The sequence below is a fragment of the Canis lupus genome, chromosome 5 (assembly GCF_011100685.1).
Source record: "Canis lupus familiaris isolate Mischka breed German Shepherd chromosome 5, alternate assembly UU_Cfam_GSD_1.0, whole genome shotgun sequence".
Classification (NCBI taxonomy): Eukaryota; Metazoa; Chordata; class Mammalia; order Carnivora; family Canidae; genus Canis; species Canis lupus.
Window position 1 is genome coordinate 2,745,149 of NC_049226.1, and position 1,153,433 is coordinate 3,898,581.

Here is a 1,153,433-nt window from a genome sequence, read left to right on the forward strand (position 1 = left end):
CTCAGCTTTTGTTTATCTTGGAAAGCCTATCTCTCCTTCAATTCTGAAGAACAACCTTGCCAGATAAGTATTCTTGGCTGGTAGGTTTTTGTTTTTTTTTTTTTCCTTTTAGCCCCTTATATGTATATCATCATGCTCTCTCCTTGCCTGTAAAGTTTCTCATGAGAAATTTGCCTAGAGCTTTATGAGGGCTCCCTTGTAAGTGACAACTTCTTTTGTTGTTGTTGTTGTTGCTTTTAAGATTCTCTCTTTATCTTTGATTTTTGACTTTTTTTTTTTTTTACTTTAATGTGTCTTGGAGACTATATTGTTGAATTCATTTGATGACCCGTGGACTTCATAATTTGGATATCTAAATCTCTCTCCAGATTTGGGAAGTTGTCCATCATTATTTCTTTAAATAATCCTTCTATTCTCTTCTCTATCTCTTCTCTTTCTTGCACTCCAATAATTTTCAGATTTCTTCTTTTAATGGTACTGCATAGATCACATAGGCTTTCTTCATTATCTTTCATTCTTTTTCCTTTGTTCTCCTCTGACTGGATAATTTCAAAGGTCCTATCTGGTAATTCACAGATTCTTCCTTCTGTTTGATTCATTTTGATGTTGATGTTTTCTATTTCATTTTATTCATTATATTTTGCAACTCCAGAGTTTCTCTTTCTCTTTTTGAATGATTTCTTGTTCTTTGTTAAACTTTTCATTTTGTTTGTATATTGTTTTCCTGATATTGTTGACTTGTGTTCCAGTGGTTTTTTTTTTTTTTTGTACCTCATTAAACTTCCTTAAAATAGCTATTTTGAATTCTTTACTGGGAAAGTTGCAGGTTTTCTTGTCTTTGGGGTAGGTTACTTGAATATTACTATGATTCTTTGATAGTATCGTGCTTCCTTAATTTTCATGTTCCTTAAACTTTTACTGTCTTTACATTATCAGTAACAATCACTTCTTCCAGTCTTTACTAACTGACTTTTGGAGAGAAATACTTTCTGTCCATTCTGCTAGATTCTGAGGCTTTGTCAGACCTCCTATGGGTATGCCCTTCTCACACTTTTTGCTCTCTCCTGTGGCAGATTTCTTAAGATTGTATGCCTTCTCTTTATACTGCAATGCACTAGGCCAAGTGCTGACACTTCCCTTTTCCTTTCCCAAGGGCAGGATTAAAGCTCAAGTTTATGAGCTCTTCCTGGCCTGTAGATTTGAGCTATTTTTCTGCACATGCTCACCAGTCATCTACCAAAGCTGACTCTTGCCAATGTTAAGGGTATGCACAGACAACTTGCCATGGGGTGTGAGGGTGTGTGGGTGAGGCATGTGAAATGCTGGGAGTGGGTGTGGGCCAACTGGGGGAATCTATGGATGAAGTATCACAAGAAGCTCATGGCAAGACTTCCTGATGGGAGACTGTGATCAGTTAGTACACTCTGTGCCTTTTTTTTTTTTTTTTTGTAATGCCTTCCTAGAGTCCTATCTGCCACTCTTCCAGGTCCCCAATCATGCAGCTCATGGCAGTACTCTGGATGGAATGAGAGAGAAATGGGCCCCATATGGGGAAGATGAGGACTTAGATACTTTTACTTTCCCCTATGGAAGAAATAATGGACTGAGATGGTCTCATTTGGCACTGAGCTGTACTGCTTGGGAAAAATGGTTACATAAGTAAAGTCAAACTTTTCCTCCTATCCTCTCCAAGGCATCTAAACTTGTATTTATAATTCTCATGCTGTGCTAGAACTTCTTTGCCAGAAACCTGAAATTCCATAAGGGCTCTCAATATCATGGTTGATCTAAGATCATGTTCTCTAGAGGCTTCTGGACTTGACTGAGAGGGTCTAGAGCTGGTTCATGGGTCACTGCAAGGTCCAGAGCCAGAACCAAGCTCTGTATGTCTGTTACTTGATGTACAGATGGGTAAGATTCCTTCTGGTTCCTAGGCATATGGTTCTGGATCCCACAGCTTCCACAAAGGTACTTCTGCCTCTGAATGGATACTACACTGCTGTAGAAAGGGGTGGGGGGTGGGGTATGACAAGAACATCTCAGCTATATTGTTGATATCATTCCTCAAGGACTTTTGAAGTAATAGAACCTGGGATTTCTTTGGTAATTTTTCTGTTCATGTGGCTCATCTAAGTTGGTTACCAGATACCTAAAGCTGACAAGTATTCCTGACAAGTATTCCTGAGTTAAACCAGCTTTTATTCCCCAAGTTAACCAAGTGGCCAGGATCTATTGATGCAGCTTGTAGTGAAGAATTGCTCCAGGGGTCTACCAAGCTGCTGCCAGTGATCTGGACTGATGTGTAGTTCAGAACACTATATATCTAACTCAAGGTAATGTGTATTCCTAGGTATAGCCCAATGAGATCATGTTTTTTTTTTTTTTTTTCCCTCAAAGTCACAATTATTCTCAGAATGCCTAGCATAAACAGAGGGGTACTGAAACATCCCTTCAAACTTATTTCTTTTCTCCAGATTCTTAGATCTCCAGTTTCTTAGGTTCTTAGCACGAAGACAGGCTATATTGGAGGAATAGAATGAAAGAAGAGAAAATGAGATAAAAGGAAATGTAGAGAAAAAATGCTACTAAAGAAGACATAGGTGAGCTAGGCTAGTGGGTTATTTAATCAGAGAGACTTTCTCATTGATAGTTCAGGGCTATGTCTTAACACTGCCATGTTTGTTAATGAAAGTAGCTTATGCTTCTACTCACAAACTCTGATTTGATGCCTAGAGTTCCGGAGCTCAGATAATCCTATGCCATGGACTCCTCCTGACTGATTATTCTTTTATATTTTTGAAGACAAGGAATGATGAGACATTAATATAGATGCTCCTAGTGTGCCAGTGTTTAGAAGGATGATTCCACATGTGGCTGGGGAAGGAGACAGGTATTAATGCAAAAATGATCAGGAGGCCAGGGTGTCTGACGTATTTGTAAAGCAGCAGTGTTGAGGTACGTGAGAGAATAGCAACAAACACGTTGTAATGAATTTGCTGCCCTTGGGCTGCTGTGATAGAGGGCGATTGCTTCTGACTGGAGAATTACGCCGTGGAATATTGATTTCCTTGTTCAGAACCAGAGCTGGGCAAATGGTTTGCCTGACCCTTTTACACACGTGCTGCACTACTGTTGGCTCAATCAAGTGCTCTGTAGATGAAGAAAGCCTTTCACTCTTGGTGGGGGGCATCGTCTACCCAGAACATGATGAAGAGAATGCTAGTAAGAAGGATGAGTTATCCATTATTCTAGATCGTGGAGGGCCTGGTGAATTCATTTTTATTAAGGAAAATGTCCTGATCACTTTAGGCCTAACAGACACGGGAGAAAACAGTGGCAATTTAATTTCTTGGGCTTTCTGTGGACTGTGAACCATTTGGCTGATGGGAAGAGTCAGAATTACTAGCTAGTACAAATAAAAGCACCAACAAGATTGTTGTTACCTAAACTGGAGTCATTGTCGGAGTAAGGAACAAATTCCGAGAAGTCAGTCAGCAAAAAAGTTTGTAGAAAAAGAGCTTGAGCAATTACATCATTATGGGTTTGATTCCTAAATGATGAGCTTCAATCCATATGGCACTCCCTGGGTGATTCTAGAAGCGGCTGCTTTCTGTTTATTTGATTAAAAATCAAAGCATGCAGGATACAATCCTTATCAAATATATGTGAGAAATGTAAACAGCCTATAAGCGAAATTCAGAGTGAAATGCCACAGTAGGGTTCTTTAACATGGGTTTAGAATAGTCCACAAACCATCTATAACCCTCTAGAGCATTTTATAAGTATTTTTGGAGCATGTGTACTTGCTTGGATGTCTTGTCTCAAGAATATGACTGAGGTTGTTTTCGTCAGAGTCTCCAAGGATAGCTTAACATCCAAAGCTTTGAGAACGGTGGCCTTTTGAATCTGTATTTCCATGCCTGAAAAAGGGGCCCTGCCTACTTGACTGTGAATAGTGATACCTCTTAATATCTCCATAATACCAATTCAAATGTGGACTTCCCGCGTTTCGGGAAATAGATGTGAACTATGGAAGAATGGAGAAGGAAGGTCCAGAGTGTTTCAGACTTGGGAGGCCTTTTAAGACCAGTTTGTACAACATCCATCTCAGCCATTAGGAAATTGAGGCCCTGTAAGGTACGACGACCTGTTGCAGATCTCACTGCACACTCTAGCTCATGTTGGGCTAGAACTCCTCCTTTGGCTTCCTGTTTCGTATCCTCTCGACTCTACCTATACTTATTCCTCAAAAAATGAGGGGAAGTTGACATGCAATAGCATGTGCTACCTTTAATGTGTAAAAGCTGATCGTAGTTTGCCAAGAGCCTGTCTAGCAATGGTGCTCACAGTGATTGGTGAGGAAGGAGGCAGGGCCTCACCTCTACCCTCCAAGAACTTACTGTTGACGCCACAAAGCACGTTTGCTGTGCGTATGTGTAGACCGCCTCCCACATACAGCCTCGGGAATAAGTTGTATCTTTTGAATTTCTTCTCTATTTTATCACTTTATTTTCACTTTTCTTGATTATTAAACTCTAGGATGGACACCTAAAGAATAGAATTTTGTGCTTACCAGACAGCATCTATTACTGTACATCTTAGTTCCTGTCTATCTTCCTTTCCAAGTGGCCATGTACAAATGAGAATAATTGTGGACAGGAATGAAAAGAATGACATGGCACTGTCTTGAATTAGTGACGTGATTGATAAAGCATTTATTTTGTTTCATTTTCTTTCTAACCCCTCCTTCCAAAGGAATACCAAGACTCCCTCACCCATGTGTGTGCTCTATGGCTTGCGCTCTTCTTCCTTTTGCAGTTCACACAGTGCAGGGCATATGGCCTGATGACTTCACCTGATCCTTCCATCAACTTTGCAAATAAACCTTAAGAAGCTGAAGCTTAAGAGAATGGCCAGGAACAAACATTTGGAAAAAGGGACCAGGGAGCATGCAGTTTCCAACACCAAGCTCAGTCTAATCTTTGTCCACTCCCTCTTCTATCTCATGCTCTTCACAGAAGAGTATAAAGGAAGCACAGAGTCTAAGGGGCAGGATGAATGGTGAGGGGCACTCAGTGAACCTAGAATTGAACCAACAATACACAAATATGTCAAATGAGACCTGCACAAATATTTCTGGACCCTTGAGCAGAGCACATATCAGGATGATGTGATATAATTATTAAGAAATCTTATTTGGAGCTCTCTTTTCATCACTCTCTCCTGTTATTTTAAAGATGAATCTTGGGTTTAACATGTGCCATCTATGCTAAAGGATGATGTAATTTATTTATTTTTTTAAAGATTTTTAAAATTTATTTATTCATCAGAGAGGATAGAAAGAGAGAGAGAGAGAGAGAGAGAGAGGCAGAGATACAGGCAGAGGAACATGCAGGCTCCATGCAGGGGGCCCGACATGGGACTTGATCCTGGGTCTCCAGGATCACGCCCTGGGCTGAAGGCGGTGCTAAACCACTGAGCCACCCGGGCTGCCAGGATTATGTAATTTAATAATTACAGTAAATTCTTCCCCACACACATGTGCATGCACATACAAGCATACGCGTGTGTGTGCGCACGCCCCCCTACACACACTCCTAGTGAGAACTCTGAGTATTTTGCTTAGCCCCAATATCTTCTATTTTCCTAGACTTTAAGACATATGGCAGTTCATTCTCTTGTTTTACTTGTGTCATACAGAAAGCAAAACTGCACAGCAGCTTGGGGCTAACATCATTTCTTGTTCCAGAAAAAGCCACTGTCTTTTATTAGACAACACAGACAACACTCCTTTTCAGGAGCTGCAGTGTCCATCCCTCAAATTCTCCTTCAGGAGGCACTTTAAAAATCTATAGAAATGGCAGCTTTGATCATGCATGTTCCCTTCTTATAAGCCATCCTGGGAACACAGATAATACATTGGCTCTAGAACTCACCCCAATTACACCTTCCATTGTCATTTATCATAAACACAACTTTCCAAAGTTTTTTCTGCAGAAACCTTGTAAAACCTAAAATTACATGATTGAATTTTAAAGATTGAAAATGTTGAGTGATCCTCCATCAAAACATCTTATTATTTTTTTTTTAAATTTTCTCCCACTCTTTTTTTTTTTTTTTTTATGATAGTCATACAGAGAGAGAGAGAGGCAGAGACATAGGCAGAGGGAGAAGCAGGCTCCATGCACCGGGAGCCCGACGTGGGATTCGATCCCGGGTCTCCAGGATTGCGCCCTGGGCCAAAGGCAGGCGCCAAACCGCTGCGCCACCCAGGGATCCCCATCAAAACATCTTATGTAAAAGATAAGGAGAATCCAACTAGCTAGCAATAGAATCTGGACTAGTTCTTAATTCTACTGACAAGCAGTTTGGCTCTGTATCCAAAATACTGCACTGATACTTAGAAATTCCAAAAGGAGAGTCACTGGAAGCCAGGTAAATGCCATGGCCACAGCCAACTTGTACTCTAGGAAGTTTTAATCAAATAGGTGTTCTGGCAGAGGCATAATTCATTTTCAAATAATGTTAACAATCCCTGAAGTATATAAATAAATTCATGTACCTTAACAATATATCAGAAGCGATATCTACATTACATGGAAGCTTGCATGGGGGTAACATCTGCATTCAGAAAATGAAAACCAAACTAAGACTCCTTCATAAAAAATAATGCACCAACACGCTTCAGGCATCAATTATAAGAAGTGATCATATCTTGAGCTCAGGAATCGGACAGTCTGCTACAGAAAGCCGTGTTGTTCTAATCATATAATGTGGATAAGATGGGAGAGATATGAAGTCGTGAGGGACAGGGAAATTAGGATGAAGATGCAGAGACTCAGAGATCTCAGTTACTCACAAATCACGGGGATATTAATTTGCATTTATTGCCTTAGAGAAAGATAGAGTTGGACACTCACGGAAATAGCATCTGAATTAAAAGCGGAGAGAGGCAGGGATGGATGCTTTAGAAAGACCTGATTGAGCAGTTTGGAATGATAAAGGAGATACTAACTATACAATCAAACCCCAGTGAGCAAGTTGTGAACCAAATTAGGTCTGGGATTTAGTTTACTTTTTTTTTTTTTTTAAATGCTGGAAAGAGGTATTATTTAGTGCCTCTCTCAGATACCACTAATCTCAGTTCTTTTTCGTTGCTTATCTGATGAAGAGTAAATGGCTGGCATCCGCATATACATCCAGCCATAGAAGCATAAGGGTGTGTGGGCTTATCATGAGCAGGACCAGCTCCTGTGCCACATCGCTCCTTTTGCATAGATTTTCTCCTGTCCTGAGAAGTACCTCAAATCTGTACTATTGTAAGTGTAAAAAAAAAAAAAAATTGTGGATATTTTGCTGATCCCAGATTTTACATTTTTTTTAAAAATCAAAAGCACACATTAAAAGGACATTTCTGTGACTGACTGGTGTGACTGTCCTCCCTCCTAAACAGAGATAAACAGTAAAGGTAGGTCGGTCTAGTGAAATGTATCAGATTTTAGTGTTAATTCACTTGCTAACTTATCCCCGGCTTGAGGAACAATAGCTGTCATTCATCATCCCCATCATTATCACCATCCACAGCAACACAAACTTTTGTGGATCATCAACTGTGATTATAGTTCCAGATTTACAAGTTCCACTCATCAGAAGGCCGTCCTTGGACAAGTACTCATAATGCTTCAGGTGAGACATCTGAACCCACTATGGAGAAGAATTATGGGGAAAGATTTAACAACAATTTGTGAGCCATTGCACATCTATGTGGCCAGAAAGCAGCAGACATTTTTGAAAGAAGATGAATGGGCTTCCTCAGGAGTTCTCTTAGAGTGCTTAGGGCTAGAACATTCTTCACCAACCCCTAAAACAGGAGAGACTTTTAATGGGATAAAACCTGCCAGATCTAAATCATGGTTCCCCCAAAGGACATCCCAAAGTTAGGGGGGTAGATGAATCCTAATGTACGACAGTGACTCCAGTACACCTAAAATCCAGGCCAGCCCGTAGGAATGGTCTTCAATCAGTAAATGTATCAAGAAAGAGAACGTCAGACACTATTCAGGATGCTTTTCTATAATGAACAAGAACTCTCTAGCCAAGTTCCTTTTCCTGAAAAGAGACAAGCCTGAGAATTGTCCCTATGAACTCCTAATCAAAGCCATGTCTTCCTGGATTGAACTGTACATCTGGTTAAAGGCCCTTTCTTGTGAGCACATAGACACTCCCTTTAAAGACTGAAATTTAGCAGATGGGGACTCATGTGGCTCACGAAGCAGAAGAGGAGAGGAACTCCCTTCTTAGGCAGGATGGGGGGGGAAGAGGTTCTCCTATCTGCTGAACCCATCATTCATGCCAAAGCGGCTTCCGTGAGGCCCGTGCTCTTGAATAACCAGAGTTCTAAAGGACTACGAGACAAGAAGGGCTATTGAATTCGCAAATAGGTAAATTCAAGTCTTCCTCATTAATGTCACTTTATTGAGTTGGTTGTGACTGACCGGTTCCTCATGGGAGGATGGCGAAGGGGTGATCTCAAGCATGCTCAGTGAGTATGAAAGAGAAAGTTCTGTTTCAAATGGAGGTCATGTGTCCGCGTGTTCTCTCATCCCAGCAAGCTCAGGGAAGTGTCTCTTTGCAGATGCCCTTGGAACATTTTATTCAGAGGTATCTGGGCTCAAATCTGGCAATATGGGAGTTTCCAGGGTTCACTTAAATCCCATGGACCATGACCTGCACATGAATCCACACGCCAGTGTCTACAGCAGTTTCAGGCAACGGAGAACTGGTAAATCCCACCCATCCACTCAGTCTAAGGACACCCAAAGCTCATGCCGTTGCAGTCCTGGGATATAAGGGAGGGGTGACTCCAAAGCAGCCAAATTTATGTGAGGTTGGGCCAGACCGCTCCAGATCACGCTCCTGGGAAGAAGGGGGACTATCCGGCACCTGGTAGTGAGCGTGGAATGTCCAAAGGGCACAGAGAGACCTGAAGTCAACCATCTTTTCTCAATTTTGTTAGTAACACCCAGAAATGAAACTACTCCTTCCTAAACATTGTCTGTCTACCCCCCTCGGGTTGAACTGACACCCGAGGACACAAGTCTAGTAATCCCTGCGTGTTTCGGCTTCGCCCTTATTTCCACCTCTCAGAGAATCTTCAGCTGCTTATTTAATTCCCAGAATCAATCAGAACAGAGCCACATTATTGGAATACTATTTGGTATTAAAAATCTACTTCTTCCTCTTAATTTGTGACCTGAAGCAAGGTTTCTGGGGTAGGCATGGAGGGAGGAGAGTCCCCAAAACCCCAGTTGATAGAGTTTGGGAATATTTAATACTAACCCACAATGTTTTGTGCTTTTTTTCCCCCTTGTCTTTTCTTTTTGTGATAGCTGCACTTTGCTGCCTTCCAGAAATAATCACCCATTAAAGCCTTTCCGTAACTGGCCTTGACATTTTGCCCAGGACACGAAGCGAGGGGTTTGGACACAAGCAGGATGCTGCAAACCTCGGCCAGCACCTTCTTGAAGGCATTGGAGACACGGTCCTCATGAGGCCCACCCCTCGGCTGCTTCTGTGAGGAGGATGAAGGTGGTTTCCTGAAGCCATCCGTCACCAGAGCACATCCACAGAAGGAACCCACTGGACCCCAAGGAGGGAGCTAAAGAGCAGCAGCGTGAGTCAGACACCCGTTCTCCTCCACATCTCCCCCCTACAAGCCAGGCAGGCTCTCCTGCCCCTCAGCCCCACCTCCCCCCTGCCCCCCACCGCAGCTTGAGAATGAGGTACCACACCAGGTGAAGAGGGACATGGAACACTTTTTAATGTCAAGTCAGAGACAACCCCTCCCTCCCCTAGCCCCCAATCCCACTTTCCCTCATCACATCCAGGACCCCTCCCCGAGGCCTCTCCCGTTCCCAGACTTCGGGGGAGGAAAAAAAAAAAAAAGGTTATCTAAAAACTGCATTTTTTTTCTCTTTCATACACACGCACACAAAGGTGGGAAATTAAATAAAATGAACCGAGAGGACTCAATTCTCCAGTAGTCACAAAGGCATCAGAGATTCCCATAATGGGCTAAAGCAAGTGGTTACTGACTGTTTAGTTGGTTCAGTTGCTTGCTGTTTGCTCACGCCCCGAGGCATGATGGAGAAGCCAGGCCTCCTGTCAAGGGCCTTCGCCTACGAGAGCCACACCTGGAAAAGATGCTGCGCCTGGTATTAGTGTTTTGTTTTGTTCTGTTTTGTTTCTTTTTTCACTTTTTATAAATGTCTCTGACGTGTAAATAACCCAAGAAAATAAAAAGGCAGGAGCTGATTACACAATTACCAGTAAACTCTATCATCTTTTAGAAGATCAACACACAGCTAACGCCATATACAGCATGCAGTAATGTCTGAGAAAGGACCCTGCTGAGAAATAAAATGGCTAGAACTCTAACAAAAAAAATATATGTATATATATACTGTATAATATATGCCATCAAAAGAAGCATAGCCAACAAACTCAGGATACAGTGCGGATCACCCTTCCATTTCTAAACAGCAGGTAGAAGCATAGTATTGTCTGCATTAAATGCCAGAATAAGGAGAAATCTGTAGCGCTGGTGGAGATGTTGGTTAAATCGTATGTGTTTTTTTGGTGGATTTGACATATCCTCACCGGGTGGTTAATGCCCGGTGTGTGGTCCACCAGTTGTAAACCTAGTTAAGAAGTACACTATCTTTAATGTTTAACAATCATACTTCTCTTCACCCCTTTCATTTGTGTATTTTTTTTTAGTCTCGTCTTGTTTTTGCACTAAATTCTAGACTCATATCAGAAAATATAATTAATAAAATTAATAATGAACCAGAATCCCTTATTTAATCCATGGTGTCCATGTAGTAAAACGAAAACCCCAAAAAAAAAAAAAAAAAAAAAGAAGGTTTAACGATATCTTTTTGTGATTGTTGATTGTGGGATTGTTGTAGCTGTCAGGCTGTCTTGTTTAGTTTCCTTTTTCTTTATTTTTTTTTTCCTTGAATTTTGCACTTTGTCACACACACAACAGTGGCACAGTCTCTGAAAGGAGCCACAGTGGCACATCTGGGCCTGCACGACTCACTCTGTTCGTCTCTATTGAATTTGGGATGGCCTGCTCCAGAATTTTCCTTGCTGGGGGCATGGTAAGGGGCAGAGTGGCTGAGCCCGGCCCACCCTGGTCACAAACAGGTCACGATGCAGCTGTGGGTTGGTCCAAAGGCCGGTGTGCCTTCCTTCCGTTGGGGCAGAGAAAGAAAACTCAGCTGTGCCTACGGATCTGCAAGGCCTGCGAGCCGGATTTTCAATTTCCCTTTGAAAACGTGTTTTCCCAAAGTGTTCTTTGTTCCCCTCCCTCGAATTTGTGTCCCATTAGGCTGTTTCTTGGAATTTCGTTGGATTCTAGCTCATAAGGAACGGGGGTGCTCTGGTCGCTGTCGGAGTTGCCGTTGCTGTGGGGTGGGTGGTTGCTGTGGCAGCAGCTTCTCCCGGGGGGGACGTGGCGCTCGCATCAAAACTTGAGGAGTAGGTGCAAGACCAGGAGAGGTAGCAGCCAGATGCAGCCTGCCCTCCGCGACGTCCCGTTATTCACTTCGCTGACTGCGCCTGGGCCTGTGGAGAGAGCACACTGGTCACGGCCAGCAGCGGCTCTGCCTCTGGGGAGGCGACCCTCTCCCTGCCACATGTCGTGGGCCGGCCCTGCACACGAGGCCGGGGAGGGGTGCTGCCCTGGGTGCACCCTTCTGCAGCTTGGGACCCCCAGATGCATGCTCCCCGCCGGCCAGGAGAGGCGGGGAGGCTCGGGTGACAGTGGCCTCACCCCCCTGCCCGTGCTGAGGCCCTGCCTTGGGTCAAGCTCAAGAAGACAGCACACTGATGGATGGTGGACAGAGAGCTGCCAGGCAGCGAGACCCGGTACCGTGTGCATCTCCATCTGCCCACTACTGAGCAGCTGTCTGCCCAGAAACACCCGGAGGCCCCCAGCTGCCACCCGGTGCACCAGGGAGGCCACATGGCCTATCCCGTGCCACCGTGGCCCCGAGCATCTGGCCTCTTTGTCATGTGGACGAGGTCTTGGCGGACCTAGCTAGTGTCCTGCGCCCTAAAGGGGTCGAGGTGGTGTCAGGTAAGGGGATAGGTGGCCTCTGCTGTGCTCCTGCAGGTGAGGGGAGGCTTGCGTGGACGCGGGCCGCCGGCAGGTGCACAGGAGGGGACAGGACGGGACGGGCCACGTGCGGGGTGCAAGAAAGCAGGGAGGTGCCTGACGGGTCCCAGCACTTTCCCGATGGCTTGAAACATAAGCTTTCTGGCCAATGGCTCCTGCGACACACGGGGCCAGGAGTGGTGACCAGCAGGCCGCGTTAGGAGCCCCACATGGGCTGGGGACCCAGTGCGGGCACCTCCTCAGCCTGGGCTGGCTCTGGAGCGCTCCGTGGCGCAGATCGGACAGAGGGACTTAGTGCAGCTGCCCCCAAGGACACGTCCTCACAGATGCCAAAACACCAGGTCAGACCCCTCTGCCCGCCTGAGTCGGATGCCGCAGAGCTTCCAGACACGCCGCTGGCCCATGTGGAGCAGCCTGAAGCCAGCCTTCAGGCCGCCGTGGGGGTCTTCAGCACATGCTGGGGCCCCTGGCCTGGAGGCACTGCCATCTAATTTTACTTCCTAGACCCTTGGGGCAAATCTCTGGTTCTGGGCCAGGGGCTCAAGGGACGGTCCCGAGCTTGAGAGGTACCGTGTGCCCTAACCTCGTGTCCGCGGCCAGGTGGTGCCTGCGCTCAGGAAGTGCTGGGCGCGGCCTTCTGGGCGGCACAAAGTACAGGCCCGCCCCGGGCCGCCCTCCTCCCCTCGGCCCACGCAGGCTACAGGTGACAGGAGCACTCCTGAGCTCCAGGGACTTGCGTCTCAGTCTGGGAGATGCTCGTCTCTAACCGCTGCTCACTGACTGGCTCTGTCCTGGAAAATCTGGCCAGCGCGCTCCGGTGCACGGGCCGTCAGGACCCCCGGGTCACGGGCAGCTGTGTTTTCCGCAGGGCACCCTTCCGGAGTCCGGCAGGGAAGCGCGGCCTTCTCGGCTGAGGCTGTGTGTCCCATGCCCCGAGGAAGCCCTGCCGCCTGGCCCAGCTCCCTCGCATCTGGACTCTTGCCCCCACCGAGGCTCACGGCGAGCCACACAGCTGGATTCAGGGCCAGCGGCCCAGCGGGCCTGGTGGAGTGGGTTCCCGTGATGCTGGTGTCCGCGTGCCTGGCCCTGTGCTTCTGGCCGTGGGCCTCTGAGCCGCGGGCCGCTCCCTCGGCCTGTCCTGCCCTCCCAAGCACAGCCCTGCGGCCCGCTCCCCCTCTCGCCCCGCTGCCCGGCCCGCCGCCCAGAAGATGCTCCGTGGGGAAGGGATGGGGTGCATGCCACTGCTCTGCATTTAGCGGCTCTGGGGTCCTGCCTGCACCCCAACCCCCCGGGCTCCCTCCTGCACCCCCCCACCCAACCTCCCATTCGGAGCCGCCTCTCTGGCAGGAGTCTCACGGAGGCCAGGCGGACAGCTCAGCGGGGACCCGGCTTTGCTGCCACATGGGGAAGTTGGGAGCCCACGTTCGCAGCCAGGGCCTCTGCAGTGCTGCGGGGGGAGCAGGGAAGCACCCCAAGGTGCCTCACAATGGCTGGGCAGATGCCTCTGCAGGTGCGCCCTCCGCGGCTACGCCCCCAGGGTTGCTTTCTGCCTGCAGGGGAAGCTCCACGAGGGCCTGCGAGCGGGGTCCTGACCTGTTGCATCACAGAACCCTTCCCACGGAGGACAGGGAGGCCGCCAGGTGTGCCGGGCCTCCTGCCGCAGCATCACTCCCCAAGCTCTCCGCTGTTCCCCGTCCTGGGCCCGCAGAACACTGTTGCTCCTGTGGGGGATCCTGTGGGGGATCACGTCCCTCCAGCCTCCTCCCCCTCCACTCACTCCCCCCACCCCGCCCCGCCTCACCCTCCCCCGGGCATGTCTCGGGAACCTGGCCTGGACAAAGCTCATCCCAAGACCAGGCAGCCCCAGGCGCCCTCCCAGAGAGGCGGGCTGCATCAGCTCTCCTTTCCGCTTCCACAACTGTTCAGGGACCGGGCCCTGCCACCTGCGGCCTTGCCCCCTTGAACTTCCCCAGACGCTCATTCTGGGGCACGGTCACTAGGATTCTGTGTTCGTCATGACTCTCACCTGTGTGGGTCCTGCAGCCCTTTCAAAACGTCATAGTCCAGGCCCAAAGCATCATAGTCCAAAGCGTCCACTTTGTAGGACACGCACGACATTCGGTCACCCGCTTGCCACCTGCCTCCTGAGACGCTTTGCCTGCCACACCGCGCCGCACGAGCGCCGGGCACACGGGCATCCCGCCCACTATCTTCCCTTCCCACCCTCATACCCCTGCCCCTCCGCCTGAAATGTCCTTCACCCAAATCACTCCCACTCCTTCCAGATTCTGTTCTGGGCCCCAGTTACCTCCTCCAGGCAGACTTCCTTGATTTGGCTCCTGTTTTTTCTTTTTTCCACAGCACCATATGCATCCAGCTTTTAAAATACACACCATCTGTGTCCTATTTCCCTTTATTTGTCTAACGTGGGTTTTCTCTTCTGTGCTAGAAGCTCCTTAAGGGCCGGGTCTGTGTCTAACTGGGCCCGTGGCAGGTATTTAACAAATGTTTGTTGAAAAAAAAGGAAGGAACCAGAACATTTTGATGCATACTGATGTGTTCCTGTTTACTTTGTCTCCCTGTTTTCCTTTGTCTTAAGATTCTACTTAGAGAAAAGAGCAAAAAGACCAGCCGAACCAAAGCAAAACACTCTTCCCCTACCTCTATCTCGGTTTTCCCTTCCAAACACCCTTCCCCTCTTTTTCTGTCCCTGAATGTTCTTATGGTTGAGGGAAAGTAGACAAGGAAGTAAAACCATGTTGATTAGGATTTCGGGAAGAGTTCTTGCAGTGGGGAAAGGTGTCCCAGCCCCTCGAAGACACTCAGGTACGAGATGAGGATTATTCTCTTCAGCTCCCAGGGGTGGAAACAGCCTCAGAGGGCTTAAGGGACTTCCCCAGGCTCCCTTGACTTCTGTCTCCAAATACAATATTCTTTCCACTAACTCATGCACTAACCCGTCACATTGTGCAAGTCACACATCTTCCAAAAATGAGGCGGGGAAGTAAGGCCACGGGGCCCGTCCCACCTGGGCTCATGTGGCTACCCCACGCTCGCCAGCACCTGAAAGAAATCTAGGAGACGAGGCCCCTTTGTCCAGGCAGGTGTGGCTCACAGATCCTGGGGCAGGGCTGTCTCAGAGCACCAGCTCAGCACATCCGCCTGGTGACATGAGCCACACAGATGAGGCCTCCATTTATCACGCAGCCATGCCTCCACGCTGCTGCGGATGCTTTTATTCCCTTTACCTCCTTCAAGAGCTCTGGAGGCCTACAATGACGAGTTACCAGGACAGCTAGGGTCCCAGGGAACTGTGATGAGTGTCAGTGTGTCCATCAGAAACATCTAGTGGGAATGAAAGCCTCAAATAAGACGTGTTTTATTCGTAGCCAAGTGACTCACCCTAGAGCTTCCCCCTCCCTCCCACCACTTCCCTTCCAGCTCCAAGTTAGAAAGAGAGAAAGAGAGAACAGGGTAAGCAAAGGACAGCATGCAAGGCCAGGGTCTAAGAAGATCATTGCATTAGAGCATCTGCATGTAAGGAGAGGCCGGCTTGGTATGGAGCAGCCAAGATGTGGAGCAACTCTGGGCCCTGGCAGGTGCTCATTAGTGCTGCCAGCAAACAGCAGTTAGATGTCTACAAGTGGAAGCTACCCAGGGGGATTGCAGGTCCTTGGAGACAGGTTAATCGAGATTGGCACAGAGATGGCCCAAGGTCAGGGAAGGATCCCACTGGGCTGCTTCCTGGGGTTAGCTCAGAAGAGAAGGCATCTGGGAAGAAAGTGAAGAGGTTTGGATACCCATCCCCACCCAGGCAGAGCGGCCTGGAAATCAATATACCAACCTTTCCAAGGGGTCAGAGCTGTAGTTTTCACTTCTAAAAGAAATTAAAAACAAGCCGCTGTTAAGGTAGAAAGCAGTCAGAGGCATGTGCTTTGCCCTTAGATGGCTCTGGGAAAGAGGTGGCCCTCCTGGCCCCAGGCCTTCCTCAGCCCTCCTGCACTTGGCTCTTGCTGTCCTGACCACAGCCCAGCTCTCCTATGTACATCCCTTCAGTTTGCTGGGAAGTCAGTTGCCATAAGGTTGAGTGGGCGTGGGGGGCTGGGGCAGGATTTGAATGATGGTCAGACTGGATCATCGATCCAATGGAGCCAACACATCCATCTGATGGTAGCAAGGGGACTTGGTGCCCCGGGGAGCCTGAGGCCCCGAGCCAATCAATACTTCTTTGTACAACAACTTTCTTTCTTTGGCCACCAGACTATCCCCTAATTGGTCTGTAGCCCTTAAGTATAAAATTGGCTGATACAAATGGATTATACTGCAGCAATCTGAACACAGGTGTCCATGCCACATTTGAGATGTACAGCGTTGGCATTTATCTACGCATTTTAGAAACCCTGTGCCAGAGGGCTCAGGCTTGTGATGCCTGACTTCCCTTGATGAGCCAGACTACAGCAAGCAGGCCCAGAGGGGGCAACCTCGTGTGGTGAGACCTGCACCTATGCTGCTACACTTGCACTTGCTAAGTAAGACCTGCTTGTGGAGATGTACTGGGATGCCCGCTTCTCTCTGATGATTAGACCATGAGAGACCCCACATTTCACCAACTCCATGCCTTCTGTACAATCCACAGAGCCTTCCCTGCTAATAGCAGATGTCCTGAGTGGCCAGAAGTGGTCCAGTCTCGAATATTTCACTTCCCTCTTTAACTAGGGGTCTCTGTAGTTGTTCAGCCTGGATACAGAGAGGATGCAAAATCCTTTCACAATGCATTTGTATATGAAATCACCATGATTACACTTTATAATATCTTATATCTTATAAGATATCTTAATGTCTTATAATTTCATAAATTGTACCTCAATAAAGTTGAAAACAACAAAAAAAAAGTGCATGGAGTTCTTTGCATAAAAGTGATACCACTCTCTGTGCAAAGGTCCTTGCATATAGGGGATCCCTGGGTGGCTCAGTAGTTTGGCGCTGCCTTTGGTCCAGGGTGTGATCCTGGAGACCCAGGATCAAGTCCTGCATCAGGCTCCCCACATGGAGCCTGCTTCTTCCTCTGCCTGTGTCTCTGCCTCTCTCTCTCTGGGTCTCTCATGAATAAATATATAAAGTCTTAAAAAAAAAAGTCCTTGCGTATAGAAGGAAGACAACCTGGTTATAATTCAACCTAAACTAACCTAAAACATTGGACCAAAGTCAGATGAATATATATGTATGTATTCAAGCTTTCTATCTATTCTTTAAGCGCACTTGAGATATAATATCCCTCTTGACCGAAGTGGACATTAGCCAACGCTGGGAAGCCACTCTGAAAAAGATGTAAGAGGTGATGTATGATCAAAGATCAAAAGTACGATTCACAGATCTGATGTCAAGTCAAGGTAGTAGAGAAAAGCCAGGAGTGCTGGTTCCACGTCATCTGTGCATTTAGCAAGGACAGTTCCTTGGGATGATTGATGGGGCCTCAAGACCCACCCAGAAGCAAAGGTGGGGCTGTTTTCATGAAGTGTCTCATTCAGGCACCACTGACTTGAGTCTCTCTGTACCAGGGAGAAGGATGACTGGCAGGAGGAAAGAGGAAGAGGGACTCATGGACGAAAAAGTAGTCATAGGCCTTCGACCCCAAACCACAAGCAGGCAGATGTAGGAACATTTGGTGGGGGCAGCCATAGACTGATGGGGTGCTAGTTTAGACTCTGCTGGAGGAAGGACACAGAGGAGGGTTCTACTTGGTAGTTTGTTGGCTCTAACAGAAAGGAATTAATGGAAAGCGTAAGTTCCCACCAGTGATCTAGACCAGTTGTGATTTTCTGAAAGGCAAAGATCTATAAACAGCTTCATCTGAATTTTTCCAGTCCAGCTACTCTTCTTCCTGAATGTCTAACACACACTACTTGAATAAGGTCAGTACTCTTCAGCGTCCACCTCGTAAAGGACTATCTGACATTCATCCTTAGCTAGAGTGTATCCTTGAGCTTTTCCAGGTCTCACTGTTTCGAAACTTCTTGTTAAATGAAGTTGACCAGAAGTCCCCCTTACCTATCATCACAACGGGGGCGGGGGGGGGGGGGAAGTGCAGCCAAGATATTCTTTTTTTTTTTTTTCAGCCAAGATATTCTTTATATTTACTCTGATGCTGCACTCCATCCCACCCGCTTTGATTTGGAGCCAAGGAGAGACGCAGAAATGCTAACATGCTTCCCATATCATGCGCGATGTGGTATCGCTGTTGCACCAGTGTGCAGGAGTGTGAGCCTTGCTTGAATCTTCAAGGTGCGTCCGAGCCACCCATAGGCTCATGTTTTTGAGTTCATTCTTGGCTATCAAGAAAACAAAAGATCCCTTAAAATCCAACCATTTTCAAGTATTTTCCTTGCCAAGGTTTGACTGAAGTTTGTGATTTTTTTTTGTTGATATATTAATGAGAAGCCATGTATAATTGGATAAAGTATTGAAAATAAAGATAGAATGAAAGGAAAGAAAAGAAAAAAAGAAAGAAAAGAAAAGAAAAGAAAAGAAAAGAAAAGAAAAGAAAAGAAAAGAAAAGAAAAGAAAAGAAAAGAAAAGAAAAGAAAAGAAAAGAAAAGAAAAGAAAAGAAAAGAAAAGAAAAGAAAAGAAAAGAAAAGAAAAAAAGAACCACTACCCTCAAGTCTCTTCGTCGGTGTCTGCGGCCAATCCAGAATGTGATCTCTCTGCCACCGAAGCCAATGCTCGCAGCTAAACCTAAGTGCCTAGGCTTCTGTTTGATTCTGGGGCAGAGGAGAGCTGGTTGTATGCCAGCGCGGTACAGTCGCCATCCAGAAAGAGGATGGGAGACCGCCTTTCTCTACCTTCAGTATTTAGACACACGTGCCAGAGAAGCGCTCACTGCTGGGTGGCTGCGCCTAATTAACTACCTTTAATCCTCTGCAGGGAAGGACTGATCATCTTTCCTGCTGCAATTTTTTCCTTCTGATACACAGAGTTTACTTACTCCCCCATTCTTTAATAAGTTGGTTTGACAGTCACTGCGAGGTTCACAGGCATTAATCAGCCAACCTTTCCCAGCCCACTGATACCATCAAATCTGACTTCATGCCTAGGAGATAAAAGACAAAGGACAGCGGATGGGAAATGAACAGCTACCAAGACGCTGAGTTTGCAGAGTGGGCCCCGGCACGCTCGCCTGCGAGGGAGCTCGGTGAGGGATGGTGGTGCATCCCCGAGTCCTTATTTATCATGGCAGGAGTCCTGTACCACCAAATATTAATACGAGAGGGTGACATGCAATCTGTTGTGTTTGCAAAAGGGGAGCAGAGAAATACTTCATGGGTGGCAGAAAATGCTGAGGAGGAATGAAATTCTCTTATCAGAATCTCTCTAGTCCGTCCAGATATTGGGTAACAAAACAGCTGAGAACTTCTCTTAAAGCCAAGTGTACCTTGTCCGTGGAAATCCATGCATTTGTATGAATCTTGCTTGGTATTTTTGAGATAAGATGAGCATAACTTAGGGGTATTCCCTGAGAAAATAGATAGCAGACTAGCAAAGGAGGAGGTAAAAAAAAAAGAAAGAAAAAGAAAAAAGAAAAAAAGAAAGAACTCAGATGAATGGAGAAATGCCCCAGGTGCAAGGTCTGTTTTCTCCAAGATATTCTTCAGTTGTACAAGAGTCCAATAGCTGTCCTGAAGACCGCGCTAATCCAAATCTTGGAACATTCCAGATTGTCTGTAATCTACAACTTTTGGCAATGACCCATTGCCTTGTACTCAACAAGAAGGAGGTGGGGTTGAGAGCACTCTGAGAATCTGAGAGCTGGCGCCCAGATCCTGTCACCCAAATGCACTGTTGCAGCAGAGAGGAGGGAGGCAGAGGGGTGGAGCCTGGCCATTAGGTGTCCTGCTCCCACTCCCGTGCTCAGCGGCCAGACACGACTTGTGTGTTTCTAGTCCGTATTGTCATCATTGGTTCTGGTGTGGGACGGTGGCCCCTCCATCAGCTGAGCACACCTTCAGGTAAATTCTAACCCAGAAGCAGCCACTGCCTCTTTTAAAATCTCCTACTCTCTCTGCAAATAAAGAGCTAAGTGATCCGAATGAGCTTGGTCACTTCTGAAAGCACAGCCTCTCACACCGTCTCTCTTCGTTCCCGTCCTGCACGCCTCCCTTTTACCATTTATGGTTAGCTACTCTCCTAACGCTCTTGGTTCTAGGTCCGTGGATATCCTTGCACTGGGGCTCAACAAACACAAGTCGAATCATAAATGGGACCTGATATCTCCATTGACTTCACTTTTACTTTCTATTCCTTTGTTGCATTTTCCTGTTTGCGGTGCCCTCACTACGGCACCCAGCATCACAAGGTGAGGGACGCAGTCCTGAATCTTTTCCTGATAAAAGTATTTTTTGCTCGTGTGTCAAGGAGCTTCCCATATAACGTATCTGTATCTCCTTCCCTCTCCTTTCCCACCTTGCAAGCCTATGGCCAGCCTCCAAAGATTGTTTGCACGGCAGATGGGAAGGGATGCAGGGGATGGGTGTGGGGGCAGATGGGATGAGACAGGGCAGGGGTTGGGGCGGGAGGTGGGCAAAGCCTCACAGCTGCCTTCCTGCCGAGCCACCCTGTGGTCAGCACTGTCCTTGGGAGGAGAAGAGCGGCAGGTGCAGCATGAGCCTCCTCCAGCCCTCGGCCAGGCTCCCTGCTGCCCCAATGCTCAGGCACAGTCAGCGACACCCCCTCCGCTAGGCTAGCAGACCTTCGTGAGTCACTTACGCTGGGCTGGCGGGCCTTGGGAAAGTCAGAGAGGCTGTGTGCACCCGGGCAGGAGACACAGGAGCTGTGTCTGGGGAAGGGCTTAACGGGAGATGAGATGAAGAGGGCCCGGGCACAAGAGTTTTGACTCTGTGACGTGACACCAAGGGAATTCTTGCCTTTCAGCCTGCATCTGGAGATGGGACGGGGACGATTCAAAATGCACCTGGCAGTGTTCAAAGCCTTTCTACTATGCAGTTTCAGCTGAACGTTGGGACAACTCTAAGGTATATAAGGCAGATCGATTCTATTTTATAGAAGAGGAAATTGAGTCTCAATAACATTTAGCACAGCTCCACTAAGCGTCAGGCTCTGAACTAGATCTCGGTGGCATCTCCCTCCAGGTCACTGCTTACAGACTCTCATGCCTGCTGCATCCTGCCCACCTGCTTTTTCTTGGAGAATCTTGCTGCGAACCAGCTGATGCATTTCAGGGAATGCCTACCTCTTCACACACACGGTGTTTGCTTCTGTGGCTCAGGGGCGGCTGAGAAGATTTTTCCTATGAAAACTGCTCAGTGGGTTGGACTGTCTCCCTACTGGTTCAAACTCATGCTCTCTACCTTCAGCCTTTACACTGATCTCCACCCTCCTGGCCCTTCTGGGGCAGTGTGTGCATGGAGAGAGGAAAGCTACCCTTGGAGCTCCATCAGCTCCAGTGACCTTAGCTTTCTCGAGCATCCTCTAAGCAACTTCACAGACAGGTAATGAGGGGTGGGAGGGGGGGAGGGGGGACTTCGGGAGAAAGGGGAGGGGAGAAAAACCATAAAGCAAGGGGGATACTGACCTTGCAACAAAGTTGAGCTTGTAGGCTCATTTAGTTCTAAATCGGGTGAGGGACATACAGGAGAGAAAAATGAAAACAAACACATATATTATATACAGCCGCTATATATTCATCATATATAGTTTGTATACTGCCTTTCACATACATTTCTGGGGGGGGGGGTGGATAAATAAAGGAAGACACAAAAACCAAAGGTGGTAGGACAAGATGCAGCATGAGAAACACTAACGTGCCTTATGCTTCCATCCTTGGACGCGATGGTTGAAGAGTGAAGGAGATGGCCACTCATACATTTCCCAGAGCTGTGCTGAGCTGAGGGGCTGATGTGGCAACAAAGGACCAAAGTCCCTTCCCAGATGAGGTTTCTTACCCTCCCCCAACATTGTCTCAGTTTGGGAGACCAAGCTCAGGAACTTCTGGTCCCGTGGCACCGCAGCAGGAGCAAGATGGCCCCAAGAACCACCACGATGGGGGCCCTGCAATCCCTGCAGCCTTAGGGAGCAGGTGCGCAGGACACTGGTTCACCATAGGAAGGATTACCCTGCTCCATCTGGCTTAAGGGGCCCCGACATACTGGCCAGGATGGAGCCTCCCTGCACAGCACTCTTCACTTTCCAACGTTCAGGTCACATGATGAGGGAATGCGATTTGTGTGAAAGTTGGTGGCACAATGGAGATAGTTAGCTGGCTTTCTGTGGTGCTAGAAGATAATGGGCTGCATCACAAAGTTCACACATTTGCATAACACAAATGCTGCTTTCCTGTGGCCCTAGTCTGCTTGAAGGGTCCGGGCTGGGGGTCTGCTGACAATGGGAGATGACACAGAAAACTCCCGTAGAAGTTTGTATTTATTGCTGATGGTGGGCTCCATCACGAGTTTTGGGGCTGCCCTGTCTGGACTAAACTTCAGTGAGAGCCAGTGGGGTGGAAACACCCACCTCGCACACTAAGGACGTTTACTAGTTCCGCGGAACTATGTCAGCCGCTGTGATGGGCACAAATGGTCTCTCATTTGAGGCTTGAAAATTGCTTTCTGTTGGATTAAATTTGGAAAATGCTCCAGCCTTTTCTCCCTCTTAGAGATTTAGCATGTAAGGAAAAGCTCTGAAACCTCCGCATTAAAGAACATTCCCGGGTATAACCCATTCATCTTGGTTGATCCAGTCTTTCTAAACTTATCTGAACACATACTATCACGTTTTCATTTTTTTTTCTGTATTTTTGTTTGTTTGTTTGTTGTTTGTTGTTTTGAGAAGCCTGGGCTCTAGAGGGCTGGCAATTGGAGGAACGTCCCAGTGACACACAGGGTGGATGCAGACAGACCAATGGTGGGGAGGCAGAGGTTCTAATCGCCACCCAGGGGTCTGCTGAGAAGAGCAGATTTATGGCGCATGCTTCACTGCATTCCTTGTCACAAACGTCAGCTATTTCACTCTTCAGGTTTGTGCCTTCTCCATGTTCTCATCTTCAGATGGCTTAAGGGGAAGAGGCCAGGGAATTAGACAGTAGTGATAAAGCCAATTGCAAAACCATGTCATGCATCCCAATCAGAAGAGCAAGGAGGTCAAAGGAGGAGGAAGACTGTTTACAGGAATGAGGGCTGCTGTGGGTGGAGGGCAGGGCTGGGGAGGGGTGGATGGCACCGCTAGGAGAGCCTCAGATTTGCAAGGCCAGGGAAGGAGGGGTCCGTTCCTTTATAATCCCGGCCCTTCTGTTTCTGCAGACAGACACCTGCCAGAAAGCTGAAAAGGCCTGACAAATGTGAGGGGCAATTATGACTATCCCTGTGTGAGAGATGTCAGACAGATCAATCACTCTAATCACAGCTCTGCCCATTCTGAGCTCCCAGCTCTGGGATCAAGGCAGCCATCCCCTTCCCAGCCCCCTTTGGATAAAGCTGGGCTTTGTTTTATGTGCTGGATAGAAGGGGGGCCGAATAGGATTTGGAAGCAGAGATGGGACAATGGAGCAGCACAGGCGTATTCGGGGTTTGCTGGATACACTGCGCCCTGGAGGGAGGTGGTAGGCACTGGGGGTGAGGGTGAGAGACCTGAAGCTATTGGGGTTTTCCAGGAGTTCTCAGAGAAAAAAGGCATTCCTGTTCTTGCTAATTGCTAATTTCCTCACTTTCCCTCGCATCATATTCAAGAGTGCTTGGCACCAGGGCAGACTAGGGGAATGGATTTGAACAATGCCAACGTCCTGAACTTGCGAGGGCGTGGAGGGATTTCCCCTCAAAGGCAACCTTTGGGCCTCAAAGGCCTGCAGGGTGAACCTGCATCTCCCAAGGGCTGCGAAGTCATTGCCAGAGCCTGCAGTCCCGGCTGCTGACACGGACCTCCACACCCAGGCTCACCTCCGTGTCCTTGCTGGAGACATCCAGGGTCTGTGAGGGAGCTGGTTTGTTTGCTTCCTTTACTTGCTTCTGGCACCAATATAGTTGCCAGGTGTGTAAGGAAGGAAGAGCGATTTGCTGTGCACACTTTAGCCCTCCCATAAACAGTTGTGTAATGAATTAATGCATGAATGACTATGTGACTTCTGGCGGGATGGTGGCTTGGCTGGACAAATATATCTTAATCCAGTCAGACAACACCCTTTGACACAAATGAAGAGCAAGGAAATCCCTGTTTCCTTTGTGAATTCTCCCTCTGAAGCTAATATTCAGGATCCCGAGGCCCATGACTCTACTCTTATAAATAGAATCCAGTTTCTCCTATGTCCCAACAGCCGGGAAAAAGTTCAGAAATGGTAACATTTTACACTGGTCTGGTGAACAAAGTATTGAAATAGTGAATGTCCCTCTATGAATGCTTCGCTATTATACCCAATTCGAACCCCCAAACCTAGTCAATTGAGTAGATCTTGAAGAGAAAAAAATGTTCTCCATCCCAACATCCTTTTCTCCTGCCTCAGGGTTTTGCCCATTACAAATGAAACGTGAGCATTCTTTCTCATTTTCTCCCGGCTACCGGTGCCCATCCATGCACTAGCTTTCTCTGTCACTCTCCTCCCCTCTCTTCTCACTCACCTCTGCCCAGCTTCTCCTGATTCTCTTGCATGTGCCACCCCGTCCCGGCTGTTCCTTCCAACTCCTTCTGTCCCACGTGACCCTTTCCTGCTTTCACTGCCCGGCTCAGGGCTCAGTCTTACCAAATAGTGTGATGCTGGCATTGGTGTGGCCCAACTTATTGGAGGCCACACAGGTGTAGTTCCCATAGTCGTGCTCAGAGACATTGAAGAAGATGAGTTTTGAGAGAAAAGGTCTGTTTTCCACTTTGACTCCCTTCTTTCCTTCAACCAGTCTGAGAGAAACAAGAGAGAGACAAAAATGGAGAAAAAAAGGAGACGGTTATATTTTTCTCATAGGAGGAGGACAGACTCTGGAATGAATGATCGTCTTATTGACTCCTTTCTGACATTATGATGATGACTTTTTCTCCCCTGCTCAAGTACACAAGTTTACACACAATGACATATAGTTGTATTTCTCTATTTTTGTGCATGTGCTTGGAGACACTCTTGGCACTACACAGATAGCCACCACCTTCCCTGAAGGCAGGTGATGAGCCTGCTGTGTGACATTCAGACAGTCATATCCACTCAGTAGGTGCTCCAAGTGTGGACATAATTGATGCTGATGATAAGATTAATGAAGATGATGATGATAGCAACCATAAAAAAAAAACAAAAAAAAAAAAAACCAAAAAAACAAAAAAACAAAAAACCACAACCCTCAATGTTGGGAGAGAAGAACCTGAGGGGTTTGAAAGAACAAAGCGTTTTCAAGGACTTGGGTAATAAATAAAGAATTATGAACTTGAAGCATTCTACAGATAATAGCTTATTTTTGGTGGTGAATAGGATACAAGAACCTAGGATCACTTTTAGATCACTTCAGAGCGGGGTACTCTGAAGGGCTTGGGGAAGTGGTCTGCCCAGAGTATTATCATTACTCAGTCCAGAAAGGATTATAGATCCTAAGCACATGACCATCTAGAGCCTGGACAGTCTCCCTGAGCGACCCGTTAATGGCCGCCCAATACACCACAAGGGCTGTCCTTGGTGGTAGGGAAGGGCCACAGAGGGTGAGTGGGGAAAACACATATACCTGCTAGAACCATGGATACCTCTACTGGGCAGGTGGAGAGCATAAGGAGAACACTGCTTAGGGGCTGGTGGGCTCATATCCTCTATCTCAGGATGCTGTGAGCAAAAATTCCTACTACCATTGCATGTCTACACGGAAATTATGAGACCAACCCTCTTCCTTTTAAAAGCTCTGCAATGTCCTATTTCAGAGAATGGGCCTGAAGCCAACCTTTTACTTTCCCTGAAATAATTTGTCTTTCTTGCCCAGAAGCTGAGCCTATGCTATGGGAAAGATACATTTTAGGGAGAGAAATCCTTCTGAATGGAGGATCTCAGGGAGCATGGTTTAGGGCTTGGCTGGGACAGGATGTGTAGGAAGTAAACAATGTCAAGGTAGATGTGCATCGGAACAGGCTCAGGGGACAGGAATTGGGGCCAATGGTTGGTTTCGGAGTCATCAGACTGAAAAATATAATATTCAAGGCAGAATAGAAAGTGAAGCCCAGCAAGACAATGATGAGAAAATGCTCCATAAACTATAAAATGTTATTCAATATACTATATTTCTGTGGGGTCAGACATCAAGACCTCCCGCCTGTCCCTGGGTTCCAGCATGTTTCTGGCACAGAGGACAGTTGCTTCGTCATCATCTGAAGATGTTGTCTCTGTAGGACTACAGAACGGCTTTCGCCGTCACCCCAACCCCTGATCAGAAGAGAAAGTCAGGCTCTGGCTTCGGTTCTCGCTCAACATCTGTCTCCTGGGAAGTCAAAAAAGGTTGGCTGGAGGAATTTGCTTGCTTTTCATTATGTAGATTTTCCTCCGGGAGCTTTTTCTCTCTCCTAAGCTAGGGGCAGTGAACTGGCCTGAGTCCACGGACTTCATTAAAGTGTGAGCGCTGTAGGAAGGGAATGAGGCGCCCGGCTGTGCTGCCAGACGCCACCCTTCTCTTTCCAGCTTGTTATGTAGATATTGATCCTCTAGGGGGTGCTGTCCAGAGAAAGCCCTACAAGCCCACCCACCAGGAGGTTTTCCAGAGCTCTTCAAGTGTATTGATCCCATTTGCCATTTTGACGCCCTTCCTGGCCTGGGGAGGAAGCCTTCACATCAGAACCAAGCTGTGAATTAGATTTCAGCGCTGCAGTGGGGAGAGACACTTACCCGGAGCAGGCTCCTGCTTGACAGCTCTGAAATGTCTTTAGCTAAAAGCAGAGTGGAGTGGCACACAGTGCTTTGCAGCACTTTGCAGCTTCTGGAACGGCACACTTGCCTCTTCTCTGTGTGGTCACACATTTCCCTGTCCCATATTGCTCCCAGCCTTTGGGTTTTTAGTGAATCTGAGGCTTTTCATTGGCTCATGCCCCCATGGATGGGTGGATCTTATCAAGTACAGCATCCTATTTTTTTCTCCCTTTGATTGATGACATACATAGTGCAGCTGGGCAGTACTAGTACGTAGACAAAAGAGACTTCTACCCTAAATTTTGAGAAAACTGCCTGTCCCCAACATATAAACACCGTTGATTTGCCCCAGATGTCTGCTTATGTCCCTGGAAATGGAGCTAGAGTAGAGCTGCTCCCCCTCCACGGGGTCCGCCTGGAGGAAAGGTTGCCTGCCAGCCTCAGTGGCACAGGATGGATCGGCAGTGACAAGGACTTCGCAGCCAGAGTGGCTCTTGCTGAGCTGGGTGTCAAGAGGACAGACAACTCCACTCAGTGAGAGAGTACTGGAAATAAATAAATGAGAAGCACATGGAAAACTGACCAGCATCGGTTAAAGGGGAGAGAGGAGCCACCATAAGAAGAGCTTGGACAGTGGGGGATCAAGGCTGCTTGAGCCAGGGGTGTCTGAAGTCTCCTAGGGACCCGACTGGGCTTTCTTCCTCCTGGGAAAATAATGCATACCCAGCGCCTCTCCTGTGACACAGGGGGCGCAAAGCAGGGCCGTCTTTTCCTTTTTTCTCACCACTGGCCATTTATGCCCATGTCTATGTCTATGGCCACATCGCTTTTCCTCCACATATTTTAAGATCTCACTTTCTCCTACATTTTTGCTTGTATTTTTTTTTCCATAAAGAATTAATACAAAAATAGGATGCATCTTATCCGTTTGGGGAAAGACCTGGGTAATCGAAGGTTCAGGAAATGGCTGTGTAGCTCCGTGGTGTTTTGTTACTGTGTTTCTGTTTCTTCTAGGCTTTCACATAGGAGGCCCCTTAGTGGGAAGAGGGAGGGACAAGGAAAGCAGGACTTGCAAGAAAAATGCTTCTTTAATGGGAAGATGTTACTCCTTTCCGCTTGATTCTGAATTCTTAGAAGGGGGAAGCCAGCTATTTCTTATCTCTTCATGTGTTTGCTTTTCTTCTTTCTGCCTCACACGCTTTGTCTCTAAAATGGGCCGAATGAATAGGATACACCTTGTTAAGGAGCTTCCGGACTTTGCACTTCAAGATGGAAAAGCACTGCTTCTCATTTGGAAGGATTATGAGAGGACGCAACGACTCTCATGACGGAGTGACGTATTTCCGAGACAGGGAAGGCTTTCGGATGCTGAGCAACCTCATCCAGAAAGAAACCCAAGACGCGCTGTGGATGTTCTAGGTAGCAGGGGCACAGCTGGGTCACTGCTGGCCTGCACCTGCTCAGTGCTCCCCTTCTCGCCATCTCCCTTGGGCTGTTTGTCTTCTGCAGCTTCTCGGCCCTGTAACGCCTTCCTCCTCCACCCCATACACACCCCAGACAGTTTTGCATCACCCCCTCCTCGGTTCTATTAAAGTGTTTGAACATGGGCAGCTCTCGCACATTTATTCGTTGTTCACCCACCTTAAAATAGCTCTTTGATCACAGTAATTGTCGTGTTGCCTGGCTGTTCTGAGCTGCTGAACCCTGTGCTAACTCGCCATTTGAGAACTCCTCGCAATGACAATCTTCCCTGAATCACAACAGATACCCCGATGATGGCTGCAACAATGAGAGGGAAGGGAACAGTCCCCTTTCTTTTCCTTTACCTTGAAAGAACAACCCGGGCAGAAAGGGAGGGCTAAAGCGGGTCATGGACTCTTTTATCTATTCCTACCGATGGTGTCCGGGACTGACCTGGAGACCTGCTAACTTCTTGGCCACTCCCAGCGCCCCGAGAACATTCCCAGCTTCTTAATGCAAGCCACACAGTGTGTTAAAAATAGCTTTGGGCAGAACACTTTATTTTCTTGGCTTACCAAAAAATTCACAGGCCTTTCAACGTTTCTGGTGGCCTTTCTTAGAGACTTTGCTTTTCCAAAAAAAAAAAAAAAAGAAAATGTTTTCTTTCAGGCCCGTTGATTGGCGAGCGCTAACTCTGCATAGAAATGTTAAAAGCAGAGCTGAAAATCATGAATAATCAGAAAATATATCCTCTGCCCCCAACCCCTTGATAGCTAGTGGGAACTAGAAGAAAATTTTTCAGAGATTCATTTGTAACCATCCGGAATCAGGAACCTGGAAAAACATCCTTCTCCTTGGGGGCAGGTGGGGTAGGGAGGGAGTCTTTACCTTTTGTCATCCTTGTACCACTGGAATTCTGCGGAGGGAACAGCTGAGGCCTCACACTGCAGTGTTCCCTTCTGTCCCACAGGGACCCCTGTCCCCTTAGCTTCTGAAATGTATGGTGGATCTGCAGAGAGAAGATGTGCGGTAGCATTTTAAAACACATCCTAAAATGAGGCAGGCTGCCTCATTCACTGGGTTTGGTTTTTCCTCCCTGCTCTACCTCTGCTTGCTTGAGCTGACAAGTTGATACACGAATTGCGCCAGAGAGTGAAACCATTCAACACGGTGCTAAGGAAAAGCTTGCCTTCCTAGCAGGTATTGCTGCTGTTTCCCTCTGTGCAGAGGTGGGATGACCAGGTATTCAGGCATTTTTCCTGTTTAAACTTTTTAACTTTCGTGGGAGAATGCCAGCCCATCAACCCTACATTCCTTTAATCTGCCTTATAGAATTCCTGCACACCAGGTTCTTGCCAGAGTCTATAACCTCGAACCATTCAATTCCCATCAAAAGCTCAGTTGCAAGAAATAATATTCATAGAGAATTGCCTGAAGGATAGACAGATCAGTCATTCTTCCAGGTATCCCAAAATGGATCCTTGAATCAAGCCAGACCGAACTAGACCTGTAAACTTGGCCTGCTTTCATTTGAAGTCTTTACCTAACTACCCTTGGCAATTCCAACCGTTTGCATTGAAGTGCATTATGAAAAACAGCCGTAATAAACTTGGCATTCTATTTATTGCAGAAATATCGTGCGTGATGTTGTTGACTATATCTCAAAGCGATCTATTTGTGGAGACACTAAAGAGAAATTTCTCTTGGGTCTCGGTACCAGGAAAAGCAGTGTTTCTCCCGAGCAACGAGTTTACTTTCATCTTATGGACATAAACCTTAAAGCAGATGATGTCTCCTCGCTTTGATTTCACAACTCAGAGCCAAATTCTGCACCTGCATCTACTCTCCTTGTGGTATGTGTTTCCTGTGTTCATTTATCCCTAGCTTTCACTTATCATCCTAAATAGGTTTTCCCTTTGCTCACATCATCTTATTCTCCAGGTTAATTTTTATTAACTGAAAGTCATTTCGAGTCTCTTAAAAAAAATCGGTGGCACAAATTTTGATATATATACAGAGACTCGAAATGACTTTCAGTTAATATATATATATATAAAACAGTAGCATTGTTATACCTATTTCTTTGCTTCTTAAAGTGCTGTGTATTAAGTAGATTCAAATTGTAACAGAAAGCAAAATAGTCAAGAATGAGTAATCACTAAGGCACAATATCCTTCCCACACCTCCATCCCACCCAAGGTTTGAAAAGGAAAGGCTTCTTGGTTTAGTTCTTGGGTTCCATCCTGTCGTGAGACTTCCTGAAATGAGCATAACAGAGAAAACTTTCAAAATGTCATACGGAACTGAGTCAGGGTGTACTATGAGAAGTCAAGAGGAGAGAGGATGAGGAAGAAGGGGAGAAGTCGTGGAGGGTCAATGTCAGAGGGAACCCTGGTGGTATGTTTATTTATACTTAAATCTGGAATGTGTATTTCACCCATCAACATATGTAATCACAAAAGTACGAGGTCGCATAAATACCCCGTAAATATGTACCACAAATTTCCATAAATATATCACATATTTCCCTTGTACCCCTAGCATTGCGCTCCCCACAATGGAGATGGCTGGACTAGAGAGTGAGGAGCTTGGAAACATTTTGAGGAAAGTATGGGAAAAATTGGGATTCAAGGACACATTTCTATAAATTATTCATTGAAGGCCATTTAATGATCTTCCAGGAATATAAGTCAAGTTTGGGGATTATATTAAATTACTTTCAGCTGCAATTTGTTTTAAACTCGAATTTGGAATTGTTTCTCTTGAAGCAGAGAATGGACAATGATATGGCACTGCTTCCCATCCCAGCCTGAGTCAGCAGCTGGCTCTGTGATCCGGCCCTTTGCTGTGGCCACGACCGTAGCCAGCCCGGCACATGTGCAGGGCGAGGGGCTCCTGAGACCACTTACAGTTCACGGTGACCTTTACTCTCCGGACCACTGGTGCAGCCACGTCATTGGAGGCGCTGCACTCGTAGTCTCCCGACTGCTCCCGCGTGATGCCCTGGATTTCCAGGTATTCGTCTTCACTCACAAAGCCCACAGCTGCAGGAGAAGGTGCAGTGAGAAAACAAACAGAACAAAACAAAACACCAAAAGTATGAACTTAGAAAATAAAGTATAAAATGGCTATGTCTGCTGAGAATTGTGCCATTTCCAAGTTCCGACTCTTGGGAACGATGCCCGTTCTCCATCCCCCAACTCCCTGCCCTTTTACTGCTTCCATCATCAACTTTCCTTTAGTTCCCCAGTGGACCAGCTGAAATGTTTGTGCTCCTGCCTAGACTAAACACAGAGTCTGGAGAATTACTGGTCCTCGATAAGTGATTAATAATTTTGACATTTACGCTGCCCAAATCTTACCAAGCAGTGGGGCTCTGGGATCTAAGTTAGGTGCCATAGGTGACTAGTAACTCAGATTTCAAGGTACATTGAGGCTGAACCTTGAAGCATAGAGCTGATCACTGCATCCCAGACCATGAGTCAATTAAATTAAAAATATCACACTAGCAGTTACATACACACACACGCACGCACAAGCCATAAAAGGCAGTGGAGGCACTGATAAAATAAATTTAGACTCCTATTTTTAGATTTAGACACTCAGTGAGATAAGCAAATTTTAATCACAAATATGGAAGAAAATCAAGATCAAGAAGACATGGCTGCAAAGCTTGCCCTTTCTTTTTTTCTTTTTTTCTTAAAGCTTACCCTTTCATGTCGCCATTGAGAGACATGTCCCAGGCCTGATGTACAGACAGTCCCATTGCCTCACAGCGTTGTTTGGGGTAACAAATTGCTTTCAAATATAAAAGCAATGTATATATATATATATAACTGTCACAGGCTGCATACCTGTTGCTTTAGAAAGTAAGCCCATGATCTGCTGGGAAGCACAGACTCAGGTGGAGACTCAGGTGGAGTGAAACTATCTTAACATTAGTAGCCCACATGAATTGAGGAAAGAAAGGAGCACTTGTCCCCAGGTAGTAAAACCTCTCCATAATTCACATGGATCTGCTGATCTAAAGCATGAAAATGACAACAGTAAGAAACTGGCACATACGTATGGTATGTAAAGTGACCATCCTATGTGTTCTATGACATTGCTAAGGTCACCACCTTTGTCAAGGTAACTATAGAAATAACAATGACAGCAATCAGAAAATGACTATGTTGTAAAGAAGGGCCGCCACCTGCCCAACACCGCCGCCACTCCTTGGTCGTGAGAAGTCTGTGCCACTGTCCAGTAACAAGCCCAACCTGAGCATTTCCTCATACTTGTTCATGCCGTATGGAACCCACACTATATATGTGTAGGCACTCTCTTGCCTCTATACCTACAGGAGAGCAAAAGAACAGCCTAGATCTATTACAGCAAGTTTCCAAAATTCACAAGAGCTAGGAATACTTTAATAAGTTTTTTTTCATTAATTTATTTTTATTTTTTCTTTTTTTAATAAATTTATTTTTTATTTGTGTTCAATTTGCCAACATATAGAATAACACCCAGTATAAGTTGAAAACAGGGCCAGAAGGTCCAGGCCAGGGAGAGGACAATCAACATTAACCCATAGAGACTCACAGTGCTAACCAGTAAGAAACTTCCAATTATCCACAGTTAGCTTTTTTTTTGTTACTGTTTTGTAAGTGTCTTTAGGGGGAGAGATACTAACACTGATTTGAGGAAAAGTAGAGGAAGTAAGAAGAAAAGGTTTACATGAAGAAGCTGTGATTCCTGGTATGTTGTCATTGTTTATTTTCTACCAACCTCAAGCCTGCATCTGTCAGTTCTTTCCCGGCTGGAATGCTGTAATTACTGTGCAGAGCATCTCGGAGACCAGTGTCACACTTCATATTCCCATTAATTTTAAATGGTAGTCCTTGGTACATATGTGTGGCAATTGGTGTCATATTTTAATTAGGCTTGCCCTACACCATCTGAAATTAATAATAGCTCGAATTACCAATGTAATTTATAAATTAACAGTGCCGTAGCATTAGGAAATAAATTAGCTCTGGACAGCTGTTTCTGGACTGAGCTCCAGTGTCGGAGCAGTGATTGGTAGGACCTCACATCTCCCAGGAGGCTATGTATTATGCCACCAAAGCAAGGGAACTAAAGGACACAGGGGTCTCTGCATCTCTTATCCTTGCCTCCAACCAGAGGCCATGCATCCACTTTAATTTCCCTATCCAAATATGTTCTTGTGTGACGACAGCAAGATCTATAGAGTCCAAGCTTGGATGAGCTTGTAATATGGACTTCCAAATGTTGGGGGGGTGTACAGGACCATATGCAAGCACATAAATGCAAGGGTATTCACAATCAAGAACTCATCAAGTGGGGACAGGTGCATTAGTGTCTGTGTATATTTGTACATGAATATCAGGCAATCTTATGTAGGAAAGGAAGTTGGACGGCTTAAGATTTGGGCAAGCTGTATGCTCTCCATCGATCTGGACTCCTGTTACCAGAGGGAAGGGATTTACACTTAAGTCATCTTGCAGAAAAGCAATGAGGCTTAATTTCACCATCATATGTTCTCCAGACCAAATGTAGAATCAGAGAAAAGCCACAAGCCACTCTACTGCTCACCAATGTTACATGTATATTTTCTGATTAAATTGGGTAAAGCATGTGAAGATTGAGTTGTATAGTAAAATACTTCATACATTTTAAGTTTCACTGTTATTATTTCCCCCCTTTTCCTCACATACTTTTTTCCCTGGAAGCACGTAGAGCAAAGCCAGAGAGGAAAAAGGTCGGCATGCACGTAACAAATTAAACTTTGAACCACCAGAAATTCCTATAGTTGCTGCTTAAAACAAATGAATAATTCAACCACCACCTCCGCCACCACCGCCACCACCACCGCCACCACCGCCACCACCACCGCCACCACTGCCACCACCGCAAGCTGAAATTCACAAAGTTGGTGACTGAATTTATAGAGTTAGTGATTCAAGGAGAGCTTTCTTTTAAGCAACAATTGTGCTCTGGCTGTAAATGATCAACGCTTTATCACTCATATGAGGAACTTACAAAGAATATTGGGAGGGGGAACAGATAAGCACAGCATATTTTAAGGGCGTTTAAAGTGTGAAAGGAAATTCTTGGTTAAGAGCTACCAGCAGGGAAAGGAGCAAATCACTTGATAAAATCCTATGAAAAGAAACCCTTCATGGTCAATAGCTTCTCACTAGGAAGTCCTTCTTTTCCAAAGAAAACACACCCCTCAGTGGAAATGACATGCCCACCCTCCTAAAATACTGCCTCCATCATGTCGCACCTCTTCAGACTTAGTGTCTCCCTATTTTCTGTAAGATCAAACACCAGCTCCACTGTCTTACGGAAACCTTGCATCAGCTAGTCCCGATCTACTCATACCGAATCATCTCGTACCGGTGCCATGAGGAAGGCAACAGGTCATCCTGGGGAAAAGCAAAAGTCTGGCATCAGGCACACCCAGTCCTGTACTTGAAGCCTCTGGAGGAGTTAACTTGCTGTTACTCCTCTGTGCCATCATTGCTTCCTCTCTACAACTCAGAATAATGTTACCGACCTCTAGTGGTGCTTTGAGGATGGAATGCACGCTCAATGCACTTGGCACAGTGGAAGGCACGTGATAAATTTTGCAGGTGTTAGCACTGTCACCACCATTGTCCCTACCACTGCTGCCACAGCTTTCCGCCAGGCCCTGCCATCCATTTCTCATCTTGGACAGACATCATCGTTCCTTTTGCACAGATTGCATCTATCACTCAGAGCTGTGTTCTTTCTGTCACCGAGGCAGACACCACCTCATTTTCAAATCCTAATTCTTCCCTGAAAACTTGTTGATATGGGTTGAATTGTGTCCTCCCCCCAAAGACCTGTTGAGGCCCTTATCATCAGCATGCACAAATGTGACCTTATTTGGAAATAGTGTCTTTATAGAAGTAATGGACTTAAAAGGAGGTATTAGGGTGGGCCTTCATCCACCGTGACTGGTATCTTCATGAAAAGGAGAAATCTGGACACAGCAGGCACAGAGGGAAGACTATGTGAAGACACACAGGGAGAAGGTGGCCATGTGACCATAGCGATGCCTCTACAGGCCAGGGAAAGCCAAGGATTGCTGGCACACCACACAAGCTAGGAGAGGCGAAGTAGCGATTCTCCCCTACAGCTGTCAGAGAGAATGTGCACCAGCTGACACTCTGATCCTGGACCTTTAGCTTTCAGAACTGCGAGGCGATACACTTACGCTATTTACGCCATCTAGTTTGGGCTACTTGCTTATGGCGGCCTTAGGAAACTCAGACTCCCGTCTGTCTCCTGTCAGTGCCCGTGGCAGTCCCAGCAATCTTGTTCCATGCAGAGCTCTTCTAGCCTTCAAAACCATAAGGGAATTAAACCCGAGAGCTTCAAGAGACATTAATGGTTATATATAACTCCATAGTTGCTATATTAGGACACAGTCTCACTTCAGTAGAATTTCCTAGAATAGTCGTTTAAATATAGATTTCTAGATGCCACCCATACCTATTAAGTCAGAATCTTCAGGAAGGAGGAGTTTTAATTTTACTAGGAAATTGCCACATACAGCCAAGTTTGGGAGTTAGTGATATTATTAAATCCTTGTATCTTAATGTGGGAAACTGCAGTTCAGGGGAGCTCATGTCTGCTCAGTGACAGGACGACCCAGGTCTGCTGATGTCCAATCCACAGCAACTACAATAGCATTTCCCGGTGGCCGGTCGTTTTGTGCTGTTATGCATTGGTCTAATATTCTCCAATGGAAATAAAACTCTGGCTGCAAGGACCAATCTTGGATATCTCTAGCTCTAAAGGCACCTAGGAAAGTGATTTCCATAACCTGAAATTTGTCAACTTCTTATTAATAAGATGATCAACTGGTGGAACTACAGGCTGAGTTCAGTTAAAAAGAGAGAGAAAAATAGTCAGGAGCTCCATGTTGCTCACCTAATCTTCATGTGGCTCTATTCCCAAGGCAGTGCCACTTCTGGTAATTGTTCTTAGCACAATATTTGTATTTCCTGACTTTAAAAAATATCATCACTATTAGTGTTCTAACAAAACAGACTTTCTTTAAGTATGTGATTTTAAAAGGTTTATTGAGTGTTTAGTATAATTTATATTTAGTCTTGGGGCCAATTACTTCCTCAGAGGAATGCATTCTTAATTTAAAAATGTAGATCAATGAGGAAGTATGATTTATCTAACAGAGTTTGTTTTACAGCCAACTTCTTAGGAGCACAGCTATTTCTTGAGGTGGAATCTGACAACCCAAGCAGGGAAACGAAGTAAGTTGGAAATGGGATTACTACATCTGCCCCTCGATCCGCAAAGGAGTTTCACCTTGTCCAAAGGGTTGAGCTCAGCAGGTTATAACCAATCACAGGACAGAAACTGCCCTGTGCAACTGATATTCTTTGGAAAAGAAAACTTCAAATTTCTGAGTTCATAGATGGGGTGTTAAAAACCTTTATAACTGAAAATAATAATAGCCACCATTATCATTTTTATTGCACCCAAGAATAAGCTTGTCAGGAGAACAGCTGTAGCTATTGGAGAGAAGAGGACACAGCTGTCTCCTTACTTAATATTTTTATGGCATATATACCAGCTGAGATAAAAATCATAGGTCCTCAGAAGCTGAAAAAAAATACAGAACCCAGAATCCCAGAATTTGAGAGTTGGAATTATTTTTTTAAATTTAGATTCAAATACCGTGACTAGCTTCATGCTAGACTGGTAGTCGTGCCACTGCTCTCACTTTCTCTCTCCGTTTCCATCAGGATATTCCTGTTACACTCAGACCGGGCTTCAGGGACAGCTGTTTACAGGACTCACCAGCCAGTGTCCCTCCCAGGGCCTTTATTACGAGTGGACCAGCATGGGAGGTTTTTTGTGTTTTGTTGGAGAAAGACATGGTTTTGTTCAGAGACTGGGAGGTTGGTGGACAAGAACAGTGTGGCAGAGGTATGGTTGCTGTTCCACAACACCGATCCCTGCAAGCCAGAGGGAATGGTTCAAGGTGCAGGTGTTAGGGCCAGAACTACGGGAGGTGTGTTCCTAAGAGAGTTCGAGGTGGGCGGACCTGCCAAGAGATCCAGGGTCAGCATCTGCCAGTGAAGTCCTTCCTCATCCCCAGCCCCCGAGACCTCAGGGCATCCTCGACTTGGGGCACGCAGCCAACCACCACTGACAACAGGGGCTCGTTCTGTCAGTGGAGGCAAAGGTGAGGGGCTTCGCCCGGGTGGGGGGGGGCAGGGGCAAGACATGAGGGGACGTGGACTTGAGCACATGGAAGGGATTTGAAGAACTAAGCAGAGGAAACACTGAGGCATGGCTGGGGGCCCTAAGAACCATACTGATGTGGCACTGACACAGTTCTTGTGCTGCTGGACCAGGCTGGGGACACGCGGGATCGCACACAGTCCAGGCAGCAACATTGACGGCCACAGGGCGAGACTCTCCATGTTAAGAAGCATTTCCAGACACGGTAGCAGTATAGATTTATCCACACAGCATAGCTCCTGAGGGTCTGACGTTATACTCAAGAGCTCGTCATGGTTATAAGCACCGTTGGCCTGATTGCAGCGCGGGCAGGGTGAGTTCCCATGTCCTCACGTCGGCCCTGGCTCATAGTTCCCTTCTTATGCTTCAGATACCTCCTCCATAAAATGGGGCAAATCATACTACGTTATCGTTACTGTGAGGATTAAATAAGTAAATATGTGTAAAGAACTTAGAGCATAATAAGTTCTCAATAGACGGTACTATCACTGATACCACAATTCAGTTTGAGCACATTTTAATATACAAGATCCTCGATACAAGAAAATCTTGATGTAGAAATGAAAGAATAATCAGATCTCTGCTTTTCTAGTAGGAATTTAATAATAATAAACTTTACAAAGGATTCACCACAGATCCTTTAACGAGGAAGCTCTACTCTCTTCACTTAAAATAGGATTTGATTTACAAGGGATACAGATTCTTGGGATCATTTCTTCTAGGAAAGCGGGTATAGCTGCACATGTGAGCTGCTGCGAGGGTTTGAGAAATGGCTCTAATTTCTAAAGTAAGAATAAAGGGAGATATATAGATAAAGATACATAATCTATCCATATTATATCTATAGATGCCAACTGTAAATTGCATCTCTATATCTAATCTATTATCTATATATCTAGATAATATGTCTATATTTTTATCTTTCTCCTTGACCTTTCCCTTGGATATACATAGTACGGTTGATAGAAAAGAGAGTCTGAGGATATTTCCAAGAATAAAGCAAATTTATAAGATCTCTTGCAGGAAAAAAAAAAAAAAAGTTCTAGAAGGCCCCAAATACTTAGGATAGCCCTGCGGTACAGCCTCAAACATTCAATGAGAAAGTTATTCTTGGTAGCAACACAGGAACCGCTTTTGGGAAATGGGACAGACTGACTTGTTCTCACAGCCGGCTTCCACTATACGGGAGGGCTCTTCCTTAAACACGTTAGTGGTTATTGCTAGAGAGCCGGGAGCCGAAGCTGTGGAGTGTACAGCATGAGGAAATGTCCTCATGCCATTACCTCCCTGCCAGTCCCAGATTTGTATCTATGCCACATGGACTCTTCTTATACCTGGGAAACTTATCTCATCATTTCCCTGAGCTTTCTGTTAGACACCTAAGAATTGGTTGTTCTGAGCCATTCCCGCTGGTCACAGCATCTCTTGTACCATGTCCTACACACAGAAGATACCACTCCCCAGGCAGCTTCAATGCTCATTATCTCCTCGGCTTAAGATGGAAATGCAAATTGGGAGTTGAAAAATTAATCTGTTAACCTGATTCCATCCATCATCAAGCAACAGAGATCCAATAAAAATACTACATAAACTGATGCCAACTACAAGTTGCATGCCTGCCTGTCTATGCACCAATTTGTCTTTCTATCTGTAAAGGCAACAGGGAGACACTTAGCATAGATGCTCGTATGCAGTAAGAGCTCATTTGAGGAGCACCTGGATGGCTCAATTGGTTAAACATTTGACTCTTGAGTTCGGTCAGGTCACGACCTCAAGGCCGTGAGATCCAGCCCCACATGGGGCTCCATGCTTGGTGTGGAGCCTGCTTAAGATTCTCTCTCTGCTCCTCCCTGCCCTGCAGGTTCATTTTCTCTCTTTCTTTAAAAAACAAACAAAAAGCCTCATTTGATAGTGGAAACTGAGCATATAGATATAGATAGATATAGATATAGATATTTTGCATGTGTGTGAATATGCATGTATAAAATGTTAATGTATTATTGTACAGATATATAGAAGGGAAAATAAAAGAATTTCCTTAATTTTTGATTGGGCAACTTTCTGGGAATGATCATTAGCTATGTATTAAGGAGGAGCTGAAGCCCAAAATGTAATTATATGAAAATGAGCTCTGGGACTCCACAGGGACAAGCCCTGTGCATCCCTAAGGCCTGTCCCTTCCTGAATGATGTGACACTAGTTCTCTGTGCAGATGCGGCTTCAGCAGCCGGCTGGGCCCCGAGAGTTGTGTGCTCTTCTGTGTGCCTTTTCACGAAGCCTGTCAGCTCAGTTTTGCATGCAGACCCTCTATTACGGGTGATGATATCAGAGTCAGAAAGCACACAGCTGGATATTTGGAGTTTGCAGCTTGATGTCTGGAACCTGGGTATTTGAAGCAGTGCAGCTGATGGCTGCTAAGAAAAATAAATAAAGAAATAAAAAAAATCAGCTTTTGATTTGTAAACTCAGCCAATTTGATCTGAAAGACATTGATAGGGGATAAATATAGAACTCCGCAGTGTCATATTACCTCAGGATCTTGGCTGTTTGCTTTCTCTTTTTCTAAATCTCTAGAGATGTAAGTCAGTACCGAGTGCTGAGAAATGTGAAGGATTTAATTGCTTTGAAATTTCCTGCTCAGATTAATTTAAGGAAATTATTTTCACTTGAGAGGCTCCTGATGGGTTAAATGTCTCCTAACACCAGCACGCACACCCTCAGGTCAGAAGTCCACTTAGAGTCCCCTTCATCACCTGGGGAAGTTGCCTTGGGAAAGCAGGGTAGTCTGTACACTCAGTCTGCCATTCACTCATGAAGACACTTTCTAGATTGAGAAGAGGGGTTCTCAAACTGAAAACTGTGGAACTCTAACCCCAGGAGCCTCTGAACCCTAAGGGATGATGTGATGCATATGCACATACGTGTGTGTATTTTCCCTAATGAAGGATTCTATGCCTTTCTGGAAAAGTTTAATATCTACCTCCCTGTGTTCCTTTGTTCATCCCACCAATGAGGATACAGAATCAAATCTCTACCAACCCCCAGCCCCACAAAGATAAAACAGTCAGAACGTGACCAATGATAGGAAGGACGTAACTCTAGAAGAAAAGAACAGCCTCGTGCATGTTTCATTAAATATTTTGTGGAGGATGGGGAGAGAGGTAACTTATAAATAATCCTTTTGAGGAATAGTTATGCAGACCTGAAGAGTTCTTTTCTTCACTAAAAGAGGGGAGTGCTTTTCCTGCCAGGACTTGGGGCGAAAGGAATGAAAGTATGCAGCGTACTGCCCCTCCCCACAGAGCCCCTGGCCAGCAGTGGTTAACCAGGTGGCCGCGGTACACAGATGGAGGAAGGAGGAAGGACAAGGCCTTCCCTTCACAGGCAGCACCCTCAGATGTGGAGCAGAATGAAGGCTTTCCTGAAGAATTCCATTTATTGGTGACTCTATCACACAAACAATGACCATTTGCGGGGAGGGGGGTGCAGAAAAGGTGGGGTGGGGACCAACCTCTAGTTGAGGTCGTATAATGAAGACTTTCAGATAAAATCATGAGGGGAGGCGGCAAAGTCCCATCCGTACTAGAGATGTGAATACTGTGCGTGCATTTCCAACTGGCACGGGGTAGGAGAGTATGTGTGCCTTGAGACAATCCCATGGAAATACCCACGGAGCAGCAGGAAGCCCACTGGTGTAGGATGATCTGGGCCCAGAGAGAGGGGAGAGACATGCCTGAAAACCTTGGTATTTACCATAATGGATTACAGCCTATGAATATGTATAAAATAGAATCTTTGCAAATAGTTCTCAAAATCTACCCACCACCAGATCTACTTGCTGCCAAGTCATACTGCCCGCCGTGCAAGCATGGGCCTTGCCCGCCGCTCTGCTCTTCCTCGCTCTGCTATCCATGGTGGAATTTTCAAGCACATAAAATCGATGGAAAGGGAGAGAAAGGGAAAGAAAGGGAGAGCTGACTTCCTCTTTCACTGGCGACACTACTACGATTTCCTTCTCTCGCTCTTCATTTCACAGAACATCCAAAAATAGGCCTGCACACGTGGGTCCTAGAGGAAACGCAACGTATGGGAGTAAGACAACCATGATCTCCTGGAATAAACATGGTGTTTCTGAATCCTGATTATGGTTATTTCTCTTAGCAATTAGGTAATTTTGAGCAAATTACTGAGCCCCAGTTCCCTCATTACTAAAATGTGAAGACTTATTTTATTACTCATTGGTTGGGTCAGAGAATTATATGAGGGAATTTGTGCAGAGTCACAGAGGGTGACTGGCACATGGAAGATGGTCGATAAACGCCAGGAGGCACACATCATAGGAAAGAAGACACTCAATCCGTAAATCAGGGCCACTCGGGGACATCTATCCCCTCTCCCGGGCCCCTCTAGACTTCGAAACCTCCTCCCTACATTTTAAATTACCAGCTAGGCTCGTAATTCCCACACGTTCATCTCCACCCCAGGATTCTCTGCTGAGCTCCCAGCCCCCCGAACACCTCATCAATAAGTCTCACAGACACTAAAGGCGGAATTCATGGTCTTGCCCTTCACACCCGCTCTCACCCCATATCTGCTCATGTCTGTTGCTTGCACTGCTAACTCTCCCACTCTCCTAAGATAAAAAAAAAAAAAAAAAAAAAGAGTCACATGTGATTCTTCTTTTTCTCTCATTCCTTGCCTCAGTCAACAAATCCTGTTGTTTTTACCTTCTTTAGAGGTTTCAAATCTATTTCCTTCTTTCCCTTGTCATTGTTAACGATCTTAATCCAAGTGCCCATTATCTACTGAGGATTATTTTAATACGTTCTTTACTGATCTCCCTGCTTCCAGCTCATTATTTTTATTTTTGTCTATAATTGCCAAATATAAAAATTCCACCCCTGCTTAAATCCCCTCACGTTCCTCCTGGACGTGGCATGTACAGGCTCCTCAGGGGCCGGGTGTTGTCTGCAGCTCCAGATTTCTCTCTTACCAGCTCCTTTCTCCTCACATCCACTAGACACACTGGCAAAGTTCCTAAAACATTAGGCTATTGATCTCTGTCTTTGTAACCTCCTCTTCTCCGCCTGGGATCTAATACTCCTTTGTCCACTTTCAAATGTCTATACATCCTTCAAAAACCATCTTACATATCATTCCTCTGGGAACCCTTTCTTGACATTCAAAGTTCCTTGTTTCCTTTCTACCCAGCTTATTTTTGGGGTTTGTTTCTAGAGTGTCGTACTAATAACACTGCATTGTTATGTATTTACATATGTTTACCCATCTGGACTCAAATTCTCAGGAAGAAAGGAACTCTTATTTGTTTCTGTATCTCTAATATCTGTAGCTGTGTTTAACACAGAGGAGGCACCAAGTGATCCTACGGTCAGAGACTGAGTGAATGAACTGAATTACTATAATTTTGGTGGCTGTTCTGGCTATCGTGATGAACCATTTACAACTTTCTTTGGTGACTTTTGAAAAAACAGAAGAGGTCTACTTTTTAAGGTTTATTTATTTATATTTCCTCCTGATAAAAGGCTGGACCTCTCAAATTTCCTTAAGTTAAAGAATCCTCTCCCAACTTCCTAGGAGGAATTAAAAAAAGCCTTCATCAAGCTAGGGTTGGAGTGAACACGAGCTGGGTTTGGCCATCTCCACAAATATCCTTAGTTAAAAGCTCTTGTAACTAATGTTCCTGCTTCCTCTGAATGAGTTAGGATACAGCGTGCCCTAATCAGAAGTGTCTCAGAGAGCTTTCTTATGTCATCGTCAATTTGGATGCATTTTTTCCAACTGGAATCAGCTTGGTGATTCAGCTCTGCCTATATGTAATTAGTGGTGGAATGATTGCAGGCAATGTGATTAGGCTCTTTACCTTCCTGGGACAGGCAGGAAAAAAAGTGCTGTCATCAACACAAAGTGGGCCTCAATAGGAGAGGGGGGAGACTCTGCAGGAGAGACACCAGGGCCAGCAGCACTACGTACAATAAGCAGCACCGCGCCAGGGATGGAAGCTGGCAACTGGGGATGCGGCTTCAAGCAACGGCTGCTTCTATTGAGGAAATACTGAACTCCGCCTCCTAGAGCAATGCTGTACTGGAGTGCAGGGACCAGCCTGAGTCTCCCCATCACCTGCTTCATGAAGTCTGAAGCCCAAATGCACAAAAGACCGAAGGAACGTGCCTGTTCTCACACACACGCCTGTGCAACTTCCCTGCCCTCCTTCCTTCTCAGGATCCAGGGCCTTGGCCTGCCACTGACAGTGCCATGTTCTTTTTTCTGTTTGTTTTTTAAGATTTTATTTATTTATTCATAAGAGACACAGAGAGAGAGGCAGAGACACAGGCAGAGGGAGAAGCAGGCTCCCTGTGGGGAGCCCAGCATAAGACTCGATCCCAGGACCCTGGGATCACACCCTGGGCTGAAGGCAGATGATCAGCCACTAAGCCACCCAGGCACCCCAATGTCATGTTGGGGCACCCCCACTGCCCTCAACTGCTTTCCTTAAACTGTATTAGCTCCTACTCCTCTGGACTTCTTCAAACCTAGCCACTCTCTTCCTTTCCCATAGTTTCAAGAGATGGGATGAAGGAATAGTTTACTTTATCACAGACCAAAATGTCACTGATTCTTGAATTGAGAAAACTAACCACCTGAGCTGAGGGGGGCTGTAAGTTATTCTTTCTTTCTGTTCTAATTCTCTACTTCAGGCGCCTGTCACCCTGCATGGTGCAGTGGGCAAGTGGACAGGAGCTCATGAAGCAACCCACGGAGTCAGGGGCTGGTGAAGGTAGCGTTCAGAGAAAGAGAGAGACAGATAGAGAGGGAAAAGGAGGAGGGGAGAGTGTGAGAGAGGCAGAGCATATGCAGATGATAAAACTGCACATCAAACGACAAAGACAGCAAGCAGAATGCAAGAGTTTTGCTAAAGGCTATTTTCTGGTTGCTTAGGTAAATCAGAATCTCGCTCCCATGACTACCGTGTTCTCATCAAAGCTCAAAGGCACCGTCACCACTCTGGAAGTAGTTAGACACAACCACTCCTGTCTGAGGCCTGTGGAAGCAGCTGGCCTGAACACCACTGGAACATCCTACTACACTTTAAAGACCCTAGGATTGGCTAGAATAACCATTCTTTCCAAGAGACTCTCCTACCCGATCCTCTAGAAGAGGGGCAGCACACTTTTTCTACAAGGATCAAACAGCAAATGTTTTTAGACCTTGTAGACCATGCAGCCTCTGTGGCAGCTACTGAGCTCTGCGGTTGTAGCGCAAAAGCAGCCACAAAGTAGACGTGAATGAGTGTGAGTGGCTGCTGTCCAATGAAGCTTTATTTACCATGAACTATGGTTCCTCTTATGGCTAATATTCAACTGTTTAAAAACGTAAAAGGCATTCTCAACTTGTGGGACATGCAAAACACCAGGTGGCTGTTGCATCTGGCCTGTGGTCTGCAGTGTGCTGACCGCCAATGTAGAAGTATGAATCCGTCCAGCGGCTTTCTACTTCCTATGGGTCTTGTCTCACTCTTGTCTGGCTCACCTCCACACTCTTCGTCTCCTCTCAAGACTCTTCCATTGTGGTCTGTGCACTTCTACTGACGGCCAGTTACTCCCTTCTCCCCGCACAGTCTTCTTGGACAGATACCTCCCCTTCGCTTTCACAGAGTCTAAGAGTATGGATTCCACTAGAGACCCATCCTGTCAAGTGGAGGCTACTGCTTTATTCTATTGTTGGTTGGATGTTTGTTCTCTAGTGAAATGTCTAGACTCCACCTTCCGGCCTCACCACTCTTCTGTTCTCCTGACCTCCTGGTCATTCCTTCCCATTCAATGAACACCTTTGCTCCTGCTTAGAGCCTTCATCTCCATGCCAACTCTTACCCATCATTCTCAGTGACTTCATTGTCCAGAAATATAATCTATCAAAAACTTGATCACATTCTTGATCCCTAATTTCCAATGAGTTTCTCCTCTGCTCACTTCACACACACCTCTGAAGTCATTAATCTGAGCATCTCACTCTGTCCATGACTTCCTGTCCTTGCCAACGCATTTGCTCAGTGACTTTCTGGAAACAATGATTTTACTTCACTAAGGCCTCAAATCCACTGACACAATACTTTTTACTCTTTTTCCCTTTGACATTCCTCTTGATAAAACTTAGGTTTTCATGGCGCATCATTGTAATCCCTCACTGGAAAATACCTACAACTATTTCACCTCCGCCTGTGTGTTACAGTCACTGGAGGAAGCTCCACTCAACATGGATCCAGATGTCTGTTCTCCCGGTGTCTGCTCTGGGAGTATCATACAAACAGCAGCCTGGCTTGACTGGACATTCACCACAGATAAGCTCTCACCACTGCCCTCAAATTTTGCATTGTTTCTCTGATAACCAGACTCTCCCACTCTCAAGGTTTGTTTTCATTACTCATGCTTTCCAAACACCTCACTCCCTGGTCATCATCTCCTTCCTTCTATATTATTTTCTGATGATGATCTGCTAATGAGATGGACCCAGAAACCATCAGACAGTATCACTCCTCTTCTCACAATCAAATCTACAGACCTCTACATCTGTCATCTGTCATCTCATTGTGTCCTGAGTTACAATCTCTCAATGGAAAGTACCCTCAACTTCTTCCCCTCTACTCCTGCTCTCTAACAGAACAGCTGTTTGTCACTTCTCAAAAAAATAATTCCTTCTTTTGATCTATAATTTCTTCCCTTCTCACTTTTTTGAGGACTTCACTCCATCTGCTTTATTTACTTATGCTTCAAAGATTTTTTTTTCATTTTTATTATTTTTAAAGGCTTGATTCCAGGCCATCACACCAATTGGTTTTGCTCAACTAATAAAAATCGGTCTGCTCTCCCTTAATTCCTAGTTGTAATCCACCCAGATTATTTTTTCACCTTTTATTTTTTATTTTTTAACAACACATCTTCCTTGGAAGACCACATTTTATTTATTTATTTATTTATTTATTTATTTATTTATTTATTTATTTATTTATTTAATTTACTTATGATAGGCACACAATGAGAGAGAGAGAGAGGCAGAGTCACAGGCAGAGGGAGAAGCAGGCTCCATGCACCGGGAGCCCGACGTGGAATTCGATCCCGGATCTCCAGGATCGCGACCTGGGCCAAAGGCAGGTGCCAAACCGCTGTGCCACCCAGGGATCCCTTTTTTCACCTTTTAAATATCTGTCTTAACACCACTCCTCACTGCTGACCCTGTGTTTCACAGCCCTGCTCAATAGTCAAGCGTCTCAAAACTATTGTCCAAATGTGCCATCTAGAATTCTTTACCTTAGATTCATACTTCAGTTAGTCCAGTGGAGCTTCTGTCCACATCTCTTCACTGAATCTAATCATACAAAGGTCACTAAATGACTGCCAAGTTTCCAAACTAATTGCACATATTTTAGTGTTTTCTTATGACACTTCTTGGCAACAGGCTACACGGTCAACAGCTAGCTCCTTTATTTTATTTATTTGTTTATTTATTTATTTATTTATTTATTTATTTATTTATTTATTTTTAACAGCTAGCTCCTTTAAATGGTCTTCTCTTGGCTTCTCTAATGATATATTCTCCCAATTCCCATCCATCCTCTCTGGTTACCCTTTCTGAATCTCCTTCACTGGCTTTCCCTGTGTTATCCAACTTCTGTGTATTGGGGTTGTCAAGAGCCAGGTCCTAGGCATTCCTTTCTTTGCTCACGGTACATTTTCCAGGCAATATCACATATTCTGTGGCTTTGAACTTCCAGTTATATGGCAACAACTCACAAATTTATACTTCTCCCCTAATTTATCTTTCATGAGTCCTGGACTCATGTATGCACTAGCATACCTAAAACAATCACTTGGAAGTCCCATAAACATCCAAATTTGTCCAACATGGAATTCTTGGCTTTTCTCCTTCAAACGTTCCTCCTTTCAGTTTTTCTCTTATTAATGAATGATACCTCTATTGACCTAATTGCTCAAATGAAAATTCTGGGAGTTAAGCTCAGTCCTAACCTCTCCCTGATGACAATACTGAATCCATTACCAAGTCTTGCTGATTCTACTTCCAAAATACGCCTTGAGTTTATTCTCCTCTTTCTTTTTTTAATTTTTTTTAATTGTTATTTATTTATGATAGTCAGAGAGAGAGAGAGAGAGAGAGAGAGAGAGGCAGAGACACAGGCAGAGGGAGAAGCAGGCTCCATGCACCGGGAACCCGACGTGGGATTTGATCCCAGGTCTCCAGGATTGCGCCCTGGGCCAAAGGCAGGGGCCAAACCGCTGCGCTACCCAGGGATCCCCTATTCTCCTCTTTCTATTTTTACCTGTATCACCTTACCCTTCAGAGACTACTGGAACAGCCTATGGACTTTCTAATTTACAAAACTTGTTTACAGATATTATCTACTTAATCTTTTCCAATGAGACTATCAGGTAGGTAACATATGATGCAGTCAACACCAAGTCAGCATAAAGTATCACATGTCCTGTCATGACTTAACCCCTCTTTATTTCTTTGCCACTTTTCCCGTAATATATTTCTGTACTTAGCTCAGGCCTCATTGAAAAAAAAAAAAAAGTTATAATTCCAGAAGAAAATCATCTTATATTTTGTCCCTGGTTTTACACCTAGAAATACACTCTCTCTCTCAGGCTGTCTCTTCCTTTCCTTCAGGTCACAACTTAGATTTCATCTCTTATGAGAATCCTTCCTTAACCTTTCTGGTGCCCCTGGGATAACACCTTGTTCCTTTATTCACTGTATGTCATAAGTCCTCTGTGCTTTTTTTCTGTGATAACTTTTTTTATATAATATTAAGGTGGTCTGGTTATTTTTTTTTTAATTTTTTTTTTATTTTATTTATGATAGTCGCACAGAGAGAGAGAGAGAAGCAGAGACATAGGCAGAGGGAGAAGCAGGCTCCACGCACCGGGAGCCTGACGTGGGATTCGATCCCGGGTCTCCAGGATCGCGCCCTGGGCCAAAGGCAGGCGCCAAACCGCTGCGCCACCCAGGGATCCCGGTGGTCTGGTTATTTATCTGTTTCTACCTTCAGACTAAAAGTCCACTAAGGGCAGATAGCAATTCTGTATCTGTAGCATATAGTGTTCACAACATGTAGTTACTAAATGAACAAAGGAATTAATTAATGCATTAGCTGATATGTTTGCTGTGGCCAACACATTTTTAATTTTTTTTAATTTAAATTCAATTTGCTAACATATAGTATAACACCCAGTGCTCATCCCATCAAGTGCCCCCCTCAGTGCCCGTCACCCAGTCATCCCATCCCCCAGCCTGCCTCCCCTTCCACTACCCTTTGTAGGTTTCCCAGAGTTAGGAGTCTCTCATGGTTTGTCACCCCCTCTAATTTTCCCCCACTCAGTTCCCTTCCTTTCTCTTATAATCCCTTTCACTATTTCTTATATTCCATGTATGAGTGAAACCATATGAAGATTGTCTTTTTCCAATTGACTCATTTCACTCAACATAATACAAGGCCGACACTGAGTCTCTATCTATGTTGTTTGGACAGAGTCTGTTAAAGTAACCCACTTTATAACCAAATGCATATCTAGGGCCCCCATGACACACATATCTGACTTTGTAGTCCCATTTCCTATTACTTCCAGATTCCATTTTTCCACGTCAATGGTTTACCAGGAGCAGGGCAGTGGGGGATGGGTATTCACTGCCATTGTCCAAAAATTTTATATGCATGGTGATGATTTTAAAAACTGGGCTGATTTTAGTCAATTATTATTAATTCTCTGAAGCTCCAGTTAAGATGAAGTAAGCACACCTTACCCTAAACACACCTTGGATCTTCCACTCATCACAGCTACAGAACACATTTTAAAATGACCTGAAAAGTAAGCAGGCAGATTGGGGAGGGAAATGAAAACTTGAGGAAAGATCACTGCAATGGTTAAGTTTATGGCTATTCTTTGTTTTCCTTTCTCAGCATAAACTCAGAGCAGCCAAAGTCCTGAAATGGTGTGGTACATGCAAACTGAAATATGGTTCAAAATAATCCTTCTCTTTGTGTCTTAGGATGGAGAAGGGGGAAATCTACAAGATAGGGAGAGTGAGGGACATTCCCTGTTGTTTTGGTTTTTTGATGTTTCCCTTCTTGGTTCTGCCCTGAGGTAAATCTCAATCCTGCAGCAGCAACGCTAGTAGCTGCAGTGGCCACATAAACACCTAAAACTTGAAGAAAAAAAAAAAGTCTTTATGATTTGAAGAACTGAGAAAAAGGGCTCCTGTGTCCTGAAAAATATGAAGGAATTTCCATTACATATTTTTTCTTCTCTTCCTTCTCTTTCATTGTTTTGCCCCAGAGTTTGACTCAGTCACAGGAAATGAGAAACATTAAGAGAAGTCTAATACTTTTGTTTTCTAGGTAGAGGGCAAGGAAAGGGGACCCATGGGGACTAAGAAGAGGAAGAAATCACAGAGAAGGGAGCTCAAAAGGGGTCACGTAGAGCAGTGTGAAAAACCTTTGGTTCACCTCTGCACATGTGTGAACTCACCCCAAACAGCATAACAAAATCTTCAAGAACTGAAGTCTTGTTTAACTCAGAGTCCTAGTTAGCCAATCTCAATAACACTGTGGAGACTTTGGAGTAGAACTGGCATTGGAATCACAGAAAAAGGAGGATCAGTATTTGTGACAAAAACCTAACTGAACTAATTGGCTATTAAAACAGGCAGTTCTATCTCTGGGTATGTTCTCAAGCAATTTTTATAAACCTAGAGCCTCCTAACCTAATATTCAAAGTGTGAAGGTTATGATCCAAAACTACTAATCATACAAAGAACGAAGAAAAGCTCAACGACTATAAGGGAAAAGACAACAGAGACCAGAAGAGCTATATGTTGCATGTATCAAACATTTTCAAGGAGCTAGTAACTAGGACCCATGAAATAAAAAAGATTTTTTAAAAAGATTTATTTATATATTTTAGAGAGAGAGGGAGAGAAAGAGAGCACAGATGGAGAGGGGGGCAGAGGGAGAGAGAGAATCTTTAGAGAAACTCCCCACTGAGCACAGAGTCCAACGTGGGGCTCAGTCCCAAGACCCTGAGATCATGACTTGAGCTGAAATCAAGTGTCAGTTGCTTAACCAACTAAGCCACCCAGGCAACCCCAAAGTGGACACTTTTGAAATGAATGAAAATATAAATTTTCAACAGAAAACTGGAAACCATAAATAAGAAACAAGTAAGACAAAAATGGTACTGAACTTTAGATATTCACAAGATGGGTCAATGAACTTGAAGAAGATGAATAGAAGTCATCCGATCTGAACAGTATAGATTAAGAGAGGGCTCAGAGCTTGATTACAAAAGGGCAGCATAATAAATGTCTTGGGGTGATGGGGCTGCTGTGTATTCTGCTCAGTTCCAGTGGTGAGGGAACACATGAATCTATGCATATAATCTACTCATAGAAATGCATACTCTTAAAAAAAAAAGATAGCTAACTTTAGTAGCTAGTACAGTGCATGGTACAACGTAGATGCCAACCAAATTGCATTTCATATGTCAGAATCTTGGATGTTCCCAAGTTTTACAGTTTCTTAAAATTTATTTGTCCTTTAAGTTTAAGTAATTCTGGATTTTCTTTGCACTGAGAAAACTCAATGTTCCTTCAAATAGTTTAGGGATATTTGGGAAGCTCTTAACACTCTTGGCTTCTGTGGCTCTTGGTTCTGGATTCCACTGAGAATCGCATCCTCCACTCTGCTTTGTGTCCTGTCCAGGCTGTCTCTCCTCTGTGCTGTTTGGTAGAACTGTCTGCTTCAGTTCCCAGGGAAACACTAACTCTAGGCCCTGCATATAGCACACAATGCTAAAGGTTTTTGACAAGAAAGGAGACTATATTTCACAAAGCATATAAAGAACTAAAATTTCACTTTTAAATAGTCTTGCCTCCAGCGATAAAATACATCGTCCCTGTCAACCACATAAATGTACGCTGAATGACTAGCCTTAATTATTCCTCAATGTTCTTCAAAATAGACACATATCCACTCAGCACATCCCCAGAACACTGTGTTTTTCCTTTTATTCCCATTAACCATGTGCTGTCTTGGACATGCACAGAGACCCCAAAGTGTAAGCTAATAAAAGTGTAAGCCTATCTGTTACACACTCACATACATACTCACACATACACATATGTTAGCACATTTTCTTATTTCTCTATTTAGCAGAATGCTTACATTTGCCATTTATTTCCCTTTAAGTCTATTTTTCACATGTTCTATATTGGGAAACATTCATGGAATCATAAATCCTTAATTCATTTGCACTTGACTTCCTATAATCATATTCTCCAGCAGTTGTTCAGTCTCCCAAATCCCTTTCTCAATTCTTTTTAGTGCATTATTTTTTCTTATAAAACAGATTTTTTTTTATTCCTCGGAAATCAAATAACTTCAACCTTATACACACTCACAGCTTGACACATACACAGCTCAAGGGCCCTCTGTTCAGTCACATGCACACAGGGCCTGACACAGGCCTAGTCCTGGATAAAAGAAGCCTCCCCAAAGGAATAGACAAGGGGAGAGTGGGGAGACCAGAGGGAGAAAGGTACCAGAAAAAGAGTGGGAGGAGGAGTTGGAAATGGAGTTTGTGGGGTTACAACAGGGGCTTGCCATGGGAACTGAGCAAGAGCAGGATGTTTCATTTGTAACCACCATTATTGGCAGGAAAATTTCCACTTTCCGTCATAAGCCCCTCATCTAGCAGGAGAAGCCTATTTTAGTCTTGCCCATCTTGGCCTCCCTTCCAGTCCTCTTAGCTAAAAGCACTGTCAGTCCCCAAGACAAGTTAGAACAGGGTTCTGTGAACAATAGCCTAAAGAAGAGACTTAAGGCATATTGGATTTTTTTCAATCCTCCAGGAATATATACATGATGCAAATATTTTTTAAAATGCCAAATTTTCCATCCAAATTCAAGCTCCAACATTAATGGGCATCATATCTTATCTTCCCAAGCTGTTTGATCTCTGATCAGGATGCTGTCATAGCTGCCTTCCTTTACAAAGACATCCAGCATCAGACCCTGCACCAGGGCCGTCAGTCTGTGCTTCTCCGAAAGGTGGGGCTCATTGCCTTGAAAGACTCAGGTAGGTTATGACTTTACCTACTTGGAAAGAGCTAAGAACTAAGAATTAGCCAGAAGTTTAATTTATATGCTATACGGTAGGATTGTCCATGCCATGTTTTTTCCAAGTATATACATTGATAAGAAGGCAAATTGACAAAGGTATATAACCCTGTATCTGTCCAAACAATTAATTAAAAAATCACATACACTATGTAAACACACACACACACACACACACACACACACACACACACACTCTCTCTCTCTCACATTTCTTGTATTCAAGAAGCTACAGGTAAACAAAGTATTCATAGGTATAAGTTCTAAGGTTATGTGTAGATTTCTTTCTTAAATTGAAAAAGTATTCAATTTATCATTTTACCTGCCTTAACTTGCTTTAAACCATCTTTTTTTTTCCCACTGTAAACACAAAGGAGAAATTCATCCAAGCTGAGTGTAAATATCTCAAGTTATGAATTAGTCTAGCTGGAATTAATGATGTTCCCCCATATTGGGGATCAGATATTCTTTAGAAAACATGAGATTTTCAAGTCATAAGCTGATCATGGAGAATATTTCTGCTCAGGGAGCTGTTTAAGACAAAATCCTCGATTTGGGGGTGGAGTTCTTGGTTTGTCATCTGAAAGCTTCTAATAATCACCATTATCCATCACCATAAAAAATGTGTCTTTGTGTAAACTTGGAAACCAGAACAATTTATAGCTATTTCAAGTTACCCACTCGCTTCCAGACATAAGCTATTCCCCAAACAGCTCTAGCTCAGCCACTTTGATGACAAGAGAATTTCTGAAGAATATTTCATGGAGATTTTTTAAATGTTTACAACAATGCAAATATTGATGTCTCAGCCAGTCAATATCAAAATTTATAGTCCTTCAATTTAAACAGTGAGCCAGGCTCCCTATTGGTCAATATCTGCACTCAGGTAAATAAATCTTTATACTGACTTCAGCAGATGTCAATAGCTACTTATTCCAGATAAGTAAAAGTAAAAACAGGAAGCATTATTTATTTTTTTGAGGTAAAATAGCAACTAGTTACATAAAGGCCCTGTGGCATTTCTGAAATATCAATATGTAGTTACTTTTGGCTATAAAACCTAACAGTATCATAATATGTGGGCTTAAAACACATTGGTTGAAATTTTAGAAGTAGGAGTTAATAAAAATAAATTTCTTCTATGTTATTAATATCACAGGGCTATTTTTTAAGACTTGAAATAATTCTCAGCTTTCTTGTTCTTTTCATCATGAGTGAGGTTAATTTTTGATATTATTCATAACTAGGAAAATTCACAAAGAGATATTATTCCTGAACCCTTCCTAGATTATGTGATTAACCCTTATTCTAAACCTAAAGGAAAAATATGCACACACTTGACCTATATGTGAATGACTACATTTGTCTAATCATCTCTGGGCTTCCATGTTTCATGCTTTGGAATCAGGCTTCACAGACGATTTCTGGGCATCAGGCTTCTATATCTCTAGATGTCAAACAAGAATAAACTGGTTTCCATTTATGAAAGAAGGTTCTCCTACAACCTCTGCCCATTGGGTGGTCAAGGACCTTATAGGGCACCTTACAGAACACAATAAACAGCACCCAACTGAAAGTGAACAAATGTTTCTGTGTTACTTGCATGAGTGGAATTGCAAAAAATATAGATTTCTCAATTCCTTTCCTTTGGGGGAGGGCCCACTTTGCTTTTTGCGTGCATATTTTAATTTACCTACACACTGTCAGATGTTTCGTTAAGAGTAATAATATATTGAGAAACGTAGCAATGTTACTTCCCTGTAAGAAGAGTTCCTGCATCCTTCAGGCTTGTGATTATGTTTTAGTAATTGGTGTGTAGACTAACAGAAAATTTAACCAATCAAAATGTGGCCATGCTCTAAATTACCCCTGGTCACACCCAGAATTGTTCCTTTATAGCTGTTAGCAGAATTCAGTGACTAAACGAGTGATACTCTGTGGCGATGTGGCACCATTAAAGCAGCATATGTCAAATGAAATTAAATGAAGATTTATGCCCATTATAAAAATGTCTACAGTGCAATAGAGGCCAAAATAAAAAAAAAAAAAGAGGGAAAAGCTGCTAAAAGTGAAATGTCATTTGTCTCAAGCCTGATTTTCCTGCAGAGTCTTTGTATTTGTAGCCTGTGGGCAATGATAGCCAACTCTGTAGAATGGTGAAGAACTCATATTTGTTGCTTTGAAATCTGAGTGTGGTCTATAAACCTGGAGTAAATGGAGGCAAATTCCAAGAGAATGCAGTGAAGGAAAACTGTTAGAACAGCATGAGGCCTGGGAGACTCTCCAGATGTCCTCCAGGAGAACGCAGACTTGTGTAGCCTGAAACAAAAAAGAGTTGAGCTGGGCCTAGGTAATGTGGATGGCACATGTCTACTGGAGAGGCCTGGAATTTCATGATGCTACCTTACTACTTTTTTTTCCTTTGGAAAATGGATGTCAATACCCTTTGAAGGTAAATCAAGAGAGGTATTTTTTTTATTTTTTTTTTAAGGAGGAATGAATGTAATTTTGTTATTTTTAATCCTACTTCCAGTCTCTTTTTCTGTATATTTTTTTAATCAAGAGAGTTTTAACAGCAAACTTCAAATTTACTTACTTGCATTATGTAAATCACAATTTCGGCCCTAGGTGCATAGAAGACTTTCTCTAATGGCCCCAGTCAAGATCCATGCAATGCAGGCATTTTTTCTCAACAGCGTCTTAACACACTAGTGAGCATCCACAATAGCGCCAATTCATTGTTCATTTTGTTTATTTACTTGAAAACTCAACACAGATTTTCCAAATACCGACCAGGAGCCAGTGATAGACTATGAATGAAGTCCTGTTTACCTGACAACAGTGATTGGCATGTAGCAGGGTATATGAGGCACTAGTTGTTAATAGAATGAATAATTAAGAAATCACTGAGGCAGAACTCTTACATTAAAAGACTTACAGCTTCTGGAGAATTCCATAATACAACCATTATAACACACTGGGATATTTTATACTGGAGGTATGTAGAGGTTACAATGCAATCAAGTATTACATCTCCAAGTCTCAGAGTTCTTGCAGCGGCTAATTTTGGTGGGTTTGTGTATGTGTGTGGGTAAAGGGAATTGTTTATCAGGGAAATATTCATGGAAGAGGTAACACTTAAATTGAGTATGTATGTATGTATGTATGCATGTATGTATGTATGTACTTGTGTTTGAGATATTAAAAGGCCAAACATAAACAAAGAGCATGGAAGACAGAGGAGGGGGGAAGGATTCCAGGAAACTGGAATAGCATGTGCAAAGGCTCAGAGACATAAAATAACATAGTAGTTTAAAAAATATTTTATTTATTCATTCGAGAGAGAGCGTGCATGTGTGCAGGTGAGTGCATGAGTGGAAGGAGCGGCAGAGGGAGAGAAAGAATCTCAAATAGACTCCATGCTGAGCATGGCGTCCAACACAGGGCTCGATCTTAGGACCCTGAGATCACAACCTGAGAAGAAGTCAGAGGCTTAACTGGCACCCCAAGAGAACACAGTATTTTAAGATATGTATATAAATAAATCGTTGATCCTAGGGCTTAAAGTGAAATAGTGGAAAGAATGGTCACTATTTAGTGTAGGCATTTGGGCAGATATCTACATATGATAGACAAAAAGGTTTTAGGATATTCCTGAGGAGCATGAGAAACCATTTGCAAAATTTGGGAAAGAGAAGAAACAAGTCAGATATATACAATGACAGATAGTGTCCTCTACCAGCAGAATGGAAGATGAAGTAGAGAAGCACATATCTAAAAGTGAAAAAGATTAGTAAGGGAAATAGTGAATCATCCTGGTAAGAGGTAACATGTGCCCCAACCAGATAATGGCAGTGGTAGTGGAGAGAAAGTAATGTATTGAAAGGATATTTAGAAGAACTGGAAACACTTCTAAGGGACTTGGACTTGGACACTCAAAGGATATGTTGGATATGTCGAATAGAAAGAAGGAATGCAAGTTAACTTACAATTTTCTGTCTAACTTACAATTTTCTGTCTGAGGCAACAGGACAGTGGTGCCATTCCCTGTAGTAAAGAATACAGGAAACAAGTGATGGATCCTACTTGGGAAGTATAAGTTTAAAGTGGTTGTAGGGCATTAAAATGAGAATGTCTTTTTCATAGTTGGATATTTGGCTTTGGAGCTCAGTAGTGAAGCCTGAGCTATACCGATCTGCTTGTCTGGTTATGTACTGCAGGTGTACATTGGTGGTAGTTACAGCTGGGGTCTGGAATGAGATAAAGGAGAAAGTGTAAAATGAAAAGAAGAAAAAATCCATGTCAGACCCACCCTGAAGATCCACTGTCATTTCACTAATAAGTGGAGAAAGAGCCCACACTAAGGTAAGAAAGAAATTCCAATGAGGAAAGAGAATCCTGAGAGTGTTATGTGGCTAAGGCGGAGGTGTTTTCCACAGATCTCTGGACATGTCATTGTGTCAGATGGACTTTGACTACCCACTCAATGAAGGGCGGAGTCAATGATGCCTTCTCGTATCTGTGTGGGATTGCAGTACAGCCTCACTTGTTCTGTATGAATCCAGCTGCCCTGGTGTGAGGGAGCCCAAACAAGGCCATGCAGAGAGACCATGTAGCTGTCTGGCCAACATCCTGGCAGGGGTCTTAGCCAGCAGTCAGTATAAACAATTATACAGGTGAGTGAGGATACCCTGAGGTGATTCCACTCCCCAAGCTATCTAGTCAGCCCTGCTTTCAGGTCTTCCCAGTCATGGAACTGAGGCAAGCTGTCCTCGTGGCACTCTGACCAATTCCCTGACTCAAGGTATCTGTGAGTAGAATAAAATGGTTGGTTTCCACCACTAAGCTTGGAGATGGTTTCTTAGCTAAGTAGAGTAGAGGCAAAGCAAAGGAACAGAAATCCAAAAGAAATAGTGAGAAAAAAAAAAAGAAAAAGAAAAGAAAAGAAAAAAAGAAATAGTGAGCAGTCTATAAACACTACAAAGGGAGGCAGACAGTCGAAGTAAGGTGAGGAGGTGTCTATTAGATTTGGCAACCAGATGACCCATGGTGGTTTGAGTTTCTTCCAGGGTAGTGATGAGTTCAGAAGTCAGACTCCTGTGTGTTAAGCAGTGAATGTGGCCTGAGGAAGGTGAGGCAATGAAAGCAGAGTGTTCTTATTATAAGCATCTCTAATCTTTCCATGACTGATTGTTCATCATACTAATATCTTTTACAGTTCTCAATAATCTGTCATAAAAAATTAATTGTCAAATATGTTTTTCATTTCTTGGAGCTCAGAAAACAAAAATCCCCCAGCCAGAATTTACCTATTTGTTTCAAAATTTAGGGCAAGTGATTGATATTTCTAAAAGACTTTAAAAAATTAAAAAAAAAATGAATTAATTAGAAAAATAATAGACTTGGGACACCTGGGTAGCTCTGTTGGTTAAATGTCTACCTTCAGCTCAGGTCATGATCCTGGGGTCATGATCCTAGGGTCCTGGGATCGTGTGCCATGTTGGGGCTCCCTGCTCAGTGGGGAGGCTGTTTCTGCCCCTCCCTCTGCCTTCCCTTCCTTCCCTCTCATGCTTGCTAGCACACTTTCTCTCAAATAAATAAAATCCTTTTTTTAAAAAAAATAAGAAAGACTTTAAGTATGGTATGCCTAGCACCAGGCTTTTACAATGATCCATATGCTGATAATCTCACTTTTGTTACTGTTGATTGCTGAAATATTTTAAAGTCATCCTCAGGCATTACATTTTCCCTGAAAATATTTCAGAATATATCCCTAAAATGTAGTGCCTCTGATACTCCATTATCAAATACAATTATGCATTTGACAAAATTAATAATAATGCCTTACAGTGATTTGAATTTTGATTCAAGTATTCTAAAAACCTAATTTTTTAAGGACCTACTATGATAGATAGGTGTTGGTCAGGAACTAAGAAACATGGAAATATGAATGAAGAAGAAGAAGAAAGGCAGTTTACAGGAAAAATTGCAAAGGATGTCAAGTAGTTCTTTAGGTACCCCAATATCATTTTTCAATTCTTTTTGTCATCATAAATAAAGGCCTTCTACCTCAATCCCTGGTCATCTCATCCCTCCATAGCATGAGCGATGGTCTCATCTCCTGTTTGAGAGAAATATGCTCTTAGAAAATTATTAAGCAATGGTAAAGTCATTAAGTGATAAGTCAGTTTAAAAAGTAAATAATAAATTAAGAATGAGAGAATGGATGTCTTCCACCTTCAATAAGAAACAAGGCAAGAATAATGTGTCCGGGGTCCCTAAGACCAGTCTCACACTCAGGGGTTCACTAGAAGAACTCACAGGACTCAGCGTGTAGCTGTGCTCATCGCTGAGATTTATTACAGAGATGTAGTAAGGATATGCAGCTGAGTCATAAGGGACAAAGACACAGGCAGAGTCTGGAGGAATCCATATGAGGCTTCCCTATGCTCTTTCCCTCCCATGAGGGGTCACACAGAACACAGTCTTTCCCCCAGCAATTAATATACAGCAACATGTGTGTGACATTCCTGCCCAAGGAAGCCCATTAGAGCTTCGGTGCCCAAGGTTTTAATTACGGGCTGGTATGTAGGTACCCTCTGCCTACAGTATATATCAAAACTCCAGGCTCCCAAAAGAAAAGAAGGTATGCAGCATAAAACTCAAAGTACAAACAATCTAGGCACAGTGAACCTCTCATATCAGTTAGGGAAAGTTTTATTAAGTATAGGAAGTATTTACTCACTAAGAAGAAGGGTAAACTAAATCTAAAGCAAGCACAAGAGGGGAAAATAATAAAGAATATAGCAGATATTAATGAAATAGGGGTTAAAAATCAATAGAGAGAGTCCACCAAACTGAACATTAGTGCTTTGACAAGCCTTTAGAAAAGAGAGAGAAAGGAATCGAATACTAAAATCAAGAATGAAAGAGGAGCCAACTTCACAGGAAAAAAGACTATAAAGGAATACTATGAATAATTATGTGCAAATAAAATAAGGAACATGTGAAGTGAACAAATCCACAGAGAGACACAAACTATTAAAACTGACTCATAAAGAATTAAAAAATCTGAATAGATACACAACAAATAAAAATATTAAATTAGTAACTACAATTTTATTCACAAAGAAAGGCCAGGCCCATATGGCTTTGCTAGTGAATCTACCAAACATTTAAAGAATTCATATAAATTCCTCACAAATTCTGCAAAAAAGAAAAAAACAAAAACAAAAACAAAACCAACAGAATACTTCCCAACTCATTATATGAGGCCAGTATTACCCTGGTTCCCAAACCAGAGAAACATCACAACAAAAGAAAACTGTAGACCAACGTCTCTCACAAGTATAGATGTGGAAATCCTCAACAAGAAATGCAAGCAAACGAAATCCAGAAGCATGCAAAAATGATTATACACTACGACCAAATGAGATTTATCCTGGGAATGCAAGATTGGTTCAATATCTGAAAAATCAATTAATATAATATACCAAATCAACGGAATAAAGTACAAAAAATGCATGATCATCTCAATAGATCAGAAACTGCATTTGACAAAATCCAATGCTCCTTCCTGGTAAAAACACTCAACAGACTAGGAATAGAAGGGAACTTCCTCAACTCAATACAGCGCATCTATGAGAGACCTACGGCTTGCATTAAACTTAATGGTGAAAGATTGAATGTTTTCCCCTTCTTTTTCACACCATTAGCCATGAAGAAAATGCAAATCATAACCACAGTGAGATAATACTTCACATCCACTAATATGGCCATCAACCAAAAGATGGATAATAGCAAGTGTTGGTGTGGATATTGAAAAATAGAACCCTCATGCACTGTGGTAGGAATGTGAAATGATGCAGTGACCTTGGGAAATAGTCTGGTTGTGTCTCAAAAGGTAAAACATAGGAGTGCCATACAAACCAGCAGGTCCACTCCCAGGTCCAGGTATATATACCAGGAGGAATGAATATATTCACACAAAAGCTCACACACAAAAGGGCATGGCTGCACTATTTACAATAGGCAAAGAGGGCGAATGACCCACATGCCCATAAACTGGTGAAAGGATAAACAACAGGTGGTATAGCCATACAATGGCATGTTCCATCATGTAGAGGAATGAAGTACTGCTAACTGTCAAAACATGGATGAACTTTGAGACCATTTTGCTAAGTCAGTGAGGGCAACAACAATAAAAATCCCATGTTAAGTAAATAACGCCATTTTATATGAAATATACCAAACAAGCCAGTCTATTAGGGCAGAAAGTAGATTAGTGGTTGCTAGGGCTGAGGGCAGGTAAGCGAGAAGGCTGATATGAATACTGATTTCTTTCTTTCTTTTTTCTTTTTAAGATTTTACTTATTTATTCATGAGAGACACAGGGAGGGAGGCGGAGACACGGGCAGAGGGAGAAGCAGGCTCCATGCAGGGAGCCCCACGTGGGACTCGATCCCGGGTCTCCAGGATCAGGACCTGGGCTGAAAGCGGCGCTAAACCGCTGAGCCACCCAGGTGTCCCTGAAGACTGATTTCTAAAAGATAGGTTTCTTTTGGAGAGTAATATACATTTTCTAAACTTATGTTGCATCAAAAGAAATGGATACTTGTACAACTCTGTGAATATATATAAAAAACCCTGGGGATCCCTGGGTGGCTCAGCAGTTTAGCGCCTGCCTTTGGTCCAGGGTGGGATCCTGGAGACCCGGGATTGAGTCCCATGTCGGTCTCCCCGCATGGAGCCTGCTTCTCCCTCCTCCTGTGTCTCTGCCTCTCTCTCTCTCTCTCTCTCTCTCTCTACGTCTATCATAAATAAATAAATAAATAAATAAATAAATAAATAAATAAATCTTAAAAAATATATATATATATAAAACCCCACTAGATAGTGCACATTTAAGTGGGTAAATGCTAAGCCCTATCAATTATAATTCAATGATGCTGACAGTCGTATTTCTTTTAATTCATTATATTTTATATTATATTTTGATCAAATCATTAATTAATTGTAATACGAAAAGTATATGACACGCTTCCAAATAGCTAAGATGTGGATCACACGGAAGGCTCATATATTTTTGGTAGTAAAGTGGCTCAGCTACTTTGAAAAACTGTCTTTGATACGTCTTGTAAAGTTTAGCATACACATGAACATGTGACACAGACAGTTCTTGGTATTTATCTAAGGGAAATAAAAATAGTCATTACAAGACATGTATACAAATGTTCACAGCATTTTTTATTTATAATAGGCCAAGACAAGAAACAACCTAAATGCCTCTCAGCAAACGAATGGGGAGGATATTACGGTGTAAAAATGCAACAGGAATGCCACGTGCAACAACATGGATATATCTCCCGAACATCGAGCTAAGAGAAAGAAGCCTCCTTCAACAGAACACATGCTGCATGACTTCACATACATGCAGTTCCTTCTGCGCTTACAGAAATCACATCAGGGGTTGCCTGGGGCTGAGTGCTCGGGAGAAAGGGGCTGTACAGGGGCACCGAGAACCTTCCTGGGGGGTGGAAAGGCTTTACATCTTGATTAAGGTGCTGGTTCCATGGCTATGTACAATTCGTCAAAAGCCAACAACTTTAAAATGTTTGGGTCTCACCGTATGTAGATTATAGCTCACTAAAGGTAATTTCGGGAAAACAAATCACTCGATGAAGTAAATCACACATCTCTCAGATGTGTTCGCGGGCCTTGCTCCTGAGTGATGGGATTTCAGTACTATTTTTTTTTTTAATTTTATTTATTTATGATAGTCACATAGAGAGAGAGAGAGAGAGAGAGGCAGAGACACAGGCAGAGGGAGAAGCAGGCTCCATGCACCGGGAGCCCGATGTGGGATTTGATCCCGGGTCTCCAGGATCGCGCCCTGGGCCAAAGGCAGGCGCCACACCGCTGCGCCACCCAGGGATCCCTCAGTACTATTTTTAAATTTGGCTTGCCTGGACCCCCAGATCACAGAATGGCTGCGCTTTCTCACGTTCCTTGCTCGGCAGCCCTACGCTGGTAATCTCGGTACGGCGCTGTGTGATGCAGAGAGGAATCTTGATTAAATTCTGCCTATATCATTTATGAGCTGTGCAATTTTTGGTATAAATCCTGGCCTATAAAATACCTATTCTACAGGGTCGTTGCACAGATTGAACTATATAAGGCCTATATAACTATCTGCCATATCGGATGGGATTGCTACAGCTGAGGATTTTTATTAACGCCAGTCTACACAGAGAAGTACTACACTCTACTGAAATATTTGCAATTTGTAGTGGGGGTAGATGGTACAACGGTGTCCTGGCCCAGGAAGCACACCAGCCTGCAGGTTAGAGCTTGTCTCATCCTGTTTCCGTTCAAACTCAAAGAAGAAACTTAATTACCCTTGGTGACTAATTTAAAAACAAAAACCAAAAAAAAAAAAAAAAAAAAACACAAATCACTGGTATTGCTCTCTCTCCTTCACTCCAGGTCTTCAGATCCGCAGTGGAGCATAAGTCTAAATGGAAGACAAATTCTCAAGCACATAAAACAGTTGGTAGCTTTCCCTTATTTTATTTCTTGTGCTATTGTGTGTCCTCGGCTTCTGTGTTTCGGAGCAATATCTTATCCTTCCTCCTGAGTTTTCCCCCTTTGCTTCACACAGTGGCCACCCTTACATTTAATTCAACTGGACACATGGAGTCAGCCTGCAGATTCAATTTTATTCCCCTCCCCTTCCCCCTGCACCCTCTGTGTAGCTTTTGCTCTGGAAGACGGAATAAAAGCATCAAGAGGAATGGAGATTCTGATAATCCTTCAATTATGTCTGAGACTGAACCATCACGACTGACCACACCTGGACGATCACTTCAGGTCACTCAGAAATATAGCCAGCTCTCTCTGACCTTCACCAGACTCCTGACCCGGATTCAACATTATTTCTTTTCTGCTAGAGAGGTTATGCACAATAGCACTGTCCTCTTAGCAATCTGGACTCCCCTTCCTCCCTCCCTCCCTCCCTCCCTCCCTCCCTCCCTCCCTCCCTCCCTCCCTCCCTCCTCCTTCCTTCCTTCCTTCCTTCCTTCCTTCCTTCCTTCCTTCCTTCCTTCCTTCTTTAACTACAAAATTAACATTAGCCTAGACTGGCTTTAAAAACAATGCAGGTTTGGGTCACCTGGGTGGCTCAGTTGGTTAAGCATCTGCCTTCACTCAGGTCATTACCCTGGGGTCCTGGGATGGAGCCCCAAGTCAGGCTCTCTGCTCAGTGGGGATCCGCTTCTCCCTCTCCCTCTGCCCCTGCCCCCTGCTCATGCTCTCTTTCTCTCAAATAAGTACATAAAATCTTACAAAAAAATCTTTAAAAGAAAAAGGGCAGGTTTATCCTAAATTCATCTCTCCATCTCAAAGACACGTGTATGGGCACGCGCGCGCGCACACACACACACACACACACACACTTCAATTAGTAATCACCACCATTAGCCAAGCCTAAACATATGGGCAGCTTCTTCTCTCACCAAACAAGATCCTATGCCAATCTTCTAAAACAAAAATAAAACATGATGCAGAAGGTGTTTGATTATTATATGTGTGCTGCTAAATTTTTATTGAACTGTTCATAGAGTCTGAATTCCTCATTTGAAAACTGAGGATAATATCTACTTTCATGGTTGTGATATAGATTAAAAATCACACTAATGTACATTGAACCTACAGGGTAGCTGGCACAAAGGGATGGTCGATATAGTTTCCTTTTCTTCTTAGTTACACAGACCTACTTTAGGTTCGTGATCATTAAGAAAACATAGGTTCCAGAAGTTTACCTTATTAGACAGAACTTGTTGGAAGCAGGTCGTTTGCACTTATATAACCCCCATGTCACACTGGCACAGAACTTTGCACACTGTAAGCACCTGATAAATATTTATTAAGTTCATGATTTGGTAAAAGCATAGGTATGAACCCTTGGGTCAAGAGTCTAAGATCCAGTGTCTGACGTTTAAGAGCTTTGTGTCTAAAAGAGCCAAGGGGGAGAGAGTATTCTTGGCGATGTGCTTGACTATCTTTTGCATATATTAGTTTTTTTTTTCCTGAATGTTGAAGAAAACACCCACGTGGACTCCATGGGGGAGGCTTTATAGACAAGGTATGATTTCCCTTGAGTTTTTAAGTGAAGAGGAAAAAAAAAAAAAAAAAGAAAACAGGCATCTGGGCAGAGTTAGGATGAAAATTTGTTCCAAGAAAATGCCTGAGATGAGGGTTTGGGCATGTGTTTGAAACCTACTGAATGTTGGGTAGAGACAGTGTGAATGAGCGAGATTATGTAAATTCCAGTAGATTTAAGGAGACTGGTATAACCAAAGGGTGAGAAATGTGTATATCTAAATGATAACTTGTCTTCCAATGATCTTTACAATATTTTAGCAGCAGCATCTAAGTAACCAGCTATAATATATTACACTGTGTTTTTCAAATTAATTGATTTTGCGCTCCCAGACTGTACATCTAGCCTTTCATCTACTGAATCTTTGCTATGAGACTAAATGGGATTTCGTAAGGAGACTGCTTTGATCTAACTACTCCGGGGAAAGGACATACCGTATATACGTATATACTGTCTGTCGTTATTACAAGGTGTTAGCCCGGGAGAAGTGTGATACATGGTGAGTGCCCCCCATCTTGCCTCTTATGGTACCTGCATATGATACGGGATGTTTTTATCATGATTTCATAGGCCAACCTTTGCCGATGAGGACTAACAACCCCTAACGTTTGTACTCTCTAAAAAGATCATTTGGTTTCAAATGAAACATTTACAGTCACACTCTATTTTTTTTTAAATATTTTATTTATTTATGACAGATACAGAGAGAGAGAGAGAGAGAGAGAGAGAGAGAGGCAGAGACACAGGCAGAGGGAGAAGCAGGCTCCATGCACCGGGAGCCCGATGTGGGATTCGATCCTGGGTCTCCAGGATCACGCCCTGGGCCAAAGGCAGGCGCCAAACCGCTGCGCCACCCAGGGATCCCAGTCACACTCTATTGATGGACTTCTCTGGTTCAGATTTTAACGAAGTCATTCAACCGTCACATATGCTTATTCCAAAACAGGTGACCATGGCCCATCTACACACACACCCATAGCTTTCCTCTCTGTAACCCTTCCCGCCCGACACCAAACTGTCATGGGCATATTAGCTCTATATTACTGACAAAAATCAGGAATTCAGAAGTCTTCACTCAGAAAGGTCTAGGGCACCTGGATGCTCCTTCCACTGCCATGTCTAAATAGCTATAAAACCTCGTTCAAATCACATAATCCTTCTAGCCTTCGAGTTCTCTATCTTTAAAACTTAGATCATGCTGCCATCTCAGAGGAAGAGATTAAAGGCCTCTCTCCTCATTACATGTGGCTTCCGTTTGGCCCTGATAGAGTGATCTTCATGTGAAATAATATTTGGAGGGTTCTCCAAAAGGAGGATGGAGGATGGGATGCCTTTTCTACTCATCTCTGGCTGTTCTGGCTAAATGTTGTGCTTTTAGCAGCAGTGACCTTAGCCTGGGTGACACTATTCTGGAGCCATGGTGGCCACCGCTACGACAGACCCAGGAGCCCAATCCATCCTTGGGATTGCTCCCCTGAACAAGGAGTTGGCACATAAGACTTTGGCCCGAGGCTCTATTTCCCATGAACCCTGCACCAAGATGGATGGAGAATCCTAACAGCATTCTTGGGTGGGAAAGAGCTGGAGCTGGAGCCCACCACCTTGATTTGAGATCCAGATCCACCACTTTCTCAAGCATTTCTTAAAATACTTAACCCCACCTCAGCTTCCTTTATTTGAAAAATGGGGATAATAAGAATGCACACTTCATGCCAGTTGTTTTTGTAACTGAAGGAGTTACTACATGTACCGTGATCTACAGTGAGGCTCTATGTCAGCGGCTGTTCTCATTACCATCATCATCAGAATCCTCACTATTATTTATGTGCTTCGTTCTTTCTATCCTCTTTTGTCATGTTCTTTGCTTCTTGCCAGGCTCTCAATCAATTCTGTGGGTCTCCAAATTCTTGACATTCTAGTCTCATTGGCTTATTTCATTCAGAATCAGTGCAGGGTTTTGTTTTGTTTTGTTTTGTTTTTGTTGTTATTGTTGTTGTTGTTTTTTGCAAGCAAAGGATCCTAGCTGGTACAACCCAACTACCCGTCAGGGTTCAGGAAGCCATGGAGAGTTTAGGTGGTTCCTGGGCAAAGTCAAAACAGATCTGATGCCCCCTTTGAGCCAGGAAAGAATTTTAGCCTGTCAGAGAAGTTAGGTAATTTGCCCAAGATCACGCAGCTGAAAAATGGCAGCGGCAGGAGTAAAACCTAGGTTTGCCTACAGATGTCACCCCTTTCAATCACACCAGACGTTTTTGAAGTTTCTAACTTCTTAATAAAAATATCTGGCTTTCCTTAAGGGATAGTTATGCTTAACATGCTTCAGATGTGTAGTTTTATTTAATTGTCAGAATGATCCTAGGAGCTAAGAGCAGATTCTAGTGTCATAGGAATGGAAAGACAAATATGACTGGGGAAGTTATCTTGTCCCATCCCCATAGCTAGTCTGCAGGGGAGCTGATATGCTAACCTTGGCCTCTGGACTTTGATGCCCAGGCTTTCCTCCTTCCTTCTGTGTGGCCTCATTTTAATATTTTAAGATTTTTTTTTGAGGGGGCTGTCAGTATGTAATCAGTAAAACCTAGGGCTTCCTGGACTGAAGTGTGGGAGAGAAGTTTCTCCCTTTGCCTGCTGCCCACACTTCCCACTCTGCTTCTTAGCAGCCCGTGCAGAGTGACATCTCTAACCTCCTGCCGTCTCACAATGATTGCCCTCTTAGGGAAGAGATAGCTGGGGATTATAAACATCAGGGCAAATGGTGCCACAAAGGGTCCATGACCACTCAGCAACCAGGAGGGCGTCCTGAAATACTAGCACATGGCACTGTCCCCCATGCCTGTATCCCTTTACTAATGACTTACTAGGGGGCTCTGGGGGGCAGTCTGGGACTGTAGGCAAGGCTGTGGCCCCAGTTACAAACCTAAAGGGGCCTGTACATCCCTCCAGGGGTGGAGCAGAAGGAATGGTGGTAAATCCAATGAGCAGCTGCTTGAGGGAGCCTTCGGCAGTTCTGTCTATTGGATAAATTGCAGACCTGAGTAATGAGATAATAAAGTTGAAAGCACTTGGGAAGTAAAAGTGCTATGTAAATATAAGGTACCTCTGTCTTCCATGTGACGTGCCTGGGAGGAACTCTTCTGATTTTAATTTATTCATTTCTTTATGTCTTGACTTTTTTTTTTTTAAGGGATTTAAGGTGGTTTACCAAGTACATAATACAGTATCTGTGTGTGTGAAAGCCTGCCTAAGCTAAACACAACATGTGATGAGGTCATAAAGGAAAAGATTGACAGATTTTATTGCATACAAATCTAAAATTTTGTATGACAAATGACACCATAAAATAAAGTAAAAGGCAAGATGCAGGGCGGGGGGGATATTGGCAACCTTTAGAACAAAGGGTTAACACTATGATATATATTGTACTTCCACAAATCAATTTTAAAAATGATAAACAATCCAATGGAAAAATGGATGTAGAACATGGACAAGCAATTCACAGGAGAAATACAAATACCCAATAAATATATGAAATATGAAAAAGAACATGCACAGTAACTTTCCTAGTAACAGGGATATGCAAATCCAAGTGAGGTGCAATTTCCTGTGATCACATTGGCAGCAATGTAAGCCACTGAGGGTATCTCTTCTGAGCTGAGGGGTGGGAAAATGGGCACTTCCACGCGTTGGCAAGATTGCTCATTGACATGACCTTATTGGGGGGGCGGTAATGTAGCTGGAAATATATGAAGTTTTTAAATAAACATGTCCTGTGATCAAGCAAGCCCACTGTGGCAATCCAGTCTATGGAAATAAACATATTCATATATATGTGTATATAGGAGCACATATATTTGAATATATTATCTGTATGAAGTGATTCAGGGAAGTATTCTTGGAAAGAGTGAGACCCTAGAAATGGCTGTTACAAAGTCTAATAAATTACAAATGACAATCTGGTCATATTACGAGCTGTGCAGTGCTACCCTGAATGCCATCCGGTTATGTAGTGCGAGTAAAAAAGTACACGATTTGTTGTTAAGTTGACAACAGGCAGTTGTAGAGGTCTGCGGACAGTAGAAGCCGACTTAGGTAGGACTTGTGTGTTCTATATACTCATCTGCATAAATGTGTGGGACATTTTCTAGGATAGTCATTAAACTGTAAACTGGGATGAATGAGGGTTTTAGTTAATTAAACAAATATTAATTGAGCACTTGTCACATGCTAAACACTGTACAGGGTGTTAGGGATGGATTAGTGAACAAAATAGACAAAAGTCCTGACCTCAGGGAGCTTACACCTTAAAGTGGGGAGATAGATAAATAAAATAAATACATACATATATAGTACAGAAGTAGTGATAGGTGCTGAGAAGCCGGGGAGGGCAGTAGGATGGCAGTTCCGTGATGGGAGGATAAATCGATACGGAAGCTCAGAAAAGATCTACAGAGGTGACATTTGAGACAAAAAAAGTAAAGAAAATCAGGAAGTGAGCTACGTAGATATCTGGGAAGGACTATTCCTTGAAGTAATGGAGTAACTGAATCCCATGAAACAGCAAGTGCAAAGGCCCTGGGGACCTGCAGGGTACATATGAAGAACAGACAGGAAGGCGATGTGGATGGAACAGAATGTTCCAAGAGGAGGGATGGAGGCAATGAAGCCAGAGAGGCCATGAAGGCTTGTTCTCTAAATGAGACAGGAGGCCGCTGCAGGATTTGGTGCAGTGCAGGACAGGACGCAGCTTTAGTCCACTCACCCTGGGGGCTGTGCCACTAAGGGGACAGAGCAGGGCGGAGGGGTGGCAGGCTCTTATTAGGCGACTGCAAAATCCCAGGCCAGGGAAGAGACCGCCTTGGACCAGGTAGGCATTACCTAAGTCCCAGTTCCCTGGCCCCTCGCAGAAGACCGCCTTCTCCAGTTTGGATTCTATGGGATTCCTAATGGTCCACGATGCTAAGCTTCCACCACAAAACAAAATATAAGCCTCTCCGGGTAACCTATATCCTTTTAACATTGGCACCCACAAGGGCAGAGAGAGCCTGAATCAGCCCAAGCCTTGATTGTGACAAGCTGGGGTGGGAGGGGAGGGAGCTGGGGAGATGGAGCTGTGGAAAGTGACAGAGGAGTCTGGGGCAGAAGGGGAAGGAGTCTGCACTCACAGGTGAGGTCCCAGAGGGGAGGAGGACAGGCAACCGAGGAGCATCCAGAAAGACACAGGGAGAGATGGTGCCAGCGGCTGGGCTCTTGGGAGGAAAGAAGAGCAGTCACGCTCAAGGTGAGGTGCAGTCTGGGCATCAGGTCACCCGGGCATCAGGGTCAGGGCAGGAGGCAGAGGCAAGGCCTCAGCAGAGCGGGCAGGCCCTGCTTCCCCTGGGGCTTCAGATGAAAGAGTGCAGGAACCGGGTGCACAGAGGGGAAGGGCAGGGCCAGGGTAGCTGGCGGGTTCCTGTGTGGCACAGGTTGGGAAGCTGCTAAGGGAGAAACCCGCTGGGCCATGGGGGTGGGGGCTGCTGCGCTGCAGACACACCTGAACCAAGCTATTTCTGCAGTGCCTGCCCCGACCCCTGTCCCGACCCCTGCCCCTGTCCCTGCCCCCAACCCCGCCTGTGAGGCTCCGTTGTAGACAGTCTGCAGGCAGGGTTCCCTTCCCTGGGCGGGAAGGCAGTGCCTGGAGGCCACAGGGGCCAAGTGCTCAGTGCTCAGTGCTCAGTGCTCAGTGCACAGTCTGGGGGAAGGCCCAGCAGTCCAGAGGCTGCCCATGCAGTCACAGCCTCGTTAACGGGAATCTGAAGAGATGCCTGGACTCACAGCTGTTGGTACAGTCGACCCAGTCACCTGCTCCCGCGTTCCTGAAGTTGCCCCAGGGTCACCGGGCAACAGGATCTCCCTGCTTTCTCCCCTCCTCCACTGTCCACCTCAGAGACGCTGCCTTCTGAACAAGGCCACTGCATGTGGGCACGTTGAACCTCCAGTTCTGCATTTAACCAGTTCTGACCACATGCAGAAGACCCCAGGTTTTCCTCCTTCCTGGTGCTCCGTCTTGCCCGCTGCTCTAACAGACCCTCCCGAATATCATAAGCCCCAGGGCAGGGAGGGGTGGGTGGCACCTCCAGCTGTGGTGCTGGGACTGAGCATCGAGGGCCCCCAGGCAGCTAACACCTGGGTGCATCATTGCCATCCTGACTCTGGGGTTGAGGAAACTGAGGCTCAGAGACATGAATATCTGAAAGCTCTTGAGAGCTTGTTTAAGGAACTTCCTCGCTTAAGGAATAGTTGTCTCAATGGAAAGTGCACCTGTCTCTACAGGTAAAGCAGGTGACAATGGCTTAGTGCCCTAGACCAACTAATCACATAGAGAAATTGTTTCCCCTCCTTATCTAGTTAACAGATACACCCATGACCATGCAGCTAAAGTGAAGAGAGCCAGCGAGTGACCCCAAATGCTCCTAATTCTACCCATGACACCATTCCCATATAAGCTGCAATGGCTCTTGCCTTCCTCTCCTAGAGCAGGTGAGCCTACGAGTGGTGTTCAGGGGGAGATGAGGACAAGACGTCTATAAACTTCTTTGCAAACCAGGCTGAGGATTATGACTTGTTGACTCTGGGGCACATCTGAACAGAAGGCTCCCTGGTGTTCTATTGCCAACCCCTAAAATCTCAGCTGTGTGTAAGGCAGGCCATGCTCTGGAGACCAAGGGCTTTCCCATCTGGTGACCCTATCTGGCTATAGGTCTTTCACCAAAACAAGTTAGTTTGGCTAGATGGTGAATAAAAGCATTTTTTGAAATATTTTATAATCTAGTTGAGCCAACTACAGACAAGTCTAATCTGAGGACATAGATTTGTGCCAGATTTTCTGCTCAGCACTAGTGGGTACCGTATCGAAGATTTGTATGGCCACCTTTTTATTCCTCTTCTGCTTTCTGTAGCTTTTAATTATATCATTCACATTTTGAAGCAACTTCATCTAAAATAAAACTGTAAAGTCTCCTTAAAGATGAACAAACAAAATTAACTATCTGCACAGTGATTCAAAAGGACAGCGGGATGTTTTAAGAAGGATGGTACCATAAAAGTCAAACTCCTAAGATTTTAGTTTTGCTTCTGCTACTAATTAGCTGCGTGACTTTGAGAAATTCACTTAACCTCTCTGAACTTGTGTTCTTTCATCTTAAAAAAAAGAGAAGGGAAGGAGGGGATTAGACTGTGCCATGTTTTAAGTTCTTTCCAGACTAAACATAAAATCTATCTCTGGCCCTTAATGACCACAGAGCAAAGGACTGCCAGTTTTCAGTTTGAGTTTAGGGTCAGGATGAGTTCTAGGTAAAGTAGAGAGTTGCTTACTCTCCCAAATGGAGGGCCTCTCCCTCCTGTCTAGTCATAAAATACCCGCCCGCTCCCCATATTTTCTCAGGGCACATCTTCCATGCTGCCCCCTGGCAAATCCATTCATCAACTGAATCTACACAAAACTTGCAAAACCATTGACTAAGTATTTATTGTTGACTTATTAGTGACCAACCAAAGGACTGTTTTATGGCTGTTCCTCGGTGACAAATTTCCAACCCTTGGTTTCCCCGTTTCCTTTATTTTCATCTGAGCCTCCCACTGAGCCCTCCTTCCACCCCATGGTCTTCTCCCCTTTAAGTTTATGGTATGGAATTTAACTCTTTACAACAGCAATCCCATCAATGCTTACATTCATATTTACGATGGTTATAGTCCTAAAGGCATGACCGTTCTAGGAAATCACACATTTGGGGGGAGAAAGATTATAGACGTAATATTCCTATATATCATCTGCCCCTCCCTGTACCGGCTGCCCTATAGAATAGTGATTTCTCCACGGGATGGGAGGCATAGAGGGTGGTCAATGCTCACATCATATTCACAAAGAGATGGTCAATATTTCTACCAGTTAACTCACAGGGGAGCCTATAAACAGGAGCCTTATGGAATTAAGCATAGAAGATGCTTCCAAACAGAACTGTTTTGAATTTTTACTGAATTGGACTATTTTGACTGCCTTCAGCCAAACATCCGTTTGACTGTCACATGAGGGTATGAAGAGTGTCTGTCACTGTCTTACGGATGAACACTTGTTCACTATACTAATGTCCTTATGGATTTTTGATAAAGCTATAGCATCATTCTGCCCACATGTGGTACTCTGGTGCTTGTGCTGAGTGGAAAGGGCGGGTCGGATAAAAGGCTCATTTTAGAGCAGTGGTCTGTGTACGCCGTGGCCCTTGGTCTTGTGCTGTGTGCTTTTCTTCCTATGGCCAACGATTGTTGAAAGACAAAGTCATCTAAGTGCACACGCTTTAGGATACGCAGAGAGAGCTCAAGGGAGCAGAGTGTACAGCAGAACACAAGCCCGGGCCTGGGGATGACCCAGTTATGAAGGGGCAGAAAACAGACCCTGTCGAGGGCAGCACGTTCTGTTTGAAATGTACAGACAGTCCAGCAAGTGGCCACATGTTTGGCGACATTCAGGAATCCTCGAGAGGAAAATTGGAAAGCTTACCAGGCACCTAACCCAGTGCCTGATATATTTTATCCAAGCTCAACTCTGGATTTGAGGAAAGCGCACAATCGCAGAGTGTAATAACCCACGGATGGATCCCGGGGATAGAAGGGAAGAGGTCAGAACAGAGAAAAATCCATCCCTCGGTCCCAGGTCCTTTCTCAGACCCATCAACACCCTGGCGTGCATTTCCTGCTCCTGAAGCTAAAGGCTGGGTTGTCCAGCCTGGGACCTAATGACAGGGGGCCCAGGGGCTTCTCCTCTCCTGGAAGACGGAGTCGTGCTATCTGCAGTCAGGAGCTCTGCTTGGGAAGGGCTGCGTTGGAAACGCCCGAGCAGCCGCCCGCGTGCTCCGTGCTGTCACAAAGTACAAATGTGTCTGGTGGGTAAGGCTCTGCGGCTAGACCCACAGTGAATGCCTGCTCCATTAGTATGGCAGGTGAGCAATCTATTAGGAAATCGAAGGCCCCTCCCTCATTACAGGAAAATAAATGAGCTGTGTCTCACGGGGAGCCCGGGGGACGCAGGAGAAATTCTTGTATAAAGGGAAGCAACGGGCTTTGAAATCAGACAGATGTAGATTTGAATCCTGGCCCTGCCGCACACAAATTGGATGGCTGTGAGGAATTGCTTTAAATGTTTGGAGGTTCCTCATCTGTGAAATGGGCAAAAAATAATTCTTATCTCAGAGGGACATGAGGCTTAAGAGGCATCGAGTGTGGAGAAGGATCAGCCCCGTAAGTGACCCGTGGCAAGGGATGGCCGGTTCTCGGGAGGGGGGGGCCTGTGGTTTGCACTGATGAGGAGGCCGAAGACGAGTCCCTGCTGCCCAAGCATGCCTCCCCCTTGCAGGGTGCTGCTCATTCTCAGCTGCACCTGCTCACGTTCTCACCCTCCGGAAGCACCATGCAGCTCAGGCTCTCCCTAGGCCTCACACAAGTCCTTTTCTCCCCAACTCTGTCTACACCCAGGAGTGCTTGAGGATAGAGCCAAGGCTTGGATAGACTTAGACCCACCACAAGTTCTTCTTTTATTATTTCCTTCTTGCAAGGTGAGAGAGGACAACGTCTCGGAATGAAAGATTCTCCTCCATGCCCTCTCTCAGCAGAGGCCCTAATTCATTTTTCATGGCCCCTTGCAGTGACAAAAGCCGCTGCTTTCTCTCTTGTAAGCGTGCTCCTTGCAATAAGTCAAAGCTGATGTGCATTTTCCCCCTGGGTGCCAGAGCGCGCTTTGATTTAATTTGCCCTGTTGTTTGGCACAGAGCCTTTGCCAGCGAGTTTCTTCACAGACCTGGGGAGGCAGGGCCCTGACAGCGATGGGGCGCAGTGACAGATGGGGTTCAGTGGGTAGTGTTTAAATACTTTGCTGCAATGATAAAGGAAACGCTGGAGAGTGACAGATGCTCCTGCAGAAAGTCAGCCAGACAAACACACACATCCCGTTTGTGGGAGCTGGGGGCCGTGACGATGACAACAGGGGCCGTGGGTGGCCTGCCCACTTTCATTCAGCTGGAGTCAGCCGGTGTCACAGGTGAGCTGTGGGCTTCAGAGACTTTGGTTGATGAACCCATCTTGGCCTCTCCTGTCATCACGGAAGGCCATCTGGAGGGGCTTTGTATAGACACAGACATGCTGCATTTATACCGCTTTCACACTCCCCACCTGAGAACATGCCATGCCTTGTAATACAGGCCCGGGAGAAAAAACAGCACGGTAGGAGTCAGGCTGGCTTCAGAAAGCATCCCTATTTAAGGATAGGACTTTAAGACCTGGGGTAAAGATGATGTGGTGAGCCATGAATGCACAGAAAGGCAGAAGGACTCGGAAAAGCAGGCAGAGTTATGTAAGGTAAAGGCGGAAAGGCGGGAAGCAAAGAGTTGGCCCTGCCAGATAAGCAAGCACACGCGTCCCAGAAGCCCAGTGCTGCAGTGGCCGGGCTCACCGAGGACTTGGAGACCTGGCTAATTCGCTTTGTCCACTGACTCTGTGATCACCAGCGGCCAGAGGGAAACTCTGGGCAACTGGCCCTGTGAATTCCTAACGCTGTGGGAGTAATAATTACAGGGAGTCTTTAGTGCCACCTCCCCCAGTGAACGGCTGGACATGCGTCATGGAAAAGAATACGAGGCAACCGTGACATTCCAACGTTAGTGTGCGTGCAGGAAACATCACAGGAGATGATCACTGGGAACCCACCATCCCCATAGCCTTGACCGAATAACCCACATTTGCCCTCTAGGATGGAGCAAGCGCAAACGCGGGCCGGGGGAGAGAAAGGAAGGTGGTGGGGGGGTGTTTTATTTTATGTAGGGGAGGGTTCATGGAGTCTTTCTTTCATTCCTTGATTTTAATTTTTTCTTTTTTTTTTTTTTCTATTTTTTTGCAGATGTGAGGGTGAGATGGATTTTCTAGAGAAGCATGGCAGGGACACACGTCGGACACCAGTTTGTCGCTTACGGAGGGGAGCTTAGAAGAAAAGTAACAAGATGGCATGAGGCCAGGGGAGGGGAAGGCAGCCCGTGGCGGAGGGGGCACCCAGCTGGGAACGGACAGCTGAACAGAGAGGGCAGGAAACCGCAGAGCTGTCTTCAGTCAGGGCTCAGCAGCTGAAGTCAAGGGACTCAGGTGGTGCCGCAGCCTGGAGGAGTCACGTCGGAATGGGGTCTGTTTGCCTGCTTACCTGTTGCAAATTTAACAGCTGCAACCCCCCCCCCCCCCACCTCCTCTCCCCTGACTGGGCAGAGAGCGCCGCTCAGAAAGGTGAATTGAGATCTGCCTCTTGGCATTTTCCGGATTTTGTTTTGCAGCTAATCAAACAAGGCATTAACCACCTGGGAGCCAAGAAGCTGCGCTCCCTCGAGCCGCCGAATTGCACCTTGACCTTCGAGGCTACAGATGGGAACAGCACAGCCTCCTGTGGAACAATCACTGAGAGGGTTTAATCAGGGCCGTTTCCAGCAGCCTGGGACTCAAGCCTGTCGTGTCGTCATGTGGAGAAGAAGTTGGGGTGACAGTGAAGGCAGGCTAAGGAGAACACGGATAAACACATGAAAGAAGACTTAGTAAAGAAAGTCGGAGCAGAGCCAAAGGGGGTGAAGACAATAAAGAGGCAGGCTCCAGTCCATCCTGACCGACGCCTGTTTCCTTTGCATCCTCATCTCAGCACCAGGTTCCAGAAGTGAGGCTGCAGGCCGTGGGCCGTGGCCGTGGTTCTCAATTGCATTGTCACAACTGGGAGGTGGCCGCTAATGGCGTGTACTGAGCAGAACCCAGGGATGCCGCAAATGCAATACACCGGGACAGTCCCTCCACCCCAACAAAGATCACCGAGCCAGATGTCAGTAGTGCTGGGGCCGATTATCCTCAGGCTATGGACCCAAGTGACAGGCAGAGGAGGCTGACCCAACGGGACACCCCTGGAAATGCACCGGAGGAGGAAGTCCTGGTTCCCCTCAACCCACCAGCCATTGGCGTTTCTGCGGAATGGAGCTGCTCTGTCCTCCACTAACAAGGAGAATGGTTACGGAGGTCAGGAGAGGCTCCCACACAAACAGAGGGATGGGGAAGCATCTTGGGGCAAGAAATGGGTGTCTTTTAAAAAATTTTTAGGGTGTCATTGTTTTTTAAATTTTTTAAAGGTTTTGTTTATTTATTTGATTTTTTAAAAAGATTGTATTTATTTATTCATGAGACACACAGACAGAGAGGCAGAGACACAGGCAGAGGGAGAAGCAGGCTCCATGCAGGGATCCTGACGCGGTACTCGATCCCGGGTCTCCAGGATCACGCCCTGGGCCGAAGGCAGACACTCAACCACTGAGCCACCCAGGTCTCCCTCATTTATTTATTTGAGAGAGAGAGAGACAGCGAGACAGAGATGGAGACAGAGAGACAGAAAGCAGGAGGGAGGGGAGATGAAGGAGCAGAGGGAGAGGGAAAAGTCGACTCCCCAAGGAGCAGACCTGAGATCAGGACTGAAGCCGAAGGCAGACGCGAACCCACTGAACCACCCAGGGGCCCCAGGTTCTTTAAAGGAAAAGTCAAAGCAGAAGAGGAATAGTATAAACAAAGGAAAAAGAAAATGAAGAGGCGACGAAGAAAGAATAGCAAGAAAGAAAGAAAGAAAGAAAGAAAGAAAGAAAGAAAGAAAGAAAGAGAAAGAAGAAAGAAAGAAAGAAAGAAAGAAAGAAAGAAAGAAAGAAAGAAAGAAAGAAAGAAAGATAATAGCTAAGGGGGGTGGCAGTGACTCGGAGAGGATGCTGAAGGCAGAAGTGTGACACCCAAGTAGGAAGATGTCTGATGAGCTCACGACAGAGGCAAAGTGTATTTGCAGGGAGCATGTCAGAGAGATGGTGAGGAGAAGAAGGCGGGTGTTCTGAGAAATATGGGGGAAATGAGGGAAAGTACAAAACCGTAACTCTAGCCAATGACAGGAGGAGAAAAGAGGTCATATAAATAACAGGTAAAGCAAGCAAGAGACAAAAAGCCGAGGAGAATTAAGCAAGGACAGGTAAAGGCAGAGGGAAAGAAGCTTCCACAGGCAGAGACGGGGCAGAGAGGAGCTTGAGCTCACAGCCAGGCGCTGCGCTGAACACCGTCTGCCAGCAGCCCACTGTCAGCTCTACTTAGCAGCTCAGATCCAATGTAGTTGGTGGGCTGGAAGCAGGGGGGCTGGAAGGCACAGGGTGCACGGTGACAATGAGGCTTTGGGCAGGCATTCCAGGCCCTCCTTGTGTTCATGGCTCTGAACCATCTCTTCAGTCTATATTTGAGGAGAATTCAGGAGAATCCTGGATGATAAGCAGCCCAGCTCCTAGTCTTTCTGCACCAGGCACTGTGCTAGGCCCTCAGCAGGCACTGATGACTAGGAGAGACCTTGTTCTTGATGCCCACTCACACAGGGCGTGAGCTATGTTGAGGGTGGTGATGCGGGAGGGGGAGCGCTCGTCTTTATTCTGCAAGTTGAACGCATTGGTAAATCTTAGCCTGATAAGAAGTATCTGCTTATTTCACTGAGACGTGGGGGAGAAAGTGTTGCCATGGGTAAAAAGAACTCTAGACCAGGACCTAGGGTATTGGTGATGATCATATTGACGCAGACACCAGCTGGCCATGCGATCTTGGGCAAGACATTGCACTTTCTCCAGACTCAGTTTCCTTGCTTGCAAAATAGAAATGAAAAATAGGTCTGGATAATTTTCACATTTCTTTTTTTCTTTTTCCTGGAGCTAACATTAAATGGTGCTCGTATATAATTTTAGAAAAGTCGTTCAATGTGTTTGCATTTTTGAAAATTATTTTGCTTAGTCAGTATGTCCCATTGTCATCCTACCCAATTGATGTAGTGGGATAGGAAAACGTTGCATTAGAGTCAGTCAGACTTTAGAGCAAATCCTGGCTCAGCCACTGGCCTTGGTTGGGCACATTTATTAACAAACCTGATTCTCAGTTTTCTCATCCATGAAATGGGGATAATGCTATCTATACTGCAGGATCATTGCGAAGATTAGAGGTTATGCATGGATAAAGCATGTAGGACAGGAGTAGATGTCCATAAATGGGAATATTTATCACTGTCAGGACAGTAAGCTCTTAGGACATGGGGACGTGTTTCAGGATGAGAATTTTACTCACAGGTTCCATTCTGGAAACATGTGGCTTAACTAATATCCCCCAATAGCGGAGGCAAAACAGAGATGGCTATTGCTTCAGCATTAGTGGTTTCTTCCCAAATTCTAAGTGCCCTGCAAGATGTGACCGTAATCAGTATTCTGGAAAGAATGACTTCTTTATTGAATAAGTTTGGGGAAACTCTGGGCTAAATAGATTAAAGGCAGGGCTTTTCAGGATCTTTGATAGGTTATTATACACCATGGATCTCCAAATGGGGAAGAGAGTACACACAGTTTGTTAGACTTATTTGACCAAGGTACGTTTTTTCCTTCCTACAGAAATAACTATTAACCTCTAAGAGACCATCAACGTTACTCTGAACACAATTTCAGAAATCGGGGTGTACACAGATGCATCCCTTGCTTGCCCAGCTTACTGTCAGTCACGAACAGACCCAAGCATTCATGTACCCAAGCCCATGTTTCTTATCCATCATTATCAAAGAGTATCCCAAAGCTATAACAGTCCATCTGTTTCTCAACCAGCAATGAACTTGCTGTTCACAACCACCTACTCATCCACACTCACGGGGTGGGTGCTTCCATGCAGCAACTTTTCTCCAGGATTCCTCACAGAAAATGGTTGGTCTTTATTGGGGCCTCCTTTTCCTGCTTCCCTACACCCTCCCCCATTTTACTCCTTGCCCATCCCAGGAATTCTGCTCTCAGGAGCTGATGGGTAGATGGTCCAGGACATCTAGGATTACTAACTGGACCCGGAGGTCAGCCCTGACTTCAGCTCCCTGTTTTGTCTCTGGGCTGCCTTTAGCTCATCAAATTAAGAATTTGTAACATGATGTCTGTCAGAAATAAATGAGAAGTGTTGAGTGGGGGGAGCTGATAGGGAGGCGAGTGGAAAGACTGATTGCAGATAAATTTCCAATTTTTCATAAGACAGGGAGCAATGTTAAAATAAAGATGAGGGAGGGAAGGTTTGCCGAGGAGAACTGCCACTGAGAGACTAGCCCTGGCTGAGAGAGGGGGCAGGGCCAGTGAGAGGAGGGAGTCTGGGGGCTTTGTGGGACAGGTGTGGGCTCTATGTGAGACCCCCTTTCTAGACATGCCACTGGGAAGGTCACACCTCATCAGTGCCCAGTCTCTATCTGCACTGGCAGAAGGATGAGATGAGGTATCTCCTTCAGGCTCCCGTTCCCTTCATGCTTTCATGATGCTGGGTTTGTCACTTTTAGCCTGAAGTCTTCTGTTGGGTAGGGCCAGAGGCAGCCGGAGATCCTGCCTCCCCTCCTTAGTCTACTTTTGTCATGTGACCCTACCCTTTTTGAGAAGCAAGCAAATTCCAAGCTAGTAAATATGCAGTAGGCTTGGCATCTCACAAAGCACTTTCATAGGCATCATCAAATCAGTAAAAAAAACAAAACAAAAAACAAAAAACAAAATTTATGATCTTTTTAAAGCTTTGCAATAACCTGGTGAGGTGGGCACTTCAAGATATTGTCTCCCCATTTCACACACGAGAAAAGTGAAGCTCAGAAAGCTAAAAACAGCCAGTGGATATTGGAGTGGACTCCACATGCCTTCCTCTCTCCCTCTCTCCTCATGAGTGAGTACACTCATCCTCACATAAATAAATTTTAGCAAATGGATGGAAAGTGATATGGGTTGTAGGGTAAGAAAATACTAATCATCTTATTTCTGGGAAGGACAGATTAAGTTGTCATTCAGCCCTCCTATTGAAAACAACAACAACAACAACAACAAAATCTAAAATAGCTTGACAAGACATATTTACAGCTTTCTTGAAAGCACCGGAGAGTTTCCTTCCTGGTGTGGATTTACCAAAACTTAAATTAAAGGGAAAACAGAACTCAAGGGACAGCTGGCCCCTACCTAAGGGCCTTTTCTGAGTCAGGCAGATTTGAGCCTTTGTTTGATAAAAGTCCAAGGGATCAGAAACCAAAGCCCAAGACCCATTTGAAGTGGGAGGGTCTATAAGGACAACCTCTCTACAATAAATTGAGATTTCAGAAGGCTATATCCCCAAGATGAGAATGAGATAAAAGCCGAGCATCCCTCATAAGAGATGATGGTATGGTTTGAATGACCTGGGCTATCTGGGGGACCAGAAGAAGAACCTTAATTCAGTGTAAAGTGGTTCTGAACAGAGTTCCCCAGCCATCTTGCAGACATTAACCCAAAACATGTCTCATTAGGTACCGTAATCCTAGGTTTCAAATTATTTCAAGTTCTCCTTAACACAATGGACATCACACAGCAAACCATAACCAGACACACAAGGAAACAAGATCCTAAGAGTAAAAGCAACACAAGAGAGACAACAACAACAACAAAAAACTAAAAAATCATGTTGGTTAATGGAATTATGAGACACAGACTATAAAACAGACATATTAATTTTGTATAAAGAAATGAAAAAAACAAACAAACAAAAAGAAATAAATCACAAACTTGAAATATCTTCATGGAAAATAGAACCAGAAAGGGCAAATAGCCTATTTGAGGGGAACAATAAAAATAGGACTTCTTCAAATAAAACATGTAATAACTGGGACTAAAAATACCGATGGAAAGGCTTAAAAGACACAGCTGAAGAGACAATATGTTAACCGTAAAGAAAAGATTAGCCAGAATAGTGAAAGGGAATATAAGGGAAGGGAGAAGAAATGTGTGGGAAATATCAGAAAGGGAGACAGAACATAAAGACTCCTAACTCTGGGAAACGAACTAGGGGTGGTCGAAGGGGAGGAGGGCGGGGAGTGGGGGTGAGTGGGTGACGGGCACTGAGGGGGACACTTGACGGGATGAGCACTGGGGGTTATTCTGTATGTTGGTAAATTGAACACCAATAAAAAAATTAATTTATAAAAAAAAAGAAAGAAAAGATTAGCCAGTAAGTAAAAAGACAGAGAATGTAAAACAATGAAGAAGAGATGAACATATAAGGAGGAGGTCTAGCTCACATTTGTAAAGAATCCCAGAAGGAGACAGAAAGGCCGAATGGGACAGGAGGCAGTGTTATAAGACTGATGGCTGAGAATTTTCCAGAACTAATGAAAACACTGATCCACAAATTCAAGAATACCAAAAAAAAAAAAAAAAAAAAAAAAAAAAAAAAATCCCAAGCAAATTAAAAAAAAAAAAAAAAAGACATACATACCTAGACATAGCATAGTGAAACTGCAAACAAAAACAAAGAAAACACCTTAAAAGCAACAAGGATGGTTGGAGGTGGGGGAGAAAAAAATACATTTCATGGAAGCAGAAATGAGATTGGCAACCGACCCCCTAATAATAATGCTGAAAGTCAAAACACCCTTAGTAGCCAGGGGGAGAAACATCAACAACTACCACCTCTGAACTCAAAATTCTCTACTCAAAACATGTGCCTTCCAGAAAATCAGGGCAAAATAAGTCCTTCTCAGGACTCAAAAGCTGAGAAAAATATACTAACAGCAGATCAAAGTTTCTAAGAAGAAACTTTAAATAAGCAGGAAGAGAAATATCCCAGATGGAGGTGCAGGGAGCAATAAAAAGCAAAAGATATGATAAATATGTGATAAAGTAAAGCCGTATAAAACAATCCTTTAAAATATATTCTTGATGAAACCGCATCCCAGTGATGGCAATGGAGTTGGATTGGGGACAGAGGAATTTAAAATATTCAGACATCCTTGGACTGTCAAAAAGGAAGGTAAAGGCACCAATTACAATTACTCTTTAAAAGTTAAAGTACAGGGCAGCCCGGGGGGCTCAGCAGTTTAGCGTCACCTCCAGCCCGGGGTGTGATCCTGGAGACCTGGGATCGAGTCCCGATTTGGGCTCCCTGCATGGAGCCTGCTTCTCCCTCTGCCTGGGTCTCTGCCCCCCTCTCTCTCTCTCTGTGTGTCTCTCATTAATAAAGAGGTAAAATCTTTAAAAAATAAATAAATAAAGGGTATCCCTGGGTGGCTCAGCGGTTTAGTGCCTGCCTTCAGCCCAGGGCGTGATCCTGGAGTCCCCGGATCGAGTCCCACGTCGGGCTCCTTGCATGGAGCCTGCTTCTCCCTCTGCCTGTATCTCTGCCTCTCTCTCTCTCTCTCTCTCTCTGTATCTCTCATGAATAAATAAATAAAATCTTAAATAAATAAATAAATAAATAAATAAATAAATAAATAAATAAATAAATATCAAAGCACAGACAGAGGGAGGGCACATGGCTGTGGCCTGAAGCTCTGCCACCACTTCAGGTGTGTGGGTATCACGTTCAGGAGTAAGTCGGGCTCCTGACTTAGCCTCTCTCTTCGGAGTTCTATGTGGTTTTAAAGGTCGTTTCCAATGTTGGAGGGAAGGGAGATTTCCAAAAGGAAGACCCAACCCAATAACTTGAAGCACGAGACGGGATCTCCGATGACTTTCCCCTGCCACCGGCCCTTTCAGGCAGCACAGCCAAGGATGGCAGCCCGGTAGCTGGTGGGACGGTGTCCGTCTCCAGCAGGTGTGTGGCCTCCCCAGCAGAGCAGCTGGGGACAGCAGGCCCTGTCTGCCCCAGAGAGCGCCTTCCTCCAGCTGGCAGACTGGTTGCCTATTCCGAAGGGTGGAAGAACCACCTCCGCTCACCCTCCGGGAGCGCACCTTCCGGCTCACCGCGTGCACATGCGCGCACACACATTTTTCTAGCCTTCAGCCTTGTTCTGTCCCCTGTGTTTTATTGCAATGGCATCTTCTTTCGTGAGGATCATTTACAATATGATTGCTTTGCCATCGCCAGTTTAGGGGCGGCGGGAGGGGGGGCTCTGGAGAGAGCTTGGGCGGAAAAGACAAGGCCAAAATCGCTTTCGGAGGTACAGGTGCACACATGGAAATGAACCGACACGGCGACAGGCCATGCGCAGTGGGTTTTCCAGCAGAGTGATAACCAGCCAGGGAGGCACACCAGGAGCAGGGGGTGGGGCAGCCTGGCACGGGGAACACCAGGGTCAGGCACCCTCCTTCCCGATGCCTAAAATAGCTGACATTTCCCTGGGGAAAGCAGCCCCTGGCCACCGCCTTCCATGGGCTTTGCCCATCCAGCTGAGGCGGAGATGCACAAGGAGGGGTGTGATTGGCAGAGCAGCTGAGGAAAAGCTTGCATAGCAACAGCTGAATGCCTCTGCGCTTGGCGGCTGACAAATGTCCCCCTCCTGGCATCTCTGGGCACAGTGAACTTACTGCATTCGGCTGATACCGCTTTGTTTGGATCTGATGCCTGGTAGCCACTGAGGGTCACCAGCTTAATATAATGGCCATTTCAGAAGTCGGGGCATTTCTAGGGCCTCCCCTTCTGAAGTCTTATTAAAAAAAATGCCTTGGGGGAAATCTACACTGATGCACCCACACCTGACTTGCAGGGCGGTGCTACAGGGAAGTGCGTCCTGGGCGAGACCAGGGTCCACACGGGTCTTACCCTCCCTCCGTAAAAGCAAAAGGCACTTCCCTCCCCCCCATGCAGGCAGCTTCCTGGGGCTCAGATGAAAGGCCATTTTAAATAACAGTCATGTATTAAAGCAAGGGGAGAAGAAAGAAAAAAAAAACACTCCAGGGCTAGAGCACTGCCACAGTTTTAAATTATAGTGTAGGAGGATAAAAATAAAAGAGAGAGAGAGGAAGACAGAGCAAGGGAAAAAAATTGCCATTGTTTTATGAAGCAGATGGGAAAGTTCACGGGATCAGAAAAAGACTATTATTATCTCAACTCTACAGTGACAAGCCAGGAGAAGGATGTACAGTCTCCTCCCGTCCCTCCCTGAGAACGGCCACTGGTGGAATCCGTTCCGAACGCAGTCTACGGGCAGGCGTTCCGAGCAACAAGGGGCAGGATGAGAGATTCGGCAGCCGTGCGGATTTTGAGAGCACATTCTCTTAATGTTCCCCCTTTTTTTTTCTCCCATGTGTCGATGCTTTGCCCTGTGACCATTTCATGCCATTTTGATGCCACTTGAACGCCTTTCTTGAAGGCCCACGGAGAGGAGAGGAGGCAAAGTTCTTAGGAGATCCCAGGAAGTAAGGGCTGCAAGAGTCCTTTCCTAGCGGTCAGTGATCTCAAATTTAGCATTAAAGAAAGAAATGGGGGAGAGCTGAATAGGGTAGGGAGTGCCAGCTACCCTGTCAGCTCCAATAAATAAAAGGAACCAGAGAGCGGGGTGGAGAGGAGACAGAGACAGGGACCTACAAATGTGCAGAGGTGAACCTCGTAGATTTGGAAGAAAAACGCGCTTCTCTTCCTCAAGGATCACGTCAAGGACACCTGCTCCTGGATCATCGTGACCACAATTGCTCTTGATCCTTTCCTTCTGCATCACCAGTATGACCTCAATCTGAGCCATATTTTTTGGGCACCTGGGTGGCTCAGGGTTGAGCATCTGCCTTTGGCTCAGGGCGTGACCCCGGGGTCCTGGGATTGAGTCCTGCATCGGGCTCCCCGCATGGAGCCTGCTTCTCCCTCTGCCTGGGTCTCTGCTTCTCTCTCCGCGTCTCTTGCGAATAAATACATCTTTTAAAAATTGTATATTTTTCTTACTTATTCGCTCAACAAACACTTACCAAAAAGAAGGAATATTTAATAAAGGGAACAGACATCTACTGAGTGTTTATTTTAGTTTCAGTACCTAAGCTTTCTATTACATAGATATTTTCTCACTGATTTTTTTTTTTATAATGTGCCCTCCATGGAAGCTAATGAGCCCCATTTTAAAAATAAGAAACACCAAGGCCCACGCAGGTGATATGATGAAGCCAGAGGCCATCGATAGCACTGCTGGGTTGAAACCCAGATCTGTCTGATTCCAGTGCCCGTGTCCCAGGCTCGGAGCTTGATATCTGACGAAGGACAGACATCTTGAAGTCCCTGCCCTGAGGAAGCCACTGTGCCTGCGGGAGCTGGGCATGCAAATGGTGAGCAAATCATGAGATTAATGCTGGAACTGAAGTGTGTGCACCTCCAGCTCAAGCTCACAGGGAGCCCAGCAAGGGGGGCTGTGTTCTGGGGGGTGAAATGGATGCCAAGGAAAGGATCCCCAAGGAGGGGCATCATTTAAGCTGACTTTGGAAGAACTGCAAGGGTAGCTCCAGGTGTGGGGCGGGAGGGGGGATGGAGCGGCGCTGCGGGCACAGGGAGCTGCAGCTGCAGTGACACACACATGGTGTGTGCCCCGGGCTCCCCACACAGCGGTGCTGATGCCCAGCCACAGCAGCGGGTGGGGGCTATTGACTCCTTGGGAACAATCCCAGGCACCCTCTACCTTTGGGCCCGCTTTGCCTCTCGGTCCCCTCCAGCCTGGGGCGGCTATCACATCAAAACCTTGCAGGGGAGGCACCTGCTCCTCTGGGAGGAAAGAGCCTCACCTGGCAGCAGCTGGGAGCTGGGATCTGGGAGCTTCCCTGCTCCACCCCCAACCTGGCCTATGTGGCTCCTCCCCAGGCCCAGTGCTCCCTGCACACTGAGAGGGGCTGAGGGATCCCAGCCCTGTGGCACCAAGGGGAGGGAAGGGGTATGGAGGACAGAACCAGTTAGGACGGCCCAGGGAGTGGCCCTGAGAGGGAAGGGTGATACACTAGTGCCCGGAGGTCAAGGACTTCCACTCCAGGTCTAGGGCCAACTGGTAACACTCAGGCTCCAGCCAAGACCCTTGCACCCGCCCACCTGCTCCAAGCTGCAGGCCAGCCCTGCCGACAGGTGCTCCCCCAAGTCCCGAAGTGCCACCTGGCCCTGCCCCTGACCCACTGCTTTCCCCAAGCCCTGCAGATGCGCTGGAAGGCTGCTTGCTTCTCCCAAGCTCGCCTGTGTGCAGCTGCCGTCTGCACTCCTCCCCCCGCCCCACCTGTTCTCACCTCGGCGGCCCCCCTCCCCCTGCCTCCTCGCCCCTGCCCCAGCATGACCGGCCCCTCCATTTCTAGTCTCTGCACCTGAACCCCCAACCCCCAGGCCCTTTTCACCTCCTGTCATATGGCTTTCCATTGGCCCCTCGGGGCACATTCTCCTTGCTCCTGACCCCTTAGCTGCCTGCAGGCAACTTTCTTCTCCTCCGCCACAGCTCCAGGAGGCAGCCTGGAAACCCAAGGCTTCCCGTCACACGGGGCTTCCCAGTCGAAGCCACACCCACAGCCCAGCCGACCTCTGTCCCCCGCCAGGCCTGGGGAACCTCTTTACCTAATCCAGCAGCCACTGCTCCAGTGCACTTAATATTCACGACAGATAGGACATTTCACGGCGAATTGGACGCACATTCAACTGGAAATGAAAATTTTATGACTGTTCTCACTCGGAGCTGCAGATTACACCAGCTGAGAAAACACGGCCGCAAACGTACAACCTGTGAACTGTAAAGTATATTAATAATGAAACCACAGCCTGGGAAATGAAGGCTTTATTCTGTTTATATTCTGCTCCATTAATAGAAGCCACTTGAGCTAGCTCCGCCCCATTAGCTAGCAATCTGTGCAGTGAATGGGCTGGGCTGGGCGACACAGGGCTGGGGGCGCGGGGGACTCCGGGGCACCCCCTGCCCACAGCCATGGCTGCGGGAACCCACAGGCACAGGCTTCCTCAGAGCAACAGCCATCGGCCTGTGCCCCTGGGCTGTGCATGTAGCTCCTGTGTCCGGAGAGAACCTGTGTCCGTATTAGAACAGCAAGGTGGACAGGAGGACGTCACCACCCCACCCACAAACAGGTCACTTAGAGTCTCCAGCCAGAGCAAGGCAGAGTGAGACCCAGGGCTCAGCGGCCCTTCCCGTGGGATGCTGGTCTGCCACCCAGAAGCACCCAGGGTGCACCTTGAAAATGCAAACCTTTACACCCCATGCCAGAACCCATGAATCTACCCGCTGCATTGTTAATGCATTTGCAAAGAGCTGTCCTGACCTCCCCAAAACTCCAGATGAGCTGATGGCATCACCGTTCACCTCGGCTGCCTTCAATATCAAGACCGTCACGAAAACCTCTGGCCAGAGGCGCCCCAATTCCTCCAGTGTGGTTGTACAGCCTGAAGCAGGCCCCAGGGGGAGAACGATCTGCGGGGCGGCCCAGGGTCGGAGGCGTGGCCGTGGGTGATTGGGCGCCCTGATCGGCGGGGTGCCCCGGGGTACCTGGCGCAGGTGTGGCCGGGAGGCTCCGTGCAGCAGGCAGCCCGCTTCCCTCCCTGTCAGCCCGGCCTGGGATGATTTACTGATGTGCGGTATAATTAGTGACAACTGGAAAGAAATCAAGAATCGATGAAACCACCGTGGGAGCCTTTGAGATGGGATGGCAGATGGCAGAGACCGAAATGAACGTGGGACCCTGTGGTGAGGGGGGGCCTGACTCTGGCAGCAGCCCGGCCGCCCCCCTGCCTCTGCTCTGGGCCACCTGCGGGCTGATGGGCCGGCCCCACTCTGTCCCCGGACCAGTCCAGGCTCCTGGCCGCGCCTGAGGCCCACAGCTGCTGGCGGTCACCCCGGCAGGGGTCGGAACCCACTGAACCAGGGCACCCAGAGCCCCGGAAGGTCATCCCGCGCCGACTTCTGCTTTCGGCTGGATGGAAGGAAGGAAGGAAGGAAGGAAGGAAGGAAGGAAGGAAGGAAAGGAAGAAGGAAGGAAGCAAAGGAAAGAAACAGCATCTCTCGGCCCCTGGCGCTGCGCCCCAACAGCAGGCTAGGGGGCAGGGAAAACCCCAGGCTTCTCCCGTCCTGTTGGGTTTTGCTGGTTTCGGGGGGCTCTGTGCCCGTGGGGGGTACATCTGCTGCAGGAGGTTCCACTCTCTGGGGCCAGCCAGGTGGAGGACTGTCAGGAGCACCGGCCCAGAGAAGGGAGCTGGGGCCTTCCCAGGGCAAGGCTGCCGTCACTCCTCGCATGATGCCCCGGTGCCTGGGCAGCTTAGATACGCGCTCCTTGACCGACCAATGGCTTTTATTTGGACTCTCTAGGGCGCGAGCCCTTATTCACCCATAAACCAAATTCTGGGACAAAGGAGCGTTCGCTGACTTCCTTATCAAGCTGTTGGAGAAATCCCCCTCCTCAAGATTTTGCTCTAAAACCTGCCCAAGGACTTGAGCAGTGACATTAAGATGTGCTGTTCCCACATATGGAGAAGGGAAGCTTTGAGAAGGGAGGTGAAATCCCCCCCCCCCCAAGTTAGAAGCTGTTTCCACCGAGATGTTGAGTGAGCCTCTACATCTGGGGTTGGAAGCCTGCAGTGTCTCCTTACAATCTGGGGCAAGAATGGATTCTCCTGGCAACTCCGCTCCTGCGTCGGGTCCGACGGCCAGGAATACACCCCCGTGCATATTCTTAAGTACAGCTGTGCTCCCTCTGCGACCCTCCCGGCCATACCAGGGCGCAAATGCCAGTTTATGCAAAGCACATCATGGAAGCTAAAATGAGCTGGAGCCCGAATCCTGCAGCTGAAACATCCTGATGTTGACAGAATGGGGACGCATTTCCAAGCTCAAAATTTTATAATAATACCTCGAGGGAGTCATTGGCAAAGTTTGGCCAAAATATAATTAGTTTGCACAGCTATTAGAGGCTGATAAAAGGTTTTAATTTGTGGAGCGATCTCACGAATCTCAGATACTCCTAGCTGTTCTTGTTTTCCTTTCAAACTGGGTGGCTACTTGGCCCACATGAAACCCACCTCCATCCCTGCACAGGCTGGGCTGGCTGCCGGCGTCTGAGAGGGGATTTCTTTGCTCTTTGAAAAGGAGTGTAGGAGAAAGATAACTGAGATGCCCACATGACTTCCTCTTCTTCCTTGGATATTCTTTCTTCCTCTTGTCCCCTCCCCACCTTTATTATTATTATTATTATTATTATTATTATTATTATTGTTATTATTATTATTTTGAACCAAGCAGCCCCTTTAAAAATGCACCATTTGTCTTTACAAGTTGAAAATCTCCAAGAATTTACTCAGGATGACCCCCACCACCACCCACACCCCCTTCCAGGCTTCAGTCATCTTGTATAAAGTTATTGTTAAGATGCTGCCTTCCTTGAAGGTGGATAAATGACGATAACGCAAAGAAAGAAGGCTTGCCATCCAGAGGGTCCCCCAGGATGGTGAGGGCTTGAGTGGTTGATTTGAGGCTAAGGATGGACAGCACCTGCTGAGGGCTTCTGGATTCTTAACCAAGACAAACAAATGTGATGAGAGAATCCAAGGAGATGATATCAAACTACCACAATCTATCGTGCCTCTGCAAAGTGCACTTGAACAAAGGCTGGGATGGCATACGATAGCATAATACACGTTTTACCCACAGAAATTTGCCTCTAAGGGAGAGAGAATACAGAACACATACCCCGAAACCATCACAACAAAGGCTAGTTTACATTTTTCCTCCCAAACGCAGCTACTTAACAGAGCATTTCTATGTTTATGGGCAATTGGGCTTGATAGATGTACCAGAAATCAGGGAGCAGGACAGGAGGGTGTAAGCATGTTGGCATTTTCATCTAGCTTTTAAGTAAGCCCCCCCCCCCCATTTTTAGCTACATCTTAGGGTTAAGTGTTAGGAGTTGGGAGCAACTCACTACTAAACTTCAGTTGATGGAGAAGAATGTGATAGGTTAGAGGAGGAGGTGAAGGTTCCTGGAGAGAGCCAGCTACAGAAAGGACATTGTTTGCATTTATAACTTTGAGTTATTCTGATTGTCCCTGCTCAATAGTTGAAACATCCCCTTAGTTAATTTGGCTCATTTAACTAGACATCACTGAATTGTATTGCTACGAGGGGATGAAGACTAAATAATATTAAATTTAATTACATAGTACTGTGTCCAACACATGGCTACCATTTCAATAAATGTTAAATTCACATCAGAAAAACAGCCACATGAATCTCAACCAAACAAGATGTGTTCGTGTGCCAAATGGGAAAACCTAACTCTATGCATGTATGTGTTTATACCACTCATATATTGTCATATATATTTATTACATATACTATATATTGCATTTATATATTTTAATATATTTATATTTATATGTTAATATAAATTTACTTATAAACATATATGGTCTACATATATACACACAGTGTATATATAGATAAAATTTTATATGTACATAAATATATATATTTATAAATATAAATATATATAAATATGTATATATACATACACATATAAATATATATATGCATACACATACATACACATTATTTAAGTCATGATTAATTTTTCTAATAGGAAGTATAATACATGCAAAAGAAACATTTGGAACTCTCCTATCCCCAGTATTACTGGTTAACTGCTTAAATCCCTCAGTTTGATACATCAAAATGCCTTTTATTAAGGACACATCTGTCACAGAGTTTGGAATTTTTCCCTCTAATATGATCCCACTATCAAGTTCTTTTGAACAGATTTTCTTCAGTAGAGTTTCCCACGTCTGGTTGCTTCAATAAAGACTAGTGACAAAGCTTTTTCAGCAGGATGGTATTTTTCTGTCAAATATGTAGGGTCGACAGTGGACAGTAGCTGAGGGATCCACCATGTTTGAAACAATGCAATCTATCATCGGAGTATATAAAATCGCTCTTGAGATGGAATAACCAAGTTAGGATAGCTTAATTTTAAAATCGAGGAACTTGAGACAAAGAGCCAGTATTTTGTTGTATTGGAACCTCCCCCCACCAGAAGACTTATAATCATTATTTCAATATTCTATCCAAGTTTACACTCTTAGCTTTCGGCTTGATTCTACTCAGCTTTTGTCTCTGGTTCAGTAAAAAGAATTATAGGTAATTCCAATAAAGCAAACTGTTTGCAGGATTAGGGGAGGTAGAGAACAAGTGGAACGTACCAAATGGTATCACAATAAATTATTTATGTGTTTGCCTCTGCTGTTAAATTGTGAAATCCCTGAGGGCAGTAACCATGCCTCATTCATCATTATTTTTCCAATCTATTTATTTCTCCAGTTTTACAGGAATCTAGTTAGATGTTAAATAAATGCTTCTAAATGGATGTATGAACAGATGGATGGATGGATGGATGGATGGATGGATGGATGGATGGATGGACAAATGAACCAGGGAAAGCATAATACTCTCAAACCATATAAATATTATTCAACTGCTAGTGGAATAGTTTGGTAGATAATAGGAAATTAACTTGGTAGTGTTCTTTTGCTGAACTATAATTAAATTTAAAAAGGAAAATTAGTATTGTTGTTCTAGTATTATAAAGAATGAAAGATATGCACATCCTCACACCTCGTCATTATTCTTCAGATGCATGCCCTGAGATAAAAATAATAATACTAAGTTTCCAAAATGGATACTACAAAAAGCTTTGTTAGGGAAGATATACGGTAAAAGATGTTCCCAATTTATACTGTCTGCCAGCTCCTGTCACTCCTGAGATTATCTATTAAATCACAAAGGCCTTCTTCTCCCTTTCTTTCTCTCCCTTCCTCCATGGTCTCTTTCAGAAAAACTCAGTGCTACTTGAGAAGACTGGTGGGGGTAAACTGAGAAAAGTTTTTGAGAAGGATGTCAGCTCCACTGTTTAAAGAGAACAAAAACCCTCTAGAATGTTCTAGGAAACAATTTTGGTAAATTCAACCCTGACTACCTGGGCTGGATATGTAGCCCAACTGCTTAAGCTTCAAGTGTATTTAGGTCGTGTGGAGAAAAGGTTTCCAAAATTAAGAACATAGGTAATTTTGGGAAACTCACAAGTGGCATGACAGAGAATATATTTCTCTTTAAAGAAGATGATTAGATTGAGGTTTCAAGAGTCCAATGTTGTATTCAAACCCTTTTGATTCTTTCTCAGTTTGTAATATAAAAGTAATGTCTTAGGACACTCTGGGAATACAGTGCTCTCCACTCTAAAAACCAAAGGCACCAATTTCTGGCAGTCTTTCTGTTCTCTTGTTCCTGGAACATTATTTCTCACTTCTGATGCCTCACTCACCCCCAGGACCTATGTGGAAGTCACCAGCCTCGGATGGAGCAGAGCAACACATTTCCACTTGCCCCCCTCTGAAGTAGGGGCAACCCTGCTGTTTCTTCAGGTGGTTCTGAGCATGCTCTGTACAAGGCAGGGCTGGCATTTCTTTTTTTTTTTTTTTAATTTTTATTTATTTATGATAGTCACACAGAGAGAGAGAGAGAGGCAGAGACATAGGCAGAAGGAGAAGCAGGCTCCATGCACTGGGAGCCCGACGTGGGATTCGATCCCGGGTCTCCAGGATCGCGCCCTGGGCCAAAGGCAGGCGCCAAACTGCTGCGCCACCCAGGGATCCCAGGGCTGGCATTTCTGAAGGCAAAGCTGCTTCTGCTGGAAGAGGCTCCTCCCTTTTCGGTAGGCCCTCACTTCTCAGTGTGGTCTGTCCATGAACCTACAGCATCAGCATCCCTGGCTTCTGGTTAGAAATGCCGAATTTCCAGCCCCACCCCAGACCTACTGAACATGCATTTTAACAAGATCCCCAGGTAATTATATGCACCTTAAAGTCTGAGAAGCAGGACTGTAAGTGACAAGGGAGTCCTGATGAAGAAACTCCTTTCATCTGCCGCTGTGTTCCCCTGGTGTGCTTCCAGCTGTGTTCCATCCAAGGCAATGAGCTCTGTGCACCCACACGCAGGCTCCTGTGAGCTCTGCAAATGAGAACTGCATGTTTCCAGGCGTCTCTACCACCCCTTGTGCCAAAAGACAATCTTATTGTCTAGCTCTGTTTTCTGCTTCCCCTCATCTGCCTGTTGTGGGTTGCCGTGGTCATACTGAGGATGTCAAATAGAAGAAGACAAGAGCTAAAAGTGATCAGAAAATGGTTTCTGTGAATCCACGCTCCTGAGCTGCAGGAGGGGAGGCATATTGATTATGTCTAACCCATCACATCACCTTTCTTTTCCATCTTCTTAGGAGTTTTGCCCGAAAGGATCAGAGGATGAGTGGACTCCCTCTGCTCCTTCCTCCTGCTTGCTGTGACTCATCCACACCTCCACAGTCTTGTCTTGCTCATGCACCCAGGAACATGGACTTTCTCACCTTCACCCTTTCCTCGCCACTCCCAGCCTCATCCCCTTATCAAGTGATGTGTCCCCTCCTCACTGATGAAGTGCACATCAAAAACAGTGGCAGATTTACAGGTTAAGAGTGATTTAGTGGCGTGCACTGCGGCCAAATTAATGCTGGCTATAATGTAGTTTACCTCATTAAACAATGCACACCAAGATCCTGTCTGTTGTAAAACAATTGGTCTCTGAAGCCCAGTATTCATCTTCCAGGGTTGCTGGGACATAATAAATGGGTAATATTCCAGTGATAATGGTAATGGAGTCACAGGCTCAGAGCTAATATTATGGCAAAGTAGTAATTATTTCAACAGTAAACAAGGGGATGGTTGAGCTGCCGACAGAATTCAAGCCTATTGAAATGGTTCAGTTAATTTACTTGGAGTCCAGGCCTGGGACTGGCTGAGGGTAGGATGAAGTTTTTATCCTCTGCTCAAGTGTTCCAAATCTTTCTCTGCTCTTTGATTTCCTCTGGCTGTGGAGAGAGTGAGAAATTCCCTTGTTTCTACTTGCCCTGCTTCTGATTTATAGGGAATGACAGGGACAGTGGCTTTAGGCCTCTGCCCGAGGATTCCAGAAAGAGGGGATGGCAATGGATCCAGAGAGGATACCATAGCCTCCAATGGTGAGACTTTGTCAGGGAGAGCAAACGTTAACTTATGGGTTAGAAAACCAGGGACCTTTATATGACAGACTTCGGCAAATTCCTCGTTTTTGTGGGTGCTCTGGCCCAAAGGCAGAGAGAGCAGTGAGCTAATTCTCAGGACACAGTGCTTAACTTAGCCGTCTGCAGTTCTGGAAGCTCCGTGAAATCTGAAGGAAACACCAGGCTCACCACAGTTTCCTGAAATCCAAAAGGAAAACTCTGAGATCAGATCATACATCACGGGCCTGGGACGTCCCCATGTGACCAAAATCATCAGGGATGACGTTGTCTTTGGCCAGAGGTACAAAGTGGAGGGAGAAGGGGAAACCAAGGTGAGAAGCAGGAAGGGCAATATATCCAAGTGAGCAATTTTGTGGCTTCCTCATATGATGTGCCCAGGTTCTAGTAATTTACTGCTGAGTAACAAACCACCCCCAACGGATCCTCATAACAACAGTCATGCCACTTTGCCTGTGGAGCTGGAGTGGTCTGGGCTCAGCCAGGTGACCTCGCCATGGCTTTGTATGCAGCTGTGAGCCAGATGTTGACTGAGGTTGGGCCCTCTCCAGGTCTGCCCACCCCCACTCCTCCAGCTGGGCCTGGGGATCTGAGCTTCCCTTGCTTCTTGCTCTCTTGAGGTCTCCTCACACGGTCTCTCCATATGTCAACTTCAGGATAATTGTATTTCTCAGGTGGTGGCCGAAGGCTCCCCAGCTAGCATCCCATGAGAAACCGGGGAGAGCTTCATTGTCTTTTGTGACCTGAACACCAAAGTCCCGTAGCCCTGCTTCTGCTCTACCCCGCTGCACAGGAGGGAGTCATGAAAGCAGCTCATTGTCCAGCGAAGGGGTTTCTACTGCAGCTGATGGACGGGCTCAATACCACTTATTAACACCAATATTGCCTTTCCTTAGTGGTAGTCTAGCTTCTCTGATTTTGATTCAAACCTTTTCCATTGCTCTGTCCATCCCATGGTTAACTCATGTATAGATAGGTCTGGCCATCATCTCTTCATTGTAACATGAGTAATCATTACGGCCTTTGATTAAATGTCTTTTATGCCTAGAGTTGACATAGAATAGTCATGCATTCCTACTTTCAGCAATATATATTATTACCAACTTATGAACGAGGAAACTGACCGAAGCAGATGAAACAGAGGCCCTAAGATCCGAACACAGGTCTGTTTGATTCCAAAGTCTAAGCTTTCCACCGTGCTGTTTCCCTTCGTGCAAAACTAGTTTCTATAGATACTCTAAGAGCTAATGAATAATAGCCACAGGAGTCACTATTGTGTGCCTTTGGAAAACTTCCCTAACCTTTCTGAGGTTTTAACATTCTTTTCCGTAAAATGGAGACTCTAGGGTACCTATCGCATCGGGCTGTTATGAAGATTAAATGTGATTGGAGGTGTTGAGGATTCTGCACAGAGCTTGGCAAGAAATACATTCCCAAGTATGGTTACTAAATGATGCTTTTTAATAACCTCAAAGAGAGCAAATCATTCTTCAAGCATAGCCTGTATTTTGTAAACAGTCATTTGGAATTGAATGATAAGATGTTTTATATATATATATATAGATAGATATATATATATTGTTTTATATATATATAATGAATTTGATGGATCTATATAATACATACAACCATTTATATATGTATGTATAAATATCTACATATACAAATATTTTTTAAAGATTTTATTTATTTATTCATGAGTATACACAGAGAGGAGAAAGAGAGAGGCAGAGACACAGGCAGAGGGAGAAGCAGGCTTCACCCAGGGAGCCTGACGTGGGACTCGATCCAGGGTCTCCAGGATCACACCCTGGGCTGCAGGCGGCGCTAAACTGCTGAGCCACCGGGGCTGCCCCATATACAAATATTTGATGAAAGGGTATATGTATTCCTATTTTTAAAAGATTTATAATTTATTTGTGTGTGTGTGTGTGTGTGTGAGAGAGAGAGAGAGAGAGAGAGAGAGTAGGAGCAGGAGGGAGGGTCAGAGGGGGAGGGAGAAGCAGATTCCCCGCTGAGCAAGGAGTCTGATGCAGGGCTTGATCCCAGGACCCCAAGATCATGACCTGAGCTGAAGGCAGATGCCCACCAGACTTAGCTACCCAGGAGCCCCTGAGTGTACTCCTAGTTTTTAAAGCAACTCTTCCATGAAAGGAATTTCAAAGATTCCCAGCATTGCTGATGACTGAGGTTATGAGGAAGTACTAAGTTTGGTGCTTGTCAACAATACCCTATTGTTCAAAGAGACCATATATGCAAAGGTGAACATTAATTAGTTGCAAGCTTTTCCAGGGGGTTCACTTCTAAAAGCCCTAATGATCATCAGCATCATATGGCCCTGATCATCAGCAGGCCCATATATCATTTTGTGGAACTATCTTGGAAAACACATAGGACACTTGATTCAGTCTACTGTTTAACCACTGATTTTCCAGGTGGGGACAGCCTCTGAGTCCCATGTGTCTCAACATAAATTACCTCAGCTAACATGGAGGTAAACCACCAGGGACTCACAAAGGGAGAGGGAAAAAGAAAAAAAAATAAGACCAAAAATTAATTTTAATAGTTTTTCCTTCTATTCCAGTGTTACCCAAAGTACTAAATTATAATACTGCTAATTCTAAAACCTCATCACTTTTTTTTAAAAGATTTTATTTATTTATCCATGAGAGACACAGGGAGGGAGAGAGAGGTAGAGACACAGGCAGAGGGAGAAGCAGGCTCCATGCCGGGAGCCCGACTTGGGACTTGATCCCAGGTCTCCAGCATCAGGCCCTGGGCTGAAGGCGGCACTAAACTGCTGAGCCACTGGGGCTGCCCATTCTCATCGCTTTTCAATCCAATGTCATTAGAATGCAGTTGGAAGAACAGTCTGGAGGCTAGAGATAAATGGGACCTAAGGACGCAGATGTGGACCAAACACACATGCGCACATGTGTATCCATACATATGCACATATGCACAGTGAACAATTATAGCTTGATATGTGTTTGATAACAGGCTCCACCTCCCACTGATGCAGATTGGAGGACTCTAGCATTTTTCATCTCCCCAGAGTCTGAAGGTGATTCTAATGGTATTTACCGAAGATGGAAGCAGAGATGACCATCTACCTTTGTATCAGAAAACCCATTTGGGCTGCCTTTAGAATCTGAGCTTTGTTCCAGAATGTATCCCTTGGTAACACTTAGGGAATATCATGACTCTTGACATCATCTGGAACAGTCTTAAGATCTCATGGAGCTCTAGGAGTCACAGCAAAAGGGGAAATAAGCCAATAGACCTTGGCTTTGTCCTATGGAGAGAATTATTAGTCTCAGATACAGCAATTTGCTGGTAGCAAATTATGGCTTCGCCTTCTTAATTCAATGTATTGTCTCTTCGAAGCATATTGTACTAGAATTGAAAATTGAAAATCTACTTCTAAAGGTTAAATTTATGATGATAAAAATTGTTGCAAACACATATTAAACATTTTGAAAAGTAGAAAAGTTAAGAAGAAGAATATAAATAACACCTGCACTTCCAACAGTTGGCAATAACCACTAATTAATTTTTTGAATAAAAACTGAGATTCACTTTGAAAGTGAGTGACAGGATTTCAAAGTACATCTCAATAGAAAATAAATCTCTTTGACAGAATGATCCTTTTTCTCATTGGTCAAATTATTATTATTATAATAATGTGTAAAATATTTTTGAAACTATGAAATCATAATGATGGGATTCTGAAAGACTATTCATCTCGGAGATGCCTGAGGAATTCAAAAGGAATGTAATAAATTGAGTAGAGCTCATATGACCGTGATCATCCAGGAAACATAAGACCTGTCTTGCCAAATAAACTCAGCGCTACAGGGGTTAGACAGAAATGGGAGAGGGGGGATAATGCTGGTGACCATCAAATGTGGATGTGAAACCAGAAGAGCTCGGGAGTCTGCAATTACTTGGGATGGTTGGAAGGTGCTGATTTAAATGCAAATGTGTTCCTCCTGGAAGATGGTGCCCATCATTAAAACTACTAGTGAAGGCAGGTTCTGATGTTAGCACAAAACACTATGTGAAAAAGAAAAGCGGGAACAGCATCTGAACAAACTTCCCTGAGGGTAAAACTGGAATCAACAGCAGGCCAGTGAGCATGTTTTAAGCTAACGAGATCAAAGATCCAGGGCTAGGGTTTATTTTCATGATCCATCCACCCCCTACCTTACCCCCAAACAAAAGCAACCCCAAAAAAAGACAAAGTGGGAAGAGCATAGAATGGTGTGAAAAACAGAAGTACTCCTCTGGGGCCCGACAAATGAGTACCTCATGATAGAGGAAGTCAAAACAGAGCTCTCGCAAGTAGAGCACTGCAGCTGTGAGCCGGAGAGGCGTCCTTGAGGAATGGCTTGGGGCCATGCTCTGACGGGCCACCCTTAGGAGCACTGTTTTGAACATGGATGAGAAGGATCCTAATTGCAAGGTCACGGAATTACAAGAAAGAGAACCAGGGAAGGGGATAGGTATAAAAATAAGAATTTTGATAGCAGTGATCAGAACTGTCAAGAGCAGGTCTTCGTGTAGCACAGATATTGGGAAACTTCTTCTCTATAAAGACTAGATGATAAATATTCCAGGCTCTGTAGGACATATGGTGTAGTTTCAAGTACTCGAGTCTGACACTGCAAGACAAAAGCCGCTGTAAACGAATGGGTATGGCTGTGTTCTCTTAAAACTTTGTCTCATGTTCCCATAAAGCATTTTAATTTCAAATAATTTGCACATGTCATGAAGTATTATTTTTCTCTAGCTATTCTCCAACCATTTAAAAGTGGAAAATTGTTTCTGAACTCACAGGCTCTTCAAAAGCAGGTAGCAGGTTGGAGGTCAGATGTGGCCTGTTGGTCACAGGCTGCAGATCTCTGGTGTCATGAAATAGGGCAAGAAGAACCAGCGCTGGCTCGGAGGTCCTGACTCCTTCGGAAGTCAGAGACCCTGGACTGATTCTAAAACTAGCACAGATCCAACTCTGCCTTTTGGCCTGTGATCTCCCTTTTGGTTTCTGGCCTGCACACTCGTGTCCTGTTATCCTGCTCTTTTTAAGCAGATTCAACTCCCCTCACTCACTTGGGCTACATTCCATGTAGCACTGGTAAAATGCTTAGGTGGACATTCAAATTAATTATGCTGCATAAATAAATATAAGATTTACCAAATGATAATTGCTGCTGTTATACCAACAGTCATAATCAAGGGTTACGACACTTGCTTTTTGAGTTTATGTTGCAAAAAAGTGAAAACATCCTTGTCTTAGAAAACTGCTCTGTACTGGGATTCCGGCTCTCCTCCCTGCCTTCTTGACTTGCTTGGCATTGCTTGGAGGCTCTGCATGATTAACACAGAACCTTAAAGAAGGACCATGCACGTGATGTTTTCGTGTTTAGGGAGCACCTGTGATGGAGGACTGCTAATCTCGTGTTGTGATCCCATCTCACAGATGAGGCACCAGTTCACTGAGGTTAACTGGCTTGTTGAAGGCTACTCCCTTCCTAATTGGCAGAACAAGAGAGTCAAATCAAGTGTCCTGACAACAGTGGCCTTCCCTTTACAGTATTCCCTGCTACCTCCTCTCATCTGTGACCCCAGGATGCCAGGTGGCATCTGTGTGTTGCAGGTTCTCCTTTCCCGGATATAGACTGGAGGCAACCAAGCTCCATTAGTGAAGATACATGCTGGGTGGAAGGGCCCGGATGTCTGTTGCTTTTCACTCGACCTGTAGCCTTTATCCGAGTTTCACCAAGGGATGTTGGATGATCAGTTGCCAGCCTCCCAACACACTCTACTCTCTTTTCTCCTTTACTTTCCCCCTCCTGTTTCCCAATGTGGTGTATATCATCAGATGGTGAAATAACTTGCATTGCCCTCCCCACCCCCCAGCACTTGGCAAGCACCTCCTTCCCTTATTCGCGCTGTGGGAAGTTTATAGTCAATATGAATTGTAATAGCTCCAAAGGGCTGTGTTCTCAGTGCTCTCCAGCTGGAGAACCCTCCCAGGCAAGACACGGGGAGAGTGACAACAACTCAATGTGAAGTTTTTAATTCCCTTTTGTATCTGACTTGGATCTTGAAAGGAACACTGCTGTGACCCTCCTGGCTCTCTCACTTTGCCTTCAACTCACTCAGCAGCCATGGCACTCAGGGAGGGCAGCAGACGGGTCCTCTCCCACTAGGCTGCCCTATCGATTAGCTAGGCAGAGAAAAGGGTTTTCATTTTTTTTTTTTTAAGGGTTTTCATTTTTAAAGGCACATGGAAACATCCTCAAAGCCAATGTTTAATTTAAGTATCACATGAGGAGAGCAGCAAAGCATCTCGATGTTATCAAGCCCCATGGACAGCATCACATCTAATTCCAAGTTACTATTCCTGGAAGTGGGAGTTGAGAAGACTTTATGTCTCACCTCATGTCCCTGATGAGAGACAGGTATCCCAGCTGATGGCTGCATGCACTTCACTTACGTGGCTAGAACACTGCTTACCAGAGATGAGGAGGGCACATCCCGCCTCAAGACTGGACCGTTATATACCAGATAAATTGTTTTTTTTTTTTTTTTTTTTAGGCTAGAAATAGCCTTTTCTATTTGTGCTTTTGTTTATTAAACCTAGGACACAGTATTATTATTTTTGGTTAAACTTCAGTTACTTTCTGCTATTTTAATGGAACTTCCATTTCTCCCCAAATCCGATGCTGCTAATTATGAACGTTTTCTTTTACAGGTGAAAGAAAGGATGGTGCAAAGCCAATGGGCAGTCAGGTATTCACCATCTCTGCTCAACAGGCATTTGTTAGGAACCGGGAGTTTCCACTGGGAATCTTAGAAGCAGCTGGAGGTTTGACTCAAGGGGAAACTGAGGCTCTGGAGAAGATTGTCAAAAGGAAATGATAACCTGTGTACCAAGAGTTCATCTAAAAATAGTATGGGCCAAACTCTAGTGGATGAACCGAGGTATTGTGGAAAGGCACAAAAATTGGACAGCCACATTTGACTTGTAACATATGACCTTTGACACATTATTCAAGTATTAGGAAAACCCTGTCAATTTTTAAAAATAAGATAAGATGCTACCTGTCAATGGCAGACATAATAAGACACTAATGCTCACTGACAGCACCACCTTTGATGAGACATACATTTATTGAGACTTCATTTTATCCCAGGCACAGGGCATGTACTCACATCCATTGTCACACGTATCCTTACAACAAGCCCAGGTACACATCCCATCATGATCCTCACTCTACAGATAAGATGCTTAAGGCTCAGAGAGGGTGGGCAATGTGGCCAAGGGGGCTATGCTTCGCGAGTCATATAATAAAAACTCAAGTCTTGAAAGTTCACCATGTCATGCCTCTGATGATGCTCAGGTGGTTTCTGGAACCCAGCCCATGCCCATGAAAGAGACAACATGCCAGTATCTGCAGATGGATCCAGAAGGCAAAGTTCACTTTCAAGCTCTACCCCATACTAGCTACCTGACCTTCAGCAAACTATTTAACAGTCTTGTCACTCGTCAAATATATATATAATAATAGCAGCTAAACTCATAGGGTAGTTCCAAAGATTAGAGGAGTTGATATAGGTAAAATGTTAGCACATTAAAAAGAACGTTATAAGCCTCTGCTACTATTGTTTTTTTGTTTTTTTGTTTTGTTTTTTTTTCGCCTTTATTAACCTTAGTGTCATCCTCCACTCAGTATATCTCCCTCCAATCTCCTCGTACTCAAATGAGAAGATTCATCAAATCTTAGGCCTGAGCTCCTTCGGCCTTAGAAGCTGTACTTTCTCAGAGGCCAGCTTCTAAGTAACTTATTTATGTTTAATTGTCATTTTCTGAAGATCAGCATAGACATAGAGCTGTAATTAACCTTTTATTGGGATTCTTCCACAGGTTAAATGACTTGCTCAAAGTAGCAGAGAGTCAATGGCAGCAGTTGGAATGGAATGAAGGCTGCTGCTCTTCCGCCTAGATTGTGATAGATGAAAGTAGCTACCATTAATAGTGGAGTTATTAGGCATAAAATAAGGAGGGCAAAAGAGGACAAATGGCTACCTGAATGACATTGCAAGGCCTACCTTTTATTCCTTCTATCACTATTATGTTGACTGTGAGCAATTATGTGCTGTAGGTGGTTTGGTGATAGCCCAGAGTTAGGGCTATATCACACCGTCCACAGGGTCTGTTATGCACCAGGGCAGGACAAAGCCCTCGATTCTGAATCAGTGGTGGCCATGTATTCAGGCCTTGTCTGTCACACAGTCTAAGAGCCATTTCCTGGAAGATCATAGGGCTTTTTTCCAACCTGGATTTTCTCATCTGTCAAATAAAGCTAATAGCAATACTAACCTCTTACGGTTGTTAGAGAATCAAATGAAAAGATTTTAAAATTTAAAAATGGCATAAAAATAGAAACTATTTGAATTCTAGCAAAAAAAAAAAAAAGATGATCTAAGTTAGCATGTCCTTTGGTGAATGGGTTGATTCATCTTGGTTTTTGCTATAGATTAAAAAATAGGACACCCAGTAAGCAGGAGAGCTATGGGTTCGGGGTGGAGCCTCTGTAACCCACCTGCCTGGTTACATCTTGTCCAACCCTATAGTAGTGTACGTCTTTGAGCAGGTTACCTATGTGAGCTCTCTGGGTCTCAGTCTCTTGAACTATAAAAGAACAGTAATAACACCTACGTCACAAGTTTGTCAAGAAAATTTAAGAGTTTATGCATGTGAAATGGTTATAATAGTGCCTGGAACATAGACAACTACTTTAAAAATTTTGGTTATCATGATGATGATGATGATGATGATGATGATGATGATCCCTCTTTCAGTCTTCTTTCCATATGGTTAGAATCTAACCATTTTAGACTGCTGCTATTTCTCTAATTACTGCCACTTGCATTTTTAGGCACAGAAACACTAGCTCCTAGCCTAAGAATCCAGGCTTGCTGAGATCCTAGGGTCCTTTACTGCTGTCTGCATTATAACAATGAAGTAGGGCTCTCATCAAGAGGTTCTTATAACCATGACAACATGAGCAGCACCACTCTACTGAGGATGTCATTGCCATGACAACACCTGAGTGACCAAAATCAAGAGGCCTAGAAAAGTGCTGTGATAAAGAGAGAAAACATCAACACAGAGGAATGTGGCCGTTTAAGAGAAGAACAAGGACTGGCCAGTGTGGACGCTTGGCAGTGAAGCCAAAGAAAGCAAAATTATGTTGATGTAAACATTGTGGTCACATTCATTAAGTTGCCCTTGATTTTCAAGGGCCAAGGGTTCTGGTTGGAAACAGAGATGCAAAGACAGATGGAACCACTTCTTTCCAACTCTTCCATGGATTTCACAATGTGCCATAACAATCAAGGGCCTTTTTCCCCTCTCAAAGGGAAGAAATGCCTCTAGGGTAATGTGGGCAATGAGAAGGAGTTTGTTAGGACTGTGAGGGAGAAATACTTTGAAGAGTTCTCAGGCACTTACTTGTAGGATTAGGTGGAGAAGATGTCACTACCTGTCACTGCTGGTACTTTTTTCCAGGTTGGTGAACTCTCTCCCATCTCCAACATTAGTCCAGATTAAGCACAGATTATCTGCTCCCTCTACTCTGTCTGACCTAAACTCAGCAACACTGAGGCAGCAGAGATGTTTACATAATTTCCAGGGCATACATCTGCAGAGAACTAAAATATTTTCCCCAGACGGCTGTCTCCCCCAGAATAGAACTTGGGTTGTGTTTGTCAGCTCTTCCAGGGTACTTAGTTGGCCATCCTAACCCATCCCCTTTGGAGCTTCCTGGAAGGGTTTCACCTGGATAATCCTCTGTGGCCAAAGGGGTGTCTGCCCAAGGCTAACTGGGTTCCTGTTCTGGTGGTGAGGAATAGATGAATTCAAATACTCTGTTCTAGTTGAGTATCTGGTCATGGAAGGGCAAATATTGAGGACTTTGAGAACTTCTTCCCTGGTCTCTAAGGGGGGGGGGGGTTGATAAATAAGCAGATATCATCCTTGATGCTCCTTGTCGTGGGCTCTTTCACACTCCAAGCAATGTTTCCCATAAGTGCTTTAGCTGCCAATGTTCAGTGGGATCTCCACTGGACTTGGCAGCAGAGTCTCATCTCCAGACAATGTTCCTTAGTGTCAGAGACAGTCAGTTGCTTTAGCAATGTGGAGACTTTGGTTTTGAATTCCCAGATCACTCAAAAGCCACATAGAGAAATTTTGGGATCACTCAAAGTGTATAGGTTGCTCCATAAGCACAGACCAGTCTTAGCTAATTCTTTCTTTTATTTCACCCAAAGAGGAGGGACAGTTGAGATCCCTAACACAAGTATAGCTGACCCTTGGACAACATGGGGATCAGGGGTGCTGAGACTTTGTGCAGTTGAAAGTCTACATATCAACCTTGAGCCCCCAAAACCTACCTACTAATAGCCTGTCAACCGGAAGCCTTACCAATGACATAAACAGTCAGTTAACATGTATTTTGTACGTTACATGTATTTGATGCCGTATTCTTTTAATAAAGGAAGCTACAGAAAGGAAAATATTATTAAGAAGACAGTAAGGAAGAGAAAATACATTTACAGTGCTATACTGTATTTATAAAGAAAAGAAAAGTTCTCATCTAAGTGGACCCAGGCAGTCCAAATTCATGCTGTTCAAGGACCACTATGATTACACAGCAATAATAGCCAAGAGATGGCCAAGGAAAGCCAGGCTGCAGACTGGACTTTGGGAAAATATCCTTCTTTACCCTCACACTCCCCTCCAAAAACTAACCCTACATCATGCCATATTTTATAGCAAAACTTCTCAAGGACTTTATTACCCTTTCCATCCATCCAACTCACTCTCTCCCCTTCCAATCAATCTTGCCCCATATCTTCTGGCACCAGAACCATTGTCACCAGCCAGGGTCTCATGCAAGTACATTTCACCAATTCTGAGCTCCCCATCTCCCTTGTCTTCCAAGGGACACGCAAGGATCACTCTCCCCTTTTAGGAAGCATCCTCTTCCTTATCTTTCAGATTACCTTTGTCACTCTCTGGCTGCTGCCTCACCACTATCTGTGCTGGCTCATTCTCTTGTCTTGGCACCCCAGTATGGGAATGCCCCAAGGCCCAGGCCACAAAACTATCCTATAACCATATAACCATCCTCACCTTGTAGGAGGTGATAGCTTGCCTTACAGGGCTGAATGCCATGAGGATGCTACTGATCCCCACATTTATTCCTCTAGCCCATGCACCCTCACATAGCCAGCTCTCTGCTAGCATCGTCACTTGTGAACCTTAGGTTCCAAGCTCCTGTTTCCACCTACAAATCTGCTCCTCTTGGAGTTCTTGGCAGCAGAAAATGGTATCGCTAGTCGCCAATGGCACCGGCTACAAATCTCAGTCACCCTTGATTCTTACCTCGGCCTCACAACTCCCATGTTTACTCAGTGAATCTTGGCAGCTTTAATTCAGAATATATTCCACATTGAACATGGTCTTACCACCTTCAACCCTACCACGACAGTTCACATCATTATCATTCCTTGAGGGACCAAAGCAGTATCTGAATTGGCATCCCAGTTGCTACCCTTACCTCACCTCTTGACCCCTGTCTTTTGCTTCAAGCAGTTAAAATGACCCTTGAACAACATGTATTCAATCATTTCACTCTGTTGCTTAAAACTGGTCAGTATTTGTGATGCAAATACATTCCAAAATTTTAACATGGTTTTCCAGGAGCTACATGATCTGACCCTTGTCTCTCTTTAATCACATACTAGGTCACTTCTTTGTGTCCACATTCTTATGGTTTTTCATACACACTAAGCATGTTCTGGACACGTGGTCTTGGTATTTGCAGATATCTTTGCTTGGAATACTCTCTCTTGATACATCCCATCCATGGGTTCACTTCCCTTGGGCCTCTAGGTATCTGTCAAGGCTGCTCCTGATACTCTAAAGTAGTACCACTCACCCTTCTCTATCGCATCTCTGGGTAAATGTGTCCTTTTCTTCCACAAAACAATCTTTCCCTGACACTAGGTGGCATATTTATTTATCAAATATTACCTTTACTTCCTTGTCGCAGCTCCACAAGGCAGAGTTGGTTTTTTTTTTTTTTTTTTTTTTTTTTAGGCAGAGACTTTGGATGCTGTGTTCACCACACAGTCAGAAGGACCTAGACATGCACTCTTGTGCTTTAGGTACTCAATAAATATCTGTTGAATAAAAGATGATCCTTTCTATTTATTATAACTCTGCTGTACTCTATCATTTCTGTTCAATCTAATAAATCTTGATTCTTTAAAAAAATAAATAAATAAGTCTGGAGTTGTCATGATCATTTTTGGAGAAAAGGGAGCTAGCCTACATGGATCAATGGACAAAAATAAATCAGACACCAGCTAGTTCCTAACACCTTACCTATTGCCACATAGGAGAAAAGCCAGATAGATAATTAGCCTTAATCCCTCAAAACAGGCAGTAAGGAGACCATTCTAGGTACCTAGGAGTTCTTGTCAACATAGTCTCTGCCTGCACTCTCACCTCACACTGACCCTATTACCAGCTTCTGGCAATTGGCCCGGCTACATATCTCTTAATTCTATACACTCCCCTCCTCTCCTACTATCTCATGATCTCTGACCTTGACCTTTTAATGGCCTTGAAAAAGTGAGTCCCCTTGCTCTGGGTCATAAAGAAAGGCTTGACCTTGCCAAAAGCTACCATTGTCACTACCTCACCTTAAGGTTTAGGAAGAAAAGAGATTCCTAACCCTTACCACAGGCACAGGCTGCAGCTGAAATCTGCAAAATGCAGTTTTACTGTCTTCCATTGGGAACAATTTAAATCCAACATGCCTCACTCCTGTCACTGCCCAGGTGACTCTGCAACCAGACCCTTCCCCCCATCACCAATGTCCTGCGGCTCTTTCATCCCCCCTTCTCCCCGCCTTACATTCTGGGGAACACCACTCGGTACCTAAGCGAGACCCTCTGTCTGGCCCTCAGCCCCCAGGCTGACCACTACCTGAACTGCCTTAAGTAATGAAAGTCCAGCTACTTCCTGAGGGCAACACATCCTCTGTGGCTCTCTCAAGAAATTGCTGGATTGTTTGTTTTGGCATCTGGAGGTTGGGGTGATGGTCCTTTCACTCCTCAAGATCACCTGGAGACCATTCCTCTTTCACATTTTTATTGAAAACCCTTTCAAAGCTTTTTCCCTCTGGCAATGTTGCAGCTACCTGTCCTTGCTGCCAATGACTGATGTCCTGAACTCCTCATGACTCTTTGAGGGCTTTCACATGGCTCACAGTCCTACTTGTCACTAACCTCAGCCATCATTGGCTATGACTTCAACATCCCTTTGATGATTTGTCAGACACCTGCACTGTCAGCTTCCTGGACCCCTCTTCTCCATGGACCTTCCCTTCTGTCTCACCATATTCTAGCACTGTGATTGGCCTGATCATGCTATTCTCCAGAACCTGTAATCACTAATTAAGGAACCAGCTTGTAACTTTCCAGCATGCTCCACTCTTCATAGTGTAAGTCCATGCTGACTTGATTCACCCATTCCTTGAACAAGTAATTCCTGAATGTCTGTAATTTGACAGGCACATGCTAACCATTGGTGTACACAACATTAAACAAGAAAGAGCATGTTCCTTCCCCTCATAAAGCTTATAATCCATTAAGAAGAAGGTAGGCAGTGCATAAATCTGATAGCCCCATGGGCTCCTTGATGACCCTGACCCTGGCAGCTGTGTCCTGATTCAGGGCCTTTGTATTCACCACTAGCCCTGCCAAGAACGTTCCTTCTGGGGTTAGTCCAGTGTCTTCCCACAACCCTCATGGGCTGTGTTCTTAATGACTCCATCCCTGTCTGTTTTTTTTTTTTTTATAACAATTTTGTTTTTTTTTTTTTTAATTTTTATTTATTTATGATAGTCACACAGAGAGAGAGAGAGAGAGGCAGAGACATAGGCAGAGGGAGAAGCAGGCTCCATGCACCGGGATCCCGACGTGGGATTCGATCCTGGGTCTCCAGGATCACGCCCTAGGCCAAAGGCAGGCGCTAAACCGCTGCGCTACCAGGGATCCCATCCATCCCTGTCTGTTTAAGATTACAACACCCACATAAGCTTAAACCATGCAAAATAATCTTAAGTTGTTAATGACAAAAATATGATTTTCTTTGAATATTTAAAAACTTTTCGGATCCCTGGGTGGCGCAGCGGTTTGGCGCCTGCCTTTGGCCCAGGGCGCGATCCTGGAGACCTGGGATCGAATCCCACGTCGGGCTCCCGGTGCATGGAGCCTGCTTCTCCCTCTGCCTGTGTCTCAGCCTCTCTCCTCTCTCTGTGTGACTATCATAAATAAATAAAAAAAAATTAAAAAAAAAACTTTTGCCATAACATTAAAAATCTTAACATTGGCTAAAAGTGAATAGGAAAAAAAATAAATAAATAAAAGTGAATAGGGACATAGAAATAGTAAAACTAATATTTACTTAGTATCCTAAATTTGGAACATTAGAAATGTTGACAATTAACAGAAGTTTTTGTTTAAACAAAAAGACAGCAACCCCCAACACATGCTGATAATCACTTTGCCTTTTATCTTGACTAATGTTTCCACAGTAATTACCATATAACACATTATAAGGTTTACATATCCATCAGCTTATTTTTTCTCTCACTAGAAGCTCTCTGAAGCCAGGGTTTTGTCTGCTTTGCTCATTCATGTGTCTCCAATGCCTTAGGACAGTCATTCAGCAGACAGAAGTTGCTTCATAAGCAATTATTGAGGAACACATGAATTCATACAGGGACAATCAAACCTGTTTTGCCAAGGAATTTTTCTGGGGAATGTGGGGAATCTGGAATTTTGGGTGATAGAATAAATTAATTGGTGAAGGGAGAAAGCCATTTGTCTCTTTCTCTCATGCAGATGATTAGCCAAATATCTTCAACCACAGTGACCCCAGTGAACCATTCAGTAGAGGGCAAACCAGTGATGCAAGAAATTAGAGAAGGAACACAAGGCTTCCTGAGTGCAGAACAGTTAAACAGGAGTCCTGAACCCATTATGGAGGAACTGATGAAAGAACAAAGTCATTCCTCTGAACTCTCTGTTAGAAAAGGGAAGAGGGATTTGCTTTTTGGGGCGAGGGGTGGGTGTGAGCAAAGAGGAATCAGTCACTGTTGGGGAGAATTGGCAAAGATGATTCTCCTAGGGATGGAAGAGCTACGGCTTCCTGACCTCAAATTCAAAGGTGATGACCAAGCTGACCGTGCAGTAATTCTCGGAGAACCTGTGCAGTCTAGCCAGGAAGGAGGCTGGAGCTTCCTTGATCTGAGAGGAACCACATTGGTATTCCGTTCATTCCCTCCCCACTGTCCTGGCTCCAGTAGTAAAAGCATTTTACACCACTACGAAGATAAAGTATGCCAAATACCACAAGGACACGTAGGAAAACTGAATGGAGTCAGATAATGAAAAACATACCCTGGAATCCAGCAATTTCTTTTCATATCTAAAGCTGTTAAAGTGTAAAACAACCTAATAATAACAATCAAAGCAGAAGACATACCATTGTGTGAGAGAATGATAGTATTTAACATGAAGAAAAAATAAATCAAGTCAGAGAGCAGCTGCATCACTGCCACGGGTCCTGGTCCCGTGGTGGAAGGGGAAGGGTGAGAGAGCATAAAACTCACAAAGGCCTACTCAGTAGGAGGAAGAGAACTCAGCTGAGAACTGAGGCAAAGTCGACCCTCCATGCTGGGCTCTGTCCTTTGCTCAGAGGTTTCATGCAAAGATCCACTGAAAGGAGCCTCAGATCACTGGGGAGGATGGAATGCCAAGGCCAAGCCCAGTGCCCCAACCAGAGTCCAGTGTCTGAACAAGGGTGTGGGTGACTTTGAAAGAATGGTGTGAAAAAGTGGACAAACCAGAGACCATAAGCCCCGGGCTGGCAGGAAATGTGAAACCAGACTATAGACATGTCTCAGAAGATCCAGAAGAAGCAATGGGTCAGCAATCAGGCAGGAAATCAATACACATTAAGAATATGGATCTTGGAGCAGAAAATACTTAGATTTGACTTTCACCTTGGCCATTTCATATTTGTGGGGAAATTATCCTCTCAAATCTCCATTTCTTTACCACTAATATGAAAATAGTATCTACTTATTAGACCATTCATGAGAATTAAGTGGTATCAAGTATGTAAAGTAAAGGGCCCAGCACAAGGCAACTAATATACAGTAGGTTCTTGAATGTGAGTGTGATCAGAAGCACTTGAGGGATTGGCTAACGTGCAGACTTCTGGGTCTCCCACCTTAGCTCTGGGGCGTAAGCCAGGTGATGCTAACGCTGCTAGTGCAGGGACCAGCCTTTGAGAATGGCACTGTATAGCAGTGGCGAAGCACATTCTGGAGACAGTGCTGGGGCTGGATCTCAGCAGTGCATCTCGGAGCTGTGTGACCTTGATCCATTAGCCTGACCTCTCCAAGCCTCCCTCCCTCACTGGTAAAGTAGCCTAATCATGGGACGTGTTTCACACTGCTGTTGTGAATAATCCACACTACCATGCGTAAATGTTCAGAAGAGTACCTAGTACACTTTTAAGCATCCACAGACTGTTTTTGTTACTCTTGGATAAAAGAGACTCTGGTTATAATCTAGACTCTAGGGGGAAAGCAGTCATCTCAGATCAAGCCACGATTCAGGATTCAAAAGTGTGGTACAAAGTCAGATCTACACATTGAAGTCCTGGTGATAAGGACATTTGGAATGGAAACTCTCTCCAAGTTGGCATGGCTGTTCTTGGTGGCTCCCCAACACAGGACCCCAAAGCCTTTAGTGTCTACGCGGGTCTGATGGAGAAGAGGTCACTGTGGTTGTGGTGGGTGGTGAAGCCCTGCTGAGACCCTTCTTACACCCCAAGTAGAGCTGCCTAACTACAGGTGCTCATCAGAAATGAGGTCTCCTGGATGGGCTGTCATTTTCAGAAGTCCTTTGCATCTTACTCAGCCAGGGCTGGTTAGCATCTGCGGGGCAGATGATACAATCCTCTTGCTTTTATGTTTCCTTTTTTTGTTCTATCAAAACAATTCTGCATAGTAACGGTCACCAAGTACCAGCATAAATAGCCTGACTAAGGAAAGTGTGGGGAAAGATGCTGTTAGCAATGTCTGAATTCAGCAGACGTCTGATTCTACAACATTTTTCAAGGGTTTTAAAATAATTGGGTAAAACCACAAACAGTGTCTGTGGTATGCACTCCTGCCCTTGGTTTCTAGACGGAGGCTTGATTTCATATGTTCTCAATCCAGCCACATTGAACTCATTAATTTCCCCACTAGTCTTTTTATGATTCTCCTCTTCTTTGAGGTAGGAAGTTGCACAGCTATAATATTGCTTTAAACCAGATCATAAATTTTAAACTTACGAAAACGCTTATTGACATTGGCAAATTTTACCCTAACTGTATCTAACTCGCTGTAATTTTACAGTTAAAGAGAATTACGGAGTTAAACAGTCATCAGTAAATGCCTTCCTCGGCTTTCTTCTTTCCCACCTTGGTCGGTGTGTCTGTGTCTAAACCATTCGCTTAACGAGTTTCTCGATCACTTTGCCTCAGACTTGAAGTTGCGCCACTGGTTTATCTTTATCATAATAAATCGCTTTCTCTGTATAGGTTGGGCCTAATACCGTATGCTCTGCTGCTACTGTGGACAGGAGATCTGCCACTTTCAATTATGATGCAATTATTTTTTTTTTCTTCCACCATCAATGACCACTGTAATATCTTTTGCAATAGCAATTACTTGGTTCTCCTGGGATAGCTACTTGGGGGTACTCTGGGAATTTTAATCAAGTACCTACGTTAATTAGAAAATGGTGGGGGGGTGATGAGGGAGGTGCTGATTAAGCATCTTTGAATATCTATCCATTCTGGCAATTGACTGAGCTTCAGCTTTTGTAAGGATTCAACCTTTTCAGAGAAAAGAATTTTAATTTCTTCCCCTTTTGTTCTTGTCTCATGGGTGGGAGGGAGAGGAAGGTGCTGGCTGGGGCTGCGGAAGCTAATGTTGTTGGGTACCTACTACATGTCATCATGGGGCCAGGAGCTTGGCATTGAAGAGTCCACGTAAACCTCACCACATCCATGTTAGAAAGGTCTTATTATTTCTGTTTTGCAGATGAAGAGTCTTAGGCTTGGTCCTGGGAGCAGACCAGCGGGGGGGGGGGGGGGGATCTTTTCTTATAAAATCTTTGGACTCGTTTGAGAAACATATTATAGACAGTAAAGGATGATATGAAGAGATGAAGCTCCTGTATATTGCCCTTTACTCACTATAACTGCTTTTATTTTCAATTATGCACCAGAAAGACTTAATTTTAAAAAGGGATGGGACATACGGTATCCATAGATTGGACACCTTTTTGTTCAACAATCACAGGGCCTGCAAACATCTGGTGCTGTGCTAGGCACTGAGTTTGTGATAAAATAAAACAGCATAAGAACTGTTCCTGCTCTCCTTGATCCCTTGGACAGGAAGAGGGCCTCATGAGCCTATGAGTCGCAGTAAGAATTGCCATTGTTAGAAGTCTGTGCAAAGAGCTATGGTATCTCAAAAAAAAAAAGAGGTGACTCACTTTGCCTGAAGAAAGTCACCAGAGACCTCTGAACTGGTCACATTTGAGCATGGTCTTAGGACAAAGGTAAAACTCTATCCGAAAGGTGCAAGGAGATGATATAGGAAGACTAGATGGTAAGTGCAAAGGTAAAGGCACCAACTATGCAGCAAATGTCACGTTGTTGGTGTGATTGCAGCATGTGGGGCAAATGGGGTCCAGAACCAAATAACAAATCTCTCAATGCTATGCCAGGGAGCAAGAACAAAGCTTATAAAGAGATGCCTCTTCCAGAAGGTTCATCGCTACCTTGGTGTGACCTAGCCATTGAGCAGTGGAGGGGACTTCAAATCCAGCTGGACCTGTTTTCAAGGCCCATCTCCCTCAGACAGATGGCCGCCTTAGGAGGCAGCTTCCACCTGTGAAGATGGGGCCATTACAGGTAGCCAGAACCTCAAAGAAAGGCCAGACATTCCAGAATGCCTGAAGCAGAAGAATGGAGCTGGAAAATTCATACCTGCCCTCAGGAAGCAGAAAAATAGAGCAGACTCACTGGCCATTTCCCAAACACACCTCCGGAGTGAAGTAACAAAGGGGAAAATAAAAAGCTTCTCTCCTATGTCTCTTCGATTCTCATACTCCAGTGGAAGACAGGCAAGCAGCTGGCAGCTCAGCAGGTTTCCTGGGCAGGGAGCCTGCCCTGAAAAGTTGTAAAAAGACACAGATCCCAAGGCTTCCTTTTTTTTTTTTTTTTTTTTTTTTGCCTCAGGTCCTTCTTTCTTTGGAACTCAGGCCACTTGCCTGGTTTCATAGCACAGGCAACCATGACTGGAGAGTGAATTTATTCACCGAGCCCCCTTGGCCTACTCTAGTAAGGATTTATGGCCTGTATTGATTAATTACAGGGCAACCCAATCAAAATGAGAGTCTAAGAGTTGTCCAGAGTTGGCACAGAGATATTTTAAAAACATCTTTTTCTTTCTTACCTTTTTTGGGGGGTAGAGGGGAGCTTTTTTGGTTTTCTCCTGCTGGGTGGTAACCATCTGTGGGCAAGGAGATGCCTTTAGTTCCATTTTGTCCTCCTTGCCTTCCATCCCCAGCTCTTCTTTGCTGGAGAAGTTTTTCTCGTCTGCCATCCTAATGATCTCTGTGCCACATGGGGCCCCTGATGCTGGTGCTGACAGACTGCTCATTAGTGCCAGGGTGCTGCAGTCAGCCGATGGCATGCCACAGCTCTGCTCCTGACACTTTTTCACAGAGCTGTCACTGGAGTCATGGCGCCTGCCAGCTCTGGTTGAACTCAAGCTGTGATACCTCCAGTGCCAATTAGTGCTTCAGTGTCCTGCTTGGCTGGGGAGGAAGACCTGTCAGTGCTGACAAATGGGGAAATAGGTGGGCGTGGAGGGGGGGTACAGAGGGAAGGACTCTGGGCATTGGCAAGGAGAAGGGCTTCCATCCAAGGGTCACTTTGTCCTCACCAACTTGGTGAGGTTTTCGGTGCCTTTTAAAACCATGAGAAACAAGGTCCAGAGAAACCAACTGTCCCTGGGCCTCTTCAAGTACAGCAGGGGAGCTCAGGTGGACAGGAAGAGATTTGGCAGCTGGGGAAGGTTGCTCAGTCTTGCAGGTATAGTCCACTGCACACTGTGGAAAGGGAAGGGTTCCGTAACAGGGCCCGGGTTGCAAATATAGACATGTGGTCCTGCTCTCATTCTGCACCCAGAGTCTTTCTATGGCCCTGGGAAAAACCAATCAATCTCTTTCCCACTTTAATTCATATACTGTAGGAGGGCGGGGGAAGGCAGGGAGAATTTTTCAACTAATATTTCTCTCTTTTTTTTTTTTGGTACTGATTTCTCTCTTTGGATTTTTATTTTTTTAACCCATGAGGTGCAGCAGATTTTCATATACCATTGAACTAACTTTCCCTGGCAATATATGGGATTATTTTATGAAACTGTTGGGAGCCACTGAGGGTTTAGGTATAATTAGGGTTGGGAAGAGTAATACACCAAAAGGATCAAGAGCCCAGAAAGGCCAGATGAAGACAAGGTGAGAGAAACACACACATCAGGGGGAGTGATTGAGGCAGTGAGGGAAGCGGAAGGGATTTCACAGAAGACCCACTTTCAAAGTCACTTGTGAGCCTTCTCAACTTTTTCAAAAGAGTACTTGAAAAGGAATCTCTCCTCAAGGAAGAGTCAAGCCCTGCCATAGCAGGTTCCCCAGTAGAGGGACTTCAGGAAAGGCTTGACAATCCTGTGAAGACCAGAGAAAATGTCCTGGAGACCTCCCAGTTGAGCTCCAGCAGGAAACGCACCAGGTCCCAACAGCGATATCAAAGTGGAAGAGAATTTCTCAGGGTTCAGGATGAAGTCTTTGAACCAGGAGTACAGGCTTGCCTCTCGGGGGCACTGGCAAAGGTAAGTGCTTGCTTACTGAATCAACAAATACTCCTTGAATGCTTTCCAGATGCTGGGCATTGAGCTAGAAGGTGAAGAAGCAAAGTGAGATGTAGGGCCTCAAAGAGACTTAGGTCTCAAGGAACTCATGGACCAGAAATCAGGACACACTCTGTAAATAGCTCATTGGACCTTACTGATCCCCCAACCAATGTCTAGGTACGAAGTATTCCTTTAGCAGCCTTGGTGAGGTTTTTATTTTCAGTGTTTTGTATGATGGGAGAGAGGAAGAGGTCAGGACACTCAAGAGGGCAGCTCCATTAGGACGCTCAGTGATTCCTGGTTCCATATGCATCAAAGAACTCAGACAAGAACAATCGGACTCATACCTTCATCCGAGTTTCATGTTGGGATCTCGGGGTTGTGGTAATATAGGAATCGCAGCCTCCTCTCTAAAGCTCTTAAAACCCAATAGCAACTGGAAACCTAAACATTTGACTTTGAGAATACTTTTCCATGAAGAGAGAGGTGCTAATAAGCACCTTTTAGGATATCCTGAAAGAGATGGTATTTCTATTTCCTTAGGGAAGACTCAGAGGAATAGAGAACATTGAAAGTATTCTTTTGGACACAAGAAGACTAGAGCTTAGAGCTGTGTAAAAATAAATTCCTGCATGCCTAGACGGGGACGAAAGACAAGATACAGAGCCATGAATGGGGAATGTGTCTATAGGAGACAGAGGTCCCTGAGGCCACCTGGGCCACTGCAGTAGGATGCTAGTACTTTTTACAGAGTTAGGCAAGGGGCCAATAAAACATTCGTATGGATCCAAGTGGATTTCCATGTGAGACAGGGAGACGAGGGCGCGTCTTTCTGAAAAGATCAAGGCCAATGCAGGTGTAAGCAACACTCGCACACTCCAGAGCAGCTGTGTAGAGGGAGGGCGGGCATCTTTCCAAACTCGTGTACTTTCTTCTTGACCTCTTGGGAGTGGTAGGCTCATGAGGGGAACTAGAAGACATGTTGCCAGGAGTAAGAGGAAACCGCTTCCCATGATCAATGGTAGCACAGCGATGTGGCTTGGGAGGCCTCCGCTCCCTCTCCATCTTGGATATGGATAAATGACGTTTTCTCCATCCGATGTAAAGTGCCAGGCAGGTGATTTCAAGGACAAGGCTCCTCTACCCTCTTCCAACCAGATGTTACTCCTAAGTGGCTGTGTATCAAAATAGTAGGAGCCAGTTACTAAGTGGTGGTTAACACTCCTGTTCTCCTTTTTCACATAAAAGGTGGTCAAGGCTCCTATATATTCTAAGGAGGTTTATGTAAATTTATTACATGTAGCACCATATGAGTTATGATGGAAAAAACTCGGATTTTTCAGAAATGTACAAAACAAACAGATCCGTCTGGAGGGATAAAATGTAATGAAGCCATCAGGGTTGCCGACGTGCTTAGCTTCCATCAGCTATCGATTCAGGGATTATAATGGGTACCTGTGTGAGAATGCTCCAGAATGAAACATGATCTACCCCCACAGGATGGGACAAAAGATGACAACAGCTCTCTGCCTCTGGAGCCTTTGCTGAGATGCGTCCTATATTTTTTTCCTCCAAGGAACCCCAAGCCTGTCCCAACTTATTTAAAATAAGTACCGTTTTGGAAATATTTAGTGGGGGAAGATGAAGGTCTGACGGCTAAGGGTCTCCAGCTTCAGTTCAGACCTGGCAGCAGCCCAATGACACCTCTGATCTCCAAATAATCAATCACAGGGAAAACGGCACCCTGGTGAGTTCAAGGTGATTAGTTACTGCTTGGCATGTCTCATCAGTTTGAATCTGGGATAGCTAATCTGGACCAGGGATCTGGAAACGGCTGTTCATCTAAATTACTCTGATCCACAGGTAAATTCTGATTATTTTGCTCCTCTCCCCTTGATCCATCTTCTGTTTCCATAGCAGCCAAAACCCCAGTAAAATGGAAGCATCTGGCACAGGCTCAGGTAAAGTCCTCTGGGGAAATGAGTCTGCTGGATGGCCACCAAGGGGGGGGGGGAAGGACTCTAAGGTGCGCCAGTGTGAACTCCAGCAAGATAAAAGGAAGAGGGCTCCAATGCCAGAGGAAAGACAAAGTAATTGTGAGAAGGGGTGGTGGTGGTGGGGTATGTGGAAAGAATGGAAATTAATGCACAAGTGTTTAAGACACTGAGAGAGAAAGGGAAAGGAAAGAATAAAAACACAAAGCATGAAAGGGCAAGACAAAGGAGAAGATCAACAGAGGAGAAGGAGAAAAGGGGACCCAGCAAAGGACAAAGAGTGGAAGAGCCAGAAGAGAAAGAGAAGACACCCAAGGGGGGCCAGAGGGAGGCCTGCAGGAGGGCGGGGCCCGGTGCCTCTGGACAGAAGGCAAAGCCAGTCCACCCAGGATGATGAATGATCCGCAGACCCTGAAGGCACAGACCACCCTGGCAGCCGGGAGCACTGGGGACTCCGCATTCAGCAGTGATGAAGGGCGGGCACCGTGGACTCGGGACGTCTGCCCCTTTCGACCACCCATCCTTCGGAGGTGTCCTAGGGCTACGTTCTCTCAAGGATGCTCTCCTGCGCAGCAGGAGTCTCCTCCCAGATTCTGGGCCAGTCCATCAGGAAGGCCCTACCCAGCCGAGAGAATCGCAGCCTGCAAGGGCCCTCTCCCATCCCGTTGCTCAGGTGGTAGCGTCAGAAATGGTGGCATGGGGTAGTTTCTCCCCGCTGCAGGCCAAATGTACTGCAAATTCCAGCCCCCCCCCCCCGCCCCGAGAAGCTGTAGGAGGGCAAGTCTGTCACTATCCGGGAGAGGGAGTGAGGTGTCAGGGCCCCTCCAGTGTCCTGAACGGATTTTACTTAAAGGCCCTGGTGTGGTGGACACTGCGATGCTCTCCCCTCCAAGAGGGGAGGGTGTCAGCCCCAGTGGGTAGATGTGCTGCTGGGGGGCGGAAGTCTGGTGCCACCGCTCATGAGGATTGTCTCACCTAAAGTCACCTGGCCCAGGGTAATGATCCTTCAGGGGACAGCCCAAATTCTGGGACTGAATGCTCTGCTGGTGTAAGAGGCCATCTCTCACCCCCACAGAGAGCGCTGCTAAAGGGTAAGGGTAGCTCTCCATAGGGTCAGCTGAGACACTCCACGGGTCTTCAAGCAGCTCAGCTTCTCCCTCAGCCAAACCCTGCTTCTGTCCCTTCCCTGTCACAGGAGCTGATCCCAAGAGCTCCTCAAATAAACTTCTTGCACCCCAATGGCGTTACTCAGGGTCTTCTTTGGGCACCCAACCTGCAACACCAAGCAGACATCCACTACTATGGTTCCTTTAGACTCCTTAAATGTGCAGTACTCAGCTGCACAGTTGTGCACGCGTGCACACGCACACTCACACGCACACACTTATTTAAATACAGTTCACATTAACCAGCAATAAGCACTGAAATGAGGCATCTTTATTCACATCTCTGTTCAAATGTCACCTTTTCAAAGGCCTTCCCTGACCAAACCTCTGGTCCTTCGTCAATGTATCCTGCTCTATCTTCTCATTCTTGTCCCCCCTTCTTATACTGTATACTCATGGTTTTTTGTCACTTGTCTCCTGAGACTGTAAGCTCATAAGAAGACAAGAAACTTGTATGTTTTGCTTTATTGCCACATCCTCAGTGCTCGGAAGAGTGCCTGGGCTATTACAAGCACTCAGTACATATTTATTTATTTATTTTTATTTTTTGTTTTTTTTTTTCTCAGTACATATTTAAAAACAAATGAAATAATTCAATGCACCTTGGATAAAAGCTAGCTTAATGATAAATGGCATCTCCCCTTAAATTCTAAAGGTTGAACGTTCAATCCATGAAAGCACAAAACAACACTTAGTCTGGTCTACAAAACATCTAGACATTTACCCAAAGCAAATATTGCAATTTAGTCACATTGCCCTATATTTGTTTTCTAGGATTACTCAGAGTAAAACAACAACAAAACCACAAAACAACTAATGGGCTAGGGGCCAGGTATCTGTCAGTGCTGAAGAAGCAGACTTAGACTTTTTCATTTTAGGACTCTGGCCATTCAAAGCTTTCACGCCTCGTGGTGTGTTTGTGTTTTCAGTATCTTACGACAACCACCTGAACAATGCCACCTATGCTGATTGTTCCATCAGTAAAGAGGATCAGTCGAATTCACCCAGAACATCTTACCACCATTTCACCCAGAAACAACTGGGATTCATTTCCCTGGGATTTGAGAGATCCCCAAATTTGATTTCTGCAGTCTTACAGGATATATTCCTGTCTTGCAGAGGACACCGAAATTCTCTGCACAGCCACAGGTACATTGTTATCAGGATACCCCAAATGTAGGACTGTTTGGGCAAAGCCACCGGTGCCACGACCTCCTAGCCCTGGCCAATAATTCTTCCATTTCCTCTCTTACCTTTTGGGGAGATGTGTCTCCAGGTAACCGTAGGCTCTGGTCTACCCGTTGCTATGCAGGTGAGGCTGATATTGTTCCCTTCATTGATGGAGATATCTGAAGAAATCTCCACAATTTTAGGAGATACTGTGGAAACAAAACAGAAGGGAAATAAAAATCTCATTGAAATATGTCTTTGTTGTCTTACAATGATAGTTTGCAGAACAACCCAGGGGCTGAAATATCGGGACTGTAGGAATAAATGATGAGAAATTAGAGAAATTACCTTAAGCATGAAAGAAATATCTTACCTCGAATTTAGCTTCTATTTCCTCCCATTCAAACACAGAGTCAGGGAGTCTGAGTGGGAATGGATTCCACTGCAATACTGCAAGAACTGTTCCCCTAGCTTCCACCCGCTTCCTTCTCCATTCTCACCCCCACCCACCTCCGACACACATCCACGAGTCATTCTCCACACCACAGTCAGTCCTCTTTTTATAATGCGATTCTGGTTGCATCATATCTGCCTAAACACCCCCAGGTGCTCCCTATTGCCCACCTGAAAATACTCAAGCTTCTCAGCCCTGGGTACCAGGCCGATCAGAGTCCAGCAGTAATCTGTGTTTCTACTACCCTTCCCCGTCATTCCCCCTCTCCTTACTGTCCCTATTATCCCAACCCGCCATGTCCTTCCTGGCCGTCATGCATTTGAGATCTACACTGTTCCTTATGTCCTTCCTAGGATGTCCAAAACTTCTGGTCATCCTTAAAGGTACAAATCAGATTCCACGTTGTTGCAGCTTTCTCTACCCCTATTCCTCTTTGCCTTCCTTCACAAATCTAAGTTACTGCTGCTTCTCATTTGTGCCCCCAGGGTACATTACAGTTACCTGATGAGGAATCAGAGGATTTCCAATTAGACATAACCCACTTGTTCTTTTTTTCTTTCTGTACTCTAAATTAATCCCCCATTCTAATTGGTAAAATTGGGAGCAGGATGCCAACTTCCTTCAGTCTTTTGTTTTGGAACCAGGCTTCCCTTAGGAAGCTATATTTTGTTGTGGTCCTCCTCATACATGCTTCATGGAGACAGCATCCGGAGGGGATCTGTAGACCCCACAGGATAGCCGGCACTTGCCTGTGTGCACCTGTCTCATTCTAGGGTTCCAAATTAGAAGCTCATTGTTGCTGCACATCTAAGCCTAATTCTCTAGAACCATCTTTACCACCAGTGAAAGTGATATTTAGCTCAAGTATGACTGTTTGTTTGTCTTATCTGCCAATTGGTTTGCAAAGTAAGGGTGTTGGGGCACCTGGGTGGCTCAGTGGTTGAGCATCTGCCTTCGGCTCAGGGCGTGATCCTAGGGTCCTGGGATTGAGTCCCCCATCGGGCTCTCTGCAGGGAGCCGGCTTCTCCTTCTGCCTGTGTCTCTGCCTCTCTCTCTGTGTCTCTTATGAATAAATAAAATCTTTAGAAAAAATAAAGGGTACCATTTATTGTGCCCCCAGACTCCAATTCTTGGCACTTATCCTACTATATTTTGGTTATTTACTTAGCATCTCTCATCCACTAACCAAGAACGTTTTGACAGACTGAACCATGACATACTCATATTTACAACCACAGCAAAAGCCCAACAAATGATATGCAAGGAAATCACCTTTCCAACCTGCTACATGTTCATACAACATCAGGACTGGATCACTAACACATATCAGTTCAGTCTCACAGACACTAGTTTTGACACCTTAGTTCTTTACAAGTGTCCCCTCTATCCAGGTCCCTTGAGGTTCTCATATTAGGTCCTTCCCTTGAATAAGCCCCTTTCTAGGCCATCAGGGTATGCAATTCCAGGCACATCATCCACCTAATACATAATGCTGTCTGGTCAGCTGGAGATCCTAGGAAACCTAAATGTTTACCTTATTCCTTGTCCCAAGGCCAGATGATGGCCATCACGTGGAAATCAGATTGATTGGAAATTTCCATGCTGGCCTTTCTTCTACTTGAACCATTAATCATTCACTTTTAATTGTGCTGGATTTTCTTCTCCATGTAAAGGGGGTATCATGCCAGTATCTTTTTCTAGCCCGTGTTCCTTCCTCCTTTCTTGCATATTGTCTTCCACCCCTTTCCCCACATCAGACAACTGGGAACACTCATTAATAAGCATGTGTTGCACTTTTGGATCCTAATCCCCATGCCTTTGCTGATGATTTTGGTCATGTAGATTCTTCTCCCCAACCTCCTCCCAATGTATACCTATTGGAATTGTTCAAGGTCCAGTTGAGTCACCATCCCTTCCATAAGATCTTCCAGATATCTCCCAAAAGATGTGACTTCTCTTTCTTGGGGATTCCATAGCCTCCTCCAAGGCATTTAAAATAAACTTGCCTATGTTAGCCCGATCTCACCTTTCTTCTCTGTTATAAATTATCTGAATACAAGCTACAGAGCAAGAGCTTTACTCTTCTTTTTATTTTCTGCTGTCTTGAATAAGATGTCTTGCATAAAGTAAACACCAGTTAATCATTTTTGGATTTAAATCCACCTCAAGCTTCAGAAAATAAGGCAGTGTGTGTGTGTGTGTGTGTGTGTGTGTGTTTGCACAAATAGTCTCACAACTATTTGGCAGGAGAGTCAATGTGGTGAGGGCTGGGGAGTGACCACTGGTTCTATGATCCAGGACTTCAAAGAAATAATATTGCATTTTATGCTTGTACTGATTTAAAAGCTAGATTGAATCTTCTGGGACAGAAATATAATTGATGAGTAAATGACTGAACACTTGATTTGCTGACTATCTGAAGGATCCAAATTTCTGAATGCTCTTAGTCTTAAAATCATTTAAATTTGATGTATTTTATTCACAGTTTTAACTGGAACAGTAATTTCTTGCACCACCACTCCCCCAATGCATACATTTGCCTGGCCCTTGCTCCCGCCCATTGTTGGCACCCACAGAGCTCTGCTTGCTTCCTGGAGGACAGGCTGCTTGCATAATGACCGTGCTGGCCTTGCAGACGTTGCTTCAACTGTGCAGGTAAGTAATTTATTGATCTGTAAAGCACTCTGAGATGCTCTGCAAGGGATTATGTCATGCCAACGCCATGCAATAAAATAAAAAATGATGGACTTTGTGAACACAGGGTGATTTAAGGTTTGTAGTTGGAAGTGTGCTTAAAGTACATTTTAAGTGGAAATCAGGCTGGGTAATGAATTACTTTTGCTTTGGAAGGGCTTACTGGGAGTTCATTTTCCTGGCTTCTTACATGATAGCTAATCTGCTAATCATACACTAGAGAACAATGGACAGTCCCCAAGTAGAATAGAAGGTGTTTTGGGCCAGAGCTGTCAGCACAGTAAGTATATTAAATGAGACAATCACACCTCATGCTTGGAAGAATCATCTAGAATTGTCTCCCTCCGCTAACAATTGGAAAGTGTCCCACTTATGAAGTAGAAGTTGAAGAAATGCTTGCTGTTCTTTCAATGCTGCACAGGAGTGCAACTCAAAGGTGGCAAATGGCCCCAGATGAGTTTGAAAGGCAGACTATTCATGGCATCGAGCTGAGATGGTTTGACCAGAGGTGCAATGCCAATGATCAGAACTACATTAGCACAATACCTAAGATGCTAAAAGAGTAAAAGTATAATTTTCTAGGTGGCAACTGCTAGCATACTGTATTTAAAATTAAATTGAGCTGATAAGAATACACTGTGGCCCTAGCTAATTCATGTTCATAAAAATGTTCTGGCCAATTAAGGCAGGGCTATTTATATATTTCTGTTATTTCCATAGATACATTCTGCATCTTACCTCTTCTCATTATGCAGGCTCTTATAAACATACTAGTATTGTTTTCCTTCCTTCCTTCATCAATATTCATTGATCACTTCCATCTACTAGCATTGTGCTTAACACTAAGAACTTAATGCTAAAGGCATGCCTGGGTAGCCCAGCAGTTGGGCTTCTTCCTTTAGCTCAGGGTGTGGTCTGGGTCTGGGGATTGGGTTCCATGTCAGGCTCCCTATGGGGAGCCTGTTTCTCCATCTGTCTCTCTACCTCTCTCTCCATGTCTTTCATGAATGAATGAATGAATGAATGAATGAATAAATAAATAAAATCTTAAAGACCTTGATGCTAAAAAAGACACAGCCATTGTCCTCAAGGAGTTTGCAGTCAATAAATGTAAAAACAGAAGTATACCCCCTTAATGTCTGGTGATATAGAGGAATAGATATGATGCTGAGGGAAGACAGAGGATAGATACTTAAGCCAGCCTAGATATGGAAGTCATGGGAGACTTTTTGGATGTGTGACACCTGACTAAGCTCAAGAAAATAAGTAAAAGTCAATCTGGAGAGAAGTAGGAAGATATTGTAGGCAAAGGAGACAATACAGAAATAGTACTATTATTAGGAGTTTTTTGTAGCCAGGCATAATTGGTAATGGGCAAATAGCTGCTAAAGGAGGCTGGGCCAAACATCATTCAACAAACATTCAATGAACACTTCCTGTATACACAACTGTGTTGTAGATACATGAATGACATGCAGAAATAAATTTTGTTGGCCCTCCTTTGCTGTTTGGGGAAGCAGTGCATACAAACATCCCAGAAAGTTGAAAAATAAAGTAAAATCTGTCCCCAAATTGTGTGTGGTTGAATGTCAAATGAGTGGTATAAACATTAAGCTCTGTAAGTTAGAAAGAGGGAGGATCATAGTAAGTAGGAGTGTCAGAGTGGCTTTGCCTTGGCTCTCAAGTCTATTTTGAATACCAACCAATGAAAAAAAAAAAACAGTCACAAAGCCTGAGAAAATGAAGCTGCTTTGTGTGGGACAGGAATACAGAAATCCATGAACTGTATGAAGATGCAAAGTTGACTTACTACAAAAGACAGTAGAGAGTTGTGGTTGAGATCCTGGCTCAACCGTGTTCAAACCAGACAGCCTTAGCCAGATCACTTCACCTCTCTGTGCCTGACTTCCCCATCTATGCAATGAAGTGATAATTCCATGTACCTCACAGGATTCTTCTGAGGACTTAAGGAATAAGTTTATAAAATGGACTTAAAGGAGCTCCTAGCAATGTAAAGTGCTCAATAAGTGAGTTGTAATATTGTGTGCGCTTGGCAAACACACATATGTAGTGTCAATACAGAATGGATGGTTGATAAATTTTAACTGACTCAAGGAAGAATGGGATACAAGATCAATGAGATAAGATAAAGCCAAAGCATGGAATAACCTCAATGACTAGGTCTTAATTTTCAGTCTATCCTATAGCCAATGGCAAGCATTTGGAATTTTTTAAAGAAAAAAGATGCCATAATTTTAAATGTACTTTAAGCAAAATAATCTGGTAACAATGTGCCAGAGGGAAGGGAATAGACAGAAATTAAAGTCAAATAAATTCATCTATATTAGAGTGATACTCAAGCATAGATTGCTGGCTCTATAAGGATGGAAAGAAAAGAATGGATTTGAGAGAAATGCCCACCAAAATGTGCAGGTGATTGATGATTGCCAGGATAGAGAAACTAGAAACAAAGAGTCAAATGTGAAGGTCATTTTGTTCAGCGGCAGCTGGATGGCTGAGCTAGTAGACCCCAGGATGCTATATGAAGACCTTCCTTTGGGGAGGACATTATTTTGATGAGTTTGTTTCTGTCTTAGACATTCTGATGGTGAGATTATCAAGGACATACAGGCAGATCTATCCTTTCAGGAGTCACAGTGATACCATCAAAGCTCTGGGGCAAGGTCCCAGAACATAGTTTGAAAGTAAACAGTAGAGGAGTGAGAACCGAAGCCACAAAGGTAAATGAGTTGTGTTAAGAGTCCATAGGTCCTTTCAAAAGGCCATTCGCTTGTTTCCGCATACATGTATGTGACATCTCTGCTGACTTTGAGTTCTGGATCTAGAAGACACACCCATATGGACACAGGAAGACCAAGAAGTGAGTAGGTTCTGTTTGGGAAGGAAGGCAGGAGCCCAATGAGCCACACTCTGAATACAGTTCCACATTTAACACATTATGTTAAGGTTTAATCTGGCTCTTATTGAATTCTAATTCAAAAGTGTAAATAATTAAATAAGATAATTATTGAAACAGTATTCCAGGGAACTTCTTCACTCTTGGTTTAGCTTCCACTGCCCAGGTGTTAAGTTTTAATAATTATGTCATTAATAAATAGCAATTTGCTGTTTTTAGCACACAGTAGATATCCTATTAAATCCAAATTAAGATGCTTTATTAAGCATTGCACAGTCCTGTGGGGCTGGGAATGCACATAAGCTGCTTGGACCAGGTTACTCTGCATGACACATGCAGATCTATGTATCCCAGATGGCTTCCTTTACTGCCACTGGCACTTCTCCTCCTGCCTCCTCTCTGTAATGAAGATCTGAGATGCCCATGGCAACTCAGGGTGGTTTTCACAACAAGGGCTCCTTCACTGCTAAGGCCCTGGGACTTCTGTCCTTATAGAACCAAAAGGACCAATCTGGAATACCTTGACCTTTCCTGGTTTCTGACCTCACACAGAGACTCTCAGGTATATTTTAATAGCCTGGTGCATAAATGTTCAATCTAGATGAAGAAGCTCTTAAAGATGGAAAGCTTGGGTGCCTCAGTGGTTGAGCATCTGCCTTTGGCTCAGGTCATGATCCTGGGGTCCTGGGATTGAGTCTCTCATTGGATTCCCTGCAGGGACCCTGCTTCTCCCTCTGCCTATGTCTTTGCCTCTGTGTGTGCCTCATGAATAAATAACATCCTAAAAAAAAAAAAAAGCTCTTAAAGATACAATCAAACAGATGTTCATTTCTGGACTAATCCATCTTTGCACACTGGCCACTGTGGACCAGGGCAAAGTCTAGGGGAAAATTTAGTTGTTAGGCAATGGAGTCAGGCTATGGCAAAATATGCTTGATCTAGGATCTTCTTTCTTTCATCTAGACTGAACAGAGAGGAGTTGGTCATGGAGCATGAAAACTCTTTCCTTGAGGTCTTTCCTCCTGAAACACCACAAGCCATACATTCCTTGACTCAGATCCATTCTGCTGGTCTTTCTCCGAGCTCTTCACCTGGCTGGTTCTGGCTTATTCTTTAAACCTTAGCTCCTCTATGAAGCCTCTATTGATCACCTTTTCTCAAGTGGAACCTCCCATACCAGACGGTTGCATAATTGCCTGCCTCTTCCAAAAAAAAACATGTAAGCTTTGTTGCCAGTCTTATTCATTGAGGTGCTTTGCACATACCATCACGTCTGGCACAGCTGTTCAATAAATATTTTTTGAATGAATGACTTAGGTGGTTTTTATAAGACTGTTTGGAAATGCAACTAAATTGAAAGGAATGACCTTCCTCAAGATCTTGAAATGACCCCTAAAGACTCTTAACATCTGTAGTAATGCTGATAGTTACTGTTTATTAAATATGCTGCAGAATAGATGTTTTACATATATTGCTTTATTTTATCCCTGCATCAGCCCCACAAGTAGATATTACTTCTAAAGTCACCATTGTCCTGGTTTACCTGGAACTGAGGTGTTTCCTGCAACATAGGATTTACAGTACTAAAAGCAGAAAAGTTCCAGGCAAATGACATGTGTTGATCACCCTAATTATTTCCTTTCCCATATTTTACAGATGAGAATAATTATATGCGGAGATGTCAAGACAGTTTTCAAGGACACACGACTGGAAATTGCAGAGTTGTAGAGTGTTTTTTTAAATGAGGGATCTTATGAGTCAGAAAATTTTTATAAAGCATGTGTAATCATAAATACATACCTTAAAAATAATTAATAGACACCAAGTACATACACACACAACTACACACATGGGCAGTGACACGTTATGAATCTCTGTTGTGCATTAGATATTTTACAGGGAGATTGACTCCATTATTTGATCTAATCTTGATGGGATTCTCTGAGTCAGTACTACTATTCTTATTTATAGATGAAGAAACTAAAGCTTAGTGAGATCTTTAAAAAATTTTCTCAAAGTTATCCAAGTGTTATCAGTGGGACCTGAATGTAGATTTTGTATGAATGAAGGTATGGAGAGGTCAGTCCAGTGGAATGCAGATTCCCAACACCGTGACCCTCGGGGCTTGCTGAACTCCTCTGTCCCTCCTCCATCATCCCCTTCTACCTCTCTGCATGCTCATGGTCCATTCGGGAACATGAGCCCTCTCTGTTCATCTGTATATGGTGCTATTCTCCATCAGAAGAGGACAGGGGAGGTTTCAGTTGTATATTTCTTGAACTTTTCCACATTTGCATAAATATCTCATCCTCTGCCCTGCTCCATCTACCAGCACTTCCTAATCAGCACCCTCACATTCAGCCTCCACTAATGTGAGCTGAGGCAGGGAGCCGTGGCCTTCCTGGGCAGCTTTCCTCCGAGGCAGCAACACAGCTGCTGCTTCCTGCAACCAGGCGTCCTACGTGTCTCTCTACCAAGACAGAGAAATAATCAATCAAATTCATGGCTGAGTCCACTGAGACCTTATGTAGCTTACTTTGCCTGAAAAGACTAGTCAGTCCTTCTGTCTTTTGTTCTTCCTTCCTTTCTCCCTCCCTCCCTCCCTTTCTTTCCTTCCTTCCATCTTTCCTTCTTCCTTCTTTTCCATAAAAATGTTTGTATAATAGAATGCATATTCCAATATTGTGGGTTTTGTGGGACTTTTCATCCCTCGATAAAAAGAAACCTAACCTTTGCATCGAAAGATCAGGTGAGACCAGACCCAACAATTACTAGCTGCATAAACTCATGTAAATGATCTAACTCACTGATTAGCTTAATTATGTTACTATCTTGCCTCTTCAGAATAGATGTTCCATGCATCAGACCAAACTGTGAGAAATCACATTTTTAACATAAAGTACTATTCAAATGTGATTTATCAGTGTTACTAAAAATGTGTACCTCTAGAGGCCAATACGAAGACAAATACAGACATTAGGCGCTGTAGGGGAGGGGCTTGGGTTGCCAGGGTGACATGGGACCCCACCCCTCACCACAGCACCACAGCGGATGCTAGCCACGATGTAGACCTTCTGGAGGTTCAGAGGCAAACAGTATCCTTAAGTGAGGACCCAGGCTGCTACCTGGGTGGGGATGTGTGGCAGGACCCCACCCACTTCTTGCCAGCAGTGTGCTTGCTGCCTCCACTTTCCAGAAGGGAAAGGTCAGATCACACACATTCGGAATCCCAAATCAGAGTCTGAAAACGCTCTTAATGACAAAGCTCAAACAGACTGTTATTTCTTTTACCAGGATCCTTTTGTCATTTTTTAACATCTCATTCGTTCTCTCTCTCCATATTAAAACCCTTCATGTTGGCTGGAAAATCATGAAGCCCTGGGAGAAAAGCTAGTGATTTATTCAGGATTAGTCATAAACCACTGGTTCTGAAGTTTGGAATTTGTTCCTTTCAGGATCAGCTGAAGTGTGGAAGGAAGTTTTTATGAGCTCTGCTCCCTGACCCAGTTTAGTCATTCTTGATAGAGACGTAGGAGAATAAAATAAACACCATGCATTCCTCACTCTACGCCTTCCTGTTTCTGGGCATATTAGTGTAAATTGAATTTCACAGCGACTTACCTGTAACTGTAAGTGCTCCATTATATTTGAAAACATCCAAGAAGTTGCTAAGAAGCATCTCTTCATCAATTGTTTAATGTGGGGACATAAGGGTATTACTGCTAATCATGACGTGGACCTGCCATCCAGACAGGATGGTTGTTTACCGGTTTCTAGTAGAATAGTGCTTGCTTTGGGTTAAATGTGGGTGGCTGACTGTCATGCTCTATTCACAATATGGGACCACATTTTTAGGGACCAGGTCATGAAGGGAGGAGGGAGAGAATGGGAAGGGAAGGGCCACTGAACACTTTCTATGCTGAGCATGTGGCTCCAGTGTAACAGTCACTGCTTCCTTTTAAATCCTCAGGGTAATTCATACACGTCACCCCCACTGCACAATAAAGACAACGAAATTCAGAGAATCTGAACAACTAACTCCAGGTCATCATACAGGAAGTGAGACAACTGCCATTCACTAATAAGGCGTCCCTAAAGCAATCAGCTCAACTTTACACAAACGAGAGGTCCTTCAAAAACTAAAATAATGCTACCCCAAAGGGAATCAATTAATAATCTGAATCGCTTACATAATGTCATGAGTTTTTTTTAAAAGAAAGAAATCCAAGATAATATTCCTATTCATTATTATTCCTCATAGAAGAGAACTACTATTTGTTGAGCACCTAATAAATACCAGGTACCAGCCACGTATTTTCCCATTGGAGGCAAAACACTGCAGCTTTAAGAGCTGACTGTGTGCTCGAAGCCACTAGGCTAGAAAGAGGCAGACCCCAGACCCAAGCTCTTTCTACGGGGTTTCGGAGATCAAATGAAATATGGTATAATTGAGCTCACAGGACGCCTGGGTGGCTCAGTGGTTGAGTGTCTGCCTTTGACTCAGGGCGTGATCCTGGAGTCCCGGGATCGAGTCCCACATTGAGCTCCTTGCATGGAGCCAGCTTCTCCCTTTGCCTGATTCTCCCTCTGCCTGTGTCTCTGCCTCTCTGTGTATGTCTCTCATGAATAAATAAATAAAATCTTAAAAAAAAATAATTGAGCTCACTTGGTGAACTGCCCATCACTCCAGAAATGAACGCTATTGCGATGGAGATAATGCAGAGTTTGGTCAGTTAGGGGTAAACGGCACCATCGTCTGCTGTAACAATCCAACCCGGAATTGCTGATCGGGATTTCTCGACTGCACACCTATGACGTCTCCTGCCACGCCTGTGTCCTTCAGGTGCAGCAGCTCCCAGGTAGCGGCCGGCACGAAGATTCCGATGCCCCTGCGTCTAATTCCTGCTCACCAGGACGCGTCGACTCTTGTTTTCACCAGCAGCCAGAGGCTCCCACAAAGCCTCTCCAAGCAGTTTGCTTTGTTCCCTTGGCCCCTGTCATGTGCCCGTGTCTCTCTCTTCCTAAAGTGAGAATGCAGTGGGTGCCTGCGAAGCTCAAGTGGCCAGTTAAGCAAAGCTATAGAACCTTCTGTCACCTGGCCCCTTACACAGGATCAGCTGCCCCTCCTCCCGAAAGACTTTTTTTTTTTTTTTTTTTTTTTTCAGAAATGCCAATTGATCTTCAGAGAAACGAGACACAGACCCTACCTGGCTCAGGATGAGGCTGGCTACCACTACCCCCGGGCCTGCACTGGAGAAATTCTACAAAAATGTCAGTGTTAAGAGCTTGCACTTACGGCGGTGGCGCTTCATTTTCAATAGGGGTCCTTTTCCTCCAAACTAAGGAAGAGGTTAGCTGACTGTGCCCTTGGTTGTTCTTGCGTCTGCTCAGAAATCCACCTTGTGGAGAGAGGAACGGTCTTGGGTCTTGGTACGATCTTCAGTGCTGTGCCGGCCCCAGGACGGGGTTCGCACCGTCCATCTTGCAGCAGGACAAGGAACACACGTATGAGTGGGTCCGTGGATGTCATCATAATCTTGGACTCCTGCCAACCATTCTCTCTCTCTCTTTTAAAGATTATATTTATTTATTTATTCATGAGAGACTCAGAGAGGTAGAGACACAGGCAGAGGGAGAACCAGGCTCCATGCAGGGAGCCTGGTGCAGGACTCGATCCCAGGACCCCAGGGTCACGACCTGGGCCAAAGGCGGATGCTCAACCGCTGAGCCACCCAGGAATCCCGCGACCATTCTCTTCACTCATAGTCTCCCCTTGCCTGTGAGAGCTCCCCAGGGGGGCAGGTACAGCCACCCCCTCCTGGCTGCCCGGTCCAGGTCAGATGGGGACGACGGGCAGAGGCGGAGCCCCCGGCCGGTGGAGGTCCCACGCTCCGCTCATAGGGCTGCCCACTGGCTGGCTGCCGACCATGCCAAGCTCGCTCACATCCTCAGCCACCTCGGTGGCATCACCAGCTCTCCCTGTCCTGCTGCCCCCAGCAGGGGTAGCTAGGCTCTGGTACGCACAGTGCACATCACGGCCTCCCGGCTGGCGAGTCCTGCCCACCCGGCCATGGCTGCGGTGTGGTGCGGCTTCTCCACAGGCTGCTCTCTTCCCCCTCAAGTGCCTGCAAGGTTGAATTCAGGGGAAGGGAGGCGGCCTGGCGGGAGAGTGCCTGTCTCCCTCCATCTGAGCGCTGCTGTCTCTTAGGCCAGAATGAAAATCTGAGTTATACCCACCTTCTCTGGGACCGGCGTCTTTGGGAATGACTTAGGCAACTGCAAGAAACATCTCATTATCCGGCCTTGAATGTTGAAGCCCCAAAAGTGGCCCCACTGCTGTCCAAAGTAACTTGTCAGCTGGTTTTAAACTGATTTCTTGTTCGGAGGCCTTATTGCCACTAAATCCCTCATAAAGGTTAAGGTCTGTGAACAGATCAAGGTGAAGCCTCTTCCCCTCCAGCACGAGGGGCGGAGACACAGGCTGGTCTGTTTTAAGCTGCAAAGTCTCAGTGATGGCGATGGCTCCGTTAATCCCCCAGTGAAATGTCACGGCGCTGGAGCAAGTGGGGGAAGCAGTTGGGGGAAGAAGAAAGTTCCAACATGACTTCTTGTTAATACAAAGCTTGTCAAACACATCATCTAGAAATACCAAATGTCTTTATTAGATTCTTTTATCTCCCCCTGAGACTGGAGGGACGCCACCAGTTGCTTCTCGGTGGAGATGTCATCATCCAGAAACTAATTAAAGGCTACGCAGGAAGCTGGGTCTCTCGCACTCTGGAGAACAAAATGCATTAGCAACCGAAGTAAAAATATATATATATTACAAGTGAACTTTATATCGAAAAGGGCAAGTTGGGAATTTGACAATAACTCTCTTTCTCCCTCATCAGCTCACAGCAGGCAGAAGTGGGCCCATCAGGATGTGAATGAATCTTGACACGGAGCCATCTGCTCCCTGCATCACTCAGGCAGGGGTTTCTGTCTCCTGGTTCCCAGGGGTGGGGAACACCTGACCGCTGATGGTGGGAAATACAACAGCAAGGTGTTCACGCCAGCACCTGCCCGTCCCCACTAGAGTGCACGCAGCCTGGACACCATTAATTTATCTGTGCGCATCAAGGAGCCTCGCTTCTCCTCCCCCCCCCCGCCCGCCAAAAATAGATGATGCAATAATTATACTCCTCATAGGGCCATCCCGGGGATTCAATGAGTTCATGTGCATAAAGAGGAAAGAACAATACGGTGCGTAGAGTGCGCGTCAATACGGGAGAGCAATGTGGCCTACTTGTCGTCTTTCTTTCACCGTTCAATGGGAAAATCCACTCGTTGTGTCTCAGACAGAGTTCTGGAGTCCTCACCTCCCCATCCTACTTACCCTTTCCTAGTGAATGATTTCATCATCTATTTAATTGTTCTGGACAGAGTCACAGGAACATGTGATTTCTGTCTTCACCTCAATCTCTACACCCATTATGAAGTCTTGTTGCATTTATCTCAAAAATAACCCTCACGCTGCCTTGCCCCCAGTTTTTCTCCCTCTTGCTACCCAGGTCCATCATCATGCTGGTCCTCTGGCTTCTACCATGGGCAGGACATCCCATCCCCTGCATCACGGCTGGAGTCATGAAAAAGAGTAACACGACCGAGATCACATCCCCGGCTTAAACACCTCGAAAGGCATGTGACTGCAGTGAAATGTGAAGTTCATACCCGTGTCTCTAACACACAGCAGGCCCTGGAGGAGCTCTGACTTTCCACCGACCGCTTGGCCCAGAATTAACTCAGCTCCAGTCCCCTGACCTGCCTTCCGCTCCTGAAGGTGTCCAGCTGGCTTCATTCCCTCACACTTTTGTGGTTTCTGCTCCTTCTCTGGACATGCTCTTTCCCAGATCTTCACACGCTTAGTGGTTTCTCCTTTGGTTCTTATTTTGATCGTCACCTACTCTGTATCCTTCCTTACCGTGCCATCCGGGAGAGCTGCCTACCTTCCTACTCCCCCCGAGTCCTCTGCTTTTGTTTCCTGAAGTCTTCATTTGTTTGGTATTTGCCCTGTATGTTTCCTCATTAGAATGTGAAGCTGGAGAGAACAGAATCTTACCCGTGTTTCCCCGCCCCATCTCTGTCACCTGGAATAGTGCCCAGCACACAGTAGGGACTCAGTAAATGTCTGGTGAGTACGTGAACTCCCCTGGTCAGAAATAACTGCTCTTTCTTTTTTTTTTTTTTTAAACCATAGTTCTTTTTTAAATTTTTATTTATTTATGATAGTTAGAGAGAGAGAGAGAGAGAGAGAGAGAGAGGCGGAGACACAGGCAGAGGGAGAAGCAGGCTCCATGCACCTGGAGCCCGACGTGGGATGCGATCCCGGGTCTTCAGGATCACGCCCTAGGCCAAAGGCAGGCGCCAAACCGCTGCGCCACCCAGGGATCCCTAACTGCTCCTTTCTTGTCTTCCTGTGCCCTCTGTTCAATAGGTTCAATAGGTGCCCTCTGTTCAATAGGTGCCCTCCCCTACAGCACCCCACACACTGTCTTAGTGAACGCTGGTATGAGCACCTAGCACCGTCACTGGAATATGAGACTCATAAGGAAAGAGTTATACTATTTTTATGCCTTTTCTAGGCTTCGCCTTGTATACCCCCCAGCATGGAGCAGTCAGTGTCCCTTGCAAATAACGGAGGAAAAACAACCGACTGTTCATTTGCATGTTTGAACTACATCATACATATTCTCTTCCCTGTGGCTCCATGGTATTAAAATAGATATTTTTGGTAACGGGTTCTGTGGAACTATTGACTAACTATTGACACTGGAATGATTAAACTGTTACTGCCACACCATACACCCCAAAAGCCATTCCGGTGGCCTACGTGCATGTGCACAAACGCCCAGGCACACGCACACACACACACACACATGCACACCTGTCTTGAATCGGGGACAGGATGGCCGTATTTCGTACTACAAAATTCGCTGCTTGTCATGAAGCCAGAGAAAATGTCAACATGCTTTTGAGAAGTCCGAGTTCAGTGTCTTCTTCTAGGGCACTAGGACATCAAAGAAAACAATGGCCTCCAGGCTGCTCTTCTTTTACAGAGAAGGTTGTGTTGAGGAACACAGAAAAGCTAAACAAAAAATCTGTCACCAGGCAATAAATTAAAAATAGGTCTGTACTACTGAAGATAAATCAGTAACTTTAATACTCCTCCCCTGAGCTGGGCATCTTCAAGGAACATAGGACAGGTGTCTCCAAGCTGAAGTATTGGTTAAAAAGCTGTCCTTTAAATTACATTTGGGCTATTTCTTTTCTGGCTGGCTGTATTTTTTGTGATCTATCTGGAGGCTTAAAAAGACACACAGAAAAATAAATCTCAGTTCCATTAAGCACACACTATGGGCTTGCATATTTGTTCTTATCTTTGGCCTCCCTTCCTTTCTATCATCCCCCGGACCCCCCTTCCCAACCTCCCCAGTGCCATCAAACATCGGCACCAGAAAATGTTTACGATTACTCCAGACACTGATACTAATCTAATTCCCTGTAATTGCTATTCATCATCATGTAGGCTTCTTTTCTCTTTTATTAAGCTCTCGTGCTCACATCCCACACATCCTACAACTCCAGATATAAACTCATATATGCTTATTTCTAGAGTCAGAATGGTGGGCAAAGGAATCGGATCCCATCTACACTGTCAATCAGAGAACGTGGGTCAGCGGGGACAGCCAAGGGTGCAATGCAATGGGTCTAGATGAGATTAGCACAAGTTAATGTACTTGCCTTCATTTGAAATCAGGCACAGGCCCCTGCTGAGATGAATCAATATTTAATAATTGTGAGATACGGTTATGTGTATGGGAAGGGGTCTCCTTTCCACCCTCATGGGGAACTGTTTGCAACAACACTGCACATACAGCATCTCATAATGTCTGGTGCTAGCTCCTCTGGTGATTCCTATTTTTATCAGCAGCACCATCCACTTCTAAAATGCATAACAAAGATAATAAGCTAACCCCCCAAAGAGATCTGCCTAGACCGAAGTGGTTAGGGACTGGCATGAGTTCATAAAAGTAGGCGATGGAATTTTCTTTACTGGAGATACGGGCTGGGAAGGGTGCTCTGGAGTCTGGGAGGAGAAAGAACAACTTTATTTCTGAAAGTACTTATCGGTGCGGAATTTGAAAGCCGGCCTCCCAGAGCTAAGGGCATGTCATTGAGAGAGAAGAGACACAGGATCCTGTGCCTCTCAGCTCTTCAGTCCTCCAACCGTGTAATTCTGAGCCAATCACCGTTTGCCATGTGTCAGCCTTCTCAATCCTAAGAGGAGGGTTTGGGGCTGGCTGGACTTCTGCAGCTGTGGCACTGTTGACCTTTGGGGATGGATGTTTCATTGTTGTTGGGAGCTCTCCTATGCCTTGTAAGATGTTCAGCAGCATCTCCGGTCCACCTCCTGGATGCTGGGAGCCTCTCAGTCCCCTAACTCCTGAAGTTCAAGCAACCAAGAATGTCTCCAGATGCTGCCCAATATCCCCTGGAGGGTAAAGTCACTGTCACCCCCACCCCCAGAAGCACTGGGCTAGCCAACCCTTGTAACATCTCCTAACTTTCTGGCTCTGTGACAGCTACAATTGTTTGAAAGCTTCTCCCACATATCACACTCCTTCTAGGTGCCCAATCGGGGATCACTTTCACAGCAGAGGCATACGTTGTTTGCCACGAACCTCACTTCTCAGCCAGTAAAGGCACAAGCGATGCTAACGCACTGTCACATTCCTTAGTAGCTTCTCAATTCCAGCTCTGGAGGCCGATGCCCTGTCCACAAGCACCTTCTTGCTCTTTCTTGCCCTGCCCAACTGGAGGTGCCAGAAGCTTCCCCACTTTTGTACTTTATCTATGTCTTTTTCATCTCACTGCCCTCTTCTGCAGGTTACTAGCAGTGCAGGGTAGCAGCTGCTGAATGGCTCATTACCCAGGGCAAATTCGTCAGAGAGCAGCCTCAGCCTAAGCACTGTAATGAATCCTTCAATTGGCTAGGAATGAATGCATTAATCTGGGGCTATTAGAGTCTTTTATCAGGCTGCCTAAAATATACTGCCTTTCCAAAGCACACTGAGCAGGCATTTCACCCTAAAGGGGTATGTGGGAGGGGAGCACTATATTGGCGCTAACTAAAACAGAACAGCTAAGAAAAATATAAAGGAGGGGGGTGGGTGCAGAGAAGCCTGATATGGTGTTGCTGAATGTACTTCTAGACTTTTCATCTTATTTTTTCAAGGCACCCAAGCCTAAAAAAAAAAAAAAAAAAAAAAATCACACCATTTGAGCAACTTCCTTCCCAGTGAGGATGAAGGAAAGACAAGCAAGACTCTGTAAAGGTCTTCCCAGTAGCAAATTTCCCTGTGGAATTGCATGGAGAAGTTAGCAAGGCCACACACCCACCAGCTCTGACTCCATCAGGCACATGGTGGAGACTGTGAGATGGTGCCTATATGGACACTGCATTCAGAGGCAGACGATGTTCTCCTAGACATGCCATCAAGACAGCGGCCATGTGCACACACCTGCCACCACCACCCACCCCGCTGCTCTGAAAGCATGACCCCAAGGGCATTCCATCTGCCATCATCCAAGCACTCAGACCCTCCTGCATGATCTGCAGCCAGCCAGCGGCACCTGACGTGGCAGCGTGATGGGCACTGGAGTCAGGGAGAAACCACAGGACTCCTAGACCCAGCACACATTGGGGCCAAAGGGTCGCTGTCTCAGGGCTTACTGGCTCCATGCATAAAATAGAAATTATGATGACTACCTTTGCCCGATAGAGTTCTTGCGAGAGCTAAATTAGGCAATTTCTGTGAACATGTTTTCACATCAGTAAGGAAAAGAGAATATGAAGTAGAGATGGGATGCCATGGCCTGAAGGCCAGAACATTCCAGAGCTGGGGAGAAAGACGAGCTGTCCAACCCAGTAGCCATGCAGACAAGGAGATGGTGTCTCTATCTGCTGCCACCGCCGTCATGAATTTCAGGTGACCTGCGGGTTCCTCCAGAAGCTGGGATGCATGACCCAAACTAAAGACAGGAGACTGCCTGCGTAATCTGAGACAGGATGGGATTTCCTCGAAGGAGATCTCGGCTGTCAGAAACAAACTAATTTATTCAAGGGTTTGCTGGCCACTGACCGATTCCTTTAACTTTGGCTGCTCAGTTTTTCAATTTGGTTGATCACACCCTAACTGTGATTGTTGCTCCTCATAGGCAGAACATCATAATGAGATGGGATCAAGTAAAACTTAGGCTCCTCCTGGAGGTCCCAGTGATGGGAGAGCAGCTGCAGAGCTTGAGGGTTGAGTCCTGGTCCCCAAGGGCTCCTGCTGGCATTTCTTTCCGTAGTAAATTTGGAATCATCTCGGCTTTCCCAAAAGCCTAGGATTTATTGATTTCAATCATCCTCTTAACCATCTAAAGCAGAACATTTTAGATTTGACTTCAACTTCCCCTAATCTCTCAATTTCTAGGGTGGCAAAGAGATTAATAGGCAAGCGCGGCCATTATTTTTGATTAGGATGAATCAAGTCCAGTGCAGCGGTCTGCTTTAAGTAAATTGACCCATTATTTGCCTGTGCCCAAAGCGGGGACAACATTAGAAAATCCAAGCTCCCCCAAAAAATACAGTAAAAGTAATTGATGCTATCCAACCCTGAAGCCCCTTGTTATTCTATTCTAGGCTCTCTCCCAGACTTCAGAAAAGCTGCGCTCTTCTGGCAAATGAACTTCCAACTGTCCTCCATGCCGGAGAGCCCAAATCTACTTTGGGGATTGTGACCAGTAGACATTAACGAGACAGTCTTCTTCTTCTTTTTTAAAAAATAATAATAGAGGGTTTTTTTTCCCCACTATGTACAGCAAAAATAGCAATGCCTGGCCATTTGTTTTGGAGTGGATTACCATGGCCCATTTATGTAGCTATTGGGGAAGGAAGAAAATAACTATTTGTGGTATAACAAAATCATATGCAATGGGATAATTGGAAGGCAGCAAGCTCTAATTTTGGGTATCGTTTCTCATTAGACAAGCACTGGAAAAACTCTACGTGCATTATAAATACAGGGCTTATTTCAGTTCGATGCTCTGATGAAAGACAACTTCCTCTCTAGAGAAAAAAAAAGTGAGAGGAGAGCATTAAAGGGAACAACAAAAGGTCTGATATCTCTCTCAAAAACCGTGTGCATCCATGTTTCTTTGTATACATGCCTACCTATCTGCATGCAAACTTACGCACACACGTCCACATATGTGCACACATACTGGGGAGGGAGTGAGGGTAAAGGCTACAGAGAGGGAATTTAATGTTTAAGCATGTAAAACCTTCCAACATGGATGACTTAGAGTTTTTTTTTTTTGTTTACCATTTTTGCTAAAAAGTTCTATTTCTATACCAGTGAGTACAGATATGAGACTTTTTTTTTACAGGAACTTGGAGAATAACAGATCAAATACCATTGTAAGGCTGTCACAATGTATGAACAGTCTCAGCAAAAGAATCTGGAGTGCTGAGAGAGAGTACAATAATAACCCAAATTAACAGAAATTAAGACAACAGAAAAGATGAGCCGCAAACACAAGGCACCATACAGTTTCATAAAAATGTTGTCTCCTAAATTGCAAAATCTGAGCTGATCATGTGTAGCATAGGTTCACAGTGACACAGTACATTAATAATGCGTTAACCCGACTGAAGGTCAAGTGCTTATAACTGGATATTTTGCCAGAAAACTATGCGTAGCTAACCCTTCATCAAATCCATGTGTTGGGATTACAGATAACATACATTCAGAAAAGGCAGCATTGAAATTTTAGGGTGATAATCCTTCATGGTCCTTCTTTCCAGGTACTAACAACTGAGGGACAGTGTAAACCTTCAAGTGGTATCAAAGGTCTATACCAGTTCTACCAACAGGATGGAGGGCTGGGTTGTGACGGGGCCTGCAGGAAGAGGAACTTCCTATTCCCCCTCTTTTTACTGAAGTGTCGTTGGTATGCAATATGAGTTTCAAGTGTAAATCACAGTGGTTCAACAATTCTATGCATTACTCAGTGCTCACCACGATAAGTGTATCCACCACACAGTGTTACTGCAGTATTATTGACTGTATCCCCCATGCTGTACTTCTTAGCTTCCCAATTTATTTATTTTATAACTGGAAGCCTATGCCTCTTAATCCCCTCTATCTCTTTCATTCTTCCATCCTTTGCCCCCTCTCTTGCAACCAACAGTTTCTTCTCTGTATTTGAGAATCTGTTTTTGTTTATTTGTTCATTTGTTCGCTTTTTATTTTTTATTTTTAAAGATTTTATTTATTTATTCATGAAAGACACACAGAGAGAAAGGCAGAGGCATAGGCAGAGAGAGAAGCAGGCTCCCTGTGGGGAGCCCGATGTGGGACTTGATCCCGGGACTCGGGGATCATGACCTGGGCCAAAGGCAGACACTCGACCACTGAGCCGCCCACGTGTCCCTGTTCTGCTTTTTAGATTCCCCATGTCAATGAAATCAAATGGCATTTGTCTTTCTCTGTCTGACTTCTTTCACTTAGCTTAACCCTCTAGGTCCATCCATGTTATCACAAATGGCAAAATTTCATTATTTTTATGGCTGAATAATATTCCATTATATACCACCCCCATCTTCTTTATATATTTGCCTACTGATGGATGCCTGGGTTGCTTCTGTATCTTGGCTTTTGTAAATAATGCTGCCATAAGCATACAGGAGTGTCTATCTTGAATTAGTGTTTTCATTTTCTTTGGGTAGGGCAATTCTTTGCTTAAAATCAATCTGATCTATTTATCTAGTAGTAGGTAGAAAAGCTGAATAGAGAGAGGAGAGATCTACCTGTCTGTGTCCTGCAGGATCCCAGGAAGTACAAGTGTCCTGTACAGTTGTGCAAAGAAGAGTGCAAATTGAGCTTGGAAGAGAACTCTGATTGGGAAATGGTAAACAATCATATATGGGTCAACTGGATCAGCCCATCCCTGAGCCCTTTTTTTCTCCAAGAGAGCAAAGTAGGAGATAAGGAAGGACATCTTTTCTTTGGCCCTCACAAGGAGGCAAAAGTTTTGGTAGAACTTCCTCTCTTCTGTTAGTGGACACAGGGTATGGGGCAAGAAGAACCCCACAGATGCTCCTAAACCCAGTCCTTTTAAAGATCAAAATAAAATATTTGAAATGCAGAATTCCTACCTTTCTTATTTTAGTTAAACTGTATGTACAACAGACACTGAGATCAAATCATTTTTCACATAAGTAACCTTCATCAAGTAACTCATAAGTTAAGGGTGCCAGTGGTGCAGGAGGATAAAGGGGTGTAAGCATCATATTCCAAAGCAAAAGCGGTTGCCATTTGGCAACAGAGAGCTTGCTGCCATTTGCCCTAACTACAAAGCTATACCTTTGCTCTTGCACATTCATTTGTCTGTTATATACTGATTTATAACTTCCAAGTACCCACTAAAATCCTTTATTTGTGAATTAGACTGGGAATGGAAGCATTTTGTACCAGGATCTTCTCAGTCCTGGTCTCCAGAGCTTAATATTCCATGGGAATGCTTTCTGGGTACTGTGGCACATTTTACAAATGGAAAGAGCATTCATGCATTTTTATAGAATTACTGTTTTTCAATAATTAAATTTTGTGAAAATTATTTCTGGTTTCATCCAGTAGTACTCTTTGTTTTCAAATACAATAAATAAAGTGGCACTTAGTCTAATTAGGAGTTTGCAACTTTATTTTGAGAGGAGGGGATCCAAAATGACTACAGTTTCTTAGGCCTATAGGAAATATACTTGTCCTGGTCCTCTCAGGGAATGTGGGGCTTTTCAAATGGCACCTGTCTTTGTAAAGGTAGTAGCTTCTGATTTTGGATATTGTACTAGGAAGTGCACAGTCCATAACAGTGATTGAAGAGTCCCGTAAGTGTGATGTCCACTAATCTAGAGTTTCTATTGGAATGAAAATTCCTTCAGGAAAAAAAAAAAAAGGATCACGTGTTCCTGGTATTCTGTTAATGTTTTAGCAAGGTGCCAGGTGCCAAGCACAAACAGGAAATGGTTAAAGCAGAGCTATAGGAGTCAAGGCCCTCAAATACTCTGCCCATTTACCCCCCTGCCAGATATAGCCAGTGAGACATGAGTGCTCATCTGGATCAAGTTGGTGCATCTCTCCCTGGTCTCCTCTAGGTCTTCAAGGAGTCATTGCAAATGTGAATCACCATTCCCTGAGCACCTACTATGTGCCAACCCCACATAACAGAGATGGAACTGAAAAGAGTAGGAGCAAGGTCACCCCAGTGAGAGCAGAAGTTGATGATACATGCAACAAATCCTGTACAGTGCCACCAGATGAGATGTATATGTCAAGTATGATGGGACACAAGGAAGGGGCAGGGGGAAATGCAAGGTAAAATGCTGTGTATTTGGGTTGTACAGGAAATGCGGGAGTATTAAAGGCACAAAGGAAAGTGTTAGAGGAAGCATCAACAGCATATGTCAAAGCTCGGAAAAATAATATCTGAGAAATGCTGGGGAGTGAGTTGGTCCATGTTCCACTACTACAACGTGGGTAGTGATGAGTGGTAGACAAGAGTAGCAGAAAGATAGCCAGGGGTCCCATTCTGCAGGAGCTCATGTGCCTCACTAAAGAGCTTGGATTTATCTCAGGAAATGGGAGCCATCAAAGAATTCCAAGCAGGAGAGTAATAGAAGCAAATTTATGTTTTGGAAAGATAATGCTGGCGGCGTGTTCTAGAGAGTACTGATGAGAAGTCTCTACTCCTACTACCACCGTATTAGCATCTTTACCACCTCAACTATCACCACTACTTTTCACTTTGAGCATTAATTACCTTACCTTGATGGAACATGTGTTGTGAGCATTCAAAATGCTTTACACATACTGCCTCAATAAATTCTTGCAGCAACTCCATGCTATTTGCTCCATGTAGGTATTATTCTTAACTTTATTTTATGTAGGACACAGAGCAAGGTTAGGTATAATGCTTAAGGTTACTCAGCTAGTGAGAGGCAGAAGTATGATTTGGACACAGGTGGTGTGACACTGGAATCCATACCCATAACACCCTTAACATCATTACTGCTTGAAAATATTAAAAGTACTATTTTTAAAAGGCATAAGGTTAATCTAAGGGGGGAAGGTTAGTGTGCAAAATATTTAAGGAATATTTGGTAGATGGATTTGTAAAACTCAGGGACTTATGTAAACAGCACTAACAGATTTGTACCATAAAGAAAAGATAAAAATTTGCAGAGGATACTGAGGTTTTTAGCTCGGTTGATTGGGTGTATGTTGGTGTCATTTGTTGTGAAGAGAAGTACCATTTGAAGAGAAGACTTACCTCATGACATATACAGTGATAATTTACCATTCATTAAAAATACTACCCAGAATCTGAACCCTTTTTCTATATTTAAGAAATCTTTGCAATTGTGTGTCCAGTATTAAACTTGATAAGGTCAAAGGCTTGTGCTTTGATACTCCTATAGCTGGAGAATGGGAATATCAACTGGTCTCTGTCTACTGGGTGCTCTCATTAGGGACTCTGGCTCTATACCAAGTGATGAAGAGGCAGGGACAGTTTGAAATTTATTATTTTCAGGATGTCTAATGCTTAGACACATTAGAAGGGCCTGATGGTACCAATAATAGTCATATGCTAGTTGTGGTGGCTACTGTGTCCTGGTAAGACTCTTCCTTCATTGTGATTTTTGTGTGTGTGTGCATATTGACCTCTTTCCCTTTTTTGAATCAACCCTCTGTCACATCCATGGGTTCTACATTGTACTTGTAATCAATTCCATTTTTGTTAAGTCAGCCAGAATCGATCTCTGTTGATTGAAACCATGAACCCAGTTAGGTACAGGAGATAAGAACAGTCTGAAATATGTTGAGTTCAAGTTGTTTGCAGGACATACAAGTTTAAGATGCTCGCTAGATAACCTGCAATCATTTGAAAATTTAGAAAAGAGGTGAGACAGAGAACACCCTGATGACTTCCCAAATCAATACCCCCATGCTAAGGCCATGATGGACTAGCAGCACCTGGGAAAGACCAGAAGGAAAGAAACTCAATGTTACAATCTAGAGGAATGCCAGATTTGTGATTCGTGAGAAGGGTCTAGGTTATCAAGGGAGCTGAGATAGACTGGGTCAGAGCTGGGTGAAAGTGCGGAGAGAGTGGTTTCATGAAAACCTGGGAAAGAAAGAATATCAAGGACAGTGGTAGCAATGGAATCGATTTCAGCAGAAAGAATACTGAAAAGATGTCAGGGGATTTGACAGTGAGAGACGACAGGTGGGTCCTTAGAGGAACAGCTTAACTTACCTTACACTTTTTGGTAACTTTTTCTGTAATCCTCGAGTAAAATAAGTAGCCTTTATTGATAGTGTTGAGTGACTGATGATATCCAGATAGTGCTGAACCAAATTTATCATTTATTTCCTCTCCTTTCTGCTCATTTTTTTCTTTAATTTTGTTCTTCTGATACTTTACCCAGGAAAGGACTCATGTGTCCCTGGGTCTGGCAGCAGCATAAAACAATGGAAAGGCAACCTGATGGCACAGCCTCATCAGATTTTAGTTTTTCATCCTTTAAGGATAAATGGAGTGGAGGTGGGGAGCTGCGTTACCAACTTTGATGACTATAAAGGTATCAGACATAGAGATCAGTAACTCAGGTCCTTGAATTTGTGTTCTACTGCCTAGGACATAAATTATAGAAAAGTCTAAGAGGATTGCTCTTTTGTTGTTGTTGTTGTTGTGTTTTTGTTTCTCTTGTGACCTTGGGAACCTATGAGCGTACAGTTCTGGAATCAAGAACAGACCAGAATTAATTACTCTTTTAGGCAAAGCTGTTCAGTTGCATAAAATTTATATCATTTATCCTTTTCCTTTAAGGCCATAAGCACTCCCCTACCCCATTTTTCTTGTCCATTTGAGGTTGTCTCCTTTACTTCTTGGCTAATAGCTACCTTTAATAATTAGTTATTTATCACTGTTTAGTACCTTCTTTGAAAGTTGTGTCTAACTTAACATGACTATCAACTTCTCTCTACCTTCTGAACACCTTTGCTAATCACTTCCAACATCTTTCTAGTGGATTATTTCATCCTCTTTAAAGATCTTCTTATTCTCTTTCAACTTCACAGATTGTGCATAATTTATTAGTCTGTGAATACACAATCCAAAGTGAATGTAAAGTCCCATACCAAAGGACTCACTTTTCCCACCAAACCCAAGAAGTCCCTCTTTTATATTCCGACAGCTCATAAAATGGTGTTCATGGGCCTTTAAAGTGTCTGGGAAGTGTGTCAAATTTTCTAATAATTTTCTGAAAGTATATGTAAAATCACATTACTGTTATTATTAATATTTGCCATTTTTAGGTGAAGAAACTGAAACCACATGTCAGGGTCAAACAGCCAGATTTTAAAACAGCTAGTCTACTTCCAGAGGCCACATGCTTAAACCACTATGCTCTATTATCCCTCAGTCAGGGCATCTCCCATTCTTCTTCAGTTTCCTTACACCCCCACACCAATCAGTCATGGAGTCCCATGGATTCTCATTGATGAAAAATCATTCAACTCTCCATCTTTTTTGTCATCATGGTGAATTACCTTAATTTAGGCCACTCTCACTGCTCCCCTGAAATGACTATAGTGGAGTATGCCAGTTTTGTCCACTTTCCAACCATCTCCCAAAATGACTTTGAATTACCTTTTCAAAAATGCAAATCTCTTCTGCTTATAATATTTTAAAGTATTCACGTTTCATTCAGGTTGGCAGCTAAATCCTTGGCTGAGTATATAAACAAAAAACCCTCAGGACTGGTGCATTTATAACTCTTCAATCTGCTCTTCATGCAATATTAGTGTCCATCCCTCTCTCTCTCTCTCTCTCTCTCTCTCTCTCCTCCTCCTCCTCCTCCTCCTCCTCCTCCTCCTCTCCCACCCCTTCTCTATATATGTAAAATCTCCCTCTCTCTGTCACACACACACACATACACACATGCACACATGCTCACGGCCTTTGCCCACCCAAGCTTATCTTTCAATCATTATTACCTGTAAACTGGATTAGGATGTTTGTCCCATGCCTTTCTTCCCAGAATTCTCTCTTGTGCATCTATTCTGGTTCCTTCCATTGGCAGACTCTCAATCTTCAGACAGCTAACTCCTCTTAGCCCTTTAAATCTAGACTCAGATGTGGAAGCCTGCCCAGATTCCACACCACCTTGAGCCAGTTCAGTATTGACCCTCTTTTTTGTTTCTCTAACATCCTGTGACAGCTCATTGTATCAGATGTTAACAGAGGGTGGAGTTCCCTGAAAACTCTGAGAATAGTGATTCTTTTTATCTTTGAATGCCCAGACAGGACTGAGTGCTTGAAACATAACAGGTACTCAACAAATGAATGGCAAAATGAATAAAATCAGGAACAAAAAGCAAATTCAGCCTTACTTAATTAATATAATTGTTTGAACTGAATGAATGAGATGCCCAAGGTTTTCTTTGCTTTGAATCCATTAATCTAACTGACAAGTTAAATGTTAAATTCTCAGAATTTACATTTTCCCATAATATTTTTAAAACATTTTTTGTTCTGAATAAAAATATTCGCTCTCTTTAATGGCCTAAAGCTACACTAATGAAATTCTTATTCTTTTAATTTAACTTTTAATTCCCTTCTCCCACATCATGCTTCCTTGATGGACAAATGATGGACATTCCTCCCCCACCCTCAATTTTTCAAAAAAATATTTTATCTATTTGTTCATGAGAGACACAGAGAGGCAGAGACACAGGCAGAGGGAGAAGCAGGCTCCATGCAGAGAGCCTGATGTGGAACTTGATCCTGGGACCCTGGGATCAGATCACGACCTGAGCCAAAGGCAGGAGCTCAACCGCTGAGCAACCCAGGTGTCCCTCACCATCCTCAATTTTTAAAATGGACAAATTCATATCCACAGGAGCACCTGGGTCACTCAGTGGTTCAGCATCTGCCTTTGGCTCAGGGTGTGATCCTGGTCCTGGAATCAAGTCCTGCATCGGGCTCTCCACAGAGAGCCTGCTTCTCTCTCTACAAAAATTCACATCCACCAAAAGCATAAGCACTCAACTGTCCAGAATATATTTAAAACAATATAATATTAAGTTAAATTACATACACTAACTATATATTATTGTTATATATACTATATATATATATACATCAAGTTATTCATAATTATTTCTATTGTACCATTTCCACAATAAACCTGAGGCATTTTACAATAGAAAAACAAAATAAAAGAGTAAAGTAGGGCAAAAAGTAGAATACCTCAAATGGCAATGATAAATGTCAACATAGATTATAATGTTAAGCTTTACATTTCTTTTTACACTTCCTGATAGAAAGGGCAAAATGGGAATGCTATTTAGTTATATGGATGCCTTGTTAAGTGAAAGGGAAACATTACAGCTTCTTTGGATAACAGGGGGGAAAAACATACATGATGTTCACTTTCATTTCCCACTTTCTTTTTGTCAAACAAGTGACAAGCATAAGCCACATGTCTGTTTATCCCCAAGACCATAGTCAAGTGATATGATCCTAATTATTCAGAGTTTCCCTATATTATCTAAGTTATCTAAGGCCTATATCACTTTATGTTATATAAGTATTTTTTTAAAAATATTTTATTTATTTGAGAGAGAGAATGCACACACAAGAGAGAGCACAAGCAGTGGGAGGGGCAGAGGGAGAAAGAAGTAGACTCCCCACTGAGTGGGGAACCCTACTCAAGGCTCCATCTCAGGACCCTGGGATCATGACCTGAGCTGAAGGCAGATGCTTAACCAACTGAGCCACCCAGGCATCCTTATATAAGTATTTTTAATTTAGGCATCAACATAGGTATACATAGTATAAACCAGTTTAATGTTAATTCTTCAGCAATGCTCCTGAAGTACTCCATCATTGGTTTTCATTTCTTTTTGCCATGTGTGTAAGGGGTAATAAAGTTTCTTTGGAGCATTTATAATCAATAAACAGTAAATAAGAAAGCAAACAGTATCCTGGATTAAGATTGTGTCTATTTTAAAAGTTTCTGTACAGTTGCCTGAAGCAATTGGGAATTAACAAGAGGTTTACCTAGTCAGGATAAATACATTAGTTCAGCCATTAAGGCAGAGATCCTATCTCCCCAGTATTTTACCCCATGCCCCATTGGGGCTTCTTTGCTTTCAACAACAAGACTTTCGTTAGCTTTAGGCATTTTGTTAGTCTGTTCGGTTCATTGCTCAGGTGTGGAACCACTGAACTCAATTATGGCTCCTTGCATAGAATTCTGAAGTACAGAATTACTAAGAATTTGCTTGTTAGGAAAAAAAAATCAAATGTCTTCTGAAAGGTTCTGTATTTGATCTGATTTGTTGTAAAATATTATCCTTTGTTTCAGCAACAATAATGATAGCAATGATAATAATGTATTATAAAGTCATCCGATCCTGTCCCTTGTTCCACTTTGTGGCGACGTAAGTGCAAAACAATGTATTAATGTTCTGGTACTCACCAGTTGAAATTGTTAAAGCTATTAAATTGAATCATACTGTGGCCACTAGATTGGAGTGCTACTGTTGAGCTCTAATATTTACTTGTATAAGGCCAACTGAATCTGAATGAACCGGAGTTTCTGTCCGTGGTGCTGAAAGCAAATAGTCTCCCACAGGATTTGATACTGAACAAGTTCAAAGAAACCTCTTATGTTGAATCATGCATGTATTGTAATGTCTCTAATAAATCAATTACTTTTTGGCAGCAAAATGTCACAGCATTTCAAATTCTGATAATCACCTCCACTTTGCTGAGCTTTAGGCTGTAATAATCCACACAATCTCGTATGGAATGCATCAAGGAGAAGGTTGAGTACCAAAGAAACAATAAAACTTAGGCTCATATACTTGACTACGATTCAGAGGCTAAAAGCCTTCCCCACTCCCAGAATGCTAAGGAATATACAGATGTAATACCCCTTGTCAAGCATAAATCTGAGAGGAAATCTACCCCTCGGTATCTTATTTAGAAAGTCCGTTGGAATGTATACAGAGGAACCCCTCAAATATTTATTATTTGTTAAACACCAGCACATACAGGATATCTTTTGTCACTTATGTAGCCCAGTTTTACGCCCTTCAAATGACAAGATGTGACAATATCTTCTACTTGTTATATTGCAAAAGGGAAAGAAACTGCCTTCAACTTAAAAGTGTTTCATCTCCTATAAAGATGAAAACTCTTTCTGAAACTGATTTTTTTCCCTATGTGTTTTCTTTTTCTTTGAAGACTGATTCCATCTCCCGAACTGACCGAAATGCCAAAACCCCATTTTTGCAAATTCCTACTTTTTATCACCTAACCTTGTGCAAATAGCCTCACCTGAGGGAGTGTACCTGACTACCTCTCCCTCTGGAATGAGATGTTATGTGAGTTTCCCAAGGACAGACGAATGAGCAAGCCTTTGCACACTACACAGATTCTCTTCTGCACACAGCAACACTTAACTTGAGGGAAAATATGAATACACTTTGATCAAGCAAAATTCTTTCATGGATTTATTCAATGAATTTTTCTTTAGTGTCAGCCATATGTCAAGACCTCACTAGAGGGGGATGGTGTGGAAATAAACTTTAAAAGTCTGCCTCCTATCCTCAAGGGATGCAATGGGGGCAAAGGGAACACCCATGAGGTGGATATTCACAGAACAGTGACAGCAATGCTGCAGTCATGATACAAATAAAAATTTTTGGAAGTTCAAGAAGAGAATCCAGCAGCTTTCTCAAGATAGGGTGGGATGGAGTGTGGGAATATCTAAGAGTGGCTTCTCAAAGAAGGCAATTCATTTCAGTCTTAAAGAATTGAGTAGAATTTCTTTTTTCAGACTGAGAAGGAAGAGGAATAGAATGCCAGAATTCCAATTAAAAGCTCTCAGTAACATCTCCCACAACCATTCCAGGGAGCTCAGTCTCTGCATCCCCGTCCCTGGTGGGGGAGGGGGGGGAGGAATTATACTAGAGGAATTATTCTTCATCTGCCATAAAGACCATATTCTGGTATATTCTAAATTTACACAATTCTGGTTGATTTTTACCAAATCTGAGGTTCTATTGCTTATGGACCTGGTATGACACAAGGTGTGGGCATGCATGAGTGACAACGGTATGGGCAGACCTGTGTGCCAAAAGACAAAGACAGGTGTTGAGAATGATGTGGTGCTCATTGCAGAGTTGAGAGAAGATCACAGGCTCAAGTGGAGAGGACAGGTGCCCTCCACCCCCACTGTCACTGAGAACCACATATACCCCACACCTTTAATTAAAAATCTTACATGTATATATTCTGCATTAAATCATTCCCTAGTACCAGAGCTGGGCACTTTTATTACCCACTTTATTTGCAAAGCAGCAGCCTCCCACATCCCACGACTGAGTGTTGTTGAGCTCCCTCCAGCATGCTGCAGGGGAAAAGTGAAGGTCCCTGGTCCCCTGGTTCAGAACAGCCATATCAGATAAATGTGAAGTCCTGTTACCCAAAAATATTCATCTAAGGAGAAGAGAGAATTTGATTATCATGAATTCTGCTCCACACTCCTCTTCCTGCCTGACAATAACCTCCCTCTCCAGAGCAACAATAATCTGAACACAAACAGACGTGCAGCTTTTCAAAAAGTAATGAACTCTGAGGCGTTGGAGCCAAGGCAAGCATGGTTTAAATGCACAGCTCCAGCAACCCAGAGAGGCTATCAATTATACAGCCCTGCCATCGAGGAAGCAAAAATAATATTTCAAAGAGTCATTGCCAGAAAGAGAAAGAAAAAGAAGAAAATGCCACAGAAATCACACCACTCAGAGCAAGCAGTTCCAAGAGCAAAAATGAGTGGCTAAATCCTGCCAAAGACAGCCTTCTTCACCCAGTGAGGAAAAGACAGGACACAGTGACTTCCCTCTTGCCCTGCCCTTCATCCAACACACCTGAGTCTGTAATGTCACTTTTCCAGCATTGTTTTCGGTTGCTACTGGGGCGTGTAGAAAAGTACATTCTTCATGTGCTAATACAGTCACACATACTTTTGAAAGCTTAAAACAACACATTGCATATATACAGGAATTCTTTAGTTCATCGACCCAGTTCATATCCATGATTTAATTTTATTCTTACAATAACTATTTGAGGTATGGAAAAGAACATTATTAAGTCTATTCTGCAGATGATAGAATTAAGCTCTGGAAAAACTTAAGTGACTTGTCCAAGGTCAGCCAGCTATTAAGTTCCCAGGTGAGAGCGTAGAATGCAGGAGGCCATCAATAAGCATTTTTTTGGCAATAAAGATTGATGAGAGTGAATCATTAGGTCTCTAAGTCATGAATTTGGTCTTCTAAGTAGTCAGTTAAGGCCTCTTTCTAATGCATCTCTCTGTTGAAAGCATTCTATTATAGGCTAGGTCGCACCAAATGGGTTTATAAGACATTCTGTGCATAATGATACAAATGTAAGACACATTCTGTGTCTAAAGCATTCTGAACAGTTTTTTGGTTGTTGTTGGTGTTTGTTGTTCTATGATTTTAAGAGGGTGGGGGTGGAGATAGTCCAATATTAAAGAAAAAGGTTCATATCATTTAGACACTGATACCTTTAAAAGTAAATGCTTTAACAATATGGATGGAATTGGAGTGTTTTATGCTAAATGAAATAAGTCAGTCACAGAAAGACAGATACCATATGACTTCACTCAAATGTGGAATTTAAGAAACAAAACAGATGAACATAGAGGGAGGGAAGGAAAAATAAATTAAGATAAAAATAAAGAGGAAGACAAACCATAAGAGATCCTGAATTCTAGGAAATAAACTGAAGGTTGATGGAGGGGAGGTGGGGAGGGATTGGGGTGCCTGGGTGATGGGCATGAGGGAGGGCATTTGAAGTTATGAGCATTGGGTGTTTTATGCAATTGATGAATCACTGAATTCTACCCCTGAAACTGATAATATAGTATATTTCAACTAAATTTGATTTAAATAAAGAATTAAAAAATAAAGTAAATGCTTTATCTTATAGAAGGGCAAGAAAGCAAATGGACCAGCATCCCTGTAGCCAGGGGGCTCCAATCTCCACTAACTTGGGTGCTTGTCACATTCTGTGAGCCCCACATTCTTTACTTAGTAAATAGAATTGATAACACTTGCCCTACTTAGCCCACACCTTTCTCAGCCAGTTGTGATAATGGGCAGGGAAAGCACTTCATACAGTCAGATGCATGTAACTGTTACAGATGCAATAGGAGTTGCAGTACCTGTCCTCCAAGGATCCCAGTAGCCCTTCATGGAAGGGAAGGAATGTGTAGCCTACTACACATCAGGTAGAATGAGTAAAATAATGAGAATAGGGCAGTGGTCATGGTGGTGATTCCTATGAGTATAACCCCTTTGTGGTTTAAAAATGCAAAGAAAACAAATGGAGGTAGTTCAAAGCAGGGAATGTGGAGCCATGAGAAGGCCTACTGCCCACTTTCTGCATCCTCATGGACTATCATAAACAGATTAGTTGATCTTTTCAGGTCTGATTTCTTAGTCATAAAATGCTAGTGATAAAGACATTGAACTTATATGCTTCTTCTGAAGATTAAATCAGACATGTGCATACAGCCACTTAACATAATACCTGGGAAACATGTGGAGAAATTATAATAATTATTTGGATTATGACTTGTTGTTTCACGTTTTACACATTTTGTAACTACAGTTGGATTGACAGGTTTATTTCTTTCTCTTCTGGATGTCTAATCTTGGACACTAACTGGCCTCATGGGGTATTATAAGGTTTAACTAGTTGACCAGTGGTGAGGAAACTGGCAGAAGTGTAGACATGGAGAGTTACAGGTTGGCATGTGAGTTTCATGACTTTTTATACTAGTCCTTTGGTATTACAATTGATCTTGCCTGGTTTCCTCTTGCATTGATCTGTTCAGAATGCTCTTGACACAAATGCAATTTTCTATGGCCAGCAATCAAATTCACCAATCAAACATGGCAAAAGCAATCGAAACAAAGGGCAGAAGCTGTGCTATTTCTAGCACAAATGATCAGTTTGGGAGTTTTCTGACAGCATCAAATGGAAAAATAAAAGTAACTTGAGACAGAAATCACCCAAAGACCCTGGGTCCCCAACCCGTTTGCAATATTCCTACGTGACCTGGAACCCTCTGCTATGTGCCAATGGGAAATTACACATCTCGTGAGGCTGCATGCTGGGGAGAACACGGTGTTGGCAAGAAGCATGGCTGGCCTTTCCAACACTATTCCTGATTTTAATTATTGACACTTTGGTAGTTTTTAATGGCTTTATCCCTCTTTTAGGCCAAGACATTTTAAATTGGGGTGATTTCAAGCCACTGAACACATTTCCCCAAGACACATCTTCTGTGTCTCAGGTTGAGACACAACCTTTTCTATGTTCAGAAGGGAAGTACAGTAGATGAGAGGGACCCGAGAAAAGCAGAGAAGGTTGAAGCTGACCATCCTTGGTTTATAACCTTACAGACATTACAAAACATCTCTGTATTAGAGTTGCCAATTTGTGACTTTTTACTCATATCAACTTTCAAAAATAACAGAGCCCTGAATAGATAAAAATAGCTTCATAAATCATGGTATCTCTAGTCTCACTCCAGTCACAGCTGATTGGGACAAAGGTGAACACCTGACTCAGGTAAAGGCAGTTTGACTCGATTTCCTGCTAACTTAACTTTGAGGCACCAAAACCAAGTCATCCAGCTGTGATCTATCAAGCACCAAGGCAGGACAAGGTCACAAATGAGATGAAGTTGGTGGTATCAGAGAAACCCTAAGGAAGAGATTCAAGGCCACAGGAGATGGGTAGAAAGTGGCATCAATTAGGAGACCACACAGCCTCCACGAGAGAAGCACAGAGAACAACTCTGGAAGACAGTCCCTCTGCACAGGCTTTGCCTGTTCTTCCTGCACCTGTTTGCATAAAGTCAGCCCATCTTTCCAATAAACCTTATTCAACTAGTTGAGTGAATTCCTATGATTCACACAGAATTCTTAATGATGACCCTGACTGGGTTGGTAGAAATTGTCAGTGAAAAACCAAGGGAAAAATAAAGGTAGTCAAAGTGCATGACAGAGTAAGAAAGGTATCAGCAACAGGACATGCAGGGACCACATCAAAGTCCAAGTGCTTGTTTGGCCTCCCTGAGCTTGTGCTGCCCTGGAGAAAGTTAGCTAACATCTGAGGAGAGAATGGAAGACACCAGAATCTATCACAGAAGGAAAAATGAAGAAGTAGAAATTCTTCAACAGTCCACATTTACTGAAAAAAATATTTGACATTTAGTGAATGACTCTTGAACACAAAAGAGTGGGCGAAGATTCTTTTGGATGAAGAAATAATTACAATAAAATGACAATTTATTATAATGACAGCCAGATACAATGCCTGAACTACTTTGTTATGGGGGAAAGAGGAGACTTGAGAAAAATAATAGGTATCTTCAAAATTGTAATTCCTATGGTGAGGTCAGGGACCACTTAGGACTCATTTTCCTATGCCTAACACCTACCATTGTGCCTGACTCACAGTAGGAGTTTAACAAATATTTGTTGGATTTTATTTTTTCTTAAGATTTTATTTATTTATTTGAGAGAGAGAGAGAGAGAGAGAGAGAGCCAGAGAGAGAGAGCACAGGCAGGGGGAGTAACAGAGGGAGAGAGAAGCAGGCTCACAGCTGAGCAAAGAGCCTGATGTGGGGTTCCATCACAGGACCCTGGGATCGTGACGTGAGCTGAAGGCAGATGCTTTAACCAACTGAGCCACCCAGGAACCCTCAAATTGAAATTTAAACATGTTAAATGGTTCCTAATATTAGGCATTTCACTTAATTTCAATCCCCTCCCTCCACAGTAAACTGATGAGCAGTTATACTTGAGCTGTATAAATGAGAAAGTTGGAACTCAAAGAGATTAAATACCAGATTGAAACATATACAGCTACTAATATTGAGCCATTCTTGACCTATAAATTGTGGAGATTTGTAAGAGTCTAAATTCCTGTCTCTTAATTGACAGCCAAGAATTTTTTATTATTATTACAAAAGATTCAACTTATTCTATGTAGTTTTAATGGAAATCACCGAAAGATGCACAAAAGAGAGAAGCAAATTTTGGCTTAATATATTTTTTTAAAAAGCTAGAGCTTTTGAAAAAGAAGTACATACATGACCAGTTAGTTAGCTGTCCATCACTGGCTGTGTTCAAATGAGCCATACATGCTATCTAACCTATCTATTTTACTATGGAGAGATTCGGGTTTAAAAAAAAAAAAAAAACTGTGAGAAAATCCATAGCATGAAATTTCCCTTATTCTTTGGAGGCTTAAGGATGCTGGTGATATGAGGTAGGTTGGAGGAAATGAAGGAGACAGACTCTTCCACCTTGACCTTCCCATGTTTTCCATGAAATATTTCCCAACTCTTTTCTAGACACATCTGATATGGCCACATGGACTTACTAAGCCATTGGCCGACAGCATCTGAAGGTTCACTCCTGGCAGGTGTCAGCAGCCAGTCAGAATTAGTTGTGCTCTCTCTCTATCCCAGAATGAGTCATTCCTCATTCCTCTTCTAACCCATGGCCTTTTACCAGAAGTTCTGCCAGTTTCTGGAATAATTTTCTAACACCATATTTCTGGGGATGTAGGACCTGACAGGGCACAGAGGGAAAGAGGAAATAAACTGAAGTTTAGACAGGGAGGTGAGCATCGCTCTCTGCAAACATCCACATAGACAGCAATATGCTCCAGTCCTACCAGAGAAACTCCAAAAATATTTACTTCCATTTTTCTCCTGTTGGTCTGTCAGTGTTGAAGACAAAGGCATGATGATTCCTTCTGCGTCTTATCCTCAGGCTCATGCCCCCAGGCTTAGGCCAAGGACAGCACCAGCCTATAAAACTATCCGAAGGGCAGGGAATTAAACTTGGAGGTCACCATAGCAAACACAGCAGGTTGGAGATGTCAACATCCCTCAGAAAGTGTTTGTGATGGCTCTATTCTATGATGGGTTGACACATTCGACCACTCAACCATTGGTCCTCAGAGAGAACAGAGGGGAAGAGGAAATAAGAATAAACTAGAGACCTAAAATAAGTAAAAAGACAAAGGCCTATTTAATTAGATCTGATGACTCAAATCCTAGGAATAATAGAGACCAAAAGAAAAGGAGGTGAATGGATAGTGGATTAGATAATGTCTGAAGAGTTCAGTGATGTCGGATTCTAAAATCGATTCAGCATATCATTTGCCTACTCAATAGTTTTGATGTTGTGAATCCAAGACTTTTCTGGTACAACCACTTGAATCCCAATGGGGATAGGCTTCTGTGTCTGGAACAAGTGTAAAGTGAAGATCTGCTTTGCAGGAGCTCAGTTGTTTTTGTAGTGCCCTGGCAAGGCCAGCTACTTCTCAAGTCTGGGCTCCTCCCCTTCCTGCAGGCAGGTTTCTCTCAGGCCTTGAGTTGACTTAAAGATTCCCCAGGAGAGCTGGCCTGAAAATCAGTTCTAAAAGCCAAAAAAATGAGGAGAGCCAGATTAAAGTATCAGCCCAGAATTTATGCTCTGGACTTAAGGTTTAATAATGCAACAGAAAATCAATATTTAATAAAGCAAATGATGGAGAAAAACACTGCCCGGGAGATGAGGCTGCTGCACTGTTTTCAAACATCTCAGTCCCAGAGGAGATTGGGCTGGCAGGATGGATTGGAGACTAGGTTGACAAGAGAATCTGGCATGCAGACAATCGCAGGTCCCACTTGATTCCTATTCTGTTATCTCTGGGCTTGCTGGCCATTTCTATTGAAGGACTAACATAGAATTACAATGAGACTGAGATGAGATACCCAACAGAGTCGGGACAAATGGTCCAAGGCAGCCTTCAGTTAGCAACCCCAGATTGTCCCGACCTGTGCAAGAGGGGTTTCAAAGTTCACCATCTGTTTGGAGAATGGTAGGTGGAAATGGGCCTAGAATTGGGCCCCTCTGGATGCATTCCAGAGAGGTGACCAAAGATTAGCTGTTATGGCCTAAGTCATTGTACAGTGAGAAACTACAGGGGACTGTCCACAAGCAGCTTTGTGAACAATGGCTTGTGCTTAGTGGGGATGCAAATGGTCACTGAGTGATCATGTATTTTGAGAATATCAGGTTGAGGAGTGCACAGTTCCTTGGGTTCTCGATGATTACTCTGTGGATTGCAAAGCATTTCTGAGCTGCAGGAAAACAACTGAATTGGACAGTTGTTTATGGCTACATCCTTTGATAGCAATTTGAATATTTATGCTTAGTCATTTTTTATTGGAAATTATTTTTCCCTTTGAGGGAAGACAGGTTTCATCCTATTTATTGCTGACCTAGACATCTGGGTCACAGTTCATTTCATATTCTTATTTTGCTAGAAGGAAATATAGTTGTTAGATGTCCAACAACCTCTATCTAGCCAGGAGAGGGGTTATGCCCAACCAACTTGAACTAGCTCACTGTGTTATGGAAACTATGCATGACCACCATGTATAATACAATAAAATATTTTGGGTAATTCTGTCTTTCACTCATCTAGGGATCCCAGTGTAGCTGGGAAGAAGTACAGACAACTAAAGCCAATATGTTGCTCATAACATAAGAAGCCTCAGGCAAGGTACGTGGCAGCCACTGCTTGAATAGGAATGAACTCATTTGTAATGGACAGATTGGCTACTTCCCTTTATTTTCTAAAACAAAAACAAAAAAATAAAAACAAACAAACAAAACACACACACACACACACACACACACACGGAATGAGGACAGCACAGCGTATTGTTCCTGGTTAATTAGGAAACTTCTTCGGAAATCCTTAATACAACTGTAAATTATGACAAGAATATATTCTTGAAAGGGAGGCATGTCAATACGAAAAGAGAGGAAGTAAAGAACCCACACTACAAAAGAAACTATGTACATCTTGTTCATCACTGTGCATGCCAGCCATCTGTTGGTACGTAGAAAGTGTGTAGTTCATTTTTATTGAATGGATGACTGAATATAGTGTGTTAAAAAGAAGAGGAAAGAGCATTCTATGGGGAAGCTGAGGTAGTGAAGGTCAAGTCCACTAGCATGCTTTGGGAGATGTCCAGGGAAAAATCCCAGCTTAGCCACTAGTCACATCTGAATTCTTCAACAAGTCATTGACATTCTTTAAATAGAAGACAATGGTCCTCTCACATCTCTTGCTATGAGATTGTGAGGGTAGCAGGTAGGTTCCAGAAAGTAGCCTTAGTGCTAGAAATGAAGATGAGTAACCCAGTGACTTATCCTATTCCCCTTGTTTGGGGTTTGCTTCCTTTCCAGACTGACAAAAAACTTTGTGCAAATATCGAAGTTCAGACTCCTGAAATCCCATGTGCCAAATAACTGCTGTGATCAACTCATATCCAGCTCTAGAGTACCCTGGAAGGGATTTCTAACACAGGCTGACAGATAACAGGTCTTACTTAGCATGGGTTGGGGAAGGAGGGTTAACTCATTCATTGCAAAACTGACATGTTAGGTCTAGCAAATGGGATTCAGAACCTGAGTGTTTCAAAAAGGCTAAAGAAACTAGGTCATGCTCTCCATAATACATTACATGGAACTTTGGCTGAGGTGTTTTCTGCTCAATTCTGATGGAGAGGGGAAGGAGAAATGCTACATGACTGTGTCAAGATTACACAAGCAGGAGAGAGTAACAAAAGACAAGGAAAACTTGGGCCATAAAGGGCTTTAGGTGAAAATTTTCAGCAGTGAGAGTAATTGATATATCTGCTAAATAGCTCAGGGGCTGGTATTGGAGCAGCTGTAATAATAATTTTATTTATAAAGTTCTTGCTTCTCCCAATATGCTCAGGGCCCTGTACAATAGCACTAAATAAATTAAATTAAAGCATGAAATATTATGAAAATGCAATGAAATCAACATTGCTGAGGAAACAAGGAAAAAAAAAACAAAATAGAAGAAAAAAGATTCTTCTCTAGAAGAAGTAACACTTAGTAAGAGGATGATTTTGAATAAGCCAAGCAAGGGCTTAGATTCCTGGGAAAGGTGGTGGAGCTACCATGGGCATTCTCTCAGTAGCAGATAAGGGTTCAAACCCCGTCTTCCATTTGGAAGCTTTATGATCTCTAGTAAGATGCTGAGTCCTCTTAGCTTTGGTTTCCTCATCCACAAGGTGTAAATATAATATTCTTATCTACCGTCTATGGTGGTAGGATTTAAATGAGTTTTGCCCAATAAATGTTTGCTATTGTTTTTGCTGCAACCACTGGACAGAGGACACGGCATGGATGACTAAGACTATATATAAGGAAATCAAGTAAAGTGGGATAAAAGCCGGAACCTAGGCAGTGACAGTAATGATGGAGAGATGCAAATAAGGGACATCTACAGGATCTGATGACTGACTTAGTGAGGAGTGCCGATAGATAGATAGATAGATAGATAGATAGATAGATAGATAAAGGATAACCTCTAGCTCTCTCTCCTGGGCATTGGAAAGATATTCTTCCATTCTTCAAGACTGCTAATACAGAAGCAACAAGTATTTGGGGTGGCAAGAATGGTGGGATAAGATGATTTGTTTAATTGTGAACATATTGAGGAACTTTCAAGAGGAGAAGCCAACAGGCTCTTACAAATACAGCTTTGCTCATATTGGATATAAAGGTGTGGCTCTCATTAGTGAAACCACAGTAGTTGAAGTCACAGGCTTGGGCAGATCATTGGAGATAATGTAGCCTAAGGAGAAGAACAGAAAGTTAAGGAGTGGAAACCAACAGGTCATGGAAGCTGATAATAGAACAGCCATAGGGGAAAGGTCTAGTCAGGTCAGGGACGACTTTGGAAGAATACTATTATATCAGCTATGAGGCACAATCCTTGGAGTAACCTCCATTCTATCATGGCTTCCTTGTTGGATAGAATTGAAAAAAAATATGGATAAAAACATCTCCTGAAGTACTAAGTCCATAGAGAAAAGATCTAGTTAGTCTACAGGGTACATGATGATTCTTTTCCCCTTCATCAACCTTATAAATATCTTTGCTTCTATTCTGGTGGTAATCCTGAGAAGAAGCTGGGGAGGCAGACCACCACCCCCATTTGTGATAATATGCTATAGGGGCAGCGGCCACATCTGAGTGTCTGGCCCACTGCGGCCAACCCAGTGGCCAGACATGTCATCAGTAAACCCTCATGAGAGTCTGCAGGTGATATCAACTTGCCCAGACACATGTGAAGGAGACACATCATCTTCAGTGGGTTTAGAACCTAATACACATTCTTTACTTACATACTACTTTATTTTTAAAATTTAAAGTTGCTATTACTGCTGACTACAGGATGGCTGGTGAGACTGATGTTTAATGAATGGTCCTTTCCATATAGTAAAATAGTACCATATGCTAGGTGGGATTATGAAGACTTTATGTGCTATCATCTCCCTATATCACCTCACAACAACTCCTAGAAACAGGCTTTATTATTTTGCTCATTTTGCAGATGAGACAAATCCGAAACATAGATAACTGAAGCCCAAGGCTGCACAGTGACTATTCTATCCCAGTTGTGTCTCTGTCCAAAATCTTACCCACCATGTTTTACTGTGTTCTCTCTTTCACACACAAGGAAAGATATATCCTTCATCAGGGGCAGGGGAAAGAGCCCTGGATGAGAGCCAGGAGAGCTGGGATTGGCCCTCACAACTGCCCTTAACCAGTGGTTGTGACCTTGGACAAGTCAGTTAATGTCTTAAGTTTCATGTTTTCCCATCTGTGATATTAGAACCATGGTTCTCATCTGTGATATTAGAACCATGGTTCTCAACAAGGGGGTAAAATACAAGCACCTAAGGAGTTTAAAAAAAATAATCCTTCTCCAGCCTTAATCCCAATAAATTGAATCAGAATCTCTGAGGGGAGGATCCCTGGGTGGCACAGCGGTTTGGTGCCTGCCTTTGGCCCAGGGCGCGATCCTGGAGACCCAGGATCGAATCCCACATCGGCCTCCTGGTGCATGGAGCCTGCTTCTCCCTCTGCCTATGTCTCTGCCTCTCTCTCTCTCTCTCTCTCTGTGACTATCATAAATAAATTAAATTAAAAAATAAATAAATAAAAAAGAATCTCTGAGGGGAACATTCTTCTCATTCAACAAAACCCCTAAGTAATCGTAATGTTCAAGAGTTGAGAATCACTGGTTAGGTAACCTTCAAAGTGGCTTCTGAAATGATTTGAACCCAAGCCCAAGCTTATGAAGAGTACACCTACTTGGGATCCAACCTCTGAGTCAGATTAATTTGACTCTGCTCATAAAGAGAAGCACAGTGTTTGAGGGTAAGCTAAGCAGGGTCAGACTCCCTGATTTCAGATTCTGGCTCTGCCACTTAGTAACGTCTGGTCTTACCCAGGTTAGCAGGTTTCCATTTCATCTCTAAAGTAAGGGCAATAATAGCATCTGGTACGTGGGGTTGTCTTGAACGTTAAATAATATTCATAAAGTGCTGCATCCTATTCCTGGCTGCTACATAATAAGGTTTCAATAAGGAGTAGCTATAAATATTATTATCATTGCATATAAAAACCTGCCAGCTACTGTTTTCCTATAGCTGCCTCTAATGGTCCTATGAGATGAGAAGCTGTGTTTATAATCTTCTACGACCAGAATAGAGTCACTCTGCTCCAATAAAGTACTCCAGCCTGGAGCAGAAGAGGCCTCTGGGCATAGCAGGGGCCAGAAAAGACCCCTGCAACTCAGTAGATTTTTGTACTGTGGCCACCATTCCACTGCAGGAAATATCCTTTTCCTGATGCTGTGGCCTGTGCCCTATGGCTGGTAACAGGCAGTGCCTCTCTGCAGAGAAGGGTTCCAGGTGGCTGGTGGAGTGGCCAGGACATTTCTGATGATTGGTACCTTCACAACTTGTCATTCTCTTAGAGGGGATCAGTATAGTTACATGGCATAAAGCATCAGGCCTTCTGGGACTGTCCCTCTTCTAGAGCTACTCTCCAAGCAGTCCCTAGTCTTGGGTGGAACCTTTTTGCTCTATGGTCCTCACATAGACCTGGATAAATACTGTAAGTCCATCCCATGATCAACTGTGAGTTCCTTCAGGCTCAGAAACAGATGAAATCCTCTCCCCACAAACACACATATAATCACATACGTTGGTACACATGGCATTGAGGACAGAGCACACAGACCCAGCATACTTGAGTCTCAACAAAGTAACCTTAGATAGTCTTTCCTCTCAGCACTGCACAGGGAGCGCATTTCATCTAAGGTTAGATATGGATTCCTCAGGGGAAATTATGTAACCTGAGTAAAACAGCAGCTCAATTTCAGGATGTGCTTATTAAGGGAAATTAAAAATAAATAAATAAAAAAGCTCATCTGATTATCTTAGCCTCTCCATAATGACAATGTGAGCCCTTAGTGCTGGTGACAAAAACACAAATGCCACATCAAGGGGTAATGGCCCTCATGGTCAGGTGGGACACTGAGATGGCAGGGCTGGGAGGGGCCAGCAGGCAGGAGAGCACAAAGCTGTGACCCGGGAGGGAAGAGAATAATGGGTGCCGAAGCACAAGGGAGCCAAGAAAGAGGAGAAAGAAGAAAAGGAGACAGGGAAAATGTAGGTGAGGGAAAGAAGATTCCAGTAAAAATTAGAAGAAAGAAGCACATGAGCAAAAGGGCACAGTCCTGAGAACAAAAGGTCAAAACAAAATAATGATGCTGGAGAAAAGTGAGAGAAGAGTGGGTCAGAAAAGAGAATGATGAGAAGAGTAAAATAGAACAAAAGTGAAAAGAAACGAAAAGACAGCAAAAAGTACATGTGGTAATGAAAAAGAAGTTGCTGGCAAGATCGAGTGAAAGACTGACTTCGAGAGACAGATGGAAAATGGCAAAGAGGATAGAATGACCTATCGCCGAAGGGGAAGTTTGCATCTGTGTCCACACTAACTCTACTGGTCTGGAGAGCTGCTCACTGAAGCCAAGTTGGAGGATCCATCCACAGCTTAATCCCCGTTCAAGGTTCAAATATAGGCTATGAGACTGGTGCTGACATTGCCTTCTGCCAACTCATGGCACCTCTGGGTAGACGTGGATATGGGATGGCCTAGGGAACAATGATGCACCATGGAGGACCTTTGTGCCTTTGCTTTGCTCCCAGATACACTCTTTCCAAAACTGACACCCAATGAGCAATCCCCCTGAATAGGATCTGCTCTCTCCTAATTTGGGACCATTTTGCCATTAAGAAAAGTTCCCAGTCTTGTGATCTGGCTCCCGCCCACCTCTTGGGTCTCATCTCAGACCCCTCCGTCCCCTCCTCTGATGATCTGCCTACAGGATGCTTTCAGCTTCTATGAATGGTTCATTCATCCCCTAGTCTTCGTATATGCTGTTACCTGTGTAGAACAGTCCTCCTTCCCTACTTTACCTAACTAATCCTATTCAACTCTCAACTAAGGTGAAGCTTCCTTGTGAAGTCCCCTGAGGTTCTCAGATGTAGGGGCTGCCGTGATACTTGCCCTGACTCTGCCTATATTACAGCAAACTATTTACCTCTTGAATAGCAATAGAAGAAATATTACTTCTCTTGTCACTCACTAGAATATTATTTCTTTGGAGACAAGTATCTGGTTTCTGTGTTCTACCATCAGCACAATATGTGGCTCCTAGCAGGAACCCAGTGAATATTTGAATAGTGAATGGATGAAGGAGTAATGAGTTTATGTGATCAATGATTCCTTCTTTATCCAGGCTCTGAACTGAAAGGTGAGGCAAGAGTTTCTGTGCATTCAGTGGGAGATACCGCACTGACTCTATTTCAGCTTACCTTTGCTTGCCAGGCCAACAGGCTTCCGGCTCTTCTGAATGCCATGGGATACACTTGCCTAAATTTCCCAGTATCACCCTAGCGCCTATAGGGCTATACTTAATCTAAATCTGAGGAAGATTTTTAGCATGAAAAACTCACTTGTCATCTGTATTAGTCAGGGTTCTCCAGAGGAACAGAACTAATAGGACATATATATAAATTATAGGAACTGTCTCATGCAATTATCGAGGGTGAGGAGTCCTGTGATCTGCCGTCTGCAAGCTGGAGAATGAGAAAAGCTGGTAGTGTAATCCAGCCCTTGACTGAAGGCCTGGGCACCAGGAGCACCAGTGTCTGAGGGCAGGAGAAGATGGATGTGCTGGCTCAAGCAAAGAGCGAATTTGCCCCTTTCCTGGCTTTTTGTTACAGCCAGTCCTTCAACGGACTGGAAGCTGCACATCTGCATGGGTGAGTGAGATTTGCTTTACTTAGTCTACTGTTTTGAATGCTGATGTCTTCTGGAAACACTCTCGTGGACACACCCAGAAATAATATCTTCCTGACTATCTGGGCATCCCTTCGCCCATCCAAGATGACACATAAAATTAACAATCACAAGCCTACCCCTGGCTAACATGGCATCCCGTTCCATTTCCTTAAATTACACCTAATCTCCAAATGAAGACAATGACAAGGTTGCCATCCACTTAGCATGACACAACTCTCCTGCATACAACTGAGAACGTACTAATCCTTTCCCTCGAAGAGGAGGTAAAGGCCTTGAGTGGTGTTTGCTCTTATCCTGCAACTTAAACACTATGATGTAAAATTCACAAAAAAGTCAATACATCTTATGCTACATGATAAGGGAATAAGAGGAAAGAAGACAAAGATGTTTGCCTAATATACATACACATACACACAAAAGTGTCCCTGACAAAATAGAGAGGATATTTAAAACCTCAAGGCAGAGTCCTCATGTCTGTAACTGGCCATGTGCTTACAGCTGCTATTTGTAACCTTCTTGTACCAAGTACCCCGCATTTCCCTTGTCTTCAGCCAGCATCTCAGCTCATCATGGTTCTTCACCTGGCAGGGTAATCACACCTTTATTCCTGAAACGTCTGGGCTCTGTCCTCTCTTAGTCATGCCTAGATCGGGTTGTTGGTTTTACCTTAGCTTAGTCACAGAACATGATACTAAGAGATGCCCTAAGGGAATCTCCTGGATTCCTAACATACTCTTCCTACCTCCACTTTGAATTTCCCTTGTGAGTCTGGATCAATCATCCCAGGTAGTACCATAGCTCTCCTCCTTGCCTATTGATTCAGAGGCATGAGGAGGCCAGAGTGGCCGGGTGATGTGGTCTCAACTTCCAGTTGAATTGAATCATTATTGTGTCTCCTGTTGGATGCACTCTTCCCTTTGGAACTAAGATATCTCAATCAGCAGATCCTAAAGTTGAAGGAACAGGTGGCAGACATTTCGCTAGTGGCCACTAAGGGTGATAGTGAGTAGTGCCACTGCTATTCCCACCACCCGATTCTAGGTCCCGTGGTTCCTGGCTATGGGGAAAATAGCCATCTGAGTTCCAGAAGAAGGTTGGATACACCTCTACTGAGTACTGAATAGGCTGAATGTTGCCTGAAAAGAGAAAAGGGAGAGCTTCAGATGTCTTAGGATATAGTGATGAAGGATGACAGCCTAATAATTCTTTAGACACTATTTTATTTTTAATTTTTTAAAGTAGGCTCTTTTTTAAAGAGCTTAATGTGGGGCTCAAACTCACAACCCTGAGATCAAGACCTGAGCTGACATCAACAGTCAGGCACTTAGTAGGCTGAGCCACCCAGGTGCCCCTAGAAATGATTTTTAAGACAAAGTAGAGGAATATGGGGGAAGACAGTACTGACCCACCTAAGTGAGCAGCTCTTTTTCTGTCTCTGTTTCTTATCTTTCATTTGAACAGCAATAAATCAACAGGGTCAGGGCGATGAAAGACACACTGTAATTAGAAGCATGGAACAGGCCCACTCACCTGGTTTGACACAATTCCTACTAATGAGCATGCCCATACATCAGGATTTTATATAAAAAAAAATGTTCTCAGTCTGACTTCTCGTTGCCTCTGACTCTTAGACCTGCTGTGCCCTGACCCGTAACTGCAAACCCAGCTACACAAGGTTCTCCACCCACACCTCCACCTGCACGATTCAGGTCCAGTTGGTCTGGGGAGAGTCTACATTCTTCTTAATACTTTTTTTTTTTCCTAGAAAGTTCCTCATGAGCTTCTGAGAGAGACATCAGAGTGCACTGACAGGCAGTTTTCGGTATCTCAAGTTTTGGTGTTCTCTGAACCTTATACTCTATTTCCAAATATCTTCTGTTTAAAAGGCCCTCCTGGTGCTTGATTCTCTCCCATCTCATCTTATTTTAAGCTTTGCCCTTTGGTCATGGGCTAGTGTAAACCTTATCTCCTCTTTGGTGATCTGGCTTCATTTCAAGAAGCTGAAAGCCATATTCTCAGAATTCCAAATTGAAACAAAACATGGCACAATTTCCCCCCATATTTGTAAATATGGAAACCCAAACTTTTAGTTCCCTTTACTTGCAAACTTAACAAACGACACTCTGAGAAGAAGACACATCTCTGGGATAGAACCTTCCAGTAAAACTGAGCCCAGACCACCCTTACTGCATGTACACACCCATCCATCATCCAGCAGTGGCTCTAGAGAGCTATTTGTCTAGCTGCTCAAGAAGAGAGGGGATCTCTTGAGGTCAGGGACACAGGATAACATGGTATAAACCATGTTCTCATACTCTTCCAGTGCCCCCACCTCAAAACTCCCCCTCTGATCCGTTCTTCATTCTGATGCCCAAAGTCTTTCTAAAATAGAACTCATGTAATTTCCTTGCTTTAAATTTTCCGATGATTTCCCATCCCCACCACCTGAACTTAGGTTGGCAGAGAATTGGTCCTCTCGCCAGAGGGGCTCTTGGGGCTACTTCCCCACAACTCTTGCTTTCTCTCCAGCTTGCCATGTGACACAACCCACACTCAGGTCTCTCGATTCCTTGCCTGTGTGTTATTCCTTCAGCCTGGGGCATAAGCCTCCTCTTTATCTTCCTAAGAAAATCCACTAAATTAGATTTAGCTTAATGTAACCCAGTCTGAGAATCATTTTGATAGAAGTAACAGAAAAGTTCACACTTTCACACTCAAACAAAGAAACACAATAAATGCTGGGAAAAATAATAATAATAATCAAGCTCACTTAACAGAAGGCCCTAGTTTTCAAGTTTTAATTCATATAAGTATTCAACAAATACTCACTGAGTGTCTGCTGTAGGCCAAACCCTGCCCTAGGACTTGGATACCACAGTGCCAAGGCAGGCCAAGTCCCTAACCTTGTGGAGCTTGTGCTCTTTTGGGGTGAAACAGACCACGACTCTGAAACATGTGAATATATGCAATGCAATAGATGATCTTTGTCTTCAAGGAAAACATATCAGAAGGGTCCTAGGGAGTAACTGAGGGAGGTGGGGAGCTCTATGTCATACAGGTGACCAAAGAGGCCTCTCCTGTACAGTGACCTTTGGGAAGAGAGCACCAAGGGACACCAAGAGAGCATGGGTGCCAGCATAGGGAGCTATAAGGCCCAGAGAGGGATGCCTCTTGGGGATATTCTAAGAACATCAAAGAGACAGGTCAACAAAAAGGGTTGTAGGAGGGGAGGTCAGAGAGATGCCAGGGGCTACACACTGAAGGATCTTTTAGGCCACAATAAGGACTTGGATTCTAGCATGGGTGAGTTGCCAAGCAACTGGGAGGACTGATCAAAGGAGTGACAGGATCTGTAAAGGTGCCAGCAGGGCCATGCTTCCTCTGGGTGCTTTAGAGGAGAAGCTGGTCTTCACTCTTCAAGCTTCTAGTGGCTGCTGGCTCCATTCCTTGGCTCATAGCCACATCCCTCCAGTCTTCAAGGCCAGAGATTTTGCCTCCCTCTAGTCCATCTTCACATTGCTTTCTCCTCTGTGTATCAAATCTCCCTTTGCTCCCCTTTGCTCCCCTCTTACAAGTATGCATATGGCTATATTTAGGACCTACCCAGCTAATCCAGGATAATCTCCCCATCTCAAACACTTAACTTGCTCAAATCTGCAAAGATGTCATCATGTAAGTTAACATTTACAATTCCAAGGATTAAAATCTGATACATTTGAGTGGTTGTTACTCAGCCTATCATAGCCAGTCTCAACACACAATAAACCACTTTGCTTAGTGATCTTTTTTTTAAAGAAGCTTTTCACATCCACTCATTATACTGCCCATGAGCCCCTATTAAGTTCCAGACATTGGAGACAGAGTGCAAAAGGGGCTAGGCCCCTTTCCCTCAGGAAGCTCATAGTTACTGGAAAAACAGGTATAACCAAGTGATCATACAAACCAATGTCAAATTATAACTATGCCGAGAAACACAAAGAATAGCATGACTCTGAATCTGGGGGAGGGAAGGAACTAATGCAAGACAGGCAGGTCTGAGAAAGCATCCTAAGGAAGTGACGTTCAAGTTCATGCTTGAAGGATAAACAGTATTTGCTGAATGAAAAGAAGAAGAGGATCCAAGGCACTGGAGAGGGAATGTAGCAAGGGCCCATGACCAGAAAGAACAGGACAAATGAAATAATGAGCATCAGGAGGCAGGAGCACCGTGAAGACTAGGAGTGGAGAGGATGCTCATCCCAAGGCCCTGTAGGCCTTGCTAAGGAACTGGCTCTTTTAGGTGAAGTCCTTGAGGTCCTATCAGATTCCGGTTTGAAAAGATCACTCTGGCTGCTAGTGGAGAAGGGGTGGGTGATGGAGAGTGTGGGAGTGTGCAGACTAGCTATTTCATTTTCATTTTAGTAGCCAGGACCTGAAGTGCTAGACCATCCATTTCCAAAGTCTTCTCTTTGTGTGTCCTTCTCACACACCCACCCCTGCTCCCAAGCTTGGGGAGGAGCCTGGCTCTCAGTCCTGGGATTCCTATGAATGCTCTGTCCCGGCAGCCTCCCCTTCAAATTTTAATTGCTGCCCCCACCCCCACTATATATTCTGATGAGAAGGACTGGTCACCTTTGTCTCTGTATCTATCCCAACCTGTATTTTGGTACTTCGTACGTGGTGGTCTACATGTGTGTGAAAGGGAAAAAGGAAAGCCTCTCTCAAGGGAGGAAGAAAGGACTTGGCCAGTTTGGATCCTTAGTGTGGGGCAGCGTTAGCATGAGAGCCCCTATCTGAAATCTGGTTTCAGAGTACGGTAAACAAGTCCAATTGGAATTATGAGAGCAAAGGAGATGATGCTTAGAGAGCAGAAGAACATCACCAGGCCAGAAGGTCAGAAAACCAGAAACACTAGAGTCCAAAGGATGGAACCAGGATGGGGAAAGGGGATACAATCCAGGTTCTTGGGAATGAGGACCCACACCAACAACAGAACAGGGGTGCATCCCTGGAACAGAGGAGTGGGTCTGTTTAAAGGAGTCAAAATGAGACAAATGGAAAGAAGAGCCTGGCAATGTTTACTATGGATAAATAGTTGCAAAAATGAAGGATTTTAATATGCAGTGGCGCTTGGCATCCTTTTATTTAGTACCTTTCTCCAAATTGATTATGTGATACATCAAAATATTCCTATAAAGGACATCTAAATATGAAATAGGTTAAAGAAGTAGGTCATTCTTTCAGGTACTTATTGTCAACATTCAGACTGGAATCCAGGATTCCTAAATCCTGAAATTTCCTTCTTCCTGCTAAGCTATTCAATCCCCAACGGAGCCAACACCGGGTTCATTGTGCAGACTCCCAATTAATCACAGTAGAAAGCACTATTTGCCAAGTGAAAATCCTCTATTTTGAATTCTTAATCCCCCCACCAGCTGAGTTTACCACAAAGACATGAATATATAATTGAGACATAAAGAAAACATGCCACCAAATTAAACTGTCCTAATTTTAAATCAATAAATTCTTTCTCAAATAACATGAAATGAAGATCTTTCGAAAGAAAAACATTGAGCTCTGGCAACTCCAGGAGCAATTCACCACTGAGCCTACATCCAGCAGTAGCCAATTCAATTTTCACCAACGTTAGACACCAATCTACCATAGATGATGTTCAACAGGAATAGGAGTTTTATGCTATATGCCAAGTGGTGACAGCTTAAAGCCTAAATTAGCCTGGAGACATCTGAAACTCTGAGACTCCTTCATCGGCATGTGGTGGGCTCTCAGTTACCAGTGAGTGGGAGCTGCTGGCAAGGGGCCGGTCTCCCAATTCCTAAGGGGTTCCCCCCTTCCTATTCACCTTGATCCTTCCTGGCATCCTTGCCACGATGGATCCGTACAATTGCCACGATGGCAGAATGAGGAGCCCCATTGTCATATCCTCTATTTGCTGTTGTTCAGAGAAATGTAGCTTAACTTTACTACAGATTAATAATCATTAGTGGGACTGCAATGGTCATAAAACATAGGTTTTAGTGTTTTAAAAAACTGGCCTGGTGGAGAAGAGTCTTTGGCACTCTTCCCCCTTTGTATCTTTGCCATGCAAGGGACACAGAACCATGTGGGTTTGGATGTATTCTTTCCTTCTAATACTTCCCTCTTCCTACCAAGTTTCTGACTCTGGTGCTTGTCATTTTCTATTCTACTGATAGACTTCTTAGATATTTGTCCTTTGCCAGGACAGTCTAATGGAACTTTCCTTGGGGAAGAGAAGTGATGTTCTTATCAACATCAAGGAAAACCAAGCCTGTTTTGAAAACCAGCAGGACTCCAAGGCCTACACTTCTCACTGTGCTCCTTCCTTGGCACGCAGGCCATCTCCTGCCTACATGCAGACGATCTTCCTGGCCATATACTTAGCAACTTCACCAGAGGAGCCCTGTCCTGTGACCACCTTAGTGTAGTCATCGTTCCTCCAACGTATCGTACCTCCTCAGAATGCCAAGCTTTGCACCTGTTACTGCTGCCAGGATGCCTTCTCTTCAGTTCTAAAAATTTCTATTCACCATTGAGCGGGTTGGTGAAATGTAACCATGCAGTTTTGCCTGGTCTTACAGATAAATTCAATTGCTCCCTTTCACTGTATTAATAGCATTTATATATAAGAGCATCCTAACCCCTGTTACCCTATAAGAGAGCTATTTCTAAGGATATGAATGCCTTCTGCTAGACAGGGTGGGAATTCCATCTGAATTTCTGTGTCCCCAATGCTTGACTTCAAAGTACTGTTCAATGGAACTGAAAGGTTTCAGTTGAGATTTCTCAATCTGACAACAGATGGGCTGAGAGACATAGTTACTAACTTCTCTCCATGCCTGAAAAAGCTAAGTATTTCAATTTTAGCAAAAAAAAAAAAAAAAAAAAAAAAAAAAAACAAAAAAAACCCCACAAAAACAAAAAAAAACACATAAGAATTATCAGAGGCTTTTAAGTCTTTTGAGTACCTATGGGTCCCCTAGCAATAGTCATGACATTTAAATCCACAATGCTGGCCTTGATAACACTTTACACGCAACCTACAGGTGAGGCCTACTGAAACTGTTATGAATATTGTAAGAGGGTTTTTTTTTACACATATCCTGAGATTAGCCAGATCCATACCAGTGGGTCATGAGACCACAAAGAGACACTGCCATCCCCAATTAAGACTATTTCAAGTTCAGCTCAGATAAACCACAGGAGCTTCTGATACGGGAATAGCAATCTGTAGGAACGTATCTTGGAAGGGCAACTTATTCAGGATCTCATGTTTGCCCTTTCCCTAAAATAAAATGACAGCGGGTCTTATTTGGAGACCACAGAAGTATGTAAGATCAAAGGGAAATCAGAGCCACTGTGGTATTAGAATTGGAGGCAGCTGGGACTCCCTGGGGAAAACCACAGCGATACGAATTCTGCGGTTGCTTGAAGACCCTCCTTTGGGAGCCCTAACTGCTTACCTGGAGGGACGTTGCCCGACTCCCGTAAGTGTTTGCTGTGAAGCAACAGGGTCAGGTCGCCTGAACTTGCTGCTTCCTGAGAGCCATAAGTGGTATGAAGGCCTTGGCCGGGGCGACCCCATCGTTATTTGCTGTTGTGACCAGGAATCACGGGAGGCAGAAGTCAAGTTTTCCAAATTGCTTCCCATACATGAGGGCCCCTCCTGGCCACACCACAGAAGGCAGAGAAAATGCCATTATTAAACCACTATGACTTTCATTACAGCAATTTTCTCAGATTCCTTTAGTCTAAGAGACTCTTCAGCCCCTCCATTGTGAGTAACTGCATGGAGAAATTTAAAAACTCACCAGTTAGAACTGAAATGCTTCATTTGCATGCTGTCTAAATTCTATAAATCAATTTCAGGTAAAATGCCCTACTTCCTTGTCATTCTCCAGGGTGCTTTGAGGATCACTCTAATTTTGTAGTGGGATTTAATTTCCTGACTTTTTGGAAGTTCTGTCGAATTCAGATGCACAGTCTTACAATCAGACTGAATGTTCACGTTCATCTATTTCTTAAGCAGGGGCAGGAAGAGGAAAGATAATTTGGAAAGCAGTTTGGGATGGCAAATGTGACCTGCTGGCACGCAGGGCTACTGAAACCCGAAGAACACAGATGTACTCAGAAGGTGACTTCTGTTGATTTAGAACCGGATGGTGACGTTTCCCTTTACTACGGGCTCAGCAAGCTGTAGCTTGAATGGAAATGAGTCGGTACAAAGGTCTTCTCGACACTACAGGAGCCTTGCAGTGCCAGGAGGGCATGCTGCTTTCCAGGGGAGCTGGCTGGAGAGACAGAAATCTTTGCTTTCCATGTTAAGGATTAGAGCACATTATTCCCTTTGATACGTTGTGCTTCATATTCTCTTTTGTACAGGTTCAGAGTGGGGAGGGGTGTCTACAGGGCGTGGGTGTCCAGGAATTAAAAGTTATTGTTCACGTTCCCTTAATCATAATAATGAGTTTAGTTTGACAAGGTCAATTAATTATTCAGGATTGGAAAGCAACACGATTATACAGATCAGGCGGGTAAGAGGAGAGGGCTCAGTACGGGAAGACAATAAAAGGTGAATGCAGGGCTGGTACCGCCAAAGCTCCATTGTGTGCAAGTCACCTGCCTGTGCTGACTACCTCCCTGGCCTAGGCCCTTTCTCTCTGGAATTCCACTAACACAGGGAATGACAGTGACGTCCTGGCTTCCTTTGCTCATTCCTACCCCATTCCAGAGGCATTGGCGTCTCCTCCCTTTGGTGAGCTTCAGAGCTGTTTGACTCCAAAAGACAGGTAATTAACTATCAAACAATAGCAGGGATTTTCAGATTAATTCTGCTTAGGTGGAAACTGGAAAACTCATTTACACTAAACAAAAGGGAGGGGGTGATTAGACACTCCAGTGACAAAAGAGAGACCTAGGTAGAGCCTGGAAAACTGATAGAGACCAAAAGCTTTGTCGATTATTATTATTTTTATTATTATTGCCATTACACTAATTAATGCCCTGTCTTATGGGCACCGGATGCTAACATTTGCTACCATGTGAACATGTCTCTGAGTGAGATTAGAGTCCCACGTATACCACCCAGGCCTCTGTGCCTGGATGAGAAGGACCTTCACTAATGTTGTGCCGACCACCAGGCCAGGTATGCTCTACCGTCACACAAGGGCGCTTGCAAGACCATCAGGGCTTTGAGACATCTTTCATGTTGCCCTTAACTTAGCAAACGATTCAGTCCCACAGGGTGTTTTATTTACTCTGAGCTCCTCATGCTACATTCTCTTCCAAAAAGCCACAGAGCCAGAGGTATAGCCATTCTAGATACCCCAAGAAGTTGCAGAATCAAGAGCAGATAGGGTTAAAATATGCAGCTGGGACTCCAGAAGCAGTCACTTATTAATTACACGCACAAAGCAGAACACCCTAAGGTCAAAGGGATGGAAATCATTAGACCCCATTTTCAATAAATCTAAAATGGATCTCCCTCACGCTGGCCTAAAAGATTGTGTTCAGGCTGCCTAAGTGGGCGTGAAAACGTGTGGGTGGTATTTCTTACTTCTCACAAACTCCTTATGGATGGAGTATTTAAGGCTTCTACAAATTAAGAAGTCCAAGGATCTGAGGGGCTCCATGGCACTGCCACACGATGCTCTACTGCATGAGGCTTAGGTGAGTTGGGATCACCTGCCCCAGAACCTGCAGGTAAAACATCCTGGTGTGCCCCCTCGCCCCTCCACGCCCACATGTAGCCAGCCCTACTTCTCTCTATATTCCCTTGGATACCTCCTCAGACTCTGGCCTATCCTCTCTTCCAGTCCCCTATCTTGGTAATAACCCTCTCTTGTCTTTAAAAGACCTCTGTCTTTTCTTATTTCCATCTTCTCTCCAAATTTCCATTCTCTTTTCCATACCACACCCGACCCCTTAAGTTAATGAAACCCACTCCTACTTTTACACGTACTGGCCCATAATGGCAATCACGTATGGCACTGCCTGAAAGAACTTTCTGAGAGGAGAGAATAACCTACTTCTACACTGCCTACTAGCGTAGCCACTGGTCACACATGGCTACAGAAGCACCTGAAATGAAGCTAATGCGACCAAAGTAATAAATTTTAAATTTTAATTGGTGTTAGCTTGTTTAATTTTACATAGCCATGGTGTTGAGCAGGTACTTCACTCAGTTTTCCCATCCCCTGCCTCTTCCTGCCACCAGCCCCTGATGTCTTTTCCTCTTCCTCCTTCCACACAGCCTCCAGGGCCACTCTCTTCGTCAAAGCTGTCCCTTATTCCTGGCTTGTCTAGAAGACTTGCTCCCATGATCACCTGGGCTCAGGGCCTGCAGCCACAAGCCCACTCGTACCTCTATGTTGACCTTGGACGATGCAAATTGGAAGAACTGTCACCTTCTGGCAGGCTGCTCTAACACTCTGGCCCATGGAGACAGAGATCTCCATGGTTGGGCATGCATCCTTACTCCACCTGGTGCTCCCCATGGCTCCACTTAAGAGTTGCTCCTCCAACCACTACGCTGCCCCCTGCAGGGACCTTCCTCTGCAGCCCAGGCCAGACCAACCCAGTCCATGTTCCAGCCACTTGACCTGCCCTGAGGGGACCTTCACAAACCACCCCCGTCTCCATCAGCTTGGGGTAGATTTAGGAGAATTTAGGTACCCCCAGAGCTACTTTTTAAAGAAAAAAAAAAACACATCTAGAACTTTCCACCAATGAAAGGCTGTCCTAACAATTGGAAGGACTGGAGATGATGTATTCAACTGAAGCTCTTGAAAACACCAACCAAAGAAAGGCCTTAGCCCTTCACCCCATGCCTGAGCTAAGGGATAGACTCATGCTTAGGAGCACCAGGAAATTCAGCTGCCATATAATAAAACCAGTCTGATTTCTGTACAAGTCATTTCTGAATTCTATTAAAATGTATAATCAGATAGGATGCAGGTAAGAGGACCCACTCCTCAGGTGTTTCCAGGAGCAACTGGAGTAGGTGGGTGCCCTACAAGGATTCAGCCAATAGTAGCTATACTTCCAGAAATCAAATTTTTTTTAAGAATATATTTTTTTAATTTTTATTTATTTATGATAGTCACAGAGAGAGAGAGAATGGCAGAGACACAGGCAGAGGGAGAAGCAGGCTCCATGCACCGGGAGCCCAATGTGGGATTCGATCCCGGGTCTCCAGGATCGCGCCCTGGGCCAAAGGCAGGCGCTAAACCGCTGCGCCATCCAGGGATCCCCAACAAATTTGTGGGCATGACTTGAGCAAATATCGTAGAAGTCCATCCCCACATGCATGGGAACTAACTCTGCAAAGGCAGCTTTTTATTCAATCTCTGTGTGCTAAGCAGTTGGCCAAAGTACCAGTAACCAGAGCTGTTTCTCAGTGATTATTTCCCCTATGAAGGAATGAAGGCACTAATGAGAGTGTGCACAGAGGGCCAAAGGTCTGCTTCTCAGGCAGCTGCGAAGATGGCATCACAGCTGCCAGTGAGAACTGAACATACTGAATCACAACCATGGAGAAGATCTAGAACAAAGACCTAGTGGGTCCCAAAGGGTAATTTGATAACAAGAGGAAATGCATGATGTCTCCCTTAAGCAGCTCACATGATGCCACGAACGTGTGACTACCTCCCTTCTGCGGGGGTTTATTTGTAAGTGAAGCTGACTGCTTATGTGTAAATACATATACCGTCGGTTTGGTTCTTTCTTCTGCTGCTATTATGTGTGTGTGTTTGTGTGTGTGAGTATATATGTGTGAGTGTTTAATGATTGTAAGACCATTCTGAAAACTTAATATGTCTGACTTTCATTCCAGCCGCGTTCTGTTTAGGGTTGAATAGCAACTTCAACAAAATCCAGACAGTCAGCTCCTGCTAGGGGAATTAGGGTTTATGTTCAGTACAATAAATGATCCCAAGATAAATATATTTCTTTTATTTTTTTCAATCCTGGATGGTGATGTATCCTCTTTCCAATACAGAAGTGAGGGAGTCTGGCTCTATTTAGTTTGTCTGATTGCTTTTAAGAGGGGGGGGACAGGTTGGCTCTGAAAAACTATGGTCCACTATTCATTAAAGTGTCAATAATGCTCAGCCCAGGCATATCGACAGCGGATTAGCTTGGGCTGAGTCTGTGTACAAGACCAGTGCCTTTTTTAACCTAGCTTGTTTCCAGATCAATACACCCATCAGCATTCGAAAATTAGCCCAAGATGAGATTCCAATACTTGAGGTGGTGTGTCATGCTAAGAGGCCACCTAGCCAAGTCACAGATGTAAACATCTAGCTGGGGATTAGACATTTTCCATTAGCTTGGACATGAGCGAAGATTGATGTAGACCCCCTCACCTCGCCCCTCCCACGTCTCTACCCCCACATGCATTCCACTTTCCCTCTCCGAGCCTATGTAAGACCTCCGGACTACAATTCCAGCTATTTGCTTCAATAAGCGTTTATTATATGTGTGCCTTGGGTCAGGCGCTCCCCCAGGTACTTAGGGCAGGGACGTGTGGGTGTGTGGGTGTGTGTGTTGGGAGGGGATGTCTTAAGAAAAACAAAACAAAACAAAAATATGGTGCTTATTTTCAGGGAGGTTTGAGCATTTTCCACTATTCCTTCAATAGTCCAGTTCCAGAAAGGCGCTGCTTCCTAAAGCAAGTATCTATATTAGTGTGCATTTGCTAACTTCTCTTTGTCACTGTGGGGACATCCTGCTCTCTACAGTGTGTGCAGGGCGGGCCTGAGGGCAGCATGGGGGATGGCTTCAGAAGCATCCCCTGGTAGAGATCAATTACAGATGGTGCCACTGGCACGGTTGCCGGACCTCCTCATCAAATGTGATCCTTAAACTACGTTTCGAGCAACTATCCACCATAAAAAAAAAAAGAAAACAAATGTTTTTTTTTTGTTTTTATTGACTGATTGATATTTTTATTTTTTTTAAGTAGGCCCCACCCGGAGCGTGGAGCCTAACACAGGGCTTGAACTCACAGACCTGAGCTGAGATTGAGAGTCGGACGTTTAACTGACTGAGCCACCTGGGCGCCCCCCAAAATGTATTTTATATCAAAAATGTACACACCCTAAGACATAAGTCTTACGTGATGATACTTAGTCTGCTGTTTGTGATACACTGATACCTTCTATGCAATTCCATTTCCTTTAAAAAATGCTGTTTGCATCCAGCAGTTTGAAAACCAGGAACCAATTAATAGAAAAAAGCCATAATAATTTCTTTTTAGAGGAGTGAGAAAAAGAAAGAAGCACCACACGGTATGGCCAAGCTCTGCCCCAGCACGAGGGGCAAAGACGTCCCTGCGGTCCCGCCCAGAGCCAAGCCACCGTTGCCTTGCTGTAGCCGTGTCTCCTCCCTACTCGCCTCAGCTCGCCCTTCACCATCGATCGCGCCCACAGCCCAGGACGAGCACCCTCCTCCTTTCTCGAGCACCCTCCTCCTTTCTCGCAGGTTACGTTCCCATAATTCCTTCCGTTCCTTTGCATTCTTCCTTCTCCAGCCACTCTCCTGCCCTTGTTTCTCCAGCTACTCATCTGCCAGGCCCTCCTTTCCTCAGGCACCCTGACAAGGAGCGGTGGCCAAAGGAGCCTCCCTTGGAGGAGCTTCTCACCCTGGATGCCTTTCAGCTGGCTGAAGGAGCTGAGAACCAGGCTGCAAAGGAGACCTCGGTAGAGGAGCCGGGCTCCACTACTCAGAGCTTAAGCTTCTGGGATGAGATGATGGGGTGCTGGGTCCACTGTAGAAGAGTTGCAAAAATCTAAAAAGTACTATCAATATTTTGAAAATCTTGATGGCTAACACACAGCATGAGGTGCCAGGCCTACTTCTAAGGGTCACGTAAAATTTAGCAAGCTCGTCACAACAGTGACTCCTTTTTACAGAAGGAAACCCCGAAGCCTGGTCAGCAACTTGATTGGGGTGTCCCAGCCAGAAAGCAGCAAGCGTCTGGCTCCTGGCTCTTCCTCCCTCATCAGGGCTGTCCCCCACGGGAAAGTGCGTGAACGCCCCGGGCCGGTTCTGCTTCCTGGGGGAACAGGCGAGGACCACCGCCAGGGCCTGAGAAGCACGGGCAGGGCACAAGCAGGGGAGATGCAAACGCAAAGCCAGTACACAGGCCTCAAAGGCCAGGGGTAAGGGGTGCAGTAAGAGGGGGCAGGGACTTGGGGTGACACCAAACACAGAGAATCAGGTGAAGGTTATTAAAAGGGAGAAGTGGCGTCGGAAAGCCAGGGCTGGGAGATGAGAGACTCGAGCAAGCCGGAGACAGTGGGGGTGGCTGTGAAGGGTGTGTCCCAAGTGGGCGTTTAGAGCATCTGTGACGGGCTCTGCTTTCTTTGAAGGCTGTGGGAGGGTATGGCGTGTATGTAGTGCCAGAAGAACTAAAACACTGGTCTTAAAATAAAGCAAGCTTAGAACTATATGGAACCACAAAAAAAAAAAAAAAAAAAAAAAAAAAAAAAAAAAAAGATCTTAAGAGGAGAAAAAAGCCAAGGAAAGCAATAATTAGAAGATAATTTTCTGAGAAAATATATTGGAATGAAAGCAAAAAAAAAAAAAAAAAAAAAGATCCTAGTCTTATTCAACAGGAAAACTTATTTCAAAATTCAGCTTCTAATGATAAATGACAATTAGTCGTCCTGTTGTCCTGGCTGGATGGAACACACAAAACGCACCTCTGCTGAGGATCACAGAAACAGTGCTGGACACGGGCTCTCCCAGCCGTGCACCAAGACCGAACAGCCAAGCCCCGCCTACCTTGCACAATGAGGTGGACCCTCGAGGTCTTCGGGTGGTTGTCCGTCTGCACAGAGCAGGTGTACGGGCCCTCGTCGTACACATCCACATTCTGGATCTCGATGCTGTACTGGGTTTGGGTGTTGCTCAGGAGGACCACGCGTGGGTCCAGGCACCACTTGTCATTCCCGGCGTAGAGGATGGTGCTGCGGTTTAGCCAGGCCACCCGGGTAACCCGGTTATCAATTGTGCACCTGGAAGGAAAACCAGACATGTGAGTCCAGGGACCAGAGGAGAAGGGGGAGCCATCAGAGTCAGGTCTTCTTAGCAATGCTAGGATGGCTTGTCACCATGCCTTATCTTCACCATCCCCTGCGCCCCAGTATAGACACACACATTTCCTGTTTGGTTTGTCATGAGTCTCACTTTCTGGAAGTGGGCAGCAGAGATCTTGTGGGATTATAGCCTCAGAACACTGGCCATCTGAGACTTCTGGGTCCTGACCAGGTCAGTGCTTCTGAATGCACCTGAGCAAAGGACTACTTCCAAAGTCGTAACTATTCATGATCATAACTGGAGGCATCTTCCATACCCAGAACGGCTAGATCCTCAGAGCACCATCGGCTCTCCCTTTGCTCAAGGATTCCCATGCTGTAGGCATTTGGGGAGTACTAAGTCATCCAGCACTGGTGACAGCCCTACAAGCAAGGTTCTGTTGGTAAAAGTGATGGAAGAACAAAGAAACTAAATATTTCTCCCAAGCCACACAGATAATATGTGCTAGATCAGAGACCCAGATTTTAACTACTAAACGTTATCTCAGAATAGCGAATTCTAACAGAAGGCTTCTGAAGTCAAAACTAAATATGGACCACCACCATTGCTATTTATCTTCATTACACCCAGGGGCAGAAATGTTCAATTACTGCGAGACTAAAGGCATTTTCCAAAATCTCAAAACTGTTTGCACATGTAAAAATAGATTTTGTCTTTTTTATTTTTGCATCTGGAGTCCCCAAATTGTGGAAGCTCCCTTCTCTTTCCTTACACTTTCAAATCTCCCAGCTTCTCTCGCCAAGTCCTAATCACATCTCCCTGTCTGTATTCATTTCCCTCTCTCAATACACCAAGAATGTTCTATGGCCTTAGGCTACATTCACAAACACAGTGTCCTGATCCTAACTATAATGCTGGAAATAGCAATGTAGCTCAGTATGTATAATGATGCCTCAAATTTATACATTCTTTTGCAGTGTACAAAATGCTTTTACATCCACACTGTCTCTTTTGATTCTTGCAGCAAATCTGTGAAGTAGATGATCTTACCCATTCTCTACTTTAAAGATCAGAACTCCACCATTTGGCATAGTCTGGCGACTTGGCCAGATTAGGGAGCTAGGAAGTGACAGACATCTCAGCCAGGGCATCCGTCTCATTCCTAGTCCCGTGTGCTCCTCGGAAAGGGCGAAGGGGGATTTTTCAGTAAGTAGGGACAATTGCCCCCATTGAGTTCTCAAAATGGTCTATGATGAAAAAAAAAAAACAAAACTAAGAACTGCTGCTGAACACACCAGCCTTCCCCAGGCGGTCGATCTCAAGAGGAGATATCCTGTATCATGCATTTTTTTTCCGCTTGTACTTGTGTAAATGTCACAGGATCATTGCAGGGCCACTCAGGCATAGGTGGGGAGCCTTGCTGAGAATGCCTGTAGGGAAAGCTGCTCAACCAGAAACACCTTTGCTCTGGTGTCCAGCAAGTTCTGTGCTGTTCACTGTGTTTCCCGGACAACGCAGGACGGAAATAATGGAGGATGTTACTAGGGAAAGGTCAAGGGAATGGGCCAATTGCATCAGAATCACATGTGGGGTTTGTCACAAGTTTTTAGTCTCTGCTCCTGCCCTACTGATTCAGTCTGTGAGTATCCAGAAACAAGGATTTCTAACAATGTCCCAGTTGGGTCATATACCTACCAAAATTTGAAAAACACTGGTGCAGAGCCATGTGTCTGGGCTCAGCTCCATACTTTGGGGAGCTCAGTATAAAATGAAAATCTGGAGCTCTTTGTTCAAGAATTATTAAGAGTTTCAGGATATTGAGAGTAGAGCATTGAACCATGGGCAGGGCTCTGTTTGAATAAATGCATACCCTGTGTGGATCTCACTCAGACTTTGTTGTGCTTACCAACGCTTCTTAGGAATCTTATGAAAATGCAGATTCTGATTTGGTAGGTCTGGGGTGTGTCCTGAGAGTCTGCACTTTTTGTAGGCTCTCAAGTGATGCCTACGCTGTTGGCTCTCGACCATTCCTTGACCTGCACAAATCTAGAGACGTGATGTATGAACATTAGGGTTGGGGTAGCACTAGTCTAACACCTCCCTATGTGCAAGTGTGGTCAGAAAACCGACAGATCACCATCCCATTGGAGCCTGGTAGAAATGCAGAGACTCTGGCCCCGCCTCAGCTGCAATGATTTAGAATGTGCATTTTAAAATTTTCTTTTTTTTTTTTAATTTATTTTATTTATTTATGATAGGCACACAGTGAGAGAGAGAGGCAGAGGCAGAGGCAGAGGGAGAAGCAGGCTCCATGCACCGGGAGCCTGACGTGGGATTCGATCCCGGGTCTCCAGGATCACGCCCTGGGCCAAAGGCAGGCGCTAAACCGCTGCGCCACCCAGGGATCCCTAGAATGTGCATTTTAATAAAATCTCTAGGTAACAGAATCCACATGAAGTTTGGGCTTGTCTAGAATGTACTTTAAGTCTTCCTCTGGCTTTGATGGCAATGCCTAGAATACTCCGAGAGTTGAATGAGAGGTAGTAAAGTACAGCCAACAGAGAGGAAGCACCTGATGCTATTTATCCCTTCCCTTAGGTTCCTCACAGGCATTCCTGACGTTCATCCTCTTGGGCTGCCTCACCTGAAATGTGGGCTTTGAAGCACAGTGGTGTGAAACCCTGGAAGAACAACAGACTCCACAGCATACTTTACTAGTAATACACTTGGGATGTTATCTGTCTTAATTACCTTAAGAGTGGGCCCTGTTCTAAATTTTGCTTGGGGTGGGGGTGGGGTGCCTAGGTGGCTCAGTCGTTTGAGTACCCAATTCTTGATTTTGGCTCAGGTCATGATCTCAGAGTCATGACGTGGAGCCCTGCTGAGTTCAGAGCCTGCTTAAGAGTCCCTCTCTCTCCCTCTCTCTCTCCCTCCCCACTGTCTCTCTCTCTCTAAAAAAAAAAAAAAAGAAAGAAAGAAGAAAGAAAGAAAGAAAGAAAGAAAGAAAGAAAGAAAGAAAGAAAGAAAGAAAGAAAGAAAAGAAAAAAAATCCTCAAAAACATAGATTTTGCTTGGATCTAAGTGAGATGTGAAATTCATAAAATTCATATAATGGCTAATGTTTATTGAATACATATTTATTGTATGATTGGTACTATGCAAGCCTATTATATAGACTATCTTCTCAAGAACTTGGTGGGTTCGCTTATTAATGCCAGATTACAGATGGGGTTAAGTCAAGTTAAAAAATATGCAAATTGAAAAAATTATCGAATTCATTAGAATCACTGTGATGTTAAGCTGCAGACTCAGGATTCACACCCAGTTTTATTTTGTTTTGTTTCACAATCAGTATTTTTGAATGTCCTTATAAGCCCACCCCAGGACCCTTCAATATTTAAATTCAATGCTCATCATAATCACCCAAAAGCCCTAATAAAATACGGATTCCTGGGCCCCTCCCTGGTCTAGAGACCACATTTTGAAATCCATTATTTTAGACATCTGGTTTCTGGTGAAATGAGAGCTACAGAGTGAGTGGGCACTAGGAAATGATTCTGGTTTGAAATAGTTTCCCATACTTTCCAGGAGAGGACTTCCTTGTAACCGATATGTTCTGGGAAGCCAGAGCGGAGGCCCAGCTATTTTCTCCTCCAGCAGCTAAAATGTGACCAGACACCAGGTGAATGGCCGGCTGTGGTGCAGGAAATTCTGATCAACAACCTCTACACGGCTTGAATAATTGTTTTTGATGCCCACAGTGGGGGCATCTCAGCCTCTCGATGAATCCGAGAGGACGGTCCTGGGCTTCCTGTGAGTGTCTAATTATTGGAAACTGACTGAAACGAAGTAGTCTCACTGCTCTGCGCCGTGCTTCCAGGGCCAAAGATGTTCATTTGCAGATACGCTAACGCTCCGAACGCAGCCAATTTCCAGCACGGTTATGCGGCCCTTGTGATATACTACACTGAAAAGCTGGCATAGCTTCAGCTGTGGTTTTGGGCACATCCAAGGTCATGTTTAGATGTCCAAACTGTCACTGCTGGGCATCAGTCTTGCAGAGTCTCCATGGCATTACCACCGGCTTCTGCAGAGATGGATCACAAAGGTAACTTGGCAGCCAACTACTGTCACCTCCTCATACCTGTCCCCATCTATCTGTCTCATTTATCGAGTCTCCACAATAATGTCGAGGAGACTATTCTCCCAGGTTAAAAAAAAAAAAAAAAGTAAAAGCAAGCATAATTGCTCCCTCAGCCAGAATACCTTGGCTTGTGGGGAGTCTGTAGAAGGTTAGAATGGGAAATGCTATCAACAGGTGCCCCCCCCCCTTTTTTTTTTGCAGAGTTGGCCCTTAACCTAGTCCTACAAAATGACTCCTCAAACACACCATGGTATTTCATGTCCTTCAGGAAGGTAATTAACTGCACGGTTACCTGGGAGTAGGGAAGGCTTCAAACTCAACACTCCCTAATCCATACAAGTGCAGGTGCTGATGGCCACTTGTCGTTGGGAAATAGTCACAGGTCAGGGTGACACAGGCCAGGAAGGGGGAACGGAGAGACAGAGGAGTTGAAAGTGCCCTGCCCAAATCTTGAAAGCCTCTCACTTAAAAAAAAAAAAAAAATATATATATATATATATATATATATATATATATATACTTATTTCAGAGAAAGAGAGAGAGGGAGAGAGAGAGGCAAATATGGAGCAAGTAGGAGGAAGGGCAAAAGAACAGAGAGAGACAGACTTTCAAGCTGACTCCCCACTGAGTGCAGAGCCCAATGTGGGGCTTGATCTACTGGCCCTGAGATCATGACCTGAGCTGAAATCCAGAGTGGGACGCCCAACCGACTGAGCCACCCAGGTGCCCCACCTCTCACCTTTACCCTGAATCCTTGAGCTACACTAAGCTCCCAACCCAAGCATCTTCTCCACCCATCCTGCCAGACATACAAAGAGAAACCACCTTTACAGACCTACGCCTTCTGGCCTGAGCCCTGGAACTCCCACTTCTCTGACTCCAAACATCTCTCAACTCTGAAAGTCCCCTGTCCTCCAGCCTCGATGCTGCCCTCACTTCCATCCTCCAACCCTCTGGCCTGTGGCCATCGGCCTTCAGGGCTTGTGTCAATGGTCTTCCCCTCCCACCAGGCCTGTGGCACTCCTCCTGTGTGTAATCCCCATGGGCAGCACATGGCCTGACCTATGCAATATCCTGGTAAAACCCAGACAGACAGACAGACAGACAGACAGACAGAGCCTAGTAGAGATGCTTCCTTAGCATTTCACTGACGAGCCACAGTGCCCTTCTCAGTCTGCATGTCTGCACCCTGCTCCTTTTCTTGGAGAAATTTCTTCTTAAAGAGAGCAAGCCTGTTCTATCTGAACTAAGATCAGCCAGGGTGTGTAGCTTGCATTGGATCAGCAACGCATTTTCTTTAATGATGAGAAGGTTCATGTGTAGTCGACAGAAGACCAGCCACACACGCCCACGCTGGACCTCGCACCTGAGCACAGTGTATGGCAGAGAAAGCTGTCACACCTGTCATTTTCTGCAGCTGTACCAATTGTGCAAAAGCTCTAAAAATGCAGCCCTCTCTGTCCTTAATCTCTTGCTGATGAATAGTGGCTTTATTACACTTGCTGCATTTATACGTAGAGAAACAGAAAAAAAAATGATTAAGTATGCCCGGGACGAGGGGCTGCAGAGATAAAACCATAAAAGTATGGACTTGAGGCCTCAAGCTACTTTGGGATCTGGGAGGAAATGAGAAAGGGAGGGAGGCAGGGAGTGTGTGTCTAGAAACTGGACGAAAAATAGAGCCAAAGAATCTGCTTGGAATCTTCTAAGGACAGACAAAGAGAGTGTTGAAATAAAGAGAAGGATTATTGAAGAAAGAGAGAAAAATCCAGGCTTGGCCTTTCTTAAACACACCTGCCTGAAGATCTGAGGACTATAATGGATCCAGACAGTGGGTAATCCAACCATTCCTTCTATCAAATGGCCCCTTAACTGCTTTTGAAAAGCAACACGTCTCAAGCAACGCTTGAGACTATAGTAAAATAAGAGCTTCCGCCCTTCACAGCACCTGGTCACAATCTCCTCTTACTGCACAGAAATGCTCCAGCTGCCCCTAAGTTTGGTTCCTCTGAGCATTTGGCTTGTGCCCCGCCTCTCCCTGCAGGCTTCATGGAGCATCATTACCATGTGGATGGCTGAGAAATGCTGCTACCCAGTCCCATGGAGTTGGCATGGGCGTCCTCCAGACCTGTTTCTGGGGGGAACCAACAAACACACAAAGCAAGATGCTTCATCACCAACCTGCTGAAAATTCAGACATCACTGGTGCCTCAGCTCTTTATTGTAGAAGACGGCATCCCTAATGCGGTTGCCAAACTTATGCATCAACACTCAGGTTGATATTCATAAAATTGTTCTGGATCATAGAGACAAAAATACTGAACTTAACACTCAGTTCACACTGGCCTTGAATCCCTCAACTACTATGGGTTTGGCTTAACATTGAAAAGAAAAACAGATGCATGCTATGAAATCTTTCTTAGTTATGAAAATGACAAAGCTGCCCATGCCTGGGTAGAAGCAGAAGTCTTAAAATAGAGGGGAAAGGCCGGGGTGGGGGGTAAAGCCCAGCTGTGCACACACTGCCCTGGGAGCTCACACTGCTGGCGGGTAGCTGGGGTCTAAGGTGGGGGGAGAGCCAAGAGATCAGGCTCTGAACTCAGATGGCTGGAATCAAAGTCCCAGGTCTGTGCTTATTGCCTCAACGGGCCCTCTGAACCTCTCCGAGTTTCGTTTTACTCATCTGCAATGGAAATAACATTTTCTCCTGCATGGGGCTAATGAGAGATTAAATGGAACCATGCATGTAAATGCCTTGCTTTGCATGTAGTAGAAACTCAACAAACAATGCGGTTCTACAATCTATTATCCATGCTGCTTTCTCATCTCCTGTGTGTGTATGTTGCATCACTGGCTAGATGGTAAGTTCTCGAGAACAAGGGTGATGCTTTAGTTTTCTCACGTGCCCCTACACAACCTCCAGTTGAGTACAAAGTAAGCATTCAGTAAATATCTGTTGATGCTTTTTTGTTTAAACATCTCTCCCCTTTCACAGATTCTTGAGAAGTAAAAGATCATATAGCCCGTGTCCAGAAAAGCCCCAGGTTGTGAGGGTAAATAAATCCTCCGCCTGCATTTACAATACAAAATGCACACACACACACCTCCCTCGATGCGTGCTCACCCTTTGAGGGCATCAAAACCCTGGAGTCTATCTCCCTCTACGTCTCTAATGTCTTGAAGATATAAATCCAGAAGGTTTGGCTTTGTGGACCTCCAGGAAGTGCTCTCGATAAGCACACCTATCCATCTGTCCTTCCTGTCCAAGGCAAATAAAGTAGCATCATCTCAGAACAAACTGCTGAGCTAGGTGGGCCATGACTTGTCTGAAATGAATGGCGCAACATTTTGATTTGTGCCAGCTACAAAAACCCAAAGCTAACTCAAATTCTAAAGGGGGCTTGGGACTGCCCAGTAGGTGATAATCACATTTCTAAGCCAGAGCTCCCACAAGCCACTTCCTTACTCAATGGGGGCGATAGGTCACCTTAATTGTGTCATCCAGCTATAGACAAAAGCAACAGAGACTTTTTTTTTCCCTAGGTGACCAAAGCCAAGCAGCCAGGAGGTTTTTTTTTTTTTGTTTTTTTTTGTTTTTTTTGTTTTTTTTTTTTTCCTTATCCCTTTTCCTGACAAACACAACATTGTCCAAACATAGAGGAGGGTCTCTGGAACCCCTTGGTAAAAACCAACATTTCCTAGGCAAAAGAACCCAAAAGTGCTGAGGGAAAGTTTGGTGGCAATTTGCCTTGGACTTCATCCACCATCTGACCTTGCGCTTCAGTGCAGGATCTCCTGCAAAGCCGCATCTCACCTCCCATCCCCCACTGCTTTAGGCAAGACGCGCATCGGGTATATAGGACTACTTCTAACTGTTACCCGAGGACTCTGTTCACTTGCAAGATTCAATAACTCACTGTATTTGAAATGCCCTTCCTTGCTGTGGTTTACACAAATTCCTATCCCCCATCAAGGCCAATTTTAAATATTATTATATTGTTTTGTATCCTCACTACCTTTCCTTTGCAAAAAAATTGTTTAATCCCCCATGAATGATCTCCAGACATATTTTCATCCTGGTCTGTATTTCTGTTTAGTGTCCCTCTTCCTGTGATAGGTGGAGTCTGGGAAGGCAAGAATTATGTATTTGTTTCTTTATTCCAAGGGCTCCTGGTTACTTTCAGGACAATTTGGATCTTGTGAGGGTCAGGGCGGATGTTGAGGTTAGAAGGCGCTTGTTAAATACAAGAGGGCAGACATGGCCTTTCAGGCAGAGGGAAGAACATGAGCAAAGCACAATGGAGCTTTAAAAATTCCTGGCATGTTTGCAGAAGGCTGGAAATTGGACTTTATGGGGGCTGTGGCTTTGAAGGAAGAGAAAAGTTAGGGAAGATGAGGCCAGGGAGTGAGTGCACTGTTAGGCTCCTGTGTCCCCTGGATCCACCACAGACTGACCAATGCGGGTCACATCTACAGGATCCCCTGTCCTCTGGCTTCCCGTTGAGTTTGTCTGATGGGATGGAGGAGGTCATAGGTGGGCCAGAACTTGTCTGAAATGATTGGTGCAACATTTTGATGTGTGCCGGTTACAAAAACCCAAAGCTAACTCAAATTCTAAAGGGGGTTTGGGACTGCCCAGTAGTCTCCACACAGCCCTCCCTCTCTGGTGGGAGCTGTGACCTCCTCCTTTTTATCCCCTCTGCCCTGCGGGGGTTAATGATGCCCTCCTATGCCAGCCCTGTGGTCCTGATTATCCCATTTTCCTACACTTTGGCTCTACCTTTGCAAATATCCACTTTATTAACTCTCTTCAGATTACTCAATTCGAGCATGCCATCTTTTTTCCCTGCAGGAACCCTGACTCTTGTAGGTGGCTTGTACAGTACGCTGTGTGAAAGATTTCTGAATTTATTCCGAAGACAAGAAGAACCAGAGAACCAAAGTGAAGAACTTTCCAGTGGCAACCTCAAAAAAAAAAAAACAATAATAATACCAATGGCTATAAAAGGCACCCAAATTGATCTTGCTTCTTTGTCTTCCAGTGGGTGGCCCTTCCTGGCGTGGAAAGAAATGTGATTCCAGCAAATAAATCTATCTGCAATCCTTTTTGCTTCTGTTTTGCGTCTCCTATCCTGGTCCTCACCAGCTGCTCTATGTAAAGCCTTCACCCAGGATGGAGCTTCGACCTGAAGAAGCTGGACCCAGACCAGCAGGGTGCTGGTAGGGAGCACATCACTCACTATCATCCGGTCCAATGATACTGGGAAAGTCAGGGCTTGCTCAGGTAAAGTAGGATGGACAATCCATATTATTATTATTATTATTATTATTATTATTATTATTTAAGATTTTATTTATTTATTCATGAGAGACACACAGAGAGAGGCAGAGACACAGGCAGAGGGAGAAGCAGGCTCCATGCAGGGAGCCCGATGTGGGACTTGATCCCAGGTCTCCAGGATCAAGCCCTGGGCCAAAGGCAGACTCTAAACCGCTGAGCCACCCAGGGATCCCCGACAGTCCATATTAGACATGCAGTGCTGCATGCTGGAAAAGGCGTGTGGAAGTGCCCGCCTCCTCGAAAGCCCAGGCCAGGAGCGGCTAAGAAAGATGGACCAGCCTGGCAGGCCTTGCGCCTCACATCAGCCTCAGATGAGGCCGGCGTGGGGGTCACTCTGACTCCAAGTCTGGCACAGGCTCGAACACTTGCACCTTGTTGGCACAACTGCAAATCCCTCCCCCGAGGCCTGGATCCGGCCTCCAGCGCCCCTCCCAGATGAAGACCGCCTTGAACATCCCCAAGACGGGAAGAGTCCCAAGGCCGAGCAGGCCAAAGCCACACCCTGGACCACTGGCTGCTAGCACCCTCCTTCCCGCCAGCGAGGGCGAAGGCCGCCCAGGCAATTCTGACAGTCGGTCCACAGGTTGCCCTTCTACATGGTGCTCCACCCGGAGACTGGGTGCACGCATGACCCCGTGTCAGGGAAACACAGGTCGGGGGGGAAAGCGATGCCAGAGCTCTTTTTGGAGGCCAGAGCTCTTTTTCCTCCTGTGGGAAGGAAGAGCCAGCCCGCTGCCAGGACTCCCACAGCACAGCAGCAGAACGGCCCGGCCCACTAAAGCCCAGATCCCAAAACGACCAAGAGAGCCTCTGGGCCGAGGGGCCTCCCGCGTGTTCTCACTCGGGGACCCTGGCTACACGCTATCTCCTCTCCGCGGTGCCGCCGGGTCTCAGACGGCGGCCTGGGGCCTGCGTGAGAGCCAGGGCGGCGGGGAGCAGGCTGGCTGCCCCTGGGCCCCCAGGTGCCATCTCCAGCCCCCCTCCCGCCCCCCCCTCCGCAAGGCTGAGCCAGCTTCGGGGAGAAGAACGGAACCACGTGGAGTTGGCACTGCTTCCCGCCTCATGTATCCCCCGTTGGCCTGAGAAGACGAAGCGTCCCCAGGGGCCAGAAAGCAGCATTTGCTACAAGGAGACGTAACAGTAATTAAGTGGAAAGGAGCTAATTGGGCCTCTCCAGATAGCTCATCTGTGTGATGTGCTACCTTGGGAGGCAGGACGCACCTCCCAGAAAGACAAGAGCTCGCAGCAGAAGGAGCAGCCTTGGCCCGGGCCTGCTGTCCTTCGCAGTCCTCAGTCCCCAAGCAGAGGACGACAGCGGGGCGCGGTTGCCGTCGGATTTCTTCATCTGTCCCGGGACGGTCGCTTGTTGGAGGAACTGCCCCTCAGCCGAAGCCAACCCCTCACACTGGTTCCTGTTAATGGGCCTGCGGGCCACAGGACCAGTGGGGACAGGGGGCCAAGGGCATGTCTGGCCGCCTGCGTCCTCTCGCTCACCAAGGATGGTGGGAGGCCTGGAAAGGCCCAGAGAAAGGTCTCCCAGGTGTGTTCACCCTGGGGAAGGACACGCCTCGGTGCTGCCCTCTTCTCTGGGCTCCAGTGAGACCGGGTCCCCCGAGCAGGGCTGCGCCAGCCTGCCACAGGATCTGAAGCACGGGGTGGGGGAACGGCGAGGAGGGGGTGCACAACGGGCCTGGGGCCCTTGGGTCCTCCCTCCCCAGTGGGCAGGACGCGGCAGGTGCAGGTGTGCAGCCCCCTCCCTCGGTCCCCTTAACCATCTCTGGGCCTCTCGGGCTCCTGCTCGGAGCAGCCCATCTGCGCCCCCTCTGCAGGTGGGCCTTGAGGCTGCAGGGCCGCTCTGCTGTCACCCAGGGGGCTGGAAGGAGGGGAGCCTGCACCCCCGGAGGCTGTGGGGCTGGGACAGCTGGGCCCTGCACCTGCCAGCCTGGCCGCAGATCCAGGGGAAGCCGCACTCGTCCGTACTGGCCTGGAACTGGGCCTCCCCTAGGCTTCCTGCCCTCTCCGCCCGCCTCCCCATCTCCCTGGGTTCTCCGGGGAGTGCTGCCTCAGGAAGCCCCTTCATCACCAGCTCCCGTCTCCAGGGCCTGCTGCGGGGGCTCCAGAGCGACACAACCCTCTGTGTCAGGCTCACGAAGTTTCTGTGATAGAGAGAAACCCTCGAGGAAAGGACAGTGCTCTGGAGGCCGCGAGAAGGTGCCAGAGGGACGCAGCCTGCTCTGGAGTCAGGCCCTGGGTGGGCGGCAAGGGCTGTCCTGGCTCCAGAGAGAGGTGGTGGGGCCGGGTAGAGCCTGAGGCCCAGGAGAGCCAACAGGGAGCCGGGCCCTTGGAGGGACACGCGGTCCGGGCCGGCGGACGAACTGAAGGCGAGAGAGCATGGTGAGGGGTCGGGGTGTGCGGTCGGGGGCAGCGTGTGTGGGGCTGTGTCACGGGGCAGGGAACCCTGAGCTCCCGTGGATGCACGATACATCTCCACGGGGACGCCAGGAGGCTCGGGGGTGCATCTGCCCGTGGCCCAGGGCATGACCCCAGGGCCTACGCCTGTGTCTCTGCCTCTCTCTCTCTCTGTGTCTTTCATGGATAAATAAATAAAATATTTTTTTTAAAAAGGAAAATAAAACCAACAAATATATCTGCATAAATGGAGAAAAAGCAAGAAGGTTTCTCCATAAGAGAAGATGGAGCCTAAAGAGAGGAAGGTGCACATGGGGTCAGATGTGTAGGTTCTGGTCTGACAGGTCGGGGATGCAGAGGGGCAGCAGGAAGGCTGCAGCAGTCGGCTTGGGGACGGCCTGGAGTGCTCCTGTGTGCAGCACGGAGCTGCTGTCTAAGTGGCTGGCAGGGGGTGGGTGGAGGGGCCTTGATGAAAATCAGGTCAGGGGGCAGCGCAGGAGAGGACGTGGACGTGGGGAGCCAGCACCTCCGAGACGAGACGGTGTGAGTGCTGGGGTGTCCTCTCCTCAGGGAAGCACGCCCTCCCCCCATGCTGGGTCTCATGCATGCAGCCGACATCCCAACACAGGTGCCCTCGCGGACAGGGTCAAGGTAGACACGCTGACTGGAGGGGGCGTGTTAAGGGCTTCGTGAGTCACAGGATCTTCCCCGTTCCGCAACCCTTTTAATACCCTCCCGCAGTCCCATGGATTCGACCCCCAGGCTTCCCCTGCTCTTGCTCATTCTTTGCCCTTCACGTCTAGTTGGGCCTCCAAAGGTGTGGATAAACTTAGGTGTGTAAGGATAGGTTTGCCGAATTATGCATCTATTTGACAGAGGTTCACTGCGCACCTACTAGGTGTTGTGCACGGTGTTAGGCTCTTAATTGTGACACGGAGACAAGCAAGACAGACTGAGATGGACACTCTGCTCCTGCAGAGGCAAAGAAAAGCAGACCATCCTGAAGCGTGGGTCTCTGGGAGACGATTCCATGGGCTGTTGTACAGAAGAAAGGTGAGGAGTCCAAGAACCGACCCCCGTCTAAAGGCTCAGTCCAAGAACCGACCCCTCGACTCACGTCTTGCACAAGCGGTGCTTTTGCTGAGAACTTTACAAACCAATATAAATTTGGTGCTTGGAGGGACCTGAGAGGTGGGTCAGCAGCCCATAAGGTAAGGGTGTGAAGTTCCATCTCTACAGTGACTTCACTCATGAGCCCAGGGCTACGCAGCCACGCAAGATGCAGATTCACAAACTGCATCTCCTGATTCCTTAAACCAACATAAAATTAAAAAAAAAAATTCAGTGATTCCCGGGGTCAGTGGATTCCAAGAACAACTCCGTAATGAACATGCTGAAAGCTTGACAATGCACTGGGTGTTACTCAGATTTTAACAAGATCTTTACCATCTGTAAGCTGCCATGAATTAGTATATTTTATCTGATAGAATCTCAGCTTGCACGTTCATATTTAAGAGAAGCAGCCACCATGCCCAGAGCTTCTGGCCTAATTTCCGTGGTGTCGAACTAGCCGGGCCCTTGTTTTTCTTTTTCTTTCTTTTTTTTTAATATAAATTTATTTTTTATTGGTGTTCAATTTGCCAACATATAGAATAACACCCAGTGCTCATCCCGTCAAGTGCCCCCCTCAGTGCCCGTCACCCAGTCACCCCCAATCCCCCGCCCTCCTCCCCTTCCACCACCCCTAGTTCGTTTCCCAGAGTTAGGAGTCTCTCATGTTCTGTCTCCCTTTCTGATATTTCTACTCATTTTTTCTCCTTTCCCTCTTATTCCCTTTCACTATTTTTTATATTCCCCAAATGAACGAGACCATATCATGTTTGTCCTTCTCCAATTGACTTATTTCACTCAGCATCATACCCTCTAGGTCCATCCACTTTGAAGCAAATGGTGGGTATTTGTCATTTCTGATGGCTGAGTAATATTCCATTGTATACATAAACCACATCTTCTTTATCCATCATCTTTCGATGGACACCGAGGCTCCTTCCAGTTTGGCTATTGCGGACATTGCTGCTGTGAACATCGGGGCGCAGGTGTCCTGGCGTTTCACTGCATCTGTATCTTTGGGGTAAATCCCCAGCAGTGCAATTAATGGGTCGTACGGGCCCTTGTTTTATGACCTAATCTGCTGTGACAAGCCTGGGTCCTTAGACATCATGTGACTCAGTTTTCATACGTGTCAAAGGGGGAACAACCATCTGCCCACTCAATTCTTATGGTTGTCATGAGGGTCAAAGCGGGTAATTTAAGGGCAAATATACAGGACTCTAAAGAACTGGGAGGTGTTAATATTTACCAAGCGTCTGTGTGAAAATACAGTCGCCCCCCCCCCCCGTTGAGGTTTCCCGAGGGACCACATGCATCTACAACACCCTGCTCAACACTAGACATTTGCCCCCCGTGCTTGCACGCCCGCGGAGATGAGGTGCCCAGTCTTCAGGACAAAACGTACTCCTTGCCCTCTAGATTGTCGGAGCTTAGGATACAAAGACGGTAACAGCTACGGAACTGGAAGAAAGCAGGGGACCTGCTGGGGCAGCGAGTGACAATCAGTGGGCACACTCTGAAGAGTGGGTCCGATTTTGACCCTGACAGTACAGCACTCACCCCGGGACCTGAGGCAGGGAAGCCCAGGGAGGGTCCTCTGCTCTGGCCCGTGTCCCCACGCCGGCAGGAAGCCGGGCACAGCCCTGAGGGTGAGGCTGAAGGCGGAGGGGAGGCGGGGGGCTGCAGACGCAAACCGTCCCCCAGCTAATCCGTCCCCGAGCGCTGGGGCTGCCTCGGCCGCCGCTTCCTCAGTAGTTTCTTCTACGGGCACTGGGCAAATAATTGCCCAAGTCCTTTACAGAAACTCTCCGCGCCTTTGGTGGTGCTCTCTAGTAAGTGATCTCTGTAGGGAGGGATTCTAGTCGCGCCGTAGGAGAGCTAGTTCTTCCTCTGCATAAAGTACTCCGAGATCTTGGCCCTTCAACAGCAAACTCAGAGCATTCCCTGATCCCACTCCGATCGACCACTCTCGGAGGCCCAGGAAGTGGAGGCCGGCAGGGGAATCCAATCTGGCCTCCCCTGCATGGCGGGTGGCACCAGCTTCACCCAACTGGCTTCTTCTTGCCTCCAGTTGTGACCCCTCTAAGCTAATCGTCTTTCTACCTCTAACAAGATTGTTGGACTCCAATTGTTCAAACCCTTCCATGGTTCCCACGGCCCTTACCATGGAGCCACAGAGCGGCTGCCCCTGCCTCGTTTACACCCGTCACCTTGCACAGGACCCACATCACAGCACGTGACTGCCGTGCTCTTGCAGATTCCCCGATGTGGCAACCCGGCCATGACTCCAAACCGCTCCGCGTGCCGTCCTCTCTGTCTGTGACACCCCTTTCCACCTCATCACCCCACACACTTGCCTTTACAAGGCCCCCTCTGCTGTATCATGTCCGCACCGACAGCCGCGCACCCCAGTGCCTTACACGCGGCTGTCACATCACCTACCAAGCCACTTGGCACTTGCGAAGGCAGGATCCAAGGGTTTCCTTCATCTTTATTATTTTGACCCCCATCCGCCTCCCCCGAGACCAGTCGTGTTACCATGGTACCTAGCCCATTATCACCGTCATTTTGTAGATCTCTGGCGCTCCAGGTGAAGGCACACTGCAGCAGGCATCTATCCTAAACCAGGTGTCTTTGAACAATAGCTGGCCTCAGGCACAACCCAAATACTGGAATCCCTCCAACTGTTCTCCATGGTTACTCATGCCAGGCTGCCAGGAGCCTGGCATGCCTGCACGTGCAGCATGGGTGAGCCCTGCTACCAGAAGTCACCAAGCCACGGGTCAGCCCCGCAAAAGCTTGCAAAATCAGAAAGGAGGATGCAGCCGACATTCCATAAAAACATTTTGTTAATTAATCAGGCGAAGGAGAGCTCCCACTTTCCTTGTGCATGACAGCTTGAGGAGTCCTTGCACATGTCATCGCGTCTCACGGAATCATCAGAACAAAGCCGGATGAAGGGACGGAGCTCTCTCCCCAGAGCCAGGCTACAAAATTGTGATTGCAGGCAAGTCGTTTCACCTCCCTGGACCTCAGCTCCCTGGTCTGTGAGGGCCCGGCGGCCCTGAGCCACGTCCCAGGTCTGCTGCCTGCACCCCCAGAATGTGTTCCGTCCCTATTCCATGATGGGCAGAGCTGCCTGAAACCCTTAAGTGCTGCTCTCTTTGCCAAGGTGAACAGAGAGAGGACAGGTTAGGAGGTTAGAATGGAAAGTGGAGTGGAATTGTGAGAGCAAAGATGCCAATTACTCAGAATGCAATAAATGCAAACACGACTTCACTTCTTATGCAAATTCTCGAGAGAAAGAAGGAGGAAAGTGTAAAGGAGCATATTTTCTTTCACCTCAGCAGGACACAGGAGAATCAAATAATATTAATTAGAATTTAAATGCATGGAATAAAATTAGCAACATGATTGCTCCTTTCATTGAAATTATCAAGAAAAGCACAAAAAAAGTCAGAGCGATGGAAATGTAGTTCCTTCCCCTTGGGAAACACATTGCACTCTTAAATCTTGTAACTTTATATGGCACCCCTAGCATCTCCCAAACAATTGAGCTCTGTTTCTTTCCTCCTACCCCACTTATCAAATGATTGCTAGATGCAAGTGGTCCCGTCTGCCAAGATGATTTCCCATTATTGGTCACCTCTGGGCTCCTTTCTCTTGAGAATATCTAGTGTGGAAACAAATCTCCCACTCCCCAAGTCCTAACTGTCTCTGGAATTAGGTTCTTCTCCTTGAGAATAGGATGCATGTTGGTACCTTTAGCTTTAGGAATAGGGTAAAGGAAGGGGGGTGGGACAAGACATACCAGCACCTCAGCATGAGTGCCACTGTCTTCCAGGGTTGTGGCCATAGGCTTTCGGTTCCTCTCGTACTCTTTACATTCCTCTTCCTTGCTTTTCTAATACAGTCCCATGGAAAACAATTTGAAATGACTTGAGGGAGGCAACACGCACGCGTGTGTGTGTGTGTTGGAGAAAATCTGGACAATCACAACAAAAACCCACCTCTTACTTCCTAGCAAGTCTTTCCTTCAGTGACTTAGACAAAGAGCTGGAGACTGATCCAAAGCTGACCTTACTTCTTGGCAGGCGTGGAAAACCCACCCGAGGTCTGTATTTAGGAATTCCATCTCGAGGGATATTTCTGCTGTCAGGGACATAGAGGGTACGTGCTATTGGGTCTGGTTTCCCAAAGTCCTCATGTAAGGGCTCACTTAGAAACGGCAGGACCTGAGCAGGCTCCTGGGTCCTGTTCACCACCCCTCTGTTTATCTTACTGGGGGATAAAGCCAAACACTTGGGATCAATCCATGTGAGAGAAGCTGGCAAAGGACCCTCTGAGCTGGCTCTGAGCCATCATCGGAGCCTCAATAGTAATGGCACTGCTCACGCAGACACGTGCACGCTACCGTTTTGCTCATCCAGGATGCAAACAGTTTGGGGTACCAGTCCCTATATGGAGGCCTCCACACCTCTCCTCTGGAATGCCCACCCAGCCAGGCTCCCCCCCTCCACCGCCGCCATCCCACCCCCACATGCATGCTGCTTCTTTGCAAATTGTGTTTTCCCAGGAGCCCTTTACAAAGAAACGTCCTCTGTGGCCAATCCCATCAGTCTGAGCCAGGGGAAACCTGCCAGCACGGTCCACAGGGATGCTGACCTGCACCAGCCATCCGTGCCTGCAGGACCTCCTGGCAAGTCAGGCCGGCTGGGGGACCTCTCCCCACTAAAACCCACAGCTCGAACCTGCCGGAAGACACTCTGTGGCTCTGGTTCCTGTAAGGAGGAGAGAGAAATCCTGACAGCCTGGGGCCGGTCCACCACGCGCTGAGGCCTGTCCCCGGAGAGGCAGCCTCTGTCATTTTGCTCCCCGGGTCCCCTGCGTCACTTCTAGGTGTTCCCGCGGAGGCAAGTGCCAGTGGATGTGTAACATTTTGTATGCATATTCAAAAGACATTTATTATGTGTAGGACATTGTTTAGAAATTGCTCTACTATTTGATTTGTGATAAATGATTAGTAAACACGTTTATCAAAGTAAACAAAACCCGTGGAGTGATTTCACTTGGATTAACATGCATTAGTGCCTGGGAAACCTGTAAAGGAAGCCTCCCCTAAACGGAGCTGGTGTGTCAGTTATCTCCTCCTGCCTGTAGCCCATCCCTCTGCACCCGGACGTCATCCACCACCTGCCCTGCCTTCTTCCGGAGGCAAACTGATGGTCACAATCAAGGGAACGTGGGGGACACAGATGAGCTCGCCTCCAAAAAAGAATATCACATGCCCCCCCCCCAAAATCTTTACAAAGAGTGTAAAACTTTCAGAGGGTCAATTCTGTGGTGAGAATCCTGCTTAGTTCAGCCACTTAGAGGAAGAAAGGTGGATCTAGGCCACAGCTAGGCTCTGGAACCTGCAGACCATAAACTTAGACATCACTAAGCCTGCCGGCATGACATCCTTTCTCCTATTAATAGCAACTTCTTCCATTCTGCTCGCCCCAGAAAACGAAATGAATGAGGCTTGGCTGCAAGTGTAGGAGAGAATAAAACCCAGGATGGCAATAAATCGGAGCGCAGAGTGGCAGACACTGTAATCCGCTGGAATGACGCTCTGGCTCAAGGAAAAGAGCCTCTTTGGGGAACCAGTGAAGGGAATCAATGCCCATAAAAGCATCCAAGGCAGCAAGCAACAGCAGAAAAGACAGATACTGTTGACCAGGACATGCAGCAGATTGCAGGTTGTAAAACAAAATAGAAAGTCGTTAAAACGGCGGGCAAAGGGCAGCATCGTGTGATGTGAATGTCACAGGGGACCCGGGCTATAAGGAGCCCAGGACTTCCCGTCAGTCTGAAGGTCAGAATTGCCAGGACTCTGCGTGGCCCTGGGATCCCACCCTATAGATCCCTCTCTGTGCCCGAACCACACAGAGGGAAGATGGTTGGAACTTATCGCCACTTATGTAATAGGTCTATTTGGAAACACATTCTGACCAGCTTATCAGGATATTAATACATCACAGGCATATTGAGCTGTATTCATTTAGGGTTCAGGTTGCTTTAACCAAAGACTTTCCTGGGAAGTGAGCCAGGGTGCCTTTTCTGGACCGAGTCCCCTTCTCTACCTCATTCTCCACCTTTTCACCTTTTGATCCAGCAGAGGGCAGAGTCAACCCGGGAAGACCCAGGCGCAGGGACCCCCCCCCCCCCCCCCCCCCCCCCCCCCGTGGGGTAGTTTGCAGTAGGAGGTGCCTTGGGAGAAGAGGGGTCTGGAAAGCGAAGGAACAAACACACTTTTCGTCCTTTAAGGTGGAGGTAGGGATGCTTTCTGGCATTTTCAGGACAAAGGGATGAGAGCAGGGACCAAAAGGAGCAGGTTAATGTGCCCCCCGAGTGTGCTGTGCCTCAGTTTCCCAAATTGTCACAGGCGCAGGTGCAGGAATTGTGAGTTAAAGCACAATTTATAGGTCATAGAGAGCACCTCTGACATCACAGAAGGGGTGGCTGGAAAATAGACAGGACGCAAAGTCCACCACCCGAGAAAAGCAGGAAAATAAATGTTCCGCAGGCTTCCTCCCTCTGCCGGTTGCCTCCCTCTCCCCTCGTCCCTCCCTATGCTCTTTCTCCTTGTGCATCCCAGTTCTTGCCCTCTTTCTCCTTTCCTTCCTTTGCTGCCTTGGCTACCCTCCCCAGCTCCTCTCCTCTTGGGAGAAATAGAAGTAAGCCCCCAAACAACTCCTAGGGGGAACATGACAGCAGCTGCTTCCTCCTCCTTCCTGCCCCCGCCGTGGGAGGTGGCTGTGGCGTCAGGCACTCTGCCAGCCCTGGTGGGAGCTCTGGTTTCTGATCGCCTCATTTTGTCAGCCTCTGCACCCTGCACACAGCTCAGCCCCCACCTATCACAGAGGAGGGAGAGAAAAGAAGGGCCGCCTTCGTCTCCCAGGGTGAGGGACCAGAGCTGGGGACTCGGGTCGATGGGTCGCCCTCCGTGGGGCCCTGTAGGTCACCCCTGGCCACTGGGGAGTCACTCCCACAGCTGGGTGCATACACTCTGCCTCCCTGCTACTGTTCCCTGCGCTCCTGCACGACAATTTTGATCCATTCGGAGGAACTGATGGATTCAGGGTCCTCTTGATCTTGGCTGTGTGCGTTTCTGTGCTCATCCACAGAGGGCGGACCCCCCCTTGCCCCTCGCCCCCCACCTCACACAGCTCTGCTCCTGGGGGCTTGGGATACTTATAACATGGGTGCCGCCCCTTTTCTGGGCTGTGAGTCTTCTCTGCCCACAGCCCACAAGTCTCCCCCCAGACCCCAATGGACCCCAATCTGTGCCTGCACCCACTTACCTACCAGCACACTGTACCCCTTCTTCTTCCCCAAGTCCTGTGGGTGCGGGTGACTCAGTCTAACTTCCTCAGGTCTCAAGGGGAACGTCCTTTACGTCTTTATGCAGGCAGTGACCAGAACAAGTGGTTTCTATCCGTCCTGTGTGATGGCCGAGGTGCTAGGGGCCGGGCACACAGGGGGAACCGGACAGTGAGCCTGCCTATCGTGCGGCGAAGGCAGGGCTGTTAGGGGCAGGGGTAGTGCTTCCCAGCTTGAAAGGCATGTGAGACACTTTTGTGGAGTCTTTATTTTTTATTCATTTATTGGGAGAAAGAGAGAAAGATGCAGACCCCTCACTGAGCAGGGAGCCTGACACGGGGCTCGATCCCAGGACTCTGGGATCTCGAACTGAGCCATCCAAGGGCCCCAGGCTTGTGGATTTTTTAAACTGCATCTTTTTTTTTTTAGATTTTATTTATTTGTTCATTAGAGACAGAGAGAGAGAGAGACTGAGAGAGAGCGGCAAAGACAGGCAGAGGGAGAAGCAGGCTCCATGCAGGGAGCCTGACGCGGGACTCGATCCCCGGACTCCAGGATCGCACCCTGAGCCAAGGCAGGCTCTAAACCGCTGAGCCACTCAGGGATCCCCCATAAACTGCATCTTATAAATAAACCCCTCTCCCCATTGCAAAGAAGCTCTGCAGATCTTCATGATGGGTAAAGACGACCGTACGGAGAATGGATGGGAAACAGATGCATAAAACACTGGGGCGGGTGAGCAAAGGTATTTTCACAAAGGGCCTTCCGCGTTGTTGTCCTGAGGAATTTGTGCCACACCTGCAGGGATGAAAGAGTCTCAAACAGGACAGGAGGGCAAGCAAGCGGGTGCTCTGAGCCCCTGGCTCCCCGAGGGACAGCGGGCTGAGCAGAAGCCAATGGCGTTTGCAAGGCTGCCCTGTGTGAGGCCTGAGAGGCTGGGGTCGGGGGACAGACGGGAGTGCCCACCCTCAGTGAACATGCGAGGTGGGCGGGGAGGCGTGTGGTTAACAGGTACGGATCGCCCGCAGGTACCAGGCAGGGCACTAGGCAGGCGCTGGCCACGCTGGGTCTCGCTGCATCCGCACGACCGCTCTGCGAGGGAGGGGTCACGTAATCTCCAAAGTGAAGCCCAATACATCCCTTCAGGTCACACAGTAAGGTCAGGGGTGGGACTGGGGACCAGACCTCCGGTGGCCTCCCCGGGGAGACCCGTACTCTACAACGGCGAGGTCCCGTCCTACCTCCGAGTTCCCGGCTTGAGAAATGCCCTAGAAGGAACAGGAGTCGAGGCCAGGAGTCGAGGCCAGGGCCTGGGCAGGCGGGAACTTCAGTGTGGGTAAGGGACGGTCCGCGGGGCCTTCCTAAGTGATCCGTCAGGGCGGGCCTGCCTGCGTGGCCACCCAGGTCGTTGATGCCTGTGGGACAGGGGCCTCAGCCTCGGGGGTGTTAGCACCACTGTCCCGCGGCAGGTGCACAGACACCTGTTGAGGGGCATCCTGGGCACGCCCCCAAGGCTGTGCATGGAACGACCGGTAGGAAGAGCGCCTGTGAGTCACCTGCGCACCGCTGCCCCCCCCATCCCCTTGCCCTTTGACGGCTCCACCGGCTGCCTCGTCGGTTCCGTACAAGGGACCACACAGACCTGTCACGGGGCCCTGATCAACTGGCGGGTCCCCTAGCGAGCCTTCCGGGGGCATGTCTGGGTTGAGAAGTGAGAGCAGATTGGTCTCCACGAATGCATCTTTTGTGGAAAGCACACAGATCTAGCTCCCCCCTCACCTGTTCCCGATCCTCTTCTCTCCCCGCTTCTCCCCAAACCACCCCGGTGCCCTTCCAGCCCCTTCTCCGTCCTTGCCATGGACAGTGCATTTTATATGAAGCTGTAAAATTTGATGACAGCTTTCCTTGTCAATGTGGTCCTCAGGCTGATCCCTCGGTGATATACGGCACTGACCCTCGGGCAGTTGAGCAGCCTCATTACAAATGAGAGAAAAGAGAAAGAAAGAAGCAAAGGAGGCAGGGGGAGGGGAGGGAGGGCAGTGGAGATGGAGAAAGAGGGAGGCTGAGAGGACAGGGTACAGGGGAGGAAGGGGGAATCGTGAGAGGCCAGAGAGGAAAAACAGAAGGAAAAGATCTTTCAACGGAGAGAAAGAAGGAGACACAGGGACAGGTGTTCCCGTTCTCTTGGGTTCTCTGCTGTTTTCTGTTGGATGGACGTGTGCGTAGGAGTGGAAGTGTGCATCACAGGCACTGACAGTCCAGGGCTGGGCAGCATAGGTGACACGCTCCAGACTTGGAGAAACTCCGAGCGGAGTCAGTGTCGTTAAAGAAACCCCTGGACCCAGGCGCTGGCGAGAGAGGCTGAGCGGGAAGGGGCCCTGGGTGAGGCCAGGCTCCTGACACCACTGGGTCTCCAGGTCACCTACATCCCTGTTGAGGCCACACTGCTGATATCGCTGACGTGTGTCACCTGCAGCTCCAGGCCGGAGGAGCACGGGCTCCAGGGCCATGTAGGGCGGGGACCCAGGTTTCCTCACCCCCTCCCCGCACCCCTCCTCCAAGCAGAGGGAGGCACATCTTCAGGCTCCCTTAACAAATTCCTGAAGTGTGACAGTAGGTGGCATTGGTGGCGCCCAGGTTCTTTGTTATAAATATTTGTTCCCAAGAAAACCCTGTTGATTTGACTTTAACAGCCCCAGGGGAGGCTGATTCGCTGACTACAGAGTTGCCTAAATAAAAGCAGTTGGAAGGGAATCTTACAGAACACTGCAGTGGGGGAAAACCCACGCAGCCTCTCCAGGCGTCCTATACACCGGGACGAGCCCTCTGGGCTCTCCCCCAGGGTTTACGGGGCTCAGGCTCCTCCTCTCCAGCAGGGAGGACTTCCACAGCAATCTCAGCCTTGGCAGGATCCAAAGGTCCCCGGGCCCGGATCTCCCCCAAGAGACTGGCACTGAGCCGTCCCCCCCGAGTGAGGGCTCCGGCCCAGGGCGCCGCTCGGAGCGCCCCGGCGCCCCGCCACAGCTTCCCGAAACTTGCTCTCGGCGCCCACCCGCACTTTACCTACATTTCAAATTAATAGGCAGTTTGGGTGCTCCCCTTTCAGCCTCGTGCATGGAGGCGGAGGCTGCAGTGAATGCCAGCCCATGGTGTCTAGGTTATTAGATATGTCTGCAGAATGCAGGTAATTTGTGTTTCTGCTTTGTGCAATTGGCACTAATGGCACATGCATAAAACGGAGCCATCTTCCAAAACACACGTCAAAGGAATATATTTACCCGGCACAAAGGCTAGGAGCAGAAGAATTGAACTCTAATGATAACATGTTTGTAGAAAAGTGATGCACTTAAGTTATTATATATGAAAACTATTGGCAAAATTGTCAGTCTAGGCTTGTTGGAGAGAGCGGATGAACAGAAGGGGCGGGTCTGCCGGCGGGAAGAGAGGGGCGCGAAGCTGTGGAAGGACACAGATTACAAGCAGGGAAGGAAAATAAAATGAGAATTAAAGCTGCTGAAGGAGAATTTGAGAGAGGAACAGGAGGGGATTTCATAGGTCAAACGAGGGGATGGCAAGAATAGAGCTCGGAATGGGATCCTGTAATGGACCGGCTTTTCACTTATATTTTCCGTACTTCATAGTCTTTTTACTTAAATAAATGGAGCCAGGCATTTTCCACTTAGTCCCTCATTGCCCGCATTTCATCACGCCCCCGCTGACCCGGGAGTCTTGCACATGACTTGGGATATTTTCAGCTTCCCATATTAGACGGTAGCCTCCACCCTGGCTACCGCTTTATGCATTTTGGTTTATATCTCCCTTTTGATACTTAGACCCTGACGCCGGTCTGTGTTTTAAGAGCAAGGAATTAACACCATGACCCCGATTTTATATTCAAAGCAAATGAGGTCCCTGGAAGAAGGGCTTCTGGATGTCATCACGGAAGATAAGTTCAGTGATTAAGATGAATTACGCTTCCTCAGGCTCATGTAGTGAAAGGCGCCTCTGTCTCTAAAATGGGAGTAAAACCAAAATAAAAGGGAAAACAAATAAAAAAAAATAAATAGATAAATAAATAAATAAATAAATAAATAAATAAATAAATGGAATAAAACCACTGGCCTTTTCTACTTTTCTCCTGTGAACATTGCAAACTTGGAAGGGAGTTAAACCAGGAGAGTCTACCGAGGTGGGTGGTCACGTGGTAGATTTTGATAGAGGAAAAGGGCGTCAAAATGTTTGTTAGCATGAGATATCAGATTATCAAGAAATAATGATCAATGTGGAAGCTCTCACACAGCCACGCACGCACCATGACATCCATGTCCTCACAGCCTCTTCTAACCTGGCGCAGCTTGTAATGGGCCAGTCAGATCCCACGGAGGGGTTGCAGTGGGGGTTAGGCTGCAAACCCACTGCAGAGTAGATACCCAATCTATGGACAAATCTAGAAAAGTATGCTAAGCTCTCTTTTGTTGCTACTAGCATGCCTCTCTCTCTGGGGTCTGGAGGACAAGCTCGCCATTAATCCTTGCAGAAGGCGAGGCAGATAGGCGAATGCCATTCTCTCCCCATTCCCAGATGAAAGGAGGAAAGAACCAATCAACACTGAAGGTTTGCCCAAGATGGTATAGAAAAGTAGCCTGAGGTCCGATTCCTTATATGGAACCATCACAAATGTCAGCACGGTAGGCAGTTCTCTGGCAAAGTGGGACTAGCCGACCCAGGGGACTTGGGAGCCTTGGCCACAGTGACGATTCTCTTGGAGGCGTTTCTCTGGAACCTCATGGCCGGATCTGTAGCAGGAATAAGAGCCACTGGCCGGGGTCTTCAGGGTCTCGGCCCATTGTTTCCAGGGAGACCTAAAGTCAGCCAGGGAAGCTGAGTATCGTCACACCTCCTCACTCCCCTTCTCTCGTCACTTTGATCGTCTCTGCATTCATCAGCCCACGGATCCCTGGGGAGAAGGGAACCATTCTGGCACCCTTTCAAAACTCTGCGTGCTCCCATGGACCGAGAGAGCTCCAGAAATACAACATGCACATTTGAAGAAGCCATTATCTCCGATCAGTCTTAAAGCCAGAGCTGCTCCACATGTGCAGAAAGAAAATAGCAACATAAACAGAGAGAGAAGCAAAGACAGGAATTAACAGGAATCATCAGCCGCGCTGTAAACCCAAGCTGTGACGGGGGGCAGGGCAAGCGAGGCTCAGACTGGGGCCCGATTCAGTGCCGCAACAGTGATTTCACAGAATCTCATTCTTCTCGATTTCCTATTAATTTCCCCACTCTATAGCTCTGATGGGGACTCTTTTATTGAAACATATATTCTTTATACAGCATATTATAAATCCTTATCTCCTCAGGAGCCGAGGCACGGTTAGGCATGGCGTTGGGATTCCAGCCCCTTGATGGAGAACTTGGTCTAGACCGTGTGAACCTCCACCCCACTTCTGCCAGGTGATTCGTTTCATTTACCAGCTCTGCCCATCTGTGGCCTTGCAGAAGGTCCCCGGAGCCCATCAGAGATGGCTCTGCAGTGGAGAGAAGCGATGCCACGGGACCAGAGGACTGCCAGCTCATTTCAATTGTGACCGAAAATCCCATTTCAGCTTAGGATGGCAAAGGCAAACAATTTAATGCGTTAACCTGCACTGACTCCTCACCCAGCTGCTTCCCATCTTGATTGAAGGGTAAGAAGGTTAATTATTCCCAGGCTCATCTTCAGACTTCACAGACCATATCATGGCTGCTGGGGGTGGCAGGGGGCTGCTCTGGCTAGACCCAGGCTTTAGGAGGACGGTAGTGGTAATGAATTTGGCAGCTGCCACTGCTGCTGGCTTTGACTTCAGAAGAGTCAGTCATGAGATCAAGCACGCGTTTCCCCACATTCAGAGACCAGGAGGACAAGGAGCGATGCTTCCTACCATTGCACGACGTGTTTTGGACAAGATGACCACCACCGGCAGTGCAAGCGTCAGTAACGGACGGTCTCAGTATGGGACCATATGTGGAATGAGTGACTTCTCCCCACAGATCCAGCTTTGAGGGAGGACCCCAGAGCTGCAGTGGCTGGGAGTGTTCCCCGCCTTAGGGAATCAGCTCCAGATTCATGAAGAAGGTGAAGAGGACCAGCGGATGTCAAGGGGGAAGACAGCTTCCCGTTCGGCATCAGAAAATGGGAGCCACCCATGGTAGGAGACTATCCTTTCATCCGTTGGCCATTGTTGGAGAAAGAGCCTGAGAAAAGATGAGACGGGCTGGGGGGAGAGGCTTCTACTATATACTCTCTCTACTCCTCCTCCCCAGCCCCTTCACCCCCTTGAGGACATCATCCTTAAAATATATTTCATTTCACAGCTGCATTATGGTACCACAAAATCCTGGGAATCCAATTTAAGAACAGATTACCTCCTCACTTACTTCATTTGAAGCAATTACATGTTAATTTTCATTGAAACCAGCCTAATGCATACCAATCTGATGCTGCAATCTCATTTGAATACTTAAGGGAACATCTACCGGGTTTGGGGCTCCAGAGATTTATATTTAAAGGGCCACTTCATCATTCTTTTCATTGGTGGGCTCTCATCTGGCCCAGGCCCCTCCCACTGATCCTCGGGAGGGCAGGTTTCCCATGGCGAAAGGAGAGGGGATCTGCTTCTCCAAACTTGCAAGGAGCTGTGCTTGGAGAGGAAGCCCATGTTCTCGGGTTTCTATATTTTCTCTGCCATTGTCGCGGAGTTTGTGATCCTGAGGGAAAAAACCTCCACCTTGCTTTGTCTTCCCCGCAAAGTCAAGATTCATTCTCTGGCACCTGCATGGGAGATGGGGAGGGGCGATGCCCAGCCTCAGCCTTTCCTTGGCTTCCGTCTACACTCTCAATCCACAGCAATCTCAGGTCGTTGATTACTACATATTGTATTCCCAACCATTCACGTAAGGAGGAAATAGCTTTCTAGACAAACCCCGTGCATTGATTTGAGCCAGTGGTAATTAATAATACTCAGGGACTTTGAAATCAGCTGGTCTGTCCATTTTAGAATAGGAGGATTTTTTTTTTTTCAAAAAGTCTTGTCTGTTTAGTTTATGCATTTAAACTAAAGAAATTCATGTTTGAAGCTACAATTCAATTAGATTGTAAGACTTAAAGGACCCTGACACTATTGTGAAGATGCTTATCAATGTGTTTTATATTATGCTGTAATTAATCTACCCTGACATGGAGGCAGACAGATGGGAGTGACAAGATTGATTTAATTCAAGATAGTCCAGGGTTGGTGGTTCCAAGGCAGCCCAAGTTCTTCTCCTTTTTCAAGTTAGGTTCTTGGTGGGGAGGGGCGGTGTGGAGACGGGGAAGGAACTAGACGGAAACCTCTAACTCCTGGCTAAACTTGGCCCTGAAGTAGGACAGGTGTCTAAAATATATCTGCTTCTGTAAAATTCATATGTATTGAGTCCCCATCATGTGCCTGTTCTGAGAGCCAGGAATGGAGCAGTGAATTAAGAAGGAAATGACAGAGGCCCTGTTCTCACGGAGCTTACACAAACAAAAACCAAAAATAAGCAAATACATCAGATGATAAATGCGATGGAGAAAAATAAGTGAGGGTAAGGAGGAGAGGAAATGTGGACGGTGGTAGTATTGTACTATTTTAGTGTGATTGCATCACATCAGCCCAGCAGATTAGAGCCTGGTGCCTTTGGGATTTTCTTCCTGGGAGGAATCAGAGGACCCAGCACGACGATGTCTTCAGTGTTAGTCACACCAACGATGGTAATGCTTTATGTATCAGGGCATTTCAAAGCCCTTTGCCAAATCACAGCCCTCCACTTTGCAAGTAATGACCTGTCACTCTTTGCACGAGCAGAAGCCTGCAAAAGCCAAAGGATCACCTGTGATAAGGCCGGGAAGGCAGACCAGGAGGCACACACAGCCCCCAGAGAGGGGACTGCACACCCAGGCCCTAGTTTGAAGCCTGACATACCTTTCTAACCTTTGCAATCTCAACAACAGAAAGAATACAATCCAGGCCCCCTTCCCTGATAGAGAGCTTGGCAAATACACTTTTTTTGTCTTCATGCAGCAAGACTGAACACCATTTGCATTGCTAGAGGGTTTTACTAGAACAGTGGAATATAGTTGTGATACAAAGAAAGGATTTTAAAAGAACCCTCTTGATTTCTAATAGAAACCTTCTAATGCAGAATTTGGGATGAATGTGAGTCACTCGGGCACTCTGGACTTCGGTGGCTGGTGGGGGCTGGGGAGCTTTGCCTTGATCCAGCCATGGCAGGAGAGTCTCACCTCTTGAGGAGACACAAGCTCTGGATTGCCCTCTGTGGACACACCTGCCCCTTTCACTCTCCGTTAACCTGGGTTCCCCTTGGCTCTCTGCTTTCTTCCCTTAAACCCGCCATCCATTCATTCACAGTATTTTAATTAACTGCATTACATTTCAGCTTTACATCTACAAAGGAGGTTGGCACGAGGGAAAGGGTCTAGCCTTATATAATAATATATGTGGTAAAGAAAGGTCCATAATTCTGTCGTCCTCAGCAGAGTTCTTGCTTTTGGCTTGATCTTAATAACAAGTACTCACATACGGTAATTACCCCGACCACAGCATTCACTCATTCAGTACCCTTCTGTGCTAGGTGCTGGTGGTGTAAGACTCAGTCCTTGCCTTAAAGTTGCTCTAATGACAACCGGGACACAGGGGAGTGACTGCTATGAGGGTGGATGTGCAGGATGCTCTGAGTCCAGGGAAGGGGCTCAGCCATCCACACATCTGTTCTTCTGTTCATTCCTGTTCTCCTCTAGTCTGCTCTGTATCCAGAAAACCGTATCTCCACACCTTCTAGGCCTTCTAGGTCCTCAGGCTTCAGCATGGGCTCACCACAGGCTCCAGCCCTTCCCTGCAAGGTATAGCTTTTGCTGGCTGGGTTTCTGAGCTCAAGCTAGTGCCATAGCCTACGTCCCTCCAGCCCTGGAGACACATGTAGATAGATGGGAGATTGTTAAATCTCCTGCTCGCCTGGCCATCTTCTAGTTGGTTCTTGGCTCTCCCATCACCTTCCTCTCCAGTGTAACCAAATGTGTCTACTGACACACAGAGAGTGGTTTCTGGCTGGTGGAGGCACCTAATTCAGGCTGAGGAGGAAAAGAGAATGCCCCAGAGAAAGCAGAGAGACCCAGCTGGGTCTGAGCTGGGTTTGAAGACGCTGTCGCAGCAAGCCAGAGGATGAAGGGAGGGTGGGGAGCAGATAGCAGGAGGAGGATGGGCATGTTTGCAGGCATTGTGAGGTCCTTTTGCTTATTTGTAGATAACTGCAACAGTCAGAGGACCTTCAGAGATCCAGAGGTGGTGAAAGAGCTGAGCTCAACCACCTCTGCTGTGCAGTATTTGTAACGGTCTGCATTTCCAGACTCCCAGAAGGTGTGAGTGCTAATCAATGAAGGGACAGGAATGCAAAATCATCATTTTGTAAATTAAGTAAACATTAGAACAACAAGGGCAAGTGGTCAGGGAAACACTAACTCATGGCATTTGCGACAGATCTGGGGCCTGGAGCTGGCTTCCTGGGCTACGAGCATGGCACAGTTACCAAGTGTGGTGGGGAGTCACTCCTTACCAGACGAGTCGACCTACTCCGTCAGAAGCCCCTTCTTGAGATTTGCAGAGGAAAAATCACCTGTGCCCACTCTTTCACCTACAGGGTGCTCGGCTCAAGGTTATCAGTGGTGGATTTGATCAACGTCAGGTAAAGAGATCGCTGCACACTGGGCAGGGGAAGCTTTGGACTGCAAAGGCCTTCAGAATGTCCCACCGACTGGATTTCAATTAGGGGCTGCTGATCATTGATCATTACTCTATGACCTTGAGCAACTCAGACCACATTCCTCGACTTAGCTTTCCTTATCTTAACGAGGCTGAACAAGAACACCCCCAGCCCCCACCCCAGATCCTTCCCCTGTAATTCACCTCCTGTCGTAGTTTGTTTGGAGAGCCAACTTGAATTCCCCACATTCGCCCCTGCCCTACAGAATTATGATATGTCACAGTCACATGCAGGGCAAATGGAAATGCAGAGTGTGTGGGGGGAGCAGGAAAGGAAGAGGGCATATATGGTCTCGTTCATTTGGGGAATATAAAAAATAGTGAAAGGGAATAAAGGGGAAAGGAGAAAAAATGAGTGGGAAATATCAGAAAGGGAGACAGACCATGAAAGACTCCTAACTCTGGGAAATGAACTAGGGGTGGTGGAAGGGGAGGTGGGTAGGGGGTGGGGGTGACTGGGTGACGGACACTAAGGAGGACACTTGACAGGATGAGCACTGGGTGTTATTCTATATGTTGGCAAATTGAACACCAATAAAAAATAAATTCATAAAAAAAAAAGGAAAGGAAGAGAGCAGCAGCGAGTTGACAAGAGTATGTTTTTTATATGAATGACACCATTATTTCTAAAAAAATATATAATTTTACCTCCTCAAAAGTGGTTTAATTATGGTCATTGGAGCAAGGCAGCCAACCAAGCAGGTTGGCCCAGGAAGGGGCATGTGCTAGGGAGGAAGTAGGGCTGCGGGGACCTAATGCACTGAAAGTTTCTGCAGGGCCAGAAATGCGTTTAAGGTGGTCCCCAGCTCTCCCTGTAGGAAGCCAACTGCCTCGACACGCGCCTTGTGAGACACTTGCTCTTTATTTTAAACACATTTTTAGATGTCATGTCTAAAGCAAGATAAGACGTTTTCAATAACATTCCATATTTACACTTCCTTTATTTTTTTAAACAAAAGCTTGTGTCTGAATGGAAATGCATCTTCGAAGGATGCCTTTTAAAGAATCCACGGGACAGAGAAAAATGTGTTGATGATGAAATAAGTCCAACCGTACAGTATGAAAAAATATATTCCTGCCCAGAGATGAGAAAGAATGACACGAGATGGGACAAAAGACTCGGGGCCGGCGAGGAAGGCCGCAAGGATAAATTGGGTAATCAGGCTGGAGCTGTCATAAATGGGGCTGAAGTCTTGTGCCTGATGTTTCCTTTGGATTCCTTTCCTGTCTCTGAGCATCACCAGCTCTTTGTCTCATCACTCCCAGGAATGACAAGTCAATGAACCCAGAGGAGTGCACCCTTCAAAAAGGACAGTACTCTGGAGGGAGGCCACTGAAGTGACTTGGGGTGGGGGAATCTATATTTACTGTCTCTTCATCACTCTCAGATCAGGTTGGCTTCACTGCCAGCCCAGGAGACCACGCTCCTCAGTGGTGCTGGGTGCACCATCCAGGGGCAGAGGGGACAGAGACCTGTGTCCTGTGTCTCCCGGATGGAGGTATGTGGTCATAGCTCGCTGGGATCCCTGCTGAGGGTGAGTGTGTAAGAGAGGGAACCCAGGCCCCCGGGGCCTTTTGGGCACTTCCATCCTCACTCAAGCAAACACCCGTTTTGATCTGTAGGGTACGTGGATCTGAATGAGACACCGAGCGAAAATCTGTATTTGGTGCACACGGGCTGGCTCTGAGATGCGGAGAATTCGGGTCATGATGTGGAGTTAAGATAGCTTTCCTCTTTGTGATCTGTGGATGAAAATACTATTTAAATGCAAATATGGAGGCATTTATTACAACTGTGGTTATGATTCTGAAGTTATTTAAAAAGCAAGTCACTGGTTGAAGATCTTACCAACCACCCAGGTGAAGTGCCTCAGTGAGGTGGGCAGGGGCTCAGTGCGGAGCCGGGAGCCCAGAGCTCAGAGCTCAGAGCTCGAGGCACAGAGGGAGCCCCCTCTTATCCTTAACTTGATCAAGGGAATCAGGCAATTTGCATAATGTATACAAATAAGAACACACTCAGAGGGAGGGACACATAAACAGTAACCAGGAGGGTGACAGGGAGGGGTAGCTTTCCAGATCTCTACTAGGGGAGCCTTTCTTTTTGTCTAAAAACATATAAAGATGTTCTGGTAGGCCCAGGAGGAATTCGGGTGCCTTCCGGGGCTTTTCTGGGGGTGGCAAGACCCCCTCTCACTGCTTCCCCACCTGTGATCAAGGACGGTTATCTTTGCAGTCTCTAAATTAAGAAAACGGAGTTGCTATTGTTTTCATTCAAAGAAGCCTGAACAGAAGCGGTAGGGGGTGGGGAGGACGTGGCTGGAGGGGCAGCCCCTTCCCATTCCTGGGAGATTGCGGTCCCTCACGCATGTGCATGTGCAGGGAACAGGTGTCCCAGTAAATGTTTATTAAGGACAACGCAGGTGTTCAGGTCCAAGTCTCGCCCCGGGAGAGCCCGGGGAGTTAGAGAGTTAGAGCCCCGGGTGCAGGGATGCGCTGCGGGCCTGTTATAGTTTTGCCCTCATAGTACTTGGCAGCAGCACATGCATTCCCGGTGGAAGTCTGGTTTTCGTGATGTTGACTCGGCCGGCCATGTCCCATTCCAAGACTAAAACATCATTTTCTATCAATTCAGAGAAACTCAAGGGATTTTCTAAGAAGCCCCATTATTTACTAAGTGAATGGGTTTTCCAAAAAAAAAAAAAAAGGATTTTTTTTTAACTTTCTTCTTTTGTACTTGAACCCACAATAGGTTAGCCCGCACCCTTCTATGCAACTTGCCTTTCAAGACGTAAAGCTAGGCTAAATGTTAAAGGACACTGGTTTCTTTCATTTATCATTCAATGCCTTACAGTGGAGAGAAGAAATGATGCAAGACTTCTTCAATTGTGGTCTGTTTGAGCTGCATGCATGTGCACAGCACTGTCTCTGCCTGGGTCATCCCCTCTAGAATGCTCCACAGAAAGACAGCCATGCATTGGGAGATGAGGAAGAAAGGAGGGCAGGAATAGCCTGGCCCTCATTCCAGACGACTGGGGAAGCAAAATGCGAGGGAAGGAGTGACCTTCTGCTGTGTGGTGGAGCAGCTACTTGCAATCTGAGTCATGTTTCTAGCTGTTGAGAAGAGTAAAGTTTCCCCCTTCCATCGCCAAAATGCTTGCGTTAGAATCCAACTGGTTTCCTTCTGCCTCGAGCACGAATCACTGACAATCTCACCAGCAAATGCCAACTCGTGCTAAAGAGTCTGTATTAATAATTGTGATTATGGAGACAGGCTTCAATCCCAGTTGGCGTGGGCCTGGCTGGAAGACGCGTGTTCTGTTTCACCTGTTGAAAAACTTAGATAAATAGAGATTTACCCAGCGGCATGAGCTGGAACGGGAGCCTGGTGCTTCCCTTAGCTGGCTGGGATGGTTGAGGCATCCACGCAACTGTCTTCAGAAGGTCGGTTCCTTAGAGGGTCACGTATATTCCTGAGGGTTCTCGCCTTACAGACTGGGGCACTGCGAGGCTACGGAACGGGCTTTGCTAGGGCTGCCCAGGGCTGTGGCATCCGAGCCAGGCAGCACTTCCCGATGTCCACTCTGAGTTTCTACCTTGGCGGCATTTAAACCATATTCATATTTAAGCTCATCAAAAAATAGACCAGGATGGGTGTTGCTTCTGTTCACTTACACTGCTCTAAAGAATTTGATGTTTGAAGTTCTTTACCCCAAATTTTTCACCGAAAGAAAAAAAGAAAGAAAGAAAGAAAGAAAGAAAGAAAGAAAGAAAGAAAGAAAGAAAGAAAGGAAGAAAGAAAATCAAGAGATCAAAAGCTTTGGATGGATGGATACGTGAATATGTACACACACACACACACACACACACACACACACACGGAACGCTTTGGAAACTTTCTGCCACACATGATGCTACAGAGGAGACCAGCTCATTCTGGTTCGAACTGAGCGTAAACTTAGAAGCAGAATTTCACTTCTCTTGGAACACAAACGAGAATTCCACATGCTACTTCTCCTCTTCAGGAAGAGGACATGAGACTGTGTTCTCTATGAACACAGAAGTTCGAGAAACAATTCCAGGTTTACTCATCTAAATCGTGAAAATATATCTAGAAATATCGTATGTTTTAATGTCATTTTCAAATTACAAAAAAAAAAAAAACACCCCAAAAAACAAAAAACACAACCCTCTATTTCCTTAAATTACTTCTTGTCACAAAATTTCAACTACCCGGGAATTTGATTATAAACATTGGCCGCGAAGCCATTTAGCCAAAAGGGAAAAAGGCGTTAAAGGCTCAGGACACCAGCAGCGACATGTAAGGAATGTGCTTCGTGCAGGCCTACCGTCCGCCTGGTCACACTTGAGCCACAGGCTGACAATTGAGCTCTCCAGAGAGGTAATTGTCCTTGATAGAGATAAGGCATATAGAAACACTGAAGAGGATATTATTTCTCGAGTTTGTCGGTACCAGGAAAACCAAAATTACGGGGAGAGAGGAGTTTGTTATTCCTTTATTTGATCATTCCATTTGCGTTGTCAACGAATACGGGTCGCCCCGAGCTGGAGGTTGAGCCCCGAGCTGGGGACGGAGCACAGTTCTAGGCACTGGGATGCGGCACAAAACAACAACAACAACAACAAAAAAAAAAAAAAAAAAAAAAAACAAGGCTTCTCCTCTCCTACTGGTTGCAAGAGAGAGCCCCTGGAACAACCCGTTTATTTCGGAGAGCAACGTGTGCTCCAAAAACCCCACACGAGGCAAGGGACCAGAGAATGATGAACAAATTTAGGCAGCGGATGGGGAGTGTCTTCCCTTTGGAACGTATTTTGAGGTGATACAGGTCCTGAAACCAATGGTGGGTACAGGGCAGCCGAGTGCAGGCCCGGGAGAGGGCAAGGGGAGGACAGTGCAGAGGTGCTGAGAGAGGACAGCACGTGGTGTGGTCCAGGGACAGATGGACGGCTAGTGTGTCCAGGCCACATGGGCCCGGCTGAGCAGAGAGGTTCCAGGTAAGGATGACCAGAGGCCCGGCCCCTGCAGGTCTTGACACCTTGATAAGGACACGGGATTTTGAGTGTAAAGGGTTGGGTTTGAAGGGTTCTAGGCCAAAAAAGGCTAAATGACTTAGGCTTTTAAAAAAGATGTTTTGACTTCCTTCTGGAGGACAGTGTCAAGAAGAGACCAAGATAGCAGGAAGGGGGTTAGGAAGCTCATGCAATTATCATCATTATCATTATTGTCATTATTATTATTGTTATTATTATTTTACAGGAATGGCTTTAAGCAGAGGCTGTGAAGATACAGATCAGAGTGTGGACTAGGGATGTTTTCAGAAGTACACCCAACAAAACCTGTGTGGGGACTGGCAACGAGCAGGGGAAACCATGACGGAGGAATAAAACCCGACGTTCTGAGCAACACCAGTGGAAGACGCCATTCGTTATGAGGTGGAGTAGGGCTGATTGATAAGCTCTGAGCGAGAACCCAGTAATTCCGTTTGTGACATGTGCATGCGTTGGGCTGTTCGAATCACCCCTCGACATCCCGTGAGCATCGTCATCACACGTCTGCATGGCACTGTCCATCAAATCGTCTCTAGGAGTCTGGAGATGTGGAAGCGACGACAGAAATTTATGAAAGAGTGTAAATGTGAAGATAGGGTACGGTGGGAGGGGCAAGGGACCAAGCAACGTCCAGTGGGGTCAGAGAGAGAAAGCCAGAGCGGTGTTGCAGCACGGGAACTAAGAAGATGAGGAACGAGACCGCACCCTGGATCCTTAACTCTTGAATATATACAGAGCTTTTATTGGGACTACGGTGGTACGTCCGCACATTGCAGGGGACAGGAAAGCCTCAGATGTCATAAATCCCTGGGACACGTTAGTTTTGTGTCACGGACTCCAGCTGGAAATTAGAGACGGGAGTGTGCGGAGGGGCTAGTGTACAGTCACAATGCCTGTTCACCTTCCCTTTGGCCAAGAGGGAATATGTGCGGCAACGGGTCGCGATTCTGGCCGCAGAGACGGACACTGTGCCCGCCGAATGAAGAGTCGTTGAGTGCATAAATGCATACATTTGAGAGCTTTGCTTGCCTTCGTGGATTTTTTACAAAAGATTTCCAGAACTCGGAAAGTCCCTCGGTTGATGCTCAAGGCTTCACAAAGCCCCGTGCTAAACTAATCCGGACGCGTCTCCCGAAACCCACTCGTAAATGCTTATGGACGAGCTATCACAGGCAACGTCCCGGGATGCAGGGTCCCACCGAACCACGGCTCCCTTGGACTTATCACAGGGAAGCCGCAGAAAGCCACCGCGCCCACCAGGGACGCCGCGGACACGTTGGAGGCGGGATGCTGGGGCGTCTGATTTACGATCACCACCCACTCGGCTCTGGACTTTTAACAGTTTAAACAAATGCAGACAGAGCCGAGTTTGTTTAAAGCCTCTGCAGACAGCCTCTAGGTGGGCCGTGGGCACGGACAGATGGGCACCAGAGAGGGGAAGCTGCGCAAGTGCCAAGTGGCCAGAGCACGGTCCAACCTGGCCACCTTCTGCTGGGTACTTCTGTTTACTAATCTCCTGTTCTTGGCAGCTCCTTTGGCGCGGTCACGTGGCTTCTCCACACGGAGCTGCTTAATTGCTGCCAGCGGAGAGTCTGACCCTTCTCATCCAGATGGCTCAAATCTCCCCAGCACCGATGATCCTGACACTCGCCCACAGAAGGCCCGGACGCCTCATTACTTCTGAACAGGGGCCCCTATAGAAATCTCCCCAACGGTCATCACCTTGGAAGAGCGAAGTTGAACCATCAGGCAAAGGCAAAGGCAAGAGAGGGCGGGAGGACAGCGCGCAGCGGCCGGCACCACTCCCCTCCGCCCTTTAGTTTCTGGAATATGAATGTGTTTATTTATAACTCAACATTCAAACTAATTATTAGCTGAAGGTGTTCAAGTAAAAATGTAGGTCAAGCAATCGTATATGGGGTAATGGCAATTGTTTCGGCTTCAGGGAACATGTAAGTAATTGAAACTCACTATTTCAGGGACTTATTACAGGCCAACATCCGCCCTATTAACCACTGAGCACCCGCTCCCAGGCCGCCCTCACGCCCCCTGGCTTCTGGGCTGGGTGCACAGCAAGGACCTTGTAAGGTGGGTCCAGCAGGTGCTCGACCCCTACCCCCACCCTCGACCCCACCACGCACAGGGGCCACCAGTGCGCGCCCTCTTCCTGCGTCTCTGAAATAGCTTTAGGTTGAGAAGAAAGAGCTGGGTCAGGGGAGGTGGGCCCCGAGCACTGGCCGCTGGCCAGAAGCCATGAGCTTGAAGGCCCGGCCAAGCCAGTGACAACGCATGGCGGCAGCGCCCAGCAACAGGGAGCCGTGAACCCCTCACCACCGACCGCACCCCTGCACAGGTGCTAGAGGACCACCCCCTGGGCCTCCGGGGATGGACCATGGCTCGGGGCCACAGACTCTGGAGCCCCAGACTGGCCTGCAGCCCAGGAGCAGCTTACCCGCATCCCCTGGCTGCTCTCGCCACTGCCACGCTGGTTCCTGCACTCCTCTTTCTTCCTAAGGCCTTGCACCTGCTCCCCTTTGCCTGCTCCCCCCTCCCCCTGCTACCCCCTCCGTCCACTCCCCCTTCACCCTGCTTCCCCCTCACCCTGCTTCCCCCCACCTGCTCCCCCTCCCCTCACTCCCCCTTGCCATCTCCACCTCACCTGCTCCTCCTCCCCCTGCTCCCCCTTGCCCACTCCCCCTCCCCCTGCTAACCCCCCAGTCCCCCTTACCCCACTCCTCCCTCTCTCTGCTCCCTCCTCCCCCTGCTCCCCCTCCACCTGCTACCCCTCCATCTGCACCTTCCTCCACCTGCACCTCCCTCCATCTGCACCTCCCTCCACCTGCTCCCCCCTCCTGCTCCTCCCTCCACCTGCTCCTCTTTCCTTCTGCTTCCCCCTCCACCTGCTCCTCCTTCCATCTGCTTCCCCCTCCACCTTCTCTCTCAGCCTCTTCCCTCCCTCCCATACTTACTCATGTCCAGGTTGTTCCTCTGCTTTTTCCCTTTTCTTTTCCTTCCCCATGCTTTTTTCAGTCAGAGATGATTTTCAATAGCTCTTTTCTGCACTAATACAAACGGGTTCCTGACCTAACCATACACATTAATTTAATAAGCAGATACATTTATTTATTCTGAACTTCTAGCATCTCCGTCCCTTGGGAGTTTGTATGTTCCCCATTGCCATTCACCCTCACTAACTGGGGCGCAGCTCCCAGACATCGCATCACCTCCTACACTCTGCCCAGGCCTCTGGGCCCAAATCGTGCTCCTTCTGCTGCGTGGGGTTAGAGCCCTGGCTGAGTCCTGCCTGGTGACATGGGTGGGAAGGTGACAGGAATCTGGGTCAGTCTGGGGGGGTAGCTCACATGAAGAAAAGGGAGGCTTTTCCTGGTGAGAGGAGGACAGAAGTAAATAAACCACCACAGTGAGGCTTCCTTATGTGACAACAGGGTTGCTCTCTTCATCTGGCATTGTGTGAAATCAATTTTTAAAGAGCGAGAGAGGGATCCCTGGGTGGCTCAGCGGTTTGGCACCTGCCTTTGGCCCAGGGCGCGATCCTGGAGTCCCGGGATTGAGCCCCATGTCGGGCTCCCGGCATGGAGCCTGCTTCTCCCTCCTCCTGTGTCTCTGCCAATCTCTCTCTCTCTCTCTCTCTCTCTCTCACTATCATAAATAAATAAATAAATAAATAAATAAATAAATCTTTAAAAAAATAAAGAGCGAGAGAAGTTTCATATCTTGTACTCTTTCATCAACTGTTCATTATAGGGGGAAAAAAGCCAGATGAATGGAAGATAGGAAAGGAAAGGAAAGGAAAGGAAAGGAAAGGAAAGGAAAGGAAAGGAAAGGAAAGGAAAGGAAAGGAAAGGAAACACTTCCCCCGCCGCGAAAGATCAGAAAAGAAAGGAAGGAAGGGACAGGAAGGAAGGAGGAAGGAAGGAAGGAAGAAGGCAGGAAGGACTTACGTCCTCCTTCCTCCTTCCGTCTGAAGCCCTCCCCCGTTCCTTTTTGAAACCCCCCTCCTTCCTTCCCCTTCCTTCCTTCCTCCTCCCTCGTCCTTACTTCTTCCCCCCATTCCGCTTCCTCTCTTCCTTCCTCTTCCTTCCCTTCCTGCCTTTCTTCCTTACCCCCCTTCCCCCGTTTCCGGTGGAGGGATGGGAGGAGGGCATTCCGTCCTTCTCCCTCCGGTCCTCCCCTTCAAAACGAAGTGGAGAGAGAAGGAAAGAAAAAAGTAAGGGGGAGAGGAGGAAGGCAGGGAGGAGGAAGGAAGGGGGGAAGGAATAATAGGAAGGGTGGAAGAGAAAGAAGGAAGGAAGGAAACGAGGAAGAGAAAGAAGGAGGAAGGAAGGAAGGAAGGAAGGAAGGAAGGAAGGAAGGAAGGAAGGAAATGAGGAAGAGAGGAAGAGAAGGAAGGAAGGAAGGGAGGCAGGAAGGAAGGAAGGAAAGGAAGGAAGGGAGGGAGGGAGGGAGGGAGGGAGGGAGGGAAAGAAAAAAGGGAGGAAGGGAGGAAGGGAAAGAAAAAAGGAAGGGAGGAAGAGAAGGAAAGAAAAAAGGAAGGGAAGGAAGGAAAGAAGGAAGGAAGGAAGGAAGGGAGGGAGGGAGAGAAGGAAAGAAAAAAGGAAGGGTGGAAGAGAAGGAAAGAAAAAAGGAAGGGAAGGAAGGAAGGAAAGAAGGAAGGAAGGAAGGAAGGAAGGGAGGAAGAGAAGGAAAGAAAAAAGGAAGGGAAGGAAGGAAAGAAGGAAGGAAGGAAGGAAGGGAGGAAGAGAAGGAAAGAAAAAAGGAAGGGAGGGAGAAAAAGAAGGAAGGAAGAAGGAAAAGGAAGGAAGGAAGGAAGGAAGGAAGGAAGGAAGGAAGGAAACGAGGAAGAGAGGAAGAGAAGGAAGGAAGGAAGGAAGGAAGGAAGGGAAGGCAGGAAGGAAGGGAGGAAGGGAAAGAAGGAAGGGAGGGAGGGAGGAAGGAAGGAAGGAAGGAAGGAAGGAAGGAAGGAAGGAAGAAGGAAGAGAAGAAGGAAGGAAGGGAAGGAAAGCAAAAACGAAGGGAGGAAGAGAAGGAAAGAAAAAAGGAAGGGAAGGAAGGAAAGAAGGAAGGAAGGAAGGGACGGAGGGAGAGAAGGAAAGAAAAAAGGAAGGGTGGAAGAGAAAGAAGGAAGGAAGGAAACGAGGAAGAGAAGGAAGGAAGGAAGGAAGGAAGGAAATGAGGAAGAGAGGAAAGGAAGGAAGGAAAGAAGGAAGGAGGGAGGGAGGAGGAAGGAAGGGGAGAAGAAGGAAGGAAAGAAGGAAGGAAGGAAGGAAGGAAGGAAGGAAGGAAGGAAGGAAGGAAGGAAGGAAGAAGGAAGGGGAGAAGAAGGAAGGAAGGGGAGAAGAAGGAAGGAAGGAAAGAAGGGGAGAAGGAAGGAAGGAAGGGGAGAAGGAAGGAAGGAAGGAAGGAAGGAAGGAAGGAAGGAAGGAAGGGAGGGAGGGAGGAAGGAAGGAAGGAAGGAAGGAAGAGGAGCATTGGCATCTCTTCCCAGGCTGCAGTGCATACACATAGAAGCCTCAGAAAACTCAAGACAGAGAGTAGGTCCGTTCCTTACATTTTGCCACCCGTCGCCAGCCGTAGGTAACCGGGAAGAATCTAACCATATAGTCTGAAGCCTGTTTAATAGTTTCGCTCTATGATAAATTAAGCAGACCAACTGTAGGAACATAAAAAGGCATTTCCACAGGCCTGCAAATATCAAAGCTCCTAAACTGGAGAATTGCATGTGTAGTTAGGCGCTCGGCAGCAACAAAATGCCCGAGATTAGAAATGCCAGCACACTAGCAAAGGGAAAATTGGCTGTGTAGCTAAGAATCACATTCCTTCTGTACGTTTTCCTTGAAGCCACAATGGACCCCAAAGACGGTAGAAGGGCCTGATTCCAATCTGGCAGGGACGATGTGCCAAGTGGTATCAGTCTGTCAAATCTGTCTTATAGAAGAGCCTGGAAAGAGGAGGTGCCGTGCGTGCCCGCGTGCATCTGGGGGTCACCTCTAGAAACATCTGCTCCTGATGCTCCACAATAGGCATGATGGGGATGAAATGAGGGCCAGCCTTGGCACTGCTTTGCTTTTCTATGGGGCCTATTTGCATTATAGATGCCACAGGCCCTCTGGGGCCCTCAGGAACGTGTGGCCTTTACAGTCCAATTTGGCTCCGTTGTGCTCAGTGAGGAATGAGAGTTGCCCTTAGTTGAATGCCTCAACATGAGGCGGATGATGTGCGCAGGCACCTGTAAGGGGCTGAGCTGTTGCGCCAGGGATGTCGGGAAGACAGGCTCCACACGGCCAGGCGGACACTTGGGGGTGAGGGGCTGTCTCTCAGCGTGGAAGCCATGCCGGTCCATGAGGACTCAGTCGGGCACCTTCAGAGATGCCTAACACGTGCTGTCCTTGGGAAATGGCCTTCAGAAAAGTGACCCTGAGAGTGTGATCCCCAAGGCAAAGTGGGACAGAGAGAAATTGCATGAGGAAAGCCCATGAGAGAACACAGCATTTCGTGTGTAGGTGGCCCAGTCTGAAGGAGCGAGCTGGGCAACCACCCGACGTGCAATGCCTGCATTCTTTGTGGTCAGGGAGAGGTACCTCGCCATTTCCTTCCCCACAGAAGAGGCAATCTCCCACCTCTTCTCCCCATCCTGAAAATAAGCACGGCTCTACCCAGCTCTCTTCCATGGTGCAGCTGAGCCATACGGCCCTGCATGTTTACATGCACTAGGGACATACTTTGCGTGATACAAAAGATGCACCAGCTCTCGGTGGGTCCACTGATTCTCTTCCCTGGGATACTTATTTCTCATATTAGGAAAACCACATTCTGGGTGCCTGGTGTTCCTCGCATGGGATAGAACAAAGAAAAATACACAGGTCCTGTCCCCCAGGGGTTTCCCTTCTACTATGAGATGGAGACACATAAAAAGAATATGTATGCATACTCCACAAGAATCTCGGAGGACAGAGGGAAGACATAGTTGGAGCGCTGTGGGGCTAGAAGAACGCTTCCCGAGAGAGAGGCCGTCTGAGCTCATGTCTGAGGGATGAGAAAGAATAGTCAAGGGGAAAAGGGATAGGAAGGGTGTGACAGGCAAAATGAAGTGCTGAGCAAAGGCTCTGAGGGATGAGAAAGGTGGTGAGAAAAACTATAGGCAGTTCTTTCCAGAGTGTGAAGTACCAGCAGGGGGTGGGGAGAAATGGGACCTTGAGGTACGGGAGAGGTCAGGTTATAGATGAAGTGATAGTGACGAAGGCGCCTCAGTGGTTAAGGGGGGCTCAGTCGCTTAAGCATCCGACTCTTGGTTTCAGCTCTCTTGACTCCGTTGCCCCACATTGGGCTCCATGCTCAGCGTGGAGTCTGTTTACGCCTTCCTTACTGCTCCTCACACTCATGCGCGCGCGCTCTCTCTCAAATAAATAAAACCTTACAAAAAGAGAAGAATGCCTTCTATGATGAGAGTCACTCAAAAGGAATAATAAGGGTGTATTTTTCATCCGCCTACCTGCCGTCTGCATGGAGGGTTTTCGGATGGAAGGCTGGGGTTAGCCAAGACAGGATAGGAGGCAGGAGCCCACACAGTACATGGTCACAACAGTGGAGGGAAGAGCTAGTGGGGAATAGGACTCTCTCACTGGTGATAGAGAGAGCTAGAAAGACACACCAGAGAGGAAATGTAATGAGGATATCGAATTGGGAGAATTTGGTGAGAAATAAGAAGGTCTTGGGACACTGGCTCACATTAGATAGAACAAATTGTGTGCATGGACACACACACATACGCATGCACGGCTGAGTTCCTCAGTTTACCCAAAAAGTATCTACTGACCCCCGGCTCTGTGGCCCATCTTCAACGTGTGTGGTTGCATCAGAGGAGCTGGGTCACTGGACCCAGGACTCAGGCCACAGCGTCACAGTGGATGAGACCCAGTGGGACGTCAAAGGCAGGACACCACGCGGGAATGGCGGCTGCGCGGCCCGTGATCCAGGCCTTTTGTCTAAGTGAGCAGCCTCCTGTGGTGGAATGCAACTGGCAGGATCAATATTAAAATAAAAGGTGGGGAGGGCAAGAGAGGAAGAAAACAGCAGCTCGAGCCCACAGAGGTAGGGAAGATTGATCAATGGCCTCAGAAACAATCCATACTAATTATGGTGATAAAAAGCTGTCAGTCAATACCCTGGATATTAAATTTAGTGGATTGGAGACAACAGGTCTGCTTTCCTTCCCCCCACCATTTTATTTATTGAAACGCTCAGATACAAATGAGCATTCAGTGCTAAGATTACATTATTGTTTCACCTGCTTTGAACTGCAAATGCTTTGATAACTGGATTGAGAAAGCTGTCAAATTTCCCTCTGTAGTTTCTATGCAGACGTCTTCCTTCGGCATCGGATGAAATTCCATTTTGTAAAATCTGACAGTGATACTCTTCATTAAATCACAGCTGATAGCTCACCTCCCTCCCGTATCTCCGCTGGAGGCTCGGCGGCTGCACAGGTCTGTGAGGAGGCGGGGGTGGGCGTGAACCCTCGAAGGGAAGATAGGAGGGGATTCCCTGAGCAGGAAGGGAAGGAAGCTAACCCAAGGCAGCCACAGCACCACCCCCCCAGCCCCTCCCCGGCCCCCGTGTGCAGAAGAAAGTCATCTTCTGTGAATGCAGCCATTCAAGTCAGCTGCTGCCCACATGCGGGGCGACAGGAAATGAGGCAACGGAGTTAAGAGAAGTTAGTAGAGATCACTTGCCCCTCACGCCCCCGTCCTGCACATTGTAGCTGAATGGTCACAGAGGCATGGGCTCGTGGGTGCAGCTCGAGGGAGGCTGGCGTCCTTGTCTCCTCCATCTCCTCTGCTATATGGGCCACCTCTACCCTCACCCCTGACTTGCTCCCGGCCCGCCCCTGACGGCAGCATGGTGGGTGTCAGCCCCCCTCCATCCAAATCAATCCCCGCTCTGGGACAACGAGACCAAATGCATACTGTATCAATGACGCCCATCGATATTACAGAAAGGTACTAAATAAACTCTGTTTGGGTCCACCGATGGCTTCCAAGAGCGATGGAGATGAAGCCGTGGATGCAGTGTTATCAACCAGGAGCCTTTCATTTGGAAAATGTCTTTTATTATGTAAAATGTGTGCCAACACGAGCAGAGAGATGAAGAGACGTCTGTCATAAATATCCCAAGTGCTTTCTTTCCTTCAAAAATTTGGAGTCGGAGTCTTCCCGAGATGGCCTCTCTTATTTACCAGTTCGGTCCGGTGGCTCAGAAGCAGCAGCTCGAGTGGAGGGGAGTACACCCCGGATTAGTTGGTGCCACGTGAATGAAGTGGGGGAAAGAGGGAGGAGGGGGTGATGAAGTAGGCAGGGCGAGACCTGCTGGTGGTGGTCTACACTCCGACTGCTTCTACAGGGAACCCAGAGCCCTGCAGCAGGCACCAGGGGCTTCTACTCATCCTGCTTTACATGAGAAAGCAGCTCAGCTGTCTCCACAGAGGGCAGTGCTTGCTGTTCCGCCCATCCCAGGCTCCACGGAGGGGAGAGGGGAGCGAAGGTCCTGCTCCTCATGGTGCTGTCCTGCATTGACAGTGCTCAGTGCCCTGGACAAGTCACTTCGCTCTTTGGCCTTTAATCCTTAAAATTTAGGAACTGGCCTGGATCACTGTTTTGCAGTCTTCATGTCAATCTGTAGTAGGTCATGAGGGCAACTGAGTGATTTTTAAGAGGCAGTTCTTTTTTTTTTTTTTTAATTAAATGAGTAGGAGAGAATAGAAAATGGCACAATATTCTACACTGTATGTCATGAAATTTAAAAAAATATATATTTGAAAGTCACTGGATTACAAGAGCTCTAAGATTCCTTCCAAATGGAGCAAAATAGGACTTGATTGTTGTGAGTCTCAGCGGGCCGCCAACAACCAGCTTGTAGCCGACGACCAGCTCAGGAGAGGGTTCCATGCTCTGTTCCTGGTCAGCAGAGCTCTTTCCCCTTTATCTTTCATTTACAATTTGATTTTACAATGTTGCTACAATTTCAGTTTCGATAACACGGAGTTAATTAAGACATGATCTCTAAAAAGGCAGGTTGTTACAAGGAGATAAGCAGCGGCTTCTGCAGGCAGTAAACAGCTGGTGCTCCTGACCAGCTTCTGGGGATTTGCTGCTTTTATAAAGAAGACAAAACTATCGCTCCGACTAAATATAAACATAAAGTTTAGTGTGAATATTCAGCAGACCCCTCGGACATTGCTCTCGTTGCGAATCAAAACAGTCCAGACTGTGGGAGAGCAGGGCTCCATGGACAAGTTGCACAGGCCGTTCACTGCACAAAGGAGTCCCGCCAAGGGGTACACGGAGGGCTGAAATTCAGGTATGGCTCCAGGGTGGGAGTTACACGTCCGGATCTAATCTGCACAAAGATGCTCTAGGTTTCACAAGGCTCGCACTCGTGCACTATGTTAGCCCACTAGAGCGTGGTTTCTCCTTCGTAAGAGACCCTCCAGGCTAGCTGTCACCAGCTAGAGCTGGGATCGAAGATTGAAAAACCACAGCCAAAGTAATAGCATTGGTCAGAGAAGGGCCGTCTTTGGGGAACAACTGAGGCGCGTGGTCTGGAGTGCTGGTCTCAGTGAGTCTAGCCTCTGGGTACCAAGTACAACCCAAGATGAAAAGCTCTCACACCCTAGGTTATCATATTTGAAGAGGCGGCCCTCTTTAAAAGAAAGAACAGACACTGAAGGTCTCAGAATGGATGATGCCGTGGAGACGGCTGTAGTGGTGAGGAATCTGTGTGCCCAACGAGTCTCCACAGGAGCCCCTAAAATAATGGGCCACCTCTTTGCGTTTAAGGCATCACTTGATTTTTCTTAGAAGTGAGTCACCATTTGGGGGAGAAGAGGTGAACTGCATAAACGAGTGCTGGTTCTCTCACACGCAATGTTACACTGTTTTGTCTTTGGTTTGCAGGAAGCAGGCGTTATCATCATTTTTAATTTTTGGTCGACGCTGATAGAACTCCTGGTGTCTCCACAGTTACTAAATTCAAATCAGCCAACACCTCGTAATTAAAGAGGATCCTAGTTGTCTTCCCTTTCCAAATCACATCACACGTCTTTCCAGTGGGCTCAATGGACATCGGAGATAACAAATATAACGTGGTATTTGCCGCATGTCTTTCCTTGCATTAGTCCGACAAAGTGGGGAAAGGGGTAGAGGGAGAATGTAGGCTGTAGGCAAGTCTGTGCAGCAGCGTAAGGCTTGACTCAACTGCACAATGAGCACAGCAAACAGGGCCCCTTCTGTATAGTGACCATCCACCTATTAGGAGGAACCCAACCAAGGTCAGCCCCCTTCCCCTACTGACTTCTTAAGCTTAGGGGATGGGCCTCTTCACAACTACCCCAGTAAAAATACAAAATTAATTCTAAAGAGAAAAACCTAGGGACACCTGGTTGACTCAGCGGTTGAGCATCCGCCTTTGGCCCAGGGTGTGACCCCAGGGGTCCTGGGATCAAGTCCCGCATCGGGCTCCCTGCATGGAGCCTGCTTCTCCCTCTGCCTGTGTCTCTGCCTCTCTCTCTCTGTGTGTCTCTCATGAATAAATAAATAAAATATTAAAAAATAAATTAATAAAAATAAAGAGAAAAACCTGTATTGCCTCTGAAGTCCATGTTGTCACAGGTGTATGAGGAGCTCCTCCTCCCTTCCAGGCCCAAGAACCACAGACCTCCTCAGAAAGCCTTCCCAGACAGGCCTGATCTGAGAGCGCATCTCAGTTGACTCACTCACTTGCGATGTCAAGCCAATACAAATTACCGCGGAAGCATAAAAGAAAGTCATAGACTTCTTTTCAGTACTAAAGGGGATGGAGTCACTTCCCAAATGACTTCACTCACAATGGAACAAGTGGCATGACTGACCCCTTAGAATCCAAAGCCCTCGCTGTGCAGGGATGTCCTGGTCACCCAAGCTCTCAGCAGCCTGGCTGACATGGAGTGGGCTGCCAACAGAGGCTGACTCAGGACCTTCTGACTCCAGGCTCCTTCAGACAGGTCCGTCTACAAGAGATCCTTTTCCGAACTTTGTGTCCTCAGCGGGGGGGGGGGGGGGTGGGGGGGGGTGGCTTTTCTCAGTGACTCGGGCAACACACACACAGCACGCATGCTCTCTCTGGAGGGCCTGGCGCCTTGTTGAACCTGGGGATTAGGTACGTCGATGCTTTAAGCTGCCCCTCCACAACCTAAACTGTAAGAAATTCCACTGATGGGGAATTCCATTTGTCATCCGGAGGCCTTGTGGATCTACCAGGAGATAAAATCCCAAATACGAGCCAGAGCTTTACACCTTGTGAAACGCATTGAGTGAGCCGACGGTGGTGAGTGTTGGGCACAATCCCATGAAAGGCAGCTACCACCTGCTAAGTGCCTACTATGTGTTGCACACTTACTAACACGTCCTGAGGTCACTTGACTCAAGAGAAGTAGGGCCTGATGTATAAGGGCTCCCAAGTATGTTCTTTTTTCCCTTATACCCCTGAATCTCTAACACTAATCATTGGTAGTATGTTTCCCAGCAACACAGAGATCCAGTCATGGGAGAGCCCAACTGGTGATGGAGACTGGATAAACCGGCACATCCCAGCCCCGGGTGGAAACACGGGAGAGTATCCTGAGTGCTGCAGACTGTGCATTCCCAAGAGCCTTCCATCTTCCTTCCAAACCCTCCTCCTCTGGACCTTCCTCTTCGATACCCTATTGCTCCCCTGGCAAGCTGGCTTTCCACCAACTGCATGATGATTTATGGCTTGGTAAATGTCGACTCCCCTCCTGGCAGCCCTAGAACAAGGCGGTCAGGGAGATGAAGACGGAGGAGACAGTGAGGAAGGAATTCAGAGCTTCTGCTGGCCGAGCAGAGCCTGATTGCTCCTTGATGGGTCAGTAATTAATTGCTCCACAGTGTTGAATCCGAGACTGCAGAATTGTGCCTTGTGAATAGACCCTGGAGGGCGGGGGGAGTTACATTGCTTGTAAGGTCATTAAGAGAATATTATAAGTAATACTGCATGACTCCCTCATTAAATACTAAGTGAGTCATTCAATCTTGGGGTTCTATTTCTATTCCCCTTTCTAAATGCAACTTTAATGATTTAAAATCCCTTCAACCCAATTACAGCCCTGTATTCTGATTAGGAACTCTCGCCCATTGTGAGCGGGAACCATTATCCAGCAGCCTATAGCAAAATTAGCACCTAGAGAGGTTGCACTAGGAAATAAATCTTTCCTTGACATTTCAAGACCGATTCCCGGCCAATTACAACACACTCTGTTACTCCGGCAATGTGTAACTGAGTTGCTCCTTGCAATCAAAGGCCGTTGGTCAGAAAGAAAAAAAAAATGTTTTTCAGGAAAAAAAAAAAAAAAAAAAGCCAAAAAGTTAAGAGGGACCAGTGTCTGGCAGTCATAATGAAGGAGGAGGAACAGGCAATCAGATGGAATGTGTCCCTCAGACTGGGCTGGACTTCGTCACAGAGGCGCTATGGCAAATGTCGGGGACTGACACGGCAATGGGGACGGGTTAGGAAGTGATGCCCCGCTTCCTGCCACTGTCCAGGGAGCTGCTGCATCAGGTAAGATGGTGGCAAACTCAACAATTTCAACAGTTGATGCAAAAGAAGAGTCTTGGGGCATGTGGGGGGCTTGGTGGTGAGCGCCTGCCTTCGCTCAGGGCGTGACCCTGGGGTCCCGGGATCGAGTCCCACACGGGGCTCCCTGCAGGAAGCCTGCTTCTCCTTGGCCTGTGTCTCTGCCTCTCTCTCTGTGTCTCTCATGAATAAACAAAATATTTTTTTTAAAAAAAAGAGAGAGTTTCTGGTTCAGTTATAGTCCAGTGTTGGCGTTCCTGCTCATGAGACAGGATGGGGGCCACCGTGGGCTCTGCTCAGAGCAGTCGTTAAGTGGCCCGAGCTGATGACGGCTCCTGCGTTTCCAATGTGAATCTTGTGAGGTGACCTTGCTTCGTGGTAAACAGCTGCAGAAGGTCTGAAAGTGGCACGTGGAGCCACAGTCATGTGAGCTAGAGCCCTGCCGTACTCAGGTACGAGGATGACTGGAGAGCGGGGTCCTTCTCTTTCAGACACAAGAGCACACAACCGAAGGGGGGACGCGGGTGGGAGTGGACCAGGGACCTCTGTCACATGCATGTCCTCTCTGGCTCTTGTCTTTTGTGTTCTCTACTCAGATGCCAATGAGACAGCATGACCCTCAGTTCAGGGATCTCCAGTCTGTTTCTTCCTTCTACCGCCTATATCACGATGGCTGTTCTGATCGCCATGGCCACGGTGCTCCCACGCGTCACCTGTCCCTCCAGAAGATGGGGGGAGCATGTTCTTTTGCAAAGGGACATTTTTTTTTTGAATTTTTAAAATGTAGTTTGATTTTTTTATTGGAGTTCAATTTGCCAACATATAGCATAACACCCAGTGCTCATCCCATCAAGTGCCCCCCTCAGTGCCCGTCACCCAGTCACCCCCACCCCCCGCCCTCCTCCCCTTCCACCACCCCTAGTTCGTTTCCCAGTGTTAGGAGTCTCTCATGCTCTGTCTCCCTTTCTGATATTTCCCACTATTTTTTTCTCCTTTCCCCTTTATTCCCTTCCACTATTTTTTATCTTCCCCAAATGAATGAGACCATATAATGTTTGTCCTTCTCCGATTGACTTATTTCACTCAGCATAATACCCTTCAGGTCCCTCCACGTCAAAGCAAATGGTGGGTATTTGTCGTTTCTAATGGCTGAGGAATATTCCAATGTATACAGAGACCACATCTTCTTTATCCATCATCTTTCTATGGACACCAAGGCTCCTTCCACAGTTTGGCTATTGTGGACATTGCTGCTAGAAACATCGGGGTACAGGTGTCCTGGCATTTCATTGCATCTGTATCTTTAGGGTAAACCCCCAGCAGTGCAATTGCTGGGTCATAGGGCAGGTCTATTTTTAATTCTGAGGAAACTCCACACAGTTTTTTGTGACCCTCTTCTGGTGGCCCAAGATGTTGGTGGTCTGCTTGACCATTTGGGAAAAGGGACCCGGGCTGGCTCCTCTCCTACCCCAAAACCAGGTAGAGGATGGCAAAGGCGGGGAAGAGCAACCGTGAGAGCAGCAGATGCAGAGCCCAGGGACGCTCAGGCCTGCCAGGCAGCTGTCTTTCCCATGCCCCATTAAAGCCAAACGGGAGGCACCCCGAGCATCCTGCTCCGAGGAACATGAGAGGGAAATGCCGCCCAGCCGGTGATTCCATTTTTGAGTTATGCCTCCTTCCCTGACACTCCTCTGGCTCACGTTCTGAATGTCTCCATCTCTGCCTTCCCTCCCCCTGCTATTAATCTGATGGAGCTGTCATTACAAAGGCTCCCTAATTGCTCAAAGCTGATAGTTGTCTCCTTGTTGAGCCCGATTGTAACAAATGCGGTGAATAAACATCACAATTTCCCCTGACCCAGCAGTGTGCTGGAGAACAAAGTGAACGCCGTGCAAGCACGCACACACAGACGCACGCACACACAGACACGCTCAGTCTTCTTAAGCATATGGGGGCCGCCTCATCACGTTAACCTCCCTGACTTTTTTGTTCTCTCACTCTGGTAGTTTCCATGGGAACCACAAAAATAATAATAATCATCACAATAAAAAAAAAAAAAAGAGGAAAAGCCTGCTGTTCTTAAACTGAAAGGGACCTCTATTTACCAACACATGGAGTCCAGAGTCCTGAACGGATTGCTAAATTCTGGTGAAATAATTCAGCCCTTCCTAACCCAGTCCCATCCCTCAGGTATGTGGTGCCCTAAACGGCTCAGGGGGCCTTCCTAAAGATATGGACTATGATCTTAAAGGGTTGAGGCTCTCACAGGGAGAAATGACAGACACCAGAGCAGCCGGGAATAAGTCTTGCCCCGTTGAGAATAGCTGGTGCCCCCCACTGGCTATCAGAAGACCTGTCCTAGTAACACAGGCTCCCTCAGCCCACAGAGAACAGGGTACACCAGGAAGGGCACAGCCATCGTTCCAGCCAGCCAGCCGACCAATACTTCTCTGATGATCTACCATAACCCATAATCGTGCTAGTGACTGGTGCAACGTCATTGTGAAATGCTCATCAACACAGCCCTTATGGGACATGTCATTGTACTGAAGATGCAGACAAGTATAGGAGCAATTTGTAGTGTCACCAGTGCCTAGCACGACGCCTGGTACAGGAGAGACATTCAACACATACTTGTTAAGTGAAAGAAGCTGCTATGATGGGTGAAGCTCAGGGCACAATGCAACTTCTTTTTTTAAATATTTTATTTATTCATGAGAGACACAGAGAGAGGCAGAGACACAGGCAGAGGGAGAAACAGGCTCCATGCAGGGAGGCCAACGTGCGACTCGATCCCGGGTCTCCAGAATCAGGCCCTGGGCCGAAGGCGGTGCTAAACCACTGAGCCACCTAGGCTGCCCCACGATGCAACTTCTAAAAAGAGAGATGTGAATAAATAAATAAATAAATAAATAAATAAATAAATAAATAAAAAGAGAGATGTGTGTGTGTGTGTGTGCGTGCATGTGTGTAAGTGAAAGAAGAGGTCTCTGGAGTAGCTGATGACTAAGACGCAGCAGGAAGACTAGTAGGAGACAGAAGCTGGATAAAGTGTATTTGGATGGAAGGAAGGAGAAGAATGCTTGATCCAGTATCTGTGGAATGGCTGGATGGCTGGAGATGTAGATGGAAGAACACATTGGAAAGCCGGTCTCTGATTTCAAATCTTGAGTTCTTTCTAGAGCACCATGCCTGTAACACATGGGCTCAGTGAGCGTGTGCTACGACAGCAGACTCTGATGGGTGTCCCAGGCCTCAGAAGGACCAGAGGCAGGAGAGAGCTAGAAAGGAAGCTGGTCTGAGTTCCATGTTGCTAGAGAATAGAATGTGCGTTGTAGGGAATATGCTAGAAGGAATAGCATGGGTTAGGACGTGCGAGTAGAAGGGAGACGCAAGAAGACAGCATATGGTGAAATAATTAGGGCCCCCAAAGCTGAGCTAAGGAGGTGGGACTTCATTCTGAACGTAGGAAGAAAACCAGTGATGAGTTCTAAACAGATGAAGGACAGATCAGCCCTCCCTTCCCACGGTTCTCTCCGGCTGTCAAATGGGGAATAAATAGGATCTGGACCAGCCTGAGGTCGGAGGAGCTTCAGCTAGGGGCTGCTACAGTAATCCCAGTGAGAGATCAAGGCAGCTTGGGTTAGCCAAATTGTGATGGGGACGGGGAGAAATAGCCAGCTTTGAGAAACAGAGACTCAAGAGTTGGGATGATCCCAAGGTCTCTGACTTTGTCTTGTAGAGGAGAGATACATGTATGAAAAGTGAGGTTGGGAGACAGGTAATGCAATCAGTTTGGATCTGCTGAATCTGAGGTGTCTGTGGGTCGCTCCATGGAGATGTCAGAGGACACCGATTCCGAGGGCCAGGGGAGGAAACAGACTGGAACTATTGATTAGGGAGTCATCAGCATATAGATGGCACTGAAGCCCCGGAGAAAGGATGGGCTCAGCAATTAACTTCCCGGAGACGCCAGCATTTCCATGGCCGTGGCAGCCAGTACAGCCACAGAGAACACAGTGTCAGTGGGACGGCGGGGGCAGAGGTTAGGTACAGTGAGGGCTGAGGGAGAGCTGGAGAGTCATAGGCTCCACATGTAAACAGTACCTAGCAAGAGACAAAACAGAAGCTGGACGTGGGATCAAGAGAAAGGTTTTATTTTAAGTGTAAAATAGATTTGATCAAGTTTAAATGTTGAAGAGAAACAATGAGAAGAGATGAAAGGTCCAGGAAAGACAGGGAGGATTATAAAACAAGGGAGCCAAGAAGGTGGGTTAAAGAGCACAACATCACTGGAAGAGGGAGCTTCGGGTGGGAGGGAACAGCTTTATTTGTAAGAGGACAGAAGAGGGAAAGGAAGGAGGACTCACGGCTTCAGTGGCAAGAGGTTATGGAAGCTCTTATGTGACGGCATACATGTATTTTTTTCTCATTCATCCATTTTTCTTTTTTAAAAGATTTTATTTATTCATGAAAGACAGAGAGAGAGAGGGGCAGAGACACAGGCAGAGGGAGAAGCAGGCTCCATGCCAGGAGCCCGAAGTGGGATTAGATCCCGGGACTCCAGGATCGTGCCCTGGGCTGCAGGCGGCGCTAAACCTCTGAGTCACCCAGGGATACCCTCATTCATCCTTTTTTCAACAAATATTTATTAGCACCTACTAAAATATATAGTCACTGAGGATGTAACACACTGAACTCTTTCAATGACGTCTTGAAACTTAAACATGATGCTAAAGTTAAACCACTAAGGTGGCATGTGTTATAATTGGCAAAACTAGGAAATTACAAAAGGATGTTGTTATCAGGAGGAGCCTCTCTTAAAAAAAAAAAAAAATAATGCTTGGGATGTCTGGTGGTTGAGCCTTCAGCCCAGGGCGTGATCCTGGGGTCCCAGGATTGAATCCCACATCGAGCCCCCTGCATGGAGCCTGCTTCTCCTTCTGCCTGTGTCTCTACCTCTTTCTCTGAGTCTCCCAGCAATAAATAAATACATCTTAAAAAAAAATAAAAAAGATGCTCAGCTAAGTCTTAGAAGAAATTTGCCAAAGGAAGAATGACCAAGTTAGGGGCAATGCAATCCTCTGGAGATAGGAGGGAAAAGCAGGATTAGAAGGGCTGAGCACTAAAGAGAGACTGAAGAGGGCCACCGGGGAGGATGAGAGACAGAACTGCCAGGTTTTTAAGCAGCGGAGGTGAGGTCAGAGATCACGCATTTATGGAGACACAACCACTATGAGGCGTTTTATGATTATTCTCCAGCAGCGCCCAGTGTGAGCTCTAATGACCTAAGTTTTCCTAGTAAAGACATTTTGCCAGGAGAGTGTGACACAAAGGTGGTGGGATAAGGACATGGGGGGTATTGGGAATAGATGGAGCCATGGGTCACCACATTGAGGCTAGATGGGGGAGGAGGTGAAGAAAGCAGGAACTCTACAGACTGAGAGAAAAACTACCTATTCTGAGAACCTTGGGGTTCAGAGAAGCCAAAGAAGATAAATAATGGAAGCAGCAAGCTGAGACAGGATAGGAGGCTGTGGAGGAAGCACAGGCTATGTGGTCCAGTGACGGAGGAGCCGGAGGGGCTGGGGAAGTGGGGCGCGGTCGTGGACTTCAGAGGAGACCCTCGGCTGGAAAGCCGAAGTGGGAGGAGCGTGGATGAAGCTCACCACAGCGGGGAAGGCAAGGACACCCACAGGGCAGAGTGCTTGCTGAGTCATCAGCAAACACGGCGTGGCCCAGGTCTGAGCAGAGGCTGACTGCGACCCTCAGGGAAACTCTCTGCCTCGGTTTCCTCAAGGATGCACTACCCTCCACCACAGATGGGCAGGCTGTGAAGGAGGCAGAAACCACCCGTGGGAAGGGTCGGCTGCTCTGCAGGTCCAGGCGACAGAGGACACGCAGCACATTGCTTGGACGTTTGCCTTCGTCCGGGGTCCACAGCCTCCCTACGTTCCTCATTAATGTGCCGCCCTCCACCCCGCAGGGCCTCATTTCCCTTGTCTGTGAATGGGGAGAATAATGCCACCTCCCCTCAGAGGTGGTCGTGAGGATCGCGTGGAACCATACACATGTACATGTGCAGACACGGACACAGGGAGGGCCGGAGAGGGAGCTCAGCACACAGTGAGGAGGCGTCGGGAACCCGCCGTGTGCCCGTCGCTGAGATACTCTGCATTATTCGGAAGGCTCTTCTGAATGTTACTTTAGACAAGTGTCAGGCTTAAAGATCTACTCTGTCTCTGAAAACGGACAGGGTTCATCCTGTTGGGAAGTGCAAGGTCTTAGGAGAACAAAGCCAACGTGCATCGCTATTGGCAACAGCAGTTATGTAGCTTTTAGTTATTAGCAAACTAAGTGAGGATGGAATGTCATTGGCTTGGAGTTTCTGGGGTGCGCATACGTGCGTGCGCTTTGGTTTCCATGTACACGATGATTTCCCAATGATCCATTCTCACCCCCTAATCTCACCATCTTCTGTACCAACTAAATCCTACCTGGCTCAGAAGCCCAGATCCTGTCTTGCCTTCTGGACTCTTCTGCCTATAGTTCGCTCTTCCTCTTTTGAGTGGCCATGGTATTTACGCCCTGTAGCACATTCTAAGGACCCACCTGCATATTCTCTTACACCTTTCTATTCCTTCCTAGACATAAACTAGGTCCCTCCACCACATTACACAGCCGTCAGGGCTGGCTGGAGGATGGGCGACCATCCTTAAGTTCTGCATTTTTTCCTGTCTAGCACTGGGCCAGGTGCCTATTAAGAATGCAGGTCCTGTTGCTTAATCAATTCTCTGCATTCCCACTTGTCATAAGCTACCTATTAGATCTCCATGCAACCTCTCAGAAAAACATCATATGAAACAAGTACATCTCACAGTTTTCGGAGATTAAAATCCAAACCAAGGACTGTTATCAAGAGAAGACATTTCCATGGAGTTGCATCCGAAAAGCTCTCAGGTTAAGTCAGGACCTGTAGGGACTGCCCAGCTCACAGGCAGAAATAGGTCAGTAAGTGTGCAGGGTGCAGGCACGAAGACACGAAGACAGAGGTGAAGGACGCATAAAAGGTTAAGTAGAAAGACGGCCAGAATCACCAGCAGGACCAGTCGTCCCCTGGACCTGGCCATGTTGGCCGAGTGGCCAGCAGTGGGCAAAGCACTCTCCCGACAGCGGAAACGGAAGCGCCTTTGCCGAGCAGAGCTGCCTACCCTTGGCTGCTGGGGATTCCATGCAAATGTCTGAGCCCAATGATGATCTTTTCTGGCATAGGATGTCAGTACCGAGATAAGGTAGATGAGTCCTGTCTGTTCTTTGAAAAGCAGTCCAGCTGAGCGGGCCATGTGAGCACAGCTGGTGGACGCCTGCTGCAGTGAATGCACATTTAGTCACTTGGCAAATTAAAAGATGTCCTACGCAGGCTGTACACTCGTTCTCAGTAGCTTACCCAATGGGAGGGCCAAGGGCAATCGATTTCTTCGGCTTTCTTCAGTATAAAACTTACCTAAGCTTCACACTGACTCTTTACAATGAGGCTCTGAAGGCTTGGGATCCGGGGGTTCTGAGCTGAGTTACTATACGAATTTATGAAACTCTTCCTGTTGGACCACATCCCCGCTTAACATCTAAATACTCAGTACAATATGCATTTTCCTATTGAGTCTCTAATCACTTTGACTAATTCAGCAGAGTCCATAAGAAAGCGCTATATTTCATAACAAGAAATCAAGCGCGGAAGTACAGGAGAGGAACCGCGGGAAAAATGGTTCATGTACGAAAAACTATATTATTGGCATTACTTCTAAATGGAAGATAAAAGGGGTAATGTGACTTCCCCTGAACTAAAGGACTAGAAGACCATATTCGTCAGGGTGAAAAATACAAAAGCGGGTAAAGCTCCATTGTGTGTCACACCGGTCAGACCCCACCTAACTGGCTGCGCTCATGCTAGTGTGTCAGGACAGTGCAACCAGGGAAAAAGCAGAGGGCAGGAAGCAGGTCCCTACAAGGAAGTGCACAGCAGATACACCTTATGAACCCAGGAAAGAGAAGTTTGGGTGCCTATCATAATTGTCTTCAGGTGCGTGAAGACCTGCCATGTGGATCAGGAGCTGGTCCAACTCTATTTTATTTATTTATTTTATTTATTTTTTCTCTATTTTAGAACTAAGTGATTCGTCAGGAGATCTGGGCACAGAAACACAAACACACACACACACAAGGAGGCACGACTTTGTGACAGTAGTAGCTAACAACAGAAACGGTTTCCCCAAAAGGCTAGTGGCCCGATGAGAGCATCGGCAGCCTTACCATCCACAACAACACTGACGGGAACAAGAGCAAAGGGAAGCACCGTTTTGGGAGCATTCGAGAATTCTCCTAATGCGTGAGAGCTTATGAATGCTGACGACGGGATTCAAACACAGGTCGACTAGTTCTCCGTCCTAAGCTCATATGCACTACGTCTAGTACTCCCTCACCTTGCAGAGAGCTGCGACGAGGGTTAGGGAGGAGGCACACGCAGCACCTGGCAATAGGTGGCATCCCATAATGTCATCATTATGTGTCACTGATGCCACTGAGTGGAAGGACAGGCCAGCGGCTCCTGAGGACACCCTCCCCTTTCCTGGCTCTCCAGCAGGAGCAAGTGGCCTCTGAACTGCATGGCCTCTCTGCTCTGGGCTCTCCCCGAGCACAGCTCCTGGTGCTGGGTGGCCCCAGAATGCTGGTGGCCCCACAACCATGAAAAGGTCAAGTGTGTGTCCCCGCAGAGTCAGCCCAGACACCCTTCAGGTTCTGCATTTAATCCTAAAGTTGGACTTCTCGTTATTTAAATCCCATTCACAACTGGCACAATTCCACTTGCTGATTCAAAAGGGGGAAAGAGGTTTTGAAAAGGCTTATAACAAAGGCTCATAAGCCTTACAGATCAAACAGCTCTTAAAGAACAACATTTTGATGAGTTAAGTGTAAAAGAACCAGAAACATACGGATTAAATTCCCCTTGAAATTTGAATGCATTTAAAAATTAAAGGGAAAAGCACTTGGCGGAATGCATTGGGGCCCTTCGCTGAATCTAAAACATTTAGAAAAACAGCGCGAGACATCTTGCCCAAACGAGGCAGCTCCCAGTTTCTATCTGGCTTCCGTTAAGTGATGTTTTTTTTTTTTTTTTTTTTTTTTTTTTCCCATGTCTCTTAGGAGACCATTTCAGATCCCCAGTTCCCCTCTGTCTCCTTTCCCTTGACGGCTAATTGCTAATTAGCAAGATATTTGTGTGCTGGAAGAAGCAGTTCATTCTTGAAATGGCCGGAGCCTACTGCTTGGTCATTGGGCAGCATCACCCAGGTCCCCACTCGGGTGGGCGAGGGCATCGTGGCAGCTGCAGCCCCAGCAGCTCAGAGGGACACTCTGCTCTGCTTTGGGTGGCATGCTAACTCGCGTGCCATTGATTTGCTGAGGGATAAGGCCCTGCACCAATGAGTGCCAGCCCCCAGTAGCCTGAGCCAGCCGCACCACACCGTGCAGCCCTCATTTGGAATTCTTGGGAGATAAAGCCTATGTAGGCAGGGCTGCACGCAGAGATTAAACTGGATTTACCGGGGAAACAAAATAGTGTTAGACTTAATGTGTCTATCCGGCCTGCCCCGGTGGTCCAGGGTAGTGGTTTGCAAAGTTTACACATCATTCCAAGCAGGTGGCGATGCCCTCACCTGGGGGAGGAAGGCAGGAGTTCTTCCATTTATATTTATTTTTAGTGCATCCTTTTTACATTTCTTTTTTGGTGAGTGTTTGATAATTTGCTCAATATATATTAGCATAAGAGAGATCTGACTTTTTAAGAGATATACATATATAACGGGTAATGCACCAATCATATGCATATTACAGGCGAGTTTTAAACATTGTTTTGTTTCGTATGGTATATTTTTCTATTGGTGGGCGTAAGCAATCAAAAAACTTTTAGAAACCACATCCTAAACAGAGCGTTGGCAGCTCTTTGCTTCACTTATGCCCCTGCCACTTACCAGCCAGGTGACATTGAGGAAGCTTCTCCATTTCCTCCTTAGGAAAATGAGAATTTGACCACGTCTGAAGGTTGTGGTGGTTTACAGCGTGGTTTGGGAAAGAGTTGAATCCAATGCACCTGGCACAGTTCCTGGCTGTAAGGGCTCAGCAAAGGTCAGCTGCTACGGTGCTTTCTTTTCACTGTTTCAATTTCATACACATGCATTTTCTAAAAACCCTGAATTTTTATGGAAATCATCCAGTAAATGGAAATTATATATATTTTACTAGGTCATTCTGAATCAGAGAGGATTGAACACGATAAAGGTTAAGTATATTAGTTTGTCAGTCATCAGCTTCATCAATAGATGTGTATAAAGCTTCTGATAAACAAGAGCAATTTCTCAGCTTTTTCACGCTTTCTCTGAGGGTCTAGACATGCTCAAGCTGAGTTTTTTCATGTGTTATCAACAAGTCCATGGGACTGGCAACTGTGACAGATCCTCAGGTAGGGGTACAGGGTAGATCATAAACACTGGTTTCTCGTGTCAGTTGAAATGAAGAGAGCAGCTTCAGCTTGCCAATGACAGAGAAATCCTCTCTCAAGGAGATGTGAAAGGCAAAGAACTGTAACCCACCAGAATTTTAAAGAATCTCTAGTATGTTTTGGAACACAATTACCAAGCAAATGTGAGGGATAATGAGAATATGGGTGATAAAAACAACATCAAAAACAACCCTAGGGAGCCTAGGTGGTCCGGTCAGTTAAGCCTCTGACTCTTGATTTTGGCTTAAGCCATGAGTTTGGTCCTTGATGAGCAAGGAGTCTGTTTGGGATTCTCTCTCTCCCTCTCCCCTCCCCCCCCCCACTCATGTGCCTGTACGTGCATTCTCTCTCTCTCTCTCTCTCTCAAATAAATAAATAAATCTTAAAAAAAGTCCTGACAATAAGATGTGATGAACATGTAGTGGGTTTTACTGGTTCACAAGATCTTACATACTTGCCCAGGTAATTCTATTGGGTTGGTATTGCTATGAATGAACTTATAAATGAAGACACAGAGGCTGAGGGGATGATGCCAGATTCCTCAGAAAATGTGCCTCAAAACTGTTGAATCACTATATTGTACACCTGAAGATAATGTGATGCTGTTAACTATATAGGAATTAAAATGAAAATTTTTTTAAATTTATTTTTTTTAAGATTTTATTTATTTATTCATGAGAGACACAGAGAAAGGCAGAGACACAGGCAGAGGGAGAAGCAGGCTCCCTGCGGGGAGCCCAATGTGGGACTTGATCCTGGGACCACAGGATCATGACCTGAGCTGAAAGCAGATACTCAACCACTGAGCCACCCAGGCATCTCCCAAATTTTTTTTTTAATTTAAAACATTTTTTTTTAAAGTCATGAAAGATGGAAAGTGCTGAATCATGGTCTTGGACACAATTGACAAAAAATAACTGAAAATATTTTAATAAAATATCTAAAACTCTGCCAAGATTGGGAAACCTGCGTGGCTCAGTGGTTGGCCGTCTGCCTTTACCTCAGGTTGTGATCCTGTAGTATCAGGATCGAGCCTGCTTCTCCCTCTGCCTGTGTCTCTGCCTCTCTCTGTGTCTTTCTAATGAATACATAAATAAAATCTTAAAAAAAAAATTCTGCCAAGATTTATATTTAAAATATGGAGGTATATGTGAACATCATTACAAACATGAAAGGGCCTAACAATGCTTTGATAGGAATATCAAAATAATAAAGAATATGAAAAAAAAGAAGAAAAATGGGTCTTAAAAACATCAGTTCATATCCCACACCCTATAATCCCTCCCAACAAATTATACCTGGCTAACTGTAACTTACTCTTTCACAAATTATCTTGTTTCCACATAGAGCTTATTGCCAACTGAAGTCATATTGTTAACTCACTTACTAGCAAATTTTTCTGTTTCCCTACTCCCTGCCGACCAGCTTTGCCACCATGGAATGGGACCATGCTTTCTACATGGTTGGCCTCCAGGAGTTGTGGTGCTGATTTATGGTTTCTTCCTCCAATCTTGGACCTCCATAGGGAGCAAATACAGCCTGTGGCCTCAAGGTAAGCCAATGAAGTTTTATCGGAACACAGTCATGCCTGTCGACTGCACATTACTCGAAGCTGCTTCTCTGCTTCAATGGCAGAGCTGAGTAGCTACAGCAGAGACAGTATGGCCCTCAAAGCCCAATTTCCTACTTACTTGGCCCTTTATAGAAAACATCTCTTGACCCTTGGTTCAACAATAATCAAGTAGAAGTTACAGATGAAGAAAAGAAATATTCAGCAAGCAGAACTGTTGCTTACAACACACTCAAGTTGTAGTACAGCAGTTTCTACAACGCATACTCATTAAGTCAGATTAATGCAGCTACTTAGCATGTAATGTATGGGGTAATCAATACTATTGTGTCTGTTGTTTAAAAAAAGAAGTGATGAGAGCATGTCATTGATTACACACTTACCAATGCTATCAACATTTACCTTAGTTCAGGTAAATGCCACAAAGATAAAGGTTACCTATTGCATAAGAAGAATTAGATTTTCAGCCAATTCCCAATCATTTTAAAGACAGATAGAGACCTTTGCTGTGTTTTCTTTTCTCTCTTGATTCCCACCTTTGGGTGTTTCACTTTTTCTTCAGACTTCTAGTGTGAGGGAAGGGGTTGAAAAGAGTCATCCTTTAAGCACTCATAAACATTTCTGGAAAAAGACTGTGCACTTAAAAAAAAATCTTTAGAAATAATGAATAAAACTTTATTTTTAGATTTTGGTGTGGATTGCAATTATCTATACTCTCCTGGCTAAGAATAACTTGGAAAATCCAGAGCTGTTTGGGGATGACAGGGCTTTGTTTGAAAGCCAGATCATGGGAGAAGGACAAACATTATATGGTCTCATTCATTTGGGGAATATAAAAATAGTGAAAGGGAATAAAGAGGAAAGGAGAGAAAATGAGTGGGAAATACCAGTGAGGGTTACAGAGACTCCTAACTCTGGGAAACAAACAAGGGGTGGTGGAAGGGGAAGTGGGTGGGGGGTTGGGGTGATTGGGTGATGGGCACTGAGGGGGGCACTTGACGGATGAGCACTGGGTGTCATGCTATATGTTGGCAAACTGAACTCCAATAAAAAATATATATATTTTTACATATACCTGCATATTTTAAATATAAATCTTTTTTTAAAAAGAAACCCAGACCATCAGAAATTCTCTTCTTGCTTGGATGTACACATGTAAAAAGCAACTAATAAAAGAGAAAAATCCTTCACTAGCCTAAGAAATGCCATAGGAAGTTGGGAATTCCATTGGAGGGCAATTCTACACCAATGAGTTTTGAAGTTCTGCTGTACCTTCACTAAAAGTAATATTTGACCTCAATTTTACAAAATATATGTTCACATTTTAATGCTTATGGATCTAGAAATGTATCTTATAATCTGTATGTGCATGCAACATGGTACCCATCTTCCTACTTTCCTGACCTTCACAAACTGTTCTTTTCTTTTTTTTTTTTTTTCAAAAACTGTTCTTAATTCGACAGCACCTCATAGTTGATGGACCCTTCTAAGTCAACAAAATATATTTTCCTGGGAAATCAAAAGTGAGTGGTGGAAATCTACATTTCATAAAATAGCTTCTCTGAAATTAATCCTTGCTACTAACAGAACAGGTCCAAGATGACAAGCCCCATATTTCTTTACAAGCCCTAACTTCTGAGACAGGTTTCTCCACTCCACCTGTCTGATGAGTCCCCTCATGGGCAGTGCTGGCACCCTGAAAAAAAAAAAAAAAAACACACAGCCAATTGTCTCACAAACAAGGTCTGTGGCCACCAGTGCCATGTGGTCTCTAAGCCAGTCGTGGTTTCATTCCCTCATGTCCATTGGCTGCAGAAGGCCTACCAAGTTCATTCTAAAACAAAAGCCACTGAGACTATGCATTGTTTTCCAAACAACCCATTATCCCGTGGCCTATTGCAAAATTAGTTGAGAGAGAATCTGTGCTGAGAGATAAATCTTTCTGTGACATTTCAAGACTCATCTACAGCCAATTAGAATGGCCACTGGGACAGTAGCCTGATAGCACACATTGAGATCATGTCAGCCTCCTCCCCCCCAGAAGTCCTTAAAGAAACCTCTTGGCAGACCTGCAGTGTTCTCTGCAGTCCTGACTTGATGGGAGACCAGGTATGTATATCAAATGATGGGCTATCAAACTCAGAACAGGCTTGTGGTCAGAGATGAGCTGTCTGAACAAACAAAGAATGGATGGAATCCTGAGACTATGGACAGTAAAAAAAAAAAAAAAAAAAAAAAAAAAAAAGGCTTTTACAGGAGGAATGACTCCTTAGCCCCAGCACTTTAGCCTCCAAATGCAGTCTTGGGCCACACAGGAGCCTGGACCACTGGACAGATGAATTAATGGTGCTTTATTTCCAAACCGAATCGGCCTTAATGGTTAGCTGGGTGAGTTTCATCGTAGGGTTTTGACCCACAGTTTTTAAGGGCTGCTCCAGGTCAGGGCATATCAAATCTCTTCCCTTCCTATTTAAGTGGCCCTATATTCCTGATGTACCTTTTCTGGAAAGCGGGTGAAGCCATTTCTCCCTTTTACAATATTCATGGGCTGCAATTTCCAGAGCTCTTTGTTATCGGAGGGGCCAGGTAGCCAGATGCTTTGCAAACTTGCTATGGCTTATTCAATGTACTATTGATGCCATTAATATCAGAAAATTGTTACAGAACACTGCTTCCTTCAGTCACATAGCAGTCCTATGGAGAAGTAAGTAACGCTGTTCCCTTTTTTCTGGTTGGGTAAACTGAGATCCAGGGAAGACAAAGTACATGCCCAAGGTCTCCAAAGTAAATAAAAGTATTTTACTTTCTTTAGATTCTCTTCATCAATACAAAAAAGTTCCATTTTAGCTCTCTATTATTAACTCAGAAGGGCACTGAATTCAGAAAACCTTGGCCTAGAGAACTGCTAAACTCTCTTTCCTCACGCCAATGACAGAACAAGTGTAGCCAGCACATCGCTCAGCTGAGAGGTTTGGTGGCTGGAGGCAGTGTGCCCTTGGGCCAGACTCTTAAACCAGCCTCATTTTTCAGAAATGACACCATCTTCTGATCTGTTCAGATCTGGCCATAGAGTAACTTTTAGAAAGTGTTTGTGAGAAATTTATTCTTCTCTCAGAAGAGTTCCCAGGAGAAAGCTTCTATTCCTCTCAGCAGAAAAATCAAAGCATCCCCTCCCCACAATCCACACACACTCACTGCAGAGACGAGCAAATGATAATGTAAAAGAAGGAACCAGAGATCCATAGAGACCACCCTGGGTCTCTCCTGGGGAGGTGGCAAGGAGATCTGGGTACACAGCATTCTCTCATGGAAATAGGCTTCCTGTCTTCTGCAAAACTGAAAATAAGGATGATAACAAGAAAGATTTATTTGAGTTTGAAAGGAAGTTCTGACATTACCATAATGGCATCTCTGCATTCACATCTCCATTTCGTGTTTCTCTAAAAACATAGCTAAAGGGAACTATTCTTTCCCCCATGGTTTGCAACAATCGGATTGCCCAAGCTAGCACATACTTTCAAAAATCTTGGTTAATTACTCACCAATAGAAATACCAAAAGCAACAAATCAACTTCATGCATATATGTTTGAGAACCCTTATTGTTCTAAGAGACTCCTAATTATATGTTTCCTCTGGTATCTACCCCCTACCCCTCCCTACTTCCCTACGGGAGACTGAGTAACACAATCAAAGAAGATTCTAAAGAGGCTTGTCATATCCTGGGGTTTACATAGATGGTAGTCAAAAGGCAGTGATGTTAATATTGTTTTACAGTATGCTGACTGCTTGGGGGGTTTGCAGCCATCTGTGTGCATTAACCCTTTTCTGAGTCAGGGGAGAGGCTGGGATCGGCTCATTCACGGAGTTACTCTGTACCGCTCTCTTGCTGTACGTAATCATTGATGTGGGGCCAGCAGGCAACCGTTATTAGAAGGAACCACATGGAGAGGCCAAGGGCAATCTACCCTAAAATGGACCACTGTGGCATGCAGATTATTTCTAGATGAAAACAATGAAGTCCCAAAGACTCATGAAAAAAAACCTCTTACCCCACCCCTAAAATACCTACAAGAATTTAGGTAGAGGACCTGCTCCAGAAAGGGAGCTATCACCATAGACAACTACATTATGCTATGAACGAGGCATGGTAGACAGGAAGGTACTAGCGCAGCCTGTGATCAGAGTCCTCTAGGTGCCACAGTTTCTTGGGGGGCCAGAAACATGTGTTTGCCAAATATTTACTTTTTCATCTTCCTATAAGTTGTATTCCTTCCCTTTGAAGTCTCAGACCCTTACCCCTTTCTTTAGTTCAGGATGACATATATACCTCATTTTGCCTATCTTTGGAATTTCATGTCTGTGTGGATTCCCAGTAGGTTCAAAATTAAATTTGATTTTCTCCTGTCAATCTGTCTCATGTCAACTTAATTCTTAATCCAGTTATGAGAACACTGAAGGGCAGTATATTTTTTCCCCTACAAACACATGTCCTGCTAGGCTTTGGGATAATAGGCATCTGATTCTGCCCTGATCCATTCCCATAAGAGCCATTATCAGCACTACCTCTGAGTTCTCCAAGAGTTGATTCTTGATTATCCAGGTGAGTGTGAGTTTACGAACACAGAAGATTTTATTAGATCCATATTCCAGACTCCTAATGCAAGCCTATTTCTACTGATAGATGAGCTGGCTACCATATAAATAAGGTAGCATTTGTGAATCTCTGTGAACATTCTTGTGAATCTGATGAACACATTAGACTTTAATTTCAGAAAAAAATGCATGTGCTCCCTCTTAATCGCTCTTCTCTCTCTCTCTCTCTCTCTCTCTCTCTCTCTCTCAAACACACATAAATACACACACAGAGACACATACTCAAAGCATATAAATCCGGGAATCTCATGGACCCCCCGAAGCTCATCTGTTCTAACAGGCCCAGTGAATAAGCCTCACTTTATTAGAAGTTTCACTTCTAGTCTGCTCTTTCCCCCAAAGTCCTATTACAAACATTTAGCATACTCTTTCCCCACAGTCCCATTATAACCATGTCTAATGGATTTTAATGTCTCTTTAATTGTCTTGTACTTCAATCAAATGATTTCCTCACTGGTTTGAGGACAGCAGTGTACTACAATAGTATTTAATTTTAGTCTATAGACATGCATCAAGCACCTATTATAAGTAAGCACTCTGGCATCCCTGTGATGGTCAGTTTTATGGGTCAATTTAGCTAGGATTATTGTCCAGTTATTCATGCAAATACATGTTGTTGTTATCAATGTGATTAATGTTCAGAAATCATTTGACTTTAAGTAGATCATCCTAGATATCTAAACAGGCCTCACCCAATCAGTTGGAAGAGCTGAAGAGCAGAGCTGAGACTTTGGGGGAAGAAAGAGAATCCCACTATGCACAGCAGCTTCAGCTTATGCCAAGAACTTCCAACCTGCTCTTCCCGATGTTCTGTTTATGGATCCTTCAGGCAGCACATATAATCATATAAGTCAATCTCTGAAATACACCCCTTAGTATATGTCCATTAGTGGTTCCATTTCTGTTTAAACCTGGACTAACACAGATTTTGGTATCAGAAGGCTGGGTGCTATTGGAACAGCTACCTAAAAATGTGGAGCTGTCTTGGGGATTGGGTAATGCGTAGAGTCTGGAAGAATTCTTAGGTTCATGATTGAAAAAACTTTATTTACTTAAACAGATTATTAGTAGAAATACAGGCAGTACAGGAGCTTTTGGTGAAATCTCAGAAGGAAATGAGTAACATGTATTGGAAACTGAAGAAAAGACGATCCTCACTAGATAGCAACAGAAAACATGGTTAAATTTTGTTCTGCATTTAGTGGAAAGCAGAATTTGAAAGTTACAAACTTGGATACTTAGTTGAAGAGATTCCCAAACAAGATGTATGAGATGTGACTTAGTTTTTAATTTCTGTCCATAGTAATACAATAGGAGAAAGATAGACTTAAGGGAAGAAGTGTTAAACAAAAATTACATGATGATTTTAAAAATTCTTAGCATGGGCAGCCTGAGTGGCTCAGTGGTTTAGTGCCACCTTCAGCCCAGGGTGCTATCCTGGAGACCCGGGATCAAGTCCCACATCGGGTTCCCTGCATGGAGCCTGCTTCTCCCTCTGCCTGTATCTCTGCCCCCCCCCCCCGCCTCTGTCTCTCATGAATAAATAAATAAAATCTTTTTAAAAAGCTTAGCATATTTAAATTGCAAAAGATGCTAAATTTAGGAGATTCAACTGTCCAGAAAATGTGCTCTGAGAAGACCAAGCTGGACAATGTTTGGCAAGCACCAAAATATCAAGTATATGACTCAGCAATATCTGCAGAAGCCAGGATTAGAGATGGGATTCTCCAAGAAAGTTCTGTGGAAGATGTTTTTGCCTAATAGAAAGAGTATCCATGATATACATAGGAGACCCACAAAGTTTTGGGAACATTATAAAGTGGAAATATTGCCAGCTTAGAAATGATCTGACAGTGGAACAATCTGACAAAATGAAAGAAAGTTTCTGGGATCCCAAAATTCTACAGTTAGGATATAGGCTAACAAACATGTACAATCCTTCAAGAAAAAGGAAGGTTGATTCTGAGGGCTGAGACTGTAGCAACATTTTTTTAGATCTGTTTCCTAAGGCAAGAAAAACAAAAGCAAAAATAAATTATTGGGATCACACCAAATAAAAGGTTTTTGCACAGTGAAGGAAATCACCAAGAAAACCAAAAGGCAACCTATTGAATGGGACAAGATATTTGCACATGATGTTTCCAACAAGGAGTTAATAACCAAAACATATAAAGAAGTTATACAACTCAGTATAAAAAAAATCTGATTTAAAAATTAGCAGAGGACCTGAATAGGCATTTCTCCAAAGAAGACTTCCAGATGGCCAGCAGACATATGAAATGATGCTCAGTATCACTAACCATTAGGAAAATGCCAATCAAAATCACAATGAGATATCACCTCACACCTGTCAAAATGACTAGAATCAAAGACAAGAAATAACAAACACTAATGAGTAAAAGAAACTCTCAAGCACTGTTGGGGGGAAAAGTATATCGGTACAACCACTATGAAAAACAGTACGGAACTGCCTCAAAAAATTAAAAATAGAACTACCATATGATCCAATAATTCTACTACTGGACATTTGCCCAAAGATGATGAAAACATTAACTCAAAAAGAGATACACACCCCTATGTTTATTGCAGCATTATTTACTATAGTGGAGATATAGAAGCAACCTAAGTGTCCATTAATAGATAAATGGATGAGGAAGATGTAGTATAGGTAAATACAATGGAGTATTACTCAGCCATAAAAAAGGATGAGATCTTGCATTTGTGACAACACAGGTGGAACCAGAGGATATTATACTTATTATGGGAAATAAGGCAGGCTGAGAAAGACAAGTACAATGTGATTTCACTCATGTGTGGAATCTAAAAGATAAAAAAAAAAAGAATCAACAAAAAGCAGAATCAGACTTATAAATACAAACTTATGGTGGCCAGAGAGATCGTGGGTGGTGGATGGGTACAATGGGTGAAGGGGAGTGGGAGGTCCAGGCATCCAGTTACGGGGTTGAAATCATGAGGATCATGAGGATGAAAGGCATAGCATAGGGAATATAGTCAATGTTACTCTAATAGTATTGTATGGTGACAGGCGGTAGCAATGCTTGTGAGAGCGCAGCATAACTTACAGACATGGTGAGTCACCATGGTGTATGCCTGAAACTAATGTAACACTGTGTATCAGTTATGCTCGAGTAAAACCATTTAAATAAATAATTTTTTAAATAATAAATTTATTTTTATTGGTGTTCTATTTGCCAACATACAGAATAGCACCCGGTGCTCATCCCATCAAGTGTCCCCCTCAGTGCCCATCACCCATTCACCCCCACCCCCTGCCCTCCTCCCCTTCCACCACCCCTAGTTCGCTTCCCAGAGTTAGGAATCTTCATGTTCTGTCTCCCTTTCTGAGATTTTTAAAAAATGAAATTTAAAAACTTAGGGTGTCACAGCTGGTATCCTCTTAGAGATGTTCCACTGATTTTCAAATGGTGCTTCCTGGGAGACAAGGAGAATTATAAAAATCTTGAGAACAACTGGTGTAGCCTACCTCCCACCCCTACTTTACCTTGGCCAAGAGAGACAGAGCCTTCCCATGAATACACAGGAAGAAAAAAAATTAAAAAAAATAAAAAGAATACACAGGCAGAGGTGAGGAAAGGCAGTACAGTAGGATGGTGAATTTAGGGGTGTTGGCATCAGATACCCATGGGTACAATCACGGAACCTTTGTGAGTTCCGTGTAACCTGGGCTCCTGAGCATTTACTCTTCCCTTGCGAGGCTGGAAAAGTTAGGGTCACCTCAGATTTGTGAAGTTCCTGAATGACTTAGCAAAGGTGCTGGTTTCATGACGTGAGGTGGAATCCACAGAAATATTTTAAAATAGAAAATACTACAACCTACTCTGTGTTCTAGATAAGCTGTCTTTCTGTGGTGGCAGAAAGATATGAAGAATCAAACATCGGTGAGAAAGAAGCCGCTCTGGAACCTGCTGCAAGAGATTCTGGGAAGGAGATAATGAGGCCCAGAGGAACCGTGGAGATCGTACAGGAAGCACATTTTCAAATACTGTGTTTTTCCTACTCCAGAGGCAGAGAAAGTGGCCAGGCACATGGGATCACTCAGCGGCAGGAAGGTGTCGCGTGTCTGCGCTGGTGAAGCATTGGGGGCAGCCTAATTATGCAAGGTTACCCCAGAAAAGACATCGGAGTGCGGCATCTCTTCTGAGGGAGCTGGTTATGAACTGTGTCAATGTTCAACGGCTGGGAATACATGCAATGTTTACAGAGCCTGCCTTTCACGGTTCCTAAGACCCTGATGGCCAGCTGCATGGGTTTTTCCAAGAGCCCTACACCGTATGCCCTCGTGCAGCTAGGCCAGTCGGTGCGTGCAACTCCCTAACCTCTTCCTTTGACAGCAGAGGATCTTGGAATTTTAGCACGTGCACACATCCCTGCAGGTATGACAACGAATCCATAATATTGTACTGCATTTCACAACTAAGCAGAAACTCAGAAACACACGTGCCATGAATCATGTTCCAGAAAGCAAATGAAATGAAATGAAATGAATGAAATGAAATGAAATGAAATGAAATGAAATGCAAATGAAATGCTTGAAACGTTCATCCATGTGAAATAGTAAGGTATGGGGTGCTGACCCATGACCCAGGTGGTGGTCACTGACGCTGCCTTCCCTGCGGAAAGTGAAGTTAGTCTGAAGAAGGACGCAATGGGCGGGAACCATGTGGATCAAAAGAGTAAAGATCTGTTCTCCTTCTCTGCTGACTCCTTTGGCTATTTTCAGGTTTATTTCCCACACTGTGTTATCCAGGGCTTTAGTGAAGCTCATTTTAAATCATCCAAAACCTGTGTCTTCAAATCCTTTCCCTTAAAGAAGTCGCTACATTGTGGGAGGGCTCTCCATTAACTCTTCATTCCGGGCAGTCACCTTGAATTTGTCTTTGCTCAGTTCCCTCTCCTTATTCACACTTGTACCTCGTAGAAAATGAGAGACTGTATTTGATGTCTATGTCCTTTTTCTATTTGGGTAACTCATGGCTAACCTGAACTGCAATTTAGTGTGTGTGTGTACAAACACACACCTACACCTACACACACATACACGCACACCTACACACAGGGACACACATATGTGCATATAGGTACAAAATAGGCACAAGTTTGGATATAAATGACAGAAATATAGATAGATACGGATCAATAGGGTATGAATATAGATCCTATAGATGGGATTTGCTTCCCGGAGAAAAATATCTTTCTAGCAGCAGCCTTTACAGATTCTTAAAAAGAGTGTGTAACTCACAGAAGGGTCATAAGCTCTGAGAAATAAGCCTGTCTTCTTCTCTTCCCCCTTTCTTTCTCTCATATCGCCCTTCCTTGTGCTTCTCACCTTCCCCGTCATATCCCTGCCCCCACTTTACCTCCCCCCCATCTCCTTCACATTGCACTTGACCTAGTTGAGCTGCTCTGTGGGGCCCTGGGACAGAACATGCTGCTCCCTCAACTCGCTTCTTCAGCCACCTTCGGTGAGTTCCACCTGTGTCTGACTCTGGAGAGAAGACCAGACGTTCAGAGCGGGGAAGATGGTGAGAGGGGCTGCTGTATCTATCACAAGGACTATGTTTCACCTGTTTCTTCAAAAGATGTGAAATGGGAGACCTACTCACCTAAGAGGGTTTCCAATCATGCTTCCTCTCCAGACGATGCCCAGGGTTGGGAGCAGAACAGGACACTTTAATCCCTCGCCTGCTCTGGCCTCTGTGGCTCTGAGCCAATGATCCAAGGGAATCTGGACAATGAGCAATTCCCCAACCATCCTCCATTGTTGCAATATGAAAATCATGTCAAAGGACGGAAGTCCAGCTCTGAACTGAATAATTAGTAATTAGGGCATGGGCGGGGGGGACTCGATTCTACAAGTTTATCAGTCTCTGCTGGATCAGGAGCTCCCTGAAGAGGGTTCACCTCCACTGCAACCACCCCATATCAGCCTTGCCCTCAGCCACTATCTGGCTCTTTATCCCCTTATTAATAAAACCTGGCCTCTCACTAAATGATTTTTTAGGGCCTTCCACTCCCAACCATCTGGGATTATGACACTTCTAGAAGAATCGCTGTCTTTCCATCATTTATGGTGGAGTCCTATCCCCGCTTCTCCCAGGCTTCCCAAGACAGACCATACATTTCATTCTGGCCAACTTCCAACCCAAGCTTTTCCACGGCATCCCTGTAAGGTGGTTTTGCAACTCCTACCTGCCCGCTGTAGGTCAGGCCCCTCCCTGTGCTTTCCTTTCCAGAGCTCAGCCCATCCTGCCTGACATCTGCTCCCACAGATAGAGATGCACAAGACACTGGGAGGCTCTGCTTTCTATTTCTCTGTCTAATTCACTCCATGGAGTTTTTCCTATTCAATAAAGGACTTCATTTCTATTGACTCGCAAAGACCACACATTTCAAGTGCAGCCAAAACAAATCAATGTCACATGAGCCAAATAAATCCTTCTAACTACTCCGAAGAGCTAATGATTTTGAAGTCTTCTCACTACCTATATTTGAGGCTGGTTACATCCTATGTGATCACAGGAATACCTAAAATACTGTTACTAGGTAAAATGGACGTGTTCAAAATATGTTCTTGGAGGGCAAAGAACGATTTTGATTAGATTAGAAAGACTTAAGATTAGAAAGATTTCCCTCACTTCAAAGTACATTCCATTTCACTCCTTACCCCTCCAAAACACACCACTCTACTCTTTTCAGCCCCACTTTTGAGAAACTTTGTTCTTAGGGAAAGTGTCTCTAATAAGATCAAAATGTGTCAGACATTCAGAACTGGACCATTAAAATAGTTGCTCTAGAGTGAGTTTGAGGGATTTTCACTTTGCTGCTTGGAACTAGCTGGGTGAGCACCTGCCAAGTCTATTCTTGGCTCTGGTGTGCATGATTAGCCCCTCACTTCCCGAAGCTCGAAAATATAAAAACAAACAGATAAAAATTACTATGTGACACTGTTCCTCTTTCACGCGCTGCTGGAACATCTTGAGGCAGCTTTACTGTTACTGACCTCAGGGTAATTTTTTTGCACCTGGGGTGGCAAATTACTTCCAGGTGAGGCAAAACCAGATGGCCTCAACTTTCCTGGAGTTGATTAAAATGATTGTACCTGCTTCAAAAGTCTACTAATCAAACACCGTGGTTTGATTTACCATGGTAACGTCTCAGCCAGTGGCTTCTGCACCGTTAGTGGAAGATGTTGAATCTACCAATTAAAACTAGCAAATGATACCCCCTATCTGATACACACACACACACATGCACACACACACACACACACACACACATCACTTTATTCTAAGTGCTTGCACAAGAGCTAGCTGCTGCTGAACAAAAGGAAAAATTGTTTTAAATTATTTAAAAAATGGAGCTCCTGCTTCGTGACATATAGAATAATAAAGCAAGTTTGTAACCCTCTTGGCATGGTCTCTACTAGTGCACAAATACAGAAGATGCTTGAACTGTGTAATTGCCTCGGGTCTTGTGTGACATTCATCTCCACTTGGCAAGAATACCCAATAACATAGGGGGAGGGTAATTTTCTCACTTATGAGTTATCAAATGTCTCCTAAGTTGGGCATATGAATTCCATATTCTGTTATCATCAGATGCTATTAGATTGCCATGTATTTGCACTCTCTGGTTTATAATTCAATACAATTCAATTTATTTCTGTTCAATTCAATTCGATTCAATCTAATTCAATTTAATTCAACACATTCATTAGCCATATACTCTATTGGGTGCAGGCTAGTATGAATATTAGTGAAACACAACCCCTCCCAGCAAAGAATCAAAAATAATTTATTAGTCGGTGTTTGAGGGACCTTATAATCACCACATGAAGCATGCTAAACATCAGTGAGTGTAACACCTAAGATGTTGATAAGGACATTCAGATGACTGTGATATAGTGGCCATTCTATTAAAATGTATGCAGAAAATATGCCAAGGCTAAGCAAGATATTACTTATGTATGACACAGAATAGCTGATACTGCTAGGAGATGCTTTCCTTTTACATTTATTTGTTTCTTAGATTATGAACTTATCTTAATGCATGACAATCTTTAATTTCTGAGTGAAAACTGCAACTAGAATGGATATGTTTCTAAAGACAAAGGAAAAGAAGAAACAGGCAAAAAATCATGCTGCAACCCAACTCTATCTTCAATGCAGCATTAACAGTAAAACAAATAAAAATCTAGCAGCATTTTAGTGTTCATTCAGAAAATGCCATCTTAAAATCACTTAGATCTTCATTATTTTTTCAACATAGCAAACGTGTTTGCTTTTGCAGATGCTCTAACACAAACATTCACATTCCAGACCAATAAAAATAGCAATAGTTTGCAGTTATGACCACTAACACCATTTGTAGGCATGTGAAATCAAAAAAGATTAATCACACCATGTGAAGCAGGCAATACACTGATTTCTAAATTATTCTGCAACTTTAGGTCTAGACCCTCCTGGTAGGAAAATACTAACATCCTGCAGTTGCACAAGAAATTGTACATTCTCAAGGAGATCCAATATGGTATATTACTTCTGTGTCTGGAAGTCAACGTCCGCCTTCGGTTTCTATGAACAGTTTCCACCAATAACATGTGACAGGGTGAAATGTTTTCTGCATCACTCCTCATTCTGCATCTGCTATACCAGCTCATCAGTAGCAAAAAGCTATCTCCATCCACCTTACATCAGCGGACGGTAGCAGTTCAAATATTTTCCTTTCTTCTATTGCCTATGCCCTATTAAATGTGGACACCCCCCACACACACATCTTACTTCCTTAGAAGTAGGAAGTCCTCATTCTAGGCTAGACTCACTTAAGAAAATGAAAATTCTGACGACAAGGTCTCCCTTCTTTGTACTTTCTTAGGTTATCATCCCTGAATGCACCAGGTACACTATGTCCTCCTCTGCCCATCCCCTAATAAGGAGGGGACTTGTAATAAGACACCAGAACAGACAGCCCAAGTTGCTGGATGTGCTGTGTCTTCAGGAAGAAGTCTGAAACCAAGTCTATGTGGTCTTTATGAGAAGCAGCATGATGGAGTGCTGGCCTGTGGAGGCAACTCTACCACCAAACTGGCAGCCTCTGCCTAATGAGGAGGGAGGCCTCCCTGCAGGATCCATGTTGCTAGAGCTCTGGGTCTCTTACAGAACTCCTGCAGAGGCTGTGAGGTGCTGGTCTGGGGATCTTGGTTGGCTACTGGTGTCTAGGAGAGACTCAGGCCTGGAAAAAAATATGCATCCAGCTCTTGGCACTGCAAAACATGCCCTGGAGAACTCACTACAGGAAGAGAGCTTGTGAAACAGTGTGCAATCATGGATTTGGCTGTGGAATGGAGCTTGGGATCAGCAGAGAGAGAGAAAGAAATACAAGAGATGGGAATCCTTGACATGAACATCCTAAAGGAAAAAAAAAAAAAAAAACACTCTAAGGCAAAGGCAAAGATCATGAAAAGATTCAGAGGTCTCAGCAATGGGTTCCCATGGGAACCAATCAGCCAGCATCGGCTATGGGGCACCTCTGGGTACTTGGTTTTTGTGCACAATGGCTTGGCTGAGGAAGTGAGGCCTGGCTGACCAATGCACGGGACTGACATTTACGAGATCAGAATTCTGTTCTGGCAAGTGCCCTCGACTTGCTGGGCAAGTCATCTGGTATGTCTAGCTTTGGTTTCTTCATTTTCAAAGAAATGTGTGAAGTGATCATCACATGTTCCCTACGGCCTTTCCCTGTATCTCTCTTCTATGACTTGAGGGATGCACCTTGTCCTAGACAGCTCAAGCTGCATAACAAAGTAATGTAGACTGGGCAGCCAAAATAATAGAAATCCATTTTCTCACACTTCTGGAGGCTAGAAATCAATCAGGGCACTAGCATGGTCAGGTTCTGGTGAGAGCTTGCTACTGGCCTGCAGAGAGCTGCCTTCCCACTATGTCTATGGATGGCCCTTCCTCAGTGCATGTGAAGATAGTGAGAGCTCTCTCTGCTTCTCTCCTTATGAGGTCGCTAGTCCTAATTGATTAGGACCATATCCTTATAACCTCATTTAATTTTGATTACCTCCTAAAAGTCCTATCTCCAAATACGGTCACATCAGAGGTCCACATATTAATTGGCGGGAGGGCACACGATTCTGTAGCTAGGCCACCTGAGGCTATGCTGCTTAGAGGCAGCAAACGTTTCTCCAGTGGTTCATTCTTCCTCTCTCAGGGCCAGACACTCAAGAGGGGTCAAATGCTGAGTCTCAGGGCATCCATGAAGCCGGGCTGGCCATGAGGAAGAGAGTCAGGAGGCTCTGTGCTGTCAGATGATGAACCACATAACCCATGCTCTCAGCAGGTCAGACCAGCACATTTCTCCAAAGAAGCAAGAACTGGAAATGGGTCAAGTAGGCAACTGAAGGGGAAGCTGGAAGTCAAGAGCCTGGTTCTGAAGCATATAGGCTAGGAGAAAGAGGACATATGGTCAAGGCAAGAAAGTAAAGAGGCAGAAATACCAGACTGGGGATATTCCATATATGTACATATATACATACATACATGCATTAGCCTAGGAATGATAACTTTAAAATTTTTTGTGAAAGGAGTCCCCCAAAAGAGTCTGTATTCTTCATATAATTTCCCCCTCACTCTTCTATCTCAAATTTTCACCATATTTGCCACATGGACTATGGGTTTTACTGGCTTGATTTCCTCCATCTACCTCCATCTGAGATTCACAGATCACATATCTATAATAGGTGACAGGGTTCAAACAATGTCATTCAGGTCCTATGCCATGAAGCCCTGGTTTGGGAATGTTCTGAGAGTCAACGCATCTCAGACACAGAGAAGACGTGTTCTAGTTTAACGTGGCTTCCTAGAGTCTCCCCCTCCTGCCCAAATCCCTCTGTCCCAGACAAACCCAAGGAAAATGAGAGAAAAGAAACATACTAAAAATAAGAACTTGAACAATCCTTGAATGATAAAAGGCAGAGAAAGCAACTATCACAGAGAGAAGTTCACAAACCGGGGAATGGAAAGTGTCATGAAAAGTGCCCGTGCCAAGAGGTGGATGAAGGTAGAAGCCACATGGCATTGGTTACTCCACTGTAGTGGGAACAGCCACACATATTAAGTCTCTATGCTAAGCAGTGAGACATGAAGTGTCTGACTTAAGGCTGGAGCAGTGAGTATGGAGGATTGGGTCCAATATGCAGGGTAGAACTCACAACGCTGGTGATTTGGGGAGGATAAGAGATCACCCACAGCCAAGACCAAGTGTGCAGCCCCACAGCACCTTCCACTCCTTCCCCATTATTACTGAACGCAACACACATCCCACAAGCAGCACCTCCTGCCCACCTCCTCCATCCAAACGCACAAACACATGCACCAGGTAGTTTGATGGGAAATCACTTACAGACATGTGTTCAATCAGGAATCACCACATGATTCACAAAGACCAATATCATGGAATTCAAATGAAGAAATAAGAGGCTCAAAAGACAGAAAAAATGTAAGAGGAATCAAGGCTAAAAGAGGAATGAGAACAGGACTAAGTTAGTTTCATATCTACAAAAAGATACAGAAAATCACCACACTTACAAACAAGAACAGGAATTATGAGCTAAGCACAGAGGGTCATGAAAAAAATATCTACTTACAAATCTTGGAAATGAGAAACACACCCAGGGCTGCGGTATTAGGTGATTTACCAAAGTGATCATGAGATGAAGCAGAGGAAGAGGAGAGAAAAAAATATAAAAAAATCCCCATCCATACAGTGACAGAGTAGTCTGTGGCTCCTGGATATTCTTAGTAAAAAGGAAAAGTAAAATAAAACCACTGAGAAAGGACATAGGGATTCTAGGCTTAGTGTAAAAAATTTCAATTACACTATTTTTAAAAAATAATAAAAAAACCAAACTTTATTTAGAATTTACCACACGGGCATGATTACCCACACAAAATAAGTGTCAGGAGTTCCCTGATGGAGTTGGTCCAGAAGAAGACCAAAAGGAAGGGGAAACCTGCAGTTCTGGCAGGATCTAGGAGTAGGAAGGAGAGGAAGAGGGAGAGTGATGCACAATTTGGAGAAAGGACAACATACAACGGACACTCCATGTTTGGGGAGGCAGGGGAAATGACAAGTATTTTCTTAAGAGATGTTTTGCTAAAAATTGGGCAATTTTGAAGATGTAACTCCAACTATGAAAAACGTAATAGATTCATCTATCTGACGAAGTAGGGAACCTCGTGGAACTTTATGGGAAAGGAGTGAGAGGATAAAAGATGAATCATGATATTGGTAAAAACAAGCCATGAGCTGGATCAGGGAGCGGGTGGGCAGGGAAACCAGCTAAGCAATTCTTGCACTACCACAGGACCAAGCTCAAAAACATGTGCAAGAATAAAAAGCAGCCAGGCTTACATGCGCATTCCTAGAATCCTAAAAAAGACAATTCAATTCCAAAATGCACCATGTATTTTTCACCTAATCTTTGACAATATTTACTGCCTTGTGCCTCGTTTTATTTTTCTGTTCCCTTTTTCATTTCCTTCACAGATGAACACACAGTCAGACAGCTCAAGTGTGATAAGCACCCAACTGAGACTAAACATTTGCTCTTTTGTGCACGCCTAATGATTTCCATCTTGGCCTCCACTGTGTTAAGTTTATGAAACCTATGCTTCTTATCACTGGTATCAGCATTTTCATTTTTCTGCCAGGGGAGAATGCCATAAAATTGTACAACATAGAGTTGTACAAACTCTACTATACTGACCAAGCAGGCAGGCTCCAGAAACCAAGCTGCTGCCTGGCCAGCAGCACTGCCAGGCAATGGCTCACTCAACCGGGGGGCCACGCAGGAGCATGTCGGGTTTGCATGGTTTCCGTATAGTCACTGCGGACCATGGATTGTGCAAGAGTGGAAGATGCCAAGATTGAGGATCATCCTCAGAGGAATCAGACCTTGGCTAACGATGAGATAAGGGACACACCAAATAAAGATAACAGAGCACTGTGGTTTATAGAGTATATGCTGCGAGTTTGAGAAAAGCAAGACTAGACTGAAAAATGATGTCAACATTTGAGGACAGAGTATTTCCCATGCTCAAGAAAGTCTGATTTCCCCCTCCTCTCCCCTTCCCTCCCCTTTTCTCCTCACCTCTTCTCATCTTTCCATTCATTTACTCCTGGGTGCATTACGTCACCCTGCAGACTAGATCACCTACTACGTGAACCAGTGATCTCTGCCCTCACGAGCTCACCTTTAGTGCAGAAAAAAAGCTATCACATGATGTACACTAGTGGCTGTGAAACTGCTTTTCCAGATAGTAGAACCCTCTCTGCCAATGAAATCCTATATGGAAAATTTGTCAAGCTATAAAAGCTGTGTTGCTCCCTTAGGGATGGGAGGGTGTGGAGGGACTTGGAACCCAGGCCTATAATCCAGGATCATTCTCAGCCATTTACATTCTCTCTTTCTCTCTCCCTCTCTCTCCCTCTCTCTCTCTCTCTCTCTCCATCCCTTTCTTTCCCTCCTTTTCTCTCTCCTCTCTCCCTGTCTCCCTCTCTCTTTCTCTCTCCTCCCCCTCCCTCCTTATTTCCCTCTCTCTCTTCTCACTCCCATCTAAATAATCAAAGCTTGGAATAAGGGTTTTTAGGTTAGCCACATTTACTGAATAAAAATGAACATTTCTAATCCTTAATTTTAGAAGAGGAGGAGTTTATCCTTCCACATGTCTTCACCCACTGCATAAATGAAATCATAAATCAAATGTGGTCTTCAATTTTCTCTCTGCCTTGCACCTCATCCTCCCTTCTCAAAAGCACAGCTGAATTGTGCCCGAGATTCTATGGAAGGCCACCTCCCATGGCCTTCTGGAATGTTCTACCCCAGAACTGCAATGAGGGCTAGCATCTATTGAGCAGCGTCTGTGTGCCAGTTTCTGTGTTAGATGCTTAAAATACATCATCTCCAGTGACCCTTTGACTTAAGACTCACCAAGGACAGTTTAGGATTGGGATTGTCCAGATAAAGAGAAGCAGTTTCCGAGAGGTCTACTAAAGGGACCAAGGCCATCCAACTCCCGGGATTCAGCCCCAGCTCCACCTGGGCCTCATGTCTACCTGCTAGTGCCTGGTTACCTGTGTGCTGCTCCACGGCGGCTCGGCCTGCCCCTCTGCATCTCTTCATACCTCTCTCTCTCTCTCCCTCTCTCATACACACACACACACACACACACGCATGAGCGCATGCATGAACCTCCTCTGCTTGGAAATGCCCACTCCTGACATTAAGCGCTTTGCAAGCCCCTGTTTACTTTCTTCCCCTCCCTGCCTGCTGTCCCAGGCTACAGCTGCTCCTGATGCCATGGTGCTACTGCTGCCAAAAAGCTGTTTTTCTTCCACTCTAATAAACATGTTTCTATTCATTTGTGAGTTGGTATGTTTCTTTATCTAATGGGCTCACACTATTCGAATATGTCCAGATAATGCGTTAACCCCTCCAAGGCTATGGCTTTCCAGAAACATGCTCTCCAAGTGCCAGCCTTCGCCTCAGACACATGGGCACCACTGTGCTCAGACTTAGTCCTGAGGGAGAGAAAGTGTCTTTGCAATGAGACACGCAGGTGAGTGGGGTGAGGGCATAAATGGAACATCTGCTTTCATTATCCTAAAGCAAATTTAGTGCCAATAAAAAGTGTTCAAGTGAGAAGATCTGAGGATGAAAACTGACAGTCAAAATTACAACCATACTGGATCCCACCTCCATGCCAGTGTCATCCTTTTTAATTTGGCTGTCTCCATTCTCAGGCTGAGCAGGGGACTCACACCCTCTCTGATCCCACTCACTGGCCCTGCTGGCTTTTCTTGAACCCTTGTGATATCAAGCACCACTGTCTTAAGTGATTTACAAATACCCACTCCTTTATTCTTCAAACCAGTCTTGTGAAGCACAGAGAGGTTAAATGATGCAATCAAGGTCACACAGCTGGTGAATGACAGATCCAGGGTCTGAACCCAGGGAGTCAGCCACAATGCCCTTCTGGTTACTGATCAAAAATACTTCACTGCAGGGATGCCTGGGTGGCTCAGTGGCTGAGCATCTGACTTTGGCCCAGAGTGTGACCCCGGGGTCCTGGGATCAAGTCCCACATTGGGCCCCCCTCAGGGAGCCTGCTTCTCCCTCTGCCTATGTCTCTGCCTCTCTCTCTGTTTGTCTCTCATGAATAAATAAATAAAATCTTTAAAAAAAATACTTCACTGCAGACATGTCCTGAGACCTAGAACCAATGGGGATTTCAAATTCCTTTCTAAATAAATCAATGATAAAAGGCCTGGTGTAGTGGCCAAGTATCCAAGTATCCAAGCTCTGCAGTCTCTTCTTGCTATGTGACATTGGATTAGTTCCTGAACCTCTCAGAGCCTTGACTTCCTCACATTCCAAATAGGGATGAGAATAATACACCGGGAAGGCAGAATGAGGTAATTCAGTTAAGGTCAGGGACATAGTGACTAGCGGCCTGTACTGTGTAATAGGTGCACTCCCACTTGTCATTGATGATGTCCAGCACTGAATATGCAATACACAGGCAAGACTTTTTAGAAGGCTGCAGAGAAACGGAATCAGTCAAGACAGAAGGTAACACATTGAACAAATTCTTTTGGGGTGAATTTCAGCTCTTGACAACCACTGTTACATCTGCACTGCCAGTAGAAAGCTGAATATCTAAATGTTCACAGCAGTAAGGTGCTCTGAAGTAGGATCTCCCCTGTGGGCAGAGCATCTTAAAAGAAGACCCTTGTGCCTCCATGCCTCAGCCTCTGAGGTCTCTTCACATTGGTTCTTACCCATGTCCCCACCCTCTAGTGCATCCCTGCAACAAGCCCTGGGAACACCTACCTCATCAGGACCTCCTGCCTTTGTTCACCAAACTCTTCCCGACCCAGGATATAAGCCTGAGCTCCAGGCCCTACACGAAGGGCATCTGATCAATCTCCATTTCCTGTGTCTCAATTCCGTCATCTAACAGGACCATCTGGCTAAGTTTCAAACAACACAAATACCTGGGTTAGCTCTTAGGAGGTTACCAATAGAGATGTATTTTTTTTTTTCCCATTCAAGGCAGATTGGATAATGCTCCTAAATCTCAAGTATGTGATTTGGTTTCCCCACTCCTGCCCCTTCCTCCTTCTTCTCTGAGTCACTCTTAAATCTAGATCAGATATTTTGTACTTAGTCCATTTGCTGGCCACCAGCACAGTCAAAGGGATGCTGACATTCCTCTAACTTACTGCAAACCAATCGTGCCTCCACCCATCCCCTCTCCTCAATGTGAAAGTTGTCAATATTACCCTCCCATACTAAAAGAATATTTTGAGTAGAAACAACATAATAAACACAAAGTTGCTTTGAGCTCTTCAGAGAAAGGATTTTGCATTGAAGTAAATTTGAAATCATTTGGCTATTTTCAGCAAATATGGCTCCAAACTGGAATCACCTGTGTTTATCCCTAGATGGTGTAGACAAATGGCTTTGTAGCTAAATCTACAACTTTGCTTAAAAAAAAAAAAAGTCAAGACAGCAAATCGCTAATCTATAGAGAGCACATGGCTATGTACCAAATCCCAAATCCTGTGTCCAACGGGACGCTGAGGCACAAGATTTTATTTTTGGTTTATTTTTATTGGGCAACCACCTCATTTGCTATTGTAAATAGACCCCAAGATTCCATGAAACTACTCTGGTAGGGGAATTGGCAGCTTCTATTGGAAAGGAATCCACCAATTAGGATAATAAGTCCAAGGAAAAGAAAGAACACAGTATTAACTGCCTTCTGTTACAGGAAACACCTGGACAACTTTGGTGCCGATGAATCCTCTACATGAAGTTTTGAAGCAAGTGTTTGCTTAATTTTGCAGGAATTGTTTTGGAAGGTTGAGTGGTAAGGGAAGAGAGAGTATGTCTTCATTGTTTCACATCATTTTATCCTTAGAAGGCCAGCCCCCTTCACAAACCCCCTCTCCCCACCATGCTCCAAGTAAGCACCTACAGGCTTGGTCCAGAATTCCACAATGGTTTTCTGTTGTATGGACACAGGTCCCTATGCTACACTAATTTGTTTGGTGATTAGATTTGCTTCATCCTTGGCCTTGGAAGGGCAAGGAGCATAGCAACAGGAGTTGACAAGACCTGAATCCAGTGCATGGATCTGTCCTTCATTTATTTGAGTCCTTTGAGTCATTTCCATGACCTAGAGAGTGAATCTTTGGCTCTGGAGTCAAACTATGTCTTGGATCAAATCTCATCTCCACCACTTATTGGGTGAATGACCTTGGACATGTTACTTAATTTCCAGCCTGAGCTTTTCTGTTGGTAAGTGAGGACCGTGACAGCTACACACTCATAGGCGAATGCAAAAACATTAACTTAAATTATGCATGCCCAGGATTTAGTTGATCATTATTTTTGTTGTGATTGATACATCATTGCAATTAGTGGTTTCCATCCAGTGCAATGCAAAACTATCAAATACTGCACAAATAAGCTGCGTAGAACTACAAAGGCAGTACTGTTATTATTTTTATTATGTGAGCCCTGAATTTAAGTCTATCTTAGAGGTGACAAGAGACATCATAAGAAAGGAATTACAGAGATCCCTCCTTTCACTTAGGAAGAGCTTTAAAATACCCAATATGGTTGAGAAATATACATTTGCAAAACATTACTACATGTTTAAATGAGAATTTACACACACGTGGACTCATTGAGCCCAGAAAATATGATTATGAAGACAGAGAATTAATTCTGCTATTTTCACCTGCCTCATAGAAGGAAGAGGGAGGGGAAGGAGGAAGCATCCAAATCAAATAACATTTCCTTCAACTATGATGCATGGAGTGAATAAGCGATTGACTTTTCCATTTGGTGCCTTAATTCCTGTCCGTCAGATTCCCTGCCATTTCTTGCCTGGAAATGTTATTATCTATCACTCCTCTGGAATGAACAGGACCAGGTACATCTCTCTGAATCTCGCTCCCCCCTCTCTTTCCCTGATAAGCTGGCAGGACTGGGGCTGTTGACAAGATTCACATTCTCACCTGATAAAGTGCCATTTACACTGTGAATGCCAAAGAGAGTGGTGGGGTGTAGACTCAAACACTATCTTTAAGGGGGAAGACACTTCCAGACTCCCAAACTTAGAATACTGGTGCCCAACAAGGTCGGGGTGGGTGGGAGAGAGGGTGGGTTCCAATTAGTATTCATACCTGTTCTTACTTGGTAAAATTGTGGGATCACAGCTTTGTGGATTAAGGATTAAGAGCAAATTTGGCTTAGTGAATATTCCTCCTCTGGATAAATGTCTGTTGAGGATTTAGAAAACACTGTTCTAAACCAGTGGGATATTTTCTTTACACGCCAATATTTTTTATTTCCTTTTAATAATGACATTAACTTCTATATAAAAGGCCCATTTTGTTGTTGTTGTTTTCCTCATCTGAAAGGTGAAGCTCTGCCACCAAATTTAATCAATCCTCTTGCCTCCCACCTCCGGGGAGACGGGGAGACGAGCACAGGGCCAACTGGTGCAATCTGTCGGCGACCCCACAAGCAAGGTCAGGCACATTACTCGGCCGACGTCTGCGGCACTGAATCCAATCTTCAGGGATCACAGTGCAATAAGCAAGCGGCATCCATGAGTTCCTGACAATCATTTCTGAAATGGACTCAGCACTTGAGAAGGCGCAAGCACGGCTTTGCTCCTCGCGCTCCGATCACAGCTGTGGATGCAGGGTGAGCGGTGAGCAGCGGCCAGGCCTTAGCAGGAACTCTTCCCAGGAGCAAGACAGGAGCACCTGGCTCCCTGGCCAGTCCCGCTGGCAGCACGACAGCTCATCCTCCAGCACTGACTGCTTGTCCTGTCCGGGCTGCCAGAGAACCCCTGGGTTCCGCCATCCTCACCCCGGGGACACAAGACTCCATACCACAGGCAAATACTGACCCTAGACAAAAGGATGATACACAGAGAAGGGAAGATCAGCTCATTGTGGCCACCCCACTTCCTTCCCAGGTGGTCACCAGCAGCTCAGTGTTACCCGCAACTCCGGACTCTACGCAGACTGAAACTATAAGAAGCCACGGTAGTAGTGAGGGTGCAGATTCAGGATCCAGAGCCCACATATTCCAAACCCGGGCTCGAACCTGTATTAACTGTGTAATAACCTCTCAGGTGCCTTGGCTGTAAAATGGGAATAATCATAGCACCTGTCTTACAGAGCCGTTCTAAGGACTGAATGGGTTAACGCCTGTGAAACACTCAGAACTGTGCCTGGTGTGGAAGTGTCACTATCACTATTATTATTCTCATTATTATTGTTTACAGCTGAATAAAGAAGTATTATCTGTATTTTCCTACCAATATGACAGAAACTCAGATTATGTCACTTGGCCAAAGTCACAGGGCAAGGATTCGAACTGACACATATCTGACTCCAGAGGGCAAACGCTCAACCAGGAAACAAGACACCACTCCTGCTCAGCGTGAGCCAACCACACGTCACCAAGACATCCTTCTCATCCTTGGGCACGTGGCATGACTCTCAATTCATCAGGTCTTGTGTATGGAGTTCCTGCTACCAGTAGGAGAAGTTAAGCATAAGAGGCACAGGACAAGGTAAATTGCTTAGAGTGTCTGTGGGGAAGCAAAACACATAAACAGGAAAAGAAAAACAATAAAAGCAGACAAATGGAGCCAAAAAAGAACAGTCGCTCAACAGCCATGGGGGCTCCCCTCTGTCACAGTCACCTCGCCCCATGGGCCTTCCAGGTGCCTGTGTGCTCCGTGGCTTCTGGCTGCAGGACCTTTGCTCAGGGGTAGTTCCGTATCCTCCCCTTTACTTAACCACCTGCTCTTCATGCCTAAAGTCAGCTGGGATGGTGCCTCTCGTGGAGCTTCTAGACTCCCCAGTCTAGGCTCTTCCCCACGTATGTCCTTCTAGGGCACATGCTTCTCCTTGAAGTCCAGATCTCATAGGTAAGCAATGACTTGTGGAATTGTGTTTATATCTGTCTCCTCACTTGATGATGACACCATGAAGGCAGGGGCAGCTTCTCCCTTGTTCCAACAGTGAGCACAGCACCTGGCGTAGAAGATGAATGAGTACAAATGCATCTCCTCAAGGGATAGAAGTGCCCAGCACGCCTCCCTCCTTCTCTGTGTCCTAGGAATCTACCTCTGGAATTTCCAGAGCACGAAAAATCTTGAAAAGGTGGGTTTGATTCACAATGGCTGTAGGATCAACTGTGGAAGGTTCTGCTGCTCCGGGAAAGCAGGGGCTGTGAAAACAGGCAGCTCTTACAGTTTCGCCAGCTTCAGACCCAGGTTCTGCAGTTCTCTCCAATAGCCCTGACTTGGGCAGTGGGTCTCCAGCTCTTTGCCCCTGGCAGGGTATTATTAGCCAACCAATTTGCCTGCAAGCTCGCCGAACATCACAGAAAAGAGGAGCCTGTGTCTCCCCCTCCCGCCTTCCTGCCCTCCTCATTCACCTACCAACATTTTCTCTCTAAACCCTAAAGTCACCCAACTATGTCACACCATCAGTGCCTCGGTTAGGTAAATGCCACTGAGCAAATTTCCCATTGCCTTTGGGATAGCCCAACTTAGAAATCCAGAAAAGGTCAGTAGGGAAGCTGGGAGGGAGACACTGCATCTTTAAAAGCAACCTGGCGATCTCATGAACACTACGGGAAGAGCCCCACAGAAGGAGGCTCAGAAGTGGGATGGCAGTTCTCCGCCAAGGGCCGACCTCCAAAACTGGCAGCTCCCCCATCAAGCAGGTGTGTCAAAGAGACAAGAGCGTTAATGGCTCTCCTCCCGACTGAGCTGAACAGAACTGCAGGTCGCTCCTCGGTTTGTCTTTTCCTCCTGCCAGCTTCCTCATACCGCACCTCTGTCTGAAAACAGCGCCACACTGGCTTCCCCAGACAAGTCACAGCCCCACCTGTCATGCCACCACGACGTAAGTAAAACCTGGTCCCAGGCAAGTGTGATGGGAGCAATAAACATCTCTAGCGGCGCTGATCACCAGCGAGGTCACAGTCAAGGGCACACACCTCCCACTGGCTGCAGCTGCGAAAGAGACTTTATTGACTTCAAAAACAATGTTTTTTTGCAGGGACTTGATGCTTTGCTCACTGAAAGTGCTGCATCCTGTCTCCTCGTCTCTCAGTCTCTCAACTCTCCAGCCCTGCCTCCACCCAGCCCTGATTTGAGATTAGCCTGTTGTGGATAAAAGGCTCTAGGGAGCCTCCTCATGGATAACCAGCCCCAATGACACTGAGGGAATGAAGGGGAAGATGTCTACTCCCCTTTCTCTGCAGAAGTGCCCCATGCCCACGGGATCGCAGATGGTCTCCATTCCTGAGCCATCTGGTGACATCTTCTTCCAGGGGTCACTTGGGATTTTTTTTTTTTTCTGACATAGTTAATGTTCTGATTTTTCTCCCTTTTGGTCAGATGGGTCTAAGTTGTTCTTTTGCTTTCCCGTCAGTAGGCATTTGAGGTGCATAGCCTTAAAGTCAAGAGGCTATAATATCACCTTTCCATGACGTTTTTCTTCAATCACATTTCCTATTATGTAGTCACATCTGAAAAACTGGATTCCCTTTTTTGGGGGCCTCCAAATTAACAACAAAATATGAACAAAAATCCTGAGCCACAAGACAGAAGTCCTCTCTTGAGCGGATTCGACTGAGTGTCGTACAGGGTCTGGGCTGACTCTTCAGTAGCCTCCCCACCCAGCACTGTGTACAAATGGGGGCTGAAGGGAAGAACCTCTGGCTGTTCTGTTTTAGCAGCTGCTCAAATAGAAACATCTCTTCAGTTGTGGAGACCAGAGTTTTTGTCAGTTTTATTTGTTGTTGTTGCTTGTTGCTGCTCTTGTGTGGTTTGGTCTGTTCATCTGATTTGAGGATGCTGGATGCTAATACTGAGACCAAAATGACTTCTTCTGGAGTTTCTCAGCTCCTGGGTCCCTGAGCCACTGTCACTGCCATCTGGACACAACCATCCACAAATGCTAAGCACGTTCACACTGCTTTCTCACACATGGCTTCTGAGGAACTCTGAAGTCATGACAAGAAGATGCACCATCCTCCACTCTGATGGTGGAAAGACTTTGTCCTTTTTCTCTTCCTGCTTCAGGAGGTAAACATGGACAAAGATACAAGGGCTTCAATGGCCCTGCTACTTGCCCTCAGGAGGCACTACTGGCCCCACTATCCTCAGCACCGAAGAATGGCACACTCATTCCCCACATGGAAGCTAAAGTTGGGTGTGAATCCAGAGATCTTTACAGAGCACAAAAGATAATCTGGTCTTTGAGGGAGGATCTTGAGCTCTGCTTGGGAGTTGGAGGGAGGGGGACAGGGACAGAAGCATGCCCATGAGTGGGGGGGAGGTGTTGCTATTCCACAAATGTGCCTTCAGATTCAGCAGAAGAGAACAAGCCTCAGTATTGGTCAAGCAGTAGTGTGTTTTGAGACCCTTGTGTACACTTCTAGAACTCTGAGCTCATCCAAAAGACAGATAGAGAAGGAATGGCCTCCTCCTCCTCCTGAAAGCTGAAATGTAGCTAAGGAGTAGGTGTGTACACATAAACCTAGGTGCACACACACCGAGGTTCACACAGCCACAAAAATACCTAATACAAACTAATTAAGAATCAAATGCTAGGTCAGTATAGGAAGTGAGAACATTAGGATAATACACCTGAGACATCATACAATCAGTGCACCCCACTCTGACCTCAAGGGGAGCTTGCATTCTGGTCAAGGATGAATGGGAGTCCTCAAGACCATCCTGAGTACCTGAGTAGTCCCCTGGGAAAGATTGTTCTCTTCTCTTGGTGACAGAGTAGTCTGCGAGGAAACAGGGTGATCCAAGAGAAGGAAGTCTGCCAAAGACATGAGCCTGCAGCCAGACCTGCATATTGTCCAGCCCAGATCACTAGGGTCAAGAATAGAGGTGTGGCTCTGTAACTGGTATTTTCCCAAGAATTTTAGTGATGACCGAGTTCTGTCAGACTCCCTAGTTTCAAGGTCTGAAGATTCTGTTTCGGGAAATTTGGAATTCTGGCTTCCAAATAAGTAATGGGGGTTGAGACCAACCTTTTAAAGGAATTGGTGGATGGCATCCAAGGTGGAAACACTGCTACCCAAGTATTTGCAAATAAAGTATTCAAAGGGAGTATTCAGGATTCAGCACCAGGCTGCCCTGGATACTTAACTTGAAATTCAGCTTCAACACCGAAAGATTATTTAGTTAATTGGATAAAGTTCCCTTCTTGAACATTTGGTATCAGAATCTTGCTCATCTTGCCTAGAATGGCTGATGTCTACTTCAGACCCTAGTCCACAAGAGCATAGAAGTCTGGACTCAGGCAAGAAAGTTAAGCAGAAACTTGGGAAATAGGCAGACGTATGTTCCAATTCCTGATCTGTTACTTCTTCATCAATGACCACAGACACAAAACAGTCTCTGAGCCAGGATTCCATATGTAAAATTGGGATAATCATGTGAACCTCCTAGGCTACTCTAAGGATTAAATGAAATTGATCTTAATGTTATTTCTTTTTTTTCTTTTTTAAAAGATTTTATTTATTTATTTATTTATTTATTTATTTATTTATTTATTTATTTATTTATTCATGAGAGACACAGAGAGAGAGAGGTAGAGACACAGGCAGAGGGAGAAGCAGGCTCCCTGCAGGAAGCCTGTCATGGGACTTGATCCCCAGACCTGGGATCACACCCTGAGCCGAAGGCAGATGCTCAACCACTGAACCTACCTCCCAGGCATCCCCTTAATGTTATTTCTGACACAGAGCCTTGATCTGAGGTAAGTGAATGGATAATGATGGATGAATGGATGGATGTATGGATGAGTAGAGAGAGAGAGTGAGCAAGCACTCAATGATCCTTTCTGCTTCATATCACAAGGACCCTTCTCCCCTCTCTAAAGAGTACCTTGTATCCATCCCACGTGCTGGTCAGAAAGACATGGAGAACACAGAGAAATGCCATCTGGGAATGATCTATTTTCTGTACTCAGCATGTTCCTGGAAACCTGTTGTCCCCAAGAGAACAGGTGAAAGCCTGACACTGTCAAAAAAAAGTTGGAAAGCTTGCTGCTTAATTTTTTATTAATGATATTAAAATTTCTTTGCATAAGTCATTAATCATTAGGTCATATGAAAGGCTTATGTTTATTCAGAGAATATAATAACTCACAGCAGTAAGCATGCACGTTTCCTCCATTGGCCAGTAGAAGTGCTGTGTTGTTATATAACAGAATAGATTTGTTTTTCTTTCTTCCTATTTATTTATTTAGTCTCACTTAGAACAGTTAGTTCAATTTAACCAACATTTATTGAGTGTCTCTGACAAAGATAAATATAATATGGTCTCTGCTGTAGAAAAGCTCAGAGTGATAACAATAATGACAAAACAGTGAGAATTGTCACTATTTCTTGGGCAATCACAAGGCGCCTATCTCTTTGCAAAGCACTTCACGCACATTATCTTATTTATCTCATTTAATACTCAAACCATCCTATGAGGTAGGCACTATTATTATCCTCATTTTGTGGAAATGGAGGGTTGGATACTTTGAGTAGCTCATCCAAGTTCATGGTTATAGTTGGGTCGGGGGAGACAGACATATAAAATTTCATTTCAGTTTCTTAACTTTATACAAGCAACTATATTTCTATACATAACGTGTACAGGACCAGAACAGCAGTATTCTCTGGCCATTTTATTTTTTTTCTTCCACAACACTTCTATGGACTCTCTGATGGAGTCTCAGAGACAGTGGCTTTTCAGAAAGAGATCAGAAAAAGACATGGCCATATAGATTCCAGAGAATCTATCAAGAAAGTGAAGGGAGATCCAGGGCCACTAAGATGTGGGGCTACCACACTGCATCATAGGAAAAGAGAAGAGAGCAGGAGAGTAAATCTCAACCCCATTACTGTTGGTCCATGTTAAGAAATGTGTTTAAGGAAGCTCCTGAGTTCGATGTATACAATGGAATATTACTCAGCGATTAGAAACGACAAATACCCACTATTTGCTTTGACATAGAGAACCTGGAGGGTATTATGCTGAGTGAAATAAGTCAATCGGAAAAGGACAAACAGTATATGGTCTCATTCATTTGGGGTATATAAAAATTAGTGAAAGGGAATAAAGGGAAAGGAGAGAAAATGAGTGAAAATATCAGTGAGGGTGACAAAACATGAGAGACACCTAACTCTGGGAAATGAACAAGGGATAGTGGAAGGGGAAGTGGGTGGGGGGTTGGGGTGACTGGGTGATGGGCATTAAGGGGGACACTTCGGGATGAGCACTGGGTGTTATGCTATATGTTGGCAAATTGAACTCCAATAAAAAAAAAATTTAAAAAAAGGAAGCTCCTATCTCTGAACTGGCTGCACTCCAACTTGGAAGTTAAGTACATTCCAAACATTTCTTGTTGAATTGTATTTAAGGAACAGAGTGGGTGAGCTATAGAAGAGGATATTAAATAGCTCTTGAAATCATGAGTCTGGGGCACCTGGGTGGCACAGTTGGTTAAGTGTCTGCTTTCAGTTAAGGTCATGATCCCAGGATCCCGGGATCAAGCCCAATGTTGGGCTCCCTGCTCAGCAGAGGAATCTGCTTCTTCTTCTCCCTCTGCCTCTGCTCATGTGCTATCTTTACCTTGCCCACTCTCTCAAATAAATAAATTAAAATATTTTTTAAAAAAAAGAAATCATGTGTCTGAAAAATAATTACTCACATAGGAAATCAAAATATTCTATGTGTAAAAGAAGCTAAATATAAGGAAAAAAATAATAATTTCAGATATCTCTAGGTATAGAATATAAACTGAAAATGTTATCATTTTCAGTTCTTAAAGGTTGACTGTTATCAACTTTTAAAGAACATCGTCCAATCACAGATACATTTGTGAGGGCAAATTCCATTATGCTCATCCCTGTCCCCTCCTTTCTCTCTTTGACTGTCCCCTTCACATTTCTTTCCCTTCCCAGCAACACCATTAGTACCACCTTTTATCTCACTTTCTTGACAAAGCAACTGCTTTACAGAGTTGCTGCTGCTTAACTCTTTAATGAATACAAAGAGATGCATAATTGTTCACCGGAATGGTATATTCACCAAAAAACAGAATGCAACTGACAACCTTCTAAGAAACTCTAAAGTTGTTAGTATAAAATGAAAATGACCTTTTCCCTTCATCTCACTGCAGACCTGTATTTCTAGTCAGTGCTTCATGACGACATACTTGGGAATGCAAGGAAACACCCACAATAACATGGGACAGCTTGGTTCTGTCTTGTTTCCCAGCCCTTCTCTGCTGTATTATTCATCTTCTCTCATAGCTGTGGGCCACCTCAAGGACATGGAAGTAAGAAAATATCTTGGTCCATGAGAAGATTCATAAAAGAGATACTATGGGATGACAATATTTAGGAGATGCATCCTCTCACTTAAGCTGACACACTTACTGATATCTACAATTCCTATTTCTTTTGGCCTCAGATTTCCTGCATAAGAAAGACAAAGTGTCTCATCTGCCCCGGTTTCCACATACTGCAGCAGGAACATAAATCTTACCAGGAAAAGGCTTTACATGTTCTTTAAAGATAGAGTCACACAAACAAAATCATCACTGGAGCCCTGTTATGGGCTGAGATTATGAGAGACTGGGTGGTCATAAGCCATAGCACAGCCTCATAGTAGGTACTGCCTTAGGCCAGTTTCAAATATTAACACACATGCACACACATACACACACCACAGAGTCAGCATCTGTCTTTGTAAATGCTGGGATGGCAGCACTGCCACTTAATAAGACTAGAGCTTCTTTAACCAGGAGAATGGTTCTAGGACAGAGTGACATCGGCCAAGGGATATGTATTTCCCTAAACCAGAACTTTTTATTCTCTGTGTGACTCTTCAGTCTTAATACTCTCCTTCCCCCCACCAGACACCAGCCAATTCTGCTAGGATAACGCTAAGTCCAGACCTTCCCTGAATATCTGATACCATGACTGGTTTTCTCTGCCAGCCAGCTATGGGGAGAATAATTGAATCATGTGCTTGAACTGACCCAGAAGTAAGAGCCAAAGGCCACAATGGGTGACCACTTTCCAATCTTGTAGAAACTTATGTGAACCCAAATCAACAAACTGTGAAAATTGCCTGAGTCAGGGTTTATGGTTTCATGTAGGGGGACATATGCTTACTTCCCTGCACACTGGACTTTTATGATATTACAGCTCTGGATGATACAGGAAGGGAGTACGGTGAAGTCTAGACAACCAGCCAAAAGCATCCTCCCCCCATCTTTCTCAATATGCATGTAGTTCTTATTTTTAAAAGTGCCCTTGGTTAAGTGACATGTGATTATAACCATTCCTTTTGCTTTTGGCAAATCCATTAAATAGAATCCACATGGTTTCAAGTGGAAGAATTAGATCAAATCTTAAAACCGAATCCAGATCCTTGGTGGTCATGCAGGAATTTGGCAAGATACAAACCAACCAAAAACAAGCAGTAGCAAGAACATGACAGTAAAGACAGCAGTCCTCAGTGCACTGCCAAAAACAAATACCTTTCAACTATCTCTTGGCCCATGGAGTAATATAAAAGAATTTCTAAATTCTATTCTTATGTTCTAGCATCCTGGAATAGTCTCTACTTCTAGAACTCCTCCACTTTAATCTTGGCCTCTTCACACTTTTACTTACATAACAGAGGCACAAATCAAGTACCTAAGCCACTGTAGGAATAAGCTCAGTGAAAGGAAAAATGTTTAAAATATTTTGAGCATCACTTTTATGCCAGGCAAAGTCCTCTATGTTAGACAAAGTCTTAGGTGCTGGGAATATAAGGTAAACATGTGGACACTGTCCCTCTGGAGGTCTGATGCAGTTTTTGTTTGTGTAAAGAGTTCTTCAGCAGGAAGAAACATTTCTGGAGCCCCTGTAAAGAAGTAATTGACAAGTAGAAAGTAGAAATCTCTCTCAGGCATTTCCAGCTACAGTGATCATATTTGTGTTAGACATGTTGCTGTTCCCATTCGCGAATGCAGAGGTCATGGCTCCTTCCAAAAGAACAAGGAAAGGGGGCATGCTATTTGATGTCTAGGATCCAAGTAACACATAACGTCTAAGTCCTATTCTTTCCATTGATCTATTTTCCCATTCATTTGCCAATACCACACTGTCTTAATGACTGTAGCTTTATAATTAAGTCTTGAAGTTCAGTAGTGTCAGTCCTCCAACTTTGGTCTTTTCTTTTGGTATTGCCTCAGCTATTCTTTTACTTCTTCATATAAACTCTAGAATCCATTTGTTGGTATCTACAAAATAACTTGCTGGGAATTTGACTGGGAATGCACTAAATCTATAGATTGAGGTGGGAAAAACTAATATATTGTCAATATTGCCTTCCTATCTATGAACATGGAATGCATCCTGGTTTGTTTAAGTTCTTTGATCTTGGTCATCACATTTTGTAGCTTGTCTCATAGAGATCTTGCACATATTTTGTCAGATTTATGCCAAGGATTTCATTTGGGGGAATACTAATATAAATAGTATCCACTTGTTCTTTGCTTCTACATAGGAAAACAACCTAAGTTCTGACACCAAATGATTTCTTCACTGAAGTTCTAGAGTCAAACATGTAGATGCTTACTTCACTTGCCATTTGAAGCGTAAGAGAGAGATGGTATTGTGGGTGCCCTGCCACTCACCACCATTTAAAACACTGTATAACAATAAATACGGTAGATACAGGCAGGCCCTTATAATAATTAGGTTATAATCCTGGTATTCAGCTCCTAAATTGAAAAACTGAGTTCTAATTCATAGCAATTAATAAAAAATATTATAATGGAAGTTAGTATTTTAAAATTTATCAAGCTGCTACTATGTGCAACTTACCTAATCATGATGACAAGACAAATATTTTCTTCATTTTACACATGAGGAAACTAAGCCTCAAAGTGGTTCACTGATTTGCCTAAAGTCACACTGCTGATAAGCAACAGTGTCAGAATTTGTCCCTGGTGTCTTCTGGTTCTAAATTCCAGAGTCTTTCCACTATGACTCAGAATTTTCCAGTGATTCGGGAATAGTGGTGGGTGTTGGTCCAGCTTCCAACATCAGATGTATTCCTTTTTCTGCTCCCCTTTAACATGGAGAAACAAGAATCCTAAATCTTGGCTTTGCTAATGATTGCACATTCATACCCACTGAGTGACAGAAATGTATCTTGGAGAATTAGAATTTAATAATCCCACAAGTCAGCACATTAATGCCCAGAGACAAAAATAAAATGTATGACTGTCTAAATATGCTTAAGGTTATTCTGAATACATTTGAGAGGATTTGAAGAACTAAAGTCCTTTGCTATCAGCACTTTTGACTGAGTCTAGTGAATATCCTTCATTTCCACATTCTCATCTTCAGCTACATCCGGCTTCTCCTGTGTCTAGTTCTCTCCCATTGCCTGGCTTGCAAATTCAACAACAACAACAACAACAACAACAGCAACAACAACAAAACAAAAAACGATTCCATTAAAAAAATACCCTAATGCACATATTCCATTAAGAAAAATGAGCAAAAATAACCATGAAATATAGGCTGACATATACATTTTATTTATTTTTTAAATTTTATTTATTTATTTGAGAGAGAGAGAGAGAGCATGGGGAAGGGGGAGAAGGAAGAGAGAGAAGTAGAGATGAGGAAGGGCTCCATCCTGCGACCTAAGCTAAAGGCAAATGCTTAACCAACTGAGCCATCTAGGTATCCTTGAAATGTACATTTTAAACAAAGAAAGGCCTCCAATCTAGATACGTGTAACTAAAAAAATGAATCCCCTCCAATCTAAAGAAATGAAACCTTTTTCTTCTTAAATACTGGACATGGAAGACTCAAGCTTATTTATCTGATGAACCGAAGGGCAATACTAACTAACATTTGCTGGATGCCTTGACCATATGTCAAGAATTGTGCTAGATACTTCCACAAATATGAACTAAGTAAGTCCTGGTCACTACAGTGGGACTAGTTATTACCTGTTTCCTATACCAGTAAGGAAAACTGGGTGCTCCAGTGACATGCTCAGGGTAATATAGCTGGCAAATGGTGAATTGACATCTGACTCAAAGTCTAAAGTCAAGTCTGTTTCCTTCTCTCAAGACATCAGCAGGTTAATTAGATCACCTATTGGCAGAAGAAAAGATTCCAGAGGCTGGCGAAGATGAGAACACAGGACACTTTGTTCTCAAATATTAACAGCTAAATAGTTTTATTACAGGCTGCCAACCAATCCTTACTTCCTGTCCTATAAGTTGGAGAGAGAGGGGATAGAGAAGCCACCTCAATATAAAAAGGTTTCAGAGAGAAAGGAGCGATGCCTAGGATCCCAGGACCAATTATTCATCTTTGATCAATATCCCCAATTTTTTTGTGCCACAGGGCCTTGTAGTCTTAAGTTAATATGAAATAAGAAATGCCCTCAGGTGTGCTAAAGAAGGTAAAAGCTCTTTTACTGCAAAATGTCTCCCAAAAGGGTCCACTTCTTGGTACATGTAACTCTCATTAGTCCTTCCTGTGAGTTGAATCTTTGGAGGTGCCCAGTCGGCCTCTGGTCTGTTAGACTATTTCATCTCACCCCTGAGCTCCGTATTGGCTGACTCATGGAAGTAATCCAGAAGTAGCAGTAGTGATGTACAGTCCTTCAGAAATATCCTTCTTCCCACTCCACCTCCATTCTAATCATCCATTTTTTCAGACTGGTAAATTGAGGCACAGAAATAATAAGGAATCCCTAACATTTGAATTATTATATATATATATAATATATATATATATATATACATATATATATAATTACATTCATGTGATTGCTTTAAGTGATCCTCATGAAAAAAAAACTGTTAGGTAAATATGGCAGATATTTTTGTCATTTACAGATGAGAAAACTAATCACGTGATTCACTTGGTCACACATGCAGCATGAGGGCATGACCGACTTGCACTGCTCATGCTTCTCCCCCAACTTCAGCCACTGATATGTGCTGTGCTCCCCCAAACCCCAGGCTGATGTGTGCCTCTGCTCTCCCCATGCCCACCTTGACACATGCCTCTGCTCCCCACACTCCTGTGGCTGATGTGTGCTGTGCTCCCTTTGGTTCAGGCCCCCTTTGGGACTCCCTGCCCCCAAGGTCGCCAGCTCTATCTGGCCCCTCAGTTCTATTTCCTCTGACAGCCTCGAGTAAGGCTTCTTTGCTCTACATCCCCTCGTCTCAGGTCCTTCTCACTTCAGTCCACCTGGATTCAGAGATGACAAATAGAGGAATATAGACAGGAATCTGTGATTAAAACTTATGAGGGACCTTCCCAGAGTCATGCACAGACTGAGAATTTGACAAACATTAATGAACAAAACAAAGACCCTGCTTTCAAGGAGTTTTTATGCAAGCAGGGAGAAACAGACAGCAAACAAAATAAATCAGTAAAATTGCATAAAATAGTAGAAGGCGATGATAGCTATAAAAAAAGGAAAAACTAGGGCAGGGTAAGAAAAAGGGAGATGGGGTGGGGGTGGGAAGCAGGGTAGGGGGTGGGGGCAGACTACTCTGTCATCGGTGGGGGTGGGCCTGCGGGAGAAGGGGAGGTGTGAGTGAAGTCCTGAAGGAGCAGGAGGCAGGAACCAGGAACGGGGGGGGGGGGGGGCGGGGGGAGTGTCAGTGGGAAGTGTCCCAGGTTGAGGCACTAGCTAGAGGAGGGAGCAAGGAGACCAGGATTGCTACTGTACCCTCTGAATGCCCTTGGTCAAAATAACCACCAGGTACAGGGCAAGTCTTGAAAAATGGGGCTCAAGAGAGTAACGTTTAAGAGAACAAAAAACAAGTCAGAAAAGTGAAGAACAGAAAATTGAGGTTCTGCGTAGGTCGAGTGCTGCTAAGGAGGAGCCCCCTCATTCTGTACCAGAAGGGGAGATGCCAAATGGGGACGGCGATGAGCAGAGAACACAGAAAAGATACACACACTTGGCTTCCTTTCAGGGTCCACCTTGCCTAGTCAGATGGGTGTGAACTGGACTAGGCTAAAGGGTATTCAGATAGCTGGCAAAATATCATTGCTGCGTGTGTCAGTGAGGATGGTTCTGGAAGAGAACAGCACTTGAACGGTAGGCTACGTAAAGAACCTCCATCCTCACCACCTCAGCCAGGCATCATCCAATCCAATGAGCACCAGAACCGAATAAAAAAGGCAGAAGAAGGGCCGAATTCTCTCTCTTCTTGAATAGGATGTCCCTCTTCTCCTGCTCTCAGACATTAGAGCTCTTGGTTCTAAGGCCTTCAGATTTGGTCTCAAATATATACCACCGGCTTTCCTGGGTCTCCGGCTAGTGGATAGCAGATCATGGCATACTTCAGCCTCTGTAATATCATGACCCAATTCGTAGACTATCGCATCTCACACATCCCTGCATGTCCTATCGGTTCTGTTTCCTTGGAGAACGCTCACTAATACTGTGAGCTTCCTTTGGAGTCAATATCCTATGCTGGGAAACTGCCTGAAATTAGTCTCAACACAGGAAATTGTGCCAGGGTTGCCAGGGATGACTAAAACCATGGTGGCATCAAGCATGGCCAGAGTAGAAGCAAGTGCTGATTGAACCCTGACCACAAGGCAGCCCTATGCTGAACACTACACACATGCACTCACTCATTCCTTTAAGAAGACCTATGGGGCAAGTCCTAATATCATCCCCTCCTTTCACAGTTAAGAAAAGCAAGCCTCAGAGAAGTGAGGGGACCCAAGGAGGAGCTGGATTTCAAATCTTTTGATTCATTTGTTGACAGGATGAGCACTGGGTGTTATTCTACATGTTGGCAGATTGAACACTTTTTGTATATATTTTATTGGAATTCAATTTGCCAACATATACTATAACACCCAGGGCTCATCCCATCAAGTGCCCCCCTCAGTGCCCGTCACCCGGTCACCCCGAGTGCCACGTGGTCCTCAGGACAATAACAATTGCCAAATCACGTAACTAACTCTCTTCTCCTCACAGGGAGAAATCTTCACTCCATATTAAACACTGAGCCAGCGAAGGCATCTTGGAAGCATAGTTGGCCAAGGAATGCATGAGACAGTAAACGAGGTCAAGAGAGGTAGATGGATCGAAATCACCCTTTACACTCAGGGAAAACAAATTCACATTGCCTCCAGTCATGCACATTTGAACAGGATGCCTCAGAATCCCTAATGCAGGACGAGAATTCAGAGGGACCTGGAATCCAAGAAGAGCAACACATGCCAGAGGCGAGCTCCACTTCTTCACTGACACCATCATTCACGCAGGTAGAAAATCACTTCCCCTAGCCCCATGCATGTGCACACATGCACATTATGATATTCTGTTTGCAGATCTGCCTATTTACATAGTTAATTCGGGATCTGTTTGCAAGCACAAATTAGTTTGGTACAATTACTTTGTGCACGGACATAGAGTTATCCGCTTGAGCAGTTTAACAGCATGCAAATGGCTGCATCGTAGCATATGGCTGCCTATATATAATCACAATATTACCTGAACATATTAGTTACATAACAGTTACATTATAATTAGGGCTGCTTTTAAGCTATTCAAAAGAAAAAAATATTTTAATTAAATCAGCAAGGTGTTTTAAGTGGAGAGAAGTGAGAGACAGCGCTTATGATTCCCAGCATTCCGTCAACTGAAATGTGACGTGTGCGCCAGCACCTCTCTGGCTTCCATGTGGGGAGGAGCTTTTCTGGTAAAGCACTGAATATCATCTTCCTGTGACCTCACACCCAAAGAAGCCAAACTGGTCACAGGCTCGCCTGCGGGTCAACTTCAATCACAGAGTCACAGGCCACTGTCAGAGCTGGGAAAGACTCCACTGTTTCTGGTCCACATGACCATCATCCAGAAGAGCCAACTGAGGCCTGTGCAGGCAGGGGAGCAGACTCAGAATCACACAGTTTAGTGGAAGAAAAGGAAACCAGAACCCAGATTTCCTGCATTATGATGCTCCCTCTAGAATACCGTCCACATCACGACATGGCTATCATGCTTTGGAAGGGTGACAGAAATACCCCATTCACCCCATTTCTCCCAAATTAGGAATCCACACATATTAGACACTCAGACAATGAAGCGGCCTCACACATGTTGATTGATAAGTGATCAAAATAAGGGGTTAAAGAACTTATGACAAGTCATTCAAGCAAATATGTGGTAATATTCAAATTTTGTTGCATCATATCTAGTACTTGTGCTTTTAAAAGAATGTTGCCCTCAAATGAGAGAAATTAATTTAAGTGTATTAGAATGGAAGGAGCCAAGCTTTGTCATTTGAGTTCCAAACATATCATTCACCTAGTGACATTTGGCAGGTTACTGAAACTTCCCATGATTTCTCTATGATACTGAATTACACACTTAAATGCCTCCTCTTCTTTTCATTATGAAAAGGAACGTTTCATCCAATAGGCACTGCATTACCATGAGCTTCAAATTACAAAAGGCAGTGACATAGTCTTAAGGTTGATATTCCCATCTCATCGCTGGGTGATATGGGTCAGAATATTCCTTACACCCAATTTCCCCCATGCTGCCAAGTACAATATTGTCACCATCCTCTCTTAGGGAGAAAATGTGAACTTGGAGCCTAGGGGAGGAAAGCCACAGGATGCTGTTATTATCAGCAGGCCAATTGAGAAGAACAAATAGCATCTCAGCATAATCAACATCTTATCCCGAATCGTTTCTGTCCTTCCTCCCTAGTACACCATTTAACACCCCATGCAGAGGAGACTAAACATCGGTGGTTGCGTAAGACAAGAAGCAGACCACAGTGAACAGGATAAGAGATCACTGGTGTCCATCAGGAACAAATGACCATGTAATAACTCTGTAATTACATGGTAACTAGAACTGATTGAGCCTGTAAATTATATCCTTGTCACCTCCGGGTAATGATGCAGCTCTATCTCCCATCTACAGAAAGCAGCAGCACATGGCCCACAGTCACTGAGAGATAAGGAAATTCTTGGCTGATAAAGCAGATCTGCTGCTGCTGATAGGTGATCGAGAGACACGCTAAAATCTGGGAGTTAATGATTTTCCAGTTGAGGCATCACTGCCTCACCATCCATAGCAAGACATCTATTACCCAGCCAGTGTTCTCCACCCTTAATCGGAGGGATCAATTAAAGTCCCCAGAATCAGAGATGAAAGGAACAGGCTCCCCAACACACACACATACACACATACATGCAACTGCTCCACATGTGCATGGGTACACGTACACACCAACGGCTAATCTACACTCCCACAGCCACTTGATCTGCAGACCTATGAAACATCACTGTTGTAGCATTTCACCAAATATTTTAATACTAGGAAGAATATTGTCTCTTTTTTATGCAACATTCTCTCTGGGACCATTATGCAGAGGCATTAAGAAATTTCGTGTGGTAGATTATTCAGCAAATATTGTTTGACAGCCAACTGTGCACATAGCATTCTGCTAGGTGTAAAAGAGGAAACAAAGAAGCATAATACTCAATTCTCTCCCTCAAGGATCTGAGTCCACTTACACAAATAATATAAATACATAAGAAGTTAAATTATAATGCCATGAGGCAGTATGTAATTAACTGCCAAATGACTGCCACAGACCACAAGAGCTACAGAAGTACAGAAAAGAGGGAACTCACTTTGGGATGGTGTAAGCATAAATATGGCTTCTTACAGATTCAAACACAGACCTAAAAAAGCTGAAATATCAAGTTCATTGAGGTCTGTTAGAAAGAGACATTTCAAATTTCTCTCTGTCCATAGTGCTCTCTTTTCTCCAAAAGCAAATTAACACAAAAGTAACAACAAAAATAGATATTTTTCATTAATGAAAAACAGAAACGTTGGGAGGAAAAACATCGGAAATATGAGCATAAACAAGTTTCACTGTATATAGCCAAGGTGCTAGGAGATTAATTTATGCTAATAAGTTCAATATCCCTTTAGCATGTGGGTGTTTATACCTTAGGTATGCATGTTGATACTCTGTCCACAGAACCAGGAATGTATTCTGATCAATGCAGGGACTTAGCAACTAGACTAGGACCTGCAGAATTATAATCATCCAGTTAAGAATGTACAAAAGCCTTAATCAAGGCCCCTATCCATGTGCAATAAACAAGGGACACATCCATGGGGATCAATGTACTTCTCTGAGATCCTGAAGAGAGATAAAGAGCCTATGAATCTCTCCTGGTTCTTCTGCCCCTAAACTCTCAACTTTCTGTTATTTATAATTAGGTGTTAAGAGAACACCAACATGATGAGAGTTATTATACAGCTATTGCTGAGGGCTAATCGAAATGGCCTCTTGAGTTTTATCTAGATTTAACGTAAACCCATTTGCCATAGTCCCATCACCCACTTGAGCAAGCTTTTCACTGGCTGACCTTCCAGCCACAGATCTCCAGCGATATGTACCCTGCAAATGTTCTTCGCTGAGGTGTGAGGTACACAAACCCACTTGGTACAGTTCTTAAAGTTTGTGACCTTAAAGTTCAGGACCCTCCACAGATCTTGGAGATGCAAAACTGAGACCCATAGTGCCTACTGGTAGCAATCTCGGGATGAGAATAAGGGCATCAGATAGACGGTCAGCATTTATCCATGGAAGAAATATAAAAATATACCATGTAGCCTCCAAAACCAGAGGGAGTTAGCACTTCTCCAGACCCTTAAGAATTTGAAACATCTCCATTATACTTTTCTCATTCTGGAATAAATTAGCGCTATCCCAAAGAAAACATCCTCTACAATCACCAGAATTCTAGCAAGGTTAAAATGAGTCATACATTTCGATAATGCTTCACTGGGGGTGGGGGAGAAGGCCAAGTAAACTATGCCCTTTGTAATGTTACTTATCTCTGGGTCATCATCTCCTTGCTGAAAAATAAAAGGATTAAATGAGATGATCCTTAAGGTCCTTCCTAGATTGAATAGTCTATGACCTAGAAAGGCTGTAATGATCAGTTCTTCAAAAGCTAATGAAGAATAATCACATCTTCAATCTCAGGATGTAGATAAAGAAAAAGAGACTCATGTTTTAACCAACCATTAAGTCTATAAAACAATTCTATAATCTTGGCTCCTAACCTATCTCTGACTCATAAAACAATTTCTCTCCAAGAACAAAGTAAAACCCTATACTGGGACAAATCATGGTTGATCCACAGAGGCCTTTGTTTTATTGCACATTTAGGAACTGTACTCACAACATGATGACGGGACCTATCTTCACATGCTGGATCCCCATGACACATTTCTACAAGAAAGTAACAGCTCAGGGGAACATCAAACTGATTGTCAGTCAGTGGGTCTTCATTTGGCTTCAGAAGACAGTTCTTCTGTTAGTCAGAACTCAATGGCAATGACAAAATGGGACTTCTCTGTACACCTGCAATTCCCATTTTATTTACAGTGGCCACAGGATCAATATCTTCTCCCCTGGAAATAAAGCTTTCTACTTTGCATTGGAATTTATCTTCAATAGCTGCTGGAAATCATTATCACACAATAATGTTCTATTCACTACTCATGTAATCTCTTCAGCTAGGCAGATTGCCAGGCATTTGACTGCCTGACACCAAGTCCATTTGGTGCACGACAAAAATAAAACCTTGCATTGCCTGGAAATAACATGAGACACACTCATCATCTAGCTAGGGATGACTGGGCTACTTTCTTTTTCTGAGGAGATGTCAGAATTCATGTAAATCATCCAGTGCTTTTGCGTACAGTCACGAGCACACTCTCATTATATGCGTATAGTGGGCATGAAGAAAAAGCTTGTGAATGGACCAAAGTTATTATGAATCCCAGAGGTGAAGTTATGAAGTCTAGAAAACTGGGCCTTGCTTATCTTTAGTTGGATTCATTTATCCAAACGTCATTTCTGTTAAATTCAAAAACATTTACTGAGATCCTACCAAGTGCAAAGTACTGTTCTTGGTACCTGAAGCACACTGAGGAATACAGCATTATTCCCTGGAGATGTCTGACTTAGAAAGTTGGGCAGAAAGATGTGCCCATAATTAGGCAACATCTGATGAGACATGTGAATAGGATGTTGGTGGGCTATCAAGAAGGGAGACTGTATCCCAGTTATAAACTCAGAAGAGCCTTTTTAGAGGACTTGCTATTTTAATCAAATGTCTTAAGGCAGAGTAACTAAAAACAAAGGAAAAGATGGTTTAGAGGACATTCTCCTGTGGGAGCACCACAAGTCAGTTCAGAGGTGAATGGGTGTTGGCATGGGGACTGATGAGTATGATATCTATGGAAAGACCTGAGTCACTAGAGCTTATAGGCAGAGATGGCCTCTACGTCTTCAATCACCAGGGCATGTTTCCTTTTGGATATGCTGAGACTGAGGTCCCTCCTGGACACTGACTTGGATGTATGCAACATGTAGAAGGAAATAATTTGATTACATTCAAATAAGGGATCAAAATCAAATGGCAATAAGGTAGCCCCTACATCAACGACAGTGAAAATCCAGGAAATAGAGGAGGTTTTCCATGGAGAAGACTAATAGCTTTGGGTGGTTGACAAAACCGGTGTTACAGGGGCAAGCATGGGAGGGGGGGGGAGAACACAGGACACAAAGCCGGAGCAGCCAAAGCAGCACAAGGAAAACCAGTTGAGGCAGCACTGCAGAAGCCAGAAGCCAGAAGCCAGAAGCCAGAGGGGCAGGGCTTCAGGAAGGGGAGAGCCAGGCGGCAGCAATTTGAATGCAGCAATAAAAGAAACATACTTGAATGCACTTTGGATTTGTGCAGAGTTTGGAGTCTTTGGTCAGGGCAGTTTTTTTAATAGATACAGCAGTACAGAATACAGATTCCAGTTGATTAAGGAATGAATAGAAATGAGGGAGTAAATTACTATTCAAAAATGTCAATTAAGAATGAAAAAAGGGACAGAGAAGGAGCGAGAGAGGGAGCAGAGGGCTTGGGCATGTTATGTTTTGTAGGAAAAGCTAGTAGAGAAGGGAGGATTTAGACTCCCACCCACAAGAGATTATGTAACAGAGTCTGACTCTGAGTGAAATATTATTTTCATCATCCAAGAAAAATACAAGTATGAATCTTTTACAAACTTTTATTTAACCCCATCTCCATCCTGGACCTCTCTCCTGAGCCCTAGGCTCATATAGGCAATTGCCTACTTTGTATCTCCACTTGAAAGCCTAATGGACATCTCAAATCTTAATGATCAAAACAGAACTCCAGATTCTCTGCCTATAACCCTCAAACTTGCTTTCTGGCCAGTCTTCTGGCTCATGGCTCCAGGTCCTCCAACCAAAAGCCTTGGAGTCCCTGACCACTAGCTTTCACACCCAGCATCCAATCCCCTAGCCAATCCTGATGCCTCTACCAAACAAACTCAAACTCTTTCATAAACTCAGAAAATGACTATTTCACTTCATCTTCACTTTTATATGATGGTCAAAGCTACCATCACCTCTCATCTGCCACATGGTAACATTCTCTCTGCTGTTCTTCTTACATCTACTGGACCCTTACATCTATTCTCCTCATGTTCCCAGAGTTACTCATTGAAAATGATCAGAGTATGGGAGATCCCTGAGTGGCTCAGGGGTTTAGCACCTGCTTTTGGCCCAGGGCGTGATCCTGGAGTCCTAGGATCAAGTCCCAGAATCAAGTCCGGCATAGGGCTCCCTGTATGGAGCCTGCTTCTCCCTCTGCCTGTGTCTCTGCCTCTCTGTCTCTGTGTATCTCATGAATAAATAAGCAAAATCTTTTAAAAAAAGAAAATGATCAGAGTTACCCATTGAAAATAAAAGTCAAAACAAGTCGGTCCTTGGCTCAATGTTCATTAATGACTTACCTTCACATAAAGAGCAAAAGTTAAAGACTTTTAATGGTTTACAGACCCTTCCCTTATTGTGTTAGATTGAGTTGCTATGCACAGTTCTTTACTCTTTTCCTCTCCCACCATGGGCAGGGTGGATCCTCCCACCTCTCAACTTTGGGCTTGGCCATATTACTTGCTTTGGTGTCTGGGATGCTAGTAGACAGGATGTGAGCAGGCTTGAGGCTTGCAAAGTGCATGGGTGATTAGGCTTTCCTCTTGCCCTCTGCTGTTCTGCCTGGAGAACAGATATGGAGATAGGGGACCAGTTCTGATTTTTCAGCCTGGGTCTTAGATGAACATGTGTAGAAGAGGCCTGAGCCTAATTTACAATCTACAGCCAACACAGCCAAACCACAAATTCAAAAGTGCAAAAAAAATATGCTATTGTTGTACACCCCTGAGTCATATCTGTAGCACTTCCATGGCAATAGCTGACTAATTCAATTATCTAGCCTCCTACAACCTCAGTTTTCATCTCTTTCTCTTTCCCTACCCCCCTCCTTCTGCCCAAGTCATTTTTGCCTTGTATTTTTCTGATCCCAAACATAAACTCCTACCTCAGGGCCTTTGTACATGTTGCTCTTGTTCCCTACTCCACAATATCCCAATGGTTTCATTTTGTACTTCCTTCAGGCTCTCCTCAAATACCTTAATGAAAAGATTTTCCATGACTACTACCTTCAGCCTTCCTATCCCTTGCCATGGTTTATATTTCTCCACAGCACTTCATGACATATTATTATTTATTTATTTATTTATTTATTTATTTATTTATTTATTTATTTATTTATTTATTTATTTATTAGCCTATAGGCCAAAGCTTCTAATTTACTTTCGTACATATAATCTGCTTAGCAATTAAACACACATAAATTAGGTTCCCCTGCTGATTTTCAATTCTCCCTGTCCTTCAGAGCAATTTTTTTTCCGACTGTTGTGTGTGCACCAGGAAACAATAAGTGAGATGATTTTGGTAGATAAATGGACAGATTTTATAAAAATAAAATATATTTAATTTTATTCGAGAATGAGCAGATAGGCTGGAGGCTTTAAAAGTAATTCGTGAAAGGAGGAGGTAAAGATAAGCATTGGGAATCAAGGCAAGTAGTGTGCTTAGGTGCAAACGATCCCAGTCACCTCCAGAGCCCTTGAGAGCTGCTCTGAATTTCAACAGAGTTGCTCTGTGACTGATGTTTACAATAATGACCCGAGTAACAAAATAAGATAAATGATATTCTCTGTGCTTTGCTCAATAAGACAGAACAATAATATATTTTAGAAAAAGAACTCTATCAAAAAGGATTGTAATGTTTTAAGTTCAATTTAAAGGATGATAGCTCAGTTATATGACAAATTCATTCATGTGGAACACTGCTGGTACCTCATAAATAAGACTTTCCTATATAAACATAAGGATTTATAATGAATTTGCTGATTATTCTTTCCCCATGAATAATAGGCAGAATTGATTTTATACCCACTCCTCTTCTCTGACCCACCTCCCCCCACCCTTATATGATTTTCTTCTTCTTCTCTTAAAAAGGCCGCTTGTAACAAATAGTGGTAGCTCTAAGTTAACATATACTCCATTTCACATCATCTCAGCACTAAGGGCCCATATGATTATTTTTATGCCTGATGGACTACACAGACTGAATCTGTTAAGTGATAATTATTGGATTAAACAGAACTTCTAGTTTCCAGATTGGCATGAGAGTGAAGTCATTACTCCCATCACGCAAGAAAAATGCTGAGCAAACTGAAAATCAAAAACTCTTCTTGGATCCAGCAGAGAACTGAGGCCACAAAGCAAACCACTGCCCTCCAAAACCGAAGAGATAGACAGGTGAATCTGATACATACAGACAGTCATACCTTATGGGAGGGGAAGCCCACAGCAAGCAGCTCTGTGGGAACCGTACTGGGATAGGAACAGCTGAGCAAACTGAAAATCAAAAACTCTTCTTGGATCCAGCAGAGAACTGAGGCCACAAAGCAAACCACTGCCCTCCAAAACCGAAGAGATAGACAGGTGAATCTGATACATACAGACAGTCATACCTTATGGGAGGGGAAGCCCACAGCAAGCAGCTCTGTGGGAACCGTACTGGGATAGGAACAGGAGCCATCAGAGGTACAGGGTGGACACTTCTGAGAGGTACACACTCCAGGGATTCCAGTCTTCCACATGCCCACACACACACTTGTAAATATCCCCTCCAGGAGTCCTACCAGATTCCCTTAGTGATGATCAGAGGAAAATCCCCTTTTACTTCCAGGAGGGAAGAAGGAAAGCAGGCTTTTTGAAATACACTCAGAGCATTCTGTTCTTCTGATCTCAAGAGAAATTATTTTCACAGAGTCTAAACAACCTGGGGAATAAGAAATACTCAACTGCAGTCCTGCAACAGCCTTTCGACCTCACTTAAGGGGGAAAAGCAAAGTAAAACTGAGGTGCAATGGTATAGCTCCCAGTCCAGGAACACAGGCTTGCTGAAACATGGAGATTTAATCATAGGACTACAGAATGCTTCTCCTCCTCCCATGAGTTACCTTCATATTGAAAGGGTTTTTTATAGTAGTAACAGGGGAATACAACTGAAAGAATTATCCATCTCAGATGTTATTTAAGAAGTCTCTAGGGAAACCCAAAGACAACCAGGTGGGAAAAAAAAAAGAAGAGCAGAAGTTGTAGCCTCTGACACCTACAGCTACAGCAAACAATAAACACTGTTTAACCCCTAGCTAGATAAATATAAAACCTTACACAAAAATACCAATTTACCTCAGTACCTTTTACGCTGTACATCCTGCATGGATTTCAACAAAAAAATTACAGCACATACAAAAAGACATAAAACACAGGTTGAAGAAATGGCAAACATCAGAACCAGACTCAGACACGGCAGAGACATTGGAATTATCAGACTGGGAATTTCAGACAGCCAATATTCTGAGGGCTCTGAAGATAAAAGTGGACAATACACAAGAGCAGAGGGGCAATGTAAGCAGAGAGATAGACTCTCTAAGAAAGAATAAAAAAGCAATTCTAGAGACCAAACCCACCACAACAGAAAGGAAGAATGTCATTGATGGGCTCATCAGTAGGCTGGATATGGTTAAGGAAAAATAAGTGAGTTGGAAGAAATGTCAACAGAAATTTCCAAAACTGAAATGGAAAAAGAGAACAAACAACCCCACAGGAACACAACATCTAAGAACTGTGAATGCCTATAAAAGGTGCAGCATATGCATAATGTGCATACCAGAGGGAGGAGAAAGAGAAAAAAATATGATAAATATTTGAACATAGAAATATTTGAATATATGACAGAGATTTTCCCAAATTAATGAAAGACACCAAACTACAGATCCAGAAGTTCAGAGGATATCAAGATGCGAGCCCAGAAAAGATTAAAAAAAAAAAAAAAAAAAAAACTATACCTCAGCACATCATATTGAAACCACACAAAATCAAAGACAAAATCTGAAAAGAAGCTGGTAGGGGTAGGTGTGTGGCAGCACCATATACATAGAAGAGGGAGAGTAAGAATCACATCTGACTTCTGGAAAATTGAGAGCTTCTTTGTGCCCTAGGAGCTGCACTCTGTGGCTCCATGGACATCACCATGCCACAAAATGAATATATTGAGTTACACTGAAAGTGCTATGGATTAACATGAAGAAAAGAGAAAGAAGAGAGGTCAAGAGGCTCATGACCATTCAAAGAAGGCCAAAGAGATAATTGGTCTGAAAGCTAAGCTCTACCATAAACACCACCATACTGAGAAAATACAAATGAAAAAGACTCTCAGACGTGTGAAGAGAGAAACACCAAGCAAAAGAATGACAGAAAGACTCCACAGGGGGCAGTACCTGCATATCTACTGGACAGAAAGGCACAGTCCCGAGCTAATGTACTTTCCAATGAGATTAAATCAAAACAAAAAGAGAAAGCAGGAAAATGGGAAGTCCCTTTACCTGAAGTTCATGCCCAGGGAGAAACAGAAGTATTAAAGGTTATTCAAACATGAAAGAGAAAGAAGAGCACATGGGAGAGGGTGGTTTCCTAAATTGAAAGCCACCTTTTGCCTACCAATACTTGGTGTAGAAAAGGATCCCTCATCCCCATTATATACAATGTCAGGTGTTATTACCAAATATACTGTCCTTGTGGTGGATATGAGTGAGGTGGGCCTTGTGACACAAGGAGGCAAAGTTATTTGGGGAAAATATGGCCAGGTTACCAACAATCCTGAAAATGATGGAGGCCTCGATGCAGTCCTGCTGGTTTGACAGCAGTTTCAGATAAAGAACTTATAGTTACTGAACACTACACACCAGTCAGGAAAACCAGCATTAACTGGGGTGGTTCAGAATTCTACTAAATAGCCTGACGTATCAGCAGTCATCAAGAGAACTATTTATTCTATTGCAAAAAAAACAAAAACAAAAAGCAAAAAAACGAGACATTAAAATAGCCCCTTAAGAAAAAAAAAAAAAATCACAGCTGACTTCAGGAAACATGCCATCAAGAAGAGAGCAGGTTAAAAAATGTCAAGGGTTAAAGAATCACTAACCTAGAATACTGTATACAGCAAAATTATCCTTCTGAGTGAAAAAGAAATAAAAACTTCCTCAAAAACTGAGGGAATTGGTTTTCAGTAGACCTGTCTTGAAAAAATTTCAAAAAGTTCTTCAGAGAGAAGGGCAATGATGTAGGTCAGAGACTTGGAGCCACGTAAAGTGTTAATTGTTTTGTTTTTCCCCATTCTTACTTATTTAAGACATCTCTGTCAATCAGAGCCTCTGATCAGCATAAGGCAAGCAGCACTAACCCACTGAGTCGATGTAGTTATATCCTGAAGCAAAGAAACTTCACATTTCAGCCTCACCAAGGGAAAATGGGAGAGCCATCAGGATTTTGAAATGGTGGTGATAACTGGCAGGCCTAAAGGGGGTCAACAGTATGGACAATCTGGGATCTCCGTATTTTTTCCAAGGCTTTGGACTAAATTGAGAGAATTCTCAGGATGAGTTTATTTTCCAAGCTTTATTTGCATTTTCTACAAATAAATCAGGAATCTGGAGTGTGGACAGTCTAAGGAATCTGGACATCCAAGTCTTTATGACCAGGAACGGAGAGTCAGAATGAACATGAGTATGGGAAATGGTTTTGTCATTGCTAACTGAACATCATCAATTGATTTGTTTTTTTGTTTTTTATTTTTTTTCCCCTGATCTGCTTGGCCCAAACCAATCACATAATCCTCAGGACCATTTATTTCTTGAGAAATGAAGAGACACAATTCTCTTTTCTTATATCCCCTCCTCCAAACCGAAATCCAAGCTAAAACTGAACAAAATGAAACCACAGCAAAAATATTTGCCCTGTTCTCAACACCAATTGCTGCTGGTAATATCTGTGAATTGCCAGCACTGGAAGCTAGTTGTACTCACCAACACACCCTAGGATTTTCTGCAGCACATTTACAACCGTATGAAAGCAGATGGCAAAAGCACTGTAGATAAAAGACTGGCCGTAGAAGAGGGGGAAAAAAAGCCTGTAATGAAAATACTAAAAAGAATGGCTGAACACTATATTCTAGGCACTTCCTTAACCTAAAGAAGAGCTTCTGCAACATGATCCGGCGATGACCCAACAGTCAGGGACATTAAGTGGACCTCAGGATGGTTTACATACTTGACTATTTGCACTTCTGATGAATGACACTTTGTGGGGAGGTACAGAGCAATGGTCATTAAACAGCTGCTTAGCAAGACTTCCTGACAATGCAGGGCAAAATGTTAACCCAAAGGACACACTGAGCTCCCACTGCCGGGGAAATATATTACTAGTAGCAATATTATTGGTATTAGCAATAATTATAATAATTATAAGCATATACACAGCACTTTTGTATCTGCGAGATGCACTGCATTCATCATAATGATTAGCATTTGTACAGTACTTTGTATTTCCCAAACATCTTCTGCTCATTAATTAGATAATGCTGGCAACATCTGTGGGCAAGTGTTACTACTCCCGTTTTATAGACACAAGACAAAGAGAAATTAATCGACTTGCCCAAGGCCGCATGATGAGTCTGTGACAGAATCAGGATTCCATTTGTGAGTTCTCAAATTTCTATTTCGTCTTTGCTCCCTGCAAAGCTGGCTTGTTGCTTCCAGTTGAAGGGGAAAGGGCAGTGCTTAGGTTGTGAAATTTCCTCACTCCCATAGCCCAGGAGTTGCTAGGAAGTGCCACTGAATCCACGTGAAATCTATTTTCATGGAAAATTTCAGAGAGGAAAAGTATTCCTAAAAAATCATTCTGGGGCACTGGTTTCCATAACTGCCTCAGGTCAAACCCCAAAGCACTTCAATCAGAGTCTCCTGGGTGTGGCCCCAGCAATTAGTGCTTTTTCCAGTTCCCCAGGGGATCCCAGTGGGTGACCATGGTTGAGTTGAGAACTGCAGGTCTGGAGCAGAAGCTTGCAAAATTCAGGGAACATTAAAATTCCCTGGAGAGCTCATAAAGCATAGATTGCATGGCCCTGCTCCCCAAACTCCTGATACAGTGGGGTCCAAGATTTGCTTTTCTAACATCCTCCCACGTGATGCTGACTGCCACCCTTGTCCCAGGTCAACACTTCTAGAAGCACTGATCTATCTTCGATGCAGATAGAAGAATTATTAAATTGTTTCCAAGATCCATTCAAGCCCAGGCACTGAGACATTGATAACTGGACAGACTGATGTTAACGGTTATGGTTAACAGGGACTGACCAAATCCTGGCCACACAGGAAGGCTCCATCCTTCAGTTCCCCTTACAGAGAAGCTGAAAGCACATCACTGACCACTAGACAACAGAGCATGGAGAGAAATGTCCCTCCGTCCTGGCCATTCATCGTCCTGCTCCATCTCCTATGCCCTCCTGTGCTCGTTCCTCCAGCCTCCCATCCCTCACCTGTGGTGTGCAGGCTGTGGGACTTCCAAGACTGAGGTGGCTCATCAGGGAAAGAAGTCAGATCCAGGAGTTCTCAGTTAGCTGCAACCCATTCCAGGCAGTAAAGGGAGGAATAACTAACTGGATTGTATTTGGCCTTGAAGATCTCAGGGCTTATTTATTTCTGCAGTGCAGTGTAGCCTACCCTGATACCCAGCCCCATGGTGATCAGTGTACACAGTTGGGGGTTGCTCCTAACCTTCTGAAAGCATCAATTAAATTTGACGGACAAGGTGAGAAAGAGGCCTAAGGAAAATATTCAAAAGCAAGTGAGAGCCATGTGCCTCCATGTTTACACATGTGAGAGTCAGAAGTTGACCACTTCAGGGAATGTGCCGAATATACCCATCCCAGTATGAGTGTAGCCAGACTCTAGCTGCAGAGTCAGCTACTGGGAAAGTCTAAATGTATAAAGGAGAGGCACAGCTCTGGGCCTGCCCTACACAGGGCTCTTAAGACTTAATGGTCAGAAACAGAATGGCAGAACTGACCTATGCACCATGCTAGCAGGGAAGGGCCCAGCTTGGAGGTCTTCAGTAATATGAATAGATATAAAAATTTTTAGATCACAAAACAAATTCTATTATCCTCCCCACCGTGAGTCTTTTCCCTTTAATTCCAGCAACCGCATTGATGCAGTTCTCATCAGGAAAGATCCTAAGCAAACATGTGGCAGAGGGTTATATGTGTGAGTGGACCCTGAGAGTCCAGGAACCCATGAGTTGGATATCTGGGTAGAGTATACTGTTTCAAAACTACCAGGAGAGCCAGCCACGCTGGCTGTCTGTTCCTAGCTCAGTCAGTCCTCCAGGCGGGGACAACACCTTTGCCAGGGCTTCTGTCCCTCCTGCATGCCCAGCTGTAACCAGAGGGCCCAATTTCACAGCTGTTCAGTTTCAAATCGTACTTATATCTCCCAGCTGTAGTGCCATATTACTCGAGTTTGTTTGCCATCAGCTTTAATTAAGAGAGGTTTAATTTTCCAACATTATTTTGGTTCCTCCCTGGCCCAACACCCATGTCAAGAGATGCAATATTTTCTCCCCAGCCTTCACTATGGCATGTGCCCAGTAACATTGGGGATCCTTTCCCATAGCCTCCCATTGGGCATGACACACAGAGGTTGTAGCACATGGCTAGAGTCTATGGTTAATGAGTCTTCCCTGCACCACGTAGCCTTGCAAGGAGAGTAAAATTTTCCCTCTGTAAACCCAGGCCTCTTTTTTATTCTCTATAGTATTTTTTTTCAAGTCTTCCCACGAGCTTCACATGGAGCCAGCCTGAGGAACTCAAACTTGATTCCAATCTGATTATCCAACATGGCCCTATCAGCTGAGACAGCAACATTTATCACATTAATAGGAAGGATAGAAGAAAACTGGGATCCTATCCAACAGGAGCGTTTTTATCACATGTTGCACTGTCTTACAAATCCAATTATCACCAGCTGAAGGTCTTAACAGCCTTTGAATTGCAGCTTTCAAATCTTAAAGGACCACAATGCACATTTTCTTAGATTCTTTGAGCTACACATTAGTCAGTACAGTTCCAGGTATCCAGTCCACATGACAATTTCAGATATAAAGCTGCCTATGGGATGTTTGCCCTGAGTTTAAATAGTGAATTTAAGAGAAGCTTGGATTGGGGACTTCATTGACTTCATTCTACTCAAAAAATATAAGCCTCTAATTTTACTTCAGTGTCATAGCTAACATCTTGGAAGTGAAGTGTTGTGAGGCTCTGGGGTGAGATCATGGCAACTGTCAGAAACTGGGGGCAGTTGTCTTTTGCGGGGCCACATGAGATTAAAAGTTCACTTACAAATTTAGAGAGCTGTGATAACAAATATCATGTGGACGCTGAAGAAACATCACCCAAAGCTACAAATATAAAGGTCTGAGAACACTACTAAATAAAACCCGGCAAATTCCACTAGGGCAAAGAAATGAACTTGGAAATGCTCTATCCACCAAAAGATGGACTATGACATTGGACAAAATTGATAAAAAAAAAAAACCACAACCATCTAAGTTATGTAAGAACTGACCAAAGGCATACAATAATTGGAGCAGCATATATTCTTATAAAAGTGCTGAACTTTATTTATTTATTTATTTATTTATTTATTTATTTATTTGTTTGTTTTTTAAGTGTTGAACTTTAGAAGAACTCAGGATCTCTGATGTTCTGACTCACCACCAGCCCAATCAATGTGGAAGTTCTCTCAGGATAGGGCAAGTTGTGAGGACCACTGCTATGATTTAAGGGGCTCATCTAAGCTAGAGCAGTGGGTGATGCTTGTATTGTTGATAGAAATGCCAATAGAGGAAAGGCTAGAGAGGAAAGCCAATGGCTCTACTAACATGGGGTTGGTCAGGATTGGGAAGCATATATCTACATGCTTATAGAGCAAAGAAAGCACTCATGTCACTCATAAAATCTTCCTTGACTCAGAGGCTGTGAACATGAGCCTAAAGGACACAAAGGACCCTGGTAGAAGGTAAAAATCAAAATATATCCAAAAATAGCCTGAACTTTGAATATGCTTCCCTATCCACACACTAATCTATCAGCAGAACACTTACTGGCTTGAAATGTTCAAGCATAGGATCCCTGGGTGGTGCAGCAGTTTAGTGCCTGTCTTTGGCCCAGGGCGCGATCCTGGAGACCCGGGATCGAATCCCACATTGGGCTCCTGGTGCATGGAGCCTGCTTTTCCCTCTGCCTGTGTCTCTGCCTCTCTCTCTCTCTCTCTCTCTCTGTGATTATCATAAATAAATAAAAATTAAAAAAATTAAGAAATGTTCAAGCATAGCCTTTCTTCAATCACTGGCTGACAACTCAGTTGCAAAAACCAAGGGGCAACCTGTAGGAGGCTAGGCTTCAAAATTAAAATAGAGATTTTTTTCTGAGGACAGATATTAATGACTGCACACTGTACAGCAGAGAAGATGGATTTCACTGATTATTATAGCCAATTTACTAAACCAAGAAAAAATAAACAAACAAGAATATAACAAAAACAACAACCTTTAAGGGAGGAGGACTAGGATCCAGGATCCAGATTGCTTCCATATACCATCTGAAGTGTCAATTAAATATATATATAATGCACAGAGAAACAGAAAGTTGTGACCTATACTCACAAAAAAAATTAGGCAATGGTAACTCTCTTGAGTGTCTCCAGGTATTGGGTTTAGTAGCTAAAACTTCAAAGCAGCTCCTATAAATATATTTTAAAAACTAAAGAAATCATGCTTTTAGTAATTAAAGTAGGTCAACAATAAATCAGTAAGTGGAGTTCTTCAACACAGAAACAAAACTTGTAAAGGACCAAGCACCAATTATGGAGTAGAAAAGTATACAATGAGAAAAGGAAAATTTAATTGGAGAACTCAATAGCAGATTTGAGATGACAGAAGAAAGAATCAGTGAACTTGGAAACAGATCAATAGAATTTATCCAAACTGAAAAACACAGGGGATAAAACAGCAGAAAAATGAAAAGTCTCAGAGTATCAACATATACATAATGGAAATCTCAGTATATTAGAAATAAAGTGGCAGAAAATACATTAAAAGAAATTGTTGGGAAAATTTCCTAATGGAAGGTGAAAAGCATGAACCTACATAACTAAGGAGTTCTATAAATCCAAAGTAGGATTACTTCAAAAAGATCCACATCCAGAAACCTAATAATCAAACAACTGCAACCAAAACAAAAGAGGAAATCTTCACAGAGTGAAATAAAACTGACAGGAGAGCAGTGATATGGTTAAGGCTTACTTCTCATCTGAAACAATGCAAAACAGTGGAATGGCATATTCAAAGTACTGAAGGAAAAAAACACTGCAATCAAGAATTCTATATCCAGCAGAATTCTCCATCAAATATGAAATTGAAAGACAGACATTCTCAGATAAACAAGCAATTTGTTGCTAGTGATCTTTCAAGTAACACCAAAGAAACACTTTCAGGATGAAAAGAAATTACCAAGGTGGTAACTTGAATTCACAGCAAGAAATAAAGAACAGAACAAATGGTAAAAATATAGTATTGTATGTAAGTCTTTATAAATATTTTACCAATTATAAGAAGTCTTTATGTTTTTCTTATTTCTTCTGTAATGTCTTTAAAGTATAATATTGAATAAATCAAAATTTATAGTATGTAATGCTATGTTGATAACATATATGGATATAGCATATGTAACAGGTAATAGCACAAAGAAAGTAGGAGGAAATAGAACTATAATTGAGTACACTTTAAGGTCTCCTGGGTGGCTCAGTCAGTCAGGCATCCGACTCTTGATTTCCATTCAAGTCATGATCTTAGTGCCATGAGATTGAGCCCTTGCACTGGGTTCTATACTGAGCATGGACTATGCTGGAGAGTCTCTCTCTCTCCTTCTGCCCCTAACCTCAGCTCACATGCTCTCTCGCTCTCATAAAAAAGAAAAAAAAAAGTAAACTTTCTATATTTTGTCATAATTTAGTCAGCATTTATCTAAAGTAGACTGTGATAAACTAAACTGAGTAGTAAAATCATTAAAGCAACTGATAAAAACACAATTCAAATATATAGATAAAATGTCAACATAAGACTGACAATGTATACACTAAAAATATTTTAACACAAAAGTAGTCAATTTTAAAGAAACAAAGGAACTTAGAAGATAGGAATCATAAACAAAACAAATAATAAAATGTCAAATAGAAATCCAACCATAAAAATAATGATCACTAAATATAAATTGTAAAAATATCCCAATTGAAAGGCAGAGATTGTCAGATTTGATTTTTAAAAAGTAAGATCCAATTATAAGCTGTCTAAAAGAGATATATCTTGCATCCAAAGTTACAAACAGGTTGAAAATAAAAAGATATTATTCAAACAATTAGCATAAGACAGAAGGCCTCCAGATTAAAATGGAAGAATCTTAATCAGATAAAATAGATGTTGTTAATACTAGAAATATTATTAATGATAAAGAGCCACATTGCATAATGAAATCCAAATAGGATGTGTTTCATGGAAAGTCCATATATCAGGAGGATAAAACACTTATATGTGAACCCCAAAACTCCACCTCAAAATACAGCAAAGAAAAATAGACAAAACTGAAAGAAAAAAAAAGACTAATCAGCAGTTAAAGTTGAAGATTTCAATACTTCACTCTGAATAATTGATGGAAAAGCCATAAGTTTTAAAGAATACTATGAACAAATCTGACCTGTTTTTTTATCCCTATAAGAATCAATGTCTATAGAATGCATGTGTACTTCTAATGCACATGGAACATTCTCTAGGAACGAACATATAGTAGACCAAATAATATTTAAAATGACTGAATCATGGGAAGTATCTTCCCAATATTGGCATGATTCTATTACAAATCAATAACAGAAAGAAATCTGAGAAATCCCTAAATATTTGTAAATTAAACAATATACTTATAAATAATGCACTGATCAAAAGAGAAATCACAAGAAAAATAAAAAATATTTTGATCTAATGAAAATAAAACATAACATATCAAGATTTATGGGATGTAACAAAAGCAGCATTTAGAATGGAATTTATAGCTGTAGATACATAATGTAAGAAAAGAAGAAAAGTCTCAAATCAATAACCTAAGCTTCCACCGTAGAAACTAGAAAAGAAGAGAAAACTAAACTGAAATCAAACAGAGGAAAAATAATAATGATTTAGGGAGGAAAATCAACGAAATAGAATGAGAAAATAATAGAACCAATGAAACAGAAATTGGTTCTTTGAAAAATTAACAAAATTGGCAAATCTTTAGTTAGAGTAACCAAGAAAAAAAAAAGAAAAAGAATGCCAAAATCTAATGAAAGGACATGATCCTACAGACCCTATTATGATACAACTATAAACAGAAGGAAATATTAACAACTTTGTGTCAATAAATTAAACAATTTAGATGCAATTTTTAGGACAAAATATGAAACTGATTCAAGAGAAGCAAAAATAGCTGAATAGAACTAAATCAAGTGATTAAATTAGTAATTAAAAACCTCCCGACAAAGAAAAGCCCTGTCCATGTGGCTTCACAGTGAATTCTATCAAATATATTAAAAATCCTAACCCATTATGAACTCTTCCAAAATATAAGAAGGATGGAGCTTTCCCAACTCTTTTTATTGCCAATATTAGTGGCTATCAAATCCAGGCAATGAAATCACAAGTAAAAACCCCAAAACTACATATAAATATCTCTCGTGAACATAAGTGTAAATCACTTTAACAAAATATTAGTAAGGTGAATCTAGCAACTTATAAAAAGAATTATATACCAAAACTGACTGGGACTTATTACAGGAATAGTAACTTGACTCAGTATCTGAAAATCAATTAATGAAAAATAACATGTAATAGGTATAAAATAAAAAGTCACATGGTCATCTCAATACATTAATAAAAATACCGGATAAAATTCAACACCCATTCACAATAAAAACTCTCAGCTAAGAGGATTAGAAAGAAATTTCCTCAATCTGATAAAGATATCTATGAAAATCCTCAGCTAATATCATACAATAATGATGAAAGACTGGATGTTTCCTCCTAAGATCACTGAAGAAGCAAAGGATATCCAATTTTGGCACTTCTATTCAACATTGTACCAGCAATTTTAGTCCATGAGAAAGAAAGAAAGAAAGAAAGAAAGAAAGAAAGAAAGAAAGAAAGAAAGAAAGAAAGAAAGAAAGAAAAAAAAAGAAAGGAAGGAATCTGATTAAACAGGAAGATAGAAAACTTCTTTATTCTCAGGTGATAAAATCCTGAATATAGAAGATTCTAAAGAGTTCACAAAGAAAGTACTAGAACTAATCCACAATTTTGCAAGGTTACAGAACATAGTGATAAATAAAAAAGAATCATATTTCCGTAAAGAATTAAATACCTAAGAATAAATGTCTATGCTGATAATCATAAAGCAGTGTGGACAGAAATTTAAACAGATCTAAACAGGTGGGGGACATTCCATATCCATGGATTTGAAGATTCAATATTGTCAAGATGGCAGTTTTCCCCGAAATTAATTTGTAAGTCCAAAGCAATTCCTATCAAAACCTCAGCAGGCTGATATACACTAACAACCTGTTTCTAAACTATACAGGGATGCCTGGGTGTCTCAGAGGTTTAGTGCCTGCCTTTGGCCCAGGGCGTGACCCTGGAGACCCAGGATCGAGTCCCGCATCAGGCTCCCTGCATGGAGCCTGCTTCTCCCTCTGCCTGTGTCTCTGCCTCTCTCTCTCTCTCATGAATGGATAAATAAAATATATTAAAAAAAAACCTATACATGGAAATCCAAAAGCTATAGAAGAGCAAAAAAAAAAAAAAAATTGAAAAAGATGATCGAGTTGGAGGACTTATCCTATCTGATTTCAAACTTATTATAAAATCACAGTAATTAATAGTGTGTGGGACTGATTCAAGGATAGACATTTAGATCAATGGAAAAGAATCAATATTCCAGAAATAAATCTAATTAAAAAATTCATAAATCCCATTTATAGTCAATTAAAATTTGACAAAACTGCTAAAACAAATTCAAAGGGAGAAAGATTGTATCTTCAACACATGGACCTAGACCAGGTAAATATCTGTGTGAATAAGAATGAATTTAAGGGGCACCTGGGTAACTTAGTCAATTAAGCATCTGCCTTTGGCTCAGGTCATGATCCCAGGGTCCTGGGATGGAGCCCCACATAGGGCTCCCTGCTCAGTGGGGAGCCTGCTTCTCCCTCTCCCTCTGCAGATCCCCCTGCTGTGCTTTCTCTCTCTCTCTCTCTCTCTCTTTCTCTTTTTCTCTTTGTCAGATAAATAAATAAATCCATTTTTGAAGAATTTAAATCCTTGTTTTATATCATACAGAAAATAAACTGAAATAATAGATTTAATATAAGACCTAAAACACTATGATACTTATAGAAGAAAATATAGGAGAAACATTTTGAGCAGGGGGCAGGGCAGAGGGAGAAGGACAAGCAGATCCCAGGACCCCGAGATCATGACCTGAGCTGAAATTAGACACATAACCGACTGAGCCACCTGGTACCCCAAAACTATTGTTTCTTTAAAACACAATTCAGAAATGAAAAGATGAGCCAAAGACTGGGAGAAAATACTTACAAATCATATATCTAACAAAGGACTTGTATCCCGAATATATAAAATATTCTTACAACTTAATAAGACTATAAACAACATGATTAAGAAATCACCCGAAAGATCTGAACAGCCACTTCACCGAAGAAGATATATGAAGGGTAATAAGCCATGAAGAGATGTTCAGCTTCATTAGTCATTAAGGAAATTCGAATTAAATCCACAAGGAGAAAAAAAAAAATCCACAAGGAGATACCTCCTGTGGTTTATACACCCCCTAGAATGGCTATAATCAAAAAGAGAGACAAAAACAAGTGTTGGTAAGGATGTGGAGAAGATGCAGAATTCATCAATTGCTGGTGGAAATGTAAAATGTTATATTATAACCACTTTGGAAAAGCAGTTGGCAGATTTTTTTAAGTTAAAAATAAACGTATTATATGACCTAGTGATTCCACTTCTAGGAATCTCTGCAAGAGAAATGAAAACATATGTTCACATAAAGACATGTAGGTGAATGTTCATAGCAGTGTTATTAATAATAGTCCCAAATCTGGGAACTATCCAAATGTCTAATGACTAGAAAATGAATAACCAAAATAGGTTGTGTCTTCACAACAGAATACTAGTAGGCAACAGAAAGGACTACACTGCTGATACACACCACAACGTGGATCAACCTCAAAAACACTATGAAAGAAGCCAAATGCAAAAACTACTCATTATATAATTCCATGAATATGAAATATCCAGAAAAGGAAAATATAGAGATACAGAAAGCAGATCAACGGTTGATGACAGCTGGAGGGTAGAAGCGAAGATTAACTAACTGCAAATAGGCACCAAAGAACTTTCTGGAGTGATGGAAATGTTCTAACAGTAGATTGTGGAGATGAATACGCAACTATAGATTTACTTTAAAATAACTGAATTCAAAAAAATAAAATAAAATAACTGAATTCCACACTAAAGCGGGTGGGTTTTACGGCATGCCAACTGTACCTTAACAAAGCGATCACAAACAACACAGCAGCGAGCTACCCTCTTCCCTGGGCTTCTCCCTGAAGGCAGACATTCACAACTATTCCAGCTTCTCTCAGTGAATGAGAGATGATGTTGATGATCAAGACTACTCCCAACGCCCTTCTGCTGGATCTGCTTTATTCTCAACTCCTTTGTTTCTCCCAAGTTCCCCACTGGCCACATATTTTTACCACAATCTGTGACAGCCATGGCCCTGCCTTCCCTCCCCTCCTCACAGCTGGCCGCCCAGGGGCTCCCCTTGACCAGGACAGTAAGCCTGCACTCATCTCTGATGCTCTAAATACAACAGCTGATGGGTGCTCTGCAGTTCTCCTCAAGATCCCTTCTCAAAAATATTTCTGTTTAGGTTCCTTGACATCATTCCTTCTAGGTTTCCCTCTGGCTTCTCTGCATACTCCTCAAAATCATTTGTTAGATGACTCCTCTGAGTCGTACCTTCAGTCTCTGTGGCATCCTTCCTTGTTCTATTCTCTGTGGACCTAGCACATCCCACCTTTGTCAAAAGCTTCACCAACCACATCTGCCAATGACTCCACCAGTGGTTGTCTTGCGGGGACCCTCCCTTCTGAGTATCAGGCATATATGTCAACTGCTGTCTGAATAGCTCCAGTTTGATACCAGAAAGACACTCCAGGGACAGGAGGTCCAGCATTCAATTCCATATTCCTCCTCACAAATGTCTTTCTTCTTCTCCTTCTGTGCTCCTTCTTTTCAAATGGTCACCTAAGGACAAAATCTGGAAGCTACCCGGCCGTCCTTCCTCCCTCTCACTGCTGCACGGGACTGTCACACATCCCACCCGAGCATTTCCAGTTCTTATTTTCTCTCCTCCTTCCTGCCCCCTCTGCTACTGGCTTCATCATTTTTATTACTCTCTCATTTTAGCATTTCTGAAATAGCCTCAACATAGTCATTTTAGATCTTTTTTTAAATGAGTGAATGAAACATTTACTTACTCAAACAAAGAGGAGAAAAGAAGTAATTCAAAATGCTAAGCAAATGTGCTATCATGTTAGCAAATAAGGTCCTTATATGTGCCTTACCAATTACGAAGACCCTGGTTAGCACTGGTGAAAGAGAAAAACACTTAGAAGTGTCCTATGCATTCTTTAACTATATGCTTTCATCTCTAGACTTCAATCTAAGCCTCGAAAAAACTCATTATTGCAGATTGTGCTGATTTCAAATTCTCAATAATCTGGAGACAGGCTGGGCTTAAGTCCACTTTTGCATTTATGCAAAAAGCATTGATTAATTACAGTGGGAATGACAAGACAGTTACTTGACAACATTTTGTTAGCCATTAATTAACTTTATGTTCTTGAAAGTAATAAAACTACATTTCTTTAAAAGGCTTTATAATTAGTCTGAACCACACAATTTAGCACTTAATTATATGCCGTCTTCTATTGTTCTCTAATTCCTTCCTTTCTTGCCCTCCTTTCCCTCCAACCCCATCTTCCACGCATGTGTCCAGAGGGACCATTAACTGCCCCAGTCACTCCTGAAGAGGACAGGGTGAGTCAAAGGGCATCAAGTCTGCCCTCAAGGAGCTTCCTGCACCAGGAGGAAGATGGGATCAGTTTATAAATGATTGTATTATCCAATGAAGGTCATGAATTATGTTAAGGAGACTTAGACAAAAATCCAAAGCGCTGTGAGAATTCCCATTAAAAGTGTCATTACTTCCAAAGTGATGGCGAAGAGGGCCTGGGGATGGGGGGCGGGACACTTGTAGCAGCTGTGAATTGGGAAAGGCAGTCTAGACTTGGGGCTGAACATACACAGAAGCAGGAAAACGTAGGGCATAAATGGACACCATCTGACGCACAAGAAGGAACATGAGCTCTGGCTCTGAGAGGAGTCTAGGTTGGAATCGTAGCTCCACCACTTACTAGCTGTGTGACCTTGGCCAAATTATTCGCACTCCCTGAATCTTAGTTTTCTCAGCTTTAAAATATGAATTATAATATCTTGGTCACAGAATTATTATGCGAATTAATTGGGATCATGCTTATGAAGCTCAGGTACATTACAAGCAATAAAAATGTAAACCATAAATGCAAATATCTTTTTCTTACAAGAAAAAAAAAAAGAGCATGTTGGATATGAATACCCCTGCTGAAGTAATGACAGGACAGACATTCAGCAATTGCTCATCCGTTCCATAGGGTGGTGCTGGTCTGACCCTCTGCTATCATCTATCTAACAGTTTCTCCACAGAAATGCCGGGTGGCTTTCACTCCTGCACACTGCTAGCATTCAGATCAGTTCGAAGGAACGGTGACTTGACTAAACCTCATCATTTGTACTTCAAAAAAAAAAAATGTTAGAAGCAAACTGTTACCTCAAGGAGTTCCTCTCTTGATGTAGTTATTTCTTCTCAAACCACAGAATCATTTTAAGGTATGAGTTTTTACTGATGGTGGTTTCTTTCAGTTCTTCACATACTTATGGAACAAGTTTTATAAAGTATAGACTTAACTGTAATGAGGGATGACAATCAGATAAGAAATGATGCCACGTGTGCTGAGCCTTCTAATCAAAGGTGTAGAAACCACACACTGCCAGGTAGTATCCATAGTGGTAATGCCCCCATGAGATGGAGAAGTATTAGGCCACTTCCTACTACAGAATGAAGATCACAAGAACATAAAAAGCATATGGAGACAAGTAATTAACCGATATCTAAGGGTCTTATCCAAGAGCTAAGATTACAACTGGAGCCACCTGGCATCAAGCAAATGAAACTTCCATTAGGGAATCCTAAAGAGAGATGGCATGTGACTGTGGCTTAAGAAAAATGCACAATTTGGGTAGGCAGAAATAAAGGATCCGGAGTTTAATGGAGAGTCAGAGAGACACTGGCAAAGTCCCAGACTTGGGCGAAGTGTAAGAGACCCTTCAATGATTGCCAGTAGTCCCATGCAGGTGCCATGAAGAGCTCCTGGGGGAGTCTAGTGAAAGATAAGACGAAAAGAAGTAGAAGCAGATAACTTAATAGAAAGCCTCAAATGCCTGGATAAGACAGGAATGGCCATTGAAGGGAAAATTCATTGAACTTCATTCAAGCAGAGGATCGACATGATAAAGGCATTCTTTTAGCATAAAGAACTACACCTGAACACAGAAATGTGGAAAGCTTGAGAGTGGAAAGAAAGACACTAGTTAGGAGGCCATCCTCCTTGTCCAAGTCTGAGTCAAGTCAAGCAGTGGGAGATTCTGAAGACAAATGACCTTGGTGCTGTATCAGTCATCCCTATAACTTGATATCTACATCCCGAAGTGGGTAGTCTAACCACAGAGAAACAGAATCCCTACTCTCATCCTCCTCTGGTATCAGAGTCACCAAGATGAACAGGAAGTTGGGGCCAAACTGCTTCACACATCACACATCACAGTTGAATTTCAAATGCTCAGTTTTGTGTTCAATATTTTTTTCTTACAGAAAAAAGTCATTTCTGAAACATTCAGATCCAAATTGATAGTAAGCACAAAGCTAACAAGAAGCAAAAAGCTGATTAGGTATTATGTAAAAGTCATGGTGTGACTAAACATTTTGGTTTTCTAAAAATTCTAGAATTATTTGTATGGACATCTACAATCTAGTCCCTGGCATAAAAAAAAAAACAAAAAACAAAACAAAAAAAAAAACAGCCTGTCCATTTTCTTCACTCCTGCTGTGCAGAATTGGTACAGTGAGCATGTGGCCGGCTCAGTGACCTTTCACAGCCATTTGAGCCACATGGTCAGCAGTGAACGGAAAAAGAAGGGTCAGCCCTCTCTGCAGGGTGAGTTCCTTAAATATCAAAATATGCCCTCGCTTCTCCATCCTTCTGTTCCTCTGAGAATCAGCCTCATGATCGCCCTCCAACAAAATTGAAAAGGCAAAACACACTGATGACGGATCTTTTTAATCACAAATGTAATAACCCATCATGTCTCATGAAAAAGAAAGAGGGCAACAGGGAGGCAATTTGGTCCAGGAGTTTAATAAAAGCATGCTTCCCTCATTAGGAATCTCATAATGCCATCCTCCAAGTGTGGTATGCAAAACATAGCCCCGGGAAGCAGTGAGTCAGGTTCAGGGTTCCAAGGACGTCACCGAGGGCATGCACCCCTTCCTTGCAGGACCAGCCCGTGCTCCTCAGCTCCAGGGAGAGCCCACGACAGCCCTGGACTGGGCACCACATTGGTGCCAGGGAGGCCTTCTCTTTCTGCATGGCTCTCTGTGATAGGATTTGATTTTCCTCCTCCTTGCTTGCCCATGTTCTCTCAGCCCCCAATCTTTGCTTGACAACAGCACATGCATATACATCCAACAGACATGAGATCTGCAGTTCCAATCCCAAATTGCACCTGCGTTGAAAGACAGCCAGAGACACAGTGAGGAGGAGGTCAGGGGAAGTCCGGGAAAATTAGGACACTTCCCTGGGCAGCAGGAATTGACATGCAGGAGCCTCGCGGGCACAGGCGTATTTCAGGAGAGTGCACTGTGTGTTTAAAAATGCTTTTAAAAAATAAACTTCCAACAGTAGCTTTTCCTAACAAAAGACAAGGAGGACTTCCTCCAGAGGTAAAGCTTCCAGGCCAATGGGCAGGGGGCGGGCAGCAATAAGACAGCAGGGCGCAGAACAAGTGCAGACCACCTTCCCCATGGTGCCCATACCGTGTCTGTCTGCCCGCCTTTCCCCCTGTGGATCCCCACCTTGGTGTCCCACTGGTGAATTCTCTCCAGTTATAAAACACTTTGTTACCTTCATTCGCTCTTAATTAAAAAGGGAAAAGAAACTCCTAGGGCTCTGACAACAGGGAAAAAACAAGGAAAGAAAGAAAAGGAAAGGAAAAGGGAAGAAAAGAGGGAGCTCTTTGAGTTGCTGAAATCAAATGGTCAGGGAACCCGATGTGCAAAACAGAAAGGATAAAAAAGCACACAGAATCTCTGAAAATGGTTTTAATCTTTCTGAGCAATATGGATTCTGTGGAAAAGACATGGTTTTCGGGGGAATTGGGGGCATTTGTAATGCTGGGGAGGAAAGGCACACAATACGCACACAGAGGCTCATTACCCCTCAGTACTCGCATCTGCTTTCCATTCCACACTCCTTGCACGACCAAGATAGTTCATTCTTCCAACAAATATTTATAAAAGCCCTATCACAGACTCGACACTTAGGATCTTGGGGAAAAATAAATATTCAGTCAACAATACTGATAGTTTTAATTTCCTGAGTCCTGTCTGGGGTCAACCATTCGTGGGCTCTTGATCCATGCAACCGTCCTGCAAGAAGGGCTTCTGACATTAGCATACGGATAGAAAATTGAGGCCCAGAAAGATTAAAATATTAATAAAATTTCAAAAATACAAACATTGCCCAAAGAGATGCATCCAGCAAGGGGAAAGAGGTAGATTTGGAATTTAACTTCACATCTACCTTAAGCCATAGGCTGTGTTCTTTCTTACTCTTTCTTTTCTGACTACTTCTGTGCAGTGGAGACAAGGGCAAATTGGGCAAATCTAATCTCACAGCCCCATTTATTCACACTTGGGACATTGAGGCTTGTTTTCTTGCCTCTCCTCACTGAGAGCCTTGACAGGGCTGGGTAAATTTCCCCAAATTTTCTCGTACCAGTACGAACACCTATTTTGAAATCTAAGTTTGGTCCACTCAATGCCCCCTTGTCAACTCCTCATATTCCTTAGCTTCTGTGACCTCCTTACAGCCACATTAACCCCACCCGGGGTCATCCCCACCATCTACCTTGTACCACCTTCTCAAGCAGCAGAGCATCTTTAGGAAGAGCTCACACCTAGTTGGACCTTTGTTCTACCCCCATTATACTGTCAAACTGCATGCTTTTGCTGACCTAAGATTAAAATTCAGCTCTGTTGGACTCTGTTTGACATATGCATTATGATGTGCCCTACATTCATAAAACCCGATACACACACACACACACACACAAAACCCCCACAATTTACAAAGCAAATGCAAATCAGGATGGATGATTATTCCTTCACAAAAGGATTCACCACAGACTTCCTTAAATAGTAAGCTCCTCTGATGCATTTATGATATGACTTGATTTTTCCCCCAGGGATATATTCTTTGCATAAATAAAGCAAAGCAGACTGTAATGAAAAGGAGCATCCGAAATATTTGCCTGGAGAACTCACATTTTTGGGCCTATTCATTTAGCCTTTAGCTGTTGGCAGGCCTCAAATCACTTAGTGCCTCCAAAAGTGTAGCAGGAGTCATGCCCTCCAGACTCTTCTAGTGGCCCTCCTGGTTTGCAGCCTGGTGCAGGATGCCGGCTTATCTGTGCTCACAAGCCTTCCTGGTATGAATTGCCACTATTCCCTCATTTCCATTTCACCAAACTACCCTGTGTAAAAAGCTGAGCCACTGTAGACAGCCAAGCTTCAGTTCCTGATTATTTTTTGCATTAGAATCAGACTCTTGATAGGTTAATTTTTGCTGAACTAATAAACAACTGGAAAGTCTCAGTGGCTTAAAACAACAAAAGCTGATTTGTCTCTCACATTAGAGGGCCATCCCAGGTCACTGGGCAGGAGGCGGCCCCACAGGTTCTTTTTCATCCATTAACTCAGGCACCAGGCTGAGGGACCAGTGACAATCTTTGAAGCCATCAGTTGCCACGACAGAGGGAACAGAGAGCTCTGGAGGACCTCACACTGGAAATAAAATGCTTAACCCACCTCCCAAGAGATACATGTCACTTCTACTTGCCTCTCGCTGGCCAGAACTATCACATGCTCCCCCCACCTTTGCCCCACAGGAGAAGAAGAAGAATCCTACTCGGGATGCAGAGAGCCCAGAGTATTCATTGCATAGCACCAATGACTAGCACAAGCCCACATGGTGCCAAGGCTATTCCATGAGCACAGAGGATGAGGAGATTCAGATCTTGGGATCTGGGGGTACAAATGCATGAAGGGAGTTCTGGGTGACCTGGTCCCTGCTAGTCCAGTAGAAGAAACCCCTGATTAATTCAGCCTCTTATAAGAAAGGACTACAGAGCTCTACTGAATTCAGAACAGGTGCCTGGTTCACACCTGCCCCGTGGGATGCCTCCTCCAGGGCTGTCCTTAGGTGTGAAAACCAGGTCTTTTGAGACATGCTGAGGTTTTCAATACTGCAGAGACACCTTTGTGCTATGAGATTCTCGCAACAGAGACTTTAATTTACACCCGAAGAGACTGTCTTCTCACATTCTCCAGATTCTTCTCCTTGCTGGATTTCTTTCCTCTTTCTTGGGTAGATTTAAACATTTCCTATTTCCCAAATTTCCCCTCCTGCCTCTAGTCTTTTCACGAGGAATAGAAGAGAAGATACACAAACAAATCAAACTGCCTCTGTTGAATCAATGGCTGCTCTTCTTCCCTTAAGCCTTCTCACCATTTGGGGTTGAGAGATGCAGGTGCTAGGTCTCCCCAGGTGAAGTCGTTTATTTTCAAGCCATGGGAAGATTGCAAGGTGGATTTTTGTCAACTCCTACACATCCTTGAATGCTAACAGCAAGCACTCTTATTAAAGGAGCTGTCGAGATGAATTAGCCAAATGGGACTAGGCTTCCGAAAGAAGGGAATAGCTAATCAGAAGGGAGGGAGGGTAGGGGGCTGTGCTTCTGACAGGATAATAATGCAGAGTCTCACTTATCTGCACTAATGGGGGCACAGGTGAGCAGTAATAACTGAAATGTTCAGATGTGGTGAAAGTCCTTTAGTTTTTATTTCTTCCATTTTTTTTTAAATTTCTTGTTTAACGTTGTTTTAAAATTTCTAAGGAGAAGAAGTGTTCTCTTTAGGGAAACAAAAGGATTTGAGTCAGAAAGACAGTTTGTTAATCCAGGTGAGCTAATAATGTATGCGGAAGAGCCACTGTGGGCCCATGCAGGTGAAAGAGAACGGGGAAGAGCGCAGTCGGAGGGCCACTCTTCCCTTTTATCAGGGAAGGGAAAGGTGAAGGAAGCCAAGAACAACAACCCCACATTGAGCATAAGGAGTATAGAAAAGGAGAAAGGGGAGGGAAGTTCTTTGAATCCCAACTACATGTCAGGAGCATTACACATGATTACCTTCATTTAATACACACAACACGGTCGTAGGACCCTTTCCTCCAATATTCACTCATTCATTCACCCGTTCTAAAACAACTAGTTCCTGCTCTCTGCCTGGCACAAGGAAGGAGCTGGTGACAAAGAGACAGCAGACAGAGATCCTGCCCACAAGCTATTTTCCGTCTAATGAGGAGATGGAGTAGCACCCCCTAAACATGAGATGAGAAGGATGAGACTCAGAGAGAATGTATCTCACCCAAAGTTTTCCGGATATTAATTGGCCATGAGAAGATTCAAGCTCATGTCTCTCTGACACCATCTAAGACCAAATGACCCAAACCTGGCAGGACTTTAGAGGCAGCCAATCGAACTCCGACCCCAGATGTGCAGAATCTCTATGCTTGGGGCTGAGGAACCTGTATTTTTGAAAACTCCCCCAAGGAGCCTAATCTTAGAACCTGCCACACGGATGCTACCTTTTCCCGATGCCATTCCTACCTCCCCACACCCTCCCTCACCATTCCAGCCCTCAGCCATAGCTTCTTCACATCAGGAGCAAAAGACTTCTCAGGCCTGCTACTCCCAAGCATCTCGCTGCCATTCTGGGTGGGAAGATGCAAAAGTAACAATTTTCGTGAATGGGTTAAGACACATGTCACCCATTCTATACGTAACTGTATGAACTGTCTCCGTTCCAGTAAATTTCTCTCCATGCTGCTCAGAGGACACCAATAATGGCATCACGAACAGTCCCCATGGAGAGCGCTCCTTTTATCTTGTCGTCCACAGCTGCTCAGAAGCTGGACCAATCTCCAAAGTAGCTGGAATTTCACAAGCTCTGAATGATTGTGATGGGCCCATGTAGGAGCTGAAGGGATGCCTGTGGGGCACATGCGTGTGAATCTTCTTTAGAGCCAAAATATATTGAGATTTCCTTTGGCTTGCTACGGAGGAGGCCAATCAAGGGAAATCAAGATTCCAGACTGACAATCGAATAGTCCAGAGACAAGTGTTGCCAACCATGTGGTGGTGAGGAAGTTACCTGGACACAGAAAGAGAGGTCTTCCAAAGATGAACCAGAGGAGGGTGTATTTACACAGAGAGCTCACCATTTCTAACAAACAGACACTCAAAACCACCCTCTGTTTCTTACTTAATAAACGAAACATATTTTTTTGCACATCTAATGAGATTAAGAGGACAGAGAGGTTTAGAAGCAATGAAAACTGGTGTATGTGTTTGGAATATATATACACATGTGCCATCTTCTTGAGGCAAACCCGGAGAAGACACGCAAGACCAAATGGCAACTCAATCTGCCTTTTGCCAGCATCACTAATCTGCATCCACCAGACCCCCTACGCACACATATTCTCTCCTCCCCTCCTCCGTAATCCACCTCGGTGCAAACATTCTAAATTATTTATATCTGGATTGAAAGCTTCTCTTAGTATGACTGTGACCAGAGCAATCAAAATATAATTGTGCTACGGATAGGCTAATACACTATGCTGATGTTTGATTAAGGAAACTATGTGACCTGGAAAAATGAGGGTAGGGGTGCTGGGCCTTCCAGCGGCTAAAGGATGCTCAATAAAGAGGTTCCAAGAGAACCTTGAGCTTCTAGAGAATCTGTCTGGCTGAATGAGAAATAACTTCTCAACACAAAACATCCAGGGGAAGCTAGCTCTGCAAGCAGCAGATCCAGGAAAGGTAACACCCGTGAAGAGCCTGCTACATGCAGAGCTGGTCTAAGTACTTTATGTGTGAGGCTCTTGATCTTCAACTTCACAAGATCAACACTAGTATCTTCCCCATTTCCCATGTGAGTTAACGGAGGCACAGAGAGTTTCAATAACTCATCCAAGATCACCGCATGAGGAAATGGAGGAAGTTGAGTGTAGACCCAGACAACATGGTACCGTAAAATTTTAATTGATGAGGTTCTTGAGGGAGAGGAATGATTCAGGAGAATCATGGGTATTAAGAGAAAAAAAAAGTATGTCTGTAACAGAAAGTTATGCAAGCAATGGCCAAAAGCCTCTTAGTTTCGGGGAATACGCATAAAGGAACTGTTTCATTTTTCTGCATCCTGTTTCGAGAGAGAATTGTATTCCCTTAGAAGAAATTGATACAGTAAGGTTTATCTGGGACCACTGCAACTCAGAACGTACCTTCTTATCCTCCTCACCCAAATTTTCCCTTCCGATATCCTCCTAATTCAGCTGCTTATCAGTAAACTCCCATTCCTGAATTCCCATTAAAAGATAGGCTATCTTGCTACAGTAATGTTCCAGATAACCGAAGAATTATTAAATTTGATGGCTTTTGTACAATTAAAGGTGCCACAAACAGCCCATCAGAGAAGCCTGACCAATACCACGTCACTTCCTCACTCGGACCTTCAGGGACGCCTCGTTGCCACTGGGGGAAAGTCCAGTACCCTTCGTATAACATTTGAAGACCCTTTGTGATCTGCAGGCAACATCCCTCCAGCCCCAGCTGCCCGGTGCTCCCATTAACCCCCTTTCAGCAGGGGTTCAATTCATTCGCTGCACTGTAATTCCAATCTGGATTTTCCCACCAACACCCTTTCCATGAAATCTTTCCATGTGCATTCAGACTCCAGGTTTCCAAATCCTCCCCATCCCACTGGGTTCAGCTTCAATGACCTTCCTTGCACAAGCTTCTTCAACCATCCATGTCTAACTACTCTGCTGTCTGCTTCCACAATTTTCTGTCCTTAAGATTACTTGATGATGACTCAGGGACGATCTGATCTCACTTTCCATCGCTGTTGGGTGTGTGTGAGTGTGTGAGTACCCGTGTCTATGCTCCAATGGGATTTTTTCCCCCTGTTTTCCACCCTGTCTCTGCAACACAACGTCTAATCCTTGGAAGGCTAGTACTGACAGATATCTTTATATTGTCTTCGCATCTCTGGCACATCCAGTGTGCTACTTTGTACACAGCAAGCGCTCAATAAGTATTTGCTAAATTGAAGGGCCATGCAATTCCCCACAGTGTACAGAAACACTGGATGCTGCTTTTTTTCTTTAGTAATCTAAACCCCACAGTTTATATCTTCCAATACAAATGCCTCTCCAAATCTGATCCTTGAATTTCTCTTCAGCCTCTTTACTGCTCAAGGCTTCTCTCACCTATTTGTCTTCAGCAGAGAACTATGAATGCCACGAACATGCTGTTTTATGTTTCTGGGCATTTCTTTTGTTGCTATCTCTACCTGGAATGCCCTGTCCTGATTCTTTCCTCTTGAGGAAAACCCAGATAAGATGAAGCACTCCCAGAAAGTCACCACTTATCCCTGCTTCCTCCGTATACATCATTACATTTTCCACAATGCTTACTAAGTAATTGATTACACTTCCCCTGCCCTATTTGTGTATGAATTGCAAGAAGACAGAGATTGTTTCTTATTTATCCTCATGTCCCCAGGCACCAGCATAGCACCCAGCACACAGTCTGTGTTTTGTGTGTTGAATGAGTGAAGGATAAATGAACGATGAAATATAGATTGAAAACCAAAGCACTTTTATAAATTTGTGAAGGAATCTGTCATTAGCCCAGTGGAAAATGAGATGGAATCACGCCACACAATAGGATAGAGACGCACGTTAAGATGAAAAATGTACTTCCACACATGCACCCCGAATGCTCTTCAAGTTCAAGTCATATCCTCTTGTAATTTATTGGTTTTCTGAAATCCCTGGGAGAAAACCCTTTATGGTAAATAAACGGGAGCCACCGCCAGTGGAAGACCAGCGTTGGGATCACGAGAGGAGGAGCAGCCAAAGCCATGTGGAAAGACGAGACGAAAGCTTGTGAAGATGGAGCTGCCCAAACGGAAATCCTCCGCTGGCGCAGAATCACCCCTAGGTTTGACAAAGGGATGTGAGACACGCGCCTGTCTCTGGAAGGAGACTATAAGGGCAGAGCAGGATGTTCAGCACAGAAATCAGCATCCGAGAGAAAGATACGAGGAAAGGAGGGTCTGGAGGGCATGCCTCGTGGAGGCCCTCTGCAAGGCCACGAGGCCGACCGCTCCTCTACAGCCAGACACCTGCTGCAGGGCTCACCTTCCAGACATACAGACAGAGCTCCCAGAGCTGCTTCGGCTCATGGTTCTCTTGATGCCTTAAGAGAGATTTGATTAAGCCAGGTGGAGGAGGGGAAAAAAATGTCGTGTTAGAAATCACCAGTATGGAGAGAGGGGAGGAGGAGAGGAAGAGGAGAGAAATCAACCGTGAAAAAGAAGAAGGGAAATATAGCCAGAGACATAGAAAGCCTGTCAAATCTCTCCAAACTGCAACAAAAGCATAGGAGAGATAGTTTCTCTTTAATGAATGCTTTGATCAGCCACAGTTGATATAATAATTATATAAAACTAGAGCAAGACAGAAATAAGATGTGTTTTTCTCTCATGTAGCCTGTAACCTTCGCGATTGGTTCATAGATTTAAGAAAAGAATAAGGCCCTTCAAAACAGAGGCATATGTCAGGAGAGAACCTGTTTTCTCTTCTGACTTAGGCAGGAGATTTGCAGCGACGCCTGCATCCCTTTGCCTCCTTGCCTCGGCAGGGCTGCTATGCCAGCCCATGATCCTAGGGGGGATGTAATGGTGGAACAGCCTTCCTCCCAGGGATCTTGGTCTAATTTCTCAGCAGTCCCTGCCTGGTGGTACTGCTTACATTCCTTCCCTACCCCAAGCGTCTCTTCCTACTCCACTTGGCTCTCCCACCATCTACACTTAGCCGGGCATTTCCCATGTAATAAGATACCTTGTGCCGCTTGGAAGTATCGACTTGGCTAATTTTCAGGAGAGGAGGAGTACGTATCTTTTTTTTTTTTTTTCCCCCAGAGTGATACTCCCACAAGCACGTGCTTTTCAGAAATAGCAGGGGAGAGAGGTGGTTGCCATGGGAACAGAGGCGGCCACACAAACAGGAGTAGCACATTTCTCCCAAGGGGGCATGAGCAGAGCCTCCTCCTTCTTCTACCACCATCGGAGCATCTCCAGGAAGCTTTGTTTGCCTGAAAAGGAAGAGTGTCTGAAGTGGTCGAGCATTGGTCCCTTTCTTCTTAACTTCTAAATTTCCATTGGAGAGTCTGATTGAACCTCAGGTTGTTTTGCATGGTAATTCAACTGGGCCTGAAGGAGGCTGGGTCTGGAAAGAAGGGAAGAAACAATGCTTCTCCATTCAAGGTCTTGAGAATTCTCTAGACCTGTGATAGACTTGAGGCACAAGCTAATAAAAAGCTGACAATGGCACAAAACAGAGCAGCATCCCGTAACACTCACCCTGGTTTGGTTTTCCGCTCGGCACAACCAGTAGAAAATTAAGGTGGGTCCAGAGAATGACATTGCCACTCACCATGCTGGCACCACAGTGACCCTACACTGGCCCATCGGAGGGCTATGACAGATCTGCAAAGACGACAGTAGGGCAAATGGGGAGCTGGGATCCCAGCACACCCGCGGAGAGAAAGCATGTTACAGCCAGCAGGCCTACCGTGGCCACGCGATGCACGGAATCTAAGATCGTGTCTCTTTAACTCCAATTGATGTAAAAATAAATCAATCTGGCACAAAATAATGAGATTTATGGAAATAAAGAAGTCAACTGGCTATTCGACAAAATGCATAAGAAAACAGCAAGTTGATTAACAAGAGTTCTCTTGCAACGAATGGTTTTGGGGAACGATGGCGTCTCCGAGAGGGTGGCCCCAATCACAGCCTTGCCTAGAGATGGGACAAGAGAGGCCAGAAGGAATGCAGCAGAGCTGTAAGCCTTCCCCCTGCCACATGCTGGATGCTGATTTATTGGGACTGGAACAATTTGTCTAAAGCTGTAATTTTAACTACCTCCGTGGTGAGCAGCCAATCAGAGGGTTTGCTCCACGCAGCTTTTACGAGTCCCCATAAAAGCAGCAAAATGAAAACTCAGGGGCCCTTAAAATATACTCCAAGGGTTTCTGCAGTGCAATTGGAGGCTTTTATGACTCCTGTCAGGACTTTTATGACCCTGTAAAACCAGGCAGCAGCCTGGCCCGAGATGAAAAGTGGCCCCACTGTCTTAAAGTCTAAATGGTCTGTACATTTACAAGGCCTCAAGGAAGGATGGGGGGAACACCACCAGGGGGGTTTGCCTTGAGTGAAGGCAGGTTGTGGGTGGGGTAGGAGGCCTGGAGAGTGAGGGGGAGGCAATGGCAGGTAGAAGGTGGGCGTGAGAAATGCTCATGAATACGGCCTCAGGGTTCTTGAGCACCTCGGAGCACCCCAATGCCGAACCCTAGTACTAGTCACCAAGCAGTGAGAGCTGGAGGTTCAGCAATAGATTCATACCCAACGGGGGCCGGGTGCCCTCAATGGAAGGATAAAAACAGAAGCCTCTGGGGAATCACAGGCTCCATAGCATCTTTCAAGGACATCTTCCCATTACTATGGCACCTGCATCACAGAGGGAAACATACGCACACACAGAAGAGGGGCCAGAAACCCAGCTCAGGGCACTTTAAGGGTTCCATGCACTTCAGAGAAAATTCATCAAACAGGGTGAGAATGCCTTCCCAACCCAGCGAGAGTGTGCAAACCCCACGTGCTCCCTCCCGCTCCTCTCCGGGCTCTTAGCTCAAGCCCACACGACCCCTTCTGAGTCACTGTGACTGAGACAACCTGATCCTGTGCTTTGATACAGAATCTTAAATCATCCAAACTTATTAGCCAGGCTCTGTGCTTTCCATGCCCCCTGCAAAAGGCAGCGTCATCCTGCAGAAGCCATGGATAGAGGCTGGGGAAACGCAGCATGGGTGCTCCTGGTGGAAGCACACAAAGGGAAGGGGGGCTGGGGGTAGAATTTCTGAGCATGCCCACCGTGGCCCTCGGGCACTTGCATGGACCCTGAGGAAGGTAGCTGAAGTGATGCATATGGACTTTAGACCTCAGAGAACACCTGAGGAACAGAGGTGACCGTGTCCTGAAATGCCACAGGTGGAGGGAGCCCCCACTGCTGCTTTGCCGCCAGAGTGTCTGAAGGCCATGGATGGAGAAGCTGACTGTGCTCATGACATGACTGACTGTGGAGGCCTTGGGTTTTCCAGGTTGGAGAAGATTGAAGTGTAGGAAAGGCAGTGATAGGTCTGGATGTGTTATGACCGTATGGAGCGAGCGGGTCCCCTGCCATCCGGAGGGGCATGCGCCACAGCAAGGGAGGCGATGAGTCAGAGGACCAAGGGTCTTGGCGGAGGGCAAACACACATCCAGGGAGCCAGGTAAACCGTGGGACTGTGATAATGCCCCAGAGTCAGCCATCTATTCCTCTGAAATTACTCATGTTTTCAGGAGCCTTGAAGAGTGGGATAAACTGGTGTGAAGACAAGGAGACTTGGCTATAAATCCCCAAGCCCCCCATGTGACTCTGAGCAGTCCAAAATCTTCCTGAGTCTCTCTTTCCTCATCTGTAAAGTGGAGATAAAACAGTTGCCTCATATGGCTGCTTTAGGGATTAAAGGAGATAAGGTGCGTAGGGTGGGATTTGAGCACCATCTTAATGAGGGGATGGGAGCCTGCAGTGCCTCACCGAGAGGTGCGTTTCCAGCCAAGGAACCCTCAGTGGTGGCCGCACATAGGAAAGAACCACCCAGATTCTAGGGACAGTGAGCCATCTGCTTGGCCTAGAGCATCAGCTCCTTAGAGGGAAGGTGTACCTAGACAGTCAACGGCTCGCCTAGCATGCCAGGTGCTGTGTAGGGTATGGAAGGCGCCGGGCACCAGGCCTGGGGACAGGAGTGAATGAGACCAGTAAAGTGGCTGCATCTCCTGCCCCAGCTCCTAACCTCATCCAACCCGTTCCCCTCAGAAAAGTCAGAGCAGTCTTCTTGGAGCAAAAACTTGCCTCATCACTTACTCCCCTCATCACTCACCACATTCTTAGGTGTTGGCGACAGCCCCTGCAAGGAAATCCGAATTCCCTAAGGCAGTCGGCAGAGGGCTGGCCTGGTCTGGCTCCTGCTGCATTCCAACAAGTGCATCTCATAGCCTCGGCCCGGCCCTTCGGCTGGCTCCCGTCTACCCACACCTCCACCTCTCACAGCACTCGCTCACTCGCTCCCTTCCCAGTCAGGGTCCTGGAGCCTGCCATTCTCTCCCTGCAGTTTGTACCCACCCGCCTCCTCCTCATCCACGTGGACCTCAGCCTAGACACAGCCCCCTCTGAGGAGCTTCCCCGGCAGGCACCCCAGGCCACGGTGCCTCCCACACTAACCGAGACACAGCTACACGGTCCCATCCCTCCAGGCTCTCTTCCAAACACTCACCAGATTCTCAATTCCATGCCCCACTTGGGTCATCCACACTGAAATGAATGGAAGCCCCATTAGAGCAGAACACTGCGATCAGGGGATCTGGCCCAGTGCCTGGCAGATAATATGAGAAAATGTAATTCTGTGAGGTGGCTATGTAGACCTGTGTTGGAAGCAAATTAAGGTGTTGCATGACCTGATAAGTTGTTTACATAGTAACGTATGGTCAGCATGGAGCTATCGATGGTGCGAGCAGGGCATTGGCCCAAGGACATGGAAAGATCACTGTGGCCATGCAGTGGAGGAGGATGCCTTCGGTGGTGGGAATTTGAGAAGGCAGCCTGGCTTACTCAAGTCACTCAGGGAAGAAATGACAAGTTTGATCTACCACAGTGGTGGCATGAATGCAGATATGAGACAAAAGTCATTCAATAATAGGGCACCTGGGTAGCTCACTCAGTTGAGCGTCTGACTCTTGGTTTTGGCTCCAGTCAGGATCTTGAGGTCCTTGGATGGAGCCCCACGTTGGGCTCTATGCTCGGCAAGGAGTGTGCTTGAGAGTCTCTCCCTCTGCCCCTCAACCTGCTCTCTCACTCTCTCTCATTCTCGTGCTCTCTCTCTCTCTCTAATAAATAAATAAAATATGTATAAAAAAAAGTCATTCAATGATAGACTCAGTCCACAGTAGGAAATATGGAGAGGGAGGAGTCTAGGATGACCGTTGGGTATTGGGTCTGGATGAACAGGTGGATAATGGGTTTAGGAATAAGAATTCATGAAATGAAGTTGGAAATGGAGTCCTGTTTGGGCCTTGTTAAATACGAGGTTCGTGGGAGACATATCGGAAATGTCCAGCAGGCAGCTTGAGAATTAGATCTGGTATCTGGAAAGTCCAGAAACGTAAATCGGGGAGTTAGTGGCCCAAAGGCTAAAATCACTGAAGTGGGATGAAATAATCCTTGATGTCTGTGTGGAGCCAGAGACTAGTGGGCTTATGAGAAAACCCCGGAAAATATAAGCATTTAAAACACCACAGAGGGCTCGTTGCCTTTCTTAACAAACGTCTGCCAACACACCAACCCACATTAGCTGGTCTGTGCACTTAGTGACAGTATTACTCATTTTTGCAACAGCAAATTTAATAAATATGCTAATTTAATAAAATTTTATTGAATGCCTACTTAGTTAAGTGGTTAGATATGCCCCCGTGGACTCCCATAATACTCTGTATACCTCCACTGGAACTTATCACTTTCTACTATAATCTTATTTGTCTTTTCATTAAATTATGAGCTTCTTGAGTCAGAAATTATGTCTTGCAGAACTCTCACTCTTCCCACCCAGTGTTTACTCAATAAATGAATGGATGAAGTTCACCATGAGATGGGGAGGACAGGTGCATGAAAATAATATTATAGAATAAAACTGCTGAACTCAAAGTTGACATGCTGCTAGCCAAACCCAGTGGCCATTTTTTTTTTTTTTTTTTGCTTTTTGTTTCTTTTTGGCTAGTTTGATCACCTTTAAAATTTCCCTCTACCTTTTAAGGATACCGATCTCTCTTGATTTATATTCTACTTCTCTCATGTATCTCCTTTCTAGGCTTCTCTTTCCCGTTGTTTCTCACCCCTCTCCTAAAATTTTAATGTCTCCAAAACTCACAGACTTCTTTGTCCTTAATAACACCCAACCTCGGAAATCTGCACCCAACGACTTCATCGATCATTTGCAAGCAATGATCACCAATGAATGCATCCTCTGTTGCTCAGAACTTCCATACAGCCAACTGCTGTATGGCCCTATAACCTGATTACCCCATTACCCAGGCAAAAACTATGGGAATTGTTCCAGATGCATCCCTTGGCCCCTAGATATAATGATGATAACAAACCGCAGTTCTACCTTTTTTTTTTTTTGCATTTTTAAAAAGATTTTATTTACTCATGAGAGTCACAGAGAGAGAGACGCAGAGACACAGGCAGAGGGAGAAGCAGGCTCCCTGCAGGAAGCCCTACATGGGACTCGATCCCAGGTCTCCAGGATCATGCTCTGAGCCGAAGGCAGACACTCAACCAGTGAGCCACCTGGACATCCCTGTAGTTCTACCACCTGACTTTCCCTCCTGGCATTGCACTGCTCCTGCCTTGCCTGAGATTGTTCATCCCTTCCCCATGAATCCAACAGACTCCTAAGAATCCATGCCACCCTAATTCTCTTCTTGCTAAATGGTTTGCTAGAGTGGGTGTACAACGATGCAAATCCATGCCGCGGCATTTCCTTGTTCTTCCTCAGGCTTCTTCTCTTCTGTGAGATAAAATATAATTTCTCAAAATCATTCTCACTCTAGGTGGGCATTAGAATCCTTATTGAACTTTTAAAAATGCAGATCCCAGAGCTCATCTTAGATCTAATGAATCAGAATGTTTAGCAGGTAAACCCCAGATATATACAGGGGTATGTCTCCAGAAGTTATAGTGAAACACCTCCACCAGCCAACTGTTGTCTGTGACCCAGTTATATTTTAGGTATACTTTGTAGAATCCTCAGTCTCTTTCTTTGGGGATTTCCGATGCAACCACTCCCCTGCAGTCTTGTGGTCACAGAAGGAATGTTCATATAACAGTATCAGCTGCTAGCCACAAGGCAAAGTGGTACAAGCACAGGCACCAGACTCAAGTGACCAAACCAATTTCCTTTTAAAGAGAATTTGTAAATGAACACAGACAGACATTCAACCTTTCCAGGTGGCTGTATATATAAGACGTCTCACCTTCTGTGTTCCATCTTGTGGATTGGAAGAGTAGATAAGCAATCATGCATTACTGAGGAGAATTAAGGACCCATAAAGAGAACAGCAGAACAAGGGGACCAATGGCATGCCTGTTCTCAGCAGCAGTCTATTCTTGAAGCCAAGGTATCGGCCTGCATTTGTACTCCAAGAGAGCATCCAATATTTTTAAGCAAGGTTCCTTTCTTGCCTAAGCTAGATTGAGTGTGTTTCCATATGTAAGTCCCAACTCACACAGATTAATAAACATGACTATAAGTACTTCATGATTTTGATTTCTATCTTAGCTGTCTACTGTCATCCTTACCCTTTCTCCTCCTCACAAGTCTCCCCACCTCCAGCCCCATTATACTTAAGTACTTGTCATGACTACTTGTACCTGTTGCTTCTGGACACCTTTCCTACATGCATACTATGACATGTACAGCATCCCCACAATGCCCTTCACCCACTTTTTAAAATCTTGGTAATTAGCCCTCTCACCCATGAAAATTCTTGGAAAATCATACTAGGGTATTTAGATCTAGAAAATATATTCTTTTTGTGTTTGTATTTATATCTGACATCACTTTTGTCACATGGAATTGGAATCATTGTTTGACTTGTCTCCAGTGGACTTAAATATGAAGGATATGACCTTTACTTCCCACCTAGGCTCTCGATCAATTAGCACAGCCTGGGCACAAAGAATGACCTTGAATATTTACTGGAGGGTTGAGGGAATCACTTAAAGAATCACTGTAATTATTAATTAATCAAGGAGAGGATGTCAGAAAAGTGACTGCATATGGCCTGTAATGACCTCCAATCTCCGACCTCCAGACCAGACTCTCTTGTTATAGAACTACTGCTCTCAACTATGAAACATAACAGATGGATTGTTTCCCTCCATCTTAGGGAAAATAAAGTATGTCAGATGGAGAAAGGTTCTTTTCAATCCTGCTTCAGAAGCGTCTCCCCAAGATGGTATAACTCATCACTTCAACAAGAACTCCCTGACAGCCAGAAGGGTACTGCATCTCCTCTATAGTGTACACTACAGTACTAAATGTACAGCAAACATGAATCCAAGTGAATGAATCATCTAGTCCATTTACTGTGCAGTATTGGTTTTCCTTGTACCTAAAGTCAGATGTTCTTGCATAGGTTAGAGACTATGTATAGTTTCACATATAGAATGAAATTTATCAGGCAATTGGTTTTAGAGCCCACCCACTCTAACAGCAAACAAAGATTCAAAATGAAACACATTTTTTGGGGGGGGCAAGAGTAGAGCATGCATGTGGAAAATAGTTTATAGAGCCCGGTTCTTGCCTCATAGGAGATGAAAATGTGATCCTTTGCTAGCTCAGACAAAATCTTCCATGCTACATTAGGCTTGATAGCAAATTTTGTACTTGCAAGCTTTTATCAAAACTGTATATCTGAAATCTTAATAATGCAGGAAGGTGGATTATGTTTCTCCTCTCTGTTCAGGTTTACATCAACAGAATCAGAACTAATTCCTGATTTGAAACTCAGCAGTTTTAGCAGGATCTGTAAGAACATTCAGCTTAGGGTCCTGCAGAGGACAGAAGAAGGCCTGACTTTGTACACACACACACACACACACACACACACACGTATATGCCCAAAGTGAGAATCTTATTAAAATAACATAAAATGATGATTATATCCGCAGACATAAAAGAACTATTTTGGTTCAATATTGATCACCTTAAGAAATATGAAATATATAAATGAAAATTTTAAAACGAATTCTCCAACAACCCGAAGCTGGGATATTTTCGTTTTTCATTTTAGTTTCTGACGTCATACAGATACTCACATATGTATCATGGCCATGAGGAGTATCAGATTTAGATTTAGGTTAGAAGCAGAGTCAGATTTAGATCAGTTTAAATTTAGAATTTGTCATTTACCAACTATGAGACTTGAAAATGTTAAAAAAAAAAAATTAGCCTTAGTTTTTTTTTTCCCTATAAAACACATTGAGTAACATCTATTCTGCCAAACGTATGGTTACTTTTGAGCATCAAAATCAACATGAGATTAATTATTCTAACGTTCAGATCTCAACATTCCAACTACATATAGTAATAGTATGGTGTATATTGTTTTATTGTTCCAACTATTTGTAGCTTCTCCCAATGAAAAGATTATACATTTTACCCCACTGTCATCAGTCTTGGTCATTTGACTTGCTTTGGTCAATGCAACAGGAATAGAAATTTCATGTGGCACTGTAACATGGAGACTCTAAGACCCTTCTGTGGTTTTGCCATTCTTTTTCATCTGAGGCAAGACTGCACATCCCAAATAAAACCAACTCCTTCAGACTTTGGTCAAAGAATTAAACAAATAAATATGAGTGTGCGTGTCTTCATGTTTATGTGCATACATGTTTATAAAAAAATAAATACATATTATTTGACCATACATAACCATACTCACACATTATATAAACATATGCATATGTACATGCATATATGTGCATGTGAACATGGTCTATTCCCCCCAAAAATAGTATTTCATTGTGAATCTTTGGTTTTATACAGGGTGGCCTGCTCAGTTACCTGATAAAGCACATTCTACATATGTGATATACATGCTCTCATAACATGCACACAAGAAAACAGGCCAGAGTATATGTGCATGGTTGTGTACATGCACACTATAAATCAATAAATTTATAAAAAAAATAACACACACACATACCCATACACACACACAAAGGTTGCAAGCCACTTTTGTGCTTGTAAGCCACTGACATATTGGGGACATTTGTTATTGCAACGTAACTTAGCTGAAGCTGACTAATACACCTCAGAACCTTTCTTAACTAATTTTCACTGAAATACCCACCAGATTAACACATGCTCTATTTCCTCTGAAAAGTATAGTGAAAGCCCAGAATCACTAACTAATACTTGGTACAGCTGCACTTTTCTGATCCCACAAATTAGGTGAATAATTACCAAGATCAGTTTCTTGTATATCATGTATGATTACCATGATTTCCTACTGTAATTTTATTCTTTGAAAAGTAAGTTGAATACTTTGGAGGAAATTTCCAGACACAAATCACTAAATAAATTGCCACTGATTTTTTTTAATCAAATGACAGAATGCATATGAAAGCGCCACATAAATTAAAACTTTCTGTGTTGATGTATTAGTTGATAGTAATTTGTCAATTCATATATTTTTCGAGCAGTAATTTTTTTTAATAAAACACCATGCTGGGGATGACATGATATATATAACACAGAACTATCTTCAAAGGACATTGAGCCCAAAGTACTATAAAACGGAATCAGCAGGAGCAGATTCAGCACCATATCTCAGGGATTGACCAGACTGTCAATAAATTCTATTGATAGTATCAATTAAATCAAAACAAAAGAAAAATGGTACAGAATGTTCCAGGCCACTATTGCTGGATTTACAGGGCCAGAAAGGTGATGTCTTTATTTTATTTTGTGTTTATATACTTTAGTTTGTTATTTTTCTGCTACAAAATAATAACAAGTTCATCAAGTATAGGCTTAAAGCAAGGAAATAGATATTAATGGTTTGGGTATTATGTTTCAGTCATCGAAAGTCTATGTAAAATCAAGAACCTCAAACTGACGCTTTTTGCCTAAGCTCAACTGTCCACCAGGCTCTTCTAGCAATCAATTTATGAGACCCAGGAAATTGTTAAAATGAAGGTCCTGCTCAGGGAGCCACACAGAGCAATCTCTCTAGAGAAATCCTGATTTAAATGGATAAGGCAACTTTCATTTCTCTGAGTTGGGGGGGGGGGGACCTGATCTCAAGCAAAAGTGATAAAACCCATAAACCTACCTTACCACCTCTAGAACCATCATTCACATGGAATGCTTTTAACAAAGGAAACCCACCACCACAATCAATATGTCACTCACAGTGAGTGGCTCTGTTTTAAGTTATAAATACCCTTCCAAGATGGCAGAAAGGAGAGAGCAAGGCTGTTCCTGCATACCCAGCACACAGCCAGATCAGGGAACGTCGATTGCCCAGGGACAGGGGAATCCAGGTCAACACTCCCATTTCTAATCAGTTCATGGAAAGACACATATAAACATATGTTCCCTAAGGTTATGCAGCATGCTGAAGACATCTAGATTTTCAGTGCTGAGCCCACTGCCTGATATGTAACTATAGCTCAATAATTACTTCCCAAGTGAATAACAATGACCAACCAATTGACTTATAGATGGATTATTATTATGAATAAAGCCACACATTAGAGCATTTTTACTTTCCTTCAGACTCATCATAAAATTCCAAGCATCAGGATTATTTGATAGAAACCTAAATTATATGAGTACTATCTCCCGAATAGGTGAAATGTTTATTACTTTAAATATTTTTCTTATATACAACCCATCATTCAAGGCCTAACTCGAATGTTCTCTCCTCCATAAAGTCTTCCCTAACCCTTAGCATGTCATCTGGGGCCCCAGTACCTATCAACACCAGGAAACAGGACAAAGAGCAAATAATTTCAAATTCTACCTTACAACTCATTTGTTTTGCTGCAAAAACAATTTAATGGGTCAAAATCAAATTAAGAAATAGAAATGGAGAGATGCCCGGGTGGCTCGGTGGTTGAACCTCTGCCTTCAGCTCAGGGCGTGGTCCTGGAGTCCTGGGATCAAGTCCCACATCGGGCTCCCTGCAGGGAGCTTGCTTCTCCCTCTGCCTTTCTCTCTCTCTGTGTCTCTCATGAATAAATAAATAAAATCTTAGATCTATAAAGAACTTATTAAACTCAACAGCAAGGAAACAATCCAATCATGAAATGGGCAAAAGACATGAACAGAAAACTCACAGAGGAAGACATAGACATGGCCAACACGCAGATGAGAAAATGCTCTGCAGCACTTGTCATCAGGGAAATAAAAATAAAAACCACAACGAGATACCACCTCACACCAGTGAGAATGGGTAAAATTAACAAGGCAGGAAACCACAAATGTTGGAGAGGATGCAGAGAAAAGGGAACCCTCTGGCACTGTTGGTGGGAGTGAAACTGGTGCAGCCACTCTGGAAAACTGTGTGGAGGTTCCTCAAAGAGTTAAAAATAGATCTGCCCTATGATCCAGCAATTGCACTGCTGGGGATTTACCCCAAAGATACAGATGCAGGGAAACTCCGGGACACCTGCACCCCGATGTTTCTAGCAGCAATGTCCACAATAGCCAAACTGTGGAAGGAGCCTCGGTGTCCATCGAAAGATGAATGGATAAAAAGATGTGGTTTATGTATACAATGGAATATTACTCAGCCATTAGAAACGACAAATACCCACCATTTGCTTTGACGTGGATGGAACTGGAGGGTATTATGCTGAGTGAAATAAGTCAATCGGGGAAGGACAAACATTATATGGTCTCATTCATTTGAGGAATATAAAAAAGTAGTGAAAGGGAATAAAGGGGAAAGGAGAAAAAATAAGTGGGAAATATCAGAAAGGGAGACAGAACATGAGAGACTCCTAACTCTGGGAAACGAACTAGGGGTGGTGGAAGGGGAGGAGGGTGGGGGTTGGGGGTGACTGGGTGACGGGCAGTGAGGTGGGTACTTGATGGGATGAGCATTGGGTGTTATTCTGTATGTTGGCAAATTGAACACCAATAAAAAATAAATTTATTAAAAAAAAGAAATAGAAATGGGGTGGGATGGAATTCTACAGAACAAAGGAGGAAATATTAGAAATATTAGAAAGCTTTATACACAAGAAAGTAAACATTTCTGTGTGTCTCTGTGTGTACACATATACCAATGTGCAAGCACCTGTCTGTACAACATCACAATACAATATGGCTATTTCTATAGGTAGATATGAAAAAGTTTATAGACCACTGGTGTAGACCTGATTAATATTTTGTTTCTGCCACTTACTAGTTATTTGACTTTAGACAAAGAAGTCTGCTGTTTAGAGCATCACTTTCTTAATCTGTAAAAGGGAGATTTGCTATCTGTTTTTCTAGGGGATGCTGTACCTTTTCTGGCTTGGTTCTTTCCTCTTCCAACAACCCACACCATAATTCCCATCCTGGACCCCAGTCTCTTTCTCTCTCTCATGTACATACACATACACATAATGTAATATTATCCAGTTTCAAAAAAGAAGGGAATTCTATCATTTGTGACAACACAGATAAAACTGGAGGCCATTATGCTAAGTGAAATAAACCAGAGGAAAACAAATACTACATGGTATCACTTATATGTGGAATCTTTAAATATAAATTTATATATATATATATATATATATATATATATATATATATATATATTAAACTTATAGGAACAGAGAGTAGAAAAGTGGTTGCCAAGGGCTGAGAGGTGGAAGAAACAGGGAGAGGTTGGTACCAGGCTATAAGATGAATAAGGCATGAGGTTCTACTGTATAACATGGTAATTATAGTGGACAGACTGTGTTGCATAACTGAAGTTTATTAAGAGAGTGGCAAACTGTCCTCATCAAAAAAATAAAAAAGTAAATATGAGAGGTGATGGAAGTGTTAATTAACTCCAGAGGAGGGAGGAATTCTTTCACAAGGTATACATATGTCAAACAATCGTGTTGTATGCTTTCAATACCCTAGAATTTAATTTGTCAATTATACCTCAGTAAAGCTGGCAAAAATTAACCCTACTGAAAAAATAAAATGAATAGACGGTAAAAAAAAAAAAAAAGAACGAAAGAAAGAAAGAAAACATTATAAACACGTGTAGAAATGAAATGGAACAAAACCCATTTCTGTCGTCGGCAAAGTGATTTAAAATCTGGGGAAAAGAAAATCAAGCTTTTGTGTAAGGTACATTTTAAGGTATGTATGTTTAAAGAGGATATAAAATTCAGCACGGCAGATGACTTTCATCCAATTTCTGCTATGCTATGTTATGTTAATAGCCGGCATAGACATATCCCTCAGGGCTTCATTCCTAGTGGCCAAAGGACCTGTCAGGGTTGAGGTTTCAACTTTAAAACACTTTCCAACAGACCAGATGGGGTTCTCTGGAAAATAGTCTGATGATTCTAATTCAAAGAAAATTCAGACTCAAAGACATTTAGCAAACCTCAGTCCAAAATAAGGTCAGATTTCCAAACCCTCTAATTCAGAGGAGAAATAACTACAAATAGTAATTCATTGATTTTCTGTTTATGGAGTGCTTACTGGGTATGTTGGTGGCTATTTAGAGTGAGCAGGGAGTGAAGGGAACTAACACTTAACCAAGTACCTATGTGTGTTATCATCATGATGGGCCCATTGCACCCATGCAATCCTTACTACAAAATATGGTGGAAATTTGTGAGATTGGTGGCTCTTCAACAAAAGTTTTCTCTTCTTGGGCACTTCACTAGATGCCACTTCCCACCCTCTCTTGCAATTAGGGGTGATACAGTAACCAAGTTCCATGCCTTGGGATGAAGGTAGAAGTGACATGAACAACTTCTCCAGCCTAGCCCTCTACAGCCGCCTTCAGGTGCCACTCCATGCCCTCCTCTTGCCCTAATCAGAAGCTGACGCCCATGGCCAACTTGGAAGTCACACGTTGAAGGTAGAAAAGTCTCCAAAATGGAGCATTTCTGAAAAAGCACAAAAGGCAGAGACTCTTACTTTTTTTTTTTTATTTTTTTTTATTTTTTATTTTTTTTTAATTTTTTTTAGACTCTTACACTTTATAACCTATAGCATGCCATACAGCTATTGAATGATGAGAGACACATGCCTATTGCAAAGCCATAAAGATGTGGGGATTTGTTTATTATGATGACTAGTGTACCCCTAATTAATATCGAAATTGGTACCAGGAGTGGAGCTTTGGCGTAAACCAAAAATACCTGTTAATGGCTTTTGTAGTGGGGCAATGGATGTCAATGAAACAGACAGTGTGAGCTAGAAGCCTGGAGATTTCTGTTTTGAAATAGCAAACATTTGGTAAAGCTGTCACTTCTGATAATTTCTAAAGCTAACTAAGTGCCAACCAAGCCCACAGCTCTAAAAAAAAAAAAAAAAAAAAAAAAAAAAAAGGATAGAAAGAGCCAAAGTGTTTATGTGTCTTAATTACTCCTCTCTGTTGATACCAATGATTACAAAAAGGAGATGAGCTCAGAAAGAATATACCAGTTTTCAGTCAGATATTAAAATGAGAGAGAAAGACAGATGCAGAGAAAGAGAGAAAAATTGACTCTAGAATTTTAAGGCCTCCCTGGTTTGGAGAAGCCAACTGACTTGGATCCCAAATATCAGGAAGGAAGAAAAACAGTTCTAAGTAACAAAGGCCCATTAAGCTTCTCAGTTGGACAAAAGGGCTCACCTCAGTGGCAAAGACCAAATTGTGGCCATCACCTTTACCACCCCTTTCTTTCAGACCACCTCCATGCAGCCACAGTAAGTGGAGAAAGAGGAACACAAGGGCACAAAAGGAAGGAAATACTGTAGGCTTGAAAGTTATAGCCAGTTATGCCTTTGATATTTTTCATGTAGCAAACAGATTTGCTTGAAAAAAAAAATAGAGCAGAAGTTTATGTTTTTGAAGGAATCCTGTAGCCAAAGAAACCATGAGAGCCCGTGGCTGTAGACAACTGCAAGCTCTCCAGTGTGCACTAATAGAAAATGAGCCACGCATAATGCCATGCAGCCCCAAGGAGGATGTGCTCTACAACGACCACGTTAGATGAGGCCATGGAAGATACCGAATAAAGAGCTGCCCAGTGGGTGAACTTTCCAGGGAACAGCAGACGAGAAATTGCAGAGGCTAAGTAAGCACACATCTCCAACTGCCAGGACCAAGGCATCACCACTATCACAAAGCAGTAAGTGTTTTGTATCTCTAGGTCTTCTCTTCTAATTCCAAAATTTCCAAATGTTTTGTTTTATAATCCTGTCCTATAACCCCATTAAAAAGGATGTTGGAATAAGGCATGGCAATCCTTCTAGTTTTCCCTGAAAAAGCCATGTTTGGTCATGAAGAAAAAGCAGTAAATATCACCAAGTGATCTTGGACTTTGAGCTGGATGTAACAGTTGGATTAAAATATGAGTTGTCTAACGTAGGCCTGTGTATGTTCTAAACATGAAGAGGGAGTATCTGGTGAAGAGGGGTGTAAATGGGTGTCTGGTGAAAATATTGTAGCAAAACCTGTTTTTTGTTTTGTTTGGGTATGAGGCCAGATTCCTTTTCTTAAGTTGTGTCGCCAGGTAGACAAAGTGACTGCATTTTAGCCAAAGGAAGGTGAGAAAAAAATGACCTGTATCGTCATGACCCTTAAGACCTCCCAAGCATGCTCACTCTTCTGTGCTGCTTCCTCCTCCTACACCCATAGCTACTAGTGCTTGGGATCCACTTGGATGTCACGTGTTCCAGAGAACACAACCTTCCTTAGCCTGGGTACCTGCCTGGCTGTATAGAGAAGAAGCTCTCTCCTCACCAACAATCAGAAACAGATGGTTCAGTGAATAAGACATAAACTTACATTGAATTAACTCAATGATGTGAAAGTGTTTTTATTAGTAAATGCGTACTACGTCCTCTGTTTTATAGGTGTGAAAAATGAGGCGTGGACAACTTATTTTACACAACTTAAAAAGACAGCAAATGCAGACGTTGGACTCAAGCGTATGTCTCCCCAACATCAGCATCCCCTTCACTGTACCACACTACCACTTGGCAATTGAAGATATAATATCAGTCATGAAGAAAAGGATCCGTTATGGTCAAGATGAACCAACCAATCTTGTCCTACATTCAGATATTAGGTAGTTTGGTTTTGTCCATAGGTTAGGCCATGAGTTTATTTTTTTTTTCCTCCATACCACATGACTTTTAAAAAATTATTTCTCTTTATAGAGCTAAGAAAGCAGTCAGGACTCAGTGTGAAGAAACAGAATCTGGGTGTGCCCTCCAAGCAAATGAAAGAACCCCCTCCCTCCAACTGCTAATTCCATGGGGATTCTTTAGGTAAATGAAAATCATAAGCCATTTGATCCTGAAAGTTTTTCTGCAGAAAGGCAGGATCAGGTCCTTTCTTTGTGTTAAATCTTGCCTTGATTAAATTGGCTTTTTTTCTTAGTGAGTTTTCCAAAGTGCAGAGTTACTAACAAGAAAGGCTTTAATAGGGTCTCAGACTTTAAAACCATGGGCAAGTGAGCCTGGGTTCTTTATGACGTGTAAGGAATAAAAGAAACCCAAATCACCACTCTTTAAGATCATCTGTCTAAGAACTATAATAACTTCCACCTTTATCCCACCCTCCTTTCCTTTCACTTTATGTGCCCGCAATGTTGCTGGCTTTAAAGGGCACACATTGGAGAAGCGATCTCCCTGGCTGGAAGGACCCTCTCCTCTGGCCAGATTCAAGAAGCCATTGCACCTGCTCCATTTCCCCATCTGCTCCACCCATCCCACCCCACCCTTCCCTCCATCTGAGCAATGGCTCTTCCTTTCCTTCCTCCAGCCCAGTGCATCTCTGGCCCCTCATTCTCTTTACTCTCTTACTCCCCAAGCATTCTCTAAGGCATTTTATCAAAGAAACCCCACGCTGAGCAGAATTGCAAACTCTTCTCCCATCAGGGCAAGTTCCTATGTACAAAACAAACACAGAAGCCTTCCCTTTGCATAGGGACACGGTGCTGCTTCTGAAAGTGTCCACCCCCCTCCATAGTTCCTAAGAAACTTCTTGTCCCTGTAGGCAGATGGGCAGTCTCTGACATAATTGCAAGCTGCAATTTCTTGTTTATTTCCCTCTCTTTTCCAGGCCCCTCGAGCACATGCAGGGTGATCAGAAATGAACTAGAATGATTTTCAAATCCTAGCCTAGCATAGAAATAGTGGATATTCTAATAGAAGAGGGAAAAAAAAAACCACATGGATGATGTGTGTCCCCTCTGGTCTTCTCTTGCCACAGAGACACCGCAGAGGTGCCAGGGAACACAGGGTAAGCAGAACATTTCCATAAAAGTGTTTTATTTTACTCGCTTAACAGCTTCATGCCAATGAATCATCCCTCAGTTGAGAAGGAAGTGCCTGCAGAGATTCATCAAGACCTCTCCAGCCCAAGCCTGAGGAGAGAGTGAGGGAAAAGGCCACAGGGGGCATCCAGCTGGCACCACACCATTCACCAGAAAGCTATGTGCTCTCACACAGCTGCACGAGAGCTTCTTAGGTGGAAAATTGTTGCCTACTTAAAATCCAGGCAACCTGGAGCACAACATCAGGAAACTTTAATTCTCTCTTCTCCAGGCCTCAACAGGTAGCCTGATACAATGCAGAGTAAAAAGATGCACAGCATGACTAATGGACCCAATTGTCCAAGACTCACCTTCGACTTACGGCTGAAGTCATATCCACTGAATGTCTACATCTCTCCCTTATGTCAAAACAAATGGATCCCTATAGGGGTTAATGAGGTTGTAAAAGATCAAGCTATTTAAACTCATTATTAGCACACACATGCACACACACACACACACACACACACTCCTTTCAAAGGTGCAAACTACAGAACTATGAAGTCATCTTGAAATAATGACAGGGGGTAGGTCTGCAGCACAAAGCATTGCCCATAATGATACAGATTCTGATTCTGATATACATACATTGGGCTTGAAAATTTACTCTTGATTCCACTTGAAGAAATTAACTCTTGCTCTTCTTTTTTCCCCATAACCCCTGCAACTTGCTCATACACCTGCTGTGGAATTTATCACTCTGGATAGTAATTACTTATCTTCCTTTCACCACCAGAGCGAGGATCTTAAAGGCCACAATCAAAGGTTTTTCTGTTAATAAATCCAAGGCTCAGCACACTGTTTGTATATCATATGTTCCCATTAAATACTTGGGAATGAAGTACTGTACAAAACAATGGTGTTGTCTCTCATTTGCTTTTCCAAGTGCAATGAAAAGTCATTCAATTTCTATATATAACACTAAAATGTGAGTAGTTATTCATTTTTTTTAATTCCTTTTTTTTGGGGGGGGCGGGGAGGAACACCTGGGTGGTTCAGTTGGTTAAGCATCTGCCTTTGGCCCAGGTCATGATCCCAGGGTCCTGGAATGGAGCCCTATATCTAGCTCCCTGCTCTGTGGGGAGTCTGTTTCTCCCTCTCCTCTGCTCTTCCCCCCGCTCATGCATGCTCTCTCTCACTCTCTCTCTCTGAAATAAATAAAATCTTTTAAAACATTCCTTTTTTTTTAAATTCTCTAAGTAAATCATAAAACAATTTGAGGTGTTTGGATGGGATCAATAGAGATAACACAATTCAGTTTCCTGGTTTTAATTAAAATTTCCATTATCCAGCAGGCATTTGGCAAACACACTGGCTGTAGCTACCAGGCCCAATGGAACATCACTACCCAGGCTGAATTTGACCTGATAACAGAAACCAACATCTTTGGGGCTCTATGGAGAGATTATAAATTAACTTTAATCTGGTTATGCCAGACCACACTTTGTCATAGCTCATCTACTGTTTAAAGTCTAGCTACTAATCCAGTAAATATTACCAATTCCTATTTTAAAAATATATGAGTGGAAGTAACTGAGGTATTTAAATACTTTAAAAATGCCTTGAATTTCATCTTGACATCCATTCCCTCCCCTTCTCTATAGTTCTTGTTCCTCCTCAATTAAATTTTAAACTATAGTATACGTAGTTTCAAATCACCAAACAATTTTTGTATACTGGTAAGAGGCAACCTGAATGTGACTCAGTTTACTCACCAACAATAAAGTTGTAAAGCTACCTTTCTGTCACCACCTGCTCATCTACATTAATCAATATGCTCAAAGCGCAATGAATCCACTGTAGAGAAGAGCCCTATGCAATCACAAAGGGCTATTACCATTAATTGCCATTTAGTAATTAGATGCCACCAGTTCCATTATCACATCCAAGGACTTGTGAATGCCTGAACCATAATGACTGAGTGTAAAGTACTGTCAGAAGGGGATGGGAAATATCTTTCAATGTCATATCCTCGTTGGGGCAGAAAGAATGACATCTAAGGGCTGCCTTCTGGGCACCTTTGAGTTAATAATGAGGTGAGTGTCTCTCAAAGAGCTTCAAACAATAACCCCTTATTGGATTACCAGACCATGAATTAATGGCCACACACAGTCTGCCTGATCAGATCTTAATTAAGCGCGGGCAGTTGAGAGGGTCCGAAGGCTCCCTTTCACTGCATCTCCATAGCTCACGTGGGCTATGCTTCATCTTGGCCAGGGGTCAGCCCAGGTTTCTCATGCCAACCTAGCAAAACACCTTCAATTACTACAAAGGGTTGTGAATGCACAGAGGTTATTATGCCAATTGTCAATGATGCCATCACACGTTTCCTTTAGTTGAAATCTGTCTTACCATGCCCTGATATGTAAAAATGGATGGCCCCATCTCTTCCTTTCAACAGGGAAGATAATTGACTTAGCACTCAGGAAGCAAACCAGCGCATGGGAGGGGGAATTATACTAGTGTTTGGGTGACCATGACTTTCTGTGTCACACTGTGCAGGATGCAAGGACAGACTATGATCACTACCTGACCATAGACATGTACAGATACTAAAGAGAATATATCTGAAAAGCTCCTCAGCCTCATGGATTCAAGAGCCCTACATCTGGCTCCCGATGACGTCACCCAGAACAGGTCATGTAATTTGCCAGTTCTCCCAGCCTCAGTAACCCCTTTCAAAAAATGAGGAATTAGACCAGAACCCCAACAAAATTTATGTTTCCTAACCTGCATTCCATTCTAGGGGACTTGTTTGCCACCGAAGTTAGCAGGTGTTTCTGAAGGAAGGATTCCCTAAGCAGGTACATTCAAGCATTCAGGCAAGAAAGTGGGTCAAATATACATCAATGCATCTCAAAACCAGAGGATTCCTCACTGCCTTCAATGTGCTCGTGTGCATTGTAATTCTCCAAGCTCCAGGTTACATAAGCAGCATTACAAACTTATTAAACTAAGAAAACATGATTTCGTGGAGCATTCACAAGCTGAGCTTGGAAGAGCAGAGTTCCAAACCTGTTGTATGGAGCTGTGAGCTTCCAGACACAGGTGGACAAGGAAGAGCCTCAAACCCCATCAGCTCCTTAGCCAGAGAAGGTCAACTTATTTTTTTTTCTTCCCATCCTGTTTGTTTGCTTTAATTTCTCAATATCAGATCTGATTTGTCTAGAACAGTTTCTCTGATCAAAGTCATCTGGAAACCACCAGACTAGATGTTTCTAAAGGCACCTTCAAAAAAATAATAATAAATAAAAAAAATAAAGTCACCTTCATCATAAAGAGTCTGAGTCTATTGCTATTTTGAAGGAAAATATGTGATTAGATAAAACATCCAAATCATTCCTGTCCTTGTGCTTTTTAGATTCAGTTTATTATGATTTTGTTACAGGTTTTCCAGCCTATGATCTTGTTCCTTCCATCCACAATTCACACTTCATATTAAGGAGGATGGGACACATCTTTATTTCAAAGCAGTCTCTTCATTGCAACAGAATAAATGATGTGTGCTTTCATTCTTGATATTCCAGAAGTTGCATCTAAGCCTGACCTCACATGGCTCTCTCCTTTCCTTCTGACCACAGGCCACCCTGGAAGAAGGACCCTCCTCCTTGGACATCACTCCAGCTGCTCCCACTGACAGTACCTCCTTACTTTGTATTTAACTTAGCAACATTCTTTTCTCCTTAATCCATGATTGATTTTCTCCATAAATTATTCTGGGCTGTTCTTACATATCAGAAGTCACATTACCCTGTGTCATGAATGGTTTCCTGAGAATGGAGGTACCTGCCTCCCATCTGTTTTTTTTCTGAAAGCAATTCACACTGCATTAAATTACAAACAGTCCTGCTTCAGATCTTCAATGGACATCAGATTCTTATGATATCCAGTCAAAAGAAACAAAGTGTCCTTTTTTCTGACCTTATTTTACAATCGCATCCCTTACAGGATGTATTCACATCAGGCTCTAATCATGTCATACAAGCACCATGTTCGCCATACAGTGGCTTTATATAGTCAGGGTTAAGAGTAAATTAGTCAAGAAATTGGAAAGGCCTTGACACCAAAACCCTTTTATCCTTCACATGAGGGAAGCAATTGCTCATGAATGTTATGACTTTGGTTGCCCGGGGCCGATGAAGCGGCGTGCACCTGAGTGACTGTCAGAGCCCAATCTGAGGACAATTAAAATGTACACAACTCTTTGGCAGAGGTAGGATCACCCTCGCATGACATGCCCCAGCTCCCTGTTTTCACAATAGGAAGAGCAGATGCTCTTGGGAAATTTGGCAGCACAACACGTGGGAAGACAAAGCACAGCACCGAAGGCATATGATGTGAAAACTGTTAAGCTCAGTTGGTTTTTCCTCCCATGAAAAAAGCAGCACGCTAATCTACCACTTTCCAGCTCTATCAAGTGGTGGTGGTGAGTGGCATGGCAGAGAGCAATCAATGTACTTCTGAAGGATGGGCACTGCAGCCTCAGTGTGTGATATGCCAAATATGTTTGATTTCCAATATGCATGTATGCATAGAAAGCTTCCAATGGCTAGAGCTGACATTTATCTTCAGCATCTAGGACTGGTGGGGTTGGTCACCCCTGTGCTCATGAGTGAAAGTAAATGTCAGGAAAGATTAGTGGCCATGTACTACCCACATACGTGGATATTTTTCATTCTCTGTGTATTCCTCATGCTGCTCTTCATTTAAGTAACAGTTGTGAGAAATTAAATGTACCTGTGCTCCAGAGGGAGCAGAGTTATGGAAATGAGAATGGCGTTATCACGTGGGACTTTTTTTTTTTTTTTTTTTTTTTTGCTGGGATTCCTTTCAATGCAAAATACTACTCACCACACCAGCTTCTTTTCCTCTGCAAACTAGAAATGGAGGAATGAAGGAGATTATTAATTGCATCTATTCATTTGCGAATGTGGTTACTCCTGTACCAGGTAGGGGTGAGGGGTGGGGGAGACAGATACTGAAGCATCCTTCTAAATTACCTGTGTGGCCATCTCCTGTAGTTTAAAAAAAGAAAACAGAAAGGAACAAAGAAATAATCTAAGAAAACAGGGGCATATGAGTGATTCCTTAGGATAGAAAATGTGAAGAGAACATTGCAAACTGTCAAATATGAAAGGCAGCTCATAAATAAGGGCCCACTGACAGCTGTCCAGTAGAGCAGATCGCCTCCCACCAGGTCGATTGGTAGCTGAGACCAAAAATAGGAACAGTAATAATCATAAAAACTCGCCTCCTTCCCCTCACCCATCTCAGGTCCCAGACCACTCATGGTCTTCCTCTCATTGTTCTAATTTTATCCTCATTAAATATAATGAAAGCAGAGTCAAAGTGCATTCAAGGGGCACCTGGGAGGCTCAGTCAGTACAGCGGCCAACTCTTGATTTAGGTGCAGGTCAGGATCTCAGATCTCAGGATCTTAGGTCGAGCCCTGAGGTGGGCTCCATGCTCAGCGGGGAGTCTGCCTGAGATGGTCTCTCTCCCTCTGCCCCTCCCCCTACTCACGTAGGCTCTCTCTAAAATAAATAATCTTAAAAAAAAAAAAGTGCATTCAAGGAGCCCCTGGGTGGCTCAGTGGTTGAGCCTCTGCCTTTGGCCCAGGGCATGATCCTAGAATCCCGGGATCCTGCTTCTCCCTCTGCCTGTTGTCTCTGCCTCTCTCTCTGTGTGTGTCTCTCATGAATAAATAAAAATCTTTGAAAAAAAAAAAAGGTGCATTCAAGATTCTCCAAATTAAAAACAAATAAACAAGCCAGCAATCAAACACCAACCGCATGTTTAGGTGCGCTCAAAGACCATTTTGTTCTTTCTGAAAAGGATAACAAGGCCCGACCTCACAAAGGACACTTGGCTGCAGATACTGGAAACACTTGATTCTCTGATGAGGCCCGTGGGGTCCTGAACCTGGCTCATCACATCCCTGATTCTGTTCGGAGCTCACCATGAGCTCTCCATGAAAAACGACAGGAAATTCTGTGCAGACCTCCCAACTCTTCCTGCCGACCGTGGAGACTTGGAACTCCGCTCCCCTAGTGACCCTCTTCCTGTCAAGTGTAACTGCAGAAACCCGAGCACTCTTGAACCCTGCCCAAATACTCCTTCACAAGAAGGAAACTGCACAGAAAACACATCCATCTGAGCTTGGGCCGAAATAGCATGAAACAAGCACAGTATTAAATTGGGTGGTAAGCAGCAGACCCGGCCACTCATGTACTCACCCTCCCCTAATCTTGGAGCATGGTCCTAGGAAAGGAAGCCTCCAATGATGACAAACTTATCCATGGAGGGGCCTAAGCATTTAAGCTTCTGTTATTGGTTTGATTTTTCTTTTCCTGACTTTTTGTGGTTTATAAACATAGGAGACCAGACCCTCCCTGAGAATGAAAAATCCCGATTTCAGTCTCACCCATTACCTGATGATACAGAAGATAGGATGAAAATGGGCAGGGAGAGCAGGAAGCTATACAATCTGAATCTTTTCTAAGATGTAAGATGGATCAGATCTCCTGGTTGAAGAGCATCTGCTGAGAGCAGAATACTCATCTGTCAGTGTAAGAAGACCCCTGTGAGGAGCCTGCAAATTCTTCTTAAAAGACACAACGTGGGCATAATCAACTTAAAACATCTGTGATCTGCTCAAGCCTTTTCAAAAGTTTCAACTGCCTCAACTATGCTTTATTTCCCCATCTAAATTTGAGAGTTTTGCTGGTTAAACTGTGATGACACTAGTACCTAGTAATTCCATATTAAGAATGTGCCAGGCTTTGCACACACATGTTATCTCATTAAGTTTTCATAATAATTCTATGAGAAAAAATAGCATCTTTCAGATGAGAAGACTAAGGCAAAGAGCATTTTAGTGACTTCTCCAAATTCATGTTCTAAGTAACAGGGTCAAAATCTGAACCTAGGCTATCTGACCCAAGAGCTCATGCTCACACCTCTTAATCTATTTTCACAGTACACATCCTCCATGCACCCTGCAGACATTACACTGTGCTCATGGTAGATGTTAAATCAATACTTGTTGAATTAATTAACATGAAAGCAAAGAGGTGTGAATTCACATGCAAATGGTAAACATGTCAATGCTGAATATCACTCAAGTTACCTATAGGACAAATATCCTGGGATGCTAAGCAAGGTGCAAAAGGATTCCTGTCTTAAAGGGGCCAGGCTAAACACATTTGGTGTAAGTAAAAAGTTATCACAATTCATTCACACGTCTATTTTTTCCATTCATTCAAATATGTCTTAAATGCCATTCTTGTGGGTCACTCTTCCAAACAAGGCAAGATGCAGAAGAACTAAGGGATATCACTCCTGCCCTAAAGAGTTCACCACAGTGGAGTGGCAGGGCGGGTAATGGATAATTCACAAGAGAAGCACTAATAAAGCCACAAGGGTCTCCCCTTGGTCAGTGAGGAGCTCAACTGCCTCTGCATGCTGAGTTGAAAAGGCTAGGGAGGGGAACGTCCCACGTTTAGAATTCCAAAGCCTCAAGTTACTACAGCAGAGCCCTCTGCTCAACTCTCTCTTCTGTGTTCCCCCAAAAAGGCAGAATGGACCAAAAGGAGTAAAAGGGAGATCTGGCCTTGTTTTCTCCATTTCACTTTCATGGAATCATCCTGCTGACATAATTGTGGGTGCGAACGTAGGGAAGATGATGGCCCTGGCCAGGGGAATTCTCTCCAGGGAGGTTAGGGTCCGTTTTAATGAATCTAGAGTTTTTCATGAGTCCTCAAGACCCATGAAGTTAAGGAGACTCTTCAGTACGTAGTGTTCTCGTTGCTAGTCTGCTTATTTGTTTATCTGTCTGATTATTTGTTGGTTTGAACTGATTCATATTCGTTAGAGGGTACATTGTGATTTAACCCTCTCTGAATGAGACATGTTCAAAATGAGAAAGCGGACTCACAATTCATTCTACAGTCACAAAAATCATTAGACTCCCTTTCATTTAGAATGATATGGGGAGATGGTAAGTGGTGTTGCTTTTTTATCCTTAAAAACATCTTAATTAACTGCCTCTGACACTATGTCTGGCAATTTACAGAGAAACAAAAGATACACCAGTGTTGCACTTAGAGGTTTATAATCTAACAACAGAGGAAGAAAATATATTAAGAGTCCTTTGGTCCAGGATAGCTTCTAAGAATCTTATGAAACCATGAGAGCTATATCATGGGCTCTGCCAAAACTGGTAGACAGAAAAATGATGTAGGGATCTAGGCAGAAACACAGTCACAAGTAAATAAAACACAAAAAAGGGAAAACTATCCTGATAGGTATGAAGGCTAGAATAATACAACGGTATGGTACAAGCCCAGGAACAACAGACCAAAGGGATAGACAAGTGTTCAGAAAAAGAACTGAGTAGGTGTAGGAACTCAACAGGAAACCAGTAGCTCCACAAAGCAACAGAGATGACTGTTTAGTAGATAGTCCTGAAAAACTGGCTCACACCAGAGGGAAAAACAAAGCTAGATCCCCATCTTTTGTTATATTAAGGTTATAGTATCTTAAGTTGCACTTCCTATTAATTACTTAAATGGGAAAGGTGAAATTATAAAGCTTAAAAAAAGAAGTCACTATTCGTTTTCATTTTTAAAAATACATATAGAACTTACATGTTGCCAGGTACTGTTGTAAATTATTTACAAACTTTAACTCATTGAATCCCAGAAAAGGTAATCTTTTTATTATATTATACCTATTATATTATACCTATTATACTTATTTTACAGACAGAACAACGAGGACCGTCACTAAGGCCACATAGCTAGGATCTGAAGCCAGGCTGTTTGGTTTGGCATATATGTTCTTAATCATTATACAATGCACCATTGACAAAAGTAACAGAAAAAAAAGGGGGGGAAAAAAGATTGTTTCAACATCTAAGACTGATAAGCAATTAATATCTAAAATGTATAAGGAATTATGTTGAGTGAAATAAGTCAGTTGGAGAAGGACAAACATTATATGGTCTCATTCATTTGGGGAATATAAAAAATAGTGAAAGGGAATGAAGGGGAAAGGAGAAAAAATTAGTGGGAAATATCAGAAAGGGAGACAGAACATGAGAGACTCCTAACTCTGGGAAATGAACAAGGGGTGGTAGAAAGGGAGGTGGGCGGGGGGTGGGGGTGACTGGGTGATGGGCACTGAGGGGGGCACTTGATGGGATGAGCACTGGGTGTTATGCTATATGTTGGCAAATTGAACACCAATAAAAAATAAATATTTTTTTTAAAAAAGGAATGCTTGCACATCTACTAGAAAAACATAAGCAGCCTAGTAAAAAGGAAGGTAAAAGATAAGAATGTGCCATACCCAGGAGGGAAACAAAGTCCCCAAAGCAAACAAATCCATGAAGAAATGCTCACAATCACCAATAAACAGAAAGAAAAAATGAAAATAATAATGGGGGATCGCTTTATATCCATGAACATGGTTTAAACAAAACAAGAACCCACAAGTAGATAAACTAAGTGTTGGTGAAGATTCATGTAGATGGGATCTCACAGTCTACTCTGGAGAGTAGAGACGTAATGTCATATTGAGATGTAATACGGCACCACTTAATACAGTTCCACGTGCGGAGTCCCATTACCCAGCAATGCCACCACTGGCTCTGTTTCCTAAGGAAATTTCACACTGGGTGTAAGAGGAAGTCAGTTGTGGGATCGTATGCGACAGAGTGGGACCAGAAAGAGCCCTGAAGAATCACAGGAATGGATAAATCAGTGACAGACACACGGAACACACCATTGTGTTTCATGAAGATACTTACACATTTAATGAGTTTTATGAAACGTTTGTGGGGAGAACTGCAGAAGAATAGCAACAGGAGTAGGACTGGAGATGAAGGAGAAAGTAAGATAGTACTTTGGGTGGATCTATAACCCCCGTTCCCAGGAATGACAGGGTGCTATGAACTGTGGAGAGTACAACTGACTTAACCCTCAGCCACCCTGCATCCGTGTCATAAATCACAAAGAACAATGAAAGGAATGAGGGACAGAGGATGAGGTAAGAGTCCGGGCGTGAGAACTGGAATGCCTATCACAGTCAAGGCTGCAAGGCTGAAATGCTGCTGACCCCTGAATCTAGGACTATCAGCATGTTAAATAACACCTGCTTTAGTCTCAGGGTCCCAGGAACTGGGAACAGACAGAAATCTCTGGGGAGGAATCAAGAAGCCCACTGGGGAGGGCTGAAGTCTACCAAAGAGGATTGGCGACATCAGACTTGACAAACAAATGACAACAGGGGTCGGCAAACTGGAAGGTCCAACGTGGACGTACAGTTTACCCGACCCAGGCATGGAGAGGGGCCCAAAGGACGTGTCCTCCATCCCGAGCTCACTGGCTGGTGGGATGTGAAAGAAACGAGAAGTGCACAGTTGAATCCCACAGTTTCCTGATGGAAACTGAGCTGGGGTAAAACACGAGGAGACCAGGGCCATGGTGAGGGTCTTCGAACACCATCATTCTTGACCTGGATGCGTGAGGACAATTATTTGGCTGTAAAAAGGTGAGGGTGAAGTTTCTACAGCACCTTTATATATATGCATTGTCCTCTGTCTCTCCTTACACTAATATGACAACACAGAAAGAGGAGAAAAGGAAGAGGGTTCCCTGAGTTTAGAGAAAAATTTCAGTCTGCAGAGCACGATGTCGTTTTCAAAATGTAGAGTATCCCTTCCGTGAAGTACTCAAAATTAGAGATAATGAGACGACTTCAAAGGAGCAGATCTGTCCAATGTCTAAAGTACTTCTACTCACATTTCATGTCACCGAACCCCAAACACAGAGGCCCTTGACATCCAGTGTGGCTCTAATCCAGAGTAAGAGGCTCGGAGGAGTCCCTGTGCAATTCCCCTCCACACTCAGCCTCGAAGCCAGCAGATTAAACGGCCCCTGCCCTCCAGAGTTGATGGGCAAATGGTACAGGTTAAAAAGACATAGTTTTGAGTGATCACAGGGAAACAAGAACAAGCGCATATAACCCATACAGAGTCTGGATAAAAGAATGGAGTGGATTTGAGGTTCAGAAGACAAAAACCATGAAAGGTCTCCTGGAGAATGTGGCCTGCCTTCAACCACCTCCTCCCTCACGGAACGTCCCATCCCTCATAATTAACCGAGACACCTGGGTAAACTTTCTCTGCTTCTGGTTAAATATTCCTGCAAAGACTTGGCCTTTGTACAACTGACTACTCCTTCAGCAGCCTACCACCCAAAAGGAAAGCAGAATTAGTCATCTTCCGTTGGTAATCTTGAATTGCACGCTAATTGATTCGTAAAAGCCCTGCTGGTGTATTGTATTCGCCCTATAATTACATGTGCTTCATTACAGATGTTTCAGGGACAGAGGTAGAGTCCCCTCGCCCGCTGACAAACAAATCCATCAGGTAGGTCCTAACCACCAATGGTCTTCAACAGACACAAAGTGCAGTAAGAGAAACACTCGGTGGGGAGGTAACTGGAAGTCATCATCAGGAGAATTAAGGGGATGGAAGGGTGTTTGTGTTCAGCCAACTTAACGTGCTACTGAAAACGCCTGGTTGGGAGGTTAGGTGTGATTTGTAGAAATGAAAGGGGAATGAACATACCTCTGCCGTGTTAGAGACCCAGCAATCACCTCGGCTCAAAAGCCGATGGTGCTCTTGCTGCGACACACGGGGGCAGCCAGCAAGCCCCTGAAGCAAAGGGCACAGACTGAGGAAGACGCAGCCCTGCTCAGGCAAGATGGGGCACTTCATGGATAAGAGACAAAGGAAACAGTCATTTCTACCCCCTCCACCAGCCCTGGAGTCTACCTCCTTACCAGTGTGGGGGGCATCTGCGGAGGACGGCAGTAGCCTGCCACTTGTGAACCCTTATATTTTCAAGGAATAGTAGTTGAGGATGATGGTGAGTGTAGAGGACCATGAGCTGGTAATGGCTGGTAACACACCAGGTGTTCAGCAGCACGGTACCCCTGTGGCCAGAGAGCACCTGCTGTGTGAAAGCAGACCACAGCCTGTAGATGGTTTGATCCTTGCTCTGTTTCCCTGTGATGCGAGCAACTCACTTCACCTGCTGAGGGCTTGGTTACTTTAGTAAAGTGAGGGGAATGGGAAATCTCTGATTTCTTCACTGGCTCATCATGAGAATAAAAGTAATTTTTAAAAGAGCTTATTTATTTATTAGAGAGAGAGAGAAATAGAGATAGAAAGAGTGCACGAGCTGGGGGGTGGGGGGGGCAAGTAGATGGAGGGAAGAAGCAGGCTCCCTGCCGAGCGGGGAGCCAGATGATGTGGGGCTGGATCCCAGGACCCTGAGATCGTGACCTGAGATCAAGGCAGATGCTTAACCCACTGCACCACCCAAGCGCCCCATAAAACTGATTGTTGACCAAAGAGTAGTCACTGTGTGTTACACACACGGCTAGCTGCTTTAGCTATTTTATTTTTACTCTCTTCCTACATAAGGTAGTATGACTGCAATTATTTACCAGGCCAAGGGAGTTGAGGGGATAGCAACTCTTCCATCTTTCTATCAGAATGACTCAGATCTATTTGTTTCACAAATTCTCAGATTCTGAGAAGGCTAAACCATTAACGAAAAGAGCAAGCTCCTCACCTTCCACATTTTCTGTATTTCAGAAAACTTGGTGTGGGCTTTCCCTGCCTACTGCTGTTAGCTATGCCCACAGGAAGCAAAGCATTATAAACCATAGCCATGCCTCAAGCACTTAAAACAAAACAAAACAAAGCAAAACAAAGCAAAACAAAAAAACAGAGAGAGAAAAAAAACACAAAAAGTTTATTTTCAGGTTTGTTATTTTTTTCTTTTCTACTGATCTGGTGATTTCTGTTTTGAACTGAGTGCCTTTGCCTTTATCTTTCACCCCCTTCCTTACTCCCCCTATCACCACTGCCATGATTCCCTTTTGGGTCCTCATTATCCCTCCACAGAGCTCGGTGCTCCAGCCTCCGACCGGTCCTTCTAGGCCATCTGCCGTAGGGCCACCAGAATGGCAACTGGATAAAGCAGGCAAACAAAAAGCACCAACAAAACAAGGCCAGTTAAGATTTTGTTACCTTATTCTAAAAAAAAAAAAAAAAAAAAAAAAAGAAGAAGAAGAAAGATAGGTCTGTATCTATATCTATATATATATCAATAGCTCTCTATTGATCAAAAAATATAGTTTCACACCATGGGCATAGCATTTGAGAGCATCTGTGATTTCTGGACTTCTCTCTCTGCTTGTAAAACTATGGGGTTTTCTATTTTTCTTGTTTTTTTTTTAACATTTTTTTTTTAACATTTACCAAATATTTATTAAGCATGCTCTGTGTGAGCCACTGCTTTTAGCATTTGGGATACATCTGTGAAAAAAGGTACTATTTTTTTTCAATTGGTTATTGAAATATAATGATATACCATGTTATATTAGTTTCAGGTGTACGGCATAGTGATTCAACAATTCTACACCTTGCTCGGTGCTCACCACGGTAAGTGTAGTCCTGTCTGTCACCATACAGCAAGATCACAATATACTCACTGTCTTCCCTATACTGTACTTTCATCTCTGTGACTTATTTTACAATTGGAAGTCTGTGACTCTTAATCCCCTTCACCTATTCACTCTTTCCCCCACCCCCTCCTCTGGAAACCACTGTTTTGTTTTGTTTTTTTGCTCTGTATTTGTCTTATTTGCGTTTTTTTGTTTTTTCTTTTGTTTTGGTTTTGGATTCCACATATAAGTGAAATCATATGGTATTTGTCTTTCTCTACCTGAATTTTACTTAGCACAACGTCTTCCATATTATCACAAATGTCAAAATCTCATTCATGTATATTATATACATATAATATATATTTAAAGATTTTATTTATATGAATACATATATTTATATAAATATAACATATATATTTAAATATAATATATATGTCTTTAAATATAATATATATATTTAAGGATTTTATTTATTTGTTTGAGAGTACAAGCCGGGGGAGGGACAGATGGAGAGGGGCAGAGGGAGAGGGACAATCAGACTCCCCACTGAGGAGGAAACACAACGTGGGGCTCGATCCCAGGACCCCGAGATCATGACCTGAGCCAAAGGCAGATGCTGAACTGATTGAGTCCCCCAGGAGCCCCCATACGTCTTCTTTATCCATTTGTCTATGGGTAGACACTTGGGCTGCTTCCATATGTTGGCTATTGTAAATAATGCTGCAATGAACACAAGAGTGCAAGTGTCTTTCCAAATTAGTATTTTCTAACCTCATGATGTTAAATATCATCCATGTGCTTATGACTTCCCAGTATAAACCTCTCACGTGGATGCCTCCCTTAAATTCCACCCTCTTTCATATTCATGTGCCCTCCTCACATCTCCACGAGGATGCTAATCCTCACCCTACCTTACTGTGCACAAGATAACTCTAGATCTCTTCTGACAAAATGATATCATCTACAGTATTTCCCAGGCCAGATGTTTGCAACTTTAGCCAAAAATAAATAAATAAATAAATAAATAAATAAATAAATAAATAAATAAAAACTACAGTTACCCTTGACTCTTCTGTTTCTCTCACACTCTGTGTCTAGTCCACCAGCAAATGTTATTGTCTCTCTCTTGTAAATGTACCCAGAATCTGGCCTGGGGAACGCAGTCTGAAGTCACCTTCCTCACCATTGGCTTGTTCCTAACCTGCCCCCTGCTGCCACATCTGCCCCACACCGTGGCCAGAGTGCTCTTTTCCAAACTGTGTCACTCCTCTGCTCACAACCATCCAGTGGATCCCTGCTTCTCTCATGGTGAGAGTCCCTGAGGCCGACGTGATCTAGACTGCTCACCTCTCCACCGCCAACTTGGCCCCGTGCACCATACCCCAGCCATACTTGCCCCTGGCTGTCCCATGACTACTTCACATTCACTTCTGTCCTGGGCTGTTAGGCAGCCTTTTCCCTCTGCTCAGAGTTCCTTCCCTACACAGATGTGTCCATCACTTCCTTCAAGGTATTACTCAAGTGGCACCCTCCTAAGGATTTGCCCTAAATATTCCTGCATCTCAACCCACTATTCAGCTCTATTTTTCACTCACAGGTACTTACTACATTTTGCATTCTATATAATTTATTTATGTATTATGTTTACTTCCTGTCTCTCTTCACTGGAATGTAAGATCCGTAAGAGCAGGTGTATTTGACTTTTCATTCACTAGCATATCCTGAGCCCTTGAGGCAATGCCTAGGCACAGTAGTCACTCAAAAAGTATTTGTTGAATGAACGAACGGATGAATGAATGAATGCATGAATGAATCAGCACTCATTCAGTTTCAGCAATCTTATCTCCCACCATTATCTTCAGTCTAGAATCTAGCTGGAATTCTTTTATCACACAAACACATGCTCCATGTGCTTTTGATTATGCTGCTCAAGCTCCAATGCTCTTCCTCCCACAACCAACCCCCCAAAATACAATCTACTCTTCTAGATTCAGCCCAAATACAATTCCTTCCCTCCCTCCCACTCTTCCTTCCTTCATTACTTCCTCCCTCCTCCACTTCCTCCCTGCCTCCCTCTGTCTCTTCCTCGTTTCCAGAAATATTTTAGCATATTTTAGGCAGTATTTACTGTGTTAGCCAGGATAGATTTAGAAAAAAATAAGACACAGCCTCCGCCTTCAATTAGCTTATGGTTCACTAAAGATTTTTCCACTGCTTCCCTATGAATAAATCACTATAATGTCTCGCTCTGTGGGTGGCAGCCTCGGATGGTGAAAAGAGCACATAGGCTCAGCCTTAAGAAACCAGTGCATAGTTCAGTTCCATCATTTACCAGTGAACTTACTCAAAACACTCAACATCGTTGACACGAGGACAACGCCTATCTTAAAGCTATTTGATAATTAACTAAAACATGATTAATAATTATACATATTTAAGTACTACCTAAGTACTACCTAAGTGATAGATCAATGAATAATAAATAAGTTAGCTAAGTGTTGTGCAGAAGCCCTTTGAGTATACAGTTCTCATTCAGACATGAAGTCCCTCCCCTTCCCTGCAATACCCGGCAGGGACCTACTTCCTTTCTTGCGACCCTTACTTTATTCTGCCTCACTCTGTAAGGCATCTAGTAGTCTGGCTCCCGTGAGATGCTCAGTTCCTTGAGATTGCCCGTAGTATCGCTTTGCATACCATAGGCTTCGATCCATGAGGGCTAACGAATAAATCGTTCCTCTCTTTCCCTCCCTCAGTTGTCCTTGTGCTTCCGCTTATTATTCCTCTGATACTCTTCCCTCCTTGTCAAGTCCCTTTTCTCCTCATCACTTTATTTTTCATTTCATCCTTCTGCAAAAGTATTTTTCTCTTCCACTCCACAGGCTCCCCATCCCCACCCCGGTCCCCCCTTCCCTACTGCCTCACACACCCTCCCTTTCCTGTTCCTCAGGTTATAGCACAATCTTTCCTTCCCTCTTCTCTTGATCATCACTCTCTGTCAGGCTCCTGTCCTCTCAGACCAGCCCGGGGAAGTTTTATTGATCTCTTGGTAATGCCCGAGTGCCTCTGAAGGTTAAGGTCAACAAGAGTAAAGCATCCTGCTGAACCACAAAACCTAAACTCGACTTCAGTATGAGCAGGTATCAATTATTCAGGGCTGTCAGATCACAGGGCACTCTCCATCTGGAGACACTGAGAAGGAAAACGTGGGCTGATCACACAGAAGGTTAGTGTGGAGAAGACCAATGTAACTGGGCCAGTGCTCACATCCCAGGGAACCACCCCCCAGTGCTGCAGGAGGTAGACGATAAAGGTTAGATGCAGTCATTGGTCAAGGAGAAAAGGATGCCTAATGCAATCCCATAATGAAGAGAGACCATCAAAGAAGTTATCAATGTCCACACAGATTTCTGGTTTTGAATCTTTTTCTTCTCTTCCCCATAATCCCATGCATAGCTAGCCTTAATGTCTCTACTTACTAACTAATTAGGCACCTGGGGTCTACGAGTCCTGCATAAATCAAACCCAGATAATGATGGGTTTTGTCATTTCTACTACACCTTGGTTTACTTTGCTGACAGTGTAGAGGCTCATGTACCCTACCAACAACAAAACATACAGAATATTTTAGTTAAAAATACACATCAAACAAAGAGCTGTGAATTAGAAGACTGGTGGTAATCTCACCAAGCTTCTTCATTCCAGCATAATATGTGCCATCATGATGAGTAAAAGACCCATCAAAATAGTATCATGACCCATCCTAACCCACCTCCAATGCCTTTGCATGTGCAGTTTCCCTACTGGCAAATATCTCCCCCCACCTTCAATAAGGCAGACCCACACACCATTCAGGACTATTCTTAGGGACCACATGCCTCTGGGATACCCCTCAGTCTGGTTTAGAAACTCCTCCTAGAAAATTCCAGTTCTTCTTGTCTTGTCAAATAACTGGATTCAGGATACTGTGCAGTAACCCCACTAGGAGCAGGAAAGGACAGTGGTTAGAAGCACAAATTCAAGAACCTGCCTGGATCTAAATCCTGACTCCACCACTTCCTCTCTCAGACTCTCAGTTCTCTACTATGTAAATATGGGAATAATAATGCTATCTCCATCTGAGTATCATTAGGATGAGTACAATGTAAATTACTTACAGGAGACCTAGGACATAAGTGCCGTGTACCTCTGGTTGTTATTTTGCTGAAAGCAGCTCCTGTCATTAGAAAGAGATCATTACTACCTTATTCGCTATCTATTCTATGTCTAGTTCAGAGCCTAGAACATTCTAGCAAGTAGTCGTTGCATCAAAGGATGCTCTGAAGGAGGACTGGAGCTCTAACAGTCTACTTTCTCAGTGCCTCTGGCCTGAATATTTTTGTCAAGGTCTCAGGAAAAAGCCAACATGGGTCACTTGCATTTCTGTACCTCTTGCAAACAAAGGACCTGACAATCTTACCACAGATATTTATAGAATGAAAAATCTTGGAAGATGGAAATAGTATCTCCCTCCAGAGCAGAGGATACATTTTATTTACTGCCCAATATAATGAAGATAATGTCTCCTTCTTAGGCATGTCAGGCAGGTTTGCTTGCAGCCCATTCCGAAAGATTCAGATTCCCTAAACTTGGGGGTTAGCAGTCATGAAGCAAATCCACTCGGTGCACAGCGCCCACGTGGCTACTCTCCATATTGCCTGTGGACTTCGGGAACACAGAGAGCTGATGTGAACTTGAAGTTCACTCTGCTTGCTATGCCAGAGTAATGAAGCCCCTTGTCTCTGACCCTGGAATCTTGTTCCTCCTGCCAGCATTTACAAAATAGTAGGTTGGTTTGATGGTTAGGTAAAATCTTGTTGGTTTGATGGCTAAGTAAAATCTTAGACCCTCCATGGTTCCTGACAGGTTTTGATAATAAGAATTTGATACTAATGGAGATAAAGCCTTCTGGAAGAGAAAGGATGTGCACCACACAAACTTCATTAGAGGTCACAAAACAATTGGGATTTGACAGCAAATGCTATTGCCTGATAGACAGTGGGTAGGGGGTTGTGAATGAGGGCCCCCATGGTCCTGTCTATTACTGAATGTTTGGAGACTAAGGCGAGGTAGGATTGGAACATACATGTGATCCCATACATGTGATCCCATACATGTGATCTCATACATGTCCCATACATGGTGATTGGCTGTTGCTTACATCCCTCCAGGTCGGAGGAGGCAGGGAGGTAGGTTATCAGGACTGTCAAGTAGCAAACCTCACAACCCCAGTGGAAAGACAATATGGCTACAGCTGCTGAGCCCAGGAATACCCAGAGCTAAAATAAATGGCTTTAGCAATGATGATACAGAACTCAGAGTGAATCGAAAACATCAACAATTTGTTTGGCTGGTGGTGCCTGGCCTATTGGCATGGAGCTGCTCTCTCCTTTGAAACCCCTTCATCCTTCGGACTCCTTCTACCCTGTTTGGCTGATTTAAGGAGAAAGATGCTTGAGGACGGGGCTGAATTTTCTGTGTCCGCACATATGCTAAGGAACCGTGAGGAGGCGAGGGAATCAAAATATTGCCTAAGCTATCCCGCTTCGGGTGGCTTTCAGTCAGGATTCTATCAGTTTCCATCGTGGAGAGGCACTTGGGTCAGCTAATGGGGTTTGAGCGGGGTTAGCACTCAGATGGGGAAGTTAATGGGAACCAGCAGGCTGGGCCCGTTAAGCTGATTTGATGCACTGTTGCTGGTGCCGTTGCTTCTCCATCAACAGTAGGAACTGATGTGCTATAGGCTTGGACTTTCACATCCCAGAAATGTCAGAGGGATCCTCCTGATTAGAGAGAACTAGAGGTAGAGAAGTGCCAGTGAGACATACTCCCCTGACATGTGTCACCAGGGCCTGGGTCAAGATTTAGCACTAATGCCTCTATTCTCCGATGTCCAAAGCTTTCACTCTTGAGTGCTATCTGGCTGATTGGCAAGTTAGAGGCCTCGGTCTCAATGACCCTGGATGCAGTGTTATCACACCTCTACCAGCAGGGAACCCTGGCTGATAAAGCCCTATAAAATTCAAGGGCCTGCTTGCCAAGTAGTTTCTTTGGACTATGCGGATAGCTCTCCAATACCCAGTCTCCCTGGAAGTCAAGGAAAAACTGCTGTCTCTTCAGTCCCTCGCCCCCAAGGAGAAGGTCTGGCATCTTGCTGGACTCTCTGGGTAATAGATAAAAGGATACGCCTCCCTTCAGCATTCTACTTGCTCTTCTTTATTCACTAGCTCTCCAACCAGCTTCCTTTGAGTGGGGCCCAAGTACGCTGTGTTGGAAGCTGTCCACAACCTGCTGCATCCTCCCTACTTCCGGTGTCCCATGACCCTACCAACCCCTCTAAGCTACATCTTTCTGTGAATGATGACTTTGCTGACTGGAGCCTCTGGCAAAGAAATCCTGGCTCACCCAGAGGTGTACCTTGTGATTTTGGACCATTTCCTTCCCTGACATGGCTACCAGATACATCTCTTTTTTGAAAAGCAGCTATTAATTTGTTACTGGGCTCTTGTCAAAACTGAACATGTAACCCTGAGAGGCCTTGGGAGTCTAGTCAGATATTCCCATTTTGAAGTGTCTCAATTAGGGCCAAATGACTGTCAAGGTGGAAGAGCTCAACGAGCTTGCTTGTCAAGTGGAGATGGTCTCTGACGGGCTCAGTGGCATCTCAGCTTTACTGGAAAAGTGTCAGCTAGCTCTCTGAGGTAACTTCATCCCCAATTCTATTGTCTGAATCAAATCCACTGACCCAGCGAAGCCCTCAGGTCACAGAGGTTCCCCTAAATCCCTGCACTTGGCTGATTGATGGTTCTGCTAAACTGAAACCCAACAGTATCCTCTAGATGGCAAGAGCTATTCAACCTTAGTTCCAACAGAACAGAACCAGAAATGGGCATGGCCACTGCACTCAGTGGGCAGAGCTCAAAGCCATTCACATAGTCCTGGCTAATATTTTCCTTGATGAACCTTGTTACATTTGTGGTGACTCTGGGACTATTGTCAACAGTCTCGCCATTTAGTCTAACACTAAGAAAACCACAGACTTAAGAGATGAGAGCCCCTCTTTGGAGTCACCAGATGTGGAAACAAATCACAGAACTTCTAATCAAACCATCTGGGTGACTCACTTAGGTCCCTACAGCAAGGACTGGTTTTCTCAGGACACCAACTGGGATGAAGTCACACCACTTTGATGGGCACTATTGATGCCTGGATGCATGGCTGAACTCTTCATGACAACACCTCTACCATCTTAGCCTGGGCACTTGGGAAATGGCTCTATGTTTTCAATGCAAAGGCCACCACTTGTGACTCCTGCCCAAGTTGACCTATTTACCTTGTGGTCGTGGGGGAGGCCCCTTGCATGGACCATTGCTCCTGCCCGTTACTAGAGAACTGACAACATCCGACCATCCACTCCCCTCCTTCAGGGCTATCGATGCTGCCTCACTATAGTGGACACTTTTCAGGGCACGGTGATGCTGTTCCAATATAACCTGCTAACTTATCCACAAACTCTGTGGCCCTTCAAACCAATCTGGGTCATATGCTGAGCTCTCTAGAGCCTTTGCAGTCTAGCAGTGCTACAGCTTTTTATCATTAAAGCAACTCAGCAAAGGGCTGATAGTCAAGGTATTTGATGGACCTTTATTCTCCCTATCAGCCGGAGGCATCTGATATCAGTGAGTGTTGGAACGGCCTCTGAAAAATTGAATCAAAAAGATTTCTGACTTTTTCTCTTGCCTCCTCCTAATCCACACACCTTAATATATCACTTTGGTTCCTGAATGTGGCTGTTCCAAGAAAGAAATCATTTCTTTTTAGTCACTTCCTGGATAATAAACGGGACAAAATAAATGGCAGGGGGTGGTGGTTATAAAAGCCTTTCCTGAAAATTCAAGATTTCGCCCTGACCGTTCCTGGGCATGTGGCTCTTTCCTTCCTGTAAAAGTAACACCAGGACAGCCTGGTGGGTCCTCCTTCTCGGTGGTGACATGGCCAAAAGGGGATCTAGAGAATTCAAACTCAATTCTGATTCAGCCTCCTGGGTTCTCTTGTTAGATCAATATGGTCTTAGATGGAAAGGATAATGGTCACATGGTTGAGTACCTTCTGGTCCAAATTCCTCTACATAATGCAGCTCTGTAGGTTTCTGGAAAGTGCCCTTGAGATTCTTGTACTTGATTCTTCTAGATCAAAGATCTAGGTACATGCAGGAGATGACTGGAAACGGTAAAATAATAGCTACTAGATAGGGTGCATCAATTTTGTTGAGGTAGAGGCAAAACCCCAGGTCCCTGGGGAGGGATACGACTGATTACAGAAAGTACAGGGAAGAAGGGACACAAATCTCCCTTTGTCTTCCAGAACTACCCATGGAGCCTACTTTCTGAGGAAAAGAACCTGGCACAGCACTCTCAAACTGTCGCAAACACTTTGATTTGACTGGCTGGTGTCCGCCATGTGTCTCTCCTGATGGCTCTCATCACAATTTGGTCGCTGTCCCCTTACCCTTACAGAGACGTGGATCCAAACAGTAGGGGATGACCCTTGGTTCTGCACCTCTCTCACAAGGCCCCTGTCCAAATCCTTTGTTGCCCTCCCCACCCCCTCCCCATAGTCATGCAATCTGCACACAGGCCGTCTACCTGGGCCACACACATCACAAAAGGACAAAAGGAACCAGTAGGAACGTGAAACTCATGACTCTTGCGATGCTAGGGGTAGTGAGGTCCTACGTCCCTGACCTAGGAGTCCTGTGTCCTCTGCCAGCATCCGTGAAATAGTAGCAAGCTACCTTGTTAGCTTCAAAGTCAGGTAAAATCTCAGACTCTTCACAGGTGTTGCTCAGGGCTCCAAGATGTCTTAGTGAATGAGGGTTCCTGTCTCTCTTCCCAAGACACTGTTCCCCCTGTTACCCAGTCATAAGTATAACGGAGGGCCCACGATAAACGACAAGAACTCTCCACTGTGGGACAAAAGAAGCATAGCAGGGGGACTCCTCTAAAAGCCTACTTTTCACTGCTCTGCTAAGACCCATTGAGCTGCCTGGTTTGTGGGCTGCCAAACTTCACGTGACAAAGCACACATTCGCCCAACAGCATATACCAAAATTAATTCATCATCTTCAAAGCCCTTTTGTTTCATATGTAGGAAACAAATTGGGGTGGAGGGAAAGGTGTGTGTGTGTGTGTGTGTGTGTGTGTGTGTGTGTGTGTGTGTTTCTCTGAGATCAAAGCCATTGATTTCAGGTTAACATCACAGGAACTGTTGATACAAATAAATTTTTGTTTTTCCTGATGTGATTTTCTCATTGATGAATAGAGTGATACAGGGGAAGTTCTTGAAGTCTGTGCTACATTATAAATAAAGATGTAATCCCTATAGTTTTGGCTTACCTGTGTGGTGTTCTTTGTGGCCAGGACATCTCTCTAGTGCATCCTGCTCGGTTATTGCCTTTACCACCTTGTGGAGGCTGCACTTCATGTCAAAGTACCGTGGGTGAGCCGAGTCCCTCTCCTTGCCCAATGCCATTTCTCCTATGGCACTGAGGTACCCAAGATACTTTCCAAGAGCTTTTTATGTTCTATGTCTCTAAAGACTGCTAAATTGGGTCGGATGTGTGGGATTAAGCTCACCTCATAAAATTTGCTTGAGAAAATCTCAGATCCATTAATGCTTCATAAAAATTTTACAAGGTTTCTGCTAAAGGAAGGAAAACAAACAGAGGTGGTGTCGGCATCTAGGCGCTCTTTAAATCAAACATTCTCTCTCTAATGCATTTTTTTATGGCACCAATCAGAAAAGCAATCAACCATGAAGCCTGCGGCTTCTTCTACTTCCATTCCTAGAGCAAAATTTCCAGGATCTTTAAACATTCTACATGAAGCCATGGGAGAAGTAAATATGTATATCCACCTATCTATATCCCTTGGAAGAGTTCTCTGGCTCTAAAGAGTCTCTATTAATATGAACACTCCACACCCACCAATTCGAGATTAGGGAGAGAGGATAGGATGATGAATGTGTATGCGTCTTCTCTATTCCAAAATGCTCCAGGGGGAGGGAGGGAGGGAGGGAGACAGGGAGAGAGAGAAACAGTGGATGTTTAAAACTAGCAAGACAAAAATTAAAATATTCTTATAGGTCTTATCTTTATTTTTATTTGTATTGTTCATGAAATAAATAAAAAGAAAATAAATCATGAGTAAGAATTGGGCTCCAGGAGCCCTGTGATGATAAACAGGGATATTTCAAAATGATTTTAGCACAGGTGGACATAAATGAAAGGCAAGCAGAGACTGGTCAGTGGGGCCAACAGTTCAGAGAGGTGGGACTTAGAGCAGAGCTGTGGCCATGTTTCCAGTTTGGCAAAGAGACCTCCTAGAACGAGGCTACAGTTCTTATTTCTTTCTTATTTCTTTCTCCCTTATTTCTTTCTCCAGTTGTCTTATTTCCCTTCAAAGCCAAGGCCTCTGGAAACTTGCCTTGTCTTTTCATAACAGATTGGTGACTACACTATAGAAGCAATATAACACTACCAAACGACGGTACGACTGTTTTCTTTTATCTTTCATATGTGTTATAATCACCTGATCCTCAAAACAGTCCTGTGAAGTTAAGGCAACTGTAATCTCTTGGAAAGAGAACAAGAGTCGTACTAAAATACAGACTGGGGTTTAAATCCTGGCACAGCCACCCAGTGGCTTCTAGGACCTTAGACTGCTCCAAACTGCAGTCACCGAACACGAAATTCAGGAGCGAGAGACCCTGCTTCACACAGAATTAACAGGACCGAATGAGACAACTGACAAGACACAAAGCAGACGGCACGGACTAGGTGCCTGAGGAGCAGAAGTGGATTCATTCACCCATCCTTCTGGGCAGCTCAGGAACCTGATAAATGACACAGAGCGAGTTAGCGGCAGAGCTTTGGATTCACCATCTCTTCCATTTCTAAGCCCTGAACCGCTCACTTTCCATTCCCCGACTCAGGGCTGGAGCGCTGCTGCAGGCCGAGCTGCCCCTGACGCACAGAGGCTGACCCTGGAGAGAAGGGGTGCCCGGTGCCCGCTGCTCGCTGCCCGGCAATTAGGGGCGAGGTGCCTACAGCTACAACAGAAACGCGAGTCTCCAGGGAATGAGAAGGAAGCCAGTGAGCCTGAGCGTGAGGACACTGCCCCTGAGCTGGGAGAAAGGCCCCAGGTGGCCCGCACCTCGGCACCGAGGCCCAGCCCACCTGGAGACCCACTTCAAGACAAATTTACGCTCAGCAGTAGCTCAAAGGCTGGGAGTCTTCTCAAGGTTTCCTCCTTTCTAGGAGCCTCTCTGCTTAACTTAACTGAAAAGTCTGGGCAGAGACTCAAAGTCCTAACGAAGTATCCTAAACTGTCTGGGAATGCCTGCTGAAATCACCTTTGTGGGGAAGAAATCAATCCAAACACCACGCTCGTCCTTTCTCCCTACCCAACTCCCACATGAGTGTTTAGTGTGGATGGCTCTAATCATGGCTTTAATAACTAAGCTTCTCAAATGCTCTAGGTCACTCTTCCAGCTTAGATGTGGGGTAACCTGTCTTCGTTGTTAAGGGAATCAGAGGAAGCAACCGCCCAGAGGGATGAAATCAGCAGGTGAAGTTCCCTATTCCCTGCGCCCGCCTCTGATCAGGCCTCTACAGCGACGGCTAATGCAGGGTCTGCGGCATCTGCAGAGAGGTTTGTTCTAAAGAGGATCAATGGCAGACACCCTGACTCCAGGTATCAGACATCCTAGAGACACCGGCTTCCCCCGCCAGGCCCTGGGAGTTCTCGAGCATGTGCAGAAAGGAATCGCCTGCACTCAGACTCTGCCCCTATAGGTTTTGTAAATAATTCAGCAAGACAAGGACGGAGCTATCTTAAGAACAGGCTGCCTTGCCCCAGGATTCTTAAACGTCACTGAGTGACCCTCTGGTCATTTTCTGCTGTTATTTTTAAAAGCTAAAGCATGGGCTTTATATTTAGGGGAAGAACATTTTGGTGAGTGAGCCAGTGTAGGACGTGCCCCTGGTGGGGACACCGGTACAAAGTTACACTGTCCCTAAGTCACAGGAGAGCCCTGGGCCTGCGGAGAGGAGATGGAGGGGGCTCCTCTAGGGTTTCTTGATGGAACACACTCATAGGGGATTCTAACCTGATGAGTGGATTTCCTGAGATGTTTTGTTCTTTGATCATTTACCTATCTTTTGACTGTTTGCCTTTCTTGAAAATTATTACAAATGCCCTCAGTTTATAATCAGTCTGTACATGTTCCCCCTTATATTTTAAAATATTTTTGAACACTTTTTTAAAAGATTTTATTTATTTATTCATGAGAGACAGAGAGAGAGAGAGAGAGGCAGAGACACAGGCAGAGGAAGAAGCAGGCTCCATGCAGGGACCCCGATTCGGAACTCGATCCTTGGACCCCAGGATCACGCACCAGGCTGAAGGCGGCATTAAACTGCCGAGCCACCGGGGTGCCCTGAACACATTTGATGAGGTACATTTTCTACCCAATGCCTCTCCAAAAAAAGAGAAAGCCTAACAGTTGCCATATTGTCACTTTGGGCAGCCCAGCCGGGATCCATGTCTGTAGGTACCGGGGAAAAAAATATCAAAGAGTCAATCAACACTGAGGAAAAGCTCAAACTCACTGCTCCTCAAAAAAATAACCCACCTACCAAACTAGCAAGCCTACACAGTCAGCCTTGACGGGAAGCAGAGGGGGTGACCCAAGAAATGACCCCACGGAGGTACCCCTGCTAAGGAGCACACAGGGTTCCCTATCTGGAGGGCAGTCTGACAGCAGGTATCAACAAGCACCGGCCATTTGCATGTTTTCTGCTACCATTCCACTTGGGATCATTTATCCTACAGAAATCATCATGGTTTTGAATAAAGACTTAACAAAAAAGATGCTCGTCTGAATGGGATTTACAACAGCAAAACAACTAGACATAGCCTGTCAAACCAGAGAGGGTTATTAGTTAAATAAAGATAATCCATCTATAAAATAGAATTTCTTGTAACTGTGAAATATAATCTATAAAATATTTAAGGACACGGGATGAGCACTGGGTGTTACTCTGTATGTTGGCAAATTGAACACCAATAAAAAATAAATTTATTATTAAAAAAAAGGACATGGAAAAAAATACTTTATGTGTGTGTATGAGTATATATATGTATATATGTATATATATATGTAACAAAATATCATGTAATACAAATGTTCATTTTTGTAAATGAAAAATGTAATTAGATCTATAACATATAAAATAAAAACAGCATATATAGGACTATGTGAACAGTGATGAACTATGTATATGTGCTGCCAAAGCGAGCACCAGTGATGAACTATGGATGGTGAATTATAGGTGGTTTTCATTGTGTGTGTGTGAATTTTTTTATTAGTGTTTCCTAAAGCTTTCCACTATAAACATACAATGATTTTGGTTCAGGGGGAAAATAAAAGTGTTCTGTCAAAGTTAATTGAGCACATGGTTTGTGCCAAGCACGATGGGGACAAATTACTATCCTGCCATAGCACGGGGAGCCCTAAGTCAACGTGTTGGCTGAATGTGGACCCGATGAAGTCCCGAAGTGGGTCATCTCTCTGCAGAGAGTCAGAGCCTCCACAAATATCCAGGTGCAGCCGTGGCTGGTACCCTGGGTGCTACTGAGCCCCAGTGACAGTCCTCACGCTTCTCCAGGCAAGGACCACAGGGCAGCAGGCTGGTCCTGCCCCTCCCGCCCCTCCCGCCCCTCCCACAGGTCTACGAGACTCCCTGCCTGGTGTGCTGAGAGAAGCCCCCTGTGCTACTCTCAACGCCTACGCCTCCTTCCCTAAACTAACCTGACACACAGACTCTCTTCTGTGCCGGGAGGCATCCTTGAGGCGGCTGGTTACTTTAGGGAAAAAGAGGCCTGCCCTAAATCATAGCTCTGTCAGCATCTCCCCCTGGGAAGTGTCAGATGATGCTATTGCATCCCTCTGGTCTGACTCATCCAATTTCAGACTATTAAGCAAAAGGAACTCACCTCTCGAACCTTACAGATGGCCTGATAGTCCCAAAGATAGTAGCTGCTTAGGTGAGCAAGAAACAGGACGGCCCTCTACATCTCTGAAGGGTCGGCCTGCTTAATCAGATTCACTTTTAAGGTCTGTGTTCTCCTTATGGCACATCATTCATTTCTCCCCCTCTTCCTTCTGACTTCTGATCTCCTCATCATTTCTTCTTTTGGTTTATTAAACTTTTTTTTAGCCTACTAACAATTTTCTTTTTCTCCTATTCTTTCCTCCTCCTCCCTTGTCATTAGAAAGTGAATTGCAGCTCTACAGAAGTCTGGGTGCCTAAGGCTGTTCTGTATTTTGTCTAGCACTGAGCCTCAACCAGGCTCAATGGTGCAGGGCCAGAAATACCACAGAGAAGCAACCACGGAAAGTGACCAATTCAGCGAAATTTCTTACCTAAAGAAAGCTTCCCTTTGGCTTAGGTGGCAGGAATTGTCTACCTGCCCAAAGAATTGAGCATAATTTCAATACAAAATCCCTTTATTTCATGCCCCACAGGTAGTGTAGTGTCTGCAAAGGCCTGATCTCTGTACTGTGTACAAATGCACACACACGCACACACACACGCGCCACACTAACGTGGCTTCTGTCATTCTAAGTGCCTTGGAGAGATTACACACCTTACTCCTACAACCAGGAAAATGGATCTCAATTGTTAGTCTCAAGTTACGTTTTGAAAATACTTTATAAAAATATCAGGGGGGGGGTGCATATATTATGCCTCTATTTTTGGATAACTTAGCACTTCATTTTCCATGCTTATTGCAACATCAAAGAAATGTTGCCAGGACAACAGACCATCAGTCTCTTCCTGGTGCCTGAAAACTAGCCAGTATCTGACTTCTCTACCCTACGTTCTTTTTTTCCAGGAGCTGGAGGGAGCTCAACTTTATGGTTTCTGTCCAGAAGCCGTGATGAGCGGCTATCTTCTAATTTTGCTAAATCTATAAAGCCAACCCAAAAAATCAAGTTGGTGTATGTTACTTAAAGGGCCAGGGATCTCAAATCTACCTGACATTTCACTAGCAGAATTACAGAAAACAACAGCAACAACAACAACAACTCTAATTTAATTGGTCTCTCCTCTCTGTACTCTAGGGGAGAGCTCCGCAGCGAAGATAGAAGGAGAGCATACAAGTGAAGGTCTGGTCATCGGCCAGAGCTATCACACCTGAGAACCATGTGTGCTTATTTATGAAGTATAACTTGCAATAATACAAGGATCTTGTATTAGAGTAATGAGTTTATTTTTTTTAAATTTTTTTTTCATTTATTTATGATAGTCACAGAGAGAGAGAGAGAGGCAGAGACATAGGCAGAGGGAGAAGCAGGCTCCATGCAGGGAGTCCGACATGGGATTCGATCCCGGTCTCCAGGATCGCGCCCTGGGCCAAAGGCAGGAGCTAAACCGCTGCGCCACCCAGGGATCCCAGTTTATTCTTTTTTTAATGAAAACTGAGTTTTATGCTTTTATTTTCTGCCAAAATTTAAGTTAAGAAATGCAGTCACATTTTATAGAAGATACCTATATCTAACCCCTTGACCACCAGGCAATAAGCATTGACAATCGATAGAAATATTTTATAAATACAAAAACCTGTTTGCCCACATGCAGAAAGAATGTGGGCTCACTACAGATTTGCTGAGAGAAAGAGAGGATAAAATTAAAATGTCAGGAGTTTACATGCAAGGATTCAAAAATTATTGACTATATATGCATGAGCATGTATGTATATATACAAACATATTGCAAGTAGAGTTAAACTTCTAGGAAGTACATAGATGAACAAAACAGATGTCCTACCCTTCAGGAACCAAATATACACAGACCCATTAATGCAAGCACAAAAGTAATAAATACCATTAAGTATTAGGTTCAGATTCAGTGTGACGGGTGCTCAGAGGAGGACACGGTCCATTCGCAGTAGGGGTGAAGTTGAGAAGCACCTATTGTTGAGACAGTTGCCTGGAGATAGAGATATTTAGACCCTTCCTTTTTTTTAATTTATTTATTCATGAGAGACAGAGACAGAGAGAGAGAGGCAGAGACACAGGCAGAGGGAGAAGCAGGCTCCATGCAGGGAGCCCGATGTGGGACTCGATCCCAGGTCTCCAGGATCATGCTCTGGGCTAAAGGCGGCGCTAAACCACTGAGCCACCCGGGCTGCCTATTTAGACCCTTCCTTGAAGGATGTGTAGGATTTAGGGGTTGGCAGGGAGGTTCCTAGAAGAAGGATCTACAAGCAGTGATACGGATACAAGAAAACAGAGGTGATAAAGGAGGCTTTATTGGCTTATTGGCAGTAGGACAGAGGTGTTCCTTTCTTCTTGTGAACTTTTGCAGGCCATATACTATCTGCTACCATAACTTTTGACCAATCAAAGCAGAAGTCACATCATTGTGAGTTGTCTTCTTGGTAGGTGGCCTAGAGGGTGGGAGTAGCGGATGCAAGCTAGATTTTATATTCAGGATGTTCTCATAAAGTGCAGACAACTCTCCTGCAGGCCTCCATCTCTGCATCTGTGTGGAAGGCTCCTTAGTCCCAGGACCAGGCTGACAGCATGGAGAGGGAGCATGTGCTTCCAAGAAGGCCATCAAGCGAGACGCAGTAACAGTCTCTCCAAACCAGCTTTTCATAGGCTCTTACTTATTATTTAATTTGGCTGCAGTGTATGGAATTAGGCTAATGGCTGTTAAGTGGCTAAGGCACAAACATGGTCCATCTGCCGAGAAGGCTCCAGGCCATTGTCTATTTCAAAGACTAAGGAAAAAAGATGAGTGAGACATTCTGTTATACTAAGAGCCTCATCAAATGCCTTTTTATTCACCCTCTGATCTAGTTTCTTTCAACGCCAGTGATTTTCCTGGTACCATATTAAAAGCTCAGAATCAGGGCCTTGCTGCTGGGCCATTACCAAAGTGAAAAATAGGCTCTCCTTACCTAATCTACAGGATATTGTGATAGAAAGTAGTAGTCTGAGCAGCAGCAAAATGATTCAGTCCATTAAAAGAGAAAAACAATTCTGGAACGACTGTGATGTTCAGAGTACTGCGGAGAACACGAGACACGACTCCTAACTTCAAGGCGTTTCTCATCTTCGATGACCAGAAGGGAAGACAGAAAGTGTATACGAAGCATCCTGATACACGACCAACTCTGCCATAACCTCCAAGAGGATAGTAAGGAAGAAGAGAGACCATGTCTGGGAAGATTAGAAGGGAATTGGCAGAGGGGGATGTTTCTGAGTTGAGCTTTGAAGAGAAATAACTATCTATATTTATGGCAAAAGTGCTTACTCTATGCCAAACCACCTGTATATAGTATCCAACTGAACCCTCACGATAGCCTGATAAGGTTGGTGCCATGATAGTTCTACCACTTGACAGATTATTAAACACAAGTTCAGGAAAGTGTTACCCACTGGCCAAGAAGATTCAGGATTTGACCAGATTCTTTGTTCTTTATAAGCTTAGGAAATAAAGATGTAAAGAACAGGCTGAGGTAGAAGGGCAGTGAGGGGTTTCTTTGGACACAGGGTACTTCATGAACAAAGTGTATAAGAAAAATGAGGGACGTATCCAGGGAAGGTGAGTTGTCTGGCTGGTGGGAGCAAGACATCCGGGACAGGAGAGATGAGATGGAAAGGAAAAGTGAAGCCAGTGCATCTGATGTCCAGAAAACCAGGCAAGGAAGTTTGCATGCTATGCAGTAGGCAATGATTTGTATGCTCTGGAGAAAGAGGGAAAGGGCTTTAGGCCACACTTTCAAGAGCATCCTTCTGACATCCCTGCTGCATGAGGTACACTGCAGGGTGAAGAATCTAGAGGGGAAAAGACCAAACAAACAGGAGGCCACAGGGGGAACCTAGAATGTGTGCTGAAGGCAGGTATGGAAAGGTTCATGCCAACTTTGAGATGCAGTGTGGATGGGAAGGTGAAACAAAAGTCAATCCATCCATCAGGGCTCAATAAATATTCTCTGACTCTAGCAAAGCACTACGCCTGGTAGGCAGGACATGGCAGTTCACAGAACAAACAGGACATCATCCTTCATGGAATTTACTTTCTAGTGCAGAAAACTGATTACACATAGCAAGTAATAGCGAGTTTGCAAAGTTCTGGAAGAAAGAACTACTAGTAGCTACAAGAGTCTCAACAGGATGGACGAATAGAGGGTGGGGTGAGGGCAGGAGATGGAACATGGGGTGTCCATCTTACATTAAAACAAAGCTCTCTCTCTCTTCCAGGGATTCTGCAAATGATCTGCAAGGCTGAGTGTGCTAATCCTGAGTGTGTCTGGATCTTCAGTTGAAAATGGACTTTCAAAGGACTTGGGCCTAGCACACAACATTTTTCATGGCTCAAGAGGATGGACGGACCTCAGAGATCATGGGTAGGTGGGTCAGTTTTCTGGGTCTGGGACCAATACTGGGACCAGGCACATGACCCTGAATTTCCAAAGGTACCAAAGCTATCCCTTATCCAGCCACAATGGCAGTTTTTTTTTTTTTTTTCATATGTGGCCTGAAACTTGGACTGAAGGCTTTCCATCTTAGGACGTAATGATGGACAAAAGAAAGAGGTGCTGGGATCTGAGTCTAGGACAGTGCTTTATTCTAGACTCTGAGGATACAGCAACGAACAAAGCAAAGCAAAGCCCTCAGGCCACTTAAGCTCTAGTGGAGAAAAATGGGCAATACACAGGCAAACAAAAAATATACGAAACATATTAGGACTCACATGTTAGTTATAGCACTCTTCACAACAGCCAAGATGTGGAGAAAAACCTACATGCCCATTGACGGATGAATGAATAAGGACAACGTGGTATATCCATGCAATGAAATAGTATTCAGCCTTAAAGAAGAAGGAAATCCTGCCATATGTGGCACATGGCTGAACGTAGAGGACCCTATGCTAGGGGAAAATAAGCCAGTCACAGGAGGACAAATACTGTGTGAACACACTTATGGACTTATCTAAAGCAGTCAGACCCCTAGACTTCAGAGAGCAGGATGGTGATTGCCAGCGGCTCAGGGTAGAGGAAATGCGGAGCCCCAAGGGCACAAGATGAATGAGTTCTAGAGACCCCCTCTGTAGTTTGGCACCATGTCCCTGCAGTTGACAATACTGTATTGTACACTTAACCACATGTTAAGAGGGTAGATCTCACATTGAATGTTCTTACTACAATAAAATAAAGTTAAAAAGATAAAAATCTATGCACATGTCTGGCAGTAGTACCGCCTAAGGGACTGCTTACTGTCGGGGCGGTGGAGCTGTGTTACACTGGTGGTCAGCAAAGGCCTCCCAGACCCACTGCTCTTCTGAAAAAAGTAAGAGAAGAAGTCATTGAGATGCTGAGGGGGAAGACCTTTCCAGGTGGAGCAAAGAGCAAGTGCAAAGGCCTCGAGACTGAAGAGTTGAGCAAGAGGCACAAATTTCCTTCAATCAGTCTTTCTAGATGCAAAACAAGTCAACTTTCTGCTTTACACAAACTCCTTGTTAACAACGATCCATCATCAGAGGGACAGCGATGTTTTTGGTAAAAGAAAGTGGCTAAGTTGTGTTAGTTCCCCAGAAAGACATCTTTGGATACAATCGTCGTTGGGCTTCATTTTGTTGTTGTTGTTGTATTGTCTTGCTCGGTGTAGCGCCTATGGATTTATGGCCAAATAAATAATTGGATTTATCATCTTACCACTGGGTAATAGTGAGAAAGCAGTAATAATAATAACAACAACAACATCAGAAATCCTATTTGTAGGAGCTAACATTTATTGGGTGCTTACACCCCATATCAGGCTCCGTGTCAAGTGCTTTCAGTGCATTATCTCATTTCAACCTCACTGCTAATCTAAGGAGGGAAAACTGAGGCTTACAAAAGTAAATTAAACCAATCAAAAACCGGTAGGTGGTATGGCCATTACTTACATTCACATCCGACTGATGCCAAAGTCAATGTTATTAACTGGTGTATTAAGTACTCCCCATATGGGTAACTGAGAGGTATCAATGTGTGAGGAAACAAGACCCCAGAGTGCTAAAACACTAAAATGAGATCACGAAATCAGAATTAAGGACAGACCTCAGGGCCCTTGTGTCTGACAGATGTTCTATTCATTCCAAATGCTTGGTGCCTACGTGCATCATCTTGCTCCTCTCTCCCTCCCTCCCTTTGGTCCTTTCTTCCTTATCAACCACTTTTGGAGTGCCCGTATTTGCCAGGAAGGATCTCTGCTTGGTGCTGGGATGTGGAGAAGACAGACAGACACGCTCCCCAGGAAATGGCATACTGATGGCAAGCAGGCCCTGAAGCTCCCCTCTCCTTCATGCACAAGGTGAGGATGGACAATAAAATCAGGTATGGAGATAAAGCCGGGCCGTCAGTGCCAGGTAGAGGAGGGAAGCATGCAGAACACTGTATTAAAAAAAAAAAAAAAAAGCAAAACCACCATAACCAAAAGGAGGAAGCCATTGTCTGACCAGCCACACGTGGAGTCCACAAGCGGAAGAGAAGCCGCAAAACACAGCACTTTGAGCACAGCACTTTGAGCAAAACACAGGCCTTTGAGCCCTGACAGCTTTCCCATCAAGAGGGGGCCCTATTACTGAGAAAGATGCGGAAAGCCCTTCGGGCTCACCAGGTGAATGTCCACTGCCTCCAATGGTCCTTAGGATCCTGTGGGGCACCCACACATCGAAGTCTCACCTCTTCTCCTCCTCTCTTGCCTCCCAGCTGACAATGAGGGAAAAGAGGAGAAGGATACTTAATGATGTGGGGAACGTTCCCTGACACGTATTCAAAGAGTTTCCAGAATGATAATACTCAAAAACAGCACAGAATTGACTCAGCATTAGCCTAACAAATCAATGGAATAAAAGAGAGCCCAGAGTTGATTCCAAGTGAAGATGGCATTGCCAATCAGTGGGAGCAGATTCACCACTTAGCAGACGATGTTGGGACTATAAACCTGTTTATACAGAAGAAACATACTGGATCCCCCTACTAACATGAAATACATTTCAAATGGATCGATGACTTCAATGTGAAATTTAAATTATGCAAACCATTAGGAAAATAATTCATACTCTACAAAATCCTGGGATGGGGAAGGAGATGATCTTTTTCACCGTGAATTCACACGACGTAAAGGCAACTCTGACTACCTAAAAATGAAATGCTTTCTACAAAAATGTATACTTGATAAACAAAATAAGATTGCAAACAACCAACTGGAAAGTAATTTATAGGAAACACGACAACGGTCAAATTACCTGAGCGTGTTACATACTTCTTGCAAATCAAAAAGAAAAAGATGGGGGAAAAATGGAAAAGAAGCAGGCAAATGATATAAGCAAGCAACATGGAGAAAAATAAATAAAAATGCCCCAATAAATATACAAAAAAAGACATTCAACTCTATAATTAAAGAAATATATATTTTTTAAAGATTTTATTTATTTATTCATGAGAGACACAGAGAGAGAGGCAGAGATACAGGCAGAGGGAGAAGCAGGCTCCATGCAGGGAGCCCGATGTGGGACTCGATCCTGGGACCCCAAAGTCATGCCCTGGGCCGAAGGCAGGCACTAAACCGCTGAGCTACCCAGGCGTCCCAAGAAATATAAATTAAACACTCCTCACCTACCAGTCTGCCAATGTCGAAAGTGTGGAAACACTCGCTACTGGCCAGCTTTTCTGGAACCTTCTACACATAGTGGGTGGGATGGCACACTGACATCACATTTCTGTTAGGCAGTTTCGCAGTACTCCTCAGACTCTTACTTTGTGTACCACGGGTCCTAACTATTCTGTATCGAGGAGCCTGCACCACAGAGAAATCCATATGCATGCACCAAGATGTTCCTAACGGCCTTGATTGGCAGAGAAGAAGGACTAGAAATAACTCGCAGGTGAATCTGTAATGTGAAAATTAATAAAGGCAAGCCTCACTAAAACGGAGTCAGAGGCTAAAAGGGGGAGCGCAGAAGGGGAAGACTTATCACTCAAATATTAATTACAGAAATAATTGTCAATTACAGACTACAACAGAAGTGTCAATTACGGAGCCCAAAAGAATCTCAACAGGAAAGAAGCATCAATTACGGCCCCAACAGGGAAGGATGTTTACTGCATCTCCTATAAAACATCCACCATCCCTGCAACTCCGGCTATGAGACCGCTGTCATCACCCTGAACTCTTGCTTTTCTCCGAGGGACTTCTGTTCAAAACAACCCCTCCCAACTCCCTCCTTCTCCTCCGTAAAATAACGGGCCTCTCCTTTGTTTGCGGGCCTTGCCTATGGTTTTGCCATACTTGGCATGCCCCGAGTCGCGATCCTCGGCCACTCCCGAATGGATCCATTTTTGCTGGCGAAACGACCAGTACTTTTAAGAGGGGACGATAAGAAACTCCTGAAATACATCACGGCGTCTATGAAGAAGCAAGCTTAATTTATTCATAGCAACGAGGACGCGTGCCGCCAATACGTTGTTTGTAAATAAAAAGGACCGATACATGTAACATATTTCATTTGTGCGTAATTCCTATTGTACGCGTTGCACTTGGGCAGGAACGAATAGAAAAACACATTCACACTCACGGACTCCTCGAGAGGAGCACAGACCCCTCCAAAGAAACTTTCCTTCCGCACTTCTAAAAACACTGAACTGTCCGAGGGTTCCCAACGAGCCAGGGTCTTTCTCTTCCTTTTTCTTCTTTCAAACAACAACAATAAACTTTAACCTTTCTTTTGAAGGACAATAAAGATCAGGAAATCAGACCGTTACACTTACCACGCAGTTTATTTTACCTGGGCGCTTTCTCCTACCCAGAAAGAAGGGCATTGGTACAATTTCTACCGTATTTTCAGACGAATGTGTCCAGGAGTTTGAAAGAAGATTCTTTTTTAAAAAGCGCATATGGCCGCTCCCCCCAAGCGTGCTAAGGATGGGAAGCAGTGAAGCATCCACCAGCACTCCATTTCCTCATTTCTCCCCATTTCCCGAGAGCCTCCCAGGCCGCCTGCAAGCCCCAGCGTCCCAGGCCTGTTTATAATGTCTATCTACCCGATTTATCTCCCCCTCTCCTCGGATTCCCTGAACCGCTCTCTCACCCTCCTTCTGGCCAGAATCGGGCTCCAGACTCGGTTCTATCAGTCTTCCTTTTAAGCAAGCATCCCCAGTTCATTAGCTGTATACAAAGTAGAGATACATCCGATCAATCATCGCAGGCCATGCCTGTGACCGTGCGTGGCATGTAAGCAGCCGCCTTCGCTGGGAGACGCTTAATAGGCAAGATTGCTTATCACTGGCAGGAAGCGATCAGCCAGGTGCTGTCCATGCATTTCCATATTTCTGTCTCCCAGAGACTACAGGAGGGACGCGTCTTAGCGAGCAATTATATTTACCCTTCCACGTGGGACTTTTAGAGGGCATCGGTAGAGGTGAAGGAGGTCACCGTCCAGCTCGGCAATCTCCCGAGGAGCGTGTGCAGTTGGCCCTCTCTTCTTAACAAACACCGGCTGGCTGATGACTGACTTTTTGGAGTTAATTCCTCAAATGGTTTTGGAAATGTTGAGCATTTAGGTACAAACCTGAACATCTGGTTAAGCTTTTCCTCTTCAATTTCACCTCTTACCTATTTTCCGAGAGGAGTACCTGCTTTGCATACATGCTAGGGGCTCCTTCTAGACGCACTCCAGAGGGGAGGCCAGAGGGCAAGAGGTGAGAATGCCCGGGGTCGGTGGGGAGGTCAAGAAGTCGTCCCCAGCAGCTGTTTCCACAGCTGGTGGAGGAAAGGGCTCGAAGCAAACTTGAGGCTGGATTTTCCCACATAGGAGAGGACTTTCAGGCTCTCACTTTCTGCACGGCCCCAAATTAAACACCTGAATGCATCGCTAAGTGTTACCGCGGACCTCCGGCTGCGTGAGCCCGCGTGTGCACGTGTGTGACAGGAGATGCTAAGGAAACGGGGGGTGGGGGGGGAGCGGAAATATGCAAATGTTTAAAAATTTGACTTGATTTATACTATTTCGCCAATCTCCCTGTAAGGAAAACACTATAAACCCTTCAAGCACCTACTGCTGTTTCTCTGAATTTGTGCTTGGTGAAGGGGGGAAACAAAATAAAAACAAAAACAATGAAATCCTACAACGCACCAATGGGACTGTGTTTAGTTCAAAACTCCAGGCATGAAGCCCAAATAGATCCAGGCTGGGCTTTATCCTTACACAACAGGGGAGATGATAAAACGCATTTACTTAGTCTTGCATCATGAGAGCCAAATGACTCCAAACTGAACTAATCCCGTTCTATCCCAGGAGCGGCGTTTTGACTCCACACACTACATATGTCACAGTGGTGATGCTGCGGCATGATACATTTCCACGACACCCCTTCGAGTGTGCTCAGGCATATACTCCAGCACATAAATGCTCTGTATACATTTGCCTAAATAAATAATTCATGAAACTACAAATACCTATCCCTGAAGCAGCTTCCAACTCTTAAACACTAGGAGTGTGCTCATCCTCATTTTAAACAGGAGGAGATGAAGTGCATGCTGCAATTCAGATGGAGGGGATGCCAATCCACCGGGACCTATTTCAAATTAGTGAGGAGCGAGCTACTGGGTATCGGAGCGGCGGGCAGAATTTTATGTCAAGGGCAAAATACTGAGATTACATGCTGGTACCATTGTTCCTCGCGTGGAAGGAAAGCTGGGGTGAGGGCTGCACGTTCAAGCGACCTAGTGTGTTCCCCACGCCTCGTGGGTGCATCAGAGGACGGACCGCATCCCCTCCTGCGACACCAGGGCCTCTCGCACACACTTCAAGACCATCTCATCTCATCTCTGGCCAGCAGCCCCTGCTCTCGTGTCCCATGCGGAATGGACAGAAGGATTAATAAAGCCCAGCACAGAACTCAGACACAGCAAGTCTGGTGAATTCATTCATTCATTCATTCATTCATTTTTATTTATTTACTTTTTTTTTTTTTTTTTAACAAATGGAGAGTTTTACTCTGCGCCTAGTAATTCTGGATATATGGCACTTCGTGTTTTCCAGGCAAATTGTCTTCCCACCAGCCACTGGCATTTATCTGCTACCAAAAGCATATCAGTGTCAGAGATGACGTTTGAAAATTACCAGCCCTTTTTCTAAGCTCCCACGAAGAAAAAACGGGGGCGGAGGGTAAGGAAACTGTTTCAAGAAAAGTTTATGAGCAAGAAGAGCACAATTTTCACATACGAATAATGCCCAAATGTGTCTTTTATAAAGTTCCCCCTAAGAAAGAATCGTCTTTAAGGAGCATCTATCCGGTAATTTTTTCCCCCCTCTTAGAAAAATGTGATCAGAATTAGAATGTCTGCCAGGCTGTAAAGAAAGCAGCCCTGGGCTGTCACCATGGACGTGTGAGGGAGTGGTCAGGTTCTGACACTAAGCTTTGATTATCTGTATTTTTGAAGAAAATCCTTGGCTTATTTGTGATCTAATATGGCAAGATATTTCTAAGGACAGGACTAGCACCTGTACGGGGAAAAAAGGAAAAGAAAGTTGCATTTCTAAAATGTTTTACCCAAGTGAGGTGGGCCAGTGTGACGGGGCAGGCTCTGGCCAGAAATGAGAGCACGGTGCTCCGGGGGGCAAGGAGGGAAGAGGGCTGGAGAGTTGCACCCGAAGCCTGTTTCACTCCGGCTGGATGATCTATCCATTTGTGTCCTTTTTTTTTTAATAATAAATTTATTTTTTATTGGTGTTCAATTTGCCAACATACAGAATAACACCCAGTGCTCATCCCGTCAAGTGCCCCCCTCAGTGCCTTGCTCCCTCTCTGTTCTATTCATTATATTTTCCAGGCGATGTGGCCGCAGCCTGGCTCTGTGTGGGGTAATACAGCGGCACTCTACATTCTTGACGTACCGTGGTGCAGAGGCTCTCCCAGTGTGGCCCCTCCACCAGCGACATTAGCCTGACCAGCCTGTCAGAAATGCACGTCCTCAAGCTGCAGCCTAGCCCTTCAGAACCAGAAATCCCCCACTGAGGGTGGACTCCGCAAGGAGAAACAGGTTAAAGCAGTGCTCAGCCTGCAGCATGCACCAGGAGCACCCGAAGGGTTTGGTAAAACACAGACTACTTGGCCCAGCCCTGGAGCCCTGCTGGCTTCCAGCTACCCCTTCTTCTCGGGCTCACTAGCTGACATTTTGGGTGTGGCCCCTGTTAGGTTGAGCCTAGATCATGTGTCCACGTCCTACGTGCCAAGGGGGAAGAGAGCAAGGGAGAAGAGAACTTCCACAGGGGAGATGGGCCCATGGCTCCTCCACAGGTGCACACAATGGAGAATCTGCCCTAATAAGAAGAGTCCAGATGCTACGGAACCCAAATGGTTAAGCTGCCACCCGGAAGGCAAGGATGAGAAGAAGACGAGAGGATGCATGACGGCAGCGTGACAACTCCAAACCCCTGACTGTGGTACAAAGATTGGCAGGTGGGCACCGGGTCCTTATGAGTCTCTCTGCCTGGAAGGCCCTGAGATGTTCCCACATGGCCAAGCCCTAGGCATCCTTCAAGAGGCAAGGGAAACGGGGGCCCCCTCTGTAGAGTCCTCCTGGATCCCCCGACTTCTATTCTTGCTCTCAACAGAAGTAACTATTTCCTGTTCAGAGATGAGGTCCGAGCCCACCAAACTGTTACCACTTGTCTCCTAGGGCCACAGCAAGGATGCCCCTTCCCAGCCACCTTGCATCTCTGTGGAGACATGCTACAATTCTCAGTCCATTTCCAGGTCTGTCCCCAAAAGGTAGTGCCTGATTCTCTACTCTCTTCTTTGTCCACCTGCATGGGAGCAAGGACCCCACTCTAAACACGACGGAAAGAGCACAGGTCCCTGGATCACCACCTGGAAGTGGTCACCTAGGAGAGCCATGTCACCTGCAGTGGACACTGTAGAAGTGAGAAATTTGTATTCTCTTAGCACGCCAGGATTTGGAAGTTGTTTGTTATAGCAGCTAGGAATCATCGCCCGACTAATCCACGCTCCCTTCTGTTTTTGCAGAGCACTCTGTACCCACCTCTGCTATACCATTTTCCATTTATATAGAGTTAGTCGTTCAAGTGTCCATCTTCACATGAGATTACAGCTTTCTTTACTTTACTCTTTTTAAATCTCTAGCAAATTACAAAACTTTGGCATAAAACAGACAATCAACAAACGTCTGCAGAAGGAAGGGGAAGAAGGGGGGAAAAGGAAGCAAGTAGAGAAAGGAAAATCAGTTATAATATGGGATGATGTTCAATAACTATAAGTGTGCTCTTTAATGTGGATTATTATGCAGCTAACACCTGCCCATTTGAATAGATCTACACTTCATCTAGATTGAAGGGCAATGAAGTCAAGTGGAAGCACAAGAATTGGGTTGAGAGCCCAAATCCATTATTTAGTGGTTGCTTTTCTTTTTTTTTTTTTTTCTTTCTGGTTGTGTTTTGATCACTCCAAGTAAGTAATACCTGTTCTCCAACAATGTCAATGAGAACCTGCATTCTTTGAGCTGTGTTAGGTGCTCCGTAAGCTTGATCCCAGTCCTCCCGACGGGGCACAGGCTAGTGGTGAGCAGTGAAATATAAGTCTACCACTCACTGAGCCTATGTTTGTTCCACCATGTGATGGGCTGGGAACCAGGCTGGTCCTGGAAATGCAGAGAAAAAATGAGTGGGAAATATCAGAGATACACTCCTAGGTGTATCAGCTCTCTAGGTGCTGATGTATGGTCTCTGCAGAAGACAAAGAGAATACGAGGAAATGCTCTAAGCCCAGGGGGCACTATACAGACAGAAGGAGACATTGGCCCCTGTTCAGTTTGGGAACACTCTGCTGTGTACATGACCCCCTCTAATCGTCATTTATAAAACTGGTCACAGGTAAGAAAACAGAAGCCTAGTAATTAATTAATTTGCCCAAGGTCACACACAGCCAAGCACAGGGAGAGTCAGGATTTGAATTCTTGTCCCAAGAGCTCTTTCCCTTGTGTTATCCTGACTCCCGGAAGGGGGTGGGGACCGGGCTGGCAGGGAAGTGGTCAGGGATGCAACTCTAGCCCTGGGTTAATGAGTTTCTACTCTGCCCCACGGACCCAGAATGGAAAAATGCCAGCTACTAAGTGGAATCAGAGCAACAGATGCATGAGCTATTGCCCTTTAAAAAATATGTAAATACAAATAAATATGTGTGAGAGATTATAAAATGTGCCTCTCATCTTTTTATGCTCTAATGTATCCTTCTTCGCCCCTTGAACCCTTTCACATGCTATATTCACACTGTCATGTGAACTTATCCTTCTGGTCAATAGAATCAATTAAGAAGAAAATTTAATGTACTTGGCACAATAGGTTCACTTTGATAGAATATTTTGATAATTTGTACTCCTGTTCATAAATGACATCTTTAAAAAGAATCACTGATTACATCAGCTCATAGATGGATTGTGTCATCAAAATAAGGTACCTGTCCACTTAAATAATTTATTTAAATAGTTCCCATGTTTCAAGGATGCTGCAGCATTAGGATAGCATGCAAGCAACAGGTCTTTCCTTTACACTTAACATTTGTTGGAGACAAAGTGATATACCCGTCTGGTGTTAGACTCAAACACTCCGTTAAACTTACTCAGAAACAGAAAGAGGACAACCTGACCCCGAAAAACACAAGAATTATTTAAAAGGATAAAATAAGGAAACATTCTGGAAAGCTCTGGGATAGTCATTTGTAACAAGTGTCTCTCCCTTCCGTAACACAAGTGGACCATGTCTTGGCCAAGTTCCCCGATAGTGGGGGGGGTGGCGGGCAATCATATGTACACGGCTCATGGAAATCACTTGTGGATATGCATGGCAGGTTTTGTAAAACACTTGGGACAACCCAGTAAACACAGGCCCCTGCAGTAAACTTTATAATATTTATCTAGTAAATTATACCAATTAATGTCTTTACTTGTTTGGTGCCTTAAAAGTACTCCCCACCCCTTCCTCTTCCTGCCCGATCAACTGCACCTGAAGAACAGATGACAATATTTTGTGTGTAGTGAAACTGCATAGGAGTTGCATGTGGCTCTTTTTGTATCAGGTTAATGACAAAAGTAAGAAATCGTAATGGAGCAGCGCCTAGTAAGGTTCTCAGGTGGGAGACTGGGTGTAGTGACAAACCAGGTCTCTGCAGATCATCCACGCCATCCTGGGGTCATCTACAATGAAGCTAAAAATAGTGAGGAATGTTCTCTGAAGTGAGACTTTCTATGCCCAGTCTAAAACAGATTTCCTCTGGGTTGGCTCAGATCTGCAGAAGAAAACTCCTCAGACAAGAGAGATGACACAGGTGAAAGTCTTCAGGGTAATGGAAGAACCTGTGTTGGGTCTTCTCAGATCAAACCAGACATTGTCCTGTTGAAAGGAATACCACAGGCCCAAGATGGACTCATCTAGTCCAAGCCACGTCACCAAAACTGGGCTTCACACCCAACACCTAATTACAGTTTCAATTTCCCTCGGAAATATAGTCTTAACTGGTCAGTTAGGAATTTTTGATTAGGACCAAAGAAGTAAGTACTCTGTCACAGGATCCTCTCCATAACCTACCCCCCACCCCACCAACAGCAACAACTAAGGAAAATGAGGTAATCTACAAGATAAGATGCCCTGCCCTTCCCCCTAAGGGAAAATGACCTTGCCAGAACTGATCCCTTCTCTCCTTTTGCTAATAAATTCTTGCCTTACACTCCTTCCTATAAAAACCTTCCATTTTGTTCAACTTTTTGGAGTTCCCCTCTACTTGCTAGACGACATGCTGCCCAATACACAAATCATCTAATAAAGCCAACTAGACAAATAGCCACCATTTGCTTCGATGTGGATGGAACTGGAGGGTATTATGCTGAGTGAAATAAGTCAATCGGAGAAGGACAAACATGATATGGTCTCATTCATTTGGGGAATATAAAAAATAGTGAAAGGGAATAAAGGGGAAAAGAGAAAAAATGAGTGGGAAATATCAGAGAAGGAGACAGAACATGAAAGACTCCTAACTCTGGGAAATGAACTAGGGGTGGTGGAAGGGGAGGTGGGTGTGGGGTGGGAGTGACTGGGTGACGGGCACTGAGGGGGGCACTTGACGGGATGAGCACTGGGCATTATTCTATATGTTGGTAAATTGAACACCAATAAAAAATAAATTTATTAAAAAAAAAGCCAACTAGATCTCCCGGTGAGGTTCGTTTTTTTAAACAGTCCTCACACATCTGGCACTGTATCACATTTCTTCTCCTCCAATCTGGCATCCATCCCTACTACCCTCTTAATTTCCCCCATGTCCACGAGATACCCATCCATTCAAGGGAGGAAAAGAGAAGTCTTGAAAATGCACTTCTTCATATGCTAAATCCCTCATACTCTCCACTGTCCCATTGGGAAATTCATGAAAATCTATAATCAGTTGTCCCAGTTAAGTAGTTAACAGGAATGGTTGGTGGGGATGAGGTCCTCAAGGAAGAAAACTAGGAAGCAAGCAACAGAAATATCATCACACCAAAGGCCTGCCCCTGCTTCTTGCAAAAACCAGCCTCTCCCCATGCTTTGCTTCTCATCTCTGCTCTCTTGCATCACACTTGACTCCATGGAACCTTCTCATTCGTGTGCAGCCAGGCTCTGGCTCGCACACGTGTGAATACATGCACAAACACAACTACTTTGACTTGATTTTCCTCCGCAGTTACCACCATTTTTTTTTTTTTTTTTTTTGCTCCCCTTCTCTACTGCTCTTCTGAAATCCATATTGCCAGGGTCCCCATGCCATCATCTTATCCAACTGCATGCATGGTCCTCGCTTCTCAGTCTCCAGAACCTAGGGTGTGGCTGCATTCTGCAGCAAAGCTGGTCGCTCCCTCTTTAGAACATTTTCTCCCCACCTATGTTTTGAACCACACCTTCTTAGTTTTCTCCCTATCTGACCAGCTCTTGATTCTCTGTGGCTTTTGTTCGTTCCTCCTCCCTCCACCCCCAATTTTGTTGCAAAGCCTCAGGGTTCCAGTCCTTTAACCTGTGCTACAGCTCCACCGTCTCCTTATTCTGGTGATTTTTTTTTTCCAGTTTCAAGATTTTAACAACAAATGTAAGCTGATCTCTCCCAAGTTTATATCCTCAACTCTCACGCTTTTTTTCTGAGCTCAACAACCATAAATCCACTTAAAATCTCCTCCTGAGGGACCCCTGGGTGGCTCAGCAGTTGAGCATCTGCCTTTGGCTCAGGGCGTGGTCCCACATCGGGGTCCCTGCATGGAGCCTGCTTCTCCCTCTGCCTGTGTCTCTGCCTCTGTGTGTCTCTCATGAATAAATAAATAAAATCCTAAAAAAAAAAAAAAAAGACTCCTCCCTTCCGATTCTAAATCTTAAATTCCATCTACCCTCTTTCTTCCTCACCTCTCCCCTACTTCTTCTCCAGTCTCTCCACGCTGGTAGAAAGCATCATGGTCCATCAAGTGCTCACATCAAGTCCATGGAAATCATTCTGGTTTCTTCTATTCTCTCACTGCAAACTCCCTGCTTCACATCCTATAGTTCTCCAAAATATCTACTTCCCCCTCTACATCCCTGGGTATTCAGCACCACATCCAAGCAGCCCCCGCCTTCTCACTGGCATGACCAGAGGAACCTCCCAAGTGGCGCTCTATTTGTGTCACCCTCCCACTTGGCATTGTACGTGGAGCGGTCCGGGCCTTTTAGAAACATACACACGACCGGGCCATTCTCTTGCCTGAAACCTCTAATCCTCCCCATTGCACCCGGGGAAAGTGCGAAGGCTGCACCCTGGCCGGCAAGGCAGGGCACAAGCTGCTGCCTGCCTACCTACCTGACCTCTCCACTGCCCTCTCTCTGATCGTCATGCTGGACCACAGTGACTCCCTTTGTCTTTCCCAAACGTGCCAAGACGGCTGCAGCCACACAAGCTTCCTACTTGTTCCCTCGCTCATTAGAATTCTCCACTTCCTTCCAGGCTCTCTGCCTGGCTGGCCCCTTCCCAGGCTTCAAGGCTCAGCTCAACTGTGCCCATCTAGAGAGTCCATTCCTGACCATTCTGCTCCAGTTATTTTCCACCCTATCACCTACTCCTTTTCCTCAAAACATGTCCTTGTTTAATTACGTTTATCATCGTCTTGCTTTCCCATGAAAACGTGAGCTTCCGTGAAGGCAAAGATGGAGCTGGTCACCTGGGTATCCCGACCACCTAAAATAATACTCGGCACCTAGTGAGCAATCTGTGAGTGTTAGATAAATGAATAAACGAATTAACAAATAACGTGAGCCAGCTAAATTGATGGCAAGCATGTCTATTATTAAAACAGACATTATTTTGAGGTCTGGCTCAGTAATCTTATACAAAAAGCAGCCGAGTACAGAGGACAGGGTGTGCAGAATCTGAAAGAATTTCATCTTGTGTCTGCCCTTTGAGACATTTTGCTGAACATCCCCTAGAAAATGACTTTAATCCATGCCATGCCCTTTATTGTAACTCTTTAACACAGGGCTATGTCTCCAAATAGAATACTAGATATAAAGAAATTATGATTATTTCTATAGTTAGACGCAGGCCCAGATTATCAGGGTATGAAGCGACAAGTATCCCCTTGCCTAGATCAGTCTATAATCAGAGAAACAAGAATAGACCCCATTCTTTCATAGGAATAATTCTGAATCATATATGAATGGCTTTGCTATGTCATTCACCTCTGCCCGAGAAATTATCCGAAAGACCTCCATCACTGTGGTAGCGGTGACGAAGCAGCACGGCGACTCACGTCTTGTCCCTGCAAACATGCGCCCACTTAAAACCGATCACTGTCAGAACCCATGCATTATCCAGAGAGCTCTCTGCACACGGCCACGTGTATCCTCACATTTTATCTCCCTGCCATATCTGTCTAATAGAACAAAAAATAATACACAGAATATTAAAAAAACATTAATAGCCAGAATACATTATTAATTCAATTAAAGCACGAGTCCAATAACGATTCTTTTTCATTGTGCTTATTAAAAGGAATAATTAATTGCTAAGAGGGTATTAAAAAAACACACATAAACTGCTGACTCTACTCCTCCGTGAAAATGCAGAGCTTCTGTTTCTCCAGGAATAATAGAAGAGACGTGCTGGGTACAGTTCTAGGCAGGGACTAATATTCCTTCTTGCTCCTTTTCTTTATAGCTTCATACTTCAAAACCAAAGAGTTAAAAGAATAGGTAGGTTGGACATTTTTAGGATAAGAATCTCCTCTGGGGCTGAATTAGAAACTTGGTTCCATTACTTACTGGTCATATTTTCCTGGGCATGTTATTTAACTTCTCTGGGCCTCATTTTCCTCACCTATGAAGTGGGAATAATAGGAGAATCTATTTCAGGGTTGTTAGGAAACAGACACAAACACGTGGAACACCATCTGGCATATGTAACAAGCGACCGATGAATCCTGGCATTAGCTCCGTATCAGATCTACTCGCTTCTTGCTCTCTCTATTGATAAATCGCAGGTCGGGTCCTCTTTACAGGGCCGTGGCTGGTCTCGAGAGCCAGTTCCCTTTGGCCGCTACTCGGATCACCCACCATTTAGCTATAGTCAACATTTGATAAAAAAGACACCCAGGAAAACAGTACATTCTTAAAAGACACTCAGAACCTTAGATGAGAAACACGCATTTTGCAGTGATATCACAGTTTTCTGGCATTATATAGAGGAATGCAATGCATCATATAAATGAATGTCAAGACAAACTGACATTTAATTCTATGTGAGCCAAAATTATCATCTTAATTTTAACCAACTTTGATGACAAATTACTTCAAATATATGCCTCACTTCTATGCCTTAGGAGACTGAATATGCTGAATGTAATTTAATATATTTTAAAATGTTGATGCCTCAGATTCATCATCCTGAACACCAATTTTTATATTGACACTCTTAGGAGTTAATGAGATATTTAAAAATCTGCTCTCTCTATATACACATATAGCTATGATTTCCTTGATTCCTCTCTTTTTTATCACTCCTAGTTATTGCAATACTTGAGCGAAATTACAATACCGGTACTTTAATGCTGATATTGCATAAGAACAAAATATCAGTATTAATGACAGTGAATGCCAGTATTTTATTAAAAAGTGAGATATGTCGCGGTCTCCATCTGCATAGTCTTTGTCCCTTATTCTGCATGAGACGGGCTGGAATCCAGGACTGAGAATCCTCTATTACTTGGCACTAAAACTCTACAAACAAGAAGACTAGAGAAAGAGGCCCCAATTAAAATACAATCTCCTGGGATCCCTGGGTGGCGCAGCGGTTTGGCGCCTTTCCTTTGGCCCAGGGAGCGATCCTGGAGACCCGGGATCGAATCCCACATCGGGCTCCCGGGGCATGGAGCCTGCTTCTCCCTCTGCCTGTGTCTCTGCCTCTCTCTCTCTCTCTCTGTGACTATCATAAATAAATAAAAAGATTAAAAAAATATATAATCTCCTGTGGAAGAGGACACCAGGTCCACAGGAAATGCATCCGGCCCTAGGAGTGAACGGGAGGGCTGCAGAGGGAATTTGGTGAGTTAAGCCAGGGAATCCTTCAGTGTCCACTTTCCTGTCCTCACCTAATCCCGTCGTACCTTCTTGCTTCTATTTTCTTTAATTCTTTGACGTTGACCTGGGTCTCCTCAGTAAAGCAGGGGAAGGCAGTATCAACCACAAAAAAGAGGCTCCCCTGCGTGGATCTTAAGTATGAGGGGTCGGGAGTGATACTTTCCAATCAGGGCATCCGTGCTCGATTCAAAGCAGCAACGTGGCTAATAATTCTCCGGGTACATCTCAAGATGGAAATAAGGTATTCCCTATGTAAGTACCTCAATAGTGATAACCCAAGGAGACCATCCGTATTCTAATAGCACAGACCACAAGTATTGTAATCACTAAACACCCTTATATTAACTGTGCCCATCTGGCCATCAGACAGAACTGTTGGCAACTCTCAATCTTTACCGCCTCCACCAATTGTCAAATTTGGTGCCGTTCCTCACCTGGGTTCTGTATACTGTGTACAGGCATTGCAGCCCCCACCTCTCAGCCTTGTAAACTATCCCCCGCCCCCGACCGCCCAGCATCACCTGTTGTAACCAGGAACCCAGGCCCTGCCACCGCTCTCTCCGAGATGCTCTGATGGCTCCCTCTCCCGTAACGAAAGGAGACCCAGATCCATTACCTGGCCTTCAGAATGGCCCGCGACCCCTGCCACCTCTTCCTGCATCTCTCTCCCCAGTGTCTGCTCTGCTTTGGACACAATGGTCCCTTTTCTCTTTCTCCAACACCTGCAGCCTGTTGCCCTTGCCTGGAAAGCTCTTCTCCCACAGCCTTCTCTCCAATTAGATCTCACCTCACATGTCACTTCCTCTTAGAGAAACTGTCACTAAGCCACCGATCTACAAAAGCCACCCAAGTGGCCTGGATCACTGCACTTGGTCCTACGGTTTAAGATTTATTTATGTGAGAGAAAAAGAGAGACAGAGAGAGAGAGAGAGAGAGGACACACATGTGTGCATGAGCAGGGGAGGGGTAGAGGGAGAGAATTTCAAGGAGACCCCCTCCTCCTCTGCTGAGTGCAGAGCCAACGTGGGGCTCGATCTCACGACCCTGAGGTCATGGCCTGAAATCAAACCAAGAGTCAGACGCTCAACCAACTGAGCCACCCTGGTACCCCCTTAGTCCTATTTGACATATTTGTATAACTGTTTGTTCACCATCTGTTCTCAAGAGAATACAAGCTCCACCAACTCGTGACATTGCTCTTACCGCAGAATCTGTGGCGCATCACATGCACAAATAAGCATTTCCGTGAGAGAATAAATATTCACCATCTCTGCCAGGTATCGCGGAAGGCTGTATATGGACGGTGTTATCTGCTCTACGAAATATCCTTACAAAGTAGTTTCTATTAATTACTCTTCTCAGTTTACCAGCGAGGTTAAGTGAATTTCTGAGCTGACACCAGAGCCCACTCTCTACCTGGTCCCTGCACTCTTATCGCCCTATGATATCCTAGGGAACCTGTTCTTGACAGGTCGCCGCATGACTATCAGAAGCCTTCTCGTTCACTGGAAAACGATCAAGGCTGCATCCTCAGATCCAGTGGGAGGTTTATGTTACTGGGGCCAAACGTCTTTAGAACGGGCGATCCCATAGCCAGCCTGCGGGATAACTACAGGTCGAGAAGTGTGCTGCTGTTGCCAGGAGCACGGCCCTGGGCTTGGCTGTCTGGGATCAAACCCCCAACCCTACACTTGAGGCCGGAGGCCTAGATCAGGTTTCTCGGAGCCTCTGTACTCCTGGCCCTCATCTGCAAAACGGGGATGATCACAGGTCTCCAAAAGTTAAGTGAGATGCTGCGTGACGCATGTAGAAGAGGAACGGGGCCAACAAAAAGACTTCAGTAAATGTTTGCTAGAATTTTTATTCTTACTAAATATATCCTGACTATTTAATTACCCAGTACACCCTTCTCTTCGCTGAGCTAGATTATATATATTACAATAACCCAAATTTATTGCCCCCGGGACTCTTATATTAAGAAAGATTTTTCCTCTCCCTCTGCTTTGCTTGGGTACAGGTTAAGAATCCTTGAAAAAGAGCCTCACAGGGAAACAGGGTACACGGAAGCACTAACTTAATAAAACCCAGTGATTAAGCCTGGGAGAGTCAACGCTCTGTCCAGAGCCATTTGTCCAACGCGCCTGAGGAGGCGAGAGCCAGAGCACGATCCAGGCTGCCCAACCTCACGCAATCGCCTAGCGGCAGAGCGGAAAGCAGCAGCTTCGGCGTCTCTGACCCCGAGACATAAACTTCTCCCTTAGGCAGAGCCAAGGCCCTGGGCCCAGCTAAGGGGTCAGGATAGGGGCCGGGATTCCTAACTAAAACACCAAGGTGTTGGGAAAGCAACAGTCCGGTGGTTTAGCGCCTGCCTTTGGCCCAGGGTGCGATCCTGGAGACCCGGGATCGAATCCCACGTCGGGCTCCTGGTGCATGGAGCCTGCTTCTCCCTCTGCCTGTGTCTCTGCCTCTCTCTCTCTCTCTCTCTCTGTGTGCCTATCATAAATAAATAAAAATTAAAAAGAAAGAAAGAAAGAAAGAAAGAAAGAAAGAAAGAAAGAAAGAAAGAAAGAAAGAAAGAAAGAAAGAGTCCTGTGGGAACTTGGGCAACGGGACAGGCATGAAAATGCAGGGACTCACAAATTGGCCAAGTGCGACAGAAGGGCCGAGCCGGCTGCAAAGCCAGTGAGTCTAGAGGCAGGGGGCTTGCAGCAGACGTGGGGGACCCCGACCTCCTGCCTTTGGTCCCCAACATTCCCCCTGACCCCGAGCATCTCTCCTGACCCCGAGCATCTCCCTTGACCCCATGCATCTCCCCTGACCCCGAGCATTTCCCCTGACCCCGAGCATCTTCCCTGACCCTGTGCATCGCCCCTGACCCCGACCATCTCCCCTAAACCCGAGCATCTCTCCTGACCCCGAGCATCTCCCCTGACCCCACGCATCTCCCCTGACCCCGAGCATCTCCCCTGACCCTGAGCATATTACCTGACCCTGTGCATCGCCCCGACCCCAAGCATCTTCCCTGACCCTGACCATCTCCCCTGACCCCAAGCATATCCCCTAAACCCGAACATCTCCCCTAACCCCGAGCATCTCCATTGACCCCGAACATCTCCCCTAACCCCGAGCATCTCCATTGACCCCGAGCATCTCCCCTGACCCCATGCATCGCACTTGACCCTGAGCATCTCCCCTGACCCCGAGCACATCCCCTGACCCCTAGCATCTCCCCTGACCCCATGCATCGCCCCTGACCCCGAGCATCTCCCCTGACCCCGACCATCTCCCCTGACCCTGAGCATCTCCCCTGACCCCGACTGTCTCCCCTGACCCCAAGCATCTTCCCTAAATCCAAACATCTCCACTAACCCCGAGCATCTCCATTGACCCCGAGCATCTCCCCTGACCCCATGCATCTCCCCTGACCCCGACCATCTCCCCTGACCCTGAGCATCTCCCCTGACCCCAACCATCTCCCCTGACCCTGAGCATCTCCCCTGACCCCGACCATCTCCCCTGACCCCGAGCATCTCCCCTTTGGTCCCTGTGCATCTCCCCGTGCATCTCCTGGGCCCAGGAGCCAACTGGCAGTGCCGGCCACACTTGCAGGAGTAACAGCGCGGCACTGCCAGCTTTCAGTGACAAAAGGAGTGTTTATGGCAGGCGTGCTGACAGCTGTCCGAGTGCCACATTTATTTACAAAATGTTAGTTAAATTACTGACAGTTGGCGCTGTGGAGGAAAAGCTGAGAGAAAAGCTGACATTTCTTGATCTAGCGGGTGCTCGCAGCACGGGTTCTGCTCCCCTATTTATTAATTCCATTATTTGCCTGTTACTTGATCTATTTATGACTTCTGGCTTATTCACCGGCCATTGCCTTTAAGAGGCTCTGAGTGTCCGGGCAGTTAAACCGCTCCACGCGATTTGGTTCCAGAGGCCCTAGGGCTCAACGTCGCCGGGGGGCTGGCTGTGGCATCCAGCCTCTTGTGTCTCTTCCCCGCGGCCTGGCACACGGCATCCTTCCAGAAACCTCCTGAGGGCAGGGGGTAAATCCTGCCCTGTTCTCTGTGGCGCCCGCCGCTGATCAGCGTCTGCTCATTAAGTTATGAATGATCACCGTCATCGGCACCGGCTCGTTTTTCCTCTTCTGTTGATCAGAGGCAGGTTTTCTGTGATGAAGCCGGACAAAGTATGTCCATTTTTTATTCTTTCTGACAGGGGCAATTAAGATAGAGGAAGAAGAATTTGGGTGATAAACGAAGATCAACATCCTGGCTGTAAAGAGTCGTAGACACCAAAACCTATTTCTGATGGAGCTTGTTTGTACAGTCTCTTCCCCCAGCGCAGGAAAAAAGCATACATTGCCTTAAACCATCCTCTGTTTTTTCTTTTTCCAATGTGTTTCTTCTCATGTCAAAATAGTGTATATTTTTGTTCATAATTTAAAATCCACAGATAACAGGGCACCTGGGTGGCTCAGTCGTTTGAGCGGCTGACTCCTGGCGTGGGCTCGGGTTCTACCTCACCTGTGGGACCAAGCGCTGGCCTGGGCTCGGGGCTCGGGGAGCCTCCTTCAGAGTCTCTCTCTCCCCCTGCCCCCCTCCCTGCTCCCTTGCTCTCTAAAATAACTCTTTCAAAAAATTTTTTTAAAGATTTTATTTATTTATTCATGAGAGATAGAGAGACAGAAAGAGGCAGAGACACAGGCAGAGGGAGAAGCAGGCTCCCTGCAGGAAGCCCGATGTGGGACTCAATCCTGGGTCCCCAGGATCACGGCCTGGGCTGAAGGTGGTGCTAAACCACTGAGCCATCCAGGGATCCCGTTTCAAAAAAATTTTTAAATAAAATACACAGATAAGCAAAGCGTATCTAATTAGGCCTCGTCTAGACATCATCTGAGGTCGCGGCCTCTGTGCTTCCGTCCCCCACACTCTTCATTCACTCTTCTCCACAGCCCCTCCCACCAGTTATGAACTCTGAATTTTGTGTGTGATCCCATCCATGAAAGGTCTCATGCTCCTGGCAGGGAAGTTCTGCAAGCACAGGAACTGCAGTAAGTTTTGTTAACTCCCGTCTTCCGCGGAGCCCAAGACGGTGTTGGCCATGCGGTCGGCACATAATGAATATTCCTGAACGAAGCCCATGCCAGGGCTGCCCACGCGGGTCAGTCGGTTGGGAGCCCAACTCTTGATTCCATCTCAGGTCATGACCTGGGGGTCCTGGGATCCCACATGGGGCTCTTTGCTCAGCGACAAGTCTGCTTGAAGATTCCCTCCCCCCTCCCCTGACTCGTGTGTATGCACGTGTGTGTGCGCTCTCTCTTTCTCTTTCTCAGATAAATTAATCAATTTTTAAAAAAATCAAACCCAACATAGCCACATAGAGCATGCTTTTCTCAGTCTGTGTTCTGACAGCCCCCAACCGCTCTAAGCTCAGATATGAGGAGGATGTAGGCATGACCCCTGGGGAGGCCCAGCCAGGGGCCTAGACTCTGCTACCCTATCTTCAGGTTAGTGACCTGTTGCTGCTCCAGGGCAGGGTCATACTCGGGCCCTGCCAGCCCAGCCACCCAGTGCTCACAGACTTAGCCCCTTCTCGCCTTCTCCCCCACACCCCACTGCATCCCTTCTATGCTCCTCCAACCCCCCCACTCCGCCCATAACCCAGAATACAGGTGGCCTCCCAGACAGGCAGTGGCCTCTGTTCCAATCTCTTTCTGAGGCTCTGGCTCTGAAGCTTGCTCTACTTGGCCAGATCGGAGGCTGGCCGAGGACAGGAGCTGTGCTTTATATATCTCGGTAGCCCACACAGGGCACAGCACGAGCCCTACACACGGCAGCATGTGTGCAAAAAGCCCCAAGACCTATCACAGCAGTATGGGTTCCGGTGGTAACCTACTTTCATTTTTCCTAGATTTTTATAACATTGCCCTCTTTCTGATTTTAGAAAAGTAAAACTTAATCTTTGAAACATTAATAATTATAGAAAACACAAGAAAATCAAAGTGACTGATAATTCCACTACTCAGAAACTTGACGAGCATTCCTGTGTTAATAAAAGAGCCTTTCGGTGTATATCTCCGGCAGGTGTCTGGGTGCACATCTATGCTCACATTACAGGGCACTGAACCATTTTTGACAGATGAGTTATAGGCCAGTTAATTATCTGAAATGACTTAGAGTTCTTCCTTTATTCCATATTCAGTAAGATATTAATCTCAAATTATTAGAAAATACATAATGTCAAATGAAAAACGTTTTCAGGACAATAAATAACATTTCTTTTTATATAAAGAAAAAAGCAGGGGCACCTGAGTGATGGGTTGGTTAAGTGTCTGACTCTTGATTTCGGTTCAGGTCACGATCTCAGGTCGTGCAGTTGAGCCCTGCATCAGGCTCCATGCTGAGCCCAGGGTCAGCTTATCCTTCTCCATCCCCTTCTGCCCTTCCCCCGGCCTACGCTAGCCGGCTCACACTCTCACTCAAATAATTAAGTCTTTTAAAAAATTGAGAAAAAAAGCAAACAGACATAGACAATGCATTATTTAAGAATACTTATATATTTGGTAAAGCTATAAAGAAAAGAAGGAAGTAATAAAAAGGTTCAGGGCAAAGGTCGGCTCCTCAGAGGAGACAAGGTATAAAATAAGGAGGGAACATACGAGACTTCGCAGATAATGGAAGGTTCTCTTTCTCGGAGAAGGTGAGGGGCATGTAGGTCATCCGCCTGTTACGTTTCTATACATAGATACGTTATACACACCTTGAGGTATAAAATATCTCATAACAAAAGGGAAATAATACATATGTGGTTCTTACTATACCCAAAATATTGTGTTACTGAAATCAACTTTTCATCAGCACTACAGAGGGCCCTACCGTGAGCCAGGCCCACGCGAGGGGCTGGAAGGTCCAACACGGACACAGAGGAAGGAGGACCAATCCCAGGGCAACCGGTAACACATGTCCTTCACCATCACGATGCGTCCCAACCATCCCCAATTTCTAGCAGGAAAGAACGTGGTGATGAAAATACTTAATAGGAAAGTTCAAAATGTATTTTGGTTGGGAGCTATATGTAAATACTTCCTTAAAAACGGGAGTATGTTTAATTAATATTTTATCTGTGATTCAGCAGTAACTATTGAGGAATACGGACTAGACATACCATAGGTATACACTGTAGGATTAGGCCATCAGCGCCAACTAAGGTAGTAATAACAAAGAAGAATGAACAGTACCTATTTACCTCTTTTAAGTAATGAAATTTTTTTTAAATTAAATAATAAAATAAGAGTAATCGTCTATGGCCTCTCTGCTGAAGCTTTTATTACAGATCATTCTTTCAGGACATTTCATCAATCTCAACCCTCGTAAGACCAGGAGCAACAGTGGCCTGGCAATGTGCCAGAGCCTTTGATCGTCATTGGAAATGGAAGTGCAAGGATGGCGGACTGGTTTTTTCACCCAAGGAAGCCAAGGGACCTGTACTCCAGGGGAATTTCATGATCCACCAAGGAATTTCCAAATCCGCACAATGTCACAGTTGGAAGCGGCTTCATACTTGGTGGATCAATGTAAGCCTAACCGACAGCCAGAGAGACAGAAAAAGAGCTTTTCCCTAATTATGGTAAGTGCTGATTAGATGAGGTGGCTCAGGTCACTGAGGGAGCTCAGCGCAGGTTCCCTTGGCTAGCGTCAGGGCTCTGAGCTGTCCGTGACACACAGACACAAATCAAACATGGTCTTTGCTTTTAAAGAACTTAAAATTGAACAAGGGCAGGGCATGAAAATAATAACAAATTACAGAAACGTGAAAAAAATAATATATAGCCCCCAAAATGATCAAAATGTTGTAGCAGCTTCCACAGTACTAAGAATGAAATCCAAAGGGGTCACTACAGTCACTGCAGCCATGTGGCCTGGCCTTGGCTCTGCCCGCCTCTCCATGGTCTGTGCAAGTCACGATGTTTCTCCCTCTGCACCTTGTACCTGCGTCTTTCTTCCTGCTCGGTCCTTCCCCAAATGAACACACACTCAACTCCTTCACTTCATCACACTTGACTCAAAGGCCTTGCCTTAGAAAGACTTCCCCCAACCAGGGTGTCTAAAATTAGCACCGTCTTTGCATGTTTCCATCCCTCCCACCTGCTTGCTTTCTTCTTGAGAGTGTGCAACACTCCCTGACATGTAGGTAACCACTTCTCTGTCCGTTGTCCTCACGTGCCCCAGGGTCTAGAACAAGGTTTGACACTTAGCAGGTGTTGAAGAATTACTTGTTGAACAAATGATGCATGGTCATGAACAATAAACTATGGGAACCTGGGTGAGTAAGAGGTTTGGGTGAGATTATGCTGTTTGCAGGGTTTTCAAGGTCTTGGACCTGGGAGAGAAGAAAGAGAGAACAGGGGAAAAGGGTATGGAAAAGCAATCAGGCTAAGTGAGCCATGGAGGGTGTGTGCTGGAGCACCTGAAGGCACAAAATATGGGACAAACTACGAAAGCCTCAGAAGAGGTTTGTGCCCAGAAATCCAGGCAAGAGACACAACATAGATGGAGCCGCCTACTTTCCATCAATCTCCCAGCTGCGATAAACAGTTTTAACTTCTTCCTTTTCCCCCTAATTGAATGTATTATGAACAGAAGATGACATGTTCAATGCTTATTATATGTCAGGCACAACAGTTGAGATGTTATAAGTTATCCTGTGCAATTATTATAAATAACTATGATTATTAAAGGATGTGAGGGCTCATAGTAAACGCTGCTAATGATGCTGTGTTTTGTTGTGGTTGTTATTATTTCAATCTTACAACTACTCTGTCAGGTAGGTATTGAGGTGTTACTCAGCCACATTTCACAGATAAGAAAATAAAGGCTCAGAGAGGTTAATAATTTCACAAATGAGGTTTCAACTCCAGAGTCCCTTTATCTGCACTCCAGAGTCATTCTCAATTAGTGTGTTTTCTGTAGACTAACATGAGTGGAGTATATATGTTTAGGATCTGTATTTATATCTATATCTGCACAAGCCACAGAGAAAATTCACAGGTAGGTATCCGCCGATCGAAGGCTGACAATGTGTTAAGCCACCCTGGGGCTTCCTTCAAAGTCCCCTAATTTCATCTCTGTTCCAGCTTCAAAAAGTCCACCTTTCCATACTATCTGATATCCCACCCTCCATTCCTCCTTTTAGTTAGTTAGGAACACCATACTGTGACTGGATTTTTTTAAAAAAGATTTTATTTATTTATTCATGAGAGACACACAGAGAGAGAAAGGCAGAGACCCAGGCAGAGGGAGAAGTAGGCTCCCTGCAGGGAGGCCTATATGGGACTAGATCCCAGGTCTCCAGGATCACGCCCTGAGCCAAAGGCAGACGCTCAACCGCCGAGACACCCAGGTGACCCTACGAATTAGATTTTGAAGGTCTGTTGGAAACTGAGGCTCAAAGAGCTCGTACGAAGCAGAATGGGCAACAGCCACCACGTGCACACGTCATCCAGCAGGTAGGTCACCAGCTCCAGCATAGCTTAGGTGAAAACAGCAGGTGGCAGGGAAGTCATCTGCTTTGGATAAAAATTCGGATACAGAGAGCCCCTCCTCTAGGCTGACTCTCCACGTCTTCCTCTCAGTGCACTCTGAAGGTCAGGCCTGTGTCTCCCAGAGACTGGATGGGCCTGGGAGTTCCCACTTTCAGACTCAGTCTCCGACCACTACCACCACCTGCTCTGAGCCGCCCAGCATCCCAGTGGGATCCCTGGAGCCCGGCACCAATTACTAATTATACATTAATGGTAACAAGCAAAGCAACTATTTTTTCTCAATACCAAAGATAACCCTAAGGGCAGGGAAATGTCAAACTGAATGCTTAATAAAGTTGGTGCAAAATGCTCTAGGGGCACAATGCTAAATTTTCAGGCAGACATGGAGATGATCCAAGGACTAGAAAAAAGGTAAAAACCTCACCTTCTTAGCATACGCAGTGTGTAGGTTTGATTACTGAATAGAGATATGAAATATGCACTAAATAATTCTTCTGAACAGCTCATTAGGCCTAATCCATCTCTGATTTCTATGAGTCCATTAATTCCAAATATGTGTCTGCTTATACACATACACACATCCACACAGGATCATAAAACGCTGGCTTCATTTCACAATGTAATATCCTGGAAATGGCAACAGGTAAAACATCAAATTGGATATTATGCAGATTTTAAAAGTTTATAATTTTCAGATGTGATAAATGGCAATGACAAAGCATAATGGATCAAAGAAGGATGGCATTTCGGCTAGAAAACACCAGACCCATATGGCCGGATGTGTGTGAGGCACCAGAGACTGGCTGCCACAAACCACAGAGCTGTGATGGCCCAACCGCTCCCCACGTGGGAACGTCGCACGACAGATAAAATCGACACCGGTGTTGTCTTTGTCTATGTGGGATTTTTATTTATTTCTCATCTCCTCAAATCCGTGCTACTAGCAATGTCCACAATAGCCAAAGTGTGGAAGGAGCCTCGGTGTCCATCGAAAGATGATGGATAAAGAAGCTGTGGTCTATGTATACAATGGAATATTCCTCAGCCATTAGAAACGACAAATACCCACCATTTGCTTTGACGTATATGGACCTGGAGGGTATTATGCTGAGTGAAGTAAGTCAATTGGAGAAGGACAAACATTGTATGGTCTCATTCATTTGGGGAATATAAAAAATAGTGAAAGGGAATAAAGGAAAAGGAAAGAAAATGCTTGAAAATATCAGTGAGGGTGAGAGAACCTGAGAGACACCTAATTCTGGGAAACGAACAAGGGGTGGTGGAAGGGGAGGTGAAAGGGGTGACGGGGTGACTGGGTGATGGGCACTGAGGGGGGCACTTGATTGGATGAGCACTGGGTGTTATGCTATGTGTTGGCAAATTGAACTCCAATAAAAAATTTAAAAAAAAAAGATTGAATAATTTAAAAAAATCCGTGCTGCTATAGTTTGCTCCTGAACGTGGATGTTACACTAGGTCTCAGGCATGCAAGGGCCCACGCGCCTCTTCGTACTCTTTACCTGTCTTTGCCTTGCTCGTCTTGCAACAGGTCATGAGACTTGCTGCTTCTTCTGCCTACGAGGTTTCTCCTGCTGATTCCTGTCAGGACCACACTACCCTCCTGCCCACCCTGCCAACACCCCTGCCAACATTATTCTTTCCTCTACTCATTTTACTTTCTGGCATAGTGCTTTCCGACACACAAAGTACTGTTTGTACGCTTAGTTACTTAGTGATGACTGGGGCCTGTCGAGCACGGTTGCACAGGTTGTGTGCTGCGCAAGGACAGTGGGTAGAAGGATTTAAAGGAGCACAGCTCTGTCTATCCCACCGGGAGCCCTAGGGATGGACTTGTCAAACAAGAGGAGGGGCACCTATTCCTAACTGGTCTGTGCAAGTTGCGTGCGGGAACAGGACACCTGTTTTCCAATTCATACAAGCTGCAGCCCTGGTATCCCCTCATTAAGAATCACTCTGTGCAAAAGGAACCCAGTACTTGGCACCGTGCCTGTACATGTACAAGATGCATAGGATGTGGTGCTGAAGTGGCACAAATGAGCTCATCCATTTATTTCCCAAGAACGCATTAAGGAACTATTATGTGCCAGGCCCTGTGCATCACTCAGAGACAACAGGGAGCATAAGACACAGTCCCTGACTCTATGCGTCTGTGTCGCCCCCGTTCCTTGTAGATCCCCTGCCACAACTGGCCACCTTCTTCCCTTTCCACACTTTCCATCACCTCCCCCTGACCCTTTCCTACCACACCACCTGGTTGTGCTTCTAAAATCTGACCTCTGACAATGGTTTTCTCTCCTTTCTCTTCAACATTTTCAAGAAAAAGCCTACAAATCATCCCATCTGTCTCTTTACTGTGTGTCAATTAAAACACTGAGTGTTGGAATATCTCTAGCACAAAAGGTTACACTAAGTAAGAAACCTCCAGCCATTAATGAGCAATTTGTCATCTGAGAGGTATTTCCACTAATTACGCCATGTCTCGAGTTGTAGCCATTATGGACATGTGCTAATTTACTTCAAGGTAAAACTTTTCTTTGTCACTGGTTTTCACATATTCTGTAGACCAGACATTTTACTTGGTTCAGAGATGTAAAGAGTCAAGCAAATGAAAATCAAACATTTAAGGCTTCAGTTTGAAAAGGCCATCGTTCCCACTTTCAGACACATGCAAAAATCACCAAAAGGCTTGCTGAGAAATTTTAATAAGTGCTTAAGTTTGGACTTAAAAAAAAAAATTCTGGGTATTTCTATGCAACTGCAATCAGGAAATATGAATTACAATAGTTGAATTAGGCAGCGTCATGCTAGCTACTGTAACAAACGAACTCCAAAATCCCAGAAGCCCATCACAATGGAAGTGTATTTTTTTCCTTCTGTGCAATAATCTCACAAACGAGGTTCTGGGTCAGCTGGCGGGGCAGGGGTGGGAGCCCTGCTCTGTGGAGGCGTTCAGTGACTTGGCCGATGATGGAGCATCTGCCAAATAGGATATGGGCTTCCAAGGTAATTTCGGACATCAACGTCCAGATGGCGTAAGAAGGAACAGCGTGAAGTATTTCATACAGGGGATTTTTATGGGCCAATTGCACATCACTTTTGCTCACATTGCTCTGGGTAGACCCTGGTCACGTGGCCACACCTACGTTCAAAAGAGGTTGGGAGATGGGAGTCAAGGTTTGAACCTGGGGAGGAGGATAAACAACCCCCATATTTTTGAACAGCGAACAATTTCTTCCTCAAATGTAAGAACTGAACCGAGCGGTAGGGGTCATGCCCTGCCTTCTCATTTCCGACACAGGGAAACTAGGAAACACACTAATTTTCTTCGCAGTATCCCACCGTGAGTGGTGACAGAGCCGGGACTGAAACTCAGGTCACCCCAACCCTCAGCCACTCAACACCTTCCAAAAACAATGACACTTGCTGAGACTCTTCAAAACCATTCCAACACAAAGATGCAGGACTTGTAGCAACATGGGCCTCCAGGGCACCCGGGGTCACCCGACTCAAAGCAGTTCTATTTGCCCACAGCAGATCCATTTCATGCTCCATCCTCCCCCTGCCGTAGGAGGCTAGCCCTGACTGAGTGCCAGGCGCTGCTCGAAATGCTTCCTCCTTCCCTCCTGGCTCACCACTCCTATTATCAAACAATGACAAAACTGAGGCCCAGGGAGGTTAATCAATGTGCCAAAGGTCACACAGCTGGGAGGTGGCAAAGCCAAGATCTGAACCCAGAGAGGGGCTTGGCTCCAGACCCTGTTCTCAATCATCATGCTTTGTAGCCATAAGGTAGACTTCCCTTAATAAAGTTTTAAAAATACATAATGGACATGGAATAATGTGTTAGAAGTGAGGCTCACAGCCTGATTTCTAAGTGCCACTTCCTTCCCTTCCCCCATGGCTATGGGCCCTAATCCTTATTTTCAAGTGTTTATTAGATTTTCTATAAAACCTCTTGTGAAAATGGAAATTTAAAGGTCCTTTAGGCTCTGCACATGCAGATTTTATGAAGTGCGTCACACTGCCTGGACGAGACTGCCCCCCCCCCAACTTCCTATTCCTCTCAGTGTCCGGGAAGACAAAATTCAGGTTAGGTCACACCCCATCGATTTGACCTCTGTTTAGGAACACCCAAACTTTGGCCAATACAGATACAAACCAGAGTCCCCTCTTCCTAATGAAAGATAAATAATTTTCACTATTAACAGCTTAGTATTATTCCTATAAAGTTTTCACTCACTCGACAACCATTTCTTAATACACGCCACGTTCCAGGCCATAATTTAGCTGCTATAAATGAGAGCAATAACGTCAGTAGCCTTAGGGATCTTACATTTTAGTGGAAGAGGCCATAAATAAATAATAGATGAATAAATAACAGAATTCTCTGAGTGTTAAGGGCAATGAAGAAAATTAAACCCACGTAGGGGAACAGAGGAAAGTGGAGGATGGCGGGACGGTTATCTCAAACAACATGGTCTGGAAAGTCTTCCTTGAGGATGGGGTATCTGAGCAGAGGCACAAATGTCATGAAGATCCAGCCATAAAACACTGCAGTGGGTCCTGGCATATGGAAGAGCATTTCCTCCAGCAAGAAGTGATCTGGTGACTCCATGGAACAACACAAAAGTTCAGTGAATGGTATCCTTGCAAGTGCAGCAGGTGTGACACAAGGGATGTCTAAGGGGTAGGCAGGCACCAGGCAACACAAAGTTTTTATACCATCCAAGTATTTGCATTTCTTCCTACATATACTGGAAGCCACCATGAGGCTGTGAACAGAGTGGTATGATTTGATGTATGTTCTTAGAGGACAACATGAGCCAGGAGGTGGAGCATGCCTCTGCTAGGGCAGCAGGGGAGCAGAAGGACTAGATGAGAAGCTACTGGAATAATCCAGGAAGGAGCTGATGGCGGCTCTGACTAAAGACGTAGAGTTTGAGATGGTGAAACATCGTCTGGATGGAACTGGAGGGTATTATGCTGAGTGAAATAAGTCAGTTGGAGAAGGACAAACTATATGGTCTCATTCATTTGGGGAATATAAAAAATAGTGAAAGGGAATAAAGGGGAAAGGAGAAAAAATGAGTGGGAAATACCAGAAAGGGAGACAGAACATGAAAGACTCCTAACTCTGGGAAACGAACTAGGAGTGGTGGAAAGGGAGGTGGGCGGGGGGTGGGGGTAACTGGGTGATGGACACTGAGGTGGGTACTTGACGGGATGAGCACTGGGTGTTATTCTATATGTTGGCAAATTGAACATCAGTAATAAATAAGCAAACAAACAAACAAAACTTTAGAAAAGAGGTATCTTAAAAGTAAAGGCAAACAAGATGTATTGATGCATCAGGTGGAGCATAAAAGAGAAAGAAAAAATAGAGATCCTTTGAGTGTGAGGCTTGAGCAGTTGGCTGAATGATGGTGCCCATTCCTAGGATCAGGTCAGACAAGGAGGAAAAGATCAAGTTGTTGGATGGAGGTGGGTTAGATGAGGCTGGTATCAAGAGCTCTGGCTGGTGGCTTTGAGTTTGAAATGTCTGAGCCAAGGAAAGAAAGAGAGAGAGAGAGAGAGAGAGAGAGAGAAGAGAGAGAGAGAGAGAAGACGAAAGAAAGAAAGAAAGAAAGAAAGAAGAAAATAAAGCAATAAAGAAAAAGAAAATAGAAAAGAAGAGAACTTCAGGAAGTTGAAGGTCTTAGGACCTCCTTCCTTACCTTCTTCCTTCCTTCCTCTTCCTCTTCCCGCCATCGAAAGAAAAAGCCTAAAGACAGACAGATCACTATCAGCCATAAAAGCAAAGCTGAGGATTAGCACTAGGATCTATGGTCTGGTGCTCTCCCGGGAGCACCTGCTGAGGGCAGAGCAGAGGGCCACAGCAAGAACGGCTGTGGGTGACACAGCCTCATGGCAAACTCACAACACAAGTGGGGATTTGGAGAAAGACAAAGAATGTCCAGAAGCCACAATGAGTAGCAAGGAGAAGTCCAGGGCTCACAGTAAACAGTACATAGGAGAAAAACACCCAGTGTCGACATGACTCTAGGAAGAGAAATAACTCAGGAAACAGCCACAGTTCAAGCTTAAGCCAAAAAGATAGATAGATGATAGATAGATAGATAGATAGATAGATAGATAGATAGATAGATAGATAGATATAGAGATAGAGATAGATAGAGATAGAGAGAGAGAGAGAGAGAGAGAACGTTCAGGAAAAAGACTGGCAACCTAGGGATTTTGCTGATGACAGATAACGAAGCTCAGACAGTAGAAAGGTTTAGAGGATTAGAGGGAAGTCTTCAGTCGGTTCAGGTCACTGGAAGTACAGGACTGTTAGGTAGGAATCTAGACAATGACACACGACCCGGCGCAGCAGGAGGGCTTTGACTTCTGGGGTGGCAGAGGTCACTGAGACACGGAAACACTAGGGCTTGTCCTGATGGTCTCTTAGGAAAAAGAGGGTCATGATCCCTCAGTACAGCTCTGCTCCACCTCAGCCTCCCAGATACTTGTAGGGGAGGGCTTGGGTGGTCATCACGACGAGGAGGGGAACAGCCATGCCAAGGACAATCAGAGCTCTGACATCTCCTCTGTGGACTGCGGTGGCTTGAGTCACAGTGGGTGACGGGGTGGTCTCACCTGGCTTTTCACCGGTCCTTTATATATGATGATTATTCAAGAGAATTATTCCTTTATCATTTCTTTCTCCTAGTCCATGTGCTTCCTGGGGCTGTTATAACAAACTGGATGGCTTAAAACGACAGATATTTATTGCCTCGCAGTTCAAGGGGCCAGAAGTCTGAAATCAAGGTGTTGGCAGGGCCACGCTCCCTGTGAAACCTGTAGGAGAGAATCCTTTCCTGCCTTTTCCTTCCAGTGGCTCACTGACAATCTTTGGCATTCCTTGACTGACAACTGCATAACCCCAACCTTGGCCTTCATCACCATATGGCATTTTCCCTGTGTGTCTACTGTGTGTCTCCATGGCCCTCCTCTGACAAGGATGCCAGCTATGCTGGGTCAGGGGCTCCCTTCACTCCAGCGCCATCTCATCTTAACCTCATTAGTTACCTTTGTGATGACCCTATTTCCAAACAAGATCACATTACGAGGTACTGGATGTTGGGGCTTCTACATATCTTTTGTTTTCCTTTTTCTTTCCCTCCCCCGTCTTCCTTCCTTTCCTTCTTTTTATTCTCGTTTTGGTGGGAAGCACAATTCAACCCACAACAAAATACAATTCTTTCCAGCTTTCACATATAACAACTGCACCAAGTGAAAAGGAATTTGCATGTATTCTCTATCCAACTTACTTCCTCATAGCTTTTGACGGGTTAGGATTATTTTGGATTGAGCTTGCTTGATGAGTAAATTTGTCCAAAGATGATTATTCTGAGTGTGAGTACACTTTTCCACTCATCAGCTCCATTATAGCCTCTTTGAAAGCCAGAGAAGACCAAGAAATTATCTTCATACAAACGTATCTCTGTTTGCCTTCTTGTGGCCAACAAAGCTTTATCTGATGGTTGATTTCAGTTTTGTCATTTTCCCTCAGTCTTGTGGTTGATGCTTTTTTCATTAAAAATTATATTACTTAAAAAAATCCATCAGCAAGACTGTAAGATTATTTCATACGTTCATCTTATAAGATAAATCTAAACCCCCAAAGCTTTCTGAGCCAAAGCATCTCACACTGAGAAGAGAGCAAGTTGGTCAAACATGCCCAAATAACCCCAAATAACTCAACCATGTCAATCAAAGAGATTTGGGAAAACCAGATAGGGAAAGGATGAGACTTCTATCTATAACTTAAATTAGTTTTCGCTCCATGGCATACAGTTGAAGTGAAAAGGACTGTTTTTGCACTTTCATTGGGGATTTCTGTGATCACTTTCTAATGCCAGGGACACTGGTCTTACCCCAGACTTGAACAGAAGAAAATTTACCAATTGCAGAGAGACTTCCTTCTCAATTTTCACCATCACTGTGCATCCCCTGAGCTGGCCTCGTAATGCATAAGAGATGTGAATGAATGGAAAGTTTCCAATCAGAGAATATTAGAAACAGAAGGCTTCACCACCACCACCGCCACCAAACCCAGGCTAAGGCATGGCATCCCTACTTCTATTTGCTAGTTGACTCCAATGTAATTATCATGGAAAAATCAGTCTTCCAAGGGGAAAACAAAACAAAACAACAACAAAACAAAACAACAACAACAACAACAAAAAACTCTACTAATCCTAAATCTACACATGAACTCCTGACCAACAATTTGTTTCAGAGAACCTGCCTCTACGGAGCCTTCTGTAAGGCTTTTTTTTTTTTTTTAATTTTTTTTTTTTGGTAGGAAATTCATCTTTAGAGCCATGAACTGTCAGAACTTGCTATGCAACAATCTTGTTATGAAAAATAAAGAAATAGCTTTCTTCTCACTCCCTGTCAGAAATAAAACAGTGCAAGAAATTATTTGAACTGGAGAAGAGTCCTAGGATCTAAACGGATGTGTAGAGAAACACACAAAAGTACAATTACCAGTGGGTGGAGAGGCATTCCTCTCTTTGTAGACCTTTCAGAAGCAAGACCGGGTATATCAATCAGAGTGAAGGTACATGGGTGTTTATGCTGCAACAGTTTATAATGAAAAGTGCCAAAGGTGTGAATTTTATATATAAATATGCATACATATATATGGGTGCATATGTATATACCTACGGCGAGAAAGAGAGAAATAGTCTTACACCAAACTTTATGTGTATTATTTCATTTTAACCCAAAATAACCCCTTGAGGTAGGGCATAACCATCCTCTTTACACAGAGATATTAAAAACTTTTGCCTGACAGCTCACAGACACGGTGCTTGAGCCAGGCTTAGCGGAATCCTGTCTCCCAGTTTTCTTTCCAACATACCACTCCTACTAGAATCTGAGTTAGTGAGGTCTTTATTGGAAATCTTCACCTCCGACATCGCACTCCCATGAAACATTCCTATTGCCTCCTCCTCCTCCTTGGTGCACATGTGCAATTTGGAAATTGCATCCTAAACCCACCCAGTTCCTACTTTCCTAAATACACTACTATTTGACCATCTCTGTGATGTTAATTGTGTCGTTAATTTTTTATCAGTAATCGATCATGCAGAACGGAGACTCCTCAAGCTTTTCCCAAGGAAGCAAAGTAACCTCAAATATTGGAAGGATAGGGGATCCCTGGGTGGCTCAGTGGTGTAGCACCTGCCTTCGGCCCAGGGCCTGATCCTGGAGTCCCAGGATCGAGTCCCACATCGGGCTCACTGCGTGGAGCCTGCTTCTCCCTCTGCCTGTGTCTCTGCCTCTCACTCTCTGTGTATCTCTCATGAATAAATAAATAAAATCTTTAAAAAAATATATTGGAAGGATAATGCTTTATTTTACCCATCTGTGGAGACTTGAACCTAAGAGAGTAAATATGCCATTAACATCAATCATACATTTTTTCAAGATTCTCCCATAGTGAGAGATGCCAGTGGTCTTACCTCTAGTAAAACGAAGAAGGAAGTTTATGGGTCAAGGTCTCACCCACTCTGCCTCCCACTACCAGGGCACCTAGGTACACTGGCTTGTGGGATCCTCACAGAACTGTGTTTCTACCTCAATTTGTTCAATATCCCAGGCCAGAGAAATACATGATGATGTTTGAAGATTTGCTAACTCCCCATGAGAGAGTCCAAGTCTACTCATTTCAGAAGCAAAATATTGGTGGGAGAACCTGGAATAGACTGACTCTGAACCAACTAGGGAGATTCTAGGGTTGTGTAACGAGAAGGAACTTGTAGAGGCCAGCCAGGTCACTCTCCATGTCTCCGCATCTCCATGCCACAAAAGCTTAAACACTCCCAATACCTTATTCCTAAAATACTTCAAGAAAGGAGATTCTTAACGCTCCAGGACAAGGAGAAGAAACCAAATTCACCTGGTTTCTAGAAGGAGCCCCCCCTGGCCCTGAAGCAAAGAAGGAATGAGAGAAGCCCTGTGGTACAAAAAAAGATCCAGCTTCGAGTCAGACAAAACTGGTTCCAAGCTCCAGACTCAGCCACCATCTGACTGTGTGATCTGGGAAAATGCCTCACTCTTCTCCATGCTTTGGTTTCCTGATCTGTAAAATCAGAATAATAATCGCACCCACCTCGTGGAGCAGCTCTCAGGATTAAAGAAGACCCTGCTCGTAGAGGGCTGAGCATGGAGCCTGATACAGTGAGCAGAGCTGTCCCAGATGGAATCAGGGGTGGGGCCGAAGGCTAAAAACACAGGCGTCAGTGCCAGACACGACCGGCAGTGAGGAGTGAGCACAGTGACAAATGCTAGCTGACTGTCGCGACGCTGTCAGCAGATGCTCTGGCACTTAGTAGGGAACGGCGGCTCTCTTTCAGGCACAGGTAGCCCCACACGAGGGCTCATGGCCACGTGGGGAACCACCTCACCCTTCTGGAAGGCATCTCTGTGCAAGACTGATGGTCACTACCCTCATTGTCTGCAAGAACCAGTGCCTCAACTCCCCAGTCTCTGCAATCCCTTCAAACTCAAAAGAAACATTTCTACAAGGTGCTTGTAGGTGAGGCATGCAGGAGGGCCAGGCCGTCCCTCCGTGCCCTTCGCCAGGTGCCCATGAGAATTGGCATGCTCCTTCTCCTTCTGCCCCGTGCCTGGTTGGGTTTTTAGTTTTCCCATTATAGTTTTTGGCTCCTCAAAAGGCTGAGTAGGCTTCCAGGAGCTTCCCTGCACAACCCCATATGTCCATGATCTTCTGAGCCACAAGGCCACAGGCTGGATGCCTGGCAAGCCCCGGAGGTGAGCACACAGTGGTCCATCCAGGGAGGAGGCAGGGCAAGCAGAACAGCCCAGGCTTCCTGAGCGGCATTGCTATTCTGAACGAGTTAACTCATAAAGAACAGATCGATCGCTACACCACGAGACCACCACTGGCAGCCAACTCCAAAGAGAGAGAAAGAAGGATGGGCCGGGAGGTGCCTTTCTGTCCCCCTCTTTATCTTGAAAATGCTAATTTCCCTGAGGTCCACCTGGGGTTGAATCCTTCGTCAGAGAGGAGCATTTCTTCAAAGGCTTGGGGCCCGGGTAGGGCAGTGGCCTGGCAGGAAGAGGCACGCGTTCTGGGTGCAGCTATGAAGCAGCCGACAAATGACACAGTCCATCTGTGTCCCTGGCAGAAAGACACCAGCCCGATCGCTGGTGTGCGTTGTATCTCCTCAAGAGCAACCTCACACAGCTGGGCGGCCTGGGCAGAAATGACAGCGAGCCAGTCACACGTCCAGGGCAAGGACGACATAGGACAACCCGGGGCAAGGAGGAGGAGACGGTGATTTCAGACTGCCTTCAATCACTCCTGCAACAACTATTTCCTGGGCACCTTCTCTCGGCCCAGCACTGGTTACACACAGTGCTGAATGAGACAGGGCAGGTACCTGTTCTCCAGAACGTCACAGTGTGGTTGGGGAGGACAGATCACAAACACACAACCAAACATACGACTAGGAACACTTCAGATACGGATGCCTGCCCTGAAGAAAGAAAAACACAACCCAGATGATACGCTGGTGTGCGACGGACGGGTGGGGTGGTAGGGGTTATTCTGATTTGGGTAAAGGCTCTAGTGACGGGCTTCCACCTGAGTGGAGGCCAAAATGATAACCAACTGTCCATGGAGACAAGTAGAAGGGCCCTGCAGCAAGAATTTGTTTCCCAAGCTGATGAGGTAGAGAAAAGGCCAGGATGTCCAGAGCAGACAGACAGGCCGGATGGCCACTCTGACTTTATGAGCAAAAACCACGGGCCGAGCCCTGGGCTGGGTGTTGGGATACAGACATGAAGAAGGCATAGCTCTGCCCTCAAGAGGCCATGGGCTGGCTGGAGAGACAAAGGGAGAACCCATCTGCTATACAGTGAAATGCTAAGTGCTTGACATGATACGAATAAGGTGCCACAGCTTCCGACGTGTAGAAGGGCACTCCCTGGGTTTTCTCAAGTTTCAAAAACACATTATTCTGTGCTATTCCATGGAGTTGCTATATCAAAATCCGACTTCAATCTTGGACATTTATCAGATCTTTTCTTCTTAACTCATCCAATTTTTTTTTTTTTCTGTGGCAAAGCCTGCAGTCTAGATAAGTGACAGAAGGTAAAGCTCAGGCTCTGATACTCTCTTACCAGATGATCTCAATGAAATAAATCTTTTTACTAGCTGTTACCTCATTGGGGGAATATATGACGGCAGGAAACACATTTGTCGGGATTGCCAGGCAACAGGTGGACACTTAGTGGAGGTCTCCAGTTAATGACATCCACACAGCTGGGCACCTCAGGCTCTCCTGCCCCTCACTCCTTCTTCAGTATTCCCATAGAGGACCCAGGCCCACCCCACTCGGAGACAGGAAACTCTTTTCTGATCACACATACACATACATACACCCATTGGCTCGTGGGCACATGCTGCCTCACCTGCCCGTTACCTCTTTGTCCACCGTTACCACCTTTTGAGTTGGACTCAAGGCCCCGGAGTATGAAGTCCAAACCTCATGTCTTTTCACATCCCAAAACCCAGCTCAGGGCCCTTCACGTAAGAGCCTCTTAATAAATCCTTGCTGGTTGACCACAGCTGTATTTTAAGGCATGATGCTAGAGAAATGCGGTAAAGAGACCAATTGAACTCAGGCCGGGGGATATTTACGTTTTGTCCTCATTCATCTTATCTGTTGAGTAAACACGAGGGAGCCCACAGTGCTCATGGCATTATAAGGCACCATCTCTGCTTTCCAAGCACTAGCTGCCCCCCAATGCACGAGAAGAAAGAACACAGAAAGTTCCACATTGCAGGAGAGGGTCTAAGCCAATGTGAGCAGAGGAGACACTCAGTATCAGCACGGAGTTAGAACTCAGAACGCAGTAGGGACTCGACTCCCTGGTGCGCAAAATCAGCCCTGAGTCAGTGTCCCAGCCCTGCCACTTGCTATTTGTCTGATTTTACCTAAATTCCTCTCTTCAGACCTTCACTTCCTCAGCCACCAAGTTGAGATAATGACCTGCATTTCAGAGAGTTGTTGTAAACATTAAATGTCACTATGCATACAAAATAGTTAACACACACAGGAACCCGTGGATCGCCCACAGCACTACTCATTTTATTGACATTATTGTTACTCGCACCTCGTTGCTGGCTTCAAAACTTCCTATCTGTGCAACCTGAATCGAACGATGGAAACTCTCCATGCCTCGATTTCCTCATGTGTAAAATGGGGATGCGAACAGCACCTACACCACAGAGTCTTTATTAGGGCTGAATGTGAATACCATGGAGCAGGACAACTGGTGAGATACTATGCAAACCAGAATTCTCCCGGACACAGAGCAAGTGCTCCCTAAACCTTGGTTCATGTTCTTATTACTGCACATTCTGTTCTACATAACCTCACCCTCTTAAAAAAATATATGCATACAGACTAGCAGCAGGAGGGCAGAGAGGGTGGGAGATTGCAAATTGTTTGCGATTCCTTTCAGGCTGTCAATGCCACGGTTGGGTGAAAGGTTTCCCAATACCTCCACAAGGATCGTTAGCACTAATTGGATGAAATAAAACATTTTTAAAAGTTTCCTCACATTAGAATCTGCTGCTGAAGCATTTGTTCTTTGGGGACTAGAAGAGATCTTCAAAAAATGAAACTGGTGAGAACAAAGCAGAATAACATGAAACCAAAGCAAAAAAGTCCTCTGCTGGCTGAGAAGTAAACTACATGGCCCTCATGGTCAGCCACCACAATATGGATAGGGCGGCTCTCCAGGGCAGAGCACAGGTGCCTGGGGCCTCTGGACTTGTATTCTGTGTAGCTTGGTCAAATGCTGAAAAAAAGAAAGAAGAAGAAGAAAGAAGAAAGAAAAAAAGAAGAAAGAAAGAAAGAGAAAGAAAGAAAGAAAGAAAGAAAGATAAGAGAAGAAGAAAGAAGAAAGAAAGAAAGAAGAAAGAAGAAAGAATAGAAGAAAGAGGCAAGGAAGTAAGGAAAGAAAGAAAGAAAGAAAGAGAAAGAAAGAAAGAGAGAAAGAAAGAAAGAAGAAAGAAAGAAGAAAAGCAAGAGAGAAAAAGAAGAAAGAAGAAAGAAAGAAAGAAAGAAAGAAAGAAAGAAAGAAAGAAAAAGAAAATAAAGGAAGGAAGGAAGAAGGAATGGAGGGTAAGAGGAAGGGAAAGAGGGAAGAACAAGAAAAGATCCACATAAACACACAAAGAGCAACAAAAAACAAAACCAAAACCCAAAAACCCCAGAGCTTGGAGCCAATGGACTCCTACAACCCAGAGTCATGTTATGTGCAAATGTAGCCATTTTTATGAATACAAATTCCTATTTGCTTCTTTGGGCACAGAATTACACAGTACGGAGGCTATGCTTGAGAATTCAAGGGCTGGAAGTCCACAAAAGTTCACCCCAACATGGTGGACCGCACTTGCTCTAGTGCATGAGAGCCTGAGAAGAATGAAGGTCATCCTGCAGAGGTATGAGCATCCGCGTGCAAGTCATCTGCTACACCTGCTGCCAGATTCACATCCCCAATCATTCCCATGGCCAGAGGCCACATCCTAGCTCCTCTAATCCCTGCCCTGTGGGGCTCCATCCACTGGAACAGTCTTCCTCCTGCATCTCGGTTAGACACTGAGTCCCAGGGGCTGGCACAGAATGGCACAGAATGGCAGGAGGTGTTCTAGGAGGGCCTTTTCATGCCACGGTAGGGTTGGGTCTAGAGAGGAAGCCCCACCATATTCCACTTTCTCCCAAAGAAGACCAGAGCAGATGTGAAAATGCAAACAGACATGAGTGTGTGAAAAGGACAGGAACAGGAGGCCCAGAGCGAGCAAGAAAGGCATGGAAGGAAAGATAAAGAGAAGCAGCCAGTACGTGATAATGCAATTTTAAGGAGAAACTGCTCCTAACTGAGGCCCATGCCCTGGCTCAGCATCTCCTGCATTTAGTCACTCTCCAGGGACTCTGGGTTCTCATGAGCCTCGAGGGGCTGAGACCAGATCCTGACTCACCCGACCCCCCTCACTGTCCCTATGATGTGGGGCCACTGTCTGCCAGGGCTCCTTTGCTACTTCTGTACCTGCAAACCTCTACCTGGCTGATTACCTTCCACCTTCTCATTGAAAATACCACCCCGTCTGTTCCTAAAATGTTCTCCATGTGAGGATGTCTCTGTCTCATCTCCCGGGGACAACGGTTTGGAGCTAAGGGTCAGGGACAAAGGGAACAACCAGAGAACACTTAAGTCATCATTGCACTGTTAGGGCTTCATGTCTCTATCTCTCATTAAGCAGCCGGAAATCACAGCATTTCTAGAGCTCGGTGAAATCCCCTTGTAAAGCAGATACAGTCATTCTGGGGGTGGGGGGGGGGAGGCAGTTAGATACTTAACCTTTGTCCAAAACAGTCCCTACAGGCCTTCATGGAAGAGGTGGCTTTGCTGAACCAATGAGAAACTAGGAATTCACTCGGGCCATGGAGGTTGGCTCCCCAAAGGCACTGGATGCCTGTAGGCCTTTCGTGGGTCCTTAAATCACAGCTTCCCGTGGCAATGTCCTAACAAGTCTGCCCTGTACTGCCCGTAGCCCCTCCTCAACATTTTCTGTCCTGCGGGTATCTCCTTAAGGGTGCCATCCACAAACAATGCAATTTTAGAAGAACAGTCACCAGGGGCAAAACAATGGGCACCAGCACCAACAGCATCCTTCCAAGGGTCTTCACATGCGAGGGAGAGGATTACTGCCTTGCTGCCTGGCAGCCGGCTCCACAGCCCAGCTTGGAAAACTTTATGTAAGAGGGCACGTTACATCAAAGACAGGCAGAGAATTACTCTTCGCGTGAACCTTCTTAACTTCTACCTCACGCGGACTCTTCCTAAAATTCCAGAGAGTGAGATTTTCCATCATAGTCACTACTCCTCTGCGCCCCTCTCCTGAGTGGTGCACCTCCGTAGACACTGGAGACGGAGTTGACGCGCCAGCGGACAGGGTAATCAGGGACGCAGCCTCGTCCCACCTCATGCAAGACAGAGCCACGACTCTCCTTCTCCTCTTCGGTCTCTGCGAGCCTTAGCCACCCCCCCCCCCAACCCCCCAAGCCAATCAGGACCCAACTCAGCGCTGAAATCTGCAATCTGCTCGGGAGAGGAGTTGTGCACGGCATCCGCGGTCGGAGCACCGAGAGAGAACAGCTCACCAGAGTACATGACATGTTTCCGTGGACAAATCAGACTCATCTCCATGACTTCAGTCTCAGAGAGCCATGTTTAGACAAGCATGTCCTGCAGCCCACCGGCTCCTGGCATGAAGGCAGCCCAGGAGAGCCCAGACCCGTCATCGGCCCAGGACACAAGGGCAGCTGTGCAGGTGCACAGGAGCCCCCTGGCCACGGCCACCACCACCACGACCACCACCAGGACCACCACCACCCCGCGCCCGGGGGCGCCCAGAGTGCAGGCATTCACCACTCCTCCTTCGGGACTCATTAACTTCAGAGCGACTGCTCGCTGCAGGTCCCCAGTCACCACGGCCACCAGGCCACAGTCCTCGACCTCAGCGACCCCCTGCCTCTGCCGCCCCTCGTGCTTACCAAGTCCGGGGGCAAAGAGGCCACTTTTTTGGGGGGAAAGGCTCACCTCCCGACCTGGGAGCGCCCCCCTAACAGCGCCAGGCTCCTGGGGCAGCGCGCTGGGCCGGTGCACCTGCGGCCCCCGCGCCGGCTGCTCCCGCGGCGCGCGCACCTGCACCCCTGCCCCTGTCCTCCCGCAGCCCGGGCACAGCGCCCTGATCCACGCAAGGAAGGCAGCTCCCTACCTGAGGGTGGCGCTCTCCCCCTGCCGGACCGTCACGTTGTCCATGGCTTTGGGGAAGGTGGCATCTCCGCTGCGCACGGGCACTCCTGTGGGCACAAGGAACAGCAGCCTGAGAGACACGACCACGAGGCACTTCCAGGGCAGGAGCAGGTGCCCACAGACCCCCATCCTCGACGGCCGCGGCTTCCCGGGGCTCCGGCGGCGGCGGCGGCGCGCACACCCCCCACCCCGGGCGGGCGCGGGCGGCGGGCGGGGCGAGGGCGCGGGCTCGGGACCCGGCAGGGACCCCGCGGCGGCCGAGGGGCGCGCGAGGCGGAGAGCGCGCAGCCGCCTGCGAGGCTCAGGACTCCTCCCCCGGACCGGGCCTCGGACCGCCGGCGTCCGCGGGGCGCATGGAAGGGGGCGTCCTCCGCGTCCTCCTCCTCCTCCTCCTCCTCCTCCTCCTCCTCCTCCTCCTCCTCCTCCTCCTCGGGGCGGCCCGGGCCGGGGGCCAGCAGGCGCCGGGCAGGTGCGGAGGCGCGGGCGCGTCTCAGGAGCCGCTTCTTCGCGCTCGCAGCTCCGACATGGCACTTGGGAGTGGAGGGAGCACTTTGCAGCCGCGGCGGCGGGGGGGGGGGGGGGGTGGTGCAGCAGGTGCAGGAGGGAGACGGGCGTCGGTCCGAGCCCGCTCCCCGGGGCTGGTTCGCAGGTGTCTCAGTCCACGCCGGGGGGGGGGGCAGCAAGGGGGGGGCGGGCAGCAGGTGCACGGGGGGAGGGGGGGACGGGGCGTGGGTCCGAGCCGGCTCCCCGGAGCTAGTCCGCAGGTGTCTCAGTCCACGCCGGGGGTGGTGGTGACGGGGTGGGGGGAGGTCAGCAGGTGCAGGGGGGCGACGGGGCGTGGGTCCCAGCCGGCTCCCTGGGGCTGGTCCGCAGGTGCCTCGGTCGGTCCACGCCGGGGGGGGGGGGGGGGGGGCAGCAGGTGCAGGGGGACGGGGCGTGGGTCCGAGCCCGCTCCCCGGAGCCGGTCCGCAGGCGCCTCGGTCCGCCGGGGGCTGCTGGCGGCGGCGGCGGGGTGGGATCCGACACTTTCTCCGTTAAGTTTCGGAGGCGGGAGCGCCGGCAGGAAAACAATCCGGAACAATGGCCAAGGTGCAGAGCGGCGCGGGCGGAGGCGGCCGGCGGGGCTGCGCGGGGTGCGCCCGGGCTCCTGCGGCAGCCGCGCCGCCAACTCGGGGACGTCCCAGGCCCAGCGCCGCGGCGTCCCTCGCGGCTCCCTCGCGGCTCCCGCTCGCTCGCTGCGGACGGCGGGGCGCAGCGGGGCCCGCACCGCGCGGATGGCTCAGCCGCCGCCCCCGGCCCGCGCTCCCCCCTCCCGGGAGCGGCCCCGACGCGCGGGCCCGGCCCCGGGTTGTCATGGCAGCGGCGGGGCGGTCAGCGCCGCTCTCCCCTCTCCCCTCTCCCCTCTCCCCTCTCCCCGGGCCGCGGCGGGCGGGCGGGGCTCCCGGGGCGCTCCTGGGGCGCGGGGCGCGCCTTAACCCCTGCGGCGCCGCGCGGTGCCCCGGCCCCGGCCCCCGCCAGGACTCCAACCCTTTCCCGCCGCCCTCCCCCTCCCCTCCCCTCCCCTCCCCTCCCCTCCCCTCCCCTCCCCTCCCTCCAAGACCTGCCACTTGCGGAGGAAGCAGCAAGGCAAAGTTACCAGGCCGCCCTAACAAGCCCAAGACACCTCCTGGAAGGGTCACAAACTCATTAACTAGGGAAGGAACCCCCCGCAGCACGCTCGCCTGCACCTTTACAGTCATCAGATTCATTCCATTAGCATTTAGAGGGGATTTGGAGCGCGTGGGGAGGATGCTGCTTCGGGAGGGAATCGCATTCTTCTTCCAGAGTCAACGCCCACCCAGGCCCCCCACCCCTCCCACCAAGGAAGCTCGACTCCGCACCACCATTCTCCACGGAGAATATCCTCCACTTATAAAGTTAATGCAAAATCACAGAAGCCCCTTCGTGTGTGCAACTGGCAAGACCGCATCAAAATGTTGGTCAAGGGGCAGCCTGGGTGGCTCAGCGGTTTAGCATCTACCTTGGGCCCAGGGCTTGACCCTGGAGACCCGGGATACAGTCCCGCATCAGGCTCCCTGCATGGACCCTGCTTCTCCCTCTGCCTGTGTCTCTGCCTCTCTCTCTCTCTCTCTCTCTCTCTCTCTATCTTTCATGAATAAATAAATAAAATCTTTAAAAAAAATTTTGGTCAAGGTCCCACACTAACTTAGCACACTTAATTCTTATTTGGTCCACATTAAAAGATGCTAGCCCTGCAAAAGTGCTCATTCAGAGGAATGAGTGTGAGCCACTTGCTTTATTTATACTGCAGACTCCCAAGTTCCCTGGGTTGCACAGTCTTTGCAGGGCTGATTTCATCTAACGAGGTGTGTTTTTTTGAATTCCTGAAACTCAGGGAGAAACAGGATTTGCCTCAGCTCCTATCACTTCTCCTCTCTGGCTGCTGGTGGGTCCCCACATACCTACATTTTAATTTCACCCCTTAAGTCCAACTTTGACAGAATGTACATTCTCCTTCCGGGGGCCTGGCCCCTGCTGGAGGGAGGAGCCCAGAGCGGCCCAGCCCACACCGCAGTGCCAGTGCCCACACTAGCATAATCTCTCCCCAGGGACTTCCAGATCTGAGCCTCTTCCACTGACCCAGATTCTCCCTGGGGAGACTTTACCATAATCACCAACAGTGACTTTAGGTCTCCCCTGTTGACTTTCTATCAGATCCAACCAGGAAGCTGGTTTTATTCAACAGTTGTTAAGTAACAGAAAGACTTCTTCCCAAAAGCCATCTGGTCAACACCAAAAAAAGACTGAATTGTTTTTAACTATTAGAGCCCTGGTGCCAGAAAATCCTCACACCTTGCAGGTCGTAACCACCACTTACAAGTAGGTAACGCACATGTTAGAGATGAAACAAGCATCTTGCCCCTCATACTCCCTACTCTAGATTGGTAGGGACAGGGGCAGGGTTTGCAGATGCGGGAGCCATACTCCAGGCTAACAAAGACAGACTGAGCAGACGTGCTTTTCTCTTTTAATAGTTGGTCAGAAAGTGATCAGCCAGAAAAGTTGAGCAACTTTACACTGAAGATCTCAATTAATCCATCATTAAGGCCACTTTTTTTCCCTCATCTCTGGTGATTTCTCCTGAGATTAACTTCTCAGGGAAACCCATCTGCTACTTTTAGCCAGTGGGGACCATTTGATGTATAGCACCAAAAAAATCAATTGTCGTCTTACGGCTGCAGCACGTGACTTTTCTATCAGGAAACAACAACAACAACAAAAGCAAAAACAACAACAACACAGGGGCCTCTGTGGAAAGCAAGAGAGTATTGTTTATATTTTTGAAAGAAAAAAATAAAGAAAAGAAAAACCTATTTTTGCATCAGTCCCTTCTTGCAAGACCCTATCCTATGTCCATTTTACAATGGGAAACTCTGGAACTAGTAAGTAAAGAGTGAGATTGTGTTTGTTGACTCATAATCTACTGAATTTGGGGTTCTGCTTCCCCTAAAGCCAAGGAGTTACCTCTAATCATCTATCCACTGTACCTGCCCCTCGTGCCCCCCATCCCTCTGTGTACACACCTCCTCACCACCTCAGCTGGAAGTAATTACAGTGGTGGAACAGGAAGAGGGATTCATTCTGGGTTTTGGAGTCATTTCCCTACAGGCCTGGGAATGGCAGGGATGATTCCTTTCATAATAAATTCTAGTCCCGGCTCTTGCATCTAATTCCCAGGTAGGTACAAATGAGCATTAGTTTTTGCATCTGGGAATGTGGATAATGACAACAACCGGCCTTCCCGAGAGACCTACATACATGATTAACTCTACAGGAAAATACTTAGAAATCCATTTAAGGTGGAAGATGCTTTATTAATACATTTTGCCTGCCGCCACTTCATTATTATGACTGGGCAGGAAAATAATTCTTCATAGGGGTTCTTTAAGATGTTCGGTTTATACCAGTCTGCATGCCATTGATCTGAGACAGTCAAACCATCTTAGTCTCCGGCCCTGAAGGGAGGGTGCTGAGCTGCAGCATCTGGCAGGAGACCCAGCAGAGCTCAGTTTAAGCTCAGGGTGCAGGGAGCAAAACCACCTGCAACCTCCTACCTGCTCTCTGGGCCCAGGGACCCAAACTTTACCCAAAACTAGAAGTTTAGGAAGCCGTGAAGGACCAGAGACGCCTGCGCAATTAACAAGGCAAAATCCATTTCATTCAAACTTGTTAATGAAGTTGTTTGAATAGATGAAGCTCCAAGTCATATGTCAACTCCCTGCCCATCCCCTAATCCCTAAATATAACCAACACTTAGTGGCTTATCTTATATCCCATCTCGTGCTTCATAAAAACTGCTGGATTTATTTTATTTTTCCCAGCATATCCGAGTTAATGAAAAGGGGATGACAGTCAGAGCAATTTCATTATTTGTGTTCTTTATAGAAACAACTTCCTTTCTGCCTCCTGGAAAGCAGCATCCTAACAAGCGCCCACCTCCACCTTCTTCCCCCCATCTCCCTCTCCTTCCTCCCCTTCCTCCCGCATACACGTATACTGTACACATAAATCAACTTGTCACATCTTGTCTCTGTGCTGACAGCTGTAATTGCTTCAGGTTATAAAAATATCTATAGGACAATGCCTTTCAAGCTCACAGACACACACACACACACAGACACACACACACACACACACACACACTGAGCAAAAGAAAGCAATCATACTCCCTTTACTGATCCAGTGACTGCAAAGGAGGGGCGGGGTGGGGTGGGGGGAGCTTTGCCTGCAGACCCTGGGGAGCTGGCAGGCAGGTGAGGAGACAGGAGTACAGAGTGACTCCTGGCAGCAGTAGCATCCAACACCAGAGCAGGGTTGAAACAGGAGAGAAATTCCCAGTGAAAGGGAAAATCAGCTGTTGTTTTTGTTTTACTCTGTGTTACCTACAGCCAGCCACAGCCGGGGTTAGCTGAAGAGCCATGAATATTCCACGCACACAAAAGACCAAAAGAAGAGCACTAGCTTAAGAAATGCCAGTTCTGCTTCTCCTTCTCTAAAAAGGCTAAAGGCCCCCCTCTCCTGGTGGAGATTCCAAACAGGAGCACAGGCAGCGAGATGAGAAATGCAGGGCAGTGGGAGTGGTGAGGCCCGTAGTAGACCCCGAAAGGTCCCATCAGGAAGGGCAGAGCGGGTCTGGATAAAGAGCCGCCTCCAGGGCAGCAGGGATGGGCTGGAAGCTGCAAAAATACTCGCTATTCTTTCCCACCAATACGAATTCAAGATCAAAATACAGTCATTGTTCATCTGGGCTAGAGTCCGGCATGTTAGGACTTCAACAGATGGAGCAAAAGAGCAACTTGAAGAAGGGGGTGAAGGCCCCGAGGAGAAAAAAAGGGTCACGAATAGAGAGAATGGAAAAGGAGTGCGGTAAGAAGTGGCAAAGGTCAGGCTATCTACAGACTTGGAAAGCCGTGCAACTTTCTAAGAGGTACATGAAGGGGAGGGATGGTTGGAAGAATAATTGGGAGGTAGACAGAAAAGTGAGGAAGAGCACAATGAGCGATTAAAATCAAAGAGCCATGAACGCAAAAGCCAGATGCTCACCAAGCCAAGAGCAGAATTCTTTGGGGGCAGATAGGATTTGGATCCTGATGAGACCCTGGATTCACAGAACCACACGGTGATATGGTCAGAGGGGCCCTTGGAAGATATTTTGTATGAACCACTTATTTCAGAAGTGGAGGATCCAACCCAGGAGGGAGAAGTCATTACCGTGGGGACAGAACGGGGATAACTGGTAACCCAGAACCAGGACTCGGGATGCCCGGCTCCTCTCTGCCATATGCGTCAGGTAAGGACACTGCATCAGCGCCGACTAGTAAAATAACTCCTTCGGCTGCTACTTCTGTGGGCAAGAGAGAGAACTAGTGAAGAAGGGATGCCATCCCCCCTCCGAGGACCTCTGGGAATCCCATTATTCCACGGGTTTCAGTGTATTCAGTAAACAGCGATGGGTAGACTTGCTCGCATGGAGCAGGAATCTCGTTGTAGTTACGGATACGCACACGGAAGGCATAGCCCCTGCCTTTGATTTGCTTACAGTCTAGGTGACCAGGTCTGGCAGTGCTCTTACCCGGATTTATATTCACGAGTCTGAAGTTATAACGAACTCCACCCCACGCTCCCCGCAAGCCCTTGAGAACATTCTCCATGCTAAGGAAAGCAAGCTGGAAGATACCTCCCCCTGGGAATCCCTTTGACTGACCCCTTAGCCTGTCCAGATCTCTAGGCACTGACCATGATTTCCCAAGCTTCATTCACTTACTGATTTTTTTTTTTTCAGTACAAAGTTATCAATGAAGAAGGACCATGGGCTCTGGAATCAGTCAGACACTCATCCTCTTCATCACCAGCTGTGAGACCTTGACTTTGGGGAAATGACCTCACCTGTAAAATAACGGCAACAGTGGTGCCCACCACAAGCAGTGGTTGATGAAGAAACAAGACAATAGATGTAAAGAGTCAGGCAAAGGCCTATGGCACACACTGCAGGGGGTCCCGTGGCGGGCACTCCTGTGCTTCTACGCGGGACCGACTGGGACAGAAGGACGCTGGGCCTGGTCTTCATGCAGACAACCCAGGGGAAGCCTACCGAGCACAGACCTGTGAACACCACCAGCGTCCAGATCCTGAGGTCCATCTCCATCATGGAGACAGCAGACACGTCGTGCTGAGATGTGCTTATAATGGGGAAGTAGCTTGGCCTTCAAATGGGGCCAGGAAGAGGGTGGCCCCCCAGTTCCCCCCGGAGCATGTTGGCCTCAGTGTTCTGCAAAAGCACACAGAATACAGGCCTGTGGGAAACAGTCTGTGCTTGAGAAACAGGGTAGGGCTTTCTCTTCATGGGGCAGCCTGTGAACTTTTATTCGTCGTGCTCCCACATGTAACTGAAACATAACGAAAGAACCTGAACAAAAGACGAGAGCCCTCTGTCCCATCATTAAGTGAGCGATCGCCTCTGACTTCCTTCAACTCCTTCCACTCCTTCCAGGAAACTTCATGGCCTTCATTGAATTCCTACGAGCCTGATGGCTGAATCCAAAGCCTTCTCAGGTCTAGATCTTAGACTCATCATGTGATGATAATATCCTGTGCTGGCCTCATCTTTCCTGATTTCTACTGTTGAACACCCCACCACAGTGCTTCAGGGCTGGCCTCCTTCCCTCTGTAGAAGGGAGCGAGGGGTCCACGTGCACAGACGGACGCCGGTTCTGACATCCACAGGATGCAACCCCGCCAGAGTCAGGTTGTGGTTTCTCATAGAGAAGAGCCCTCTGAATGACAAGCTCACCAGCCCCCAGCTTGGGACCTTCTACCCAAACTTACTGTCAGAGGAACGTGGCTTGCCTCGACCCCTGCATTGCTTTCTCCCCAAACAATTGCCTTTTACTTATTTCTCTCTTTAATTTCTCCTCTGCATTTTCTTTCGTGGTCTTACTCCTTGCTCGCCAGCCAAGGGCAGCAACAGAAGAGACAAACAATTGGTCGAAAACACACAGGCTCAGTTGTACTTTTTGCTGAAGGTGACACTGTAAATATGATCTTCTAAACCAAAAGATCTGGGTTCTAGTCTCAACTCAAGCCATCCTTCGGTCACCTCAGGTAAGGTGCTTTTTTTGAGTTTTTTAAGTTTCTTTTCTGAATTTTTAATTGTCAAAAGCACCAGCAGCTTCTTCATGTATGGGCCTTTGAGAAGATCTAATGCCTTCTAATGCCTCTAAAGGGGCAATGCCCTTTAGAAAGTCAACCCCTAGAGTAAGACGGAGGCTCCGGGTGGGGCGGGGGTCCACGGTATCACCTGCCACCTGCTGGCTGCATGAGGGTGCTCAAGTCACTTCCGCTTTGCTTCCAAAGGAAGAGTTTGGTTTAGGTGACTTCCAAGGGCCCTTCCAACTCTCATAGCCTATAGTTTTAATGCTTCTTGACACTCTCTTCAAAAAGCTCTTTATCCTTCATATTCACTTCTCAATCCTTCCTGTAGAGAAAAAACCCTCTTCCTCATGTCCTTCCACTCTCTGCGGCACCACGGTATGCACTTCACAATTCAGAACGCTGTTGAACAAAGTAATAAAAGAGCTGCCCTGCATCTAAGTCACACTGATGGCAGAGCCAAGATGATTAAAAGTCTTCCGATAAAGGGTTTCTTTAAGGAAAAGAAAATCCCACAATGCAACCAGCAATGTTAATCTTCAATAAATACGCTGTTAATATTTAACTGGCATTTATTTAAACTTACAGTAACTGTCCTATTAAATCTAAATTAATTGCCCATTTGGGAATCTTCCCCTAAAGCCTAGCTGGGACATGGCTGTCTAGATCATAGTCTATGCCAGGCATCCAGCCATAAAAGAGAATATTTAAGTCATCCTTTTAAGACTAGACTATTAGAATATCATGGTTGGAAGGGTCTTGGAGGTCAACACAACTAGGAAGCTTTATACCACGTATCTTTTGACTTTGGGGGGGGGGCTATTTTTCCCCATCTCTGCCCTAAGTGCTTATTATGTCTCCCCTTTATCGCTTTCCCTCTTCTTCTTTTTATTTTTAATTCCCCTCTCTCGCTTTCTCTCCTTACCATCAGTATTTTTTTTTCTCTTGGACTTCATGTCTGAGACTCATTCCGCTGTGTTTTTGTCTCACTCTCTCCTGAGTTTCTTAGAATAACCATTTAGGATACTTAGCAGATTCTATACACACCCATATACAGATATCCATATATAAATGTTATACATATTTTATGTGTCACAAAGACCATTGTGTAACAACAGTTATATATAAAAGACAAAGAGCTGTGAAATAATCCTCGAGTCACACTGCTTTAGAAGGGGCAGTGAGAGTGTAATTGGGTAGAACTGATCTTTGCTATCCCTGAGATCAATCAATAATTTTTATTATAAATGTGGTCCTGGCTGAACTTCTGGGATATTATTTTGCTTTGATTGTAACACATTTACAACATTTCTCCGTCACACACACACTCACTCCCTCACTGTCTTCAGCAAGTCCGTTTACCAGCACAACATGTGGATTGAAAATAAACACCTAATCAAATGGGTTAGTGTTCAAGCTGAGTTAACTTTCCTCAAGAAGTGGGACGTGATGACGATTGAAATAATCCACCCTAAGGTTTCTAAAAGGATAGACCCTTGAGCTCAATTTGTGAAGGGTTCACTGTTTTCCTTGTGGGGCTGGAGAGGGGGTGCGGTGGGGAGGAATGAAGCCGGAGAGGCCACGGGAAGGCAAATATGGGGACACGGATGAGGAAAAGGTGGGCAGATTGGAAGTCATCCCACACATTCTTAAGAGGACTAAATGCATTCTGAACTATTTGCATGAGGAAGGCTTGCATTTGTACTGCCTACAGAAGTCTAGCTTCTTTGTGTGTCTAACTACACTCATACACAAACCATCCCACTTCCTTTTCCTTCTTTACCTCAGTCGCTGTTGGGTTTGTCTAACAACACCACACCATCCGCATAGTGTCTTCAGTTTAAAAAATCCTCCACGTTCAAAGCACCTTCATTCCTCATTTTACTCTGTCTTAGAAATTCAAGACATAGTTGAACACATTTCTGAGGGTTTCTGCATCATCTTGACTTTTACCTTTATGCTGCCCATCTTTATGCATGACCATTAGGAGTTTGAGGACTTTCACAGTGAAGCGATGAATGCTGCAGTTAGAACATCTTAGAACATCTCATTTCGGGATGCCTGGGTGACTCAGGGGTTGAGCATCTGCCTTTGGCTTGGGGAGTGATCCTGGGGTCCTGGGATCAAGTCCTGCATCAGGCTTCCCATGGGGAACCTGCTTCTCCCTCTGCCTGTGACTCTGCATCTCTCATGAATAAATAAATAAATTCTTAAAAAAAAAAAAAAAAGCATCTCATTCCTTCTAACCTGAGAGTTGACGTGGGCTTTCCCTCCTGGGAAGAAATGGTTCCCTAAACCTTCTGAATACCTTCTTCCTCTGGTTTGCCCAAAATGCTCCAAGTGGTGCTGCAGGTAGTGAAAAAGAGCAACTTGTGAGGGGCTTGGAGGAGTGGACTTAATTGGTGCCCAGGTAGCTTTGAACCTGGGGTGGGGGGAAGAACGGGCAAATGTTTTGAGTGTACGTGTGAATAAGAGATAACACGTGAAAATAATTTACCTAAGTTTTCACAACAGTTTGACAAGGTGTCAATATCAAAGATGCCTTAAAAACAAAGTGGGTAATGAGGAGACTATCCTCTTTTTCAAAGGTAGAGAATTAGCTTAAAGCTAAGGCACAAATCAAGGGTAGATTGACATGTTTCTGTATGGAGAGGTATTAATGCTAGATTCCCCAAGGAGTAGTTGCTGGTACCAACCAAATGTAATATTTTTGTCAATGATCTGTCAAAGGGAATTCATAGAGAACTCGACTGACTTTGCAGAAGATATTGAGTTTCCTTGAATGATTAAATCTGCAGTCGACATGGATGAACTGCATACAGCCCACAAAGTTGTGTGAGTGTGCAGAGAAGTGGGCAAATGCGATGCAACATGTTTTAGAAGAAAACATCTAAAGTGTGCTTCTAATGGCCACCTAGAAGTGGTGACTGGGTGGCTCAGTCAGGCAAGAGACCAACTCCTGATTTCAGCTCAGGTCATGAACAGGGTTGTGAGATGGAGCCTCACGTCGGGCTCCGACCTGGGCTTGGAGCCTGCTTAGGATTCTCTCTCTCTCCTTCTCCCTTTGCCCCTCCGCCCTACCCTCTAAAAATAAATAAGTAAGTAAACAACATAGGTAAATAAATAAATAAAATGGGCTTCTAAGACCCTGGACTCTGGGGAGTGGACTTAGGAACAGCCATCAGGATGAACTAAATGTAGACTTCGAGGTAAATGGCTTTGGCTTGAGGGCTGAGCTCTTCAAATCACTGGGTTTACCTTGAAGGCTTTCCTTACCTCAGAGCCTCAATTTTCTCCTCTATTCAGTATGAATATCACCTACCTCATATACTTGCTGTGAAGGTTAAATGAAATAGTATTTGTGAAGTACCCAGTGAAAAACCTGGCGTGCAGTACAGACACCACAAATGGTGGCTAGTGGTTGATTATCCTTCTAAAACCCAGGAAAGACACATTGGAAATAGTCGTGGCCAGTGGCTCCCAAGCGATGATCCTTACAACACATTTTGGAGTATGATACTATGGATTATTGTCTGCAGACATCAGGATATTTTTCCAAAAAGAGAAATGTTGAGCCACACATTTTATGAAAGCTATTAGAAGCATAGAAGCATATTGGGGGAAATAGAAACAAATAAAGAGATGTTACCTTGACTCAAAATTACTGTGTATAAATTCTTCAAATATTACTTTAACAGTTATTACTGTAGCTACAAATAACACAGGGACCTCACACGCCCAGATTCTGAAGTCAGAAATCGCAGTCATTTTCAATCTCTTCTCGCTCACCGCTGCCGACTCCCACATAATCCAATCAGTCCTTCTCCCTCTTGTGGCTTCTTCATGGAAATGTCTTTCATATCTGGCCGCCTTGCTCAACCTCAGCTGCCCAGCCCTGGCCTAAGCCATCGTCCCTCCTTATTGTCTTCTCTGGAAGAGTGAGAGTCTCTCTCGCATAGGTTTCTTTCAGCTGCTCTTGTCAGATCTATTTCGAGCTAAAAATCTGAAATAAAGTTTTCCTGAAAATCTGACCATGTCACTCTGCCAATTCAGTGTTTGGCGACTCCATGCAGCAATTTGAATAGAGTTTCACATCTTTTTTTTTTTTAAGATTTATTTATTTACTTATTATTTGAGAGAGAAGAGAGAGAGAGAGCATGAGCAGGGGTGAGGACCAGAGGGAGAGGGACAAGCAGACTGTGCACTCAACTCGGAGCCCAACACGGGGGTCAATCCTGCGACCCTGAGATCATGACCTCAGCCAAAGTCAAGAGCCAGAAGCTTAACCGACTGAGCCACGTGGGCGCCCTAAAGCTTTACATCTCCGACGTCGTTTCTGAAAACCTCATGATGTGGCTTCTATTTTTACCTTTTTTTCCTGTAACATCTTCCTTTAGAGAGATACATTTGTCTTTATATTAATTTATTCTTATTTTAATCCCTCACAGGTTCTTCTTTCTCAACTCTGGGACTTTGTACAAGACGCGTTCCTGCCTGGGACGCTGCCCCTGCAATTTTCTGGCTGTTTCTAGTCATCCTTGTAAGTTCTAGCTTCCTCCTGAAGACTTGATTTTAACTGTTCCATTCGATGAGGGTAAATGCTCATTGCATCAGTACCTGTAGCATTTGCAATACCTGTAATCATTTAAACTCTGTCTTTTCCTCTGTTATATTCCTGAAACCTTACACAACCCCTGGCACCTAATAGGTTTCTGATAAAGATTTGGTGAATTTAAGTGACTAGGACAGCTGGGAAAATTTCAAAAATTAAAAAGATTTCCTGGCAGGGACTTCCACTAAAGAAACAGTAGGAAGATGAAGGCATTTGGTATTCATGAAGTATAAGGATAGGGTGGACATGACTTAATGACCACACTAGAGCTGGAAATTTAAAAGAAAAAAAAAGCACTTCAAGGAATTGAAAGATGGTAGTTTAAGGATAAAGACAAGCATGTCTGTATAAAAGGTTATACGGACAGAAATAGGATCTAAATAGGATAAGGGAAGGCTAGAATAAATTAATGGGTGACAGACCTATACTGGTTTATTAGGTTAGGGGTGTCTGATGTATATCTCTAACCTTTGAAGTAGGATTCCCACGTAAAACTGCCACTGTCCAAAACAGGTAACTAGGCCATTGGAATTGATGTGACCTGGTGTGACCTTTCTAATGTCATGTTCCCATCTACTCAATAATTCTACCGTGCGCATTGCTAGAGCTAACGGAATTGTGCTTGTCCTTTCCCCATGCACATCTTACAGCACACCCATTCTGGTATATTCGTGTACGTTTGGTAAAAGCATTTTTGAAATTCTGCAAGAAAATGTGTGTGTCGTTTGTGCACTAAATGAACCCTGAGCAGGGGAAAAGCCACCTTTGGGCAGGGTTAGTGGGACTGCCTTCTATTCTTATCCTCCTCTCCGGTGGCTATTTCCTCCACGTCTGACTCCTGACTTCTATTCTTAGCAATGTCTTGGGACACCTGCCCTACCCTGCGCTCACTGTTTCCTTGAGTGCTATTTCCTGATGCACCTTGGCCAGTTTCCTCAGCACCCTTGACTCAATCCTTCTAAAGGCTCAACTTCTCACAACTAGCACTGGGTGACAGTACGTGTCCTTAAACTCTTGGTCCATGGTCTTTTTTTTTCCCCACCTCATTGCTTCCCTACAGCACCCTACCTTCCCGGATATGACGAGGAGCAATCAATTTTCCATATAACTCTTCATTTCTCGCTGCAGTAGAAGATCACTGTGACAGTCATGGTCCAAAACAGTAGATAACACACGGGGCTGCATGCTCAGCTTATGCTCCCCATGGTTTGCTTCACTATTTATGGACAGAACTTCATTTGGGAAGTTCTGTTAGTCATTTTCATTTCCTGAATACGCAGCTGAAAAACATGCACGGGGCCCTGGTGCTCCAGCAATATGGGAAGCTCAAGAGAAGGGCTCTAGAAAATCTCCCCCCAAATCAAGGTTCTGATAAGTTAGAAAGATTGTTTCTGATTGCCCAGCTAGGGCGAAAGCAGCTTTCTCACATGTATGCCATGAGTCCGGCTGGGGTAGGTGGGATGGTACAACAGAGACCGGCATGCTCTTGGTCCGGCCCCCAAGGCTACCGTCTGCTGCAGACAAACATTATAAATAATTGTACAGATAATCAATAAATCACAAGTGGAATACATATTACAAAGGAAAAGTGCAAGATTACAAGAGAACAGAAAATTTCCTATTCATAATCACTCTGTCTCAGCACAGAACGAGGTAAAATATGTGCAATAATAATTCAATGCAAGATGGATGATTGAAGGAATAAACATGTAAAATCATCTAGACTCTAAAGTCTTAATATTTTTCCTTGAGGCCATCCCATTCCCTACATAGACATCTCTACCAGACCCCTTTCTTTCTTCCAAGGGGCAGTAGAGTTCCATGGAACTGAGGTGCCCTTTCCATGTTCTTGTTATTTATCAGACCAAAATAAGAGAAGCTTGTAAGTCAGTTTTTATAAATATTTTCAGTCTACTTATTATGCTCTTGGGAAAGCTAGCTCACCACACTCCTAAAGAAATCCATTCTAATCCCTACATCCAACTTACGACCTCCTAGCACACTCCATGCAAGAATAACATTAATAATAATCAGACTATTAGCCAGAGAGCTTGGTTTGAACCTGAAAAATTTGAGAAACGATCTTCTAAATTATTTTCCAAAGATACCATCTTTAAGCATTAACAGGCACAAGTGACTACTCTGAATTCTGGGAATTGAGCATAATTGCATGGAAACTGACAGGACACAAATGCCAAGAATCCTGTTAACCTTTAATATCTTGAAAAAATTCTCCTTGTAATTATCTCTTTCCTTTGTCCTAACTGTTACTGATGAATATTTAGAGGCATAAGCAAACATGGAAGTGGTTGGATGGTAGGAGTCTTGTTTGGAATCCTAGTTTTCCAGGTATTCCATAAAATAACGAGGTGCTAAATAGAGCACTTGGAAGTTGACTATTTCCACAAGTTGTTTCCATCTCTGTATTTGCTCTGCTCCAGTTCTCTGCTTATAATTCTCCAGGCTGAGCAGGAGCTCCTTTGCATTAGTAATTATACTGAAAATGTAGGTCTGAGGCATTCGGTGTCTAATGCAATTCCTGACCTGTTCTATGTCTTTGGAAAAGTCACTGCACCATTTTCGTGCCTTGGATTTCCTTTCTGTGAAGTGAATATAATGACATTTAGCTCTAACAGCAACAATATTTGCATAGCGCTTTAAACTTTACCGTGGACATTTACATCTCTTATCGCACCTGTGCGCATGTCGCCCGCATTTTTTCCTCCTTTCTGGATTCAACTACCATGGAGGCTGCCCTTGTTTCTCTTCTCTACTATTTTAATTAAATCTTAACTCATCTTTCTGCCCTTAACCCTGCTTCTACTTAAATGGATGCTTTCTTACAGGGACAGAGTAGACTCCTGGGGGTGGTAAGGCTTGGGGTGGAGGGGAGATGGGTTGAACCATAACTGCGGAGACAGTGGTGCCCCTTAGTGCATGGGGGACAAGGAGGCTGGACACTCAGCGATGTGCGGGAGATTCAGTCACAGACGTCGAGTGCACGCCAGGCACTGAGGGGAGTGAAACCTTTTTTTCTTTCTTTCTTTCTTTCTTTTTTTTAAATCTAAGCCCAGGATGTACTCTATTTGCTATATAAACAGAACATTTTTGCAAAGTTTTAATGCTCCCTAATCCTCCAGGAATGAAACTACCTGTAAGCTCAGGGAAGAGTGTGCTTTGATTCGTTCATCAGGTTGAACAATCATCAGTTTGAAAAATCTCATGACCAGCAGCATCGCTTTTGGTGGTATTTGAGTCACCAGTTGTACACCCCTTTTTCTGTGTTGTAGCCATCACATTTGTGGAGAGTCTATATAGGGAAATGGGAGTCTACGCTTCATCACGTCGTATGGTATTGCTAAAGACATATTTTACACTTCTTTGATTATCAATCGCTTGCTATTTATTTCTCTCGTGGATCCGTTTAGGACATTTTTTAAGTAGGTGTATGGGTAGCTTGTTTTATCTAAGAGCTTGATCTTGCATCATATTAAGGAGGTGACAAAATATTTTAAAAATAAGATTTGGGTCTGGAAAAGTAGACAGCTGCTGATATAAACAATTTTGTGCACAGAAGCCAGCTCTCTCCTTCTAAGGCATAGCTCAGTAATGTTTGTTACCTGTTCAGAAAATTGTGGTGTTTCCCTGCCTGTGATATATAGTTCAGGTTCCCAAGTTTGGCAGTCAAGGCCCTTAGAAGTATCCCAAGCCAACTTTCTAGGCTTAGTCTCTGTTCTGGGCTCATCTGTACCCTCATCCATCATCTGGTGACTCCCCAGCTTCTCTACTCAGTTTCCTATTTGGCTCTGCAAGAATCCTCTTCCTTTCTGTCCAGAGTTTTCTAAATCCCACTCAGACATCAGGGACCAGTTGAAATTCCATTTCCTTCATGAAATATTGCTTTTACTGATGCACCCCTTGCCCTTCTCCCTCTTTGGTTAAAAATCAAACCCTTTTTTAAGATATATATCCTAAAGATGGGACATATAACAAATAACATACATTTTTGTGTATTATAGTTGGTCATATACTTGCCTGAACTCACCTAACCTCCCTGAAGGCAGGTGCCATTTCTTGTCCATTTTGTACCACCCCAAGGCTCAGCAAGGTATGTGGCCCCAGAGTATGAGTTCATTGGATTGAACTGGCCTCTCGGTAATTGAGAGAGATAGACCAGATACTATTATCTTTATTTCACACATGAGGAAATTGAGCTTTCAATGAGTTCCAAAAGGTTATATTATGCAGAGTATCAGACGAGCATGCGGTGGAGGGGGAAGAATTTATTATTACCTCCAACTCATGCAAGGCTCAGATATGAACCCTAGAAAAGCATCCAGAGAGGCTGGCCTACATTTCCATGGAAAGAAAACAAAAAATCTCCATTTCTAGGTCAGCTCTCCAATGTAAGTGTTTGGATCTATATCACTCTATATGCCAGTGGTGATGGCAAATCTTCTCTCCCTTAAAGCCTTGTCACCAACTAGAGCTGCAGGTTTCCCCTTCTTAAGACTACGCTCCCAACAGAATCCAGCCAGAAATAAGACGTGGGTTTCCCAGAAACCTCCTCCAGCTCGCCTGGTGGTGGAAGGGTCAGGCTCCAGCTGCGCTCCCTGGCAAGGCTCCAGCCTTGACTACACCCATCCATCACAGCCCAGGCCTGCCCTTCTCGCACGCTGCCTGAGTTGGAAATGGAAGTGGCCTTTTAACAGAACATTGTCTTAGGATTGTGTGAAGCAAGGCTGACAGAGAAAGGAAGATTCATTCCTGACACCAATCATACTAATATCTGTCACCAAAATGACATTTTCCCTTTAATGATGAAAAATTCATCAGGAAAGAGGGAGGAGAAAGAACAACTTTCACAGGCCGCTCTGGTCTGATAGGGAAGAAGCCTTTGCCGCTGCTGTGGCTGGTTTGCAGTCTGAGGAGACAAGAGGGACAGTGGCCAGTCGGTTTACTGAATAGACACGACTGGTACTTGGTTTTGGAAGAGAAGGGTGCAAGCAGATGGAAGCCTGTGGGTGAGGCAGGGTGGCCGGACATCTGACTAATTTCCCGCTAGGCCCGCTGCCTGGCTTTCCCGCGGAACTGATCCCATTTGCTCAGCAACGCTCTGCAGGGCTGCCATGTGCACACCGCACCAGGTCTGGTTCAGCCGAGCAGGTCGCCCGCACGGGTGCACGCCAGGCTACGGGGAAGGGTCCTGTGCACACCTGGGCGGGGAGCACCACAGCCTGCACACGCACACCTGGGCAGGGACCATGGAGACACCAACCAGGCAAGCATGCGGCTGGCAGGTGGAGAGAAGCTGCACACTCGTCTCAGGTGTTCGCAGAGTGAGGAGTCCCCACCAAATCCCAGATTTTTATCCACGAGCCACTGTTTACAGAGATGCTAGGTGCCCACGTCTGTGGAAAACCCTCTTATGCTCCTGGCAGAGTCTGCCTCCCACGACTGAGGCTAAAAAGGCTAGATATTCATGTTCCTGTCCCTTCACCTGCAGCCCACGCGGGAGCTGGGCTGGGACCCCTCCCGAGCTGAGAAGAAGGGGGGCATCCTTTCAGAGCCCCACCGAACCTGTCTCTGACCGCAGCCAGGGGGTCAAAGATCCAGCATCTCAGGCGTGACGAAGGTTCTGGGTCCCAGGGGCTGCTGCGGAGCTTCTGGACGCTGTGCCTCCAGGCCCCTTGAACGTCCTACTTTTCTAAGCCTCCATTAGTAAGGGTTCGGTTACTTGCCACCAAAAGCATCCAAAATACTACGCTCCCGTTACATCGCGGGAGACGTGCCAACCTGACAAGCGCGGCGCATTCCTCGGACTCCTGTACTCAGCCCCGAGCCGCTCTGTGCACACGTGCCTTCGGCTTTGTGCTGCTGCTTTTCTTCGACTGTTATAAACACTGGCAAACGCAGGCTGCTGAGTGCACCCAGAATCATCCCACCCCAGGATGCCTCCAAAGTCTTCATGCTTTTGCAACTCTTTATGCTGTTAATTAACACAACACCCACCCATTAGCTGATCTGCCAGCAAAGCAGCTCGGCATCATTATCTTCTTCATGGAGAAGGAAACTGAGTCATTGACGTCCCTATATTTGCACAAGTGGGCTCCTGGCTCCCCCTTTCCTCCTCCAACATTCACACTTACACATGTATTTTAGGCCAGCAGTGGTATGCTTTCAAAGGGCCTTCACCTGAACAATCCAGCCCCTGACAGGTTTTTTTTTTTTAAAGGTCTTTAAAACCTTAACCCCACTACAAATTCCTACAAATAACCAAGACTGCACTGTCCACATCCTCAATTTTGAACAAACATGTTGTCCTTCTCTCACGTTCTTGGAGTTTTCTGCCTTCCTGTATCCTTTCAGACACAGAAGAAGCTTCTGTCCTAGGACTCAAAGGTTCAAAGTGACTTCTAAGCTCCAAAAATGACACTGGAGCTCTGCCTTAGGGGAGAGAAAGGATGTGAGAGACTGTTCTCAGGGAAGGAACAGCAGGTGGGCAGGAGGAAAGCTTCCTGTCTAGGAGGCAGAAGCGCTGACCTGGTGGACTCGGGCAGGCTGGTGCCCCTACTGTGGGCCACGTGCAGCGATGCCGCCTTCCGGAGGAAGATGCTCCTGCTCCTCGGAGGAGCGGGCTGGCCAGGGGCCCGCCTGACAGTCTAGGGCAGGGGCACAGCGCTCCCTTTAGGTCCTGCCACAGTCCGACCCACTCCTGGGAGGAAGGCAAACTGGCCCTTAAACCGCCAGACAGGACACTTAAATTCCCTCCATCACCTAAGTGCGATCACCTGGAGGACGGGATGTGGCCACCCTTTGAGACAGCAACGTGGCCAAATGCTCAGTAGAAGTCCCGGGGGAATTCCACATCCAGCAGAAAACGAATGGGGGAAATAAAGGATGAAGCACCGTATGTGGACTTCAGGTAGAAAGTGGCCAGGCTTCCCCGACTGTGAAGGAGAGGACACTGCTTGAGAGAGGCGGTGCAGTGTGGGCGCGTAATGTCTTTAAAATTTGTATTTATTTATTTATGTATTTCTTTCGGTATTTATTCTTTATTTAGAACACGTGGGGTGGAGCAGTGGGAGAGAGAGAGAGAGAGAGAGAGAGAGAGAGAGAGAGAGAATCTCAAGCAGACCGAGATTATGACCTGAACTGAAATCAAGAATCAGATGCTTAACCAACTGAGTTACCGAGGTGCCCGGATAAGTACCCATGATTTTATTTTTTACTTTTTATTTTTATTTATTATTATTATTTTTAATAATAAATTTATTTTTTATTGGTGTTCAATTTGCCAACATACAGAATAACTGAGGTGGGCACTTGACGGGTTGAGCACTGGGTGTTATTCTGTATTTTTTATTTTTTAAATTTTTTTTGTACTCGTGATTTTAAACGGAATGGCTTTTTAAAACTGTTTTTGAACTGATAAAGACCCTTTCTCCCTGCACAGTTAAATTACTGGCAAAATAAATTGTATTTGTCGTGTAATTTGATTCTCTCCCAAATACCCTGTCTGGAAGAACCATCGAGCCCATTTGACAGACGGGTAAACAAAGGATGGTACTTGTAGCGGGAAGTCGCAGAGTGCCCGTGGCGGAATGGGGAAGATCTAGGTCTCACATTCCACATTCTAACTCAAAACTCAGACTCGCTCTTCCTGCCTCAAGGAACTCTCCCTGTGTCATGGCTCATGGGGTGGACGAGGGGCCCCAGGCAGGGTAACGGGGATCACGTATGAAGAACAAACGGAGGCTACAACTCAGGAGCAGATGGTACAGGAGCCCGACGGTCCTGAAGAAGCGGGCCCAGTGAAGAGTGTGCCGCAGAGGAAGAAAAGGAAGACAGCCCAGGAGGTCTGAGAAACGTGAGAGGCCCGCCGTGCATCCCCTGGGTGTCACTCCTGAGTTTCTGGGAAAGCGGCATTTATGGTCCACAGAACAAGAAGCGAGGTTGGGGAACGCAAATTGGGTCCCGCCCCAAGGAGCGTCGTGGGGAGGTGGCCGCGGGCACACCCGGCGGGACCCTGAGGAGGACCGGAGGCCTGTGTCCACAGCGGGGCTCCCTCAGGAGGTCTTGGTTATAGGCTCCTTGGCCTCTTGGTGGCACGTAGCCTCGGAAATACCCTCCTCCCCGAGAGGCCTTCTCCTTGTAGTTGCAGACACCATGTCCTTCTCAGGAGGGCACCGTCGCCACTGCCAGGTGTGTCTCAGCCTCCACTCAATCTGCCAAGGAAACACTCACGCCCCCAGGACACAACTCAGATGCCTCCCTCTTCCAAGGAGTCCCCTCTGCAGATCCCCTCGAGGGGTGATCTTCCTCTTCTGAATTCTTAGCATGTCTAGTCTCTTCTCTAGCAGGGAAAACATATCGCCTTGTGTTATGGTTGGGGATGAACACATGGCACCTTCCCCACAAAAGATAAATCCGCCATTAGGACGGTGTTTGTCTTTCATTAGATCAATTTGCTTTAGACCTGGAAAGGCCCACACGAGTCCTCTCGATCAATGTCCTCATTTTATAGATGAGGAACCAGAGGCGTGGAGAGCTTGCACGTTGGAGACAAGTTCGCGCAGCCAGGAGGATTAGAAATGGGATTCATTTGCACCCTCCGCTTTGCAAAGTATTTGCCTGGAATGAGGCCAGAATGAGAGGCTGAGTGAGTGAACCATTCTGAAAACTCCCTGAGACCTGCCACCCTGTGGCCAACTGGGGGGCCACCCAGAGACGTCTACGATTCATACCGAATCCTCAAGCCAACTCCATTTTGGAGATGAACACTTCATTTCGCACATGTCTGTTCCCATCCAAAGGGGTTTTCGGAGGGGCTCATTCAAGCTTCTTCGTGAGCAGTTGAGTGGTGATGTTTCTAATCAGCTGATACGGGATGAAAGTTATTCAGATTATTATGCTTTAATACGTCAAAAAAAAAACATGAACGGAACATCAATCTAGCACTAATAAAAGAGGACTGAAAATTCCTGTATGAATCAAATCATGCATTCTGGCTTTACCAAAAAACGAAGATGCTGTGGCTCTCCTGTATCCTCCGCTGTGAACCCCGCCCGTGGCTCAGCTCCCACCACCTCTCCCTCTGCACTTTTATTACAGGCAGGCTGCCTTACAATTAGTGTAGCAATGCCAATTAATCGCGGTAATGAGTAAGTTTTGCGTTTAAGGAAACTCACGGGCTGATGCCTGACAGCATTTATAGGTCCAGAATGTCTATAGGAAGCTCTGCTTCCGGGGGGGTAGGGTGTGTGCCCACAAAGAGGTGAAGGTGCTGAGGGCCAGAGGCTCAATGCGTGTGTGTGTGTGTGTGTGTGTGTGTGTGATGTCTGCATGCGTGTGCATGTGCATGCATGTGTGTGCTTGCAGGGGTGTAGCCAGCAGCCATCCTCTAGGAAGGGGCACGGGGTCAGGGACGAGGGTGCTGCTCATGAGGGGTGAAGGCTGCTTGCTGTAGGAGAGGTGAGTCCTGCATGTCCGGGAAGGAAGAGTCTGTGCGAGCAAAAGAAATGATACTTTGAGTTCAGGGATCTGGGAAAGGCACTGACTGCGTGCTCAAGGTGTATGAGAGGATCCTTGCAGAGACCCCCAGCCTTGGTTTCGGAAACCATCCGTCATGCACAAGGGGCACTTTACAGTGCACTTTGCCCACATCTCCTTTCCTCTGCTCCCCTTCTTCTTCATTAAGGCCTTATGGATGTGCCTGTCCGTGCCCCTCCTCACTTTGTTTCCTATTGTGTCCTTCCTATATTGGTAGGTGACAGGCAGTGGGGAAGAGCAGCGGCTCCTTACTGGGAGGACTGGTTCTGGCGATTCTGTGACTTCAAACTACGTACAAGTCCTGAAACTAATCCCCAGGGGAACACTGTTTCCCCTTGAGGACCTCCTAATGTATTTTTTAAAAAAGCCCACACACTGGGCCGTCAAAGTCACATGCAATGTGACAAAGTGGGTAATTATGTTTCACTTAGCACACATCAAAGGAACAAATGGCTAGAGAGCGTGTGTGTGTGTGTGCGCCTGAGCGTACAGGGAGGAGGCCGCGTGTGAGGCCAGCCGTGGGTGCAGGCTGGGTGCAGCCTCCGGACAGCTAGTCCTCTGGTCTCCTGCCCTTAAAAGGAACGAGGCCATCAGACTCATTTACATCTGTGAGCCGAAGTGGAATGTGTCTGGCCTTTCTCTTATGTTCCTTTGTTTGGTTTTCATGGAAACCTGTGTTTATGGGGAAACTCTGAGCATGCTTGCTGCAGACAGATGTTTCTGTTCTCTGTTATCACGTTAAGAATGTTTCTTTTGGGAGATGAGCTACCTTTTTTTTTTTTTTTCCTCTTGCACAAATGCAAAAAGATAGAAAGACGTTATCAACACTTCGAAAATCCAGAGGTCCTTCTGGAAGCAGGTGATGCCAAACAGCCTCTGGCACAGACCCATCACCACTTGGAGCTTGCTGCGACAACTCGATGGAGGGAGGGGCAGAACCAAAGGCACAAATTATGTCCACCATCCTTGTCACCAATTAAGAGAGAGAGAGAGAGAATTAAAGCTGGATGCTGCATGACTGAGGCACAGCCCAGGCTTCTCCTTCACCCCTGGACCATCCCGTCCCACACTCCCTTCCCGCTACTTCCCCCCATAGGCTGAAAACTTTATCACTTTAACATTTAATTATATAAAATCCTGTTCTCTTTACCCCCTGTGGATGAGCAATTGTTCTGCTATTTCTATAAAACGCCACAGGAAATATGAAAATAGGAGGCAGGATTTGGAGCAAGACTGTTCCCGAATGCCTGTGGTTAGCAGCGTCAGAGATGGCTGCGTGGATTCTACGTCTGTGACAGGAAAGTGGAAGGGGTGGGGGGTGGGGTAGAGTGGGGTGGGGGGCGACTATGCAAGTGGGGAGGGAGGGAGAGACCAGACATGACAAGGGAGTCATGCCAGGATGCTGCGATGTGGCCTTCGACCTGAGCCCACTGCACCTGTGGCTGCCCCTAAAGGAGAGCCGCCCCCACCTGGGCCAGGCTCCCCGCTCAGGGTGGGAGACCTGGGCTGGCAGATGGGTCAAGTGAACTGCACGTTTCCCCGTGGCATAAAGTACCCTTGCAAAACAGGCTGGACAGTGCCTATGGTCTCGCTCAGGCTTTAATCAGAGGTGCTGAGCAATGACGGCAAGTGTAGGCGCTAGAGCCGGAAGCCAAGGCTCCGGCCGAGGGTCTTCCTCTTGTGAAGGTCTATATGTGGCTTACTCTCTTCCCACACTGGTTTTCTGACATGCAAAGTGGGGCTGAGAATCACAGTACCACCTTCACAGAAAGCTCCAGAACGGGGCTGGTATACTGATCTGATGAGCAAATAGGGTACTAGATGCAACAACTGCGCTGGAGCCTGGGTTCACATCCCAGGGGAGACAGACATGTGCACAAGTCATCAACACTGTGAGAGGAGCTAAGACGTAAGATCTAGGAAGCTCGAGCTTTTGGAGAAGAGAGTCAAGGGAGTTGGAGGAAAATTTAGCAGACGTCATGGGGTTTGTAGGTTTTGTAGGAGAGGTAGGAAGTTGCCAGTTGGGGAAAAGGGATCAGATTCTTTCTAGCAAGGTAGAGAAAGAATAATAAAAAAGAAAAATGGAGGCTTGTTTTTGTTTTGTTTATTTAAGCAGGCTCCAGGCCCCAAGCCTGGAGTTCAAGGACTTGAACTCAGGACCATGAGAACAAGAGCCACATGCTCTACCAACAGAGCCAGCCGGGTGCCCCATCACCGCCGCTTGTTTTTTTTGTTTGTTTGTTTGTTTGTTTTGTTTTGTTTTTTTGTTTTTGTTTTTGTTTTTTTAAAGAGCAAGAGATGCCTGAGGAACAGTAGGGAGAGGAGGCGGGAATGAAGACCCCCCCCACAGCGAAGGGGGTGCTTACTGCATAGTTTGGGTTTCACTCTGTTGGAAAGGGGCAGGGGGGAATTCGCCGGAGCTTTTACAAAGAGGTAGAAGCATGGTCCATTTTGAACTCTTGTATCTGCTGTCGTACTATTCGTAATCTCACTGCCACCATTATGAGTTCTTTATGCACCAGACGGAATTAATAATCCTGCCCTATGAGAACTAGGGTGGAACAACACAGGTGTCCAGGGCGGTGGTGGATGACTGAGGATGAGATGAGCGGTGGGGAGGGGCCACCGTAAGAGACCCTTGGGATCAAGGGACCCTTGAGAGCCCAGGGAGGGCACCTCCCTTAAGAACAGCCTGGAGTTGGAGTTTCCTTCAACAGCTTCTCTCTATCCTGGAGTACACCTAGGCAGCAGACGCGGTCTCTGGCAGGCCGTCTACCTGACGGGGTTCTCCCCGTCTTCCTTCCTCGACTATCCCTGAGTTGGGTTAGGGTCCCAAGGGCCGAGCTAAGCCTAACTGGGAATGACGCTCACCAGCTCCCTTTGCACTGAGGGGCAGCCACGTGAGGAGGGTCTGGTCTGTGGTCCAGAAGGAGAAGCCTCCCAGGGACATCGTGGAGCTGCTCCTCCTGGTGCCCGCTGCTCTCGGACTTCATGCTCTGGAGTTAAGTCCATGAACTTGGCTCCTGTTATCTGCAGTGGCAGGTGCTCCCCCAGAGCAGAGGCCCCATGAGCGTACGCTGCTACTGAGGCCCGGCGCTTTGACATATCAGAAGCAAAAATTGGTTTCTCTTTGGCACTTGGAAGAAAGGGTCCCGGTCTCAACAGCATCCTCGGCCTGTGAGTAACCGAGTAACCCACACTCGAATTCTCTGTTGTCAGATGTTAATCCCAGCTCTCCTCCCAGCCAGCAAAGACACATTTCCCACAACCTCAAAGGCTCGGCCGTCACATTGCTAACCCCAGAGAGGAGGGTAGAGAGCACATGTTGACTATCAGAGGTTTGCCAAGTCAGGAGGGGGGAGAGGACACGTCTTTCACATGAAGAAGATAGGTGACTTCCGGTGAAAGGTTAGTAGCTTGGTTTCAGGCTGGTCAAGCAGGAAACAGCCCCCTTGGGGTGGGATGGAAGGATACTGGGGAGATAAAGGAAAGGCCCGGAAGAAGGTAGCTACGGTGTCAGCCTAAAGTCTTAATGTGATGTGGAGAAATGCAGTGAACCGGGGACAAACAGGGCTGGCTTCCTCACACACAGGAGTAGATCTAAGGACCCAGCTGCACAATGGGGCTTTGGAGTTCTACTGGGTGGATTTCACCATCCAGTCAACTTAACCACTCAAAGCCGTGGGTTCCCAAGTTGTAAAATGGAGGTACTTGTGCCCATATGCAGATTTATCCCGAGGGTTACATGAGATGCTGTACGCAGAAGAGCCCAGCACACCGAGGGCACTCTGTAAATGAATGTTGTTGGTGTGTTCGAGGAGGACAGATGGAAACTATGGGATCAGAAGCCATGTCCAGGGAGCCCCTCTCCAAGGGAGCATAGAAACCCAGGCCCCATGGGCCCACGTGAGCCCCTCCCTCTTTGCTAGAAAAGCGGAATCGCTGGTAGCAGAGTCTGGCTCTCCCATGGTCCTGGGCAGATCTTTGCAGGAAGGATCCCTCAACATCTCTGAGATCTTTTTTCCCTTCTCACTTTGGAGTGCATGGATCTCATCCAAATCCCCACTGCATCCCTGCACCTGGGAAAGAGAAGTGGGCACTCAAACACCAACCCTGTAGGAAATTCTTCCTGACTTAGTGAGAAAGGGGGGACCAGAGGAACGTCGTTCACTCTATAAACCCAAGAGGCGTGCCTAGAACAGATTCTGTCAGGTACAGAGCTCAAATGTGAGCCAACCTAACTCAACCCAGGGCTGGAGAGGGGGCTGCTCCACCAGCTAAATCAAGATAACCCAGCTAAGAGGCTCCCTTTGTATGGCCCAGCGGAGGGCAGAGGGTCTCCTTGCACCTGGGCAGAGGAGGCGTCAAGGAAAGGGATGTCTGGGGAATTAGCCATGGCCCCAGGAGACCAAGCAGCCCTCCAGCCCGGGTGGAAATTTCTCCCCATGGCCAGCTGGGAATGTGCAAGGTTGGTTTTATTCAAGGGAGCTTGTCGTTTTCATAGTGGGGACAATTAGCACCCGCAGGTGGATGGCACGGATGAAACGAGAGGAGCATTTAGCACAGGCAGAGCGAACCAACAGGGGTAATGGTGCTTGTTCCCTGGCTCTGCTGGGCTCTGCCTGTGCCTGGCTTGCCCTCATGCAACAGTCAAGTTGGACTTGTGCCGGTAGGCACAGCCAGCAAGGCAAGGAGGCATCTCGTGGGAAAACTGTGGACAGAGGTGCTCCATCCCTCAGAGGAATAACCCACTCCTGTTCCCTCCCTGCGTTGGAAGGACCGCATCCAGGGGTCTTCAGCATCTCAGGCTTCAGCTTTTGAGCAATCTCATCTCTCCAATCTACTGTGGCCTCGATGCGCAGACTTTCCCAAATATAAAGTTTGCTCACTGTGGCATTAGAAATAACAGGTTCTGGGGGCGCAGAGGGCATTACCCCACCAGGGGACTTCTTGTATAAAATTTATCTGGTTGTTCCATAATTTCACAGCAGACTCAGTGCAAAAAGCTCTTTTGTTGTGGTGGTGGCTGATAATGCAATGAGACACCATCCCCTCTGTGAGCTAATGACGTTTGTGGGGAGATGACAGGTGGGTATGAAAATGGAATCGGATGGGGTGGGGGCAGGCTCTGGCTCCATTCCTTGCTCTTTGCTGTTTCTGTTGCTCCGGCTCCTGAGGAAGAGCGTGGGATGTTATCTATTAGTCTGTGCATCAGAATTTTCATCTAATTTCATAATGAAGATGTTGCTCCATCAGATACAGATGACGTGTCAGCAGAAATGTAGAAGGCCATTTTTATGTGTCAGGCGGCACTCTGCGGGGTCCCCCACCTGCCTGGAATAGTGTACAAAGTAGTTTGAGGGAACAGCTCTGCTATAGGGGATGGATCCTCAGAGATACTGCAGATCTCTCTTCTCTTCCTTCCAAGTGATCCCATCAAGCTGTAAGCTCAATGAGAGCAAGGGTCTTCCCTTCCTGGTCATCACTGAACACCCAGCACCTGGAACATGGTGAGTGGTCAACATGGGTGAGTGAATGGATATCATCCGCCATGTTTCCCAGGCTATGTATGGCGCCAGATTTTTCTTTTTAATTGAAATATAATTCATATATAACATTATATTAGTTTTGAGTGTACAATATAATGGTTTGATATTTGTAAACACGGTGAAATGATCACCACAATTACTCCGGTGACCATTCATCACCTGTATGGCACCCAATTTTTGCAGACTTGCTTTTTCCTCAAAACTGAGACCCATCAACCCTGGTCCACTTCCAAGGACTAGTCCTCACATTAGGGTGAGGAATTCCAGAGCCTTCACCCAGCTCTGTGAGTCTCCACATTGACTCAATTCAGCTCTTACCTGGCTGGCAAATCTGAGCTCATCTTCTGGGACTTTCTGGGCCTCAGATAATAGAGATACTGACAGTACCTGCCTCTTGGTTTTCTATGAAGATTGAATGATATAATGTATATCAAGGGCTAAGATCAGGATCTGGATCTTGGAAAAACTCAATATAGCAGCCATTCTAAAGTCCTAAAAAGGGTCTTAATCTTCTTTCTCCATATTTGAGTGTTTTGTCCCAGGAACCTACTGGGAATATAGCTCATCCTGGATTAGTTAATCCATCTCTCAAGGGCACAATTCTATCACCAATCAAGATAAGATTGTTCACCTTCTTTCCTCATGTCCCCTCTTGCCAAGATTTCTCACAATATGCTCTCTTCTTGGAGCCCACTGACTGGTATTTTATTGGACTCCAATGTTTCCCTGTACTAGACCCATATACCTTTATATATATATATATATTTTTTTTAAGATTTTATTTATTTATTTGAGAGAGAGGGAGAGAAAGAGAGAGAGCATGGGCAGGCGGAGGGGCAGAGGGAGAAGCAGTCTCCCCACTGAGCAGGAAGTCCAAAGTGGGGCTCGATCCCAGGACCCTGAGATCATGATCTGAGCAAAAGGCAGATGCTTAACCGACTGAGCCATCCAGGCACCGCCAAAGACCTTTAATTTGTGGTTGATCAAATTTTTCACAGGTGGTATTTTCTGTAGATAGCTAAAGCCACATGGGTGTCATGGTGTAGGAGTTTAGAGCCCCGTCTCCAGAGTCACAAATTTCAGCTCTGCCATTTTCTAGCTATGAGAGCCTGGGTGTATCAATAACTTGTAACACCTCAGTTTCTTTATCTGTAAAATAGGGACACCGATAGTATCTAACTCATAGCATTATTGCAAAGAATAACAGAGTCGATTCCTTCGAAGGGCTTAGGATAGCTCCTGCTGCATATTAACTATTCAATGAATTTTAAATATTATTTGTAGGTACCAAGTGTCACCTATGCCAACACGCATAAACACACAGCTGTTTAATTATAGGTAAGAGTTCTCGAATTTTATAGCATCTGCCTATGAAAATCAGGTCATCCCCAGGTACAAAGATGCATGCCTTTTCTCTCCTTTTGTCATGAAAATAAAGTTTACCTTGAAAATCTATCACAGCCCTGTACCTTTGAAGGAAGCACCTTTGAACAGAGATGCCTTTCTGGCATTCGTGTGTCATCTTCTCTCTGCTATGATGTGTCAGGCACTGGGTGTCTAACATAAACCAAGGAGAATGTATACCAACTGGGAATCAAAAAACTAAGTTCTAGTCTTCCAGAAATTAGTGTGTAACAGAGAAAACCACTCTTGCCTAGACTTTGGTTCTCTCATCTGCACAACGATGGGAACGCACCAGGTGCTGTTTTTGTTCTTTCTCAATCCTGGGACTATGAATATGACCATAACTCAAAGGTCTGTGAGGATCCAGCCATGGTCTGAATAGGCTCTGGTTCCTGGTGCCTGGAGATGGAATGTGATTTCTGTGTGGATTTTACGGCATTATAGTGGGGAAGCTTCCAAGGTCTCTGTCACCACCTTTGGAAAGGAGACTGGGGATATCATGACCTTTGAATATGAAATATTAATGTTTTAACTTTCCCTTTTTAATTATTTGAGATGCACTGTTATTAGCATGGAAAGGTTAGGTGCTGATATGTAGGTCTTGACAAGCAGCAAACAACCAAAGACAAATCCCTATTTCTCATTGATGGAAACTGCTTGGGCCACTTCCTGGGTGCAAGGCTGAGGAGCACGAGGGTTCATCCCTCTTCCTGGTGCTGCCAGCTTTCCTATCCTCAGTAAGAATCTGTACCCAGGATATGCCCATATTTTCTATCCCTGGGACTACAGCCTCTGTGCCTTCGATACATGGCCCAGGCCCACGTGATGTTCTGAATTTTTCCATCTCAGTCTCTGTTTTATTAGGGGGAAAAAGGAAGGAGCAAAATAAAGTAGAAACTCTTAACTCTTGTCAACTGCTAATTGCATCAAGCCTAAATTTTTCAACATGGCATCCAAGGATCTTTATAATTAGGCTAAGAATCGCCTGCCTCAGCACCCATCAAAAATTAGCAAAGAATATTTACTCCCTCTTTCTATCCTGCAAATACATACTTCTCCATCTCAGTTGTGAATTGCCTTTCCCCTCACTTCCTCCACTACGTGTGAACCTCAGTGCACAGCCCACTGGCTGTGAGACACTCTAGGAATGAAGGGAGCAGAATTAAGCATGTGTGTTGTGAAGTAACTTCTCCATCATGCTCTGATGGCTGATATTATGAGTCACCTTTGTTAGGCCACAGTACCCAGATATTTGGGAAAACATTTTTCCAGATGTTCCATAAAGGTAGTTTTCAGATGGGGTTAAATCTGCAGATTTTGAGTAAAGCACATTGCCCTCCACAGTGCGGGTGGGTCCTATCCAATTAATTGAAAACGTTAATAGAAAAACACAAACTTCTCCTGGGGAGGAGGAGATTCTGTGAGCAGTCTTCGGACTGAGACAGTAGCACCACCTCTTCTCTGGGTTTGTAGTCTGCTGGCCTGCTCTATTTTAAACTTGTCAGCTTCCATAATCATATGAGTCAATTCTTTAAAATAAATATCTCTTTTTTAATATTATATATACAAATGCACACACACATATATAAAATATATAAATGTACACACACACAAACACACAACTTATTCTGCATACACATACATTCTATTCATTCTGTTTTTCCAGAGAACCCACATGCACACGTGACATGTATAGTGTAATGTAGTGTGATGTTACCCTTTCCCCACAGGCAAGACATTTTCTCCTGGTACTTTGTTAGGATGTATCCTGCTTCTGTGAAGCTTCCCTGGATTTCACCCAATTTTCTAAATCCCAACTAATTTACATTAGACAAAGAGAAGAAAGCTGTGTGAAGTTGTTCTTTGCCTGTGATGGAGATGGGTCCTACCCTGCAGCGGCATGTCCTGCATGGTGTGGTGCATGTCCTTGGAATAGCTAGTCACACCTCAGCCCTGTCTCCTTGATTGGTTCCTCATGGTCACCCATCATATCGCCCCATCCCCAGCATTGAATGATACAAAGACAAGGTACTCAGTGATTGGGAAGAAATAAATCATAATTTGAAAATATGACAATCCTAAAGTCTTCTAAAAGAATGTGGGGAATGATCTTTCTCCAACCTTCCTTAGTGTCTCTTCAAGCTTTTCTTAAGGGAGGAGGCAAATGTTGCAGCACATTCTTGCCATTGACACACTACGTTCAGTGCATCTTTGATACTGGTGTCCACTACTCATTGGCTGCTCTGTGGTGGAGGCTGTGTGGTTGTGCATGTGTAACGAGATCTCACCATTATTCTTTAGGTGGGTTTTATTATACCCAAACTGAAATCCTGCCGGATCCAGTAAATTACCCTGGATTATACAGTTAATAAGTGACCAATCTAGGATTCACATCCAATGTTTCTTACTCTAAACCCATGTACTTTCTATGACTGCAGTGCCTCCTCAAACTCCTGAGAATAAGGATTATAAAAAAATAAATGTTTTCCTATGTCCATGTTGTTTTAATTTGTCATAGTAAGTGCTCAGTGTGTGTTAATGAGGGCAATCATATGAAGGACAAATACCAAACAACTGAGACCCAAATTCAGTTGGACAGCCGAACAAGGGCCTTTGTAGGAGATTAGAAAGTAGTGATATCAGGGCTGAAAATACAGAAAATCTGTGTAGGAAAGCAGGTAGCTTGGGAATATATGGATTCCTTTCAATAAGAAGGTCCCTGACAAATCCCATGGAGGCTCATGATATGAAGTTCATGACGAAGAGATGCCTTTTATGGTTGTACATGTCATAGGTGTAGACAAGACAAGAAGCAGCTTAAATGAGGAGATTCTGAGTGTGGATTCCCATGGAGCAGTGAACTAGGTAGGATGACAGATGGCTGCAGATTACCAATTTCCACCAGTGATTAAAGAGACCTTTGGCTGTCAGAGAGAAAGACCCAGCTGAATCAGGACATAAGAGCAGAGAGCTAGCTTTCAGATGAAAATGGTTAGAAATTAAAAGACATGTGTAGGTATTATTAAAACCTCAGTAAATGGTGTCTGGGTCTAGGCTCTGTATCCATCATGTGCCCTTAAATTCATCAGAAGGTTGAGATCTGGGGAGGTCAATAAAGTCTAGATCCATGCTTATATCTAACAGTGGTGATAACCGTTGCCACTGACCCATTTCCTAGATTGAAAACAGCAGAAATGGCCAGAAATAAAACAAGAACCTCCAGTTTTAAGGATGTCGGGGGAGATGTGAACAAAGCCACACAATGAAATATAATTCATTAAGTACCTTTTAAGTACTTACCATGTACTTCCCTTTGTACTAAGTACTGATAGAATGGGTGGAGAGCTCACAATGTATTTATGTCTATATCCATGTCTAGGTATCTACCTTCATACATACACACACATACACACATACACACACGCACACAGATGCATGTACGTATGTATAAACTAGTTCCCAAATCTGGTAATCTACATACTTCTTTAAAGGTTGAAGATTTGGGTGGTAGTGGGGGAGAGAGAAAGAGAGAAGTTAGCTGTTTGCTACAGCCCAGGCCTGTGCTATCTCCTTTACCTGAATCTTGCTACAGCCCAGGCCTGTGCTATCTCCTTTACCTGAATCTCACACCAGCTGTTGGAGGACGGCATTATCATCCTACTTTCTCAGGCTCTGAAAGTCCAAGTTAACACTTGTTCAGTGCCATTCATTTATCTGTGGAAGAGCTGGAATTACACCAGGTTAGTCCTTATATATTTTTTTCTCTTCCACTAATACTTATTATTGAGTATTCATAAAGCACACATTCAAAAGTTAAATAATAATGTAACCAGTAATAATTATTAGTGGAATTTTTCCCCTGATCCTCTGACTATCCTTTTAGCATCCAACAGTATCAGTTCTGTATCCACTAAATCTGGCTCAGAGGCCCTACATCTTTACACTTGGGATTAGCATAGCTGGACACTAGTCACCATGGCTTGACTATAGCTATTCCCAGTTTGGAGGGAAAAAAAAAAAAAAAAGAAAAAAGAATAAGACTTGAAGTCAGTCTTTCAGCTGTCACAAAGCATCAAACACAAGGAATTTGTTTCCTGAACAGCCAGGTTGGAAATTAAATGCTGCAGGCAAAGGAATGGATGTGGATGTCATCCTAAGAATACAGATAATAACCAGAAAGCTTTGGGTTTGCTCCTGTGACCCTTGAATCTGGCAGGAATTCTTCCTAATGTCTACTATCATTCTTCTGTCCCTGGCACCTGGCACTGGACTCCAAAGTCCAGAACCCTGGGCAGGAAATTCTGTGTGAGGAGCTTTTCTGCTAATCCCCAGCCCAAATGTTCTGTTCCTCAGCTCCAGGCTATTGCTCCTTGTCCTAGCACCTGCGGAGCAAATGAATAATTCCCTTCCCTCATTTGCATTGTTTCCTTGAAGGTATTTATAGCTTGTGATCATCTGCCCCCTGGGTCCTCTCCTTCTCTAGGCTATAATTTAGCAATAGACCCAGATCTGTTGGCCATGGAATTGAATGTGCACAGGAGCTCCAGGGCCGGGCTAGTGCCAGAAAGGAGTAGAGGCTCGTCAAGGCTTCAGCAATGGTTTGAAAAAGGGTGGGGGGAAATGTGACCTCAGAGTTACCAATCATTCTTGGTCGTCTTTATGGAAAGTTTTATGATTTGTTGGGTTGGAAAAGATTTAGAGATTTGCCCAGATGGCTGTGCGTGTGTGTGTGTGTGTGTGTACATGTGTGTTGTGCATGGTGGGTGAGGGTGGGGAAACCAAGTAAAAGAGGAAAGTTGATTTTTCTGTCTCCTGTCTCTACCTCTTGAGCTATGGCTCTATTCTGCTAAATTCTTAAAGGTGGCAAAACCAGAAAGCAAAGAAAAACAAAAAAGTAAATGATAAATACTATGCACATAAACTCAAAAATCCTAAAGCAGGCCCTTGTAATACAGATCACTCCTTCGGCTTTCCAAGATTCTAAGGCCACAGACCACGGAAACATAAAGAAGACTATATATGGAATCCAGAGAGAAGAAAGGAATTTGGGACAACTATTTAAGACTGCAAGAGAAGAGCTACAGCTTGAGCAAAGGATCTTTTTGGAAGTTTATCCATAAGACTCAGAGTAGCTGGATTCATCTCTCTCCGTGATTCAGAAAGTGAAAAATAAAACAAGCATTTTTCAAATGAATATTTTTTCAAAAAATAACATCAAGAATATTTTGAAGTTGAAGCCTGTTGTGTCCTTCCAAAGCAGTTGCAACTGTACTAAGCTGACAGGTCAGAGTATTTCCCATTCCCACTTTGCCGAAACCCTCTATTTTGCCCGATGTTGCTGAATTAATTCCATCAACCTTAATTCGGTTTAAATGCAGGAGTGTTAAAGATCGTGGTTTGGGAGTGGGGCATGACATCAAGGCGACTTTGAATTGAGATGTTTTCATGTTTCCAGGGAGGGTTTCCCACACAGTAGAAACCCCGGGCAGGTACTACCTTGCCAAGGAATCCAGTTTAAGCTGTGCAGGAGTGGGGCATTGGATATTATGCCTCCTGATGCCAAGGCCATTTCTGTGACATTCCTGCCAAGAATACCTGGTCATAAACAAAGTGATAGAGACCCAGGTTGAGAGCCATCCTACAGAAAGAAAGGTCTGTATACACTGGAAATGTAATTAAGGCCATGGAAGACTGAAGGCCAAAGAACTCTTCTAGGGTGAAGTAGACTGTGAGTCAAGACACCTGAATTAAATGTGTATTACTGGAAGAGATCCTCAGCCAGAAAGGAAAAAGAGACTTCGTTAGGACAGTTGGCAATGTATGAATGAGTTCCGTGCATGGGAAGTTTGGGTTGATATCATACTGATTACCTGATTGGGAGGGTTAGATATTGGTAAGGAAGATAGAATTCTTGTTTTGGGGGGAGGTAAACACTACAGTGTTAGGGTGATGGGCCTCCATTCAGGCAAAGAGCTCTCTCTCCTTCCTTCTTTGTTTGAAGAGATTCCAAATCTCTTAGAAAGGCTAAGTCTATGGACCAGTAAAATGGTCAAGTATGCCCACTTCTGAGGCAGGTCCCCGCTTCTGTCTACTTCCTCTTGAGCCCCTTCTTTATCTCTGGCCTCTGCCCTATATGTCCTTCTCATAAGATGTTTCAACTGGCTATTCCATAATCCCCAATCTCTCAGATAAGTTTTCCTTCCTAGGATATCTTCATAGGGAACACTTGAAAAGGAAATGTCTTCCTGGCTCAAAGAACTCAATCCCCGAACAGAAAATTTTAGGTGCTTCGAATAGATGAGGAAGCCCTGGTGTGCCTCACGTGACAGGTGTAGTGAGAACCTCGCTGTTTGGGAAGAGGCCATCCCCGCCCCGAGGACCCGACATTTCCCAAACCACCTGCTGGGTGCTGAGCGTTCTCTGGATACCTCCAATCCCCTCACTCAAAAGGATAATATTCCCTTTGGTGCCAAAGAAAGATAGTTTGACATAGAGGATGGAATCTCTTTAAGTAAAATTCCACAACAGAGCATTAGAAAGATGTGATAAAATATACACGAGTTATTAAATATTGTCATCAAGATGAGCAATAAATCAGGCATTTTATGGTCTCTGATTATAAATTCCATTTATTCCATAAGCATTTAAAGAAAGAGAAATGGAGACCCAACAGAGATTTCAGCATGCCTGGGTCGGCTGCAGCACCCTCGGGAGGGGGGCCCCTCTCAGGGCCGGTGGGCCAAGCCCCTGTGTCCCCAGGACTCCGTGGGTGCAGTCTGTAGCAAGTCAGAACATTCCTGTGAGGTTTGTGAGTCAGAAATTCTGGCAGATTCCTTCTGGAAGTGAATTTGAAGACAGCCAAGCCCTCCAAAGCCCCAGGCGGAACGAAGAGAGAAGAAGAGGAGAGAGTCTGTGTGGGTCCCGGTAGGTGGCACTGAAAACGCAGAGCCTTAGCAGGGGAGGTTCCTAACATGAACTCTTGGAAAGAGTGGCCGTTGTAGGTCAGGACTTAGGTATGATTCCAATATAGCAAGTATCAGCTCAATAAGAAATACACTCTGTTCATAGAGCGCTTTACAGTTTACACGGGCCATTTCGTTAAATCTTACACTACCCCTCTGGCACAGCCGCAGTTATTTTCATTCTAAGGACAGAGCAAATAAGACTGTCTCCCTCATCCAACCGGGTCTTCCTCAGCATCATCCTGCTGATGCTGCCCTCCTGAGCAATTCCCCTTTAAAGGTGGGCTGGTGCACGGAGAGAAGACGAAAACGCAGTTTCCCGACACCCTTCAGCCAAAAGCAGAATTTGACCTGCTTTTGGCTTTGGAATGCCTCATATGTTATTCTTCTAGCAGATTTCTCTAATTATGTTTTGCCTGGGCTAAGATTAAAATTAATTGGTCTTTTCATGATCACACATTGGGTGAGTAACGGGGCCAGGCACCTGAGGACAAGCTGGAAACGAGAGATTGGGCGCGGTAATCCACATCCAGAGTCTAAAGGCGGCGAGAAGGCAGCCGAGCAAACCTGAGCGGGCCTCGGACGGGCACCCTGCAGCTTGTCGAGTTCCTGGGACCCTTGTCACCATCTTACGTCCCAGTATTTAGCTTAATGGGGCCACGGCTTACTGACTCAACATGTGTGCACTGACATGTGTGTACACAGGCGCCCATGCACACGGAGGAGCATAAATGTGCATCCTTGTACAACACTCACGTTGTTTATTAGACTCCAAGAAGTGTTGTCTTTTGGAGCAAGACCAGATAAATCACTTTGGAAAGGGAGAAAAGGAAAACAATATGATAAAGAAAAAAAAAAAAAAACTACTTTTCCCCCTTCAAATGCCACAAGAAAATGTCAAGGAAATCGCTTTACTGGAAATAACAGAGATTTCAAAACTAAATTGTCAAGTGTCACTTCCGTGGCCCGACTGTCCCTTGCACACAGGGCTCCTCTTCCTCTGCCTCTTAGCTGCCTTACTGCCTCTGCCATCAGTTATCGCTCCGGATGCCACTTCTCTAAAAGGCATCTTTTAGATGCTCTAAAAAAGGATGAACCAAAAAATAGCCTTTAGAAAGCCTTTCACTAAGTGGAGTAATAGAGAAAAAACAAAAGGGCAAAAAAAAAAAAAAAAAGTAAGTAAGAGATCTTTCTCCGCCAGCTGGCCATCTCCATCTCTGGAACAATGTCCATTGAAGACCACAAAAGAGAGGTTTATCATCATTTCTGATGACATCATCATCAGAGGGTTTTATTAAATGATTGTGCAAGGCTCTGTGCAGGAAATAGGGGGGTTTAAGGGATACTTCTGGCTTCTTATAACTTAAATTCCATTATACATTTCACATCCTACAAAAAAGGTTTCCTGATTTACTTTCTATTCTACTTCTGTTATTATTCTACTTCTTCTTCTCCTTCTACTACCACAAGGGACATGGGACAAGAAACTGTTTTCTGATCTAGATTAATTTGTTTATTCACTCATTCAAAATTCCAAAATCAATTCAGAGGTTACTGGACCACATATCAGGTCCTTGACTGGGTTCTAAAATCGGCAATGGGAAAACCACAGATCCCACCTTCAGGGAACTCACAGACCACTATAAGCTAAGATATTCAATTGTTTTACTCTTTGAAGTACAGGAAAACATCATTTTCACATAAAATATTTCCAGGAAGCCTAATATAAGAGACCAATAAAGCAGGGTTTTGGATGGTGAGGAGAAGATTTTCAAAGAAGATAATTCTACTCCAGTTTTAAGTGTGGTGAAATCAGGCTGGGGGTGGGTGGTTGGCAATTTCTCCAAGTCACGGTTGACAGGTAGAGAAAGGATCCAAGATGTAGCACTGATTCTGTTGGAGCTCGTCTCTACTCTGGCCACTTTTCCAGCTGCTGCCCCATTGGGCCCTAAAATACCAAGAAGCACCAGGAGAAAGAACCTCGCTCTTACCTCACTGAGTTTATCCTTCTCAGAGTTGGCTAATATCAGTTTCTTTCTTTCTTTCTTTCTTTTTTTTTTTCTGATCATAATGTACAACTAGTTTTCTCATTTCTGCAGCTCTATCCCTGGAACAGAACATTCAAACTGGAACTGGCAATAGTTTTTAGGCAGTTTTAGAAGGGACAGGGAAAGATGTAACCACCAGAGAGAGAGAAAGAGAGAGACACAAACATACACTGTATTAAACCAACTGATAGACCTGGGTTGAGAATGCCCAAGAAGTAGCGAAGTCGTCAAGGGTTAAGGACACTCCCCAGAATCAGGGCCTGTAAGATTTGCATATTTCAGTTAAGAAACTTAATCAGTTAAATGCATAGAACTCTAGATTTACAATGGTGTCATATGATGCTTAGCCATATTTCTTTAATGAAGAACATCATCCTGTTATTTTGTTACTGCTGTTGTTGTTTTGTTTTTAATAAAGGCAATTGGGAAACTAAGCATCATGATGAAAACAATTCATCTTGAAAAAAATCACTTAAAATCAGAATGAAAAACATGATTATATGCAGCATGCCACATGCCATAGTTTCACAGCCCTTATTCTCTCTCTTCTGGACTGGCAAAGGGACTGGTACCATTTGTGTGCAGAAGGAAGGGTGATGAGCCACATTTCTTGCAACCGACATAAACTGTGGGACCCCTGGGTAAGACTGAGAAGGCCTTATCTCTGTTTTCTTTTCACATTGAAGCGACCACCAAGGAATGATGCAGTGTTTACTCTGTTGCTGGTTTTAAGTGCCAACACTGCCTATTTTAAATTTGACTCAATACCCAACAATTCGATAACATAATTTATCAACAAAATTTTAATGGTACCAACTTTCAATATAGTCAGCTATCCACTGATGGGAGAATGTAAATCACTAGATTGCATGTGTCCTTAAATACTACAACTGCATTTTGTACTCATTATATGCATCAACCCCATTCTTCCAACTATACTTGCATGCACACGGGCACGTTGATATGCCAATTCCACTGGAATGTTTTTCACATTTTTATGAAATTGACATAGAAAACGAGAAAATGCTAAGTAAGTGTTTGGCAGCATGAACAGGAAGGCTGTCATGGGAAGAACTGATGCACATAGATCGTGGCTGAACAAGCCAATATGTGAGGCAGCCACTGGCCCTTTTGGGGAATCAAGACAAATGAAACGAGGTAGAAGCACACGGAGAAATTGACAACTCTGGGCATTCCTAAGTGTGTCGATATCTAAGACTCCTTGTGCATAATCCTTCTGAAAGTCTTCACCCAAAAGCCAGATACTGCTGAGCCCTAGGAAAATTGAATGAAGGACTTCCTCAAGGTTAATGAAAGGCTGGCCTGAGCACCTGGGTTCTGCTTCCTCACCTGTTTGCAAAGAATTGGGGCCAAGTCTGCCTGAATCTACTCAACTTGCACGGCGGGGAGGGGGGGGGGGCTCTGCAACTTGGCGGCCCTGCACCCAGTAGAGAATGACTGGGTAATAAGACGACGTCTTAGGTGCACTAAAGCACCATCCGGTGGCACGGGAGAATGAATGAAGCTTGAGAACATGCCAAGGGAACTCTGCATGTGTACATAGCACATCTTCATGAAAAGCGTTGAAATCCCTTAAAGGCACTGACAGTTTTTTCCCAGTTTTAGGACTGAAATTGGCTGAACCTCTTCATTCTTAATTGGGAGAAACTGCAGGAGTTGCAGGGAGACAAGAGGGAGAAGACAAGGTACATGATGAGAGAGGAAGGACCTGGGGGACCAGAAGTTGCAAATTCAGAGAGAAAAAGGAGGAAGTCTCCCCCAGAGGACGGGGAGAGGGGAGCAGGTGGGTCTACAGGAGCAGGGAAGGGTGGATGTGCTCTGGAGGGGAGGGTGCGGGGGGCGAACAGCTGACGGGAGCAATACCACCACCGCGTCTCTCCTTGGATTTAATCGGAAGAAAACAAGCCCATAATGCAAAGTATTCATATCGATAAACTATTTATGGGAGTTCATACAAATCAATTAATAAACATATCAGAGGCAACAACGTATAAACAATATTTCATAGCTAATAGCTATAGTTCCATCATCGAAATGCAAAAACCCATTATAACAATATCCAGTCCCGCTGTGTCTGCCCGCCTAGGGTACCTCCACTTTCTCGGAAGTCACTCATTGCCTCAGTGGCTTTATTTATTTACTCATAATTTATATTCCACCTACTTAGAAAAAAAGGGTCTGAGACAGCTTGAGATGTTAAAATATATATAAAGCAGAATAGCTAAAAATGAAAACAGGAACACAAGCCGGTAAAAATGAACAAGGAAAGAAATGTACCAGGCACCACCTGGGCTGGGCAACTGAGCCCTAAATTTAGCTCCGAGCTGTGAACACTAAGAGGGACAACGTATGTTGGTTTCAATGTTCTCACTGATTAAAACAGAAGCAAACCAGCTCACATGATCACACAAACCCTTTCCCGGTACTGTTTAGCATGTGCAGCCACAGAGACTAAACGGATCGTATTTTTGGCTACGGTTTTATAAAATATATAACAATGCTTCCAGACGGGCTTTCTTGCATCTGCTCCGCATGGATGACAGCTTGCAGATTCTGTATTTAGGCCAGGTCAGGTCCCTAAGTAGACCCAATCATAGCACCTCCGTTCATGCCTGGCACAGTGGTTCTGAATCAGGGATGCTTTTGAAGCATGGATCTTAGTCTCCATCTCAAATATTGTAAGTCAGTGGGATTCAGGGGGATGGGGCACTCGAGTGATCTTTAATAAAATTAAATATTGAGCAGGACACACAGGTCATTTCTGATGTTCATTCCTGATTGGGAAGCACTCTACCCTGGGCGGGGAGAGTTGCATTTCAGTCATTTTCTTTCTGCGAATTGGCTTCTAAATGTTGCAAGTTGGCATCTTTTCATCAGAACTTTCTTACCTTGAAAGTTCAAGGGAGATAGAAAGCCTTGAGCCTTGGAAATGGTAATATCGCTCATGCCTCCTCGGTGAGGTGGGGGCTGAGGGGGGAGGCCCTGCTCAAAGCTACAAAGAAGCATTGCTTAAAGAAGAGCACTAACTGGCTCACAACCTGGTGTCAGATCTGGTGCTGGGCTCCACCGGGGCTGGTGCATCTACCAAGCAAAGCAAGGACTTCCAAACCTTCTACTCAAAGGAGGGAAACTGGCATTGAGAGGGCACCTACTATTCACCAGACATCAACTCATTGGCGGTGTTGCCAGGCATTCCCCACCTAGAACTTCACTTAATGTGCCATGTACACACACACACACACACACACACACACACACATTTGGAAATAGCATGATTATCCCATTTTGCTAATGAAGAAACAAAAGTTCAGAAAATTAATCTGCTCAATATCATACAGGAAGTAACTGGCAAAACCAGGATTCGACTCAGCTTGATGTGAACCCAAAGCCCATCTACTCTTTTTTCTACTGTGACCTCAGCTTTCAACTGTTTTTCTTTCCCCTAGGGCTTTCCCTTTGCAAGAGTGCAGTAAAATGGGGCTAGTTCAAAGCAAAGGTTCTAGAGTCAGAATGGCCAGGCCTGTGTCTTCACTTCATCTCTTGAGGGCTGAGGGCACTAGTCAACTTACTAAAACTTTGTATGCCTTCATTTTTTCATTGTGTAAGGTTAGGATCTGCCTTGTAGGATTTTGATGTGAATTAAGTGGCTCTCATGTAACACATGATCAGTAATTAATAGATGTCTTCTGATTTATTTATTTGGGGGGGGGGAGAGAGAGAGCGCACATGTGAGCAGGGGGAGGGGAAGAGAGAGTGAGAGAGAACCTGAAGCACATCTATATTCAGCTCAGGGTGGAGCCTAAAGTGGGGCTCAACCCCACAACCTCGAGATCATGACCTGAGCCGGAAACCAAGAGTTGGTCACTTAGTGGACTGAGCCACCCAGGTGCCCCCAAATGCCTGCTGATTTAAAGCTCTAGCAACAACGGAGTTGACTGGGATCTAGGAGAGGTGAGTGAGGACCACCTGTGCTCCCATTGTAGTAATGGTCCAGAGCTGGATGGGCCCAGGTGTAGCCATAAGGACCACCCTTAGCCCACCAGGAATTCTGGGAGCTACTTTGGATGAGGAAGGACAGGGCCAGAGGGAAGGGATGAGCCAGCAGCAGCAGACTTGAGATCCACAATTAAGTCTTCTAAATTATCACGAAAGTTTCCTTCTGTTTCTAGAAGTCTATAATCTAACAAAGAATAAAATAAAATGAGAACATAAATTTTTAGAAATAGCATTCGGGAGGCTGAAAGCTGGCATCAACTAAGCCATGTGAAATAATTTTAAGTTTTATTTGATTCAAAAGACGAGCAAGGAAAGGACAGGCCAACTTCTTGGGGAAGCCAGAGAATGTGTTAACAGATGTCAGAGACAGAAGAACATCTCATCTTCTGGTTTGCTTCCATATCGACCTCAAAGAAGAGAAAAATCTTCAAGCCATGAAGAGTAGAAGGAGTAACGCTGGAATTACACAGTGAGTGATAGACCTGGGAAGGCCTTTCTCTGAAACTATGGTTCTTCAGCTTAGTTGTGGGAGCGGTGGGGTGGCTGGTAGTAGGTGTGTGCCTGGCCCCAAAGCCCGTCTTAGCCTCTTTCAGCCAGCGTGGATGGGAAAGGGCCCAGGCGTAGACCTGCCTGCCCGGCGCGGGCAGTGCCAAACAGAAACAAACCTACGGATCCTGACCACTGCGCACAGTTATGGGCTGAGGAAACTCAAGGCAGACTCTCGAGTGATTGCGCAGGGTCCTAGGGTCACAGGACTAGTCACCGGAAGAGGTGGCGATGTCCTGTCTTGCATTTCCCAGCTTGGGGAAAGGCCACCATGAATCACCTCCAATTGAACCTTAGCTAAGAAAAAAGAACATGTAAGGGGCACATTTTTCGTGTCCATTTTCCCACAACCCTCACTGAGCTCCTAGTTCACTAGGGGAGGGGAAGGCGGAGGTGAGTCACCTTCGGTGGGGGTTAGGTTCCCAAGGGCCACACTGTGTGTAAAGGGCAGATGAGAGGAGAGGCGTCTGCTGACAGGCCTGGAGAGTTCAGAGCAGGAGATGGGTATTTCAGGACAGCTTCATGGAGCAGCAGTGGAAGGCAGACAGATCTGAGGAGATGGGGGTTTTGGGGGGTGAAATAAAAGGACAAATTAGGGGCACCTTGGTGGCTCTCGGTGAAGCCACCAACTCTCGGTTTTGGCTCAGGTTGAGATCTCAGGGTCCTGGGATCCAGTCCATTGCAGGCTCTGTGCTCAGCACGGTGTCTGCTTGAGCTTCTCTCCCTCCGCCTCTCCCCATGCTTGCTCACTCTCTTTCAAATAAATAAAATACTTTTTTTTTAAAGGCAAAATTTTAAAAAGGGAAGAAAATAAACAAAACAGTCACAAAGGTGGAGAGACCAAACAAGGTCAAGGCGTCCATGAGGAGAGCTGAGTGGAATCCCAGAGCTAAACTGGCAGCGCAGAGGGGGCTGGGAAGGGGTGTTCCTTCCAGAAGGGAGGCAGGGCTTGGATCCGGCTGGGTGCTGCAGCTGGCGGGGAGACACCCAGGGGTCTGGGCCCCAGATATGCCCAGAGCTGTGTGCCCCTGTGCTGTTGGGGGGGGGCTGTGGGGCTGGGTTGGGGCAACGCCCAGGCTCACTGCTCAGGAGAGCCTTCAGTGGATGGGGGCCTGCCAGGTGATAGGGGCCTAGCTGGGGGGCCTGCTGGGTGATAGGGGCCTAGCTGGGGGGCCACCTAGTGATAAGAGCCTAGCTGGGGGGCCCGCTGGGTGATAGGGGCCTAGCTGGGGGCTGCTGGGTGATAGGGGCCTAGCTGGGGGCTGCTGGGTGATAGGGGCCTAGCTGGGGGGATGCTGGGTGATAGGGGCCTAGCTGGGGGGCCCGCTGGTTGATAGGGGCCTAGCTAGGGGTGCCACCAGGTAATAGGGACCTAGCAGCTGAAGGGAAGGTGACAGACAGGTGTTTGGCTACACGGAGGCCCAGGAGGAGCAGTGGGGAGAGTGAGGGAAGCCTGGGAGCTAAGCTCCATTTCCTTGCTCTGTCAGGTGCAGAACAAAGCAAATGCTTCCTGCCCTAAGGTGCCACTGATGGGGTGTCCCGATGGCAGGCGGTGGGGTGGTGTCATGGACGGAACCAAACGAGCTGTTGCACAGATGCAGTCTGATGTTGAGTCAACTAGACAAAGCAGGGGCTCTTTGGTGAGCAAAGGGAAGTCCAAGATGTGGTCAGGATTTGCCAGCTCTCGGTGTGGACGGGCTGTGATCTACCCTCAGCTCCCGAGTTCTACAGGGTAATTACTCCGAGGGCGCCTGCAAACCCACGGCCTCCTTCAAACTTGTACCTACAGCACCATCTGCTGGCGTGGGACCCTGTGGCCTGTGGTCATGGACAAAATCCTCATTTTGTGCCCTCAAAACTACCTCACCACAGTCGTTTCCCTGCGATGCACACACACACACACACACACACACACACACAGGAGCACTCACATACCCAGATGCACATGCAGGTGCACACACAGACATGCACGTGGAGACACATGTACACACGAGCCGCAATCACACCACATCCCCTCTAGCCTGGGTGGCCTCCCTGCTGCTTGCAGTCTGCCTTCTGGGGTCCCTGAGGTCTGCTCCCCAGAGGGCCCTGGAGTTTGCACGGAGCCCCCCTCGGTCCCCAGCGCTACTGTGAAGTACAAGTGACAGACTGGGAGGACGGCGATGTTTGAGAGGACAAACAGTTGGACATCTGAAAAGTTAATTTGCTGCTTAATTTCCTTGCAGACTGCTAATTGATCCTGCAGCTCCCTCCTACCCTCCGCTCCCTAGTCCAAGAGACCCAGAAGGAGGCGGACTGGCCCTCCCTCCCCCCATCTGCGTCCTGCTCTCCATCTTGGCAGCAGCACCCAGTGTCCTGCTCTCATTCCAGAAGAATCAGGAACACAACCTGGTGCCTCCAAAAAACATTTCTTATTAACCTACTTTCCCTAAAGATATCGGTATGTCGGAAGACTCCCAAGTTCAAATGGATTTTATTTTTAAACCAGAAAAATCACGACAGTGTAATGAAAATAAGCACTTTTCTAACCTTTTAAGGAAAATGCCATTCCCTGCCACATCTCTTAATAGCTGACTCCTGGCAGTAGCCTAAATGATGAATCCACCAACCTGCTTAAAATGTAAGGGAGGTTATTTCAAAAGTAATCCGAGGGTGTTTCTGACTGCAAATGCAAATTCCTTTGTCAGCGGTCTCTGGCGCCATGGAGTGCTCAGGTATTTTTAGCGCACACGATTTGCACGGGTGGGGGTGGGGGGAACATACATATACACACGGAATTAATGCAAGGTGGGTACTTCACTCTGAATATTCATTCCTCTGGGATTTTGGAGATCTGAAAGGAAAAAAGTAGACCTGTCCCTGCAGACAAGTGCATCCAGGTCCCGGTGCCCTGCTCCTCAGGTTTGTGCCGGGATCCTGGGGTCCTGGTACCCCCACCAGGAAATGGGCCCTGCTCATCACCCTAGATTGGCTGGGCAGCTCTGGAGCACCAGCCAGTAACCTACCACCACGGTGAGGGGGGCTGCCCCTCACCTCCAGTAGCCATTCTGCTTCTGCTCTGTGTTTGCCCATGTAAATTTGGGATGAGAGTGAATAGAGAAAGGGTGAAAAGGGTGTGTGTGTGGGGGGGGGTGTAAGGAGCAGAGAGACCATGGCGGAGGAGCTGGCCCCACCAGGCCAGGCCAAGCATAGGATCGTAAACATGACTCTACTGAGGCCCTGTCAGTGTTTGTTCCTTCCAGCTGTCACGTGCAGAGCGGGAGGGACGTGTTGGGCCGGCTCAGCAGACCACAGGGATTAGCTGTGCAATAGCTTTAGTACCAACAACCCCCTTCGTCCACGCAAGTACAACATACTCGGGATTTTTTCTAGATACTCCCACTGTCAAACAGCTATCTGTGATACACTCACAAGTACATTCTAACTACGTAGCAAACCACGTATTCCCAATTTTTGTTCAGGGTGACATGGGAAAAGATGCTTTGGAGTCAACAGACCTGGCTTGCACTTTGGCTTCTATCGGCCCCTTCCCAGGGTAGTTGCTCGTTGTCTCCTGGTAGCGTATATAATCAAGCACAGTGAATGCAATACATGGTTGTCCATCTCCCTGCTCAGCTAGGAAAAGCCAGGTGATAGAAGGGGGAGTCTCAGGACCCAGGACCCCCACGCAGAAGGCGCTCTGGGCAGCAGATCCTGTCGGAGCAGCTCCGTGAAGAATTGGACCAGCTGCCCTGTTGCTCAAGCTCAGGCACAGCCAGGATCAGACACTCTTGGACTGTCAAAGCCCAGCAACCTTGAGGATGAGGCAAAGTGAGACTAGAGCATGGAAATTAGCAAGAGGCAGATGTCAGCTCAACACTGGGAGAGACATTGTGGCTCCGAGAGCTGCCCAACAAAGGACCCAGAGGTAACAAGCTCGCCGTCACCAGTTGTGTTCAAACAAAGCCAGGTAATCCTGGTCAGAGATGGCATGTAGGGAGACGCTTTGATGCAGTAGAAGGCCCAACTATATCAAAATCAAAATTGAATGTTCTCCCGATGCTAAGTCTTTGTTTCTGTGAAAGAGAAAGGAAGTATTGCTACTCCTATTCTCTCTTGAAACCTACACTCTGGAAGTCCCTGGTCCCTGCTGGAGGCAAAGAAATAATAGGAAGCCTCCAGTGTTTCAGAGCCTTGCACTGGGACCATTAAGCAATCCTTTTAGAGCAGGAGGAAGAGTGCGTCTGAGAGTCAGGTTTAAAATGATAATTAGCTTCCGTTATAGTCTTAATTGAAACTGGGTAGTCCAAGGAGAGGCTCTCCTGGGTCAGTGCTGCCCATCCGCTCTCCAACAGCCTTAGACTGATGGTGTCACGTGACAACGCTCCAGCGACCAGAGCCCTGCCTTGGGCAGAGGCATGATTTGACTCTTTCCTGATGGATTCTGTACTCGATTTATTTTTGCCAGTCATTGGATGGGTCTCCTCTTTTCCTCCTTTTCTTCCCTAACTGCTTACACTTTGAGAAGGATACACACCATTCTAAGCTATGAGGTCCTCCCATCTCGTGTATTCGGTGTGATTCTGTGATCTAATTCCCCAGCTGTCACCCTTCCTTCCTTCCTTCCTTCCTTCCTTCCTTCCTTCCTTCCTTCCTTCCTTCCTTCCTTCTTCCTTCCTTCCCTTCCCTTCCCTTCCCTTCCCTTCCCTTCCCTTCCCTTCCCTTCCCTTCCCTCCTCTCTGTCTTTTCTGCTCCTCTGACTTCCTAAGCTAGGTGCAGCATCACAGATTGAGGAGCCCCAAGCATTTGATTCCACACTTTACCCACCCCATTCCTCAAGCGACCCCAGACTCATCAGGCTTGCTCTCAGGGCCTGCCCTCGTTTATCTGAAATTTGATTGTGTCAGGTCATACTGCTATTACTCGCTCTGATTTTTAAATAAGAATGTATCAGAATGGTTCCCACAAGCCCTGGCTAGCCCTCCCCAGCAATGGGGCAGCCTGGGCTCATGTTCAAGAACAACAGGAGATCCTCAGCCCATGGGTGGTTTTCTTGAGAGGAGAGTAGACAGGAATAGGAGGGAGCAGGCAGGAGAAGGGGGGCCTCTGCTCATAGTATCCTATGACCCGGTTTTGTGGACCTCAGATAGAAAGGCTCTGTGCCTTCAAAGTTGCGGTTAGCAGGCTGAGGTTAGAAAGGAAGAAAAGAAAACCCCTCCCTCATGCCATCATTAATCTGCAGTACTTGGTTTTTACGTTGGTTTTTATTTCTGCTGCTCCAAGGCTCGATTGCTGAGTCAGTGAAGCTAATGAGTGGCTGAGTGACTTCAATCATCGCTTCCTGGATATAACTCAGTGCTTCCTTGGGATGCTCTGAAAAGGTCTTGCTTGCTGCACAATAGACCCAATAGGACTCCAAGAGCATCTACTAACACCAGGTTTGAGATAAAAGACAGGAACCTCCAGGCACCAGGAAATGAAAATGGAAACATTAAGAGCATGTGAGTGAAATGCTTCTCAGAGGCAGGCTTTGCGGGGCCCACGTACAGAAAGGGAAATCATCGCCTGGGATTCAGAGAAAAACCTACCTACCCATTCCTTCCTTTCCTCAGGGCTTGACTGGCCACCGTCAACACACATCATGACAGCGTCTGCCTGCCAAGCACCATTTCCATGAAAAACATGGCTTTATACATGGAGGAAGCTGATATGGTAGAGAAAAAAATAACACTGATTTGGAGTCTAGAGACCCTGGGTATGGATTGTTCTCTTACTAACTCCCTGGAGAAAGGCCCCTCAGTTCTCTCATTGAAGAAGGGACAAGTTCCATGTGATGACCTCAATGTAACTCCCAGCTCTGAAATTCTAAAATCCTATACAGGCACTTGTGAGACATATAGGATGAGCATCACGGGTTTTCCTCTTCCTCCCTGAAGGACTTGAGAGATTGTCTCTCTATATTTTAATTAATTCAGCTAGGCTATGCTTAAACCTTAAGACAAACATCTAATAACTTCTATTGCTAGATTTAGAGCCATCTTGCCCTAAAATAGAAAACCAGTTTCAAACGAGGAGAGCAGTCATGACCCTGGCTGTCTGGAGAACATGAAAGTCCTCCAAAACTCCAGCATGAGCAAACACCTGAATGTCAGGACTAGGTTTGAAAGTGGAGGTGTAGATGTGGAAACATCTTTTAAAAATAAATTCATTTCCGTAAAATAGTCTTAATATATAATAAAGTGGCTGTACAGTTCATAGTGTGGGCTTGTGTCCATTCCCAACATTAGTTCTGTCTATGGCACATCAACAAATGTATTGAACAAATAAATGAATGAATAAATGAATATTACACGTGAAACATAAGCTTCTTGGACAAGAGGCTGCCACAAAGTTGCTCTGGTGTGTTGAAGACTCTTACTGGATAGCTTTCCCTTTTATCAGTGAGGATGTGGGTCAGTTAGAAATGATTGCCTTATCGGAGAAGGACAAACATTATATGGTCTCATTCATTTGGGGAATATAAAAAATAGTGAAAGGGAATAAAGGGGAAAGGAGAAAAAATGAGTGGGAAATATCAGGGAGGGAGACAGAACATGAGAGACTCCTAAATCTGGGAAACGAACTAGGGGTAGTAGAAGGGGAGGAGGGCGGGAGGTGGGGGTGACTGGTTGGCAGGCACTGAGCAGGGCACTTGACGGGATGAGCACTGGGTGTTATGCTATATGTTGGCAAATTGAACACCAATAAAAAATAAATTTATATATAAAAAAAGAAATGATTGTCTTTAAGGCACACCTGGGTGGCTCAGTGGTTGAGCGTCTGTCTGCCTTAGGCTCAGGTTGTGATCCCGGGGTCCTGGAATCGAGTCCTGTGTCAGGCTCCCTGCAGGGGAGCCTCTGCCTGTGTCTCTGCCTCTCTCTCTGTGTCTCTCATGAATGAATGAATGAATGAATAAATAAATAAATAAATAAATAAATAAATAAATACTTTAAAAAAATAAACTCTTGCCTTAAGTCAGACTCAGATTTTTTTTAATTTTTATTTATTTATGATAGTCACAGAGAGAGAGAGAGAGAGAGAGAGAGAGAGAGGCAGAGACATAGGCAGAGGGAGAAGCAGGCTCCATGCACTGAGAGCCCGACGTGGGATTCGATCCCGGGTCTCCAGGATCGCGCCCTGGGCCAAAGGCAGGCGCCAAACCGCTGCGCCACCCAGGGATCCCAGACTCAGATTTGACTTTGTGTTCACTGTATCCTCAGCCCCAGTTAAGGCAGAAATGCATATTCCTTCCTGCACACATTGTTCTCTCCTTAGCAGCTACCATGTCTCTCCATGTTTTCAGATCGATGGATACCCAGCTCTGCAATACACGTGCTCCAGGTACACCCCTTTCCCTGCAAACTTCTTTACAGATGTACCTTCAGAATATTATTGTATTTAGGCTTATTTTAATCTTAGCCCTTGATTCCTTGAGCCCACACTAACAACAGCCCATGAAGAGAAAGGTAGATATCTCATCTGGGGTTTGAGAATAGGCATAGGCTCCAGGTATGCAGAGGGGGACACTGCAAAGCTGACCATACCTGTGAGCATTTACAAAGTGTGCACACCTCCTAAGGTGAAGACAGGACTAACTAGCTCTCACTTGTCTGAAGCTGCTGTGTGTGGCAATGATCTGTGTCAGGCCAGTAGCACTGCATGCGTGCAGTTGTGTGGCATACACATTTTTTTCCCTTTCTTTCTCTCTCTCTCTCTTTTTTTTTTTTTTTGCATTCTAAGACATATTCATTAGTGAAATATCAGAAACCTCAAGGCAGCATGTGCTTCTAATTCATTTTCCAATTGTATAATGAGCCAGAAGTGAAATTTTTAGGGTGAATTTAATTGACCTTTACAGCAACATCAGGCAGATTGGCTTAAATGCTATTAAAGCAAAATGTAACCCGGTGAGACTTTCTGGAAGGTTATTGGAAAATCTATCAAGTTGTTTTTTTCTTAATTTTCATCAAGAAAGGAAAAGAGAGATGGAGGACATAGAAGGATGAGCAGAGAGAGAGAAGAAAAGAGACTGAAAATAAGAGTGAGATGGGCAGAGAGGAGTGAGAGGGTAAAGTGGGAGAGGAGAGAAGGCCCATCCATGCCTCTCACTGCTGTGGGGTTAGTTTTAATGTAGAAAGGAAGGCTTGGAAATGTGCAGTTATGCTGCCAGTCACACTGGTATAAAGTATTTCCAATACTTGGGGATAGGACAGCATATGTTTCCCTTTGCTAACATTTGGGTGTTGTGTTCAGGCACTCTCTAGCACTACTGAGGTCCTCTTTCTGACTCTGTTGTCCCCCTCATGACATGCTCATTCTTAGTGATAAGGTGCCCCTGAGGAAGCCAGAAAGCCAGGCATAGGGCTGAAGAACCCCACAGGTACTAAGATCGTACCCTTAGAAAAAAGGGTTGACACTCAACGGACAGGGTGCAAAAGCCATGGCAAACTGGAATCAACTCTAGGTCATGCCTAATCAGAGGGAAGTGGCCAGTGTCCTAGGTGAGACCCAGCGTGATCTCAGAATCAGCATCAGCTTACTCACCATTGACATTCTCATGGTCTTTAGCACCCCAGCCTTCCTCATGAGTATGACACCAGTAAGATGTGGGGAGAGAAATGTGTGTCCACAAAGAGTGTGAAAATCAGGGAATGGACACAGCCCCATCAAAGTGTCCTCCAAGGGAGAGATGGTAAGAACTCAAGAGGTGGACATGGTGGACAGTTTAAGACCTGGGGTAGAGATCCAAGGCTAACGCGGTGTATGAGAGGGAGACTGAGGCTGAGCAAGAGACGGGGGGAAGGCACAGCCTCCCCGAAGTTCACACAGGATCATCGGTAGCAAGATGAATTACATAGACCACAGGGCTCTTAATTAACTTCCCACCTTGGACAGGCCTGGCTCAGAAATCACACAGGGTTGAGTCAACAAGTGGAAAACAGTGCTCTTAGCTAGGGAAGAGAACAGCCTTTTTCACAGAAAGGAGTTGTCACAGCAGGTCTGAGGCTGCTGCCTTTAGAAAGGCCAGCTTGCAAGCAGGCTTCTGACTGGTATCAGGGAACTTGGATTTTGGAAGGTAGCTACTATTTTGTCACTAAATCTAAGTAGGATAAACATTATTCTATGTGTCTACACTGTTGGTACAGACAGTGTGGTTTCCTCTGGACACCTGTTTTCCTTCTGGATCCTAGGATTTTTGAATGCTTAGCAGAGAGTGCTGACATGGCCAGCCCCTGATTAAGACTGTGGGCACTGCATCTCTAATGAGCTTCCCTGGGCAGAATCATCACACACCTATTTTTGGGTGAAGAGTGAGCTCTGTGTAACTCTTCATGGGACTACAAGGAGAGCACAGGGAAGCCTTATGTGGATTGCCCTATGCCTTTGTCCCATGTGATTTGGCTGTGTATCCTTACCACATCTCTGGAATAAATCTTACCTCTGAGTCCAACTGTATGCTAATTCCTCTGAGTCTTCCTACGGAATCTCCAAATATGAGATGGTCTGGGGGACCCCCAACACATTCTCTCCCAGTGACAACTTTCTAGCTGGTTCTTGTCCTACTCTCAATCCTCATTCTCACATCTGCTTCTGGGATTTCTTTTTGATCCTGATGGAAGCTACAGTTATGAGCCATGGCCCAATATAGATGCATCTCCCCCAGTAGTGACTAAGCACTGCCCGTGTTCAGAGGACTCTAATAGACATTGCAGTTACTCACATATAAGAAATGCATTTTTTTTCTTGTCCAGGAACCTACAGAAGAAGGGGAAATGGGGAGGAAGAGAACAGAGCGAGGAAATACCCTTATTAATGAGAACAATCTTTAATAGTCTCAGGAAAAAAAAAGAAAGAGAAAAGAAATAAAAGAAGGGAGAGATTTCTAGAATGGAAATGCAAAGGTCTCAGAGTCTATCTTCATTATCATGATGAACAACATCGTCCTCTTTGATACTGTTAATTGAGCACTTACAGTGTATCAGGCATATAAGCAAAGCTCTTTGCATATATGGATTTCCGGTAAACTTTATAATGGGATGCAATAGGTAACAGGCAATAGTATTCCTATTTGTTAGATGATGAAACAGAGAGAAAGAGAGTTTAAATAATGTGCCCAGCTCAGAACTGATAAGTGATGGAATCGAGACCCCCATCTCGATGTGTTCTTCAGGAAGACAAGGTAAATCCCAGACATGGTGACATCCTGGCACTCAGTGTATTTAGACTACTTAAATAGGGCTCATAAAGAGGAAAGATAACATAGAACATGACTCCTAAGGGGACTTTCTGAAAGGAACAAGGCAGTCTTACCTCCAATTGTCCCTTAACACACCTGAATTCCTAGGAGCACATGTGGAGTAAGCCACCTAAGATACCAAGAATGTTGTCTATCAGTTCCATATTTTCGGTCCTTTATACAATTTTAAAGAAGTAAGAGCTTTCTTGAAACCTTAATTTTTCAAATGTTTTATCTTTTCTACTTGTCAGGATTATAGATATACAGAGCATTTTCAAAGTCAGCACAAAATATTTACTAAATGATGAACTATATGAATATACCTTTGTATTCCCTGAAAAGGATACCTGGCACCAGGAAGGCACCAAACATGTCTGTCGGATGGATGGATGGATGGATGGATGGATGGATGGATGGATGGATGTGTGGACCAACAGATGGATGGACGGGTAGGCTGGGTAGATGGATGGATGGGTGGCTGGATAGATGGGACAGGTGCTGAAGATGAAAACAGACTTTGAGAAATTGAAACCATTTCCTAGGAGTGGAAGTGTGACAAACCCCTGACCGGGTGAAGTTGTGATTATTACATTTCTGGTTTTCTGGACTAAGAATTAATTAGGTTAGAGGAAATATAGTTGCTCTTGACTGTCCCATCCTCTTGTACACTTAGCATATCTGAGGTATTCCACTTAGAAGTAGGGGTAGAGAAGCAATGGGCAGAGGAATGGAGTTGTCTGTATTGCTGCAAATTTCTCCTGATTTGGGGATTTGCAAGCAAGAATTAAGCCCTACAGAATGTTTGCTGGTCTTTCACCCTCCCAGCCCATGTTTCAGATGGGAGGATTCAAACATGTGGGTTCCCAGCTGCAAGGGCTCAGCTTCCCACAGAGTCTGCTTAAGCAAAATCAGTGAGTCAAGATGCCAGTTTAGGTGAGAACAATGGACATGCAATTGCTCTTGTCAGCCTTGCAGGACTCTGCCCACCTAACTCAGTATCTTATTTTTATATGGCTGTAGCCCACCAGTGCATAGGAGCCTCCTTGGTCCCATGAACTGTGAACTATTTATGCATTTATGGATTTATCAAACAAATACCGAACTCCTTACATAGGCCAGCTTCTTTTGTGAGTAATAGAGATACAATGATGACACAGACAGGATCCCTACCTGCTTGTAACCCAGTAGGAGAAACAGATAAATAATTCAATAAATGCAAAACTGTGTGTTTAACAGTGTGTGTGTGTGTGTGTATATGTGTGTGTGTGTGTGTGTGTGTGTGTGTGTAGGGAAAGGTGGAGAGGGAAAGAGGAATGGATGAGACACAAAGTGAGATCTACTTATTTTGCAAAGTTCACAAACATGTCAGCATCCTACCTGGTGAACACATGGCCAAGAAGGAAAAATGAGAAACTTCACCAGATAGAGAAGAGTGTGTGTGGGCAGGTGGGAGTTAACATACCAGGAAGATGCAATCACATGTATGAAAATTACAAAACAGTTTGTGTAGCTGGGATCCCTAAGGACTCAGTATGGTAAAACCTAGCCTGGGAAGGAAGATGAGGAATAGGGGATGGGGAAGATGGAGAGTAAGGACAGAAAAATATAGATGGAAGAGTTGTTAGGACCCAGACAACAAAGGGCCTTTTACAGTACATGAAGGAGTCGGGGCTCTTTCCTGTGGATGATGGGAACGCAATGGAATAACTTGATCAGATTTCTATTTTAGAAAGGTCATCTAGCAGGAGGATGGAGGATGATTGGAGCTGGGTGAGCCAGGAGATAAGAGACTGGTTAGGAGGCTATAACATGGGCCAGACTAGAGACAACAGGCCAGGATTCAGGCTTTAGCAAGGGGAATGGAAAAGATGTACACATTTGTGGTGTCATTTAGTGAGGGCACGGAGAGAGAAACATCCTGACCAGTTTCCAAATTTCTCAGTTGTTCCTGCCTGCTTGGCCTATGGGAGTTATGACAAACAAGCCTCCTTTCTACCCTCAGGACAGGACATATAAATATGCAAAGACAACAAACAGCAGATTCATATGAAGGCAGAGACTGCTAAGTACCAAGGGGTAGGGGGCGATGAGCTGAGATCATCACACACAGGATGTGTTCCGAGAGCAGAGATGTGGGCAGCACTGAGATGCACCCATAGGGAGGGGGATGGCCCAAGAGACAGGTGCCAAAGGTGCCAGAGCAGGGAGTAAGGCGTGTTCTGAGCTGAGTATAAAATAACTTGAGAAGACAATGTATACATGGGAATTATAGAAGATGACAGGAAGTAATAGAGGGTGAAGGGATTTAAATGACAAGTTGAAGACTTAGAACTTTCTTATCTGGGTCAGTGTTTCCTAAGTCTCTTCTGTGGGAGGCTGGTGTCCCGGGGGGCGTTTATAACCGCTTTGTGAAATGAGAGGACTGTGGTTAAATGAAGTTTGGAAAATGCTGGATTAAGCCAAGTTTAACAGGTTCTATTACTAATGGACCTCTTAGGTACTTGAATATTATGTACAAAGGAGAAGAAAGAGGATCAGAAGTGACCGAGGAATGAGACAAAGGGAAAAAAGTCCAGGACTGGAAACCGGTTTGTTGGTTGTAGCCCAGCTTCATGGTTGTATAGATGTGCAACCCTGAGCAATGCACTAAAACCTGTCTGGGCTTTAACGCTCTTATCTAGAAGGTGGGGTATCAGATGAGGTGGAGGCTTAACAGGTGGAGAGAGTCCTCCAGTGTAGTAGAGCCTTTGAAGATGCTCATGCCTATTGTCAGTGTTTCAAATATATTAAAATATATATTAATGTATTATATATGTATAATATGTATAATTACATATTATATATGTAATAGTATATGTTATATATAATGTGATATAAAAATGGATACTTTTATCTACAAAGGCCAGTGGAACCTAAATAAAATGTGTCTTTTATTTTGGCTGGAATCACAGAAACTCAGCATGGTAATCCTGGATAGTTTTTATAGTAGATCATAAGGTTTGTGTGTGAAAGGAATTTGGTTTTTGTTCATCATTTAATTTCTGGCATCTAGCACAGCACTGGGGACACAGTGATTCAATAACTAGTTGTTCAGTTTATGAATGAATGCTGATCAGTCACTTCACATGGCCAAAAAAAAATGTGTATATGTACTTTTATTTAAAGGAGAAAATGAGCTACTGCTGAATATAAATTTAGGGAGACATTTTTTGAAAATGGCGCCATGGGGATTTTAAAAATAAGTATCATTGAAAAATTTGGAGACTGTTGGTAGAGGACATCTCTAAATGTCTCTTAATTATAAAATTATACAATACAGGATTTTGTTTTGAGGCCTAAGGAAACATCATTGCATTTGGTGTTTCTAAGAACATCGCTACACTTTCAGAGATGGAGAGTCTGCAGTAAAGTGAGACGTACAGCTGCTAAGGCATGAATGCATGACCAGGAAACTGGGACTGTCAGTTGACACGGGCTCCTTATTGGGTCCACTGATATGAGTACCAGGGCATCTGACACAGTGTGGCACCCTATAGGGCTGTGATAAACATGCTCCAACTGTCCCATGAGCCTAAAGGCTCCTTCCTTCCATATGCATTCATTGGGCAGGTACCAACAGTCAGGAATGGGATGTACAGCTCGCAGCGAACACTCTAGACCATTTTGTAACAATTCAATTAAACAGTGTTTCATGAGCATCTATTAAGTGGCATAAAATAAGCTAGCTACTAAGGCACAGTGCCCATCCCCAAGAAGGTCGAAATTCACTGAAGAAGGTGAGGGTCTCAAATGTGTAGGCCCCATAGAGCTCTCCCAATGCTGTAATCAAGAGGAGAGGGAGGAAAACATTTAAGAAATATTCTTAGGATGAAGATTAAGAGGCATGTATTCAAGGAGCAATGGAAGGCAAGAAAATGAAGACCAGCAGGGATGCGTAGCTATCTAAAGAGACTTGGCAGTAGCAAGAGAAAGAAAATAAGTAGTTCGAATGTAGTTTGAAAAACGGCAGGGTCAAAAGAAAGGTTTGGTTTTGTCTCATCTACTTTGTTTCATTTTATTTATTTTTTGTTAGGATGAGGAGCGTCTGAGCTTGTTGATAGGGAGTAGGGAATTTAAAATGTGGAAATTGTCAACCGGACTTAACATAACGGAGATTTTCAGTCCTCCATTGCTTCTGAAGTTGATATGGAGGGGCCAGAGTTACTTTCCTTCACATTAATATTTCAGCATGATGGATGTATCCAAAATAACCTAGTTTCCCTTAGCAACTCATTCCATTCACTTTCTTTTAACCTCTTGAGATTGTCAGCCTGTACCATGTCTCGGAGTAACAAGTTTCATGTACTTACTGCCTGCTGGGTAAAGAAGTACTTCATTTTAATTGCTCTAAATTTACCATTTCTAAGCTGCACATGGTGCCTCTTGGTTCTGATGATCTAGAATTGCCAACTCATCTGTGCTCCATGCCCAACGCTGTGGCTGGCTGGCTCTCAGTCTCCTTCCCGAGCCTCTGTCCATGACCACGGGCAGTACATTGGCTCCTGTTGCTCGAATTTCCATTCTCGCTCTCCCCTGACATATTCTCTACATGGCCTTTAACAAACAGAAAATCATGTCGCCATACTGCCTAGAATCAAGGAAAACACAAGTCCCAATTTACCTGTGACACTCACTGTTCAGGTGTAATTATTAAGAGTGCTCCATTCGTTTTCAAAAGCAATCGCGTTGGACAGTAAATTAAATGCCCACCCTATTTTAAAACCTCCAATATATCTTCACTGCTATTAAAATATAACCCAAACTCCAAAGATCCTGGTTGAATCTTTTCCTTTTATCTCCCTGAGCTCGGGATCCCTGGGTGGCGCAGCGGTTTGGCGCCTGCCTTTGGCCCAGGGCGCGATCCTGGAGACCCGGGATCGAATCCCACATCAGGCTCCCGGTGCATGGAGCCTGCTTCTCCCTCGGCCTGTGTCTCTGCCTCTCTCTCTCTCTCTGTGACTATCATAAATAAATAAAAAAATTTAAAAATAAATAAATAAATATCTCCCTGAGCTCATCTGTACCCTCTCCCCTACTCCCTGTGCCCCAGGCGCATGGACCCTCTGTTTCCCCCAATATGCTGAGTCCACATGATGTCAATCAAGAGTCTAGCGCTCGATGTTTCCTCTGTGAAGGATACAGTTCCTTCTGTGTCTGTGGTACATGGCTTGTTCTCTTCCTTCCTTCTCTTCCTCTCAAATGCCACATCCTCAGAAAGGCCTTCCCTGACCATACCGGTCGGTAATCCCCTCCCCAAGCAATCATAGCACTATCTTTAGTCCCTGTACCGTGCTCATGAGTGACAGGCATAATCTGTTTTTATGAATTTGCTATGTACTGCATCAACTTTTCTCTCAAATGGTAGCTCCCTAAGGGAAGGACCTGGTGAGCGTTGTTCATCTCTGTGTGCTCAGCACTGCTCATACCTAAGGCACCATTACCACAGACGGGTCAGAGATACTCTTGCATACCTATAGCTGGGATCCTCGCAGGCTTTAAAGATGGCAGCCCTCTAGAAAACATATATCTGACTCTGGGATGACTTCAGGTGTGAGATTCTTTTATTATTATTCATGCTTTCTTTGTGAGCCTCAGAGAGTTATCACAATGTGTCACAATGTGCCTGGGCGGCTTCCCTAACTTACTACATGCATCTGCCCCAGACCCTTTCATTGTCTAATTTCCATTACTGGCACTTCTACATAATTCCAGTAGAAAAGAATATATTACTTACTCAATATGGGACTGTGTAAATCACTCATATCTTGTGTCATTATACATAGTACTGGAGTGTATAAATAAATCATCAAAGAAACAACAGTTTATGATGACATAGTTTTCAAAAGAACCTGCTTCAGAACATCTTTAAAGAAGGGCAAAGAATTATTACATCTATTAATGGATGAAAGAAGTAAAGTTCAGGATGGCTAAATTATTTATTCAAGATCACTTAGTGCTCAAGCTGAGATGATAGGCCAGGTTCTCTGACTCCTACCATGGTTCTTGAAATTGGCTCCATGTACGGGTAGTGTAGACAGTTGTCCAAATATTTGTTCCAAATATAGCCGAGCAAATACTGTAGAGACTTTACACAAAAGCATCACACAATTCTGTAAAAATGTGATTTAGGAAAGGGAACAATTTTCCAGCCAGGACACACAGGGCTTGGCACTACTTTGTTCCATCACACACATTGTCCTTTCAAGGGGAAACATCCCTCAGCTACCAGGTGCAGCTTCTCAGCTTTAAGTATACCTCAACCATCGTATCTAATTTATTTGCCTGCTTGCTTATTAGTTTCTGTATCAATTATTATTAGTTTAGGGACCGGATTATCACCATTGGCACCTGGCTAAAGTTAGTTTATCGAATCAGGTAGTGAGTCACCTACAGGATTCTGAGGACCCCTGAAGCAAAACAGCACTGATGAGGTCAGAAGTCAGAACCAATTTAGAACAGCGCTTCTCAAACTTTAGCGTCTGAGGGGTTTTGTTAAAATGCAGATTTCTGTGGTACCTGAGTCTCTGATTCAGTGGATCAAAGAGCAGAGCCTAGAATTTGCATTTCTAACAAGTTCCGAGTTAATGCTGAGGCTTCCTAGCTACATGGGGGTGAGTGGATGAAGGTGGGGGGGCACCATTTGAGAACAACTGGTTGAGAATCTGAGATGTTGGCAGTAAGATGGCCAACTGTCCTGGTTTCTCTGAGACTGAGGGAAATAAGATATTCAGTGCTAAAACTGGGAAAGTCCTGGGTAGTGCTGGGCAAAACTGTTAAGCTGATCACCCCAAGTAGTAGTAAAGATAGGACATTATGGAAGGGCCATAAGGAAGGAAATTGAGGAACAGCTTAACCAGCATGTATGAAAGGCAAGAGGAGGGTAGAAAGAATGGTCTGCTTATGAGTATTTTCTGACGCAGAATACACACTCCTTAGGACAAGACCATTCTTTTTTTTTTAATTTATTTTTTATTGGTGTTCAATTTACTAACATACAGAATAACCCCCAGTGCCCGTCACCCATTCACTCCCACTCCCTGCCCTCCATTCTTTATTCTCCTCTTGCTAGCCCCGTCTAGCATAGTTCGGGCATACAGTAGGTATTCTAAAAGCGTTTGTAGATGAACTATCTGCCTAAATATTCAAACAAATGGATGAGTGAATGGATGGATAAATAGGTGGTAGATGAATGGTTGGTGAGATGACTGAATGGATGGGTGAATGAATGGATGGATGGAGGTAGATCCTATCTCTTTCCCAGGCATAGTCTAAGGTAAGCTTGTCTAGTACAGCCATTAAATAAAAAATCCCAGGGTGTGTGGGTTTATATCCAGGTTGGATGAAAAGATCTGCTCCTGACCCATCTGGGGTGTCTTTGAATGTGATTCCATGAGTATCTTCTGGGCAGGGTGGGGCAGGGCAGTGACAGGGTCATTCCATATGCCAGCCTAGCTCTTTCCTCAAACCTTGTTCACTTCTCTGCTCCTTAGGGGATCTTTCAAAGCCTAGAAAAATGAACAGTTCAGTGGAGCAAAAAAGAGAAATAGTTAAAATTGAAATATAAAGTTCTCTGTTTTAGAAAAATTAAGGGTGTGAGAGCCTCTGTTGTATTAAATGTTTGGTATGTTCAGAAAGTAAATACAGTCAGTGAACAGGCAGGAGATTAAGGTGACAGGGAGAGCAGTTTTGAGTCCTGTTAGATATTAATTTCCCATAGATCATCTGTCTGTCCTCTCCTTGTTTGAAGTTCCCAAGGCTGGAGGCTTCAAAGCACACACGGACTGCCATTTGCACACAGCTCATGGCTCCATGGGGAGCCGCCTCAGCAGGTTATAACACTCTGTCCCTGCAGGAGCCTTCCCCACACTCCCTCTCTGTCAGTTGCTGCCTTTTTCTCCATTCCAGAACATCAAGGACAATTCTATCAGCTAGTCTAGCAGCTGGTAATAAAGCCAGCTCATCCCCAACATGGTGCGTGTCCCAGGTCCCAGCTCCAGACAGGAAAATTGATTTAGGAGATGAAATGCAAAGTGACCTAAGCCTTCCTCAGAACTCTCACCAAGATGAGAACTTTTCCTTCCTTCTTGCTTCTTTCTCCCTCTTCTTCCCTGTTCCTTTTCATTTTCTCCCCCTTTCATTCTACCAAAGCTTTGAGTAATGAATGGGCCATTCTTGAATCAACCATTTCACAAAGTTATTTTTAATTATGAATTTATGGCTATTCCCTGCCAGGAATAGATGGTTCCTGGCCTTGAGCAGATCATTGCCTGATAGGACAAGAAAGGCAACATGTCTTAAATGGTACTCTACTAGAGATTCCTATAAGGAAAAATGACACAAAAAAGGGATGCTGCACTCTGTTACCAAGTGCAAGGGGAAGCTTCACAGAAGTGGGAAGTTTTCTCCTGAACTCACCTTCACCAGACTCCAGACAGTGCATGTTCTCCTCAGAGCATAGAGGGTTAGAGACCAGCTGGAATCTGAAAGGAGTTTTGTTTGTTTGTTTGTTTGTTTGTTTGTTTTTTAACTCAGTGGAGGGGTTTGCAGACACCAGAAATCCTAGTGATATTGTAGGCAAAGCCTGACCTCCCCACTGAATTTGGAAATGCCATTCTTTGCATTTGCTAAAGGATAATACCACATTAAATGGAAATGTTATTTAAAAAAAAAAAAACACAACAATAATAAAACTAGTTTTCCAGTTAGAAAGAGGCTGATTTTTTAACATGGCATCATTTAATCACTTCGGGTTCCAGTTTTGTATCTGTGAAAGGTAGGTGCTGGTCTGTGTACACTCCAAGCCTCTTTGTTGCCCAATATTTGACAAATCTATCATTCTGAGGACTTTATTGTATGTGGAACCAAAGATTTGAACATTTTGATCTCTGCTATGGTTTTTACTGTCATTTAATAATTTATTTGGATCAATTTGACATCAATAGTTATATACAACCTGAACTCAGAGTACTCTCCTTTGGGACTTTGCAAAGTAACCAACTGACCATAGTGAAATTTGGTTTCCCTTGAATTAAAGCAAGTAATAACTCAGCTGCTTAGGTGTAGACACCCAGGAGGGCCCATGCTCACACACTGACAGTATCAAGACAGCTGTGGAATGGATGACAGCCTGCAAAGATGGGAAGACAAAGCGGGAGGGCAGAGAGGACATCTCTGTACATACACAACTCTGCTCTGTAAATAAATCTGTTCAAAGAAGCCTGAGAAATAACCTGCTGCCTATTCTTCTAATCAAGAAATCCTATGGGTCAGTGCCCTCCCCCTGGTCCACACTTGAATTAAAGATGGTGCAGTTTGTTTATAGTAATTCCCCACCAGGTCATTTATCGACTAAACAATCCCAGTGAAATCCAATGGCACAGCCTGGCCTCCTGACCTCCGTTTCAGCATTGATTGTTGCTGCTCACCTCATTAGACCATTCTACTCAGCATCAGCTACCTACCCAAAGGAATTTCAGCTAATCCTTTTTGTTTCTTGGTTTTCTTTAAGTGAATCAAAAGCAGTGACTTCATACTTGGAAAGACGAACCAAACTTCCATGTCAAGGAAAGAAAACCTACTTTGGCTTCTCTTACTCTGTGTCAGCTTAGTAGAAACACACACCCTGCAGGGTCAAGGAGAAACGGGTGACTTGCTTAGTCTACAGCAGACTTGCTAACCTCAGAGCCAAGTGATAGTGGGAAAGGAAATACTGCTCGCTTTCTTTTTCTTGAGGTTGCAGTGGGGTAGCATCCACTAATAGCTGCTAGGATATGGATGCAATCTAATGAACGGACCTCAGTGAATGCTCATTGTCTATTATTAATTGTGCAGGGGTGCGTTATTTCAAGCAATTTGATTGCTAACCCAAATACCCAAAGCTACAGCTGTGAATATGAAAGTGTGTGTTACCTGTCAATGGAATGATTTCAAGTGTTTACATTTTCACTAATATTAGCAAGCCATTAAAGCTAATCCTGGGCATTAGCTTACTGTTAATGGTCACTGTAACCTGCACTTAGCATCCCGAGTGCAGACCACGTGCCCCTAGATCGGAGGTCTTAACTGGCATTCAAAGATGAGTTTTAGTTAATCTATAGCTGTCTCTGAAATGTTATACAACATGTTTTTGTCAGTTAGGATCTGTCAGGGAAGGGTTATTGTCCTTAATGTATCCAAATAACTACTTGACCCCAAAGCCTACTAGAGGAACAACTGCTCTAAATTACGACCTTTCCTGGGAAGAGGGTCTATGTCTCTATCTCCCTCTAAATTCTTAATTTGTCAAGAATTAATTGTCAAACAATTCTTAATTTGTTTGAAACATGCCATGGATAAATAAAGTAACTGAGCTTAAAAACCTAACTATATTGAGTTCACTTAGTCTCATATAATTATTATTGTTGGAAGGAATGATTATACTCCTCTATTTTGTAGATGAGAAAATTGAAGTTTTCTAAGCAGTGAAATAGATTGTATAAGAAAAGTCAGCAATTTGGCAAGGCATCCTTTCCTGGAAACATTAAAAAGTTATATAATAAAGTAGTGATTCAAATAATGCTCCTTAGTTTATGGGAAAGAAAAAACAGGGCTGGAACTTCATGATGCGCTGTGATGTAATAAAAAGGAAAGACTCCAAGGAGAAGATCTGGGTTCTAGTTCTGGCTCTGAAATTTCCTAGAATTGTAATGTGATGCCAATCTGATGCCTTCAGAGCTAGGATGAGAACCAGGGATGATAACAGATATGAAAGCTCTTTGTAAAATGTAAAGAATATATAAATGTTAGTCATTCATAGCATTTTGAAAATGAGCATGCACATTAATGCTATTATCAAAGGTCAGAAGGAAGTGGATTTCTTCAAGAAACATCCAAAGGAAGGCTGATATAAAACATGAATGTTTCATGGGATGCATGCATTCTCTGTAATAACATCCATCATGACCTTGCCCACAACCTTGGAGACAGCTGAAGGCTACATTACTATTGATATTATCATATCATCAGGAAAGTGACTTTCATGTAGATAAAATAGGATTCCAAATAGCCACCGTTTAACCTTATTAGAAATGAAGAAAATAGATTGACTGTTTAACAATAACAACAACAACAACAAAAAAAAATCAAGAAAACTTCAACTTGAGAGTTATTGCTGCTTGGAGGGTTCCATATATTTTTTATACAGTTATTATATTATTTGTTTAGCTGAAATCCAAGGGGAAAGACAAAAGTAAGCTTGGATGGAGGAAAGGATATTTGGATGAGATTAAGAAAAAAAATACTCAACATATCTTGTATTTTCATACCAACTTTATATCTAAAGTTTAGACCCCTAAACAAAATTCTATTCAATGACACAATACACCTATATGATACTCAGAAAACCCATTACAAAAGGAGAAAATAATGAATAGAGAGAAAAATGTTCATTTGTCCATGTTAGTAATGTATAATAGACATTTCCTATGCATTGCAGCCAGCCTCCAAGATGGTCGCAATAAGCCTTCCCCCTCCCCCAGTATTTATGACTGTAGGTAAATCCCCTCCCTTTCTGGATCTAGTAGCTCACTTCTAACAAATGGAATACAGCAAAAATGGTATGATGCCATCACTCTCTAATATTAGACTATAAAAGTTGGTGACTTCCATCTTGCTTGCACTCTATCTTTTGCTGTCTTGCTTGCTCCCTCGGATGAAATGAGCTGCCGTGCTGGGAGCTACCATATGGAGAGGACCATGTGGCAAGAACCTGAGGTCAGCCTCTAGCCAACAGTCCAGGAGGAAATGAATCTTGCCAACAGCTACGTGAGAGAGCTTGAAAATGATCCACCCCCAGTAGACTTAACATGACTATAGCACTTGCACACACCTTGATATCAGTCTGAAGATAGATCCAGAACCAGAGGATGTAGCTAAGCTGTGCCCCGACTCCCGACCCAGAACAATTGGGAAATAAGAAAATAAATAAATGCCATTTTCTTTAAGCCACTAAGTATTGGAAGCATTTGCTGTGTAACCATATACAACTAATTCATAGGTAACTAGTCAGACCAGGCACCACAAGGAGTACCCAATAAACTTGATAAATTTTTAATGTTTTAACTTAACTGATGTTTTCTCCTGAAGATATGACAAAACTTGTGTAACACACTAATCTGCCAGTACCTATTTCTTGGCTCTGAACCCACCCAGGCTGTCTGTCATCCACACAATAACATCAAAACTCATTACCGTTGTACAAAGTTGGCCGTGGCTGACTCCTACCTTTCTCTCCAGGTCCATTTCACACCACTGCATAATCATACTTTGCATTCTGGAAACACTGAGTTGCCTCTGCTCCCATTTACAAGATTTTTTTTTTCATTTCCATGTCTTTAGTCTGAGCCTTCTGTTCAGATGATCTTTTTCCTCACCCATCTCCTTTCCTCTATTTCTAAATATAAGAAACCTATAGATCTATTAGGAACAGAGAGGGCACTAGTTTCTCTAAGAAGACTTCTCTGGTTCTCAGAGTTTGGGTTAGGTGGCAGTCCTCTGGGTGTCCATACAACCTTGTGCTTATTGGTGTCATTACAAGCATTGCATTGGTAGTAGCTGTATGCCCCTGTGTCTGTCTCTGTGCTTCAACTCTGAACTCCTTGAGAATGGGCCTGTGCCATATTCATCGTGTATCCTTTTCATCTATCACACTGCAGCTGTGATAGAGTACCTCCTGGGTGGATAAAAGAAGGGATGAATTGCACATCCCTAAGCAGATTTAGAGTATAATAAATTCAATCCCAAGCTAAGCCATTGAACTAACCTAACCCTAAAGCTCATTGAGGGTGTTGGGGAAGGAGAATTTTTTCCTTACCCTTCAAGATTCTTCTAGTTCATTTAAGAATCAAATTGACATGAGGCAGATTAATAGGAGAAAGTGAGATTTAATTATGTACATACAATACAGACAGAATCCACACAGATGAGAAATTCCAAAGACAATCAGGCAAAATGAGGTATCAATGTCATTTTGAACTAAGGAGAAAGGGCAGGTATCTGAAACTTCAAAGGAAAGAAATGCAATTTACAGGAAAATTAAAAAAGAGTAATTGTTTGGAAAATAAATGTTTTCTGGTACACTTAGAAATAGTGGCACATAGAGGACTCTGATCAAGAGAGCTGTGCTAGCTTCCTCCCTGTCTACCATGCCTCATTCAAGGCATAATGTAGTTGTCTCTGGTGATTTCTTCCTTCCTGGAGCAGGTCCTCTACCTAAATTCTTTTAGGCAGTTGGAGGGTGAGGGAGATCAAAATTTCTAACTGGGCCTTTTTTCTTCTTGAGTCTATTTTCAGCTTAAAATAATCTACATGCCAAAGTGGCACATTTTTGAGGTGGCCTGCCCTTGGCCCCTACATGGGTAAGAGTCAGGTTGGGGCTATTACCACAAAGGAGATAGAATGAAGTACAAAATGACTGGCAACTAGGAAAATCACATATGGGTTAGTCCATTCTCCTACTTGGAAAACTGTGCTACAGAATTTCTATTTTGTCACAAGAAAACTGGTCATTCAGGATTTCCTACTCAGGTATTCTAATGCCATCAGTTGACTAACTTGTTTGTGATAGGCAACCTCAGTTATTGAATTTCTGTGGCTTCAATATGAAATAATTCTATAAATTGGGATTGCCATAACCATATTGACTTGCTAACATAGGTAGTTGCCTTGTAGCTGGAAGCTATTAGCTGGGTTATGGCCTTGTGTCCAACCTCCTGGCTCATAAGACAAGTAAATAATAGTCTAGTTTTAGAGTTAGAAGCAACTTGATAAACGAGATCTAGACTACTCTTCTCAGTTTACAGAAATAATAAAGTACACTGCCCCCTATATATGGTAAGCTACCTATGGAAGCCAATGCAAACAGGACACTGGGCGTGCAGCTATTGGAGGAAGGTTGTAGTAGTAGACAACAGTGAAACCCTTACATAAAAGACAATAGTGGTGATTGTAGGAGAATATCTCTTAATCAAGTGAAAAGGAAATGCAAATAGAAAGTATTATTCAAAATAACTTTGTATATTGGGGCATCTGGGTGGCTCAGTCAGTTAAGCAACTGATTCTTGATTTTGGCTCAGGTCATGATCTCAGGGTCTTGGGATCAAGCCCTGAGGCAGATTCTCTCTTCTTCTCCCTCTGTGCCTCCCTTGCTTGTGCTCCTCACCACCAGATAAATAAATACATCTTCAAAATAACTTTAAATCCCAACAAATGTACTGGAATACTGTTCAGCAGAGGCTTGCAAGCATTTGCCTCAAGGTCTTTTGAAAGTGAATATACAGTGCTGATAATGAAGCAATGGGATCTTCTCAAATGCATGTCTTCCCCTTAACATGACTCCCATCCACAGTTTTGGTGTTTGATTCCAGGCATTTTTCTGATGCTAACCTCTGAGTCAGGACAAGAGACTCTGTTAATAAGCTGAGGAATGGTTGGTCAACTCTGGACCGATGTCCGACCCTATGTTACTGGCACAACAAGCAGGTAGAAGAGGGTAGAATATTGCTGGATTTCAAGCACCTTGGAAGCAACAATGATGAGTCCCTTCCAGAAAAGACTGCCCTGAAATGAGTCAGAGCTTCCTGACCCCTTGCAGGTTTGTCCATGGCCTAAGTTCTGAGAGCAAGTCTTATGCTTGCTCAGCAGAAATGTGCAGAATTCTATTCCTGAGCCTTATCTCATCCTGTTTTACTTTATTATTATCATTAGCAATGACAGGTATTCATATATGAAACCATATAATTAAAAAATTGCAATATGTAATAATAGCTAATATTCACTGAATAATCACTAGACCTCAGAGACCAAACTAAACACTTTATTATTTAATTTCACAATAATCCAACATAATAAACATTATTATTGTTTCTATTTTATAAAAAAGAAAAGCAAAGTTAGAACGCTATAGTAGTGTGCCTAGGGTCCCTAAAGCCAAATGCAAGATGAAGATTTGAAATTAGGCCCGTGATCACAGAACCAAAAACTAACCATCATGTTATGATCAAGTTCCTACTTTGTTGCTTTTATACCAGATTCTTAGTACTGAGTCCCTAGCCCTTTCCCAGCCCCGGTTTTGCTTAACTGTCTAACTCCTGGTTGCTTCAACTCTGGTCCCATACCTTGCCCATCCTTATCACATTTTCACATTTCATATTTCTTATATAATAATCTAAATATTTCCCCAAAATAACTAGATTTCTGTCACTCTGGCCTGAACCAGTGACTTGGGCTTTCTCCCCTACCTGAGAGCTAATGCTACTTCTTCTGCCTCAGGTGAGCCTTACATTCATACGTGTTCCCAGGCTCTCCCGAGGCTCTCCAGAGACTCACCTGGCTGAATGTTTATAGAGACCCACAGTTGACAAATTACAATAAAATTAAAGAATACAGTCTTTTTTTCATTTTTTAAAGGATTTATTTACTTATTTAAGACAGAGAGAGAGAGAGAGAGAGAGAGAGAGAGAGAGAAGAAAGAGCAGGAGTTGGAAGGGCAGAGGAAGAGGGAAAAAGAATCTGAAACAGACTCTGTGCTGAAAGTGGAACCTGACATGCCAGGGCTGGATCTCAGATCATGACCTGAGCCGAAACCAAGAGTCGGATGCTTAACTGACTGTACCACACAGGTGCCCCAAGAATACATGTAGTTTTCAAATATACATGGAATATTTACCACAGATTACTATTTAAGCTGCAGAGCAAATCAGAACTTATATAAATAGTAAATATAAATATAAACACAAATATATAAACTTTTAACTCATGGGGCAAATTAGAAATAAAATAAATCAAAGAAGAAATATAAATAAAAATTCAAAAATATTTTTTAAATTTTTAAAAATTTAAATATTAAAAAATTATAATTAAATCTTTAATGTCAAAATGCATAAGACACAGGTACAATAATACAATAGTGATGGGAGATTTAAAATAAAAGAAAGAATGAAAATAAATGAGTTAATCTTCAATGGGTGTAGTTAGAAAATAGCAATAAAATAAACCCCAAAATATATAGAATAAAGGAAGTATTAAAAATAAAATGTGAAACTACTAAAATAAAAACCAAATACAAATCCTGTTGGATCGATAGAGTTGCAATACTAGAAATATAACAAACTAGTATATGATAATAAGTTCTGGAGAATTTTTCCATTGATGGGAACAACATTTACTGGTAAATTTGAAAACACATAACAAGAAACTGACTAAAAACATGGAGAATCAAGTTAGATGTGATGTTTAAAACAAAAAGTTTTCAGAAGTTAAAAAATCTAATAACCACCATTAGACACTGAATAATTTACAGTTGAGCTCTAACAGAAATGCAACATATAGATAACTCAAAAGTTAAACAAACTGTTTCAGAGAGGTATAAAGAGGGAATAGTTTTCAGATTACCTGTTGAGTTAGAATAGTCTTGAGACAGAACGTAAAGACTGCTAACTCTGGGAAACGAACTAGGGGTGGTAGAAGGGGAGGAGGGCGGGGGGTGGGAATGAATGGGTGACGGGCCCTGGTGGTTATTCTGTATGTTGGTAAATTGAACACCAATAAAAAATAAATTAAAAAAAAAAAGAATAGTCTTGATACTAAAACCAGAAGAGGATAGTTTCAGAAAAGGAAAATTATAGTTTGCTCTCACCTATAGAGATGCAGAATTTAGAGATGTCTTTTTTAAAAATGACCAAGTTGTTTTATCCTAGGAATGCAAATTTGGAGTAATTTTAGAAAATGTATTAAGGTACTAGGTCACATGAATGAATAATTTGCTTCTGATGTTGGAAGGATGATGTCTAACAAGATTTCTTAAGCTTTAATGGGCATGTATGCATCTGGAGATCTTGTTAAATGCAGATTCTGATTTAGTAGGGCTGGGTTGGGCCTGGTGCTCTTCACTTCTAACAAGCTCCCTGGTGATGCTGACACCACTGATCTGTAGATTACCCTTGAGAAGCAACAATGTAGACCCAATGGTTTAGAAGGAGTAGATTTTTATTTTAGTCAGGAACAGCTCCCCACCTCTATTCTAGAGCATCATCTTGTCAAGCTCTATTAATTTTTGTGTCAAGTATTCTCTTTGAACCAAGCCTTGGGTTACAAGTACTTGACTTATTCAGTGAACTTCTGAAATGGTTGGTCAACTTTGAGGGGAAAAACCCCACCGTTATTCATGTCAATAAACTCAGGACAATTATTTAATAAAATGTGACACATTCATGGTTGAAACTCAAAAGAAATTATGAATGCAATGAACTTCCTTAACTTGAAAAAAGAGAATTTACTAAAAATGTCTAACAAACATCTTATTTAATAGTGATACTATTAGAAGCAATTACTGTAAGGTCAGGTTCAAAACAAAGATGCTCATTCCCATGCCTTCAGTTCAACAGCAAATTAGAGGTCAGAGTCAGCACAGAGAGTCAATGCAAAGATATAAAGATAATAAGAAATAGAAAAGAAAACAAACTGCCTGGTAATGACTTCTAATGATAGGATTATCTATGTAGAAGAGCCAAGTAAAAAAAAAAAAAAAGAATAAAAAAAAGAAGAACCAAGTAACTCTAAAGATTAATTAGAACTAAGATGTCAGTTTAGAGAACTTGCTGAATATAAGATCAATATAGAAATATGAAGTACATCTTTAAACAAAAACTGGACACCAATAAAAATAATTAATTATTGGAAACACTATTTATAATGGAAACAAAAGTGGAACTTATGGAAATGACTGTACAAAGCATATGTAAGAGATCTACAGCAAAAATGATGAGATTTTATTGAAAACCAAACAAAGGGAACCTTAATAAATAGAAACACATTGCATGTGGAAAAAGCTCAACATCATAAGCATGTCAATTTACACCAAGTTATTCTATAAGTTTAATTTAATATAACTCGGCTTAAAATCCCAAGAGAAGTTTACATGATACTAGACATTAATTTTAGGAGGATGAATAGAGTCAGGAATGACCAAGATGAGTCTGAACAGCAAAATGGAAAGACTCATTGTGCCAGATATTTCAGAGCTACAGTAATTAAGGCATTGTGGCATAGGTTCAAAACTAGACAAGTAGAGCAGGATAAAAACCCCAAACAGATCACAGTATATGGAAACTGGACTTAGGAAAGAAATAACATTGCAGGTTCCAGAGGAATAAACAAATGTTGTTGGGATCCCTTTCTCAACCATCCACAAACATCAACTGCAGGAAGATAAAACAGCTAAATATGAAAAGCAAAGTTTTATTATTTTTAGGATACAAGTATGAGAGAGGATTTTCATGTTCTTTTGGTAGAAAATTATTTTTTATGCAAACACACATACACACACACATAAAGAAAAAGATGATTTTAATCAATTAAAAAAAAAAAGAAAGAAAAACACCCCTTAAAAACTTACTCTCCAAAATCGTAAAGCGAAAATTCAAGTCACACACTGGGAGAAAATATTGGCATTTGTAATGCATGTATCTATGTAAGAATTAGTATTCAGTGTATGAAAAAAATTAAAACCCTATCTACCAACCAAACCATAAGAGACACTTAACTCTAGGAAGCAAACTGAGGTCTGCTTGGAGAGGAGATGGGTGGGGGGAAGGGGTAATTGGGTGGTAGGCATTAAGGAGGGCACGTGCTGTGATGAGCACTGGGTGTTATCTATAATACTGATGAATCATCAAATTCTACCCTGAAACTAATAATACAGCATATGCTAACTAAATTGAATTTAAATAAAGATTAAAAAAAAAAAACAAGAAAGAAAAAAATGGGCAGTTCAGTAAGAGGGAAACCAATGACCAATATGTATTTTAAAAGATGCTCAACCACACTAGCCATCAGGAAAATGCAAATTAAAATGAAAATAAGATATCATTATACATTAAGCAAATTGCCTTATTTCGTTGCTCCAGTGAGACTGTAAACTGGTTAAACCATTTTATGGAGCAATTCGGCTATATCTGGAAATTTTGAAGAAGGTGTTCATATGCTACTCCTGGGAATTCTCTCACACGTATACAAGGAACCGTGTACATGAGTGCTTACTACAGCATTGTTTGCAATTATTGGAAACAACCTAATTGTCTTGCAATAATAGACCCTAAACAGTGGTATATTCATAAAATGGGACACTATACTGTAACCAAAATGTATGAAATGTGAATATGATATTGATATGTGATATCTGTATATTATCAATAGTAATAAATCAAATCTCAGAAACATAAAATTACATAAGCAAGGAAAATAACTAGAAGAATATAACCAGATTGAGATTATTTATAAAAGTTCAAGAATATAACCAGATTGAGATTATTTATAAAAGTTCAAGATCGTGGCGGACAAGATTATATCTTATTTAACACACACAAATGCATTAGAATTAGGGGGAAAAATCCCGCTGAATTCATAATTATTAGCAGCTCTGGGGAGGGAAGAAAGGAGTGAGGAGAATAGAACCAAAGTAGAATAAATAAGGGGATTTGGTATGACTGTAACGTTTTATTTCTCTAACAAAGAGGTCTGAAGTAAAGTTGGCAAAAATGTTAAGATGCGAGAAAGATGGGGAGTTAGTACATGTTTTGTGCCTTATTATTCATCATGTTTTTCTATGTATTTGGAATATCCATATTATAAATGTTGGTAATAATTTTAATAGCATTTGCATAAAAATGTATGCAAATTTTCTCACTCAAAGGCTGACTTAGTCAATTAATGTCCTTTTTTTACAGTGTCTTTTAAAAAGATTAGTTCCCTGTAAGTTTTTCCCCCTCTAGATGAATATGCTTCATTGATGACATTCATCTTCAGGTCACCTCCAGGTGTCGGCAGGTTTGTGTACCAAATTGTGTGGCAGGCTCCTGATTCTCGGTGCTCTACTTTCCATACCCATTTTTTTCTACAGTTAATTGTGAGAAGTGAAATGGAAAACATAGCTTGCAAAACTTAACTGTAACTTTTTTTTAATTTATTTTTTTATTGGTGTTCAATTTACTAACATACAGAATAACACCCAGTGCCCGTCACCCATTCACTCCCACCCCCCGCCCTCCTCCCCTTCTACCACCCCTAGTTCGTTTCCCAGAGTTAGGAGTCTTTACGTTCTGTCTCCCTTTCTGATATTTCCCACACATTTCTTCTCCCTTCCCTTATTTTCCCTTTCACTATTATTTATATTCCCCAAATGAATGAGAACATATAATGTTTGTCCTTCTCCGACTGGCTTACTTCACTCAGCATCATACCCTCCAGTTCCATCCACGTTGAAGCAAATGGTGGGTATTTGTCATTTCTAATAGCTGAGTAATATTCCATTGTATACATAAACCACATCTTCTTTATCCATTCATCTTTCGTTGGACACCGAGGCTCCTTCCACAGTTTGGCTATCGTGGCCATTGCTGCTAGAAACATCAGGGTGCAGGTGTCCCGGCGTTTCATTGCATTTGTATCTTTGGGGTAAATCCCCAACAGTGCTGTAACTTGAAAAACTGATAAACACGATGAACCCATGGGGCGCTCGGGTGGCTCAGTGGAGAGAACGACCGACTCTTGGTTTTGGCTTAGATCATGACATCATGAGTTGTGGGACTGGCCCACTGTCAGGATCATTGCTTAGAGGGGACTCTGCTTGATATTCCCTCCCTCTACCCCTCACCCCAATTGTGCTCATGCTCTCTCTGTCTCTTAAAAATAAACAAATACATTTTTAAAAAGAAAAAAAAGACCCAACTCTATGAAATCATGATATGCAACACAAAGAATCTAAACTAAAAAATTTTAATAACAGCTTATTTAGATACCAAAATAGTTTCCAAAATAAAAACCATTGAATAGACCCAACTGATTTAATATGATTTCTCATGGAGTCATTTGTTCCAAAGAAAAACCCACCAACTTGCTCCAGACGCTCAACTGGTTTGTGAAATCTCACCAATCCCTGCTCAGTCCCCACTCACTGACTTCTGCCCTGAAACCACCCCGTGGCTAACCCCAGCCCCAAGAGCTTTAAAGTTCCCTTTCCTAATGTCTCACCCTTCTGAGATGGTCTCAAAGTGTTGCTTTCTCTTGCTCAGCAGGTTCAATTTACCCAGTTTTTGTGACCAACAGGCTTCCCCGGCCATCTCTGAATGGGGATTTGACAATAGCGTGGAAACAAATGGAGCTTGCCCTGTCCAACGCGGCTGCTGTGTACCGGTCACCAGCATCTCTTGCCACTTTTCTCTGACATTATGGCCCCCGCTCTGGACTTACTGCACAGCTCAGATTTCTCAACTGAGTATGTTCTTTCATCTCCCGGGTCTTGCCACTTCCACTCCTTCAGCTGTGATGTGCTTCCCTCCTCTTCTTCCCACACTGACTCTCACCCATTCTTTACTCCTTCCAGCTGGCTCTTCCTCTGGACATTCCTCACTGCTCCCTCTACCTGAGAGGGTCAAAACGTTCAGTTGAGCTCTCCTACCTTTTTGTACTTTCCTATCTTATAGCATTTATGATGCCTATATTTCCACTTTCTGTTTTCTCATCTGTTTGTCCCTCTATATCGGCAATTTTCTTCTTTGACTGCATATCGCAAATGCCAGGGAACTGGAAAAATGTTGTCTTATTGGTATGTGGTTTGGCCTGGGTATCTGGATTGTTAAAAGCACCCAGGTCAATCTAATGTGCTGCTAATGTTGAAAATCCCTGCATTCACTGGTGAGCTCTTTGAATGTAGAAGTTATCTTATTTGCCTTTGTAGCATTAACACCTAGCACAGTGATGGACACTTAATAAATGTTTATTGAGTAAATGGAAGGTAACTATGGACAACTACATTCTGATTGTGATGTGAATTACCCTACCAGCTTGCTGTGTCACTATATTTGGCAACAGCACTTGGCAGAAATTCCCCAAACAATGACTATAACTCTATTACAGAATTATTACAATTTGTTATAGTTATTGATTTCCTATTTCAGTCTCTGTTGTTGTAGGACTGTGAGTTCTTTGAGGGGAGGGACTACATCCTATTCATTTTTAAATCTCCAGAGCCAAGAATAGTTCACAACCCAGGAAGTATCTCAAAAACTGGTACTTAACCTAGTTAGCCAACCAGAAATTGAATAAGCTGAGTTTAAGTTAGTCACCAAAAAACTTAGGAGGGTCTCATAGTGCTGGACAACCGTACCATCCTACTGGCTCATTGACTGCCCCACTCCTCCAAGATGTTCATTTCATATTTTCTCCTCTCTTCTTCAACCTCTAACACTGTCATCCTCAGACTCACCTCATGATCTCATTTCCTACTTCATTAAGGAAAGTTAAAACCTTTCAGAAGAGTAATTCCATAGACTCACCCTCCACCTCCATATAACTGCCAACATCAGGACACATCAGGCCTCCAACCAACATCAGATCCCGCTCTATCTGATGGACTGAAAGACACCATTCAACTGTACGTAATACTCTCTTCTATGTATCATTTTCTGTCTCTTGTGGATCATTCCCATCAGCACACAAACACAATGTTGTGTATTCCGTTTTTGAAAAGCCTTTTATTTTATTTTATTTATGATAGTCATACACAGAGAGAGAGAGAGAGAGGCAGAGACACAGGCAGAGGGAGAAGCAGGCTCCATGCACTGGGAGCCCGACGTGGGATTCGATCCCTGGTCTCCAGGATCGCGCCCTGGGCCAAAGGCAGGCGCCAAACCGCTGCGCCACCCGGGGATCCCTGAAAAGCCTTTTATTTAACTTTACTTCTCCTATTATTTCTTTGATCCCCTCTAGAAGAAAAAAAAAATTCTTCAAAAATAATTGTGTATTTCATTGTTTTCTACTCATCTCTTCCTATCCTCTCTTAAATTCTTTTCATTTGGGCTTTTACTCTCAGTACTCATTAGATGCTGCTCTCATGGTTGCCGTTGAACTCCCTGTCCAAGTCTAATGGTCACTTTTCAGGCATCATCTAACCTGCCAACCATTTAATCACTCTACCCTCCATGATATACCTTCTTCACATTGTGTCTACCTTATTAGTTTTTCTCCTGCCTGGCTGGCTAGTTCCTTTATAGACTCTTTCTCTGTGTCCTCATTTCCTCCCCGATTACTTAATATTGTAGTACTCAAGGGCTCAATCTTTAACCTTTTTCTCTATCTCATCCTCTTCTTTGCGGATCTCATTTGGTCCCATGGCCTTAGATGATATCCATATGCCAACAACTTCCAAATTTAGATGTCTGGTGCAAATATGAGCTAGAGAAATGAATATGCAGTTGCCTGCTTTTCAGATCCACCCCAACTCAATATTTTCAAAGTGGAACTCCTGACGATCTCCCAACACCATCCACTCACAGTCTTTACCATCTCAACTGATGGCAACCCATCTTTCCAGTTGTCCAGGCCTCATTTTTCCAATTGTACCTGCCTCCTCCCTTCCTCTGACACTCCAGATTCAGTCCATCAGGAAATTATGTTTCTCTACCTTGGAAATATATCCTAAAGCAAATAATTTCTCAATGGCTTCAGTGCTACCACCTTGGCCTGAGCCACCAGTATCTTTTTTATTGTTTGCTCGAATAGTTTTCCTTACTGTTCTCCCTACATCTACATTTGTCCATGCCCATTCAAATCTAGTTTCTACATTGCAACCAAAGAAGTCTTGACTTTTTTTTTTTTTTAATGAAAGTTCTGTGCAACACCATGCAGTGGTAAAGGCTGCATCCTCTGAATGACCTACAAGTCTCTCTTTTTCTAGCTTCCTGTTATCTTTATTACCTTCACTCTTACAATATCCCTGGGCTCACTTAGTTTTAGCTACTGACTCTCTTGCTACTCACTGAGCATGCCCAGCAGGCTCCTTGGGGCATTTGCACTGGATGATTCTTGCCTGGGCGGCTGTTTTCCCTGATGCCCACATGATTCATTTCCTTGTACCCTTCAAATATTTGCTCTAATATCATTTAATAAATGATGCCTACTCTGACTATCCTGTTAAAACTAAAAACTGTCCAAGCCCTAAAACTCCCAATCCTTGACCCTTTTCTGTTATTGTTCTATATCAGTACTTATCAGCTTAATCATACAAAAGAATTTGCTTAATACTTTTACAACTTATTGTCTGTCCACTCTCCATCTTGAGAATCTAAAGTCAAAGAGGGCAGGCATATTCATTTTATTCATGGACATATACACAGCACTTAGAAGAGTGCTTGGTACATAGTAGGTGCTCACTAGATATTGTTGAATAAATGAATAATGGATTTTTGTTTAATTCTAGAAAACTCTTTTCAAAACTGCATCCCCTCTTTTTTATGCATCTAGTTTCAGTATGTTCTATTGGATCAATGTGAGCGAATAGCTTGTATTGGGGTATGTGTGTATGCACACACATGTAGATACACACACTCACACAATCATATATTTTCAGCTTTCTCTCACCTGTTACATTTTCATATTGACCACTTTCCTATTGACCATTGTCCCCGGCACAGAACTAAGATTTTTTTTCTACGCTGTCTCCAATCCTCACAACATTGAAAGGTGGATACAATTATTCTGACTTTAAATATGCAGAAAATGAGTGAAAATATCAGTGAGGGTGACAAAACATGAGAGACTCCTAACTCTGGGAAATGAACAAGGGGTGGTGGAAAGGGAGGTCGGTGGGGGGTGGGGGTGACTGGGTGATGGGCACTGAGGGGGGCACTTGGGATGAGCACTGGGTGTTATGCTATATGTTGGCAAATTGAACTCCAATAAAACAAATTAAAAAAATAAACATGCAGAAAATGAAGTTCAGAGGGACGACTAATTTGTAACACAACTAGTAAATCAGAGTCAGGGTTTGAATCCAGTGTTTTTCAGTATAAAGCTATTGCTCTGATCTACCGTCTGCTGCCCCCATAAAAATGCAGAATGCAAACAAGGCCAGACACTAAATTTTACTATTTCTCTGTTTCCCAGCAGTGCCCAATATAGCATGGGCCGCTCCTCCAGGATCTCCTCCATCCTAAAGGCCCAGGTGAGCACCCCACGGGGCCACCTTCCCGGCTGTGGTCATGGAGCATGCTCAGGGCCCCAGCAGCCCACACCCCGCCCACTGCAGCAGCCCGAACAGGTGCTGGAAACAGGTCATCCTTCCCGCTACCTGATGTAAAAATAAATAAATAACTGTGGAAAAAAAATCCAATCTCCGTTTGGAGGCACTAAATCCCCTCTCCTTTCCAGATGGCTGGGAGATTTCTCCCAGGTGGTAAATATATTATTAAGAACTCATTTCACCGTGAAATTGACTATTCAAAACACAGACAGAAGTTAATATATTAGGACAACCTGTCTGAAAACTCGCGTTAGAGAAAATTTATTTTTGTTTAATATAAAACCTGGTATTATACACGACCTCTTTCTGGCTCAGGCAGTTAAAGTCATCCCCAGTTAGAACATGTGTTCCAATGTCAGGGGTGTGACCACCCAGATTCACAGCCCCCCCCCCCCCCCCCCCCCCCCCCCCCCCCCCCCCCCGCCTAGAAGCAGCGATTACCCCTCCCGCTGTGGAGCCTTAGATCACAGCAGTTAATGATCATGGGTCTCATATCACATTCCACATACCCTTGGGTGCACAGTAACTTCTTCCATCAAGGAGCTGGGGCCAGTTAAAAATCCTCAGCTGGGCTTATTCGAGGTTGGCTTTCAAACCCCTTATTAAGCAACCAGAGCCAAGGCCACAAAAAAATCAGCATTACTAGGGGGGATCTGTTTCATCATTAGGAAAACCATACCAACGACAAAACAGAAAAAAAGACTTGCAGCAAGGCCCCAACTGGATGTGAACCTACCAAGTGCTAATTCATTCCCGTGTTGTTGATTCACTCTTTAATAGCTAGGCTGATTTCTTAGATTACGAAAACAATTACTGGAGCAGAATACAGTCTATCAGTGAATACCTACATTATAATAGGAACAGTGTTTCAGGAATTTGCACAGTCTGTTAAAAAAACCTAATTTACAGAGTTGCTAACTACTTAATTGAGGGGGTGAAGGGCAGAGGAGTAATAGAGGAAATACCTTTTCGAATGATCTTGAAAGGCTGAACTTCATAGAATCCTGTGTGGAAATGCTTATGCATGAAGGGACCCCCCACCTACCCTGGTCTTGACACCAACACGGCTCAAAAAATACCCATTCCCTCCTCACAAGAGCCTTCTCATGTAAACATATATGTACTTTCTTCTGTACTCTGACACTTTTGAGTTTTGTCAGTAAACTGAAGTTTAAAAATAAAATGCAAAATATTTCATAGCTTGTATGTAGGGAATACTTGGCTTATTATCCACAAGCCTCACAACTGACTTATTTTTTTTTAAAGGATTCCTTCAGGGGTGACAGATTTATTACTAATCATACAATGAATTTGTTACACATCACTAGTAGCAAAACTAAACTGACACCTAAATAATGTGTATTAAAGAATTTCTTAATTTAGTCAATTATTTTGATCCAACTAATTACTCACTTAAATAAGAATTTATTCAAACAACTGCCTAGACTTCTTAAAAAAAAAAAAAGTCCCAAAGTAATTAGTAAGCCAGTAATTAATAATCCCTTGAGTAATGGAACCATTTTTCACATATTTAAAGTAAACAAAACATCCTTTATTGGCTAACTGACTTCTTCAGTGACTCAATAAAAGTCCAGCCACTCACTAAATGGAAAGAACCATAAAGGAGAGATCATGCTCATTGGAAAGCCATTTTCAATAAGTTTGCATTTCCAGGCTTGGATAAATTGCTTACTAGCATAGATACTAAAAATAACTTATTTATGTAACTTAGAAAACATCAATTCATCCCTCCAGTAACACATCAAGCACTTACTGTCTACTTACTAAGTTCTAGATGCTGTGCTGCAAAATGCCATATAAAACTGAGAAAAAAAATTTCCTTGAAAATTCTTTTAATTCATTTACTATTTAGGCCCAAAATATTTAAGTGAGGTTTATAAAGATGAAAAAGCAAGAACTCTGCCCTGGAAAAGCTGTCAATCTAGTTGGCAGAATGAATAAGAATTCCATGTGAAATCTTGTAAATAGAGGAAGAACCAGCAGATAGAAAATGATAAATATCCTAAATACTTTCAGGAAAAGTTTTTGGATGCCTGGGTGGCTCAGTGGTTGAGCATCTGCCTTCAGCTCAAGGCATGATCCTGGGGTCCTGGGATCGAGTCCCCGCATCGGGCTCCCTGCAGGGAGCCTGCTTCTCCCTCTGCCTGTGTCTCTACCTCTCAGTGTGTCTCTCATGAATAAATAGATAAAAATCTTTAAAAAAAAGTGTTTAAGGAAAGTTGTTATTGAAATATGAGATACGTACAAAAAAAGAGGACATCGTAGGTGTGAAGCACAATAAATACACAGTAACACAACTGCATTACTATCACAAATTGAAGAACTCAAACATTAACCTATACCCAGAGTGCTTTCTCCCAATCGCTCCCCGTCTCTACTCTCTAAACACTATCCTGTCTTCTAACTGCAGGTTAGTTTTGCCTGTTTTTTCATTCTATATAAACAGAATCACTTGTTATGAATTCTTTGGTGTCTGGCTTCTTATGCTCAACATTCTATTTGCGAAATTCATCCATGTTGAGTACAGTTTGTCAGTTTCAGTATTTAATAATATTCCATTGGATAAGTATATCCCAATTCATATATCCAATGGACTGTTCACATTTGAGTTGCTCTAGTTTGAGGCTAAAACAAATATAGCAGCTAGAAAGAAACATTTTTGTAGAATGTCTTCTGGGGCGTGAATGCCCCATCTATGCTTGGGAATGTCTATGGGGAGGATCATGTCAGATTCCAGTAGTTAACAGGGCCAAGTAATCTTCCAATATGTTTGTACCAATTTAGACTCCTAGGAGCAATGTAGGAGAGCTCTAGGTGCTCTACACCCTCACCAGCACTTGGTATTGTCAGCCTTTTTAATGTTAGCTCTTCTGATAAATACATAATAATATACCATTGGGGTTTTAATTTACATTTTCCTAATGATTAATGGGGTCAGGCTCCTTTACAAAGTATTGGTCATTTTGTGAAGCACCTGTTTAAATCCTTTGGCTATTTCTACTGTATGCCTATCTTTTTACTTATTTATTTTTTAAATATTTAGGAGTTATCTAATACATTCTAGAGGTAACTCTTGTCAGTTACATCCACTGTGAATATCCTAACTGCTCAGACCAGGTTGCTTAAAATCAATTCCCGACAACATTCTAGATGGCATACATCATCACCACCAAAGCACACATGCATACATGTATTTGACGGTTTTATTCACCCTTCAGAATTGTTAATGTGGGACTTATACATTATACTTTGCACTAACACTTATACCTTAAAAATAGGAAATGGCTCCTGAGCCCAAAAGGGAAAGTCTAAGTAAAAAACAGTTGTCTACCATCCCCTAAAATCTCTTACTCTTCTTATAATACAATTAATCTCCAGATTAATAATCCCCTTGAGGGTGGGGGATTTTGCAGGTCTTATTTGCTGTAGTATTCCTCCGAGTTGAGAACAATACTGAGCAAATAGTAAAAGTATAAATATATATTCATTGAATGAAGTAATGACCAGAGTCACAATGGCAGTGACCTGTCTTAGGATTTTAGCTGCCTAATATGTACTAATAATGAACATCAACCCCACCTTCCTGGTTATATACTGAAGAAAAAAATATTTAGGTAATATATCAAATGGGAGACAGTATCACAAGAGGAGTGAAATCATGGGCTATAAAGCAAAAATGCCTAGCTTTGGATCCCGACCATAGCACTAAGTAGCTGTGTGACCTGGGTTAAGTTATACAATCTCCCTGTGCCTCTTGTGTAAAGTACACATAATAATAGTACTTACCCCACTAAGTTGCTGTGCAGATGAAACTAATGAATACATGTGAATTATTTCAAGGAAACTTGGTCTATACTAAGAGCTCACTAAGTAATGGTGATAATGATGATTATGACAACAACCAAAGTATGATGTTAATGATGAAGATCATAAAAGAAGCTCTGTGTGGTCAGACCACATCTGTGTTACTCAAAGCTACAACTCATGCACAGAATGAAAGATGAATGAGCAATTAGCTAGAGGCAAAACTATACATTTTCTCCATGCAGCTTATAGGTCATGATTAGGGACATGGGTGGGAAAGAAAGTAAGAATGAGAGAAGATAGAGCAGGAAGGGAGGAGACCTAAAGTGAGATGAAAGAGGCCAATAAACAAAGACAAGGCAGAGACAGGATTTTTCTCAGGATAAAATGAGAATTCCTATACCTAATATTCTCCTGACCTCACCCCACCCCCATGCCATGAGGCTACGTAAGGGTTCTGGAACTTAGATCGATCCCAAGAAGAAAGGGAGAAAACAATAGGGTGTGGAAGGGGACTGAGTGAGTTTATAAAACTGGTGAGAAAGACTTTGGAAATAATTAGATGATAATTGATCAAAATGGAGTCTTCTAACAAATTGAGCTATTATAGAGAGAAAAAGAAAGTTACCTTTTTTTTTTGTTGTATAACACACCTTTACCTGCTAGGCTACACAGTTGACCCTTGAACATGGTTTGAACTACACGGGTACTGTTCTGTGTGGATTTTTATAATAAATACAGTGCAATATTGTAAATGTATTTTCTTTATGATTTTTTAAAATATTTTATTTATTTATTCATAAGAGACACAGAAAGAGACAGAGAGAGAGAGAGAGGCAGAGACACAGGCAGAGGAGGAAGCAGGCTCCATGCAGGGAGCCCGATGTGGGACTTGATCCCAGGTCTCCAGGATCAGGCCCTGGACTGAAGGCGGTGCTAAACTGCTGAGCTACCCGGGCTGCCCACTCTTTATGACTTTTAATAGCATTTTCTTTTCTCTAGCTTACTTTATTGTAAGAATACAGTATATAACACATACAACATGCAGCATCTATGTTAATTGACTACGTTATTACTAAGGCTTATGGTCAACAGTAGGCCATTAGAATTAGGGGAAGTTTTGGGGAAGTCAAAAAGTTATACGTGGATTTTTTATTGTGTGAGAGGCAGTGCCCCTGCAACCCCCCCCCCACACACACACACAGTGTTCACAAGTACTTCCACTTCAGAGCCCCTTCCTTTAGGATACAAGCATAAGTAGAAAAGATGGTGTGTTGGGAGCGGGAACCAACTCAAAACTTACTGTGCGTTGATCCCACTGAATGTTTTTAAAAGATCTCAAGTCATAGCTAATGTCTCCTTTAGCCTTGATAGCCACCTTCTGGCTCACATGTAAAGCTATAGATACCCTTAGTCTCGTGAACCAGTTCTATTGATGCAGAGAAAAAAAAATCTGTTTTGTGGGTGTTAACTACAATTCCAATCCTACCATCTCATGGATGTTTTGGTCACCCTCTGAACAATAGCAAATTAGTCCATACTTAGTAAAGGGAAAATCTCATTACAACAAATACCTTTTAGCTTAAATTATATTTTAAAATTACTTTATCATTGGATAGCACTTAATGTTCAAGGCATATTCTCATAAGCATAGGCAAGCCTGAATACATATTTGTACACAATGTGTATGTGAATGTACATTTACGTATGAATGTGCATGTGTTTTGCACGTACACTCCCCTCCACTGATCCCTAAATCAACTCTGAGAAGGAGTTACTATTATTTTCCTTACTTTACAGCTAGGGAAGCCAGGGCTTGGAAAGTGTTAGGAACTCATCTGAGCCACAGAATTGGTTAAGTGTTGAGCAAGAACTAATACCAGATCCTGTTCCGGGTTTCCCTCTACTAGATTGCCTCATATCCAGGTGAGGGTAAAGTCAAGATTCATTTCTGTAGGCCATTAGGATTTATCACAACAAAATTTGTCCTATGTTGTGATTGAAAATAAACTCATAGTAAGTTCTTTACTTCCAGTGAGTCTATAGAATCATGCTTCTTTTTTTACCATCAAAGAACAAACATACAGGTCAAATCCTCCTCAGGGCATCCATGTTTCTTTCCTTAGAAGTGAGGTTTCTTTGTAATGATTGCTTTGCCAAACATCACATGCTTAGTCCCCTGGCAGTTTAGTCTGAATTTGGTCTCTCAGACTCTGACATTGAGTTAGCAGGTGAAAAAATTACTCTGAACTCATGAGTGAAAAGAAGCAGCATCATGCATACATATGACCTCTGCTTTTTTTTTCCTCCTCTAACGTCTAGAATTTGATATGTTTGTGCTTGTGTTTGAGTGTGTGTGGCTTGTTTGACGGGTAACTTGGGAGTTGGAGTAGGTTTTGAAACAAAGTGCTTTCCCTTTTGTCATCCATCTGGTATGCAGAAGAATCTTCATCTGGAGCAGAATTGACTAATATTGGCTTTTCACATATATATGTACCTGGAAATCAGACCTCTTTGCTCTCTACCTTCAGTATGTAGATTAATTTTGGGATCCTTTATGCTTTCATGAATATTTAAGGGACTTCTATGAACCCTGAGATAATCTGAACACGAAGCTGGTCTGAGAGTAGTCAAGTAAAATTCATTCTCCTTAATTCAGAGTGAGAGTGTCCGTGACCTAATTTTTACTGAAAAGCCATGGTATGAATACAATTCCAGAATGCTCTCCTCTGGAGTTCAAGGTGTGACTTCCCCAGGGAATATTGTTTGCTACAAAAGCTGTGAACACTCCTAAAAAGTTTACACATTTAGAGATTTGAGTGTGAGGAGTTTCAATAATGATCTGGATTCTGTAGAAACTGCTCAGACTCCAGAACTCTTGAAAATGGGTAAGTCACCAGAGTAGGGCAGGAACTCTTGTTAGAGTTCACACAATGTCCAGCCTGGGCTTGGTGTGCATGCATGGCATGTTCTTAGGTTCAGCGTTCTGCTTTGCAATTTTCCAACCATGTAGATTTGAACATATCCTCTAACCTCATGGTGCAGTCTTCTTATCAGGATTGGACTAGTGCTTCCTCATGGCTATCCTTGGCCTTCAACAGAGATTGGTTTAATAATATGTCTTCTAATCAATTGTAAACCATAATAGTTTTATTCATTTATTAATTATTCATACATATATGTATATATAAAAGAGCCCTTCAACATCATAGAAGCTTCTATTTTCAATTAAGGAAATGAGGAAAAAAGGGTTCCTTTGAGATAACAGAGAGGATCATACTCTGGGAGATCTCATCACTAGCATCTAGACCTAAGTAAAGGGATGATTAAGGAGATTGCATAACCTTGACCTTTGGACATAAACATGTTTACGTGTGTAGAAATAGACACAAGGACAGACAGGTGGTCATCGTGAGGCTAACATAAATGCTTTTGCCAACTTCAAGTTTTTATGGTTAATTGTGTTGGATAAATAGTTTCAAATATAAAAGTGAGCTTCAGATATTCTAATACCTTGAAAGGTTAATAGGAACTAGAGTAATCAGAGGAACAGAAGGAAAAAAAAACAGGAGTAATAAAAGCTGAATGGATTCATTTGGTATTGAGAGGTGGTTTTAAATATGTGAAAAGAAAAGACATCTGATGATCAGAATCAGATGGTAGTAACAGTGGTGGTGGTGATGCTGATGGTGATGGTAGTGGCAGTGGTGATGGTGGCAATGGCAGTGGTGGTAACAGTAGAGGTGATGATGGTGGTAGACGTGGTGCTGATTCTAATGGTGATGATAATAGTAATGACAGGGGTGGTGGTGGTGGTGATGATGGTGGTGGATATGGTGGTGGAGGCGATGGTGGTAGGTGGTGGTGCTAGCAGTGATGGTGGTGATTGGGGTGAATGTAGTGGTGGTGATAATAATGTAAGCAATAATAACAGCTGACATTTACATGGATGAGGCTGTGATAAAGGTTTTGCATGAATTCTTTCATTTAGATCTAAAAACAACCCTGTGAGATAAAGGCTTTCACTCCCTTCAGTTTACACATGAGGAGAATGAGGCATGGAGGATTTAAAAGCTTTCCAATGTTCCATAGCTATGCATTGAGCAAAAATTTGAACTCAGGCCATTTGACTCCAGAATGATAAACACAATCATTTTGCAATTCTTCCCAGAAAAGGCAGAAAAACGAGGGTCTAATACTAAGATAATTTTTTTCCAATGAGGAACTGGTTTATGGCTCAAAGCCTGAAATGGGACACCTACAGAGCATTATCATCTAAGGGTATTAGGAGATAGTTAATGTACAGATGAGAATAATCTTAAGATTAGAAAATGGTTGGACTTCAAAATCAGGGAGGTAACTATAACATTTGGTTATTTTGTTGGACTATGAGAAGCTGGGTTCAGTAGTGACGCCAGATATCCATAATTTACCCACCTGTATACAGCTTGAACTTCAAGGTAACCACTTAGTGTGAATATAGATTTTTGTTTTCACTCTTAGCTGACCTGATTTTGGGCTGTGCTGTGAAATCACTGTGGAGGAAAGTGGCAAAGGAGAAAATCCAAGGCTTCATATTTTGAAGGAAGCAATAGGCTATTGAAGATGGCTCCATAAGAGATAAAATGACAGGCAGGTTGTATCTAAGGGCAATAGGACAACCAGGAACTGATCAGCATAAATTCTGAACCCATCAGGCCCTCCACTATTTCTTGCCTTTCTAAATCCTTTCTCTACCAAACAGCCAGAGTGACTCTTCACCATCCCATTGTGCATCACCCACAGGAACGCCCTGCTGCTGTTTCGCACCCCTGCCAGGAATGGATGCTCCCCAACATTTTTCATGCCAAAGTCCATCTAATTTTCAAAAATCTCTGGTTGTATTGATCCAAAGTCTCCAAAGAAGCATTTTATTTCCCATCATGGCATTTTACCTTCTACCTTTTTGGCACTTTTCCAACATATAATTACATTTATGTGTGTCAATTTTGCTTGTCATTTATTTTCTATCTTTTCCCAGTAAACATTAAGAATAATGAAAGTAATTGTGTCTTTCATCCACTAATGTGTACCTGGAGCCTGGTACAAAGAGGGCATTCAAAAAAATGTTTGTTGAGTGAATGAAGGAAATAATAAATCATGCACGAGTGAAAGAACAACACACTCCTGGTGAATACTACCCTCTCCTGTCATGAACAGAGATTCTCAGACTTCACCTGCAATGGCCTAGTCAAAATGCAACTATTCCATGCTGTATAAGTGCAGAGACTGCATACCTGGGTTTGCTATCATACTACTCCTAGCAGGCAGAGACCACAAGTCTGGGGCTCACATTACAAAAACTCTAGAAAATCAGCTCTATTTGGGATTAACATACATTCTCTTACTCTTCCCTGAAGGGACTACTGGAATTGAAACCCTAACCACATTGTTGTGTTTTTTTCCCCCTTTTTACCTCTGTCATTACCAAAGTGAGGAGATCCACCCCACCCATCCCTTACACCACTGGTCTTTGCTCCTCTATCTCTTATTCTTCTCTTATCCATCAAGCTTTCCACTGTCCCATCTAGAATATTTCCACTATAAATTTTTCAAGACTTTGTGGCCAATTCCTTAATGACCTGACTGCCCAAACTGGCTAAACATGGATATCTCCTGAGGACACTGCCTTCTTTGCAAACTTAGTTTCATATTTTCTCAAGTTACCACTTGCTTCAGAGCCTACAGGTGTGGATGTGTCCTTCCTCATTATCATTGCCCCTTCCATACAACTACTACTTTCTTGTTAAAATAGCCTCTTTGAGGCTCATGCCATTTGACTTTAGAGGCTGCCTAATTTATTCAAAACTCTGGCTTCTCCATTCTTGACCTACTAAAAATCAATAACCCTTTTCCCTATGCCATCTCGAGGATCTGGTCCCATAGAGATCACAATCTTTGTCACAATCTGTAACTGACCTACTTTAAAAATTGACTTAAGCTTCTACTCTCTTGCCATAACATCCTACTATCCAAATTTTTTAAATGACTTCCACTGAAAAAAATTCTTAAAACCCACTGATATCTTGATACTACATTTGTTATATTATATATTATTTTTATATTGAGATTATTTTGAGATATTATGTTCATATCCCTCTATTTTTTCCCCTCAACCTCAACATTCCCTCTTTCTACATTTTCTCCTAAGTTGTTTGAATTTCCATGGCCTTCTTGTCAGTTATGATCTTGCCAAATATCTCAAACTGCCTCACCCCTCTGTTTCTTTTGCACCTCTCTTGTATTCTGAACAGGGTAGGAATCCAAACATATGTTTATCCACGCTTGCATCTGAGCAGCTAAGTATGGCTGGAGACTGTTACACAGTAGGGCAGATAGATGTCTGTTCAAATACTTCATCATTGACCTCTAGTGAATCTGTTGTTAATGCTTGGATGTCTTCCTCTGTTATTCTGTCGAATTTGCATTTCAACTAGCTTCCATTCTCAACTTCCTGCTATTTTACCTGTATAATCAAATGAGATAAAGTGCTAAGTAGATCTTTTCCAATTTTTTGGAATTTATCAACCACTGCCTACCTCACATTATCAGTTCAGATAAATGGCTGTTGTGATGTCAATCACCTCCTTAAGTGTGTGACTAGAAGGTTTCTGCTCTGAAATCCCTCTATCCTGATATAGAAGGCGAGAGAGAGGAGCTTTTTTTTTTTTTTTTTTTTTTGAGGAAAGTACTATTTGTGAGGAAAAGGGAAGGCAAGGAAAATGCCTCTTGACTCACTCTCTTTTCTTGAGTGGAAGAAGATTGCTGCAAAAGAATTCTTATGAAGTCAATGGCTATCCATAATAATGAAATAAGTCTGACAGTTGTCACCCAGTTAATAGTTTGCTGAGCTGTATTACTGAGATGGGGAGATGAGCACCAAGGAGAAATGGAATGGTGTATGGCCAAAGAAGATGACAGACTATACTTCAAGTTCCTAATAGTCCTGGAAACTTACACAGGATGTTCCCAAAGTGTCCATAGGCCATGAGGGAGTGGGATGGGATGGGATTGTGTGGTTGAAGTTCACTGGGGACTTGACTGATTTGGAGCAGAGTCTAGAGTGACTAAACAAAGCAATGGGTTGCCACCAGCTGAGGGTCAACTGGAAGAAACAATGGATTCCTGATCTTAAAGGACTAATGTCAACTAGGGAAGTTATTTGGGTTTGAAACTCCCCTGGCTGGACTATAGGGGTCTCCTTCTGCCCTTCCTGAGATAATATGTAGATGAGTAGTTAAGACTCACAACTTGGAGTGTAACCAACTCTCTTTCGGCAGAGATTGTCCTTTATTTTTTTTTTTCTAGCTTTCCTGAGCTATAAGCTATTGAGTCATATTGACATATAGCATTATGCAAGTTTATGGTGTACAAAGTGTTGATTTGAAACACTTATATATTCCAAAATGATTACCACCACTGCATCAGCTAACCCTAATCTTGTAGTTTTTCATGTACAGTATTTCACCTCCTCAGTTAAATTTATTCCTAAGTATTGTTATTGATGCTATTAACAATAGAATTATTTTCTTTCTTCAGATATTCTGCAGCTATTGTATAGAAATGCAACTGCTTCAAATTTGATAATTTTGTGTCCTGCAACTTGACTAAATGGTTTGCTAGTTCCAACAAGCTTTTGGTAAAATATTTATGGTTTTTAATATAAGATAATATCATCTGCAAACAAAGATAGCTTTACTTCTCTGTGATTTGGATGTCTTTTATTTCTCCTTTCTTGCCACAGCACAGTACCATGCTGTGAATAGGAGTGGAGAGAGAGAGCACCCTTTCCTTTTTCTTGATCTTAGGGGGATAGCTTTCAAATTTTAACCATTGAGTATGACATTAGTTGTGGGTTTGTCATACATAGATTTTATTATGTTGAGATATGTTCCTGTCATACCCAATTTGTTGAGGTTTTATTTTTTATCACAAAAGGATATTATAGTTTGCCAATGCTATCTTTTTGCATTTATTGAGATTATCCTATGATATTTATCTTTTATTCTCCTAATGTGGTATATCACATTTATTGATTTGCATATGTTGAACCACCTTTTCATCCTAGGGATAAATCCCACCTGAATGTGGTTTATTATTCTTTTAATGTCCTGTTGAACTTGGTTTGCTAGTATTCTGTTGAAATATTTTGAATTTGTATTCATTAGGGATATTGGTCTGTAGTTTTATTTTCTCATTGATCCTTATCTGGCATTAGTATCAGGGAAATGCTAGAGTTGTAAAATGAGTTTCTTCTCAAATTTTTGGAAGAGTTTGAGAAGAATTTGTATTATCTTTTAAATTTTGGTAAAATTCACCAGTGAAACCATGTGGTCTTGGGCTTTTCTTTGTTGGGAGATTTTTGCTTACTGATTCATTTTTTTTACTCATTATTGTTCCATTAAGATTTTCTATTTCTTCATGATTCAGTCTTGGTAGGTTGTGTGCTTTCAGGAGTTGATAGTTTCTTTTATGGTACTCAATTTGTTGGCATACAATTGTGGTGTCTTATGACTATTTATTTATTTGCTATCACATATAACGTCTCTTCTTTCTTTTTTTTTAAGATTTTATTTATTTATTCATGAGAGACACAGAGCGAGAAAGGCAGAGACACAGGCAGAGGGAGAAGCAGGCTCCATGCAGGGAGCCCGACATGGGATTCCAACCCCGGGTCTCCAGGACCCACCCTGGGCTGAAGGCGGTGCTAAACTGTTGAGCCACTGGGGCTGCCCAATGTCTCTTCTTTCATTTGTGATTTTCTTTATTTGCATCCTCTCTCTTTTCTACTTAGTACAGCTATTGGTTTGCCAATTTCATCTATATATTTAAAAAAAAAACAAGTTTTTACTTTTGTTGGTCTTTTCTATTTTTCTGGTCCCTATTTCATTTATTCTGTTCTACTCTTTGCCATTTCCTTCCTTCTGCAAACTTTGGGCTAAGCTTGTTCTTCTTTTTCTTGTTCTTGGACTTTAGGCTGTTTACTTGAGATCTTTCTTTTTTCCTGGGTGCAAATATTTATTGCTATAAAATTCTCTCTTAAAACTGCTTATGCAGACTAATTTGGGTTTGGGTAGGTTGTGTTACCATTTTTGTTTGTTTCAATATTTTTAAAACTAATTCTTTAACCCACTGGTTGATCAGGAGTGTGTCTCTAATTTCCACCTATGTGTGGATTTTCCAGCCTTTCTCCTGTTATTGATTTCTAGTTTCATGTCATTGTGGTTGGAATAGAAACTTGATATGATTTCAATTTTCTTAGGTTTCCTAAGACTTGTTTTATGACCTATTATGTGATCTATTTTGGAGAATGTTCCATGTGCATTTGAGAAGAATGTGTTTTCTGCTGCTGTTAGATAGAATGTTCTATACTTGCCTGTTAGGCCCATTTGATCTAAAGTTGGAATAAGATCCAACATTTCCTTATTGATTTTCTGTCTGGATGATCTATGCATTGTTGAAAGTGGGGTACTGAAGACCCCAACTATTACCGTATTATGGTCTATTTCTCCCTTTGGGTCTGATAATTGTTTAATATACTTAGATATTCAGATGTTGGGTGCATATATATTTATGATTGTTATATCTTCTTGGTGAACTGACCTTTTTATCATAATATAATGACCTTTGTCATTTGTTATGATTTTTTTGCTAAAAGTCCATACTGTCTTATATAAGTATAGCTACCCATGCTCCCTTTTGTTTCCCCTTTCAGGGAATATCTTTCTCCATCTCTTCACTTTGAGTCTATGTGTGTCCTTAAAGATGAAATGGGTCAGACATGGTCGTTTTCCATTTGTTTCCTTCCTTGCATGAACATCACCTACCCAAGGGAGACCAAAAGGTTTAAGGAGTGAGTGAGCAAACCATACCTAAAGGTCCATTACATTCAGAGCCATTAAAACCAAAATCTGAAATTCTTTTGGTGAAGCAGAATTGAATACAATATGAAATTACAACATTAACCAGACTGGTCAAGTTATAAAATTTTAATTCATTGAATTGTTATGGAATTAAACAGATATTATCAAGAATCCTTAATGGCCATATGAGAAAGGTGATTTTATTTTTCAGAAAAGTTGGCAGAAGCTACTAGAAAACCATTCTGTATTTATCCTCAAACAATATAGCCACAATCATATCTCTACTAAAACATTATCTTTTTCTTCCATACTGATACAATGGAGGAGTTATTACTCCTCTTAGCTAAACTCAGTCTCTCTCTCTCTCTCTCTCTCTCAATATTTCACTTAGTTCTTACCCCCTCTAGCTTTCTCCAGAACCTGGCAGTGTTTATTTTTCTTTAACTCTTTTGTGTAAGTAATTATTCTCTATATCAGGCTTTATCAATCTATCCTCAGAATCTTTCACTTGACTCTCTACATTTAAAATTTTTTTCTTTAAATTCAATTTGCCAACATAACCATTACATCCAGTGCTCATCTCATCAAGTGCCCTCCTTATATTTTTTTAAAGTTTTATTTATTTATTCATGAGAGATCCAGAGAAAAAGAGGCAGAGACACAGGCAGAGGGAGAAGCAGGTTCCATGCAGGGAGCCTGATGTGGGACTTGACCCTGGGTTTCTGGGATTATGCCCTGGGCTGAAGACAAGCGCTAAATGGCTGAGCCACCCAGGCTGCTCAAGTGCCCTCTTATTGCCCATCACCCAGTTGGGGTGCCTGGGTAATGGGTACATCCTACATTGATAGCCTGTTTTTCTTCTTGTTTCACAGTCAAGCAAATTTTCAAGAGAATTGCATATATTTCATCTATTGTCTCTCCTCCCATTTACTTCTCATCCCACTGTAGTAACTGTTATCTTAAAGTACCATGACTTCAATGAATTTTATGTTATGAACCCAATGGGCACCACTTCTACTCCTTTCCCATTCACCTCAATTAACATTTTATATTGTTAACCACTCTCCCTTTTTTAAAGTCTTTTTTTTTAATTTTTTTTTTCATTTATTTATGATAGTCACACAGAGAGAGAGAGAGAGAGGCAGAGACATAGGCAGAGGGAGAAGCAGGCTCCATGCACCGGGAGCCTGACGTGGGATTGGATCCCGGGTCTCCAGGATCGCGCCCTGGGCCAAAGGCAGGCGCTAAACCGCTGCGCCATCCAGGGATCCCCCACTCTCCCTTTTTTAAAAAATACTTTCCTCCTTTGACTTATGTGGCTGCTTTTCTCCTACTTCTCTGGCCACTCCTCTTCCTCAGGCTTATCACTCTCTTTTTGGCCTTTAGAATTGAAGTTCGACAAAGCATATCCCTAGACCTTCTCCATTTTATACTACCCTCTCCCTAAGATGCTTTTTTTCATATGCATGGCTTAATCTATGAGTGTAACATAGAAAATAATCATTCTCCAATTTATATTCTAGCCTAGATCTCTTTGCTGAGCTATAGGACACTCCAACAACATACTCAACATCTCCTCTAAGTTATTTCAAAAATTCTTTATATTTTACATAGCCAAGACTAAATTCAAGATTTTCCTTCCTGAATATGGTCCTGTGCCACTAAATGACACTGCCTTCCATCCACTTGTCATCCTTGACCCTGTCCTCCTCTACCATCCAAATCCCTCCTGTGGTCCCATTGATTTTACCTTTTAGAGCATCAGCCTAATCTATTCTTTTCATTCCATTTTCTCCTGCCTGCTACACCCTAGTCCATCATTTCTCATCCAGATGACTGCAATAGTTTCCAAAGGATCTGTCCATGCCCAAAATCTCTGTAATGAATCTTGTATGAAGAAGCAGGGAAACCTTTTTGAAATGCAGATTCAACCATCACACTTTGCTCAAAATCTTATGATAAAGAGCAAGTCCCTAACATGACCTATCAATTCTCCAATAAGTCAAAGGCAAAAAGTGTTAGCCTGACCTGCCTCCTCCTTTCCCACCACTTGAATGTTGAAGACTTAATCTCTAATACTTCAGAACATTATCTTATTTGGAAATAAGGGCTTTGTAGTCCTGATTAGTTAAATTAGGATGAGGTCATACTAAAAGGAGGGTAGGTCCCTAGTCTAATCTGATTGGTGGCTTTATAAAAAGGAAAGATTAAGACAGACACATCCAGAATGATTAGCTTCCACAACCGAGGAACACCAAAGATGTCCACCCAATCACCAGAAAGTATATGAGAAGACTGGAAGAGATTTTTGTTCACAGCCCTTAGAAGGAACCATCCCTACTGTCACTGTGATCTCAGACTTACAGCTTCCAGGATTGTGAAACAATACATTTCTGTTATTCTAAGCCACCCAGTGTGTGGTACTTTATCACAGCAGCCCTGTCAAACTAATACACACACCATGTTCCTCCTCACTCTTCCTTTTTCTGGGACTTGCATTTCTCCTCCTACAACAGAGCATTATCCTTCCTTCTGTCTGTAATGCTTTCCCTCTCTCTTTTACTTTGCTAACTCCTACTAATTCCCCTGTTCCCTTCCCAGTTAAGGAAAGGCATCCCTGAGGAAGACCACAGCCTAAAGAAGTTTTGTTTATCATTCAATTTGTTTCAGTGTATAATTGTGCTTCCTTCATGCCATTTCCTGACTCTGTTAAGATCTGTCACAGTGTAGGAAAACAAAAAATTATTTGCTATTTGAATGAATGAACGAATGCTTACATAATAAATATGTATTCTGGATTGATTTAAATGTAAGCCCAGGAAGAATTAATTGCTCACTCTTCTATATTCTCCTAGTGGTTTATGATTCCCACAATTATAGAATTGGCCACGTTACCTTCTATTTATTTATCTTAGGTGTCTATCTCATACTGTGTCACCCCCTTGAGACTATGACTTCTTTGAGCCTTATGTTCCCAAACCCAGTACTAATCTGAAACCTACTGAGCACTCACCAAATATTTGTCGAACTGAATTATGTAGAAATTATAGGGAACAATGAACTGCAAAATGCTTAACAAATGTAACAGATAATTATTACCAAATGACTTGAATTATTTTCCTCTACATGAAGAAGTTTTTAAATTTTGCTGCTCCTGGTAAGTAAAATTATGCCCGGTAAGTTCTTCTGTTCAGCCTCAAGCTTATGTGGAAGGAAATTAAATGTCTCTTCCTCAGATTCATTTATAACTCACTCCTCAGCTGATGTGCTCTACAATGCCTTTTGAGAATACTTTTCAATTCTCTTTATCCTCTTATCCTCCCTCCTCCCTTAGATGTTTGTAACCCAGGGGAAAACAAAGCACTTAAATGCAAGTAACACTGTAATCATACATAGCGTTGAATTGCACAAGGAACAAACAGAAACTAGAAAGTCTTCCACTTAATCTCACATCTTCCTGACTCACACTCTTGTACTTGGACATTGTGAATGTAAACAGAGGCCAAAGTAACACCCTTTTACACCTAAGTTAACTATTGAAATCCATTTCGTTTCATTTAATATAAGTACATCTCTAACTCAAAGTTGTTTTTTTTTTAATAAGAAAATGCTCTTTTCAATTAAGCAATGATAACATTAATAGTAATTTATATTTATACATTTCTTTTTATCCAGGTTTTCCCCAGGCACTTTAAAAGGCTGTATTCTGTTATACTAAGATTGAGCAAAAAGTATTATCACTAGTTAACAGAGGACAGAAACAAATTCTTGTTAATTAGAACTTGTCACAGGTCATACTGGTGGTTCATAACAAATGCCTTCCTTGAACCAAGATGTAACGTGCATCTCCTGTGGATCTGATGAGCTGAATCTGTTTATAATTTAGTTTCTCCCATTTCTTTTTTTAGACATTGAATTTATTTATTTATTTATTTATTTATTTATTTATTTATTTGAGAGAGACAGAGAGCATGAGAGAGAGCGTGTGCACGAGAGAGAGAGAGAGAGAGAGAGAGAGAGAGGGAAAGAGAGACAGAGAGTGAGTGAGAGAAGAGGGGATGGGCAAAGGGAGATGGAGAAGCAGACTCCCCACTGAGCAAGGAACCTCCCCCACCTCCCCCCATGACCCTGAGATCATGATCTGAGCTGAAGGCAGATGTTTAACTGACTGAGACATCCAAGCACCCCTTTTTTCTCTCATTTCTAGTTCCATACTCAACTAATACCTTGGCCATTTTAATCTTCCTCTGAAAAGCAAACCCAAGAGAGTTAGATCAATTCAAAGAAGTTGTGAGTGACTACAGGGTGAGAAACTGTTTGGATTCTGCTCTGTCTCCAATGGCCAAGTTTTCTTTTATCCAATGTTGGAAAGGAAATCACCCTCTAATCAAAGACGAATGTCCATGACTCAGGAAGTCCTGTGATTATCACCATCAGTGCAACTTACCTCCCAAGTAATATAATTTCTTCCTCATTCTTAACACGAACTTTGAGGTGCCTCTGTGAAACCCAGACTCCTATTGAATTAAAGACCTAGTTCACTTGTCTCCTTTCAGCATTAAAAAGAAAAAAGAAAAGAAAAGAGAAAGCTACTACTCTTGCTGAAATGGATATTGCTTATTAGTCTCTTCACAGAGATTTTCTTGTGTGTGTGTGGCTTTCCTTTTAAACATTTATATATTAGAGACAGAGCACGGAGGTGGGTGTAGAGGGAGAAGGAGAGAGAGAATCTCAAGCAGGCTCCATGCTCAGCATAGAGCCCAAGGTGGGGGCTCAATCTCAGGACTCTGAGATCATGACCTGAGCAAAAATCTAGTCCCTTGCTTAAACTGACTGAGCCACCCTGTGACTTTTCTTTTAAACCTTTCTTTTGGAAAGAAAATCAGCCCTTCAATTTAGCAATCTACCTTGGGGCACTTGGGTGGCTTACTTGGTTAAGTGTTCAATTCTTGGTCTCAGCTCAGGTCTTGATCTTCCGGTCATGAGTTTGAGCTCCACATGGGGCTCCATGCTGGATGTGGAGCTTACTTAAAAAAATAAATAAAAACCCATCTCTTTCTTAATTTATTTGTCTTGATTTCCCCTTTCCTATCTGCCCTGTCCTATGGAATAGGATATCATTAAGCCTGTGGAAGGCAGTGAGCCCTCACTCAAATATAAGCATGCATCTGAACTGCACACAGAAGGAACACGTGACATTGACACTATGAAAAACGATTCATCCGAGAGTCTTCTACTTCCCTTCCCCTTATCAGTTACTCATTCAAGACACTGAAACCAGCTGTTATGAGGGGCTGATATTTGCTTTTCAAAAGAAGAAAAGCTCCCTCTGTACACACATTCTTATTCTTCCTACTGATTCGAGTGTTAATAGTATTTGACAGGTTGGTAATTTGTTTTTTTTTTTAAACCATAATTCATTTAGTACTGTTCTGCTTGGTTATTGTACATTTTACACGTTGGTGCACAGAAAACATTGTTTTGTTTTGTTTTTTTTTAACAATTCTATCCCTTGCAGTTATCATTCATTCAAAAGGGTTGCATGAGAGTCTTTGGGGACAGGAGGTGCCAGGAGGCCCAGACAAGGAAGAAAATGAAGAGAGGGTGAGAAGAGCAGCAGGGGAAGGGGAGCTGGGGACAGAAACACAGACAGAAGGGATCTTTAAATGGGGTGACAGCTGCATGAGGAAAACAATACCTGTGAGGAAAGAAATGACAGAAAAGCACCAAAACTCAGTGCTCTGCAGGTACAATGGACTCTGGCCCACCCTCTGTCCCACCTGAAATGATCAGAGAGACGTCTCAACATCCCATGTTTTTGCTGAGAGAGGCAGGAAATCGCTCCTGCATCTCCCACAGCACAGTTACACAAAGGTGGGAAGAGAGAGGAGCCCCACAAGCACGTATCTGAGATTTCTGTCTCCACAGAAACTGGTTCTACTTGCCTTCTTGGGGTAAGAATGGAAGTGAGTCTGGAAAAGCTCTTTAAGCTTTACCTCCTCTCTAAACTGTCATGAACCAACCCATGACATCAGAACCCCCAGTGTGCTCAAACCCCAGGAAATGGAATCCAAAGAAAGGGAGGAAGAGGGCAAAGATCTCCCTCTGAGGAGCCTTTCTTCCAGGGGAGCATTCAGACCACCCTATGCCAGATATGCAGAGCACAACACACACTTAAAACCAAATATGCCACTGGGGTGCCTGGTGGTACAGTCGGTTGAGCTTCTGACTCTTGATTTTGGCTTAAGGCGTGATCTCAGGGTCCTGAGATGGAGCCCTGCAGTGGGCTCAGTGGGGCATCTGCTTGAAATTCTCTCTCTCCCTCTCCTTCGACCCCTCACCCCCAAATAAATAAAATCTTTTAAAAAATTGGCCATTTATTGGGCACTCACCAAGTTCCAAGCATTGTGCTTTTTACTTTGCTTCATTTTTCTTTTTTTTTTTTGCTTCATTTTTCTAAGCAAATATGATCATTCTCCTTTTGAAGAGATAAGGAAACAATGTTTGAGAAGTGAAGTATTTGTTTATGACCATAAAACTAGTGAGGGTGAGAATGTAAATTCAAGACAAATTCTTACTGCAAAATCTAAGTCTATGCCGGGGTGCCCACCTCACTCCCTGAAGCTTACATGGAAACAAGAAAGAGTGTCACTTGGCTTGGAGCTCTGGGTTAATAAATACAGCATCTTTTACAGAGCAGGGGACATCCTCCTGCCTGGCCACAGGAAAGAGTATGTCTGTGACTAAGGATCCTACCTATCAGTGGCTTTAGAATAGAAGCCAAAGTCACCAAAGGAAACAAGAGCAAGGGACGAGTTTCCAGTTCCATTAGGAAATGGATCTGCTGATGCTCCTGCTAAGCTAGGACACCCTGGATGGTGGGCAAGAACAGAAACCTGCAGAAAGTGGTTTTCTTGCCCCACTGTGATTGTCTTCCTGGCCAAACAAAGGGAGAAATCATGTTTCTCTGTGCTCACAGATGAAATGAGAACAATAATCTCTACTTCTCATTTCCTTACAATTTTAGGAGAAAATCCCTCACACACTAGAGTTGAAGATGCACAGCCTTATCTCCTGGCAATCCCACGTCTAGGGCTGTGCCTTTAGAAAGACTCAGGTGTGTGCATGGGGATCTGTGAACCCCAGATATGACGGGCAGCAACATTTATAACAGCAAAGTGTATGCCAGCAACTAAACATCCTCCAACAAACAGGGAGGCACCTTATTGTGACTTATAGACTTATCATAGGGCAAAATATGGTGCTCAAGATAAACATTGAGGATCTTTAGCTCATGTTTCAAATAGAAGAATGTTACATATAAAACTTGGATTAATAAGTACACATGGCATAACTTTGTGTAAGCTTAAAAGCATGCCAATAGTATTTTACATTGTTGAGTGACACACACATCTGTGGTAGAAATATAAATGAATGTCTGGGGATGATGATACCAAATTTGGAAGGGTTTTGAACTCTGTGGGGAAGGAGAGGGGCTGAATGGACCAGGGAAGGCCTCTCTGGGGAGCTTACCTGAATAAGTGCATATTTTTCTGTTAATCTGGATGGTAGATACACTGATGTTCATTTTCTGCCTTTCTCGCTCTTTTGTATGTTTGAAATCTTTCATAACTGATATTTTAATTGAAAAATATATAAAAGCAAGCACAGAAGCTCCTAACAACCAGCAAGCCGCAGTCACTGGGGTGAGTAACTCCAATCCCCAGAGAACTGGGGCACGGAGCAGGCATGAGGTCCATGTGGGGCAGGCTGCTGCCACTTGGAATCTCAGGTGGCTTTTCTTCTCGGTAGAACACTGTGCTGCTCCGGGTGGTGGAAAGGTGTCTGGAAACAGAGATGTAATGCAGGAAAAACAGAGGGAGCAGAGACTGAAGATGGAGAGCTCAGATCCAGCGGATAAATGAGAGGAGGGGCCCTGGTTAATCTCACCAGGCTGTTGTGGTTGAAAGGACCCACTTTGCTCCCAAGCAGCCGCTTATGTTATTATTTCTCTCAGCGGGTTTCAAGCTGCCTGCAATTCTCTGTTAGTTAATAAGAAAAGTGAGAGATGCAACAATTGCTTTTGCTTGGCTGGCTTGTAAAGGCTTTGTCACTCAAAAATGGAACAAAGGCCCTAATAACACCCTGTGCTGCAAAGGCAAGTGTCAGGGAACAGACCAAAATCAATTATCTGGGTGAAATTCAGAGACAGGAGGAGCGGCACACACGCGCACAGCAGCCTCCACGCCACATAATCCCATTAACAGGGTGCTGCTGCTCTCACGAGAGGGCAGAGCCACACAGGAAAATTATAATTAAAAGTAAATAAAGGGAAACGAGCCCCTGGTGCCGTCTGTCAGGGCCCTGAACGTAAACGCGGTCCCAACAGATAGTGGCGTGGCTCTGGAGTGGCTCCTGGGTGGGGTAAGCTTGGAAAACGGGCCCACCTCGGATTGTTGGCTAATTCTGCTTGTTAGTGATATTTAGTAACAGGGTAAGGGATTTGGCAGGTGCTCATGGTGTCCTGGGAGCCTAGCAAAATATTCTCGACACAGATATGGGCTGCTTCGGAGATTTTCTATGTGACTCTCTCTTGCTCAATAAATATTTAGGGAAATAGGTACCGTGAAAGGAATGAATGAATGAATGAATGAATGAACGAACATGACTGCAGAATGTGAAGGTGAATGTTCCACTGGAGTTTTCCCTTGAAGCAACACCTAAGAATCATCTAGGACATCGTCTATAAATTCCATAGTCCAGACTTGGCCTGAATCAAGTAAATCAAAATTTCTGGGGAGTGGAACCCTGTCTTTAGCAGGTTTACATGCTCTTCCAGGTGACTCTAAATGCACAGCCAGGGTTGCATACCTTCAATCTGTGTTGTCTCTCACCTCGGTTGTCTTCTTTGGTTGGATTTATAGGTTTTCGTCATGGAATTATATGGTACCAGAAGCAGCCAGAAGATAATTAGGACAAGTAGGGTCTGTTCTCACCTCTAATAAACAACTAGTTTGGTGACTTTTGGCAAATACATTAAACTTTTTGAATCTCAGTGTCTTGGCCTATTACAAGGGGTGGGGTGTGGGCTCTGTTGACCAGATACCTTCACAGTCCCTTTGGGTTCGACAGCTCTATGACCTTGAAACTCCATGACCTAGAATTCACATAGAACAATCAACACAAATGTTTACCAAGTGCCTTTTCTGTGTACTCTATCCCTGCGGGGAGATTAAAGATGTGTACCTAATAAGAGGCGGAGGTAAGGCCCCATAACTCCTGCTATCCTCTACATAAGGGCTACACAGACGATCCTTAAGTGTGGATGAGCAGTAGAGACAAGTGCTGTAGCAACACACTTTGACACTATTAGTATTTACCTCCAGCAGCCCCAGCTACTGACAATTCCTGACATAGGAGCGTTGGTTGAATGATTGAATGAATGAATGAATGAATGGCACCTCTAATGGGTAAATCAAAGTGCAGCTTGCCTTTGGAAATTGAGTATTTCTGCCTCACTAGGTGTTAAATAATCACTCTCCTCACACCTTCCCAAGAGGGAAACTGCTGCACTGAATTGTGCTCAATGGTTTCTAATATCCCAAACCAGCTATACAAGTCCATGGATTCTATCAATATGCAAATGTATGGCTTCATAGCCAAGACGGGTATGGCTTCTCTTCCAGGAAGGATATGTTTGCACCTAGTGAGATTTTAGCCTATGTCAGTAGGTAGAGATCCTTATAGCTCAAAAAAAAAAAAAATTCTCGTATTTCATTTACATGTGTTTCACCCATTTACTAAAGTTAGTAGGAGAGGGTCTGGGTTGAAATCAGGTAAGTCAGGGGTAGTGGGAGCCCCTCTGAAGACATCCGGACAAGATAGAAGAAAGCCATTTTAAATTAATTCCCTGAAAATCATGACAAGGATGCACTGCAGTGGGAAGATGGGTTCTGAAGCAGGGAGGGAGACTCCAGGTCACTGTGCCTCTCAGACTCCTTCAGCTGATGCCTGTTGGGTGCAAAAACCTGCTAATGTGTGAGAGTAAAGAAAGTGCAGAGTGTTCATTGTAAACACTGCAGCCTATCATTTTCAGTGTTGTTGGTGATGAAAAATCTCTTTGGAAGAAAACACAGTCAAGAGGATTCACCCTTATTTGCAAAGACAGTAAGTGGTACAACTCAAATCTGGCAACACTAACTGGCACCAGCCCCATCTACTGCTCAGTGCCTGTGAGGTTAGGAAAATATCCAGAAGTTACTCAGTATAGGGGCACGTGGGTGGCTCAGTCTGTTAAGCATCTGCCTTTGGCTCAGGTCACGATCCTGGGGTCCTGGGATGGAGCCCCTCCTTGGGATCCCTGTTCAGTGGGGAGTCTGCTTCTCCCTCTGCCCCTCTCCCCCTTATGCTATCTCTCTCTTTCAATTAAATAAAATATTTTTTAAAATGTAAAACAGAAGTTACTCAGTATAAACCCATGACAAAAGAGGCAGTGGTGGGTGTCAAGTCAGTGAATGCAAAGGCTGGTGGTTATTGTTAATTCAAATTGTGCGGCCGACACCTTGGTGCTAGACAGTGAGCTGATTCAGGAAAGTAGGACCAAGGGGGTGGAAGGGGGCATGCAGAGCAGATCACCAGTGCAGATGCTCAGCACCCACTTCCGGAACAACCTTTGAAAAGACCCAAGTACATGCTGCACATAAAATGCTAAATAGCACATAATCAACACTATCCAAGTCCTAGGATATTCAAATTGGCTCCCCTGCCTCTTTAGGTCATTGGCTAAGAGATGACGGAGCAGCAGCAAATCAGACCTGGCAATTCAGCTTAGAAGAGCTGCTCCTGCCATGCCCGGTAGGAGTCAAGGCTAGTTTGAGGTCAGGCTGAGGCCAGCTTCCCATTCCTAATAAAACAAAAGACTGAGAGAAGCAGTTTTAGGATCAAGTGTTTGTTTGTAAAAATCAGCTCCATCCATTAAATTCTCATTCTCCCTAAATCCCTAAAGATGATTTTATATTTTAAGCCGATCTGTTCTGTGTGAAATGATTCTTAGGTCTTAAATGTCATGTATATACCCTAAGGTCATATTGCTTGGGGTGCAGTAGTAATGAATCAGATACATTATTAATACACAAGTATAATGACACACTTGAGTCTTTCAGGGAAATTCGCACAGGTACACGGAGTACTCAGAACAGCCTGGATGTGAATGCAAAGGAGGTTCTGAGGAATTCAGGTGGAGACTCACCTCGACATACTGAAATTAAAACCTGAAACGATAGACCCAGCAAGACCAAAATTAGGTGATGTGTCCTCATGTGCTCCTGGGTTTCAAAATGCCTACACAAACTGTAGCCCAAATAACTATCTGGAAATAGATGTTATGCCATACGGGGAGGAAAAAAAAAAAAACCCAGTTAAAACTTTCAGGGAGGGTTAGGTAAAGTATGTGGAAGTTGCAGGTACAATCGGAAACCCACTGAGATTACAGAAAACTAGAGAGCACGAAATCAACACCATCCAATTAATGTACACCCAGTGCCTCCTAGGTTTTAGGCTATGCTAAGGATGGACCCTTGCCTAGAAACTCAACTCTAAGTATTTAAGCTGAAAGGAGCCTCAAATGGTGCATGGCCTTTTTTGTTCTGCACAGGTCTCCCTTCAAGACCACAGACCTCGGGATCCCTGGGTGGCGCAGCGGTTTGGCGCCTGCCTTTGGCCCAGGGCGCGATCCTGGAGACCCGGGATCGAATCCCACATCGGGCTCCCGGTGCATGGAGCCTGCTTCTCCCTCGGCCTGTGTCTCTGCCTCTCTCTCTCTCTCTCTCTGTGACTATCATAAATAAATAAAAATTGAAAAAAAATATTAAAAAAAAAAAGACCACAGACCTCTAAAACCCTTAACCTCTAAGCCCTCTAATGTGATATGGAAGAACGCCAACTCAGTCAATCTCGGGGGTAAGCCTCCATGACTCAGGTTCTTCACCTGTCAGTGATGTGTTGGACTAAATAATCTTAAACCCCTCTTCTAGTTTCACATTCAATAAAAGTATTTCCCCACCTAGAAGTGCATTGCTTTTGTCTTTATATTAACAAAACCTCTAAAATATGGAGTAGCTGAGAAGGGACATTCCCCAGGTTTTGCAAAAATGTCAACTTTCTCTTTTCAGGACTTTGGTAAAACTATCATTCGAGGTAATCTTGGGGGTGACTAGTGTTTTAGGAGCGCTGGAGCTGGGGGACAGACACTGCACACCCCAAGACCCTGTGAAAATGTTAGATGATGTGGGATCAGTGCATCTGAGATGCATTCCCGATGAGTGACTAAGCCTCAGATGTTTCCCTCCGTGGATTCACTTGGTGTGACCCAGAATAAATCCTCTTCTGCTTCTGTGTCTCTGAGTGTAGCCTTAGTTCTTACATAATCCACAAATGTAGAATTTTCCAGCCACTAATGAGAGCACTTCACATTTAGAAATAGGAAAGCTTTCTGAATTGTAAATAAAGGAGAAGAAAAGAGAAGATAATTCAGTTGGGTTCTTAAAATGTTGAAATGGAAACAACTACCTCTTTGCCAGATCTCTCTTCCCATTCCTAACTACTGGCTCCCCTGGTGCACAATCCCCCACAGCCTCCATCTCCAAGGCTCAGAGACATTGCAGCCCAGCCCTGCCCACATGCTGGAATCTGCTCCTGCCACCCAAAAGGAAGCAAGATTAAAGGCTTAATCCTCCTGCAAAGCTTCTTAAGTGTTTCTATCAGGGTCAGCTCAGTTGGTGCTTACTCAACCTGCCTCTGGAAAATATCCCAATTTAGGCCCCTCTGCTGACTGTCAAGTTGAAAGAAATGAGAGGCTGGATCCTGATCAGGAGAGGGGCTGGGGAGACATAAAGGTGGCAGGAAACCACTTTATGGGGAGGAACACCAAGCCATTCCCTTTGCTTTGAAGATAGGTTCTCACTTCCACTCCCAGGAGAATTTCGATTTTATCCTGGGTCTTGGCTTTGTTTCTCTATCTCAAAGGGATTCTTCAAAGGTATTTGAAAAAAATTCTTAAAGAATTATACCAATATATTTTGAGCACCTACTGTGTTTCGGGTGCTATGCTAGGAGATTGCTACAAGCAAGAGAAATAATGGCTGCTCTCACAAAGCACAACCCAGAAGGGACACAGCCACTGTGATAAACACCTACAATAGGCCATAATATGGTAAGTGCTGTGATCAGGGGGTTTGAAAAGCTATGGAAGCATGTAAGTGGGTCATAGGGCAGAGTGTAGTTGAGTTGGAAAGCTTCCCAGAAAGAAGTCATATTTAAGCTCTAAACCAACAGATAAATTGTAGATTGCCAGTATCAGCAAAAAGGCGGGGGAGAAGGGGACAGGGGAGTAGCAATAGGTAACAAAGAGGCCATTGGGAATGAAGGGTCATGAAGGTTAAGAAGATCCTTCTCAGCCAATTAGAGTTTAAGCTTCATCCCCTCCTGAGGGCAACAGGAAAGCCGCAAGATCACACTTTTATTTTAACAAATTGCTGATTGCTGAGTAGGGAGAAATGGTGAAGAGGAGAAATGAAGGAGGACTATCAGAAGCCATTGCCCATAATGTGTTGTTATGGAAGATGGCGGCATTGCTAAGGAAAGGTGCTTGGATCTGAGAGGCATTGGGAGGGGGAATCCTCAGGCCTTACTTGGTGATTGCCTGAATGAAATGGAAGAGAAAGGAATCGAGAGGGAATCCAGGTTTCTAAACTGGAAACCAGGGTGGACGCAGCAATGCAGAACAAGGAACAGATGTGGAAGCGATAGAGACTTATGAGCAATGCGTGAGACATGGAGGTTAAGTGCAGAAAGAGGCAAGAACCTGGAGAGCTCTTAAGTGGGGGTGCGTCTCACTTCCCCATCTCATTTTGGAGTTTTATTTTATTTTTCTCACATTTTCTTTTCATTGGATTGAGAGCAGGGCCAAATTTAGGAGTGCCTCTTAGGATCCGCCATTGAGTAATTTTTGTTTTTTGTTGTTTTTTTTTTTTGTTTTTTTTCTCAACAACGAGTGGGGAGGAGTGTAAATGTACTGCCATCTGAAACTGCACGGAAGGGTTCTGGAACCTTTGTTTTCACATGCAATGCAAATGTGTGATAAGAACATATTTGCGTGGACTCACAATCTGGTCTAGCAGAGAACCAGGTGGGGGAGGCACCTAGAGGGAGGGAGGCTGAAGGAGGAGAGCCAGGTGTGAGTGTTCATAGCAGCTTTGTTAATGATCTGGAAGGGGAAGTAAACTGCACATTCATGAAGTTTTCAGCTGAGTAGCAAAAAAACAAAAAGAGACACAAGGGAAAATAGCAAAATAATTGGTGTAAAACCCAAGTGGCGAGTGGAGAATAGGGATGATGTGTACCTACTTTTGTTTTGGTGATTTATTACAGTGGGACCACATCTTTTCTGAAGAGAGATGAGAAGAGTGCTCTATTAGGGTTTCTAGGAGGTACATTAGCTCCATAAAAGTACCGTGTTGTGGTTCATTCAATGTTTCATTAGGTGTTAAATGACAGATAATAATAATAATATTAATCATACATGGCTAACATTTATTTAACTCATATTGTGTGCTTGACATCAAGCTAAGCACATTATCTCTTTTAATATTTGATGAAGTCTCCGAAGGAAGCAGTGTTACACATGAGGGGAATGAAGGGCAGGGAGTGAGTGACTCATCCAAGATCTTACGACTATCCAGTGGCAAAGATGAAATTAGAACCCAGGTGTCTGTGATACCAGACGTTCTGGTCCTAACTACTACCTGACACTGCCAATAGCAATGCTGAAATAATATTGTGGCCAGGTCCTTAGAAGAATAAACGATTATTGTGTAGAGCTGAATGAAGCTGAGAATTATAACACTATTTTGATTTTATTGGTGAAAATCCATAAAAGTCTATGTAGGTGAGCTACTGATACCAGAACTCCCTAGCTTCCTATCTGCAAAATTTACCCATAGAACACTCTTACACATTCTTTAAGATCAAGGTTAAATACCTTGAAAATACCTTTTCTGTGGAGCATCCCGGACTCTGTCAAAGACCATAAATTCCTCTGCTCTCTAGAACCCCAGTCCATTCCTTATAAAAATTCAGTTTATGATGTGTTGACAATCATTCTATACATAGAGATACAGGTGTCGACACACATATAAATATATATATATAAATTTATGTACATATACATATTTATGCATAGTTGTATACATATATATGTATACATATGTGTATAGTTATTTATCAGTACGCATATATGTAAGTCTTCCTCATTAGTTTGTGAAGACGTTTATATTATTCATCTTTGTGTTCCTATCACCTAGCAAAGTGCCTTGAACTTAGGAGGTCCTCAATAAATATGTTTTGGAGGAATGAAAGGACGATCGGATGATAAAATATGGATGCTATTTACTAACATATAAAATTAATTTGCTGTCATGATAACAGTCAACTGGTATTGGAGAAATACATAAAAACATTAAACTGAACTGACAAATATGTTTGGCAAATCCTTAGTCCTAAATATTATGTGCTTAATTATAAGAAATGAGCATCATGAAAGGTATGGCTTTGATGACATTATTACTGTCAACGTGTCTTTCTAACCACACAGTTGATGATCGTATCCAGAAGTAAGACCCAGCTTGTTAAAGGCAAATCCATAGATAGGGCAATTCTAAAACCTCATCACATGTACCAAAGGAACCTATGGTGGTCATGGTCTACACCACTTGAACAGCCATGTAGCCAGGCTCTTCGGGATACTGATGGTTTCTTTGAACTCCTCTCTTGACTCTCTCTTTTCAAGTGCTTCTGTGTCCTTGCATCATGCTACTAGCATATCCTTGAATTATCCACTCTCTCCCCCTCCCCCCTTTTTTTTTAATTATCCACTTTCTTACTCTGGACACACATCCACCTTTTTTTCCGCTGGTAAAATCTGCCCTTTCTACTTTGCTTTGCTACCTTCAGTCTTTGTTCAGACACTAATTCCTCCAAGAAGTCCTCCCTATTATCTGACAGCCATCCCCTTTCCCTTTGCCCCATGGAGATATTCTTGTGCAGACCCACAGCAGCCATTGTGATGGATTGTTATGAATTTTGTTTTGTTTTGTTTTCCCCTCTCTGTCCCACACGCCAACCTAGTGTCTGCTTTGCCTCTGTGTATCTAGTCCCTAAGCAATGATGCCCAGGGTATGTTGCATGGAGGAAAAAGCAGGAAATAAGGGGTGGAGGAAGGGAGAGGGGAAGGAAGGGCTAGTAGGCAGACTCTAATGCCCTACTATCATTTTTCTAAAGTCATGGACACATACGAAGTGCCCTTCAACCTGCCAGCCTTGGCCCAGGAGTCTATCCTCATGGTTGAATGTTTAGCTGGAGTTGATCCAAACATCATTGTTTGTACAAAGGATAAATCAATTCCCCATTCTCATGTATAATAGACATTAGCCCTCACATGATAATGGCAGCCTTATTAGAGGAGAAAGAAAGAGATGGATAAAAAAGAAACACACACACACATGCAGAGAGAGAGCACGTGTGCCAGAGGGAGAGAAAGATGAATTCTCTTCCCTGGCATAGGGCAGAGAAAACCACGAGACACCGAGTTTGGAGAGACAAATGGAGTTTTAACGTCCACGTTTTGGTCTTTCACATTGTTACTCTGCAAGCACTTTGAGGTTATTAGGGGTAGATAAATGCCACGGAGGGTTTCAGTTTGCTAACCATCTCCATGCAGCCGAATTTCATACCAGCATCACCACCTACCGTAAACATCTGATCTGGGGACAGCATGGCAGCTTTTTAGAAAACCTTATAAAACATGAAGATTATCTCGGGGCTAAAAGGTGAAAAATAATTCTATCTCTAAAGTCCACTGCGAATTCCAGATGCTGTCGCAGCTGTATTTTAATATTCCAATACTAGGACAAGAGTGAGCTTGCTATTGCCTCTTATCTTCCCTTCACATACCAGTGCTGTCAATGCCATTGGCAATTTTACATGTAAATGAGCCCATCCATCACTCCTTACTTTGCAGCAACTCACTTCTAAGCCTGCCATAGAGTTACACCATTAAATCTCCCTGCTTTACAATATACATCATGACATATTTGACATCAATCAGCTGTGTCAGCCTGCTCACTGTAAACCATAAACTTGCTCTGCATCCCTCTCTGCACGGGGTGATTAAACCTGCTTGGGGTAGCTTCCTGATTACAGTGATAAATGGTGATTCATTTCCCACTCATTCTTCCTCCACCTGTTTCTTGCCTCTGCCCCAAGCTCCTCATGCCTGCCTGTCAGAGGAGGTAGTGGTCAGTGGAAAATGTGCACGGGAATGCATATTTGTACACTTGGATTAAAATCCTGACTTTGGCAATCATTGCTTGGCTCTGGGTTGTGGTTTTGCTCTTTTAAAATGAAGATAAGAAGCTACAGCCTTTGCCGTTCTATAAGGACACAAGAGATGAGTACTTAGAGTTCTTCAAAGGACAGCCCTCCTGCCTACAAGAGAGAGACAGACCAGGACTGTAATTCTCAATTCCCGGTGATGGATGCTCACCACATGACCATCAGACCCCTGTATACCATGTGTAATATTTTCCAGGTTACCTCTAACTACATCCTGTTCCTATTTGAGAAATCATATTGGAATTCATGTGAGTGAAAATGACATTATTATAAGTATAACCTTGAATCTGTTCTAATTGATTGTTTTAAGTAGTTCATTTGCAAACTTCAGTACTTTATTATTGGAAATAACAAATTACTTGTGACATGCCGGGATATTGCATTATACCACACAGCTGATTGCAACACACCAGGGTATCATGACACTCCAGCTGAAATCCACTAGACTAGATGATAGCCATGCCTTTTTTATTTTTTTCCAGCAGGGAAATCCAAGACAGTTTTAACATTATGAAGAGATACTCCACTGAACTGACTAGGCCATCCATCTGATCACTCTGAAAGTCCTTTTGCCCTTCCTTCTGTTGAGCCTGAGATAACAGCTACTTCTACCTCCTGGCACATGAGCCAAGCCATCTGCTGACCAGTGGAAGCAGCCTCGATCATGTGTGCACTCCAGAATATCTCCTAGGCAATAAATCAGAGGCTCTTTGGACCCAACAAAACACACAGTAGTAAGCATTCTTTATCCACAATTACCCCCATTTCAGCCATAGACCTAGGACTTCCCACCTGCCACTCGGTCTGATTTCTCAGTCTGGCTGCTCAGGTTCCCTTTTTTTCTTATTATCTCATTCATCTACTGAGTTCTCAGTGGCCTGTCCAAACTGGGGAATACAAAACCATCTGGAAGGACCAGAGTGGAAGGGTGGGCTATTGAGGACAGCCACAAACCAGATTCGATGTCAGAACACGTTCAAGATGCCCATAAAAACGTTAGGACATCTTTGGGTGGCAGGGGAGTGAAGAGAAATATTAGGGAACATGAATGGGTAAAGGGAGTAAATCCGGGGATTCCACTGATCTCATGGAGTAAAGAGAGGGAGTGGGCAGAGAAAGGGAGGGAGGAGAAGCAGAAAGCGTAGGAGGGAGGGAAAAGGAACAAAAGCAGAAAGTTAGCTTCTTGCTTTCATTCTTGGGACATCCAGAGTAATGAACCCTCTTTCCAGAGAAGATGAATGGGCAGCTGTAGAGATTATGAGTGAGGTTTTATTGCAGATCAATAAATCTGTGTCACAGATCCCCATCTGGAGGGAGTTTTAATTTAAAGGAAAGAGTGATGAGCTCACAACGACAATAAATCAAAAGTTGTGTATTCACGTATGCATTAACCTTCTATCAAAACATACACCCGCGTCAAGGCAGGAGTTTGAAAACAAAGCTGGGAGGTGATTTGGAAGGGCAGCCACCAGAGCCCCAGAGCTCGCCTACCTTGGGACACAGTCAGAGAAGCTACTGTGGGAATTTCGGGTTGTCACCAGACTACAGCTGATCAAAATCAGGGAGTTCTCCGAGGAGGAGAAAAACTTCATGGTAACAAAACAGAGACAGCAGCTGACAAAGAAAGGAAGTGAGGGCATATCGAGGAAATTATAAAACTTGTGTCCAAGTACAATTTCAAGTGTAGGGTGTAACTCAGAACCCCACCCACTGGTGCCCATCATTTACATTACAGTTTCTCTTCGCTGCATTGTCCCCCATCGTCCAGTAATGTCCTGTACAAGGAGGTTGCAGTGACTGGCTGCTTCAGAAGACATGGCCATGAAGTAGTGGCAGCAAATCCCTTGGGACAGATGAGTGTGAATGACCAGCAGCAGCACTGTGACTTGAAGAAGCAAGTCAGACATAGACGGCATCCATCAGCTACCACAATGTCCTAAGAAAGCTGTCAGTGTGGGAAGGGAGCCAGTTATTTGTTCACCAACTGGTGTCATTGTTGCACATTGGCCTAAATGACTGTGCTATTCTTTCAGAGACTTCCATAGAAATTGAGGAAGGAGCTAAAGAAGCTAAGCGTTGATTGTCTATCACCAAATCAATGAATATCTCTCTCTGCAAACATGTTATAGATATACAACTGGATATGTGTATACACTAAAGCAAATGCATCCACTTATATATGTAGGCACTAATTCCTTTATTTTCTAGAACATAACGTGTTAGACGTCCCCACTTGCATTAACATCGCGAAGTAGATGTAATGAATCTTATGTCATGGATGAGAAAATTGACACCCTGTAAGATTAAGAAGCTAGGATTCCAGTCCATATCTGAAGGCCCTTTCTGGCTACTTCTTTTCTTCTGTCCCACCAGCCTCTGTGTGTGTGTGTGGGGGGGGGGGGTTACGTGTGTACACATTCACACTTCTATACACCTAACTCCTCCCTCCCTTTCCAATCTAGTTCTTAATGTGCTGCCTTCTATGTGCACTGCTTCCCATTGATGACTTGATACTTCCCGTGTGCAAAAGCTCTGCAAGTTTTGTTATCACAACCGAAAATGCCCCCTCCTTGCTCGCACTCCTACTAGGACACCCAGTTCATGACTCTGCACCTTCCGCGATCCACACCAACTCCACTCACACAGCTGGTTCTTCTTCGTTTCCTACCTTGTACATATCTCTCTATAGAGTACCTTTTCCTTTTATTGAACCTATTTTTATAGGTATGATTTATTTGTGTTCACAATTCATGGGGACAGTGTCTTCTTTACACTTATTTAAACCGTGCTTAGTAGCCACTAGTGTGTGACCCCTAGTCGGTGCCTTATAGATGTTTGATGAAAGTGGCTGGGAGAATATATTTCACTAATGAGGTTTGAACTCTAACCAGATGAATGGATACACTGAACAACAGAAACAAAAAAGAGGACTCCAGTCCTTGAAGACTTATAACTGGAGCGCCCATCTCTGATTATCATTAGGAGCCTGTGCACACACAATGAACCCTCTTGACCTACTGCCTTCATTCTCTCTACACCACAACACATATAATTCACAGACACAGATATTTTGATTAGGTCAGCTAATAAATCCCATTTCAAAGATAAGTAAGGTGAGTCATAGAGCATGGCTGGGATCTCATGATCTAGTCAGTCAACAGAGCATCCAAACAGAACCCTGAGCTTTAGAATTATTCCAGCATAACCTTAGCTCACTGATCTCCTAAATCAAATTCAAGCAATGATGTCTGCAAAGTGTTTGTCTACACTCCTGAATACATTGAAAGTGAGAGTCTTAGGAAAGACTGATTATTATTATTATTATTATTATTTTCTTGAGAGAGATAGAGCATGAGCAGAGAGTGGGGTAGAGGGAGAGGGAGAGAGATAATCCCAAACAGACTCCATACCTAGCGTGGATTCCATCACGGAGCCCAACTTGGGGCTTGATCTCACAATCCTGAGATCATGGCTTGAGCTAAAATCCAGAGTTGTACACCCAACCGTCTGGGCCACCCAAATACCCTAGGAAGATTGATATTATTATTAACCTTCTACATATCAGTGTATACTATGTGAAGATAACATCTAATAATAATCTAAAGATAATATTTAAAGAGAATCCTATGTAAATAAGGATTATGTAAATAAAGCTTCATGTACAATCATATATCAGAAGGATATAAAAGGAGAAAATACAAAGCAGAAAACTTTGGTAATAATGATAAAAAGCAATAACAAATATTTATTAAGTAATGTCTAATACGTGCCAGAAACTTTTTTTAGGTACGGGGAATATAATGCTGAGTAAGATAAAACACTCGCTCTCGGGGCAACTGCATTCCACATCTTTTACGAAAAACAAATACTAATATTTATTGCAAACTTTCTGGGAACCAGGAATCATTTTTAGCATTGTGCAGTTGCAACACTGTGTGAGCACTTTGCAGGTGAATAAACAGCCCAGAAAATTTCAGGCACTTGTGTAAGGGCACCAGGAGGCAGCCGGACCATATCCAGAGCCCAGCCTACTGCGTCTTCCCTGTAACATCTCTCCTGTCTGATTTCTTTCTATTCTGAGCACTGTTTTCTGTGAAAATTCTGAGAATTTTCCCTGGATTTTGAGGTAGCCAGGGTGGCTTTCCAGGAAGGGTAGTGTCCATCTTCAACCGCCGTCAAAGGCTCCCCATCACATATCGAGTCAAGTCCCGGTTCCCTTGCATGACGTCCATAGCCCTCGGTGATCTGGCCAGACTGAAATTTCTGTCTTCATCTCCCATTCCTTCTATGGCTCCTTCAGGTCACAGGCTTGGGGGCAGCAGTGCCCTCCTCCTCCTTTGTGCTCCTGGACTTCCACTTTGCCCAGACTCATCCCTTCTATTCTTAGCTTATAGCTGCTCTGCATTTCTTTAAAAAATCAGCCTAAATATCACTTTTCCCATGAGTACCATTCTACAACCTTCAACTCTGCCCATCCTAGAATTCGATTTATTAACTGCATTCACTGTGGGCTCACAGCACTTTCTCTACATCTCCATTACAGTATTTATTTCCTAACAAGTATTTAGCAGTGGTTTATGTGTTTTCTCCTCCATCAAAGTTTGTGAACTTAAAAGCAAAGACTGTGTAATTCATCTTGTAATCCCAGCAGTGCTTAGCACCATGCCTGGTACATAATAAGAGCTTAATAAATATTAGTTGAATTGTTTTTTTTTTTTCTGTTATTCAAGAGTGTATCACATCTGGGAAATGGCTGATTTGGTTTGATGTGTGTGAAGAGCCCTAGACCAGGGAATCCAGCATCTACTCTTTGCTCTACCAGTAGCTTGCTGACATTGGACAAATTTCTTATCCTCTCTGTGTCTCATTACTTCATTTAAAATATTAGGGAAAAACTAGATAATATAAGTTCAGCTATGTTACTATATTATAAAATCCTCATATTCTTCACATGTTCAATAAATATACATATTGAACACTTTTCCTATCCCAGATATTCTTTTTTTAATATTTTATTTATTCATGAGAGATATAGAGAGGCAGAGACACAGGCAGAGGAAGAAGCAGGCTCCCTGTAGGGAGTCCGATGTGGGACTTGATCCCAGGACCCTGTGGTCATGCCCTGAGCCAAAGGCAGATGCTCAACTGCTGAGCCACCCAGAGGCCCCTATCCCAGACATTCTTATAAAGGCTTCAGGGATTGGGAAAAAAAGACAAATTCTGAAATCAAGTACTTCACATGTGGTTCTCAAATCAACTTTGCAATCCAGGCAAGATGATTATTACTGACCGTGTTCTCTTTATCAAAAGAGAAAAGTAAAGTTCAGAGATTTTTATATTTAATGATTACTAGACATTCTTAAGATGCTGAGGCATAGTAGTTGAAGGCATATAAACAACTCTTTATAATTTTCTCCATAGTTGAGAATGAAGCTCTTCAAAGATTTTTCACTTAGATTTACAGAAAGCTCAATTACTACATGGATTTACCAGGTAATCTAATTTACCTCATTGACCACCTTTGAAAAGAATGTTGTGAAGTCAATGCTGTTTCTTTTTCTTTTTTTCATGCTTATAAAGATATGAGGCAGTCCTCACAAAGAGAATAACAATATTTTTGTTAAAGACACAAAATTGAAATGATGGATGTCTAATCTGATTTTCCCACAGAAATATGTAGGTTAAATTTTTCATCAAAAGTGTGATGTCCAATATTTTATAGGTATGATCATAAACACCATATATAATGTTGTGTAAAAAAAACAAACAATGTTCTCTTAGAAGCATCAAGCTTTCTAAATTACTTTGCTCCATTAAATTCAACAAGTAGTCTAAACAACTAAATTATATAACAGGCTCTGATATTCACTGCTGGGAAAGAAATATGAATAAGATACTAATCTTCCACTGGGAGCTTTGTTCTATTATTGACAATAAGAAAATGACATGAATGTCTGTGCTAAAAGTCATAAAATGAGAAGTGCCTGAAGGAAGGAAGGACATGTATAACACTTATTTTAATCATTTGCCGTGTTCCAGGTGCAAACATAGGATCTTTTATAAGTATCGGCATCCTCGAAAGGGAAGAGGAAGTACCATATGAGTGTAGAGTAAGCTTTTAAAGGGTCAAAGGATAAATCCTAATGTAAGTCTGATCGTTACAAACCATGTTCTTCCCATGTTTTGGAGTTCACACACACACACACATACCCACACCAACATGTGTATATTTGATTTAAAAAAAAAAAAAAGATCAAAGAAGGCTTCTTGTGAGAGAAAGTATTTACGCTGAACTTTTTAAGGTTGGGCAGAATTTTGGTAAGTGAATAATAAGTGAGGAGAGACACCAGCTAGAAGGAAGCATCAGAGGAAAAGCAAAAAGAGGAAGAGAGTGAGGGCTGCCATTGATCCCATGTTTACTGTATGTTGGGTGCTAGTGATATAAAGAAGAATAAGATGGCCTCAGCCTTATAAAAGCAGATACCATAATACAGAGATAAACACGATGCTGTGGGAGTACAGAGAAGGGACTGGCTAACTCTGCCTAGTTGGGTGAAAGAAGACTTTGCAGAGAATGTTATCCTAACATTGAGTTTTGGAAGATGATAAAACATTTGTCAAGGTGGAGAAGATGGAGTGAGGTTGTGTGGATGGGGGTGGGAGTGGGGTGATAATCTGGGAAGAGGAAACAACATAATCAAATTCAGAGGCATCACCCAGTGCTCCATGCTCAAGAAAGAACTGGCTGTCCAGTGCGGCTTGGAATGCTTGGTGCATGTAGAGAAAGAAGGCAAGGGCTTGAGGTAGACAGGGCATGCACATGAAAAATGCTTACTGTTTAGCCCATGAGTTTGGCTTAATGACCTTCACTCATGCCTGAAAAAATAATTTGGAACTTAAATTTTCTGGCATAAAAGTATCATTAGTGGCTTCTGATAGGGAGTGTGTCAGGATCAGAGCTGTGCTTTGGGAAGATTAACGTAGCAGAGATATGAAAGCTAGAGACAGAAGGGACAAAGATTAATTAATTGGTGGTTCTGATAGTTCGGGTGAGAAGTGATGACATAATAAACTTGAGTGGAGGTGATGGGGATGGAAAGGAGAGGTGTGAAATTATAAAGTTAGAATCAACAGATCAACAGACCTGAGAGAGAGATTTTGTGTAGGGGCCAAGGAGAGAGAGCTGCTGATACCCTTTAAGCAATTATAGATGTGGAATTGGATTTCAGGATAGGAGTCAAGGCTAGAGACAGATTTAGGCTTCATTCCCACAGAGGTGATAATTGGACAGTAGGAGGTGATAAGAATGCCAAGAAAGAGAGTAGAGAGAAGGAAAGAAGATAAAAGAAAAGAGCCAGGGACCAAACCCTGGAGAAAACTTTGGGAGGTAAAGAAAGGCTGAGGGGCCAAGCAGAGGGCAGAGAACAAGTGGCTCCAGAAACAAGGGGAGGCTGGGTAGGCCAGCTTCACAGAGAGGAGCCGTAGATGGCTCAAGTGCAATGTTGCAGAAATGAGTGGGATGACTTGAGATTCAGCCAATTTATTTGATAATTAATACATTGGTGATAAACTTGAAGAGAATGTTTGGAAAAGAGTACAGTGAGGAGAAAACAGGTGGCCAAGTATGAAGTAGCCTGGGGACGCCAGTAGCACTGAGTGCCCTGTGTTTCCTTGCAAAGTTTGTCAGTGAGAGGAAGGAAAATACCCTACCCAGTGAAGCTTTCCACCCCGCCACCCCCAGACCCTCTCACCAGCCTAGCGGGCCGGGTGGGGGATGTTATGTGAATTTGTCTTATTTTGCTTTGCAAATTTACCAAGTGTTTGGAAACTCAGGATAGCGGGTAAATCAGGTGCTAGAATGATTTGCACACATCAGCGGTTGGTGCCATTCCTGACCAGGCCAGAGCTGGGTCTGCGTCTACCCACAGGCTCCCACCCAGGGGGGTGGAGGGGTGGGGAGGACATCGGACTCTCAAAAACAGCCAAAGATATCACACAACAGAATGGAGAAACCTCAATCAATAATCCGATGAGCAATTTATAAAGTGGGGGAAATAACGCTGTGTTTTTGTTTCCTCTGGTGTTTCCTCCACTCCTCAGGCTATTAGCCATACGAAGTGCGGGGAGGAAGGAAACAGGTCCCTCGCCCTGCACAGGAAACCAGCCACTGCTTCCCGCCCTCCAGAAACATACCGACGATGGTCAATTGATCAGTGATGAAGCGGAGCTGCCACAGGAGGCCAAGAGAGAGCTCTCCTGGCCCAGGCGCCCACCCCACACTTTGCCAGCACTACAGGCACACTGCTGTGACATCGTGGCCTCCACTTGGCACATTGTACCCTCTACCTGAAGGCCCCCCACACCTGGTGGGTGCAGGGATGAAGGCTACCTGGGGGCCGATGAATTCTGAGGGAGAATAACCAGCAACAGATAAAGTTCCAAGTCGCTGAAGTGCTGTTTTCATGCAAAAGGTCATAAATGAAAAGAGGCAGGCCTGGGAAGGAGGGAAAGAAACAAGGAAAAGCTGAATTAATTCTAAATGGGAGATTTTTTTCTGAGCAGCATTAGTCACTATTGAATAAAATGAATAGGCTCTCTCCCCACATTTATTAAATTTCTATGATTCTCTAATTTAAGAGCCCTTTATTTTCAATGGAAAGACAGAGACCCTGGTGCATTTCAAAAAAGAGGAGCTCTGTTACCTATTTATCATAATTCTCACAATGATTCCTTGAGGAAGGGGGTAAATGAAGACAGATCTCCTTGAGGGAGAAACAAGGTGTGGCAGGAGGTCTGCGTGGGTTGTGCAGGACAGGATATGTTGACTTGGGTCTAGGAGGATGTGCCCAGCTCAAACTCATGCAAAGGGAGGGAGCCAACATTGAAAGACCTAAGAGAGAGTCCTGGAAAGAGCACTGGGTCTGTAGGAAGGAGGCCTTATTCCACGTGCCACCATTCATTGGCTATGTCATCTGACCTCGGTTTCCCCACTTACGATACTTCATTATAAATAATCCACCTCCCTTCTGTACTGTGAGAATAAAACGGGATAAAAAAACATAAAAATGCACACGAAAAACATGGTAAGAATAACTCTGTATAAATACAAGATGCTAATATGCTTGAAAGAGGAAAAGATGTCTGTTGGTAAGGATATTTTTAAAAAAATGAAATGACTCTGTCCTAGTGCAAAACTGCCAGAACACAGTCTCTCAGGGGTACTGGAGCTCTGGGGGCAGGGCGGGTGAGGGGGGAGTCCATTGTTCTGAGTTTCAGGCAGGGAGGAACAAGGAGGAGAAGGAGGGGCCACCCCATGCAGCTGCTGGCCTGTCCTGGCTCTGGATGACCTAGACCTCCTAACTGGGTACTTTGCCCACCTGCTCTGGCAACTTATAATATGCAGTCGAACCCACTGAGCTGTCCTATATTCAGAGCAGCAAATACAGTCTACCTATATCTGCTATGCTCTGACTTAAGAAATCTCAACTTCAGAAAAAGTCATTCCTCTATTTTTATGTTTCTTCTTGACTTGGTAAAAGTAGTTCACATGGATCACAGTGGGTTTGATTTGATGCAGAGGTGACTCACTGGTTGTTGTGTAAAAGTGCTAATCTTCCCCCAACCACTTCTGAATTCTTTAATTCCTCTGACACATTAATTCTAACCCCAGCATAAAATGCCCCAACATCCCTGAGAATCCCAGAACAGAAATTATAGCAATTTCCTATAACTGGAATCAAATTCCAAGGTTGGAGAGCATGGGCCACGTCCTGCCATTAATTCAAACATCCATGTGAAAGATTATGGTGGGCAGCTGTGATTCCATTAAAGGGGGCAATTTCAACTCCATTTCCTTGATAAACAGACACAAGCTCGCCCCTAAATTGGGCCTGATAGATTTGATTAGGGTAGAGTTTTTGGAGGTTGTGGTTTCTGCGCGAAAATTGCCGTTTGATGTGCAAGGCCAAATTGCACTTGAAATCTCCTTGCATCCATAGAGGAGGGGGAGAAGGAAGAGGATAGAACACCTAGCCAATTGCTATCATCCAAGCAGCAGGGGAGTCAAGCTGTTGTATTCAAAATATCTGTTAGGTATGCAGCCAGTGTGTGCTGCAGAAAGCATGCCACGCTCAGGGGAACCTATGATTAAAAGCAGCAAAACCAAATATTATGGAAACAAAGCAAAATGTACCCATCCAATTTCTTGAGCCCACATGAATCTTTTGCAGGGAGAAGGAATGATACATGGGCTCCTTTGGGGACACCTGGTGGGCCCAGGCTTCAGAATTCCCACTGAAAACATGGGTAACAGGGAAGGATAGAAGTTGAAGCTCATAGCTTTAAAGCACAGTCTCCCAGCACACACAGAAGGATGGGCTAACGGCAGTCAAACCCCCTAACCTGCTTGTTTTGTCTGCAGTAAATGGGAAACACTACGTCTTTAGGTCAGCTCCACCAGATAAGGCACTGGGGATTGTAACTCCTTCCACAAACACTGTTCTGAAATTCTAAAAGTCATAAACCTTCCCTGTTGGCAAATCTGTTTGCTTCTTCAGTGTAAGCGTTCACAAGAGCACTTGAATCCCTTTGCTCTTGCCTGCTATGTCTGGCCTGGTGCCAAGTGAACAGGGACTCACACTTTATTGAGGACTCAGAATGTGCCAAGACCCACTCTAGGGGCTTTGTGTGCATGACCCCTGTGAAATCCACGAATAACCTTGGAGGTGGATATCGGTTCCCCATTCTTAAACCAAGGTAATAACTTTCATAAAAGTTTAAAAAATGTCCACGATCTCATAAGTGGTAAGAGGAAGACTAGGCTGTAAATGAAAATCACCTGACACCAAGGTCCAAATTCATCCATCATAGGCCCTATGCCATAGTTGACTGAGGGCTTGGAGGACCCTCGGAGGGAAAGAGGATGCACCAAGTATGGTTCCAGTCCTTGACAGAAGGATCAGAGCTTGAAGAAGGGAGTCAGTATAATGATTGAGAAAGGATGAAAATAATGCATGTTTTAAGTTGCTGGAATTTATCATTATATAAAGCAATCATCAAATCAGCCTCCGTTAAAGAAAAAAAAAAGAAAAGAAAAGAAAAAAAAGGTTGGCAAGTGCCTGTTGGAAAGCTTTTATGTTAGAGCTACATTAGGAAATGGAGAAAGGGCTCCCAATGACACCAGGGTTCCATGTACCTGCGGCCACTTGCCAAAATGCTCTGTACTGTATCCTTCGGGAATTGGACAAGCCTAGAGATTCATTAAATATCATGTTCTTGAATGTGTCAGTAGGTTTTAATGAAACCACTATGGTCCCAAAGCACAGCAATTTGAGATTCCAGGTCCCCTCCACATGTAGCTACTATTTAAACAAAAGCATTGCCTTTTTTTTTTTCTAAATCCTATAGCACTGTCTCCACATATCAAAGTGTCCAAGCCAGATGTTTAATAGAATCTACTCCAACTATAATTTTGATACTTCGCTGTGGTGTTCTCTATCCTCTGGAAACTTCACTCATCGGTGAATTCAAACAAACAAAAAGCTCTCAGAAATGACTTTCTGTACAGATCAAATACTTTATTAAGAATATCAGAATATACTTTGCCAACCTAGCAACTGAGCCAGACTCATACCGATTCTCTATGTCTTTTCCCCTCCCTCTTCACAGGTATGCTCCTGTGCCCACTCCAGAGAAGGCGTGACAATCTCCCTGGACCTACTGCCTTGATCAGCTGTCACTAGATTGAAAACTCCAGAACCTATCTCCCCACACCTGGCACACAGACAGAAACCAAATCTCCACTGAGCCAGGATGTATCAGGCTGGTCTCCAAACCCGAAGACCTGGCTTTTGTGCAGTCTTTTGTTAGCCAACAATTACCACTCCTCATTCCCAACCTTGCCTTCTTAATGAATTGTATCCTATACATAGCTCATATATCTGGAGATACAGAATACATGCCTAATAAAGCCTTTTTGGATCTGATTTGTATACCTATAGTGTTTCTTCTCAATGCAAGGGGCAAAGATGCTCATAGCCCAGATCAGACAATTACTGACCTGGTCACTGGAGCTGTCCCCGAGCTCTGTGCAGAAAATAACACCAGAGCCTGACTCTGTACATCAGCTTGGGGCTCTTTGAAGGATACTCTCCATTAAGAGTCATATGGGATGTTAGTCATGATTGAGCTCACATTGGGGTCGGGGGATGGAGTAGAGTGTATGTAGCCAATATCTCTTTTGAAATGAATATTCTTAATAGATTATAAAGGGTGTAAGGTATTGGCAATTACACTCCCTGTTCTTTTTACTATTTTAGAATTTTAAACAACAATTAATTGAACAAATATTTGCACTGGGCTAATTTCAGTGAATTTATAGTTGATTAATATAGATATGAACTCTGTTCTCATGGAATTTAATGGTCTAGTAGGGGAGAGATCATTGAACAAGTAGTTAGAAGTTCATTGGGCATTACCATCTGCTTCCTGAAAGCATCTGAATAACCCAAGGCAGGTGCAAGTACAGATGGTCATTTCCCATCTACAGGGAAGGAGATTGCAGACACCCTGAATGACCCATAATAATATCTCGAAATCCATAAAACCAGAGATGATCTACCCACATCATATCTGATATTCACACATTAGTAGAAACAGACAATGAGCAGCACATAACTGTTTTATGGATGTAGATTTATAGTCCTTACACTGTCCGAGGTCAAGCAGCAAAAGAGTTTTATTGCCTCTCTTTCTAAAAGTTGGAAACCCTTAAAATAAGCACCAACCATAGTACCTAGCACATACTAAGTGCTCATGAAACAGTAGTTAAGCAAATCAGTTGAAAGATGGAGCTATCTTCTTTCAAGTAATCAGGCTTTGGGTTCATCATTCTTGTCAACTCTACTACCTTGTCCTTCCTCTGGTGGAAGCTAGGCTGTAGGAGGGCAAATGTGATCAAGTATTCGGAAGAACCTCTCTCTCCTTCCCAAATTTAGATACTGTTCCCTGGGAGACATGGAAGGAAATTGCACCACCGTGCCATTTCTCTGAGATCTCCATGATAACAATAGCAACCAGAGGTAGGACAGAGAAATTCAAAGAGGACCTGCAGACTACAGCCTGCACACCCTCACGAATCATCAAGATGAGGATCACTCGGACCACCTTTGTAGCAGATCTTCAGTTAATTTATTTAACCCTGCTGCCCATTATTACTCTCCTTTTCTTGTTTAGGTCTTGTATCAATATGCTTGGTTAATTTTTTTTTTCTGCCCAGCTGCCAACCTTGGGCAGGAGAACATCTGGTGTATCCCCAAAGGGCATTAGCCCATTAAGAAAGGCAAATTGATTTTTAAAAATTTCATAAATCAGCAGTCAAATGAAAAATGTCATTTTAAATTACAAACACAAGTTGAATGTGGGGCTGCTATCGCACACAATTGGAATTATTTATGATTGTTTAATATTTGTTGGGGGGACATTGTAATTTTAATTATGTGATACAAGGTGAGATAATTATTTACTAGTGCTGACATGGAATTGCCAATAATTACTTAATATCTGTTGGAAATTATTCAACAGTTTTTAATTAGTGGTACATACTAAAGTGATTGTTATTTTCCAGTGAATATAAAAATCCATGCATGAGAAAAACACCTGGGACTTACATTAGTAATTGTGCTAAAATACATTATTGATTTATACACATTATCATACTGTGTTATTACATTTCAGTATTTGAGGGTTTCTTGCCAACATCAGCAGAAGAACAAAAAAAGTAAGCAATGACTAACTCTCATAGTAGGCCATTAACTAAAGGAAAGGCATCTATTTGAACAAGTCCCATTTGCCTCATATTCTCAGATTCTGGGATAAACAAATATGTTGCCATAAATGCTATTTATCCACTGCATTTCTTCTTTTCGATTGTAAATTCCTTGAGGGCAGCAACTAGTCCTTTTTCTAAACCTTACTGTGTCATGTCCCTCCCTTACAGGGTCACATTTATAGTAAATGTTCTATAAAGATGTGTGCATGAAGATGTGGAACGGAGATAGTTGTTCAACTGTACAAAATTCCTTTTGCTGTTTTGTTGAGATTCTTTTGCTCATCCTTGCAAACGACAAAGAAAAAAAACTGAAAAAAAAATGATCTCACAAGCTTCTAATAAATGGTCTTAAGTCATTTACTTGGTGTAAAGATTACTCAGGAACAGCATTACTTACCAAACACATTATTCTGAATCTCTTTTTATGTAAAAAGCATTTAATTAGAATTACATTATTAGAGCCTGTTAAGTATCTCCTTAGTTATTCATTAAACAATGAAGTGCTTTATGGAGAGAAAACAAAAGGAAGAAAGATATATCTATGTAATCATTTGCTAAATATTTTTGATGACTTGCTAAGGATCACTTCCAAGTATTTGTAAGTGTAATAAATTCAACTCCTCCTACACTGACTTGTTAAAGCCAGCCTGTCTAGGAGGAAGGGAGACGGGGACTCATCCTCCTCATAAGGCACAACACAGACAATGGGCCACGTAGTACAGGGGAGCCAAGTATTACCAAGCCTTTCCTCCTGGGGCTCTAGATAACTCCAGCTCTGGTCTCTCACCTCATCCCATGATGCCGTCGTCCTGTATCACTTACAAGCTCCTGCGTCTCTCAGCCCCTGATGGACCCTCTATGTTCTGCCTTGTGATGCAGAGGCTGAGATTCTATAAACCACATTTCTTTAGGCAGCTGGCTTCATGTTAGGTTTCTCAGCAGGGTCATAAACAAAGAATGGAAGACAGAAAAGGGGAAGGGGACTTGCTCCTTCCTGTTGGCTTATTCTTCCTGTCAACGCTGCATCAGCAACGGCCCTTCACCCAGAAGAATAAGAAGTACTTATTTCCAAGAACAGCTGGTTCTGTTTCCAGCTTCTTTCCCTGGTCCCCAACCGAGCTCATTGCTCCCTGTCATGAGAACTGGCATAGCCAGTGGCACTGCTCCCTCCCAGAAGTTAACTGGGCTCCTCCTGCACCCCCCACAACATGCTCCTGAGATACAGAAGTAGCCAGATGGCACCTCTCCTTGGAGGGTTGGTCCTGGCTCTGCAGGCCTTTTAAAAATATTTCCTATAGGTCCTAAGACTTCCAGTTTCTGACAATCCTAACTTCTCCATGTCCTGCCAGCCCCAGGAGGGCTTCAGGTCTTTTCTTCTGTCCTTTCCACATTTCCATACCTTGTTGCCCAGTTTGCTGTATTAGATGATCTCTGGGAAATCATTAGTGTGGATTATGTTTTCTACCTGGCACTGCTTGTATCACCTCTCCACACAGGTGCTGTTGCACGACCTTTGCTCATGACATCCTCCTGGTCTGAAATGCCTCTCTTCCCCTTCCTCACATGTGGAATGTCTGATCGACTCTCATGATGCAGGTCAGAAAGTCCAGAAAAGTCACCCCTCCACACTAGGCTACACGTCTCCTCTCTACATTCCCAGAGCACCCTGTCCATTCTTATGATTGTGACCATGGTTCTATCCTGTCATATTGTTTTATGGCTCTGTATCCACAGTCAGTTGCTCCCCCGCCACCTGTGGCAGTGTCACAACATGGGTTACTGCCCCTCCTACACCTCAGACCATACCCAGTGTACAGAAGAAATACCACAAATGTCTGCTGTTTGCCTTAAACTAATGTGCATCAGCATCATACTGACCTAAAATGTGAACTGAACTCCTAAGAGCACCCCATGCTTTTGCATGGGTGGAATCATGATTCTTACCTGGACAATACTGGATGAACATGTCTTTGCTGTGTTCTGACACAGCGATGTTTTGCTATAAAAAGAATTATAAAAATGGAGGATAAAAGACAGCTTTGAGGTGGCCTGTTGCTATTTCTTTAAGTTATTTATTAAGTGCTTGGTCTCATACCAATAATCTATCTAAAGGTAGTCCTAAAACTCCTCCACTCCTTTCTTAAGTGATACTAAAAAAATGTCTGTCTAATAACTATAATACCTACCATTTATTGAGCTTTCACTATGAGCACCTGGACACGGCATCAGCTCATTATATTCTAACAATGATCCTATAGGAGGAACTCATCCTCCTATTTTGCACATTAAGAAAACAGTTATACTGAAAGGGTGGAACTAGGGTGATGGTAGTGAGCAAAATTTAGGAGGGTGACAGGAAACTTAGTAATCCACACACTTATGTTAATATATTTTTTAAAAATCAAAATTAGAGGCACCTGGTTTGCTCAGTGGTTGAGTGTCTGCCTTTGGCTCAGGTCGTGATTCCAGAGTTCCAGGATCTAGTCTCCCATTGGGCTCCCTGCAGGAAGCCTGCCTCTCCCTCTGCTGGTGTCTCTGCCTCTCTCTCTATGTCTCTCATAAATAAATAAATAAAATCTTTAAAAATAAATTAAATAAAAATAAAAATAAAAACAATAATAGATAAATAGAAAATCTTAAATAAAAGGTCCAATATGGCGGCACTGATGAATGCTCATTTTGCTTGGACAAGGTCGCACGTCCAGTAAGACATGGAGCTGAAATTCAAATTTGGGTTCGCTTTGCTCGAAACCCTCAATTGTCCACCACTTACTACATGGCCAGGGGACCATAATACATCCGTAATCTAGAGTGTATTACCTACTCTAGCTTTCTGAGCTGAGTTCTTTGTTTAATGTAGTGCCATCCAGGTATGGGTTTTCTAAGAACATGAGTTTTTTCACGTATCATGTGGGACTTGATAACTAAATTCGAAGCTATCTACAGTTTCAGATGTCATGCATTCTAGGGCTAAAAGATGCAGTTTCGATGATATGTGTAGTACTTATTTATTCATGCACTCATTTATTCAGCTAATAGTTATGTAGTACCTATTTTGTATTCAATCCATTGCCATTTCTTATTCAAGTACTTGTGGAATTCAGCAAATGGATTGGTTAAAAAGTAGCAAATAATGAAATTCTGTCTTCCTTAGGACAACTCCCAAGGAATAAAATAGTAAATTATGGATGAGACATAAAGGTGGAATACTTATGCCATAGTTTATTAATTTATACTGGCGATCATGAAGATCTGGTGACTCAGCTAATGGCTATTGTGAATATATTACCAGAGTTCTATAACTCTGAGTATCACTGAGTTAAAGGATTATCACTGTTTTAATGTTGCCTTATTGTAACTTAGTCCATGACAAAATGATGACCTGGATGCTATTTGTACCTAAATGTCAATGTGGTTACCTACAGGGAAGATGCAGATATGGAGCAACCCTCCCAAGCCAAAGCTGCAAAAGAGACTCAGAACATGGAAGGCTGCACATGCCATCGTACTTCACACCTACAACCCTTTTCTTCCCTTTCTGACAGTCAGCATCCACTTGCCTGGAGAGTTCAGTGGTCTGAGGTGATTCCGCCCAGCAAATATTTGTAGATGGTTATCCCATCTGTCCCACAGTCACAGCTCAGACAAATGATAAATATTGAGGTCTTTTAATCTTATCTCACCAGTCAATCCCTCCAGCCTTCTAATCATTCTTGTTGCTCTATGGCAAGAATCTTCACATTTGTCTACCTCTCTGATAGAGAAGTGATGGGAAGCAGAGCCTAACACAACCACTGGTAGGTAGACCTTGACCTCGGCCCGTGTTCTGACGCTCAGACCAATGCAAGGGCCACAAAACTCCAGCTCTGCTCTAGGAATCATCTGCCAGTATCTCTTCCTAGAAAACCAATTGTCATTAAAAAAAAGAGTGGAGGCAGGAAATGTGATGTATAAGGTTCCCATAAAACAGAGATTTAAACTAGTATAAAATAAGCTTCTGCCCCAGGCTTGCAAAATCCAGCACTTTGCAGAGCATTGGAAGGTGCTGTACAGACTCAAATCAGACTGACCCCAGGATGGCAACACAGGTGTTATGGTTTTGATAAATTGTTTAATATCTTTGCTACTCAGTTTTTAAATCTGTAAAATAGAGATAATGCTTCTTATTTCTTAGGTAGCTTCAAGTTAAAAAAGATAACATAGCAAACTATCAGGCACAGCTTCAGCCATTAACCAATGTACACTGAGTCCCGACAGTGTGCCAGATATTAGGTGCTGGGGTTAGAGTCTTAAACAGGTGGAGAAAACCATTCATTTCATAAAGTTCATCACATTCTTAACATAGTCATTATCATCATTATCATGAATAATACTATTTAAAGAAGGGGCGGCAGCCAAACCGTAGAAGCATGACCATTCTTACTGGGATGAAAACCATCCTGAAAATACAGCAGGCTCTGTGTGAACCTCTCAGTCTATATTCCTGGGTAGCTTCAGTGCTTGGCAATTTTTGTGGTGGAAATGGAAACCAGAAGTTCTGAAAAGTCCTTGGAAGCAGGTTGGTAATTCTCACTAAGGAGAGGTCCCAGGGCCTTCCTTTTAATGGGACACTTTCCACTCAACTTCCAGATGTACATTTGTCTAACTGCACTCTGGGGAATCCAATCCAGACTATTCCATTTTACAGTAGAAATAAGTGCCAGTAAGAGAAATTAAGCAATTTGATGAAAGTAAATACGACTCTTTCTACAAGTGTATACCTACTAAACAGATATTTGATGAGATCTGCAGAAAACAAACCATTTTTATAGCCTAATCTTTCTTCTTACATATCAAATCAACTGCCTTAATGCTTACTCTTTTCAACTTGAAAACAAAAATAAAAGCAATACCAATTTGAAGAGTAAGGGCCACAGATGGTATTTTAGAAAGAGCCGTGTGAAGATGGCATGTCTGTTTGTCATGGATGTCTTTTCTGCAAACTTTAATGGTCTCAGATGGCATAAGAAGCAGCAAGGATGCAAATGATAGCTGTGGCTGGTGGTTGGAGAGAGGGAACTTTATGCAGAGGTGATGGTAGCACTATAGAGAAGTGAAGAGCATGAACTCTAGAGAGGTGGTTGGAAGGTCAAGTAAGCCTGGATTATTGTGAGACTCAAACAACTAAGGGTAGAGTTAGAACTTGGGCTTGAAATGATGCCAACTTGAATACAATTGGGCAGGGCTGGTGACCCACCACCAGAAATAAGCCAGGACCTAGAGGATCAGAAATCCAAGAGAACATACTGTGATCAGAGGACTCTGTAGGCAGAGGGACAGACCTCAAGACCAGGACTTGAACTCATATGAGGACACAAAGTAGCTGCATCACCCTCTATGACATTCTCTGTTTGTTGATTTCTTTTTTTGTTTATTTGTTTTTTTTTGCTAGGATGCTGAGTATGGTTAAATCTTTTCCACTGAATTAAAATGTTGTTTTTTCTAAAAGGATTTGAAGGTTATTTATAACAGAAAGGATCAAGGTAAGGGGATTAGTCATGCCCCAAATACAGACAGCTGGGTCCCTTTTCTTCCCATAGCAATTATTAGGTACCAATAATAAAAAGCCTATTAGGTGCTAAGCACTGGTTCTACATATATTAACTTTAAGCCTTATGACAAACAGCCCTTGAGATAGACATTGGTGCTTCTATTTTCAGATGAGTAACCTGAGGCTCAGTGAGATTAAATAACTTGCATCAAATTACACAACCAATTAAACATGGATCTTCACTTCAATCTCTGGCTCCAAACCCATATTTGGCAATATTTCACCTTCTAAAATTCTCTTCACTTAATAGTTGACTCATGCAGTTACTCGCTGATCCATTCATTCGTTCACTCATCCAACAAATATTTATCAAGCACAGTACACATTCTGCATTAAATGCTATATATAGAATTCAGGTTGTCTTCGCAAAAGTCATCTGGACTATTGGAAGTCGGGTAACGGTCACTCTTCGAGGGGTGGGTAAAGACTGAAAAACAGTGTAAGACAGATTTCTTCATGTTGATAGTCTTGTGTTGCTTGATTTTGATGAGATTTTCAATGCATGTGTTCAGTCTGGGAAATTTATGAAGTTGTACACTTATGATATGTAGACTTTTCTTTACATATCTATGTATGTATACATACACATACACCAAAAGGACACTTACTAGAAGTATAAACACACTGACAAACAAGTAAGCAAGCAAAAAAGATGCTGTTACTGGCTTTAGAAAAATCATATCATACTGACTAAAAGATAATAGCTTCTCCCTTACCAGAAAAACTGAAACTACTCTCTTCATATTGATGTTGAGCAATTTTTACATTTTTATATACATCCCTACTACTTTGCTCTATGACATCATTATATACTTACAAAAAGTAAATAGGATGAAGCTAGCCTTGACTTCCTCTTCTTTGTTAAAATAGTCATGCAAGAATCATTGGACTTGGGAGAGAAGGCCTTGGTTTTATTGTTGTTCTTTAGCAACGTGTAAATTTAGATATTGCACTAAACACTTTGAACCTGTTTTCACACAGTAACACCCACAACACAGGGTGATTCTAAGGATCAAATGTGTTTGGTAAACCTTAAAGAGCTACTACTAATTGGCAGTTGTTGCTGCTACTGCTTGCATTCCGGGATTGATAGAGATGGCTCCAAAGAGATTCCTGAACAATTAAAACAAACTTTGTAAAATGGTGACCTGAATGCTCTTTTTCTAGCTTTATTTGTGACTTTCATTTCCTTCTCCTGAGCCACATGTCTGAGACCAAAGGGCAGTCTGATGCAAGCAAATCTACTGGAATTACTATAAAGAGAATTTCTATAGGACTTACTCTCTTGTCCTATAAGCTGGAAAAGAACTAGAAATTACTTTCTGAGAATCTTTGTCCAAACCAGAAAGTGGCAGACCTTGGCACAAGCCTATCTCACAGCAGTTTGTGGGATCCTAGATGAGAGATCAATTTCTCAACATCTGCCTGGTTTGAATGGCCTAGTTCTCTCAACACCTCAGGAAACCTAGAAGGATCTAAACAGATGGGCTGAGTCCTCCTTGCTCCTTGTAGGGGGGAGGACTTCACTATTTCTATTCCACTGATCCCCAGCAGGAGAGACGATTCACCTCCCACCACCTATCTAGTAATTTTGCAACGTGATCCAGAATCCCAATTTATGGACAAAGAAAAATAATCTGAGGGGTAAAAGCAATTTCTGTCAAAACAAACCAAGCTCATACTTAACAGAATACAGTTTCTGAGGATGACAAAACAAATTAATATATCTATATCTATATCTATCTATGCAGATATAGAGATACATACAAATACACACACAAATACAGCAATAAGTATCAACCCCAAAATTCTGTAGTTGAATGGAAAGAGAAAATGTCACTGTTAAGATTCAAATTAGTTACCTGGAATATCAGGGAAAAAATATAGCTCAAAGCACATATTAAAATGATAAAGATATGATTATCATAAGAGTAGACACAGTTTAATATGTAAATAAACAATTATTTATTTTGGGGAAAAAAACTAAGAAGAAAGGTACAATTTGAGCAAATAACAGAAGAAAATATGGGGGAATAGACTTGAGTCTGAATATGAAATGGTTTTCTTCTGTTCCAGACTAGACTGATGAGTAAAGCATACACCTCGGCATATTGCAATAAAATTCTGGAATCCTATATAAATATATAATCTTATAAACCCTTACATAGAAAGAACAAGTGGCTTACAGAAGAAAAAGAATCAGGCTGTCATTGAACTCATGGGCAACCCAGGAAGCTAGAAGACAATGACATAATGTCCCAGATGACTGAGAGAAATGACTGCAGTATTGGAATCCTATGTTCAGTCAGGATTTCATTCACCTGTCACAGCAAAAGAAAGATATGGAGACTAGGCAATAATTCAGAAACAGCTTCATGCATATAGCCCATCTGAAGGAAATACTCAAGAACAACTCAGAGCAAAGAAGGGATGAGGCAAAACAGAGGCTTCAAAGTGGGGAGGATGATAGAAGGGAAACAGAGATGAGAAATGAATACCTGTCTGTAATTTCTCCCAAAACGGATAAAGGAGAGCTTCCCCAGAACATATTTAAACCCGCTCTTGTAAAGGGCGGCATGCACTTAAAAAGAAATGATAAAACTTGTCCAGAATGCTGCCTCAAAACCTAGATCTTCAGGTGGGGGGAGGAGCAAGCTAAATATTATCAAAGATTTGATGTGAGGTAACAGAGAGGAGAAAGAAGAGCTTTTCATTTCTAACTGGGGAGGATTCAGAGATTGGGATTGGTAGGAAAACTGGAGAAATTTTGTAGAATGAAAGTCAGTCTTAATGGGGAGATTTTAGGTTGACCCTTGAACCACACAGATTTGAACTGCTTGGGTCCACTTACAGGTGGATTTTTTACAGTACAGCACTGAATTTATTTTCTTTCCCTTATGACTTTCTTAATGTTTTCCTCTCTCTAGCTTACTTTATCGTAAGAGCACAGTATACAATACATATAGCATACAAAATATGTGTTCATCGACTGTTTTAGTTACCAGTAAGACTTCTGCTCAACAGTTGTTGAGTATTGGGGGAGTCATAAATTATACATTGGGGGTAGTTGTCCCTAACCTTAGTATTGTTCAAAGGTCAACTGTATTTTACACTGTTTTCAAATAATAGGGAAAAAATATGTGTCGATTATATTAGCAGAAAATACTATAAGCATTAATAATATAAAAAATTCTATTTAAAAATTTAGGGAACCATGGATGAAGAGTGATTAAGGTATAATAGATATCAATCTACAGATATATACGATACAATATAGAGTCAATTATATATAACAAAATTATCCAAAAACCCCACAAAATTATCCAAAAACCCCACAAAACTATCCAAATTCAAGAACTTGATAAAATAATTATAATAGGAAACAACAATGCAGCTTTCTTAGAATTTGCATCTTTAGTGAACAAAAAATAATGATAAGAAGATAGAAGAACTTAAGAATATAGTCAATAAAATTGGCATCAGATGTAATCTTTATTATATGGTATATTTAAAGAGTATCAATTTATTTATTTTTTTAAAGATTTTATTTACTCATGGGAGACACACAGAGAGAAGCAGAGACACAGGCAGAGGGAGAAGCAGGCTCCCCCAATGTGGGACTTGATCCTGGGACCCCGGGGTCACACCCTGAGCAAAAGGCAGACACTCAACTGCTGAGCCACCCAAGTATCCCTAGATAGTATCAATTTATATGTACACTAGGGCTAGTTTAAAATTTTTCTTGCCCTGGAGTACAAATAAACTTAAATTTTAAAAGTTAAAGACTCTGTAGGCAATGTTCTCTAACCAAAATTCCTTAAATTAAAAATTAATAAAGGCATGTTGCAAAATCTTTACTTAGAAAATAAGAAATATATCCCAGATCATTTTTGGGTTAGAAAAGAGAATTAGAAGTTATCAAAGATGCAAATTAAATTAAAATACTTCACATCAAGCGTATGTAACACCAGGAAAAATTTATTGTATCCTTAATTGTCTTTATTACTAATTAAGATGATAAAAAATGGTTGAACTAAATACACATTTTAAGAAATTAGAGAAAGAAGAACAAAACAAGCAAACAAACCTAGGAAGAAGGGTTTAACATGTATGCAATCAAGAATTAATTAAAATCAAACAAACAAACACAAAAGAGAAGGGAAAAATCTGAATCACAGTTCATTGAAAAGTCCTTTGTGAGCCTGATTAAGAAGAAAACAGAAAACAAGTACAGATACAATTAGGTGAGAACATAAAGAAGGAGAAAAGAGAAAACCAAATATTCCATATAGATTAAAATATTTTAAGAAATACTACCTGAAACTCAGTCAAAACAGCAAAATGCAAATTTACAAAAATTCATCTAAAAGTAGAAAACCCAGAGGCACCTGGGTGGCTCAGTCAGTTAAGTGTATGACTCTTGATTTTAGCTCAGATCATGATCTCAGAATCCTGGGATGGAGCCCTGTGTCGGGCTCTGCACTCTGCCTGGAGTCTATTTGTCCCTCTCCCTCTGCTCCTCCCTGCTCGCTCACTCTTTTTCAAATAAATAAACAAATGAAATATTTTTTTTAAGTAGAAACCCCAGGCAGATAAAATTAAATAACTGTCATATCTATCAATCTGTGAGAGAGAGAGAGAGTGAGAGAGCGAGCGAGTGCCAGCCTATGGATGGGGGGAGGGGCAGAAGGAGAGGAAGAGAGAAAATCTTAAGCTGGTTCCATGCCCATCATGGAGCCTCCTGAGAAGCTTGATCTCATGACCCTGAGATCATGACCTGAGCCAAAATCAAGAGTCAGATGCTTAACTGATCGAACCACTCAGGTGCTCCACATCTGCCATTTTTAATAGGAATTGGGACCAGATTGGTTCACAGTTGAGGTTTAACGGACTTTAAATTCTGATGATATTTGAAATATTCTGGGCCATAGAAAGGATAAAACTTTCAAATTTGTTTTATCAATCCACTATTACATGAATACCAAGAACTAATAAAAATACTATAAATCAATATCATTCTTACATATCAACACAAATATCTCATTAAATTGGTAATACAAGAATTGAGCAATTAACTATAAGAAAGGTTGGACTTTATCCTATGTGTGAGGGAATTCTAAGTAAAACTGAAATAAGGGGTGCTTGAGTGGCTCAGTGAGTGACACTCCTGACTCTTGATTTTGGTCAGGTCATGATCTCAGTGCTGTGAGAACAAGCCCTGCATCAAGCCCTAAGACTGGCTCTGGGCTGGATCTGGAGCCAGCTTAAAATTCTCTCTCTCTCTCCCTCTGGCCCCACCCACTCTCTAAAAAAATTAAAATAAAAAATAAAGTCATCTTTAAAACTGAAATAGAATCAAGAGATTACAATCAAATATAATTGGTTGGAAGTTACTTCAATTCAGGATCTTTAAAAAAATAATCTCTATTCCTTAAGAAGTATAGATTCTGTGATGAATCAGACATTTGGATTTAGCTATCATAGACAAAAGACAATAAGTATGGATTTAGTAATGTTATTGTTTACACAATGACATATATATGGATGTTTACAGAAACCTAGAGTTTATATAATTATATTTATATAATTCATTTCCATTATGAAGAACACATGGTTAAGCATCTGACTCTTGATCCTCAGGTCAGGATCTCAAGGTCATGAGATTGAACCCTGCATGGGGCTCTACACTCAGTGGAGAGTCTGCTTGAGATTCTCTCTCTCCCTCTCCCTCTGCCCCTCTCCTCTTTCTCTCTCCCCAAAATTAAATAAATAAATCTTTAAAAAATAGAAAGAACACATAACAAAGTTCAGTCTACTGGAAGTATTCATAAAACCTGTCTTTAACTCATGGACAAGAATAGTGTATGCCCAATAGGCTCTACTCTGCCAACGTCTCTCCAGACTTGTATGTGAACTCTATTACTAACCAGTGTTAATGATGAAATAACCTCCTGCAGGTGTGATCTCTAATTTAAATGTTACTAACTGGAACTGGCCCTTTACATATTATCTAATTCTCTTTTCATATTTAAATAACATGATAAGTCTAAAAGATCAATCATGTTTCAAGCTCTTTAAGAGTGTTTTACTTGTTTTGTTAAAAATTCCCAACAGTGCTTCTGTTTCTTGATCTTGTCGGCATCTTGAGGGGGTGCTCAGTAATCATCTAGGATATTAAATAATGCTGAATAAAATCGCTAATTTCCTCCAGTCGCTTTTTTATTTTAGCCATGTTTACTCTCAAGAGGAATCTGAACCTGAATGTCTCAGCATCACTTTTCCCAAAATTTCAATTGCTACATTTATAAGATATTCATGAGCACAGATACGTTAAAACATACATAATCCCAATGCACAGGTGAAGTTTTCAGCTCACCTTGTAGCTACTCGTCTTGGCAAGAACATCGAGATGCAGTATGTCTAAAAGATAGATATTCCCCAATGTTAACCCTGAGCTCCTTTGATGGGCAAGGAGGTCAGCTATAAGACTTGTCTTAAAATTTTTCTAGCTAAAGCCATTTTATCCACATGGCGTAAAACTTTGAGATCTTAACCAAACATGTGCTTAAGTAGTTTAGGAGACAGAAAGCTCTTCCCTGAAGAAAATGCTGGCTCTACCTGAAAGAAATCCTGCTGTCCCCACCTGTTCTAAAGTGGAATAGCCTTCTGTCTGTCTCCTCAGCTTTCACAGCAGAATGACATCTTCCTTCCCATCTGGTGTGGGAAGCATATGGCCATCACAGCAACATAGGATGCCCGCACTACAGGTACTTGTTAGAGGATTCAGTCACTCGTTGTCTGATCCCTGGCCTCCACCAGAGGCTCTCCTAATATAGTTGATACTTACGAAATACTGTTTAATAGGCCTTTTTTTTTTTTTTTTTTTTTTTTTTTTTAAATGTTTTTTTTTTTTTTTAATTTATTTATGATAGTCACACAGAGATAGAGAGAGGCAGAGACACAGGCAGAGGGAGAAGCAGGCTCCATACACCGGGAGCCCGACGTGGGATTCGATCCCGGGGCTCCAGGATCGCGCCCTGGGCCAAAGGCAGGCGCCAAACCGCTGCGCCACCCAGGGATACCCTGTTTAATAGGCCTTTTATTCTTTATTCTTTTATTCTCTCCTATGCTTCTACCAGTGTATTAAGTTAGATGATTATAAAGCAACGCGTTAACCTTGTGTCCTAAATTAACCATCTTTATCAGATGTTCATCTTAGTACCACCTCCTCTGCCCTCTCGGGCACAAGAACAGTGTCATTGAGCAGAGTTTCTGACTTTTTAAAATTCTCTTGACAATACCATTTACCTCATTACCAAAAGTTCATTGTCCCCATAACAAATTCTGTCTTGAGTTCTACTCCAGGAACACATTTTCTATCAGAAAATCGGCATGCTTTCTTTCAGTGAAAAAGGATAATTAAGTAATACGACATAACTTCTTTGTTAGCCTTAGTTGCCAAAGGCTCAATTGTAAAATTAGCTTTCTTGGGTATCTGGATGAATCAACTGTCTCATTTTTGAAACTATTTCTGGTCTGTTTTTATCTCCCTCTCATTTCACACTATGGTTCACTTGTTAAAATTCATATAATCTTGGTTTTTTTGCTTCTGATCTAGCATTAGCCTCACCACATTTCAGGTGTTCTCAGTCTGTAAGTGGTTGGCTTGCCTGGACCCCACCTGCCACTGCCCACACTCTTATAGAACATGATGACAGGACTGCTCAGATCAGGTCCAGCAAGAATGATGAAGAAAATTGTAAATCTTGATTCCAATGTAAAGGCAGATCATCTGCAGGTTTTGTTTTTGTTTTTAATGATGAATTAAGTATGTGTTTAGATAAAGAAAACCTATATATGTAGGAAAAGTTAAATGACAGGTTTTTGGAGGTCTTGATTATATTTGGTAGAGCTGACTAGGTCACTTGCAGAGTACTTATACAAGGTTACTGCAAAGGTAATGAAAGTGGGAAAAAATAATCTTTTAATTTATTTTTTATGAAAATATAATGCATGAATTTGAAGAGAGAATTTGGAAAATACAGAAAGACCAAAAAGAGAAATTTTTAAACCATTTTAAAGTCACTTTTATCAACTTTAATTGGATGTATTTTGCATATGATAAGATGGGACCATTTAAAGAGCACAGTTCAATGAACTTTGATAATTATATACACTCATGTAACTACCACCACAGTCAAACTTTAGAACATTTCTACAACCTCCCAAATTAGCTCGGATCCCTTTCCAGCGTATGCCACCAACCGTCTCTCGCTCTCCCTCTGACCCTGATGCCAGGCAACTCAGCTTTGCTTTTCTCTCACTATAGCTTGGTTTTGCCCACTCTAGAATTTCATATGATTTGAATTATATAATGTGTTGTCCTTTATGTCTAGCTTCTTTGGTGTGGAATAATATTTTTTAGGATCCATACCTTCTTTTCTATGTATTAATGTTTTCTTATCATTACTCAATAGAATTCCAACTTACAGCTATACGAATTTTTTATCCATTCACTTTTGATGGATATTTAGATTATTAACAGTTTTGGCCTATTATGAATAAAGCAACTCTGAACATTTGTGGGCAAGTCTTTATGAGGACACATAACTATTTATCTTGGGGTAATGCCTAGGGATTGGTAGGTCATATATTAGGTATTTGTTTAGTTTTTAAAGAAACTATCAAATCGGGATCCCTGGGTGGCTCAGCGGCTTAGCACCTGCCTTTGGCCCAGGGCCTGATCCTGGAGTCCTGGGATCGAGTCCCGCGTCAGGTTCCTGGCATGGAGCCTGCTTCTCCCTCTGCCTCTCTCTCTCTATGTCTATCATGAATAAATAAATAAAATCTAAAAAAGAAACTATCAAATTGTTTTCCAAAGTAACTATACAATTTTTCATTCTTATTGTTAATATATGAGAGTCCTACCTATTCACACATCATCATTAACATGTTATTTTTCAGTCCTTTAAAATTGCATCCTTTCTAGATGATGGGAAGTGGCACTCACTGTGATTTTAATTTGCATTTGCTTGATGACTTGCTTGATCTCGAATATCTTTTCATGGAACTTTTCATTGGCATTTCATAAATCTTCTTTTGTGAAGGATTTGTTTAAACATTTTGCCCATTAAATAAATTGAGTTATTTGACCTCTTACTATTGACATGTAAGATTGATTTATAGATTATGGATACAAGTCATTTGTTATATACATGCACAAAGAATATTTTCTTCCAATTTGTGACTTGCCTTGCCATTTTCTTACACTTACAAAGAGTAAAATATTTCAATTTGATGAAGCACCATTCAATAATTCTCCCTTTTGATTTGTAGTTTCTCTTCCAGATCTAGAGAATATTTACTTACCCCAAGGTCAGAAATATTTCCTATTTTTTCCTAGAGATGTTATAGTTTCTGCTCTTACAGTTAGATTTATGATTCATGTTGAGTTAGTTTTGTCCATCATATCAGGTATGAATGGATTTTTTTCCATATGAATATCTAGTTATGCAGATACATTGGAAAGGCATCCTCTCCCCCCACTAAATTTCCATGGCATTTTTGTTGAAAAACCAATTGATTTTCAGAGAAAGTAAAATCCAAAGCACAATGAGATATCACCTCACACCTGTCATAAAGGTTGTTATAAAAAAGCAAGAGATAATACATGCTCGTGACAATGTGGAGAAAAGGGAACTCTTGTGCAATGTTGATGTTGGTATGGACATTATGGAAAACAGAATGGAGGGTCCTCAAAAACTTAAAAATAGAAGTATCATATGATCCAGTAATCCCACATTTCAGTATCTATCCAAAGGAGATGAAATCCCTGTCTTGAAGAACTATTTCCATATTCATGCAACATTATTCACAATAGCCAAGACATCAAAATAATCTAAGCATTCATCTATGGATGAATTGATAAAGACTATGTAGCATACATACACAAAGAAATATTATTCAGCTGTAAGAAGGCAATCCTCCCATAATGTAAAGTAAAATAAGTCAGAAAGAGAAAGAGCATGTTCTTTCCTATGTTTTGACTCTAAAAACACTGATCACATAGAAATAGAAAATAGAATGGTGGTTGCCATGAACTGGGCGATGGAGAAAATGGGAAGATGTTGGTAAAAGAGTACAAACTCTCAGTTTTAAGATGATTAAATTTTGGGGATATAATGTACAGGATGGTGACCATAGTAATCAATATTGTAATGCATACTTAAAAGTTGCTGTATTAGGAGTGCTTTAGTAGTCTCGACACCACCACAACAAAATGACAATTATGTGAGGTGAAGATGTATTAATTAACTTTATTGTGGTAAATATTTTGCAATATATACATGTACTAAATCATCACATTGTATATCTCAATAAATCTGGAAACCCTATTCTTCAATATTTCATGTGTTCTGATGTCACTATAAATGGAATTTCTTAAAATTGAATTTTCTAATTGATTTCTCTTTCATTGCTAATGTATAGAAATAAACTTGGTGTAATGCTCGCCTAGTGAAATTTCCAAGTTCTCTATTTCCTGAACTTTCTATATATAGGTTTGGTATCATTTCCTCCTTAACTATTTAGTGTAATTAACCAATGAATCCATGTAGGCCTGGAGTTTTCTCTGTGGAAAAATGAAACTATGCATTTAATATCTTTATATAGAGGGCTATTCAGATTTTCTACTTCTTTTTTTTTAAAGATTTATTTATTTGAAAGAGAGCAGAGTGAGGGGCAGAGGGAGAGGGAAAGAGAATTCTGAGCAGACTCCCCGCTGGGTGCAGAGGCTGACATGAGGCTTAATTTCATGACCCTGAGCTGAAATCAAGAGTAGGACACTTAACTGACTGTGCCACCCAGGCACCCTAGATTTTCTACTTATCCTTGTGACAATTTTGGTAATTTTTGTTTTTTCAAGGAATTTTTTCCATTTCATCTAAGCCTTCAAATTTATTGGCATACAGTCTTTATTATAAACTGTTACTATCCCTTTGCTATCTGGAGGAGCTGTAGTAATACACCATCTTTCGTCTTTCTTTTGGTAATTATCTTCTTTATTTTATATGGATCAGCCTTCTCAAAAATAAAAATTTCTTACAAGTAAAAAGCTAATTTTCTTGATCTTTAAAGAATAAACTTTTGGTTTCATTTATTTTCTGTATTGTTTTCCATCTGTTCTCTTCACTGAATGCCACATATGTCCAATAAGACTTCTCCACTCTAGCTGGTCAGAATTCAAATTATTTCCTAGTTCTTTCTGAGTTCCAGGAATTGTCCAACTTATAAATGCCTTCTAGTTCTTTTCCTGGCTGTGCACGTGTTCACTCTATACATGTGTCCCTTATTATTCACCAGTAAAGTCAGCTCTTTCTCCCCATCGCCTTCCCCCTTCCTATCTCCTCAACTGCACTGAACACTGGTCTCTATGTATTAAACTCAGTAAGAATGATGTGCTTCCAGAAAGTGCTTCTAGGCTGAAGCTTCTACCTCATCTGTCTTCATTTATTCAAGGATCATAGTCTACACTGACTGTTGTCCAATGTCTTAAAAACATTGATTCACATATTATGTGCCATTTTCTAGTTTTTATAGCAGGAGAAAATTCTGATACCAATTAATCTTTCATGGCCAGAAGCAATATCCTAGAAGCCTCACTATTAGCTTCTTGATGTTTGTTTTTTTGTAATATTTTATTAATTAATTAAACAGAATCTTATTAAGCATTTGTTTTGATGCAAAGCATTTAACAATTATAAATTAACATAGAATATATTTAGATTCGGTTCATAAGTCATCATGTTCTTTTTTTTTTTCCATTTATCTCAACTGGTATTTCCTAAATGTGCTCTTTCTTCAAATTAAAGTATTTATGCAGCTTAGGAAATGATTACGTTTTTTTATGTATGTTGCGCTTAATATGTTTGGTATATTCTTATAGGACACAAATTCTCCTTAGGTAAGAATTATTCTCTTTGCTTTAATTCTTTCATTTCTTTGTTCTTCATCTTAATTTTGAAAAGAAAAAGCATTCCCAAATGTGTTCTCTGCATCACTGATTAAATTTTAGATTGCTATTTCTGTCCTATACTCCTTCTCTTGAATTTTGTTTCCTTAAATATTTCTTGATATAATGGAACTCTCTTTTTAACTCAATCTGCTGTTACATCATCTTCTATTTTATTGCTTTTTCCACAGAGCTAGTGATTTCTCTTCTTTTTTTTTTCTTTTTCTTTTTGCCTTTATGGAAATTATATATAAGATACTCTCTAAAGTCGCTTTCTGTTTTCTGTAGTATAAGTTTTTTTAAATTGTGTTTCCTTCCTCACATCTTGGGTATAATCATATTCATCTTGTAAGTACAACAAAGACTCTATCAAATCTTTTCACAAGTCTCTTATGATTATTACTTCATTCTTTGTGTTTATCCATGAAAGAGAAGGTATTTGAAAATTGATGGAGAGATGGATTTTTCTCCTGGCCATTATCACTTCCCACCTTGGAGCAGTCAGAATTTTTATATAAGAACCTAAAAGGCTGCCAGGTGTGCTTAGCTCATTTCAAAACTTTTAATATTGGATATATGTTACACATTGTATATATTGTATACATATGAAATATTATGTATTTTGTATTATTTTGATAAGATCGAAGAGGAAAAATCAAGTGGAAGTCTTGATTCTACTGTCCTAACAATTTTGAATAGAAATCACTCACTCACTCATAACTTCAGATACAGCCTACAAGTCCCTAACATGCAAAGTAATGACCCAGACTTTTCTAGCGACCTAGAAGTGATCCAGACTTTTCTAGGGACCTAGAGATCCATGTATCTACTTCCTACCAAACATCTTTAGCTCAGTCCCATAGTCATCTCAAGCTCAGTATTTCCAAAATAAAACTCATCCTTTATCTCATATCTCCTACATTTGAAAATGATCACTTTGGGGCACCTGGGTGGCTCAAATTGTTAAGCATCTGTCTTTGGCTCAGGTCAAGATCCCAGAGTCCTGGGATTGAGTCCTGTGTTGGGCTTCCTGCTTCTCCCTCTCTCTCTGCCTGCTGCTCCACCTTGCTTTTGCTCTCTCTCTCTCTCTCTCTCTGTCAAATAAATAAATATTCTTTAAAAAAGAAAGAAAACGACCACTTCATCCACATAGTTGTATTAACCAGACACTTGAGGTTTATTTTAAACAACTCAGTTCCCCTAGTCTGTTGTTCAAATTTTATATATTCTATCTCCTTAAAATGTGTTTTATTTGTCTACTCCTCTCTGTGTCCACTGTCCCTGTTTTGTTCTCCTGCCTAGAGTGTTAGAATAATGTTCCCAATGGTTCTTCTGCTCTCTGTCACATGTGTCTTTCATCATCCTTCCTGTTCCTTCTAATGCTTTTTTTTTTTCCCTAAAAGATAGCTCTGGTTGTGTTATTACCCACCTTAAAACATTTCAAGATTTTTCCCTTTAGCTAAAGGATAGTGTCCAGACCTACCAGTATCAAGAGGCTCTAAACCATGAAAGTAGCTTTGAATCACCTGAGAATGTAGTTAAAACACAAAATCTGATTTGGTAGATGTAGGTGGAGCCTGAGGTTCCATATTTGTAGCAAGTTCCTGGGTGGTGCCAATGCTGTCACTCCTGGGACCACTTTGGTAGCTTGTCTCTAACATGTTTTCCTGTTTGGACTTCTCTCCAGACTCATCATTTCTACCTTCTCCACTGCAACCCTATCCTTTTCATTTACTTACCTCTTTTAAGTGCCTAGAAAAACATCTCTGTGTGATTAGTCATAAACTTTTTCTGTCCAGAATACTCTTCTCTCCCTTTTCTACCTGAAGAACATCTATTCCTCTTTAACACATAACTCAAGTTGCATTTTATAATAGAATCTTTCCTTGAACCCTCCACCCCACAGGAAGACTTATTTGTTATTTACTACTCTTTATGCCTGCTGTGCCAGCACAAGTGACTCATAGGGCACTATGTATTAAGAATCTGACCCATTCTCGGGATGCCTGGGTGGCTCAGTGGTTGAGTGTCTGCCTTCAGCTCAGGTCATGATCCCGGAGTCGGGGGATCGAGTCCTGCATCGGACTCCCCTCAAGAAGTCTGCTTCTCCTTCTGCCTGTGTCTCTGCCTCTCTGTGTCTTTTATGAATTTAAAAAAAGGAGATTGCAGCCCAGGTGGCTCAGCGGTTTAGCGCCACCTTCAGCCCAGGGCCTGATCCTGGGGACCCTGGACGGAGTCCCACATCAGGCTCCCTGAATGGAGCCTGCTTCTCCCTCTGCCTGTGTCTCTGCCTCTCTCTCTCTCTGTGTCTCTCATGAATAAATAAATAAAATCTTAAAAATAAATAAATAAATAAATAAATAAATAAATAAATAAATAAATAAATATTTTTAAAAGGAGAGAATGTGATCCATTCTCAACAGATTTTGTTTGTGTACCTACTTTCCTTACTAGTCTATAATACTTTAAGGGCAGAGAGACTGTGTCATATCACTGATACCTAGCACACCATCTGTCTTATTTTAAGTTCTAAATAAATAGATTTTATAAGAATGTATGAATATAAAATGAAATAGAAGAATAAATTGAACACAGATTTGAAATTTCATATATAGTCATATTAATTTTCTATTACTGCATAAGATGGTATTACAGACAACATAATCTATCTAGGCTGAAATCATGGTTGTTAGCCAGGGCTGTGGTCTCAACTGAGGCTCTGGGTTCTCTTCTGAGCTCACTGGCGATGGTAGAATGGATTTCCTGTTCTGTAGGGAGGTACCAAGGTTCTTGCTAGTTAACAGCTCCTAGAGACTGACTGGATCTTCCTCCCATAGCCTTCGTGGGCTATTCACAGCAATGCTATTTGCTTTCTTCCAGGCCAACAGGAGCACATCTGCCTGACTTGCTCTTTCTCTCTAGTCTTCTATGATGGAAACTTATATAATGCAATGTCATCAAATTTGCCACATAGCATAGCCTAACCAAGGGAGCCATAATAGAATATCTCATCATATTCATAGGCCCTGCCCTCACTCAGAGATGGAGGATTACACACAGGCATGTACACCAGAGGATGAGAATCTAGGGAGCATCCTTGAATTCTCCCTACCACATTAGTTCACTGCAAAACTTGAGATCCTCATGACAAGTTTGTGAAAATGGAAAAATAAGTCAATATTGAAGAGTAGGGTAAAATGAGACATATATATATATATATAATATATGATCAAGATATGAGCTTTATACCATCATGATATGCTAGTGCTGGATTAAAAAAAAAGTTATGTAGTTTAATTCTTGATTTTATAAATGAACATAAAATTTAAGGACCTTGAAATTTGAGGTAGAAGCAGCATTCCTGACTACTGCTAACATGATCTTTCTTCTACCTTAGACTTGCCTTCCACTCCAAGCCATTGCAAACAAATAACATCCCCTCAGGCTTTGACTAGTTAAGTGTATGAAAAGGGTCTTCACTAAAGAATTAAGTCTGATCAGTCATTCTTAAATTTCTTGCTCAACTTTATCAACTCTAAATAGAATCTTAAACTCCAAGTTTAAAAGAATATAGCTGATGGTTTTTGAAGTGAGACTGGCAGCTTACCTCTTTGCAAAGCATAAGTATGCATGGACCCAGTTGCATTAGCTTCAATTTAACCTTCTGGAAAGCCAGTCACCAGCTAGTATTGCAGGTAGAGGGTGTCTGCTGCTTTCCTACAAATCCATGTGTATCCTGGGATTTGAATGACAGCTGCTTAATGTTACTGAACATACCAGGTTTACCTTCTCATCTCCTGCATTGAATGGGATTAAATTTCCGAGCTGTGACAGGTGATGTAACGACAGTATTATCAGTTTTTAAATTTTTTAGCACTTGCTCACTCATGACTTATTCCCCTGGGATAGTTCTTCTCTTCCCCTGAAATCCACCAATGATCTATTTATCATAATTCAATATATTCATCCATCACCATGCAAACATAATTGGGTCAAACAGTTTTGCTCATAGGTAAAAACTCCCATAGGCAATTATCAATTCCCTTTATGATTAATGTAAAAATGATAGTGTTTCTATTAATGGAAGTGATGTGGGAGCATTCATAGTCCTATACTGTAGATAAACTTTGTCATTACACTAATACAAAGCAAAAATTCCTGAAGCAAAAAGGAACTTGGTAGCAACTGTAATATCTGAGCATTGCAAATTTGCCAGGAAATTAGAGTGAACTCACGGCATTACTGACAATACTTTTAGGAACTATTTTTGCAAAAATGAGACTAAAGTTTTTTTTTTTTAATACCATAATTTGAAGCAAGAATATGGACTAAGAAAGCACACTGTGTGGAGCAGGCAACTTCTTCAAACCCCTCCTAAGAATGGTAGGCATGAGAGAAGAATATCATACTACATGCTTCAGCGAAGACTAACACCAGAATTGCATTTGGAAAACGATTTGCTCACAAAAAAAATGAATATGATAATTCATGGTATATGTATTTCAAAACTTAAAAAAGGCCCCTGTATCATAAGGATGAATTAGAATCATATTGTTCATGAAAAAGATCTTCATTTACAGTGCTGTGTGTGTGTGTGTGTGTGTGTGTGTGTGATTTCTTCATGAAGTGGTGTTTCTGCTTGATGTTAAGTCTTCCCTAAATCAAGTTGTCTAACCCTACCTCCAGGTGGCATTATGAAAAGATACAAACTACAATATATGATGTCAATAAAACACCTTACACATAAGTACACAAGTACACATACATAAGTGTATATATTATATAATATATACATAAGTGTGATGAATATTTATTTTCCCTCTAGAGAACTTAATTTCTTCTAAAACCTTTCTCCATATATGGCAGAAGCAGCTTCTGCTAACAAAAGTTTGTGATTCGACCTTTCCAATTGTGCTATTTTCACCAGGATGTGGCTTCCCAGACAGAGACCACATTTTCAGTCTCATCACACTTCAGTCCAACCATTTGCTGAGTTCCAGCAAAATGGAACGTAAGCATAAGTCATATGTGCTACTTCTAAAGCTGATCCACAACCCCTTGCCCCCCATTATTCCCTCCTCTGCAGGCTGGAGGCTGAAGACTTGGAGGCCCAAAGGTAGTGGAGTCAGGGGACAGAAGGAACCTGGATCTCTGTATCATTAAGTGGTAGAAAGCCACCCTTTCACGATCTAGGAACACCTGCATTGGAATTGATATGAAAGAAAGAGAACTTTCATTTTATTATGCCATTAAAATGTGGGAATTTCTTTGTGGCAACAGCTAGTATTATCAAAACCAATACAAAAATCAAGGCCTTGAAGTAGACGCTGCTAAAAAAAAAAAAAAAAAACTAAACTATCTGACAGGAGCTTAGCAGTTTTGTGGTAGGCAGTGAGGAGACAGATCTAGCAAGCTGGAAGTCCCTGCTTGCTGTAGTGAAACATTTGGTAAAACTGTCACCCTTGTTAGCGTGGAAGGCAGACCAAGTGTCTACGGAGCCTGTGCATCTCGGGAAAGAGGTTGGAATGAGCCAGAATGCTAGCATATGTTGGTCTTCTCTTGCTGTGTTTGGCAAGGTATTTCAAGAAAGAGGGAGCTAGTTTGCAGACAGAAAGAAACAGAATAAAAGTACCAGAAATTTGGAGTCGCACAGGTTTGAAACTGCTTCTAAAGGACAAACAAGGTAAAATAAGACTTTAAAAGCCTTTGAGCCACAAATACCCATTAAAATTTCTCAATTAAACAAAGTGACAGGGTCCTGGGGCTAAGACCAGATTACGAGCAGGGCTTCTACCCAAGCCTGTTGTTGTATATAGCTTCAAGGTACCGACCATTACTTGGATAGAGAGAGGCCTTAGTACAGAAATAAAGAAGGTGCCATGATTGTTCTAGAAAGGGAACTTTTTTTAGTGTGACTTCTGACCCATGGAACTTGCTGGAAACAAATGAAGCAGTGTGGATTATTGTTGTGTCAAAGCACTTATTCTGTCCTTATTAACACAGTCCCAAGTAGTCACTTATTATATATACTTCCCATCAAGACTTGTAGTGGCTCAATATCAAGTTCACATCACCCTTGTTTATTTGTCACAGAAGTCTTCGTTTCGCCATAGGCATTACGTTCACTGAAATTCCCATATTTTTATATATCCTAAGTTCAAAGCTCCTAGAGGAAAAAGCCCAAGTATATGTAATTCTTTTCAGGGTGTGTCTAACTAACACAGAGCTACAGTATTACCACGTATACAAAGTGTTGCCTAATGACTATTCTTTCGGGAGAGAAGAGATGATCGGAATTGGCATCCGGAAGAGATATTCCCTAGATGCACACCTTGAAGTGGTGTCAGTGGGGTGAAGAGGGAAATCATGGGGGAAATGCTCTCCTTTGGGGATTTATAGAGTAAGGAAAATGAAAAAGGAAACCTTTTCAATTTTGCTGATTCTTGCTGTCCAAAAATCGCCAAAATTTCATTTCGAAAATCTTTGCCTCGTGGAGAAGCTCACCTCCAGGGAGGAAACACGTGATCTCTCTGCTTGTAGCAAGTGCTGTACACAGCAAAACAAAACAAACAAAACACCCTAATATTAAACCATAAACCAGGTGAACTAATAAATAAAGATACCAACTGTGGTTGAGCAGTTATGCTCCATCAGTAACATTTTCAGGGGACGGGCCCCGTGCAAAGTGTTTCCACATGTTTTTTTTTTTTTTTTTTTTTTCTGGGATGAAGCTGACTGTGTCCTGTAAAGCACAGATTTAGCTTTATAGCTAATCTGTAGGAGTCTTCTGCTGAGTTACAATCAGGGACACTGAAATGGGAGCCGCAGTGAGGCTTATAGCAAACTGGGAAAGCCTGCACCTTTGGAGTTACTATTTCTAACTTCCAGAAAAACAAAACTCCAAGAGAGATGTGCATCACTAAGGCCTTGAAAATCAGCAGGTAAGTGAGAGGAAGAAAAAACGAAAGAGGACACACGTACTCGTTTTCTCATGAGTCACCACAGGATCTGTCCATCCCTGAGCTCCTCTCAGCAGTTTTGAAATCTGAGTCTGCTCTGAAAGCCACAGGCATCCTAGGAAGGAAGTAGCCCACAGCAGCTCTCAGATCATTAATGATATGCTCATACTGATGCTGAGGCAAAATTATCTTCACCTTAAGTTTAATGCATTCCTGGAAACCACAAGGACAGCTCTGAGGAACGACCCTAATGGTAAGTGATAGAGAAAACTTGCTACAATTCTTGGCGACCACACCATTACCTAAAACAGAGATGGAAAATTATATTTGGAGCCAAAAATATGACCTCCTCATTTATCCTGCATGTCATGAATTAATCTGCAGCAAGTAGTTGCTCTATTGGCCTAGCTGGCATGATATGAAGAGGAGAAAACTATTCCAGAAAGCAGAAGGTGGGGAAATGTGTATTCTCATGCCAAAAAAAAAAAAAAGGTTCAGTGACTTTTTTTTTTTTTTTGGTTCAGTGACTTTTGAAAATGATTTCTCCAGCTCCTTAAGAAAGTGTGTGTAGTTGTGTGAAAAGTCAAGGGTTAATGTGAGTGATAAGAATGGACATCCTCAAGGGGAGACAGAAATGGGGAGAAGGAAGAAATGAAGAAGCACATCAGGGTTCTCCCTAGGATGCTGCTGCATAAGAAGAAATTGAGGTTGTAAGGGGCAAAAATCAGTGCCTGAGGGGTAAGAGGCTTAATAAAAGTTACTAAGATAAAGGAAAGCTCTTGGAACAGATGGGTCTCCCACTGACACTTAGGAAGAATTCACTGACGATTAAGTACTCCAAGCCTGGTGGAAGGCTTCAGAGCAATTTTGGAATAACAGAAGAAGGCAAAGTCAATGACGCCATAGCTATTGACTATTTTGTTTAAAAATGGCACAACAGGCAATGTCAGGAATTGGACGTTCCTAGCACTAGTGAGTCCAGGCTTTAACACGCTTCTGGGAATTATGCTGTGGGTCAAGGAGTCATTGCTGACAGCATGATCCATGAGAACTAAAACCATGTAATAAAAGGGAGGAAGATCATGCACCACTTACTCACCTTAAATGAAGAAGGAAGACATACTGAAGTTGGAACACAATCAGGTTATACTACTCTTGGATAAAGATATCGTATTTGACAAGACAATGTCTGACTTTGTGTGGCTAAGGTGATGAGTTTGAGGTCCCACCTTAGTCATGAGAATGGAGAGAGTCAGAAAGAAGGGAGGGAAATCTCTGGAGACAAGGTCAAGATGTCCACTAAACTTCTTGCTGCATGCATTTACAACACATTTCTGATTTAAAATATGCATAAATATGAGAATGATGTCAAGGAAAGGAATACGGAAAATGCTGACAGCAGCATATATGTGGGACATTAGTGATATGGGAAGCTAAGGAAAAGGTAACTCCACTGCTTCACCCATGGAAACATCCATAAATAGCATTGTGAAATGGTCGTATTAAGAAAGAACTAAAGGCATCTGGGTGACTCCTTTGGTTAACCATCTGCCTTCGGCTCAAGTCATGATCCCAGGGCCTTTGGATAGAGCCCTGCATCAGTCTCCGTGCTCAGCGGGGAGTTTGCTTCTCCCTCTCTCTCTTCCCCTTGCCCCTGCTTGTGCTCTCTTTCTAATTTGCTCTCTTTCAAATAAATAAATAAAATATTTTTAGAAAGGTAAGAAGGGCAGCCCAGGTGGCTCAGTGGTTTGGCGCTGCCTTCAGCCCAGGGTGTGGTCCTAGAGACCCAGAATCGAGTCCCACGTCAGGCTACCTGCATGGAGCCTGCTTCTCTCCACCCCCCCTCATGAATAATGAATAAAATCTTTTTAAAAATGTAAAAAAGAAAAGAAAAGAACTAAAGTGAGCGCAGGCAGCCCACTCTTTGGATATATCAGTGTATCTGCTATTCTGCAATCATCTTGGATGATATCAGAACAACAAATATCTCTACTCTTTGTCTAGCAAATCCCTACTCTTCCTTTTAATCTCATCTCAACTATCATCTCCTCTCTCTAGCATTCCCAGCTCTTCCCAGGTAGAGATACCTATCCCCTCCTCTTGGATTCCCTAGTGCTTGTTATAAATACCATATGTGAGTTTTCTATTGTTGCAGGACAAAATTCCCCCAAATTGGCATCTAAAACAGCACAAGGTTATTATCTCACGGTTTCTATGGGTTAGGAGTCCTTATATTTTAGCCAAGTGATCTGCTCAGGATCTCACAATGCTGAAGTCGCAGTATCAGCAAGCCATATTGGCATCTAGAGGCTCAATTAGAGAATGATCACTTTTGAGCTTTCCCAGATAACTGAAAGAATTATTTCCTTGTGACTGACTGGAAGACTGAGTCTTATTTTATCATTGGCTAGGGATCACTTTCAGGTCCTAGAGTCTGTCTTCAGGTTCTAGACTATGACTACCATTCCATGGTCCCTCTCATAGGCTGTTTTTTTTTTTTTTTTTTCCCAGGCCAGCCGGCAGGAGGCCATCTCTCTGACACTCCATCTTATCTTGATGGTCCCAGGCCTGATTAGGTCAATCTCATCCAGAATAATCTCTCTTTTGATTAATTTTAAGTCAACTGATTAATAACCTAATCACAGAGGTAGTATCCCATTATATTTATGGACTCTACCCAAACTCACAGGGAGGAGAATATACTCAGTGTACAGGCAGGTGGGAGGAGAGACATGGGGCTCATCTTGAAATCCTGCCTACCATGCTCTATAAACTGCCAAGATGCAGTATAATCATCATATATATTATGGCTAGGATATAAATAGTATTATATATTCACAATTATATTGTAAATTTTTGTGTACATATGTGTTTCATGTATATATATAATACATATATTGTTATATATGTATATAATACATGGATTATCATATATGTGTATTTTATACACACACATATACACAGTCTGCCCTGGAGCAGACACTATGCCTTTTCCAAATCAGGATCACCCACAACTAGCATGATACCAAAACACAGTAGACACTAATAACTTCTTTTAAATTAATTGACAGTAGGAAAACAACATATAAACAAAGAACAGCAAAACTTGATGGGATATTATGGAAAGTAGATTTGGAAATGACATAGGAAAGTAGATAATGGAAAGAAAATTATAGTTTCCTAGAGAATATGGAAGAAACCTAGCAATGTATCCACTTCAGCCCTCATGTTTCACCCCAGACTTTTTTTTTTTATTTTTATTTATTTATGATAGTCACAGAGAGAGAGAGAGAGAGAGAGGCAGAGACACAGGCAGAGGGAAAAGCAGGCTCCATGCACCGGGAGCCCGATGTGGGATTCGATCCCGGGTCTCCAGGATCGCGCCCTGGGCCAAAGGCAGGCGCCAAACTGCTGTGCCACCCAGGGATCCCACACCCCAGACTTCTTAATAAAGCATGCACTATTTTACACCATATAACTATCAAATTTCTTCTGATATTCTTAAAATCAAGGAGAAACAGCACAACTTTCTTGAAAGTGCAGGTATCAGGGTCCATATTCTCTCCCAGTCCAAGTTCTAAGGCACTTCCATGGGCCCTAAGTAGGGCTTGAGGGAAGATGACAGTGCCCAGGCTTAGAGCAAGGAAGAGCACCTCTCAGCCCAATTTCTGGGGCAACTGTGACTGAAGTCTTCGCATCTTGGTATCTTTGTGTCTAACCCTGTCATCTATGTAATGGATGCTGCTCAAAGCTTGAACCCTGAGACCTTCACATCCAGCAGTGTGGCTACAGAAGTATATAAAGACCAAACTGCACTTTCCTATGATCATAAACAAGAGTAACATAATTGATAAAACTCTTACAGTGAGATGGATGCAGCATTTTGAGAATCCTGAAGATGTCTTTTATCAAGAAACTACATTTTAAAATTATCAGCCTTGTTCTATAAGCTTTACAGCTGGAGGTGGTATATTTTTCCAGCTTATTCAGAATGGTGGGCTCTCTGTTTAGCTCAGCACATGCTTCAGAGGATCTCTTCATGTAGGTCACTGGGGCTATAAAAAATGTGAAAGGAAGCATCATCCCAATCTGAGCATCCACAAAAAAGCAGAGTCCAGGACACAGAACAATAGCAGAAAGAACTGTGCCACCCACAAAAAGCTATGGATTTTGAGTATAAGGAAAGACACAGGTAGTGTCTCTTCAATAACAGTTCTTTCTGACCTAATCCTGACTCAAGAAACATTGGCTGAGGAACACGAGGCAGCAGGCAGTGATACTCATCATACTGACCGTGAAGCTGCAGAGCAAAGTTGTGAAGGGCCAGTGTTCCCAATCGTCCCAGGGATCAATGGCAAAGCACTGGAAAAGAAACAATGAACAGGAGACTTCAGGAAGCTCCAATTCATTTTCATGAAGCTCAGAATTTTGAGATTTCTGCATGTGGCATTCTCATGAGGGAAATATCATGACTTATAAAGCCAGGGCTCAGAAGTGGCCACAGCCCTGCAGCCTACAAAATAGACCTAATTCCGATGAGATTTGCCTAAGAACTCATACAAAGAAAGCTGCCCTGACTGTTCTTGGAAGCCTGAGACAGCGTTGTGTCGTTTGGAACTCAGTGCTTCTGCTGCTGATGGAAGAGAGTCCCTGCTGTATTGACCACTTCCCATCTCTAAAGATGGGCTAGGCCTACAGGTCTATCCCCTTCCTTTCCCTCCCCTTCAACCTTACTGCCCTGAGCTCTCCACCTTCAGTAAAAAGGAGGAGGGAAACACAAGTCTGAGCCTGCTCAGCATTGGCCAGATGGTCTCCCCTCTCAAGGGGAGGGGCCAAGCAGCTTAGCTGAGTTAATGATTTAATTAAAAGTAGATGAATAAACAAAATAGCAACATAGCCTGTTTGGACCTTGTCTCATGATATTTCTGTAAGAAAACATGAGTAGAATCACACTCCTGCAACACCCTCCCCACTCCACTGGCTCTTCCCATGGGAAGAAGGAGAGACCTATCTGACTGATCAGCCTTGAAAACTTACTGAGTTTGTGTGCTCTGCTGGACTGGTACCTCAGGATGCATAATCTGCCTCCACCACTCCGGGAACAGCCCACTGGTTAGTGAGAGGCCTGAGGTCAGATTGCTAGTCTACTTGGACTGGATGGACATCTGACCTGTTGGCATATTTCTCAATTGGTTCAGGATATGCAAGGCAGGGATATGATTGATGTTGCTATCCCCCAGCCCTCCCTCATGCACAGGTAGCAAGAACTCAGCATTTGCAACCCATGGACTTGATTCTAGTCACTGGCTGTCACCTTGAGCAGTGTTACTTCTCACCAATGTTCTGAATCTCTGTTGCCTCATTTGTTAAAAAAAAAAAAAAAAAAAAAGGAGGAAAATTTGCTCCACAGGCAGTGTTGTAGAGCCCCTACAGGACAGCATTATCCAAACGTCTGTAATTAATGAACTCAACATATTTTGATCACCCAAGAAAATAAAGGAAGCAGTAAATGCCTTAGAGATAGCAGAAGCTAGTTACTGATGAACACTCATTTTTCTTCTTTGTTCTTTAATTTCCTTCTCTTTCTTTCTTTCTTGCCTCCTTCCTCATCTTGCTTTTACATTGGAGTTTCTCTGCTAGCATTTTCACAGAGGCATAAAGCTTGAAGAGGGTTTGAGTGCTTTTCTCTCTAATTGAAAGGATGGTTTCAGGAGAAGACTTTTCACTTTAAAAAACTAAAAATATCAAATCATTGGAGAATCAAATACAAACTGATGGTGTGGAAAAAAGTATAGGGGATTCAGAGATAGGTGTGAAATGTTAAATCCGGGAAACTTTAGGAGAGTATTTCTGTGAGATCCACAACAGAAAAGTTGCCATTAAATGCTTAATTATATGTTGCTTTCATAGGAACTGCCTGGACAATGTGATATATGCTCAGTCTTTGTACTAGGCAACTTATAGCCAATGTTTAACAACTTTCTGACCTTACTAAGGTCAGAAACAACTAGGCAACCTATACCAATATTTAACAACTTTCTGACCTTACTAAGACCCTCCATATCATCTGTGAAGATTTGCATTAAATTTGATGAAACCAGTAGCACTTAAATGAGCTATATTATTGAACATTACACAAACTTCACACTTTCAAAAATAATACAAAAATATCTAAGTCATATTATTTATTTAGTCGACATTGACGTAGGGGGTCTGGATCCCATAGATTGGAAATCATGATTTACTCTCTACTTGTGCTATTAGAACCATAAACACTTTCACTGCAACTACAAGTAGTAATAATAATAACAGTAGTAGTAGTAGTCGTAGTAGTAGTTGATGTATTCAGGAATTACTAAGCACTTTATTAGGATTACTTTGTTTAATTCTTACAACAATCTCTTTGGCGATGAAGGCACCAAGGACTCCCAAAAGTTAAAGTAATTTGTCCTTGAACTGAGATTAGGAACCCAGGCCAATTGATCCTGGAACTTGAATTGTTAACCCTTACATGTGATTTACTGCCTTGCCTGTAGTTCCCAGCACAAAAGAAAATACATACAAGTGTGATTTCTAGTTAATCACATTAGTTAATAATTTGAAAATAAATAGGGTTGATGAATATTGTGGAAGACAAGGTTATTGTAACAAATCCACTGGGGAAAAAAAGGAGAGGAATATCCCCATGAAGGTGAATTGAGGGGAAAAAAAAAGAATTAGAAATGGGACAAAGAGGGGCTGGATCTGAATATTTATGCTTCCTGTTATTCATGTGGCTGTGCCTGAAATGTGATGTGTAGAAATGAAAAGCATCTGATAGAAAAGGAAAAGAGTCAATGGAAAGGAAAAAGAGCACATTGTTACAAATAATGTAACTTATATTTTTAAGATCACTCACACATATAAGCCAAGGAAGGAAAGTGCTTCAATAAGATCATAATCGGAGGACAGGTGAAATAAAGGAGGTTGGTCTGATTTCTTTGGAGCTAAGGTTACAAACAAGAGGTGCTCTCAGCAGAAAGGGAGCCTGCTGTGTGCCTCCTGGAAGCAGGACTGTTCTGAGTCCCAGCGTTCCCAGTCAAATGTCAGTTTGGGGCAACGATCTTGACGTACCCACCTTTATGGAACAAAGCTGGCCTCTCCCCACTCCCCGTCTCAGGTGTATCTGATTCAGCTGCCTTTTTCCCTGACACACTCTGCCCCTGGCTGACCACGTAACTGTCCTACTATGCCCCCAGCTCCTCGCTCCCAAACATACTCTCATCCACATGTAGGTTTTTGAAGGTAGGTGCTGCATCACATCTTGAATGTTAATGGATCCTCCTCCTGAGAAAATGCAACCTCCTTTTCTTCCCATTATACGTGAACTACTTCAACCCTCAAAGGCATGTATGGCCATACAAAGTCAGGTAGTCTTCCCATATGCACATGTTTACTGAGTGGCGGGTCCTGAGCAGTGTGGCAGGGGTGGGACTGTGAACCAGAGCCCGGCTTCATGAAGTTTACACCTAGGGGGAGGACATGCTACAAAACCCAAATGAGCAGAAAAATAAAATAACTTCAAGGATAGTGTAGTTGTTACGTACCCGAAACATATAAGATGCTTATAAATGTGTGGCAGGACATGGGGCCAAGGTTAATTTAGGTAAGGCTTTTGGGGGAAATGACATATATGTGGAGGTTTACAGGATGAGAAGACAGAAGCATTTCAGGAGCAGGAAACTGAATGCAGTTGCCTGAGAGAAATGGAGGTGGAGCCTGGCCCAGTCAGGGAAGGTCTGGGGCCTGGCAGATGATGGAAAATGGCAAGAGATGAGGTCAGATCCTACAGATATTTAGATTTAGGCCCTGGCAAGAGGTTGAGAGTCGCGGAAAGCCATTGGCGGGTTTAAAAGTGGCAATAATAGCACTGATTTGCATTTTCACATGATTAGATACGCTGCTCTACAGAGAATGGACATGAGAGGTGGAAGAGGGGAAGGAGAAAGCTGGCTCCCCAGAGGGAGGAGGTGCTCACATGGCTTTTCCTTTCTGCAGCTGCTGGTTGTGCAGTTGGAAGGAATATAGGAGTGTAGCTGAGGAATACCTGCGGTGGGCATTTGCTGCCTGGACTCACTCCCCATGAGCTGGGAGGACCTTGGCATGTTTCTTAACCTCTCTGTGTCTTGATCTCCTCAACTCAGAGATAAGAATCACCCTCACCTTTTAGGGTGGCCGTGCTGATTACTCAGATAATGCAGGAAAGGAAGGCGGTGTGCACTGAACACTGGCTCCGTGTTACCTCTGTAACTGTTTCGGGAACCTCGGGGGGGTCTGGGAGGGAGAGAGCTCCTGGCCGTGAATCGAGAAGGCCTGATGGCTCCAAAACGATAGTTACCCATAGGCATCAACCACAGGCCTGGTCATTTGCAGCTATTATTTTATTTCATTCACACCAGCCTTGCTGTGTACATACTGTCACCCTCATTTTAGATATGAGGAAAATGTGGTCCAAAAGAGCTAGTCAACTTGCTCAAGGTCACCTAGTTAGTGGCAGAGCCAGAATTCGAGCCAGATCTGTCTCTTTCCAAACCCCAGGCTCTTTCCACCAAAACGGCGCATCCATAGCACACGCCTGCATCTCAAACACATCTCAGGTTCTCAGGATTTTGCGGCATCTGTGTCTCTCAGCACAGGGTAGCCTGTCTATGGAGGGCCCCCAGGTAACACAGGGAAGAAAGAAATCTGCCCACTCCAAGCCTTATAAAAAAAGGACAGAACAGACCCGTTCCATCTGGTATTCCATCAAGCACAGCCTTGCCAGGTAAAGTCTGGGAATGAGGTTGTACCCACTGCTGAGTACCAAATGTTATATAGCTAATTAACCACAGAGATTTGGGAAGGAACCCATTAAAGAGATCAAATACAGCGTGAGGAAAAAGTAAATGGTAATGTTGCTGCTTATTACCATTATTGCCATTAATATTAATATTAATACTATTACTCAGCTTTATTATTACTCTGATATATCATTATTATTGCCGTCTCCCAGCATCTTCTGCATAAATCTATCACCAAATGTTTTAGAGGTTTTAATATCCTTATAGTTATGTAATTAAACAAATAGAAATAATAGTTGCAGAATTGCAGAGTTACATAATTATTGCTCCACAATGGAAACAATAAATAAAACTTACTTGCCTCCATAGCAGTTACATTAACAACAATAGAAACATTGAAGGCTGAAGCTGAAGAATTATGTAATGCTTACATAATTAAATAATAAATTATCCTAGAACTACGGGGACATGCACTCTATAAAGCAGCTTATGGAATGGAAGAGGAAAGGAAACCATTAAGGAATACAAAAACAAAAACAAAAAAAAAGATTTGCCTATGGATAAGAGCAAGGCCACATGGGCCCAGCGTGAGGAGCTCTGGGGATTGTAGTATGAAGACCCTTCCGCTTCCCATTCTAGATTCAGACACATGCGTGGATTTTATCAACCCTGGCACACAGAGTAATTTGTCTAAAGCTATAAATCACTTGGATAATATAATCCCTTTAACTGAACAGTTTACCACATGCGATACACATTTCATCTCTGTGTTTTAAATTATCTCAAAATTTAGCTTCAGTCTTGCTTAAATATTATACAACTGCTCTTCAGCTACCTGCACTGCCTCCATGCCTAGTACATGCACGTGGGAGAGGAAGCCTACCAGGGGTTCGGAACGATACTCCTTTAAACATTGAGATCATTAAAATGCACAATCCCTGTATCAGGATGTTTCTGTGGTTGTGTTATCACAATATTAACATACTCAAATACTGGGAAAGACAAAGATGTTTGATGCTAAATCAAATACCGGATGACTGACTGACTTGCTAATATTTTTATCCCAAAGTTTTGCAGTTAGGTTACCTCCATTTTATTAAAAAAAAAAAGTGTGTTTATTGAGGTCTAGTGTGAGGGACAGCATTATATTCTTGAGGATATAAATATGGGCACCTGGTCTAAAGACTGAGCTCGGATTGGGATGCCTGTGCATAGCAACACATTTTGCACTCTGAATCCACCTGTCTCCCTGGGTGTCAGCAGACCGAGCCCATTGTTGGGATGAATGGCACGATGGGATGTTCCTGGAATGCCAGCAGCATGCGGTATGAGTAAGCACATGGCATCGCTCAGCAGTGACAATGGGGAGGCAGAAGGCTCCCGTCCAGAGCCAGCGGGGAACAGAGCCGTGGCCCGCCAGCCTCTCTGTAATTCACATTTCAAGGAGGCTCTCACTTCTCCATCAGGCCTGTTCTGAGAGCAGCCAGGTTGGACCATTATCATAATGGGGTCACCTGGGAGTCTGGGAATAGACAGGGGAGCAGTCTATTGGGGAGAACTAATTGACTCCTGTCTCATTACTTGGCTCAGCTTGACAGGCAAACTTAGTGATGGGAAAAGAACAGCCTCCAAAGAGGACCGTGCCAAGGAGGGGCCGAGAGGCCACTGCACCTGCCGGGCCTGGGGGAGTGTAAGTGGACGGCCCAGTGTCAGCCCCACAAATTCAGGTTGTAATTTTCCGACATGCGGCTCTGGCTTGCCCCTGGCCTACAGGGAGAGATGCCGTCCATCTGTCTGTGTTGGTGAGCTAACCGTGATGAAGGACACTCAAAATTCAGACCCTTCCGCATCACTCTGTCCCATCCCCTGATATCTCACCTTTAAATCCTATGATTAAGATTCTTTGGACCCTTCCTCAGAGGAAGGGGAGAGTAGAGCCTTATCTAGGTGTGCAGGCTAAGTTTCCATTGTGCTGGGGCTGCAGGAACTTTTACAGGGTCTTAAGGAGTTAGCATTGTTACCCTGTGCCACATCGGAACCTAGGAAAGCATGTTTGGTTCCCCTCAGTGACTACTGAGGGGGCTCTTGGAGGCACTGTGGGTTTGTTGGATGTCCCAGGGCTTCAAAAGTAAACAAATTTAGTATATTTGTGGGCTCAGACTATCATGATAAACACCATAACATGGGTGGCTTAAACAACAGATATTCATTCATTCAAGTTCTGGAAGCTGGAGTCCTAGATCAGGGGGCCAGCGTGGTTGGGTTTCACTGAGAGCCCCCTTCCTGGCTTGCAGAAAGTTGCCTTCTCACTGTCTTTGCATGGCCTTTCCTTCTTGACAGAGAGATAGAGAGAGAGAGAGATTGAGAGAGAGAGAGGTCCTTCTCTCCCTCTTCTCCTATTCTGATAAGATGATGAATCCCATCATGAGAGCGCCACCCTCATGGCCTCCTCTAACCTTAATTGCCCCCGCCCCAAAGACTCCATCTCCAAAACCATCATAGGGGAGATTAGGGCTTCAACAAATGGATTTGGAGGGAATTAACCCCTGTTTATTCCCAGACTCCCAGGTGATGTTCAATCCATAGAACACGCGGGTTTGAATTCCAGCTTCCTCTTTTTCTTACATGTGGATCCTCCATGACTTCAGTGACTGAAATCTCAGCTGCCCCACCTGTATAAGGTGGCTAGCAACACCACTGAGCCAGATCACTGTGAGGAGTAGAGGAGTTAATGCAGAAAAAGCCTGTGACACGTACTAACTTTAAAAACTACCCCTTCTGTTCCCTCCGCGTTGCCTCTTCTGAGGAGTCTTTGATCCATAGTAGCATCTCTACCTTCAGGACTTCCTTCCTGCCCCCATCCCATGTGGGCAATGTCTCCTTTTCGATTCTAGATTCTCTCCATCCTGATGAGCTGGGCTGGGTTGCACCCTTCTTTCTTGGGAAACAACAACAGAAGTAAGAATCACCCCTTAGGAATCAGGAGGGAGCCTCCGCCCTTGGGGGTCCCATCAAGAATGAGGGCACTGTCAGAGGGTTCTAGAAGATGTGTGGAGGTCATTTTCTTTCACCATGGTTCCCCAGAAGCGGGCGTCCTAGGCCTGCTCACCATCCTGTGTGTCCTGGTCCTGGAGCCCCTCTTGCCTCACTTCAAAGTCTCAATGACGGTGGCACCAAGTCCCACTACACGGCCCCGTTTCCATGCGCCTTTTCCTGGATACGGAATCCCCTGGCCCTTGCTTCCCAGCCCCCAGACACCACCGATTCTCTCATCAGGGTTATCTCTATTAACTGTTGCCAACGTCAGTGCATTGAAACCGTGCAATGTTAGACACTTCCCCTGACTAACGTCTTTGTACTGAGCGGGGGAATCAGAACGGAACAGATGTTTTAAGGACTCCATAAATCCGTGAAGATAAAAAACCACCCACCCAGCACTTTTTAACAATGCGCCATGCTGATGAACCAGCATATCGGAAATACCAAAATAAATATAAAATCCCCCTGAAGCCTCAGAATAAATCTTAGTTTTTCTTCCCTCTTTTTCCCCCCTTATAACCTACACCAGACATCATTTTTAATACTCAGTGAAGATCCACAACTGGGAACAGAAGTCTATAAAAACGCTGCTGCTTCCCTCTGAAGTGACCCAACGATCAACCACAATGTGCGTGAATCACCCTCCAATTGCTTCCTGAAAAACTCATTTCACTCTCCCCCAGAACCTTCTCCCTCTCCCACCACATCCAGTGTTGTCATGTTTCCTCTCATAACTCCTTGCTGAATTCCAATGAGGTTTTCTAATTAGCCTAATTAATTTTCTGCCCAACTTAATAAGACTGTCTCTGGTTCAGAAATAATTGGACTTCCCAAACACCATTTTCTCTCCCTCTGTTTCTCAGTGGTGAGTTGTGATCCAACCTCCTTTAATAATTCAAAATTAGCTTCTGTTTTTCAGATGATGGGTTCATGTTCAGAGAGTTATTTAGTTTTTTCATTAACACTCTGACATCGCCTTCTCCCTCCTATAAAGAATACCTAAGAAAGCACTAAAAATAAAAATGAAACTTGGATCCTTTCTTGGAGAGATAAATTCATTTGGGATCAAGGTTTCAATAGATTCTTGCTTCCTATCCTATCAATTTGGGGAAAGTGATTTAGTGACCTGGATGAAGTAAAGTTTGGTAACAGCTATGAAAATAAGCCCTAACGAGCCCAAGGATAAACGCCACGAGAAAGATCTTAAATATGTTTAGGCAACCAGCCTCTGATAGAAGAGCGGCCTTCTTTCTGATCTCTTACAAATTTTTGTATGTGATGGTGAACTTGTTACTATGGGCAAATGAAATTGTTGTTCAATACATCAGTGTGTGTTCTCCAAACAAAGGAGTCAGAAATAATAAGAAGAAGGGATAAGAGCTAGGGAAGGGGGTAAAGAAAGAAGAGTTGATAAGTCAATGAAAATGTCTACGTTCCAGTGCATATTTGAATAAAATCTGCAAAGCTGCATAAATCGAATACTATCTTCTGTTGGCTCTCGGGTTCCAGAATGCCGGGTGATCTTAGCCTATACAGCATTGGTTTTGCAGCCCCAGGAATACTTTACTTGGAACCATGAAGATGGAATTATTTTCTCATTCCCTAGAAAGCCTGAAGCATTTTTTTTTCTTTTTAAGAGAACTTATAAATATGCCGATGAGCAGTACCAGGGAATCAAGAGCAGAGTAAAATAGTGGCTTCTAATCCTTCCCGTTGCACCAGAATGGCACAGCTGTGACATTCCTGCGTGAATCTTGTTATGGCCGCCATGTTCCAAGTAGAATCACAAAGGTGTAGGTGTGAAGGTCTTCACAGAATGTTCTCCAAATAATAGCTGCAAGGGTACCATGCTGCTCTGCTCTTTGCATTATCTTCAACTAAACTTTTCAAAAATGAAATGTCTCAGCTTAGGCAGTTGGACGCCTAATGTCCATGAAGATGGGTAATCAATTCCCTTATGTTGCAATAGTCACTGCTTCTATATCAGGACTCATCTGGACAGATAGATGTTTTAAGACAATATGATTCAAAAAAAAAAAAAAAGACAATATGATTCAGAAAACTCCAAGTGAACCAAACTGGGAAGACTTTCACTCTCTGTATCTCTGTATCTTTGTCGCTCTCTAAAGGAGCTCTGGGGATGTGGTTTCGAAGATAGTACTCTTTAGTGAATGTGAAATGCAACTCAATTTTTTCAAATGTAAATAAGATTCAATTTCCTGCAAAATGTCCAGAAATGAAGGTTGCCTGTATTATAAGCCCGCATCATGAGAGTTTGGCACAACTAGCTATTGGAGGGCCAAAAAAAAGGACTGAGTTGGATTAGGAAGTTTACTCTCAAAGATGAAAGTGAAAAGAATGACTCTATATTTAAGGGAAGTTTATTCTTGGCCACTCAAATGGAACAACTTAAAACTGTATAAAGTCATCTATACAGGGCTCAAAATCTTGGGTTTTCTTGCTTATTGTTTAGACCACTTGCTTTCAACAGACTTCAATATCCAGTGACCAGCTGGAGGGCAGGGGGTCTTGAAAATATAACTAATTTAAACCCCTAAACTACTCGTGGAGGTCTGTTTAAGATTTTAAGATGGTAGGATAGTATCATCATTGAACCCTTTATCCACATTTCATCATCTAGAATATACTTTATTTATGATTGTGTCTTAAGATTTTTTTTTAAGATTTTTATTTTATTTGTTCATGAGAGACACATGGAGAGAGGCAGAGACACAGGCAGAGAGAGAAGCAGGTTTCCTGAGGGGAGCCAGGCGGGACTCAATCCCAGGTCCCTGAGATCACACCCTGGGCTGAAGGCAGGCGCTCAACCATAGAGCCACCCAGGCGTCCCCATGATTGTATTTTAAAAAAGTATTCTCGGGATCCCTGGGTGGTGCAGCGGTTTAGCGCCTGCCTTTGGCCCAGGGCGCGATCCTGGAGGCCCGGGATCGAATCCCATGTCGGGCTCCCGGTGCATGGAGCCTGCTTCTCCCTTTGCCTATGTCTCTGCCTCTCTCTCTCACTGTGTGCCTATCATAAATATAAAATTAAATAAAATTAAAAAAAAATAAAAATAAAAAAATAAAAAAATATTCTCTACATTTTAATGTTGGGGTGGGTTTCTTTTTTCAAGTTGGCCACACTTTTACTAATCATCGTCCTACTGCCCCTGCAATGATTAAGTTCCTCTGTAACATTATTACATGGCTTTGAATCGTGGTGTTGCATGAATACTTTATGGATAATCTCCTCCTAAGCAAACAAAACATCAAGCATGACAATAATCACATGGTGATTTCACCTGAAGCCACACGGGTGGAAGTCTAGAACATCAAGTCCTGGCATTGCTTCCACCTCCCCTGAGTGAAGGGGAGTATCATTTGTCCCACAGCATTAGCGGTAGAGTTAGCACATCCCTGAAAACGAGAACTAGAAGGGCAGGAAGAGAGTCTTCGCCCAAGTCCTCCTTTCATTCAGGTTGGCCTTGACCGCGTAGCTACATCCCCCTACTAAGATGGTGTGTGACAAGCAGAAATGCCTTGGGAAAATGGCAAGTCCAGGTGCATCAGTCAGGGGCCAGCCAGGCAGAGACACATAGAAGGCAGAACTCTAACAGGAGGACTTTCATTGTGGGAACTAGTTACACAGTTTTTGGGAAAGGGAGAGAAGATGATGAAGCATCAGCATCGTGTACAGTAGCAGCAGAGGAAGTCTCTACCAGGGCCAGGACTGAAGGGTCCACGAAAAATACGATGTCCCCAGTGCCAAGAGCTTGGGGGTATTACAGAGCCAGGAGTGGCCCAAAGATGGCCTGCTCGCTGAAGGCACCAGCTTTCACTCTGGGCTCTCGGGGGGCGTCCCATGCCTCCACTCCAAGCTGCCCTACCAGCCAAGATTTTATGGATCATAAAATTGCCAGGTCCCCTTTTTAGACATAGCCCTGGTTCTGCTTGAATGACCTCCCGCAGCAGTCAACTGCATAGCAGATAAAGAAGCATTTCCTTTTAATGGCTGGGAATTTACTGGCCATAAATTTCACCGAGTGCCCTCAGGTCTATGTGTTATTGTCAGGTAAAGTAAGTGAGGGGAGTAAGCAGTTTTCACTATCCCCCTTGAACAGCCTTTCTGCTTCTCTTCCAAAAATAAAATAATCCCCAATGTAGCAATTCTTTAACGTGAGGGCGTCCCCCCTCCGCCCCCGCCCAGTTTCTTCAGAGTAGATCAAGTCCTTCTCCCTGTTTCTCTTCAATTCCACACCTCCTTCCTTCTCTCAAGAAGCATTAGCTGGCTGTGAAAAGGACATCTCATTCTCTATCCTACTGCCACCGCTGCAACACCTACCTCTTCGCAACACAGAGAGTGTGGGATACTGATAGTGATGATCAACATGACAACCCAGCATCCCTTTTAGAAGTACGCATATTGCCAACAACGTGCTGCTCTCGCCTCCGGTCCAGGCACCACAATGTGAGTGGTTCTGAAGGTGGAGACGCTGATGCCTCCCGGCCGAAGCCTGGCAGTACAAGGAGCAGAGATGGTCCTCTTGATTAGGAGGGACAATACCTGATTCTTCTATTGCCACTCCGCAAATATAACGGAGGGAGATGTTACTGTCCTCATATTGCAGAGATGGGAACTAGCTTGGCCAAACTCTCAGAATGAGCTGGGTAGCAAAGTTGGGATTAGAATCAACATCTGACTCACTACAAAAATCCACATTATTTTTGCTACATAGTATTGATTCCAATTTTCCATGGGAGTGACATCATAAAATGCAAAACACGTTCAAAAGAAAATCTTTCCACATATGCATTCAAACATCTTGGTGATAATATGGCATGCTGGGAGAGCTGCTAGGTTTAGAAAATAAAAATACAAGACATCTTATTAAATTTGAAATACAGATGAGCAACACATTTATATTTTTTTTAGCATAAGTATGTTCCAAAGATTGTGTGGGACATACTCATACTAGATTTATAGGTTACGTGTCATAAACTGAAATATAGCTGGTCATCCTGTTTTCTTTCTTTTTTTTTTTTTTTTTTGGCAACCCTAAATGTAATCTATCTGTATCTTGATGTCTTGAGGCGCCAGGTTCACTTTGCAGTGACAAGCCTAAAATCCTGTCAAAGAAAATTTAATTGCTTTCTCCTCTGCTGTCATTGCCAGTCTCCACTCCCTGGGCTTACTGAGATTTCTCCTAGGCCAAGAGCAAAACCTCTACCTAAGACCATTTAAATCTGATGTTTCCTGATGTGCCTGACTGAGCTTTTTACCCAACTCCATCAAGGCATTATACATATGTACACATATATGTGGATACACACCTGAGATGTAGCCAGTTAGGAGTGTGGCTCAATGAGTTTTGCCCAATGTATACATCTGTGTAAGCACCACCACTCCAATCAAGATAGGGAACATTTCCATCACCCCAGGAAGTTACCTCCCATCCTTAGCAGTCAACCCCATGGCCCTCCATCCCTACACAAACACTGCCTGCCATGCTTTCTGTCATTATAGATTATTCTTTTCCTATAATTTTATATAAATGGGATTGTAGAGTCGCACCATCTGTGCTCTCCTGTATCTGCCTTCTTTGGCTCAGTACAATCGTTTGAGATTCATCCATACTGTTGCCTGTATTAATAGTTCATTATTATTAATTGTTGAGTCATATTCCGTAATATGGATTCATTGTAACTTGTTTAGCCATCCATCCATTGATAGACATGGATTGTTTCCAGGTTTGACTAATGCAAATAAAGCCACCATTAACATTCACGTACGAGTCTTTGCATAGACATATCACTTGATTTCTCTCAGATAAATACCAAGGACTGAAATGACAGGGTCATATGGTAGATATATGTTTAACTTTATAAGGAATCACCATATAATTTTTCAAAGTAGCTCTAATTCTCTAAATTCGTACCATCAGTTTTTGATAGTTCTAGTTGCTCCACATCTTGAGCAACACCTACTTATGGTCAGCTTTTTTTTTTTTTTTTTTAAGTCTTAGTGCTTACAAAAACTGTGGTATCTCATAGCGAATTTGGTCTGCATTTCCCTGAAATCAATTGAGTTTTAAAATACACAGAAAAATGAAACTAATCTTGTCTTCTCCATTCAAAGAAATTTTTTAATCATTTATTTTTTTTGGGGGGGCAGGTATTTCAATCTAGGCATTGAGTGTAAAGTGAGAACAACACAGCAGCAGACATGATCCCTGCAACATGGAGCTGATCATCTAGTGTGTGAGCAGATATTAAGCAAACATTCATGAATATGTATCTACTCCTGGTATAATCAGTATCACAAAAGCACAAATAACTCACATGTGCTAACAGAGGCCACTCAACATACACAGAAAGTGAGAGATGAACCCTCTGGAAGAACATCTGACACACCGTAAAGGATGAAGAGGACGTGGGTTGGCAGGGAGGTGGGAGGAGTGGGGAAGTCTTCCAGATGGAGGGAAGGATGGGTGTGAAGACCCCTGGATAGAAAGGACGGAAAGAAGGCCCATATGGTTGAGAACATAGAGGTGGTGGGAAGCGGCATGTGGAGAGAATGTGGAGGTTGGCCCGACCAGCAGAAGGAGAGCTCTCCAGATCATGGAAATCATTCAGGCTCTGGTCCTAAGTGGAGTGGATATTCGCCGGTAGAAGAATGGGAGGTGCATAAGCCAATGCACACTTTTCCAAATCTCACCCAGACTCCAGTGATAGGAGATTTGAATGAGTCTCTGGAGAATGAGGAGTGAGATGCTAGCCCATGGCTATCAGTGTGGTTGAAGCAGGTGGCCGAGGTATGGACCTTGGTGGACAAAGTGGAATTGGAAGAGTTCACCATGAACCTTGGAGGGGAGATCAACAAGATCCGGTGACAGATCATATGACAGGACTTCAGGAGAGGGAGGCCAGCAGGCTGCTGGGTCTCTGCTTGAGCAGTTAGGCTGATGGAGGTACCAACGAACTGTAACTGTCACAGGGACTTGTACAGAAAGCTGGAGTGGCAACCTACAGGGAAGGAGGTGATAATCTTGTTGCCAGAGTAACATTTCTCCTGACTGTAAAAATAAAGACAGTAAAAATACACAAGGATGTGGCAATGGGCGTGTGACTTCACGTAATGTCTTAGGGGTCTCTCTCTAACTAGACACTGAGTGAGATCGGGGCCACCACACACAGATGTATTGACTGTCCAGCTTGGACTACCACGTCTAACAACCCTGGGCAACACTGGCAATACCTAGTCTCATGAATAAAAGAAAAAAGATGTTTCTGTGTAAAAGAAATGCAAGATAGGTATTCTGAAGGATAAACTTAGAATTGGGAGCATAGAGTAATAGGTGCCTTTTCTCTGTCACACGTAAGCAGGTGCCTAATGGCTTGTCACGTGGTCACCTAAGTGGGAGCTTCAGGATACAAACCGAAGAGCAAGTGGCCACTGGACAGCTTACATGGCTTTCTTTCAAGGGGCATTCATGGGGCCACTCCTCCACGACAGACCCCTGCCTACAGGGACACAGAGACACAGAGACATCGGCAACTCAGTCTGTGCTCCGTAGACCTGACAGGAAAGGGGTCTAGTGGTCCTGCGGGTAGAACAAGGACGATGTGGAGATGTACATGCTAGACCCAATGTGGGTCCTAGGACCTGAGACACCAGGGCAGGGCCTCCATTGAACGAGCCAAGCTCCTTCAGTTGGAAAAAGAAAGAAAAGAACAATTTCCCTATAGTGTGAGCTCTGTGCGATTAATCATAATAACTCTTCTGTCCACTGCCTCTTTGGGATGCTTACTCTGTGCTGGAGAGAGCACAGGGCTGAGCACTCGGCGAGCTGCACCATGTACACCTCAGAGCAGTCCTGGGAGGGGGGTGTTATTGTCACCCCTTCATTACATGCTAGGACACTGGCTAAAACATGCCCGTTTGCTAGATTCAAGGTCTTGGGGAGTGGCCAGCTGGGGTTCAAACCCAAGTCTGGGTGACCTCTGCACCCAAGCTCCTCATGACTTGTCTAGCTGTCGATGAGTTTATTTAGAACAAATCTCGCTGGGAATGAAGCTGACTGCAGCTATTCCATGATGTTCTCCACCACGCACTCCTGCTCCAGCTGCCGGTCCTTTAATGCCCAAGGAGGCCTCACTTATGTGCCGTGGTTGCGGATCTAAGTGCTGAGGACGTGCACTGCTCTGTGTCCTCGGTTCTCGGTCCAAACAAAACAGGGGACAGGCCACAGAGGCAGGCCCAAGGAAGAAGCAAAGCCAGGGCCTCTTTGAAGTCAAGGACCCCCTGCCGCTGGCGAGCTCTTCTGCATTGTGCTGTGGCACCGCCAGCCGCGCTTGGCCCCCACACTTTGAGTAGAAAGCCCAGTCTCCACGGGGAGCGGGAGAGAGAGAGAGAGAGAGAGAGAGAGAGGTAGCGCTGTGTGCTCCCCTCCCATCTGTTTTGCAGAGGAGAGCGATTCTGAAAAAGCACATCAGATTAAATAAATTAAAAGAATTGCACCCCTCTGGGAACATTCTCAAAACAGAAAGTCATTTGAACCGATGTACGATTCACTCACAGCCTCTCTCCTTATAGGAAATGAATACAATCAAAATAAAAATCACTCCTCGGTCTGTATAGTAAGAGGCAGTAGATGGGCACGGGGAGAAAGGGAGGAGGGAGCAGGTCACAGAAGACACAGTGTTTACAAAGCCATTAAAGGAGAATGAATAGATCTAGTCTAGTCCCAAAAGGCAAAGAAATGTGAATTTTCACATATAAATAGAAAACGTTTAGAATGTTATTAATTCAAGACCGGGCTCCTAAGGCCTCTGGATGGTCGCCGAGTCTGGGCTTCTGGTTGGCTGCAGTGGCCCCTGCTGGTGGGAATCCTCTCCTGCTGCCGCGCACCTGCTATTTTCTGAACTTTCCGCGGTTCTGGGGACACCACGGAAGCTCACGCCCACATTTCTATAGGAGGTAATGCACACTCTGAACACCGCAGCAAGAGCCCCTGCGTGACCCAGAACCTACGTGGAACGTGTCCCGTACTAAACCCTTAACAGAGTTGGCTGAGCGACCAAACACACGCAGCTCTACCACAGAACGGAGCACCATGGGCTCACGGCACCTGCATCCTGCACGAACCGTAGCATCGGAACGTCTTGAACCCAGTCAATGGGCTCTTAGAGGAAAGAGCTCTAGGTAAGAGGTCTTACTCAGAGGTAAGACCAAGGTCACCATGACAGGGGACCGGGGCCATGGGGGCCCTGCGAGCACACTGGGAGGCCCGGCATCTGTCAGGGGGACACGCGGTAAGGAGTGGACCGCGTCCTGGTGGGGACCTCCCTCAGGTTACAGATGATGAGCAGCTTGCAAGATGAAGAAACAAGGGATGGGGCTTCCAAACAAAGAGAACAGAACACGAGTGGCCCAGACAAGAGGAGCACTTTCTGGAAACAGGCTTGGTGCTCCCGGGGCTTTGGTGAAAGGTCGGCTTGCGGGGGAGATCAGTGTGTTAGGGGGCCTGTGAGAAGGATCCTCTTTTCCTCTTTATCTTGATGAAAAGTTTGAGGTTGTTCCACGGTCCACGGCAGGTGGGGGCGGGGGTTTCTTTGAGGATTGACCGGTTCTCGTCACATTCTGCAGACATGGCTCTGGCAAGACAGTGCACGGGGATTGCAGGGGTGGGGGGCCGACGACCAGAGGCAGACAGCCCAGCTACGAAGCTACTGCGTTTAGGAGAAACGTGAGCAGCTTCACGGAGAAAGCAGTTGTGTGGTTGGCATGGAGAAGCCTGGGGGTCAGGAGGGACTCGGGCCTGTCCGCGGTGAAGAGCAGGCCAGGAAGTGGCTCCTGGCACAGACACCTGCGCCACAAGTGGAAGAAGGCCCCGGACAGGGGGCCCGGGCTTGCAGAGATGATCAGAAAGGGACGCCGATGTGGGTGCCTGCAAGTTACTCAGCTGGCATCTTGACGTAGGATTTTTGAGCTCACAGGAGCTTTGTCTGCATTAATAGTTTTGGGAGTTGTTAGTTTATGGATTGCAGGAGGAAAAAGTACATTTTCCATCTGTGCCTTAGTTTCCCTCTGGCATATTTATATTAAAAGCAAACTACTCCTTAGGGATGCAGTAGCTTCCAAGAAACTATTATAATAATCATTTCATATTTGTATAATGTTTCGCAATGAAGTCGGTATCTCATCCGGGTCCTTCCCACTACCCTGCAGGTCGGATATGTTCACCCCAATTTTACAAGCAATGACTTGAGTGTTTAAGATTAAGTGGCTTGGCCAAAACCGCCATAGCAAGTCGGGAAGTGACCAGCTCAGGACTGAAACTCTGACTTCCATTTTCTGATTTTTTTCCTGTACCTGTTGCTGAGATTTTGACACAATTATTTGTTGACATCGTTGTTACTGTTCCCACCCGCCCCCCCCCCACAATGGTACAATAGCCTCATGAAGGATGATACTGAAATTCAAAGTTTTATAAGAACAGTAGGAATCTCGGGGGGTGGGGGCAAGGTTCCATCGTTTATAACACTGTAAGGTCCCTGGAAGATAAAGGTTATTTAAATGCAGAGGCTTATTAATGTCTGCACACTCACAGATCTACCCATCTGAGCGCAACCTGAACTTGCTAATTGTACAGAAGGAGGCAGACAACATGCTTCATGCTTATCTTGATCTGGAAAATTATACCATATGGATGAAGCAAAGCAAACCCGGCGCCTGGTGCACGGTGAAGGACCGCATTCCGGAGCATCCGTCCTCCCTCCCGCCTGCGGGCTCCTCCTTTCCTGGGCCTGAAACTTTCACGGCGATCACCTGGCCACGTCCTGTCCTCCACAGTCAATGAAGGGCTCCCCGCTGGGCCATGTTTCACTTTTCCAGGGTCGGGAAGGAGCAGCGCGTGTCCCCCTCCCCGCCAGCATGCAGGGAACGAGCCCGACCTGCTCCGTGAAAGATGCCCGTCCCTGACGGTTGCCACGGAGAAATAAATTAAATCTCGCCAACCCTGAAAGTCACCTTCTGAAGGAGGATTCTGTCTTTCCTTTTTGTTCCCCACCGCATCTACTTACCTCATCCTTCTAGTCATCCTGGGAGTAAGAGAGTGCGAGGAGGCCCCAAATGACAGGGCATGTTCCCCGTGGAGGCCGGGACAGGTGGAGCGAGCTCAAGCCCAGCTCCCCCACCAGAGCCATCCAGCAGCCCTGGCGGCTATGAAAGAGGGCCACAGATTAAAGAATGAGCATTTTCCACAGAAATGAAATTTCCGTGAAATTAAAAAAAAATTCATGAAATTAAAAAAAAAAAAGACTAAAAGGTCTCTTTCGTCCACTGAGAAGGATTTATTTCGGTGCTATGACTTCACTTACTCTACGTGAGCACCCTAGTCTCCCTAAATGCTAAGCCTGGCCGATGAGGATGGGAGGATGGGGTTGACGGCATTTTTAAACCCCACGGGATGCTCGGATCTTGCCAAAATAGCGATTCTGAGAGCACCCATTGTATTTGCACAGGACATTGGAACTAGCTGACACCGACACGCCTCCTGGATCACTTGGTCTCATCCTGTAAGGCAGGTAAGGTAGTAGCTTGAATAAGTCTCCCAATTTGAAAGATGATGCTGAGGGCGGAGCCCTGAACCTGACAGTAGGGCCTGCCCCCAGCATGGGACACTCTCTCTCTGTTCTTTCTCCAACCCTCTAGGGATGGCTGCAGGATACACAGCCCCGGTCATACATGGAATAATCATCACTGTCATCCCAGGCTGTAACTCTGCAAAGTGGTTTGTGGCACCATCATCGATCACAGCAAGTCCGTCTGGATCCGCGGGCCCGCGTCTGCTGAAAGAGTCTCAGCCCCACATGCACGCGGGACACGGCTGCCGCCCCGTCGTCGTGTGGCGGCTCTGTCATCGGCGCGGTGGCACATGCACAGGGGCCGCCATCTGCGAGTCTCTGGGGCCGAGGACAGTCCAGCCAGGTCCAGAGGCGAGGCCTGCATCCTGAAGAAGTCGGGCTGGAGGGCAAGCATGCTACACTTATTTAACAAAACTGTTCCAGAGTTTAGGGAACAACACGAGGCACAAATTATTCCTTTGTTTAAACATTAATTGTCTAATCCACATCCAAGGCCTTAATAGACTTCCGAGCTCCTTTTGCCTTCTCCGACAGGTTTTCTGCAGTGCTGGCAGAGGGAATTGCCGGCAACGTTTGAAACTGGGAGATACTTTCCCCCAGGACACTCAGTGTGCTTCTAATGACAGTCATTTCTTTTATGTTTTTATTAACTTGAGTAGGAAGGAGGGGTTGATTTGCATGTACTATATTGCAAACAACAATAATTTCTATACAAATGTTGGATGGGAAAAAAACCCCACTTTTTTGTAGATTTGCTAAAATATCATAAACTTGCAAGAATAAAGTCAATTATTTAGTCCCTTTAGAGTCTAGATTGCAATTTATTTGTATGGAATTTAATAATGCTTAGCACTTTACATATCTAAAGTACTTCACAAACATTAACAAATTAATCTTCTCAATGGCTCCTTAAAGTTAGAAATAATTACCTCTGATTCACAGATGGGGAAATCGGGAAAGGTTAAGAGACTTGCTGCAAGATACAGAGATGGTGTCTCCAAAGATAGGAAGCAGAATAGGATCTCCCTCTCAAATATGGGCTAATTTTGGACTATGAAGAGCTCCTGGTAAAAAAGACATTTAGGTTTTATCAGCTGCTGGCAGATTATTGGATTCAAAATATACCTTGGGGACTTTGGGAACACAAAGGGTATATTTGGCTCGGATGCTGGGGATGAATAGACCAGGTCAGACCTCTAGGCGTCGAGGAACTGCCCTGAGTCTGATAGCTCTGACCCAACGTACTGGACTAAAACTCTAGATGAAACTCTAGCTATCTGCATCACGCTGAAGCATAAATGCATTTTCAGAAAAATAACAGCTCCTTCCACCATTTCACACGACTTCCCAGTCTGACTGGTTTTTGCCTGTTCTCCTGAGATGTGGAAATAAGATGGAGCAAGGGGCAGTGGCTCCTTTCCCATTTGGAAAGTGGGAGAGGTCATCATGGTGCCTGGTGTGCCTTCATTGTGGCCCAGCCCTTGGTAGGAAGACTGCACAACCCAATTACATTCAACTGAATCCATGATTCTGTATGCACGTAAAACCCACAAAACAGATTAGCGTCCCAAGGAAGAGCGCCATGAAGGTTCTAGCACTATCTCTCATCTGGTTGTATCTTGTTTCAATAGTTTTTGCGTAGAAACTCTTATGCCTGGTTTCTGAGAAATAGGATGTTGGTGTTTAAGAGGGAACTTTGTAAATCTAAACCTCATTCTATGGCTTCGACGGTTTTGTCTTCTCCTCCCCTTTATCTTTTTCCTAAATTATTTCTTAAGTAATTATCAGACACCAGAAACCGATATATCCTAACCAAGAGTTACTGCTTTTAAAGTCTGGAAAAAACAACAACAACAACAAAAAAAAAAAAAAAAAAGCATAAAAAAACAAATCCTCCACACACAATGTTAACAATAACCAGCAATTGGGAAAGTGTTAACAATAAAAAGCCAAGCTGTCAGGTCTTAAACGGATGCCCAGGCCTGAAAGGTTACCACCAAGTCTCAGCTTTTGTTGAAACAATTGCATCCTTTGTGAGAAGGGGAGAAAGACAAAGATAGTTTTTCTGAAATCTCTTCTTGCAATAATTGAACTGAACAATCAAGCAGAGCTACAGACCTCAGATGGTTCATACAAATGCATAAACAATTGGAGAAAGGGAAGCTGAATCTATCAGCCCCTCGTGTCAGCCTTCAGAGATCCCTCTTCATACTGTTCCTCCGCAGACAGTCGGCACTTAGGCATTCAGTTCATACAAATTTAATTTGTGCACTTGCTGAATTGTTACTATGAAAAACAAAATATTATTTCATGTCTGTATTCTCACCCTTCACCCAGATTCGATTCTACTTGAATACACGGACCCCCGTTTTCGTTTTCTTCTCTTTCTGTCACTGCTCTCAGCTCTACATACATTGTTTTTTTAGCTTACCAGCTTGTTCACCAGGAAAGCTGGCCTTCCACGGCTTTAAATGGAAAGAAATTAAATGAAAAGACATAATTTATGCTCCCTTCTCATACATTTCACCCAGAGCTCACAACACCTTTAAATTGGCATAAGTGCCCTTTTACTTAATATTGGAAATGGTTTGGCTAAAATCACAGTTTCTATGTAATTCATAGAGGTTATTTCTCCAGCCCAAGAGCAAAGCTACACCCTCTCTGCTCCAGATCACAGACGTCAAAAGGTACTTATATGCTCTTTAGCCGTACTGGTGCTTTCCTTCAAAAAGAAAAAGAAATTACTGCGTATCTCTCAATACAAATTTTCTCTTCTACATTTTGAAAGGATCACCAAACGAATAAGTCTGAAAACAACAAATGCGGTAAAGGTAGCATTTTGTAAATACAATGAAGTAACGTTATTCCTGAGAAATATTTTCCAAAGGCTGCCACAAAGTTTGCCCCAAATTTGCATATTTTGAGTTTCTTTATTAAATGTGTAGTATTCTAGGAGTATAAATTCTTGTTTTAAATTTTTCTATATTTAAGTCACAAATTATGGAAAATATAAGCTTCCCCTCTCGTTTCTTATTTTCCTTCTTTCTTCTTTTATCTCCTGAGTTTTTCTCTTCATCTCACTTTTCGACTATTTTTTTACTTGCAATTCCCCTTGCAGACAAGTTGTTAACAATATCGCACTGTTCAATCAGCTTAGTTCATTTTTATTTCATAATTATGTTGCCATCAGAAAGTCCATGATCACCTCAGTGAATGAAGAAGGGCAAGTCAGTATTTAGGAGCAAAATCCCAAAGATGATCTGAAACACGAAGTGTTTCTCGGTGGCTCTGACGTGATTGTGGGGGGCGGTCAGTGGGCCCAATGGAAGTCAAGAGTTTCTCAGAGTTCTGACCCCCGGGGCCCCTGATGGTGTGGGACCCACAAGCACGGATGGATGCGGAACACAGGCTATCTCCCCACCACCGGCCACCTGTTTCCTTTCCAATCATGCCAGGCCCTCTCTGGGCTAGGCCATCTCCCCCGGACGAGGGGGCTCTGGCGGCACTTGCCATGTTCCCTGCAAACATCTTGTCTCTTAAAGGTCATGGCAATGATCAAAGATGATCCAGCCTCCATTGTGACGATTATGCTCCGCCCGAGCCTCTCCTGCCCTCAGTTCCAGCTGCCACATTCAGGTCAATAAACTATTATTCTAACTGCTTTTCACAGCCCACTGACTTGAAATTGACTGCCTGCAGCTCTGTTTTACTGCATGGAGGACGGAGAGAGAGAGAGAGAGTCAGGGATTAAATGGAAGGAAACTCCAGAGTCAAGGAAAAATCTTCAAAGAAAGAAAAATTCTAGGAAATTCAGTATAAGCCATCTAAAGACACATACACACAAACACACACACACACACACACACACTGTTTAGCTAGTGCCCCATTCTGGTCCAATTTGTAGGTAAGAACTGTCTATTTTTGTGGATAATAAGCAAAAATCAATAAAATAATAATAATGTTAATAACAGACACTTAGCAGTGAAAAAGGGAGCCACTTGTTGAGGGTGCGCTATGACTGGCACCGTTCGCCTTAGGCTTCTGGTGAGCCCCATATCAATGAGGCCTCACAACACCTTTGAGACCATCAATTATCATTTTCCTCATTTCACAGATGTGGAAACGGAGGCCCGGAGACGTAAGTTGTCCTTCTCAGAGACTAAGAGGTGGTAACTAGGGGAGCTGAGATTTGAACACAGTCTTGCCCAGGAGCTAAGTACCAGTCTGGTGTTAGAAATAAAAAAAACTGAAAGTGAGTGAAAAAAGTAACTCGCTCAGCCCTTTGCAAGCGTCACACATTTGACTCCAGGCCATTTTTTCCCCCATTAAACCAAAACATCAGATAATCACACTCCTAGGAGGCCTCGGAGGCTCTGCGTGCAGCTCCTTCCTCATTTTTGGTGTTTCCCTTCCTCAGTGTCCTCTTTTCGCTCACGGTTTCTGCAGGATCTTCACCTCCAGCCAGGTGCTATGTACCTGTTGTTACTTGAGGAGTGAAGACAAGTCAGAAGCCCATGCAGGCTCTGACAACTGCAGCTGCCCATTAGGGATGTCCTGAAACATTCATGTCCTTCGGCTCCTGCTGGCAAACGTCGCTGCTTTAACCGGGAGCCAGCATTGTCTTCCCTGGACTGGGAAGCACGCGATGGGCGCGCTGTGGCTTGACAGGCCCCTGCACATGGCACTGAGCTCCCTGGATTTTGAAAGCTCTCCACAGATGCAGAAAGTGCAGGGGAAGAGACGCAGGTGAGCAAATCAGCGTGTGGGGATGACAGCTTTGATGTCGGTTGTCAAGCCATTTACAAACAAAACTCTTTCCCTCCATGTTCAAAGAGTATCGATATAACAGATGCAACTGATTAGTCCTGCAGCCTTTCATGGGAGGCATTATTATCTCTACTTTTTAGATTGGGAAAAAAGTTCCAAGAGGGTGAGTCATTTTCCACGGTGGCCATACATGGGAAGTTTGGGATTGGAACTTTAAAATGCCTAGTCCCCAAACCTATCCTTTTTTTTTTTTTTCTTTCTTTCTTTCTTTCTGCTCTGACAAGTTGAGCTGTTTTGATTTTTCAAAAGCAGTCACAACACTATTAATATTGGTACCTTGAAAAAAAACTTGTGGGAGTGGGGGTGTGAGAAGGCACTTTTTCTTAGAGGCACTGATGCTCAATCATCTTTAAAATGCTACTTGTGGGGAAAATAAATGCTTCTGTGAGCAAGGCAGTGGGAGGGCTCATTGACTCCCTTGGCAGGTGGAAAGACTCGATGAGTGGTCATTCTGGGCCAGGGGCAAGGCTGCAGGGATCAAAGCCGCACCCTTTGGCCCCCAGGTCAACCCAGGAAATTGTATCACCTTATTCTTGAGCTCTGGCTCCTTTGATGGGGCTGGGCCACACCTCCCGGCTTGACTTTCTAATGTAGACTGTGTCTGAACACTCCTATCTCCACACACAAATCATGTGGACCCAACATATTATGGGGAAACTGAAGGAATGCAAGTCCCATTTGTGCATAGTTTTCCTTCACCTTCTAGATGTCATAATCAAATAAGCTTCTTGGGGGAGTAATACGTGGCTTATTGGCAAAGAGTAGATGTCCACCTGAGGGCCGTAGATCTTGGTGTCTAATTATACCAAGCAAACAGTAGCTGTGTACAAGCCATTTGGGATTAGCTATGGGAGTTGGGACGTAAAAGAAGGAAGACATGGTTTTCCTGGAAATTTTTCTAGAATTCACAATATTGAATTCAGCATAAAAGCCACTTCACTTCCATTACTCTGGAAAATTTCTTGTTGGTTCTGGCCTATTTCACAAGTTCTTACCTTGATATTAATTCACAGTGACCATCTGCTGCAGGTGAACATGGACGTCGGGTAGGCAGGGTGGTCGTGGGGAGTGTGTCAAGCCTTTCTGGTGGCTGACATCTAAAAGTAGAAGAATGGTGGTGCTTACAGCCCACAGAATGGTGAGGGGGGCTCCCAGGGCCCCTGGCCGGTGTCCCCTCACCCTGCAGCGAGGGACCTGGATCCTGGGCCCGACCGTGTGCATCTGGGTTGCACATGTCGCTCCAGAAAAAGAATTCAAGGAGGGAGCCCTACGACTGATGGCTACCCCAGCCCATCCATCGCCGTCCCCTCGCTCGGCCGCTAATGAAAACTGCCGCTGCCGGCTACCCTGGCGGCCTCGGGGGCATCACAGAGGGAAAAGAGCCCCCGAAAACGAAGGAGTCAGTTTGATCTACAGTGTAATTACGGCCGCGCTGGGAGACAACACACAGCCGGCCCCTGTGCGGGCATATTTCTTTTTGCCCAGAAATTAATTTTCATATCAAAAAAAGAAACCATTTAACTTCTGAAACCGAGCTGGGCAGGGGAAAGAAAATCCTGAGGTCTGGGGTGTCAGCCTTGTCCTGGGCATTGACGCTCCCGCTGGGCTTGGAGGAGGACGGGAGCTCCCCTCGCCTCCCAGCCCTGCCTGGCTGTGGGCCAGATGGAGAGATGCAGATTCCAGGTGGGAGACACTTGTGGGCGCGGGGGGCAGGGGACAGGGAGAGGCACACAGGGAAGGAGAAGAAAAAGGGGAAAGGGAGCAGAGAGCACAGACATCATACAGCCCAGATCTATTCATCTTCCCCCCCAGGATCAGGAAGAGAGAAGTAAAATGATGTTGGATGCTTTTTTTTTTTTTTTTTCTGAGCTCTGGAGGGCAAATGAAATAACAAATAAGAAAATGCTGAAAAATCAACACAGTTTATCCCAGATAAAAATAGAGGTACAGTAAAACAAATAGCATGAATGGCTTCTCCTCCACGGGCAAGCGGAGCAGAACAAATATGCGACTGAGCTTGGGAACCAAGGTTCTCCGTGGCCTCTGATGTGCGTGGCCTGCACTGACGGTGGGCGTCCCGAGACGGAGCGGGGACATGCACCAGCCTGCTCCGCCCCAGCTGTGCCCCCTCCTTCTCTTCCCCAAAAATCCTGCCAACCACACAGTTTCTCCCCTTAGGCCTTGCTGCCTGGAGTGGGGGCCCCGCTCCTGACAACTGTGCCCCCTTGAGAGAGTTGCTGTTGGGGAGCCTTACACGAGGCCACGTACATCCAAGTCCAGTGAACGCTCACCCCCTTCCTGCCCCTAACACTTGGCCTGACAACTGAGCATCAGGAAACAGTAGTTTTCTTAAAGTTAAAAAAAAAAAAAAAGGAAAAAAAAAAAAAAGCATGGGCTAACCATGCCTCTGGAGGAGTCGATGTGACCTGATGCCCCCCGAGGAGTGTCACGATGTTTGGGAAGCTTGAAGCGACGCTGGTCCCTGAGTAGGAACCCTCGATGAGCCACGGCTTGTCCAGATGAGTGCAGGTCACAGCCATACAGGGAATGTCCTGGACCAGCACCACGGTCCCAACTAAGAGGGACAAACCTCCTTCCAGGATGGAAGCAGGGACGACAGTGATCGCCGCATTCATCCTCCCCTCCGCCCCCTCCTCTTCCCTATGCCGCCCTGAGAGAGCTCAGGGACACGTTGGCGCTATCTTAACACAATCCAGTGAAGGTGATCATCTACCTCTTTCCCTCTCCTTTACCACGTCCTCAGCCACCTGGCCAGGGGGTGGGGGCTTGGGCAGATTTGGAGTGTGTGTGTCAGGAGCTGACAGCGGGCCGTTTCAGAGCCGTCTCCAGCTGATAAAGTGTCAAACGAGATGGAACAGAAAGTGCAGTCCATTTGCGAAGCTGGGGCGGCTGGGTTGATGGATGGGAGGGGAGGGAGGGCCGCGGAGGTCGCAGGGCCACCCCTGGCTCGGGGCACCCAGCGCATTGTAAGTGGAGAGGAGTGTGTGCCTCACAGATGGTGAGGTTTGCAGAGCCTCCACTAGACTGTCTGCTCGGTGCCTCTGGCCGGGGCAGGCAGGGGAAGGTGTGCGCGTCTGTATCGGGGACAGGTGGCTATTGTCATGGCATCTGGGATGCAAGTAGGCTGGTGATGTGGAAATAACCCTAGAATCTGGGACAGGCCGTCCATGGTTCTAGACGTCCAGCACCCATGGAGGTGCATGACCTTGGACAAGTCACCTTTCTCAGATCTGAATTTCTCATCTTTGAAATAATGGAAATAATGTCAGCATTGGGAGGAATGGCTTGCCCTATATATATATATATATATATATATATATATATATATATATATAAATCTATGAGAAAACTAAGTCACAGAGAAGAGTGATTTGTGGAGAATTACACGGCTTTGAGAATTTAGACACCGAGGCGGCTCGGGAATACTCAAGGATATTGATCTCCCAAATGAAAACCTACAGAGTTTCCAAGGTCTCAGAGTCCAACTCCAGGGCTCTTCCTGCTTTCCCTACGAATGGCCTAGCAACGTTGATCTTTGTTGTAAAATCAGCAGAAGGAGCTCCAGCTTACATTGCAAGGAAGCACCCAGAGACTCAGCTAGGCATGTAAGCATGGGTGACAATTTCATGTGTATCACAGGTGACGTTCAGGAGTGCATCCTTTGTTCAATGTCAAACACCTTGTCAAGGGATGTATGAAACAAAACTTGCCTATCCTAGCTTATTTTTCTTCCTTTTGCACCTGACTTCATTTCAGGCAATAAAATTCCATCTTCTCCAATTTTTAATACCTGCATGCTCTCACAAAATGACTATCACATGACTATGGTATAGGTATTGTATAGAAAGAGCCATTTTACCTGGCTTTCCCTACAAATTGCATGTTGGAATAGGGCATCCATTTTTCAGATGGAGAAACTGAGGTCAAAACCTACAAGGGTCCACAGAACATGGCAGACATGCAGTATGATGTCCCCCTTGAGCTCCACAAAGTGTTTTGTGGGATTGGGACAGCTATGAGAAGTGGCTGGGAACTTTGCCAGCATCTGGCCAGAGGGGAAATAATCTTCAGTGTACCTCTTTCTTTTCTTCATCTTTTTTCCCCCTTGCACCACATTTTTGGCAGGATCAGCTAAATAAGTGTTATACAATCTAGCACCTCTTGAGACCTCGGTGGCAAAAAGGCCATTGAGTAAGGAGAGAATTTTCAAGTTCTCAGGAAGGATTTTGTCACATATTCCTAGTTGATCTTATTAGCACCTGTCACGGTGAAGTTAGCCCCTTGGTTATGTTTTCTTGGCTTTTCTAGTATTTGTCATCTCGTTGCTATTGTTCGTGGTGTTATTTTAATTATTCTTCATTCTTTTTATTGGATTTTAATTTTCTGAACAGCCCCTGGGTGATGGTGGAGAAATAATAAAAAGAAGTATAATAATAATGATTGTGAATCGTAGCACAGGGGGATATGGTGCTGCTGGTGTTACTGATATTGTTATTTGGATTATTAATAATGATACTAATAGTGGCAATAATAAGAGTAGTTCCTGTCTAGGAAGCTCACAAACTTTTAGAGAGATAAAACTTGTGCACCCACACATCTTGGGGTAAAGCAAAGGGGAAGAGCCTGGTTATTAATAAAGTCATTACCGTAAAGTAAGAAGAAAAACGGGGCAATACAGGGACAAGGAATTGTTGGGAGTCACAGAACGGCACAATTAGAGACAAAAGTACAAATTCTTAACTCTATGTCTTGTGGATGATGAGGTTTGCTACTTAGGATGGGGCCCTGTCTCATTCGCTTCTGGGCCCCTCTAGCACACCACCAAACGCTTTTTTGGCCCTCAATGTATTTCTACTGAAAGGATGGAAGGTAGAAAGCCACACAGGAAGGAAGGAAGAAAGGAAGGAAGGAAGGACTCACTAAAGTAGAAAAGTGTCAATCCAAGTCAGAAGGGAACACGGGGGATATTCTGAGACCTTAGGTGGGCCTCACCAGATATTCCAGCTATTAAACTGGTAATGGTAGCTATTCAGCTACTCCAAACCAAGGCCATTTCTAGAGTAACAACTACAAGAACAAGCTTTGATTCACACCAGAAGTCAGCTCTGAGCTGGAGGATGAGGTGATAGAATTATGGATGAGAAGTTATTGATGAATAGGCTTGCCCCCATTTTCCTTTCCTTCCCTGCACCACCCCGTTGTAGGGTCCCTTTGTTGTCACAAATGTCTCTGCCTGGCAGGACATTGCCACCAGCTACTATCTGAAGCATACTTAAAAGTTATTGGTAACTTCTTCCAATAAACTATCTATAGATGTAGGCAATAGATAAAAAATATGAACAACGATGTTTTCATAACATTATTCCTAATACCAGATAATTGGAAATTACCTTAATGATCAACAACCTGGGAATTTTAAATCCAGTACAGTATATCCATATGATGGATTCCTACGCAGCTATTAAAATAACATTCTGGAGCAATTTTAATGGCCTGAGGAAATATGGTGATGTTAAACAGAGAAAAAAGCCAGGAAAGGAAAATAGAGGCAAGGAACTTGCTAGTGGAGCAAGAGGAGGTTGGACTAGCCAATTACAACGTGCCTTGAATGTGGTGCTGAGGAGGTTTGAGTTTAATTCACAGAGTTGGGGCAACAGCACCATTTCTACATAAGAGAGTAACAGCTGTCAGCTGAAAGGGGAAAAAAATTTTTTTTCATGAAGGCAAGGCTTTAATATTTGCTTAATAATATCTTCATCAGTCCAATGGTCTAAATTAATAAATGATTATCACTGTAATGATGTTGATGTAAAACATTATATTATACTAACAGAATCAATCAAAAAAGAAACTGAAACTGTCATTGAGGACACATGACTGAACAAAAAGAGACCATAACTCCCATGTATGTGTTATTTTGCAGGACAGGTGAATATTGCTAATTGATTTGAATCCCCTCAGAAGGTGCTGCTTTTTAACCAAAATAGAAATTATAACTAATATTCTTTGCCCCACTCCACCTTCTATAAGCAATCAGTGTTTTAACATTTGTGTGTTCTTTAGAAAATGGAGATGTGATTCGTTACTAAACTCTGTCTCTGCTATTGGTTATGTATGTATACACGACAGTACAGACATTTTTTCCACACAAGTGTATAAATAAAATAGCATTATTAAAAGTTTAAAAATTCATATTTGCACATGAAAAAGTATATAGACCCTGACCATGTGTTCCGGAGAAAGAAAAAGGTCTGGACAAGCAGACTTTACCCCAAGAACTACTTCAGGGGCCTCTTAGAATACATAAAACTACAAACACTGGAATAATGGAATGGAATATGTAGCACCAGGCTTGAGATGAGGAGACTCTGTGCAAACAAAAAGACTTATGAAAATCAAAAGCATGAGAGCATTTCATCAAAATTATAAGCACAAAATTATAAGAATGCAGAGCAACGGGAACTCTTGAGCACCGTTGGTGGGAATGCAAACTGGTGCAGCCACTGTAGAAAGCGGTATGGAGCTTCCTTAAAATATTAAAAATAGAAATACCGTATGACCCAGTAATTCCCCTACCAGTTATATCCCCAAAGAAAACATTTATTTATTTCAGCATTATTTGTAATAGACAAGAAATGGAAGCAACCCAAGTGTCCACCCATAGATGAATGGATAAAGAAGATGTGGAATTTATATGCAATGGAATATTACTCAGCCATAAAAAAGGATGAGATTTCTTTTCCATCTGGAACAACATGGATGATCCTAGAGGGTATTATGTTAAGCAAAATAAGCCAGTCAGAGAAAGACAAATATCACATGATTTCACTTATTTGTGGAATGTAAAAAACAAAACAAAGAAATAAACAAACAGGCAACATACTCTTAAATACAGAGATCAAACTAGTGGTTGCCAGAGGGGAGGTAGGTCAGAGGCTAGTGAATTAGGTGAAGGGGATTAAGAAATTAAGGAAGTCGTACTTCTAGCTATAAAATATACACGTCATGGAAAAGAAAAGTACAATATGGAGAATATAGGTAATAATATTGTAGTAATGCTGTCTGGTGACAGATGGTGACTATCATCACGGTGAGCAAGGACTAATGCATAGAATTGTTGAATCAATGCGTTGTACGCTTGAAACTAATCTAACATTGTATGTTAATTATACTTCAATAACAAACAAACAAAAACCAAATAGACATCGCCAAGAACTATTTCAGTGCCCTCTAAGAATACATAAAGCTAACACTGAAAACATCATGGAATACTATGGCACTAGGCTTGAGATGACGACTTTGTGTAAACAAAAAGACCCATGAGAATCAAAAGCGTTGAGGCATTTCATCAAAATTACAATTGATTCAGATTGCCTTAAAATTTCCGCTTCTGAAATCTCACACTGAGAAAGTTAGTTGTTCAATTTGACATGGTTAACTCCGTGTTTAGGAAAAAACAACTCTGATAATCCTGCAAAAGATGAGAGGAATTAGGCAGTGGACGTGGGAAGCAGAACCACGGAGACATGGTGAGGGCTTGAACGAAGCAGCGAGGGTAGAATATAAAGAAGATGATTTCTAGAGATTTCCTTGGATACAATGAACAGGAGAAGGCGCCTACTCTCTCCTACAGAGAGTAGGAATGAGGAGACTTTTGGCTATTTACAGAATAGCCAAAGAAGTTTGGAAGTTTGGAAGTTTCCAGATTGAACAACTGGGCTAATAAATAACAAAGTGGGTTTTAAATAACAGAATGCAAGATGGATTTTGTGCTTTCTATTATACTAAGAACTTGCTATGGTTTATTTCATGAATTCTCATGACACCCTTATGAAATGGCTTCTTTAATTATGCTTGCTTTACAGATGAATGGATGGAAGCCCAGAAAGTTTAAGTCAAATATGTCCAATATTACCCATTTAAGAAGTGGTAGGGATGGCCGGTTTTGAAAGTGCATGCATGGCTCTTCCTAACCAGGATGGACAAGGATATGTGCAGGTAGAGAGAGACCCTGGGGTGAGGGGAGGTCTATAGAGGAAGCACCGAAGCAGAACAGATGCCAACAACAGCCACCGTAACTAGCCTGTGAAGCATTTTTCAGAGAACAGGAATTTATCTCTGAGACTGTGTTGAGCAGGCTCTGGCCTCTCTAAGTGCATTTTGGTGAACTTAATCATGGGGTCCATCCAGCCAGCTGCCTGCCTGTTGGTGAATTTCTTCAAGGAAGCTTTGCAGCTAACATTCAGCGCCAATTGTGTTCTGATTGCTTCCACTAAATCAAGAAGAAAATTGAAAAGATTGACATACGCATGCACAAACGTGTGTGGAAGTCTGGAAAGGTGATGATTGGCGCCCCCAGCTATGACCTTTATTTTCCATCGATGGATCCCAGTGAGCGTCAGTTATGTTTGAAGCTGCATAACATGAACTGAAATAAGAGGAATAAATAGGAACTGTTAAAGCCCTTTTCTAGAGGAATTTGGAGCTGATTAAATAACATCATATTTAAGGAAACACTCTGATATCAGACGGAAATGGAAGATAAGCGTCAAAACAAAACACTGACCTACCCAACCAGACTGAGTTATTTTAAGCAACATGAAAACAGGAGCTGATCTACATAGCTTTGATCTAAAGAAACCAGGTGACCATAAAGTATAGAAAGATCCATGGTTCTTATGATTTTCCTTTGAGTCCTCTAAATAGAACAAAATTAGGGTCTAGAGATTGAACAGGAAGGAACAGTGCGAGAAGACAAATTTGGGGGATGGGTTGTGGGCCAACAGCCATGTGTTCCATTAAATTATGATTTTTTTTTCTGGCTTGAGAAATTAGAAGGGGAAAAATTCTACATTCCAATTTATAAAGTATTACATAGATTAGAAAAAAAAAAAAAAAGCAAACCAAATCAAACCAAGAAACAGCCTAGCAGTCTGGTGTAATAAACTCTGGATAATAATACCCTCACTCACTTGGGTGAGATTTTACTGACTGGGTTCTGGAACTAGCAATGATTGTCCTGGGGACTGTTTTATTTCAGAGAGAAACCACTGATTCAGGCAGATTGCCAATGCTAATAAAATTCTTGGAAACTTAAATATTGTTCTCAAAGAGGCGCCCTATATCCATTCTTGACTTCTGCAGATCCTTTTCTTTCGTCTTCCCTTCCCTCTTTTATCCTCCCATTGAGTGCAGGTATTTCTTGAGGCGGGGAGTGGGGGGGGGTTCCCTGCTCTTCTCTTCCTCCTTGAACTCATGCTTCTTCATGACTTCAGCGGCCATCTATGTGATGACTAGTAGGAGGATTCTAACTCCAGTCCCTTTTGCTCACCTGTGTGCCTACGTCTTCACAGGGTAGGTATTACCCCTGGACAAATTCATTTAGATTTACTATTTTCACCTCAATGTATCATGTTAAAAACAAAGGAGGTAAAGACATGTATATGGACAATAAGCATATGGAAAGATGCTCAACATCATGAGTCATTAGAGAAATGGGAATCAGAATCACAGGATACCACTTCACACCTACTAGGGTAGCTATGATCCAAATGAAGGCGGTGACAAGTATTGGCAAAGATGTGGGGAAATTGGAAACCTCACAGATTGCTGGTGTGAAGATGAGACGGTGAAGTCATTTGGCAAAGAGTTTGTTAGTTCTTCAAAGTATGAAACATAAAATCACCATTTGAACCAGGAATTCCATTCCTAGGTACATACCCCAGAGAAATGACATATGTCTGCAAACCTGAATGTACCTGAGTATCCATAGCAGCATTATCAATGAACCATATAACGAAATATGATTCAGCCAAAAAAAGAGAAGGAAGTGCTAATTCATCCTACAACATGGCTGAATCTTGAAAACATCACGATAAATGAAAGAAGTCAGGCACAAAGGCCACGCATTAAATGATTATATATATATATTAAATGGCAACAATAAAGAAAGCCATAAAGACAGAAAGGAGTAGGCTCTGGCTGCCAGGGGCTAGGGGAAGGGGATATGGGAAGTGACTACAGATGAGTCTAAGGTTTCTTTTGGCATGGTAAAAATGTTTGGGAATTAATGGCTACGATTGCACATCGATTGCACAATTGTGAATATACTACAACCATTGAATTGTATACTTTAAAAGGGTACATTTTATAATATGTGAATTATATTCTAATTACAAGCAAACAGATATACTGTGAAAACTGATGATGGGATCCCTGGGTGGCGCAGCGGTTTAGCGCCTGCCTTTGGCCCAGGGCGCGATCCTGGAGACCCGGGATGGAATCCCACATCAGGCTCCCGGTGCATGGAGCCTGCTTCTCCCTCTGCCTATGTCTCTGCCTCTCTCTCTCTCTCTCTCTCTCTGTGTGACTATCATAAATAGATAAAAATTAAAAAAAAAGAAAACTGATGTTTTCACAAAATTTTTGGTAAAGATGTCACCGTCCCCTCTTCAACAGCGATCACCAAGTGCCTGAGTTCACCCCACCAAAATTTATTTGAATGTCCCCTGTGTGTCATGGAGCTAATAGCTAACACATAACCTATCACTCCTCCCATTCCAAGTGTTTTTTGATGTGCTTTATGCATATTAGCTCATTTAATGTTCATAAGGACCCCTCTGAGCACATGAAAACCTCGGGGTGGAGAAGTTACGCAATTGCCTGAGGTCACACTGCTTGTCAACACCAGGGCATGACAGATTTCAAGTCCATATTATAGTCTGACTCCTAAATTGATACTTGCTCTATTGTGACACACTATTATCCAACCCTATACTACGTTCTAGAGCTCACTAAGTGGTTCTAGTACCATTACTATTATGACACTACCTTTGGTCTAACTTTGGCAAAGTGGTCTAAGAGGGGAGCCCTGCTCTTGTGGAGTGAGTTTTCTCATAAATATGTCTGTGAATGTCTGCAACGCAGATGTAATAAGCAGCCTATGTTGTGTTCTACAGAAGAACAGAAAGAGGGATGGCTTCCATGCGGGTGGTCAGAAAGACAGGGGCAGTGGTTGCTTGGAAACTGGGCCTGCCCAGGGCCTGCATTTCAGCAGTGAGGCTGGAAGGTGGGTGCAGGGAGTGCTGAAGGCCCTCACCTGGATCCTGCAGAAGCCTGCACCTTCAGATGCCTGTCCTGATCCCAGACTCTCTCCGTTCCACAGTCTACCTTACAGACTTTTGCCAGACTGATTTTCCTTCAATGTTGTTTAAAACCTGTCTTCCTTAACCAAAAACCTTCAATGGGTGACTGGTTGCCTTTCATGTTAACGCTAAGCTCCTCTTCTCTGCATGTGGGTACGCTGGCCCCTGTCACTCCCCTAATTACAAGGACTCCTTCCGCTGTTCTTCACTGATCTCGCGGGTTCAGAAAAGAAAGAGAGGGGTCCTTATACTTCGCTTCCCTTTTTTTTTTGAAAGCATATGAAAAGCTAAATTTATAACTGTCTTCTAGCAAAGCTTAGGATATAAAAGCATGTGTTTCGTGTACTGGCTTCCCCTTAATTTCCTACTCTCATTTTAGTTCCCATCACTGTTTTTGAGCTATTTAAGATATATTTCATCTTGCTATATCGTGTGTGTAACTAGAAGGGGGAAGAAGAAATCAGATGTTTTTGAAACAGGAGGCCCACGGACCCACCTAATTTGTCTTCTTAAGAGAACCTTGCCTTTCTTAGGAAAAGGCCTTGCTGAACCCTAGGGTGGTGAAGTCAAAGCCCCTGATGGTATTAGACTAGAGGCAGAGCGACAACACAACAGAGCATCAAGGGGCACCCTATAACAGGTTCGGAGGAACTTGGGAGTTGACCTGGTGATATGGCAATCAGCTTTGAGAGCAATGGAGCAGTGGATTCTTGGGGGAGTGGATGGGGCCCTGTCACAGAGCATGAGGCCACAGCTTAGGCAGGGTGGCCTACAAGAAATTCCTAGCATCAAGGATGGCTGAGGAATTTTTAAGATGTTTGGTACTCAGTTGACAGTTGTTTTTTGCTCTGTGCTATGTAATCACCCGTGGCCCTCACAAGCCTTCAGTAAGAGCCTATCACTCATAGTAGCCCTGGGCCATGGGTGATTGGGGCAGTAGAGCACAGGGTCGGTGCCCCACAGAATAGAAGTGATGCCAAAAAAAGAATGGCAGCCACAGAACCCAAGAGGGAGAGGTGCTGCAAGGTTGTGAGAGCAAGCAGACCCCCATGGAGACCAAGGCTGAAATTTATATGGGAGATCTCTCTTTTCCTTTGGACATAATACAAGAAGGAGAACCTTGCAAGGGGGCACCAGAGAGATTAGAATTTACCAAAGATAAGGTCTGTAGATAATTGTGTTCTACATTTTATAAACTGCCCTACATTCTTCCCAAGGAAGACAGAATGGAAAAGAAAAAACACTCCCACTCTGCATCCATTCACATAATCTTTCTTTCTTGAAAGGGTCTCTCTCTCCCTCTGTGTGATTCAGGGCCTGAAGTCCATATCCTGCCCCCAGGATGGAGCTTGTGCTGCTTTGTCCTTCACTACTTCCTATTCTTCCTCAAGGGGTGGCACCGTGTGTGTTACCAACCCTCCAGGTGATTCTATATATATATATAAATTTATTTTTTATTGGTGTTCAATTTGCCAACATATAAAATAACACCCAGTGCTCATCCCGTCAAGTGCCCCCCTCAGTGCCCATCACCCAGTCACCCCCACTCCCCGCCCACCTCCCCTTCCACCACCCCTAGTTCATTTCCCAGAGTTAGGAGTCTTTCATGTTCTGTCTCCCTTTCTGATATTTCCCACTCAATTTTTCTCCTTTCCCTTCCAGGTGATTCTAATGCAATGCTACACTTGGAGAACCAGGACAGGGACCAGAGGCGCCTGCTGGAGTGGCAATCCGGTCACATCTCTTTCCAGGTCTGTGCCATCTGATGGAGTCCATCTCACTCCTCCAAAACTCAAAGTATTTGTAATGCCCGTCCACGTCCCACATGTACATAGGTTGCATTTTTACCTCTATGACCTCATTTGCCCCACCCCTCACGGTCCCTGGCACTCATTTCCTCTGGTCACTGAGGCCAGGTTTGCTTCTGCCTCAACACATTTACTGGGGCTGCTTCCTCTGCCTGGAACTCTCTTCCTCACCTCCTTCAAGTTCTTTCTTCTGGGAAGCCTGCCCCAGTCACACTATTTGTAATTAGATTCACCTCCACTATGGAAACCACCTATTCCTCTCTGGCTTATTTTACCCACAGCATTGATCTGTATATAATGTTGCATATAGTTTGGGGTCCCTGGGTGGCTCAGTGGTTGAGCATCTGCCTTTAGCTCAGGGAGTGATCCCAGAATCCTGAGATCGAGTCCTGCATTAGGATCCCCGCATGGAGCCTGCTTCTCGCTCTGCCTGTGTCCCTGCCTCTCTCTCTCTGTGTCTCTCAGGAATAATAAGTAAAATCTTTTTTTAAAAACTTGCATATATTTCACTTCCTCAAACTTTTAATTATTTGTGTTATTTTATCAGAATGTAAGCCCCAAGAAAGCAGAGATCTTATTTCATGTTTTCTTATTTTGCTCATTAATATAGTACTTGATCCATGTGGTAAAGCATATTCAATAAACACCTGTTGAATGAGTGAATATAACACCAATCTTCTGTCTTTTCATTGTTCATGGACTACTCCACCCATCGTAGTCTTTGTGGCCAACCAGTTTGTAAGATCCATGAGAAGAGCTAACACGTCCTGGGTGGCAGTCTTCCCCACCAGCCTAGCGAAATGCTGAGAACGTAAAGAGCACAAGATGCTCCTTGATTCTAGGTCTCACCACAATTGTCCCACAGACTTGAGATTCAAGACAGAAAGCCCATGCAATGCCCCATAAATATCTGGAGCTCTCTCTCCATCACTCCTTCCAACACAGAGTTCGAAGCTCCAAGCCTGCCTCCTCTCCCTTGTCCAGCTATAATTTCTAGTCATTTCCCCTGACATGCAAAGAATCCACCTCTCCCTGGCTGCTCTCTCCACCCCCAGGCTGTTGCCTGCTCAGGCATCCTCCATCTGTCCCTCACCCTAGTTCCAGCGACCCAGCATGACAGCTGAGATCTATAATTTATTAGTACCCTTCTGCTGGGCCTTTTCTTTCTTCCTTTTTCTCGGGCATCATTGGTACACAGCCTTAGTCAGCACCATCAGAAGGGCTGCAGGTGTTTGAAAGGCCCCCAAATGGAGGTAATCTGAATCAAGCATTGGGCTAAGATAAGCAAATTTGAGATTCTGGAACATGCTGTTCTGGGAGAAAGAAAAGTCTTTATCACTTTAAACAATGTCCTGGCATCTCTCTACTACCCTTCTTATTTGCATTTGACTGAATGTGTAGTAAAATCACATTTTGTGCTTTGAAGAGACATGTATATTGATGGAGGCTAAGAACCTCTGAGAAGAGGGCCAGACAGTACACATGAGTTGTCTTCTCAAACCTCAGTAGGCAATATGTGTTTTTAATAATTATCTGGTAATTAACAGCTGTGATTCGAAGCCCTTCATTTGGAAAAAATAATAATAATTTTACTTCCTGGTGCCAGGAGCCAGATGGGCAGCCAAAGAGAGAAGCCTCCAGCTATGTAGCAGACAAGTAGAGAAGGAAAGGTCCATGAGCCTCCTTATCACCCTGCAGCTGGCACAACATCTGGACAACAGAACAAGGCAACAGCACAGATACCTGCACCTCCCCAACCCCAACATGCATGTTTGTCCATTTAGTGCTAATTACAGTATTGGTTTGTAATCCCTGCTATAAAAAAAACTATAGTCCCTCCCTCTACTTACTTGTTCTAAATGACCTCTTTCAAAAGATCCACTGCTTGATAAGTAATGTCAAACTGGGAAATTATTTTGAAATATCATAACCAGGAATTTGTTACTTGGTTCAAAGACATTGCACTGGCCCTCAGGCTTTCCTGAAGCTTGCTACCACCATGTCAACCATCTCCCCTTCCCCTGCTGATCCTGTAACTTCAGTGTCAGTCAGGAGCAAACCACCTTCCCAACATCATGTATTAGTAACAGATCTTCACAGTATCTTCACAAATATCTCTCTCTAGTACACACATGCACACACACACACACACACACATTTCTTTGCTGAAGATATCAGGGGAAAAGAGTTAAGACAAAGGAGAAGGATAGCAAAAAGCAAACAATCTGTATATATTTTTATTATATTTCTCATTAAGCTCGGTTTCAGGTCTCCCAGAGGCATGGGGTATGAGGGCTGGAGTTGATCTGCTCGGCTGAAATCATTTGAAACTTGACATGGATTTGAGGGCTCTGTTGTGGCCACAGAAAGAAAAAGAGGAAGGATGGATGGAAAGAAAAAGGGAAGGAAGGAGGGAGAGAGGAAGGAAGGAGGGAAGTGTGGGAATTGTCTTCTATGACTTACCCTGCTTATCCCTGTATTTGTTTATGCCTGTATACCTATATGTTTAACATGGCAGAGATACCATACAGCAGAACCATCAAGGAGAAGACTGAATCCCAATCCAGCAGTTATGTGATCTACATCACTTGAGTGGAAGAGGATCAGTGGTAAGTGATTCTTGGCTCTGCATGATTCCATCCATCACCACAAACAATAGCAAAGCTGCAGTTGCCTTTCCAATCCTGCTTTGAGGAGCTTAATATTTTGATGGTTGCCATGGCAAGCAAGCTTAAAACACCACTGGATGATATGAATGGCAAAAGATAATGCTTTATAATTTTCAGAGGACACTTTGAAAGGAGGATTTTGATATCTCCAGTTTTTAAAATTTATTTTTTATTTTATTTTTAAGTATGCTCCACACACAGCATGGAGCCCAACATGGGGCTTGAACTCATGACCCTGAGATCAAGACCTGAGCTGAGATCAAGAGTTAGGAGGCTTAACCAACTGAGCCACCCAGGCACCCTGGTATCTCCATTTTTTTTTTTTTTTTATGATGGAAAGAATTACAAGTTGAGGACCAGTAGAACTAGATGCCAGTTTCAGATCTGCCATTAAATAGCTATGTGACCCTGGGTGGTATGTCACTTAGCCTCTCTGGGCAGAGGGGTTCCTGTTCTGAAAAGTGAGAAAATAGTAATAAATGCTAACTACTGGGTTGTTAGGATAGTAATAATGTAAGTTATGATCAAGCAGTTGGAATCTGGCCTTTCCTCTCTGATAACCAACTGGGAGATTTCAGACATTTCACTTAACCTTTCTGGGTCTTCATTCCTCAGTGAAAAAAATAGAAAATAAAGATGCACATTATAGACATTGTGATTGTGTGATACCAACAATAGATAAAGAAAAGCTGGTACCTCAGACCAGCAAACCACAGGGAAGAAAAATAGTTCTGATGGGCTTGCAATGTTCTTATTCGGGACCTATTGACTCTAGTTGTGACCCTACCACTCTCTAGTGGCCCTGAAGCTCCCTCTGAGTTTGCGGATGCTAAACCAAATGAGTCAGGCATTTACTGTGATCGTCACTGTAATCCTCACCTGTAGAATCTATTAGAAAGTAAAAGATAAAACATCAGCATATTTATTTTCATCGATACGTTATCTCATCTTTCTCCTTCACTCTCTGTCAGGGTTAGCCAAGATTTTGAACTCTGTATGTTTCTAAATTAAAACGTGGATCCAATTATAAATGTCTTGGAGAATGACCTTGGAATCTTACCCTATAGTAAAAAGTGCCAAGGGAACCTCACCAAAGTTTTCCTTTTGGCAGTAAGTAATAGGTGTTCCTGTCACTTTCATACCAAACGATTCACTCTTACTGGTTGTAGTTTGTGAGGGAAAAGACGACAGGCTAGAGATCCAGAATACCTACATTCAGAGAGCTGGTGTGCATGTCTAGAAACTTGGAGGACATTATTTAAGCACATAATGATATTGACACAATGGAGGCCAGATGATTGAAAAAATAATAATGAGAGTAATTATAATTATACTCGCATCTGTTATTTTGTATTGAACATTGACTGTATGCCAGGCATTGTGCTTAATGCTTTGCAATTATTATTTTCTTTAGTTCTCACGACAACCCTAAGAGAGAGAGACAATGCAATTCCTACTGTACAGGTTAAGAGACTGAGAGGAGGGGTAAGGAAGTTGAGTAATTTCCAACTTGGTAGATGGAGGAGGGATTCATATTCAGGCATATTTGACTCCGAAGCCGGTGCTCTTAGCCACTACCCATAAATAATATTTATTGAGTACCTATAATGTGCTCTGTCTATTATAAACATTATTTCATTTTATTGATCTCAAAATACTAAAAGCGATTAGTATTATAATATCTTTATATAATAGATGGGAAAACTAAGTCTCAGAAAGTTTAGGTAATTTACCCAAGACCACCCAACCCCTAAATAGAGGAATGAGGAGTCTATTCTGTCTCTTTGCTCCCAGATGAAATTTGAGAAAGATAGGTACAAAGGAAAAATAAATCCTGCAGTCTCCTGAGATCTAGTAATAATTCTGCTGTTAATTAGCTGGGTTGTTCTGGTTTCTCAGGGTCACTTATCCTAATTGGGCAAAAGGATTTTTTTTCAGAGGGTAACAACAGTATGTACTTTAAAAGATATTTTCTATTGTTCTTTCTACTTTTAAAATCATTGATTTATAGTGTCCTGATTTTTAAATAGGAAAGAAAAACATCCTCCATAACTAAAGAGGGAAGTATTTCTGTGTACAAACTGGGAGGTAAAAGATGGTAACAATGATTATTTAAGTACTTACAGTGGACTAAGCATTTGCCCTAGTGTGCTGCTCATTTAAATCTCACAAAACCCAGTATAAGGTAAGTTCTTCTTATCGCTCCCATTTTATACATAAGATGTTGAGGCAAAGACAGGGTACATACATAATGTCTCCAAGATCTCTCAGACAGTAAGCAGTGGAGATGGGGCATGATTTCTGGTCGCCTATTTCATAGTAAAACATTATAATATAATCTGAAATCAAAGTAGTGTATTAGCTTCATGGTGGTCAAGATGGTGCTAAATTTTATTAGCTATGCAGGACAACATTGCAGAAAGAGTTGAAGAACAGATGTTAGGCTAACCTGAATTTGAATCCGCATATTACCACCCTCACTAGGCTGCCAGTTTTACCAAATAAAAGTTCAGTCTGGTCTATTTTCTCCACCCCTTTAATAATCTCCAGTATCTGTTGAATGTATGAATTATTTGGGGGAGGGGGTGGAGCCAGCCTTACAAATATTATATTGTCTGGTCCCAAAGCCTAAGAGATTTCTGTTTCCAGAAGTACCTTGCAGAATAAATTAATATAGATCTGACCAAAGCTAAGCATTCCTGAGGCAGCAGAAACAAATGGCTTGATATTCGAAGTTAGACACACTGAATCTAACAAGGTGTGTGGCCTCTCTGAGTCTCCACTTGTTTCTCCATAAAGCTGAGATAATGTTGTCATACTTGCTTGTGAGAATTCAAAGCAATAACTGTCAAGCACCTGGCACACTGCTCGGCATAATGTAGACGTACAATAATGGGCAACTTCTCAACTGTCTTCTAAAAAAATGTCAACTGAAGCAGTAGCATCTGTAGCCTGCATGGGTCATCTCCTTTATTTATTTTTTTTTTGGTCATCTCCTTTTTTGAATCATAATATCATGTTTCTCTGTTCTAAGGAAGCACCCACTGAATACCTGGGAGAGGGCCTATGTTTCCTTCCATGAAGGAGTTTAAGATAACTTACAGCAAAAATATACTCAAGGTGAGCATGAACATCGTGTAGGAATGACATCTTACAGAGAAAAAAAAAAGGCAGTCCACAATCTGGGCATGCTCAGAATACAGTAATTTCTAATCATTCGCAACTTGTCCCCTTATGAGTGTCTCCTAAAGTTGAGGCTGTTGTTACTTTTCCACTTAGATCTTGGAGAGTGAATTTCCCAGTGGATGTAACGCGTGATGACTTGGCTCCTCAGCCTCCATTAGTATTGATGGAGCACAACAGGATGCTTAAAATAAACAGGGTCCCTTTGGCCTCCATAAATGCCTCCACACTTAGTAAATAAGTAGCATGTTTAGCTTGGAATCACAGGCATTAAATGGCTTGTTGTCAAGTTCCTACAGCCCTCCAAGGACCATTCAGAAACTTATTATTTCTCTGTCTTGGCCCTCTCGAGGCAGTGTCCTCTCTACCATATTAAGCCTGCAAGTCTATCGGTTCTCATGCTTCTGTTATGAGCATCCTCCATGTGACCTTTGCAGTTTCACTGCTATGGGTTATTAGGAGCTCCCTTCTCCCTGAATGTTCTCTCCAACATTATGTAGCTGGCACAGCCAAACAGCTGCCTTTCCTGGGCAACACTGCATGGTTTCCCCTAGCTTCAAAAGCAGACAGCTGACTTCTGCTTCTGGCCGAGATGGAGTAACAGGCAGCAGATTACCCTCCTATCTGAAACAACAGTAACTCGAGCAAGAAGAACAAAACAGGGGGCAGTGGTTTTCAAGACACTGAACATCAGACACTGAAAAATAGTGACCCCAGAGAGATGGAAAACCAAATGAGTTTAGCCCTGCAATCGTCCTAGCTGACTGCCTGCAGAGAGATCCCAGGCATAGTGCAAGGAGGGTAATCAGGCAAAGCCTAGAGGACTCCCTAAATTGACCAGCTAAGAGATCTGGGAAATGAAAGCAGAGTTCTCAGAACAGAATATCAGGGAGGAGAATACCTGCCCAGAGAGAGAACCCCAAAGATTTGTAGAGAGTTCCTTTGCATATTCAGCAGAGTAGTTAGTGCATGTGAGGGTGAAACTATCAAAGTCTGGGGAAAGAATCATGCAGAAGATTGGAGGGAACAGTATTCAGCACTCATAAAGGGTCAGGTATTGTGTCTATTCCTATCAGCCAGATGTGAAAAACTAAGATTCTTGAGGCATTGAGTCTAGTACTCATAAACACCTTGCCTCAGTAGGGGGTCTGCCATTAAACAATGCACTGATGTCACCTGACAAATCTTAAAAGTAAAATCCAAAAGAAATTGAATTCGTAGACAAAAACTCTCCCACCAAAAACCATGTAAGCCAAAATGTCTTCATTGGTGAATTTCATCAAACATTTAAGGAAGAAATAATATTAATTATACAGAAACTCTTCCAGAAAATTAAAGTGAAGGGGAAAATTCCCAATCCATCCCATGTGTCCAGAATTATCCTGACACCAAAATTGTAAAAGGATTAAAACAAACGCAAACGATGGAATGATACCCCTCATGAACACATACACAAATCTTCTAGAACACATACACAAATCTTCTAGACAGCATTTTAGTAAGTTAAATTCAACAATATTTAAAATGGATATATCAGGGCTGTGCAAGTTTTTTTTTTTTTAATGATAGTCGCACAGAGAGAGAGAGAGAGAGAGAGAAAGAGAGAGAGAGGCAGAGACACAGGCAGAGGGAGAAGCAGGCTCCATGCACCGGGAGCCCGACATGGGATTCGATCCCAGATCTCCAGGATCGCGCCCTGAGCCAAAGGCAGGCGCCAAACCGCTGCACCACCCAGGGATCCCCTGCAAGTTTTATCCTAGGAAAACAAGTTTAGTTTGAGATTTTAAAAAGTCAAATCAATGTAACTCATGATATTAATAAGCTAAAATAAGAAAAGCATAATTATCCCAACAAATAAGAAGAAAAGCACTTGACAAAGTCTAATACCCATTCCTGATTAAAGGGTAAAAATATCAACTAATTAGGAAAACTTCCTCAATCTAATAAAGAGCATCTGTGAAAAACTGATAGCTTTTAGAATATATTAAAATAAAAGGAAACATGTTTCCCTTGTAAAATCAAAGACAAGGATGTGTCTTTCCATGATTTCCCTTCAACTTTGTACTGGAGGTTCTACCCAATGCAATAAGGCAAGAACAAAAAATAAAAGGCACCAAAATTGAAAAGGGAGAAGTAAAACCTATTTGCAGATGATGTAATTGCCATTATAGAATATCTGATGAAATCTATAAAAAAAGCTATTGTAACTAATGAGTGTAGAAATGTTGCAAGGCGAAATACTCTATGCAAAATCAATTGAGTTTCCATATACTATCAATAAGTGATCTGAAATTTAAATAAAAAAGATAACACCATTCAGAAAAGCATTGACAATTTAAATACTTAGGGCTAAATCTGGCAATGGATATCCAAGACCTGTACCCTAAGGATTACAAAACATAACTGAAATAAATTAAAGAAGACCTAGATAAATAGAAACAAATACTATGTCAGTCACGGACATTATTTTTGAGGTGGCAATTTTCTTAGAATTAATCCATAGACTTAATACAATCCCAACCCAAATATTGCTAGTTTTTTTTTAGTAGTAATTGACAAACTGATTTTAAAATCCACATGGTAATACAAAGTACACCAAATAACCAAAACAATTTTGAGGAAAGCGAAGTTGGAGGCTTAACATCATCTGATTTGGAGACTTGTCACAGTTACAGAAAACAAAACAGTGTAGTATTAGCAAAAGGACAGAAAAATAGATCAATGGAACAAAACAGAGTCCAGAAATTGACCCACAGTTATAAAAGCTGCCTTTTTTGTTTTTGGTGTTTTTTTTTTTTTTTCCACAAAAGTGCTAAGACAACTCAATGGAGAAAAGATACAATCTTTTCTACAAACAGTGCTGAAACAATAAGATATCTATAGCTTTCAAACAAAATTCAATCCGTTCTGTGCACCATATACAAAAATAACTCAAAATGGATCAAAGACCTAAATGTAAAATCTTCTTTAAAAAAAAGCATAAGAAAAAACCTTTCTGACCTTGGGTTGGGTAATGATTTCTGAGATGTGATACCAGAACACAATCTATAAAAGAATAAAATGATACATTGGGCTTCAGTAAAATTTAAAATTTCTCCTCTTTTAAGGGCACTGTTGGGAAAATGAAAAGATAAGCCACAGACTGGGGAACAATATTTCAAATCATATATCAGCTAAAGAACTTAGATCCAGAATATATAAAGAACTTCCAAATTCAAAAATAAGAAACAAAGCAACCCAATAAAAATTGGCAACAGATTTGAACAGCCGTAATACCAAAGGACATATACAATTAGTAAATAAGCACACAAAAAGATGCTGAGCTTTATTAGTCATTGAGGACTAAAAACCACAATGAGATACCACTACCTCCTCATTAGGATGTGTTTATACTCATCTAATCATTCTAATTATTTCATAAATAGCTAACCATACACTTATTATATAATTGAGCAATTCTATTCCTACTTATTTTCTCAAGAGAAATAAAACCATTGGCCATACAAAGTCTTGTTTATTCTTACAATGAAATACTACTCAACACTCAAAAAGAATAAACTACTTGATAAATGCAACATGCATAGAATCTCAAAATAATTATGTTGAGTGAAAGTCAGACAAAAGGTAATATGTACTAGGTGAAACCAAATATATAAAACTCTAGAAAATGCAAATTAATTTATGGGACAGAAAGATCGTGGTTGCATCTGTGGGGAGGGAGATAACAGGAAGGAGGGTATATGGTGACCAGACCTCAACAAAATTCACAAGTGAACAGATACATTAAAAATGATTAATTGTCAAGCTTAAATATGTACAGTTTATTGCATATCAATTATACCTCATAAAGCAGTTAAAAATAGCAAATAGTGATTGGTGGAGGAAATAGCCTGAAATGCTAAAATAAATCTTCCCATCTGTTCGTCCTATTCACCTTCGATCTAGGTTTTTCCTGAACTCTGCAAACTGACTTGCTTTGGGGAAATTTTGCTGCATTTACTACGTGAGGAACTTAGCTGTGACAGCCTTCCTCTTTGCATTACCTCTTTCCCTGTGAATCTGTTCTGTAAACAAAATTGCATCCAGTGCCGGCATGATATGCAGGGTACTTCTAATAGCTTCTGTGGTGAGGTGAATTGTGTTATGTTCAAGTCCTAACCCCAAATACTTGTTTATGTGACATTATTTGGATACAGGGCCTTTTCAGAAGAAATTAAATGAAGGCATGGTGTTATGTCTTTATTGCCTTTCTACGAAATCCATATGTTGAAGTCCTAACCCCTAGGACCTCAGAGTGTGACTTCATTTAGAGATAGGGCCTATAAAGAGGTGATGAAATTAAAATGAGGTTGTTAGACTGGACCAAAATGCAATCTGATGGTATCCTAATGAGAAAAGGAGATTTAGAGACACGCAGAGATACTAGGGGCATGCTCATAGAGGAAAGGCCATGAGCACACAGCAGGAAGATGGTCATCTCGAAACCTAGGGTTTCAGAAGAAAACAGCCTCTTCACAAACCCAGGTCTTTGGTCATACTGGATTAGAACCTATCCCTACACCCAATGACTGGTATCCTCATATAGGAAAGGAGAGGAATTTCAAGAGACACACTAGAGAAGAGAGTACCATCTGAAGACAGAAGCAGATACGTGCATATGTGCATCAGCCAAGGAATAAAAAAGATCACTGGCAACCACCAGAAGGTAGCAGGAAGGTAGGAACAGAGGCCTCCTCAAAATCTCCAGAAGAAACCAAGACTCTCAGCACCTTTATTTTAGTTTTTCAGCCCCCAGAACTGTAAGAAAATAAATTTCTGTTGTGTTAAGCCACCCAGTTTGTGGTAATTTGTCATGGCCGCTGTAGAAAGCTAATGCAGCCTCTAAAAATCTTTTCTTTCTTTCAGTGCCGGAAATCAGTTTTGATATGTTGATAGGTGCAAATCACATATCCGAAAAAAGGTTAGTATCCAAAATATGTAAAGAATCCGTACAACTCAATTACAAAAAACCCTCCAGATAATCCAATTAAAAAATGGGCAGAGGATCTGAATAGACATTTCCTCTGAATAGACACGTCTTCCAAAGAAGATGTACAGATGGCCAACAGGCAGATGAAAAGATGCTCAACATCACTAATCATCAGGGAGATGCAAATCAAAACCACAATGAGGTATCATCTTACACCTGTCAGATTGGCTATTTTTTAAAAGCTAAGAAATAACAAATGTCGGCAAGGATGTGGAAGAAGGAAACCCTCAGGCATTGTTGGTGGGGATGTAAATTGGTGCAGGCACTGTGGAAAATAGTATAGAGGTCCCTCAAATAAATAAATAAATAAATAAATAAATAAATAAATAAATCTACCATAGGATTCAGCAATTCCATTCCTAGGTATCTATCTGAAGAGAAGAAAAACACAAATTCAAAAAGATATATGCATCTCTATATTCATTGCAGCATTATTTATAACAGCCAAGATATGAAGACAATCTAAGTACTCATTGATACTTGGAATACTACTTGGCCATAAAAAATAATGAAATCTTGCTCTTTGCAACAGAATGCACCTATGCACCTATGCTTTCACATAGCATTTCACTATGCTAAGTGAAATAGTTCAGAAATAAGACAAAACCCACATTGTTTCAGTTATATGTGGAATCTGAGAAACAAAACAAATAAAGAAAACAAAATAAAACCTAGATTCATAGGTACAGTGAAGATTGGTGGTGAGAGGGAGGGTGATTAGGGGAGTTAAGGGAGGGTGAAATGAGTAAGGAGGATCAGAAAGTACAAACTTCCAGTTGTAAAATATTAAGTCATAGAGATGTAAGGTACAGCATGGGGAATATAGTCAGTAATTTTATATTAAATATTTATTTATTTTTATTTATTCATGAGAGACACAGAGAGAGAGGCAGAGACACAGGCAGAGGGAGAAGCAGGCTCCCTGTGGGGAGCCTGATGCAGGACTTAATTCTGGGACCCCGAGGCCTCGACCTGAGCCAAAGGCAGATGCTCAACCACTGAGCCACCCAGGTGCCCCATTAATTTTATATTAACCTTCTGTGGCAACAAGAAGTCACTAGACATCATGGTGATCATTTTGCAACATATACAAATGTCCAATTATTATGTTTTACATCTGAAGCTAATCTAATATTTATGCTAATATAATGTTCTATTATACTTCAATAAAAAAGAAAAAGAAACTACACCTTCCTATTTCCTATTTTAGCTGGGCCTCAGCTATATGCCTACAGACTACATTTCTCTGTCTTCCTACAGTAGCTATGGTCATGTGACTAAGTTTGAGCCAATTATATATAAACAAAAGAGGAGTGCACTGTTTGCCCTAATTTTTTTTTCCTCTTTACTAACTGGGAATTGGTGAAAACTGGAACAATGGTGGAGACCAACGGTTGGAGATGACAGAGCAACTGTGTGGCCTTAGTCTACTTACTTCTGAAATGTCAGGTGAGAGAGAAATAGAATCCCATGTTGGTTTGGGAGGGTGGCCTATTCCCTAGTTAATTCCCACATATCTCATGACTATCCCTTTACCTGTCTTATGCCTCTGGTTCTTAGAAACTAGCATTCATTGTGAATTTTCCTGAGGCACCTGGCATGATTTCATATATAAAAGGATCTCACTTCTTTCTTTTATCATTAAAAACATTTACAAAGCAGGTGTGGTTCTAGTACTGCTTCAGCTTGTAAAATTAAAGACCCTGATACAGTAAATGTCAATGATCATAAATCAAGTGAAGAAGCACCACTCAGCCCACTCTGCCTGGTGTCCCGACCACGGGAAATGGCAAAGGCTGGGGAAGTTGGCCTATTGCCATATCTGCAGAACGACAAGAGCAATGTGGTGTCAAACGTGTCACGGCCATCACGGGGTGACAGTGGACAAGAGTGCACTCTGGAAGGGCAGTGCTCTATGCAGATATAAGCCATAGGCCTTACATCGATGCTACTCCTAATGGTGCCGATTTCTTCTTCCATAATGCGGCACATTTTAGTTCATTCCACAATGAGAGGAGCGGGCCTGAGTAAGACCTGGAAGCTAAAGGAGAAGTGGATATGGTTGTCTGCCTGTAGCAGGCATTTTCCCAGGGAGGAAAAAAAAAAAAATGCTCAGAAAGAGAGAAAAGTTTTTTCAGAGACTAGTTCTCTAAAAGATAGAAAATAATGAATTGGGCCTAGGAAGTTAAAAAAAAAAAAATCACTCCAGACACAATTGCTCCTGGTGGCAGGAAGTGTTAATGAGGCATTTAACATTTGGACTTCACTTAATAGCTGAGGCTAAGTTGAGACAGGCTAGGCTGAACCATGTAGATAGGAGGAGGACAATAAAGTAAATGGTTAGAAACAGAACTTTATCACAGTTAAGTGGCAACAATACCCTTTTGTGCTTAGCCGGATTGTTATCTTTTCTCTCTCTCTCTTTTCCTTGCATGTATGGCATTGTGTAGTTTATATTTAGAACATGTGCTCAACTATTTTCTATTTTGTTGCTCTAAAAATTTCCATTTCTTTATAATTATATACCCAGGGTGCAGCATGACATTCTTGTTTTCCCATACAAAGACAGACTAAATTCCTAGCCTTATACTGTCCTAAAGAGGCGTCAGTATAGCCTGGAAGTCTTATAAGTCTCAGGGGCTGGCCCTGCCTCCAGAATTTCAGATTCATTGAGTCTGGAGTGGGGCCATAAAATCTGCATTTCTTATCACTTCCTCAATGCTGTGGATGCTGCTGGTATTGGGATTACAGTTTGAGAACCTCTAGATTAGTGGATTAAGGAAAATAGGCCGAATCTTATGTTTGGGTAGATGGCGGCATCACACTGAGTATGGTGTTACGTGCTCCACTCAACAAGACATCCTGAGCATTTTCCTATGTCATTAAGTACTTTTTGGAAATAGATAGGAGTCATTGTAGAATAGTTGTATGTTGATAGGAGTCATCCAGGAAAAGGAGCCGTCTGATGATTACAAGAGAAAGAGCTGGAAATTGTCTCTGAGTTAGTGAAAGGAGATGGCCTCTGTGCACCAGTGATGGGTTAGTTCAGACTTCCTGTCTCCAATTGCCTTCCTCTCCTACTCTCTCTTTGCCTCTCCTACTTTCTCCTTGCCCCTTCATTTGTGTGAATGAGGAACATTCACACTGTTCTTGTCCAGATCACTAAGGACCTCCACATGGCCTCCAAAATTGAGTCCTCACTACACTGGACATAGCAGCATTTCACATTAATGATTATTTTTTCTTTGTAGTATACTTTTTTCCTTTAACCTTTAGGATACCATACTCTCCTATTTCTTTTTTTTTTTTAACTTTTTTCCTTCTATCCCAAGGACTACCCCGTCTTAATCCCCCTTCCCAGTTCCTGTGCCTCTGCTACTCTCTCGATGGTTGAATTACTGAGGCTCACACTTTGGGTAGCTGCTCCTTTGTTTCTACGTACTGTTTTGTGAGCTCATCCAGATTTATGGTTTCAAATATAATGTACGTGCTGATGACTCCCAAATGTGTCAATCCTGAGAGACTTCTACCTTGAACTGCAGAATCATGTAACCACTGTGTGTTCAACTACTCTACTTGAATGGTTAACAGACATCTCAAAGTTGACATGTTTAACAGTGACCACTGGTCTTCCCTAACCAACATTTCCCATCAGTGTTAATGACAATGACATTTTTCCAGATGCTAGGGCCAAAAACCGTTAGAACAACTTGACTTCTGTCTTTCATTTACAGCTGTCAACTGGTCCTTTAGGAAATCCTACTGTATTTTCTTTCAAAATAAGTACCACTTCTATCTTACTGCCTCTACTGCTTTGACCACCATCCCTTTCTTGGTTTATTGAACATAGTCTTCCTGTTTGTGCTCTGGCTCCTCTGAAGTCTAAATATAATAGAGAAGAAGGAGTAATCCTCTGAGACATGTTATTTCATGCCAGTATTCTGCTCATAAATTGCCAATAGATTTCCATTCACCTAGATTAAAATCAGAAGTCTCTACAGCGGCCTACAGAACCCTGCTCTTATGTAAGTACCTTTCTTTCCTCCTCCCTGCCTTACCTCTGCCTTCATTGCCTCTCATCCTCCCAATTGCTCCACACTGGCTTCCTTATTGTTCTCAAAAACACTAGACAAGCTTCCATTTCATAGCCTTTGCAATCTCTTTTCCATCTATGGAATCCTCTTACCCCCCACCCCCAACCCCCAGAGATGTCCACAAAGCTTACTCGATCATTACCTTCATTTGTTTGTTCAAATAATACCTTCAAAGTGAGGCCAACTGCAATAATCTACTTCAATCTTTGTCACTCCTCATCACTTACTCATCTGTATTTTTCTTCTTAGCACTTACCATCTTCCAGCTTTGGCTATAATTTATTTATGTTATGCTTTTTATCTATTTTCTCTCCACAGAAATGTAAGTTCCCAAGGGCAGGGGTTTTGTTGTTTGGCTCACTGATAGATTCCCAGGGTTTAGAGCCATTTCTAAAGCATACACAGTCTCAGTAGATTTTTTTTATGAATAAATGAAACATGTGACTTCATAGTTTTCATCATATTTACTGTATATAACCATTCTTCTAAAGCTCGGCAGTTAGGTTGTTTCCACTATTTTGTTGTTTTATAGAACTGCAAAAAATAGCCTTTCATAAAAACCTTTTATTAGTTATATTTTAACCACCCTAGGATATAATCCTGTAAATGGGAACACCAAGTAAAGTGGAATAGTTTTTTAATACCTTTGTTGCATACAGCCAAACTGCTTTTTGGCTTAGATCTTTAACAGTAGTATATGAGCATACCCACTGCTAAGATAGAGAGTTAACATTTTTCTAACCCTTGCCAATTTGTGAGGCAAAAAAAGCACATCTAAGCTATAATTAATTTGAATTTCTTTGATGAAAAGCGATTAGATGTTTTTGTTATATTTCTTGATCATTAACATATTTTAACTAGCTTTTCAGTCTTTGCTTATTTTGCTATTGAAATATTTATGTTTTTCTTATTGACTTTTGAAGTTCATTACGTAGTAAAGACATCGAGATTGCTGTATTGTTAAAAATATTTGCCCACTTTAATTGTTTGCTTGTACATTTTTGTTTGACATACAGAAATATTTAATTTTAATGTTACCAAATTTATTAGTCTTTCCTCCCTTATTATGTCATTGTACTTGCACATAGACAGATCTTCTTTATCTAGTTAAATCCAAGTAGATTTACTTACATTCACTTCCAGTTTTAATGATTTTATATTTGACTTGCTGCTCTGTAGTCTAATTATAATTTATTTTGGAGTTGGGATTTATATAGATTTTTCACTATTAGAAAAATCTACACTATTTATTGAATACACCTTTCTTACCTAACTGATTTCTGAATTTGTCATATTCATGCAAATTTTTTAATATTTCGTAAGAATACTGCTGGGCATTCAATTATGTTACATATATCAATCTATTGATTCTTATGCCAGAGCCCCACAATTTAAATTACTATAGTTTTTTTCAAATTACTTCAAATAGGCAGAACGATGTGGTCTCCCATGGCCCTGGCCTGCTAAACCTGGTAAGCAGGCTTGCCCTGCCCCGTCACTCCTCATGGAACTGCCAAAGCTGGCAGGTCAGGTAGTCCACACAGGGATTCCCCTAGAACATCTAGCTCTGGTGGCTGGAGGGGTGACTATTTTGTTTCTGGGTCCCATGAAATTGAAACAATCAGAGATCATTCTTGGCAGGCTACCAGCCCCAGGAAACTGCACAGAGAACAGACTGAAACACACCCCCAGTCTTCCTGTGACCACTCCTTCAAGAATGGATAACTCTTTTACCTAATATATAAAAACAAACACTGAAGATCAAGCAAAATGAGAAAACAGAGGAATATGTCTAAGTGAAAGAACAAGGTAAAACTCTGGGGGAGGGGAAGAAAATGGAATGAAACAGAAGTAAGTACTTTATCTGATAAAGAGTCCACAGTAATGGCCATAAAGATGCTCACCAATCTCAGGAGAAGAATGAATTAACATAGAAAGAACATCAACAAAGGGATAGAAAATATAAGAAAGTACCAAACAAAAGTCACAGAGCTGGAGAATATAATAACTGAAATGAAAAATACACTGGAAGTTTCCATAGCAGACTAGATAAAGCACAGTGACCTGGACTACAGAGCAGTGGAATTCACCCAAACAGAGCAGAAAAAAGAAAAAAAAAAATTGTAAAAAGTGAAGCTAGCTTGAGGGACGTGTGGGACAACATCAATTAGAACAACATTCGCATTATAGATGTGACATAAATGTGATAAAAAAAGACTGTAACAAGAGCTGAAGATAAGCATTGCATAATGATAAAGGGGTCAATCCAGCAAGAAGATACAACATTTGTAAATATTTATGCACCCTACATAGAAGCACTAAATGTATAAAGCAAATATTAAGAGACATAAAGGGAAAAATGGATAGCAATACAATAATAATAGGAGATATTAATACCCAGCATACATCAAAATATAGTTCATCTAGAAAGAAAATGAATAATGAAACATCAACCTTAAACAAAACATTAGACCAGATGGACTTGACATAAATATAGAGAGAACATTCTATCCAAACCCAGAAGAATACAAATGCTTCTCAAGTGTACATGAAACATTTTCTTGATAGATCATGTGTTAGGCCACAAAATAAATATTAATAAATATAAGAAGACTGAAATCATATAAGCATCCTTTCAGGCTACAGTGGTATGAAGCAGGGAATCTCTCTCTCTCTCTCTCTCTCTCTCTCTCACACACACACACACACACACACACACACACACACACTGGAGAAATCACAAATATGTGGAGACTGAACAACATGCTACTGAATAACAAAGGGGTCAACATGAAATCAAAGGAGAAAACAGAAAATATCTGGAGACAAAATGAAAATGAAAACACAACATACTAAAATCTTTGGTATGTAGCAAAGGTAGTTCTAAGAGGGAAGTTCATAGCAAAACAGGCCTACTCCAAGAAACAGGAAAAAATCTCAAACAATCTAACTTTACACCTAAAAGGACTAGAAAAAGAAGAGAGAAAATGAAGCCTCAAAGTTAGTAGAAGGAAGGAAACAATAAAGATCAGAGAGGAAATAAGACTAAAAAAACAGCAGAAAAGATCAATGAAACTTAAAGCTGATTCTTTGAAAGATAAACAAAACTAATAAATCTTTAGCTAGACTCAATAAGAAAAAAAAAACAAAGATGGTTCAAGTACATAAAATCAGGAATAAAAGAGGGGAAATTATAACTGATACCAAAAAATACCCACAAAGGATTGTAAGAGACTACTTTGAATACTTACATGCCAACAAACTGGACAACCCAGGAGAAATGAATAAACTCCTAGAAACGCACAATCTTTCAAAACAGGGTCATGAAGAAATAAAAATCTAAGTATACTTATTACCAGAGAGAGTTTTAATCAGTAATTAAAACATCCCAACAAATAAAATTTCAGAACCAGATGGCTTCACTGGTGAATTTTACCAAACATTCAATATTTAGAGAATTTAATATTTAATACCTAATGCTCTTAAACTCTCTCCCAAAAAAGTTGAAGAGGAGGAAATGCTTCCAAACTCATTTTATGAGGTTAGTGGTATCCTGATACCAAAACCAGACAAGGACACCACAAAAGAAGAAAAAAATGATAGGCCAATGCAAAGGAACATAGATGCATAAATCCTCAACAAAATATTTGCAAACCAAATTCAACTATGCATTAAAATGTTCATATGCAATGGTTAAGTGGGATTTATTTCAGGGATGCAAGGATAATTCAACATTTGCAGATCTGTCAACATGATATACCACATTCACAAATGGAAGTGTAGAAGTCATATAACTATCTTCACAGGTGCAAAAAAAGAATTTGACAAAATTCAACATCCGTGTATGATGAAAACTTTCAGTGAAGCAGGAATTGAGGGAATATACCTCAACATAATAAAGGCTGTACATGGCAATCCCATGGCTAACATCATACTCAATGGCGAAAAACCAAAAGCTTTTTTTTTTCTAAGATCACAACAAAGATACACACACTAAGCATTTCTATTTAATTTAGTTTTGGAAATCCTAGCCAGAGCAATTAGGCAAGAAAAAGAAATAAAAACATTGAATTTGGAAAGAAAGAAGTAACTGTCACTATCTGTGAACTACATGATTTCTTTTATATAAATTTATTTTTTATTGGTGTTCAGTTTGTCAACATATAGAATAACACCCAGTGCTCATCCCGTCAAGTGCCCACCTCAGTGCCCGTCACCCAGTCTCCCCCACCCCCCACCCACCTCCCCTTCCACCACCCTTAGTGTCAACTACATGATTTTATGAAGAGAAAATTGTAAAGAATCCACCAAAAAACTGTTAGAACTAGTTTTGATGGAACCACAAAATTCTTGAATAGCCAAAGCAATCTTGAGAAAGAACAAAGCTGGAGGCATCATACTTCTTAATTTCAAACTGTGTTACAAAGCCATAGAATCAAAACAGTATGGCATTGACATAAAAACAGATAGAGCAATAGAACAGAATGGAAAGCCCAGAAATAAACCTGTGTATATATGACCGATTAGGCTACAACCAAGGAGGCAAGAATATACAATGGGGAAAGGACTATCTATTCAATAGATCATGCTGGGAAAACTGGACAGTCACCTAAAAAAGAATGAAACCAGAGCACTTTTTTACATCATACATAAAAATTAACTCAAGAAGGATTAGACATGAGTATTAAGACCAGAAACCATGAAACTCCTAAAAGAAAAAATAGGTGGTAAATTTCTTGACATCACTCTTGGCAATATATTTTTTAATCTGACTCCAAAGGCATTGTCAACAAAAAATAAATATATGGAAAATAATAAATTATTTTGCACCTGTGGAGATGATCATATGACTTCTACCCTTCTGTTTGTGAATGTGGTATATCATGTTGACAGTTTTGCAAATGTTGAATTATCCTTGCATCCCTGGAATAAACCTCACTTAATCATGGCACATGAACATTTTAATGCATTGTTGAATTTGGTTTGCTAATATAAACTAAAAAGCTTCTGCAGAGCAAAGGAAACCACCAACAAAATAAAAAAGGCTACCTACAGAGTGGAAGAAAGTATTTGCAAATCCTGTATCCAATAAGGGGCCAATATTCAAAATATATAAGGAACTCAAGCAACTTGATAGCTAAACTAACAAACAAATCAATCAATAAAAATTAAATTAAATGTGGACAAAGAACTCGAATAGATATTTTATCAAAGATTATATGCAAATGGCCAAAAGCACATGAAATGATGCTCAGCATCCCTAATCTCCAGGACAATGCAAATCATCATGACAGTGTGAATCAAAACTGCAATGAGATATCATCTCATACCTTTTAGAATGGCTATTATTAACAAAAAAATAGGAATTACAAAGTGTTGGGAAGGATTTGGAGCAAAGAGAACCCTTGAGCATTATTGGTGGGAATGTAAAACCTGGTGTACCAGCTTTTCCCTGGTGCAAAGCTGTGGAAAACAGCTTGGAGTCTCCTCAAAGACTTAAAAATGGAACTATCAGATAACCCAGTAATTCTACTTCTGTGTATTTATCTGAGGAAAATGAAAACACTAATTTTAAAATATATATATATACACCTTTATGTTCATTGAAGAATTGCTCACTATAGCCAAGATATAGAAGCAACCTAAATGTCCATGGTTATGTGAATAAAGAAGATGTGGTACGTGTATATATATGTGTGTATTCCATTATATATAAATATATACACATATGCATAAATATAATGGAATAATATTATGTACATACTATAATGCTATAATATGAATACTATACTTACTATACACATACATATATATATATATGTATGTGTGCGTGTGTGTGTGTATGTATATATATATATATATATATATATATATATATAATGGAATACTATTCAGCCATAAAAAGGAATAAAATCTTGACATGTGCAACAACATGGATGGTCCTTGAGGGTGTTACGTTACATGAAGTAAGTCAGACAAAGACAAATACCACATGATTTCCCTTATATGCAAAACCTAAAAAAACAAAGCAAATAAGCAAACAAAACAAAACAGATACAGAGAACAGATTGTTGGTTTCCAGAAACATGGGTGGGGATTAGACAAAATGGGAGAAGAGGGTCAAGAGGTACAAATTTCCAGTCATAAAATAAAGAGGTCATGGGGATGTACTAGGTAGCATGGTGACAATAGTGATACCGTAACACATGGGATGAAACTTTACATGGTGACGGGGGAAACTGGAGTTGATGTGGAGATCATTTTGCAGTGTATATAAATTTAAAATTATGTTGCACACCTAAAAACTGATGTAATGTTATATGCCAATTATACCTCAATTAAAAACATAAAATAAAACTGAAAAGGTAGCTCCCCCCACCCTCCATTCATTTTCTCTGTTGGGGTTTTCTTGGCAATGGCTAAAAATGAACATAATTCTATACCAACAAGACAAAACAAAATAATTAGTGTTTCCTTGGAATTGCCTTAAAACTAGAAAGTCTCTTAGGAAAAACTGACATCTTAATAGTATTCGGTCCTCTTGATGGAAATAATTTGTTTCTCTCTCTCTCTCTCTCTTTTTTGTTGTTGTTTGCCACTTGATTGCTTTGTGCATCTCTTATTACACACTTTTCAGACTCTATAAACACTCTTCCCTTGCTTTGGAACTTGAGGGCCCAGGGCTCTAACCCTTGGGCTTGGTCACTGAATGACCTTGGACAAGATACTTGACCTTCTAAATCTGTAAATTCATCTGTAAAATGGAATTGTACCATTATCTACTGATTTGGAGGCTTTAAAGATTAAATAGGAAAATTATGTTAAAAGCTCTTTGTGTGGAATTAAATAAGCACTCACTAAATATTGGCTTTTGAAAATAGCACATCTTTATTGGTAGCACCTTTGCTTTTTTCAAGAAAGGAGAAGAAAGTCACTGGAGAAGCAGTGGCTGATAAATTGTGGTTTCAAAGAATACACAAAATCCCAGTGAAGGAGAGAACAGATGTGATGCTGGGGCTTCTGCTTCTTCAGTAATCTTTGGATGCTTGGGTTGGGTGAAGGGTGAAAAGACAGCCCTGGTTGAGGAAGAAGGTTTTGGCTATTTACAAGCATCTGAGGGGAGGCCACAGGGACCTGTGGGAAAGGGAGCGAGGTCTTCCCTTCCAGGGTCAGCCTTGTGGGTGCGTGCCTGTGCAGTCCTACAGGACCCCAAGCTCAGAAGGCCTTGAGTTTTGTTTGTGCCCAGCTAAAATACTTAATGATTTTTTATTCAGAGGTCTACATCTTCATTCTGTCCTGGACCTGGCACCTGATGTAGCTGTCCTATCTCCATCCCTTCCATATCTTGCCTAGCCTTCCCTCCAATGGGGTGAGGACAGTCCTGTATTTGTCTTGGCCTTTATCCCCAAGGGCCCTGCTGACACATCATTAAATTAGGAAATGGAAAGACACTCAGCAGTGCCCTCGCTGTGAAGAGGAAGGAAGAGCTGGAGAATATAATTTTTCAGGAATGTGAATATTGAACATTGGTGTACAGTTAAAATATAAGTCATAAAAATATATGTCATAATTTACAAGCTAACTGTATAGTCAACTCTTTAAAAAAAAAAGATATAAAGTGAGAGAGATGGGCACGTCAGTGGCCCAATTCTTGCCCATGATCTTGAACCTGTACTTCATGGCAAAATTGACAAATCTGCTGAGTTACTCCCTCTTTCCTTCCCCTCCACCATGCTTAGATGCTTCCCTGGCAACTAATTATTTTCTTCTTAGAAGTGGATGAGAGTGTAGAGCTGCAGTGATTGTGGGGAGAAGGGGAATAACATTTATTGAGTGTCTATCATATGCCAAGTGTGAAGCTAGGGGCTTTACGTAGAGTTTCTCATTTATTCCTCACAATGGCCATGTGGGTGGGTAGTATTATCTCCCTTTTACAGGTTAAAAAACTAGGCTTAGCGAATTAACCAATTTGACCAAGTCACACATAAAGTAAGTGGCAAAACAAAGGGTACAATCCCAGGTTTGTCTGTCACCAAACGCCTCGTTCTTTTCAGTGTAATATACTGGCCACCAACTGGAAACTGAGACAGATGAAGAAATATTCCATTACTATATTCCAAGCACTGTTCTAAATGCATTACATGTTTTAACTCATTTAATTCTCACATTGAGACAGGCTCAGAAAGTTTAAGTAAATTCCATAAGGACTTGTAGCTGTTAAGTGTCAGAACCAGGATTCAAACCTAAATAGTCTGCCTTCAAAGCCAAAACCCTTAGCTAACCCACGATGATACTTTTTTAAGAAAAGAAAAATGTGGCTGGGGGAAGGGCAAACTTGATGATTGATATAGATGGAACATGGAAAAGGTTAAGAGTGAATTCTAGGTTCTACATTTGAGTACCTGGTGAGAAGATGGTGTCCTTCAATAAAATGTGAAATGTAGGAAAAATGAGGTGCAGGTTTCAAGGGAATGATTGTGACATCCCTTTTGGGTATGCTGGATTTGGGGTGCTTGCAAGGCACCCACGAAGATGCTCTACAATGTTTGCAGCTTCCTTTCCAGGCTGCTGCGGAGACTGAATGAGCTCACACATGCAGAGTGCTTAGAATGGTACCCAGCAGAGTAAGTGCTAGGTAAGTGTTTGCTATTATCATGGCCCAGTACACAACTGGGCCATTGCAGAGCTAAGAAGATTATTATGACCCAGTAAGCAATTGGGTCAAATGGAGCTAAGAAGAGAGATTTTGGCTGGAGATATAAACTCAAGAGTTCTGAACTTGTAGATGATAACAGAAGCCATGGGCGAGAAGATCTCTTAAGGAGACAAGATAGAATGAGAAGAGAAGAAATCCTTAGGAAGAATGCATCTCGATAGATACACAAATCATCTTTGAGATATTGGATAAAGACCTGTCATTTGGAAGTTACTGAAGTTTCAATGAAAGGGAAACATTTCTTTATACTTGCAATAAACCATTGAGTCTCTGACCAAGAAAGACAAGTACTTAGATGGTAACCAATACAATCAGAAGTAATGAGTGAAATAACATTAAATCAAAGTCCTGGGTAAAGGGGACCACGGCTTACCGAACATTGTGGGAGTTTGTGCCAAGTGTTAACATACCCTGGGAATTACCCAGCTCCTCAATGAGCTCTCAATCCAAATGTGGTATCCCAGCTTTATGTGGTCAAGAGTCCTGGTCTTCAGGAGCTGTGAACGCACACACACGTAGGCACATGCTAGTACTTTGCTGCTTTCCCCAGTGATCCTGGAGGACTCCCCTGATCTCCAGGGCTCAATATGAACTTCCTGCAAGAAGCCTTTTGTGCCGTTCACCTGGGCTTGGTGCTTCTCCATGGTTTCCTACTCTTACCTCTACCGTAACACTTATCCACTGACTTGAAACTTTCTATTTTCCTATTCGACTGCAAGCTTTTTCCAGAGATTTTTTTTTTCATAGCCCCAGCCCTAGAATAATGTTTGGCTACTGCATGTGCTCAAGGACTCTCCTTTTAAACCTTTATTCCTGGAAAGTGCGTTTTTAACTTCAGCATCTTTCGCATAGTCCAGCTCCATTTCTGCTCCTCAACGAGGCTTAGAGAGTCTGTGAAGATTCAGTGCTCTGGACGAGCTCCTTGTCTAACATGAGAGATTGGGGTTTTCACGGTCCACTATGTGGAGGTATAATTTACAAACATTACCCTACATATATTTTAAGTGTACCAGCCATTGAATTTTAACAATTGTATATACTTGCATAACCACCATATAATGAAGGTACAGATCATTTTCAGCATTGCCAAAAGGTGCCCCCTGTGTGTGTGTTTCCCTCTGTGGTCCCCAGTACTATACTTCAGGCTGGAAACTTTGATGTTTAGAATAGATGCAAACAGCTCAATCCCAGATTTTATGAAGGAAATGAATGACATAGGAGGTAGAATACATGGTTGGGTGGCAAATTAAAGGCAAAGGGAAGAGTACCTCAGGTGGAAAGCACGTGGGCAAAGTCAGGAAGGCAGGAAGTTGAACTTGGGGTCATTGGTTTGGAGCAGAGTTTTGAGGTGGGGAAGATGAGAAGAGGGTTGGTGCAGATAGGTCTGTGGGTTTTCCCACACAGGTGGGGAATATTGGTGATATCATATGACCTTCCTGACATGTGGTCCGTGTCCAGGGAGGGCAAGGTTACTCATGAGCTCTGGATGCCTACCAACTATGGTTAGTCGGGCACATAAAGCAGCGTATAAAGCTGAGAGCTTTCTCCTGAGTTGAAGGTACTTGGCCACTCCTGTTTCAGACCTCATCCTACTCTCTCCTGCCCCAAACCTGTCAGATCCCAAGGACAGTTGGACTCTTAGTCCTGCCCTTTCTGCTTTGCCCCATCCTATGCCCTGGTGTCCTCCTCATAAATGGAGAGAGAGAGATGCCTTCAGGACAGAAAAATAGTAGAAAGAGCCTGTGATTCCCTCTTGCTTTTAATCTCAATAGTAACAGTTGAAAATCTGCCTATAGCTTTTGATTCCCCCAAAACTTAACTATTAATAGCCCACTATTGACTAGAAGCCTTACTGATGCATAAACACTCTATTCATACCTATTTTGTAGGCTATATGTATTCTGACAATAAAATAAGTTAGAGAAAAGAAAATGTTATTAAGGAAATCATAAGGAAGAGAAAAACAGTATAAACTATACAAATTCTGCATATTTGTGGTCCCAGATAGTTCAAGCCTACATTGATGGAGCATCAACTGTAATTTCAAAGCATAATCCAAAGGCTGCTTAGTTGACTTCAATAGAGTTCAGCAGACAGATTTTTTTTCCAAAGCAACTTACGTAAAAGGAGGGCATGCATGTCACCCTTAACGCCTTTCACTGAGACACATCCTGTCCGTTTTTATAAATCTATCTGTATTTGTGAGAAACACCCTCCATGGAAGACAGAAGTTAGCACCCAAACTCTTATAGTAATTTTGTAAATGAGGCATACAATCTCTTTTGCTATCTTCCCAGTCCCAGGGTCGGCTAGCAAATCTGCTGCCACACAGCGATCTGAAACAAGGGGCCAGGCTAACCTTCAAGAAAAAGATGCCATAATCATTCTCTCAGATTTTCCTCGGCAAATCAAATCTTGACTACAATGTAAGAAATAAGCAGAACTTCACAAAAGGAACACTCTTAGTGGGGAAATTGGGCAGTGGGCTAACAAACAGTGAAGACCTCGGGATGGCTGGCTCTGACTGATGTGACCTGGCTGGGTGAACCTTGGAATACCATTTTCCTCCATGGATCTGACTCCTCTTCTGCTTCTGTAGAATTATCACCTAAATCCTTAGGGCTTCCTTGTCTTCCAATGGGGAATAGTTGTTCTTTAAGGGAAAATATCATTTTATCATCTGTAAAATGGGGATAATTACAGCATCTGCCTCATAGAATTATTATGAGGGTTAAATGAGTTCATTCATATAAAGCAATTAGAGGAGAGCTTGCATGAAGTATAAGGACCCGATAAATGTTAGCCGTGATGATGATGTTGCTAATGATGATGATGATTGCAGAAAATAAGAGGATTCTCCAAGGACCAACAACAGAGAGAAGACTTAAAATAGAGTGAGGAGGGTAGGGGCTGGTGCTCCTGCTGCCTGGGGCTGGGGGAGGGTGTTGCAACCTGAGTGGCTGAGTCTTAGCAGGAAGTTGGGAACTGAGTCTGGAAACTGGCTGACAGGTCCCTGTAAGACTGGAAGTCCTTGGAGGCCTGCAAACGTTGGATTAGGAAAACAATTCCAAAATGTGCATGAAGCTTGTAAGGAACTTTGTCTGTCCTGACCTGGGCTCTGGCTGGACATTCTTGTCTGTCCAGGGAGTTTGTAATTCCCAGAGTGTGCTGAACGTGGGTTTGGGGTTCAGATGCATCACCCCTGGGGCCCCTGGCAGAGGCGAACCCAAGTGCTCTCACCCCAGGCCACACGGGAGTTCCCACTCCCACATTCCCCTGCTGAAGCTGTGCTCAGAACCCCACATTACCAAACACGTGAGCAAACAGCCACCTCCTCAGAGCCCCCCCACAAACTTCAAGGAATCAAATAATGTAATAGAGACTGTGGCATAGTTCAGCATGCAGTATAAAAAAAAAAAAATCAGGATTCAAACACATAGGAAATAAAAAGACATTCCAAAAAAAGAGGTGCCTTAAAATATAGAGATTTTAGAAATACAACAATGAAATCACGAAGAATTTAAAATCTTAATGAATGGGAGGAGAGAAAATAACCAACATGGGAGATAAATCTGAGGAACTCACTGGAAATGTGGAAATGAAAAGTACAAAATAGCTATTTTGACTGAGAAGACCCAACACACGCCCAATAGGAGCTTACGAGAGAGAGTGAGAGAGTGCCCGAGAGCATGCACGTCAGGAAATAATATTTGAAGAGATCACGGGAGGTGAACAATCCTCCAAATTTACAAAAGGATCTAAGCACCAAAAACATTCAGCCAACACGGAAGACCATCAAAAGTGAAGACGACTCAAAGAGGCTGCCGTTGGCGAAGCCAGGCCCACTCTCAGAAGTGCCAGCGCCCCCAGTGATATCTCAGCGACTCGAGAAAGATCGAATGGCTCAGGACTGATGCATCTCCATTGTCAAATTCACTCCAAAATTCCAGCGACTGTGATCTGTGGGTTTTCGGCATTCGCTGTCACTTTGCCCTGTACGCTCATCCTGAAACGAAGGCTGAGAAAGAACCAGTCCAGAGCCTGACACCCGAATGGCCACCCCTCTGCCCTCCGCTTGCTCCCACTAATGCCCACCTTCCTCCCCTGCTGCCAGCACACTGTCTGCTCTTTTCTCCATGCGCTCAAGGCTATTCCACTAACGTTTCCAGGTTCTTGTCTTCTGTGCCAGGGGCAAGGTGACATTCCCTAAGATTTATTATTATTGTTTTCCATAACCTGAGGAATGTCAGTCCTCTAAAAGCCTCTGCACTGTGTTGATTTTCGAAGTTAACTCTGACTTAGCATAGATTTATTGACAGGGTTTGTGGTGCGCCCTATGTGTGTGCGTGCACATGCACGCACGTGTTTGAGACACAAAGGGGAAGGAAGAGAGGAAACCCTATATTTATTTAGCTTCCTATGCGCTGCCCCTGAGCTGATTGCTCTCATACATGCCTATCCTTCCGATTCTCACAGTAACCGGATACGGAGAACACGATCAAGCTGGTTTATCACAGAGTGAGGGAGGCTCTGAGAAGTTAGGTAACGGGAAGGGCCACCAGTCTCCTGGGAGCTGAATCCCACGGGGAAGAAAAGGAGAACAACAAGATAGAGAGAAAACAATATGCTGGAAAGAACCCAAGTCTGCAAACAAATAGAAGCGCGATGTTGTGTGGTGTGATCCAGGCGTGTGGGGCAATGGAAGGTGCGCGTACCTCGAATGCTCTCCAGTAAGAGACTGCATTGAACCAGGGTCTCCCGGACGGCCCCCAGCCAGGGGACACTGGGACTTTACACAGAGACTGTTGGGCTGCGCAGGGGTGTTTTTACAGGCTTGCATTCCACCCCCGGCCTGGGGACCTGGGTCCCCTATTGCTGCATCTGGTGCTATGCTCTGTTCTCTCAGGTGAGACCCCAACGCCGTCCCGACACTCAGTTCTGCTGAGGAAATCTGTTTGTTCTGAGGATAACTTTTTTTTTTTGTCCCAAAGAGAATTAGCCACTCTCCCCGCAGTGGCCACAGTTCTCTGCGGTTTCGGATTATCCTGGGTGTGTTGCCGCGACAGCTCTTTGCTCAGGGAAGCTGGCTTGTCGCGACATTAATGTGAGGTGCATGTCTGGGCCCCGAATCCAGCCATCCTAATGACCCTCAGCACCCGCCCCTCCGAGGGCGCTTGTCGTCACCTGCGGCCTCTGCCAATCTCAGGGCAAGCGGGCAGCCGACGGCGCGGCTGTGCAGGTGCACACGCCCTGGGTGGTTGCTAGCCAGATGCCGCGGGGCATGTCACCTCTCCGAGCCTCAGTGTCCCCATTTGGGAATAAGGATAAGATTGCTCCCGTGGGGTTGACCCCAACAATTAGGTGGGAAACATTCATGGACAGCACTGTGAAACATTTCGGCTTCTCCAGCCTGATCCCCCTCGGCTGTCAAGGCGGCTGTGCCCATTGGGCTCAAGCGCACCGTTCACAGACTTCCAGCCATGGAGTAGAGAGCATCATATTTCAAAGGACGAAGGAAACTGAAAATATTTGGTGTGAAATGGCGGGAAGAGTCTGAGCTCTTGAATCAAATCGACTTCATTTCCTGGCAAATCAAGTAACTCCTCTGAATGGCATCCTGCAACCTACGCACCTCATAGGGCAGCTCTAAGGACTCAGTCAGACCACGTGTAGGAAGACACATGGGACACGTGGAACCAGTCTTTTAGGAAGGCCCCAGGCTAACCCAACTCCGTCGTTAATATCATCTGGGGGGCGGTGGGGCGGGAGAGCCGACAGGCGGGCAACCCCAGTACAACAAACACGGAACCACAGGTGTCCTGGATTCTCACACGAGTCCAGCACGTGTCCTGTCAGTAGGATCACACACAGATTTTTTTTTTAAGCTGAATTCTTGGACTGCCCATGCCCCAGAACACGTTAAGGTGAAAATGTCCCAGACAACACACTTGGCTGTGCCCCCGGGAGGCGCTACCTGCATCTCAGCCCTCCTCCTCTGCCCTCTGGTGGTGGCTGCTGCACTTCATGGGTCTCCCGGACTCTGAGCGGGGATCCCCGCAGCCCTAGGCTCCCAGGCCCTCGAGATGCCCACCCTGGGGAGCGTCTCCTCAACTCTGAGAGGCCAGGGGTGCATGTTGCAGGCAGGCAGCTTCTTTCCAGGCTCTACGGTGGGCCTGGCTCACCTTTCGGCTCTGCTACGCCCCATCCAGGCCGGAGCGATCGTCTAGGCCCATCTGGTCCCCTTACTCCTTGTTTATGTTATTTCTTACTTTTTCTCTTTTTTTTAAAAGATCTCATTCATTTCCTTATTTAGAGAGAGAGAGAAAGAGAGTAGAGGGAGGAGGAGAGACTCTCAAGCAGACTTCCTGCTGGGCGCAGAGCCCCATGCAAGCCTCGACGACCTCACAACCCTGAGGCCATGACCTGAGCTGAAATCAAGAGCCGGATGCTTAACCGACTGAGCCGCCCATTGCTCTTTGTTTATAAACACATTTTTTTGTATATTTTTTATTAGAGTTTGATTTGCCAACATCTAGTATAACGCCCAGGGCTCATCCCATCAAGCGCCCCCCTCAGTGCCCGTCACCCAGTAAAAGGCATTTAGTGGTTTCCACCGCCCTTCAGGAAAGCTCGTGATGCTTGGCATGAGATAAACGTGCTCCTTCTGTGATGCCTGCTTTGCTCACACGCTCAGTCTCAAATCTGGAGCCCCTCACTGCAGGGGTGCTGGGCAGGGGTCCTGCTCCTTGTCGTGCCGGGGGTATCGCAGACGGCGCCATTTCCCGCTTGACTGCCCTTTCCCGCCCTCACTCCCCTGGGGAGCCCTCTAAGCCCCGATGCAGATGTCACATTCTCCACCAGGACCTTAGCCCGCTCCCTGCCCCCTGCACTCCGAGTTAGCCTCGTGCCTGCACCCCCCATTCTCAACTCCGCGACATGCCTGCCCACCAGCTCTGTGCTCCCCGACCTAAGCGCCACGTGTTCTTTGCTTGTATTTCAAAAATACTTCCTCGCCCCGGGATGGAATACAGTGCCTGGCACACGCAGCCCGCTCGGTGGACGCCGAACGAGAAACTTTATCTAGCTTGGGAACCAGGAGAATGGCAAATGCTGCAAGGGTGACAAATAATCATAATTACTCGCATTTGCATGCCACTAATAACAGTAGTTACGGAGCATTTATTATATGCAAGGCACCGTTAAGTGCCTTAAATTCATTCTCTCATTCAACAGGCACCGTGAGCTCCCCTCTTGTACTATCTCATTTAATCTTTACAACAACCGCGGTGGGTGAGAGGAGAACAGGCATTAGCTCTGCATTTCAGAGGAAAAACAAAATCAGAGACAAAAACCCCAAAAAACAAGGAAGATGGCCAAGCATCCAAAGATAACGGGAGAGCCAGGGCTGTAGCCTAGTTTCTGCAACCTCTCTCCCACTGACATGAGTTCGCTCTGCCTTATTAATACCCTGCCACCTCTTCCTGACAGAGGCAGGTCCCGGGAGACGAAGCCAAGCACAGAAATGTGCTTTGCCTGCAGACCCCGGCTGTAAAAGCAATCACGGCCCCTCCTCTCCCGCCTCCAGTTCCTAATCAATTATGGAGGAAATGACAATGAAGAGAGAGGAGAGGGAGACTCAGGAGTGACTGCAGTTCATTGGAAAGCGACCGGAGGCTTTGTTTCTGCAGCCACGGTGCCCGGCCAGGGGCACCGGGGCACACAGACGGAGGGCTCGGTGGGTGACATGGAGACAAAGGAAAAATGACAAACCAAGTGAATTAGTGAAGGTGAAATAAACGGTGCTCAGCAACAGATGGGGCTGATGCTGGCTAATTTTCTGCTGTCACCTCCCCGCAGGTAATAGATAATCCCCGCGGCGGCTGGCGCTCCCGGAGCAGGCAGACAGGGAGCCTCAGGCCTCCTTCCTGTGTGGAAGCCGTGTCCCCCATCCCTTAACCTGTCTCGATGATAAAAATCTTAAGAGCCAAACTTTTTGCAAGACTTATAGTGGCGATTTAACTCAGTCCCTGCTAAGGTTGCTATCTGTCAGCCTGTCACGGTGACAGGCAGATTTGTAAATGCTCTGGCTCTGGTGTCAGGTTGAAGGTGACATTTTTCAGCTGGAGATTTCTCCCCCCGCCCCCCACACCATCCCTCACGGAAACAGAACATCTTGGAATTAGGAAAACAACCCCCTGAAAAAGCACCCCCCACCCCCGCCCCCGCCACCGCCTCCAGCATCACCCTGGCCGGGCCTTTGCCCCTCGGGCCCTGAGGCTGTAGCCCGCTTCCCGGGTGCCCGTGTGCCCTGACCCTGCACCCTCACAACACAGCGGTTCCCCGTAAGGCCGCGCCCCAGCCCCATGGCCTCGCCCTCCTCTGGGCCCACCCGACGGTGCCGCCCAGCGATCTGTCCCTGTGGATGCAAACACTTAACCTACATTAATTAACCACAATATAAAATCCCAGAATCTCAACTAAACTCATGCTCTTTCTAGGCTGAAGCGTCCACAGCTAACCCCGAATGCTCAGCGACGGGCTTCCCTCTGACTTCGTCCTGGAATCACTAAGCCTTGATCGACTTTCTGTTTTAGCCCCTCTTTCTTTTCTAGGGTTTTGTTCTCGGTGTATTGGCCCCGGAGGAGCGGCGCTGACGGGGGGCCACTTGGTCTCTTTGCTTCCGGCCCTGTTCTCTGGATGGGCCCTCCCCTACGACGCCTGCGAAGCTGGCTCGGCTCCGACGCCACATCCCAAGCTCAGCTGAGAGTTCGATTTGTGCCCCCCTCTAGGCCCAGATGCCAAAGTGGAGATTCTCGATCTTTCTTTCTCTCTCTCTTGGTTTCTTTAAAGAGAAACTAGCCGGGACGTCTGGGAGACTCAGGGGTTGAGTGCCTGCCTTTGGCCCAGAGCATGACCCCGGGGTCCTGGAATCAAGTCCTGCATCGGAGTCCCCACAGGGAGCCTGCTTCTCCCGCTGCCTGTGTCTCTGCCTCTCTCTCTGGGTCTCTCATGAATAAATAAATAAAATCTTAAACAAAAATAAAGAGGAACAAAAAAAATTAAAACAAAAAAATTAAGAGGAACCAGTCTTGTGCTTTCCCAGAGGTCTGTGTGGGGCAGGGGCCAGCACGGAGACGGCGCCTCTCACAGCCAGCCTCTTGGCGGGGGGTCCCCAGGACAGGGTCTCAAGGGCCAACAAGGAAGGAGGAGAGACCCAGGAGATGCAGAGCTGCGGACGGTGGGACTTCCCACCCCTCCTTTCTTCCCTTCCCTCCCCGATCTCGTTGTTTGCTCAGGGCTGTGAGGCTTTGCTCACAGATCCCACACGCCACCCCCTGACCCGGCCTGGATTGTTCCAGATCCTCGTTCCTTCCTGACCTGAGGAGAGGACATCCCCGTGCTACCATCAGGCTCAGGGCTGGAATTAGGAGACTTGCCCAAGGACCTTTATCTTCCCCATCTTCGTTTAAAAAGAAAAGTTCATGTGGATACCTTTGTACAATCGCTGCATGGGCGTGTGTGTGTGTGTGTGTGTGTGTGTGTGTGTGATGAGCAAGGTAGCTTAGAAAAGCTGCTTACCCACAGTGGAAGCTTGGTGGATGTTGGCGGCCCAGCCCCAGCCCTCCTGGCCCCAGCTCTCCCCTCCCCACCCCTCCCCTCCCCACTCTTTCCCTCCCCATCACTCCCATCCCTACCCCTCCAGGCCCCATCCCTCCCCACCCCAACCCTCCCATCACCACCCCTCCAGGTCTCACCCCTCCAGGCCCCACCTCTCCTGGCCCCATCCCTCCCCTCCCCAGCCCTCTGCCTGCTGGCTCTGGCCTCATCTCTGCCAGGTAAACTCCAGAACAGCTCATGGAGCTCCACCTAGTGGCGCCGGGCGAGCGCTCTGCCAAGCTGTTGGCTCCCCTGGGACTCCGTCTGAGCAAATGCCTGAGCCTCTGGGGGTTCAGGGCTTTACACCGCCCCCCTCCCCCGGCCCCAGGGGCTTATCATAAGGGGAGAGGAGAAAGAGAAGACGGCAAGAGGCGGGGAAAGACGTCCAGAGGACGGAAAGTAGATGGAGGCCCACAGGAGGCAGGTGCCCACACATGTCTCTGCAGAGGCCAGGAGGACGGAGACACACCGGCCGGCTGGGCCAGGCCACACCTGCGTTCCATGGGAAGCCACCATGCAGCCCGAGAGGAGGCCACAGGAGATGCCGAGCTTCCCCCACGGTGCCCCCGACAGGTGCGGGTGGCTTGACCCGGAGGCAGTGAGAGCTTCCCATGCATGGGCTGGTGCAGCCAGCGAGGCACCGTGGCCTCTCGCCCCAGGCCACTTGGCAGAGGGGCTGCCTCTGTGCCCTCGGGTGTGCACTGAGCTCCACACAGGTGAGAGGTGAAGGAAAGCCGCCCCGTGGCTTGGGAAGGGCAGGAGGCCGCGCTGGGTGAGGCCGGGGGTGCTCAGGGGCGCTGCCCCAACCAGCAAGGTGGCGGGTCCACAGACCCTCCCAAGGAGCCAGATGATGGTGAGAGGAGAGACGGAGAGCTCCGGGAGGCAGTGAGGACAGGACGGGTGCAGCCTTGCCTCTGCCCTCACCCCTCAGCTCCGCTCCAGACTTGCACCACCTCCAAGAAAGCCCAAGCCTCCCCCCTCTTAGGGAGCAGCTCCGGGGACCCCCCCGACCTCTCCAGGGGGAAGTCTGGGTATTCCTTCCATTAAAAGCCATCGTCTCCCTGGCTGAGTTCCCTCAAAGGCAGATTCCATGTCCCTTGTGCCCCTCGTGTTAAACTTTCTAGAAAGAACCATCTTACTGCTTCCCTCCACACCCCCCTTGGTAGGTACTTGACGTGCTTTCCTCCCTCTCCTTCCCGCATCCCCTCCCAACCTTGGCCGCACCCCAGGACGGGCCAGGGGGGCAGGATGGGAACATGGCCAGTCCCTCTGGCTCTTGCCAAAGGAGAGGAGTGGCCCATTAGCCCAGATGACTGCATGTGTGGGGACAAGGGAGTCCTCGTTAGCCTGTGGTGGGAGTGCAGGTCTCCTCAGGGCCTGGTCGGGCGGCGGGAGACCCCTGCTATCCACCGGTCTGTGAGCACGCAGGAGGCAGCCAGCAGCTCCCCTGTCCCCTTGCCTCTGCAGCTGGCTCTCTTGCATCCCACAGAGGCTCTGGGCACCCAGCAGGTGGCTTGACACCTGAACCGGTGGAGCCCAGAAACTCAGAGGATCTCACGGCCACGAAGGACCCACTGCCGGTGATGCCGGGTCTGCCCCCAAGCTTCCCTCCCCTCCGTTTTTAAGCGTCATCCTCATCCAACTCCTTGGGCCAGGTGGACCTCTCCTGGGAGAGGAGCTCCTCAGCATGGTACGTGTTATTTTTGCTTTTCTGTGTGATTGATTTTTTCATTGGTGGAAGGGGACAGTCATTGCCACCCCTATTAGACAGTTCATTAATTGCCTGTATTTTTTTAATTTTGCATTCAGCTTGTAAAATATATTTTTTTCCAGAGTTTCTGGCCTTGGGGCTCCAGCCTGGGCTCCAGCCCTGCCCATCCCCTTGGAAACTGGGGTGCAGGCTCTACCTCCCGCTGCGTTCCTCTGGGAGAATGCCTACTCCTCCTTCTCCAGGATTTGGGCGGTTTTGCTCGTCTTCCGGATGAAATGCTTGTGAATATGTGAACTGGACCGGGGTGTGTGGGGAAGGCCTCACTAATCCGGGAAGCAGGCCTCTCCTTGCCAGCCCCAGGAGCCCTTATGCTCAGGTCTACGAACCGATGGGCTCAGGAACAGATGCCAGCGAGCGGAGAGAGGCCTCGAGTGCTGAGTGTGGAGAGGGCTCCCCTCCGTGGATTTCCACAGCGCGAACCCCAGCTCACCAGACCCTGGGTTGATGTAGTGTTGAATTTCATCTTGTGCAAACCAGGGAGTCAACCTTGTCCATGCAGATACCTCTGTCCTGGGTCATGCACACACCACCAATAATAATTGGTATTTGCTATTAAAGCAAAAAAAAAAAAATTCCTTTTCACTGCTCTGTGTTTCTGGAGGGCTGGCCGGTGGTGGCAGCGGGCGGGGCGGGCGGGGGCACATGCCTGCCACCCAAGGGAAGGGAAGATGCAAGTGTAAGTCCCCAGCCCTCTGGGGGAGGGGGCGCTGGGGAGCAGGGGAGGGAGACTGGACAGAGCAAACCCAGACTTCCTGCCACCCTCCTGGCCTCCCTGCTGCTGCTCTGCGCCCGTCTGCATTTCTACTTCAGGTACCTTTCCTCACCGAAACACTGGGAAGCAATAGGATGCGGTATTTTTATATTTGTGAATGCACTGAGGACGCATGAGAGCCGCGGTGTCTTTCCAGGAAGCATCTTTCCAGCCGCTGGCCTCGCTGGGAGAGTCTAGTGGCTTCTGCTGATGCAACAGCCCAGCCTACTGGCTGAGACCTGGCTCTGCCCGAAGGAGATGTGTGACCAGTAACATCTCTGGGCCCTAGTCTCCTCGTCTGCGAAGTGGGGTTGATAATGACACCCACTTCCTAGGGTAGGTGTGAAGACAGGAATTAAGTGAGGAGTGTAAGTAGAATTTCTGGCACACCAACCACAAAGAGCCAGGACCTAGTAGCTATGCTTAGGCAGTTATCTGTGTTATCTTTTGTGATAGGAAAGAGGCCAAGAGCACAGCGTGCTGCTAAGGTAATCATTTCCCTATTTCCCCACCTCCTCTCTGGTTTGTAGGAAGCGGTCGGGGCCGGAGAAAGGCGGGCTGGCTGACTCACGGAATCCGGGCAAGTGTCCTGGAATGACAGCAACATGGGATCTAAAGGAGAGGAAATGTTTTCTGAATCGGGCTTCTCAAAATGCAAGCGGGCGAGCCCACCAACCTGGGCCAACCTGCAGCCTGGAGGAAGGCAGAGGAGAAAAGGGGAGCCGGGGCCTCCCTTTGTGAGGCCTCCGGTCCCTTCCCCGCTGGGGCCTGGCCCAACCCCATCCCTCCCAGGACGGTATCACCATCACCGCCACACCGACCCCTCCTCCTGGACCTGGACTCCACCGGAAAGAACCCGAAAGTTCAGGGGAACCAGGCTAACGGCCACCTTTGCAGGGAAACTGACTTCCACAAGGTAAATCTCCTAAGTCTGGCCTAGAGATGGAGCTAGCCTTTGAATTAAGGCCCAGAAAGTTGAAGAAAAGAGTTATTGCCCTGGGCTGAGACTGGAAGGGGCATAAATCCACGCCCGCCTGCTCCTTCACCTGCGCCTTCTCCTGTGGCCGCCAGCCCACCCTGGGCCATCCGGTCGGAGTTACTGGGTATCTGAGGGCTCTGGCTCAGGGGGAGACTGAGGCAGCGCCAGGACAGCCCCCCTGCCCTCTGTATTCCTGTCCACCCCTTCCCGGCTCTCCCTCACACCTGAACGCAGAGCCCCAGGATGTGGCAGAGGAGAAAGGTGTCACCCTCCCAAGAAGAGGGGTGGGGAGGCCACCTGCAGTGTTCCTTCTTCCTTCCTGGGGCCCAGGGGTCGCCAGGGATTTGCCTTAACAAGTGTCCGATGTATGCGCCCGCGTTTGCTGTTACAGACAGGCACCCTCACATAAAATCAAAACTAAACACATTAAAAAAAAAAAAAAACTGAATAAGATGCGCCTTTCAGTGTTCCTGAGTGGCCTGGACATCCCAACGGAAGATATACTGGGGTTCACAGGCCTTTGAGGGAGGGCGAGACCGCCCCGGAGGAGTCTGTGACACAGATGGCCATATTTTCTGATCCCAAATGGTGTCGTGCTGCCTGACGGCAGGACCGTCAATCCAGTTGTCATGTGCAGGGGTAGTGGGATCTTCAGCCCCACACCTGCCCCAGACACACCAGCATCACGCCCAGCTCAGCATGCATGGCACACACACCTGCTACCTCCAGATATGGCCCCCCCCCCCGGGGAGCAGTCGCCTTGCGGTCCCCCGTAAGAGAGCCCCTGGGGGTGCAGGGGGTGGGCGAGGGTGGGGGCTCCGCGCTTCTCCTACCCACTTTATACCGTGTGGACCCCCAAGAGAAGCAGATAGACCGGAGGAGCCAGAGACTGTTGCTGCTGCTGGGGTTTTGCAGCTGGACTCACAGACCCCTCCTAAAAGAAATGATACGTTCGATCATATTTTGATGTGGTTCCAAAGCATTTTTCATGGGCTTTTAAAATCATTCATTAAGGAGCAGGTTCTGATTTACATCATGGGCGCTGCTCAGCCTCCTTCCAACCCCGGTCTGGTGGGCTTCGCACAGCCTTTCAGGAAGCCCAAGGAGGCGCGGAGAGGAGAGCGGAGGGGCAGGTGGCCTCCCTGCAGGAGGGCCCAGGTTGGGGAGCCCCGCGCACAGGCAGCCGGGCTCAGGGCGCAGGGGTGCGGCAGGGCCCTCCCGTGGCCGACCCCCCGCTGCACGCCCGCCCCAAGGGGCCTATGAGCCGCAAGGTCAGCGCAGTAATAACCCTGGGGAGGAAGGCTGCCCCACCCAGCGCTCCAGAGGCCTGCCCGGCAAATGAGGCGGCTTTTACAAACACGCGCTCCACCGCCTGGGGTGCGGTGGGGCTGGGAGCCTCCGGGATGCCCAGCAGAGGCCGGGCCAGGGCAGCGCACCCTGCGGCCCAGCCCCGGAGGCCCTGCACCCCGACGCCCGAGGGCAGGGCACCCTGTGGCCCAGCCCGGGAGGCCCTGCACCCCAAGGCCCGAGGGCAGCGCACCCTGCGGCCCAGCCCGGGAGGCCCTGCACCCCGCGCCCCGAGGGCAGCGCACCCTGCGGCCCAGCCCGGGAGGCCCTGCACCCCGAGCCCCGAGGACAGCGCACCCTGCGGCCCAGCCCCGGAGGCCCCGCGCCCCTCCACCCCGAGGCCCGCGCCGCCCGCGCCCAGCTCGCCTTGCGGCCCAGCCCGCGCCCCCTCCGCCCCGGAGGCCCCCGGCCCGCCCCCTGATGCGCGCCCGCAGCGTGGTTCCCAGGCAGCCCCGCCGCCCCGCCCGCGCGCACTGTCACCCAGGCGCGGAGGAGGCCTGTGCCGCGACGTCCCCAGCCCGACGGCAGCAGGCGGAGGGTCCGAGGGTCTGGGAACACAGAGCCCCGCCTCTCTTCACCCGGAGGGTCACCCCGAGGGGCACCGAGTCCGCGCCCAGAGGCCCCTCCTGCAAGCAGGGCGGCGGGAGGGCCCGGGAGGCCGCCGGTCTCCGCCTCCCGCACCCGCACCTTCGCCCTGATCCCCGTGTTCACACGTGGTCCCACACTCGGGGCTTGGGGCTCTCTCCCGGAGCCGGGGTCGCCTGAAGTGTCGCTTCGCCAGCAGGGGAGGTGGCACAGGAGGCGGGGCACGTGGAGCCGGAGCCGCGGCGGGCCCAGGGCGCTGGCCTGCCAACACGGGGTGTCCCGGGTCAGGGCCCCAGCTCGGATGCCCCCCTAACCCCCGCAGCCCTCCCCCCAACCCCTGTGTTCGCCCCCCTTCCCTCCCCCGCAGCTCGGATGCCCCCCTAATCCCCACAGGCCTCCCCCAACCCCAACCCTCCATAGCCCGGATGCCCCTAACCCCCCACAGCCCTCCCCCTTTATCTGTGCACCCCCCTCCCCCCCCAAACCCTTCCCCCCCCAGGGCAGCAGCTCCACTCAGGTGTCCCTGGCAGGTCAGGCCCGGGTATAATTGTTTCTAATTAGCATTTCCCAGGGATGGAGCCCCCCAGCCCCCAGCCTACAGCTAAGTGCTTCTCATAAGAGGACAGAAATTATTTTCTGCCTCTGAGAACATCAAAGGAAATCACAGGAAATTAGTTCCTTCTCATCCCTGACTCTTAGCCAGCCTCTGCGCCGTCTTTGGGGCCGAGCCCCTAAAGGTGGAGAGAGAGGCCTGTGGGTCCCACAACCCGGAGCTGGCCCTGCCCGGGCTCCCACTGCCCCTGTGAGCTCCTTCCCTCTCCCTGCAGTAACTGAAGCCCAGGGCTCAGGCCTAGTCTCACGGCTTTGGGGCAGGGGCACCTGGATGGCTCAGTGGTTGAGCATCTGCCTTTGGCTCAGGGTGTGACCCCAGGGTCCTGGGATCAAGTCCCACATCGGGCTCCCCACAGGGAGCCTGCTTCTCCCTTTGCCTATGTCTCTGCCTCACTCTGTGTGTCTCTCATGAATAAAGAAAATCTTCAAAAAAAAAAAAAAGAATAAATACACACTCTAGGGCAGACGTGAACGATGTCCCTGCTCATATGGAACTTCCATCGGGTGGGGGGCGGTAACACAACATATGTAGTATATCACGTGTTAGAAATGGGCCCAGGAAAATGGTAAGCCAAGGTGAAGAGCTAGCCTAGTGTGGGCGTAACTCGGCTATGCAGGGTGATTGGGAGGCATTTGCTGAGACACCTGAAAGAGATAAGGAAAGGGTTCACTTGATATATGAGGTGGAGCATTGCAAAGGGAAGAATAGCAAGTGCCAATGTCCTGAGGCCAGGGGGTGCTTGGTATGTGAGAGGAACAGCTAGGACACAAATTCAGTTGCTTGGAATGAGTGGAGGGAGTTGAGAAATGAGATAGAGATGTACCAACTGCCAACAAATATTATGGCCTGGCTGGTCCTGGGAAATCCAGGAGCTACAGGCTGCCGGCCCAGGTACCCATTCAGTCCCCAGCTGTCTCTTATAGATGCTTCCTGGGGCTCCAGTCTGGGCCTGAGTACTCCCAGGAAGAGAGCACGCGAAGGCCTGAGATCGGCTGGGCCTGGGCCGTCTTAGCCCTGCCCAGGCTGGGGTGGGGGGTGGTCTTGTCAGGTTATGCAGATGTCGAGCTTCTGCTTCCTCAGCTCTGAAACAGCCACTATAAATCCTTCCTCAAGGCGCTGTTATAAAAATCAAATGAGGCACCTACAGGAGGCCCCAGAGGAAAGCCTGCATCTTACCTTACAGCTTCTAGAAAGCTCTCTCTTGGGCTGCACTCCCTGCCTAGATGGTCCTGCCCCGGAGCACACACAGCAGACCCTCCCTCTGGTCTCAGCCAGAGACCTGCACACATCAGCTTTCCTGCTGGGCCTCACAGGGAGCTCAGTGCCCCCCAAAGCTCCCTCTGGAGCCCCCCACAGCCCAGGCCCCTGCCCCCCGTCCACCCCAACATCTCGTTTCTGTCCGATGGCTGGGGACGCTCACTGAGTCCCGGCCATCGCTCGGGCTGGGCTTCAAAGCACCGCGTCCAGGTGCCTCCTTGGTCTCTGGGATCACGGGATGTGGGCACACACAGGCTCCTGAGAGAGAAGGGCCGAGAGGCACGAGGCAGGTGCCGGGGAAGAGCCCCAACCTGAGCAAGGCCCAGTTGTCCGTCCTCAGGCCCGAGGCCGAGCAGACAGCAGCATGCAGAGAGCCCGTGCACCTGCCCGAGGACGGGAGACTGGTCTGGACGGTGCCCTGCGAGCAGAGGCCATGCCCTTGGTGCCCTGGAAGTCGTGGCCCAGGCTGCTGGGGGCGAGGTAAGGGCGCACTTCCAGGTACTCCGAGGCTGCGGGGACCAGTTCCCCTGGGCAGCAAACCCTGGGCTGCATCTGCCCCGACGGAGCGGGGAGCACCGCCTTCCTGTCGTTTCTAAGCGTAAGTGGGGCTGGCCTATCGTCCTGTGATCCCGGGGTTGTCACCGGTCACCCAGCCGGAGCGACCCTCTCTGGGCCGTTCTGGAAAGGTTGGTGTGGCCAGAGATGGCCGCTGTCGTCACGCCATGCATGTGGCCCACTGCCCATCACCTGTGCCTCTTCCTGGGCTGGGCCCCGAGGTCAGCGCGCCCCCCACCCCCCGCCGGGCCCGAGGAGGAGAGCCCAGTTCACGGCTGGCCAGCACGCAGGACGGCCGGGCCAGGTTCCCGCGGGCACCGTGTCGCGCAGGCTGCAGGCCGCAGGGGTGTCGTCAGAACCCGGGTCTGTGGGACTCCGAGGGCGGACGGAATCTGGTCGCTTGGTCCAGTTACGGGGACCTGCCTTCACCTGGCCTGCCCTTTGTCGGTGACCGTCTAGCCTCCCCAGGCCCCAGGGAATCCTTTCCTCCCAGCAACACGGTGCCAGGATGGGGTCGATCCAGGGGAAGGCTGGCCCGGGAACCATCCTTTCTTCCGACAGCAGAGATTCCAGATGTTTCTGCCCCCAGGACCGTCCCCTGATGCACCCGGCCCCCTTCTCCGTGGCTGTCTCTCTGCGGCCCCCCAGAGTGTGAGCACCATCTGCCTTGGGATCTGCCCACCTCCCCAAGGAGCCGGGCTGTGGCCCCCAAAGGGACAGTGGCTTATTTCCTGAGCCCCAGACTGGTCGGCAAAGTGAACCTCTGACACAGCGAGCATGTTTCTGCAGCGCGGCCGGAGGGCTGAGCACCTGAGCACACGCACCCCGACGCCACCGGCACCCCACACGCTCGCACCCCTGGTCTCCACTCCTCGGCATTTACCTCCTCAGACTTCTGGAGCCCAAGCGGCTTCTCGCGGCTTCCCCGGGGGGCGGGGGGGAATCCGTCCACTGGGGCTGGAGGGCAGGGGTCACAGTGCCCCGTCCCTCAGCTCCCCGCACTGCAGGCTCACCTGACGGCACACAGCGCTCTGGGCGATGAAGAGGGAGCCGAGGTCAGGGAGCCGTGCGGCTCCTGCAGACACCTTAGCATCTCCTTTTGATTAGGAGAGAGGCCAGCAGACCTGGGTGGGCTTAGCAGGTAGGAAGGGAAGTTGTACTTTGCGAGCGCAAGTTCGGTTATAATGAGGTGTGAGAGCTGAGCAGATGAGTGTAGGAGTTATTTACACTAGCAGAATTTCTAGAAAGCTCTGTGAACCTGTGTTCCTGTGTGTGTGCTTGCAAGGGGGGGAGAGAACGAGAGCGCAGGGAAGCTGGGGTTGGGGCGTCCACGTCTCCTGCGTGAAGTGCATTCCACCCTGCGGGCCGGCTGGCTGGCAGGTAAAGGGCAGACGCTTCCTGCACGGTCAGCGTACGTGCTGGGCTGCCCCTTTCTTGGGCTGCCAGGAGCCCGGAAGTGTGCAAACCCCAAAGAGGAAAAGAGTGAAGAGCCAGGAAACGCTTCTGCGGGGAGAGCCGGCCAGTGGCGCAGACCGATGTCAGAAAGGGAATGCAGTCGGCTGCCTTACTTTTGTAGATACCAACAGCGCTTCGGAGCAGAGGTGAGTCAGAGTGGAGCAGAAGCCAGACCAGGATCTCCTGAGTCGGGGCATCAAGAGGAAGTGGGCAGCAGCACCTCCCTCCCGCAGCCTGGGGGGGCCTAGGGCCTGCAGCACCTCCCTGCTGTAGCCTGGAGGGTCCTAGAGCCTGCAGCACCTCCCTCCTGCAGCCTGGGGAGCCTAAGGCCCCCAGCACCTCCCTCTTGCGGCCTGGGGAGGGAGCTAGGGCCCGCAGCACCTCCCTTCCTCCTGTCTGGAGGGACCAAGGGCCCACAGCACCTTCCTCCCGCAGCCTGGGTGGGGGGGGGTCTAGGGCCCACAGCACCTCCCTCCTGCGGCCTAGGAGGCCTAAGGCCCCTGGCACCTTGCTCCTGCAACCTGGGGGGGGGGTGGCCTAGAGCCTGCAGCACCTCCCTCCCGCAGCCTGGGGGTGGGGGCTAGGGCCCACAGCACCTCCCACAGCACCTTCCTCCTACGGCCTGGGAGGCCTAAGGCCCCTGGCACCTTGCTCCTGCAACGTGGGGGGGGGGGTGGCCTAGAGCCCACAGCACCTCCCTCCTGCAGCCTGGGGGACCTAGGGCCCCTGGCACCTGGCTCCTGCAACCTAGGGGGGGGCCTAGGGCCGGCAGCACCTCCGTCCCCTGGCCTAGCCCGGCTAAGGACCTGCAGGCTCGGCAGCAGCCACCAGGCGGCACAGTCTGAGCACAGCAGGCACAGCCGTTCTCTTGCTCTCTTCTGATCCATGTTCCCACTGCCTGGAGTCGGGAGGGGGAGCCTGAGAGGGGGAGCCTGGGAGGGGGAGCCTGCTGCCCCTGCAGGCAAGAAAGCAAGAGCACCCATGGAAGGAGGAGCTGCCGGGTGGTCCTCCCCGGGCTCGCGACTGCCCTGACCAGTGGGGCTCGAGGTCCCTGAGCAGCCACAGCTATCCCACGCGTGTAGACCCTCGGCGGGGTCCTCACAGTTACTCTGAGGCAGGTATCACCCCATTTCCAGGTGCGACAGTGGAGGCTGCTCAGGGGTACAGCAGAGCAACAGGAATGCCTCCCCCCCTCAGTCACTGCTGGGTAAAGATTTGCCCTCAGGAGCCTGCTGCAGGCAGCAGTTCAGCCCCCTGTCCCTCGTGGCTGGAAGAGGTCTCAGCAGCGCTGAGCATCACCCCCACCCCCGGGAGGCCAAGCGAGAGGGCCCCAGGATGTGCAGGTTCTGGCTCCAGGGCTGGGGTCGGCGCCCCAATGGTCTCCTTCCAGGTATGTCACCTGCGATGGGAGACTCAGGCGAGCTCAACCTGCTTGTCGTGCACCTTGACTCCGTGGTATCGTGTGCAAGAGGGAAGACACGGACACACACGCACCCACATCCACGCAACCATTCACATTATGCTCACTTCCCCATAATAGCCCAAGCCTGGATCTCCCCCGATTCCCTCCAGAGACATCGGGAATGCCAGGCTCGCGGCCAGGGAGAGGGAGGGCCGGGCACCGCAGTGGCCCCGACAGGGGCGTAAATAGCACAGAGGGATGGAGGGTCAGGCTCTCTCGCAGCGTCTCCGTCTGGGGCCACGTCACGCCGTCACCCAGGGAGCTTCCCCCCACCTCGCCCAGGAGGGATTTACTGAAGCCCGATAAAATCTGCCAGTGGATGTTGTCGTAAAATATATAGGCCCCTCTGAGCTGCTTCACCCAGAGAGTCCTCAGCCAGTAGGCTCACCTTTCTGCGACTTTGTTAAAAGAGAGAGAGGACACTGGGTGTTATTCTATATGTTGGCAAATTGCACACCCATAAAAAATAAATTTAAAAAAATCAAAAAAAATAAAATCAAAGAGAGAGAGAGAGAGAGAAAGAGGAGCTAGTCACGCTCCAGGACTGGCCTCTGCGGTTCACCTGCCTGTCCCGCGTCCCTCCTGTCCCCCTGCCCAGCGGCTCTCAGCACCGCGCCTGCGTCCGGGTGCCCTGGGGCTCTGGTCCCACATCCCGCAGATTCCCGAGTCTCATCCCGGAGCTGTGAAGCCGGCCTGTCGGGGGCAGGACCCAGGATTTTGCATTCCCAAGAGAGGCTGCCAGTGATGGTGGTGATGCTGCTGTAAGGCTTTTACATTTCTTATGCAAAAGGGACCTCACGAGGGGAGACGAATCACCCCAGAAGCTGTCAGGAAGACATGGGAAAAGGGGGCTACGAGTAGCAGAGGGAATAGCAGACTCCGAGGTACGGGCGTCCGCCCCCGGAGGCTGAGCCCCAGCTCCCCGCCGCACAGGCCCGAGGCCCCACTGCTCATCAATCACGGCCTTCTGTCTTGGGGAGCCCAGACCTGGCTTCAGCACCCTTCCCAACCCACCACTCCAGAGAGCCGCCCCGACCACCTGGAACCAGGAAGCGGGATGTCAACCCTTCGCTGTATTGGATATAGACTTTGAACTCTGTTCTTGCGGGAACAGGCACCTCCCCGTGGCTCACCCTTACCCCTTCTCTCCTGCATACATCTGCTTCTGAGCATGAGGGGCCATCGGTACCCAAGAACGGATGAGGAGATGGAGAAAGAGCCCGGAAGGAATGTGTCCTAATGCAAGTGGGAGCGGACTGAGGAATGTGGTGAGTTTGGGGCAACAGCTTCATGGAGTCAACACAGTGCTCTCTAGGGATCCGGCCTCTAGTGGGTGCACAGAGCCCGTGGAGACGGTGGACAGGGAGGTGCCTCTTCTCCTTGGGCACTTTCTCCAACAATGGAATATTTCCTATTTTAAAAGCGATTATGTAACATGACAGCTGCAGTGACTATAATAAAAGGATGTCACAGGAAGCTGCGCTCCTGAAGACAGGGATGCATGTGGAGGTGCTGGGCACGGGGCCCTGGGAACAGGCTCGCTCCCCGTGGGTGCAGGCCCTGCCAGGGAGGCCCGTAGCCCTCCCGCTTCAAGGGAGGCTCAGGGGTCAGTAGTGGAAGGCACACAGAGCCAATAGCAATCCCCCAACCACCCAGATTGGGAAAGGAACAGGAATTTGAAGGGTTCTTGACAAAGAGATGGAGAGGAGGAAGGGAGCAAGGTCTTCGAAGAACTCTCACATGAAGAGACAACTGCACAGTAGAAGGTCTGGAAACCCCCAAACCACCGGCCGGGTCGTCCCCCCAAAAGCATGGCTCCAGGCTGGGGTGGGAAGGAGAGAGGGGAAGGGCGTCCATTTGGCCTTGCTTCCTCCGCCTGGGCCAGGTGCTCACAGGCTCAGACACCTTGTCCACAGGCCCACAGCGCCCTCCCGGCATCTGTGCTGAGCTGGAGCAGGAAATCGAGGTGACCACTGGGCATCTGCGTTCCCAAAGAAGGGGCACCATTAGGGAACTGAACCTGACCCTGAAGACTGCTGCTCCGCCCCCTCCAACGTGGGCGGTCTGCATTGCCCCATATCCCCAAGTTTAATGTGTGGAGATTCCCTCAACCTTGCGGGAGGGTGAGTCCTGTTGAAACCAGCCCAGGGACAACCGGTGAGCACCTTGCGGGGTCCACTGCGGAAAGATGCCCAGAGCCTCAGTCTTGGCGCGATACAGACACAGAGCCTCTGAGGTTTCTGTCTCCCCCAGAGCCCCGCAGGCTCCCAGGCAAGAGGAGGGAGAGGGGACGGGGACGCTCATCCAGGTGCCCCGGAGGCTGCACAGGTCCTGAATTCCTTGCGGAACTTTCCAGACTCACACCCTCACAAAGTCAGCAAATGGAGGAAACTCAGAAGGTCATTAAGGGACTTGGGGAACCAGAGCTCATTAGCATACATCTGCATATCAACGGGAACGGTGGTCCTGCTTAAAGAGTTGATACTTTCCAGATTCAGATAAAGCCCTTTGCTTTAGAGCAGGGCCTGCTGGCGAGCTCTGTGTCACCTGGCCCTAAGTCACCGTGCCGCCCACGCTGTATGGGAAGAGCGGTGGGGACGCAGTCGCCACACACACACACACACACACAGCAGTGCCACTGCAGGTGCTGCAAATTGGCTCCTCCATCCTGCCATCCTGCCATTTCCTACTTGTGCGACCTTGAATAACGGTATCTCTCTGCAACCCGGCATCTCAGCCGTGAGATCACACCTTTCGGGATTGGTAGGCGAATGTGTGCTCCTCGGGGCAAAGCCCTGGACCCCAGGTGGGCGCCCAGCAAGCTTGGCCATCATGAGTGCGAGGGCCTTGGAAGGGTGTGCTGAAGGGAGGTCCCAAGAAGAACCCCAGAAGCCACCTCCAAGTGCACACCCACAATCCCGCCTGGACCACCCGCTTCCAGGTTCCTCTCCAGCCTCTTATGGACATGCCAACGGTGCCACGCTACCTGCCCCCGGGCTGCCTCACCTGCACGTTAATAAAGAATCATAATAGAGCGCATGGGTCTGGCACGCCGCCCTAGTCTACGAGGCGCTTGTACCTACAGTGCGCCGCTTAATTATTACTGCCAAGCAAGCCCTCACTTCCGAGAGGACGGAGCCGAGGGTATCAGGGAGCGAGGCGGCTTGCTCACATGCCAATGGCCGGGCAGCCTTCAGACCCCGGGCGTCCGTCCCCCGGCACCTGCCACCTCTGACGTTCGTCAGGCTAGCCGGGCCGGCTGGGATCGGGGCTGTGACCTCCAGTTCACAGATGTCCTTCCATCCCACTGGTAACACTCATTAGATATCACGTGCCAGACACGGCCCAGTCAGCTGGTGATGCGAGCGGCGTTGAAAAGTGCCCGCACGGCCAGTCTGTCCGTCGTCTTCAAAACTGTCAGGCTAAGGCTCTGCGGTGGATGAGACGCCGTGAGGCCGCGTGACAGCCGGGAGGGCTCAGTGGCCTGGGTCAGCGGCTGGCGGAGAGCGTGAGGAAGGACATACGCCTCTCCATCCCTGGGGAAGCCTGAATGCAGATGCCGGTAACCCCGATCTGTGCGTCAGAGTCCCCCGCTTCCATCATCGCTGAGCTCACGTCAACGCCTTGTGCCGAGAGACGGCGCGGCAGACGCAGGAGGGGAGCTGTGCAACGGGCTCTTCCCGTTACCGTTTGGAAGGTTTGAAATGAGGAGGGAAAGAGCACACCAGGCACATTTCTGGAGCAAGTGCACCTGCGGTGACGGGGTGGTGCCTGAAGGCCCCCCTTAAAAGTTCAGTTACGGAAGTCCAGGAAATACGGAATTTGTAAAGGTCCGCTGACGAAATCCTTCATCTTCTCTTTTCCCCTTTCCCCATCTGCATGAGCGTGTGCACACGTATTCACACACACACACACACACACACACACACACACACGCCTCCAGTGCCAGACAATCACCAAGGCAGCCTTTTACCTCTTTAGGCATCTCAGGCCTTTACACCTGTTTTATACTGAACTGATTTTTCCCGGATAATTTAGGCGCACTGCTCGGACTTGGCTTTGTGGGATCGCTGAGAAAACATCCCATTCCTTTCCCACCAAACGGCACTTAACGGACTTGCGTGCTCCACAAAGCCCCCCTCTATCGGTTCCTCTTCCTCGGGGTTCGCCCACTTTAAAGCTGACGTAGATCCTTGAGTCTGCTGACCGTCTTTTGTCAAAACTCAGATTCTCCAGAGGAGAAAACCAAGGTCCTCCTTTCAAAGTGGGCTAAGTGTGAGGGTGCCCTCGGACGGGGCGGTAACAACCAGCCCGGTCAAGGTCCTAGGATTCAAGTCAATGGACCACATGCCTGTCACTGAGCTTGCCCCCCTGCCCCCAGCCCCTGCACGGAATATCCAAGCGGTGAGAGATCCCTGCCGACATCTGGGCTGCACATCGCTGCTCTGCAGGTGCCCCCAGCCGAGGTGGGAGCACATCCTATCTTCTTCTTTTTTTAAAGATTTTTTTTATTTATTTATTCATGAGAGACACAGAGAGAGAGAGAGGCAGAGACACAGGCAGAGGGAGAAGCAGGCTCCCTGTAGGGAGCCCGACGTGGGACTTGATCCCAGGTCTCCAGGATCAGGCCCTGGGCTGAAGGCAGGTGCTAAACCGCTGAACCACCCAGGCTGCCCAACGTCCTGTCTTCTAAGGACAGATCCGCTCCCTTTCGGTGGGTGCTCAGACTTAGCACACTTGGTTTCGAATTTTGAGTCACCTCCCTACGGAAGGACGCCTAAAACCGCAGCGTCCGTGCTGGCCGCTGGTTCCGCCCACTGAACCAAGGCCCCAAATGGAATTCGAGCAGAGGCATGACTGGGGGTGGAGCGTTATTATGAGACATGCACAGGCTCCAAAGCCAGAGCTGGGTGTGAATCCTGTCTCGTCCAGGATTCAGGAGCCGTGAGAACTCAGAGGGAGCCACTCAGCGCCCCCGGGCCTCCGTGCTTTCACCTCTTAAAGCGACATGATACTATCCCCCGTCCGGGGCTACAATGGGAAGTAGGAGAGATAAGTCCCAAAGCCACACGGCCCTTAGTAGGCACTCAACATGCACTGAGTATTTATTCACGAGGCCACCTTTCCAGAAACGTCATAATGATGCATTTGGCAAAGGTCTGCTCCGCGGGTTAGGCTTTGTGAGACACAAATTAATTTTAATAATAACATCAGTGAAATCAAATCATAGTCAGTAATAAAAATTTTAAAGTGCGTTCGGAAAACAACCCTTGATACGTGTTGGGATGGAGCCAAGACAACCCGTCGACAAACTGTGGCCACCAGACGAGCTGCTCCGCAGTTTAATACACTTAATAAAACAGTGCAGCTTCCTGAAAGCGCCGTCTTGCTAAACAGAAATATCCCAAGGGTTTAAACAGAAAAGATAAATGAGTCTGTTAGCCTTAGACAAGAACTGAAGTGTGTAGGGCACCGGGGTATCCGGAGGTCCATCCAGGAGCAGGAGGTCGGTGGGTGAAAATTGAAATCTGCTCATATGGGTTAAAATTTTGAAGAAAAAAAAAAAACTCTTAATACGGCGGAGTTATGCAGAAAATTGTCCTCCCCCACCCCCCATTTACACGCTGGAGAGTTTTCCTTTCTAGCTGTAAGTGAGTGACCTATGTGAAGATTCAGTGGCAAGGGAAAATCTAAGACCAAATACCACTAACTGGGAGCCCCGCTTTTTTCTGGATCCCTGATTGGGAGCTCCCGTAACACGAGCCTCCCGTGGGTGCACCTTTTGGAGCTGGAGTGAGTTTAGTTGCAGCCCCAGGAGACCGTCTTCTCTGTCGTCCTATGGGGGACAGTAACCAGACAGGGAAGCCGGGCTCCGTAAGAACAGCGACCAGGGGCTCCTGACAGCGAATAGGAGCGAGCCCCTGGGTCCTGCGACACTGACAGCAGCTTCCTCTGGAGCCAGAGAAGGGCGGGAAGGAGGTAAGGGCTACGCTGAATGCGTGTAAATGCGAGGCCCAGCCCCTGCAGAGAGCTCCCCAGTGACTGGCACAGCCTGCCCTGCCGGGGCTCTGGGACTCCAGCCTTCCTCCCGAAGCTTGACGGATGGAACATCCCTGCTGGAAGGAACCAGAAGCATCGTCCAGTTCAAGCTCATCACTGCCAGGGGCTGAAACTGAGACCCACAAAGGATACGGGGCTGACGGGCCACAAGGACTAAATCCCTGAGCTCACGGGAGAGTGTTTCCTCCTATAGGCTCTGTGCCTCTTCTCCTCTGGAGGGCCAGGCAGCCCGGGCACAGGCGACAGCGCCTCCGTAGAGGAGGGAGGCTTCTAGGGACGGCTCTCCTCTCCAGGGCTCCATGCACTTTGCACCTTCCGGGTTTAATTCAGGCAGGGCCCAAACTGGAGTGTCTGGGAGGCAGGAAATGGGCTGTGCCGTGTCCTCCTGGCCGCGCGAGGGCACCAGTGCCCCGTGCTGGGGACCCCTTTCCGTACTACGTGATCACCCATACAGCCTCTGTATATTTATTTTCAATAAGGTCAGGAGTATCAAGGTTGTAAAATAACATATTTTCACTTGTTTTCTTCCTACATCTCAGACGTAGCTTTCCTGAAGTCAATTATCTCCCCCAGTCGCCGTTCCCCCGCCCCCTTCCTCTGTGCTTGCCTCTCCACCCATCAGTCTGACACCAGCCCTTCCGGAGACAGGGGAGGGGGGAGGGGGCGGGGAGTAACAGGCAACTTTCTTCCTTCGCCGCAGATGTGAAATCCCTCCTTCCCTGTTCTGGCATTTTTGTTTTAAAAGGCAGTTTGCAAACCTAAGGCCTCTGTTCTCCAGCCCCCTGGGCGAGAGCACAGCCAGGGCGCAGGGCTGGGATGCCGTGCATGGGAGGTTTGGGGCGAGGGCTGGGGGCTCCTGCAGCGCAGGCCCCTCCAGCATCATGGCTCCAGCACTGCTCTGGGGGAAGGACGGGAGAACATTCTGGAAAGGTCTCCATGGAGGAGAGAATTGGGGTGACAAGTGGGCACCCCCAAAGGGTACCATGTCAATATCTGGATCCTGCATTTAAATGGAGGTCTTTGTCCCCAGGATGGTGACTAGGATAACAAGAGGATAGGAAGGAAGAGCATGCATGTTCAGACATACACACGTGCACACACACATACACACGCACACACACGCACACATGCACATACACATATACACATGCACGCACACACATACATACACACATGCATACACACGCACACATGCACATGTATATACATACATTAATACACATGCACATGCACAATACACGCATACACATACACACATGCATATGCACACATATACACGCGCATACACACATGCACACACATACATGCATATACACATTTATGCACATGCACAATACACACATACACATGCACACACATGCATACATGCATATACATAGATGCACATATACACACACATATATACACATGCATACACACATGCACATGTACACATAAACACACATACACATACACATGCAGAAATGCACATACACACTCATACACACACATATATACACAGAAGAGAAGCCAGTTTTGCAGCTCCTGCAAAATGCAGGTCTGGAGCGTGGCAGGAGCTCCCCGGCTGCATCTGTTCCAGAGACCCACATGTTTCTCTCAGGGCTGCCACAGGCCACGGCCCTCCCTGGCCCCTGGCAGGAGTCCTAACAGGCCAGGAGAGATCCTGCGGGTCACCTACAAGCTGCACCGGCTCAGCTGGGAGCCTCACCAGCCCTGAGCGACCTCGGTCCCCAGCAGGCCACCGGCAGGATGGTGCAGTCACCTTCTCGTCTCATCACCGTCCTCACAGTTCACCCACAAAAATATCAGCTCACATACCCTCAGGCCCTCCCCAGCCCTCTCGCTGTCTACATGTATTTTTATGTGACTTTAGGCTCCCAACAAATAGCACAGCAGCTTCTTTCCCCAAAGCATGGTGACCGTCCTAAGGGAAGAGTTGACCCCAGGGCCTTCCCTCCGGGGGCCTGGCAGACGCGGCGGAGCCGGGGGGGGGGGGGGGCACCACACGCCCATCAACCTGTAGTAAGCCCGCCCGATGGCCCAGCAGAACTGGAACCTATGCCAGCGCATGTCCCTCCCCAAGTTCGGGTGGTGAGCAGGGCCCTCTGACGGCAGCCTTCGCGGAGCCCCAGGAACAGGGACGGGCCTTGCAGGGCAAAGGGTTGGTCAGACGCCAAGGAGCAGAGACCCCAGCACCCCAGACCCAACAGCGACAGGCCTCGGTGGCGCTCGACGGGGCACAGAGGCAGCTGGGGGCCCAGGGCAGCCGCACGGTTGCCTCAGAGCCCAGGTGCTCAGCCCCAATCGGGCACGTGGCGTGTCCCATCCAGGAGTCTCGGGGTTTACAGTTGGTTCCAAAGGACTTGCCACGCGGTGTGTATGCTCTAGTCGGCCGCCACCTGCCACCCGCCACCCGCCTCCCGCCTCCCACTTCCCTACACCTGCACCCGCCTCCCGCCACTGCCTCCCACCACCTTCTTCCCGCCATCCGCCACCTGCCTCCTGCTTCCCTACACCCGCCACCTGCCTCCCACCACCCGCCACCCTCCACTGGCTCCCGCCACCCCCTTCCCTCCACCCGCCTCCCGCTTCCCTACACCTGCACCCGCCTCCAGCCACCACCTCCCACCACCCTCCTCCCTCCACCCACCTCTCGCCTCCCACTTCCCTCTACCTGCCACCTGCCTCCCACCACTCGCCTCTCACTTCCCTACACCTGCGTCCCGCCTCCCACCACAAGCCTCACGTACACCCCCTGCCTGGCTCCCTCAGGCATGGGGACTCCCTCCCGGTGCTGTTCTAAGGGCTCCCCAGGGGAGGGCACGGATATGTGCCTGCAGGGCTGCAGGTGGTGAGGGAGGAGCTGGGGCTCCAGTGCTGGCAACACTCGGTCGTGCTCCTGCCCCTGCCCAGGGGCCCATCACCCAGGCCGCGTGGTGTCAGAAGCCTGGTCCACACTGACAGTTTGTTTAGAATGAGGGAGAGGTATTGGGGCGCCCATCATGCGGCCTCGCCATGTGCTGCAGGTGGAGGTGCGGCGGGGAGCAGCCCGGCCACGTGGTGCTCCCAGGAGGCCCAGGGCAGGGGGGCCTCTGCTCCCACCCCGCCACTGCGGCAACAAAGGGCACCGGATTCCGGACACCCCTCTTGGCCTCAACCTTCAAAGGGACCTCAGCTCCCAAACCAAAAACAGCATTGCCTCCACCAGGCTCCCGGGCCCCATTCTGGAGCCAGCTCAGGGGCCATGTGCCTCTCTGCCAGTGTTTGTTGCGCATTTGAGCAGCTATTGGTGATTGGCATGTGGGCAGCCCGGTGACCTGCAGCTTGGCAGCTTAACTTCTTACCCCTCTGAGTCAGGGTTGGTCTTCACAGGGCCCCGAGCCACTGGCCAGCTCTAAGTCACAGGTACCCCTGGCCCAGCGAGGGGCCAGGGGAGGGGGAGGGTCCCACTGGGTCTCATCCCACGGCTCCACTGGATGCAGAGTTAGCATTGATTCAGCCACGTTCTCTGCAAAGCCCAGAACTAATAAGGCAAGTGCAAGCAGGAGCCATGAATTAATCCCCTTGAATATGCAGGTAATTTAGATGGAAGGAGACAGGTGCTGCTGGCCCTCCATAAATAAATTGTGCAGCGATGGGCAGGGGGTGGGGGTGAGAAGGGGAACTATATGGAGCCCCCGGGAGCAGAGGAGGTGGAACTGGCCTTCCAGGCTGATTATGGCTCAGCCCGAGGGGGATATGGATGGCTCCTTGACAGCCGTAAAGTTCCTGAGTGCAGAGCATACCTGGAAAGGCAAGACGCCAAGAGCCACCTAGCATATTCTGGAGCCAAGCCCTCTGTGGAGGAATTCCTGGGGCTTTTATGTAGAGAGCAAGCAGGGGGAAGAGAAAGGGTGAGAAGAAGGTGATGAAGGGGAGGGAGCAAGAGGTGGGAGGGAGGGACCCTCAAGAGGAGGTGAGGGCGGGAGGTGCGCCTAATGGGGAGAGCTGGGAGGGAAGGAGCTAAGCACGGGCTGGCGTGCATGCACGAGGCCTCGGGGCCTTTGGCTTCTAGGACCTGGCTGGTCCACACCTCATACGCTCAGGGAGAGACTGAGGGGACCCACTGTCTCCACAGGACGCCTGTCCCCCTCCCAGTCCTCACAGTGAGTGGCTCAGTCTCATTCACCGACAGTTACATCCCCAGTGACTCAGGGACCCAACATCCCCGGGCAAAGCAATGGCCAAGTAGGGAACGCGGGCCGTGGCCCCAGGCAGCCCAGGTTAGACAGTGAAACCCCCCTGTCCCCGCAGGTGCATCCAGGCCGATCCACACGGCAGGATTCCCTTCTGTGTTGAGGCTAGCATCCCGATGCTTGTCTACACTCCACGTCTAGTTATCCACTCATCCATCCGTGGACACTTAGGTTGTTTCTACGTCTTAGCTCTTGTGCACAGAGCCACTATGAACGTTATGCTAAGTGAAAAAAGCCAGACACGGAAGGACAAACACTGCATGATCCCTTGTAAGCGGAATCTAAAATAGTTCAAACTCTTAGAAGGAGAAAGTGTGGGGGGAAGGGGGATGGATGGGAACCGCTGGTCAAGGGTACTGAGTTCCAGTTACGCAAGATGAGTTCTGGAGACACGTGTACAGCGAGGTGTCGCCAGTGATGTCGCGTTGTATACTTGCCATCTGCCCAGAGGCTGGATTTTAGATGTTCTCACCACACACAAAGAAAGAAAATGGTAGCTAGGGGAGGTGATGGGCATGTTAATTGGCTTGATTCTGGGGATTATTTCACAGTGTATTCAAATTATCACATTGTGCACCTTAAATACATATATAATTTTTATTTGTCAATTCTACCTCAGTAAAGCTTTAAGAATTTTGAAAAAGAAGGATCCCTGGGTGGCTCAACAGTTGAACAACTGCCTTTGGCTCAGGGCGTGACCCCGGGGTCCTGGGTTCGAGTCTAGCATCGGGCTCCCCGCAGGGAGCCTGCTTCTCCCTCTGCCTGTGTCTCTGCCCCTCTCTCTCTGTCTCTCTCTCTCTCTGTGTCTCATGAATAAATAAATAAAATCTTAAAAAAGAAAAGAAAAAAGAAAAAGAAAGTCAGCTCCCTGACCCCTTGGAGAAACAAGAGGCAAGTGGGGTTGGCCAGAGGCCGCCGTGGCCGGTGGTCCCCTCTCAAGTCCCCTCCCCTGGTCCCCCTGGCCAGGTGCTGTTTCCGCGGACCATGTGCATCCCTGTGTGGAGCTTCGGTTCCAGGTGGACAGTGGGTGAGCTGACACAGAAGGACCCCAAACCCAGCTCGGCCCTGTCCCCAAGCAGCCTTCCTACAGCATTCCCAAAATATGAACGAAACCAATATCACAGAGTAACTAGTACAGGCATTTGTTCCTCAGCAGGAAAAAAAAAAAAAATGGCATCCAGGTTATTTTTTTTTCCCCTATTTTTTTCCACATTTGGTTCATTTTGATGGAAACCCAAAGGCCCCATTTTGGCCCAAAGGGAAGAGGCTGTGACGGGGCTGGAGAGAGGAGCACTGTTGGGGTGCCTCCTGTGATCTTGGAATGATTGCTTAATAGGGAACTCGTTTTAATCGCCTACAAATGAGAAGTCAGAGACAATTAAAATTCATTCCCAATTAATCGTGTGTGTGTGCTTTTTTTTCCCCCTCTCCGCTTTCATTACCAAGAGTTGCCATTCGGATAACAAGAAAGCCTTAAAAACAAAAGCAGCCGGCAGCCTCCACTTCAATCAGCTGCCACCTGGAAGGAGGCTGCGTTTCGGCCTCTCTGGCTCCAGCGCCTCCCCCTGCAGCAAATGACCCTGGCCCTGCGTGGCCGCGGGAGAGCTGCAGTCTTTAGAAGTCGAGGAACCGCTAAGCCGTGAAGTCACGGACGAGTTTATCACCAGGATGCTGCCGAGGACTTTTTTTTTATAGTTTTTAATTCCGGTTTATTTACTCTCCCGAGTCGTGGCCTCCGCAGCCACGTTTATCACTGATTCAGCCTTCTCCGCTTTAGTTCCCAGCAAGGTCCTCCACCCTCTCCCCACGTCCCTGCTGGGCTCTCCGAGCCTCCAGGCACCTTCCTCACCCTCCCCCAGGAACTGTCGCCGAGGCCCAACAGCCTGGCAGCGCTGCAGCCGGGCGCTGGTCCATGCCATCCCCGAGCCCTTGGTAGGCCCCAAGCGTCTTCCATGCGTCGCCGTACTCACCCCCACAAACCATCCTCCCACCCAGATACCCCCACTATGCCCCGTCCTCCCACGAAGCCACAAGCTCAGCCTTTCAAACGTGCAGAGCCAAGATTTGAACCCAGCTGGTTCCGGAGCCACATTCCTAACCCTCCATCTCCTCCCTGGTTGTGACCTCTGACCCTCCTTTTGGGGTGCTGGAGCCCCTGGCGGAAACCAGGGCCCTGTGGTCTCCTGATGGAGGAGAACGGTCCTATTGAACGGTCCCCCTGGCAATGACTCGGGATGGACTGCTTCGAGTAACCAAGCTGGAGACCCAGCCGGGCTGCAGGTTGCTGATACCGGGGCAGGGGAATCGGTCCTGGAACAACACCCCGGGCACACAGCTGGCTTCCAGGAGAATCTGGAATGGCCCCTCGTGAAAACAGAGCCAGTTCCCGTTGCTCCCACAGCCAGAGAGTCTCCCGGGGGTTAGAGCCCTCACTGAGCCTTGACTTTATTATTATTATTGTTGTTTGAAATGCCTCATAATAACTGGGATAGATTTCTTAGGAAGCCAAATAATGGGATGCATTCCACCCTGGCTTTATAATTAATGTTTGCATCATTTATCTTTCGTGGAAAGATTATTCTGACTAACGAGGTTCTGGGCCACTAATTCATTACACTGCCTTGTCACTTCCTGCTCCTTCTTATTACCCAGAAATAGACTCATTAGTCAGAGTTCAATGACAGGGAGAAATTGTGTTCGTTAATTTAATTCCCTCACTCATTTCGGGGCTCCATGTTTGTCCAAAATTGGGGACTAGAAGGGGAAAAATTTGTTGTCTTAAGTCTTCGCTTCTGCCTCATTATACCTTCCACCTTACTCCTGTTCAACAAGAAAGGGCGTGCAGAGCTCAGAACGGTGGCCACACAGCGCCCTTTCTTTGACTCTCAAGTTGTTGCGCCACCTGGGAATCCCTAGGGAGGCCGGGCATCCCCCAGAGTAAATGCCCTAGGAGATACGAGAACGGGAAGTGAGATGATGTAGTATCTATAGGTGGCCTCCGGCATTAGGGAGACACGAGTTCAAATCCTGCCTCTTCAAGCAAGAGCTGTGTGTCCTTACTTAAGATCCTTGATCTCTCTGGACTGTGCTTTCTCGTCCACAAAATAGGATTGCCAACAGCTACCTTTAGATATTACGAGGATCAAGCTCCGTGAAGCACCAGAGTGGTTTGCACAGTGTGCAATGACAAGAACTTGAAAGCAAGGTGCATCTGGAGTTGAGTTAATCAAAGCTCACGCAGTGGGAGAAGCAAATGTTTCCAAGCAGGGGCTCCCGAGCCTGGCTGCACATGGAAACACCTGAGGAGGATCAGACCCACCAGAGCATTCGAGTGGGAGCCTTCACGCAAGGGGCAAGGGCACTAGCGTTTCTAAAAGCTCTCCTGGTAGGTCTGGGAAGAGGTCAGAGCTGGGAACCACTCAACCTCCTGAGGTCTACAATGAGCTCTTTCAACGTCGGTCAAGCACAGAAAGGAACTGAGCTGTGTCCTTCCTGGAAAGGGCTGCCCAGAGATGTTTCACTGCTGACCTAACCCTGTTAGGTTAGATGCACCGCTATGGGGCAGGGACCCTTCCCCAAGTCACTCCATGAGCAGAATTAACACCCACATTATTTCAGGTGTTGGGCAGACCGTGGGGAGCACCTGCCGTCATCGCTGGCATCGAACCTCCAATGAATACCTAAGTGTAAATCAAAACAAATGCATGAGGGAAAGGGGTTGATCCTGTAGCTGTCACCCAGCTTGGGGACCAGGGAGGCTTTCCCAAGGAAGGGTCTTGGATTGAGTTATAACGGATACCTGGGGTCACCCAGGCAGAGGAGTGCAGCCAAGCGTGCTCCGGGCAGAAGGACCAAAGACCAGTGCAAAGCCCAAGCAGCTGGAGCGAGGAAAGCCCAGGAAGTCACTCAACTGGAGAGCAGCTGAGTCCAGAAACTCCGGAGCCCCACAGGTTTGATTGAAGATTCGGGTCCTCCTCTTTAAAGGCAAAGAGATGACGCTCTTAGATTGATTTTAAGCATGACAAAGAGGGGGGAATGCAAGGTGGAATAAGCCATCCCTCAAGGCCCACTGACCTCCTAGCACTGTGGTCGCAAGGGCCAAGGCAGTGGCGTGATGTGAGGGACGGAACAAAGCCCTCCATCCTCACTGAGACCCTCTGGTGAGCCCCTAATGAAAAATTCTAGTGGCCCCTGGTGTGACCACCCGTGGGGGCGGGCAGCTATATTTCTCAGGTGTGTTGGGGCAGAAAATACCTGGGAGCCTCTACTTTAGCTCTTTCCCCACCAAGAAACTTGTCAACAACTCAGCTCCCAGAAATGTTGATAGCAACAATCTCTGGATAAGGCATGTCTTCCCCTGTGCGGCAAATTACTCAGTTGGAATTCTGGGGTGTCCATCACGGGGTGTAGCTCTGGGCATCCTGTCCCTTGACTGATTGACTGATTCTCTTTTCGTGGACCTGAAACGCAGAGGACCAGGTCCTTGGTGCATGCACAATGGGAGTGTCAGGTAGGGCTTCCTCTGCCTGGAGGCCCAGACCCACCATTCTGGGAGGGGCACGGTGTAGGCAAAGCGCCACATCCAAATAGAGCAGGACGTCGGCGGGATAGTTGATACCCCGGCCCCTTTGATATTGCGTGTGTCTGTGGTGCATTGTATGCTCATGGTCACTAATCTGATCTCTCACGAAGTAAAGCACTGTAAGGGAATCCTTCGAGGTTGGCCTCACTTGTTTGTAACTGTGAGTTTTAGGTAAACTGAGGAACACCTGCTATAGGAGTTGAGGGGGTCTGGATGTCTCACGAGTGGGCATCCAAGGCAGTCCTCGTCCCTAAGCCCAGAAGGCTGAGCGCGGAGGAAGATCAGGAGGGGTGAAGAGCAGAAAGTACAGGCCTTCACCCAGACCTTGACCTACGGGTGGGTGACTTCAAGGATCCCAGCACAGAGTCCTGAGAACAGGCTTGTCTTCAAGGACCAGGAGAAGGAAGGCTAGAGTGAAGGAAGTGCCCCGGACAAGCGTTTTGCACAAGACGACCACAGGCACGGAGGACTGCATTTATCCCCGTCTCTGTCCAGAGAAGTAGTAAGGGTCAGAGAACCAGACACCGAGCACTAAGGTCCCGCCCGTGTTTGTTATGCCTTCTCTCAAGCCATCCTCACGGCAGGACCGAGAGATGCGTCATACCCATTGTACAGGAAAGGGAACCGAGGACCCAAAGGGGAACATGCCGAAGGTCAAGCAGACTACGGCAGCGCGGGCTCTGACCTGGGCACCTGCCTTCTGTCTGTGGCCCGGGGGGGCCTCTGCATGTGCGCGGACAACACGGCCAGCATTCGCCTTGGTCTAGATGAACTCAGGTGGTGACTCCAGCAGCGTGCGTGGACTCCCCTCACAAAGGGGGGTTTAAACAACAGAAATTTACTTTCTCTTAGTTCTGGAGGCTAGAAGTCGAAGATCAGGGCGTCTGAAGCCGCTCCCTTGGGCTTACAGATGGCCTGTTCTCCTGTGTCCTCTCACGGTCTTCCCTGTGTGCGCCTGGGTCCTAATCTCCTCTTCTGAGGACGCCAGCAGAGGGCCCAAAACCTATGAGCTTATTTTCCCCTAATCACCTCTTCCAAGGCTCCATCTCCAAATACGGTCACATTCTGAGGTACAGGGGGCAAGGGCTGGAACGTGCGGATTTTGGAAGGGGCGCAAATCCACCCCATAACCCGCGCCCGCGTAGCTCAGATAAAGCCCTTTATCCCTTCGCTTTCCGTGGGATCTACACGGGGCTTTGCCATCAGTGTGATCACCATGTACCCAAATATTTTTCACCCTGCAGCACAAAAAAATAGTTTTTGCCAGGAATGGTTGGACAAATGTCAGGATTAAGATAACTCACTCCAGAGATGGGGTATGGAGAGGATGGGGTGAGAGAAAGCAGCTGTCAGTCTTAAGAGGAGAACCTTTCTTAATTTCCCTGAGGGACAGGAGGGAACGTGTGAGCGCCACAGGGAAACACAGGAAGCATTTGGAGAGCAGCTTTCCCGACTGGGAGCGGGGGTGGGGGGGGGGCGTGCACCCATACGCGGTCTGCGCGCAGCCGTGGCGTGGGTGCCGTCCCCGGTGCCCAGTCAAGGCACGAGGCGTCAGGAGCTCCACCGGAGCCACACAAGCTCCAAGGACTCGCCGTTAAAGGACGGTGCCCAACGAAAAAGAGGAGCTTTCCCACGTTGCTGGAAAGAGAAAATGTTGAAATCGAAAGGCTGATGTAAGACCACACTAATCACCGGCTCGCTGGCTGCACGTGATAACCTTCGGCCTTTGGGGATAATGAATTACATCTCAAATTTACTTGGTTTTTGTTGTTCTGGTAACATGATCAAATGAACAGAGGGAAAGAGGAGACCTGGGAATGGAAAGGTGCGGCCTGCGTGTCCATCGGGGGCCGGGCAGCCGCGGGCAGGCCACTGGGGACGGGGGCGTTTCATTTGCTGGGGGACCCCGTGTGTTTCTGAGCAATGGGCGGGCTCCTCAGCCCTTCCCAGGCCTGGTACTGGAAGGCACGGAAGGCTCAGGAAGCTGCCAGGAACTATTCCTTGCTTTTGGCAAAGATGCTAGGCCTCAGCAGAAGAATCACGAAGTCGACCTGGAGGTTTGCAGAACGGAGTGAAAGGGGCCATGGGGCAAAGCCAGTAAGTGCCTTTGTGGGTAGGATTCCCTGGTTCCGTCTCCTATTAAGCTCATGAGACAGTATTACATACGTCGTGTGCTTTTGTCATGACGTCAGAGGCTCGGAGAACTAAATAACCTGCCTGAGGGCCCCCGGCAAAGCCACGGCAGCGTGGGCCGCACACCCAAGCCCCCGTGGGCCTGCGTCCAGCTCTCGTCCACCTGCCTGTGCTGGCTCCGCCTCGACCGCGTCCAGAGGCCGCCAGCGCGGCCAAGAGTTCGGAGGATGGAAACAGGAGAAAGAACCCAGCCCGCTGTGTGGTTTGAAGACGTCCCTCCCGTGACCCTTTGCTCCTCGGTCGCAGCACAGGGGTGGGGGCGGTAGGCACGTGGCTAAGAGCGGCGATACTGGGGTAGGAGAGGGACGAGATCGGATGCAGGCTTCAACGTCAAGCAGCCTTCGGCCGATTGTCTCATTCCATTCAGCCTTAATTTCCTTGTTGGTAAGAAGAGGATGATAAAACCAACATGATAATACGGTTTTGAAAACAAAATATGTGTGAATGTGTGTGTGTGTGTGAGTGTGGGTGTGGGTGTGAGATTGGTTAGCCTGGAGTGTGAGACTCTGTAAAGGTTGGTCCTAAAGACATGAGCAGAAAGTTCCTAGCCTGAAGAGCGGGGGTCTCAGGAGTCCTCAAAGCAGGCTTTGCGGGGGGCGGCGGGCAGGGGGCTGGGCTTGGGGAACCCCGCATGCCCTTTGTTTCTGTCTGGAGCACCTCAGCTCCCTGCAGCTGCAGGGAGCCAGAGGTCCTGGTGCCCAAGACGCACAAATCCCATCGGATGGCGGGGCCCTTGGTCCAGCCCAGAACCGGCGCCGACAGAGGCATCCAGGCCGACCACAGAACCCGGAGCAGAGACCAGCACCGGAGGAGGGGCGCCCCGCGCCGGACCCCACACGACGAACCACGCTGACCAGGGGCGCGGCAGCCAGGGAAGCCCCCAGGCTGATGGATCCCAAAGCAAATGAGGAACCTGCAGCTTTCAGCCTCCAAGCTGTGAAGCGACATAGGGCGGCTGGGCAAGGCGACTGGTACATGACAGGGGAATGAAACAGAACACGCGTGTACTTCTCTTGGGAAACAACAGTGAGCGAGCTGGCCTGAGTCTGAGAAAGGCCTTGGGTCCTTGTCACCTTTCAACAGCAAGAATCACAGCTTTGTGCGTTTACATCTAAAAATATGCACTTGCGCGCAAGAGTCCTTGCAAGGGGTGGTATGTTTGGGGATATATGTACGTGCGAGCGCTGCCCATTTGTCCTCCTGTTCTATGGGGGCAGGCGATGCCGGGGAACGTGTTGCTTATACGGTGGGTGCAAATAGAATTCTATTATCACAGCTTAAGGATCGCAGCACACGAAAACCAGTCCAACACACCCATGCACTCCCTCACTTGTTCTGTGCAAATTTTTCCTGTGCAATCAACACATGCATACCCTGTTATCTCCTGATTCAGAGGAAACTCCAAAGCACTGATTTCATCTTACAATAACCCGGGCCTGGCAATGCCCCCGGCCTTGGAGCTGACGGGCACGCGGCGGTGTCCAACAGACAAGCCTGGGAGAGACAGATGCCTGCCCCCCTGCCCATCCACCTCTGCTGTCTGAAAAAAAAAAAAAAAAAAAAAAAAAAAAGGCAGAAAACCAAAAGAAGAAAGTCTACAGCAGCCCTTATTCTGTGGATGAATTCTGAGACACGATGAATCTTCCAACGAAGTCACCGACTCGATCAGTCTCAATCCCAAGGCAGCAAAGAGAAGCCTGCAGTGTGTAATAAAGGGGCCCCGTGGCTAAGAACCCCACCTTCTCCTTGTCCCATTGGGTAAAATTCGAGGGCTGCTTCTTGGTGGCAGGACGTCTTCATTCTCAAAGCAGGCTGGGGGTGTCAGAGGGATGGCAGCCCAGCCGCCCCCGCTGCGCAGGACGGACACCGCGTGGCATTCCCGGCCTGTCTGACGCGGGGAGAGTGGGAGGCGGGTCACCGTGCGTTCGGCGGAAATATGATAAAAAGGCCACAAGCTTGGGGCACGACACGGTGCAGAGAGATGAGAGGGAGGTTCTGAGATTTTCCCAGCCCAGGGGCACTTGTCCCGCGTCAGAGGAGGAGGAGGTCGTGTTCTGAGCCTCCTCGTTGTTCAAACCGACAGAAAGAGAATTTAAAGAACACCGCCGTAACCCAAATCTCAGAAACAGAATCAAACACCTTCAATAGCGAATCCCGGTATTTCGTGCCTCTTTCTCAAACTCCCGCCCGTCTACAGACTCGCCTCTTTTGCGGCTGAGCTCTTCTCCTCTGAGGGCTCTGGCCTCTCTCTCAAAGAGAACAGCACATCCGTGTGGGCAGAGCCATCAATGATCTCGGTGGACCTTTTGCAAGTTATAGGAAAAATGAAAGCACCTCTGCTTTCGTCGTAGCGGGGGGACCCGGGGAACCTTGGAACAGGAGAAAATCCAGATGGACTGTTGGACTTCAAAATGCCTTCCTTGCACGAACGACCAAGAAGAAGGAAGGGGATTATGATGATAAATTAGCCCCTGGGTTTAGAAAACCAGTCGGCCTCATGCTAAGGAGGGAGCGAGTCGAGGTTCAGGCTCCCCGACCACCCGGCAAGTGTGGAAAAACACATCCACAGGCATCAGATAAGCCTTAAAATTAAGCCAACGATTCTCAAAGGACTGGAGGACCCGGATGTCCTCGCCCATCCCATGAATCTCCTTTCGGTCCAGAAATCCCATACCACCTGCGGTTGGCCGTGGCAGGTGCGATCCCCGGCCAGGTGCCACCCGGGAGAGGCCTGCTCGGCCCCGCCAGCTGCACACCTGTCCGCTTCCCCTTCTTCCTCTACCACCGATGCGCCGCCAAGTCGCTGACTCATCGCATCAGACAAAAACTCCAACTCATCTCAGAATCCAAACTTCAGCAGAGAAAAGCCCCCTTGGCAACCCACCGACCGACCGACCGCTTTCCAAGAGCAAAGGTCCCTCCCCTTTCAAAAGCCACAAGGGCACCCGGGACCTCGCATCCTCTGGAGAGGCCTCCGCCACCGAGTCCGGGGGGACGGCCTCCCCCTCGCCTGGCCGTGCAAAGGATGATGAATTCAGCGGGCACCTACCTTTGCGACCCCTCGACCGCCACCTCTTCCCACCTTCCCCGTTTCTTTTTCCGCTCATTTTTTTTTTTCCACTTTAAAAACATCCAACTTTGCCTTGGGGATGAGCAGAATGAAATGTCACTTACCTATAAAAAGAGACAGAGGAGAAAGCCATGCATCACATTACATACGAGTTCTTTGAAATCAAGGCCGGCTTCCGACTTTGAAACTGTAACAATGAGTGAATATTATTTTTTTTTCCATCCTTCCTTTCTATATTTAATGAAACACGAGATTTTTGCAAGAAGCCCATCCCCAGGGCCCAGCCTCCTTTATGAGTTTCCTTTTGTTTTGTGGCCGCTTGGCGCACCTCTCCTCCACCCTCGCCTCCCACTGCCTGCTCCCCGTCTTCGCTGAGGGAAAGGTCAGGAAGGAAGGCGGGAGACAGAGACCGCAGGGACCAAGGGGGGACTTCGGACGTGGGTACCAAAGCTGGAAGGCGCGGGGAGCCTCCTTTTCTCTCGGGCGGGGGCCCCGGTGACCTGGGGTCAGGGCCAGCCACTCCTACACAGGACGGGGGTTGCATCCCCCACCGGGTGACCTTCCATCTGCAGCTCTGCGACCTTTTTGGATGGCCCTGGCTCTGACTCACCGCAGGAGCTCCCCACACTCCTGCTTGGGATGGAGCCACATCACGGGTCTTTCCCGCCCTGGGCTGCCCCACAGCATCTGTGCTTTCACCTTGGTACCCGCCCTCCAGCTCCGCTCCTACAGGAATTGCTGGTTATCCCGGCCCTGCAAGGCCAGTGTCCCCTGCCTGGCTCATCTCTTCGGCTCCCTGCCTCGAAGGGGGACCCCAAGTGGCCCATGCTTGCTCTAGGAGACGCTCTCTGGGTCTGAGAACTGCATGACGCTGGGTGCAAGCCTCGCCTGGCTGCCAGCCTCAAAGGCTCAGAGCCCAGGGGCCCCACCTCCCTCTGCCGCAGGTGCAGCGGGGTCGCGGCCTTGTCCGTCAAGAGCAGAGCCTCACTGGCTAGGTACCACATCCCCTAAGGTGCTGCGTAGCGGAACGAAGATTTCGGTGGCCTGCCGCTACCTTTTGCTTATTATGCCTGAATAACTCCACTCTTTCAGCCTCTTCCTACACATTTCAGTTTTCTGTTTTTTTTTTTTTCTTCTCCTCCCAAGTTTCTCTGAGAACCTCTATGGAGGACACCCCAGAGCTGAATACTAAATTGAAAAATAACCACATGACTCACCCCCCGCCCCGCATTTGACCAGGTTTAATACCGAATCCCCCGAAGCGATGCTCACTCAGGGCGCCCTGCCAAAAACGGAATCGCGGCCAAATATCTTCGGGAAACGCAGCCTCCTCTTCTCCTCTCGGAGACTCGGGGCTGCATTTGGATCTTATGGATGAGAGGAGTGTCCGCGGCGAAGGGCCTTGCTTAAGCTCTTCCTAAAATGATTTGGCTCAGAAACGTCGCTTCCTACACCTGCATCACAAGGGTGGCGATTTGTCGTGTTTTTGTTTTTTTTTTTTTGTTTTTTTTGTTTTTTTTTTTTTAAGGGGGATGTTAAACCAAAGGCAACGGATGTGGTTTTGTCACGGGCTGTGGCCAGGGAACCCGGAGGGCGACCCCGCTGCAGCCTGCAGGCAGCCAGGCGCGGACTCAGCATTCCAGCCTCCGGTTTGGCTCCATCCCTCACCCAGGGACGTCCCAACACCCTGCAAACTTCGCTGGGACGTGCCAGGGCCTGGGTGATATTTTAAATGCACTTTGTAAACTGAAAAGAGCAAATGGTTTCAAGAGCTTGGGGTTGGCACCGCTGTCCCTGGGCCGCGCCGGGGGATAGAGACGGTGGATAGAGACGGAGAGGGCTGGGCTGGCGCTGCCTGGGGCCCCACGCAGGAGGGGGCAGGAGCTCCTGCGCCTTGATTACCTGCCCTCCTCTGACCCCGGGAGAGGGAGCTGATCTCCAAGGCCCTTTCCCATCTTTAATATCTATGCCTCCACGTTTCCCTCTGTTGCACAGGAGTGATTCCTCTGCCTTCTCAGTGTTTACACCTTCAAAGCTTGTAATCCTGTTCTGTCTCTGCTCCTCCACTTTGCAGTCGGACAAGTTTCTCAGCGGACCCAGAACCTCGAGTGGGGGCAGGAAAGAGAGGTGTGGAAGCAGAGCCGCGGGGCGAGGCCTGTCTGCTCCGTTGTCGCTCTTGAGGAAGAACAGAGGAGCATTAAGATACTGGCCTGTCCGGCACCCGAGGTGGGGGGCGGGGTGTGCCCAGAGGTGGAGCATCCACCTTTGGCTAAGGGCGTGACCCCGGGGTCCTGTGGTCGAGTCCCTCATCGGGCTCCCTGCTCCGTGGGGAGTCGGCTTCTCCCTCTGCCTCTCCCGCCACTCTTGCTCTCTCTCTCTCTTTCAAATAAATAAATAAAATCTTTAAAAATACTGGCATGTCAAAAAATATAAATAAATAAATAAATAAATAAATAAATAAATAAATAAATAAATAAACTGGCATGTCATGGCATGTCAATGTAGGTAGAGGAACCTGAGCCAGTGCACGGCTCTGGGGGTTGGTGGTGTGCGGAAGGCAGGCTCTGTGGGGGGGGAAATCTCTGTTCTTTCTGCTAAATTTTGCCAGAACCTAAATCTGCTCTGAAAATTAAAGTTTATTAATTCAAAAAGTCACACTCCTTAAGTTCCCATTTATCCAAGAAAATGTTCTTTTTTAAAAAAAGATTTTATCTATTTATTCATGAAAGACACAGAGAGAGAGGCAGAGACACAGGCAGAGGAAGAAGCAGGCTCCCTGCGGGGAGCCCAATGCAGGACTGGATCCCGGGATTCCAGGGTCACGCCCTGAGCCCAAGGCAAATGCTAAGCTGCTGAGCGACCCAGGTGTCCCTCAAGAAAACTTCTGGACTCCAACCCTGTGCAAGGCCCAGACTGATTTCCAGCACAACAGGAGCATTCTGGGACATGAGTGCATTTGCTTTGTACTGACCCCAAAGTAGTTGTCACAGCACCTTTCTTGGGGCCACGTAGAAAGGATGAAAAAAGGGGACTTAAATCCCAGCCCTGTGAGGGCTTGAAAACTTGGAGAGAAGAGAGGAATATAAAAAGTTGGGGAATTGGGGATCCCTGGGTGACCCAAGACCCAATTGGGGATCTCCTGGAGACCCAAGATCGAGTCCTGCATCGGGCTCCCTGCATGGAGCCTGCTTCTCCCTCTGCCTGTGTCTCTGCCTCTTTCTCTCTCTCTATCTCTCATGAATAAATAAATAAAATATTTTTACATCCACGAAGGCAAAAGAAACAAAAGCAAAAATGAACTATTGGGACTTCATCAAGATAAGAAGCTTTTGCACAGCAAAGGATACAGTCAACAAAACTCAAAGACAACCTACAGGATGGGAGAAGATATTTGCAAATGACATATCAGATAAAGGGCTAGTTTCCAAGATCTATAAAGAACTTCTTAAACTCAACACCAAAGAAACAAACAATCCAATCATGAAATGGGCAAAAGACATGAACAGAAATCTCACAGAGGAAGACATAGACATGGCCAACACGCACATGAGAAAATGCTCTGCATCACTTGCCATCAGGGAAATACAAATCAAAACCACAATGAGATACCACCTCACACCAGTGAGAATGGGGAAAATTAACAAGGCAGGAAACCACAAATGTTGGAGAGGATGTGGAGAAAAGGGAACCCTCTGGCACTTTGGTGGGAATGTGAACTGGGGCAGCCACTCTGGAAAACTGTGTGGAGGTTCCTCAAACAGTTAAAAATATACCTGCCCTACGACCCAGCAATTGCACTGCTGGGGATTTACCCCAAAGATACAGATGCAGTGAAACGCCGGGACACCTGCACCCCGATGTTTATAGCAGCAATGGCCACGATAGCCAAACTGTGGAAGGAGCCTCGGTGTCCAACGAAAGATGAATGGATAAAGAAGATGTGGTTTATGTATACAATGGAATATTACTCAGCTATTAGAAATGACAAATACCCACCATTTGCTTCAACGTGGATGGAACTGGAGGGTATTATGCTGAGTGAAGTAAGCCAGTCGGAGAAGGACAAACATTATATGTTCTCATTCATTTGGGGAATATAAATAATAGTGAAAGGGAATAGAAGGGAAGGGGGAAGAAATGTGTGGGAAATATCAGAAAGGGAGACAGAACGTAAAAACTGCTAACTCTGGGAAACGAACTAGGGGTGGTAGAAGGGGAGGAGGGCGGGGGGTGGGAGTGAATGGGTGACGGGCACTGGGGGTTATTCTGTATGTTAGTAAATTGAACACCAATAAAAAATAAATAAATAAATAAATAAATAAATAAATAAAATATTTTTTAAAAAGTTGGGGAAGTAGAGAGGTGTGAGTGCTGAGCCAGGCGCATCTCCCCATCCCACTCCCTCATCTTTGGGAATCAGAGCTAACATTTTTTTGGGGGTGGGGGTAGCATGACAGCGGGGATGGGGGGTGAGGGGCAGAGGAGATGGAGAGAGAACCTTAAGCAGCCTCCACACCCAGCGCAGAGCCCGATGCGGGGCTCAACCTCATGACCCTGAGACCATGACCTGAGTGGAGAGTTGGGTGTTTAACCCACGGTGCCAACAGGCTTCCCCGTATCTAACATCTAAACCCCGCTGCAGTGCTGTGCCTTGAGGCCCCCTCCCAGCCGACTCCAGAGGACCCGACGTGTCTGCTCTGCCCACAGCTTGCTGCCCGCACTGGCTCCCAGCATGTGCTCCACGGTGCAGCTATTAGAGATACGTTGTCCTCACTCTGCCACATTTTGACTTTGCAAACATGGCGACACCTGGCCCAGATTTTGCTGCAAAGTGAATGATAAGCAAACTTTGGATTTTCAGACCTTTTTGAATTTGGAACCGCGGATAAGGAAATGTGGATCTCTGAACACCAGATGGTATCAAAGCTCTGGGGCCACAGAGATGAAAGATACAATCCCAGGGGGATTCCTGGGGGGCTCAGTGGTTTAGCTCCTGCCTTCCACCCAAGGCATGATCCTGGAGTCCCGGGATTGAGTCCCACGTCAGGCTCCCTGCATGGAGCCTGCTTCTCCCTCTGCCTGTGTCTCTGCCTCTCTCTGTGTGTCTCTCACAAATAAATAAATAAAATCTTAAAAAAGAAAGAAAGAAAGAAAGGAAGGAAGAAGAAGAAGAAGAAGAAGAAGAAGAAGAAGAAGAAAGAAAGAAAGAAAGAAAGAAAGAAAGAAAGAAAGAAAGAAAGAAAGAAAGAAAGAGAAAGAAAGGAAGAAGAAGAAGAAAGAAAGAAAGAAGAAAGGAAGAAAGAAGAAAGAAAGAAAGAAGAAAGAAAGAAAGAAAGAAGAAAGAAAGAAAGAAAGAAAGAAAGAAAGAAAGAAAGAAAGAAAGAAAGAAAGAAAGAAAGATATGATTCCTCCTTCCTGCGGTCTGGAGGGAAACAGACGGGGAGGCATTGAATCCCAACGCAGCCTCCTGGCCGACACGACGGGGGCGGGCACAGGGTGCCATGAGAGCAGGAGGCACCGGTGTCTTTCATTTGGGTGCTGAGAAGAACATGAAAGAAAGAACTATGCCGTGCCACGTGGTGGAGGCGGTCAGGGAAATCTTCAGGGACGGGGCTGGCCCTTCCGAGCTGCCCCCACTGCAATGCTGCACAAGGCATCTTTGACCCCCGCCTGTCCCCATCCTCCCAACGCGGGGACAGGAGCCCTGGGCCCTCCCTGCGTGCACTGCACAGCGTCTCTGCCGCGCAGTTCCCGAAGCTGTCCTGAAGCCCGAAGCAGGGCTCCGATGCAGCCCGAAAGGAGCTCACGCTGCCGATGGGGCTGACTTGACATCCTCTCCCCACTCAAGGCCCTACAAGCCCGATTCGTTCTACTAATTTTTTTTTTTTTTTTTGGCTGCTCTTTATGGGGCCATGGGGAAAACCACACACAGCGATAGCCTCGCTGCGCAAAAATGGTTCCCACTGAAGGGATTCTCCTTCTCCAGATCTCCGTTCCGGACTGTGACAGTGAGTGCCAAGGACAAGCCAGGCCATCCCTTCAGTCCCACAGCCCAGGGCGCTCCAGAGCCTTCGAGAGTGAAGAAAGGATGCCTGACACGGAGCGCAGAGGACCCGGCAAGTTCAAAATGTATGCACTCCAGATGTGGTTCAAATATGTTCCCTGGAAGTGGGTCGCCTTCCGAGAGAAGATTATGTATCTCTATGTAAACCGTCTGCTCGAAGTGGGGCTTGAACTCACGGAGCTGAGATCAGGAGTCGCGCCCTCTACCAATGGAGCCAGCTCAGCGCCCCAGGAGAGGGGGTTAAGCAGACACTTGCGCACTTCCTCCAAAGTCGGGCTCCATGGCTGGCTCTATCTGGAGCCGAGGACCACCTTGATGCAACCCTCCCTCTGATGGCTTCTGGGTCTCCAGGGAAAGAGAAAGGATGCAAAGGCAGGGGCTCTGGCTCAGGGCTCGGCAGTGTCCCTCCTTTATTCCCCTGACACCCATGGTCCTCCTCTGTGCAAACTGGGGCTCTGGAAATCCCTCCACCGGAGCCCTGATGCCACAGGTGAGCTCCCTGAGCTCCAGCAGCACCTTCACAACAGGCCCTGCTCGGCCAAGGCTCTGCGCCATCTCTCTGCCCCTGCCTGTGCCACCGGGGAGATGACGCCTATAGACCTGCAGCTATTCTCTCGTTTCAGAGGTGCCGTCATGGTCCATGCCATACTGCTGGGAGGAAAAGAAAATGAGGATTGCTTTTGAGCCTATTGATGCAGAAAAATTACGTAGGCTCATCCAAAGGTACAGTATGTTGTAAAAGGCATGGGATGGCTTCAAAACCTCTTCTCCAGCCAGCCATCCAAATGGGATGGAGGTGGGGTGGACCCTCTCTGACTTTCTTCCGTGTTCCCAGAACATTGCTGAGATGCAAAAGCCTCTTCCTTTTCCTACCCACATCTTCTCGGGCCCCCGGGGAGGGAGGTCTACTACCAGTGCCCTGCTGGTGGGTAAGAACAGGCCCAGGGAAACGTCACCTGGACTCTGATGAGTGCATGGGGGATAACGGATAGTCCCTGTCCGCCCATCACGTGCCCTCCTGTTCTTTTCTAGGATGGGGAATGAAGTCTTCTCAGGAGCCAGGCTACATGTCCAGGGGTGAGATGGGGCAGCTGCCAAGATGGGCAATGAACCTGGCCCCAGCGTGTCAGAAGGAAACTGGCTTTATGCTGCTCTGAGGTTTCCATTGGAGACCAGAATTCCTGTGAGTAATGCTTTTCCTTTCCCTTCCTGGCTTCACACGGAGCTTGGCTGGCTAGTTTTCTCTTTTCTTCCCAGTGAGAATATTTATCGATTTTCACAATCAGACACCATCACGTGCTAAATGTCTAAGGAATCTCAATTTCCACCCCCCGCCCCCGTCAGCCCTGCACTTCTTTCTGCACCACTCCCAGGTAGGGATTGGGGGGAGAAGCAATGTCGGGGGAGGAGGTCTGAGAGCGAGCAGCGGGTACAGGCAACCCACCTGCTGCATTCAGCCTGCAGCCCCCTCTGTGACTCCGACACAAAGTGGCAGAGAAGAGCCAGCTGTGCAAAACCAGCTGTGCCAGCCACTTCCCTGTGTTTCCAGGAAGCTCCAGGAACCGCGACTGACCTCGCCTCGCTGCACATTGCCCATTTATCTGTGAGACGGCTCCAGAAAGGAAGGTGAGAGGTGCCAGCTTAGATGCAACTAATTAGCATCTTTTCCTTAATGACTGTGCAAATGTCTGGAAATTGCCAAGGATTCTAGAAAACAAAAAGCATAGCAGCCGAAGTTCTGGGGTAGGGCAAGGATCCGAGGGCTCCTCTTCTCCACAGCAGGGCTTTCAGCCTCCTCCAGCGGTTCTCCACTGGGACAGCACATTAGAATCACCTGAGCAGGTTTTCAAATGCTGGTACCCCAACCTCACCCCAAGCGATGAAATCAGGATCCCTGGGAGTGGGATCCAGCCATCAGCGGAGTCAAAAACCACCCAAGCAATTCCAACCTGCAGCCGTAGGGTTTGAGACCCTGGAGCCCTGGAGGGCTTGGAGCTCCTCCCATTTCTGTGTGAGGAGGTCTGAGGTCTAGCTGGAGAATCTGCGTGTCTGCAGAGTTGGGGTGATGCTGCTGCCGCTGCTGGTCAGGGACCAAACATCGAGAAGCACTGCCCTGGATGGGCTCTAAGGTTTTCAGGGAGAAAAACGGCCTTGGGAGTTATTTCCTATAACAAGGGCAGTTTGGGGTGCTCTGAGGTCCCCCCCATCTCCTATGAGGCTGATCCCAAACAGCTGTAAGGGCACTGGCCCTGCCGCTGAGCAGGGAGGTCCACCTGGCTCTTCTTGTCGTCCTAGAGCTAGGCCGAGAAAGCTTCCTGTGAACAAGACTCACACAGAAAAAGGGAAAGAGGCCGGCGTTCCCTTCTCCGCCCCCTTCTTCGGCCAGAGGATTGACTTTATCCCTCTAGGAAGGAATCCTGGGATCTAACAAGTAGCTTCCTGAGGACAGGAACGAGCTTATCCCATAGGACCCTCGCCTAGTACATTTGTGCCCAAGGGAGACACGCACTCTGTGTTTGTTGAGTTAATCCATGAACCAACAACCCATTTTACAGGCAGGAGAGCTAAGAGGCTGTCGCGTTATTTCCTGGCAGACAGTGAGGCTTTCTATGCTTTATCAAGGAATATTTAACAAGCACCTCGGAGAGCACCACAACCACCTTCCTGATAGGGCTGGAGGCTGTAATCACCCGAGACAGGGGTTATTTATTTATTTGTTTGTTTATTGATTGATTGATCGCATGGGCTTTTGTAGCTTCCAGCCTCCTTCCAGCAATGTTTATCACCAGTGCATCTCCTGAGCCACTCTTCTGGAGAGCCCAGAAGGAGACAGGGGGGCAGGTCCCCAAGATGGGGCTTCTCGGGTGCCCTCCCAGCCTGTGTTCTCCTCCTGGAGGCTGCCCCAGGACCCCGAGGGTCTGGGTGCCATGCCTCTCCGGGAGGAGCCAAGGGCCGGCCCTGCCTTCACATCTTGCTAAGTATCTGGCACCTTCCACGGATGAGGACCGGGGGCAGGGCTGCGTGTTGAGGGCACAGCACCTGCGGCCCACCTTGTGCAGGATGGCTCCGATCCGGGCAGGTGCACGCCAGCGGCCCGCAGGGGGACCCGCTTGCCTGCGCCCTCCAGTCGGCGTCTACACCGCGGCAGGGGAGGGAAGGAGCGAAGGGGCTGCATTCTCTCCCTCCCTCTGAGCCTGTTCACATCGTCAAACACAGAAGCCCTGCTGTGACTGTTGATCACGTCCAAAGCAGAGGCAGGTTTTGAAATTCATCCGCAATCTCTCCCACAGCTGCAGCCAGCCAGGCCCGAACCCCGCGGGCCCCCAGTGGGAGCCGCCGACTATGAAGTTGTCTTTCTCCAGTCCCACATCTGTTTCTTGAGGCTCAGAAAGACAGTGGGTGGAGGAATAAATCTGAAAGTGAGAGAACAAAGAGGGAAAGGAAAAGAACCCCCTCAGAAAAAGATCCACGAGAAACGGAAACTTAAAGGGGAGACCGCCGAGAGCCCTTTCTTCTTTGCTCCCTTCTCGGTCTTTCTGGAGCCAGCCGGGGGGTCCACACGCGTCGGCCTGCGGGGACCTGGTGACCGCGGCCGGCTTCCTCCAGCCCCTGGCAAGTAGCTGCAGAGGCTCATCATGTAGGCTTGTGCTGTAATAATGCTAGAGCCTATGATCTATGGATTTTATGGGGATTTTTAGGAGATTGGTAATAAGGTTGCTCCAGTAAACAGTCTGGCTGGGCAGTAAAAGATGAAGGCGATGCGCAGCTTGCATTCCAAGTGGCTTTCTGAAGGCGGAGTGACTGTCAGCAGCTGCCACATGCTCCAAGGCTTGCATCCTGCTCTGAGGGTCTGGAGCCCCCCGACTTGCTGAGATTCCCCCCCCCAGAGCAGGCAGGAGCAACACACGGGGTCGCACGCCTTCCTCGTCTGCTTGTTTAGTGATAAGCAAGCGGGTCTATTCCTTCCTCTTCCTTTCAGGGACAAAGGGAACCCGAGCAGCTGGGGGCTGGGGAGGGGCATGTTGGTATGAACCCTACCCCGAAGCTCCTAGCTCCAGAGTTTGGATCCCTGCAGGAATGCCCAAGGAAGGAAGGGAAGTAAAGGACGGGCCTGTCCCCAGCCCCTGACCCACTGTGGCTCTTCCTACAACAGAGGTAAGTCAGCTGCCGTCCTGCTGCACCTGGCGCTGCCGCCCATTTGGAGGGCTAGCAATCTTCCCAAAGGGTCAAAGCAAGGGTGGGTTGAGCACTTGGGAAGGTGAGCCGTGGAAGTGTGTGGACTTGGGTCCGGGCCCCACGCAGAGGGAATCATGCCTGGAGCACAAGCTCATGTGGTTCTGTTTCGCAGCTACTGGGAAGCGGAGGATTATCTGGAGGATTATCTGGATACCGACGTCCCCCCAAACGCATTTGGTTGGCAAGGGAGCCTCATCAGGCTATGCTATCCCGAGCCCTTGCTCATCGGGAAAACATCACGAGGGTAGAGTCTCTATTCATAGGCCGTACGGTGTAAAGCATCCTGTCACGTACATCAGTGTGGCCCTTGAGACTAACACCAAGGCTTATTCCTTTACATTCCCATCTTACGAAAGAGGAAACCTGGTGCTCAGGAGGTCAGCATTGGCCCCAGGTCACACATTGTTAACTCCTGGACCTAGAACTTGGGTGCAGACCCCAATTTCCACGCCCGTTTTCTAAGGGTTCTGCTAGAAGCATGTGAGCTCCTGGGCAGGGTCAGCACGTCCTGAGTCTGCACCGAACTGCTCACAGACCTCCTTGGGGCAGCACAGCTGATGAGCTGACCTCAGCATCCCCTTCTAGTGGATTCCATTTGGGCTTTTATGCTTTCTTCATTTATCCCCAGGAAGCAAACATTTAAACTTGCTAGCCCTGAGCTGAAGGTAGACCCGAGAACCCTACTACTGTCAGGGAATACAACTTAGTCTTGGCATCCAGGGAATCCCACTTAAAAATTTACTCTTGAATGTATCCAGTTGATTTGGCTGCAGATGGTAACAAGCAGCTAATTTAATCACTGGTTAGTATTTACTCTTTTTTTTTTTTTTTTTTTTGACAAGATTTACTTGACTAGAGTTTAGATGGTGGTTACTGTGTGTTAAATGAAAATCAACTGATTATCAAAGATATATTTACTGAGGATTAATTCTGCAATAACCACCTACACAGAACCTATCAAAATAAATCCCCAATAAATGCATATTCCGGGAGCTTAATACAAATTGTTTTCAGAAAGCAATCTTAAAGAAAATACATTCAAGAGGAGTTGGCAATTGCAGGAGCCAGGAATTAGTTTCTTGTTCTATTAACTAATGACAACACTCTTGGTCTTTTTCATCTACAGAGTTGTAAGCCTCATGTGCAAAAACAGAAGAAGCAAACAAAAAGCTAGGATTTCAGATCAGTAGATTTAAATTTACACATAATTTATTGAAGATAAATGGTATCTAAATGCCTGAAACCATTTGGAGATGGCACGGGAGTCACCTCATGTCCCTAAACAATGACTCATTTATCACCCCATGAGGGAGGCAGAGTGATTTTGAGGTGTCTCCTTGGAATGAAATAACAGAATTTTTAACAGTAATTTTTATTTATTTATTTATTTATTTATTTATTTATTTATTTATTTTATTATTATTTTTTTTTGAAACTGACATATTCCCTTCTGCTGCATTTCTAGCTCACTTCTTCTAATGGGGGCAGAGCAGTGATGAGAATTAGCCAGTCCCTTGTCTCCTTTCACCCCTCAGTCCTGCCCTGCTTACACTGGTGATGGTAGTGACCACGGCCATGACTTTATTGAGAACTTTCTATGAACCAGGCACAAACTCCCACTTTTCCTGATAAACATCCTTTTGGCGGTTTTGTTGTCTTTGCTCTTTTCCAGTCTTTATTGGAAAACCTGGGACATCTAGGTCTAAATGCAAGATCGGAGTCTTGGAAGCTACAGAGAAGAGGGAGGGGCAGAGATGGAGGTGAGGGCCTGCACGGAAGGGGAAGTGGGTCGTCTGCATGGAATGAGGACAAAAAACAAAGAAGCAGCAGGCTCCCCTGGGCCGGGTTAACCAATATTCGCCTTCAGTGTGTGAGGCCACGTTCAAGACGATGTGGTTCTTAGCATCCTTGGGGGATTCAGAGATTCCACCCTCCTGACATTTGCCACCTCTGGCTTCTGCTTTTCCTTCCCCAAGAACCTGATCTTCTAGTGAAATAGCTCCCTGGCCTAAGCTCATTGCTCTCATCTGCTGTGATGGGCTGCAGGACGTGGCTAGGGCCGCCCCCGCCTGTGCCTTGTTTCCCTCATCCTAAGACTGTGGAGATCAGAGTGGGCCACGCAGAAGAGTCTTGCCTGTGTAACCATCTACCGTTCACTTGATCAGGCCAGCGGGAAAGAAGTCTGCCCAGACTCTCAAGCTGTAGCCCTGTACGGCCGTTGACTGTTGACAGCCTACTTGGATTGTACGGGATGGGGGGTCAGTCTGGGGAATGCTAAATCTGCAAACCAAACCCATTTAATGATAACTGATATCTTGGGCATCTGTACTCCAAAAGTCGACAAAGGAAAGCACAAAACCATGGGTTATTCATAAACTGTCATCCACTGTTCGTTCACCTACCTGGCCATCTCTATCGTCCTGGAATTTGGGAAGATTTAAACCACACACACACACACACACACAGACACACACACACACACACACACACCAGTGTCTTATCTACGTGCTTCTACTGAACGAGGTGATTAACTCCTTGACCTTACAGAACACTAACGTGACCTCAGAGGATAGATAGAATCTTGTTATCTTGTAATGAGTTTTATGGCTTATTTCCGTTCGTTTCAGCCATGTTTCTTCAGTGATTAAGGCAATTATCAGCCTATGGATTTCAGGATTATGAATTATGGAGCTCTCTCCAGGTAATGCAAGGGCCCTGGGAATGCCCACACCATTTCTTATCCCATTCCCACTCTCCCTCCCCCACATGCATAAGCAAATACTGCGTTCTGTTTCCGGAAACCCTACACTCACATATGGTTGTCAAAGCAGTGACTTTTAGATTTACTTGATCTGAGTAAATTCGCTACATACCAGGAGCTGGTGCCATGCATGGTGTTTTAATTACCATCATTATTACTCAAATTGAGACAAAGAGATCTTTCCATCTTCCACTAGGATGTTATAGAGCAAGTGGCAGTGCTTAACTGAACACTTGCGGTTGTCAGCACAACAACCTGTCACCACGCACCTGGCGCATGACATGATGAAATGAACAACCCCAGACACAACATCGGCAGACGTCACGGGCCCACTTTTGTCTCTGGCTCATGCTTCAGTATTTGTCAGCTTCTTTTGGCTTCCATTTGAATTCACGCAACTCAAGAGTGATTCTTTTTCTTCGATTTCCTCTTTCTGGAGGTGCCACAAAAAAGCAGTTTATGGATCCAAGAGAAATGTGCCACAAATCTCAGGTCCTATATCCTCACACCATACTATGCAGTATAATGAGAGGAAAGAATAGGGCGATGACCTACAAGCTACCACACACCTCCCACCCCGTGCTTTTGCCCCCTCTCTTTTCCTAGTATTATCGTTAAACTATCTTAGTATTACAAAGTGATAGGGTTGCTGAGAGTATATCTTACAAAAAGAAATTAAATCCTAAGCTGTACTTTGCTTAGGATGCAATATATGCCTACAGGAAATGACCTGAAATACATAATTCAGGAATTACTTGAAATAAATATTAAAATCATCATTTGTAGTAGGTTAAAAAAAAACTTATCTACAAGGTACATGAAGGTCAACTTTTTCTCTCAGCTCTGGTCCCCGAAAGAGCTGGGGACAATGGTCCTCCAACCCTGTGTGGTGTGGTGAAGAATCAGATATGAATTTCTCTCCAGCTCCATCACTGACAAACTATAGAAGCTTCGGACAAATGTTTAACTCTGCTAAAGCTTAATTTTCCCATTTACTCAATGGATGTGATTTGTAGAATTTCAGAAATGTGGCAAGAATCAAGTGAAATCATGTATAAAAAAAATAAACCTAGCAGACTGGGAAGCTTATTGTTTGACAGATTGCTTCCCCCTCGATTTGTTTTTCTTAGCTTGCCCTTTCTTATCTTGGAAGCTAGGGGTTCCTCTAAAGGCCTGTTTACTCTAACACTCTGCGTCATGGCCCACAGTGTGGTGGTTGCCCTCGGTGATGCCCTTCTCAAAGGTTAGAGATGCACTGTTCATGCCTCGCACAATTTCATAACCTACTGGGGTCTGTCCGTGCACCTAAGAGCATTCTCACTGGTGATACTCTTGAGTCTGAAGAAAGTTGTGAATTTCTTTCTTTGCTCAGGGCTCATATTTTCCCTGGATCAAATGCTTCTGAGTCTCAAGGACTTGCTTTGCTATTTCTGGACACTTCTCCGTGATCCACTTGACCTTTTGTTAAGGAAGGTTGGTGGGGGATATAATCCCACTGATAAACGTGTGAAATTTAAGATGAGTTAACCCAGAATTTTCAGCTGGTGCTGCTCGGGTGTGAAGGCTAACCTCCTTATGAACAGTCTCCAGTCGGGGAGCCCTGCAAGGCAGCCTATAAGTTCCATGTCCCCTTTCACATTTTCTGTCTCCATATAATTCTGGACTGAGGGCTTTACACACTCCTTAGTGAACACATTATGGTGTGGACATGACCCAGAAACAATGAGCACATCCTTGTATTTCTTTTATAATATAAAAATCGATACTGAAAACCAGGAAATATGTCATACTGGGAATAGTAGGTTAAAATTGAAACAAAACTCCAAAAGTCGAAAAAGCTGAGATTGAAACACCCTCTAGAGTTCATTTCTTTTCAATTTCCCACTATACATTTCTAGTTGGAGGTGTCAAGGACTGTCTGATGATTATCACACCTACCCCCAGAAATTCCTGGCCAAATTGCAGGATCTGGCAAAGAGATTCTAAGTGTGAGACAACGCACAAATAATTTTCATGCCATTTATGCTAAAATGTACTCTAAAAAGGTAAAGTACAATAAAAAAAATTCTGGAACTTCATGTAAAACCTGCAACTAAGTAGACCATGGCACCGAATATTTTGAAGAGATGACTGACTGACTTGCAGAAATCAAAGTTCTGGGCATCTTTTCAAATTGGTATGTGTGGAAGGGAAAGGAAATGAGTTAAGGTATGGGGGAAGAGACTGAGTTGGACTTGCCTAGATTTTTCCATGTGAAGTTTAAAAGAAAATTGTATGCACCAAAAAGAGAAGAAGAGCAGAGGGCTGTGTTTTAAATACTTAGGCTGTTGGGTCATGCTGTCTGGGCCTCACTATTTGACCCTAGAGCATATGCAAAAGCGTGAGTGTGGTTTCTGTAAAACTTTATTGTAAAAAACAGGTAACTTGGCCAGCTTTGGCCCAGGGGCCATGATTTGCTGACCTCTGTCTTAGGTGATCGATTGTGTGCTTGTCCTTGAAGTCTATTCAGAAAATATACTTGCCCTCTTGTTCACTTCTCTGTGCTGACAGTGCTGGTCTGTGTTTTTAGCCTCCGTTTTGTGCATATTCATCATTAAGATTGGTCTTGGGGTTTCATACTCTTAATAATTAGAATCTAAGTTTTCTATTTCCTTTTGCGAAGGCCAAGCATCATGGACATTTCTGATAGCATGCAACTGTGTTGGGGTCATGATCCAGTCCCCGACATTCGCCTCTAGCATTCTGGGTGCCCCCTGTAATCCAATATCTCCAGACCTATCCAAGAACTGGTGGAAAAATGGTATGAAAGACAATATTAGACCCATCCCAAGGGTGGACGGGAGCTCTGCTACCACGGAGGAAAGAAGATACATATCACACATATCTCCAAGAGCACCACAGCACTAGCTACCTGAATGTGTAAGAAGTAGAAGAATATAAAAAACAAACCACTGGGAGAGGTCCCCATGGTAGAGATGAAGGTTAAAACTGGATGAGATTGTAAAAAGAGTAAGACGCCGCAGGGTTTGGTGTAATACACAGATGTCCTTTCCCATTGGGCACGTAAGGTCTGAATGAGAAAGCCAAAATTGAAATGGAATGCTCTTGCACGCCTTCCCCAGAATGCCTGCTGCCTTTGCCAGCTCTCCAGCCACTGGCTCTGACTCGGCAGGAATTTGTGCTTTGAGGAAAGTCTGAGAACAGCAAACACATTTGAGAGGGGCACGTGAGAGCCTCTCCCGAGGGAGGACCTACCGAAGCAGCAGCATGATAGGGTTCCCAAGCACATGGCCTTGTCAACTAGACCCCTCCCCTTCGTTGTCAAGCGCTTCTCTCTACCTCAATTTTTCTAACTATTCAATGGCTGATGATAGTATCTACTTCATGATTATTGTGAAGGCTGCTAACCACAAAGGAGGCACATAAGGGAAGGGCTCACTCCACGGCACCTTTCTGAATGGATAAGAACACAGAGACTCCAGACTCGAGCCTGGCGCCTGTTGGTAGAGCCCATGTTGACGATGTTTCAAGCCTCTCCACTGCAGGGGAAGCTTCTGATAACCAAGCACAAGATGGCATCAATGAGGAAGTCCCCATTCCCATTATGAAACACCTGAACATACATGGGTTTATAGCCATCCTCAATTCTTTCTCAGGGGGAAAAAAATCATTTCTCTTCTTACACCAAATGGCTAAAGGAAAATATACCTTTCAATCTTCTTAAGACAAATCTATCATGCTGATAAAATATTTACAAAAAGAAATTGAGAAATCCTATAAACTAAGCCCCTTGTAATAAATCCATTCCTAAAAGAAATAGACTTTTCTTTTGATGAAAATCCATGTATGAAAGGATTTCTCAATCCCTACTAGTGTACAGCAAAATTATCTTACATAGTATTTGTACAATAAACTTTCATAGCAAGTAATGAATTTGGGCAGCCCCTCAGCAAGAACAGGCCAAGTAGTAGACACCCGCTTCTGGTGGTACTTCGTACAGTAGGACAAAGGGTCTATCGGGCCAACAATCAGTTATGCAAATGAAATACCCTGGGGAAGCATCAGTCACGGGCCCTAGGATGTAATTTCCCAATTCCCATCAGGTTCTACTGGAACCAGAATTTCAGTGATCACATAGACGCCGTGTCCAGGTATTATCGCATATGTGCACATAGATTTGCATATTCCATGAGGTTAGATCAATGGTTAAGAACTCAGTCTACTGGTCCCGTGGGGCGCCTTTGACTTCCATCGACTCCTTCTCTCCCCACCCCGCCCCCTGCCCCTCCCTGGACAGCACCCCTCTTCACTGGGAAGCAGAGAAGAGGGAAGGTCGGGGGGAAGAGGAAGAAACCTCTCAGGGAGCTTGCACTTAGCCTCTTATACATTGGGCCAGAGTCCTAGCACCACATTTCCAGGTCCTCAGCCTCTGAGTAAATTCTCCAAACCCCCAACCACTGTGTAACCTCCTGGGAGATTCCATGGAGGTAGGCTTATAATGGTAAGAACCGCAGAATGAATGATAGGGGCGCCTGGGTGCCTCAGTTGGTCAAGTGTCTACCTTCAGCTCAGGTCATAACCTCCGGGTCCTTGGATCGAGTCCCGCATCAGGCCCTCTGCTCAGTGGGGAGTCTGCTTCTCCATCTTCCCCTACCCCCTGCCTGTGCGTTCTCACTCTCCCTCATAAAAATAAATGAAAATTTTTTGAAAAATAAAAGAGAAGTGCAGAATGAGAGAAGAAGTACAGAATTTCAAAAAAAAAAGAAGTACAGAATTTCTGTGCATATTTGATTATGACTGTACCAAAAAAAAAAAAAATCCAAGCCTGACTCATTTTTAGGCAGCACACACCTCCAGGGTATACCCTGAGCCTCTGGGGATTCCCAGGTCTCCTTCGCACAGCTCTCCTGCATGAGCTCAGAGCAAGTTTTCCCGAGTGCACGTTCAGCCTGCCTGTGCCCCATGACCATGGATGTGAGGCTTGCTGAGGGTGGCACACGTGTCCATGGTTTGCTATAGCTGGAGCTCCGGCAGCTGCACACAGCCCGGAGGTGGTAGGCGTCAGTGATGGCTGAGCAGGTAACACACAGGGCTGTCGGGTTGGGCCAGCAGTCCAGCTCCTTCTCAAGGATGAGCGTGCTCCCTGTGGCCTCAGGGTGAACATACTCACAGTTCCTGTGCACCACGGGCATGTGAGAGCCCCCAAGGGGTGCTGGCCAGGGCATGGGACAGTAGTCGGCCAGCCCTGGAGGAACACCATACAATGGCACTGATGTCACCCGTCTCCTGGGTCTCCGGCCTTCAGGACAAGCACCTGCAGCTCCGCCTGTGCCCGTTTCCAGGAGTCCCCGGGGCCTCGTGTGCAGGTACAGGCCGCAGGCCTCCCGCAGCCCCCGGCGGGCACAGCCAGGACAAAGCAGCCACGTGGAAAGTGTCAGATCAGCAGGTGTCTCCCACTGATAGAATCATCCCTTAATTCACTGTGAGCTGTGCCATTTAATTACCTTGATCCATGCTTTGTTTTGCTAAAGTGAATGTCACAGATTGAGTATTACTTGCTGAAAACAGCAACAGAGGCTTGAAGGTTCTGTAATGGGAGCTGAAAGATGAGCTCTCTTTTTCCCTGGACCGCTCTCTCATTCTCCTCTTCTCGAGTTCCTTCTCAGTCTTTTTTTTTTTGTTGTTTCTTTTAAGAGCAAAATGTAAAATATTAATTTTGAGCAGAAGTAAAATTAAGCCCTCTGGAAACGATTCTGGGAAACCGAGCCATAGCCTGACTTAATTAAGAAGCGATTATGCTGAAGAGCCTATATTAAGGCTTCACGTTTCTGGTACAGACAGAGTCGCTTTTAGAGAAGTCAAGTCAGGCAGCAGAGGGGGACGGGGGGAGGGGACGGGATGGTAATTGGGTGGATGAGCAAAAGCATTGTTGTTGTAGATGTGATGAAAAAACATACATAAAAGTAGAGAAAATGTAACTAGGCTTGGAGGTTTCTCGGTCCATCTTTCAGGAAGGTCAAGATGAGACCATGGAGCCATCACCATCTCATCCAAAGTCTTCGGACCAGTCCAGGGTGGGTCATCTCCACTTGGCTCCCCACCCTTCCAGCTCAGGTGTCTGAAGAGGCAGGGAAATGGGCTTGCGTGTAACAAAACTCCAGGGAACGTGGTTAGCCCCCTGCTGCTCTCAGGATGGCAACAACTAATTAGCCCCACAAATTTATGGGCTCCAGGGATGTGAGCAGATGGGTATTTAAGTTAACAGCAGAACCAATTTGTCCTCCATTAATTCCAGAGTGATACCTGAGTTTATTGGAGTTTTATATTGTTTCATCTGTTTCAAAGTCAGTTCTTGCACTTCCCCAAATTGTTATTCTTTTGACAAGCAACTATCTGGCTCTCTCCTCAGTTTCTAGAACGGAGTCCTGACTCAACTCCAAACTGCTCTGACTTTCTTGAATGTTGAGGACTGCTGATGGAGCTTCAACATGGCACTCTCTTCCCAACCCTTCCCATCTCCAGTCTCCATTTGTTGTGTTCCTCACTGTCCATCCAGCCTGGTCACTTGCTCCAGAGTGGCTGTGCTTCGTGCCAGGCAATGGTCGTGTCATAAAAACCACCAGAATTTTGATGGGTGTCTTTTTGTTCTCTACTTGATTTAAGAGATACATTAAGGAGCAAAGTCTTAAAATCCAGACTATGGGAACTTTCAGAAAACCCAGGGATCATCTACTACAATAAATTACCAGTTAGGGTGCTACTCACAGCCACCACTGACTCCCATCTCTGCTCTTCTCTCCCCACCCCTCCCCAACAACAAAAAAAGGGGGTTGCATTGGAAAAGCTAGACAGGCTGACAGCTCCAGGCACCCAGACTGGCCTCAATTGGTAAGATTCAGATCTGCTCACTCTTCTGAGCTCACAAGACCAGTGGGCTCATGGTGGTCTCAGAGAGACCTCATAGTCATGGAGCTCTGCTTTTACCGCCACAGCCCTGGCTGCAGCCAGAGACAATCCCCTTTAATCTGCTTTATTTAAAAAGGATTCTAAAAAAATAATTTAAAAAAAGGATTCTACTGTGAAATACCTTTTGAAAACCACTGAGCTAGTCTAACTCCCTCCTTTTTATGAGTTAAAAAAAAAAAAAAAAAAGCTCATAAGATTCAATAAGGTTAGTGACTTGTCCAAGGTCGCAGGGGTGGACTATCAAATAAAACTCCTGATGCCTCTTCAAAGACATGCTTATTATTCCACAACTCAGTCTAGTGAATTAGGAAATCATTATCATCATAATTATCATCATCATCATCATCAACAACATCACCATAATGTCAATCTGGGTACAGAATGTAAGTCTCAACAGAGAAATTAGCAAGTAGCTACAGTGTGGACACCCGTGAATTGTCCTACAGTGGCAACTAAGCACAGAGGAACACTTCCTAAGAGTACATATTTTCTTGCGTGGACTAATTTCTGTCTCTTGGGCAATGCCATTCCCATGATTCCTTTAGTATGTGTGCTGACAGCCAACATGCAGGGCTGATTGTAGTGTCTGGAAAAAGCAAGTAACTCATTGAGTACTATAACCTGGCAGGTGAAAAATAAATAAATAAAATTAAAAAAAAAAAAGGTAGATAGTAGCAGCTTTTAGTCACCAATGAAGAGAAACCATGTGACAGTCATCCTCAGCCTCTGCTGGGCATCAAAATAATCTGTGAAGCTTCGAAACAATACTGAGCTCTAGACCCCTCCCAGGAGATAGTGGTTTCATAGTTTTGGAGTGGGTGGGCAAGGGCGTCTACGGGCATGAGAAACCTTCACCGCTATTTTCCACATAGAGTTCAGCTGAGGCCCCACGTTTAGGAGTTGCTGCACTTAATTGATGTCCCCTGTGGAGTGTGAGGTCCTGCAGTCTGGCCTCTGGATTCATATTTCAAGCTTTTGTTCCAAAGCAGTGGGGGAGAGTGGGCCTCACGAATGAGACAGGAAATGACAAATTAGGTCCATGCCATGGTTCAGCCAACACCAAAGTTTGGCTTATGAGAGCCTGCAGGGGAGCCTCTACCGGGAAGGATGATTGTCCACCCTGAGCTCTACCTTCTAAGGAACAGGATGAGCCAAATGCTGTACATTCTCAGTCAATAATCTGTTTTGAGATGGATGAATCTAGAAGTTTTTTGGACTCATTTTTTTTAGTCTTTGTCTCTTGTCACAATAATAAGTCGTATATGTTTATCATTCCAGCACGAAGAAGTACGTACGGTATCTTTCCATGTGGTTTCATAGTCTTTCCAGGTATAAGGGGAAGCCCTTGGAAGTCTTCCCAACTGCAAGGAGGTTGTGGAACCAGCAAAAAATACACAGAAAACAAAAAGACATCCTCAAAATTGGAGCAGCTCTGCTTCAAAACACTCTCCTGGGATGGGTGCTCCCATCTTTCCCTGGGTCACTAGAACCAGAGGGGAATTTGGCCACCACCCCCTACACCCCCCTCCATTGAAGAGCTGCCAACTTCTCCAGAGAAAGCGCCAGAATAGGTTTTGCGTGGTGAGGGAGGGGCAAGTTTGTGTTTCAGAAAAAGACTCTTCCCCCTCTTGGCTTAACAGTAAAATGGTTAGGTCTTGCCACTAGGTCTTTGTATCTGACCTACTAGGTGAGGTGTCTGTGGTTAAGGGGAAAGGTCGCACATGTCCCTTTTTTAGACTTCTAAGACTTCTTTATTAGAAGCAGCCTTTCCACTTTGACTACCAAATTCTATTTGATAAATAGAGATTTTCTTTGGAAAATAAATGTGATCTGCAAAGAGAAGAAGGTGCAGTCAGCAAGTTCGTAGGAAATGCCTTAAACCAGGAAGGAAGGAAAGGAAAAAGAAAAAGATCAGTATTACTTTGCATTCCAAATGGTATGACTGTAATTATCTCCATGCTAACAAATATCTTAACGTTTGGATGCTTCTCCATGTACTGCCATGAGTCCACCTTCTTAAATTGGTTAGGGAGGCAGGATGAGATGGGAAGGCCAGCCTGGGCTCAGATGGCCTAGTTTTAAGCCCCAGCTTTGCCCCTCATCAGTTGTGTGACCTCCAGCAAGTTACTCAGCCTCTCTGTGCCTCCCTACCTCCTTTGTCAAATGAGCATAATAGCAAGCAGTCTTTTAAGATTCCCTCAAAGATTGAGTTAATTAACATAAAAGTTTTCCAAAGAGTGCCTGTAAGTACCTCATGAGGCTGAGCTATCACTGTGTTAAATTTTCTAAATGCTCACTTTAAAAAATGTTTTCAAACGGCGTGGAGGGAGAATTAAATTGTTCCCATTCTAGAGATAATGAAACTACTACCACAGAGAATGTTCAAGATCCCCTGACTATGTAGTGGAAGAACCTAGAAGCAGGATCTCGCTTTCCTATACGTATAGGATGGCCTTCGAGCCTTTCAAAAGGGGATACAAGAGGGTGTCATAACAGATAGGACTTGAAGCCAGAGCACTTCTAGAGTAATGCCTCCTTTATCACGTTTGCTTATCATTAACATATCATTATCATATCTTCATATCTTTTTTAGAAATTTATTTTTATTTAAATTCCATTAATTAACACACAATGTATTATCAGCTCCAGAGCTAGAGTTCAGTGATTTGTCGGTTGCATACAACACCCAGTCCTCATCATATCACATGCCCTCATACTTTTCTAAGCCCACTTTTAAATAAAGTTTTCCTAAGTGTTTTAAATTCACTAGACTCTCGCATCTGACTCTCCTATGATGATAACACTCCTAACCTTATTGATGGGGCACAGCTTTCCGGTAATTGGTAATTCCTGTGAACCGACACATCTATACTCTTCCTCCCAGAAGAGTTCACACTGCATGAGAACAAGTGCTTGTCAAAACAGAAGGATCTTCTTAGATAATAGGGTCAAACTATGGGAGCAATGCCATGCCCAAGGCAGCCAATGTGACCCGGAGGATGTTGCTGTTTAGGACAGGGGACAGTTGAGGGGGACCCTTACTTGTTAGTTATCAGTCCACGGAGAAGCTCAGCTACAAGAAGGTGCTGGAATCAAAGTCTAGGAAGCAAATAAAAAATTCTACCATTTTTGAGAGCCTGTTTGTTCCAAGAACTTTCATTTTTGGCTCATCCTTATAACATCTCTACAGGATGCATTGTCTTGTGCACCACCAGGCTAGCATGGCTTCTGGGAGGTGATTTTTTATGCAAAGTTAGCTACCTAAGGACAGTGTCCTTTTGGCTTGGGCACAAGAACTGGAAAGAGGTTAGGTGGTGGCAGAGGCGAGCAGAGAGCAGGCCAAGGAGCAGGTAGGACTCACCCTTAATTAAAGTCAGAAGAAGCCAGTTATCTACCTGCAGATAGATAGCAGCTCCACAGCCTTGATTTGGAGCCAGGCTCTATTCTCCGGCAGGCGGCACAGGATGAGCAGGTGAAGCTGCTGGCCTGGCAAGAACAGAGACAACCTGAACCGCATGGCCAGGACAGCGGGCTGACGGGAAGGGACATGAGGATAGAGGTGGGGCTGATGCGCCCAGTTTGGGAAGCAGAGAAGATGTAACGTAGCTGGGTGCAGACGCCTGAAAGCAGATGTAACCTGTACACGCTACCCTTTGATATTACTGCCCTAGCAGCTGGAGTGTCTTTCCTCCCACTATTTGGATTTTTAAAATTTAATGCAATGTGTTTCCATAGAAAGTGACTCAGGCCTTCCGCAAAAAAAAAAAAAAAAAAAAAAAAAGAAAAAAGAAAGGAAGAAAGGAAGGAAGGAAGGAAGGAAGGAAGAAAGAAAGAAAGAAAGAAAGAAAGAAAGAAAGAAAGAAAGAAAGAAAGAAAGAAAGAAAAAGAAAGAAAAAACAACAACAAAAAATCAGCTTCAGGGATAGCATCCTCTGAATGCTTTAGATTTTGGTTTTTGTTTGCTTTATTTTTGTTTTAATTTTTAAGTAATCTCTATACCCGACGTGGGGCTCGCGTTCACAATCAAGAGTCGCATGCTGTACCGACTGAGCCAGCCAGGCGTCCCACCTGGATTTTGTTTTAGAAGAGAATGAGAGCAGCACTGTTGGAGTGAACTAGGAGACAGAGGGCTGGCTTGCACATCCATGCTGGCAATCGTCACCAGGGACAAAGAGAAAGATGCTCACTCGGAGGCTGAGAGGTGAGTAGGGGACTATGTCTTTGGCGATGAACGTTGCCAGCTTTCCAGGGCAATCTGGGCTCTCACCTGACCTCAGAGATCATCTAGACTGCAGAGTAAGCAATGTCAAAGTCTAAACTCTGCCTACGATGAGGCCAACCACAAGTGGAGAGGGGTGGTGAAGACAACTAGCAGGACCTGCCGAGCACGGGAGCTCAGTGAAGCTGCCTCATTACATTGCGAGGTGTAGCATCTCCATTTGATGTCTGAGAATCGGGCCTCACGGAAGACGTGCAATAACTTGCCCCAGGTCACATGGCCCATCGAAGGGGAGTCGGGCAGGGGCCAGGTCCGTGTGATTCTGCACCTCGTTCTGTGTCCGGGGGACTCTGGAGCAGCCCAGAGGCTGTGCAGCCACTGCAGTTGCCCTGACAAGTATGCAATGACAGATTTTCTGCATTGTCTTAGTTAGTTATTACTTTAATTTCACAGATGGAAAAACTGAGGTTTAGAGAGGCTAATATGCAACTCAGGATTCCAGCTCCAGTCTTTCTGAATCCAGGACCAGAACACTAAACTTCTGTTCCTAGATAGAGCTAGGCATTTTCTCCTGATTCTCCTATTCATTCCTTGCCTTTGGTTATGCAAAACTGGGCAAATATTTGAGCAAAATATGAACATATGAATGTATGAATGACTACATAAGATTTATTTACACACACACACACACACACACACACATATAACTTATATAACTTCTAGTGCCAACCATGTAGAAGATACTGTCCACATAGTTATATTATTTCTCATATTAACAATAACTACACAAAGCAAAACTAGATTATATTATTAAGCTCCTTTTACAGAGATAGAAACTGAAGCTCAGAAGTAAAAAAAAAAAAAAAAAAAAGAATTGCCAATGTCACTTAGTGAGGTCAAAGCAAAGAGTCAAACTTAAGGCTGTTTGATTACAAAATCTCAGGCCATTTTTCCCCCTGTCTTTGTGTAAAATGATCGTCAAGTGACTTCAAAGAGAAGTGATAAGACCCCTCCAGCATAAAGGTTCAGGAAGCATATCACAAAATAAGTTTACACGTGTTCCGTATCAACTTTTTTTTTTTTTTTTTTTTTTTTTTTTTTGTGGTCAGTGCATTCAAATCACAGAAAAACTAGGTTAGGCTTTGTTTTCATGACTCCATTATGCAGAGGAAGAGTCTCTTTAAGAAAGCACTTTTTTTTTTTTCGGGGGGCTTGAAATTTCCTCTGAGCAGCTCTTTCTAGAAGAGTTATTAGAATTTATTTTCAATTATACACCAGAATAAGCCGTCTGCAGTATAGTTAACTTTCAATTTCAGCCAATTTTCGACGCATTCAATCATAGATGCCTCAGTGATTAAGAATCTATGTTGCAAAACAATTCCCACTTTGCAACAATGCAATCACACAGATCTACAACTCATAACATATTATCCAATGCTTTTTCAGCTCACTGGTGAAGTGAAATAGAATTTACCAACCATCCCCTTTTACCCAGTGTGCTCCAAGCTCATTTGCAAACTGTTCTGCAACTCAAAACAGCTCACGAGAGGGTTTGTGTTCAACGTAGCCTTGAAGAGACGGAGACGGGCCGCTTTGGAGATTCATGACTTTGGGCCACCTCGTTTTCTCTTTCTATTCCTAATGTACGTTTGGCTGAACATAACATACCACGAGGAACTGAGCCCCTCCCTTCAAGATTCTGAAATTGCTCTCCATGATAGAAGTAGATTCATGAAGAAGACCAAGACCGCTGTTTGCTCTTCTCGATGGCATGGCCATTGTGCATGAGGTAGGGAGGGTGGGGGGAGCAGAAACTTGGGTAGAAACACTGCCAGATACAGACAGCAAATCTGAACTCTCTTATTTTTTTTTTTTGAACTCTCTTATTTTTATTATTAAAGTTTGGAAGAGGGATCCCTGGGTGGCGCAGCGGTTTGGCGCCTGCCTTTGGCCCAGGGCGCGATCCTGGAGACCCGGGATCGAATCCCACATTGGGCTCCCGGTGCATGGAGCCTGCTTCTCCCTCTGCCTGTGTCTCTGCCTCTCTCTCTCTCTCTCTCTCTGTGACTATCATGAATAAATAAATAAAATCTTTAAAAAAAAAAATAAAGTTTGGAAGATAACGGCTGTCTTAACAAACGTGTAGAAAAGTTTGAGTTTCATGCACTGAATGAAGCCGTGGTAATCGCTTACACTGGGCCTCACTTTCAGTAGGATGCATCCCATCTGAGGTTCTGTTTGAAGTCCACGGGACAGAAGAGATTGGTAAAATGAGTGAAGACGAAGCAGAATAACCTCTCAAAGAGGATTGGCTCCCTGCTGACCGAAGCCAAGTCTTCCGAGTTGCAAAGTGAAATACTCTGAAGTCGCGCATAAGCCCCCTCGGAAATGTACCTCTAACAAAATAGGAGAGGATAAATCAGAGCCCAATTATTAAGAAATACTTCAAACAGACTCATCTGACCTCTCCCCCTTTTTGGGGGGCCCTCAGGCTACGGTGAAAGTGGAACGGAACACCAAACCTCTGGCTCTCGGAATAGGTTTTGGATGCAGTGAGAAGAGAATATCGGAACAAAGAGATGGTCTGAACAAAGCTGCCCAAGAATAAGCAAGATGAAAGGAAGTGCGAAGGCAAGACTGCAAACACATCACAGAGAAAAGGGAAAAGGACAAATTAGAAATAAAGAAAGGAACCTTGCTCGCAAAGGTTCCATGAAAAACCCCGTTTGGAAGAAACTCTAACTTGAAATGCCTAAGCATATCCTCTGAGTGCTTTATTCCATACCATGACTCGACAAGAGCATGAATGCATGAGTAAAATAAGAAGGAAAAGATTGCAAAACAATAGACTGAGATGAAAGAGTTGGGGATCCCTGGGTGGCGCAGCGGTTTAGCGCCTGCCTTTGGCCCAGGGCGCGATCCTGGAGACCCGGGATTGAATCCCACATCAGGCTCCCGGTGCATGGAGCCTGCTCCTCCCTCTGCCTGTGTCTCTGCCTCTCTCTCTCTCTCTCTCTCTGTGTGTGTGTGACTATCATAAATAAATAATTAAATAAAAAAAAGAAAAAGAAAAGAAAGAGTCAACTGTGGCTCTACAGCCCGAACTGAAGATCGTTCGAGGACTAATCAATCGGGAGTCAGCAACACAAGAGGGGCCACTGGCCAATTCAGTTAGCGGCGTAAAGGAACGACCTGGGATACTCTAGGCAAATGCTGAGGAAGAAATGCAAAGTGATTAAAGAAATTAAAGAGAAGATGAAGAGTATGGAGGGAATCAAACATAGGAAAAAGTGTCATCCCTGGACCACAGACCCTAACGAACACACTGACAAAATATTCAAGTAGGCGAGACAGGAGACCTGCCCTGAAATGGAGGAAGAACTGAGTCTGGGGATCACAGGAGCTCTCTGTGTTCCCAGAAACATTATTTCAAACTTATCTGATCCTCCTCACATGAAAGAATGTCAAGGATAAAGTAAGAATTCTCTGGCATCTAGGTGGAAAAAGGAGTCACTGGACAAAAACTAAATAGGTAAACACAAGCCCGTCAGAGCTCTGCAAGGTAGCAGTCAATGCTTGAGGACGTGACGACAGTGTCTGCCACAATTTGAGGGAAATAAAATGTGACTGCAAAATATTACAGCAGTTGGGTTGCTTTTTAAAGGCACAAAGCAGACAGCCCCAAACATGTAAAAATGCACAAACCAATCAAAATGGAGGAAAGGTAAAAGACTCTTTGGTTGTGAAACTTTAATGCATTTAAATTTATAATTAGGACAAAACAATGATGAAAATTGCAGTAACAAAAGTGAATGACAATGAGAAATAATGACTTAATTAAGGGGAAAGTGATAGTATTACAGTGCTTATTTCCACATCCTTTTTAGCTGTGAGTCAACTGCTACTGTCTATAGTGAAAACATGTAGTTTAAAAAAATACTCCAATCTCTTAATGGTTTTAATCTCTTTTACACACATTAGAGGGAACTTCTAGAGAACAATTTATATTGTGATTTAAAAATCCATCCCGGCTTTGAAAGTATCTAACAATAACAGAGGCAGGAAACCGACATTGAGAAGTTAGGCTGATTGAAAATGTTATCGGTCTGGGTACTTTCCGTGGTTTGGGTGGTTTCCTCTGTCTGGGGACTTTAGGCAGTAAGTTCATTTATTAAACACACACACACACACACTTTTATTGAACACTTGGTAAGGTAGGCATGCTTCACACACTTCTCATTAACTTCTCTCAATGCCCCACACGACGTGCTCTTCTGATCACTTAACCTAGACAGATCTACACATCACAAAGTCTAAGCAAATTGTTAGTGGGGGCCAGAGCCCTACTAAAATCCGCCTATTTCCAAATGCATCCCTGAGTTACCCCTATGCTGTGCTCCCTTAACTATTTAATGTCACTCTGATCATTGGGACGGTGTTTACTAGAGAATATTGAGAAGCTGCAGAACATATGCGACCATAAACATTGGGGGAAGCTTTTGGTTTCTGAAAACATGGATCTTCACTGTCAGCGTTTTTCGTCCAAACAGATTCCCACTCTCTGAAGAGTGATAGCACAAAGATATTAAATATTAGCTTTTCAGAGGGAAAAAAAAAAAAACCTCTAAATCCCTAACAAACTCTAGTTAAAATTTCATATAATGTGCCAGAGATAAAGAGAGAAAAAAATATTCAATAAAAGGCTCAACCTGAAATACAGATCACTAATTAACCTCCAAGACATCCCAGTACAGAAGGGGATTATCGTGATCTGACCCAGGGGGATTTTAACAAAGAGAAAAATCTCAGTGTCTAAAGTTGTCTATTGGATCTTGATTGGATCATGTATTACGAGTCCTCACTCTTGACTTGTTCTCTGACTATAGATCTCATTTGCATTACTAGGCTATTTGGTCTATGCAAGGATGATGAATGTGAAGGAATAAGAGAATAATTTGAGAAACTAATCATTAGGTCTGGCAAGCCCTTTACCACACAAATATTTGTATTCAACTCAAGCAAGGTATGAAAAAAAGGTAAAGGGTCAAGCAAACCTGAAAACTTCCAAGATTTTCCCCTAGATTCAATTTAAAAGGGCTTACCCGAATCTTTGTAGTTACGATGAATCACAAGAGATTAAGGTGAGGCTTAGAAGAGAGGGAAAAAAATATTTGAGAAGCATCTCCTTTGGGGAAAATCTGATTTTCGGATAATAAGCATAATAGATTTCTGCTGATCCAAAGTAGAGATTGCTAATTTTCGATCCCAATATCCGTTATGACTGTCATAAAATCTCTGATATTTAGTGGAACATGTGGTCCGACCTCCTTTACAGTTGGATGTAGTCATGGAATTAAGTCCCCACCATCAAGAGGTTGGGTGGAAGCTTCCAAGAATTGCCCTAAAGCATAGTTGGTTTATGCTTTTTGACCTTTCCTCTCCCCTCTGGAAGAGGGTCCTTGGAAGGTGTAGTAAGCAATGCCTGGACCTCTGATGGTCAGGCGGGCAAGCATCACAGTCTGGTTGGTGCAGAGGAGCACTGGTCCTGGGTGACAAAGAGCCACCGAGTCAGCCCTGGGCTGCCTATCTTGAGAATTTTATACATGCAAAACCGATTTCTACATTATTTAAGCCATAATTTCTCAGGTTTCTGTGGCTTGCCGCTAAACCTCGTCCTAAGCGATACACTTCCTTTAGCAAAATACAAATCTGGATCCTTTATTCTGGTCCACAGATTGTTGGGTCTAATGGAAAACAAATGAGGTTCTATCCTCCGTTCAGCCAAACCAACCAAATGTAAATACTCCCATTTCAAAATCGTGTGCATGTATCCGTGCATCCTCCGGGGTGTTTCTTATAAGTGAGCTGCTTTCTTCCCGGGGCTTCCATCAATGGAAGCAATTTTAAGCAGCTAAATGTGAGCAAGAGGCAACAGAGTGTCCTACTCTCCCCAGCCAGCCAATTACTCAATGCGCGGGGATCGGCGTCGGCCGGTTCCGTTGCCATCGAGCTGCTTGTGTTCAGAACCCTGCTCAGAGAGCGGGTGCCCCTTAGGTTAGGATTCAGAACATGTCCACATGTCGGGCCATTTCAGAGGCTGGACGGCCACGCAAGCCTGGGTGGTGGCGACTAGGGGAGGAGCGAGCTTCCACGGGCTTGGCTCCGGCACAGCTAGACGTGCTCAGACGGAGAGCACCTTGCAGGAAGTGACTTAGGCATTCTGTGCCAGTGGGAAGGATAAAAAGAAAAAAAAGAATCTTAAATGCATTTGCAGCCGCACGGCTTTTGCTCTTCATTGAATCTGTTATTAAGTCCCTGGGAAGACCTCTGTCTTCTTCATTTAAAGGCAGGAAACACAAGACACAAAGCCCCCCCAAACTCCCAGGAACACGCTTCACGAGGGCCCTGCTCGTGATCCCTCAGCTCCCAACCCAGGAGGCGAGCGGAGAGCCGGGCCCCAGACCGGGGGATGTCCCGAAGGCTGCGGCCTGCCACTCGGATGCCAGGCACTCATGTCCCCGGGGAGTCCACCCGCTGCCTCCTCGTACAGCCTGTCTTTCTCCTCTACTCTGTTTGCCTTTGTCCTCTACCTCCGGCGCTTAGGCACCCGCTGTCATTCCAGCTGGACACTCGCCTCTGAACCAAGGGCACAGCAGTCCCCAGGGTCCCCTTTGATTTTTACAAACTTCGACAATACTTCAGCCCCCTCTTTTATTTGTATGTCTCCAGCGAGAACGGCCCTTGCTCAGGCTTCAACTCAGGTAGCACTTGGTCTGCAGGGCCCGGCAACAGTCCTGACACATAATGAGATTCAGACAGAGGCAGTAATTTCCTCAGAGAGCAGGATAATTGGTATTGAGCATGAGGATGAGAGACGTGAGCACCATGTGGGTGTCTGACTCTTGGCTACCAGACATGCCCCAAATAAAACTGATGAGCAGTTACTTCTAATACCCGCGCACTCACACACACACAGTGCTACCTAAAAGCTTTTCAGATATCTATGTAGTTGGGCAAAGAGCCACACAACTTTAAATATTCTTGGTAATCATCATGTTTATTGAGCATTTACTGCACGCCAAACCCTGTGCCAAACACATTAGTACATTAAAGTACTCTTTGTGAACTATTAATAGCTATTATTCCCCACATTGTGCAAGTGAAAGAGCAGATTTAGAGACGTGAAGTAACTTCTCCACATCCACACCACTCTTCTGTGGCCAAGCTCCCCACAGTACTCCCTTCTGCGCAGCCGGTGACGCCAAGGCTCGCCGAGCTGTCGTGCGGGTGTGGGCAGGGCCCGTGAGGAGCAGCCCTGAAGAAGTTAGATGAATATCTTGCTGATTTTTTCTTTTCTTTTTTTTTTTTTAAGATTTTATTTATTCATGAGAGAGAGACAGAGAGAGACAGAAACAGAGACAGAGACAGAGATGCAGGGAGCCCGACGTGGAACTCGATCCCAGGACCCCAGGGTCAGGCCCTGGGCCGAAGGCAGATGCTCAACCACTGAGCCACGCAGGTGCCCCTGATTTCAAGTGTGTTGTGGGTGAGGGATGCATTCCCTCCTCTTCCTGTCTTTGCATCGTATTTTTCCTGACGTTAAGTCCCATCAACTCCCCCTCTGGCTGGAAGACTTCTCCGAGCTCTGTAGTCATCTGGCAGCCAAATGAAGGTTTCGCAGCCTTGAACGGCTCACATTTTCTTGGCAAACGAGGCTTTCGCTGTGGGCAAACGAGGCTCTTGCCGTGGACGTCGGGGCTTCAGAGGATGGAGGGCAACGGCTGTGTGCAGCAGCAAGATGGGATCCTTGTTCTCCCCCGTGGAGGGTATATTATCTTTTGTGCAAGCACCTAACTCATTAGAACTTGTGTTCCTTTCCGAGGGTGAAATCCTTATTATGGAAAAGTCCCTTTTTTTTTTAATTTTATTTTTATTTTTTTTTTTTAATTTTTATTTATTTATGATAGTCACAGAGAGAGAGAGAGAGAGGCGGAGACACAGGCAGAGAGAGAAGCAGGCTCCATGCACCGGGAGCCCGACGTGGGATTCGATCCCGGGTCTCCAGGATCGAGCCCTGGGCCAAAGGCAGGTGCCAAACCGCTGCACCACCCAGGGATCCCTGTGTGCTGCGGCAAGACAGGATCCTTGTTCTCCCCCGTGGACGGTTTATTATCTTTTGTCCAAGCACCTAACTCATTAGGACTTGTGTTCCTTTCCGAGGGTGAAATCCTTATTATGAAAAAGTCCCCTGATGGCACCTGGGAAGATGAGACTTAATTTGTGCTCCACAAGGGAACTTTTCCCTCAATATTCATAGAGGTGGCCCAGTCTAGCCAGGAGGGTGTTTGCCAGGAGACAAGGATTCTGGTGCAGTTAGGCTCCTTCATCACACTTTCCTTCATCTGGCCTCAGTTAAACTTTTTTTTTTTTTTTAAGATTTTTTAATTTTTATTTAGAGACCCCTGGATGGGTCAGTGGGTTGAAGTCAGACCCTTGATTTCAGCTAAGGTCACGATGTCAGGGTCCTGGAATTGAGCCCCACCTCGAGCTCCCCACCCAGTGGAGAGTCTGCTTGTTCCTCTCTCTCTCTCTCTCCACCCCTCCACCAGCTCAAGTTCTTTTTTCTGTGTTTCGTTATTTTAGAGGGAGAGAGGGGGAGAGAGAGAGAGAGAGCGAGAGAGAGAGAGAGAGAGCGCAAGGGTGCATGTACCCAAGTAGAGGAAGGGGCAGAGGGGGAGGGGGAAGAGAATCTCCAGAAGACTCCCCGCTGAGCGTGGAGCCCCATGTGGGGCTTGATCCTACACCTTGAGATTGTGACCTGAGCCAGAACCAAGAGTTGGACGCTCACCTGACTGAGCCACCCAGGTGGCCCCTCAGTTAACACTTCTAATAAAGCACAGCCAAGCTCACTTTCCTCAAAGGGGCACTCCAGACACCGCCTCGTTCTGAGCGGGACAGCGTGTATCTTCCAGCCACTCGCACTGACACCCTCTCCCCCTCCCCCATGAAGAACAGTGCTGTATTTCATGCACAAATAGCAATTTCCAGCCACGAAGAAACACCTGGGAGAGCCAGGGCGCTCGTGGTACAAGATAATTAGAGATTATTATAATCGAAATTTCATTGCCACATCAAACTGTGTCTTTTAGCATTAATTAATCTCCAATCCCAGCCCCTGAGCCTCTCAACTCGCCTGCTGGAGCCACCAGCTTGTCAAACATACCAGAGCCTTGCATCTCATTATCTTATCACTGGGTGCAGGGGAGGAGATAAGCCCAGATTCCTCAGAGCCTTGGCCCAAGCAGCTGTGATTCGCAAGGTGGACTCCCTGGGAAGAGGCAGGTGGGAGAAGCGATTTGGGGAAGGCGAGCCGGCCTATTTATTGATTAATTTATGCTTTCTCAGCAAAGTAAGAGGCAGAGGATGAAAATCGCTTCCACCGGGGGAGCTGGGCCACGGACAAAGGCGAGGCACAGGTCACAGGTGGGGAGGAACTGAGGCGGGGTGAGGCACCTTCACGCCTCGGCTGGTTCTCCGATTCTGTCCTGATCCTGGAAGTGAGTGTAGAGGTGTCTCCCCATCTGTGCCTTTCTCCCTCTGCTTGTCACTTCATTCTTCTTATTGTTATTATTATTTTTTAAGAATTCTTTATTTATTTTATGATAGACATAGAGAGAGAGAGAGGCAGAGACACAGGAGGACAGAGAAGCAGGCTCCATGCCGGGAGCCCGACGTGGGACTCGATCCTGGGACTCCAGGATCGCGCCCGGGCCAGAGGCAGGTGCCAAACCGCTGAGCCACCCAGGGATCCCCTGTTATTATTATTTTTGCAGCATTTGCTGTCACTCTACACATGAGACATTTCAAAACCAGCATTTTTAAGACTTTCTTATTGACCAACGCTTTGCCCGCCACCGGGCACTGCAAACTACCACCTTTGGGACAAATAAACTGGTGTCCGATGGCTGCAATTTGATGACAAATATGTTTTTCACACATTTCCCTACTCATTCTGGTAACAAAATAGAGCTCCTTAGCAAACGGGCAAGCATTCACAGGTACAGCGATTAGTATTTCATCCCCGCTGTGCAGGGTCGCTCAGTACCGCAGTCATGACTAATTGCCACAAAGAATTATTCCAAGAAGTATAAATTCCCCGGTACAATTAGGTATCTTCCTCTCTACTCTTTTCTACACGTATTTGCAGTTTTAAAACTTCTCCTCTTCTGGGAAACTTTGATATAATCATTCCCATGTGCACGCAGTAGGATCTCCCCAGCGCGGGGGGCGGTATCACAAACACAGGCAACGGTACCAGTGAGTTGCAGGACACTGTGTTGGACAGACGGGGCCAGCCAGAGGGAGGACGTTCGGCAGATCCCCGTGGACGTTACCGGAGTCGGACTGGAGATGAGCCCGTGGGAGGACGGAGTCGTGACGGCAGCGGTGCGGGGTTTCAGGGCCGCTGTGTCCTGTTCCTCAGCCTGAGCACGGGCTGGTTGGATGTGTTCAGTTTGTGACACTTCATTGAGGCTGCGTTTTGTCAAGCCCAAAAGCAATTAAAATATAAAAAAAAGTATGTGAAGCCTGCCTGCCTCCTTTCTTCCTTCCTGTCTTCTTTCCCCCTCTCTTTCTCCTCTCCTCCCTCCCCTCCCCAACTGTACATGTCTCTCTTTTCCTAGGAAAAGACTCCATAGAACTAATTTCAGTGAATCCCAGGAAGCACCTATGTAGCCCTCTAGGCCTTTGGTCAAGCCTGAATCCTGAAAACTCCTGCTCCTTCCTCTGCAGTTACATGAATGGAACAGGAAAGTCACTCCCCTACACAGGGGACTCCCTATAGCCCACCAAGGGAGGAGCGGAGGACCTTATCGGGTGACCAACCACATCTGCAACTCGGACTGATAGAGCCATATGCTTTGCTTTCTGTTTGTTTGTTTGTTTTTAGTGGGAGAGAGCATGCATGAGCAGAGGGGACAGGCAGAGGGAGAGAGAGAATCCCAAGCAGGCTCCACACCCACCGTGGAGCCCAACAAGCACCTCAATCCCACAACCCTGAGATCATGACCCAAGTTGAAATCAAGAGCTGGATGCTCAACTGACTAAGCCACCCAGGTGCCTCTCCATATGCATTTTTAAAATTTAATGAATTTAATTTGAGATAGAGAGCAAGCAAGCAAAGGGGGCATGGGGGAGGAGGAGCAGAGGGAGAGGGACAAGCAGACTCCATGCTAAGTGCGGAGCCTGATGCAGGGCTTGATCTCTGACCCTGAGATGATGACCTGAGCAGAAATCAGGAGTTGGATACTCAAACGACTGAACCACCCAGGCTCCCCACCCCTCCATATGCTTTTGAAGACACATATCCATCTTCAAAGAACATGAAAATTTAACACTTAAAATAGAACCTAAGTATATTTTAGAATGAGGTGGTTTTCTCACATGGCTGCTTTCTGTATAGGAGATGAAATGAGCTCAACAGGTAGCACAGAGCATCCGATTTGGTAACTCTGCTTCCAGTCGGATGACAGGTAAACATAATAAGGTGCACATTATTATTTATGTGCCACCAAGCTTTTCAGGTTATGGAGATTTTTATGTACTTTGATAGTTTCTTTTTCAAAGGAGCAAATACTTCAAGCAGGTCAATGATTGAAATTCACTGAAGCTGGAAACCTTGGCTGACTTGCTCCTCATCACCATGTCCCAGATTCCTGGCATCCGGTAGGCATGTGAGACATGTTTAGTGAGAGAATGAATGGATGCACGCAGCAAACTGAAATATAAGCCAAAGAAAGAGTGGCTTTCCCTCCGTGTAGGCCATGGAGTAGCTCCTGATTAGCATGCTTGGGTGTTCTGACTTGACTCTTCCATTGTTCATGAAGCAAAACAGACTTGTGTTAACAAATCAATCATTCGTTAAATGTCTACCCTACGCTCAGCAAAAGGCTAAGTGCTACAAGTGGTAGAAAAGTATGTGTGGACCTAATTCCTACTCTCAAAGGCGGGCATTCATGAAATAGCAAGTAATTTAAATAGCTCACAAATGGTGCAAATACACACCAGGGCCCTCTGGCAGCTCGGGAAAGAGTAATCAAGGGTAGTGGAGCAGCCAGGGGAGACTTCCCGCAACGTCCGTGGTTCACAGGGTGACAGACACTGTCTTAGCCCTGGATTTGAACTCCTGCCTTTAACACTCAGAACTGCTCTGTGAGGAGAATAGCCCTGGATTCATTTTGTAGATGAGAACACTCATGAGATGAGCCCCAAATCATCGAGCTGGTCAGTAGTTTTCTAGCTGCAGAGCTACAATGCATGCTGTCACTGGAAGAAGCCTTCGGGGAGTTAGTTGGTCCTTGCACAACGGGCAGGATACTGATGAGTAGGAGGTCCAGCCCAGACCTTACGATGGTACCTGCCACAGAATTAGCCCTGTGAGCCCTGCCATCCACAAGCACAAATGGGAGGGCTTGGCCTCTAGCAGAGCACAAGATGCCCCAAGAAAAGACTGGGGCAAACACATCCTGACATGGCCCATCAGCTCTTTTCACAGAAAAAAATTAAGAGTCTTTAGCTACCTTTGTGAAAGCAACTGCTTTTGTTGGATAAGAGTTGATGCCCAGGACTCAAATTCTGCACTTCTAGGGCATGCCCTCCATTTTATCTTCTCCGAATGTAGGGCAGTCATGAGGTTTTTCCCTGGCTGACAGCAGAAGAAAAGCAGGACAGAAAGAGGATAAGTTAAACAGGCAAACATAGCCGACTCCTCCCCACTGCCTACATACACATTAGGTGCTTAATTGCGCAGTGTGCTTTCTTGGGGGCGGGGGAGAGCGCCTGGCCCAGAGGGTGACAAGCTGGAGCATGAGGACCATCAGCTCTGATCATTCGCAGGCTGGTGTCACTGCAGGTGCTTTGCATTCTCATCCGTATCGAGGCCTAGTCCATTGCTGATTATTTGTTTATTTAGTTACTGCTGTCTCGCTGCAAGCGCGCTGCCATCCAAATGAATTTTCATTTAAATATGCAAACAGTGGAAGATGGAATTTTAAAACAGAAGTACTTGGGCTCGCTAACATGGTTTGGTATAAAACAGAATTTGGTATACAATGTGCTGTCTGTCTTAGGCTTTAGCTCTTCGTTATTGAACAACCCAAAGGCAACCAGTATTCGCATATGATTCTACTGGGCGCAGAGCCTATATTCTCACCTCTATTTTCTTTCTTTCTTTTTTTTTTTTATTCTATGCTTTTTTAAAAAAAAGATTTTATTTATTTATTCATGATAGACAGAGAGAGAGAGAGAGAGAGAGAGAGAGAGAGAGAGAGAGAGGCAGAGACCCAGGCAGAGGGAGAAGCAGGCTCCATGTAGGGAGCACGACATGGGACTCAGTCCTGGGTCTCCAGAATCATGCCCTGGACCGAAGGTGGCGCTAAACCGCTGAGCCACGGGGCTACCCCTCACCTCTATTTTCATTTGATTCTCAGATGAAGGGAGGTAAGGTGATATTTCCATCCACACTCAAGGAGTTGAGTCTCAGAGAGGGGAAGTGACTTCCTCAAGGTCACCCAACTATCACATGGTACAAATGGGGCTTGGCTTCCATCTTTGGATTGCAAGCTTCATACTCTTGGCCACTGTGCCCTCACTACCACTCACCTGGGATCTTGCACTACCTGCTGGGCTGATCTGAAGGAGATTATAAAGTTGAGTTCCAGTTAGAGGAGAGTCTGGAAACTCATGGGGCTCCCCCTCTCCATGCTAGGGCGGGTATCTTGGGGACATGAGTTATCTAAGATGGAAGGAAGGTGTTTCTTCAGAGCCATTTCCCTTTTATTTTATTTATTTATTTATTTTTCTTTCTCTTTTTGCTCTCTGGAGAACTACAACTTGAAACCCAGCACACCAAGAAAGAGCACCTGGATAGAAGGCAACCTATGTCTTAGTGACCAACACAAAGGTACAATTTTAATAGATAAAGACCAAGTGACTGAGGTCATGACGGAGCCAGTCAGGTTTCTTGGCTTTCCAGGGAGAGGGCCCAATGCAGAGGAAGCCCGGTGAGTTACTGGGGTGCATGTTTCCTGGGGGGAAGCCAGGACACCTCCTTACCTTCTCATCCTGCCTGCTGTTGAATGCCACAGAAAGAGTAGGGGCCCAGGAGGAGAACTGAAGCATGGATGCCCCACTTCCCTCTTTTTATCTTCAGTGTTTTGTTAACTGTGTCATCACAGAATAGATACAATCAATTTGTATTCTGTTAGGGCAGCAAAATTTTGGCTACCGAATAATGGTTAATTTAATAATCTGGTCAACTTAGAGGTAATAAACAAAATATTAATATAAATGAATTAAGTTTTCAAGCAAGAAATAAATTATTTGTTCATTCTTTCCAAAAACGGTTTTGAATACCAGGATGTACTAAGCATACAAATGAATGGCTGTCTGTGTGCGATGCAGTTGATGACAGAGCATGGACATGCCGTTGGGGATCTGAGAACCTCAGTTTGCAGCCCTGTTTCCCTGGGATTATGCAAACTATGAGATAAATAAAACATATATTCACTTATTTTAATTCCATCATCTTTCCCCTGTCCTTACCAGCTTGTGGTGCCCATAAGGTCACATTATTTTTTTTTTCAAAAATCTATTTATTTATTTTAGAGAGGGAGAGAGAGCATGTGAGCAGGGTAAGGGGCAGACAGAGAGGGAGAGAATCTCATACTGACTCCACGCTCAGCATGGAGCCCCATGCAGGGCTCGATCCCAGGCCCTTGAGATCATGACCTGAGCCAAAATCAAGAGTCAGATGCCCAACTGACTGACCCACCTAGGTGCCCCATGTTATTTTTAATAGGTAGAACTAGCTGGCTTTTTACTCCTTATATAACTACCAGGACTTAATCTCCAGTCATATCCTCCGTGTTGATTGGTATGGATTCCTAGAGAGGGCCTCTCCTGTTCTTACCCCTGTCCTTTCACTATTGTCTACCCCTTGCAGGTGGCTGGGGTATGGCACCCACCACATCCATAGTCATGGATGCCCTGCTCAGAAATCAGCTTTCCTAGCTAACATGCTGTTTCTCATGTTTCCAATGAGAGACGGGAAGGACATTTGTCCCTTATTCTATTTACTCCGTGGCCCCCAAATAGGGGCTGCACATCTCACAAAACCCCAGTGTGGAAATGGTCCTTTTGGTGCCTGTCCATAGCTCTCTTTTCTACAGTGAGAGGAAGGGGTGATTCTTGATTTGTGGCTTGGATTTAGGATCAGACAGCCCCTCTCCCTTGCATTTGCCTGTGACCGTCCCTCAGACATGCACTCACACAGCTCCTCTCAGTGGTATGCAATGGATACCTCTTCTCGCACCTGTTCATCTCCTAGTCACCCTCCCATACTATTCTACTCACAAGTGTTCTCAAATTATTGTCATAATAATACACCTGGTCTTCCCAATTAGAATCATTGTTTAGAGGACATAGCTTAACTGTGTAGTGTAGACAGGCAAAACTCTGGCCACCGAATGAATATAGTGTGGACTACGGGTCAGACAATAATGTAGGTCAGGACCACCACTTACTGGTCATGTGAGCATTGATAAATAAGACATCTTGTGGTTCCAGTATCTTAACAGGGAGTGGGCTTGGTAAGCTCCGATTCCTTTCCCACCCTCACATGTCACATTACCTAAGTCTTGGGAATTCTTGCATCATACTCATTATGGAATCTGGTTACCTGGCAGCATTTATTCACTGTTACTGACTGGCGTCATTGGTCAGCATAGTTTCTACCTGTGATTCATTAGTTCATTCATTTCCCAAGTAATTATTGAACATCTACTATGCGCCAAGTACTCTTAGGCAGCGAGGATTCATTAGTAGACCAGCTGACCAAATAGGTCTGAATATCACAGAAATTGCATCTTAGTCTGGGAGATAATAAGTAATAAATTTGTGATCTAAAGCCAGTTAGTAATGTGCTATGAAGGACAGAGGAGAGTTGGTGGTAGAGGCTGTACACAGACCTGAGCGCAGTTATTGAGCAACCATGTGAATGTCTAGGATGGGAGCATTTCAGGCAGAGGGAACTGCAAGAGCTAGGGCCTTTAAGCAGGTGCATGCTCCGCTCGGTGGTTTGGAGGAGCAGCGAGAAACCCCATGTGAGGGGCTGAGCGAGCAAGGAGGAGTCATAGAACAGGAGGTTGTACAAAAGCCAGGGGCCTGATGAGGGAAGCCTTGCCAGCCATGCCAGGGCATTTGAATTGTATTCTATACAAGCTGAGAAGCCACTAGATCATAAACAGGGAGTAACCGGATCTGATGTATGTTTTAAAAGGTTAACTCTGACTGCTGAGAGGGAAGGATGGACAAAGGGGTAGAGAGAGGAAAACCAATGAGAGCTTTTGGAAGAAGATAGTGGGTTTCCATAGCAAACGTGGGTTTGGGTAATGAAAGGATTTGAAAGGGTTTTCGTAGTGGACACGAGGAGATCCCTGGTGCAATGAAAGGGGGTAAGAAAGAGAAGATGTATGAAAAGAAAACTTCATCTCGACTAATCCTGCTGGTGGTAAACCTGCAGTCATAGAAGTTAACCTCCTTGGGCAAAATCTCATATTACCTTTATCGACTACCTATATTCTGTGCTGTATTATACAGATATTTGAAGTAGAAATATGACTTCTATGTAATGCCCTATTATTTTCCTGGACATGGCATCGACATTTCTTTCTATATCACACCCGCCGTCCTCCATGAGATTTAATGTAACAGTTGCTTCCAGGCATTTTTCTCCTTTTCCCACAAGTTTTGCTTTCTGATCATCGTGACTCTCTGTCCAGACGTGTTATTTCTTCCCTTCTTCATGGGTATGTCCTGTCTCTTCCTAACTACCAACCTTTTTAGTCTGATCAGCTATGCATTCTAAAGACAAAATCCTACATTGCGGTGCTGAATACATAATAACTTCTTATTTTCTCCTCTTGTCACCTTATTCCTGACCTTGACATGCTAGAAAAGATGAAAACCTCATTGGAGCTCCCGCTGTGCTTTCTTCCTTCAGCCTTCAATGCTACTGGAGATGTGTGTCTTCCAGGTTCTTCTTTCTATGTCTAGTGTTTTAATATAAATCCAGAATGGGAGCAATTGTGGGATTGGTAAATCTTAGCTTCCTATCCATATTATTTTATGGTTCAAAAAGCAAGAAAGCTGCTTCTTTATCTTTTAAGATTTATTCATTTATTTGGGAAGGAGAGAGAGAGAGAGAGAGAGAGAGAGAGAGAAAGAGAGACAGATTGAGAGAGAATGTGCACACATGTCCAGGAAAGAGCGGAGGGAGAGAGTCTCAAGTAGATGCCACACTGAGTGTGGAGCCTGATGGGAGACTTGACCTCACGACCCACGAGATCATGACTTGAGCTGAAACCACGAGTCAGACGCTTAACCGAATGAGCCACCCATGCACCCCTAAATAAGAAAGCTCTTTAAATAATCATGCCAGGTCTCCACTGGATTACCTCCATTTTTTTTCTTAATTATAGTATCACCAACCTCCACCCCACATTTCCGATCATCAGACAAGGGTGCCTGTGCATGGTCTTCTGAGCTCATTTCACACAGGGCACTACTGTGTCTCAGAAAGCCCACTCTCTGGGCAGCCTGGGTGGCTCAGCGGTTTAGTGCCGCCTTCCGCCCAGGACGTGATCCTGGAGACCCGGGATTGAATCCAATGTCGGGCTCCCTGCATGGAGCCTGCTTCTCCCTTTGCCTCTCTCTCTCTGTCTCTCTCTCTCTCTCTCTCTCATGAATAAATAAATAAAATTAAAAAAAAAAAAAAAGAAATCCCACTCTCTCCCTCCCAGGGCAAAACTCTTAACATCTTCCATCCCCCCCACCCCATTTTTCCATATCTCTTTAGCTTAGCCTTAATTCTTCCATTCTCGGCATGTTTTTATCTGCAGGATTTCTGTCCTTTGGAATCTCTCTTCATAAGCTCTGAAAACGTTCCTGATGGTTATTTCTTCCACCTCCTTAGGAATACATTCTTGCATTGGTAGCACAAATACTTGGTGACTAATATAGACGGGCAGCCATATACAGCTCATTAGCACAGGTTCCCTTGTATCCAGGCGTAGAAGATGTTCTGTTTCCAGAACATTTTGTTTTTGGTTTTTTGGGTTTTGTTTTCTTTTCTTTGATCCTCGCTTCTCCCTGAACTTGCTAAAATGCAAGTCAATGGTGCACTGCTAGTAATTAACAATTAAATTCCAGTTTCCTTGTCTCCTCTGAACATCAGGAAAGCTAAAGTCAGGTCCACATTTTGATATTATCAGGAGCAAAGACTTCTGCCCACCTCTCTTCTTTGAACTAAAAATGTTGCTCCCACTAGAATGAATCAGAGTCAAATAGAAGCCCCGAGCAATATCACACTAATTTAATTTGGAAAGCGTGTCACCAGAGGGCACGGAGAAGAGGTACGTTGGCACATTTGCTGACTAACTGACGGCTTTGGAAACATCTGTATTCATCTTGGATTGCACTTGGCCACAGTCCAGACAAAATTTGGTTCTCTTTTCTGCCAGGCTTCATTTTGGTACCAGGGCGTGAGGGAGGACATTCTTCCTGAGAAATATTTCAAATGAAACACCAGTGTTCTGGAATGGTTGTAGGCACAGACCTGCTTAGGGGAAGGGGCTGCACTCAGTAACCTCGGGGGGACTTTTGAGGTCTTGGATCTGCTGCATTTCTACTGTAACCAGAGCTAGACCTAACTGCTTCGTCTATAAAAATCCCTCCCAAAGGTCTCCCTTACTGGAAGAGAAGTGAGCAGCATGCAAATGAGCAGTCTCAAGCCTTCCTGGGATTGCTGTTTTGGCTCCAGCTCCCTGCCTCTTTCTCTGCCCAGCTCTCATCCCAGAAGCTTGGTCGTGGGCCACACCAGAGCAGCAGGCTCGTTCCCAGAGGCGGCTCCATTGACAACTCTCGGCTCCCTCTAAGACGGCTCCATCCGTCCACCCGAGGGTCGGAGGGCACACTGGGTGGCTCTGCACCACCCCCCGCCGCTCCCCCCGCTGCCTATCTGCCTTCTGGTCGGGAGTCACCTCTCTAATCTCTAAAAGGCATCTGGCTGTCTTTGCAGTGATCTGTGTCGCTGCCTCCACCTCAATGACAGCAAAAACTCCTGGGGAGAAGAGCTTAGGCTCCAGAGTAGTTTGTAGAGTGGGAGCTGGGAACGGGTGCAGAACACGCGAGCTCTGTTGACACGACCCCTATGCCGCAGGTTCAGTTCACGAGCAGTGCAGCCCGGGGACACGTTAAAGCAACCAACATCGAAAATCGCCTTTAAATTAGGCCTGGCACCTGTGCCGTGTAACTCCCGGCAGCCCGCAGGGAGTCCACGCGTTTGTGCTGTGCTCGTGCCCCCGCTTAGGGACGGCTGCCCCACTGCAAGCACAGGGCCGACGCTCCCTAAATACCCATCACATCAAAACCCCCACAGAGTAACACTGATACCTAGCGATACAAGAGGCCTGTGAGGACAGAGAGGGGTCCGCGCCTCAGCAAAACAGACTAAGCTGCCTTCGCAAACGTGGTCTTGGGATAAATTTTGATTTCCACGCATGCACATGTGCACATGTGTGACATGCACCTTCTTTCCATGAAGGATACTCCGTTCCCCTGTGACGTGTTAGATCTGTGACACGGCCCCCACCGCTCACCTGCATTTCCAAGTGCAAGCGCAGCCTCAGTTACACACACACACACACACACACACACACATGCACACAATCAAGAAGGAAAACCAGGGCAACGCAACCGTCGGCCACACACCGGACATACCCCGGGCCCGGCCTGGAGAGCCTCTCGCCCTCCAGCTCCGGCTTTGCCCACAAGGCTGACACGGCATTGCCCTCTGCCTCCAGGTCCCTGGGACGGGGCTGGCATCTGCTGAATGAGCAGTCTGCACTCCCAACCCAGCATCTGGGGCGTAGGAACTCAGATCCTGGAACTTATTTCAAGGTCAATTTGCTTTAGAATCCAAACCCATTTACCATAAAGTAGAGATATGCTGGAGAGAGGAGGGGGGCCCTCAGGAAGGGAAGGCACGTTCATTAAAACAGCTGTAGGAAAGCCGAGCACTACACACGGCCGAGTGTGCACACACACGCACGCACACACGTCCTCACCACCTGTGTCTTTTGAAAACCCTGTCTCGATCTGCACTTCCCTCAACATCCTCCCGCCGCCGGGGCTTGTGCAGCTCAGGTGCTGGGCCCCAGGGAGCGGGGCTGGGGGGGCCTGTCCACATGTCACCATTGTGGGTTAAGGCAAGGTGCTCCCCCGGCACGCCGCAGCCCCCCGCCTCTCTCCGAGTCACCAGGCTGGCACTAAACTATGACCGGCCCCTTGCAGACACTTCCCGGAGCCGCTGACAGATTTCCTTGAGCCGTGAGTAAAGCTAGGGTGTCACGGAGAATTGGCAGTGGCAATTTTCGCCTCATTGTCAAATTGCTTCCTCTGTTTTCTGATGGCCTGTCCCTCTCCTCGTGCCCTGCCTGTGGTCATTTCTCATTTCCCCGTTTTGAGGAATAATTTTTCCTCTGTCCTTCCACTCCCAGGTCCTGTCCCCGGGGCAGCGGAGATGCTCAGGGACCAGTTTGGCCAGATGCGGCCTTGGGGGTAGAAGGGGCAGGGCCCGGTCACACAGCCGGGGACAGGAGGGCGCGGTGTGGCCTCACCAGCCTGCCACGGCCCCTGGGGACCTAGCCTCCCCTCCTTGCCCTGCGCAGAGCCGGCGACAGGTCTTCACGGATGACTTGCCACCCGGTAAAGAACCAGGCTGTGCCGGCGAGCGCAGCTGAGGGAGCAGCGGAGCAGCAAGCAGCACTGGTCGGCTCGTTCTGAGGACGCTCCTCAAGGCCCCGCCAGGAAGAGAAACAAAGGCCGCCTTATGGACAGGCTCCTCCAAAGGCCGTTCTCTTGACGCTTCGGGGCCGAGGGCACCTGGTGTGCTGCACACACCCTCGACCTTGGCTCCTCAAGGGCACGCAGGCCTGGTCTCCAGGTCATTGCCGAGGTCACTGCTCAGGGCAACAGAGCTCCTGCGGTGACTCTGGGCTGTCCGTTCGCCGGCCGGTCCGACAGCTATTCCATCGGGCCCCTGCTGTATATGTTCTCGGCATCACGCAGGTGCCAGGAGATTTGCAGAAGAGGCATGAGACAAAAACCCCTGCTTTCCATGAGCTGGGAGCTGGGAGCTGGAAAGGGCTACCCATCCAGGGCGACCCGTCCTCGATGCCACTGGGGCTTCTGTGAGCCAGGGTGGTGCTAGCTTTTGACTCTAGCCCCTCACCTCGTGAAGCAGCTGCTGTCACCATCCCCTTATCGCAGAGCCTGGAAGACGTTAGTGACTTGACCCAGGTCTGAGTGAGAAGGCAGGATTCGAACCCTGCTCAGACTCCAGTCCTCCGTCCCGGGGTCTAACCCGCGAGTGTGCTGTCTCCAGGGAGTCTGATGATCACTTTGGCTGGAAATCTCTCTGTTCGCCGGCACTTTGGGAGCTACAGAGGCAGGGTCAAGCAAAAAGGCCTTCTCCGGCTTCAAGACCTCCTGGTTTTACCACCGCCCCACGTTGGAGGGGTGAGGGAGGCAGGGCACACTGAGGGCGGGGGCCTGGGATGCAGTTGTAAGAGATAAGGAGCCGGATGGATCCAGCGGGGGCCCAGGGCGAAGCCGGTCACATGACAGGAGATTATCCAGTGTCTCACTTTCAACTAAGCAATTTCAAATCTCAGCGTGTTTTCCAATTTCATAGTCGTGGTGGACAATATGCAGCTGCAACAGCTTTTTGTGCTCTGAGACCTGGGACAGACAATGGCAGTTTTATAACCCAGGGGACCTTTAAACAAGAACTGACAAAGCAGTGACAATCTCAGTGAAAAAGTCACCCAAAGCCAGCCCCAGAAAACTGGGCCAAATGGCAGGGAAGAGCTTCAGGCCGGCGCGGGCCTCAGGAGAGGAGTTTGCAGCTCCCTCGGCCGCGGCTCCGGGCCTTCCTCTGGGGCCGCTCGCTCTCCCTGGCTGGCGAACCGGTGCTCTGCTCTGGGCCTGGGGGAACGGCAGCGGTTTTGTCCCCTTGGGGAGAATACGAGATCAAAAGAAAAAGAACTGACCCATTTTTGGGGAAAGTGTTTATTTTCTGGCATAGAAGTCTAGTTGCTAATAATAGAGCTAGAGTTGGGGAGTGGGTCCCCCGTGAGCGCGGGGGCAGGAACTCGGCCTCCTGGGCATCAGGGCGCTTATGGGAACTCTTCTTCTCTGACCAGGTGACACCAGGGACAACTACAAGTAGAGCCTGTGCCTGCAGCCCTTGCAGATCCTCTGCATTGCCGGAAGGGGGCACACACTTCAAAAAGCAGCTCCTCAAAATCCCTGCTTCTTGTTGGAGACCACCGGCAGGCGCCACCCCGGAATCCCCGTGACACCTTGCAAGCACTGAGGCCTGCACAGCTCTGTGCATCCTGGTGTGAAGAGGCCTCTCCAAGCCCCTTTATGATACCAATATCTGAGGTTTTCTGCAAAGCAGGGAAGGAAACACATGATGCGTGTCTATACGTAAGAAATGGAATTTCACAAAGGGAGTGAGTGAGCCGAGGGTACAGAGAGCAAGGGCCAGACTGCTGGCGACCAGAGCGCCGCTGCTTCCTTGGCTACGGAGTCAAGGCCGGGACGCAGGGCTCCTCTCTGGGGCCGTGTGATGGTGCGAGTGCCCACGCACCTCAAAGTGGGGATGCCACACACACAAACAGACCTCGGGTCTCCCGGGCTGTGTGGTTTGGGGCTAAATGCTTAACTTCTCGGAGTCTCGATTTCTTCCTCTGTGAACCGGGAATGATAAAAACACCTCTGAATGGTTTGGTGAGGATGAAATGCAACCACGTAGGTAACCTTCTTGGCACAAGCCTGGTGCTTGATCAACGCCCGGTGAGTGGAAGCTGCAATTGCTAAATTTTTTTTTGAAGACTATTCAAGGTAAGTCGTGGTTAAGTTTTCAATTTTTACTAAATTTGAAAGACGGGTCCGTTCGATCATGGATTCTAAACTCGGGGTGGCATTTGGTGGTCCGTGTCAGAAAGGAAGGAACAGCATACCCCCGAGGAGCAGCCTGAGGAACACGACCAAGAGGTCCTAACAGAACTTATTGCAAGAAATACGCTTTTCACAGGAGGCCAAGAAGACTTGGGAATAACTGAAAATATTATTTCAGAGACCACAGCATGAAGGCTCAGGCTTTGGACAAACTAAGATATATGGCTCGTGCTCGTGGTCAGTGGGATGGTGAGGACGGCCAGCATGAGAGGGCTGCTGGTAGGAGTTGACTTATGCGCGTCAATGGCAAGGACCGTGTTCCAATGTGCAGGCGGATGGCTGGCTCCCAGATAAAAGCTCCCAACTGGACTCTTTTCTGCAAGGAAGCGGGTCTGATGGGAGACCAAAAGGGACTCCATTCCCATAAGGGAAGTAGGAACCGAGGAACGGAAGCTTGAAGGAAGACCACTTGCAAGGGGCCAGGCTGGGGGCTTGCTTGAGGACAGCTCAGGCTACGTGTCCTCACGTGGGCCTCATCCCAAGGCTGGAAGCCTTATGGGGCAATGGCCTTGGAGATGATTCATTAAGGTGAGGCTGCACTGGGGGTGTCTAAGAAACGGACTCCTGCAGCAAGGCCAGCGGCAAGAGTGACCACCAGGCCACGGGTGAACACGGCTGGAGCTGGGGCGCAGCTTCCTGCTCCTCTGCGCACAGGCTCCATCCAGCCAGAAGCTGCTTTCCTTCGAGTGGAGCTCTGCCGCACACCTTTTTGTGGCGTGGCTGTGGCGTGGAACTCGTGTTCCACCATGTTAAGTCTAACCACGGAAGCGGTCCTCGCAGTGTGTGTTGTCACTAGTTCAGCATTTGATAAACATGTGAGGTGACAATGTAAAGTGCTTCATCTGTAACCGTCTTGCAATTTCAATTCAATTTAACTCAATAAGCACATGTTTGACATCTAATATGCATCCATTTCTTTTCCTCAGCTCTGCTTCCCTCCATGAAACTTTGCACACTTCTGGATCGACTTTGGGCTGAAAACATTTTATTCATAAATTTCAATAGCTTGGTGATGCATCGCAGCAGCCAAAACGTTTTTCACATTAACATTGAGATGAGCCCTCTAAACAGTTCGAGCACATTTTGTATGACTCCAGTGTATTAGTTATCTATCACTGCATAACGAATCAGCCCAAATCTTGCGGCTTAAACTGCAATAACACTTCATTATCTCTCACGGTTTCTGTGGATCAAGAATTCAGGAGGAGCTCAGATGGCAGCGTGGGTCAGGGTCATGTATGAGGTTGACGTCTGATGCAGGCTGGGGCTGAAGGCATCCAAAGGCCCGGCTGGGACTGCGGGGACCACATCCAAGGCGGCTCCCTCACGTGCCTGCAGAGCCGGTGCTGCTCATTGACTGAGAGCGTTGTGAGTGTGCTTCGGATACGGGGGCAGGCTTGCCCTCAAGTAAGTGGTATGAGAAAGAAGGCAAAATGGCAATACCTGTCATGCCCGAGCCTTTAAACTCACATCACATCTCTCCATCTCCATCACACTCTGTTGGTCCCATAGGGCCAGCCTTGATGCTTTGTGGGAAAAGACAATGAAGATGTGCACCCCAGGAGCTAAGGCTCCCTGAAAGAAGGAAACTCCAAGATTGGCTACCACCACCGGCAACTGATAGCTGCAGTCGACTTCTGGACTCTCCTAGGAAGCATATGCCACGTGCACAGACACGCAAGTCGGCAATTCCAGCTCCATGTGGGAAAAGTCTCGCTTTTCCCACCTCAGGTGACATATTTGAGCGTATTTCATTGGCTCTGGCGACTTCGGTGGCACCACTCCATCCAGTTCAGTCACAGCACTGTGCCTCCGTCCTTCGTTCCTTTGTGTTCCAGGCGCCAGTTCCTAGTACGAGCAACAGGGCCGGTGCACGCAGTCAGGTCCTTAGCTCCGTTTGAATTAAAACCCTTTTGTCTTTCCCCCTTGCTCTTTTCCTCGTTCCTTATATAAGTGGAATCCCCTTTGATCTATTGTTATTTCAGTCCCAGAGCAGTGCGATTCCACTCAGAGGGGCTGGAGAGGCAAGGAGCCAGAGGATTTATCCTGTAATTACCAAATTCATGTACATACGCAGAGTGTAGCATATGATTATAAAATGCTATCATACAAGCAGGAACCCGGACTTATTTCTGTACAGATCGAAGGTATCATTTGAAGTTCAAGTTCTGTTCGAGTTTCTCCACCAACCTGTGCTAGGATAACCTGCTATTACCTCCTATGTCACATATTCAAGTAAAGCCCAATGCATCATTCCTCCTCAGGTCAACTCTCCCTCCTAACTCACATTTTTTCTATCCACGTTTCCACCTAAAGAGGTACAAAGGCTAAAAACTCAAGCATCTCCTTAGTTTACATGATCCCCTTTGCCCCGTATATACACACAGTGACAGGCTGACATGTCTCTCTTCTCCATCCTTCTTTTCCCTTCTCCTAACCACATTTTCCAAGTATCTTTCATCTTCCCATATATTATTTGCATCAATATCTTAAGTTGTCTGGCCATGTCTGATGCCTCTGACCCAAACGGATCTGCATGCTTTGACCAGATCAATTCTTAAATGGCACTTTGGTCATTTCATTCATATGTTCAAAGCACCTTCTGCTTTTTGTCCCAGGATGAAGTCAAGACTCCTTGGCCTGATATACAAGATCCTCAACATTTATTCCAAAGTATATTTCTGCTTACTTTTCACTCCCACCCAACCCGAGAGCCCTTATCACATGCTTCTACTCTACTCATGCTCTCTTCCGCCCCTGTTACAGCCTTGACCGACAGCTTTGGCGTTGCGCATCCAAATTACATCCATCCGTGCTCCCCACTTCCCCATCCCACACCTATGAGGGCTCTGGCTCCTCCTGGACTCTGCTTGTCTTCAACTCCAATTGCAGGTATCGTCCACTATGCTCACTTGCCCCGATGTATAACCTTGTGTTAAAATCAATCTCTCCTGCTCTGGGTGCAGAATTCCTGAAACGATAGTCTTCTCGTAGTCAAGACTGTGGGTCTTCTCCACTCACCTGAGTTGAGCACATGGCTCTACATATATGAAGAAGTCAAGATTTATTTATGGATGAATTCTGTGAGCCAGAAACCCTAATAAAAGCCCCAGGAGCAAGGTTTTTAACAGCTTCCTCTCTTCCTCTTCTGGCTCAACAGCTACTTTGGGTGGAAAGAGCTAGACTTCCCATCATGGTTAAATGCAAAATATTCGATTTTGCATCAGTGAGGGGCACAGCAGCCTCCTGCCCAGCAGAGGAGACACTCCATTTACGCTGCTCTTTCGGATTCCCCAGTTTTGTTTGTTTGCTTGCGCTAGGTTTATTTTCTCTCTCAGTTTACCCTGTTTATTGTTTGACAATTTAACTATTGTTTCTGGTGCCAATGGCAAGTGTCCTATTTAGGGCTACCCACTGTGGGAAGCTGGGGTAATTGCACTTGTACATTTTTGTTTTCCACAAGATGCTGCTCGGGTGATAGAGCCAGGACTGCACAAATGGCTGAAACAAAGAAATGTATTTCTCCTGTCGCCAAGGGCAGAGACTCCCACCTCTTTTGCTAGATGAAGGGATGAAAGCAAGAGAAAGACAGGCATCCTGAGATCTGCTGTCTTCTGGAAGAGGAAAGCCTCTCTTTGGTATCTTCTCCCTGACAGAGAATAATGACCTTAAACCCACATCCTAATTAGCATTTATATTAAGTGAACTAGGGACCGGGTAGAAGGGTTGAAGACAGAAGCATGTTTTGGCTGTTAGGGAGGAGTGAATAAGGGGGAGTAGTTATTTACTCGTCCAGCAAATAAGGATCTATTAAGTGCCAGCCCCAGGGACTGGCATTGTTACTCCTACAAAAAACACCAAGAAATAAATCCAGCTCAAATGCAAACCACAGTCTGCCTTTGCGGTGCCTTTTCCTCATCAAGGAGTCTTTGATCTTCTCTGGATTAAGTCAAAGACTGTCGATGGAAACCCAAACTGAGTCACAGTCTGGGAACCACACAGCATGAAAGCAGTGATGGAGGAGGCCGAGGTCATAGCTTTCATTACTAAGTGTGGGCAAGGTGCTTCCCTGCAGTGTGTTCTCTCAGACTTGGCCTTGTCTGGGCTTAAATGGCTTTAATAATAGAGCTTCGACCATACCACAAGGCCTTAATATTAAGCCAGGCATAATAATAGTGAAATAACCCACCATGCCAAGCAATTTAAGCCTAAGCTCTCAGTGTGGCTGAGACAAACCAAACTCAGAAGGCCAATGCCAGCATGACTCAGAGAACATTACCCCAGAAGTCACTGATCACCAATCTACAGTGTATAGGATCGAGGCCTGCAGACCACAAACCTCCACACCGGGAAGCCTCCCAAGGTTCAGGGGGAAGCTGAGTGGGAATGTGTCTTGTCCACACCCTCACCGGAGCACCTCTACTTTTCTTGTTCTTAACTATTGAGGATTCACATTGATTTATTTTGATGACAAGAGCTCCCTTGGGTTTTCCAAAATGTTTCAAATTATTATCTGAACAAATATTTCCAGCTACTATAGGTAGCAGGACTACCAGAGAGCCAAAAAGATCAGGATGAAAAATTTGATAGCTAATCACAGGTGTGCCACCAACTTTGTGGGACTCCTTGAATCTCCATGTCTCTGGAGATGCGTTCTTATTGTCTAACGTATAAAGCAACTCCACCAGTTGGTATTAGAGAAGCCTTCATGAGTCAGACATGAGAAAAGAGATAGAGAGACAGAAAGGGGGAAGGAGAGAGAGAAAGAAAGGCAGACAGAAAAAGAAAGAGGAGAAGGAATAATGGACAGGCTTGAAGGGGAACAAGAAATGGTATATGCAAACTTCCGGGAGACATCCCAAGGAAGGAGGCCTGGAGCCCAGGGCGAGGTCTGCATCTACATCTGATGCATGCACAAATCCTTTGGTCAGCAAGTGTTAGATTCGCTGGGCCCATTGCTTATGAAAAATGGGGTGATACCCACATGGAGAAGGCTCAAAGGAAGGAGATTTCTCCTTGACTGAGATTTTCAAATCTGGCAGTCTGTAGATGGCATCTGAGAAACATCCAAGCTAGTGAAAAGAATCATTATTTTTATTAAAAACAAACAAACAAACAAGCACTATTATGTCACCTTGAGCATTCAGCACTTTCCTTTCTCTTCATCTCAGTTACTCATTTGAAAACATTTACTGAGCAAATGCTGTGGGCTCGGTTTTGGAGTACAGGAAACATAACAAGATCATTTCCTGCCTTCATAGAGTCTATAGTCTGGTTTACAGAACAGGTTGGGAGAGTGACAATAAATAAGTAAGTACAGCAACCATCAGTTCTATTATATTTTAGTAATTGCTATGTGAGAATTCAATCTTCATTTCATAGAAGACAGGACTGTAAATTCAGAGGGCTTGAATACCTTGTTCAGCATTTTGTAGCTCTTGATCATCAGAGGCTCACTTTAAGCCAAGGTCTGCTAACCCCACACAGATACTGTCTCCTCTGCCCCCAGAAGAGAAAGGTCATGAGGAGTGGAAGGAAGAAACAGGAAAACAGCAAAATTGAAATCATGGGTCATGTCACGATTGAGGTTGACTGGCCCGGGAGAATTAACACTTGCTCATCAAAAACTTCAAATGTATAATTTGGGCACTGAAGCAACGAAAATCACCTACCAGAGCAAGGTTGTTATGAAAGCCAGCAAACCAACAAAGTAACTACAGGGAGGTCAGTATGAATACAGCAGCGGAGAAGCATGGGCACCATTTCTCCCCTTCCTGGGCAAGTGAATAGAGAATGGCAAGGAGCCCTCCTAAGTTGTCCTCAAAGGTAATTCCACTCACAGTTTCATAAAACTTCCAGCCATGAATGTGTCTTTTTTGCCAGCTTCTGGCTGTTTGCGAGCAATGCAGACATTTGTGTGAGATATACAAAGCCATTTCAGCTGCTCAAAAGCTATCAGCACTTACATGCTAGGTTTGAGCAAGACAGATCCTGCAGTACTCAGGGCATCAAAGGGGATTACCCAGAAACCGATAACAGATTTTAATTTAGATGATCATGATGGGGGCTCAGGAGGAGGAGGCTGAGAAATGGACAGATTTAACTGCAGGGTGGTAAAAGGCAGGAGATGAAACTGATGATAAAGGTACATTTGGAGGTTTATTTAACCAGCCACCATGTGGTCTCTTCCACCATGGCCTTTCCTTTGTGATACACAGCAGGCTGGGGTAGGAAAAGACCCCAAAGCAGGCTGGCCCAGGGCCTAGGATCCTAGCCTGCTGTGGAGACTTTTAATAGCTATTAGTGCTCTTTGTTACCCTGAAAAGAAACAAAACATCCTGTTAACTAACAGACTATTGAACCCAGTAAATACTGGTTTCTGGGTGGGGTATGAGGGTGTCCCAAGTTCACAGGGCTCTTTCTGCCGTCAGTTCCCATACGCTGGATCTCTCTCAATCTGTCTCTCTCTTCTCTCTCTTTCTCTCCTTTGTCTTGGCCAGTGTTTGAAATCTTTCACTGTAGAGGTGTTTCTTCTATGTTCTTAATTCATTCCCATCACTTCTAGGTAAAGGCCAATGTTTTGCTTCTATCTAATGAGTGACCTATTAGGTCCTCCTGTTAGCAAGTGTTAGATTCTCAGGGCCCATCACTTATGAAAAATTGTGTGACATCCACATACAGAAGATTCTATTCTCTATTAAAACTTATTTTTATAGGATACTCACTTATTCACTAATTTACTCAATTATTCAGCAAGTGATTATTGATTGATCAACTGCCATCGGCCAAGAACTGTGATAGATACTAGAAAATACAGCAGTGTGAAGGACGGACTTTGCTCCTGCCTTCCTGGGGAGAGTTTCACTGATATGATGGTTATAAAGAAAGAAAAACAACAACAACAACAAGGTTGGTGAACAAATACTTACAATGTGTAATAAGTAATGTAGAAGAATTAGCACAGAACTGAAAGAATGATAGTGAAGTCCACTGGGGGAAGTTGATTTGGATGAGATCATCCAGGAAGGACTCTAAGGCTGCTGGGATTAGGACTCTTTAGGAGGAATCATTTAAGCTGACTTAAAGTTGAAGAAGACACATTTACATAGTAAAAATATTAAAAGAAAACAAAACAAACCCTAGAACTAGGAGGGAGCATCTCATCCTGATAAAGGGCATCTACAAAACACTTGAAGTTACTATCATACTGACTGGTGAAAGACTTTGAGCTTTCCCCCTAAGATCAAGAGCAAAGCAAAGGTGTCCACTCTTGCCACTTGCATTCAGCATCACCCAGCAGGTTCTATCCAGGGCAATTAGGCAAGAAAAGTATATAAAAGAGATCCAGGGAAAAAGGGAGAATTAAAAGTGTGTTTGCAGATGACATGATTTTATCTAAAGAAAATCCTAAGAGCTAAGAAGCAAGTTCAGCAAGGTTGCAGGATACATGATAAATATATGAAAATGAATTGTACTTTTGCAAATATACAGAAATAAGCATACACTAGCAACAGATAATCCAAAAGTGAAAATAAGAAAATAATCCCATTTAAATAGCACCAAAAGTAATAAAATGTCCTGGGATCAGGACAAAATAGATGTACAACTTCCACTCTAAAAACTACAAAATATTGCTGAAAGAAATGTAAAAAACAAACAAACAAACAAACATAAGTAAGTGCTCATGGATTGGGCAGCCCAGGTGGCTCAGCAGTTTGGCCCCTGCCTTCAGCCCAGGGTGTGATTCTGGAGACCTGGGATCGAGTCCCACATCAAGCTCCCTGCACGGATCCTGCTTCTCCCTCTGCCTGTGTCTCTGCCTCTCTCTCTCTCTCTCTCTCTGTGTGTGTGTCTCTCATGAATAAATAAATAAAAATCCTTTAAAAAAATGTTCATGGATTTAAAAACTTAATATTGTTAAAATGCTCAACTTTCAAATTTATTGATAGATTCCACACAATTCTATCAAAATCACAGCTGCCTTCTTGGGGAAGGAGGGCAGAAATTAACAAGCTGGTACTAAAATGAATATGGAAACACAAGAGACTTTGTGGAATTGTGGAATAGACTCAACAGTCTTCAAAAAGAAGAACAAAGTTACAGGACTCACATTTCCTGATTTTAAAACTTACTGCAAGGCTATATATATATATCAAATGTCAGTGTGGTACTGACATAAGGACAGACATGTAGACCAATGGAATAGAATAGAGTATCCAGAAATAAAACCCTCACATTTACGGCCAATTAGCTTTTGATAAATGTGCCAAGAAAATTCTACAAAATGGTGCTGGGACAATTGGATATGCACATGTAAAATAATTTGGACTCCTGTCTCACATAATATATAAAAATTAACTCAAAATTTATCATGGACTTAGATGTAATTGCTAAACACAGAGGTACAATTTGCAGCATTAGGTTAAGAAATGACTTAATGATTTTCATAACCATTATCATATATATGACAAGTAAACACAAAGGGAAAAAAGGAAAAAAACAAATCAATTGAACTTCATCAAATTAGAACTTTTTGTGATTCAAAGGGCACTATTAAGAAAGTAAGATGGGAACTCAAGGAATGGAAGGAAATGTTTGCAAATCATATATCTGATAAGGGACCATTAGCCAGAATATACTGAAACCTCTCACAACTCAGTAACAAAAAGACCAATATCCCATGTGAAAAATAGGCAGAGGATCTGAGTAGACATTTCTCCAAGGAAGATACACAAACAGCATATAAGCACATGAAAATACGCTCAATTTAAATAGTCCTTAGAAGACTGCAAAGAAGGAGAGCCTGGGTGGAGCAGTCAGTTAAAACTCTTGGTTTTAGCTCAGGTGGTGATCTGGGATTGTGAGATCGAGCCTCACGTCAGGCTCCATGATGAGAGTGGGGTCTGTTTGAGATCCTCCCTCTCCCTATGCCCCTGACCATGCTCTCTCTCCATTTCTAATAAATAAATAAATATTTTTTAAAATGTGAAGGAAAACCACAGTGAGACACTACTTCACACTCACTGGGCACGTTATAATAAAAATGAAATATAATAACAGATGTTGGAGAGGATGCGGAGAAACTGGACCCCTCCAGCATTGATGATGGGATTTTAAGACGCTGTGGCCATTTTGGAAAACAGACTGGCAGTTTCTAAAAACCTTAAATATAGAGTTTCCTATGACCTAGCAAATTCACTTCTAGGTATATATACACACAAAAGAAGTGAAAACAAACGCCCACACTAAAACCTGCAGGTGCATGTTCAGAGCAGTATTATTCATTATAGCTAACCATGCAAATAACTGAAAAGACAGCCAATAAATGAAGAGACAAAATGTGATATGTCTGTATAATGAAATATTATTTGGCCATAAAAAGGCATGACATATTAGTACATGGTGCAATATAGATAAATTTTGAAAAATTATGTCAAGTAAAAGAAGCCAACCATAAAGACTATATATCGTACAATTCCATTTATACACACTGCCCAGAGTAGGCAAATCTATAGAAACAGCAGCAAGCTAGTGGTTGCCTAGAGCTGAGGGTGAGGGGCGATGCCGAGAGTGATAGTTAATGGGTATAGGCATTTCTTTATAGGGGAATGAAAATGTTTTAGAATTGACTGGTAATGGTCACACAAGTTTGTCAATACACTACATGGAATTGAATTATGCAATTTAAATTGGTGAATTGTCACGTACAGGCATACCTTATTTTATTTTGCTTTGCTTTATTGTGCTTGGCAAATACTGTGGTTTTTTGTTTTGTTTTGTTTTGTTTTGTTTTGTTTACAAATTTAAGGTTGGTGGTGACCCTTGGTGCCATTTTTCCAACAACATTTGCTCATTTTGTGTCTCTGTCAAAATGTTGGTAGTCATTGTGATATTTCAAATTTTTTCACCATAATTATATTTGTTATGATGATCTGTGGTTAATGATCTTTGATGCTACTATCATAATTGTTCTGGGGTGTCACAAGCCACGCCCACATAAGATGGTGAACTTAACTGTTAAATGTGTATCTTCTGAGTGCTCCATTCACTCACTAGCCGTTCCCCCTTCTCTCCCTCTCCTGGGACCTCCCTGCTCCCTGAGACACAGCAATATTGAAATTACACCAATAATAACCGCACGGTAGCCTCTGAATGTTCACATGAAAGAAAAGTCACACATTTCTCACTTTAAATCAAAAGTTAGAAATTATTAAGCTCAATGAGGAAGGCGTGCCAAAAGCTGACACAGGCTGAAAGCGAGACCTCTTACACCGAACAGTTAGCCAAGGTGTGAATGCAAACACAAAGTTCTTTTTTTTTCTTTTTTAAAGATTTTGTTTATTCATTCATGAGAGACACACAGAGAGAGGCAGAGACACAGGCAAAGGGAGAAGCAGGCTCCCTGCAGGGAGCCTGATGCGACTGGATCTTAGGACTCCAGGATCACGCCCTGAGCCGAAGAAGGCAGAGGCTCAACCACGGAGCCACTCAGGCATCCCTACAAACAAAAAGTTCTTTGAAGGAAATTAAAAGTGCTCTTCCAGTGATCACACAAATTATACAAAAGCAAGACAGCCTTATTTCTGATGTGAAGAAAGTTTTAGTGGTCTGGAGAGATCAAACCAGCCCCAACATGCCCTTGAGCCAAAGCCTGATCCAGAAAAAGACCTTAACTCTCCTCAGTTCTCTGAAGGCTGAGAGAGGTAAGGAAGCTGCAAAAGGAAAGTCTGAAGCCAGAAGAGGTTAGTTCATAAGGTTTGAGGGGAGAAGGTATCTCTATAACATCAAAGTACAAGGTGAAAGAAGAAGCAACTGTTGATGGAGAAGCTGTGGCAAGTGATCCAGAAGATAATTAATTAAAGGCGGGTACATTAAACAACAGATTTTCAACGTAGATGAAACAGCCTCAGGGATATCTGGGTGGCGCAGCGGTTTAGCGCCTGCCTTTGGCCTGGGGCGTGATCCTGGAGACCCAGGATCGAATCCCACATCGGGCTCCTGGTGCATGGAGCCTGCTTCTCCCTCTGCCTGTGTCTCTGCCTCTCTCTCTCTCTGTGTGTGTGTGACTATCATAAATAAATAAAATTAAAAAAAGAAAAAAAGAAACAGCCTCATATGGGAAGAAGGTGTCATCTAGGACTTTCATAGTTAGAGAGGAGAAGTCAGTGCCTGCCTTCAAAGCTTCAAAGGACAGGTTGCCTCTCTTGTTAGGGGCTGATGCAGCTGGTAACTCGAAGTTGAAGCTCATGCAACTTTACCATTCCAAAAATCCTAGGGCCTTTCAGAATTATGCAAGATCTATTTTGCCTGTGCCCTACAAATGGAACAACAAAGCTTGGTTGACAGCACATCTATTTACAACATGGTTTACTGAATACTTGAAGCCCACTATTGAGGTCTTCTGCTCAGGAAAAAAGATTCCTTTCAAAATACACTGCTCACTGGCAATGCACGTGGTGACCCAGGAGCTCTGATGGAGATGGACAGTCAGATTAATGTTGTTTTCACACTCGCGAACACATCTATTCTGCAGCCCATGGATAATTAGAAATGGAGTCTGCAGTTGGGATTGCATTGCTGCACTCTTGTGTGAATCTTGAACACATGAAGAGCTGCTTCTAATGGACAAGCAAAGACAGTGGTTTCTTGAGATGGAAACTACTCCTGGTGGAGAAGCAATGAAGGTTGTTGAAATGACAAAAAAAAGATTTGGAATATTACATAAGCTTAGTTGATAAAGCAATGGCAGGGCTTGGGAAGATTGACTCCGGTTTTGCAGGAAGTTCTACTGTGGGTAAAATGCTATCAAACAGCATTGCATGCTATAGAGAAATAATTCATAACAGGAAGACTTAATCCATGTGGCAAACTTCATTGTCTTATTTTAATTCATTGCTACAACCACCCAACCTTCAGCAACCACCCTGAATAGTCAGCAGCCATCGACATCAAGGCAGGATCTATGAGTCATCGAAAACTCAGATAATGACTAGCACTTTTTTAGCAATAAGGTATTTTTTAATTAAGGTATATACATTGTGTTTTGTGAGAGCTAATGCTTTTTCCACATTTAAAAGACTATAGCCTAGTGTAAACATGACTTTTATAGGCACTGGGAAACCAAAAAATTAATTTGACTGACTTTATTGCAGTACTTGCTCTTTTATGGTGGTCTGGAACCAAACCTTCACTATCACCAAAGGTGCCTGTATGTGATTTACACCTCAATCAAGCTTTTTAAAAATGATTGAGGAAGAGTGAGCCAAGCAATAAACTGAGGCAGGAGTAGTATCAAACCCCTTCTATTCAGATTGTGGTCCACAGACTAATGGTCAGCATCACTTGGAAGATTGTTGGAGATGCAAATTTTGGTCCCCACCCTAGATCTATGAAATCATTTTCTGCATACTGATTAAGTTATCCAGTTATTCATATGCAAATTATAGTTTGAGAGGCACTGATCTAGATAAACAGTGAATGAGGGTCAAGGCTCTGTCATGGGAAAGATACACCAACATAGTATTATATTGGAGGGACTGAGAGAAGCCAATGGGGTTTAGCGTGGAAGAGAGGGAGAAGTGACATGGGGATTAGTAGGGAGAGGTAAACATAGAACATATTTTTCAGGGACTTATCGTTAGAGTATGAAGTTTGGATTTCACTGCAATTGGGAAGGATCAAAAGGTTTAAGCAAAATCGGGACATCTTGCTATGTGGAATATTAATTGGAAAGCAGCAAATGCAGAAATTCAGAGACTAGTTTGTTGTTGGGCAGAAAGATGTTTGTGCTTTGAACTGAGGTGATAGTAGGGGAGATGAAGACGATTACAGGATATATTTTGAAGGTTCACAAGACTTGCTGATGATTAAATAAGGATGGTAGAGGAAAGGACTCTTGCATGTTTGGCATGGACACTTGAGCATATGCCGGTACCACTTACAGACAGAGACACATGGTGGGAGGGGGAATAGGTATATAGCACAGATCTCCAGTAGACAGATGGGTATATGAATCTAGAACTCAAGGTGTTTGAGTTGAAGATATAAATCTGGGAGTCGGGATCCCGGGGTGGCGCAGCGGTTTGGCGCCTGCCTTTGGCCCAGGGCGCGATCCTGGAGACCCGGGATCGAATCCCACGTCCGGCTCCCGGTGCCTGGAGCCTGCTTCTCCCTCTGCCTGTGTCTCTGCCTCTCTCTCTCTCTCTGTGACTATCATAAATAAATAAAAATTAAAAAAAATAAATAAATCTGGGAGTCATAAACAGAAAGATGCTATTTAAATGAGATCAGGGTCAGCCCTGGTGGCCCAGCGGTTTAGCACCGCCTTCGGCCCAGGGCGTGATCCTGGAGTCCCAGATCGAGTCCCATGTTGGGCTCCCTGCATGGAGTCTGCTTCTCCCTCTGCCTGTGTCTCTGCCCCTCTCTCTCTCTCTCTCTCTCTCTCTCTCTCTCTCTGGGTCTCTCATGAATAAATAAATAAAATCTTAAAAAAAAATAAATGAGATCACTTAGAGTATACAGAATGCAAAACAATGTTAAAATAAGCCCAAAAGAAGGCTAACTCACTGACTGTCAAGCCAGAAAAGTGCTAGGAACGCTATAGTGAGTAGGTATCTATTGGCGCTCATCTTCTAGGAACCTAGAATCTAAGAAAGCATTGAAATAGACTGGCTTTGGGAAAAGGGAATTATTCGACATATTTAACAACTGGTAAGGTAATGGCACTAACTGCAAGGGCCAGGCTCTGACCAATCACATCACCCTAACCATCCAAGGCTAGGAATCAAGGCCCGGGAACCCCTTCTACTTCCACTGTTCAGAAGGGTAGACAGATGAAGGAAAAGTTGGAGATGGGTGGATTCAATGTAACCAGGCAGTAGCGGGCACTCAGGGAACTCAGACAGAGTCTATTCACCAACCTACATGGAAGTATTTCAATATTTTAACAACTGGGATAGCCATCCTGGTGCAACCTGACTGAATAGCAATCGGTCCTTAATACAGAGGACTGAGAGAATAAGAAAGTATTTTCATTAAGGAAGTGACCTAAAAACAAACAAACAAAAATCTATAGAGATGCTCAGTTAATTTCTTTGTAAAGCTACATCATAGTTTTTACTAGGAAAAAATCAATTTGTACCTCTGCTGTCACTGTGTCACCTCTACAGTTACGTCCTATGTTCTGAACTATAGCATGTTGTTTAGATGCCTGTTGATCCTTAGAGCAAGGACCGTGTCTTACACATGTTCTGTATTCAAGCAGTACTTCATCCAGCATTCCACATGCATTGTGTGCTCCATTCTCAGGAAATGTTTGTTAAGGACTCTCAATAAGTGGGAGTAAAACTGAGGCCAGATGAATCCATCCTCTCATTTCAACTAGTCAGACACAGGCCACAGGCTCAATATCAGAAACGTATAGCTGGAAGAGACCTTGTATGTCACCAAACACATTGGTTTTCACACTGTACTCCAGAACTCTACAGAACGAAGCTCCAGGCTTCTGGGGGGTTGCCTGAAAAGTGGGGAGGTAAGGGATGCCTGGGTGGCTCAGTCGGTTAAGTGTCCCACTTGTGATTTTGGCTCAGGTCATGATCTCTTGGGTCATGAGATCAGCCCTGCACTGGGCCCCACATCAGGCTCCACACTGGCAGGGAGGCTGCTTGAGATTCTCTCTCTCTCTCTCTCTCTCTGCCCTTCTCCCCACTTGTGTGCATGCATTCTCTTTCTGTCTAAAAAAAACTAATAATAAATCTTTAAGAAAAGAAAAAAAGGAGGGAAACTGGTTTGAGGTTTGAGGCAATTTGATCCCCAGATCTTTACCCAGAGAAACAATTTTATCTGCTCCCAAATGAGATTTCATTAAAACAAATGGTATGATTATCTATTTTTCACAATAAACATTTAAATTAAAATATTAAAAATCATGATCTAATATAAATTGCTCTATTTTTCATCATTAAACTGAGACCTAGGGAAGTTGAGTAATAATGACAAAATTACACAGTTAGCTGGTAAGAGGGAGACATCTCATGGGCATCACCATCCATCTGATGGAGAGAGCACCTGGCTATGAAAGTTGTCCAAGTGCAATCAGAACTCGAGGCCGAAAGGATGCATTCGATCCCTCTCAGATCCCATCCTAGCCCTGGACACTTACCCAAGTTATAGGCAAAACTTAACACTGAGAAAGAGTCAGAGAGCTGCCCTATTCTGAGTCCGGAACTCGAATCCATTAAAATGCAGCTCTGAATTTAATGGGCATGAGGACCTTCAAAGAGCTCCATCCTGCCCAGAAACTGATGGGTGAATCAGATGATCCCTGATTCTAAGTTAAGTCATTATTTTTAAAATATAAACCATTTAGAAGTATACCTCAAAGTAACTCCTGGTTTCATACGGAGAACTTGGCAAATGTCTGCTTAGAAGAGTAGCCACACTTTGGGTTTGGCAGGGACTGCAGGCCCCCTTTACACCAAGGCTTTGTTCCTTCTTGTGTCTGGACCAGCAAATGCATTTCCTCCCCTCTCTTCTTTCAGCCCATAAGTACTGGTCAATGGTCAAGTTGCTTTCTTGGCAATTGACATAATAAATGTAGGCAGGATATTTACATTCCCTATTATATGTTTTAAAATTCCTTTGGCAAAAGAACCACAAATGCAAAGCAATAGTATGACTGGGAGGCAGGGGGCCATAATTAAAATCCCTTTTTGTTTTTTAAATGGCTTATTAAAATGCTTGGGAAACCTGCGACACAAAGCAGCAGCCAAAACCCCTTTGCTGCTAAATGGAATGAAATGGATTTTTCAAATGTCACGCTAGTATCCACTTAATAATACATTTTCCTATAGACAGGACAATAATATATATTTTAATCACTTTTCTACAGGCAAATAGACTGCACAGGAGCTGCCCTTCACTGGCACTTGGAAATTATGAATTTTTCAATAACCTTTTCTATTATTCATCCTGTGTTATTCCGTAACATTTCTGCATGAGGAATGTGCTTCCCAGAGACTTTATGAATCTCTTCTATTATTTATTAAACAGCAAGGTGTCCCCCCACAGCCCTCACCCCAATCCCCCAGAGAAGGCTGTTTGGAGGAGGGGCCCAAACATGTGCAGCGACATCCTGGGTTATTAATAATTTCATATCTATAAGAGATGCAGATTGAGCAGCTTCCACCGCGTAGTTCAACTTTGCCCGCCAGAGGTGTGCTGGCCCAGAGAGGACACATATGCTGTATGGGAAGAGGCCAGGAGGACAGTCGGCCCAAGACAGTACCTGCGTATGGCGATCGGTATCTATATCCTGGGCGCCTGAACTGTCCCTATTCCAGAACGAAGGCCACTTGGGAGTCTAACTCTCCCCGGAAAGACAGGATTCCTGGGTTTCATTCTCTGCTCCAGATACAGGATTTGACTTGAAGAAACCTCAGTTTTTCATTATTCCTCCCCAATGCCCAGTAGTTTTTTCTTTGTCTGGATAACTTCCACTCCCCAAACTCCTCCTGCCAGGCGGCTCCCATGGTGTACCGTGTCTTTCCATTACAGCATCTATCACTGTTTTATTTCATTGTTACGAGCCATCTGAGGGAGAGGTAGGATCTCTCTTGCTCTCCGTTACAGCTCCAATGCCTGGATACATGCTCGGCACAAACTAGAGATTCCATAACCGTTTCGAATGATTGGAGAGATATACGAACGACATGACCAGTCAAATGCTCCTGTCCAAAGTGATGACTGTTAAGAAGGCCTGAAAGGTGCTAAAGACCTATGTGACAGAACGAGTTATTGCTCAACCAATATCAATATCCATAGGCTTCCACATGTTTCCCAGTCCCTTTGAAGTGAGGAAGGACCACGTGTCCAGTTCTGGGCAGTGGGAGGGCACAGAAGTGGCATGAACACCAGCGAGATACGTGGCTGTCCAGCTCTTCCTTCTGCTGCTGTGGTGACAGTGGAGACCACGTGTCCCAGATGATGTGGCTTCAAGATGGCAATCTCCATCTGCCTAGATCCCTGAGGGAGCAATATTGAGGAGGGCTGCCCCACACCACGCATGTGCACATGTGCACTCTCGCACACGTTGACCTTTGTGTTGGCAAGCCACGGGGATGTAGGTGTTAATTTGTGGCTGCGACCTACGCTTGATCCACACAACCTGTATGTAAACAGAACAGTGCAGAAAGAGAAATGTGGTGGAGGGGATTAGTCGTGCTGTTCCTAGTCCATGGCCTTTATCATTTCTGAGTCCTTCCACTCTGAAACATGGGAATTTACCAGAATATTACCATCTGGTGCCATAGCTAAGCTGTTCTGGAAAGGCTTCTAGAATTCTGGCAATGTGACACACCCTTACTATTCTTTGGAGAAATCCCCTGCAAAAATCATCATCATCATCATCATCATCATATCATCATCATCATCATCATCATCATCATCATCATCATCACTGAGGTAACTCTCCTGCCTCCAATAACCTAGTGAGTCGTCTGTCTCTGTTTCCCACACTCGCAGCCTGGAGACAGCAAGGTTGAGATCGGCCCCCAGCAGACCGTGAACGTGTCTGCTCCAAAGAGCAGAACTGATCACAACCAAAGAGGTGGAAGCGAGGAGTCCCGAGCCACCCGGGTTGGCAGCGTCAGAGTTTTGTGGCGTGTCTTTCTGGGCCATTTCCTGATAGGCTGTGGAGGTTTTTTCTGCACCTGTGCAAATGGATTCTTTTGAATTTTTCCGAATGTTGTTTTCCTAAAGCTAATAATAAAGGATATCATAATGATGTGGCTACTTTATACCAGGAGACCAATATATACTCAACTCATGTGCCAACCTTAGGACGCGAGGCGTTTTGATGGAATGTTTCCCCTGCTTGCTTTCTTGCCTTACCCCCTTCAGTCTGGGAAGAGCAAGGAAAGTGGAGTGATTTTTGTGGAGACCACGGAGTGTGAAGCTCAGGAGGTGGGAACTTGACCTTCAAAGTCTACTTCTGCTGAAGGAAAGGGTGCAGGGTACAGACAACTCATAAAGACGTAGGAAAAATGACTCCTTGACCTCAATATTGGCATGTCCAGTTGGAGTCGAAGAGGCTCCCTGCCTGTGGAATGGAGGGGCTCCAGTGACTGAATGGTCTGGGAAGTGTTGGGGGGCAGCCTCTGCAGATGCTTCACCTCTGGGTGGAAAAGGAGTGGGAATGGAGGCACTGAGATGCACGGAGAGGATGGGAGAGGGCAGAGGAGAGGGGAGGATGATAGAAGGCGACGTGGAGGGAGAGAGAGAGAGGGAGAGAGGGAGAGAGACAGCCAAAACCTCCTGTGTGGCATTAAAGGGGCCCCTAAATTTCTTGAAGACCCAGCCGAGCCTCAGATCCGCCATGGTCCTAGCCCCCACGGGATCTGATGGAGGACGGGGGCTGCACCCTAAGGATGCAGGAGGAAAACCTGCGTATGTGAGCTTGCACATCCATGCTGTCCCCAGGCCTCTCTCCTCTCCCATGGCCTTACCGAAATCCCAGATGAGTGCCTTGCCCCCCTCTCAGCTTGCAGGGCACAGGGGAGGGGGGGGTAGGGCATGTGGAGGCAAACAGAGGAGGAAACCCCAGACGGAATACATCAGGGTGAGCACATTATGGTCTTTGGGCCAAAGTCTGCTTGCTGCCCCTTTTCATAAATAAAGTTTTATTGGAACCCACCCATTGTCATTCATTTACCTCTGATGCCACCATGGTTGAGTTAAATGTTTGCAGTAGAGACCTACGGCCCCCAAAGCCTAAAATATTCACAACTGTCCCTTAGGGGAAAACGTCTGTTGACCGCTGGACCCTCACTTAAATGATAATCTTGACTTTGGCTGAAGAAGCAGTACAGACACTAGTCTGAAGGGAGTGTACTCGGAGGCATCTCGGTCAAGATTTCCTACCGCCCAGGGAAACAAGGGATCGGGTCTAGAACACTGTGAGGTCAATGGAGAGTCCATTTCATGGGGCGGGGGGACCCCGGCACCGGGCGGTACTCTGCTTTTCTCGCGACAGGCCTGAGGCTCCAGGGACCGGAGGATGCAGAAGGCCGAGGGCCCCTCACGGCCAGCGTGGCGGGCAGTGCACTGCGTCCCACTGAGTCCCCATCTCCAAGATAGGCAGGACCTCCTAGCTCCTTCCCACCGCTTGTCTGGCGCAACTGAACCCCGTCCGTCCGTTCCATCCCTCAATCTTCTCCTTTGGGGCTCACTTTTGAGGTCTTCTGGAGCCACTCTTGCCTCCTCCCCCAGACTCCTCGTTCCAGACAGAGTCCCTACTAATTTCAAATAGGAGACAGAGGCTCGATGTGCCTTTCCCCCCTCCAAAGTCCATGCACGTGCAGGCTCGTGAGAAAGGGGTGTCCTGGGGAACAACGAAGCCCTCTGTTCCCTCATGTCAGCCCAGCCTCCTCCTCCTCGGTCAGCGGCTCTCTAAATATCATTTATCTATGTGGGCTTCGGAGTGAGGGGGAGACACAGTCACTGAAGATGGAGATGTCATTTGCAAAAAAATAATCGTGTCCCTGCCAATGAGAGGTGAACACCTCTGGGGTCAGTCCCACTAAATGGTACATCATTTTTATTTTATTTTTTTAGTTATTTAGCTGATGAAGATACATGAGGAGCACACTTAGACTAATTTCAGGGTCTTTTCTTCCCTCTGTATGAAGTGCTCAGCCCTCCCGAATGTGGAATCTGTGCTCCTAATTGGATGTCATCAAAGCCTTCTCATCATCCTCAGCTGGTGGCGGCTCACGGAGATATGGAGGGAGGGCCAGACGCCAGCAAGTGACCAGCTGGTGGGCCACGTCTGGGCCGCGGCTCTGGGAGCCCACTGGCCCCATGCGGAGCCTAAACAGAGCAGCAAACGTCACCTCGCGTTCAGCTGCTGCCACCCGGCCTCCTCCAAGTCACCGTCCTTACTTTTAAAATGTCAAAACAGCAATGGTATTAAGATCCCCCCGACGCACACAGCTGATTTGGGTCTTGATGAAGAGCAACGAGCCGGCTCATTTCGTTCCTTCCACCTCCCTTCACAGCAGTGCGATATTCTCCTTGGAAGGAGGATTGCTACCAATCTTGCCTAAACTTGTAAACATTTTTTTTCTGTTATGGACAGAACCTGAGAACATCACATAAGACTTGGAGAGAGGGCACCTGGTGGCTCAGCGGTTGAGCATCTGCCTTCAGCCCAGGGCTTGATCCTGGAGACCCAGGATCGAGTCCCACATCAGGCTCCCTGCATGGAGCCTGCTTCTCCCTCTGCCTGTGTCTCTGCCTCTCTCTCTCTCTCTGGGTCTCTCATGAATAAATAAATAAAACCTTAAAAAAAAAAAAAAGACTTGGAGGGAAAGCACTAAAAGGACATCCACTCCTAATTCTCCCCTGAACGCAAACACTATTAGTACTTGAGTAGGTAGAGGACAGCTTCACGGAGCTTGCACAAGTCTACAGGACGTACCAGAATTTCTCCCCCCGATTGTGGGGAGGGCCAAATTAAATAACATGTAAATGGACCAGAAGTGTGGATGTTTTTTTTTTTTTCTTGAATCTGATCGTCATGAGGTGTGTGTTCCGAAGTGTCCTCCTTTATAATTTTGTCTAAAACAACCACAGTTATGCCCCTAAAGGTGAAGAATTTTCTATGTTACTTAGAAACAAGAATATACAAGGCTGGGGGCATAGAATTTAGCAGCTGGCAGACAGCAGCCTAACTGAAGAAATCTCAACCTTCCGAAGATATTTATTCTTCACAAACATGTGTAGAGGATCCACCAGGCATTGGGCACTGCACTAGGTGCCAAAGGGACAAAAAAAGAAACAAGACATAAGCCTTTTGGCCTCGACGATCTTACAACCTAGTAGCAGAGAGACGGGCAGACAGGCGATTGTAAGTGCAGAGACGGAGTGTGCCCAAAGCACAGATAGACGTGCAACAATCCCAACAAGATGCCCTAAAGCACTCAGGGGGTGGGAACTGGACGGTGTTCGTTTTAAACCCCAGCTTTCCCCACCCACTGGGTGACCTTCAACTGGCACTTCGGCTCAGTTTCCTCATCTGTGACGCAGGGACAACGGCGTGTCTCTGTAGAGCTGTAACGGGGGAGTGGGGGGGGCGTTGGGGATGCATGCAAAGTGCATGAGCGGGGCCTGCCATGGAACAGAGGGGTCTCTCCTGGGCCTGTTTCAGACACACTGATTGGGTGACCTTGAGCCCGTGTGCTCTGGGGACAGCCAGGCCCTGCCCTGAGGGAGTTCAACCCGTCCTCAGAAGGTCCCAGACACCCCACCGGGGCGTGGAGAGCCCAGCAAAGCGGCGGTTTTCTTGACTGTCCTCCGCTCGTCTCCAGGCTTGCTGAAGCAACCCCAAGCTGCAGCAGGAGGCCCGGGGTCCGGAGGAGCTGGAGGGAACAGGGAAGAAGACATCTGGGCTGGGTGCATGGCTGCAGGAGGGGCAGGTCCACTCCTGCTCTTATGTCACCCCTCGAGTGCAGAGGGAGAGAAATCGAAATAAATAATAGTTTGGTTTTTTGCTGGATGTTGAACCGCACTTCCTGCCAATGGCACCTCTCGCAAGGGCAACTGCTCGACACTTAGGCAAGGGAGTGTGTGGGGAGAACAGGACAAGATAAAATTACAAGTGACAGCATAGCCTGTGTCTGCAATTACAATGCATTGTAAACAAGGCGAATTGCAATTCCAGCTGCCAGGCATGGCCAGAGATTGACAGGGACGGCACGCTGTCGGAGGAGACGGCAGGCGGCCGCACATCTGCTTTGAGCCCGGGGTTGGTGGGGACACGGGGCGGGGGGCAGAGGACCCGGGGTTGCAACGGGGGACACATGGCGGTCAAGGGCTGGCAAGGAGAGCAGGAGGGGCAAGGGAGGAAGAGGCGGTGGGCTGGGGCCAGAAAATCGAGAGAGAGAGAGAGAGAGAGAGAGAGAGAGAGAGAGTTGTAAGAGCGCATGGGAGAGAGGAAATGAGATGCCCGCCACCACCGCCGGGCCAAAGAACCCAGCCTTCTTGAGAGACCTACTATACACCAAGCTTCATAAGGCATTTATTTTAAAATATTTATTCATTTATTTGAGAGAGAGAGAGAGAGAGAGAGCAGGGGTGGGGGTGGGAAGGGGCCGAGGGAGACTGAATCCAGCAGACTCCCCACTTAGCGTGGAGCCAGACGGGCTCGATCCCAGAACCCTGCCTGAAATCCTGACGGGAGCTGAAATCGAGAGTCGGGTGCTGACTGAGCCTCCCAGGCGCCCCCTTCGTGAGGCACGTAAATGTGTTATTCCAGTGATCTGTGCCACAGCCATCAAACTGTGACCTCTTACTAAAGGACTTACTGGGCATCTATGATCGCCAGGCCCTGGACTAGTCATGAATATGAGAGTAAGCGGATAGAGCAACTGCCACTGAAAAGGAAGATATTAGGGGCGCCCGGGTGGCTCGGGGTTGAGCATCTGCCTTTGGCCCAGGGCGTGACCCCGGATCCTGAGATCGAGTCCCATGTCGGGCTCCCTGCATGAAGCCTGCTCCTCCCTCTGCCTGTCTCTGCCTCTCTCTCTCTGTGTGTCTTGCATGAATAAATAAAATCCTTTTTTTAAAGGTAGATATTATCACCCCATTTTGCAGATAAGGACGTTGACTCTCGGAGGTGCTGAGTCCTACACCCAAGGACCCCAGCCGGCACTGGCGGTGCAAAGACTGGAGCCAGCATTCAGCTGGCTCTACTACATATTTTATGAACAGGAATTCTAATGTCCTTCACAGTCGAAGCCATTCTTCTGCTTTTATCAAATATTAATTTGCATAGGATCAAATATGATGAATTCATTATAGATGCTTAATAAAAAATAGTTTTCTTCTCCTGTTCATCAGCTTGACCGATACAGGCACCTAGCGGGAGGACCATCATCATCAAGCCTGACCCCAAAACGCTGCTTGGCCAATGCGAAAGGAGCTGTCTCCGAAGCCTGCGGGTGACGGGTGCTGGAGCTCCCCAGAGGCTGCAAGGGGGCACCTCTCCAGTGAAACCAGAAGGGGAAGCGGCCTTAACTTATAGCAGGAGGGACTTACGCCAGACACTGGGGAGCCCATTGGGCTGTGAAGACAATGCCCCCCATTGGTTCTGGGATGGTGGCCACTGCCCCACAGCCAGTTACATGCATCCCTGGGATTTTCCAGGGTATGGCTGAGTGGGGCCAAGCCATCCACCAGGCCCCATTTCCCCCAGGGGGTTGAGGGCTCCCGCCTACCCAGTGTAAGAGATGCTGGGGGCAGCAGAGCTTTCTTTACCAGTGGCTTTTATGGGGACAGACCCCTGGCCTTCTCACCCCTGCGGGGACCCCCGGCCCGCTCGCCCGCAGACAGCCCCATTGGGCAGGGACCCCATGCACCCCTGGGTGGGGCTGTCAGATGAAGTTTAGCAGGCTGGGACGAGCCTGATGGGGCAGTGGTGCGTGCCTGCACTCCCCGGCCTTGGCCCTGTGGCCTGTGAGCAACAGGCGGTCCAGCAGAGCCACAGAGTGACCTCAGTTGTCCTCAGCAGCGCCTCTGACCACAGCTGGCCTCGGCGGGAAGCCCCAGTCACAGCTGCAGCCTCCCCCAGGACAGCCCCCCAGGGCCCTCACGGTCCTGCCAGGCTTTCTGGTCCCGCGATGAGCGAACGGTGCCCCGAAGATGGGCACGAGGGGCCCTGCCGACGGGGCGGGGGAACTGGGGTGTCCCTGGTGCAGAGGCCGAGCTGGCAAGGAATTCCCCCGAGATGCTGGGGCTCGGGCAAGATCAGTGCTGCTGGACCAGGGACCGATGGGCTTTTGCAACACCCGGCGCCCAGCTGGCTGCTCGCATCACCTCCCATTGCCTCAGCCTGCCCCCAGGAGCACCCCGCGGGCCACTGCCTGGCCCCCCGAGCCCTCGCAGGGCTCCAGTCATTAGCCGTGTCACGGCCTTGGAGGTGAGTGGAGACAGCGGCCAGCAGCACCTAGGAGCCCTGGGGGCGGGGGAGGGGGGTCAGGTTGGTGTTCCCACCCGGGGCCTGCCGCTTCCTGCAACCCCCTTCAGACAGATTGCTCCCACTCTCTGAAGAAGTCTGTGCTCTCATCAGTGCAATGGGTGACAGGCCTGCCCCCATGCGCTTGCCCCTGGGCCAGATCTAACCAGGACGCAGTGCTATTCCTCCGCGTCGGTGCAGAGTAAGCCTCATTCAACGAAGGGAAGTTACGCTTGTAAAACCCGTAGTGGGCCATGGACCGGATATGGGGACAGCCACATGTCCTCGTGCACGGCAGGGGACACCTGGCCAGCACAGCGCGCTGATGCCACACACCGACGCCCTGCATTCCAGTCTGAGGGGCGCGCGGCTGCCCTGCTCCCACCCCCCGAGACCAGCTCCGTCTCCCTCGCGGGCGGCTCACCCTGCACCTTGCAACCGGCCCTCGGCCTTGCCCCTCGGCCTTGCCCCTTGGCCATCAACCTGCTTCCTGTCTTTAGGTGCAACTCTTGGTCACCGCCTTGCAGTCAGCTCAGCTAACTCGGCTTCGACCAGCCGCCACTCATAGCCGGCAGCTCATCTTTGGCCCAGGCCTTTGGGACGAGCCTCAGCCCCGGATGATCCTGGATCCGAAAACAGGGCAGACGGAGGTGGTCGCCCACCGGGGCGGAGCGGGGGCTGAGCCGCTCGAGAAGGGGCCCTGCCGGCCGGGAGGTCGGAGCAGCGGGGAGGCAGAGCCAGGTCGTCTGAGCGCCCGCAGAGTTGCATTCTCAGGTCACCCCTGGCTGTGCTCCCAACGTCGGGGCGGGAACACACTTGCTCCCTAGCCTGTGTCTGTATTTATTATTTGTTTGTTTATTTGTTTATTTATTTATTTATTTATTTATTTATTTATTTATTTATGATTTTATTTATTCATGAGAGACACAGAGAGAGAGAGAGGCAGAGACACAGGCAGAGGGAGAAGCAGGCTCCCTGCAGGGAACCCGAGGCAGGACTCGATCCCAGGACCCTGGGGTCACCCTGGGCCGAAGGCAGGTCTCAACCCCTGAGCCCCCCGGGGATCCCCGAATGTCTGTATTTAATGGGATCCGGGTGCACGGCTGTGGAAGAGGGCATTTCCTGCTTACTTTTCTGGTGTTACGTTGCGAGGACTGTTGTCAGCTACTTTCTGAAGCGGGAAAAGTTCTACCTACGGGGGTTTCCACCTGTCCCCCGACGTCGTCTGACATCAGGCCTTACGCTCTAGCTGAGGAGCACTGTGGAGGGGCCTCGAGGCCCCTGAGCCCTTGGCTTTTTCCCTGTCAGCTGTGAGGCCAGCGCGGCCAGGCCGGTGCATTCACCGCACCTCGGGTGTGTGAGACGCACGTACGAGAGACATGGGATGACGTGTGCACGTGTGAGGTGTGAGTGTGTGAGGTATGCGGGGAGGTGTGAGTGGTGTGGACGTGTGTGGAGCGTACACGAGGCATGAGGGGACGCTACCCTCCCAGGTGCACGGCGGGCCTGCGTGTGGGCAGAGCACCCGGGTGTAGCACCCCGCGAGCGGCCTATGAAGCACTGCATGTGTCACGTCACTCGCTGGAGACTGCGCTGAGTGAAGGACCGGCTGGTTCGGGTGCACCGGCTGGTGACCCCCGTGGGCTCGCGGCTGCCCCTGCGCCGCATCCCGAGACGGATGGCACCACAGACCACCAGCCGGGGAAGACACAAAATCGAAAACTCGAAGCACAATCCCTATTGAGCGTGGCCTGCGTTTGGCCCACCCTGAGGTGAAACAATCGTGAAGTCGAACCGTCGTGGTCAGAGGCCGTCCACACGTGGAGGACGCTAAGCCCTGAGGGACGGTGAGGATCTGGCATGAGGTAAGCCAGAGAGGACAAGCCCAGCCGCTTGCGTGCGGCTCTGTGGAGGGAATGGCTGTGCTTGGCCCACGGCCCTGATCCGGGGGGCCGGGTGTGGACACCCCAAGAACCAGTGCTGCGGACAACCTCCATCTCCTCACTTCATGAGGCAAAATGTGTGTCCCAGAGAAGAGAGACGCTCAGACTCACTCAGCTTATTAAAGGCAGAGCAGTCAGTAGGAACCGGCCCCCGACTCCCGGGCTAGCGCCCCCCACTGTCGCCGGAGCCCAGGGCCGCGTCTTCTGGTTGATGGGAGCGCCGGAGTCACCTTAACTGTCTCCTCAGGACCTCCCTCAGCCTCCCTCAGCCTACAGGGCAGAGACCTGCGCCCCTCCCCGCCCTGCCCACGTGGAGACCCATGGGCGCTAGCCTGCACTCTCATGCTGTGGGAGCCCCACGGCGGGTGACAGCTCCTCCTCGAGTCCCTCGTGCTCCCTAAGATCTGCTCAAAACTCAAAACACAGCCCGTCAGCTCAGGGCAGTCTGTCACCTCACGGGAAGCAACTTTACCTCAGTAGCAGTGATTACTCACCAGCGTGAGGCGTACGCTCCTCCGCGCTGTCTTCCTGTAGGACCGAGGCCTCGGCTTACACTTCTTCAGACACTCGCAACACCTAACCCAATGTCCTTGCCCACCACAGACACACAAATAAGTGTTAAATATTTGATGTTTAGTGAAATCCTATCAGCCCTGAATATTTATTCCCCAGCTTTCCCATTCCTTTTGATTTCTGCTCTAGTTCTAGGTAAAATGAGGGTTGCCAAGACGTCAGATCCCCTTGGCTACAGTTGGGTTCTTTCCCCGCGCGCGACCCAGGTCTGACACCTACGAAGGCCCTGGAGGGTAAATGTTCCTGCTCCCCAGTTCCAATGGCCTCATAGCCTTCATCTACTAGGACCACTGCCTCAAGCTATGCCGCCAAGAAAATTTAATATCATGCTTAAGATGAAGGATTTTGGATTCAGGTCGTATTGAATTTGTGTTCTGACCCTTTCATTTACTAACTGTGGTTTGAGAGTAGCAGCGATCCCTCTATGCCTCGGTCTCTTCATCTGTGAAATGGGGATGATTTTAGCAGCTATGACATATGCAGATTAAGTGAGATGATGCCCACAAACCGTGTAGACTAGTGCTTGGCATGAAACAAACATTCCACAGATGCTGCCTTTCTGAGTCCTTGTCTTACTTCATCCTCAACTTCAGGTCACTCTTCTTCATCAAAGTTCTCACAAAGATCATGATTTGGTTTTTCTCTGTCTCACTTTTTATTTTATGAACTCCGAACCTGTTTCGATCTTGGGCCACCTCTTCTTTAATACTGACGACCACCATGCACTCTTTGTGCTGAGTTCCTATCTAACCACTTCTCTCCACTGCTCCTGGCACACAGTCGTGGAACAATAAGGCCCTGCAAGGGGTGCTACAGAGGATTTACGATAGAATTCCACTCATGTGAGTGAGTGTTGCGACTGGCAACAAAAGGTTTCCATACATAGGATGGAATTTAAAATACACCTTGTAGTACCACATGGATTCCACATGTAGGTAGGTAATGCAGCATGTCTTCAACAATCAACATTTGTGGTCTTAAGATCCTACTGTATTTAATGACTTGAATTTGTGGTCAAGAGGATGGGCTCTGAAGTCAGACTTCTCTTATTATTAGCTGTAACATTGAGACATGTATTTAAACTCACCGTGCCTTAGCTGCCTCACCTGTAAGATGGAGCTAATAATAGAGCCCACTCTGTAGGATAAACATGAGGATTGAATGGGCTACAACGTACACCATGAGGGAAAACTACACACAGAAAGCACTATGCACTATCCCTCTCTTTCTTGAGGGATTCCACTACTTCCAAAGACCTCTGAGTGAGCTTTTACTTATTTTTTTTTTAAATCACTGAAGTTAACTTGATCTATAGCATTGTCAGATATCTCTTTTAGTAACTAGTTTTAGATATAGCTAGTGTGAGATCAGTAACATAGGGATCCCCAAGTGGCTCAGTGGTTTGGCACCTGCCTTTAGCCCAGGGTGTGATCCTGGAGTCCTGGGATCTAGTCCTGTGTGGGGCTTCCTGCATGGAGCCTGCTTCTCCCTCTGCCTATCTCTCTCTCTCTCTCTTTCTCTCTCTGTCTCATAAATAAAATCTTTGGAAAAAAAAAAGAGATTGATAGCATAGATTCTTCCGTACAAGTTAAAAACACTTAAGAAATGGTCCCTCTGTGCTGAAGCTGGTTTCATATTTTCTTCTTGAGAACCTACAGTCTTTTTGTTTAAACCATCTCAAGAAAAAAAAATAAATAAATAAATAAATAAATAAAATAAATAAATAAAATAAACCATCTCAAGAGAAGGTTGGAGTATTACGGTGGCCTGGAAAGCCACCGTTCTAGTTATCTATGCCCGTGGAATAAACTAAGCTGCTAAAGACAACAAACATTTATTTATCTCACGGTTTCTAGGGCCAGAAATCTGGTTCAAGGTCTTTCATATGGTTACGGTCAAGCTGTTGGCCAGGGCTGTGGTCTCAACTGAAGGCTTAATTGGAGAAGAGGAAATCTGCTTAAGCTCACTCACATGATTGTTGGCAGATTTCAGTCCTTGGCCAAGTAAGCCTTTCCATGGGGCTGCCTCACAACATCACAGCTGACTTCCCCCCACAATGTGGCAGCTGGATTGGTGAGCCGTCCCAGAGACAGTTAAGAGAGCTTTCTCAGGATGAGAGGACTTCAATCTTTTCAATCTTTTTTTAACTTAATCTTGGAAGTGACATCCTATCACTTCTGCTATATTCCGTTTGTTAGAACTGAGTCTGTGAGTCTAGCTCACACTCAAGAGGAAAGGATTGCACAAAGGTCCTGAATACCAGGAGGCAAGGATCTTGGTGGCGATTTTAGTGGCTGACAGCCACAACCACTCACACAGAAGGTGACCTCTAGAGAGACTTTGCACACATGCAGCTTTTGAAACTGAGATAAAGAAGGAAGAACTAAAATATTGTTTTAAAAGACTAAGCTAACACACCTACACACACAATGGGGAAAAATATGATCACATTGACCTTTTATTTTTTTAATTTTTATAAGGTTTTTATTTATTTATTTATTTTTGGGGGGGAGCCTCACGGAGCCCTGAGGCCCATGCAGGGCCAGATCTCATGACCTCAAGATCCTGACCTGAGCTGACATCAAGAGTCTGATGCTCAATCAACTGAGTCACTCAGGAGCCTTTCATTAACCTTTTATTTAATTATTTTTTAAAGATTTTATTTATGTATTTGAGAGAGAGAGCGAGAGAGAGAATGAATGGTGGGAAGGAGCAGAGGGAGAGGGAGAATCAGACTTTCTGCTGAGCAGGAAGCCTGACTTGGGGCTCCATCCGAGGTCCCTGAGATCATGACCTGAGCAGAGGCAGATGCTCAACCAACTGAGCCACCCAGGTGCCCCCTTATTGACCTTTCAGACAGCAGTTACTTTACTCCAGGCTCTGTACTCAATAGTTTATAAACTATTAGTTAATTACCAGAAAGAACTTTGTAGAGGATACGAACCTTGAGTTAGGTCCCGGTTGTCGGTGAGAATTTGCCTGGCCAGGAGGAAGACAGGAAGATAGTAAAAACGACAGAAAAACTAGCAAATAAATGAATCAGGCCTACAGCCCAGGTAGGGAAAAGGAGAGAAAGGATGGAAAATGAATTGAAACGGAGAAGCAAAAGACGGGATTGGCCATAAACTAGTCATTTTGGGGAGCAAAGTATTTATACCTCTCATATCTTGGCATTTTGATGAAATGCCTTCATTGGAGACAGAGGAAGGGGGTGTGCATTACACGGCCTTTCAAGATGGACTCAGATGTCAAGCGTCAGGAATCCTACAGCAAAGGTCACACTGATGACAACGGGAAGCGCTCCGCACCGGCCGCTGTGTGGGCCCAGTGGAGAGGGACCAGGGCAGAGGTGGTGGAGGGCACCGTCCATGGGCAGAGAGTGGCTAAGTCCTGCATGGAGCTCCGCTCTGCCCTCCTTCCCTCCGGGCGCTAGAGCCCAATCCAGGGCCTAGGAGTGTCTCCCCAACTTCCTCCCACAAAGCCTGGGAGAACTTGTCAGTCGCAATCAGCCACCAGCGTGGGTTCCCCCAGCCAGGCCAGCTGGCAGGAAGGCTGCCAAGACAGCAGATCTGACGAAAGAATTCTCAATCACATTTACATGTGCATGGTGCAAAAAGGGAAAGGAAGGGGGGGAAGCCTCTCCGGAATCCAAAAAGAAAGTCACTAACTAATCCACCAAAAAGAAAAAAAAAAAAAAAAAAGAAGAAGAAGAAGAAGAGAAAGAATCAACCACAGATTTGTCTCAGATGTTCTCAAATTGCTGTCCTTAAAAGCTCTGCTTCCCCATCTTCCTCCTCCTCCCATCCGTCCTATCGCCCAAAGAAAGTCTCTAATTTTGCTTTAATTTGTGCCTTGGTTGCAAGAACAAAACAGAACGTCACTGCAGCTTTCCCCCGGCCCCTCCCCTCGGCCCCTCAACAGCTGCGCTTCCTCAATGGCCTGATAGAGCCCTTTCTCCGCCATCACTCCCTATTCTTTGCCAAGCTGATCCCCGGGTGGGCGCCAGGCCCAGGGGTGCACTGGGAGGGGGAGCCCCGAGAAGGCGGCATCACAGTCACACCCGCATCACCCTTGACCTCTCTGGGAGCCGGGTCAGCGGGCTTCGGGCTTTGGGGGGGAAGAGCAAAACGTGAAACGGCCCGGGGCCGGGGTGACACAAAATGCACTCTTGCAAACTGACAGATATCTCAGGCACAGTGCCAGGACCCTGGGGGCAGTAACAAATTTGGGTATTTACATCATTTTTGGAATAAAAAATAAACACACACGGCCTCCTTACTTCCTCCTAATTGAATCCCTTCCAAATATCATATGACACATCGTTTCTCTGTTGCCTCCAAATGGGATGTGGGGTTTTGTTCTCAGATACAGGCCTGGCTTGAACCAGACGGGCCCTTGCTTAGAATCCTCGCTCCCCACTCCCGCGGGAGGCTAATTTAAGTCCCCTTCCACGGCCTCCGCCCCTGCCTCCACCAAGGATGAGAGTTCAGAGGAGCTTCTAATTAATCTTTGTAAATTGCTCTGTGATCCTGGGATATAAAGGCAGAGTATTATTAGAAAGTGCTGGCTGGGTTAGTAGCCGGCCGTAAAAATCGGATGCTGACCAGCTCACTTTTCACGCTGCAATTATTGAGAATGGTTGCAAGTGGTTTTATGCGATGGGCACATCGTAAGTCCTTAAGAAAAGCACAGGGCAGGGACCGAGGGATGCACATTTGTGACTCCGGGCGGGTGTCCGTGAAGAGCGAGCTCTTGCCTGGCCAGGTCGGAGGTTGGAGGGATCCAGCAAGGTGTCACGGGCCTCTATGGGAAAAATCACTTGAGACTGAAACGGACCCTCGAAAGAAAAGGTCCCCACCTGATTAGGGGGAGCGGATCCTCTTTAGGACATCTAGGCCGACACCCTTGGCACAAGTGAATGTCTCTGTTGAGGGGGGAGATGAAATCATTTCTCAGGGGTTCTTCCACAGGGTTCATGCAAATCAAAGAAGGGAAGAGATGCCTAAGAAATGTAGGATCAATAACCCTTGATTTCTCAGCCTCACCCGTGACTTATTTCTGTCCATTCACAAAGCTTTAGCTGAAAACTCCTGCCTCGGAGTGGTCGCTTGATGTGAGAGGCAGGACTCTCCTTGCTCTCTTTCTGCATCTATATCTGCATTAATCAGATATTAAATCACCCCTCCTAGGATATTTGGTGGAGTGACTAATTAATGTTTAAAGAACGCTCTTTGAACACAGAAAAGCACGGTGCCTGAACGGAAGGTGCGATCACTCTTCCGAATTGCACACTTGCCAGGGTGATTCTGGGGGAGGCATCTGACCTTCAGAAGAAAAATACCCAATTACTGCCGTTTGTTTATTATTTCATGTTAAAACATTGTTAACACAGACATTTCCCCTTAATATTTTATGAAGAAGATCTCTAAGACAGATTTAATATTTTAATATCTATTTGCCACGAGGGCTAAAGAATTAGATCATGAAAAGTGTGTACTGTGTGCAGGCGGGGGATGGTTGAGTGGGAGGATGCGGGTATGAGGCTTCACATTTCTCTGAAATGCGTTAAATTCTAAGTGCAGAGAGACCGTCTTCTCCCGTCTCCAGGGCCAGCGGGACGGTGTTCCGCTCAGGGGGCCCAATCCAGTTGGAAAACCGCATAATCCGTCCCGTTGGAACTGCGGCCGTCCTCACAGCTTCCCAAGCGCTACGGAAATAGGCTGGCGGTGCCTTCAGGATAATCAGAGGCAGCGGAATGGGGGGACCCGCGCTGCAGAGGGGACGTTGGTGGCCACAGAGCCCGTGTCCTAAAGGAAGTCCCTCCCATTAGAGTCGCTGAGGACCTCAGTCAGCAGGGCGCGTGGGCCTCAATTCAGGGACTGGAGGCTAAGAGACTAGCAGACGGGGACGGGGCACGTGGGCTCACAGGTGACCTGCTCCGACGCAGCTGTGTCACCGCAGAGCTCAGTAAGTCTGAGAAGTGACGGCTATTGGAATTTGGGGGTGGGGGGGTCTGTACAACAGGACCGTGGGGGCCGGCGGGGGATACGTGACACTGATCATTACGGAGAACATCAAGGTGTGTATTCCTGAGTATTCAGCCTGTACCGACAAGTGTCCTGAGTGCTTCGAGGGCGTTATTGGGTCGCTCCTCCCACCAGGTCGGGTCAACACGACTCTCTTTTTCAGACGGTGGAGCAGAGGCCCATCCCGGGTAAAAACAAAGCAGACGGCGGCGTCCGCGGGGAGCTTGGATTTAAAATGCAGGCAGCCTAACCGCAAAGCGTGGCTTAGCTGCTAAGTTAACTTTAGCAGGATCTTACTTAAATTTAGAAGTGCAGCTACTGCTAGGATTCTATAAAAAGCCTAGGGGATTCATTTACATACAGTTAGGGCTCACGGCTGACAGGCGGCTGCGCTGGTCTCTTTCTCCATGTTTCGCATACGCGGGTCGGTGCCAGTTGGTGTAGATTCAGTCCATATTTCCCCCTCAAGGCTATTCTTGAAGATCATTTAAAACAGATTTCACTAGCACGGGAAACCCCTCAAAGGTAGATCGTTCCAGCAGTAGCACTTTCTGCATTTTAGGGGATGGGGACAGAGCTCAACCTGAGAAAAACTCGCTTTTTGGGGGGGATGGGGGGGATGTGGAGGGTGGAAGTAGGATGGGGTAGGAAATGCCCTGGTAGGGGTTTGGATTTGCTCAGGTAATCATTGGGGCCCCCTTCCCACCAAAAAAAAACAAAAAACAAAAAACAAAAAAACAAAACAAAACAAAAAAACAGAATTGGAGCCCAGTCTAGAAGGGGATTTTGAGATCATCAGGATGGAAAGGCTCTCCACAATAATGCCAAAGCCTGTGCTCTTTCTGGACAGGGCAACCTCTCTGGTGAGTTAGGATGGTGAAGGCAGCTTATCTGTCTCCCTTGAGGAGAGGCAGCGAGAAGACGGCGCAGGCTACCAGGAGTGGGGGCCCAGGGAAAGGCTGCAAGTATGATGTCCAACATCGACCTAGATCCTCGTCTCTGAAGTACCTCCCCTCTCCTACCGCCATATGACCAGCCTCTTTGGGGAACGACGCAAAGACCAGCATCGACAGTTGGGGAATGACATAGTAGAGAAAGCATCAAGGCTGCCATCAGGGGCGGGGCGGGGGGCGGGGTCTGAGCAGCAGTTAGGGCTGACCCAGGGAGGTCCACGGAGAGTTAAAAGATGAGCAGCCTCCACCCACCAAAAGGATGAGAGCCCCTCCTCACGTGGTTCTGTGACCAGGAAGAAGAAAGCATGGCCAAAAGACTGAAAATTGGGATTTTTTTCCAGAAAGAAATAATATTTTCTTTGAAGAGGCATGTGGCATTCCCAATGTCGCATGCTCTTCTAGCAATGACTGAGGGCCTGACTATTTTCTAAGATGTTACTGCCCCCCCAACCTTGGATTGTCTGTTTATACCCTGACCAAGTGTGACCCTGTTCCTGGCCTCTTAGTGGCCACCATGACTTACAGAAGAGGGAGTCTTTGCTGCTTCCCCTGTGACAGTGGTTCTCAGGTCCATCCATAGGACCTACAAGAGGCCAAATGCAATAAAACAGCAAACTATATTCTTTAATTTCTCTAGGAAAAGTAATCTTACAAATGTGGCAAGCATGACACAGAGAGTAAGAGGAATTGCTAATCTACATTCCTGATTTTGGATGTAAGATGAGGAAAATCTATGTCCCCATTGCCAGCACCGAGATCGAGGGGGCTCCAGTGAAAGGTTAGTTCCTTACAGACTTCTGCCTCTCACCTGTTCTCTCATTGCATTAACTCTTTCCACCTGTCAGGTCACTCTGCCAACAGGCCACACTCCTGTGGGCTCTCGGGCTTGTGGAGTAGCTCTGGTCTATCCCTGAGCCCTAGTGGAAGTGGGCCTGGCCCTTTGTCTTCTTTCTCTCTGTCTCTCTCACAGATCCTGGTTTCTCTGTGCCTCTGGCATGATCTATAGCTTCCCCCAGAGGTCAGGGGCGGCAGGTGGGCGAGCGAGGTCCAAATCACTGTCCGTGGCCTTACGGCACTCGTGTGTAATCACAACTCAGCCATATACTGTAAATGTGGCCATAAAGACCTCAGAACCACAGTATATGAGAGTTATGCCTGAAATGAAGTCCAATCTGTGATAAAGCAGCCAGCATTAATGCCACAAATACGTGACAGCGAGCAGAGAAATGACTGATTGGGGATGTTTGTAAATATAGGAAGTGAGCTGCTGGTGGCGTCCAATAAAGGGGGTTAGCAAAATGAAGACAGATGGCGGCCGATTAGCTCTTGGATTCCTTGATGGCTGCCAATCCACACAGAGAGCTCCAGTGTTCAAGTTCATCACATGGCCCTCCCCACAGGGCCCTCCAGGTGCGTTACACACCGGCTCCACCTCCCCGCTTGCTGTAGGACTACAGCTCGCTTCACAACGGCTCCTGCAAATGACAGCAGGCCACGATGTGGCCCAGCCCAGCCATTCCAAAGATGGCACGCTGCACTGGAACCAGAGCCAAAACCCTGGGATTTACTCAACTGACTCATAGTATTTTTCATAAAAATGTGGAACACTATGTTTGGGGAAAGATTTTAAAGACCACAGCTAGTCCAACTCTCCAAGCGGTGTAGACAGGCCTGGGCTATCTTTGCCCAGCCCCTGGGAACCATGGCCTTTCTAAGGTAGAGGTTCTCCTCTCTGTCATTTTATTGACTCTGAATTCAAGAGTTAAAGATCTTACCCTAGAGCTCCCATCCCCCGGTCCTTGGTAGCATGTTGAGCAAGGAGTAGCCACCCTTCCTTCACGAGGCATCCCTGCAAATATTTGAAGAGGTCTTATGCCCGTATGTGGACCGGGCCTTGGTTCCCCCAGAGGACCACTGCAGGCTCTAACGTCCTTTGCTCACACATATGTGCATATGGTTCTACCATCCTGGCCTCTTGAAAGCTCTCAAAGTGTGGTACAGGGTAGTTAGGGTGGCCCTCCAGGTGTTGTCTGGCCGATTCAGAGTTAATACGGTGCTCAGAAATGTTCTTGTTCTACGCAATATGACGGGGGAAGGAATCTCACTCTTGTAACTTGTAGGAAACTAACAATTAGTAAAGAACAGTACATTTTTTTCCCTCTCCTTTTTCCACTCTACTAAGAGGAAATTCTTCTTCAATCCATCAGCCTCCTCCCAATTTCCAACCTCTGTGCCCCATTGTTCCTCAGAGCAGGATTCAGACCAGAAACGGTCCACACGAGGTTCCACCCTGCTTTCGTCTCTATAGTCAATCCTGGGCTCCAGCAGAGGAGGTTTAAAGTGCACCAGCCTGATACCTGGACCTCTCCTTCAAATGTTACCTTGATTGGGACTCTGCATTTCTTTTGATTGCTTAAATTCCATTTTATGTCCTCAAAACTCAGCTTACTCCTTGTTGGGCAGACCTGACTCCTGGCATCCTGTCTTTCTTCCTGTGACTGTCTTGCTAAACTCCTAAGCCTTGAGATCTCCAGCATAGGGTGTTCCGCTTGATGCTACCAAACTTCCTTCCTCATCCCTCCTCCCTCTATCAAGCTGAGCACCCAGCAAAGAATGGTCCAAACAATAAATACTCCCTGAGCATTATTGGACTGCATCTGCACCAGAACCCCTGAGGTGGGGAGCTACTAATACACCTCCATCTTATAGATGCAATACTGGGGCAAGAGAGGGTAAGAAGCTTTAAGCACACAGCTGGTAAACAACAGAGCCTGTATTTACGCCCATCTAGTCTGAGCCTAGAACCTGGCCCCCTAAAGACCACATACTGCATCCTCATGATGAATGTTTTCAGAGAATGAGTGAAAGAGTTATTTTGTGTGCCTGACTCTGTCACTGTTCTCCGTCTGGAATCGTTGTCTGCTCTGACCCACCACCTTTTCCTACAGCCATACCCTGTAGAGGCCATGTTTCTCTGACATATCAGCCTTTCTCCTAATCCCATGTTCCAGTACTCAGTCTACCCGAAGGGCCCTCCTGAGGAACCCCTACCTCCTGCAGTTCGTGCCTGAATCTAACATGAGATATGACATAAAACTATATTTGAATAATGTGCTTTTTGAACCTAATTATAAGATATTGCATTTCCCTCCATTAAATTCCATCATCTCAGCTTTGGCTCATTCCTACAGCCTGACAAGATCTTTCTGGATTCGATCACCTGATAAATTTGCTTTTCCTCCCAGTCATGTCATCTGCAAATTTGATAAGTGTCATCTCTATGTCTCCATCCAAGTTGCTGATGGAAACATTTAATGATACAGGACAGAGCCAATGTCCTGTGTATCCTGGCAGCCCACTGGCTGACATTGATCAATTAGTTGTTCAGCACCTGTTGGCTATAGTGTTCATCCACTCACTAATACACCTAATTTTACTAGTCTTCAGCACAAATCTCTTCATCATTCCAACAAAGCTATTCCAAAGGCCTGTGAAATGCATTCCTGAAATATCAAATCGCTCTGTCTGCTACATTTCCCTGGAAGACACTGTCAAAGCAGGAAATGAGGTTTGTTTGACACGACCTGATATTAATAAATCTAAGACCGTAGGAAATCACTATTAATCCACACGGTGCATTGTAGGAGTCTAAAGAACACCCCGCACCTTCAGCACGTTGGCTCCTAAGCTGCCTTTGACGGAGTCCTAGATTCTCTTCGAGGTGCTCCAGAGGCTACTGTAGGGGCCCAAGGAGGGAGGGAGTGGGCACCCAGCCCCTTCCTTCTGAGCAGCTCTGCCATTTTGCTATTACAACAGCATCCTGTTTCAGATCCTTCTTGAAAAAGTGAGATGCAAACTATAATTTGAAAACTATCGTTTTAAAGGAGGAAAGCAATCTGTCTGTCTAGAGTCGTCCTTGATTGCACTATATTGACTGGTGCTTGGGACACTCGCTTTGCTAATAAAATCAAGACACCATTATCCACATTCGCTCGGTGCCTCGCAGAAGTGCTATCAGAGTTGATAGATAGCCTTAGGACAGAGCGACTAAGCAAGTCCATTATTGAAATGCACACATCTAAATGCCCAAAAGAATCCTTGTCATTTTTTCCCTGAGCGATCTGCTCAGAGGACGCTTCTCCCATTCCCAAACATTTATTGAATGCCTCCTAGCTACACGGTATTTTCGAGCACATAAATTTCTTCAGCTCTTACAACAAACCTAATGAGGGAGATACGATACTTCCTGTTTATTGATGAGGAAGCGGATGCTAAAAAGAAGTTAAGTAAGTTGCTTACGATCACCCAGCCAGTAATCAAAAGAGCCAAAATTCAAACTCTGTTTCGATTGATCCAAAAGTCCTTGAAATTTGCCTTCATATCTCATGGGATATGATTATCAGTGCATCGAGATCTAATATTCTTGAGTGTTGACAACAAGCTAGCCACTGCGCTGAGTGTTCATGAAGATTATCTCCTTTAATTTCACAATAGCTGTACCACTGGCGATATTATTATGTCTAATTTTGTAGGCAAAGATGAAGACCTTCCCCAGGGTGGCACAGCAAGAAATTGGCAGAGCTAAGATTCAAATCCACGTAACCTAACTCCAGAGACTGTGCTGTGAAGAATCATGCTATTATTTATATCAGGGCTCATCTTATTATCAAACCTGACACAAGCAGGTGCCCACTGGCCATTCTTTCAGGGGTCTTGGAAGCGGTATCTGTTCCCCTGAGCTCCCCTACATGATTATACTGTTAGAGAGGATCTTTTTTTTTTTTCTTTTGAGTGAGGCATTGTCTTATGTTTAAATGGAAGCAGTCTTTGTCAGTCAGTACAGATTTGCTGTGAAGTAGAGCCTCTCCAAAGTGTCTAGTTGAGAGGAGAACATTGAAAGATCGGGGCAGAAAGACAGGTAAGCTTTGATAATCTTAGGGGTGAAGAACAGGGCAAAAGCTCAGACAATGTGTGGAGGCAGGTCTGGGCCACAGCCCCAAGAAGTATGGAACAGGGCACTGTAATAGGAGGGGACCAGGTACTAGGCCGGCTTTACCTTCAGCACGTCTAGTTACAGACTAATCCTGCTTCTTTTGAAAAATGACCCCTTAAATATCCACATCCTGCTGTTTCCTCTCGTCTTTTTCCAACTGTGCTGGAGAATAGTTGAAAGGGATGCAAGCCTGTAGAATACGTAGCCAACGTGAACAGAGCCATGCTCTGAAGCAGGGGGATTTCAGTGGTGTAGCTGTTATTTATGGTCCAGGGGCCGGCTCCCCCCCTCCCCTAATTGGCAGGAGAGGAGTCGAGGGAAGGAAGCACAAATCACAATGGCTTCCCCCTTCCAGCCCACCGTCTTGATACCACGTAGAAGGCTGGCTTGCTGCCCACGTATATATTTCCATTGCCTATTGAACAGAAGGGGAGATAACGGTTCTGAATAGCATCAGACAAGGAATGAAATGAAATTTTAACCCAGGTGATGTACGACGCGTCGCTCTCCTCCTCCTGTTAGAGTGTATTTGCCGCTTCAGATAATTCGGCTGGAATCCACGGAGTGCCCAGTGAGCCAGGAGGCAGCAAGGGCAGGAAGGCAACATGAGTCACCAAGAGAGAGATGTGACCTAAGGGATGGTCTAAACCTAATTTCCTGTACTCCGGACACTCTCAGAATCAAGAGAAAGCCAAGCCATCGTCACCATCATCGTATCATCATCATCACCACCATCATTATTACTGCTATTATTTAATTCATTATATTATAATGAATTAGGGGAATAGGGTGAAAGCATGAGGAACAGGCTGACAGTTACAGAAAGGCCGGTGCCAATTCAATTGTTGGAACTCGGAAAGTCACAGCGATTTGATAATGAATCAAGGTTATTTTATTAACTATGTTACTAAGTCAGAATGTACTACTTTACATTACTTCAATTTTTTATGCACCTTGTTGAAAAGAGCAGTACCGAGCATCTCAATGTGTTGCGTACTGTGATATCAATAATGCCACATAGATTTCTTGGGTTCCAGAAGCATGGCAACTGGAAAAGAAAATAAAGTAAGTGCACGTACCCCAAAGACATGTGCTGTAGGAACATTTTTAGAGAAAAGAATTTTGCGTAATAGTGAGAGTCTCTTCCCTGAAGCTGTTTAAACCGCATCTGTATAAAAGCCTGTTAGTCTTACCCTAACATAACCATGCTTTCCTTGCTGCAGTCCTTCTCAGAGCCTTTATTTTGCAAAGCCGCATTGTGAATCTTTCGGAGGAAGTATGGCGTCCAAAAATCACATAAACTGGTGAAGTATAGAGCCCGCTTCCCCCTTGTCATTAAAGAACTATCCCCAAGCAGGAACGGATGGTCTGGGAAACCATTTTGGGAAACCTTGCTGAAGAGCATGTTCTTGCACAGATTGAGATTAATGCTGCCCGAGGTCTCTTCCGAGTCTGAGAGAACTCTGGCCACTGGGCAGGCAGGGGCCTCTTTGGAGTGGGGCGGGTGACCGGGGCAGGCTTGCTGCTACCCAAACAGCCCCAGGGCCCCGTGGAGTGCAGAGACACCTCTCTTCTCTCTTGTGACCAGGAGGCTGCTCCTAATGCAAATTTGGGGGAGGAAAAATGACTTTCCAGGAGGGATATGGCTGTTTCCTTTACAGGGTCCAGTCCTCTTCCTTCGACCCTCTTGTTCTCCTTCCACCTTCTTTATCTCTCTCATCCAAGGCACTAACCCTCTATCACGAGAAGGGATCCTAGCGGTCGGTATGCAAATGTAAATCTGCATGTGTGTGTGCATACAGGCAGACACGTCCACGTCCACTGTCCCACACACACTCACACGCACATGCACACTCGGTTGCATTGCTTGGGTCCTTTCACGTGGCCCACTGGGTCTATCACAGGCATGGATTCCCTCAGTCACGCTATATAACCCTGAACAAAACATATCACCACCGCTCAGGTCTCCATTTATGCAACATAGAGTCTATGAATGATCCTTTTTTCCCCCAGGATGTTGAAAGAAAGACAGTAGTGGACACAAGGGGGGTTTAAAAAATATAGCGCTGGCACACTGGGTATTGCTTTCGGTTGTGTTTCATGAAAGAGACAGGCAGAGATACCGTTCCCTAAATCACAGGCCTCACTCTTCACCTATAAACTACCCAGAATAAAGCTGGCACTTCACCATCACTTGGTTTTCAAAAGGCTGAACTAGACCTGCCTCCCCAAGCACTTTATAGGACATTCGCATAGTCCAGGTATTGGCCATCTAGCTTCCTGCACCCCCATGTCTGAATTCAGCCCTGACATCCATATGCTGGAGCCATGAGGGGCCATAAACAAAATTCCATGATAGAAAGAGAAGAAGAAGAAGAAGAAGAAGAAGAAGAAGAAGAAGAAGAAGAAGAAGAAGAAGGAGGAGGAGGAGGAGGAGGAGGAGGAGGAGGAGGAGGAGGAGGAGGAGAAAGAGGAGGAGGAGAAAGAGGAGCCGCGAGCCTTCATCATGAAGCTGCACGAATCTGCTGTGGTCTCCTATGATGGGATCACATCCAGTGGCTCAAAGAAGAACCCCCTAAGAATGCGAATGTTCCCAGGAAGGAAATACTTTTGAGGCTTTAGGAAAAAAAAAAAAAAAAAAAAAAAAAAAAACAACTAGAGATGGGGGTAAGCTCGTTCTCATCACCAGTATCCCCGAGATAATAAAGTAGCTTGACTGCAGCTTCGGCTTCTTTAGGAAAAGGGTCCCCAGGATTTTCTTGGGAAAAAATAATGCTACTGGATATTACTCTAATCAGGAAAGATTTGGGGGCAGGATAATTCTGATGAGACAGAGGGTGTTCTGTTGGCTAAAACGACCTGTATTTTATTTTCCTCCCGGCTTCTGCCCGCAATCTCGGGAGAGGGGCCGACGGAAGGAGAGGGCCTTGGTGGAGCTGGGCCAGCCCTGGAGAGGCCCTCAAGTCCCGAGCAAGACGAGCAAGACGTAGAGAAAGGCACAGATTCTGTTTGAAACCAAACGACTGGGGGAAACTGAAGTGACTACTTTCAGCTGAACGGAGCCCTACCTGCTACTTGGGAGGCCCTGCCTTGGTTTCCTCGCCGTCTGAAACCACCACCCAAGCTCATTTGCACCAGCTTTCCAGCATGAGGCCGTTCGGGTGAAACGGTCACCCGGTCCCTTCTTGCAGGAATTTTGCAAACGAGGGAACCGGAGCTCAGGGATGCAATGTGTAGAGACAGGACTGGAAGTCGGGTTTTCCTGATGCAAGGTGACACGCGTGGGTCCGATTTTGCTTCTAGCTGCAGGGCTGCAGCCGATCCCAGCACATCCCCGGGCTGGTTGCTGGTTCGGATGCCTGGGCACCCGGGGAGGGAGAGGGTGCCCAGGCCCGGGGTGGGGGGGTGCACTGAGACCTTCCAGCAGGTCCCGGGCCTCATCTGCACCTCATCGTGCTGGTTGCGGAGGCCGTGGGCGTGGTGGACGGACAGGAGGTGACAGCCTGGGCTGCCCGGGGCCCCGAGCGCTCAGCCCGGCTGCTGACTGGGTGCCGGGAGCCTGCTTCTCATTCCACGTGTGTCCGGGCATGTTCTCCTGCATCAGCCGGGGAGATGGGGACAGCGTGAGACACTTAAGTCTCCGTCTTCTCCTGATTGGGCTCTACAGCAGGTTTAAAAGCCTTTGCCTGAAAGGGAGAAGCGTGTCACACCTTAATAGCCTCATTTCTGGGGCGACGGGGGCTTTTTAAACTCCCCGAGCCTCGGTGAGGATGTCTGAGCTGCTTGCTTTGTTTGTCTCCTGCGTATTTCTATTCAGGGAGCCGTCTCGGGGAAGTCTTTCATGGAGCGCACAGCCCTCCAAAGGGAAAGAGGAACATGCTGTACATGAACATTCGTGGCAGCTGGAATTTGTCACAGCGAAGATCAAAAAGCACAGCCAGGTAAAGGAAGACAAAGGGAGGGAAGCAAGGATGGGGGAGACGGGCACGCCCAGACGGCATGGAGGGGTTGGAAGGGCAGTGGACACACGTCGGCTCTGGGACTGGTCCCTTTGGAGAAGAACCGCGACCAAGAGCTTTCTTCTGGGGCCAACGTGTCCCATTGCTCTGGGTGTTGGAAGGTCCCGGGGGCCTGGGAAGTCCCCACCGTGAGCCCGCGAGCCAGGCTGTGCCCCACGGCAGGGCGCCTCTGACTGGGGGGCTGCTCCACACGGGGCCCCGTGCACACTTACGTGCCAGCCAGGGCCCGGGGACGGCCCTCCGTGTTTGCCTTGGTGCGTTCTGGTGTACAGTTGTGACATCAGTCAACGGGTGTCCGTCCACCTTGTTTCAAATGGGCTCACATGGGGACTTAGGTTGTGTTCGGAGACTGCCCAGCCAGCTGTGCCGCCCCCAAGGCAGGACGCGGGCATTGCGAGGCGGCATCCTCCTAGGAAGGCAAACATCGCCTCTCCCGGGGCGCTCTCTCCTGCCGAAGGGGGACCACCAACGAGGAGGGTCCTACCCCCACGGCCTCTGAAAGACCGAGGCCCCACAGCTTTCATTACACAGCCCGGGAGTCGGAGGCGGCCTTCCGCGAGCTGGGATCGGTCGCAGAGACAGGACTCAGCACCCTCCACCCCAACTTGTCTTTCCACCCTGCATTTTTGTTTTTTGATTATTTAACCAAGAACATAAACAGAACAGATGGGTCCCCCAGGTCCCAGCACGGTTCCTCCCGCCCAGGCCTCTCCTCGGACCACGGCACCAGAGACATCGCGTGGGAGGGCACAGCTGTGTCTAATACCCCACTTCCCCCCGAAGCTAACCGTGGAGCTTCCCTCTCACGCCTGCCTCCTTGCCCAAGTGGATGCTGAGAATGCGGACGCCTCTGTGTGGGACTCGGTTCCGTTTCCAGCTAGATGACCTTGGGCAAGATGCTCAAACTCCCTGAAAAGTGTCAGATTATTTCCTGGGTACATTAAAACAGGCATAATACCTACTCTGCGGGATTTTTTTTTTTTTTTTTTGGATTCCCATTAATATATGTAAATAGTCAGGTGCGACGCTTGGAGCCACTGCGATGCCGGTTCAGCGGGAGGCTCTTGCAGGCCGAGGAAGGACTCCGGTTACACCGTCGACTCCTAACACTTCCAAAACTGTGGTTAATTAGTTATGGGACAGTCAGTACTTGCTGAGCACCTGCTGTGTGCTGAGCCTCATTTGAAGCACCCCTGACAACCACCGAATGAGGCGCTTCTAGTTTCCCTGTTTTAAGCACGAGCCCTTGGAGACACAGAGCATCTGGGTCAGTCGCCCAAGGCCACACAGCGGCCCTGGGACTCAGCCGTGGCTCGCGCCCACCGCACGGTACTGCCGATGGGGCCTCACTGACTTGCTCAGTGGCCTCCTCTTCTGCGACCCGGTACCTACCAGCGGAGCCCAAACCGCTCCTTCTCTCTCTCTCTCTCTCTCTCTCTCTCTCTCACATTCGTTTCTGAGTCGCTGTGCTTGGCACGTAAGACCCGATTCCGTTTCTTGAAAGAAGGGTCATCACTTTCAAATGATCATCTTAGCCTGCGTTCACCTGGGGGTAAGCGGCCCCGCAAACTCATGACCTATGAACTCATCCCTTTAAATGCATTTCTTCCAAGGTTCATCTAGAGCCTTCAGGTTTTAGATACGTTCGGAATCTGTGAAGAAGTCCCGTTCGGCGTACTCTTGAGGCGTCATGGGTGCCTCATCCACCTGTTTCACGTGCACTTTCTACCCCAAAAGGTCTGAATAAACTGTCAGCAGCCGGGTCTGCTCTGTCAGTGGTTTCAGTTGCCTTTCCCAGGCCCACATTGCTCTCACCGGGTCAGAGAGGCGGGGGCTCTGCTTGGGGGGAGAGAGGAATCCTACTGGGGCGTAAGGCAAACAAGCTCTTCTTGGAGGGCATCGGGGACACGGGCGCAGAAAGGAACTCAGGTCCGGCAGAGGGAGGGCTCCCCTGTCTGGGCCCCGGCACCCCAAGGGTCCCTGTCACCCCGCGCCGGGCCTTGCACTAGCCCGTCCCTCTCACATGGACGCCCCTCCTGCGGGTCTTCACAGAATCGCGTCTTATGCTCCCACGTCATGTCCTCTGAGTTCTCCGCGTGAGGTCTCGCACCCCTTCCCCTCTTGGTTTTGTCTCCTGTGCCTAACGCTCTGAGGACATCTCACGTGCTTATGTCTGGGTGATGATTAGTCTGTCCTGCTCATGCTGAGGCCTTCTGCTCCAGGGATGCACAGGCCATGGTGCAGGAGCTCGAGCCCTAGCTCGACATACGCCTGGATCCTCCCCAGCAGGGTGAGCCCTTGAGATCGGGGGCCACTCATCGCTGTTGGCCTTGCACCTTGCATGTCTCTGGTTTGAGAAATGCCTCAAGAGACAAGTGAACGAATCCCTGAAAACTTGGTTTTGACAGCAAAGGTGGAAGGGAGGGCAGTGAGGAGCTGGGTGGAAAACGGGCAGGCCTGTTCCTGGAACAGTGTTGGTGGCCGGGGATAGAACCAAGGAGCAAAGAGGGCTTCTGGAACCCAGGTGAGGAGTAGAGGAAGAGAGTCCAAGAAATCCACCCACTTCATGATTTCCTAGAGAACCTGGGGGATGCGCTGATGCAGAAGAACAGGATGACAGCCCCCGGAGGCTTAGGTCCAAGAAGCTTCCGGAGATTCTTTGCACGTTGCAGTGAGAGGACCCGTGGGTCAGAGCCTCTAGAGAAAAGATCAGAGAGAGAGGGACAGCGAGGCAGACCGAGGGCCTTCTACGGGGAATGCAAGAATTACCGAAAGGAAAAGCCCCGAGGCGAGGTGGGCTGCGGAAGCCTGCGGCTGCCCCGGGCAGAGACGGCGGCCGGTGGGAGGCTCGGCTGGCTCTCCCGGGACGGCGTCTGGGGCTGGGGAGCGGGAGCGGGAGCCCCTCCTGGGTTTCTTGGAGCTGGAAATGTTGAGCGAGAGAAAGACCTGAACCTTACGTGGAAATGCAAGGACTTCCCGTAAATGGGGGAAAACAGGGAGCACCCGTGACTTCAGACGCACGAAGCCCTGACTTGATGCGACGACACAGACGCATCTTAAAATTGTCATGTTATAGTCAGAAGAGCCAGACACAAAGGACCATGTATTGTCTGATTTCACAAATCCTAAATGTCTAGGGTTGGCCTAGTAGTCAGCCCGCGACTATGAGCACACGGCCGGGGCCAGGCTAGCACTGCCCGCGCTGTGAGTGGTGGTCAGGGATCCCGGCCGCTGGCACCCCGTGACGTCCGTCTCTGCCCCGCACCGCCGCTCAGCCTGGACCGTGCCATCATTCCCGTTCTGAGGCACGAAAGGGGATCGAGCCGGGGAGCATTCACCCAACCGAGCTGATGTGGGATCATGTCCGCTTTCAGAATCATTCTCATTTCTAAAAGCACAAGTAGAACTTTTTGAAAAAAAAATTTTTTTTTTAAGATTTTATTGATTTATTCATGAGAGACACACAGAGAGAGGCAGAGACACAGGCAGAGGGAGAAGCAGGCTCCATGCAGGGAGCCCGACGCGGGACTCGATCCCGGGACCCTGGGGTCACGCCCTGGGGCGAAGGCGGCGCTAACCGCTGAACCACCCGGGTGCCCCTGAAAAATGTTTAAGGTGGATTGTATTGCTCACGACGTGAAAGGATGCTAGGTGGGACCCTAGCAGTTCTGAGAGGTGGGGTTTTTGTTGTTTTTGTTTTTGTTTTGTTGTTGTTTTTTGTTTGGTTGGTTTGGTTTGGTTTTAATGGGAGCCAGAGTTCTTTGAAACGCCTGTGCCCAGACTGGGGGCTCTTCCCAAGACGCCGACCCCAGCCCGTGCCTTTCCTGCCACCGCCCCAGGCCAGGGCTCTGGTCACGAGGACACAGGCTGCTCTTTCCGAGACAGATGGGAGCAGAGCATGAAGCCTTTCTTTCTTTTTTTTTTTTTTTTCACACTGTCCCCCTCGTTTCAGCTCGGCCCCAGCCCCCTCCACCCCTGCCTTGCTCTGCCCACTGTGAAGGCCATACTCTAGCTGAGCTGTTTTTTCCAGATCTACAATGTGCGGCTGTCCCTTCCGAAGCCTCTTCCATTCCAGGTCGTACCTGGCAGGACTTCTAATTGCAGGCAATTGATATTCTACGGAGCATCTTTGGAAAATAATCTGCAAACAAGAGACTGTGGGCGCTAAAAGTCTCTTCCTCGCTTCCTCTTCTCCCTCTATCTTTTGGAAAAATAAAATAAAAAATAAACACAGCTTACAGCTTAATCAAAATACAACCTGAGCAAGAGCAGGAAACCTCAGCACGTTGCCCGACGGTATTATCCTTTTCAGCGTTTTATTAATCGGTTTAACGTTGTGCTGCATCTGGCTGAGGGGTGCAAGGGGCCGACAGGACTGTCCTCGCATTTCAGGAGCTGGCACGCCTGGCTCATCCACAGAATGGCCGGGAAGGAGGCCCGACCTTGCGAAGCTCAAGACTCACCCTGGGTGTAGGACAGGCTGAGCCTCAGTTCCGCTCCCGGGGTGCGTCCCACTTGCACCCAATGCATGTGCGGGCATGCACACCTCACGCGGGCAAGCCACGACCGCCTCCCGGAGAAGGAGCACGAAAAGCAGAATAAAGGAGTCTCTGATTTGTTTTTATGTCCTTCCGTTAAGGAGTTTGTCACACATTCTGCAGGGAAGACTCGCTGGCCGGCAGGAACCCACGGATGCCTCTGTCAATGAAGTAGCGTCGTGTGAGCTCCATCCAGGTGGCTGGACGAGTCCCCTATATGGTTGATCCCTCCCAACACCACAAGCGCTGTGATAGGTCTTATCAGGATTGTATTGACTGCACGAGACATGGTGTGGAGCACTTTTCTTTTTTTCTTTTTTAAGATTTTATTTATTTATTCATAGAGACACAGAGAGAGAGGCAGAGACACAGGCAGAGGGAGAAGCAGGCTCCATGCAGGGAGCCCGACGTGGGACTCGATCCCGGGTCTCCAGGATCGCGCCCTGGGCCAAAGGCGGCGCTAAACTGCTGAGCCACCCGGGCTGCCCTGGAGCTCTTTTCTTGAAGGGCGTCATGTCGGATGCCCACACCAGGAACCCACTGAACAGATTGGTGGTAACACCGTCTTCCACCGACGCTGCGCCTTCATCCCCAATCCCTTCGGTTTGGGTGCGCACAGCCCCCTCACCCCTCGCCACGACCTGAAGGCAGCGCTCAGGCAGGACTCCCCGGGCGTGTGGACTGCTCGGCACAGGGACCCGGACCCTCCCTGGGGAACGTCGGCGGGGCGAGCAGCCCCTGAAGTGGGCCTAGGGCTTTGCTAGAGCGGAGGACCTCCGGATGACCTCAGCAAGACGCATCAGGTCAGGTCACGTTTATCAGAAGCGATAAGCAGAGTTCCACAGGGATTCAGGGCCCCACACAGATTTCTCAGATTTTTTTTTTTTTTAGCACATGTGCAAAATAAATCAAATGTCTGATTAATTTTTACTCTCAAAATGTGCAACGTAGAGGCACTCACTGGCACACACGTTCATTCATTAAATACTCGTGGAGCGCCACTCAGGGCCAGGCACTGATCTCAGTGGACTTTCGACCAGAAGGGGAAGGAGCCACGAAAAGAGAAATGCTCAGCCCAGCATGGAGAATGCTGACACTTGTGTCACCCCCAAGGCACCAGGGCAGCTCATGGGAGGAAGTGACAGGCCCTAACCTCCCATCGGGGATGGGAGACGGGGTGGGGGGGCAGGGAGCAGACCCAGGAGCATCACTGAGGAGAGGCTTGACTCCGGCCAGGAACACTGGGTGTGTCCTTCCAGACAGAAAGTGGAGTTAATGCGACTCCGGGCAGAAGGACAAGCACAAAGAAAGGCCCCGAGGAAGGGAACGTGACACGGCTGGGAGATGGGGAACGTGTCATGAGGCTGGAGGCAGACTTGAGAGGAAACGAGAAACAAGCGGAGAGGTGGGTCTCTTGGAATCGGCCGTGACAGCCCCGTGCAGCGGTCAGATGGCTCCTGACCACTCAGAGTCCTTGTCCTTCCCGCCACACGCGGCCTGCCAGCACCCCCGCAGGCCCCGACGCCCCAGAGTTGGTACGGACGTGCCACGGGGCCACTCTCTGTGAAGGCACGAGTCACAGGTATCTGCAACACAGCAAAGCACAGGTGGCTCCGGCCTGGGTGATGTGCACCTGCAGCTGCCCCGGAGGGACCGCAAGAGGTCGATGACAGAGGGAAGGCATGTGTGAGAATATTCTTGAAAGAGGAATTGGGAAGAAAGGCTCAGAGAGGAAAATGAGAATAAAAGTTGGGAGCTGGGGGTGACGCTGGGGCTCGCCGCACAGGACAAAAGAAAGAGGACGTGAAAAGCTATTTTTCTTTTGTTGCTACTTTTTTCCTTAGAAAAATGGAAATAACATTGACCTTGTAAATCCCAAAGCACATGCAGAGACAAGGGGGCCATCAGGACCGAGAGAGCCTTGCTGGTGGCCCTGAAGCTCAGAGGAGGTTGCAGCGTCCCCCGGGGGACACAGGCCGATGGGACTTGCTGTGCACCCCGAGGTCACAGAGTCGGGGCAAAGCAGGGTCCGCGACACAACAGCTGTGGGAACCGGGGCTGTTCTGAGAAGCAGCGCAGGGCACATCCCGGGGGTTTGCTGGAGGGGCTCTGAGGGCCTCGGCCTGGGAGTGGGGTCATGGGGACACCATTGCCCATGCCCGCCCGACGCTGTTTGTCCCCACGGAACACTTGGTGCCCTGTCCTGTGGGAGGGGGTTCATCTGACACAGTAAATTCATTGGATGCTTTTAAAGGACGGGGGCCCCGGGTTATTTGAAATCAATTCAAGGATGTCGTCCGAAGTCTTGGTTCTTAAAAACACTTGGCCTTTGGCCTCAATGTGGAGCCCAAGGAACTGTCCAGAGCTGAGGGTGGGCTGCCGCAAGGGTGGAAGCGGAGGGCAGTGCAAGGGCACAGTGAGCGGAGGGGGTGCCCGGCCCCCCAGGCTGACACCTCCACCCCCCAGGCTGACACCTCCACACCCCCCAGGCTGACACCTCCACCCCAGAGAGCAACACAAAAGGACAGGGGAGAGGACAGGAAGCCCAGGAAAGATGGCAAAATAAGATTTCCTTGCAGCCTTCCCCTGAGAGGAGCTGCTGGAACTTCCAGCTACACAATATTGTCCTTGACAAAAGGTAAATTTTTTCCCCCACAACCTGGCAAATTTGCTTGGAATTAAAATTAATATATTTTTTTCCTTCAGAAAAGAAATAATTATTAGCCTCAGCCACCAAATTGGAGTTAAGGCTCTAGTGATATAATAATAATAATTTGCACTCACACGGATTCTTTCAAGCAAAGGTCTCGGAAGCTTTGCCAAACATTAATTAATTAAGCCTCGAAGATTCCCCCCAGGAGGCTACCTGCTATTATCTCGGCTTTCCAGATGTGGAAACTGAGTCTCAGGGAGGTGAAAGTGATTTGCCCAAGGTCACTGTGGGAATGAGAAGCGAGACAGAGATTGAAATTGCAAAGGCTGCCCCCGTTCCGGGAGTTGGGGAAGCTTTTGGCAGCTTCTCCCTCCGGGGTGCTGGGGTGCGGAGGAGGGGGGCGGGTCTGCAGAGGTGCGGCCAGGGAGCTGCCTGGCGCCTAATAATGCATATGCGGGGCCCAGAGAATTTCAGTCCGCTGAGCACGTCTACAGTGGCGGGGAAAGTCTCCCCAAACTATCAATTTTCATTTGCAAGACTCAGGCTGCTTGTGACAGGCCAGGGCTCTGCTCAAATTCGGACAGGAGCAGCGGGGAGGCGGCGGTTCGGGGCAAACAGGCCCAGGAAACGTTCTAGCAACAGGGCCAGGTGCCTGTGGCTCTTCCCGGGCTTGCTCACACCTGCCCCCCGACCCCCGCTCCCCACACAGGAGGCGCAGGTGCAGGTGGACGCCGGGCCCACCTGCCCCGTCTCCTGCAGTGCCCCCCACGTGTGCGCAGCCTCCTCCGGAACCGGGTGGGAGGCTGTTTGCAGGGCAGAGCGGGGCCCAGCGCCATTCTGCCTCCAAGCCTGGTTTAGCAGCTGACAAACACCGTCAGTGAGGTCCCCTCCCTCTCCACGCACCCCCCCCCGTCCCGTCTTGGGTGCTGCTTACACATTTTGATATTTCCTCCTGAGATTATACTTCACATAATGAATCTGAGTCTTCAGTTCTTCCTCTCCTCCCCTCAAAAGTCTGCAGCTTCTGAGAGTTTATCTGCTGCGAGATGAATCGTCCAGAGACTCCTGGTGCATCTTTCTTTACACTGTCCCTCCCCGACCAGGATGAGAAATAGACTTTTCCCTCATCCATCATAAGTCAGCCTGACAGGGCTGTCGCTCCCCAGGCCCGGCTCGTTGTATCATCCCTCTCTCTGTCCTGCTTCAGTGCGTGGCCAGCTTGCTTGGGAACAGTCAAGACCTTTATGAAAGACTTCCAAGGGTAGTAGAACCAGACCCCGAGATTTAAAAAATAATAATAATAAAAATAAATAATAAGAAGAGGCAAAAGGGAATTTAAAAAATAATATAAGGGAAAGTTATTTCCAAATTTCTTTTCTCTGGGGGCTATTCTGTTTAAACAGGGTGCGGTGAAATTCTAATAAGTTCAGTCTTTTTCCTGACGTGTTATCAATCTTCTAACCTCCCGAGAGGGTAAAGGGTAAATCCTGCTTGCCTGATTTTGCAGGTGGGGACATGAGACCAAAGGAGGTGAAGAGACAAGGTTATGACGCAAGGCCAAAAGGATTAGGGGAGGGAGAGGAGGGAGAGGCCACGCAGCCACGGCCCCTGTGGGATGGGAAGAAGGGATATAAGTAGGGTACCGACAAATTGTTCTATCACTCCACCTCCTGCCTGTCTCCCAATGGAAACTGAAAGGAATAAAAATAGATTTGGATTTTAACAGAGGAAAAAATCCATTTTTAATGCTGAAGCAAAAGGTCGCTGGACTGGAAGCCAGGAGGCCCGGGTTCCAGGCCAAGCTAGGATGAAAATGGCTGAAATGAGCTCACCTAGTCTTTGGGCTTTGGGCGGATGGGGACTGGGAGCTCAGCACCTCACCCCTAAAATGAGGGGGTCCATCTGGAAAACCTCCACATCTTTTCCCAATGCTAAGATCCTCAGATGTGATTCTTCACAGGGTTCTAGACATGAAAAGTCACCAAGTAGAGTTTAGGAAAGCTGTTATGTTGAAGGTTTTTAAAATCAAAAGGGGCCTCCACAGTGGGAAGATTTGGACCAGGGCGTCTCTAATCTAGGCCAAGCGCTGAGTGAGCCTGGCTGGTGGGCCCACAGCCTTCCCTGCCACCCAGACGGCAGCCAGTCGCCTCTTTACCAGGACAGGGTCAGGGAGACAAGTCGCCTCTTTACCAGGACAGGGTCAGGGGGACAAGCCTTCTGGAACTGTGTGGGCAAACCCTCAGGCAGCTCCGTCTGGGTGGTGCGTCCTCCCATCTCATAGGCACCATGGAGGCGACAGGGGAGGCTGGAGGGGCCCTGCCCACTGTGGGGAGAGCCTCAGCCGGCCCCCGGGGAAAGGCCGGGTGACGAGAACACTCTAGGGGCTGCAATGAAGTGAGTGGTCTCCCGCGGGCGAGCTCCTGAAGACTCCTTCCACCACCCTCTCACTCTTTGCTTCCTGGATCGCATGGGCAGGGCAAACCTTTGCTTCCAAATGTTATTGGAAGATTTAATTAAGCACCATTTGAAATTTTTGAATGGAAATTACCACATTAGTCATGATTATTATCCATTTTCTTTAAACATAGGGCCAACTGCTAAGCTGTTAGGCACAAGCATGAAAATTACAAAAATATTCAAATATCCATTATCTGAGACTCTGTTTGCCAAGCATCCTATCTAATCAGGGAAAGCCTGCTGGAACAGATGGGCCTTACACTGTGCCCTCTAAGCCAGGAAACTTGGACATGTTAGAACCGAGCGAATCAAAGTGCCAAATGTTACCGCTGCCACAAAGAACTCATTTTCTCCTCGGCAGAAGACTGGCTGTGCTCACTCTTTTCAAAGAACACGCACATCTCCCACCTGCACCGAGGGCTCCGACTCCTCCAGCGCGGGACCAGGGAGGGAGCGCTTCCACTCCTGAGGGACAGAGGCCTGGGCGTCAGAGCACCTGCAGCCGGGAATCTTCTGGAGCTCTTTCCAGGTGATGGGGGCCCTCGGCAGGCACCAGGGGTGTTGAGGACTTGCGGGAGAGGGCTGCTCAAAGCTGCTAATGCAGGTGCTTCGGCGGAGAGAAAGTGCCTTCCTTTCAACTTTATATTTATGAGTAGTTTACAGAAAGCTTTGCAGCCAAAGGAAACAAAATCGGTAAACACAGTAAGTAATAGATTCAACAAATACGGCTAAGGATAAAGAACTAATTTACATTTAATGAGACAGTGATTGTTTATTAAATAAGAAATGGCTGTGTTTCTGAAGATGGCCTTAAAGGTTTTTCAGAAGAATACATTAAGCCCTGAATATAGCTTTTCATATTTAAAAGAGGAGATTTGAGGAAAGAGGGAGGGGAGGAGCCCACAGAAAGAAGGGAGAATGGAGCTGAGAACTCCTTCTGGAACGCAGGGCACATGCCGGGCCGGGACTTAATGGAAAACATATTCCACCGAAAGTTCCCTTCCTTCGACATTATATCATAGGCCGACCCTACGGTATTGATCTTTTTTTTTTTTTTTCTAATAGTATATAATTACTGAAGATTTTATGGCATGTTGGGACATATGTTCTGGCTCTGACCCCATGTAATGTATATATTTTTTTGATAATAAATGTATTTTTTATTGGTGTTCAATTTACCAACATACAGAATAACACCCAGTGTAATGTATATTTGAATCAAAATCTGTGCCACTGTGTTTGCAACTATGGAGATAGACGCTGGGGGCCGCTATCTCTGTAATTTCTAAGTGAGGAAAAACGAGGGCTTTCCACGTAGAAGACTAGAAAACTCTCTAGCATCCTGTGACAGATGAGGCCACGCAGAAAGTGTGACAGAATGGAAAAGTCATTTCTGCGTAGCGTTCGCAAAGACTGGCTGCATCACAGGATTTGCCTGAGACTTTTCCCCACAAGATCTCGTAAAAGACACGTGGCGTAGCCCTTGTATTTGTTCACGTTAGGAGGCAGATCAATTTTTAAACTTGTGGTTTCATGTCTTAAAGGGCAGCACGTGCAGAGTCGGAACACCTGAATTTGGGTCCTGGGGGCCACGAGCTACGTGCAGCAGAAAATTCTAGTTTGGGCCACATGTTCTTGCCCCGTTGTAATTGCCAGTCTGCATTTCCCACCCACTTCTGCAGTAAGGTCTGCATGGGACACTGTTCTGACCCAGGGGGTGAGAGCAGAAGTGATGGATTCCACTTTCTGGCCATGTGTTTCAAAGGAAGAAATGCATGAGTCTCTTGTTGCCTCACTCCCCCCTGCCGTTTGGGTTACGGATGTGACGGTGAGAGCTGAAGCAGCCACTTTGAAACCAGGGGTAAAAGCTGCGGCCGTCGGGATAACTCCGCCATCCTAGGCCATCTACCTTCTGGAAGGAGAAATACAGTTCCACTTCGATTAAACCACTGCCTGTGGAGTTGCCATGTTAAAGCAACTTAGCCTGCATCTTGCCTAATGCAGAGGTCAGTTATAATGGACCTTGAAACTACGACAGCATTGCACACATTTTACTTCTTAAGGGTCAGGACTATGTGTCATACATTTGAGACTGCAAAGTGAACATACCATCCTCTCCCCATGACATATTGAGGAGAAGGAAAAGATAAAAGTATTGCAGGAGCCAAGCAGTCTCCTTAGATGTAAAACAGAAAGCCAGTTTATTGCTTTACCAGAGAACTGTCAAGAATCACCAGATTGAAACACCAGGAGGAGTTGGTGGGCCTTTTTTCTGTAACGTGAAGACTACTATCTGTGATAGCCACATGTTTCACTAAGGAGAATATGTAGAAAAGTTTTCTATCAGGCTTTTGGAAATTAAAAAAAAAAAAATGGAAGTTGATTTGTTAAGAGAAATGCAAGTGAGCCAGAAGGAGTGCTGGTCACCTGACATAAACAGAGACAAATAAACAACAGTTTTTGTTCTTGCTCCATTCTTTATATACTTGGATTTGCATTTCATAATTATCCCTTCAATTGTCTTTTGAGTTTATTTCCTTTTTTTAAAAAATATTTACTTATTTATTTGAAAGACACGGCGCGGGGGGAGCACAAGCAGGAGGAGGACCAGAGGGAGAGGGAGAAGTAGACTCCTTGCTGAGCAGGGAGCCCGACACGGGCCTCCAGGACCCTGGAATCGTGACCTGAGCTGAAGGCAGATGCTTAACTGACTGAGCCCCCCAGGTGCCCCTGAATTTATTTCTTATTTAGAAAATATTCAAACATTCACAGAAAAATGAAAGAATCAACCCCATATAACTACCATTCGGATTGAACAATAACCCAGATTTTGACACGTTTGCTTATCCTTCACTGTGCTCTCTTTCAGGAGTCACAGACAAGTAGAATGGTGCATCAGAAGCCATAATTCTCCCTTCTACAGGCCAAAGTCCTGTTCAGCATTTGCACGGCTGCTCCTGGAAGTCCAAGGAAGGGAGGGAACAGCCCCCCTGCCCTCAGGTTGACCGCTACCCTCTCAAAGACATGAAAATGATGTACGGAGGTCCCGATGATACTTGGCTGACTTGCCAGTACCTTGCACTTCAGACCAAGGAAGGAAGTGCCTGGATTTTATTAGGATACTGCCAACCTCATTAGCAACTGATATCCTCAAAATCTCAAGGGATCTACTTGGAACGCTTTTAATAATAGGATGGGCATATACACAAAAAGGGAGAAATCTTGACAAGTTGAGAATAAAATAGACTTGTAGCTCTAGGCAAAAGAAAAGAGGCAGCGGAGGCTTTTGGAATAATAAAACCAGTAGCATTTTTATATAAAACTTTGAGGATTAGGAAACAGACCTCACCGTCCTTTGATTCCCTGACAACAGGAATAATCACGGGTTACTGGACAGTTATGAGTCTTTCCAGTCCCTGCAGCGTAAGCCCAGCAGAATGGGTCTGTGGAACGTGCAGGTGGCCGCGTGGAGTCAGGGCCCAGCACCAGGGGTCTCCATGCTGCTCCAGCAGGTAGAGACGCAACCCAAGGTAGAGGGAAACCATGGTGCTGGTCTAGTCCCGCCCCTCCAAGTACATGGTCTCCTTTATTCCTTTGCAGCCCCAACACCAAGCCGCGTGCTGCAAAGTGAGTTTCATGTTGGGCTCTGCGGCTTAGCTCTTTCGATATTTCAGTCTTAAGATGACAGACAGCATTTGCTCAAAGGTACAGGCTTGATAGGGCACCACTCACTGCCCCCGCCCCCACTGCCTTGCCTCCCAGCCTCCCTAGCCCCAACATCAAAATGCTCCAAGCAGCGTCTAAATGATCAAGCACAGGGGTGCCGGGGTGGCTCAGTCGGTCCAGCGTCCACCGATTTATTTTAGCTCAGGTCACGTTCTCGGGGTCATGAGATTGAGCCCGGTGTGGGGCTCTGCGCTCTGTGGATAATCTGCTTGAGAGTCTCTCTCCCTTGTCCTCTGCACCCCCACCACTCACACTTTCCCTGTCTTTCACAAATAAATAAATCCAAATAAATAAATAAATAAATAAATAAATAAATAAATAATCGGCCATGATTGGATCAGCAACAGAACCCCCTACATTTTGGAGGCAGACAGCCCAAAGCAAAGGCCACAAACTTGTACGTGCCACATAACAGAACTGATGAAACATGATTGAAATACTTTAAAAGTGTGTCTTCCGGGTAGGGGTCAGATAAATCTGTTACTGGTTTTAAGTCAGGGGCCTGGGCTTCCTGAGGGAGGGGCTTTATGGCTTTATGGCTGTGGAACAGTTTTGAAACTATGATTCAGTCATGGTGACAGAAGGAGCCACATTTGCTAAAAAAATGATTCTTTTCTTCCTGCTGCTATCAGAGGGGAAGCGTGAAGCACAGGAAGGTGAAGTGGATTCCACAGGGCCAGGAGCCAGTGAGAAGATGCAGGTCATGGGTCTGGCTTTCCCTCTCACTTCTCTGAGCCAAGTCACCCAAGGCACGAACAACCCAGTGGCTGCAGAGCGGCCTCAGCCTCACGATGTGGGATGGGAGCACCTTGACCACAGCCTCTTCCTCCCAAAGATCCGTGGCTCAGCTGGAGAGATAGCATTCATCCAAGTGTTTGCTTCAGGGACGGTGTCACAGTGGCAGCGCTGTCTCCAGCCTGATCCCGGAGTCACCCAGGGCCTCCCCCAACGCTCAGTGCGTCCTGACCCTCCCGACCTGCACTTCCTGCCGCACATACACCCTGAAGGCTCCCACAGTGCCCTGCTTTGCTTCCTGGGAAATCCCAGAAAAACAAAATCTGCTTCAAGACACTAGAATGAGCTGCCCCTGTCTGTCATGGCAGACTGGCTTAAAATAAGTAAGTAAGAAAGAAAGGAAATAAATAAATAAATAAATAAATAAATAAATAAATAAATAATATATGAGTGTGTATAACACAAATGACTTGAAATACCCCTTCCCAGTCACACACATGTGTACATGGAGAGAGTTATGACATCATTAGCTCTCTGCCCCAGAATGGTTTAAAGTAACAATAAGGTTAATATTTACCGCATGGTCCTCTAAGATCTGTATATGATTTCACTTAATTCTCAAAATTCCCTATGAGATAGGTAATTTTTACGGCCTTTTTTACAGAAAAGGATGTCGAGGCACGAGGCGGCACAGTAGTCTGCCCAGGGATTCACGCCTGCTTAAGCAGCGGAACCAGGCTTTAACCCAGGGACCCTGCCTTAGCCATTATGAAACACCGTTTCCCCTAAGAGTGTAATCTGCAGAATTAAATGATAATATGCTGCCTTTAATGCAATTCATATGCAGACTGTTGTTTTTCCAAATTTATAGTGACTGATAACATTCCGTCTACCTGCTTCACTCTGTCTGGGGGTGAGGGAGGGAAGGGATAGCGACGTTTTGGTTTTAGTGGCTCGATTCTTGACGTGGGAAGGTGAGTGGGGATTGGCCATCGGTGAGAGGCTGATACCAGAGGCAGCCTGGTTTCTAATCCTGCCACTTGGCTTGGCTTTCACACTCGCTTCCCATCTTCCATCTGTTTTCCTGCTGCCTTCGGCTCCAAGGACATATTCTCTCCACGACAGCTCTCAGAACACTGACTTCCATCCACAAGGTGCTAAACCAGCATTTCCTCACAAAAGCAAGAGGCTTTCCTCTGACTGTTCCCTTGGAGGCTGGTTAACTCCTTCCCAAGGCCTGTGCACAGAGCCACAGGCTTCCAGTCATCAACAAAGGTGGTGCCTTTGCCCCGTTGCCATTTGTAATCCTTCCTTACTCGCTACCCGTGGGGCCTGGGGCTGGGGGCTCCAGTGCACTGTCACACCTTGGCATGTAGAAATGTTCTATTAAGTCCATTCCCTGAGGAAAGTGACTGCTCTGGGGAACAGATGCTATCAGAGAAAGTGTGTTCTGTGCCCGATGGGGTTATCATCTTCTTGGCGGACAGCACTGATAAAGGGAAGACAAGTACCTTTCTTGCCTGGGCAAGAGCTGGAAACATTTCTCTCCCCAGACAGCATCGGAAAGCCAGAGCTGACAATTGGGCTGGGACCAGTGGATGAAAGTGAGGCAAGAGACTCCCCCAAATGCTCCTGGACTGCTTTATGCTTCGTTCATCCTGAATCCACTTGTAATCGGGCATGCCAGAGGCTGGACACAGTGGGGATCTGTAGGCAACTCAGGGCCTTCAGTTAACTCTCCTGTTCTGGGGGGCTCTCCTCTGTTCTACAATCAGTTCCTTCACCAAGAAAAGACTCAGGGAACCACTCATGGGTTTCAAGAACTGTCACCTTTAGAAGACTGTCTCCAACAGACGAAATCATAAGGACCACATGACCACTAACGGGACTCTGCTCGGTTTATCCCATCTTTTCCTAGAGAACCAATGACGAAAAAGCAAACCAAATGGCATGAGGTATAAAGTGACTTTGACTACAGGTTGGGAGAAATGATTGTATTTCTCCAATATTTATGACATGTGGAATACCTGCATTTAATACGTATGGGCGACTTAGAAAGTGTATGACTTCTTTAAAAGAGACAGATTCCTTGTGTCTTCCTAAGCCAGTCCCCCAGAGACACCCCGAGTGGTTTAATTACAGCGAGCAGTAGCCTCCGTGCCCCGATCTCCTGACTGGGAGCTGGGAGGCAGGGTGCTTCAGAAGGCAAAGCAAAGCACATCCAAGCAGATGTTCTCTTTCTCCAAGAAATGAGGGGGTGATGGGAGCCCACGTGATCTCCAAAAACTTTGTTGAAACCTAATTGCTCTTGGTAGTTAGCAAAGTAGTGTTAATATAGAACTTAACCCTGGAGGTTCTTTTACTCCTCGCTTGGGACTTATTAAGGCAGCATCCTAGGGTGATGAAAAAGCCGGTGAAAATAGTAGAATGGAAGGATGCGAAGTAGCAAACTGACTTCCTTTGTCCTCATGAGTTACTCCTTGGTAAATAAGTGCCTATATGTGTGTGTGTTGGCGGGGGGCGGGGGGAGCATGTTTGGTGGTAACCTAAACAAACTTTGTATATAAATGGAGCAACATCTGTTTCTAAGTTGTCGCATCCCCGAGCATCTCCAGTTTCCCCGTCGAAAGTCATAAGTTACTAAATGTTGTGTTTGGTCAACAGCTGATATGTCACCAAATATGGAAGGGACTTGGCTTCTTCGCATTATGCCCTAAGCCTCACACCATCACGGGATCATCAGGTAAATCATTTATTGTTCACACATTCATTCAGTCACTTTGGATGAGATCATGCTTTCTGGTAAGCGTTGCTCTGGGGACTAGGGAGGTAAAGATGGCAAAACCATTTAGAGGTTCGCGTGATCTGAAAGAGAGACTGGTCTGTCAACACGTAATGGCCAAAGAGCATGTCAAGTTACACAGTAAAATTAAATCCCAGTTGTTGAAGTGGTAGAAAGTGCGGAAGAAGAACTCAAAGGCGGGACGAGAAGCATGTGGTTGGGGCCTTGAACAACCGGGAAGTGAGTGGGATTGGCCAGGGAAAGAACGGCATGAGGCTATTGGCAGCAGGGAGACTAACAGGTGCACGGGTTAAGAGAATTTGAAATAGCAAGTGGTGAAGTTCACTGGAAATGACAGTGGAAAGGCACGTAGGTGCCAGGTTTTAAATCACTGTGTGCGCCGCATGGAGAGGTCAAGACTTGATTTTACAGATGACGGTGAAGATCTTAAAGCAAAAAAAATAATAATAAAATAATAATAATAATAATAATAATAATAATAATAATAATTTAAAAAATTTTTAAAAATCACACAGGCTAGAGGCTAGGGACGATGCAGTTCTAACAAAGATTGGGCTAGGGAGCATGAGGGTGTAGGTAATTTTTTTTTTTTTTTAATGTGTAGGAGGTGGAAATGAATCAGGTTTAGGAACTAACTGTACTTAAACAATAGGGGAGGGAGAGATGGGATGGCTCCCGGGTTGTGGGCATGGAGGGTGCGGCCATTCATAAAATTAGAAAACACAAAAGAAGGACTGGATTTGGAGCCCGTAGTGATGAGTTAACTTCTAGCCCTCAGGGTTGGGGTGTCTCCTGGACATCAGGTGCCGCTGTCTGGAGGCCTGCTGACGTGTTCACTGAGCACTCAGGGGAGTTCAATTGGCCTGTATTCACATTTAGGTTTTTAAGATCTTTTCCAAAAATCATAGAATATCTAACACCTAAAAAGTACATAAAACCTGGATGTGCAGCTTCATGAATTATTGAAGACTGAACACCTTTGTCACCACCGCCCAGATCTCTGAAAGGACGCTGCCAGCACCCCAGAGCTCATGTGGGCCCTCCCCATTAAGTCATTCCCCTCACTCACTGACCATAACCCCATCCTAAATGTTATCATAATCACCTCCCTTGGGGGGTTTTGCGTGTTTTGCTTGGTTTTTGTTTTGTTTTGCTCTAAGCCTCCCAAGACCTAAGAGTTTAATTCTGTTTTGAAACGTCACACAGTGTGCGTCCTCCTGTATCTGGCTACTGGAGCTCCGTGTGCTTTGTGTGAGTCATCCTTGTTATGTGTCTTTAGAATTGACTAATTTTCAATGCTGTTTGACATCCCCTGGAACAGATATACTGCGATGTATGTCTTCATTCTACTGTGATAGACATTTTCATTGTTTCCATCTTGAGGCTATTTTAAACAACATTGTCAGGAACATCCCTGCACACATCCCCTGATGCACCTGTGTGAACACACTTCTTCAACGAGGAATATGAATGTATAAAGTCCCACTACTTAAACTTTGGTAGAAAGGCAAGCGATTTTCCCAACTGCCCGCCCCGATCCGCACCTGCGAGCTGTAGGTCGGGCGCTCACGCCTCCCCATCCATCGGTGCTTGGTCTTGGCAGGCTTCTTTCCTGTTCTTTCTCTCTCTCCTTCCCTCCTTGGCCTTCTCTCGCCCTCCTCCACCAGGTTCCTTCACTCTCCCCTTCTTCCCTCGCTCTCTTCCTTCTTTACCTCTGTCCGCATTCCGGTGAGTGTGCTTCACTATATCACTGTGGCCTTAATTGGCCTCTCTCTGATACCTAATGATGTTGAATTGGCCTTTTGGGCCCTCTTTTGTAAAATGCCTGTGTAAGTCTTTTGCTTGCTGAGGTCTACTGGGCTGTCTAAAGATTTAGACTTTGAGGAAGACGCCTGAACTGCAGGACCCTTACTTTATAGGTATTTGTGATGATCCTTGCCAACAGAGAGCTTTGGTCCCCCTGCCTGTTATATAGTGACTGTGGATGGCCGAAGAGGTCCTGCCCCTCTTTCTGGTTCTTTCCACAGTGTATGTAGCAATCTTGAGGTGGGAGACAAGAGTTTCATCTCAAAAATTAATTATTATTATTATTATTATTTTTGCTAGGTCTTATCAGCGGGCTGGCTGCAGCTCCCTGCTTCTTTTCCTCACCTGAAAACTCAGGTTTTGCTATCACAGGCATAGCCTTCTTCATGTGTCCCCTTCTCTGATGACAAAGAGAAATCCCCACAAGGACATCTGAGGGTCCTCTCAAGGGCAGGACACAAAGCAAAGAGACTATGGGAATGAGCAGTCTCATGGGTAGAGGAAATTTTTTTATTAAAGATTTTATTTATTTGAGAGAGAGAAAGGACAAGCAGGGGGAGCTGTGGGCAGAGGGTGAGGGAGAAGCAGGCTCCCCACTGAGCAGGAGCCCGTGGGGCTCCATCCCAGGACCCCAGGATTATGACGTGAGCCAAAGGCAGACGCTTAGCCAACTAGCTCCCCAGGTACCTCTGAAGGGATAGAGGATTTTTGAACATCTGCAAGGATGTTAACAGAAGATAAAAAGAAAAAAAAAATAGTTGGAGAGTCTTGGTTTGAAACACATTGGTTTTAACAAAGTTAAATTGGTTTCTCAGTTATAAGACTTTCTGCAGCCTTTATGCACAGTGATGATTGAATTTCCAAGAGGGTGATCGATGATGGTAGATACCATGTTCTCAAACCTCTTTGACCCTTGCAATCATGAGATTTTCTTTTTATTTACTTAAGTGTTGAGGACTGCCTCACAGTATTTTCATGCTACATGTATTCCCTTCCCCTTCAAAATTCACTCGTTTTCGTTTGTGTGGTTCTGACAGACTTACTTCATCTTGGCTAGTGTTGCCCTGATGAGCCACTGGCTTTGTCTAATGCTGTCCTTCTACTCTGCGAAGGTCACCCCGGATCCCTCACCTTCATGAAATGGTATGAGGTATGGCGCCAGGCGAGAGCAAGGGCTCTAGGGTGCAAGGTTTGGGTCTGGATCCAGGCTCTCTCGCTTCCGACCGGGCGGCGGCCCAAACTACTTCACGCGGCCCAGCCCAGTTCCCTCACCTAAAAAGGAGACAGAGGAGTGTCTGTTTCATGGGCCTTCCTTCCTTCCTTCCTTCCTGCCTTCCTTCCTCTCTTCCTTTCTTTTTTTTTAAATAATAAATTTATTTTTTATTGGTGTTCAATTTGCCAACATACAAAATAACACCCAGTGCTCATCCCGTCAAGTGCCCACCTCAGTGCCCGTCACCCATTCACCCCCCACCCCCCTGCCCTCCTCCCCTTCCACCACCCCTAGGAAATATCAGAAAGGGAGACAGAACATAAAGACTCCTAACTCTGGGAAACGAACTCTCTTCCTCTCTCTCTCTCTCTCTCTCTCTCTCTCTCTCTTCTGAGTCTTTATTAAGACATTTCATGCAATGGGCTCAGAACAGAGATTGGCACATAGTAAATATTTAATACTATTATTTATTGTTCTCAATATGACTCCTGCTTCTTCTGTAGGTGTGGGTCCCTAATACCCCAGATCCAGAGATGCGTGTCCCCCACCCCTGAGCCATGCAAGCACTCCATGTCATGCTCAGGTGTCTGCCATGAAAGGCAAGTCATTGCATATCTGAACCTATGAACATAATCCACCATGTACACACGTGTCTGTGAAAAGGACACTACCGACAATTTTTCTGTCGTGCAAAAGATGGAAACCCTTCTTTAGTGTTGGGAGATGTTCATCATCTTTGGGGCAGTATTGGATTTCTTCCTGTGAACATTTTATCTCCCCCATCCTTCCCCAAAATCCTTGCCTCCAGACTCTTCACTAATGAAGATTTTTTGAAAGGCTGCAGGGAACAGCTTCCAGTGACGATGATTCCAGTAGAATCTGCCCTTGACTGGAGGCTCTTTCTCAGTATCCAAGGCACATGAGCATCTGGGGTAAGAAAGTTTGGGGTACTGGAAAACATAAGCTCTTGTGACTTGGGGGAGACTATTCTCTCACCCTTTGATCACAGTTTAGTTTGTTGTTTTTTGATTGGGGGTTCTTTTTTCCTAAGAAATTAAGGATGCAATCACTAGACTTCACCTCGTTGTGGGATAATATATAGTTTAGCTCGACGCCTGACATCTTGGAGGCAGGCAAGAACCCTTTTTCTCTCTCCTGTTCCCTCCTGTCCATAGTTTCTTCCTACACAAGGTATGACCCTAGACCCAAGTTTCTTTATTCGCCTGTTTACAATGTGCTGAGTTTTCAGAGGCACCATCCCAGATACATACACGGTCTTTTCCTAATTTAATGTCCCAAATTCCGTGCTTATGGGCTTCTGCTATCAAACTTTTAGAATGGGATCAGAGAATGGTCCAGAAACGGAGAAACCTTCCTTCTTTCCTGAATCAGCCTCTGAACTGTTACTGTACTTTCTTGTCATTACACTTTGGGCCCTGAGAAGCCTAGTGAATGGTGGGGATGAGGAGCTTTTCTGCTTCTGGGCATTTATTCCTTTATGTTTTTAATCGTCATAGGTGCACATACCACATGGAAAACAGGGAGGCCCAAAGCACGAATTCCACCTTCAAGGACACCCAACTTTGAGGGCGATCACATCATCGGCTATTACTGTAGTTTTCTCTTACTGCTCCCCTTTCCACGTCGGTGCTCCCCATCCCCGGGTACCTGGTAACTGACTTTTAGTTATTAGTCCATAGTAGAAGTTTGCTGTTGGCTTGTTTCTTTTAATTTGATGTGTACAAGATTTAGACTTAGATTATACTAGGAGGCCTGGAGGCAAGGAGTGTGTTGGATGTAGGTCACGTAAATAAATAAAACCCCAAGGGGTCAGCTTCTCATGTCCCCCACACCCCCAGCTGCCAGGGAAGTCCCGATGGGAAAGCAGACGTTGCTGCACCCATTCCAGTGGGAGCCAGCACACCTCTGCATCTCCGGAAGCCTTGTTAGCATCACATTTAATCTGAATGTTATCATAATTATTATAACATTGGCTATATACATTGATATAGCCCTGAGTCTCTGGGGAGAAAAACAGCACCGTGAATATAAAAGAGGATCAAGCTTCACCCCTCCCTTCTAGGGAAATAAAATACACTTTTTTTTTTCCCGATTATTTTTCTCACTCCTCTAGGCATCACCTGGATATACTGCCTGGGGGCTGTTTTCTTTCCTGGGTGGGATTGACTTAGTAAAATACAGAAGAAGAGGGTGTCAGTGGAGGCAAAACATACTTGTGATCGAGGGAAAAAGTTCTTACAAACACTTAAGAAGGAAGAGAACAAAGATTTATTTATTACCTAGTAAACTCCAAACCCCGAGTTACTTGTTTTGCATTATCTAACTGAACGAAAATTCCCAGAGAAGCACTGCTCCCCCTATTTTATTGTTATGGAAAGAGAAAATCCTTTAACTTCAGGAACTTACTCCAGATCACTGTATGCGTAGCAGAGGCAAGGTTTGAACCCCTGTCTTTTTCCAAATTTCTTGCTCTCTTTGGTGTGATCTTGAAAACAAGTTTGTGACCTTATTCCAATACCTTCTAGTCACCTGCTGCCTCACACATGCTAGGCCTCGTGGGCTTGGGAGCAATCAGTGATTTAGTAAATCCTACTGCTCACCCGCCAGGATTTTCCAAAAGAGAAATAAAATTGGGGCAAAGAATCCAAGAATGACCAACCCATGTGAATTAGGTGTGAGAACACACGGCGAGGTCTGTGGGAGTGGAGAGGATGAGGGCATGAATAGGAACTAAAGTCCTAGGGGAGTCTTCTTAGAAGAGGAGGTTGGAGCAGAGCCTCGCGGACCAGCAACACTGCGGGGCAAGCATTATGGGAAGGCAGTAGCATGGCACAAAACCCAGAGACAGAACTAAGGGTTTGGGGAGAGGGAAGAAGCAGCCCTGCCTACGAGAATGAGGCCAGCCAAGGTGAGGGGCCCGAGGACATCCAGAGGGTCCTGAGGCCCAGAAGACGGGTCAAGAGAAGAAAGATACAGCAAGGAAACGGAACACAAAGGTTCTTCATCTGGGCCTCCCACCTTCCTCAGAAACCCTCAGTCACCTGGTTTCTCGTTCCCTTCTAGGGTCACTGGGCAGCTTTGCAGAAAGATGAGCGTGGTGCCCGTCATTCCTGGCTTTCTTGGCTGCTTCATTTGCATCCCCCCCACCCCCCAGTGGCTGAAGCAGTGGCTACCAGATCTCTCTTGCTACTGGGAATGTGGTGTTGTGGGACAGAGGGGCTCCAAGGGACCTATCGGGTGCATTGGACAGTGCAGGAAGTACAGGCTGGCTCGGGAGTCTGGAAAACATGACATGGTTGACATCGGCCAAGGTTGATGGGCGATTTTTCAGCCTTAGCAGAAATCCCTGCTGTGCGGAATGTAAAAGGAAGGGCAGGTGTCTATAAGTGGGATGACAGGGAAATGGAACAGTCACCAGGGAAAGAGTGGAATTGCTAATGCAGCGGGGGGAGGCCCTGCTCCTACGGAGGGTCACTGACCAACAGAAAAATAAAATCAACCAAAGGTTGCTTAGAGGTAAAATACAACGCGGTTTCCTTTGTTAAGGAAATATATAATGAGCTTAGCCTCAACCTAGCTTCAAGTGAAGAGCATTAGACCCGCTTCAAAGAGCATTGTCGTGCTTGAAACCCTGCCTGCCTCCCTGCTCTCAGAAAGGAACACACTCGACGCCTTAGCACAGCACATGATGCCATAAATTATTAGTGTTACCTTTTAATAAAAGTAATGCATGCTCACGGTATAAAAATTCAAATCGTACAGCAGGGGGTTCGGTAAAATGTAAAAGTCCCCCTCCTGACAAGCCCTCCCCCCCCCCCCCCCCCCGCCAGCTGACGGTTCATGCAGAAATGCTGTTTGTATTTTCGGGGAGATTGCCAGTTTCCTGATCATTGAATTCAGCAGCCCTTCCCTGGATCATTTCTCATCGCCGCCCTCCCCAGCCAGGTTAGATTACTTTCAGATATTCAAATGTTCGGGGGCTTCACACCTGCAGGCTTTTGCTCAGGTAGGATGCTCGGCCTGCAGATCCATCGTCCCACCAGCCCCCTGCCTCTTGCACTCCCCTCGGCGACACCTTCAACATGGTCTAATATTCAGCCCTAATGTCACTTTCTCTGAAGTTTTCCCTGATACGACCTCGTAGGTCTGCTCATCACCTTCTCGAAACTCCCATTGTCTCCTACCTGTATTTAATAGTTTTTTTGTTTGCTTGTTTGTTTGTTTAATTTCATGTCATCCTCCCCTTGCTGATTTAATATTGCTTGGGAGCAGGGATTGGGTGTGTGGTCTTCTCCGCGTTCTGAACACCCAGCAAGGTGACTGATGGAGACTCGGAGCTCTATGAATGTTGGTGGGATGAATGAATGGATGGATGAGTGAATGCATGAAACACAACCAGGCCAAACTGAGCAGTGCTCTTCGATTCCTTATTATAATCCAAAAAGGAGAGATGAGGGTGAGAGAATGAGAACGGTGAGAGAAAGAAGGGGTTGAGTAGAGAAAAGATGGAGGAAAGACTTCCAGCCACAGAAAGGGAGACATAGAGAAGAAGAAAAGAAAGAAAGAAAAAAAGAAAGAAAGAAAGAAAGAAAGAAAGAAAGAAAGAAAGAAAGAAAGAAAGAAAGAAAGAAAGAGAGATATCAGATCCCATGCATTCAAAAAGACAGAAAGATAAGCCATCCTACCCACACTCTCTTCTTTACTTATATCTACTCCTTAGCCTTCTAGAAATGTTGCCTAACGACTTTTCATAGTTCTTTATATTCTCTTCATCCTTAAACCCTCAGAGAACCAGGTCTGGGTGGGTTAAACGGAGCAGCCCATCAAAGGAGAAAGGGTCGGCTGGATGGCAGTTGGTGAGAGAAGTAATGGTAGCCTTATAGCCGGATGAATTAATTTCTCTAAAAGGAAGATGGGGTTAACAAAGGCAAAATGACAGAGGGAGAGGGCTCCAAGGTCTTGCAGCCAAAGATCTAGGATGAGATTTAGATTCCAAGGTGACCTGCTCTATTCCTCAGATCGTACTTTTCTTCTCAGGTGGACAGACATGCATTTTTATAATCTGGCTCTGGGGCCACTTGGAGAGCCCACAAGCTGGAGTTGGTGGCCTCTTCAGGGAGGGTCTTTCAAACCCAGCATGTGTGCTCTTTGCAATTCGTTGCATCCCCAGGGCCATGGTGTTGGGGACTGTTTTGAGAAGGAAAATATTCTCAAATTTAGATTCTGACCAGAACAATTGTGTTTCATTGCCACAACTCCGGGAACTTGAAAAAGAAAACATTCCAAGATGAGGCATCCTAGGGGTACCATTCCTCCTCCTTTTGTCTTCTGGGACCTGGAAGTCATAGGAAGAATCTTTGAGTCGGGAGAAAAGGTCTAGGGAAAGAGCATGGGTCAAAGCCTGTCGAACAAAGAGTGAAGGGCACATGAAGGGACAGTTCAGTAGGGGAATGAAGCCACGTGTGCGTCAGGAATAGAAGAGAATAAAATCGAGGTAGGAACTTGCAAGAAAGAGAAGATGAGAGAAACCCAGAAAAGTGGGCATGACAACCGGTGACTCAGCCCGCCTCTGGAGTAGACTAAGGGAGGCTCTGACTTTCTTCTTCACCTTCTTCTGTAGTATCGTAATTTTCCAAAGGAAAGTGCATTACTTTGAGGGGAACAGCTCCTCAAACAAAGGGAAACAGAAAAATCTGCTTAATCCTGGGTGCCGGGGAAAGCTGCCTCAGAGCCCCAAAGCACCCAAGGGCCTACTCCCAAGACCTCTGATGTGGAAGCCGGGTCCTGTCTGCATGACTGTGCCAAGTGGGTCTTGTCCTTTCCTTATTTGCCAGGACTTGGGTGAGAAGTCACCTAAGATTTGCTGAACGCTGGGGAAGGGGCTTTGTCGGTGGGATGGCATCTCCGCAAGAAACAGACCCGGCCTCTTTCCTGGGAAGGGAGGAGAGGCCACCTGCCTGGCATGTTTGCTAACACGCAGGAGCTGTGGCCTGTAATCATCATTAGCTCTCTTTGGTGTTTACTGACTGTTATTAATTAGAATGAGCAAACTTGGCATTAATGTGCCTGCCATAAGGATGAAGGCTCTTACTGCACAACCACCCTGCATAAGCAGCTAGACTGGGACTCATTTACCAACTGTTACTGGGATGCTGCAGGACCAGGCAGGAGCAGGGGCGGGGGTGCTTCGACCTGTATTTCTCTAGAAGCATAGAGTTGGAGGAGCTCCGCTAGAGGGGACGGGGACAGCCCATCTCCCTAGCTCACGTGCTTGCGGCCACCAGGCTCTCTGTAGCTTCCCAAACCAGCCTTGGCAAACTCACATGGCTCTGTCACCAGCCGGAACTCCCCGCCTGCTCTGGCCTCAGCAGCTTTCTCCAGGATCAGAAAATCACGGATCATAACTTCCTTTATAAGCCAGGGGACTTAATGTCCTGTTGCCCTTCAGGAAAGACTGTGCCCTCTGGTGAATTTTAGGTAGGAGGTTGTTGTTGGGGGGTGTATAATCTCCAAGAAGGAGAAAGCATTGTTTGGGGTTCCGATCGATCATACAGGACTAATATTCTCTGTTTTCTTAGGAAGAGAGACTATACTGAGGTATTTCTTCCCCCTCAAAGATCAGCTTTCAAGGAGAAGACTGCCACCCTATGGGAAATTCAGAAGACAGGAGGTAGGGACACATGTCAGCTGGAGGGGAGGGTTAATTTTCTCCCGCATAGATAAACAGGCTGGGGCGGAGAGGGAGCTCTGGAGACAAAATAGTGAAATTTCTTCTTCCTTCCTTCCTTTCTTTCTTTCTTTCTTTCTTTCTTTCTTTCTTTCTTTCTTTCTTTCTTTCTTTCTTTCTTTCTTTCTTCTTTCTTCCTAAGATTTCATTTATTTCAGACAGAGAGAGAGAGTATGAGCAGTGGGGTGAGGGGGCGGGATGACAGAGGGAGAGGGAGAAGCAGGCCCCCCACCCAGCTGAGTGCCCACCGTCAGGCTTGATCCCAGGCCCCCGGGATTACGACCCTAGCCAAAGGCAGACGTTCAACCCCTGAGCCACCCAGGTGCCTCCAAAATGGTGAAGTTTCAACAGGTTCAGAAGTAGGGCACTCAAGAGACTTAAGGTAGAAAAAAAAAAAAAAAAAAGAGAGAGACTTAAGGTAGGAGATCAATTCCTTCTGCCCAGAGAAGTCCTGGGCTCCCCTGCGGCTTCCCTGAAAGAGGCCGAGTGACCAGCAGGCATGAAGGTAAGGCCTGCCAGACAAAGGACACCGGGGCCATGTCCTCCACGAAATCCCATGTTTCGCCTTGCTCTGGTCATCACTCTATCCTCCTAGAGGCCCCGGCAACAGGTCAGACCTACTGGAGGGCTTACATCTGAGCAACCAGGGAACTCAGCACCGACTCCCAAGTGGACAAGGACCTGGGCAGGCACGGGGGCTACGTGCCTCCTCACTGGGGCCTCCCTCCTTCCTTCTCTGGCAGGTGCAGAGCTTTCTGTGGCTGAGTAGGCCGTGGCATGTCCGAATGCCTTTGCTCCCCAGCACATGCACGCCCTTTACACTAATCATGTGGGGGACTGTGGGGATTGTGAAAAGTAGGAAAGCTGATGAATGAGGGCACTGAACGGGACCTAGGTGACCTAAAAATTTGGGGAAAGGATGGCTTAAGATTTTGTGTCATCAAAGGCAGCTCTGGTCTCAAAGAAGTCCACAGGAAAAAGCCCTCAGGCAACTCCTCGGCTGCTCAGGATGGAAAGGCCCCTCCGTCATGGAGGTTTGGGCCTGTGGGAGTATCTGGCTAACAGCACTCATCATTGCCATGGTGATTGAGTATCAAACACCTAGAAGCACACAGTGCCGCTCTGAAAAGGTGTCTTTTCAGGTGCTACTTGCTCTGTTGGAAACCTAGTCACTCCATTAGGCGTTTGAAGAAATTCATGCAGTTGCAAGGCCCATCACAAATGCCACCCCTATGAGGCCTTCTTGACCCTCCAAGCTGAGCTGGGTTTCTCCCATCCTCTGTGGGCTTATTAGACCTTGTACATTCCTTGAATGCAAACAAAGCATAGAAACAGAATGAACAGTCTTTCCCATCTGGTTGTGCGCCGTCCAAGGTCAATACCTATGTTTTATTTATCCCCTCCACTCCTCTAGATCCAGGGCCCGGCATGCTGTAGGTACTAATGAATGAGCGAAAGAACAAAAACCACCATGCAAAAGGTCTTTTGGAAGCTGCTCCTGTATTAAAAATACACCAGTGTTCGCAGACAAGAAAATCCATAGTTGATAAGTTTACAGTTAATATTGAGCCAGTGCGTAAAGAGATAAAGGATAAAACTTTTGAGGATAAATGTAAAAGTGTAGAGGAAGTAGAGTTGAGGCAGGGGTTTATCGAGCAGTTAAGCTTCACTCGGTGCAAGACGAGGTCTGTAAATGCATCATGAATTCCGGGTGAGTGCTACTACAGCCATACATTCACCCCTTAGATCCTCACGGGGCTCTTACTCTCTGCTAGCACGACTCTAGGTGATTGAGTCCAGTCGTGAAGAAGAGACGCTGGATCTCATCGCGTGCTTACACATGACCTACAGTTGATTCTATAGCTCAGAGAGGGTCAGTGCCTCGCCCAGCTGAGTGTAGCTCAAAAGGTTTCAGCCAGAATTTAAAGTCAGGTCTGGAAGGCTCTAAGGTCTATTCTCTTCTCCCCAATCTAGCTTGTATATATTCCAGTAAAGTTGGAACAGAGAACCCTGATGTTTCCACTATGCGGTCAAGAAGGACATCCTTTGATGGGACGAGCACTGGGTGTTATACTATATGTTGGCATATTGAATTTAAACCCAAGAAGGACATCCTTGAAGACTATCAGTCTGGAGCATTCTGGAGCCTCCAAATAAGCTTTGCTGATGTTTAACAGACCCACAGTTTCCTCCGTCAGTGCTGGGCTTGGCAGCAGGCATTGGATGAGGGGACAGAGAGCGCTGCTCCTATCACTTTAAGTCCTAAATTGTTTTTTAGGTGTTTGTTTAGAGACAGCCCTGGGATGTTGCCTGCCACGCAGGGGAAGAGGGTGGACGTGGCCTCCTTTAGACCTCTCTTCATCAGAGTTACTGTTTAGAGTAACGAGAAAGCACGGGAATTGATTTGATGCCTAATGAATAATCAGCTGCCATCAATAATTGTAATCACTAATCTGGTGCAATTAGAGGCAATTATAATAAATGTAATTTCCTCCCGAGCCACTAACGAACTACAGAAATATGAATTGACTTGAGGGGGCTGGCAGTGATTTATGTGATTGTGAGATCACGAATACCATTATCTTGTTAAAGATTCTTAAAGGAGCAAGGCCCTATTCTGATTTCAATCTAACTAATGAGAAGCTAGAAAATACGACTCCAGAGGTGAGGAGCACAGGGGGCTACGGTGTTTCTCCCACAACAGGTGTGAGATGACCCTAGGTACCTGTGCAGACTCGGCTTGTATTGTCGTGTGAAGGTCTGTTCCTGTACATTTTGCTTCTAGAGAGAGATTCTGAGTTCATACCTTCAAGTCTTGAAGAGCGAGGATGAAAGCACCCAATCAATTCTGCAAGAGAGGGTGTTGACAGCAACATCTGGATGGAGGTGGCCTTTGTGATTCCCAAGGGGGGCATGTCTATTGGCCCATTACCCTTTTCGCATCCAAATGAATCCCTAGATTTCATAAAGATTTGATCTTTATGTAAATTGAAGGACCCTAGAGGTTGTGATTATCTTGCAAATGCCTAAATAACTTTAATTATGTTATTCCCAGTCCCAGAAATTTTGACTGGCTATCTATTTTCTAATGAATCCGCCAGACATTTTGGAGGGACTCCACAACAAGCCCCAAACAATTGCGACAAGAATGTAGCATGCAACAATGAGGGTGGGCGTAAGGTGACTGACCCCCGCTGGCTGGGGACAGAGGGCGTTCCCAGGATGCCGGCCTTTCAGTACTAAAACTGGGCAAGTCTTGGGCAAACCAAGATGAGTTGTTCCCACGGAGACACAGCCCAAGGCCAGATAATGCAGGAAGGGAGGTTGGACTCTATTCTCGTCGCCCTTAGAATGAGATTCAATCTCCCGGACATGGACTAGAAGGTTCTACAAAATCTAACCTCTGCTCGGCTGCCCAAACTCCTCTCCCACTGGTGGACTCTCCCAAAATTCATTTCACATGGGCCTTTTATTTTTTTTCTTTCTCAAGCGTGCCAAGTTTTTTTCTTGCCTCAAAGCTTTCCACTTGCCTATCCTTTGCCTAGAGGGCTCCAGGACTCCGATTTTCCCACGGCTGGCTTCTCCTTGTCATTCAAGTCTTACCTCAGATGGCCTCTGTCAAATTAGGCTCCCAGGGACTTGCTGTTATGTCACAACCTGTGTGTGGGTGTGTGCCTCCCAGCCTCACCCCCTCAGTCTTATTCCCTGCAAAATCACAGGCCTACAAGGATGCCAACACATGGCAAGTCCTCGGTAAATCTCTACACCGTGAACGGCTGACCCCACTTTCCAGGCCCACTCTCTGCTCCCTCCGCACATGTAGTCGTCCCCGTACCGTGTGCGTACGCCGTTCCCTGAACACATCCCAGTTCATGTTCTGCCTCTTGCTGGAAATGCCCTTCCCGCTTGGCTGTTGGGTGAAACTCCTCCAGAAGGTAACCTATGTGCTGTTTCCTCCATGGCCTTCCCTGGCCCCTTGGTCCGGGATAGCCCCTTCTTGTTCTTCAAGAAACATCTAGCATGAACTGTGTACCACACATTATGTGCTTTAGCTTCCAACATACATCATTCCTTTTTTTTTTTTTTTACTTTTTAAGATTTTGTTTATTTATATTCATGAAAGACACAGAGAGAGAGGCAGAGACACAGGCAGAGGGAGAAGCAGGCTCCACGCCGGGAACCTGACATGGGACTTGATCCCAGGACCCCGGGGTCACGCCCTGAGCCAAAGGCAGATGTTCAACTGCTGCGCCACCCAGGGATCCCCCACATACACCATCCCTTATTGAATCCTATCTATTTTGTGTCATTACCTCTCCTCGATGGTGCTGTCCTGCAGGGCAGCGACCATCTCTCCCTCTGGCCCTGGTTCTGCACCACCTGCTCTGTGATCTTGGCACTTCGATGGTGACAAACATGCAAGATAATGTGGAGGCCCCTTGCACGGACTTTACACATAGTGGGATCTTCTACACGAAGGAGAATTTTGTCTTGCATAGAAAGACCTGCACAGTGCGGAGGCCACACATTAAGATCCTGCAGAAACAAATGCTAGTCTCTGGGCTGCCACTAACTGGGTGTTTGGCGTTGACCAGACCCCTTTATCCGCTGCCTGTGGTCTCCTCATATGTAAAACGAAGCAATGCTGTTGGATTTCCCCGGTGCTTCCAGCTCCAACACTCTGCACGGTTCCATGCTTTGCTGGGACTGCAGGGGACGAGGGAGGGGAGGGAAGCCTCACGTGTTCATGTTTAAAATTTCAAATGGAGGAAGATGTTGTTTTCTTCTCTTCTCCCTAGTGGTAGCAAACAGGCAATAAATATGGAAATCCTGAAAGCCGGAGAAAATAGTGAGCCTTCTCCATCTTGCTGACAAAATACACAGCGGCCGCGTCACCGAATGAGTGGGTTTATCCCTTCACTGCACTCGCTCCGATTCCTCCTGGCCCAGCGTGGCTGGACGGTTCACAGGACAGGTAGCTTTGGTTCTGCGGACACCAGGCCCTGGCCCTGTTCCAGGTAGCACAGCACGGGGCACCCGGTGCAGAGAAGGTGCAGCGTCCCCCACCAGGGAGCCCGAGCCGACCACGTCCAGGCTTTACTAAAACAACTCCCAGGCCATGAGCATGATGCAGGTGGAAGGGGAGGGTGGTTCCCGGAGAGAGTGGAGGAAAAGAGAGCCAGCAAAGGCAGGGCGGTGTGCCAGCCCTAAGGAGCCAGACCCTCTCCTGCCAGGGGACAGGTGGCTGGTTTTCGAAATGGTACGGACATCCTCAGTCATCACTCCGCACCTTCACTGCCTGCCCCTTAAGCACAGGCCGGGATGGCGCCTGCACCCCGTCACCAGCAGATGTCCTGGGAAGGCCCTAAGTAACCAAGGCCTGTTCAAGCTGACCTTCAGCAGCCTCTTCCCAAGATGGCCCTGAGGGGCAGCTGGTGTTTAGCGGGTCCGTTGGTTCCCGATCCCTCCTTGAGCCACCTCCACCCAAGGCCGGGGCTGCTCCGTTTAGCCCATTGGAAGGTGGCAGTTGTCCCCGAGGCCTGCATGCTCCCGTCCAGCAGGTCTGCTGGGGACAAGCAGGCGGGCAGGCTTTGGGCCTCCACCAGCACCCCTAGGATGGACTCTCAACCCCCTGCTACTCCCCAGTTAGCTCCTCCAGGTCCAACCTCCCCTACGTACCAACTCATTTTTCTTTTTAAATTTCACTCTGGGTGAAAAAGACCCATCCCTCTGGACCAGCTCTTGAATCCCACTATGCCTCACTCAACAAGAAAGACACTCAGCCCCTCTCCAGGTCTGAAGCCCCCGAGGTATCCGTGGAGAGCTTTCGTCCTACACACTGATGGTGAGAAGGATGATGCTGGCACCAGAACAGCCCGGGGCCGCAGGAAAGGGGCGGCGTGGTCCTCACTGGCCACAGCAATGCTTCCCACCCTGTCCCTGGATTCCATCTCACTGAAGACTGTGCCCTTTCCTTCCCCCGTCCGGATCTCACACGTTCTCGAGGGCTCGGTGGAAGCCCTGCTTCCCTACGTGAAATGGTCTCTGGGTATTTTATTCCCCGTGGAAGCTCATCTTCTCAGCTCCACCGGGAGCCTATCTCCATCCCACTGTTCAGCACTGCTCCGTAAAAACCCGAGTAATTGCTTTGCATGTCTATGTTTTGTTTCCGTAAGCGGAATATATCCTTCCTGTGATCGGAAGTGTCCTGTGGATGGATGGGCTGCAGATAGAGAGGTAAACTTCCGATAGAGACAGTGGAGGAAAATGTTAATTTAAGAACCCAACGATGTGTCAGTGGGAACTCACCGCAGACTTCTTGCCTCTTTTCGGTGTTTGATGACGTCCCCGCACAAATGGAGGGACACATTCGAAGTTTCTCGTCTTCTGCTTCATGCACGGGGCTGTTTCTTTAGCACGGATGAAGTGCTTCCTACATCCCGGGATCGGAACTGTGGGGTCAGGTCCTCTCTAATGACCCGGGTGAGGCTGAGAAAATTCAGTGGATGCTCCACAAAGAATTGTTAACTGTCCCTGCTGTCCCCTCACAGGCCGCTGCTTCCTTGCACCCTGCTTCCTCCCTTCTGTTTGCCGTCAGGGTTGACCAACATTCACGCGGGGCGCTTGGGAGGCTGAGGGGCTACGCGGCCCCTGCCTCTTCCTGTCTGGGCTGCTGTGCATGCCTCCGAGCCCCCGTGGAGGAGGTCGAGCGCACTCCCACAGCTGCGGGGGTACAAGTAGCCTGTTGGCTCCAGGACTGTCTCAGGGAAGATAGCACCCCCGGGTTTTCTATCAGAGGAAAGAGGCAATGCATTGGGTGCAGCCACCCAAACACCCAAACTACACATTTATTACGCATATCGGCTTTCAGACAAGGAGTCTTTCTTTCCAGGAGGGCCTTGTCTGCTCCCGAGGGCTCTGCTACGACACCCGACGTGTTGACAGTAGTGGGGCGTGAGGTCAACAGCGTGCCGTGAGCTTGCAGTCCGCTGTGCTGGGGAGTTGCCTCCGCACGTCGGTCAGTGTAAGCAGTGGCCAAAAGGGAGCCACGGAAGCCAAAAGGAAGCCCCCGTCCTTGGATGGCTTGTGCTCCCGTGAGGGAGACAGATGCGTGAAGTTTCAGGGCCACGTCTCAACCGCTTCAAGCCAGAGGATGCGGGTGACAGCCTCCGTTGGGGTCACGGCATCCCCTGCTGCCTTCTCCTTGGGGAACTCAGCACCAAGCCTGAGCATCTGGGACAGGACAGCCAGAGAATCCCATAAGGACATTTATGCCATTTGCCTGACACTCGACAGACCACCAAGAGCTTCAAGGTAGCAGGAGAGGAAATGACTGGGGCCGAGGTCCTGAGAAAGACCTTGCTCGCTTCACGATCGTGGGCCTGCGAGAGGCAGTCAGTAAATACACACTGATTAATTTTTTCCCGTAGCATTTAATGCCTGTGCCTTTCATCGGGCAATTAATCATTGTGCGACATCTCCCATAGCATTGGGTTGACTTGTTATTTATTTCTTATGTTGCTCTTTAGCTTTCCACATGCTTATGCATTATCACCCTTGGCTAGAATTTAAGACACCAGAAGGCAAGACTGCGCCTTGTCTTCTACACCCCACTGCGTCTAGCACAGTGCCTGGCTCACAGTAGGTGCTCAATCAATGCATTGATTAATTAAGCCCTCCTTCTGCCTAGGGCCCATCATGCTTCAGAGCTAACAGCTGTCACCCGGACCACCCCGGGCCGCAGGGGCACACAGACAAATGAGCTTTGTCTACCTTCCCTCCGTGAGTGGCATCGAGGACCCTGAGAGGCAAACCTAAAGTGAATTTTAAAAGCATGTTCAGTGGTGGCTGCAGAGCAAACCTGCTTGGGAGGAAAGGCCTCCCCCGCCCCATTCAGTGTCACTGGAGCAGCTCGTTCCATTGAATCTACAGCAGGGATTTGTGCCGCGAGTTCATCCCCTGCGTGCTCGGACCCTCAGGCAGCCCGGCTCAGGCCGAGCACACCCTCCTTTTCCTCTTTACGCGGTGCGTGCATGTCCGTAAGTGACTTCTCAATACGGCCCTGCACCAAGAAGGATGCCAAGCGTCATGGTGGGTGAGAGTTGCTTTTCTCCCTCCTACTTTCGACCTCTCCCCTAAATATCATAAGAAGATTTTTTTTTTTCTATTTGGACAAAGAAATCATCTGGGGATTTCCTCTTACATTGGGTCAGGAACTAAAGAACCAACATTTATCCAGCACCTGTGATATGCCACAGGCTCCGTCACGGGCTGTCCTGCGTATTTGTTTACTTACTGATTATTTTTTAGGCTGTCTTATTTAATCCCAACAGGAGGTTGGTCAAATATTAGCCCCATTTCACAAGCAGGAAACCAAGATTCAGAGCTGCTTTACAACATGCTATGGACGGAAGTCGGATTCGCTCGCTGTCCCTAGACCCCTGGCCCCGGTCTGATGTCATCGTTCATACAACTGCCACGTTTCAAACCACAGAGAGCCTGTCCTACGAGCAAGGGGGTGGAAGGGGCCTGGTGACGGGAGTTTCAGAAGCCCCCCGGGAATGTCACAGTGGCTCGCTTATTATTCAGGGAAATATCCAACAAAGTGATGACTTCTTTCCTCGCTATCAGCATCCACTACCAGCTGTTCACTTGGATTGAGGGATATGAGGGATTTAACTCTGAATTCATGAATGCCGCTAAATCTCCTTCGGGGAGGAACCACAGGGATTAGCGCTTGTGGGGCAGGACTGCCCGGTAATTCAAAGGACCGGGGGGGGGGGGGGGACGAGCAGAACGTTGAGGGGGGGCGGTGTGGCGAGTGCGTCCTGCGTGCTAGGGGGCGATGGGGAGACAGACGGGGGTCTGTGCCCCGGGAAACAGGCCTTCAAATTTATAGGAAAACACAACAAATAAAATTTCCAACTGTTAAATAACATCTGCTTTGGGCACTGGACAAAATTGCCATTTGTTTCCTATATACACACGCTTTGCTGCTGTAGCCTTTTTGCCTCGTTCTGCACTTTTCCCCCTTCTCCTCCAGCATCTCTCACACCGTACTTCCTGTCAGGTTGACTGCCTGCCGGACATGCTTTGCTTCCTAGAACAATTGCACCACCCTCGAACTGCAATTCCTGTCCCCACTTTGCAGAAGAGAAACCCAAGGTCGCCCCAGGAAGAGCGGAGGAGCTAGGATCTGAAGACAGGAATTCTGACCTCCGATCCTGGACTAGATCCGTTAGAAAAAGCAGCTGCTTGCTTGCTCTCTGGGATCAAGTCAGCACCAGGAGAAACCCTTAAACTGATGGACATGCATCCTCCGGGGCCCGGGGCCCCCACTGACGTGTTTGGAATCCCCTGTCTCATCCTTCCCAAGCCTCGAGTTATAGACAAAGAGAGTGGCATTCATCAAGGCCAGGCTGGATCACCCTTTCCCCATTTCCTGCAATGTCAGGATGTAAATCACACTTGAAGCTTACTTGGAACATGTGGGCGTTAGCAAACCAGACGAGGGTAATGTGTTTCTAATCCAATGGCTTTCACGATGAGTGATTTACATCCTCAGATTGTTTCCTGGTGGTTTTCTGGGTTTTTATTTAGCTTGGCATTTCCACGTCTGCTTTGAGTTTTATTACCTTTGGCCATGGGGGACTGTAGAGGACCTGCTTATTCACGAAACACCAGAAAATACACAACAACAACAATAAGACTTTTAAAATACTTCCCCAGTCTCACACTTCGGCAAGACAGAGCTGTGCTTTACTAGATGTAAGAGCAAATAAGCTTAAAACTGTATTGGTTACGTGTAGCTGCAATTCTATAGCCCCTGATCCTCAAAACATATTTTCTTTTTTTTTTTTTGAATAAATTTATTTTTTATTGGTGTTCAATTCAAAACAAACAATAACAACAACAACAACAAAAGCAAAAACCTCAAGCAACTCAATTCAAAAATGAGGACTCCAGTCAAGATTTTTCCAAATAAGGGGCGCCTGGGGGTTCAGTGGTTGAGCATCTGCCTTTGGCCCAGGACGTGACCCCGGGGTCCCGGGATGCCCGGGATGGAGTCCTGTATCGGGCTTCCCATAGGGAGTCGGCTTCTCCCTCTGCCTGTGTCTCTGCCTCTCTCTCTGTGTCTCTCATGAATATATAAATAAAATCTAAAGAAAAAAAAAAAAAAGATCTGGAGGTGGATGATGGTGATGGTTGCACCACGTTGTGATTGTACCTAATGCCAATGAATCACAAACATTTAAAAATGGTTGAGATGATAAAGTTTATGTTATATGATATTACTCACATTACATTATGTATATTTTACCACAGTTTGAAAAAAAAAAAAAAAGACCCCCTCTGAAAACAAACAAAAAACCCCTGTATGTTAAGGCAGCAGATTCTGAAGACTGAGTTTGATGCCAAACAGCCTGGGTGACCCTCGTCACCCCGAATGCAATGGGCCCTGTCTCGGTCTGAGCCTTCGCGCATGCTGTTCCTTCTGTCTGGATTGCCTTCCCCACGTTGCCCTCGAACACACCAGCTTGTCACGGAAGCTCTCGCTAATTCTCCTCATATCAGCTGTCTCCATGTCCCCCTACGTGCTTCCTTAAAGCATTTACCCTTGCCTTGAGTCACTCTCGCCTGCCTTACAACGGTTCTGTGATGCCGACCGGGAGCTTCCCACCTGGGGACCATGTCTCGGACACCGTTCGACCCCCGGCTCGGGGTAGCACCCCTAACCCTGCCCCGTAGCAGGAGCTCAGTTCATGCCCAGTCACACCGGTGGGTCTTAGCAGTGCTCAGTCTTCGTCCTGCGTGGGCTGGGGAGGCGGGGGCGGTGGGACGGACGGTGGCAGGTGCGCCCAGGAAGCCACCGCAGTTGAGCCCAGTGGAAGAGACTCACAACCATGAAGATTCCTCCCGTCCGTGGGTTCTGTCTCCGGGCATTGCTGTGGCTCCTGACCGTGGGGGTGCCATCCTGGCTCTGGAGGCCCGGGGTGGCCTGACTCAACCTGCTGAAAGCCCCGCCCTGGCCAAGCCAGTTGGGGTGGGGGCAGCAGGGCCGGCAGGTGAGGCCCGGGCCCTTGCCCACGGCAGCCGCCCCCCTGCTCCCCCAGCCCGGCTGGGGCCCTCCTCAGGGCCCGCGTGTTTCTTCCTCCCCAGGAATTCTCTCAGCAACCCATCGCCATCTGGGCTTTTCCCATCTGGGAAAAGTTAAGCATCCTTAACTCTTTCTTTCGCTGCCTTCAGCGACCAGAGGGGGAGAGTCCAGGGAAGGGCCTTCCAGCACCGCTGGCCACGAGCCTCCCCGAATCCCTCCCCGAATACCCCCTCGGGGCTGCGGCAAAGGGCAAATGCCCGCATGCGCCAAGGTTGGCAGGCCCTCCGGCGCCTTGGCACGTCCTCCAAGGCCTTTAAGCTCCTATTCTTGGGTGAAACCCAGCGCTTTTGTTCGCGTCCCAGCCCTCCCTATAGAGGGGAAAGCACTTCCCTTCGCCTCTTATTTTCCCACCCTCCTTTCTCTTTGGTGAGCTTTCAAGTCCCCCAATTAAATAACTCGTAAGTTTTCTTTGTACCGAGCACCGAACTCCGCTGGATGACGTCCACGGTGAATGTATTTCTTTCTCTTTCCTTGCTGCCCTTGAATTCTTATGTATCCAGCCTCCTCGTGGGGGAAGAATAGACTGAAATAGGATATAAACCACCCATCACAGTAGTAAAGGTAAATCTCAAGCCCAGCTAGGTTTCCTTTGGAGTTCGGGGAGTTTTTAGTGAATGCCCACCATGCCCCAGACCCCGGGCTGGGCGCTAGAAGGGCCCCATCCATGGGACACGGTCCCTGCCCTAAAGGAGCCTCTGGGGATGTGTCACTGCAAAGTGACCTGATGTCTGATATATGGAGGGGTTTCAAGGTGGAGAAGCAGCATCTGTGACCCAGTCTCTCCGATGGGTCCTGGGAAATGGGATGGACGTGTGAGGATGGACAAATACCCAGTCTGCTCCCTTCTAACAGGCACGTGCATGCTCCTCAAATGAGCTCTTCGGGGTTGTGTGGGATGGAGGGGTGGGGAATGGCTGGGAGGGAAGCAGAGCAGGAGAAAAGAGTTTATTCTTTCAAAATGCAAATGATCAGGGCACCTGGGTGGTTCAGTCAGTTGAGCGTCTGCCTTCAGCTCAGATCATGATCCTGGGATCCTGGGATCAAGCCCCACATCAGGCTCCCTGCCCAGGAAGAAGTCTGCTCCTCCCTCTGCCCCTCACCCAGCTCCTGAACTCTCTCTCTCAAATAAATAAAGTCTTCAAAAGAAACCCAACAAAAGGCAAATTATTCACAGAATCACAAAACAGGGACGGTCGGGCTTTTTTGCCAAGAAGGCCAAGCTGCTCAGGTGCAGGGGGGATGCCTAAGGGGAGGTGAGCAGTCTCTCTCAGCCCAGGTTTTCCATCCTCCTGTTGATTTTTCTCCTGATTACTGCCTAGACAATCTATACTCTCTGGAGAAACCCCCATGTGGTGAAGCCCACACGTGCATCGGTCAGTCTTGACTTCGAGGTCAAGTCCTGGCGCCTCAGATGCTGAAGGAAGCCATGACTTCCCTGGCGACTCTTCACAGTTACTACTAGGGCCTTTCTCGATTTCCTTGGGCACTGGGAGCCTAGCTGCATTTTCCCACCCTATTTGCCCTCTGAGAATTATTTTTGCTCCTCACTTCCAGGAAGGAGCAAGATTGAGAGTCAAATTTTGCCTCCAGCTTTGGGGGAGAGTTAGGTTGGGTCTTATGGTGTGTGTGTGTGTGTGTATGTGTGTGTGTTTGCAACCGTGTCAGGGCTCCATTCATTCCGTCAGTGGAATTTTATCAACTACCTTGGGGTCTCTCTTTCTCTCAGACCATTGGCCTCTGAATTTCCTAAAAGCTGCATAACACCCTTTCTCTCTGGAGACCAACACTCATAAGGCGGATGGTAAGTACACTGTGGCAGTATGTCAAATTGTGCCTGAAGCCAGCAGCCCGGATGCTGCTCCCTGACCTGTCAAAAACATCTGTTTAGCACAAACCACATGGCAGTTTCTCTGAAGACTAAAACAACAGCCCAGGAGGTAATTGCTATTTCAGTGTTCCTTCTGGCTTGAAGTGTGCTGAAGCAATACTCAATTCCATTTCAATCTGTATTTACTGAACACCCGTTCTTTTCCAGACACTGGGCTAGGCACCGTGGGGAAAACGAGGGAAATATAATACAATTTATTGAGGAATATGAAACACATACACTGAGCAGCTACAACCAACAAAGAAAGGATAGAATATAATCAAACGTCTAGCCACAGAAGGGTTAGGAGATGTCGGAGAGGAGAGAAGTCCACGCAAGCTGCAGTCCTGCATTGCTGGATCTAGAAAACACCTCCCAGATCTACCGTGCATTCAGTGATCGCTTACTCGGTGTCTCCTGAATGCTGCCTCGTGCTGGGGCCCGTAGAAGGTGGCGGAGGGGAGCATCCAGCTCAGTGCCTGGGAGGCAAGGTTCCAGTGAGTAAGAGAACTGGACACAGAATCCATATCTTACTCCTGGTTCATTCACCTCGTGCTCCGTGAGCATCTGCTCCTTGTCAGGCGCTGTACTAGATGCAAAAAGACTGTATTGCCTGCTGACGAGGCGAGCCCAACACGCCACCAGCGGCTGAAACCTGCGCCAGTGTCTCAACATCCCCCAACTTCCTTTTCCTCGTTATGAAAATGTGGATATTAAGAGTGCTCCCTCATAGAGTTGAATGAAGAAAATATGCGAAGGACATAGTACAATCTCCGACACAAAGCAAGTGCTTAATAAATGCCAGGTTTCATTATTGTCATGGAGCTGCTTCAGAGGCCGGAACATGGCCCCCGTCCTTAAGGAACTCATATTGATTCGAATGGAAAAGATAGCATAGTCCCAGGTAGATGCGTCCCCCTCACACCAGAGCTTTGAGGACGACAGAAAAAAGTAGAATGGAAGTAAACTAATGAGAACATGAGTGAAGAGAGGTGGATGTTTAAGGGACGGGATGGGCGGGATGCTATGGACGGCCATGATATCATGGTATCTATTGCTTTCCAAATCTGCAAAACAGGGAGATATCTAATTCTGGAAAGTAAAACATTCAGAGGCCCTCTTCTCCATGCTCCCGTCTCCCACCTATTAATTAATTAATTACTAAAGGGCTCTAGTTAAAAACCCTTTATCCTCTCAACATACTCCAACAACATGACAGGTATCATGACCCGGGCTCATTTGGCCTTGAAGTACTCTGGAGCACTGGAATGTCGAAAAAACCCAGGGGAGAGGGAGATAGTAGAAATGGCTCTTGCAAGGATGGATCTTGGGAAGCTAATTCAACAGGGTGGCTTCTTTCTTTCCCATCCTCATCTGGTGCAGAGCGGAGTTCAAACATCTACGTTCAGGAGGAGGAAAAGCAAACTTTCATTCTTACCCATACGGGGATGTGCCAGGGAATGCATTTGGGCAGTAGAGTGGGCACGGCAGTAGGAAGTCCAGGTAGTGCAATGCTGGTTGAATGCACAAGATACATCTTGATCATAGATTGGACCAAGCTGGTATGAGACTAATAATCCATCACTAAGTGTGAGAGAGTGCCGAATACGAACCCCAGCTCCCAAGGTTGGGAAAACGAGTTATTTTGTAGAAATCAGAGCAGCAGCCAACCAAGCCAGAGATCGGAATAAGGTGGCTTGACGGGAATGGGGACAAAAGACGATCCACTTAAACCAAGTACATAACATGAGAACAGGTGGAAAGCTCTGGGTGCCCAGGGGTTTACATACAAGCGCGTCAGCCACGGTGTGGGCAAAATTCCTCCATGTTCTCGTCTTTAGTATGGATGAGGCTTCTAACACGTGGCCCCGACCAGATTGTCGTTGCTTGGGACGACAGGGAACCGAAACCCCCAACTTCATTAACTGTCCCTGGACAAGCACCAGCATGGAGACCAGCAGACGGGTCACCAGGCACCCATGCACACCTCGAGGCTCCCCCCACCCCGGCACAATGCTCAGTGAGGTCTTCTCATTAGTGCTTCAACTTCCCTGCCACCTTAGCAGCAGTCTCCTGTCACGGCACCCATGCAGGAGACACCCCGCTTAGCCCTGCTCCCTGATTCAATCAAATGCTGACACTTGCCAATTCGGCTCTAAATGTCACTGCGCTGGAGACGACCCTTCCTCACATTCCCTCTTGCTCCCAAACTGCCCCCAATATACTATTGTTTTTAAGCAGCTCATGTGTTAATTAAAAATAGGAATCAATTGGCCTCATCTCTCCACTCCAGGCTCCTGTGCACACAAGGATTAGAGCTGCCTCCACTTAAGTCAATTAGAGATAAGGAGAAGCTGACATTTCCACACCCTGCCTTATCACACTGCTCGAAAAACGGCTCAGATTAAAATGTACAAAGATGATTTCTTTAGTCATTTTCCTCCTCCTTTACCTCCTATTAATCATTACAAAGAAAGCTGACAGTCCAAACCCATGGTGGAGATGCACGCTCCAGCCTGTAGCCCCCGAGGCCTCTGCAGAGACCCAGTTGACCTGCACTTTGGGGCCGGTAATTGCGATGCAGCAGAAAGGGTGACTAGAGTCAGGACACTGGTACAAAGCTGCCTAATGCACAAGCTGACTTCTCTGGGCCCTGGCTTCTCTGAGCCTCAGTTACCTGATCTGTGAAAGGGGGCAGTGATGTTACCCACAAGTACTTCTGTGAAGCTCAAGAGAGAGCGCGTGTGTGCAAGTGCGTGGCATAGAGCCCGACACAAGGGACGCCTATCAACATTTCAGCTGAATCCGAACACTCTGGGATTCACACGAGGTAACTTCTGAATGCAGAAAGGAGGCAGCGCACAGGTGACCCCGTCTATCATGACCATGTCTACTTGTTGATCGCGGGCCTTTTTTTCCAGGCAATTTGTGTATACATTACGACCAAGCAACCCCAGTGGGTTTGCTATGGTGATCTCTGCTTTAAAACGAGGAAGCCCAAGATCAGGGAGATTAATTAACTTGCTAAGGTTCACCCATCTGGTGAATGGAGACCTGGGATCTGAACCCAGAGCCCATTATCTCTCCATTACCTCCTGCCCCAACGGTGCGGAGAAACCGTGGGCAAGAGACGAAGCGCGGTCTCGTGACCTTCACAGTGAAGAGAGCACTGGCTTCTTGACACTGGTCTGGGAATGTATTAGCAATTTCTCAAATTTGCCCAGTCCATTAGCTGGGCTTTTTTTTAGCTACCTTTGACTCCCTGCCCACCCGGCCCTCTGGGAAGTGCTGATGATGAGTCGTGCACGGTCCCACCAGCCACCTCCGTCTGGATCCTTCTCCACATCATCACTCAGCACGCCACCTCTCTCATCCAGCCTGCCACCCTTTCTCACAAGCACCACTGGCAGACAACAGCTGACATTAGGACGGTGTTCACAGCGCACGAGGGCCATGCCGGTGTCTGCAATTATGGCCAACACTGATCTGCGGGCAATGGGTGTGCTGCCCACATCCCCCTCCAAAGAGGAGTCGGTGCTCCAGCTGCCAGGAGCGTTAGCCGCAGAAGCCTGTAGCTGCCAGCCCCTTCAGGGAGCCTCTCAGCCAGAGAGAGCCATCGTACTCAAGGATCTTTCCTCTTTCTCAGGTGGTCAACGCTGAAGTAGACTGGCCACCCCAGCCTGCTCGGGGTTCCTCTGAAGGACCATTCTCCAGCAAAGCTCCTCCATGCGGAGTACGCTGAGCAGGTGCTGGCCTACACCATCCTTTGAATTGTCTCTCGTCCAATCCTGCTCCCTTATTCACCTTTCCACAAGTGTTCATCTCAAGGACACTCCTCAACGGACAACTTTTTGCTAACTTTTATCTCAGGCTCTGCTTCCTGAAGAAACCGATTTCAGGGTCAGGTAGGTCCTATTATTAACCACACTTTACAGTTGAGGGAACAGTAATTGATTGATAAATAGTTGTGCTAGAAACCAGATTAGTCTTAGACCCAAACCCCACACACAGTCTTTGGCCCTAACATGTTTTACTGACGCGTACATGCTAGTCTCTGTATGTAGTACTGAATTTTCACTATTGTCTACCTCAAAACTATCATTTCTCTTTTCATCTATTTATTCTGGGGAGTGACTGTGGCAGATTAAAGAGGGCCACAAATTATTTGATAGTCCCACCATTGAGAGGTGGGATCCAGCGATCTTCTCTCTGAATCTGGCCCAGCCTCTGTGCCTTGATAGACCAACTGAGCATAGCAGAAGTGTCACCATACCAGTGCAGGCCCAGCCTGAGAAGACTGGCAGCTTCCATCTTGGTCCCTTGGAGCTCTAGGCTACCACATAAAAGTACCACAGCCATCCTGGAGAGACCACATAGAAAGTCCTACATGGACAGGAAAAGAAGCCCAAGTGAAATGGCCTTCCAAAGCAGCAAGGCAGATGCCTGGGTGGCTCAGTGGTTCAATGTCTGCCTTCAGCTCAGGGTGTGACCCCAATCGTGGGATCAAATCCTACATCGGGTCCCCACAGGGAGCCTGCCTCTCCCTCTGCCTGTGTCTCAGTCTCTCTCTCTCTGTCTCTCACAAATAAATAAATAAAATATTAAAAAGGAAAAAAGGCATGTGAGTAAAGCTGACTTGGACCCTAGAGGGGTCACCAACCAAATACCACCAATGGACCCTAGTTCATACCACACCAAGCAGAAGAATTGTCCAGTTGAGTTCTGACCGAATTCCTGATCTGCAAATCAGGGTGGTTTTCATGTAATTTAACCACAGCCTACTAGGTGAGATGCACACCTCCTGAATCACTGAGAAGTCCTCCACCCGTGTCTTCAGTCTCATGTCCTCTGGAGACATTCACCTTCAGAGACACTACCCTGCCCAGCATCTCAACCCTCCACCTTTCCCCACCATCCTTCTTCTCTAGCTTCACACTTGGGAAGACAATAATTCACCTCCAGGTATAACTCAGTGTCTCTTCCTTACTTCCAACCTCGCAAATGAGTCATCAACGCATAGACCTCAGCTTCGATACCACCCACTTCCTTGTTGACCTTTGAATTCTGACCTCTATCTCTACTGTTCTTTCACAGAAATGTCTTGATATTTAGCAGATATTTTTGCATTACAATGTCTAGCAGCATTTTCTTGTTCCAGCAACACCTGCTTTTGGGAAAGCCATTCCGGAGAGTCACCTGTGCAGACCAGCATACAACAGTCGGCTGTCCTCCTTTGAGGTCTTTCAGGATTCATTCACTCTTTCTTCTTTCTTTCTTTCTTCCTTTCTTTCTTTCTTTCTTTCTTTCTTTCTTTCTTTCTTTCTTTCCTTCCTTCCTTCCTTCCTTCCTTCCTTCCTTCCTTCCTTCCTTCCTTTCTTTCTTTCTTTCTTTCTTTCTTTCTTTCTTTCTTTCTTTAACATATATTGATTGTGAAGCTGCACTGAGATGCTCTCTGTGACTGGAGGGTCCCAGACCACTTAGTAGCTGAAAAAATGTCCGAGTAGTCAGAAATGGGGATACCGAGTCAACTTGCACAGCCATAACTGATCTCACCTAGATTTTCAAGATATTTTTTGATGCTTTCCTCACCAGTTTCCAGGATCAAGGTTGTCCCAAGATTTGTCCCTTTAGTCAATCGGGTAATTTCCCAATCTGGCTACATATCACCAAAGACTGATGCTTGGGTCTCACTTCTGGAGATGCATTAATCTAGGATAAGACCCAGGCAATGGTGTGTTTTAAAGGGTGGCTGAGTGATTTTAACATGCAGCTGGGGCTGGGAGCCATTGGCTGACCTAAATCCCTAATAATGCAGTTTAATATTATTTCTCTTGCTCGTTGCTCTGTGAAGACAGAGGAAAGCACCGGTTGGAGAATGTTTTGGACACTTGAAGTTTTCCTGAAATCTCCTTGCAGCTTTTCTGTCCCGCATTAAATGATCCCAGTTCCTCCAACCTTTCCACACAGGTCTTATTTGTAGCACTTTAATCACTCTGTAATCTTGTTTTGATTTAGCTCAAATAGGTCTGTTTCCCTGGAGAAAGCGTTTCCAAGTTAGATGTCTCTGTTTTACAGAAACACATAACCCTGATAGCTCATCAATTCAACTGTGCATGGCACAGTAGTTGCAGTGAAATGCCTATCAGTGAAGATTTCAGCAGATAATTTTATTTCTGCACTTACATAGATAAAAAGGAAACACCACACATATCAACAGAGGGGCTTTTCCCCTGTTGTCCCCCAAATTCCCCCAAATATTGTTGGCAATGCATTTGGTCACCTAATTTATGAGTCGGCTGATTTGTATGGAGCTTGACTTAGGTTCTCTCAAATCCTCTATCCTTCTTCCAGTAACTTCAATTATCAATAGTCCTAAGAAAAATAAAACTTGCTCAGGAGCCAGCCTGGAGATCCTGAAATTAGAGGGACAAGAAGATTCTGGATGGCCCCAACAGTTAATCCATATACACCTATGAACTTGATTAGCAGCCATAAAACAACCTATCTCTTTAATCCAGGAATCTGGAGCTACTCTCCGCTGCTGTATTTTCATATATAACAGCATGGTCATCTTTCCATATAAAACACATCCATTTAAATTTTAATTTGCTTATGATTCCAAAAGAAGTTTAACCTATTATTATATTAGAAAGGAGAGAAATATGGATTGATGAAAAATCAAGATATAAAGGTCTTCAGAGAGCATAAAGGGGAAGGAGAAGATAGTGATGTATATATACAGGGGTCTTAATAGTCTTTGGAGAAGAGGCGAGCATATTTTGATGCAGATATGTACAGATCTCTTTTAGTCCATACTCGGGTTGAGGGGTGCTGAATGGTAGTTTTTGGAAAAAATTTTCCCTTTAAGGGTAGTATGTATGTATGTATGTGTGTATATATATATACACAAACCATATATATATGGTTTCTAACTCATTCAGTGGTCAAGATACAGTGGGGCCCATGGCATGACAATAATGACTGGCAGCTGTCATAAGACACAAAGGATAGAATCAAAGTTAAGCATCAGAGATCAATTGTATTTGGGTGGATTTTCAAAAAGCTTCTCCTGCTCCCTGAGTTTCTAAGAGTCAAGATCTAAGGACGCTCATAAATCAAACTGCTATCTTAGACACCGCCTATGGATAGTGGACAGATATTAAAGAGAATAGACATTTGTTGTTTCCCAGAGTCCTTTGAACCTCTTGATGGAGTGGAGTCAACAGACTCTTGGTTTCAAATTTATAACTTTTATAGTCTTAGGAAAATCACCTAAGTTTTCTAAGCTTTTTTTTTTTTTTATCTTGAAATTGTGATAATATCTGACTGTCAGGAGGACTCCAGAGAATCTTTATAAAGTACCCACAACAGTGCCTCCACACATGGGATACTCAGTCAATATTATTATTATTAGTAGTAGTAGTAGTATTGTTATTACTGGCAACTCCCACATTTCCAAAACTAGAGGATTTAGAGAATTTGATGCTGTATTATCTAGTGATTCTATGATGCAACTGTGGTTGGAGACAGAGGTTGGAGACTATCCACCACTTCCTAAGTACAGAATGCAAGATACTGCCTCTTAACGGAGACCTACAGGTAAACTGACTTCCTGCCTCCCCACCAAGCAGGTTTCTGGTGAAGGCTCAGGTGGGAAAAAAAAAGGGGGGGGAGCAGGAGAAGGTAAGGAGACATATGTCCCAAGGTCTCAACTTTGAACTCAGGGCTTTTCTCCACGAAGCGTCCCTGAAAGTAGCTAATCTGATTACTGTTCAGAAAAGCAGGGGAGGCATAATATTTACCTAATGCTACTTCAACACACCGAATGGCAAACTCTTGATTTCCATTCATTTAGTCTCTATTAAAGGCATCAGAGGTTATTTATTGACGCTACTAAAGAGAAATAAAAAGAAAAATATAGCTGTGTTACGGGACGCTCGGAGTGTGTTACATCTGAAATGCCCCTGAAATAAGCTTTGGAAAACATGTTGGTCTAATTAGTTATTATGACCAGGTATCTATGGAAACAGCTATATATTTGTCCTTAAGCCAGACAATCACTTACTCATTTAATAGCGTACGATCCACGCAGACCAAGCTTAGTGCTTATACATATTAGCTCCTTGCAACACATACAAGAATAGCAGAAAATACAGCAAGGATAAACAAGCGGAGGGAAGTGGGTCTGTTACCTGCCTACGGAGCTCAGGAAATCAAAAGGCCAAAAGTCGATTTTATTCACACGGCATCGGTTTCGAATGAGCCCAGTGAAATGCCTCCCCCGTGGTGTCGCAGGGGAAGAAACTGTCCTATTAATAGGGTGCTTCAGCCACCTTATGGGTTAAAAGGGTTAACTGGGCGTTTGTTGAATGGCCTTATAACATAATTTCTATGGGAGAATGTGTCCTGAATTCCAAGCACTCAACTCCTGAAACACAGCCTCTGTGTGGGGTGAGGACCTCCTGTGGCCTCAAAGACTCAGGTGAGTAGGAGAAGCCCCGGGGTGAAGGTCCGCGGACCTGGGTTCCACTCCTTCCCTTGCACTCAGGCCGCGACTGGCGTGAGACTTGTGACTTCTCCAGGCTTAGTTACGTCAGCCATAAAACAGGAAAGGTGACGTCTTTTTCATCTAGAATATAAGCTCCCCCAGGGCAGAACCAGGCCTGTCTCCAACACCTCGGCTTCCCCAGCCCCTCAATAAATATTCGGCGAGTAAGGGAAGGAATGAGTAATTGCCTACATCCCAGCATTGTAAGCAGAATCGAATGGGATAATGCATGTGAAAACAATTCAAGAAGCTGTAAAATGGAATACAAATGAGAGACATGATAATTATAACCTATTGTTACAGACAGAATGTCACCTTCTGTGCGTTCCATGTAAATGAGGATGTTTGTGTTCGTGCTAATTCGAATGGCTGAGCTGATCTCCAGAATACTGAGTGGTACAGATGGGCCGTGCAACCTCGGGGAGCAGCAGGGACTGGCGCCGTGTGGGGGACAGGAGAGCCAGTGGGAGAGCCGGGAAGAGAGGGTAAAACAGGGGAGCACCTTGGCTCGGACATGGGCCAATTAGACCCACGGGCTGACAGCAGGTGGATACAGGTACCCTTGTCTTTTCAAGGACCATTCCGTGGACGGGAAGGCTGTTCGGCCTTCGCCCGAGCAGAAACAAAGGAAAACCAGATCAAAGACACTGGATTTCACTCCGGTGGGCTTTAAAAAATAATAATAATAAAAGTGAAAAAAAAATGAAAGAGCGATGCTTGGACAACCTGTGAGGACGGACACGGGAAGGGCACATGTAAGAAGAGGATTTAGCCCAGAAGGGGCTGAAGCAGCACCCGACCGGCTCTCTTTACACCTGTTTGCCAGCCGTGCATCGTTTTTGCCTGTTAATAGGGACTCTCGTGACCAAGTTGTTGGGGTGCAGTCGATGCTGACACTCAGGCTGTGCCGCAGGGGAAGGACGGGGCTGCCGTTAAAGGGACAGGTCTCTAGTACGGTGACCCCGGAGTCTTTGTTTTGTGCAGGATGCGGGCAGTCAGACAGACGCTGGCTTTTCTACACATTATTCAGAATCTTTTACAAGCATCTCGGGTACAATCAAGCAGCCGTGTGCAGGCCATGATTGGAATACCTACAATTTGAGACCCAATCAGCAGCTCAACCCTTGGCCACCACATAGACAATGAGAAGCCAGGCTCTCTGATCACCGCCCCAAAGATTCTGCCCCACAGCCGGGGAAGACTTCCCCATCAGCTGGCTTATCTCCCCTTGAACGAGCACACAGCCACTTTCACTGGCGACCACCCAATCAAGATAGATAGCCACTTGGTAGGCCACAGTCACCTTTCCTGCTCCAGCAACCAACCCTGAAATGCAATCTAAAACGATTCTATATCTACTTCTGTGGAAACCACTTAAAAGGGCTCAGGAGGAGGCAAAACGAGTCTTTTTTTTTACATTACAGAAGAGGGAGAGATAGGGGAAAAGACACAGAGGTGACCTGCTCCCCGGGCGCTCGCACACACAAGAAATTCTTCTACGCCACTTTCGAGTTCTCCCTCGCCCAGTGTCAGGTTAATACAACATGTTTCTCCTCCTAATGCAGGGTGCAACTTTCCAAGAGGGGTGGGGGTTACCCCGTTGGAGAGGGCACAGGCTGGACAGTCCGCAGCCTGAGGCCGGAGCTCTAGGGATGCCCCCTCGCCCCTGGACCGACTGACTGCCTCAGGAACGCAAGCCTCGGGGGCCCATCTGTTCTGTGAAATAAAATAGTACCTTCTCGCTGCGACGCAGGACCATCGCGTAAATCAAAGCAGGTAACGTATGTAAAAGCACTTTGAGAAATTAAAAGCACACTCTAGAAACACACCATTGATTAAAGGCAATCTAGCAGTACCTTCCGTCCAGCAGGACCTTCTCTACGTCTGGCGTATTTATTTTTCAAACAAACAAGTGCACGCAGCTATTAAGGGGACGACGGAGTTCTACTCTGCCCATTGGAAATGTTACGAAGTTCGGCACATTGTATTTTCTTTTTTGAAGATTTATTTATTTGAGAGAGAGAGAGCGATGGGGGGTGGTGTGGAGAGGGCAGAGACAATCTCAAGCCGACTCTGCTCTGAGTGCCGAGCCCGACACGGGGGTCGATCCCACAACCCTGAGCTCATGACCTGAGCTGAAACCAAGAGTCAAATGCTCAACGGACTGAGCCACCCAGTCGCCCCAAATTATCCATATTTTCTAAACCCAGTTCCATATGGATCTTCTCTTCGTGACTATTTTCCCACCTAGAAACTGGGTAGAGAACAGACATTTGTGCGGCGCGACCGTGGTGGGACTCAGCATAATTAAACAGAAACGACTGAAAATTAGCCTGGGCATCCACGGGAAGCTTTATATGTGCAATCTCTGAAACATTTTTCATTTCTGCGCTTACGCACCTGATCCAGCCAAACGGGCCACATGAGCAAGAGGGAGAGCTCTGATCCTAGGGCCATAACTCTGTAAGTTCATTAACTGTGAATTATTGTTTTGAACCTAGGCTCGGCTTCCCAGGCCAGAATCACACATTCCTAAACTAATGCGCCTGACGCCAGCAGAACAGGATCTGCGCAATTCTCACCTTGAACTCACGGAGAACTCCTACCTCATCTGTTAGCCGCTCTCTGGATAGGTGACTCTGCCCACACCTGCCGTTCTGCCTCTAATTATCCACCACAGTTAAGGGTTGAAGAAACAGTTAAGTGACAGAGGAAAATACACCGCACCAAATCGTTCAGCAGGCGGGTAAGCGTTCAACGCGGGGGCGGAAGCACAGCAGGGTAGGGGCAGAGCCTCCTCCGGGTAATCTCCTCCAGTGCCGTGGCCTCTCCCTCCATCCGGGTAGGGCTATGGACAGAGGATGCGAGCCTACTGTGCAGAGGATGCGAGCCTACTGTGCGCCGGCCGCTGCGCTGGGCACTTGGCAGACGCGACCTAAATGAATCTGTACAAAAACTCTAAATCGGGCCGGTGATTCTGTTTTGGTATCAGCGGAGATTCTGATCCACTGGGCTCCGTATCTGCACTTTAAAGTCCTCTAGAGGGACACCTGGGTGGCGCAGCGGTTGAGCATCTGCCTTTGGCTCAGGGCATGACGCCAGGGTCCTGGGATCGAGTCCCACGTCGGGCTCCCTGCATGGGGCCTGCTTCTCCCTCTGCCTGTGTCTCTGCCTCTCTCTTTCTCTTTCTCATGAATAAATGAATAAAAATCTAAAAAAAATAAAATAAAAATAAAGTCCTCTAGAGGTGATTCTGGGGCTTTTCAAAGCCTGACACTAATACCAGTACTAATAACAGCTCGCAGTGCTTGAGAGTTATTACGCGTAGGGCAGTCAGTAGAATGCTTTGCATGGTTCTTCCCATTTAGGGAAACAAACAAACAAACAAACAAACAAGGGGTTTGCCAAAGAAGACGCGCGAGTCCCTATCAGGACAGTCGTTCCCGCCCCACCCTCTCTGACCCTGGAATCCGTGACCCTCCTCGTCCCTCAGCCAAAGCAGAGTCCTAACTGAGAAAATGAAGTTAAGCATCTATGTTGGGGCGATTTTCTTATGCTCTCTTCCTGGGGACATTAGTGATGGTGTCCACTGACTTAGTGTACTATTATCTTTATTAATACATTATTAAGGACATTTTCAAGGGGAAGCCTGATACCGGGGATCAGGAGCCTACGTTCTGGAGGCAGCGGAAATACTGGTGTCTATGGGGGGACAGTGGTGCCGCAGGGAAGGGTGCATTTGATTCTCGTCCCCCTGGGCTGGGCCTTGGCAGAAAGCCACTTCCCGACACATAATAAAGATCAAACTTAACCTCTGGCCCTCCACCAGCCTTATAAATCTCACTCCGAATCATCTCAGTCAAGGTCTTTGCACAACCGCACTGGAAAATACACTCCGCTTCCAAGGACTCTGCCCTGGCAGCCAGAGACACCTACCATCCCCACCCCCCGTACAATCAATATTATCATAGGGTTAAAAGGTAATCATAATACTTCAGATCCTTAAGCTCCTCTGAGCCTCAAAAAGTTCCAAGCACTTTCATATTGGTTCTTTCATTCTATCTTCCCCACATCTCGCTGTGGAAGGAGGAATTAAGGAAGGGAGCCGCTATCATTCCTTAATCCCATCTCCCACAAACTTGAAATTGGTGCACCTTCGCCTCCACCAGAGACAGAGCTGACCTTTGGCTTGTGTTCCAAGGTCTTTCTCTCTGTGTCTGGTGTGTCTGGTGCGGCTGGCTGGGCCTCCTCCGTGGTCTGTCGCTGTCTCTGCCTTCTGCTGTGGAGATGCCAGAGGCTGGGCGCACAGGCTCTAACTCCTTCTCCGCAGGCCCCGCAAGGCCCTCCAACAGGCTGGTGCAGGGACGGTCCCTCCTACGGTACTGATGGGTCAGGCTGCATCTTTCTAGAAAGGAGCGGCCACCCGTGCGAGGTGTTGACCTCACTTTGCACTCCGGGTCCACAGCCTCAGCAGTGGATGGGACGCTGCCGATGCATCAACACAGTGCAGCTTGTGAGGTCTGGGGGCTGCTGGGAAGGGGAGAGGGAGCCCTCCCTAAGGGATGAGGAGCATGCAGCCTCACGGGGGGAAAGGACACAGTCACGGAAGAGAACAAGGAGCTGCATGAGCTGGAGGAAAGGGCTGGAGAGGATGACACAGGCTTCAGGTCCTGCCCCTCATCCAGGCTCATCTGGCTCCAAGTCTCTATGATGTCCAGTACAAGGCTGAGCAAGCTAATGCTAGCTTGGACAATTTATCTGGACCAAGAGGAACACCTGGGTGGCTCAGTGGTTGTCTCAGGTCGTGATCCTGGAGTCCCGGGATCGAGTCCCACATCCCTGCAGGGAACCTGCTTTTCCCTCTGCCTGTGTTTCTGCCTCTCTCTCTCTGTGTCTCATGAGCAAATAAATAAAATCTTTAGACCAAGGGAACGGGAAACATTCCAGAAGGCAAACCTGGGCCAACAGGAGGTGATAGGTGAGAGCATAAGTGAAGGAACTACACAAGGGACAAGATGTCCTTCTACCCCAACTGTGGATGCAGGGCGGGCAGCTGGCTTTGGAGACCGGGAGAGGACAGACGACCTGAGTCTGAAACTAGAGCAGACACCTGCTGGGTCCGGGGGTGGCTTCACGTCCCGCCCTGTCAATGCCGTTCTTGGAGTCATGAACTCAGGAGCTCGGAGCTGAGGCTCGGCTTGCCACTGCACAGAGCCTGGATCAGTCTAGCTAGAGCACAAACCCGCAGAGCCCGGGGCAGGAAGCCTTGCACTGGGCGCCTCAGAGCCAGAGTCTTCGAGAAGTGAGTGAGGCTGCAGGAGGTGGCCTCTGGGCTCCCCCTGCAGGTGAGCTACCCAGGGCCTGGAACCCCCCGACCCCCGCCCAGGCTGGACCAAGCCAGGTAATGAAGAGCAAGCCACAGGCAGTGGCCGGAGACCTTGCTGCAGGATTGGGCGGCAAGGACAGACAGGGATTTTAAATGTATTCAGAAAGAGAACAAACGAGAGACAAACGAGCAAACACATCACAAATTATTTCCATCATCAATTCAGCGCGTGCTTCAGCATGGCCTGAGTGGAGCTAAGATGAAACTAGACGCCCCGCGGTTGGGTCCGCTGTGTCCCCCGGGGCCCTCATGCCATTCCACTCCCCCCTAAAGGGACATTCGGCCACCAGGCCTGGTGTTCACAGGTGGGCCTTGCACTTGGGAGCTCGGGGGTCTGTATGCTTGACTGGGTGGCTAACCCTCCAGCCCCTTTCCTCTTCTTTCCCCTCTTGCGGCAGTGGAATCTGTTGGGATGGCAGGTGGGCCTGGCTTTGCTACATGGCTGGAAATCCTGGACCATGGAGCCGGGCTGCGTGCCTGTCATCCCAGGTGTGGGTCAGGCTCTCCTGCATTCCTGCCCGGTCAGGTCACCCTCTGACACAGAGATTGGCTTTGCAAAGTGCTCCAAGTTATAATGGGATTTAGTAAATGCCTCTGTTTGTGCCATAAGAGTTGAGGATTGTGGGGACAGGATGGAACTCGATGTTGCCTATTTGCAAGCGTGGGGAAGGAGGAGGTGGTGAGCTCAGCTGCCAGGTGCCTCAGCTCATGATTGCCCAAGACAATAATCCCATCTTTCTGGCTTCCTGCAATTGGGGATGGAGAAAAATCAATCCTGAGCAGAGATTGGATGCAGTCATGTAATATGTATAACCTTGGGGTTTTTGTTTTGTTTGGGGTTTGGCTTTTTTGTTGTTGTTGTTTATTTCCTTTAGTGCAGGCCTGAAGTCAAGCTTACATGAGGCCTTGGGCTTCATATTGAAGGCTGGAGGGAAATGAGGGGTGGTTGGAGATTGCCCGGCAGTGGCGTGAATGCCATGGGAGCCCTGGCCAGACACAGGCCAAGACTGAGGGTCTCTGGCAGCCAGGCTGGCTTCATCTCACTTTGATTCAATTAGGTCTAGGGACCGCTCTGCTCTCCCGCTGGCTGCTGGCCCAGCCCCACTCACCGGGCTCATCTGGCTGGCTCAGGCCCTGGGAAGGTGGCTTGGCTCCTCCTGAACTTCTGCTGCCGGTCGGGAAACCCGCGTCCACCCACTACCTGGCCTCTCTGCTCGGATGCACCTGTGGGTCTGCTGTGGGTCTCAGAGGAACGCGAGAGGAGCCCCTACAAGCATTGTTCCGAAGACCACACGGTCTGGAGCACGGAGCTGACCAAGTGTCTCCGCGGGCACCGTCTCCCTTGATCCTCTCAACAGTCCTGGAGGGAGCTCATTCTCTTCAAAAGGGTTTCCAACTTCAAGATCTGGAGTTTCCGAGAGATTAAGTGATTTCGCCGAACCGCAGGGAAAGTTGGAGGCAGAACCCGGGTTAGGAGATGACACGACCGTTTCCTTCCACACAGATGGCCCCTGGCTCCTTCCAGAGACCCTGGGGGAGTGCTCCCCGGCACAGCGCTCTTCCCGCGACCTGGCAGTTGGCGAGAACCCTGTCCAGCCAGGGCTGAGCAGAAGGCGGAGCCCGTGCCAGCCGCCCCCGTACATTAGTTCCCCAGTTACGCGGGCCGCTGGGACCCTGACAAAGGTCTACGGTTAATAAAATGAAAGCAGTGATAACCGAATGATACTAACAGTGACTAACAGTCAGATACTAGATGCTTAGGAGAAATTAGGAAACCGATCATAGTCTTAAAACTATAAAACTTAGATTTGGATGTGGCCCGAGGGCTGTCTGGCTCCCAGCCCCATTCTTTGGATGGCTTTGGACAGGACAACGGGTCATCAGAGCCATGCATTTCCCATCTATGCTGGAGAATGACACAGGCCAGGTGCCTCTACCCCGGAAAATGCCCCCCGCCCCCAATAGCTTCTGTGCCTCTGGGCTGGAGCCGAGGAGCCCGTGGGCCAGGGGTGGAGAGTGGCGAGCCTGCTGGGGCTGCAGGCACCGGGAGGAAGGACAGCCGCACAGCCAGGGCGTGTTCCCAGAACCGGAATGGCACAGTCTCTCCCCTAAGTGGAAAGGTCTGGACCTTTTCGTGTAACTGGTGATTTCCACCCCTCTGATGGCCGGGTGCCTCCAGGCCCACAGTCTTCATTCCTCTCCCCCTCTCGGAGCCACACAGACCAAATTGTCAAGAAGTGGGAAATATGATCTCCACTTACATTTCACCTCCTTCTCCCATCCTCCTGCGTAGTGCTCTGGCTCTTCTTTGACGGCTTGTGGCATTCGTATCGGCATCGCGCAAACTGGCGTCATCCTAATTGCTGGCCCCATTCTACGTGGAGCAACGGGCCCATGATGGAGCTTTATGTCAACCCCTTCCAGCTTTGTAAATTTGGGCAAGACTTAGTGTACCTCTTTGAGCCTCCATTAGCTTATCTCTAAAGAAGGAACTAGCACCCTAGCCCTCTCTTGCCAGCGGAGACTGGAACGAGACAGCACTCTGAAAATACTCCCTACTATCAAGAGCCATATAATGACAACAAGTGACTTTGATGTTCTTAAGTCCTGGATCTATCCGGCCTTCCCAGGGAATTTGTCAGTTCCTTGAAAACTAGGACTGGGCCTTATATTTCCTCATCATCTCCCTAGGGTCTGCTTATGAAAACGTTATCGACGTGGTACTTGCTTGCCGAAAGCTTGCCCCGGAGAAGCTTCCACTTTGGGAGGGACGACGGCCTGCTCGTGGTGCCCTGTGGTGCCCCTGAGTCATCCGCCTGCCTCTGGGGGAGGAAAGAAGTAAGCAAGCAAAGGAGGAAACCAAATGCGAAACCAGAGGGAATTGACAGACCTGCGGTGAGGACAGAGGAAAGGGGACCTTGGAATGGAGGGCTTGGCATGTGCCCGTGGACCTGGCGCCCTTGTTAGGGGGTTCTTGGACAGACCCCCAATTTAAGACCACTCTTCAGCAAAGCTTTCTTTTTTTTTTTTTTTTTTTTTTCAGCAAAGCTTTCCTTCCGAGGCACGCTGGCCCCCAAGAGGGAAGGGGTTGTGTCCACCTTCCTGGAGAATGCAACTTGGTGCAGTGGGGGAGGGGCAGATCGGGTTTAAAACCGGAAATCTGGGTTTGAGGCCTAAGTCAGCAACATCCGTCCAACCGGAGTGTCCTGGGCCACTTTTTCTCGGGTTTCAAGAGTTACAGTCCTTCCCTAACATGGAAAAACTGTAATCTGCTCTTTCTCATCTCTCGGGATGATCGAATGAAACTGCCAAGCTGTGTACTAACATCGGGACCAGCTTTACAAGGAGCTCATGCTTAAAGGGTAATTAATCTCAACATAAAATATCATCTTCTCTTTAACAGTGATTTTACTCTGAGGCATCAATTGTAACCCCTTTAGCAGGGTGAGTCAATTGCATGTTTCTTCTCCACCATGAGCCTCTATCTGGGTCTTGTTCCTTTGAGCCCAAAATAAGAGGTATCTGCTTTGGGCAAATATCCTTGAGTCCTCTGCCCTCCAGCCCTCAGAAACGGAGGCCGTAGGAAACCAGAGGCAAAGAGTAAAGTACGTTTCCCATAGGCCCACTGCCTCGTTTCCGTCAAATTCTGGCTGGTTTCGTAGGCCCTGGGCTTTCTTGGCTCTCGGGCAGAGTGAGTAACTCATCCTGAGAACTAGACCCAGAGCAGCCCTTCTGTGGGCCCAGCATGCAGCCGGCACCCCCGAGTGAGTCCTCTCTCCCTGCGGCTTCCTCTCCTCCTCCTCCTCAGAGCGACTTGGCAGGATTTATAGGGCTGTCCCAGCGACACGCCATCTCAGTAACTGCAGAATGGCAGTTGTAAAAAATCCCATTTGCCAGGGTATTAGAATCCCATTAGCACTCCCGATGGAGAAATAACCTCGACCCTTCAGAAGGAATTAAAGATATTCGGGCACCAGCATTTGGAGTGTTATAGGCCCTTCCCCTGTTTGGATGATCACGCCAACAGACATAAAGCCTCAGGCACCAGATGTCCTTGGTCCATAAACCCCTTGAGAAAAGTCCCAGGAATCATGTATGAAAGGGCCTCCAGTCCCACAAACAAGCTCCAGAATAATCACAAGGAGTAATTGACACGGGGCCCTCCGATCTGTCTGCGCTGGAGAAGGAGTCATTGTAGAAGAAGCCAGGTTTGGATTTCAGATTTTAAACATTCTCTCTCAACCTCTGACATCTTATCCCGCCCCCCCATTCCCCCCAGTGCTAACTCCATTCTGGTGACTGACATCAAACAGAAACACTGATGAAATTCTTATGCATATGGAGCATCAGAACAGAATCACTGGCAAAACAAAAGGATAGTAACGGAGGTACGGAGGTACGTTGATGATGGTTTCATCATCTCACTTGATCAATAAAGAAACAGAGGCTCAGAGAGAAGAAGCAAACCCAGGATCTCACAGCCAGCTAAATGGAGGTCTCCCCATCCCCAGTCTACATTCCTGCGAGAACCCTTTCTGCCAGAGAGGGGAAGGAGAGTTCTCCGCTTGCTTGGTCTCTCCCTGCCAGGCATTTCGCTTCACGGGCTCTGAGGACCTGGGTGGCCGCCCATCTGCCATCTGTGTGCACGTGATTCTGAGTGTGGGTGTCTGAGTTTACATGTTTACATCCTCACAGCACTCGAGGCCACGGTGGCAAGGACTGATGTCGGGGATGTCAGTCTTAAAACCCAGAATTTGCCATGTGTTGGCTGTGTGGCCTCGGAGAGATTATTTACCCGGTTTTGACCTTAGTCTGCTCATCTGTAAAATGAGGGTAAGTAATGGCACTGTGTCGCTTTTCAGCATCTTGGGGATCTTGTTAAAATGCCAACTGACTCAAAAGGTTTGGGGATGGAGCATGAAGCTCCACAGTTTTCAGTATTCCCAGGAGATACCGAAGCTACTGTTCCAGGGACCACACTTTGAAGATCGAGGTCATTGAGTTTTTGGAAAAATTAAATACAATGAAACTTAAGAAAGTCCTTAAGATAGTGAGAATAATAATTCAATAAATGGTCGTCATTAATATTACATGTTTGCGATTTAACACTTATAACACTTATAACCTTGCTTATAACCAAAGACTCAAGGGCGTTTTTTAGAGACCTACGATGTGCCGTGAATAGAGCTACACATATGGTGGCCACTAGTCCTCTAAGCGTGTGACTAATACTTCTGTGTGACCAGTCACATGATCCCCATTTTCTAGATGTGGTTAAGTGGGGACAGAGAGGTGAGCGACTTGGCCATCATCAAGTAGGATGTAGGTCTGAGGACTCGGAGACCCTCTCGTCTTTCCACCGAGCTGTAGGAACAGAGCAGCGTCCGGCCTCCATGTTAAGCCCCTCTGCCCACCTCCTGGCCCAAGGGTGATGTCGCTGAGGACGGGCTGAGGTGATTTCAATATGTATGTGTTGATTTGGAGATGCGAGAGCCAACTGCCAAAAGAAGAAAGATGGCTGCAGTCAGGCTGCGGTGGGAGGGAGGCACGTGTGCAGGCAGAGGAAGAGGAAGGGGGTGGACAGACTGTCAGCAGGCACAATGGCAGGGAATCTACAGATCGATAAATAGACAGATATCCAGGAAGGCTGACGGCTGACAGACATGTGGGGGTGCACCAACACCCAGATGGCTGTGGAGTACGCAGCCCCACCAGGGTTTGTAGGAGCTGGAATTCTAGGTAGAGGTAGACAGGCCCAGAGACAAAGAGAGAAGTGACACATAGGGTTTTGGCAGCACCATCTGTGAGGGAAGGAACCCCAGTGCCACGGGGAACGGACTCCAAATCCCATTTGAAGCAGGGCATGGGCAGTACGGTGGCACTCAGTGGTTTTAAAGCCCTTCTAGTTCTCTGCCAAGAAACTTGACCTGGGAACGTCGTTCCTGCCAAGCCTCAACGGGTTAACCAGGGCAGAGCTGGGTGACTGCAGCTCTGATTTGAGGGCACCCCTCCTGTCAGGAGAGGAGACATATCTATATTTGCCCCTGGGGGATCCTAAGCTGGGTGGGTCTCCATTGTGAAGTCAGAAATGGCCACAGACCATCAGAACAGGCCAAAGTGGGGGGGGGGGAGAGGGGTTGCTGTGCAGCACAGAGAAGAAGGGGAGCATAGAGGAAGCCAGTGAGGTTCTCCAACAGGCAGGCCCAGATGTCGAAGACAAGTCACAGTGTTTAAAGTGGATGCCTCAGAAGCAGGGGACCTGGGGCGGGGTGGGCGACTGGCCCAGATGATCCTGGTATGAGTGGCCCTCAGGAGCCTGAGTCAAAGTGAGCCAGGTGGCACCTTTGCTGCAATCCAGTCTATCAGAAAGGCTGTGGCTCAGTCCCCCTTCCTCAGAACTGCCTCTTCTGGAAGTTCTGGCTCAGGCCTTTTGTGTTGACAGGGTTATTGATAGCATCTGAGTTAATTCCTCCTCCTATTAACTTCTATGGGGTTAGAGAAAAATGCATAAGCTTCTACTTAGCCCAAGTTTTAGTTTATGACCTCAAATATCAATGCACCTGAAATTGCCAGTGTTCCTGGAATGCTCTCCCAGGGAATTTGCTTTTCCTTCCTCCAGAGAGGACCATCCTACAGCTCCTGCTTTCTCTTTAAGCCTCCAAACCTCCTTCTCTTCTCCCCCAGGTAAAGATCTCACTTCTCACACCTCAGAGGAGCTGGAAACAATCAGAAGAAAACTGTGATCCGTAATCTTTTCTCCCCAAATCTCCCGCATGTATATCAATTCTACTGTACCTTCTATTTCCACCAGGTGAAGTGCTCCTGCTTCTACCTCAGGACAAACCCTTCATCTGCACTCAAGATCTCATTTTCATCACAGTTTGCTTCCCCACACTCAGAACTTCATTCCTGTGTTTATTCACCTCTGTCTCTTCTCCATTTGTAGCTTCCCCTTTCCTGGATAACTCCCACCAGCACACAATGCAGGCTGACATTCTGTATCAACTCCCACAGAAAATAGCAATAAGCAATGTCAACCCAACCAAGGTGTCAGAAAACTGTCCTGAAAAGTTCCCAGTGTTCTCCACCTGCACTTCCTCATCTCTCATTTTTCCTCGAACAGAATCTAGGCAGGCCTTGGAAACATATTTTGCCACGAACTCCAGTGACTTCTATTCCCTCAGAGGCAGTGGTCAATTCTTTGTCCTCATTTTACCCAACCTCTCTCTGGTACAAGACATTCATCCAGCAAGTATTTTGCTAAACACCTATGAAGTGCCGGGCTCTGTCCTGGGTGCCAGAGAAGTGTCTGGAAATACACAGGGACATGGCCCTATGAGTCTATATCCCAGTGTGAAGACTGATGTGGAAAGGGGAGTGACATGGAGAGAAACAGGGCAGGGAATGGGGAAGTGAAGGAATGGCAGGGGCTAGTCAGGATCTGCCTGGCTGAGTGCTCGCCCTTCTCTCTATGCTTCCGTTGTGGGGCAGCACACTCTCCTGGGTGTCCTCCCTTGCTTGCTGGCTTCTCCTCTTTTTCCTGAGCCCCTAGTCCTGCTGGCCTGGGTTTCTCCTCCCCTCCCTGTTCGGTCTATGCTTCCTCCGTGGGCTCTTGTCCAGTCCAGGGCTTCAAGACCATCTAAATTGTGATGTCTACATCCTCTTCCCTGAAGCCCAGACCCATAGACCCAATATGCCCTGACATCTCCACCGGAAGGCAACTGGTTATCTTAAACTTAACATGTACACAACAGAACTCTTGATTTCAGGCTAATCCAATATATAGACAGGCACATAGGTATACACCCACACAGGTACACACACACACACACACACACACACACACACCTGTTCCTCCTCTGGCTTTCCACATTAAAAAAAAAAAATGTCACCATCTAACCAGCTGCTCAGGCTAAAACCCTGGTAATCATCATTGATTCTACTTTTCCTTAGCCCTTGCCACACACTCAATTCTACAGCAAATACTGTCATAACTGGACCTCTAAAACATAGTCTGACCCATTTTCTGTCACCCCTACTTCAATATAACAGTAGCCCCCCCTTATCTGTGAGGGACACGCTCCACCCCCCTCCCAGTGGATGCCTGAAACCACAGATAGTTCCAAACTATAGATGTTATGTTTTTTCCCATACACACACACACACTTAGGATAAGGTTCCACTTACAAATTAGGCACGGTAAGGGATTAATAACAATAACTAACGACCAAGTAAAGCAATTCTAACACTATGCTAACGGTTATGTGAAACGTGGCCTCTCTCAAAATATCTTATTGTACTGTACCCATCCTTCTTGTGATGATGTGAGAAGGTAACACACCCACATGAAATGAAGTGAGGGGAATGACATAGGCACTGTGACCTTGCCTTAAGCTATTATTGACCTTCTGATAACATGTCAGAAGAGGATCTTTTGCTTCTGGATGGTGATTAACCCCAGGGAACTGAAACCATGGAGAGCAAACCCACACATCAGGGGACCAACATGTCTCTTGCTTGGAACGGCAGAGCATGGCCATTGGTCCTTTTAATTCCATCCTCCAAAAAGCAGCTAGAATGACCCCTTGTCCATATGCATCAGGTCTTAGCATCCTCCTCCAGAAAAGTCCCTGGTACTCTGGAGCAGAGCCCAGAACTCCTTCCCTCGATGGCATCGTCTTCTTGTAGTGGCTCTGCCTCCCCTCTGGGCTCTGTCCCCTGCCATGTCCCTCCCCGCTCTCCGTGTTCCAGCACAAGAGTGCTGAACAAACCTGACAGGTCCTCCTCCCTGGCCTCTGCCTGGAACATTCTTCCTCTAGATATTAACACAGGGAGCTCCTTTCATCTGCCTAAAAGTTACCTCCTCAGACAGGTCTCCAGGGACCCCTCAACAGTTGCCGTCTCCCCTGACGCCTGGCCACTCCGTGTCCCCTTCCTTTTCCTCTCGGCACTCGCTGCTGTCGAGGAGCCTGGCTGGCTCCTTGTGTCTGTCTGTGGTCTGTGACTGTCTCCGGGATGGAAGCTCTGCGGGGGCAGGCAGGCTGCCTGTCTGCTTGGACTGTACGTATGGAAGTGGGCCACTGGGAGGTTGGACTGCCCGAGTCTGGCCTCCAGCCGCACCGCCTGCTGACCGTATGGTCTCAGGCAAGTGACCTTACCCATCTGCACCTCAGGTAGCTCGTCTGTAAAACGAGGGTAATGGTAACAGCACCTACCTGGCAAGGATGTTGTAAGAGAAGATAAATAAATAGAGAATGTGGGGAATAGAGCTTCATGGGGATTTTTACCCAATAAATATTCGTAGAATACATAAATTTTAGATCCTAATGATTCCCTTGGGGTTAAGGATCTAAAAAAAGAAGCAAATCTCCTCTCTGCACAGGATCCTGCTAGCAGAACATAGAACCTGTCCAAAGAAAGAAGAAGGAGGTGTGGGGTCCCCTTTCAGAGTTGAGTCTACATACTCTGTAGTTTGTGAGGGTTTATTCTCCTCCCAGGTCCACCGCAGTCATGGGGGACAGAGGTGCTGCGGGTTGGGATGCAGGGTGACCAGTGTGTGGCAGGAATGAGCAAGCACTCCAGACCTCACTCCCTGGGCCCCAGGACGGCACTCCTGGGGAGGGGGGGGCGGCAGGGCCGGGAGTGCAGCGCAGCACCCGCAGCCTTTCTAGAGAATTCCACCGTGCCTACCACGTCCAGGTGACACACGGCGCTGCTTCTGTCCTGTGACCGGTGCCTGAGCACACATGAACCCAGGGGTTTCATTCGCAGTGATGTACCTTCTCCAACAGGCAAAAACGATTCACAAAATATTAGAAGAGAAACAAATTAATGGAAATATGTATACAGCTGACCTACAGGTACACATCAAAAGCACAGGATACTCTCAGAGCATATTAATGAAGGTGGAGAGGAGCTTAATCTGGATTGGGGTCTCAGGAGTTGTTTCTCCCCTGATGCGAAAGAAGCTTAGCATATTAAAAAAAAAATCAGAAAAGGCCAGTGTGGCTGGAGAATTGAGAGCAGTTGCGGAAGTAGATGAGATGAGGCTGGAAGAGCACAGAGGACAAGCTAGAGGTTTTGTACTATTCCCCCCCCCCCCCCGCCTCCAAGAAGAAAAGAAAGCTAATTTAAAGATTAAAAGAAGAAAATTATATGATCCAACTTGGGTTTTAAAAAGGACATTCTGGCAAGGTGTGGAGGATGGATTGGAAAGAAGCAGAGGTGATGGGTGGGAAGACCTTCAGGCGGCAGGTGAAGAGGTCCAGGTAAGGGATTAGAGTGGCTTGGACCCGGGTGGTGACAAAACAGGTGAAGGGGACTGGGGTTGGGGGGCGGGGGTGTAAGCAAGGCCCTTGACCTGTTTCAGCATCATCTGAACGTTGTGGCGTCATTATCATTAAACCCATTTTAGAGATGGGGAGGAAGTGGCTCAGAGTGGGTGAGGTTACCTGGCTGTTACTGGACAAGATCATATTTAAGGTTGTGTCCAGGAGACCCAGTAATGTTTTCTCTGTCTCCCACACCATTCAATTGCCCCCAAAATGTCTAGAACCATCATATCCAATCTGTGCTCCTATAAAATTATGGACACCTGCTTAGTGGACATAATGTTCTCCAGTGCTACATGAGCTGTAATAATCATTTTTGTTTTACTGTTTAGCCCCTCTGGACTCCAGAGCAAACTCCAAGCACCGGAATGGAATGTCCCAGGGACCACTTGGCCAAGTAACACTGCTCTGAGGAAGGCAGAGCCAGGACCAGCATCCCTCCACTGCAGGGTGCACAGGTCACATCTCCTGCCTGGAACTGACACTGGCAAGACAATGCCAGTGAGGAGTGCCCAGGGCAGGAGCCGGCATCCTCCTGCTCACCAGCAGGTGCCTCCAGAAGAGAGCAAGCGGGAACAAAGGAGATCAAATGAGAAGCTGAGCAAGTGGTCACCCCCTCCTGGCAGCTCTGGCCCTGGCTCCCCAGCCAGCCCACTCCAACAGAGCTCCTTTCAGGCCTCAGCTCAGCGGACTCCAGCATGGGAATGAGCGGCTCATGTATATGCAAATGCCAAGATGGGAAGGCAAGCTGGGGGAATTAGCATTTTTAATGAAACAAGACCACAGGGAAAGAGCAGAAGTAATGAGCAATAACTTGCTGTGATTTTTTTTTTTTTTTTTTGGAGGAAAAAGAGAGGAAAGGTCCTGGCCCCAGGATAGACCTCAGAGTCCCCTGCAGGACTTAGGAGAATCTTCTAATAATCACCAATGAAAATAACAGAATCGATAAAACAACAGTACAAAATATTATCATTTCAGTAGCTCTTGATAAGATCCAGTAAGAACTAGCGAGGCGCCAAGCACCATGTGCACCAGCCTTCCCCACCACCCCACAAGGGTGGGGGAGTATGATCGATCGGTTCCCCTTTAGGGAATAAGGAGGCCGAAGCTCACTCTCTCATGTCACCAGGACAAGGCAGAGTCGGATTTGAACTCGGGTCTGACTGCAGCATCCTTCCCAGTCAAAGCCACCTCCTTCCACAGGCAGTTACCATGGCTGCACCACCCGGGCACCAAGCACCACTGAGGTCAGGTGCCAGTGGGGGGGCGGGAGAGGGATGCACATGGGTTGGCTGGAGCAGGACAAAGCGGCAGCCCCTCTGGACCAGCGCATCCCGTGGGGCCAAGTCTCCTCCTAGAGCTGCACGGCCTTGGCCGGCGGGGAAGCAAAGCCCCCTCTGAGCTACCCTCACTTACTGGGGAGACCTCAGGAACAGCAAACCCCACTGGGTTCCAAGGGAGCAGCAGAGCGCCGGCAGAGGGGCGCGGGGCACTGGGTGCAGGGTGTGGGGCGAGGGCGTCGGTGCGGGGCAGGAGGCACAGGGCACTGGTTGCGGGACACAGGGCGCTGGGTGTGGGGTGCGGGGCACTGGGCAGGGGGCGCGGGCTGCGGGGTGCGAGGCAGTGAGGGGTGCGGGGTGCAGGGCAGGGGGCGCGGGCGCTGGGCGTGGAGCACGGGGCGCAGGGTGCAGAGCGCGGGGCGCGAGACACGGGGCACTGGGTACGCGGTGCAGGGAGTGGGGAGTAGGGTGTGGGGCAAGGGGCGCAGGGTACGCGCGCGGGTTGCGAGTGGGGGTGCTGGGTGCGGGGCGCCGGGCGCAGGGTGCGGGGTGGGGGTGGGGGCGCGGAGCACTAGGTGCAGGGTGCGGGGCATGGGGCACTGGGTGCGGGGCACAGTGTGCCGGGTGCGGGGCACGGGGTGCGGGATGCGGGGTCCCCCGTGTCCGGGGCCCCGCCGTGCGCTAAGGCCGCGGAGGCCCCGGGTGCCTGCGCACAGGATGCTGCACCGCTGCTGCCTCTCACGGAGAGGGAAGAGGGGTGGATGCGCCCTCCTGCGGGGGGCGGGGGGGGGTCCTGTGGCCACAGCCAGTCTGGGGTTCGTGTCAGGCGCGAACAGTTTCATTGAATGGTTGATTGAACTGGAACAGCTGACAGCTCCCCGCCCCCCTCCCCCCACTCCCCGCCCCGAAGCTGCTGCAGACCGAGCCCGGGGAGGGCTTTGCTCGCCTTCCCCCGTGGCTTCCTGGGGCTCCCCGCGGGGGACAGGGCCGCCCTGGCCCTGGGCTGTGCCTGCCCAGCCTGGACCCCAGCTGGTCGCCAGGACCTTGAGAGCAGCGTTCTCGGGGCAGGGATGCCAAAGCCATGAGGCCTCAGCCTCAGAGTAGGAGGGACCCAAGAATGCCCCCCCCCTCCGCAGCCCTGCGGTGGGGCTGGAGGGGCGCACAGGTGGTGGGACTTCACTGGGAGCACCTGGTCTGCAGTGGAAGGAGGGGCGGGATCTGTTCCATTCCGAACGTTGGTCCAGGACTGCTCACCTGCCTCCTCCGAGGCACTTCCCCTCCGTCCTAAAGAGTTCAGTTTTGAATTCAGCCAAACTCTGGTGTTTGCCTCTCCCTGGAGTGGGAAGGCCATTCACCCATTTTGTTGTTGTTGTTTTTTAACATTGCATTTATTTATTTGAGAGAGGGAGGGAAAGCACCCACAGGAGCAGGGGTGAGGGGAAGGCCAAGGGAGGGGGAGAGGGAGGGAGAAGCGGACTTCCTGCTTATCTCAGAGCCCAAGGCTGGGCTCCAAACCAGGACCCTGAGCCCATGACCGGAGCTAAAGTCAGAGGATCCACGACTGAGCTCCCTCGGACGCCCCCTGCCTTCCAGACTTCTTGCAATCAGTTTTCAAATTCTGAGCATCTGTTTTGATAACCGACACCCTGCCCCCAGCACCCTCTGTTGCTCACGAGACCACCCCACCCATGAAGTGGAATGCACCATCTTGCAATGGGGGCACGTGCATTGGGTGCTCGTATGGGTGGGCTGGGACTAAGAATCCCCAATGTTCTCAAACCTGGGGCTATTGATGAACCAGAGGGGACCAAGGCACCCTGGCCTGTTGCTCCCGGAGCAGTGCCCACCCACCCACCCCCACCCAGCCTCATGTCTGTGCCAGACGCTTCTGCACGCCGGCTGCGGACATGAAGCCAGCACCTAGAAGGGAAGCACAGGGGCATCTGTGGGGTGGGAGGAAGCTTGAGGGAAAGCCGTGGGAGAGAAAGTTTGCAGGGCAGAGAGCAGGAGGCCAGGAGCCAGGCTCAGGCAGTGGTGGCCTGGGCCGCAGGCCGCGAGCTCCTCCCCGCAATCAGCGTGATTGCAATCAGTCCCGGGGCCCGGGAGCCTCAGCAGAGCTGGAGACACGCAATCTGCAAACGCATGTCAAAAATCGCAAACCACAACGACAACAACAACCACAGGATGGGGAGCGTGGGGAGGAAAGACAACCGGCAGCAGGCTTCTCCTCGCCTTCACCTGGTGACCAGGCAGGGGACAAGGAACTGTGTGTGGAGGCCCACAGACACCCCGCAAAGCCCGAGCCGGGGTGCGTGGCCCGCCGGGGGTGGGGAGCTCGGAGTCGGCCCACATCAGCCCTTCAATCAGTCTGTTTTACTACTAATTTCCCCTCATGTTTTTTAATTTAATTCTCTGCTTCCTTCAAATACCAGTCAATGAACCGTCCAAATTTCCTCCAAATACCCTTGAAAATGTTGAATTATGCAATTAAGGATGGTGTAATACAATCATATGAGAAGAAATGTTGTCATACATATTTTAACGAAATACACAGGCTTGGGAGAGATTGAGGGAGAGAGGACGAGCTTTCCCAGAACTGCCTTCGCCCACCTGCGGGGGGACAGCCCTGTCCTCTTTGTTATTAAAATCCCACCATCCGAGGCAAACCCCCAAATGAACATTCAAAGTGGACCGGGACACCACAGGGGTAGCTGCACCCTCGAGGTTAAATCTGGGTTTGCAAATACTGAGAGAGAGACCCATCAGTAGGGGACTATTCCTCTCATGTATTCATGCATAATTGACTCATTCATTCATTCAAGATTATTTACCAGGCTTTGTTACCTCCTATCTTTGCACAGGTGACGACAGTTTGGCTGGGGCTATCCCAGGTTTTGCACTCAAAATCCAGTGATTCAGAAAACCCCTGAGTCCCAGGCAAACACGGATGACGGGTCACCTAACATGAAGTTGTATTCGCTTGACTAATGGAACCACATTCCTTAGACATTGGCTGACCCCCTCCGGGAAGTTCCTGTGGCAATGCCAAAACGAATGGCATTATTTCACGGCACCATTAGTCACCCTACCATCCTATATTGTGTATCGTCACGTGTTCCTCCCACAGCCCCCGCACACACACAGACACCGCGAACATCATGTCATATTTGTCATTGGCTTCCTAACACCTCTCAGTGGTCAGACACGTTGTAGACACTCAACTATTTATTGGATGACTGGTAATAATGATAAAAATAGCAATGATGTTAATAGCAATAATTTATTTGGCTGTATTATGTGCCTGACACCTGAGAGCAAACCTTAAATCACATATAGGGTTTTGAATGGTGGAGAGGGGGAGAAGCACATTTAAGAAAGGGAGACTGTGTATGTGTTGAGTACAATACTTGATAAAAACTGGGTAGATAGAACTTGTTGAATGACAAGCTCTAAGAGGTATAAGAAGAAAAGGTACTTGAGGAGAAATTATTATAAATTTGGTAAGAAAAGAGAACTGAAATTAAAAGCTCCAAAGGAAAAAAAAAAAAAAAAAAGCAGGCTGGATATGTAGCCTATCAGCTCAATTGTGGATGCCATGAATATGTAAATTAGTTGTTCAACCTTGAGAGGTAAAAATTAGAGTCTCAATATTGGTCTATGGACAAAGGAATGGGAAAGTCCAGAATAGAAGATTCTGGTGTGTGTATACTTTTAAACTTGGGTTTTGTTTTGATTTACCACTTGGAAAAATCTGTTAATGTGTCTTGGCCTCACTGCCTTTTTTATGAAATGGGGTCCTGGTATTTAACTCGCAGTGTGGTTTTGGATCAGAGTCAATTTCCGTGGGCTCCTCAACACAGCAAGGAGTGAACAATGGCAGCCACCGCCACCTCCACCATCACCACCACCACCACCACCAATACCGCTTCCACCATTACCATCACCTCCACCACCACCACCACCACCATTACCACCATAACCACCACCACCTCTACCATCACCATCACCTCCACCATCACCACCACCAGCATCACTACCATCACCACCACCATCACCATCACCACTGAAGAGCTTAAGGAAAATTAATCTAATGAGCTGTGAGGGATAGAGTATGCTCCCACTGTAAGTGGCCACCTATGAAACTCTGAACTAGGTCACTTTCTAGGTCAACTGTAAACAGAAAGCACTTAGTAATCAAGGCTCTTTTCCCTATGGATCCCTGGGTCATTTTAAATATGGTTATTATATCATCCTTTCACTTATAGTAATTGAAAGACTCAGTAGACCCAATATTAATTTTCTATAGCATTTATTTTTTATAAATAGTTTTAAGTTGTTTTTTTTGTTGTTGTTGCTGCTTCCTTCTTCCATTATATATATATATATATATATATATATATATATATATATATATATATATATATATTTGTTACTCCCAGACTAGAGGGCAGCTTGCAACTAACAAACACACTGGGATCTCTTCGGTTTATTCACCCAGAGTTGAGGACAGATCTCTACATATACTTAAGGCAAAATAATGTCTGCATCGTGGTACTCTAGGCTCCTACCCTCTGGCCCCTGTATTTTTTTTTTCCAATTTGATATCCATCCACACTATGCTCCTACCACATTAATCCACTTAGTTTCCTGAGCCCACCATGCACTTCCAAGTCCAGGGAGTTGGCTCTGTCTTCTGTTCCCCCCGCCAACGGGAGAGGGCCAAGTTGTGTTTGGGATTCTGCAAGCAGACAGGAAATACTGTCATTTGTGGAGGGGTGAATGCTGCTTGTGAATCGAATGTCAAATATCCAGGGTTCGAGTGCTTCTTCTCTGACCCACATGTCTCTCTTTGGTAACACTGGGATAATAATAATAGTAATACTTTTTCTAAAGTTGTAGAAATTATTGTGTTAGCACTCTACATAAAGATGTTTTAGGAACTGAAGGGTACTATTGCTGAAATGTATTAATCCACAGTGTGATATAATGAAAAGCCTACAAGAGTTGGCTTTCAGTTCCAATATCACCACTTACTAGCTATGTGATCATGAATAAGTCACTTTGCAATTTTAGATTTCAATTAATCACCCATAAAATGAGAGTAGCGGCAACTGTCCTGCCAACTTTGCAGGGCTATTAGGATTGCAAGTGAGATGCTCTCTGCAAAACTGCTTGATAAGCTGCATGGTGCTAGGCCAATGCAAGGCAGGGTCGGGAGCTGCAAAGGAAGCAGCCTCTGGCATAGCCAGACTCTCTTGAGCCCCGGTTCCACCCCACAGAGACCGCGTGCCCTAGGGCAGGCTCCTGCCCCTCTCTGTGCCTGCTTTCCCTTTTTTCAAAATCAACAGGGCGTTGGAAACTATTTTGTTGTTAGGGGAGATCAAATGAATTAATGCATACAAAGCACTCAAAGCGATACCTGAACGATAATTAAATGAGTGAGCCCTAATATCATTGTTGGTATTAATACTAGAGGTGTCGTTATTCTCTCTGTGTCTCAGAATTTGATCAGATTTGAAAGTGTCCTGTGGCCAAAAGTTCCTGTTCCAGTCTCTGTCTCAGCAGCTACCAGGTAAGGCTACTTTCTTCTTTGCTTTTCTCATCCCTCATCCTGTCTTATCTTGCTTTGTATCCTCTGACTCTCCATCTCCCCCAGAAATACAAACCAGATAAGTCATTTTACAATGAGCATGATTCCTCCATGCTGAGAGATAGCACCAACTCCAGGATTTTATTAGTTAATATCCTGTCATTGCCTTTGAGAGTCAAGACTGTGATCTAGGTACAGACATGGCCCAGATTCAGTGGGGCCTGATTCTTATATTATACAGTTTTGAAGTTCTCTTTAAGAAAAAGAACATACAACTACACATATAAAAATAGGTTCGGATGTATTTATTTAAAATGAGAAATCACAAGCCGTAAAGTTTTAAAAGCTACAAAATACTCATATGTATCAGAAACTCTAGAAACATAATATACTGATATTCAATATCTCCCCAATCCACTTCAGTAAAATTTTTCCTATGTTCTTTGTTTTATGCTTTTTTTTGGTCACTTTTTCACTGGAAGCAATTTTGTATTTTCTATAGAAAGAGCAGAAAAATAATTCAGTATTTCCTCTAAGATGGTTGTTTTTTTTAAAGTGACAATTTGAAGCAGTTTCTTTCAGCTTCCCAAGTCATGATTGGTTGTGTCATGAAAATTTTTAGAATTTTGGCCAAATCTGGGGAAATATCTATCAAGTTTCTTTTATTCATGTGCTATGATATTTGGAAGAATTTTTCCGCAGAATAACTAGCTTTTGGTTCCTTACCATTGTCCTTCCATTCTCCATGTATTTCTAATGTGCTGCCCCAGACGATCCATTCATGTCACAACATGACTTTGGGTAACACTGGGTGTCTCATAGTAGGCAGTGGGAACTTTCTGGAAGCCATCTCTACATTGGAGCAGCCAGAAAAGAATTTAATATGCAAGAAGTGACTACGAAGTGCATAAAGTACATCTAAGTACAAAGTAAATGTATTCCCAACTCAAATTCCTCTTAGCTGGATCCCCAGAATGCTTGTGGCCATTCAAGTGCCATCTGACACTGGGAAGTGGGGTGAACATTATGTCTGAAAAAGGTAACAGAAGTCCTGATTGGTTACAGATAAAATGTCTTAATTTTCTATTATTTACCCCATATACTTGATCAGGTAACTACTTTTATCACCTCTTCCAGGGCCGTTAAGAAGCCAGTATAATCCTATTTCTGTTTTGTACTGTTGTGTAACAGACTGTCTCAAAACACAGTGGGTTGAGGCCTTCTTAGATGTTCCAGTCTTACAAGAACATCCGGCTGAATGCTGCCACAGGAATGACCCCAACCATTTCTCCAACTGGCAAAGAACTCTCAAAGTAGAGACCTTGGAGAAAAGATCAAATCAAGGCCATGGCTGGAGTATCCCTTGTTGAGACCTTTAGAAGATTTAAGGCAATGCTCCCTACACACTGAGCAAGACCAGAGGGCTCCTGGGAACCCTAAAGGTGCCATCCCACAGAAGTGTCATATTCCCACAGTAGAAAGACTTCAATCTCAGAAAGAATTGTGCTGCACCAGGAGACATGGAGTAAACCCCTCTGAGATTCCTAGATAGTGTGATATTTTAAAGAGCTTTGTCCTGATGAGAGAAAACTGCCAGGTTGGATAAAGGAAAGGGGAAGCTGAAAGTGAAAAGAGGCCCTGGATCTCTAAGCTTCTGTTGGAAGAAAGCAGGTTGAGAAAGTCATTCAGCTGAAAACTTGGGCTATTTCTTGTGAAAAAGGAAAAATGAACCAGTGGGCACAGTCTATACAGTGGTTCCAAAGCAGTGTGTTTGAAAACCCTTCCAGAGGCAAAATTTGTCTCTTAAAAAAATAATAAAAATAATAAAATAAACAATAATAATTAATTAATTAATTAATTAAAAGTGCCAATTTCCATGCCCAGGGAAGGATAAACAGCCAGAAAAAGCCTCTTTGGATTTTAAAATTGCTATGGTCCAGTAATTGCTATGTGCTTTTTTTGTTGGTCTCCTTTTTCAGTAGGAGTGTTTATTGCAATTAATCCTGTATTAACGCTGTATCACAACTATCTGTTGAGTAGGAGGGAATTCAATGTGTATTTTTTAGCTCACAATTCTTTAGTTCAAGAAGTGCCCAGTCTAAGGACCCTTGTGCACATCTCTCTACCAATTCATTAGAGATCATGAAATATTGGACTTGAGGTTGCTGCCATATTGGAATGAAAATTTGGAATCTTCCAGAGGTCTTAACAAGGGATACTCCAGCCATGGCCTTGATTTGATCTTTTCTCCAACATCTCTACTTTGAGAGTCCTTTGCCAGCTAGAGAAATGGTTGGGGTCATTCCTATGGAATGAAAATTTGGGGTGTCTTGGCAGGGTGAATATGCTATCCACATAAAAAGAATGTGAATTGCTGTAGTGTGAAAGCAGACTGTGCTGGATTGTCTGAAAAGAGACCCCTGACAATTCTTCCCATCCTGTGTGTGCATTGTTTTTTCCATCATAAGGTAGAGTCTATATTCCCAATTCTGGAATCTGGGCCAGCCTGCAACTTTCTTTGACCAATAAATTGTGGCAGAAATGAAGCTGCATCAGGTCCTAACCCAGGTCTTATGAGGCGTGACAATCTCTTATTTGTCCTCCTAGAAGTCAGCTGCCATAAGAAAGTCCATCCTGGACTAGTGAATGATGAGAAATCATGTGCAGTAGGGACCAAGCGCAGGAGAACAGAGGAGCCCAGAAATCCAAGTAGAGCTGACTTGTATGTTTCAGACCTAGGTGAGCTCTCAGTTGAATGTAGCTACGTGAGTGACTCCAGCTGAAACCATGGGAATCAGAGAAAAACTTCCAGTCCAGCCACAGGCATATAAGAAATCACAAATCATTTCTATTTTAAGCCATTGAGTTCCTAGGTAGTCCATTGTGCAGCAAAAACTAACAGACATAGACCCCAAAGATTAAATTTCATCAGCTTCATGCAAAATCCACCTTTGGGTATAAAACCTGGGCAGAAAGACAATGACTCTTCCACATGGCAACCATATGATGAAGAATCATGTGCTGGCTCTCTGTGCTGGTGATTTTCCATGGTCCAACCCCTAACAGACCATTCTCTACACTTCTCTGCTCTGCTCGGGGTCGAAGGACGCTGATCACACTGACTGCATCATTTTGTCCTTTGCTGCCTGATTCCAGTTGTGTTTGGCAAATGCCTACAAAGAGAGTAGCAGTAGCCTTTTCTCCTGCTCCCTCTATGCTTCAATGCTGATATAATAACAGTCACTAAGCTTTCCAAGCCACAGATCCTAACAAACAAGACACTCTTCCATGGCTCAGCTTTCACTTGGCTCCAATTACATCATCTCTTCCCCTTTCCCTTTAGGATTAGAGGTGGTAATAGCTTCCCTTGATGGTGAATCACTGGGAGCCTCAATATTCCTGTTGAATTTTCCTTATTCTGCTTACAAACTCTGTAAATTATCTCTTCATTACCATGTCTTCATTTGAACCAAGTGGAATTCTGTTTCCTGCTATTACCTTGACTGATAAACTCCCCTATCAGTCCCCAAATTCTGAATCCTAATCAGCTGAAAGAAAAATGAATATGGAACATGAAGGCATAGATGCTGGATTTCAGTCTTAGGCAAATAATTTCTTAGCCCAGTGACCTTGAACTAATCAATTAACTTATCTGACTCATAATTTCCTCAACTGAGACTGGAAATACTAAAAACCTACTTTACAGGTTTATGTCTGAGACCTCCGGTATTCACCAAACCCTTAGTCCTGAATATGGAACTTACTAGGCACTCTAATTAAATACATCAGTATTCTGATGTATTTAATACCAAGTTAGAGCACTTTGTCCCTTGCAGGGTTCAGCAAGTATCAAGTTGTCAAAACTATAACAAGGGTTTAAAATAATGAAACATAAGTCTTGAATCAATATTAGCCTGGCCACCATTATTGCAGGTTTCCAGTGATCCCAGGAATGGCAGCACAGGATTTAGGAGAGGATGTCAGATAGGACTTCCTGGTCATGAAACTGGGATCAGACAGCAGGAGAACCATCAGCACTGCTAAGGTTTCATACCGATGAACAAGTAGATGTGTGCCGCTACTGAAAGAGGAACCACTGGCATTGAATAAGAGAAAATAGAATCATATGTTATTGAAAGAAAGATCTGCTCTTTGTACCAGAGGGACTTTCCAGCTGTTTCTGTGCACTGTCCAGTATTTATGAACCATCCAGTACTGACATCCCATTCTGCTCACGCTCTCTGAGAGGGGTAATAAGAGAAGAACTCTTTGACTCAGCAATTTTGAGCAAGGCTAAATGAGAAGCAAGGAAGAAAGAGAAGTTGGAGAAAAACATGGGTAGGAAGGAAAAGAAGACAAAGGAAGAGATTGATAGTTGGCCAGGGTTGGTTAAGTTGCTCAACTTGACCTTGAGAAAGCTCCACACCTTAGGAGACAATTTCCAAATTCCAATGGACATGGAGGAAGGGATGGTTTGGGACTCCTGTGCAACCTGGCATCATACATGTCATAGATGGCTCTTCTGCCTGGAATTGGGACTCCAGGGCTGTGCTGGTGGCACAAGTCAGCAAAGCCAAATCCACTCCCATTTCTACTCCTAGCATCCGACTCACTGCCAAATTCTGGAGGCAATCGAGTCCCGTGTTTGCCTTCCTTTCAGAACACCCACAGTGATGATCATTATTATCATCATCAAACACCAAATCTTCGCCAAGTGTCCTTCATTCTGTTTTCTGCATAAGGGAACCAATATTAACTGAGCCTCTAGTAAATGGCGGTTGCTCTGCTTGGTATTTAAATTGTGTTATCTAAATTGAGGTTCACAACAACCCTGTCAGATGTTACCATCCCCATTTTCCAGGGTATATAACATGCTCAAAGAAATAAAGTAATTTGCCCAAGGTCACATAGCTCATCATATACAAAATGTCTATGCCTAGGCTGTCCAAGAAATAGAGAACAACACCCTCCCCCTCTCTCTCACAATCATGCTCTTGAGGCTGCATTTAACCTTGGAGGTTATCAGTCATTTATTAAGATTCCATGATGATATGTGCACTGCAGGAGCTTGGGGTCAGCATGTACGAGACAAGGAAACACCTACCTCAGCACTAGTACATGTACATGGAGAGAAGTTTAAATTATGTCCTAGGTTCCTACTTTGGATATTTGGAGGGTAAGCTTATCTTCTCTGGTATTAAAATTCTGTCTTCTGGGGATGTTGGATGAAACACTGACTAATTGCTAATTTACAGCTTATTCTCAACTGCAACACAAATCTTCACTCCTTTTAGGAATTAATGATCCTGCCACATGTCCTCGGAAATGGACACTCCTTGGTAGTCAAAGACTAAGGTTTAGCACTCTGCTGAGGCTCTGAGAAGTTGGCATCCCCCAATTTGTCCTTCCAACCCTACCAGGTCCATTCTCCTGGATTTGCTGAGATTGAATGGGGTAAGGCTTCCCACCCCACACACAGACCTGCAAAATAATCCCCACGGAATGCCTACTATGGCTCCTGGAGCAGAAGGGCCTCTTCCCAGTCCTTGCTGCCTTCCCTTGGAACCAATCCCAAAGTCTCCCTGCCCCACGGAGCATGTCAGTCTTTATGCCTCCTTCTAGCCTCCTTGTATCAAGAGGATCATAGATTTAGATCTTAATAGGCACGAGGTAAGTGTCTCTTGATGTCAGCCTGGGGGCCTGATGCCCTGATGGTTGGATGTCAGAGCATCCTGGGGAAGAAGAAAAAACATTTCGGTTCCAAATGAGAATTCAGAAGGGTGGAATCAACTCGCAGTTATTGAGCACCGCTGTGGTGACGGGCTCCACGCCTGTTTCCTCACGTGTATTGTTAATCCTTTCAACAACTGTCTGAGGAAGGTCGGCTCCCCACTACCCCAACTTACAGGTGTGAGATGCTAAGTTATTTATCCAAGGCAAGAAGGAAATGGGTACAATTTTCCATTCAGATGGCTCTGATTCCAATGTCTGCATTCTGCTGCTGTTTGAGTGTCATGTTTCCAGCTTCCTTTTCATAATTGTGTTTTTGAATTCCCTGGGCTTGGCCCACTGTCTGCAACCCAGAAGATGCTTAGTAATGAAATGTTCGTGGAACCGATGTTGCATGAATGAGTGAATACCCTACACATGCCTGTAGGACCAGGCACCGAGCCTGGAAGAGTTAGGAGGGTCTCAGTGAAAGGGCTGAACTGACTCTCATTTGTCCCAGGAAGAGGGCAGTGTTGATGCAGGAGAAAGACGGCCCCATGAGCTCCTCTCATTTCCACTTTACACAGCCCACCTGCAATGACGTGGGAAGAGCCGCATTTATCAGCTTCTCCTCGCCTCTGCCCCCCACCTCAGACCACCGTCAGCTTTCTTGCCAGATGACCAAGTGCATCTGCAGTCAGTAGAGCTATCCTCACGAGGCTAATGGCTCCGACCTCCCAGACCTTTACCTGGTGAAGTTAAAGAGTGAGACCACTTCTCCTTCTCCTGTGTTTGCATTTGAAAAGGAAAATCAGCTCTTGGGTGGGTGCCAGTCTTCCATCTTTCACTGGCATCCCCATAGTCTCACCTTTAAATTGAAAAATCTTTCAGTCTCCTCTTTTAAAGAAAAAAAAATACAAAATTTACCAATAAGAGGAATTCAGTAAAAAGATTTCTGGCATAAAGCAATTGCTATTTGTGTAAACGACGGGACACTTAACATAATGCAGGCAGAAAATTAGCCTGTAATCACTGCTTTCTTTTGGATCTGCCTTAGATGTATTTAAGCCCAAGAGACTTCCCCAGAGAGTGCGCCCCTGGGACTCAGTCCCTCCTCCTACTCATTACCTTTGGTTTTGTTGTCTCCGGCGAAGAAAATTAGGGCACCAGGGCTATTGAGATGCTCGTGTTGAGCCAGTGAGATGTTCAAACAGAAAAATGACAGTGACCGCATATGATTTTGGATGATTTAATGGCTTGAATTATCTTGCGGGCTCGTGGAGGAAATGCCAAGGCTGGCAGCACCACGCGGACATCTTCTCCTTGTCCTGTCTCTACCCAGTCCTTAATTGTCACGGGCAGGAGACGGTGTGCTTCCTCCACTGCCCTTTTGTTGGGTCCAAAAGAAAAAAAAAAAAAGGGACAGTTAAGTGACGAGACCACCAGGCATCTGAGGCTATTATGCAGGATGAAATGCATCGGGAAGAGGTGCAGCTCTGTGTCTCTGCTGGTTTCCCTCACTCGCTCAACAAAGGCCTCAAAGTAACTGTGTGCAGAGAATCACCCAAATGAGCAGGAAATGTGAAACCCAAGAGGAGACTCAGTTTTCACTGAATTCCTGCCTCCTTTTAAGAACTGAATCTCCACTTTCAGGATCTCTCCTCCTTCTTCATCTGCCCTTTTATAAAAATTCAAACTTCTACCCTGGGTTGAGGTGCTTCTTCAGAGCATGGTAACCCTGGGAGAGTTAAGTCTCCCTCCAGCGCCAGGCCTCAGTGTTCACGTTCATGAAATGGGAAAGTAGTATCGAATCCTGAGAGTTTACGCAAGGTGGAAATAAAGATGTATGATGCTGGGGGAAATAGGTCAGTCGGGGAAGGACAATCATGATAGGGTTTCACTCATACGTAGAATATAAGAAATAGTGAGAGGGATAATAAGGGAAGGAGGGGAACTGAGTGGGAATAATTAGGGAGGGAGACAAACCATAAGAGACTCCTAACTCTGGGAAATGAACAAAGGGTTGCAGAAGGGGAGGCGGGCAGGGGGATGGGGTAAGTGGGTGACAGACACTGAGGGGGGCACTTGATGGGATGACCACTGGGTGTTATACTATATGTTGGCAAATCAAATTTAAATGAATAAAATATTTTTAAAAAGGAATATATAGGGTATCCCTGGGTGGCTCAGCAGTTTGGCGCCTGCCTTGGGCCCAGGGCATGATCCTGGAGTCCCGGGATCGAGTCCCACGTCGGGCTCCTTGCATGGAGCCTGCTTCTCCCTCTGCCTGTGTCTCTGCCTCTGTGTGTGTGTGTGTCTTTCATCAATAAATAAATAAATAAAATATTTAAAAAATATATTTATAAAATAAATAAATAAATGAATAAATAAATAAATAAATAGGAATACATGATGCTGCCGTGCACCCCTAGGGCCTTTTGTGGGTGTGTGTTGCTGCGGACAGCATGGTGCTTCATGGTACTTGGTCATTTTTAACGCACTCTGCTTTTTAAAATCCAGGAGGGGAGGTAGCTTCACAAAATGTGTTTCCAAAGCTCAGGTTAAGGATAGGGGGAGCCAAGTCCCTGTCGCCGTTGGAGCCTCTCTCGGGCACCAACGACAGCCTTCCAGTTAAACACACCGACTCGGATAATCCCAGGTCTATGCACCGCTCAGTCTCAGGAGGGTTTTCCATGCAAAGGAAAATACTCCAACAACCAGACATAATTAAAACTAATACCAGTGTTTATTTGTGTCCCTCGAAGAATGCTAAGGGATCTGACTGATGACTGTCAACCAGACTCTGTAAGGCTCTTCCCCTTACTGTCACATGACTTCTCTCTCTCACACAGCGCAGTTACCTTGACGCTCCTTTCCTGTCACGCCCCATGCTCATCTTTCCCCCAACAAATCATGCACGTATCATATTAGACTTTTTCCCTCTCTCCTTTGCCCTGTATCTGCTTTTTTCTTCTCTGCCCTGAGTTTATACCCTCATCCCCCCGATTCCAGGTCTGTCTCTGTCTACCCAGTGCCCCACATTTGCATCACAAAAGCTTATCACATAAGATTAGCTCATGGCAAAGGTAGAAATTCGCTTTCGGAGGGTAAAGGGAACAGGGGAGAGAGTGGACAAAAATAGCATTCTCTTTGTCAATCAAGTCAGGGCAGAAGACTGGGAAGATTCACATGTTAATAATTCTTGTCACCATCAGATCTGACTGGGGACGCGTTCCAGGGTGGTTAAAGATTCCATTCCAGCCTACCCAGAAGTGTGTAGAAAATGGAAAACCAGCACCAAACAGGTGAAAGCAAGAGGATGTCATGGTTTTGTCAGTCTGTTGGATGAAAACCTGAAGCAATTTTTGCCCATGAATATGCATCATGTCTATGTCTTCGCTCTCATCAGCGGTGCTCAGCAGATGGCTGGTATGTGTTGAGATCTGCTACACAATATACCTGAATATTGTGATGCGGGGGGCGGGGGCAAGATCCAGAGCCGGACAGAAGCTGTCAGAATGCATGACACATTGTCTGGGGGAGTGGCGACTCTCCATTACCCTTGGTCCCGGGGCCAAAGGCCACGATCTTATAGAATATAAAAGGTAGCTCTAATGAGTAAGACATGAAAAGGGGCTTGACCATTAGTGGTCATTAATGCTTCCATTCCCAGGGCCATTAACCTCGGGTTCCTTGGCCCAATTCCAACTAGGTTAATTATATACCACCTTCTCGAATTCCCTCCTGCCCTGACAGCTGTATAAGAAATGTTCGCGGCATCTGTCTTCATTATCAACCTGAGGATGTTGCTTTCATTATTGACTCCCATATTTGAACAATTTCCTTGCAAGTAAGGGGAACTCACGGTGCTAAGAAAGGAAATACATCTTCTCCTGGTAAGTAAGACTTTACCTGTTCCTAAATGGTGTTCCAGAGAAGCAGGTAAGACATCTCCTACCTAAGAGGGGATTGTTCAGCTGCATTTCAAGAGAGGAGATGGTACTGGTAACGATGCAGAGTTCATGCTGACTGTAGGGATGCCCGGCTAACAAAAGGGGCCCCTGTTGCTAAAAAGTGCAGGTCGTGTGGCTGTCTAGGCTGACCTATGGCTGAGTCGACGGAGACAGGACCCTAGAATCACACGGATCCCTCGGCCATTTCTTGCGCTGTGGAAAGATGACCTAACACTTGGAAGCTTGGAACTCCAGCTTTGTTCGCCTCTCTTCAGCACTAGTGAAGGATGTCATCTCATCGCTGGTCTCACAAGTCACCCAGTGCTGCTTCTGCAGTTCTCCGTCTTCTACCTCCCAGCTCCTTCACCTCTCACATGCCCTACGTATTCTCAACTTGGGACCCGTCCTGGGGGCCCACCTTCCCAAGCCCTTGCCCAGAACCCTGAGCACAGCTGGAGATAGTAACCATGCAGCCATGTAGACTGGAGTCACAGGCATTCGTGGTCCGCAAGTGCAAAAGTTCTGCAAGGTCGCTTCCAAATCCGCTCATTATCTTTGGCCAAGTCTCCCTCTACTCCTCTTCAACCTCACCATCCAGCTAAACATTCACCCCAACCCCGTGGTCACACAAGACAACCTTTTGTATAACTTCTTGAAGAAGATTGGAGCCATCAGGCAAGCTCCACTTACATTTTCTTTTTTTTAATAATAATGAATTTATTTTTTATTGTTCAGTTTGCCAACATATAAAATAACACCCAGTGCTCATCCCGTCAAGTGCCCACCTCATCCACTTACATTTTCATCCACTCTTCTTCTTTATCAAATTCTCTATACCGACGCCCAGCCCTACCCACTGTATCATGTTCTCTCCCTAGGCATTGCCTTATACACAGCCTTGTGATGCAGCTAGTAGCCTCCTCTCCTTACCATGCCCAATGTACTCCATCTGCACACTGCAATTAATTTGGGAAATCCCACGCCACCCACACCCTCCGAAGATTTCCAAAGGCCACAATATTTTTCAGCCCAAATTTCTCACTGACAGAATGTATTATATCTGCATCGAGCTAGGATCTGAGTGAAAAGAAGCTCCAGGGGATGGAGAGAAATGAGTTTCACTGCACTGAAGGCATGGAGACGGAGCTGACTGCTCTCCCTGGCAGGCCCCATTTCCCTCCTGCACCGTCCTTTCCCAGGGATGGCTGGGTGCCCTTTATGACTCTTTCCCCAGGTTTTCCATTTTGGAGGCTCACTGCTATTTCCTACAATCTGCTCTATAGGAATCCCTTTTTTAGTACTGCTTTATTTTAAACCTCTCCTATTTTAGAAACTGCTGGAGCTTAGAAACCAATTTCCATGCTTATTCCAAAGCATTTGTGGCATTTAGACAAGTTGTACACAAGCCGTATGTGAGTTTCATCATGGGAGACCCAAACCCAGTTTGCTCAGAGGGAGGGCACGAGGCGGGGTCTGCATGATATCTGCATTTGGTGAAAGCTAACATAAAATGGCAACCTTCAGTGGGTAGAGGAAAGTTACAGGGAAACAAGTCACTTTTAGAAACAGACCGAATAGTCCTTCAACTGGAGTAAGGCACCATGGGGGGCACACTGATAACATCCTGTCTGAGGACAATGGTTCCTGAAAACTCCTCCCCGTCCCATTCTTGTTCTCTGTCCTGTTATGGGGCCAAAGCTAAGGGAGGTAAATGAAGCCCTTGCCTCAGCGCAAAATTTAAGAGAGTGTCCCTGGAAAATAGTAATCAAGATGAACAAGAATTTCATGCGATTATTTCTAAAAATTCAAAATCACGGCAAAAACATAATGAAAAAAAATGTCGATTTTTAAAATAAAGCCAGGATCAGTACATTACCATGTTGAGCCTCATTGGAGCCAGAGACGAAGGGAAAAATCAGTAATACTGATTTGTCTTTATTTAAGAAATTGATATTTTGTTAATCATGGAGTAGTTGTTTAGCATCGAGTTTGATGTTTTAAAATGTTTCCTTAAAATAGTACTCATTTTTATTGCTGAGTTTTGCTTAAATTCTGTTCCTATTCCCTTAAATTCTGTCCTGAGGTGAATGCCTCACTTGCTTCACCCTCCTCTGGGCCCTGCCCGGTTCCCATACACAACTTCGTATCCTGACCTTCACCTTTGCCTCCCAGTTATCTGTAGAATCACTTTCTGTCCTCCATACCTGCTGCCATAGGCCCAGTTCCTTTGCCCCATCATCTCTTCCTTGCATGGGTATAATAGGCCTCTATTTGGTCCACTAATTTCCAGAACTACCCCTGTCCAGAGTGCTGAGTCTGCTTTTCCTGCTGCTGAAGGACCATTTGGGGCTCCCTAGGGCCTAGTAGGGAATTCAAGCTGTTAGCAATCACAGATGCATTTCTCTTAGTTTTGCCCTACGAAACCCTGAGTTCACCTCTGCACCTTCATTTTTTTATTTTATTTTATTTTTTTACCATTTCCTGTCCCGGGCTCCTCAAAGAATCCATTAGCACTCATTTTAGGACTAACATTTCTCTGAGCCACTTGTACTCTCTCCACCCATCTCACATTTTATACATGCTGTCGTCTCTTCCTTCCGTCTGGAAAAGTTGCCCCTTGCGTAGACTTCTGCTAGAAGACACTTTCTATTGCGTTGTAATTGTCTGTTGGTTCATCTGTCTCCTGCACCAAGCTCTAAAATGCTTCTCAAGGACAGAGAGACAGTCTCCAATTTCTCTCTATATCAAAGGCATATAGCAGGTGCTCAAAACAAGTTTGACGGTTATATAAATGAATTATGAATAACTGAGTAATTGAATCATCATGGTCAGAGTGCTTATAAATAAGCCTTTATTAAGCTCTTGGTTTTGCAAGGTGGTGTGCAGGGCACTAGCAATCAGTGCTAGCCATACCAGTGAGTGTTCCGGTGAACGCGACAAGCCCTGGAGCTATCTGGCATCTGCTTTTTAACCCTCCCACCCAACACATGCGTGAAGAAGAATGGATACTTAGTGAATAGATGAACTGAACTAAAATGCAAGTGGTGGATTATATAGAGAAGCACTTTATGGATTTCAAAGGGTTGAGATGCCCATTTCAATTAAAAACTATTTCATTAGTAGAACTCACCATCTTTGAAATCCCCAAGGACCACCAAACAGGAAAGCCATTTCCAATGAAAGGAAAATCCATCTAGGGTAAGTGGATTGAAGGTGGGTGTCATAAGACAAAACGAGAAGTCAAGTGCCTTTAGTATGTGGGCCCTGAGATGATAATTAGAGAGAGCTCTTTTGCCTATGTGTTGGGCTGGGTAGGAGCAAGGATGGGGAGGGGTGGGCATGGGCAAAGTGTAGCATTTGTTCAAAGTGTTCCTTTTCAGATTCTCATAGTATAAAAGAGCTGTTTTCACTGGAGGGTCTTTAGGTTCTTGCCTCTCTTTTTTATTGCCTTGATAAATTCTTTATTGGGGCAGCTATCTTACAGAACTGGCCCAGAACACACATAAATCCCTTGATCAAAAGTAATAAGTTTGTCGTCCCCCTATTGCTCTGCGTCCTGTAAATCAGACTGATTAGAAAGCAAAGACTGGATGGAGACCTGTGCTACTTTTCTTCCCGCCCTTCTAGGTGTGGCCAGGTGGTGGCCCATCGAGTGGCCCAGACAAGCAGGGTGGCATCCATTCCCAGCATATGTATGGGGCCCATGTACAAGATTATCTGGGATCCTGGTGTTTGGTTTTAGAACCTCAAACTCTACCACTCACTTGCTGTCTGTTTAAATGACTCATCAAATTTAGCACACTGAGTTGATGTATAGCCCCCAGGTTAGCCTGATAAAGTGCTCCCAAATGTTAATGGCGAATAGATTCCATGTGAATTTCCTAGAAGAGCATGCCATGGGCAAGAACATTCCGTAGCCTGGAAAGCTAAATGGTAAATTTTTAATATAGAGGCAGTTAATTTAAGCTATCTTAGACCAACAATAATAGGGTATCTCCTTCCTTCCTTCCTTCCTTCCTTCCTTCCTTCCTTCCTTCCTTCCTTCCTTCCTTCCTTCCTTTCTTCCACAAGTATTTATACTGAGTACTTACCAGGTGCCAAGTAGATACTCACAGCAGGAATTATGTCTGTATTGATCACCGATATAATCTCAGCGACATACCTCTCTCTGGGTAGTAGATGCTCAATACAAGTTGTTGAATGTGTCTTTCTCTTCCTGCCTCTCTTCTTTTTCTTCCCAGTCTTTCGAGAGTAACCTAATTTCTTCCTCACTCTATCTCCGACAATATGTAGGGTACTGACTTCATTATCTTTATCTTTATTTCTAAAAACTCAGATATACTTTGGCTTATCCCACAAGATCCCATTAAACAAATAATCTATCTTTGACAGATTCTTTTTTAAGGAAATGAACATAGAGCTATATAGGGGATGATTCTGTATTATTCAGAAAATCCTTTTATCTTTTCTCTCTTTCAGTGACCTGGGTATTAACTTGAATCCTAACTTATGGCATCATCCACATGATTCAGCCATATTAGTTCTGTGCCATGACTGCTTTATTTGACATTCTCAGCTCTCTCTATACAAACATTCCCCCCTGCATTGCAATTCTTTATGCCTTGTCCATTTCTTCAAGAGCCTCACTCTCAGCTAACTGCCATGACCCCTTTTCCATAATATATGGAAACTGGCAACACTTAAGGGATTACGCTCCCCCCACCCACAGAAATTTATAGATGAATCTCCAAAAGTAAGAAGAGATGAACTAATAATGAAATAACAGAAATGATCCAATAATGAAATAGTTTCAAACAATGAAAGATAACTAGTTATGAGTTTTTTAAAGCCCTACCCTTCAAACCATGTGGGTGGGCACCCGCTCTGTCTACCTATAAATTTGGGCTGGGCTGGCCATATTTATCCACTCATGTCTGTGAAAGACTGTGCTCAGCCAACTGAGAGAATAGATGAAAGATCTAATGGAGCCAAAGACGTGATGAGGGAGAGAGGGGTGCAGAATGTTGGAGGTCGAGGTGGCATTCCGAGCAGAGAACTAGATAACATTGTACCATATAGGGTAGAAGTAATTGCAAGTAGCATAATAATGATAAGACATAAAGAGCAAGGGTGGGACTCGAGGTAGAGAAATGGGCTGATGTCACATAAATCAAACCCTTCTGTATAACATAGGAAAGCTTCGTCTTCATCAAATCGAATATGTGTATCCATAGAGTTGGCCCCACATTTTGGAAACGTTCTCTGGGAGCAGTCTAGAGGCCCTGTTTGGGTGGGGTAGGGGATGGGTGGAGCAGAGGTAAGAATAACAGGAGGCTATTGTAATAGTGTAAGAATGAAACAGAGAGAGGCTAACCCAAGGTGCCGGCCGCGGGGACGACCAAAGGGGGTATTTTTGCAATTAAAGTTTCAGGACTGGTGACTGGTTGTAAAGGAAACTCTGGAAAAAGATGAATATTGAAAAGTCTAGGTTCCTGGCTGGGCAACTGAGCAGATGGAGATGCTAACAAATCACAAACGAGAATTGAGAAGAAAACAGAGTAAGAGATAAAGATGATGAATTCCATGTTGGAGTGTGAAGCATATGGTGCCTGAGAGGCATCCAGGTGACTCTGTCCAGCAAACAGTTGGATATATAGGTACAGAATTCATGGACCAGAGATAGACTCAGGAGTTCTCAGCATAGAAGTGGAATTTTTAAACATGAGCGTAGATGAAATTGGCGAGGATAACAGGTAGAGTAAGAAGTGAGCCCAAAGTAGAACCCAAAGCAAACAACCGTGTAAGAGGACAGTTGGGAAAGAAAGGCAGGTGTCGTAGAAGCCGGAGAAGAAGAGTTTTGCGCCGGGGGAAGTGGTTAGTTGTGTCAACTGTTACAAAGATGTGACACGTGAATATGTTCAGAGAAAGATCAGAGAAATTTTGAAAGTGCTTTGTAGTTTTTGTCATATAGGAGGTCATTATCTCTGACTTTAATGAAAGCAATTGCGGTGAAATGGTGGGGCGAGAGGCCAGATTACAGTTGATTGAGGAGTGAGTAAGAGGTAATAAGGTGAAGACAGAGGGGGTGTGGACTACCATTTCAAGCAATCTGGATGGTAATGCAGGAGGCAATTATAAGAGGACATATGTTTAAGGTTTATTGTCATCCTTAATTTGTAAGGAAAACTGGATAGGTTGGAGGAAAAAATAGTTTGAGAGAAAGTGGTCAGAGGGAGGAGAGGTTACAAATGCTGGAGAGGGAGGGAAGAAATAAATGGACCAGAGTTCCAGGGGGAGTAGGAGTGGGTGGAATGGGTGGTGGAAGCGGCAGGTCAGCCCTCCACAGAAAGAGGGCCTCCTCAGCCTCTGAGCACGCAGGGGAGACGCGGGGATCGCTCTGACGCTGGGTAGGGCCCGAGCACTTCTGTTGGGCATGAGCGCAGAGTGAAGGGGAGAGAAAGCCGAGCCTGGTCCATCGCTCTCTGTGATCTATGAGAGCGGCCACCCAACGATGCTAGTAGCTTCCATTCGCCCTGCCCTAACTCGGGCCTGCTTCCAAGTTTCTCCAACACCTTACAGCTGGGGATATTCTAAGTAACGTCTAACCTCTGGTTCTTCTGATGTGATTTAAAGCTGCCCACCTCAGCCTCTTTGCTGAGAGAATGAAGGGCATCTTTATCTGTGACATCCCCCAGGTGCTGCAGAGAAAACTCGAGGCCCTAGGAGGGCGGGGGAGGGGGGGACCCGGTGTCTGATAAACGCACCCTCACGTACTGACTCACAGCCCCTCCTTCCTCATCCAGGATCCATATATTCTGCTCACGGTCTCCATTAGGAAGGTTTCTTGGAACAGTTGGCAAAGCATGGAGAATTTGTATTTTGGTCTGGAGCTACTGGGCGAGAGCCCCGGCACCCCTGCCTGCCCTGGCCTTGGACTGGGCCGAGAGTCTGCTCTCTGCCCTTGCATGCTAACTAGCCCCTGATTCAAAATAATCAGAAGTGAGACACTCACTCTTCCAAGACATGGTGGTGATACATTTGGAAGTTCATTGTTTGGATGTAGGTGTCTCATTAGATCAGTTAATATTTATAAAGTGTTCGGAACAAGGCTTAGAAAAGAGTAACAACCACATAAATGTCAGCTACCACTGTTACTAGATTTTACTGTTCCTCATATTCCCTACAGGACCAGAATCTATTCCACGCAGGCAGTGTGAACTCAAATATTTTGCACAGCAATTAACCAATGTGATCTACACGGAACTTGAGAGAAGTCTGAGGGGTGGCTGAGTCCCTGGCATGTAGTGGAATCAATATGAGATTTGGAGTCAGGCCGACATGGGTTGAATTGAACACCTACTACCACTCGTTAACTCTGTTTGCTTAGCTTCGGCTTCTTCATCTGTCAAATGGGTATGTTAAATACCACTGCAGAGGCTAGTGTAAGGAGTAGTATCACATATATTCATTGCCAGACACCGGGAGTTAAAAAAAATAAATAAAGTTTCCTGTTTCTTAATTCTAGACGACATTGCTTAGGTATGTGACTGCACTTTTCTGGAAGCATCCGTCACTGGCTAACTTGCATTCTGTGATGATGTGCTTTCTCCAGGATTCCCCTCCCCCCCCTTTTATCAATCACTTCCCAAGACACACACACACTCACACACACTCACACTCACGCGCAGTCGTACATGCACACACACATGAAAACAATCCATGTCTGGCTCCAAACGAGTTAAATCTGTAAACCAGGGTGGCTGCTTTCGTTCATGGGATCAGTCCTCTTCTCTATCCTGTGTTCCCTCCATCTTTCCAACTCTAAGCGGATTCCCTTTGTCCCTGGTCTCCCCTAACCCTTCTGCACTTGTTTCCAGGGACATGAGTGATGTCCAAGAGCCCTTCCAGAGCTGGGCACTGACGCCAGTGGGGGATACCCAATGCAACTGAACAAAGAGGGGCTGGCTTCCCCCATGTGTCACCCAATTAAATACCCCACACAGTAACTCACTCAAGGGAATTCCGCTGATGTCAGCAGAAAAAAGAGACTCAATTACAGCCTCTGACTGGGCCAGCTTATTGTTATTTACGGTACGTAGCTCTCTGACTGGGAGTCAGGGAAGAGAGATATTCTGGGGTAAAGTGCCACCCATTAATTGAAATATCTTAGTTTCAGGAAACTGGTTGGAATTGCCAGCCACAATAACACAGGGCTTCATATCCCTGTCCCCAGTAAAAATCTCTGGGTAAGCAAATTTTGACTCTCCCCCTTTCTAGTCATTGATGAGAAGAGGACATTTCCAGGCTGATGCCACTAAGCCTAGAGGATGGAAAGACATGCACCAGGTGATCTGCATGTATCCCCGTCATCCCGGTGTAGCAGACGGAATTCCAAAGAGCAACACCTCTACCCGTCAACACACGGACAAAGCGAGACTAACCTGAAGGCGCTGCAAACATTTGCCTTTGAGAGTGGAGGCGATTTACTGGCGAGCTTTGGTCCTGGCTAACCCACACCAGTTAGGGAATCCTTCGGAAAGGAAAATTCATTTTAACGTTGGCTCCTCAACCCCCCGCCCCCCGCTCCGAAACTTTTCTAGAATTCTCATACTGGTTCCCTAAGTCTTGATATAAATATCATGACATCAGAGCCTTCTTCCCTCATCACTACCCTGCTCCCGTGGGCAGATTTCCGGAGGGCTTCCCAGTATATTCCCTCCTAATTCCCAGTAGCATAAGTAACCATTGCAGCCAGACAATTCTTATATTTATGGTCTAATGGGGATCTTGCCCCCAACCATGATCGATTCTGCAGGGACAAAGACGGTGGCTGCCTCAATACCCTGACGTTTCCTAGCATGGTGTCTGCATAACGCACGCACTCCAGGAATATTGGTTGAATGAGTGCATGGATCAGCCACCGAGAGACTTCCTTGGGAAGGCACAGAGACCCCTAAAACTATGATTGTATTGTAAGGAGCCTTGGGACTGTCGCGTACGTTGCCACTCCTATTGGGTTACTTGAGTCGGCTGCCCTCCTCCCATCATTATTTCATTTTATTTTTATTTTTTTAAGATTTTATTAATTTATTCATGAGAGACACACAGAGAGACAGTGGGGCAGAGACCCAGGCAGAGGGAGAAGCAGGCTCCATGCAAGGAGCCAGACGCGGGACTCGATCCCAAGACCCAAGGATCACGCCCTGGGCCGAAGGCAGGCGCCAAACCTCTGAGCCACCCATGGATCCCCCCTCCCATCATTATTTTAGAGCCGACAAAGGTCTTGTAGAAGCAACGCTGCTGTTGGACTCCGTTTGGCTGATCTAATTTGATTTTTTGAGAATTCGCTGAGCATCTGCTACATTCTATGTTCCCACCATGACTCCAGGCTGCAGAGGATGGTGAGGTAGACGGCCTGGCCGGTCTCCTGTTGGCTCTGAGGTGTGCTCTCTCCCCGGAGAAAGGATATTTCGATGTAGGGAGCACGGGCTAGCGCTGAAGGTGCAGAGGAGGCAGGCCGGAGAGCTTGGCAACGCGAGCGTTAACAGGCACTGCTTGTCCACCTCCCTCTCTCAACAGCAGCTCCAAGAACACTGGCCGCTTGCTCTTTTAAGTTCACAGGTCTCTGGCCTTTCCCTTCCCTCAGGACCTTGCGGAACCCTGCTGCATGCAGATGCCCCAGCAGAGTGCTCTGGTGTTCTGACCCGGGGCCCCTGCCCGCAGGCCAAGGGAGCAGATCTGCCCCCCAGGCGACAGCTCAGAAGTTCGGGAGGCGTCTGGCAGGGCGGCTTTCGCGGGTTCCCACCGGCCCGGCTTTGAACTCCCCCATCCTTCTTGTTGCTTTGGGTGACTTCACGTTTCTCCGGTCCCAGAGGATGGTGTGTTTTCCAGATGGAGGTAATGCGTGCCACTGTGAGGGGCTGCAGGAGACAAGATTAATTGCTCCCGGGTCAGGAAAAGGGAGACTGGTCAATCTTTATGTGCAGAGAGAGATGTGCCGGTGAAATACAGCCAGGACTCTCTGCCCAGTCTTTTATTTGGGGCTACAAAGTGCCTCATACAGTCAGACAAAAGCTCATTTTCTGAGGCGCCTTCTTGCTGGGGCTTTAAGTCAGAATCTCTAACCTGCCCGCCTTGTGGGGCACGGGAACCCGGGAGGCTGGGCAGCGGGCTGCAGGCCGGCTCCCCCCACTTTCTGACCTGGGGCTAAGCGCCCAACAGGTGTTCAACACGTGGGGGGGGGGGAATCCCAGGCTGCCCACATCCTCGTGAAACGAGGCATAGGTGTGAACAGCGCCGCAGGTGTGGAAGAGATGCGCGTGCAAGGTCTTCGCAGTTCCCGGCCGCCAAGCCCGCTCTCAGGGGCACAGCTCCATCGATGCCACAGAGCTCCAGAGCAGGGTACACGCAGACCTAATTCATAGAATTTCCAGACCAAAGTAGACCTTAAAGGCAACTGCCTCTGGTGTCGGACACACGGACCCACAGGCCGAGGCCGAGCGGTGACCGCGTGCTTGCTGCGCCAAGCCTGGCTTGGCCTTCTCCCTCTGCAGGTAACTCGGCTCATCGTGGAAACCATGCCGGTGAGGGAGAGGGTACGATCCTCCCCCCCCCTGCCGTTATAGGGGGACGCTCAGGCCCCGGCACCCTCTCTCCCTGTTACGGTGTGGCAGTGCCGGGAGCAACACCCTGAGCTCATCATGCTCCCCATATTCCTAGTGAGCTGCTGCAAGAAACTGAGGTCCCGGGAGCTACGGCCGAGATAGCTCAGCACTTAGGGCTCAACAGCGGGTCCCCTAGTTCGCAGCCCAGATGTGTGCCTGTCTACCTGCGTGGCAATAAGAGGTAAGGCTCAGATCGAGGCTGGACACACCGTAGCCGGGATGACCTTGGGCAAGTCACTAGCCTACCTGGGATTTGCTTTTCTCATCTATACCAAGTTGTCATAAAATAGTGTCTTCTCTGTAGGTGGTTGTAAGAATTAAATGAGATCATATATGAAAAGCTCTTAGAGAAGCCCCTGGAGGCAGCTATTCGACAGGCAGTGGCCACTCTGGTTACATCGTGCTGTTCTTTCAGGAAGATTCACAGAGAGGAGACAAGGCAGCATGTGGTGAGACCCCGAGGGACTGGCTCTGGAGGAGGGAGACCGGGTGGGGGGAGGATGTGCCCGAAGCCTGTGTTCTCGAGATGGACAGCAGAAGTCGGCCCTTCCAGGCCAGAGATGAAGAAATAAAATAGAATAAAAAGGCCAGAGCCACAGTCAAGCTAACCCTTTATATCTGGTCTCTCACTGCGGTATTTCATGTCCATTCCCTCTGCCCCACGTGGGTGAGCCCTGCCTCATTCCTCAGGCCCTTGCACAGATGCACCTGCCCCTCCCAGCCTCCCAGCCTCCCAGCTCATCCTGTGACAGGCTCTGACAGCCAGTTTGGCGGCCCAATCAGCTGCCAAAACACAAGGTTCTAGGCCAGGGAAGCTGCTGCTTGGTTGCTCCTCCCAAGGGAGCTCCGGAGATATGCAAACTTTTGCAATTGCCTCTGCTTACTCAAATCTCTCTCTGTTAACAACTCGACAGACATCTTGTCTGTATTTGATAAATAAGTTTCTCTATTTATTCAGGGGAGTGAATTTGTAGCTATTATGATTCAAATGACATTGACATGATATTTTCTCTTTTTTCCCCCTGCTGTTGAATCAGGAAAAGAAAATCCATAGGAAAAAAAAAAATCACAAAAACCCAAAGCAATTACTCTGCATATCAGTCCATGAAATAAATGAATGCATAAGCCAACTCTCTTTTGGGGTGCAGGTAAGGGAACTGATAAATAATTTAGAAATTGTTGCTGCTTCCTGGTTCCCAGAGATGCAGCTGGCATGTGCTAATAGGAGGCACATGCTGCATTCATTAGGCAGTGAGAACGTTTTAATTCCTCAACCATTAACATTATCTGCAAGTGGGGTGTGCATAGAGTCAGATCCCTGGGATGTCAATCAACCCATTACACAGCGTTGGCTTCGTCATATGGGGTGTTACCTCTCATTAGGTTGCCTGAGTCAGCCAGTCAATCAGATGTGACTGAGCAGACGGGCAGGAAGGGGAGGCAGGAGAAGGGCGGGAGGGGCGCCAGCCTGCAAGTGAGCTGTGCCTGTTGGAGGCCATTGTGCTAAGTGCCCTTCCTGCGTGATCAGCTTAGGCTTCCCCTGTCTCATTCCGTTCCCCAACTGCGCTCTTCCCAAACCGTCCAAAGGGCTGACTGAAGAGGTGTCCGTAAAGTTTTGGATGCGAACCATCAACTAGAAGCTTCTCAGATATATAACTCCAGAAAACACAGGGGAGAGCTTGCCATCAGAAGACATCCTTGCCATATCTTTTAGACTCAGAGGCTCACAGAACCTACAGGCCTGCTGGCTGATTTAGTCCCATGGCTTTCAAAGTTTTGGGGAATTTTTTTTTTCATAAATTACAGGTGGAAGCCGCTAGTTATTTAATGACCTCTAAAGGGCGGCAACCTGCAGGTTGAATAACACTGACTCATGCAGCGATTTGGGTCCTTGCGTTTATGAGGATAAGCAGAGCTGTAGCCAGGGCACGCCTCTACCCGGAGGAAACAGAACCAACATATGCGGGGAAATTTCCTTCAGGGGCCAGTTTAGAACTTCAATAGAGTTCTGAAATGCAGCTGAATTCCTCCGTTGTGTAAAGCCAATACCCAGAGGCAGTGTGGCGGGGCTGATGAAGTCCAGAGCATTCCTAGTGGGAGCCGGGCTCCTGAATGCTACTGACTCGTAATGGGAAGGAGAAAAATTTATGTATAGCCTGCAACATGGGGAGCGCCCAGGGCATGCTTGTCAGGATTACGGCTTCTCTGACTTACAGCTCATTTTCCCTGGGGACTTCTCTCCTTCTTTGCCCTTCTATCCCTTTCCTTCTCTCCCTCTCTCCCTTAGTTCTGCTTACTTTCTCTTCTCTTACTGGTTCCTCCTTTACCATCTCCCTTCCCTACCTTTAAAGTCCCTGGAGGCCAGAAACCAAAGGATCGGGTGGACCGCCGGTGTGCTATGCTGGCGTGAGCGTGTGCACATGCATGTGGGCACATGTGTGTGAGCTGGAGAGCAAGCCAAGGACTTCATTTCCCCTGTAGGAGAAGCTGTGAGAGCACCGCACTGAATGAGGAAGAGCCTGCAAATCCCCAACACGAAGAAAATAATTAAAAGGAGAGAAGAAACCATCACTTTGTTATTTTGCTTTCAAAAAAAAAAAAAGGAAAGCTATCTTCTTTCTAAGTATATTAGTTTTACATTTGATTCTATTGCTCTATCAGCAGCTGAGGTGATCTGGAGCCGTGATATGCTCAGCCGCCTCATTTCGGTGGGAAGGAAGGAATTTGTAGAGATTGTCACCGAGAGGTGATCAATGCTGTGGATTTAAGTGGCACTTGCCCTGTCGAAAGCACATTATGAGCATTAACTAATTGTGCTATACGGCATCCTCGGTGGGGGGAAGGGGGGACACAGAGAGACAGAGAGGGAATGGTTCTCACCCCACAGAGACTGACCAGGGCTAGCACAGCAGCGTGTATAACCCCAGGGCAGGGTGAGTCGCCCAAGAGCTGAGATGAGAGCTCAGATGTCCTTCTTCTCAAGCCTTCACAAACGCTCAAGCTTTATGCCAGCTGCAGTGTCTATTTTTCCACGTCCTAGGACAGGTTGCTTAAACTTTCAGAGAGTTAAGTGTCCTCAGCTCATCATTGGAGGTGACGAGAACACCTATTGTAATAAGGTCACTGTACGAATTAAACGACGTCCAGTTTGCACACGGCCGGGCCCCTGTGAAGTACTCAGGGCTGCGTTATCAGCTCGGAGGACATCACCACATCCCTTATTTATATTTCCTTCTCCATCCCCGCTCTCTTCCTCTCTCCCTTGCTTTCTCCCCTGAGGTCCTTTTGTGGGCCTAATCCTTGGCTGTCAGGGCTGGAAACCAGCAGGCATCTGGAATATCAGTCATATTTGGGGGGAAATAGATCACGTACCTGCTCCCCTGTTGCTCGTCTCTCTGCTGAATGTGCTGAAGGTGATGGGTTTGGGAAAAAGCTTACGGGCTCCTGAAAGACTCGTGTCCTGCTCTGCTTGAAACCCCTGCTGGGTGAGAGCTCAGGCTCACAGGGTAACTCCAGGGGTCGTGCCCCCTGGTGGTCATCAGCCATCTGTTGGTTATTAGCCACCATTAGGGCATCCTGTTGTGGCTTCGGAGAACGGAGAAGGGCTCTGTGGCTCCAAGAATAACGGGGCACAAGCACAGACATTCCCCCCCCCCCATCCTGTCCACGATGCCTCACACACGCACACCTGCAGAAACGCGCTTGGGGACTTGCTCTGGTGCATTCAGATGGGAGTATCCAGTCCTACCTGTCTGTACTAATGATAACCCCATTTGGAATTCTGAGAAAGGAAGAGACAGTGTTCACTGTGGAATTCAATACTTCATTGACTTTCAATCAGAGTTTGTACTCTGCTCTGTGAAATCACGGCACCCAAGAAGCCTCGGGTTAGTACACAAGTCCCAAGGGCGTAGGCCCACAATAGGACCCACTCATGACAAGGACTTTGATTGTGTGTAGAACAAGATGCAGCAAGCTGGCAACAGGGGAAAAATCATAGGCATGCCTCTCCCCTGGTGGGCAGTGGCCTCTATCAGTTTCCTGCTCCTGTGAGTCCATTATTCCTAGGACATGGCCTGCTGGATTTTACTCAGATTTCAGTCTGATTCAGAGTTAGTCTAGAATGCAAAGAAGAAATGGGCTGCAGGGATCCCTGGGTGGCGCAGCGGTTTGGCGCCCGCCTTTGGCCCAGGGGTGATCCTGGAGACCCGGGATCGAATCCCACGTCAGGCTCCCGGTGCATGGAGCCTGCTTCTCCCTCTGCCTGTGTCTCTGCCTCTCTCTCTCTCTCTCTCTGTGTGACTATCATAAATAAATAAAAATTAAAAAAATAAAATAAAAGAAATGGGCTGCAGTTGCAGCAGTAACTGACTAGCAATCCCGGAGAGGTGATGAGCCAACAGGCTACCCACTTGTGGGGTTATCAGTTTGCAGGTCACCCCTGGATACCCCAGCTTCACATGCTGCTGAGATCTGTTTGAGGAATACAAAGTCATTTATCAGCCAAGGGAAGCCCATTTGGGAAGGTGGTGGGACTATGCATTAATTGCCTAACATATACCAAAGCCAAATATAAGTCACTGAGGGGTCATCCATTCCTGGGATTTGTCTGGAGTGGTGTATATGTCTATACGCATGAGCAATTTCCCCCCTAGATTTCCATGCTACTTGTCCTCGAATCCTGGTGGTAGAAATTCTGGATAAAAATGACAGTTGAAAAAAATAAATAAATAAAAATAAAAATGAGAATTGGAGGCCTTATCCCAGAGGGGTATCAATCTTCTCTGACATGTTCTGGGGCTGGAGATTTTTAGGAAAAGCAGGAAAAATATTTGGCCAACTTTTTAAGCATGACTTGTTGCTACCCTTGACCCTTCTCGGAGCCCTGGTTGGACATTGATAAATGAAATGCTGCCAGAGACTCCAGCAGAATGTGGTTCTTAGCTGGCAGAAGGACATCCCGGCCCCTCAGAGGGCACAGCTGGTTCCCAGGATTCCGTCGAAAGACATCCCTGATTTGTGTGCCTGTTTGGGGGGTCACCGTGTCTGGGTCTGTAGGACATTCCCAAGTCGGGAGTCCGGGAGGGGGCGGGGAGAAGAGTGACAAGAGTAGAGGAAGGCGGCAGCGAGAGGAGAGGAACAGAGAGAACCATGGGAGCTGCTGGGGAAGGGACAAGCGAGGTCGGGAAGTGCCGCTCAGGTCAGGTGGGGACTGTTGCCCGATCCCCCTCCCTTCCCTCGGCCTGTGGCTGGAGGTGGGTCGCCCCTGATAGCTCCTTGCCATCTTCCTCCCGGGCTCTGCCCCTGGTTGGGACGTCCCGTTCTCAGGCGGGTCCCACGCGCTGCGGGGCTCCAAGGACGGCTTCTTCCCGACCTTTCATCAAGGAGCAGGGCCTACGGCTGGGGGCTGCGGGGGTCCCTGTGCCTGGTCTCCACTCGTCCCCGCTGCCCAGTGCCTGCCCGCCCATCCCATCTCCTCTGCCCGGTCCCTGTCCATCCCTGCCGCCTGGTCCCTGTGCCCTGTTCCCATCCATCCCCACTGCCCAGTCCCCCCACATCCATCCCCTGTGCCCAGTCCCCATCTATCCTACTGCCTGGTCCCTGGTCCTGGTCCCCACCAGTCCCCTCTGCGCAGTCACCCCCAAAGCTGCTGCCTGCTCCCCACCCTCCCATCCTGTCCCATCTGCCGGGTCCCTGTCCATCCCTGCCACCTGGTCCCTAGTCCTAGTCTCTGCCCAACCTCGCTGCCCGGTCCCCACCTGTCCACCCTGTCCCCTGTGCCAGGTCCCATCCCTGCTGCCCGCCACCCCCCACCCATCCCCTGTGCCTGGTCCCCATCCATCCCTGCCGCCTGGTCCCTGGTCCCAGTCACACTCGTCCCTGCCACCTGGTCCCCGCCCGTCGGCCCGCGGCACCTGCCTCCCGTTCGGGCTCAGCGGGGCTCTCATCAACTGTCTCCAGAGAGAGGAAAACACTGGCCTGCCGTGGGAGACGGCGGGGAAATCGCCTAGAAAGTGGAGCGGGGCGTAAACAGCGTTTAAAGGAGGAGAGCTGTTGCCTTACTTAGGGCTCCATGCGGCTGTGGCCCCCGCATCGCCCACACCTCATCGGAGCCCTGGGGATGCACCGGGGTCGCAAGCCAGAGCCTCTGCGGCCACCGCTCCAGCACCACCCCCCTCCCGTCCCCGCTTGGTCCCCTGGACCCATCTCCTGGTGACATCTCCTGGATTCGGATTCTGCCTCGGTTTTGCACCGAGACTGGGAATCAGGTGGATCCCACCTCCCCCAACCCCCACACCGATTTCATAGACAAAGTTTTAGGAAACCGAGAAAGGGTGAGAAAGGGGAGTATTTGTAAGGGTCAGCTCTGACCACCATCAGATTATGACAGATAACCTGCCGTCGGGTGTGCAGGCCCCTTTTATAGACACTGACTTTGATGTTAATGAAAGTAATAATAATAAGGGTGATCTTAATAATTAAGACATATATTAGCAGCTGTTATTTACCAAATACTTCTCATCTGGCTAGCGAATACGTTCCCGTCCTTAGAAGCCATGCAGCCGCAGCAGAGTAGGGATTATCATCTGCATCTCTAGGCCGTGAAAATTGAGGTCAAGCCTTTTGCCCGAGGCCACAGAGTGAGGGGCAGCGCTCCGCTGCGGTTGGTGACCTCCTGCTCCGGGAATCCTGGCCCATGTGCCTCGTGGCATCATTGAGGGGGACACCGAGGAACCGTGTGTCAAGAGCAGGCCTTGTGCTCAGACGGAGCAAGCTCCGGCTGCTTTTCCCCGCGAGACAGGGGAGGACAAGGTGATAGGATGTCGGCGCCGGGAAGGGACCTCAGACACCCCGCTGTCTTCTTATCTTTTTCCAGAAGAGGAAACGGAAGCCCTGGCAGGTGAAGTTAGCGTCGTCAAAGGCAAATCTGCGCCCAGAACCCCGTTCCCTAAAGTCCTAGGTCCGCAATTCCCTAGCGTCATCAGAGGAGACGTTGTATCTGGACCTTAGAAGTAAAGCTTCTTACCGGTTCCTTTTTCTCACGGGGAGACAAGTGGAACTTGGGAATTCGAGGTTAGCCTTTGACAGCCTCAGAGTAGGGGGGAGGCAGGGAGCCTCGGGCTCACGGCTGCCGGCCCTCGGACAGTCCCACAGGCAGGGCCTTGGACGTGGCAGGTGCTGGGAGGAGGTGTTGGCCCCAGTGCGGGAGGGAAGGAAGCCACTGCAACAGGGTGACCCCCTTAACCCAAACAGTAGCCACCAGAGGCCACGGACAGGAGGACTGGGGATAGAGGAGCACGGCATTCGGGTGGGAACCCTTCTCCCCCTTGGCTAACCCTAACTCATCAACCTCCAAGCCCCGTCTTTACCCTCCCGCCTCCAGGGCTGACGTGGTCCTCGGGGGGCTCTCCTGTGTGGCATATACCTCCCACACGCGTGCTCCAGCCTGCAGCAGGTTTCCGCGTGCAGCTCTGCGCCTGCACCGGTCCTCGTCTCTCCCGGGCTCGCTGGGGATGAGGCGAGGGCATGTTTAATTTGCAAACCCCTGGCGCATCGCCGAAGGTCAGGGCTACCGGGACTTTTCGTTAGTTGTCTTTGCATCTTCTATGAACCTACCTGGCTCCTACAGGTCGGAGCCAGGTAGGCTCCAGGCCCTGAAGAGACACTAAATTGCTCCTCTAAGGTCTGCACATCTGCCTGGCTTCCACCTTGCGGGGCGAGGGGTGCACATTTTACTTCTTCGCAGGAGGGAGCTGGAACTCGTACCGCGCTGGCCACCCCGAGTCACACGGGCACGAGATTGTTGGTAAACAACTGACAAAATCGATTGCTTAGAAGGCGCAGGGCAAACCGGTCCCCCGCGGACACGCCCACGGATGCTGGCTCACGGGCAGTCCCTCCCTCACATGCCTGGCCACCGTCCATGTGCCACCAATGCTCTCATCTTCACGATTCCTTTCATATGTGGAAACATCCAGAGGAAACGATCTAAACTATCCTAAACTATCCGAAGAGTAAAAAAAAAAAAAAAAAAAAAAAAAAAAATGTGTACACACAGTTCTGTGGTGCACAAGCTTAGAAAAGCACATCCTGGCACTTCCAGAACACAAGGTCCTCTTGCTCAGCCTCCTCCCTCGTACTCGGGTCTCTCTGTGACATCAGCGCTCAGCCAGTGGCCGCATCTCCCCAGTGACACCCGGCTCACTCTCCTGACGGCGCAGGTGCATCGAGCCCTATACCTGGAAGGAGTCGTCCTTTATGCTGCGTGAGCTGTCACATCTTTGGTGACATTTCATCATCATGACTCCGTCACCTACAGGTAGCACTGGAAACTGGAAATTTTATCTTTCAGTTAAGCCAGGATCTGTAGCCTATTACTTCGTTGATGGGTCTCATGGTTGGACTCCGGAGGCATTCAAAATAAGTGGGATTCTCATAAGATTATTTCAAAATATCTGAATCACTGCATCTTCCTTCCATCTTTTCCTCTTCAGGCTTAAAGCTAAACTCCCCCAGTCCCTTCTGTTACTCCTCCTAAGAGGCATAAGACACATTATCCGATCTATTCATCACCGAGGCTGCTTGGACATGATTCTGTTTGTCTATGAATCCCTAACTGCTTATGAAGCTGCAAATATAGTTTGTTCTGGGCACTGTTGGTCTATTAATATAGCCCCATATATCAATTTCTGGGGAACTTATATTCCACTAATGACATGTTATGCTTTCTAGCAACTAAAATTCCTCAATATATTTTTTTAGTTCTGCACTGAACCTTGTTTCCTTTAACTGCTTTGAAATAATTGTTCCTTTAAAAAAAAAAAGCTGGCCCACTTCCTGAGCTTCAAGATCTTTTTTTAATTTTTTTAGACTTCATTTATTTATTTGACAGAGAGCGAGTGTGCAAGCAGGGGGAACTGCATAGGGAGAGGGAGAAGCGGGCTCCCCACTGAGCAGGGAGCCCAAGTGGGGCTCGATCCCAAGACTCCAGGATCATGACCTGAGCCCAAGGCAGACACTTCACTGACTGAGCCACCCAGGCACCCCTTGTCAAGATCTTTTGAAATCCAAGTCCGTCCTGCTGACCCAGTGCTATATCCATCCCAGCTTTGAGTCAGGGGAAGTGTGTTCGTGTGCCTGTTGTATCTTCATCTAATGCTATAACAATGTTAAACAGGCCAGGTTAGAGGACTAAGGACTTCCTCCAGGTTGACCCCAATCTACTACTCAGAACCCCATGGAGACTGTCATGCAATCAGCTAGGAATCCGCCCACCGTCCGGGAACGTCATGGAGACCCCTGGGAGATGCCATACTTAAATTTAAGAAGCGATGTCTACCAAACCTCCCATATAAGTCGTTACCTGAGGGAAATGAGGTTAGAGTACTAGGACTTTGCCATAGTGAACCAATGCTTGCTTACTTCTGCAGCGCTCAGAATCATCCGATTGATACTCTTTTTTTTTTTTTTTCTACAGTCTTTCTTTATATAAGGAGGTGCTATGGAGAATCTAAAATTCTAAATATTCCGATAAGTATGGCTCATTACTTGTTCTCAAGAACCCAGTGGAGGGACAGAGAACTTAGGCCTTTAGTGAGGTGCAAAAGGAAAAATCTGTAAGATAGCTTAAAATATGTCTTTGGGAGCCACCGAGGCCTTTCAGAACCTGGGTGGGAAAATAATAGAGCAGGAGGTGCAGGGGAAGCTGCACCTGTTTATTTGGCACCCTCGCTGGTGAGTGCAAGAGGCCTGTGGCCTCCAGTCTCTGCAGGTCCAGAAGGGCCAGTGTCTGGTGGCTATGCGGATATCTGCCCCTTCTCCATGCGGGAGGCTAATGCACGGTGTCACGCTGGCATTTAGCAGCATGGAGAGGGACCATTCACATTCCCCCATGCGGCCAGACCAGATGCCTTTATGCACACACACAAAAAAACAAGACCAGCTTCTCCAAGGAAGCCGAGTAACAGACATGCTTGAAAGAAATCCCATTTCAGCTCTGGGGCAGTGGTTCTCAGAGTCTTTTTGCCTGACTGAAGTAGAAGCCTTTGCATCAATGGAGAGCTTGTTAGAAATGCAAATTCCTGCGTGTTCCCAAAACGACTGAAGCAGAAACTCTGCAGTGGGGCCCAGCAATCTGGATTCGAACAAAGCCCCCCACCCCTACCACCACCACTCAGGGGATCTGGAATAAAAAGTTTGAGAAGCTTTGCTCCAGCATGGGCCAACCCAGTTCAGACAGGCCCGGGAAGAGATGGTGTAAGGTTGGCGACCAGTCTCAAAAATTCAATCCAGCCAACATTTGCTGGAGTGGCTCTGCCCCTCGAAGACGATGTGCTAGATGCTAGAGGTGAACAGAAGTGCGAGTAAGACACAGAGCACAGCCCCTGTCCTTTTACGTTGCTTACGAATGTAGACAGGAACAAGCGGTGCCAGATAGCAACAGGTGAAATGTCGTGAAGGCTCCATCGCATGTTAAAAGGAGAAGTGAATCCATCCAATCAGGTAAGGCAAGGACAGGAGGGATGGTAGATGAGGGTCGATTAACGGAGCAGGTGGCTTTTGTGATGGGCCCGGCAGGATGGCTGGACTTCTGCTCTCTTCCTTCTCTGTACTGCGCTGCGCCCTATGCCTATGTCCACCTTGGGGCTTCTCGCCAAGGACACGTATCTGTGTGTCCCCACCGTTCCAGCAGGAAAGCTCTCGTCAGGTCCTGGGTGACCTCAGCACAGCCCAGCCCCAGGTCTGCCCCCAGGTGTCAGCTCGTGGCACCTGTCAGCATGACTAGTGCAGCGGGGCCACTGCGCTGCATAGTGCACCTGTTTGCTGGGAATCCGCTCCTCGCCTTCCCTGCTTCACGCCTCTTCCTCCATGATCCCAGATCAAGGTCGCCCGGGACCCCAAACTCAAACCTGTTCTTTTTCTCACCCACACTCATTCCTTATAGGTAGTCCGTTCTCAAATAGGTGGATTTTGTATCTAGATGATTCCAACACTTCTAGTCCAGACCTATCCTCGGACTCTGGATTCACAGGCAAACACTGACCTCACGTCTTCCCTTTGCGACCTCGTAGGCGTCTTAAACCTAACAGACTCTGATGTCCTGGCCCTTTCCAGCACACTTCCTCCTCCCTCTTAATCGTCTCCATCCAGTAAAAGGAATCCCCATTCTTCCCAGCCCCCTGGTCAAAAACACCTTTGTCTCTACTCTTTCAAACCCCACATCCAGGTCAGCAAATTCTGTTGGACTTTGAAATTGGAGAATCCATCCGCTTCTCATCTCTTCCATCTGTTCACTCTCTACTTCCTCCGTTCACAACCCCCAGGGGCTTCCTGTCTCACTCGGAGTAAAATGTAAATGCTTCACCTAAGAGGCCCTGCAGGACCTGGCCCTCCTCTCTCTCTCTGACCTGATCTCCTACTCTTCTGCCTTCCCTCATCCCTCTTTAGCCCATCGGTCTCCAAGCTTATTGCTCACCTCAGGGCCTTTGCACATGTGAGTTCCTACTCCATGCAGTGCATTTTCTCTCAAACCACCTGTATTACCCCCATATTTTTTTAGATCTGTCCTCAACTATTAGTCTATCTGAGAAGCTCCCTCTGGCTGCCTTATCTAGAGAAGGACACCTCACACCCTCTCTCCAACTTAGCTTTCTTTATTTTTCTTTATCACAGTCATTTATTTGTTTTGCCTTCTTCCTCTGTGTGGATCCTGGAGGGTAGAGACTCTGCCGTTCTCATTGCTCTACATCCCTAGCACCTAGAACAGCCCCTGGAACAGAGCAGATGCTCAGTAAATGCTGATTTGTATTATACTACACGCCCAACTCTCAAGAGTGAATGTTGTGCCCCCTGAGTCTGATCAAAGCATCTTACACATTGTGGGGCCTCCATAATCTAACACGGTGCCTGGCGTGTTGCATTGAGTGAATTGAGAAGATACTGCCAGTGTTAGAAGAGCCTAACCGTAAGCATAGAGATAGAAAAGCCCTGGGGTCCAAGGTCCAGCAAACACTCCAATTTAGCTGGAGAGGAGGCCCAGCTAAATAGAACATGTACAGCTGTGGGCCTCAGAGGAGCTGCAGGGTCATCCAGCCCCAACTTGAAAGGCAATCACCCGTAAGCCCTTGCAAGTAAACGGCATTTTCCCTACAGTCAAAGATGTTCTTTGGTTCCGAGTTAATATTACGCATGATATTAAGGTTTGCTTTGGAGCTCGGCTTTGCCTTCTTAGTCTCGTTTCCCTTGGAGCTGAACTTGACCACCGAAGTCTTCACGCCATCTAACCCGCAGGGTCCTTCCATGAGCCGCCCATTCACCCTGGGAGCTATCGTGGGATGATTTTGGCATGCCAGATGAGGACCACGGAGGGAGGGAAGTCTCAACCTAGCCTCCAAAGGCAAGAAAGAAGGGTGCCGGGTGGAGGAGGGCCTGATGCCTTGCTCAGGGAGCTTCCCTTGCCCATGCCTCCTGCAGACCACAAGCGCCCACGAGCGCTGAGCTGCGTTGCTTCAGAACCATGGCCTCTCAAGGCAGACCTTCCTTAAGGAAGCCTAGGCCTGGGTCTAATCCTCCACTGGAGCCTACTTTAAGCCAACATCTATTTGACATTGAGCACCATGATTACGGCCCTCTCCCCACGCTTTTGGAGACCCTTCCTGCATTTTTCTTGTCTCCATGCCTACCTCAGGGGGCCAATTTCATCCCACAGTGCTCCCATATAAACAGTGCTTTCTATACGAATATGGACGCTAACCTGGCACATAGTTCTGCTCCTTTGCAGTAAGGCTTTCAGTGGGGTTATTAGCTTGGAGCCCGAAGCCTAAGGCAGTGACCTGAGTCGATGCTGGAAGTTCCCCCGGCAGGCTGAGAAGGGGCATACCTGGGGGCGTGCCGCCCTGAGACTATGCCCAGCATCTCGGGTGCATCCCTTGTGCTCCCCCAGCTTGCAGCACCGCCTCGGCCCCCAACCCATGACCCAGTGTTCTGAAGTCAAGGGGCTGCAGCCCCTGCTTCACACTTGCAGGGCTCAGTCGACGCCTGAGCCACCCATCGGCAGCACCTGATGCCTCCACTGCCAAGCAGCTGCCAAGCAGAGATTTTAAGTCTTGCTGAGCCTCTGAAATGGAACTATCATGCTTGCACTGAATAACACACACACACAAAAAAAAAAAAATCAGAAAATTTATAGGCTGTAAGCATATCTGCAACAATGTTTCCTGTTTTGGGAAGACAGGCTGATTAAAAATATTAAAAATTGTGATGTCTCCCCTTCCTGAGCGCCCCGTTCTCACTCCCCCGCCCCCAACACCGTTTCTGTCTTCTCCTCTCTGTGTTTATCTTTTGCTGGAGGCACATTTCAGAGCTTAAGGCTGACAGTTTCATTTAAAATTATTTAAACTATGCCAAACACAGGGTCTGTATACAGGTGATTTTTCTTTCCTCTGGGGCCCCAGCCTATTACCACACCAGGACGTGCTGGCCCCCTGCGGGTGCCGTTATTCCCCAGGTGTCGGCCCCTTCCCGCCTGCGCCCCCCCCCCCGCCCCCCACTCCTTGCACACACGCTGCCCTGCCCGGGGAGGCCGGCACCTCACACTCACGGCCCCTGCAAATCGTGCGCTTTTGTGGCAGGAGCTAAGTGCTCTGCTACCCCACCTCCACCTCCTCCACCTGCGCCCACAAAATTCCTCCACCAGGGAAAAGAAGCTGGGAGGCAGCAACGTGTCCTGGGCTGCCATGCAGACACCAGGGAGGAGCGGTGGGTTAGGGGGCGTCTGCCGTTGCCCGACGGACTTTTAGACACGGGAACGAGAGAGGAGAGTTTTTAAGAGACAGTAATCCGCTTACAGGTGGGCTGAGGGGTGTCCGTTCATGAAAAGTCAGAGAAAATAAACATGTGCTTAGAGCTGGGCAGCGGGGTGTGATGGGCAAAGGACCCCAGAGGGAAGGAGGAGAGATACCCCGAGGAGGCCTCGGAGCTGGAAGGAGGAGCTGCCCAGGCATTCCTGGCAGTGGGACCCCTGGGGCCAGTGCCCTGGGAGGCCCCGAGGACCCCCTCACGGAGCCTCAGGCCTCCATCCTCCTCCTCCTGCAGCCCGGCCCCTGACGGACAAACCGACACACTCGTTTGTGCGCCCGGGAGCCCGGGTGACGCATGGATGCTACAGTGTCACGGCGCCGTCCTCATGATGCAGGTGTTTGCAGCAAATGCTGGCAGATGTCAGGGATGGCAGAGAGCTTCTGCAATCAACATGAACAGCACGGGGGGTCGTATGACGCACGGGACCCTCCATGTCACTTCAGGGTGCACGTTCACACCAACACACGATGTACCACCGCGCCAAAGAGGTGACCTCCTCTAAGCCTCCTGCACGCTCCGTCATTCTCACATAAGCTCCTTTTCTGTGGTTCGCACATTTTGTTTCTGGAATAAAGCGACTCTTGCCCCCGTACTCGTCCTTCCCTGTCTCCGCATCCCTCTCCTTCCGCGCCACCACTGGAAAAAAGCAGTTTCTTCACACAGAAAACTCACTCCCGTGGTTTGTAGTTGGCGTGTTGGTACCAGGTAACTAACCCATGGATTACTGTCCCTCAAGCCTTCTAAAGATGGAAACTATTTCTGATCACTAATTGTTATTAATTAGAATCACAAGAGGCCTCCTCTCTTTGAAAGCACCTGTTGGGAAGACGCAGGCATCGGATTTTCTACAGAAGGCATTTATTTTCCTCTCCCATTTCCCAGGTCCCCAGACCGGGTCTGCTTTCCATGCACACCTCCACGAGAGTTCCTCCCACCATGAACTCCTCCCAGAGTCCAGGGCTGATGATCTGGGTTTCTGTCCCCAAGATAGGAAAATACAGTGGAAATATGGTCTTAGAAGAGCAAAAAGAAACCAGAGTCCTGTGCGTTTTATCACCCAGCACCTTGACAACTGTTAAGTCCCACGGGGAATCTGGGCCACAAGGGCGAGTAGTATTATTGTTAGTACTTTTTTCTGAGGGGTCACTGGATAAAGTAGCAGTCACGGTCGTTGAATGATAAAAGTCCCACCCAGCAGCATCCCAGGGACCCACTCGGCCTGTTTCTCAGCACTGCCTGTGCCGAAGGACAAAGGTGTGGGGCTTTCAGGAATGGCAGCAGAGGTAGGCTCCCGCCACGGGCTGGGACTAGCCGGGGGTCTTGGGAAAGCCAAGAATCTCCTCCAGCCTCAGTGTCTTCCTCGGGATGGAAATGAACACCCACGTTCATAACACCTTTCTTTCCGGAGCACCTGCTAAGTGGCGGATATTTTCATATCTCATCCCTTATGTTTACACGGTTGAAAACAAGGCATTACTCACCCCCCCCCACTTTCTGCAAATAGGAACACACACCTCACCTGGTTTGGGAAGCTTCCTGGCAACCCATTTACATTCAGCACCCCTGGAAACAGGTTCCCCCCTCTGCAGGGGTTCTAGGCTCCGGGAAGGGGCAAGTCTTTCCTCAAGTCATAAAGGAGGCGGCCTTCAAAGCGGGGACTCCACACCCCCCACCCGGAGACTGCCAAGGCACCAGAGGGAAAACAAAGAATGTGTTCAAGCTAAGGCTTCCATGCCATGGAAAATCGCTGAGAGAGAGTAGGACCTGCAGATCGGAGGCTGCCTGAGTGCTGGAGCAGTAAAGCAGCAGGCTGGGAGGCCAGGCTGCTGCCAACTGAATGAGTTTCCATTTCTCAGCCCATTAAGCTCAGAAAACTCCAAACAGTCAGACTTTAACAGTGATAAAATAGCATCTAGCCCACCAGGCCGCATCCCTTCCAAAGGAGGCTGTACCCCACTTCCAAATCCAGGGACCCCAAAGTACCTCTGACTATGGGGGAGAAGGATGGGAAGGACACAGGAAATGGGACAACAGCCCCAAAGCCCAGGTGAGCGGAAGTGGCGCGTGTGGTGTGGTGGGTGCTTGGGGCTTTGCTGGCAGCTGTCCTGGAGAGGCCACGGGCCTGGGTCCATCACTGCCCCGAAGCCATACACCCAGCCCTCCCTTCACTGCCACTGGGTGGAAACCCAAATGGCCCCTCATAGGCCTCTGCACTGCTGCTCACACTCGGCTTCCATGCACACCGTTACCAGAACCCACTTTCTAACACACGATGACCATAGTGTCCCCAGATCACACAACAATGCTGCTTCCCGTCCCCATCCCTTCAGTACCAGAGCCCGTCATCTGTGAGCCCACCTTCCCCAAGCACATGAGTTTCGTGCTCCTTTCTGCAAATGCCTTTTGTCCCGCCCAGACCTGTATGTCTAACAGTGTCCAGTTGCACGTGCCCATTTCTGAATCTGTACATATGAGTCCCCAGGCCTGGCTTCCCTCTGCCCACGCCAAGTCCTGCGTGGGCCCGTCTTTCCGTCCTGAACCCACAGCCTCTCTTCTCTGTAAAGCTGTCCCTGAAACTTCAGCCCACAATGACTTCCCCCTCCTCTTACTCCTTTTACATTATTTTCTGCACTGCATAATTAGCACCTGATGGTATGCTGTCTTCTTCTCTAATTATCTGTACCAAGTAATGTACTTCTTAAAAATATCTAGAGAAAATACTCATCTATAAAACTCTTGTCTTTGTGCATCTGCTTGGTTTCCCCACCTAGATTGAAAATCCGTGCTTTCCTATTGTGCATACCTCCCCAAGTCCCCCTCAGGATTAGGCATATAGTTGGCCTTCAATAGCTGCTTATAATAAAAAGTTTGCTAATTTATTTTTCTTTCTTTACATAGATACCCTTTCCCCCCAACTCTGGAAGTAGAGGAAGGGATTTTATTATGTCCAATTTGTAATATCCAGGAAAAATTTGAATGAATTTTTATTATTTTTATTTTTTAATTACTTTTTAAAAATGACAAATACAGACTGATTTCTATGTATAGAGACCACATGGGCCTAACCCACCCAACAGTTTCTGGGCATGGGAAGGGCCTCCATTGTGCTGTACCATCTCCTTTGCATTCCTAAATGCTGGAAAGAAGGGTTGAATCAGGGGCACCTGGTGGCTCAGTGGTTGAGCATCTGCCTTCGGTTCAGGTCGTGACCCCGGGGTCCTGGGATCAAGTCCCGCATTAGGCTCCCTGCATAGAGCCTACTTCTCCCTCTGCCTGTGTCTCTGCCTCTCTGTCTGCATCTTTCATGAATAAATAAATAAAATCTTTTTTTAAAGGGTTTAATCATTCAATCAATATTGCTGAGGTATCTACTATAATGGCTTTCAACCCTGAATAAATATTTGAGCTCTTCTAAAAAAAAAAAAAAAATCAGGATCCCATACTCAAAAGGTTGTGATTTATTTCTTGAAGGTAGAGCCCAAACACAGATAATTGTAAAGATCTCTAAGTAATTCTAAGTTATAATTGCTATTAAGAACCAGTGAAATATACCAAAAAACAAAAGCAAAAACAAAAGTACAGTCCAGGCCTTGAGATGGTCATGGTCCATTAATAGAGGTGGGTGAGGAGCACCAACACTGTGAAGGCTGCCTAAGGCCCATTCACAGTGGCATGGCCATGGGGGTAGGCCAACCGCCCAGACTAGGGATTGGCAGGAGGCTTCTTGGAGGTAAAACCAAAACATGCCTTAGGATCCAACAGTCTAGGAATTAGTCAAGTGAAAAAGGAAGAGGGTTCTAGGTGGGACGGCCCAGAATGAGGTGTGAGGCAGCTAGGGATGGCATAAGGTCAAATGCCGGTGACTGAGTTCTGGCCAACAGAACCCACAGGGAGCCACGTACCTCTTCCAAGTCTGACCAACAAACCCACAGGAGCCATGCACCTTTTCCAAATCTGGCCAATAGAACCCACGGGAGCCACGCACCTCTTCCAACTCTGACCAACAAACCCACAGGAGCCATGCACCTTTTCCAAATCTGGCCAATAGAACCCATGGGAGCCACACACCTCTTCCAAGTCTGGCCAATGGAACCCACAGGATGCATGCACCTCTTCCAAGTCTGGCCAATGGAACCCATGGGACCCACGCACCTCTTCCACGTCTGGCCAATGGAACCCACATGAGGCACTCACCTCTTCCAAGTCTGGCCCATAAGCCCCTTGGTGAGAATCCCCTACCCCCTACGTGCAAAACTTGGTTTTCTTCTCCATCATTTGGTTGGATGGAAAAAAAGCTGAGGGCTGAGAAAGGAGTTAGCAAAGACAGGGAGGTGGTGGAGAAGGTGGTAGTTGGGGAGACCATCCCACATGGCATTTTAGTCTTTGAAGAGGTATTTTGAGGGACAAAGTAAGTGTGCAACTTTAAACAAAGCAGCTTACTCTGAGGTCTGTAAGAAAGGAGAGAAAAGACGTTAAGACCTCCATCTGTGGCCCTGAAACTCTCTCAAGAAGCGACGGTGCCCTAAGTCTGCATGCCTGTGGGTCTGGGATTGCAGGACCCAAACCCAGTGCCAGTTTGAGTAGATGCAGAGGGAGTGCCTGAAATTCAACGAGTGCCATGAAGAGGCAGGAGCCGTCTTTCCTTGACTCACTCCATTTCCATCTGGCAACCAGGGTGAGTTGACAGTGGGGCCCTTCATCAGGTCAAGCCTTCCCACACCCAGGGCATGTGTGAGAGCTACGCTGGGCTTCCAAGACCGTTGCAACCTCTCCCTGGGAGTGTGATTGGTCAGCACACCTGGGCCCCCACTGATTCTGTACACGCACACACGTGCATACACACGTGCACATGCACACACAGGTGCTCCTCTAAAGGGCCAGCCGTGGAAACTGCCACAAGGACAGAGAGAAAGAGTTCATTAGGAGAGGAGAGAGGGTGTGATTGGAAAAGATGAAGGAGACAGGATGTGGGCGATGCTGAAGCTGCCATCTGGCCACGCATCCACGGCATGCTCTCCCCTTTCTGCACTCATGACCCCCCAGAGGCAAGGCAGCTCCACAGAGGAAACACACCCTGGCTGTAAAGGAGCGTTTCCTGCTCCAAATACCGGCCCAGGCTCTCCCACCAGCTTGCTGTGTAATCCTAGGCAAGTCCCTTCGTTAATCTGGGCCTCTGCTCCTCTTTACAGAGTGAGGAAGCCCGACTCTAAATATCTCTGGGGCCCGTGTGTCTACAGGAGAGGAAGGCCGGGCCAGGCTCCCCCGCTGGAGCCCACTCCCACTAGTGAGCAGCCACTCGGGTCCCCGCTCCTCCCACCCTCGTCCCCCCAGCCAACAGCAGCTCCGGGCTGTCCTTCCCCTGTGGCTCTTCTCATGCCTGGGTTACTGCACGGCAGCTCCATGACCAACAACAGTGTCTGTGCTGAGAAAACAATTAATATAAGCACCTAATCTGACTGCTCCGATTTTAGAGCTCGGAGCCTCCATGTCTCTGCCCCTTCCCTGGCCCGGGACCGCCTAGTGCTGTCCTTTGCCCAGTGTCTCACGTTCACCGCCACGCTCGTGTCCCTTCTCCTCCTATCTGTGCTGTAGGCCTGCTGCTCACCCGCAGAGGGTTTGCGGGGCACGAGCAAGAGCTTTCTCTCCAGCGGAAGCAGGGGTTCAGGGATGCTCCCCGCAAGACTTCCCGCAAGGACTGTGGCCACCACGCTCCCAGCTCTGCCGCGGTCTAGTCCAGCTGAGGTCAAAGGCATTATGTGCGGGGGCTTCTTCACAAGTCTTGGGGTCACGGACATCACGGGCCCGTTAGCTGGAGGTGCATGGGAAGCCTCAGGCCTGGATGGAGAGGCCGCACTGTCAGGGAGACGCTTCCAGAAGAGGTGTGATAAGTAATGTGTTCGCTTTCTGTCCCAGTGCCAGGCACAGAGCTCCTCAAGCCCCTCGCTCATAAGTTCATGCTAATGAGGTGACTCAGGTGGGGCCCCCAGGTGACCTCCGGTGCGGCCAGTCACTGGCAGGACCAGGGGCTGTAGAGGCTGGAACCTGCACCGGCGACCTCTGGGAGGCGGAGCGTCGGGGGCTGCACACGAAGCCCTATAAACACCGTCGAGCGGGGATCCCTGGGTGGCGCAGTGGTTTAGTGCCTGCCTTTGGCCCAGGGCGCGATCCTGGAGACCCCGGATCGAATCCCACGTCGGGCTCCCTGCATGGAGCCTGCTTCTCCCTCTGCCTGTGTCTCTGCCTCTCTCTCTCTCTCTGTGTGACTATCATGAATAAATAAATAAAATCTTTAAAAAAAAAAAAAAAAAACACCGTCAAGGGAGGTTTGGGGAGCTCCGGGTGGGTGAGGGCGTCCACCTGTCGGAGGACGGAGCACGGCAGTGCCTGGGAGACGGAGGTCCTGCCCTTGGGATCCTTCTGAAGCCCTGCCCGGACCTCTGTGGCGGGCTGTGCGTCTGGACCCCTTGCAACACCCGTTCTAACAAACTGTTCGTTGTAAGTAAATATCTCTCCGAGTTGTATGAGCTCCTGTGGCAAACTGATTGAGCTGAGGTGGGGGGTCAAGGGAACCCCCAGTTTCTGGCAGCCGGCGAGAAACGCGCGTGGAGGTCTGGACGTGGCTCCGGTGCAGAGCCCTGTGGACTGAGCTCCCCTGTGGGGTCTGACGCTCCCTTGGGGAGGTGGGGTCACAATGGAGTTGGGTGGCAAGGCCCCCACCCAGGGGCGTCTGCTGAGCCTTGGACAAGCCGCAGTGGTGTGGAGAGAAAGACCTGGGGAGGCGGGAGGGCTCCTCCGGCCTGAGGCCCTGTCTCTTCTACGCGGTTGGTACTGGCAGCGGGGCTATGCGGCAGAGACAGAACTTGGGGCACAGCACCGTCGGCTGGGTTCCTTGTGAGGGAGGCTGGGTCAATCCCAGGGGGCCTCCCTGGCCCCCCGGCCTCCCCTGTTGGCTTTCAGATCGGGCCAGCTCATCCGGGAAACCCCTCTCACGGAGGCCCAGGTGGGGCCGCACCCTGCCCACAGGTGGATTTCCAGCCCCTTGACTCTGTCCTGCAGGTCCTCCTGCTGACCTTCCTGCTGACCCTCCTGCTGACCCTCCTATAGGTCCTCCTATTGACTCTCCTGCAGGCCCTCCTGCTGACCCTCCTGCTGACCCTCCTGCTGACCCTCCTGCTGACCCTCCTATAGGTCCTCCTGTTGACTCTCCTGCAGGCCCTCCTACTGGCCCTCCTGCTGACCCTCCTGCTGACCCTCCTGCTGGCCTTCCTACAGGCCCTCCTTCAGGCCCTCCTGCTGACCCTCCTGCTGACCCTCCTGCTGACCTTCCTGCTGACCCTCCTGCTGGCCCTCCTGCTGGCCTTCCTACAGGCCCTCCTTCAGGCCCTCCTGCTGACCCTCCTGCTGACCCTCCTGCTGACCTTCCTGCTGACCCTCCTGCTGACCCTCCTGCTGGCCTTCCTACAGGCCCTCCTTCAGGCCCTCCTGCTGACCCTCCTGCTGACCCTCCTGCTGACCTTCCTGCTGACCCTCCTGCTGACCCTCCTGCTGGCCTTCCTACAGGCCCTCCTTCAGGCCCTCCTGCTGACCCTCCTTCAGGCCCTCCTGCTGACCTTCCTGCTGACCCTCCTGCTGGCCCTCCTGCTGGCCTTCCTACAGGCCCTCCTTCAGGCCCTCCTGCTGACCCTCTTGCTGGCCCTCCTGCTGACCCTCCTGCTGGCCTTCCTACAGGCCCTCCTTCAGGCCCTCCTGCTGACCCTCCTGCTGACCCTCCTGCTGGCCCTCCTGCTGGCCCTCCTGCTGACCCTCCTGCTGACCCTCCTATAGGTCCTCCTGTTGACTCTCCTGCAGGCCCTCCTACTGGCCCTCCTGCTGACCCTCCTGCTGACCCTCCTGCTGGCCTTCCTACAGGCCCTCCTTCAGGCCCTCCTGCTGACCCTCCTGCTGACCCTCCTGCTGACCTTCCTGCTGACCCTCCTGCTGGCCCTCCTGCTGGCCTTCCTACAGGCCCTCCTTCAGGCCCTCCTGCTGACCCTCCTGCTGACCCTCCTGCTGACCTTCCTGCTGACCCTCCTGCTGACCTTCCTGCTGACCCTCCTGCTGACCCTCCTGCTGGCCTTCCTACAGGCCCTCCTTCAGGCCCTCCTACTGACCCTCCTTCAGGCCCTCCTGCTGACCTTCCTGCTGACCCTCCTGCTGGCCCTCCTGCTGGCCCTCCTGCTGACCCTCCTGCTGACCCTCCTGCTGGCCCTCCTGCTGACCCTCCTGCTGGCCTTCCTACAGGCCCTCCTTCAGGCCCTCCTGCTGACCCTCCTGCTGACCCTCCTGCTGGCCCTTCTGCTGGCCCTCCTGCTGACCCTCCTGCTGGCCCTCCTGCTGACCCTCCTGCTGGCCCTCCTGCTGACCCTCCTGCTGACCCTCCTTCAGGCCCTCCTGCTGGCCCTCCTGCTGACCCTCCTGCTGGCCCTCCTGCTGGCCCTCCTGCTGACCCTCCTGCTGGCCCTCCTGCTGGCCCTCCTGCTGACCCTCCTGCTGGCCCTCCTTCAGGCCCTCCTGCTGGCCCTCCTGCTGACCCTCCTGCTGGCCCTCCTGCTGACCCTCCTGCTGACCCTCCTGCTGGCCCTCCTTCAGGCCCTCCTTCAGGCCCTCCTGCTGGCCCTCCTGCTGACCTTCCTGCTGGCCCTCCTTCAGGCCCTCCTGCTGACCCTCCTGCTGGCCCTCCTGCTGACCCTCCTGCTTACCCTCCTGCTGACCCTCCCGCAGGCCCTCTTCACCCTCTTCACGCTGCTGCCTCGGAGGCAGGGTCAGGAAGCCAAGTGCGCATGAGCCCAGGTGGGTAGGAGGGCTTCCGGGGCAGGGGGGTCAGACAGTCCTGGACGGACCGGGCATCAGTCAGGAGAGAGCCACACGGCAGTGACTGGCCGTCCCACAGCCTAGCTCCTCATGCGGGGCTCACATGGGGCCAAGGAAGCGGGAATTGGGGGGGGCCATGTACTCCCCTTTGGAGCGGCGACCTGTGCCCTCACCAGCGGCCAGCATCGTCAGCTGTGACACTTGGCGCTCAGCAGGTGCGCCCAAGCCCCCTTGGTAACCTCAGATCTGGAGACCCTGCAGGCCGGAGTGACCCGACTGCACCAGGCGACAGGACGTGGCCTGGCTGTGGTCACTCAGCAAGACGGGAGGCCTGCTGCTCCGCAAACTGGGGAAGCAACAGCCTGAGGACTCGGGATGGTCCAAGTGTGTATGTTCCCTCTTATTTGCCTTCTGGCATTTGCCGCCAATGAGTGTAAAATCCACCTGCCCTAGACACAAAGTGCCAGGAGAATAAGAGGAGCACAGATACCAGGAGTGTCAGGATGGCTCCCCTCCTCATCCTCATTGCCCAAGTGCACCTTCCTTTTAGGCCTCCGCTCTGGAGGCCCAAATTGAGATTCAAAAGCTCCTCATGAAACATCTGTCTTTCCCTTCCTTTCCCCTCCCCCAGCTCATCCAATTAACCACATCTAACATTATCCATCATCACGTCTTTGTGGCAGCAAGAATCGAAGAGCAGACGGGGGAAATTAATAATAATTGTGGTGTCACGGCACAGGATGCAATCAGAATTCAACGTAGAAGCAAATACAAACACAAACAAACCATATTTATTCTTCTGAAAGATTGCTCGATTCTCCCCCCTCGCTCCCCCAAGAGCAGCCAATGGTGACGCTCAGGAACGAGATGTGTCGATGCGTCGGTGCTAATGTGCGGATTAGGAGCTCCTTCCCCAGCCCAGCCCGCACCACCACGGGGAGCGCGCTCTAATTGAAATTGGAGCAGGGATCTGGGAGCCTCTGAAGAGACAACCAAAATCCAAAATCCTCCAGGGCCACGTGGGAAGCAAAGGAAAGAGACGCCTCTCTGATGCAGTGGTGAGCGCATGAACCCTGAAAAGATAAAATGACACACAGAAGCATCGACCCAGGAAAAAGCCAAGAAAAGAAGGAACTAGGCCACCCCACCATCACCTTCAGGGGGTCTAAGGAACGAGTTTGGGGATCCAGTCATCCCCACACCAGGCGGTGACATCCGCATATACAATTCATGGAAATTATCGCAAAATGAGAATATGCCTCCACCTGTGAACACAAACAACTCAATAATCCGTGTTAAGGAGAGGGGAGCTTTGGCATGGATCATATCAAATGGCAGGATATTGAAAGCAAAAATAATTATTTTTGGCTTTGATGTGCGTTACACATGGATATTTATATCCTGTTACTGCCTTTCCTTCCTGGCAGTATTTTTAGTTGGGTTAGTAGTTAAATGCATTTGCTTTTCCCCATCTTCTCTGCCCGCCACTCATTCAGATGTGGTTACTGACGCCTGTCAGTTTCCCCAGAGGGCCCCAGACAGGTGTGAAGGTCCGGAGTGGGGCTGACCTGGTTGGAAACGCACCTCTGCCTCTTGCTGTCACTGCGATTATGGACAATGTATCTAACCTGTCTGAGTCCAGGTGCAGCAATATTACCCACTTCCAAGGACTTTGTCGAAGAATAAATGAGAAGACGTATATGAAGCATATAGGTCGGTGCTTGGTGCATAGTAGGTGCTCAATAGAGGCAGCTGCCTGTAACCTGTAAAAAGCTGAATCCCTTCATAGCCAGGTGCGATATGCTGTTTCAGAATTTCAGTGAAAACGAATCAGGCATCTTTAAAGGTGAAAGCAGAAGTCACAGCATGTATCACACAGTGAAACTTTCTTAAAAATCCTCAGCAAATAATAACTTTCTCACAAGTTTCACACTCACGGCACCTACTTCGCCTTCATATGCTTTCTCCACTATTATTATTTTTTTCTTTTTTTACTTTCTCCATTATTAAATGCATGCCACCACCTCCTACCAAACAAAGCTCACAGTCCTGCCACTGGAAGCTTGCGGCTGTACATGATAACCTCTGGGAAGTCATCTGTGGTTCCCACTAGGACAGCTTTCCTTGTCAGGAGCAGTGAGCTGCGGTTGTGGCCAATAACGCCCTAAGGCCACATAGCTAATAGACGCAGAGAGCCCAGCATTCTATTGACACGTGGTAGGTGCCCAGTGGACAGTAGGCGTATATAACAGGCACTGAGAGTCTGGAGCGGTTTCTCCCATGCATGTGCTTATAAATGTTACAGCCATCCTCCCCTCCATATCCTACTCCAGGCTAACCCAAGGAAGGAACTGCTTTGGGAGTCCATGGGATTTAAGATGAATTGCTCTGTGTTAAGTTGTTAGGAGGTGCCTGATAGCCTTATGTATCCATATAACCCTGCAAATTATGCCTTCCTCTAACTTCCACCTTCCTGGGCTAGATTGCACGGGAACCTGCAGGTGTCAGGGACCTGCCCTAACCACAGGCAAACTGACTGGGCCCAAAGAATCAGGTTCCTTCTGAGGTTCTGCTAAAAACAAATTGACTTTCTAAAACCAAAACACTACTATCTGTATTCCCGTTGCTGATCCCATGTGTTGGATTAGACCACAATGGTATGTATGCATGTATGTATGTATGTATGTATGTATGTATTTATAAAATATTTGATTTATTTATCCATGAGAGACAGAGAGAAGGGCAAAGACACAGGCAGAGGGAGAAGCAGGCTCCATGCAGGGAGCCCGATGCAGGACTCAATCCCGGGACTCCAGGATCATGCCCTGGGCCGAAGGCAGGCGCTAAACGACTGAAATACCCAGGAGTCCTGACCACAGTGGTTTTTAAAGTCAGCCATAATTAAATCTGAATTTGCCACATGCCTTTAAATACAATAAGACTATGTTGCCGCGATATTGCGCAGCCAACTTTTAGCTTAGATCCCTGTAAGAATTGAAGCCTATTCAAATTACATGTTTCTTGGAAATACTCTGGAAAACAGCAAAGATGAAGGCCCCAAAGTGTGCTAACCATTGTAAGTCAGTCATCCAGCTCTTACAAACTACATTAACCACAGCAAATCCTATGCAGTCAGCACCGGCTATACATACGTGTACTTAGAGTCGATTTCATCCCAAACCCTGAATCAGAGAAGCATTTATGACTTGTGGAAGGCTCTGGGTGGGCATGCGGGTCTAATGCTATGGGAGAGGCTGTGAGCACTTGCTTTGCCTGGCTCCACAGGCTCTGGGTTTCCAAGGTGAAGGAGAGGGACGTGAATGAATGTGTGACTGGCTGTGATGGGTGGAGTAGACCATTTTACAGAAAGAATTAGTTTCTTTCTGTTGTTGTTGAAAATTTGCTTACTAGTCCTGTTCACTTCTCTACTAAGGATCAAAGATAAATCAAAGAGCAAGGTTTGAGCCCAGAAATCTGAGAGTGCTTTCTTGGAAGTTCTAAAAGAGAGAAAAACTAAAATTTGAAAGGAGGAGAACAGCTGAGAAGGGTGAATAGGGACAATGCAAAGGCTGGTTCCCAAAAGAAATTCTGCAAACTGGAGAACTTGGGAAACTGTTGTAAGGCTGAGCTGAATCTATGAAGTTCTGCTGGGATAAAAACTGTATTTAAGCACAGGAGATTCTAATGGGCTTACACTACCAGACTTGAGTTGGGGGGGATTCAGGTGAAGGCTGAGAAATCTCTTAAGTGTAAGACAGCCCTTCCTCCATGAGGTTGAGGAGACTTAAATTGAATATCTGAAAACTCAAAATTATTGTGGAAAATGAGCAGGAATGGTCTGCAAAAATTATTTGTTAAGTTTTATCTTGCAAGATAGATCGGTCTAGAACAGGGGTCTTTTCCTATAAATAGCCAGATAGTAAATATTTTAGGCTTGGTGGACCATAAAGTCTTTGTCACAATTACTCAAATCTGTCACTACAGGGAAAAAGCAGCCATGGACAATGTGTCAGCTAATAAGCCTAGCTATATTCCCATGAAACTTTTTTTTTTATTAAAATAAATGATGGACTGGATTTGACCAGTGGGCCTTAGTTTGCTAACCCCTGATAGAGCAGGAAAAAAAATACTTGGATTCGGAATACTTTCATGTTGTATAGAAGTCTCATTTTGCAGGAATTATTAATGACTGCCAGGTCCATTACTTAGAAAAGTTGGGAAGTCAAATGTGTCTTTGTAATTTATACCATTCCACTTCTCAAGAACTCCCACCTCTCGTGTCCAACTCCAACACCTTGAGGCTGTCATATGCCATGGCTGGCCTCAAAGATCAGCTCCTCCATGATGTTATAAAACAACACCACTGGTTCAGCAAAGAGACCTACCCAATTCTTTTTTCTTTTTTTTAAGATTTTATTTATTTATTCATGAGAGAGAGAGAGGCAGAGACCCAGACAGAGGGAGAAGCAGGCTCCACACAGGGGGCCTGACGTGGGACTCGATCCCGGGTCTCCGGGATCATGCCCTGGACTGTAGGCTGCGCTAAACCGCTGAGCCACCAGAGCTGCCCGACCTACCCAATTCTAACAATGTTACCCCAGGCTTAAGATGGTCCTTCTGCTTTCCTAAGTCCCCAACTACAAGTAAATTTTTTTTTTTTCTCATTCATTCACTTGGATGAAGCTCTGTGTTTCCCATGGTGACCATTGAGAACTGAATGAATCTCAAAATCTGATTGAGCTAATGTGTTAGTGGGTGTTAATGGTTTAATGTTGGGACTTTCAAACTGCTCTATAAACACCCTTACGGGTACAAGCCAATGTGTCAAGATAAACATACTGCAAGATAAATATAATGCAACTTTCAGAAACATACATTTTATTTGAATAATTTTGGAGGAAAGTTAATATTATAACAAATTCAAAACATCTTATATTAGGCATGGCTAGAATATAAATAGTATTAATAATTAATTTTAATTTTTGAGCATGTTCCTGACCACTTTGTGCTATGACTTCAGATTGCTAGGGATGCACATTAACTTTTCTTTCTCACTAGGAATAAACATAACTTTTGAGAAACGCCGTCTTGATGTGTATGCATCCCTTTGTGCTTTGATAAGAAAATCAAGGTCAAGTATAATCTCTCACAATCTCTCGTTCTCCTTTCCAGAAACATATTTATGCCCACATTTAATCTTCTCTTACATCTTTCCTCCAGTTTTAACTGATGAGATGCAGTTCTATTTAGGCCAACTGCCTCCACCTGGGTACTTGACTCCACCTTCTCTCATTTTCTCTGTGGCTTTCTTCCATCGGTCACCCTAAACCTATCCTGAATTTTCCACTCCCCTTCTTCTGGACCTGTCGTAATCATAAACCCATTCAAGTACTTTCATAATGACTAGCTGTCATTTTATGTCATGTCTTGCTTTATCAACCAACCCTTCTCCCTTCTTGAATCAATTTCAAAACACAGTCAAAACAAAACAAAAAGCATAGTCTATGATTTCTCTTTCTCTCTCTCTTTCCTTCTCATGTGCCATTTATTCCTCAACCCACTACCGTCTAGCATTTACCCCCCTTACTCTACAGAAACTGCTCTTAGTAAGATTGCCCAAGACCTCGGGATCCCTGGGTGGCGCAGCGGTTTGGCGCCTGCCTTTGGCCCAGGGCGCGATCCTGGAGACCTGGGATCGAATCCCACGTCAGGCTCCCGGTGCATGGAGCCTGCTTCTCCCTCTGCCTGTGTCTCTGCCTCTCTCTCTCTCTCTCTCTCTGACTATCCTAAATAAATAAATAAAATATTAAAAAAAAAAAAGATTGCCCAAGACCATATCCCAACTGCCAGCCCTATATGACACTACAAACTTTACGTTATTTGAGCTACCTGCAGCATTTGATAATGTTGCTGTCTTTTTTTTTTCCATAAAATGCTTTCTCTGCTCTTTTATAATGCCAAGTTACCCAGGTTTTCTCACTGTACCTTATTTGTTCTGTCCCCTGTATTAGCTCCTTTTCTCCTTTTCCTTCCTTCCCTCCCTTCCTCCTTCCTTTTATTCTTCTTCTTCCTCTTTCTCTTTTTCCTCTTCCTCCTCTTCTATTTTATCTATCTAGACACTGGTGAGCATCAAGGCTCTACTTACCTTTCTCTACACCAACTTCTTGGATAGGCTCAATATTTTCATAATTTTAACCACCAGTATTAGTAGTCTATTGCTATATCATAAATGCTTTAATCCTCAACAACTTAATAATAAGCATTTATTATGGTTTCTGTGGGTCAAGAATCAGAAAGAGGTTTAGCTGAGTGCCTTTGGCTGAAGACCTCTCATGAGGTTGTAGTCAAGCTGTTGGGCAAGGCTCTAGTTTTATCAGAAGGCTCTGTTGGAGGAATGGTGGAGTGTGGGGGGGAGATCTTCCAAGCTTACTCACAGGTTTTTTTCACACCAGCTGGGTCTCTTCACAGGGGCTGCCTCATAGCTAGGAAGCCGGATTTCGCCAAGATGAGCAATCCAAGAGGAACTGATAAAGACGGCCCAAGGTAGAAGATACAATACTTTTATAACACAATCTTGAAGTGCTATCTCACTGCTTCTGCTGTAGTTTACTCATTAGAAGTGAATCAGTTCGTTCAGCCTTCCTCAAGGGGAGGAGATTACACAGGGTGTGAAGTCAATAGATGGGGATTTTAGGGACCATCACAGAGACTGCCTACCATGTCACCTGTACATTGACGGTCCCATGTCTGTTTGTATCTCTAGGTACCTCCAGTGAGTTTTAGACTCATATACTCACTGGTTTCAGGCAGCCCTCTTTGGATGACTCATGGACATCTCAATCTCAATGTATCCCAAAGAAAACTTAGGTTTTCCTCTCTATATAAGTATGACCGATTTTCTCCTATTTTCCAAATATGGTACAACCACAAACCCAGGCATCCTAGTTAGAAGTCTAAAAGGGACACTTCATTTTCCACGCTCCTTGATCCTATCCTGATATAATCAGCCTTTATATCCTGAATTTATTTGCTTCATATTTTCAGCCTATTTCCATTCTTTCCAATCCTTTGCCTCTTAAACAAAGTTGAGTTGCTCATTCTTTTTCATCCAGATCCCTGAAACAAATCTGGCTCATGAGCACTACAGCCTAAGTAACACTGTCCAGCACACTGCATTTAGTAGGTGCTCTCTTCTACTCAGGTTACGAGAACAAAGATGGACACAGAGAAGGGCTGAAATCTGTAATGAGCACTCTGTTGCAGGGCTGTTGCTGCTGCCATCACTGGCAAGGATGATGATGATGGTGGTGGTAACGATAATATGTGATGAATTATACCATTTCTATAATAAAATGTGAGGCTCAGTCTCAACCATGGATCTAAACAAGTTATATCTATATACTGAGACTTCCAGTCCTTGTCAGAAATGCCAAAAGCACGAGTTCCTATGCCACGTGTCATCATCTCTGTTTTTGCACCTGGATGCTCAGTTAAGGCTGAGTCCTCAAAATAAACTCTGTTTTTGAATGAGGAAATCATCACAGTATAATTGGAGCTGCTGAAGAGCCTGAGATGTCATTCTAATTGAACACTATTCTGAAGTTTTCCCCAGTGATCTAAGAAGTGGTACATCTAATCAATCATCTAATCAATGATTTAATCATTGTTGATGTACCCATACACAGAACCTCTATATATGTTTTCTCCAGGCTTCCAATTCCGTCCTGTCTCCTGTAAGGACATGAGCACTTCCTCAGAGGTGAATCAACTAAGTCATCACCACCAGCCCATGCTCAGCAAAGAGAGAGCCATGCTAGAAAAGCTATGAGATAGATACTATCACCCAGCGGCAGCAGCCAGCCCTATTCCTGCCTGTGAATTCAATGGACTTCCAAATGCAAAAAGACAGTTGGTGCCTTAGGACAAATTTAGCTGTGGCTGAGCTAGATCATGGATGGTTACTAGCATGAAAATTCATTCATATGACTTTGGAATATAATACCTGACACAAGATATATCGTGGCTGCCATGCTCCTATCCTAGATAAGGACACAGCAGTAACAGATGGAGGAACAAGGCACTTATCTTGTTAGTTGATGGATTTATCTTTTTTTCCTCTTTCCTACATATTCCATAGTGTTTAGTGAGTGGTGGTTTTTACCGTGCAGCATATGGAGAGTGAAATGATTTCTTTTCTCCCTCCTTAATTCAATAAGAACCAGAGTGGAGGATAAACAGCTTGTTGTGCTAGAAAAATTTCCAAACAGTGAAGAAAACGTCAAACTGCCTTTTCTTCTTTTTGTGGTTGGGATTTTAGTTCTGGAAAGCATTTCTCCCTCAGCAGGAATGGAAATGAGAGTGCTTTGCATGATTAGGATAATGGCACATTCACGGTCTCTGGGCTTTGGTTGGGGACAGCATCCGCTCATTCTAAGCGTATGGCCAACGAGAATTGTGCTTAATAAGGGGAAGGGAAGCAATGCTCTGTAATCGAAATGCTCTTGACATGACTAATTACAATGGCCTGAAGAACTGTGCTAAGTTCTACTTTCTTCTTCCAATACCCCTCAAAAATAACAGTAAAGAAAAAATCAGTATAGACAGATTAAACAAGAGAGAAAACGTCAGCAGATGAAATATGTCGAAAAACTGCATAGGATGGAGAGCAGATGAATGAATAGTAACTGATTTAGCCACGCAGGGAAAGTTAAAACCGCAATGCCTGGATGGGAGAAGCCAGCTGATTCAGGCTGCGAACCTCTAGAAATACTCACCATATATTTATGGAGGCTGTGGTAATGGATGAGGCAGGAAACAAGGATACTGTTGAAAGTCTCTATGAGGAAAAGTCATCTTCCCTAAATCCTCTCTCAGACTGGGGAATAAGACTTCTATCCTGGTAAGAGATGAAAAGCTTATTCCCTAAGTAGTGTTTTTGTTTGTTTGTTTAAAGATCTTATTTATTTATTTGAGAAAGAGAGAGAGAGAGAGAGCAGGAGGGAGAGGATGAGAAATCTCGAAGCAGACTCCATGCTGAGTGCAGAGCCCTATGCAGGGCCCGTCTCAAGACCAGAAGATCATGACCTGAGCTAAAACCCAGTCAGATGCTTAATGGACAGAGCCACCCAGATGCCCCCAGAATAGTGGTTTTTAAACAGCAGGGGCAGCAGTGTCTGGGAACTTGTTAGAAATTCAGATTCACAGGCCCAACTGAATTACTGAGTCAGAACCTCCGTGAGAGAGGCGAGGCAATCTATGTCATGACACACATTAAGTGTGAGAACCATTAGGGGACAAGGCACAGTAGAATCAGAGACAAGCACAACTGAGCATATTGGAAGAGTCTTCTCTGAAAAAGATACCCACAAGGATAGTGCAAAGCTGCCAAGACGTGAGGGTTCCCCAACAAAATGTCTGCTCCTCAGTATTAGCTTACAATGAAGCCCTCTGGTCAGCATGGTCACATACACACTTCTAAACTGCTGCTAAGCACTTACCTTCCCTCAAAATACAATAAATAGAAAATAGCAAAGAACTCTTAGAAACTTAAAATGCTATAGCAAAAGAAAAAATCTTAAATAATATTAAGTTTAAACATAGTATGATCAAGCTGAAGGACTCTTCCAGAAAGGAAAACAGAAAGATAGAAAATTGAAATGAGAGAATAATTTTTAAAAATACAATGTCCATTTAATGGGACTTCCAGATGAAGAAAGGGAAGAAAACCAGAGGAAATTAACAAATAAATACCAAAACATGTTTCCAAAACTGACTGAAAAGGAATTCACCAAGTACCCATGAGAGCAAATTAAAAAAAAAAAAAAAAAAAAGCCCACACCAAACCACTGTATAAAGAAATTCCAAACTACCAGGGGTAGAGAGAATTGCCTAAGACCTTCCTAGGAAAAAACATAGATCACAGAAAGAATCAGAAATCAGAGTGGCACATTTCTAAGCCGGCCCCCCGGAAGCTACAAGATAATGAAGAAAATTCTGAAGTAAAAACATTTCGAGGTGAGAATTCTGTATCAAACCAAACAGCCATCACATATGAAGAAAGACATACGAGATCTTTCAAACAAGCGGGTTGTCAACGCTTTCCTCAAGAAGTAACTGCAAAGTGTCCTTCTCCAAAACAAGGGAGAAATGAAGAAAATGGAAGCCACAGGAAACAGGGATTCCACACTGGGGAAGGGGCGCCGGAGGACGGCAGGGGGGAGTGCCTGGGTGAGAGCTGTGAGTGGGCCTGGGGAGCACCCCACTCAGACAGCTGGGATTCTAGAAGATAGGGTCTAAGAGGAACACTGCAAACAGCAGCAATGAGAAGAGCTAGGCCACTTCATGCGTGACACCTTTGTGCAGTGCCACGGGAGCAATTCTGGAGAAAACAAGCACATTCATACACACACACACACACACACACACACACTACTATTACGTAGTAATACGTACTACTACACACGTACTACTATTACGTAGTTCCAGGAGATGTAACAGGCTGTATAAGAGAGCAAATGGAATAATAATTCAGTTGATTTGATTTGCATTCTATTGACAATCTGAATATTGACTACTGATCAACCAGAATCATGATGTAAAACTACATGTTAGGAAAATATGATGAGGAAATGGAACAGGGGGAGGGGTATGAGAGTGCTAAATCTGCACTTTCCGTCGCAAATGAGCGCGTGGAATTTATGAAACAGCTTTATAAGCATGCTACTTAGAAATATGGAGGTAAATATCCGAATATACAGATGGCAGTTGAAGATGGTTGCCTTTGGAGAATGGGATTCTTGGATGAGGGGCTCGAGGCCAATTGTTTTTTTTCTTGAACTACACTTGTAGGACTTTTGATATTTAATTATTTTGAGAAAAATAACAATCTTTTTCAAGGCCTAGATTTGAGGTCCTCTGACCCCTAGTCCTAATTCTACTATGTCTTAGTGATGTGATCTTGAACCATTCATTAATCTCTCCTTGCTAGGCCAAGAGTTCATCTAACTGCCTTCTCAATATAATTGTCACTTCCTTAAAAAGGCCTTCTCTGATACCCTCCAATATAAAGAAGTTCCTCTGACCATTTCTCTCATAGAAACTTGTTCTTCTGAGAAATCATCACATTTTTTAATGAGAAAACTATTCATGTATTATCTATCTCCCCCCACTAGATTGCAAAGTCCATTGAGGGATGGGTCATGGTTTCTTAACTATTATTTCTCAAAAAAAAAAAAAAAAAAAACGATTATTTCTCTGGTGCCTAGCAGAAAATAAAGAAATGAATGAATTTGTCTACATACAAGTTCATCAAAAATGGCAGAGACCTCCTTATAGAGGAATTAAGTCTTCCCCACCATACCCTCTCTCTGCTATAGTGTTATTACCTGTAAGACTTCCCACTAGTCTGAAATGGGGGCTTGGAAGTGCAGGGGGTGGAATTCTCCTTCCCCTCTAGGTAGATTCAAAATCCCCTGCATTTACCAAACATTTAAAAAATTCTCAAAAAAAATCATTGATTGCAAAAGTGTTTCTTCCTTGCAATTTAATTTTATAAATACCTTTCATCAGTCTTCCTTCTACCACCCAAAAGAAGAAAGTTCAAGAAAGAGTAGTGCGGGAGGTGGGGTGATATGGGAGTGGTGGGTGATGGGGGCAGGTAGGGAGTTGTAGGTGTAGCAGTGGAGGAGATAGAGGTTATGGGGGAGAGGTAGGCAGGGGTGGGGTGTATGGGGGAGGTCAGAAGTGGAGGAGGTGGGGAGAGGGAAGGTTCTGGAGTGGGGAGGAGGAGGTGGGGAGGGGGAGGGGGCAGTTGGGGTGATAGGGGACAGAGGAGTGTGGTGGGGAGGTCAGGAATGGGAGGATTGTGGGAGTAGGTGGGGAGTCATGGGGAGTGGTGTGGGGAAGGTGGCCTGTGGGGGGAATAGGGGCCTCCTCGCTGGTTCCGTCCCCCCAGGGCTCTCCTTGCTGTGTGGAAACTCCCTGGGGAGCAAAATGCCCTCACTCAGATCAAGAGATCCACACGTGGTTCTAGGCTGCATGGAGCCTGGGGAGGGTCACCTGTTCATCCGTGAACTGGGCGTAGAGACCAGCCCACTTCATCCATGTCTCGGGGGGCTTGTGAGAATCAAAAGAGATCATAAGCATTTACTGGGTTAGGTGTGGACTGAGGGGCCAGCTGCACACGAGGGCCTGGCAAGCTCCTGGGCATAAGCATCTCTGGTGCTCCTGCAGCTTCACACCAGTGGCAGGAGGCAGATAAGCACCTCATTAACCTAGACTTGCCTTTGCTTGAAGGCATCTCCTCAAACTTATCCACCGTCCTTCTCCGCCACCTTCCTCGAAGCGAAGTGTGAGCGTGTGAGCAGGTGTGTGTGCGGTGGGCGGGGGGTGTCGAACAGGAATAAAATATCAGGGGACAGCTGCCTCCCCCCAGGGCAGCAGCCCTCGCAGCGCTGGGGGGATTGTTCTGCTTCTGATCCTCTCGGGCTTTCTGGTCGCCCCCCACTGCCCGCCAAGCCCGAATGAGAAACCATAGGCCTCGGCAGCGGTCCCCGGCAGGAAAGGAGTGGCCGTAAACACAGACAGGTGCCACTGATAAACAGCAAAAGGCACACGTAATCAAGCCATGGGGATGTTTGCAGGTCTCCGCGACACTTTGCACCGAGCTGAGCTGCTACAAATCAAGCTGATGCACATCTCCAAAGTCCATCTCCCCGCAGCACAGGAGACCGCAGTGGCCCCAGGGGACAGCCTGGCTGAGAGGGAAGATCCTGACTGCGACCTGCAGGGCGGGCGACAGGCTATTAGGTGGCAGATCCTGCTGGGAGGGGAGGTAGCAGTCTGGGGGAGCGGATCACCCAGGGGGTGTGGCCCGGTGCTGACACCTGCAGGGAGCACGTCCCCCAGAGGACTCGAGCAGGGCACCTGGGGGCCCGGCCTGTCACCTGTGTTCTTGCCTGCCGAGCGCTGTGATAAGGTATGGGACAGGTGTCTTGCTGAAGGAGAACCATTTAGCCCCGACGAACTTGCTTCCCTTCCCTGTAATCAGTCTGGATCTCTGGCCACTGTCGCTCTCAACCCGCTCGGGGCCTTCTCTCATTTTTCTGACCGCAGCTCTAGTGGCACTGTGCGGCCTGGGAGCAAAACCCTGAATTTCAGACCTTCCTCTGCTGTTAAGTGACTTGGCAGCCCAGAGGAAGCCGGTTCCCTTGCCTGTTTGGGGTTCAGGGGTTTGTACCTTCCATGTTCCAGCACCTTCCCATCCGTGGCTCTCTCGGATTATCCCCTTCCCCACCGTGCACATCCCCACACCTTAGACTTTAGATTTTACTATAGTTTCCTCAAAGCTCCTTTCCTACAGCCTTTACAGGGTTGGGGACCCCTATAGGCCCTCCTACCACATTATATTTTTGATGTGTTGCACTTACCACAATTTTAATTAAAGCACTCCTTGCGGCTGGGCTCTGCCCATCTGTGGCCTCTGCGCGTAAGCACGACCAGCTCTACGGCACATCCAGGGCTGAGCGTAGTGAAATGCATTCCACAAATGCACAGGAATGAATGATTAAATAGCTAGCAAGATACTTTTTGATCACAGCTGAAGAATTTCATACTGTACAAGGTACCAGGAGCGTGGTGAACAAGATACCACTCGTATCCTTCAGAAATTCAAATCACGTTTGAGGCACGTAGAGAAGTCAACCAACAGCGGCCCCGTCAGCACCATGGTCAGGGTAGGATCAGAGCGCCTTGGGACACATTGGAGGGAAATGCAAGCTATTTGTGGAGATGAGGAAAGGTTTATGGCATGAACTCCTAACTGTATTATAAATCCCACTGAATAAGTACATTAGAGCAATACTATTGAGAAAAAAACTCTGGTGATACAGAGAGTAAACAAAAATGTAAGAACGTCTTTACATGAGACACCCCTAGCTCAGTAAGTGTTCACACAGCATGTGTGGAAATGCCACAGCTGTCGATTCAAGTGGCTCTATTTTTTTGTGAACACATTAGTGTTCTCTATTTTTTTCACTTGTTTCAACACTCTTGTTTAAGTAATATAACTCATAAACGTTTTTATAAACGTATTTATAAGTTATAAATTTATTTCTGTATTACTGTGTGTCTTTAGTATTCATAATTATCATCAGCTTTACAGACGATTACATTAAAAAAAAAAAAAAGTAATGATGTCCAGAATCTGGGCTCATGGATGACTTGAGAAAACACGTAGAGCCCTCACTGAATTCTTATAACAGGTAACATATCCCTATTTACAGATAGGAAACTGAGGCTCAGTTGGTCCTTGCCCACATCTTTGGAGTGAGAGAGAATCCAGGTGTTTTCTCCATCTCTCCTGTGCTCTTTGTATCCCTTTCTGAGGAGGCTGTCTCTCTCTTTTGACTGTCTTTCTACTGCATGACTCGGGGAATCTGTACATCTGTTTTCAGCTATCCTCTTCATCAGCCATAAAAAGTATTACCATCACCTTAGTCTTGCATGAGAGCCCTTGGCAGGAACAAACAACATCTACCTTTAAGACATCAAGGTGGAGAAACAGTCCAAGGAAGTGTTTGCCACTATGCCAACTGTTTCAAGGAAATCAGGTTCAGGAAAGAATGAGAAGCTTAGTCAATGATAAGGTCATGGCTGTCTAGGGGTCACAACAAAAGCTGGTTTGCAGGATGCTGAGAAACAAGATTTGGAGACTTACTTTCAGGAAGATTCATTGTGAAGCAAAGTGAATGGGAGGTGTGAGCAGAACATTGGGGAGACAGGGGGCATGGAGGTGAGATCTAATCCTATTCATGATGAATTAATGATTTCTTTAAAGATGTAATTATTTATTTATTCATGAGAGACACAGAGAGAGGCAGAGACACAGGCTCACAGAGAAGCAGGCTCCAATGTGGGACTCGATTCCAGGACCTTGGGATCATGCCCTGAGCCAAAGGCAGATGCTCAACCGTTGAGCCACCCAGGAGTCCTGAATTAGTGATTTTAAGCTGTCAATCTGCAGATTTTCAGATTCATCTGCCTTGTGGTTTTCTGGAGACCATATATCAAAAATGCTGAAGACTGAGGGTAGCATCCTCCCCAGACTCGCATGTCAAACCTAGTTCTCCACGTGATAGTATTAGGAGGTCAGGTTTCTGATCAGGTCATGAGGGTGCAGTGCTCATGAATCAAATTAGTGTCCTTATAAAAGAGACTCCAGAGAGCTCCCTGTCCCCTTAAGCCACATGAGGACACAGCGAGAGGATGGTTGTCTGCGAACCAGGAAGTGGGCCGTCCCCAGACACTGAATCTGCCAGCACTTTGATCCTTGGACTTCCCACCCTCCAGGCCTGTGGGAAATAAGCTTCTGGTGTTTACAAGCCACTCAGTCTATGCTATTCTGTTAAAACAGCCTGAATGGAAGAAGACAAAATGGTCTCACTAATATATATATACATATATATAATGATCATTTCCCTCCTTCTTGTCCCTGGATCTGAAAAGGTAAACTGAGAAGCTATAACTTTTAAGACATTCTGATCCTCTGTCAAGGATCCACCCTTCTCATCTCAGAGATTCATTTGGTTTGCTTTGGGGAATACGAAATGACTTTTCTTCCAGTTACCAAAACAAATCAAAATAAAACAAAACACAAAAAAAACACGAACTAGATACCTTGACCTGTCAGGTGCTAGTCTTTTGTTTCAAAACTGGAGAAGCTGGTGAGATCCCCACTAACCTGAACTCTGGGAAAGCAGCATATCTAGTTTATCCAAGGTCAAAGTCTATCTCCTCCTTGGCAGACCCCCACCACCACCAGTCCTGCGCCTTCCTCCCCTCCACCTCTGAAGGTCAAAGGGGTAAAGACCAACTCGGGGGAAGATAATAGAGTGACAGCACCTCATAAAAGGGAAATATAAGGATCGAGGCACAGTGCTGCCGGCCAGATTAGGTGCTTCTGTCGATACGGTGAAGAAGAGTAATGTTGACCCTGTGAACTCAATTTGCTTCACTGCTTTACACTTAAGAAAATACTCCAGTTCTTCCTCTGCCTTTTGTGCCCCAAGAAAGCCCAGTGGCTGCAGCTCTCTGCAACCTGCCACCTGCCTACTAATTTAGTCGTTGAGCAGGGAGGCCTAGTTCTGACAGGTGGGCCTTCTGACAAGGGGAGAATGGATATCAGGGTCTCTGGCCTTTGGGCCCAAGCCCAGGCTGATTTCATTTCAGATTAAGAGCTGCTGAAATGCAGCAATCGATAACTCAGCTCTTTTGTTTGCTTGTTTTTTCCAAGTCCCCAAAGAGATTAGATCTGATTTCTCAGACCTTTAGCAAATTTAATTGTTTTTTATTCACAGTTGCTCAATACAACTCTTTAGAAGCTGGAAGCAGGGAAATTCTCCCCCTGCATACTGGGTTACTTTGGAATAAAAAGCGAGAATTCCTCAGGTGGGCCGAGGATCACAGGATCACGTCAGCGTGACGATGCACTCACTTCCTGGTGTCCCTGGTGTCATGGCTCACCGTCACCCTCCCACCACCATCCCGGACAGATTTCTCCTCCTTACTCATAGAATCAGCAAAGAAAACTGTGAACACGAAATCAAGAACTTGTACTCTCACATCCCGGACTTCATCCTGACACTCAATCTGAAGGGAAAGATGACCTCTTAGCCAAACAGGACACTTCTGGGGATAAGGAAGGAGAACATGGCTGCAAGCCCTCCATGATGACTTCCAAGAGAGTGACACTCACAGGCTGTGAGCAGTAAAAGTCATTGGTCTCTGGCTCAGAGACTGCCCCAACTATGATCCTACGTGGTGAGATAGAGTCCTACTTGGTGAGAACCCTAATTCGTTGCACATACCTTAATGTCTTCACTGTTTTACTGTTTTCATCAACATTTTACTATTCCCAAACCTCTTGCCCAAAAAAGAGAACAGTTGCAAATAACTCCAGGAACTCCCTGAAAGACACATTTTGTTATCAATAAGAAAGGACAGACCCTACCCCAAGACTCTTTGTGTCTACTAACCCTAACCAATTATATTATGACCCTTATGGATCCTAATCAGCCTCTCCTTAGCTCTCACATTGAAAGACCCAGATAAAGCCAGGCTTGAACATCTCAAAAAGTAGCTTAAATCTGCCTTTCTACCTCAGAAACGATAGGAAGGCTATGTAGAGATGGTGTTCTCATTACCATAGGCAGTGATGAACATGGTTTTCCCTTATTAACAGGGTATTTTAGTGATTTTTGGAGGGAAGCCAGCATTCGACCCTATCTTCTGTTAATGATAAAAAGAGACAGCAGGCTTAAAATGGAGTCACTTGTGTTAAGCCCCAAGTCTGCAAGCCAAGACTTAATATCTAACCTAATTACAGTTTCAGCCTCTTCCAGGAATGTGACCTTTAACCAGTTAATCTGGAATTAGCAGGTCCCCACTAATGAAGTAATCTGCATGACAGGCCCCGCCCTTCCCCCAAAGTAAGGTGACCTTGCCTGAAGTAATCTACTCTATTAGAACTTCCTTTTTCTGCCCCCCTCCTGCCTATAAAAGCTTTTCATTTTATACAGATCCTTGGACCTCCTTCCTATTTGTTAGGTAGAATGCTGCTCAACCGATAAATCATTGAATAAAGCCAGTTAGATCTTCAAATCTACTAAGTTGAATTTTTAAAAACATATTTGGTGGCAGTGGTGAGATTTGAAGCAAATTCCTGATGGCATCGGGGGACAATGAGAAACACAGATATGGTTTCCGCAAACACTTTAGGGATATCTGTCTTTTTCCCCATTTCTGAAGGCTATGAGTAAGTTTCTTTTGATTCTGAGCTCTGCTCTCTTTGTGTCAAGTGCCCAATATAATTGGCTTCCCAGTCAGTTCCACGCTGGGAGCTTCTGGTAGTTCAGGCTGCAATTCTTGTTGAATTAGTAGAAAACCCCAGCCCTTGATTCTATCCCAAGATCTACATAGGAACTGTTAGTGAGAATTTTCAGTTCTCCCATTTATGTGGAGGGCCCAGTCCATGTTGCCCATTTGTTGAGGTCTGTTGATTCAATCCTTAACCTAGCCCAAGATTCCATGGTGAGACTTGGTGGTGGTGTGTAAAGGGCCTTCTCTTAGACAAAATGCTGTAATATCTCTTGGTTACTGCGGAAATATTAAGGTTTGCATATTTATTTGTCTTGATCTGTGTAGATAAAGGCTATTGCTAATGGAAATCTCAGAAGCAGCTGCAAATCTGGTAAGCACAGATTTAAAAGCTGCTAGGGCTCCCACCATGTAATCCAAATACTCCTATCTTTTTTTTTTTAATATTTTATTTTATTTATTCGTAGAGACAGAGAGAGAGAGAGAGAGAGAAAGAGAGTGAGGCAGAGACACAGGCAGAGGGAGAAGCAGGCACCACACAGAGAGCCTGACGTGGGACTCGATCCCAGGTCTCCAGGATCACGCCCTGGGCTGCAGGCGGTGCTAAACCACTGAGCCACCGGGGCTGCCCCAAATACTCCTATCTTATAAAAAGTTGGTCACAGAAGAGGTTATATTGACACCAGGTCACCCAACAACCTCAAGAAAATTCTTGTGGAACAAGGTACACTGTGAAAATATTACACATTTTCTTTCCCAACCCAGTGGTCCATCCCTTTTAGGTATTAGTTTGGCCTTGAGGGAGCTAGCTAGCTAATTAACTAAGTAAATAAATAAAATGGGACCCTTAAAATCCGAAGAGGTAAGCATGCCACCCTTTAGCATACCTGCTTATTTTATTTCTAGGAACTATGGTACTGGAAGTTAGAAATATCTATAAAAATGTCAAAATTGGGATGCCTGGGTGGCTCAGTGGTTGAGCACTGCCTTCGGCCCAGGGCATGATCCTGGAGTCCCAGGATTGAGTCCCACATTGGGCTCCCTCCATGGAGCCTGCTTCTCTCCCTGCCTATGTCTCTGTCTCTGTCTCTGTCTCTCTCTCTGTCTCTCATGAATAAATAAATAAAATCTTTTAAAAAATGGCAAAATCTTACCAAAGACAACTAGAATTACAATAGTCATTGTGGGGAACATTCCAATTAGACAAGATCATTCATTTAAGAAGGATACTTGAAAGCAAGCGTTCCTAAACTAAACAAATAAAACGGGATACCTATTTTAATATCTAAGATTTAATTTAAAGCTTCCAAAAGGCTTCAAGATTCCAAAATAAACCTAATAAAAGTTTCATAGCAAGAGTGTAATGAAAAATTAAAGATATAAAAGGCATCTAAAAGAACACCTAGGCCTCCCCCATTATTTCCTCTTCTAAGACTCTAACATTAAAATACCAGCCCCAAAATCGATATCTCATTTTTATTCAACTGACACACTGGAAAAAAAGATTGTCCTCAAAAGTTTTGTGTAAATTCTTCAACACCAACTTGAATGACTTCGCATCTACATTCAAAGGAAGGCCCCATATGGACCTTTCCCAGAGTACATGGAACTCTGGTGGGTTTTTTGGTAAAATGCTATGTGATTCCCTTTAACAACCAGGGGAAAGTAAAATTATTCAAAACTTTAGAGGCATTTACTTTTGTTTTGTTTTAGGCCTCCTTCCCTAAGCTAATGTACCCAGAGGGAAAGAGAAACCCTGTGAAACTTTGGTGAAAGGATTTACTAAACCATTCCAAAGACACTCTAAATCCAGACAGAAATCTTTTGATTTCCATCTCAGTTGGAAATCTTTTCTTTGGTGTGTGTCGATGTGTATGATTGTGCTTGTGTACACACGCACACATACACACACACATACATGCACACATACATACAGATACATAGAATAATGTGGTTAGATGTATAGATCAATTTATGATGTCATTTAAGTGGCAACCTAATTTTTTGAGGAACCGAGAACAACTGTCCTTATCTTACAAATCTTGGCAAAACTAGAAATGCACTTCTAGAACACAATTGAAGCTCTTCTATTTCTTTTTACCAATCTCCAAATCTCCCCTATGTATCTCAAAAGACCTGTAAATATTGGCCTTGGAAAACTAAAGTTCTCCTTGGTGGAACATGGATTCTCTCCCTATGCCTTCGAGATGTAAATGGTAACATATCTAGGCTGTCTATTTAAAGTACACACTTCAGGGAGATAAGTCTTATCAGAAGGAGAACAAAAAGGGAAAATAGCATTTGAAACTTAGATGAATAAAAATCATGTATCTTCTCCACAAATATTAGTAGAAAGCTTTAGCCATCTGAGCAGCTACTTTAACTTGTTCCATATACCAGAAAAACTTAGGTCCAACTCCTTTAATAGGTAGTGACTTATTTTATTATACTTAATTCATAGCTAAAATTTTAGAATGGGAACTATGAGTGTGTATGTGTATGTATGTGTGTGTGTGTGTGTGTGTGTGTATTTCTCTAGATGTGTAGGTATTTCTGCCTCCAAAGGGTATTACTAAAATTAATTTGTAAAAGAGCTCTATTTAATTGCCTTGAAGAGAAATAGGGCTCACATGAATAAAGGATTCCTAAAACTCTCAGAAATATGCTAGAAACTAACTCAAATGCTTTTCAAGTTCATGTGATCTGAAATAATCTTTGGTAAATAAAAGCTAGTTTAAATTTGTTAGATTGATTAAAATAGGTATGTCTTCAGAATTACCAGCATTAAAAATAATGCAGACTTATAACATTATTCTACTTGGGTTTATTAGTCAAATAAATTCATGTTATCTCTGTTACAAAAATTTGTCAGCAAGAAAAATATCTTGGGATGATGGCTAGCTTTATCTAATAATGCCTCATGTAGTTTTTATTGGTAATCTAAACATAATTTTTGAGAACAAGTATAAATAGATATAAGTGGATGAAAGTTTTTAGTTGAACTTGTTAAATAGTTTCCCCAAATCTTGGTAACCCAAAACCTTAAAGATATGCTAAATTAAATTAAATTATATATAGTCATTAGATATCCATATCTTTCCAAATAAGATAAAATACTAAAACATTACTGAACATAGGTTTATCTACTTTTGGCTTCCTTTTAGAAAAAAATATTTTGGTATATTAATAAATACGTATTGTGCTACACTAAATAATTTAGATAAGAAAGCATATGTTTCTAAAAATTATAAAAAATATTTATGATTTTTTTCTAGCCATATAATGCTAATGTAAAAAACAGTTCACAATTATTCACTTCTTTATTTTAACTGAAAATTAAGGTTCTCTGGGGTTAAAAATAAGGAAGATATGCAAGGAAAGTAAAATACATTTTTGGTAAAAGAAGTTCTGTGGAATGGAGATGTATTTTTGTTAATAGAAAAAAAAATAACTGTAACCTAAAGTCAGACTGGTTATTTCAGAATGAGAAAGAGAGAGAGAGAGAGAGAAAACAGAACAGAATTGTAGAAAATTTTTGGAAAAGGAATCCTGTGAAATGAATTGTATGTGTAGTCAACCTGACTAAGACTGGAATGAATTTATTTAAGTAAAAAAAAGAAATGAATTTTAATGTCAGAAGTATACTGGTGCAAAATTAAAATTGATTTTCTCTTTGTTAAAAGGACAACATTTTCTTGGACTTTTGGTTGGCTTTTGGTAACAGATTATGAAAGTTTTTTTTATCCTTTAAGTGATTTGCTAAGAAAGCAAAGATTTCATTTCTTTCCAAGATAACTTACTGTGTTTGATGTTTCTTTATCATCAAGTCTTTAATTACTTAAGAAAAGTGAGTATTCTCTAGCAAAAGAGCTAAGGTTGGTTTTGTTGGTTTTACAACTATTTAACTTTTCGTATTTACTTGCAAAGCCTTTAATTGTCACTATGGATAAAGATATAACTAAGTATTGTTTCACAGTAACTTATGATCCTATTTGATCAAATATTTTTTTAACCTTTTGATATTTTTGACAACCTTCCCAGAATTAAATTCCAAATGAAGTCCTTTTAACCTCAAACTAATTTTGGGATTTTTCAAAGGGTTCCAAGAACATCTCAAAAGATCCGTTCACTCTACTTACAAAAAGGAAAATTTTAAACTAATTAGACATATTTTATATGTTAAATTACATGGGAAGCATTGTCAAATAAGAAGTAATACTAAAAAAAAAAAAAAAAGAAGTAATACTAAGCCTTCTTTATGTTGCACTAGTAGAAGTAAGTTTTCCAGAAATTATATAAAATTCCTGAAGTCTAATATGTTCTAGTATAAAGTTATTATCATAATTTCACTTATAATTTAAAAATGTGTGCCACAAAAATAACCAACCGCATTTCCTTGTTAATTCTATTTTAATGAACTCTCATCAGATCTTTAACAATGGGCAGACAGTTACTGTTTTACTCAGATTCTTTTGCAAAAATGTTCCCAAGAAATTGCATTATTTTCAAGGAGATTAATAGAAAAAAACTTTAACAATTAGAGGTTTCTGATGACTATAAGATCATAAAACTGGATGTGAGGGCGATCTGGCTGCGACATCTGTCACCCCATTGATCGCCAGGGTTGATTCGGCTGATCTGGCTGGCTAGGCGGGTGTCCCCTTCCTCCCTCACCGCTCCATGTGCGTCCCTCCCGAAGCTGCGCGCTCGGTCGAAGAGGACGACCATCCCCGATAGAGGAGGACCGTTCTTCAGTCAAGGGTATACGAGTAGCTGCGCTCCCCTGCTAGAACCTCCAAACAAGCTCTCAAGATCATAAAACTGAACTGGGTAAAAATTTCTATGACTAATGGAAAATCTGAGTTCAAGCAGACCAAGTATCGATTACATGCGTCTGAATGAACTAAAGAAGATGCTTATAATTCTCTAGGACTTTTTGCTTGAAACACTGCTGATTATTTAACGTTTTATTTTTCCAGATTTAGGGAAAACTTTTCTTAAGATATCTATGACTTACAGCAATTTGGTAAACTATATCATTATAAACAAAGATGGAACATTTACTTTTTCTCCCTACTTGATTCTTGCAGAATTTGGAAACTCTTAAATATTCCTTTCATGGCAATATAATTAGTTATTTGCATAAGCTCAATAAGAATCTGTTCTCCTTATAACAGGACACGACTGGAAACATTGGCTACATTACATAAGCCTTGACTGGAATGTCGTATTCGAGAAAGATGTGTATAGACTCAGAAATGACCAGACAGCTTTAAGGAGCTGTTTGGAAAGATCAATTCAGTACCTTCTTTATAGAGTTTCTGGCATCCTTGCCAGGTGAACAGGGAAAGTCATTGCCTTGCAGGCCCAGGAAGCATAGGTCATGTGGGGGCACATCAAGAAGAAAGGAATTTACCCAAACCACAGTTATTAGAAGTAAAATCTAATGGTGAGTCCTTGGCTTAGCTTCTTGGCTCCAGAGGTTTTTAATAGTTCAATCTAAGATTCCTTTTTTTAAAGCTCCAGCAAAAGAGTCTTTAAAAAGAGCTTATATGGTCAATCACTACTTTTGCTGCACTAAAGTAAATAATCAGGCCAAGTTCAATGCAAACAAACTAGTTTCACTGTGATTTTCTTTGGTTAAAAAAAAAATGGGAGTAATTATAGAGAGAAGTTATGTTTGCACCTTTGTAGACATTTGATTCTAGTCTTGTTAATTGTCTTTGAGGTTTTGTTATATACCTGTAAACTCTTCTGGATCCTGAATTATTCTAGTTTCCTCAAATATCTGGCTATGATTATTCAAAGTAATGTTTCCAATTTTCTCCTACCCTTCTCATTTGGAATTATTAAGAATAAAGGGTGCCCTTGAATCTCCTTGGAAGGGACTATATCCGATACCCCTCACTCCCCAAATGACAGCCAAATTTCAGAGACATAAACTTTAGGTATACATCTCACATCTAAAAAAGACTCCACCTGACATCAATGTAGACTGCTTCCACCCAGGCCACTGCATCAAGACTTCCTATTTTAATGAACCACAAAACACTGTCACCTTTTCTTTCTTTCCTTTATGCTGGCATTGTCCTAGAAAGATAATACCCTCATCTGTATTTCCTAGGCCATTGCTAATGGTGTACCCTTTCAGACTGCTAGATTTGTCATCAAAAGTTCTGATAAATCCACTAACTTAGCAGGAGACCAAATTTATCTTTGTCTACAGTAGTTATCATTTTTCCTGGGCCTAGGGATGCCTATATGGCTAGCATATAACTGGGCAATGTCTCTTAGGTTATCTACTGTGCCCCTAACTATTTACAAACAGACTGAGACACATCTTGGGTCAACTTCTCTGAATCTAAATCACATCATGATTGAGAAGAGACCTGTCAGGAGTTATTCAGGATTCTAGATTTGCCTCCTTTGCCAGGACCCTACTTCCCTGGTCAGGAGTGAGTACAGTGAGGCCATGATAGGAAAACTCTGCTTAACTCTTGAAATTACTCCCAAATCTGTTGTGAAAGCAGTAGCTGTCCAACAAAAGTCCTTAGACTCCCTGGCCAAAGTTGTTCTTCTAATAGGATAGCCCTTGATTATCTTTTAGCTGAGCAGGGAGGTGCCCGTGCTGTGGCCAACACTACCAGCTGTGCCTGGATTAACACTTCTGAGGAGGTTGAAATTGAGTTACATGAGATCACTGAGCAAGGCATTTGCCTTAAGAAAGTGACTCCTTCTATGGGGGTCTTTCTTTGAACTGTTGGATTTTGATTGGTTGGGTCTTGGGGACCATGACTCTGCAGTGTACTGCTGACATTGGGAATTATCCTGCTTATAATAGTCATAGTAGGCTCCTTGGTATGCTTTATTTTCTTAAGAGCCTTAAATCCATTTTCATAGATACTAACCACCAAGCAAATGATCTCACTAAGTCTGGAATAACAGAAAAGGAGCAAAGAAAATGACAGACTTAAAAATTGTGAATCTGAAGTCGTGTCTTGTGAGTATCACAGAGGTTAAGCAAAAAACATCATGACCTGTAAATGCCACACAGAGGATTAACAGAAACTGTGAGTACTACAGAGTAGGTACCTGAGAGTGGTGCTAATGCATTAAATTTTAATCACGTCTCTCAGTTAAGCTGAGAATTTGATCAAAATGAGGGAATTGGTAAAGAGAGAGAGAGAAGGCCAAAAGTGGAGTTACTTGTGCTAAGCCCATGTAAACAAACCAAGACTTAATATCTAACTTAACTGCAGTTTCAGCCTCTCCCAAGAATATGACCTTTAACTGGTTGAACTAGAATTATCTGGTCCCCACTGGTGAGGTAACCTGCATGACAGACCCTGATAATCCTACAGAGGAAGCAATCCATTCTTCTTTAGAAACTCCCTTTTTGCCCTCTTCTGTCTACAAAAGTGTTCTGTTTTATACAGCTCCTCAGACCCCCTTTCTACTCTCAAGAGGGGATGCTATCTATTTCATGAATCACTGAATAAAGCCAGTTAGACCTTCAAATTTACTCAGTTGAATTTTGTGCTTTTTTGGGGAACACTTCAGAACTCTTTCTCCACTCATTTTTAAGTTTTCTCTATCATGTTGTAGGATTTCAAATGTGTTTATTATTTACTTTAGTGTTTGGAGGCCTTAACATCAAAAGGCTGTTTTTGATTGAGATGCTTACTCCTGGACCATTTAGACCTGCTGGTTGGTGTGTGACTCTTAGGAGCTGTGGGAAGGTATTTGGAAACTACGGCCTTACTTTGAATAAAACCTTGCACATATGCAAATTTTAAAAATTATTTCATAACTCTAATCTACCAAAAAAAACTCCCTAAAAAAACCAAGTAACCCTCAAAAGGTGAGTGTCAAATATATCTACTTTAAAACTGAGAAAGTCTGTTCTATGATGGCTTCCCCAAGGCATGAAGAGAGGGGACAAAATAAGAACTTCAAACTTTCCCACCTTAGTCCAGTGATCTTTACAACAATGGCACTTAAATTTGAGGGGAGAAGTGAAAAGAAAAAAAAAAGAAGAAGAAGAAGAACAAAAACAAGAGGTTACGAATAGAACTAAACTATTGCAAACCAGATACTAAATTATCATAGTGCTCCTTCTGAGGGAAATGCTTGTTCACAGGCTAATTAGGCATTTATCTGTAATAACTGGCCTGCCTGTCAGATGGGTCTAAGTGGTTTGTGCAGCCCTGAGAAATGGAAAATTCAGGCTTGCAAAACTTTTGCAGTATGGGGGCAGGCAGCCAGCATGCGCCCAGCCAGGTACAGTGTGAGCAGTGCCACCCTCCAGGCGGCCTCCACCCAGGCCTGTATGCAAATAACCTAGCAGGATACCAGGAGTCAATTGCTTTCCCATCTGCTATATTCTCTCTTTCTCTTTTTCTTAAAAAAAACAAACAAACAAAAAAAAAAACTGCAGAAATTCATACCACTCTGCATTAGTGCTTGATGTAATGGTGCAAAGCATTTTTCATTTATCATCATAATGCCAGTCAAAGGAACTCCTAATAATGTAAATGCAGGAGAAAAACCATTAGGGTTTATTTGCATGGCAGATTTGAGCTCATTCACCACTGAGGGTGTGAAGTGGGAGTCAGTGGCCAGGGCACCTCCCTAACCAGCTGGCCAAATGGACACGACATTCTAGCCTCTGCCTGGTGGAGCCTCAGAAAAATGGAAATGCCCATCTGAAAGACCTGAGCTGGGAATGCAGAGACTGCTGATGCTACTGGAGGAAATCCAGACTGTTCTACACATCCCCTGTCCTAGACGAGAGATGGACAGGTGCTGCATTCCAATCGGCAGCATAGAAGGGACCTGATATTTTATTATCCGGAGGCAAGTTGGATTTGTGGACGTCCGGCAGCCTGCCATTTTTGAGAATTCTGAGTTGGTGTCAGAGAGCACTCATGGTGTCTGAATAACTAGTGCTTTCCTGTCTGCTCAGCAGCAAACACTCCTCCGGGGGGAGTACCAAGCAAGCCCTTCACTCTTTGTACCTGGACGTGCCTACCATGCAGCCAGATACCATGAGAAGCTGAACAACAGCGTGGTCTCTCACTGAATGCACAAATACCCCGCACTTAGAGAGAGTCTACTCATCAGCACCTTTAGATATTTTAAAAACACATCAGCTCTATCTATCCCAGAAAATATCAAAAGTTAGGAAACTCAGGTATCTTGGAGCTGAATCTTTACTATAAATGGATTCTCCTCTAAATCGTCATAGCAGAACAGAAAGAGCGTGGAGTATGGAGACAGAGAGAACTGAGCTTAAATCCCTGATCCAACACCTCAGTTTTCTCATCTGTAAATAGGTGTTACATGACTCGCACCCTCTAGGGGTAACTGGAATGATGTCAGATAGTACCTCTCAAACTACCATGTGCGTGTGGATTGCCCGAGGGTCTTGTCCGAGGGCAATTCTGATTCAGAAGGTCTGCACGGGGCTTGAGGGACTGCATTTCTAAAATTTTCCTGAGCAAAGAGAATGCTGCTGGTCCTGGCACCACATTTTGACGAGCAAAGACGTTAGTGCACCAAGGACAACGCCTGGCCTATAACAAATGCTCAGCAAACACTGATCTTATTGATCGTTTGCTTCTTGCAGGCTACTTTATTCACTGTTACAAAATAGAAACAAGAACAATATGAGATACGGTCCCTGATCTTAGGCTGACAATTTATACAATATTCAACAACTATTTAAAATTTAGGGGAAATAAATTTCTCATGTAGAATGCATCAAATAAGCAAGCGGATTTTAAAGTGTAGGAGAAAGGAGTAAAATTAGCCATCTGCAATGACTTCCTGCATGCTGCCTCCTTGATTTATACTGGAATATATCTTTCTGAAGGACAGGGGAGGGAAGAGGGTTCTGATGAGATTTCCTCCCCAGACTAGTGCTTAAAATGGCTCAGGTTCCATATGATCTGGAAGAGGGAAAATGGGCCAATTTACTTTGGAAGATTCTTGCGAACTTCGGGGATTCTGAGATTTACCCTAGACGTTTGTCACCCAGTGGGTTTCAGAAGGACCTCACAGCTTCTCGTTTTTCTATTTAATTTGTGCCTGATCAAAAACTAATGGTCTTTTTAAAGATTCAAGTGTTTGACAGCCACTTCTTATCCAGCACTGATTTCCAAGCACACTGTTCTAGTGGTGATGTCCTGTAACTTCAGAAGCCAAAGCAAACGGCTTCCTCCCAAAATGAAACTGAACATTCGATGGTACTTGATGAACCATTCTTCCTCCAGCATTTCAAATAGGAAAAGGTTTTCACTCCTCTCTTCATCTTTTGATCAGTTTAATTCTATTCACCCTATGGGGAAACCAAGGCATAGAAAGTTAAGGTTTTTGCTTAAAATGGCTCTTCCAGAACCAGGTGCATGGAATCATGACTGCTATTTATCTTTAGAGATGCCCCATGACCCCTTACCTTCTAATAGTCAGGAGGCAGCATTGTGTGGTGTTGAGAACTTTGCTTTGTATAGCCCGCCAGATGGGTATTCAAATCCTAACTCGGATATTCCCTAGCTTTGTGGCCGTAGCCAGCTCACTTATCCCGCCAACGTCTATTCCATCCTGTGGGAGAGTGATTCAGAGACACCTTAGGGGGGTCAAGGTGGCGATTAAATGAGATCATGTTCATGAGGCTGTTAGGATCGTGCCTGGCACCTATGAATTCTCCATAACCGTGATCATTATTAACAGTATTAGTATAGGAGATTGAGAGCAAATATTCAGAGCCAAATTTCTGGGTTCAAGTCCTATATTTACTACTTATAGGCTGAGCACCCATTGCAAATTACTTAAGCTAACTTTGTGCCTCTATATAAAGCCTACTTGGGAGGGCTGTTGTGAAGATTAAATGAGATATTTTTAAGGGCTTGGAATAGTGCATGGTATGTAGTAAGTACTCAGTATTTTAGGAATTATTACCACCATCCTCACGTCTATAGGTAGCAGGCTAAGCTGTATCTCCCCAGAATTCATATGTTGAAGTTCTAACCCCCAGTACGTCAGAATATGGCTTCAGAATAGTTGGAGATCAGATCTTTTAGGGGTAATTTAGGTGAAATTAAGTCATAGGAGTTGGGCTCTGATGCCACCTGTCTGACGTCCTTATAAGAAGAGGAGATTGGAAGCCGGGCAGCGCCTGGGTGGTGCAGTCTGTTAAACATCCTCCTTCGGCTTGTGTCATGATCCTGGGGTCCTGGGATCCAGTCTTCCCCTTGGGTCCCTGCTCAGTGAGGAGCCTGCTTCTCTCTCTCCCTCTGCTCCCCCCACCATTTATTCTCTCTCTCTCTCTCTCTGACAAGTTAATAAATAAAATCTTTAAAAAAAATAAAAAGAAGATGAAATCAGGACACATGGAGAGACACCAGGACTGGTTGCACACACAGTAAAGGCCATGCGAGGACACAGAGAGAAGGCACCATCTGCAAGCCAAGGAGACAGGCCTCAGGAGAAACCACCTCTGCCAGCACCTTGATCTCAGTCTTCTACCCCCAGAACTGAGAGATAGTTGGCTTCCATAGTATTTTGTTATGACAGGCCAAACACACTCATGGAGATGGGCCACGTCTTTTGTCATCTCTTTTTTAACATCTCAGTGGCCAGGTAGAGAAAGCTAGAGGTCCTAACCTGGAGTATCAATCCTGAACAGTAACCACCAATACAAATCCATGGTTGGAAGCTTGAATTGCATACAGAGAGACAGGACGTGCCATGAGAGGGATCATTGGAAGGAAGGAGGAGGTAAATGGGGCCAGTAGAACAGCCCATTTAGCACCTTTCTCAGCCAGATTAGACAGGGCAAGGGGCCAAAGGCAGAAAACCTCGTGGAAATGAGCCAGACATCCAGACAGATGACAGGTGTCTAGATGGAGAATCTGGTTGAAGCATCAGAAAGGAGACAGCAGATCGGAACTGGGCAAACATCAATTTCTAAAATATTTGGTCAGAAATATTCAGATGTGACTGCTGTCAGATGTCACTGCTCTGAATGGCCTATTTGAATTGTAAGCTTTTCTCTGCCTAGCCAAGAAGGACCACGGTTTTTCCCTTCCTCCCTTAGGACAAAGCAGGATACCTACACCAGCTTCACTACATCGTGGCTGAAATATGGGGCTCGATATGAACATGAAAACTCTCTGGCCTATTCAATCCATTGATTCTTCAACAGCTTATGCTCCTGACCACGGCCTGCTCACCAGGACATAGGAACAGCTAATTTCTCTAGAGAACATTTAAATCCCTCAGTAATTATGGACGTAAGATGCATTTATAGACACAACCCTTATTAGCGAGCCAGTCACCATAACAAAGTTAGGAGGAAAAGGAGGATCCTCATGTGTATTCATAAGAGGAAAAAAATAGCTAACCCCAAATAATCACATTGCTAAATATGTATCTCTCCAAGGCCAAGGTGGAGCATTCGTAATAAAGATATGTGGGTTAGCCAGCAATTTCTTTGTTTAAATCTGAGGTGGAGCATGGGAAGCCCGGACCAGGCAAGGCAGAGGCGACAGTTCTGGGAAAGAAAGAGTCTAAATCTTGACCCACGCCACTCCCCTGTCATCTGGGCCTTGAGCCCTTGGGGAAGTCGCCTGTAACAACATATGCAGTATCTTCCTATAAATGAGCACTAATTAAGCCCCTGTTCCGGGAGGCCTGTCTGGAGGGTTACCAGATCATTAGTCTTGGTTTCGGAGAAAAAGTCTATGTGGGGAAAAGGTCAAAGGATCTAAAAGAACCCTCAGCACTATCCAACCCATTTTCTTTCCTCCAGGCAGGACAGCATGCTGGCAGCTCCTGCAAGGAGAGGACCACCAAGCCGGGCGGGATTCTAATTCTTTCTTAGATGTTGTTGTCCTTTCCTCTATGGTGAGTCCCATCACTTTCACAGAGGAAAAGATTATCCAGGGGCCTTTGTCAGCCGGCACAGGAAGCTGGTGAGCCAGCCATGCCACCGGGCTTGAGAGCCAGCTCAGACCTGTTGGAGAGGTGGTGCCAGTGAGGAGGCATAGTTGGCAAGTAGATGTCTAAATTTATTTGCGGAAAAAATGCTTATTTGCAAAGTTTGTATACTTCCTCTTCTGGTAGAGTCCCACCAGAAGCATCTATCCCACGTCACACTGCACAGGAACCCGCACACTCTGTTCCCTTGACTCAAGGGTAGACACACTCCAACTGGTTCAGAATGGAGAGATGCCGAAGGTAGGGGTGAAGGCACAATAGAGAAAGGCCAGTGCCAGAGATGGGGTGGGAGGCTCAAGAGCATGGTTCAGAGTTGAATAGAAAAAGCTTTAAATCACACAAGACAGACCAAGCATTTGCCAACAAACACTGATTCTAGCAAGTTATGATTCCTGCCATCGTTTCCTATTTTTAATAAAATTGACCTTTATGAAACAGAAACAGCAATACAACAAATACGTTCTTTCTGAACTTATCTGGATCATGTCTCCTGAGCCTCTCCGATTCTGATTCCGATTCCGGGAGCCCAATGCTTCGGTGTCCCCAGCTGGTTGCTCCACTAAGGGAAACAAACTTTAGATGCATGATAATAGGAGGCCTGTCGCAGTTGGGTGGATGCAAAACAGAAAGCCTGGGGGTGCAGAAAACAGAGCTTACCACATTATAGGCCTTTCACCTCCACAGTTTAATTAATGTTACTTTCTGTACTCATTTTTATTGCTGCTGTAACAAATCACCATATAGCTTAAAACAACATAAATTTCTTATCTTATAGTTCTATAGGTCAAATATTTGATACATTTATCTCATTGAGTTAAAATCAACTAGGCGACTCAGTTGGTGAAGTGTTCAACTCTTGTTTGGGACTCAGGTCATGATCTAAGGGTCGTGGGATCAAGCCCTGCATCAGGCTCCACGTTCAGTGGGAAGTCTGTTTAAGATTCTTTCTCTGCCTCTTCTTCTGCTCCTCCCCCTATACTCGCATGTGTGCTCTCTCTCAAATAAATAAATAAACCTTAAAAATAAATAAATAAAGTCAAGATGTCAGCAGGGCTGGTTCTTTTTGGAGCCTTGGAGGCATATCCATTTCTTTGAGTTGTGGGGTTTTTTTTCAACCTCTAGAGGCTGCCTGCATGACTTGACTTGTGGCCCTTTAAGTCATGTCTCCAGCCTCTTGCCTCTGTTGCTCCTGCTACTGCCTTTGACCTTGTTGCCTCCCTCTTTAAAGACATTTGTCTTTACTTCAGGTCCCCCTGGATAATTTGGCAGAGTATCCCCAACTCATAACCCTTAACCTAATCACACATGCAAAGGCCCATTTGCCGTAGAAAGTAACAGAGTCAGAAGATCCAGGGATTACGGCATGGACATCTTTGGAAGCCAAATGTTTAGCCCAGTGTACTTTCATTTATAAAACTCCAGCAAGGGGATCCCTGGGTGGTGCAGTGGTTTGGCACCTGCCTTTGGCCCAGGGCACGATCCTGGAGACCCGGGATCGAATCCCACGCCGGGCTCCCGGTGCATGGAGCCTGCTTCTCCCTCTGCCTATGTCTCTGCCTCTCTCTCTCTGTGACTATCATAAATAATAAATTCAAAAAAAAAAAAAAAAAACTCCAGCAAGTAACTAAGTGAGAGCCAGACATTGAACCTGATGCCGATCACCTGCCCATAGCAACCAATGGGAGGGAGAAAGTTAAGGGAGGCTTTCATAATAGAATCCTCCCGTGACATTCCTGGGCACAGATGGCTCAGCTTTATACATCTTCAAGAATGGCATGCAACCAGTCTTGACTCAGGCTCCCCCTCGTCCACACCACTGATATCTCTCGTCCAAGCTACGATGGTTTCCCAATGCTTGCTGTTCCTCTCTTCCCATTTTATCTACACATAGCAGCTAAAGAGAATCCTTTTAACTCCCAACCCTCCCTCTAATGTCTTGCCTTTACATAAAATAAAAACCAACTTCTTTTTATGGCCTCCAAACCCCTACACAATCTGGCTTCTGTCCCCTACCCTTTCATTTGGTCCCACTCTCTCCCTCACCTACCCAGCCCAGCTATAATGGCCTCTTTCAGTCCCTTGAAACATGCTGAGCTATTTCCCACCACACAGCCTTCTTGTCAGCCCTCTGCCTGAGATGCTCTTCTGTCTCTCTTTCACCACTGGTCTCCTCTCAACCTTCAGGTTTCAGCTTGAATGACACTCCTCCAAGAGCCCTTCTCTGGATCACTCTATTTATGGAAATTTCCACCATCCCCCACCTTACCCTCTCTCAGTTCTCCTTATACACTGTCATAGTACTTAGCACAAATTACGGCTTTGTATTTATTTACTTACATACAATAAAAAATTTTCATATATAAAATAAAAATAATGTGTATTATATAAATAATAAAAATAATATATATTATATATATAATATAGTCAGATAAACAAATTATGAGAAATGAGGACTGTTGATGCCCCTACAAGACTACAAGGTAATGACAAGGACCAAGTGCAGGCACTTTTTCTTCATCAGTGTACCCTGAGCACTTAGGGTAGGGTTGGGTCATCTGTTGCATGGATAAATAAATGAATGGTTGATGGATGTATGCATGGGTGAATGGAAGGGCGGATTCATCTCTGAAGGCTAACTCAGGGGAGATGGTGTACTCACTCTGACCCATGGAGTCTCTCTGTACTGGTCTAATTAGAGCATAACTTGGTGATTGCCTCTGCCCACTTGGTGATGAAAGTAGAAAACTTAAGGAGCTCCTAAAGTATATACCTTGATTTTAATACATGGGAGATTCTATGTAGGACACAGACTCTGCTCATTTTGAAACCGGGTCCGTATGTCTCTACACACATGACACACAAATAGCAACAGCCAGGCTGACAAAACCTTAGTGATTTGTTTTACTTTCTTGCAATTTAATAGAGAATCAATAGACTGACCAGGAAAATATCTACGTTCATGTCATTGCTCCTCATTTCTATAGTGACTCCTACCAGGGTATACGCAGTTGGCTTTGCACAGACAACAAAGAGGAAGAAAATCTCATCTGGTCTTTGACCAGATGGACAGGCTTGGCCTTTGAGTGGATGGACAGGCTTTGGAGCCCAACCCAGTCATGTCCCACCTCCTTCCTGAGCCCTCACTCCCTCGCTCACTCTGCATTTGAACATGAGGCTGGAGCTCAGGGAGGGCGCTTATTCCTTCTCTGCCTGTTCAGTTTTCCTCAAAGCCTAGTCTCTGGAAGAGCTATTACCGGTTCCCTGGTGAGTGGGAGATGAGAAACAAAGGAGATTTGGATATCTGTGGGTGGTGTCTGACCTGTACTGACGCTGTAGTTGTGATCCATGCAGTCAGCTTCTAGCTCACATTTTCTGACATGCTGATAAAGGTATGACAGGCCTCAGTCCACGCAGAACACTTCCACCAGGGTACAACAAGGTGTTTGGTTCCTGTGATTCCTCTCTATCACGGCTCCGGTCCTCGCTTCCTAGTGAGCTCTGAATTCCACTCAAAATTGCTTTGTTGACATTTAAAGGTCTCCATCAGTCTAGTCGTGTGGCAAAAAGGACTGGATAAAATCACCCCTGCCTCACTACCTCCTAGCTGAACCTAAGACAAAATGATTGCTGTCTGGAAGGCAGGCCCAAGTATTCCTTCCAGCTCTAAAATTCTACGATCCTATGATGCCTCCTGTTCAGCCAGTTGTCTGAGCCCCTCTGACTGCCAATAACTTGTAGAAAATCCCATTAAAAGCGTAAATGAAACCTGTACCCAAACCTATCAGGAGACAGCCAAAAGCTGTGGATATTTTCCACCATGGATTGTTTGTTTTCCAAAAGCCCTGCATTGCCAAATGGGAATTTTAGGTGAGGTGTGAACTACAACTTCCTAACCGTATGTGTTACGGATCAAGGGAAGGAAAGCCTTTGACTCACCTCCTTCTTGTCGAGAGGATTAGGCCCTGTCTTCCATAGGAAGAGGTTATGGCTTAGGAACATTTTGAAGGGCTCTGCTTGCCTTAGGTTCTATCTTTTTCTTTATAACACTCACAATTGCCATCTCAAATGCCAAACTGAGCACCTTGAATAGGATAATGAGCATGCCATTTTCATTCTAAATAAAAAATTTTATCCTGGGACCACAGCAGTTCAATGTTTCTTAATAGAAGTTCTCTACAGAGTTAAACTGTTTTCAGAACAACCCAACATCCAGGTTGGAACTAACTGCTGAATCTTTCTCTCACGAGGAAAGAACCCTGGGACATTTAGAGAAATTAAATGTTGATCTGATCCTGTGTGAATTGGCACTTGGGAGCCTTTGGGTTATTGTGGTTTCTAAATACCCTGCCTATCTTTTGCCCTCTGCAGGGATCCAGCTAGCCGATCACATAGAAAGGTGTTATGTCTATTTCTGCATCGCGGGTCTGTTCCAGAGGAGATGCGCGCAAGACCATGGGCAGCCTTGCAAGCACTCAACACACCATCCAGCCACACAGAGCATATAAATACCTAAGTCTCTTGCTTTTATTAGAACATTGTTCTCCCTCAGTGATTAAGTTTCGAACCTACGCACAGACAGTTGCACTAGAGTTGTTCAGATTTCTCTAGACCAATGAACTTCTCTCTTCAGTTCCCACTAATAATAACACATCCCTTCATGTCTTAAAAAAAAAAAATGCAGCCCTTTCTGGAGCCAGGAAAGCTTCCCACTAAGGATGGGCTACATTGATCAGATCAAAGGCACCCCTGGTGCAAACTCAGATTTCATTAGAGTCTGCCCTGAACCCACCAATTTGAATAAGCTTTGTTATCATCACTGTAGATGGCAAGGGAGGAAAAAATGATCAGTTGTTGTTTTTCCTTTCTGATGTTTGATGCACAATCCTCTAAATGAAGCATGTGGTGTTTGAGCAGTTGACATCTTCCCTGGTGTAAGGTTGCCAGGGCAGCAATGGGTTTAGGTTGCCTACAGATAAACAGAGGTCTGGGAAAATTAACAGATCCCGAAAAAAGGATATTATTTGAGTCATCAAACTAAAAATCATATAATTTCAAAAATACCCTCACTTTACAAATCAGATTGAGAATAAGAAAGCTTTTGGGACTTCTGCAAGGTCACGTGATAATATTGAAATAGAATTGAGACTAAAACACAGGTCTGCTGACAACCAGCCCTAACTTCCCACCAAAAGGAGACCCAACAGGGGATATGATGAGAAAACATTTTGTTTTGTATTCTACTCTATGTGGCCCTCTCTGCTGACATTCCTCCCAATCTCCCAATCCCCTCCTTAATTCAAGTTCTGTTAATTGGACAGCACATCAAAACAAGACTATAGATCCATTTCCTTTGGTTTTCAAATTAGGTCCTATTAGAGCTTCAAGAAGTTCCTTGGGAAGACCTAATGGAAAGGCCCATGGTACTTTGCCTCCCACAATATGCTCCTCACTCCTGCCTCCACACACAAGAGAAGCTGAGTCTGTGTGCTGAGTCTAACCCTGCAGCTTACAAACATGGACTTGGTTTTGCTGGTCGAGTCTAGCTGAGGCCATGAGCAGTTCATCCACCAGCATGTTCATGAGCAAGCACTGGGGGTGGCAGCCAGGCTATGGAAATTACTAGGGTTGGGAGCTGGGAGCGAGGGCAGAGAGACAGCCCTGTGAGTCTCATGACCTCTTACTCAGCAGTTTTTATGATGTGATGAATGTGCCAGTGAAATAATGGTGGTAAAAAACGATGCGTTTGAAGGTTATTTCCTTCCCCATTTCATACATGTTGACTCCTCTCTCTCCCAGCTTCTCCCACCAAGACGGAAAGGGACTCAGGTAATAAGTGCACAAAATTGAGATGTGTGTCTGACTTTGAGTGCAGAGAAAGGAGAAAAAGGAGAAAAGAGAAAAAGAAGAAAAAGACATTCTGAAAAAGGAAATTCTCCTGATTCATGATCTGTCCCAAATAGGGTTGCCAGACCAAATACAGGATCAGGATGCCCATAAAATTTAAATTTCAGACAAAAAGTAAATGTTCTTTTTTTTTTTTTTTTTTTTTTTTTAAGTAGCCTCTATACCCAGTGAGGAGCCCAGTGCAGAGATGGAACTCACTACCTGGAGATTAAGACCTGAGCTGAGATCAAGAGTTGGATGCTTACCCAACTGGGCCACCCAGGTGTCCCAATAACTTTTTAATATAAAATGTGTCCCAAATAAACTATTTTTCATTGTTTATCTGAACAAAAATATAACTGAGTGTATTTTTGTTTGCCACCTCTAGCAACTTTCGTCCCAAAGTCATGTGACGCATTCTGTATGTTTTAAATCTCTCCTACTTCTCGCACCCACTAGCAAAACATATAAAAACACCAAGGGGGAAAATACCCAAAGCGTTAACCCATACAACGCTAAGAACATTCTAAATTGCTGGGGAAGTTCAAGAATCAACATGGTTTAGGCCTTGTCAATTGGTCATAAATTCAGCATGCATCAGAATCACCCGGGCCTTGTCAAAACACAGATTTCTGGGCTCCATCTCCATGGTTTCAGATTTAGTCCATCTGGAGTTGGGCATGAGAATTTGCCTTCCTAACAGTTGTCTTGGGATTGCAATGTCACTGGCCTAGACTTTGGCTTAGAGGAAGGGATTCTGGCCTAAGGAGGCAGATGCCCACAATTCTGGTTTCTGTACTCTCCATCAGATGTGCAACTTCAGATAAGTAACTTAGGATTATTTCATTTGTGTTTAATAATACAGTGAATACTTACATCCTTAGAATTTCAAGATCAAGCAGTATGGGAATAAATAAGTTACCGAAGCACTATTCTTATTGACCTCATCTGTAGTGGAGTTCATTAGCTTAGTAGCATTCCAAATGGGCTCACCACAGTGGCCAGGGCATAGGGGAAGTCTGCAAGGCTTCGGTGAGGAGCTGAGCGCACCAGGCTGCGGGTTGAGTCTGCTTCCACCACAGCAGGCTCTCTTTATCTGCTTTGTATACTGGGAGGTGGTTCTCTTTGTATAAAGGTGCCACTAGTTTAAAAAAAAAAAAAAATGTCTGCAACCTATTGACTTAGAAAATCACCCAGGATCCTTTCTAAGAGTCTATGATTATAGTTCAACTCCATTCCAATTCCAGCCCCTATTATTTTCCCAGACAGCCTGCCCTTGGATTTCCTGTCATAAATGGTCCTCTGGTCTCAAGGGAAAGATCAGCTCCTGGCTGACACTGGGATCACCCCAAGTCATCATGATTGTTCATACTAGGTACCAAGTGGCAAGACTAGCAGACTGGAATCTGGTGGGTTCGAGGAATGGCTAACTTGCTCTCCAAGGCGTGGACAGCTGTAGTGTGCAGGAAATACTGTTTGGAGATTGAGAGCATAGGCACGCAGGCCTAAGAAGGGTTAGAAAGAGCCAATAAGAAATTAGGAGAACTCAAGTGCCCACGCGGGGAAGGCAAGACCTTCTCATTAAAGGGATAGACATGTGGGTTTTGACAGAGTGAGAGGAGGGATGGTGAACACAACACACACCTCCATCCATCACTGGCCCCAGGCAGATGTAGACACCTGCAGAGCCCATCGACACTGGGCCAAGGGCCAGGCTAGTACATGGGAGACAGTGATGTATTTGGCCAAATAACCTCCCAGACTATTGGCCATGCCCTTTTCTCCTCCAAAGGGCCCTGCAAACTTCTAAATGCTCCTCAACTCTAAAAAGAAAAGGTTTGCGTGTGGAGGTAGCCCCAAGCCTGCTGCCCTGGTATGCCATGGTGTCACTGATCACAGGATGGACTCTGGCGCGGCCTTTAGCACCGGCCCCTCCACGGGCGCGGTGAGCAGAGCGCCGCTCCAAGGTGTCAGCTAGAGTCTGGGCGGCAGACAGGCTCATCCTGGGCAGGAGGAAAGAAACAGGGATGCCAATCCCCAGGGCATTTCCGCTCACATCACCTCCCAGTATTTGGGGAGGGAGACACTCTGTACAGTTCTTCTTTAGATTTTATCTATTTCTCACGGTTTCCCAGCATTGACCAGAACCGTCTGCTCTTCCCTTTCTCTGTACGTGGAGCTTTTCTCCAGAGTTCCAGAATGTTATGATAAGACGAAATCCTAAAGAGCCATCCATTCGCACGTAAGGCACGTAAGGTAGATGAAATTGAGATTCAGACAGTTTGGAGTTTCCCAAAGTCACACAATCAGTGGGAGCCAATCCAGGCCTAGGAACCAGGTCCCCCAGCCTCCTGAGCTGGATTTGTCCCAGGGTTACCCTCCACTTTCCTGACATAGAGAACCCCTCATCCTGATTTCTCTGATCACTGCAGAATCCTGCCAACTGGCTTTTCCGCCTTTTCACCCCAGCACTTTTCCTGCCTCTCCCCAAGGGTCTGGACCAGCAGGAGCAACGTATTCACATGCAAACTCAGAAGGCTGTACTGCTGCGAACGCCATTATTTTTAATAAAATTCCTTGGGCTTGGCAACCCAGGTGTTTGCGTGTCTGGCCTCGTTTAGTCAGACTACTGTTTCTTTCAGGCTGTAGCGCAAGGGAAGCCACACCAAGCAGACAACAGATCCCATCTTGGGGAGAAGATACCAGGTGTACCCACAGGACAGGGCTCTGCCCAAAACGGCCCTGGAGGGAGGACAGCTGAGCTACGGGGCTGTGTCTGGGTTAGCGGGTTTGGCCATGGCATTGGTTGGGTACTGTCATCACCTTTTCCTCAAAAAGAGGACACACACTGCTCCGTGGTCATGCCCACAGTGGCTGGGCTGAAAGCAAAAGGAAGCATGCGCATACTGTTTATTACTGAAACAGAATAAAACACTATTTAAAGGCAATCAGCTGGAATTACCTTCAATACATAAATATTTTGGGAAATGATTAGTTCATTTTAATTACTTCTCTAACATCGATAACAATATTTTCACAAGCGGTGGCTTCTCCAAAGGGGTTGCAAGGTGGCATTGATTCCATTCCTGACACCAGGACTCTCCCGTGGAGAAAGAGCCATTGTCTTACTCAGGGGACACATGGGAAGAGGTGGGCTTCACAGGCAATTGTGTCGAGCTCACAAGACCAAGGAGTAAAAACTCTCTCTCTTTCACCCAAATCCAGCATTAAGTCTTATTAGATCTTAAATGTTCTCTAAGAACTCTGCAGCTGGGCCAGGCTGAAGCTCCACTCAGAATCTACAACCATCTTAGGACCAAATGGTTCTCCCATCAGAGATGTTCTCCATTGAAGCAAACCAAGAGAAAGGAGATGCGTTCCCTTTCGTATAATCAGTGACGATTCAGAAACATCCGCACACGCACACGCCCCACCGAGGGGTGGCTGCTTTGCTAAGAATTACATTCAATAATATGTTCTTTTTTTTTTCCTTTTTTGAAACCACCTTGTAGATCTTTCTAACTCAAGCTACGCACAGATCCCGTCCTTATAACGCAGGGAGGAGATGAGACACCAATAAACCACATCACTCAGCAAACAAATTCATGGCTATCGGTTCCTTGAGGGATTAACAAAAGTCTTCTACTTCTGATAAGTACTGAAATGTTTAACTTGATGTAGTGGGGAGGGGAAGGGAGAGGATGGCAATTCCGTCTTAATGTTCCAGATTATGATTTGGAAGTCAGGTGACGAAGATTATAGAGGAGAATGTCCGGGTCATAAGTGTGTGCTTTAAATTGAAAATGCACAGATAACCAATGGTCAATTTGTTTTCTTTTTCCATATCTCTCCTACCTTCTTCCTTCCTTCCTTCCTTCCTTCCTTCTTTCCTTCCTTCCTTCCTTCCTTCCTTCCTTCCTTTCCCCCCTCTGAACCCTCTTTCATTCCTCCCTCCTATTCTCCTTCCCTTCCTCTCTTCCTTTCTTCCTACTTTCCCCCATCCTTTTTTCCCTTCCTTTCTTCCTTCCACACCATATCATTTCCATGAAAACACTCAAAAGGTGATGTATGCTAAACCTTAGGGGTGGTCTTCCTGACGAATGCCATAGGCTTTTCCCAAAACAGCTTAGTTCATCATCATTCCATGATTAGAATCTACAAGCTTATGGGGGCAAAAACAAAAGCTGTCCTTGCTTCCTTAGCTCCCACATCCCTTCTGGCAGGAGTTTGCAAGCTCGCACAGGACAGGAAAAGAGGAGGTAAAGACATAATCCTTAGGGCTCAATAAACTGAAGTGATATTTCTACTAGAGTCACGGTGGCACCGAGTGACACCTCCGTGAGCTGGCGGCCAGCTTGCACCCCCGGGAGAAGGGGCGGGGTGCACAGTACTTCTGTAGCCAGAAGCACCAGGCTTGAGACCAGTAAGGAGCCAACTATGTTTTCGGGTCTAGCCATGCAAGAGATTTTGCAACAGCTCTTTGGACATAAGTAAGACAAATGTTGCGTATAGTTTCGTTCCCTTTGCTGAATAAAACTGTCCTCAGGGCTCTGTTCCAAACACACAATTGGGGAAGAAGAAGAAAAAATGTGACAGCCATGTGCTCTGACTTGCCCCACCTGCTCTTTGCGCTCTGTAAATCTGGCGCCGTGGGCAGGAATGCATCCCAGCCTGCAACTGAGAGTCAGAGCTGCTGGGGTTCACCTCCTCCAACTTTGGGAGCAGAGCTTCGGGTCCTCTTGATTTGGGGAACCCCAGTAGTTACTAACTGGGGTCTCCTTGCTGTTGATTGGCTTCATCAGCTCCCCACCACGCACACCCACACCAATACAGCCTCATTTAAATCCTCCAGCAGTCCTTTCCCTCCATCCCCTTACTCTTGCCTGATGGGGTGGGGGGTGGGGGGAGACTAAAATACAGAAACCTTTTTCCTCCTCTTTCCATCCTTCCCTTCAAAAGTTAGGGGCTGGCTCTTGTATTAGACTAATATATCCTTGGCAATCTTTAGCTCAGACATGTGTTGAGTGTCAATTAGGTCCCAGGCACTGTGCTAAAAAGGAGAACACAAACTCACTGCTTTTTAAAAATCTCATGGAGGTACACGAGCTGTCCACATAAACAAATCATTAAAAGAGCATAATAAGCACATTATTAGCAGGGCACACAGACGGCCATGGAAGGATCTCTGAGCAAGTGATTAAAACCTCCATGAAGAGCTCACGAGGGCTCACAGAAGAAGTGATCATAGAGCAGAGTTTTAAAGGACAAGAGGGATTTGCCAGCAGAAGATGAAGTGAAGGTCCAGTGGGTAGAGACTCCTGGGGGCAAAGTCATCTCAGAACATGGCTTGTTCAAAAGGACGCAGGTGTCAGGGAAGGGGCCTGATAGCAAAGGATGGACAGGCTTATAAAATTCGGGACCCAAGAAACTTAAACCTTACTGTCGTGTTTGAAGTTTCATCCAAGGAGAAATGGGGAGCCGGTGCAGGTTGAAGCAGAATAGTAGCATGTTTTTCTTAAGAAATGTAATTCTTTTTTTTTTTTTTTTTTAGATTTTCTTTGTTTGTTCATGAGAGACAGAGAGAGGGGCAGAGACACCGGCAGAGGGAGAAGCAGGCTCCCTGCGGGGAGCCCTATGGGAGCTCGATCCCAGGACCCCAGAATCACGACCCGAGCCCAAGGCAGATGCTCCACCGCTGAGCCACCCGGGGGCCCCCAGCAATGTAAGTCTAAAGCAAAAACCACAGTCAGAAATTGGGGAGATAATGAATCTGTTTACGAGAGGCTGCGACCATGTTTAATCCAAGGCAAACTAATGACAAACCCTAGGTTGGCACGAGGGACCACACGGGGGTAAGAGGAGGAAGACAAGGCTCTAAGGATCCAACCAGCTGAAATCCCACCTCCTTGAAGGGCCCAGTTTGGACTGACTGGCCGCCTCTGCAGACTCGCACCCACAAAGCAGCTTCGTCTGAGCACCTTGAGCTCCCACCGCCCCCCCGGGTGCCCAGCAGCCAGCTCTCCCGCCGTTTTCGGACTCGCCGTCCCTCTTCCCGACCACTTGAGTCCCTCTCCACCTTTCCTTCCCTTGCTCTCCGGTATTAATTGCTTAGATTCTGTGCCATGGGAAGCTGCTGCTAACAAAAGATTAGCCTTTTTTACAGGAAGAGGTGATTAAAAAAAAAAGGAGAGATTTTTGTTTTTAAGGCAGATGAAAGAAAGCCCAAGGAGATGTGCATTTGACCCTCCAACATGCTTCTTCAAGCCTCCCTCAGCAGTACTTAAAGGCGCTTCCAAGGGAAGGCTTTATGAATGCAAAATGAAGTCAGTGCCTTGTGCCTGCTCCAGAAGAAAGGGAAAACAGACCTTTTATATACAATATTTCCTTTATGGCTGGCGCTGCTCCTCCTGCCCCAGTGATGCTGCACCACTTCAGACGCCAGCTTGACCTTCTCAAGGTCACTCCACACAGCAGGCCCCCTTGTGCCTCTCCCGGGGACCTGCGCCGAGGAGCCGGAAGGGCCAGCTTTTGTTTTCTGTTTCTCCTCAGTCACAGTAGAGCCCTTGCCCGGGGGCAGAGACACCTGAAGTCCCCAGCAGGGCGAGCCCAGTCGGGGGTGTCGGGCTGGTGCCCCCCTCTGCGGAAAGAAGCCCCTCGGCAGCGTCCAACCTCCTCCCCTCCACTCTGCCACCCGTGGGGTCCAGATGCCCGCTCGAGGGCGTGATGAGGACACGGTGCACACGCGGACGTGCCCCTGCTCAGCCTCCTTTGCACGCTCGCCTTGTGTCCTTCTGCTTCTCAGACACCGTTGGATACTAATGCTTTGCAGTCTCCTTACATTTCACTCGGCACTTGGTATTTTAGGCTGTGTACCTGTTACCGGCTTGCGGATGTCAGTGATTTGCACGTCTCCAGTTGGTGGAGATGGGGTGTCATCTCTGCATCACCTGACGGCTTTGGGGGGCACCGAGAGTGGTGTAGTCGCCTCCGTATCTGCCGCCGCACTCCCCAGGCACACTCCATTTTGCAGGGAATCAGCACTGGTTACGTGCTAAGTGGTTTCTTCTTTTCCAAAGGTGGTTTCTAATGCCTGTAGAGGAATCTGCTTCGTGGTGATGACCGTCCGCTGACATAAATGTCCTTATAAAGGAACCGCCTCAAACCAATGTTACTAAGCGACGTGGACTTGAGTTAGATTCTTTCTGTGTCCAAAAAGCTGGGAACCTCGGGGCAAGGTATTTCCCAACTCTGAGGCTCAGATTTCTCATCTGTTCAATGGAAACCATGCTGTTTCCTATCTCATAAATTTCTTGCTAAGAACTTACATAATATCACAGCAAACGTTAAAAAAGTGACCATCCGTTTTACTCACAAGCTGATCATGATAAGGGAGAGGGACACAAGATTAAAATTCCACCTGGAATGCGCTTCATATTTTTATGCATATAAATTAATGCCTTTTTTTCAAGACCTTGCTCAAACGCTATCTCTAGAAGCTTCATCCAACTCTCCCTCTCCTCTGGACAAAAATAATTTCTCCTTCCTCTTCTGAAGTCCCTGAATCTCACCCACTCACCTCTATCTACAACACTTAGAGATTATAAATTCCTTATAGACAGATTATAAGTTCCTATATAGACAGTTCCTTATAGACAGGTCTGCCCAGCTCAGTAAATATTTTGCACAAATGAACAAAAGGAAGACAAGGCATTTTGTTTTGCTCTTTCAGCAGGGGAAGGGGTTTCCAAGACCTGTTGGCCATCCCTGGGCAAGAGCAATCTCTTCCTGAAGCCTGAAGAACACTGAGTGACCTAATGATAAATAACAGGCTTTTCGTGTAGGGTAGGCCTGGAAATGCCCATTAAGGGGGGCGTTGAGGCATTTCACATTAATCCTAAACATTTCCCCTTAAACCCAAATGAAATAACTAACTGTTGCATAATTCAATAAGAAGCCCAGGCTGGGGGCTGCATTCACTTTCCGAGTAACCAGTGAATAAGTACCATCCATGAAACTATTAAGTTAATTTAAAATCCTGACAATTTAGCACCACTCTGGCGAGATAAGAACCATTTATTAAAAGGCACAGTTCATTAACCCAAATGCTACTGGCTTATTTGCTCAGAGAAAGGGGCGGGTCCAAGCCCCATCAGGAGTCACCTTTCCCCCCTCCCAGAAACCAAGCAGATCCAAGCAGTCAGGCCAAGAAATCCCCACTTGCGATGTCCTGGGCAGTGTTCTGACCACGTGACTCTTTCTCCTCAACATCCAGTCCATGGGGACCATCTCTCATAGTATTTGGGTTAAGGCAGAAAATGTGACAAAGCCTGATCTTTGAAGGTTCTCTGAGCCTTTTTTTCTGCCTTTTTCCCCCACTGACTATTCTTCTCTGTCCCAGATCCCCTCCCCTGGCTTCTCTATAAGCCTCCCCTAGACCTGGGGCATGTTTCCCATATAAATTTTACATATCACATTTCTGTCCTCTGTCATTGGGTCTTTTGAGCTTGCAGACTGGGTGCTGCTATGAAATATTTTCCGATTCCACCATGACACTGCTTTCCAGGGCGTTGTATGCCACCCTCGTATAAAAACTGACAAGCAAAGGACAGCACAGAGCACAGGGCTCCCTTTTGTGACACTGTTTTTTTCTGACCACATAACAGATCCATTTAGGGAGAAAATGCACTGAATCCCATGAAGGACATGTTGAGTCACTAAGGTCCTCTCCTGACAGCCTTGGGATGTTTGTTTGTTTGTTTTGTTTTGGGGGGGAGGTTGTTTAAATCCAGTCTTGTAACTATTCACTAGAAACCCTCAGGCCAGTGATATAACCAGAAAGTGGAAGGGACCTTTCAAAGTGAACCAGTACCTGGAACAGGTGGCAGACTGGGGTCTTCAATATTTACAATTTAAAATGCTAATCTTATCTCATTAACTGTAAAGAGTAAACATCTTAGCTTTCCTACTTGTTTTAATCAACTGAAAAACTGACTTAATGTGGACCAAGGTAACAATGTTTGTGTGGGGGAAGGTGTCTATCTGCAATCTTCGGAGCTGTTCAGTGCGGAGCCCTTTGCACATCTATGCATATTCTTAGACTGCAGATCTGGAGTAAAGTAGAGCATCTACCTGGTTCTCAATGAGGAATATAATAAAAGTTCCCATTTAGCAAAATATTTATTTACATAAATGATTTCATTTCACTCTGAAATCATCCAGGCATATAAGGATTTCTGTTCAGCCACCATTTCTATTTCCCAATTTCTAGAAGGGTGTTATATTTCATGTTTTGGAAGGATGGTAAGACTCTTATGTTCAGAGCCACCACTTTGAAGAAGAAAAGACGGAATATCAATATGTATCCCTTCATTAATTCTGACAGTATTGATCAATCATCTACGAGTTACCAGACACTGCCTTCAGTCTTAAGGATGCAATAATAAATGAGATGATTCCTTTCTCTCTTGAACTAACATCCTACTTGGATGAAATAAATAATACACGTGTAAACAAATCAACAAAATGACTTCGAAAAGTGGGAGGTGCTCTACGGGAAGTTGTGTAAATGATGTGATAGAGAAAGAAAGAAGAAAGGCTTCCTTGAGATTGGAATGACAGAAATCCATCCTGCGTGGAAAGGTCTGGAAGGAAAAAGGTCCAGGGAGAAGACAGAGCAAAGGGAGAGTCCCGCAAGTAAAACTCAAGCGTCTAAGAAACAGACCAAGAAGCAGAAGGCAAGTCTGAGAAACAGCAGGACAGACATTCATTGGAGCAAAATCACTGAGGAAGATGGCGATATGTGGGGACCTCTTGGAGGCAAGGGCTAAGGCTTCGGAGTCTTTGAGTCTGTGAGGAGGAGTGTGGATTTCAATCTCGGTGTAAAGGAGGAGTAACAATTTATGCTGGAAGGTATTACTTGCGCTTCTGTTTGGAAAATGGATTGTAGGAGGCATGAGGCAGAGAGTGGGTGGAAAGCATGGAAGCAATCGAAAGTGACTTCCACAGTGGTCCAGGCAAGATGTCATGGTCCTGTGGACAAAGGTATCAGAGTGAAGGGGGATGGGAATAGATTGGAGATTGACTTTGGAGTAAAACTAACAAGAAATGTTGATAGATTTGAAATTAGAAGTTCTGAAAAGGGAGGAACGAGAATAATTCTTAAGTTCTGTGCATGAGCAACGTGTTCAAAAGGGTGCCATCAAGTAATTTAGAGAAGACTGAGTGAATAACACCCTCCCCACGGGGTGCAAGGTGGTGGAATAATGAGCTTCGTTTTGGACACACCAAATGGCAGGTGTAATCTATTCTAAGACACACAATTAGCTTATATACTAAGGAAGGAAAAATAAGACAAAACAAAACACTCTCAACTGGTCATACCAGCCTCTACTGAGCTGATGTCTTCTTGTCCTTGCAAATGACTTGGCAATTTCCTCTGCCTTAAGTTTAAGTGTGATAGGCAACCTTATTCATGTATCTCAACAACTAGGTCATCAGCTGTGGTCATCCTTTTCTATCTTTGGTTCTATAGAGCACTTGACTGTTGTGATCATTCTTCCATAGACAAATATAGACTTCTCTATTCTCCAATTTGCACCCTACTGGTCTGTCCCCATGCATTTTTGTAGACAAAATAATTTCTATTTCAATCACACTGAAGTACAGTGTGATTCAAGGAATCATTTCTTGAAAAATTTTAAATGGCAATTAAACTCATGTTGTACCGACGATGCATAGCACTCAAGAAAATGAAGAAAATGGGTCTGAGTTTGCGCACTTGTGGGCGGTAGTGACTACGCCTCTCCACTTGGCAGACTGAGGTTATAAGATGCCATTGATTATAAGATACACCCTAATTTCAGAGATATAAAAATGTGCAAAAATATGGGCAATCAAATGAATAAAATGACATAATAAGCTTGAAATATGTTTATAAATCTGGAGTCTGGACTGGAGATATGAATTTGGCAGTCCTCAGTAGATAGAGATATTGGAAACCGTAGTACTAGATGAGGTCTAGAAAAGTGAACAGATACAGAAAATACCTGAGGACCAAGCCCGTGGCACCCCAGCATACAGAGATCCAGTAGAGGAGCAGTCAGCAAAAGAGAAGAGGGATGGTTAGTGAGGTAGGAAAAAAACCAGGAGAGGATGATGCCAAAGAAGCCAAGAGGAAAATTCTCAAAAGGAAAGAAAGGGTCAGTTCTGTCAAGTGCAGCTGAGAGATGGGCTAAAGATTGGAAATTGATAACTGTATTTGGCAAAATAAATGTTGCTGATGACCTTGACGAGAAGAGTTTCAGGAGAGTGGTATGGACCAGTGCCAGACAGGAGAGATGAAGAGTGAGTGGCAGGATCTAAAGGACAGACAGGCAAGTAAAGATCTTTCCCCTGAGAAGCTTTACTGGGAAGGAGAGCAGAAAACCATGGGTGAAGCTGAGGGAGAATGCGAGACCAAGAGAAGTTGTTGATGTTATAGTTGTAAAGATGGTAGATACTAGAGCAGATGTGTGCCCATGGAAGTGATCCAGTGCAGAGGAAAGAAGGAATGATGTAGAAGAAAGAGAAAGAGAATTCTAGGGTGGAAATTCTTGAGGGAGGAGGGAAGCCACCAGAGCATACATAGAGAAGCTGAACGCTAAAAAGGAATGGGATTTTTTTCCTATTATAAGACTGAAACATGGGTTTACAAACACGAGGCAGGTATAGTGGAAGATTTGGTACCTTGAAGATGAGTTAGTTCCTGACTGCTTCTGTTTCCTCAATGAACTATGAGTCATCCACCCCAAATGGGAGCAAGAAGATGTTTGGAAGACTGTAAACATATTGAGGAGAGGGGCAGAAATACAAATCAGACGTCTGAGAAAATAAAAGCAAACATTCCAGGAATGCATAGTAGGATTCATGGGCATTAGTGAGTAATTTAAATTGAAAATGGCATCAGATCACAGGATTCTCTCCTAGCAAGGTCCGGCTTCACAAGCCCAGGATCAGAAAAAGTAGGTAGGTGGTTTCAGCTCAGCTCGAGGTCTCGTCTCAGCCAGGGAAATGCAACAGAAAGAAAGAGAATCAGAGAATTGAGAGTGTTTGCAGACAATTGATTATGGGATCAAAGCAGCTATAGTGAGGAAAGAATAAGGTGAACACAGGAGAGGAGTGAAAAACTGCAGGGTCCATGACTTAAGGAATGTGCTGTAACCTTTGGGACAAGGGGGAAGACTCCTCGGTGAGCAATGGAGGGTCTTGTTACTTCACATGGAAGAGACAAAAAACCTCCAGAAGGAAGGAGGTGAGCCCATCTGAGATCTGAACAGAAGTGGTGTCTCAGAGAATCACGACAGTCCAGGAGGCTTAAAGGTCCCAGAGTCTAGAAGAAGTGTGAATGGGTTGGTTGGCTTTTCCTTTTATGCCATCTCAGCTTTTCTTACTGCAATTAAATTAGGTTTCACCTTCTCCAGTCCCCAAAGCCTAATGAAGAGCAGCTGCTTGTCATCCACATGGAGTATCCTTTATTTTAATTGTGAACTTGTATTAAGTCACCCTTTAAATTTCTTCATCCTGCTGAACAACCCTATTTCCTTGTGGCAGTCCTCATAGGCCCTATGATATGGCCCTTTGATCATTTCCGTTGAGTTCCTCTGGAGTACCATAGCAGATGCCATAAAAGTTTAATAAGGGTCCTAATAAAGGTTCACTAGTACCAGTAGGATCACAGGATATCCCATTGTGTCTATATATATTTTTTTTTACCCTGGATTATATACTTTGTTTTAATGATTACTTTCAAATAACTAGAGTTTTCTAGCAGGTTTAAGTTCAATTCTTGTTTGTTTCAGAAAATCTTTCCATCCTGTGTAGGCAGACACTTATATCGAGATTGACTCTACCACTTAGTGGCTTGTGCTTCCTTCTGCAACTCCCATGAATGGGGCCCATCTTCTATGAGTACTCATGTAACTCCTTTTATTTTTATCTTACTTTTTCATCTCTTGATATTTCTCTGGAGATCTCATCTACCAAACTCCACTTGGCCTGTGGGCAAGCAGGATCCTACAAAATTTGGTTCTGTTTTCTCTACAAACTGGGTTCTTTTCTCTGCCAGGAGAGAATGAATGTCTCTGTTGATCATTCTTTCCTGATAACCTCAGTACAAGGTACTGAATCCTAGAGATGTCCTGGGTATGGAACTGAGAAATGTAACAGAGATCACGGTAACTGCTAAATGTGGATTCAATATCTGATCATTGTAGTTATGATATGACATGCAATTTCCACAGTGTTGCATCCATAACATTATTTTTGGAATATAATCTATTCTTAGGACCCTGTGAAGCCAAATTCTCCCATCCATAGAAATCAATGAGGATCCTTTACCCAGTTCCTGCCAGCTGCCTTTCCAAAGTTGGCACTAAGTCCAGAAGCCATCTGAGAAGGGGGGCTCCTGGGGGACTCAGTTGGCTAGGCGTCTGCCTTCGGCTCAGGTCATGATCCCCGGGTCCTGGAATTGAGCCTGTGTTGGGCTTCCTGCTCAGAGAGGAGTATGTTTCTCTCTCTCCCTCTGCCACTCTCATTCTCTCTCTCAAATAAATAAATAAAATCTTTTAAAAATCTGAAGACTCTCAGCTTACAGGACATACTCTCCCACAGTAGCAAGGTGACTTCTGCTGAGCCTTTGATGACTGAGAAAGCACAGCTAACATCTCTCTCCTCCCTCTGCAACTAAGATACTGAGTAGCGCCCAGTTGTCACAGTTCAGTTTCTCTTTTGGTGAAACTCACAGTTTAAATTAATATATAGATATAGGTATGTAGAGATATAAATATATAGATATGTGGATCTATTTATACCTATAAATCTATAGATCTAGACGTAAGTATATTAATATGACCAGACTCAAGTGATGATGAAGATAATTCTGGGGTGATGAAGAAAGTGATGATGAAATATATGTGAAGAAAATTCTTTCAGTTTACCATTTCTACTAATTGCCCCAGTTAAAGTATCTTCTCCAAATGCCCAAAATCCTGAGGGAGGGAAGACATAGGTGAGCACTAAGGGCAACCAGTGGAAGATCGAGAAGGAGGGAGCTGCTACTGAGACATCCAAACATCAGATGTTAGGATGCAGTGTCTCCCTATATTGAGTACCTAATATCAAGCACCGCCATAGATTCATTTATCTTTGTAGCACCACAGAGACATAAGTATTACAGCTGATTAAAGGTTAAATAGCTTACAGCCAGCAGAGGGCACGTTGGGTATTTGAACCCTTGTCTACTTGTTCTCAAAACCCACATTTTAACCAAAGGAAACAATTCAAGGATACATCCCAATAGTCTTCCCTGAGCAAAAGGATGTGGTGAACACACTGTCTCAAATGTAACACATATCTTGATGGGACTTGGGCTTTTGGTGGGGAGTGGTAAAGCTGCATGACCTGGGAGTTTATTCTTTGTACTTTATTTAAAGGCTTCTAGGAGGGGATCCCTGGGTGGCTCTGTGGTTTAGCTCCTGCCTTCGGCCCAAGGTGTGATCCTGGAGTCCTGGGATCAAATCTCCCGTCAGGGTCCTTGCATGGAGCCTGCTTCTCCCTCTGCCTGTGTCTCTGCCTCTCTCTCTCTGTCTGTGTGTCTCTCATGAATAAATAAATAAAATCTTAAAAAAAAAATAAAGGCCTCTAGGATTTTGTTAATTAAAAGCTTTTCTGATCACTAAGTATTTTTGGCTTGGATTTTAAGGGTTTTAACATCTATCTCTCTATCATTTGTCATCTCTCTCTCTCAACCTGCCACTTGCCCTGTCTTCTCTCTCTCTCTCTCTCTCTCTAAACCCCTGTCTGTTTCTACATAAGCCACACTTTTTTTTTTTCTTCTCTCTTGGTATGAGAGAGGGAACTATGGTTAAGGAGGTTCAGTAACAGGCTTCAGAAACATAAAAGGCCCAGGGCTAGGCCCAGAGAGAGGAAGAAGAAAACTGGTTTTACTCCAAGCCCAAGGGAAAAATTAAAGAATAAAGAGCACATGTCCTAGATTTTCTAAAATATGCCTTATTTTAAATCATATGGTCCATCATCCACATAAACATACCTGTACTTGTTGTAAATTGGGGGCCAACTAATAGTTCAGCACATGGGTGTTTTCTGGGAATGGATAACCTCAGATTTCCTTCTCTGGCATCCTTCCCAGGTCACCAGGTTCAGAAAAAAAAGGGGGGGGGCAAAAATGTGTTCTGTTTCCATAATGCATGGATACTTTTATGTATATTCTGGTATTTGACCATTAAAATCATCTCATAGTTGACAAAAGCAAAGCTGCAAGAGAATAAACAAACTGTTCAAGGTCACATAATAAGTAGAATTAGGATTCAAACCAAGGCCCCCCCGAGTTCTAAATCCTGAGCTTGTGATTGACATTGCAAGATTTTAGAACAGAGACACTGTCAAAGGATAAAGATTGTACATCTGGAAGGAGCTCCTCTAGTGCTTTATATTTCAGAAAAGGCATATGGTCTTTAGCATAAAGAGATAAGTACCCTAACATGAATCCTCAGGAAAGCTAGTGGAAATAGAAACTGAGTTGCCATAGGTTCAGGATAGCTGGTAAACCTGAGGGAACCTGAAGAGAGATTAAAGAGAAGGGACAGGTGATATCCTAATCATCTATTCATTACAGCCTTCTTAGCCTACAATACCCTCTGTTTGTTGGGTCCCTTTGCAGCTTCCTTGTGCTGACTGGGGGGCAGGCATGATGGTTATATATCCGCCTTTCTCCCTTCACTGCAATGTGCTACCAACCTATGATGACCCTTATTAAGGCAATCGTGTTCCATATATGTGCTAGAATAAGCCTTATGAAGATGATATTATTAGATATCAAAATGGTTGAATACTGGCAATTTTGCATGGCCCAATTTAACACTGTAATCATGATCACCCATAGACTTTTTGCAAATCATGCCAGGGCACAGAGCCACCCACCCATTTCTATGCAGCAGGAAGAGCCATCCTGCTGCATAGAATCCCAGTGATTCTGGAGAGCCAGATGGTAAAGAAGAGGGTCCAGAGAGCCCTACAATCTCCCTCATCCCATAACTGGCTTGTGAAAGAGTGGTTAGGATAAGAACGAGAGCTGAAAACATAAGGACCATAACCTGCCTCGTCACACTTCTAAAATCTCAGGAGAAAAAAATAAAATAAAATCTCAGGAGGACAGTGAGTGAATGAGATGGTATGTGCATGGCGTAAGAGGCTTTGTGGCCATGCTTCCAAGGTCAAATCCCATCCTATCACTTGTTCTGTGTGAGCTGAACCTCAGTCTTCTCATCTGTAAAATTATGATAAATGTAGCACCCACTTCCTAGAAACACTATAAAAATTAACGGGAATAATATGTGCATAGCAATTAGGATTATACCTAGTAACTAGTGGGCAGTCAGTAAATTTAAACTATCGCTATTATTGGAGACTATTCCTTCGGGTTGTAAAGCCTTCATGTCTTTACATAAAACTTATGCAGACCTGCTCTGGCTCTCAATATTCTCCTCTGCCACTTGGATATCCCCATAAATTAAAGAGGGCAGGAAAGATCCAGAGGGAGATAACTGTGGGTATCCGAAGGTTCTAGCTGGGGAAAAACAAACAAACAAACTAAGGGTGCCTTCCTTTATGGTACAGTGGACCCTAGTTTGGAGTAAGGTGTGAAGAGGAAGGTTTTAAAAGGAGAATGGGATCCAAGTGCTGCGGGCAGATGGAGTAGATATTTCTCAACATACACCACTCACATTATTTCTAAATACACATGGATGCTGCTGTATTTCGTTGCATACATGCTGTTTACAAATGCTACATAATTTATGATGCCTTTTACTGTGTTTTTTCCTCAATTATTGCATACTAAAAATCAAATTAATTCTATGTGGACACTCAACACATTTTTCAAGCCCTTTTACTTAGAAATATGGAAGACCATCATATAATGGAAGGGTTGTAAAACCAGGAGAGAAAAGACCCGACTTCTGGTCAGAGTGCTGCTCTTCTAATCCACCACAGGATCCAGAGTCACTTTACTTCTTTATGCCTCAGTTTCCCCTGAGTCAAAGAAGAAAGGTGATGGTACTGGTATTTCTAGTGACCTGGTCTAAGGAAACAATCATAAAACTGGAATGAGGCTAAATTCATGACGATGTTCACTAAAACATTATTTATACCGGCCAAAAATTAGAACAACATAAATGTCCAAACATAGGGTAATGGTATTGTACATCTACTTGATGTAATGTAATGAAACCAATTAAAATTATGTTCACTAATACTATGTAACGGCATGGAAAATTGCTTCTGATCTATTCTTAAAAGAAAAAAATGAGATATAAATGATATGATTATAACTATATAATAAAAACCATGGCAGAGAATAAGGAAAAAATTGGAAGAAATACATTAAATGAAATTGTGCATGAGTGACTTTAAATCTTTTAAAGCTACTTTTGTATGGTGCCCAAATTATATTTAATACGGATACATTACTTAAACTAAACAAAATACATCAATAATAATCAGCTGAGAAAGTTGGGGTAGATGTTTCTAGGGCCCCTTCATTTCTAAAATCCAGCTGCAGTCATCAAGATTAAAAGACGGAATAGATTTGTGGGAGTCCTTTCAAAGGCACCCGGCACCACACAATTATAATGCCTTATTATTATTAACTCGCACCAAGCAAGAACTAACACAAATCCATTACAAAAGCAAAATAGAGAAATGAGAAAGAGGCAGATGACACAATATTCCACTTGCTGTGAAAGCTCTTTTGGGTTGGAATATTCTTGACGCAACCTTTGGAAGAATGAATTTTACACAGCTTTCTGCCATGCAGCCCTCTCTGCCCTTTGTGCTGACATAATTGTCAAGCCAGTTTTATTGCATTCTCAAGTGATGGGCAGAACAGATGGCCAAAGCCCAGCCTGGGGACTGGTGTCTGCTTAGAGTGTCAGTGATGCTTTGCAGGGAAGAAGGAGGAGAGGTATGGCTGGCCCTGTGAAGAAGGGGGACTGGGACCACACAGGGAGGGAGACCAAAAATCAAAGGGGGCGGCCTGAGGGCTTCCCTGTAGGAAAACCAATGGAAGTTCGTTGATCCGTCCCAATGCCAAAGAGAACCGAAGCACGATGGGGAATCAAGCCAGGAAAGTAGACTTTCAGCCCAAATCATTGGTCGCTAGTTATGATCCATGCCAGAACAGGAGCAGCTGAAAAAAGTATGTCTTTATTTCATGAAAGATGGTATGTCACCTCGTCCTTACTCATAGGAGCTGAAGGAATGGGCAAAAGTAAGATGAGTACAAAAACAAACACAAAAAAACCCTACCTGGACTTAAATTCAAGAGATCTGGGCTTGACCTACGACCTTACAATGTACATAAATCTTGGACTGGGCACACTATCTCTTCAAGCCTCAGTTTACTTATCTATCAAATGAGGCTAACCCACCTTGGAAGAGTATTATAAAGTATTAAATGATACCATCTGTGAGGTGCGTGGTTCCCGGTTAGGCCCTGAGGGGTCATCTCAGTCTCTATTGCGTGGCTTTGAGACAGCCTTGAAAATAAGTTCAAGTCCGTAATTCTAAATGCCTAGTACAAAAATGGGTGGTATCAAGAGAAATCAGGTGATTAGTCAAAAATGAATTAAATGCACATTTTCTATTTTTCTCAACTATTTGTGTTTGCTTTTGTTAGAGTTCTAAGCTCGAGGGCATGGTGCCTGACAAGACGAGAATTTAAGAGCTCCACTGGTCGAAGGGACCTGAGTCACTGGCATGGCCCTTAGGGCCGACGCATGGGTCAAACAATAAAATCACAGGATTTGCTAAGATCAAGGAACCTTAAAAATATGAAATCCAAAAATAAGAGAAGTGAGGCTCGGGGAAGTGAAGTGATTTGCTCCAAGTTGCACAGCTAATTAGTAACAGAGTTCATACTTACATTTAGATTCCCCTATTCCCAATTTAACATTCTTTCTACGACATGTTTTGCTGACTGAAAATACATTTTTCTGGCTTGAGAAATGTGATATGAATGCAACAGTATGGAGGTTGGAAAGCATCCATATTCGTGGGTATGAATGATGACAGGGCACTGCTTCAGCAAGGGGTCGGGATATATATGCAGAGGGGCAGATAAAGGCAAGAAACGATATCAATCACGACACCTTGCCTCGATGTTTTATCAGTTTTACAAGTTTGATACAATTGCAACTCCATTTAATCCTTACAGATTTTCACCGTATTCGTTGGGTGGGACAGATATTGGCCTCATTTTTTAAAAAATTTAGTTAGTTAGTTATTTTGATTGAAGTATGGTTGGCACAATGCTACATGAGTTTCAGGTGTACAATATGGTGACCCCACAACTCTATACGTTGTGTGGCGCTCACCACAAGGACAGCTACCACCTGTCACCATGCAACACTATTATGAAACCCTTGACTATTCCTCATGCTGTGCCATCCGTCCCCACGACGTATTCAGTCCTTAACTGGAAGCCTGTGACTCCATGGTGTAGATGAGAAGGGAAGTCCAATGTTTTGCCCAAAGTCTCATGGCCGATTGTGGCAACAATGGGACAACTGGTGAGCTTTCTTGACACGAGGAAAGAGACTCCCTTACGTGACCTCTTTCAGTGTGTTCATTCGGAGCCTATTCTTGAGTGTTTGAGGAAGCACATGGGTAGTTTCTGGCGCGACTTACCCCTGGAGCGCTCCATGGTTCGTCACCTTTAGGAGCTACGAAACATGGCGTGACATTGGGCCTCTCGGGAAGTTGCCTTGGCCCTGGGAGTCCAAAGATATCAGAGTGTGTGTATCTCCCTGGAACTTTAAGCCACTAGGCACTTTTTTAAAGATAAATACAGGCAACCAAAGAAGAAGCTGGGTTGACATCTGGTGGTGGGGATAGGGGGTGGAGGACAAAGGAACAGAGGAAATCAGCCAGGCTTTATCAACTCCACCATGCCTTTCCCCTGGCGGGCAGCAGCGAGGTACCAGCCACTTGCCTCTTTACAGTTTTAACTAAAAGGAGCATTACAGAGGTGAATTAACATTTAAAAAGAATGTAAAAACTCAGAGCTGTTCTAATGATGATTAATGGAGAGCTATAAGGGGGCCATGACCTGCTAGTGTCATTAAATGGATTGGCAGGTTTCTGAGCATTAATTATAAATAGCCACAGGAGTTCTCCTGCTTCACAGAATGATGATAAATCCAAGTCTCTGAGAGAGAAGAAGAAAGGAAAGCAAAGAGGGGAAAAAAGTTTGCCTGTGAGTGTCTGCCTCTATGTTGCGGGGAGAGGGAGCGAGCAGAGGGAATGAGATAAATGATAAATTAGACCCTGCCAGTCAATCACATTTTCTAAATGTTTTATGTCCCAAAAGCTATAAAAGCAATATTCCTTTCTGCCCTTATTGGAGCCATTTCTGTAGAGCAATCACATCAGTTTCCTTGGGGATTTCCGCTGAAATGTGCTTTGCCTTTTCTTTTTATATTTACTCTCCAGCCTGTGACCAAGGGAGGGTCAGAGTCCGCATACAAATGGGCAGGAGGGAGACCCAGTGACCAGGCGAGGCAGGCAGGGGGAGTGAGAGGCCCTGGCTGGGGGCCACGGCGCAGGTGCTTTCCGGCCGTCCAGTGATGGTCCCGGGACGGTCGCAGGCCCAGGGCCCGGTGGGATAGACAGTGTGGACTCAGCACAAATTTTGCTGACTCGAGAGACCGCAAGCGTCATGAGGGCAGGGATGGATTTGGGGTCTGCGTCCTTCATCGCCAGAACCTAGCGTGGTGCGTGGCCGTCATGGGCACCCCGGGACTTCCAGACAGAGAAGCATCGCAGTATCCACCCGCGTGCGTGGCCTGTGTCGGGTGACAGCTGGAGCCGAGCTGGGCCATCCTGCCGAGGTGACTCCTCTCTCATCGACCCGTGACAAGACTCCTCAGAGTTTGCTTCCTAACCCCGGTGATGAGATGAAGACAGAGATGAGGCAGGGAGAGGGAGAGAGAAGGAGAGAGCTCTGGAAGAAAGAATGAATGAAAGAGCCCCCAACCCAAGATCCGTCTTACGGATACTCCCGGACGACGTTGTATTTTTTGTGTCGTTACTTTTCAAGGCTTTCGGCTGGAAGTCATTATTTCAGCTGATTGGAAAGTGGTGTTGAAAGACCTGCTTCTCTGCTACAATTTTCTTCATATCCTATTAGTTGCAATACAATTACAGAGAATACATCAATTCCTGGCCTGCCCGCCGCTGCCGCCGGAGCCGCCTATTAAAAAGCGGCCTTATTAATGGAATTGTACATCTAGGATTAATCGGCTTGCGTTGGCCATTTACATTTCTCATTCCACAAGCACTTTTGTTTGCTTAATAGGCTGAAGGAGGTAGGAAATGACACAACAAAAGCCTCTCCCGATTGCCACGCGTATCACTGGTGGATTTAATGTCCCCTCCTCCTTTCATCCTCAAGTGCTGCATGGGGATAAGATCTGGCACATGCCACTAGGGAAAAGCAAGGCGGCAGCGACGCAGCGATTGGTGGGCCGAGCAGGAAGGAAGGCGGGCGGAGAGAGAGGCCAGAGCATGGTCTTTGCACGATGGGGACGGAGCACAGGCTCGGTTTTCCCTCTACTCTCACAGGTTCGCCTGGGACGAAGGAGCCTGTGAGGATGAAGCCCAGGGAACAGGATCTCAGCAGCAGGGCAGGGCAGGAGGCGCACAGGGAGGCCGTCGAGCTGCTTCCATGGGACGGATGCACCCTCCCCTTGGCCACGAGTGACTTCCACGAGCCGTCCTTCATCCCAGAGGCTGTTTTTGTTAATCCTGGCCTGGCCTCCTGCCCATCACCACGTTCCTCCATCATTTCTCCTTAGGGCTTAGGGAACAGACTTAAGGCTGGAGGATTCCAAGTCACTCTGCTCTCAGGTCAAGCCAAGCACAACGTAACACGGAGGGGGGCATGGAGCGGGGAGATGGGAGGCATCATATAGGACCGTTGGCTCCCTTTATCTCTGTTGGCGTGGATGACTTAGAGCTGACAGCTTGGGATTTCTCCCCAGAACTTAGAAAAGGAGAAAGAAGCACATCACGGCTGAATTCTTACATTCGATGGATTCCAAGAGACGAGGCACCAGGCAGCTGTCCGCAACAGCAGTCTGCCTGGAAAAGGATGTGCCAGAGAGAGAAAGATGCCAGCCCATCTGAATGAGGATCCTTGACTGCAGGGGAGTGGGGCTGAAGGCAACGTAGGAAGGCGGTGAGGATGCCCCAGGCCCTTCCTCACCCACCGGACTCTCCAAGGGCGGCAGCTTACACCTCCAATTACTCCCCCACACACTGGCCTACGGGGACTTCCAGGACATCAGAGAGGCTTGGGCACCCCCGCGAAAAGCTGCTCAAAAATAATACAACTTGGACCTTTTCATCAAACCTTATCTCCAGAGAGTTCAGCTGTTCCAGGACGGGGACTGTTGCCCCAGGAGGGCAACATCAAGCTCCCAGGAGGGAGGCCAGGTTGTTGATGGACCGCAGCGGATTTCCTTTCTCCAGATGGGAGCCACACCTCCCAGCCGGGTGACGTGCCCACCAGACCACCCTCTTCTCCTGTCCTCTCTCCAACCTGCTCCAGGAGGTCATGCTTATCAAAGCTCAACCTTCCTTCCGCCAGCGATGCTTTGTTGAATTTGCTCCTCCCTTTGTCTCCGGCTGGCTCAGCCCATGACCTAGGGAGGTCCTGAGGTCTGAAACGGTGAACAGCCGCGGCGCATGCAGCCCAGACTCCCTTGCCAGCCGGTGGGGCTCTGTGATTGAACAGAGGGCTCCAGTCTCGGGGAGGGCGCTACCTCAGCAGCAGAGTCCATGTATGTTGGAGCGATGTAATATAGTATGACTTTTCACTTTAATGGGATTTTTCTAGACCACTAGGAAAAAAAGACTCCATTAACCACACTACAAAGGCCTCTACTTATTAGTATTTTAGAACAGTGGCAAAACATTGCGTGAATCTAATTATTGCTGACAAATATGAAAATTGAAATCAAAGTTAAATTTTCAGCTACAGTGCCTCATATGCCAGCCTCCTCTGCCTGCAACTACTTCCCCAACACATTTATTCTTCCAATAGTTTCAGCAGAAGATTGGCTATTTCCCTCTTCCCCTATAATATCGCTTGCTTGCTTCCCCCAGTCCCTCAGCCCTCCCTGGCTCGGACCCTATATATTTTGAAGCATTAAATCTGACATATTCATCTTGGTGGCTGGCACTAGCTAACTAACTTCATGTTTACCTGTCACAGATACAGACACCGGCTGAGCAAGGTGCCGGGGAAGCTGCTTCCCTCTCCCCTACCCTCTCTCCCTCCGCCCCCAATCCTAGCCTCCTTCTTCTTCTTCTTTTTTTTTTTTTTTCCCAGATAAAAGTCATTTGACTGATTTCAAATTCCTCGTGATATCAGGACAGAAAAAAAAAAAGGACTTGTCAACACCTTTCTTTCTTTTTCCCTATTAAGCATACTGTAAAAATCAATCCCTTTTGTCACTTCACTCTGCTTGCGAGAATGTTTAATGGATGTCAAGGGAGCTAATGATCGCTGGTAGAAAATTCATTTTAGATTTGCTATTTATAAAGTACTCAGTACTCAGGTGGGAAATTAACATGAGGCAAGGAGTCGGGTGGGGTGGGGGAGGGAGAGAAATACAGAACTGGGGCCTGCCAGGCTGGCAGTGGCTTTGTGTGGGCGGCACCTGCCGTGTTCTAGGGGCAGAGGGCGCGTGTGCCAGGGATGCTGGGTGGGACAGGCTCGGGAAACATCCAGACCCGGGCGAGCCCATCTCTCCGAGCCAAAATTTCCTCAGCAGCAAAATCCGATCTACAACACCTAGCTCACAAGGTTGTAGAAAGGATTAAATAAAATATCACACATAAAACATTTACCAGTGCCTGGCACCGAGTACTAGGACATGTTTAATAAATGTTAAATTTCTTTCCCTGCAGCCCCAAAGCCCTGGGAGGGGATCAGGACTGAGCGGGGTGGGCACCGATCTGCTTCAGGATCTGGCGGCGGCCAGCCCACACGAGCGCCCTGCGCGTTCCCTGGCACCTGCAGCGCACGGGAGGCCATATAAGCCAGTGGTTAGTGAGTATCAGAATCGCCCAGAGGGCTGCTGGGCCTTGTTTGGGAGCTTCTGAAAGTCAGTAGGCCTGGGGTGGGGTCCGGGGACGTGCACTCCCGGTGGTAGGTCACCCGGTCTGGGGCCACTCTTCGGGAACACCCAGGTGGGCATACAAACCCATGTGCCTCCCGAAACGGCGTGGTGCCCCTGTGTGACCTGCGCCACCCAGACGGAGTGCGTCCCCACCCCTGGCTCGTCCCCACAACTGCAGATGGCATCAGGACCCAGAAACCTGAGGCAGATCCCCGAGGGCTACTAAAGTCACGACCCAATTGTGCATCCCTGGCCAGGAGCAGGAGAGGCAAGTGCTCAGGTTCGTGTCGTGGCTTGTGCAGGATGCGACCAAGCCTCAGTTTCCCCCTACATGGCTGGTGCCGGGAGTGCTCAGCTGGGCAGATGCCCTTCAGGCTCCGCAGGGGGCTCCGGTGGCCCCTGAGTCCAGGTCAGAAGGCCCTCTGCTGTGCACACCCGGCTCGTTTCTCCCTCCCCTGGCCCTCCGCTTGGCTACTTGTCTGTCCTGTTTGGATTAACCGCAAACCTCTGGTCGTTCACTGTCCTAGCGCGGCCACCTGTGGGCCCGGCTTGAGTCCCGAGTCCCAGGGGAGTTCCTGTTTGCGCTGCAGCCCGTTCCAGTGCGCCTGGCATTACACACAGTCATTGAACTGCTAATTCATTGTCTAAGAAGTTGCTTTTCAGTTTCTGATTTTTCAATAATAGGCTTCTCGCAAAGCCCTTAAGCTTCGGAAATAAGCCAAAAACTGCTTTTCCAGTCATTTACATAAACACAAGCGGATCAGGAGGGGGGAAATGGCATCGTTCGACGTGTGATCCCCGGGCTTGGGCGCCTGGGTGGACGGCGCTGTGGGCGGCAGGTGGGCGCGGGGCGCGCGGCCTCCACCTGCCACCCGGGCCGCTGATACATCCTGAGATTTCTCCTGACGCCTCGGCTGCCGCCTCGCCGGCCAGGCCGGGTATTCTGGGCACCAGCAAATTGTTCTGTCAGCAAGCCGCTCCCTCAGCTGCATCTCGTTAGGGAGCCTGTCACTCACCCGCCAGGCCCAGCATCACAGCCCTGTCTCGGAGGACACAGTCACCTGGCACAGGTAAGGGGTGGCCTGGAAACTCTGCCTGGGAGACAGAGCCCCCCAGGAACACAGCCCCAGGTCCCCGAAGCTCAAAGCTCACTCCAGGGTTCAGTGGCAGGGGATGTGGATTCGGGGCCTGGCCCTCCCTAGGGGTTCAGCTACTTCAAGAGGGAGGAACTTTCTGGCATGCAGGTCACTTTCAACCATCGTCATGTCTCTCTCTCCCCCTCTGTCTTTCCAAATGTCGATTTTTACAAATAATCCAATGAGCCAGAAAGAACAGCCATTCCTTTTCTTTCCAGACAACTCCTATTCCTCTGCGTTAAAAAGTAAAGAAACAGACGACTGAAACTTCTACCTTTTAAGCACCTGATTCTGAGCAGGCTGTTTCCCTTCCGCACCAAGGTCTTAGGGGACAAAAGGTAAGGTGCTGGGTAAAAACAGAACAGAAACAAGATGCCCAGTTGAATTTGAAATTCGGATCAATAGCAAATATTTATTTTTTTATTTTTTTTAGTGTAAGTATATGCTGTGCATAATAAAAAAATTATTTGCTGCTTATCTGGAATTCAAATTTGTTGAGCATCCTGGATTTTTTTATTTGCTAAATCTGGCAATCCGAGCAAAAGGGAATATTCAATGGCTTACTTTATATATTCCCATCGCTTGCATAGCACCAAGTTTGCTTTGTCCTGATGTTTTGTTTTTGTTTTTTCCTGGGATGGGCATATTCAAGAGAAACTGAGACCCCTCCCCTGAGGGTAGAGAGGTGACTCCTCCTGCGCCCCCCACCCTGGGGCCCCTCCAGTCAGAGCTCGCTGCACCTATGTTCACCATTTCTCTAAGTCAGTGGTTCTCCAAATTTAGCATCAATCACCTGAAGGGTTTATTGAAATGCACATAGCTAGGTTTTGGAAAGCCCCGGACTTTCTGATTCAAAGGCCACACTTGGACAGCCCTGACTCTAAGGACACTGTGTACCCCCTCCTCTTCCCCTCAGGCAGACTAGGAACAAGGAGACCGCTCGGAGGGGTCCGCTTGAAGGCTCAGGATAGAAACAAAGGGCTGGAGTAGGTCTCAAAAATCCTTGTTCTCCTTTTCAGCCTTTCAAATTCCTTCCCTGGCCCGGATTATTCCATCATTCCACCCTCAATATTGATGCAAATTTGTACAGTGTTGCACTGAGTGAGTCCTGCGGGAAGGCCAACCCTGCCTGGGCACGGCATGTGCAAAGGCCCTGTGCTGCGGCAGTGGGGCGTTAGTGTCCAGAGGCAGTGCCTGGGGCCTGCAGGGTGAAAGGGCAGAAGCAAGTGGGTGCCCGAGCCAGAGCAATAGAGAGCCTAGGGCAAGCTAGGGGAGGGACTTCCGTGCCAAGTTAAGGACCCTGGGCGTTTGTCTCGAAAGCCAGCCATGTGGAGCTAACGGATATTTTAAGGAAAGACTGAAATGACATTTTTTTTTTTTAGCAAGATAATTAATTATTAGCAAGAGAGAAGATGGACTCATCTGGGGAGGACCTGGTAGCAGGGGACCTATTTAGAGACGGCATTAGTTTAGCATGACGTGGCTTGAGCTTGAAGTGAGACAGGGCCACCGGGCAGGGGAGGAGGGACAGAAACAGGAGGTCCCACGGAGGCCGCCCTGAACTGAGCCATGAGTGGTTATAGGAGCGGGGGGGGGGGGGGGGTGTGAGCGGGGGGCAGAGGGGAAGTGCAGTCCCTGGGTTTCATAAACATAATTCAGTGAAACATGGAAGCTACATTCCAAGGAAGTTTAAATTTCCTATTTTAGGGATCCCTGGGTGGCGCAGCAGTTTGGCGCCTGCCTTTGGCCCAGGGCGCGATCCTCCAGACCCGGGATCGAATCCCACATCGGGCTCCTGGTGCATGGAGCCTGCTTCTCCCTCTGCCTGTGTCTCTGCCTCTCTCTCTGTATGACTATCATAAGTAAATAAAATTTAAAAAAAATTTTTTTTAATTTTCTATTTTACAGATGCAGAATACAAGAGCTCTGGGAAGAATATTCGATTCTAAAAGTCAGAGTTAATGGCAGGGCTGGGGTGAGAAAGAACATTCTGACGGCAGAGTAGACTTCATGTGGACACGCTCTGCAAACCGTGAATGTGTAACTGTGTCTCGTATAATTCCCTTGAGAGTTAGCCCAAGCAAGGAGCTGGGGGTGAGTCCGAGTTTGAGAGATGGTCGGCTACTATCTCCTCAACGGTAGGACCAGAACCATGGGAACAGATGGAGACATCGAGAAGGAGCGGGTCAGACTGCCTCTTAGCGTCCAGAGGGAAGAGGATGCCACGAGGAAAGGAGGAGACTTTGTGATCCTGAGTCGAAATCAGCATTTTGCCCATTCCACAAGTCACTGTGTTTAGTCTTTTCTGCCTTCTGGGAAATGCAGCCTACAGGTTTATAGACACGTATGTGAACATGTACACACGTGTATGCGAACACACATCTTCCCCGGATTACACTCAGTGAAAATCACAGCCGTTGAATGCAGACTCCTTCGCCTTCCTATAACCAAGCTGGAAGGTTTGCCCAAATCTATGCTGTGCGAGGACAGTTGATTTTCGCTTTTTTCATTTGTCTTTATCAGAGCAACTTACATACAGCATAAAATCTACCCTTTTAACCATTTTAAATGTACAAGTCACTGGCATCAAGTATATTCACACCGTTGTGCAACCAGCATCACCATCCATCTCTAGAACGCTTACACCATCCCAAACAGAAATTTTACCCATTAAACAGCTCTCCATTTCTTCCTCCCTACAGCTGCCAGAAACTTCTATTTTCCATCTCTATGAATTTGCCTATTCTAGGGACCTCACCTAAGAGGAATTATACAATATTTGTCCTTTCATGTCTGACTTCTTTCACTTAGCATTGTGTTTTCAAGCTTCATCCATGCTGCAGCATGTGTCACAATTTCATTCATTAATTCCATTCAGGCAGAATAATACTTGATTGTACGCACACGTCGTATTTTATCCATTCATCCACTGATGGACACTTGGGTTGTTTCCACCTTTTGCCCATTGTGAATAAGGCTGCTGCGCACATGGCTGCACAAATACCTGAATCCCCGCTTTCAAATTTTTGTGTTTTTATGGTAAATACCTAGAAGTGAAATTACTAGATCGTATCATAATTCCATTTTCAATTTTGGGACGAACCACCACACTGCTTCCCACAATGGTTGTACCACTTTACTTGCCCCCCAGCAATGCAGAGGGGGATTCCAATTCAATTTCTCCATATCTTCACCAACATTTTTTAGTTTCCTTTTTAAGTTTCTTAACAGCAGCTATCCTAATGAGTGTAAAGTGGTGTCTCATTGTGGTTTTGATTTGTTTTTCCCTAATGACAGTTTGACAACCTATGGTTAGGTGCCACAAAGTAGGTGGTGATACCTTAATCACGTGTGTATTGTGGGGATCCAAGGGCTTCCATCCTTGTCGAGGGGAGATCTAACATTCCTTCCTGCCACACAAAATGCTAATTGTCTCCTAACATTCGTCTTCCTCTTCCTCCATGATAATAAGCCCCCGAATTTTTCTGGGCCCATGGTCATCCAAAGGGAATGATGCATTTCCCATCATGGCACCTAAATGTAGCAGGGTAACTAAGTTCTGTCCACAGGCATTTGGAGAAGTGTGCCGTATGTGGGCTTCCAGAAGGAACATTCTTTGGGAGACAGCACACTCATGCATTCTTTCCCTTCTTCACCGACCCTTTCGTCCCACTGCTGGGCACACAGATGCTGCCATCCTAGACCACAGGGCCAAAGATGTGGCCTGTACAACAGATCTGAACCACAGAAAGAATGGGGTTCCTCAATTTAGAAGACATTACACCAGCCATGAAAAGACAGAGAGGAATGTTACTGTGGCCACACAGAAAATGTCTTATTTAAGCCACTTTTATTGTGTAGTTTCTATCATTTGCAGGTGAATCCAATCATAGTGGGAATTCTCAAATAAGTTTCTCTTCTTTAATATATGTAATAATGCAATTTGTCTTTCTCCTTGTACTCAAGACTCATACTTTTACCAGTGCTCAAGATTTGCCACCTTTCTCACCCTCTCATATTTACTAGAGGATCTCACTTGGTAAGATATCTCCTGGGTCTTTCATCCTTCCCCTTAAAGAGCACCTGACCTTCAGGATTCAGAGAACTCTTTCCCATCTTATAAAAACAACAACATCCTCTTCAATTGCAATTCCCCCTTGTTTCCCCATTTCCTCCCTCTTTTTTTTCTTAACCACAGCAATAACAACAACCAAAAAAATAACTTTTTGAAATAATTGTCCACATTTTCTATATTCTCACCTTACTTTTGTTCCCCACATTAAGGGCTCCACCCCAGAACTGCTCTCCCAAGGGGATAGAAGATATTTTTGTCACTATGATCCTTTAGTAGCATTTGACACTGTTATTGTTCCTGCCTTCTCCAGACACATCTTTTGACCTTGATGGCATCATGCTCTCCTGGCTTTTCTCCTATGTTTTTGACCACCTCTTGTCAGTTATCTTCCCAAGATCTCTTCTCTTCCCAAATTTTGGTTACTAGTTATCTAATATGTATTCTCTACTCTTCTCCTGGGTAATTAATTGTATCTGTGTCACAGACTATCTTTGTTGAGGCTCAAAGGTCTCTCCAGAGTTCCAGATCAATGTGGCTAACTTCATATTGGATAGAACTTTGTACATGTCTACCATTAGGCATCTTCAAACACTTTGTGGCCCAAATTGCATCACCACCATTTCCCTCAAACCCACCTAAGCATCATTTACCCCAAAATGAAAAGTTTTCTTTCACTTCCCTTTATTACTTATCATCTTCTTTCTTCTCCATCCCTAAGTCACAACCCTTCTACCTCCATAACACTTGACTACTCCCATATCTCCCTATTTCTGCAGTGCTCACCTTGGTTAACTTATGCTTGATTGGCTGCAGCATCTTCTAGAAGGCTCCCTTTTCCTCTAGTCTTGCCCCTATTTTAATTCATTTTCCACACTGTCACTAGAACCATATTTTAACATTTTTAAGTAACCCAAATAACCTTACTTAACAAGTAAAACTGCAAAGCTGACCATGTTACTATCTGCATGCAATCCTTCAACATAATTTCTTCTCTCAATATAAAATATTTAATAGGAAACCTAAGGCTATTCAAGCTCTGACCTCTGCCTACATCTCTACCTGTATATCTTGTCTTTCTACCTACCCCCTTTCCCCCAAAACTTTGAGCCCCCAAACCACACAAACACACTCCATCTAGCCAGATTGGATATTGGATTCCTGAATTCCTACCATGCTCTTCTGACTCTAGGCCTTAGCATGTGCCATGTCTTATTTGTAACATTTATTTCTCCTCTTACTTGGTTAAATCTAGTCACCTTTGTGTCTCAGCTTTCACATCTCTTCGTTCTAGAAGATTTTTCCAACCTGAAAAGTCTCATAGATGCTGCCATAGGCAAACAACACTCGCTTTTATCTCAACACTTACCATTTTGTATTGAATTGTCTACTTCATTGAGTATAAGAACTATGTTTTGTTGTTGTTTATGGCTAGCATACAGTAGGGTATGAATAAATCATTCTGGAGTGGATGAAATATAAGTGTAAGTAAGAACTTGGCCATACCCTTGGGTCTATTATTGAAATATAAATGTAAATAAGAACTGGCCATGTCCTTGGTGCTATTATGTTGTTTTTTTTTTTTTAATCATTCTGATGTGGAGATTATATGTCTAAATCATCTGAGGATGACACAAAGCTGGTGGTGACAACTCATCAGAATCCAAAAATAATCTCAGTGTATTTAAATAAAGGACTCAAAGGAATAAAATTTCAAATACTTAGAAGAAACATTTATTTTTAAAAAATTTTTATTTTATTATTTATTCATGACAGACACAGAAAAAGAGAGACAGAGAGGGAGAGAGACACCCACAGGCAGAGGGAGAAGCAGGCTCCATGCAGGAAGCCTGAGGCAGGACTTGATCCTGGGACTCCAGGATCATGCCCTGGGCTAAAGGCAGGTGCTAAACTGCTGAGCCATCCAGGGATCCCCAGAAGAAACATTTAAAGAAAGTTAAATATAAGTGAGAATAAGAGAGGTTTTATATAGTAGCATTTTGGTCATCACAATGACCAAATCACATCAGTATGAGCCAATAGGGTAGTATCTCTGAAAAAATAAAAGAAAATAATACAATAATAAAGTGAACCTATGTAACCATACAGTCCAAAATGTGGTAGGTAATAGTCTATGCTCCACTTTACCAATCAAACTACATTTAGGAGAATTTGTATGGTAATGCCTTTTAGTGGATCATTATCAAACTGGAGCATGTTCAGAAGATAAGGATCAGGATGATTAATGGTTTAAAAGTTATGCCATATGATAATCATAAGAAGGAGCTAAGAATGTCAAGATAAGTAGTGTTTGTGATAACCATCTTTTAGAAAGAAGATCACACAATATTACTTATATTTTTGAGCAGCTCTAATTGACAGAAGTTAGAAAGAGGCAAATTTTTGCTCAACATAGATCCATTAGGATTATATTCATCTGTGAGTAACAGAAACCTAATTAAATAAGTTTTTTTTTCTCATAAGTGATAGTGAGTATGGGAACATGTATCCTAGTGCTAGTACAACTGCTATGTCATCTTGAACCCAAGGTCCTTTAATTAGATTGAGCCATATGAAATTGCCTATATTCAACTATTTTTGATTTACCAAAACAGCTAAGTCCATTTGGTTCAGCCTAAAAGTTTCCTTCTTTGTCAATCTTTTTTTCTTTTTAAGTACGCTCCATGCCCAGTGTGGAACCCAATACCAGGCTTGAACTCACAACCCTGAGATCAAAACCTGAGCTGAGATCAAGAGCCAGATGCTTAACTGACTGAGCCACCCAGGTGCCCCTTGCCATTCTTTATATGTATTGTTTATCTTCCTGTTTTCAAGCTGTTTCCTGGACCTCTAGGTAGTATCCTATTCTCTGAGTCAAGGAGAAGCAGCAATGGTAAGGTTGAGAAAGCTCAGGGGTCCTGAGTATGATCCTCAAAACCCCAAGTAAACTTGTGCTTATATTTCATTTCCCTGAACTGCATTACATGACCTTATTCAGCTATAAGGGAATTTTGGTGACGAATATTTTGAACAGGCACGTTGCTGCCCTGAACAAATTTAGAGCACTGTTTATACAGAGAAAGGATAATAATTGATTTGGAGGCGATATCGAAAGTCCTTGCCAAAAAAGTATTTTCTCACAGAGTTTATCCACTATGAAAAGTGGTGCTAATATCATTTATTCTCCATTGTATCTACACAATAGAATTATCTGTAGTTATTTCGAAGTACAAAAGACTCTGCCCTATACTGACCTCTTCAATGTGAATTTCTGTGAGTCATCCCTGGGCATCTGCTCATAATAAACTCCACAGGTGATTTCAATAGGCAGCCAGAACTGGGGACCACAACGCAGGTGGTTAGTGTCTGCTCACTGGGAATCTCTGGAGTTGTTGGGCATAAATTGGTGAAAATCATTCAGACGGGATCATTGTCTTAGGGGGGAGGCTGAGAATACTCCATGATATCTCACAACTCTAGCAATCTGTGAAAAAGCTTTTGTATTTGATGATTGAATTATTTTGGTCTTGACAAGTCTTCAGCAGTGCAAGAAAGTAATGAAGAAAATGGTGACAAGGCATTTAGATCCTTCTATTAAGATGTGTTGGGGGGGAAGAAAGGAGAAATGTAGAACAATTAATTAATTTTTATTTGTTTTCAAAATTAGCAAAATGGTTTATCCAACTGCAGAGTTCTATGCATCACCGGTTACATTGAGAAAAAAGCTGTCAATTAACCTTTTTCATGTCTGGGATGAGTTTCTCTTTGACTGTTTAGGAGGAGAGCCAAATGACCTAGTGGTCAACTTTGTGGAAGAGAGATAAAGTAGATCCAAAGAAGTAGATCTGAAGATAAGAAACATTTGAGCACTTCATCTTCTACAACTAAATGCAATCCATCCAGTCACTTCCCCAGTTTTTTTAGATCCAAATTTCCTATCTGTGTTGCTTCTTCTGATGCCAATGTACATTCAGATAGCCACCTTGTTCCTCCACTCATCTGATCTACTCACCACTAGAGTGGCTATTTTCTGCTCTTGGGTAAGTTTAATCATAAGTATTGAGCTCATCCACCACACCCCAGGTGCTACAGCATAAGATTTATGACTGATTATCACCAGGAGGGATTGCTGAAATATGGGATCACAGATTCAGAGTCCCAAAAATATTTTGTCAGAAAAAAAGGTAGTAATTGAATCTGATAACTTCAGAAAGGGTAAGTTCTGAGGCCAGGTTGTTGTATACATAGCAAAACACCACAAGCATAGGATAAGAAAGGGTTGAATTGACAACAGCTCCTGAAAAAAACTAAAGGGACCTTATGGCACTTCCCCTCTGTCTCTCCCTCTCTCTGTCCTTTCTTTCCAGCCATAAATGCTGGGTGTTGAATTTGTGCCAAGTGTTTTGCTAGGTTCCCTGGGAAATAAAGATACATAAGGCAGCCCTTGACCTCTAGGAGCTCAGAGACTGGTAGGGGAAGATAGACATGTGAGCATGTAACTACACAGTGTGTGGTGAATGTTAAGAATAGAGGTAAGGTCAAGAGAAATGGAGGCATAAAGGATGAAATTAGAGACTTCAGAAGGATGCTGAGCTTGGAATTTTTTTCTTGAATTGTAACAAGTGTTTTTGAGGTAGACTAGGATGGCACTCAGCAGAGGGAGCAGTGTGCACACATGCTGGGAGGAAGGAGCCCTCGAGCAGCCCATGGAACAGGAGTGCAGAGGATTAGGAGAGGCTGGCAAACCTAGGTCAGACCTGTAGGGTTTCCAATACCTTCCCAAAGAGCTAAGACTTCATCTTCTTTGGATTTGGAACCAGAAGGGTCCATATTCTATAATATTTTGGGCTCCTCAGAGCATACTGGGATAAGACTTTAAGAAGAATACAAAGTAACCAGAACAATCTTTGAGAAAAGCAATCAGCACCCTCTCTATGGATGATAATATAGAAAATAGGAGAAATGCTTGGGATAATTAACCTTGTGGGGAGAAAATTTGAGGAAGGAGAAGAGGGAATGTTTCTTTCAAATATTTAAAGAAAAGTCATGTTGAAGAAGGATTAGACTTGTCCTGTGGGTGATAGTATTCATATAAATCATAATACTATTAGGTAATATTTATTGAGAACCTACTATGTGCTAAGCAATGCTCCAAACACCTTATCTGCAGGAACTTATTTAATCCTCATAACAGTCTTAAAGCTAAGTCTCATAATTATCTCCATTTTATAGAAGAGGAAGGAGAATCACAAAGGTTGACTGAATCGCATAAGGCTTCAAACTAGGGAGTGGTGGAGCCAGGGTTTGGACCCAGGCAATCCAGCCACTGTGTGATAATATCTCTCTAGACCTAGAGCAAATGGCTGGAATCTATAAGAAGACAGATTCTCCTTCTCCTTTGCCTTCCTCCTCTTCCCGTCTTCCTGAAATCCAACGGTCAGGTACAATAGACCATCTGGAGAGATGCATGTTCCCTCTTATTGGAGACAGACGTTAGGGGACCACTGCAGCTTTATTGTTGAGGTATCAGAGCTCCTAGAGAGGGACTGAAAGAAGTCATCTTGAAAGTTCCTCTGGGCTTAAGCTGGTTGTGACTCTGGGCTGACAGACGCAGCAGTGTGAACACTTTGGGGAGGCTTCAATGTGAGTACTTTCTGAATTACTCAAAGACTGCCCTGGGCACAAATTTCCAGGGTAGCTCTGTTCCCCATGGCCCTCCTATCCTGCAGATCCATCAAAACAGACCAAATTTTCACTCTTGCTTGTGCTGCAGCCAATGACCTGGCTTGGGGGTGGAACCAGCATCACTTCTGCCTAATGCATGAGCTACACAATTGTCATTGAGGTTCTCAGCATTGGGCCTTTGGTTGCCACTGACAAGGAGAGCAATGGGAGCAACACTCCTGGGTCACTAACTCTCCGGGACAGGAAGGGGGAGCCTGAGCAGAAGAGAAAATGCAAATCTTCACACTAAGGAATGGGGCTTCTTCCAAGACTCACCATCATTTAGCACTCTCTAAATCCAGCTCTAACACGTTCTTTCTTGACCCACATTCAAGTGATCCTGAATTTCCCTTGTTAGATGGATTGGTTAAGAATCCTTATCATTCCTGATTCCCTCTACCTAAAATGCTGTGACTAGTTAGTCCTTGCCTCCCATCCTGAGGATGCCTTATAAAGATATACATGCATATATGGATATGTGATATAGTAGATACGAATTGGTATGTAGGGTTTGCACGCACACACACCATTCACACATTCTGACTTTGGTCATCTGTCTGTGACTATGTCTATATTCTTAGCTTCCTGCAAGCAGAAACTACTTCTGAATACTTTCTTCTAGCGTCACTCTCTTTCAAGTGCTATACTCAAAAAGACTATTTGCAGAATTGCAAAATGTTGAACTTGAAATGAAACTTGCAAACATTTCAATCCAACTTCTATATTTTAGAGATGTGGAAACTAAGGCTCATATAGAGGAAGTGTCTTACCCAAGATCATAGAACATTTCAGATGACTGTAGAGGTATAATTTTTAAACTTGACCACCTATTAGAACCTCTAACAGAGCTCTGAATAAGATTGATGATGAAGTTCTGATTTTGTTCACCTGGGAAAGGGTTCAGTCATCGGTATTTTTATAAATCTCCTCGGGCACTTGAATACACCAAGTTTGAGAACCACAGATGTAGGGAATGAAAATATTGCAAATAAATACACATTGAACCTACCCCCTGAGGGCCAGAGGTTAGGAGATCCCAACTGCTGTAGGCTGCTTGACTTGGAAAAATCAGGATCCATGACAAAGGCAATTATCTGTTCTCCTACAGGAGAAAAGCTACCAACAATTATCACCACCACTAAGGGAATGCAGATAGAAGCAGCCAGATAGGCAATCATCTCAGAGCATTCCGGACTCAGCTAGTACAGTGTGAGCCTAAAGAGAAGCTATATTCCCTCTTGTACATATGGCTGAAAAGACAAGTTGATGGATTGGAAGAAGGCTTGTGCCCCAACTGTCGTATATGACCAGAGGAGAACAAATAAATCATGATGCATTATTATTATTCTCGGAACCCTAAGTTGGGTATGATGAGTGGGTAGCAAGTCAAAGGGTTCTCAGAAGGGAGATCATCTTAGATTTACCCTGAGTTATGAATCCCTCACAGAGGTCCCCTGCACAGCGTTTGCCCCATGCAGACTAGCTGCCAGAGGCAAAGCCTTTCTTGGTCTTATATAAGCTCCCCCCACCGCTCCCCCATCCCCGCTCTGCTTACCTTCTTTGGTCCTCTAATTCCGCGCAGAAGGCAGGGCAAAAAGGAGCTGGGGAGGCTACCAGACAGGTGGCATTGTGCCAAGAATCAGTTAATAACTTGAATGACAAAAGACAATTGTCACAAGGCCAACTAACTTACGCCAGCTTTCATCATCCATGTACTAACTGAGGGCACATCAAACATGCATGAGGCCCTTCTTGGCAGGAGACGGCAGGGAGGAGCAAAGGCAGCACCTCTCATCTGTTGTTAACCCAGGACTAGAGCCATGCACCCTCTCCCAGTGCTCTCCAGGTGGAACAGCGATCAAGGGATAGTTGCTCTCTTGCTGCCCGCCCTCATTTCCGCCAGAAACCAGAAGCTGTGTCGTTCACTCTCCCGCTTGCTTCTGGCACTCCTTGTTGGTGCTTCTGAGCACTATTAAAAAGGATGGCAAACCAAGCCAAATCTTGGAAATTCTACTCTGCCTTTGGTCTCATCCTTTAGTTTGTTTTAGTCACCGACATATTTATTCCCACCACCTACGACTCCACACGGAACATAATAAACATTCAATAAACGCTGGGTGATCCAACCAATAAACACATAGACAGCTACGGGCTGTGTTGGGTTAGAGTTTGGTAGTAGCACCACCAAGACTAAGCAAAGGCAGCCCCTCCAGGGAGTGAATCTGAATGAACCACTGAAGCCAAAACCAGCCAGTTCTTTGAACAGTCTTTTATAACTGTGAAGGCAATACTCTTAGAGAAGAAAAAAAAAAAAAAAAAACCCTCAAATTTAGTAACCTAAGATGTCCTTAGTAACAGTGCTAAAGAATGTCTTTTCCAATATTTGATTTCTTAGCTTGACAGTCTCTCTTGAAATATTCTCTTCTCAGCACCGAAAATGTGAATCTTTGTTGGTTTGTTTTGCAGTTTGCAAATGACTTACAGAGTTCTTCTGGCAGGGTTTCTGTTTTTCTTCTTGCAAATAAACAAAAGGCCATCTCTCTAATATGACTTAGGTGGGAGTATGTGTGATCTGTTGTGGTTTTGGAAGGAGGAGAAAAGGGGAAGAGGACAGGAGGGGAAAGTAGAAAGGAAAATGGGAACAGGCAGGGTATAGAAGCTGAGCAAAATGCAGCAAGTGGCAAAGGTAAATCGGATATGGAAAATTGGAGTGGCAGGGATATCGCAGGGCTGAGCACTCTGCAATCAATCAACGGGGTCCCGGGTAGCCTTGCTAAGGATGCCGGAAACTGCCCACCAGTTCACTGGTTCCCCCTTCCCCCCGCGATGCCCTATCATCTTGGCTCCTTGTGAACTGGGAAGACAGACTTTCCCTCCTTCTCTTGGGCAAGCCTGCATGAAGCGGAGCAACCCCTGCCAGCATGACCTAGATCTGTCAACTGATCAATTATTGTTCCCGTGGAGGAGAAGGAAGAATGAAAGGAGGAAAGAGAAAGGGAAATGGAGAAAAACAGAAAAGGGGGAGAGAGGGCAGGAGGCAGGAGGGGGAGAGGGATGGGGAGACAGAGGAGGAGCCGGAAGGTGCAGGAACACACAGATCCTTTAAGTCTAAGCAGTTGATAGCCCGAGCAGGCTTCCTCCAGAAGGTTGCATAAATAAATGCAGAAATACAGAAAATAAAATCTAAGACTCTCAGAGATTATTGACCAAATTCACAGTCAAGGTGGAGGATTGAGTCCTCTCTTTCCCACTTTTTCTTTCTGATCCAAACAAACTAGAGCTCTTTTTTAACCTTCCAAAACTAGCTCCAGCTTTCTTCCCCGCCACCTCCTCTCTGCCACCGGCCCAGCCAGCATGGCACCTCCGTTGGCAAGTGGGTGGGGGGCAGGCCTCCCTCATGCTCCTTCCAAAGCCCCTCTGCCTTTCCCCAGTGCCCTTGCTAGTGGAACCGAGTGGAAGCATCCACCACCAAGGGAGGGAGGCTGCAATGGCGCCACCAGACCCTATTTGACCCTTATGCCATCGATCACTCTATTTTTGCATGTTTTTATCTTTTATGTTTAATTTGTTTTATTGAATTTCAAATGACTATAGACATAAAGTAAACATTTAACAAGCCAATAGAGCAGAAAGGAAGTAAACTGCATAAATACAACCAGTCTCAGCATGGAGTTCCACTTAGCGCCACATGTTTGGAGCGTTACAAGCATTAATGAGTCCTTACAGCACCCAGGGGAGTTGCCCCCCAGCCTGGCAGGCAGGTGGGGAGACAGGCGCACAGAGGAAAAGATTTTCCCCTACAGAAAACATAGGGGACTTTGAGCTCAGATGGACCTGCTCCCCACCAAGGCTTGTGCAGGCCACCAGAACTGGCTTGAAACCTGGAGGGCACGCACATGAGAGGCTTTGGAGAGTCTGGAGGCCCTCTGCTGAGGTCAAAATAAAGCAGAATTTGATTGCATCTTTGGTTTTCTGGGTGGTGCGTGGGAGCAGGTCGTGAACTCCAAACCCATAACAACCCGGAACAGAGCCCCCTTTCGGACATGACGTCCTGCCTCCCCCCCAAAGCGTGTTCATCCTGAACAGACAGACACGAAAAGATGCTGCGGATCTTTCTAGCACAGGTGTCCCGAACACACCAGAGGCATGTGGCTCATACTGATTTAGAAATATCCTCCATCCTTAGGATATTAAGAGGGATCACCGCATCCCAGTGGATAAACTGTGGCCAAAGGCCCCCAGTTGTTGGGCGCTCTGTGAGCAGTGGGCGATCCCACCAGGGTCACTGTAACTCTGGGCCACCAGAATGCAGGCATGCTGAGGACGGAGCCAGACATTCCAGAGCACAGCCCCTGAGCAGGGAGGCAGGAGAGCTGGCCTCGTCAAAGACCCACCCCTAATACCAGCATTGTGGGAGAGGCCTGCTGAGAATCCCCAGAGGTCGCGGCGAGGCGTCCAGCTCCTATGAAGGCATTATTGGACTTATATTCGGCTTTACCAATGCCAGGAAGGAGGAACCAGCACCCGGACGAGGCTGTGCACCTGGGAACTGGAGCTGCAATCCCAAGAACGGTCTTTATGCGGCAAGGCCTGCTGGTCGGTTCTGGGTGTCCCCAGGCCCCCTTGGTGAAACACTCACAAGACCATCACCAAGCATGAAGGACAAAGGTGAGTGCATGTGTTACACTGTGCACGCCTTGCCTCTAACTTGCCCCAAGTTGCCAGCTCCAAGCCTGACAGCCAGGGTTTACTTTGTGAGACTCCTCTGTCTCTCTCTCTCATTATTATTATTATTATTATTATTATTATTATTATTATTATTTTGGCCATGCTTGCAAGTGCCCACAATGCTTACATCAGGCCCAGGGGCCCATCATCGCACATCGATTTTTCACTTTGCCAGTAAACGCGGGGCACGGCCTCATCTGCCTCCCTCGCACCCCTGAAACATCACCCAACTCAGGCTGCTGCTGGCACCCAAATGTAGGTTTCCGGTGAGGGGCAGGAAGTTGGCTCATCTGCCAGCTGAACAGTGTCTGAGTGAAGGAGGGCGAGAGCTTGGCCCCAGGGTCCTCTTCCCTCTCCTCCGCCCCTTTGGGTCTCACGTGGCCCGAATACATGTTGATGTGGGACAGAGGAGATGAGAGAAAATGTGGAAGGTAAGACAGGAACCTAGCCAAGCTCAGGCAAGGTGTTGAAGGGAGCATTCATCCTTCGAAGGAGGACTGGCCGCGTTTCTAGAAAGAGAAAGGCTGCAGCACCACCAGCCATTCCTTTCAGAGCCTCCCGGTGGCAGGAGGTGGGCGGTGTGCTGAGGACAGCCGCCTAATCCAGGCTCCCGGCTCCTGCTCCCAGGGAAGAGGAGCTGCTGGTTAATCAACCCTGGGTCTTCTTAGGGCCGGAGCCCCAGGGTGCTAATCACCCCCCCCCCCCCGCGCCCCGCCCGGCACTAATCAGAGCTGATTCCCTTGGAAATTCCCTCCCCCTCTAATCTGGATCTGGGCGGCCAGTGGGGCTGGGGTGGGGGCACAGGGGGTGGGGGAGGAGAGGGGTCCCTAATCTGCCACTAGCTCCGGACACCTTTTTTTTTTTAAAAAAAAAAAGGGTGAGAAACCCAGGAAGTGGCAGCTCTAGGAAGAGCTGGCTTAAAACAAAAACAGAGCAGAAAAAATTGCCTTGGAATGTGCCCTGCATTCCAACTAGTCCCCGGGGTCAGGGCAGTAGGGGTGGCTACTGCAGCCAGACCCCGCTGCCTCAGTCGCTCCTAAGTTTGACTTGAAGAGATAGTGGGGACGTCAGCTTCTAGCCCCCAGAGGGAAACCAGACGGCACCTTTGCCTGCCCGGCTGACGTGTGCACCGGGGGGGGGGGGGGGGGGGGTGTCTTTGAGGGTTCGTCTTCCTTAAAACTGGGCAGCCTGCCTCCTGGGGATGCGGCGGAGCCTGCTTGCAGCTGGCTCGAGGTGGGGAGCACGGGTCTCCGGGGACAATGTCAGATTTGGTGGGATGTGAGGCGGTTATGATACTCATCACCCCTGGCCCTACTGCACGGGAGGACCAAGACCACGAAATCCGACTTTGCCCTGGGGCATCTGGGATCTGCCACTTTCTACGCGTCTATGCAAGGATGAGTCCAAGTATGAGCAAATATTATGCTTCCCTGCATTTATTTCTGATGGGGGAAAAAAAAATCACGTATGCTAATTTATATGTAAATTCAGTATGGCCCTGGGGCTCCTGGCTTGCTGCCAGCGGGCCGCTGATGGTGGAAGTTTGGCCATTGTCTCCAGTTCGATGTAGAGAGAAGAGAGACGTGGACCTGAGGACAGATGGGGGTTCCCGAGGGCCGGTCCCCTCCCCTCCCCTCCCCTTCCCCTGACCCTTCACTCTACCCTCCGCCTGCTTAGTTTTCAGGTCTGTGGTTAGCTTGGGAGAAGGCCGGCCCTGCCTCAGTTTCCCCCGCTACGAGTGTTGGAGCGCTGCTCTGACCAGGGGAGCCCCCCCAGGGGCCCGATCACGCAGGGCGCGCACCCTCCCCTGCACACACATGCACACACACTTACATGCGCACACGCACTATTGCTGCTCCCTATTACGTAAGAGGAGTCAGCCCAGGATGCCTCCAAGTTGGCTCCTTTCCTCCTCCACGCACCAAGGCCCCTGTGGGAGAGGACAGAGATGCCAGGGCCGGCGCCCCTTAGAGGCTGAGGGCAGCAGACCATATCCAAGCTCAGGCCACCCCTGCAAAATGCACCTCCTGAACTTCCTGGGGTTGGACTCGCGTCCCTGCAGCCCCCTTGCCTTGCTCCTTGAGCCCCAGCCAAGGGGACACACGCACCTGCCTCTCCCGGCCCGGCACCCCCTGCCCACCCCGCGTGGGTCCGCACGGTGCATGCTGCAGCCTACGTCCAGGGGCCGCAGCAGCCCCCAGAGCCCGCCCTCGGAGGGGGGTCAGCAGGACCAGAGTGGGGACGCCGGGGCGAGAGCTGAGAAGTCCACACTGCGGGACGAGGAGGGGCCAGGTGGCTGGAGCTCCCCATCCTCTCTGGCCCCCTGAGCCCGAACTTTCCTCTGGGAATACAAGGTGCAGGGCTGAGCTCCTCCTGGGATCCCGGCTGCGGCTGGGCTGGACCACCCAGGGAAAGTTCCCTGCCAGCCCCCAGCCCGGGGAGTCCGGGCGCCTTTCCTATGAAAAGGGCAAGTGAGACCCTCCAGAGGAGGGTGGGTGCGGGCCGCAGGTGAGCAGACGGCCGAGGAACGTCAGCCGGGGCGAGCGCGGGGCCACAGGGTACAGCAGATGGACAGGAGCTTGAGGCCGCGTCCAAAGGCACCCAGCACAGCCCGCCCTGGCCGGGGACGGGGTGGGGGGGGCAAGCCCACCCCAGCTGCCTGCTGCCCAGGGCCTCGGCTCCCCCCCACCCGGATAAATAAACACCAAATTAGCATTGACTCTTCTTGCCTCTCTCCCTTCAACTTGGAAAATCTTTCCCCCAATTCCAGGTCCCCCCCACACCCTGAGTGCTCCCACTGCTTTTTATCAGCTGGCGACCCTCCCCCCCCCAGCCGGCCGCCAGCCCCCACCGCCAACACACCCCCAGACACATCCAGAACTAACACAGTTGTCCGCCGCTGCCACAAATTGATTCATCCCTCGGAGCTGGGTCTGCGACCAGAACCTCGCAGGGTGCACGGTTACCTGATTTTTCCTAGCCTGCATTTTTCCAGCCGCTCCTTTTAGAAGCTTTGCAAGTTTACCGGCCGATATTTAAAGTTTCCTCTCGTAATTCCTTCCCGGTTACACAAGCAACACATTAGCAGCCCCGGCTACCCTCCGGGTCTGTGATCTCCCCCCACGGCTCCCGTGTGCGCTCCGTGGTGCATGTGTGCAAGAATGCACAGAGAGCCGGGGAGACCGGCTCGCAGCCCCGCACCTCGCCCGAGCCCCAGCCACATTTTACTTATGCATATACATTCCCCCATTCCGGCGGCAGCCAGAATCGAATCAATATTCTCACAGCCTGCTCGGGAGAATGAAGTCCCAGCCATGCTGTGTAAACGCTCTCGCCTCCACCTGCAAACCGTGCAGCACAGCCGAGACTCAGGAGCCTGCGGATCCTATAAAGCACCCTGTGCGATGCCTGGGTCTACGGTAGGCAAATCGATAGCAAGCTCTTACCTTGAAAGAGAAACAGAGCCGCCAGCCCCGTGAAGATTGCCCAAGAGATAGAATTGTGCATTTTTGCCTGGATGGTTTTCATGATTTTTTTTTCTTCTTCTTCTTCTTTTTCTTCTTTCTTGTCAGGTTCGGTTTTTTCTTTCTGTCTTTCCTGACAGATTGCGTTGCTCTCAAGCTGTTGGAAGGAGATTTAAATCCACTGTTTTGCTTGAAGGACACAAGAAAGCCGAGGGTGTGAGAGAGTGTGACTTCTCAGTAATTATCTCTACTCATACTCTGGCACTGAGACACATCGTACAATCTGGCCCTGGACAGCCCTCCTACAAGCTGCAATCATTGGTTCTAATCCAAGGATTGACAGAGCTACAACACACGCGCGCCGGCACACGCACACGCACACACACACACACACACTCGCTCAGGAATCATTTACTGGGCAAATCAGGCTAGCTGATTAAAGAGACAGGAGCCCGGAGAGATGGGATGATAAATGCCACTTTGCCCCTTCTATATTACTTTCATTTTTTAAACTGACAGTCTCAGAGCCCCAAGCATCAAAAAAATCCCTTTCCTTCTGGCATTCCCTGGCCTCTGGAACTCAGATTCCCCGTGCACTGGAAAAATCCCATAGCCGGCAACGGCTTACGGGAAATTTTAAAGGGATATTTTCATGCTCAGTGAAACTTGCAAAGATGAGTCAAATTCCATTTGTTGGTACCTATTTTCCTCTCCGATGAAAATATCAGTCAGTGACAGATTTCTCTCTCTCTCTCTCTCTCTCTCATGGCTCACCTTTCCCCAATCAACCCCCTACTTAGTTGATTTGGAAAATAATAAAGAACTTCCTATTTTCCTGTGCCGTCCCTCCTGTTTCAGAATTCTTCTATGACTCGTCTTTTTCGTTCCCTTCGTTTATTTCCCGAAGTCCTCGGTGTGTGTATGATGCCATGGAGAATACTATAGGCAAGGATGAGGCTTCTGAGGTCTTTGGAGAGCTGCAGTTTGAATAAGGAGAAGCTCCTCCAAGAGAGAACAAGAGATGGGCTTATTCTTCACGCCTCGGTCAGCCTTCATTCATTAAGAGGGAGAGTGTAAGTGCCTGTGGCTTAAACTGCAGTAAGACAGATTTAAGTTAGACGTGCTGAAGGACTTTCTGACTGTGGACTTGCATGTGGTTATGAAATGTCCTCAGAGAGTTGCAGACGTCCATCTCCTCGGTGATGGGTAAGAAGAAAAATCAGGCAGAAATAGTCAAAAGGGCATTAAGGACCTCTAGAGAGACTTTTAACTCCAAGGGCCTGGAGGTTGATATGAATTTTTGGTTTCTTCCTATGGGAAGGAAGTTATATGATATGAATGGGCTTCTGGGGACACTTAGCCCCTCAAAGAACCTCTCCAAGCTGACCCTCAATACACACCATCACAATGCTCTGACGGACTTTGGGGATATTTCTTCCAAATCTCCACAGCTAAGGGCTGTATTTCCTCGTAACCCCGATACTAAGGGCACAGATTCCAGAGTGGCGTAGAACGAAAGCACTTCCCGTCTGTTTATCTTCTGGAGCGCACGGGCCATTCTGCACGAGTGTAAGCGGCACGTGCACCTGCACTGAGTGTGAACAGGAGCAGTGGCCCCGCGGAGACGTGCAGCCCAGGGACCGGCTGGAGGGAGCGCCCAGGTGTGCTCACACACGCCGAAGGACCGTGGGCAGCTCATCTGACCCTGTGATCCTGGGCCTCTCTTCTGTAAAGTTCAAGAACTGGAACAATTTCCAGGATCTCTCCATTTTAAAGGTGTTTTTACGTTAACAGATTTTTTTTCCCTGCCACTATGTTCTAATTCACATGTCCATCAAAATGTCCTTGATATTGTGAGCTCCCGGTGGACGAGAATTTTATCTCCCTACCAGTCTTTTTGTGTGGTGCTCAGCAGAGTGACATGTGCAATTAAATGCTTTGGAATGGCTGTGGCAACGCGAGCAGTACAGTTCAGAGGAAGGAGGGCTTCCTTTTACCATCAGCCTGCGGCTCCCCGGAGTGACGAGAAAAGCCATGGGTCATCGATAAGTCTTCAGTCCCTCCCCGGAGAGGCAGGCACACTAACGTTTGTAAATGTCCTCACCCTAAACTGCCGTAAATCTGTACACTGACCAATATTTATTGAGCATCTGTATGTGTGACAACAATAACAAGTGATAGTTCTAGGTGATATGTATCGAGCATATGCTTTGTGTCAGGGGTGGCGCTCAGTGTTTTGCCTGCATTTTTCTCACTAACTCCTCACCTACGAAGTGTCCTCGCCTATCATCCCACCCATTTGACAGATGAGAACATTGAGGCACAAAGGAAACACGTCCGCATTCAGTCGGCGCACAATGGAACCAGTCGGCACACAGCTGGCACACGGTGGAGCCAGAATTGGAGTCCCAGCCTTTGCCTCTCAGGCGAACCTCTTAAACACTGCCCTATGCTCAAAACTCTGATGGACCCATGTAGATTTCACTCTTCATATATGATGTTTTTGCTTCTTTAATAGCTTGTGAAATTGCAAATTATATGAAACACATATATCAATAGAGGCAATACAAGAAAACCCTTATATTGTTTTAAATATTCATTGAATTGCATATGGTTGGTACGCGTAATTAATTTTATCAGAATGCAAAGAAGTGATAGAAGAGATTTTCTGACAGTTTTTAAAAGTTTTATGGGGATAGTGAAAGTCATGATACCCCTTGAAAGTGAAGTAGAGACTAAATCTCAGGCAGAGGGAAGAATATTGCAGGCAAGGGAAGCCGTAAATTAAAAACTCAGAGATGGAAATACATCACATAAATTTGGGGCTCCAGAGACCTGTCTGAGATCTCCCATCTTGTCCCACTGTGTCGCAATAAAATCTTTTAAGGACTAAAAAAAAAAAAGTGAAATGCAGCCTATTGTGCAATCCATAGTAGTTACTCCCTACACACGGATGATGTAAGACGCCTGGCACATGAGAGGAACACTCGACAGACACCCGTCACCGTCAACGTGGCCTGTTGACTGAGAGTACAGATTGGTATTGAGTCTGGCTCGGTTCACATCCCAGCTCCGGCCCCTCGGCGCTACAGGCCTTTGGTTCAGTTCTATCCACTCCAGGTCTGAAATGGGAACGACGATTCGAATTCCCTTATAAGCACCACCACCACCGTCCATCATAGCCATCGACTCATTTTCATTTGTTTTACTATTTTGACCAAACCGAGACCGATGTGGTCTCCCATGAGCCATTGGGAGGAGCTGCCAGCGCTTGTGGACTACGAGTCCAGGAGGGAGTAGTTTCAGAATTGTACTTTGTGCATTCACTAAGGCAAAATATATCCTCGGGGATTGCCAAACCAAAAAGTCTAATTTGGGCTCTGAGTGCTGCTAAATGCTAAACTATCTAGAGAGCTGTATCTCTTTCAGTGCTTGAATTTACCACATGGAGTAATTTCCCAATGGCCTTCGTGTCTCACAAAAGCACACAGTTAACCTCCTCCTGGAGAAGCCATCTTTGCCTCTCCTTTGTCATGGGGCTTTAACACAATGTCACCTGTCGAGGCCTGTTGGGTCGTTTGGCAGCTCATTGATATCATTACAGATTGAAAGGCTGATCCTGGGCTATACCCAGAAGGGTTCTGTTCAACCAGGCCCATCTCTTACTTAATGAAGTGGGTCTCATCCAAGCAGTCAGAATTTGTCCTCTCCTTTTTCCATTTTAGTCTCAGAGTCTTTCGGGCCTAGAGCTGGAAATCTCTGTTGTGGCAACTGCCCCAAACAGCAGGGGTCTCTGGCCAGGCCTCCCGTGTTGGGGTGACCTACGGCTGTGTTTGGGATTCCTGTGACTAGATGCGGTGGGGGGAATGACTAAGGAGCCTCTGACTGGGGGGAGCTCTGATTGGAAGGAGATGCTGTGAAATCGCCGTGCCTCACTCCACAATCACCGCTCCCTCCTCTGAGTCCGGAGGTGTGCGCACTTACAATCAGGTGTCTGCAGGACTCAATTTGCTTCTGGGATTAGCTAGATGTACGTTATGCACCATTGACTTCCCAGTTCTAGGGTCAAAAGAGTGTGAGTGGTCTTAAGACAAAATTAATGTCAGGAAAGGGACCTCAAAGTGGAGGCGGAATGGTGTTCCCCCGCCTTCGCACTCCTTCAACGTAAGAGAACTTTATGACAGAAATAATTTTGCTGTTTGTAGGTAAGGGGTAAGGGAAAGGCATAAGAAATAAGGCATAAGGAAGAGGAAAACAGATGAGGTGCCTGACTGCCGAGAAGAGGGCAGCCAGGATGGCATTTCATGAACCTCTCATCATCAGGTAGCTTAAGATTCTGCACGGTGTGCGGTGAGCTAGTATAAATAGGGATTGATTCCCTGTAAACTGCCCCCATGCGCACCTGTCACCTCGCCGAGTCAGACAGGAAGTCCGGGAAGGTCACCGTGGGCCTGGCTGTCCCACCATCAAATGCCACCTGAGCCCTGACAGCAGCCCTTCAGCCCCCGGAGGAGGGCCAGCCTACGGTGCACCCCTGGGGCTCCAGGCCCAGAGGCCTGGCAGACAGAAGGCCCCAGTGAGGGGGAGGAGGTAGGTGTGGATGCTGTGTGGGAAGGAGGGAGGAAGGGGTGGGGGCCAGTGTTTTTTATTTCTCTCAGCTATTATGGAAAGAACCGCAGGAGCTTAAATCTAAAGAGCAGCACTGAAATAATGTGCAGGACTTAACAAAAGCCTCTGCTCTGCTCCGCCGTCCGCCCGCTGCGGCCTGCCTCAGCTGAGGCTCAGTGCAGGGGGATCTCACAGCTCAGATGCGGGGAAGGGCCCGCCTCCGCCCGGGGAGGGAGCCGGCCTGCCCTCCACACACCTGGGCTCGGGGATGCAGCTCTGACTTGTCACTTCAGGGAGGGAAGCGGCCTGGCGGCCAGAAGGGAGCCTCCTACCTCTGCAAGGGGCTCTCCCTGAAGAGCCATCTTGACTGCGGCTCCCGCGTATGGTCATTTTTGATGTGAGTGGAATCGGTCGAGGGCACGAGTGTTGGAATTACGGGGGCTCCGTTTTGAGCATTTGACTCCTATCAGGAGATTTCCTGATGTATGGATAAATTGCCTAAGCTGATATTAAACATGAAAGCCTAGCTCTTCACAGCACAGAGATTAAGGACACAGAGATTTAAGTCTGCGTTCCCACAAATTTCAGTGTTTTCTAACTGGAATTAGAGGCACAGTCATCTGGCTGTGATTTCTATGAATTATCATCATCATCTCAAAAAGAAGCAATATGGCATAGTAGCGTAATGGGAAGAATCTAACACTTAAAATCAGAAGACCTGGATCTGAGTCTAATTCCACTTAGCAGCTTCAATTCCATGATCCTCAATTTTCTCATCTCATCCCCTCACATCTTGTCCTTAAAGTGGAAATAGTAATATCAACCTCACAGAGTTGATGGGCATTAACCCCTCCAACACTGCGAAAGGCCCCCTGTGATGTCTAACCCACACGTCGGCTCCCAGTCTTTGTGATTCTGTTGTTTGAGAAACAGATCACTGTGCTGGATCATATACAAGGAGAACCTCACAGAAAGAGTCACTGCCTTCAGGATGCTTCTAACTAAAAAGTTTTCCCTGGGATCTGTAGGAGACTGAGGAGCTATTGTCTTTCTTTGTTGTTGTTGTTGTGTTGTTAAAATTAAACATAGTAGGGGGATCCCTGGGTGGCTCAGCGGTTTGGTGCCTGCCTTTGGCCCGGGGTGTGATCCTGGAGACCCAGGATCGAGTCCCACATCAGGCTCCTAGCATGGAGCCTGCTTCTCCCTCTGCCTCTGTGTGTGTGTGTCTGTGTGTGTCTTTCATGAATAAATAAACAAAATCTTAAAAAAAAATTAAACACAGTTTAATTTTCTTTGTATATGTTTCTTTCTCAGTCAGTGCATACTTACCTAATTGTTTCGTCTCTTTTGTACACATTATAAAGATAATTATTCTTATCCATGTAAAAAAAAATCAAGGGGTGTTCTTATAATTATATGGTTTCCAACGTAACTCTCTTTTATATGTCTACTTTTACTTGCTTTCCCTAACCTCTTCCTTTACATTGCTGAGTACTCTATCATCTGCTTTACCTTCCCTGAAGTCTATTCTCCTTTGTCGTTTTCTAAATAAGTTTGTATCAGCTCACTGTTTGCTTTGCTCAAGAAATTCACCATTAATTAAACCTTCGATTTTGTTTTATTTTTTTTCTAAAAGAATTTTTTTTTAGTCCCCCACAACATGTTTTATGTATATGTTATCATATCTGACATCTTCTTATTCATAATTTTTAAACTTCTAATTAGGGCCTCTCCTTTTCCACCTTAAAAAAAGTATTTTTAACACGTTTTTGTTAAACTGGTTTAGTGATAATGAACTCCTTTAACTTTTGTTTGTCTGGGAAACTCTTTATCTCGCCTTAATTCTGCATGACAACCTTCCTGGCTAGCGTGTTCTCTGTTGAGGGGATTTTTTCTACAGTTCTTGGATATGCCATGCCACTGTCTTCCTGCCTCCAGCGTTTCTGCTGAAAACTCAGCTGACAGGGTCCTGAGGTTTTTCTTGTAGTAAGTAGCTTTTTGCTTCTCTCTTCCTACTTCTAAAATTCTCCCTTTACTTTTCAACTTTAACATTTTAATTATTCTGTACTGTGGTGTGGACCTCTTTAGGTTCATCTTATTTAGGGCTCCCTGTAATTCCTGAGCCTGGAAGTCAGTTTCCTATCCCAGGTTAAGGAAGTATTCAGCTATTATTTCTTCAAATAAGTTCTCTGCCCCTTTCTCTCTTTTCCTTCTGGGATCCCTATGATAGGCATGTTTATTTACTCAATGTTGTCCAAGAGATCCTCTAACCTATCCTCACTTTTTCAATTAGCAATAATCAGATCTCAGATGAAGTGCATTGACTGCAATGCTACCATTGTACAAAGTTCTTATCCTTATTCTTTTTTAAAATTAGTTTTTCCATTTGACTGTTTAGCTTAGGTGCTTTCCATTACCCTGTCTTCCAGTTCACTGATATGTTCTTCTGCATCTGCTAGTGTACTATTGATTCCCTCTAGTGATTTTTCATTTCAGTTATTGTATTCTTCAACTCTGATTCATTCTATATATATATATTTTTTTTTTCTGGCTCTGTGTTGAAGATCTCAGAGTCCTTCCACCCTTCTTTCCAACCCTGTGAACATCTTTGTGAAAAACCACCTTCCACTCTTTATCAAACATATTGCTCATCTCCATTTCATGTTGTTCTTTTTCTGAGGTTTTATCTTGTCTTTTCATGTAGAGCGTATTCCTCTCTCTCTTCATTTTGCTTGACTTTCTGTGTTTGTTTCTATGAGTTAGGTGGAACAGCTACTCTTATACTTGAAGGAAGGGTTTCAGGTATGGTAATCCCCTGTGTAGATTATGTATGCCTGGTGACTTTGGATGGCTGACTGGAGCTGTGTCTGGCATGGGCTGGGGATTCCAGGGCACTCCAAGATGGTCAGAACTGAAGTGGGCATGGGTTAAGGCAATCTCTGGGATCTCAGGGCCCAGGCAGGATAGATGAAGGTGAAGTGAATACAAGGAAAAGGGTCCTGGGACTCTCTGCACAGAAGGGTAGGGCGGCTTGAGCTGAGATGAGGCTTAGGCCAGGGAGTCCCAGGGTACTCAGCACAGAGGGCACCATGGCAAGACCACTGTCATGAAGTGCACATGGGCCAGGATGTCCCTGGGTGCTAAGTGCAGGGTGCTCTTGCCGATGGCTGGAGTTGAGGTGGGATGTAAGCTGGGGGGACTTGGGGCACTCTACATAGAGGGAATCTTCACAGGGTTGCTGGAGCCAAAGATGTGTGAGCTAAGCGGTCGTGGAGTACTCTGTGCTGGGGGTGCTCTAAAAAGCCATCTGAAGCCCAAATAATGAGGGCCTGGAGTGTTCTGGGGTGCTTTGCACCTGTGTCACCTTGGCCTAACAGCTGGAGCTATAGGGAATGCTGACCAGGCATATCCCAGTGTGTACCACCCTGGGGACTCCTTAGTGGGATGACTGAGGCTCACGTGGCCTAGGGAACAGGGGCTCATGAGGCAGTGGTCCACCTAAGGCACCTGGAACCTGCTCCCATCCACTCTCTCAAGGTGGAGAGGAATGTAAACTATGACACTCATCAGCCACTTCAACTCAGAGAGAGTCCCAGCAGCTTACCTGCCTTTGGAAGTCTTCTTGGGCTAGTTCTCTTATACCCTAGTTGCTTTTTTAAAACCAAAGCAGTTTTTTTTTTTTTTTTCTGTTACCCAGCACACCGGGGCCAAGGCAGGGCTCACTGAAGGGACCTCTGCTCCCTGCTCCCATTGGTGTTATCACAGTTGAGGGGTATGTAAACTGTGGACCCCAAAAGAGATCCACCACCATTTGGTGGATTCTAAGGCTGAGTATTTTATATTCTAGTTGCTCTTTTAAGCTACAGCTTTTTGGGACGCCTGGGTGGCACAGTGGATGAGCATCTGCCTTCAGCTCAGAGCATGATCCCAGAGCCCTGGGATCGAGTCCCACATCGGGCTCCCTGCATAGAGCCTGCTTTTCCCTCAGCCTGTGTCTCTGCCTCTATTTCTCTGTCTCTCATTAATAAATAAATAAAATATTTTTAAAAATTAAAATAATAAAATAAAATAAAATACACTTAAACTACAGCTTTTTTCCATGCCCCAGGGCAGAAAATCTGCTCTCGTTCCTCAGTACTGTCCTTCCTACTGCAGTTTACATGTAGGTATTGACAACTGCCTTCCTTACCATGTCTTTGTCTCCCTTACCATTTTCTATGTGGTCTCTCATCTTTTTTTGTGCAGAAGCTGTTCAGTCATCCTTCAGTTCTTCTTCAGGAGGAATTGCCCTGAAGTATAGATTTGGTGAGGTAGTGAGTTCAGGGCCTTCCCACCTCACCATCTTGGACTGGAACATGGGCAATGTCTTTGGATGCCTGGCACACTTTCCTTCCACTTGCCCATCAGGGAATCAGTGCTATGTGGTTTCATCATGGCTGTTAGACTCTTGGTGTGGGAGTGGACAAATGACCCTGGCCTGGCCAATCAGTTTCTTCCCTGAGACTTTTCTAGGTACTTTTGGAAAGAGGCATTGCTGTTAGGGGGTATCTTTCCTAACAGGTGGAGAAAGTCTACAAGGAAATGAAGTCAACAAAAAAGAAAGTAGAACCAAGAGGAGAGAGCATCATTAAAAGTAGGATGAGTCATGCCTGAAGGCAGACATACACCCTCAGACTTCCCGGTTCCCCTATTTGCTTGTTATTTTGAATTGAGTTTCTATCATTTGCAACTGAAAAGGTCCAGACTGATAGGGACCATGTGGACGATGGCTGAATACAAACTTCCTTTCCTTCCTTCTACTTTCTACATTACTTTCTCTGATATATGGCAAATATCTGGATATTATCTGACACCTTAGGTAGAGATGTAACTGTCCAAGGCCCTATATTTTATAAAACAAATGGTTAGTGTTATTATTTAATTGGGATTAAAATAAGTCATAGATGGAGTCAAGATGGACCAAATCTCTCCTCCTTCTAAATGTTGGGGTATATAGAGTGAAACACCATTTAATGAACCCCTTGCATGCCATGGACTGTGGTAGCATTTTTTTGTACCTTCTTACTTAGCCCTTAGAGTATCCTTAGAGGATGAATATCATTACCCCTAATTTGCAAGTAAAGAAGTAAATTAACTCATCCATAGTCATCCAGGTAGTATTTGGTCAGGCCTTCTGAACACCTAAGACCATGCTCTTCCCCCCACATACTTGATACACTGTAAGTAAAATAGACTCAAAGTAGAAAGATCAGAGAAGCCTTGTGTGGTCAATGAAAGCTATGAAAAAGACATCTGTCTTGATCAACTTTAAATAGGAAAAGGTGGGAGTTTATTCAAACTGAAGTGAATGGCTCAGCAAATGGTTGGAGGGAAACATGGAGCTCTGTGAGAATCAAGGTGATTCAACTTGAGTGGATTTGAGCTTATGTGTTCAAGATAACTAAGAGTACATGTACTTTGGGCCCAAACTGGAAGGACTTAAGGGTCCAGGAGGTTTGAACTGAATTTGAAAGCATAATTGCTGTTGATTCAAAGCAAGAAAGTGAAAAAAAAATTGGTAAAATAACAATTGGTATTTCTGGTGCTTAATAGGACAAAACGCAGAGCAAAGCAAATCACTCCCTCAGAGGAGATCCCTTCCTCGCCTGATCTAGTCTCTGGCCCTGTGGACTTGGACACCTTCCTGTCCTTTGCTTTCCTAGTCTGACTGGGCAGATTGTGGGACAGTGGCTCTGGGGTATTCCACTGGTCACACACACGAGTGACTCTGGCACATACACAGGCCCTGGTAACCTCTTCTTTGTAGCCCACTGTCCACCAGGCAGTTGAACAGACGATAGTACAGTGGTGAGAACCAAGCTTGAACTTAGAAGAAGGTGAGAGCATTCTAGGGATACCTGGGACAGCTCTACTTCTCTACATTGGAAGTGATAGTTCAGCCTATTTGACCATCAAGTGTCACTTTATTGCCTTTGACCACTCATCCCCATGTATATATCTGATTTGAAGACATCATGGAGAGGAGAGGTCTGGTCTGAAGAAAGATTTATGTGTTTCTTAATCGCTTGGCCTCATAGTATCTTAATACTACTTAAAACCATGATGAACTCTGTCAACTGGATTTGGGCAGCAGTGTGAAATAAACAGAAGTCTGGGAATATTTCTGTTGGTCTCCCATACCCATTTTATGCTAAAAAGTGGTCCAGAGAAGGGCAATAACATGCTTAGATTTATACAAGTTAAAAACAGAGCTGGGAGTAGAATGAACTCTCTTGACTTCCTGTCCAGTGTTATTTCTTTTATTCCAGAATATATCTGAATGCCTTAGTTCAAAGCTTGATTGAACGGCTCCTGACAAAAACTCCTCTGCCTAAACAATAGCCCCTGGCTTGAAGCCCTTCTACCTCCAAATTGTCTTCCTTGCCACTGAAAGTTCTTAATCATACCTGGATGGGATACATATATGAACCCACTGTCTATTATTGAAAGTTTAGGGTGAAGGGGTTTCAACTTCCTTATAAAGCGCAGGTTACAAAAAAAGGGGTGACAGTGAGAACAAAAGAGCACGTGTGGTATGCGGAGTATGGGGGAAGGAGAGGGGAGGTGGGGATGGAAATCAGAGAGGCTAGGTCTGTCAAGGATGATGGACCCAGCTTTCCTAGGGATTTTGAAAATTGCTCTGCAAAGCAGGAGACAGAAGATCTAGTGGTAAGAGGGCATGGTTAATACTCTTATCAAGCCACCGGCTTGTCCATGGGCTGCCCCCATCAGCTGCATTGATGATTCCTGCAGAGAGGGAGAGATAAAGATTGTTCCAGGAGGGTATCAACAGTGTATGTGGGAGTTGACTAGCCTAGGCAGCAATAGCTATTCATCACAGACATTTGACTGATTCTAACCCACAGTAGGATATAGAAGAGACATATAAAGGCTTAAAATCAAATCATGTGTCAGGCTGAAGAATAATGGTGCTTTCTGTAAGGAGTATGTATATATTTTTAATTTCTGAGTGAATTAAGTGCCTATAAAAGGTGTTGAATTGGCAGCCTAGAAAGCTAGAGTCTTTGATTTATGCCCAGAAGAAGAAAGACAGAGACAGTTGCCTGAACCATTCCTGAGTATTCTGAGCTACCTCCCCATATAGTCTGCCCTTTGTCTCTTGAAGAGTTGTGATCCATTGTCCCTCCCTTGTGTGCAGGTTGCTCCCACCATTCTGTGTAAGCTTTAGGTTAGGATGATATAAGGGCTAACTGGTAGGGAAACAAAATCAATGAGTTTTAAAGTCCGTTGCAAACAAATTATTCTATGACTATCGTTATGGACAGACTCATAACACTAATGCTTTACATATATCTCAAAGCTGAATTTCAATTTTCAAAGTATGTTGGCACATTTTATTTCCTAGTATTTTCATAAAATATTTGTAATATGTGTTATTGTCATTTTTTTGGAGGGGGATGGGAGACTGAGATAGAGAAAATGATAGCATGTTAGGTCTGAAAGTAAGCTTAGGGAAGTGAGGAGGACTGAAATATAACTTGGATATCCAGAAGAGAGAGGATGAGGAGAGAAGCTTGCAGTCAAAAATGGAGTTGGGGGGATCCCTGGGTGGCTCAGCAGTTGAGCGTCTGCCTTTGACTCAGGGTTTAATCCTGGAGACCCAGGATCAAGTCCCAGGACGGACTCCCTGCATGGAGCCTGCTTCTCCCTCTGCCTCTGCCTCTGCCTCTCTGTCTGCGTCTCTCATGAATAAATAAATAAAATCCTAAAAAAATAATGGAGTTGGAAGGAACTCAGATTCCCTAACTCCCTGCCCTTGTTCCACTGGTTCAGGCATGAGTTATCATTAATATAAAGCAAAAAAAAAGAAAATACACATAACACAGAAATAATGTGATGATGATAATAAAAACATTAACAGAAATGCCACCTTATGAGGGAAGAAAGTAACAAGATAGATTAGAGGCCTAGAGGCAGAATAGATGTGTGGTCTTTGTGAGGCAGAGCTGGATTCTGCCAGTGTCCCACCTTTGCTTTTTCTCTCTCTCTCTTTTTTCTTTTCTTTTTTTTCTTTTACCAGAGATTTGAGTTGCCTGAGCTGCAGGTGCCCCATTCATGGGCTAGCGAATAACAACAGCTTCAGAGGATTGAATGCAGCATATATGTAAAGCCACTGGCACTCAGTAGCCACGGAGTGTATGTTGATTCTCTTACTAGAAGAGCATTATTTTTTCAATTCAGATGGACAAATTTAATTATTTGGGGAGAAACTTTCTATGTAAACAAAAGATAGATTTTACATTAAAATTGTCATTTTTATTTGCTCTAATTGCAATTTCTTTTTTCTTTCTTTTTCTTTTTTCTTTCCTTTTTTTTCTTTTTAAATGAATTAGAGACTCTTAACCTGATAGAAGAAGTAGGCTTCCATAAACCTTCTTTGCATTTAGCCCAGAAAAGCTTTCTGGGGGTGGCATATACTGACAAAATACCAAAATATATTGAAATTGGTTACTAAAATATGGGGTAAGAAATGACTCTAGGCAGAATGGTATTCCTGCATCCATCTCATTCAAAAGGAGGCCTGTGACCGGAAAAAGTGAGGATTCTGGGAGCCTCAGTGCACAACTTCCTGTCACTGTTAATAGAAACGTGTACATGTAGACATGGTTCATGCCTTCTACAGCAATTCAGAAATTTTATCATGCAATCGCAAAGGCTTGTATGGGGAAAAATGGCTTTAACGAGTATGTTTGTGTTTGATGTTATTAGAAATGAAATGTGTGTAGAAATGTCACTGCACAAATAAGGCACCTACACAGGGCAAGAGGTGAGGTTCTTAATAAAAGCAGGAAGAAGAGTCATACGTGCACACACCCGCACACACGCAGGCTCTGCTCCTTTCTTTTCTACGTTTACAACTGTAATTCAATCTAAACCACACATGAAAGTAAAAAGGCTGAAAATACAACCAGAATTTTAGTATGTTTTTATTGGTTGTTGTGGCATGCTCTGCTCAACTTTATTTTTCTTCCCCATCTTGCAGATGGAAAAAGTGAGCAGCAAAAGGACACAGTGTAAGCAGACCAGAAGGGACCCTTATGAGGTCTGACCCCCAGCCCTCACACTGCAGTCACTGACTGCAAACGATGTCCTCACACTAGATGAACATTGATCATATTGCAAAGGTGTTGAAGGGGTTTATTTCCTTTAAGTGAAACAGAAAACTTTATTATGTTTCTCTACCAAGGAAGAGAGACTTAAAGACATATATTCACAAATCAAACTATCAACAAGTGTTGATTGGGCCCTAGCTTTGTTCAGGCATGGTGATGGGCTCTGTGTCTTAACCAGATACGGTACCCGGGCATCCTTGCCATTCGCAGGCACACTCTCATTCCTGTGACAGATGGGACAATACTGACTTAGCACCCGCTGTGAGCTACACAGTTTGTAAGCACTACAAAACAACTATTCACAAATTTGGGATTTTTCCTGAAGTTCCTCATAGTTTAAGTGAGAGACTGACCAGCAGTTATAAATATCATGAATATTGAATTAATCAACATAAATGACACTAACTGACACAAAAGAAGAACGCTAGACTGTGGCTTAAGGCAGGAAAGTTGTTTGCAGGGTTTTTTGGGTTGTTTTTGTTGTTGCTGCTTTGTTTTTGTTTTTGTTTTTTCTTTTTTTGTTTTAGCTCCTGCTAAGTTTCATATGGGGCAGGGACACCATTTAGGAAGTCAAAAGTAGAGTTTAGACAAAAATGAGAAGGGCCATAACTAAGGAATGTCATGAGATAGCAAGAAGAAGTTGAATTCTAGAAATACCTCATCTAAGGTGTTTTGCTATATGATAACTTCGCTAGATCCTGGAAATCTCAGGACAGTCTCATCAAACATGGTGGTTACTAGGAAAAGCAATTAAGAAGATAAAGGAGTTCCAAAGTGAAACAGCTGCAAGTAATAGTAGAAAGAAACCAGTAATACTTTAGCTAAACTTAAATAATTGTTCATGTTATGGTTTTCTGGGAAAAAAGAAAAAAACAACTTAACATCTAAAACTCAAATATCAGATACTCTTAACATGGGAGAGATCAAGGGTTTTGATGGGTAGAGAGCAGTAGATAGGAAATCAGAAAATAATTTTTAAAAGCTAAGATTCTGGATTCTTAAGGAAAAGTTCTTAAGGAAAAGGAAAATACCTAAAAAATTCTATGTGTTTTAGAAAAGTACAATACATTTAATTCTATGACTTAAACATGCTTGGATAATCTGCAAAAAACTTGGTAAGATTTTTAAAAAATCTGAGACAGAGCTAACTAAGCAATTATAAAGAATAATACAGAAAACAGAAAGGTTGGGCAACCCCGGTGGCGCAGCGGTTTGGCGCCGCCTGCAGCCTGGGGTGTGATCCTGGAGACCCGGGATGGAGTCCCCCACCAGGCTCCCTGCATGGAGCCTGCTTCTCCCGCTGCCTCTCTTTCTCTGTGTCTATGAATAAATAAATAAAATCTAAATAAATAAATAAATAAATAAAACCCAAAAAACAAAAAACTATTTGTATAAAAAAAAGGAAAGAAAACAGAAAGGTAGATAACTGAAAAAAATATCAAGATTTCACTATTAATAATTATAAGTGTCTTAATTTTCTTTGTTAAAACACAGAGATATGAATACTGAGAAAATTTGGTTTTAGGCTATTTAATAATGATACATATAAAATAAAACAATATAGAAGTTTTATTAATAGTCCAGGAAAATAATAGTAAAAACAGGTTCAATGAATATTAATATCAAAAGAAACAAAAATGTAGGTGGAAAGATTAATCATGAGAAAAGGTGGTACTTACAGGATAAATAGTACAATCCACCAAGAAGAAACAATAGTAACTTCAGTGAAGTGAATAAACTAATTACATAATAAAACCTTTCATGTAGGGGCACCTGGGTGGCTCAGCGGTTGAGCATCCGCCTTTCGCTCAGGTCGTGACCCTGGGGTCCTGGGATGGAGTTCCGCATTGGGCTCCCTGCAGGGAACTTGCTTCTCCCTCTGCCTGCATCTCTGCCTCTCTGTGTGTCTCTCATGAATGAATAAATAAAATCTTTTTTAAAAAAACTTTTATATATGCAAGGATAAATGGACCACTCCACAATTGTAAAAATATTAATACAACTCTCAAAAAAAAACATAGGTACACAAATAGTTAGGAAAAAAAATACTCAGAAGATTTTAATTAATCAACCATCTGAAAATAAATAAATGAATAATATAGATAGACATAGATACATAAATAGGCAAATGATAGATATATAAAGAGACAGAACTCTGAATTACAAAATAGACAATGTTCATCCTTTCAAACACAATGGAATTTTCACAAATCTACTATCTTCAGGTCAACATATCTTAATACATTTTAATGTTCTGAATGCTGTGGGCCATGTTCTTAGATAAAATACAATAAACTTAGAAATTAACAGAAAGAGAAGAGAAACTACTTGAAAGGAGAAAAATCCTACTTTAAACAGGAATTTGAGCAACAATTACAAAATATTTATGAAAGAATTCGAACATTGTATATTAAATTGCATGGAATGTGGCCAAAAAAATGTATAGTCTTAAATGACATTAGATAAGCAGAAGTAGTAGAAGTAAATCCAGAAGGCATATGTGTCTTTTAAGGAATATTTCTACAAATAGCAGACAAAAAACTGAATTCAGTGTTTAAAAAAAAAAAAAAAAAAAGAACGAGTTGTTGTTGCTGCTGTTTTTTTTTTTCTTTATTTAAAAAGGAGTCCAGAGATGGGCATTTGCTGGCATTGGTTCAGCAGTTAGGCAGTATCAGGGTTGATGTTTCTGTGAGTCTATTACTAGCCTTTGCCTTATCTCTCATGATGTTTAGTGCTTCTCCAGACATTGCATTCACATCCCAAGCAAGAAGGAGAGGAGTAAAGAGTGCATTAGCTTTGTCCACCCTCTTGTATCAAGCTTTGTCCACCCTCTTGTATCAGGAAAGCAAATATTTTCCCAAAATCCCACTAGTTTTCATTGGCCAAAACTATAGCAATTGGCCAATGCTGGCTGCAAGGGGAAATTTGAAAATGAATAGAGGAGTTGATGGAGGAAATGAGCAACAACAAGAGGAAAAAGATATATGAGAAACGATTAAAACAGAAAACCTGATCAATAAAAACAAAATCTTGTTATGTGAAAAGATAATATAATAGCTAAAGCTCAGGTCAGTGCAAGCACACCTGTTACACAGGCAGAATTAGAAATAAGAAGACACAAATTAAATTTTAAACATTGGGAGAATATTAGGTGCATCTTTAAACCAAAACTGTTGAATATCTAAATGAAATAGAAGATTTCTTAAGCATATGGAATTGTAACATTGACTCAGTAGGCAGAAATCTGAGGAAGAATACTCATCAAATAAATTTCAGAATGGATTCACCAGTATTTTAAAGGAATACAATGGAGCCTCATCATATACAAAATTGCAGACAGTCAAAAATAGCTTTTAAAATCCCTTAGGAGTCTAGCATAACCATTTTTCCAGAATTAGAAGAGTTCACTGGTTTTTTTAGAGGTGGATCAAAAATGAAGTTGCTTGTTTAAATTTAGAGGCACGTTGCATGAAAACATATTATCTTTAGACATGCGGATCACATTCATCTTCATGAAATATACACAGAAATGGAAGCCAATTGAAGGAAAAACATACTTACAACTCCCACCTCATCCTTACTCTGTGGTTGAAACACTCTGGAATAGAGTTTAGAAGAAGATTTTTGTGCCTCTTGGAATTTAGTTAATACTAAAGATGGTATTTTAAATCAGTGGGGAAGAAATTGGCTATTAAATAAATGATGTTAGGAAAATGATAATCGTCTATCCAAGAGGAAGAAGGAACGAAAGAAAGAGAGAGAGAGAGAGAGAGAGAGACTCTTCCTTTCTTGATCTTGTACAAAAGAATTAATTTATGATGGGATAAAGAATTTAAGGTAAAAAACAAAATTCTATAAGTCTTTGAAGAAAATATCAAAGAATATATTTTTAATTTGTATATCGGAAGGCTTTCCTAAGATACCCAACCTAGAATTTATAAAAGGAAAGATTGACAGACAGGCTTTTCTGTACAAAAATTATAAATGTCTGCATGACAAAAGACTCCATAAACAAAGTTAAAAGACACGTAAAAGAAATACTGGTGCAGCAGAATAATATTTTGATATTAGAACTGATTTCTCTCTGACTTCGTGTTATACCTGCCACCTAACCCCACCAGCTGCCCCCTCCTTCTTTTGGCAGCAGCAAGGGTGTTCTACGTTCATTGCCTCAGAGAACAGATGACACAGCATAATGCAGAGAACAAAGGAGTCAGCTCTCAGTTTTTGAATTACAAAAGCCTAGGGCAGGGCATAGAAACACTATCTGGAAAAATGTGTTTGTGACCATCCCATTCTCAAGATCTGATTGTCTAGATTATCAATCAAGATTCTATTAGCTTTGGGAAGAAGAGGAGTGGAGAGAGAAGTAAAGAGAAGGACCAAACTGGTGGATGCTTGGGAAAGACATCCTGCCTCCAGCCTTTGCCACAGGCTGAGAATGGTGTGGCGGAGGGTGGGGGGCTGGGGGAAGACGAGGGGGTTGGGGGGTGAGCGGTGTACTTACAGTGTGTATGTAAGGCGGGGGTGGGGTGGGGGGCAGGCTTTAGGGACAGAAAATGCAGAAACAGAAGCTTATATCTCTTTTTCTCAAGTGGAACTCAGGGCCAAGCAAGACCCTAGTGTTCCCACTTCTTAACCCAGCCCTTTGTTGTGGGCATTAGAGTGAAAACACCTGCATGATGTGTCTGGGGAGACAGGCTTGACCTGTTCTTACAGATTTCTCTCATGTTCAACAAAACAGCCAAATTATCGCAGTGCACAGAATAATGGCACTGAAGTTGCACGCAAAGTCACCTTGAATGGAAGCAAAGGATCATTCAGCTTTACCTTAAAGATCAAGAACCAGAGGGTATAAGCTATTTCTCAGGGGAGGCAGTGTGAACAAAAGGTGGCTGGAGCCCGGATGCCTCTGGCCGCCAACACCTTTGTACTCTCCTGCCCCAGGGACTTGGCCCCAATGGAAGGGAAGGAGTGATAATGGTTGGGTCTCAGATTCAGCTTCTGCCATCTAGTGGAAAGGGCTGAAATCAAATTAAGTGAGAGAAAAATGAGATCTTTCACTTGTAGCTTTTTGGGGGTCTGGAATCCATTGTATTTGCAACATTAGGCACCAGCATACCTAAGATGCTCCTACAAATCATTACAATGAAGACAGGCATCCTGCCACAGGTTGGATTCTCTGAGAAGCTGATTCGGACCTGGAGCATAGAGTGGGGACGCTTATGAGGCTGCTGGCCTGCCCCTCCCCCCATGGGTTGGCAGCCCATCTCCTTACCCATCAACACCCCAATATAAAAACAGGCCGACAGAGGAGACACAGAAAGGAAATACAAAAGCTAATAAATAAATATATGAGAAGATCTTCGAGTGTACTAGTATGCATAGGTATTCGATTTTAAGCAATAATGTGATTCTCCACTCTACCCTCTGCCATAGATTGGCAACATTTTTAAATTGTTGACAGTATTGAGGGTTGTTGAGGATGTAAGAAAAGAACATTTCACACACTGTTGGGCAGTGTCAATCAACATTTTAGATGTGCATTTTCTTTTAGTCAACAATGGTATGTTTCGTTGCTCCACACTGGAGAAATATGGAGAGGTACAAAGAACCATCTACACAAGTGTGTTGTCTGCAATCTTGATTGCAATCTTGATTGCGGGAAGGGAAATGAGCACCACCCAGATATCCATCAGAAGGGATGTTTTAAAGTACACATTTATTCTTCTGTTCTACAGGATGTTCCACCGTTGTGTAAAAGAATGGGGTGAGGCTGTACGTACTGAAATATCTCTAAATGAAATTATTACATGAAAAATGAAAAAAATCAAAGCACAATGAGTATAATATCCCATTTATTGATAAAAGGTTAAGTATACATGTGTGCATGTATCTTGGGAGGTGAATGGAGGTGAATCAGCGGACAGACAGTGCTCACCTTGGGGTCGGAGTCAAGGAAGGGTGAGGAACAGCTTTCCTCTTTTGCTTTGTATATTTCCATCTTCACTTATCCTCCTGAAAATATGATCATGAAGTGTTTCTATGGTAAAAATAATAGAAGAACTGAGAAGCTCACATGCAGTATTAGAAAAATTTTTGCTTTTATTTAGGTTATTAAAAAAAAACATAAACACTACATTTTTTATCATTTAACACCCTCAGCACTCTCTCCAAGCTCCTGACTCACCAGGATGCCCTTCCCAAGAGCTGAGCATAGTGCATGGAGGATGAAATCCACTTCCTTTATTCTCCCTCAGGGAGCCATCTCCTGACTGCTGGGGAGGGCAGGGCAGGTGAAAGGTGGGGACACACCATGGGGGCAGGGGAAGCCAGGAGCCAAGGAGGTGTATGATCATCTCCAGAAAGACTGTGGGCCTGTTGGATCAGGGAGAAAAGACAAACAAGCAAGCAAGAGCATGTGACCAGAGCAATCTGGAATCCTGCATTATCACTCCCACTTAGGGTTCTGTCCCCTTAGAAATATATGCAAATACATCTGCACCCCACTCTCCCAACTCAACTAAGCTACCGAAGGATGTAGGTTCTGTTTTAATCTTCTCCATCCCCAGCACAGACACTTAGCGCAGGATGGCACACATCAGAAACTAACTGTGTGCAAATGGGTTGGTCTATCCCAGGGTTGCCTCTGTTGGCTAAACACTCCCAGGGTGTAAGCAGCACATAATAAGGTAATAGAAAGACAAGAGATTCCCTCCAGTGGAAACACCTGTTCTAAGGCCACATAGCAAAGATCAAGAAATTGCTGTTTTTAATGATCTTGCGTTTCTGCTGCACTATCCCTCAATTCATTTTGAGAAACAGTTCTATGAAAAGGAGGTTTCTACAGGGTGGATCGTGTCTGTCTGATCAATAGTCAGGGAAAACTTCCTAAAGGAGCTTAGTTGGAGGGATGGCAGGTGTTTGAAGAATCGACACACGTTCCAGGTGTAAAAGATGCCTTACAGGCGCTCTTTGAGGCATGCACTGGGAATGACATGAGTGGGAGAAAGAGAGATGGACAAAGACACACTTTGCTGAGCTTTCGCAAAAACAGAAACGCTGGTAGAGGAACAGAGAATAGGACAAAGAATGAAATCCAGGCCACAGTGTTGGCTCTGATAGAAGATGGAGGAGTGGGACGCCTGGATGGTGCAGCGGTTGAGCTCTGCTTTCATGATCAGGGTGTGATCCTGGAGTTCAGGGATCCAGTCCCACATGGGGCTCCCTGCATGGAGCCTGCTTCTCCCTCTGCCTGTGTCTCTGCCTCTCTCTCTCTCTCTCTCTCTCTCTCTGTCTCTCATGAATAAATAAATAAAATCTTAAAAAATAAAAAGAACATGGGGTAGAGAGATGAGAAAATGTTGGAGGGAAGCACATGGTGGCTACTAGTTGGACACTAGGGAGGTATGTTAGCCGTGGCATGTCGACTCAGAATAATAAGAGGGCTCTGATTGAGCATCAGAGGTGACACACCCAAAAGATGATTGGGCCCTGGGTGCAGTGCTGGGACTAGCTCTGTGCGTGAAGCATTGTGGTTGAATCTTATCCAAATCCATTCTTTGGCTCGTTGGATATACCTTGGTTTTGTTCAGAGTTGCTGAATAGACGCTTCGCTGCCTGAGAAACTCCCTGGTTGTATTCTTGGCTGTTCTGAAACAGCAACCCTTCTATGCTATTCAGTAAATTGTTCTTTCTCTCATCAGTGAAACCTAGTAGCCTGGGGGGGGAAAAAAAAAAAGAACAACTTTAACATGGCCACCAGGAAAGTGCTTGGGTCTCTTCAATCTGCTTTTAGATATAAAGACAGGCAGCACTTACCCCACGTGCTCCTTCTGGAAGCACCTGCCCTGAAGGTGACACTCCTTGGGAATGAGAATATTTGGTGCTTCTCTGCTCCAGTTGCTATCGCAGGATCTGGAATGTAGTCAATGTTTATTTTTGTTTTGTTTTGTTTTGAATGGATCTACACTATCTCTCCTTCTTTAGTTATTCCATTTTCCCAAACTTAGGATGTTCTTCTTCACAAAGCTTACCATGGAGAACCAGTTGGCCCGCATGGGACATTTCACACTGATTTCCCTCAGGGATTCCCTACGACCATAGCTGCCAGTAGCAAACATTTTGGAATGTGAGTTTTGCATTGTATTATATCAGCTTATTATTTCATGTGAAGTCTCGTGTTCCAGGAGAGCTCTGTAACCTATATGGAGTCCGTTAGCCTTTCTGGGCCTGTTCCCTCACCCGGAAAATGAAAAGAAAAATACACATCTCACACAATTTCTGCTGAAATTAAAAGAGGGAACTGCAGAAAGAGCCAGCAGAGTGCCTGCCCAGGGGGGAGGAGCCTGGAAGTGTTAACTGGCTTTTCCTTCCCTGAACTAGGTAGGTCTCCCATTTAGGAAATACTATCTTAAACATATTTGTGTCTGCAACACTTCACAAAGTGCTCAGCACACATTAAAAAAAAAATCATGGAATTATGAGATTTCAGGTGTAAGAGGGACTTAAAGGTCATAGACTCCAGTGGCTTTCAAAAATTTTACTGCAATGCACATTTTATACCAGGACACATTGTATCTATGAATGTGTGCATAGGTGAGTGTGATGCGTGTACTGAAAATTTTTATTCTAGTTTAGTCCATTCATTTAAAAAGGCAAAATGCTGCCCACGCCCCAGTACATTGATTTTGTGACCCATCATGTGACATGACTTGCAGTTAGAAAATAGTAATCTATCCAGTTCCTAGATAACCAGCCAAGAGATGGACATTCTCTCTCCACACCGTTCATGCCATAGTGACCATCCAGCATCCATCCACTTACGTAAGAAATACCCCACACTGAACAGGGTGCCAATTTTGAGGCACTAAATATAAAGTCATGCTGAAGCCACAGAAGATGCTGTCACAGTGCCCACCCTGCGCTGCTGTGTGCATGCACCAACCAGCACTCAGACACACCCCCTCTGCTCTCATCGAGAAGGAGCTGGTTCTGGCCTTTCAATTATGCATGCTTCTTTTGCAAAAGTTCTGACTAAATGAAGTGGCTGCAGCAAGGATACCCATGAATTCTTCATAAGTGCCGGGGAGGGAACGCCTCCATTCTTCACTCCGTGGTGCTTTCCAGATGTATCCCTTATCATTTCTCGTGTGCTCACGCTCAAACTCTGTTGGCATGTGTGTGGGTGATCGAGACAATGCTTCTCGCTGGCCAAGAGGTGGGAGCTGCCCTGTGCGGGTGTGCAGACTAGAAAAGGTGGCCTTTAGTTTCTCTACAGAAAAAGGACCCCTCAGATGTCTTGGATAGAGGTGCACATTTGCCCACAGAGCAAGAAAGGAGACATATTTCCAGCAAAGACATGATGTAACCTGGATTGGTCTCCCAAACACACCTGAAATCTTGCCTAAGATGTACCGATTCAAGTGCTCTCCTGCCATTGTCATTTATTTTAATTGTTCTCTTAAGAGTCCTTCCTGCCCCTCATCCCACTGAGGGTTGAGAAGAACCCAAAAAGAATGCAGACATGTGTGTAGGATCAGGTCAGCCTTTTTCTCCTAGCAAAAATATTGCCCTCTGGCCGACTGAAGTGCAGGAACCAGCCCTTCCTCTTTTCTCTCTCACTCAGTGAGGAGCCTGGGTCATGCATGGAAGCTGGGGGAAGAGACTTACCTAAGGGGAAAAGAAGACATCTTCCCAAAGGATGAATGAGTCCAGTTGGGCTTCCATAGCAAAGGTCCATGAACCAGAGGCTTCAACAGCACATGTTTATTTTCTCACTACTCTGGAGACTGAAAGCACAGTCAGGGTGCCAGTGTGAGAGCTCACTTCCCGGCTTACAGACAGCCTCGTTCTTTCTGAGTTCCAACGCGTGTGTACATGTTACAGGTTCAGGGTAGGGAGGAAGATCTGACATCTCCTCCTCTTCTAATAAAGACGCAGGCCCTATTGGATTAGGGCCCCACCCTCATGAACTCACTTAATCCTAATGACTTCCTTAAAGGTCCCTATCTCCAAATCCAGCCACCTTGGAGATTAGAGCTCAAACTATGAATTTTGGGGGGAGAGGCACAATTTCGTCCAGAACAGGAGGACTTCTTATTATTTGTGCCAGGGCCAAGAAATGTATCCCAGGTGGTTCCCTTATAAGTATCTGTTGACGTTGCTAATAATGTATCCGGAACAGAAGAGACCCATGAGATTAAACCTTGATTAGGACAGGACCTTGTTCCAGGAGGAGAAACTCCAGGAGGAGAAACTCATGCAACTTAAGTCACAGCCAATGTTAATGTAAGTATCAAATAGGATTTTGGCTGGACTCTGTCATGGCAACCTGTGATTTAATTAATAACTATTTTAGTCAATACTTGAAATATTCTTCATGGACAACATTGGGAAGAATGTTACTAATTTCTCTGGACCCTAGACCAGCTTAACCCAGCTCCATGTGAGAGAGCTATGCAGCCTACGCTAAACATTTCCAGAGGAGAATGATGAATTAGTAAGTGCTTCACTTACAACTTGAAAGGTCACACTTTCTAGTATTTATTTACGTGATTCCTGGCTGGGCACACTGAGGACTGAGAGGCAGGGCTTGTGGGACTCTTACGGACTGATGTGTGATCCTCTTCTGATTGACTTTATCCACCTGCTTTCCAGAACGTTGAGCATCGGTTAAGGATGAAGTTTTCCAAGAGGACTTCCCAGCAACGTATCAAGATCTGTACACAGTTGTAACAACCAGCTCACCTAAAGCTGGGAGGAAGTGATGAAGGTGAGGGTTGAAGGACTGGGGAGATTTTTGAAGGGGGGTAATCATTCAACCGACTTACTTCCTTCTTAAGTGTCAACTCCAGAGTTTCTGTTCCAGCTATTCAGATGCCCTTTGCTGCCTTCCCTCTTCCTCCTACCCAACCTGCTCCTCTCCACCTTTCTGTGCCTCTTTTCCCCACTTTACTGTGCCTAAGAAATCAGTATCTATCTTTCAAGCAAGAACTTAGGGTCATTATGTCCAAGAAACGTGCCCCACTTTCCAAAGGCTTAGCTGGGCACATTCCCCTTGCATTTCCATGTATCCGGGCTTCTTTCCTTCACAGCACTTACCACTCATCACATTTTATTGTAATCATCAGTTTACTGATCTCTTTCCCCACATCAGCTGTAAACATTTAGAACTCAGGGCTCATGTCTAAGTTGTCCCTATATATGACATGCCTAACATAGTACTTGGTATATGATCAATACTAATAAGCGCTGAATAAATGAATATTTTTTTCTTGATGCCTGTATTTCCATAAGAGACTGACCATAGCATTTCAACCCATATGTATGTTGCTGTCATGAAGATGGGAAAAAGGAAAGTTTGTCCTCCTTGACAGTATCGGAAGCATCACTGAAAAATCATTTTCCAAATGAAACCTGAGTGAAGGTTGACCAATCATCCAGGTTTCCCTGGGGCTGAGTGTTTTCCTAAGATTTAGGAATTTTACTGCTAAAATCAAGTCCCTGGGTAGGGATAGTGGTCCTACCAAGGGACCACCTGATTCCCCACTTACAAGACTTCTGTGGTAATCACCTTCCCATGTCTTTGGCTTTAATATTTTCTGTCACTCAGGTGCATGGACTAAGCCATATCTGATTTAGCTTTGGCAGATGAGGGGCTAGCCATGCCTTGCTAAGAATTTTTCAGGTCGTCTGATGGATGTATCATAGGCATTTTTCCCACTAAAGTTCCCTTGTCCAGAGTCATCCTGTTCTCCTTTCTCTTCTACTCCATTATCCATTTTTCTCTTCTAGTACTAGAACTCCTATGAGTTCTAAAGATGACAAAACTAAAGACACCTGTGTGGCTCAGTGACTGAGCATCTGCCTTCGGCTCAGGACATGATCCTAGAGTCCCGGGATCAAGTCCCACATTGAGCTCCCTGCATGGAGCCTGCTTCTCCCTCTTCCTGTGTCTCTACCTCTCTCTGTGTGTCTCTCATAAATGAATAAATAAAATATACCTACCTACCTAAATAAGTAAATAAATAAATATGACAGAACTAGAGCAGTTGCCTTGGACTCTGAGGCAGAGCCACATGCTGGGGATCCAGAGCTGCTCCACAGACTCTGTGTCATTAGGTAAGAGAGGACTAAACTTCTCTTTTGTTTAGAGTATGGTCATTTCCAGTGGCTATATTACTATTAATATAGCAGTCAAACATTATTTCCTATCTACATAGCTCATGATTATCCACCTGTTGAAAAAACTGTTGAAAAAAACGGAGATTCCCCATCCCAGAAACCCATGGAAACAGTAGCAACAAAATAAATGATAACCACTACTCCATTTAGTGAGCACTTACTTCCTGCCAGATGGGACCTCTGTGAGAGGCTTTTAGGATACATGAGCTTCTGTTATCCCCACAACAGTCCTCTGTAATGAATTTTATTTTCTCTATTTTGTATCTCAGAAAATTGAAGCTAAAGATGATGTAATTAGTACAGGTTAAACACCCAATCATGGAAGAGTCAGGATTTGAATTCTGACCAGTTCTAATATTTAATTCCCTAGAAACAAAAATTTACTAGGAGGTCAAATTAGTCTCTCTCTTCTCCTAGTTCCCTGCCAAGAGAAGCATCTTGACTTCCATGTTACCCACTGTCTCTGAGATTCCTTTTAGTTTCCTCCACCATCTGTCTGTTTTCTGCTTTACCACCAGAGCTATGTGTGCAAATCAAGACCTAGTAGTCATCTACATAAAAACTTTCAAAGGCACCCCATTACCTCCTGCAGCTATTCTTAGCAGGATGACGCTCAAGTTGGAGAGAATACTGAAATCACGTCTAATATTTAAAAAAAAAAATCCTCAGCTGAGCTAAGAGGTACTAGAATCTTTATGAGATGCTGAGAAGCAGTCAACTAGCAGGGAAGCACCACCTAGCAGTCTGCACCTGGTCGGACAAGGACGTCAGCCTCAGAGAGGATGAGAGAACACAACTGCAGAGCAACAGGGGCTCAGGGGAGGACTTGGACTCGTCCATTCCTCAAAGGCTTGGAAAGGACAGGTGGCCATGGAATCCAGAACCTGGAAGAGCCAGACCCTGCCCTGCATGCTTATGCCAAGAAACAGTATGAAAGCCCTCTGGGGTGCAAGAGAGGCCAGCTCCAAGACAATATGAAGCAGAGGATAAAATATGGAGGAATTCCTGAAGGAATGGAATTTTAAGTCAGTCGTTTGAAGAATCGGAAATTGGAGGAAAGGATTGGCATTTACCAAGAATGCAAAACCCCAGAGAGGGTGAAGCCATGCACAGGAGACTTCTGGTGGTTTGATTAAGGCAGAGTGGCCAGTGGGGGGATGCTAGGACATGAAGTTCCAGCCAAATGAAGGACCATCTGATAAGAAAACAAACAAACAAACAAATAAAAACTCCCCAGATGAATCAAAAATCCCCTACTTCGGCACCCTTCCCACAGCTACATCATAAGTGTAAACCTCTAGCCCAAAAAGAAAACAGAATGAGCAGACAAACAGCAAAATAGAATACCAATATTTATTAAACACTCTTTCTATACAGGCAATATGCAGTATCATATGTCATCTGATTTATTCTCTTAAATATAGTAGTTGCATTTACATATCTTATCTCATTCAATCCTCATAAATGTTCCATGAGAAAGATGTTATTATTATCCCTAGTTTTAAAATGAGAAAGCAGATACCTAGAGAGAATAATTCACCCAAGATCATACTCTAGCAAGTTTCGGAGTCCAAATTCAGCCTAGGTCTGGATTCCAAATCCACAGTCTTTTCCATAACAATCCCTAAATACAGTATGCGAGACTCTTCCTCATGTGGGATTAAGCATGTCTCCTGTCAGCTCAGCTCAGCTCCTTCTCACACAGGTTATGCCTGCATACCTCCATTCATTAGGAGGTGAGATCCATGGAGCCTGGATTTCGCAATTTCATTACCATAGGGACGTCTTCTCTTCCTTCCCAATCAGTCAGCCCCTTCTTGCCTTCTCCTTTTCTCTCTCTGGGCAATAACTCATTGTCTAATACTTCAATCATACTCCTGGAAGATTTCCAAAATATCCATGCTTCCTTCCTGTCCATTATACTGATCTGAAAAAAAAAATCTTCAATACTGGATCCATCCAAGTATCTTCTGTCTCCCTCCATGGGGGCTGCTAAGAAACTTTAGGGAAAAAAAAATCACAACTTTCAAGTTATTTCATGGTCCCAAATACTAATGGTCCCTTAACATTTCACCATGATATTTCTACCCTTCCCAAAACACTTCTCTTCCCCATTGTCATGCTCTTTTCTCCTCCCTCAGCAGATGGCATTGCCTCCCATTTCACTAGGGAAAAAAATAGAAGGCACTATTCATTCATCCATTTATTCATCCAACAAATATTTATTGGGCCCATTCTATGAGCCAGGAATACTTCTGAGTTCTAGAGATAAAATAGTAAATAAAAGAGATGAAAACGCCTGAACTTATGAAGCTTACATCCTACTGGGAAGTGACAGACAGTAAAGAAATGAGCAAGTTTACTAGTATAGAGTATGTCTGATAGCGAAGTAAAATAAAGAGGGAAGAGGGAAGGGGCAAATTGATATTTTAAATAGATGGTAAAGAGATGCTTCACTGATAAAGTGATGTCTGTATAGAGGCTCCAAAGGAACATCAACCTGAAAATGTCTCAAGCTCTTCTTCTTTGCCTTCAAAGTGCTTTGTATGCACACCCACCTGTGTGGCCACAGTGGAAGCCAAGCTTTCCCTCTGCTGTCATTCCTCATTGCTCTGGGTTGCATTTCCTTCCTCCTTCTCCCTTAGAGGCCTCCTTCCAACAATTATATCTTATCTTTCTGTATATCCAACCTCTTTCCCTTTCCAGGCCTTTCCTATTCCCATGTAAATTTGTCATGAAAAAAAAAAAAAGAAGAAAGAAAGAAAGAAAGAAAGAAAGAAAGAAAGAAGAAAGAAAGAAAGAAAGAAAGAAAGAAAGAGAAATCAAAGAACAAAACCTCATCCTCCCCCTTTGTGTTAGTTTTCTGGGACTATCATAAGAAAATACCATAGACTGTGTGGCATAAACAACACAAATTTATTGTCTCATAGTTCTGGAGGCAGAAATTCAAGTTTAAGGTATCAGCAGGACCATGGTTCCTTTGTTTTTTTTTTGTTGTTGTTGTTGTTGTTGTTTTTCATGGTTCCTTTGAAGGCACCAAGAGATGATCTGTTCCAGGCTTCCCTCTTGGCTTCCAGTCATTCCTTGGCTTGTGGCAGCGTAACTCCAATCTTTACATGGCATTTCGTGTGCATGCCTCTGTGTCCAAATTTCCCTTTCTATAAGGACACTCATCACATTGGATTAGGGCCCAACTTACTCCAGAATAACCTCTCTTGACTAATTACATCTACAATGACCCTATTTCCAAATAAGGTCACATTTGGAGGTGCTAGAAGTTAGGACTTCAACATATGAATTCTTAGAGGACACAGTTCAACCAAAAGCATCACAACATGTTCCCAGGACAAAACATGTGTCTCTTCCTGCCTCACAGTTATGGTTCCTGGAAGAAATAGCTCCTATACCATATCTGCTTCATTTTTAACACTCTTTTTTTTTTTTTTAATTCTGTATACTTTCACCCAAATCTGTTCCCAGGGCTTCAATTAGCATCTTATCCTAATGATTCTTTTTTTTTTTTTTTAATTTTTTTTTATTTATTTACTTATGATAGTCACAGAGAGAGAGAGAGAGGCAGAGACACAGGCAGAGGGAGAAGCAGGCTCCATGCATCGGGAGCCTGATATGGGATTCGATCCCGTGTCTCCAGGATCACGCCCTGGGCCAAAGGCAGGCGCCAAACCGCTGCGCCACCCAGGGATCCCTCCTAATGATTCTTGAATCTGTATCTCTAGCCAGATGTCTCTTCTGGGCTCCAGACCACATAGCCAATGCTTAAAGGAGATCTTCACTTAGATGTGCCAAACTGAACTCCCCTTTGTCTCCCCCTCAGCCACTCCTAAGCCCAATCCTTGTACTTTTTCCCTAGTTGAGAGAAGAGCATCACCATTCATTCACTGCCCTTCAAAAACCTGCAAGTCCCTGAGCTATCCTATCTCTACTTTACCCCTCACCCATTGCCAAGTCTTCTTGATCGGCAGATACTTTTGAGTATCTCCAGACTGCATTCCTTTCTCTCTGCTTACTGTGTCTCCCACACTTGCATGGCAAATGCCTCTCAACTACCTCCTGGTTTCAGTTTTCTTCCTCTCCTCAGTCAATCCTCCAGATGCAACCAGCATGATCAGTTTCAAATCCCAAGTCCCTTTCCTTCACCCCCCTCTAAGTCCCTTCAATGACTATGGTCCAAAAGATGAAGTCCAAATTGCTGACATAGCACAGAAAGGTTTTCAAGAGGAGGCTTTTCTTACCTCCAGTCTTGTCTCTCACTAATCTGTTCCCCAACTTGCCCTCCACTTGGGTGTGCCCTCCAGTGAGTGTTCCCAATCCCTGGATCATCCTTTCTTTTTCAAGTTTTCTGTCCTCAGGGCTCAACTTAGCTGGATCTCTTCTACCAGTCAGTCTTTGTTGACCACTGCTCAAGACTGGCTTTTGAACTTTTTGGATGTTTTCTCACTGTGTTCTCTACTTACCTCTGCTATACCACTATGTTAAGTTGCACTAGGTTACAGGACATAATAAACAACCCCAAAGTCTCAGTAGCTTATAGCCAAACCAAAAAGATATCATTACTGCTTGTGTTTTATGTCTGCAGATAAGAGCTGGCTGATGAATCTTTGCTTCAGGCTGTGGGTCAGTTTTAGATCCATTCCAGGTAAGCTCTCTTCTAGGACCCATGCTTAAGGGGCACCTCTCCTCTGAAACATGCTATTCTCATGGCAGTTGGCATAGGAAAACAAGAAGCTGAATGGAACAATCCAACAAAATGTACAATTCCTCATGGCACATGGTATAGGTCACTCACACAACTAGCCAGGGCAAATTACATGGCCAAGCCCAACGTCAGTGAGGCAGGAAATTATATTCTTTTCCCAGGGAGGCAGGGCAGGAATGGGCATATATGATGTTCCTACAGAGGAGGAATCCCATAATTGTAAACAATATTACAATCTACCACAAGCACTTAGACTCAATGCCTTTTCATTGCCTGTTTCTCCCAGTAAAATGTAAGTTCCTTTGGGACCAAATTGATTTTACACCATTTTATTTTCAGTGCTTTACACAGCACCTGGCATGTCTTAGGTGCTCAGTGCAGATTAAGCAAATACAGACACACATATCACTTTTTATATGCTCTCCTGATAAGCTAAGAGAGTCACTTCTTTCCTTATTCTTTAATAAAATAACAGCATAAGTCTATTCTGGCTCTTATGACATCATACTTTTTTTTTTTTTAATTGTGTGTGAATTTCCCCCTTCTGGTCTAGAACCCTACAAAGGCGGGAGCATTATCTCACTTATAGCACCTAACATCTGGAAGAGAGGCATTCAATAAATATTTGGATGACCTAATCATATAGTCTCTCTGTTTAAATCAGCATGTGTTTATTGGTTATCTACTAGGTGCCAAGCATTCTCATTTTAATAGTTGGGGCTAGAAGCTAGAAAGGGCAGTGAGGTGGAGAGAGGAAGAGACAAGGGGCAAGAATATTCCTGTGATCCTTTCTTGAAGGACTGTACTTGCTTTCCAGAGAGCCGACCAGTGCTACTCCACTAGCCTATGCTCATCCCCACTCACCTCTGCCTGAGACTCTCACCCGACAGCATGGCTGTGATCTAATCTTCCCATCCAGTTTATTGCTTTGCACTGCTCAGCTCACCAAACACATTTGTGTTTATTGTGTGATTAGTGCTGAGTACACTGAACAAGGTAATGACATGCAGCAAAGGCCAAGAGATGATGCCCTGGCTCTATGCATGGCTTAAAAGGAGAGAATGAAGCTCTCCTTTCCCTCTCTCTGAAGCCCAGATGTATTAGATATTTAAGTCTGAACTCTAGGCTCCCAAGAAGGAGCCCAGTGGAACGAAGCCTAAGGAGCTCTTCAGAGGCAATCCTGGTATCTGGCAGCACCAATGATTTGGAGTAAAGAGTATGATTTCCCATTGAAATGTAGCCAATAAACAATTTATTGTTTGTGGACAATGATATATGGTCTTCCAGAGACTGAGTATGAGGGAAACTGAGGCTGGATTTTCAGCATGCTGGTCTTGAATTTAGGGTAAAGTGGGAATTTGGAACAATGTAACAGGAAAGAAGGTCCTGGGAAATTGGTGGGCAATGCTGGGTTAGGCCTTCCCACCATGGAGCGGGGTCAGACAACTTCTACCAAGTAGATACAAAGATCCTCCTGTGACTAGAACATTAGGCAAGGTTTTCAGGGACTTGACCCTGTACTGTTGTCTCCCTACCTGGATGAAATATAGTTCACAACCCCCACTCCCCCTGAGCAATAAATACCGTCTCTTCCCTCAAATGACTACCACACTACCATCTTCTTTATATCTGTATCAAAATGGTAGATTCAAACATTTCCCTGTCTATTTCTCCTCTAGCCTGTTCACATGTTTATATAATTCTTAACTTACAGCTGGTGACAGAAAGAACACCAATAAGCACTAACTCATCCATTCATTCATTCAATTCTTTTCTCAAATAACCGAGACATGTATTATTAGTTCTTCAAATATCTAGATATCTGATCTGGGGCAAGATGCTTCTCTGACCAGTACCTCAATTTACTCACCTGTAAAAAGGCAATGTGACATCATCCCTGTCCATTACATAGTGTAATTATGAGATATAAACAAGCTAATGAGAACCACAATCTCATAAAGATCAGAGTGGAAAGGATGTGCTATGACACAACCATGTGTTGACCAGAAATGTGATTTTGCACTTATCACACACTCTGAGAATAAAGTACAATTGACCCTTGAACAACATAGTCGTTAGGGATACTTATCCCTCACACCTTCTCATGTGTGAAGGTATCTCATGACCAGAAGCCTTGTTGATAACATTAACGATAGATTTTTTTTCATTAACGATAGATTAACACATATTTTGTACTATGTATTATGTACTACATACTACATAACATCCAACTTTAAAAAAATTTCAGTATATCTAGACCACATGATTCAAATGCACTTTTTTTCAAGTTGCAAATTTCCAAAAAAATTTCCAATATATTTATCAAAAAAAAAATCCACACATAAGCGGATCCATGCAGTCCAAACCCATGTTGTTCAAGGGTCAACTATACATTACTGAAACACATAATCTTTATAGACATAAATAACAATATAGATGTAAATATCACTTCAGAGATACCTCTTATACACTGTTTTTTTTTGTTTGTTTGATTGTTTGTTTTTAATAAACCAAGGAACACCAAGAAAGAAAATATCACAATACTCAGCCAGGAACTGTGTTTCCTACAGTGTTTGTCCAACATCTGGCCCTAGCCACCCATCTCACCTACAATCTCTTATCCCAAAAAAATGTCTATCTGTCACATCCCATTGCACAAAATAGTAGAAAATGATAAAGAAGGCATGTCCATGTGGCGGGCTGATCATGGCACATGGGACTTTGAGGGCAGAAAGGGGATCTAGAAAATGGCAGATTATCTCTAACTTTTGTTCTGTGAACTCTCCTGCCAGGTAGAGCAATGGTGTGATTATTTCTGTTATTTATAGAGCAATTTTCCCCCTCATTTAGACATACAGTCTAGCAAGGCACATTGGCACAGATAAATAATACCTAACAGTTCTGCTAGACATTGTTCTCAAAGTTTTACTTATTTATTTTTGTGCACCCTGAAATCCAAAGTGGTTGGAGAAGCTTGAGGGTAAAAGGAAGAGGATTCCTTTCTGCAAGAACAAAGTGAAAGAATTAAAATGGACTGTGAGAGCCACACTCTTTCTTTTTTCATGTTTGATGACTATTTCTTATGAAGTGGGTGCAAAATGGGAAACCTGACCCTTTACTGTACCCAAGTCATGATCAACGTCATCCTACCTGTGTTTCACAATGGGATGAGTGCTTATCCTTTCTCGTCTATGGTGTAGTTTTCAGGTAAACATGAGATTTAGAGTAGATCAACATTTCCCAAATTGTGTTCAACAGAACATTAGTTCTACCGGATGTTAATAATCATTAATGTGAGGGGAAAAACACAGAGTTCTGTGGTCAATTAACTTTGGAAAGTGCAAGGTTGAACAGATTTCTTTATTGCAAAGATTCTCAGAGTTTTTGCTATGCTAATACAAGTTCTGAATCTCCAAAAGGTGACCATAAATAGGAGAAAATCCATCCCCCATTCCCAACTTACTTGGCCATAGAATCTGGGGGCTTAGTTTTGGTTTGGTTTGGTTTTGCTCTATTGTATTTTACTTAGTACCAACAAAGATCTGGAGATAATTTCAGAACACTAGAGCAGATGATCTTTATGGTGCCTACCAGCCCACGTATGGTATTCTGCAAACGACCATTAAATGGCCATTGTGCATTTTATTATGCTTATGAATGGCTGAGAGGGACCAGTGTCATATTGATGACAACTGGGGCGTAGCTCCATGTGTGTGTTTTCTCATTCAATCTACATAATAACCCAGCAAGGTGAGTACTATCATTCTAATCTTATGAGAGTTTCTTGAAAATTGCAGACTTCTCAAGATAATGCAACTAGAATTATGGGTCCTCTAGTCAAACATAGAGAAGTATAGATGCAATCTTTTAAAAAAATATTTAATTATTTATTTATTTACTTACTTACTTATTTATTTATTTATGAAACAGAGAGAGGAAGTCAGGGAGAGGGGCAGAGGGAAAAGAGAATCTCAAGAAGACTCCCTGTTGAGCGTGGAGCCTGACATGGGGCTCGATCACATGACCCTAAGATCATGACCTGAGTGAAATCAAGAATCTGATGTTCAACCAACTGAGTGATCCAGGCACTACTGCAATGCAATCTTAATAGGATGGAATTTTAACAAAAGACTTGAAAGGGAGTGAGATTAAAAAATTGAAGGTAATAGCCATGCATATATCTAGGGAAGAGTGTTCTAGGCAGAGGGAAAAGCCAGTACAAAAGCCCAAAGATGAAAGTGTGTGGCTTGTTTGAGGAAAAGGAAGGAGGTCAGTAGCACCAGAATGGAGTGAGCAAAGAAATGAGAAGTAGGACACATGGGACCAGAGAACTAATGAGGCGTCAGATCATGTAGCACCTTGTAGTAATCATAAGAACTCTGACTTTGACTCAGAGGGAAATGGAGAGCAGAAGAGTGATTCCATCTGGCTTATGTTTTAAAAAGTTCACTCGGTCTATTAGGTTGAGAACAGATCCTAGGAGGGTGCCGTAGTCATTAGCGCTGTCCGCAAATTATTTCTGATTCCTTGGGACATGATTGGATTGCACTTTCCTGCCCCCTTGACGTTAGGCATGGCCATGGTTTGGCCAATGAGATGTGACAATAAATCCTATGTTTCACTGCCTGGTGGAAGCTTTAAGGGCCTCTGGGCAATTCTTTCTCCACCACATGACTGGCAATGATGGATGCTTTGTCAGTCTGCGTTGGTGAGAAATTGCAATGAATTTAATCCCTCCATTAACTAACCTATGTTTAATGTGAAAGTGAGCAAGAAGTAACTTTGTTGGCCAAGTCACCGAGAGATTGATATTTATTTGAGCACCATGATGGAGCCTATAATTACCGGCATTGAAGGCAAGGATGGGGCTGGAGAACCACAGGAGACCATTGCAATAATCCAGATGGGAGATGATTTTGGCGTGAGCAAGGATATTAGCGGTGGAAATGCTTGGACTGTGGATATATTTTGTAGATTGGGCAAACAAGATTTCTGAACAGATTAGATGTAGGTTGTGAGCGAGGTCAGGGCGTCAGCCTTGACTCCAGCTTGTTTGGCCTGAGCAATTAGAAGATAGAATTGCCATCAATCGCGTTGGGGTAGGGGGGTACTGGTTAAGGAGACTTGGGGGAAAGGCAGTTTATTGTGATTTTTTTATGTTTCAATTTCTATTTTATCCTTTTGAATTTTTTTATAGTTTCTGGTTATCTGCTGATATTTTCAAGTTTGGTTTTTATTTCCTTGAATATAGTAGGAGAAGTCATAAAAGGTTTTAAGCAGAAGAGTGACAGGTTCCAATTTATGAATCCTGCACACAACTCAGTGCAAAGGGATAGTGTTCTGTTTTGTTTTCCTCTGCTTTTTTGGGGGAGGAAGTGAGCACACTGAAGTGCCTAGGGAAGATATTAACAGCATTTTATGTGACTCCTTTTTGAGCCAGGGTTCAAAAAACAAACCATTTGGAACTCATTGATTTTAGTTTTCTCTTTATTGTTTTCCACCTTGATTGAGTCCTTTGACTGTAAAGAGCAGATTGATTCAGACACTTCTAATTTTCTGCCTCTTTGATGATTCCCACCTATCATGTTTGCTTCCTGTCTTCAATCATTAGAGTCTCCTCCTTCTGGACCCTGCTAAAATCATACCACCTAGGGAGGATGGCTCTCTGGATTCCAAATTCCTCTGCCCTGAGGTGGTTTGCATTTGTGAGGTTCCAGGGCTCTAACAACAAAGTCAGCTTCCCCGAAGCCCTTTACAAGGCAGAGGTTGCAAACTGACAGCCTCAAGACCCAACTCTCTCTCAGATTCCTGGTACTACTTTGTTTGATCAGCAATGATTTTAAAAACATTTATTTATTTTATTATTATTATTATTATTATTATTATTATTATTATTTTGCCCACAAATTCAGGAGGTTTCTTTCAAACAATCAGAAATGTGGGCAACATACTTTCTGAATCCCTGGCAACAGTCTGTTTAAATTGCCATTGCCTCTTTTTTTGTTGTTTGTTTTGTTTTGTTTTCAAGAACGTTTTTTTTTTAATAATAAATTTATTTTTTATTGGTGTTCAATTTGCCAACATACAGAATAACACCCAGTGCTCATCCGGTCAAGTGCCCCCCTCAGTGCCAGCCACCCGGTCACCCCCACCCTCCGCCCTCCTCCCCTTACCCCACCCCTAGTTCATTTCCCAGAGTTAGGAGTCTTCCATGTTCTGTCTCCCTTTCTGATATTTCTACTCATTTTTTCTGCTTTCCCTCTTATTCCTTTTCACTATTTTTTATATTCCCCAAATGAATGAGACCATATAATGTTTGTCCTTCTCCGATTGACTTACTTCACTCAGCATAATACCCTCCAGTTCCATCCACGTTGAAGCAAATGGTGGGTATTTGTCATTTCTAATGGCTGAGTAATATTCCATTGTATACATAGACCACATCTTTATCCATTCATCTTTCGATGGACACCGAGGCTCCTTCCACAGTTTGGCTATTGTGGACATTGCTGCTTGAAACATCGGGGTGCAGGTGTCCCGGCGTTTCATTGCATCTGTATCTTTGGGGTAAATCCCCAGCAGTGCAATTGCTGGGTGGTAGGGCAGATCTATTTTTAACTCTTTGAGGAACCTCCCATTGCCTCTTCAAATGGGGCAGCACTCCTTTGTAAGCCCTGTCCCCACCTGGATAGCTAAACTCATTTATGCCACCTGCCTGGCTCCTGTGAGCATTCGTGCTTTTGCTCTCTGCTTCCAAGATTACAGAGGACTTCCATATACATTATCGTATTTAATCCTCACCCCCCATATAAGGTCAATATTTTATAGATCAGGAATCTGTCGTCAGAACTATATTAATTGCACTTTTTATTTGAGTGCATTTAAGGGTACTTAGGTGTTTCTACTTGAATTCTCTGAAAGCAAGGATGATATATTCTTTATCTCATCTTTCTAAACAATTAGCAACTGAGACTCTGCTCAGGAATATCCACCCAGGGAGGTGTCTGATCTGTGGCATAGACGGTAAAAGTGGGATGGGAATGTGGACTCTGGGCTCACACTACCTCACGTGATGACTGCGTCTCCTTGAGCATGTTATTTAATCATGCCATGACTCGGTTGTGTCATCTGTAAAACACAGAAGGAAAAATATTTCTTATTTTCTCAGGATTTTTCCTGTAGGATATAAACTGGAAGACGGTAAATGATGAGGAATCCGATTAAGGAGATAGACCAATTGCACTGTTGGGGATTTACCCCAAAGATACAAATGCAATGAAACGCCGGGACACCTGCACCCCGATGTTTATAGCAGCAATGGCCACGATAGCCAAACTGTGGAAGGAGCCTCGGTGTCCAACGAAAGATGAATGGATAAAGAAGATGTGGTTTATGTATACAATGGAATATTACTCAGCTATTAGAAATGACAAATACCCACCATTTGCTTCAACGTGGATGGAACTGGAGGGTATTATGCTGAGTGAAGTAAGCCAGTCGGAGAAGGACAAACATTATATGTTCTCATTCATTTGGGGAATATAAATAATAGTGAAAGGGAATATAAGGGAAGGGAGAAGAAATGTGTGGGAAATATCAGAAAGGGAGACAGAACGTAAAGACTGCTAACTCTGGGAAACGAACTAGGGGTGGTAGAAGGGGAGGAGGGCGGGGGGTGGGAGTGAATGGGTGACGGGCACTGGGGGTTATTCTGTATGTTAGTAAATTGAACACCAATAAAAAATAAATTAAAAAAAAAAAAAAAAAGGAGATAGACCAAGGCCAGGTCACGGAGGGCTTTCACTGTGTGACAGGATCATTGTATTCAGTCAGCCAGCGACTTTCAAACAATGGGGTTTGGAGCCCTCAGGATCCTAGACTCTGTGGTCCTCTGCAGACTCTCTGGGGGGCAAAGGAGTGAATGGTATGGACTCCAGACTCCCAACTAATTTTGAAGGATATGAGGAGCCACCCAGGGCTTTCAAGTGGAAATTAAACCGGCCAAATTCTGAATTTATAAAAATTGATCTGTATAAAGGTTGGATTTGAGGGGGATAAATCTGGTAATAGACAGCAATGAAAGTAGAAGATGGTATGTTCAATAACGTGGAGAGGAGGACAGTTATGAACTACCCAGTGGGGTGACCACAGAGCACCAAGGAGGGAGAGAAATCAAGGCTGACTGCCATGGCTTACGTTTCACCGAAGGCTATGGGGAGTGAAAGAGGGGTCGTTTAAGGATGATAAACAACTATAGAGAAATGGCAACGAACGTGAGCCTTGTGATGGGGCATCTAGGTTGAGGTGTTGATTAAGAAACTGGAGTAGATATCAAGTAGTCCAAACAAAGAGATCCCCCACTTAGCTACTGAAGAGCTCAGATGAGCTTAGGAACATACATTCCACCTCCAGAGGCCATTTCCCCACCCACCGGGTGAGCACACGTGTGTCCTGGGAGAATGGGAGGATGCATACACATGAGAGGACTTTGAACACCATGAAGTTATATGTGATAATCACATTTTACTTACGGACACTCTTAGTAAAAATGAGAGAGATGAGCAAAAGATTATTGAATTTTATTTTATTATTATTATTATTATTATTATTTTAGATTATTGAATTTTAAAGTCAGAAGCTCCCCCCAGGGGCAGGGCTAATCTAACTCAAAACTCCTGCAGGACCCACAGTAAAGATCTTCAGGGAAGTGTGTCTTCACAGCTTCTCAGCACACCTTGTAGAGAGAAAAGTTTGGTCCTGTTCTCTAATTTTGTTTCCCGGTGGGAATATTCCTAGAGGAACTTGCTCTGCACATCATAGGCAAAAATGATGCCCAAGCAGTTGACTCTTGGGCTTTCTGTACCATCTGGGTAGAACTTCTCTCTTTTTGGAACTATTACTTTGTCGATCATTCCTTGGATAGTTCCTTATGGTCTTAAGTAAATATTATTTGATTAATTTCTATCTAATTGAGATTTCCCTTTTAAGTGTTCTTTTTTTTTTTTTAATTTGAGTGTTGTTGGCACACAACATCATGCTAGTTTCAGGTGTACAACATAGAGATTCCACAAGTTTATAGGTTACACTATATTCACCACAAGCGTAGCTCCCCTCTGCCCCCATACATTACAACATCATTGACAATATTCCTTATGCTGTGCCTTTTATTCTCCTTTTGGGTATTCTTAAGAAGATTGAATGAGAGATAAAATATGTATACATGAAAGTGGAGACTCTTCTATCAAAGGAAAAAAAAAGTTTATGTGTTCTGTAACTTCTCCCCCTGGTTCTTGATCTCTGAGATATAGCTACGGATTAGGTAGCATGATAATAGAAATATGCTCTGTTTTTCCGTTTGGTTTGTTTCTTTCTAGTTTTACTGAGAAATATCTGATGCACATCACTGTGTAAGTTTCATGCATACTGCATGATAGCTCAATTTACATATATTGTGAAATGATTTCCACAGTAGGTTCAGCTAACATCCAGCTTCTTCTATGGATACAATAAAAAGAAACGGAAGAAGAAGAGAAAAAAGGGGGGAAAAATTCTCCTTGTGATGAGAACTCTTAGGATTTACCCTCCTAACACCTTTCCTACAGCAGTGTTCGTATCATTATCTCGTTGTATTTGACATCCCCAGTACTTATTTACATTAGAACTGAAAGTTTGGGGGCACCTGGGTGGCTCAGCGGTTGAGTGTCTGCCTTTGACTCAGGTCATGATCCCGGGGTCCTGGGATCAAGTCCTGCATCAGGCTTCCTGCTCATCGGGGAGCCTGCTTCTCCCTCTGCCGTGTCTCTGCCTCTCCCTCTCTCTGTGTCTCATGAATAAATAAATAAAATATTCAAAAAAAAAAAAAAAACCAGAAGTTTGCACTTTTTGACCACCTTCCTCCAATCCTCACCCCCAATTCTGCCTCTGATAATCAGACAAGTCTGATCTCTTTTTCTATAATTTTTCATTTTTGTTGCTGTTGTTATTGTTGTTTTTAAATTCTGCATATAAGTGAGATCAAACAGCATTTGTCTTTCTTGTCTGACTCATTTCATTCAGCACAATGCCCTCATGGTACATCTATGTTGTTGCAAATGGTAAGATTTCCTCATTTTTTATAGCTTAATAATATTCCATTGATTTTGACCAGCAGTTTTCCTTTTTAATAGTGTCCTTTTCTGGTTTTGATAGCACAATAGTGCTGGCCTCATAAAATGAGTTTGGGAGTGTTTTCTCTGCTTCAGTTTTGTTGCTGTTGTTGTTTTTGGAAAAGTTTGAGAAGGATTGATGTTAATTCTTCTTTCAATGTTTAGTAAAATTTACCAGGGAAACCAGCTGGTCCTGGGCATTTCTTCATTGGAAAAATTTTGATTACTATTTCAATCTCTTTACTAGTAATTGTTCCATGCAGACTTTCTATTTCTTCTTAATTCAGTCTTGGTAAGTTGTATGTTGGCAAGAAACTTTCCATTCCTTCCAGGTTGTTCAATTTGTTGGTGTAGAGCTACTCACAGTGGCCTCTCATAATCATTTGAATTTCTGTAGTATCAGTTGTAATGTCTCCTTTTTCATTTATAATTTTGCTGATTTAGGTCTTTTCATTCTTTCTCTCCCTTTTATTCATTTATTTTTGGTCAGTCTACCTATGGTTTGTCAATTTTATTGAGTTTTGTTAATCTGTTCTATTGCTTTTCTATTCTCTATTTTATTTATTTCAGCTCTAATAATTCTTATTTCCTTTTTTCTGATAACTTGGGCCCAGTTTGTTCTTTTTTTATTTTTGCTAGTTCCTCAAGACATAGAGTTAGGTTGTTTATTTGAGATCTTTCTTGTTTCCTAATGTAGATATTTATTTCTATCAGAACATCCTTTTTGAAACTGCTTTTCCTGCATCCCATAAATTTTGGTATATTGTGTTTCCATTTTCTCTTTTCTCATTTTTAAAAATTTCTCCATTAGTTTGTCATTGATCCATTGGTTGTTCAGGAAAGCATTAATTTCCATGTATTGGTGAATTTTCCACTGTCCTCTCTTGTTGATTTCTTGTTTCATGGTCTTGTGGTCAGAGAAGACACTTGGTATGACTTTAACCTTCAGTTTGCCAAGATTTGTTTTATGGCCTAACATTTGGTTTATCCTAGGTTTTTCTCTATGTGTACTTGAGAATAATGTGTATTCTGCTGTTGTTGCATAGAATATTATGTATGTATCTGTTAGGTCCATTTTGTCTACAATGTCCAAATCTACTCTTTCCTTATTTATTATCTGGATAATGTATGCATTATTAAGAGTGGGGTGTCATTATGTTAGTTCCCAATTATTATTATTATATTAGTATCTACTTCTTTTTTTAGCCCTGTTAACTTTTGCTTTATATATATATGCATGCTCCCATGCTATGTGAATAAATATTTACAATTGTTCTATCTTCTTGATGTATTGACCACTTTATCTTCATGTAATGACCTTCTTTGCCTCTTTTGATCATTCTTACATTTTCTTTTAAGATTTTATTCATTTATTTATTTGAGAGAGAGCAGGGGGAGGAGTAGAGGAAGAGGGACAAGCAGACTCTGCACTAAGCACAGAGACCAACACAGGACTTGATTTCACAACCCTGAGATCATGATGTGAGCTAAAATCAAGAGTCAGACACGTGACAGACTGAACCACCCAGGTGCTCCTAGCTTAAACTCTATTTTGTCCAATATAAGTATAGCTTATACAATACTGCCTTTTTTATTATTTGCTTGAAATGTTTTTTTCTCTGTCTATGTATATTTTAAAAGATAATTATTCTCAGTCTATGTATATTTTTAAAGATAATTTAAAGATAAAGTGAGTACCTTGTATACAGAATAATGTTGGATTTTTTTTTTCAGCCGTTATATTCCTTTTGACTGGAAAATTTAATCTGCTTATGTTTACAGGAATTCCTGATAGGTAAGGACTTAGTGGTGCCATTTTGTAATTTTTTCCCCTGGTCCTTTTGTAAATCCATTATTCCTTGTTTCTTATTCTACTGCTTTTTTATTTAAAAAAATAAGTATGTTGATGTGTCTTTTGGTATCAGTATTCTTTGCGTTATTGTGTTATTTTGTATAATTACCAGAGGATTTTCCCTTGTGGTTACCATGAGGCTTGCATAAAGTATCTTAAACTTATAACTCCTTGTTTTAAACTGATAACACTTGACGGGATGAGCAGTGGGTGTTATTCTGTATGTTGGCAAATTGAACACCAATAAAAAATAAATTTATTATTAAAAAATTTTTAAAAATAAAAAGAGTAATGATAGTAACAATAAAAAAAATAAAAAATTAAACTGATAACAACTTAAATTCAGTAGAATTGATGAACTTTACACTTTTCCTTTTCCTTCTCCTCACATAGCTAGACTGTAACTGAGGTTCTCTCGGCTGCTGTTCCTCAGATGTGACACCTGTGTGACCTCTCTTAGAGCAACAGGCCAAAGCCCACTCGCTCTTATCCCTGTGCTCTTGTGAAACCTGTGGCTATGCTGTGGCCAGAAGCACAGAGAGCTTCATTGGAGGAGGAAGAGATATAGTACAGCCCTCATTTTCAGAGGGACACTAGAATGCCTGTCGAGGAATTCTAAGCCTAGTAGTGCAGGCCCTTGGGTGGCTTGGCTGCAGGTGTTCACAGCAAGGCGAGGTTCTTCTTCATCCTTCCAAACAACTGACAGAAAAACTAGGGCTTGATTCTGTGAGGAGGTTGATCTGCAGATGGCCAAGGGGGGTGACGCAATTCTGCCCCGCTGTCTTCCTCAGCCCATTCTACTCTCTGAATCTACCTTGTATTTGCTCCTTGTTCGGTGGCCTCCCAGCCTTACTGGCCAGCAGAAAGCATAAGCAGCATCTGGGGAGATTAGTTCTGTAACTCGCCCCTAAGAAACTGAAGAGAATTGAATGTGGCAAGACAGGGGCCCAGAAGTATAAGGAGTGGGGTTAGGAATGGGATTTCTTTCTTTCTTATTCTTCCTCAGTTGTTTGTGTTTGCACAAGATGTGTTTCCTCCCTAAACCTCATGCAGCTGTATTCCCAGCAAATTGAAGAAAGGAGGGGAAAAAGCTATTTAAATTTATACTATTGAATTTCTGTAGGACACCGAAATATTTTTGAAGTTAATGGGGAGCTTTGAATAGTCTGTTTCAAATAATTACAGGAAAAAAAATACATTGAAATAATTAGTAGTTGCTACTAGAACATTCAGCAAAATGAAATGACATCTTTGCATGCCTATTAAACAGCACTTTATTTTCAGTTTAGGGTGTTTTGGATGAAATTAGATGGCAAACATACTGCATCATTGAGTGATTAGAAGAACTAGTATCATTTAGAGTTACACTAGTACCGTCATCAGCTTTTTTCTCCTTCCTCTCAAAAAAATACTGTGCTCTCCTTCCCGTTAGGGAGATTTTAATAGAAATGGGACCAACTGCAGCCCTTGAGACTTGAGCTTAAGTGACTTAGGTGTAATCCCTCTGGATGTAAGGAAAAACGTTAAACAGAATCTGATTATTCCCTGTTTTCTAATTCTGGGATTCTCTTTCGCCTCTGCTTAAAGAATCCATAACCCGCCCCCCGCCCCACTCCATCACCCTCTCCAGGCTCAAAGCAGAATGGTACTTGCCAAAACCAGAAAATGGTCTTCATGTAATGAGTAAAACCTAATTTGCCTTAGCTCCATCCCACCACCTTCACAGCATTGCTCCTCTCTACTTAAAAGAAAAAAATTCAACTTAAAAAATATTGGCAAGGAGTCTCATTTTCTTAATTTATGAAAGGCATTTGCCAACCCTGACCACAGGCTGATGCCCCTTTCATCTCTTTACTCCCCTTTCTCCCCTTCTCCCCCTTCTTCCTCTTCACCCCGTCTCCACCTTCCTCTTTACCTCTTCTTCCAACTGCTTTCCCTTCGCCTCTTCCTTTCGAGCTCCCGTGTGAGATGAGAAATGGAAAGAAGATCAAAGAGAAATTGAGGAATGCTTACGACGCAACAGTGTCGCAGGTCCTCAGGTGTGTATTGCATAAAATAGTGTTTAGTTTTGACTTCTACCATACATGGCTTTGGAGGAATATTTTTGAGGCAAGAGGGATCGAAAAGAATCCGTATGAGACTGTTCTCCTTTTCTCTAATAGTTTACATTGTGTTCCAAGATATTTATCAGAATAACCAGCTGTTTCTTCATAAAAAATAAATAAATTTTAAGAAAAGCTGTTTGAGAGTTCTGAGATTCCATTCTGAGCAGAGAGGAAGGAAGAGATGGGAGAGAAGTGGCCAGTGAGGAAGGTGGATTCCTGATCCATGAGGGGAAACAGGAAAGGAATAAGCAGACCAGAGATGGCTCTGCTTCAGAGCTTGACTTAGGGTCACCATGTTTCTTTCCTAGGGCCTACCCACGTTTTCTTGTATTGCTGGGCTTCTCTACTAACCCATACTGGGTCCTTCCTTCACCCAACACGCCCACACACTCTCCCTAGGCCTTACTTGTCCGAAGGGACCCTCTGAGATGCTCTACCTGCATCCCTAATTCTGGGTTGTACCCTCTGTACCCAGGAGAAAGGCACATTATCTGTTTCTCTTGCCCTAGAAGCTTCACCTTCCATGAGTCCTCCAGTGGGACATTTAAGCAAGGTTGTGATGTACTCATAAAAGGGCAACCAGGTCTACAAGCTTTCTTTTGTAGCATTTGTGATTCAACTATCTCCCCTCCAGAGATCAATTTGTTGTTTATCCCATAAGAGTGACACCAGACTTTAACATTTTAAGTAAAAATAAAGGGAAGGAAGAAGAAGTAGGCTCTGGGGCGTATGGGAGGTAGGACTCCTAGCAATAGTCCTGTCATCTGCACACCTTTTGCTCAGGGCACCCTTGTTGGCATGCTGTTAGCCTGGCCCTGACGCATGGCGGTGACAATGAAAGAGCAAGGCCACCGTGTGGGCCAACACCCGGCCCCCCAATGAGGACAATCTTCTTTATAATATCACCATCTCCATTGGCTCAGCAAGGCCACTTCTCCCTTCTCTCTCCCTCCCAGATGCTCCCCTTTGTCTCTGATCATCCTCTCTTCATCCCTGCCTGTCTGTCTCTCATCCCCACACCTGCTGTTTTGTTTGACTGTGCTCCTCTCCTCCTTCCTTCTATTAATAGAGCCCCATCAGGTCACACATTTTCTTTTCCTTCCAGTGATACATTAATGGACTCTCTCCTTTCTATCTCCCCTTCCCTGATCCTACCTGTGGTGACTTCTCCCATCACCCCATTTGAACAGCTTCCCTCTGAGTTTGATGTAGGCACAGTGTAGAGCTTAATGGGTAGCCGGCCCCCTTGCGAAATGCTCTTCTGTGACTGATTTTCCCAATACCCTCCCGGGACAAGCTCTAGATCTGGTGGCTACAGATCCAGAGCACTGTCTCCTCAACTGAAACAACGACCCTTGGCAGTGATGACCTGCTCCTGCTGAGGCAAGAGGCAATTTTTCAGGCCCTGAACCAAAAAGAAACCAAGCCCTTCTAGTGAGTGCTGTTTGAGGATACCCCCGGAGGAGCTGCTGCAGCTCAAATCCATGATTGTCCAGCTCTCCTGCTGACCGTCTCCCACTTCTGTCTTTAATTCTGATAATTCTTGACTCTAAGATCTTAAGAAGATATCAGCGTTTGTTTCTACTTGTTTCCACTACCTCAGCCATGGCTCTGCTGGGCTCCTTCCCCAACCTGTCAGCTTCAGCTATGAGGCAACCCGGTGTGGCTCCGCCAGGCAGCAGTTGCTGCAGAAAGGAACAGAAGGAAATTTGGTTTTATAGGGCAGCAAATATACTGAAAGCCCTCAGGGAAAAGCCACAACCTCAGTTCCCAAACCAGGTCGGTTCAGAAGCTCCACGCTCTAGATTTATAGTGTCTGTGCTGAGCCAATTTAAACAATTTCAATCAACAGGCCCCATATGATAAATTGCATGCAACACATCCTTATAAAAGAAAACTAGATGCTTGGATTGAATCTGAATTTGGGTAATCCAAGGAGTTTCAGAGTTTCCCATTATAGTCATTAAAACTAACTAGGCAGGGAGAGACCAGTTCATAAGCTAACAATAACGCCGTGCCCTGGAATTATAACTGAAGCTGGTCAGTAGCCCCATAACAAATGCCTTGTGAAGGGTACTTGGGGAGGCCTGTCTGGATTTCCATCTTACCAGCAGGCTGGCTTGGGAGAGTTAAATAACCTCATCAAGCTTACTCGAATAATAATCGTATATGTACCTCACTGTGCAGCTTACATATTAGAGATAAAATAAAATCACTAATATTTATTATGCACCTAATATGTCACAAGCAATATTCTAAGCACTTTCATGTATCAGCCCATGCACTGAAAGTTGAGCGGTTAACGCAGTTTCCAGAACATAGTAGGTTCTTTTTAAAAATTTTTTTTTAAGATTTTATTTATTTATTCATCAGAGAAAGAGAGAGAGAGAGAGAGAGGCACAGGCACAGGCAGAGGGAGAAGCAAGGCCCATGCAAGGACCCCGATGTGGGATTCGATCCCGGGTCTCCAGGATCACGCCCTGGGCTGAAGGTGGCGCTAAACCACTGAGCCCCCCGGGCTCCCCCATAGTAGGTTCTTAATAATTGTTGGGTATCCTTGCGAATCACCACAGTCATCGTGGACACTTTTAAAACATGCATCATGTATCAAGATCTGTTTAAATATCTGACATACTCCGGACTTCATATCCTTACCAACTCTGTGAGTAGGTGCTGTTACTATCACCCTATTTTACAGCTGAGGGGAAGGCTCAGTGAAACCCTGACCAAGGTCAAGAACGGGAAGGGAGGTAAGATACTCAGTGTGGGGAATGTTGAAATTTTGGATCAGAGAAAGCCTCACTGAGACAATGGTGTTTGTATAAAGACATAAAGTTGCTGAGGGAGCTAGCCATGAAGATATGAGGTAAGAGCGGGGCAGGCAGAGGAAATAGGTGCAAAGGCCCTGAGGCCTGTATTATGAAATGATTGGGCTAAATTAATCCATATTCCCTCCTTACACCAAACTGCTAAGCCTAGCCAACAATTCCACTGCCATGGACAAAGGAGCGAGGTACTGGAAGTAGAATTGGGGATTGTTCTCATTTTCTCACAAATCCAGCTGTTAACCAGTGCTTGATATGGGGGAGGCAATGACTGCCATGGGATAGCTCATTCTTACGACACCTTAGGACACATCAGTAGCCCCTTCCTGAAGAACTAGTTCACATCTTTTGCTGGCAGTTAGAGTGAGTGAGAGAAAGGGTAAAACTGAACACAACCTTATTTAAAACCACTTTGATCCAAGGATTGTAACCATTTAGTGTTTATCGATTTTTCTTTCCTATTTTTAGGAAGGTGGGAGCATGGTAATTAAACATTTGTGAGTGAAGCTGGTTTCTAGGGAGGATGGCTTAAGAGTCCCTGAGAGCCAAATCCTTTGTTTACTTTCCAACACAGTCTCCTCAGATACGAGGAACAGGTTGACGCGCTGGTTTCCCACCTCCCAGTCAGTCGGATTCCAGAACCCGGGGGAGGACACTATTTCCATGTCTCTTCTCACCTTGTCTTTGGCTCTTGGCCTCCTATGCAGAGAGTCATCAAAAGATGGTTGAAGAGTCCATGCTTTTAACAGGAAGTAGGAACTGCCTTTCTGAGTTTACTCAACCTGTCTTCATTACACAGGAGCTCGTTGAGACAAGACCACTCTGAAATCTCACTGATTCCACACAGGTGACTGACAGCACCTGGCAACAGCCACAGGTGGCCCCACAACCAGCCCATAGAGAAGGGTGGGTGCCGAGTGCTGGTGTTCTGCTCATTGGACCACTCCAAACATCCTAAGAGCCAAGGCAAAGAATAGAGACAGAGGGGCCCCCACTGGAGGACACGCAAACATGCACAAACTGACTTACACTCCCCCTTCAACATATTTCTTTTTCCCCAATGTTAAACTTGTCCTTTATTCTGTGCTACAGTTCCAGTGTTATTTTATTATACTTTTAACCGTAACAACTAACATTTAGGCCTATGCTCTCCTACTTAGTCTAATGAAGGCTTTAAATATTCTGAAGAACATGCTATTGTCCTCATTTTCCAGACAAGGGAAGTTTAGAGATATTACGTACCTTACTCAAAATAAAAAGTTAGTAAATGGCAGAGTGAGGGTTGGACCCAGGTCTGAAGACTCTGGAACACGTGCTCTTAAACACTTTGTTACATAGCTTTATTTGTGTCAATTATCTAAGACCTTAAAAAGTGTTTTTACTCACACACAAGCATATGGGTGTAGACATGACATGCACATATACATATTACCCCCCAAAATCCTATTTATATAAACACACACACATACACACACACACACACACACACACACACACACACACACACACCTGGTTATGGAAGGATTGGATAGAATGAAAGAGATGGTGCTATGCACCGTACACTGTTGTATGGAGCAGGGTATAAGTAAGGAAGATGAGACTTGAGGTACACTTATTATGGGTGGGAAACATTAATACCCCGCACTTCAAATGTTTCATGGAGACCCTAGCAAGAGGGAGCTGAGCTGTGTATCCATGCGTTTGGGGCACTTTCAGTGCATAAAGCTGTCATATAGTATAAGCCCACCATTAATCGTATAGTATAAACTCACCGTTAAATAAGCAGGTGGAGTGACATCACCAAAATGGTAATATAGGTTGTTTTGGACTTTGTTTCTCTTCATAAAAACAGCAACAATATTTCAGTAAGTAACTATGAAAAGAATCCTAGAATATGGGGTGAAGCTGAAGCACCCCCTTCACCACAGATACCAAGACAGACTGCATTACAAGGGTAAGAGAAGTAGCTCCATGCCAGCCACATTGGTTGGTTCTCCCTCAGACCAGCACAGCGTCACATGGAGAGGTCTCTTTTTGCCTCCAGTTCTTCCAGTAGGAAAAGAGAACCAGGGAGGTTCCAGGGAGGTACCAGGGAGGACAACCAGCCTTCCCCAGCACTGTAAGTCACTTTTCAGGAACCCATACTCTATTCTCACGCCATAAAATTGTAGTGGAATATATGGGGCTCAACCACAGGGAATCTGCCTGTGACAGAGAAGTGGGAAGGGGCTTGCACCAACCAGCAAGTGGATCTTTGCAGACTGAGTCATACCTACAGAAACCAAATAGTAAACCCAATGAGCAGCTTTGCTCATCTGCAGAGCCAAGTCAAGGGCACAGTGACCAGGAAACTCAGCAAGGTACAGATCTGCCTGATTCTGATCCCCAGATGAGAAATTTTGTGGCCCTAGATCCTGGTTTGAACATGCCCAGGGAAGGTGATGAGTCACATCCCTATCCACTGGAGGGTACTTTGCAGCCCTATCTGACCAGAGAGTTAGTAACAACCCCTAGAATCTGTGTGGCCCCAGAGCAAAGCCAAAATCAGTATGGAGGTTCCCTGTGGTACATAGGCAGAGGCATTCATTCATAGCCAAGGCTGAGAGTAGTTCCTGGCCCAGGCCAACTGGAGTCCCTGTTTGGGAAACTGGCAGAATCAACATTTTATAGAACAAAGCTAGTGGCTGTGCTCAAGCATGGACCCTGGGGAATGGATCAGCTTGAGTCAAGACAAAAGATAACTTTACCAGTTTCAAAGTTGCTTCTCCCATGGGACCTAGTCAGGGAATCTAACTCATAGCCCCATACATCACTGGATAAAATCTTCAGCTTGTCTGACCAGGGAACCTACTCAAAGCATATGGGAAACAGCACAGCCTAGTCAACAGGCTTAGGTACGGTAGTACTTGAACAGAGAGCATAGCCTGTAGCTTCCCTCATTTGCAGTGTTGGTGGTCTCATTTGACCAGGGAATCCAGTGCACACTTAGGCCTAATTCAAGACCATAAACAACGAGCTGCTCAGCCCTGGACCATGGCCCGCTGCCCTGTGAGAGCAGGGAAGCCAGTTGATAGCCACTTCCTCGACTGACTAGAGTACTATTCAGACTATTTACATAAACCTGACCAGAGAATTCATGCAACCACAGAGCTCAAGTCAGTAGTCCAATCCAAGTCCTCTCAGTCAGAGACATACATCTGCATTTCTGTCCTCAGAGCACATACAATTGTCTCACCAAAAATAGACAATGACAGCAGGCCCCACCTGCCCAAAGATAATACCAGAAGATACAACCAGAAGCCCAAACTTAGCTAACTGGTGAAGAATGGTCTCTGCCAAAGCAGACCTGTAAAGAGAAGTCTGGTTACTCAAATGTATTCCAATGTAAGGAATCAAGGATCATAAAAAAATCAGATAAATATGACACCACTAAAGGAAACTAATAAACCCCCAATAACTGACCCTAAAGCAATGGGGATCTATGAACCGTCAAAGAATCCAGAATAATCTTCTTAAGAAGCCTTGTGAACTATTTAAAAAATTGAGAACTAAATGAAATTCAAAAAATAATCCATGGACAAAAAAAGAGTTTGACAAAAAATAGCAACTATCAAAAATACTCAAACAGAAATTCTGGAGTTGAAAAACACAATAATTGAACTAAAGAATTCAATAGAGAGTTTTAAAGGTAGACTCAGCCATGCAGAAGAAAGAATGAGGGACCTGGAGAATTATCCAGTCAGAGGGGGAGGAAGAAAGAAGAGTGAAGAAAGTCTGTAAGAATTAGAGGACACATGGAGAAGAAACAATACCCTCAATATGGGAATCCCAGAAAGAAAAGAGAAAGGGATGGAATGTATAGTTAAAGCAACAATGGCTGACAAATCTGGGGAAAGAAATAGATATCCAGAACCTTGAGGCCCAAAAGACTTCAAATAGGAACCTCAATAGGGCCATAGTGAGATATATTAAAATTGCCAGAATTCAAACATAAGGAAAGAATTTTAAGAGCAGCACCAGAAAGGGTAAAGTTACATACAAGAAATTCCCACAAGACTATTAGCAAATTTTCAACAAAAAGTTTTTCAGGCCAAAAGAGAATAGGATGACATATTCAAATGCTTAAAGAAAGTAACTGTCAGCCAAAAATTCTATACCAGGACTTACAAACAGTTCATAACCATAAACTTTTACATTAGGAAGCAAGAACTATCCCAAATAAACAAAATTATTCTATGCCTTAAGGAATTAAGAACAGAGTCCAAGGTTAGCAGAAGAAAAGAAATAATAAGGACCAGAGCAGAAATAAATGAAATAGAGAACAGAAAAACAATAGAAACATTAAACAAAGGAGGAGTCAATTCTTTGAAAATATAAACAAAATTGACCAGCACTAACTAGAGTAACCAAGGGAAAAAGAGAAAGGACTCAAATCATCAAAATCATAAATGAAAAATGAGACACTGCAATTGATAACACAAAAACTCAAAGGATTATTAGAGGTTTTTATGTTTATAGAGGTTACTATATGCTAACAAGCTGGACAACCTAGAAGAATTTTAAAAATTATCTTAGAAGCATACAACTTACTAAGACTGAATCAGGAGAAAAATAGAAAATCTGAATTGACCACTTAGTAGTAAAGAGATGATCAATAATTAAAATTCTTCCAATAAAGAAAGGCTCAGGACCAGATGGCTTCTCTGGCCAATTTCACCAAATATTTAAAGAAAAATTGACATCAATTCTTTTCAAACTTTTCCAAAAAAAAAAAAAAAGAAGCATAGAGACACTCCCAAGTTCATTTTACAAGGCCAGCATCATTCTCAATCCATAACCAGAAGAGGACACTACTAGAAAAAACTACCAGCCAAAATCCCTGATAAAGATGGATGCAAAAATTCTCAATAAAATGCTAGCAAACCAAATTCAACTGCACATTAGAAGGATTATTCACCATGATCAAATGGAATTTATTCTTGGGATGTGAGGATGGTTCAACATACACAAAGTAGACAAAACACTCCCAGAATTTATATGCAACCACAAAAGAATAGCCAAAAAGAAAAAACGTGAGAAAAAAAAAAAAAGAAAAATCGTGAGAAAGAACAAAGCAGGAGGCATCACATCTGATTTCAAGCCATACTATAAAGCTATCATTATCAGAACAATATGGTGCTGTCATAAGCAGACAAATAGATCTACAGATCAGAACTGCGAACCCAGAAATAAACCCAAGCATAAAAGATCAACTTATATTTGACAAAGGAGCATATATAATATATATATACTTCAACCATAAAAAAGAGGAAATCCTAATGTGTGGGGTGTTGTGTTTTGTTCTGTAATTTTTCATATAATCTGGTTAACTCTTACTTTATAAATAATTGTTCTCTGGAATCATCTATAGAGATTCTGTGACTTACCTTCCCTCCCACCCACCCCCCCCCCCCCGCCACTGGACAATATCTAACCAGTGCATGACATTGCAGACCTAGTACCTCTGTGCTCTCGGTTGCCCCATCTTCCACACAGACCATCACACAGGAGCAAAAACCACTTCTCTTTCACCTTCCCCCTCCTTCTGCTTCCCCATATAATCAAGTCGTTAGTTTATTCATTTGTTCAACAACAAAACTCACTGATAAGGGTGGTAAAGAATAACCAATGCTGGTGTAGACACCGACAATAAGGAAAATAAATAAAATATGTTAGACATTAGACAGTGAGGGAGACAAAGGAGACACGGGAAGTGTGAAGGAGAGAGGAAGTGTCAGGGGTCATTGCAAATTTACACAGGGTGTCCCAGGAAGGCTTTGCTACGGTGACATTTGAATAAATGAAGTGCATGAGTGAGCCATGCATTCATCAGGGGCAGAGCACACCCTAAGACTAGGACATGGGGTTGAGAGCCTGATGCAGGAGCATATCTGACAAAGAGGAACAGGATGGCCACGTGTGGCTGAAGTGAGGGAATGTCCCTGGTTTCTAAGTGTTTCTTTATTATATAAATGTGTATGTACATACAATTGTGTGAGAGAAAGAGAGGAAAAGAGGAAGTAGGGGAGGGGAACAGGGACAAGAAGTGACAAAGGGAGGGAGGTGTAAAGAAGGAAAGGAGGAGAGGGAGAGAGAGGGGGAAGGTAAGGGACAGGGAGAGAGAATGAGAGACAGAAGCTGCCTCCCTGATGTCTGTTCTTTGAGGTCAGGGACATTCATTAATTGTCCTTGTTCTAATCTGGCTAAGTTGGGAATGTACAGAGAGGAAACTCTCAACAGATGCTGTAAACATCTAGAGGAATATTCTCCGGTGGAGGGGATTTAATAAAATAGTTGCTAATTGAATTGAAGCAACTCAGATGGCAGCAGGTCCACCATGCCACCTACTGGGGTATGCCCTTAAGAATTGTCTGCCTGTTGGGGCGCCTGGGTGGCTCAGTGGTTGAGCATCTGCCTTCGGGTCATTATCCCGGGGTCATGGGATCAAGTCTCACATCAGCCTCCTTGAAGAGAGCCTGCTTCTCTCTCTGCCTCTCTCTCTGCGTGTCTCTCATTAATAAATAAATAAAATCTTAAAAAAAAAGAATTGTCTGCCTGTTGAATCAAAATGTGTAAATATGCTTCCAACATGAGAGAATAGCTTCTTAGAACCAGATCAGCACCTATACATGTCTTCCTGGGCCAAAGCCGTATAGCAAGCTCAATTGCTCACTTCTCAAAGATCCAAGCAAACCTCTGAAACAGGGAAAACCATCAAGAAAGTATTGGTAGGTGTACTCTCTCTTTTACACACATACACACACACACACATTTTAGGGAAGAATTTGTTCTGGATCAATTGTCTGCTTTACTTAGTCACACAAATCTAGGTAATAGGACAAGAAAGAAAAACCATGGAAGAGAGGGGCTGGCTAAGGATATAATAAAAATCTAGTATAAAAGGCAAAACAGAAATAAGTCATAGGGGATCATAAACAAACATTTCCCCCTTTGAGGGACTGAGTAAAGATTTTAGAGACTTTCAATTAGTTTTTGAATACTGGACCTTTTTCTTGGAAAATAGAGCACTGAGACTGGGTGGGCCACAGATCGCTTAGGAACATATTCAATTTATGCTCTGGAGGTAAGGAAGGGTACAAGTTTCAAAATTAGTGTTCTTAAAGATTTGTGCTAGTTTTTTTTCCTGATTTCTCTTTTATGCTTAAAGAACAACATGTCTCTTTATCCCCCCCCCCCAAAAAAAAAGCCTGTAAAATATGAGAGATTCAATAGGGTCATTTATAAAGCCCCTTGTAGTGATATTTACGTTGAGTTGCCCTCTACTGAAGGCAAAGCCAGAAACTTATCAATAAGTGAATGGTTCTTGTTCCTTGAAGTGGAAATAGCCAAGTGACCTAAGATGAATTCTCAGAGCCTCCTTTTGAGAGGCCCCAGTGATCTTGCCATTGGACTTAAATTCACAGGAGAAGACTGGGAAAATTCCTAGGATTCAAGCCCACTTGGCAGGAAGAGGTAGAAGGCAGTGTCTGACAACAGTGTCTGAACTGGCTCCCTACCAAAAGGAACAAAAGCCAAGAAACATGAATGGAGATATGACCAGGAGATGAGGACAGAGAAGGGAAGGTGAAAATCCTGATTAAGAAAAAGAAGACAGGATGAAATGAATAGACTGCATTAGCATTCAATGAAAACTCTAAGAAATCTAGTAAAGGTGAGAGAGATGGGGTCCCTCAAGATAAAAAAAAAAAAACAAAACAAAGTTTCGTAGAGGAAGTGACTGGGGTAGGGACTAGGAAGACTAAGTGAAGTAAATTCTGATTTCAAATCAGGCTTGAACCTGAATGCAGACACAGGACTTAATTATAGACTCTGCTGGGGATGGTTCAACTGAGTATCCTGCCTTTTTGTTTGTTTGTTTGTTTTTCATTTCCAAACTTTAGAGGAACTAGAACACTGAATAAAGTGTGGGCTGAGCCTGTGATCTCCAGGCATGAATTAAAGTGAATGACCATCCCCTTACTCCCCAGTGGGGTAATGACTCACTAACCTCAAGAACATAGGAACTCTGACCATTCAGCCACAGGTATGAGCTCCACAAAAGAGCCTCAGCAAATCTCCCTGGTTCCAAACACGAGGTATCATTTGTGGGGTAAGCACAAAGAATGCACTGTCCCCACAGATCTCTGTTGAAGGGCCTCAGTCTTCACTCATATTACATTGACCCAGGCCAACAACTTCCACGTCCCTAGACTTCATGTCAGCCTAACTCTTGCTTCTGCTTCCTATTGGCTTTATCTGGAATAACTTCTTCCTTGCCTCTCCTAATTTTATTCGCTCTTCAATAAGCAGGGTGAGCACCAGCCCTTCTTTGAAGATTAGCGAATAGTTCACCCCCTAATCCTATGCTAGCATGGCCCAGAGTCTAACACACATCCTACAGAGCTTGATTATACATTCTACCTTGTTCAAATCTCTGATGAACGATAGAAGATGCTTTGAAGGTAACCTCTCTCGATCCCAATTTCTCATCTGCAAAAAGGGTAGTCAGCAAATCTAGATGTAATGAACATAGGTTGGGATGGCTGTTAGGTTTCTAATGGTTTCTCCCAGTGACCATGTTGCCCCTCCCACCCACACCTACCCCTCTAATGTATGGTATGAATGACATTTTTTATGACCTTTCTTCGCTAGTCATACACAGTGGTTAGCCTAAGAGTGGGAATTTGGTAGAAGACAAACCAATGTCTTCACTGAGAAATTTCTTATAGCTGGAAGAGGAACCTTGTACTCTTGGTGTTAAAGGTGTGAGGAGGTAAGTCAGTGACGGCCACACTTCTTTGCCTCCACCATATGATGAAAGCTGGTGTGTAGTAGATAAGGATGAAGCTGACATTGAGAGTGGAGCTGAGACAGAGACAGAGAGAGCCAGAAAGAAGGAGGTAGAATGGGGGTTGGATGAGAGAATGAGAGACGAGTCCTAACAGTGTTCATGTCCCTGGTTCTAGATGCTGTGGTCCTGGGATCTGCCCTGTTTTCTTTGATTTTATGAGCTACTTGTGTTAAATTCCTCTTCCTACTTATGTCTGTTTCCTATAACCAAGAGTCCCAACTACCTGGTCGGTACTTCAAACCATTAAATTATGTCATATGTGTTAAATGTTTATCACATTGGTTAGCCTATGGTTTAAGCATACGCATACAGATGATAGCTGCCCATCTTCATTTGGAAACTGTAAAGCATAATGATAAGGTTTGTGGACTCAAACTTTTTGGGTTTCAATCCTAGACCTACTGCTTAGTATCTGTGTGACCTTAGATGAATTATTTCTCTGTGTCTTAGTATCTTGTCTGTAAGATGGAGATTATGGTGAAGATTGAATAGCTCAACACATACTACGTCCTTAGAATGCTGATGATTATCAACCTTACCTAAACTCTCAAGGTTTGCATGGTCACGTCCCCCAAGTAACTAGGATCAAAACTGTCTTAAATGCAGAGTATGTGTCTTAAAATTCGCATATCAGATATCACATGTAAGATATGCAGCAGGCTCGCACAAATCTTGAATAAATGACTAAACTAACATTTCTTTATAAAATGCTCTCTAGCCGTTTAAGGTGAGTGAGTTTTCTCTTCTAAGTTAGACCCTGCACACGGACAGGTGACAGGGCCAGTGCTAGAGACATGTTAGGAATATGTCCTTTCCTGATTCTCCTCCACATTTGAAGAGCAAAACCAGAGGCACTGAAGGCATTTGGGGGTCATTGCCCTCTTTGCTTTCCTGAAGTTTCTCTAGCAGTTCCTCAGGAGCAAATGGAAAAATCTATGTGGCAAATACAGAGCGACTTTGTCCCATTCCCCAAAGCACTGGCCTTTGGATGCTAAGTGGAACTGTTCTCAGATCTGTTTCGAACAAGCACTTTGTGAAATTCTTAGGGCTCCTTTGAGGTGACAGTCATAGGAGAACCCTAGGGTAATCTTACTCTGTGGGGTGGTTATGAGATTATCTCCTTGTCCACTGGGGACTGTCAATAATGGCAGCTCAGAGCAGCTGCAGAATCTGAAGGAAGATGAAAAAAAAAAAAAAACCCTCACCAATCCACGGCGCCTTGATGCCATCAATGAATGCAGTGCCTATCTCCAGCTGATTTCATCTAATGTGATAACACTCATGATAATAAATATTGTTAAAAATAAAAGTCACTCTGGGGATTGAGAATCACTGGGACAGGTGTTCAGAATGAGAAGAGTGCAGTAATTGGGTGACTTATTCATTATTGGAAATGCCGTTTAAAATCTATTGCATTTAAAAAAACAATACTTCAGCTGCTCTCTGGCCTTCCAAAGTCATTAGCTGGTGTTCTTTATCTGTTTGTTTTCCTCACTGAAGTGAGGTTTTTAATGTCACATAAGAACTAACTTGACTCAGTGCCAACATTTCAGAGTGAATGATGAAGCCCTTCTGAGGCTCACACATCACTCCGCACGATGCTTCTCCTCTTTAGAGCTCATTGTCTCCGCAGTCTGGGAATGGGGCTGCAGGGAGAGAGAGGGAGCCAGTACAGTCCCTGCTTGACAACAAAACCCATGGAGTCATGGGAGATGGTCGTGGTTTTCCACAGTCCACATGGTCAGGCTGTTCAAGAACGCTGACGGAGGGCCTCCTGGACCCGACTCTCAGTCCACATTCTCAGAGAGGAGATGCAAATCTGTTTTAGGCAGTACACTCCTCCGGCATTTTTGAAGTACCTCATCCTTCTTTACCTCAATCAGGAAAAGACTATCATAAGGGCAGATTGTCCCATACCATAAACCAAAATGACCAAGGCTCCAACAGAAGACCTGAACTCCGCTGTTATGTAGCAAGTTTCTAGTTGTCCTTGAAGTCGGTTTTGAAACACCCATTCACCTTCTTGTTCAGACATTAGCTCCAGATTCTACATGAATTATCCATAATTTGAATTTCTAAGGCTGGGTTTTCTCTTGTCCATTGGAGGAATCCTTACCGTGTCGTGAGGTGTGGGGGAAATTGGATTTGAGAACTTGCTTTGGCCTAGAAGATTTGCTGACCTGCAGGGATAGCAAATTGTGTTCCTGTTGAATTTCATCTTCTGAGGTGGCCTCCTCCGAGTTTCTCTGAGTATGAAGGGAAAAAATCTATCCAGGAAGTAGGGAATTACTTTATGCTATTTAATCCTACGTAAAGTTGGCTGGGAAAGTCTTGGACCAAAACTTCCCTATGCAACCTCTAAAGGTAAACCCTTTGGGGTGATTTCCTGCCAAAGGTATCCCTGGGGGTTGGAAGAAAAGGGTGGAGGAGTGGCTAAATGTTCCCCTATTCTTTTGGGAGAGCAAGCAGAACAATTCACAACCATATTCTGAGGATTGGCACCCAGGAAGTGTCAAAAATACACAGAAGAGTTCCATTCCACCAAGCTCTCAGAACAAGGCAGCATACTAAAGGCTGGGGACCTAAAAACCAAAAGAGGCAGAGTTCTTGCCCTCTGGGAATTCATGAGTATTTGTCATAAGGGACCTTAGATGCTAGACAGGCAACAAAAGGTTTCAACCCCCCTTGAGCAGGTACCTGCCAAGGAATGACTCGAAGGTTGAAAGCCAGAAGGCCTGGGTTTTACCCTCTCCTCGGCCATTAAATGTTCATTTCTTCCTGATTCTTTCTCATCCTGCAAAATATAAACATGAAAACCAAGTTTCCTGTGGAAGAATTTTCCCAAAGTCCCCCAGTCTAGATTGTCTTCCATGTGTCTTTCCCATGTCATTTATCAAAACGATAATTATATAGATCTTTTTGTGATCGTTCATGTAGGATTTGTCTCATCTATCAGTTCAGAAGCACCAGGAGGGAGGGCAGGGGTCATGCGGCTGTGGTATCGACTGTGCCCCAAGACGGTACCTGGCGTAAAGTAGATAGCATTAAATATTTGAGAATAAATTCAAAAATAGAAAAGTATTACCTCTATTAGTCCTGAACCATGGCAAAGCTGATACTTGACATCAAAACAAAGAAACACACAAAGTGAAAACAGAGCCATACAGAAGAGTATTTAGTCCCCTTACCTTGTCCCACAGACGGAGAACTTGGTCTTGAATGAAGGTAACTTCTTTACCGATGAGAACACTAGGAAAACACAGTAACGGATGCTTGGAAAGATGTTCCATACAGGTGTTTCATGCCTGTCTTGCCCTATATTTTGACTTGTCCATTTTTTTTCCAGCCATTTAGGGATGACAGGGGGGGACCTGGAACTGCAGAGCCCACCCTGTTCCCTCTGTGGCTGAGCCACAGCCCTACAAAGCAAGCCAATGTGGAGAAGCCAGAGCGCGTCTCATCGTGGAGCTGCTCAGAGGGCCGGGAACTCCCAACTGGCTGCTGAATAGCGTCTCCAATATACCAAAGAAGTAAATTAAATGCATTAATCTCAGTGAGAGTCACCATTGAGACATTCAGGGCTCCACAGAAATTTCCAACAATTGGCCTCATTTGCTTCAATAACAAATAAAAAAAAAAAAAAAAAAGAAGAAGGAGGGAGAGTTTGGGTGGATATGAGCGGCTTTTTTTCTGCTCTCCTTCTCCAGACGGGTAATCAAAATGAAGTTCCACATTGAGGATATGCATTTCATTTTATTCTATACTTGAAAGCAAACACATTTGGCCCTTTCTCCTGTAATAAGGCAAATCCTTTATCTGTTATTCATTTAAGAACATAAAGATGATATTGGTGACACCAAGACCCTGCAAGCTTCATTTCAGCCTCCTCGCAGCATAAAAAGGCAAATTTATTCTGGTTAAGATAGGTTTGTGCCGGGTACATGACATTCATTCTCTTAAACCGTGGAGGCTGCAGCTATATGGATCTATTTATGTTTTTATTTCTATTTTTCAATCATTTTCTTTCTATTTGTCTGGGAGAAGCCCGTCCTCCCAAATCGTGCACCGAGGTTGACTACGTATTTTGTAGGATTTGAGAGAAAGTTCAGCACCGTCTAACCCCGAAAGTCCTGATTTGGGCTCATTTTTCAGAACTTAACCAAGAAAACGAATGTTAGAAAAGACACAAGACTGAAAATCAGAAGAGGCGGGCTCAGCCTTGGCTGTGTTGGCCATTTTGACCGAGTCAGTTAATAGAAACGAAAACTCATTGCTTCCATTATCCCATTTAAGCCTCAAGACAATCCAGTGGATTGAAATATCACAAATTTCATGTCATATTTGAGGAAAGAGTCTTGGGGAGGTCGGGAAGTCATCTTTGGGCACCCAGCTGGTGCATAAAGGAGCCAAGATTTGGACCGAGGTCAACTGCTTGAGAAGCCTGAGCTCCTGTTAGCTATTTCACACTGCCTCGGGGCCTGAATTACCCTTTTAAGGATTTGGTTTTCTTCTTGCTAATACCTAATAAGGCCTCTCTCCCAGGAGTTTTGGGTAGAATCAACTAAGAAAATCTAAGTATGTTGGAAATTATTAAAATAATATAAAGGAAAGGTATGATTATGATTATAAGATCATAATGTATTGAACTTACCAACACAAATATTAAATAAATTCCACCATCTAATTACTTTTTAAATATTTTCTCAGGATATACAAACAGAATATGCTCCTATGGGTGTGAGTGTGCTTTTCCCAAAAGGAATTTACGTGACACGCTGAGAATCCCTCTGGGAAGAGACTTACTCTTGAGGCAAGAAATTAGGACTTTGGCAGGTGAGAAAGAATATAAAATAAGAGATGGATGGGGCAATTTCTCTCTCTCTCTCTCTCTCTCTCTCTGCAGATGTCAGTTAGCTCTGGGCAGAAGGATAAAAGCAATTAAACTGGGTTGGTGTGAACTTCTTTAGGCCCTAGAGAGCCAAAAACAAAAAGGGAATTTCACCTAGTAATGACCCTTGCATTACCCTGGGCTGCCAGCACCCTGCTCATCCCCCAAACATTCTCATCTGTGACCATAGGCTCTTGGGCAACCTGCGATCCTCCCCCGAGGGCATCCTCCCCTGAGGGCTTCCTCCCAGGCCCTTTGAGAGTGCTTTACCACCAACGCCCAGGAGTTTGTATTTCTAGGCGAAGCCCTCCAGCAACCATGGACGAGAATAGGGAGATAAATACAAGAGCCTCTTCATTCCTAGGGGGACAACTGAGGATGCGCTCAGGGGTCTCTCAGAGGTGCTCACAAGGATTGAGCCTCGCTGGCCCCAGTGCTGTTCTGCTTGATAACACACTCCTGGTCATATTCCTCCTTGTTCCTTTCTGATTTCCCCACTCTTCAAGCAGGGCTTCCTGAGTTCATGTCTTAAATAAAGTATTTGTACTCAAATTCTTATTTCAGGTCTCCTCCTAAGGAATCCCAGCCTAAACTTGGAGTGGGAGGGCTCTTTCTATATTCGTGGTAAAATGGCAGAAAGAAGTGTGATGACTCACTCCCCCCAGCCAGCAATGGGAAAGACTTTGGGGATGACCAGGTAGTTGCTTGGGGCAAGCTCTTAGGAAGAAGCAGTGCCGAACCTTGGCTTTTTTGCTGCTGGCAGCTGGCCAATGCAACCTCCTTCTGAAGAAACCAGCATCCAAGGCCAAGGTCCTGGGTTCCATGGGTGGTAAAAATGCATCAGCCACAGTGAACAGAAACCTCGTGTAGCCCTGACCATTTGGCTCTGGATAGCCTTTCCAGGAGGAGGTATCTGGGAGGACACAAGAAAAACCTAGGCTTCCTTCTAAACTGGGAATATGATGAACATTAAGGAGGGCACATGATGTAATGAGCACTGGGTGTTATGTAAGACTGATGAATCACTGGCCTCTACCTCTGAAACCAATAATACATTGTATGTTGATTAATTGGATTTAAATAAAAGTATAAACAAATAGGAATATCCATTCTCAAAGCTATACTTTCAGGTGGCACCAACATGATCTGTCAATATTTATATCCTAATACTATGCAACTTGACATAAAGGATGATTAATATTTTTAGTGATGTGGTTATGTTTTTTTGTCTCATATTTACTCATTTCATGAAATAGTCCCTTTCCCATATGAAATGAAAGAGAGAGAGAGAGAGAATATTTTGGGCAGGGAGGGAGCATTGATCTAAAAAGTGAAATTCTTCCAAGGCTTTGCTTCTCACTAACATCGATGCTCTGAAGAGGAGCTGCAGCGCTTGGATTTTAATTTAGTCCATTAATAAATGAATTATGCAATTAGTTGATATACAATTAACTGGATTCACAACGCATGTAGAGCTAACTGGGTCAGCCTGCATCTGTATGACTGTAATGTGCCTAAATGAATATGCCATCAAAGGACATGCAGTGGAATGGTGAATCAGATTTGTCTGAGGCAGGGAATCGTGCCTGCCAGCTGCCGAGAGTGCTGCAGATAAAGCCTTGGTCTGAGTTGGCAGGAGAAACAAAAGCAGCACAATGCAGGACCCCAAGTGGCACTCTCTCTGTTGTAGCAGCATTGTTCTTCCCAGATGAGTTTGGACAGAGATCAATAAATCCCAAATCCTTCTGGGCAGAAAAGATGAGCAATTGGATTTGGATTGAGATCTATCAATCAATCACCAGCCAAAAGTGGTTCTGGCAGTACAAGATGAAAACCTCTTAGCACAACACAGCCATTCCCTCTGCCGTGCAATGTTGACTGATCCCAATGCAAAGTCAATCAAAATACCCAGTCCTATGATATCTAATTCTAGCTGGAAAATGTAAGCCAATAAAGCACTCAGTTGTGGTTTGTGGGTGTGACCAATCAATCTATGTCCAGGAATTTGTCTTACAGTCAAGGCTTTCGCTGATCAAGTTAAGGCTGATATCAGAAACACCCTGATATCTGTGACCAAAGCTGATATGTGTGTATGTGTGCGCGCATGCGTGCGTGTGTGTGTGTGTGCGCGCGCGCGTGTGTGTTTCCTCTCAAGGGAGAGGGGAAAATTAAGGGAATGCCTAAATTAAGTTTACTTAATTTTGTTTTTGAATTCATCAAAAATGTTTTGGGATTCTCGAGTCTTTCTGACTCAGAATCTGTACTTTAGAAGATCCCCACATGATTCACTTGTTCATTCTGGTTCTGTCTGAGAAGCATGACTATAAAGCACTTCACATTCATAGGAATAGTCATGGTAATAAAACAGGACATTAAGAGCTCTTCTTGTGTGCAGAGGTCAGCGATAGAATAACTCATTATCAATATGAAGGTATTGACATCACCACCCTGAGCACCATCACTGGGCTGAGAGCAGACTTCGTGTGGGCTCTGGTCTAGGCTTCACGATGATTTGCGGCATCAATCACCTCACCTCCATGTCTGTTCCCTTATTGAGACAATGAAAAAGGTTGGATCAGATTGTTAGTTCCCAGCCTGCATTACCTCTATCTGTGGACATGGTAAAGAAAGGAGGTAGGATAATATGGCAGTTCAGAGCATAGGATTGAAATCCAACAATCCTTGGATCAAATCTAGGGTCTGCCACTTGAGAAATTTATTTAATCTTTCTAAGCTTCAATTTCTTTAAGTGTAAATTGGACACATTTAAGATGCTCTGTTGCGTGGATTTTGACAAATGTATTCCATAAAACCCAAACCCCAATGAGACATAGAGCACTTTCATCACCCCCCTGCTCACTCTTATCCACTATGCTTCAGTGGCATGCCCCCAGGATGGCGTAGTGGCAGACGGTGGGTGGCGGAAAGGCTCTGTATCTTGATTGGGGTGGTATTCATATGGGGATACATTTCTTGAAACTATGCACTTAAGGAGCATCTATTTTATTGTATGTCAATTATACCTCAATAAAGTTGATTTTTTTTTTAAATCACCTTGGGGAGTAAAGCAGTTCTTTAGTTCCCTCTTCAAGAGCAGGTTTCCTGGTGTGATTCCTAGAGCATCAATCCAAATTGCTGAGTAACGATAGAAGTGAAGAGAGTATTTCGAGCATAGGATGGGTATTCATGGCAAAGCCACCGAATTTCCCCTTGTGGTTGACCTTCTGGGGTTAGTAGATGCTTCATGAGTCATTATATTTGGCTAAGGGTACTAAGGTACGACTTCTCCCGTGACCCGTGAGTGAAAGCCAGCCTGACTCCCTGCGGGGCAATCCTCCCTGGGACAGAGGTATCTGGCGTTTCCAGAAAAGATGGGCAAAGGCAAAACCTTGGACTTCCCCACAGACCTGACCACCATCCTATAGCAACCTCAACGGGGAAATGAGACAAGAGACAGACTCCTCAGCTGCAGTCTCCGAGAGCTCACAGAATTCGCTTAAAAACAGAAATGCTCATACACAAACAACAGCTACAGATTTAACCCCAAGTGTCAAATGTAAAGAAGTGAGCAAATTGCTAAAATGAGTTGAAACACAGCCTCAGGACTTCTTACCACAAGCTGTTAGTCTCTGACCCGGGTTTATGATCCGATCCAATTAGCAGGTGCTACCTTAAAATTATAGAGCTAAGAGGGCACCTTAGAGATCATCTAGTCAAAGGATTTCAAATTATTTTTAGCCACCAAATATTTTCCTCAAACTGAATCTTATGCAAAGATGTAAACTGATAAAAGCGATAAAAGCATAGGAAATGCAGCAGAAGCAGAGATGGGGATTCCAGCGTCCCACCCACCACCGTCCCTATGACGGCCTCTGAGGAACGTCGTAGTTTGACAAGCACAGGATCTGGTCCAATGTCCTGATTCTCAGCGAGGAAACTGAGGCCCTGAAAGGCTTCTATAGTTTGGCAGGGGCAGAGGTAGGTCTGGAAAGCTCCTGACAATAGTAAAAAAAAGAAAAAAACCCAGAAAACACCTTTTTTTGTTATTCAAACATGCCTCGACTAACAGCACAGAGACCCATTACTCTCCAAATGATTTATTCCATTCCGAGCCACTCCGCAGAGAATCCTGAGAACTTCCTGCAGACGTCAGCCAAGTCAGATTTGCTCAGCACCCATGGGTCATCATCCCTTAACTGTCCAGAGGCAGCACCCTGATTTCGAGAATCTGCTTCTACCCAGACTGAAAGGAAAAAGAGGCTCCACAGCTCAGGAGTAAACAAAGCCTGGAATGGAAAAAAGGAGAACAAAGATCTCTCTCTCCGTGGTGAACCACGGTGAACCACGTAAGGGGCCCAAGGTAGGGGGTGGGGGGAGCGTGGCCGGAGACATGGGGGGAAGCTACCCAGCTGGCCCAGTGTCCCAGAACCACCAAACGGACAGCCTTGCCCAGCCCCTCCCCTGTGTTTAGTATTCGAGTAAGTCACTGACACTTAGAATCCAGGGACCCACAAAGTTTGGTGACACCCACAGCTATACCTTCTTCGTGTCCCAAAGAGCTTCTTGGAAGGGCTGCTCCACGAGTGGGCTCTCAGGCCAGAGTGGGAACTGAGCCAGGAGGTGCCTCAAGCTGGTGCATCCCGGGGCAGCTCAGCCTCACAGGGAAATGCAGTGATGCCGCCGCCGTGGACCAGGAACCTCACCTCACCCAGGGGCCACCAGGCTTCCTCCCTGCAGCTTGCTGGAGAGCAGGAGGCCAGGAACAGCCCTTCAGAGGGGTCTAATGGCTCCGTCTATACCGTCTATAGAGGGCCGAAGCTCCAGCCACCTGCCCACCCCCCACCATCCCTGGATCCTTGTTCAACTTTGGGGTAGCTCTCAGGTGCTCTGGAAGGAGGAATGAACCCTTCTAACTGAGCATCGCTGTGTTCTGACCCGCCGGTTCCTGAAATAGCTATTGATGTGCCCTGGTGTTTGAACCCTGGATGACGCTGAAGTGCTCCCAAGGGGTGCCGTCGGCCTGGGGGCTGCACAATGCATGCCAGTCTCTACCCCACATCCACCCCCCAGCCTGCTAATGCCCAAACATTGAGTTGTCGATGGTCAGCACAGCTGAGAAGCAAAGCGGACCCCAAATGGTCCTCCTGCACCGCTAGAGAGGGGAAGGTGAGAACCAAATCCTCACACCTTAAAAAAAAAAAAAAAAAAATTTGCTATCCGGGTCCAATAGCTAATGAAAGCAGAGAAAGTTCCCAAAGGATACATCGAGACGAGCTGGTCATGTTTCGGGGAGCACGGCTGCATTCCCCCTGTGTACAACCAGCTGGGTCTCTTTGCCCTTCAAGACCCTCAGGGTCGGTGAGTTTGCTGCTGGCGGCCAGGTGCGCTGCAGAAACCCAAGTCTCCTCCGACGTGTGCCCCCGGCCCCGCAGCCACGGTCCCTGCAGGCTGGTGGCTCCGGGTCCCGTGCTGCCCAGGAGCACATCTCTGTCCCGGCCCAGGGTTCCAGCGGCCGCTGCTTCTCTGGGCCCGTGGTGGGCCCCTCATCTGTCAGCCGTCACCGGTGGAGTCCGACTAGCTGGCATGGGTAGCGGCGTGCTGGGGTCGTGCCAGGTGGGCTTCGGGGCAGCAGGGCCTTGCCTGGCTCCCGGAGGCTGGGCGGGAGCGCTGTGCGGAATGGGGTCGGGACCCCTTAGGGGGCGAAGGGCGGAGATGGGATGGGACGGTTATTTTAAGAGGCGGGGGACGCAGCACAGGGTGTGCCACACATTAGAAGTTCAGCCAATGTCACCTCATTTTTTCAACTTGATCACAGAGGTGCTGGGGAACCACAGTCCCCCGTGTTTGTCTTCCCAGGTCCCGGCCGCCCGACGCCCCGCGGGCTCTGCCGATGGGTTTGGCCAAACTGCGACTGTTAACTGCAACTATTTGCAGCCCACACTGGAGCCTTTCCTCTCTCCCTCCGCTTTGTTAGGCAGCAGGTGGTTCTCATTGTCACCCAGGGAGGCGGCGGCCATGCGATTCTTAAGCCACGTGGCTTGTGCCCAGGGACCGTGGGCGAAGTCTACCCGTGGTGCAGTGTAGAATCTCCTCTGGTTAACATTTAGTCTCATGGGGTGTGGCCCAGGGACGGGGAAAGGTCCTGAGTTGTGCAGTCAGGGCCAGGATTCTTGGTGTCCCGACTCCGGGGCTTATTGCAACATTGGGTGAGTCGCTTATTCTCTCGTAGGGCATTTTGTAGTCCGGGTCTCTCTCGTTCCTCCTGGTGCTAAGATTCAGCAATTCCAGGGTAGAGACGCAGCTCTCAAGAGATCATCTCGCTGGGGATGGTTGGGTTTCTCCGCAGAGGCATTTTGTGCGCCCCGTGCTCAACGTCACAAGGAAGCAATCACGTGTGCACCCCACACCCAACATCACAGGGGAGGAAGGGGAGCTAGGGACTCAGAGAGAGACACTAAGGGAAAGATGCCGGGGCAGGGCCACTAGGAACCCCTCAGCCAGGCGCTCTGGAGCGAGCTGTTTGCCAGAAAGGCCCAGCACTGGGTAACTGGAGTTGGACACATTGACTTCATACAAATAAAATGACCCCGTGGGAACAGCAATCGGAGGTAGAGCCCCACGTCCTCCCTGCTAGCTCTTGGGCGCTCTCGTCTGCCCTACTTAGATGCCCACTGGTTTCCCTTGGTCCCGGCCCCACTTGGTCACCCGGAGCAAACTGTGATGAGCAAAACCTGCAGTTCCTCCTGCTGATTCACCTGTGTCTCCTGAATCAGCAGGACTGGAGGGTTCGCGCTCCCCGGAGACTCGTGCCTCGGGCTCTGCTCCCGGACGGCCAGCCGTGACATCCTAGCCTCTGCTTCAAGCGCCCGTCCCCAGAGCTCTGCTCTCGGCTTCGATGCATCGCACCTCTTGTCCGGCCTCCGCGTGCTGAGCGCACATCTTCCACGACACAGCCTGCAGACACAGTGCAACGCTCTGGGCTCATTTTGGAGGGTGCTGGGCACCCCCAAATCACTTCCTTTGGATACAGATGGAGGGACGATCTTCACAAACCAGGAGTTTCCAGCAGGTCAGCAGTGGGCTGGGGAACAGGCTCGGGCCGCTGCGGGCTCTCATGGTGTTGATGACGGTGGGCGGCCCACGCCACGTCACTAGTAGGGACCTGCTTTATTTAGAGAGCGGTTCAGGTTTTCCAAATATTTCCCACAGAGGGGATCGATTTATCCCCATTTTCCAAAGATTGGGAGGCAAGGTGGTGGCTCCACGGCTAGTTCACTGCGAGGCCGGGACTCGACCCAGTGACCCGTCCTCATTCATTTCTTCATTGATTCCCAGTGCTGGGGATGCAACCGTGAGCAAAACACACACACAAGCTTCCTTCTCTACAGCAAAGATGAGCAAGACGGTCACTGGACAGAAATTAAGAAGTAAAGGGCATGTTGTGTGAGGCGAGGGGGGCCAGCGGGGCGCCGGGGGGACGGTTGCCACTAGAACCCCGGGGGCTTTAGCCACAGCCGGGACTTGGAGGAGGCGAGGGACACCCTGCTACCGCTCTGGATTTTTCCAGCTTCCTCCCACCCGGAGCCACACGAGGAGCACAAGAGCCCCGTGTGCGAAGATGAATGGGTGATCCTCAGGAGCTGAGACTCTCTTGGCTTGCCCCGTCAGCAGTCGGTGTCACCTTGCCCGAGGGGGGCTTCGCGACGGCAGCAGAACAGAGGCCACAGAGGTCCCGCCAAGCCCAGGCGCTGTCCTTCCTTGTCGGGGACGCGGTCCGAGGACCCAGCAAAGCAAAGGACGGTGCGTCACCACGAGAAAATCTTAATGAGAGCAGGGAATGGAAACAGTGGGGGTGAGCTTTTATGGGGCCGGAGGGGAGTGAGGCTGCGCGGCGGCCTGGGTGCCAAGGAGCCCGGGTCGGCTGCACGCTCCCCCTCGCGCCCTCTCTCCTCCTGGGCGGCGGGGTCCTTGCCTCCTCTGGACACCCCACATGCTCAGATTTCACAAGCCCCTCCAGGCACCCTCGGGTCCGTCAGCCCAAACGGGGTTTGGTCCCTCTTTGTCTGCTCCCGTCTCCACGGCCCCCCGCACCGCGCCATCTCTGTCTCCCGCTCGCCTTTCCTGGGCTGGGCCAGGCCCGCAGCCTGTCACCCATTTATCAATGCATTCCAACTGTAACTCAGGTATTGATCTGTGTTTGTTGTTTTTTTTTCCCCGTAAACTCGGGCTGTAAAGGTTTCATTAGCCTGCCTCACAGTCATTACATCAAGTAATAGGAAACATCCATCTTCCTTGAGCTTCACTTCTGTACCCAATGGAGATCGGTTTGAAGAGCGTTAATCAAGCTATGAAAATCATTGGCAGCTCATTCCTTTATGATGAAAAAGCTGGTTTGCAGCCTCACTGGGTAGCAGAAGCCTGACACCTTTAGATACCTACAGCAATTATGGGCTGTGCGGTTTCCCTCTTAGGGACACTGTTCTCTGCCTAAATGCCTGCATGCAAACCCCAGTCCTTGTGACTCCCCGAGAGTCTCGGGCCGTAAGAACCAGGCATGGGCAAGACCCCTGAGCAGAAGGGAGGGTGGTGGGTCACGGCTGTGGATCCCTGCCACGGCCAGACCCGTACGGAGGTGGGAAAGGAGCCCACGGAAATGGTGTCTTGTCTTGTAAACAGTTGGAGCTCAGATAGCACTGACTTGCCCACTTACTTGACTTTTCCACCCGGCCTTCAAGATAGAGCTCAGTTCTTCAAAGATCATCCTGGCTTCTCTGTGGTCAGCACAGGCAGGGCTGGGGACACAGAGGGAACAGAGACAGGGACACCAGCGAGGAGGAAATCTCAGTATCCCAGGTCAGTGGGGGAGGGCAGTGAGAGCCGGGACGCTGCAAGGGCCAGGGAATGTGCTAGAAAGCTTGGAGACATATGTCCAATCCTGCTATAAGTCTGTGAGGCAAGGATTATAAACCCATTTTCCAGATGCAGAGACTGAGGTGCAAAGAGTTTGAGACTCCTCCCTGCTCACAGCTTCCTACGTCGTCCCCGCAGCTTAACACGCGAGCCATCCTTTCTCCAAGGCCACGACAAGGAGCACTTGTTTGACAAGAGGCATTGGGTGGAGCTGATGAAGGAAATAGGAGTAAACGCCTGTTATGAAAAGAGCCCCAAATCTGAATCTTCTATTAACTATCTGCCGCCAACACACTGATCTGCTCTTTGCACACATATTTCCCGTGTTCTTCCCTGCCTGGCTTAAGCTTTATTGTTTATTTCTTAAGTCTTTGAAAAACCTCAAACAGCAAAGAAAAGAGCCTCTATCCCCAGGGTATCAGAGGGGGAGCCTGCAAGCACAGCAAGCATGAAAGTTTCTGGAACTCACCTGTTTTATCTTAAAAATTTATGTGAATGTCGGATTCTGCTCCACAATGCATCCAATGTTTATGTTAATGTTTAAAACTGTGTTGTAAATTACAGTCAAATGTAACTACTTAAAGGCAAAGGATTAAAAAAAAATTACCTTCTTGAATTGTCTCTCCTAATATAATGGGCACTTCGTACCGTTACTACGTGCCAGGCGTGCTTCCGAATGTGTTATTTCAACGACCTCATGGTGAGGTTTCAGTGTCTCCATCTGCAGCTGAGGAACCGGGGGCTCAGAGAACAAGACAGTTTGCCCAAGGACACGCAGTTCGTAGGCGGCGGAGTCAGGTTTGGGGTCTGGGTATGTCTGTCCCCACTCCCATGGGCCAGGCCACCTGCCGCATACCCGCAGGGACTGGTAACCCGGCTCGGAAGGCAGGTCTTGGTGGCATCTGAAAGGTTATGCAGAAAAAGAGCATCGCTCACGGTTCAGGTGGTCTGGGCGAAAAGCACACTCCACTCCGTCTTCAGTTTCCAGGTTTGGGGAGAGCGGGGAGGAAGGCCGTGAGGAAGAAGCTACTGTGACTCTGGGAGTGGCCTCCGGAGGGCAGGAGCTGGTGGGTCCGCAGCCCTGTCCAAGGCTGTCCTGAAGGTTGAGATCCCAGGAAGGGCAGGAGATGACCACGGGCCATCCCACGGGCCTGGGATTTCTGCGCGGAGCTCTGACCGTCCTCTCGTCGTGGGGTCCAGCTCGGGGCTGAGGCACTGAGGTCCGTTTTCAGCCCTTGCTAGAGAGGTGGATGCAGAAAAGCAGTTGCGAAGCCCAGTTAAACAGATCGTGTCTTCCAAAAGAACAGGAGCTGCAAGAGGGAAGCCAGTGAACACGGGCTCCAAGCTGACCCATGTGCACGGCTTGGTGGGACAAGGGACACAGGCTTGGTGGGACAAGGGACACAGGCTGCAGCTTAGCTGGGTCTGCCGGCTACCAGCCCCCTCCCTTCCCCTCACGGCCAGGTTTTTGCAGACCCCAGCAGCCTGCAGGTCTGAGCCTCTTCTCTACTTCCTCTTCTGGCCCAGTTTGGCTCAAGAAGTGGGGAGGGATGGCACTAAGGTTAAAAACCGTGCAGGCTCCAAGTGCAAGACACTGAAAAAGACAGCAGAGAAGAGGTCTACACAGCATTTCCTTTAATGGGCCAGGTGCTCAAATCCCCTTCCCTGTGGCCCAGCACCCCTGCAATTCTAATTTAAATCACAGTATTCTTTGTGGCAGTCTTGTTTATGTTTCTGACAAACGGAAACAACCTTAGACTAGTCTCCAAATAACAGCCTTCAGAAGTTAAAGACTTTTATTTTTCTTTTAAATGTAGACAATAATGCCCAAAACTTCCAAGGCGGTTCAGCTACCTTATTTTTCTACAAAAGTTCTTTTTTTTTTTTTTTTTAGATTTTATTTATTTATTCATGAGAGACACACACAGAGAGAGGCAGAGACACAGGCAAAGGATGAAGCAGGCTCCATGCAGGGAGCCCAATGCAGGACTCGATCCCGGGTCTCCAGGATCAGGCCTTGGGTGGAAGGCGGTGCTAAAGCACTGAGCCATCCAGGCTGCTCTCTCCAAAAGTTCTGCACCCTACTTATGGGGTGGAACAGAATCTGGACACTAGACGGAGGGGACCGTGTTAGGGGTTTCCTTTTGCTGATAGGTCTCTTGGCATTTTGTCATTCCTTATGCCCCCCCTTACTCCGGCCAAGGGAAAAATCCAGCTGGGGTCATTTTCGAGAAAGGTAACAAGAGGTCAAGGTTCAGACAAAATGAGAGGAATGAGTTCATTTGCCACCTCAGGGCTATAGGCATAGTCGCAGATTGGAAACCCCAAACCGGTTAAAAGACCCGAAGGAAAAAAAAAAAAAAAAAAGACAGGAAGCAAAGACTAAGGATAAATTGTCAATAACCATCTTTGGGAAGGAAGAAAGGTTAATCTGGAGCTTCAGGGAACTTGGGTGAGGGCTGAGACCACCCGGGACCTGTTCAGTATGTTAAAAGGCCGTCATTTCCCAGGGACACGGGCACCTAGTTCCAGAAGGGACAGAGGAAGAGTTAGAAGAGGAATCTCTGTCACATCACACGCCAACTATTCGCTCATTAACATGATTGAGTTCAGCTCTATGCCGCACACAGTGCCACGGGTTTTGTACGCGTTTCATGTGATTTAACCTCTCAAAAGCGTTGTGAGGAAGGAACTGGGTTTTTTTCTCTGTTTTACAGATGAGGAAAGTATGACTCAGAAGTGAATTACCCAAAATCAGCTGGCTGAGAGGCACTAGAATTGGGACTTCAACTCAGGTGCGCATAACTACGAATCCTTACGTCTTACCCGTTACATTTTATTGTCTCTTTCTACCGCTTGGAATAACTTTGCTGTTGTTGTCTTGAGTTGACTTAAACCTTAAATAATTTCAAATTTCCTATATGAACCATCTGGGTTTCCTACCTGATTACGAGTTCCATTAGGAAGAGACAGTTTTAGGCCTCTCTAATATCAGCCCAAATGAAAAAAAATACCCTCAATATCATAATTTTGCCTTTTTACAGCATTGTATAACTCTTCAAAAACATTTCTGCATATGTATATTTCCTTACCACGCTCCTATGAGAAAAATAGGCCATTATTATCTCTAATTCACAGGTAAGAAAGCAGAGGCATAAGGATTTTTGGCAACGTGTCTCAGTGAGCAAATGGAAGAAAATGATCTGACTTCCTTGCTCACTTTACTTCTAGTACAATGCCCTTTTGTGTCAGGCACTGTGAGCGGCCTTCCTAAAAGCCAGTTCTCCTTGCTAAAAGGCAAAACTTCGCCTCACATTTGGCTAGGAATCAGAAGGGATCCTTCGATTGTAGGGAACCTGAGCTCATCAGCCCCTAATCCAAGAGCGGGCATTAATCCCATTTTAGTTAATGAGATGTAAACAAGGAGAGTTTTCCTCCCTGATACGAGAAATACGCTGCGTTGCCGGATGTTTCCCAACTGGAAGGTCGGACCCGATTCTTGGCACTGCTGCAGCCATCGTGTGACCATGAGGAGATAAAGAGAATTGCAGACATGCTGACTTGAGCCCTAACATCTTTGAGCTGCTGAACCAACATGAGCCACTGCCTACAGCCGCCCCTTTGTTACAATAAAGCGTAAAATAAACTTCTGTTATTTGTAAGGGAAAGAGTTTCTACTGATTACATTTTCTACTGCACCAACGAAATGACTCTTAGCTGACGTGTGTTTGGAAGAAGATAACCTATAAACACACTTTGTACAGCACGGCCAGCAAACAACTTCACTATGTGAATGCAAGTATCACTGTTATTCTTATGTTTTATTCTAAACACTTCCAGATATGACTATGTGTTTCCATTTGAATTCCTAGAACCCAACTCCCCACAATGGAGAGTGAACATATCTACCGAGGGTAGAGGCTGCTCTGATCAATTGTCACCGAGCCTGATGTGGGGGCCTGTGATTTGAACTGTTCTTATAGGCAAGTCTTCTCTGCTTGCCTCAGTTTCGCTTTCTGTTCACTAGCATTACAACATCTACTCTCTTGGCTCAGAGTTTAGAGTGAAGATAAAAATGGAGATAGGAAAGGAAGTTAAAAGAGCAGGAGGGGGGGATCCCTGGGTGGCACAGCGGTTTAGCGCCTGCCTTTGGCCCAGGGCGCGATCCTGGAGACCCGGGATCGAATCCCACGTCGGGCTCCCGGTGCATGGAGCCTGCTTCTCCCTCTGCCTGTGTCTCTGCCTCTCTCTCTCTCTCTGTGACTATCATAAATAAATAAAAATTAAAAAAAAAATAAAAAAAAGGAGCAGGAGGGGGGCACTCGGCACTTATTAAGATGATTATTATGTTCTCGCGTTGTGTTTGGCATTTTACCTGTGAAATCTCATTAACTGGTGATCTTACAAGGTAAACATCCTCTCTGAACCTGAGGGACATGTTTAGGGGGATGGCGGGGTAAACTGAGATGTGTTGATTCATCTCACACCCACTAGGAATCTAAGTGGGTAATCTGGGGCTGGAACCCTTCTTTGTTACTTTGAAGAGCTTCAGACTATAAAGCAGTCTGGAAGGGCCTCTCTTAGGCCAGGGTACTGGGTCACAAGGAACAAAGTCAATAGAATTGATTTCTTGGATAGACTAAGTAGGAGTCTTTTCATCCTTAGGGTGACGGGTGTGTTGAATTATCGGCTAAAAGGAATTCTGAAAGAAAGTGAGCTCTGTCCCCCAGCTCCGCATAGTCAACAGGCAGAGAGAGAGCAGAGTTTGGCTCTCTTCCCTCTAAGGACAATGATAGTTGGCCAGGGGAAGCTGCAGAATTTTCCAGGCATATGCAGGGAAAGGACTGCTCAGAGCTTAGGGAGAAGAGAAAGACGTCAGAGAAAACAGTACCAATGGAGGACAGTCTTCCAGAAATCTGAGAGTAAGGGAAGGATTCCCACACCCACCCCACCCCCCCACTCACCCACCTCCCTGAATCTATGTGGCTTCGAATCAATTTCTGAACCCCTGAGAGATAGGTGTTTGAGGCTTTCTCAGGGACTCCTACAGATTTGATTCATAAGTGGATAAAACTCAGCCTCTGCCCTCAAGGTGCTCAGTGTCTATATGGAAGCTGAAAGATGTAAAACCATAAATAGCAAATGTGGCAAGCATGGCATTGACCTTATGATTTGCAGCTGGAATCTCTGAGCTCTGCTTACTTCTTTATTTTAGTCAGTAAGGTCTTCCTGAAATACTGAGATATAGTTTGCGTTGAATGGGTTTTGGGAATCTGGGGCTCTCCAAAGAGGATACTACACTGAAATTTAGCTAATGTATGTAAAGTGATCGATGCATTGACTGTTACACACTAAGGAGGAAATGGGTATTAAAAAGCTCAGGGTCCAGATCCAGGATGCCTGAGTTTAATCCTGCCTTCTCCATGTACTAGCGGTATGACCCTGGTCAAGTTAGAGGGCCTCTCTGCGCCTTGATCGCCTCATCTGGAAAATGCAACGATAATGGAACCTACCTCCTGAGTGGTAGAGAGACCAAATGAGTTAACACATGTGATGTTCTTCATTGTGCCTGGCACATTATAAGCGCTCAGTAAATTTCAGACACTCACAGGAATTGGTCCTTACAGGGCAAGTAGCCACAGTCGTAGTAGTAAGAGTACGTTGGGGTTGGAAAGGCGAAGACACACGCAATTGATTATCCATTGGGAAGACCCAGAAAGTGAGAACACAGGATGTGGGAACATACATCATTTATGGGAATGGCTATGAGTTGATGAAGGCTTGAAAAACTCTCAAAATCTCAGTTCTTCTCAGATGTACTTCCGGCCAGGGTAGACCACTGCTCCCCCAAGAAACTCCGGGAAAAAGAAAACAACAACAAAGAAAGAAAACCATTGTGGAGAATATAATTTACTGAATCTCTCCAACCTCAGCATTAAGTTAAGGTGAATTTGGGATAGGGGCAACTACTCTGATGTAATCTGAAGTGACTTTTCTGTTTGATATAAAGCCATAGAAAATGCACAGGGACAGTTTAAAGAACAAGCAAGGTGAGTGAGCTGCATTAAAATGGGAATGAAAAATAACCCAGAAAATGCTATTTATTGTAAAAATTGCTGGCATGCTTAGAGCTGCTTTGATCATCTTTGCCTCAAAGAAAGCAGAGCCAACAAAGTGAAGTTTCAGAAAAGGGCAGCAAAATGATCAGAGGCATAATGGGTGAAAGGAGGTCTTTATCCCTAGAAGGAAAGAAACAATTGGAGAAAAAAAAATTCTTTGGCTTAATAGAGATCTATTGGATAATGAATGGTGAGTAGCGGCCATTCAGGTGGTGCCCTCTCCCCTGTCCCAAATCGCAAAAAACGAGAAGGAATTTGAAAGGCCTGAAAATAGATAAATGGCCATCATATGTTTAAAGCCTCAACTGGGGGAACTGGCAGCCTCGGGGCATTTTTGAAGCAAACAATAGAGTGACTTTCTACGAAGATCAAAAGTTCTGCTCTTGCCCAATAGCAGCTCATCATCCAGGGGTGTTTGCTGAAAAACAGAGGGGCAATGCCCTGCACTAGACCCTCTGCAATAGAGAGAGCCCTTCCCTGTGGCTGTTCACAGGGACCGTAGGTTGAAATGGAGGCCGCGGGGGGAAGAAAAAGACTGAATTTATTTCCTCTTTGGGATTCAGAAAGTGCAAGGGGATAAAGTTGAGAAGACACTTTCAGGTTTGGGATAATGTGAAGCAACCCATCCTCCAGGTCCCCCCACACCCCCTCCTCAAGAAAGAAAGAATTGCATCTTGGCCCTGGCCACTCAAAGTTGATGCAGGACAAACCCTAGCAGGTCCCCAGGGTGCTCATTAGAAATGTAGAAGGCTAACCCCATTCTAGACTCCAGAATCAGAATCTGCATTGTGACAAAATGCACTGGTGATTTGCAGGCACATCAAAGTTTGCAGTTTACTATAGTTTCAGGACCTTCAAAGAAAAGATTAGGTGTGCCTCAACCCAGCTGTGCCATTCACTCACCACGGGAACAGCCAACTGTTCTCTTATCTCTTAAGCTGCAGTATCTTCATCCCAAAACTGGGAACTACGTTCCTAGGAGTATTAAATTAGATAATGCATTTTTAGAATTAGGAAATGGATCTGACACATAATAAGAAGAATTCAGAAAGCATTAGTGATCACGTAGGTTACTCTTGATGTTTATCGTCATCCAACACCCAGAAATGGGAAGACAGCTGCAAGAATGAGCCTGTTATAAGAATGGAAAAACTGGGGGCGCCTGGGTGACTCGGTCCATTAAGCATCTGACTCTTGGTTTCAGCTCAGGCCATGATCTCAGGGTCCTGGGATAGAGCCCTGAGTTAGTCTCTACTCTCAGCGGGGAGTCTGCTTGTCCCTCTCTTTCCCTCTCCCCTCTGCTCCTCCCCCTGCTCACACATGCATGTGCTCTTCTCTCCCTCTCTCTTTCCAATAAATAAAATCATTTAAAAAAATGAAAAAAAAAAAAACTCTCCACGCAGTAAGAACAGGGGACAATAGAAACCTGACTGTCAGGTTGAAACCATACTCTGGAGTATGTAAATGGCTTTATAATAATAAAGCCCAGCTGTGAACAGACTCCAGAGACAGGTACCTGGGTTACAAGTTCATCAAGAAAGACCATACGTGGCTTTCATGCGTCTATTGTGTGTGTTTTCTTCTGGGTCATTTATCAAATATTTTGTTATTATTTGATTTTTTCCTGAAGTTCTTAATTAAGATAAATTGTTTCACATTATCTTAAATAATTAGTATCTTATTTCCTGACAACAATAAAAACAAAATACTGCAGGGTAATCACCTAGAATTTCTTACTAACTTTAGCAAAGCAAGATTCGATCTGAGACTAGAGTTATTCTTGTAACAGTTAAACAATCCCAATATTATCAGAAGAAATAACTCAGGGATGATAGTAAAATGATAGTAAAATAATAGGTTTTCATCAGCTTCAAATGCCCCAAATAGTGGTAAGGCTGCATCACAGTAGTAGAACTGACACAGGCTGCACCTAGACTTCATGTTAAGTGGAATTCTGGGAGAAGGTGAAGCTTGAATTTGGAGGTAGAGTCATCCAGTGACCTGAGCCCAGTCTCTTGAACCTGTGCCCACAGCCTGAACTGGGTAACCAAGTATCCCCTCTATGATGCAGTCACTGTAATCACTTAGTTCATGCTCTCTCACCATTTAGATACCCTTGGGAGCAGACTCTCTGCCATCCTTATCCTTCATCTAATTAATAGCATGAGTAATAAACAGCCACCTGTTATTCACGGACAGGTGTATACCCTTGTCAAAGGTCTTGCCTAAATCATCTGGATTGTCTCTAATAACAATGTTAACGACCCTCTGCATTAGCTTCAGGTTGTAAAATATCTTCCCTTGATGTTTGTTCAATATTTCCATGAGAATTAGAAATATCTATTATAGACTCTAAGATACAAAAGGGCTCTTGGAACACAGTGCTATAATTCACACTGGGGACTCAGCTGAAACCACACTACTTGGAACCCTGCTCCATCATCAGAAAAAAAGAAACGTGGTTCTGACACTATCTACATTTTTTTCTCCCAATGAATGTATACACACCCACAACTGGAAATCATGAATTTCTAAGTATATTTGTGTGGTTTAGTAACTTCCTAAACATAATGGTCACTATGTGTAGGTGAGTTTTGCAGCCAAACTCCCTACTCTGATACTGAATTGTACATTTTACCAATATGCACATATGCAGGAGGATGAATACAAGAACAATTTATCTGATCAGAAATGTGGATTAACCAATGACAGACATTAAAAATAGCCAGGAGCCTATCCAGGGAGTACTAAAGAACCAAAAAAGGTTATTTCTTTTATAAAGGAATGTGTTCCCTATTAACAAGCTTAGCGGTCCCGAGATTATGATGGATCCAGGAAAATGAGCAGAAAAGATATCTTCCTGAGAGCTTCCTTCCAGGAAAAAGAAAAAAAGTGTCTTATGCTTGTTCATTTGAAATCTCTTTGAAATTAGGAGAGAACTTTAGTTATATCTGGACTATTTGGAAGGTAGAAATTTTGAGTTCTAGTTCTTGTTTTCATTTGGTCCAAATTTCTCATTAGATCCATAAATGCCACTCTAAGTAGCTGTCAAGTCTATGTAAACATATGAAATGTGCACATTCTGTAGCCTGTGGGCTGGAAGGTAGGCTTGATGTCTTTCCCCTCCTCCAGCCCAGACCTCTCAACCCATATTCCATATTTTTTTAACTGTCGATCCTAAGTCTGCACTGGGATTGTCTTATATCACCTGAAGTTATATAACATAAAATAGAACTCATAATCTACCCTGCCTCCTCCCTCTATGTGTCTACATTCCAAATATCTCAAACCTGTTCCCAATGATTGACTCTGTTATCAGCAGTACCCACTATATAAAGTCTAGAAACCTTTTTGCCATTTATGAACCATCCTTCTCCTTTTTTTCTTGAATCTGACTTATTACTTGGAAATATTTCCTTTTCTTAAATTGTGTATCACAATTACTCTCCACTCTCTCAATTCTCCAATGAACTCCCAACATTCATTCACTTCATCCCTCATTTAACAAATATTTTCTGGGCATCTCTGATGTTCTAGGTCTCAGTCAGCACCTTTGAAGAGCTGGACCCTATGAATGGAGTCAGAAAGTAGTTTTGCAGTTTGAAATTCTGTTTTTTAGTTTTAGCTTATTCTCTGAGTGAACTGATGTGACTTGTTTCTATTCTAGTTGGCTGCCAGGGAGCAAAGTGAACTACTCTGCAGAAAGATAACATCACCCAGAGTCTCTCCAATTCTTTATACTCAATGTCTAGAATTAAAAAAAAAAAAAAATTACTAGGCATGTTGAAAGACAAAAGCAAAAGGAAAAGAGATAGTAGAAAACAATCTCAAGTGACACAGACTTGGGTTTTCAGAGATGGACTTTAAATAGCTACAGTTAATATGTTCAAGAAAATAGATGACAGAAAAAAAAATGGATGACAGGATGGAGAATTTCACCAGAGAATGTAACATGCATAAACATATCAAACAAATTCTTGAACTGGAATTAAAAAAAAGCCCTGATATTATAAATCCCACAGATGGACTTCACAGCAGATTGGGTCTAACTAGCTTTATGAGGCCAACATAACTTTTTATGGAATGTGACAAAAACTTGCACAAAAAATGAAAAGTGCAAAGCATTTTTCTCAAAATCACAGTTTTGAAATTTCAAAACAAAATAATATAATTCAGTACATATGTATACTAAATAAAAATATTTCATTAGATGCAGAACATTTGATGACATTCAGTAACCATTCATTATATAAAATTTTTAAATACTCTCATCAAAATAAAAATAAGATATCTCTTAATTTTATAACAATTATCAACAAAAACAAAACTACAGCAATAACATTTAATGGAATTTTGAAGACTTTCCTTTGAGAGTAAGAACGATAACCACTATTACTACCTTTATTCTGCATTATAGTGGACATAATGGCCTATGCAATAAAGAAAAAAAAAAAAGAGGGTTGCCAAGATTAGAAAGAAAGAAAGAAAACCATCACTATTCACATTATTCAACTGTTGATGGCATGGTGATGAGCCTAGAAAATTTTATTGTTTTTCAGCTCCCATACTTTATGAGCCTAGAAATTTTTAAATAATTTATGGAAAATAACTATTAAAATTAATAAGTAGATTAAGCAAGGTCATTGAATATAATTACAACTCTTATAATTATATAAAAATAAATTATACTTCTATCCAATATCAACAATGAGATTATAAAAATTACAAGACCAGTTTTGTTTACAACTTTAAATAACATCAAACATGAAGGAATAAACTTAACAAAATGGATAGAACATGCATACACAGAAAATTACAAATTTCTACTAAGAAAAATTAAAGAAATCCTAAGTAAGTGAAGAAATATATTTATAGATCAGTAATTCAATAATTAAAAATTGTGAAAATACTAATTCTCTTCTCTTATACATACATAGATTCCAGGCAATCTAAATCAATATCCCAACTATCTTTTGGTGGAAAATGACCAATGAATACTAAAATGACCAAAATACAAAGGACTAAAAATAACTGAGGCTATCTGGAAGAAGTAAGAAAAAAGTTGGAAGACTTGAATTGCTAGATATCACGACTCATTATAAAGTTATAAAACTACACTAATTGAGAAAGTGAAGTATTGTGCAGGAACAGGATAAAGAACCCAGAGAGAAATCCACTATAGTCATTTGGTTTATGACAAAGGTATTACTCTGGTGGTATGAAGAAAAGATAATTTTTTCAATTAATGGTATTGAATACTTAAATCAATGTTGAAAAAATAAAGCTTTGCCATCTTTCTCACACTACATACAAAAGCAAATTTCAAGTTGATTTTAGTTCCTAACGTAAAAGAAAAATAAAACTGCCAGAAGTTGGAAAGAACACTATTTACATTACCTTGATTTAGGGAGATTTTTGACAAAGACATAAACAATACCAAACAAGAGAAAATGATTGATAAAACAGACTTTGTTAAAACTAAAAATTCGTTTTCACAATTAAGAAAATAAAATCCCAAGTCTCAGAATGAAAGGAAATATTTGCAGCATACCTTACTGACAAAAGATTAGGCTCATATTCACAATACATAAATAATACTTTTAAATCAATAAGAAACAAAAAAATAGACAAAATGTCATTTAAAAATGGGCAAAAGATTTGAACAGGAGTTTCACATGTTATATATAAATGGCCAACAGTCACATAAAAAGTCTTCAATTTCATTAGCCATCTGGAAAACATGAATTTCAAAATACTGAAATATTATCACACTGCTTACATCAAAAAGACCAATAATACAAGTGTTGCTGAAGAGACAGAGCAAACGGAACTGGTATACAGTACTTGTGGGAGTATAAATTGGCATAACAATTTGGAAAACGATTTTGCAGTATTTCCTGAAGGTGAATACATGACCCAGAAACTCCACTAGTAGGTAAATGCCCAATAGAAATGTGCACGTATATGCAACAGAAGAGCGCACGATAGTTTTCATGGCAGCACCGTTCATTGTAGACACAAACTGCAAATAACTCCAGCAACTATTAACACAATACTTAAATTACGGTGTCTATCGAATGGAATCCTACACAGCAATGAGAACAAACGTGCTGCTGCTATGTTCAAACACGGATGAATCCTTCAAACAATTGAGCCCTAGAAGTCAGATACGGAAGTAGGCACAACATAACATCTCATTTCTGTGGAGTGCCCCAAACAAACTGATGGTGGCACAAGTCAGGACAAGAGTTACCTCTGGAGATCATGTAGGTAAATAGGAAGGGACGTGATGGGAGTCCTGTGGTGCCAGTGGTTACCTAATTTTTGCCCTCCAGATGGTGGTTTGATGAAAGTTTTGACTTTATAAAAGCTAATTTATGTGTACATTTTTTATTTGTGAAGCTTTTCTTGATAGATACTATACTTGAATTTCAAAATTCCTTAGAAGATGACTTTTAAAAAGAAAAAAATAATTGACAGTGTCTGCAATGTTAACAGGTTAAATAAACTGAAGACAGTAAATGAATATCATATTTTTTTCTAAATGGATGCTATTGACAATCTTGACAAGAACAATTTTAGTTTCCTCATATTAGCTACAACAATCTTCAACTTCTTTATTTAATTGCAGGAACCTTAGAGCTCTTCCTGACTTGAATACTTCCCCGACTGTAATTCACCAAGAATTTTTACGCTAGACAATCCTCATTAAAGACTTCTTTACACCATGTGATTTCCTCAGGAATGTAATGTTTTTTCTATTTTCAACCTTACCATATCCACATTTTTCTTCTTAACATTAAGATTCCTCTATCAGCTTACCTCTCTCTTTTTGAAAACTTACTTTTGACTACCTGTCATGAGTTTTCCACTTTAGTCTAGCTGATTTCTTTACCAAATCCCACATATTTTATTTTCATTGCCATTCATGCATTTCTTTCTGACTTTTATTTTTATTCACGCATTTATACCCAACATTAAAGTTCTCTTCTGCTACTGTAAACCACTGCAGAAATACTAGGATGCCTTCCAGGTCTAGATCAAGTTTCCAATGTCTATCACTCCTGGAGAAAAGAATTCTTTTGCACAAAGGTCTTAGAACAATGATTTCATGAGAAAGAAGTCAGAAAATTTAAAACTACTCAAATTCAGTCACAGAAAGAGTTAATTCCTTACAAGCTCTGAACCTGTGATATGACAAGGTTAAGTAGGGACAATCTCGATCTCAAAAAGGATCCTTGTGAGTACTGGCTTTTCGTTTTTGAAATTTATGGAAAGTGTCTCTAGGCTTAAAATTCGTCAATCCCATCTCCTCCAAAGATACAAAAATCGTTCCCTTAAACTTCATTTCCAAGGCTCTGTACACTAGTTAATATTATCATTCTTTTGCTCACTCAGATGCTGAGACCTCTTCAGCTCACTGTTCTCCTCTTCTTCCTCACCTCATTCATTACTTGTCAAACCCCCATGATTCTATTAACAAGCTTATAGACCAATTAAATCTCTTACACCAAATTCCCTCTTTTTCAACCCAATGGTCTCTGAGTTGGCTTAGATTCTTACTTCTTCTTACACCATTGAAACAACTTCATCACTGAATCCTCTCTCTTCTATGTATTTCTTTGCATTCCAGTTTCCAGAATACTAGAAGAATCGAAGTGAAAATAGTCCTCAAAAAAACCTGGTCCTATATTGCCTACAACATAATACCAGTGGGAGAGCTGGCATCCCAGGGCCCCGTAAACAGCAACAGTTGGCTTTTCTAGCTTTACCTCCCATCATGGCATTTTCTCTAACTGTGGACTTCCCCCAAGTACCCTACACATGACTACCTCCCTTACCTTTGCTCATGCTGTCTTTTCCCCTGAAGATTCCTTAATTACCTCTGCACTTATCCATTCCCTTTAATGCCTATGAAAGTCCTGGCAAACACTCAAGACTTTATTAAAATTCTGCTCTCCAAAATTCTTCTCAGATCTCCACTCCATGTTCATTTGAGTTTCTTCCTCCTATTTACCCACGTCCTCTGATCATGGCTTTATTTAAGCATCTATCATGGTCTGGATTATATCACAGGTACTTACATGTGTTCATCTGTCATTCTGGGAAGGACATCTCTAACGGGAAGAATTGGTGTCTTAATTACCATTGCTCTTCTTTCTCCATTATGCTCTATTTGGCAGGTATCAGTTGGTTGCTAATTAGCTTATGCCTTAATGCAATAGCCATAATCATCATCCTCATAATCAGGAGTATCTGTTACTTGGATTACACCATTTGATTTTCAAAACAACACCACGTAGAATGGTGTTATGATATATAAAAAGCAAACCCATCTAGGAATCAAATCACCTGGATCCAGGAATCTATCTCTGTCACTGATTTTGTGTGTGTGAGTCCAATTTGGGGGGACAACTCATGTCTTGTTTCTGGTTCCTCATGCCCTAAGCATTAAAAAAAAGGGATTGGATTAGCTCAGCATTTCCAAAAGTATGTTCCATGGAACACCAGTTCTGCATGATACTCTCTCCACAGGAAAGGATTCTGCAGTCAAACAAATTGAGGAAATATCAAATAGCACGTGCCCTTTGCAGAGATTTGCACTATACTAGTTTTTCAAACTGCGGATCATGAACAACTAATAAATAGGCCATGAAATTAAGTGAGTCTCAATAAATTTTCTTAAAATAAACTAGAATAAAAGACACCAGAGGCCATTACATTTAGAAAGGGTAAAAGTTGTCTCCTGTTTAGGTTGTGTATGACAGTGTGTGTGCATACATGTGTGCAGCATATGTCTTTTTTATTGATTCTTTTGGCCAAACATGCTTTAGAGCGCTGCACTATATACACTAGCGTATTAATGGCTCTAAATTATTTTCCAGTAAACTGCCTATTTAAATTCTTTTATCCCAATCTTCTTCAACTTTACGTATTACCTACCTACCCCCCACACACGTTTTTTTTTTTCCTTGACATAACATTTATTGACATGTAAGATAGGATTATTTGAAAAAAACTCATAACAGGAAACAAAACATGTTTATACGATCTCAGAAATTCCTCTATCCCTGACTATATCACGATGTTGTGGGTTGGGACAAACATGCCTAGAGTAACATGCTGTTGCCTGCTGGAACATGCTGGGTAAGACCCGTAGAGAGGCCAAGGGGCTCCCTGCTTATAGAGGAGCTCTGGGAAATTTGGATTCCCCCCTCCCTTTTCCATTCTACTTGCAGGAATTTAGCTCTTATTATGCATGTACACAACAGCCTGCAAAAATAGAAGCTCCCTCAGCTAGCTCACTAGCCGGGGCCAGGTGCAGAGGTGCTGGACATGCATGCCAGTAAGACCAGCCTGAGGACAGTCCCCGCTGCCCCAGACCATGCTGTCACCTCCTTACTCAGACTGCCCCTTTCTGCCCACTTCTCCCAAAGCACTTCCAGGGGAGCAGCAGCAAACGCCTTGGCTTCCAATGGGGCTTTCTCTTCTTATTATGCCAGCACACTCCCAAGGGTGCTTTCTCAACCCACAGAGATGCTGCAGGTGATGGAAACTGTGAGAGGGCTTGGAACCAAGCTCCTGGCTGCAGGCAGCTCCCGATCTGGCACCTGCTAATAGTGAGAGTCCCCTGTGTCCCCATATTAAACTGAAACATGAAGCAATTGAGCCATGAGTATCTGAGTGGAAAAATGAAAAGTCCAGCATAGGGAACCCAGTTTCTAAGAAAGCTTTGCTCTCCTCATCTCATGCCCTGAGACCAAGAAATCCCATGTCCACAGGAGGACGTCTCTTCCCCTTAATGGCCCTTTTTAAATACCATAAAGTGATATGTACCCCTTGGTAAATCTGATATAGACTGATCCCCTGCAGCCACTGGGACACAGCTCTTGAAATGTGCTCATGAATCTTGGGGATCAGGAAGTGAATCCTCCTCTCTGGAAGTGAATCCTCCTCTCTCATGCTGTGGGTGTGGCTTTCCCCTGCTTGAGTCTGGGTGGTGACTCCCCACTCTGTCTTTTTTGGCACAACAGAGTCAATAAATAGAGAGACACGCACTACTGTACTAGACTGGCAGAGAACCTTGTGTGCAAATCTTGGAGTGGAATCACAGGGACAGAGCTTCCTAATAATCAAGTCTTTGACATAGTTTTCCTTCCACATCTGCCTAGGACAGCTGCTCAGAACTTCCTTCTGTTTATCCCTCATCTCAGCCCCAAAGTTCACAGACCCATTTCTCATAACTCCCTTAGCACCTGAGAAGTACAGCTTATCCTGTCTATGCTATTGCTATAACCCCTAATCTCAGGTTAAATTGTTTTTCCACTTTGACATCACTCAAGGCCCAAGTCTGTGGCATCACTAAGGTTTCACTACAGATTACCCTGAATTAAACCTTTTTCCCTCTAGAGCCCAGCTCAGAATAAAGGGCCCAATGAAGTTTCTCTCCAACCTCATTCTTCTCACTGTGCCCTCTGCACCTCTCTACCTTATCCAAATTCTATCCTTTACCTCAAACGATTTGTGGTGGTCGTGGGGGTGTGTATGTGTGTGTTTTCACAATTCCACCAATAGCTCTTGAGAAGAGTATGCTTTTTCAGGTTAATGTCATCTTATGTCAAATTTCAGTAAAATCCACTTATGTTGCTTCAGAAAGGAATTAAAGAATTTTAGAATGTTAGTTGATAGTTTCTCCTAGAAGAGTAATGATTTGAATGTATGACTCAGATCATGTATATTGCCCATGCTTCAGTTATAACAATAAGATAAGGGTAATATATTTAAAGAAAAAAAATGATAAAAGGTCTGACTTTTTTTCTGAGACCAACAGTTTCCAAAGATAGGTCAGATTAGTCAGAGCTCGCCAAAGAAACAGAACCAATAGGATGTGTGTGTGTGTGTGTGTGTTTGTGCAGAAAAGATATATTTCCATTTTAAAAAAGATTTTATTTATTCATTCATGAGAGACAGAGAGAGGCAGAGACACAGGCAGAGGGAGAAGCAGGCTCCCTATGGGGAGCCCGATGTGGGACTCGATCCCAGGACCCCAGAATCATACCCTAAGCCAAATGCAGGCACTCAATGGCTGAGCCACCCGGGCATCCCTGAAGAGATATATTTCTTATTGGTTTGGCTCATGTGATTATGGAGGCTAAGAAGCCCTGAGATATGCAGTCAGCAAGCTAGAACCCCAGAAAGAAAATGGTAGAAGCTCCCATTGGAAGGCAGGAAGATGCCAACGTCCCAAGCCTATAGTCATGCAGGAGAAATTCCCTCTTACTTGCAGGAGGTTCAGTGTTTTTGTTCTATGTAGGCCATGATTGATTGGATGAGACTCACCCATGTTAGGGAGGACCATCTACTTTATTGGTTTGACAGATTCAAATGTTCATCAAACACCAAACACCCTCACAGACACACCCAGAATAAGGTTTGATCAAATGTCCTGGCACCCCATGGCCCAGTCATGTTGACACGTCAAATTAACCATCACAGAAGGGTTCTTGGAACTATCATTGGCCTTTTCATTCAAAACACAGAGGACAAGAAACATGATCAGGCCCATAGGCTACGAGGAGCGTGCAAAATTAATTGGCAATGACGGGAGGAATCGTTGCACCTGAGAGAGACAAGAAACATCAGAGACGGTAGCCTTCTCAGTACAGCTAATGCCGCTCCTAATGGCGTCAATTGGCTAGTAGTTGTTGTTGTGACCATGGCTAAGTTGGCTAGCGCAGTCAGAACATCATACGGCCAGGGGAGTGGGTGACCACAGGACCATGTAGGCAGAGCGGAGCCTCTTAAAGTTCCAGGAACCAAAACCTAAGTTTAAGCAACAAATGACTGAAGGGAGTATTATGGGCTATGTGTTTTTATCTCACCAGCCTTCTTATATTGAAACTTTAACCCCCGCTGGATGGTGTTAGGCCTGTGAGGCCTTTAGGAGGTAACGATGTTTAGATGAGGTCATGAGGCTAGAGCCCTCATGATGGGATTAGTGCCCTTTTAAGAAGAGATGGACACTGGAGCTTTTTCTCTCCACCCTGGGAGGATACAGAAAGATGACTCACCTGCAAACCAAGATGAGATCTCTTACCAGACGCCAGATCTGCTGGCGCCTTGATCTTGGACTTCTCAGACTCCAAAACTCCCAATATGTATGAGGAATAAATATTTGTTGTGTAAGCTACCCAGTCTATGAGATTTGTTACAGCAGCGTGAACTCACGGAAACAGGGAGATCCCACTCTGGAAAGTGTGTGCAAATGGCCCCCACACACAAAAAAGTCATGCAGATGAGTACAGCTCGGTAGTTAGGGAAGCTCGGGGAAGCCACAACCAGCATGCAGCAATGATGTACATCAAATCTAAAGTACAGCAGATTGAAGCAGTATTACTTTGCCTCCCTAACAAGACAGAAGCAGATGTCCCATATCCACAGTGCCATGTCATGTGCAGATGTACACATGCAAGAATATAGAAGCAGCGGGGAAAAAATGTAAAAATGGCAGCTGTGACTTCTAAGAGAAAATGCTTAAAACAATGTAAATTGAACCTAAATAAACACAGAGCAATATTGTGGTGCACAGGTAGCCAACGCGCTCTAGGGACTCTGTTATCTCATGAGATGACGACCGGCCGGCAGGGACAAATGTGGAGCCTGAGGGGAAGCCTGTGAAGAATGGGACCAGCTCTGAGACTTTGCCTGTAGCGATCTACACTTGCAAGAGTGTGCTCATCCCTTTGTGAGATAGCATCGTACCTGTGTTATAAATATCTCAGTTATTGATATAGGTAGCTAGGCTAATATTTAATAAACCTCTGTGTAATTCAGTCATCATCTTAAGTGAGCTTTTCTCAATTCTTTGGCTTCCAGATCTCTCATTATATCGTCAGTGTATTGATGGGTTGTGTAGTGTTAATGCCAAAGTCACCCAGACAATGCCCCTCCACCCTCACAGAAACGCACTTGTAACTCCTTGTTCTTAACTTGCGTATCAGTTAGTTTTTGCTGCATAACAAATCACCCCAAAACCATGGCTCTGAACAACAAATGTGTATTCTTTTTTGTACAAGCTTTGTTCGGTCACCTAGGTAGTCCTTATCTTGAATGGTCTGGTCCATCGTTGTGATCATTTCACTAGCTATTTCCCTAGCTCAGCTGGGGCTGTACAGTCTAGGGTGGCTCTCCTTACTTGCTGATGGATCGTGTCGTGTCTTGAGGGTTGGGTGGGAGGGGGCCATAAAGGTGACTTGTTCACACACCTTTTCTTACCCAACAGCCTAGCCCGGGCCCGTTGGCATGGAAGTGGTCATGGGATTCACCAGAGCAATGAAAAAAGGCAAACAGCAAACACAAGCAATGTTCAAGCCCTTGCTTATGTTACATTTGCTATTGTCTCATTGACCATTTGACCAATACAGGTTGCCTGGGCAAACCCGGAGTCAGGGTAGGAGAAGATAAAACAGGGAGATTCGCTGCTGCCACCTTGTAAATAGGACACTACTACGGCCTTGCCCGCCAGACCTGCTTCTCTATTAGCATAACCACCGCCACATTGCAACCCAGTTATGGCAGATTCCACAATCCTTTACGTGAATTTGCAGCTATCGATTATGTGCACCACATGTAACCTGTCGTGGCTGAAATATTGTCACCCCTACATGACACTAAGGTCACCACCAGCACAAAGGTGTGAAAATTCCAGACACTTTAGTACAGCCCCATAACCTACAAACAAGGCTCTTTTTCAGCTGGATAAAATAATGATCATGTGCACACTTCTATCCAAAGTCTTGCTTTCTGTTTCGTGCCCTCTGATGACTCAGCAGTAACGTACATAAGGTAAGGGAAACTTAATATGCAAAATACCAAACCCACAGAACAGATAAATTAGGGAGTAGAGAGTGAGTCATCCCATCACAATAGAATTCTTCACTCTTACATCAAGATTCTTTAAAATAGCCAGCTCCCCGAGGGTCCCTAAAATAAAACTCATCCCCAAACTTCATGTGTAAATTCCCAGGACGATGCCCACCGCATGTAGCAAGGGATTCCCATACTGATTATTCCATGCGTGGCTTTCGTCTGACTTAACCTCCACCTGCCTAAAGGGTCAGCAGGACTGTGTCCTACTTGAGGAATCGAACCAGCAGTGCGATACCCAGAGGACATCTGTAAAGCTACATAGCATTACATGATGTCAGACACATGAACGTCTCGTCTCATGTCACAGTCCTGTGGAAACTGAGTCTACTCTCCTGCCCAGAAGGGGAGGACTGAGTTCAGTCATCAGCCTTCAGGTGCCAAGTGGTGGGGCAGAGGGACGGTGTCCGCCAAGTAGAGCAAGGACAGACCTGGGCTATAACCCCCTGCACTTCCCAGGGCACCGCCTCAAGTATCAAGTCTCCTTCCTTCCCTCCCTGTCCCCCCCTCACCCTGTATAACCTCCTTTCCCCTCTCCTGCTCGCTCCCAACTTTGCCAGGATTAATTTTTTTCTCTTGATTGACACAGCCTTTAAAGAGCAAGCATCCCCATCCCCTTGGCGTGTGTTCACGCATGGCAAGGCAGGGGCAGGCAATCCATTAGTGGGCGGAGGAGCAGGGCCTGGTCCTCACCTCACGGCCCGCTACCCGCGCTGCCCTCCGTTCTGTTCCACCGGGGCCGGTGTGAGCCAGCAGGTTACGTAACATCCTATAGCAGGCTCCTATTTAAAACGCTGATAGGTGACAGCCCAGATGACAAACAGCCTTCAGTCTGTCAAGCGAACATCCCCAAAGTGTCTGCATTTTCTGGGCTGCTCTTCTCCTTCTGGTAGTGGAGTGGGGCTGCGCTTGGCTCTTCAGGCCCTTCCAGGGGATGGGAGCCGCTGTGTCTCAGCAAGGGGCTGTCAAATTGTCCCACATCTCAGGCCTAATTCATACAGGAGTATCCATATTTATATTGATCTAGGCACATGAGTGGCATTCTCACGCTAGGCATCCGCTCGGCAGAGATGATCCAAAGCAACTTTGCACTCACTAAAAATTTTAAGTTACTCACAAAATGAATATATTTAGCCTTGTCACTGATGTGACTTGTTTCCCCACTACAAACAGAAGTCACATCAGGCCTGGATGTATATGTGATATACGTGTGATATGTATATATTCCATATAGATTATGGAATTACGTGTAGTCTCTTTACTATGGTAATTTTTTAGAAATTCCGTCCATCGTTCAATGTGATTATCAGTTTCCTATGGCAGCTCACCTATAAATTATTATTTTTTTTCACTTATAAATTAAATGATCATCGCTCCCCAGGCCGGTAGGTTACCTTAGAGCTCTCTTCAGAAACCACACTCGGATACAGCTCTAACAAAATGCAAACCATGGAGGGAATGAAGCAGTACTCAGACTGTCCCAAGCACGTCGCGTAACCAGCTCACACGGGCCAGGACGGGATGAGCGTATGTCCCCCTTACTGAACCTCCTATTTCTACTGTTGTGGCAAATGTAACCTGGGCCATTTAAGCTGATCTGTGTCTTCATTTAAACTCAGCATCTTCAAGCATCTTCTAGCTAAATACTGGCAGCCCGTGGCCCCCTGCCCCAGGTCTATGATGTGGGTGTGGAGAGGATGGAGTATGGCATATCCTCTCACCCAGGACTATCAGGGAAGGTGTCACCTGGTGCACTCCCATCCCCCACCTTTGTCAGTTGCTTGTGAGATGTGTCTGGCCTCTTTTGGTCCTTGTCCCTTTGGAGTCTTCCTTGGGTATCCACCATTCTAGCATCCTGAGGGAGCCTGGAGTAAGCAGTCCGTTGCCTTTGCCCAATCACAGACCACTTCAACTCCATGGGCTCTCTGATTCTTCGATGTCTCCTGGGGGCTCAGTGCCGCTCTCAGATGCTCTTCTGTAACCATGGGGGGGAGTGTGCTAGGATTCTGCAAGCTGGTGCTTCATTGGTCTGGGCTACTCCACAGCTAAGGTGCCCTTCTGCTACCACGTATCATGAGTTACCCCCAGGGTGGCAGAGGAGGGGAGGCAGATGCCCCCTCTGTTCTCCTTGTGTTGAGCTTACGTGGGATTGGGGTCACCCTCCACCATCTGCCATCCACCCAGTTAGCTCTGAGGTGGTGTGGAGGTGGGGCTCCCAGGAAGAGTGGTCTCTAACTTTGACATTGTCTTGATATCCACTTCTGCATCCCTCTGGAAACCATTGCAACCAGAAGGGATTTTGATCCCTTCCTCAGGCTACCTGGAACCTAACATTACATGATCACACATTTTCTATTCCGTCGTTGCTGTGAATACATTTTATCCCTTGATCTTTCTCTTCTCTCAAAAAGCCCATCCTTGGCAAATCAAAAGTTTTCATTTTTCAAGACTTTTCTTTTTAGTTCTGCTCTCCATTAAATTATGTATTTAATAATGTGGTGGACTTCCGCATTTTAGTATCTGCCCACAGTTCCCCCCAAGAACAGTGCTTATAGGAAACTGTTGTCTAAATGTTAGGGTGGAAGGTCATAGGTACACGAAGACTTGGTGTTCTGTTATGGGGATAAAAAGGAAGAGTTTATATCTAAAACTTTTATCTATTCCTTCCTCATGAGAAATCCATACTCATGCTCTTTCAGCACAAAAACCTTTAACATACGTCTGGGTGTTGGTTGTTACCACTGTTACCCACCTGAGGCTGTACTACTGCTAGACCAAAATGGCATGCCTGTAGCTCTTTTATCATGAGGACTTTTTCATATCTATCAAACAGCATGCGCTTCATCATATTTGTATGTCAGCTAGACTAAATTCTGTGCATAACATGTCACTCACAGCAGCTGCTAGGTGGCCAGCTCTTCGGGGTCAAGGGGGGCATCTACTTTGCTTGCTGTGTATGACTAGAGCGCAGCATGATGCCTGCATGCAGTCGGTGTTCTGTAGATGTTGGTTGATTGAATGACCGACTCCCATCCCCTTCACAGCTGTGGAAATGGGGTTCCAGGCAGAACAAGATTAAAATATCCAGATGTAGGTTGGGTTTGCCCAGTATACTCTCCAGAAAGGAGACATGAATCCATATCATATCCGAGTTTTAGAATCCCTGTTGGCTCTGCTGACAGGAAATGTCAGGTGGCTTGTCAAAATGAGCCAGGACTACCACCCAAAAACCTCCACAGACTCTAATTTAACTTCCTTTTCAAGCTGCTATGCCCATTTCATCATTTCGCATCTCCGAAATTGTGAAAAATACTTATTTCCTAGGCCCTCTGGTTCAGATTGCCTCCTCTTTTCTCCAGAACCTTGTCTGCTGGTTTAAAAAAACAAAATGAACAGACAAAACAAAACAAAAAGACAAAACAACCGAGCACACAAACAAAGAAACAGCATCTAAATCCATCCTGAGAGAATGAAAGAAATAGAAAGCACGCCGCTGGAGAAAAAGAGAACTTTCTTGAAAGGGAAATTCAGGACCATGGACACCTGCGTCTCTTGGTTGCCTCAGTCTAAGGGCCTGATGAGAAGCCTCCCCTAACAAAAACTTGGCCTTCACAGACCATGCTGGTGCTCAGTTAAAAAATAATAATAAAAAATAAAAATAAATAAAAAATAAAAAAGAACAGTTAAGCAGAGTATTTAAATATCAGCTCTTAACAGAGTTGCCCCTCATAAGAAAGGCAGCCAGATTTTGTGCACCCACTCTCCTTAGGCCAAGATTAGTGTGTGCATGAGAGGAGAGAGGAGGCTCTTTCAGGACATAGGAAAGGATTCCAGGAAGGGGTGGATGGAAGCATCTCTCAGAGGCGGCTGGAGAAAATTGATCAAACAGAGCCGTCCTGAGGTTCGCCTGCAGGTAGGCAGCTTTCCTAGAGTTTGCCACGCTTTGTGCTTAGAATAGCCCCTCAAGGAAGAGCAGCTGTAGAGAGCCAGCTCTTTATATGCTCAGACATTTAACCTTCCCCAAAGCCCACGGTTTATCCCTCATACTTGTCTTTACCTTATCCCTTCTTTATAGCTCAAGCTTGATTCCTCTTACCACCCTTTCAAAATTTGTTAGATTCATAGATGATAGGTCCTATAGTTTCTGAAATGTTTTAAATATCAACCCAATGTGTATTATTTAGATGCATGGATTTTAAAATGCATGCATATCAATAATACACGTAAATCAATGATAGTGATCCTAGACACCCATATCTATGTTTTATAAAATGGTCAAGTATTTCCTAAGGACTTCAGGGGGTGCTGAACCCTTTGAAACCACACCACAGGGGTTTGAATTCTGGCTCTATTCTTTCCTACCTGTGTGGCTTCTGGACCTTGATTTTATCTTCCTCAAAGTGGAAATGATAGAATTTTATTTCATGTAGTTGCCATGAGGATTCAATGAGTTAATTTACAAGTAAGATCCTTAAAGCACTGCCGAGGTTACACGTGCTTAACAAATGTTAAATAATACTAGCATTATTTATATTTATCCTCTCTCTCCTCTTTTACTATCACTTTTACAACCCACAGAAGCTGTTGAGATGTCCCACTGAGCACTGGTCAAGATCATAGAAAATCAATGTTCATGCACAGAACCTTTAGTTCTCAGCCCAAATGTCACTTTCTGGGAACAGAGGCTCCCCTGCCCATCCTGGGTCCACCGTGCCATTCATTGTCCACCATCAGTCTCACCAGAGCTCTTAGATGAAGTTCGCTTCTTGAACACACAACAGCCAGTACTGGTTTCTCTCATTTATTTGTTAAATGTTTATATATTATTTTTATCTAAATAAATGCCCATATATATCAGCATATTTTGCTCCCCTTTAAACTATAGCATGAGTTCAAAGACTTTGTCTGCCTTTTCTTGGCTCTATCCCCAGGATCTCATGCAGGCAGTGCATGGTAAGAGTTAATAAGTATCTGGCGAAGGAAGGAAGGAAGGATTGCTCTTATCTTGCAGACAAGGAAAGTTGGGCACAGTAGATAAAAGTAACTTCCCCAAGGTCACCTAATACTCAGGGGCAGGATGGAGAAGAAGTCTAGCACTAGGTCGATGGCAGCAATATCCTGTGTGTGAGAGACTAGAATACTGTGCACTAAGTGTGATCACAGCCCCCCAGAGTCCTCAACACCTTTACAGGAACCCCTCGGTGGTCAAAATTATTTTCATACTCATACCCAGAATGTTATTTGTTTTTTTCACTCAGTTGACACTTGCCCTAGTGATACAAAAGCAACGGTGGGTAAAAATGTTGATCACTTAGCGACAACTGAGGCACAAACACCAAACTCTCTTAGCCGTTGTATTTTTCACCACCACATGCTCGTAGTAAGGAAAGTAAAAAATAACCAGTTCACCTAAGAATACCCTCTAAGGAAATGATTAATTTTATTAAATCTCATCCTTTAAATACCAACATTTTTAATATTCTGTGGGTCAAGCTGATGTACATACAAAACACATGCACTGGCAAAACCAAGGAGGACGGTTATCTCAAGGAAATGAACATGCATGATTCACTTGTGAGCTCCACTAGCCACTTGTTCTTTTTTTTTTATTGAGGAATAATTGACATATGGTATCGTATTTGTTCCAGATGTACAATATAGTGAGTCAGTATTTACTCACATTCAGCGATGGTCACCGTAATAAGTGTAGTTACTGTCTGTCACCATACAAAGTTGTGAGCCACTTTTTTTCTTGGAACATAATTTTTGCTTGAAAGAACAAATTTCAGACAAACCATGGTTATTCAGAGTTGGGCATTTGGCAGACATTTTCTCAAAAATGAGCAAAGGGAACCTACCAGTTAAGGGAAAACAATTTAGAGTATTTGTTGCCAATGACAAAATGTAAGCATCTGAGCAAAAATCAGAATTTCAAAAAAAAAAAAAATGTGTGCCTGCAACCACGAGCTAGATACCGTCCCAATACTCAAAGGGGATTTTTCTTATATGATCAGTAGTTATATTAATAAAGGGAGTTTTGATATTGGATTAGAGATCGTGTCAACTTTTAGATGATCTGAATAATTCAACAAACCAGTATTTTCCAAGTGACTAATGCCTGATGTTATGAAATCATACACGGATAAAAGATCCATTGTGTAAGTTAGACCAGTGACTTTTTATATAACAGACTATGAAATTCACTAATGTGGTTTCAGATTCCATATTGCTTGTAACCTCTAAGAAACTACTGCGACCTGTCAAGTTTTAGTGTAGTAACAAAGAATATCCATAATTATTTGAAAAACCTATGAAGATATGTCTCCTTTATCCTACTGCATATTTGTGTGAGACTCGATTTTCTTCGTGTACTTCAACCAAAACCAACCTGTTCCAACAGATTGAATGCAAAAGCAGGTAGGAGAATCCAGCTGAATTCTATCATCAGAGATTAAAGAGATTTGCAAAATGTAAAATAATGACCCTTTTCTTATTGAATTGTTCTTATTTTGGAAACTGGTTATCTTTCATAAAAACAGTTTATAAAGAGTTTATTGTTATTTTACAATAATAAATATTCTCTTCTTTTCAGTTTTTCTTTCAAATAATGGCAAATAGTGATAGTGATAACTCACACAAAATAATACTTCTTTGAGGACCTCAGTTATTTTGAAGTGTGTAAAGGGGATCCCGAGACCATAAAGTATTAGAACTGCTGAATTAGAATACTAGCTGGTGTTCAAACTTGTAAGTGTTCATGGAAATATTTGGACATCTCCTGGTTGGTGAGTTCCAGGGTCATAAAGTACATACCATCTTGTGACCTGTGATATAACTCTGCAAGGCCATATTAGTTTCCTTTTAGGATTAAAAAATTATCTGTAAAATTTAAAAATTAGTAAATAATACATATCTACTGATCAGGATATTGGTAAAAGAAAATATCTTCAGGGGATAAAAAGAATGAAGATTTTTTTTTTCCACACAAAGCAAATATGAATTTCACACTGGGGCTCTGCTCCTACGTCTTCACTCCAGGATTCTGGCTAAGGTAGCATCTGTCGTTGGAAGTGTTGCTGGTTGCATTGGCAAAAGGGAAGGGAATGTGATGAGTTGTCCATCCGAAGAGAACCAGCTCTTAAATCACCCACCAATAAGAGCTGGGTGGCACTTCCACTTCTATGTCATTGGCCAAAGCAAATCTCATGACCCTGCCTAACTTCCCAGAGGTCAAGGACTTGCCATCTTGCCATGAATCCCTGACCCAAAATGTAGGGAGGTTGGGGGGGGGTGGGATTTGTCAAAGGCAGCAGCCCTAATGACTATCCCAGTATAATGTGCCATTCAAAACATAGAACCTCATTTATGAGATTTCCTGATATCTGACTCTTAGTCGTACATATTTTTTCATACTTATTTTGTGCATATTGTTTTGTGTTCTTTTCATTTGACATTCTCTTAAATGTCTCCATGGTTCTTGTGTTTGTCATTTGAACGCCAATATTAAATTTTACTCTACTGATAAACTGTAATTTTAAACATTTCTCAATTGTTGGTTCTTTGGTGGGTAGCTAGTCTTTCACTATTACAGATGGCATAGCAAAGCACGTCATTGTAAGGAAATATTTTTAAAAATGATTGATTTGGGGTTACCGAGTCAAGAAGTAGGATGGATTTTCATAAGGGCACAGCTTAGGCGATGCCTGCCATTTTATAAACTTCTGTGGACAAAGATCTGGCCATATTCATTCCTGTATCCCCAGAGCCTAACAAAATATCTGGAATTTGGTAGGCATTCAATATATGTCCACTGAATGAACGGCTTTTGCCAGATTGCTTTCCAGAATTATTACACCAATTTACAACGTCACCAGCACAAAATTATATCGCTCTAACAGACTCTTTAATAGTTTGAGCAGTGGTTTTCCTTTCATTTATTTAATGATTAGCCGGGCTAAAAAGAATTCTAAGACTTTTCTTTTACTATTTATATTTTCTTTCCCATGTGCTCCCCTTAGTGAAGAAAATCTGGTGAGCCCTCTAAGGAATTTATATACCATCCCCACATATATCCGTTTTCAAGGATTTGGGAGCATTGACTGTGGGCTCATGGAAAGAAGAGAATAAACTAGGAATAAGTGGAGGTGGTGGCCGTGGGTTCCCCTGAAAAAATAAAACTCAGGATTTCATTATTTTTGCTATTCCTGCTGCTGTTACTACTAGCACACCAGCCCATACATGAATTGAACACACTTTGTAAATATTAGCTCGAGTCTCTGTAACATTATTGAAAGGTAGAAATGATGTTAGCTCCATTTTTTAGGTGATGGAAAAGTTGCAATTGCCCAAAACTACATAGGTAGGAAGAAACAAGTCAGGGGTTGGATCTATGTTTATGTGAACTTGGATCCCCAGCTTTTTCCCTCTAGGTTTTGGGGCCTCCCACAGCTCACTTGGGGGCCCCGTCACAACCTAAAGCAAAGTCTAAGGAGGAAGAGCTCACTGGGGCCCACGGGGCGATGTGGAGGACCGCCTCCGAGGGCCAGGTGTCTACACACAGGGGCCCCACGGGAGGTGATGCTGTTGTGATACTAACAAGGATGTGTGACCTGAGGCAGGGCCTCAGCGGCGCCTGAGGTTATGCAGCACAGGATCTGGGCCTCAAGGACAAGGGGAGGCAGTAAAGAAGTGAGTTACTGAGCCCAGTGGAGAAGGTGCCATCTCAAAGCAGGTACCATTCAGTGGAAGTGCAGAAGGACGGCCCGGAGAGGAAAGCAGAGCCAGGAGGAGGGCTGCAGCCTGCTGGGCACTCTGGGCTCACAGTGGGGCTCAGATTGGGCCGCAGGCAAGTTCTGGACCTCCCCTGCCACTCATAGGTGCTGGCTATGACGCCAACTGATGGAAACCTCCTCCTTGGTTCTCCAACCGGCAGCCCCTGGTCACATAGGACTACATTTAAAAGAATTAAAATGGAATAAAATTAAAACATCAGTTCCCCAGGGACACCAGGCACATTTCAAGGGCCAGCATCCACATGTAGCCTGTGGCTACTGTATTGGGCATCACAGGCATAGACGGAGTCCGTCGTCGTCGCAGAAAGTTCTATTGGGCAGCGGCCAGACCCCTGCTTCTCCAGGTGGGCCAGCAGCTGCACGTGCAGCAGCTTCACGGGGAGTTTGTGAGAAATGCAGCCCCTCAGGCCCCGCTCCAGCCTCACCACACGGGAGGCGTCGGACTCAAGGTGTGCAGGTGACACGCAGACACCCTCCTGCTCAGGGCCACCTGTCTGCACGCGATCAGGACATCGGTGCCTGTCCTCGGCCTGCTGAACACCTGCTACTGCTCCGCGTGGAGCTGACGACAAGAAACTAACCTTTAATCTGTCATCTTTACTGCAACCGTTTCCCCCACTCTATTGCTTTTCCTTTTATTTTAGTTTTGCTCATTTTTTATGAACGTATTTTTGGAACCTATTAATATTTAAAAGATTGTGATGGTGGGAGCCCGCCCTGGCTCTTACTCGGGAACAGTCACATCCCTCTGCCCTGCTCCCCGCCTCCTGCGCCTCCTTCCCCTGCACCACTGTCCTCCTGCCCCCCTTTCCCCGCCCCTTTCTGTGTGGCTCTGTGGCCAACATCTCGGCAGCATTCCTCCACTGGGGTGGTGATTTCACTCGCTCCGAGCTGTGCAGTTTTAGTAGCATCGGAGAAACGACTGGAAGGACTCCGCACCCGCCCTTTTGCGGCGCAGCCCTGTAGGATGCGGGAGCGCCTTTATATATTCCCAGGCAGTGATGGGGCCCCCTCGTCTTGCAGCCTCATAAATATTTAACAACAAGCACTTTGTAAAGAAGAGTGTTATTAAGGGCGGTGCTGCCAGCAGCTTCAAAGGTACCCATATATCAGGAGCTGCTAATGCTGTGTGGACACAACCCTCTTGCAATAATAGCCCGAGGCAAATCAGCTCCTTATCTTTTAGGGGGAGTTGGGAGAGAATTTAGAGGAATTTGCAAATATCCCCGTTCCTCAGAGGAAACAAGCAGGTTCCTCTCCTGATAGAGAAGCGCCTTCCAACAAATCATGCATCTCAGAGAGAAAAAGCAGTGACCAGAAGAAAAAATAAACACGCATACGTGTGCGTGTGTGTCTGCGTACACCGTCCACGCAGAGAAGACGCCTGGCCACCAAGACTTAGCAGGGCTCTTATTCTGGTGCTAACAGATGAATCTTTTATCCCCAAGAAAGCCAGGCCCAGGCCACTTATTTCAACCCTTCAAGCTTTAATGATACTGTTTCAGTTTTCTTTACTGGGTGGATTGGATACAGCACATTGCAATTCAAATTGCCCCAAACACCGCAGTAGGCGAGGTGAGCACATCCCTTCCTAAGTGTAAATGGTCCACCGCGGGGGACTCCTGCCCGGAGCCTGGGGGGGCTGGGGCTGCACCGGCCTGGCAACCTCTTCCTCCCCAGCCATCCTCGCTGGAGGTAGAGGCTGGGAAGATTAAAGTCCCCAGTGCATGAAGCCCATTCCTGTTAGTTCAGAAAATATCCTCCGTTGGCCATTGGCAGTACAACCAATAAATCACAAGGGGTTAGAAAAGGAAAGGTTGTAGGTGGGGTGGGGGGAGTGAGCCATGTATGCATCATGCTTATTGCATTTTCCCCCAAAATAACTCCTGTGAAGGGGTCTGAGAAGCTAAGTTGATGGGCTCAAGGTGACCCCCAGAAGCCCCTGAAAGAGCATTTGTCCCGTGTTTCCTACCCTAAATGCTTCGCCCCAAGGTCTGCCAGAAAAGCAATTGAGTTTTGAGTGCTCGCCTGGATCATGTTCCCCACAATCCACAGTGTTTCGGGGAGTCGCCTTCCCCATGCCCGGGTGGGGCCCAGCCCTGGACAGGCTTGGGAACCGCGGGGGTACAGTGGGGAGCCACCTGCCCCTCCGGAGGCATCTGCACCAATGCCCGGCCCAGCCAGCAGCCCTGTGTGTGCCGGGGCAGGAAAGCAGGGAGCTGCCCTAACCAGGGGGCACACACGGCGCCTCCAGAGTCCTGAGCAAGCACTTGCCAAAGTCGGGAAGCTTTGTTCCAAGTCCTTTTTTTTTTTTTTTTTTTGTTCCAAGTCCTAATCAGAAAGTTCGCGTGGAAGTTAGCTGCGAGGACCTGGTATAAATAGAGCTCCGTTGCATTTGTATCTTTGGAGTAAATCCCCAACAGTGCAATTGCTGGGTCGTAGGGCAGGTCTATTTTTAACTGTTTGAGGAACCTCCACACAGTTTTCCAGAGTGGCTGCACCAGTTCACATTCCCACCAACAGTGTAAGAGGGTTCCCTTTTCTCCGCATCCTCTCCAACATTTGTTGTTTCCTGCCTTGTTAATTTTCCCCATTCTCACTGGTGTGAGGTGGGATCTCATTGTACAAATGCAATGAAACGCCAGGACACCTGCACCCCGATGTTTATAGCAGCAATGGCCACGATAGCCAAACTGTGGAAGGAGCCTCGGTGTCCAACGAAAGATGAATGGATAAAGAAGATGTGGTTTATGTATACAATGGAATATTCCTCAGCCATTAGAAATGACAAATACCCACCATTTGCTTCAACGTGGATGGAACTGGAGGGTATTATGCTGAGTGAAGTAAGTCAATCGGAGAAGGACAAACATTATATGTTCTCATTCATTTGGGGAATATAAATAATAGTGAAAGGGAATATAAGGGAAGGGGGAAGAAATGTGTGGGAAATATCAGAAAGGGAGACAGAACATGAGAGACTCCTAACTCTGGGAAACGAACTAGGGGTGGTGGAAGGGGAGAAGGGCGGGGGGTGGGAGTGAATGGGTGACGGGCACTGGGGGTTATTCTGTATGTTAGTAAATTGAACACCAATAAAAAATAAATTAAAAAAAAAATAGAGCTCCGGCCTCGCCCGCAAATGGTCATCTAATGGGTAGTGTGGTTCCAGTGTTAGAGACTCAGGGAAACTTTGCGGAAAACCATCAGGGCGCCCTACCAGTAATTACACCAAACAGTGGAACAATAACGTGAAATGTCTTTTTCGTTTTACACGGAAGCTCATTCGCGAAGAAAGTAAGATTAATTGGAGAAGGATAAGCAGTTAAATGGAGACTGTGTGGTGCTCTTGAAGGAGGCTTCGAGGTTACCTCAAGGGCTGTTGAGGGTGATGGCACAGGCTCTTTACTATGTCTCATTTCACTTCAAAACTTATGACTCGCCTTCTGCTTGATACAGGTGTAGAGCCAGCGCTACTTGTACTCATCCTCCATAATTAGAGTCAGTTTTTATGTGTCCCTCACCAACTGAAAATAGAGAGCTAGGGAAACTGGGAGGAGGAGGAGGAAGAGGAGGAGGAGGGAACAAAAGGACCGAGAGAGCTTAGAGGGAGGAGAGGGGGAAGGACTTTTCTGGAGCAAAATTTGACTGAGCAAAAGTCAAAAAAAAAAGAAAAAAAAGGAAGAGTATACATTGGGAGTTTAAAGGAAAACTGTGAGGGAAAGAGGGCCTTCAGGTGTCCAGGGAATCTGTCAAAAGCAGGGGAGCAGGGGGCCTGGGTGGCATGGTGGCCCAAGCTTCCCACTCCTGGTTTTGTCTCTGGTCCTGAGATCCAGCCCTGCTTTGGTTCTACGCTCAGTGTGGCAACTGCTGGAGACTCTCTCTACCTCTGCCTCTGTCCCTTCCCACACTCTCTCTCTCTCTCTCTCAAATAAATAAGTAAATCTTAAAAAAAAAAAAAAAAATGAAGACAGGATGTAGGTTGGAGAGAGGGAGAGGAAAAGAGATGGTGGGAGGAAGGGAGAGGGAGCCTGACCCTGGCCTAGTAAATCCTGCAGGAGGGAGGGAAGGACAACAGTGGTAGAAGAGATGGGATGGTTTGAATGAAAGACAAAGCTTTGAGAAGGGAACCTGGCAGCTCCCAAGGGTCCCCGAGGGCTCAGGAACTAAGGGCTCTGTTCTTGGACCCTGGCAGAGACAGACTCAGGAGATGCAAACCCAGAGCTCCAGTTTGGATGGTGTGGCTTTAAGTGTGGCACAGCTCTTGGATCACGTGGGTCAAGGCTTCTGCTTTATTATGCAGAGAGATTTAATTCTCTTTTGTCTCAATCCTTCACTGCAGACTAGGTTTTGGAGCCTAACCCAAAGCCCTATTAATTGGCTTTCCTAAACAAAAGAGCCATCTTCCCTGAGATAAAACCTGTGCTCCCTTAAAATGCACAAGTGGATGAAGTCATTTATTTTTTTTAAATAGCAATCTTTCCCCCTCAGGTTACACTTATTATATGTGTTTCTTTACAATCCCCAAAGAGTTTTCATATAATCCCCACCTGGCAAAGCCCATCCTACAAACTAAACTCTCATTATTCTGGTAGTAGCTGTTTAATAGTAAAAAATACTTAATCGCCACCAAAAGAAGTAAAAATAGGAAAATATTGCCACCTGGAAGGCTGGATCAAAGCCAATGACAATTATCTTCCCATTACTGGCTGCAAGGCCCAGGGGAAGGGGAACAAGCAGGAAGCAGAAAGACCAAGATTTAGCAGAGTGAGCCAGAAGCCAGGGTGCAGAGTTAGCCAGAACCAGGGTGCAGAGTGAGCCAGAAGCCAGTGCAGAGTTAGCCAGAAGCTGGGGTGCAGGGTGAGCTAGAAGCCAGGGTGCAGAGTTAGCCAGAGCCAGGGTGCAGAGTGAGCCAGAAGCCAGGGTGCAGAGTTAGCCAGAAGCTGGGGTACAGAGTGAGCCAGAGACAGGCTGAACAGGCCAGGAGCCTGGCCACATCAGCAGTAGGGAGGAACTGGGGCGGGGTGGGGGGGGGGGAGGGTAGTCTAGGGTCCTTTGGGATCTCTATGCACCTCCCTCCCCACTTCAGGTCCTCTCCAGCCTGAGCCCCTGACTGGAGGTGCAGGCCTTATTTTCCTGACTCGATTCCTGGCATTGATGGCTAACTTGTCTTTCCTCTTCCTCCACTTCCTGGTTGGGTGGGGTAGGGTGGCGTGGGGCGGGTATGAGGGATGATTTGGGGTGAGGAGTCCTACTTTGACCTTTCTCTACCCTCTGGTGGTAACTGAGCAGAACCGATGATGTAATGGACATGGTAACTGACCACGTCTTTTCTGCTTTGGTTTGAAACACCTGCTTTAGGATTCTGTTTGAGAAAACAGAGAAGAGTGGCTTACAGACTTTGTTTTGCTGTTATTTTGGGGTAGTGATTCCTGAATATGAAAGGATTGTTCAGAAAGTAATTGTACATGAATTAAAAAAAATCAATTGTAAAGCAAGACATAAATTAAGTACAATGCAACTATTTAATTTGAAATTGATTTGACCTGACTTACAGCAATACAGTTACAATATAAAAAAAAGTATTGTTACTTTTTCTTTATGACATTTTATTTTGGGGTTTCTTTAACCTGCTGTCATTTTAAATATTTTTCATAAAATGACAGGACATAAAAATGTAGGTGCCACAAAAAACTTGCAGGGGTGCCACAATGCAGTAGATAGGAAATTTCACAAAGAGTGGCCAAAGCACTGTGGATTCCAAAGGAAATTAATGAAAACTCATTGCTCAGCTCTGAGCACTTCACACGCTCTCAAGACATAAGAGTCATGGGAAGACTTGATGAGTTTTTCTTTGGAAGGAGCTGTTGCCATGAATCCACACCCAAGCCCTACGGGAAAGGGGTACGCTTCCTTCTTTAACCAAGATTCCTGGCCAGGTTTTTGGTGGTCAATGTGAAGGAGAGCAGACTTGTGCCCGGCTCATAGGAAAAGGAAAAATCGGATCAGCCTGTGCTCCCAGCTACCTATGGCCAGACATGGGCCAGGCCAGGGATGGAAAAGTCAGCCAGAGCCAGTGTGAATCCTACCTAAGACGGCTCCTTCCAGAGGGTGAAGAGACAGAGGGTAAGGGTCCCTGACAATCCCCACTTGGGACCTCACGCTCGTTCTGTCAATGCAGGCATGCACCTTGGCCTCAGCTGGCACGTCCCCATCCCCGCCGCGGGGAGCCTGGCTCAGGTCCTGCCCCTCAGCCCCACTGCCCATCCCCAGCAGAGGCTGTCTAGGGCTGCAGGAGGGAGGAAGAGAAGGCCGCTGTCTTGCCGGCAGACGGCTGATTTGATGTTAAATCAAGTTCTGAATAGAGATGAAAATCTTAGGCTGTGTCTCCTAATTTCCTAACTCAGATTGCATCTGTGACTTAAATAGATGATTGGTTGCTTAAGAACCAATGTGATATGGACCAGCCGGCCCAGTACACTCCTAAGGATTGCGTACTGCCAACGTCCTTCCTGACTGGCCAGTAGGCACATCTGTCATGGGCCTGAGGGCATCTTCATCCAAATGCGGGTAGGGATTATAATAGAATAGAAAAAAAGAAAATTTTTTATATATTGAATAACATGTGAGATCCCGAGTTTTAAACTAATTTCACGAGGCTGCTTCCACAAAACCATTTCAGACTTGTTTACATGCTCTTTAATACATATTATCGATCTCATCATGTTTGGTCAGGATTTCAAGGAGATAATCCAATTAGGAATATTCTGGAATCAGGTAGAAACAAAAGAGCAAAAGACCATGCAGAAATGGCACTAATTCAGAAGTCAGTAATCATCGAAAACAGTTTTTCAAACCACTAACTATGATCCGTTCATTATTTAGGAAATGAATCTAGTGGCTTATGACCCAGTGAATTATTTCTAAATGAAATTGAATGGATGGGATGGGAGAGAAGAGAACAGAATAGAAAATGTCACTCATGATAAGGTTAACTGTGGTTCAACAATAACTCGTTTGCTTTGCATGTATGTGCATGTGTATTTGTGCTCATCTGCTGGGTTAAGGACATAAAATATAGTTCATGCTGTATCTCACAGTTGAGAAAAGTTTGAAAGATTAAAAATTGCTCTACAAAATCTATGGAGAAGAACCGAGCCAGGAATCAAAGGCAGTGGCAGAAATAAAATAGAAAGTGAGAGACAAGAATGTGACAGGTGGGTCAGACAAGCTCCAGATGTGTCTTCAGCTGTCCCCTCATGTCATCTTCTTCTTTTTTTTTTCCTCTAGTGGAAAGTGGGGCTCACACCCAGAGCTCCTTATGAGCATGTTATACCTTTTGCCTTTGCCAACGGAAGGAAGAAGGAAGAGAGAAAGAAAGGCAAGGAGAAGGCAAAAGAAGAAGGGGAAGGAAGAGAAGAAAGAAAGAGAAAGAATAATTTTAAGAGTAAGTTTGTGAAAACAGTAGGGGACCATTTTATGCCCACCCTCTCTTTTCAAATGATCTCAACCTACTCAGCCTCTGGGGGACACATGCCTGTAAAAAGCCAAGTTGAAAGGATGGGGATTCCAAGTTACAATCAACGCACGATGCACTTTGCTGAATTGTCGCGCGTGACATATTTTTATATGGTTGTAGTAGTAACACAGTCACTGTACTATTTGTAATGCCCTGATACACTTATTTTTCTGAACACTCCTCCCATGCTGATCAAGAACGTGGGACTATTTCATTGCAGAGAGCATCTTCGCAGGGTGTGTGCTGAACGCAGAAGGCACCCTCGTGAAGGATGGATGACATTTGGGGCTGCCACCCTGTGTTGACTTCAGATGGCACTTTCCCCAGTGTATTCTATATGGATGGTGCCCCTGGAATTGTAAGCTGTAGTGGCCCTGACACTGCACTCCTTGCTCTCCTGGGCACCTGCTGCAATGCTCCCTGCTGGCCAGGACAACATCTGCAGGGCTATGTCTTGCCCTCTGTGAATGGAAGCATGGGCACCGAGTCCCAGGTCTCCTGTGGGCCTTGACCACCATGGAGGACACTGCTCAGTCTTCATCTACTCTTGCGTGGGCCTCTTCCTGGACTGGGGCGCGGTGGGGGCAGGGTGTCTCCTGACTACCAGGTAGTATAGAAAGCTTCTTCAGCTTCGTAATACCTCTAAGGCATCTGGTTAAGTCTAGTCCAGGGAAATCTTTTTCTCTACAATATGCTGACGGCAAAAATCTCTCCCTGCCTCCTCTCAACTTCATTCTTCAAGGACCAGTGAAGCTTCCAGGGCATCTTCAGTGGAGCTCTTTCTAACTCACTCAGCTCTCATTGACCTTTTTCTCTTCCGGATGACCACAGCACTGAGATGTTGCACTACCTAATTTAACTCATTAAATGCGACTCTGTGCTGCTCGCTGTGGTCTCATGTATTATTTTCAAGTCTAGAGTATTAGTTAGACGGGGGATTTCAAAGTCTGTGGCATTCTTTGCAGCACCCAGCATCCTGCAGTGTCTGCAAGTACAGGTCACACAAAGAATTGGTTGTAAGAAGTCAGTTCTTGGAGCATCATTCTCTTCATGTGTGAAAATTAATTTCTGGACCAATGGATCTGTCTTGGAGAACTCATGAATGGTTGGACATGGTTTCTGGAAATAAGAAACAGGAAAAATAAAAGCAGCTTATATGCCAGGCAGGATATAAAGTGTTTTACACACATCATTTTTCTTAAGGCTGACCACAACCCTATTAGGTATTTTTAACCATGATTTATTGAAGAAGAAATAGAAAATCAGAGGTGAGTTTCTCCAAAACTGTTCAGCTAGTAAGGAGCAGAGCCTGAATCCCAAGTCTATGCTCCCTTTACAAAAGTAGTGTCTCTTAGGTAGTGTCTCTTAGGTAGTGTAGTAGTAGTAGTGTCTCTTAGGTCTCTTAGGTCCTATTCTGAATTTCAAATTATTCAGGTAGGATGAAAAGTGCTTCACATATGCCAGGGAGTTCTTCTAGTCCCCAGAAGGTCCGAGGACATGCCTTCCCAGGGACTACAAGCTAGTTATCCAGGAGCTGGTAGGCCTTCCAGTTGTATCATGGCTTCACAGTGGGCATTGCTCATTCACAAGAAAGTCACCTCCAGCCATCAAGATGAGATGAAGGCTGCAAAAAAAGTGATGCCACCAGTGAATCACATAATCTGGGGAAAATAACAAAGAAATGAAAGATCCAGAAAGATTGGAATCAACCCATGACAAAGTAGCAAGGTAAAGTCAGCAAAGCAACTCATGAAACAGGTCACAATGTGTGTACAGCTTTCAACAGACCTGATATTCTTTTAGAAAGGCTGTTGTATCATTGCTAGAGGAAAAATAAAACTCAAGGCTTACATGGCCAGAAGGCTTAGCGCTCCTAAGCCCAGGGGAAATGATGATAGAGGTTATTTAAAAAACAAAACAAAATGAAACAAAAACTCATTTAGCACTTACTATGCTGAATACTGTGTTAAATCTCTAAAATAATGTATTACCTAAACTAATGAAAACCTGGTGATGTTGATTGCTTCAGCAAGTATTTATTGATCTTTTACTATGGGGTAGTAACATTCTCTTTCCTCTGCATTCTTAGAAATATTATCGTTCCTATACTATGGATGAGTTAACCAAGGCGTGCAGACTTCAAGTAATTTGTACAAATCGCACACAGATAGTGGATTACAGAAGGCTGAATCCAAATCTGACTCCAAAGCTCAAATGGAAGCCCACCCTGCCACTGCTCCCAGATGTATTCAGAGCACACTGGCAGGTGTGCTGGCTCTAAGATCCCATTCTTAATTATCTTACTTGCTGGAGCATTATACACGTGGTCTTTATGGTCTGTTCTGGCCCTGGATCATATTGTCATTTACTATTTTCTAAAAGTTTCATGGTTATAAAACTTGCTTGCCCATCTAAATTGAAAATTCCTAGAAGGCTGGGCAAGATGATATATTCTGCAGCATTTCCCGGAGGGCCAGGTGCATTTCACACAGGTTTTAAGCACCTGTACATCTGCCAGGGCACAGTGCTCAGCACCGCAGGGAATTAAAAAGAAATAAAACAGTAAAATAAAATATTGCCTCGGCTATTCAGTCTTATAACTTAGTGGACACTGTCATTAAACATCAACTGATAGAATTTTAGTTTCAACAAACCCCATTTTCGAGAACTCATGACTGATGGGATAAAGTTTCCAGAGACTAGAAAGAGACCAATGCAATGTATGTTTTCAAAACGTCAGAAAGATTAGAGCTCAGAAAAGTAGATAATGGTAATAATGCCTAAGTTGCCTACGAGAAAGAACTTCAAGACACACGAGGAGAGAATTAATTGTAAGAGAGATCATTGGGTGCTGGGTAACAACCAACATGGCTTTGAAAGGAATACATCGTGTCTGACCAATCCAGTTTACTTTTATCCCAAGAGCAAGATGGACTGCGTGGAAATGGTGAGTTAGTAAATAATTATAGCTTTACTACAACAAGGTTCTGCTCTCTGAGATACACTCACAAATAAGCTAATACGACATAGCCTAGGTGACTACGCTAGCAAGTGGGTACACTCCAAGGAAGCCACAGAAGAGGTGTTTGATAGGAACTGGTCTTAAGTCCTCAAGTTATTTCCAACTTCCATTGATGACGTGGAGAATAGGAGCACGGATGAGCTTTTTAAGTCATGGGTAGCCCCCAAGTGCAGTCAGGGCAGGCACTCCCCGTTGAACAGGCCTAGAATTCTCTATAGCTCAGACGATTACTGAACAAATAGTTGAAAACGGGAACATGTTGGATTTTAATCGAGAAAGCACATAGGGATAACTTCTGATCTTTTCTTCTTTCTCGCTTGACTTTCCATCTGGGAGCCAAGTGTGGAGGGAGGCTCTGATGTGGGAGAAGGAATATCTGGCTTTGGGTTGTGAGTCGGTCCACTGGGACCTCAGTTTTCCCATCTGTGCAATGGGGTAACAGCTGGCCAGCTGTACAAGCATGATCTTGTGTGGATTAGCTAATTAATGATCATTTGGGGGTCTTAAAAATGCGAAGTGTTGCATAAATCCTAAGTATTATTATGCTTCACGTAAAGGGCAAAGATCTTGTCTTGGAAAGGAAATGGGAGGAAAAATTAGAGGAGACAGTACAAGAAAACACAGGAGAGACGCTATTAGCCAGTTTGGGGAGCACAATTGCAAGGGCTTGAGCATCATAAAACATCTGTGGTAATTTCCGCTCACCTCTGCTCCTGCAGTCACCGTGAGGGAGAATGCAGTCTGCTGTCTTTAAGTAAAGAATAGGGAAAGCAATAAAGTGAGCGTTTGCCCTTGCCAAGGTTGAGGAAATCTCTCAAATGTCATACAATTTTGGATGTTCTAAATGAAGATATTACTTAATCTACCTGGGGGATTGTGGCTGTTTCATAAACCAACGTAAACAAGCCTCCAAAATCCAGCTACCGAGGACCCTTTGGACACACAGCAGACTGCTTCAAATTGACAGGTTTCCTGGGCTGCCCTTGAAACTCAATTTGCTGACACTCAGTTCATCCCAAATTAATGGAGTCTCCTGTTCAATGGCCAAGGCTGTCCTTCTGGGTTGGCCTCAAGGGTCCTCCCTGGGGCATTAGGAGGGCCATTAGGACAAATTCTAGATGTCCAGGTACCATGGGGGTGATGTCAATTAAATAAAATGCATTGGCCTCAGAGGAGGGGAAGGGACACTAGGGCAAAGTCTTCTCCTATTGGAGGTGACCAGCTGAGTGCCCAAAGTGTCAAAGAGATTGGAAGTAGGAGTCATTCTCGAAGCTGATGCCACAGGCACAAGGAAACATTCTTTGCCCACTTTTTTTTTTCCTTCCTGGTTCCAAGCACCTGAAGCATCCCTTCTAATAAATTAAAAGGGCCTTGTCGAGTAGCTGATTCAGGGCTTCCTGGTGGATCAAGAGGACTGTCAGCCTCCTCCACGGGGTCCGAGACCACTTAGCTGTGCTCAGCAGTCTCCACGAGGGGAGGACAAAGAAGACAATGCCCTTCATGCGGCCCAGTGGCCCAGGAGAGGCCCAGTGATAATTCTGTGATCACGGTTGGCCTCTTGTTGGTGCCGTCCCTTCCTGCTGGTCGTGAACGTGGAGTAGAGGTGGGACAATTCAGGCCTTAAATAGCCTATCTGAAGACTCACCAGACTTCTTACCTGATGGCATGGCTCTGGAGTCGTGAGAAACAGAGAATTAACATTCTGTCCTTGGAACTCAGTTGTCACTATGATAATGAAGTACGAATCAGCACATGCCTGGGACACAGCAGAAGTCAGGACAGACAAAAATGAACCAGGCAGGATTCTAGATTACATTCTGAAACTTGACACTTTCTAGGATCCTTTCGTGACTCATGGGTCACGGGTATTTTTGTTTATAAGTAAACATAGACCCTCATCTGCTGGCAGGAGCAGAGAGAAGGAAGGAAGAGTCAAGATGTCAGGAGGCAGAAATGAATGTGGAAGGAGACATTCTCCCTACTGAGTCAGCAGCGCTTCTCGGGAAGCCCCGTCACTCCTCAGCTCCAGCTAAAGGACTGAAAATAACAACTAGAGCAAGACAAGGATCTTGCTACTCAGATTCTTGAGAATGTTGACATCCTCCACTAATCTGGGAACTCCTCCAAAGCCGCGATCACTTTTGAATCTTGTTTTTTTGAAGCCTCTACCACAACGGCTAGCAGGTAGTAGGGCTTCCGTAGATGTTTGTGAATGAGCAAAGAATGAAAGAATAAATTATAAAGTGCCTGGAAATATAGTACAGGAACTCAGCATTTGCTTTAAAAAAATGGAGAGACTCACATTCTAATTTATAAATGCAACTTACACAAATGCATTTTTCACAAAATGTAATCTCGATCATGTCCTTGAAGCCCTCCTCCTTCGAAGTAAATTCTCACAGGCTCCCCTTGGTTGGCGAGAACACAATGTAGAGCTAACAAAGGCTATTTCTCTCCCCTTACTCATGTCAACTGCTCAGGAAATCAAAGATCTGCTGCTTAGGCTGTCCTGAGCATAATTCATGTTGGTTTAGGATTTAGGCTTATAGGATTAGACTGACGATCATAAACCTTGCCCATTATGAAATCCCAAAATCATTATTAATTTTAAAAGGAGCATAAAACCTTGGGCAAAACTAATAACAAATGTGTGCCAACTCTAAGACCAATACGAGGCCTAAATCCTGTCTAATTTGGAGAGCTCAGGCTGGAGCGGATTATGGAGAGAGACTGAGGATTCTCCTTCCCTGGAGAGCTCAAGGATGAGGAGGACAGGCTCACCCTTCCTGCCCAAAGTCAGGGGACCGACAAAGATCAGCTGGTAGTTCTCTAGTCTGAAGTTTGAACAGAGAAGGATCAGGGGAACCAGAATCCACACTCCCAGGCTGAGGAATGTCCAGAGTTGGGGAGGAAGAGAGAGGGAGAGCGAGCACTGGGAAGGAGGACAGCATCCAGGGAGGTGAGGGCAATACTCCTTAGTTATGGGTCTTGGGATTGCTGCCTGCCTTTTATAGGTTTGAAAGACAGGAAATGGAAGAAAAACATGCATTAGCATCCTGAGGATAGGGCCCACGATCAAACAGAAAAACTTGCTTCCAGCAAGGTAGAACACGAATTTGCCCATGCAAACAGTCCACTGCAGAGCACTCAGAGCAAGATGCACAAATGAAGGGGAGGAGAGGCCAGTCTCAACTAGGGGTGTGTGATTTACAGCTGAAGTTCAAAGTGATGATAATACCATGTTTTTACTTTCTAAATTGTTTTATCCTATTTTTCCAGCCCATAAGGAATGCACCTTGGTGTCAACAGAACCCCTTTGTCTTTGTAAGCTATTTTGAAGCAAAATATCGGTAAATTACTTCCCAAACCACCACACAACTAGATCATGCTGAGAAAATGGGCTTTGCAGGAATGCAGTAAATTGTTTCTGTCACAGAAGAAAATCCAACCAGTAGAAATCGTTATGGATGAGTCATTATGAGAAGGGGCCAAAAAAATTAACCTTCATCCGGTTTCTTTGTCTTTGTGCATGCAAGGGAGGGTGTGTGTGTGTGTGTGTGTGTGTGTGTGTGTGTGTGTGTGTGTTTATTCGAATTCACAGGCCACACTTAGGAGTCGGAGGTGGGAATGTCTTCAGAGATAAGCAAGGCCAGCCTCGTCATTGACATGCACGCAGGAGGGGGAGAAAGAGGAAGAGCGGCTGCAGAATATGGTGCTGCTGGGCAGGTGTAGAGCATGTTTGAAGGACGAGGGGCTCTGTGATAAGGAGGAGGGGGAGAAAGTCCACGTATTTTAAAACATTTATTTAGTGCCATGGACCGAATGTGTCACCCCCAAAGCTCCCATGTTGAAACCTAATCACCAGTGAGATGGTGTTTGGAGGTGGGGCCTTTGGGGAGTGATTAGATCAGGAGGGCTTTGGGTCCCGAGTGGGGTGAGCGCCCTCAGGGTCCCCTCATCCCCCCCCACCCCCGCCAGCGAGGACACAACAGTAATGAACGAGGAAGCTGGTCATCCTCACCAGACACCCGATTGGCAGGCCCCTGGCTCCCCGACTTCCCAACCTCTGGAACTGTGAGAAGTAATTTCCTTTGTGTATCAGCCCGCCGGTCTGTGGTTGTCTGGTAGAGTAGCCCAAATGGACTATGGCATTCAGATTTATGAGATCGTACCCGGCACGGGACCGAATGTTTCGCACACATCTGCGTCTCCTGATGCTCCTGACCATGCTGTTGAGGTGCTGTTGTTCCCGCCGTTTTGCAGATACAGAAACCAAGGTGCAGACAGGTTGGGTGCCTCGGCCAAGGCCTCACAGCAATGAAGTGGCTGGATCAGGGTTCATATCACGGCGATCCGGTTTTAAGCATGCCTCCGTGCCTCCTCGGGGAGGGACTAGGCCGTGCGTGGCCTGCCGTGGACAAAGCCAGCACTCTGGAGGCAGGTGCCCACCCGAAAGACTCAGAAGAACCATTCTCATCCACCAGGTTTGAGCAAATAGCTTCCTAACTGCCTGGTGCATCTTCCGCCAGCAGGCCCCTCAGAGGACCCTCCATCAGGGGAGGCGGGCATGAGACCCCAAGGAGCGCCCCCCGACACTCTGGAGCCACTTACCCCTGCCCCGGCCTCTTGTCCCTTTGTACAGATGTACAATCCATTTCCAATGGCTTGGTAATGACTGAGGGATCGCACCCCCACGCCAACGGTAGCACAGAAAAAGCCTCCGTTAAAGTGTTAAACATGCCCTAATGTGCGGTAATTGATTTCACATACGGAATCAGGGCCAGGGCAACGCCGCGCGACAATGGATTTGACACAGGCGCTGTCCGACGTGAGGACACGGCTGCAAGCAGCTGCTTCGGGTGCAGGCGCTAAGTGGCCGGCAGGCCTGGCCGAGGGCCTGGCGACGTGACGCGGTGCCCTAGGTGGGCACGAGGGGACTCGGAGGGTCGCCTTAGTCCCCGTCGGGGACCGTGTCGGCTCCCAGCCGATGGCGAGGTGTCCAAGGGTTCCATCTGGCCCCGCGGATCCCCGGCGCGAGGCCACCTCTGAAGTCACCGAGTTCGGGAGACACGGAGTGGCAAGTGCAGGTCAACCGGGTTGCCTGGGGAGGCGGGAGGAGGGAGCCTGGAAGCCTGCAGGTGTGGGGGTTAGGGCCACATGCAGAGAGGGTGCTCAGTGCTCCAGGGGGCACCCACGTCGGGGCTCCAGCTCCTGGGTCTGCATCTCAGAGCCAAAGGTGACAAGAGGCATCTGTACGCATGCTGCTGACCCGTTTACAAAGAATTTCCACAGACATGACTACATTTTGAATCTCCTCATCAACCTTGCAAGGCTGGGATTTTTCCCAACCTAGAGTCCCGCTTGGGCCATGTAATTACCTGAGAAGCTTCTAAAGAGCTACTGCTGCCCAGACCCCTCCTTCCACACCCAACCCGGAGCCCCTTTCAGTGGTCTGAGATGGGACGCAGGTCTAGTATTTATTTTTGTATGTGTGGTGCAAGAAAACTTTATTAGTAGACACTCAAATTTGAATTTTACATAATTTTCATGTGTCTTAAGTTATTGTTTCTCTTCTGACTTTTTTTTTTCCTCAACCATTTAAAAATGTAGAAACAGCCTTAGCTGTAGAAATAAAACAGACAGAAGGCTGGATTTGGCCCAGGGTCCATCGTGGGCCAATCTTGCTTTAAAACAACCCATATTTATCTTCAACTTGCTAAAATCCCTCCTGCCTCCCATTCCATGTCCCTCATGTGCCCCGTATTCTCATTTTCCTCTAAAACCCCTTGACAGCCTCCCTCACTGGCACGCCCTACCCCAAGCATCCCACACTCAGATGTTCCTCATTCCCCATGTGGAGCTCTCCGACTAGCTCTTCTGTTGTTTGTTTTTGGACAAATAGAAATTGTATACATTTAAGGTGTATAAAGATGATACTGTGATATGTACACATTGTGCAATGATTATCATAATCAAGCTAATTCACAGCGCCGTCACCGCACACAGCTACTTTTCCTGTGGGTGGGTGGTAAGAACACCTGAGATCTAGTCCCTCAGCAAATCTCAAGTATACACACATTATTATTAACAATAGTCACCATGCTGCAGTCTCCAGAAAGTTCATACCCTTTGACTGGCATCTCCTCTTTTCCCTACCCCTCAGCCTCAGTGGGCCAGTATTTTTTTTTTTTTAATTCACCAAAGGGCACCTGGGTGGCTCAGTGGTTGAGCATCTGCCTTTGGCTCAGGTAGTGATCCTGGAGTCCTGAGATCGAGTCCCACATCAGGCTCCTGCATGGAGCCTGCTTCTCCCTCTGCCTGTGTCTCTGCCCCTCTCTGTGTCTCTCATGAATAAATAAATAAAATCTTTAAAAAAAAGCAAATAAAATTCCCCAAGCGATTTGAACATATAACCAGGTTGAGAGCCACCAAATGAGACAAACATTTATAGATGAATTGACTGACGACAAGTGTGTTAGAACTTGAGAGGGACGTAAAATCCAAGTAAATAAATTTGGGAGACAGCAGCAGAAAGACTGAAGACCTGAGAACACTCATATCTGGTCTGGTCCGATGGACAAAAGCTGGAGAATGTAGACAAAGTCCCGATGCCCAGTGCAAGGTGAACGCATCCTATATTCTCACGGGCAGAATGATCTTTCAGGTGACACGCTCGTCCCCAGTGCCGAGCTTCCAGTTCAGGTGGTTGAGAAAAGAAAGAAGACAGATGTCCTCTCAGAGGCAGGGTGTGCTTGGTGCAAAGTGAGCACAACGGAGGCCCGAGGAAAAGACTGCTCTCTGTCCTTGCTTTATACTCCAGATTAACTTAAAACAATTTTTAGAAATGTCCTCAACTCCTAGGGGACTCATTTAGCAGCACACAGCCTCTTCTAATGAACTATGAATTGTACGGATGCACTAATCTCCAGGCAAGGAGAATACTCTCTGCAGCTCGAGTTTCCACAGGAGTTGGGGCAACTTCTACATGATTTGATGAATCGGCAATACAGCGATGACAATGATGATGATGATGATGATGATGATGATGATGGTATGATAATGGTGATGGTCAACAACAACATCTACCATTTTGAGCACCTCTTCTGTGCCATAAGCACGCCGCGTACGTTAGCTGGACCCTCGCCTGTTCCCCTTTCCTTATCCGCTACCTTATGAACCTCCCCACTTGCCAGTGAGGAACATAAGTCACAGCAAGATGAATATCATGCCTGGTGTCACAAGACTGACAAGCATCAGACCCAGAAGGCATCTAGACCTTCCTGGCTAGAACTCCTGATGGGTACAGATATGCAGCATGAAGTGCAAGTTTGCTCCCTGCCACTTGGAAGGGAACATAATTAATAATAATACCGTTTCCTGAGCAATTTTTTCAGCCTGGAACTGCGTTAAGCCATTTAAATATATTCTCTCATTTAATGCTCACAAAACCCTGAGAGGCAAATATTTTATCCGCAATTTCCTCTTGAATCAGCACAGGCTCAGAGGTGATGATGTTAGTGAGCCCATTGCTGGTAAGGAGTTAAGGCACCTGTCTAGCTTCACCCCGCGCCCTGAGGGACACAAGCACCCTCAAGACTGTCTGTCCTCACCCTTGCCCTCGCCCATCAGAGAGGGAGTGGAGTCTGTCCTCCAGCTGGGGAAGTGCACAGAGAATCAGTCCCAGGGTCTAGGGGAAAGGAGAAGCCCCTTGTTCTGACCATCTTCCTAGTCAAAGTACTCCTGGGACCACAGCATGAGGTGTGCCCAGGACCTGAATAACGGGCTGCATGACCCTGGGGTGTTCAGAGCGAGACTGACAATCAAGCCAACTGAGGCTCAGGTCCAGGCTGTGTGGTGTGAACTGAATGAGTCTTGTGGCCTCTGGGCCTCAGTTTCTTCATCTGTAAACCACTGACTAAAACAGCAACTTCTCCAGAGTGTTAAAAGGATGATAGGAAAGAATGTACGTGAAGACATTCACCTAGTGCCCGATTGCTTGATGAATGGAAGCCATTATCATTCTTAATGGCTCAGGGAACTGGGGCACTGGCCCCATATTTTACCCCTATTTCCAGGAGTGGGAACAGCTCCCCTATAGTTTTCTCATCAATTATGGTTAATTCCATCCCTCGGAGAAAGCCCAGCTGCACCTGGGCTTGAGACGATGCTAAGGCAACAGGTAGGGGTGGAGGTGATCCAAGACAAGAGACCCCAGTGCTTGAGGAATGCACATGTCCGCATGGATGGTGCACGAGGAGACCCAGTGCTTGAGGAATGCACATGCCCACATGCATGGTGCACACAAAGCAGCCCAGTTGGTCAATGGTCATGTGCCCAGGGTCCCCGTGGGTGTGGAGATCCCGCTCTTCCTTCCATCCACCAGCACAGGCACACACACATACACACGCACCACTCAAGTACACGTGTACGCACGCACATCAAATATGCACATACAGGTGCACATAGACACACATGCATACACGTGCACACACATGGCCTGTGCCATGCCCCCCAAGGCAGTCAGGGTTTCTGCTGCAAGAACCGTGTCTTCTGGGCTGCGGAGCTTCCCTGGGGTTACAGGGGTGGGGTCCCCTGAGGCACTTGCCACCCATTCGGTGACTGTAGAAATTTCCTTTCCCCTCAGCCTTCTTTCTGCCAGTCACCTCTGTCAAGGAGTGATTATGCTCCTTTCTGTCAGGAACACTGAGTGATTGTGGCAAGAAAATTGCCTTCAGCGATAGGGATTTAAGAAACGCTTTTCCTGAAAATAGTGCTCAAATTAATTAACTTGGAGGAAAGGATTGCTTTTTTTTTTTTTTTTTTAGGTCTGGATTTAATTTATTTTCTCCCAAAGAGTTTTATGTTGTGTGATAACTGGTGAGGAGAGCGCGACCTGCTCGGACGTCCCCTGAAGTGTGGGAGGCCTGGCAGGAGCGTCCCGCAAGGCCCCAGGGGCCCGGAGCTGCCCGCTTTGCAGGGTGGACGAGGCCCCGGCCCGGTTCTGCTGGTTCCATGGAAGGAGGCCGCTCACGCAGGAGAGGCAGGATGTGCCTCAAGGACGGAGTCCAGTCGGTGCTGATGGAGAAAACTTGGCGGCAGGAATGTGAAATTGGGGCAGTAGTGGCACAGGAGTAGCTCAGACAGCCTGATTCCAGCCTGATTCCAGCACTCTCTGGCGCTAAGCTGCCGCCCCTTCACCTGCACATGGGGTAACAACGTACAGAAGGCCTGCGATCCGGGCTGGGCGTCCTGAGGCTCAGCTGAGGTCTCTATGCGGCTGCATTTCGCCTCCGGCTCTGGGATTGCCGGGCAGGACCTGGCGAGGGGTGCAGGCAGCCCCTAGGAGGGAGGGAGCAAGGCTTTACCCTCAGACAGGCCTGCCATCAAGGCCTGTCCTCTGTCACTAGCTGTGTGACCACGGGGAAGTAATCTAACCTCTTTGAGCTTTCCTTTCTTCATTGCAAAATGGATATAAAGCTAAATGCATCATAGCATCCTTGTGGGAAAAAAAAATCAGTGAAAACACTCAACTTATAACTGATTGATGAATCACCGTTCCTTCCTCCACCCTAATACTACGTAATACAACTATTAGGCATCAAAAAAAAAATGTAGGTGTGTAATAGATATTTGAATAGACACAAAAATTAAATAGTATGGGCAGCCCGGGTGGCTCAGCGGTTTAGCGCTGCCTTTGGCCCAGGGTGTGATCCTGGAGACCCGGGATCGAGTCCCACGTTGGGCTCCCTGCATGGAGCCTACTTCTCCCTCTGCCTGTGTCTCTGCCTCTCTCTCTCTGTCTGTCTCATGAATAAATAAATAAAATCTTTAAAAAAAATTAAATAGTATACATGCATTTATTCTTAATGACTATTTTTTTGTTCTCATGCACATTTCAATCCCAGTCAGACCAGAAGGTAAACCATTACAACGTCATGTGAAAGAACTCCTGATTTCTGCTCAACGTTTGGATTACGGTGCTCCAAGTCAATTCCATGATCCACATTGGGTGGCCAACATTTCCTTTCTTTTTTTTTTTTTTTTTAAAGATTTATCTATTTGTTTTAGAGAGAGAAACAGAGAGAGAGAGAGTACACATGCACGCAAGTGGGAAGAGGGGAAGGAAGGGGAAGCTGACTCCCTGCTGAGCGCAGAACCCTTGCCTGTTTGATGAGAGGGCTTGATCTCCAGAACCTGAGACCACGACCTGAGCTTAAACCAAGAGTCAGACACTCAACGGGCTGAGCCATCCAGGTGCCCCAAGGAATTGCCAACCTTTCTACAGGTGGCCACCTGTTCTGGGTCTGGTCTCCAGGTTATAGTCAGGAAATGTAAAGGCATTTCGTATCCACCTCAACCAGCATTTCTTAACCCAGAGCGCAGTGGATGGACTTTTCCGGGTCTCCAATCCTTTGAAATTTAAAATACTGCACTCAGTTTATGTAAGTTTTCTTGGGAATTACATTCATAGCATTCACTGGGGCGAGGATGGGGGTGATTTGAGATCCTCCACAAAAAAAAATTAAGATAAATTGGCTTATACCAAATAGAATATTGATGACACACCAATTTAAAATATGTAAAATTCCCAAGTTGATTATTACATAAAGAATTTTTCAATATGCCTTTTATAAAATTTTAAAAAGCTGATTTGAAGAATTCCCTTCAGAAATCACTCTTTTTAAAATAGAGGTCGACTCGACATACTCACATGCAGATTTTTACACACACACACACTCTCGCCGCCCCAGTCTTAAGGCTCCCTGTGGCAGCTGCATGTTGCAGAGAGCTAGAGAACTGAAAACTGTGTTTCTACAGCATCCTGCCTCCCAGGATCATGCAGGTCTTTCAAAGCATCTCAGGAGCCCCGGCCCCTCCCTAGGTTGGCTGTTCATGGCTTTGCAGGTGGAGCAAAGAGCAGGAAAATGTCTTGCCCCCAAAACAGGCAGCCAGGATGATTTCACTAATCCATGGCTACCGATCAAAATTAAGACAGGAAGGCAAGAAACAGAATTTATGCAATCAGGGTGACTGCGGCAGAGCTTTAAAGCAGAAGAAAGCAACCTTCCTGCGGGGCGCTCTGCGGGGACTTTCGGGTTTGCACCCAACCTTCTAGAACGCAGTCCTGAGAGCCCGGCTATGGTCAGAAGCAGTACGGCAGGCACACAAACACCATTCTGATCACAGGCAAGAGTGCCGTGTGATGCCTTTCCTACTTTCAGAGAACCGTAGAGGAAAGGCCACTCTATGAGATGTTCTTAGCACCATTTCCATACTCTAAGACATTCTTGGTTGGACATAACCCTAGACTTCCATTCAGCTATTATTATTGCTGCTGATAGCATAGTTACCGCCTTATTTTCACGACCGTTTGTGTATTTACACAGTAGTCAGACAGCCCACATAGGAACCTAGGGAAGCAAATGCGAAGGTGGCCGAGTACATTGTGACATGGATACGTTGCCCCAAGTTCCAAACTTGGAGGAGCAGTTAAAGACAGGAGAGGGACTCCTAACGCACACGTGGTCTTCTCTTTCCTTGCCTCCCACTCAGTGCCTGGCAGAGTTTTTCATACAGAGGATACCCGCATTCTTGTGTCATATCAAGGAGTACTCAAAGTTTTTGGTTTTTTTTTCCTTGCCCTCACCTCAAGGATGAGGACAGCCTCTGCACGTGGAAGCACCGTTTCCCAGAGTGTCGTCCATGAGAGATCTGCTTCAGAATCACCCAAAGGCTTTCTTTAAAATGCAGCTTCTTGGGCCCCTTCCCAGGCCCCTGAACCAAACTCTTCAGAGATGAGGTCTACGGGTCTGCATTTTTAACAAGCCCACGGAGTGCTTTGAAGTTTGAGAACCACTGACTTAGACAAACTATTATTTGTCCAATGGTGACCTTTAGGTCTTGTCTGAGAGCCCTTAGTAAATCAATTAAACCACGCATTGAGACATCTCTAAAGTAGCACTCGACAAAGCCTTTCCCTGGACCAATTGAGAATTGAGTATTGGAAGGTTCAGATAAATCAACTTGGAGGGTAAGTTTACTCGTAGTCCCTTCATGAAGAGTATTTGCCTGCAAATGAGTCCAGAATGTTCTTCTCCTATCCATAACTCATCTCCTTGTCTGATGGGGCTCATGGGCTGAGGGACCCCCACTCAGCGCGGCCAATGAATTTCCCCCAGCTACTGACATTATAAACTGACTCTACTAGTCACTGCCATTTTCTCGATAAAACTATTACTATGGGAGGGATCGGCTGAGATTGAGAAATGGAAAGAGATGAAATGGATTTAAAGAAAAAGAGGAGGGAAGGGAAGGAAAGAGATCACACAAGAGAGGAAGGAAGGGGAAGGGAGGGCAGGGAAGGGGAGGGGAGAGAGAGAGGAGTTGATTCTCTAGTGAGAAGAAACCCCTGTTGTCTTGAAAGCATTCTGCATCAGCAAATCCTTTAATGGAGTGGGGATGGAAGGACTGGCCCAGAGGAACAAAAGGGAGAATACAGAAAGGTGGCAAACAGAAGAAAAGAGCAAAGAGAAATAAGGATTGGCAAGAGTAAAAAGAACATGAGGAACAAAGACTCCAGAGAAGTGAGGTGTTTTTTTTTTTCCTTTTTATACTTTGCAAACACTTCATTTTACTACACTTAATTAATCATAACACAGGAACATAAATGTTTAAAGGATGAAATAAAATGTACAGAAATACACTCAACAAAAATGAGAACCTATAAATTTAACACTAGGTTGTCCGGCCAGGGCCCAGCCCAGCTCCGCAGCCACAGTGAGCCCCAGCGAGGAAGCGCCCTGTTAGCTGCGGCTCCAATCGGCCAGGGAAATGCAAAGGTGGGGGAAGTGCTGCACAGAGAGAGGGAAAAGGACAGGGAAAGAGCAAGTATGACAGGGACAGCAGTAACTTCATTCTCTCCTGCCAGGGCCCTCAGACCCGGAAGTCCTCTGATGTGTCTAGCTCAGCCCACCCTGTAGTTCCAGCCAATTTCATGTTCTCGTGGACCAACCCCGTAAGAAACTGTGACAATATCCTGGTTCAAAATGCTGGTGACATCAAAGAAAGAAATTTCGATGGCGGCCACCAGGCTGAGACCTTGGATCTGTACGAAAGCCGGGCCTGACGTGAGCAGGAGAGACACTCGGGGTGAAGGGCTCTCTCCCCTGCGCCAACTATAAAAACCATCTCCCACCAGCGCAATACTGGGTCCTCCTGAGTCTGTGAATCTGGGCCTGCGAGTGTGGGTGGGACCGACCCAGTCCTCCACCCAGGCCCTCCTGGTGACTTGCTCTCTGCTGTCCCCTTTGAGGCTCTGTCTTGGGTCTGGTAACTGAGGGGAGGAGTGGGCACACCTTGCAATTGGTGGTCTCTGCAGGGCTGAGGTTCCTGCCTACTGTGGCCAGCCTCACCTGCCTCCAAACCTGTGCCCTGCAGGGTCCCCCCTCCATGTGCCCGGCTCACGGCCGTCTGGTCAGCCCTGCTGACTGCCCAGGAGACTTCCATTGCCTGTTTACCCCTCCCCGGTCACCTCTTCCTCCCGTCCCCACGCTGGTGCACACTAGTTCCCTCCTACTGGCCCTGCAGGATGGGTAAGACCCCTCTCACCTCCGGCTCATCCTAAGGGCACCACAGGCCCAAATCCTACCACTTACGCTTTGTCCGGCATCTAAGCCTCAAAGCTCGGTGCCCTTCCCGATCTGCCTGCTGTCGGGGCCTGCCTTTTACTGGGCCGAGTCCTCCGTAGCTGACCGAGGTCCTCAGAGGCCTGCTGTGTCTTTGAGGGATTACAGAAGCGGGTACTTCAGACCCGAGCTATGACCATGACCTGTTTCCGCCTTCCCTGGGGAAGCCCTGGAGCTTGTCCTCATCCCCCGAACAAACGAGACCGACCCCTACTTTTATGAAAGGTTTGAAATTCTTTTTTTTTAATTAATTAATTTATTTGTTCATGATAGACATAGAGAGAGAATGAGAGAGAGAGAGAGAGAGAGGGACAGACACAGGCAGAAGCAGGCTCCATGCTGGGATCCCGACGTGGGACTGGATCCCGGGACTCCAGGATTGTGCCCTGGGCCAAAGGCAGGCGCCAAACTGCTGAGCCACCCAGGGATCCAGGTTTGAAATTCTTGAGAGGTTAGAGAGTATGTGGTCAGGATATAGGCTTTCCTGTCACCCGTCTGAGTTGAATATTGACCGCAGGACTGACTCCCCTTGGCGCCTCGGGGTCACAGTCTTACAGAGCTGGTGTAAAGGTTCAATATGATTAGGTGAGATTTTTATCATAGTGTCTGGCAGAGAGATACTGATGGAAAAAAAAAAACAAAACCTGATGAATAGTTTCTGCTCTTCTTAAGTCCCCAGGGCTCTATAATTGTTCTTGGGGAACTTTATCATCGTTACAGAGGCAGACTTCAGCTAATGCCAAGCGACGGAGACCTCGTACTTGGTTAAGAATTCCAGCAAATCTCCGTGGCTCACGAGGGCCAGCTTCAGCCCTGCTCTCTGAACCTGCTGGCCACTCTTGCGGCCGCTGGCTAAGCACATAATTCCTGCAGCAGAGAGAGCCTCCTCTTCCTGTGCAGCACCACTTCCCTCGACCTTGTCCTTCCACCTCCTAGAACTCTAGCAGAACATCCCAACTATCTCATCCGTGCCCTAAATTCAGACCTAGTATGTTCCCTAGTGTGTTCAGATTTTCTTTGTGCCATTCTTGAGGGTTTCTGGTGTTGTAATCACATTCGTTATCCTTGATAATCCCCAAACTAAGCAAAAATGTTGATATCTTAATGCAGAGAAGCTCCAGGAAGCCCACACACAGCCTGACACTACCTCTCCTGGACCAAGACCAGACTGTTCCCAGGCCTTGTAATTGGGCCACGATTAACCAGGAGGAGGGCAAGATTAATCCCTGAGGGAATAGTTACCTGTTACTCACCGCCAGGAACATGCCCTACAAGCCAGTGGCCTCTGAGCTACTCCCAGCTGCCCACAACTGTAAGGTTGAGTGACAGATTTTAATTTGTAAACCCAATTCTGAAAGATTCTAAAGTCGCTCCCAAGTTAATCAAGCAGAGTACAGCAATCAATTAATGGTATCTATTTTGATCACTTGAGGGAGAAGGACAGTTTTGTTTTGTTTTTTTTTTATCAATAGCCCTTTAGGGCAGGGAAATCAGGCACTAACATCTGAAATCTGAGATCACTCTGATATCTTGGAAAATGTGGAAGCTCCTACAATTAGCCAGGACCTGGTAAGCTGATTGAAAAATAGCCCCCGTATTTCCTTCTCTTCTCCCTCCTTTTCCTCCTTCTTCCCTTCTTCTACTTCCTCTCCTTTTCCTTCTCCTTCCTCTTCTTCTCCTGCTTCTTCTTAAACCCAGTATCCTATCAAGTGGGATCTATCCTACCCCCACCTCCCTGACCTCCCCGGGATCTGTTCTGACCATGTGCCTTGCCTGTAGAATGCTTGAAAATGAAAAATGCCAGTTCTGAGTCTAGTCCTGCAGAGGCCTTAGAGTCTCGAGTGTGTTCCCTTGGAACCCGTGTCTGTCACAAGAACAAAACTGAGCTGGTCTGCTGGAGACTGGGAGACCACGTGGGCCAGAGCCCGCCACCTGAGGCCAGCGAGGCCTGCCCATTCCTACCCGAGCAGCCAGCTGACTGCGGATGCTGATGACGAGTCCAGCTCTGAAGAGCTGCCAGTGAGCTAGATGAATGTTCGTTGGTTTATACCACTGGTCCTGTGTGTGTTTGGTTTTCTTACACAGCATTATTCTAGTAAGACATAATGGATATAAAGGGTAGCAACAAATTACATCCTGAGGACTCTAGCCATAACTACTGACCATGAATTTCGGATTTTTTTTTAGTTACTCTTCCCATATGCATCTGATTCAATGCTCCTCTAACTTTCTGTGGTGAAGAACCAGCTATTTATTTTCACATTTTTTGTTGTTTTTATTTGAAAGAATTATAGCTTCAGATGAAGTCATAAAAATTAGAATAGTACACAGAGAGCTAGGTTTGGGGGTTTGTTTTTTTTCCCCCCAATCTGTTGTAGATTAGATGTTTCTATAAAACACAACAGAAATGAATTAGCAGGAAAATGAAAAAAAAATATGAGACTACACAAAATCTTTATTACATTTAATAGAGCACACATAAAATTATAGAAGCTTTTATGAAAATTTCCAAATGCTTATTGTCGGTTTGTATATGCATCTAATCATAGAGCAGTGACAAATGTTTCATGACCTGGCACTGATCCACAGACCACACCTAAATAGCATTATTTCAAACTCTTCTGGAGATCTTCTGAGACAAGAAATGGAAACTAGGCTTGAGTATAGCAGAGATAATTTTGGTCTCAAACGATCTTATCACAGAGAAGTTCTCCTGAAGAGGATATTTTTGAAATATCTTTTACCCTAAGTGCTATCAAAGAGTGTTTTTGTGGTTATCTAACGCTGGATGATGGGAAGAAAAATTATAAAGCACGCTTCGGCCTCTATACAGGAATTTTCTTGTTACTGATTTTTTTCTTTTTCCCTACCACTGCAACAAACAAAGAAAACAAAATAAGCAAAAACATGGCCACGTCAGTGTTGAAGTGCTGATATTCAAAATGTGTGATTCTAAACCGTGTGAACCAAAAAGAATTTATTACCAGTTAATATGCTTCTGGTAGAAGATTTTTTTTTTTTTCTGTCTGGTTTTTTGTTTGTTTAGGTGCTTTGCTGTTCTTATAGCTGTTATTTCTTAAACTCGTCTCTCTAAGTAAGAGAGACATGTTGAGCCAAAGAGAATTAGACTGCTATTCCCCACCCAACTTTTTCCTGAATCTTGAGGAAGTAAGTCCTGAGAGACAGGTCCCTGCCTCTTAGAGAGTGCAGGATGGGGAATCTAGTGAAAAACTAGTTTTGTTCACAAAGGCAGAATTGGGAAAAGAATGATAAAGGATCTGGGCACAGACCAGGGCCGCTGAGGTTGGTATAATATCCAGATTCATTACAGTGATACTCCCCTCCTGTCTACTCCCCTGAGCTGCCTCCAGGATGGGAAAGGTGGGGCCACACTCTGGAGGAACCGTGAACTCTATGAGCATCATAAGTCACGCACACCCGAGGGAGAGTCCGTCACATTTGGCAGGATGACAGTGGAGGGGCAGGTAATTTGTGCCGTGTTCTCTTTTCCTCTTTGTTCACTTACTTAATAAATGGGCACCTGTCCCCTAAGCGTTACAAAAGAGTATTTAATCTGGGTGGAGCATTAGGAAGGATGAGAGAATGGCAGAGACCATCAGTAAATTATGGACAGCTCACTTTGGCTCTTCTGCAACATGTTACTGCGCGCATTCCTATGTCTTTCCAGTCCATTCTCCTTTGAATAGTAGAGTCTGATCATGTCGTGATCATGTTTTAAAAGAATTCAGAAAAAAAAAAAGAAAAGAATTCAGTAGTTTCCCATTGATCTTAGAATAAAGTTGCGAGTCTTCAGCATGGTCCCTATGGTCCAGCTTGAGTGAGCCCCTGATCAGAAGAATCTCATACAATCTCCCTCCCTCTCACTTTGACCCTTTCACACTGGTCTTTTCTCTTTCCTCAAACTTGTCAAGCTCCTTCCCACTTCTCCATCTCCTCATCCACCCCCATCCTTGCGCCTCGTTGCCTAATTTCTCATCTTTCATTCCTCAGCATTCAATTTCCAGACTAAATTAAATCCTTATCATCAGTTCTGAGCACTTTAGATTTACTCTCCCCCTCCCCAGACATGATCACAACTGTACTCACGTAATTATGTGTGTGATTCCTCTTTAATTTTTGTTCTCTATCATGAAAATGTGAGCTCCATCAAGACAGGGACCATGTGCACTTTGATCATCTTTGTGTCTTCATCACCTTGTAGTATCACTGGTTCATTCAAAATATTTCTTGGATGAATGCAAAGGCACTTCAGTACCAGTTCTACTACCAGGCCTGAAAGTTCAAAGCCAGACACTGTCAAATTCTGCATTCTAATGCCAAAGAAAAGCAGCACAAGACTATTTTCTTCTGAATTTGAACTCAGATGAACTCAAACCAGAAGCACATACTTCTTCCAAGATGAGAAAAAAATAATAAGTAAAAAACAAGTTTTCTTGGAAAGCACAGCTATATAAAAGCACTCTTAAAATTGTACAGATAAACTTAAACTCTGTTGATTCTGTTTTTTTAATTTTTAAAGATTTTTTAAAATTTATTTTTTATTGGTGTTCAATTTGCCAACATATAGAATAACACCCAGTGCTCATCCCATCAAGTGCCCCCCTCAGTGCCCATCACCCAGTCACCCCCACCCCCTGCCCACCTCCCTTTCTACCACCCCTTGTTCATTTCCCAGATTTAGGAGTCTCTCATGTTCTGTCTCCCTTTCTGATATTTCCCACTCATTTTTTCTCCTTTCTCCTTTATTCCCTTTCACTATTTTGATAGACTCCTATCTGCCGGGAATGGTGATGACAATCCATCATGGTGGGATTCCTCCAATTCTTACTCTGAATCAAGGCTATCTCCCTGTGACTGTGGCCTTACTTATGCTAATTAAGAGGATTTTTCCTTCGGCTTCAGGGTGCCAGCAAGATCTCAGGGTAAGCACCATCTTTTGAGGTATAGAAAGCCTCCTACTCTGGTGGAATAGAAAAGCACAGGAGGATATATGTGCCAGCCCAAATTATCCTTTTAGGAATACATTCAAATAAAGTCTATTCAACTCTCTAATTCTCCTATATTCAATACTAAGGGTTACTCAATTTCTAGGTGGTCCAAGATATTTCCAAAAAGAATAGTCATAATCTTTCTTCCCCTAGTCTCTAAAATTAGCTACTAATGACCTAGGTCCTTCAATTATTCCCAAGATCAACTTGAAACCATATTTTGAGGTTGTACACTCTGATGTTATTTTGGCTTTTCTGCTTGACAGCTCTGGCCTTGACCTTTTAATAAAACTGTTGATGCATTGTTTGTCAATACAGAGCTCACCTATAAAACTTTTGAAGTACCCCTTATAGGGAAGCCTTAATATGACTGTTTACCCAGCATGTGACTCCTTTCAGAGACAGCCCAACAAAGTATGTTGATTGCTTGTTCAAAAGGAGACCTTCTAAAATGCCTCTGATGTTTTGTCCTTCCCTCCGCACCAAGCCCATGAGTATTAACTTCACATCCTGACAATTTTCAGTCCTTTCTGCTTTCTAACCTTGAGGAACTAAAAACAAAGTTGAACTGATATTTATTCTTTCATCTATAACTCAAGTGGCTGCTCCATATCTTTGTCAATGAAGGAATCCCTGTAGTCATGCTTCAAGCTTAAATTACTAGGCTTCAATTAGTTTCCCTGCATATACACCCCACCCTCACCCAGAAACATATCTCCATTGCCCCTCATAATTGTCAGACCTCTAGGATATACACCATAAATGTTTTTAAATTGGTGTGAATGTGGAAAGAAATGAGTGATATTGAATGCATACCTACTACACTTATTTTGAGTTTTTGGTAAACATTATTTTGTTCAATAATACACTTCCTGTGTAAGGAGGCAGTGGTATGCAGCAGGATGTTTTTACCAACCAGTTTTTAAGTTTTTAATTAATTAATTAATTAATTAATTAATTAATTAAAAATGATTTTATTTATTTGAGAGAGAGAAAGAGCAGAGCAAGAGAGCATGAACAGGGGTAGGGAAGGGCAGAGGGAGAGGGAGAATCAGACTCCTCGCTGATCCTCGCTGAGCAGGGAGTCTGATGTGGGGCTCCATCCCAGGACCCTAGTATCATGACCTGAGCCAAAGGTAGATGCTTAATCAACTGAGCCACCCAAGGACCCCTCGCCAACCCATTTTAATGATTATTAACAATCCTTCAATAAAAGAAAACCAAAACTTCAGATTATGGCTACCATTTCTGTACCATCTTATAATGTCAAATATCACTGAACCTAGAGTAGCATCACTCCATGAAACATGTCAGTGATCACTGAATTACCAGCATTTTGTCATTTATTGTTCATTTATTGGTTAGACATTTTGTCATAGAAAGACACACTAATATAATGTAAAAGCTTATATAAACATATGACAGGCACCCCTTGTGACAACTTATTTGTAAAGGGCTAAAAAGACATTGCTTCTAGCCATGATAGGAATAACAAAGAGTGGGCTTATGTGACCATATTAAATAACTAGAAAACACATGCAAAAAAATGTATGAATCCAACTGCTTTTAGATATTGGACAACAGACTGGAGGAAATAGCAATTCTTGAAAGAAGAGAAAAAAATGAGGTGAACTCAGAGATTCTGGATTCCCCAGATTTCTACCTGGAGGCAATCTCTGAACTATGCTTTCAGAAGAGGGAACCCTAACAAAGTGCAATCCTGGTGAATTAAGGAGAGGAAGACTAGAGTTCGGGGAACTTGTGGAAGCTAGAAGTGTAAGATAGAGTTTCTTAAAGAGGGAACTAGACAGAAAAAAAATGTTTAGAAATCTACATAGGGTTTCCTTTGAGTCTCTATTGAATAGTAGGCTATGCAAAAGAGACTGTATGACCTGCAAAACCTGCAATATTTGTTATTTACCTGTTTATAGAAAAAGCTTGCTATTTTTGCCCTAGAAATGAAAATATAATATTTAAGGTGAAATTTTCACTGGATAAAATTAAGAACAGTTTAGACATTAGAGAAGAAAATATTAGTAATTGTAAAGATAGTAGTAGAACCTGTCTAAAATGAAGTCAACATGGGGGTGCCTGGGTGGCTCAGTGGTTGAGCCTTCAGCTCAGGGCATGATCCTGGAGTCCCAGAATCGAGTCCCACATCAGGCTCCCTGAATGGAGCCTGTTTCTCTCTCTGCCTCTGTCTCTGCCTCTCTTTCTGTGTCTCTCATGAGTAAATAAAATCTTTGAAAAAATAAAATAAAAATAAAATGAAGCCAACATGAAAAAAGTACTGAAAATCAAATGAAGAGAGACTCTGAAATTAGAGCCCATATCAATTAGTTTAACATACATGAAATAGGAAGAGCAAGAAGGAAAAAAAGAATGAGATATAAAAATATTTGAAAAATGTAACGGTTCAAGTTTTTTCCAAATTTGATAAAACCTATAAACTCAAATGCAATAAGGTCAAAAAATTCCACCTAGGGTAAACAGAGAGAAAACCACACTAAGGTGCATCATAATCACATTACTTGAACCTGGTGATAAAGACAAAATATTAGAAACTGCTAGAGACAGAAAGCCACTGTATGTACAGAGAAAGAGAAGAATGAGAGAAGAAAACTATGCAACCCTTAAATCAATAGAACAAGGTCTTTAAATAACAGATAGAAGGAAAAAAAATCTGTCAACTTAGTATTTTATATTCAGTGAAAATAGCCTCAAAAATGAAGACGAAATAAAACCTTTTTCAGACAAAAGCTGGAAGAATTTATCACCAGTAAATCATTTCTATAAGAAATATTGAAAAGAAATTTCTTTGGGCAGAAAGAAAATGGTAACAGATGGGAAGCATGGATTTACACAAAAATAAAGAGCACTTTAAAATGTCAGTATTTGCGTTTTTCCTAATCTTTTAATTTCTTTACAGGATAAATGGATGTTTAAGGCAAAACAAATAGCAATGTATTAGGGGATATTTAATATGCATACAAGTAAAATGTATGATTATAATAGCGCAAAGGAGAGGCAGGAAAATGGAAATATTCTGTTATAAGGATCTTACGTTATACAAGAAATGATGTAATATTTCAATGCATATTATAACCTCTAGAACAATCACTAAAAAATAAATAAAACAAGAGATATAACTAAAAAGGCAATAGTTGATATAAAATGGAAAAATAGAAAATTCTTAACCCAAAGTTGCAGAAAATGGTGAAATAAGAACAAAGAGGACATGAGATGAATAGAGAACAAATACCAAGATAGTAAACTCGAATCCAAACATATCAATAATTACATTAAATGTAAGTGATCTAATAAAAGGCAGAAATTGTTAGACTAAATACAAAAGATACAACTATGTGTTGACTACAAGAAACCTTCTCAAAGTACAAATATATTTTAAATATATAAATATATATACATATATATGTAATACAAACATTGACTATAAGAAAGCTGGAGAGGCTATATTTGTATCTGATAAAGTACACTTCAGAACAAGTGAATTACCAGGAATAAAGACAAGCATTTCAAAATCAAGAGCTAAGGAATTACAAATCTTCACAACCAGCCCAACTAAGTGAACTGCCCTAAAGGACTGCCATTATCAAGCATCCCAACTGATTAGAAATTGACATACGGTAGATTTAAGCCTATTTGGACTCGAATTTAAAGATGAAAACAGATTGCATACCCCTTTTCTGTTCCAATTCCAACTTCTAATATACCCATCTATGTTTGGCCCTCTTTATCTAAGTCTGGGATGACTACATTTACCTATCGCAAGTTTCATTTTCTCCTTCTCTTTTTTAATCCAATTGATACTTCGGTCCAAGCAGTAGACCCATATCTTAATTTGAGTTCCATGTTGTCTTCTATGTTTGCACCTGTGGAAGAGCCTGCAATCTGTCCACCAATATAATTTGGCCAACCCTCTTCCTTCAATAACAGAACTCCTGTCTTTTGTCTGTGAATATTGGTATCCAGCTGAAGGTTGGTTTCCCAGCCTCGACAGGCTATGTGGCCATGTGACTAAGGTCTGTCACTTCCTGGTTGTGCTTTAAGGGAAATGATGCGTGAGCCCCATTCATTTGTAGTCCTTCTACTGGCTGAGAATCACTTTTGATAAGGGGTCTAAGATTTTTATTCTTGTTTAAGCAATCTATTGAGTGTTTCTCTTTGTAATAACAGCATAGAGTAAATTCTAATATAGTACCTCTTTAATTTTCTTTGCCCAAGAGAAATTGGTAATTTTGTATAGCAAGTCAAATTTCTCATGTGATCCCTGTGTTATCCCTATTTAAAGAAAAAAAAAAAACAAAATAAAACAAAACAAAAAAAAAGAAAAAAAAAAGAAAAAAAACTCAGAAAATTGCTATCACTTTTTAACTGAGGACAGGGACTCTGAAAAGAGAATCCTGCCCCTACCTCCCTACTTTAATGCTTGCCATCTTTATCCATGATAGAATCAGTTTATGTCTTAAAAACACAACAGCTTATTGCTAGTCTTTAAGGAAGTGGAGACCGTCTAGGCATAGATATTAAATGTAGTTTTGCACTAACAGAAAACAACTAACATGTATAGATTCAAGTGCTAATTTGTGTGGCATGGATGAGTCCTTCATTCTTCTAAATCTCCATTGGTTGTCTAATCCACGAAAGGGGGATTAGCAAACCTGCTCCGATACTCTTAGGGTTTTTTAGTCACCTAATCATTTGCCTCACCCTGAACCCAGCTTCTTCTGCGCCACAGGCTTTATGGTCTCCCAGGTTCAGCTGATCCTATTTCTAGAATTTTCCTTTTGTTTTCATGTTTTTTGGTTTTGGTTTTGGTTTTTTCTTTCAGTGACCACAGTGGAGACCCCCTGCTGCCCTCCAGTCTCTGTATGTTAGGATTAAAATAATTAAGATAATGGGAAGAATTGGATTGTGGAACACTCAGAAAAGCTAATTTGAGTTCCTGCTATAAAGTGATTTGAATCCTTCCAAACAACCAGTGGTATTTGATATTGAATATGTTGAGCCTGCCAGCCCCTATGTAGGCTACGGCCTACCTAACCCCTGGAAAATCTCTTCTCATGATAATCACTATCTCAGATTAAAACTCGGATTCTCAAGGGGGGCTGTTTAGTACCAACATGTTACCTTACTTAAGTTAAGCCATCTCTGCTCTGGTGTCTGGATAGAGAATAATAACCAGGATTGTGTGGAGACCCATCACTTTGCTTTCTGTGAAGCTGCTTTATCAGGAACAAGCCCCAGGGTGGCATTACTTAATCAATAGCAGAGATGTAGAGAGAGAGAAAGAGAGAGAGAGAGAATTCACAATAAACTGATTACTGCATCTGGTTTCCTATGAGCAGTTGCAAGACTAGTGAAAGTCCTCTAATCTCATCAAGCAACCAGACAGATTGATTTTGAGTTCATTAATAGTTGCCGGGGTGGATGAGACAGAAAAGGAGATGGGAAAATGAATGCATTGTTGGTATCTACACCTTTAACAGAGATCAAGAAGCTCTTAAAAGCCACTTCTGGCCTCTGAGAGCGCTGGGCCAGCATGTCTCGTCCCTGGCCTAGAGTCAAGGTCAACATCCAAGGCCTCGGAGGAGGGCAGAGGACCTAGGAATAGGATGTCATGTGCTTTTAGACTTGTCTACAAAGCATCCAAAACTCCAAAACAAAAAGAAAAGACCCAGTTATCTGTCCCAATATTTTGTTCACAGAATATCAAATAACTTTCCATCCAAATGTTTGGCACCATACAGATCTACAGAGGTATTTTAACAAACCCAAAGTTTCTTATCAGCCTTATCTGCCAAAGGAAAAATGCTGGAACTGTACCTGAGAAGGACATCAAATAACAATAAGTCAATTCGATTTGGGGAGCAGGTGCTTCCAACTCTATTCAGAATTGGCAGAGGATTCTCTCTAGGCTAACCTGTCCCTCTAAGCTCCTTTTATTCCTATACCTGTCACCCAATATGCTAATGATCCGAAAGGGCTAGTGACTCACCAGAACGTGTTTATTTTAATACAGATGCCTTGTTGCTTTATATAAAAAAATGTATTCTTTGGAGGTTGTATACAAATTGATTCAACAATAAAATACACGGAAATGGGCAGGTTTGCTTAGAAGAATACCAATCTTCTAACCAACTCACAACATAGCAGGTTGTTAATATTAATTTTTATATATTGTTCTCTCTCTAAACCATCATAATAATTTCCTGCTAATGCGAGTTTCCATCGAAGGCAAGCAAAACACGTTCCAGACAGGCTCGGCTGGAAGTGTACAGCAACATTCTACTAGGCAATGGTTGTCCACGTGCCCTCTTTCCTTCCCTGTGGTATGAGGTAACTTACGAGAATCCTTCATTAACTGCACAAATATTTGCTGACTGTCTATTATGGGCTAAATATTGAACTATTATTAGTGATATAATGCATGCTTGTGTAACGTGGTCCCTCATCTCAAATGATTCAGGACTTCTCATGGGGGTTGGGAGGTATGCTTTGCGAGGACCACAAAGTGTCAATCATTTAGACTTGAAAAGTATGGGCTGATAGAACTTAGATGAGTAGGACTTGCCCTGGGAAACAGGGAGATTATCCCAATGGGACCAACAGCTAAGAAGAACCTGAGGAGAAAGAGCGGGGTCTGTTTGAGGAACTCTTAAGAAGCATGGCAGGATTTAGGGAGGAAAGCAAATATGTCGCAGGAGGATATGGGGCCGGGTATGTGCATGCAGGAATGCTGCTGTTGTACTCCTAAGGACTGTGTGTGGATTTAGATGATCCTCAGAGACCAAGAATGGGCCTGAAGACATCCTCACAGAGAACAGACAGATTTAGGTTTAGGAAAGATCATGTTGACTGCAGAATATGGAATCCATAGGGCTGGAGGGCTAAGAGGACTATGAAGGAGATGCTGTAGCCATCATGGAGATGGACAATTATGGGAACAGTGCACACGGTGCACGTCTTTAATCGTCCACCCTCGAGCCCTGTACTCCCTACAGCATGGTGTCCTGGGCAGGCTTTATCCACCCTGACTCGGCTCAGTGAAGGAGCCCTGTCGTCAGACCCTTTCATGATCCCATTAGCTAGACTCTGTTAGTGAGGCGGCAATTTTGCTCGGTCATAAAGAGGTAAAGACAGTAATAACAACTGTGAAACTCAACCAGGTGTGTTCTAAATCTTCTGTGAAGTAGACACAATTTTTCCTTGTAGAGAGGAAAGTTTGAGATAAATAGCAGAGAATCGGTAAATAATTCAGCCTATGACCTTGATGCTTATTGATTCCTGCAGCTGTTTATCTTTCCCTAGGCTACCCAGGAAAAAAAAAAAAAAAAAAAAAACCTCCGAAAAACAATTATCACTTAATTATAAAATTGCTTGTCTTGGGAGAGCCTTCTGGTTGGTTGCTGAACACTCCAAGGGGGTAAGTTAATCTCTATAAACCACCCAGCCTGACTGAAGCTGCTGCTTAAAATTCCTAACCACAGCCTTCATTATTCTCTAGTATGGATGAAAAATCAAAAGAAGGAAGAAAGAAAGAAACACCCACATTTTCTTCTCATTTTCAGGCACTTAGGATGTTTAGCCAATCAGATGACTTAAATGACTGTCTATTTCTCACCTATGGGATTTGAATACTGATGGATTCTGATCCTGAGGGTGCCAGATGTGGTACACAGTGAGCACTTGATCCATGTTAGTAGCACTGGAGGTGGCAAGAGTTACTGAAGTTGTCGCGGTAGTGATCTTCAGATTGGGCTGCAAGAGGAGAAATGAAAAGGATAAGATTTTTTTTTTACACAAATAATTTATTCTTTAACCCCAGCTTGGATGAAAGGTAGGGCCCTAGAGCCATCTAAGGGGATGGGGGTTGAATTTCTCATCACTAGTGTCACAGCCACTCTGAGCCGGGGGTTTAACCGTGCCAGTGGGGTAGGTGATAAACTCTTTTAGACCGGCTTTGCCCAATTCCTTTATATTTATTTTCTTATCTTGGTGATCATTAAAAATGTGTGGCTAGCAAACAAACAACCCTATTATAAATAGGCAAAGGACTTAACCCGACATTTTTCCAAAGAAGATACACAAATGGCAAATAATCACATGAAAAGACGTTCAACAGCACTAATCACTAGGGATGTGCAAATTAAGACCACAGTGAGACACCCCTCTGGCCCATTAGGATGGCTTCCATCAGGAAAAGAAAGGAAAGAAGGAAGGGAAAAAGAAACTCCCAGAAGCGTTAATAAGGTTGTGGAGAAATTGGAACCCTGTGCCCTGTGTGTGGGAATGTATAGTGGTGTTGCCACTATAGAAACCATCATAATGGCTAATAGGGTTAAAATAGAGTTACCATTGCCATTCAGCAATTCCACTTTGGGAAAAGAATTGAAAACAGGGCCTCAATATTTGTACATTTGTGTTCAAAGCAGCATTATTCACAATAGCCAAACGATGGAAGCATGCTGGGGGTCCGTTGGTGGATGAATGGATTTTAAAAATTGGTGTACGTCATGGAATAATATCCAGCCTTAAAGACAAAAGAAATTCTGGCATCTTGTATAACATGGATGAACTTTGGGGATATTATGCTAAGTGAAGAAAGTCTGTCACAGAAAGGTAAATGCCATATGATTCCACTTCTCTGAGGCTCCCAGGCCAGTCAAATTCAGAGAGGCAGAAAGTGTAACAGTGGTCGCCAGGGGCTGGGGAGAGTGGGGAATGGGGAGTTGTTGTTTAATGGGTATAGAGCTTCAGTTTTACAAGATGAAAAGATTTCTGGAGATTGATGGTCCAACATCGTGCACGTACCTAACACCACTGAACTGTGCACTTTACAGTTAAGATGTAATGTCATGCACATCTTACCACACTCGAACATTTTTACAGACTGCTTGGCTAGCTTTGGGAAATGGAAGCATATTCAGCAGGAGAACACACAGAACCCTGGAACCCTATCTTGGCTCCTCTTTCCAGAGCTGACTTTCTGGAAGACCTCCAGCAAAACACCTAACTGTTCAGTTTACCCATCTCGAAAATGTTATCCTTATCTCATTGAGGGGCTGGGGGTTGGGAGAAGGTGTTCAAAGCAAGAAAAGTGTCCAATGTGGTATAGAGACCAGACTCCTGCCTGTACACAAGCCAGGATGGGAAATAGCAAGTTGCACACTTACTTCTGGCAAAGGATATCTGTTTCTGTGGGAGTGTTGTCTTTCTTTAGCACCTGCTACGTTGGCATACAGATAACCCCATGACATCAGGGGAGGGCCATGCCACTCCCCTGCCATGTACTTGTGCAATCAAAGTCTAAATGTGGAATGTGAATGGCTATCCTGTGGCTTCAAGTCCGGAGCACATGCTATGGTATCTACCTCCCACCTTCCCTCATGATCATTTCCCAAGTGTAGAACACCTTGATTTCTTTCTGTTGAGTCTCCACATTCTACCCAGCCTCTAGATCTGATTCAAATCCTTCCTCCACTCCGAACGCCTTCTCTGAACCTTTTGCAATATGATTTCAACACCCCACTCTGACCGTTCCTTCCTCCTATCCCTTCATTTCCTCCATGTCGACCCCTTGATGAGCACTTTGGCTTTCTTGTAGTTCTTCAAATCCACCAGGCACATTCTAAACTCTGAGGGTAGGTCCTTGATGTTTTCTCTGCCTAGGATGATGTCCATCTGACTGATCTCCTTCAAATGTTTCCCCTGGCTTCTCTGCTTAACATGTTAGCCCATCACTCTTGCCCTTGGAGTCCCCATCTGCTTCTGTATAGTTGGGGTTTACTGTTCACCATACTTACCACCATCCCATGTATCAAAGTTTTGCGTATTTACTTCTGCTCTGCTCGTGTCCACCCAGGAGAAGGTAAGCTCCATAAGGCCACAGATTTTTTTTTTCCTATTCATTGCCATGTAAGGGTCTGGTGCACAGTAGGTGCTTAAATAAATATCTGAATGAATGAATGAATCCCTACAGTTTATACAGAACCTCGCACATAGCTATATGTAACTTTGTCTTTTTTATTTTCTGTTCTGAGAAACAATAGCCTATGCAGTGTTAATTGTTGTTATGCAGAAAAAAGTATCATCCTACCAATCTAATTTGGGGAAAACTCAGCTAAATAAAGTCACATATATATTTTTTTTTCCTTCAGGGCTTCTGAAATCCTTTTGTACTTTGATATGTCAATGTGCATGGCAGAGCTTTAGGGGACGGGATACCATAGACCACACTCTCCCAGGGGCTTGCGCATTCAGTCAACATCGGAGGGGCTTCTGCTCAGCAACTTGGAAATGCTATGCTACATGAGTGAGCTCTGCCTATTGAATTCCCTCCTCTTCTCGGCCTCAAGTTCTTGACTTATTTATGGTTCAGAATGGGATTCTCACTAGTGTAAGGCTTGCTTTGATGATAGGATTTCAGTTTCAAAGAGCTACTCTTAGTTCTGCTTTATTCCCATCCACTCAAGGCTGCTCTGTTCTATAGGAACACTACTTGTGTCCCCATCAACATGCTCATCCTATCTGATAATCAAGAAAGTTGCTTAAAAGAGGAGGATCCTGAGCTCAGTAAAATCAGAAACCTCTAAACCAAATGTAGCTCCCTGCCCTGCTTGCCAACTGCAGCAAGAAGCAGGAGTTGGTGGGAAGAGTGACCATGAACCAAGTGAGGGGCATATTAGGATTTGTGCTCTGCCTTTAGATGGGAAGCCATTGGAGATGCATGAGATCCATGTCTGGAACTATCTCTGGAACTACATAAGCAAGAATGCCGAATGTTTATACCCGAGAGCCAGAGCTGACTTCCACGCTCCCTACTTCAGGAGAACCTTGGGACTGGCCTTGGATACCCATCACTGCCTAGCTTCTCACAGCTGTTGATTGCAAGCCCACTAGGTGGCAACCTCATGTCAGCTGTAATGAAGAGAGGCACCATGTAACAGAGACTGAGATTATAATCAATTAACATTTATTGAGGGCTTACTATGCATCTGACACACTTGGAAGCATTTGGCATGCATAATAACTGTGAGATACATATTATATCCTTGTTTAACAAATTTGAAAACTGAGGCTCAGAGAGGGGAGCTAATTTGCTCAAGGTCACACAGCTAGGTCCCCTGGCTCTAAGGTAAGGTCCACTATAGCACAGTGGTTATCTGAGAGAGAGTTTGAAAATAGAGTACCAAAGCTCTAGGACACCAGGTTGGCAAGGAGTGGAGAAGGGGGTGGATAACACAGAAAGCAGTGCTTGTTCACCCAGAGGCCCCTTAAGGCTAGATGAAGTCATGAGACGTGACTCCAGAAGACAGAAGGTGACCGGGAATAATTTTAGGAATTATATCAATCTCTGGTGGGAAAATCCTAATTTTGAGGAAAGAGACAGGAAGAGACAGACGGGTAGAGTGGGTAAAGAGTCTTCAAGTTTCCATCTTCTTCAGATGACCCATTGACCCTTCCTTAGTGTCGAGCACAGCCCCAATGCTCAACATCCACCCGGTAGGCATGGTGAGTAAGAAGCCAGCTCTTTGGAACAAGCATGAGACTTAGGATGAGTGGCATTTAAACAGTCCATCCTGATTTGTTGGATTCTCGCAATGTGCCAAGGCCTTGATTGGGCAACACAGAAAAATGTAAAATGGCCTCCAACCCCAAGTGACCTATGATAGAGTTGGAGGAATGGGAGGAGAAGTCTCACATGAATACCTAACACTGGTAAGACAACATATGGGAGATGCCAGGAATGATAAATACTTCAGGGCTTCCGAAAAGTGTGTCCAGATATTGAAGGAGATAGTCAAATTTGAGCTAACACTGGCTACACCAGGGATGATGAAAGCAACACCCGTAGGAAGGCATGGGAGGAGGATGAGGAGGCAATGAGTAGACCCACTGGACTAGGTAGGGAGCTTACAAAGAGGCAAGATGAGGTGAAGTCAATTTGTGGTGGCATTTAATGCTCGCTCTAAGAAGTTCAGACTTTAGTTTCTAAGCACCATAGATTTACAAGCAGGAAAGCCGCAGAGCCTAGGGTAGAGTTTATGAGCTCAGAATGATTGCAGGTTGCAGACAGGATGGCCCAGAGGGAGGAGGCCGGGAAGCAAGTGGGGAAGTACTTGTGGTGAATGCAGGTCCTTTTCACCTGCTCAGTCTCCATTTCCACTTCTCCTGGGAACTGCGCCAGAGCTCTCCTGTGGGAATCCATCTCATCGGTCTCAAGCTCTGCGCTCTGAGTGGGACTGATGCCACCTTCTATTCCCTTTCTAGAGACGAATGCCTGACCCAGACCCAGCCAGGCAGAAAGGTCCTTTCCCCTGGCCTCATAGAGCGGTTAAAAACACAAGACGTGCTTCAGGTTGGTCCAGTGAGAATCCACCCTTGCCTTTTTCCACAATCATTGAAAATGAAGCATGTGCTCTGCATTGTGTTTGTCAACTGGAGGCTAAAGCCCTGGAGGGCTGGTGGTTACGTTGCCAATACTGGAGAGGGGAATAAAATCTAACCAGAGGAAAGAAGAATCAAGAGATGGGAAGAGAGAGAGCTAAAGTGACTCAACCCCTGGGTTCAGCCCTGGCTGATATGTGGCCTGGAAAAAAAAAAAAAAAAAGTAAACAGCAGAGGGTAGAGATTGCCAAGAAGGAGAGGGATGGTGCTCAGGGTCGGCCTCTCTGACAAGGTGACTTTTTGGGTCTTTCTCGTCTTATCTTCTTGCGAGCTCTCTACCTAGCCCACTGGTCTACACTGCAGGAGACAGAGGAGCCAGCAACGTGGGAGTCCAGGAGAAGAGCCCTCCAGAGACAGGGAAGGGCAGAGCAGAGCCTGTGGCTGGGATGTGCCCGGCATGTTTGAGGAGCAGTGAGAAGGCCAATGTGGCCTGAGCCAAGCTAGCAAGGCGGAGAGCGATGGGCCAGGGGTCAGGTCATGGAAGGCTTTGTTGTCCCTGGAAGGGAGCTCAGCCTCTGCTCCCAGGATGAGTGGCAGCCATTAGGGAGCTCTGGGTTAAGCGGTGACAGAATGCGACCGATGTTTAAAAGGGTCACTCCACTCCCCCTGCGCCTGGGAACAGAAGGAGGAAAGGCAAGGGTAGAAGGAAGGAGAGGATTCACAAGGCCATAGACCACCCCCCACCCCCCCCACCACCCTCCGCTTCAGCCGGTACAATTTGAGATCCAGTCTCACGAAAGGGAGTCAGAAACAAGGGCCAGGGGTCGAGTGGCGGCTGGAGAAGGAACAGAGTGAGACCCGGACAGACAAGCCCAGAGGAGCAGTGTCACCCAGGGAAAGAGGCAGGAGACAGGGCTCGTGGGCCCCGGCTGGGCCCGGCAGGAGGGTGGCGCAGGGAGCCCGGGCTGCGGCACCGGGGCAGCAAGGTCACGGCCCTGCACCTGCACAGGCGCCCAGGCCCAGGCTATGCGGCCTGTGATGCCCGGGTGCGCTGAGGCTCCGGAGGCCAGGCCCGTCCTGGCAGGAGCGGAGGAGCGTGGCCACACCTGCTGTGTTCGCAGTGGGGGGGGGGCCTCCCTCTGCCCCAGCCTCCCAACTCTCTTCTTTCCTTGCTCTCGCTCCCCTGGGAGCGCCCGGAATCAGGCAGAGCTCAAGTGTCCCTTTGAAGGGGACCTGGGCCCCGGGAGGGGCTGCGGCCTAGCAGCGGGTGGGAAGATGACTGTGAAGCCACAGTGGGCTCCCAGCCGGGGCCCCTCCACCAAGGTGGGAGCCCTCCCCTACAGAGACCGAGCCAGAAAGGGATCCCCCTTTTAGCAGTTCCCAGGCATCCCCCAAGGAGGCCGCTTCCTCAGTTTGTCTTTGGGAGAGAGGACTTCTGGCGCTGCCCCTCTCTACCATCCCACCACGGCTTGGCTTCCGCTCCCAACGGGTCCCCCAGAGTCACACAATTGGCGGCGGGGCTGGGACTGGAGCCGAGTGTCCCCGACTCAGGGACTTCCCCAACATGCAAGTCACCGTACTTCCTCTCGTTCGCTCTGTCTGTGTAGGTGCCTTAGCGCTCACCTCACTTGCAATCATAAAACGCCTCCCCTGACAAGGATCATCCATCCCAACAGGCTCATTTTACAGACAGGAAGACTGAGATCTCAAAATGTGAGGAACTGGTCCATGATCCCAGAGGGGACCTCACGGGCGGCCTTATGGGAGGTTGGAAGCCCAAGGGCCCTCAAGGCCCGCCTGGTGAGCCTTGGTCCAGCGTGTTCTCTAGAGAGCAGGGGCCGCTGCGCGCTTCTGTGCCCACGGCAGGCACACGGAGCCTTTGGTGCAGGCAGTGCTTAATAGGCAGATTTTTATTTGGTAAGAGACAATGGCAAACATCTGGGCCTGTGAGGGATACCAGGAGTAGGGGCCATGGGCTAGTTTCCTCTCCCAAGGAGGTGTGGGAGGTGTACAAGACAAAGGGGCCTTTCACGTGTTTTCCTGGACCATGATCTGGCTTCTTCTAAGAAGGACAAGGAGCAGACGTGGGGTAGAGCTACGGAGCAAGGTGGCTGGCTGGCAGTCCGGAGCAATGCCTCACTCCCTAAGTGACATTCAGCGGATCCTTACGTAGCTACTCTAGGCCAAACTCTGAGACAGGACACTGGGGGCAGAGTAAATAAAAAAGCCTGGGATAACAGGTGCACATTCAAAGCCAGACTCGGGAGTCTAGTCTACATACCATGTGAGCTTTCTGATCGTCAGTGCCCCCCCCACCGCCCGCGAAAAATGGGACTAATAAGTGCACCACCCTCATAGGACTGTCATCGGGATTAATTTAGCTAATGGATATTAATTTCCGCCAGGTATCCAACTACAGCAGAACCTCAATAAATGAGCAGGCCTGGTGACCAAAGCAATAGTCGAGAGCAGCACTATACAATAGAACTTTCTATGACTGGAAATATTCCATATCTGGGTTGTCGAATGCCATAACCACCAGCTGCAGGTGGCTGTTGAGCAGTTTAAGTGTGACCAATGTATCCGAAAGCTGCATTTTAAGTCTTACTTAATTTTAATTGTTTTGACTTAAATAGCCATGGTACTTAGGTTTTATACAGCTTGTGGCAGTACCAGTCGGGACAGGCCTATACACTAAGAAGTACCAGAGGTTAAAAAAGAACGGGGAAGCGTGGTACCTTCAGACAACGGGAAATTTATTATCCAGAGCTGAAAAGAGATGACCCATCAAGCCGCAGAGAGACATGGAAGTGTGTTACTAAGTGGAGGGAGCCAGACTGAAGAGGCCACAGACCATATAGCTCCAATTATGTCACATTTAGGAAGAGGCAAAACTATAGAGGTGGCAAAGAGATCAGAGGTTGCCAGGGGTAGAGGGAGGGAGGGATGAATACGTGGAGCCTAGAGGATTTGTAGGGCAGTGAAACTGCTCCCTGTAACACTATGATGGTGGGTACCTGTCATTAGAGATCTGTCAAGCCCCACAGAATGAGCACCAAGAGCGAACCCTCATGCAAATGATGGATTTGTGACAGAGGTTCATCAGGTACGGCAAATGCATCACCCTGGTGGGGGGATGCCGACCGTAGGGGAGCTGCGGGTGTGCACACGCAGGGCGGACACTGGGATCTCCGTGCTTCTGGCTCAATTTTTCTGTGAACCGAAAATGGCTTGAAAAAGCCAAGTTAATTTACAATAAAAAGTGATGTGGGAATGCATTGGAGAAGCGAGATTTGAAGTAAGCCCTCAAGAATGGGTAGGGCAGGGATGACAGGAACTGGGTTTGCAACGCCCAGCGGGTTTGGGGCTGTGAGTCAGACAGAGGGTTTGTATGGGAGACAAGTGGGAGCCAGGCTGGAAAGTAACTGGGAAGTTTGAATTCCACATTAAAGAGCCTAAAAGGTACCAGCAACCAATTGAGTCCTTGAAGATTTTTCACACAGGGACTCAATATGGGCTTATCCAAAAAAAAAAAGAGTTAGAAATATCAATATCCTAAATACATGTCTTCTCCGGGACTTTTAAGTTTTTTGAGGGTCAGGTCCACCATGTCCTTAAGTTAAATCATGTGAGGTTCCTGCTATCACATCAGGAACTCAAAAGTGCTTAAAACAATTTAAATCAAACAAATTGATAGCTTAGCTCAGGATCATGCTGCTTTACAAGAATCTTCCATTATCAATGTGGTATGTCCCATATTGCCTGGAAAATTATGGGCTTTTAGGGACTCCTGCTTGATGGATTTGTCTAAATGTGTCTAAAAGGAAGTGCACAATGGATACCCCATCAGCACTGGGGACTCAGCCTTCAGAATGCTTAAGTATCAGGAAAAGATTTTCCTTTGTGCTCTCCTATGGTGCACTATCTTCAAAGGTCCCCAGATTTATTATTTCATCAACAGATCGGAGAGGGGAGTTTGTATGAGATCAAACAAACACAAGTACTATGGGAAGGCTGGCAGGTGATAGTGTATAAATTGCCCGATGGAAAATGTCAAAAGTTGACATCAGAGCAGTGGGAGCGGGGGGGAGCGTACGGGACACAGAACAAATGACTGCGCCTTTCTGAGAGCCAATTCCTTATACAGTCCGGCTAATGCACTGCAAGAAGCTCGGGGCTCAGAAGCCCACTGAGAATCCACTGAAACCCATTAACTCAAAATATATCCTTTAGAAAAAGTTTTAAAAAGCATGTCTTCGTTTCTACCCCTGTTCTCCTTTCTGTCATCTTCACCTTCTTCCTCGGTCTCTCTCTCTCTGTCTCTGTCTCTGTCTCTCTCCCCGTCTCACGCACAAATGTACACACTCCGGTGTGCGTCCTCTTTGCCTACGCTGCGTGTGGCGCCTCGTGTCTTTTCTATGGCATTCTTCACATCTGCTTGACCAATCTCTCTCTCTCTTTCTTCCTTCCTTCCTTCCTTCCTTCCTTCCTTCCTTCCTTCCTTCCTTCCTTCTTTTCTTTTCTTTTCTTTCTTTTTTGTTTTTTTTGATGTTGCTGGCCTGAGGAACACCAGCTGCAGGTGGCTTTTATTTTTTTTGTATTTTTTTTTATTGGAGTTTGATTTGCCAACGTAGAGCATAACACCCAGTGCTCATCCCGTCCAGTGCTTCCCTCAGTGCCCGTCACCCAGTCACCCCATCCACCCGCCCACCTCCCCTTCCATTACCCCTTGTTCGTATCCCAGAGTTAGGAGTTTCTCATGTTCTCTAACCCTCTCTGATATTTCCCACTCATTTTCTCTCCCTTCCCATAAAATCCCTTTCACTATTTTTTATATTCCCCGAATGAATGAGACAATATAATGTTTGTCCTTCTCCGATTGACTAATACCCACCATTTGCTTCAACATGGATAGAACTGGAGGGTATGATGCTGAGTGAAGTAAGTCAATTGACCAATCTTTCAAGGGTAGTGTCTTTATCGTTAAAGCACCTTCCAAGGTAGAAAATCATATGCCTCTTGTCATTGCCGGAGCCTTACAGACTCAGACACTCAGATACAAGAAAATGAGTTGAAGTGTCTCCTACCAACATCTGTGCTCATGTCCTGAATCAATTTTCGTATCGCTGAACGAGAGGGCAGCAAGCAGTTATGGCACATTGAGCATGGCCTGAACGATGATCTGTGCTCTGTGTCTATCAGCTACTTCCCCGCCCCACCCAGTCTTGGTTCAAATGCCAGCTCCTGAGAGCGGGCCTTCCTGACCACCCGACCTAAAATAACCACCGCCCTCTGGGCAACTCTCTACCCCCCTGCCCTACTTGTATTTGCAGCACACTTCACTCCTTGCCACCAGAACGCATGTTTATTTCTTTGTCGGTAGCCTATCTCATCTGGTAAGATGCAAGTTCCATCACATTTTTAATTCTCGGCAGCAAGGTAAGTAGTGTTACGAATTGCATTTTCCAGATGGAGACACAGTAAGACTAAGGGACGTCACGAAGGTCATGCAGCTACCAGTTCCAGAGTAGAGATTGCACCCCGGCCTGCCTTTTGCTCCAGAGCCAGTGCTCTCAACCATAGCACTTACTGTCCTCATGGCAGTGGGGTATGGATTCTACGATTTTGTGTTTATATCCAGTGGAAGTCAGGTTTCAATGGGGCTTTCACGTAAAAACCAAAATGGCCCGAAAATCTATTGGTTCCCAACCGACCTCCTCTACTCTCTTCTTTCCTAGTGAGGGGTGCTAGGGAGTGGCAACGAATTCTAAACCCCTGTAAGAAATATCCTATCAGATTTTCTCAGAATGCGCATTCTTTGAGCACAGAGACCATGTTATTTGTAGGCAGCACTATGTCTAGTGGCTAATGTCACATGGAGCTTAATCAATAATCTAGTTATTTTCATTTCCATGTTTCTGTGAGGTTCCTAGACTCTCTAAGAAGACGTAGCTGGTACGCTACCAGAGGCCTATAAATGTCACGTTACTGTATTTCTCAAAATCAGGCTTTGCTGGAAGCTCCCAGGTGCCAGTCTCAGCAGTTCAGGCCTCCTCCTTCCTTTCCACCGTGTGATAGAATCACGCAGTGGGCCCAATCCTGGCTGTTGCTATTGCTGCCGCCATCTGTGGACACTGCTGCCCAGAACTGGCCCAGGGCCTGATTATCCGCCACCCGTCTCGGGGGCATCCTGCTTTGGGCAGGCTTGGGTATGCTCTTCGCTGCAGTCTGCTGTGTAGAATCCAGCCCTTGCACGTACGCAGGCTGAAGAGCTCCCATGTCCAGGAACGTTCCAGTGTATCCCTGAACATGAACCTTCCACATCGGCGCCGCGACGCAAATAGACCGTCTGTGCCTTCCTCTTTAGGGACAACCCCACACCACCTTCCTCCACAAAACAGTGCAAACGTCATCCTGCCCTCCTTCTACCAGGGTTAGGTGGGAAAGGAGAGATTCCATTCAGTTACTTTTTTTTTTTTGAATTAGTTCAAATCATTACCAATAGTGCGTGTATTCGATTCATTTACGATTACAAAGATCCCATTAATTCTCTTCACACCCTGACCATTTGGACTCCCAAATTGGTACCATATTTGGCTGACAAATACATCTGCTATGGCCAAGAAAGAAGAAAACTTCTTTCCTTCCTCAGATAACACCAGGCACGTGATTTCTCCTGGGACCCATCCTATCGTACTGGTTGCTTCCCCTTGATGGCTGGCGGTGCCCCCGATAACCTTCAGTGAAGGAGAGCCCAAGGGGGTAAGGCTGCAGGAGCAGTCTCCCGTGGTGCTCCTGCAACTCCGCGCTAGCTCACGCTGGTGCCTCACTGATGCTACTCACAAGTTATTAACAGCTGAACAGAACTCCAAACCTTCTGTTCCTAACACATTTCTAACACCTTCCATAATCCACAGTTATCAAAAGGCATTTGCAGCTGTGAGGAAAGGTGGGTGGGCAGGCTAAATAAATTAATAAAGAGTTTCCATGTAGAATGCTCAGCTCAGTACAGCTTGAAGCCTCACCATGACCCGTCTTGGACTAAAACAACCTAGAAGGTTTCTTTCCCCTTCATGCCCTCATGCAGAACGGACGGCTAACGTCAGTGATGTGATATCGCATCCAGTGATAGAGCACCTACTGCACGCAAAGAAATAGCTTGGTGTTCGTGAAGAGACAAGAAACAAATCAGGAAGGTGAAAAACTACGTAGAATGGCCCAGATCCCACAGCAGTGATTCTTAAACATCCTGAACATGTAAAGTGCACTACGGATAATGAACAATGAGCCTGTGTTAGAGGGGAGACTTCAAATCCAACAAAGGCAGATTTGCTTCAATCCTGCCATCTACCGTGTTCCCACTACACTACACTCTTTCTTGTTTTTGAGCATTCAAATGGTAGGAAGAGATTGAACATTGGGGGCCCAATCATTGACTGCACAGAGGAATATTGAAAAAGTAGCTGATCCTTCTCCAAATGGCTCGCAAATTTCTGAAGATCTGCTTGAGAGTTTCTGGTAGATTCTAAGATTCGAGTATCATCCATATTGGGGTGTCAAAAGCCAGTGAATAATTACGCCGAACCAACAGTGGTTAATAAGGATGCAACCAGCCAGCCATCTACACAAACATTTATTGAGTATTTCCTCCACTTCCTCTATGGCCGGCTCCGCGGTAGGAACTGAGGATGAATCGATGACTGAGATCTATTCCCTGCTTTTGAGATGCCCATGGGCTAGTGAAGGAGTCAGAGAAACAAGCAAGTAACTTTTCTATGGTATCACATAAGATATCATTGTGGGCTGCGTGGGACACTGTGGAAGGCAAATGGAGTGTACAAGAGAGGAGGGGGTTAGGAGAGATTTCTTGAAAGAAGAGATCCTGGGATGAGTCTTCAAGGACAGGAAGGCATTAGCCTGATGGAGAAAAATAGGATGAAAATTCCAGGAAAAGCGGATAGCGGGTACAGAGGTTTATGGATGAATGAGGAAACCAAGAGCATGTGAACATTTCCCCAGCTCTGTGTGGTTGCAAGAGAAGGTGAGTGTGGGAGTGGCAAAGAATGGGTCTAACTCATATTAAGGAGTCTTGGGAGACACGCCGATGGATTAAAATTTAATCCCGAGGTCTGAGAGGGAGACTCTGGAGCATTGAAAAGGGAGATGTATGGACAGATTTATAATATGGAAATCGCAGTCTTACATAACCAGACAGCAGAGACTGGGTAAATGGATGGAGGGAAGAGACGTGGAGACTGAGAGCAATGTTTAGGGACCACTAGAAAATTTTAGGTGAGAATTGATAAGGTCCTAAATTCAACAGTAGCAATAATTATCAATGATGAACATTTGGAAGTATTTCTATTCTTAAGAGTGGTTTCCTCTGTTGAGAATGAACCATCCAGAACACCACTAGTGGCGCTAATTTCACCGTAATTACAGAGTTACTACAACTACTAAAATAATGAACTCACCTGGAAACCTAACCAATGTACACAGGTTTTTTTGTTTGTTTGTTTTTTGTTTTTTTTTCTGACATTTCTTTTTTTTTTTTTTTTTCTGACATTTCTAGTATCAGGAGAAAGGGCTATTCTTTTGCTTGTACCTGTAAAGTCTCCTATTTAGTCCTCTTCAGCTTGAATTAGGAGCCAGTAAAGACACTTCTTTTCTAACAAATAAGGGCCCGTGAATTTTTTTCATACTGAGATATGCATTGGCTTAACATGCTGTTCTTTCTATTTTCTTCCTCTTCTGCTACCCGCCCCTCCCCGCCCCGGTCAACCAAGATTTACCTTGAACTAAAGATGGACCCTCTGATCATAGAGTCTTTGCCATGATTGAAGTAAAAAAGAGAAGAGAGGGAAATAGGTCTTCTGGACCTAAGGTCAAACTGGACCAGAGAAGAGCTTTACTATCAAATCAGGCCTCTCTCCATGGCTTTGCCATGCAAGTGACCGTCCCTCAGCCAGGGAGTATACAATAGGCCCTGCCCCAGTGGGAGCACCGCCAGAGACCCCAGGCTGTGGAGTCAGACAGATCTGCCATCCAGTCTTGGCCTGGTTTCTTGCCTATCATCACGCGGAAGCAGAAAGGCCTGCCTGCGGTGTGTGCGATGAGCTCACATGCGCGATGCACCCCGCACGGAGTCTAGCTCAGGGTTCCTTAACCAGGGGCAGTTTTGCCCCCAGAGGACAGTTGATGATGCCTGGAGACCTTTTTGATGGTCTCAACTGGAGTCGGGGGAGGTTGCTACTGGCATCTAGCATGTAGACAGCAGGTGCTGCTAAACATCCTCAAACGCACAGGTCAGCCTTCTCCAAGACAGAATTATCTGTCCAAAATGTCAGGAGTGATGGGGATGAGGAAGTCTTAGGTAGCTGGGTAAACATCCTCTTAGCTCCTCCTTCCCACTCTCCTAAGAGCACGGCCTCCAAGAGTGCAGATTAAAGGGAATGCTCCCGAGCAGAGAGATCCCCACCCCAAAGGCTCTCCTCTGGCTGCTTCTGGAGAGATTAACCCCTAGAATCCTCCCTGCTGTCTTCCCCACTGGGACAGAATGCCTGGGTTGTGAGAAGTGGGCTCATTCAGGCTCCAGGCTGTCTGCTTTCCCCTCCACGAGGATTTTGAGTGAATTGTTTGCCCTCTTGCCGGCCTTGCAGGACTGTGCTTTCTGTCCTCCCCTAGCCACCATCCTCATCATTTCCTTCCTCCCTTTCCCACTGCACCCCTTCTCCCCTCTGCCCCAAGCCCAGAGATGACTGTTTACTGACCACAGAGCAGGTATGTGTGTTCTCGGCAAATGCTCCTAGGGACCTTTGAGGGACTTTTACTCTTTCAGATTTGTAAACCAGCTTGCAAAACGGGCTGCTCTGATTAAGAGGCAGACTTGCAGGCTGCGTGGGAGGCCCTCCCTGTCCTTTATCCCTGTCTGTCGACACAGTTGGTACCAGGTGGCTCTGCACCTTTCTAAGCAGGCATCCTCCCAGTGATGCTCCCTTCCGGAACAAATAAATGCAGACCTGTGGAGAGAAGAAAGGAAACAAGCCCGTCTTCTCCTCCCGGCTCGCTCTCCATATGCATGGAGGCAGGGCTGCATGTGCGTGCAGCACGCAGTAGCCACGGAGGCCGAGATCCAAGCACGTGCCAGAGGGAGAAGAAAGGTGTCTGTGCAGGATGCTCAGGAACAATGCCAGTGCCAAAGGCAGCCTGGCTCCTGGCTGGGCGGAGGGGGGATGGCCTGTGGGGACTAGAGACCGGGCACATGAAGAGCAGACCCCACGTCCCTCCAGGGGCCCCCGCTGCCCCTCTAGCTCCTCTCTGCGGTTTGCTGCGCAGCCTCCGTTTCCCCCCACTCATCCCCTAACCCTCAAAATCAAGCAAGTGGTGATGCACACTGCTCAGCGTCCCTATCATCAGCCCCAGATTTGCCAGTGGAAGGCCTCCCCCCTACCCATGTGCTGACCAGGGGGCCCTGTGACAACGTGCCTGAGCTGAAGGGGCGGCGTAAGGGACATGGGTGATGGAGCAAGGACAATCCGAATCACAGGCCCGCAGCTTCCTTTCCTCATCTCCCTGGGGGCACAGGGGTGGGCAGGAGGGGGCGGCGGGGAGCCTCTCATCTCTCCATCTCGCTCCTCAGTTTCAGGAGCTTAGCCGAATCAGGCTTCAGTGCAAAGAAGGACCTAGAAGACTGCCCCCCCACACCCCCGCCAAAATGGAGAAAATTGTATTCCCGACGTACCGATGGTCGTCCTAGAAGCCCCTTTGGTTAAGATACAACCTCTTGATCTGTCGTTTCCCATAATATTTGATGCCACCAGGATTTATTCCAGGGCTGGGAGCCCGGGGAAGTCAGCCCACGAAGACCCTCAGGGTGACCCCACCCCCTCTGCGCCCTCCCTGTGACCGAGGTGGAGGGGGCCAGGGGTCCTCCACCTGCCACTCCTTTTCCAGCCTGGAGAGCTTGCCAAGCTCAGGCCTCCCCCCGCGTGAAGAGCAAGCTCGGGGGCCGAGCCGGGGGAGCCAGCCTGGGGGTCGGGGGGGACTTGTTGCAGGAAGGCTTGTCTGAGGGGAAGAGTCCTAAGGTTGAGTGGAAATTATCCAGGTGACAAGGGAATCAGGGGAGAAGAAATGCTGCCTGAGGGAAGAACACGAGTAAAGGTGACAGGCCCTGAAACCACATGGGAGGTGCTGGGATTCCTAAGCACTCAGCAAGCCTGGAATCTAAGGTGGGGGCAGGAGGAGGAGACCTGGGAACCTGAGGGGGGGCGGGGGGGGGGCTCATGGAGGGCCCTGCCAAGTCCTTAGAGCCCCGAGGGGTTTACATTCCGGGAGGAACCACGCAGAGGCACATTTGAGCTGGATCACTCTGACAGCTTGTGCTTGTGAGCCTGTGTGTGCGCGCACGTGTGTGTGTGTGTGTGTGTGTGTGTGTGTGTGTGTGAATGGGGCATGTGGGGAGAAACATGAAACATGGCTTTGTCTCCACGTGGAATTTGAACGCCTTAGATTTATTGGTGACACATGGGGCTAGTGTCTGAATCACAGCGCACCGATGTAGGTGTGTAAGGAATACATCTTTTATAACTCATCTTATTTTCTCATTCAAGTTCTCCATGTGACCAGGTTGCTAGAAAACCTTACCCTTCATCCTTTTGAAGTGCCTCCCTCCCGTAGGTTGTGCCAAGGTTTGGGGGTGCTTCAGCAAACCCAGGTGAGTGGCTGGACCACCTCTCCCCGCAGGTTACTCCCGTACACCCACGGTCCTGGGGTCCTGGCCGGGGCGTGTGACCTGTCTGTTTGGGGCGGAGGAGAGATAAAGGGGAGAAACTGCTGTCAACACCGAAGGCGGCTTACTCCACCAATTTTTTTTTAATCAAGCAAATATGCATAGCTACGGGAGGGACACCAAGACCTTATGTAAGATATTATCAGAGCCTGAACCAGGAGTAACACAGAAGGAACACAAGAAGAGAACTCAAGAAAATTGTAAGAAGCAAAATAAATAGGAGCTGGAAAGCGATGACAAGTAGAGGGTTAGAGAGAGGGGCTCTGGGCTCCTGGACCCCGCAAATGGCGAAGTGGCACCAACAAAGCTAGAGATCACGGCAGGGGCAGGAATGGGGTAGGTGGATGGGGAGCAGGGAAAACGGACCCCCTGGGGACAGCTGGGTTCCAGGGGCCTGGCACTCATTCAGGAAGGTGACATCATGGGGCAGCAGTCCTAAAGCTGCGTCCCACCAGGCGCCCCACATAGCAAGCCCAGCTGGAGTCCAAGCCACACCTTCAGGCCGCCTCTCCCTTGTGCCCAGACTCTCCCACCGCGGGGTCCCCCAAACACTTGTGTTTATCTTTCGACACTGACTCAATTGCATGTCTTTCTCCAAATGTTTGTGCATATGTTTATACATTTTTTCCTACACACAAAGATTACTCCTCTCCCCTTACACTGCAGCCTCTGTCACGACAGAGCGGCTCCGTCCTCTGGACCCCGAGGAGCCATCCCCACGTAGGAGACTGGGGCGCAGGAGCCCGGGTGCAAACACCGCTGTGTGCCACGCCAGCCGGCAGATCGTGAGCGGGTCACCAGCTTTCTGAGCATCGGCTCCCTTATTTGTAAAATGAGAGCAATGATACCTACTCTAATTCCCAAGGGTGTTACGGTGATCAAATGACATAATGCATAGAAAATGATTCTTTAAATGGAATATGTTGCTCAAATGTAAATTAGCAAGTCACCTTTCCATTACTTATCTCTGTCCTGCTTCTCGTCTTTTGCTTAGCAACCCCTCATCCTGAGCATCTAAGCACAGAAAACCATCTTTGGGAAAGGAAGGTTGTGAGTCAAGAAGGCTTGGAGCTGCAGAGGACGGGGTGTGAGGAAAAGAACTGGGGGGTCGTGCTCAGGAATCCGCAGTGATCAGAGCCAGCGATGGAACTCAGCCGTCACAGCCAGAGGCCCCAGGCTCTGGACTGAGACCGCCACAGAATGAGCATTGTTTTCCCCTTTTCACTCTTGGCAACGTGGTGGAAAATGGCACCTGCTTATCCCCATTCCAAGCCCAACAAAATACAGCTTTCATCATTTGATAGTGTACATGTACAGCCCATGCAGAGGCACAAAAATCAATGTGCATTGATTCCTAAGCTAGGAATTCATAAACTACTTTAAGGTCATGGATTGATTTTTTACTTTCGGTAAAAAAAAAAAATGTAAGACTCAAGACCTTTCCCTTCATTTCGGCCTCCTCACTCATCTGCAGGGACGCACACTCTTACACACATGCCTCACCTGCGTGTGCCCTGCCTTCCCTTGTTCGGTAAAACCAGAAGGAAGAAGCACTTAGATACCCAGGGAGAGGAAGAGAGGTACTTAAACACTCCTGCCCGCTGCATCAGAGCCCCCTTGCTCTCACCTAATCCCTGGATTAATCAAATAATGGAACAAATGGATTTGAAGGATGACACCACAGAAATGAGCATAGTGGTCAAAACCGACTCATTAGCGTTGGCCAAATCAAAGCTGGGCAGCAAGAGCTCGATTCAGAGCTGAGGGCAGAGGCTTGTTCAGTGCCCCCCCCCCCACATTGATCCCGCTCTGGTTCCAGGCGGCTGTGGGACAAGCACTTGAGGTCACATCCAAAGGTGGGCACCAGTACCAGGGGAGCCTCCTTGTCACCTGGACCTCGGTGGATCCACCTGACAATTGAGAAAATATGTGCCTCGTGAGGTGGTTACAAAGACCAAATAGGATCAGAGATGTAAAAGCACTGTTTAGACTGTAAAGCATCAGATGAGTGCAAGATAATTATTACTCCAGGGACACAAATCTTCCTCACTTATAATTAGAATCAAAAAGTTTTCAAGAAATTCATGAATGATATGACTGATGGGGTCACTGTGAATTTTTTTCCTGCCTCCTTTTTTTTTTTTTTTTTTTTTTTACGAAAAAAACTTTTATTTTTACTGCAGTAAGAATACCGCACATAAAATCTACGCTCTTAACAGATTTTGGAGTGTGCAATGCAGCGCGGTGATGCCCAGGTGCCGGGAAGGACAGCGGGTCCCTAGAACTCTCCCTTCCAGCCTCCCTGCAATTTCCTATGAGCTTCTTTGCAGCTTCCCCTCTGCCCCCTTCCCCAGCCCCCGGCAACCATCCCACCCTGAGCTTCCAGGAGTTTGGCTACTTTAGGTTCCTCGTGTGAGTGCAATCCAGAACTGCCAGAGTATTTATCCAAGAGAATTGAAACCAGCCTCAAAGAGGCTTCTGCATCCCAAGGTCACTGCCGCGCCACTGAGGAAGGTCGAGACGGGGAGAGGACCTAAATGTCCACCGACTGATGAACGGATGAAGAACAGGGACGTACACCTGCAGTGGAATATTATTCAGTCTTTAAAAAGAAGAAAAGCCTGCATATGCACACCCTGGATGAGCCGGAGGGCATTATGGGTAAATGACATAAGCAAATCACAGAAGGGCAAGTTTTTTTTTTTTTTTTTCCGGATTATGCTGAGGCTGTCCAACTCTGGAGCCCTGCAGCACTGGGGCGCATCCCGCATCCCAGCCTTGCTTGGTCGGCTGCCACCCGCTTTCCTAACCGTCCTAAGCCCCGGGTCTGGGTCTCAGCAGCCCTGGGATGGGGTGACCTGCACCCCGGGAGGCCGTGGGGAGCGCGGGAAGGGGCGCCCGAGGCTGCGCGGGGAGCCCCGCTGCGGGCTGGGGCCTGAGCTGGTCCGCCCAGAGGACGCGGGTGCCGGCCCCTGCAGGGCAAGGGGGACCCAGGGCCAGCCCCCCGCCCCTCCCCCCGCCCCCACCCCCACGCCCCACCCCGGCTCCCCCCTGGGGGCCGCTCGCTCTGTGGCCGGCTGCAGGGCCAGGGGGACCCGGGCCAGACCCCTCCTCCCGCCCCGCCCCCAATCCTAAACCCCACCCCCACCCCATCCCCGCTCCCCCTGGGGGCCGCTGGCTGTCTCTGCGGCCGGCTGCAGGGCAAGGGGGACCCGGGGCCAGCCCCCCGCCCCGCCCCCTGACCCTTGACCCCCGCCCCGCCCCCAACCCTAACCCTCACCCCACCCCCACCCTATCCACACCCCATCCCCGCTCCCCCTGGGGGCCGCTCTCTCTGCGGCCGGCTGCAGGGCAAGGGGGAAGGGGGACCGGGGGCCAGCACCCCCCCGCCCCGCCCCCCTGAACCCCTCGGACCCCGCCCCGCCCTCCCGGACCTCCCGCCCCCGCCCCCATGACCCCGGCGGGTCCCGCGCGCAGCAGGGAGCTCGGTAGCTCGGTCCCGGCTGGGCTGGTCACGTGCCCGCGCGGGCCGCGGCGGCTCCATTAGCAGCAAATCCAGCTGCTCCGACGGCGCCGCCCCCCCCCCACCACCTCGGGGCCGGCAGACTGCGGGGTTGGCCACCGACCTGCCGCCAGCCCCGCGGGCCTCCGCCGCACGCCAGGCTCCCTCCGGGTCCTCCGAGGCCTCCTTACCCCCTCCCCCCACGCGGGGCCGGGTCGGGGGGGGGGGGGGCGGCACCTGCACCTGCGGGGGGAGGGGGCCGTGTCCTCAGCCCAGGCCCCTGCTGGGGGGAGCTCAGCGGCTGCAGCGCCCGGGGTGGGGGGCGGGGTCCCGGGGCTTGGGGGGGGGGAGGCGTCCTCTCCAGAGCCCGCAGCCTGCGCCGCCCTGGGGGGCCTGCGCCTCCGGACCCCCTCCCTGCCCCGCCTGGGTCACCCCGCGGTTCGCGCCCCCCCCCAGCAGCTGTGCTCCCCCCGCAGCATGAGGGCGTGAGGCCGGGATGTGCAGTGCTAGGCTCCTGACCCGAGGGCAGAGAAGGACCGGGGGTGAATGGGCGGTGACCCAGGGAGGAGCGGGCGCTCCTCCAGCCAAGCAGCGGTAGACGTGGTGATCACCTGTGCACACAGCCTGGGGGCCGTTCCCTTCCTGCACCGCCTGGGGGACCCTTCCCTTCCCGCACAGCCTGGGGGCTGTTCCCTTCCCGCACCGCCTGGGGGGCCCATTCCATCTCCGACTTCTACGTGAATGTGAGGGATTGGAGTAAAGGGGAGGCATACACAGGAGGACAGAGGACCAAGGAGTTACTTACCCTTGTGTCCACCCGACTAGCCTGTTGACCCCCTCACTGGGAGGACCTGCACTAGGGCCACGTGGGGGGACAAACCCCTGAACCCAGGAGGCTGGCATCCTGCAGTCTAGTAAAGGCTTGACACACAAGCAAGGGTACTGCTGGGCTCAGGGTGGCATAGTAGGTTAAGCCTCCGACTCTTGGTTTTGGCTCAGGGGGTGATCTCAGGTGGTGAGATTGAGCCCCACGTAAGGCTTCCTGCTCAGCACGGAGTCTGCTTGAGTTTCTCTGTCTCCCTCTGCCCCTCCCTGTCCCTATGTATGTACACTCGCTCTTTCTAAAATAAATAAATCTTTTAAAAAGAGAAGGAATAAAGGAAAAGGAAGGAAGGAAGGAAGGAAGGAAGGAAGGAAGGAAGGAAGGAAGGAAGGAAGGAAGGAAGGAAGGAAGGAAGGAAGGGTCTAGATGCAGCGGGGAATCTAAGGCAAAAGGGTTCCAAAGGGGGCCCAACACCACCAGCTGAGGCCTCACCTCAGGCCTTAAAAACACAAAGTTAATCCCAAACTACCTTTCCCTGGCTGCCTTTCAGAAGGTGGGTGCTTCAGAAATACCAACTTTTTAAAATGTGTTTCCTTGGAAAACATGATGGAGGAGGTGAAGGAAAACTCTCTCTGGACTGGGAGATTGATCTGCGCAGTTACGGCTCTGGGGTCAGTTACTGCTTCCTGTGCACGTCACAGTGGGTCCCAGGGAGTCCTGGGATGCAAAGTCACGCCTCCCCCTTCCCCACTTCTCTCTCCCCATCCAATCTCAGAGAGACCGCAGAGCATACAGAAACACCCAGAACCTACTGGGCTGTGCGCCAGATGTCACCAGCTCTTGGCCTGTCCTCCCAGGCAAAGGGACAATTGCCGCAAAGTCAGTTATGTCTTGCATAATTGGAGCAAAGGCTCCTACTGAGAAGCCCTCGGGGCTTGGCTGGCCGATCTCCTCTAGGGTATCGGATGGGCTCGTCTCTCTCACCCACTTCAGCATCCAGCACAGACTTGCCGGGGCTGCTTCCTGAAGAACATCGTTGAGCTCCGGGCCCTTCCTCTCTGCTACCGCCAAGTGCTCCCCGCAGACGTCCACAGAACTGGGATTCCTCAAGGCGCGAGTCCAGCTCAACCTGAGGCTAGCAAGAGGCTAAGATCCTCTCACAAAGTGCCTGGAAAAAGCCAAGTGTGAAATCTCTGTCTTCTTAGCTTGGAGCACGATCCTGGCTCTGGTCGGGGCCTGAGCAAGTACCTCTCTTGTGGGGAAGAGGCTCGCGGTGGAGTGGCGTGGAAGATGACCAGAACCTGGAGCGGTCAGGGCTCTACAATAGAGCGTTAGAAAGTTCTTTTTCAATGCACCAAAGAGACCCTTGCTTAAAGAGTTGCTGGGGACCCCTGCATCTGTCCTTGGCATCCTTAGGATGGTTCAGTCCCACACCCATTCGGCTCGCCTCTGCCCTCCTTGGGGTCCCTGTCCGTCTACCCAGGCAGACCAGTCCCCTCCTGCTCAGCTCCTCCCCAGCTCAGTGCAGTGGTGCAGACTAAAGGAAGCACCTGCTGCCTCTCTTGCCTCCTCAAGTTGGAAGTTTGTTGCTGTTTTACTCAGCTCTGGGGGCACCTAGTCTCGTTCTACTCCAATGGATTTATTTCCAGGGAGAGGCCATGGCCCTCAGGAAGGCCTTGGGAAAGTCAGGGAATTGGACACAAGACGTAGCCCGGGATCGCGCAGCGAATTATCCGAGGGAAGTGGGCTGGAGCTGTCCCCAGGAGCTTCGAGCCCCAGGACGCCGGAAAGAAACCGCAAGGTATAGACCAGAGTTGGGAAAAGTTCCAGAACAGACAGTCTAGAGGGTGGGGGGTGGGGAAACAGAGGGTGTTCCTTTATTGGGCGGTGACCTAATGATTTTAGGTGCAGTCGTACCCCCATCCCGCCTTTACCCCCAGCATGTCTAGGTTGTGCTGATTCTCCTTAGAGAGACTATGTGGGGAGGGGCCTTTTGGCAGCACAGTAATGGCAGCGTGAGAACCTTCCTGTTTTTTTAATAAAAAAATTTCTGGTGATTCTCTGTCCCTCAAAGGCAAATTTCCTAAAGTGTCCCTGGGTCCCAGGCTAAGAACAGCTGATGGGAGCAGAGCATCCGGCCTGCTCCAACCTCCTGGATGCTACACCCAGGGGCGGTGGCCCAGGGTCCTGGGGAGGGAGGCTGTGAGGGCCCAGCTTCGTTCTGGGGGTGGGAGCTAGACCCCGGGGGAGCGGGCGCCCCTGGGCAGTCAAGGGTGGCTTGGCGCTCGCGGGGAGCCGCCAGGTAGAAGAGGTGCCAAGGACGGAGCCCTCGCCCCGGCAGCGGGCCCCAACTTCCTGCCCTCCTCCCTCCCCGCTGGCTCCTGGAGATCCTCCAAGGACGGCAGCAGGCACCAATGGCTAATTGCTCCGAAATAGCTAGTCTCCATTTCAGGGTGCTGCTTGCTTTTGCTTTAGTAGCTGGCAAATGAATCCTCCTCGGGATTATAATAACCCCGGCCTGGCTGCGTTCCCTGGAATCTTGGCCCCTTTCCCTGGCACTCGTCCCAAAAGGGATGGAAATCTCTTAGTCTGTATCCCCTTGAAGATTCCCCGCGCCCGCCTGGCTCCCGGCCACGCGCGCAGCCGCCCGCTGCCTGGGCTCCTGCGCCGAGCAGATTGCGCCCGGCCCGCCCGCCCCGGCTGCCCGCCTGCCCGCCGCACCTGCCGGCCCCTCCCCGGCGCCTGTGCCCTGCAGGGACACCTGCTGCCCGCGGTGCCCTTGCCACCTAAAGGCCCACGAGGAGAAGGGGGGTCTCCTCCCACGCGGGCTACTAGCCCCGGGGCAGTACTACCCCGCTGAGCCGTGGGTCCGCCCCTCCTCACCCAGCCTACCAGAGCCTCCTGAGCGTGGGGACTGCCTGCTACAGTTCTTGGCGGTGACCCCCAGCCACCCTTTACCCCGGGTCACTGGGGATGGCAGCGGGGAGGGCCGAGCCAGGACAGGCTTATGGTCAAAGCTCAATACGTCTTTGCGGAGTGAAGGAACCACGATGCCCAGCGCCCTGCTCCCCGCAAAGCCCTTCTGCAGAGCCTCGGGTGTCAGCGGAGGTGGGCCCTGCCTGTCGGTGGCCCGGGCGGCAATGAGCCTCATGTAGGACGTTTGCATTTCACTGGGTCCTCAGCCACTGGTCCCTGCGGGGACCGGTCGGGGGCCTCTGTGGCTAGATCACAGCAGAGCCGTCACTATTGCCGGAAAAAGCATCGAGTATGGGGTGGGAGTGTTATTTTGGTACAGGAAGTACAGCATATTTTACTGAAGTCAATTCTGCAAGAGCCGTACAACACTCAGGAAGATCCTCTGCTGCTTGCCCTCCAGATCTGACTGAGCAAGCAGCGGCGCCCCGGCGATTACACACCGGCCGCTCTGGTCGGCGGGGCGGTCCCTTCCCTTTGGTCGCCTCCGCTTTGCCGTGCAGGCCCGCTGCCTTCCTGATAACACTATTGCCACATTGTCGCTGGGTGCCCTTTGCCAAGTCGCTATTGGCTCTCCGTGGCAATTCAAATGCAATCATAATAAATAAACAGCAGCAATTAAGTCAGCATATAATAGATCATATAAAACCTTCATATGGCTGAAACGCCCAATAAGTGGCCTATTAACAAAAGAGAAGGGGTGGGTGGGTCAGCTCAGAGGGAGCATGTTTGGAAAACTCCACTGTTTCCAAGCAGCAATTATGAATTCCCCGTATTCAAAGTGAATTCATGATTCCACCGCTCCACAGACTGACTTTCCCCGTGCAACCAATTGCACAGGCTGCTGGAGAATAGCAAACAGCGCATAAGGGACGGCTCGAGATTTGGTCAGACGTTGCTTAGTTAAATCAGATCCTTAATCAGGAAGCACAACCCACCAGGACGGTGAATGTTACTTGGCCTCCCTCGTGCAGGGTGAGACAACTTCTGCAAAAGAAGATCGACAAATCCCCAAGAGGCTGGGGAGAAGGCCCAGTTCTCAGAGGCAGGTGCTCTTGCTGGTGAAGAGGGAACAACTTCCTTTTCCTGCTCATCTCCCCGAGGAAGCAGCACAGGGGAGGAAAGTCCAGAGAAAGCAGAATTTGCAGGGGAATCTGCCGTTTGTATGAGATCTGCTCTTAACCTGTCTAGACCTTTCCTTGTCTGGCGGGGGGTGGGGGGGTGGGGATAGAAATTCCTACTTCATTTATTCCAAGGATTAAATGAAGCAACTGATCTAAGAGATTGATCAGTACATTTAGCATGTGGCAGGCACTAAGGGGGGGTAGTCCCCTTCACCCTTCCATAGCTCCCTGTCTGGAAGGCAGCCCTACTCACCTCTATACCACCAATGACCACTCGACTCCTCAGTATGGCAAAAGCCGAGGTGACACTCTCTTACTGGAAAGTTTTGCTTGCCTTAGGAGTTAGGCCTACTCTGGCCTCTACTGAGGGCCTGCTTTGTGTCTTGAGAGCATCCTTGTCACCAAGGATGGTTACAATGAATGAGATGGAGTCCAGAGCTCATAAAGAAGTTCACAAATGAAAGAAGAATCATCCCCTCCCCTAATTGCTCTGTCTGTGCCTGAAGGCAACAGGGAATCAGAGGAGCCTAGAGGTCACTGAAGAAAGCATCAAAAAAGGGATGACCAAAAGGGTTGGAGAAGGGGAGGCAGGGGAGGCGGGCACTGAGGGGGGCACTTGATGGGATGAGCACTGGGTGTTATGCTAGATGTTGGCAAATTGAACCTAATAAATTTTTTTTTAATTTTTTTAATTAATTTAAATTAATTTTTTAATTTAAAAATTAAAATTTTTTAATTTTAAAAGGTGACCACTGAGCTGACCTATGAGAGTCCCCACAAAAAAGAAAGAAAGATATTGCAGAGGAGAAGCCATGGAGGATTCCAGGTCTGCGGTATGTTTGCAAGTTCCTTAGAAGCATCTGAAGTTGAGGACGCAGACACCTCTTTCGGCTCCTGTCGTCTTCCCAGGCTGTGAAATCAGGGCTAACGGGGAGGCCTGTGAGGAAAGATTCAGGGGACACGCACCCCAGAGGAAGTTAGCAAGTTGGTGGGACGCCCCCCCCCCCCCGGTTTAGAACTTGAACTCGGGGCCGGGTAGGAAGCGGGGCGAGCGAGCGGGGTTGTCGCCTGTAGGGAACAAGCTGACTCCACAGTTCTCTGATTGAGCTGTGATCCACCGCCCCCCACACTCGTTTTTAACACCTTGTAATATAAAGAGCAGAAATGTAAAAAGAAAGCCAAAGATGACAGTTGTAGGGTAAAAAAGGTGTGGGAAATATGCAAGAACAGAAGGCTCCGAATTCTGCTCTGCTGTTAGTAGCTCACCAGGGGTCCACGAGGAAACCACAATAGCCAGGCACAGGGCTTGGGGGGAGAGAGGCTCGGGGACCCAGGGACCTGCAGAAACGAGGGTGGGAGTCCCCGGTGGGTTTGGGCCGGGCCCTTTCGCGCCCTGCCCCAGGGAGGACGAGGCTGACCCCGCTGTCTCGACACACCGCAGGCCCGGGGCTGCCGGGCTCTGGCTCCCACCCCGTCTCTGCCCACACCTCTCTCTTTAGAAGCCACTCCGCAGGCTGTGACGGCAGGGATGCTGTCAGCAAAGTACTCAGCACTTTTAGGAGGAGGAAGCATTCCACGAGGCTTCAGGGAGATCATGGGCACACGTGAGTGAGAGGGCAGATCGTGCGGTTGCTTAGGAGGTCCTTGAAGAAGGAGAGATCCGCGGGAGAAATAAGAATTTTGTCTTCCGAACGAAGGTGGCCTGTTATCGGTAGCTCAGCTCATTTGCACCAGAAGAGCAGAAAGTTCTAAGCTATCCAATCCGCGTGCCAAGATCTTCCTGAATCCTGGACTTTCTCTGCTCTCGGGAAGGGAGAGGCCGGATGCCTTCCCGTCTACACAGGGCTCCGCTCTCGCGGGCGTGAAGCAGGTAGACAGCAGCGTGCTCCCCGCATGACCACATTTGCTGCCTTGGAGGCAAGTCCATCCTATCGCCATCGTTGTCGCCCGTTCCTTGAATCCAGACCCGAGCCTGCTTACCTGCCCGTGGCCCTCTAGGAGAAACACGGAGAGTCCCTCGGTAGCCATCGAGAGCTGTGGAAGTTGAACGGTTGTTTCTGGGGGTGAGGATGGGCATCTGGAGTTCAGGGCGGCATCATTTAGTGCAAGGAGTATCCCACCTTTGGCCTTATCGGTCCCCGCGGCCACGATAAGCCGGTGGCTGTTCCAGGGAAGAGTGATGTGCTGGTGTTCAGTTAAAGGAATGAGCCGGGGGAGGTCTGCACCCAGCTGTGCCCTCCTGGTAGCGTCTAGAGGCAGAGACTGCCCCACCTCGCAGGTGTCACACCACCGGCGTCTGCCTGACATCGGAACCAGCCTTCAATTAGCTGAACAAATGTGTTTAGTGTTGTTACAGATCATCTCAAAGCCATTTATACTTGGCTTCATAATGCATTGTGGCAGGGAGGTGGGATGAGGGTGGGAGGTGGCAGTGGAGAGGTCTGGGTAGGAGAGAGTTGCTGAAGATTTATCTTTCTAATTATGCTTTGCTTAGGGCTAATATTAAAATTAGTTTTAATTCCCTGAGCTCACAGCAGCTCAGGAACATGCTGGGCATTGGGGAGGCTGGCCCAGGATTTCCAGTTTGCTTAGGAAAGACACACATGGGTAATGGCAACTCGGCTGTCAAGGCCCGACTCTCTGGGGCTGGCGTGGGACCTCGCCGCCTGGCTGGCCCAGGGTTCACGCGAGGAGGGAGCGATCACACCGCCCTTGACTCGCACTGGCAAATGGCGTGAGCAGGTGAGCCATGCAGCTCTCTGTCATTCTCCGGCGAAATACCCCTCGATACAGTAACTAGTAGGCAGTTATTAAATTAATCCAGAACGGCGCGTCTCCTTTACCCCCAGTGTCCCGGGTGCTAATGACTTTTGCACCTGCTGAGGGTAATTAGTGAGTAGTGTGCATGGGTGTGTAATTACTGGGCAAACAAGTATTTACCAATAACTTCCTGTTAGGTAAGCACCGATGAGCCCTGACAGGTAGCTGGTAGGACTAGGTTCAGGTGACGTGAGAACTAGCTTAGACTTTGGTTTAACTCTAGGCCCTAATGAAGACTTACTTTAAAGAATAGAACTTAATTTATGAGCAAGCTCCCTACCACCAGGATAGCATGCACTCCTGGCTTTTGGATCAAACCTGGGAGCATAAATACCAAATAGCCCAAGACGCCTTATTCCTATGTGAGAAATAGCTACGTTTAGGAATCAGAAGAAGTCTATGTGGACGTCGAGCAAGACACTTGAGGCTATCCTCAGTTGTTTTCTTTTTTTTTTTTTTTTAATCTGTAAAATGGAGATAAGCCTATTTCATGAGCTTGTTCTTTCTGGTGAATGAAACAATTAACATGGGAGCAGGGTTAGAAATATAAAATCTCACAAGTGTATGTTATTAAAACTATTATTCCAAGCTGGCTGACCCTATGGGGCCGGGGATGTTCGATGGGAGACTGTAGGAGGGACAGATGTGGTCAGACAGGGATTAGAATCCCCCTGCACCCTGTCTCCACCCTTAGCGCTATCTGGAAACCTTCAGTACTAAGGAGGGAAGCAAAGGCCTTTCATCCTACAGTCTCACCCTACACACACACACACACACACACACACCCCTGCATGCCACTCTCACAAAACTTTCTCATGCATAAAATATCATGAGTGCTGATCTTAGGCAGAATGCAGAGGAGGAATTCATGCTCTGAAGGTTTAAAGACTCCCAAAATGTGTTTAGGCATTTAGTTTGAACTTCCAGTAAGGCTTTTTAGGTATTTTAGCCACATAGCTATCCCCACCTCAACCTACTTATGTACTTGCACCAGCTGGGCCATAAAGTCTAGGACTCAAGGATCTGATTAGGAAAGGGCCGCATGCGGGGACCCGAAGGCGAGTCAGCGTGTTTGGGTACAGCCTGCTGGGTCAGCCTGTACCAAACCCATTGCCGCTGTAGGGCGCGTGGCGTCCAGGTGTCCTGTTGCATTTCCTGACGTCTGCTCATCTCTGACACCACCAGCCTCTCCATTTACCTCCACCCTGTGTGGGGCACCGCCGACCTCCCCAACCTCCGTTGTCTTTTTCATCAGTGATGAGCTTGTATGGTGTTCATCTGACCTTCACCCAGAGTCATCACTGCCAGGCCAAAGGCCACATACATGATCAGCTAATCAAGGGAGAGGCACGAATGTATATAACGGAGTTGGGGGCGCTTGGGTGGCTCCGTCGGTCAAGTATCCCACTCTTGATTTTGGCTCAGGTCATGATCTCAGGGTCATGAGATTGAGCTGCATCAGGCTCTGTGCTCAGCGGAGAGTCTGCTTGAGATTCTCTTTCCCTCTCCTTCTCTAAATGTGCGTATACATATATGAGTTAATTGGTTGGCTGTGGGGCCAACACAAGACCTCAGCTTCATTGGGGCCTGAGCCTTCAACGGATAAACTCTCTATCCACAGACACACACAGAATTAGCACAGGTAATACTCCCACTTCTGGGAGTTAGTCTTTGGTGAGATAGTAACAGATCTAAACCAAGGTGATTTTCTCTGGGTTTTCACTAAAATTCACATTGTATTTTTGAAGGACACATGCCATGGCATGATTTTACAAATGTTTAAGTAACCACTTAGAAATTAGCAGAGACCCCTTTGACTTTCATTAGATACAGGTGTATTTTAACTTTTAACTTTTTTTTAACTTTGAATAGCTAATCAATACATTGACACGGTTCAAAATTCTTTTCTTTAAGATTTTATTTATTATTTATTCATGATATATATATATATATATATATATATATATATAGAGAGAGAGAGAGAGAGAGAGAGAGGCAGAGACACAGGGAGAGGAGGAAGCAGGCTCCATGCCAGGAGCCTGACGCGGGACTCGATCCCAGGACTCCAGGATCACGTCCTGGGCTAAAGGCAGGCGCTGAACCGCTGAGCCACCCAGGGATCCCACACAGTTCAAAATTCTAAAGATACACAGGACACCGGGTGACATTGTCTCCTTTAATTCCTGGTGCATACCACCAGCTTCCCCTCCCTAGTGTCACCAAGTTACCGATTTCTTATTTCTTATTCTAGAAATAGTCTATCATGTCTAAGCAAACACATGTATGTTTTTGATCCCCCTTATTTTACATAAACGGTAAGATATCACATATATTCACCTATGTAAAATCTCAATGGGAATCTTCAAAATATTTTTAAATGACAACCGTAATTTTCTGATGCATATAATTTTATAATGGACTTTGGATCGGATGATTCCTGGCTCCTGGAAGATTCTCCCAATTATTTTTCAGTTTCCATTTGCATGAATATCCATCCATCCATCCCCAGGGTACCTGGTAGGTCCAAGGTACTCTCTTTTGCTTTTTCAGCAAACGCACTGTCAAAGTTCAAAGTTGGAGGTGATAGGGCTAAAAACAGCCATCTCCCTGCACAAAATAAACACAAAATAATAGCTTGTCTTGCTGATTTCTTTCACTCTCTCCTTTAGTAGAAGCAGTGACATCTGATGATTACTGCTGAGGGCAACGGAGCACAGGAAACAATTAATTCAGTGCCTGGTATGTGCTGAGCAAGTGCACGCTGTGGCTCCCTCACCCTTCCCACCACGCTGGTAGGTGAGGATTATCATCCACTCCTTCGGGTAAGATAGCGAGGCTCAGAGAGGAAAGTTTGCTTACGGTCCCATGATGCAATAGTGGGGGAGTCAGGATTTGAAGTTGAAAATGTTTCCTAGGCCCACACTTCTCCCTCCTTACTATCTTGCCCTCCGAAATTTTAAAAGTGCTGAAAAGTCCAGAAATTTTAGAGCAACACGTGGGGAATATAGTCTGATGTATGCCAAAGCCTTAGTACGCGACTCCAGAGGAGTGGGGGCAAGGCACTTAACCCCTGGTTTGGTGGCCGTGACACTAGGCTTTCCTGTAGAGCGTGTCAGCTTAGAATCCAGGTTTGTCCCCACGTCTGGTCAGCACCTGCACTCACTTTGAGACGAAAAAGTGGGTTAGCTGCCTGCTAACCAGGACTCGGGGTGTGCCTAGAGCTAGTACCTACTCACCTATCTTCACCTGATGTAAAAGAGGATAACCTGCATCTCACTCCCTGCACCTTATTTTTATCTCCAGCTCATAAAATTTCAAAATTAGCTTATACAGGAAAAAAATCGTATTTTCAATTATATCTCTAAACTACTACGGGGAAGGGCTCCTTTCTGTTTTCCTTATTTTTCACCCCTCTCGGTTTCTCCAGAAGCAGGAGGGCTCTGGCTGTGGCAGTTGCCATCCGGGTAAACCGGAGGACGAAGGCAGACTCCGAGGTCTCAAACCTCACTGCTTTCAGCACCTGAAGATGATGTTTGGCTGATATTTTTCTTCCCACTTCCCAAATTGGAAAACTAAGGCAGAAAAGGCAGAAGGAAGAGTTCTCGGCGGCCACCAAGGCCGTCCCTCTGAAGAAGGGCTCCCTAGAACGGGTCTGTGTGCAGGTGCACATGGGCCAAGCGGCAGGTGATGGGGAGCAAGGAAGAGGAGAGGGGCCTCCCATCCCTGCTGGGCTCGAGGCCCCAAAAACACTGAGCGAACCGCTGCGAGCAGCCAAGGAGCCATTTCATTCAGTAGATACTGTTGGTGGCAGCAAAGCAGCACGGGGACCCGGGAATCCCCCCACGGCGGGGCGAGCGGGACAGTCACGTCCCACCAGCTGCTTCAGCACAGGATGCCATCCCCGGCGCGACGTCCCTCCCACCTCCAGAAATAGTCAACATCTGCCGAAAGACAGCCCCGTTAGCAAAATTCCCCACTCCTGAGGATCCCTGGTTGGGTGTCTCCTGGGCCTGCTGCGCACTTCCCTCCTGCCTGCCCGTGACACGCGCTTCCCTCGGCCCATTGGAGCGAGCCGGCTGGCCCGGCCGTGTGCAACCCCGGGCGGCTGTGCCCCCCCCCCACCCCGGCCCCTGCCTCCCCAGGAGCACCAAGCCTCAGCTGTCACACTCCTGTCAACCGGATGGGAGACCAGCCCCCGAGCTGCTGACGCCTTCTGCAAGGCCAGGGCCTGCCGGGCCGGCTTCCCGGGGCCTGCAGGGGGGAGAGGGCCTTCGGGCTGGAGGTCGGCCCCGGAGCCCCGGCCCCCCGCTCCAGCCCTGGCCCCCCTCGGCCCTCTGCTGCGCGGCCGAATTGCAGGCGGTGGACGGGCTCCGAGGGCGGCAGTTCCAGATGTCAGGAACCCGCGCCCAGGTGGGAGCCCTGTATGGCTTTAATTCCTCAGTAGAGACCTCTGTCCCGTCAAGCAGCGACATATGACTTGCTACTCATTTGCTCCCGCGTTTCCACGTCGGTGGCAGTTGTGGAAGGGCTGCTGGCTCCCCGTCCGCCCCGCACGCTAGGATCCCTACCCGTCTCAGACCGAGGGCCGCCGAGGAGGATTGCACACCCGGTGAGGCGGGCCTCGGAGACGGCACAGCGCAGGGCCGAGGAGCAGGCTCCCAGGCCTTGAGGGGGCTGGGAACTCGGAAGGGCAGGCGGGGACGTGCCAAATGTTTCGGGGGAGCCGGGCAGCCGGGGCTGGGTGATCAGCTCCACGAGGAGGCCGGGGGTGTGGGGGGAGGCCGGCGGGTGGGGGTCTAGGCCCCGCAGCTGCCACCCCCTCCGAGCTCCTGTGACCTTGGGCAAGTCACCAGATCCAAGTCATCTGGATCCTTCTTCCTGGGTTCTAAAATGAGGGCAGGCGGCTTCCAGCCTCCGGGAGGGAGGGAAGTGCTCACTGACGTGTGCACAGATGACAGATTCCACCCGAAGCCCCCGAGTCGCGGTGATCTTCGTGGAGCCGGGCTGTGCTCTGGCTCCGCCATAACCATTTTTACTTGTTTGAAAGGAGGAGGCCTGTCACAGCCCAGGGTGCCACCAACGGGGGAGAAGAAGTCTCCCTCCTCCCCCCTTCTTTGTAATCGACAGCAAATTCATAAAACAAAGAGGCTTTTTTATTTCATTTTGTCAATAAACCTGGCAATGGAAATACCAATTTGAACAGCAATTTTCCCCCTGGTCTGAGCTGAAATTGGCTCTGGATGAATTGTTTTTCAGTCTTTACATGTAAATTCCCTGCACACCCCTCGCTCTTCCAGGCAGTCCTGGGACATTCCCCCGCTACGCTGCCGCTGTTCCGTCCAAACCTCTGGTTCCTGGAAACAGCACGCTCTTACACGGCAACGACCCCCGTGCCTCCTGCTCCAAGGCCCAGTCACAGAAGGGGTGCTGCTGCCAGGGGCTGGGAAAACCTGCAGGTCTCACATGGCCCCGCGGACGAGGGGAGCCGCAGCCTGTCCAGGCTTGGTGGAGCGAGGGCCCAGGGCAGAGATGCCCTGGGCACTCCCCTGGCCTGCATCCCCCTTTCACTTCCAGAAACACTCACTGGATCCCAGCTAAGCCCAAGACCAAATCATAGGGTCAGGTTCTAGGAGGTTCTAAACAAATCTGAGACTGATGTCATCATAGAACAGGGTTGTCACAGTTAGCAAATCAAAACACACACAAAAAAATTTGAGTATAACTATGCTCTTAATTTTATTTGAGATATACTTATGTCGAAAAATTATTCATTGTTCATTTGAAATTCAAATTTAACTGAGTCCCTGTACGGAAGAGCCTTAGCCTCCTCCTCCCTCACATTATTATAAATCAGATACATAGGTTTTAGGGATGCCAACCATTTGCCCCTCGTGATGCTGAAGTCGAAAGGCCAAAATGGTCCAGGCTTTTTAGAGAGACAGATGGAACTTCTAGTTCCAGCTCTGTATTATCCATCCAGCAACAGTATTATCTTGAGGTCAGTTCATTTCTTTAGGCCTTAATTTATTCATCTGAGACATGTGAACAACAAATAGTCTCTACCTCACAAAGGTGAGGATTGCATGGATTAGACAACACATATATAATATTTTTAGAGCCGTGCCTGGCACACAGTAAGCATTCGGCAAGTTCTTATAACTGATGTTTAAAGTTTTCACGTATAGGGATCCCTGGGTGGCTCAGTGGTTTAGCACCTGCCTTCGGCCCAGGGCATCGTCCTGGGATCCTGGGATCAAGTCCCACATCGGGCTCCCTGTATGGAGCCTGCTTCTCCCTCTGCCTGTGTCTCTGCCTCTCTTTCTCCCTCTCTGTCTCTCATGAATAAATAAAGTCTTTAATAAAATAAATAAATAAATAAAGTTTTCACGTATAAATCAGGTTTCAAACAGTATAGTAACATGAAGCAAATGGGTAAATCATCAGTCACAAACATTTTTCTCAGACCTGATACTTAATTTTGATATCCGTGAAAGGTATTACCATTCCTTCCTGTAGGTGAAGGTTACGTATATTTATAGAACCTATTGCGATGAAATGACAAAGTTGGAGGCTTGGGAAAAAAAATGTTTTGATTCTCAGGTCAGTATTTTTTCTAAGCATATTTCAATTCTCTGGTGCCAGCCCTCGAGTGGATTATTATGGGAGGTGTAAGATGATATGGAGTTACTCCCGAAACCGAAGTACGGGACACTGCCTTGCTGCTTCAACTGAAATTTGGAGTCTAGTTCTTTCCCTTATTCTCCTCTTAGGGGGGGAAAGAGAAGTTGACCCAGTTAGGAACAGCGTGAGGTGCCTGAGCACACTGACAAGATACACATCTGCAAATTATAGGCTCAAATTATAGGTTCGTGGTGTGGGCATATGGGGCAGCTTGCCCCAGCTCGGGACAGTCTGGGTTCTCTCCTTCATTCCACAGGGCTTCGGCTGTTGAAACGAGTCAGAACTCTCCCTCGGCTTCCATTCCTGAAGAAATTCTTTCTCCGCAGTTGTCTAGACCCACCCATATCTTGGGTTGAGGTTAAAATCTAAAGTAGTTCCGGGCACCCCAAGGGGATTAAGATCCCCTCTCTTCCCAGGTTCTAAATCTCCCTGCACTAGCAGAAATTGGATATGCTGCCTTAGTTTCTCCGATGGCTGAGAACAGAGGCCCCCAGAAGGGGGCACGCAGAAGATGGGCAGTTAGGCCCCTCCTGAAGGCCAGCACAGTGGTGGCCACTTCGTTCGCCAAGGCAGGGGGATGGTCCACGGTGACGGTGGATGCATTCGGTGCTAGTACAAAGCATGCTGCGACTTCCAGGGACAACACCTACTCTGTCTACTTTCTCGATGTTGGGAAGGTCTTGCTTTGATCACCCTACTATTCTTCACATTTTAAACTCCCCCAGCAGCAGTGATGGGTGAATGATACATTAACTTACAAAAAAGGACAAACAGCAGAGCATGAGAAAGTCCCAATTCCTAATATATATATATATTCTGCAGCTGATAGGAATCCATATCTAAAACCCAATGGCCAGTTCCCTGTCCTAAGTTTTCAGCCTAAGACATTCTCAAGAATTCTCTCTAACTTCCTTTTTGAATAATCTAAAATGCTGCAGGTTCATCTTTTTTACGTTCCCAGCCCTACTTCTAATCAATTTTCTTTCACACTTTCCCGTCCTCCAGATAAATCAAATGCCAATTTATCTTCTTCTTCCTTATTTTCTGCCTCCTTTCATTTCATCTCTGCTCGTCACTAATCAGCTCGTGCAAGCATCCACATGTACATTCCGTGTACATTTGATAGTTCTTGTTTGCAGCAAGGAGCGTTACCTCAAATTCGTCAAATACCCAAGCGATAAGGAAGCGCGCTATTAACTGCAAGGAAACAAAGTAAAATATTTAAGGCAATTAGAGAACAATTCAAACTAGTAATACGATTAATGACTAATAAAGTGTCTATGCAGCTCTACAAGGGCACAAAGAACAGAACACCCTGAATCTTCTTCGATCTTCACAATATGTGATCTAACCTGATAATAGAGAAAACAGAATGGTGGAGAGGAGTGAAAATGGCATTTATCGTCGAATAGATTAGGTTTGAATTGCAACTCCGCCAGCTAATGCATTGCATGGTACCTGGCCAGCAGGACGCAGGCTCACTTTCCTCAGTTCCAAAATGGGATCAAGAATAACCGAGATGCAAGAGTTTGTGATCATTAGTACGGATGCATATAGAATGTCTTGTTCATGGTTGGTGGCTTATTATGATCCTCATTTAATGATTTAATGTATCAGGAAACAGAGACCCAAAGAATTTTACAAGCTTGTTTGAGGTCGTATGACTAGTAAGTGGCACAGCTGGGATTGAAATGAGGCTTTTATGAATTAAAACCTCTGTGTGGCCCATCACATCATGACCAGAGACTTTAGTTCAGTGCTTCTCAGGACCTACTGTACACACCAATCACCGAGAATCTTGTTAAAATGTAGATCTTAATATGAGATTCTCTGCAATTCTGCACTTTCACAAGCTCTGTCCCAGATGATGCTTACCCTGTAGGTCCACACTTTGATAGCAAAGACATAAAGTGAGTACTAACCAGAATTTAGGAGTACCCCAGGGTGATGCAGGTGGGCCTGTAAGAATTGAGGCTTTTATGTCTGACTCTGGGTTTCAGCTCAGGTCATGATCTCAGGGTCATGGCATCAAGCCCCATGTAGGGCTCCAATGCTCAACGGGGAGTCTGCTTGAGATTCTCTCTCCTGCTCCCTCTGCCCACCCCTCCCCCCCAAAAATAAGTAAATAAATATTTTAAAAAAGAATTGAGGTTTTTAGTGCTAGCGATAAAGATAGAATGCAAAGGTGGCAACCATTTATTCAATGTGTGGAATGCTCGTCAGGTGCATGACTAAGAGTCAAGTGCCCAGGATATAAAGATGAACCAGATATGCTGAGAAGCACATACGTTAACAACAACTTCAGTGGATGGGCCTAATGTATTTGGACACCGGAGGGAGATCCACACGATAAGAGAGAAACTCGGGGCATGTGTGTGCAAATGTAGAATAAGGACAGATGATGGAGAACGCTGATCAACTCCTCAAGGGCCTATAACCTCCATCCAAGCCCACATGGAGCCCACCGTAGGTTCGAAAACAAGGTCAAGTTTAAATCTGGGTTGAAATAGGATGGAAACCAAGGATGCCCACCCCCGGGCTATTGTAGAAAGCAGAGGTGAGCTGTTGTGGGCTTAGCTTTGATAGAAACTGAGGCAACGAAGAATGAAATAGAACTCTAGGACACACTGAGGAGAACCACGTTGCAGGGAGCACTGGACTTTAAACTCTGAGTGATGCCTGGGCTCCATTATAGCTCTGCCTCATGGGAGCCATTTCTGAGCTTCCGCCTTTTCATCCATAAAATACCGACCATCTATTTCAGGGACCGCTGGGAGGATTAAATAAGATAATGCACGTGGATGCCTTTGAAAACTCTGAAGCACTATATAAATTAAGGAGCTATTATTATTAAGTTTCTCATACAGTATCTGACACATTATCACTGAATTAATTAAGTAATGAAAGAACAGAATTTAATGAATGCTTGGCTATGAAGAATGAAGAAGAGGAAAAAAACCAAAGGTGATCTCAAAATGTCCAGAGTTCTAGAATAAGAAAATAGTTGCACTGTGTTTGATGGGACTGGGGAAAGGGAATCCACGGGGGAATGAGACGGGAGGGGGGTTGGTAAATCTTATGAGAGACTTGGCCTTGATAAGGCTGAGAGTCCCAGAAGCAGGACATTTCTCTGACTCTCAAAAGCAATCTAGGATTTCTAATATAACTTCAGGTAATTTTTATCATCGCAACACCACCCATCGTCATTTGGTGCCCAGCTGGTTGGCCTTGGACTAGGTTTTGCTAAGCGTTTGTCACCTCACCTATAAAATAGACATACAGATAATACCTGCCTCAAAGGAATGCTGTGATGACTACGACTTATAATACTTATAAAGCTCTTCAGCCAGCACGTGGCACGTTCTGGGTTCTTCATAACACCTCCCCCCCCACCCTGTTGCTACTGTCATCATTGTTATTATTAGGGTCATGTGTGGAACCCAGAGTGGGGCTTGAACTCACAACCCTGAGATCAAGATCTGAACTGAGATCAAGAATCAGACACTTAACCCACTGGGCCACCCAGGAGCCCCAGTTATAGTGACGTTTAAAAAGGAAAACAGAGAGACACAGAAACAGCATGGGTCCAGATCAAAACACAAAGAGCGTTGAAGCTATAGGGACCCCAAAGATCATGGGTCCAGGTCTTCCCTATCCACGCTTCTATCATTTACAAATGAGGAAACTGAGGCCCACAGACGAGGCTAATGATCAATATGATTTCTTTGGGAGAGTTCCCATTGATACCAGGGTGCAAAAAATCTCCAGGCAACTAAGAGAGAAAAAAGTATCTACGGAAAGCACTGATTTGTGAGCTTGCTCCATGGTTAAGGCCATTCTTTTCATCTACGGGGAAGTATATTCCTTCCATGCTGGACTATTAATTAAAATTCAGCGATGCTAATTTTACTGCCAACTTAGGAGATTCTTATTACATTTATTTTCCAGGTAATTGCTGCTTGTACAGGAGTTCAAATAGATGTCTTTTTTAGATGGTGCAATAGATCAGAATTATAATAGTTAAATTCCTCACCCTTCATTTTGCTCCCTCCGATTCTGAAGCCTGCTTACTCAAATACCAAGAGCGCCCTCCCTCCTTCTCTCTCTCCTTCCCTCTCCTGTGCGCTTGGGTGCCTTAGTCTATCCTGTGTTCTCTCTCTCTCTCTCAATGATAAGATCTACAGAGGCGTGGATCAGCAAAATAGAGTTTCTGTTTTCTTTTTCGCCATTTTATCCAACCATTTCCCCTCCGAGGAAGAACCAAAAGTAATCTTTTACATAGGTGTGGAAAGAGATACCAAGCACTTCTTCTTCCACCACCATTTTTATGCTGATTTCTATCCCCACTTTCCAGATGAATAAATTGATACTCAGAGGAATAATCTCCCCGATGTTACACAGCTAATACAAAAAGGCAGATTCCAGTTCCACCTCCTTTTTTTTTTTTTTTTTTTTTTTAAGCTTGGCTAGGAAAAAAATCCAGGAAAAAAATTGTAATATGCTGTGTACTCCAAAACAGAAAGAAAGAGATGGTGGTAGGGAGCCACTTCCCTCTTCAGGAAGAAGGAAAAAGCATCTGGGTGGGAGCCATGGAGGCAGGTGGCACTCCTCAAGTCCTGTCCCAAAGCAGAGGCCCTCTTTCTCCCTCTGTGTGTCCCTGGGCCTCTTACGGTGGGAAGGTTTCCTTCTCCCTTCTCCATGACATTGAGTTCCGTGAAGATGCCCCGGAAGGATGAGGCCACACTGGAAGGCACTTTTCAGGAGGAAGCAGCAGGTGCCTGAGTCCAGGCACAAACCAGCTTCATAGCTGTGAGCTTTAGTGCTCTTGAGATGCTTGGATCTTCCAGCCCGAGTACCAATTAACTGTATGCTGGGGAAGGAGGTGGTTGACAGGAAGAAGCATATATTAATTTTAAAATCTCAATTCCAGTTGCCTTTAACTGTATCCTTATTATGTGCCAAGCATGATACTAAGAGCTTCCCATGCTTCATCTCCATTTGCCCCAATAACCTTGTAAATTGGGGACCATTATTATAATTGGATCTATTTTATGAGTGAAAAATGTGAGTCTCAATAAATTAAGTGTAACCAGTGTGAGGTCATGTCACTAAAAATCGCCAGGGCCACCTGGGTGTCTCTGACTCCAAAGCCCCTCACTCTGAGTGGCTCCGCAGACTACCCGCCTGGATGTCGTGGGTTGTCTAAATCTTCGGTCCCACAGAGTAGTATTAGGGGAGCAGGGAAGGGAAGTATTGTGACTATCACAGTGGTACCCACACGAAAAGTTTACGTCTCGAGGGAGGTGTGTATGCTTACCTGACAGGGACCACAAGGAAACATTAGCTTGTCTAATTTATATTTTGATGCCACCCTTTGAAAGTACGTACGTATGAGTTTTATAATACAAATAACACATTAGTACAATAGTACATACATAATCCATAAAGAAATAAATATAGGACCTTTCGCAAATTTATTTTACAGATTGGGATCAAACATATTCTTTGTCTTGAGATCTAGTATTGTAGACCCTTAGAGTTGGGAAGGAAGTTTAGAGGACCTCTATTCTGTCTGCTTCCACGCGCCCTGGCTGGGCTTTCCAGGATTAACCTCCAACCTTCGGCTGAGAGCTCTGGGTTTGTAGCTTTTTGGGTGGTTTTTTGTTTTGTTTTGTTTTGTTTTTGTTTCTTGCCACTATTTCATAGATATGGTCACTTTAAGCTCTTCTTTTCTATGTATCCCAACTCGAGGCTGTGCAATCTGCTGACTCGGCGAACACAGACGGGGACCCAGGTACGGGACATGGACTTTCAGGTGAAGGGGGCCCCAGGATTGGCCAACGTGGTGGTGAGCAGACGTATGTGGGAAACCAGCCAGAAGTCATCAGGAGACAGACCCATCCCACACCCCAACACACGAGTCCCTGTGGTGGTGAGAGCGCGTCCATCCTGAGGCTGCTAGCCGGCAGACTTAGCTTGGAGAGCTGCTCTTCTCTTCTGATCTCAGCCCCTCCCCATTAGTTTTCCTTCCTGTGGTTCTGAATTGCAGAAGTCTTCAATCAGCACCACTGAGCGGGCTCTTCTGGAAGAAAACTGTCTTGCACCTGGCTTCTAGGAAACCTGACCTAAAACACTACACATCAGAATCATCTGAGGAAGTTTATAAAAATATCTCTACCTAGACCTAAACTCCTTCACCTACTGAGTCAGGATCAACAGATACTTCATGCGTGAGGGACAGGCAGCTATATGTCTTAGACCCTAGTAGGTATATCTCAGGCATCACTTCTCTCTCAATTTTATTTTGAAAATTTCAAGTGTATAGAAATAATGAAAGAATAATATAATAATAAACACCTACATACTCCCCATCTAGATGCACCAATTATTAACATTTTCCTTCCATTCTCTCTCTCTTCCTCTCTCCTGCCATATCAAAAATCATTTGCAAGTAAATTATAAACGTTATGACGCTCCATTCTTAAATACTTCAAACATGCGTCTTCCAAAAATAAAGACATTCTATATAACCCCTAAAAAGTTAGTATTATTGGCTAATATCACCAAAGTATACTATCCATATTTAACATGAACACTCTTTTTAAGGTCAAGTGTTGAGATATTCTCAACTATGGATACCATAGAAGTTCAGAAAAGGGAAATAGCCCTATGGGTTGAAGAGCAAGGAGAAATCTTCAAGCAGGAAGTAAGATGTGTTTGTTTTTTAAAGATTTTGTTTATTTATTCATGAGAGACACAGAGAGAGGGACCCAGAGACACAGGCCAAGGGAGAAGCAGGCTCCCTGTGGGGAGACTGATGTGGGACTCGATCCCAGGACCCCGAGATCACGCCCTGAGCAGAAGGCAGACGCTCAACCACTGAGCCATCCAGGTGTCCTTGAAGCAGGATTTGAATTGGACTTTGGAGAACTGATATTAGTAAAGAGGAGAATGAAGAAACACTAAAAAGAGGTAAATAAATATATGCAGAGGTACAGAAATGAAAACCAATATGGCTTTTGGCAGGGGGAAATAACTGAGCAGACCCACAGTCCATGGAGTGTAGTAGAGAGAAGCTGTGTAGGCCACATGGAATCAGCACAGAGAGATTTGCAATTTAAGCAATCAAAGAAATGGTTGCCACATACCAAGAAATTTTAAATGTGTCTGGCCTTTAAGAGTCATATCCGGTTTTTAGAATGTATTCAGATGTAAAAGAGGAAGAACAATGTTTAAAGATTTAGAGTCAAAATTTCTTTTTTTCTTTTTTTAAGATTTAATTTATTTATTCATGAGGGACACAGAGAGGCAGAGACACAGCAGAGGGAGAAGCAGGCTGATGCGGACCTCAGTCCCTGGACTCCGGGATCACGACCTGAGCCAAAGGCAGATGCTCAACCCCGGAGCTACCAGGTGCCCTAGAGTCAAAATTTCACTGGGAAATTAATTGGTGATTAAAATCCATTCAACTCACATATTCATTCTACAAACATTTTCTGAGTTCCTATTATTTTCCAGATACCAATCTAAGCAAAGAGAAGTCTTGAAAAGGACAGACAAGGTCCCTGCTTTCCTAAACCTCAGGAGTGTGTGTGTGTGTGTGTGTGTGTGTGTGTGTGTGTGTGTGTTACATGTCCGGTGGGAAGGGCCAGGAATCATTCGATAGTTAAATAAGTAAATGAACAACAAAAGATTCGGTTGACAGTGATACGGTTAAAATAAGAAAAAAATTGAAAGAAACCAATTAATAGTGATTGGGGCCTGGTTCAAATTAGGTATTCAGGAAAAGCAGTATTTAAAGCACTGTTTGCTGGAGCCGGCCACCATTCAAAAGAACAGATTGTTAAGATTTCCGCTATTTGGGGAGCTGTTTGACATTACATTGGTAGCTTTAAGTAGGCCATGGCAAAATATCTACACAAATTGGCAAATGCTACAAATCATGGCTTCTTTCTTCCAGAGAGTGAGCAGGCTGTCAAACATTTGCCAGGGTACCACTGCATCTAAGCTACAGCCTAAATGGCAGAGAAACAGCAGTGTGGAGATCCAGAAGAGGATATGCTAGGGTATCAGAGCAAAGGCTCTACAATGTAGAATAAGCTTGGCATATTTGAGGAACACAAAGAAGGCTAAAGTTTGGTGACACTGGAGAGAGAGAGCAGCACAGGAGAGGGATGGAGATTGGCTGAAACTGAATCACGTGGGACCATGTAGGCCTGTCACGACATTGGAGCTTTTATTCTGAATGTGACGGGGAGTCATGGGTAGATCTTAAGCATTAGGCTAGCGTAATTTGAATTATGTTTTTAAAAGATCACCTTGGTTGTGAGAGAATGGTTGGGAGGAAGGGAAGAGTGACAGCAAAGAGCTCAGCTAGGAGTTTAGTGCTTACAAAGCAATGAGTGTGCAAGGTTATTCACTGAAGACAGCGTGGTGTCACAGCAAAATACTGGAACCAGCCGAACTGTCCATTAATAGCAAAGGAAGTGGAGTGATAATGCTCTTTGCATATAATGCGACTGCTCAACTGTTGTTTTTAAAAAAAAAAAAAAGATTTTTTAAAATTTAAGATTAACAAAATATCTCTAAGATATATTATTAAATGAAAAAGAAGCTGATGCAAACCAGATTGTAAAGGATGCTGCGCTTTTATGTAAAATGGGGGGCAGGGTACAAACGAGACTTTGTTGGGATTTGTATGTAAATACGTTGCAAATTACCTAAAAGTGGTTATAAGAAACTGCTAATAGGTCAAAGCATATGCAATTATCATTTTGGAGGTCAAAATAATTTTTAAACATCAGCAATTGCATATGATTTGGCCCAAAAGTTGTTATTTGTGTTGCTGTTTTATTTGATGCTGCTTATAGGCTAGTGAATAGATGCGGTACAGTCTTATGAGGGGCACTTCTTCCTTATGCCCTTTTACGATTTATTAAACTGTGAAAAACTGATCTCTTGTTCCCTATTTTAAAATTAGGTAAATGATTGATAGGTAGATGACAGAGCGAGGGAGAGATGAGAGGCTCATGCAAAAGTCCAATAAAAGTTTATGGGACCCGAGACTAGAGTGTGAGAAAAGACAGATTTGGGATGTCATTTTGAAGTAGAGTTGATAGGACTCACTGTTAGATTTGTGTTTGGGGTGATGCAATTAAGAAAAAAGAGGAAGCAAGGAGAAGTCCTCACTTAAGCAATTAAATAGAGTTGCTCCAGCAACTAAATCAGTGATGCAATCATCTACAAAGACAGGAAAGATGGGGGCATCGAGACGCTGAGAAATGTTCCACGGAGAGAGCTGTAGACACCCAAGTGGGTGCGCCAATTAGGAAGTGAGACAGCCAAATCTGGGGTCGGGGAGGGGGCTCAGGGCTTTGAGCTCTAAAGTCAAGAGTTCTCTCAACTGTCAGAAGGGAGAGGAGGGTATGTTCAAAGGGGACTCTGCCAACTTCAAGGCTCTTCCTTTTCCCTTTGTCCGGGAACATCACAGAGGCTTGCCCGATAGGTAAACCGAATGTCAGGGAGAAATGAGTAAACTGAGAAAATCGGAACATGCTTCCTCACATTGAAACGCCCTTGCGCCTACATATCATGTGTCATTCACTCCGTGCGCACTTGCACACATCATCGAGGCAGTCGGGAGGAGAGGTTTTCGAGGGTGGCACCATTGCTCGGGGACCAATCTCGGCTCCCCAGCGACTGGAGGACTGAGTTTCCTGAGTGTCAGATCCTGCACGTCTTCCCACCCGTTCAGTGGGAGGCGCGGAGGCACAAAGTAAGTTCAAACAGGGGCAAACCCGAAATGATTCTACTCCCTCCCCCCCCAAAACTACCTAATCCAACTGTAAAAAATAACTCAAAGAGAAATGGAACTCGGTGATGGGAGAAGGCAATAAACCGACCTGGGCATATGTGGGACTGAGGATAAAAGAGTAAGTGACAAAAACAAGATAAATGGAAACATGATCAAAATAAAAACTTTTGAGAGATCTAATGTTTGGGATTCTCTGCCTAGGATTCAGGCTCAGTACCCAGCAGGGTTTGAAGTGAGCTTGGCAGTGGGGAATGGAGCAGAGTCTCTGTAGGTTTGCAGAAGGAACATGAAAACGCAGGCTCTGAACACAACCGCACACACTTATCTTCAGAGAAGATGGTCCCCCGGCGCTTCTGGCGAGTGCCGAGCTGTTAGCCTTGCATCCTCGCTCAATTCTAAAAACGGATAATTAAATTCTATTGCTCTAATGAAATTCCCCCTGTCGTTTACACTGCAGAGTGTACATGGAGCCTTCCGGGAGACCGGGCGGGGGGTGGGGGGTGCCCACCCTAAGCAGGAGCTCATCTACGCAGCACAGAGCAAAACAGAGATGAGTCATTAGCTAATGAGGGTGAGCCCTGAGCGTGACTCGAGTGAAAAATTCAGGCCTGAAACCGGACAAGATGAGATCAAAATATTTTATGTTCTTTAGGTGCGGGGCTGTCCTCACTGAACAAAATCCAGGTAATGGCCACGCATGTGCTTAGTTTGGTGTTATGAGCATCTGGGTCTTAGTTCGCCCTGGAGAGAAATATGCATAACGGGTAGGCTAACAGCTCTCTTGTCTACTCGGAAATCTTCCAGAAAAAGAGGATAGGACCGTATATAGTAGCATACGTTGTTCTTATACTTACTACTATTATTGGATCCATGACTGACAAGGAGGGAAGATGGTATGAAACGCATGCAAAATTTTAAGTACACATATATTTATGAATATACATTTGAGGGTTCTTATGGGACTCCAAAAGTTTGGTGCACTGAAGATTCTTACAGAAAATTTTTAAAAATATTAACTCCTATTTCCTCTTGGAACGTGGGGCCACGAGACCCTCGAGATCACCGTGGTGCTCTTAGGTTGGCCTGCTCCAGTCAGTGAGACAGCACAGGCCCAGGAGAGTCTATTTTTATCATCTGTGTTACCTTCTTATTCCCTTTTTAACAGTGAGAACTTGCCACTGACCCTTGCAGGGAGATCATTAAGCAACAGCAACAATAACAACAAAACCCCAACACCTCTGGGACCAAAGAGGCACCAAAAAATATACATTGATATTATAACCGGAGACAGGAACCTAAGGGGTGTGTGGGGGAGGAATGAATTAAGGGAGCCATCATGACAGTGAAATGCATTATTACCTAGTTATTCAATGCACTCTTGGCTTTTCAGGTGATGAACTTTTCACACCAGAAGTGGGGAAATTAATCAACTTTTCCTCCCCGTATGTCTCTTTGTGTCTTCTTACTGTCTCATCTAATTGTTTTGCACTCAATATGGACATTGTTCTCATTTCAACTTTCCCTGCAAAGCTCGGGCGCCCTTACGTGACCCTGAAACACATTCTCACCTCATCCAGCATAACGTGCCTCTAGTTTCTGCAGCGTTTCCTCAAGCAGACATGAATGAGGAAGTTCCTCGGCTTCTTTTATGACAGTCGTGCGATCCCAGAGCCTCACCTCCTGCTTCATCGCGCTAGTACAAACTTCTCAGTTTCCCTTGCTGCCTTCAACAGACTCTCCTGTCCTCTCCCAGGCACCCAGGAGGACCACGAGGTGTCCAAAGCGGTCGGTGACCCCTAGGACGGGACCTCGTGAATTCTTCAAAAATGTCCCATTCCACCTGTAGGGTAATGCCCTTGCTGCAAAAGAGATCACAGATGATTCTCCCTTTGTCTCAAAGATTAACAAGAAAGAGAGAGTTGGGAGAAACCTTCAGGATATATCCAATTTCTGACTATCTCGTGATATACAGACTAAACTTCTGGAAGGCTAAATAAACTTTGTAATTATTACTCAGAGTTTTTCCCATTGTGTAGAATGTGGTCTTCTCTCCTGCAACACAACCCATTTACATGCCTTTAGAATCATCCTGGGAATTTAAGACCTTCTGAACACCAAGCTAACGAAGGCCCTGGCCGTCAACTCTCAGGTTTAAAACCATCTATCTGAGCCCAGTGTTGACATCACTCCTATGTGACAAATTTACAAAGGAAGAGACACAGCCTGGCGCATGAAATATAAGATGATTCTATGTCTTAAGTACTTAAAGTCTATTACCAAAATAGGTGTGCAATGTTGCCGTTATAAATATCATGCTTAACACCTTTTGATTCTTTTTACTCTGAAGTGTCCAACCTATTACGGAACAAAGAAAGACCGTCTTTTAAATCTCGCTCACTTCAGCTTCCTCAGAGATGGATGGGCCCCCTCTGAAGCCCAGTTTCACATAAAAGCACGGCAGTACACTGCTGTAAATCTCTTTTACATCAGCTTTTATGTGAGCCAGGTCTGGGTTGGGCTTCATTATCCCCCTTTTTTTGTTTTGTTTTGGATTTTTTTTTTTGACTGAAAAAAAATATGTAGTCTCCGGCAATTCGGATGATCTGCTTTGTAAATAACATGAATGCACTTGGGCTTAGAGAAAACCACTTGGGGCATGTGGAGCCCTAGGTCTGTACTGGTGTGAAGGGATGAGCCATCCGCTCGCAGAGGGGCCTCCTGGGCCATGTCCCTGCAACTGTGCTCCCTCTGGCCCCTGCCAGGTCTCTGGATCACCCTGCTTTGGTCTGCTGAAGCCATTGCTGGCCTTGACTTCTCAAGGCCAGGCCCCAAAATGCCTTGCTGAAACTGGGGGGAATCCATACATGTCAACATCTTGAGTCCATCATGTGGTCTCCTCAGGAATGCCCGTAAAAACTTTGAGTTGTATCTTAATGTCAGCAGCTGTTAGAAGTCGTGATTCTCTGATGCGACCACATGTGTACTTCTTGAGCTGTGCCTGGACAAATGCAGCCTTTTAACCACTAGTTACAGGATCTGAATTAGATTTTAATCAACTCCAATTCAGCTAGAACGAAGGGTGTCATCGTGCAGAGTGCAATGGAACGAGCGAAGGTCCCGGTTGGTTGGCTGTGTGGTTTGGGCAGGTCAGTTTCTCTGAGCTGCTGCTTCCTTGTTCCTAAAGGAGGGGCTGTTACAGATAATCTTAGAGGTTTTGTCCGATTCTGTATGTTTCTCTGGGACTGTGGTTCGGGGATCACGGGGTGCCCTATCACAGAGGAGAGGAACTGCCAGTCCTTGACTGGGTTTTATCTGGCTTAGGGTAGCATAGCTTGGATCCCTGACAATTGAGTCCGGAAAATGTTTACTTTCCAGATAGCTGTCCTGTCCAGAACAAAACTTCAGATGAGTTAAAGATTAACTGGAGCCGAGGATCTTTTTTCTAGCAATAATGTAATGTCTTAAAGTACTCTGCTGGGATTAAAATGGTGGACTAGATCAACACTCATTTGCTTCCAGTTTCCTCTAAAAAAAACAATTGAAATATAAGTACAGATGTGTAAAAAGAAATAAAATATTACTAATATGGAATAGCTATGAGAAGAGGGGCTTGGATATGGGGGTGTCATTCACAAGCAGGCATTTTAATGCATTTCTCAGAGACAGGAAGCAGAGCTGAATAATGAAGCGGGTACAGAAGATTACCTGCATCCTGCAGGCAGCTGCGAGGTGAGGTGTCTCCATCCTGCCCCACGGAACCCTGTGAGGTTCTGAGCTGGGAAAGAGCAGGCATCCTGGAGGGAGGGAATGAAAAGTCAGTCTGAAAATACAGGAGGATAAAAATGTTTGCTGAGGAAGTCAAACACGTTGCAGAAAGTGAAGGCTTTTAGTTCAGCACGTTGACACTCTTTGTTGGGGTCTGCCTCTTACGCCCCAGAGCCCACAGTCAGAATTCCCAATTATTCTCTTAAGTATCACTATGTAAATAAGGATTGCTTGGCATGGGGGAACCAGGAGCAGGAAAGACAAAGGCTTAGACAAACAAACAGGAAAAACAAAAAACCTGCAAGATGAGGCATGATTTTAAAACCAGAAGAGAACTTTCATCATCGTCACCATCGCATCATCATTATCACTGATGGATTGGAGAAGATACTTTCCCCATTAGGAAAAAGAGAAAAACCGGACGGCGAGCATGGGCTCACGAACGTGAAAAATACAATTGACAGATTTTAAGAGCTATAACTCGAAAACGAAATTAAGAAAATAGCCCAGATATAAAACAAAAAATCAAAGACAAAGAAATTAAAGGGAAATGTAAGAGGTAAGGAGGAGCAGGTCAAAAGATCTAACACCAGCTAAAGTGAGCCTTCAAGAGAGAAAATGGGATAATGGGAAGAGACAATCGTGGACAAAACAATAGATGAGAATTTCCAGAGTTGAAAAATAATGAGTTTTTAGATTTAAAAAAAAAGTTTACATCTACATATGTTTCACTGACAAAAAGAGAATTCTGAAAGCTTTCAGAGGAACAAAATAAAGTTGCCTATGCAGGTATGAGAATCGGGCCCACATCCCGCCTTACTTCTAGTTAGCAACCTGCCATGCTTACGATGTTTGAAGGGAATAGAATTTTAATCCAGAGTGCTCACCTGGACAATCAACCAGCTGTAAGGGTAGAAACTCACTCTTACAAATGTAGGGGCTAGAAAACTTTACTTCTAAACCAACTTTGGGGGGAAAATTGTTTGAGAGTGTACTCCATAATCCCAGAAGAGGAAAATGTGATGCAGGAAACAGGATCTCCTTTAAGGGAATGGCAGAGGCCATGTCGTAACACCTGCTATGTGAAGCCTAAAAAGCCACGCACAGAGTTTGGAGTAGCATGGATCCCCAGGATGGAGGTGAGCAGGGAACAGTGGAGACTTCTGAGGGTAGATGGTGTAACTGAGAGTTTGAAAAACATTTAAAGCCCCTACAAAGGCAATGGTACAAGAGAAAGGTAATTATTCCTCATGAAAAAAATATTGTATCAGATATTCATGTTCTAAATAAGAGGCAATGTAAAGTGAGGCATGATTCTAAGCAAATGATAGGGTATGAGAAAAGAGAATCTATTTGACTTTGAATCGAGGAATAGTCTCCTCGAGAGGACACCCATAGAGAAGGAAATATAATCTCAGCCCTCTCCTTGGCCAGAGATTGAATAATATTTTTCATGGTCACAATAATTTAAATGTTATTTATTAGTTTTCAACTTTTAAAGAAAACCCATGTAGGGGTGTGTGTGTGTGTGTGTGTGTGTGTGTAGGGAGAAACAGAAGCCTTTCTTGTGCTGCAGACCAGAATATAAATGATGTATCAGCCTTGTCAACAAGACAGAAAGGAACATGATATAGAAGGGGAAGTAAAGGAAAAATAGAGAGTTAGGGTATTCGTGGCCTCCTCTTAATCAGAGAATATTAAAAAAAAATACTGTCAAAAGGCAGTGCTGTTTTTATACAAGGGTTTAAGTCTATTTAAGTAATTTTCAATGCAACCAAATGGGATCATTTTTGAAAACAGTAATGAAATTTTAAATATTAACAGGACATGTGTGTATGAGAAAGAGAAGCAATAATAACCTAAATTTTCATCATTTGTGTAAGAAGTAAACTAATAGTGACCAAAATGGGTAAATCAAGAAATCTAGCTTTAAGCTCACTTCCTAGGTTGGAACATGGTCTCGACCTTAACCCCACAGCACAATCATGGATGTCTGGGCCCCACCCCGGAGATTCTGATATCATTCCTGCGGGGTGACGCTGGAGCTCCGAGATGTTTTTAAGTCCCCGAGTGAATAAAAGTGCAGCGCAGACTGAGAGCCCCGGCCCCAGAGGGCCTAGAATAGGGCCCCTAGTAAGGCGGTGGGGAAGGGGCCACGCTCTACTGTTCGGTTTATTACCATATGCACAGACTATCTTCACAGAAATTGACTTTACAGCCTTAAAAGTGGATTTGATAACAGGGCGCATCACTAAGGTATCAAAAGCAGGTGAGTCAGGATTCAGAGCATTGTAGGCTCCGGGGCTCTGGGGTTGAGAATGCCTTGGGTGTCCTCTTGTTCTTCCTCCTTCCTTGAGAGAAGAGGATACTGGGGTCCAGAGAGGCTGAGCAATAGGCTGCTTGCCTCGGGTTAGGGGCCTAGTTAGAAGTGCGGGCAGGACTCATAGGTGCCCGCAGACGTCTCCCAAGATCTAAGCATCCTCTCCCTTCTCCTTCTAGTTTCACCTTTATCCTTCCCCCGCAAATGTGGTCTCTGTGTCCTATCTTCCTCTTTTCATTTTCCCGACTCCCTGCCTCTGAACCGCACTGTCAAGAAAACACAGAGGAGGAGGTAGGTGTTAGGGAACAAGACTCCATCTCCCTGAACTGGAATGGGCTTTCTCGTTGTTAATGTGGGTGGGCTTCATCCGCATGAGGCCACGTTCCCTAAATTATCCTGCATTTGACGTCTGCTTGGCCTTCAGCGGCCTTGACTTGCCTGTGAGCCTCCGTGGAGAGATGGTTCTTCATCGCAGCTGCAAAGACACCTCCCCTTCAGAGAAGGAAGCTGAGTGAGGGGCTCGCCCGATGTTCCACATCCCGTTACGGAGAAGCTGATTTTACTTCTTTCCTGGCTGTTTCAGCTCTGTGTTTCTTCTTTCCCCTTAGATCAATGTGAAGGACGCATAGATCTCCACCCTTCTTCCCACAGCCATGGAGAAATATGGCAGGGCCAGCGACAAAGGTAAGAGATTTATAGACCCCACGAGATCCCAATTAATACAAACCAGAGGGACTGCTCTCTGCCTGCCACTTCTGAGGACCCTGGACGTGCAGCCACATCCTCTCGTAAAGCACAGCATGTTGACACTGGAAATAAACTATCAGTAAAGGTGCTCAGAAAATGCTTTATATGCATTCCTGAGCCATATTCTGTATTTAAACTCCAGCTTTTTAGTATAATTTTAGTCTTGGAACTTAACATTTTTACTGCCTTTTTCTCCAAATAATCAATATTGATTTTACTGTATCTGTTATTATCCTGACAGTAAGATTTATCTTGTTGCTTTGCTTTGCATGAGATGATAGTTCATAGAATGAACATTTATTCCATTCCTTCAGAAAAGCTCCTGGGATAATTATCTTGCCCCATTGGCAAATCTTTCAGCTTGTATTGTATTGAAAAATAATAATTGGCTTTGCCCCCTCATCAGGTTTGAACAGCTTTATTATGATTATGTTTGCTGGGACACTGTGATAGCATCTTTACAGATGTGGGGACTGTTAAGGACTCAGAAACCTGAATCCTTTTAAGGGACATCCCTACCCCCAGCTTCCAAGGACCCCATAGGCTGTGAACGGTGCAAAGTACACTAACGGTCCACTTCTCCGATCCAGGGGCCTACCTTCGGCCCAGATGTACACCATCTGCGGCGGTGGTCATAGACGTGAGCAGGGAGGGGCTGAAGATAATGCTGGCACCAGGGAAACTAATCTTCATACTCTTATGCTCACTGTGGCTTGTGCACTAGAATAGTTCACAATATTCAGACTAAACTTCAGAGGGAGCCGCAAGATGTGGTGGAGAGAGAATGAAGACATGGGAAGTCCGTGAGCCTGGGACCTACTCTCTACTAGCTAAGTGGCCCTCAACAAATTACCTGACCTCTCTGAGCCTCTGAGGCCTGACTTACTCAGAACGATAGCACACGAACAGGCCTATTGGTTGTGTTTGTGCATAAATAAATAACATTATGTATAGTGGTTCATAAATGTAGTTGTATCAAATAGTATGTGTTTGTATGATACAAAAATGTAGGAGTTCACGCAACTCGTCCAGAAGCAACAGAGTCGTAGGAACATCTACTTATTCATTCCCTCCTTACTTTATTCGCTCAACAAATATTTATTGAGCACTTGCTGTGTGTATCAGGCTCGGTGCCTGGTGTAAGAATTCCAAGAGGGGATAAAATACAATCCTGCTCACGGATCTTACGGTTGGTTGCAAACACAGACATTGGCCCATTAGTCTCCCAAACGAAAGAAATGTCAGCTGTGGTGAGGTCTGTGGGAGCAGGTATGGGGAGCTGTGAAAGCTTATCATAGGGCTGTCACCCTACGAGGTGGCGCCCCAGCAGAGGATTGAAGGAGGGGGGAAGGTAGCTACTCACTCAGATGGAGGGAAAAGCATTCCAGGCCAAGGGAACAGCAGGACAAAGGAAGCCCACAGCAGTTCCCATGAGGCCCAAAGAGGAGGCCCAAGTGGCAATGTTTGTCCTGGATTATAGGCTTGTGGATTATTTGTGTTTTCTTCTTCAAAATTTCTTTGCTGTGAAGAAAAAGGCGAATAAATAGCCACCGGAGGTAAAGATGGGAATGAGAGGACACGTGGCAAGGTGAAGGGCCGGTTGCCAGCAGAGGATGAAGAAGGTGAGCGGAGGGGAGAAGTTGGGGGGCAGCGGCACGGAGGGGGGTGCCCCGTGTGTGTCACAGGGCGGCCGGGGCATTGACAGGCATGGGGATGGACACATTATGTTTATCAAGAAGGGAAAGCTAAACAAATAGAAACCAAAAAAAAAAAACACCAAGTTGTGCGATGAAAACTCACAGTGGGCTGGGCCTGGGGCTATTCCACGTGTGACCTCGAGCGTTTCCTAAACTGCGGCAATCCTCTTCTCCCAAGAAACCACACAGGCCGGCACACGGAGCTCTCCTTGTCGGGGGCCCGTGTCCGCCTGCCACATTCCCTCCTCCCCAGCCGCCTCCCCCACCCCGGAGCTGGGCCAGACGCGGCAGAGGCCCGTGGCAGGTGCTCCTTGGGTGCGGGATCTGGGGATCGGGCTCTAGAGCAGTCCTCAGCACGGGCTTCCGGACGCGGGCCCAGCGCTCGGACCCGCCGCCCCAGCTGACCTGCCAGGAGACGGAGAGTCTGACCCCGACACTCAATTAGCAGAACAGACGGTGTATAACGTATGCTTGACACTGATATGATTTAACGTTAATAACTGGTTTTCAAATATTTATTACAATGGCTGTTTTAATAAATATTTCATGAACGCTATTTTTTTTTTCAGAAAACCCTCTGTTGCCAGCGTTGCTGCCTTAATTTGCCTTAATGAGGATTTTTTAAAATGCAGTGATAAATTGCTTTCCTGCCAGCGTACAGGAGGTGAAGAGGGCTCTTCTGGAAGATCCGTCATCTGGGGCAGCGAACCCAGGAAACGCTGAAGAACCAGCCAAAATAAAAGAAAAAAAATCCCCAAAGAAGGACCGACAGCTGTTGTGCGCGGCTCCTAAGAGGACAGGACCCAGCCTAGACTGGGGGCCCCGCGAGATGGGGAAGCACTTCCAGGACAGACAAGGTCACAGAGCCCTTGAACAGGTGCCTGAGGACCCTGGGACCTCCGGGAAGTCCTGGGGAACGAACGGCCAAGCCCAGCGAGAATCCGGCCTGGGCTGGTGCTGGAAGGGGGCGAAGCCGTTCTGGGGCCTCGCAGCCTGACCAAGAAGCGTCCCAGGGCTCGAGAGAGGCAGCAATGGAAGGGGGGGGGGTCCCTGCCTTCTTTGGCCCCACCCCGCTGGAACCCCGGGGGACCCCACGAACCCCCCCGGGTGTCTGCCTCTGTGCTCACCTGCGGGAAGTGCCCACCTGCGGGCTTCGCCTTGCTTTCTGCCCCGCTCCCCACCAACCTACTGCAAACCCTATTCCTTGAAGACATATTGGGCTCCCTGTCCTCTGGAATATCACCGAAATCGGGACGCCTGTCACCCTCCACGTGAGAGGCGCGTCCCCTGTGCCCCGGAGAGCTCTTAGAGCGATGCTGCATCCTGTCCCCAGGTGGGGGACCCCAGACTCGCCAGCAGCGCCCCAGTGGCATTCCATGGCAGTTGGAATTAGCTGCCTTCCCCAATCCAGGCCCCGGAGCCCAGGCCCCGCTGCCTGGTGACCTATTCCCACTGCTGCCACCAGTTCAACAGCTCTACCAAAGTCCACCCTGACCACATCCCTGAGACCCGCCGGAGTCACCTCTCCTGGCTTCTGCTGAGAGGTGACTTCGCCACTGAGAGCCATTGTCACCCTGCTTCGCCCAAACTCCTGTGCCTTTCTGCCCTGAGACATGGGTTGCCATGTGCCTGCGCAAGGGCGGAAGAGCGACCTTCCCTGCTGGGCAGCCCCAGTCAAACCCCTCCATCCCCTACTTCCCATCCCTAGTGGGGGCGCCTTCTGGAAACGTGCCTGTTCCTTCCAGCTGTGCCTCTCTGAGCATCGCACCCGCCCCCCTCCACAGCCGTTTCACTCCCCTAGCCCCTGTCTGAGCCCAGGGCTCCGGCCTTCTGCATTTTATCCCTGGCCTCTGGGGCCTTCACTGACCACAGACGTTAGCTTTAATCGTGTTCAGAGACGTTGTTCCTTAATGATTATGCTCTTCCTGTCATGGCCTCTCCTGGAGGGCCACCGGGGGGCCTGGCTCCCAGAGACGCTGTCCACACTGTAGTCTACCAGGAAGCCCCTGGAACCTCACAGACCTGTTGTCCCGCATCCCCGATTCACCACCCTTGTAAGGCAGTGGTCTCCGTGGACACACTTAGTGAGAACCTAAGCCTAGAAAAAGGGGAGACAGTTAAGCACAGCAGGCATTTAGGCACCTGCTGCGGGCCACACCACACGCTGCAGGTGCAAAGGAGGAGAAGACGTAGACACAACACGGAATCCCACATACAGTTGTTGAATTCTGCAACATACGTACATGCAGAGGCTGAGTTAGGGGCCCGTAGCCAAGTCCAGAAAGGTGCTGAGGGTGGGACGCAGGGAGCACACATGAACCAAGGCTTGAAGTGACCAAGGTTGGCCAAGCGGGTTCAAGAGGGGGTGGGGCACCTCAGAGAATTGCATGAGCATGAGCACCCATTCCCCTGCTCCAGTGATGAAGTTATTATCTACATGGTTTAGCGTCGACAGAGCATAAAATATGCGTCGGAAAATGCCAGGGGCAAAGCTGGAGTATTGGACAGTAACCACGTCATGGAGGAGCTCATTTACCTTTGTGAGAAGCTCCACGTTATCCCAAAAGGTAACAGGAAACCATCGGAGAGTTTCAAAGAGGAATGATACGCCTAGATTCGGGTGTTAAGCCATCACCTTCTCCAGTAGCTCTGGAAAGAGTACTTTTGAGCAGAACAAAATAAGGCAAAAAGCCCAATTGTCAACAACACAGCTCTATACAGACGAGAAAGACCTTAACTAATAATCATACGGCTAATATTTACTGAGTGCTTATTACGTGCCTGATATCATTCAAAGTATTATGTATTCAATGTTCACAGTAGCTCTCCTAGGAAAGCACTATTACAATTTTGATTTTGCAGGAGAGAAAAATAAAGTCCGGGAAGGTCAAGAGCTTGTCCAAGGACATACACAATCAAGGGAGTTGTAGAAAGGACAGGGGAAAGATTGCAGAACGACATAGACGAAGTGCTAAATAAACTGTAAGAGAAGGAATGGGAAGGCAGGGAGTGGTCAAGAGTGATGTCCATTCTCCAGCAGAGGTCACTAGGACATGGGGCCACTGACAAATATGGTGATTAATTTAGAAAAATAAAATAAAATATAGCAGGAGAAAGATAACAAATTCAGCTTGGAACCTGAGCGTGAGGTGCATGTGGGACATCAAGGCAGCGATGACTTCCAGGCAGATGATGGTAAGACAAAGCCTGCGGGTGGCCTAGGAAAACACTCGGGAGTCACCCTCTCAGAGCTGGGAGCTTATCATGTCCAGAGAAGCCTATTTAAGTGCTGAAAATACGCCTGCCGAAGTCAGTGTAATCTGGGAAATGATTCTGGTTCTCAGTTTTGAGAGTTGATAGAAAGTGACTCTAAAAATACAAAGGCACCAGCCCGGCCTATTATAAATAGCCAGAGTTTCCAGGATCTTGGGCCGCCTCTCCGGCTGACCCAGACAGTGGCTGACCGCCTCACTTATTCCTCTGCAAGTCCTGTTGCTGATCCTTTCTTGTTTGAGAGCAAATGGAGGAGAGAACGCATCACATGGTCAGGTGAGTCAGCGCCAGAGGGGCTGGGCTCATGCTGAATGCCAGCAGCATAGCTTCAGGAACTATTGACTGAGCTTAAGACACACACTCACGCACACACACACGTGTGCACACACTAAAGCAAACCAAAACCACACTGATGAAATTACCTGGTGAAGGGATTGAGGCCTGTGTGACCCCCAGCTGCAGAGAAGGTATTCCTGGCCCCCCTCTGGCGGTGCCATCACAGTGCAGGACAGAGAGTGTTTGCAAAGCAAGGGCAGCAGACAATGGGCTCTAATAGAGTCTGTGTGCAGGCTCCTGGCTGCAGCAGGGGTCTCTTCTGGTCGATTGAATACGCTTCTGGGTTTCGTGGCAAAGTGTGATTGGAGCTTCTGATTGTCACAGATCCAGAAGAGGCAAGGTCAGCTTAGGCCTTAGGAGCTGAGGGCAGAAACAGAGTAGTAATTGAGATTTGGAGGAAGACTTGAGCAGAGCCCTCCCAGATGACCACGGGCCTTCTACCTAAACCTTTGGGAGTGGGGGTCATGGACTAAAGCAAGTGTTGGGTCAAGGAAAGGACCCGGATGAAAGCCAATTGTTCAAAGGTTGGCAGAGGAAGGGAAGTCCGAGAGGAAGCAGAAGTCAACCAGGAAACGACGGACAGGAGCAGATGTGATGCCAGACGCGGGAAGCAGGAAGGCGGCAGACCTGGCCAGTGGGCTAGACCATCAAGAGATTCCTCCTCAGGGCAGGGCATGAAGAGAGGCACCTGGTGTGGGGAGCTGGAAAGGGATCATGGACTATAATGTTGGCGTAATAACGGCCTCAAAGGCATTCAGCAGCTGCTGGGAGGGGCAGTGTGTGGGGACAATGATTTTACACAGTGGGGAGTATTAGTTGCCTGGAGCTGCTGCCACAAAATTTCAAACACTGGGTGGCTTAAAACAATAGATATTAATTCTCTCACGGATCTGGATGCAGAAGTCCAAAATCAAGGCATCATCGGCAGGCCCATGCCCTCTCCAAAGCCTCCTCGGGCAAATCGAATCCTTGCCTCTCCCAAATTCTGGGAGCTGCTGGCATTCCCTGACTAGTGGCTACATCACTGTGATGATTAATTTTATGTGTCAACTGGACTGGGTTACAGGATGCCCAGATATTTGGATAAACATTATTTCTGGGCATGTCTGAGGATTTTTTTTTTTTAGGTGGGATTCGCATCTGACTCAATAGGCCGAGTAAAGCAGGTTGCCCTCTACAGTATAGGTGGGCATCATCCCATCTGTTGAGGGCTTGAATAGAAGAAAAAGTCAGAGGAAGGGAGAATTTGCTTTCTGCCGGACTATGTGAGCCAGAGAATGGATGTTACCCTGCCCTCAACTGAGACTTACTCTATTGACTGTCCTGGTCCTCAGGCCTTCAGACTCAGACTGGAGCCACACCATTGGCTCTCCTTGGTCTGCAGCTAACAGAGAACAGATTGTGTGGGATTTCTCAGTGTGTCTAGTTCTGTGAGTCAATTCCTTCAATTCCTCAAAATAAATCTCATAGACGTGTATATGTAGACACAGCCAATAATCGCTGTACGACTTTTGACTCCCCCAAAACTTAATTCCTAATACACTACTGTTGACTGGAAGCCCTACCAAGAACATAAATAGTTGAACAACACATATTTTGTATGTTATATATATCATATACCGTATTCTTACAATAAAGCAAGTAAGAGAAAAGAATGCTAAGAAAATCTTAGGAAAGAAAAAAAATACATTTACTGTGTTATATCTATTAAAAAATAAGTGGACCCACACCGTTCAAATCTGTGTTGTTCAAGTGTCAGTGGTGTGTGTATATAACATATGTACACATCATTGTTTATATTATATATATTTATATTACATATATATTGCTTCTATGTATATAGAACAGAACTGTACGTATATGAATATGTATATATAATATATATAAGCTCTGTTTCTTAGGAAAAAACTGACTAATCCAAGTTTCTATCTCTGTTTTTGCCTTCTCTATGTATTTTTCTCAGAACTTCCTGCCTCTCATATAAGGTCACTTATATGATTGGACTTAGGGGTTATCTTGATGGTCCAGGTTAAGCCCCTCCTTTCAAAATATTTAAGTTAATCCTATCTTTTGCTGTTTAAGGTAATATTTACTCTTTGCCATATAGGGTGATAGTCACAGATTCCAGGGATTAGGAAGTGAACGTACCTTTGGGATGCCATTTTTTTCAGCCTATCACGGGGGGAGCAGTACACTTTCAGGCAGAGGCGAAGAAATCAAAGGAAAAAATAGCTAAAGACATGGGAAAAGATGAAATACTGGAGAAAAATTCTGAAAGACTTGGAAAGCATCGGGAGAAAGAACCGATCAAAAGCAAGTAAAAGGATTGATGAGTGGTGTTAAGTTCTGAGAGCGGGAATCTTTATTTTGGCAGCAGCAACCGTGTCACTCCCATCCACTTGTTGACCTAGGGTAGGAGCTGCCGTTGTAGATCATGAACTCACAACCAGGGCTTTGCTAGCTCATGCGTTACCCGTGGCAGGTTCTGTGAGTCCCCCCTTGCAGGAGAAGAGAGCCTGAGCCAGCCCACTCCCAGCAGTGCTCCAGTGTGGACCAGTCGTATCAGCCTTGCTAGCCGTCACCCCGGTTATTTCAGAGCACACAGCAGACAGGCAATGAAAGGGGGCGTGCAGGTTTCCAGGGGCAATGGGCTGGGGGGAGAAGTATTGCCAAGGGGAAAGAAGTGAGGGCAGGCATGAGTCCTGGGGGGACTTCGGACAGCAGGTGTGGAGGGGGCAGGAGTGGAGACGGAAGCGCCCTACGGCAAGGCAGCCAAAGTCCCCACAGCGGTGCTAGGGAGGGGGAGGTTGGTGTTGCCAAGAGTAGGACAGTGCCGGGGGCAGAGACGGCTCCTGGGACCCCAAACCGTGTCTTCACAACCCACAAACCACTCACTGTACCTGCAGGGCACAGCTGAGCTTCCTCAGTCCCCACAGGCTCCCCCTAACAGGATGTGCTCTTGGACAACTCACGTCTCCTCTTAGGCATCAATTTTTCCATCAACGGAATGGGAATAAAAGAACCTAGCCACCTCAGAGCAGTGTTGGGAGGGTTAAGGGAGTCACACATGTAGGGCCTCGGGCACACATCGAGGCTCCCGGAGGACGAGAGTGGAGCCATTCCTGCTTGTGTCCGGGTCTTGGACCTCAGTGGGATCCACAGGCACTAACCCAAGGGCCCTCTCCCCTCGCTGGCATCCATGCGTTTCCCTATTTCTGCAAAGCTCTATGCTCCCGATTGCTAACCAGGGGACTGACTCCCCACTCCCCCCAGTCCTGCAAGGGAGTGGGGGGGATGCTGCTTCCCAGATCTGAACACAGAGGCTACACCACATCCCCCAGCCACCACCCCCCCCCCACCCCGGTCAGGTTCCCGACTGCAGCTGCAGAGTCAGGGCTCTGTTTCCTTCTGTGGGGGCGGCCTCCTCTCCCTGCGCCTCCACACCCCGGGGACCCGCACAGCAATCTGTCCCAGGTGCTGGGCGATCTGCATAGCCCTGCTCAGGTGAAAAATATGTCCCCAAATGCTTGTCGACCTCTGGAAAAGCTGCTGTTTTCAAGCCTGCCCGCCAATCACCGACACTTGGCTGGAAGCGTGTGGCCTTTAGTCATCGTTGTCCAAACATGGGAAGAGCAGCAGCGAGTTCTTGGGCTGCACCCTGGGAAGTGGAGAGTCTCTCCCCCACTGAGTTGTGGACGGAAACCCCCCGAAGAGTCATAGTTCATTTGTCTTTCTAGGAGATGTGTCTCCAGGAGCCTGCCCAGGGAGGATGTACCTGATGAATCAAGCAGTCACTGGGCGGGAAAAAGTGGTCCAGGGAGGCAGTGGGGTGAATCAGGCCCGTCTGGCCTCCAACGGAGGGGCAGCCCTCCCTCGGCCCGCGGAGCAGGGTAGCCGCTAGAGCGTGGACGTCTAGTGCCTTGTTGTCCGGCGTGCGCCCTGCGCACCCGCAGCGCCAACACCTCCCAGGGCCTGCCCCAGACCAACCGCATCAGGACCTGCACCGTGACAAGATCCCTGAGTGATTGCTATGTAAACACGGTTTCAGGAGCCCTGGCTTAGGGGTGGAGGTGCCAGCAGTGTACGCCTTCATCACCTCTTAGTTAAGACTGGAAACAGCTTTGCAAAGAGGTTGCATATAAAATCATTACTGGTAATGGGGTCCCGCTTCTGCAGGCCTCTGACTCCTTGGACCTTCGGTGCAAGATCTGGTTAGATTTTTCTCTTAATCCCCTTGTGCCTCGCCCACGAGGGTTTGCTGATCCTCTGCAGCTGCCGCCCTCGCACCGGATGTGAGTACGAGGATAGTATCATTAACGGGTCAAGAATGCCCACGCCTGCCTCTTGGGCTACACGACAGTCCCAAAGACTGCAAGGTAGTCTGTCCTCCTTGTGCGCGAGGAGTTAAAAATAACCTTAGGCTGCCCAGCAGCTCCCTCCCCAGGGCCTGGCTCCGTGTCCAGCCGGGCGGCCAGGCAGTGAGCTAGGCACTTGCTCCCTCTTCCCCTTTCTCTGGGCGTCTACTTACCTCCCCCGACAGGTATGTGTTCCACACAACGATCCCACCGGGTGGGGAGTGACTATGTCCCTTTCTGGTGGCACAGCTGGCAGGGAACAAAGCAGGTGCCTCGGCTCCAAAGCTCACGCCTTCTTCCCCAGGGTCAGCTTGCCTCCAGGTCACAAGCCGAAGGGACAGCCGTCGGCTGGATGCAAGGCTGCAGGTTGGATGTAAGGGAGCAGGTTGGGGCGCCTTAGCCGGGCTCGCTGTTGCAGGGCCCCCGCCCCAAAGTGCCTCATGAGGAGAAAACCCCAAAGCGGCAACGACTGGCCAAGGAGCCGCCGCTGTGGTCGGCGACCTGGGGCACTTCTGTCCCCAGACAGTCCCTGCCCACACCCTTCAAGGCAGGCCTCGCCGGGCAGATTGGGATTCAGCGCAGGGTCCTAAGCAAATGCCCAAACCCTGTGGGGGGAATCAAGCTCTGGAACTGAAAACAAAAGTCATGATCAGAAATCAGCTTCAGTAAGTATCAAGGTAAGAAACCGGGATTTGTGCTGTCCCCCTACCACCAGCTTTTGTCCCCGTGTTTTGAGGAGTCCAGAATGCCTCTTGGTACATGATTAAAATTCCCTCTTTTGGTGGCTCCCTCCCTCTCTCCTTCATCTTTTTTGGTCTGAGCCACACCAGAGACAATTAGGGACTGTATAATCATTGCTGCTGGGCTGCGCTTCCACAGACATTCTCCTCAGAAGGGGCTGATTACCATATTAAGCATCTTTCACTTGACAAAAATCAGTGAGAATGTTTCCCTCCATTTTCCCCAGAATGCGGACGAGAGAGTCAAGAGGGAGAGGCAGCCAGCCACCGATGAGGCCTAACTCACCAGACACGTCTCTGTCTTTCATAGCGTTTATTGCCTTTGATGTTAAAAATCTCTTTTTCTACTCGTGCTCTATTTATTTGTTTTTGATTTCTACTTTTTTTTTTTTTTTTAACTGCCATTCAGAGCGGCTGTCCTCTCTGTGGAGCCCTGAACCTGCCAACGTAGATTGGAAGGGTCTGGAAAGGTCGGCAGGCTCGGGCAGTCTGAATCATCCTGTAGCTGAGGCCTGAGGCAGACCCGCCCGTCAACCCAGATCCAGCCAATCGGACCCGAGGATCTCACTGTGATTGGCAGCTGCCTGGAGAACGGCAGGTTTCATTCACCCTTTTCCATGCACAACAACAGAAAGAAAAGTAAACCCCAGAAGCCAACTTTGCAACAAGCCCTGCAGTGCTTTCTGACTTGAAGGGCAAGAAAAGCGGAGACTCAGATCAATTATCTAAATAATTCAAACCCCAAAATATATTTCCCCCAGAAACACTCAAATAATTGAAGCAAAGAGGGCTTTGGGGTGACCGACATCAAGACCTCTCTTCATCTGCCTCACCAATTTGTCTACTTGACTCGGCTGGTGTCAGTTAAGGCCATAGGATGTGGGGAGAAGGGGGGTAATTTATTAAGTGCTTATCGTGTTCCTTACATCATCTAAGTACAAACCATTACGGTCCGGGCCTCCATGTGGCTCAGTCTTGGAGTAGTTTCATTCAAAGGCTTGCAGTCGAAAAATCATAAATAAGTTTAAAAGGGATTGCAATTTGAACTCTCTCTAAAACTATTGGAAGAGACTCCAATTCATAACATAGGGCAACACTTCCTAATAGCAAACAAGCAAGCAAGCAAACACTGTGACCTCAAGTCCAGTTCCCTGCGCCCCACAGGCATGGGAAGCCCTCTCTAGGTGCCGCACGGCCTCCCAGCAGCCCCAAAGCACCTACCAGGAAGCCCTGGCCTTTTATTCCTCTCTCCGTTAACTCCCACCTCTCCAGACACGTCTCTATTCATTCACTGGATTCTATATCACACAGCCGCAGAACTAGCTGTCAAAGGCTGAATTCTCATTAGGAAGGAGGAGAAAGGAAACCTGTGCGGGCTGCTGCAAAGACAAAATGTGCTTTGGTGGGCTGGGGCCGATGAGGCAGGGGACAGGAAAGGCTGAGATGCTTAGCATGTGACAACTTTCAGGAGGTGATATTATCTCTACTCCATGGTGGACAATCCGAACCCCAGGTGAGTTGTCGAAGGTCACAGACCTAGCAAAGGTCATACTAGGAGAACCTGGGTATATAGGACAACAAAACCCACCATTTTTTCACCCAACCACAAACATCCCTTGGAATAGGTCAGATTAATCTCAGGTTATAATAAGAATAATAAGATTGATAAATCAATTTCTCATCATCCTTTAGGTGAAGCAGGTGTAGGGGTAAGAGACGTAAACCAAAGGACACTGCAAATGACTCCCCCTTGGCTTGTGACGCAATTGGTGTTTCAAACCTAATGTAATGTCAGCTCGTGGCTTTTTCTAATTGTACTGGGTGTGGTTGGCTTTCCTTAATAAATGCAATTTCACTCACATCACAAATACTAAATTCCTGCCATGTTAGGGATCCTGTGAGGAGATGGCAAGCAAATAGAAAGACAACATGATCCTTGCCCTGAGAACATTGGCATGGAGTTGGAGGTACAGGCATACGAGTCAATTCAGACTGTAGAGGGTGGTGAGGGAAGGGAAGAAGAGCCGAAAACATCCAATCGAGCCTGTATTGATTGGGACAGACTTCACCAAAGGCATTTGAACTGCTCTTGGAGAATTATGTTTTACTTCCTTTGTAAATGGTACCTCTTAGTTTTCCAGGTAATCTTCAACTGTTCAATTTTCATACTTAACCATTCTGTTCTACTCAATTCCTGAAGAGATTGTTACATTGGCCAGACCCCAAGGTCACACGGTCCCAAGATGAGTTACATAGAAAAGTCATATTTTCTTGGCCTCTCTGCATGTCTTCTTGTCCTTCACTTCTGTTATCACTGGCATGGCTCGATAAATGTTTTTTGAGCATATAATTGTAAGCAAATAAAGACAGAGCCTCTGGCCTCATGGAGCTTAAAGTCCATTGGAGGAGATATGTACTCTTTAAATATATGTAAAGCTTATATGACATTTCATACACATAAGTATAAAATTTCGACTGTGCCCCAAGCACACAGAAGACAGGGATCTGACCACGGGTAGGAGAGGAGGGGACGGGATTGTCAGAGATTTCTCAAATAGTCAATACTTGAGCCAAAATCTAAAAGCCAGAAAGGAGGAGAGAGGATCATGTCTTGCAGAGGAAACAAAGAGGCTGTGGTGGGAGGGAGCAGAGGACAACCAGTGGCTGAAAGAATAGCACTGGATAAAGAAGGTGTGGTCTATACATACGATGGAATATTCCTCAGCCATCACAAAGGATGAATACCCACCATTTGCTTCGATATGGATGGAACTGGAGGGGATTATGCTGAGTGAAGTAAGTCAGTCGGAGAAGGACAAACATTATATGGTTTCACTCATACAAGGAATATAAGAAATAGTGAAAGGGATTATAGGGGAAAGGAGGGGAGCTGAGTGGGAAAAATTAGAAAGGGAGACAAAACATGAGAGACTCCTGACTCTGGGAAACAAACAAAGGGTTGCAGAAGAGGAGGGGGGAGGTGGGCGGTGACTGGGTGATGGGCACTGAGGAGGGCACTTGACGGGATGAGCACTGGGTGTTATACTATATGTTGGCAAATTGAATTTAAGCACAAAATGTATTTAAAAAGCAAAAAAAAAATATTTACATGAATGTATAAATAAAAGAATCTTATGAAATAAAAATTTAAAAAGAATAGCAATGCGCTCAGAGGGGAAAGCACACGGGGAAGCACAGGACAAGATGAAGCCAGAGACACAGGCAGGGCCAAACCCGACGGGACCTGTGGGCATGTGAAATATATTGGTCTTGATCCCATGAGCAAAATGAAGTCATTTATGCCACGACAAGCGAGACCAGATCTGCACTTTGAAAAGGCCCCTTGAGCTTCTCCTTGGAGAATACATCGCAGAGTGGCAAGAGTGAATGCGTGAGGCAGGTTAGGAGACACTGCATTAGGCCACGGGAGCTAGAAGGGGTGAAAAAAGTGATCGCCTTAGAGTGCAAAAGTGGGGCTCTGAGGCCTCTGCCCAGCACATCGAGGCAGCCCACCATGGCATTGTCCTTGTTTGGGTTTCCTCATCTACAAAACTGGGGAAGACACTTTCCTAACCTCCTTCCAGGGTGCTCTTGAAGATCAAATTAAGTGATGAGAATGAACGTGCGCCATGTACCGCAATAGGACACTGAGAGCAAAGAAGCAATCAAGATAAGCTTAGGGTACCTATTGCTCACGTGAGCCCACCCCAAAGAAACAAAGCCTGGAGAAAATCATGTTTTACAAGCTTGTAAAACTTGCATGTGTCCTAGGAGGCATCTGAAGTGTGGAGCAAACGTTGAGCAAGGGAGAGAAGAAAGAGAAACACAGAAAGAGAGAAAAGTGGGAGAAAGGATTCAAGGACCATTTTCATTTATCTGTTTACAGTAGAGAATGGGGGGCTGGGGGGGGAAGACTAATGTGTAAATATGGAGAAAGCAGACAAAAAGTGCATTCCCCTCCTCGGGGTGTTCTGCTTCCGGCTCCACCAGCCCCTGGATCTATTTATGAATCGGAAGGCCTCCTTTTTGAATAAACCGTGATGCTATTTAGGTTTGCTTTAAAAGAGTTACCTCAATGTTCTGCTTCCCCCCGTGTGAACCTTTGCATAATTACCCCATTGATAACATTCTCCTGACCAAAAAACAAGCCAAAGAAAAGAAAGGCTCACTCTGAATTTCCAGAATGCTGATTCCAAAAAAGAACGGAAATGATTTCTTATTTTGCTCCTGTTCTGCAATTGTATAGCGACTTCTTGGCTTTTAAAATGATGAAGAAGTAAACCCTATTATTCATCTTAATAAAAAAAATTTTCTACCGAAACCCTTTAAAGGCTTATGACAAATGGAGTGTCTTGAATTAACAAAGTACTTGGAATGTGAAGGAAAAATTCCCCACAACTATCCCAAAATGTGTTCTCAGATCACTTCTCCTGAAAGTTATCTTTGGAGAGCTGTTCACCTGCTCTCCCCTACCTTCTTTTCCCATTAGCCCCCTCCCATGGATGGCTTTGTTCCTAGAACCTTCATTCTGTGCAGTGTCAAATGCTTCTGAGAGCTTGGAGAGGTGTGCTTCAGGCTCCCAACGCCAAGCCTGGTGGTGCCAGCTGTACAGAAATCCAGGGCGATGGGGTGAACGCCACCTGCTTATTGGATTCCTTTCCCTCTCCCCCTCCATGCCCGCTTCACCCAAGCTGTGGCAACCTCTCTCAAAGAGTGACCCGATCACCTTGAAGCCGAAATACATCAATGTGTGAGTTCTGCAACAATGGGATTGAAATTAACCTGCTAGCCCGGCAGATAATTATCTTAATAAGAAATTTTCTTTGAAAACACGGATTCTACAAACTACCTCTTGATCTCCAAACTTGAACCAAGCAAACAGCCCCATCTCAAAATATGATCTTAGAATGAAATGAATATTGATTATGAGGGATAAAAAGTGCTGCATGGAAGATAGTAAAAATTATTTCAGATTAGGGGGTGGGGAAATAAGATGAGAATAAAAATGAAGTATTAGCAAAGCACTATAAAATGACAATAAAGTCCAATGTTGTTAAATCACTCGGTTAATTAACAGAAGATTCTGGAGGAATCTATTCAGTTACCATGGAATTGTGTGACCTGTTTTGTTTTGTTTTAACATTCAACAGACTCAAAAATTCAGGAGGCCTTTGGGGAGAGGGACCTGAGGGAAGGAGCCTGGAAGGTACAAAAAAGGATTAGCTACTTGAAGTTTATTCACTCACTCACTATCCATTAAACCCATATTTTGTAGGAACCCACCACGTGCAACTGAGAGCGACGCGCTACAGACACAGGTCCCATCACTGTCCTCAAGGTGCTTACAGCCTAGCAGGGGGAGTCATAATTAAATCACCACGAGGTTACCATGGGGACTGGAAAGGGAGAGAGGGGTGAGCTCCACTAGAGGACCCAGGAAGAGCTAACCACCCTGCATAGCCAGCTTTCTGGTGGTGGTACAAGTGGACAATTGCTGTATATACTTCAGATTTGCTCTGTTGATGGAAATACAGAGCTGAGACCTGCTCCCTTGTGGGAAGTAGGGCCAACACTGAAAAAGTCCATAATTCCTGTTGGTGATCTCCCAGAAAGAACAGATGCAGGACTCCAGAGTATAGAAAGCAGGGCTTAGAGAGAAAAGGACTGCGTTTATCTCTTTTTCTGGTCTTGGATCTCCAGGGCCTGCGCTTCTAGTGGTAGAGGTATAGGTGTGTCCCTCCAGGGAATGGGTGTTGAACTGATGTCTAGAAAAAGGGACCTGTCTAGGAACAAATAGGAGGACTTACTCCCTACTCGCCATTGAGAGGACTCTGAACCTGAGAGATCAACCATAGACTGTGAATTTCCTTAGGTAGCCGTTACTCCCTGTTTACTATTAGAAGGCTGTGTATCAGAGTTGTTCTGATCAAGGACCCTGGAGCCAAACTGCTTTCTTTTTTTTTTTTTTTAAGACTTTATTTATTCATGAGACACAGAGGCAGAGACAAAGGCAGCGGGAGAAGCAGACTCCATATGGGGAGCCCAATGTGGGACCTGATCCCAGGTCTCCAGGATCACGCCCTGAGCTGAAAGCAGACACTCAACCGCTGAGTCACCCAGGTCCCCCATGCTTTCATCCATATCCTGACTCCACCACTAATTCAGTGAGTAATCTTAGAAAAATTATTTACTCTGCCTCTCTTCATTGTCCTTAATGTCCAGGACTTATGTCATGGAGCCGCTATGAAGATCGAGTAAGTTATTGCATATAATACACTTCTGATCACTCCCTGCATGGAGCACTCGGTAATTATTTGCTATAAAACACTTGCCATTAAAAAGGACTATTTAATTTTAGTTTCAAGTCATTTAAACTACTCAGGGTTTATAAAAGTTTGAAATAATTATCAAGAACACTGAGCCTTACCATAGGAGTTATAAAAGGGAAAGTTTTAGAGTAAAAATGTCCCCATCTTGCTGAATTGGCCAAGAGAGTAGACATCAGAAAGAAACTCACAAAAAGGAGTTTCTAGAGGAAGAATATGAGTCCTGAGTTCCAGGAGCCCTTCCCTCCCATGAGCCTCTCCTTTCGGTGATAGTCTTAAAGGGCCTGGCCTTTATTTTTATTGTGGAATTTCATGCCAGTAATACTCCAAAAAGAATGGAAAGTCATGTCAGTTGCATAAAACCCTGCAACAACTTCTGATTGGAATACATTACATGTTCCTAATCTTCCTAGGTAATTTCCAGGGAGGGTCCTGGATATATTAGCCAGAACCTTGGTTTTCAGGTCATTTCATTGAGCCAAATCCATTTGCCCAAGTCAAGAAAGGATAGCTGTCAGGTAAAAGGGGGTGTATACACAGGCACACACACACACACACACACACACACACACACACACACCACGACCACCACCCTCCTCCCTCTACCCCCCGGTGTCATGCATTAAAAATGTAAGAAAGAGTTATTGAGGAAATACCTACAAGTGAGAATTGGCAGGGTGCATGCAACTGCATCCTTACCCACAAGGAACTGTATCTAGGCCGGATGTGGCCGTGGGCACCATGGCAAGGGCCCTGCGAGAGATTCTATCCCTTTGTATAAATTCCTACTGCCTTACATGTTATAGGAGAGGTGAGGAGGGGGCAGGGAACACCTAGTCAACAATTCAACAGTGGGAACTTCTTTTTCAAGGAATGGCTTGTTAGAAAAAGGAAAAGACTCTGGAGTTCAGCCCCTGGTATCCCCCTGTACCATCGAGCTTACTCAGAACAGCTTGGCCGGCATCTTGCTGAGCTGTCGAAATGGGGAGAGGATGAATCTCCAAGGCCCAGAAGACCTGATCACCAGAGGCCCCGTGCGTTCTCTCTCACATGCAGTTAAGGCTTTCCCTAAGCCAACACATCCACTTTCATTATCTTAATTGCCACCCGTAATGTCTTCTAAATCAAATCTCCAGCCTCGACTCCTTACTGAGCCTCAGATGGATATTTTTTCTTGCTTGTCTCGCGATAATATCTCATACTCAGCGTATCTAAAAGTGGATGACCCTCTTTCCCCAAACCTTCACCTTTGCCTAAAAGGTCTTGTCAATTGATTGTTCTGCCATTATCAGCTTTGCTCAAAAGCATCCAAATCTGAAACCTGGCAGTCATCTTTGTCTCCTCCTTGTGACTTTTCATATTAATTTGTCACTGTGATGGTTAATTTTATGTGACTGAGCTAAGGGATGTCCAGATAGAGGGTAAACACTATTCCTTGCTGTGTATGTGAGGGTATCTCTGAAAAGGATTAACATTTTGAATCCATAGACTCGGAAGATTGCCCTCCTGCACATGTGCTGCTATCATGTAGTTTGAAGGCCCAAATAGAACAGATAAGGCATGAGAGACTCCTAATTCTGGGAAACAAACAAGGGGTAATGGAAGGGGAAGTGGGCAGGGGGATGGGGTGACTGGGTAACCAGCACTGAGAGGGGCACTTGACGGGATGAGCACTGGGTGTTATACTATATGTTGGCAAATCGAACTCCAATAAAAAATATACAAAAAAAAAAAAAGAAGAAAGAAAGAAAAGGCACAGGAAAGGTTCATTTGCTAGAGCTGAGCCATCCATCTACTCCTGCCCTCAGACTAGACATCTGTGGTCCTTGTTCTCAGGCTTTCAGACTCAGAGTGGGACTTACATCCTTGGCCCCAAACTCTCAGGCCTTTCTTCAGACTTGGACTGAATTACATCAGCAGCTTTTCTGGGCCTCCAGCTTGCAGACTATAGATCATGGGGTTTCTTGGCCTCCATAACCCCTTGAGCCAATTTACATAACAAATCTCTTCTTTATATCCATATACTGTATATCCTCTGGTTCTATTGCTCTGGAGAACCCTAATTAATACAATCACCAAGTCAGACCAACCATAATTTATTTATTTATTTTTAATACTTCTCACCTGCTCCATGCCTGCAGCCTAGGCCTTAGCTCAGATAGTCCTCAACCCTCGTCTGTATCATCCCATGTTTCTTAATTGTCTCCCTGCTCAAACTTTCCATCATCATTAACTACCTGGACTCCAAATCTCAGCATGTCATTTTATTCTCCAATTTAAAACTCAGAATTCATTTAAAGGTTCTCACTGCCCACATTCTTCAAAATGACCAACAAGGATTTTTATAAATCCATATCTTGTGATTCCTCTTCCTTTTCTATGACATACCTTCAACATGCTGGAAACAATAGGGTGTTTCTTGCTTTTGGGCTTTTAACATAATATTCTCTTTTCAGGACTATTTTATTTTAGTTATTTATTTTTAAGTTTATTTATTTAATTAAATGATCTCTACACCCAGCTCAGGGCTCAAACTCATGAACCCAAGATTAAGAGTCACAGGCTCTTCTGACTGAGCCAGCCAGCCACCCCTCTTTCCAGGAGTTAACTCACTATCATCTCCTATCCCTTGCCTCATTAGCTCCATCTCATCCTTTTTTTAAAATTTTTAAAGATTTATTTATTTATGAGAGAGAGAGAGAAAGCACGAGCACAAGCCAGAGGGGCGGAGTGAGAAAGAGAGAGGAGAAAGAGAGAGAATCTCACGTAGACTCTATGCTGAGTACGGGGCCTGACATGCAGCTAGATCTCATGACCCTGATCTCATGACCTCCAGTCATGACCCCAAGGTCATAACTGGAGCCAAAAATCAAGAGTTGTATGCTTAACTGACTGCACCCCCAGCTCATCCTTTAGATTTCAGTGACAGAAATGTGGTAATCATTTATCAAGAAGATGCCGAGGTATCTGAAGGATCTATTTGTGCCAAAAGAGGATCTAGAAAATCTGAAAATCTCTTCCAGATATTGCCAAGCCCTAACTGACCCCATTCCCTGGGGGCTGAGTTTTACCACTGATACCACCCACATCAGGGGTTAACTATCAGTTTGACAGTCATTGGTACTCTCATTACAATGTCTCTCTTTCTTTCTCTACTTGTTTATCCAAGAAATATCCCACCTCTATAAGCAACCCCATTGATCATCTTTGCCTGAGGGCCCCCATCTGTTTTCTAGTTTTGATGGAAATTCATCTTCACTTTGCAACTTCAATTGATCATCCTATCCTCCTTTTCCCAGGCTGACAGACAGGAAGAACTAATGGCCTTGAAGAACCTTTCAGTATTACTCTACCCACCACTAAGCTGATCACTTATAAGGTCAGCCAGGCCTTCACAGAACAGGAGAACTAAGCTGGGTACACCTCTCCTCTTCCATGTCTCCACCACTAGGCCAATCACTGACAAATTCTTCCTAGAAATGTGAAATCTCATGGGCTTCAGAAGGCCAAACAAGTGTACTGGATTCAAGTCAAAAACAGATGTGCCTGGGTGGCTTAGCCAGTTAAATGTCTGCCTTTGGCTCAGGTCATGATCTCAGGGTCCTGGGGTTGACCCCATATCAGGCTCCCTGCTCAGTGGGTAGCCTGCTTCTCCCTCTCCCTCTGCCCCTCTCCACTACTCATACTCTCTCTCTCTCTCTCTCTCTCTCTCAAATAAATAAATTAAATCTTTAAAACAAAAATTAAAAGTATCGGTTCCCATGCAAATAAGGGACAGATTTGATTGCCTTTGTAATAATTCTTATTCAAAGTTTCAAAGATAAAGTTAACTCCATTCCCATCAGCAAATACATCTATATCCTCAAAATCTATCTTTGTTTCATCCATTTCTCTCCTGTACTTCCAAATTCAAGCATTTGAGGATCTTCCCTGTATGTCCATGTACTGTGTGAACAATCGGCATTTCACTACCAGCACCGCACTCTGCTTGGGAGTTGAGCTTCCTGTTGGAGGATATATGAAGTGGGTCCAGTCTCAAGAGAGATAAATCAGATTGCGCCCCACGGGCTCCTAGGATTTAGTTTCTTTGCTGTGTACTCTCAACTGTTCTCCTTCCAGACTCATCTATTGCCCTGATTTATAGTCTTCAATGACCCTCCACTTCCCACGGTGTAAAGCTCCAGGTTAGGCCTTAGACCTAGTGTGACAGGCCATTTCAGATCTGGTTCCTATCTATCCACCTAGCTTCATTCACCTAAGGTAGGGGTCCAGGGGTGCTTACACTAGAGTGTACCTCAGAGACATGTCAGCACAACCAGCCATTTGAGGAACATTAGGGGGAAGTACAGCTTTCAGCTTTCCGTATAGAACTCAGCTAACAGTGATGTAGGACTTGTGGCAAATAAGCTCCTTTGGCAAGCTGTATTTATATTAGCACAGGTATTTGAGGTAAGGGCAATGGGGAGATACTCAAGAGCGATGCAGATTATATCGAACCCCGAGGGCTAAACCACAGTAAGGATGATCATTAATACCTTACCTGAAAGTAACTGGAAACCTGCGCTTCCTTTGCTCTATGTTGCGATGTAAAAGGAACTGTACATCATCCTCATTACACATTGTGACTTCAGCCACACTTAAATCCTTTAGTCACTGCCACAAAGCTCTCCAGTAAAAAATCTCTCTGGCCATTGTTGGATCTTACTGCCAGGTCTGCGAGGTCAGATCCTTCCCGATGATTGAAGTCAAGATTCTGGCACAAGACAGGACCAGACGCGCCCTTCACTCCTGTGCAGAATGCTGTCTTAATGGCACTTAGTCTTCGGTGATCCCACATTGAACTGGCATTTGGTTCCAAGTCTCTTTCAATGAAACCTCTCTCTCCAAGGACAGCCCATGACTGACATGAACCCCAGATTGCTGATGCCCCATCTCCCACCTTAGAGACTCTTTTCCTGACCTCGGACTAATCACCGTGCTCCACCTGTCCCATTCTCCATACCTATGTGGATTCAATCTTGACGTGGTCAGGATCTCATTGAAAGGAAAGCACATTCCCACGAGGCTCCTTCCTACCCATGGTCACCTGACCAGGTGCATTTATGTTCACTGGGTCCAACTTTCCAGCCTGGCCTTCATTTGAACTTTATCCTGCCTGTTTAGCTAAACCCGCATTAAGAGACGGGCACTCCCTGGCGGGCTGCGGCACTTCTGCTGGCTTGAACTCCTCTCCATGGCCTTCCTGGGCAGGCGGAGTAGACAGTTTGGCTGAGGCATATGTTTCGTCTAGGACAGTTATGGGAAATAGGGCTATAAAAGCAGATTGGGGTCAGCCTGGGGAGGATTCAGAGAGAGAGAGGAGCATCCCTCCTCTGCTTTGAAGCCCTCTTCAGCAGCACAGCACTGCCACACACAACTCCAGATTTCATTTACTGGATAGGGAGCAACTCCATTAAACTTCAAAGCATCACTTGAGAGAGGATTATTTTCTTACCAAGGTGACTGGAGGTATTTCGGTTCTAAGAC

At 45.5% G+C, this 1,153,433-nt stretch overlaps 2 protein-coding genes, 5 long non-coding RNA genes, 1 other non-coding gene and 1 pseudogene across 22 annotated transcripts; 3 read left to right on the plus strand and 6 right to left on the minus strand.

The window, feature by feature from the left end:
- Positions 1–10,326: 10,326 nt before the first annotated feature.
- NTM (neurotrimin) lies at positions 10,327–944,390 on the minus strand. Of its 7 annotated transcripts, none has more exons than XM_038535612.1 (10): positions 944,024–944,390; positions 407,169–407,253; positions 179,907–180,139; positions 120,592–120,717; positions 31,416–31,550; positions 29,395–29,515; positions 24,925–25,076; positions 21,772–21,807; positions 16,029–16,061; positions 10,327–11,631 (listed from the first exon to the last, which is right to left on the minus strand). In XM_038535612.1, the coding sequence occupies exons 1-10, from the start codon at positions 944,103–944,105 to the stop codon at positions 11,531–11,533; spliced, it is 1,104 nt and encodes a 367-aa protein (XP_038391540.1). In that variant the 5' UTR covers positions 944,106–944,390; the 3' UTR covers positions 10,327–11,530. The 7 variants fall into 7 exon arrangements, with proteins under 7 accessions (XP_038391540.1, XP_038391544.1, XP_038391546.1 ...); XM_038535616.1 differs by lacking the exon at positions 944,024–944,390 and adding an exon at positions 488,819–488,852; XM_038535618.1 differs by lacking the exons at positions 407,169–407,253; positions 944,024–944,390 and adding an exon at positions 261,806–261,825.
- On the minus strand, positions 93,537–98,206 carry LOC111095774. Its single transcript, XR_005359034.1, has 5 exons — positions 98,135–98,206; positions 95,067–95,230; positions 94,766–94,861; positions 93,819–93,969; positions 93,537–93,710 (listed from the first exon to the last, which is right to left on the minus strand). It is a non-coding gene; the product is annotated as an uncharacterized LOC111095774 (long non-coding RNA).
- On the plus strand, positions 289,616–290,282 carry LOC111095771 (annotated as a pseudogene).
- Positions 595,358–598,224, plus strand: LOC111095776. The gene is made up of 3 exons (XR_005359037.1): positions 595,358–595,491; positions 595,731–595,819; positions 597,483–598,224. It is a non-coding gene; the product is annotated as an uncharacterized LOC111095776 (long non-coding RNA).
- On the plus strand, positions 598,374–606,613 carry LOC111095775. The gene is made up of 3 exons (XR_005359036.1): positions 598,374–598,485; positions 601,580–601,665; positions 605,674–606,613. It is a non-coding gene; the product is annotated as an uncharacterized LOC111095775 (long non-coding RNA).
- On the minus strand, positions 631,016–700,071 carry LOC111095772. 4 transcript variants are annotated; one of them, XR_005359032.1, is made up of 7 exons: positions 699,967–700,071; positions 698,498–698,605; positions 635,725–635,914; positions 634,760–634,918; positions 633,570–633,659; positions 632,259–632,335; positions 631,016–631,544 (listed from the first exon to the last, which is right to left on the minus strand). It is a non-coding gene; the product is annotated as an uncharacterized LOC111095772 (long non-coding RNA). The 4 variants fall into 4 exon arrangements; XR_005359033.1 differs by having other exon boundaries at positions 633,559–633,659; XR_005359030.1 differs by lacking the exons at positions 631,016–631,544; positions 632,259–632,335; positions 633,570–633,659; positions 634,760–634,918; positions 635,725–635,914 and adding exons at positions 694,259–694,918; positions 696,964–697,088.
- Positions 929,354–929,477, minus strand: LOC119872075. Its single transcript, XR_005360271.1, has one exon. It is a non-coding gene; the product is annotated as a U6atac minor spliceosomal RNA (small nuclear RNA).
- A 168,663-nt stretch (positions 944,391–1,113,053) lies between the features above and the next one.
- LOC111095778 lies at positions 1,113,054–1,135,018 on the minus strand. Of its 6 annotated transcripts, none has more exons than XR_005359038.1 (4): positions 1,134,005–1,134,587; positions 1,128,054–1,128,142; positions 1,125,917–1,126,207; positions 1,113,055–1,115,731 (listed from the first exon to the last, which is right to left on the minus strand). XR_005359038.1 is itself a non-coding variant. In XM_038535620.1 (3 exons), the coding sequence occupies exons 1-3, from the start codon at positions 1,134,577–1,134,579 to the stop codon at positions 1,115,697–1,115,699; spliced, it is 699 nt and encodes a 232-aa protein (XP_038391548.1). In that variant the 5' UTR covers positions 1,134,580–1,134,589; the 3' UTR covers positions 1,113,054–1,115,696. The 6 variants fall into 6 exon arrangements, 3 of the variants coding, with proteins under 3 accessions (XP_038391548.1, XP_038391547.1, XP_038391549.1); XR_005359040.1 differs by lacking the exon at positions 1,134,005–1,134,587 and adding an exon at positions 1,134,745–1,135,012 and having other exon boundaries at positions 1,113,057–1,115,731; XM_038535620.1 differs by lacking the exon at positions 1,125,917–1,126,207 and having other exon boundaries at positions 1,113,054–1,115,731; positions 1,134,005–1,134,589.
- LOC111095779 lies at positions 1,130,634–1,133,063 on the minus strand. The gene is made up of 4 exons (XR_005359042.1): positions 1,132,544–1,133,063; positions 1,131,779–1,131,900; positions 1,131,161–1,131,253; positions 1,130,634–1,131,036 (listed from the first exon to the last, which is right to left on the minus strand). It is a non-coding gene; the product is annotated as an uncharacterized LOC111095779 (long non-coding RNA).
- Positions 1,135,019–1,153,433: the final 18,415 nt, after the last annotated feature.

What these genes read in the sequence shown, in the direction of transcription:
- NTM (XM_038535612.1), bottom strand. Translation starts at nt 944,105, where the DNA reads ATGAAAACCATCCAGGCAAAAATGCACAATTCTATCTCTTGGGCAATC. An exon ending in GAGACACATCTCCCCAAAAG is followed by an intron (nt 31,551 to 120,591) that starts GTAAGAGAGGAA and finishes CTTCTCCTGCAG; the next exon opens with CTGTGGGCTTTGTGAGTGAA. An exon ending in AAGCTCAACTTTGTTGCAAG is followed by an intron (nt 16,062 to 21,771) that starts GTCAGTATCCCC and finishes AATTTCTTTTAG; the next exon opens with AAGTGAAAACTACAGCTCTG.
- LOC111095778 (XM_038535619.1), bottom strand. Translation starts at nt 1,134,579, where the DNA reads ATGGGAAGTAGGGGATGGAGGGGTTTGACTGGGGCTGCCCAGCAGGGA. An exon ending in CAGGTGGGCACTTCCCGCAG is followed by an intron (nt 1,128,143 to 1,134,004) that starts GTGAGCACAGAG and finishes CCCTCCCTCCAG; the next exon opens with GATGCCTGCTCTTTCCCAGC. An exon ending in CAGCTGCCTGCAGGATGCAG is followed by an intron (nt 1,127,539 to 1,128,053) that starts GTAATCTTCTGT and finishes TATCTGTAACAG; the next exon opens with CCCCTCCTTTAGGAACAAGG.